The 1,137,386-nt window shown below is 41.7% G+C and overlaps 5 protein-coding genes, 1 long non-coding RNA gene, 1 other non-coding gene and 4 pseudogenes across 23 annotated transcripts; 7 read left to right on the forward strand and 4 right to left on the reverse strand.

Moving 5' to 3' along the window:
- The first annotated feature begins 5,415 nt into the window (after positions 1-5,415).
- On the forward strand, positions 5,416-264,329 carry MYO9A (myosin IXA). Its single transcript, XM_028507508.2, is given in 46 exon segments — positions 5,416-5,516; positions 38,349-39,259; positions 45,309-45,403; positions 53,351-53,413; positions 63,207-63,306; positions 64,786-64,842; positions 70,100-70,197; positions 73,592-73,653; positions 73,656-73,717; positions 81,830-81,919; positions 87,831-87,947; positions 93,192-93,326; positions 106,299-106,420; positions 112,340-112,481; positions 121,825-122,020; positions 132,114-132,233; positions 150,239-150,314; positions 161,542-161,666; positions 161,669-161,684; positions 162,977-163,016; positions 170,919-171,041; positions 171,300-171,380; positions 173,113-173,223; positions 174,097-174,219; positions 175,954-176,103; positions 176,908-177,230; positions 177,803-178,518; positions 178,521-179,400; positions 182,544-182,643; positions 188,786-188,898; positions 194,436-194,578; positions 197,362-197,585; positions 198,089-198,205; positions 198,985-199,173; positions 200,718-200,769; positions 206,034-206,144; positions 210,274-210,335; positions 229,014-229,206; positions 231,209-231,336; positions 232,057-232,190; positions 232,968-233,099; positions 233,848-233,971; positions 257,536-257,628; positions 257,630-257,739; positions 259,877-260,019; positions 260,566-264,329. Coding segments are annotated over 45 exon segments (7,806 nt in total). The 5' UTR covers positions 5,416-5,516; positions 38,349-38,419; the 3' UTR covers positions 261,141-264,329.
- LOC114492034 lies at positions 21,959-23,446 on the forward strand (annotated as a pseudogene).
- On the forward strand, positions 90,880-91,009 carry LOC114493655 (annotated as a pseudogene).
- Positions 264,330-265,377: 1,048 nt separating the features above from the next.
- NR2E3 (nuclear receptor subfamily 2 group E member 3) lies at positions 265,378-275,295 on the reverse strand. 6 transcript variants are annotated; one of them, XM_036028494.1, is made up of 8 exons: positions 274,293-275,293; positions 273,621-273,747; positions 273,377-273,480; positions 273,040-273,288; positions 272,745-272,920; positions 271,627-271,873; positions 271,290-271,395; positions 265,378-266,004 (listed from the first exon to the last, which is right to left on the reverse strand). In XM_036028494.1, the coding sequence occupies exons 1-8, from the start codon at positions 274,354-274,356 to the stop codon at positions 265,923-265,925; spliced, it is 1,155 nt and encodes a 384-aa protein (XP_035884387.1). In that variant the 5' UTR covers positions 274,357-275,293; the 3' UTR covers positions 265,378-265,922. The 6 variants fall into 6 exon arrangements, with proteins under 6 accessions (XP_035884387.1, XP_035884374.1, XP_035884402.1 ...); XM_036028481.1 differs by lacking the exon at positions 265,378-266,004 and adding an exon at positions 268,057-269,213 and having other exon boundaries at positions 274,293-275,289; XM_036028476.1 differs by lacking the exon at positions 265,378-266,004 and adding an exon at positions 269,294-269,938 and having other exon boundaries at positions 274,293-275,295.
- Positions 275,296-301,297: 26,002 nt separating this feature from the next.
- On the reverse strand, positions 301,298-880,822 carry THSD4 (thrombospondin type 1 domain containing 4). Its single transcript, XM_036028532.1, is given in 19 exon segments — positions 301,298-302,915; positions 303,341-303,485; positions 307,715-307,894; positions 314,192-314,365; positions 323,077-323,250; positions 323,837-324,041; positions 325,779-325,908; positions 330,875-331,153; positions 333,821-333,917; positions 336,312-336,487; positions 405,741-405,945; positions 616,171-616,307; positions 743,310-743,412; positions 758,849-758,925; positions 758,928-759,295; positions 783,575-783,936; positions 841,199-841,268; positions 853,216-853,324; positions 880,569-880,822. Coding segments are annotated over 18 exon segments (3,054 nt in total). The 5' UTR covers positions 853,245-853,324; positions 880,569-880,822; the 3' UTR covers positions 301,298-302,772.
- On the reverse strand, positions 329,345-329,470 carry LOC114493692. Its single transcript, XR_003684301.1, has one exon.
- Positions 758,422-766,068, forward strand: LOC114492407 (annotated as a pseudogene).
- A 43,694-nt stretch (positions 880,823-924,516) lies between the features above and the next one.
- LRRC49 (leucine rich repeat containing 49) lies at positions 924,517-1,089,834 on the reverse strand. 12 transcript variants are annotated; one of them, XR_004903811.1, is made up of 18 exons: positions 1,089,569-1,089,834; positions 1,088,882-1,088,938; positions 1,086,702-1,086,798; positions 1,082,125-1,082,322; positions 1,081,725-1,081,827; positions 1,077,641-1,077,844; positions 1,069,987-1,070,053; positions 1,057,708-1,057,851; positions 1,033,014-1,033,075; positions 992,153-992,300; positions 980,366-980,449; positions 976,118-976,284; positions 956,772-957,009; positions 955,395-955,580; positions 952,489-952,598; positions 937,461-937,614; positions 928,505-928,894; positions 924,517-924,527 (listed from the first exon to the last, which is right to left on the reverse strand). XR_004903811.1 is itself a non-coding variant. In XM_028507879.2 (17 exons), exons 1-17 carry the CDS (start codon positions 1,089,614-1,089,616, stop codon positions 928,691-928,693), a joined length of 2,262 nt encoding a protein of 753 aa, XP_028363680.1. In that variant the 5' UTR covers positions 1,089,617-1,089,834; the 3' UTR covers positions 928,277-928,690. The 12 variants fall into 12 exon arrangements, 11 of the variants coding, with proteins under 11 accessions (XP_028363680.1, XP_035884434.1, XP_035884471.1 ...); XM_028507879.2 differs by lacking the exon at positions 924,517-924,527 and having other exon boundaries at positions 928,277-928,894; positions 1,086,711-1,086,798; XM_036028541.1 differs by lacking the exon at positions 924,517-924,527 and having other exon boundaries at positions 928,277-928,894.
- LOC118501209 lies at positions 942,318-967,411 on the forward strand. Its single transcript, XR_004903828.1, has 4 exons — positions 942,318-942,598; positions 963,825-963,828; positions 965,487-965,495; positions 967,401-967,411. It is a non-coding gene; the product is annotated as an uncharacterized LOC118501209 (long non-coding RNA).
- On the forward strand, positions 957,425-959,903 carry LOC118501202 (annotated as a pseudogene).
- On the forward strand, positions 1,089,615-1,101,709 carry THAP10 (THAP domain containing 10). Its single transcript, XM_036013639.1, is given in 6 exon segments — positions 1,089,615-1,089,734; positions 1,089,834-1,090,276; positions 1,090,278-1,090,476; positions 1,101,008-1,101,155; positions 1,101,266-1,101,406; positions 1,101,648-1,101,709. Coding segments are annotated over 6 exon segments (1,113 nt in total).
- Positions 1,101,710-1,137,386: the final 35,677 nt, after the last annotated feature.

Genomic DNA, 1,137,386 nt, shown 5'->3' on the forward strand with positions numbered 1-1,137,386 from the left:
CTGAGGTCCAGTTTCATTCTATCCCACTTCAGATGGATACCTGAGAGTCTTAGCATCGATTTTGAAAAGTTCATCTTTTGTCTACTGATCTGCAATGCCACATATGTTAAGTATTCATATTTGTGTAATTCTTTTTCTGAACTTGATCCTCTGTCCTATTGGTCTTTTTGTTTATTCCTGTACTGGTAACACCATCTACTTAATGTTTTATAAGTTATGATACCTGATAAGGCAGGTCTTTTCACCTTGTGTTGTTCTTCAGGAGAGTTTGCTGTTTTTTCTGCATTGCACTTTCATGTATATATTTTAGAATTACTGTGTCAGAGTCTACAGAAAGAACCCAAATAGTCCAAAATAAAAAAAAAACAATATTTGGGATTTTTATAGGGATTGAATTGATTCTAGATTAATATGGGGAGAATTGACATTTTTCCAACATTGAATCTTTCCATCTGTGAACATGGGTATCTTTCCATTTCTGTAATGATTGATTATGTCTTTTTCAATAGAGGTTTTGTACATAATTTGTTAGATATATTCTTGAGTACTTCATATTTTATGATGCAATTTTAAGTAGTGATATCTTTAAAAGATATTTTCTAGTTGTTGCTGGTATATACAGATATAAAATTTATCAACTTATATTGTTAAATTATAGAATTATTAAAAGACCTCTATATTTTTCCTTTTCTGTATTCATAATTATGTAATATGCAAATGACACTTGTTTCTTGTTTCTAATTCTTACACTTTTTATTGTTCTTTCTTGTTTTTCTATACTGCCTGGTATCTGCAGTATAATGTTGATAGAAGTAGGTGAGGGCCATGCTTGTCTTGTTCTTTATCTCAGGAGAAAATGTTCAGTCCTTCTCCATTAAGCAATCTTTAGGTTTTTGTAAATACCTTTTTTTAAATATATTTTATTGATTATGCTATTACAGTTGTCCCATTTCCCCCCTTCTCTCCCTTCCACCCTGTACCCCCTCTCCCACCCACGTTTCCCCCTTTAGTTCATGTCCGTGTGTCATACTTATGAGTTCTTTAGTTTCTACATTTCCCGTACTATTCTTGCCCTCCCCCTATCTATTTTCAACCTACATTCTATGCTACTTATTCTCTATACCTTTTTCCCCTCTCTCCTCCTCCCACCCCCCTGCTGCTAACCCTCCATGTGCCCTCCATTTCTGTGGTTCTGTTCCTGTTCTAGTTGTTTACTTAGTTTCTTTTGGTTTTGCTTTAGGTGTGGTTGTTAATAATTGTGAGTTTGCTGTCCTTTTACTATACATGTCTTTTCTTTATCTTCTTTTCTTAGATAAGTCCCTTTAGCATTTCATAAAATAAGGGCTTGGTGATGATGAACTCCTTTAACTTGGCCTTATCTGAAAAGCACTTTATCTGCCCTTCTATTCTAAATGAGAGCTTTGCTGGATAGAGCAATCTGGGATGTAGGTCCTTGTCTTTCATGACTTGGAATATTTCTTTCCAGCCCCTTCTTGCCTGTAAGGTCTCTTTGGAGAAATCAGCTGACAGTCTGATGGGAACTCCTTTGTAGGTTATTGTCCCCTTATCTCTTGCTGCTTCTAGGATTCTCTCCTTCGTTTTTACCTTGGCTAATGTAATTATGATGTGCCTTGGTGTGTTTCTTCTTGGGTCCAACTTCTTTGGGGCTCTCTGAGCTTCTTGGATTTCTTGGAAGACTGTTCCCTTTGCCAGAATGGGGAAGTTCTCCTTTATTATTTGTTCAAATACATGCTCAATTTGTTGCTTTTCCCCTTCCCATTCTGGGACCCCTATAATTCGGATGTTGGAACGTTTAAAGGTGTCCTGGATGCTGTTAAGCTTTTCCTCGATTTTTTGAATTCTTATTTCATCATGCTTTCCTGCTTGGTTGATGCTATCTTCTTTCTGGTCCACTGTATTGTTTTGAGACTCAGATTCCTTCCTTTCACTATTGGCTCTCCTCTGTGTATCTTCCTGCATCTCTTTTATGGTAACCTGCATCCTTTCATTTAAATTGCGTCCAAAGTCAACCAATTCTGTGAGCTTTCTGATCACCAGTGTTTTGAACTGCGCATCTGATAGATTGGCTATTTCTTGGTTGCTCAAAAGGATGAGTCCTGGGGGACTGATCTGTTCTATTGGAAACATGTCTTTCCCTGTCTCTCCTTTTTTTTTTCCAGTCTGGTTGCTCTTGTTATGGTGGGGGGGGCGGAGCCTTAGGTGTTCACCGGGGCTGGGCACCCCAGTCACTAGATTGTGACGTTATATGTGGGGGCGGGGGCGGGAGCGGGGTTGGGAGGGAACAATGGCAGTAGTTCCGTTCTCCTGGGCTCATACCCTTCTCTGGGATCCTGGGCTGCAAGCTCTGCCCTGGTCCACAGTCGCTGCCTCACTGGGTCCGGGAGCCGCATCTTGCTTACTCAGGGATCACCGCTGTGTTCTCGCACCCGGGATGGCTGTCGTGCCGATTTAGCGCCAAATTTTCCCCGACCTCCGCCCGCGGCCGACCTGCACCAGCCCTGCACCCGCCTGGCTCGTTTTCTCCTACTAGTCTGGATGTACGGGTCTACTTCAACTTCTTGGCTGTCCGACTTCCATTCAGATAAATCCTCTGTCAGTTCTGAGTGATATTCTGTCTGTAAATTATTGTTGTTCTAATCGTGGTTGTGTGAGGAGGTATGGTTCGTCCACCTATTCCTCCATCTTGCCGGAAGTCCTGATCTGTTCAAAATACCTTTTCCTGATTAAAGAAATTCCCTTCCGTTTCTAGTTTGCTAAGATTCCTTTAGAGACATTAACAAATGTTGAATTTTTATGGCTTTCTTAAATACATTTGATTATATTAATTGACTTTCTGATTATTATCAGATTTATCTTTGTTTTCATGAGCTATTCCTAACTTGATGATAGTATATTATACTTATATTGCTGGATTTTATTTGCTAATACTGGTTTGGAATTTTTGCATTCAATTTCAGGAGTAAGATTAGTTTGTGATTTTTCTTTGTCATATGGTCCCTGCCAATTTTTTTTTTGTTTTCAGAGTTATGCCAGCCTCATAAAAAGAATTGGAAAGAATTTACTTAAGATTGGATTATTTATTTCTTATTTGGGAGAACTTGCCAATGGTAAAGCAGTATGGCTCTGTAGTTTTCTTTGTGAGGAAGATATTTTTCTAAGTCATTGTTTTTTAAACAGGGCCATTCAGGTTTTCTGTGTGTTCTTGAGTAAGTTTTGCTAAGTTGTATAGTAATTTTCAGTATTCTTTTCAACTTCATCTAAATTAAACAATCCTTTTAATCATTGTAATATTTGCATCATTGGTAGTTTTTATTCCCTTTTTAATTTCTAATACTTTTTTTGCCCCCTCATCATCTTGACAGAGGTTTGCCAACTTACAGTTTTTTCAAAGACCCAACTTCTGGCTTTTTTGGCCCTTTCTATTATGTATTTTCTTTTTATGTCTCATTTCTGTCATTTCCTTTTACCACGGTATATATTGCTATTCTTTTTCTATCTTCTTTAACAGACAGTTTTCTAATTTTTGTTTTTTTTCTATTACACCCATTTAGAGTTATAAATTTTCCTATAAAGCATTGCTTTAGCTGCATTTTTCAAGTTTTGAAATGTAGTATTTTTGTTATAGTTTAGTTCAAAAATATATATTTTAAAAGATTTTATTTATTTATTTTTAGAGAGGGGAAGGGAGGGAGAAAGAGAGGGAGAGAAACATCAGTGTGTGGTTACCTCTTGTGCAGCCCCAACTGGGGACCTGGCCTGGAATCCAGGCAGGTGCTCTAGACAGGGAATGGAACCAGCAACCCTTTGGTTTGCAGGCAAGTAAGTGCTCAATCCACTGAGCCACACCAGCCAGAGCATAGTTCAAAATATTTTTAATTTACTTTTTTGTTACTTGGATTATTTGGAACTGTAGTTTTACATTTACATCTATGTGAGCATTTTTTGGTATGTTAATTATTTATAACGTTGCGGCATTTCAAGTTAAACCCAAAACTTGGTGGGTCGTTACTGTTTACAGTTTTTGTGGGTCTGGAGTTCAGGAGTTGTTCAGCTTGGCAGTTCTTCGGTTCCTTTCCATGTGGATTTTTCCATGGAGCTCTTTAAGTGCTGTTACGGGATGACCACTAGAATTCCTGAGGGAAAAAGTGCCAAGTAGAAGCCATGCTGCTGTTTGCTCTTTATGACCTACTCTCAGAAGTCACTCAGCCTCACTTTGCTGCATTCTCCTGGTATAGACCAGCAAATTTTAACAGGTGTGCTGCAAGAATTTTTAAAGCATGCAGTACCTGACTATTAGTAGGGGCACTGACCTCTTTTCTCTTAGATTGTCAATAAAAAATGACAACAACCAATACAATAATAGCTATCTAGTGTGAATGAATCAAAATTATACCCATTTTTTTGTCAGATTGGCCAAAATGTATTTTTTGGTATGCTGCAGAATTTTAGTAATTAGTTTATGTGTGCCATGAGATGAAAAAGTTTGAAAGAAATCACTGGCCTAGCCCTGGCTGGTGCCAGCCTGCAAAACCAAAATGTTGCCGGTTTGATTCCCAGTCAGGGCACATACCTGGGTTGCAGGCCAGGTCCCCAGTAGTGGGCAGGTGAGAGGCAACCACACAAGTTTCTTTCCCTTTCTTTCTCCCCTCCCCCACCCCGTTCCCTTCTAAAAATAAATCTTAAAAAAAAATCACTGGTCTAGACAGTTACCAAGGTCCATCCAAGTTCAAGGGGGAGAGAACTTAGAGAAAAGTGTCATTGCCACATTGTAGAAGGGTATGTGGGATGGTATATATATTGGTGTGAAAGATACCATTTGTTATTTTTAGTTATCTTTTTGTTACTGGTTTCTGTTTGTTTTCACAGAAAATGATATTATGACTTCAGTGCCCTGTTTTTTTTTTTTCTGGTTTTCTGATTTACATACATATTACAAGTAATATAATATTTCTTACCCTTGTTCTCTATTTTCTTCATAATGGGTATTTTTTTTAGATGTTTCTTAATTCACTAATTTCTCTTCAACTGTTCTACTTAATTTCAGTTGTGTTTTACAATTTTATAAATTCTTTCTAGTTCTTTTTCAAATCTTCCAAGTAAATTTTTGTGGTTCTTGTCCCTTTCAGATATTTTAAGACTTGTTTATTCCTGTAACATTGATAAGCAAATATTTTATGTATGATCATTTCCTTTATCTGAAGTTTTTGCATGTTTATTTCTATCTTTTCATGGTGCTTTGTTTCCTTCATGTTGTAAAGAATGCCTTTTCTTGGGACTTTTTTGGGTGACATTTGTGCATGTATCTTCTAGATGTAATAACCTGTTTGTTTTTTTTTAATCCTCACCCAAGGACACTTTTTCAATGCTTTGAGAGAGAGAGAAAGAAAGGGTGGGGGGAGAGAGAGAGAAACAGAAAGAAACATCCATGTGACAGAGAAGCATTGGTTGGTTGCCTCCCTTATGTGCCCTGATCGTGGACTGAACCTGCAGTCTAGGTGTGTGCTCTGATATGGGGGATTGAACTGGCAGCCCTTCAGTCCATGGGGCTATAACCTGGGCTTTTTGTGTTACTCAGGCAATGTGAATTAAGGTCACATATTTGTATGTGTGTGTAGAGTAGTGGTAGCTGAGGTGGTGGTGTGTGTCATGTGACCTGTACTGCCTGTTTTTGTAAGGTCACAAGTTAATCATGGTTTTTACATTTTTAAATAATTGGAGAATAGGGATAATATTTTGTGACAAGAAACTCAAATTTTAGTAGCCTTAAATAGTTTTATTGGAACGTTTATTTGTTTCTTTTGTGATGTCTGTGACTCTCTTCATGCTACAGTGACAGAGTTGAGTGGTTGCAACAGAGATCATATAGCCTCCAAACCCTAAAGTATTTATATCTGGCCCTTTACAGAAAAAGTAGTAACTTGTCAGGAACTCTTCTTTCCGTTTTCTCTACAGCTCAGTGGCAAAGCAACTTCCCTCACAGTTCTTAGGAGATAGGTTAAAATGGATCACATTTGCTTTGGTTCATTTTGTGGGTTCCAGTTGTATGGTATAGGGTCTCCTATGAGAGTTACTACCTAGAGTGGGCCCTTGGCTTGGCTTTTATCTTTATGAGACTGTGAAAATCAAAGCCCAATTTGGGCTTTGGTCAGGGGCAAACTAAGTTTCAGCACTCTGCTTACCTGTTAGAATTCCTGCCTGCTCTTGTGTCTTACAATTCCTTACTGTCATTCAGCCCTTTGATACTTTTAAGAATATGTATTTTCTATTTTATTTAGTGTAAAAAATTTCAGTGGGTATTTTGTTCTAGTTAATTGGCCATATTATTGGAAATTGGTACTCTTTTTTGAATACGAAGAAATTAAGACTCAGAGAGAGAGTAGCTTGCTTCAAAGTTATTGGTAAGTAGCACACAGAGACTTTGACTTTAGGGATCTTATTTATGATCTAAGAATGTGAGCAATTAGTATTGCACACTTTTTTCCATGATCACAGTACAGTCTTAAGGATTTCTGGCGCTTGGGTCATGCAGGAGAAGTATTTCAGTTACAGAGGACAAAAAAAGCATGAAATACTCAAAAACTATTTGGCAGGGGAAAACATACAGATATTAAGAAGTAAAAAGTGTTGAAAAAGCAATGGAAAATTATGTTGACTGTTTAAAAGACAGTAAAATTTAGTAAATTTGCCATCTTAACTATGTAAATCAAATATAAAAGTACACCTTTATTGTGGGCCTATTTGGTAGCAATCATTGTTTTTTATATATAATATCACTTTGAATTTCATAGCATCTGAGTTAGGAAATGATGGTAATTTCTTATAGTAAATATGCAAACATTTAGGGAAGATGGATTATTTCCAGGATTACACAGCTAAGTGTTAAAAGGAGGATCTGAACCCCTCTGTATGACTATAAAGCACATGTTTTTCCCATAAGATTGTGTTGCCAAAAAAAAGTTCCCTAAATAGTTAACAGAAATTTTATGAAAATGTGTGGTTAACATTTCTGTACTCATATAAGAATCCCTCAGGCTTTTCATTTAGAAGTTAGTCTTATTTTAGACAATTCAAATAAGTATTTGGTTTTTAAGATCTCATGGAATAGAGGCAGCAGTGAAACAGAGGAGCATTTGTAGGTTGTTAACTGATAGCAGGAAAAGCTTTTCTGTGAACTAAAAGAAAACCAATCTTGTGATATTAAGGATGGGGGCAGACTGACTACCTTGCTCATATATATCGGTAGTTTCTATGAATGTCACTGTCATACAAAAATTGACATTTGTTGAAATTTTCCAAATTCTTAAGAAAAGCATAAATTATATTCAGTATACCCTGCTTAACAAGATACAAACTTTGAAATATGTTGTAGAAATAATTTCATCCAGAGTATTTGAAAACAACTTCTAATGCTTAAAGAGCTGAAATTCCAGTTCATTGGAAACTTGGATTTGTAGAATGACTTCTAAAAGTTTGAATAGTTGAAATTTTATTAGTAAGTAAATGCTAATAAGTAATTTGTGACTTGCTATCTGATTCTATGCAGTAAAATAATGATTACTAAGCTGTAAAATAATGATTAATTTGTACTTTTACATAAAACTGGTAACTTTTCATGAATACTCAGTCTTTATTAGTTATTAATTTGGCATTGTTATCTCACCGTTTAACAAAACAGAAGTAAGATTATAATCCCACTTGAAGCTATTGGCATAATTAGTTTTAGACATATAGTGAATAATGACACCTTCTAAGAAGGATCAAAACCCAAGAAAACTTTCAGGATTGAATTTTTCTGAACGTTGTCTGGCAACATTTCTGTTGATAAGATCAAGATTTTGAAGGAATAAAAATGATTCATTTGCCATATTTTGACTCTTCAGGCAGTAAGGCATTATTTGATGAACAATTTTGAAGTGTAACTTAGCTATTCTCATTCTAATGAGAACAGAATTTTAGGCTTTATTCTTGAGTAAATTGGTAAGGGATAATACTCTGGAAGGCTGTTGCTTTGCAAAATGAACATTATTGGTCAGAGAAAGGAGGCTGGATGACTGGATAAATGAACACAGATTTATCAATGTAAGTAGAGAAGTCAACTCTTAGCTCATGTTTTGTTGATGGTAGTCATTGAAGCTGTACTCTCTTGATATATGTGAAGAGAAGCGTTTTTCACTGTAAATAATCTATGTAGAGTTAACGTTTGAATTTTCCCAACTCATGGGACAGCTGCAGTAACAAACAAACAAACAAACAAACAAAAAACAGCCTTCTGGTGTGGGTAATAATCAACAGAAACCAGCATGTTAATGGTTTGTTCACTAACCAGAAGTGCTTTCATTGGTTGGTGATGTTTCTGAATGCCTAATTGTCAACACTGCCAAGGCTGAGAAGTATACATGAGGCAGCTGATAAAGGAGTGGAGAGGGGGAAGGAGGTATCAGTGGCAAGTTGACAAATATGTCAGATTACAAATTGGATAGTGTGCTGGAAAATAGACCTCTGACAATGGTGGTAAATATTAAGAGAACAGAGATGATTATAGTTGAAGGGATGGAAGAGGAAGGAACTTGAGTATATTTGAGTCTGTTGGAAAAATAAAACAAAGCCATGTATATATGACACTAGGCACAGAGGACATTGTATTTCTTAGACAATGGCTGGAAACTAGACTTTGTATCCTGTAGACTCCATTATAATACAGTGTCAATTAAGATGTATTAAGAATTGTGTACTGAAGACTGGTATATAGCTGTATTAGTTTGCTAGGGCTATCATACCAAAATAACAGACTGGGTGGCTTAAACAACAGAAATTTACTTTTTCACTGTTCTGGAGGCTGAAAGTTCAAGATCAAGGTAATGGCAGGTTTGGATTCTCCTGGGGCTTCCCCTTGGCTATGTTCTCACATGGAGTTTTCTCTGTGTGCTTGCATCCCTGGTATTTCTTCCTCTTTTTGTAAGGACACCAGGCTTGTTGAATTAGGATCTTTACCCTTGTCACCTCATTTAAGCATAGCTACCATATTAATGGTTCTGTCTCCAAATACTTTGAGGGCTAGGGCTTCAACATGTGTTTTTTGGGGGAACACAATTTGGTCCATAACAGCAGTAATACCATCAACTGGACACAATAGAAGCTAAATTTTGTCTAGAGAAAGGCATAATGAAAAGAATATAAGAAAGAAAAGGCAAGCATGAGAAAGTTTTGGTAGTTTATCCATGTCAAAATAGTAATCTCAGCTCAATTCTTTGCATATTCTGAAATAATGGATGCTGTTGAATGTTGTATTCATCAGGGTGTCAGACACTACACTAGATTTTTTTTGTGGGTTTCTTTTTTTCTGGGGGAGGAAGGGAGTCTAGGAGTCAGCTAAATAATGAAAGTAAAGGGTCCAATAGAAATACCATAATCATTGTAAGGGTGGAGTTATTGATAAACTAGGAATCAGCAAATAGTACTTGTTCCTTTCCTGGTCATTCACAATTGAATGATTTAAAATTCCTATAGGTGTGGAAATATTTACAGATAAAGATGTATGTCCAATGTTAGTTTATGCCAAGGATGTTTATTCTTAAATTTCGTGAAATTCTTCAAAATCTGAAGCTTGCATAGAAATAGCCAACTTAAAAATTAATGTAAACTCTCCTAAGAAAGGTGAAGGCACTCAGATTAAGCTTATTCCCCCGCCGCCCCCCCCCCCCACTTCCATCCTGTTCTCTTCACTGTGGTGGTGTTTTCTATACTATTACTTTCCTAGTGCTGCCCTTTTCAGGGAAGGGAAGGAGAAAGAGGGAGAGAAACATCAATGTGTGGTTGCCCCTCGCGCACCCCCTACTGGGGACTTGGGCCTGCAACCCAGGCAGGTGCCCTGACTGGGAATTGAACTGACGATTCTTTGGTTTGCAGGCCCGGCACTCAGTCCACTGAATCACACCAGCCAGGGCATCCTCTTTTAAAATAACATAAACTTCTATCTTTTTTTGTGTATTCGTTTTCAAATACAAGATTTAAAGAATCATTTAGTATTTTATTTTTGAAAGTTAAGGTTTTTTTTTACATATTGTTAACCTAAATCTTCGAGTGTACAGTTTGATAACTTTATAAAAATGTAAAAAAATATTTTTAATTAATGGATTTTTAAAAAAGCAGTTTTAAGTTTACAGAAAAATTAAGTAGAAAGTGCAGAGAGATATACTTTCTTTACCTCACCCCTCCAGTTTTCTCTGTTATTAACATCTTGCATTAGTATTGTCTGATTGTTATAAATGATGAGCCAATATTAATACATTATTAATTAGGGTTCACTATTTGTGTTATTCATCTTGTAGCACTTGACAAATGTATAAAGACACATCTCCACTATTATAACATCTTACTGATGGGTTTCATTTTCTTAAAATCTTCTGTGCTTCACCTATTCATCCTTCTGTCCCTCCTCTGAACCCCTGCCAAACTGATCTTTTTACTGTCTTCATATTTTTGTCTTTTGAAAATATGTAATTGGGGAAAAACAGTATGAAGCCTTTTCAGATTGGATTCTTTCGTGTAGTAATATACATTTAAGATTCCTCCATATGTTTTCATGGCTTGATAGCTCATCTTCCTTTGTCACTGACTAATGATTTATACTGTATATAATCATTATATAATGCAGTATATAATATACTGTATATACATATTATATATAATATCCATATAGTATATAATACAATATACTGTAGCTTGTTTATCCATTCACATTTTGAAGAACACCTTGGTTGCTTCCAAGTTTTGGCAGTTATGAATAAAGCTGCTGTGAACATTGGTGTACAGATTTTTGTATAATTATAAGTTTTCAACTCATTTTGGTAAATATCAAGGAGTAAGATTGCTGGATTGTGTTTAGTTTTATAAAAAAACTGCCAAATTGTCTTCCAAAGTGGTTTATTTTGCATTTCCACCAGCAGTGAATGAGAATTCCTGTTGCTTTAGATCTCACCAGCATTTGATGTTGATATTGTTTTGGATTTTTGCCATTTTAATAGCTGTGTAGTAACATCTCACTTTTAATTTTCAGCTCTCTAATGACATAATATTGAGCAACTTTTCATATGCTTATTTGCCATCTGTAGATCCTCTTTGGTGAGGCGTTCAGACCTTTTTTCTCATTTTGCCCATTTTAATTGGGTTGTTTTTTTCTTTATTGTTAGGTTTTTTAAGAGTACTTTTTATATTTTTAATCCTTATTCAGATAAGTTTTGTAAGGATTTTCTTCCGGTCTGGCTTGTCTTTCATTTTAGTAGGTGTCTTTATCAGAGCAGAATTAGATTTTAATGAAGTCCAAGTAAATTTTTTTTTCACGGTTTTTACTTTTTTTTTTAAGATTTTATTTATATATTTTTAGAGAGGGAAGGGAGGGAGAAAGAGAGAGAGAGAGAAACATCAGTGTGTAGTTGCTGGGGGCTGTGCCCTGCAACCCAGGCATGTGCCCTGACTGGGAATCGAACCTGCGATACTTTGGTTTGCAGCCCGAGCTCAATCCACTGAGCTACGCCAGCCAGGGCTACGGTTTTTACTTTTGGTGTGATATTTAAAAATTTATTACCAAACTCCAAGTTGTCTAGATTTTCCCTTGTGCTGTCTTCTAGAAGTTTTATAGTTTTCGTTTTCCATTTAGGTCTATGATTCATTTTGAATTAATTTTTGTGAAAGACGTAAGGTATATGTGTGCATGTTTGTGTATTATTTTTTTCCGTGTATATGTTCAATCATTCCAGCACCATTTGTTGAAAAGACTGTCCCTTCTCCATTGCAATTTCCTTTTGTTCCTTTGTCAAAGATTGGTTGACTATATTTGTGTGGGTCTTCTTTTTGGGCTTTCTTTTCTGTTCTGTTGATCTGTTTGGCTGTTCTTTTGGCAATACCAGCTATCTTGACTGTGGCTTTATAATAAGTCTTAAAGTCCTGTAGTTTGGTTCTCCAACCTTGTTTTTCTTCTTCAATTTATGTTTCCTATTCTGGATCTTTTGCCTTTCCAAATAAACTTTATAATCTGTATGTTATTATCTACAAAATAACTTGCTGTAATTTTATTTATTTTTTATTATTTTTTCTTCCATCCTTCACTCCCCTCCACCCTTCACGCCCTCTCCCACCCACTTCTCCCCCTTTAGTTCATGCCCATGTGTCATAAGTTCTTTAGCTTCTACATTCCCCATATTATTCTTACCCTCCCCGTCTATTTTCTACCTACCATCTACACTATTTATTTTCTGTACCTTTTCCCCCTCTCTCCTTCTCCCACTCCTCTGTTGATAACCCTCCATGTGATTTCCATTTCTGTGGTTCTGTTTCTGTTCTCGTTGTTTGCTTAGTTTGTTTTTGTTTTTGTTCTAGGTGTGGTTGTTAATAATTGTGAGTTTGCTATCATTTTACTGTACATGTTTTTTATCTTCTTTTTCTTAGATAAGTCCCTTTAACATTTCATATAATAAGAGCTTGGTGATGATGAACTCCTTTAACTTGACCTTATCTGAGAAGCACTTTATCTGCCCTTCCATTCTAAATGAAAGCTTTGCTGGATAGAGCAATCTTGGATGTAGGTCCTTGCTTTTCATGACTTGGAATACTTCTTTCCAGCCCCTTCTTGCCTGTAAAGTCTCTTTTGAGAAATCAGCTGACAGTCTGATGGGAACTCCTTTGTAGGTAACTCTCTCCTTTTGTCTTGCTGCTTTTAAGATTCTCTCCTTATCTTCAATCTTGGGTAATGCAATTGTGATGTGCCTTGGTGCGTTCCTCCTCAGGTCCAACTTCTTTGGGACTCTCTGAGCTTCCTGGACTTCTGAGAAGTCTATTTCCTTTGCCAGATTGGGAAAGTTCTCCTTTATTATTTGTTCAAATAACTTTTCCACTTGTTGTTCTTCCTCTTCTCTTTTTGGTACCCCTATAATTTGGATGTCGGAATGTTTAAAGATGTCCTGGAGGTTCCTAAGCCTCTCTTGATTTTTCTTGAATTCCTCTTTCTTCATTCTGTTCTGGTTGAAAGTTTATTTCTTTCTTCTGGTCCAAACTGTTGATTTGAGTCCCAGTTTCCTTCCCATCACTATTGGTTCCCTGTACATTTTCCTTTATTTCACTTTTTATAACCTTCATTTTACTTTTCATATCTGTCATTTTTTCCTCTAATTTGTAACCGTATTCAACCATTTCTTTGAGCATCCTCATTACCAGTGTTTTGAACTGTGCATCTGATAGGTTGGCTATCTCTTTGTGCCTTAGTTGTATTTTTTCTGGAGCTTTGATCTGTTCTTTCATTTGGGCCTTTTTTTTTTTTTTTTTTTTTTTTTTTTTTACTTGTCGCTCCTGTTACGTATTAAGGGGCAGAGCCTTAGGTGTTCACCAGGGTGGGGCAACCCACGTCGCGGGGTTGTGACACTATGTGGGGAAGGGGTTTGAGAGGGAACAATGCTCTGCTCTCTGCCTGTTTTCAGTCACTTTCCCCACTACCTACAAACAAATTGGGCCCTTCTGGTGCCGTTTCCCAGGTGATCGGGTTTGTGTAGGTTCTAGGACGCTGTGGGTCTCTCCAGCGAACTCCCCAGTGAGGCTGGGAGTTTCTCCTGCTGCCACCTCAACCCCCCACAGGTGTTTTCAGTCAGAGGTTTTGAGGCCTTATTTCCCTGTACTTTTTGAGGAACCCTGGGTTGTGCAGACTATCTTGCTCCCTAGTTGTTCCTTCTGGTTTATCTGCACACAAATGTGGGACTGCCCTGTCCGCCAGCCTCCGCCTTGCCCGCCCCCATCCTCCAGCCACTGCCTTGCTGTGAGTCCTTTCCACTGTGCTGCCCATCTCCATCCCTCCTACCAGCCTGGGTGAATGTTTCTTTTTGACCTCTTTGATTGTCAGATTTCTGTACAGTTCGATTTTCTGTCAGTTCTGGTTGTTTTGTTTTAAAATTGTTGTCGTCCTTTTGGTTGTGGGAGGAGGCACAGTGTGTCTACTTACGCCTCCATCTTGGCTGGCAGTCTTTTTACAAAATCTTTTTTTTGTTGTTTTAAAAGATTTTATTTATTTTTTTTTAGAGAGGGAAGGGAGGGAGGGAGAGAGAGAGAGAGAAACATCAATGGTGCAGTTGCTGGGGGTTATGGCCTGCAACCCAGGCATGTACCCTGGCTGGAAATACATCTTTTATTACAAAATCATAAGCATGTAATTTGTAACATAAGAATATCATACTCAAGCATACCACATGACATTTTAGGTGAAATGTTCAAGTTAAAACTATAAATTACTACACTCATATTATTACCTTACCGACCATACTCAAGCAGGCATTACTTCTATGGGACCCTGTATATTAAATCCATATTTTTTCTCAAAAATTTTTAATAAGATTTTTAATAAAGTTCTCACTAATTCCGACATCTGGATCATGTGTTGGCTTTATTTTGACTTTTTTCTCTTGCCTGCTGGTCACATTTTTATGGTTCTTTGAATATCTTATAATTTTTATTTCATATATACACATATAAATAACACTGAGAATGAAGTTTATTACTGCTTCCTCCTGTAAAAAGACATGCTGACTCCTTGGACAAAAGGGTTAGGGGCTAATGTCTTCATTATGATGCGGAATTAAATCCTAACTGGGCTGGGTTACAGCTGTAGTTAATTTTGGTTTTCTATGTTTTGAGTATTGATTTAGTCTCCACCCTACAATAGAGCTTGAGATTTAAGTACAGCTAGATCATGGAGAGTTCTTGGTTTTTCACTCTCTAGAAGATCCCACTTTGCTTCCCTAGTCTGCCCCTAGATTTATGTACACTGATGCAAACTCTATGAAAATTGATTAGGGAGGAAATTTTAGATTGTATTGATTACCTTTACTTCTGGTACTCCTTTGGATTTTAGTCCATCATATTGGTTGATAGAGTTGTTTTAACCCTTTGTTCACAGTGGCCTTAGAATTGAAAGTGGTCACTCTACCTAGACAGAGTATGTCCTTCTGTGGATTTGAGTTTATTTAGACTTGTATTTTCAGCTGTCTAGTGGGTTAAAAATTGATTTTATAGTTTGTCCAAGTTTTTCTTGTTTTTATAGTGGAGTGACTCTTGTGACCTTCTATATTCTATCTGGAAGGAAAATTATCAACATGACATTATTTTATTAGTTGAGTTAAAAATTAGTGAAAAATTGTTGCCCTGGCGGGTGTGGCTCAATGGACTAAGTGCCTACCTGTGAACCAAAGGGTCATTCTTTCTGTTCCCAGTCAGGAACATGCCTGGGTTTTGGGCCAGGTCCACAGTGGGGGATGTGGGAGAGGCAACTTCACGCTTGACGCTTTTTTCCCTCTTTTTCTCCCTCACTTCCCCTCTGTCTAAAAATAAATAAATAAAATCTTAAAAAATTAGTTTAAGAATTGTATTAGTTTCTTTATTTGTATAGATTGAAAATGTGGTGTTCTCGGAATTCTTTAATAACCTTAACAAATTTGCCGGCATGCTCAAGTAATTTAAATTTTGCTTTTAAATTTCCTTCTCATTTCCAGTGAAGGTGGTCCCCTTCCTAAAAGAAACAACTGAATTATCTTCTGGATGGTAGGCTCCTTGTAGTATAGGTTTCCCCCACTAGGTGAATGTTCTAGGAACCCATGTATATCAGTGTACCTGCAGGCGTTGTTGTGGGAGACTGCATTTGGCTTCAGTGAATTTTTTTTGAAGACTTTTAAAATAAGATTTCATTTATTTATTTTTAGATAGAGGTGAAGGGTGGGAGAAAGAGAGGGAGAGAAACATCAGTGTGTGGTTGCCTCTCGTGTGCCTGCTACTGGGGGCCTGGCTCACAATCCAGGCATGTGCCTTAGACTGAGAGTCAAACTGGCAACCGTTTGGTTCACAGGCTGGCACTCAATCCACTGAGCCAAACCAGCCATGGGTATACTCTTTCAGCGCATTTTCCCATTTCATTTTGGCTGATTTATGAGCGCACCTGCCCACACTGCGCTGAATGTTCAGCAGTTTTTGACCAAAAATGGCATGGACCTTATGCCCCATGCCTCCTTATTCACCTGATCTCACCCTGAACAATTTTTTTTGTTCCCCCCGGATGAAAAAAGTCCTCAAAGGGAAACATTTTGATGATATGGAAGAGGTGAAAAAAACAAAAAAACAACAAACTGACAGAAGCACTAAGAGGCATCAAAGTTGATGAGTTCAAAAACTGTTTTGAGCTGTGGAAAAAAAATCTCGATAGGTATATCACATCAAATGGAGAACACTGAACATGACTAAAGTTTAAATATGTAAGAATAAATACACAATTTTTTATGAATAAATTCTGTGTTTTTTTGGACTCCTTGTAAATTATAGTATGATTCCTTATTTATTACTATAGCACAGGAATGCCTAGTCAAATTTAATTATCCATTGATTATTTTTTTCCTGGATTTTAGCTTTTATGAGTAAAAGGCAGGTGCCGTGAGGATAGGTTTTTGTTAATTGCTCTTTTTCTATTACAAGGACTGAGTCGAGCAGTTGGAAAAGAGTCCATATGATCTGCAGAATCTAACATATTTACTATCTGTCCCATTACAGAAAAACTTGATTTGACCCCCTGCACTAGACCGCGGTTATGTGCCAGTATTGAAAGTTAAATAACCTGTCCTATGTCATACAGCCACTTCTGATTTACCTATATTTTTTTTTTTTTAAAGTGAGGGTCTTTTTTTTTTTTAAAGATTTTATTTACTTATTTTTAGAGAGGGAAGGGAGAGAGAGAGAGAGAGAGAAACATCAATGTGCGGTTGCTGGGGGTTATGGCCTGCAACCCAGGCATGTACCCTGGCTGGGAATCGAACCTGGGACACTTTGGTTCCCAGCCTGCGCTCCATCCACTGAGCTACGCCAGCCAGGGCTTGATTTACCTATATTTTTTAAAAAAAACTTTGTAGATAGTCTTTTAGTTTTAGCAGACTGTGATACCAAATTTACATATTATTTGTTGTTGGCATTTCCTGTTGGTAGCTTTTTGTTAGCAGTCACCTTAATCCCATCTGTCAAAGTTGTCCAAATACTTCATTACTGTTTTTTTTTTTCAAATACTTCATTACTGTTTTTTTTTTTTTTTTTTTTTTTTAAACTCTGAAGGGGGCTTTTGCTATAAAATCATTGTCAGGGTGAACCATTGCTAAACAGCTAATCTCAGCTGTAGTTTATGTAGTTTTTTTGTTATAACAGTGTGGCCTTTCTAATCTCAATTTCTTCTCTTAGTTCTTATGAGACTGTTATTGATATTTTAATCTAGATTCCCTTGAGATGTGAACAAATGTGATAGGTTGGCTCTATGAATAATTGACTAGGACAGGGGGTATGCCTAGATCTAGTGCCTGTTGCCAAGTGAATTCCTTGGCTATGGTATTATGATGTTTCATTGGCTTTGATAATTGCATTGGTAGTTGCTTGAGATAGGTACACCTTTTGATTCATCTTAGTTATAGGAGCTGCTTAAATGATCTTTAAGTATTTGAAGCAAGTGTTGCAAGTTGTTGGTCTTTGTATTGGTATTATGATATTTAGAGGTAAATACTTGGATTTAAAAAAAGATTTTATTTATTTATTTTAGAGCAATGGGAAGGGAGGGAGGAGAGGGAGAGAAACATCGATGTGAGAGATACATCAATTTGTTGCATCTTGCACACCCTGAATAGGGAACCCGGCTGCAACACAGGGCATAGGCATGTGCCCTGATGGGGAATTGAACCAGTGACCTTTTGGTTCACAGGCCAGCACTCAATCCACTGAGCCACACCAGAGCAAGGTGGATTATTTTAAATTCAATAAATAATGTTAGGTCACACTTGATGGGTAGTGGTTACCAGTGTCTTAGTTTTAACTTCTGGGAACAAATGGTTTGCTGTATTTCTGCAATGTCCTAAATATTCATATTATTAGAGGATAATACTATGAAAATAGATTACTAACCATGACTGATTTATAATAGGAAAAGTAAGATACCTGGTTATAGGTAGGTAATGGAATACTCTATTATTATTGTTATTATATTAATAAAACTTGCTAATATGTAGTGGGCTGCTTACTATGTGCCAGATACCGTTTTATGTTCTTTTAATGCATTGACTTATTTATCTCTCATACTAACCCCATGAGGAAATTGAGATACATGCCTGTAGTCAGCCAGTTACAATCATAAGTCAAGCACAAAATGGTCACATATGATTTCCGTACTTAAAAATCTGTAGGTCATTTCTGTATCCTTATCTGACTACATTTGCCACTTCTTGAAATACTTCTCTTTCATGATCCTTTAGGCTGTTTATCTTCTTCTTCAGTTTCATTTGAAAATGGTGATAATAGTGCTTACCTTCCAAAGTTGTTCTGCGATTTAATGACTTAAATGGTTTGGCATATAATAAGTATTCTAAGGGTTAACTATTATTACTATTACTGTTACTACCACTCTTACTACTATATGCTTTTAAGTCATTAGCTGCTCTATTTTTGACTCTCCTCTCTTTCTCTCCTGGGTCACTAAATATTGGCAACGCATAGGGCTTGGTCATAGTTCTATCTACAGTCTCTGTGAGTTCATCTAGTCTGATTGCTTAAAATGCCAACCGCATGTGGATGATTACCAGATGTGCATTATCTCTAGCCTTTTCCTCATTTGGTTTTCAGACTGTATATCTAATTGTTTACATGATATTTCTATTTGCATATTCTGTAGGAATTTTAGACTTAACTATTATTAAACCCATACTAAGTCATATTTCCTTCTCCCTCCCAAAAAATAGCAAAACCAACACCTACAAATTAACATAAACAAACCTGCTCTTCCTCTTCCCTGTATTCCCTCTATTTAATCAGTTGCTTTTAGTGAAATAAACCTAGGTGTTGTGTTTGTTTCTACCTCTGATCTAAGTTGGCTGTATGGAATAAATTTACTAGAGTGTTTCAATGAGTTTGGGATGCACACCCTATCAGTCTACTTCTTTCTGTCTCCATTGCTACTGCTCTATCTAACAACCATTGTCTTTGTCTGGACTACTGCAACAATCTCCTAATTGGTCTTCCTGCTTCTACTTCTCCCTCCCTTTAATCCATTCTCTTTCAAGCAATTGGAGTAATATCTTAAAAATATAAATCAAGTCATATTACTCCTTGTATCCCAAAGCAAAACAAAATACCCAGAGCCTTTCTGTTACCTTTAGAATAAAATCCCAGATTATAAGGTAGCGCACAGTCTAACCCCTTCCTATGTCCGACCTCATTTTACCATATTCCTCTTTGAATACTTTGCTTCAGACACACTAACCTCCTTTTTGTTTCTTATTTTGTCATTTTGTACTACTTTCTCCTCTTAGCTTGAAATATTTCAGCCATATGTTAGCAGTTTGTTTCTTCATGTTGTATAGACTTCTTGCTGCCTCGAAGAGGCTTTCCTGAGTGTTACTGATAACTAAAATAAGCATACCTAAGCCCTCTAGTGTAATGATAGACGAGCTGCTCCCCACAGGCCAATTCTGGCAGGTGGCCTGTTTTTGTACTGTCTGGGAGCTAAAAATGGTTTTTAGAGTTTTTAAACATTTAAAAGAGTAAAAGAAAACACGCACACACAAAAACTCTGAATATGTGACTGAGGCCTTATGTGACCCAAAGCCTAAAATACTTACGTCTGGCTCTTTGCAGAAAGAGGACTTACAGATATCCAAAATTACTTTGTTCATTTGTTTCCTTGGTATTTTTTTATTCTTAGAATGCTTAATTGTTGAAAAGTTTTGGAATGTTGGTTAAGATCTCTGTATTGAAGGAATTGAGCAACTACAGTTAATAAGAGGAACATTAGAATCATTGTTCAAAGCGTAGAAAGGCAGCACAGATAAAAAAATGTAGTAGGGACAAAGACTAAAGAGTCTGTGGGACTTCTCCTAGAGTAGACAAGAACAGATGGTCTGTTAAAAGGATCTACTGCTCTCATGACTCTGAAGCCCCTCAGAATCATTCATGTGGAGGCTTCAAATCTGAGTTTCAGGTATGCCTGTGAAACTATTCAGGTGATTAAGAGTGTGCATATCTGAAAAGCTACTAAGTACCTGAAATGTGTCACATTGTGGAAGCGTGTGTTCACCAGGTAAAGTAGTAGAGTGAAACATACTCCTAGGGTTTAAGAATATGGTAAGTGATGTTGAATCTCACAACATTTTGATGGACACTTTATAGTCATTGAATGAATATCTTGTCAACAAGACCTCCAAGCTATGCATTTATGGAGCTCATAAATAGATCAACCCATAGATGTACTTTCCTAATCTTTTATTCCTATTGGAATCAAAGGAAGAGATGCTCAAATGAAAGGTAGCTTGAAAAAACTGAAGGAGTAAAAATTTATGAATATTAAGGAAATTAAGGAAAAGATGTCTTTTTCTATATTTACTGCTGAGTATGATGTATGTCTCTATTGTCTGTCACTTTTCATACTCTCCTATCTACTTCGCCAGCTTGGTAAGTGGTTCATCACAAGTTACATGATTGCTTATGAATCTCTTTTATATTATTGATTCTATTGATAGTAAGGATTGTGAGGTACATCTCTTTGAGATAAGGGTTTCACATATTTATTCAGCCAACATTTTTTTCTTTTTTATCCTCACCTAAGGACATTGCTTTGTGGGGGGCGAGACAGACAGACACTGATGTGAGAACATTGATTAGTTGCCTTCTGGTATGTGCCCTGACTGGGGATCGAACTCACAACCTGGGTATGTGCCCTGACCAGGAATTGAATCTGTAGCCATTTGGTCTACAGGACGATACTCCAACCGATTGACCCATACTGGCCAGGGTGTTCAGCAAATATTTTTTGAGTTTTTTCTAGGTACAGATATTGTGTAGCAGATAGAAAGACAAAGAAATTATCCTCAAAAAGCTGTAGACTAGTAGGGGAGAGCAGCAAATATCACTAAGCAATTAGATATGCAATTTTGGAGTTTAGTGGCAAGGCAAAATGCTACCGCATAGAAGCCTTTCTTAGGGCCACAGTGTACTTCCTGGTCTCCTTTATTACTTACCAGTCCTTATGCTAGAGAAAAACCTAATGTGAGGTATAGTGGGGTCAGACTTGATCTTTACTCTCTAAAAGCTTTTGATTTCATAAGGTAAATATGACATTTACCTTATAAAATGTAATATAAGGCAGTTTATAAAAGGCAAGGTAAATGGTGGTTAAGAACCCAAAATCTAGGGCTAGACCTAGAAGTGTCCTAACTGTGACATTTACTGGCCGTGACCTTAGCCAAGTGCCAACCTCCATGTGCTTCAATTTCTTGACTTGTAAAATGGGGACGATAAAAGTACACATTTAATTAGGGTTGTTATGACAATTGAATGATGTAAGCACATAGTAAATGCTATATGAGTGTTTGTTGCTATTCTTTTTAACTGCTGTCACATTTCTCATTTATGTGATAGGTGTAGTATATTGGTTAAGAATTTGGGATCTGGTTCCTAACCCCAGATCATGCACATACAAGTTATATTATCTTGGGATCATCATATAACCTCTCTGGAATTGGTTTCTTCATCTGTAAATGGGGATAATAGCACACATTTCTTATTAAATGAGGTAATATAAAGCACACAGCACATTGTCTAATTATCTGCTCAATAAAGATGAGATATTTTTCTTTAAGCTATAAATGAACTAAAATGTTACAGAATTTCAGAAAGGTGAAGTACCATTCACTTAATACATTTATTTAGAGTATGAAAGCTAAGGGAGAGAGGTCTTTGAAGTACAGTTTCCTTTTCATGAGTACTGGAAGGGTGTTTGATAGTACTGTAGGCATATATCGTTGAGATAGCAAAAGGAACCTCAGAGTAAATGACCTAGGAAAAATCACTTATAATTTTGAATTAAAATAGAATTTTTGTATTTTCATTAAGAATTGTAAGGAATTGTAGAATTCTTAGCTTTTGTGTCAAATAATCTATTGTATTATAATTATGAGTAAATGCAGCTTCAGCCTGAGTCTCAGCTTCTCACCTTCTTCCCTGAGCAACATGAGCTTCAGCACACCCTCCAGCTTCTCCACAAGCTACTAGACCCTGGGTTCTGTACAGTTGCCCAGCTACCAGGTCCAGCTGGCCAGCAGCATGGCCAACGTCTATACAGGTGCTGGAGTCTTAGGCTCCCAGACCTCCATGTCCTGCTTCACCAATGTGTGGGGCAGCTGGGGATCTGGGCCCCTGGCTACTGGAATGGCTGGGGGTCTGGCAGGCATAGAGGGCATCCAGAGCAAGAAGGAGACTATGCAACGCCTGAGTGACCGCCTGGCCTCCTACCTGGAGAGGGTGAGAAGCCTGGAGATTGATAATCGGAGACTGGAGAGCAAAATCTGGGAACACTTAGAAAAGAAGGGACCCCAGGACACTTAGAAAAGAAGGGACCCCAGGTCAGAAACTGGGGGCATTATTTTTAGACCATTGAGGACCTGAGGGCTCAGATCTTTGCAAATTCTGTGGACAATGATCATGTTGTTCTGCAGATTGACAATGCCCACCTTGCTGCTGATGACTTCAGAATCAAGTATGAGATGGAGCTGGCCATGGGCCAGTCTGTGGAGAATGACATCAGTAGGCTCCAAAATTGATGACACCACACCCGGCTGCAGCTGGAGACAGAGATCAAGGCTGTCAAGGAGGAGCTGTTCTTCATGAGGAAGAACCATGAGGAGGAAGTAAATGGCCTCTAAAACCAGATTGCCAATTCTGGGTTGACCGTGGAGTTGGATACCCCCAAATCTCAGGACCTCAGCGAAATCATGGCAGACAGCTTGGCCCAGTGTGACGAGCTGGCTCGGAAGAACCAAGAGGAGCTAGACAAGTACTGGTCCCATCAGATTGAAGAGAGCGCCACAGCGGTCATCTCGCAGACTGCTGAGACAGGCATTGCTGAGATGACACTCACGGAATTGAGATGTATGGTCTAGTCCTTGGAGACTGACCTGGACTCCGTGAGGAATCTGAAGGTCAGTTTGGAGAAGAGCCTGAGGGAGGTGGAGATGCACTATGCCATGCAGATGGAACAACTCAATGGGATCCTGCTGCACCTGGAGTCAGAGCTGGCCCAGACCCGGGCAGAGGGGCAGCGCCAGGCCCAGGAGTATGAGGCCCTGCTGAACATCAAGGTCAAGCTGGAGGCTGAGATTGCCACCTACCGCACCCTACTGGAAGAAGGGAAGGACTTCAGTTTCATTCACACCCTGGACAAGAGCCCCTCCTTACAAACCATCCAGAAGACCATGACTCGCAGGATTGTGGATGGCAGAGTGGTGTTTGAGGTCAACACATCAAAGTTTTGAGGCATTAAAGGCAGCAGAAGTGGGGCATCCCTTGGCAGGGCAGAAGGCCAACAAAAAGTTCATTGAAAGATAAAAAAAATAATAATAATTATGAGTAAATGTTAGTGGGTTATTACAGAGTAGAAAATTTGTTGAGTAAAACAATATAAACATTTTTTATAGTCTATTAGAATGAGTAAACAAGTTGAAGCTTCTGGAATTTTTATTTAATGTATAAAAGCACAGGAGCTTCATAAGTATTCCATCCATATTATATTGGTAAATTAAGAAAAAATCTCATTTTAAAAACAATGGAAATATAGCTTGAAGAGGGGGAGTTTTTAACTTATTTTAAGCATCCTGTTTTGGTTATAGTATATATGGTAGACTATGTCCTAGTAGAATGGCAAAAGATCAGTTTATTTTGAAATTAGGAAAATAATGTAATATTTAAACATAAAAGCATATAGATATTAATTTCTGTACTTAGTGATTAAAGTGTAATTTTGAGACATTAAAATAATTTTTCAATTACAGTTTACATTGAATGTTATTCTGTATTAGTTTCAAATGTGCAGCATAGTAGTTAGAAAATTGTCTACTTTATAGAGTGGTCCTCCTAATATTTCAAGCATCCACCTGGCCCCATACATAGTTATTATGATATTATTGACTATATTTCCTTTGCTATAATCTACATCTTTATGACTATTCTGTAACTACCAATTTGTGCCTCTTAACCCTTTCAGCCCTCCACTCAGTCCCCTAAACTACCTCCCCTTTGATACATTCTTAAGTTACACAGGAATAATTGCAATCAACATATAAATTGATAATCAACATTTATTGCATAAATACCATTTTAACATTAAATAACAAATCTCATTAGTTATGCCAAAGTTTTTCCTCTTTGTTTGAGATACACAGTAAAGTGTGCAAGTCTTCAGTGTTCATAATTTAAAAATTGTGTGTATATATCAGCTTATCCACCTCCCAGATCAAGATATAAAATGTTTATGAAACTCCATATGACTCTTTTTGTGCTCTGCCTCCATGTCTCATCTTCTCAAAAGGGAACCATGCTTCTGAACTTGATAAATCATAGATTTATTTATTGTTTGTGAACTTCATATAATGGGATAATACCATATGTATCTTTTTGTACCTGGCTTTTATCACTTAACATCATGTTTGTGAAATTTATATTGTTGTATCATTAGGTTTTTAAAAAGATTTTATCTATCTATTTTAGAGAGAGGGGGAGGGAGAGAGAAAGAGAGGGAGAGAAACATCGATTGGTTGCCTTTTACATGCACCCAACCAGGGACCTGACCTGCAACCCAGGCATGTGCCCTGACTGGGAATCAAACTGGCGACCCTTGGTTTGTGAACAATGCCCAACCCACTGAGCCACACCAATCAGAACAGTTTGTTTTTTTTTTGAATGCTTTATTACTGTATATATTCCATTTATTAACTTTACTGTTGATGGACATTTTCATTGTTTTTTATTTTAGGCTGTTATTTTTTGAATGACATGGCAGTGAATATTTTTGTACATATATTTTAATGGACATAAGCCATTTTGGTGGGGGGTTGGTAGTAGCTCATTGTCATTTTGATTTGCATTTCTTTGATGACTCATATTGTATTAGTTTACTATTACTGCTTAATGAACAACTTGAAAATTGCCAGTGATGTACAGTAGTATTTATTTGTTGGTCATGATTTTGTGGGTCAGCTGGGACAGCCCTGCTCTATATAGCTGATACACTGGGGACTAATACGCTAGCTTGAAGCATGTTCTCATGGTGGCAACACAGTGCAAGAAGGCATACCTAGCTGGCTAAGCATATTTCAAGACCTTGTTTACATCATGTATGCTGACCTCCCACTTTTCAAACTAAGTCATGTGGCTTAGCCCAAATTCAAGGGGTTGAAGGCATACTTCTCCAACAGACATTAGGAGGTACTGAATATTTTTGAATAATCTAATCTATAACAGATGTTATGTTCTTTTTTCATATCCTTATTGATCATTTAGATATCCTCTTTTCTTTAGAGCCACTCTTCCGTATATATATCTCTTGGCATGCTTACTGTATCAGTGACATTAATTACTTCCATAGAAAGAACTTTGATTACTTGCTCATTTTCAAATTATTGTTGAAAATAGCTCTTACAGGAAGTCAAATAATGAAAATTGATGAGAAAGTCAGTAGGGAAAGAAAAAAAGCTGTGGATACCTCTGATGAAAAAGATTGCCACTCTTTAGTGGGGAAGTCAGACAATAAAAAAACAAATCTATGTAGTGCATCAGACTCTTGAGACAGACTCATAGATAGCAGGGTGACAGCTAAGGGGGTAGAGGGGTTGAGTAAAAAGGAAAAAGGACTCATGGACAACAGTGTGATGATTGTGGGAGGCAGGAGGGTATAAGGGGACCAAACTAATAAAAAAATACAATAAGGAACTATCAAGTAAAAATAAGTTAATAAAATGTACGGCAAAAAACAGTAGGATTAGGAGGGTAGAGTCATGAAAGAGGGTTATTTTAGATAGGGTAGTAAAAAAAAGCCTCTCTAAACAGTTGGCATTTGAATAGAGACCTCAGTGTTATGAAAGAAGGTCCAGGCAGAGGGAGCAGGAAGTGTGAAGGTCCTGAAGCAGGAATAAGCTTAAACACAGATAAAAAAAGACCAGTGAGGCTGGAGTATAGTGAGGGAAAGATGAAGTTAGGTCCCAGTAAGAGGTTTCACTTTTACTGTATTTTTCGGACTATAAGACGTACTTCCCCCCAAATTTGGGAGGAGGAGGGGGTGCGTCTTATAGTCCAAATGTAGCTCATCTGGCTTGCTGTGGGGGGGCCACGGTGGAGTGGGGTCACAGGAGGCAGGAGCAGGGTCACCGCTGCAGGAAACCAGTGGCAGCAGGATTGGGGTGATGCTGTGGGCCCTGGGCTGGGAGGAGGAGGGTGTCCCGTGGTGCAAAGCAAGGGAGGCAGGATTGGAGTCCCCTCTGCGACATATTATAGTGCTAGGGAGGAGGGTACAGGCAGTGTAGGCATGTTAGGAGAAGAAAACCTGCGGTGCCCATACATGCCTCCATCATGTGAGTGGTGTGTCCCCATTAACATTAACATAGGCAAATTCCACTGCAGGGTCACCTGTCAGTGTGGCCCTGTAGCTGTTGCAAAACTACAACTCCCATCATGCTTGGGCAGGTTGGGAGGATTGGAGCTGTAATTTGGCAGCAGCTGCAGAGCCACACAGGTTGTGTAAAACTGCTGTCCCCATACAAGAGTGTTGCACAACCTGTGGCCCTCCAGCAGCAGATCTCCCCCATAACAGTGTCAGCAGCAGATCTCCCCACAACAGTGTGTTATCCACTGATGTTCTCAGCTATAGTGCCCCCATAACTATGAAGGACACAGTGCTGATAGTTCTGTCATTACTGTATTTGGTTGTAGAAAGATATGATAGCATACCGTAGTCTCCTGCTGAATCTACCATAATTGTGGAAAGATGTCAAAGCAGAAAAGGATTTCATATAAAATCACTTTTAAACTGGAGGTAGTTAAGTATGCCCAAGAACACGGGAACAGAGCAGCAGCAGAGATACTTTGGGCCACTTTCAATTGAAAAAATGATATGGAATGGAGGAAACAACGGCAAAAAATGGACAAACAAAACAACGTTTTTGTGGGTATGCTGCAAAATGGCCACAGTTAGAAGTGGATATGAAAGAGTGGATCACACGTCACAGGAACAATGGCTTTTCAGTATCTACAAAAATGATCATATGTGAAGACAAACATCTTGCTGCAGAGAGAGGCATTGAGGACTTTACTGGATCACCATCATGGTGCCACAGATTTATGAAGAGATGTGGCCTTGCTATGCGCACCAAAACTAGGATTGCACACACAAAAAATGCCTATAGAATATGAATCCAAGATTGTGTCTTTTCACAAATTTGTACTGGATGTAAGAAAGAAAACTGGATTTGAAATAAGCCAGATTGGGAACATGGATGACGTCCCGTTAACCTTTGATGTTCCATCAAACAAGACTGTTGATATGAAAGGTACCAAAACCTTAATCATGAAAACCTGAGGGCATGATAAAACCCAGTACACGGTTGTGTTGTCCTGCTGTGCAAATGGCACCAAACTGCCACCAATGCTGATTTTTAAGAGAAAAAACATGCTAAAAGAGGCAATCCCAAGAGGAGTTATTGTTCATATTCATGACAAAGGATGGATGGACGAAAATGGCATGAAGATATGGATAGAAAAAGTGTGGTCCAAATGTCCTGGAGGGCTTCTGAAAAAACTTGCTCTATTAGTGCTTGATCAATTTAGGGCACATATCACCGAAGCCACAAAAAAGAGATTTAAAGAAGAGAAAACCCATTTAGCCGTAATTCCTGGGGGGCTTACCAGCCAGTTGCAACCTTTGGGTGTTTCCATCAACAAACCATTTAAAGTTCTCATGAGAGAAGAGTGGAACAAATGGATGGCTGCTGGAAACCATGATCTGACACCAACTGGACGAATGAAGAGGCTCACTATTACCCAGGTTCATGAGTGGGTGAGAACCTCATGGCAGTCAGTTAAGGATGAAACCATTGTGGGGTCCTTCAAAAAATGTGGCATCAGCAATGCCTTCGACAGCTCTGAAGATGACATCCTCGATGAACAGAGTGAAGATAGTGATACTAGTGATTCTGAGGAACTGAGCTTCATAAATGGACAGTAATGATGAGGAGTTCTTGGGTTCCCTGATAATTAGAGGAGTTTCTGTACTTAAAGCTTAAAGTCAGTAATAATGGTTGTTAATACTGCTGTTGAGTTCTGTTTACATTTACATTAGTGATATATTGTTTTTTATGTTATTAAATATTTTACATATTTTGCTTCAAAATTTTTTTTCCTATTTTCCTCCTCTAAAACCTAGGTGCCGCTTGTGGTCTGAAAAATATAGTATTTGTGTTATGGAGAGCAGCTGAAGGTTGTGACGTGTTTTGATTTACTGTTAAAAGGCTGACTCTGCCTGTAGTGGAGCCATGATAGAAGCAAGGAATATCACATTCTTTCACTAATTCAGATGAGAGAACAGTGGTAGAGATGGGAATGGTTAAAAAAAGGGTTAGATTCAGGATATATTTTAAGGGCAGACCAATTATTATTTACTGATGGATTGAATATAAGGAGAATGTCCTTATAGAATTTCTTAAGGGGAGGGGATGGGAAAATTTTATAGTAAAGCATTAGTCAGGGTGGACTAACTTCTGTAATTAAATAACTCCCAAATATCAATAGTGCTGCACAATAAAATTTTATTTCTTATTTACATGACAGTCCAAAGTAAGTGACTGGAAGTAGATGATGGGTAGGTGTTCTTCTTTATGTGGTCATTTTGGGCCCAGGGTCCTTCCATCTAGTGGCTCTGTATTCCTTAGGACCTTAGAGCTTTCCCCTGGATCCTATCCATTGTTTTCAACAGAGAAGGAATAGCAGTTCCCTTTTTAGGGGCTTTTACTGGCTCAGCCTGAAAGGGTTGTTCATCACCCCTGTGCATATATTATTAGCTTAGGACTTGGTTAGATGATCACATGTAACTTAAGTGCAAGGAAGCTTGGAAAATATAGTCTAGCTGTGTACCTAGAAGAGGAGGAAATGGTTTGTAAGACTATTTGGGGACTTTTGAAAAACAGTCATTGCAAAACACACAATTTGTAGTTTTTAAAAATATAAATATTTACATATGTAAGTTGCACATACTTAAAAATTTTTTTTAAATTCTCACCTGAGGATAATTTTTTCATTGCTTTTCAGAGAGAGAGAGAAAGGGAGAAAGAGAAGCATTGATTCAAGAGAGAAGTACCGATTGGTTGCCTCCTGTACATGCCTGAACTGGGGACTGAACCTGCAATCTAGGTATGTGCCCTGACTGGGAATTGAACCCACAACCTTTTGGTTATAGGATGGCACTCCAACCAACTGAACCACACTGGCTAGGGCAGTAAGTTGCATATTTATTTGTATATGTGATTATATGTTATTATGGTAATAACTATATTTATTTGTAGAACATTTAAATTGTAAGTATTAAAATAGTGAAGAAATGTGAATATTAGCTCTTGAACACCACTTTCCCAGAGTTGTTTTGTAAAATAAGTTCAAAATGTTTAATAGCTCTCTCCCCATGAAATTTATAGCTATAATGAAATCACTGTTGTTTTCCATAGATGGACAGTGTTTCATCCTTTTAACTGAATTTCTAATTTAAAGGAAACTGTAATTTCCAACTTTGTTTTTTTTTCTTCACCATAGTTTTCCTCTATAATTAGTCTCTTCTAACTTAGTCCAGTGAATAACATCATAAGCTGACCTATTCTGAACCACACCCTACTGACCATAGCAACTGTCCACCACATTGTTTCCTTCTGTTAACATATACTTTGAAATAACTACTTTGGGATAGAGAATAAAAAGAATAATTTTCTTTATAAAAGCTTCAGGAATGTCTGATTATTATGTGCCAGTAATGTGCTAATTCTTTGTATGCATAGTTTTGTTTTCACATTTATTGCCATATTATTATTGGATAATCTTCTCCCTGTTGATTTGAAATGCCACCTTTTATCACAAATTTCATAGATTTTTTTTGTTCTTTAAGCCTTAATATTCTGACTGGAAAGGTAATGTTCCCTCTCTTAGAGAGTTGCTGTTCAACTCAAATGAGGTAATGCACTTCAAACTTATTTTTGGTGAAAACTATAAAAGGAAATTTTGAAGATTTCTCAAAAGCCTAATATTTTTGTCTATATACACACATGCGCACACACACACACACACCATTTTGTATTTTGTGGTTTTTCATTGGCATTATATTGCACATCCCTTGCCACATTTCTTCCTAGTTGGCATTATAAGTATTCTTCACTATTCAACTCTGTTTAATTTTTTAGTTTAAATAGTGAATTTGGATGTCTTGGAGGTACTGCCTTATTTGAATCTGTTTGAATTTTCATGTTTGGATAGCAAATAGCATGATAATGAAGAAAGTATGTACAAGTTTATTCAAATATATTTGGTTCCTGAGTTTAGAGTGAGATTTTTAATACCAGAAATTTGGATAACAAAGGATATCTATATTCTCAAAGGGTATGGTGCTGAAATGCTACCTATTGTAATGGGGTCTTTTTTTTTTTTTTTAAGATTTTATTTATTTCTAGACAGAGGGGAGGGGAGGGAGAAAGAGAGGGAGAGAAGCATCAGTGAGTGGTTGCCTCTCACTTGCCCTCTGCTGGGAACCAGACCCACAACCCAGGCATGTGCCCTGACTGGGTATTGAACTAGAGAGCCTTTGGTTCTCAGGCAGGCGGCACTCACTCCACTGAGCCACATTAGCCAGGGCTGTAGTGGGTTCTTTGATTGCAGAGGACAGAAACCAAACTCACAGTGGCTCAGGGCATAAAAGGGAATTGTTTGGTACATTTAATAAGGAAGTTCAGTGGTTGAGTGTATTTGAGGCTGCTCTCAGAGGTGGCTCAAACAGTTTTGAAAGGTTTTGCCATGTGTTCATTCTCTTTTACAGCAGAGAAGCTTTTTAAATGCATTCAGGGAAGATAGCTGCCAACAACTCTAAGTTCACAGTAGTTCCCCCTTACCCATGGGGCATATGTTTTAGGACCCCCCCAGTGGATGCCTGTAACCACTTGACTCACCCTTCGTATGATGATGTGAGATGATACTTTGCCTATATGATGAGATGAATTGAGGTGAATGATGTAGGCATTGTGACATAATGTTAGGCTTTTTTGACTTTATATCAGAAAAAGGATTATCTGCTTTGGGTGATCCTGGGTAATTGAGTCATGAGCTACTAAGTGACTAATGATTGGAGTAGCTTATAGAGCGGGAATACACTGGACAAAAGGATGATTCATGACCTGGGCCAGACAGACTGGGATGGTATAAACTTTCATCACATTACTCAGAATGACACACAATTTAAAACTTTAGAATTATTTAGTTTTGAATTTTCCATTTAATAGTTTTGGGCAGTGGTTGACTGTGGTAACTAAAATCTCAGAAAATGAAACTGTGCATGGAGTGGGGTGACAAATGTGTTTTAGATTAGAGCTCTACTAGAAAAAAGATTTTAGATTAGCAGCTCTACTAGAAAAAAGATTTCTTTCTTAATAGTTGCAGCAAAGTTCCAGTATAGTGAGCACCACCATTGCTAGGGGGAATGGAATAAACTGACTAGGCCTGGGTCACAACTAATACGACCCTTCTACCCTAACTGAGGCATGAGTTTAATACAAATAACAAGGGAGGAGAAATAGTCCTTCAAAGGAAAACACAGAAGGTATAGATACCTACTGGGCAGACTAAATTGATAGTTGTTCGTGTACCTGTGCTACAGTGTGTCATATGGTAACGTATTTCTTCCATCACCTTTTCTTTAGTTGAAATACTACAAAATGTTTTTTTCTCTCTGCTCCTTTGGCTTTGACATACCACATGTAAAAGGGAGCTCTTATATCATATCTAGTGCTTATCAGCTGATGTGTACTCTTGTCACATCTGACCTGCAAAACTGTTTTTCAACCCATTATTTTTTTTCCACAGGAAGAGATAGTGAAAGGTACCTGTCTACTTTTTTTTAATCTTTATTTGAGGACTTTTTTGTTTTTTTTTCATCACTTTTTAGAGAGAGAGGAAGCAGGGGGTGGGGGGAAGAGAGAAAGAAACATCAATGTGAGAGAGAAACTCGATTGGTAGCCTTCTTATATTTGCCCTGACTGGGGATTGAACCTGCAATCTGGGTATGTGCCCTGACTGGGAATTGAACTTGCAGCCCTTGGTCTACGGAGTGACACTCCAATCAACTGAGCAATACTGGTCAGGGCTTGTCTACTTTTGACCTCAATCTCATTTAGTCTTGCTTACCAAACAACCTTGGGTTATAAGTTAGACCTTTCCTTCTTAAGTTTTTCAGTATCTGCTTCTATGCTTGATTCTGTTTATAGCCCTAAAGATGTGTTCCCAAACCCCTAACATTTTATTCATGTGTCTCTTTCATTTATAGAATATTTACTCAATACTTGGTAGTCTACTTACTTGCCAGTTATCACTTTCCTTAACTTATAGTATTTTTCTGTTTCCTACTTTTCAGGGTGTCACCAGTGATATACAGAGACCTTTGTCTCAGATCTAAACCTAGAATTATAGTACATAAGAGCTAAAGGGATCTAACAGATATTTAATTCAATTTTCTTTTTCTATTTTGCTTGATGTTATTTTGGATTATACTGACTTTTCTTTTGGCTAGAATTTACAGGGTGTATCTTCTCTTTTTTTCTTTCTGACTCTTTCCTCGTATTAACAGATGTGTGTCTATTGAAAACAGCATATAGATGTTAAAAACCTAGTCTGACAATCTTTGTCTTTTAACAGGAACATTTACACTTAATATAGTAACATAAAATTTTGTTTGCTTTCCACTTGTTCTGTTCTAACCCTCCCCCTTCTTGCTTTGTTTTTTGAATTGATTATTTTTTACCATACTACTTGTTCACTCTATTGGGAAATTATACTTTTTTTTTTTCTATTTTTTAGTAGTTTCTCTGGGATAGGGGTTGGCAAACTTTTAAAGCTACATGGTAAACATTTTTGACTCTGTGAAACATACGGTCTGTCACAGCTACTCAGTTCTGCCATTGTAATGCAGAATATCTGTAGATAATGGGTAACTATAATTATAGATAAAGGACTAGGTAAAATAATTCAGATAGAAGAGCACTGGGTTGAGCCCAGAAACTGGAAGAATATTTTTATTTTTAAAGTGAGGTATTGGAAAAGGAGTTGTAAGAGTGAATCAGAAAGAATAAGTCTACCAGGAATATTAACAAGAAAAATAACTGTGATATGAGGGCAATTTCAAGAATGAGGAGATGCCCACTTTAATTAAATACTATAGTGTGGTGTGTTAGGATGAGGATTAAGAAGAGGCTTATGGATTTGGCAACTCTATGGTAATTGATGGTATTTTCAAAGGACATTGGCAATAGCTTGCTATGTGGGAAGAGTGGTAATGGAGTGGAGAAATGGACCAATGATTCCCAAATACTGTGCTCTGGATGAGCAACAGCAGAATTGTCTAGATTTCCCAACCTCAGAAACATTGGACCTAGAGATGTATATTTTAAAAATGTTTCCCAAATGATTCTGATAAACACTTGTGGCTTGCTATCAGGATGTATTTCTGAGTGATATTTTGAGGTAACCCTTTTTTCCAAACACAAAGCAAAAATTGATAAAGTAACAAAAAGAGAAAACCAAATGGATATAAATGGAGCTCGTAAAAAATAAACATTTTTATGTTTCAGAAAGGGAATAGAATGCAAAGAAGTGAGTGGGACTATGGCTGGGAGCCTGCAGGTGAAAGCAGCTGAGGTTTTGTCTTCTTTGTGGCAAATGGAGATGTGCTATTATTGCATTTGGTCTTTGTTGAAAACCATGGGCTAGGATCGGTAGACTCCTCTGTTGAAAAAGATATTCCCTGGATTTAGTGCTAGGGCTGTCATATCGTACACCGTTAGAGCTCAGATGGTAGTTTTGCAGTGCATCTTCGGAGTATTGCAGGGCACAGCTTCCTTGACTAGAAGGAGTAGCTTTGCTGCTGACTGGCACCAGAGGCCACTGTTTATATGAAGCTGTATACCTAGGGACTTAGGAGAACACGAACATAGCTTTACAACTAGGGACCTGCCAGCTCAGACCATATCCTTACTGTTACTTCAGGACAGATCTGATTTGAATGGACTAACTGTAAGAAAAATATTTATGAAATAACTGGGGAAATTGAACACTGACTAGGAATATTAAAAATTGTTAATTTTTAAAGATGCAATTCATGATATTGTAATTGTGTCTTTGAAAAGTAGTAAATAGTGGGTTCTTGGTAAATGTATGAAAGACAAAAATTCTTCTATGAAAAGTGTTCCTGTAAAGCTGAATTCTCAAACAAATTAAGCTATCCAATGCTGAGAGAGATACAAAATAAAATCAACAGTCAGGAGAATAGTTTACTCTAGATGACATTAAAATATTAGCTTGGAAAATATCAAATTGTATATTTAGGATTTTCAAGGAGATGAGTGAATAAGTAATATTTCTTAAATTAAAACAAGTATGGAATTTAAATAGGGAGAAAAAAAGATCAGGTAGATATGAAAATGGCAGAAACCTCAGAAGTGAAAAATAGTATAATTCAAAAAAAATAACATTGTGTTCATGAATGGGAAGTCAGTAGGATGTCTGTTTTTTTCTAATATTAACCTAAAAAAAATCAATGCAGTATCAAACTACCAAATGGTTATTTCATGGTAATTGACATGTTGGTTTTTTTTTAAAAAAAGATTTTATTTATTTATTTATTTATTTTTTAGAGAGGGGAGGGAGAAAGAGAGAAACATCAATGTGCAGTTGCTGGGGGTCATGGCCTGCAACCCAGGCATGTACCCTGACTGGGAATCGAACCTGCGACACTACATATTGCTTTTAAAATTGTTATGGCAGAGTAAATGGTGAAAGTAACAGTAAAGAAGAACAAATAGAGGCAACTTGCCCTCTGGATTTCAAAACTTATTATATAGCTATAATATTTAAGCTATATAGTGGACACATAGACTCTGCAAAACAGAATGCAAAACCAGAGTAGACTGATATTTTTTGGACTTTGCCTCATGACAAAAATGGCACATTAATATAAATTGGTGGGGAAATGTTAGATCCTTCATTGTGGTACTGGTCTAGTTACTAATCTGAATTGATGTGAAAATAATTAAGTGCCCTGTCTCATGGCATACATGAAAATAAATTCTGTCTGGATGAGAGACCTAAATGAGAAAAATAAAACAGGCTTTTTATAAGAAAATACAGGATAATAACTATGTTTTTAGGATAAGGAAAGATTTTTAAAAACTATACAAGGAGATCATATTAGGTAGGCTTTTGAGTCAGACTGGATGATTCAAATCTCAACTTTATCACATTCTATTTATGATGTTGAGCAAATTATGTCATCTTTCTGTGTTTTCTCATTTGTAAAATGATGATGACGACGATGATAAAAACAACCCTGGAGGAAATGTAAGGATTAAATAATCCATATGAATCACTTAGAAAAAATGAAAAGAATGGTACAATTAACAAATGACTGTAATTGTTAATGTTGTTTATTAAAAAAGAAACAAGTCATACCTGTAAAGAAAAGATAGAGCTGACTATTAAAAATAGAAACTTCTCTAAAAGAAAAGGAAACAAAACAGATAGGAGATATTTGTCACATATGCAACTGAAAAGTGTCTGATATTCAGGATATATGGAGAACTCATTCAAACTAGTGGAAAACCAACAGAGCCCAAATGGCAAGTGATAGGCTAAGTATTATCCATCTACACTAGTAATGAGGGAAATGTAAACTAAAGTAACGAGATAGCGTTTTACACTTATTATCTTGGCAGAAACTTAAGTCCGATAATACTTTTACTAGTAAGGGGGCAGAGAATCCTGAGTTCTATCTATGCTGGCTGTGAAATAGTTGATACATTTTGGAGAATGTTTTTTTTAATATCTAGTAAAGTTGAAGATGCTTAAAACCCAGTAGTTCTGCTTTTAGGTATGAAGCCCAGAGAAAGTTTGCCAAAGGCACATAAAGAGACATGTATGAGAATGACAACATAGTTTTAATAGTGTAATATTGGAAATCTTCTAAGTGTTCACTAGAGTGATAAATTGTGGCATAATCATATAATGGGATTTTAAAAACTTTATTTTTAGAGCAGTTTTAGGTTGACAATGTAATTGATCAGAAGGCACAGAGATTTCCCATATATCCCATCTGCCTGTACACATGCATAGCCTCCCGCATTATCAACAACCCCCACCAGAGTCGAACTTTGCTACAGTTAATGAACCTATATACAGTGGCTCATTGTTTGACAGTTAGTGGACTTTACATGTATCAACATTTATAAATAAAAAAATGCATTATTTAAAGTGAGATACAGACTATTTGGTATGACACCATTTTTTTAAACCTCTAAATCTGAAACAGTACTATCTATAATTTATGTTTTCAAAGTATAAAAAAAGTATGTGAATAATACCAACCTCAGGATAGTTGTTGCTTCTGCAGAGCAAAGGAAGGAACTATAATTGTATCTTTTTTTTTTTTTTTGAGAGGGAAGGGAGGGAGATAGAAACATCAATGTGCAGTTGCTTAGGGGCCGTGGCCTGCAACCCAGGCATGTACCCTGGCTGGGAATCGAACCTGCGATACTTTGGTTTGCAGCCCGCGCTCAATCCACTGAGCTACGCCAGCCAGGGCTTGTAACTGTATCTTTAATAGTGTATGTATTAATAATCTGGAGCAATTACAGCAATTTCCAAACGTGGAAATTGAGTAGATATATAGATATGTGGCTACTTTTAATATGTTCTATAATATTCTCTGCATTTGAAAGATCATCTAAATTAGAGGACTTTTAATTAATTAGAGGACTTTTACAAGTATGTAGGAGTATGAGAGAGAAGTAACTGAAGGTACTTAAAAAAAATAACAGCATCTTTATGTGTTAAAAGACGAAATATCCCGGCTGGCATAGCTCAGTGGATTGAGCGTGGGCTGCGAACCAAAGTGTCGCAGGTTCAATTCCCAGCCAGGGTACATGCCTGGGTTGCAGGCCATAACCTCCAGCAACCGCACATTGATGCTTCTCTCTCTCTCTCTATCTCCCTTCCTTCCCTCTCTAAAAATAAATAAATAAAATCTTGAAAAAAAGATGAAATATGTTAAAAAAAGTTATTGGTAACACATGAAAGTGGTTTTTGATGGGACTAGTTACTGATGGAAATATTAAGAAATGGATTTTATGAGTTCTGGAAAGGATGTGGCACATATTCTCTGTGTAGACACAAATGGAATAACAGATGAAATGAAAAGAGGAATGCATTTTGAGTTGGAGAGTCATTTAAAGGAAATCACTATTTCCTTAGGTATAAAAGTTGAATTCATTTTTCTAGAGGTGTGATATATGAGAAGGTTGGAAGGATATGCAGAGTACTTGTAAGGAATGAAATAGGGTTAGATAAAAAAAAATGTAGTATTAAAGGAAAAGGTAAGATTGAATAAAATTTGTAATGGTATCTAATTGTATACTTTCATCAGTTTTGTTTGGCACGCCAGGGGCAGGATGTTTTTGTTGCCCCCTTCACCTCTCTGCCTTTGGGAAGGTGGAGAGTCAAGAGTATAGAAGTCCTTCAAAATACATCTCTGCTACAGCAAGCAGATTTTTGTCATGTCTCGGTTAGTTAAAATAGTTTGATTTCTCGCTGATGTCATCTTGCTGTTTTAATTTCTCTTAAGTTTTGCTCCATCAGTGGCAGTTTTTGTTGTTTTTGTGTTATTCATAAGGACTTTTCAGTGCAAGATGATTAGATTAGTGTGATTATTCTGTCCATTTTAGTCTTCAGAGAGGCTCTTCAGATGTAAAGAAAGAACCCGATTCTAATCTCAGGTATCTTAGAAACATTTGCGATAGTAGAAGCTAAAATAATTTTATTTGTACTCCTTGGATTTAGAATTATTAATATAGTAAAACATTAAAACAATTTTTGACAAGTTACTGTTTTAGAAAGTGCTTACCTTTGGGTAATAAAATAACATGTGGTCTCAGTGAGACCATTTCAAGATCGTTCCTCCTGAGCACCCTTCTTGCTAGATGGGATGCTGCCCAATTCATGAATGACTTAATAAAACCAAGTAGATCTTAAAAAAAAACTTTCCATACTGAGATTTAGGATTTTATGTTCTGCAAGATGTAATCAACACAATTGTTATGACTTTGTTGAGCATCAGAAAGCAGTGATTATGTAATATGACTTCTAAGTGTTTCACATATTTTACGTTACAGTTCTTTTGCCATGAAAATGGTGTGGACAGTCTTGAACATGCACTATTCATGCTGATGGGACAAGATCCAATATGAATATAAATGATGGAGGAAGACGACGCTTTGAGGATAATGAACATACATTACATATATATCCTGGGACAATCTCAGAAGGGACAATCTACTGTCCAATTCCTGCGAGAAAAAATTCCACAGCTGCTGAGGTGATTGACTCTCTTATAAACAGACTTCATCTTGACAAAACAAAATGTTATGTTCTAGCAGAGGTAAAAGAATTTGGTGGAGAAGAATGGATACTCAATCCAACAGACTGTCCAGTTCAACGAATGATGTTGTGGCCCCGAATGGCTCTGGAAAATCGCCTAAGTGGAGAGGACTACCGCTTTCTTCTGAGAGAAAAAAACCTTGATGGATCAATCCATTATGGTAGTCTTCAGTCATGGCTACGGGTAACAGAAGAACGTCGCAGGATGATGGAAAGGGGTTTTCTTCCACAGCCTCAACAGAAAGACTTTGATGATTTATGTAGCTTACCTGATTTGAATGAGAAAACTCTCTTAGAAAACCTACGAAATCGCTTTAAGCATGAAAAAATTTATACCTATGTTGGCAGTATTCTAATAGTTATTAACCCATTCAAGTTTCTTCCTATTTATAACCCCAAATATGTCAAAATGTATGATAACCACCAGTTAGGAAAGCTTGAGCCTCACATTTATGCTGTGGCTGATGTAGCTTATCATACCATGCTTCAGCGAAAAAAGAATCAGTGCATTGTGATTTCAGGAGAGAGTGGTTCCGGCAAGACTCAAAGCACAAACTTTCTTATTCACCACCTTACTGCTCTCAGTCAGAAAGGATTTGCCAGTGGAGTGGAACAAATTATTCTTGGAGCTGGACCAGTACTTGAGGTATGTAGAAATACTTTTCTTCTAAACATGTCTTTAAAACATTTTTTAAAGAGTGGTAAATGTGAGGAAATGAAATGAAACTAAATAGAAGTATAATTAGCAAGGAAAACTGGAAGATGGAACAGCAAAAAAAGGCAGTGTGGAAGATTGAAGAGTGTGATAGCGGCAATATTTTTTTCTAAGCCATGCGAAGTCTTCATCTTCTTCTTTCTCAAGGTTGTGTTTTTTTAAGTATATTGTATTCATTATGCTATTACAGTTGTCCTATTTCCCCCCTTCATTCCCCTCCACCCTGCAAACCCTCTCCCACCCACATTCCCCCACTTTAGTTCATGTCCATATGTCATACTTATAAAAGTTCTTTAGCTTCTACATTTCCCATACTGTTCTTGCCCTCCCCCGTCTCTTTTCTACATCTATGCTACTTATTCTCTGTACCTTTTCCCCTTCTCTCCCCCTCCCAATCTCCTGTTGCTAACCCTCCATGTGATCTCCATTTCTGTGGTTCTGTTCCTGTTCTCGTTGTTTGCTTAGTTTGTTTTTGTTTTTGTTTAGGTGTGGTTAATAATTGTGAGTTTGCTGTCATTTTACTATACATTTTTTTAAATCTTCTTTTCTTAGGTAAGTCCCTTTAACATTTCATATATAAGGGCTTGGTGATGATGAGCTCCTTTAACTTGACCTTATTTGAGAAGCACTTTATCTGCCCTTCCATTCTAAATGAAAGCTTTGCTGGATAGAGCAATCTGGGATGTAGGTCCTTGTCTTTCATGACTTGGAATACTTCTTTCCAGCCCATTCTTGCCTGCAAGGTCTCTTTTGAGAAATCAGCTGACAGTCTGATGGGAACTCCTTTGTAGGTGACTGTCCCCTTATCTCTTGCTGCTTCTAGGATTCTCTCCTTCATTTTTACCTTGGGTAATGTAATTATGATGTGCCTTGGTGTGTTCCTCCTTGGGTCCAACTTCTTTGGGACTCTCTGAGCTTCCTGGACTTCCTGGAAGTCTATTTCCTTTGCCAGAATGGGGAAGTTCTCCTTTATTATTTGTTCAAATAAGTTTTCCACTGGTTGCTCTTCCTCTTCTCCTTCTGGTACCCCTATAATTTGGATGTTGGATTGTTTAAAGATGTCCTGGAGGTTCCTAAGCCTCTCCTCATTTTTTGAATTCTTATTTCTTCATTCTTTTCTGATTGTATGTTTTTTTCTTCCTTCTGGTTCACTCCATTGATGTAAGACCCACCTTTCATTCCATCACTATTGGTTCCCTGTGCGTTTTCCTTCATTTCACTTAGTGTAGCTTTCATTTTTTCATCTAATTTGGGACCAAAATCAACTAATTCTGTGAGCATCCTGATCACCAGTTTTTTGAACTGTGCATCTGATAGGTTGGCTGTGTCTTCGTTGCTTAAAAGTATTTGCTCTGGAGCTTTGATCTGTTCTTCCTTTTGGGCCATTTTTTTTTTTTGTCTTGTTGCGCCTGTTAAGTATGAGGTGCAGAGCCTTAGGTGCTCACCAGGGCAGGGCAACCCAGTTGCTGGGTTGTGATGCTGTATGTGATGGAGAGGTTTAAGAGGGGACAATGGTGCTTGCTCTGCTCTCTCTTGGATTTCAGTCCCTTCCAATGCTCCCCACAAGCAAAGTGGGCCCCTTTGGTGCTGATTCTCCGGTGGGTGGGCTTGTGTATATTCTAGGACCCTGTGGGTCTCTACAATGAAGTCTCCTGTGAGGCTGAGAGTCTCTCCTGCTGCTTTTATCCCCACAGGTGTTTTCAGTTGGTGTTTTGAGGCTTTATTTCCCAGGGCTGGGTCCCTGGGCTGCGGGGTCTCTGTAGCTCCCCAGCTTCGCCTGGTTTGTCTGCATATGAATGTGGGTCCGCTCAGTCAGCCAGCCACCCGGCATGCCTCACTGGGTCTGCCTGCTGCCACCGTGTGTACGGTGTCTACTAGCTAACTGCCTGCTCTCCCGGGTCCGTCAGCCACTGCATTATGCTCTGGGCCGCAAGCCACCGCTTTTTTTTTTTTCCTTTTTTTTTTTTTGCTTGCTGTGACCCCTCTCCGCCCTTGCCCTATTCCAATGGCTGCCCAACTTCGCCTCTCCTACCGGACTGGATGAATGTGTCTCACTCCTTGGTTGTCGGACTTCCATACAGTTCAATTTTTGTCAGTTCTGTTTTTTTTTTTGTTTCTAAATTTTTGTTGTCTTTAATTTGGTTGTGCGAGGAGGCACAGTGTGTCTACCTATGCCTCCATCTTGGCTGGAAATGGAGAACATCTATATGGTGTGCATAGCACCATTCTCCAATGGTGTGCTGGGCGGATGGGGATGAAGGGGGGAAATGGTGCAACTGTAATGGCATAATCAATAAAATATATTTTAAAAAATTGGATTATTTTTTTTCTTTTGTTTTCAAATTGCTTAATCCGCAGTGCTTGTTAATATACAATTCCCCTGTCTTTTATCCTTAATCTTTCTGTTGAAAAATTAGGTGTATTCTTTTTGAGGATCCTTTGTATGGCATGTATTTCTTCTTGTTCCTTATAAGATTTATTTTTGTCTTTCAGCAGTTTGATCATGATTTGTCTAGGTATTGATCTTTTTTAGTTTGAGTGTGTTGAGTTTCTTGGATGTATAGATTAATGTTCATGAAATTTGTGAAGTTTTTGACTATTTGTTCAAATAGTTATTCTGTCCTTTTGGCTCTATTCTCTCCTTTTGTTTCTATTATATACATATGTTGATATGGTTGATGGTGGTTCCACAGACAAGTCTCTGAAGCTCTGTTTAATTTTTTTTCCTGTTTCTTAGATTGCATCATCTCAATTGATCATTCTTCAAGTTTGCTGATTCTTCTACTTATGCCTTTACTTTAATCCCTCTAAGGAATTTTTCATTTAAATTAATGTACACTAGCATTTTCATAATTTTTAAATTTCTACCTCTTTACTGATATTTCTGTTGTTAAGGGCTGTTTATCATACTGCCCTTTAGTTGTCTGGAAATATTTAAAATAGCTGATAAAAAGTCTTTACCAACAATAACACTTTGTCAGGGACAGTTTCTGTTTATCGCTTTTTTATTTTTTCTGTGTCCATATTTTCTTCTTTGCATATCTTTTATATATATATATATATATTTTTAGTGAAAGACTGGGTATTTATACAGTGTGGCAGTTCTGGAAATATGATTTTTCCCTCTTTCGGGGTTTGTTGGAATTGTTTTGTTATTGCTGCTTGGTTATACTTTAAAATCATTCTGCAAAGTCTGTAATCCTTTTTTGTGTGTGTGTGTGTGGCTTTCAAATTCTCTATTCAGCTTAGTGGTCAGATAATGATTGCATAGGGATTTCTGTGAATGTTCTAAAACAATAAGGTTCCCGTCTTTTCTATACCGTCCTGTGTACTTGTTGGGATAACCCTCAACACTCAACCAGGCAGTTGTCAACTCTTTGTTACCTTTTGTTCATGTTTACATAGATTGTGAATGACAACCAAAGGTCCCAGTTCTTTGTGAGCATGCACACATTCACGGGCATGTGCACTGTCCTAAATATGTGAAACACCTGCATTTTCTGTAATATTTTAAATCTTTTCAAAACCCCTTTTATACATGTTATTCATGAGGTTTTCTTTTGAAATCATTACTGATTCCTCTACTTATGCCTTTAACCCCTCTAAGGAATTTTTCATTTAAACTAATGTACACCAGTATTTTCATAATTTTTAAATTTCTACCTGTTTACTGATATTTCTGTTGTTAAGGTCTCTTTATCATACTGTCCTTTAGTTGTCTGGAAATATTTAAAATAGCTGATAAAAAATCTCTGCCAATATCAACATTTTGCCTCGTCTTTAGACAGTTGCAGTGTTTAAACAATTATCTCTGATTGTTTTTCACAAACACATATGAGGGAAAACGTTTTCCTCAGTGAATGGTCTCCAAATCAGATCAAATAAATATAGCACTTTGAGGTTTTTCAGGGACATGCCATATAGATCAAATTATGACAATGATCTGTGGGACAGAGGGCATTGGCTTAACTCTGGTCTGATCCTTTCAATGATTTTAAGGCTGCTTTTTAAAATAACTGTAATTGTAGGGTTTTTTTTTTCCCCTCTGCTGCAAGGAGCTAGGAAGAGGGAGATGGTAATTGGGTTAACTTAAAATGCCACAATGCCTGTTTTTCTTATCAAGATTCAGTTATTTTCCATGATGAAATGTTACCTTACAAAGGATTATTCTAAGCCTTTGGTTAATTTCCAGAGTCATAAAACAGTTGATTTTGACAGTTTTTGTTAGTCTTATTTCTTTTATGTATGGGAAAGGATTTTCAGAGATCTTTATCATTTTCTCTGACCTCACTCTCAATGATCTCTTTAAGAGATTTAAGTAATGAAAAACATTTTATAGATTTACTCATGTGGCTGTCATTTCTGCTGTTCTCCATTCCCTACACTGATAAATATTTGAATATATCATTTTTCCTCTATATGAAGGACTTTCTTTAATGTTTCCTTTAGTATGAGTTGATTTATGATGAACATTTTCAGGTTTGTGTATCTGAAATTGTAATTTTTTGGCCTTCATTTACTAATGATGTACTTTTAAAATAGTTACTAAAAGAATAACCTTACAGAAAAATTCTGTGAATTTTAAAACATATTAATTTGAATAAACATTTATACACAGTCTGGATACAGAATAGGTTCACTACCCCATGACACTCCCTCACCATATTCCTTGTCTTTATACCTTCTGCCCTCCTGTATATTTACATTATTTATGGGAAGTACTTGTCTTTTCTCCCTTGCTCTTGCTTTTTGGTTTTCAAAATGTCATATAAATGGAATCATACAATATGTAAAGTTTTGAGACTGGCTTCTGTGATACAGCAGTGTGACTTAGAGAATGAAGTAGTTAAATATATGAGTTCCAACAGTGGATTTTTCTTCTAAATTTCAATTTTAATTAATTTTTCTGAGATATAACTTAAAATATAGCTATTTAAAATGTACAGTTCATTATATTTTTTTCATTTTCACCTCAGGACATGCTCATTGAGGTTTAGCCAGAAGGGAAGGGAGGGGCAGAGAGAGGGAGAGAAACATCCATGCGAGACAGAAACATCAGTTGGTTGCCTCTTGTACATGCCCCATCCAGGGACTGAACTGCAGCGTAGGTATGTGCCCTGACTGGGAATCACACATGTGACCTTTCGGTTTATGGGATGACACTTCAACCAACTGAGCCACACAGGCCAGCTTAAAATGTACAGTTCATTAAATTTTTGATAAATGCGTGTACCCATTTAACCACATTCATAGTCAAGCTATTCTATTTTTATTACCCCTTTTGTGCCCGTTTGTAGACATTTTTCAACTTCACCTGTATTCCTCATCAACCTCTGATCTGTTTCCTGTTATTCTTTTTTTGCCATTTCTAGAATTTTATATCACAATATGTGCTCTTGTGCCTGGTTTCTTCCTGTGGCATAATGTTTCATACTTAGCAATGTTGATATCTGTACCAGTAGTTCATGTTTATTGCTGGAAAATATTTCATTGCATAATATATACTTTAGGTAATAATTTAGGAAGTCTGTGTGTCTGTTAAAAATAGTACTATATTTTAGTTTTAAGTAAGTGTAATCAAGTCTAGTACCTTATATAATGAAACTTCCTTTCATTGGTACTATCCTAAAATTGTAATTATTTTGATGTAATAATTTTTACCTAGCTCTTTTTTCTTCCAGTTTAGCAAGATTTAAAAAATACATATATACATATATTAAGAAAATTTGCCAACACTAGAATGTGAAATTTAAATCTAAATTTTAAAATATTAAATTTTTAAAATTAAGTTTTATTTTACTGAATAGCATAAAATGCTGTTTACTTGGTTTTATTTCAATTATTAGTTGCTTTCTTTTACTTAAACTATGGTGAGTCTGAAAGTATTAAGTGAATTGTTTTTATGCTATCTCTGAGCTGATCTAAGCAGGACTTTCCATTTTTTGAATATGAAATTTATGATAACTATTTATTTTGACAGGCTTTTGGAAATGCAAAGACAGCTCATAATAACAATTCAAGTCGTTTTGGCAAGTTTATTCAAGTAAATTATCAAGAAACAGGCACTGTACTTGGGTAAGTAGCAATGTTAGGCTTTGGAGCATGTTTTATATTTTTGTTATTGCCCCTTTATAAACCATAGATTGTTCATTTGCTCTTTAATGAGAATAGTGACATTGGTGTCTGCATTACATTTATTCTTTCCAACTGTTTTTTTGGAGGGGGGGAGTTTAAATGTGATAAAAATTCTGAGAATAATACAACATTTACCTTAACTTAGATTATTGTTAACAATTTGCTGCATTTGCTTTCTTTCTGTATTATGCATACATTTATTCTTAAAAATTGTTTTTGAGTAAGTTGGGCATATAATTTCACCCTGTTATTACCATATTTTCTAAAGCAGCCACAACCACATTTACCTATATAGTACTGTTATTATACTGAAGAAATTTAATTTTGTTATACTATATGATCTGCGATCAGAGTCTTCTGGTTGTGCCAGCATATATTTTAACTTTTATTTTTAATTAATAGATTCTATTTTTAGAGCAATTTTAGGTTCATGACAAAAATGAGTAGAAAGTAGAGTTTCCATATAACTCTTCACCCTATCCCTCAGTTTCCCCTGTTAATGTCTTGCATTAATATGCTCTATTTATATTGTGTATTTTATAGGCTTTGAAAACCATATAAAGACATACATTTCTTATTTACAGTATCATACGGAATAGTGTCACTTCTCAAAAAATCCTCTATGTTTCACCTATTTATCCCCTTCTCACCCACTAACTTTTGGTAACCGCTAATTCTTTGCATTGTTTCCATAGTTTTGCTTTTTCTAGAATGCATTGTAGTTGGGATCATATAGTATATAACCTCCACAGATTGGATCATTTTTCTTAGAAGCATGTATCTTCCATGTCTTTCATGGCTAGATTTTATTGGATTAATGTTAAATTTATGTATTAATTTGGGGATAATTGACATCTTTGTGGTTTTAAAAATGTTAAGTTTTTTTGTGGTTTTTTTTTTTTGTGGCAGATTGATTTTATTGATTTTTTTTCAATTATATGTTATCAATTACAGTATTACATTTGTCCCAGTTTTTCTCTCTTTGCCCCTCTCTACCTAGCACCCCTCACTCTCTCAGGCAATCCTCACACCATTGTTCATGTCCATAGGTCATGTGCATAAGTTCTTAGACTACTCTGTTTCCTATACCTTACTTTACATCCTTGTGGTTATTCTGTAACTACCTTTTTGTTCTCTTTAATCCCTTCACATCATCACCCATTCTCCCACACCCCCGTTCATTCTGGTAACAACCAAATGCCCTCTGTAGCCATAATTCTGTCTCTGTTCCTCTTGTTTCCTTAGTTTGTTTTTCAAATTCACTTGTTGATAGATATGTTTTTATTCTTCCTACTTTTGATTTTCTTTTTCTTTTTTTAACTGATTTTAAAAAAAAATTATTTATTTATTAAATATATTTTATTGATTATGCTATTACAGTTGTCCCAATTCCCCCCTTCACGCCCCTCCACCCTGTGCCCTCCTCCCACCCACTTCTCCCCCTTTAGTTCATGTCCATGTGTCATACTTATAAGTTCTTTAGCTTCTACATTTCTCATACTATTCTTACCCTCCCCCTGTCTATTTTCTACCTACCATCTATGCTACTTATTCTCTGTACCTTTTCCCCCTCTTTCCTCCTCCCACTCCCCTGTTGCTAACACTCCATGTGATCTCCATTTCTGTGGTTCTGTTCCTGTTCTAGTTGTTTGCTTAGTTTCTTTTGGTTTTGCTTTAGGTGTGGTTGTTAATATTTGTGAGTTTGCTGTCCTTTTACTATACGTTTTTTTAAATCTTCTTTTCTTAGATAAGTCCCTTTAATATTTCATAAAATAAGGGCTTGGTGATGATGAACTCCTTGAACTTGACCTTATTTGAGAAGCACTTTATCTGCCCTTCCATTCTAAATGAAAGCTTTGCTGGATAGATTAATCTGGGATATAGGTCCTTGTCTTTCATGACTTGGAATACTTCTTTCCAGCCCATTCTTGCATGCAAGGTCTCTTTTGAGAAATCAGCTGACAGTCTGATGGGAACTCCTTTGTAGGTGACTGTTCCCTTGTCTCTTGCTGCTTCTAGGATTCTCTCCTTCATTTTTACCTTGGGTAATGTAATTATGATGTGCCTTGGTGTGTTCCTTTTTGGGTCCAACTTCTTTGGGACTCTCTGAGCTTCCTGGACTTCCTGGAAGTCTATTTCCTTTGCCAGAATGGGGAAGTTCTCCTTTATTATTTGTTCAAATACATTTTCAATCTGTTGCTTTTCCCCTTCCCCTCTGGTACTCCTATAATTTGGGTGTTGGAACATTTAAAGATGTCCTGGAGGTTCCTAAGCTTCTTCTCGTTTTTTTGAATTCTTATTTCTCCATTCTTTCCTGTTTGGTTGTTTCTTTTTTCCTTCTGATCCACTCTATTGTTTTGAGTCCCAGTTTCCTTCCCATCACTATTGGTTCCCTGTGCATTTTCCTTCATTTCTTTATGGTAACCTGCATTTGTTCATCTAATTTGCAACCCAAATCAGCTAATTCTGTGAGCTTCCTGATCACCAGTGTTTTGAACTGTGTGTCTGATAGGTTAGCTATTTCTTGGTAGCTCAAAAGAATGAGTTCTGGGGCACTGATTTGTTCTGTTGGAGCCATCTCTCTTTTTTGGGGGGGGGTCTGGTCGCTGCTGTTACAGTGAGGGGTGGAGCCTTAGGTGTTCACAAGGGCTGGGCACCCCCGTTGCTAGATTGTGATGTTGTATGTGGGGGTGGGGGCAGGGATGGGAGGGAACAATGGCAGTAGCTCAGTTCTCCATGGGACCTCAGTCCCTTCCCTGGGATCCTGGGTCATGCACTCTGCCCTGGTCCACAATCGCCGCCTCACTGGGTCCGCCAGCTGCCGCTTGCGTAGTCAGGATCCACCTGCTGTGATCTTGTGCGCTCCCGGTTGCCTTATGCGCCTAATTCTCCCTGTTCTCTGCACCATGACCGACCCAAACCTGGCTGCTCGTCTCCGCCCCTCCTGCCGGTCTGGATGAATGGGTCTATTTCAATTTCTTCACTGTCCGACTTTCATTCAGATAAATTTTCTGTCAGTTCTGGGTGTTATTCTGCCTCTAAATTGTTGTTGTTCCAATCTTAGTTGTGCGTGGAGGTACAGTGCGTCCACCTATGCCTCCATCTTGCCGGAAGTCCTCTGATCTTTTTCTTAAATAAGTTCTTTTAACACCTCGTATAATAATGGTTTGGTGATGATGAACTCCTTTAGTGTTTTCTTATCTGGGAGGATCTTTGTCTGCCCTTCAAATCTAAATGACATCTTTGCTGGATAGAGCAATCTTGCCTATAGGTCCCTGCTCTTCACGACTTTGAATATTTCTTACGAGTCCCTTCTATCCTGCAAAGTTTCTTTTGAGGAATCAGCTGACAGTCTTATGGGAAATTCTCTGTCGTAACTAACTGCTTTTCTCTTGATGCTTTTAAGATTCTTACTTTGTCTTTAACCTTTAGCATTTTAATTATGATGTGTCTTTGAGTGGGCCAATTTCCGTCCATCTTGTTTGGGACTCTCTGTGCTTCCTGGATCTGGATGTCTATTTACTTCATCAAGTTAGGGAAGTTTTCTTTCATTATTTTTCCAAAAACATTCCCAATTTCTTGTTCGTTCTCTCTTCTTCTGGCATCCCTGTGATGCTAATGTTGGAACACTTGAAGTTATCACAGAGGCTCTTTACACTTCCTTTGTTTTTTTGGATTCTTTTTTCTTCTTGTTATGATTGGCTATTTTTTGCTTTTTTACATTTCAAGTCACTGATTTAATTCTAGCTTCATTCACTTCATTGTCATTTCTCTGTAAATTGTTCTTTATTTCATTGGTGTATTCCTCATTTCTGCCTGAATCATTTTTATGTTGTTGAGCTTCTCACTAAGTTCCTTGAACATCCTTATAACTAGTGTTTTGAACTCTTCATCTGATAGATTGCTTATCACCATTTTGTTTAGCTCTTTTTTAAGAGTTATGTTCTGTTCTTTCATTTGGGCTGTTTCCTTGTCTCCTCCATTGGCAGCCTCCCTGCTTGTTTTTATGTCTCTGCCCCTCCTGCCTGTCTGGATGGATGTGGTTTCTTTAATTTTGTAGTTGTTGGACTCCCATTCAACTCAATATCTGATAATCCTGAGTGGTGATGGTTCTATAGTTCAGTTGTAATTTTGGAGAAATTGTGTGAGGCGGCACATCATGTTTACCTTTGTTGCTATCTGACTGGAAGTCCAGCTTTTTGTATTTCTTGTTGCATTTATTTCTGAGTGTTTTTAAAAATGTTTTATTATTAAAAGCATGATTTTTCTTTTATAGTATATCTTTAAATTACATGTTTTTATCTATGAAGGCTATTGATTTTTATATTTTATACTTAGTTATTTTGTTGTATGAGTTTTAAATACTCTGTTTCTCTTACCTTTCCTAGGTATATAATCATATCTACAAAAATAAAGATATTTACTTTTTTTTCTGTTCTTATATCTCTGGTTATTTTCTACCTTGTCTGATTCTAAACTTCTTGTACTGTGATAATATTGTTTCAAACTTTTATGTGAATGCCTTTCTTGTTTTTCCACTAAGTGAAATTCTGGGTTTAGGAGATTTTATCATGTTAATGAGTTATGGATCAATTTTAAATTTTTTGTCAGTAATGTTTATGTTATTTTACTAAAGGCCTTTATTAGTATGATCTTCATTCTGAGATGTATTAATATTATTATTCTAATATTGAATAATTTTTGTATCCTAGGGAATAGCATCCCATTTGGTCATTACAAAGACATACACACATGCTTACATACTCAGACATATTTATATACATATGTATTTACAATGTTGTGGTCTGTTTGCTAGTTGTTATTTATGATTTTTAAAAAATTACTTATTTATTTATTTTTAGACAGAGGGGAAGGGAGGGAGAAAGAGAGGGAAACATCAATGTGTGGTTGCCTTTCATACACCCCGCACCAGGTAACCTGGCTTGCAACCCAGGCATGTGCCCTGATTAGGAATTGAACCAGCAGTCCTTTGGTTCTGAGGCTGGTGCTCAATCCATTGAGCCACACTAGCCAGGACTATTTATGATTTTTGCATGTATATTATTAATAAGTGAGATTAATATGTATTTTTATGCTATTTTACTCATGTTTAACTGTTACCACTTTACTTTTGCATGTATGTATGTATGTAGATTTAAAAATTTTGACCTAAACTATGTGTTTTTTCTCCTTCCAATCCCCAAAGAAACAAAAACAAGTATACATCCTTCTTTTCTGATTTGCAGAATGTTAGTTTCCAAGGTACAGTTGGTACTTTTACTTGTAAAAGCAGAATGCAGTCAAATCAGGCTGCTCTTTCCCAGTATTTATGATTCTGCTTTATGAGAGTTTGTTAGTAGGTAAAGTGTGTATATTGCTGTTTAAATTACAAAATACCACTATATATATGTACATACATATATAAATTCTTTTATATATATTCTTAAGGCAGTTTCATGACTTAGAAATGGCAGATGTGTATTTTTCCATTTTATGAATGAAATTCAGGCTTGTCTATGTTAAGTGATTACCTAAAAATTAGTCAATAAACAAACATTTGTGGAGTTCATTGTAAGTACCAGGCACTATGCTAAGTTTGAGGATATGAAAACATGTAGACATGTTCTCTGCCATTAAAGTTCTTGTAGCCTCTTTGGGAAGGTAGATATTTATATAAGATAATTACAGAAAATGAGGTAAATACAATGATTTTATGTGTCTGGAGGACTTCACAAGAAAAGGTGATTTTTATCTTGGGTCTTAAATATTTGCCAAGCAGGAAAAGTGGGAAATCACATTATTGATTGAGGAAGTTGCATTAGGAAATGAATGGAATTAGGATAAAGACCCTGGTGTACTTGAGGAGGTTAGTTCATTGACTAATGTTTGTGGGCACTGTGGTCATTTGGTTTCATATTATTACAAAAACTCTAATGCTTATATTTTATCATCTGTCACTGGGAAATAGATTTTTAAAATTTTATTAAAAATTACAAACATAGCAAAAATAAAGAAAAGAGTACAAGGAAGTCCCACTCAGATTCAACAATGATCAAATTTTGCCGTATTTTCTTCATCCTTTTTTTTCCTCTATGCTGATGTATTTAAAAAACAATCCCAGATGGGCATAACATTAATTTACCCCTGCATACTATAGTATAAGGGGCAAATGAAAGTAGAGGAATAACATGATTAGATCTCATTTAATAGATAGAGAGCTCTCGTAGATAACTCATGGATTGAAGGGGTGGGTGGAAAGATGTCCAGGGGTATGTTAGTGTAGTTGTAAGAGGGAGCCTTTATAGTTAAAATCGACTTGGGTTCAAATCACAGTTCTGTTTACTAGCTGTATGATCTTAATGTCTTTGAGTATCAGTTTCTCCACTTACAAAATAGAGGCAGTAGTATTTGTCATGCAGGGTGGGTGTTAAGAATTTAACATGCTAGTTTATGTTAGTTCTTTCTCCCATTTTAGAATAATAAGAGCCCATTTCAGTAGTTTAGAATAGCAGTGATAATGTTAATTCAGAAGTGACAAATTTTAATTACTGGTGGTACTAGTGGTAATGAATTTGCAAAGAAGGCACATTTGAGCTTCATTTTAATGAATGAATGGAATCTACTGGACAGAGTTGAGAGTAGTCTATAGAATTAGAATTGGAAGGAAGACCATGAACAATATATTCAGGAGTGAATATCATGCTTGAGGGAATAGTCTGTCTTTGGGAGGTACTGAAATACAGAACATGCAGTGGGAGGGAACTGAGGAAAATAAGAGATCAAGTCAGATTTTGATCCCAAAGAGGATCGTGCTAAGTAATTTGGATTCAGTAGTCTAAAGCTTTTAAATTTAAGCACCCTCTTTTCTTGTTAGAGCTTAGCCAATTGCTCCAATTTGGGTAAGAGGATTGAAGACTTGAAGCATACAGGCTGTATAAGGAGAGTAACATCAATAATACAATTCACATTTAAGTTCCTTGTACATTCAGGGTAAATTCCATTCTTCTGGCACATGGTATATTGGTCCTTCTTGATCTAGTCCACTTGCCTATTTCCTTCTTTAGCTGTGTTAACTATCTTTGCTGAAGGTGATAGGTACCTTACTTATTTTATTCCTTTACATGAGGGCAGTTGTCCTTGCCTTATTCGGGGCAGTCTGTTAGATTGCAGAGGCATATACTCATTTACTAGATATGTTTAATGAATGTTTACTATGCACTGTGTATTCCGTGGGAATTCTTCCTTACATCTTTTTTCTTTCCTGGAGTCTCTCTCCAGGTTCACATAATAATTATATTTTAATCACTCCATAATAAACCGAGTCAACTCATTATAATAGCTACTAGTTTACTTATTTCCTCCACTAGCTTGTAATCCTCTTGAGAACAGCTAATGTATCACTTATTTCCCTATTTGAATAATGCTTAGCACAGTGCACAATTAATGAATACTAACTGAATAAATCAGTAAATAATAAATATATCGATTCCAGAATGTAGCAATAGCTTGAATATATAAAGAAAGTATATCTTTGAGCCCTGTTTAGTAATGTGGCCAAAGTGTATTATTTGAAAGAATGTATGGTGTATATATGAGCCTGGAAAGACAGTAAAGTCTATGTCATAGGAAGTTCTCGTGTGCTCTGTTTTGAACTTCTGATTTTATTTTTGTTTTATTGAAAGCCAGAAGAAAAACCATAACACACACACAAAAGATTTATGAGTTTAGGAATCTAACATGGATAACACTATAACAGTGTCCATAACAAAATAATGGTAAATGTACTGAAATAATCTGGATAGCCTTCTTTGTATTTTTTCATCTTCTCTGAAAAAATGTTTGTTTACCTTATGTTAATTACATTAACCAATTTTATTTTTCTTCTAGTGCCTATGTTGAAAAATATCTACTGGAGAAGTCGAGACTTGTTTATCAAGAGCATAATGAACGGTACATACTTTGCTTATGTAATTAGATCAAGTTAAGATTTGTATAATGCAGATTGAGTTTTAGGATCTTTGAATATCATGACCTTTAATTCAGTTTATACCATGCGTAGCTTTACATATGATTACTCTTTCTTTCATGGGCTGAACACTGCAGTTTTTCTGAGTTTGCTAGATTTTTTGATGGGTATATAGAACTGTTGCCCTTTCTAAATTCGTGCAAACTATCAGAACAAGAAAACAATGTTATCTTTGTTCTCTTGGTAGGATTGTGCCTTTTTACCATTTTCCATGTCTTAATGTTCTTTCTCTAACTTGAAAAAAGTTTTTTATAAAGCTGTTAATTTCATTATAATATTTGAGGTATATGGGACTTCACTGATGAAGGAACCAGATATTGGATATATAAATGATTTGCTTTGTGTAACAAGGAGACAAAATTAAGAGCCAGAGTTTGAAGTTAAACAGACCTACACATTCAAATACTAAATATGCCTTTGGCATCTAATTAAACTCCTCTGCTCCTCTCCTTATTTTCATTTTACAAATAGAAAACTATCCTAAAGTCATTTAGAGGATTGAATGAAATAACATTTATAAGATGTTATATATAACAAAAGTTCAGTAATTAATAGCCAATATTATCATAATGAATTACCTGCAAGTTTAGGACTAGAACTCAGAATCTTCTGTTATTTTTTTTGTGGCTAACACATGAAAGAATCTGAATTAGAGGTGTTTCAAAATAAAAGGAAGAGAGTTTCAGGAAGAGAATAGCTTCATAAACACTTGCAGAGCTAACAGGTACTGCTACTAGAAGCCTATTAGTAACTTTTTCTAACACATTTTAGTGGGAGTGGTAGGGATATAAGCCTGGTTTCTGTAGTTTTGAAGAATCAGTGGTAGGTGGAGATCCAGAGCTTATAAACTGATTCTCTGTTATTTTAATGGATTTGATTTGCTGGATTTGGCTTCGTAGTGTTTCGTTGAACATTTTTTGTGTCTATATTCATAAAGGATACTGCTGTAAGCTTAAAAAAAACTTTTGATGTCTTTTTCTGTTTTTGATATAAGAATACTACTGACTTATAAAATAAGATGGAAAGAGGTTGTGAAGGATTGGATTAATTTTTCTTGTTTGGTAGAATTTACCAGTAAAGCTATCTGGTTCTGAGTTTTTGTTTGTGGGAAGTTTTGATTACTGGTCTCTTTAGATTTTCAGTTTTCTACTTTAGTCAGATTTTGGTAGTTTATATTTTTCTAGAAATTTCATCTAGATTATCTAATTTTTGTCAAAAATATTGTTTATAATATTCTATTATAACATTTTTAAAATTTCCATAAAGTTGTTAGTAATGTCCCCACTTTCATTCCTGTCTTAGCTCATTCAGGCTGATATAACAAAGTAGTACAGACTGTGTAGCTTATAAACAACAGAAATTTATTTCCCAGAGTTCTGGAGACTGGGAAGTTTACGATCAAGGTGCCAGCATGGTAGCATTCTGGTGAGAACCCTCTTCCTGGATCCTCATGCAATAGAAAGGTATAGGGAACTCTTTTATAAGAGCTCTAATCCCATTCATGTGGGCTCCACACTTATGACCTAATCACCTCCCAAAGGCCCCGCCCACTTCCATCTCCTGATCCATTACTTTTTGGACTTATGATTTCACCATAGGAATTTGAGGAGTTCAGACCATAGCAACCTACTCCCTCTTTTAAGGGACTGAGCTTGGTTCCATTGATTTTTATTTCTCTTACTCTCTCTTTTTTCCCCCGTTTTCAATTTTCTGCTGTCATGCTTATCACTTCCTTCTACTTGCTTTGGCTTTAGTTTGCTCCTTTTTTTTTTTTTCTTTCTGGTTTCTTCAAGTAGATGGTCAGGTTATAGATTTGAGATTTTTTTAAATATTTTATTTATTTATTTTTAGAGAGGGAAGGGAGGGAGAGAGAGAGAGAGAAACATCAATGTGCGGTTGCTGGGGGTTATGGCCTGCAACCCAGGCATGTACCCTGGCTGGGAATCGAACCTGGGACACTTTGGTTCCCAGCCCGCGCTCAATCCACTGAGCTACGCTAGCCAGGGATGATTTGAGATTTTTTTAAATATGAAATTATGGCTATAAAGTCCCACTGAACACTGTTTCTCATGTTTTAGTATGTTGTATTTTTGTTTTCATGCATCTCAATGTATTTTCTATTCCTGTGATTTCTTCTTTGACCCATTGGTTATTTAGGATTGTGTTGTTGAATTTCCACATATTTCTGAATTTTGGAAATTTTTGTTACTGATTTTTAAGATGGTCAGAGAATATACTTTGTCTGATTTCAGTCTCCTTAAATTTATTGAGACTTACTGTTTTATAGTCTAATATTTTGTATTCTGGAGATTTTTCGATGGATGCTTAAGAAAATGTGCACTGCTGTTCTTGGATAGAGTATTCCGTAAATGTTTGTTAGGTCTAGGTGGAATGTAGTATTTTCAAAGTCTTTTTCTTCCTAGTTGATCTTCTGTTTAGTTGTTTGTTCATTATTGGAAGGGGTGTGTGTGAGAGATATTTCAGTACTATTACTGAATTGTTTATTCAGTAATAAAGGGGACCTACAGCCAAGACTACTCCACCTAGTAAGGCTATCATTTAAAATTGAAGGTGAAAAAAAATTGAAGAGATAAAGAGCTTCCCAGATAAGAAAAAGGTAAGGAGTTTACCGCCATTAAACCAGTATTAAAAGAAAAGTTAAATGGACTTCATTAAGAAGAAGAAGGTAGTGAAAGAATATAAGCATGAATAATAAAAAGATAATGACTATAACTATCAATAATCATTTTTAAAAATAAATGGATTAAATCCTCTAATCAAAGTCATAGAGTAGCTGGATAAGAAAGCAAGACCATACATAGGCTGTCTACAAGAGTCCCAGTTTAGATTAAAAGACACAAACAGACTGTATGAAAAAGGATGGGAAGGGATATTTCATGCAAATGGAAATAAATAGAAAGCTGGAGTAGCAATATTTGTATCTGATAAAATGGACTTTAAAACAATGGCTATGATGAGACACGGACACTATATAATAAAAAGATCAATCCAATGAAAGGATTTAACCCTTGTAAACATTTATGCACCCAACACAAGGGGACCTAAATATATAAAGCAAATTTTGACAGACATAATGGGAGAGAGACACAGTAGTACAGTTATAGTATGGGACGTTAACACCCCACTGACATCAGTGGATAGATCTTTCATACAAAATCAATACAGAAACCATGGCCTTAAAAGACACATTAGACTAAAAAAGGTTTAGTTGATATTTTAGATTTGGAACATATCAAGTATATTCTCCAATCACAATGGTATGAAACTAAAATCAATTACATGAATAAAACTGAAAAGCACAGAAACACATGGAGGCTAAATAACATGCTGCTAAAGAAAGAATGGGTTCATTGAGATTGAGGAAGAAATCAAAGGATACCTTGAGACAAATGAAAATACAACAAGCCAAAATCTATGGGATACAGCAAAAGCAGTCCTAAGAGGAAATGCATGCATAGCAGTAAGGCCTGCCTCAAGAAAAAGAAATCTCAAATAAACGCTTTAACTTTACACCTAATGGAATTGGAATAAGAACACATGTTAAAAGGAAGGAAATAATACAGGCCAGAGCTGAAATAAATGAGAGTCTTAAAAATCAATACAAAAGATCAATGAAATCAAGAGCTGGTTCTTTGCAAGATAAACAAGACTGATATAGCTTTAACGAGACTCATCAAGAGAAAAAGAGAGGATTCAAATAAATAAAATCAGAAATGAAAGGGGAAAAATTGACAATGAGCACAGAAATGCAAAGGATTAGAAAAAAATACTGTGAACAAACTATATGCTAATTGGACAATTTTGAAGGTAGGGATATATTTCTAGAGATACACAATTTTCTAAGACAAAATCAAGAAGAAACAGAAAATCTAAACAAAGTAGTTACTACTAATCAAATAATTCCAAACAAACAAAAGTTTTAGACTATATGGCTTCACAAGTGAATTTTACCAAACATTCAAAGGAGAATGAACTTCAATTCTCTGCAAGTGATTCCAAAAAATTCAAGAGGAGGGAAGGCTCCCTAACTCAGTTTGAGTCCGGCATTGCCCTGATTTCAATGATGTTACAAAAATAAGAAAATTATAGGCTAATATCTCTGATGAACACAGATGCAAAAATTCTCAACAAAATATTAGTGAACAATCCAGCAATACTTTAAAAAGATTATACACCATAGACAAGTGGAATTTATTCCTGATATGCAAGGTTGGTTTAATATCTAAATCAGTTAATGTCAAAAATCATATAAATGAAATGAAGGATAAAAATCATATGATCAAATTAATAGATGGAAAAAAATTGGTAAAATCCAGCATCCATTTATGAATAAATCTCAGCAAAGTAGGAACAGAGGGAACATACCTCACCATTATAAATGCCATATATAACAGGCCCATAGCTTATATCATACTCACTTTTGAAAACCTAGAGGTTCTTAAGATCAGGAACAAAACAAGGGTGTTCATTTTCACCACTTTTATTCAACATAATACTGCCACAGCAATCAGACCAGTAAAAAAAAAAAAAAAAGAAAAGTAAAATGCATTCAAACTGGAAAGGAAGAAGTAAAACTGCAATTATTTCCAGATGACATGATATTATATAGAGAGAATTCTAAAGACTCTACTAATAAATAACTAGAAGTGATAAATTGAATTTAGTAATGTAGCAGGATATAAAATTAATATTCAGAAATTGGTTGTATCTGTACATAACTGTAATGTAGTATCAGAGAAATTAAGAAAACAACATTTACAATTGCATCAAAAATTAGGAAAAAATTTTAAATGAGGAGGTAAAAGATGTGCACTTGGACAATTACAAGACTTGAAAGGAAAAAAATGGCGATATTACAAATAAATAGAAGCATATACTATTCAAATGGTTAGGAAGAATGAACATTGTTAAAATGTCTATACTACCCACAGAATTCTATAGATTGAATGCAATTCCTATCAAAATACCCATGGCATTTTTTCATGGAACTAGAGCAAATAATTCTAAAATTTATGTAGAACCACAAAAGTCCCCTGATAGTTACACTGCTCTTGAGAAAGAAGAACAAAGTTGAAGTATCATGTTACCTGATATCAAACTATACTACAATGGTATTGTAATTAAAACAGCATGGTACTGGCATGAAAACCAACACATAGATTAATGGATGAGAATAAAGAGACCAAAATAAACCCATGCTTATGTGGCCAATTACCACTGACAGAGGAGTCCAGAACATGCAGTGGTGTAAAGACAGTCTATTTAATAAATGATGTTGGGAAAACTGAACAGGTAAGATCAAAAGAATGAAACTGGATCACCTTCTTATATGTTGGAATAAACTCAAAATGAATTAAAAACTTAAATGTAAGGTTGAAAACCATACAAGTACTAGAAGAAAACATAGGCAGTAAACTCTGACATTTCTCTTACTGATATTTTTTGGATATGTATCCTTGGGCAAAGGAAACAAAAGAAAAAAATAAATATATGGGGCTACATAAAACTAAAGAATTTTTGCACAGTGAAGGAAGCCATGAACAAAATGAAAATACAGTCTACTGAGTGGGAGATGATATTCACCAGTGATACATCTGAAAAGAGGTTAATGTACAAAAATATATAAGGAACTCATACAACTGAACACAAAAAAACAATCTGATTAAAAATGGGTAGAGGACTGGAATAGACATTTTTTCTAAATAAGACTTACAGGTGGTTAATAGACATTTGGAAAGATGCTCAATGTCACTAATCATCAGAGAAATGCAAATTATAACCCCAATGATGTATCACCTCACACTTGTCAGAATAGCTATATCAATAAAGCAGCAAAAGAACAAGAGTTGGCCAAGATATGGAGAAAAGCGTACCCTGAAGCATTGTTGGTAGGATTACAAATTGGTGCAGCTACTATGTAAAACAATATGGAGATTCTTGAAATAACAAAATATATCCACTGTATGACTCAGCAGTTCCACTTCTGGGTATTTATTTGATGAAATCTAAAACACTAATTTGAAAAGATATATGCACCCTTATGTTCATTGCAGCACTATTTACAATGACCAAAATGTGGAGGTAACCTAAATGCTCATCAATAGATTATTTGATACGTAAGAGGTGGTATGTATATACAGTGGAATATTACTCAGCCATAAAAAAGAATGAAATGTTATCTTTTGTAATTGAACACATGGATGGACCCAGAGGGTATTGTGTTTAGTGAAATAAGTCAGAGAAAGACAAATACCATATGATTTTACTTATATGTGGAATCTAAAGAACCAAATATTTCAGAGTTTTTTTGTTTTTTTAATTTTTATTTTAATTGTTGTTCAGGTACAGTTTTCTGTCCTTTACCCCCATCGCAGCTCACCTACCAGCCCTCCCCACCTCCCTCCGTTTCCATCCCCCCCTTGTTATTGTCCATGTGTCCTTTATACCTGTTCCTGCAAACACTTCCCCTTTCCCCCTGAAATTTCCTCCCCTCTTTCCTCTCAGCTTGTTCTCAATTTCAGTGTCTTTAGTTATATTTTGCTCATTTGTTTTGTTGATTAGATTCCTGTTAAAGGTGAGATGATACAGTATTTGTTTCTCTCCACCTGGCTTGTTTTGCTTAGCATAATGCTTTCCAGTTCCATCCATGCTGTTGCAAAGGGTAGGAGCTCCTTCTTTATTTCTGCTGCATAGAATTCCATTGTGTAAATGGACAATAACAAGGGGGTGGGGTGGGGAAGGCTGGGGGGTAGACTGGGATGGGGGTAAAAGGCAGAAAACTGTACTTGAACAACAATTAAAATAAAAATTAAAAAAAAACCCAACCCCCCTGAAATAACAAACTTTTAACAAGATAAAAATACCAGTATACTTAACCAAAAGAATGTTAATAGTTCCGAAAAGATGAATATAATTCAATTCAGGGAATATTCAAATGAAATTTGCATCACTGGCCATATAAAGCAATATTTTGGAGATCCTTTTGAAAAATAAAAACTGGTATGATGAAAAAAATAAAATGATCACATAATTCTTAAATTACCAGAAAAAAAAAAAAACCAAATAAATGAACAGAAAATAGAAACAGACTCCTAGATACAGAGAACAAACTCATTGTTTCCGGATGACGGTGGGGTTGGGAGTTGAGTGAAAAAGGTGAAGGAATAAGAAGTATAAATAGGTAGTTATAATATAATCTTGGGAATGTAAAATATGGCATAGGGAATATGGTTAATAATATTGTAATAGCTATGTATGGTGCTAGGTGGGTACTAGACTTACTAGGTGAATTACTTCATAAGTATGTAAATATTTAATCATTATGCTATATACATGAAACTAATATGAAACAATATTGAATGCCAATTATAATTGAAATATTACAAAAAAAGTTTTAAAGATTTTACTTCTTTTTAGTGAGACAGGAAGAGAGGGAAAAAAGGAGAGAAACACTGATGTTCGAGAGAAAACACCATTTGGTTGGCTTTTGTACACCCCCACTCCCTAGGGACCTTGTCTGTACCCCACGCATATATTATGACCAGGAATTGAACCAGTGAACTTTTGTTTTGCAGGACAATGCTCAATCCACTGAGCCATACCAGTCAGGGCCAAAAAAAGAAAATTTTATTTTTGACTTTCAGCAGTCTTGATTGGTCCAAGTTTGGCTCTCTTTGATCCCTTGACCCCCACCTCCCAGAATTTGTTGAGTTTGTTCTTTTTGATTTGCACATTATGATTATTTACCAATTTAGGAACTTTTGGTCACCTTTTCAAATATTCTTTCACATCTTTCCTTTTCTTTTTTAGACTCCCATTTTCCATATCTTGGTGCCCTGCTTTATGCAAGTGTTATCTACTTAATGGTGTCCCACATATCTCTGAGACTGTATTTCGTTTTCTTTATTCATTTATCTTTATGCTTCTTAGACTAGTCTCAATTGACTCTAAGTTCACTGATTGCTTCTTTATGTTTAGATGTGATGTTGATCTTTTTTTTTAGAAAATTTATAATTAAAGTATATTTTCAACTTTAAAGTTTGATAAGTTCTATATATTTATTGATAGTTTATTTAATGAGACATCATTCTCATATTCCTGTAGTTGTTTAAAATCTAGTTTCTTTTAGGTCTTTGGACATATTAGAACAGTTGATTAGAAGTGTTATAAGTAATGCCTGGGCTTCCTCAGGGACAGTTACTAGAGATTATTTTTTCTTTTTTGTTGTATGTGTTATACTTTGTTTCTTTGCATGCCTCATAATTTTTTTTTTTTTGAAAATGGGAAATTTTAAATAATCATGTGACAGCTCTAGAGATGAGATTCTCCCTCTCCCTGGATTTGTGGTGGTGATTTTTGTTCTTGCTGTTTGTTTCTTGACTTTTCTGAGGTAACTTTGTGAGGTATGTATTCTTTTTCAAGTATGGGCATTGAGGTACTCGTATATCTGCTTTGTTAGGTAATGGATTAAACAGAGATTTCCTTAAATGCTTGAAAATAGTAAGTTTGACTAAGGACTCTGTGTGTGTATGGGATCATGCCTTTTATACTCAGGTAGGCATTTATGATTCTTCCTTCAAATTTACTTACTGCTTATACAGATCTTCCAGGTTAACCGGAAGTGAGACCTTACTACCTTCTTTGGTGTATGCAGAGCTGGCATGTGGATTTGAACATGTGCATATAGCTATCTAAATACTCAGGAATATATTGGAGCTTTCCAAAGACTGCGTGGAGATTCTCAGAATTTTCCTTTAAGTTTTTCCTTTAAGCGTTGTTTGCCCCAACATTTATGTACTGTTTCAGACAGTGACAAGTTAAACAATCGCCTGTAATTGTTTTCTACAAGTGCCTCTGGGGAAAAGATTTTCACAATGGGTTTACTTTGGATCAGGTCAAATAAAGACACTTTTAAACATGGCTTCTGCCAGACAGTTCAAATAATGATGTTTCTCATGGAATGAGGCTCTAACAAGCTCCAACCCAGTTATGCCCCCTTTGGAGGCTGAGAGGGTTCTGCTGTTGACCAGGATGGTAAAGTCTTTGTTTTGAAGGCTACCAGCAGATGGAATAGGACGAGTTAAAAAGGCAGAAGTTTACAGATTTTACTGAGATTCAACTGTGTTTAGTATGTAAACATGCCCTGCATTGCTGTGAACTTTTAATTTCCAGAGTTCTAAAAAGTTGTTTTGACAAATGTACTAGTGTTTTTTTTTAAAATTTTTATTGGTTGATTTTTGAGAAAGAATGAGTGAGAAGAAACATCAATTTATTCTTCCATTTAGTTATGCATTCATTGTTTGATTCTTTATGTGCCCTGACTGAAAATAGAATCTGTAAATCTTGGCATATAGGGAAGATATTCCAGCCAACTGAGCTACCTGGCCAGGACCACAAATTTGCTACTGTTTTCCAACCAACTGAGCTACCTGGCCAGGACCACAAATTTGCTACTGTTTTCATTGGTTTTATGGAAGAAAGAATTTTCAGAGGTTCTGACTTTGTCATATTGCTGCCTTAATTCTTCTGTTTTGAATTCAGCATTCAAAATATTTATAGTACTTAAACATTGAGTTTATCACCTTTGTATTAAAAAATGAAGCAAGGCTGAAACATTTTAGTAATTTATATTTTATTTTTTTCCAGTTAATCATAGATCATGCTAATTACAAAACCATATTTCTTTGCTTCCAACAGGAACTATCATGTATTCTATTACCTTCTGGCAGGAGCAAGTGAAGAAGAGAGATTAGCATTCCATCTTAAACAGCCAGAAGAATATCATTACCTTAATCAGGTAAGTGTTAATGAAAAACATTTTCAAATGTAGGGCATTATTAAATTGTAGCTCCTGGTAACAGTCTATTTATTTATTTTTTGGTACTTGGTTTTCCATATCTGGTCATGGATATTAACTAGCATTTCCCAGCATGCAATTTAAACATTTGCGTGATGCACTTCTCAAATTTAAAAATTATTAATTATTACTCTCATGTGTTTTAAGGGATTATATATTTGTCTTTTGCTTTTTGTGAGACTCATAAAGAGAATAACAAACTGTTTATAGTTATCTCCATGTTAGAAAAACAATTTACACTCACCAAAGTGATTTACCTTTTATAGACCATGCATGTCAAATGTTACTAATGCCTAATGCTTTCCCCTTGCAAGGGATTACTTGAATCCTTATTTGCATGTTTGAAAGTCTAATACATATACTTCTTTGCATGATACTGTGATACTGAGAGTATTGTTATTTTTATAATTTAGGAACAATCCTATTAAAACTCAATATGAAATGCATCAAATGAAATGACTTAGAAAATTTCATCTTCCTGTGAAACTCATGTTATACTTCTAAACTTCTATAATAAGTAGTAGTTATCACAACTTTTCATTATGTTGGTTTCCCTGAGTTTATTATTCTTCATATTAGCAAAAATTCTAGGACCAATATAATGGAATTGGTATCACAGTACCTCACTTAAATAACAAATTTTCTTAATTGAAGGCAAGATGTAATATGTATGGAAAGACAGCCTTTCTGGTAATTAAAACAAATCCTTAAAAGTTTTTATAAGCAAATTGACACTTTGATAATGGCTCAAAGATTATAGTGTTTTAAGGTTATGAAAATCACATCTTAGACATTTCCCAAGGTATATAGCATTGCTGTATAACTGACATATGAAGTGACATATTCATATGAACAAAATAACTGTATTAATATATGATAATTTCAAAATTACTCAAAATATCACTTTTTGATGTAATACTAGGCATTTGTACTATGTAGACTTAAGTAGATTTTTTAACAAAAAGGTTGATGTGGTTTTTGAGTTTTTTCTCTCCCCTATTTAAACTATTTGCATTATATTTGGGTGATTAAATATTTTCTTTTTAAAAAGTAGGCATTGCCCATAAGTGAGCTGATAGTTATTAGTAATAGAGAATTTCAGAGTTTACTGTTCTTCCAGATCTTTTTGTAATCAGTGGCCATGCCTTACATATTTTGTTATAAAGGTTATTATTTATAACATACGTGACTCAGCAGTTAATAAGAATCTTAGAGTCACTGGATAATAGAAAGCATGGATTGGTTTAAAATAATATATGATCTCCCAGATTTGGAATGTTTACCTAGTTGTTTTTGTTTTATGCTGCTATACAAAATGACTTCCTTTGAACAGCAGCAATGACACCTGAACACTTGAAGACATGATTAGGGAAGTGTGATAACCATTATTTCTACCTAACTAATCTGCCTTACTTTCAGATAACAAAGAAACCTCTCAGACAGAGCTGGGATGATTATTGCTATGACTCTGAGCCGGTCAGTACAAGTACCTAAAAACCATGTGTTCCTGTTAAGGGACACTTACCTTGCACATTTGCCTCTATTTTGACTTAGAAAGAAAATCAGCTGACATACAAACAATCTAGGAATGAAGATAGATCAGTGTTTAATTTCTGTCGATTGATTTGTGTGTGTGTGTATAGTTGTTTAAAAAACAGATAATTTAATTTGGGGGATTTTTTTACTTGCTAACATTTAGTCTATATTCATTATTATTTTGAATAATGGCTTTTATTTTATTTATTTATTATTCAAATAATAAACTGACTGAGTTCCTGATACCAGCATTGATGTAGATCCTCATGAGCTACAGAGGTTTTTTTCCTTGACTTTATTTTTTTAAATTATTTTTTAGTGCTTTAATTGCTCACATGAGTATTGTTTATTTTTAAAAGTTACATCCTTCTTGGTTTATGTATCAGTTAACAGTCTTTTTACATAATAAATGTGTATATAATTTTTCTGACTTTTTTAATAGCAAGAGACTGTATTCACACTTTATGTTTTATATTATGTTTTAAATTGAGTGATTACAGGCATATATGATATAAAATGATGAGGTAAATGTAGCTTTTTTTGTTATATTTTTAGAAGGACAAGCATATAATCATAAAAAGCACAAAAAATCTTTTTTCTTTTAGTTTGCAGTCAGGTCAGATCTAATGGTCTGAAAATACACACTATATCTATTAACTAATGAACTACTAATTTATTAACCATTCCTTCTGAAAACATAAAATGTCTTAGCTCTTGTGTTAAATAACCATGCCTTTAATTCTTACTGCATGTGATAAAAATTCCACTAATTAAAAAACTAGCCTCTTTCAGAGTTGATCATTAATTATGGACATTAATTTTTTCCCTCAAAGCTTAATTGCATTACCATTTTATAACAAAACAAGTGATTTATGGTTTTTGATTTAACATTTTGGAAAATAAATTTCAGACATTTAAGTTTGTAGATTCTGATAAATTTTGGTACAAAGATTTTATGCTGTTTTGTCACTCTTGAGAGGCTTTCATCTTTCATTTATTATACCAAGTGAGTGTGCCTTGTTGGGAAGTAGTTGGGACACCTGGAAACACATGGCAAGTATAAGACTTTATTGCTTGTACAGAGCTTACAGTGAAATTGTGAACCAATCTGCTATTCCTTAGAGAGTTTAATGCTTAAAAATTTGGGCTCCGAAGTAGATAGACTTGGCTTGTATACTGGCTCATCCAATTACTAGTTTTGACAACATGAGCAGGTCACCTAATTCTTTTGTCTTTATCATCTATTTAAGGGGTTAATAATGGTCTTTATTGTGAAAATTTGTGAGTATTAGTGCATCTAAGTAGCTTGGTAGAGTGCATACTTAGTAAGTGCTCAATAAATGTTTTTACCATTGCTGCCTCCATAGAATCATTGTTATCCATTTTTTTCTTTTGGAAGGACTTTGTAGCCATATTCTTTTGCTCCTTTAATATTGCTTTCATCACCATCTTCCTGCTTATTGTCTTTTCAAGTCTATTATAGTTTGAATTTTAGTTGTAATTTCTGTTACTTCCCCCCACTCCCCTTACAAGTTAATTAATGGAAGCAAGCAGTCAGTCTAAGGATCTTTTAGTTTGTTCTTTCCTTATCGTTCCTCCTTTGAGTATATTTTGGGGCAAACTGAACTTTGTTTCCTTCTGAGTTATTAGAACTTATGTGACTAGCATTATAGAAGGAGAGGATTGTTAAGGACTGTTCACACACTTGTGCTATATTACTTACCATACACTATGCAGTTGTACAAATGATCCCAAGGGAAACCAGTGAGAAAATTGCTTTTAACAGGGCTCCTGGTGTTACCCATTGGATGGTGATTTCCTTTAAGGATTATCCTATTATACATACCCATAATTTTCTTTTTTGTGTTTTGAGGATTTAGTGAGATTATATATGTCAGGTGACTCTTACAGTGACTCCCATATGTGGAAGACATTTGGTAATGTTAAATTCTCTTCTTTAAATAGTAATCATCTATTCAAATAATTTAACCTTAGAGCTGGTTTTGAATAACTTCAATGCAAAGGGTTAGTGTCACCTAACTTTTAAAAAACTTTTTTTTGAAACAATCTTTGAATGATTTAGGGTTCAACTATCAGTCAGAGTTTTAATGAGAATTGTCGTAATAAAATCTCAGGATACTTTCATGGTCACCATGCTGCAGAGGAATTAGAATTTACTATCCACTGAGAATAAACTCACATCTGGTGATTATTACCTTTATAGGAATTCAAACATTTTTATAATACCTGGCAGCCTATTTTTTCCATGAGGAAGACCTACTGCAGTGTAGGTAGATCCTTATGCAACTTGGATGGAATCTTTTGAATCTGTAATCTTTGCATTGTAAGTGTTTCTACAGCATAAAGACTCCTGCTATTCCTGTTGGCATTTTATAAGTTTGTGGTCATTCCCTCAGGTTTCCTTTCTGGCTTTACTCCTCATCCTGTGCCAGTCTCTTTCAGGTAGCTCAGTTGGTTAGAGTGTTGTCCCAATATGCCAAGGTAGTGGGTTTGATAGCCAGGCAGAACACATACAAAAATTAACCAATGAATGCATAAATAAGTAGAGCAACAAATTGCTGTCTTTCTTTCCTTGTATCTTTCTCTCCCTTTCCCTCTCCTTCCTCTCTCTCTCTAAACTCAATAAATAAAAATTTTAAAAGTAAAATAAATGAAAACCACATTAACATCCATATTATGTTTGATCATTATAAAACCTTTGGTTGTAGTTAGTAAGATTGCCTTTCACCGAACTAGCAATGGTAACTGAAAATTTAAGTGACTTTCCCGTGGTGGTGAAGGAAGTTAATATTGTAATTGGGATTTGAGTCAGGCTATGTTCCAGTATCTTTACTAACTCTCAAAGTCAGATATTCTGATTTATGTTCTGCATTATCAACTGGTAGGTATAAAGTCTGATTTTCCAAATCCATTCTAAAAAATAATAACAGCATTAAAAATGTCTTAATGACTATACACTTCACTTTCTCTCCTGATACCCATATTAAATGCCTAAATTGCCATGCTTATTGTGGGCACTTCTAAATGAGAAAGGGTTGTTATCATCCCATACAAAGGGAAAAAAAGGCTGATAGCATGAAAGAACAATTTGCTGTGTTTATGGGGGGTGTGCTGTGGCATGTTATCAAGTAAGACTAAGCTTGAGCTGAGCTCAAGAGGAATCATCTATCTTTTTCAGTTGAAAAGGTTTTAACAGTTGTGGTTTAGTTCCCTGCCTTATTGTTTGAACCCTACCAGATCACTGGTCTCTCCATGACCTGCAGCAGTCAGTATTTACATCTTGGCACCTGAAGGCTTTTCCCAGAACTCTGACCTTTGTGCTCCCCCACCCCCAAGAAGTCCTGAACTAGTGACTGATGGGAGATGGGCATATAAATGCTTCAGTTCCCTCACTTCTGATGCCAGACACTTTAGTTCCTCCCCTTATGCCTCTGGTGCCTTTCAAGCTGCTGCCCCAGTGCTGGAGCCAGTGTGTCTTGAGTAAGTCTGTTGACAGACTCTTTTAAGAGAGAACTGCCTGGGACTCCAGGAGCCCTCCTTTTCCTCAGCCTCAATCCCTGCTGGTTTTTACAGCCAGAAGTAATAAGGACTTCTCTTCCTGGCACTGGAACCCTGGGATAGGAGGCCAGGTATGGGCCTGGGACCTCTCACTCCTTAGAGAGGATCTCCACAGTTGAGATAGTTCTGATTTTTAACCCCCACTCATGGATGTGGGACCAGCCAGTTCCGTGTCTCTGCCACTCCTACCAATCTTGATGTGGCTTCTTTAATTCCCTGGTTATAGGACTTTCATTCAGCAGATTCCAGGTAGTTCTGAATGCTGGTGGTTCTATAGTTTAGTTGTAATTTTGATGTGCTTGTGGGAGGAGGCGATTGTAATTTTGATGTAGTTGTGCAAGGAGGCGAGTACTGTGTTTACCTATGCTGCTGCCATCTTGCCCAGCAGTGCGATACATTTGGAGTTATAGAGGGAACTCAATGCTCGATACTTTAAAAAAAGTAAATGAACACTTTATTTCTCAAAAAGGAATATTTTATTCAATTTAGTGCTTATTCAGTAGTTATATATTTATTTCAATAATGACCTACTTTTTCTTGGCTCTAACTTGATACTAGAGATACGCAGTGAACATAGCAGATAACAATTTATTTTTTCTGAATGTTTGATATAGCATTTAGTAGGATGATAGGCATTACAAAAGTAAATATGAGTGAGGAGGCTTTTAACAATGTAAGTGTAATGGACTCTGAGAACATACAGTAAAGGGATTTAAATTTAAAGACTTAAGTGTACAGTATTAATGATTCACTTTTTTTTGGAAACTGAAACAAGGGTTACTCCAAAATAGTAATACTTCCCCTGGGCTGTATGACTTAGTTTATTGGAGCATCATCCCTTAAACCTAAAGTCTGTGGGTTTGATTCTAGGTCAGGGCATATGCCTAGGTTGTGGGTTCAGACCCTGGTTGGGGCATATGTGAGAGGCAAGCAATTGATGATTCTCTATCTTTCCCTCCCTTTTCTCTGTAAAATCAATAGATGTATTCTCATGTAAAGATAACAAAATAAATAAAAACAAATTCTAGCTAATAAAAAAGTAATATTTTTTAATCTGGTAGTGCATCCTCTTTTGTGCCGATTGATTATCATGTTATTTTATTTGGAGCTATTTATATTATATCTAATATTGATACTACAGTAGTTTGGCATCATATAAATCTTTGCTCCACTTTTCAACTAATTACTGTCTATTCTAAAATTTATTTTTGTTTGTCCCAGAATCTAGTTTAGTGCCTTGCACGTGTATAAGCATTTATTAAGTATTTGTTGAATAAATAGCACTTGTTCGTTCAGTTGGGCTCTCTTGAATGCTTTGGGTCTCTAAAACTCTTCAGAACCTCCCAAAATCAAAATTGGTATCATAAGTTACTTTTGAAGTTTTTGCCTTGGAGATTGTAAAAGGGAAAAGCAAGGTAACTTGAATGGTTATTTGGTAAGTATGTGTTTAGTTTGCATAAGATAAGTCTAATGAATTTGACTATGTCTAAATATTTTACTAACTCTAATTTTTATGCATAGTGTACTTACCTAAAAATTACTTGATTTCTAAGTGGCTTCTGTTAGTTTTCAATAGGTAATCTTGATTTCCCCCTTTTATTTCCCCTTAAATAAATAGGATTGCTTTACCACAGAGGGCGAAGATTTGAGACATGACTTTGAACGTTTACAACTGGCCATGGAAATGGTAGGATTTCTTCCCAAGACACGAAGACAGTGAGTTTATTTATTGTATTTTTATACCCTCATTAGGGAACAAATTATGATGTGTGTTTCAAAATTCCTCTCTTGGTTCTTTGAAACAGTTTTATTATATTCCTGATTTAGTGCCTCTTCCATTGTAGGCATGGCTTAGATAACTTATTTTTCTAACAGACTTGTTTTGAATTGCTTTTTTTGTCATAATTTCTTGAGATACTTTGAAATTCAGTTGAAAGCAGGAGCTCTTCTTTCTGTAAAATTCACTTTCATAAACCTTTATATATAATTATAAGAGTTTCTGGTGCCCATGAAGCCTCTTCATGGATCTTAAACACTGTTGCTTCATAAAACTGTTTTTCACCTTCTTATTTTCTATATCATTGATATATAATCTTATAAAAGCATGCATACCTATCAGTAAAACATAATTTTCTGTGTATTTCCTCTGTAACTTTGTCTTTACTATTGTATTAAACATGTTGTGTTAACTGTACTAGATATAAACAAGATAGTAATGTAAAAAGGTTGAAATAAAGATAAAGTAAATTATATTTAAATGAAAAATCTATTTAAGATTAAAGATACAAATAACCTTGATTCTCCTCAGGAAAAAAATTGTAAAACTTAAAACTATTTTTTGAGGAGGGAGTTAGTGTAGATAATATGTTAGCTCTGTTTATATTGTTAACTTTTAATCTCACAGTAGGAGTAGAAAAATACCAGCTTTACCATTTTTTGTGTTTGCCATTACATTATTGGAATGGATCTTCAGTTAGCAGATAATTTGCCAGAATTTTTTTATGAAAGATAAAACTAAATAATATGTAAATATGTAAACCCACTAATGGGGCATAAAGTTATTAAATGAGAGTACCCGGTCAATTACTCCATGCTATATTACTTAATACTCTTCTCTCAGGATACCGCATTTACCTCATCTAATACCTGGCTGACATTTGAACTGAAGTGTCAATCTATATACTAAGTAATAGTGAAGCTTAATTTCATATTTTTAAGATAACATAAGATAGAAATATAGTATTTACTTCTCAGACACTAAGGGATGTCTTCTATACTGTGATGTGACAGTGTGAAATATTGGAAACCACTGAACATTCTGTTCTTAGTAGCCTGACATTCAGTGTGACTTTTCTCTATGGCTCAGATATTATCTTTAGATATTTCCTAACACAAATTTTGCATTTTAACTAGACTGGTAGTGTTCTCTAAAGTATTATGTTGTGTTCTAAGCATTGATATTTTATACATTCCATGAAGGAATGATCTTCATCTCTTTTTCAGTCATTCAAATACTTTTTATTTTTTGGGTAGAGGGCATATCATGGGTACTGCTATTCCCCTCTGTTGTGACAGTGATTGTACCTGCTAATAAACCACAACATCCTTTTCTATTGTATTCAGGTCCATCCAAAAATTCCTCTTAATACCACTTTGCAGGCAGCCTAAAATTTGGCATTGAATTGAAATCTGTTTGCTTTAGAATATGTTCATGTACTACGTTTTTAATGAAATTTTCTTTAAGTCTATGTTATTTCTGCCTTCTGTATTTTAAAATATCCTGTCCCATAGTATGATTATTTATTGTTATTTCCTAATTCAAGATTATAAGCTTTTTGAGAACAGGGATTATTACTTATATTTACTAATCTTTTATATTGAATCATAGTATATTGATTTTCTTATATATTTTTTATTGCTGGAGTCTGTTCATTATGTATTTCTGTGTGAGAAAACATTAACGTGCTGATTTTTGAACCCAAAATTCTGAAACAGTGTAATTAGCAACCATAGAAACTACCGCTAAAAATACTTTTTTAAAAAATCCTAACCCAAGGATATGTTAGCTGATTTTTAGAGAGAGAGGAAGGGAAGGTGGGGAGGGAGAGAAAGGGAGAGAGACACATGCACACATCAATATGAGAAACAATGATTGGTCACCTTCCCTGTGCACCCTGACTGGGGATCAAATTCCCAACCTTCTGGTGTGTGGGGCGACACTCCAACCAACTGAACCACCCGCCGGGGGCTAAAAATAGTTTTTTTTTTAAATGGCTCAGGAATTAGTGTTCTTATGTTATTTGGCTTCCATTAGTTTTTATAATGTTTAAGTTGACACTGTTTCCTCTTTAATTTAACCCAGACTAATTTTATGATTTATTCCTTTATAATTGACTTGTATTTTGTTTGAATCACCATAAAATTTTTAATTATTTGAGAAATTAGACCTAAAAATTAAGGTGTTGATTCAGGACCTCTGAAAATTTTGCTATTAGGTCCCTAAATCAGTATTTTTGTTTTATTTAGAATACCTCCTAATTTGAGGAAACATGGAGTTACAATTTTACAAATAGAATAAATTTATCCTGAGGAAATAAACTGGTCAAGGCACAAAGATGTGTGTATATATGAATTTTTAGGAATGGCTTTTAGATAGAGTTTTAATATGCTTTTCTTAGTTACATGGAAGTCCATGGTAACCTCTATGAGACATTTTAGGTGTCAGAATATGCTAGCAAATAAGGAATGACAAAGTGAAGACAAGGAGTATAAGTTAATGCTGTATGAGAAGGAAAGGAGAAGATAAGGGGTCTGGGATGGGTGTTTTTAAAGTAAGAGAAGTGAATGTGAGATTATTTTGATAGAAAGTTCTTGTGGGTTCAGATGAGAGATAGGAAAAAGGAATAATAATGTTTCTGAGTAAACTGGAGTTCATGGAATGGGGAGCATGAGAGGGGGAATTGGTTGTTGATTGGAAGGAGGGGCATGAATTCTTTAGACTCAGGAGGGTATGATTGGTTGTCCAGGAGGGAAGGACAGAAAGGAGGGTCCAGATGTAGATGTTTCACAGTGGTGGCCTGATACTAGGTAATATACCCCAATGGCCTCAGGCTTTTAAAAAAACACATTTATCAAGGATACCATAATATGATCTAAGAAAGCTTTTCTTAAATAATACTACTAATAAAAAATCATCTAGGCTACTTGGTTAACAGATTCCAAGGCCTGAAAAATTCTGATTTAGAAGATCTGAAATAGACAGTGTAGGGAAAAGACATTCCAGTCAGGATGAAAAGCATTTAGAAAGGTGTGGGCTGTTGTAACACTACAGCAGATACAGATAAATTATTATCTGAAGTCCCCTTTAAACAACTTTTCTGACAATTGGTAGGTACAGTCCTGAAAATAAGGTTTGTAAAGCACTTTGCACAGTGCCTGACATTCTACATACTCAATAAATTTTAGTTAAAATTATTATTCCCATATGTCGTATTTTCTGAAGACTACTACACATTTATACTAGTTAATTTGCTTGAGTAGAACTTTGGGGATGAAATAAGCTTAGAGAATGCGCACAAGCAAGCTGTAATTTTTTATTTTATTTTTGCAGGATTTTCTCTCTTCTCTCAGCAATACTACATTTGGGTAATATTCGTTATAAAAAGAAGACATACCGGATGACTCCATAGATATCTGTAATCCTGAAGTTCTGCCTGTTGTCTCAGAATTGTTAGAAGTGAGTGATTACATTCTCAATTGTCATTTTAAATCCTGAGTAACTTTTCAGTTTTTATTTTGTGTGACTATTTTGTAGGGATAAATAGATTGATTAATGTTTTTTATTAATAGTGTTTCTCCAAAAGGTGGAAATTTTGCTATTGCATGTGCCACAATCTTCAAAAGATTTGAGTTATCTCCCCTGCCTCCTCTTGCCCCAGATATCCATAACCTGTCAATTTGCTGGTTAGGATGAATATTTCACTCTAGTCTGTATAATGTTCTAGGCCTTTGCTAGTTTTTCTTCTATATTTAAGATTTCCATTCATGCTAAGGTTTTGGTTAGATTATTTTATTTGAAGATGGGGTATCTGGATGGGTGGGGAGAAAAGGAGTTTTTCTTTCTTTATAATTTTACAGGAACCAAAGGTCATGATCTCTTACTATCCTTTTTTCCATATCAAATTCTTTATTACCTTATTTTTTTTTCCTGGAGTGATTTCTCATGTTTTCCCTGCTAACTTCTCATCTTGCCAGATTCATTTTTAAAGGGGTATCATTTTTTTTTATAGGCCCTCTTCTCTGATAGAGCAAGGAAATACATATGTGTGTATGCTAATCTGGGTATACCAACAAATATTTTTGAGTAACTGTCTGTATATAATGACAAAGTCATGCTGGTGTTTCTTACTAATCCATTATTACATGTATCATTCCAGCCTTCTCCCCTTACTCATATGTAAACTCCCATTCTAACAATGAGGAAACTTTCTCCCATCATCTTTCATTCATTTAGTTAATTATTTAGTTGTAGTATACACGTATAACAGTATTAGAATTGCTAACCCATACCCCAGTGGGAAATGACTTTATTAACTAGAGTGCTTATGTGTAGTTCCTTCTGTCTTTGATAGACTTCCTTCATTTTCAGAATTAGTTAGGTCAATACCTTTTCTTCCCACCCACTTCCTTGAGCATTGACATTGTTTCATATATTTGTCATACAGTTAGATTCTGTTATCATGGTCTGAATTCTTTCCTAGGATCCCTCAATATCTTAAATAATTTTCAAAAACTTTGTATACATTAAGATTCACTCTTTGTGGTCTATGGATTCTGACAAAGATGTAATGTCATGTATCCTGTGTTATAAGGTATCATACAAAATAGTTTCCGTGCCCTAAAAATCCCTTTTACCTATTCAACCCCTCTCCCCTAATGTCTGGCAACCACTCATCTTAGTTTTACTAACTGTAGATTTGCCTTTTCTATAATGTAACATATTTGGAATCATATAGTATGTAGCCTTTTCAGTCTGACTTGTTTCACTCAGCAATATGCATTTAAGAATAGCTCGTTTCTCTTTATTGCTGTGAATATTCCGTTGCATGGATATACAATAGTTTGTTTATCCATTCACCTATTAAAGGACATCTTAGTGTCCAATTTTTTTTGCAGTTATGAATAGCTTGCTTTTTTCTATTAAAATATTACTCATCTTTCAAATATTGGTTCATGTGCCAGTTCCTGAGGCTTAACCTTATCAAATGGTCTAAACTGACTCCATCAGTTTCTACTTAACATAGTTCGTTTTTGGTTTTGTAGCAGAAAGTTAATTGCTCACTAGTTTGTGTCCATTATAAGGTGGTGGTGCTCTTTGAGAGAAATGAATGCCTCTTTCTTGCTTATCTAACCATCTAACCTTAGAGTGATAATGATTTTGTACGTGCTTGGGTGTCCCTTATTAACTTTAATGGAATGATTTAGCCTGGCAATAGGAACAGGAGAAGGGAGGAATACCTTAAATTGGAACTAAACTCACTCATTGGGAAGAAGTTGTAGTAGGATGTTGAGTGTGGCATCTAAAGGTTGTAACTTTGAAGGTCATGAAGGTCAGAGAACAGATGGTGTTTCAGTCAGGCATTTCAGGTGATATTTTAGTCAAACATTTGGAATTGTGGTAATATATAGATTATGGCTGGAGGTCTTAAAAGTTTAGGCATTCAATAAGTTATATTGAATGCCTAAGTACCACACTAGTACCAAGGCTTCTGGTTCTAGTGTAGTATTCCTTCTTTGGTGAGAGACTGGTAAGGGCAATTCAACCAACTCTAAGAGGAACTCAGGTATTGGTAAAAAAGGGAAATCCAATCCTAAGAATGCTTACCAGTGTCAAAGATAGGTTAACAGCAAATGTGATTTGATACATAGTTTGGAGTGGTTCTGGGAATATACAGCGCCTGGCAGAAGTAATGCTTGCATCATTGTGGTTGGTAGATTAATAATATTGTTGTAATAATTTATAGTTTTAATTTGAACATTTCACCTAAAATGTCATATGGTGTTCTTGAGTGTGATATTGTGTTACAGAATTATGTGCTTATGATTTAGTAATAAAAGATTTTATAATAAAAAAAGGTGTTACTTGTGCTGGACCCTGTAGGTTTGATAATAAGTAGAAAGAAGTTATCTTCAAAGTTGAGGAGCTAGGGAAGATATGACAGGACTTACCATGGTATCCAACCTATAGTTAGTTCTTAGCAATTATTTTTTAAAATGATCTCTTATTGGTTACAGTTGATAATAATTTCAGTCTTAAGGATTTTGTTGAGATAAAATTGAAAGGTAGGTATAGTAACTGGTTAATCAAAATGTAAACTCTTTAGTTAAGATTTAACTTAATTTCCCTCATTTCCAAGTGATTCACTTCAGTGATAAATATATTTAGTTTATAAGAACAAATATTTTTAAAAGATTTTATTTATTTATTTATTTATTTCTAGAGAGGGAAGGGAGGGAGGGAGATAGATAGATAGATAGATGGATAGATAGAGAGAAACATCAATGTGCGGTTGCTGGGGGTTATGGCCTGCAACCCAGGAATGTATCCTGGCTGGGAATCGAACCTGGGACACTTTGGTTCCCAGCCCACGCTCAATCCACTGAGCTATGCCAGCCAGGGCTAGAACAAATATTTTTTTAAATAATGGTTTAATTTAAGTTATCTTTCAAATTACTTTTTGTAGTTACCTCCAGCAACAGTGAATGTTTTGAATCTTTTGTTTACTAAATTCTTTTTGGGATGGATAATTGTGAAAAAAATTTTTTAAAGATTTTATTTATTTTTTAAAGGGGGAGGGAGAGAGAAAGAGAGAGAGAGAAACATCATTGTGTGGTTGCCTCTTACACATTCTCTATTGGGGACCTGGTCCATAACCCAGGCATGTGCCCTGATGGGAGTTGATCCAGCGACCCCTTGCTTCGCAGGCCAGCACTCAGTTCACTGAGCCACACCAACCAGGGCTAATTGTGAAATTATTGAAAGGCAAATAAGATCTAGTAGATTAGCTGTGGGTAACTGTAGACCATATTTTTATTGTGAGATATTAGACCTATTACCATTACCAAAAACTGTTCAGTTTTTAGCACATTTATGTTTTTTTCAAAAAGATTTTATTTATTTACTTTTTTTTTAGAGAGAGGGGAAGGGAGGGAGAAAGAGGGGGAGAGAAACATCAATGTGTGAGAGATACATCAATTGGTTGCTTCTTACATGCCCTCAACTAGGCACCTGCCCTGCAGCTCAGGCATATACCCTAACTGGGAATTGAACCAGCAACCTTTCGGTTCGCAGGCCTGCACTCGGTCCACTGAGCCACACCAGCCAGGGCTGTTTTTTGAATATATTTTTATACCTGTTGAAACAGTATAAATAATTTTTTTTTTTTAAAAATTCTCACCCAAGGACAAGCTTACTGATTTTTTAGAGGGAATTAGAAGGGAGGGAGAGAAACATCGATTGGCTGTCTCATACATTAGTTGGTTGATTCATCAGTGCTCTGACCAGGGATCAAACCTGTAACCTAGGTGTGTGCCCTTAGAAGGAATCAAACCCTCAACCTTTCAGTTTATAGGACAACATTCCAACCAAGTGTGCCACTCTGGCTAGGGCTAAATAATGGTTATTTAACATATGTATCAGCTTCTCAATTAGGTGATTGTGAGAAGTGCAGATTGGATATTGAGCCCATTGCTAATTATTTTGTATTAAAGTTTTCTTATATTAAAAGTTATATATACACACACATACAACTAAGAATATTTGGAAAGTTATCTATCATGAATTCAGTAGTATTTTCCTTAGGATGTTCATCAAATAGAAGCAAAATTAGTTGTGTTTTGTGTGATTGTGCATAGCGTGTAAATCTGTGTGTGATCATTATCAGGTTTTAGTGCCAACATTAAGCCAACACCTTAAATTGAGTTAGATAGTTCCTCATCTTTTAATAATTTTTTTCTGCAGTTAAGAAAAGAATCTGGACCTAGAGGGTATTATGCTAAGTAAAATAAGTCAGAGAAAGACAAGTACCAGATGATTTTACTTATATGTGGAATCGGAACAACAATATAGGTGAACAACCAAAGCAGAAGCAGACTCCTAGATATAGAGAACAGACTTATGGTTGTCCATGGGGGTGGGGGTGGGGGACTGGGTGAAAAGGGGAAGGGATTGAGAAGTACAATTTGGTCGTTACAAAATAGTCACGGGGAGGTAAAATACAGCATAGGGAATATGTAGTCAATAATAATATTTCTAGTAGGGTACTGGAAATATCAGGGAAACACTTTGTAAAGTATATGATTGTCTAACCAGTATGCTGTATGCCTGAAACTGATAAACAGTGATACTGGATGTAAACTGTAATTGAAAACAGTTTTAAAAAGTTAAAAACAAATAAAAAAAGATTTATTAGTCCTTGCCTGTGTAGGTCAGTTGGTTAGAGTGTCATCCCATACACCAAAAGGTTGGGGGTTTAATTCCCTGGTCAGGGCACATACCTGAGTTATGGGTTCAATCCCCTATGGGAAGTGAGAAATCCATGCTTCTCTTTCACATTGATGTTTCTTTCCTCCCTCCACCCCACTTATTCTCTGTCTAGAATCAATAAACATATATATACATATATGTGTGTGTGTGTGTGTGTGTGTGTGTGTATAAAAGAATAATTAGCAGTGAATATTATGTTCCACAAAGACTGGAGAAATATCAGCCCTGTGACCATATTTGGTGCTTTTTCAGTTCATTTTCTGTTAACTAATTTTTTAGGATTTTCAAGTCTGACTTGAATTAATATTGATAATTCATGTTTTTATAGGAAGTCATGTGCTGATTAAATGTTTAAAATGTATTATTTTGTGTTCTTCGTAAATACTTTGTTAATATTAAAAATTTTTTTTCTATAGTGTTAGCTTTCTGTGTTATTTTCAAATAATGGACTTTTAGATTTAACTGTTCTACCATTTTATGTATTAATTTCTCTTTTAACATATTTTCTTCTCATTTTTCTCTGTTAGATTATGAAATGTTTTCAGCACATAATACATAGAAAATAATATGTTTAACACCTGTATACTTGTAGTCCCACACAAGTAATAAAATATTGCATATAATTGAAGCCCGCTCTGTGTTCCACCCCTGCCAGAAGTAAACACTATTATGAATTTGGTGTTCATCATTCCCATTTGTTTGTTTTTATATTTTCAGAATAGATAGATGTTTCTATAAAGAATATATGGTTTTGTTCTGCATATTTTCAGACTTTATATAAATACCATACTATATGCATCATTCTGAAACTTGACTTTTTCATTCCATATTATGTTCTTGAAATTTTTCTGTGCTGATTCTAGATAACTTCTTTTTAGCTGCTGTTTAAAATTATATTATATGAAGAACATATAACAATTTATGTGTTTTTGTGGTGATTGAGGTTGTTTATAATTTTGTATTTATAGATAGTACTATGATAGGCATTCTTGCACATGTCTTCCCGTTAACACGTGTGAGAATTATTTTAGGGCAGCGATTTTCAACCATTTTCATCTCATGACACACATAAACTCATTGCCAAAATTCTGTGGCACACAGAAAAATATATTCTTTGCTGATCTGACCGAAAAAAAAATAGGTGTAATTTTGATTCATTCAAACCAGATGGCTATCGTTGGGTCAGCTGTTGTCATTTTTTTATTTGACAATCTAAGGGAAGAGAGCTAAGTATCCCTGACATTATAATAAATAGTCAGGTATTGCATGTTTTGAAAATTCTTGTGGCACACTGGTTGAAAATTGCTGTTCTAGGGTGTAGTTTAAGAAGTAGACTTTCGGGTTAGAGTATATATACATGTTGAGGTTTACTGATATTGGCAAATAACCCTACAGTGCTTGTACCAATATATTCAAGTGTATGGAAGTAACCTCTGCTCCACATTGTTGCCATTTGTTTGTTCTTATAGAAAAATTTCTTGACACTACTGTATGGAGCGTTCATTTTTTAAATGTTCATTTTTAATAATAACTGCTTAAGTGTGGAAATACACCTCACAATATAATGGTATTTAATCATATATGTGTTTTCTTAGTTTTATTATTTTTGTGTAATCTGCTATTAATCTATTTTATCAAAATATTTTAAATATATATAAAATGTTCAAGTTTTATTTTTATTTTTATTTATTTATTTTTTCAACCCAGGCATGTGCCCTGACTGGGAATTGAACCTGCGACACTCAAGTTTTATTTTTAATTGTACATTTTTAGTTTTACTACATTTTGTGAAAGTAATGTACCTCAAATTGTTTTTATTTTTTAGAATTTGAGGATTGGTCAAACAAAGGTATATTTTCTTTATGGTGCAATCATTTTTTGTTGTTTTGTTTTTTTAAGATTTTATTTATTTATTTTTAGAGAGGGAAGGGAGGAAGAAAGAAAGAGAGAAACATCAATGTGTGGTTGCTGGGGACCTGGCCTGCAACCCAGACATGTGCCCTGACTGAGAATCGAACCTGCAGTGCTTTGGTTCACAGCCCGCGTTCAATCCACTGAGCTACGCCAGTCAGGGCCGAAATCATGTTTTAAAAAAGGATAGATCTGTCATGAATTGCTGATATCAGGGACTCTACTGACTAGTACCTCACTTTCTTGTTTTGTAACCCATTTTTTCCTTGTAGTCTTGATGTTTTTTGAAATATTTTATATTATCTACATAAAATTTTACGAAAAAATTTATTATGTACAGATACTTTTATAAAATACCCTTGTTTTACTATTTCATGCTCACCAGTGTGGCAAAATCAAAAGTCTGAGAATACCAGGAATAGTCAAGGTTTGAAGAAATAGGGAACTCTCGGTGCTGCTGCTGAGAGAGCTGATTGGCAAAAACTGTGTATAGGAGTTTGACAATATTCCTATAAAGCTGAAAACGTGTACACTACAACCTGGTAATTCCACTTTTATGTATGATACTTCGGAGAAACTCTTGAAATCATGTGCAGGAATATTCACTGCAGTTATTTTCAAAAAGTGTAAAATTGTAAATTAAAGTAGTGCCTAAAAGTAGAATGGATTACACACTGTGGTAATTAAATATACTGGGATGCTATATAACAGTTAAAATGAATATGCTTGATCTAAGTTATCAATCTAGATTTCAAAAACATAGGAATATGATACCATACAGATAAGAGTTAAATACACTTGACAGTATAATACAATATTTATTAATACATCTAACATGTGTGTATATATGTATAAATATATGAACTGAAATGATACATATTGAATTTATGATAATTTTGGCCTCTAGAGAGAACAAAGGAAGCATCACCTTTATCTTGAAGTTTAACATCTGTAAATAAAAATGAATATCTGAAACCTAAAATAGTACTCATTGTAATTTTCTTGGAATTCCAGAAGTATTGTCACTCTTCATTCCTTTTCTCCAGGTTGTGGCATTATGGTTGATCATCTTAAAATGTTTTCTGTACTATTCTGTATTTCCCATGTTCTGCACAATGAAACATGTTTTTTTCTTTTAAATTATAACCAGAGAGAGAACTTTGATTTAAAAAGACGCATCTGTCTTATTTACCCCTTGTTTTCTTTTTTGGGGGTGGGGGAAGTGGAGTGTGTGGGACACTTAACATTCCCCTGAGGCCAGTATTTTATAATTCCCAGTGTATTGTCTTTGTTTTTCTCTGTTGTATATTTGCTGATCTCATTTTTCTCTATGTGGCTTAATTCAAACCATTGTCATGTATCATATATTGAATTTACTTTTCTGCTGTATAGGTTAAAGAAGAGATGCTATTTGAAGCATTAGTTACAAGGAAGACTGTGACAGTGGGAGAGAAGCTTATTTTACCATACAAGCTGGCAGAGGTATGAAGAGATTTTCTTTGGATTGAAATACTCTGAACATTTTTAGAAGTTTGGGTTTGTTTCTCTTAACAGAGTGAAAATAACAACCAGAAAGAAGTGTTGACTGAAATATTTCTGGGGTTTTGGAATTTGTGAACTTAGATTCAACTTGGAAACTTAAAGTCAAATGTTATAGTAGCAATAGGCTTTCATTTTTTTTAAAGATCCTAATTTGTTCACCATTCTTAGGTTTCATATTAATATGGGGTGAATTGATGGTAGGTGGAATTATAAATGAGTAATATTTGACCTAGTTGATTATAGTTTCTTGAGGCAGTTTTTTTCTCTTGGCAGTTCACTGCCAAGTAAACTCGCCTGGTTTACTTTTTCAGTTTTTCTGTTCACTCTTTCCTTCTGACCTTTGAAAGATAGGGTGCCCTACAGCAGTCTTTGTCTTTCCTTCTTATATTCTTTATTTAGATTACTTTACCTAGTCCCATGATGTTAAATATTATCTGTATAAGAAAGCTTCCAGGTGAGGTTTTTTTGCTATAGTAAGCCATTATTCTTACTGTACTAATCAGGTGTATAAAAGCAGGAATCTATTTTATAGTGCAATTTTATTAAAGTGATAAGAAATCAAACTAGTGATAATTATAAAAATAGGATAGCAATATGAGATTAGAATGTACAGGGGTGGGAAAATAGTGACTGAACTGTAGGGAATGCTTTGTGGGCCGACAATGATTTATTTATCCCACTTTGGGTCTCCCCTAACTGTGCCTAAAAGTCTACATTTCTTCATTATTTCAGGTATCTTATGTCATATTTAATAGTCTCCAACTTTGAGAGCCCCTTTCTAAATAACAGAAAAATAAATCTTTTTTACATAAATGGTCACTGTTTATCTATTTTCTTTAACAACATTTTTCACTATAAAACATTTATATTTACTTACATTTTTGACTTTAAACTTTCTAAGATTGTTTTTATAGTTTCTGGTTTATTTTTATTTACATTTGTTTAGTGTACTTATTTAGAAATATTTGAAAACTTTGTGCTCAGAAATGTGTTACGCATTAGGTATAAAATGAATTCAGTATTTCACCTGAAGAGCAATGGAAAGCTCTTAAAATATTTTAAACAAAAAAGGTGTGTGAAGAGTCATTTGGAAGAGAGTATATTTATTTTCTGTGAGTATATAATAGGCTTAGCCACTTGATAGAATACATACTATTATCTGACAGTTTCCATGGATTATTAAATCTGGGCACAGGTTAGCTAGGCATTAGGTTCAGGGTTCCCAGGCGAAGTCAAGTTGTCTGTCAAGGCTATGATCTCATCTGAAATTTAACATCCTCTTCCAAGTTCACAGATTGTCCACAGGATTCAGTTCCTTGCAGTTGTAACACTGAGAATCTACTTTTTTTTTTTTTTCCCTGTATTGAGTGGTTAAATTTACTTAGGATATTTTGCCTGGAGATTATTAATTTCTTACCATCTAAGTACTGTATTTACTATTTTGTTAAGATTAAAGGATAAATTACTTGTTTGTTCTGTCTGTATGTGTCCATATTATTTAATTTCTTTTTTAATATATTTTATTGATTATGCTATTACAGTTGTCCCATTTCCCCCCTTCTCTCCCCTCCACCCTGTACCCCCTCTCCCACCCACGTTCCCCCCCTTTAGTTCATGTCCATGTGTCATACTTATGAGTTCTTTAGCTTCTACATTTCCCATACTATTCTTGCCCTCCCCCTATCTATTTTCAACCTACATTCTATGCTACTTATTCTCTATACCTTTTCCCCCTCTCTCCTCCTCTCACCCCCCTGCTGCTAGCCCTCCATGTGCCCTCCATTTCTGTGGTTCTGTTCCTGTTCTAGTTGTTTACTTAGTTTCTTTTGGTTTTGCTTTAGGTGTGGTTGTTAATAATTGTGAGTTTGCTGTCCTTTTACTATACATGTCTTTTCTTTATCTTCTTTTCTTAGGTAAGTCCCTTTAGCATTTCATAAAATAAGGGCTTGGTGATGATGAACTCCTTTAATTTGACCTTATCTGAAAAGCACTTTATCTGCCCTTCCATTCTAAATGAGAGCTTTGCTGGATAGAGCAATCTGGGATGTAGGTCCTTGTCTTTCATGACTTGGAATACTTCTTTCCAGCCCCTTCTTGCCTGTAAGGTCTCTTTTGAGAAATCAGCTGACAGTCTGATGGGAACTCCTTTGTAGGTGACTGTCCCCTTATCTCTTGCTGCTTCTAGGATTCTCTCCTTCATTTTTACCTTGGCTAATGTAATTATGATGTGCCTTGGTGTGTTTCTTCTTGGGTCCAACTTCTTTGGGGCTCTCTGAGCTTCCTGGATTTCTTGGAAGACTGTTCCCTTTGCCAGATTGGGGAAGTTCTCCTTTATTATTTGTTCAAATAACTTTTCCACTTGTTGCTCCTCCCCTTCTGGTACCCCTATAATTCGGATGTTGGAACGTTTAAAGGTGTCCTGGATGCTGTTAAGCTTTTCCTCGATTTTTTGAATTCTTATTTCATCATGCTTTCCTGCTTGGTTGATTCTATCTTCCTTCTGGTCCACTGTATTGTTTTGAGACTCAGATTCCTTCCTTTCACTATTGGCTCTCCTCCGCGTATCTTCCTGCATCTCTTTTATGGTAACCTGCATCCTTTCATTTAAATTGCGCCCAAAGTCAATCAATTCTGTGAGCTTTCTGATCACCAGTGTTTTGAACTGTGCATCTGATAGATTGGCTATATCTTGGTTGCTCAAAAGGATGAGTCCTGGGGGACTGATCTGTTCTGCTGGAAATATGTCTTATGTCTTTCCCTGTCTCGCCTTTTTTTTTTTTTTTTTTTTTTTTCGGTCTGGTTGCTCTTGTTATGGTGGGGGGTGGAGCCTTAAGTGTTCACCGGGGCTGGGCACCCCAGTCGCTAGATTGTGACGTTATATGTGGGGGTGGGGGCGGGAACGGGGATGGGAGGGAACAATGGCAGTAGTTCCGTTCTCCTGGGCTCAGACCCTTCTTTGGGATCCTGGGCTGGGAGCTCTGCCCTGGTCCACGATTGCTGCCTCACTGGGTCCTCCAGCCGCAGTTTGCGTACTCAGGGATCACCGCTGCGTTCTTGCGTCCCAGATGGCGGTCGCGCCAATTTTGCGCCAAATTTTCCCCTACCTCCTCGAGCTGCCGACCCGCGCCAGCCCCGCTCCCACCCGGCTCGTTGTCCCCTACCAGTCTGGATGAACGGGTCTACTTCAACTTCTTGGCTGTCTGACTTCCATTCAGATAAATCCTCTGTCAGTTCTGAGTGATATTATGTCTGTAAATTATTGTTGTTCTATTCTTGGTTGTGCGAGGAGGTACGGTGGATCCACCTATTCCTCCATCTTGCCTGAAGTCTTCGAGAATCTACTTTCTAATGAATGTCTGGGACCATTCTCAGCAGCTAGAGTCTACTTGCCATTTCCTGACATGTGGTCCTGCTGACAACATGGCAGTTTGCTTCTTCTAGGCCAGCAGGAGAATCTCTGATGAAGAAATTGATTTAAAAAAACCTTTTTCTTTTTATGAGAGAGAAAAGAAGGTGGCAGGGGAGAGGAAGAGAGAGAGAGAGAAACACTGATTTGTTGTTCCATTTATTTATGCATTCATTGGTTGATTCTTGTATGTGCCCTGACCAGAGATTGAACCCACAACCTTGGTGTATTGAGATGATGCTCTAACCAACTGAGCTACCCAGTTGGGGCAAAATCAGTTTTTTTTTAAAGAGCTTTCTCTAAGTCAGCTGTACCCAGGATAATCTTCCTATGATTAACTAAAAATATCAGCTGGTATTGGGCCATAATTAAATCCTTAAAATGTAATGTTCACTTTTTGTCATATAACATAAGACAATTAGGAGAGTGAAATCCATCATATTTACAGTCCTGCCTGCACTTAAGTTCTGTACATGTGATACAGAATATGTACCACAGCAGATGGGAATCTTGAGGATCATCTTAGGATTCAAAAACAGAGGATAAAAGTGAATGTGGAGGCTGTAGTAGTACTGAGAAGAAAGATGTTTGCTGCTTTGTCTAGAATGGTGGGATATTGATAGAAATGAATATATTTAAAACAAGAAAAATTTAGATGCTACAATCAATAGAATCTGGAAGTGGTTTGCTTACTGGAAAGCAAGGAGGAAGAAGTAATATCAAGGATCCATCCTAATTTTCTGGATCATACAACTGTAATTATATTGGTACTATTTTCAGTGAGATAGGAGACACTAATTGAGGTCTTATTTGGGTGGGAAAATATTAATTAGTATTTGGGCTTATTGAGATTAAGGTTTGATAGGACTGCATTTCAGAGAACAGAGGCTGAAAGCACATATATTGGGAGTTATGGGGTAAATAGATATTGTCATACTTTGGTAAATGTGGATTCTATCTGACTATGTTTTAAGAAAATAGTACTTAACTATAAGCCATGAAGAGGTTGGATTTAGCTTTTAATATAATATAAAGTTCTGTCTTTTAACTAAAAATATTCAACCCATTTATATTGTGATAACCAATGTGTTTTCTTTTTTCTTTTTTATATCTTATGCTTATTTATTTAAAGTGTTTTACTTTTTTGAGTATGAGCAGATTATCTTTTTCTCTTTTTCCCCTCTGGGAAAAATAGAATGGAAGTTCTTTCTATATCTTCTACTATAATTTTATTGATATTTTAAAGACAGCTTTGTTGTAACTTGCCTAAGTATAGAATTCTAGGGCCACATTTCTTTTTCTTTCAGAACTTGTAAACATTTTAAAATTATTTTTGAGTTGATAATGTTAAAGATGAAAATTGATACCTGTCTTCTCTTTGCTAGTTGTTTAGCTAGTATTTGTGTGTGTGTGTGTGCATAAATTTGAAGCTTTCATATATTTTTTTTTACTGTAATTTAGAAATTCATTCAACACCTGCATGGTATAGGTAATGGTATTGTCTTCATTTTGCAAACGTATAAGCTAAGCTGTAGCCTGAGTTTAAACAATTTGATTAAGGTCACACAGAGTAAGTAGAGAAACTGGGATTGTAAGATAGACAAATTATTAATCATTACTCTCCACTTCCTATAAACTTCAGAACTGAATATAAATATGTACCTGAATATACAAGCTTCCGAATAGTCCCTAGGTGATAAATACATAAATTATTGTATCCTCAGTGCTAAGACAAGACTCTCTAAGATAACATGCCCCACTTTTAGGTTGTAGTACTTTTTAAATGTTGAATTTTCTTTAGTAGAATTTATGTTTTAAAACAATTTCAGGTTAACAGAAAAATTTAGCAGATGGTACAGAATTTATATAAACTGGGAAAAATTTGAAGTGCGGGGAAAATAAATTGCATAACTCCATAATGAAAGAATTGTTATTTTGTGTAGGGATGGAGAAATTGTAGAGATTATTATCAATGACAAGAACAACAAGCTGAAGACAACCAGGAATGTAATTGTGGTGCTGTTATGATAATATTTTAAGAGTCTGACTAGGATTCTGCAGGTAGCTGATATCTTTTTGCTAACAGATTTATTGCTTTGTCTGTAAATAGTCTTCCCCACTTCAGCTGGCAAGATTCATTTGTTTGTAAACTTTCTAGTATACCTTCTTTACCAGCTTTTCAGTAAAACTATTTTGAACTGAGTGACCTGCATTTCCACTTATCTTTCAATTAGTTTTAGCCTGGATTCTTTGAGTTGGACTAAGTTAATGAGTGTATATAGAAAACTTCAATTATAGGCTATTTATATTGGGAGAAAAATTAATTTATAATTTGTGATAGTAAGCTTTCTTTTCTTGAATGAAAGTAAAACATACTTTGTTATAATATCTTAGTCGAATTATTGCCATTTTCACTTGTACTCCTAACCCTTTCTTTTTTTTCAGGCTGTGACAGTGAGGAACTCCATGGCTAAGTCTTTATATAGCGCCCTATTTGACTGGATAGTTTTTCGGATTAATCACGCACTTCTGAATAGTAAAGATTTGGAGCAAAATACCAAGGTATTTAATCCATAGATTATATATTTTTCCCGGAAAACTGTGTCAATAAAATGGTTAATACATTAAATTTAAAAAGACAGAATTATATAAAAGTCGTAAGAATCATTTTTTATCTGTATTCCCTACTGTTTCCTTCCTTATTTCTGTTTTTATTACCCTATTCAGAGGAACTGTTCTTTGCAGTCTGTGTCTTTGCAGACATTTTTTCTTACGTACTTATATTTCTATAGATGCACATGTAGTGTTGCTTTTAAACATAAAAATACAATTACACTGTTTTCAAGGTAAGAAATGTCCAAACCTGTTGAGAAATTTTTACGGGATCCTTTGAGCCAAACTGGCACCATATGCCAGGGAATAGCAGGATCTCAAATGCTGTGGAGTATAGCGGTTTTGTGGGTTCTTCTATGCATTTAAAATTAGAAGAGAAAAAAGAAAGATTACATGAAGGTGGGAGGAAGCAACAGGATAGTTGAGATTATGTGCTTTCTTAGGGGTTAACACCCCCTTGGGAGGGGTATTACTTATGGCATTTTAAAGGTATGTTAGCCTAAATGCACAAGAACAGTGGACAGGCTGGCTGAAAGCTTTTCACTAAAGAAGTAATAGGCCTGGGGCATGACTACTCAACCATGGTCTGCCCAATTAGGAATTTTTGAGCAAATCGCCTTGTTAGGTTACTTTCCACAGAACCCCTTTAATGCACACTATTTGTATTGTTTCTACAATTTGTAATTTTTTTTACCTAATATGTATTGAAAAATATTTCTACCTTACTATTTTTTATTATTACACTTTTAGAGTATAATGTTTTATATTCAACTTTTTTTAAGGAAAAGAATTATTATTTATTTAAAAGCTATACATACTAAAGTCCTATAGAATACCCACAAACACACACAGTCCTTCCTTCTCCCTCTGCCCAGTCTGGGTACCGCATCTCAGGAAAGAAGTAGCAGTCCTTGATTTGGGCTCCCACACCATACACGTGGCAAAAGGGGGCACTCCCAAAGCCGCGTGGCCCCTGAAAGATCTATATTCAATTTTTTAAAAATTGAATTTATTGGAGTGATTGTTAAGAAAATTATATAGGTTTAAAGTATGCAGTTCTATAATACATCATCTGTTTATTGTATTGTGTGTTCACCACCTTCTAATGAAGTCTCCTTCCATCACCATTGTCTTCCCTTTACCTTCTTCTACCTCTCCTCACCCCCATTTCCCTCTGGTGATCACCATATTGTTGTCTGTGTCTATGAGGTGGTGTTTTTTTTTTTTTCTTTTTTCTTAATCCCTTTACTTTTTTACCCAGTCCCCCAAACCCCCTCCCTTCAGACAGCTGTCTGTCTGTTCCCTGTATCTATGTGTGCCTCATTATTTTTAACAACTGTAATATATAGTTTGGACGTGCACCATAAATTCACCCATTAAAAATATATTTCATTTGTTTTATTGTTAAAATGATAATGTAACAAATATTCTTTATGTACATTTCTCTAGGACAAAAATCCTTAAAATGAATTGATGGATTTAAGGGTATATAGATTTTAAAATTTTGGTAGCTGCTGCTAATTTGCCTTTTCAAAAAATACTCTGGCTTTTCAAAAAAACATTATACACTTTTACTAATAGTGTATGAAAGTCCCTATTTCCTTTCCTCACATGGATGTTACCAGTGTTTTCACCTGCTAATCTGATAAGGAAGACTAGCCCATTTTGTTGCCAGTGTTTTTTGTTTTTTTTTATCCTCACCTGAGGACACACTTAATGATTTTAGAGAGGGGGGAAGGGAGGAAGAGAGAGAGGAAGAGAAACATCAATTGGTTGCCTCTTGCACATACTCCCACAGGAGACTGAGCCACAATTCAGGGTTGAACCTGTGACTTTTTGACTTACTAGATGATGCTCCAACCAGCTGAGCTACACCAGCCAAGGTGCCAATGTTTTTAATGATAGATGAAAATTGAGCATTTTCTCATGTTTTCTCTATTTTCTTTTTTTATATGTTTTTCCTATTTTTATATTTATTTTTTGTTATCCTCTCTAGGTATCATTGTGGATATTGTAGAGACCTAAGTTTGGCATACATTACATATATTTCCTCTTGATTGTAAAGATTTGTTCATGTGTTTTTTAACCCGCATGTTTTAAACTTTTGTGCAGTGAATTCTGATATTCTCTTTGTTTATTGTCCTGGGCTTGCTTTATTTATTTTTCTTATATAGGAAGGCCTTTTCAGCCCGAGATTATATAATATTCTCATACTTTTAGAATATAATTTTTTTGTTTTGTTTCTTTTTAAGATTTTATTTATTTATTTTTAGACAGAGGGGGAAAGAGGGAGAAAGAGATGGAAAAAAACATCAATGTGTGGTTGTCTCTTCTTGCACTCCCCGCACTACGGACCTGGTCTGCAACTCAGGCATGTGATCTGACTAGGAACCGAACCAGCGACTCTTTGGTTCGCAGGCCGGTGTTCAATCCACTAAACCATACCAGCCAGGCGAATGTAATGTTTTATATTCAGTGCTTTTTTCCAATTGGAATTTGTTTTTAATATAGTAGATTTTAGAATTTAATTTTAATTGTTTAAAATTTATTTTCATTTTTATTTCCTGCGAACTTTCACGAACTTCCTGAAAAGGAATAGTCTACTTTTTCAGGCTGTTTAGAAATGTCATCCTTTAAAAAAAAATTTTAGACATTTAAAAATTTTTTAACATTGAAAAAACCTGATTTTAGAGGGGTTAGGGAAAGAGAGAAACAGACAGGGACAGAGAGAAATCAGCCTGTTGCTCCACTTATTTATGCATTCATTTGTTGATTCTTGTATGTTCCCTGCCTGGGGATCCAATTCACAACCCTGGCTTATCCAGATGACGCTCTCACCATCTGAACTACCTGGCCCAGGCCTAGAAATGTCATCTTTAATCCTCCTCTTCTCGGTGGGGATCATGTGTACTGTCCTGGTTTCTGTAATGTACTGAGGCCAAGGGAAAGGGCTCCAGCCCTTTTGGTGTTAGTGGCTTCCAACGGTTCTGTCATCAAGTGCTGGGACATGGAGAAAAGGAAAAAATAAAAAGAAATGTCATCTTTATTACTTAATTTAAATGTAAAATTACATTTACTGAACTTTTCATGCTTTGTGTGAGCCCATAGTTACAGTATTAATTTTAATTGTAATCTAATTTACCAAATTGACTTATTTTTGAAGGCTATTATTTTCATAAGGACTTAGAATTTAGTCAGCAGAATTAAACAAAATACTTTTTTTTGGGTGGGGGATAGTAGGAAATAGAGCTGAATTTTATAGATTTAGATAATTATGGGAAACAAATCACTTTTACTGGAGACTTTTAAAAATGTCTTACTATGTATAGCTCATTACATCAGTTTGCTTGGTATCTGTCTTAGCACCAGTGGAGAAAAATTGTTTTCATTTAACCAAAATTGTCATTCAACTGCATTTCAAGAATGAGGTGGAGTGGTGAGAAGAATGTTGGTTTTGGTATATTAGAGTTAAATCTTTGTCACCCACAGTAAGAAGTTAGAAGATAATTTCTACAAGTGAGATATCAAGAAAGAGAAGAATAAATATTTGGCCCTGGCCAAGGGCCAATTAGTTAGGTCAGTTGGTTAGAGCTTCATCCCTGTATGCCAGGAGTGTCAAACTCATTTTTTGCTGGAGGCCACATTATCCTTGTGGTTGCCTTCAAAGGGCCTAATGTAATTTTAGGACTGTATATATGTAACTGCTCCTTAACTAGGGGCAAGGAGCTCAGCACTGCCACCAGGTAGAAACAAGGTACCAGGCTGTATAAAACAAGGTAGAGGGCCGGATTCAGCCTGCAGGCCTTGTGTTTGCCACCTGTGCTATATGCCAAGGTTGTGCATTAGATCTGTCAGGGCACATACAAGAATCAACTAATGAATGCATGAATAAGTAGAACAACAAATCAGTGTCTCTGTCTCTCTCTGTCTCTTTCCTTCTCTTTCTCCCTCTCCCTTTCCCTTTTTCCCTTTCCTCTAAAATCAATAAATAAAACAAAAATTATTTAAAAAATAAGCATTTGTATACTATACTATACTATTCCATACCAAACAGCTAAAATATTTGAGTGTAGTTGACTCTAGGGTGCAGAAATTGAGGATGAAGAAGAGATTCCTGTTTTTAAAAAATAATTCCTTTAGAACTATTTAACATTACAAACCTTGTGCAGTTTTTTAAAAGACATTTAAAAATTTATTTATTTTAGTGAGAGGGGAAGGTGGGGAGAAAGAGAGGGAGAGAGAGATTGATGTGAGAGAGATACATAGATTGGTTGCCCCTGGCACGTGGACCAACCAGGGACTGAATCTGCAACCTAGGCATGTGCCCTGACCAGGAATCAATCCAGTGACCCTTCGTTTTGTGGCATGATGCCCAGCTAACTGAGCCACCCTGGCTAGGGCCTATTTTTTTTTAAATAAAAATTAAAATTTTAACTTCAAGAAACCATATATTCTGATATTTAGTGTTGTTTCTGGCTTGCACGAAGCCGGTTATGCATTCTTGTCAGCTTGGTTTTTAAAACAGAAATCTATTGGGATATGGAAGTCAAAGTAGGAGAAATTGAATGGTCCTTTTGGTTAATAACAAGGCATAGATAGGAGTGACCTAGTTTTATTGAAGCAACTTTTGTCTTCTCATAGCCTGTTGTTTCCATTCCTTTTACTCTTGGAGTTCAGGGATTTCTGAGATTGAGATAACAGGCTGCTAACCCTGCTTTGTCCATTTATGTAGAATAATCAGTGGATCTTATGTGTTAAATTTTTGGATTTCTAAAATAGGATAAAAAGAAAAGATGAAGATGATGAAAACTAAAATGCTTTTTTAAAAATTAATTTATTTTTAGAGCGAGGGGAAGGGTGGGAGAAAGAGGGAAAGAAAGAAACATCAATGTGTGATTGTCTCTTGCATGACTCCTGCTGGGGACCTGGCCTGCAACCCCGGCGTGTGCTCTGACTGGGAATCGAACTGGAGACCCTTTGCTTCACAGGCTGGCAATCAGTCCACTGAGCTACACCAGCCAAGGCTAAAATGCTTTTTATTTGTGCTCATTTGGTTCAACATTAGCCATCCTCCCACCCCAAACTATTCTCCACTGCTGTAGAACTTTGAGCATTTTGTTCCTTACATTGTAAATGATATTCATGAACTAAAATTGAGCATTTTTTTAACTTTAATCTTTTCCTGTTTTACAGACTTTGTCTATTGGTGTTCTTGATATTTTTGGGTTTGAAGATTATGAAAATAACAGCTTTGAACAGTTCTGTATTAATTTTGCTAATGAACGTTTACAGCACTACTTTAATCAACACATCTTTAAATTGGAGCAAGTAAGTACCTAAATGTATATATACTTGCCCCCTGACATTCCTTCAGCCCCCACCTTCATACATACATACACATAAATTTTTAAGTCATAGTCACGATAAGCGTTTTAAATCTTGGATTTCATTATAGATATTGTAGTTTTCGTATTAGTGTAAGCAAATGACAGGTTTTGAGTTGTATCATACTGGGTTGTTGTTTTTTAGTAGGCCCCAAGTAGATTTAATAATATGTGCTTGTTTGATTGTACCTTTGAATAAAAAATGGGTGGGTTTGTTTTGGGTTTCTGTTGTTGATTTTTAATTGATGACATGAGCTTGGTCACTGTGTAATGCAAAATATGCTTGTTTGATTGCTTTGGCCTCAGTTCCAGAGTGGGATAGAGGAGCTTATTAATGCAATCCCTAATCAACTCAGAGTGTGGCTAATAGTAAACAGGACAGTATAGAGAGACCAAAATTGGTAACTAGATATTTCTTGTGAGAAGCTCAAATTGATTTAGTATAGGAAGAGTGAGCCATTGGTTTCCATGAGAATTCTTAGATAAGATGTGGAGGCTTTCTCTAAGCCAAGTTGAAGTAAGTAACAAGTTAAAGTTGTGGCACAGTATTTCAGTTTGTATGAGGACATAAGCAGAAGCAGGGTTTACATTCAACTCAAATGAAATGGACAGAAAGACCATAACAGGCCTACAAAACAGAAAAGAAAATATCTTCCCTATCATTGCCTTCTGTCCTACCTCAATTTTGCTTAAAGGGTAATAAGAACTGAGTATACTAGCAGAGGCAGCATTGGTCTGGTCATTTTAATGAATGCTTAAAGATTTTAACACATGACTTTTTAATTAGACTCTTCCATAGAGCTGTTAAAAGATAGTATTATTTGCTATAATATTAGCTAGCGTTATGTACTGCCTACTGTTTCATAGGCAGGTACTATTATTTTTATTCTAGTTTTAGAGATGATGCCTAAAGCAAATATTCAAACCTTAACACTCTGGTTCTATAATTTTTGTTTTTCATCAGAAGCGGAGTTGGGATTGGTCTCTTGACAGTCCAGTGTTCTTTTAACTAGTTAGTGCCATATTAGAATTTTTGTCTCTTGAAAATGAGTATGTGTTGGAGGATAAAGGAATGCATTTTGTTGACTGTGTTCTGTATTTTACAAAGGAAAGCATCACCTGTTCTGTAGATCATTAAACAGAAGACTGCTTAAATTGCTTTTGCAGAAGAAATGTATTCTGTTAATTGTGAACTGAAATTATTCTTACCTTTTCTAGAAGTCTAACTTAGACATGGAGGATCCACAAGAAATGCCTTATTTACCTGAAAACATATGCAAAAATAAAACCATTTATAAAAATGTGTTCATAACTACTTGGGTGTAGTTGATTCTCATTGATTTTCTACTGTGAATGTTATAATTTTAGGCAGTGTTGTGGAATTACAGGATCTGAAAACAGAAACTAAGGCATATATGTTTTTTCTTTTACATCTTAGTTTTCTCTTTTGTAATTTGTGATGTAATTCATATGGTTTTGAGGTACTTCCTGGAAAGTTTAGAAATCTTATACCTGTTTATTATCTATTTTATTCTTTCTCTGCTCATCTTTTTTTCTTTTAAAGTGGATTTGCTGGGAATAAGAGATTTAAAGCATTTTAAATATTAAGTGTTATTTATCAGTGGTACCTGGTATGAGATGGGTATCCAGTGATTATATGTTAAATTAATTTGAATACAATATCAATTTAGAGGATAAAAATTTTTGAAAATGGAGACAGAAATAGAAAATTAGCAAAGATTCTTTGGTAGAAAACATCTTGAAGATATTATTGAAGTACACCTTTACAATTTGTTCAAAAGTAGTACTTAAGTGCATAAGATGTAATAATTGCAATGTAGGATAGTAAGTGCTATAATTAGACATAGGGTAAAGTAGTGATATAAAGGGTGAAGTTGATTAGGAGTTCCTGAAGGTCTGCAAAAATTTCCCAAGGATGAATCTGGAGTATAATTTTGAATAGAAGGTTGAGTTTACCAGATTGTCAGTGGTGAAAAGATATTTTAAACAAAGATAACAATATCCTTAAAACTGAGACGTAAAATGGCACAGCACTTTTGATGAAATGAAAATAGTTCTGTGTAGCTAAAATATGGGATACAAAATGTAGAATGCAGGCAGGAAGAAAGGTAAGTTTCATGAGATAGCCTAAGGTCAGATAGTTTTGTGCCTTGTATACCATAAAGAGAAGATTAGAATTTTTTGTTTAGAGAATGAGGAGGCATTTGAAGTATCTTTAGCAGAGGATCTGAATTGGAACTGTGGAAGATGGACTGAAGAGAAGTGAACTGAGGAAAGGGCATAATCTATGAGCCAAATAAAGTAGTGTGGGTGAGTGACTGAATCCTGAATCAGGGTTTTGTTAGAGAGAATGTGGAATAAGAGACAGACCAAAAGAGGATTCTGTGATTTGAAAATATATTTCTTGTTCTTATTTTTAATAGTACTCTCTTTTTAGTTCCTTTACTTGCTTAGAATTATCCTTCAGGTGATTGTTTCATCACTAAGTAAAGTAATGATAGTGTCAGGCACTGTCTTGGTATTGAAGATAGAAACTTTGAGTGCAGGGATCTTATTTGAGGAGTTTATAGTCTAGTGAATTTTTCTTTTGTCTATTTCACTTCTGGGGATGTCAGACTAGGACATTTTGATCAAACTTGCCAATATATTTGAGTACCTTCAAACAAGTACCGTTTTACAGCTCTTAGATCTGTAAGAAGGAAACTCAGGGAGATGAGCCCAACATTTGTGGACTTCTCTACTCTGGTAGAGAGCTACTGATTCTGAAGGAGTCAAGGCTTGAGAATCTGAGAAGCTGAACAGGATTTTCTCCAGATTCAACAGCAAAGAGGAGCCCCCTGGCAACCTCCACAAGCTTAGGTTGAGACCCCATTAGTTGAAACAACTTTATGTTTATAAGTAGACTTATGAAATAGTATGAAAAAATACTTTCCAAAACTGACATATAGGCAATACAAATTTAAAATCTGTAACTATTAAAAAATCAAATATGTAATTAAAAATTTTTCCATAAAGAACATTGTAAGCTAAGATAGCTTCACCAGTGAAACATGGAAGACGAAATAATACCAGTTTGACATAAATTGTAATCTGAAATAGCGAAAAAGCGACAATTTTCAACTCATTTTAGGGAGCCAAGAGAACATTGATATTCAAATCTGTCAAGGATATTAGAAGTGGGAATTAAAGTCAATTTCACTCCTAAACAAAGATTAAAAAAATTTAAACAAATATTAGCAAACTACTTTCAGCAAGATTTAATATAAAAGGGTAATATGTCAGAACCAAGTGGAGGATTTTTTTGATGTGAGTTAACATTTAACCTTCAATCAATTTAATTCATCTGTTACCCAAATGAAAAAAAACCCCAAAAAACCTCATGGTGATTTCAATAGAAGTATAAAATATACTTGATAAACTTACATAAATATTCATGTTAAAAGAAAGAAATCCCTTAGTAAACTAGGAATAGAAGGGAATGTCTTGATAAAAGACATTCACAAAAAATTTACAGGTAATGTCATAGTTAATTGAGACAGGCTGAATATTTTCCCCCTAAGATTGAAAACAAGGCAAGGATGTTTCCTAAAGAGTTTTTATCATGAATATAGGCATGTGAGGTGGTGAAAATGGAGAAGATTTCTTATTTATTAGTCACCAGGGAAGTAAAAATTAAAAGCACAATGAGATACCCCTAGGTATTCACCAGAATGGCTAAAATGAAAAAGAAGCAGAATTAGGGAGATACTGTGCATGAGGAAGTCCCATACACTGGTGATGAGTGCATAGTTTGGTATAACCATTTTAGAAAGTTGTTAGGAAGTATCTTCTGACCACGAGTGTAGATTATAAGCTGGTGTTTTCACTCTCAGAATGCATATAAACATACACCAGAAGTTTTGTGCAGAAGTTATCAAAATGGCATTATTTTTAATGGCCCAAAATTAGAAATGAGTGTAATGTCTGTCGACAGTACAGTGGGGAATAAATTGCATTTAAAAACTTTTTACAACATTGGTTCTCAAAGTTTTTTCTTCCCTTACCCCTAGTGGTAACATCAGCATCAACAAGGAGCTGGTTAGAAATGCAAATATTGGACCCCACCCTGTATCTATTCAGAAATTCTGGGCTTAGGGCCCAGCAGTCTGTGTTTTAACAAGCCCTGTATGTGACGCTGTTGAACAATAAAGTTTGAGAACTAATGCTGTGTAGCAGATTTTGGCATGCTTTTTCTGTAAAGGAACAGCTAAATAAATCTTTGGATTTTAGCCGGGTATATGGTCTCAACTTTGCTGTTATATTGAGACAGCAGCCATACGTAATGTATAAATGAGCAAATGTGGTGTTCAACAACCTCTGCTCTATAGCAATTAAAATGAATGAATCCAGTAACATGGATGTGTCTCTGAAACATAATGTTGAGTAAAAAAAGCCAGATGAAAAAATATGTATGTCTGATTTTATTTACATACTATTTTCAAAAAGGTGAATCTTGTCACTGCTATTAGAAGTTAGGATAATAGTTAACACTGGGCAAGATTCATCATCATCGGGGAGGGGTTGGGTTGGAATTTTGGACTGCTAGTAATGTCTATAAAAGTCCACATGTTTGTACTACCTAGTACACTTGTTAGCCATGCTATGTAAAGAAGGAGGAGGAAAAAACTTTCTTAGTGCCACTTGGAGGTGACCATTATATAGCAATACTTGTGAAAAAAAGTTTTTAAATAAGTTTTTAATTTTTCAATTACAGTTGACATACAGTACTATATTAATTGCAGGTGTACAACATAGTAATTAGACATTTCTTTTTACATGTGATTCATCTTTTATTTTTCTGGTGGATAGATAATATGAACAAAACTATATTGGTCACTATAGTTTTACACACTCTTTTTTGCTTCAACAAGTTGTAAATATATGTAAGTGGGTAAAATTTTTGACTTAACACATATTTCAGGACTCCAACATAATTTATTTTTACCTTTATTTTATTTTTAAAATTGTATTGGTTATGCCATTACAGTTGACCCAGTATTTCCCCCTTTCTCCTCCTCCACCTAGCCCCCCACCCTAGGCAATCCCCACACCATTGTCCATGTCCATGTGTCATGTATGTATGTTATTTGGCTACCCTGTTCCCTGTGCTGTTCTAAGCATCCCTATGACTGTTCCTGGAACTACCAATTTGTACTAATCTTTTCACCTTTTTCATCCATCCCCTCAATCCCCCTCCATCTGGCAACCATCAAGACATTCTCTGTATCTGATTCTGTTTCTTTTCTGCTTGTTTCTTTATTTTGTTTTTTTAGATTCAATTGTTGATATGTATGTGTTTTTTACCATTTTATTCATATTCTTTATCTTCTTCTTAAAGAAGACTTTTTAATATTTTATATAGTACTGTTTTAGTTGTGGTGAACTCCTGAAGCTTTTTCTTGTCTGGGAAGCTCTTTATCCTCACATTTATTGATGAGAGACAGAGACAGACAGACAGACAGACAGACAGACATATTGATGTGAGAGTAAAACATCAGTCAGTTGTCTGCCATACATGCCCTGATTGGGGACTGAACCTGCAACCTAGGCATGTATGTGTCTGACTGGGAACCTAGGCATGTGACCTTTGGGTTATGGGATGATGTTCCAACCAACTGAGCCACACTGGCCAGGGCCTGGCATACTTTTTGAGTTAGGACAAAAGAAAGGTTGTGAAGCTTTTGTTAGGCTATCATCATACAGCAAACTAAATTAGTATATCTGCTTTTTAGTTAACATCTGCCATTGCTTAAAGACTTTAATTTTAGGTTACAGCTGAAGTTATTTTTATATGAAGTATTATGAAAGAACAGAAGCTAACTATACAAATATTGTTCATAACCACTATTTAGAAATTCAAAATATTTAAAAAATCATATAATCAAGAAAATGCCACTTGTTAGGGGAAAAAAACACCAAGAAGGTATTTCCCAGTACAGATGGAGTTTGTAATAACTGGGTTTCATGGTAACTTGTTTTATTACTTTTTTAAAAAGTATATTTTAGCCCTGGCTTGTATGGCTCAGTGGATTGAGAGCTGGCCTATGAACCAAAGGGTTGTGGTTCCATTTCCACTCAGGCCACATGCCTGGGTTGTGGGCCAGGTCAGGTTCCAGTAGGGGGTGGGTGGAAGGCAACTATACATTGTTGTTTCTCTCCCTTTCTTTCTCCCTTCCCCTCTGTCTAAAATAAATAAAATCTTTATGAAAAAGTATATTTTATTGATTATGCTATTACAGTTGTCCCCATTTTCCTCCCTTGGCCCCTCTCTGCTTGGTATCCTGCTTCCCTTTAACAGTCCACCGTTCCTAGTTCCTGTCCATGGGTTGTGCATGTAAGTTCTTTGGCTTCTCCATTTCCTATACTATTCTTAACATCCCCCTGTCCATTTAGTGCCTACCAATTATACTTTTCCCCCATTCTCCCCCTTATCCCTCCCTGCTGATAACCCTCTATGTGATCTTGGTACCTATGATCCTGTTTCTGTTCTAGTTGTTTGCATAGCTCATTTTTGTTTTTTAGATTTAGTTTTTGATAGTTGTGAGCATTGTCACTTTAATATTCATAGTTTTGCTGTTCTTTTTCTTAAATAAGTCCCTTTAACATTTCATGTAATAAGGGCTGGGTGATGATGAACTCCTTTAGCTTTAACCTTGTCTGAGAAGCATTTTATCTGCTCCTCCATTCTTAATGATAGCTTTGCTGGATTGAGTAATCTTGGATGTAGGTCCTTGCTTTTCATCACTTTGAATACTTTTTGCCTGTCAAGCCTTTCATGACTTGGAATACTTCTTTCCAGCCCATTCTTGCCTGCAAAGTTTCTTTTGAGAAATCAGCTGATAGTCTTGTGGGAAATCCTTTGTAGGTAACTCTCTTCTTTTCTCTTGCTGCTTCTAAGATTCTCTCTTTATCTTTAACCTTTGGTATTTTAATTATGATGTGTCTTGGTGTGGTCCTCTTTGGGTCCAACTTGTTTGGGACTCTGTGCTTCCTGGACATGTATGTCTATTTCCTTTACCAAATTGGGGAGGTTTTCTTTTGTTTTCAGTAAGTTCTCATTTTTTCAAATAAGTTTTCAGTTTTTTGCTCTTCCTTTCTTGTTCTGGACCCCTGTGATTCAGATGTTGTTCATTTAAAGTTGCCTTTAGAGGTTCGTAAGCCTCTCCTCATTTTTTCGAATGCTTGTTTCTTGTTTCTGTTCTGGGTGAATGTTTACTTCTTCCTTTTGTACCAAGTCATTTATTTGAGTTCCAGTTTCCTTCCCTTCACTGTTGGTTCCCTGTACATTTTTCTTTATTTCACTATGTATAGCCTTCGTTTCTTCCTTTATTTTGCATCCGTACTCAATAATTTCTGTGACCATCCTGATTACCAGTGTTTTGAACTCTGTATCTGATAGGTTGGCTATCTCCTTGTCGCTTAGTTCTTTTCCTGGTGTTTTGATCTGTTCTTTCATTTGGACCATATTTCTTTTTTTTTTTTTAATTTTATTTATTTATTTGTAGAGAGGGGAGGGAGGGGGAGAGAGAGAGAGAGAGAGAGAGAGAGAGAGAGAAGAGAAACAGAAACATCAATGTGCGGTTGCTGGGGGTTCTAGCCTGCAACCCAGGAATGTACCCTGACTGGGAATCGAACCTGGGACACTTTGGTTCCCAGCCTGCGCTCAATCCACTGAGCTACGCCAGCCAGGGATGGACCATATTTCTTTGTCTCCTCAATTTATCAGCATGCCTGTTGTAAGGGGTGGAGCCTTAGATATTCACCAGGGTGGGGCAACCTGCTTTGCCACTTTGTGTTGTCATCTAGATGAGTGTTTCTTCGTTAACTGCTTGGTTGTCGAACTTCCATACAGTTAGATTTTATGGCATTTCTGGTTGTTCTTTTTGTTTGTTTTTAGATTGGTTGTTATCCTTATAGTTGTGCGAGGAAGTGAAGCATACCTACCTATGCCTCCATTTTGACAGGAAGTCCAATATTTTATTCTTTTTTAAAGCTGAGTCATATTCCATCTTCTTTATTTATTTGACTATCAATGGATACTTAGGTACTCCCATATCTTGACTATTGTAAATAATGCTACAATGAATATAGGGGATTATATCTTTTTGAGTTAGTGTTTTGGGTTTCTTTGGATTAATACCCAGGAGTGGAATTGCCAGGCCCTTCTTTGTTTCTTGTTATAGCCATTGTTTAAAAGTTTGTTTTATCTGATATAAATATTGCTATCCCAGCTTTTGTTTGTTTTTTCTATTTGCATGAAATATCTTTTCCATCCCTATACTTTCAGTCTTCATGTGTCTTACTGACCTGAATTGGGTCTCTTGTAGGCAGCATATATATGGGTCTCGTATTTTTATCCATTTGTCCCCCTATACTTTTGATTAGGCCATTTAATTTACTAACATTTAAAGTGATTATTGGTAAGTGTTCAGTTATTGCCATTTTATTATTCATATTATTTATTTTTTGTAACACTGGTTTGGCAGTGATGAACTCCTGTAGCTTTTTCTTGTCTAGGAAGCTCGCTCTTTGTCCTTCGATTGTAAATGATAGCCTTACTGAGTAGGTTAATCTTGGTTCTAGGTCCTTGGCACAAAGCATTCATTACTTTAAATGTTTCATGCTAGTCCTTTCTGGCTTGCAAAAGTCTGTTGAGAAATTAGTCAGCAGTGTTCTGGGAGCTCCCTTGTTGGTTACTAACAGCTTTTCTCATGTTAAGATTTTCTTTTTGTTTTTAACCTTTGGTATTTTTTTTTAATCATGATGTGTCCTGATGTGAGCCTCTTTTGCTTCATCTTGTTTGGGACTCTGTGCTTTCTGGACTTGTGTGTCTGTTTTATTTGCCAAATTAGGGAAGTTTTCCATTATTATATATTCAAATAGATTTTCTTAAAAATTTTTTTTTTTATTGATTCTCATGAAAGCAGAAGGGAGTGAAAAAGAGAGGTAGAGAAATAGCAATATGTGAAAAGAGCATTAATTGGTTACTTCTTGGACACCCCAGCCAGGCAACTGGTCTGCAACCCAGGCACGCCCTGACTGGGAGTCGAAGCAGTGACCTTTCAGTTCATAGGCTGGTACTCAATCTACTGAGGCACACCATCCAGGGCTTGGGCTTTGGGAACTTATGAAAGATTTTATGACAGTTCCCAGTGCTAGCTGAGACAGGCTGTCTGATTGGAAAGACACTGGAAGAGGCTTGGGTGGGCTCATAAGTTGTATAGGGAGGGGTCTCAGGGATCAGCAGGCAGGACATTAGCCAAATTGATAGATATTCAGAACTGGCGCTGACCTGAATGTGTAGGTTGGGTGGAGGGAGTGCTCAACAAATGAACAGTGGAGTTTTACCAGCACCTTTGTCTGGGAGAAAGCTACTTCTCCAACCCTTGCCTTGGCCAGAAAACTCAGTTTCTCCCTGTATGTCCCTAGCACTTACAGAGTTGCTGCCCCAGTGCTGGAGCTCAGAGTGATTGAGTCTGTCAGGAAGTAAATGTTTGCAGGCCCTTTAACAGGAATGCCTGGGAATTGAGAAGCCCTTTGTCTCACTTAGCCACTACCCTGGTGGTATTTTTGAGCCAGAGGTTATTGGAACTTCTTTTCCCTGTACTGGAACTCTGGGCTGGGAAGCCTTGTGTGGGGCTCAGACCCCTCACTCCTTGGGGGACCTCTGTAGCCAAGAGATTTCTCCTGACTTTTACCTGTGGGTGTGGGTCCAGCTGTGTTTGTGTTTCTGCCCCTCCTATTATTGGTCTTGACATGGCTTCTTCTGTATATCTTTAGTTATAGAACTTCTGTTCTGCTAGTTTAAAGATGGTTCTCAATGATGGCCATTTCATAATTTAGTTGTACTTTTTATGTGGGAGTGGGAGAAGGTGAAAGTACTGCATATCCCTATTCTGCCATCTTGACTAGAAGTCTCACTTGTGGAACTTTTTATTTTCATTTTTCAAAATTACTTTATTGTTGTTCAACTGTGGGGTGAAAATAGTTGTCTGCATTTTCGCCCCACGACTGCCCTTTACCCCAGCCAAACCCACCTCCCTCCCTTGCTTACACCCTCCCCCTTGGTTTTGTCCATGTGTCCTTTATAGTAGTTCCTGAAAACCCTTCCCCCTACCGTCCCCTCACTCTTCCCCTCTGGCTATTGTTAGATTGTTCTTAATTTCAATGTCTTTGGTTATATTTTGTTTGCTTTTTTCTTTTGTTGATTACATTCCAGTTAAAGGTGAGATCGTATGGTATTTGTCCCTCACCACCTGGCTTATTTCACTTAGCATGATGCTTTCCAGTTCCATCCATGCTGTCACAAAGGGTAGGAGCTCCTTCTTTCTTTCTGCTGTGCAGAATTCCATTGTGTAAATGTACCATGTTGTCTGATGCACTCATTTACTGATGGGTACTTAGGCTGCTTCCAGCACTTGGCTATTGTAAATTGTACTGCTATGAACATTGAGGTGCATAGGTTCTTTTGGATTGGCGTTTCAGGGCTCTTAGGATATAATCCCCAGTGGAATTTCTGGGTCTAAAGGCAGATCCATTTTTAGTTTTCTGAGGAAATTCCATACTGTTTTCCACAGTGGCTGCACCAGTCTGCATTCCCAACAGCAGTGCACTAGGGTTCCCTTTTCTCCACATCCTCTTCAACACTTATGTGTTGATTTGTTTATGATGGTCATTCTGACCAGTGTGAAGTGGTATCTCATTGTGGTTTTAATTTGTATCTCTCTGATGGCTAGTGGTGCTGAGCATCTTTTCATATGTCTCTGGGTCCTCTGTATGTCCTCTTGGAGAAATGTCTGTTCAGGTCTTTTGCCATTGTAATTGGGTTGTTTGTCTTCCTGGAATGGAGTTGTGTGAAATCTTTATACATTTTGGAGATCAAACCTTTGTCTGAGGTATCATTGACAAATATGGTTTCCCATACATTTCCCATATAGTTGGTTCTCTTTTAATTTTAATGCTGTTTTCTTTAGCCATGCAGAAGCTTTTTAACTTGATGAGGTCCCATTTGTTTATTCTTTCCTTTACATCCTTTGCTTTAGGGGACCTAACAGTGAAAATGTTGCTGTGTGGAATGTCTGAGATTATCCTGCCAATGTTTTCCTTTAGGACTGTTACGGTGTCACAACTTATATTTAAGTCTTTTATCCACCTCAAATTTATTTTTGTGTACAGTGTAAGTTGATGATCAAGTTTCATTTTTTTGCATGTATCTGTCCAGATCTCCCAACATCATTCTTTGAAGAGGCTATTTTTACTCCATTTTATGCTTCTTCTCCCTTTGTCAAATATTAATTGATTATAGAGACTTGGGCTGATTTCTGGGCTCTCTGTTCTGTTCTATTGGTCTGTGTGTCTCTTCTTAGGCCAGTACCAGGCTGTTCTGATTACAGTGGCCTTGTAATACAGTTTCATATCAGGTATTGTGATCCCTCCTGCTTCGTTCTTTTTTCTCAGAATTGCTGCAGCTATTCAGGGTTGTTTATGGTTCCATATAAATTTGTGAAATGTTTGTTCTATATCTGTGAAATATGTTATGGGTACTTTAATAGGGATTGCATTGAATCTATAAATTGCGTTGCGTAGTATAGTCATTGTGATGATGTTAATTCTTCCAATCCATGAACATGATACATGCTTCTGTTTGTGTCTTCCTTAATTTCTTTCTTCATTGTTGTGTAGTTTTCTGAGTATAGGTCTTTTACCTCCTTTGTTAGGTTTATTCCTGGGTACTTTATTATTTTTCTTGTTGCTATATCAAATGGGATTTTTTCCCTGATTTCTATATCTGATATTTCATCGTTGGTGTACAAAAAAATGCCTTGGATTTCTGAATATTGACTTTGTATCCTGCTGTTTTGCTAAATTCATTTATTTGGTCAAGTAGCTTTTTTTACTTATGAAATTTTTAATTAAAAGAAAAAATTAAGCATTTGCTTTATCCAGTGAGAATAATTATAATTTATATTAGGGTCATTTTTCTTCACAGGATGATAATAATATAGAAAGAATGATGAAATGCCCAAATTATGCCCATTTCACATAATTGCCAGGTTTGCAGAGAAGTGTGCAACTGTTTTCAGTGAATACTAAAACCATCATGTGAACATAATATTTTCATGATGCCCAGATATTCCTGCAATATAGAAACTTGTCTCCTTAGATTCTCAGGGACATCTTTCTGGGAAAAGTTGAAAAGTAAAAGCATCACAGTGATGAATAAAAATTATTTTTCAGTACAGAGAGGTAATAAAGAATAATAGGGGCATTGTAAGAGGGTTTTGAGTAGTTGTTCAAGGCCTGAGCTTTTAGTTTTTAAATTGTGGAATTTGAAACCTTGTTTTTTGGAAAATATTCTAGGGGTTTTATATGGCTTGAAGTTAAGTTTAAATGAAGTCTATATGATTTATATCAGTAATCACTGGAGGTCTTGGTTTTCTGCTTTCCCCAGACTTTGTTTTATTAAATTCATTGTTGATGATGCAACAAATGCTTGTTTCATGTTGATGATTTAGAATTACATGGGAGAAATTAAGCTTCTTCATTTTATGTTTTTCTTCAGTGCAGTCATGAGATAGATTGGCCAAATGAACAAATTCAACCCTAAATTTTGATCTGAGTGGTATCACAAGTAGGATTCTAACCAAAAATATTTGGTTGTATGTACTTTTTAAAGGAAACAGACATATACTGTATCAAGATTTTATACAAGAGAAATTACAGTCTTTGTTTATTTTAGTGATTTAAAAGACAAAACCTCAGATTGTTTTCAAGCCTGTTAAAAGTTTTTTCAGTTCCTATTATATACCTATTATTTTCTGCAAGATGAATAAATTGTTAATTTGTTATTTCCTAGGAAGAATATAGAGCTGAAGGTATCAGCTGGCACAATATAGATTATATTGATAATACCTGTTGTATAAATCTTATTAGCAAGAAACCGACGGGACTCCTCCATCTTTTAGATGAAGAAAGCAAGTGAGTATGCTATTTTTCAATTTTGTCATAGGCCATTTGGGCTTTTTATGTCTCTGCTTTTGGCTTTCTTCTAACATTATGGAATAAAGAGGCAGAGTTTTCCCTGTATGCATTTTATGTGTGTGTGTATTTGTGTGTTTCTAGGAAAATTGGGTGGACCTCTGTAACTTATTAAAAATTTTTTTGTCTAGCTTTCTTCTACAGAGTTACTTTGATGTTAAATTTGTTGGCATTAATGCATTTTGTGTTTGTCTGTTCTTGTTTTCTTGAATTGAGATTATATGTGAGATGTGTTTGCTATTTTCATGTTTAGCAAAAACATAGCATGATAGATTAGTGATGCTGCCACAACTGACATATGCCAATATTTACCATCCTTTATTAATACAGCTTAATATACCAAACTTATCTTTAAGCCTCAGAAATAAAGCTTCACTTAACATCCTCCAGAGTGTTGTCAGTGCTCTGTGAAGTATTATTTATAGTTAAATTAGCTTAATAAATGGAACATTTAGAATTGAAGAAACCAAAGTCTTGGGCAGTGTGTGTGTTTTCTGTGATTTTTTAGTAAAATATTTAGACATTCAATTAGATCACCTGATATCCAGGTTAGTATTATACCCATTAAACTAGGATATAAAATATTGGGGACTTGCTGTCATAGGTAGAATTTTCATACATCATGCTCGTATGGGGCAATTTAAAGTTAATGACTAGATTCTAGACTTCTGTTCAAGATGGAGGTGTTGGCGAATACTTCTTGTCTCTTTGCACAACCACATCAAAATTACAAGTAAAATATGGAACAACCATCACACAAAACTATCAGATATTGAGTTGAATGGAAATCTGACAGCTACATCCAGAATTAAAGAAACCACATCCTTCCAGACTTGTAGGAGGGGTAAAGATGTGGAACAGGCTGGTCACATATCCATGTGTGGTGAATAAAAGTTCGGGAGGGCTATCTTGGGAGCAAGGAGTCCCAATCCCACACCAAGCCCTGTAGCCCAGGGTTCCAAGGCCAAGAAGACAGTCCCCATGATTTCTGGCTATAAAAACCAGCAGGGATTAAGTTGGTGGAAGAAACTTCTTGAGTCTTGAGCAGTTCCTCTTAAAGAACCCACACATGGATTTAGTCAGACTCTCTCCCTGTGAACTCCAGCACCAGGGTGGCAGCTTGAAAAGTACCAGGGGTATACAGGGAGGAACTGAAATACCTGGCTTAATGATTAGAGTTGGGGGACAGCATTTTAGAGGTTCCAGAATGAGAGAAGAAGAGAAAAAGCAAGAAATTGGAAATGCTTTTGAAAAAATAATGCAAGAAAACTTCCCTGATTTGGTGAAGGAAATAGACATGCAAGTCCAGGAAGCATGGAGAGTTCCCAACAAGATGGATGCAAAGAAGCCCACTCCAAGACATACCATAATTAAAATGCCAAGGGTAAAAATAAAGAGAGAATCTTAAAAGCATCAAGAGAAAAACAATTATTTGCCTACAGGGGAACTCTCATAAGACTGTCAGCTGATTTCTTAAAAGAAACTTTGCAGTCTAGAAGAGATTGGTAAGAAATTTTCCACGTCATGAAAAGCAGGGACCTACAGCCAAAACTGTTCTACCCAGCAAAGCTATCACTTAGAATTGAAGGGCAGATAAAGAATGTCTCAGAGAAGAAAAAGCTAAAGGAGTTCATTATCACTAAATCATTATTATATGCCTGGGTTGTGGGTCTGTCTTCAATTGTTCTGCGTGTGAGAGACAACAGATCTATGTTTCACACATCAATGTTTGTCTCCTTCTGTCTTTCTTTTCCTCTTCCTCTGTCTAAAATCAGTAAAATGTCCTCAGGGGAAGATTAAAAGAAAAAGAGAGAACAAAAAACTTGAAACAATTCAAGAAATGTTATTTAGGTCATAAATGGTGGACTTAAGATTTATACCCTTCAGATATTTTTGACTAGTAATCTTGTGCTTTAATGTATGTCCTATGTTGCTTCCCAGTAATACTTAGACTGTACACTTAGAATTTCAGATTTGTGTCCTATCTCTATTAACTGGAAAATCTCTTTAATGTCCTTGTTTCTCAGTGTTATCGCATAGAAAAAGGAAATGATGATGACAAATGGCAATGTTGTCTGCTATATATCTTAAGTTGGTTATGAACAGCAATTGAGATTGTCGATACATAATTGTAGAGCAAAGGGGTCTTGTCTGTCCTGTCATTCTTCAAGTGAAATTTTATTAAGTGAACGTCTTTTACGTGAAGACTGTGTTCCCCTGGACAGATGGTACCTCACATAGATATAAGTATTGCCCAGTGAAGAGAGTGTCACCTCTTTGTTATTACCTAAAAGCTTGTGGGGTTAAAGCCAGGGCTAGAAATTACAGGGATACATTTTAACTCAGTTTAAGGAATAGGTTTCTAATCATTAAGGCTGATTAGTAGCTGCTTCATAAAGCAATAAAATTACCCATTATAGTAATTAGTTTGCATCATCTATCAGGGTATTATTGTAGGTGGGAGACTAGACTAAATAACCTCTTGATAGTTGTCCCTTCAATTATATTTCTGTATTTAGTCCTCCATAAAATTTTTTTAACAAACCTCAATTTATGAATCATTTCTGTGCTTTAATATCCCAGAATATGCAAAGGCATGTGCCTTTAAGGAGGGATTGACAATAAATTAGTCACATGCAGGAAGAGCCATTTTGGGAATCATTAAACTGAGTATTTTACCTCAAAATATTTTGTTATATAGGGAATATGTTGCGTGAAATATATCTTCAGTGGTGTTCCTTTTTCATTTGGTGTGTTTATAGTGCTTTAGGTGCATGGGTTTGAAATCAGACATCTTGTTTAATCATGTCTAGTTTTCTACTGGCCATTTGACCTTGGACAAGTTTTTAAAGCTATGTGATAAAGGGTGCATGCAGTGTGGAGTTCAGAGAGGAGTAATAGTGTAAGCAAAGTCAGATAGGAATAGCGTGTTAAGAGTGTTTTCAATCCTATAGTACTGAAAATGTGATCTGCTGACAACAACAGTGGTAGCATCTTGAAGCTTGTTAGAAATGCAGAATCTCTCACTTACACCCCAGACTTTGTGAATCAGAGTCTGAATTTTAAGAAACTGAAGGTAAAGAGCAGAGCATTCATTTAGGATGGTGTGTTGTCAGTCCGGCCTGCTCATCAAATTTACCTGGAGCACCTGTAAGTAATACTGATAGGGCACTGCTTAGCTTCAATTCTGTAGAGCCACAGGAGGTGGGGCCCAGGCATTGAATTGGTATTTTTAAAAGCTCCAGAGCTACTTTCTACAATATATGCATAGAAACACTAAGGCTGCCCTTGCAGATAGCCTTTGGGGGAATTCTAGATGAAGAGCTTTGGAATGAGCAGTAATGTCTGATTTGTTTCTGTTTCAAGTTCTTTTGCTTGATGATGTAGTATGCACCCACAAATGTTTGTTGAGTGTGGGACATGTGGACAACTTTCCTTTGGAATAAATACTTCTCATGTCTGTCTTCCTTTCTTTGAATATTTCTTTCCTCCATTTAACAGTAGCAGAGAAATAAATCACAAGCATTTTGATTATCAGAGGATTAGAAGATAAATAAATCCTTTCCTAGAGAAAATGAGGTGAGCATCTTTCCTGAAGAGAAGAGTTGTTACTGGTACTGAGTTCTTGTCACTGATGCAGTAAAGAATTACAGATCAGTGAGGGAAAAGTGGATGAGTAAGAGATTTATTAGTACATCCTCAAGGCCTCAAGGGAGAGAACGGGCCTGCTGAAAGTGGCAAGAAAGGCTTAGCACGGAAGAAGCAACAAGAGAGCCAAGGCTAGGCTGCCTTAGCTCACTGGAGAGTCAGAGAAAATGGGCCGTAGGGACTGGTTTAGGGGATAAGCCTGGGATGAACTGCTAGCTGCCCATTGCTTTAGAGTTTAGTAGACCTTACCTGTGAAGAAAGAAGAGTGTGGAGAACAAAGGAAAGGAAATGCCTGGGGCTTCTCCCCAGTCCTTTGTCTTGAGTCTTTTATCTCTTTCTTGAAGTTGGGAATCTTAGAGCAGGTCTTGGGAGGGTTTCAGAAGAATATTCACAGTTCTCCAGTGTTGCCCTTTTAGGGTTGTGGACTCCACTGGTTGTTCAGTGACAGGGGGTCTTTAGTTATTGCAATTGGTTCTGGTGTCCCCACCTTGTTTTGCCGTTTTTTCTGAATCTGCATCTGAAACACAACTGAGGTCTTGATGTTATCTCCAGGGAGTAATGTTTACCCTAGGGGTGGTATCCCTGTTTTCCCAGTTTTGCCCCCTGCCAGACACTGGGGGCCTTCTGCCCTGGTGACCCTCTGCACCTGGCTGTAAATTGTTGGGCCGCTGTGTTCAGCTATCTGTCTCAGCTTCTCTAATTCCACTTGCCAAGGAATTTTCCCAACTTCTTATCTCTTGTCTCAGTAGTGAGGCGTAGGTTTGCAGAGGCTGGGGTGGTCTAGGCTTAGGAGCTTGGATTCCATCTGTGTGCCTTGGTGATCCATAAATTTTCCTGAGTAGGGGAGGCACATGATTAAAGTACTATTGTAAGGAAGTTTGTTTTGAATCTTGATGTGGTAACTTGAAATAAGATTAGAACCCACTGGAACTATTATTGAGGCTGTTGCTGTAGCGTTTGAAATTCTGAATGTAATTCCTTCTAGAAGGGCTTTAGAGTTCTAAAATGGAAAGGAAGAGCCAGATGGTGATGTTTTGAAGAATTGCTTGCATTTGAATATAAAAGCAGGCCTAGGTGACTAAGAAAATGGCAATGTTGGCAAAATAAGTAGATGACATTTACATCATCCTTATATGATACCAACTAGGGTTAGATATTTGATTAGTGTTATTTAATTCTAATAGCACTGTGATACTTCATTTTACTCACTTTATGGATTCGAAACAATTCTTAAAATTTACCTCCCAGCTTGTCCAAGGTTACAGACAGCTGGTAACCTATATTAGAACTATGACTGACACCAAAGGCCATTTTCCTTTCTGATTCCAATGTGTACTACATAATTAACCATTTTTGTTATAATTTTGGAATCATTTTTACACATTAGATTTCATATTCAGCGTCTTTACTCATGTCACATTACTTCTCATTTTTTCATTCAGCTGCTATTAAATGAAACTATTTTATGAAAGATACTTGTTCTCTCCTTTCTCAGTACTGTTTTTCTGTTTTCAGCTCCTACCCAGCCTTTGACATGTAGCTCATACTTGACTCCTATTACCTTGATGAACCTTTCTATTATTCTCAATGATTAGTGATGTTTTTGTCTTCTGACCTTTTATATTCCTGTATTTACTATTATGTAATTACTTTGTAATAAATATTATTTGATTCCTGGATGAGAAATGCTCATTAGTGAGTACAACCCCATTGATATTTGAAATACTAGTTATAATAAATATAGTAACTTGTATGAGTAAGAAAATTTCTACTTTATATATGAAGCAATAAGAAAACAAAAGTGGCTGTGGATATAAAGGACTTATTCAAATTGAGACATCATTTCCTTTTTGGGTGTTCTTGGGCCCAAACAACATGTGATGTGGTTTTTACTGTCCTGTAGGTTTTATAGGAGTGCAACTGAATGCAGCTTAAGCTAAATACCTAAAGACCTGAGTTAATTTTTTAGTTCTTTTTTCAAAGTGTGAGTTTGGGCAAATGACAACTTTTTGATCCCTCATCTATAAAATAGGGACACTAATTCTTGTTGTACTTACTTTTGTTGCGAATTAATTTAGACAGTATAAGTGAAAACTCTTTGTAATTTGGTAAGTTTTTAAGATGGCAACGTAAATAATGTATTTTTTTTTTAAAAAGATGGTATTAACTGCAGCATCTTACTTAAGTGTCTTTGCTTGTATTTTAATTCAGCTTTCCACAGGCTACAAATCAAACATTGCTAGACAAATTTAAGCATCAACATGAAGAGAATTCTTACATTGAATTTCCAGCTGTGATGGAACCTGCTTTCACCATAAAGCATTATGCCGGGAAAGTAAAATATGGAGTAAAGGTCAGTGAATTTCACTGCTGTTAGGGGAGAGTTTTGTTCTTAACTATGTCACACTGTCTGTCCTCTTTGTAGATGTGGAGGTTCTTCATCAGTAACAATTAGCGATATCATTATAAGGATACTATTAAAATTCAGGTTCCACCATGTAATATATTACTATCTTTGGTGGTGTTTTTGTTGATTTTTTCATACAGATAAACCTGATGTCAGCCCATTCTAGTTGCCTTTGGAGATGTGAAAGAATAGATAGCATCAGTATGTCTTAAACTCACTAGCTGATTTGTGTAGTTTTTTTGAGTTTTTCTCTTCTCTACATCCACGAGGCCTCATAGAGGCTTCATGTCTTCATGCACCATTAGGTATCTGTGCACTTGGACTTGTAATAAATATATATTGAACTCCTGTGAAAGGAAATCTTCATAATTTTGTCCATTCTTGTTTGTTATTAGTGAGCTGTTAACTTTCAACCACTTGATGTTTAAGCCTGTCATTTAAGACGCTTACCCAGGCAAGGCAATGGCAATATGGAGCCTAGTGGAGCAATATGTTTTCCCCTGGGTCTTGAGGTGAGAGTCAGAATTTAGTCACTTGTTCAGGAACTATTTATTAAACACAGAACCTGTGTCAGAACCTGTGCTTGGTGTTTGAATGAACAGTGATAAAATAGGCACAAGGTTCATGGCTCTCTAAATGCATATACATATACATACATATACCATATGTACATACAGGTGCATGTGTATGTGTATTTGTGTATAATATAGATAAATGGGGCTATGTGCTATAAATAAACGAATGGGTTCTTTGAAAGAAGCTAATGAAATACTGGATTTTGAGTTTGTAGATCCATGACTACTTCTCTGAGAAACTCAAATTTTGAGAGATGACCTGAAATAAATGAAGTAAATGATGAATATTCTAGGCCATGAAATGGAAAAGAACTTAATATGTTAAAATAATTGAAAACAGGTCAATGTTTCTAGATTATAGTGCGAATGGATCTAGTGGCATAAAATGAATTCAGAGATTGGAACACAAGTTAATTCTTCAGGGTTTCAAGATGAAGTTAAGTGAGTTTGGCTTTTGTTGAAATTATTATGGGGAGCAATGAAAAGATTTTAAAGCTGAGGATGTAATTGTTTTTTTTTGAAAGATTGCTTTGATTCCTTTGAGGAGAAAGAACAACAGGATGAGGATGGGAATGGAAACTGGGAAATCAAATTAGATAACTTTTTAAAACTGCTGAGGTGAAATGTTAAGGTAAATTGAACTACAGGGATGGCAGTAGAGTTGGAGGAGATCTAGATGGTTATGAGATATATTTCAGAGGTATAATCAATAGACCTTATTGATAGATTCTAGGTAAGTAAGTGACTTTTGGCTATAGTTGATGGGTGAATTTGAGTTGCATTTTTTTTTTTTAGAACAAACATTAAGAATAACAGAATAGAATGGTGGTTACCAGGGGCAAGAGGATAGGGGAATTGTGATACTGGGCAAAGAATTCAAACTTGTAGTTAGCAGATGAATAAGTTACGGAGAGGTAATACACAGCATTATGATTATAGTTAACATTATAACACAGTGTTCAAAGTTCTTTAGAGTTTAGATCTTAAATGTTCTCATCACAAAAAAGAACTAGTAATTATCTGACTTGATGGAGATGTTAGTTAATACTACTACAGTGGTAATCATATTGCAACATATAAATGTATCAAGTCAACATGTTGTATACCTTATATAATGTTATATGCCAGTAATACCTCAATTTTAAAAATATTTTAAAACATGGTTTAAAACAAAAAAAAAACTTGAGTTCTAAAATCATATAGTGAGGTGCATAGTGTACAAATCTAAAGTATATGGATTTCCTGCATGCCTCTCCCTACTCATTTTCTCCGGCTGAGAGGTAACCACTATCCTAACTTTTTGTCCTTAGTTTTACTTGTTATTAAATTTTAGATAAATGGAAGCATATAGTGTATGCATTTGTATCTGTGATTATTCGTTCCTCCATATTATCACATAGGTTGAAACTAAAAGGATGTGAAAAAGATATACTATGCAAACCCTAACTAAAAGAGATGGTGTATTTACATTATTAGACGAAGCAGACTATAAGACAAGAAGTATTAATAAAGTGGCACATTTCATAACAATAGAAGTGGCTGGTTCAATAGGAATGCATAATCATCAAAGTTGTACTACCTAATGATTTCATTTAAGTATGTATAAAACAAAGTAGAGCAGAAGTAGAACAAGTCCTTCATCACAGTTGCAGATTTTAAGAAATATCTCTTGGAATCTAATAAAATAAGCAGGCATGAAATCAAAAACAAAAAAATTGAATAGCATTCTCAAATAACTGACGTAATTAGCATGTCATGAGGATAAGTAGATAGTCTTTGGGTGTTTAGAAATTAAGCACAGTTCTTCTATATAACTATGAGTCAAATAAGAAATCGCAATAAAGTCATAATTTAAATTGAACACTAATGAAAATACAAATTATGAAAATTATAGGATGCATTTGAAACAATGATTTCTGATTTTAAATGCATATATTAGAAAGGGAGAATGATTGAAGAGTAATTATTTAAGTTTCCGTCTCAAGAAACTAGGTAAAGAACAGCAAAGGGCTCAGCAATTCCATCTGGATTTTTATCCAAAGAAACCCAGAACACTAGTTCAAAAAGACATATGTACCCCTGTGTTTATTGTGGCATTGTTTACAATAGCCAAGATATGGAAGCAACCTAAATGTCCATTGATAGACAAATGGATAAAAAAAAAATGTTATATATATATGAGGACTGTCCAGAAGTATCCAGCCATGTAATATGAAAAATAGAGACATTTATTGACGAAGATACAAGAAACATTGTACATAGGATGATGACGCCGTAGTCCCCTTCAAAGTAGGCTCCTTGGGACCTCACACAGTTCTTCTAATCGCCATCAGGTGCCCTGTTGTATTTTCCTGAATTTCATGAACAGTCTGAAATCTCTTCCCTTTCAAGGGTGATTTTAGTTTGGGGAAAAGTCTCAGAGTGCCAAATCTGGGCTGTAGTGGATCTGAGTCACCTGGATAATTTGATGTTTCACCAAAAAATTCTGCATGAGATGTGATGCATTAGTGGGCACATTTTTGTGATGAAGCTGCCAATCACTAGTTGCCCATAGCTGCAGCCTTCTGAGTCATCTGAATAGTTTCCAAGCTAATGTTCAAGCTTAATGCAAATTTTTTTTGCAAATTTTCATATTCATTTTGTTTGTTTTTTTTAATTGTTGTTCAGTTTCAGTTGTCATGCCTTTTCCCCCACTGCTCACCCCCACCCTATCCATCCCCATTCCCACAGTTAATTGCCCCCAATTGTCCATGCCCATGGGTCCTCTATTCGTTTTCTTTGGCTTGCTTGCCCTTTCCTCTTCTTTTCCCCATTACCCCCATCCCCACTCCCTTCTGGTAGCTGTTAGTTTGTTCTTTATTTCTAAGTCTCTGGTTCTATTTTGCTCATTTGTTTCTTTTGTTGATTAGGTTTCACTTATAGATGAGATCATATGTTGTTTGTCTTTCACCACCTGGCTTATTTCACTTAGCATAAGACTTTCCAGTTTCATCCACGCTATTGTGAAGGATAGGAGCTCCTTTTTTTCTGATGCGTAGTAAATGTACATTGTGTAAATGTACCACGGTTTTTTTATCCACTCATTTATTGATGGGCAATTAGGTTGTTTCCAGCACTTGGTTATTATAAATAATACTGCTATGAACATAGGGGTGCATAGGTTCTTTTGAATTGATGATTCAGGATTCTTAACATATAATCCCAGCAGTGGGATCACTGAATTGAAAGGCAGTTCCATCTCTAGTTTCTTGAGGAAATTCCATATTGTTTTCTACAGTGGCTGGACCAGTCTGCATTCCTACCAACAGTGAACTACGGTTCCCCATTTTTCACAGCCTCATCAGAATTTTGTGTTTGTTGATTTATTCATGATGGCCATTCTGACCAGTGTGAAGTGGTATCTCATTGTGGTTTTAATTTGCATCTTTGTCTAGTGGTGTTGAGTTTTTTTCATGTGACTCCAGGCCCTCTGTTTGTCCTCTTTGGAGAAGTGCCTGTTCAGGTCCTTTGCCCATTTTTAAATTGGATTGTTGTCTTTCTGGTGTGGAGTCATGTGAGTTCTTTGTATATTTTGAAGATCAAACCCTTGTCTGAAGTGTCATTGGCAAATACATTTTCCCATATGGTTGGCTCCCTTTCCATTCTGTTGATGTTTTCTTTAGCTGTACAGAAGCTTATTAGTTGGATGTATAGTCCCATTTGTTTATTCTTTCCCTTATATCCCTTGCCCTAGGGGATTTATTGGTGAAAGTATTGCTGCGTGGTATAGCTGAAATTTTCCTGCCTATGTTTTTCTCTAGGACTTTTATGGCGTCACTACTTCTATTTAAGTTTTTTATTCATTTAGAGTTTATTTCATATATGGTGTAATTTGGTGGTCCAGCTTAATCTTTTTGCATGTACTTGCCCAGATTTCCCAGTGCCATTATTGAAGAGGCTATTTTTACTCCATTTAATATTCCTGCCCTTTTGTCAAATAATAACTGACCATATTGACATGGGTTTACTTCTGGGCTCTCTGTTCTGTTCCATTGTTCTCTGTGTTTGTTCTTAGGCCAGTACCAGACTGTTTTGATTACCGTGGTCTTGGAATATACTTTGATATCAGGCATTGTGATCCCTCCTACTTTGTTCTTCTTTCTCAAAATTGCTGAGGCTATTCATGGTCATTTATGGTTCCATATAAATTTTTGAAATGTTTGTTCTATATTTTGAAATATGTCATTGGTATTTTGATAGGGATTGCATTGAACCTTTAGATTACTTTGGGTAGTATGGACATTTCGATGATGTTAATTCTTCTAATCCATAAACATGGTATATGCTTCCATTTATTTTTGTCTTCCTTAATTTCTTTCTTCATTGTTGTATAGTTTTCTCAGTACAGCTCTTTTATGTCCTTGGTTAAGTTTATTCCTAGGTATTTTATTTTTCTTATTGCTGTAGTAAATGGAATTTATTTTCCTAATTTCTGTTTCTGATATTTCATTGTTGGTATACAAAAATGCCTTCGATTTCTGAATGGTAATCCTGCTGTCTTGCCAAATTCATTTATTAGGTCAAGCAAATTTTTGTTGGAATCTGTAGGGTTTCCTATGTGCATTATCATGTCATCCACAAACAGTGACAGCTTTACTTCTTCCTTTCCATTTTGGATGCCTTTTATTTCTTTTTCTTGTCATCTCTGTGGCTAGAACTTCTAATACTATGTTGAATAGACGTGGTGAAAGTGGACACCCTTGTCTAGTGCCTGTTCTTAGTGGGAAAGCTTTTAGTTTTTGCCCATTGAGTATGATGTTGGCTGTAAGTTTCTTGTATATTGCCTTTATTATGTTGAGGTATGCTCTGTCTTTCTCACTTTGCTGAGTGTTTTTATCATAAATGGGTGCTGTACTTTATTAAATACTTTTTCAGCATCTATTGATATGATCATGTGGTTTTTTGTTTTTTGTATTGTTTATGGGATGTATTACATCTATTGATTTGTTAACACAAAATTTGATTCAGATCCATTCATTGCTCTACTCGCTCAGTCATTTTTAATGTGACATCCACATTGTACACATGCTTACTCAGTGGCATCTACCGCCCCAGTGATCAGTACAGTGAAGTCATCATTGTTCACGCATGTGCATTTCAGTCCACTCTCCTTGGGTGCTAGGTTACATCAGTGTTGCGCAAACCATTCTCACTATGTTAATAATGGCTGGAGTTTTTCCGCACAGACCTCATGTATAATAGAATCTATGACTCATCCATAAAAAGAACGAAATCTTGCCATCTGCAACAAAGAATGGACCTAGAGGGTATAATGCTAAGTGAAATGGGTTAGCTAGAGAAAGACAAATGCCATGTGGTTCCACTTTTGTGTAGAATCTAAAAAACAAAATTAATGAACAAACCAAACAAAGTCATAGGTACAGAGAACATTTTGATGGTTTCCATAGGGAGAGGCATTGGGCTGTATGGGTGAAAAATACGAATGTATTGAGATGTGGAAATCATTAGTTATAAGAGTATACAGAAGTTATAAAGTACAGTATTGAGAATATAGTTAATAATATTGTAATAACTATATGTGGTGTCATGTGGGTACTAGACTTACTGGTGTGATTATTTGTAAGTTATATTGATATTTAATCACTATTTTGTACCCCTGAACCTAATTGTATGTTAACTCTAATTGAAAAGTAAAAAGTTATTTAAAAAAATCAACAAATTAAATCCCCCCAAATTTAGAAGAAGAAAATAATAAAGGGAAGAACAGAGCTCAGTGCATTAGGGTGCAGACATGCAGTAGAGAAATTGACAAAGGCAAATGTCAGTTCCTTGAGAAGACAAGAGAAAATGATGTAAGTAAAGGAAATAGAAAATAATAATTGAAAGAAAGGGACTCACAAATTACAGATATAAGAAATGAAAAAGGAAACTGAATTATACATACCCTATAGATATTAACAGGATATGAACATATTTTGCTAACAAATTTGACAACATAGATAAAATGGGAAATTCCATGAAAAATACACATTACTATAAATGATACCAGAAAATATAGGAAAACCTGAATATCTCATGTCTGTTAAAATAATTTGAATCAGTAGTTGTAAACTTTCTGTCAAATTCACGAGGCCCACCTCATCTCACTGGTGAATGCATTCTTTCAAGTTTGCAATTCCTTTAAGATGTGTAAATGTATCTCAGACTTAATAAGAAAGATCTGAGCTGGGTCTTAGCATATAGATAGTGCTTACACTATCATTATAGTTGAGATCAATGAGATCACCTGATGTAAGCTAACTGAGTGAAAATATAAGACAACATAGGCTCAGTCTCTAAGAGATTCTAATATGGGACCAGCAGTGGGGACTGAGAGGGGTAGTACAAGATGTAAGTAGTAAATCACAAAACGTATTATTATAGAAAACCAAGAGAAAAGAGTTTCAAGAAAAATGATGTGACTAGTATAGGAAATGTAGTTAGAAATCTAGAACTATGTAGACAAAGAGACAAGACCCTTACGTTTGGAAAATGCAGGTCTCTGTCAACATTTGACAGTCATCATAGAAAAGAATTCTAGAATTCTTTTCTAGTATAGTTACAGGATGGATGGTCTTGGGGTAGGGCAGATTGATGTTTTAATTCTTGCAGTGGTACTTACTGTGTTTGGCCTTTGGCAAGTTTCTATGCTTCTCTGTTTACTTATCAGTGAGGTATGGCTTTTAATTGATTCTACTTTATTGAGTAATTGATAGAATTGAATAGATTATGTATAGTACTTAAAATAGTGCCTGGCATCTTGTCTGTTATTGGTTAAGTATTAGTTTATGACAGTAATGGTAGTGGCAGTGGTGGTGATCTGGATTAGAAAATTCTTACTTAGTTTCATTGACTTTTATAATTTATACCAGGTGGGGCAAAAGTAGGATTTACAGTTGTGAGTTTGCAAAACACAGAGTTTATTCTTGTTTTGTTATTATTTTCTATGTGAGCAACTGTAAACCAATTTTGCCCCCCTGCCCCGACCCTGTACTTTTATTCAAAGGGTATTTAGGGACAAGCCCAAAACCTAGACATCGGGCTTATTTCCCCCTTTTCCCTGTTCTCTGAGTGAAGAAAGAGGAATTAGGAAAGGAAAGCCCTGAAGGTAACTGGATGAGTCCAACTGACTTCTGGATGTGAGGGTGGATAACATTATACTAGGCATGCTCCTCATAGTATAATTCTGAGTTAGAGCTATTTTGTAAAGCTACATGAACTTGAAGTGATTTACTTACCAAGTTTTGGTTCTTCCATCTGGGTGTGGTTATAGCGAAATACCTGGACTGTAGATATCAGTCTGGGACCTTCTTCCTGTAAGCTTTTGTCCTCCCTATGTTTCTGTGGAGTAGTTTAATCTATTTTCTTGTGTTCTGTCCCCTCCAGCCTCAATCCATGCTTTGGCAGGGGTTTTTCCTCCATATTCCTGGTCCTTTAGTAATCTTAGTCATCTATTAAAATGCAGATGATACTCTCATGTATTTTCTGGGATCTCTGTAGGACTCCAGGCACATATATCCATCTGCCTACTTGATGTCTATAGTAGTTACAAGTGGTTGTGTTTGAACCTCTTTTTTTCCAGTTACTGAATGACAGGGGCCGAGATAACCTACCTGTCTGTGACTCAGTTTCCTCATCTATGACATAAGAATAATATCTACTTGAAGGAATTGTTAGAAGAATGAAATGAGCTTAAATGAGATAATTCATATAAAATGCATAGAAGAGTGCCAACACACAGAGTAACATCTTCATAAATGTTACTTGTTATTATGATATTCTTACCATCTCAAACCAGAACTGATCTCTTAATCCTCATTTCCTATCTCCAAACTTTCTCTTTTCTCTTCTTCTCCATATTAGTATGTGGCACCTCCATTCACCTAGTTACTCAAACCCCAAATACAGATGTTAACTTAATTCTGTCATTCTCTCACCATACCCTGCTCCACCTAGTTAGTCCTTTGCTTTACCTCCATAACATACACATGTGATCACTATTCTCCCTTTCTATACTTACTACCAGCGTAGTCCCAGTCACTGTCAGCTCCTATTTGGAATATTGCAATAGCTGGTCTCCCTTTCTCTATTCCCTTCACAACAACCAGTGGTGTTTAGAAAACACCATTTAGCCCATGTCATTATCCTTCCTGTGACTTTCCTTTACAGTTGAATAAAATCCAGGCTCCTAACTCAGGTTTATGTAGCCTACCTATCCTTTTTATTTGTCTAATCTTCCACTACACTTACTCTTTCCCAGAATGTTCCAGTCCTTGCTCTTAGTGCTTTTCTCTTAACTTGATCAATTCATCACCTAGTGAAGATCTTCCATTTGCTTGGAATGCTGTTCCTGACCTTAATGTCTGGTTCCTTTTAGTTACTCAGCTTTCTTGTTACTTTGTATGCTATCCCTTTAGAGAGGCCCTCTCTGACTAGTGTTTAACAGGTTGCAATACAATTGTGGAACATTATCTAATTCAAATATAGTATAGAATCTAATAGTTTTAGGCTTGGGTGGGACGTTATAGAAAATACTTTGTCCAGTTAGCTAGCTACCTAGAACAGAAATCACTTTGATAGTCCTCATTCAACCACTGTTCAAACATACCACCTATTATTTTCTTGGCTTAATAATTTTTTTGTGTGTGAATAACACTGATACTTTTTTCATCTAGGATTTTCGGGAAAAAAATACAGATCATATGCGCCCTGACATTGTAGCTCTCCTGAGAAGTAGCAAGAATGCATTTATCTCTGGGATGATTGGAATTGATCCTGTAGCTGTATTCCGATGGGCGGTTCTCCGAGCTTTTTTCAGAGCCATGGTTGCTTTCAGAGAAGCTGGGAAAAGACATATTCAGAGCAAAACTGGTAAGCAGTAGTATTAGTATTCTACCATGCTTCATCTTTAAATTTTTTTACCTCTCTAGGGAGTAGAGACATAATAATTTACTCTGTTCTGTTTCTTACCATACCCTAACATTATGTTTCAGATGTAATTTGTTCTACTGAACTTTATGTTCAGTAGATACAGATACTCAATTCTATTCTCAGAATTGAATAGATATATGGTAGATGCGTGTATATATATATATAGGTTGGTACTTTTTGTTAATAAATACTGAGAGAAATAACGAGTATAAAGCCCCTGGTATTTAGTAGGTACTCAGTAAGACATTGATGTTTTAGGGAGATGTTTTGAAACCTTTGTTTCTAATATATAAGCATTTAAAGGCATATATTTCTCTCTTATTGCCTTAATTATATTTCACACAACTTAATATACTATTTTTATTTTAATTCAGTTGAAATATTTAAAGTATACCTTGTGATTTCTTCTTTGATCCATTGGTTATTTTAAAGTATGCCATTTAAATTTCAATTTTTTTCTTGGTATCACATTGTTACTACTTTCTAATTGGTTACTAGTTTCTAGTTTGTTTCTGCTATAGTCAGAGAACATTCCTATAAGATTTAAATCTTCTGAAATTGTGGAGACTTATTTTATGACCTAGTTTACAGTGAACATTGATAAATGTTTCATGTAAATTTGAAAAGAATGTGTATTCTGCACTTGTTGGTCATAGTGTTCTATAAATATCAATAAGGTTAAATTGATAGTTTTGTTAATGTCATCTATATCCTTATAAGTTTTAAAATCTTTTTGTTCTTTCAACTACTGAGAAAGGAGTATTAAAATATGTTAGTTCCGTCAGTTTTTGCTTCATGTCTTTTGAAGCTCAGTTATTAGGTACATACTTATTTAGAATTATTACATTCCTGATGAGTTGACACTTTAGTATTATAAAATGCCTTTTTAGTCCTTTGTAATATTTTTGTCTTTCAGTTCATTTTCTCTGATATTAACATAGCTCCATAAAGTTTCTTATGTTTACTGTTTACCAGATGTTTTCTTCTATTACTTAAAACCTATTCAAGTCTTTTATATAAAAAACTTTTCTTATAAACTAGAAAAAATAATAAAAAGTAAATGTAATTGTTATTTAATTATATAGAATTTAATATTGATTGCCTTTTCTGCTTTTTTTGATATTTTTTACTAAAAATAAATTAATCGAACATGGAAGCATCTCAGGACACAGAAAAGTTAGGGTGGAGGTAGTGTAGTATAGTGGAGATAACCTGACTTCAGTAATCAACCAAGTGTCATTTTTTCTCTTAACTGATTTTGCAACTATTAGTAGTTTTTCTTGGAGTGTTAAGACTCCCTTCAAAATTATGATGGTAAAAATGCCTGTGAACTATCAGTTTATGAAGTATTAATTTTTTTCTTTCTTACCCTTAACCGAGCTTGTTCAATTTTACTTTGAAATTGAGAAATAGTTAAAGCAGGTTGCTTTTTCTGTATGCCTTTTCCTTAAATCATAAAATATCTTATTTCACATTCTGTGGCAGGACATCTTTATAAGCAGTTGTCACTTTTTGCAGTCATACTGTTGCTTGCTGTGGTTCTAGCCTCAGACCATTGCTGCATAGCGAGCATTTTATAATGTGTATGCATTTGTTTAAAATCCATTTTCTGCCCAGAGAAGCTGCAGTGGAAGCGTGCTAGGGTACACCTGTGTTTTTAGGATTCTGACATTTACTTATATGGATTTTTGGCTTATGTACTTTTTATTAGTAAATACTGAGAGGAGTAGCAAGTATAAGTAAACTTTAACTTCAGCTTTGATATATTGCAAATGAATAACTTTATTTGGGAGGTTTTATTTTTAAATGAGAGACAAAAACTAATTGAATCTAATTTCTGTTTTTCAGATTGTAATGTGGGCAAACTGGCCTTTGTAGATAAGGGAGAATTGTAGTTTAAAAGGAGTATGTTCAACTTGCTTGCCTTTTGCAAAGCTATTTCTAAGAAACTATCCTTGCTAAAAGCTTTAAGGAAAAGTTTTTATCTTTTTTATTAATAATTGTTTATATTTACTGCAGTCGACTTAATCAACTTTGAAAATTTTGGAATGATAAGTATCCTGCTAAGATGTAACTAAGCAAAACAATTTTTCTTGTATTTACTATGAAATATATTCTATTCTATAAATATTATTTGCATTGTATGTGCCTTTGGCATTTAAAATGTGGAAGCTGGTTGTATGTGTATAATAATCAATTTATACAAAAACATTCAGTGTTAATAATGATCAACAAATTGAACCTATATTATCTCTGCTATAATAATTTCTGGATTCTTCTTGTTTTGCAATCTAGTTCTTCTTCCCATCCCACATAGAGGTTTTATACGATAAGCTATTTTTGGATACTCTTTTACTCTGGGATATAGCATGCGTAGAGAACCATGCACAAAACAAAAATGTGTAGCTCCGTGGATGATCACAATGTGAAAACACTCTTGTTACCACCACCTAGGTTAAGAAAAAGAATATTACTAACACCCTAGAAGTCCCCTTTGGGTAAAGTTTATAAAGTTTACTTTTTATGAAGGAAAAGGAAAACTATAGTTTATTTGCATTTTGAGGCAATGAGTGAGCAGATATGTTACCAAGAATAATTGTTACTGTATATCATTGTCAGTGCTAGCATTTAGTATTTTTGCTCCCTCCACATCAGTCACCACCTATTATTTTCTGATGGTTTGGGGATAAAAAGATATGATAAAGTTAGAAATTATAGCATTGTAAAATAAAAACTAATGGAATAACTGAAAATGGATTAAGCAGTAGATTCAGAATTTTTATAATGATTGTAAATAGTGTGCAAATGTTGAGGTAAAACAGCAGTTAGAGATTATTTAAGCAGAAGCAGAATATATGGAAGGCAGAAGAAAATTAAGTTCAGATCTTGAATGAGAATAAGAGGTCAAAGATCATATTTCTAATGAAGATAGAAGATGTAGACTGCAGAAGTACAATATCACTTCTTTTGTGACTACCTTTACAAAAATTTCAGTGGACTCTTAACTTATTGTGAACAAATATCCTTACAGTGGTCAAAAAAATCCTGGATTTTGTTAAGAAATTCCCTGATATTTTTTTTTCATGAAGCCAACTGAGTGCAAATGAGAATATCAACTTAAAATCTATGTTTAACTGTCACTTTTTTACAGACTTTCAAATTAAAGGACACAGTGGCATTTTAAGTCCCTTAAACCAAAATTAAGTCAATTTATTTTTTAAAGAATAAATTTATTACAGCTGTGGAATTTGTATTGTGATCAGGAAACCACAAAGTGTTCCTAGTGGTGGCATATGTTGGCAATCTGAGTGAAGTCTACATGTTGGCTTTGTTGGGTGGCAGAATGAGAAATGGTAGTGATTTGCCTGGTCAGCAGTGAGGTATTGGAGAACAGATATTCCACTGGTATCATCTACCTTGCCTCTGATTTAATCCCCCTGAATAAGAAAAATCTGGATTAGAGCATACAGGGGAGATCATAATTTGCCCCTGAATTACACAGAATGTAGAAGTGAATTATACAGAGTGTAGAAGGTGCTGTGACTGATCGAATGTATCCAAAGTGGTTTGTGAAGTTTCCTGCTGGAGATTTCTTGCTGAACCCTGATGCTCCATGGCCCTGTACACCAGTTGAAGTTGATAGCAATCAAATTGAAACATCAATTGAGAACAGTCAATGTTATGCCATGTGGGAGATAGCTGACATACTCAAAAGACCCAAATCAGTAAAGTTGTTGAAAAGGAAAAATATGTCTTTTATTTTATGGAAAAAACTAATCGGACTTTTTGGCCAACCCAATATAAATCATAATTTGCCTCTGGGAGGGAGCATGGGTGGTACTGGAAGGGCATAAAGTAACCTGATGAAATGATAAAAACATTTTATATCTTGATTGAGGATTACATGGGTACAAATATTTGTTTAAGCTCATCAAACAGTATATTTGAGATTGTTGGATTTTATTGTATGTGAAATATACCTTTAAGTGCACGCTTCAGCAGCACATACACTGAAATATAACTTTAAGAAATGGCCCAAGTCCTGGGAGATGGCATTGTAGAACCTATTACAGGACTGAAGACAAAGTTTCAGGTTTGAATGATATAGTGGTGGTTGGATTAAACCTCTTTTATGTGGTTAGGAGCTTCAAAAGGTTTAAGTCACTGAAAAGATAATTGAAAAATTATTCCTGATGTTTTTGCCTAGAGAATGAACATTAACAATATGTATTATGCCTCAGATAAGTTTTTTTTAAAGCTACCTTTAAAAAAATCAGTGCCTCATATTTTCACCATGCATGCATATGGGGTCTGAATATATGCTGTGTGTTTGGTGAATATTCTCAAATTAAGAAATTATTGGGCCTCCAATAATTTCTTGGCTCCCAAGGCAGCTCAGGAGCTGCATTGAGGCAGCTCAACAGCCACTCTGTTTTGGGGTCCACACTGCCCTTCTACATTTTCCACAAGAGTAGTAGGGCTGTGGCAGGTATGAGAGGAAACTTCTCAGCCTGGGTCTTCTCCCATCCAGCTGCTCAGTGAGGCAGCCCAAGGGTGTCACTTCTGTGGTATAGTTTCTCCAGAATCCTGTGGTTTGCATATAGGATTTTTCTGCTGCCATCTAGTCTTGGTTTGCTGATCTTGCTGGAAAGGGAGATGATATTTTAAACCAAGTAGATTAAGGGGCTGCTACAGCTTTCAAAAGAAAAGAGACCACCAGCAGCATCATGTGTAGCAAAAATACTGACTATCCTGAACTTCACCACCAAAATACAAATTTGACTTTACTAGAATGGGTTTAAAGCTAATTACATTTCCTGAGCAGCTGATAACATTAGAAATAAAAAATCTACCATCTTAGCTGTCACCACAAATGTGAAAGCAGGACCTGGCACATCAGTGGAAGCCTCTCATCTTGTTGCAACACATCTGTCCCTAGGCCTTCATCCCAGTTTGGTTGGAAATTAAAAAAAAAAAAGAAAAAGAGAGGGCAGCAAAGGGGGGAAAATTGGGACAACTGTAATAGTATAAACAATAAAATATAAAAAAAAAACACAAAAAAGAACCTGGTGATGATCTGCTGTTTAATTTTCTTAATAGTTCACATAAGGAGCCTACAAGAGGGTGGGAAAAAATGGGGTGGGGGTGGGGCAAGACACCTGTCCTTCTTTTTCCTGGACAACAAATGTCAGTGTTATAAACACCGGCAAACCACCATTAAAACCAGCAAAGAAAAGCCATGAAGCCTCTAATAATTCAGATTCTGGTTATGAAGTCCAAGAGGAAGTCCAGGAGGGTTCTTTAAAGAAAACTGTATCATCAGATGCTTCCTGCACTAAACATAACCCAATACCTAGTGGATATTCCTGAATGCAGGTCCAGCTGTGTGCTGCTTCAAAAGCCAATACTCAAGAGACAGGTGCTGATGTAAAGGAAAGTGGTTTATTCAGATGCCAGCCATCTGGAAGATGGGGTACTCATGTCTCAAAGCTCATCTTAACATCTCAATGTAGGCAGAAGTTTTTATAAGGAGGAATAGGGGAAGCAGAGCAAAGAGATCAAGGGAGGGAGTTGAAAAGTTCTCTAAGTGCCGGCTAGCTCAGTCCATTCCGATAAGGTAAGTGATGGTGAGATGTGCGTCATCCTGGTTTAGACATCCTGGCTTCATGTCATCACAGACGAAGGTCAGCAAACCTTATAGAGCTTGGATGCCTGAATGTTGGCGTTGGTATCTTTTGAAATTAGTTCCTAGGATTCTTACAAACATGCTGTTTATGTACACATCACATGTTAGTCAGAATCAGCATTTACAGAAACAATGTCAAATGAATGTTGAGGTGGGTTAGAAATCCCCACTATTATAATTTCCCATTGTTGTGCTGATGATGGCAAGTTATATGAACTCTCCAATCTTCTACTGGCGAGTTAGCTGCTGAGGAATGAAGTTCAGTCTTTAACAAGAAATGGCCTCATTATGTCAGAGAGCCAAGGAAACTCAAGAAGAATTAAACTTAAGAGCATGAGTTGAGAAGTGGAATGTTGGTCATTTAAAGAGTGAATAACTCAGGTACTTTAAGCCCAAAAGATGACCTGACTGATGTGGTGGGTACAATGGATTCCCAGCTAGCTATCCTGAAAGTGAGACTCTTAAGAAGCTGACCAGCTACTGAATTCTCACACAAAAGCATTAGAAGCCTAACACAGTGAAAAATCGCAAGAGACTGCATGAAGTGGATGCCACTCAGAGGGAGCCAGAAGAGCTATAAACAAATGCAGAATCATTGTGCTGCATGCCTGAATAAAATGGAAGTGAAAGATCAGAATTTGGCAGAAGCAGTTACTTTGGCAGAAAATACTCAGATGAGAAGAAGAAAGTTGATGTGCTACAGCAGCAAGTCAAAGTGTGTAAGTTCAGCTTGGAGTCCTTTAAACAGTAATTAATTGACTACAAGTATAAAGCTACTAGAACACTCCAATCTAAAGAGAAATTGATTAACAGCTTAGAAGAAGGATCTGATTTTGAAGGCCTAGATAGCAATATTGCTAAATAGCATGGAGCTAAAAGAACTGCATGAAAGAGAGGTGCAAAGGGAAGAAATACAGAAGCTGATGGTTCAGATACATCAGCTTAGATCTGAATTACAGGATACGGTGGCTCAGCACATTAGTGAAGCAGAATAACAAGAAAACTCTTACAAGATCTGCAAGACCAAATACCTGGACATAAAACATCTAAAGAGCTAAAGGCAGAATAGAAGATCTATGTCAAACAAAGAACACATTGCAAAACAGAATTAAAGATAGAGAAGAAGAAATTTAAAAAATCGGGCATCAGCTTACCAATAAAACCTTAAGCCAGTGGTTTTCAACTGGTGTCCCACAAGAATTTTTAAAACATGCAATACCTGACTACTTAGTCAGGGGCACTGACCTCTTTTCCTTTAGATTGTTAAAAAAAAAAAATGACCCAACAGTAAACAATAATTGTCTGGTGTAAATGAATGACAATTATACCTTTTTTCCAGATTGGCAAAATATATATATTTTGGTGTGCCACAGAATTTTAGTAATTAGTTTATGTGTGCCATGAGATGAAAAAGGTTAGAAAATCACTGTCTTAAGCAGTAGCAGTCAAAGTTAGAAAGTTGACTCCATCAGCTGACTGAGACTCTCATCCAGAAGCATATCATGCTGGAAAGTCTCAACACACTAATGAACTCTGGTTTTCCAGCTGGAGCATATTGAACAGCAGATGAAATCTACCACTGGGAATGGTAGTAGTGGGTCTTCTGTTTAATATGTCTGGAGATGACAGTGGCAAAGGCACGCATCTGTGAAATGTTCCTGTTTCTTTTAATGATACAGAAACTAATCTGGCAAGAATGTATAGAAAAGTTCGCGAAATTCTAGTTCAATTGACCAATTTAGTGTCTGTCTGGGAATTTTTCTCTCAAGATCCTCTATAGAGTTTTTGTAATTATTTATATGGCTTTGCTTCACCTCTGGGTCATGATTGCTCTATTGACTTACACACTAGAAATGCATGACCAACCACATGTCAAATGAACTGAACCCAGTAGTTTTAGTGATTGGTTGTCTTTTTCCAGACTTGGGATCAGCAAAAGGGTCAGTTGCCTAACATTGCTGAAGAGGGTACATGAGATTATTTCATCAGTAAAAAAAAAAGAAAAGAAAAATGATCAAAATTAGACCAGGAACTAGCATAAGCAAACACTGAATAATCCTCTTTTATGAGTTTCTGAGATTTCTTTAGAAAATAACCCCTACCAAAAATGTACTTACAGACTATCCAAGAAAACCAAAAAACTTAGATGGGGAGTTGGTACACACAGCAAATAAAAGGAATATCACTTTAAGGTTTGGAAGAAGTTGTAGTCTATAAAAGAAGATTTAAAATAGTTAAAGAGAAGCAGGCATTGAAAGCAGAATGAAAGAACAGAATGGAAGTTAAACAAGGCATGATAGTGAGACACAAAACAGTCACAGATAAGAAAACTACCCATATCCAAATTGCATTGCCACAATTTATTAGATAAAATAGAAAATAGAATACAGTGGCTATGGTAATGTTGAGTGATTTCTTAAAACTAGATTATAGTTTATCTAGTATCCTGAACTTTTATATAAAATACTTTAATACCATAACCATACTTCTGACTATCAGATTATCAAGTAACTTTTGAAGGGCCTGAAAGTCTGGTGATAACTTTTTAAAATTACAATTTGGATGAAGTATGAGTACAACTCACCAAGTATTTTTGTTCTCAACTTGTCCCCTCACCGAGTATCTCCCCTCTCCCCTAATTAACCAAGTGCAGACAAGTCTGATTCTAAGCATTCTTAATGCAAGCAGCCTACCAAGGGAGGGATTATTGATAATAATGAGAACAGAATACTTTTACTGGAGTGTAAGTTGGTAATAGTTCTCTTTTAGAAACATTGAACATTTGCAGCTGTGGCCTCTCTAAATTGGGTAAATGAGATTGTGCCTTCCTTAATGGCTTATATTTTTTTATTAGTGGATGTGAAAATGTTTTCAAAATCATTTTTAAAAGTTTGGTATTTATATGTGTATTATTATCTGATACTATGGTGTCATAAAACTCCATCTCCTTAGCTGAGGGGGTGTTTTCTGGATATAGAAATACAGTTTAAGGAATTACAGTTAGACTAAACTATGCTTTGCAGACCTCTTTGAATACTCTACCTCTGTTTAACTTCTTGTTTTTTTTTTAATTTTAATCATTGTTCAAGTACAGTTTTTCTCCCCCCTACTCCCATTCCAGCCCACCCACCTGTTTAACTTCTTAAAAGATTCTTCCTTGAGCCCTGGCTGGTGTAGCTCAGTGGATTGAACACAGGCCTGTGAATCAAAAGTCGCCAGTTCAATTCGCAGTCAGGGCACATGCCTGGGTTGTGGGCCAGGTCCCCAGTGTGGGGCACATGAGAGGCAACCACACATTGATGTTTCTCTCTCTCTCCTTTCCTTTACCTCTCTCTAAAAATAAATAAATAAAATATTTTAAAAAAGATTCTTCCTTGAGAACTGTTCATGGATAGTATTTCATTCTTAATTATGTAGTAAATATGCACCAGTGGAACTTAAGTTCATTAATTTGCCTCTCTCTGTTGTTAACTATTCACTTTTGTATTTTAAAGGCAAATGTACATGAATTTGAACTTAATGTCCTAACTCTAGAGATGTTCTTTGAGTAAATGATACTTAAGTCCCCCCAAATCTGGAAAACCTATATTCTCTTTTAAATCCATTTATTGCTAATATTTGTGGTACTAAATTCCCCCCTCCCCCCCGCCCCCTACCTTACTCCTTGAGTGATTCACTCTTTCAGTAGCACTAATACAGAGTTTTGGTACTTGCAAGTACTCTCTCCTCTTTCCCACCAATAGTTGATTCTGTCTCTGGTGAGGTACAGATTTTTCCGTTTGTTTTTTGATTTATAAATACAAAAGTGCTGCTGGGTTTTCCTGCTCTATGGTGCTTTCTTCTCTTTCAACATTAACACACTTGTTGGAATTCCTACAAGTGTTGTTAATTGCAAGATTTGTGACAGAATTGTTCAGCTTTTGGTAAATTGTTTTGGGTAAATTCCTCTTTGGGAGTCATCAGTGTTTCTTTCATTGTTGCCAACTATATGCTAATTATATTTCAGACCTGATAAAAATGAATCCATTAAAAAAAACTGAACCATATTAGTTGTTTTTGAAATTTCCCTAGTATTTTAATAAAATTAGAAATTTTTAGTATAGTGTTAACTTACAACACTTTGAGTACTGAAAAGCATATTTTGAATACCTAAAAAGGACCTTTAGCTTTTCCTGTTATTGTTGTGTAATTTCCTCAAATTGGAAAAATCATTCACCTTTAACCCTTATCATTTGATATATTTTTATATACTCTTTAAGATAGTTGGCAGCATTGTCCTTGATTCTCTGTTGGTTTGGGCTCATAATGTCTTTTTCTTTTCTCTGTTTTTTTGTTTTGCTTCCTAAGGACATGATGATACAGCGCCATGTGCAATTTTGAAAAGTATGGATAGTTTTAGCTTTCTCCAACATCCAGTCCACCAGAGGAGCTTAGAGATTCTGCAGAGGTGCAAGGAAGAGAAGTACAGTAAGGCTGCAAATCCTGATAAACTCTGTGTCATCACATATCCATTTGGAAATGGAAACCAGGAGCTTTCTACACCAGGGTGGGGCATAAATTATGGAGGCAATGTGACCTCCAGAATCCTTTGGCCCATTGGTCTCAGGATATTTTCATTGAAACTTTATTCTTTTTTTCACTTAAAAAATTTGATATGCCTGTTCTTTCAACTTGAATGACTATTTGCCTTTTATCCTGGAGTTGTTAATCACACTTTGTTACAGACTCTAAATTGGTTTTCATTTTCAGTGTTAAAGTAGCTGAGTAATGGATAAAAATGAATAGTGATTTTCTTTCCTGCTGACTGTTTTTTAAAGCTTTATCAAAATTTTATTGAGGTAAAATCAACTCCACACAGAACCATAGTCTGATAAGTTTTTACATATATATGCACCTGTAAAATCATCATCATAATCAAGATGATCAATGTCTGCAACAACACTGCCTAAGGTTTCCTCTGCAACTTTCTGATTCCAGCTGATATTTATGCTTGCTTATGCTTCAATTTCAGCATTAACAGTGTTGCTTTTATGTATCATAGGTAAATCAGTTTGATTGCAGTCCTCCTATCAGACTTACCTATGTTTGATTTAGAGCAAAGCTATCACAATGGTTTGGCTTAAGGAAGAAACACAGAATCATAGTGGTGTTTTTTTTTTTAAATAGGTGTAAAAAGATGCTCTTGGTCTCCATTTCCTCTTTTTTTATTTGTTATACTCATTCTGCATGAAAATGTGTGTGTTCTTTTTTTTTTTTTGCTTGTGGGATTATAGTTATTTGGCTATTGATAAAGTAAAAATAATGGGATACTACAAAATACTTAAAGCTTAACTCAGAAATTTGCATATAATGGACCTAAATTATTTACATATTCTGTTCTGAGCTTTTTACAATTCACTACACATATGCTTTGCTAATTTTAAAATTCTGTGATTGAAATTCCATGAAATTTTAGTATTCAGTTACCAATGAGTGGAATTCCTAAATGCAAATCTTATGGGTTTATTGTTTGTTTTTTATTTTTTCTTAGTTTTGCAGTTTTGGTATAAGAAAATATGTAATGCATTTTGAAAAATATTATTTAATATATTTTCTTACTTTAGAAAGAATAAAGGTAAGTATTGCATTTTTAAGAAGCCATCCTTAAATGTTACTCTTTTTAGTGCTTTTATTTCTAAAAGGCATACAAATCCTTATTCCATTTATTTATATTCCTTTTTAAAATATTGTAGTCCATGGAACATTGTTTAAAACAGTCTATGGATCTTTTGGGGGAGCTTAAATCAATTGTTTTTAACTCTTAAATATGTGATTGCAAGCAGTTTGTTTGCTTTGTTGATTGTCACGTCTCTTAGCCTTAAAACCTAGGCTTGACTGTATTCCATCTTAATGTATATGGGTCCAGAATAGGAAGGTGCTAATTTCAGAATACGCTGCATGAGGAAATTGTACATTTATCTGTGTTCCTGTGCAAATTTATTTCTATATTTCTGGAAGTTGCAGCTTTTTCATTATTCTTGATAGTTTATTGCATTTTCCATTATATTACTACCAATAACTAAAATTTTGTAATATATATATAAAATTATAAATTTAAGTTTGGGAGATTGTTTTTAAAAAAAATCAGGACTACTAGTTTCCAGCTTTAGCTAATGGTAAATCATTGAGGTGAATCCTCAGGCAAAAATGATAACACCTGGAAAAAAATGTAAAAATAACTGTTTGAAAGCACTGAAAGACCCAAAAGACTAGAAAACCAAAGAATACCAAAAAAGAAGCAGAAACCAGAGGAGAGTCATTCTTTAAGCATAGTGGTGGGTGAGAAATCTGAATGTATGTCGTTTTGCACAAAGTGCTTCCCACTTCCCATAGCTTCAGGGTCAGAAGCCATAATCATGCTGTCTTGAAGTGTCAGAGGACAAACTTGAGGACTAGCAAGCAGCTTGGAATTTAGGAGGAAATTCCTGGTACTGAGAGAGCTGCCAAAAAGTTTGAGGAGAAATTATAAACATTTATGCCAATAAGTTCAACTAGATGAAATGGACAAATTCATGCAATATCAGCTAAGTCATCTAAATAGACCCAAGGAAAAATAGAAAATTTGATTAGTCTGAATAGAAAATCTGTTAATGATATTGGATTCATAAGTAAAATCTTCACATTAAAACACAAAAGAGTTCAGACCCAGACAGCTTCAGTAATGAACTTTATTGAAGAAACGTTTAAGAAAGGAATACCATTTCTCAAGTCTTTCAGAAAATACAGAAGTAAGGAACATTATACAAATCATACCAATAGGCTAGTGTTATTACTCAAATACCGAAATCAGACAAAAACAGTATGGGAACTAAACTACAGCCCAACATACCTTAAAATGATAGATGTAAAAATCCTGAATAATAGCACACTGAATTCAGAAATATATTAAAGGAAAATGCAATGAACACTAAGTGGAATTTGTTCCAGGAATGAAAGGTTGGTTTGATAATAGAAAATCTATCAATATAACTTGCCATATTAATCAGTTTTTAAAAATGCATGATTATCTCAGTAGATGGATAAAAAGTTTATCATAATTCTCTACCCATTCCAATTTTAAAACTTTAGCAGCCTAGGAATAGAAAGCAAATTTTTCAACTTTATGAAGACTACACATGAAAATCCTACAGCAGACATCTTACGTAATGATGAAAGATTGAGTAGTTCTTCCCTGACACTGAGAACAAAGCAGAGATATGCTTTTGCCACTCAATTGAACATTGTACTAATGGTCATATAGATAGTGCAATAAAGCAACAAAAAGAAATAAAAGGTACATAGAATGAAAAAGAAGATGTAGACAGTATGATCATTTGTATAGAAGTGCTAGTGAGTTGAAAAAATGCTTTTTGATCTGAAAAGAGAATTTAACAGTCTTGTAGAATACCAGGTAAATATATGAAATTAAATGATAATATACTAGCCATGAATATTTGGAAAGTGAAATTTGTAAATTCTGTTTGTACATCTATGGCAGCCAGCTTCCTAGATATATCCCAGTTATCTCCATTTTCTGGTATTCACAACCTCGTGTAATCTTCTCCCCTATTTTATTAGTGTTGGTCTGTGTGAGCTATAGGACATGGCAGAAAAGATAGTATGTCACTTGTAAAATTAAGTTACAGAAAGAAGACTGCAGTTTCCATCTTAGGTAATTTCTTTCTTCCTAGCTCCCTCTTTGTTCACTGTCTCTAAGAAAAGCAAACTGCCATTTATGAGTAGTGTTATTAAAAATCCCACTGAAGCCTCCAGTCGGCAAGTACTGAGGCCTGCTACCAACGACAGGAGTGACCTTAGAAGTGGACCCTTCAGTTCTATTCCAGTGTTGAGATGACCGCAGCCTTGATCAACAGCTCGAATACAAACACATGAGAGACCTTGTCAGAACCACCTGGCAAAGCAGATCTTGAAACCTGTTCCTCTGGAAACTCTGATATAACTGTTTATGGTTTTAAAGCAATTTAATATGCAATGGACAATAATATAACATACCAAAATATGAAATACTTAGAGATAAATTTAACAAAATATGTGTTAGACCAGTGTACAACTGACAGAAAATTTATAAAACCTAAATAGATGAAGATAGATACATTTTTGTTTTCCTGAGACGCCAGTTCTCCTTTGAATGGATCTGTGTGTAATCCCAATGAATATCAGAGCAGAATTTTGAGTAGAAATTCATAAGCTGATAACAAAAATTTATATAGAAATATAGACTAGCTAGAACAGGCAAAATAATTTTGAAAAAGAAAAAATCTGGAGAACTTATTCTATGATTTCAAGATTAAAATGATGATGATGTTGTCAGTGTATGGATCAGAATATCAATGGTACCAAGTAAAGAGTCCATAAGTAGATATACACATACACGGTCAATTGATTTTCCCAAAGTTGCTGACATAATTCAGTGGGGTAAAGTATATAGTTTTTTAAACAAATGTCACTGGAACAACTGGATATCCACATATGACAAGAGAACTTCAGCCCTTATATTATACTTAGAAATTAACTAAAAATTGGTCATACACCTCTTTGTAAAGAGTAAAACTATTAAATTGTAGAAGAAAACGTGAGAGAAAATCTTTGCAATCTTAGGACAGGCAAAGGTTTCTTAGATGGGACATAAGAGCATGAACTATAAAAGGAAAAGAATTGATTAATTGCAGTTCACTGAAATAGAAAAATTCTGCTTTTAAAAGGTATTAAGAAAACGAAAAGTATAGCACAACTGGGAAAGAACATTTGTAATAATTTATGATACTGAAAACTGATAATGGACTTGAAAAAAATATGTTAAAAATCCTGCAGTGGAAGACAAAATTAACAATGACCAAAGGTTTGAATATGCATTTTCTAAAAGAAGATATGTGATTATCCATAGACTCATGAAAGATTATCAGTTTTATTAGTCATTAGGGAAATGAAAATTATAATAATGAGGTCACATTAACACCTTGTATTGTGGCCAAAATTTAAGAAAATGACTAAACTAACTGACAATGAGGATGGGGAACAAATGGAATGCTTATTTATACTCTGCTGGCAATGTAAAATACTACAATTACTTTGAAAAACAGTTTATCAGTTTTTTATAAAGATAAGTATATATTTTCAGTATGCTCCACTAGTTTAAATTTTATTTTTATTTATTTTTCTTTTTAATTCTTCTATTCAATTATAGTTGTTCCCATTCCCCCCCTTACTCTCCCCTGCCCTCCCCCTTCACCTCCCTCATTCAGTCCTCCCCCTCAACACCCCACCCTGTGGTTTTTGTCCATGGGTCCTTTATACATGTTCCTCAACTTTGCCCTTCCCTTCTTTCTGCCATTAACCCCCACCCCAGTTACTGTCAGTTTGTCCTTGATTTCCATGTCTCTGGTTCTGTTTGCTCATTTGTTTCTTTTGTTGATTAGGTTCCATTTATATGTGACATCATACGGTATTTGTCTTTCACCACCTGGCTTATTTCACTTTGTGTAATATTCTAAGCAAAGGGTAGGATTTCATTCTTTCTGCTGTGTAGAATTCCATTGTGTATATGTACCACAGTTTTTTGATCCACTTATTTACCAGTGGGCACTTAGGCTGTTTCCAGCACATGGCTATTGTAAATACTGCTGCTATGAACATTGGGGTGCATAGATTCTCTTGAATTGGTGTTTCAGTATACTTAGGGTGTAATCCCAGCAGTGAAATTGCTGGGTCAAAAGGCAGTTCCATTTTTAGTTTTTTGATGAAATTCCGTACTGTTTTCCACAGTGGCTGCACCAGTCTGCATTCCCCACAGCAGTGCACTAGGGTTCCCTTTTCTCCACATCCTCTCCAACACTTGTGTATTGATTTGTTTATGATGGTCATTCTGACCAGTGTGAAGTGGTATCTCATTGTGGTTTCAGTTTGCATCTCTCTGATGGCTAGTGATACTGAGCATCCTTTCATATGTCTCTGGGCCCTCTGTATGTCCTACTTGGAGATTTGTCTGTTCAGGTCTTTTGCCATTTTAATTGGGTTGTTTGTCTTCCTGCAGTGGAGTCATGTGAGTTCTTTATATATTTTGGAGATCAAACCCTTGTCTGAGGTGTCATTGGTAAATGTGTTTTCCCACATAGTTGGTTCTCTTTTCATTTTAATACAGTTTTCCTTAGTAATGCAGAAGCTTTTTAATTTGATGAGGTCCCATTTGTTTATTCTTTCCTTTATATTCCTTGCCCTAGGGGATTTATTGGTGAAAGTATTGCTGTGTGGTATATCTCAAATTTTCCTGCCCATGTTTTCTCTAGTACTTTTATGGTGTTGTGACTTATATTTAAATCTTTTATCCATCTTAAGTTTATTTTTGTGTATGGTGTAAATTGATGGTCAAGTTTCATTTTTTTGCATGTAGCTGTCCAGATTTCCAATCACCATTTGTTGAAGAAGCTATTTTTACTCCATTTTATGCTCCTGCTCCCTTTGTTGAATATTAATTGACCTTACAGGCATGGGTTTATTTTTGAGCTTTCTATTCTGTTCCATTGGTCTGTGTGTCTATTCTTACACCAGTACCAGGCTGTTTTGATTACATTGGTCTTGGAATATACTTTGATATCAGGCATTGTGATCCCTCCTACTTTGTTGTTCTTTCTCAAAATTGCTGAGGCTTTTCAGTGTCATTTATGGTTTGATATACATTTTTGAAATGTTTGTTCTATATCTGTGAAATATGTCATTGGCATTCTGATAGAGATTGTGTTGAACCTATAGATTGCTTTGGGTAGTATGGACATTTTGATGATGTTAATTCTTCCAGTCTATAAACACAGTGTATGCTTCCATTTATTTGTGTCTTTCTTAATTTCTTTCTTTAGTATTCTGTAGTTTTCTTAGTACAGCTCTTTTATTTTCTTGGTTAGGTTTATTCCTAGGTACTTTATTTATTTATTTATTTATTTTGTTGCTGTAGTAAATGGGACTTTATTTTTCTTAATTTCTGTTTCTGATATTTCATTGTTGGTATACAAATATGACTTTGTTGTCTGAATATTGACTCTGTATCCCACTGTTTTGCCAAATTCACTTATTAGGTTGAATAGTTTTTTGTTGGAGTCCATAGGGTTTTCTATGTACACTATCATGTAATTTGCAAACAATGACAGTTTAATCCTGGGTTTCACAGTCTGTCTCCCTCCGCAGTTATTTCTCCCAGTTATCTACACACAAATGTGGGACTGCCTGCTCTGCCAGCCACTGCCTCACCCACCCCCATCTTCTAGCCTCTGCCTTGCTGAGAGTCCTCTCCACTCTGGCTGCCTGTCTTTGCCCCTCCTACTGGTTTGGATGAATGTTTCTTCCTAAAGTCCTTGATTGTTGGACTTCCATACAGTTCAGTTTTCTGGCATTTCTGGTTATTTTTTATTTTTAAATTTGTTGTGGTCCTTCTTTTGGTTGTGTGAGGAGGCAGAGTGTATCTACCTATGCCTCAATCTTGGCCAGAAGTCCTGGTTTTATTTATTTGGGTACTCTCTCTTTTTTTTTTTGATGAATCTAGTTAAAGACTTGTCAGTTTTGTTATCTTTTCAAAGAATCAGCTCCTGGATTTGTTGATCCTTGAATTGTTCTTTTAGTCTCTATGTCATTTAATTCTGCTCTGATCTTGGTTATTTCCTTACTTTTACTTGCTCAGGGTTTTGTTTGTTATTGTTCTTCCACTTCTTCTAGATGTTGGGTTTGGTTGTTTATTTGAAATTTTTTAATGATTTTTAGGTACCACCTGTATTGTTATGAACTTCCCTCTCAGGACTTCCTTCACTGTGTCCCATAGGTTTTGGACTGTTGTGTGTTCATTTTCATTTGTTTCCATAAACTTTTTGATATCTCCCTTGATCTCATTTATTGACCCATTCATTGTTTAATAGCATTCATTCTCCATGAGTTTGACTATTTTTGATTTTTTTCCTTGAGGTTGATTTCTAGTTTCAAGCCCTTGTGGTCTGAGAAAAAGCTTGATATGATTTCAATTTTCTTGAATTTGTTGAGGCTGGATATATGTCCTATCATGTTGTCTGTCTTTGAAAATGCTCCATGTGCATTTGAAAAGAATGTGTATTTTGCTTGTTTGGGATGACAGGTTTTACATATATATCAATTAAGTCCGTTTGATCTAGTGCGTTGCTCAGTGCCCCAATATCCTTGTTGATATTTTGTTTGGCAGATCTATCCATTGTTGACAGTAGGGTGTTAAAATCCCCTAGTATACAACTATGTTGCTGTTTATCTCTTTCTTGATGTCCTCCAGGGTTTTCACTATGTATTTCGGTGCTCCTATGTTGGGTGCATTTATTTTTATACTGTTTCTATCTTCTTGATGGGTTCTTGCCTTGAGTATTATGAAGTGTCTTTCCTTGTCTCTTTTTATGATCTTTGTTTTGAAGTTTATTTTGTCTGATATAATTATTGCTACCCCAGCTTTTTTCCCTGTCCATTTATTTGCTTGGAATATTTTTTTACAGTCCTTGTTCTGAGGTGGGTCTCCTGTAGGCAGCATATGTGCGGGTCATGTTTTCTTATCCATTCAGCTACCCTGTGTCTTTTATTGGGGCATTTAATCCATTTACGTTCAAGTTTATTATTGATAGGTCCATTCATTGCCATTTCCCACCTTTATACCTGTGTTCCTCTCCCTCACTCTTTTTCTTCCTCTTCTTAAAGCAGTCCCTTTAGCATCTCTTGCAGTGCTGGTTTGGTGGAGGCATATTCTTTTAGCCTTTTTTTTGTCTGGGAAACTCCTTATTTCACCTTCCATCTTAAATGAGATCCTTGCTGAGTAGAGTAGTCTTGGATGCAAGTCTTTACTTTTCATTACTTGGACTATTTCTACCTATCCCTTCTGGCTTGTAATGTTTCTGTAGAGAAGTCAGCTGCTAGCCTTATTGGGGCTCCCTTGTATGTTACTCTTTCTCCCTTGCTGCTTTTAAGATTCTCTCTTTGTTTTTAAAATTTGAAATTTAATTATGATGTGTCTTGGAGTAGGCCTTTTTGGTTTTATCTTGATTGGGACCCTCTGTGCTTCCTGAACTTGCATGACTTTTCCCCTCTCCAGGTTATGGAAGTATTCTGTCATTGTTTTTTGAAATAGGTTTTCTATCCCTTGCTGCTTTTCTTTCCCTTCTGGTATTCCTATGATTCAAATATTGTTGCATTTCATGTTGTCCTGAAGTTCCTTTAAGCTATCCTCATACTTTTTGAGTCTTTTTTTATGCTACTGCTCTACCTGGGTATTTATTTCTACCTTGTCTTCCAGCTGACTAATTCAACCCTTGGCTTCATCCAGTCTGCTTGTGATTCCTTCTAGTGTATTTTTTATTTCAGATATTGTATTCTGTATTTCTTTCTGGTTCTCATTCATAGTTCCTATATTTTTCCATGCTGTTCTAGTTCCCACAGAGTGCCTTGTAGTTGTCACTGAATTCCTTGAGCATCCTTTTAACCATTTTTTTTTTAATTCTGTGTTTGATAGTTCACTTGCCTCAATTTCATTTAGCCCCTTCACTGGAGATTCTTATATCCATTTCAATTGGGGGTTCTTTCTTTGTCTCTTCATTTAAGTAACTCTTTTTTGTTTGTTTGTTTCTGCATTTCAGGATGTTCTGCTTTGCCAGCTGTCTTTGTGGGGTGGACTCCTGTGGTAGGAGTTTTGTGGGACTCAGTGGTGTGGTCTCTTTGATCTACTTGTCTGGATGCTCTAGGGTTGCCCTTTTTTCAGTTTGTGTGGGTTCTCTTTTTGTATTTGGGCTTCACTTGTTGGTGGCTTCTTTATTGGTGGGTTCTTCCCTCCAGTGGGCTTACTGGTAATCATAGCTTCCACCCTGTCTTGTTTGCTGTTGTCCAGGTGTTGGTTAACAAAGCAGTATTACCAGACAATCAAACCTACAACGGCAAAAAGAACCGCCATACCATATCAGCAATCTCAAATACTATTTAAGAAAATTAATAAAGGTGAAGAGAGATTACAGATATTAAAAGATATGACAAAGGGAATATGAGATGACTAAGAGAGGGGAAAATGCTATTGAATGGTGAGAGGGAAGAGACTTGGTGAGAGTGGGGATAGAACCAAGGTGAAGAAAGGGAGCAAAGTTTAAAATGTAATTAAAACATGAAAGGGCAATAGGAACAATGGGGTAACAAAAGGGACAGTATACTATGAGGTTCAGAGTAAGATTGAAAAGGTATTGGACCAACTAAGCAAAATTGCAGAGAAACCATATCAGGGTCAATAGCAAAAACAGCTGAATGAACTTTAATTAAAAAAAAACTGGTGGAATGGGAATAAGAATATTATACAAAAACGAAAAGTGAATATGAGATGTTTACTGTAAAGAAAAGTGGTTTTGAGAGGATGGGGGAAGCAAACCATTAAGAGTAAGGAGGAAAGCCCATGTTGATAGAGGGGAAGAAAAGAAAAGAAAATGAAGTAAAATTCCTCACTCAACAACTGATCAGGGGCAGGAGGAAGGTGAAATGGAGTGAGACAGGGGGAGAGTATTCTATGGGATTTAAAGTACAAACAAATAGGAGTTCTGTTTGAGAAGTACAGCAGTGGCCGTGGTATTTCACCCAACTGGCCACTATTTATAAAAGGTGGAGAAGAAATAAGACTCTTATACAAAGGGAAAAAGAATGTGAGCTGACTTAAGAAAGAAGAGTGCTTGCGCGAGGTTAGATGGAGGAGAAATAGTGAGAGTAAAGGATAGGAACGTGGTGTACTGTGAGAGAAAATAAAGTTTACCACAATAGTAATAAAGCTCAGGAAGACGACGAAATGGATTAAGACCAGGGAACAGTTCTGTGTGGGATTTGGAATAACAATAATATGATAAAAAATATATAATCTGAATAAAAGGAATACATAGTAAAAGAAGAAGAGTAATGAGTTATTTGTAATACGAGTGAAGTGAAGAGGGAAGTTAAAATGCAATATGAAAAGGAAAAATAAAAAAACCCTAAAAAATGGAAAGAAGAGAAATTTTTAAAAACACGCGAGTTCTGATAAAGAGTAAGGTGAAATTTGTGTCAGCTGTTGGTGTTCACCTTCTCAGTTCTTTCTGGGTCTGTCCCTGGTTTTCTCATAGTTCCAGGTCTTACTGTGTTACTCTTGGGAGGAAAAAAAAAAAGCCCCCTCCTGGTGGTTGTTAGGTATATCCAGTTGGCATTGCAGATATTCCTGGCTCCTGCATGTGGTGGAGGAGTGGTCTCTGTTTTTCCTTTCTGGTGATTAGGCAAGGGAGGGGTCTCAGTCTGGGCTACAGTAATCAGAGACGCCCAGTTTCCAGCCCTTGCCCTCAGTGCAGTGTGCATCCCTCACTCTCCACTCTGTGGATTAGCCATCTCGCTTTGCACCCCTTTGACCAGTCCATCAGGTGCACTAAATGGGAGCAAGTTGCGGCCACAATCCTCCCTCTTTGTTGTCCAGGCCACTGGGCTCTCGAGATCCCTGCCCAGTGCCACTCAGCTCCTTTTTGAAAAAAATCTGTTTGGGTGCTCTGAGCCACTGCCCAACTTTCTACCCACTCCACCTCTCTGGCAAGTCCAGAGGCTATCTCAGACACAGCCAGTTGCGGCCCACCTCTTCTCCCAGTTCCAAGTGCCACCCACTGGAATCACCACCACTCTCTGGCACTGTCCCATCCGACAAGCACTGCCCTGGCTGGGGTACCCCGCCACCCCAGGCTGTGTGTGTGCCTTCGTGCCCCCACATCCTCCCCTGCAAGACTTTGTTCAAGTCTCTGCTGGCTTGATGGTTTCCCTGTGGCTGCTGCAATTTATGTCGCTTATCAGGGACTTTCCCTGTTTACCTATAAAACCTCCTTACTGCCTGTGTTGAAGCATCCTCTGTTCACTTTGGTTTCCAAACTTGTATCAGTCAAGATTCTGTTGACTGTTCACTTTGTCCTTCAGAAAATCAGCTATGTGTCGCAGTTGGGTGCACAAACAAGTGGGTTCAGCTCCCGCCTACTTTGCCGCCATATTCTCTCTCCTCAATTTTAGATATGGGTAAATACACATGAATTTTACAATATAGATCATCAGAATGATACAAAAATAGCATCTTTATCATCTCATAAGAAGCCTTTATCAAATGAGAACTAGGAAAAGAAAAAATGAGTTTAAGTAATAAAATAAATGGGAAACATGGAATAAAATACAAATACTATTTAAAATTAATAAAAATAGATTAACTTCACCAACTAAAATCTCAAAATAGATATTTCAAAATATTTAATTAAATATCTATAAGATTCTTTAAATGATGAGAATAAAAGAATAGACAAAGTTGTACCAGACAAAGATGAACAATAGCCATAAATAAATGTAGTAATCTCTACAGATCTTTCCCAATACAATTTATGAAAAGGTTTAGAAGAGAAAAGCTGAACTAACTCACTGGAAAGTTTTGATATCTGATAAAAATTAGTAATAATTTCTGATTTGAAAACAAGGTTAAAATAAATACTGGGTGACATCATCTGTTACAGAAATGAAATGACTACAATCAAGGCATTAGAAAGTTCTTGTACTCTTCAGAAAAAGTAAATTAGAAAATTTTAGATTAGAATTCTAGAAATAGATTAGAATTCATAAATATGTTAAAAATTTAAGGGTAATCAAAGAGGAGGGTGTATATAACTTACAAAAGAAAGAAATTGTAATATAAAGAGAATACTTCTGTGGATATCTGGACAGAACTACAATAATTAGGGTACATACAAAGCATAAAACAGAAAGGCAGAAAAAGTTCCAAATAGCAATACCAGTAAATTAAAGTACACCAAACCAACAGTTAAAAAATAGATTATGAGTTATAAAAATAAAATAAAATTTAAGTATAAATAAGAAACAAACCTAAAACAGGAACACAGTATTAAAAATAAAATATTAGAACAAAATTGTATTAAAAATTTATTTTTGCTCTTGTACATTTTCCCAGCTTTTTCAGGCAACTCTTATTCAGATTTCCTGTCCAGAAAAAATTTTTCCATTGCTATAAATTAGTTTTGCCTTCTCTAAAAGTTTTATGGATATGTATTCTTTGGTATTTTGATGATGCAACATACTCACCTATGTTTCATATATCAGGAATTTTTTACCTATGCTTCACATATTAGGAATTTTTCCCATTATGTACACACACACAGGCACACACACACACACAGAGTTGTAACTACAACTTTGTGTTTATCATTCACTTATTGGTGTATATAAGGGTTGTGTACTGTTTTAAACTATTGTGAGGAATCTAGCTATCCGAGCATTCTTGTTTGTGTCATTTTTTATACATATATTTTTATTCCTTGGGTAAAACTTATCAGTGGAGTTACTGTGTCATAAAGTAGATATGCCTAACATCATTAGGAACTATCAAACTTTTCGCACTTTAAAGATGTTTCATTTTTTTCTTGCATTATTTGTGATGATAAACTCAGATGTCATCGTATTGTTATTCTTTCATATTTAATGCACTTTTTTCCCACCGGCTGCTTCAAGTTTTTTTTTTTTTTTTTTTTTTTTTTTTGGTTTTAGCAGTTTGACTATGATGTTCTTAAATATTTATATTTATCCCATTTGGGATTTCCTTCACCTTTGGGGCCTGTGTTTCATTGTTCTTTATCAAATTTAGGAAATTTTTGGCCAATACTTTTTCAAAAAAAACTTTGTGCTGCAATTTCTCTTTTTCTTCTGAGATACCAATTATATGTTCTTAGAATATTTGATATCATCTCATGGATTTCTCATACTGTATTCAGGTTTTTTTTCTATTTTCTTTCTGTTCTTCAGTTTGGATAATTTTTATTTATCTGATTTTATATTTATTATGCCATTTCAAGTCTTCTCTTAAACCCATATAAATGTTTTATTTAATAAAATTTCAGTTTTTAGTTCCATAATATCCATTTGATTACTTTTTAGTTTCCATTTCTTTCCTGAGATTTCCTGTTGGTTAACTCAGTAAGATCATTTCCTACTTTAAGTCATTAACCATTATGATAGCTTTTTAAAATTCCCTTTTTTAAAAAATTTTATTTTATTTTAGTTTTTACATTAGCATTTAGTCCACTTATATTCCCTACCCCCAGGAATCACCGCGCCATTATCCATGTCCATAAGCCTTTTTCTTTCCTGCTCAATCCCTCTACCCCTTATCCTCCCTCCACCAGCTAGCTGTCATCCTGCTTTCCATCTGTGAGTCTGTCCCCACTTTCCTTGTTAGTTCAGTTTGTTCATTAGATTCCACATATGAGTGAAATCATATAGTATTTGTCTTTCTGTGATTGGCTTATTTCACTTACTATAATTTTCTCCAGGTCCATCTACACTGTCACAAAGGGTAAACTTTTTTTTTTTTTTACAGCCAAGTAGTAGTCCATTGTATAAATGTCCCACAGTTGTTTTATCCGTTCATTTACTGATGGACGCTTGAGCTGCTTCCATATCTTGGTGATTGCAGTGAACGTAGGGATGCTTATGTTCTTTTGAATTAGTGTTTTATGTTCCTTTGGATATATTCCCAGAAGTGGGATTGCTTTTATGATAATTTCCACAAGTAGACAGTATTGGGATCCAATGCTGTTTGAGTGGGATCAGAGTCGAACACAGGGCTTCATTTTCTAATCTGACTGATCAGTTGCAAATGTTCATTATACTATTCTTACACCTTTTTTTGTAATATATTTTACTGATTATGCTATTACAGTTGTCCCATTTCCCCCTTCACTCCCCTCCACCCTGTACACCCTCTCTCACCTATATCCCCCCCTTTAGTCATGTCCATGTGTCATACTTATAAGTTCTTTAGCTTCTACATTTCCCATACTATTCTTACCCTCCCCCTATCTATTTTCAACCTACAATCTATGCTACTTATTCTCTGTACCTTTCCCCCCTCTCTCCTCCTCCCACTCCCCTGTTGCTAACCCTCCATGTGATCTCCATTTCTGTGGTTCTGTTCCTGTTCTAGTTTGCTTAGTTTCTTTTGGTTTTGCTTTAGGTGTGGTTGTTAATATTTGTGAGTTTGCTGTCATTTTACTATACATGGTTTTTTTTTTAATCTTTTCTTAGATAAGTTCCTTTAACATTTCATAAAATAAGGGCTTGGTGATGATGAACTCCTTTAACTTGACCTTATCTGAGAAGCACTTTATCTGCCCTTCCATTCTAAATGAAGGCTTTGCTGGATAGACTAATCTGGGATATAGGCCCTTGTCTTTCATGACTTGGAATACTTCTTTCCAGTTCCTTCTTGCCTGTAAAGTCTCTTTTGAGAAATCAGCTGACAGTCTGATGGGACCTGCTTTGTAGGTAACTGTGCCCTTATCTCTTGCTGCTTCTAGGATTCTCTCCTTCATTTTTACCTTGGCTAATGTAATTATGATGTGCCTTGGTGTGTTTCTTCTTGGGTCCAGCTTCTTTGGGACTCTCTGAGATTCCTGGATTTCCTGGAAGTCTATTTCCTTGGCCAGATTGGGGAAGTTCTCCTTTATTATTTGTTCAAATACATGTTCAATCTGTTGCTTTTCCTCTTCCTCTTCTGGTACCGCTATAATTCAGATGTTAGAACATTTTAAAGATGTTGGAGGTTCCTAAGCTTCTCCTCGTTTTTTTGAATTCTCATTTCTCTATTCTTTCCTGTTTGGTTGTTTTTTTCTTCCTTCTGGTCCACTCTATTGTTTTGAGTCCCAGTTTCCTTGGCATCACTATTGGTTCTCTATGCATTTTCCTTCATTTCTTTTATGGTAACTTGCATTTTTTCATCTAATTTGTGCCCAAAATCAACCAATTCTGTGAGCTTCCTGATCACCAGTGTTTTGAACTGTGCATCTGATAGATTGGCTATCTCTCAGTCGCTTAAAATGATGAGTCCTAGGACATTGATCTGTTCTTCTGTTTGAGACATCTCTCTCTCTCTCTCTCTCTCTTTTTTTTTTTTTGGTCTGGTCTTTCCTGTTATGGTGAGGGCTGGAGCCTTAGGCATTCACCAGGGCTGGGCACCCCAGTCGCTAGATTGTGACGTTGTATGTGGGGACAGGGGCGGGGGTGGGGGGTGGGGATGGGGGTGGGGGTGGGAAGGAACAATGGTGGTAGCTCAGTTCTCCTGGGACCTCAGTCCCTTCTCTGGGATCCTGGGTTGCGTGCTCTGTCCTGCTCCACAATCGCCGCCTCACTGGGTCTGCCAGTTGCCACTTGCGTACTCAGGGTCTACCCTCTGCAATCTTGCGTGCTCCAGATGTCTTACAGGCCCCCGGTTGCCTTATGCGCCCAATTCTCTCTGCTCTCCTTGCCCTGACCCGTGCCAGCTGCTTGTCTCTGCCCCTTCTACTGGTCTGGATGAATGGGTCTACTTCAACTTCTTGGCGGTCCTACTTCCATTCAGATAAATTCTCTGTCAGTTCTGGGTGTTATTCTGCCTCTAAATTGTTGTTGTTCCAATCTTGGTTGTGTGTGGAGGTGTGTTGCGTCCACCTATGCCTCCATCTTGGCCGGAAGTCCTGCCTTTTTAATGTTTAAAATATTTAATAATTGATATTAAAATCATTTCACAGAGGGAAATAAAGAAGTTATAACATGCATAAAAGAACCATTTTGTTTGTAGGGGAGATGATCCCCAAAAAGAGAAGAAAGTTCCCTGTGAGCATTTTACAGTATAGAAGAATTTAAGAACACAAATCCCATAAAGCAATAGGATACATTTGAGGATATAAAATATCAGTATGATATTAGAAATAGGTATTGAGCTATGAAAACAGCAGAGATATAAAACAACACCTGTATGAGCTCAGGAAGTAGAGGAAAGAGCTGAAAATTGAGTTACTAATGTTAAGGAAAGGCTTGTGATGATTGTTTCAATATGCAGAAGAATGGATATAGAGGATAGAAAATGATAATTTGTCATAGAGAAATTGGGGTCCATGACTTAGGAACTTAATAAATGAAATTCTATTTCATTGAATTGTCTTAGCACCTATGTCAAAATTCAGTTGCCCATAAATGTAGAGGTTTATTTCTGTACTCTTAGTTTCTTTCCATTGCTCCATTTATCTATCATTATGCTCATACCATATTGTCTCAGTTACTGTTTCTTTGTAGTAAGTTTTGAATTCAGGAAGTGTGAGTCCTCCCACCATGTACCCCCTTTTTTAGTGTTGTTTTGGCTATTCTGGGTCTCTTGCATATACATATTAATTATAGGATGAGTCTATTCCTTTCTGCAAATATAAGGCCACTAGAATATTAAAAGAGGTTACATAGATCTCTAGGTCAGTTTGGGAATCATTGCTATATTAACATTAATAAGTTTTCTAATCCATTAGAATGGACGGCATTCCATTTATTTAGATTAAATTTCTTTTAGTGATGTTTGTAGTTTTCAGTATAGACATTTTATACTTTTTTTGTTAAGTTTATTTCTTTTGTATTGATGTTAATGGAATTGTTTTCTTAGTTTCATTTTTGATTGTGTATTATTGCTACTGTATAGAAACACAATTGAATATTGATATTATATCTTGTATTTTTTAATTTTTATTTATTTTTATTTTATTTTAATCATTATTCAAGTACATTTTTCTGTCCTTTACTCCCATTCCAACCCACCCACCCATTTCTCCCCACCTCCCTCCCATTTCCACCCCCCTAGCTTTTGTCCATGTGTCTTTTATACTTGTTCCTGTAAACCCTTCCCATTCTCCCCTGAAATTCCCTCCCCTCTCCACTCTGAACTCATTTATTACTCCTAATAGTTTTTTTGTAGGTTACTTAGGATTTTCTACATATAAGGTTGTTATATTGAATATGTATGCTTTCACTTTTTCCTTTCCTTTCGTGTGTGTTACCTATATAAGTGTTTTTTTGTGTGTGTGTATGTTATGAAAATTGATAGCCATATGCTTATACTGCCTCAATATTTGTTGAATGATTTGAAGAAAATTATAACTTAAAAATATTGGTCATTCTTAAGGATGCAATTTTTCATCTTGGATTTTCAGTGTTTTTATATGTAAGATTAATCAATCTCTAAAATCTGTAGTTCATGTCAATTATTGCTGAAACATGATACAAAGAATCATTAGGGCTTTTTGAATGTTAAGCTAAGTTACAAGCTTCTATACTTCTAGAACTTCAGTCCAGTAACCCTTGTATTACCTTATAATGTTTAAATGAGAGAAGAAAGAAAATAATTTATTATTAAATTCCCAGTTGGGTTCATTATTGGTTAAGTCAGATTTATAAGTAACAGACATGGGACTTGGTTCATATTATTATTTAGATGTTTCTGACACATTTAGCAAATATTTACTATCAAAATACATTAATTTCACGTGTCTTTAGAAATTAATTGTTTTATATTTAGTTTTTCTTAGCATTGATAATGAAAATTTTGCTTTTTATAATGCTAGGTATAACCCGGAAAACCCCCAGAACACCTCTTTCTGACCTCCAGGGCATGAATACCTTAAATGACAAAAACCAGCAGTAAGTATGTTTGGATTATGTTTTCAAGTGGGTATGAAAGAAATAACGAATTCTTATAAATACTTCTGTGGCCTAAAAAATATAAAGAAAAACAGGTCTAGTTTGCTTTATAGTTCTTAAAGGTTTTATAAATGATACTATAAATTAATAAGGTTAGAGTTAACAAAACTATTAGGACTAAATTATTTAAGATTGCCTCTGGTAAAATGGTTTTACAATTAAAAGCAAGTTTTTCCAGAATACTTTAAAATGACTACATATGTTTTAATTTCTGAGACCCTTCTTGTATTCTATGTCTGGTTATTCTGCTGCTCTCTGTGGAGAATCTTATTGGTAAGTAAGTATCGAGTAGTTTGACTTACACCAAACCACTGAATACCTTTTCTTGGTGAGTGTGATAACCAAGGTTTATCTTTTTATCAATTTTAATGAATTCCTGAGTAAAATTTGAAAATAAAATAATTTTCTCAGCTTATAAATAATGTTCTTTGTTCTTGCCACATATTCTTTTATAAAGATTATTGTTTATGTGAGTAAAAGATCCGTTTTTAGTGTCTAGAATCTGCTTTCTATGTTTAATCATCAAGTGCATTGAGCTTTTTGGTACGTTGGTGATAAGGATGGTCTCTCATTAAAATTAAAGGATAATTTTATTGATTGTTTTTCTAATTTGTGTTACTATATTTTCCCTTTAAAAATTTTTTAAAATTATATTTTATTGATTATGCTATTGCAATTGTCCCAGTTTTTTCCTTTTGCCCCCCCACCTGACCCAGCACCCCGTACTCCCTCAGGCAATCCTCCCACCATTACTCATGTCCATGGGTCATGCATATAAGTTCTTTTGTTACTCCATTCCTATATTATACTTTATGTCCCCATGGCTATGCTGTAACTACCTATTTGTACTGTTTAATGCCCTCACCTCTTCACCCATTCCCCCACACCCTCCTCCCATATGGCAGCCAACAAAATGCTCTTTGCATCCATGATTCAGTTTCTGTTCTTGTTTGCTTAGTCAATTGTTGATAGATTTGCATTTTTGCTATTTTCTTTTTCATAGTTTTGACCTCCTTTCTTTTAAATAAGTCCCGTTAACATTTCATATAATAATGATTTGGTGATGATGAACTCCTTTAGTTTTTTCTTATCTGGGAAGCTCTTTATCTGCCCTTCGATTATAATGATAGCTTTGCCGAATAGAGCAATTTTGGCTGTTCCCTGCTTTTGGTGACTTTGAATAATTATTGCCAAACCCTTCTAGCCTGGAAAGTTTCTTTTGAGAAATCAGCTGACAGTCTAATGGGACCTCCCCTGTAGGTAATTAACATGTTTTCTTTCTCTGTTTTAAGACTTTCTCTCTATATATAACCTTTGGCTTTTTAATTATATGTCTTGGAGTGGGCCTCTTCAGATTCATCTTGTTTGGGACTCTCTGTGCTTCTTGTACCTGTATGTCTGTTTTCTTTATCAAATTGCAATAGTTTTCTTTCATTATTTTTTCAAATAGATTTCCAGTTTCTTGCTCTTTCTCTTCTTCTTCTGGCACCTCTATGATGTGAATGTTTTTACACTTGAAGTTGTCCCAGAGGCTATTTACACTATCCTCAGTATTTTTGGATTTCTTTTTCTTGTTGTTGTTCTAATTAGTTGTTTTTTTGCTTCCTTATGTTCCAAATCATCTATTTGAGTCTCAGCTTCGTCCATTCTATTGTTTCCCTGTAAATTGTTCTTTATTTCAATTAGTGTACCCTTCGTTTCTGACTGGATCTTTTTTTTATGCTGCTGAGCTCCTCACTAAGTTTTCTGAGCATCCTTATAACCAGTTTTTGAACTCTGCATCTGATGGATTGTTCATCTCCATTTTATATAGGTCTTTTTCTGGAGTTTTGTTCTGTTCTTTTATTTGGGCCATGTTTCTTCGTTTCCTCATTTTGGCAGCCCCCCTGTGTTTATTTCTATGTGTTAGGTAGATCTGCTGTGACTCTGTGTCTTGGTAGTATGGCCTAATGTAGTAAGTGTCCTGTAGGATCCAGTGGCACAGCTTCCCCTATCACCCAACCTGGGTACTTGAGGTGCATCCTTTTGTGCATTGAATACATCCTCCTCTTGTAGTTGATCCTTGGTTGCTGTTGACAGATCAATGGGAGGGATTTACTAGGGCCAGTTTTTTCTTGCCTGGGAAACTCTTTATCTGCCTTCAGCTCTAAATGACATCTTTGCTGGGTAGAGCCTTCTTGGCTGTAGATCCCTGCTTTTCATGAATTTGAATATTTCTTGACAATCACTTCTTCAAGGATTGGCTATGACCACTTACCACCAACCTCTACCCTTCATGGAGGATCAGCTGTTCAGGGGCAGGGTGGTGGTGTTCCAGTATGGTCTATAGCTGTCCACTGGGTGCTCTGGCACTGGGTTTTCCTCGTGATGCAGGCCAAGGTCAGCCCCAACCTGTGTTTGGCTAGGGGCCACCCTTCCTGAGCTGTAAAGCAATCTGAAGTGGTTGCTCCTTGTGCTGGGTTTGGAGATTCTCAGGCAAAGCCAAGCTGTGAGTCTAAGCTGGCTGCTGCTAGTGCCAGTTCTGGGGCTCATAGAAACCACCTGGGGCTTGCTTGATAGGATTTAGGAAGTTGTGAAGCTTGAGCTGAGATCCACCATTCATATGGAAAAGCAGCTTGGGTGGGCCCATCAGTTGGGTGGGGAGTCCTGTCTGAGGATATACAAGGCCCGTCAAACAGTGTTAGCCAGGTTGGTGGAGTCTCAGATATGGTACCAGCTTGTTGGCTCTTTGATTCTCTGGGGAGAAATTTTAGAAAAGGGACAATGGCCTCTGCTGGCCTTGATGCCAGACACTTCAGTTTCTCCCTATATGTCACTGGTACCTTTCAAATTGTTACTCTGCTGCTAGAGCTCAAAGGGAGAGAATCAGAGTAGGTGAGTCTGTGTTTGTGTTAAACTTTAAGAGGAACTCCTTAGGGCTCCAGCAGTTTCTTCCACTGACTCAATCCCTGGTGGTTTTTGCAGTCAGAAGTTGTGGGAGCTTACCTTCCTGGCCCTAAAACCTTGGGCTATGGGACCTGGTGTGAAGCTGGGGCTCTTCACTCCTGAAATATCCCTCCTGAATTTGTATCCAACACATGTGGTTGTGGGACCAGCCTGTTCTGCGCCTCTATCCCTCCTACTAGTATGGCTAGATGTGGTTGTTTTAGTTCTGTTATTGTCAGACTGTCACTCAATTCGATTTCTGATGGTTCTGAGTGAGGGTTGTTCTGTATTTCAGTTGTCATTTTGATGTGGTTGGGCAAACTGTTTAGCCATGTCTGTCTTCACTGCCACCTTGACCGGAAGTCCTGTATGTTACTATATTTTTCTAATGTATATTGTCACTTCCTTGCTCAATAACTTTTTTATAACTCTTTGTTGCTTGTTTAAAGACATCTAGGTTCACCCATCTTACATGCAAGACCAGTTACAGCCCAAGTATCCAATCTCAACTCTTTTATCATAAGTGCCACCAAATTGAACTACTTGCTCTCTTTATAGTATATGCATTTTCTTAACAGTGATACTTGACTAACGATGAAATTCATCCTATATTTTTGTGTTATATTTTACCCAAGAACAAATTAGATCATTAATCTGGTGACCTGTGTACTTTCAGTGCAGTCTGTTGGCAGTCTATTGATAGGCAAACTGTGCAGTGTTGGTTCTAGACTACTGCAATAAAGCAAACATCATAATAAAGTGAGTGACATACATTTTTTGATCTTCCAGTGCATATAAAAGTTATGTTTAGCCCTGGCTGGTGTGGCTCAGTGGATTGAGTGCTGGCCTGCAAACCAAAGTGTTGCTGGTTTGATTCCCAGTCAGGGCACATGCCTGGGTTGTAGGCCAGGTCCCCAGGTCTTGCCGGCTGGGCTCATGAGAGGTAACCACACAGTGATGTTTCTCTCCCTTTCTTTCTCTCTCCCTTTCCTAAAAATACATAAATAAAAATCTTTTTAAAAAGTTGTGTTTACACTATGCTTAGTCTATTCAGTGTTCAGTAGCATTACTTCTAAAAAAACAATGCACATACCTTAATTTAAAATTTGCTTTATTGCTAAAACATGCTAACCATAATCTGAGCTGTTAGTGAGTCATAATCTTTCTGCTGGTGGAGGCACTTACCTTCAGTTTGTTAAAAATGTAATATTTGTGAAGTGCAGTAAAATGAAGCACAATGAAATGAGGTATGCTTGTATTTTCACCATGGTCATTAGAGATCCTTAAGTTAAGGAACCTATTTTTTTGATTTGGTTTAAAAAACAAAAGGATAGTATGACATAATCCATTTCCCAAAGCAATTTAATGGTTATAATTCTCTTAAGTCCTAGCTTGTGTCTTTTTTATGCTTTATATTTGGATACCTGAAGTGATCTATATAGGCTTTCTGTGTTTTATACAAAGTTGGAATAGTCTAATATGAGTATTTTGGTTTAAGATTGATTGTGTTCGTCTGGACTTATATGAGACCCTTCTTTATAGAGAACTTGATCAAATCAGCCTGATTATTTTCCTTTGTGTACAATAAGGAAAGATCTATGTGGCATTGAAGTAATGTTATCTGGAAAAGGATAGCTAGCAGCCTTAATGAGATACATCTCATTACATCTTCCAGATGTATTTATTGTATTCATGAATTTATTTTATACATATTTTAGAGAAAATTGGTGAGAAGGGGAAGAGAATAGGATATTAGATACTTATAAGATCAGATCATCCATGAAGTCATTAGCTTATGTCTATCAAGTGAAGTCTTTTGGATCTTCCCTATATAATTCTCCTCATAAGTGACTCTTAAATAATAAAAGAATGGCGTCTAGTTTGGTGGAGATCTAGAACTAATAATTGATGTAGTCCATACAAAAACAATGACATGAAAACAGTAAAACTGTTTTTAGTTAGTGCAAATATTCCTCAGGTGAGAGAGAAAACTTTCATTAATGTTGAGAGGGCAGGGTTTTTCTTTTTTTGGCAGAGTATAAACTGAAAGCAAACGTATATATATCAAAGTAGGATTTGATAAAAAGTACAGAGCTTTTTATTACGTATCATAAAGCAGAGATAGTAAATGTACTATAGAGGCTGCTGGACTGACCCTTAATGTGCACAAAAAGACTGCCTCAGTAGCCAAAGACACATACAGTCTTGGGTGGAAAAAAACTCTTGTAAGCGAGTAGTTCTAGAGGAGAATGTGTGAAGACTAAAATACATCAGCTTATATTGGAAAGAAATGACTTTGGAAACTTGTTATCTAGTAGGAAACAAGGGTGTGTGTCATCAGAATTTATTATCGACAAATATATAGTGAATTTTGTACATAGTAGAAATATATGGTAGGTTTTATAATTAAATGTTATCTGTTGTACTGTTCTGGTAATTCCAGGACATTAAGGAACAAGAATAAGTCTCATTAAAACTCTTGGGTTATGGCACCAATCTTTAGGACTTTGTACTATATCAATATCTATGTATTGATAGTTATCTATATATTATAGTTATTTTAGGTGCTCAGTCATGTGGTGGGAACTAGGGATTCAGTACTTTGTAAGATAGGTGTGGTAAACGATAATGTCAAAGAAATATAGGATACTATGGAAACATAAAAAAACTGCTTAATTTAATTTTTATGTTGATGGTGTTTTTAAAGAATTGGATATGGGAGTAGGTATATCAGAAAGGTTTTTCAGAAAAAGAATCTTTCTAAAGAGGATGGCGATGTATTCCAGGCAGAGGAGCAACCTGTATGAAGGAACAAAAGAGAGGAAGGAGGAGGAGAGAATTGCAGAAATAAAGAATTAATACAATATGAATATGAAGAGAGAAGTGTTGAGAGTTAACTCCACAAAGAACAACAGTCACAGGCTAGTTCATGTAGGGCAGTTATTATGAGAAACTATTTAATGCTTTTAAACAAAGGACTAATATTTTAGAAGAACCTCTCTAGTTGATTTATCATGAATGATTTGGAGAGGCACTAGACTGGATACAGGGAAACTAGTAGTTCTGGCAAGAGACCGAATGTGTGGTGGTGGTGGGTATATATTGATATGAACTTATATTAAGAAGGAAAATTAAGAAAGAATCTATGTCTCTCACCTTATTTCATGAAGACTCAGAGTGTATGAGAAGTGTATATTGGACCTTCTCTACTTTATGGAAATAATTTTTATATGTATGCAATAAATATATAGCTGTGATCTGATATGTATGAGGATTAAGTACACATAGAAAACAAAGACATTGTGTATGCCATCAGACTTAGGAGTAGTGTGCTAAAGGAGACTCTGAAATACCTAGCTCTGGAAAATCTGGAACAATATTTATATCAAACCATTTTGTTAAAACAACCAACTGGCACAAAGACTTTTAAGTGTACATGGAGGTCTGTGTTCTCCATAGCATTCCATTTATTGTTCTTTCTTTTTATGACATAGCCAGGATTTTTTTCTTTTACTTCCAGTCTTCTACTTTGCTACTGAGCCTGCCCTTATAATGCCGGGACCCTTCCTGCTCCTTAATGTGTAAAATACCAGTTAAAACTTTTCTGTTTCACCTTAGATCTTTTCATAACATGTAGGAAGAAGAGAACTGGTTTGGGAGTCACCAAAAATTTGTTCTTGACCAGACTTGTCTTCTTAATCTGTGATTGCAGCTGTGGCGTACCTGTTTCTTATGTGTGCCCTGACTGGGGATCGAACCCACAAGCTCGGCATATTGGGATGACGATGTAACCAATTGAATTACCTGGTCAGGGCTACCTCTCTTTCTAAGAGAGAGAGGGAGAGGGAGGGAGAAGGAGGGAGAGAGAGAATGAATGAGAGTATGTATCTGTGTGTCAATATAAAATTTTTCTAATATATTGGTGTAGGAGAGGGAGTAATTAAGGATAGTTTCTAGATTTCTGGCTATAGAGCATGTAAGAGGGGTAATAGTTTTGAGGAGGGAATGAAAGTTTCAGCATGGACATGTTACCTTGAGGTTCTTGAGAGTCATTCATTAGGACAGAGAGAATAAATCTTTGGATACACAGATACATGCACTCAAGTGAGATTTGGGCTAGAGATGTATTTTGTAACTGATGGGGAGCCTGCCATTTAGTTGGTGATTTCCAAGTTTCTGTATCTCAAGATTGTTTCTTCTGGGTTAGTCTGTTTTCTCTGGCATCAAATTATAAATCTGGTATCAACTACATTAGTAGTTGAGCTTCTAATGCTTCCATATGCATACTTCCACTTAATTCCTTCTATTTTGTTTAGTTGAAGTATAATTGACATACAATATTATATTGGTTTCAGGTATACAACATCATAATTCAACATTAGCATTCATTGTGCAGTGATTACCACAATTAACCTAGTTATCTTCTGTCACCATACAAAGTTAATACAATATTATTGACCATAGTCCCCATGCTATACATTACACCCTCATGATTTATTTTAAAACTATAAGAACTTTGTACTTCTTTCACCTGTTTCTCCCATCCCTCTCCTTTGGCAGTCACCAGTCTGTTCTGGGTATCTGTAAGTCTGGTTTTGTTTTTTTGTTTTCTTTTTTAGATTCTAAATATAAGTGAAAGCATGAAGTGTTTGTCTTTATTTGGCTCTTTCACTTAGTTACGCTCAAGGTCCATCCATGTTGTTGCAAATGGCAAGATTCCATTCCTTGTTATGACTGAGTAGTATGTATAACACATCTTTTTATCCACCTGTCCGTCTTTGGACACATAGGTTGTTTTCATATCTTGGCTGTTATAAATAATGTTGCAGTGAACATAGTGGTGCACATACCTTTTCAAATTAGTGTTTTCTTTTCTTTTTAAAGATTTACTTTTAGAGAGAGGGTAAGGGAAAAGAAAGAGAGGGAGAGAAACATGATGTGTGAGAGGAACAATGATTGATTGTCCCTCTCACACCCCCAAATGGGGACCTGGCCTGCAACCCAGGCATGTGCCCTGACTGGGAACTGAACCGGCAACCTTTTGGTCTACAGGCCAGCATTCAGTCTACTGAGCCACACCAGCCAAGGCTCAGATTAGTGTTTACATTTTCTTTGGATAAATACTTAGGAGTGGAATTCCTGGGTTATATGGTAGTTCTTTTTTTTTTTTTTATCCTTACCTGAGGACATTTTTTAATTTTTTTTTTTTAGAGAGAGAGGAAGGGAGAGAGGGAAAAAACATCAATGTGAGAGAGAAGTATCGATTGGGTGCCTCTTGTATGTTCTCAGGCCAGGAATTGTGTGCTCCCAGACTGCAGATTGAACTCACAACCTAGGTATGTGCCCTGAGCAGGAATCGAACTCACAACCCTTTGGTTAAGGGACAACACTCCAACCAACTGAGCTATACTGGCCAGGGTGGTAGTTCTAGCTTTAATTTTTTGAACAACCTTTACTGGTTTTTTTTTTTTTTAGTAATTGCACTAATTTACATTCCCATCGACAGTGTACAAGGGTTCCTTTTTCTTCCCATCCTTGCCTATGGTTCTCCTAGGCATAAGCCCTGTTGGTTTTTAAAGGTCGGCATGTTGGGGGCTTGTCTCCCCAGTGCAGTTTCCAAGGGTAGGGGTTCCTGATGTGGGGCACAGTACTATTGCTCTTCAGGAAGGAGTTCCATGTTTATGAGATTCCCTCCCACTGTGGTTTGCCATGCTGGGTGTGGGGTTTGGAGTGAGACCGTGTCTCTGCCACTCCTGCAAGTTTCAGTGTGGTCCTTTTACCCTTTATTGTGGAGGATCTTATCAACTAGTTGTAAGGTCTTTTTCAGAGGGACTCATTCCACATGTAGCTGTAGATTTATTTTATCTGTGGGATGAGGGGAGTTCAGGATCTTCCTGCCATGTTAAGCTGCCTCTTAATTCCTCCTCTTTTCAATGTGATCTCGCCTTTACCTTTTGCTCTACTTAATGTCTTTGGGTGTTTCGTTTTGGGCCAATCAGATTTCACACAAAAGTTTATTCTAATTTTCTGCCTGGAGAATATACAGTTGACTCTTGAACAGCACAGCAGTTAGGGGTGCTGATCCCCTGTCTAGTCAGAATTCTGCATGTAACTTTTAACTTTTTAAAAACTTAACTACTGCCCTGGCTAGCATAGCTCAGTGGATTGAGTGTGGGCTGCGAACCAAAGTGTCACAGGTTCAATTCCCAGTCAGGGTATGTGCCTGGGTTGCAGGCCATGACCCCCAGCAACCGCACATTGATGTGTTTCTCTCTCTCTCTCTCTCTCTCTCTCTATCCCCCTCCCTTCCCTCTCTAAAAATAAATAAATAAAATCTTTATTTTTAAAAAAACTACTATTGACTGGAATCCTTACTGTTACAGATTGGGGGAGAGAGACCCCAGTCAAGAGTCTCTCTACCCTGCCTTAGTTCTTGTTTTATCTGCAAGACAATAATTCAAGTGAAAGACAAGTATGTTTAGTGGAAATGAGATAGGAAGTTTAATAATACTCTTGAGCAAAAAGCTACAAGTGGGCACTTGACTAATCCGAGTGCTCCAAGTCTTTGGTTTCAGGGGGTATATACCTCAGCTGTCTTCTAGATTCCCTGTCCTTCTCCCCACTTGACAATAAACTGCAGCTACAAAGGCTTTCTTTCTCAGTTAGCAAAGACTGTTTCTCTTAGTGAAGTTGTTACAGAAACTTCCTTTCTCAGTCATAGAATCTCAAGGACCTATCCCCCCTTCCTGTACGATTCCTGCTTGTGGCTTGTGATGTTCAGGACACCGAACACTCTTATCAAACCAAGCTCCAGACTACTGAGGTTATTGGTGAGATGTGACTTCCTTTTGCTTCCAGCGTCTGGTATTAAGCTCTTGGTTAGATTATAATGGTGAAGTCCCTACCTTTATTTCTCCTCTGGCTGCTCATTCCTAGCTGCCACCTAATGTTACCACTAACATAAACAGTCTTTTAACACACATTTTATATGTTACGTATATTATTACTGTATTCTTGCCATAAAGTAAGCTAGAGAAAAGCAAATGTTATTAAGAAAATCATAAGGAAGAAAAAATATATTTGCAGTATTTATTGAAAAAATGTGTTTATAAGTGGGACTGTGAAGTTCAAATTTGTGTTGTTGGAGAGTTAATTGAATCCCAGCTGCCAGCATTCTGGAGGCAGCTGGGTGAGAGAACTGAGAATCTCTATTTTCACTGTTTCCTTTGACTTCTGTGTACCATACCCATCCTCAGTTGTGCATGGTGCTGCACAGTACGCAGATTTTTCTCTTTTTATCCTCTTGCGTCAGTAAAGGAGGGATGGTTATGAGGCCGCATGGAGTTCGAAGTGCTTTTTAAACCAACTTTGAACTAGTACTCCTGTTTTTAACTAATGTCCTCCACCGCTTCCAGAGGTACTGGTACTTGGTACCTCTAGTTCTGGAGCCTTTGAAGAGTACTGCAGAGTAAATAGGGATGCTTCTTAACTTTCTCCACAGCCAGCTTAAGGTTTATTACCAAGAAAACAATTTCTATATCTGCTTTCCATATTTCATAAATGTGTTACTGTTGTGTATTAGTATAGTCTGAGTGTTTATTCCTTTAAAAGTTATTAATGTTTTTATGGGTTTCTGGAGGAATCCAAATATGGTTGTAATCTTTATCTGGAAAGTCTTCTGTTACCTCTTTATTATAATCACTGATAATTTTATCTGTTTTGTGAATTCCTCTATCTTCAGTGCCTAGAATAGTGCTCAGACCATAGAAGGAGCTTGGTAACTTTGATGGGCATGTACATAATAGTGAGACCTCCCAGGAGGATTAAATATTCCACAGAATGGGATGGCCTAATAGGATTTGAAATGCCTTCAGTAGTATTTGGAAGTTCTAAAATCTAGTAAAGACAGAAGCCTTTACATTATCGTATAATACATTATATCATTTACTGATTGTTAAATGGTTATCAGTATATTCAAAGACATTAGCAGTATGATATGTTAATCTACATGCATGCTTGTATGTAAATGTGCCAGAATCCATAGAAATTTTTTGTTTTGAATGAGTAAAAGGTTTGTCCAAACTGATCGATAATCTTTCTAATGAAACCCTTTGCTGCTGGTTCAACATTTTTTCTAAAGTTTTAGTGTTTAAAGTTTTATTTTACTTTTTAAAGCAGTTTAGAGAATGTTGGAGATGTCTCAATTAACTAAAGCAAATTGTACTATACTTAATTTTTACAGTGATATATTTGATAATGCCTGGAATGGCAGAACTGGGATTCGCCAGACCAGACTATCAAGTAGCACCTCCTTGCTTGACAAAGATGGGATATTCGCTAATTCAGCTAGCAGCAAACTCTTGGAAAGAGCCATGGAATTCTCACGTTAGTATTAATCAGTGATGTGAATTGTTTTTTATGAGGGGTTAAAATCTTGGGTGAAAAAAGAGGGAGTGATAGTGACATTATTTCATTAGTAAAATTTTGAGTGAAACAAGATTCAAAAATACTTAGCATTTAGAGCTCTGAATCTTAGGCATTATTAAGCTGGTGGATGTTTGTTTGTTTTCATCTCACCAAGAGAATCATGGTTGAATATACTCATTATAGTAATGATTCTTTATTGCTCTTTAATGGACCCTATATCCAGAGAGAGAAAAAAGCATTAGCTCTTTTTAGGATTCCTCTCAGTTCTGGCAGTCCTAATGAACTGGGCAGGAAAATTTCATATGAACTGGTGAATGGCACCATATATAGTGATATTTAACACTTACACAAGCCTGCTGTTCCTCATTGCATGACGGACCAACAAACAGTTCTTAGTTACCTATATCAACATATTTCAGATAATTCCAAAGCATGTTTTTGGACCACTAGCTAGAGGTGTGGCTGAATTGTATCCCTTAGTGCCTAAGTTATTGCTTCACAGTGTCCTAGACTCAGTTTATGTAAATCTTGTTGTACTTCAGAGTTGTAAATTAACTTATTTAATTCTCACAACTCTAAGAGAGAGGTTGGTGGTATTATCATCCTCATTTTACATTATCATGTAAGGAAACCAAGGCCTAGAGAGGTTAAAGTCATACCTTAGTAGGTGAGAAAAGCTTACAGTCAAGCGTAGTTCTTCTGACTTTCCAACCCATGTTCATAGTATCAGCTTTTATTCCCTTTCTGTTGACATATTTTAAAAAAGACCTCAGTGTAAGTATGATTTTGAGTTATGAATAAGAAAAAATAGAACAGAAGAGAATTTTTAATTTCCAAAAGTAGAAAATCATAAGTTTTAGTGAAAAGTACATTTTAACATTCATGAAATTAAGCGTTTATTTAAAGTCTTGAAGTGACAGAAACAAAACTTCTGTAGTCATAAGAAATTAGAGCCCTATTAATATCCTGAAGAAAATGAAACCTTAGTTTTGAATGTACAACATTATGTTATTGATCATTAGGTAAAAGCCTTTTTATACCTATATTTCAGAGCAAGCATCTCTTTGTTTGGTTCTCTTTTCCTTGCTTAACTTTCTTCCTAAAGGTGCCTGCTTAGTTGAATCAGACCGTGTTTTCATATAGATGATCTGTATCTTACAAATGGATATATAATCTGCTGTTTCAGTAGAGACCTTGAAATCATCCATCTTTACAATAGTTTTTTGCTAATGTATAATTTGTCTCTTTAGGAGAAACAAAAACTTCAAATTCAAGCCTGGCCTTCCAAAGGTAGGTATTAAGGAAAATCTTTTTTCCATTGGTGTTCTACTTCATAATTATTTTTTTATGACTCATGCAAAAATCTTTAGAAATAAAAGACAGGAAATGCCTTATTTATAACCAAAATAGGGACTGTGTGCATTACTTAATTCCATTTTAGAAGTAAGACTGGATGTTATAAAAGGGCCAAAGTTAATGGTTCAGGTAGATACTTATTTGTGAGATATCCTATTTCCTAGTGTTTGAAAAGCTTCTGAATAAAATGTAATTTTTTGAGTAATTGCCTCTTTACATGAAATGTTTTTATTTGTCCTCAAGCCAGATTAAGATCAAGTTCTAAATTTTACTTGATTTTTAAATAATTTCTAATTAGTGCTTTTCTAATTCTTATCATTAGCAGTGGTTAGTTAGGTTTTTCTGTTCAGGTTCATTTAAGCTTAGAGGCCTATGGTCTTTGTTGGAACTACTTCCTTCGCTCTGCTATTGTAGCACAAATGCAGCTATACACAATACATGATCTAATGAGTGTGCCAGTATTCAAATAAAAATGTATGGACACTGAAGTTTGAAATTTGTATAATTTTTTACTTGCCACTAAATATTGTTTTAATTTTTTCTTTTTTTCTTTTTATTTTATTTAATTTTTTTAAATTTTATTTTAATCATTGTTTTGTTTTAATTTTTTCAACCATGCAAACCCTATAAAAAATAGTGGCCAGGATTTGGACCTCAATCTATAATTTGCCTACTCTGATCTACATTGTTAAGGCAGAGATGGCATTCCCAAAATATTTACTGAATTTATTAAAGAAAGAAAAGTCCTCTGTACCCTCCCAGAGAAGAAATGCTGCTTCTCTTAACCTTGTTAATGAATGTAATTTCAAAATTTTAAAAGAACTGGAAAGAGAGCTATTTATTCTTATGATTCCCTAGTTTAAGAAAAACAAAAAGGAGTCTGCCTTTATTATTCCTTCTACCTGAGTTACCTTAGGTTTCCAAGAAAACTGAATGCACTGCTGATGTGGTTTCAGGTAGTGGTAAATATAGTTTTAAATTACAAAACACAGAAAGTTTATGTAACTGGGTTGTAATAATATTCTTACCGTGAAAATATTTTGTGTAGAGAAAAAGAGAGGAGATCGTATTTGTTCTTAAACATCTTTATCTGTTCATTTGTCCTTATTTTTCCTTCACTTTCTTTAGTGTTTTAGTATTTTGAATGCCACCTCTGGGCCTACTTGTTTGTATGGTTCTGCTCACTCTCCTCAAATGCAGAACTTCTTCTTAAACTTTATGTGATGGTCAACATGAGTATGTTGGATGCCTCTGAAATAAATAATTCCATTCAATCATCAATTGGAGGAATCACATCTGTTTCTCTCTCTTTTTAAATTAAATGCAGCTGATTTTTTATTTATTTTAGTATTTTATTGATGCAAGTGCATATATTTAATATTTGAGAGGCAACATAGCCTATGAGAGTATAGACTTTGGAGTCAAGCTGATCTATATTCAAATTATGGATCTGTTACTTGCTCTGATTTTTGGAGTATTCTAACTTGTCTTAATCTCTGTAATGCAAGGGATAATATACATTAGGATTAGAGATATGTGTTTGGTACATGCATGGTTAGCAGTCAAATAATAAGTATTTCTTTGTATTTTCCATCAGAACATTTAGAACTGAATTTATGGCTTATCTGTATACATGCATATATGCACGATGTATGGTTTCTTTAGGAGCCATGTTCTTCATCTTACTTTCATACACTTATTTAAATATGCCTCATTTTTTCTAATTAATATATGGTTTGCTTGTTTCAGTTATTTCAGATCAAGGTAGACAGGTATATATTACTACAGATTAAAGTGGCAGATCTTATATCTTCATTGACTGTGGTCATTTGCTAAACAAGATATTTCTGTAACATAGTTTTATATATGCTCTGGAAAGAAGCAACAGAAGTAAAGATAACCTGAATTTTTTTTCTTTTGCTCTTTGGTGAAACCTGTAGCCTCTTTCATATCTTGCTATATGAAGCATTATTGCATGCATCAGTGCAACTTTTATAGCTACTGGAAATAAGATTCAGTCACCTGTATTCAGGATACCTCTAGCACTTCCTTTTATTGACATAGGGGGGATTTAGAGTGCTTTGCTTCTACTGCAATTCCAAACAATTAAATATAAGCAAATATTTAACAAATACAACCTTCAACAGCCCTTAACCCTCAGTTAATATAGCTCTCTTTTGATAGTACTTTACTTTTTCTCTCTTAGAATTTATTCCACTCATACCTTGAAGCTGTTACTTCTATTGAATCTACTTTTCTAACGACTTGTCTTTTAATTTCCAATCTTTTACTGACAGTTGCCCTGTTGTATATTTTTACTTTGATACCCTGCTCATCTCTCATACTTGATCCCCAAGTGATTTTAGTGTGTCCCTTCCCTACTAAATCTTTAGTCACTCAGGCTCAAAACAAGTTAATTTTAGTCCTCTTTAACATGAGCAGTATCTTCTTTTTAAAAATAATTTTAAAAATATTTTCAATCATAGTTAATATTCAAAATTATTTTAATTTCAACAGTATACAACATAACTGTATAACTTAGTGATTTGATATTTATATATTTTACAAAATGGTCCCCCTGATAAGTCTAGGACCCATCTGACACCATACCTAGCTATTACAGTATTACTGACTATATTTCTTATGCTGCACTTTATGTCCTTGTGACTGCTTTTATAACTGGCAATTTGTGTATCTTATTCCCTTCTTTTTAACCCATTCCCCCAGCCACCTTTGGCAGCCATTAAAATGTTTTCTGTATGTAGAGCTTGTTTCTATTTTGTTTATTCACTTATTTTAGTTTTTATGATTTTACATATAAGTGAAATCCTATAGTATTCATCTTTCTCTGTCTAGACTTATTTCACCTAGCATAATACTCTCCAGGTCCATCCAAATTTTTGCATACAGCAAGATTTCATTCTTCTTTATGGCTGAATATTCTATTGTATTTATGTATCATGTCTTCTTTATCCACTTATCTATTGATGGGCACTTGGGTTGCTTCCATATGTTGGCTCGTGTAAGTAATGTTTAATCTTTGTTTCTCTAACATCTTGCATAGCAAGCAGTAATATTAGTTTGTTAAAAATGAGCTGATTAATTTAGTGGAACAAACTAAACAGTGAAGATGGAATTAAGAAAGGAATAAAGTAGATAATGAACAGAAGACCTAAGAAAGCAATTAACTGTTTTCGTTTTCTGCTAGACCTCTGTTCCACAGTCCAGTTCATGGTTTTGTCACATCATGCAGGGCTATTGTAGCTGCCATGCAACTGGATTCATCTTTCTCTTGTCCTTTTAGCCTCCTGTCCTCCACCTTGTTCTGTTTTGCCTTGTCTACCTCTTTTCTCTTTCCCTGTTTTGTCTTCTTCATAAGTCTTAATAACCTTCAAGTTATCATTCATTTTTAATGTTTTTGTAGCCTGTTTCTCTGTACTTGAATGCACTGTGTTGCTGGTATATACTAAGAACAGAACCTGATCTGTAGTAATTACTCTTGAATATTTGTGATTGATCTGATCATGGTGGTTTTATGGGCAGAAAACTGGTCTCCAGCTGCTGAGGAAACATTCCTCAAAATAATTAGTTGCTAGCCATTCATTCATTCAACAAAACAATATTTATTGAAGACCTATTCTGTATCAAACACTGTTCTGGGCATTAGGGGTACAGGGATGAACAGTCTGATCAGAGTCCTTGCTTTCCTTTAGTTATTTTCTAGAGGAAAAAAATGCAAATAAGCAAATACGTGAAAAGATAATTAGACGATATTATGTGCAAAGAGGAAAATTAAATGACCTGTTGATCTAGAGGTGGGCTATTATAGCCCAGGCTAGTGTGGCTCAGCTGGTTTTGTGTCATCCTGCAAACCAAAAGGTCTATGGGTTGATTGCTGGTCAGGGCACATACCTAGGTTGCAGATTTGGTCCCCAGTTGGAGCATGTACAGAAGGCAGCCAGTCGATGTTTTTCTCTCACAACAATGTTTCTCTCGTCTCTTTCTCATCTTTCCTCCTCTCAAAAATGAAATTGAAGGTGGGCTACTTTTTGGATGGTTAAGCAAGAACTTCATGAGAAAGTTCTGGACATTCAAGCTGTAAGTTAAATGCCAAGAAAAATCAAGACATATAAAAAGATCTAGCTATAGAGTATTTTAAGCAAATGAAAAAGTTAGAAAGAATTTTATGTAATAATACAAGTGGTGTTTTTAAAAATACTTTTCCACTTAAACTTCTTGAAGGAAAGGACTTTTTAAAAAATAGTTATTTGTATTTTCCACTGTCAATGTGATGCTTTTCACATAGTGACAAATGTTAATTAATTTTACTATCACTTTAAATATGGTTTACCAAAATGAAACCATTATTTCCAAGTTAAATGTGGTTTACAAAATAAAACCATTATTTCCAAGTTAAATGTGGTTTACAAAATGAAACCATTAGTTCCAAGTTAACTCAATCTTGTGCTTCTCATATAGTAAAACTTTTACTACTTTTCAATAACTATGTAAGTTGTACCTCTGTGTAGATATATATTTTTTTATTGACATACTCAGTGCCAGTGATTGGCTAAAAACACTCCCGTAAGAATTTCCATTAAAGATGGTGGACAGGTAAACAGGGCTTGCCTCCTTGCACAGCCACATCAAATTACAACTAAACTGTAGAACAACCATCATTCAGAACTGTCAAAAGTCAGCTGCATGGAAGTCCTACAACTATGGAATTAAGAAGAAATCACATTGAGACTGGCAGGAGGGGTGTAGATGAAGAGTGGGCTGTCCCACACTCATGTGTGGTGAATAAAAATCGGTAGGGATATCTCAGAAGCAAGGGGTCCCTGCCCCACAACAGGCCACCCAGCCCAGGGTTCTAGTGAAGGGAGATAAGTTTCCACAACTTCTGGCTATAAAAACCAGTCAAAATTGTGGAAGACAGAAACTGCTGGACTCTCTGCCAGTTTCTCTTATAGGGCCTGCTCACAGATGTACTCGGTTTCACTTCTTCTGAGCTCCAGTGCTGGAGCAACAGATTGAAAGGCATCAGAAACATATGGGGAGAAACTGAATTGTCCTCCATCATTATGAGAGCTGGAGGGACAGCTTTCTCTCAGACGGAAGTGCTGGCAGAGGCCATTGTGCCTTTTCTGAGCCCTCCCCCCCCACAGAGCCACAGAGCTGGCACCATATCTGAGATCCCATCAACCTGGCTCACACTCTTTGCCCCACCCAACATTCAGGCCTACCCAAGCTGTTTCCAGTGGCTTTTCCATATGAATGGTTTGTCTCTGTCCATAATTCAGGTTTTTCTAAATTCTCTTAACAAGCAACCTCTAGCATCAACATGGCCTGTAACTCCCTTTTAGATGCCCCAGGCTCGTACTTGTAGCACCCAGCCTTGGTTCACAGCTTGGCCTCTCTGGGGTACCTCTAAGCCCAGTACAAGTAGCAGCCATCTGTAGATTGCCTTGTAGCTAATTCTGCCTAATCCTGGACAGAACACAGGTGGTGGCTGACTTTGTATGTGCCAACAGCAATCAAGGGCCAACTGCAAGAGGAGGGTATATGCAGCCCTCACAGTGGGTCCCAGTTGAGGATCCATCTTGGGTAATAGGGGAGGCTGTGCCACTGGACCCAACAGAACACCTATTACATTAAGCAACTCTGTCAAGCCTGGGAGATTTAACAGTGCTACCTAATACATCAAACCACACACATGGAGGCTGCCAAAATGAGGAGACAGACATGGCTGCCCCAAATGAAAGAATAGAAAAAAACTCCAGAAACGAACTAAACAAAATGGATACAAGCAGTCTGTCAGATGCAGAGTTCAAAACACTGGTTATAAGGATATTCAAGGAACTTAGCGAGGACCTCAGCATCATAAAAATGATCCAGTTAGAAACAAAAGATGCACTAATTAAAATAAAGAAAAATTTACAAGGAAGCAACAGTAGAGTGAATGAAGCCCAGAATCAAATCACAAATTTTGAACATAAGGGGGGCCAAAAACAACCAATCAGAACAACAAGAAAAAAGAATATTAAAAATTGAGGATAGTGAAGGGAAAATGTTGGACGACTTCAAGTGTTTCAACATTCATATCATAGGGGTGCCAGAGGAGAAGAGAAAGAGCAAAATTAGAAACATATTTGAATAAAATGATAGAAAACTTCCCTAATTTGGTGAAGGAAATAGACATGCAAATCCAGGACACAGAGAGTCCCAAACAAGATGGATCTGAAGAGGCCCACACCAAGACATCATAATTAACATGCCAAAGGTTGAAGACAAAGTAAGACTCTTAAAAGTAGCAAGAGAAAAGCAGTTAGTTATCTGCAAGGGAGCTCCCATAAGGCTGTCAGCTGATTTCTCTTGATTCACAATCTGGCACTGAATCCACTGAGCCATTGATTTCTCAAAAGAAACTTTGCAAGCTAGAAGGGATTGCCAAGAAATATTGAAAGTGATGAAAAGCAAGGACCTACAACCAAGATTAACCTACTCAGCAAAGCTATCATGTAGAATCTAAGGAAAGATAAAGAGATTCCCAGACCATAAAAAGCTAAAGGAGTTCATCATCAATAAACCATTATTATATGAAATATTAAAGGGTCTTCTTTAAGAAGTTCAAATTTCGAACAATGAAATGGCAAAAATACATATCTAACAGCAACTGAATCTTAAAAAAACAAAAACAAGCAGAACAGAAACAAATCATAGATTATTTTGATGGTTGTCAGATGGGAGGGGGTCAGGGTGATGGGCAAAAGTGGTGAAGGGATTAAAGAAGTGCAAATTGTTAGTTACAGAATAGTAATGGGGTTGTAAAGTACAGCATAGGGAATAGAGTAGCCAAAGTACATATATGTAGGACCCATGGATGTGGGGATTGTCTGAGGGAATGGGGGGCGGTGCTGGGTGGAGGTGGATGAAGGGGGAAAATTTGGGTAAGTATAATAGCATAAACAATACAATAGAATTTTTAAAAAGCTGCCACATACTTTATTAATATTTTATATTCTTTAGTTGCTTTATGTGTAACTTTTGTCTTATTATTAAGATTATTAGCACATCAGGATGAGGGTTGATAGGGACTGTATTTTCTTTTTCTGTGTTTATGGCATATCTGATATAGCCCTGGGATTGAATTTAATTTGTCTCTATGAGTTAGGATTCAGTTACAGATAACAGTAGTTACTGTAGATATTTTTATGTAGAAAGGGACTTAATTCAGAGAGATGCTTACAAATCATTACAAGTGTTAGAGTTTCAGAGTATTAAAATAACAATGCAGAACTGACCAGAGTTGTAATCAGAAAGTTGTAGGTGCTGATTCCAGGTTACTTCAGGGTTCAGGTTGCAGCTGCTGCAACTGTTGGCCCCAGGGCTGAACTGCTTTTAGTAGAGTAGCAGTGACAGCACAAATGCCCTGCACTCTGCCTCTGAGCACTCAAAAAGGTAGTATTTGGGTAGAAAACTAGCCCACAAGTGAAGTACTTTTGTTTACATGCTTGTCAGCAGAAACAGAAGCTACTGGCCAAAACCTCTGCCTCATTATACCTTCCCAGGTTTGTGTGTGGGAATTTAATTGATAAACTTAAATCACTTCCAGAGCCTGAGGTTCTAGAGAGTTTGGGGAAAGTAGTTTTCTTTTTAGATGGAGAGCTTCTGCAGGAAAGCAGAAGGAGGGTAGAATGGATGTTGAATATCAATCTCCCATATTTACTGCAGTCATCACACATAGGAAATAATGAAAACTGGCTTACAGTTTTGTTTTTCCTATTCCTAGTTTAATTTATGTGAAGAATTTGGTTTTCCCACTCTTTTTTTCAGCACTTGCTAGAGGTAAATTCTTTAAAGCACCTGACAAGACTGACCCTGCAGGATCGAATTACCAAGTCCCTTCTTCATTTGCACAAGAAGAAGAAACCTCCCAGCATCAGTGCTCAGTTTCAGGTTATTTCCTATTTTACTTTTAACAAAGAGGAATCTCTTTCGTTCAGATTGACATTGAAAAGTCAAAATGATTGGCAAGATACCTGAATGGGACAGGATTCATCTGACTAAAAGCCGTAGTCATTTTGCTTTTCAGAAATAAACCTATTTTTGTGTATACCACTCATTTTTGCGTATTTTGACAACATTGTTTACATTTATAAATTGTTACCAGTTTGGAATGGAAGAAAATGCTCATTATATTGCTTTGTATCACAGGCCTCATTAAACAAGCTGATGGAGACACTTGGTCAAGCAGAACCATATTTTGTAAAATGCATTCGCTCTAACGCAGAAAAGGTAAAAATGTCCTGTAAATTAGAGCTTCTCAGCTTACTTCAAACAAAGCTTTAGATTCTTCCTAAGGAGAGTAAGTGGACAGGAAGAGTTAATCTATAATCTTTTTTAGGGAAACAGTATTTTATATTTTCTATGGATATTTTATTGTTGATTTAGCATCTACTAGAATTTGAGAAGCAAATACCTCTCGAAATTCCATCATAAAAAAGAGTTTTATAGAACTTTTGTTACCCTGAGATTAATTCCTCTTGTTTATATATACACTGTCACTCCTAAAGAAGTTGCTTGTCACTTTTCATGTGGATAGATTCTTAGCTTTATAAAATAGGGAAGATGCTATGGATATTCTTGATTCCTTCCTGTTTTCTATGACAGTTCCCCTAGAGATTTGCAGAATATAGCTAATAAGTGTAAATATTTGTCATCTTTCTTTATGTTCATGATAGGAAAATAGTTCCTAGCCTGAGCAGCTAAAATGTGTAGAAATTATGTTCAGCTTTCTTAATTCTTAAGAAGCAGTCTCCAACTCTGCTGTCTATAAGCTTTGTGACTTTAGACAAGTTAACCTTTCTGGAGCTTAAATATTTTCATTCATTTAAGATCATACATGTTTATGGGACCTTATAGTGTTTTGTGAGTATATATGAGCTAATACCTGTAGCATACATAGCATGTTTCTAGCCCATGCTAAGTGATTAGTAAATGTAGCTATTCTTTTAAATGACTAAAAGGAAACCATTTTATTTATAGTTAAAAAGAAGTTTGAGTCCCTATTATTAATTGAGACCTATACAAAGAGTTCAATTAATGAAGTATTTCAGAGTACAGAATAAATAATAAATAAATATCAACTATTATTATTATTTAACATAAGGGGTTAAAGTTGCCCATTAACATTTTTTCCTTGACAGCTAGCTGGTATGCCCATCTGTTTGCAGAAAAATGTTTGGCATTGCCTTAGGGAATCATTGAAAATAGTATTTAGAGTAAATAGGAAGAAATATCTGAAGCTCCAGATACATCTTGTTTTGGATGTCTGTAAACATGCCTACTGAGATACCTAGGAGTGACTGGGTATTGTGACTGGTGAGGAGTGACTATCTCCCATTAGCTTTTCCCTCTCAGTGCCTATACAATGAAACCATCAGTTGTCAGGGACCATAGGAATTTTTTGTTTTTCAAAAAATGGCCCCTGTTTTTCTTGTGTCTTACCAGTATCATCAGCAGACAGTATTTAGGTAAATAACCTACTCTTAACCTTGTATTAGTCATTAAAGAAGAATCTGGCAGCTCTCAGTTTACTACGGCATCTGGTAAAATGGAGCAGGTGGTTTCTGAGTGAGATTAGAGATAAAATTGTAACTAAAAACAAAAATATGGACACTCTTGACCACATATAAGTAGGCTAGTCTTACTTATTTTATAGTGACTATTATGTGGCCTTCTTGTTGGGCAGCTACATTCCATTTGAGCTTTGAAGGTTCTTTCCCTCTATAATTAGAGAAGCCTGAAAACCTGGTTTCTCTTTTTTCCCCCAGGGTCAGGCAGTCAGATCTTTTCTGAAGCTACCCACTGGGGAAGTAAGATTGTCCTGTCATCTCTGCTATATCTTAGCCAGACAGCCTTCAGTCAATTCCTACATAGTCAAAAGTTAATTATACTTACAAGACAAACATTAATTTGGAGATCTGTTCTTCTTGGTTAATTTTGTTTTCTGTATGCTTTATTTTAGCTGCCATTAAGGTTCAATGATGCCTTGGTACTTAGACAGCTTCGATATACTGGGATGCTGGAGACAGTTCGAATTCGCCAGTCAGGATATAGCTGTAAATACTCCTTCCAGGTATACTTTTATATTGATCTTTAAATATATATATGCACATCAGGTAAATTATTCCTGTCTTATATTCTGTTTGGGGCTCACTTTTTATTTGTCTTAATTCTTCCTTTCATCCCATCTTTTGGATATAGAGTTAGAGAGGTAGAGAGTACTCATTTCCATTGAATGGCACCAGTCTCATTAAGTTTGTGTTGTAATAGTATCTCGTACTTGGCTATTCTCATTTGATCTGAATGTTTCCTAATAATAAATTTACTCATCACATAGCAATTCTTCACACTAATTATTTCAATAATTGAAATAGTTCAATCAGAACTGTCTAATTCAAAAGAAATCATTCCATTTGGCTTTTCACTCAAGTTTTCTCAGCAGGATTTTCTTTTATAGGAAGCTGCCAGCAAGGCTCATAGTTCTTCTCATGAGTACTGCTGCTATGGGTATAGAAATTATATTGAAGCTTTTCAGCAGCTGAGCAAGTCTTTGAAATTGTTACTAAGAGGGGAAGTCTCATTCCCAGTTATATCCTGTAATGACTGCCTCCTTTGCTTACTTTTTCTGCTAAAAATTTCTGATTCTTGTTAAATAACTTTTTCTTTGGTTTTTAATACAGCTTTCTCAAGAGCGATGATTAGTTTCTACCTCTCTTTTCTTCTCCTATTCCCTTTTGATAACAAGATACTATGTAGAACTCACTATCCCCCTCCCCATTTTATAAATTAACCTTTTGTAATATTTTGAGTTAACAAGTACTTCCTTGGTTTCACCCTATGTCAAAGAATGAGGAAAGGATTAATAAAAGGATCATTAGCTAACATTTAGGATCTTGTTTATATATAATGCTCTTTGACTTTATAACATTTTCTTTTCATTTTTCAGGATTTTGTGAGCCACTTCCATGTTCTTCTTCCTCGAAATATTATTCCATCCAAATTTAACATTCAGGATTTCTTCAGGAAAACAAATATTAATCCAGACAATTATCAAGTTGGAAAATCCATGGTGAATATATATACAGCCCTTGTGTAAATTGAATGTATTTTTGTATTTAAATAATAATGACAATCTGCCTATCAGAACATTTTATAAAAAATATAGTGTACCAGATGTCATAAGAAAAAATAATATAATCAGTATTAAAGAGCTTCTGGTGAATTCTCTAGTTCTACCTAAATTTTTAACTGCTTAAAAACCATCTCTCCCTAGTGTTCTATAATCTCAAAATTCTATTTGCCCAGAGTTACCTTTTCCTGATTTACCTGCTTTCCTTAATTTGTCACTTACTCTTTCTATCATCCTTTTCTAGTTTCTTAGGCTAGAAACCATATTTGGCTTAACCTTCACTTTAATTCTTTTACAAAGTTCTGGGGTTTTGGGTTTTTTTTCCCCCTTACAAATGATTATCACATCTCTCCTTTTCTTCACTGACACTTCTTCCATATTAGTTCTGTTTGTTTACCTCTCACTAATATTTCTCTTACAGTACACAGATTTCTCATCTGGTTCCAGTCTATTTGTTATTCTATTGAACTCACTCTACCCATTGTATCAAAATCATCATTTTAATATACTTCTTTCTTTATGTTGGTTTCCTGCTCAATAATAATCCCTAGATAACCTCATTAAGTTCAAATATCTTTTTCCTTTTCAAGAATCTCCATATTGTAATTTTAAACTATTTAATATCTTCATTGTGAAGATTAAGTGTTTTATTGTCTCCTGTATGTGCTTTTATCATTATTTTTAACTCCTTGTTTTGCTCAGGTGGGGTCCTCTGTCTCTTATCCTTATTAGTTTGCTGTTTTCCTCTTTGGGTATCTAATCTGTGTGCTCTTTCTAAAAATATTTTATTTTATTTATTTTTATTTTTATTTTTTTTTTAAAGATTTTATTTATTTATTTTTAGGGAAGGAAGGGAGGGGGGAGAGAGAGGGAGAGAGAGAGAGAGACATCAATGTGCGGTTGCTGGGGTTATGGCCTGCAACCCAGGAATGTACCCTAGCTGGGAATCGAACCTGGGACACTTTGGTTCCCAGCCCGCGCTCAATCCACCGAGCTACACCAGCCAGGGCTAAAAATATTTTATTTTTGACAAAAATGATAGGTAATAGGTTAATTAGTTTGATTGTGGTAATTATTTCACAATGTATACATACATAAAAATATCATACTGTATACCTTCACCCTACTCCAACATCCTTGAAAAATATGACATACTACCAGTAGTACATTGGCTTATGATGGTGGTGAATTTCCCACAGGAATAATGTATCCTAATCTCTGACACAGGGATTTTTGTATACATGTGTACCTTAGCATATCGCCTTCTATATTCTAATGTCTTCTTTCATTTGAGAATGACTGCTTTGGATAAATTGATAGAAATATTTATCAGTACTGCTTTTACACATCTGACACTGTATTTGTTCTTTTCTAAAAATGCTTATCACAGAAGGGATGATTCATGAAATAAATTTCTCATTTTTAAAAAATGTTTGTTTTTATTAATTGATTTTAGAGAGGGGGAACGAAGGGACAGAGGGAGAGACAGAGAGAGAAACATCAATTTGTTATTCCACTTACATAAGGCATTCATTGGTTGCTTCTTGTATGTGCCCTGACTGGGGATCAAACCTGCAACCTTGACACATCTAAATGGTACTCTAACCAACTGAGTTACTTGGCCAGGGCTTATTTCTTCTTAAATTGTATTTTTCATCTTCTTCCTCCTGGTAGGTGTTCCTGAAGGAGCAGGAACGACAGCACCTACAAGATCTGCTTCACCAAGAGGTGCTGCACAGAATCATACTGTTGCAACGATGGTTTAGGGTCTTGCTCTGCAGGCAGCATTTCCTCCAGCTGAAACAAGCATCAGTTATCATCCAGGTGAGAGGCAAAGGGTTCCTTGCATAAGATTGGCTAGTTTATTTGGCCTTTTTTTTTCCCCCCCGGTAATCAGAACTATTTTACTATGAAATAAGAATGTAAACTTCTTCAGAGATATGAGTGTCCTATTCATTTTTGAAATGTTGATAGCACTGAAAGATTATCTGGCTTATGATAATAAACTATAATAAATATCAATGCAGTTGAATTTAAATTAAATCAAATTTATAGTTATAATGGCTTTTGAGGTATGATTAGGTAGGGGCAAAGGAATATTTACCTTAATTTTTGTTGACATAGTTATATTTAATAGTTTTCTGAATGCTATTTGAGAGTTATACTTACATTGCTGTTATATACTCATCTTGGTCTACAGGTACCTTATTTTATATTTATCTGTTTTCTCCATCATCAATTTATATGATAGCTATTTCTATAGGACTTGCTGTGTTTGTACAAGAAAATCTTTAATATCTTAATTTCTGTAATGTATATATGTTGACCATAAACCTGATTAGTATCAGCAAGCTGCAGTATGAGAATAATTTGTAATTTGTTAAAATTAATTTGTAGGGCATGAAAGCATCAAAAATTTTTAAGTTATTCTATAATTAACTTTATTGAGATTATATTATCTAAAACATTTGTTTTAACCAAGCATATCAAGAAAAAGTTTTTAATCACCCACTATTTAGCCACTTACCTTTTAATTGAGACTTAAGAACTTGATCTTTTTTTCCTTGTTCTGTGAAAATATGGTGTAAGATATGACAAGTTTTTGTTACTACTTTGTCTTTACCGTAGCGATTCTGGAGAAATTACCTAAATCAGAAGCAAGTCATCAGAGATGCAGCTGTGCAAAAAGATGCTTTAGTTATAGCTAATGCAGCTACTCTCCTCCAAGCTTCTTGGCGTGCTCACTTAGAGAGGCAGCGATATTTGGAGCTCCGGACAGCAGTCATCATCATCCAGCAGAGATGGAGGGAGCACTACAGGCGGAAGCAAAGAGCTGCTATTTGTATACAGGCACAATGGAAAGGCTATAGGGAAAGTAAGAGGTATCACGAGCAAAGGAACAAAATTATCCATTTGCAGTCAATATGTAGAGGATTCAGAGCAAGACAGAGGTAATCTTGGTTGTTATAATAATTCTCTCTGCTGAAATACACGTTGCTTATACCCCTGCTCTAATACTTGCCTAACTTGTATTAGAACTGGTTACATGCAATGTGTCTTTTCTACTAAACTGTGATACTCCTCATAATTTTAACCTGCATTGTGTGGGATATAATGGAAGCTAAATAAGTGTTTATTGAGTTAAATTGGATTGAAAACCTGTGGTCTACAGTTATAACTGCTAAGAGTTAACTTTTACATTAGGCTGAGTCTTTAAAAATTGGCAGTATTCAACTGTTTTTACTTTTAGAAACTTTAATTTTATTTTTAAGGCTTACCTTAAAATAAGGATATTATTAAATGAGAGCTTTACTTATGATTTTATTTTATTTTTTTAGTAGAATGCCCAAGTAGGAATAATTCACTTAATGAAATATAATCTCACTTATGGGAACAGAATTATGAAATGTGCAACCAAGTTAATTTGAGAAATACTTAGATGTAGTAAAAAAATTTTGAGACTATTCTCTCCAGTGGTAACCAAGTCATAGATCTAACATACTTCTTTTTAATTTTTATATAGATTTAAAGCTTTAAAAGAACAAAGACTAAAAGAAACAAAAATAGATCTTGGATTGATAAATATTGAGCCATATGGTTCTGTGAAAATTCATGGTTCAGACCCTTCAGAATGGGAGGATTGTTCCTTTGACAACAGAGTAAAAGCCATAGAAGAATGTAAATCTGTGACAGAGAGCAATGAAAATAATTCAGTGGATTGTTGGAAGGAGTCCCCAAACAAGCGACAGGAGAGAGCCAGAAGCCAAAGTGGTGTGGACTTGCAGGAAGATGTAATTGTAAGAGAGAGACCCAAGTCTTTGGAGGATCTCCACCAGAAAAAAGTAGGACGTGCCAAAAGAGAAAGTCGGAGAATGAGAGAACTAGAACAAGCTATATTTAGCTTAGAATTGCTGAAAGTCCGTTCTCTTGGTGGTGTGTCTCCTTCAGAAGAACGCAGATGGTCTACAGAATTGATGCCCGAGGGTCTTCAGTCCCTTCAGGGTACACCTGATAGTGAAAGCTCTCAAGGAAGCTTGGAACTTCTGAGCTGTGAGGAAAGCCAAAAGTGCAAACTAGAGTCCGTAATTTTAGATGAAGGAGACTTGCAGTTTCTATCACCTGAGATATCTGCTAGTAAAAAATTTGATTCACAGGACAATGCCCTCAGTGCATCAAGTGAGACTAATTGTACATTGATTCAAAAGGGCGCACCCTCTGAATCAGTGCATTTGAAGAATGGACTATGAAGGAAAAACTGGTTTGCAGTTCTGAATCTATTACCTATAAGCCACCCCTGAGAGACCCCTTTATTTCCAGTAGTCTGCCTACATTTTTTTATATTCCTCAACAAGACCCACTGAAAACAAGTTCCCAACTAGACACAAGTATCCAGAGAAACAAACTAATAGAAAGTGAAGAAACACTTCCAGTTCTTACTTCAGATATCAACAGGGAAGCCAGAAAGTATCACTTCTCAGGAGAAAATCAAGTTGTTGCTTCTTGGAATATAGATTCTTCTAATACTGTGCTTAAAAAGTTGGAAAAGCTCAACACTGAGAAGGAAAAAAGGCAAAAGCAATTGCAGCAACAGAATGAAAAAGAGATGATGGAACAGATTCGCCAGCAAACAGATATTTTAGAGAGGGAGCGGAAAGCTTTCAAGACAATTGAAAAACCAAGAATTGGGGAGTCTTTCCCGGTATCATATTCCCATCAATCAAAGCAAAGAGTAGAAAGGCCATCCTCTCTCCTCATCCTGAATACCCCAAATAAGGAAGAACTCGATGTACAAGGGCCTCCATCAATAACTGTAAAAGATGCAGCTCTTGCCCCAAAAGACAGTTCCTCTTCTCACTTACCCATGCACGATCAAACCGCCTTCCTGTGCTTTGAAAGAAAAGGAGGCCCGTGTCAATCTGGTACTGTCGATGAATTGTCCAAGACAGACAGAAGGTGCACCCAACTGAATGTAGCCTGTAACCTCTCTAATAATCGCGTTTCAAAAAAAGGACAGTTTAGGCCAACTCAGGCATATTATGGCCACAAATCTAATGACCCTCCCAGAGATGGAACTACTAGGGCCATTTTCTACACACCAAAGGAAAATATGAGTATTCCTCTGTAAGTGAAATGTTAATTGTTTTTTATGTATAAATGGGAAACCTTTTGGAGAATTTTATAGGCGTATCTCTAAGATGTTGAGGGTTCAGTTCCAGACCACTGCAGCAAAGTTAGTATCACAATAAAGTGAGTCATAATCTCTTTTCTGATGGAAAGTCATACTTTAATTTTAAAAATTGTCTGTATTAAGGTGCCTTGATCAGCCTCAACTCTTTGTATGGGTGCTACTAAAATTAGCCATATTTTCTGCGTGAAAAATTTTCATAATTGTTGACTCTCCCAGCCACTTGAAATTGGGTATAATTATACCCTAAGAATTGACTAAGCACAGATAGCAATTTTTGGTTCCTTCCCATTAAGTGAGAAGGGTAATACAGTGCCAGTAAACATAGGAGGTTTTCAGGAAATGCTGGTTGCCCTACAGCTGTTACATGAAGCAGTCCAAGCTCATTAGTTTCAGGCTTTAAAGTTAATGTACCTCGTTACAGTTGATGGCCTATTTTTTGTTCTTTATTAAGTTAGTTATACTTTTTGTTGTAAAAAACATAATTTAACATTTTAAATGTATGGTATAGTAGTGTTAATTATATGCACATTGTTGTGTAACAGATCTCTAGAACTTTTTCATTTTGCAAAAACAAATTCAATTACCCATTGTACAACTCCCCTTTTTTCCTTTACCCCAAACCCCTACAAACCACAGCTCTCCTTTCTGTTTCTAAGAGTTTGACTATATTAGATACCTCATATATGTGGAAAATCTTTATATTCTTAAATTTTATTAACTAGGTATAGCCACAAGAAAAACTTTTGTTGTTTTTCTACTTTTTTTTATTATTGTTCAAGTACAGTTGTCTCCATTTTAAGAAAAGAATTTCTTAAGTAGTACATAAAATATTTGATAAAGTTTAAGATATTTGTATTAAGTCTTTGTATACAGTGGATTTTTTCAGTTCTTGTGGGAGAATATCACTGTTTAAATGAAAGGTGAGGGCTATATTTTAGGGCTAAAACTTAAACTTCATATTAACTATGAAAGAACTTTTTTCTCTTATCTCTTAAGTTTTTAATCTTTCTGTCTTTAAAACTGTATACAGATATTATAGAAACCCTTTGTAAATGTGGGCAAGATATCATTCATATTTTTTCCACTAACGATTTCTATACAGTATTATGAAACATAATTGGACTAAATTCTAGACTGAGGTCCTATTTCTGCCCAATAGCCTAGAGATTACCCAGAAGTTCAAAGACTGTATCGCAGTATAAGCCCGTCAGAGTATTAAAAACATATTATTTCCTGTCACTTTGATTAAGTTTAGTGATGTACAATGTATGTGTGTTTGTGTAGAGTTGTTGGATCCACGAGTCTGCTTTATAGAAGTCTTAGTTGTACATTTCAAAGTACATTAATCATCCTTGTGAATTGCTTTTTTAAATCAATTTTTCAGGATAATCAAGTTTACTTGATTTAGTGTGCGTTACCTCATTAGGATCTGTTTATCTTCAAAATGATTATATATTAGATTGTTTATGTGAAAGCTTAAGTAAAATTCGTGCTTCAAGTCTTCTCTCATTCTGTAAGTACTACTAGAAACTTTAGCATTTTATAGAATTATAAATGTTGGTGTTCCTAATTTTATCTAGTCCCATTCTTACATATTAGAAATAATCTCATAGGCTCCCCTAGAGGTGAAATGATTTGTTTAAGGTCACATTAAATAGCTGGGTCTAGAACCTGAGTTCATCATTAGGAATCAGCATTGGGTTTCATGATTAGGAAGTATCACCAGGTTAGCATTCTTTCTGTGCCATAGTGGTGATAAGTCTGTAGTTATCTTCATCTGGTTCATGAGGGAGAACAAAAAGAAATGCAGAGATCTAAAGAAATACTGTGAGTTTAAAAGTTAGGGTGGTCAGGTGCTATCAAAGGTCCTACTAGTTGTTTCTCTTTTTGGAGAGCAAATCAAAGGCCAATAGGCTCAACTGTGGCAGGAGAGATTTTAATGGCCTACAGGGAATCTTTTAGGAAAAACTAGGATTTCTGGGCTTGATCATACACCAGTCAAAAAGGTAGATCTCTGAAATGCCATCAGCAAGGAAAGATTGCCATTTCTTTAGGTTTGTTTAGGCATTATTACATAGGGCAGAAGACAAGGTTAACCTCTTAGAGCCCTTAGTTCTTTGTTTATAAAATTAAATGGAAGATTTTGAGTGGTAGAGCAATTAGTCTGCCAACTCATATTCTAAGTTAGTGTCTACTTTAAACTTAGCACTATGCTACAAGGTAAGATACGATTCTCAGTGAGCTTATAGTCCTGCTAAGAAGAGATTAGCAATATGTTGTTGGTAAATTTTAAGACTTGTGGCACCGAGTTAACATAGGTAATTGGGGCCGTGAGAATGTAGGTTCTATTCAGATTTTCCTCAGACACTGACATCCATTTCTACACTGAATGTAATGATAAAACAGTCACATCATGTGGTCATTCAAGCAAAATTAAATTTTCACAGACTAACACTATACCATCTTTATGGCTTGGGGCACACTTCTTTTAGCTTGATAACAACTTCTATACTGCTAGTGTTAATTTTATTCTGTACAATCTCAAGTTTTAAAACAAAGATAGCAGATGAAAGCTACAGAGAGATTTCAGAAAGAAAATTTGCTAACCAATAGGAATCATCTCTATAAAATAATGAGGTCCTTATCACTAGGTGGCTACTTACCAGGTACTTTATAATGATTAGAGTAAAAGGCCCATTCTAGGTCTAATTCTAAGGATTTGGGGATTTGGTACTTTCCCTTTCTCATCATTAAATCCATATCATTTCATGAACTAATTTTGCTGCTACTATTATTCAACGTATGTCATCATAGTGGAATATGCCCAGTGGTTACCAGGGCAGGGTCTCTAGTAATTCATTCATACATGTAAATTCTTGGTAATATATCAATTAGGTAAGCAGAAAGTTTGGGGGGGGTATTATTTTAGGAATTGAATAAGTTCTGGATATATGTGTGGAATTGGCTGGAATTCTTTGACCTAGCTTGTTAAACTGTATTTCATGCTATACTTTGAGACTGCTGCCATCAGATATCTGCTAGGAATTGAAATGTAATCCTGATTTTTTATTCTAAGCATCAGCAAGGAATCCTTAAACAGTGGAAATCTTCAACTCCATAAACAAGATGAACCAGCTTCGAAACCTGTAAAGTTAACTGGGCCGGGCCAAGGAGAGGTAAGTATGAAATTTTGTTTATCTATATTCTATGAAAAATAGATGCACACTGTTTTGGAAATCCTTATTCTTGTAGATATAGCATCTCGTCTACCCATTACTCCCAAGAGTTTATAGAGAAAGAAGCCGTGAGTTAAGTCTGTTATACTTAAGGGAGATATACTTCAGGCAGGAAATGATGCTTAAAAACCAGACTGGATTTACTAAAAAGAAGTTGCTAAGAAAAAAAGGCAATTTATGCAAGTGACTTTGGTTATTATGGCAGTGAAAGATGACTTTCGTGGCTATGTAGATTTAGCTTCCATTCTCATCCTTTGTCCAGAGTAATGTATGGATTGCTTTTGGTTATCTCTGTCACTTCTAGTGGAAAGGGTATGGTGGGGTGGCGGGATGTTACAGGAAATTCATGAGCTCTCTGATGTCTTTCATTGGCATCATCTCCCCCCTCCCAAAACCAAAAAACAAAACATTGTTGTGTTATTTGTTTTATCATTTGGTCAAGCAGGTTGCCAGACCGGCCCATAAAAAGAAAGCTCGAATGGCGCGGACGCGCTCCGATTTCTTGACTAGAGGTACTTTTGCTGATGGGGAGGGGGATACAGAGGAAGATGATTACGATGACATTGAGCCCCTTCTCTCCCTTGACCAACCTTCTCACTCTGAGCTAGGGCCAGCACCCAGCCTGGGTCAGGCCTCTCACAGTGACTCCGAAATGGTAATTTTACAGCAATATAAGAAAAATAGGCAACAAGCAAATCTGATGGGAATAGTCTTTGCTAATCTAAAGCTAACCTTCACAGCTTCTTCCCCATATAATGGTTTGTACATGGGAAACCTCAGTGAACACAGCAAATAAGCTAAACTTTAATAGGACTAAGATAAAGGACACTTTAACAGTGCATGTCAAATCATAAATTAGGCAACATTGAGGTTAACTTGGCACTAATGTAGACATTTTCTGTGTTATATCTTGAAAGGTGTAGAGCAGGAAGCTTCAAATATGTTTTTCAGTAAAGGGCCATATGATGAACATCTTAGACTTTGTGGGACATACAGTTTCCTTTGCAACCACTTAAGTCTGCTACCATAGAGTAAAAACAACCATAGACAATAAGTTACAAGTGGGCGTGGCTATGTTCCAGTAAAATTACTTACAGAAATAGGCAGTGGATTCTGTTTGACTTGTTGGCTGTAGTTTTCTGACCCCCTGCCTGACCTAGTGACTAGAGTATGTGTTAATCCAATAGCTTTTCATTGAAATGGTGTTTTCTTCTTTGCCTTTAAACTTGCTTTCTCCTCCCTAATTTTTTAGTAATAGAAAATAAACATTAATTTTTTAAGATTTAATTTAATGAGCAATACCAAAAATGTCTCCCTAGACCAGCCTGGCAAAGTAGAAGGTATTGTATGAATATAAGTTTGTATTAATCACAGATGATAGCAATGGAGTTAGGTTTGAATAAAACTATACTATTTTGACTAAGTACATAACCTTATCTTTATATCTCAACAAAAATTAGATTTTTAACAAGCATGAATGCATTTGTGGATATAAAGTGTTTGATTTTGGAATTGTCTCAGAAAATACACAGTATCAGGACCACCCTGTATGTATGATATGTACTAAAACATTACTGCTGATAAAGTAGAGTGATATGCAGGTTATTTCTATCCATATTCTTAATTAATTGGATCGCATTCTTTTTTATGGGAGAAAAGTTTTAGGATGGCCTGATGGTCTTCTTTTGACTCATTAAATATTTTATCTTTGAACTGTTTTAAGCTGTTGATTGTGCCAAAGATCTAGTTAATTAAGATTTTTGCTAATTTCTAGAATACTCCCATTTTCTTTATCTTTTGTTGGAGATAAACCCAGTTTTTAAATGACAATATTGACATTCTAAGAAGTAAAAAACTGTATCACAGAAGAATGCACTACCAGTTCTCCAATTAGACAAGTGGGTCATTGCCCTGAGCCAAACTGTAGGATTATAAAAGGTGGGAGCAGTCTGTATATCCATTAATAGAGTGAAAGACCTCTCTTCAGGTAGGATAAAACAACTTCATTTTGGAGATTTCCTGTTTTTGAGTAAAAAATAACAACACATTCTTATATGATTATTAAGATGAAATTATGTAACGAATCAAACTAATATTAATGACAAGTACTACTTAGATATATTTTTTTAATGTGAATAGAGAGCACACTGAATTTGTTCTCTAAAGCATAAGCAAATATTTCACTTGTGGAAGAACTTAGCATTTATAATTGCTGCTTTGTTCCTGAGAGTTTCCTTTGTTACAAACCTCAGTCCTTTTTGTGGTAGATTTCTTTCTCACTGAGAACTCTACTGAGATGAATCAGGAAGTTGGGCTTTGTGCTTGGAGCATTCAGCCCCTTTAAGGGTTCTAGCTGGTAGCCTCTGCCTATGATCCTGTTCACCTGCTTGATAGTCACTGCATGCCAGTAGTTATAGAACACCCGCCCTGCAGTGTGTTAGTCACCTCTCCAGCTTTCTCACTGCCCTTCTGTTTCATCACTAGCTATATTAGGAACAGGTGGTGGTGGTGGTTTCTGATGGATACTTGCATGGAAAAGCTTTGCTTTCTAGAATATGCTGATACTTAGTGGGATTGAGGGTGGGAACGGTAGGGACAATTTTAAAGTGTGTTTATGTTTATATTGAAAATATTCCATGTTCTAATGTTATCTGATATTGTGAAAATGAAGACCAATTGTTTGTAAATGGAATCTACTGAATTCTCATGATTGAGATATCTTCAGAATTTTAAATGGGCTTGATTTTCTGAGTACATGGATTTTAAAAACAGAACAATTGGGGGGATTTTTTTTTTCCTGGACAAAGTGATCCTGTCACTGACTTCTGCTAAGAAGTGTGTCATTCACTGTTGGATGAAGCCCTCTGACCCTTCCAGTTGTGAAATATCTAATGAGATAAAGACAGTTACAAATGAATTACATGAAGGGAGTTTGATAAACATTACCTCCTGAGTTGATGAAATGTTCATCGTTTTTAACTGGCTTTGTAGGAGTGGAGACAATAGTATTTTCCCTCCTTAAGATTTTGGTATTTTTTTTTTAATTTCCTACTTATAACTCTGCCGTTTGAATAACTGTTCAGTCTCTATTTGCTGTTCTCACTCAGTTCCTATACCCACTATGTTGGCTTTTACCCAAGAAGAATGACCCATTCTGCTAAGCAGTATTTTTAAGGTGGCTTTTATATAGTAATTTAGTCTGTCAGTCTTCTGAATGATGAATTAATAGAATGATTTGTATCCCTAATTTGTAGGATTGGTGTAGGTAACATTACAGTTTTCTTTGTATAGTTTCTTCTACCTTTTACCAGAGTTAAACCAATCATTTGGGAGAGCAATTCCCAAATAGCTCTCCAGAATTTCTCTTCTTTATTTCCAGTATGATAAAACTAAATTTCTCATCCCCTCAGAAAAACTGCTGTCATTTTTTTGTATTCCTATTTCTGTTTGTTATTCTCTGAGATACTCTCAAGTACTTAAGCTGTGTTGAGTTTTCTTTTATCCCGCTGTCCACTCTACAAAAAAACTGCCAGAAAAATCTGTTAATTAAGCCTAAATTTATTAGCTTATTTCATAGTAAGTAAAAATCCACCTTGACTAGGTCTTAGTAATTTCTCAGAAAGGGGAAGTCAAGGCAGGATGTTTAGAGGATTTTAGAACATAGACTAGTGATTTTGGAGTGTTGCAAGTTGGAAAACTTGTTGGTAGTGAACAAAGCCTATGACAGAAGAGGTTTAGATGGGTGGCCCCCAGATAACAGCCACACTGTTAAGTACACTTAGTACTTATATGTGTATTTTATTTCCCCAAAAGTTAGTTTATAGCATTGTGACTGTGCTTTTTTGAAGATTTTATAGAATTTCTCCATGAAACTATCTGGGATTGGTACTTTTTCTGACATAATTTCTTTATAAGTTCCTCTATTCTAGTAAAATTAGTCTTTTAAGCTTTCTACCTAATGGGTTCAATTTTGGTAAATAGTTTTTTCTGATGAAATTATCCATTTCATCTAACTTTCAGATTTATTTGCATAGCAGTTTGGAATATAAGTAGTCTCTTAAGATTTTTAAAAATTCTTTGTTTCAAAGGTTATTCCCCCTTTGTCACTTCTTATTTTGTAGATTTGTGTTTTTTCCTTTTTTTTTTAAGCTAGAAAGTCATTTGTTAATGTTTCACAATAACAAGATTTTAATTTATTATACCTGCTTCCCCCCCCTTCTGATTTTGCTTTTACCTTTGTTATTATCTCTGTTTGCTTTCTTCTGGTTATGTTTTTTAATTTTATAGCTTTTGATTTGGGGATTTGGAATCATTTATTTATTTTTATTGATACAAATTTTTAAGGCTACAAATTCTTTGAGCAGTACTTCAGATGTATCTTATTTATTCTAATGTGTAAAGTTTTTTTAGAAAAATGTAATTTTAGTTCATATTACAATTTTTTGCTGAGAACTTGTATAATAAATTTTTTTTAGTTTTCAAAGGAGAACCATTTTGTTTTTTATGTGTTTCTAGTTTTATGATATTGTGATCAAAGAATATTTGTAATGTTTCTGTTTGATCAGATTTATCAGTATTATTTTTTACTTCATACATATATGATCAATTTTTGTGACTGTACTATGTGCCATTTGATAAGATGTATTTTCTATTTAGAGTGTACAGTTTCAATACATATTCATAATTGCTACCTTATTATGTTGTTTGTCTTATCACATTATTTTTTGTACACTTGATCTGTCTTATACAGAGGGAATGCTGTGTTAAAGTCTCCTATTATTTATTATTAGTTGTGGCTTTTAGTATTTAAAAATGTCTTTCATGCCTAGCCACTGTGGCTCAGTTGGTTGGAGCAGTGTCCCATAAACCAAAAGGTCATAGGTTAAATTCCCAGTCTGGACACATGCCTACATTGTGGATTCAGTTTGGTCAGGGCATGTGTAAGAGGCAACCAATCCATGTTTCTCTCTCACATTGATGTTTCTCTCCATCTCTCCCTTCCTCTCTCTCTAAAATCAATAAGCATGTCCTTGGGTGAGGATTTTAAAAAAACGTCTTTTGTCACATTCAGGACCTTTTGCTTGAATCCTACTCAATAGTAATATCATAGCCTCTATTTTGTTAGTATTTCTATTTGCTCAGAATATTTTTGGTCATCCTCTTATTTTTAGCCAAAAAGATTCTTCATCTTTTTGTTTTAGAAGTGTGTTTTCTACACAGTATAGTTTGGTTGTCCTGCTTTGTGAACCAAATTAAAAATTTCTTTCCTTGATAGGTGAGTTAAATCTATTCATATTTATTAATATAACTGATAGATTCAGCCTCAACTCTTAAAATTTTCCATTTCAACAGCTCAAGATGGTTTCTGTCGATAAGGCTATAGTCAAGCAGGCTAAGGACTTAGAAATATTATAACTTAGGAAAAGGAAATACTGAGAAATGACTTGAATAAGTAATAAGAAATTCTCTCCTTCAAACTGCATTGTCTTTAAAAGGCATATTGTAAACAAAATGGCACAGGAATTGGCAATTGAAAATCAGGTCCCAGTAGGATAGCCATGTGAGTTGTTGCCATAATTTAGACTGTTATTGGGGATAATGGTTTTTTATTCTTTGGGCCTTTGATTTTTCATCTCTTTCTGTGTGCTTGCTCTTTTAAATCTTTTAATGTATATGACAAGAATCTATAATAGCAACTTAAGCCATAAAAATAAGGAGGTATGAAAGACTGTATTTAGCATTACATATTCATCAGATTCTTGATCTTTTGTCTTTTAAGTTTTGACTTATTTCTTTCATTTTCACTTGATATTCTTTGTTAAACTGTCAGAAAACATGAGCTCAAAGGGCCTACTTAGCATTTTCATTGACTTAACTTTTCTTTATTTCAGATTGTTCTAGTCATTTAATAGAATTTTTAATAGGTTCTTTATGTCAATAAATCTCTGAAATAATATTAATGTATTTTTGTTCGTTTTTAATAGGTGTAATTCTCAAAAAAATTCTATAACCTGAGTTTTAATTACACTGCTATGATATCGTTACTTTATTTTAAAGTCTTTCATGTATATAATTATTACAGACATCACAGCGATTTTCTTCAGTTGATGAAGAAACAAAGCTTCATAAGACTATGTCTCAAGGAGAGATTACGAAATTGTCAGTAAGACAGAAGACTTCAGATTTGGATATAAGGTATAAAGTATACACTGAGAGTTAATAGGTATAATATTCTATTTTCTAATTGACTATAGTTAAATACTGAGCCTCTTTTCAAAAGCATAATTAATAGAGCAGTTAGTTTCTATTTTCAACAAGTATTAAGTGCTTACTATGTGATAGACACATAATAATTCAGATGTATGAAATGAGCTTTATCTTTGTAAGTGTGATTTGAGCCAAGTCTTTAAATCATTATATTACTTGTGATTTTTTGTTGTTGTTGTAAAAGGGATTACACCAGAATGACATTGAAAATCTAGCTTTGGACTTAGAGTCTATTCTAAGTGTTTTACAACTGGAACTGGAAAAATCTTTCAGGAAATAATGCTATTCTCTTTAAAAGAGTATGTAGAATTTTCATTTGTCAAATATATTTGGAATGTGGAGGAAAGGAGACCTTAACCTTAGTGCACTCTTTGTAGGAATACAGATTGGTACAACCACTATGGAAGATAGTGTGTGGAGGCCCTTCAAAAAATTAAAAATGGGCCCTGGCTGGTGTGACTCAGTGGATTAAGTACAGGTCTGTGAACCAAAGGGTTGCTGGTTCTGTTCCCAGTTAGGGCACATGCCTAGGTTGCTGGCCAAGTCCCCAGTAGGGGGCACTCAAGAGACAACCACACATTAATGTTTCTCTCCCTTTCTCCTCCCTTCCTCTCTCTAAAAATAAATACATAAAATTTTAAAAAAATTAAAAATGGACTTGTCTTATGACCCAGCAATTTCGCTTCTGGGAATATATCTGAAGAAACCTGAAACACTAAAGCAGAAGAGTATATACATCCCTATGGTCACTGCATCATTATTTACAATAGCCAAGATGGGGAAGCAATCCAAGTGCATGCCCATCAGTAGATGAGTGGATAAAAAAAGCTGTGGTACATTTCCACAATGGAATACTACCATTTCATGATAGCATGATTGGACCTAAAGGGTATTATGCTAAATTAAATAAGTCAGTGAGAGAAAGACAAATACCATATGATTTCACTTATGTGCGGAATCTAATGTACAAAATAAACAAAAGAAAGAAAGACTAATAGGTACAGAGAACAGACTGACAGATGTCAGAGGGGAGGGGTGCTGGGGGACGGAGTGAAAAATGTGAAGGTCTTAAACAGTACAAATTGGTATTTATGGAATTGCCTCAGAAATGTAGATTACAGCATAGGGAATATAGTCAATAATATTGAGATAAATATGTATGGGGCAAGGTGAGTGCTTGGGGCCACAGGTGGATCACTCTGTAGGGCATGTGATTTTTCTGGCCACTTAACTGTACATCTATCTGGGTCTAGTGCAGAATGGTGATGGGTATGGACTGTGGTTGAAAAATAAAAAAAATTTAAAGAGAAAAATAAAAACAGCAAAGTCACAATTTAAAACCCCCCACAATTTTTTATTAACTAATGATGAAGAAATTATTGCAGATACAGAAGAAATTTTAGAGTAATTTTATATTTATTTTTAAAAATGAACTTAAAGTACAATTTATCTGTTTCAAGAAAAGTATTTATTACCAAAACTGACTCTGGAAAATATTTAAAGAAAAATTAAGCAGACTAAATAAATAAATATTTTTTTCCTTATTATGTTATATAAGGTAATTGGGCCCTCACTGAATACTTGAAACCTATCTGGTTCATAACCCTATTAAAGACTACCTCCTTATTAATTGCCATGGCATAATCCAAGGTACTGTATTTTTTCATGTATAATGGGCCCTTTTTGCCCAAATTTTTGAGGGAAAATAAGTATGTACATTATACATACTTATCTCCATAAGTAGTACTAATTCCATATCTATATAAATGTTTTTAATTCTTTTATTTATGCTTATGTGTTGAAAGTGTAACTCGAGAAAGCAATAAAAGTGTCTGTATGCAAAATAATACCCTGGAATATGATGATCAGTTTTGTTTCTACATATAAATAAATTAAAATTGAATTAAAAATTAAAAGGAAAGATTTTTTCCCTGAAAGTTTGGGCCAAAAATGTGGGTACGCATTATACACGGCAAAATGCAGTAACCCAAATCCAGAGAAGATCGTTGTGGAGATCAAATTTTGGCAAACTAGAAAGAACATATAGCTGGAGACAGCAGATCAAGTATATAAATTTAATTTCTACTTCCTCCTTCAAAATTGTCAAAATGACAAAACATATGCAGAACCAAAACCAAAAACAACAAAATAACAGGCGACAACAATAATAAAAGTAGCATCCAAAAGTAAATAGCCAAATTTTAAATGTATTGATAGGGGAAATTTGAACCCTAAACCAACTGGATAAACCTGAGAAAGAAGCATCGGGGTGATTGATCTTCCCCTGTCCTAGTGGAAATCAGGAGATTTATTCCCTGGAAAGGATGAAAACAGAAGATCTCTGCTTGGGAGTACCAGACGCATTTGAAGACTGGGGTTACATATTTGGCACAGGGGATTTAATAACTGTTTACATACTGAATGTTAAGATTGCCCAGCTTTTCCCCCCATTTAGCTTCCATATTTAATGTACCAGCCCAGCAGATGGTTCAAAGAGTCTTTGGGACGTTTTGTCCAACCCTTTAGGAAAGACCTAGAGATATTGGTATCAGGGGCTCTCCCTCCCTACAAAACAGACCAACCAGCTAACCCTACAAGGAAGACCACAGTTTGGAGGCCCCACAGAACAGCTTTTTTTTTTTTTTTTACCCTATTTTTGATTGTCATGCATCTGAGGAAACATGTGAAAGAAACTAAAACTAATGGATAAAATACAACTTGAGAGAAATAAACTGTATGGGGCGGGGAGCATGTGGAATTCAAGACATAAGTACAGCTGTCAACAGGCCTGCATAAATAAATATAACTATTCAATACATCCATGAAATAAAACAGAATGCATGAAAAAGAAACATTGAGGTTTAAAAAAATAGCATAAAGAAACAACTCAGAAGTGTTACAAAGTTGAGGCCATATCTCAGAAAGTTGAGCAAGTAGACAAAGAGATGAAGATGCAAGAAAAAATAAGAAAATTAGAGGAGCTAGTTTTTCCAGTAGATCCAATGACCCAGTGATAGGAGCTCTGAAAAGATAGAACGAAGAAAATGGAAGGGATGAAATCATTAATAAAGTAATTCAAATAATTTTATAGAACTGAAGGACATGAGTTTCTAGATAGAAAGGGCCTACTGAGGGCCCAACGTGAAAATAGACCCATGCCAAAAGACGTGTCATCATAAAACAATAGTGGCAAAAGGAATCTCTATTATGATGGTGAAAGTAGCTTTTAAATGATAGTTGTACAGCAAGCGCTGAAGGAAGCCATGCTGGATTAGAGCAGGATAGAAGACTCTGGGAGAGATTTCAAGAACGTGAAACTTGATGGAGTACCTCCTATGTTTGAACATGTTGAGAAGAGATACACACAAATGGGGAAACCCTTGGAGGTGAATTGTACAAAGAAAAGTAAGCAAGTGTGAAACAAAATATTTATTAACTGTAGGAAAATGTAGATTTTGCTGTGAACTACATGTCTCAGTTGTGAATATTACTAAAAGAAAATACTCTGTATTGATCTAACTAAAATTTCAGTATGATTCTATTGGGAGCACATCTGTGTTTGTGGAAGGTGTAGAACAGAAGTGGTGGAACATGCTTAATTATAATCAGTGGTCATGGGTATGATAGCAATGTAAGTACAGTAAATATTAAAAGAATCAAATTAATTCAAAAGGGTTGTCTCTAGGGAGCAGAAAAGAATGAGAATGGTAGAAGGGTGCTGTCATTTGTAATAACCCTTGTAGAAAATTTCTCTTTACATTATATGGACATATAATTTTAAAAAAATGGAGCAGAGGAAAAAAGATCACAGGCTTCAAAACCAGATAGATCGCATTTTAACTTCCATTTCCATCAGCCCTCTGAGCCTTACTTGCTCATGTGTGAAGGAAGGAGAATACCTATTTATCACATGGTTGACCCTTAAATAACGTGGGTTTGAACTACTTGGGTCCACTTACACTCATTTTTTTTTGCAACAAATACAATACTGTAGATATATTTTCTTTCTTAACGATTTTCTTTTTTTTTTTTTTAGGTTCTATTTATTTTAGAGAGGGAAGAAGGGAGGGAGATAGAGAGAGAGAAACATCAATGTGCGGTTGCTGGGGGTTATGGCCTGCAACCCAGGCATGTACCCTGTCTGGGAATCGAACCTGCGACACTTTGGTTCACAGCCCGTGCTCAATCCACTGAGCTAAGCCAGCCAGGGCTACGATTTTCTTAATAACATTTTCTTTCCTCTAGCTTACTTTCTTGTAAGAATACAGTGTATAATCCATAAAGCATACAAAATGTGTTATTTGTTTATGTGATTAGTAAAACTTCAAGTCAGCAGTGGGCTATTGGTAGTTGAATTTTTGGGGAGTCAAAAATTATATATGGATTTTCAACTGTGCATAGGGTCAATGCCCCTAACTCCCATGTTGTTCAGAGTCAGCTGTACTTGTGAAAATTAGGTATGCCATATATAAAGCATGTTAACTGGCTTCTAGTAGATGCTCAAAAAATTTTTTATTGACTAAGTGAACATATGAAGAAACAAACTGATGTATAAGTAAATCTCCTAGTATGGGATTAGGATATCTAATATGTGGTTAGTAAATGTGAGCTATTGTTACTATCTCAAGGCGTTGCCTTGATTGATGTGATAAAAGTGTATTAAGCACCTAAGAATGAGGCAATATAGCATAGTAAGTGCGATTCTCAACTTTGTCACTCACAGGCTGTGGATCCTTGGAAAAAGTACCTAATAATTAAGCCTCCAGTTTTTCACCTGTAAAAGTGTTATAATAGTTTGGAAATAAACATGTTATAATTATATCAAGTAATCCTAAGCAAGTACTTAGTGCTGTGCCTGGAGCAAAATAGCAAGTTAAGCGGTGGCTTTTGTTAATTAGTAATATTGATGGCTTATGAATATAGAGTAACATTAAAACTTTGGTTACATAATGGTAAGTGGAAATATTTAAAATTCTGTCTCCATCATGATTACGAGGTATGAAAACAGGATGCTTATGGATAAAGACTGGAAGAAAATTACTCCCAAAATATAAATTAATATATTTCAGAGTGATGGGATATCAGTGATTTTTTAAAGTATTTTTTCTTGTTAAATTGTCTGTATACTGAGTCCAAGCTAGAAGGAGGACCAGAACGAAAAGGTACCAGTTTAAGGCTTAGAAGACCTGAGTTGGAATCCTAGTTCCACTGCTTTGTATCTGTTTATTTTAGGGAATTATTTAATGTCTCTGGGTCTTATTATTTCTCTATGCAAGTTGAGGAAATTCAGATGAAATTTAAATGTGAAATTGAAAATGAAATATGATTAAACTTATATGAAAATGTTAAATGAACTAATATGTACATGAAAGGTTTTTATAATATAGCTTAAAGTGGCATACAAATATTATCACTGGGATGTGCTGATTTCCATTTTTACCTTTATTATTTTTTTTTCTAAATAGACCTCAGAGAGCTAGGATGAAATTCTGGGCCAAAGGGAAACAAGGGGAGAAGAAGATTACCAGAGTGAAACCTGCCACCCAGTCAGAGGTTTCGGCACTCTCTGCTGGCTCAGATACGTTTCCAGCTCATCAGTTTTCAGATGGTAAAAAATGGACAAAGGGCGGAGATTGTCTTCGTGATTCCTGTTCACTCTTGCTGAAAGTGTGCTGTTGTCCTAGTGTTTGTAATGGCAATCCTGTTGGCTAGATATTCTAATGAGCTAGGACCAGGATTATTAAATCCTTCCTTAACTAAAAATAATTATAAAAAATATTGTACCTATAATAGCAGTTCCAAGGAAGTGTGGCACAAAACAGTGAAGTAACAGCTACTTCAAGAATGGTTGTGTATCTTTAGCCAGACTCATTTTTCTAAAGTGTTAAATTTAGCTATCGCGTACTCATAGACAAATATGTATTAGTAGTGAAAATAAGCAGATAGCCACTAATAATTGAGTGCTTACTATGTACAAGGCACCGTACTAAACATGTGTGCATTAACTCAGTTGATACAACTTTTTGAGGTATATTATTATTCCCAGTTTATAGATGAGAAAACTGAGATACAGAGAAGTTATTTCCTTATAAACATACAGTAATTGGCAGAGCTGAAATTTGAATCCAAGCAGTCTAGCTCCAGAGTCCAAGTTCTTAACCACTGATGCTACATATTAAGTACCTACCATATGTTAGTGCCTGGAACTTTATAATGGTAGCTGTTATTTTAACTTTTTGAGCATCAATCATAACACATTTGAAAATACTCAGTGGTTAGTTAATCTGTTGAGAAAACTGGTTTTTCTAAATGCTAGAATCACTAACTCTCCAAGGATTTCAGTAACCCCTCTATTAGAATAGTAACCCCATTCTTCCCAAGCCTTTTGCTTAGGCATGTTTTTAATTACTGTGTAAAGATGTCAGCTATCTCCCATAGGAATATATATGAAAGGTGGATATGTGGTAATGAGTGTGTGAAATATCAGTGGATGGGCGATAAAATGGAAAGAGGTTCTAGGAAGAAAGTTTTCTTTTAAAGAAAGATATAACAGACCCAGTTGCAATAAGTAAATGAAACTTCTCATATCTATGATAAGATAAAGGGCCAAGGAGGAAAGATCATCCTTTCACATAGGAAAGGATGGGTCAGAGGTACCTGTGTGTCACAAGAAAAAAATGGTAGAAATACAGTTTGAACCTTGTTTTTATGTCTTGTGGCTTGATCCTATCAGTTGGCAAACTGATAAGGATAAAACTAATAATGAATTAAGTGAATACTATAAGTTTAGTTTGGAGGACTTGGAGTTCCTTAGCATTATATTACTAATAAGATCAGTTTCTTATATCTTATCTGGTTTACAGTAATCATTCTGATTTTCTCACTTTTCACAGTTATATTCTTCATTGTTATTCCCAAGAAGAAAGGTTAAAGCTCTTTAGTTGGAGCATGTGTTATTAGCAGTCTTCATTGTGTATTTGCTCCATAAGGATACATATATAAAAGTTAAGGTTGTAGCCTTTTAATTACATTTGGCTAGAAATTTATTAAGGTTGCCCTTGTTTTAATGATGAAATAAGATTATAAATGGTTTCTCTAGTAACTCTTTATTATAAGAAAGATATTGACTTTGCTAAAATAAAAAACTTATATATATATATATCTATCTAGGTTTATAATAGAATTAAAATCAGTTGACAGCAATTTGAATGTATTTGTATCCTGTGTCTTTATAATTTTTATTCTGATGCCATATTTGAGATTGGGTTAGCCTCGCGTCTGCCTGAGGTGGAATTAAGCATTTAGGGGAGGCTGCTTTTTTTCCCCCAGTTATCAGAATTAGCTTTTTGATGGGATGAGGATATACCATTGGAAAGAGGGTAAGGTGAATACATGTGGGGGAAACAAACAGATATGTGAAATGAGACGGGGCCAGTATTCTCATGAAGTCCCCGGTAGGGTTTCAGCAAATCCAGTGTAGTTCTAGATTGTAATGGACTACATGTAGTCCAATTTCTTGGGTGTAAACAATTGTAGAGAAAATGTATTGTGCTTTCTAATAGTGTATACAAAATCAGTTTACTCCAGGAATTCTCTGGGAAATGCAGTTATTTGGAAGGTACATAAAAAAAAATCGTAAATACAGAAGAGACTGAAGCAGAAGTGAGCCATTTGTTACCTGGCTCCCTAAATAGGTTGCCAAACTAAGTCCAGATATTATTACTGAAGTATTTATGGCTGTAGTCACTAGTAAGGAAGTAATAATAATTACCAAACCTCACTGGTTTGATAATTATGTATTTTTATAATTAAGGCCATAGAACTTGTTGAACAATATCAGTCAGCTTGGAGTTTCCAGTTACACAGAACACTGAGAATTACTCATTGCTCTTCTAGAATCTTCCTAACTTTTACTCCGGTATAAGATCGGAGCAAGAGGCTAGGTTGCCTTTTAAAACTTGTAAGTGATAATTATATAATTTTATACAGCTGGATGTTCTTTCAAACAGGTGTAGTTAGACTGTGACTGCGTTAGCATGCTAGTGTGGTTTTGTACTCTCTTTTCTTTGGGTCAGAAGTCTCTGACATCCAGGCTTCTGATCTATAACACACTTCTATCCAGGTTTTTAGTATCAGACCTTAAGAAGACATGACGGTATTTTCCATTGAAAAGTGGTAATTCTTAACTACATTTTCTGTACAAAGGTGCAATCTGGATTTATTGTTTAACTACCTGGCCTCAAACATTAATGTTACTTTGCTTTTTAGATATTTACATGTGTTTCTTACAGTGACTTACTAAAGGAACTTATACTTAAAAAGAGGGATTTGGAGATTTCAGTAATTTTACTGAATAGCTTTTCTTTTTGCCTACTCTGTCTTGAATCATAGAATTAGCTCCCTATCATCCAACACCTCCTTTGAGCCCAGAATTGCCTGGTAGTTCCCAGAAGGAATTCAAAGAGAACAAAGAGCCCTCTCCAAAGGCAAAGCGCAAGCGAAGTGTGAAGATCAGCAGTGTGGCTTTGGAATCTATGCACTGGCAAAATGACTCTGTCCAGATCATAGCAAGTGCCAGTGATTTAAAAAGCATGGATGAATTTCTTCTGAAAAAGGTACACTTTGAATGCTGAGTTAGGCCCATGAGCAGCTTTGACTCTGGAATACTTTTATATATCAGGATATGGCTACTAGAGATCGAGGTGACATATACTTCATTAAGTTAGATGGTCTGTTCTTTGCCAGGAAGATGCGAGTAATGATACTCATTAGTCAGTCTGGGTAAACAGAACTGAATGTTTTAGGTTTTACTCTAGACTTCCATTTTACTATAACTGCCATGTTATAGTAAATATATGTGTGAAGGTGAGGCTTGTCATTGTACACTTGAAGTTTTTCCGGTAGCACTATACAATCATAAATGTTAGAAGGGACATTAGAAAGGGACATCTAGTAGTAATAAAACTGTGCCTATTTAGTTGTGTTTTTACCTGGGTCCCTTAATAGCAGTGGCTTGCACTTTTCAGGCAATCATTATTGAAGCACCAATATGTGTCCACAGTTGCATTCACTTTTCATTTACTTGATTCTCTACAAAAACTCTGCCTATGGCCTGCAGGTGAATGACTTAGATAATGAAGACAGCAAGAAAGACACACTCGTGGATGTTGTATTTAAAAAAGCCCTGAAAGAATTCCGGCAGAATATCTTCAGCTTTTATTCATCTGCATTGGCGGTGAGTTGGGCATTGTTAGGATATATTTGGTAGTTCAACATACAAAAAAGTTGCCAGTACTGTAGAAGATAATAGAAAGGCTGTGTTAAACTAGAAATTTCTCCAGTTCCTTGGTTTTGTTTTATGTACAGGTAGGGGAAAAGCATACTGATTGACTTTATATCAATAGCTTCCTTGAATTTCCTTGAGTAGTTTTCTTTTTCCCCTTTCTGGGTATATTTTCGTCTCCTTAAGATACTGAATTTAGATATTCTGGGCATGATTCTCTTTCACCCAGTGGCTCCCTACTCTCTTGACGTCTCATAATCCTTTAAGTCAAGCTTCAAATTCTTATATGTGTGGAATTACCATACAGTTTTTTTTCCAGTGGAATTAGAACAGTTTTATTCACTGATTTCTCTCGGTTTATATCACTTTCAGATTTTTACTTTCATGTGATATTAGTTCTGTTTTAGAAAATGTGTTTTTAATACTAAAGTATATAATAACTAATGCCTGACTTATGGGAGAAATTCCCAGGGCTTTTTAAAATTATTACATTTTTTAAGCTGTTAGGTATTTTACCAAAATTTAGCAGATTTCACTCAGCAGATATTTCATAGTAGAGTGGGAGTTTACATCTACAAATACCACATGACATTATGGGCATGCCCATTAGAAAGTATATCAGGTTCCTAATCTTTATTCTGAATACTACTACCCAGTGCAAGTTGAATCAATCTTCTATATTTAAAGAATTTCTTCAAAAACTTTAAAATTGTTCTTTTATTGCTTATTAGGTGGATGATGGCAAAAGCATACGATATAAAGACCTCTACGCACTGTTTGAGCAGATTCTGGAAAAGACCATGAGGCTTGAGCAACGTGATTGGAGAGAATCTCCAGTCAGAGTTTGGGTGAACACTTTTAAAGTGTTTTTAGATGAATATATGAATGAATTCAAGACTTTGGATTGTATACCCCCAAAGGTAAATATGATATATTTTGGTTTCTAAAAGGATTCGATTATGAACTCTGCTTAAGCATCTGTTTGGGACAGCTGGTATTTGAGAAAAATGTTATAGCTGGTATTTGAGAAAAATGTTATAGTGAAATGTTAAAATTTTTCAGCATTATAATGTTATAATGCTGAAAAATGTCAATTCAGCATTACTTGAAATTTAACAAACTCCATTCTATCTTAGAAGTTCATCAGACCATATTTTATAAACCTTTTACAATTAATACATTCTTCATTGAGATAAAATATAATGTGCATTCAAGATTATACCCTCAGCTTTGACCAAGGTCAATACATGAATTTCTTTTGTTAAAACAATTGAAGATGTGATTTACTGTATCATCTAGTGACCTTTATGTGAGGACCCACAAATTATATTTATTTAAATTAGGTTTTAGGAAAATGTATGTTTCTGCAAATCTGTGTAACATAATAATAACCTTTATTTTATTAAGTGCTAGGAATTGGACTTGGTGTTTGGTATTTTATGTGATTCTTGCTTCAGCCCTATTAAATAATAATTATGAAATCTATGTTACAGAAGAGTAGCATTATACAAAGTTATCAATGTGGTTCTTTTTTTAGTACTCCAGCTGAAATAGTTATCTAATTATTAGGTATTAAGAATACCATTAATCCTTTTTGTTGATTATGTTCCATTTAAATTCAACTTATTCTAGTTTCTATGTGCTGAGATTTACAAACCATCTTAAATCATTTTTTAAGTAGTCAGGTAGAAATAAATCCTTAAAAGTTCTTCTCTTCTAGATCTTGGTTAAGGTCTTTATGTTATGCAGAAGAAGATTCTTACTAAGTTTATATTGCCTCAGTTTATAATTTTAAAAGGCTAGCATTGGAGTGTTCTATACTGTGGTTAGCAGGGAATACATGTAGAAAAGCTTTTTATATCCAAATGATAGCTTCTAATTTTTATTCTATTTATTGTTTAATCTTCACCTGAGAACATGTTTATTGATTTTTTTAGAAAGAAAGGAGGGAAGGAAGAAAAGAAGGGAGGGAAGGGAGTGTAGGGGGAGAGAGAAAGGGAGAGAAAAACACCAATGTGAGAGAAACATTGATCAATTGCCTCTCGTATGTGCCTTGACCAGGGATTGAACCCGCAACCTTTTGATGTATGGGACAGTACTCAGTCAACTGAGCCACTTGGACAGGGCAATAGTTTTTTATATTTAGCTCTGAGATAGAGAGTTTTCTAGAGCCAAAATAGGGAAAGTGCAGTCTTTAAAATTAGTAATCATTTAATTAATGGGTAAAACAAAATTACCATTTAAGTTAATGTGTGGTTTCTGGACAGCACTGAGGTTTAAAAAGACAGTAATCTTTAAAATGTCCTTTCATTCTCTTGCCTTTATGAGCACTGTTGCACCAAATTTCAGAATTTCTCACATTTACTTATTTTGTTGCCTTTTGAGCAAAAATCTTAGCATTTGCAAAGAAGTATTTTGTTGTTTTTTTTTTTACATCACAATTTTTGTATTTATTTCCCACCAGGTGCCAAAAACAGAAAGAAAGAAAAGAAGGAAAAAAGAAACTGATTTAGTAAGTCATAATCTTTTATGTTACAAAAAAAGTAATTTTTAGGCCAGTAGTCTGAAGAATATTATACAGTATTCATCTGGAGATACTTAAGGAATGTTTATCAGCTGCCTAGAGTAGTTATTTATGGCTTTAAAAATTACTTGGAATAATAAATGTGACTTTGTCTTTTGTGATTTGACTTGTTATCAATGGTGGCTTCCTAAAATGGCTGACTTCTGATCTACAAAACTGTGTGATAATAAGTAGTTGTTTTAAGATGCTAAATTTTTGGTTATTTGTTACAGTAGCAATGGAAAACATAGCTGTGCACAGAAATCTGTTTTACAGCTGTCTTAATACTCATTGCTGGGCCATTGGGTTGTTTCTACTCTCCTGCTGTTACAAACAATAATGGCACTGTCAGTAAGAGTGTGTATTAAACGTGTGTGTAAGTGGGTGGAGGGAAATTACTAAAATTGGAATTACTGGGTCATAAGTAAAAGGTATCTGTCATTTTGATAAATAGTGCTTCATTTCCTCATATGGGTAATCTCATTCTTCCATTTCAACAATAATGTATCAGTGTGGGCTATTAAATTTTTCCCAGTTTGATAAATAAGGAAAACCTGAGTAGTTTCTCCCTGTAGTTTTAATATTCTTTTATTATCAATGAATATCTCTTTTTATGCTCAAGTATTATTTACATTTTTCCCCAAGGCCTATATGTTTATATTTGTTGCCCATTTTTCTATCTTTTATGTCCTTTTCCATTAGTTGATCTGAATATTCATGAGTTAATTCCACACTTTTTAAATTATTGAACTGTTATGTGTAATAATTGATAGGGCTAAATCCTTCCTATTTACTTTTCTTTTTAGAACTTTTCTGGCTATTACTTGTTTTTCCTCACAAACTTTGAATTCAGCTGTCTAATTTGATTAGGCAGAAATCTGTTAATACCTTTTCTCAACTTCACATTTAAGTTAACATAGAATGGACATCTTTATAATTTTGAATCTTTTCATCTTTTTTAAGTCTATTTTTGTGTCCTTTTTAGGAAGGTTTTAAAGTTTTTCACATACAGATTTTTGTTATTTCATGTTACATCTATTTCTGGGTATTTTATTTCAGGAGAGAGAATCACTATAGTTAATAGTATGGTGTACATTCTTCTATACTTTTTGTCAACTTATATAAACTACTTAATCTGGTTGTTCTCAAAGTGTTATCTTCAGGGGTTTCTGGGACACCTCCAAGGATTTGCAAGATTAAAACTATTTTCACAATAATAATTGTAATAGCATTATTTTTCTTCTTCACTGAGCCGCCACAAAACAGTGATGGGTAAAACTGCTAACAACTTAGCATAAATTAAATCAGTTGCAATAGCTGCAAATGATGCTTATCTTAAAAAAACATTTGTACAATTGAATTGTAAATTGATCTAGCTTTTTAAAAAATTTGACAAAATCCATATGACAAAATTTACTATTTTAACCATTTAAAGTATATAGTTTATTGTGGTTTAGTATATAGCTATGTGCTGAATAAGGACATTTCATTTGATCACGAACCGCATAAACGATGGTGGTCCCATAAGATTAAAATGAAGGTGAGAAATTCCTATTGCCTAGTGAGGTCAGAGCTTTCATAATGTCAGAGCAAAATTCTACTCTTGTGTTTGTGGTGATGCTGGTATAAACAAACCTACTGTGCTGCCAGTTGTATGAAAGTATAGAACATACAATTGTATACAGTACCTAATATTGATAATGATAATAAGTGACTAAAATAACAATAGAATACAGTATAGTAAATATTCTTTATTGTTTTAGAGTATATACTCTCTACTCATGCAAAAAAATGTTTGCTGTAAAACAGTATGCTGTGATTCTTACATTCGTGTTTACCATGTCTCTCTTTATTTTTTTTGCTACCATGTCTCTTGATTACATCATTTCCCTTGTGCTTGACTTAATCTCATGATGTTTTATAAATTTGGTGTAGCCTAAGTGTACAGGATTTATAAAGTCTATGGTAGTGTACAGTAATGTCCTAGGTCTTCACATTACTCAATACTCACTCACTGATTTACCTAGAGCAACTTCCTATCCAGCAAGCTCTGTTCATGGTAAGTGCTTTATACAGGTGTACTATTTCTTTTTCTTCTTCTTCTTCTTTTTTAATTCTCACTGAAGGATATGTTTATTGATTTTTTTTTTGAGAGAGAGGGAGTGGAAGGTGGGGAGAGAGACAGAGAGAGAAACACTGATGAGAGAGACAAACATTGATTGGTTGCCTCCCATACATACCCCAAATGGGGATCGAACCTGCAACTTTTGTTGTATGGGATGATGCTCCAACGAACTGAGCAACCCGGCCAAGGTGTTATACCATTTCTTATCTTTTATACTATATTATTACAATGCCTTTTCTGTATTTATGTATGTTTATGTATGTAAATATTTAACATAGCAATAGCATACAGTATAACAACAGCATACAGTATTCAGTACAGTAACATGCTGTATAGGTTTGTAGCCTAGGAACAGTAAGCTATACCATGTAGCCTGGGCATGTAGTAGTCTGTTCCATTTAGGTTTGCATAAGCGCATTCTATGATGTTCATACAATGACGAAATCACCTAACAATGCATTTGCATCAGAATGCATCCCCATCTTAAGCAGCACATGATATGTTCACTATGTTGTTGTGTAACTGAGAAGTAACACCACCAAGAAGTAACTCCCCATTCTGTTCTTCCCCCAGCCCTGACAACCACTAATCTACTTTTCTATTGTGGACATTTCATATTGATAAAAAAACATCATACAATATTGCCCTTATGTGTCTACCTTCTTTCACTTAGTGTAATGCTTTCAATATTCATGCATATTGTAGCATGTGTAGTACTTTATTGCTTCTTATAACCAAATTATATTCCATTGTGTAGATTATACTACATTTTATTTATCCATTCATCAGTTTATGGACTTTTGGATTTTTCCACTTTTTAGTTAGTATGAGTAATGCTACTAGGAACATCTGTGCACAACTTTTAATGTCAACATGTGTCTCTAGCTACTACTTTTTTTATAGAAATCACTTTTACTTTATTAACAAATTGTGCCTTTTAGACTTATTTGGCAGACATTTTCTGAAAATGAACAAAGTGACACCTGATAATATCAGGTGTCAAAGGAAACACCTGATAATATTATCAGTGGTAAAGTTTGAGCTTTCAAGCAAAAGTTAGAATTGTGGAAAGATTTATTTGCCACTGTGATTATGACAATTTTCCAGTAAAGAATTTTCTAATGAAATTGTTGATAGTATGAAGAAATAAGACTTTTGATAGTGTATAATAAAATGTGTCAACATTCGGGAGGGCTGCACAACTCTGTGAACCAGCATTCTTCACATCACTGGGGCATAGTACTAGAAAATCACATATAGGTAAAATGTCCATGTAAAGTGCAGGATGGACCAAAATCCTTTTTAAAAGAGCTTTTTGAGGTAAATTTAATTACAGTGTAATTTATTCCTTCTGCGTTCAGTGATTTTCAGTAAATTGACATAGCTGTAACCATTACCTCAATCCAATTTTAGAACATTTACATTCCCCCAAGAGGATTATTATGCCAATTTGCAGTCATTGTCCTTTGCCATTCCCAGTTCTAGGCAATCACTAATCTACTTTTAGTTTTTCTGTAATATTTTCTGGACATTACACATAAATGGAATCATACAATGTACGGCTTAGCATAATGTTTTTTAGGTTCGTTCAAGTTATGCATATCAATAGTTTGGTGGTTTTTAGTGCTGAAATACTATTCTACTGTATGGATATACCACATTGTGTTTATCCTTTTATCATTTGTTGGTTATTTGGGTTGTTTCTGCTTTGGGGGTATTATGAATAATGCTGCTGTGAATATTTGTATACAGGTTTTTGTATGAATGTATGTTTTCACTTGGGTATAAACATAACAGTAGAATTTCTAGGTCATATGAATACTCTGTGTTGAATATTTTTAAAATTGCCAAACTATTTCCAAGTGACTGTACCATTTTACAGTCCCAAATGCAATATCCAAGGGTTTCAGTTGCTCCATATCCTTACTAACAGTTGTTATTGTCTTCTTAACTTGTAGCCTTCCTAGTGAGTGTGAAGCAGTATCTCATTGTGGCTTTAATTTGCATTTCCCTGATGACTAATGATTTTAATCATCTTTTTGTGTGCCTATTGGCCATTCGTATTCTTTAATGAACTGTTTATTCAGTATTTTGCCCATTTTTAAATTGAACCATTTTCTTACTGAGTTATAACAGTTCTACATCTATTCTAGATAGACGTCCTTTATCAGATACACAATTTGCAGATATTTTCTCCAAGTCTGTGACTGATCTTTTTTATTTTCTTAATGGTACTTTGAAGTAAAAGTTGAAAATTTAATGAAGCCCAGGAAAATGCACTTTAATATCACAGAGCATAAAGAGTTCATTAGTGTGGTTTTAGATTCTTATTTCAATTAACCCCTGAGTTGTCAATTGTAGAGATTTGATATAGTATCATCTGAAAAGGCAAATTATTTTTCCATGTTTTTCAATTTCATATCTGTGTGAAGCTGAATTTTCTTCATATCTTTCAAACTAAACTACACCTGTTAACAGGTTAAATAAAGAAGGGGCTATGAGAATGCAAGTGTCTTTCAGTAAGCCCACATTAAAGAAATCTACAAAAAGTTGAAACAATACCCCTTGTCATTATTTGTTTAAAGATATCGTTGCTTTTCATAAAAAAAGTTAACCACATCATATGTTTAGTGTTAATTTTAAATCAATTGGATAAATACTTAAAATTTTTTCAGTTTTAAATTTCTAATACAGCAAATATCAGTAAGTACAACTCATATAAACAGAAGTTCTTTGAGGTCATTAATAATTCTCAAAAGTGTAAAAGGTTTTGGGGTTGAAAATAAAGATTTAGGAACTGTTTTTATTAACATGCAAATTAGACTCACATAAGACAGCTCTTAATGTGTTTGTAGCATTCCCTTCTGGTTTTCATATAACTGGTCTTGTTTCTCCACTAAATTGTTAGCTCTTTGAAAGCAGGGAATGCATATTTTACTTTTACTTTATTCCTTAGAAGATTATAATTTTCCTTCTGGAATAGGCACTCAAAAGGACTTAACAAGAGATTGAAGTATTTCCCATTGGCTGACCATGTTAGGGCAACATTTCCTGTTGGCTTTAACATAAATAGCTATATTGTTTTCATTCAGGTGAAGAGCACAATGGTCACATCTTTAAGGCCACTCAGTATAGCATTCCTACATACTGCGAGTATTGTTCTTCTTTGATATGGATAATGGACCGAGCCTCTGTTTGCAAGTGTAAGTATAGGAGATCTTATGTCTTCTTGAACATAAAGGATAAAGTAATACTTCCTAATTCTTTACCTCACCACTGACTACTTTCTTTTGTCTACTCCTGGTAGCCAAACCAGATATTTTGATGTTCTTTAGTCACTGTATTTGCATCTCACTCTAATCTGAAATGCTTTTCTTCCAGATGTTGGTAGGACTTACTATTTCAGTTTATTCATGTCACTACTCAAATGCTACTCTCAAATGTTACTTCTTAGAGAACTCTTTTTAATATAGTTTATTGAATTACGTTATTACAGTTGTCCCATTTACCCCCTTTATTTCCCTCCACCCAGCACACCCTCTCCCACCCACATTCCCCCCTTAGTTCATATTCATGTGTTATACTTATAAATTCTTGTCTTCTACATTCCCATACTATTCTTACCCTCCCCCCCTGTCTATTTTCTACCTACCATCTATGCTACTTATTCTCTGTACCTTTTCCCCCTCTCCTCCTCCCAATCCCCTGTTGCTACCCCTTCATGTGATCTCCATTTCTGTGGTTCTGTTCCTGTTCTAGTTGTTTTCTTAGTTTGTTTTTAAAAACAAAAACAAAAATGTTTTATCTGTGGTTGGTAATAATTGTGAGTTTGCTGTCATTTTACTGTACACTTTTTTATCTTCTTTTTCTTAGATAGTTCCTTTAACATTTCATAAAATAAGGGCTGTGTGATGATGAACCTCTTTAACTTGACCTTATCTGGGAAGCACTTTATCTGCCCTTCCATTCTAATGAAAGCTTTGCTGGATAGAGCAATCTTGGATGTAGGTCCTTGCCTTTCATGCCTTGGAATACTTCTTTCCGGCTCCTTCTTGCCTGTAAGGACTCTTGAGAAATCAGCTGACAGTCTTAAGGGAACTCCTTTGTAGGTGACTGTCTCCTTATCTCTTGCTTCTAGGATTCTCTCCTTCATTTTAATTGTGGATAATGTAATTATGATGTGCCTTGGTGTGTTCCTCCTTGGGTCCAACTCCTTTGGGACTCACTGAGCTCCCTGGACTTCTTGGAAGTCTGTTTCCTTTGCCAGATTGGGAAGTTCTCCTTTATCATTTGTTCATATAACTTTTCCACTTGTTGTTCTTCCTCTTCTTTTTCTGGTACCCCTATAATTCAGATGTTGAATGTTTAAAGATGTCCTGGAAGTTCCTAAGCCTCTCCTCATTTTTTGGAATTCTTGTTTCTTCATTCTTTTTTGTTTGCTTGTTTTCTTTCTTCCTTCTGGTCTACTCCATTAATTTGAGTCCCAGTTTCCTTCCCATCACTATTGGTTCCCTGTACATTTTCCTTTATTTCTCTTAGTGTAGCCTTCATTTGTTCATCTAATTTGTGACCAAATTCAACCAGTTCTGTGAGCATCCTGATCACCAGTGCTTTGAACTGTGCATCTGATAGGTTGGTTATCTTTTCATCACTTAGTTGAATTATTTCTAGAGCTTTGATTTGTTCTTTCCTTTGGGCCATTTTTTTTTTTTGTCTTGATATGCCTGTTATGTAGTGAGGGGCGGAGCCTTAGGTGCTCACCAGGGCAGGGCAAACCCTCATCAGTGGATTGTGATGCAGTAGGTGGGGATGGGTCCAAGAGAGAACAGTGGTACTCACTCTACTTTCTGCTGGATTTCAGTCCCTTCCGCCACATCCCCCAAGCAAACTGGGCCCCTCTTGTGCTGATTCCCAGGTGGGTGGGTTTGTGTACATTCTAGGACCCTGTGGGTCTCTCCAACCAACTCTCCTTTGAGGCTAGGAGTCTCTCCCAGAACTTCAGCCCCTACAGGTGTTTTCGATTGGTGTTTTGAGGCTTTATTTCCCTGCGCTGGAACTGTAGGTTGTGAGATCTGTTTCGCTCCCCAGTTTTACCTGGTATATCAGCATGCAAATGTGGACCCCCGTCCACCAGCTTCCTTGTGAGCTGCGCCCCCCCCACAATCAGCCGCCTTGCTGGGTTTGCCCGCTGCTGCCTTATACACCTGGGGTCCACCAGTTGCCACTTTGCCAGGAGTCCTCTCCACTCGGCTCCCCAGCTCCTGCTCTCCTGCCAGTGTAGATGAATGTCTATTTTAACTCCTTGGTTGTTGGACTTCCATACAGTTCAGTTTTCTGTCAGTACTGATTGTTTTTTTGTTTCTAAATTTTTATTTGTTTGTTTGTTTGTTTTGGTTGTGTGAGGAGGCACAGTGTGTCTACCTATGCCTCCATCTTGGCTGGAAGTCCCCTAGAGAACTCTCTTTCTTATGTTCCTACCCAGAATGCCATCCTTTTCCCCCTATTCTCTGTCATCCCTATTCAGCTTTAAAAGTCTTCACAGCACTTATTAACCACTCAAGTATTCATTTGTTTTCTTCTTAGTTTGTCCCAGTAGAATATATATGCTCTATAAGGTTGGGAAATTTACCTGTCTTTCTGTATTACCAGTGCCTAGAACTGTTCTGGAATATCATAAGTTTTAATAACTATTTATTGGGTAGATGGATGGATGAATTTTCTTAAATTGTATTTATTTATTTTTCAAGAGGGGAAGGGAGGGAGAAAGAGAGGGAAAGAAATATCAGTGTGTGGTTGCCTCTTGTACGCCCCCCTACTGGAGACTTGGCCCACAACCCAAGGCATGTGCCCTCAACTGGGAATCAAACCAGCAACCATTTGATTCTCAGGCTGGCACTCAAGCCACTGAGCAACACCAGCCTAGGGCTTAATGGGTTAATAACTAATGAATTCTTAGATTTAACCAAAAAGGTTATAATAACTTTTTTGTCCCTGTTGTAATCCCTTCATCAGAACCACATAAATCCTAGAATGAGATTAGAGACTTTTTGCAGGTCAACTTGGTTCTGGCTTACAGAGGAACTTTTTCCATTCTGTCATTCTGTGGATCTCCTCTGGTGCTGTCAGCAATTCTGTGAGGGCCTAGTTACTAGTGGCTAGAACTGAATGATGAAACATTAGGGAGGGCTGGGACCTAGTGTGGCAACAGGAAAAGTCCTGTTCACCATAGCCAAATCACCACTATTGGTAGATATGTTCACTTGTGCAGTTGTTTTTCTTTGTTATCAGTAGTTTGAAAGTTATGGTGACTGTTTAATGTTAGTTTGATTCATGTTGGTTTGGTATAATTTTCTCTGTGATTCGAAACTGAAAATGTGAAGAATCTGCTTTTTTATTACTTCGGTGGGCTTGGTTTGATTTTATTTTTTTTTGTCCTAGAATCCTCTAATGAATAATCTGTTTTTCTCTTTTTTTAGGTTTGATTTCTTAGTAGAATTACTACTTTCTTTGTACCTGTACTGGTGATTTCATCAATACAGTGATAGCCTCCTCTACTTGATCTTGGCCTTGAAACCCCCACAAGTTTACTATAGAAGGGCACGGTTACACAGTTGTGATATGCAGGCACCAGAGCTTATATAGCAAATGACATAGTCCAAGTGTGTTCTCAATACCCTCCTCTTGGAGCACCTCTTCCCAACTGCCTAGGCACCCTGCTATCATCTGCTCTAAGACTTATTTCTGCTGTGAACCTTTTCTTGTCTTATCTTCCCAAACACATGTTATGTTTTAGTTCTTCAGAGCTCTGTTCTGGACCTTCTAATAAATAAATAAGACCTTTCTTATACCTTAATGTGCTGTTCAACTTTTTATTTCATTAAGGTCTTCAGCAGTTATGCCTTTCTTGCCCATTGGAATGATTCCTAATAGGTTATTTCTGGCATTTTAGCAAATGTAGAGCAAGTGTATGAGGGGAACATGAACACTAATTTGTGAATCAAACCACAGATATAAATAAATATTCTACTGAAATATGACAGAGTGGGAGAAAGGTTGGGCTCTTGAAAGAATAAAAAATATTTATAAACATTGGTTAGAAATTTTAGGCATGTTTTTCAACTTTATATTTCCAAGTAGAGTGGGTTAAATAAGTAAATTAAATCTATAAAGAATGGGGTTAAGTTTTTTCTTTCTAGTATTGTACAAAATATATATATGCAATTTATAGCAGTCTCAGATTGAAAGAAAAAAATTATATACAAAATAAACTTTTTAATTTCTTATCATTGATGTACAGACTTTTAAAATTCTGCATTTTAATCTGTTTTTCAGTATGTAAGTATGCTTGCCATAAGAAATGCTGTCTGAAAACCACAGCCAAGTGTTCTAAAAAGGTAAGAAATTAATTTCCTATGAGTAATAATTAACAGATACATTGTGGGGGTTTTTTTGTGCCTCATGGAAAGAAATCAAGGACTCTTCAATAATTTATAGAGCAGTAGTTTTTCCAACATTGGACCACAAATCTCAGTAAGAAATACATTTTATGTCATGATCCAGTATATACATATATGTATGTACATATACATCTCTCTGTGCAACTGAATGATTTTCCTGGAACCATATTTACCTTTACTACATGGAAGCTACTAAACTGTTTCCCCAACAATTTATTGCAATATTACTTTGAAAGGTTTCCTACTTCATTAAATACTCATAAATCTTCCTAGGAATATCTTGAAAGTGAAATCTTTACAATTAAAGATTTTAACCTAAGCATCAAGATTCACCACATAGTTGGTATTTTACATATTTTTGCTTGTGAAGCACAGAGAACTAAAAGAGACTACATGTACTTTGGTATTTCATGTTCAAGGATGCAACCATTTTTGAAGGCTTTCAGGTTTATTGATGTATAATCACGTTTTAGTCACAGATGACTAACAATACTGTGAAAATCTGAACTATAAATGTGTGTGCATGTTGTTTGTAGCGTATGCATAGAATTTTGCAGCAGTTCCAAGTTCACAGGCAAATCATGGCAAAGGACAAAGGAAAATTTCATTCAAGGATTAAAATACAATGTAGGTGGGACATTTGCTTCCAGCTGAGATGGAGTAGCTTGTGATAGACTAATGTCCATGCTGAGAACAATTGAAAAGGTCTGTTGCGAAACATCAGAAAACTGCTCAGGCAAACTGGACTTTAGGGGCCTAGATCCTAGAGAAAAGAGATTTGTGGAGTGGTAAATCTGTATCTATGAGGTGTTTTTCTCCTCATAGGCATAGGGCCACATTTAAGAAATGGAGAAGTCAGGAAAGTTTTTAGGAATCTCATAGGGCTATAAAACAAAATTTGGAGTCTAGGATTGTCAGAACTTGAAGGACCATGATCCAGACATAGAGAAGTGAGCCTGAAAATCAGAACTTTTCCTCTTGAGGCATTTTCTAAATTAAGTTGCACAGGGCAAAGGGCTCAGGAACTAAATAAAAAAGCAGATGAGAGGGATTTTTTTCAGTCTCACAGTGCTAAGGAAAGAAAAATTGAGGTTGCGTGATCCACCTTCAAAGTGGAAACATAGTCAGTACTATAAAACTTTCACTAACACCTCTGAAGAGCTATACTCTAGGAAAGGGGGGTAAATCATTGATAGACTGAACTTTATAAAAACTGAAAACAAGCTTTTAAAAATATATCAACTTAAGGACATTTTTTTTTTCATTGCTTTTAGAGAGAGGGGAAGGGAAAGAGGAAATATTGATGTGAGAGAGAAACATCAATTGGTTGCTTTTTTTGTATACACTCTGACTTGGTATCAAACCTACTGGGAATTGAACCACAACCTTGTGGTCTGCGAGAAGACGCTCCAGCCAACTGGGCCACACCAGCCAGGACCACGCTGTTCTTGATTGGATTGAGATGATCTGTTTCTTATTCTAACTACCTACCACAGTGAATTTTCTCGAGAGAGAACACCATCCAAGCCTTTGCAATTTGTTCATATGTAATATGAGACTAAGAAGAAAACAAGTAGACAATTTCAGTAGACTCAAAGATGATCCAGTTACTGAAGTGTCAGACATGTACCTAAAACTTTTTCTGATTAGTATGTTCAGATAATACGTAAAAGATTAAAAAAATTGTCTATTAGAAAATAGACAATTAGACAATAGACAATCTAAATGAAAAATAATTCATGTAAATATATATTTATTGAAATGTAAATTCTAAAAATAAAAAATGCAACCCAATTTATAAAACTTAAAAGATAGGTTTTAAAAGCATATTAGCTAATTTAAGGAAATCAATTCCAAGATGGTAGCATAGGCAGACATGGCTCACCTATGCGAACAACCACATCAAAATTACAACTAAATATAGAAAAATCATAACTCAGAAGTGTCAGAAATCAAGTTGAATGGAAGTGTGACAACTACAAAATCGAGTTGAATGGCCAGTCTGATAAATATGGAATGAAAGAAACCATCCATACAGACTGGTATAGGAGGGACGTAGATGCAGAATGGGATGGTCCCACACCTACGTTGTGGATAGAAATTTGGGAGGGATATCTTGGGAATAAGGAGTCCCAGCCTAGGGCTTCAGTGCCAGGAAGATAAGTCCCCATAAATTTTGGCTGCAAAAACCAGCAGGGATTGAGTTGGTGGAAGAAGAAACTTCTGGAGCCCCAAGCAGTTCCTCCTAAAGAACTCACACATGGACTCACCAACTCAGACTTACTCCCTCTGAGCTCCAGCACCAAGATAGCAGCTTAAAAGCACCAGTGATATACAGGGAGCAACTGAAGTGTCTGGCATCAAAGGGAGCAGGAGCCATTGTCCTTTTTCTAAACCAACACCACCCCGAACAGAGCCAACAAGCTGGAGATCTATTTCACCCACCTTAGAGATACCCAGGGACTCTGCACCCACAACTTACTGGCCCACCCAAGCTGCTTTGCCATATGAATGACTGGTCTTGGCTCAGGCTCCACAACTTCCTATATTCTATCAAACAAGCAACGGCTGGCTTCAGTGAGTCCCAGCCCCAGCACTAGCAACAGTCAGTTTAGATTCACAGCTTGGCTTTACCTGGGAATCCCGAAGCCCAGCACAAGTAGCAGCTATTTCAGATTGTGTTATAGCTCAGATTTTGTTATAGTCCTGGGCAAAACAGAGGTGAGATCTGACATTGGCCTGTACAGCTGATCCTCCACAGAGGCCAGAGGTTGGTGGTCAGTGGTCAATGCCAGTCCTTGCAGCTAACTGACCTGCAGTTTAGTAAACCCCTTCCACTGATGTGCCAACAGCAACCAAGGCTCCACTTCAAGAGTAGGGTATACTGAGGCCACACAAAGGGCACACCTCAAGTACCAGCTTGGGTAATAGGGGAGTCTGTGCCACTGGGCCCTACAGGACACCTACCACTTTAGGCCACACTACCAAGACATGGAGTCAGAGCTGCTCTACCTAATACATAGAAACAAACACAGGGAGGCTGCTAAATGAGGAGACAAACATGGCCCAAATGAAAGGACAGATCAAAACTCCAGAAAAACACCTAAGCAAAATGGAGATAAGCAATCTATCTGATGCCAAGATCAAAACACTGGTTATGAGGATGCTCAAGGAACTAAGTGAGGACTTCAGCAGCATAAAAAAAGATCCAATCAGAAATGAGGATACACTGATTGATATAAAGAACAATTTACAGGGAAACAGTAGAATGGATGAAGCTGAGAATCAAATCAATTGATTTGGAACATAAGGAAGTAGAAACCAACCAATCAGAACAACAAGAAGAAAAAAGAATCCAAAAAAAAATGAGGATAGTATAAGAGCCTCTGGAACAACTTCAAGCATAACAACATTTGCATCATAGGGGTGCCAGAAGAAAAAGAGAAAGAACACGAAATTGGAAATCTATTTGAAAAAATAATGAAAGAAAACTTCCATATTTTGCTGAAGGAATTAGACATGCAAGTCCAGGAAGCACAGAGAGTCCCAAACAAGATGGAGTAAAGAGGCCCACTCCACCACACATCATTAAAATGTCAAAGGTTAAAGATAAAGAGAGAATCTTAAAAGTAGCAAGAGAAAAGACCTTAGTTATCTGCAGGGGAGTTCCTGTAAGACTGTCAGCTGATTTCTTGAAAAAAAATTTTGAAGGCTAGAAGGGATTGGTAAAAAATATTCAAAGTCATGAAAAGCATGGACCTACTGCCAAGATTGCTCTGCCCAGCAAAGATATCATTTAGAATCAAAGGGCAGATAAAAAGCCTTCCAGACAAGGGAAAAACTAAAGGAGTTTATCATCATGAAACCATTATTATATGAAATGTTAAAGGGACTTGTTTAAGAAAAAGATCAAAACTATGAACAATAAAATGGCAAAAAATACATATTTATTAACAATTGAATCTACAAAAATGAACTAAGTGAACAAGGAGAACAGAGACAGAACCATGAATATGGAGAACTTTTTGATGATTGCCCTATGTGAGTGGGGTAGGGGATTAAGAAGTACAAATAGTGACCTCCTGGCACAGAAGTAGCACGTCTGACTCCAAGAAGTACAAATAGGTAGTTACAGAATAGCCATGGGGGGATGAAGTACAGTATAGGAAATGGAGTAGCCAAAGAACTTACACATGTAACCCATGGACCTGAACAGTGGTAGGGGGATTGCCTGAGGGAGTGGGGGTATGCTGGGTGGAGGGAGGCTAAGGGGGGAAATTTGGGAAGACTGTAATAGCATAATCAATAAAATATCATTTTAAAAAAGTAGAAAAATAAAAGCATGTTAGCCATGGGAGAAGAAAAGATGACTAAACTGATAGGTAGGTCAGAACTATCTAAGCATGGAGAGCAAGAAGGATGGGTAAATATGGAAATCAAAATCAAAGATGTGCGAAAAGATAAAAGGTTCTTAAATGTGTGATTGCAGTCCAGAAAGAAAGGGATAATGTGCAACACATCAAATCAGAGGCTTGTGAACCATTTTTAACCTAAATTGGAATAAATATAAAGAAAACCATACCAGTATTGTAAAGATGCCCAGTATTGTAAGTGAAAGAAAGAGAACATTTTTAAAAGCAGTCAGAGGGGGAAAAAAATAAACATTACCCAATTGAGCAATGAAAGACTGACAACTGACTTCTCAGCTAACAATGGAAGCCAAAGACAGTGACTTGGCATATTTTATGTGTTACAAGAAAATAAAGCTAACCCAAAATTCTGTACTCAGTGACAGTGGTCTTCAAAAGTGAAAATGATGTGAAGGCATTTCCAGATGAACAAAAACTGAGAATTTGTCACCAGCAGACCTGCACTAAAAGATATACTAAAGGAGGTTCTCCAGGCAGAAGAAAATTATCTCAGCTGGAAACAGAAATACAGGAAGGAATGAAGAGCAATGGAAGTAGTAAATAATATGTGTAATATAAATGAATATTACTAAAAACACAATAATATTATGTTACGGGGCTTAAAATATAGAGAGAATTAAAGTGTCTGAAAATAACAGAAATGTTGGGTGAATGGATTTAAACTATTCTAGGGTCCCTGAGTTATCTGAAAAGTGGTAAAAGTCCTAGAAATATAGTAGGCTTAAATGTTATTGATATTTTTGTAGTCTTTTAAGTAGCCATCTAAAGAATAAATAGACAGCTTAAAAACTAATAAAGATGATAAAATAGGAAAACAAAAGATACTTGATCAATTTTGAAACTACCAGAATTGAGAGAAACAGAAATATAGATCAGGTCAGACAAAGAAAAAAATTGTGGATTGGCAGAGATGGGTCCAAATATGTTGGCAATTACATTAAATATTAATAGACCAAGGAGACTTCTGGTTAAGATGGTAGAGTAGGTGAATGGTGTGCTCACCTCGTCCCATGACCACATCACAATTACAACTGAATTACAGAGTAATCATTACTAAGAACTGCCTGAAATATAACTGAACAGAATTCCCCTAAGGTATAAAGAAGAAGCTATGTCAAGACTGGTAGGCATGGGCAGGTCTTATACCCATGGTGCTGCAGTTAGAAAATGAGAGGGATATCTTGGCTGTAGAGGTCCCATGAAAGAGTGAGGGGTTCTAGCTCCACATCCAGCTCCCCAGCGCAGGGCTCCAGTGCCAGGAAGAGGAGTCATCATAACTTCTGGCTGTGAAAACCAATGGGCATTGCAGCTCTGAGTTAGATGGAGACCTCAGCATTGCAGGACTTAAAGGGGCCACTCACAGGCTGTCACTCACAAACTCACTCATTCTGAGCTCCAGCACCAGAGCATCAGCTTAAAAAGTACCAGGGAAACTCAAGAGAGGAACCAAATTGACTAACTTCAGAGTGAGGGTTGATGAGGCAGCTGTCTCTAAGATTAAGTGTTGACAGTCACCACTGTCCCTTTGTTGAGCCCTCCCCTCTACCCAGCCTGAAGGTGCTGGCAGGTGCCATCTGAATGCTTCATTAACTTGGCTAACACCATTCATTCCACCCTTGCAATCTGATACTCCAACCACTAACTAAAGGAACTATTAGAACCTTTTTTAGCTGTCTGACTAACACTGTGGACTTTCATAAAATCTCTGAAAGGTTTACAGACCCCAAAGAAGCAGCATCTGGTGGTCTCAGTGTGCCCATAGCTCTTGCTAAACAGCTCCAAGTCTGGCACTAGTGGCAGCCTGTCTCAGTTTGCAGCTTAGCTGCTCAGAGGCACCTCCAAGCTAAGCACAAGTGGCAACCAAACACAGATCACTTTATAGCTCCTACCAGAAGACCCTGGGCTGGGCATAGGCAGTGGCTGATCTTGGCCTGCACCAGGGCCCTCCCAAGAGGCCCCAGAACCAACATACTCAGTGGCTAGATTTAGACCACACAACAGCACTGTCCAACCACCTCTACAAACAACACACTCAAAGGGTTGACTAGTCACCCCCCTCAAGTTAATCCCATTCTGTGGGGTTAGCTCTGCACAACAGCTCCTCCACTGTAGTCACGGCCGTTCCTCACAGCCACTCAGACTGAGGGTTAATTCCTCACACTGGTGTCAGAACAGTAATCAACGCTCAACTACGAAAGGAGGGCACATGGAACACCCCTGGAGCATCCAGCTAAGGTGACCAGGGAGACTGCACCACTGGGATCCACAGGACACTCTACCAAGACTAAGAGACATAGAAGATCTATCTAATACATAGAAAGAAACATGGTAAGGCAGCCAAAGTCAGTACACAAGAAAACATATCTCAGGTGAAAAAACAGGACAGGAAAAACAGAAAGAACTAAATGAAATGGAGCAAGCATTCTACCAGATACAGAGTTCAAAATACTGGTTATAATGATGCTCAGTGACCATAGGGGAAGATTACATGAAGTCAGAACAACAGAGAGATAAGAAACATAAAATGAATAGAAAACATAAAGTACCAGAAATGAAGAATATGATAACTAAAATGAAGAATATATTAGAGGGAATCAACACTGGATTACATGAAACAGAGGATTGAATTAGTGATTAGAAGACAGGATAATAGAAAACACCAAAACAGAACAACAAAAAGAAAAAAGAATAAAAAAAAATGAGGATAGATAAGGGACTCAGACAATTAGTCCAACATTTAACAAAAGAAGAGAGCAAGGAAGAGAGAACCTATTTGAAGTAATAATGTTGAAAAACTTCATTGTCCTGGTGAAAGAAATAGACATAGATGTCCAGGAAGTATAGAAAGCCCCAAACAAGATGAACCCAAAGAGCCATACACCAAGACACATCATAGTTAAAATGCCAAAGGTAATGACAAAGAGAATCTTAAAAGCAGCAAGGAAAAGTAGTTATCTACAAGAGAGCTCACATAAGACTATCAGCTGATTTCTCAACAAAATTGATGTAGGATAGAAAGGATTAGCATGAAATATTCAAAATGATGAAAAGCAAGACCTTACAACTAAGATTACTCTAGCAAGCAAAGCTATCATTTAGTATCAAAGGAGACAGAGAGAAGATCTTCCCAGACATGAAGAAGCTAAGGGAATTTGTTACCACCAAACCATTATTACTAGACATGTTAAAGGGACTTCTTTAAGAACTTAAAAAAATGTGAGTAATAAAATGATGATAATAACTCTGTACCTATCAGTAATTACCTTTAAATATAAATGGATTAAATGCTCTAATCAGAAGGCAGGTGAATGGATAAGAAAACAGGATCAATACATACACTGTCTATAAGAGACCCATTAAATATCAGAAGACACACACACAAAGTATAGGGATGGAGGGAGAGATTTCATGCAAATGGAAATGAAAAAATAGCTGGGGTAGCTGTTGGTATGGTAGGCAGCTTTGGCTTCCCACCCTTCTGTTCCAAGATGGTGGGCAGTATCTCATGTTTGGATTCCACAATACTCATATGGTCAGCCAGGGGCATCTTGGGGCAGACTTACCACTTGGGCCCCAGGGAAACATTTCTAAGAAGGAAATTCATAGCCATACAGGCCTACCTCAAGAAACAAAAGAAGTCTCAAATAAACAGTCTAACCTTGCACTAAAAGAAACTAGGAAAAGAGAAGAAACAAACCCCAAAGTGAGTAGAAAAGAATGAAAGAATAAAGATCAGAATGGAAATAAACAAAAAAGAATCTGATAAGACAATAGATAAGAACACTGAAACCAAGAGCTGCTTCTTTGAAAAGAGAAACAAAATTGATAATCCCTTAATCAGACTTACAAAAAAGATGACTCAAAGAAATAAAATAGAAATAAAGGAGTAGACAACACAGAAATACAAAGGATTATATGAACATACTACAAACAGTTACATGCCAACAAATTGGACAACCAGGAAGGAATGGATAAACTGCTAGAAATGAACAATCTTTCAAGAACAGAAGTGCTGAGCAGACCTATTACAAATAATGAAATAAAATCAGTAATCAAAAAAAAAATCCCAACAAACAAAAGTCCTTGTCCAAGTAACTTCACAGGTGAATTTTGCCAAACATTCTAGAAGAATTTATGCCTATCCTTCCCAAACTATTCCAAAATCGTGGAAAAGGAGGAACGGTCCCAAGTTCATTTTATGAGGTCTGTATTACCCTGGTTCCAAAACCAAAGACATTATAAAAAAAGAAAATGACAGGTCAATATCCCTGATTAACACAGATGCTGAAATCCTCAAGAAAATATTAGCATACTGAATTCACCAGTACATTGAAAAGATCATACACCATGATCAAATGGGATTTATTCCTAGGATGCAAGCTTGGTTCAGTATCTGCAAATCAATTAATGCAAAAATAGCACATAAATGAAGTGAAGGATAAAAATCATGCTGTATCAATAGATGCAAGAAAAACATTTGGAAAAATGCAAGAAAGAACTTTAACCGAGGAGGTATAAGACATTGAAGAAAGAAATTAAAGAAAATACAAATAAATGGATGGATATACTATGCTCATGGATAGGAAGAATTAACATCATTAAAATGTACATACTAACCAAAGCAATCTATAGATGCACTGTAACTGCTATCAAAAACACTAGTGACATTTTTCACAGAGCTAAAATAAACCTAAAATTTTTATGGAACCACAAAAGACCCTGGATAGCCAAAGCAATCTTGAAAAACAAGAAGAAAGTTGGAGGTATTATGCTACCTGATAACAAACTATGCATAAGACTGTAGTAATTGTAAAAGCATGGTACTGGCATAGAAACAGACACATAGATCAATGGAACAAAATAGAGGACCCAGAAATAAACCCACACTTGAATGGTCAGTTAATATTTGACAAAGGAGGCAAGAATATACGATGGGATAAAGACAGCCTATTCAGAGTTGTGGCCAAGATGGAGGCATAGTCAGAAACACTTTGTTCCCTCACACAACCAAAAAAAAAAATGATAACAACCCATTTAAAAACAAAGAACATGAATCAGAACTGACAGAAAAACATTTGCATGGAAGTCCAACGGCCAAGGAGTTAAACATTCATGCAGACAGTAGGAGGGGCAGAGACAGACAGCCAGGTGGAGAGGACAAGTGGCAAGGCAGCAACTGGAGGACTGTGTGGACGATCCCACAGTCTTGTGAAGAAAAGCCAGGGGAAGCAACAGGGGAGGGACACGGACCACAAAACCGAAGATGTCAACCAAACTAAAGACTCAAAACCGAGGCTATAAAAAAATCTTCAGAGGTTGTGGCTGCAGGAGAAACCCCCAGCCTCACGGGAGAGTGTTGGAGAGACCCACGGGGTCCTAAAATGTACACAAACCCTCCTACCTGTGAATCAGTACCTGAAAGGGCACAACCCATTTGTGGGAAGTGTGGGAAGTAACAGAACGTGAGACAAGAGTGGAGCAAGTGGCATTGCTCCCTCTCTAATCCCTCCTCCACAAACAGCACCACGACACAGCAAAGAGGGTTGCCCTGACCTGGTGAATACTTAAGGCTCCACCCCTTACCACGTAACAGGTGCATCCAGACAAAGAAATATGGCCCACATGAAAGAACAGACTAAAACTCCAGACAAAGAACTAAGCAACGAGGACACGGACAACCTGTTTGATGCAGAGTTCAAAACACTGGTTATCAGGATGCTCACAGAATGGATTGAGCTCAGTTGCAAAATGAAGGAAGAAGTGAAGGCTGTACAAAGTGAAATAAAGCAAAATATACAGGGAACCAACAGTGAAGGGAAGGAAACCAGGACTCAAATCAACAATTTGGAGCAGGAGGAAGAAATAAACATTCAACCAGAACAGAATGAAGAAACAAGAATTCAAAAAAAAGGAGTAGAGGCTTAGGAACCTCTGGGACAACTTTAAATGTTCCAACATCTGAATCATGGGAGTGCCGGAAGGAGAAGAGGAAAAACAAGAACTTGAAAACTTACTTGAACAAATAATGAAGGAAAACTTCCCCAGTCCATCAAAGGAAATAGACTTCTAGGAAGTCCAGGAAGTTCAGATTCTCCTGAAGAAATTGGATCCAAGGAGGAATACACCAAGACATATCGTAATTAAGTTACCGAAGATTAAAGATAAGGAGAGAATCTTAAAAGCAGCAAGAGAAAAGGAGAGTTACCTATAAAGGAATTCCCATAAGACTATCAGCTAATTTCTCAAAAGCAGTTTTACAGGCAAGAAGAGGCTGGAAAGAAGTATTCCAAATCATGAAAGGCAAAGATTTGCATCCAAGATTACTCTATCCAGCAAAGCTATCACTTAGAATGGAAGGGCAAATAAAGTGCTTCCCAGATAAGGTAAAGTTAAAGGACTTCATCATCACCGAGTCCTTATTATATGAAATGTTAAAGGGACTTATCTAAGTAAAAGAAGATGAAAAACCATGAACAGTAAAATGGTAACAAACTCAAAACTATCAACAACTGAACCTAAAAAACAAAAACTAAGCAAACAACTAGAACCGGAGCAGAATCACATTTATAGAGATAAAATGGAGGGTTATCAGTGGGGAGGGGGAGGAGGGAGAATCGGGGGGAAAGGTACAGGGAATAAGAAGCAGAATGGGTAGGTACAAAATAGACAGGGGGAGGTTAAGAACAGTATAGGAAATGGAGAAGCCAAAGAACTTACATGTGCAGCCCATGGACATGAACTGTTGGGGGTGGAGGGGGGAGCAAATGCTGGAGGGTAGGGGGGGTGCAGGGAGGAGGGGGATAAAGGGCAGAAAAGAATGGGACAGTTATAATAGCATAATCAATAAAATATATTTTTAAAATGACACTCTATTAATAAATGGTGCAGGGAAAATTGGACATATATACAAAATAAAACTAGACCACCTTTTATACCATATGCAAGAATAAACTCAAAGACTGATTAAAGACTTAAATGTAAGACAAAATCTTAAAACTCCTAGAAGAAAACACAGGCAGTAAAATCTCTGACATTTCTCTTAGCATTTTTTTCCCTGATACGTCTTTTTGGCCAAAAAAAGACATATCAGGGAAAAAATAAACAAATGGGATCACAGCTATCTTAAACTTTTTTGCACAGCAAAGGAAGTCATCAGCAAAATGAAAAGATAACCTACTGAGTGGGAGAAAATATTTGCCAATGATCTGTCTGATTAGGGGTCATCCAAACTATATAAGGAACTCATAAAACTTAACACCAAAGTAAAAATAATCTAATTAAAAAATGGGCAGGGGACTTGAATAGACATTTCTCAAAAGAAGACATACAGATAGCCAGTAGATGTACAAAAGGATAGTAATCACTAACCATTAGGAATTGATAAAACAAGTGAACAAACAAAACAAGAAGTCGTGATACAAAGAACATTCTGATGTCTGCCAGATGGGAGGGAGGTTGGTTGATGGGTGAAAAGGGGAAGGGAATACATTGTACAAATTGCCAATTATAAAAACATTCATAGGTATGTAACTGCAACCATAGGGAGTATAGTTAATATTGTAGTAACTATGTATGGTGTCAGGTGGGTACTAGACTTAAGGAGATGATCACTTCATAGGTTGTATAAATGTCTAAATACTATGTTATATACCTAAAGCTAATATAATATTATATATCACCTATAATTGATAAAATTTTAAAAAGAAAGGAAAACTTTTCCAAAGCTATAATAAACAAACAGCATGTTGAAAAGAAAAATTGTTAGTGGACCACATACTTTGTTGTTTTTGTTTTGTTTTTTTGACCACATACTTTTAATTGAAACACTAGGTTAAAACCAACTGAAAGATTTCAGTGATACCTTGTTTGTGAGAGAAAGTATACTTTAGGACAAGAAACATTATGTCAGATAAAAATATTTTGTAAGGAGAAAATGATCATCCCTTCAGGGAGATAGATAAAAATGTCATCTTTAAAATTATTGTAGCTTTAAGACCTGACAGGTCTTAAAATTCACTAAAGATGCAAGTGATATGAAAAGCAAGATTAAATACTTGACCTAATTCTAATGTATGAACCTCACATTCTACAACTGCTTGACTATTCAGTCTTATCAAGAGCACATGGAATAAAATGGTGAACAAGAGAGGGATGTACGCTTTCACCAATCTTATTCAACATACTAGAAGTCCTAGCCATGACAATCCTACAAGAAGAATAAATAAAAAGACATCTAGATTGGAAAGGAAGAAATACAATTGTTATTATTTGCAGATGACAAGAGACTGTGTTGAGAGAGGCCCCAAAATGCCATAAAAAAAAATGGTAGAACTGATCAGTGAATTCAGTAAAGTAGCAGGATACAAAATAAACATCCAGAGATCTGTTGCATTCTTATACAACAATAATGAAGTATTAGAAAGGGAAACTAAGAAAAAAAGCCTATATTCACAATTGCTTCCAAAGGAATAAAATACCTAGGAATAAATTTAACCAAGGCTGTAAAAGACCTGTACTTGGAAAATTACAAGATATTGGAGAAAGAAATTGAAGAAGATACAAGTAAGCGGAAGCATATACCATGTTCACGAATAGGAAGAATTAACATCATTAAAATGTCCCCATACTACCCAAAATAATCTATAGATTTAATGCAGTTCCTATCAAGATACCAATGCATATTTCACAGAACTATCACAAATATTCAAAAACTTTATATGGAACTACAAAAGACCCTGAATAGCCACAGCTATCTTGAAAAAGAAAAAGTTGGAGGAATTATGCTACCTAATATCAAACTATACTACAAAGCCATAGTAATCAAAGCAGCATGGTACTAGCATAAAAACAGGCGTACATATCAATAAAACAGAATAAAAAGCCCCAAGATAAACTTATGTCATTACAGTAAATTAATATTTGACAAAGGAGACAAAAACATACATGGAATAAAAATAGTCTAATAATATATAGTATTGGGAAAACTAGACAAATACATGCAAAAATGAAACTAGACAATCTTCTTATACCATATACAAAAATAAATTCAAAATCAATTAAAGACTTAAATGTTAGACTCAAACAATAAAAATCCTAGAAGAAAACATAGGCAGTAAAACCTTAGACATTTGTTACAGCAATATTTTTTTCTGATATACCTCCTCAGGCAAGAGAAAACAAAACAAAAAAAAATTAACAAATAGGACTGTATCAAATTATTGTAAAATATTTTTCTCAGCAAAGGAAAACATCAACAAAAAGAAAGACAACTTTCTGATTGGGAGAATATATTTGCCAATGATAACATCCATTAAGGGTTTAATAACCAAAATTTATAAAGAGCTTAAAATGTTCAACACCAAAAAAACAAACAATCTAATTTTAAAATTGGCAAAGGGCCTGAGTAGACACCAAAGAAGACATACTGATGGCCAATAGACATGTGAAAAGATGTTCAGTGGAATCATCAGAGAAATGCAAGTTAAAACCATAGTGAGATATCACTTCACACCTGTCAGAATGGCTTTCATCAGTAAATAAATGAGTGCTGGCAAGAATGTGGAGATAGGGGAACCCTCCTCCTCCACTGCGGTTGGGAATGTACTTTATTGCAGCCACTGTGGAGAGCAGTATGGAGTTGTCTCAGAAAATTAAAAATGGAACTGCCTTGTGACCCAGAAATTCCACTTCTGGGAATTTATCCAAAGAAACCTGAAGCACTAATTCAGAAGAATATATGCATCCCTGTGTTCATTGCAGTGCTATTTATGGTAGCAAGATTTGGAAGCAGCCCATGTGTCCATTAGTAGATGAGTGGTTAAAAATGTGGTACATTTATACAATGGAATACTACTCGGCTATAAAAAAGAAGGAAATCTTCCCTTTTGCAACACCATGCATGGACCTGGAGAGCATTACGCTACGTGAAATAAACCAATCTAAGAAATACATATGATTTCACTCGTATGTGGAATCTAATGAACAAAATGCATTAACAAGCAAAATAGAGACAGACTCAGAGAGAATAGGATGACAGCTGTTGGGAGTGGGGTTAGGAGCATAGATTGGGGGAGGGGAGGGTAGAGAGATTGAACGAAAAAAGAAAGTAAAAGAGATAAAATTCTTGGACACAAGCAACAGTGTGATGATTGCCGGGAGGAAGGGAAGCTGGCATGTGATTGGAGAGAGAGGTCGAGGAGGGTATGGGGGGGATAAATGGTGATGGAAGTGGAAGGAGACTTGACTTAGGATGGTGAACATGTAGTACAGTGTTCAAATAATGTGTTACGGAATTGTGCACTTGAAGCCTGTATAATTTTTGTTAACCAGTGTCACCCCACTAAATTAAAAAAAAAGGAATAAACCAGAAATAAATCAACTTTTTCAAAGACTAGAAAAAAAAAGAAATGAAATATTGAGTATATTTTTAGCAGAGTTGAATTTATGTAAAAATCAATATAAGTATAACTAGACAGTCTTCATATGTTTGGAAATTAAACAGTATACTTCTAAATTACTGATACAATATAAATGGAAAAATATTTTGAGTTCAATAATAACAAACATGACATAGCAGAAGTATGGCTGTAGCTAAATTTGTGATTAGAGGAATATTTATAGCTTTAAATCGTACATTAGAAAAGATTAAAGCATAGAAATGATCTCAACTCCCATCGTTAGAAACTAGAAAAAATATTAAACCCAGAGACAGCAAAGGGTAGATAATAAAGAGAAATAAATGGAATCAAAAGCTTTTGTGCAAGAGATAAAATGTATAAAGACACATTGGAGGTCTTTGAAAAGCCTAAAACACTAAACTCTTAGCAAGTGATAAGTTTTTTAACATGAAGTGTTATTTTTCAAGAATAAAAATGCCATGTCACTGCAGATACTACATATGTTATAAGGTAAATAAAAGGCTGTTATAAATACCTTGTTAGCAATAAATTTGACAGTTTAGACTAATTGAGCAGATTTCCACAAAAGCACAACTTAGCTAAACTAAGCCAAGAAAAAATAGAAAATCTGAAGAGTCCTATTTATTAAAGTAGAATATATAATTGAAAATCTTCTGACAAAGAACTCTCTAGGCCCAGATGGTTTTGAAAATTATATTAAAATAAAGAAACATTACAAACCAGTATATGAGGTCTGTCCAGACGGTATTTAGCCATATCATATGAAAAATAGAGACATTTATTGAAGAAGATACAAGAAACATTGTACATAGGACAATGACACCTCAGTCCTCTTCAAAGCAGACACCTTGGGACCTCACATAGTTCTCCCAATAATCATAAGCTGCCCTGTTGTATTTTCCTTAATTTCAAGGACAGTCTGAAATCTCTTCCCTTTCAAAGATGATTTTAGTTTGGGAAAAGCCAGAAGTCTCAGGGTACCAAGTCTGGGTTGTAGGGGTGCAGAGTCACCTGGTTGACTTGATGTTTTGCCAAAAAATTCAGTAGGAGACGTGATATATGAGCAGGCACATTGTCATGATGAAGCTGCCAGTCACCAGTTGTCCATAGCTGTGGCCTTCTGAATCATCCAAATAGTTAGCCAGCCCAGTCCTTCCTGATCTAGCCGTTTCACTTCTATAGTTCCCTAATACCAAATGAATCTGTTGTTTCTGTTTTATGTATCTCCACTCACTGAAACTACTAGTCTTAGCATTAGTCTTAGACTTAGTGACTATTTCTTACTTGATTTTGTCTCTTGTTACCTAGCATGTAAGTGACAAATGTATTAACATAAGACTAAAAGGAGAAATTAAGATACATTTACGTAATATCTTAAATGTTAGATTCAGCAGTGTTGGCACCTTTTATTTAATATATAGTTGTTAGCCACTGTAGGTTTTAGAGGATAATAAAGTAGATTATATACACTTTTCAGTGTATTAAGTGAAGAGAAAATGGATGTGGGGAGATTGATCAAGAAGCTGTTGGAATAGCCCAAGTGGTCAGTGATACAGGTTTGAACTAGGGTGATGGCACTGAGAACAGGAAAGAAAGCATAGAGTGTATCGCAGGAGTGTAAACTCATTTTCAGTGGGGGCCGCATCAGCTTCGCGGTTGCCTTCAAAGGGCCGAAATAATTTTAGGACAGTATAAATGTAACTACTCCTTAACTGTTAACGAGTTGAAATTATATTCAGCCCTTTGAAGGCAACCACAAGGTTGATGTGGCCCCCAGTGAGAATGAGTTTGACACATTACCCTGGTGTACTGCTTGACTAAAAGAACTTGGCACTGATTGGGTGCAGATAGGAAGAGAGAGTGGGGTGCACAGTGTTGGATTAGGTAAGGAGAATGAATGGTACAGGAGAAGAAGGAAAGGGCAAAACAATTTATAAAAAGGGTTTTTGTGTCAGAAATAATACCTGGCATTTTTCTTTTCTAAGAATTCAAATAATCTTAAGGATAAGCTATTCTTTTACGGTCACATAAACTATAGTTAGTAAAGTATGATAGATACAGTATCAAAGTAAATTTGTTTTTTAAGCATTATGCTAAGTGAAATAAGCCAGGCAGTGAAAGACAAATACCATATGATCTCACCTTTAACAGGAACCTAAACAACAAAACAAAGAAACAAGCAAAATATAGTCAAAGACACTGAAATAGAGGACAGGCTGACAGTGACCAGAGGGGAGAGAAAGGGAATTTCAGGGGAGAATGGGAAGGGTTTACAGGAACAAATATAAAGGACACATGGACAAAAATTAGGGGGGGGTGGAAACTCAAGGGAGGTGGGGGGATGGGTGAGTGGGCTGGAATGGGAATAAAAGGCAGAAAACTACTTGAACAATGATTAAAATAAAAAATAAATTTAAAGTTTTAAAATTATTTTTTATTTTTAAATTTTATTTGTTTATTTTTAGAGAGAGGGGAAGGAAAAGAGAAACAGAAAGAGAGGGAGAGAAATACTGATGTCCCCAACCAGGGACCTGGTCTGCAGCCGAGGCATGTGCCCTGACTGGGCATCGAAATGGCAGCCTCTCAGTTCGCAGGCTGGCACTCAGTCCACTGAACCACACCAGTGCAGGCTTACAGTAAATTTTAAAAAGATCTAGACTACTAACCTTGGGACAATCTGTGTGTGCCTCTGTTTTAGCTGTGCCATCAATGTGTAGTTGAACTTCCCAGAGGTTTACATAAACATTGAAACATTGTGTGTGTGTGTGTGTGTGTGTGTGTAAAGCCTTTCATTTAAGCCAAGTTCAATGGAAAAGTATGGGAATGAGAATGGATTGGAAGTTAAAATTCTGGTTGGTTCTCTTTTTTTGTATTGTTTTCCTTTTTTTTTAGTGTTGTACAATTATAATTTGTTCCCCTTTTCCCACATCAAAACATTCCTATGCTTTGTAAGTTACTGAATATTCTAACTCATATCAAATTAGACTTTCTAATGGTACCTGTTAAATGTTTAGGATACATTTAGATCCCTTCTCTATTGCCCACATCCCACCTTTACATGAAGAGATTTTTTTTAAATATGGTAAGGTTTTTTTTAAAGATTTTATTTATTTATTTTTAGAGAGGAAAGGGAGGGAGAAAGAGAAAGAGAAACATCAATGTGCAGTTGCTGGGGGCCGTGGCCTGCAACCCAGGCATGTACCCTGACTGGGAATCGAATCTGCGACATTTTGGTTCTCAGCCCGCGCTCAATCCACTGAGCTACACCAGCCAGGGCTTACATGAAGAGATTTTTAACAGAAAGGGAAACAGCAGCCTGCTGCCACTACCTTCATTCTTCACCCCAGCATTTTTTGGGGTATATTCTTAGTGGGAGAAGATGGAAGCAAACATCTCACTTATTTATACTGTCAGCTTTAACCATGATTCCCTTTCCTCCTAACTTTCATAATTATGCTCATAAAACTTCAGGGAAACAAAAAGTAGCTCCTCTTAAAGAATTGGTTAAACATCCCTGGCTGGCATAGCTCAGTGGATTGAGCGCAGGCTGCGAACCAGTGTCGCAGGTTCAATTCCCAGTCAGAGTACATCCCTGGGTTGCAGGCCATGGCCCCCAGCAACCGCACATTGATGTTTCTCTCTCTCTCTCTCTTTCTCCCTCCCTTCCCTCTCTAAAAATAAATAAATAAATATTTTTAAAAAGAATTGGTTAAACATGTTTAAAGGTATTTGAACATATTTGAAAACAAAAATCCTCTTTTGTTTAGTATGATCCAGAGCTATCATCTCGACAGTTTGGGGTTGAACTGTCCCGTTTGACAAGTGAAGACCGAACTGTTCCTTTAGTGGTGGAAAAGCTCATAAACTACATTGAAATGCATGGACTGTATACAGAAGGTATTTATCGAAAGTCTGGTTCAACTAATAAAATCAAGGAGCTTCGACAAGGTCTAGATACAGGTAAGATGGTGCACTCCAAATCAAGACCAAATACTTTTATTTAAATAGGTCATTTTGTGTTCTTAGAGTTTTCACTACATGTTGATCATTTTCTTATAGCCAGAAGAATGTAATTTTTTCTGTGGTGCTTGATTATCATTTTGTGGCTTCCTAAAGAGACTTGTTTTTACATGGTCAATTCAGCAAACATATATTGAGTGTGTCATTGATACAAGGTATTATTAGGTACCTCAGACCTATCTCATTTAACTTTCTTAACAGTCTAGTAAGATCATGATAGCTATAATTTGCAAAGAAAAAAATTTAGGCTCAGGGAATTTAAATAATGAGCTGTCAGTGATGATGCAGGGCACTGAGTTAATGTTTTTGTAATAATCTTCACGACAGTCCTTTGAATTAGGGATTATTATCCCTATTTACAAATAAAGAAACAGAGGTTTACAGAGGATCTTGTCCAAAGATTCATCACCGATAAGTGATCAAGCTGGAATTTAACTCCACATCTTCTGAATTCAGAATCTAAACGATAGCCTATTAATCTCTGTTATTTTGACTACCAGTGCTGGTTCTGATGCATCTTCCCACCTTCCTACATTGATGACATATTTATTTAAAGTTAAAGTGATATTAGTGGTTGAACATGTATCTGTATACAGCTCTGGCCACAGCCCTGGAATATATCCAGGGGTTGACTTGGATTTTATTATCAACCTGTACTCTTTACCACTATTGAGAAGGAATACGTCTTTTTTCTTTAAGATTTTATTTATTATTATTATCTTTTAAGATTTTATTTATTTATTTTTAGAGAGGGGAAGGGAGGGAGAAAGAGAGAGAAACATCAGTGTGTGGTTGCCTCTCACGTGGCCCCCAGTGGGGATGTGGCCTGCAACCCAGGCATTGCCCTGACTGGGAATAGAACCTGTGATGCTTTGGTTCGTTGCCTGCGTTCAATCCACTGAGCTATGCCAGCTAGGACGATTATTTATTATTTTTAGAGAGAGGGTAACAGAGGGAGAAAGAGAGGGAGAGAAACATTGACGTGAAAGAGAAACATTGATTGGTTGCTTCTAGTATGAACCCTGATTGGGGACCAAAACTGCAACCTAGGCGTGTGCCCTGACCTGGAGTCAAATTGGCAACCTTTCATTTTGTGGAGCAGCATCCAGCCAACTGAGCCACACTGGTCAGGGTGGAATAGATCTTTTTGAATCACAGTTCTGTTCAAAGCCAGTCTGTGCATAGCCAAGAAACCTAACCACATACCTTACCCTTCTGGTTTTTTTTTTTTTAATGAACAAATCAGTGAGAAACGAATCGGTATGGGAATAATAATAGAAGACACCTAATAAAACTCAAACACAAGGTTCTGTCTACAGAAACTTGGTCTACACCAGTTTAAAGGAAATTGCCATCTTGTTTCTTGTACCTTAGTCAGCACAAGTGAAAAAAATCAGTCATTCTATATCCTCCCAACCTTGCCAGTAAACCTCTGTGGAAACTCCATAGGGAGTTTATAAGTGAAACAAAATAAAGGTGTTTCCTTTATATTTCCTAAGCTCAATTATTACCGTCCTTTTTTCTCTAAGAATGACTTAAAATCACCTTTACTTTTTGAAAATGTCCTCTGGGCCTTTTGGCCATTTGTCATCTAAAGCACTGTCACCCAGTGTGTGGTTCAGGGACTAATGCACAGCAAGGTTAAGTACAGAAGTTGAGAGCAAGCACTTAGACACTGGTAGAGCGGTTTAATAGTGCTTTGATATGAAAACATAATCTTTTACACATGGATCAGTCTATGACAGGTTTGGAAAATAAACTGTTCCTTTACTAGGGTTAGAAGCACTGTTCCAAAGGATGGGATTAGATTGTAGAAGATATTAAGTTAGTCAGTCTAATTAAGAACATGAACCTTCCTTCAGTGATGACAGTTTCTAAAGTAGATCATTTGAATCTCTTTGGCATGTTTTGTCTTTGTTATCTAACTCTTATTTATAAATAGATGCTGAGAGTGTAAACCTAGATGACTATAACATACATGTCATTGCAAGTGTATTCAAACAATGGCTTCGTGATTTGCCCAATCCACTCATGACCTTTGAGCTCTATGAGGAATTCTTCGAGCTATGGGTAAGCATGGCTTCCTGGATTTGAGGGAAGGCCTAGACTTGGAAAGGAGGGAATACCATGTTCATTATCAATTACTTAGCCATCTTCTAGTGATTCAGTCCATATAAATCAAAAAGTAAACTTCTTATAATTAATACAAAACTATCAGTAAATGTTAACTTCTTAAGAGACTCATTCAAATTTTAGTGTCCCAAAAAGTTTTCTCAGTAAGTCACTTACTTAGTTGCTTCTAAATAGGATATTTAAGGGTTGGCTTAAGATCATTTAAATTGTGAATCTGGGCAAGAATTCTGTGTAAAGCTGGCTATTTTATGCCAGGCCTAGCAGGTAGTGGAGTTTAGTTTTTTAGTACTATGTGTAGACTATGAATGAAGGCCTAGGAGTATATAGGCCTTGAAGCATGCTTCTCAAAGTCCCATCAGACTGATTTATTAAATTATATGGCAGTTGATTACTTTTAGTGGGGGATCAGTTAGTCACCAAATGCTTGAAAAACTAGGGTATCTCTTTCTCCTTGCTGTAATCAAGGATTACTGGAATATAGATTAAACTCCGCAGACTCCTTAGTGAACATAAAACTCAAGAAATGAGAGATTAGTAGTAACTATGAGTTACCTGCCACACAGGTACAGTTGCAATCTCCCAAACTGTAGAGCCAGTCTCCCCTGCTACCTGGTGTCTGTCAGGAGGAATATGTAGAATATAAGAAGGGATAGTCAGTCTTATTTGCTGCTCTTACTGTGTTTAGGTCTTCAGGAGAGGAAAGAGACAATCCGTGGTGTATACTCTGTGATTGACCAGCTCTCTCGAACTCATCTCAATACACTGGAACGCCTCATCTTTCATTTAGTCAGGTAACTTCAAGAAGCAAGGGAATGTTTAACAGTTTCCCTTGGGTTTTTTTTTAAGTAAATGAAGAGCTCCTCTATTTGGAAAACTAGACAGATATTTTCTTTCCTTGGGCATAAAGTCAGTGCCTCAAATGGGTCGTTAATGGTTCCTTGGAGCAGAAATCCTCAGACTAGTTGTACTGTATGGCAGTTACTTCTCTTCCCTATTTGAGCCAAGTAAGAACTTCAGCCTCAGGGTGGCACTGTGTAGCCTAACCTATTATTTAAATCCTGAAGTTTGTATATCTGTATACATAACCTTCATAGGAGGTAAGTTCAGGTGGTGCTTAGAAACTGACTGACTGACTGACCAAAGAGACTTCAGTAGTCTCTCTTCCCGAGTGTAAATATAAGCAGCAGTGGGAAGAACACCATGTTTCTTTTTGGATAAATATGCCTCTGAAAATGCTTTAATGTCTCCACCCCACATGCTTCAGACATATCCTTCTGGTGATGGTGACCTTGAGCCATGGGTCATAGATTTCCCTCGATAAGCTATCTAGTGGCCTGAATTTCTTCAAGGAAATAACAGAGTGAAAGTGTATTTTCCAAAGTCAAAGAAACAACTTTGGGAAAAGCCTGCAGCATCTCCCTTCAGCTGTTATGAATATCCTTCAGTACTATGCATTTGATGTCATTCATCTTCTTTCTCTTCATCTCTTGTACATACCTCCTTACTATTTTCCATTTTTATTCTTATTTCACTTGGGTGTTCCATTTTGTTTTGTTTTTGTTTCTTAGGATCGCTCTGCAGGAAAACACTAATCGAATGTCTGCTAATGCTTTGGCCATTGTGTTTGCACCCTGCATTCTCCGCTGCCCTGACACCATAGACCCACTACAAAGCGTGCAGGACATCAGTAAGACTACCACGTAAGGCCAGTCACGATCCCCTCTATAAGACCCCAGGGACTTGAGTTAGTGTAGTTACTATCCAGATAGTAAACACAGTGAATGATTTTATAAGCTCAGATTATTTTTAAAAGATTGCTGCATACCTTGAGGCTTTTTATGCTGGAGATGAAAAAAAATTCTTTACTGTCTATTCAACTGAATATCATTTGTTTTAAAGAAATTTATTTTTTAAATTTGGCTTTTCTTTAGGAATGCTATAGTTTCTAAATATATTTTAAAATTCTGATTTACCAAATTATGTACATTTGTATCTTTCTTTAATATAGTCTAACTGTAGTCTTATGGCTCTGAATCTCTTTGTTCTTAGTACTTCATATTCCTGTATTTCACCTTGGCCTTTTTTTGGGGGGGTGGTGAACCTCTGCTTTCCTCTGGAGTCATGGTTCTTAACTTTGATTGCAAAAGGAGCTTTAAAAAAATACTGGTCTTGGTGTCCTATTTCCAGAGAATTTAATCTGATTTAATTGTTCTGGAGTGTGGCCTGGGCATTGGGACTTAGAACTATTCCTCAGACAGGTACTAAAGTGCAGCCAGAGTTCTAAACCATCATTCTAAAACATCTCTGAGCTCATAAAATAAGGGATGTTGATTTTTCTTTCATCCTCCTACCATCTACCACACTTAGCTGGAAAACAGCCTGTGGGTACTATAATTTATTTGATTTACTTCATCTCTTAACAGTTTTCTCTCTTTCCTTCTATTTCAGCTGTGTGGAGCTGATTGTTGTGGAACAAATGAATAAATATAAGGCTCGTCTCAAAGACATCAGTAGCCTGGAATTTGCTGAGAATAAGGCAAAGACCAGGTTGTCTCTGATTCGTAGATCAATGGTAAGATGTACAACATGAAATCATGGGAAAATAGGAGCCTTCCTAGGATTTAAGTGTGCATTTATGGTGGAGAGAAAGATTATTTTCTGAATCTTTTTCACATGGAACAAGTAAAAAATGATCATCAAATCTCAGGGCACTGTGGATGCCTCATGTTTGATTGTTTAGCTCTCTTTATTTGTGTATACAGAATATATGTGCAGTTAAATGTGTAGAATTTTAAAAATCAAGTATAGGGATTTGAATAAAATGGTGGTGGTTTAATAATCTTCCATGTTTTCTTTTCCTGTCCTTTCTATGAACACTTAACCTATCTTAACTTTTTTCCCTACTTCCTTCCACCATCTAGCCCTACCCTCAAACATGTCCCTTTAGGTGGTCCTGCCAGTACTCCTGGGATGTAGAGAACTTAATCAATTGCAAAATATTATTCATAAGGAAATGGAATTCCATCTATGAGCCTACTGTTATCAAATAAAGATTATTTAAGAGTTTATTGTTAGGTTTTTAAAAAAACTTATTTCCTCCACTTTCTGTTTAATATTTTCATTTGCAACCAGTGTCCTATATATAGATAATTCCAGTTCTCACTGACCAATAATCAGTAGGATCTGGGTAACTGGAAAACTACTGTGAATTAAAGTTTAATTATGGCCCATTTGCTACCCTTTCCCTTAATTATAAAACAAAATTGCAGTGATGAACTTCCACTCAGATCCCCAGTAAATCTCTAAAGAGAAGCAGGGGCCCAGCAATACTAATTCATATCTTCATAGTTAATATTTAGATTAGTAACAAAGTAACTTTGTTCTTCATTCACTATTGAAACTTTTCTGGCACAGAACAAGTGCTCACCAAATGTTTGTTGATTAAATTAGCAAAAGGTCTTTTCTAAAAACAAATCTTAACATAGACTTTTACCAGGCAGTAAAGGTTTTAAATAAAACCCATTACAGGACACTATGTAAATCTTTTCCCCAGAAAATGAAAAAAAAAAAAAACCAAAACGAAAAAAACATTTAAAGTGAAACTCTTTCTGTAGTATCAATCTTTAAGAACTCAGTTCTGAGAGGCCCAATTTAGCAGTGCTCATCCAGGGAGGGAGGGAAGAGACCTTTTTTTAAAAAGCTACTTTTCTTTTTTTTTAATTCTACTTTTTTCACTACCATTTATCCCCCTTAAACCCTACCCCCTGCAGTCACCACACTGTTGTCCATGTCCATGAGTCCTTTTTCCTTTTTGCCTGATCCCTCCACCCCCAACCAACCTCCCCCCACAAATTTTCAAAGCAGGTGGACCAGCTGTGCTTTTTTTGCTGGTGCTGCAGAATAAGTCCATTTAAAGATTAACCTTCTCTTTTAATGGGGCAATGACATGTACATTCTAACCTTCTGCTTTCCTTTTATGTCCTTCCTAATCCAGAAACCTGTACTAATTGCAGTTAGATTTATGAGCATTACCCGCAATTCAGTTCTCGGTATGTATTAATATTGCAATGTGTCACAGCCACTTTACATATTGTCTCTCACCCATCCAGGAGTTGTTCTCCTCTGTCTCTCATCCATGCTTATCCATACTCCGTGTGCAGCCCCAGTTCTGGTCCTCCTTCCTGACCAGCCTTTACTTGCTTTCTCTTCCTCTCTTTCTTTAGAACCTTCATTTTCCTTCCTCTGAATCATGTGGTTTGAACAATCTCCATTTACAATATACTCATTTTTCCTTTGTCAGATAAGCCTCTTAATGGTGGTTTCTTCTTTGGTTGGATTATTAAAAGGTGATTATTGAAAGCATTGACTTGTCAAAGTAATTTCTGCTTTTCTGAGCTTTGTTTTCATGTCTCCTTCACTTTATTCCTTGAAGTACCTATTGCTACTTCCAACATCCTCCATTATTAGTAATGCTTATATGTCCATTCATTCCTGTGGCTTTGCTGGTATCTTTCCAGATATCGAAGGATGGTTGTTACCATTTAGTATTTTCAGACAGAACAGTAAATAGTAGTGAACAAATGGATGGACAGGTTCTAGACTTCAGTATCACAGTATCGTAGAGCTCATACCAGGATTTGATTAATTATACAAAAAAGAAATGGAGAGTTGGAACGCCAATATATAGGGAAACTAATTTCAGAGACTATTTATGTGTAACCAGTTCTTTGAAGATCTCAACTTGCTGGCATATGAATACATATCAGTTTTACTTTTTATCTAGTAACTGCTTTCTACCTCTACCATGCCAAACTCTCCTTTTCTACCATAACAACATCTTGTCACTATAATATTTAAATTCTGTAGTCTCATCCCAGTATTTAAGACTTAGTTTTTTCATATTATAACCCCAGTCGAGGGCTTGATGTGGTACTCTTTTATTCCAGGACAAACTGACCTGAATCTGGGGCTGAAAACTTAGGGGTAGGCGAGTAGGGTTTTTTTTGGTCACACACTCTGCCCTCTCTTTTTCTTGTGCTTTTTCTTCCTCTGGTGTTAAAACTGGGAAGGGTGGTAGGGGAGGCAGAATTCTGCATGGTGTCCCAGTGTTGAGGTGGCAGTCCTCCTTCTTAGTTGTTGAACAGTAATCTCCAGCTTATTGTCAACAGGCTAAATGAAGATGAGTGGTAGCTCCAATGTACTCTGCTGACAGTGAGCTCCATCCTTATCCCATTTCCATAGGCATTGGCCATCCCTTGCAAGACGTGGTAACATCTTCTGGCTAAACCTGACTGATGGCATTCATACCATGTGACTCTGCTATTTTTCTTTTTGGGGGAGTTGGAGGGGCAAGACTTTATCTAATCAGATCTATCTCCTGTGGCCAATTCTAGTGTCTGCAGGCACATTGAGGGGAAGCTTACATTTTTTTTATACCTGTTGGGAACCAATGACTCAAGGTGGGCAATAGTCTTGCCTATCTCTCTACCTGTTGCTTCCTTACCACATTCTCCCTTTCTCTTCTCCCCTGTGCATATAATCGGGACAATCAGTAAATCTTTTGCCTATACAGATAACCAAACGGGGATGGAAATACCAGTGTGCCTTTCTTTTAAATGACCTCTAACTTTGATTCTTATCCTCTGGAATCACATATGACAACTGCTTTTTTTCCACCAAAGAGGGGTAGAATATCCTCTTTTCATAAAGTCTCTGTTCCCCTCAAAGTCCAATAAACCCCTCTTTCTTTTCAGCCTTTTTAGATTCTCATTAAGGGAAGGTATTACAAATATTGACAATAGGGCAGGTCAGTAAACCAGTGTCTCAGTAAGCCTTAAGAGAAGAGGCTGCTACCAACTGCTGTTGGCTCCTTGAAGCTAAAAGAAGAGGTACTTAATTATTCTCAGCTTTGGATTTAGACACAATTTTGAAGCAAGAGGAAAAGTTCCACTTAACTTCCTATTGCATATGCATTTAGCTGTAGAAAAGACTTCAGGCCAAGTCTTAAGAATAAAACTGTGTGTTTAGGACATAGTATGATATTCAGTAAGCATCTATGGAATTGAATCTAAGAATTGAATGTAAGCGAGATAACAGTAAGTTAAGGATATCCACTGAAAATAGCCTGACTACTAATCAAAGTCAATAATTTTTATGTATTCATACATTTTGAAACATACTATTTCAGATACAGTAATGGCTTTTCTGAAGTACAGAGTGAACTGCATTTATAAAAATATGTTTTTTTATTGCTACTGTGAAAAGTCATATGAGTTGGGGGTTGAAAGATGTGTAGTAATTTAACAAATGAAAGAAAGAGGGGACGACAATTCCAAAGTCAAGGAAACATGAAAGAGCAAACTATGAATAATAACAACCTTGTATAGCTAGAACAGGTGTGGAAGTGGCAGAAGAATTTGGAAAGTAGATTAGAACCAGGTGGGCAAAATTAAGGCTTGAATTTTCTACTTCAAAGCATTTGGGAGCTATAGAAAGATTTTTTAAGTAAGGGAATATCACTATCAATGTGTCTTTTGGAAGATAGCTGGTAGCATTCTGAAGAGTAATGATTATAGATGGGCAGGACTGACAGCATCATTTAGAAGGCTTTTGACTTGTAAAACATATTTGCCATCACTAAAATAGGTTGAATCCTGATTATTTCATTTTGAAATGATTTTGAAAATATAGATGAAACTTGAACAACATGAATTTGAACTGCACGAGGTAGGGTCACTTATATGTTGGGGTTTTTTTCAATAACTAGTCAGCCTTCCATCTCGCCAGGCTGGGAGTCATGCATATGGAGGGCTGTTTGCATGCATTGTATATGCCATTTTACACATGGCACTTGAGTATCCATTGATGTGGGGCAGGAGGTCCCTTGTGGGTACTAGGGGGCAACTAAAGTTTTAGGGAGTCATAAGTTATCTGTGGATTTTGGACTGAGTGGCTGGTTGGTACTCCCTAACCTCCGTGCTGTTCAAGGGTTAAATGTATGTGTTTCTCCTACCATGTGGAAAGAATAATTAGATTTATGGTACATAATCTTAGCTAGGCTATTCTCAGTCTAAGATTGCAGTATATGATATATGTATAGTCCATCTAGTTAAACCTTTTCTATAACAACTCTTGTTACTTATGCTATAATTCCAAGTATAATTATTGATTTAGCACTATTTAGGCTAATATAATATGAAGAATATAATTAATATAATGTTTACTAATATGCAAGGCCCTCACAAATTATTCTCTTAAAGATGTCTTACACAAAGGTTTTCATTGCCAAATAAATTGGGATATAATGTGTTATACTTCTAACCCTTTGATGGAGTGTTTTGTTTTGTTTTTTTCATAATATATCTAGTTGAACAGGGGCTCTAAGAAAGGATTTAGCAACAACAGTCTTATTTCTTAAAATAGTATTAGTTGCTATATTTACTTAGTTTGGAATTTTTAAAATGCTTTGAGCCTTTTCAGGATTTTCCTGCTGTACTTGTCAGCATTTCTTGCTGTACTGTCAGTGGTTGGCAGTATTGGTTAATTTTGTATATTCTTAACTTACTAAAGTTCTTTAGTTCTTACTAAAGAACTTCCTGCATGTCTGTTAGAAATTTGCATACCTACATTTCTCTGTTAATGTGGATAAGTAGATCTGTGGGGTTAAGCTTGAAATTACACTAAAAGAAACAAGAATGCCCCCTCCAAAAGTTAAGTATTAATAATTTGAAAGCCAGCAATTGATTGAAAAGTAGCAGCTTTAAGGAGCTCCAAAGGAAAGAGATATTTTAAGTGTGGGCTTAGACTGAATTAACTCTAGCAAAGGATCCTGCCATTTCTTTTCCTTTTTTTTTAGCAGATTTTTTAAAAATCCTCACAGAGGATTATTTTTATTGATTTTAGAGAGAGGAGCGAAAGAAATATTGATCAGTTGCCTCTCATACACACCCCAACCCAGGACCAATCCTGCAGCCTTCTTCCATTTTTAAAAAAAGGTACAAGGCAATGCTTCTGCCAACTGAGCTATGTGACCAGAGCCGCCATTTTCTTATGTATAGTAGTGCGTGATATGTAAGTCTGCTGGTCACATTCAGGTAACTTGACATAGTAAGAAACAGATTCAGAGAATGAAGATTTTCTCAGAGTATAGAGGCATTCTTACCATTTCTAGTACTGACCAGCAGGTATTTTTTATGGTGTTATCTTTTTAAAATATAGATATAATTGACATATAACTAGTTTAAGGTATACAAACATAATTTGATATGTGTATGTGTGTGAAATGATTACCACATTCAGTTTAGTTAACATCCATCACTCATATAATTGCAATTTTTTTCCTTTGTTGAGAACTGGTAGTGTTATCTTTGATAACACTGCAACCAGAAGACTCCTACTGTTTTTCCCTAATCCCCTTCCAGAGATCATTATGGTGTTCGAAAGGCATTACTGAAGATGCGCATGCAGAAATCATGCAAGGGACAGTGCTGAGGAATATTAGGCACAGGATCTTTTGGGAGAATAGGCAAAAGGAGACCAATATTAGGGTTCTTTTTTTGAAAAAGAAGCACCTCTTACAAAGCCTTGGAATCTTTTTCTGTCAGATGAGGGCAAACAGAGAAATTATATAGGGAATTCTTTTTGTGGATGAGAGGAAGAACTACAGTAATATCTGGCTAAGGAGCTGGACTCTCTCCAGGAGGCCTGCTAATTAGGCTTGGGGGAATAAAGGCAATTCCTTTTACGACGAGACAATAATATAAGGATTACTGTAGTCTTGAGATGATAGGATTCTATTTAAGAGAAGAGGAGGTAAAGAGTTCACAAACAGTAGAATGATCTAGAGGGCTTGTGTGTTTAGAGAATAAAAGTACAGAGTAGTAGACAAGAATGAATTCTGTTGGCCCCTTATGTAATTTTGCTGCTAGAAGTTACCTACAGGTCTATCATTTATATTTGTAAAAAGTCTCAGTTCACCCATATCTTCTTTTTTAAGGAATTCTAATTTTAAGTTTCATACTAGCTTTTTTTTAACATATCATCATACTTAGTATTTTAAGGAAAGCTTTCTAATTTCTCACCAAGACTTGAAAGATAAACTATTGTACATTTATCAGTTACTGAATTTACTTCTTTCTCATATATATTGTCTTTTTAAAATTAGCTATTTTGATAAATCTAAGATCTTATATTTGTACATAAAAGATACATTCACATACTAGTTTCATTGTCCATTGTAGAAAATTTTGAACAATAAGGTAACGTGTAAAAGGGAAGAGGAAAATCACCATTGTCTATTAATATCTTTGAATATTATATTTTCCTTGAAATTTTTCCTTACACATGTTATTATTTATTTATTTATTAAAATTCTCACCTGAGGATATGCATTGAAAGAGAAGGAAGTGGAGAGACAGAGGGAGAAAGAGGAAAAGAGAGAGAGAGAGAGAGAAATACCAATGTGAGAGAAAAATATCCATCAGCAGCTGCTTCCCATACACACCCTGATGGGGATTGAACCCTCAACATTTTGGTGTATGGGACGATATTCCAACCAACTGACCCACCAGACCAGGGCCTTATATATGTTTAATGAAGTTATGATAGTACTATGTTTATTCATAGTTTATATTTTATTATTTGAGGAAGATTTTTAGAGATAAAAACATGAACTCAATTAGTATCATAAATCCATTTAATATTTTTAAACTTTTACAGTGCAAAAGTGAGATTACTTTCATTGTTTCTTAAAGGTACTTCTTTTTGTAGATTGCACCTGCACATTAGACACATCTTTTTTTTCTGTTCATATTCTCAGTTTCATTTATTCTCATTCCTTTCTGTTTTTTTTTTTTTTCAGCAAAAAGCCATGTTTCAGATACTGTGCTAGGTGCTGGAGGTATAGAAAGGACAAGATCTCTGCCCTAGATAAGTTAACAGTCTAGTAACAAAGATGCAAATTATTGTAGTTCATTTTACTAATCTCACTGTGAAGAAGCTATGGTATGTACAATCTTTTGGCGTCTCTGGGCCACACTGGAAGAAGAGTGTCTTGGGCCACACATTAAATACACAAACACTAATGAAATTGAGGAGCAAAAAAAGATTTTGAGTAAATTTACAGTTTTGTGTTGGGCAGAATTCATAGCCATCCTGGGCCACATGTGGCCTGTAGGCTGCGGGTTGGGCATCCGGGGGGAGAGCTGGGTGACTGAGCACTACCTGAGATAATTGAGTAAACTGCAGGTGGCTAGAATAAGATTTTTTGGTAAGAATGAAGGAAGAAAAGATTGATAGTAATGTTTTGGGTTCTTAAATTCCAGGACCAGTAGTTCAGATTTCATCCTTTTAGGCCTTGAGAAGCATCAAAGATTTTTAAACCAGGGAATAATACTACCAAACCTTTCCCTATCTCCAAAGTCTTCCAGACCTTTAGGAAAAACAGTGGGTTTACTCAAGTGGTAGCTTCCAGAATGTGCACAGGATAGCTATTTTCATGATAATCCTACCTAAGAAAAACACCCCAAACTCATTGGCTTAATGCAATAATCATGTGTTTATCGCTTGTACATGTGTGAATTGGCCAGGATTCAGCTAATTTAGGGTGAGCTGCAGGTTGGATCCAGCTCTGTTCTGCAACATTTCTTATTATTCTTGAACCAGTGACCTATCTGGGATGGGTATAATTTTCTCATGGCAATGTCTGCACCACATACATTGTTAACTTCAACTGTGCATGCTTCTGTGCTCATAGAGTCTGCTAATATCCAACTAGCCACAAGCAAATCACATGATCAAAGCCCAAATCAAGGAATGGAGAATATACTTAACCTACCTCAAGGCCATGGCAAGGATGTAGATTTATAATTCTATTACAGAAGATGGAGAAGGGAACCAATAATTTAGTTATCATGATCTTTGCTTTATCTGACAATGCCAGGAAGATAGCTCAGGACAATTTTTATTTACAGAGAAAGCAGAGTTTTTCCTCATACATCCTCTAAAACAACTTAGTTCTTTCTCCCACCTTATGTGCCTGTTCAGCCTCTACTAATGTTCCAGAGCTGAGTTTCTTCTCCCTAGTAGAATCTTGGCCTTTTAGATGAAAAGACCCTCAGTTCTTTTATTAAAAGGGATCAGCTCGTAGCACCTTTAAAGATGCCATTAAGAGATTCAGACTCATTCCTGTTAAAATGGACTTAGGAAGCTGTGTGGTATCTCGAGTGAGAGAAGTGGTCCATGTAGTTTTGATCTGGTCAGTCACATAATTTGGATGCTCTTTGGGGCTACACCCAAAATTAACAGTTCTTAGTTTCTGAAAAGTTAGTTGCAATAATACTATGAAGCTATAATATATCAATTAACATTTCATATTCTGTGACATTAAAATCTGTTGATTATTTCAGACTTTGAATAGGTTTTGTTTCACTTATATATGGCCTTGTAATGTCATGGGGGATCATTTGGAAAATACTGGTTCACTGAGTCATGCAGATCTTTCAAATGTTTCATTATACAATATCAAAAATCACATTTGTTTAATATCAGCACCGATCTCTTCAGAAAAATCTTTAAGTACTGGGAAGTTGTCAAACTCATGGGGCAATTAGAAGTTTTACAAAATTCTCATATTTGTTTGAAAACTTGAAATTTTGTCATTGGTCATATATTTACTTCATTTGAAATGATGAGCTCCCTTCATACACTTTTAAAGACAATGTCTGCTGCATACCTGAGTAATCATACTTTGTTGATTATTTTAAGTAGCATTTCATGAATAAAGCAGTTAATTCAATGTACATTTCAAACACTTGCACACATGCTTTTTCCTAAAATAACCAATCAGTGTGTGATAAAGTTCTGTTATGTATGAAACTTCTAATTTTGTCATATAGAAAATCAAAAATAGTGAACACAGGAGTTAAGAGTAAAATTAATTTATACTTCTTGACAGAAGACAGGAAATGAAATAGACTTTTTTTTAAACTATGCATGATAGCAAAGAATACATTGATTACCAGTGTAGTTTGTTACCACTGCCTTGATTTATGCAAAGATGCCAGCAGTTCGTTAGTACAATGTCAAGTGGAAGGGCATCTAGCATCTCAGTATCTTTATAAAAATAATTTTGACACCTCCATGGGCTTGGAGGCACCGCCTAACCTCTTCCAGGGACCCATGGACTATGCTCTTAGAACCACTGCTCCATAGTGCATGCGGTGCTGCTGGCTTGCTGCATTGCACAGGAATACTTGGTGAGGATAGTTCCTTTCCACGTATAAGAAATAAATGCAAATGACAGAAATACCTAAAGTGTTCACTAATCCTCACTATCTGGTGAATCATAACTACAAGTATTGGGATTTTGAACAAGTGTGGCTACCTAATTAAAACATGCAAAACAGCCAGTTTTCTAGACCTCTCCTTACCAGAAAAGCAGACTCCTCAGGTGTGGTCTGATAATTCAATCCCTTACTTCCTATTTTGTGTTAACAGAAGACACTCATGATGATAGTCCATCTTGGTCCAAAATGCTGTTTTGGGGTATGGTTCCTTCATTTAGGAGTCTGAGATTTGTGCTTTAGCTAGCTATATACAGTCCTGTCCAGATGGTGCATAGTTTCTCCTTATATATTCAACCCATGGACAAACCCCAGTTACATATACTTTTCTTGGGTCTTCATAAAGTATGATGACTCCCTGGTGTGGGTAATAGATATCTTTCCCTATATAGTCCTCAAGCTTTTTAAGGGCTGTGCAATCTACTCTCTAATCAATGCCACAAGTATCTCTCCAAGTTCATCTGTCTGTAACTCTTTGAGCTTGATTTGACTCATAGTTTCAAATTTCTTTGTGTCCCATCCACCATGCCTTGCTGTTCCTTGCTACATCTTTTCTCCATCATGGGCCTTATAGCATTTTCTGAGAAATCAGCACTCTCCTCATAGGTTTTATTCATTTTAACACTTTGGTGTACTTTCTGCATGTTTCTATTATTACCTCTTTAAGCCTTAGAAGAAAATGGAAATGTTGGGCTCAACTGAGGATTACCTCAAAGAGGGTATTTTTACTTAGATCCTCCAAATTAAACATTTGGTTCCCAGTATTTTTGTTACAGTAGGTAAGCTTAATATAGACTGGTCTCACAGAATAATAAAGAAGCCTATTCTGGACTGGTCTCACAGAAATCTGACCCAACCAAATAATTAGCAGTCTCTTTCAGAATATATTCTTAGAAAAAGTAGATAGTAGAATAATATATAGACCTCCTCAAACAAAAGATGGCAAATCTACATGATTAGATGGCTGAATTTGTGGGTTTGAGAAAGAACCTTCTGAAAGGAGGAACAGAGGTATCAGACAGGACAGTGTCTGGTGTGGTGCGAGGACTGAGGAGGAAGTCCCTGACTGCGGCGGGGGGGTGGGGGGGGGGTCCTGGGAGAGGCTTTAGGAAAGGTGACGTGTGCCAGATCTGAAGGGATACGTCTGAACTGACCAGATAGAGAAAGGCATGTTGTTACAAAGCAAAAGCACACAAGGTTTAATTCTGGGAAAAACTATATAATTAAGAATTTCTAGAAACTTGAATATGTAATTGTGCAGAAGGGAGACCTTAAGTTAAAACAAAAATAGGCTTTGTTCTGAAGCATACTGAGACATAAGCACTGTGGGGCCACGAGAGTGAGCCAGGACTCACAAGATCTGATAGTTTAAGGTGAAATAGGAATATCATTTTTTAACAGGATTTTCTCATTTTTAGGGAGTAATTGGTACCTGAAAAAGATTATTTAAAGTTCGTGTACTTAAATACCATAAGTAATGATTAGTATAATATATACACATAATTCTGTACGCTCGAAGAAAAATACATATAATTTTTTAGCTGCCCATGGAATATTCTCAAAGTCGGGCCACAACACCTTAATGATATTGGTGGTGTGGTACAACCAGTTCTGGGTGGTGTTGGTTTTATTATTACAGATGTTTCTTTATTATTTTATGAAACTGTACTTACAAGTATATTGTCTTTAAGTATAAAGTATTTCATAGTAGCCCTGGCTGGTGTGGCTCAAGTGGTTGGAGCATCATCTTGTAGCAGAAAGATTGCGGGTTTGATTCCTGGTCAGAGCACGTACCTAGGTTGCAGGTTCCATCCCTGGTCCCAGCACCTCAAAGACAGAATTAGGCCAAAACCTCAAAGGCAGAGAGAAAATCAAAACTGAAATATTGAGTAATTTAAAAATTACAGTAAGACACTATTATTTGAGCCTATGGGATATATAGCTAAAGCAGTTTTTAGAAAAGAAAAATGAAAGTAAACATCCAAAGAAGTTAAAAATAGAAAAAATAAATTTGAGAGCAGTAGGAAAGAAGGTTAAGAGCAGAAAATAAATTAGAAAACAAAAAATGGTAAAAATAATTTTTAAAAGTTAATTTAAAAGCAAAAACCAAATCATTAACTAATTAAAATGGGAGGATAGGCACAAATTCACAAGAAATAAGGAAGGAGTTATGTTAACAGTGAAAATTAAGAACCATAAGAGACTACTGTTGTTTTAGTTCTCTATTGCTATGTAACAAATTATCCAAAAACCTAATGATTTAAACAACAATACACATTTCTTTTCTCATATGTACACTGTTGTGGGTCGGGAATTCAGGAGCAGCTTATCGGTGTGGCTTGGGCTGTGTCTCTCATAAGTTTGTGGTCAGAATCCCGGGGCTGCAGTTATCTGAAAGCCTGATGGGGGATGTAGCATTTGCATTCCTTTTCTAAAAACAATTTTTTAATTGTATTTTATTGATTATGCTATTACAGTTGTCCCAATTTTTCCCCCTTTTTCCCCTCCGTGCAGTACCCACACACACACACACACACACACACACACACACACTGCCTCAGGCAGTCCCCACACCTTTGTTCATGCCTGTGGGTTATGCATATAAGTTCTGTGGCTACTCCATTTCCTATCCTGTGTTTTATATCCCCATGGCTATTCTGTAACTATTTGTACTTCTTAATCCCCTCACCTCTTCACCCATTCCCCCACTGCCCTTCCCATTTGGCAACCATCAAAACGCTCTCCATAGCCATGATTCTGTCTCTGTTCTTCTTGTTTGCTTAGCTTTTAAAAAACAAAACTAAACTAAAAAACAAACTCAGCATTTGCTTTCAAGATGTCTTACACATATTGCTAGCTTGTTGATGCTTGCTGCTGGTAGAATGCCTTAGTTCTTTGTCACATGGACTTCTCCATAGGGCTACTTGAGTGTACGAATGACTTTTTCCAGAGCAAATGATCCAAGGAAGAGCTAGGTGGATGCCCACAATGTGTTTTATATCCTAGCCTCAAGTTACACTCTGTGATCTCTACAATAATCACACAGATCAGCCCTATTCAGTGTGGAAGGGATTAAAGAAGGACATGAATATCAAAAGATAACAGTGATCGGGAACCATCTTGAAGGAGAGTGACTGCAACTTTATTCAATTGTGAAACAAGTTTGAAAATGGAAAGTTTTCTAGGAAAGCATAATTTACCAAAACTGCCCCTAAAAGAAAGGCCATCAACAGGCCAATTACTAAAGAAGAGATAAAATTATCTAAGAGTTTCCTTCTATTAAAAACACCAGACATGAACAGTTTCATAGAGAATTTTATTAACCCTCCAGAAAGAGAGGAGGAAGGTCTTTTTTTATGAAAAGGGTTTAATATTGATACTCTTTCCCATCCCCTCCTTCCAAATTATTAAAATTGCCACAAAAGTGTTAGAACCAGCAGAATATAGGATGGGTTCAGGACTAGACTTTTGTGTCTAAATCCCAGCTCCAGTTGACTAGCTACTGTGACATCGACGAGTTGTTTAATTTCTATGCCTCAGTTTCTCCTCTATAAATTGGGGTTAGTACTACCACACTCAAAAGATTGAGTTAACAATTTTATTTATTTGTTTGTTTTTACAGTTAAACATTATAAAGAACTGGTGATTTCATCCTTCAGAACCATTGAGAAAATACCCAGTAATTCCTTTCAAAATTTCCATAGAAGTTTCCTCCCACCTCCTATGAGTTAATATTTTTAAAGCCATAGGAACAGCATTTAGTACATAGATATATATGTGTGTGTGCGTATATCAAAAAAACATTTGATATATATAGAGCTGAATCATCTATGAATATTACTCCAAAATCACTATTTTATAAATGCGACTCTTTCAGAGCTCTAAAAATATGTTTTTCTACCCTGCCCCCAGCTTTATTGAGATATAGTTGACATATAACATTATGTAAGTTTTAGGTGTGTAATGTGATGATTTGATATGTATATATTGTGAAATAATCACCACAATAAGGTTAGTTAGCATCCATCCCCTCACACAGTTACCTCGTATTTAGTGGTGAGAGCATATAAGATCTATTCTTTTAGCAACTTTCCTGTATTCAATATTGTCAACTATGTAATCAGTATGCTGTAAATTACCTCCCCAGAATGTATTCCTCTTATAACTGAAAATGTGTACTTTTTTGACCACTGTCACCCATTCTCCTGCCCCCCACCCTGGCAACCACCAGTCTTCTTTTATGTGTCTCTGAGTTTGATTAAAAACACTTTTTTTTAAAGAAGGGAATCTCACCTCCCATTTTGAAAGGGTAAAATCGAGTGCTAATTTCTTTTTCTGTACAAACTGAAAATAGTTAACTCTCTGTAGGCATGATAAAGTCTCATACTGCTCTGGGACCTTGGCTCTGTATTAGAATTGTGTTGTGTTTGTCGTTTTGGTAGTGTAATCCACCTTTTCCTAGTAACTTTGTTAGTGATGCGAGGGATTGGGAATTTGAATATTGTGTGTGCTATTAAATCATGGATTAGTGGGATTTTAGACCTAACACTATCAGCATTTAAAAATAATTGTAGTTGGTAATCCTGATTTTAGGAATAATTCATCTCTAAAGACTAATCTGGAAAATCACTGGAGTAACTATGCAGAAAAGAATTACAAGTATGGCTCTGTCAGTTTTTCGGTACTTAAATTAAGAATTGGGTACAAATTATTCCTAAAGTGTGCAATTAATTCAAATCAGTAAAATCCCTAATCCGATAGAAAATATATTGTAATATTAGAGTAGAGGAGGTTTTATCTATTACATAATGTTAGTTTTTAAAAAATTGATGGGCTCATTAGCATAGATGTCAAGTATTATTACATGATAAAAATGACCATAAGCAAAGCAAAAGTGAAGGGACACACGGTAAGAAATATTTACAACTCATATCACAAAGCCTATTGTTTTTCCTAATGAATAAGGAGATGCTCCTATGTAAAGAGGAGAAAGATCAGCCACCTAGTGAAAAATAAACAAAAGATACTACAGGCTACTTCTTGAAGTGTTAGCTGTTGGCTCTTTACAGGTAGTTCAAGAGGTCAAATTTATTTGTATTATATTTTCATGAAAATATTTGCCATTTTCACTTTGTTGGCTTTGTGTACTGATGGTAGAAAAACAGCTATGGGTAAAACCATTGAAAGAATATGCAGTGGTCTAAAAAACTCAGTTTTAGGGGAAAAACTAATTCATACTTATTAATTAGAAAGTATAGAAAAGTATAGAAAATAAGGGATATTATTCCTCTCAGGAAACCAGTGTTAATAATTGGATGTATTTTCATATTCTTTTTAAAATCTGTGGTAAACAAGTTTATGTCCAGTTGTTAACACAATGTTAGCATGTTTTCATATTTCTAAAAGCTCTAAGGAATCAACCTCAAAAATTATTTTCTTTAAACTTGTAAGAGAACTCTAGGCTGTAGGGGTTTCAGGTTTTCCTTCATCTTTGTCTAACGCTGCCTCAAAAGTGCTCAGACCTGTAGAGCTTGTTCGATTTTCTTTAGCCCTGTTAAGTAATTCTTAGCTAATCTGTGGTAAAAACTCAGGTAGCTAGGGAGGTGATGGTGTGAACACTGAACAAAGGCACCTTTTTAATTGCATATTGGGAAGTGTATACTACAAGTAAGCTAAGATTTTTCCAGCTCTCTCAGGCTTTTATGTCACATTAAATATATTATTCTTTTGGCTTCATTACAATAGTCAAAATCAAATGGAATGAGAAGATGTCCTGTAATTTATAGTGTGATTCTGACCCATCACAGTGGATTTCAATGCTGTGTTGATCCTGACCTCACACCCTGTTGTCTGCCTCCGATCCACAGTGCTTTCTTCTTCTGTGTCATCCTTTGTTAAATTTGTAGACTGATCATGTGTTTTGAGGGCCTTTTTCTTAACATTTTCTTTACTTCTTGCTCTCAAAACTAAAAGTGGAATAGCAACCTGTAATTCTCTTGGTTTTCATCCAATTGCCTGTTTTAGAACACATGCATTTGGAAGGGTTAGCCTGAATGTGCTTGGAACTTCCCCTCCACTTCACCTCACCACATAGGCTATAGGCGAGATCAGCAGTTTCTGTTTCTGAGACAGCTTGTGTTCCTTCTTTCTTCCCAGTATCAACTGAGAAATCTGTCAGTTTATTGTCTCATGCTATTCAAAAGATAATAGTATATTTGCATAAATAGCTAACTTTGAAAAGCTTTAAAATACCTTTTTTATTGTAAAATACAACACATACAGAAAAGCACATAAATATACATAAATCATAATGGGTTATAAAGTGAACATCCACATACCTCTCACAGTCAAGAAGCAGAACATTGCCAGTGCTCCCAGAGGCACTCTTTTTCTTTCCAACTACAATTCCTTCCTCTCTCCTAGAAAGGAGCAGTAACTTGAGTTTTATGCTGATCACTCTATTTTCTTTGCTGTTTTCCCACTAACATATATCCCTGAGTACTATTATATGTTTTTGAGCTCTGTATAAATGGAATGATATACATGATATACATGTATCTGACTTCAATCTTATTGTGCATAACACTTCACCCATATTGTGTTTAGTCGTAGTTCATTTTTGTTAATGTATAGTATTCCACTGTATGCGTATACCACAATTTAACCATTTTCATGTTGGTGGACACCAGCTTGTGTTTCAGGGAATTATGAATATTGCTACTATGAACATTCTAATTCTTGTATTTTTGATGGACATGTGTATGTATTTTTGTTGGGGTATATAGGAGTGGAATTACTGGGTCACAGGATATGTATCAACTTGAGTACCTAAAGTTGTGCTATACTAGTTTATGAGAGTTACCAACTCACAGAAGAGTGCCACCTCCTCCTCAGCTCTTAGATTGCCAGATTTCTTAATTTTAGCCATGCTAGTGGTGTATGATTATGGTTTTAATTTGCATTTCTGGGCTTTGACTCCATGTACCTTTCATAAGAATATTGGCCATTGAGATGCCCTTTTTTGAAGGACCTGTTCAAAGCTCTTGCCCATTTTTCTAATTGGCTTGTCTATCACTTTCTGATCCGTAGGAGTTCTTTATGAATTCTGGATGCACGCCTTTTGTTGGTTACTTCTGCTGCACGCTTCTTCTTCTACTCAAAGGTGTCATTTGATGAACTAGGAGTTCTTAATTTTAATGTAGTCTAAATTTCATCAGCCTTTTCCTTTAGGCTAGTACATTTTGAGTCATGTTTAAGTCTTTTTTACTCTTTGATGTTATGAAGATAATGTTTCTAAAAAACTTAATTGTTTTGCCTTTCATATTAAGTATGTAGACCACCTGGAGACAGTTTTATGTGGTTTAATGTAGGGAGTAGTCTTTATATTTGCACACAGATGCCCGGTTTTTCCAGCACCATTTATTTAAAAGGTTTTTTTCCATATTCCCCTGAAGTCCTTTGTTGTAAATCAAGAGTCTATGTACATATGGATCTATTTCTAGGCTCTTTATTTTGACTGTTCTTTGCACCAACACTGCTATTTTAATTACTATAGCTCTCCAAAAATATCTGTTAGAACAAATCATTATACCTTCTTCAATAGTGTTTGCACTCTTCTCGGCTCTTTATAATGCCGTATAACTTACAGAATTAAGCCCAAGCCAATGTGGCTCAGTTGGTTGGAGCATTGTCCCATACACTGAAAGGCTGAGGTTTCAATTCCTGGTTGGGCACATACCTAGGTTGCAGGTTCAACCCCTGGTCAGAGCATATCTGTCTGTCTCTCTGTCCCTCTCTTTTTCCCACCTCCCTCCCTCCCTCCACCCTCCTTCCTCTCTCTAAAATGAATAAATAGCCCTGACTGGTGTGGCTCGGTCAGATGTCATTTTGCAGAGGGAAAGGTCTTTGGCTTGATTCCTGGTCAGGGCACATGCCTGGGTTGTGGGATTGGTCCCCAGACAGGAGCGTACCAGATGCAATCGATCGATGTTTCTCTCTCACATTGATGTTTCCCTCTCCTCCCTCCTTTCTCCCCTCTCTAAAATAATAAATAGTTAAAATCTAAAGTCAGTAAACATTTTTTTAAAAATACAGAATCACAAAATTACGAGAATTTACAAAAAATTTTCTTGGGATTTCTTATTGAGATTACGTAACCTTTATAATCACTTTAGGGAATGGTGATATTTTTACAATATTGATTGTTCCATCCGGTGAAACATGATACCTCTCCTCCATTCGTGTAGATCATTAATTCCTATCAAAGTGTTTATGTGTGTAGAGATCTTACACATCTTTAGTTTGAATTATTACCAGGATTTTTTATGCAATTATAAATGTATTGAATTGTTATATTCTCTTATTGCTCATTAAATAAAATGCATTTGATTTTGGTGTTTTTCACCTTGAATCCAGCAACCTTGCTGAACTCACTTATTCTACTAATTTTTCTGTGATTCCTTTGTACTTCCTATTTCTAGCCATACTGTTCATGGGTAATAATATTTCACTTGTTCTTTTGTCAGCCTTATGCCGTTTATTTCTTTTTCTTACTTTAGCCAGAACCTCCAGTACAGTGTTGAAGGAAGTGAGTGATGGTGGTAGGGGTCATTCTTTGCATTGTGCAATCTCAAAGGGAAAGCTTTTAACCTTTTACCATTAAGTAAGATGTTACTATAGAATTTTTGTAGATGCTTTATGAATTTAAGTACATTTGCTTCTATTCCTGGTTTTCTATGAGTCGTTATGATTTATTGTTGAATGTTATGAAATGCCTGTACTGTATGCATTGAGGTATTCATGAGACTTATTTTATTGTTATGACATACCACACCAAGTGGATTTTCTGATGTTTAACTATCACTATACTACTGCAGTAAATCCAACTTAGTCATGGGGGTGATATCCTTCTTACATGTTGCTTACAAGTTAGGATTTTTTTCACCTGTGTTTATGCATGTTACTCCTTGATATCAAGGTTATGCTGATTCCTAGAAATGAAGTGGGGAATAGTCCTTTTATTAATTCTGTGGAAGAATTTCTATTCTTCCATTTCTATTGTTTTCTATTTATTTCTTATTTGCAAGTGAAATCATACCTAGAGTTTTCTCCCTGGAAGGTTTGCAGTTATGGATCAGTTTATAAGATTATTCACTTTTTGTATTTCTTTTTTGACAGTATTACTTACTTGGATTTTGTAGAAATTTCTGCACTTTGTATAAAATTTCAGATTTATTGACATAGTAGCCCTCATCCTTTGTATGTCTGCAAGATTTCTAGTGATGTTCCCTTTTTCATATCTGGCCATTGGTTACTTGTGAATTCTCTCTTTTAATCTTCATCAGTCTTGCCAGGGTTTAACTTGTTTATGAATCTTTTCAAAGAACCATATTTTGAGTTTAATCTTCTCTTTTCTAATGTTTATTTACTCTGTGTGTATTTCTTTTTCTTTCCTTGGCTTTATTGTGTTGTTGTTTATTTATTAGTTTCCTGAAAAAAAAACTTACTTTAATTTTTAACTTTTTCTACTATATACACATAAAACTATAACTTTATAATAGGCCGAGTTAAACTGTATCACACAGCTTGATATTGTTGTTAGTTTCAAAATGTTTTCTAATTTCCATTGTGATTTCTTCTTTAGCCATGAGTGTGTAGAAGTCTATTTCTTAATTTCTTATGTTAAGTTGTTTTTTTGTGTTTTGTTTTCTCTTTGAAATTGCACTGTCAGTAAACTTACTTAAATTATTTCAAAGGTCAGATAAATTACTTCAACCTAAGAAATGTTTGTCTTGCTGTATGTGCTTTAAAATAATGAGTGTTCTGTAATTGTTAGAACTGACTTCTGTATATGTCTGTTATTGTCAGTTATGTTTAAGTTGTTCAGTTTCATAGCTTTACTGATATGTGTGTACACAATTGTTTTCTCGTGCTGAGTATAGTTTTTATCTATTTCTTTGAGTGTTTTTGTCAGTATTTTACTTAAATTTCTGAAGCCATTTCTTGGTACTTACAATTTGAAAATGTTATTATATCTTCTAATTTGAACTTTTTATCTTTATGAAATACCCCTCTTCATCCAGATTAACACTTCTTACCTAAAGTTTACTTTGTCTAGAATTAATATAGCCGTACCAACTCTCTTTTGACTAGACATGGTATGCCTTTATTCCCATCCTTTACTCTCTGCCTTTCTGAGTTTTTATTTTTATATGCATATCTTTATAGACTTTAGTATAGTTTTTTAAATCTTTTTTTTAGAAAAACTTTATTGATGTTAGAGAGAAGGGGGAGAGAAAAAACATGGATTTGTTGTCCATTTATATTCATTGGTTGATTTCTTTTTATTTTTTTTTTTAAAGATTTATTTATTTTTAGAGTGAGGAGAAGAGAGGGAGAACGAAGGAAAGAAATATGCGACAGATGCTTCAATCTGTTGCCCTCTCGCACACCCCCAAGTCGGGACCTGGCCCACCACCCAGACATGTGACCTGACTGGGAATCGAACTGGTGACCTTTCAGTTTGTAGGCCGGCACTCAGTCCACTGAGCCACACTAGTGAGGGCTTCATTGAATGATTCTTTATGTGCTTAACGAGGAATTGAACCTGCAACCTTGGCGGTATTGGGATGATACTTAACCAAATGAGCTACCTGGCAGGGGCATAGCTTTTTTTTTTTTAATACATTCTGACAATAAGCATATTTTTTAACTAGAGCATTTAATCTGTTAACATTTAATGTAATCACTGTAGTATTTGGAGTTAAATCTACTGTTATAGTCATTTATGATGCATTTTCCTTTTCTGAACTTTTGTCTTTTTTTCTTTTTTGCCTTTTTCTTTTGACTATTTTTTATCATTCCATTTTTCTTTAGTTAGTTTAGAAGTTTTTACACTTTTACTATTCTTTTAGTAATTAACCCCAAAGGTGAACAATAAAATCTGTACCAATCAAAGTCGTTAATTGGTACTTTTATCTTTTTCCAAGGTAATGTGAAGAACTTTAAATGCTTTAGCTTTTATATGATGTAGTTGCTCTTCTGTTGTATTTTTTAATTATATATTTTTAATCCATCATATTATTCTCATGTTTTATTATGTCAGTAGAATTCATTTAGACTTACATATTTACTGTTTTTATTGTTCATTTCTTCCTCCCTAATTTTTCTTTTTTGGGTCATTTTGTACCTGCCCTTTAGTAGTTCCTTTAGTACAGGTCTAGTGGGGTCAGATTCTCTTAGACTGTCCTCAAAATGGTCTTTTATTGCTCCTTCACTCCTGACGGTGGTGTTTGCTGTGTATAGAATTCTAGTGTTGGCAGACACTTTTTTTTTTTACATCGCTTGAAAGTACCATTCATTGTTTTCTGCCTCTCATTGTTCCTAATGGAAAGATGCTTCTTTGTTGCAGGTACATTTTTTTCTTACTGCTTTTAAGATTTTCTCTTGCCTTTGATTTTTTGCAGTTGTGTACAGGTATAACTTTTAAAAATTTTATCTCTTTTAGAGATTGGAGGCTTTCTTTTTTTAAAAAAATATTACCTGAGGATAGTTTATTGACTTCAGAGAGAAAGGAAGGGAGAGAGAGAGAGAACATTGATGTAGAAACATCATTGGTTGCCTCCTGTACATGCCATGACCAGGGATCAAACCTGCAACTTAGGTATGTGCCCTGACTGGGAATCAAAACCTGCGACCTTTTGGTGTATGGGATGACGATGCTCAACCAACTGAGCCACTTGACCAGTTCTTGATGGCTTTCTTTAATCAGAAGGTTAATATTTTTTTATTGGTTTTGGAAAATGCTGTGCCATTATCTCTAATGTTTCATCTACAGGATAACTCTTCTCCTCCGGGGTTGTTTTCTATTTTGTTTTTTTCAATTTTACATATGGTAGATCTTTTTATTGTATCCTGTTGTTTACCTTCTTTTCTGAAATTTTGTTTAAGGATTTTAATTTATTTTGAGAGAGGGGGAAGGGAAGGAGAAAGCAAGGGAAAACATCAATGTGTGGGTTGCCTTTCATGTGCCCCCAACTGGGGACCTGCCTTGCAACCCAGGCATGTGCCCTGACTGGGAATCGAACCAACCCTGTTGGTTCACAGGGTCCACTGAGCCACACCAGCCAGGGCCTTTTCTGAAATTATTTCAGAAAATTTTTTGTTTTGATTTGTTTTCCCTGCTTGATTCTTTATATTTTCTTCTGACCTAACTTCTGGTCCACTAATTCAAAGTATCTTCCGTCTTCCTCCAGAATGGTTATATTAAGCCTGTTTTATAGCCACAATGTCTGGAGTCATGAGGGCTTCTGGTTTCTGTGTTTTTACTGATTTCATGCATATTGTCTTAACCTCCTTTGTGCTTGGTTACCTTTGATTGTATTCAGACACAGTATTTGAAAAGTTATTTAAAAATATTTGACGCCGTGAGACAATGTTACTCCTCCAAAGAATATTTTCATTTTTTCAGGTAGTCCTAGGGCACTAGCAATCTTGGGATTACTTTAATCCAGTTCTAGGAATTACAGTTTTCTGGACCATTCAGAAGACTTGAAGCTAGGCTGCAGTGTCTGCAAGGACTATTATAATTTCAGTTTAGCCTTAAGTCTAGGATACGAACCTTAGAGATCCCAGCGCCAGGCATGCAAGTTTTGCCGGGCAGCAGCCCACACCCTTGTATAGGTCTGGACTTCCCACTTTTATTCTCTGCCCAGAGATTAGCAGACTCTTTCTGCAAAGGACAAGAGAGGATATATTTTAGGCTTTGTAGACCATACAGTCTTGGTTGCAACAATTAACACTACCATTGTTCTGCAGAAGACCCATAGACAATGTGTGAATTAATGAGCATGAATGTATTCCAGTAAAACTTTATTTACAAAATCAGGTACAAGGCCAGATTTGGTTTATGAGCCATAGTTTGCTGACTGCTGATATAGTCTGTCAGAAGCTCTGCTCATACTCTCAGCAACCTCTTAAATTTCTATTAGCCCTCAGTACTGGGCTAGCCTCTCCTTGACCTCTATTTTGTTAGCTTTCTAGTGCCTTTAAGTATATGTTGGTTTTTTGTGTTTCTTCAGTTGTTCTCAGCAGGAGATTTAATCTGAAATACTTAGTCTGCATTATCAGAAACTAAAGTTATATATAAACTAATCAATTTAAAAGCAATGAGATTTTTCTCTCTGATCTCAAGAAAGTTTCTTGAGTTGTTCTCAGAGAATATCTTTCACTAGCACCCTGTGATATATACATGACTTTTTTTTTTTAACGAAACCGAATGTATCCATACTCTTCCTAGAGAGATTGTGCTCTTTAAAGTTAAAAACCAGTGTTGTCCATCAGAACTTTGTGTGATGATGGAAATGTTTTCTGTTTACATTGTTCAATACGGTAGCTGCTGGCCACCTGTGACTATTGTGAATTTGAAATATGGCTAGTGTGAATGCAGAACTAATTTTTTACTTATTTAATTTTAGTTGGTTTAAGTTTAAATAGCCATGTGTGCATATTTAGTTTAGAGTGGATGCAGTTTAGAGGAAAGGAGAATCTCATCCTAGTACACAATGTGTCCTTATACTCCCACCCACTGAAGTGCCTATTTCCCAGTGCTCTTGTAAGAAATAATTAACCTAAATGTATTTGCTGAATGATATCACACTAAATGTCTTAGGCCTCGCAGAATGTTTCCATTTACTTCTGCCATTCATCTGGTGTGATGGAAGGACACTTGTTATCCTAAATGGGCCATGTAAAAACAGATGCAGCCACACAATATAACATGTGGTTTTCCTTGCAGGGAAAGGGGCGTCTTCATCGAGGAAACTATCCAAGCCCATCCTCTCCTGTTGCCGTTGGGTTGCCCTCTGTGTCTGATGTCCCAGAAGAGGCCCTTGACTGGCGATGCAGCCATGGAGACCGACATGACGGAGCAGCAGCGTGCGGCCATGCAGCAGGAGGAGAGAGTGCTAGCTGAGCAGATTGAGAGCCTACAGAAGGAGAAGTGAGTGTATCAAACCTCTCCTGTGTGTCAGGCAGTACAGGGGATGTAGAGATGACACGTTGTCACCTCAGGGAAAGAAGCTCTGTTAGCAGGGAGACCTGAAGCTGCTACAGTGATGATTCTAAACAGGTTGACTGGAACAGGGTGTGTCAAGGAAATCTTGGCCAGGATTCCTAACAGATCAGAGACCAGCTACATTGAACAGATTTGTCTTAAAAAGGAGTAATATGGATTCCCAGGCTAAGACAAAGTCCCTTCCAAGAATGGGCATTATTCAGAACTCCATGAAGGAAGGATATTATCTGAAGACCTAGCCTTAGGGCCAGCAACTAGATGGGTCAGAGTAGGGTAGCAACTCTAATGGGTGCTGGGATGATGGGTGTGGAAATTGGCTGTAATTTAGGAGATGGACAGATAAGCAGCTCTGTGACCTTTACCATAACTGGAGCAAAGGTGGGTAGCAGACATCTTGGGGGAAACATGAGCATCACATTGTTCTCCCTGCAGGTACCATGTACTGATTCTAATTGACGATGATGACTCTAAGTTTCATGGGGTTTTTTGTTCCTGAGTTCCAGGATCCCAGATCTGAGAGCTTGATTCATGTGGGGATATGAGCCTGTGAAAGTACTTTTTGCCTGTCAGGATTGATTCTAGAATTTAGGCAAGCTGAAAAAAAAATTTAAAAAGCAGCTGGAACTTAGTTGTGCAGAACACAATAAGGCAGAAGTGGTGTACATTGACTGCATTATTTGATAGAAGAATTACCTAAAAAGAGGACCTAACTCTGCTCTGATGAAAATGGTATTGGAGGTATTAAAGGATGAATTTGAAGGGGGAAATCTTTCTAAAGAAAGGAAAAGGCACGAACAGCCTCAGAGTTGTGAATACACATGGCTTATGACAGTGGTAATTGCAGCAATGAGCTTCTCATGAGATTATCTTTGAAAAGATTGTCCAAGCTATGTTGCAGAAGTGAAGCTTAAAGGAGTTTGAAAGGGAGGAGACAACAAAGGGAGGAAGAATTGGACAAGGAAGTTGTGGGCAAGTACAGTATTGGATTCAGAGCAGGTATATTTCCAGGTAATGACGTACGTACCCTAGGATCTGCTCATTAGAGAAAGTTGCCTATATAAAGTGAAGGAAAGGTTATTAGAAGTTGCAAACATAAAGGAACTTTGGTGTTAGAGCATTGAGGTGAGCTATTAAAAAGATACTGATTGAAATAGATTAGGGTGATGTCAGGCACTAGTGAGAAAAGCAAAATAGGAATCAAGTACCAAAGACTGAAGAGAGTGAGGGGCATGACCGAAGTAGCTGGGTGATGGAGGCAGAGGAGTAGAACATACAGTAAGTGGAGATGGCATGAGTTTCAAGGGCAGAAGAGATCAATCTTTGTTACTTCATCCAGAGGTCTCTTCTGTGGTCAAGGCAGAGAGTATAGTCTGTAGCCAGTTAGTCAAGTTTCATGGAGAATAGTTGAAGAGTGGAAGGAATCTTAGAGATTAGGTTAATCTCTTTGTTTTGTGGATGAGGAAGCTGAGGTCCGTAGAGAGGAAAGTTCCTTTAGAGATGTTATGAATGAGGTGAGAGTGGGTTTAGAACACCAACCTGATTATTAGCCCAGAGTTCATTTTACCAAAATATCTTACAGCTGTGGCATCTTTCCCTCCCTCACCCTTGGCCCTTTTGTAGGCCTGGCCTTTGTTGTCATTTTGTCTTTAGTACACAGGTGGCAAACACAAGGCCCACGGGCCGAATCCGGCCCTTCACCTTGGTTTTTATCAAGCCTGGCACCTTGTTTATCTATCTACCTGGCGGCAGCACTGAGCTCTGGCTTAACTGTTAAGGAGCAGTTACATTTATACAGTCCTAACATTACATTTGGCTGTTTGAGGGCAGCCACGAGGCTGATATGGCCCCCAGTGGAAATGAGTTTCACACCCTGCTTTAGTACATGCAGTTTCAGCCTTCACCATCACTATAGTGTGCAGACCCTTATCGCCACCCCGCATGGGACTACTAAGAAATGTGACTTTTTGCTATTTCAGTTCCTGACTTTTATGGAAGGTCTTTTCTCCTTTCGTCTTCCTTCCACTTATCGAATACTAATGGATTTCTTGATTGTATCTTACAGGGAGGAGCTAACATTTGAAATGCTTGTACTGGAACCCCGTGCTTCCGATGATGAAACCCTTGAGTCTGAGGCCTCCATTGGGACTGCCGATAGCTCAGAAAACTTGAACATTGAGTCTGAAGGTACAGTCTCTGAGAAATCAGGTAAATGACATGTTAGTACGAAGGAGGATTAAGGATTCCCAAACTAATACAAAGTCCCCTCCCAGAATGCCTTGACCTTACATGAAAAGGTGACAGAGTCCTAAGGAGTTCAAATATACTGATCTTGTGAAGCTTTCACATATATTGTTTATTAGATGAAAACTTCAATGTAATGCGGCTTTTTAGTAACTTAATGTTTTCTCATGCATTCACTTTACCACAGAGAAAAGCCAATAATCACAGTAATACTGTCTTATTGGCCCATGACCCATTGTCTCTAAGAGTGGGTAGTTTTTCACATGACAGGGACAGCTGCAGGCCTCTCCTAGTGGCACAGCCAAACTCCAGGCCCCGTGGGGCTGGCTCTGAAATGGTGTACGTGGAAATGAATGGTAAGCTCTTTTCAAGCTGTGAGTGTGCACCTCCAAATCCTGTTCCACCTAATGTTTACACATTTCACATGTAAATAGTGACACTTATTCATTACATGGCGATTTGCTTCAGAGGGAACTGTCATTTACAGCTTTGGTCTCTTTTCTGTGTTAGAGAGAAGCTTAACCCTTAGCACCCTGAAGACAGCTGGCAAGTCTGAACCTTCTGGCAAGTTGAGAAAGCAGCTAAAAAAGCAGCACGACTCTTTGGATTCAGTGGACTCTTCGGTATCGTCTTTTTGTTCATCTAACACTGCATCTTCTCATGGGACCAGAAAACGATTCCAGATTTATTCCAAATCTCCATTCTACCGAGCTGCCTCTGCTGGGGAGGCCATGGGAGTGGAGGGGCCATTGGGCCAGACCAAAACCCTGGAAGACAAGCCTCAGTTCATCAGCAGAGGAACCTTCAACCCTGAAAAGGGCAAACAAAAATTAAAGAATGTGAAAAGCTCACCTCAGAAAACCAAAGAGACCCCAGAGGGGACGGCGGTGTCTGGCCGCAGGAAAACTGTGGACCTGGACTGCAGCTCCACCCAACAGCCAGCTCTCTTTGGAAGTAATGAGAGTTTATGGTCTGAACTGGCAGACGTGTGTCCCTTCCTTCATGGCCGCAGAGTGGTAAACACATCTCATCTTTGGGGTCCCTTCTTTCTCGTCACCCTCGTCCACGATACCCACCCTAAATGAGGTCCTGCCTCTTGCCCAAGCATACCAGTGAGACCTTGCGTGCTGAGTCCCTGGGCCTCATGGGGAAGTGGAAAGGCCTCTCTGAAGCCTGCCGGGGATGGAGCCGGCTGTGCCTTGGCTGCTGTGTTAGACTAGAGATTCCAGTAACGAAGCCCCTGGGCTCAGGCCCCAGGATTTGGGTCAGTTGTGGAGGCCTGTGTAGTCACCTCTCTTCTGTCCTCTTTTCCCTTTCCAGAGGTGGGTGTGGAACTGGGGCACACATTGTGGGCCTGAAGGACCCACTGATTTCTGACATGAAGAAAACATATAAATCTTTCTTAACCATGAAAGCAAAAGCGGTTGGGTTTATTTTGGGATAGTGAGGAGCTGGGGTAGAATATACTTCTTTTCCAAGAATTTATAAACAAAGAGCCTGAGCCTTCTATTTTAAGATGTTTGAAAAATACTTCATGTTCTATTCTGGGGAAAGTGAAAAAGCAGTTGTTTCCATCAGAGCTCGTTCTCAGACCTCTGGTTACACAATGAAGAAGAGAGTACATGTTTTGTTCTTTGGTGATGTTTGATGTAATAATAATCGATGCTGGTTTAACTCCTCATTAGTTTCTGCCAAATATATCGCATGGGCTGAAGTTTCAGTAGCCACACTGTTCTTGTACTCCCTGGTCCCAGGGTCAGGTTTCTCCTTTTTTTCCAAATGTCCCAGAGATAGGGTGATCTCTAAACATGAGGGTTTCACCCTAATCCAACCAGGCTTTTCTCTTTGTATAGATTAAACTGAAGATCACATATCCAGCTGCTGGTAGATTTCAACCACAAACTCAAGACAAATGAATTGACCATTTAATCACTTCTCCCAAAGCACTCACACACAATACTGCATGAACACGTGTTACAGAAAGCTGCCAAAAAATAAGAGAAAAGGTTTTCAGATGATCCATCTACTTTTGTCGTCTTTTCCTCAGACCATCAGTATTAGATTTTTTTAAATATCAAGGACTACTTGAAGCTACTTTTGTTAATATTCTGGTTACTGAAATTTAATGTAAATATTTATGTATAGTATGCATATTTCTTTTTAACCTTATGCTTCCCCCCTCCCACAGAATTTCTTCCCCCAGATTAGGGATCATTGGACAGGGAGGTGAGAGCCACGCATCCCTGGGTTGAGGGATAAGTCAGACTATCTTTCACCACTAGGCGTCTCCATACGCCTGAGCTATAATAGCATTTTAAGCTTCTTAGCGTCCCGGGGGATTAGAAATCTGTTTTTGCTATTTATAATATATGGAAAATGAAACATGATACCCTTCTTGACATATGTATGTGAAAATGTTTATTTTTAAAGTTACTAAATGCATCTTGTCTAACTACCACATGCACTGTTCTAAAAAAGAGCCTTTACCATCTGTGACCTGAATTTTGGTTATTCATGCTTCTTTGATTGGAAATTATGGAAGTACTAAGATTTATGTCAAGGCAGAGTCTCTCCTGTTACACAACACTGAACCTCATGCCACTGCTTAAGTGGTTGTTGTCGAGCCCCAGAGCTAAGACTTGGAACATCGTTCTGAGTGGCAGCTGAAGGTAGCAGGAAGGAGTCTTACCTGTCCTGGGTTTGGGTTCTGAAATGTGCTGGGGAAAGGAATCTTTACAAGTCTCCAGAATGATGATAGTGAGTAAATATTTCATTTAAAATCCTGCAAACATCTGCCACCTTGCATGCCGTCCTAAGGAGTATAAATGTAAAGCCTTTAAAAATCTGAATTTTGGAAAATCTGGAGGAAAACCCAGTCCCTCAGCATGGTTGTGTCAAAGTGGGATTGCTGCTGCCGCAGGCCCTGCCGTCCGCACGTCTGTCTCAGAGTCGCTGGGGGAGCAGGGCTCTGCTGTGCGAGGGCTGCCCTTCCCCTGCTGGGCACCGGTCAGTGCCGCACAGAACGGGGGTCACTCTTGTTGGCTAATTTCCTTTGGCCCAGAGGAATGGCCTAGAGAATACGTCTTGGCATATGTTCTCCTTCTAAATCTTTGTGGGTTCTTCTGTTGTTACTGTTTGCAAAATAAGTTTTTGGCAGTTGAAAAAACTACTCGTATAGGACACTTTATAGAACTCGGCAATGGATGTTAAGAGACTTTATAATTTTTCTCAGGGACCTGAAACCTGATTTTGGATAAAATTAAATAAAAAATACTTGTTTTTCAGTTACTAGATTTGTGGATTTCTAGTCATTTAACAAACTGCCAGAATGGAGGGTGATGGGGAGGAGAGATACACTCAGTGGCAGGGATGGAGACAAGTGTGGGACTCTCCCTCTGAAGGAAGGAAAGCCATTTTTCGTGGGATAATAGGTACTATTGACCTGAGAAAGAGATGACACCATAACTCTTAAAAACTGTCAGAGTCAAGTGCTGTATCTCCTGCCATTTGATCTTCATTGATTCTCTTCCTGGCACAGGCTATGTCGCCACAAAGTGAGGAGGCTGCATGCATTGCAGTCACTCACGACTGAGCTCTTTAACCTCAGTGTGTGTTGCATCTGTATTTCCACTGCTTCTCCTTTGCCTGTTTTCTTTGATCTCAGAAAAAACGCCTGTACAGCAGCAGCTGGGCAGCCCCACACTTGGAGCTCATCTTCCAAAATCAAGTACATTCTGTTCCTAGCACACCTTCCCAGTCCCAGACAAAGCCTGGATTTCAGTCCTCCTGCTTTAAAGCCAACACGTCCCTTATCATGAAAAATGTGATCAGCAGAGAAGTCTAATTCGGGATCACAATGGGTATCACAAAGTGAAGCAAATTACTTTAACGGCAGATACAGGGAGGGTTCAGGAAGGTGACATGCTTAGTTTGTAATGTACTTTGTACTTCCTGCCAGTTTAAATGTTTTTGTCACTCTGGGCTTCTGAAAGTGCAAAGGGAGATACCACCTTTCCTGCAGGAGCCTCGCAGAGGCCGTGGGACCTGAGGTCAGGAAATGGGATGCCAGAGCCCCGCCGCCTTCTCACTCTTCAGAAACCAGCCACAGTTCTTCACTAACCTCTGCTGGGAGGCTAGCGGAGACTTCTCTGTTCTATCATGATGGGGTGGTTTTCACTGTCAAAGACGGAGGATCCCAGAGACTTACTGAAAAGAGGAGGTCCAGCAAGGTGCCACAGGCCCACTTCAGTGCCTGTGGGTCTTGTTTTTTTAAACTCAAACTAATGGATGTATACGTTTCTAGTTCACTTTAGTGAACTAGAGAGAAGAAAGTGTTCTCAGTACGTGTTCAAAGCTACAAGAGTTTTAATTTTAAAAAGAAACACTGTCCAGACTGCTTTACTCACCCTTGTCTCCCCTCTCCTTTTTTTCCCTTGACGGGGAGCTGGATGTGGGGCATGCATCCTTCTGTGTTGACAAATGTGTTATGTCACCCATAATGTTGTGACAGCTCTCCCACACTGTCCCCCAACACCATGCTAGCCTTGATGGTAAAATTTCTTGGTATTTATGGGAGTCCTCTTTCTATGCCCCTAAAATACTTTTAACCACTTTTCTCTGGAACAACTCCCACATTTGATTTGGTATGAAATGGTAACAACGGAATGATGAGTGTGGACATGAGCTGCTCGGTTTTGTTGGTCTCTTGGTTGAAACTGTTTTAGAAAAAATCCCCACTGAGGGACTGGTCACCTTGCTATCCATCCACACTTCATACCTGTTTATCAGCCCTCTTAGGCCATGTTAAAGTTGCACCTTTTGAACACGTATTTACTAGGGCAAAGGTGTATACTACAGATTAGTGTTATATTATTTTAATGGATTTAAATAATTTATAAGTATGCTAAGTGTAAATTTTTAAATGACTATGTATTGTAAAAGGACATATCCTGTGAAATATAATATTTTACTGTTAAACAGAATAATTCTCAAAGAAGAATGATTTATCTCACCCGTGGAACTGACTACATCCTGATAACAATCAACAGGCACTTTGTAATTTCTTTTTGGGTTTTTTTGGGGGGCTGTCGGGAAGCAAGACATCATCTGTATAAAGTTCTGTTTGTATCACTCACAATATGCACTGTATGGCTACACGAGCAGCTTGAACAAGTCACTCCCATGGCTCATTAAAGAACAAAAGCTTCCAGAAGCCGCAGTGCGTGTGGTTTATTTTCTGACTAGCCTGGCTCCCACCCTGGTGCGCTCCAGCCTGATCCCAAGGAACAACAATGATTTGTATTAGTTAAACTGATTTTTTTAAAGGAAAGGACTGAGCCCACAATTGGCAAAGTGCAGAAGTAGTAGTTATTGGAACTCAGTTGAATTCAAGTAAAGGTGAGATTTAGCTGTCAGTTTTCTGTAATAGATGCTAGCTGTTAGCTGTCAGGGCTTCATTGAATGCATTTAGAGCTAGCTGGGCAGGGAAGGCAATAAATCTACATTAGGATCCTAGCCAAAAAGGCCATGAGGAAGTAGCAATATCTGCTAATAGAGGGCCCAGGAATTCAAGCCTCATTTGCCGTTTTTGTTCTGCCGCTACGTCCCTTGACTTCGGGAAAGTCATTTGCCCTTTCTGGAGGTTGGTGTTCCTAGGTGGAAATGAGTTCTCCTCTCCAGGTTTACTCCTCCGGATAACTCCTACTGACGCAGGTCTATACCGGAAATTTATTCCTCCCCCTTGAATCTGGTTAGATGTCTTGTGTTCTCAACAACTCCCAGTATTCATGGCGTCAAAAAACCTTACGTAAGCTTCTCAGGGTGAGAACCATGACTCACGGCCTCGCAGACCCTTAGATCGCCAGCACTCAACGAAAGGTGCCAGCGCTTGGGTGTCGGCCGTGAGTCGGCCCTTTGTGAGGCCAGGGGCTCCCAAGTGCCAAACCAAGTCTAAGGTGGAATGAAAAAGAAATTGTGCATTTTGCCCTAACAGTATATTCATTCAGTTTTTAGACTCTTAAGATTATCCTTCTTAAAGTTGTAATTTACATTGTTGCATTAAATTACATCAAAATGATAAGCATATAGTGAATTGTTTCTTTAAATTGCCTTAATTTGTCAAGACCTAGAAATGCCATTTTTAAAGCTTGTTTCTGTGATTCCTGAATTTACAACCAACCCTTCTATGACGACAAATGCATGAAGGTGTAAGGAGATACAAGTTACAAAGAGACCAGGAAAAAAAAAAAACAGAGACCAGAGCTTTGGTGTTTTAAAAGTTGTTCTTATATATTGGGCAGCAGTACCTGGTCAGTGCCTTAGACCAGGGCCATGACTACCAGAGGAGGTAAGGCACCTGTGGCATCTGTTCAGTCTTGTAGGCGTCTCACATGCTTAGTCGAGAAGTGTGTCACTTCCCAATTCTGTGTTGCCATTTATACATTTATTTTAGAAATACTACTGAGCACCCACAGGTACTGCTTGGGGTACGTTGGTGACAAGACAAAACTCCCTGCCCCTGTTGTGTTTGAGTTCTAGTGGGGGGATGATGCCTACCCCCTGGAGACCAGTCATCCCTAAGATCTGGGTTCTGCTCTCAGGCTATGTTTATTAGTTTGAAGGGTGTTTCCTTTGAGTCTTTCTCCACCCCTTTGACCTTTAAATACTCCTTTAAGGGTGGAGGAGAAGCATGTCATGAGTCCGAAACCTGCAGCTGAAAGGCAAGGCCCAGAGAGGCCACCAAAGACTCCGTCTTGTGTACTTCATAACCAAAGGCATTTCTGGCATTGAGGGGGAAAAAAAAAAAGCTTTCATAGTACCCTCTCTCCTAGCAAGGGCCCGCTGCTACCCATCCGAATGTCAGCGGGGCCAGTCTACGGTGAAATGTTGAATAAATCCTGGGATCCACTGAGAGCTGCATTGTATTAGGAAAACAGAAGCCTCTCCATATAGTCCAAGTGAGAAGGACTTAACACAGGAATTGGGGACTTAAACACTGGAAGAACTGAGAAAGCACAAGTCGAGAATGACAACACATCTCAGCCCAAAGTTCCAATGTCCTCAGAAGCTTGCCTGGAGGCCACTGCAGTTCTTGAGAAGGGCCCCCGGTAGTCTGTCTTCCCCCACACACCCAGCTGCAACTGCCTGGGAAGAATAAAGGCATCTACTGACCTTCCAGGCCTCCAGTGCTGCCCTCCTTCCCTCAGCAGTTATGGGGGAAGGGATCCTGGGAAATGTAGTTCTTGGAATCTCTGCAGCAAACACGGGACTGTAGAAGAGGGTGGTATTGACACCAGGCTGACCGCAGACAATCCAGCCTATACACCTCCTCTAACTCTCCCAGACTTCCCTGGAGATCCGAGACAATCTCACTGCTGCTCCGCACACCCCAGACACCCTTTGTGAATTTCAGCAGGTGGCTTTTGCAGTCTTCTGTTCTCAGAAGCAAGGCTGTAGGATCCATGTGCCTATCTGTTCACATTTCAGCCATGCTTCTTGCTGAAGTTCCTTTGCTCAGGCTTTCTATAAATAGGTCTTTAGTGTAATGGTATAGACATCAAATGGCCCAAGTAACTGAGGCAAGTCTCATGCTTTTAGAAGAGTCTCAAGTAGTTTGAGTGCTTAGTTGGGAAGGGCTTACGCTAGACAGGATTTGCCATACTCTTTCCTCTCTGGGCAACAGCCTAGCTATTGTCATTTCCAAAGCAGAGTGTTCTGTCTTCCTCTGTCAGGGCAGGATATCTCTGTCAGCTAGGAGACTCTGTACGCAGGCTACAGGGCAGGGGGACCCCAAGGATTTCACAGACTTCTCACATGACCTTTTCCTTCTTGCTTTCAAGCATTTCTTTGAAGACAGAAAATGCAACAGACCGTTCGGTGGATTCCGGTGGATTCCGGGGATAGAGGGGGCGTGGGGAGGGGGCCGTGCCAGCGTTGCACTAGTTAAGGAGTGTGGCGGCCCAGTTGGAGTCCTCGCTAAGCTCCCAGTTTTTTCATTTACAAATGGGGATGATTGGTTCCTCCCCCAGAGTTGATGTGAGGATTAGATAACAATGTACAATCAGCGCTCCCTTCATTGCCTGATATATAAAGTGCCTGATATATGTTAACTTTTTATTACTATTATTTCCAAATCTTCTGGGTCTGTCCTTGAAAAGGGTATGAGATTCGTCTGAGCTTCATCCTTCATAAGGAATTACGAAATGATGGCGATTCCCTTTCACGAAAAGTGCCTATACCTGCCTTGTGTTGAGATGGATGGTTCTCACCTTTGTTCATGAGCAGTGAGGAAGGCTAAGGAGGAGAAAGGGAAGCCATGGGAGGGTGGGAGGCCATCTGGAGGGAAGCTGGGCTGTTCCGCCCAGCTCCTGCGGGAGGTTTTTCTCTGGCCTTGACCTGGTCACACCCGGACCAGACGCTGACTCGGAGTGGGAACCTTCCTGTGGGAAAGCCTCAAAGGGAGAGCTCTGGCCACATTCCTCTTCTGTCTTTGTGTTTTCACTTTTTCGCTGAGGTCCAACATAAAACAGTGATGTGCACAGATCTCAAAGTCACAGCTTAAATAATTTTTACAAATGAATCAATCTGTGAAACCACCTCCCAGATCAAAATAAAGACCACCTCTAACTCAGCAGAAGGCCCCGCCGCCACCGTTGCAGGGCACCGCTGTGCCAGCCGCGCGTGCTGCTCGTCAGCCCCACCCGTCCTGGAACCGAAGCCGGACTTCTTCCTGGCTTCTTCCGTTCGACTTTTATGTCTGTGAAATTCATCCATGTTTTCACATGTATTGGTGGCTTATTCTTTTTTATTTCTGTTTTACATTACATGACTATACTACAATTTATTAATCCATTCTACTGGCAATGTACAGTTTGGGCTATTATGGATAAAGCTGCCATAAATATTCTTATATTTCGGTGGACAGTCTGCTAGGCGCAGGTGGGACTACCGAGTCACAGGGCAGGCGAATGTTTCGCTTCAGTAGATTGTTTTCCACAGTGGCTGTACCCATCTGGTTCCACCTGCATCAGTTTTTGAACATGTCACAGAGGAGCTTCTCCATCGGAGTGTTCCCTATGGTCTTGCGGAAAAAGAGGAGCTCCACGCGCTCGGAAGTGACAAACCTCAGAGACGGGAGGAGCAGGAGCAGTTTCCCAAACCTGAACGGGAGAGAGGGTGCCGTCAGTTCTGTCATGGGCCAATGAGCACAAGTGCCTCCTAGGGATTGAGGGGGAGGAGCGAAGGGGGTGGGAGGCCCCGGTGGGTAAGGGGAATTCTGGGGAACGGCCCCCTTCACTGGAGGGGTTGCCTTGCCCTGCCCCTGGCCCATGTGGCCCCCTCCGATATATTTAGTTGAGGAGTGTGATGAAAATAGTTTGTCATATGTAAAGATTATAAAGTGATACATTCTTTATGTTAATATACATGCAATTATGATTATTAATACTATATATATTTGAAAAGAATGTAAGTTCCCCTCTGTAAGCCACCTTGGATGACAGAGAGGCCATTAGTGACAATGTTCTGAAAGAATCATTTGTGGCTGAGATGCTCATCCAGAAAACAAGTAATTGTAGTTGTAAATAAGAGCCTTTTGCCAAGCAGGGGAGAAACGTACAGAGACAGTGGGGGGCGAAAGCCCCAAGGGACAGATGGGGGGATGGGCTGGACTCTCCTGGGTAGGAGGCCTGATAGCCCGAGTCTGTGCCTGTGATGAGAAGGCCACTTCCAAGTGAGGCCACTGTGTGCTCAGCTTCTCTGTGGGGTCTGTGGGAAGGCTTCCCGCCTCCCAGTCGTCCACGTTTGCTTTCTCCTGTGAGTGCGACAGAGTGGCACTGAGTGGTCGTCACCCGCCCTGTGCCTTCCCTGCTTCTGTGTTTCTGAGCTAAGGAGGGTCAGGGAGAAGTAACTGTGAGGCCAAGTGGAGGAACTGTTTTCACACTGCAGGAATTAACCTACTGGTGGGTCACAACCAGTCTTTAAAAACACACGCAGAAATATCAGAGTAAATTACACAAAGTAAGGGCAGGTGTGGCTTGAAACTTAGCTTCACTGTCAGTGTGTAACTTGGGCGATGGTGGAAATTGTCTTTCTTCCTGGGTATTGCTTTAAAAAACTGCAGTGAGGTCACGGTGCTGCAGCTTGGAGAGCCTACAGTGTCTCAACACTCAGTTCTGCCTGCAGTTGGTACTGAACCGCCATAGAAATGACACCGGAAATCACAACCAGAACTTTGAAATTTGATAGAAAGCCAATATGCCCAGACTTTTCTGGAAGCTGATTCCAACAGAAACTTGGCCGAGGAGGGCTGCTGCTGTCTGCTGTCTGGGACGGTCATTCTCGGGCTGCTCTGCCGAGTCTGGAAACGGTGCTCCTCCCATGCGCATACACAGCAGAAAGCCTCCTGTGCAACGTGGCATGTGCCTAGTACACTTTGATTCTTCTGCAATGGAAATCACCTCTTTTTGTGACCATTTGTCAGAGCAGAGGTGATTCAAGGGTGTCCATGTTAGCTTACATCTTTGAGAGAACTGTCGGGAGTCCCAGGAGAATCAGGTAATGTGGTCTGAAATGGCCAGTGGATTCCTGGATGCCAAAGGCTCCAGCCTCGTGGAGTTCCATTGTATATCTGCTGGTGGTGCCGGGCCAGGCTGGGCAAGCCCAGCGCTCCTGCCCCCCACGCTCGCCCAGCCACACTCTCAGCCTGCAGCTAGCCCACAGTGCTGTTTTAGCCTGATCTCCCAACTCCTCCCAGGGAGCAACCTGTTGCACCTTCCAAACTGGGCTTTTGTCCTAAGAACACATCCTAGTTTGCCTCTCTCTCTCCCTCCCTCTGTAAACGATGATTTCTCTTCTCTGAGACCCTAGCCCACCTTGCAAGCCCAGCCCTGCCTCCATAAAGTCCCAGCCAGTTCTGCTGCACACCCTTGCCATGGGTCCCATGGGTCTCTGCCTCCTTCAGATCCATTCACCCCCCAACACCTGACCAAGTCGGTCCTCACCTTCAGTGTGGTCACTGTGCCCAACATCCCTGGAAGGCAGCACCTTTGTCTTATGCACATTTTGGTCTCCAGTCATGGGGCTTTGCACTGTGCCTGGCGCACAGTAGATGCTGGTTGAACTGGGACCCTTGTCCTGTCTAATTAGTGCAGCCCTGATGAGATGGAGCCCGACAGGTGGGCAGTGAGTGAAGAGGTGAAGGGACAGGTAGACAGGGAGGCAGGTGCTTGAGTCACCTCATGGGTTGGCGAGGGTGATGGGCCTCACAGTGCTGGCTCAGCATCACCTGGGACTGGTCCTGCAAGGCCTCCACGTGCTCAGGATCCTTCAGGCCCTGTGTTTCTGGAGAGGAGCAGCCGCAGTGAGCTCCAGTCCTGGCCTGCCCTGCCCCTCACAGTCAGCCGGGCCCTTGGGAGGGGTGCACTCAGGCCTGTGCCTCCCTCCTCCTGCCCCCGAGGGAAGAAGTCTGCACACCTCGGGGTCTGTGTGGGTTGTTGGAGGACAAGTGGAAGTCACTGGAATTCCCGTCCTTCATTCCCAACTACTTCTCTGGTTGGGCAAAGACTCAGCTACCTGGTTTGAAGAGGACCAGGGCCTTCATGCACGCAAACTCCGTGGGGTCCACCGCCAATGCCCGGAACCGTGAGATGGTTTCCTGCAGGAAACGCATCTCCCCACTGGCCAGTGCCAGCCGGCTCTGGGAGCTGCCGGCAGCCACAGCCTCAGGTGGGGCCAGCAGCGGGCAGCTGTCCAGAGGCAGAGAGCACTGTATGGCTCCGAGGAGGAAGAGTTCACTCCAGGCTTCCTCCAGCAGGATCACCTGTGCTCAGAGAGGGCGGGAGGGAGAGCAATGGCTGATCCACAGCATCTCAGGCTCAGCCTGCAACTTCTGCCACCTTCTCAGCTGCCCTGGGACAGGAAGGGCTGGTCCAGGGTGCCCAGAATGTTCTCCTGGGCTCCTGATGTTAGCCAGCGTCCCAGAGCTCCAGGATTTGGTACCATCTGGCCTGGTAGCCTGGGTTCCATCCAGAGCCTCCCCTGGAACATTTAGGGAAGTCTAGAGCCGGGGTGGGGGGGAAGGTGGGTGGCCTTGGGGACACTCCCGATGAGCACATCACATTGAGTGTACGTGGGACACATGGCCTGACTTCTGACCCAAACCCTGGCACGGGGCTCGGACCCTCCAAGTGCCTCTCTCCAGGTTTGTTGTGACAGGTTGGTCAGCTTGCCTGTGGGAAGCCCAGGGAGCATCCCAGAGTTGAGAATGTTGGGCTGAAACTCAGGTCCTGAAGTCAGAGGTCTTTATGCTCCATGGGAGCCCACGGCTGCCCACTTTGCTTCTCAGGGTTTGCTGACCACCCTGTCACATACAGTATCCTGTCACATACAGGACACGAGGTTTTGTCTAGGAGGAGAGGAGACCTGGGGACCATAGGCTCTGCCTTCAGATCCCTGGGCCCTGTGTGTCCCTGGCCACCAACGTCCCCTAGGTTCTTGCCCCAGCTATAGCCTCTGCCCAGAGATGTGACCGCTAACAGTCACACCGCTGAGACACACAGCCCTGACATAACTGACTCCAAGGCGTGTGCCATCCCCATTCCCCAGGCCCTGCGAACCTGCAACCATCACCTGCACAAGGACGTGGGGGTCCCCAGCCTGGCTGGCTCCAGGGGCTCGCCTGAGGGGTGTACCTGATCCCGGAAGGGCAGCTTGGAGAACACAGGCAGGCTCTTGGCCCACTTGACAGCCAGGAATAGCAGGCGAGCCGACGTCTCGTGGACGCTGTCCAGACCACGGGGGGAGGGGGATGAATATGGGGACGAGGGGCACTCAGGGTCATTGCTGGTGACGTCGATGTTCTCATCAGCTGTTGGAGGAGGAGGCTGTGATGTAAGCCACTGCTCCTCTGCTCCTCGGCAGGAGGCGGGGGGTGGGGCAGGGCGCAGGGGCCTGAGTGTGGTTGATAGAGGCCCTTCTCCCACTCACCGTCCTCTGGCTCCAGCTTAGCGCAGGCTTCAGCTTTTATCAGGCTTGCCATGAAGTGGTGGTGGCCCGGGGGTGTGAGGGTTCCAGGCCCCGGGGCTCTGGCTGCAGACACAGGGGTGCGGCCCCGTGGGCTGGGCCCTGCCGCGACCAGGGGAGCCACCGGAGTCTCCGTCTGGGACTCCCCGTTAGATTCCGTGCCGTCAGGGCGGACCTGGGCTGTGCTTCGTGGCTGACGCTCATTCTGCACAGCTGGGGAGGCAGGAGGGGTCAGGACACCCCACCAGCCATGCGCCCCCATCTCCCCGCCATCCCTGCCGGGTCGGCTACCCTGACTCACCGTCCTGGTTCATGCCCGCCTGCAAACACTTCCTCAGCCGGCAGGCCTGGCACTGGTTCCGGTGGGCCTTGTCCACTGGGCACATCCCTGCCCCCACCTGGCACCTGGAGGCAGAGGGGAGCCCCAGGCGTCAGTGTCCTGCTCAGGCGCGGGACGGTGGACTTTGCCCGTGTTCACTCTGGCCACTTCTTCCCTGAACACCCCTACCCTCCCGGGGCTCTCCTGGCGGAGCCCAGCCCCCCACCTGTAGATGAGCCTCCGCCTCACGCTCCTCTTGAAGAAGCCGCTGCAGCCGTTGCAGGCGTAGATGCCGTAGTGCTTCCCGCTGCTGCTGTCCCCGCACACGCGGCACTGCGGCTGGCGGCCGGCGCCTGGGGGCCGGGGCGGGCGGGGCCGGGCCGGCTCACACACCCCTCCCCCTCTTCAGGGACCCTCTCCACCCCTCGTTCCCTTTCCCATCTCATGGGATGATACTTTTCCATCGTTCCCATGGATGGAAAAGTATCTTCCCTCTCAGAGCACCCCTGCCCCACCGCATCCGCCCAGCTTCTGCCCTCACACCGCCCCATCCTCTGTGCCCCCCACCTCCCCCGGGGGAAATTTTCGACAAGTGTGTAGGCTCTGCCCCCACTTCCCGCCTGCCATTCCCTCTTTCTGCGGGTGGTGTCAGGCCCCACTGTCCCTCAGAAACGCTCTCGACGACACCACTGGGACCTCTGCTGACAAACCCTGAGGTTGCTTCTCTCTTCTTCCTGTCACCTCCGTTGTCCTGTCCTGGCTCTGCTGACCCCCATGTTTCTAGGATTCTGGGTTCGCCAGCAGGTTCCCATGGGGCTGGGCCTGGGTTGCTCTGGCTCTTTTCATGGTGCAACTTTGCTCCCCAAGGGCTGAGATCTTACCTCCAGGAAAGCCGTACCTGTCTGCTCCTCTCCCAGGCCCCATCTGCCGGGAGACTCCTTCTTGGAGGCAGCCACAGCCATGTGGGAGCTTGTGAGAGTCTAGCTCAAGTCCGGGCAGGGCCTCGGGCCCGAGCAGGTAGCTTCGGCCGTCCTGCCTGAGGACGGCCTGCTGGGACACTGAGCTGTAGCCTCTGCCCCCCTCTCCCTGATCTGCCCCTCCGTTTGTGCCTCTGTCACTTTTCTATCTCGGCTTCGCCCTTTGCCTGGCCCCGGAGATCTCCCTCGTCTCTGTCTCTCTCCCCCTGTCTCCACTCTCTGTCTTCCTGCCTCCCCTTCCCACCGCCTGACTCAGGAGCTGCCCCACCGTCCCCTCACAGCAGCCCTTCTGACTCGAGGAGATTTCTTTCAGGGCAGCACTGGACGCAGCGTATGATCCTCTTAATCTTTACCGTCTCTGCAGAGGATCACCGGCCACACCTGCAGCGTTACCAAGGTGCCGCTGGAGCCGGTCAGTCCTGCTGGCCCCACACCAGCCCCTGGGCTGCCCAGTGTCCCTGGGTCCTTTCTGCCCAGTGCTGTCAAGCTGTTCGCCATCCAATGCCAAGTCTTGAAGGGACGTGTGGACTCCACTTCCTCCAGGACTTTATTCTTTTGAGGTGCTCAGTCTGCTTCTGGGGACAAGGGTGGCCGAGGTGTGCGCGCCTCTGTGTGGCCCTGTGCGTGCTGGGCCTGCTGTGGGCCAGCTCTTCGCCCCGGTGGTTCTCCCCCACTCCCTTGATAAGGGACTGCTGAGGGGCCAGGATTTGAGGGTCCTGGCCCCCCTGAAAGACAAGCGCTCCCCAGAAACTCAGCACAGACACAGTGCCCATCACACATGGGAATGGGCCCGATGTAGGGCCCGATGATGGCCTGGAGGCAGGGAGGCCTGGGGCCCAGAGTGGAGGGTCGCCTTCAGGCCTGCAAGGCAGCAGATGGGGAGTTGGCAGGTGGTTTTCCTGCCCACCTGGGGGACCAGGCCTGCGGGACAGGAGCGGGTGAGGACACAGCTCCCAAGCCTGACTACAGGCTCTCAGGCGGCCTCCCCTTCTTTCCTGACTTGGCCTCACAGCCCCAGGCAGGCTGGCCCCTCAGCTGTCCCCAGGCCCAGTCTTCCCAGCCCGAGCCAGGAGCCCAGGAATGGTTATGAGAGGAGGAGGCAGAAGGAGTTTGCCTCCTTGGACAAAGCACCAGGCCCCAGAGGGAGGGTGGAGAGAGCAGAGATGGACCCAAGTTTAAACCCCTGCTCCCTCCCAGGCCAGCCCTGCGTCCCTGAGCAAGTAAAGAGGTGACAAGGTGCCCGTCTCAAGGTACAGTTGGAGACGCTCGCTCGGGAAGATCGTTCTCGAAGTGCTTCGGCGTGAGGCCCTCAGTGTGAGAGTATAAACAGTGGTGGGTGCTGTTGTTCTTATCATTACTTCCCAAGGGTATCGAGAGGATCACAGAGCAATCCTCAGAAAACAAACTTTTCTTTCCCTGCCCACCCCTCCCCCACTCCTACCCTGTGCCCAGGCTGGAGCAGAAAGCCCCATGTTGGTGTGGAGGGGACCCCCGTCCTCAGCAGACTGGAGCTCACCTCTGGGGTGAGCCAGGGGAAGGGGGTGGCCCAGCCTTGGGGCCCAGGTAGGAGGGGCAGCAGTGTGAGGCTTCTGGGAGGATGGTGGAGCTAAGGGGACAGACGGGTAGGGGCAGGGCCCTGTGTAAGTGGCATTAACCCTCATTGTGACAGAGGAGCACTGTTGGGGATTTGGAAAGTCAGCCAGCCTGAGGGACCTCACAGGGTGATATGCCCTCCGAGGCCTTAGGAGATCGAGGCCACTGGGCTGAGGCCTCTCACCTGACCTCTGCTTCTGTCATCACCCCTCCACCTACCCCTCCTGCCAGGCAGCCCCTCAGGACCCTCCGCCACAGGGTCTCCAGCTCCACCTCACCTCTCAGGCCAAGGCCAGGGGCATTTCCCTTGAACTTGCCTGGTCAACCTTTTTGTCCCAAAACTCCTCTCTCCCTCTTCTTTGGGAACTCAGATCTTCACCCTCTTCCTCCCCACTTGGAACTTGTCCCCTCCTCCGTGTGGCCCTGAGTTCAGCCCCAGCAGACCTTCTCATTCCCTCCTTGGGTGACCTCGCACACATTCCTGGCTCCCCTGCTGGCTTCACACCACACTCCTGCCTGGGGCTCTTCCCTGAGCTCCCAGCACCTGCAGCCTGCTGTGGGGACCATCCAACCCTGCACACCTTGTCTGCATAGAGATGGGCATGCAGGGCCTGGCCTGGGGCCCCCTGGAGCACGTGTGTGCAGGGAGGAAAACGCCAAAGTCTAAGTGAGGGCCTCTCATCCTGGAGCTCTGGGCCCAGGAAGAGCTGCTGGCGTAGGAGCTGAGAGGGAAAATTAGGACAGCATGGGCCAAGGCAGGACAGGAAGGGGAGGACTCAACCCGGCCAAGTGTCCCATGTGGTCTTTTGTGTCATGGGTAAGAAGAACGGGAAAGCCCTCAGGAAGCGTTCACACACAAATACTTGCAGTATCATGTTCAAAACTCACAGAAACACTCTGAAGAATTTATCCTCATCAGCCTCAACTCACAGACGAGGAAACTGAGTTCCAGAGAGGTGAAGCTTCAAGGCCACACAGCTACTGAGCCGTGGAGGGGATTGGGGATGGAGACAGCGTTCAAACGTGTGCCTGATCCCCAAGCTCCTGCTTTCCACCAAGGCGCCCTCCTCGGAGACTCTGACATCTCTGGCTGTAGCAGAGGAGCCTGGCACCCTTGGCAGTGGTTCTGAAGAGGAGGAGAGCCTGGGACGGGGGTTGGGGGGGGGTAAGGGGGTGTATGGGCAGGAGGGGGACTGAAAGCAGAGACTCACTGAGAAGGGAAGGACACAGAGCTAATGGCTTTGTAGGAAGGGTGGCATTAAGGAAAGACCTTTTTTAAAAAAAAATCAAAGGAGATATTTAAAAAATATTTAAGAAGAGGAATTCCTTTTAAAATTGGGAGACCAAAAAAAGTCAGATAAAGCAAAGATACAGCTGGTGGGGGACCAACTGCCCACCACCTGGGCAGCCCGGGGGTGGCAGAGCGCTCGGAGGGGCTGGCTTTGGCCTGGAGAGGGGTTTTTGTGTTTTGAAGACTCTTGCTAATTTGAAACAAATGTGAACAATGATAGGAAATATTTCTTAAGAAATTGTTATGTGCCAGGCACAGTTCTAAGTGTCTACACACGTGAACTCCTTTAATCTTCGCTCAGTGTGACCTTTCTGCCCCGTGAGCCTGGGCAAGACACCCTGCCTCTCTGCGTTTCAGCTCATCATCTCTGAACTGGGTCAACTAGTGTCTTCTTGGGGGTGTGCTGGGATTAAAGGAGATGACACTAAAGGCATTACCCCAGTCCCCGCTGAGAGGGAGGAGGCAAGGTGGAAGCAGGTCAGAGGGCAGAGGTTGGGGGTGACCGCTGTGGGGAAGAGCCTCAGGGAGGGGCTTCGGAGCAGGCTCTGAGGCCCTGCTGTGTGTGGGGTCGGGTATCAGGTTTTCCCTGAAGTCCTCAGCAGGGAGGCAAACACTGGGAGAAGGTAGGTACCAGGACTGCCCCCCACTTCATTCCTCCCAGCAATTGCACGGGAGGACCACAGGAAAGGAGTGGAAGGCGTAAGAGAAGGCCCTGCAGGCGGAGAAGGAAGGATCTCATTTCCCCACAGGTCTTCTCTCCACAGCTCTGCCTCTGGCGTGCCCAGCCCCCTCCCTCCCTCCGGGCCTGTTCGGGCGCACCTCTTCCCCGGCCACCTGCCCTGACTCCTCTGCTTTCCTTCTGGAAGCCCCATCAGGGCCAGGTCTTGTTCTTAGTGTTGAACCTCACTCCGGGCCAGCCCCCTCTGCACAGTCCAGACGACGGAAGATTCCAGGGGCCGGGCTCAGAGTTTCAGGTCACCTTTACACGTGGACAACAAGGCACAAAATGGACAAGAGTCTTTTTTAACTTGTCTAAATTTTCTAAATATTCAATAGTAGGTATGTATTATGACAGAATGGCAAAAAATAAAAATAAAAAATCCATTGAAGATAAAGATACCCGCATGGTTTGCCCTCCCTGGGCTTACTCTGTTTATTTTAGCTTCATTCTGCTGCCCTCTCGATCATTCTGATCCCTGTCGAGGTCCCCTCTCCCCTCTCCCCTGGGGCCCAGCCAGAGCTGAGACTGTGTGACAGGAGAAGATGACAGCCCAGCAGGACCCGGGCAGGAGTGTCTCCCGATCTGTGGCACCAGCTGCTGGGGCAGACGCCAAAGGATTACTCAGCCCAAAGCTTTGAATCTGCTGATGAAGCTGCCAGAGGCCACCTTATCACTAATACTATTATTCTCTCAGGGGACAGGTCAGCAACTCCCTTGCGACTCCCTGGCGGTCTGGGTGGCGGGGTGGGAGGGCGCTTGGGCTGGGTGAGGGCTGCAGGGCTGACTTCCCTCTGGACACTTAAGACCCTGGCAGCTAAAGCCCCATGTGCCCAGCTTGTCTTGGCCCTGTCACTCCCTGCGTCACAGGCCCCAGGTCTGAGGGGCAACCTGAGTTCTGCCTAGGGAGGAGGGACTGGCTTCCGGAAGGACCCCTTCCAGCTGGCTGGGCCTGTGGGCCACGGACCCATCCGGGCGGCTGTGGGCTTCCGGTCTGGGGCAACCTCTTCACCGCATCCCACCCTGGACACGTGTCTTCTGGGGTTTCTTAACGCTCCTCCCCCCACCAAGTTTTCACTGTCTCTGAGGAAGGGCAGCTAGTGGTGAGTGGCCTGGCTGTGGGGCTCGGGGCCCAGCAACTCCACTTCCAGGAAACTGTTTCACAGAAACGCTCACAAATCCTTAATTATGGGGCTGTTTCCTGCAGCAGTTCAGGAAAACCCCACTCGCAGACAGCTGGCTTGGGGGAGCAGTCACCGCCTAGCTGCGCCTGCACGCGGCCGACCCGCCCATGGGGTTTCTGCGCGTGTCCACGGCCTGCAGTGCTTCGACTCCAAAGCCAGCGACAGAACAGCATGGATGGTGTGACTCTAAGTGTCTTCGGGATCCCTGGCCAAAGAGATCTCCTTGGCAGGACCTAAATGAATCAATCGTTTATTTTCCTAGAGCAATGAGTGGAAGGTTCAGTATTCCAAGACAGACACTGGCAGGAAAGTTTCTCAACAAAGCCTCTTTATTTTTTTTCAAGATCATGTTTGGAAATAATCAGATATTGTCCCCACAGTTTTCCCAGCCCTCGTCTAGTGAAGTCCTTCCAGAATGGTTTCAAAAGGTCTGAGTGGACTGTAGAGGCTCCCAGCCCCACCCTGGACGAGCAGACAGAAGCCGTCCATCCCGGCACCTCTCCTGCACTCCACGCTGGGCTGGCCTCCTTGCTCCTGTGTGTTGGGATCCCTGAGTGAACAGTATCTTCTTTTAAAAATGTAAACAATAAAATATTTTTTGATCTTTTATTATTTTTTAATCACTTTGCTCTTGTTCAATTACAGTTGTCTGTATTTCCCTCCCCCACTCCCCCCCCAGCCAAACCCACCTTTCTCCCTTGCTTCCACCCTCCCCCTTGCTTTTGTCTGCTCCCCTCCCCAACCCCCCCCACCAGCCCTGGGCTCTGACAGGTGGCTTTTCCACTCCCCAGCAGAGCTATTGTATCCTTAGGACTCCACCAGCAGAAATTGTTGCCACAAACGAGTTTTTGTGTTTTGTTTGAATGTTTAATCATGAACATATGTTACAATTATAATCAGGATAAAACAAAGTTCTTTTCAACTTGAAGAAAGAGAATGGCTAATTTGAAATAAATGTTACTACTACTACTAATAATAATAGGAAATACTGATGAAGAAAGTGTTAAGCATTCATAGGTGTGAGGACAACAAGCTTCTCATGCTCTCCATGTCTCTCCCTTGTGACTCCAGGGTGGGGGGCAAGGGGCGGCCTGGTCCTGGAGGCACCCTTCCTATGCCAGGTCTGGGCCCTTCAGGGCCAGGCCCTGGGAAGTTCTGGAGGATGCGGGAGGGGAAGCGGGTGCAGGGTGGGGGCTGTGCTCCTTGAAAACCAGTACAGAGCACAGTAAAAGCTTAACAGGTGCAGCCATACCAGTGTGTTGCAGCTGACTGACCCTCCTGGTTATGTGTATCATCTAGGAATGAAACAGCCTAAAGCAGGGGCTTTCAACTCCGGCACTGTTGGCATTTCGAGCCAGATGATTCTTTGTTGTGAGAATGTCCTGTGAGTTGTAGGATGTTTAGCAGCATTCCTGACCCTCTATACACTGGTTTTCAGTAATGTCCCCTTCTGCCCAATTGTGACAACAAAAATGTCTCCAGACATTGCCAAACGCCCCTCTGGCGGCCACAAATTGCCCTTGTTTGAGAACCGCTGGCCTAAGCCATGTTATCCCCTGCTTTCCTGGAGACGGCTCCACAAGCCTGTTTTCACAGGGGCAGGGCGCTGCCCAGGGCCGCCTGGAGGAGCCCCAGGCCCCCGGCTTCCTGTGCACAGACTCAGAAACCAGCTGGAAGGATGGCAACAGGTTTCTCTGAGGAGAATTTTACTATTTTGTCTTCTTCTCTATATTTCTGTTTTTTGAATGTTTAATAAAGAACATGTATTATAATAATTATAGTCAAGATAAAGCTCTTTGTGTTTTTGAGACTTGCTAATTTGGAATAAATGTGAACAATGCTTTTATTAAGAAATTATGTGCCAAACACAGTGCTAAGTCTCCATGTGTGAACTCATTTAACCTTTACTCGGCACTGTTGTTGCTGCCTTCTTCCACGGAGGCTGACGGCTTAGCTTCCCCACCAAGGGCACACAGCGAGTAGGTGACAAAGGTGGAATTCATACCCAGACAGATAAGCAGGTTACTTTAGGAGAACGTATCTGCCCAAGAGTAGGGGGGAAACGGGAATATCCTATTTATAAAACCACCTTTATACTTCTGGTAAAGCGAATTTCGTCCAGACATTCCGTCTGCAGGTAGGTTGAATGGATAAAGCAGACATCTGGGCTGTGGAAAGCCACTTTGAATGGGCACTTCTGTCCTCAGTTTTTTTTCTGAGATGCAGATTCTGAGACTCGACTCCAATGAAACACAGAGGAAGTGAGGGACTGGCTAGTCTCTGGGCACCTTCTTTGTCTCCTGCGCCTGCAGTTGGCCGAGGGGCTCGGACCACACCCGCTGTGACTCGGGGTCGCTTTCAGGTGTGCCGTGTGCAGTGTGAGTGTGGTGTGGCGAGGACCTGGCTGTCCTGTGACAAAGGCGGGCTGGCAGATGTGCTGTGTGGCGGTTACTTCTCAGTGTCCCAGTGTCAGGACAGCTGCCCGGGCTCGGAGAAACCGCCCGAAGTGAGCTGTGCGCGTGAGCAGGGTTCAGATGTCACGCCGGCATGGTTTCCTTCCTGGCTTGATATGGAAGTGAGCTGTGTGTTCTAACATTCTTCATTAGCTACGTTTATTCACCTGGCGAAAATTCCGAATTGAAGCAGCAAATATCCAGTGCCTCCGTCCAGAGATGCAGGATATGCCCTCCATGATGCCATTGCAGAAAATGCATGTGCTCGGAGCCGTCCTCCCTGAGACGGGGTGTACCGAAGGGTCCCGGGTGGGCTGGCCGCTGCCCATGCATGTTTCAGCTGGGCTGCCCTCCTGCCGCCTCTCACGTTCTGGCCGCGGAAGTCTCCTGGCCCGGGACGCAGTGGACGCGGCCTTCGCAGGCGCTGCTCCGGCTTCCTCGTCACTCCCGGGCGGGTTCGGAAGACCTGCTCCTCGACAGAATGTCCTACGGACTGTGCACCACGGTACACCGGGATGTTGCTTTCAGTGAGCACACACTGGAAATAGCTAACTGCATTTTAAAGATCTAATAAATTATGACATAATTCTAAGATGGCTATTATTCTGCCATTGAAACAGGTTACATGGAGAAAAATCACAACGAAATAGTAAGGTACAAAATATTACAAACACTATGGCTTTTATAAATAAAAAGTTCTAAGTCAGAGGCATTCTGCTTGATATTACATTTAATATATTTAAATTTATTATCATAGTTAATATAATATAAATATAACATAGTAATATAAATTCATGTTACTATTTTACTGATCTTTATGTTTTTATACTTTTTCTTTCAGCACAAGGAAAGCTCTATCATTTATTTATTTATTTATTTATTTGACAGTCTGTTTACAAAGGTAACTTCTTACTAAGTCTGTGGTCCATCATTTTATTCCCAGATATGATCTTAAGGTGAGGCTCCTGAATGAGACATTGAAATGTAACACAACTTTCTGGAAGTCCAAAGTTATTTCAAAAATAAAATATTTATAAAAACCAATCTGAGTATTTAAAAACAAATACTCTGCCTCATTTTAAGATGGTGGGAACTTGTTTTCAGGAGTCTTTAGATCTAAAGCATAGCCATGATAACTAAATGTGGTTATTTCGCTTAATAATATATTTTATTTAACCCAATATATCCACAATGTCATTTTATCATGTAATCAAGATTTTTAAAGTGTCAACAAGATATTTACCTTTTTTGCACAGAGTCGCACAAAGCCAATGTGTTTGCACACCTGTGCCATCTGCATTCAGACGGGCGCATTTCATGTGTTCCGTCGTCACGCGTGGCCAGCGGCCACCCCCCGGTCAGCATGGCTTCAGAGTGCAGGCCTCTGTCTCTCGATGTAGCTGTGATTCAGCTTGAAGTAATAACAACCGCTTATTGAACAGGTGCTATATGCCAGATACTATGCTATTCACTTGACCACATAATCGCATTTAATCTTTATAACACCTTTCGGTGTGGTTATTTTTAATCCTCATTTTACAGATGAGGAGACTAAAGTTTAAAAGATTACAAAGTCCTATACCAATAAGGGGCTGAGGCAGAATTTGAACCAAGGTCATATGACTACATTGAATAGCATTTTTAAAGTATTTTTATTGATTACACTAATACAGTTGTCCTAATTTTTCTCCCTTTGCCCCCCCTCCACCTGGTACCCCTCTTCCCTCCCACAATCCGCCATTAGTTCATGTCCATGGGTTGTGCATATAAGTTATTTGGTTTGTACATTTCCTATACTATTCTTAACATTCCCCTATTTTGTACCTACTGTTTATGCTTTGTAATTCCTGAACCTTTTCCCCCATTCTGCCCCTTCCGCCTCCCAGCTGATAACCCTCCAAGTGATCTCCATTTCTGTGATTCTGTTCCTGTTCTGGGTTTTTGCTTAGCTTTGTTTCCTTTATTTTTTTTTTCAGGTTAGTTGTCGATAGTTGTGAGTTTGCTGTCATTTTAGCATTCATAGTTTTGATCTTCTTTTTCTTAAATAAGTCCATTTAACATTTCATGTAGTAATGGCTTGGTGATGATGAACTCTTAACTTTACCTTATCTGAGAAGCACTTTGCCCTTCCATTCTAAATGACAGCTTTGCTGAGTAGAGTAATCTTGGATGTAGATCCTTGCTTTTCATGACTCTTAATAGTTCTTTCCAGCTCCTTCTTGCCTGCAAAATTTCTTTTGAGAATTCAGCTGACAGTCTTATGGGAAATCCTTTGTAGGTAACTCTGCTTTTCTCTTGCTACTTTTAAGATTCTCTCTTTATCTTTAGCCTTTAACATTCTAATTTTGATGTGCCTTGGTGTGTTCCTCCTTGAGTCCAACTTATTTGGGACTCTCTATGCTTCTTAGATTTGTATGTCTATTTCCTTTGCCAAAACAGGGAAGTTTTCTTTCATTATTTTTTCAAATAAGTTTTCAGTTTCTTGCTTTTCCTCTCCTCCTTCTGGCATCTGATTCAGATGTTGGTATGTTTGGAGATGTCCCAGAATCTTCTTATACTCTCCTCATTTTTTTTTGAATTCTTGTTTCTTCTTTCTGTTCTGGTCAAATGTTTATTTCTTCCTTGTGTTCCAAATCATTGATTTGAATCCTGGTTTTATTCCCTTCACTGTTGGTTCCCTGTGGATTTTTCTTTATTTCACTTAGTGTAACCTTTATATCTTCCTTTATGTTGTTGCCGTACTCAGTGAGTTCTCTGAGCATCCCGATCACCGGTGTTTTGAACTCTGCATCTGATAGGTTGGCTATCTCCATTTCATTTAGTTGTTTTTCTGGAGTTTTGTTTTATTCTTTCATTTGAGCCATATTTCTTTGTCTCCTCAATTTGGCAGCCTCTCTGCATTTGTCTCTGTGTATTATGTAGAGCTGCTTTGGCTCACTGTCTTAGCGCACCTGTTAAGTTGTGTCTGTTAAGGAGACTTAGGTATTTGCCAGGGCGGAACAATCCGTTTCACTGCCTTGTGACTCTGTGTAGGGGGAGAACTCAGAGGAGGGACAGTGCTGCTGCCTGGCTTCTGGAGGTTTGCCCAGCACTCGCCCCATTGCCAGTCACTTCACCTGCTTCCTGTATGTGACTGGCACCCTTCCAGCTGTTGCTCTGGTGGTGAATCCCAGAGTGGGTGGGTTTGTGTACATTCTAAGTCTTTGTGGGCCCTTTAAAATGGATTCGCCTGAGAAACTGGCAGTTTCTTCTGCTGCCCCAACACCTGCTGGTTTTCACATCCAAAAGTTATGGGGATTTATCTTCCTGGCACTGGAACCCTGGGCTGTGTGTTCTGGTCTGGGTCTGGGAATGCTTGCTCCCAAGGTATCCCTCCCGATTTTTATCCACCGCAAGTGCATGTGGAACTGCCCATTCTGTTGTCACTGCCTCTCCGTGCCACTCAGCGTCTCCTTGCCTTTCTGCCCTGACTCTGCATCTCTGCCCCTCCTACCCTCCTGGATGAATGTGTCTTCTCAATATCCTTGGTTTTCAGATCCCATACACTTTGATTTTCTGGCAGTTCTGTGTGTTATTTGTTTTGAGGTTAGTTGTAACTCTTCTTGTGGCTGCATGAGGAGGTGGAGGAAGCATGTCCACCTACACCTCCATCTTGACTGGAAGTCTATATTGAATACATTGAAAAACAAATGAGTATTTAAGACTCAGTAGAATATACTTAAATATTAAGTGTGCAGGCATTTTATATTTTAAAATACTTTGATTTTAAAAAAGATAGTCTGTTGTATTCTTACCTTAGTGCATTATAGTTTTTCCTACTCATTTTACTGTTTAAGGTGTAAATAGACCTTTCTCTGGCCATGTTGAATACCTTCTGCTGATTTACACATGGTCTTATGTGTCCTGTAACATTGTTTGTTTATTTGTTTGTTTATTTATTTATTGAAGTTATTGGGGTTACATTGGTTAATAAAATTACATAGGTTCCAAGGGTACAATTCTGTAACACATCATCTGTATGTTGTATTGTGTGTTCACCACCCCAAGTCATTTCTCTTTCTATCACCATTTATCCCCCTTTACACTCTTCTGCCGCCCACCCACCCCTATTTCCCTTTGGTATTCATCACACTATTGTCTGTCTATGAGGTTGGTGGGTTTTTTTTTTTTGCTTAAATCCTTCACTTTTTCATCCAGCACCACTACACCCATTTCCCTCTGACAGGTATGAGTCTGTTTTTATTTTATTTGTTAGTTTATTTTGCCATCAGATTCCACATATACATAAAATCATATGGTATTTGTCTTTTTCTGACTGGCTTATTTCACTTAACATAATGTTCTCTAGGTTCACACATGTCATAAAAGGTGAGATTCTAGCCTCCCCGCCCCCCCCCCCCCGCTTTTTTTTTTTTTTTTTTTACAGCTGAGTAGTTTTCCATTGTGTAATTGTACCACTGCTTTTTTATCCACTCACTACAAATGGGCACTTGGGCTGCTTCTAGATCTTGGCTATTGTAAATAACACTGCAATGCACATAGGGGTGGATACATTCTTTCAAATTAGTGTTTCAGGCTTTTTTTCGGCTAAATTCCCAGAAGTAGAATCACTAAGTCTTAAGACAGTTTCATTTTTAATTTTTTGAGGTAACTCCATACTTCTTTCCATAGTGGCTGCACCAGTCTGCATTCCCACCAACAGTGAATGAGGGCTCCCTTTCTCCACATCCTCTGCAGCACTTGTATGTTGATTTATTAATGATGGCCATTATGACAGGTATGAGGTGACATCTCATTGTGGTTTCAATTTGCATTTCTCTGATGATTAGTGATGGTGAGCACCTTTTCATATGTCTTTTGCCATCTGCATGTCCTCTTTGGAGTACAGCCTATTCAGGTCCTTTGCCAATTTTTAAATTGAATTGTTTGGGGTTTTTTTGGTGTTGAGTTTTGTAAGTTCTTCATAAATTTTGGATATTAACCCCTTATCATATGTACTGGCAAATATGTTCTCTCATTCAATGGGTTGTCTTCCTTTTTTGATGGTTTCTCTTGCTGTGCAAAAGCTTTTCAGTTTGGTATAGTCCCATTTGTTTATTTTTTCTTTTGTTCCCCTTGCCCGAGGAGATACATCAGAAAAAATATTGCTATGAGCAATGTCAGAGATTTTACTTCCTATGTTTTCCTCTAGGGTTTTTATGGTTTTGAGTCTAATATTTAAGTCCTTAATCTACTAAATGAGCTTTCAGTTATTGACAGCTCATGGAGTATCCCAGATGAAAGGATTTGGAGATAATGCATCCCAATCTCCTAACTTCCTAGGTGACTGAACCACAGGAGGAGAAGAAAAGGCAAGGCTTACACGGGATCATCAGGTGGCCGTCCGCTGGAACAGCTCCGGCTCCCAGGTCGACATTTCTACAACAACAAAAAAATTCTCTACACTAAGTTATAACTTAGTAAAATTAATGTAAAACCAAATTAATGTCATTCAACATACTTTTTTTGGTCTTTTGCATTGCATCGAGAATAGTGCCACACGACAGGCAATAAAACGCACCCTTAGGCTAGCGTGGTCTCACGATAGTACAGCACACAGGATGTGCAACTTACACCACAGTGAGAAGAGACTAGAAATTCATATACAGGAAGTAAAGACATCTACAAAGTGTTTTTACCTTTATTACAATGCAGATGTTTTGCACTTAGATGTCCCCAACTGGAGCCCTGTGGCAGCCACGTCCGAGGATGCCAGATGACCACGGGCACGGTTGCTGACCGCCTTTGGTGCGCGGCATCCGGGGGCTGCGGTGTCCCTCCACCGTTTTGACGGTGCGAACTCGAGCTGCGGGCGTTGTTAGACGTGGTGAGTCGGACAACCTGCCTGTTACTGGAGAGGGCCTGAAGTATTACCTCTATTTTTCTTTATGATTGAAGTTTTATGTAACAAACAGTAAACTTAAGATAAATACACAAACGTGGGCAATAAAAAACGAAACAAAAACGAAACATTAAAAAATATGGTTGATGACTTGGGACATACTTTCTAATGTAAGTCTTTCCTTTATTTTTCCCTTCGCTTTAGCATACCCTCTCACCCCATCTTAAATGCCTTCACTGAAAATTTTATCTTACTATGTGGTCTCCCCTCCCTCCCCTCTTTCTTCTCTTCTCTTTTCTACCGCACTATGTAGTTTTGGGCGAGCTAAGGTGAAGGGGGTGACGCAGAAGAGAAGAAAATTCTAGGCTGTGGTTTTGAATTGAGTTAGCTATTCCATGCAGCAGCGCCCCCTCCTGGAGGGAGAAAAAGGCGGAGTGCGGAATGAGCTTTCTCTCTGAGTAAGAGTGTTCTCTCCCTCTTTTTTCTCATGGTATTATTTGAGAATTTAGTATAGTTTGTTTCCCAGCTTTATTGGGATATGATGGACTTATAACAGTGTGCAGGTTTAAGGTGTACAACCTGTTGTTTTGATACACTTATATCGCAATTAATTGGCGTCATGTTAGCTAGCACCTCCGTTATGTCACATAATTATCATTTCAATTTTTAATTTTTAAATTTAATTTTTTAAAGATTTTATTTATTTATTTTTAAAGCGGGGAAGGGAAAGAGGGAGAGAAACATGAATGTGTGGTTGCCTCTTGCATACCCCCTACTGGGGACCTGGGCCGCCACCCAGGCATGTGCCCTGACCTTGCTTCCCACCTGTCAGGCACAGTGTCTTACTCATCCATCTGTTTAGGTGCTATTGCCTGTCTCCTTTACGGGAAGGTAGGCCTCGTGAGACCACAGATCTTACCTATCTTGTATAAGAGTTTGACACATAGAAGGAGCCTGATAATTATTTCTTGGACAACTAGCTAAATGAGTAGAAAGCTCCCCCAGTTTCCCAGCAGGGTTTGCTTCTCTTTTCTCTTGCTTTGCTCTCTTCTGTTTCCTCCAATAGAACCCTTTCTCTGCTTCAGAACGCTTTGCACACTTGGCACAGGGACTGACGTGGAGCAAGCCCCTACCAATTCCTGCTGCCCTCACCACGTGGCCAATGGCATTGATTCTGGCATAGGGGGTTTACAACATTTACTTGCAAATGAAAACAAATCAACTTAGAGATCATCTGGAAAGAGAGATGTAAAAATGAAGAGTTGCTGATAATTGTTACAGAAAGAGAACATGTTTTATTTAATACAAGGCCAGAACAGAAAGATGGTCAGGTAGTTAATCACTTCAGAATGAAATGATGTTTTCCTAGGGATCTTTTCCAGGGGCCTTTCCTTGGTTCCCACAGTGGTGCTCCCACGTGGGGTAAGCAGGGAAGCAGCCCCTGGCATAAGACAATGGGTTTCCAGGAGGGGTTGAGTTACAGGGGCTGGCAAAGGTGGGCCCTTCTGTCGCTTCAACTAGAACACCTGCGCATTTGTCTGTTTTATAATTGGTAGGATCTTATTCAAAGAAAGTTTTCCTCTTCCTAAAAAGTAGTAAGAAAATTGTAGGAGCCTCAACTAAGACACTCTACTTATTAGCTGTGTGACCTTGTATGAGTATCTTAACCTCTCTTGGCTCTTACAATGAAGAAATAGTGAAGCTAATAAACCTAACCTGAGTGAAGGCAGGGAACTGCATTAGAACTCAAGTTTTTTTCAGATCTAAAACCCATAATTGTACCCTCAGGTATCAGTATAAAACTGGAGAGCTTGAGCTACTTGCAGTATACAGAGGAGCCACAAGATGGAGGTGTTACTCCATGAGGGAAGCTTTGCCTGCTCCAGGGAATGTTTTACTCCCCAAATTCTAGATTTGTTTTGTTTTTGTTTTTGTTTTTTTTAAGTAGCAGAAAAGAAAACAATATCATTAGTACTGACAACTTTGGGCAGATGATTCAAACTTTCAGTGATGAATTCTGGTCAAGTTACTCAGTGTTAAATACAGTTTTCTTTTTTTCTACCACAGAACCAAAGAGGAGCTTATGTGATGGAGTGATGAGACCCACTATCTACATTGAGGTGATGTCTTCATCCATGAGAACACCTGCTAGATTTATGACATTATAATATATTTTAATAAACATATAGTATTCTATAAAGAAGATTTCCTATATCCCCATAAGAACAGTTGAGATGATTTGTCAAAATGGCTAGAAATGAAGTTTGAATAGAATTCAGGTTTTCTGTGCTTCAAGAACCAGACTATCAGGACTTGGGGGCACTGAGCAGAAGGGACACTTTTACTGAGCTGAGACTGGGAGTGACCGCTAAGTTCTTGCTGGGAAACCCACCCTGGCTGAGGGCCTGCCATAGAAGGATGAAACTCTGCAGTTGTGCACAGCCAGGACTCGTGGCCATGTTATACTCTACTGGTAGGGGAAGAAAGTATGAAAGCATCAAGATTAGGCCAATACAGCTTGGCCCGAGAGGACATGTTCCACTCCACAGACATCTGGAGCAGGACAGGATAAAGCAGAGGAGGTGCCTTGATTCCAAGAGAGGCGGGGAGGCCGGAGCAGAGCTGGGGGAGGTTCCACAGTGGGCAAAGCCTGAGAGTGCCCAGAAGAGAGCCCGAGTCACAGTGCAGTGTGGGTGCCCTGAACCTGGGAGCCGGGGAGCTTTCTGGACACACGCCTGCCTGTTATTTCTCTCAGAGTGCGGTCACCACCAGAATAAATGACCCGCCCATTCCAGAGTCTGTGCGGGACCAACATGCCAGCGCCTGCTCCTGTGGCAGCCAGCGGTGTCCTGTCCTTCCTGGGCCGGGGTCAGGGAATCGGCCCCAGAAAAAGATGTTGTCAATCATTCGGTGCTTCCTTCACACTACCAGCTGTTCCAGTGTTGCTCTCGCTCGGCTCATGTTTGGACAGCTTTTAAAGGAAAACAATTATTTCATTCACACCCGATGCTGAATAAAATAATTTAATGTTTATTGATAATGTTACAAAAATAAAACTAAGTAGAGAAGTTATAACTGTTATGGAACAGTTATATAATCAAAATGAAATTGCTGATTAGGTAAAAACATCATTTCAAAACAACAATAACAGCAACACATCGATAAGATAGATAACATTTTGCTGAAACTCAGTTGCCATTCTCAACACGGATGTGGGGACCTGCTGAATGGTGCAAGCTCGTTTTGGGTTTGGCACATAGTGGCAGGTAACTGACCTCTCTTGCCTGCCCAGGCTACTGCAGACCGTCATCTCACACAACACGTCAGTGACGCACCGTTCGGCACTTAGTTCGACCCCATTCCCCTCACAGCGCTCGGCTCCCGTCCGTGACAGGGACGCCGCTTGGTCCCGGGGCCAGGACAGTGGGGGTGTGGGGCTGTGGGGCCGCCAGCTGGAAAATGGAGTGTAAATATTCATGTCTGTGGTAGCAAGGTTATTATTATTATTAACATTAAAATACAGAAATGAAAAATATTCTAAAAATGCTCCTGAAAGACACTGTTTTATTAAATTCTCTGCCCAGGATGAATCTCCAGGCATGGAATTATTAAGTGAAAGGATAGTTTTAGCTTTATGGCTCTTGTTACGTTGTACCAAGTGGATTTTCATAAATCAATGTTTTCACCAAGATGCTGTTTCTCAGCTGCCTCCACAGCTAACAGTTCGTCTGCGGAAAACAGGCGCTCTGGCCTCAGGTACTGCAAGTGCAGCTCATGCAGGGCTACCGGCTTCACCCGAAGGCCATCACTCCTCTGCCCAAACGCCTGACAGGCCCCTCCTGCCTCCCACGTGAAGCCAAGTCTGTCCCGGCTCCGAAGGCACCTGACTCATCCCCTCCTACACTCCCTGCTCCCTGCTCTCTCAGTACTCCACACAGCGCCTGCTCTAGTCCCGGCCGGGCTCCGGCGCCTTCCTCCGCCTGAATCACACTCACCCAGACACACGTGTGGCTGTGTTGTTCCCCCGGCACCCCTGAACCCTTTGTGTGTTTACTGTTTGTCTCCCCACTGGAATGCACGCTCCACTCGGCACTCTGGTCCACAGTCAGTGCCGGCCAAGGGTCAGGCACAGAGCAGGCGCTCAATGAATATTTGTGGAATGAGTGAGTGAGTGACTGTAAAGACTGGGGGGGCATAAAGGCTTGGGACAGAAAGTGAATCCCAAGGGAGAAAGCCCGAGTCCTGAGGGCACAGACTTAGAGGCCAGGGGCAGGCTCCGGGGCTGCTCTCCTCCCTCCCCCCTCCAGTCTGGGAGGCCTGTGTTTGGCCTTGGCCACTGGAATGAGGCGCAAATGGTGTCTGGGACTCCCAGCCAGGTTTTGAGACATCTGGCAGCTCCCCCTTTCTTTCTCTTATGTGACCTCCCTCCTACAGTCACAGTGTGAGGGGAGGCCTGAGGAGAGGACCCGTAGGGGTGGAGAGGCCCCCAGACCAGGCCTGGGAGAAGCCAGGGTTCCTGCAACAGGGAGAACTGAGGCCCTGGGCAGGGGCCCTGGGCAGGCGGTGCAGCCACCTCAGCTGAAGCATCAGGCGGTGAGTGGAGGGCCTGCCTTGCAGGGTTGGTCCCAGTGGGTGTCATGTGGAGAAGAAACAAGCTGTGCCTTGTGTGCCCTGACTGAATTTCTGATCCAGAGAATCATAAAGATTCTCAATCATAAAGATTTATCAATAATAAATCGGTTGTTTTAGTCACTAAATTTGTGGGGGGTAGTTTGTTTTACAGTAGTTGGTAAGACAAACGGGTGCATTACCTGAGAATGTAAGTTGGGTGTGAGGGGGGCATGGGTCGGAGCTCCCGAGAGCCCCAAGGCAAAGATGAAAGTAAACGCTGGGGAAGACCACCCAGGGCTCAGGTGGAGCCAAGAACTGCATGGTCAGGGGGAGAGAATAGAGGCTGATGTTGGCGTCAAGTTCAAGCAAGTCTGGACCTTTGAGTCCCTCTTGCACCCCGGCCAGTGGTCACACCAGATCGACTCTGGGCTTAGAAGGACAAATTTCTGGAATTCACGTAGAAAAGCAGGACACAGAAGTAGAGGTGGCTCCTTGAAGCATTTTTCCTGGAGACAGTGGTGTGTGTGTGTGTGTGTGTGTGTGTGAATATCACAGAAGAGCTGCCCTCTCTCCCCCGGCTTTCCATCTAGAGCCAGATAATCTCCATGGCGCCACAACAGCATCTGCTGTGATGTGTAGTGCATGCTCAGGGAGTGAATCCTGGTTAGGTTTAGTTTTGAAGGGGTTGTTGCTTTGCACGAGGATTGTTTGGCGAGTCAGTGCACTGAAGAGGAGCAGGCACAAGCTTTGAAACGAGAGAGACGTGGGTTTGACTTCCTCAGCCACGTATGCCCTGTGTGACCACAAGCTTCCTAGTCTGGCTGAGAGGAGGCTTTCCCAGCTAGAAAATGGGGAGAAGGGTGCCGGCCAAGCAGGAGGCCGAACGAGCGGCAGCAGACGTCCTGTGCTGCTGCGGGGAGGATGCGCTGTCAGAGTGCGTTCCCTGCCTGCCTGGTCGTAGATGAAGTCTCATGGCCCTGCCCACCCACCTGTCAGACAATGGAGAGAAGCCATTCATTTCAGAAGCCTGGTGGCCTCCACTCCACCTGGCCTCTTTTGGGGGGAGGCAGGGGGGCTCCTTATTTGCAAATGTTTCAGTTTGCACAGCATTTTGTAAAGTCTGCTGGATTTAGGTAACCCCAATGCTCCAGATTGTGCTTGGCACGTGGTGTGTGCTCAGTAATTGTTTGTGTAATAGAGGGAGATGCACGGCCAGAACCTGTTTCAGGGGTAGCTCCCCGACAGGCCGGTCACAGGGGAGACGCCAGTACGCTGGCTGGACTAGGCTGCTCCTGTCTAGAAGCCTGCACCTCCACAGGCGCAGCGATCAGGCAGCGTGGCTCCTCTCACCCATCGTGCCAGTGCAGCTGCATGTCTAGCACCTGGCGAGGGACCCTGAGTGCCCGAGTTGGTCACAACAAGCCTTTCTCTGGTTTGCAGCTGAGATGACCATGGAGCCCATTTTGACCACCGAGATCTGAGTGGAAGTTTGTTGGCTAGGGAAAGGGGTGCTAGGGACGTGTTTGCTTTCCTAGTGGTGGAGACCAATGAGGTACAATTGCCCTTCCTCCTTCCTGCTCTGAAGATGATGTAAGAGCTGGAGCAGAAGGAGCTGTTTTGCAACCATGAGGAAGAGACTGCCAAGGAGCTGGCCTGGCGACTGGTAAGTTGCTGAACCCATGCCAGCGACTGCTTTCCTCTAGGCTTCTCATTACAGTAGAAAAACAAATTCCTAGTCAGCACAGTCAGATTTTCTGTTAAGTGTCGCGAAATGAAGACCTGAATGATACACAGATTATCTGGATAAGAAAACAAATCGTGCATGACATGAGTACGAAGATGTCCGTTTTAGAGTCTCTGTTTCATTGATTGAAGGGATAAACTGGCAGCTTAAGTCTAAGAATCTCAACGTTGTAGAGACTATTTAATAAAGAATCTCAGCAATCATTTGCTCTACTTTCTAATACAAAAAACCCTGCAACTTTTTTAAGGGTTAATTTAAGTGTCTCATTTTCAAAACATCAGCTTTACCTGAGAGCTTGTAAGACATGCAGAATCTCAGGCTGCCTCCCAGAGTCACCCAATCAGAAAGCGGAGTTTGACAAGACCCAGGTCACTCGCACACCCTTCCCAGCGGCTCCCAGCCTGAGAACTTCCTGCCAGTGCCAGGGTACAACGCCTGGTTTCCGACCTCAGGAAACAAGGACTAGACACAGGGGTGTCCAACCTGCGGCCCGCAGGCCGCGTGTGGCTCAGGATGGCTGTGAATGTGGCCCAACACAAAATCATACATTCACTTAAAACATTATGAGATCTTTCTTGTGATTATGTGTCACAATGTATTTAATGTGTGGCCCAAGACAACTCTTCTTCTTCCAGTGTGGCCCAGAGACGCCAAAAGTTTGGACACCCCGGTAGAACATCTGAGAGGTGGGGGCTCCCAACATTACTTTAAAACATTTTCAGTTGATTTCATTACACAGTGAAGCTGAATGAAAACCCAAGGTAGGCCCTGCCACTTATCAGTTGTGTCCTCGGTCAAGTTACTTCTTCTTTTTGAACTTCAATTTATTTCTCTTTAAATGGTCACAGAACGAAGTGTTTATTTCTTAAGATTAAACTAAATCATGTAAAGGACCGAGGGGATACATGGCACATAGTAGGTGCTCCATAAATTATCCACGCTGAGAAACACCTGGGGCAGCAGCTGGCCCCACAGGTGCTGCTCTGGCCCCTGCGGCAGGTGCGAGCATGTGCTGGCGCCCGGCCCACTGCTGCACCGGGCGCGGCGAGGAGAGATGCGAAGCCGTGGGATCACTGCGCCCTGAGCACCGGGCGTTGATGCGCACTCCGGGTGGTGCTCCTCATTAGACAAATTTGAAAATCACTGCAAAACACATTAGTTCTCCTAATGCCTATCCTCTTACTTTATCCCCCCAACTTTTTACTTTAGAAAGTGTCATACCTCCGAAAAATTAAGAAGAGTGTAATGAACACACATACCCTTTACTAGTGTTCACTGTGGTGTGTTTTGTCCTATTCGCAAGTATTCTGTCTCTACACACACGTGTGCGCACACGCACAGTCTGCTGACCCGCGTGGGAGTAAATTGCGCACATGGTGACCTTCATGCCTGGCTGCGGCCGCGGGCGCGCACTCCTGCCTGGCCAGCTCCGCCCAGCCCGTCCCAGGAGCTCCACAGGGATTCCACTGTGTTATCTTCAATACACACCGTGTTCACAACTTCCCTCTGCCCGGTGTCTGATCACTTCCGTCTGACGGTCTCCAAGTCCAGCCAGGCCTCTCCATTACAGGATGCCTCGTTCTGAACCAAGTCTGACTCCCTGTCCCTTTTCTTGGCTGGTCTGCCGCCGGTCTCCAGGTGCTTGTCCGGTGCCTGGTAGCTCCTGAGATGGCTGAAGACAGTTTCCTCTCCAGCCCCCTCCCCACCCCACTCACCATCCTGGTCACCTCCTCTGGGCTCCTTCCTGGTGGGCAACCAACCTGCACGGTGTGTGGCCCCTGGAACTGGGTCCCAAGGGCTCCAGCCGGGCCTGGCCCCCACAGCGGAGAAGGCTTGTTGCCTCCCTCTGGATGGTGGTCCTATGTCTTCAAATGCAGCGGACGATGGGACCGGTCACACCGAGCCTGGGCGCACTGAACTGCACCCGACGTGTCATCGACGGCTAAGCCCCCGGGCCAGTCCTTGTGCGGCTGTCGTTACTGGTTGGTGCTGATGTGGAGGAAGAGACTGGAGCCGCCGGGTGCTGGGCCCAGAGCGTGTCACGCCTGGGGAGATGGGGGCGGGAGGCTACTCCCGGTGCCACCAGGTGGTAGCTGGAGGCCAAACCTCTCTGAGTCTCAAGGTTCTCGTTTATCAAAGGGGATCATAAATTCCTACTTCCTAGGTCTGCTGTGAAGATTCAATGCGATGAAGTCAGTGTGCCCGGCACAATGTGAGTATTGCGGAGTAAACGGGATTTGGGGTAACGGAAATGCCGTGGAGCTGGCCACACAGCACTGAATGTGTTAAACACCGCTGAATTGAATGCTTAAGATGATTAAAATAATGAACTTTATGTTGAGTGAATTTTACAATTAAAAATAGAATAAGTGGAGATTTTTCCAGGCAGAAAAGGTGGCGGGCAGGGTGAGAAGCACACCTCAGACATAAGAATGAATTTCCGAGAGTCGCCGAGGAGGCGCTGTGAGCACGGAGCCCAGGGCAGAGGTGGGGGCTGCCAGGCTCTCTCTCTGGTGCGGGGTAACTTTCAACAGGTGTCACCACCTGGGTCGTATTCCACTTCAGTGTGCACCGGGGTGACCTAAACCCAAGACCAAGGTGAAGTCAGCTCAGGGGAGTCAGAGGAAGTTTTAGTCAAGTTGAGGTGGAACCACACTGAATCGGCATGGTGGGTCCCAACCTTTTCTCCCGCCAAGGGGGTGTTTAAAGAAATCCCTGGTGGGAATGGCGGGGGGGGGGGGGGTGGGAGGAAGAGGTGGAGGTAAAGTCAGACAACTGTACTTGAACAACAATAAAATTTTTTTAAAAATGAAAAAAAAAAAGAAATCCCTGGAAAAGGGCAATCCTGGGGGTGTCCGACATTCGTGAATGTTCTCTTAGGCTCCTCTGATGACTCACACACAGCCAGGGCTGGGGCTCACGTCGCCCAGCAGGCTGGCGTCCTTGGTGTCTGAGGCGGCCCCTGTTCCCCAAGTGGCCCAGCCGCCCGCAGGGCGCCCAGAGCCCCAGTCCCACGGCCCAGCCCACCCCCTGCTAGAGAGCTCGGTTCTTCTTTTTAGAGGGGCTGGTTCTGAAGCAACTTAAGTAGAAGTGGAATAAGGCCCGAGAAAGCACAAACGTGGTAAGAAAGCTGATCTTTTAATCAGTTTATTGTATTTTTACAATAAAAATAAATTAGTCATACACAAAAATAGTTGTCACTTTTGCTGAAGAGAAAAACAGACTGTGTTTACTCATATAATTCTCCTCCCACTCTCCACCTCCTTAAACAATAAGGTGGCACCACAGGGTGACGTGAGTCACTGGAGCGTTCAGTGGATTCCCTGCTCCTGACTATACAGTTAGCCGACAGGACAACCCAGAGCCCCCACTGCAGCCGTCCCAGCAGGGACCCCTGAGACACGCCCCACCTGCCCCTGTGAGTGGAGTCTGCCTCATCCTCTGAGCTACTGCAGCCTCCAGCGACTCACTGCTGGTGACCCTGCTGAAGGAGGCAAGACAGGGAGGAGAGATGGAGCCGGCCATCATCTCTCCTTCTCCAACTGTTTGGGTCACGACGAAGAGAGGGCCGGTTATGTGACCAAATACACTATTTAAGATGGAAAGGTGGCAATCCAGACAGACCTGTTTCAGGTATAATGCCAGGGTTTGCAAAATCCCCTGAGCAAGTCGAAAGCAGAGTAATTTATATTTGATCTTAAAACCCAAGGAGTTTGACTAATCAGTATACTAAATTGTAACTATGGACTTAGGATAAGACATTGTGTAGCAACTTTCTGGGAGGCTGGGTTAGTAAGATCAAATGATTTTACACAAATGTGGTTGCGTATGTAAATAAATACCTATAAGAACCATTTAAAATTAACATATTCTAAATAATAGAACTATTTTGGTGTAGTGACTCATTCTGCCAAGAGTTCAGAATACAAATTTCCTATAAACATCTTGTATTTACAAGAACAAATAATAAGTTATAACAAAGTATATCCTTCTGTCAAGCTGAACAGTGGGGCTCTGGGAGTTGGGGCAGGTGGGAGTCAGCGACTGCAGCGGACTGGCTTTCCTGTCCCTGCGACCAGGGCTCCCCCCCTGGAAGAGGCTGAGAAAGCCAGCTGAAAGTCCCCCACCTCCTCATGACCACTTTTCCTTAGCACGTGGAGGTCTCCACTGCCACCCCCTGCACAGAGCCAGGACTGTGGGATGGCTCAGGGAGGGGAGGGTTACTTTGCTCCCGCAGAGGTGCCGGAAGGCAAGGTGAGCTGAGAAAGAGAGATGGTATTAGAGGATTCTAGGCTAGTTGAGGCTCTGCCACCATCAAGGTGTGTGGCCCTGGGCAAGGAACTGGCCATTGGGACACTTGGTTACTCAGCTACGAAGCAGGACTGGTCAGGGCAGCTCTGACCGATTTGCTAGTGGTTCTCTCACGGCCACGTGTAGCTTGGGGCAGGGTGGGACACTGGATTTGAAACGGCAGACACAGAAGCAGGAAGTACGTGTGCCCGCACTTGCCCCTGCAGACCTGGCGAATCACTTAAAGCTGTTCTACTTATAGAGCCACCCTAACTCAGACTTCAAAGGCATCCTGCCCCAGCTGGCTGCTTGAATCCCCTCTCCAGCATCCCTGACAAGTGGCCCCTCAGCCTCTGCTGGGACCTCAGTGATAGGTCGGTTGCCACCCACCAGAGAGGCCTCTACTGTCCGAACGTTCTAACTTGCAGAAAGGTGGGGTTCTTCTGCAAGCATTAAAATCTGCCTCCCCATAGCTTATCTCCCGGTTCTAGGACAGCTGTCCGAAAGTCTCTTCTTCTGCAGGCTAAACATTCTCACAGAGTCCTTTGCCCTGTTTCTAACCGCCTACACCCTCATCAGGACCGGGTTCGCCTGAACGTCACACCACCAGTGTCTTCTGCAGCTCCCCCACAATCGTAAGCAATGTGGTGTGACTTTCACTGCTGTTTTCTCCTTATGGAGCCTAAATGTTTTGTGTCTTCCAGATCTTTTTGGATGCAGAACCTGCTGCCTAAGCTGGTGGCTCTCCAATGTGCTGCTGCCTACGACTCCCATTGCTGAGACGCCGTTTCCCACACCTGCCGTGCGGCACCGGCCAAGCGTCGGCCCCTCCTGCCATGCTGACCTCGGCGCCTGCAGGTTTGATTATTAGGTCTGTTTAAGGTAAGTCCTGTTTCTTTGTACCACTTTTTATTTGTGTCTTCTTTCACAGTAGAAAACCAGTATTTAAACTCTAAAATGGTCATATTAAAAAAAAGACTTTGGTTTAGAAATGTACTAGTCATACTAGTAATATCTGGATATCTTTCTCTGCCACACCATTTGATGAAAACGAATTAAGCTTGTGTTTCCAAATTTGTATCCATCCGTAAGGTCATTTGTTTTAAAGGAGAAAGTGCTGAATGCTAAACACTTTGAGGATCAGTAAATGACATATGCAAGAGAATGAAAAAGGAAAACTCAGAAGAACTCTGGAACAAACAGGTGAGTAAAGGGACAGCCGGCACGTTCAGGGAGTCCCTGCGCAGGGCAGGCGTCTGAGCGGAGGCAGACCTTGCTCCTCTGGGCTCTCCGCTCGCTGGTCCGAGGCACCGCAGATGCCTTCAACGAGCGGAGCTGACAGCTGACTCCCCCTAGCGGTGGGCCGTACAGCGTTTCCTGTAGCGTGGTGTCTCGCTAGTCATGCAAGTCAACTTGAGAATGGGAAAAACTGACTCCATTAAATGGCCTTGGCTTAGGCTGTGAGGGGCACAGTTTCCTTTTCCAAAAGTAAAAGTGAAAAAGCAAACTATTTCTGTTTGGAGCTTTGTTGATGTTTGTGAGAAAAACATACAACAGCTTAAATTCGCCTAATTTTTCAAATCCAGGGAAGGGAATGAGGCAATCCAGTACCCGGAAGCGATACAGTGGAGGCAGATGTAAATCTCCGTTTTGCACTGTGGCCAGTTAAGGGACATGGAGGAGCCTGAGAAGGGGTGGCAGGTAGCGGAGAGGAGAGGGTGAAGTAACGGGGTGCAGGAAAGGGAAGGGGAGACTGTCTGCAGGGAGCGGTTATCACAGGTGAGCTCTCCTTAGACCCCGCCCCCAGGAAAGTCTACACTGGAAACAGCAAAGGGCTTCATCGGATGTGTTGTGATAAGGACAGAGGCATTTAGATGTGGACATGAAAAGCTAGGACGTTAGTAACAGTTGGATTTCTAAGACAAGTAAGTTGGTAAAACCAGTTCTAGTAACTTATGACCTTTCCAGAGATACATGACTCCCAAGACTGGCATGACTATTTGTTGGAGGAGAAAACCCCCTACTTTAGGCTTCTCGCCCCCCTCTACCCCCTGGCAGTCACAAGGTTGATCCACCGGCTCCTGCCCAATTCTACAACTGGCAGGATGGCCAATCTCGTGGAAGGGTCACTGTGCTTTTAAAGAACTCATAGGTGATGTCTGGGAGCCACGGGACACTGTCAGATGTCAAAGAGACAAAGCCATCATCAGGTTGCCTGCCGTGATAATCCTGAGGAGGAAGGACCTGGGACACCACCTGCTGCGTGGCAGAGAAGCCCCGTTTAGGACGGGGAGCACAGTCACGAGCGGTGGCCCTACCTGGACTGTCAGCTTGGGTGCCACAAAGTTTCTTCTTAAACTGAGCTGAAATCAGCTTTCCTGGCTCCCTGCCCAGTGACCCTGCCCTGCCCTCCCGCAGGCAAAGACCGCCTCTTCCATGGACCCCTCCAAGTGACTGGCTTGCTCAGTGGTATCTGAGAGCAGCTGCCTCCAGGAAAAACTCCCCTGTGACTAGAAGCGAAAGCCAGCAGTGAAGGGAGGAGGGCGGGCACTGGGTGGAGTCACCCATATGCTTGGTGCTTGGTGGGCGCCAGCAGCTGGGCCTCTTCCTGCCTGCTTCTCTGCACGGGTCCCGGAAGGACCGGGAGAGATGGGGGTGCCTCTGAGAAGTGGTGGCTGGGGCTCCCAGGAAGAGGACAGCCACAGAAAGGCCACGAGGGTTTCTGAAAGCTCAAGGACAGTGGAAACCTAACGGAGTGTGTCAGGCCTGGCTGGCAATACTGGCTCCAAAGGTGCAAGTGATCATCTAAACAGCAGATTTCCGGCAGGGGCGTCCTACCTTTTGGGTCTCTGGGCCACACTGGAAGAAGAAGAGTTGTTTTGGGCCACACATCAAATACATAAACACTAACAAAGACTGATGAGTAAAAAAAAAACATTTTAAGTAAATGTACAATTTTGTGCTGGGCCTCATTCCTAGCCATCCTGGGCCGCATGCAGCCTGAGGGCTGGGGCTGGACACCCCTGGAAAGGGCTCATGGGAGAAAGTCAATTGCTAAGGCTTGCTTTAAATGGGAAATAGGCTCAGGACCGTGGCACTAAATAAGGTAAATTTTCTGTAAGCTTACACTTTGTTTAGCCTGATATTTTTCTTAATGGGTAAATTAGTGGATTTTTTATATAGTTCACCACTCAGTAGCCCCTGCACCCTGCCCCAGCCTCTGGAACTACAGAGTTGGGAGCAGTGAGTGAGGAGGACCCTGCGTTGCTGCCGCCCTGGAGTCGGCAGCCCCCTCCCCGACGGTCTCAGTGCGCATTCCGGGAGGAGGGGCACGTGGCTGGGAGTCACTGAGGGAGGGAGGGAGGATTTGAAGGCAGAGAGGGAAATCCATAAATCAAACCAGAAAGACCAAAGGCAGATTCTTTCTCATATAAACATAATGTTTTTGCTGAGATGGGTTGGGTGGACTTTCCACGGGGTGGTGTATGGGGAACAGCTGGGGGGTGGGGGGGATGCTGGCTGAGGAACGCCAGCCGCCCACAGCTCTGGAAGTCTGCACCAGTGAAGGGAACCTGACCTGCAGTTCCAGGGGAAATAACTCACTGGAGAGTGAAATCAGCATTTCAGGTGATCACCTTGATACCCAATGGCTTTATGGTGTCCCGGACAGCTCCTTCAAGACAGCATTTAACAAAGCCTGCAGGAGGCCTGTGGCCAGGCTCTGTGACCTTGTGGGGGAGGGGCACCCAGAAGAAGACTTCTGCAACTCCTGCTGCTGGGGTGACATTTTGACCTTTGGCTGTGGCGGGGGTCGGGGGGGGGGTGGGACATGCAAAGGCATGGGCTTTATTTGCTGATTGGGAAACTTGTCAGCCTCTTGGTCTGAAATGAAGCCGCATCCTGGAGACCTGAGACTTCTGGACTAGCCTCAGGGCGAGGGTTTGTGGTCAGATGATGGCGTTGGGACTCAGCTCTGCCACTGAACAGTGAATGTGCTTGGCAGGTCAATGAGTCTCAGTTTCCTTGTCAGTAAAATGAGGACAATGACTCATTCCCTGCCCCCCTTCTGGGATGTGGTGAGCCGCTTATGGGGTAATATGACTGTGAATATAACTGAAACAATAAAGCACTACAGTGACGTGAGATGCCTGTGTCATCAGGCAGGAAAACAGCCTAATGTCTTTGAGACTGAAGACAGGCACAGTCAGGCTGAGGTAACAGAGGGAGGCAGGCATCTCAGAGACTCCGTGTGGGGCCCCGGGTAGGGGCCACTGACTCTGGAGAGGCCAACAGCACCGGGGAGGAGGCAGTGCCCACCCACTCGGGGCGCTCACTGACTCAGAAAGTGCCAGGAGGGAGTTGGCTGAGAGCTGCTCTAACGCCTGCCCCACTGCTTGGTTTTCGCAGAGCGTGTCAGCGGGTGCCAGGCTTCTCGAGGAGGGATCGTCAGTTTGCACGATGCTCACAGCCAAGGCGGCTCTGCTCCTGGGACGGCGTGCACACTTTATGAAGGCAGGGCCGGTGACCCATCGGCTGGCAGCACCCTGGGCCAGGGTGCCCCAGGAGGAGCAACAGCCTGCCGGTCACCCTGCTCACAGACTCGCTGCTCAGCCGGCGAGTGGGTGGGTGCAGGGTGTTATCTGCTTCCCAAGAAGCCCGGGTGCCTGTTGGCCACTCGAGTGCAGGAGGCACAGCAGGCAGTCTTGTAGTAGTTGTAGACGCAGAGGCGGGCCTGCACCACCACGTTGCAGTTGTAGTACCTGTCCTTGCAGCTTTCATCTGCAGCAGGGAGAACAAAACGCCGTGAACACAGGGACAGCAACCTCGGGGAAGACAGTGCGCAGCGAGGGCGGTGGGCCCGGCCCTGCTGCCCATCCCAGACTACAGGCTAGACTAAAGCTTGCATTTTTCTTTTTTCTTTAAACATGACACTGACATCTCACTGCTCTGACTTGAGGATGATGGAACCAAGTCTCTGAATGCATTCCCATTGTAATCAGCTTACATTTAACTTTACCTTTTGTGGGTGGCGATCCAAGCCACCCACAAAATGCATCATCCCCAAAGTACTTTGACCCCTGAACTCTATGACTATGCACAAGGTCACAGAGACACCGAGGTGGGTGTGGCATTTTCACACTAGAGAACTTGACTGAGCTTAACAGAGGTGAATCTTTATTCCAAGGCGGGGGATCCCTACTTACCGACGTCAGGGACACAGTCCTGAGGGTTGCATGATTCTTTCTCTTCTGGTTTCAGCTGAGGGTCACAGAGATTACTGAGGGTCATGTCATCTGACAGACAACGCACTTCACGGACCCGGAAGCCCCCCTGGCAGCTCTTGGAGCACTGTGTGGGGACACAGGGAGAAAGTCAGATTTCTTGGCAGCCTATTAGCCCAACATACTGCGAGGGCAGATATGGGATAATTTCCAACATCTCCAAAAGGAGACAGAATATTCAAACAAACTCTCACGCAGCTACCAGCCAGTTTCAACACCCATAACTCGTGGCAAGTCATGTCCCACCTACATCCTGCCCAAGTCCGCCCCTCGAATTCTTGCTGTTATTATTTCTGATCTTCACCCAAGGACATACTTACTGATTTTAGACAGGAGGTAGGGAGAAGGCAGGAAGAGAAACACCAGTTGATTGCCTCTCTCTCATACACACCCCGATAAGAGACAATCAAACCCATAACATAGGCATGTTCCCTGACTGGGAATAAAACCCATGACCTTTTTGTTTACAGGATGATGCTCTAACCTACTGAGCCACACCAGCCACGGCACGCCTTGGGCCATCGTGAAGCAAATCTAGACATCATCTCATGTCTTCCATAGTATTTGAGTTTGTAGTTCTAAAGCACAAGGACTCTATAAAAATTACCACTATACCATTATTACATTGAGAAATTACCAATATGTAGTTCTGTATTATTTTTAAATACAGGGGTGGGCAAAAGTAGGTTTACAGTTGTTTGTATAGAAAATAATGCAATAATTAATAAATAATAATACAAGGAAAAACTCTTCATGTGCCCACCCCTATAGATATTCAGTGTTCCTATTTTCACTTGTCTTGTGAATCTAATAGATTTTTTAATATAGTTTTTTAAAAATTAGGCTCCACATCAGGTCTGCGCACATGACTTTTCACCCATACATCCCCCTCTTCTCTGCTTCCTCCCCCTGCACTGAGTTATGTGTCCGGGAGAGCTTCCCACAGCCAGGATTTTGCTGACGGCATCCATGGTACAGCTGAACATGGTCTTGTGTCTTCGGTGTTTCCTGCAAATTGGAAATTGGAGCTAGAAGAGGCCTCAACAGGTGCAGGTTTGACTTTTTTGTGGTGAGACCACTTCATAGGTTGTGCTTGACTGTCTCTCTTCAGGGACATCGTCGATCACTGATGAGCAGGGCCCAGATGCTTTAGTTCATTCGAGGCTGAGAAGTTGGAATAATGTTCTATCAAATCTTCTTTTCCTAGCTGGAATCTTTTCTAAAGGTTCCCCACCCTCAGCCATGCCCTGCACACTCACTCTTCACTGACCTAGAGGTGAATAATGAGTTGGTTGCCGCTACATCCTCTAATGGAGACCTGTCAGTCTCTTATAGTTATAAACAGGTGGATTGAGCACGTGGGATGTGTCTCCGTCTGTGGCAGTTGTTATTTTTCCTGCTGCTCACTGGTGCCCATCAGTGGCTGGCAGGAGCCTCTAAAAGTTGGTTCTTAAGCCCTTTGGCCAGAAACTCAGGTGCCTTTGAGAACTTCTTTGTTGCCATTATAAAAAGATATCTGATTTATATGTATATGGTCCCAGACCTGGAGTCAGCCATTTATCTAAGAACTCCTGGTTCCCCTAGTGGAGAGGGTTCTGTTGGAACCACATTCTGGCTGATAGGTGTGCCCTGTGCTGCTGGGATGCTCATTGTCTCCAGGCTCTTTCAGTGGATGGAAGTAGGGAAGTAAGACAGATTAATTTATGAGCTCACAGTGATGTTTCTAATTCAAATTCAGGGCCATAGGTTTTGCTCTTAAATGTCACCTGCCTTTTTTATCTATATCTTTTCTCACCTAAGTTGAGAGCTCCGTTTCTCAAGGAAACTGGGTATAATGGAGTCATACTATTGTGTTATCACACGCATGTATTTATCATCATAGTGCGGTAAAGTATATTGCTCGTTCATCACTCCTTGGACGCCCGGCCGTCTCAGACCGCAGCACATCACTGCCACTCAGAAAGTGGTCGCTGCAGGCAGCGTCGGTGTTTTCCTGCAGCTCCTTCATTCTTCGGGATGTGTAGTCGAAGTGCTGCGTGCAGTAGTACCGAGGCCACCAACTGAGTATATACTGAGGTTAATTTGTTTTATCTCATTTCTCCACGATTAGGGTTGTTTTTCTAAATTTCATTTCATTTGATAATGATATAAAGTGTTTACTTAGTTCTAAACTCAACTTTAAACTCAAACTTATAAAACAAGGCACGTTCAGAGACATCCAGGTTCCCTCACAGTCTTTGTCATGATCACTCACGCCCAAGTCCCATCACACACGACAGGTCCCCTCCTGCTGTTATTTGCAGTGAGACGCAGCCCACCGAGTTCCCTGGCGCTCATTGATCCGGCGTCTGTCCCTACAGTTCTGCCTTTTACAGAACATTACATAAAGGAAATCATACCATTTGCAGCTTTTGGGGTCTTTCCTCATTTAGGGAAATTCATGTGAAATTCGTCCATGGTGTTCAGGCGCCAATCGCTCATTTGTTTCGCTGCTGAGCAGCGTTGTCGCCAGAGGCTCGGCCTTGACCTGTGGAGGGACCTCGGGGCTGCTTCCGTCCGGGGGTTTTCAGAGTTTGTCCCCTGTGATGGGACCTGGTGTGTCTGGCCCTTTCTAGACTCTCCAAACCAAGTGGGGGAAGAAAGTAGCAATTGGTTTGTGTGTTCTCAGGGCCTTGGCTGATATCAAAGTGATTCAGTTCCGTTTTCCGGACGTTGACAGCACAGCCCTGAACCTGGGCACCCCGTCCTTCCCGCTGCCTCTGGGGTAAGGCTCGCCACGCAGCTCTCACTGTTTCTTTTCAGTGTTTATTCATATACTTTATAAGCAAAATCCCTTTTATCGCCTTTGAGTGATTTTGAGAAAGGCTCTGGCCTCCACCCGGGACTCACCGCAGCCGCAGGTGGAGGTCGGCGATGCGGTGGAGCAGAGCGAGCGCCGCCCCGTGGGTCCGCAGTGAGTAGAGCGGCCAGTGCCTGGAGCAGCCACCGCACTGGCGCCCCGAGGGGGTTTTCTGTCTTAGGATGTTTCTTGAAAATAAACTCTCTTCTACTTGAAAAAAGGGGGGTGGTGGTTTATCACTATTTCCATCCTTTCCCACTTCATTCCTAACAACCTATTATTTCTGTATCTGCTGTGTCTCTGTCTCCCACTCTCTGCTTCTCATCGCTTCCACACCGCCCTCTGCCTTGCAGAAAGAGTCTGGGATGGCTTCAGAAATGCTTTGAGGGCTACAAGGTATAAAAAAGTGGGAAAACTGGGGTAAAAAGAGGACAGAAGTAGGAAAACTCCACTTTATAAGGTCTGGTAAACTCTGTCTTAGAGATGGCCCACATTTTAGCTCTGAGTTTCCCAGCAGCCAATTCAAAGAGAGAAACAGGGACGGTCCCAAAATGCGCCCCTAGGAGTCCTGCATCCAACTCTCCTGAGGGGCTTGTTCGAAACTCACACTCCTTGGTGCACCCAGAATTGATCTTTTCTAACAAGATCCCAGATGATTTTTCTGCACGCTGAAACGTGAGAGTCACTGCTTTATGCCTCCGCAGTTTAGAGATCAAGATGGTCCCCGCCTCAGGCTCCATGCACCGAGTAGGCTGTGTCTGGGGCGCCCCGACAGTGACCAACTAGACTGATGGCTGTAGGGAATGCACTCGAGGGCTGAGCCCAGTGCCTGGCACCTGGTAGGTGGCCCAGGTGCATGTGAGGGAGGAAAGCAGGAGACCGATATATGAATGCAATCTCCCTCAACAGCCCCCTGACTTACTGATGCAGACCCCGGCTTATGGGGTTCACCACACTGTGGATGAGACGTGAGACGTTCACACGGACTACCAAGTCCTGTGGAGGAAAAGGGTGAGCATGGCTTCACTCTCAAGGGGAGCAAAAGCCACTGCCTCCACCATGACAGGCCTTTATTTCTTTTCTGGGCACGTTACAGGATGGTCCTCATTTACTATACACAGGTTCATTTTAGGGGGTTACCTTTTACAGAAAACAAAGGAACCGATGCTGCAAATCACATCACAGAAGAGGGATATTTTCAAATGAAAAGGGAAAAGTAGTTGAACTAGTTATATTCCCTTAGAAGGTTTAGCATGGATTTTAGGAAGTTACTTTGTAGTAAACGTTTGCTGCCTCAATTCAGGGTGAGGGAGTTTTAGCAAAAGCAAGTCTCAAAGAGGCCTAGGCACATTGCAGGCCTGATTCCCCACAAGAGAACCTATCTGTGGGCGTGGGTCCTGTGCATCTCCAAGTAGGAGCTGGGCCCACGCCAGGCAGAACGGTCCCCTACAACTTACCATGCTCCATTCCGTGTTGAACCACTTGGCCCCGCAAGGCTTGAGGCGGCATGACTGCTGGCTGGGGGGTCTCTCCAGGAAAGAGCATTCATACGAGTCCAGCACTTCGAAGGCATCTGCATTCTTCCTAACACAAATCACCTCCCGCTGTTGGGTCCCGCTCCCACACTCTATGGAGCACTGAAGAAAGAAGCAGAGAAAGATGGTGTCACATCAAGAGAAGGAGATGAGAAGTACTGTCTGTCAAAGTGCATTTGTGCATGCTTTCTGTCGCCCATCCAGTGAGGCAGAGCCCCAGAGCCCCGAGCCCCTGTCCTTCAGTGGGTCACTGTCTGAAGACCAGGTGAGAGTGGAAGTGTCCGTTCCGATGCCAGTGAGAATAAATATGATCCAGACACACACGCAGATCAGAGACTGTGAAAGATCCCTCAGAGCTAAGATGGTCTAAAGGTGAATTAAACCCAGAATTGACAGGGGAGAAAGGAAATATCTGGGCACGAGTGATAGACTTGGTGGGAAACCTTATGAATAAGAGTTGGGCCATTAACATCTTGCCTCTGAAGTGGAAAAGATTCCCCAAGTTCTGCAGGTCTTCTTCTCTTGGGCCGGCTTTCTCCACAGGCTTCAACACAGCTGCTGCTGGTGCCCGGGCTCACTGCTTGCTAGGGAGTCTCTTCCTTTAAGTCCACCAAAGTCTCAGGGAAGGACTCTGCTTGATGTGGCTCCGATCACATGCCCATCCTGGACTAGTCACTGAGACCAGGCTGGGGGGTGTTCAAGACGCCAACTCTCATTCAAAGAACGTGGCAGAAAGGACATGTTTATTTTTATATTCTGAAGTCAAATGTTTAAGACTTACCCTTCAATAAATAAGTATTATCTATTTTATTTTCTTTAGGGATGATGTCAAATTTCCCAGGCAGCGGGGTGCCAGTAGGCTCCACCATTTTTACAAATCTAGAGCCAAAACTCTGTCCACATCCAATCATGTTCTGATCCTTTTGGACAACAGGGCAATGAATTCCACGTTTCTCATCTTAGCAGCCTCTTCTAATCTTTACAACACAGGCTGCTTGGACCTGGATTCACACCACTCTGTTCTCTGAGCTCAGGTCTAGACTCCAAAGGAGGCCCACAGGCAAAAGGACCCCGAACCCTGCTCTCCCTCCTCCTCTGAGACGGGTAAGAGTTGAAGTACACCCCTGTCTTCACCACGAGTGATGTTATCATTTCAGGTGGGACCGAGCTGTTGCCTCAGTTCCCATGGATATTTGGCATCCTATAGGTACATTCCACTTCTGCGTTATCTTTGGGGTTTAGGTCCTAGGTGTTTCATGAGCAGTGCAGAGATAGAAACAGCCGGCAGCAAAAGCAACAGACGCAGAAGAAAGGGAACCAGTATTTATTAAGCACCTCCTATGTCCCAAGCAATGGGCAACCCTCATATGCGTAGTATCTGGTGAAATCCCAACAACGTCCTTAGGAAGTTGGTGTCATTATATTCACGTTTGCATGAGGAAACAGGTTCAGAGAGGTTAAATTAGTTGCCCCAAGTCAGAGGACTAAGGAGAAGTAGAGCTGGGAGCAGTTATTAAGTATCAAGTATACAGGGTGGTATTGGACACATATTTGAGTTTTCTTTCTTAATTTCTGTATTTTATGGTTTGCATTATAGAACACTAAAGGAAATTTGAGAAAAAAAAAACATTTCCCAGTGTTGTTTTCTATAATTTGAAGTGGTTGAGACCATAGGATTCATAGATTTCCATGTTTTTCACTTGCAACTATACCGATGGGCTTTCCACATCTTCCTAGTGGTCATTGTTGTTAAATGATATTTTAATGAGCTATGCTATACCATAATACCCTTCACCACCCTGCTGTCATGAACATCTGTGTTGAAAAATCTTTTTTCTTCTGTTAATTTTATTTCCTTAGAATGAATCCCCAGCAGTGGGGTGATTGGGTTAAGGCAAATGAACATTTTTATGGTTCTTGACTTTTACTGCCAGAGGGGTTGTATCAATTTACAAGGACAAGGCAGTCCATTTTTTTCAGGGTCTATGTTTAAAGCTACTTAAAAGAAGTAAAATTGTATATGGAGCCAGAGGTCCTGATAATGTGTAAATCATGACCAATAGCCAAAAAGTCCTTGGAGGAGCAGCCAGCCCTGGGAGCCAAATGCTTAGTGGTCCAAGAACTCAAAATACTGATGGTAATCATAACAACAACAGCAACAAAAACCCCAAAATAAAAAAAAACCCAGAGGGAATGATCTTTTCCACATTTTCTTCATTTAAAAAATATTTATTTATTTATTTATTTATTTATTTATTTATTTATTTATTTATTTTTAGGCAGAGGGGAAGGGAGGGAGAAAGAGAAGGAGAGAAACATGAATGTGTGGTTGCTTCTCACATGCTCCCTACTGGGGACCTGGCCTGTAATCCAGGCATGTGCCCTGACTGAGAATCAAACCAGCAACCCTTTGGTTCACAGGCTGGCACCCAATCCACTGAGCCACACCAACAAGGACCTTTTCCACATTTTCTTAGTAAGTTTGTGTTCAATTTTGAAATGAGGAGGAAAAAGTTAATTGATCAATTAGGTACTTTATTAAAGTATTCAGTATTAGCTGTTCTTTATAATGAACAACCTCACTTTTTCTATTTTGCTTCTTTATTTTCCCAGCTTTATTGATGTATAATTGACAAATAAATTGTAAGATATTTAAATCGATGATTTGGTGTATGTATGTGAGGGATGACCCCCAAAACTCAGAATTTATTTATAAAAATTTGTGTATTTATTCTTATATGTTTCAACTTCAGTCACCTTCAAAGTACTCTCCATTTGATGCAATGCACCTACTGAGATGTTTCTTCCACTGATCAAAACAGTTTTTGAACTCATCAATTTTGATCCCTTTTTGTGCTTCTGTCATTTTTTGTTTTACCTCTTCCACATTGGCAAAACTTTCTCTTTGAGGACATTTTTCATGGGGAAACAAAAAAGTTGCGTGGGGCAAGATCGGGTGAATAGGCAGGGGTGGGACATGAGGGTCATGCCTTTTCGGGTCAAAAACCGCTTAACACCCAGCACAGTGTGGGCAGGTGCGCTCATAAATCACCCATCGTGAAATGGGCAAACACGTTGAGTCTTCAAAAAAAATTCACTGAAGCCAAATGCAGCTTCTCACAACAGTGCCAGCTGGCACACTGACACAGATAGGTTCCTAGAACACTCGCCCAGTGGGGGGAACATATATAAAAAGGGACCTGCCCTCCAGCACATAATTCCGTTTTTTGGGGGGGGGGGTCCTCCCTCATGCATAGTAAAAGGATTCCCACCATTGAGTTAGCGCATACTTACCTTTTTCTTTGGTGTGATCATTTAAGTTCTACTCTGATAGCAAATTTCAGTTGTTCAGTATGGTGTTACGAACTATAGTCACACCAAAGTATAATCACAATGGTATGTATTAGATCTTCAGACCTTATTCATTTTATAACTGTAATTTTTACCCACCTCTCCCCATTTTCTCTACCCCAGCCCCTGGAAATTATCATTCTCCTCTCTGAGTCTGACTTATTTAGATTCTACAAATAATTCAATCCATGCAGTATTTATCTTTCTCTGGCTTATTTCACTTAGCGTAACAGCATTCCTCCCCTGACAAGGTTCATTCAGGTTGCTATAAAAGGCAGGATTTACCTTTTTTAAAGGTTGAATAATATTCCTATACATATTTTCTTATCCACTCATCTGTCAATGGACACTGAGATTGTTTCCATACCGTGGTGAAGTATGAATAACACGATTTTGAACATAGTGGCACAGAAATGTCTTTGAGATAATGATTTCATTTCCTTTGGATATGTATCTAGAAGTAGGATTGTTGGCTCATATCTATTTCTGCTTCTGACACCCAGATACAGACAAACTGGCTTTACTAACAATAATAATAGCAGTAGCTATGATTTATTGTATAGTTATTGTATGTCAGGTACTGTGATACATACTTAATATACATTACTTCATTTCTTCTAAAATAACTACTAAGATGCTGTCACTACCAACATTTTATAGACAAGGAAACCGTGGTGGACCATGAGCTTCCTGAACACAGGGATATTTGTCTTGCTCATTGACGTATCCCAATCACTTAGAAGAGAACATAGGGACTTCTGGCCAAGATGAAGGCATAGGTAGACACATTGTGCCTCCTCGCACAACCAAAAGAAGGACAACAACAAATTTAAAAACAAAAAACAACCAGAAGTGACAGAAAATTGAACTGTATGGAAGTCCAACAACTAAGGAGTTAAAGAAGACTGACAGTGTTCAGAGGGGAGAGGGGAGGGAATTTCAGGGGAAAAGGGGAAGAGTTTACAGGAACGAGTATTAAGAACACATGGATGAAAAACTAGGAGCAGGTGGAAATGGGAGGGAGGAGGGGTGGGCTAGGTGGGTGGGCTGGGATGGGAGTAAAAGATAGAAAATTGTATTGCAACAACAATTAAAATTAAAAAAAAAAACCAAAAAACTCATCCAGACTGGTAGGAGGGGTGGAGAACTGGGTGGAGAGGACTTGCAGTGAGGCAGTGGATTGCAGACTGGGAGGTCACACATTCACGTGCAGATAAACTGGGAGGAACAACTGGGGAGTGAGGCAGACCATGTAACCCACAGTTCCAACTCGGGGAAATAAAGCCTCAATCCTCTGACTGAAAACACCTGTGGGGGTCGAGGTGGCAGGAGAAACCCCTAGCCTCACAGGAGAGTTTGTTGGAGAGACCCACAGGGTCCTAGAACATACACAAGTGCACCCACCCAGGAATCAGCACCAGAAGGGCCCAGTTTGCTTGGGGGAAGTGGCAGATGTGACTGAAATCTGGCAGAGAGCAGAAGCAGCAGCATTGTTCCCTCTTGGACCCCCCCCCCCCACATACAGTGTCACAACCCAGTGATGTGGGTTACCCCACCCTGGTGAACACCAAGGCTCTGCCCCTTAATATAGAACAGGTTTGCTGAGACAAAAAAAATGGCCCAAATGAAAGAATAGAGCAAAGCTCCAGCAAAAATATAACTGAGCGACAAAAAGATAGGCAACTTATCAGATGCACAGTTCAAAATGCTGGTAATCAGGAAGCTCACAGAATTGGTTGAGTATGGCTGCAAAATTGAGGAAAAAGTGAAAGCTGTGAAAAGTGAAATAAAGGAAAATGTACAGGGAACCAACTGTGAAGGGAAGGAAACTGGGACTCAAATCAATAGTTTGGAGCAGACGGAAGAAAGAAACATTCAAACAGGACAGAATGAAGAAACAAAAATTCAAAAAAAAAACGAGGAGAGGCTTAGGAACCTGCAGGACAACTTTAAATGTTCCAACATCTGAATCATAGGGGTGCCAGAAGGAGAAGAGGAACAGCAAGACATTGAAAACTCATTTGAAAACATAATGAAGGAGAACTTCCCCAATCTGGCAAAGGAAATAGACTTTCAGGAAGTCCAGGAAGCTCAGAGAGTCCCAAACAAGTTGGACCCAAGGAGGAACACACCAAGGCACATCATAATTACATTACCCAAGATTAAAGATAAGGAGAGAATCTGAAAAGCAGCAAGAGAAAAGGAGACAGTTACTTACAAAGGAGTGCCCATAAGACTCTCAGCTGATTTCTCAAAAGAAAACTTACAGGCAAGAAGGGGCTGGAAAGAAGTATTTGACGTCACGAAAGGCAAGGAAGGACCTACATCCAAGATGACTCTATCCAGCGAAGCTATCATTTAGAATGGAAGGGCAGATAAAGTGCTTCCCAGATAAGGTCAAGTTAGAGTTCATCATCACCTAGCCCTCATTATATGAAATGTTAAAGGGGCTTATCTAAGAAAATGAAGATAAAAATATGAATAGTAAAATGACAACAAACTCACAATTATTAACAACCAAACCTAAAAAATATACACAAACAAAAGCAAACTAAGCAAAGTAGAACAGGAATAGAATCACAGAAATGGAGATCACATGGAGTATTATCAGTGAGGGAGTGGGAGAGGGAGAGAGGGGAAAAGGTACAGAGAATAAGAAGCATAAATGGTAGGTAGAAAATAGACAAGGGGAGGTTAAGAATAGTATAGGAAATGGAGAAGCCAAAGAACTTATATGCATGACCCATGGACATGAACTAAAGGCAGGGAATGCAGGCGGGAGGGGATGTGCAGGGTGGAGGGGAATAAAGGGGGGGAAATGAGACAACTGTAATAGTATAATCAATAAAATATACTAAAAAAGAGCATAGTAGGTGCTCAGTAAATACTGTTGTCTGAATCAGGCTCTCAAAGCATAAGCAACTTCTTCAGAGTGATGGGTAACACAACTGAATTCAAATCCAGGACACACCAGGTCCTGGTTCTTCACCCCTCCGCTATGCTGCCTCTTACCAGGGGCAAGCAGATGCACCTAGTCTGGCCACTCACCTGACTCCAGCTCCCAGCAAACCACTCCACTTTGCCTGTGCAGGGCCCATTGTCGCACGGGGTGGCTTCCGCTGGCCGGTTGTTCCCACAGCCCTCCAGGGGCAGGCTGCTGACGTGGTGGGTCATGCACACCACCGAGCGTGTCCGCACTCCAGCCCCGCACTCTGCCGAGCACTGCGAGACAGAAGACGGCATGTGAGAGGGAAGTCCTCACTGCGCAGGTCCCAAAGTCATTTTCAAATGGTGCAAAGGAGGATTGAACACCTCGTTTCCCCACCAACTCTTTCCCCTAGAAATCTCTGACCGCTTCTCACGCACGGCCCACTCCATCATGAGACATTAGTCTGGCAGATTCCCCTGGCCTTAGGTTTTCTGGGACTGTCTATGTTCCTAATGCTCTGTCTCACTGGCGATTAACATGCTTCTATCTGTCAGACCACCAGTCCTGGCTTTTGCTTTTGAACATAAATCCACCAGAAGAAGAATGAGAACGGGAAAACCCGGGCACACATATGCTTGCTGCCAGTGAGTCTGGGCTGGTCTGGGAAGCAGGGAAACTGGCATCTGTCACTCCACATCGCTGCCTCATATTTAAGGACAGGGTTCCAGTCCCTGAAGGCCATAACTGTGACAGTAGGTCAGAGGGCAGCCTGGTATAAAGGGAGAGCCTGGCCTGGGAACCAGCATATTAGTGTTAACATCCCCACCAGCTGTGTGGCCTGGGGCAGGGATCCAGATCCTCTGTGGCAAGTGTACCTGACAGCTGGCATGGAAACACATTCCTGTAAAGATTATAGGGAATGAATGGCATGTGAGAGCAGGTGTTCAATGAGTGCATACAGCAGTTACTCACTAATGGCATGAGGGACTTCAAAGGGTCAGGGCCAACATCCGAACTCTAAGGTAGAGAAACCATGGCTCCCAGGATTAAGCCTTCACTTAGAGCCACGTAACTGGTAGTGATGTCATTACAACAGTCTCCCTTCATCCACACTCAGGACCCCATCGGCATTCCCCTGAGTCGCACCCGCAGCTCCATGAGCATTTCCCATCTGTCTCAAAATAAGGATGTTGCCTTATTTTCAGGACATCTTCATGTGGGTGCCCCTCAGATACCTCACGTTCCACAGGTAAAATGATGGGACACCACCTTCATCACCGTTCCCTTTCTTCCCCCGGGTTTTCCAGTTTGTGTTCAGATGTACGTCTGGGCTCAAAGTCTACTGCCCTTCTGCCTTCTGGCTCCCCACATCTGGCCAGCTAGCAGGTCCACAGACTCTAGCTTAGGCACATTTTTCTGTCTCATCCCCTCTGCCCATGTTCCCAGCACCGCTGACATTTCTTCCCCCGGACTGTGGCTGCAGCTTCTCACTTGGCATCTCCAGCTCTTCTGAGTCACTGGCTGCCAGGTGCTGGGCCAGCCAGGCTGAGATCCCTCTGGTGCTGCTCCATCCCAATGACATTCACTTTTGGACTTTCCGGACGGCATTAAAGGTTTCCTAAGTAGAGCCCCAGTCAACCCCTCCTTCCAGACGAATTCTCTATTATACATCGGGAACACACTAGCTTCTTGGTAGGGGTTTCCACATTGCCATTGAGTGAACCGAAAAAATCATCGGGGCTGAACAGTTTGATATAATATGTGAAAGCCACCAACTGTCCTGGACAGGGCCAAGGCTCACTATTCCCGGGTCACACAAAGTGCTCCAGCGCCGCCTCCCCGGTGTTCCTTCTGCCCTTCCCCAGGGCAGCCCACGGCTGCTGTGGCTCAGCGCCAGGGCCATCTCCACTGTGAAAACTGTCTTGATGCCCAGTGTAACATGCTCTTCCATCTTCAGAATTCTCATGGCATCTGTGTTCTGCTGTCGGCCTTTGCATTGTGGTTATTTGTGTCCTATTTTTTTTTTTTCATTAAAGAAGTAAGCTCAAGGTGGGTAGAGACTATGACGTCATCTTTAACTCATTCTCAGTCAGCACCTCACCTATGGGTGAGTCCCTGAATGTCAGCGCAACAAATAAGTACCAACTCCGGCCCTCCTCCCTCGTTCGCTTCTCTTCTGTGACCAGTGGCTCTCAGTCCTGGAAGTGCCCGTGTGTGACGGCCAAAGCCTTCCAGGGATTTCTGCTGGGTCTTTTCTTAAAAACAGAGTCAATGTTTGGTTTCTACCAACATTACCATTTTTAAATATAATTTTAAATAAAGTTGGGAAAAGGAAAAATACTAACCACCTTGCTTCCCTATCAAAATTTCTACTTCTGTTTTTGTAGCTTGCTGCCTCATCTTGTAAAATTGCAGCCCAGGAAGAGGGATCAGACCCTGACCTGGTGCTGCTGAGCTGGGCCTGGCTCCGCAGGGAGAGGCTCTCCGGGGCAGAGGGTGGCAGCAGTTGGAGCCTGCCCCCAGACATGCTGCTTTGGCATATTAGTCATTTTGAGCTGAAGGCAATGAAGAAACAGCAGATGCAAGAAGAGCTCTCCACCTGCCCCTTTCCTGCCTAAAAGCAGGGCATACTTTTCTGAGGAGACAGGTACCTCCCGGTTCCAGGAAGAAGAGTTTATTCCTATCGCTGATGGGGAACCAAGATGATTTTGCACAAACTTTACTCAAGTAGCCCCTGTCTTCCATTGGTTTCTCCCTCTTACCTCTCAGCCACTTCCCTACAGTTTACTGCCCCCGGCCACCCAAACCCCTGCCCCTAGTCTAGTCACTTCACAACTCACCACCCTGTGTTAAAATGGTGCACAGTCCCTCAAGTCTAACGGCTTCTTTGGGATTTTCACTTGTTTCCCGTGAAGCTCCTCCTGCCCCCATGATGCCATGTCAAAAAAATAACATCAAATAAAATTTGTACACTTTTCTCCAGTGAATCTGGTTACGGTCAGCTCAATTTGCAGGCCTCTGTTACAGAACCTAAGAGGGTAGAGGAAGAGTTTTCCTTCCTTACAGGCTCACAAATGCTTTTCATGATTCTTGTTTTATCTGCATTCTTCTTAGAAATCTGTTTTCTGAACCAAGTAAGGTACATGCACCTTGGGAGAGTTTCCCCAGATCCCCATGTGTTTAATTTAAAAGAAAAATGTTCAGGGGGACGCTAGTGTCCAGGGAGAGAACATTAGAAGGATGAGCCCCCAGCGGCTGCAGTGAAGAGCACAGCGCATTTCCATCTAAAAGGAGCTACTCACACGGGACTTGGCCCGGGAGCCTCTCAGAAGAAGGGTCCCCCCCAGGCAGCAGGGACTGAGGCTCGAAGCAAGGCATGGAAACACACCCCTCACTGTCTCTGAAGGATGTGCCTAAAAGAAGGACCAAATCCACGTCAGAAAAGAACCTGATTTCTGAAAGAACGACAGGGCAGATGAAACAGAGACACATGAAACTCCTAAGCAAGGCTCTGGCGTGGACGGTCTTCCCGCTCTTGCGACAGCGGAATGCTAATCACAGCCCAGCTGGCCCAGAGGGACTATGGGCCCTAGTGACTACTCCTGAGCTTCAGTTACATGCATCATCTTCCATCCTTTAAAACACTCAATATCTTTACTTATTTTTTTCTCTCAGAAAACACCCTTAGAAATTAGGTGCTACAGAATTGAGCTTGGTGATTCCCAAAAGTTTTTTTTTCTGTCGTGATTAAAAATTGCATGAGTGTTTAAACCTGCCATTTATTTGCAGAACTAAAAAGCAAACGATGCCTATGTCTGATAAGGCTCACCCTTGATTTAAAGTAGCTACAAGGATGTTTTTGAGATGAGTCACGCAGTCAGAAAAAACTACACATATAACCCTAGAAGTTTCAAGAGAAAATTCAGATTGAGTTTACAACCTCCATTCATTTAGGCAGAGATCAATGAACTTTAAATAGGGCAAGAGGATACTCTTAGTATCCTGGGGCCGATTTCAACGTGTGTGTGTTGGGGGGTGGCCACACCAACAAGTTATCCTCGGGTGACAGCTGGGTGTCCCACAATTCAACTTGATCTTGACACACCTGATCTGGAGACAGCATCAGGTTCCTCAGGTGAAGGCTCAGTCCTACACCACTGTCCCCACCCAAGCTTCAGCAGCCAACCTCAGGTTCAGGTGGTTCCCGTACTTCTGACCAACTGGCTAAATATCTGAGGTTCCTAAGACACCCCTCTCAGTTTGATTGCTTTGCTAGAGCAGCTCACAGAAATCAGAGAAACGTTTTACCAGTTTATGATACAAAGCTCTAATTCAGGAACAGCCAGACAGAAGATATGCATATGGAAAGGAATGTGGGAAGGAGGCGGAGCTTCCAGGGTTACCAGCCCCTCCCATCTTCACGTCTTCACTATCTCGGATGCTCTCTGAGCCTGGTCATTTTGGGTTTGACGGAGCCTTCACTACTTAGGCATGCTTGATCAAATCAATTACTAATGTTCGATTCAGCCTCCAGACCCCAGCCCTTCCCTCGAGGTCCAAGGGTGGGACTGAAAATTCCAACCGTCTAAACACATACTTGGCACATTTGGGAGCCAACCCCTACCCTTCAGTTATCTCATTAACATAACAGAAGACATGTCTGTCACTTTCAACACTGCTGGAATTCAAGGGTCTGGGGAGCTGTGAGCCAGCAACTGTGCATGAAGACCGAAAAGGTTTGATCATCCGAATGACCACATCTCTATTTCTTGTAAATCATGATATTGCAGATACACTCTGGATCCTTAAGTATAAACTTTAATCTATTTTTTCTCCTCTCTCCCACTTGAGCTCCTTAAAGGAAGCTGTGTCTCAATCATGCCTAGCTTATAATAGGTACTCAATATATGTTTATGCTAGAAACTTCATAGTTCAGACTAAAGTTTAACAAGGTTGTTTTTTTCATTAAAAATTTTTTTACATGTCAATTTTAGAAAGAAAGACAAAAGAGGGACAGAGAGGGAGAAACATTGATTTATTGTGCATTCATTGGTTGATTCTTGTTTGTGCCCTGACTAGAGATCGGACCTGCAACCTTGGTGTCTTAGGACAATGCTCTAACCAACTGAGATACCCGGCCAGGGCTAGACAAGGTTGATTTTTATAGACAGCCACTATCCACATGTGGAAGACGGCCATCAGTGGGTTATTCCCAGGGGTTGAACCTTTCCTATGGCCAGCTGGTGGCTGGAAGATTCAGTGTTCACGTGAAGCCAAAGAAGAATGAAGCAGCCCACAGAGAACCACCCCAGGGTGCCGGCCTCATCTGGGTCATGGTGTCAAATGGTATCCCTTAATGCTCACTCAGCAGTGGTACAGATGAGGAAATCGAGGGTTGAAGAGTCAAGAGCCTGCTCAAGGTCTGGTAAGAAAGAAGTCCTTGGGGAAAAGGGGCCAAAGGCAATGCCCCTCCTTAAACCCAATAGCACCCCTTCCCATTCATTTGCTCCAAAATAATCATGAACTTTCAGGGAAAATGATCTATTCTGGGGGCAGATAAAACAAAATTACTTACATTATAGCACCAAAACTACATGGATTAAAATGCCTTTTCCAAAAAAGCAAAAAAAGTTCTCTAAGTGGAAGAATAAAAGTGCTCATCTCTTCCTGTATTTGGGATTTTGAGACAAGGGTTAGACCCAGCAAGTACTTGTGTTGAAGCACAGAGCAGAGCGGTCACTGGAGGGGAAGCAGCTCCCATGGGATTCCTCGTAAATTTCTCGCAGAGTGTTACCGTCCCACACAAACGTGGGAGGCACACAGAGGAACAAAGCACTGCAGTTTTTTCCACCATGTAGCTGCTTTTTTCTTTGTGCACAGGGCATTCTGAGCCCAGTGCCTTTTTCAGAGTGTGGCAAATGTAGAGATGGAATTAAAAAATGGTAAAGAATAAAAGGCAATAAAAGGATTATAAAAGTGATCTCAGTTGCTTCTTGGGAGACTCTAAGTTGAATTAATCTTTCTGGAGAGAAATTTGCCAGAATATGACAAGAGTTCTAAAGGGGTTCACAGCATTTGGTCAAATAATTCTACTTCCTAAACATTATTTTAGGGAAATAAGTGTTATGGTGGACCGAGCGACCAGAGGGGGAGCAAAGGCAGGGCCCTCACCATTGCAATGTAACAAAGAACTGAATACAGGAGGCTGGGAGCAAAGGAAGATGCGTCTCGCCCAGGGACCCAGTCGTCCTGAGTGTGGCTGGGTAAGGCGGCCAGGCATTCCGAACAGCGAGATAGTGCAGGGGGAAGCCCTCGAATGTCTATGTGTATCGTCTCCACAAGCTGGGAAAAGAAAACCTTGAGACTGTGTATTCATCCCAACGTCTGGAAGGCGGAGAAAGGGGAGGGTCTATATTGCCCAAAGAAAAAGCCTGTGAACCAACTTCGGTTAATCATCTGCCCCCAGCCACATAGACAAAATGAACACATGGGAGTCTGGAGCAAGACAAGGACTCGAGCTAACAGACCCCCATACATACCTATATTTGGGTAGTCATGTCCCCCTGGGAAAGCTGGCACCACCTTTACCCATCAATCAATATGTAACTTCTTGACCCCCATCCCACCAGCTACATTAAGTCCTCAGAACAAAGGGCTCATTCACTTTTTGGCCACCTGGCTTCCAGCCACTTGACCTCTCGCCACCCAGCCTCTGGCCACCCCTGCTTTGCTTCCTGTGAGAACTTAGCACTAATAAACTGTGCTTGCAGGCTAGTAGGCTCGCTGGTCTGTAATTCTTTACTATGTTGGCAAGAAGAACAGAGTTTCTGGGAGTTTGTCCCATAACAAAGGAAAGGTACATATAAAGATTTATGGCTAAGAATATTTATGAAATATTATTTAAGATAGTAAAGGATTAGAAAAATGCCCCTAAACATTTAGAAATAGGGTATTGGTTCAATTATAATAGTCATACAATAACTTATTCTAATTAAAAATCATGTTTTAAAGGTTTTAATTCCATTAAAATATTTATAATACATAAGTGAAAAATCAGGTTAACAAATTGATCATATATTCTGAGTTATATTCTTAAAATATATATAAATACAAAATATTATGTATGCAAAGTATGTATGAGTAGAAAACTGCTTGGCAGTGTAGCTTAAAAATCTTAAGTTGTTATCTTCTAGTGAAGAGATTATAGGGATACTTTCACAGTCTTTTCATATACCTTATTTTCAGACCATAAGATGCACCTAGGTTTTAGAGGAGGAAAATAGAAAAAAATTTTTGAAGCAAAATGTGGTAAAATATTTAATAACATAAAAAACATAACATTTCACCAATATAAGTATAAACAGAACTCAACAGCAGCACTGACAACCATTATTCCTCCCAAATTTGGGGGGGGGAGGGTGTCTTATAGTCCAAAAATATGGTACTTTATAATAATGTACATTACTGTATAAGCAAAAAAATGAACTATTTTAAAAAACATCTTTCCAGTATAAGAGGGAAAGCCAGCATCAATGTTTTCATCCATCTGCTTATACACTAAGTTTGGCAAGTTTCATGTGAATACAAATCCTGGCTAGAAATCCAGAAAGACAAAGAATCAGTTGAAGGAACTAGGGATTTTTAACCTGGAGAGAAGGGGAAGGGGCTCCCGATACCTGAGGGTCTGCAGAGCAAGCAGCGTGCGCGCATTCCCTGCAGCACAGGCTGAGAGTCGGCAAGGCAAGCAAGACTTCAGCTGAGCGTGAAAGAAACCTCCCAGCACTGGGGGCTGTACAAGAAATAGACGCCATTGTCTCGGCACACAGGGAGCTCCTGACGAACGGATCAGACCTGCGTCAGGGCCGCTGTCGAGGACTCCTCGTGCTGCCAGGGAGGCTGCCGCAGTGACCTCGGACTCTCCTCCCTGCACGGCCTCCCACTTCCGCAAGGCCAGGAGCTCTGTCCTTGCTGGGAGGCCCGGACAGGGCGACATGCGGACAGGACTGGGTGAGCCCCACTGCACTCAGCTTCAGGGGCAGGGGTCCGAGCCGACGGACACCTTTAGACCAGCACCCACTCTCCCTTTGTGTCCCCTCGACTAGCACCTCCCTGATGGCTATTGGAGCCCAGGACAGTCCACTCCTGTGGCTGGAGGCACAGGAGCCGCTCACCCTAAGAGTTCTGTGCTTTCGCCAAAGGCGCTCTCTGGAGGGCCCAGGGCGGGGACTGTTTGCCACAAGGTGTCAGAAACCATGAGGAGATAAATCACTGGAGGAGACTCTCCAGGAGGATCTCTGAATGTGGACTGAAGGCTGCATTTGCAGGTGTGTTTCTGTCCTTTCTTTCCCAATAGCGCTCCCACCAACGTGGGTCATTACTATAGCGAGAGGGCAGCAGTGCCGGAAACCCACCTGAACACTCCAGGGTGGTGTTTGGGGTATCTAACAACTCATCTGTGGAGGGCACTGACCACTCAGAACGGAGGCTGGCCAGTTGGAACCAACCAGCAGGGTGGATGGGCCCATCCGCTGACGTGTAAAGTTTACGCCTCCAAGCCTGGGATACTACACTGTTTGTTGTCACACGACACTGGGAGGAGAGGGCTCAGGAGCTCAGCAATGTTTCCTAAGATTCCACGGACATGGCTGGTTTCCTCCATCCCTGGACCAGCAGCCGTGGCACCACGGGGAGCCCCTTAGAAATGCAGAATCTGCACCAGACCCACACCCACCAACTCAGATTTTGTGCTGTAACAAGGCTCCCAGGCGACCTGTGGGCATGCCATAGCTTGGAAGCACCATGGAGATTCATATGAGGAGAGAAAGCCTGTGATAGTTCATCTCCAGGCCTTTCCCCAAAGTTGGAAATTACCCTTGGGATTCTTAGCTAGTAATTCATCTTGGCATAGTTTGGGGGTGCCTTGTGGCACGTGGCTCCCACCCGGTAGCCCAGCAGACCTCAGTCGCTGACTCTAGCCAACGTACTCTGCTGCCATCACACTCACCCTTTCACTCCACTCAGTGAGGAACCAGCTCTTCGCACACGGTCCCATGTCACAGTTCTCAATGTCATTCGGCCGGAGCTTCATGTTGCATTCCTCGTCATCAACCACGTCCCCGAGGTTGCTCACACACTTCACGTCTCGGGTCCTCTGCCCCACCCCACAGGGCACCGAGCACTGGAAGACACAGCAAGCTTCTGTGAGTAGGACGGGAAGCGCCAGCTCTGGCGACTCTCCAGTCACGGTGCCCTCATTCCCGTGACCTGCCTCCAAACAGAGGCCTGGACAGACTCCCTGGGTGGCCATGTCCCCTGCACTGCGGTGCTGTCTTGGGAGGATCCCAGCCCTGAAGAGTTCACAACCCTTTTCCCTAAGACCTTCTTTGATGTCTTGCCTCCTTTGTTCATCTGAGCCTCAGTTCTGTCATCTACAAAACGGCAGAGAGGACTGGGAGGTGTTGGCTCTACCAGCATTTGCCAACCTTTCACTTCACAACGACAGGAGAGAGACGAGACCCTCTGCACATGGCCTCCAGGGGCTCCCCGCTAGAGTCGGCTGTGGTGACGCCTGCTAGCTTTAACTTTGTTGAGCTGCTGGTACGTGCTATGGTTTACAAAAGCAGCATCCAGAACCCCACAGGACAGGTTCCCTCCTGGAGAACTCAGGGTGCTCCCAAGTCAGGTCATGGTGGGGGGAGGCGGGAGTGTGGCAGTGGGTCTTGGAGAGGAGCTTCTGAGCAGGCCTGACTCCCCACCCCGCATACCGAAGTCCAGTCCGTGCGGATCTGCCACTCGCTGCAGATCTTGAGCTGGCAGGTACTGGTGGTCTCAGGCTTCTCCAGGTGCTGGCAGCGGTAGGGCTGCACGGTCAGGCTACGGTTGGCATACACCTGGCGGCACAGAACCTGGCGATGCTGCATGCCCAGGCCACAGGTTTTGCTGCACTCTGACCACTCCCCGATGTCCCAGCTGGCTCAGGAAGGAGAGAGCGACAGGGACAGATCACTTCAGTCAACAGGAAGAGGGCAGGAGCTCAGCTGACTTACACACAACCATCAGAATCCTTGTAGGTGACCCTTCTCTATGGGCATTGCTTACCAGTCTGCCTAAGGGCCACCGGACTCTATAAAGAAATTAACTTTGCTCGACATGCTATTTGCCAGTGAGTCTACACGATTTAAGAACATTGAGAAGGTATAAATAATTTTTATCTAGTAAAAAAATAAAAAACTCTAAAGCTGAGTTTCATGACCCTGTAGAAAATCTTAACCCACTTTGGAACTACCTGACAAATCTTAGTCCAGTGTTATTATTATTTTAGATTTTATATAATCTCAGATTTATTGATCTCCTGGTTCTGGACATTAAGGAACATTTTTCTGGTTTGAGTTGTAACCTTAGAACCGACAAGTTGAGAGACCCTGGTCTGGAGGGGACTTCCGAGTTCCTAGCAGCCTGATTGGGACAGGTCTCCGCAGCGGCCTGGGGGTGGGCGGGGCCACGGCCCTGCGCTGGGTCCTGGGTCCTGGGTCCTGGGTCCTGGGGGCCTGTGTCTGCGGACCTGGGTCTTCCACTCACTGTGACCAGCGTTCTTTGTGTCTCGCTGTTCACACATCGGTTTCATGTTGCCTCCTCTGTCCCCTTGCTCTGTTATTTCATTTAGTGAGATGTCAGCACATACTCGTCACGTGTTTGGATGAGAATTATGTTTTTATTACTCTGAGAATTAAGTTTTGACCCTGTTTAGGGCCCTTTCACCTGTTCTTTTGAAAGTGTCCTACTTATCATTCAACCAGCAGCCCGAGGCCTCTCCTGAGACGCTCTTCCTGCCTCTCGGGGCGACGTGGCGTGACTTTCATTACTCAGTCTGCACACTGCTCTCCTCCCACGCTGACCACGCTGGATGGTGCTGGGTAGGCCAAAAAGTGCATATGTATTTTCCGTAAAATAAAAAACGCATTTTTCATTTTTATCAGCAGCTTTATTGATTTGATTTATTTATTTGAGTATCAACTTGGTATAACATTGATTGTTCTCGATTAATGTCTGGATTTGATCACTATCAACTTCAGCTGGTCTTCCCAACGGTGGAGCACTGTCCAGTGAGAAGTCTCCAGCACGGAACTTCGCAAACCACTTTTGACACAGTCGATCAGTCATAGCACCTTCTCCACACACTGCCCAAGTCTTTTTTTGTATGTGTGTTTCAGTTGCATTTTTACCTTTCTTGAAATAATAAAGTATAATATGCTGAAAATGTTATGTATTTTCTTCCATTGCCATATTAAAATGGCTACACAAAAATTCACCAATTTTGATAAGTTTTTTTTTAAATGCACAGCTGTCACAATACAATCTAACAAAATTGTTAGAGCCATCTTACGAAAAAAACCCAAATGGACTTTTTGGCCAACCCAATAATTCTTTGCTTCCCTGACCAAGCTAAACCCTAATTGTTCCAATTTCCCAAAGGGTGGGCTTCCACGGAGTGTGCTGGCCTGCCAACGGCCCCGGGCTCCTGTGTCCATCCTGAAAGACACGTGCTCTTGCTACACAGACTGCGTTTTATGCACAGGCCAACACTCGTGTTTCTAAATCAGACTTAGACTGGTTTAAAAGTGAGATTTTATCCACTGCTAACGTCCTCTGCACAAGCAAGCAGAAGTGACCCCACAACAGGGGACAGAAAGGGAGAGGCCGTCTTACAAGGCTGGGCAGGGGAAGAGGTTGCAGGGCTCCTCCTCGGGGGTTGGCTTCATGCTGGAGTCGCAGTAGCTCTCAGGAACCTCTTCATGAGTGTTTCTGTGCACACAGCGAAAAATAGGGTGCTGCGATCCTGGAAGGACAAGGAGAACGTCTGAAGGACAGTCCCACACCCCCGAGGGGCGGTCTGTGGTGGAGACGCACAGACACCCAGACGCTGATGACGAGGCCACAGAAACAGAACGGTTCACACACAGCTCCCACACAAGGGCTCTGCTCTGCACTGAGGCGCAGGGGAGGGTAGAATAGTTCCTGCCCTCTAAGAGCTAATAGCTTATTTGTGGGCATGGCTTAAAAGTACTCAAAGGCAGATAAAGACAACTTTCAGAGCAGTTGAACATATCAGGACGCAGGGGAGAGATTACAAAACAAGAACAAACAGTAACTTCACGAAGGTTTTTGTGGCGACACTGAAGAGAAAGGGTCCTAGAGGGCTCCAGCTGCAGCCTGCAGAAAGGGTGGGTTGGGGACCCAAGTTTTGAAGGGAGGGGGCTGTCCAAGTCGCTGAACCTGAATGAAAGTGCCCCACAAGCTGGTCTGCAAATGCCAGGTGTGCTCACGAGGCAGTGAGGTTGGAGCAGAGAAATGAGAAGACTCAAGGAGGGCTAGAAGAGCGGCTGGCTTCCACTTTGCAAAGCATTTTACACAATTCCCTAATAAGGTACTGATCCAGTGGTATTTTAGTTATTTGAGTACACATGTACACCCCGCAAGATGGTGGTCCAGGACTGGTTCTTGTTTATCTCTGCATCCCCGGTGCCTGGCAGAGTAGTGGGTGCTCAATAACAGTTTGTCGGATAAATACATATTAGAGGTCTAATATTTATTTTTATTACTTCACTAAAAAAATAGGAACTGCCTCGGGTTTTTGTATTTTTTAACAAAATACACAGCTAGCCTTGGCCAAGTGGCTCAGTTGGTTGGAGTGTTGTCTCGTGCACCAAAAGGTTGCAGGTTTGATTCCCAGTCAGGGCACATGCCAAGGTTGTGGGTTTGATTCCTGGTTGGGGTATGTGTGGGAGGCAACTGATGTTTCTCTCTCACATCGATGTCTCTTTCTCTCTCTCTCTCTCCTTCTTCCTCTCTCTCTAAAATCAATAAACATAGCTTTGGGTGAGGATAAAAAATACACAGCCTAGTTTCATTGGATTAAAATAGATAAATCTATTTTGGAAAAAGAAATTTGTTAAGTGGAATTTCTAGCTCTTGAAACAACTCAAAACACAGCAGAGCCACAAGTCTGCCTTCTCTTTGCTACCTCCTGGTGGCAGCACTGAGGTATTACTAGGGGACATTTACAAAATGAGAAATGGAACCCGCTGAATCTGTGACCCAACCGCTGGAAGAGTGAGACGCTTCCTCTCAAAGAGCTGCCCACGCTTGGGTCTGGGCCCCTGCACACTTCCTGCTCCACAGAAGGCGGTCATTTATTCTACGGCTCTGGCTTAGCTCTGCTGCTAACCGGCCAGGCATATATAGTTTCTGAATTTCCAACTTTCTACAATTTTAATTATAACTAGAGGAGTAACTTTTAATATGCCTCAAAATCTCATCAGCCATGAGCGGTGAGTGCTGCAGTGCTTCTTTAAGAGGATCCTGTGTGACGCTGAGCCAGAGGGTAGTTCCTGTAAGAAACTGGACAGTTCGTAAGACAGTTTTGGTCTGAAACACATTTGCTTAAAGTAGTCTGGCCAGTCAGAGAAAGACAAATACCATATGATCTCACTCATACGTGGGATCTAATAAACTAACTGAACTACCAAGGAAAACAGAGACAGGCTGTAGATGGAGAGCAGGCAGACAGCTCTGGCAGGGGGTGGGCAGGTTAGGGGGTGGGGGAACTAAGCAAAAGGGAAAAGGGCCCATGGACATGGACAACAGTGTGGTGATTGTGGGGGCAGGGGGTTATAAGGGGATAAATGGTGATGGAAAAAAATACAATAAAAAATAAAATTAAAAAAATAAAGTACTCTGGTAGTAAAAATTTACAATGTAGCTATAACTCGAGATCATTATTTAAAATAACGTTCCAATTAAGCATAGTTATTAGCTGAGTAAAAAGTAGTACTGACTGTAAAATTAATAGGAAGCAAAACTTTTGTGGAATTAAGTTTTGTCCAGAGACATATCTGCTTCCATTTAAGAAGAGCTCTTTAATTAAATTCAACCAACATTAAGCACATTGTTCTGAGTTAAAAGGTGAATAAGATTCAGTTTGTGGCTTGCAGGGTGCCCATTTGGGGCCCAGCTATTAAGGGATTAAGTAAAAATCTTGGTTTTTAAAGCCTATCCCTTTCTCTTCAGACCACATGGGTTTCACTTTTCTACTTACAAGTTTGTGGGTTGGAAAGCAACAGTAACTACCCTAACCACTTGGCATTCAAGTGAGAGGAAAATTTAGTATCTGCAGCCAGAAAAACACAGGTTAACATAGGAATGCTCTGTGTCTTGCAAAGATGGGCCCTGCTTGAGGCTGTTGTGCGCGGCCTCAGCTGGTCCCCTCGCCCCACCCTCTCGCTGCCCTGCAGTGCACCGTGGTGGGCGCCAGCTCCAGCGTTTGGCCAAGGAGGGGAGGTTGGAGGCTCTCTTTCTTTCTCTGATGGTGAGAAAATACCAGATCTATAATTTCTGACTCCGGTGACCACAATGGTTTCTTTCTCTGGGTCAGTTTCGATTACTGCAGAAAGGGAGACACCTGGCCGTTCCTTCATTGTTCAAGCATGCCATTTAATATTTCTGTAATTGCAAGCAAGCAGGAATAGGGTGGTGAGGGCAGGTGCTGGCTGGGCTCCAGGCAGCAGGAAGAGTCTGGGATCAGTCGGGTAGGTTACACGTTGGGTGTATGGGTCCAGACAGAGGCGCGCTGTGTTGGAGCATGGAACTGACCCACAGGTAGAAGTCAGTGAGACATCATGGAGAGATGGACAAAATAAGAAGAAAATAAATAATTTCAGTCTTGGAACTCCAGGAATCAACCAACCAAGCCGAGTTTAACCAGACAGACAGAGGTCTTAGCAACGGCTGTACAGAGAACAGGCCATGCCAGCATGCCCGTGACAGGGCCCTTCTGTGGTGATGATGTCACCATTCTGGAAGCATTGACAGAAAGGGAAGTTTCAATGTGACAGGCAGAGAAATGTGTGGCCTGGTTAGTTCCACCAGGAAAGACCAGAGAGGAGTTTGGGAGAGGGTCAGTGTGGGCACAACGACAAGGTCACAGGGGAATGGACTTGGGTCGGGCAGAAAAGAGCTGGACAGCACTGGCAGACTCAGAATTTCTTGCCCCAGCACACCTGTCACCACTGCTGATGACCGTGAGATGGGCTAAATGTTTGGTGTGTCCACACTGCCTCACCTGCCCTGCACCCCAACTGAGGCTTGCAGTGCTGGGGAGCAAAGAGATGCGTCCATGGGCTACTGCCATCGGTCACACGTGAGAAAGCCGGGGCGGGGAGTAGGAGCGAATGGAGGGTTAGGGGAATAACACATCTCTCTCTCTCTTTCTATTTTGCTGTTGGCAGTAAGCAGGTCTTGAATGAATTTTGTAAACAAGACCTGCCCTATCTACCTTTTTATTGAGGGGGCTGAAAGCTGAGTTGGCTCCACTTCCAGGACTCTACTTTCTTAGTCTCCACACGTCTCTGGTTCTGTCCTATTTCTAAGGTGCTTCTTCAGTGCCCTTTGGCCTGAAAACCGGTGCCATTTGTCAGAATGAGGCGGAGGATGGACATCTCATTTTAGGCATCAAGTGGCAGCTGTGAAGTTAGTGTGTGTGTGTGTGTCCACAATGCAAAGGAGAAACACTGTCTTAGAACATTAATAAAAATAATATGAAAATCTATAGAGAAAATGTTTCTTCAGTTTTGAATACACAAATCCATATTTTTTATGCTAGAGCTAGGACGTGGGTAAAGGCAATAACAGACTTGCACATCCCAGATGTAATGAAGATGTAAACACTGTCCTTGTGTCTCCTCTCATAGCTGATACGTACCACATGTGAAATGTAGTGATGATACAGCCATTCATTCAAGAAGCACTTGAAGAGCACCTACTGTGTGTGTGTGGCAAGATGCCAGGTGCCGAGGTCGCAAGTGTATATCATTAAGACAGCAGGCCAGGCAGAGCCACAGTTCAAAAGGAACTGTGTCCCATGCTGCTGAGGTCCCTGGGAAGAAGCACCCACCTCTGCCTTGCAGAACCAGGAAGGGCTTCATGGAGGAGGTGGTGCCTGAGCTAGACAGTGGAGTGGAGGCAGGAGTGCTCCAGCCAGGTGCCAGAGAACAATATGGGAAGCGGGTTTTTGTTGCAGCATGGACCATAAAGACTGGAGCAGTGATGTGAAGGGTGCGCTGACAAACAGCACCTGCTCCTGTCCTCATCCCATTTTGTCCACAACGCCACGCCTGGTGAGCTGCGGACAGGGCTGCATCTCACCTCGCCGGGAGGCCCGGGCCAGGCCATCTTTACAGACATGAAATGGAAGGGAGTCTTCTACACATGCCACCCTTGATATAAAACCACACGACCACCATTTTATGCTTTTATGCTTTTATGCTTTTATGCTTTTTCCCCAGTTTCCATCTGGTTCTCAGTGTATGTAGTTCCTTTAGCGGGCGTGGCACCATAGCCTCAATGGCAGAACTCCTCAGCAATGACACAGTATGACCTCGGGCTCCTATGTCAGGTAGGTTCCACACTGCGCACGGCCATCGCGTCGTGGAAAGGTGTTGCTGAAATGATTTTGGCCTCAGTGTGTAATGACCTCTAGCTGTCTGCCTTCCTTTGCTGGCTCTAATCGGTCTCTTTTCACTGCCGTAAATGACAACCACGAGCACAGCAGCTTTTATGTCTCTTAAGTGCTTCTGGTGGATCGTCAAGCCTGAGGGTGGCCTTGGGGACCCCCCAACACAACCTCCCACTCATGAGCCCTCTCGAGGCCAGGTTCATGGAGGGGAGGGTTTGCCGAGCCCCCGGGGCCACCTGCACACACCTCAAGGGGGTCTGCGGAGACCCTGCCTGCCCACGCGTGAGCTCACCTTTCCCACAGGTGGTGGAGCACTCTGTTGTGCCGAGCTGCTTCCAGTTGTGATCTCGGCTTCGTCGTGGGGGCTGCGGTGCTGGTGGCACCGCACCGTCTGGCCGGTGGGCAGAAAATCTGTCTGGGTGCCGCGCTGGGAAGGTCTGCGCTGACTCGGAGGTGAATATTTCAGGGGCCCCACCGTGCAAGTCTTCCTTCCCCTCTGTCCTCTCCTTCCCTTCTCCCCGCTGCTCCGGGCTCCGCCCCTCTGCCAGTCGCTGGCCCTGGAAGGGCTCCCCTGGGGGAGGTGGGTGCGCACACACAGGTAAGTGCATTTTGGACAGTGAGTCACACAGAGGAAACTGCTTTGACATTAAAAATCAGGTAGCAGGAGATCCTTTCTAATTCAGAGCACATATATTCAAAATATGTAGACGCTAATTTCCCCCATGTTAAAAAACTATTAAAGACAAATAAGGAAAAGATGAACATCCCAGTAGGAAAAGTAAGCAAGGGCCAGAGAGAGGCAATTCACACAGAAAGGAACACAGGCAACAGAATCTTATGAAAGTGCTCAGCTTCACTCATAACTCCAGAAGAGCAACGGCAAATCTGCTTGCCTAACGGTGGAGATTGAACACTTTGGAAACCCCTAAATCATTAAGCTCCTTGCTGAAGGTGCCAGAGAAACACATTCTCATTCACTGTGGGTGAGTCTGTACAGAAGACATAAATTTTGGAGAGAAATTTGGCAATATCTATCCAAGCACATATTAGTTTCATACAAAATAAGGAGGCAAATTTTGGAGTCACTGTTGAATCCAGTTAAAACATAGGGCTTTCTCTGTCCCTCCACCGGTACTTTCTTATTTAGTTGGCTACTTACAATAACTCGTGGTTTAAAATACTATATGAAAATTAAGCCAAGAGAGCCAAGACCAAGGCGTCTTGGCCATCTGAGAGGCCATCTGAGAGGCTGTCAGCCACAGACATTCAACAACCTGCTGAGCACCTTGTGTGTGCTGGGTGCCAGGATTGACACCTAATGATTCCCTCTCTTCCCTTCTACCCCTCTCAGACAAAACAAAACTAAATGAAATCTTTGAGTTCAGTTTTTTTTTTGTTTTGTTTTGTGGACTCTGGATGTGTTCAGAGAAGTTTCTGACTCGCCTGAGGAAGCACAGCAAGAAAGTGGCAGAGCTGGATGCAGGCTCTGTCCTCCTGACTTGGTTGACGTGGAGGGTGAAGCCTGGGCCAGAGCACCCCTCCTCACCAGCTTTCTACAGCTGACCCTTTCTGGGCCTGCCCTGTCCCAGGCAGCTGATGGCAGACCCCATGCTACCTGTTAGGTGGAACCCATTAGGTTTGTCATCAATCGTCATCATCCTGTATCATTTCAAATAGTCTGTCCAATTGCCCCCATAAATCAGCCTCAGCCTCAGCATCTCAACAGCTTGCCATCTGGACTTGGTTCTCAGACTGTGTTATTGCTCCTGGAAATGGCTTAATAATTTGGTTGGGCTGGGTTTGCTGACTTGGAGTTTGAACAATACAAGTACCCCATTGTCGGATGTGCACCAGGCTGTCATCTCCAGGTGGCCTGGTGGCTCTTCCCCGACCTGTGACAATCAGGTAATGTGGTTATCTGATCGGCAGTCCAGAGAAGGATGGATAGGCCAGGTCTGGCACCTGTCCCCTCACTTCCTAGGATAGGCATCAGGCCAGGTAGCCTCTGGGCAGTGTACCAAGCACAGGCTAGTCACGCAGGCCGGCCTGAGGTCGCTGTGGGATCAGGGCAAGAGCCTAATTCCTCTAAGCTCCCACTTCCTTACTTTAAACATGAGGCTGATAATAGCACCTCTCAGTGCTGTGGTGAAAATTCTGTGAGCTAACCTACAGGAAGGGTTTGGCGGTGTCCAACACACAGCCAGGGCTCAGCGAGTGTGAGCAATCATCACTATTGATATTTCTGTAGACCTTCTTGTTGGAAAGATAGAAAAGATGGTCTCCATTTGGGTGGATTCCATCATCGCTCGGTAAAAGAAATATCTGAAAGCCTGAGCGCTGAGCCATTCCCAGCGGCAGCCCGACGAAAGCTGCCTGCTCTGTCCATCAGCACAGCCCCCAGGGAAGAGGTGTATCTCTGGGTGTGAATTCAGCATTCCTTTCCGATAGGTCAACGTTGTGTTCACAGAAGCCTAAAGGGGACTAAGAGGACAGGCACTGGCAGACAGACTGGTGGCCCTCAAAAGAAGTCTGTGTCCTAGTCCCTGGAACCAGAAATATGTCACCGTACGTGGCAAGGACAACTTTGCAGAGGTGAGGAAGCTAAAGATTTTGAGATGGAGAGATTATCCTGGATATCTGAGTGGCCCAAATCAGGGTCCTTATGAGAAAGAGGCGGGAGGGTGAGAGTCAGAGAAAGAAGTGTGGTGATGGAAGCAGAGGTCGGAGTCAGCGAGAGATGTGGGGGCGCCACCAGCTGGCCTTGGAGACGGAGAGAGGGGCCGTGCACCAAGGAGCGCAAGTGGTCTCCGGAAAAAGGCGAGGAAACGATTCTCTCCTGCAGCCTCTGCTGGGGGTGTGGCCCAGCGAGCCCACTGTGGACTTCTGGCCTTTAGAACTGTAAAACGGTAAATCCACCTTGGGTTGAGCCACTAAGCTTGAGCAGATTTGCTATGGCAGCAACAGGAAACTAATACAGGGCATTTCCATATGAGGAACTGGAAAGAAAGACTCAGGACATTCAATTCATTTTTGAATCAAGTGAATGAAACACTTATTAGCGAAGGCTCAGGCCAGTGGTGGAGCTTCCTCTGATATCTGGGCTCCTGACTCTGAAGTTCGTGCCCCTGGGTTTTCTCTGCTTTGGTTTAGAGACAGAGGGAGACTGCACAGGAAGAAGACAGAGGAGGCTTTAAAAGGAAACGAGCCGAGGGCTTGGCAGCGAAACGAGGGACTTTACCTGGTCTCCTGTGAGGAGGCACCTGGGGGCTGATGGCGTTGGTCCCCATGATAACATACTCGTAGTGGACTCCTGGGTTAGGCTGCTGGTGTATCATCTGACAACACAAAAGTCAGCGTCACTGCATTGGCACGCATGCACGTCCCTCTCCCCCCGGCTTGGGGTTCAGTGGTGTAAGTGGCATTATCTGTAAATCCATGGGTGAGTAATATTAGCGGGCCTGCGACAGATTAAATGAAAGCTATTTCCAGATGGCTTTTTGTCATTTGGTTTTGAAGAATGAACAACTTAAAAGAAAACCAGGCTGAAAGTCAATGTTGCATACATTCCGACTAGGAAGATGGGAGCAGGGGGAGTGGGAGGTTTCTGCTGGCTCCAGACCATCCTGTACCGTGGCTTAGATTTTGTGCCATGCTCCCAAAATGCCCAAATAGATGTGTTCACACTACGGAGAACCCATTGGAACACTAGGTGGCGAGATAGAGTCGTGCAAAGGAGGGCACACCTCTGGCAGAACCAGCCTGGGAGCCTTGAGGTTCTTTCCAAGTTTTTCTACCTGGCTGGCAAGGCTGGCCCAGGAAAGCTCTGCTCCAACCCTCTAACTCACTGACCCTGGGTCCCACCCCTTCTCATCCATGGAAAGCTCCAGAACCACAATGAGATGCAGTCAGAAAACCAGGTAATCCAGGAAGAAAGTCTCCCTGGGTCCCACTCTTTTAGGAACCAATGACAAAAGCGGGAAGTTGCACAGGGCTGTGAAGTCAGCAATGAAAATTGTCTGGGGCAAATAGACCAAACCAGTCATCGTGGCCCGGCAGAACAGATCTCTCCAGACTGGTTCTGGAGCACAGAGGCCTGCGGCTTCCCTGGTGGGCAGTGCGGCGATGGGCCCCGTGCAGCAGCAGACGTCAATAGACAGAGTGGGTGTGAGCCACGCAAGGAGACACGGCTGCATTCTGATGCTCCCGTCTCTGCTGCTTCACACAGGGGCTCTCCTGCTGACCAGCTGTGTGACTTAGAACAAGTCTCTTAATCGCAGCTTTTTGTTTCCTCATCTGGAGAAGAAGGAAGTTAGAATCACAGCGGATCTCTTAAGTCCTTTTAGCTACCAACATCTCTGAGCGACTCCTGCATGGGTGGGTCCTGTTTGGTTGCTGAGTGTGTGTCTGTTCCGTCCGTTCACACCATCATCCCTGCATGTGCAATGAGGCCTGCGCTCCATAAGTCACCCGGCGCCAGGAAGGCAGACGTGAGAACCGCTGAGCTTCTTATACTCAGCAACAATGGTGCTGAGCACAGAACCCCGAAACCGACGGTGGTGTGACCTAAGTTCCCGCCGTCTACCCCTCATTCCCTCTCTTCTCCTTTCACATAATTCGACAGTCGGTCTGAGGTTGGAAACCCTCTCTCCCTCTTCCGTGCCTCTTCTGCGTGAGCATTCTGCCAGTACAAACCTTGTCCCATTTATAAAATTATTGTTGGCCACCACATCCTAGGCCACCCACAGCGGGTCTTTAACAATTTGGGTTTTTTTTTTTTTTTTTATCACTGGTGCTGTTCGAAACCTACTCAGAGTCCAGTGACCCACTGGATTATGTAAAAACAATATTTCAAATGAACTATAATAAGCCTTTCTTTATAGTTTCTAGTCCATGAGCCACTAGGCCCAAGAGGAACAAACATGTAGCTGGACAGCTGAAGAAGTAGTATTTATAGACAGCTCCGACACGGCACACATCGAATGCTGGCTTTGGAGGTGGTGAGAGCATGCGTATCTATGAGTCAGCTTATTCTTTTTTTATCATAAAAGCCCAATTTCAAGCTTTTATTTCATGTCACCTTTTATTTCCTGATGTTTTTGAGAAGACTGAATTCTAGTGGTTTCTTTTAAAAATAAGGGCAGTTTTTTAACTCTATGTAACTTAATAATTTAGTTTTGTGTTAAATACGTGGAAGTCCTGTCTTCTGCGAGGCGGGGGCCACCCAGTGACCCTCTGTGCTGTCCCTGGGAGCTCCACTGGGCCATCGGGAGTCCTCTGCGGTCCTCCTGTCTTCATTCGCTTAGAGAGAATTCGAAGAGGGCTGGGAACTGTGAGCGTCTTGTCTTGCTTTAGGCATTTGCTTTCTTTTGCCATGAAAAGAAAACATGCCAAATTAGCATTAGGAGGAAAGTGCCTGGAGGAGATCCAATGCTCATGAAATAAAGGATACGTTTTGACTCTGATTTGGTTCAACAAGTAAAATTGGTTTTACTGGGTCAATAAACTCTGAGGGCTCTAAGCATCTGGTAGAGTTTAAGGTTTCTGTGATCCCGGTGCAGTCAGGGCGAGCGGTGAGGATGAGGCTGAGCTTTAAGGGCACGTCCACCAGCTCTGCTCAGACAGTCTTACTGAGCGTGGGTGACGGTGTGTTGCTTATTTGTTTTAAGTGTAGCTCTTAAAAGTAACGAGACACAAAACCCAGAGGGCAGCCCAGAAACATCAAAACTCACATAGACATCCAAGATCTCATTAGTGGGACCTTCGGCCAGAAAGGACTCTCCCGCAGTGCTTGAAATCTCATTTGGACGCTTGTAGGTGAACATGGTCCCTCCACCCTCGTATTTTCCAGGCCGGTCAATTGCCCAGTTCCCGTTGATGATGGAGCGGCCAGAGCGACTTCGCAAGGCTGTTAAGAAAAATGAGACAATTTCTCAGGTAAGCCCGGGGAGTACACAAGAAACTGAACTATCCCACCCCGCACCCCCAGGTACTGGCTGTTGATTCATCAAATTTTTCATTAGGATCCACTGTGTGCCAGGCACTGATCCAGGCTGAGGTGTCTGGATCACATCCCTTGGTGCTTTGTCATCTCTTCAACCCCCTCTGAACCCTTCACCCTAGAAATGAAGGGTGAGAGTGGTTAGGTGAGGAAAAACTTATGTCCCATTATCCAGGTGAGAGGTTGCACATTGCCAGCTCAGCAGGAGATTTTGGCCCACAGATGGGCTTAGTTTGGACTTCATATTGTTTCTTTAAAAATATAGTTGAACTTAAATTTAAGAATTGGGAGGTTTAACATGAAAAAATTAAGCATTCTAGCTTGTCTTGTCAAACAAGAAGACATGTTAACATTGCCTCCATTCTCTTGAAGTAGCTATGAGGATTGTCCCTGCCTGCTCTGGTTTGCCCTAATCCCCACCACTCCCTAATATTCCCCAACATGGAGGCTAAGACTCAGTTTATTACTCATTTATTAATGAATACAAATTATTTATTCCATTTGTGATCATGCTGCATTGCTATATTTCTTATAGAATGCATTTTTTCTTGTAATTTTTCTACTTGTATGTTCCCTAAAAGTGGCAAAGCTAAACATAGGCCAAGAGGTTTCGGGCCCGCTTCATTGATTTCTATCACCTCCCTGAGTTCTGTGGGCCTTCGAGGCTGAGAGCCATGTTAGATACCTCCACACACAGTCTCAAAATTAATCCTTACAGCATTGCCGAGCAGATGCAGAACCCGATCTTTCAGAGACTGGCTCACGGGCCAGAGGGAACTGTTCAAGTTCAGGAAGGTGATAAGTGACAGATCCATGATTTGGAGTCCAAACTCACAAGGCAGATGAGAAAGGAGGAGGGGCAAGAAATGGGAGTTAGGGTTAATGAGAGAAAAAAGAACAGCACGTGAGAGCTGACTTTCCTCCCTCGGACATGTGACGCCTTGAAGCCCACGAGCCAAAGGCAGAGTGAAGGCGATCCTGTTGGAAGGGCCATGTAAATGGTGGGTCCTGGGTGATCACTGACTCATTGAGCTTTCACTTTATAGCATTCCTAAATTGAATTTTTTACAACATGTTATGAAAAAAATGTGTACATAAATTATTGAGAACAATATAATAAACCTCCAGGCACCCATTTCCCATTGTCAACAATAATCAGCTCAGGACTTCCGGCCAAGATGGAGGCATAAGTAGACACACAGTGCCTCCTTGTACAATCAAAAGAAAAACAACACATTTAAAAACAAAAAACAACCAGAGCTGACAGAAAATTGAACTATATGGAAGTCTGACAACCAAGGAGTTAAAGAAGAAACATTCATCCACACCAGTAGGAGGGGTGGAGATAGGCAGCCAGGGTGGAAAGGACTCGTGGTAAGGCAGGGGCTGGAGGACCAGAGTAGGTGGTCCCACATTTGCATGCAGATAAACTGGGAGGAACAACTGGGGAGCGAGACAACCCAGGGTTCCAGTGTGGGGAAATGAAGCCTCAAAACCTCTGACTGAAAAAACCTGTGAGAGTTGGAGCGGCAGCTGGAGAAACTCCCAGCCTCACAGGAGAGTTTGTTGGAGAGACCCACAGGGTTCTAGACTGTACTCAAACCCACCCACCTAGGAATCAGCACCAGAAGAAACCAATTTGATTGTGGGAAGCAGAGGAAGTGACTGGAAGCTGGCTGATGGCTGAGCAAGCAGCTTTGTTCCCTCTTAGACCCCTCCCCCACTGACAGTGTCACATGCAGTAACGTGGGTTGGCCCACCCTGGTAAACACCTAAGGCTCTGCCCCTTACTATGAAACAGGGGCACTGAGACCAAAAAAAAAAAAAAAGGCTGAAATGAAAGAACAGATCAAAGCTCCAGAAAAAATACAACTAAGCGACGAAGAGATAGCCAACCTATCAGATGCACAGTTCAAAACACTGGTAATCAGGAAGTTCACAGAATTGGTTGAGTATGGCTACAAAATTGAGGAAAAAGTGAAGGCTATGAAAAGTGAAATAAAGGAAAATGTACAGGGAACTAACTGTGAAGGGAAGGAAACTGGGACTCAAATCAACAGTTTGGAGCAGAAGAAAGAAAGAAACATTCAACCAGAACAGAATGAAGAAACAAAAATTCAAAAAAATGAGGAGAAGCTTAGGAACCTCCAGGACAACTTTAAATGTTCCAACATCTGAGTCATAGGGGTGCCAGAAGGAGAAGAGGAAGAGCAAGACATTGAAAACTTATTTGAAAACATAATGAAGGAGAACTTCCCCAATCTGGCAAAGGAAATAGACTTTCAGGAAGTCCAGGAAGCTCAGAGAGTCCCAAACAAGTTGGAACCAAGGAGGAACACACCAAGGCACATCATAATTACATTACCCAAGATTAGAGATAAGGAGAGAATCTGAAAAGCAGCAAGAGAAAAGGAGACAGTTACCTACAAAGGAGTTCCCATGAGACTATCAGCTGATTTCTCAAGAGAAATCTTATAGGCAAGAAAGGGCTGGAAAGAAGTATTCCAAGTCACGAAAGGCAAGGACCTACATCCAAGATGACTCTATCCAGCAAAGCCATCATTTAGAATGGAAGAGCAGATAAAGTGCTTCCCAGAATAAGGTCAATTTAAAGGACTTCATCATCATCCAGCCCTTATATAAAATGTTTAAGAGACTTATCTAAGAAAAAAAAGATAAAAAATATGAACAGTAAAATGACAACAAACACAATTATTAGCAACCGAACCTAAAAAGTAACAAAAACAAAAACAAACTAAGTGAATAACTGGAACAGGAACAGAATCACAGAAATGGAGATCACATGGAGGGTTATCAGTGGGGGAGTGGGAGGGGGATAAAGGGGGAAAGGTACAGGAAATAAGTAGCATAAATGGTAGGTAGAAAATACACAGGGGGAGGTTAAGAATAGTATAGGAAATGTAGAAGCCAAAGAATTCATATGTATGACCCATGGACATGAACTAAAGAGGGGGAATGTGGGTGGAATGGGGTCTGCAGGGAAGAGGGGAATAAAGGGGGAGAAATGGACAACTGTGATAGCATAATAAATAAAATATATTTAAAAAAACAATAATGAACTATCGGCTTATCTTGTTTCACTTTGCAAACTCCGGACTCCATTTACCCTTACTCTTTTCAGTAGATGTCTCTAAAACATATGGGCTTTTTGTTTCTTAACCCAATTTTCAGCAGTGATTCTACAGTGGGCCTTCCCAGGCCTGAAGAGTTGGAGGCTGCTTAACAGGATGGAAGAGCCTCCAATTTCCATGCAGCCTCCCCTGCAGACTCTGCCCCTGGCCGGCTGGTTGCCATGGCTACCAAGAGACCACAGCTATGGAACACTGAATCCAAATTATAAAATCAGTTTGGCTTATTGAGTGGCAAAGAAGGCTCAAGAGTAGAGACTGAGGAGGGGCAGGTTTGGGCTGTTTTCTATCAAAACCACACTTCTTGAGAGTGGTCCATATATTGTTTCCATTTCCTCATTTCCCATTCATTTCTCAACCACCTCTGTTTGATTTCTGGCCCCCACCCCCCGCCACTTATTCCATGGAAACAGTTCACACCACCAAGACCGCCACATTGCTAAGTCCAACAGAGACTTTCCCGGCCTCTTCTTACTGGGCATCTCAGCAGTGTTTGGCACTGCTGACCACTGCCCTGGCTCCTGGGATGCCACACTGGCTGGGTCTCCGCCTGCTCTCAGGCTTCCATTTTTCCTTTCTCTCTCATATTTCTCTACTCGGCAATTAATGTTAGCATTCTTTAGGGATTGTGAGTAAATGTCATTTAGGTGCTGTGCTCCTCTCATGGGCCATTTTGCCTATGTCCATAGCTTTAATTACTGTACTCAGTGAGCTCCAAACTTATGTTTCCAACCCAGACTTTTCCTCCAGTCCCAGGCTTTTGTACCCAATTGCCTGCTTGACCGCTTCACTCAGATGTGTTGCCTTAGATGGAATTCATCCTTGACTCTTCCAGTGTTTCCTATTTCAGTCAGTGGCGCCCCATCTAATTAGAACCCTGGATCGTCCCAGCCACTGCCTCCTCTCCTTAGCACGTACATCCAATCCATCATCAAATTTTATTTGACTTCCTCCGTATTTCTTGAACCCATATACTTTTCTTCACATCCACTGCCACAAGAGGGGACCAAGCCCCCATCGGAGCTTATCCACGCTAACTCAAGAACAGTGGGGCCTTCTGCTTGGTCTTCCTGTTTCCTCCCTTTTCAGCCAGAGCAGTCTTTTCAGAATGCAGATTTGATCACCGACTACAGCTTAGAACCCTTTGGTGGCTCTCTGTTTACCTAGAGGAAACCCTCCAACCATGAACGGGGCCGGGGCCCTAGGTGACGTGGTCCAGCCTCATGTGGAGCCACCGTCCTTCTCCCTGTGCTCTGCTCGCTGGTCTTCTCCTGGCTCATCTGTCATGTCCCATTCCCTCCACTATGCTGCGCTTCTTCAGAAATGCTTCCCCTAGCCCCCAATCCTATTTGTTCTTTTCCTTTTTTTTAAAATTGAACTTACTGGAGTGACATTGGTTAATAAAATTACATAGGTTTCGGTGATACAATTCTATAACACACCATCTGTATATTGTACTGTGTGTTCACCACCCCAAACCAAGTCTCCTTCTACTGTGTATCTCCCCTTTATCCTCTTCTGCCTCCATCAACCCCTTTTTCCCTCTGGCATTTACTGTACTGTTTTCTGTGTCTATGATTTTTTTGCTTAATCCCTTCACCTTTTTTTCGTAGTGCCCCCCTCCCCTCCCCTCTGACAGCTGTCAGTCTGTTCTCTGTATCTATGAGTCTGCTTCTATTTTGTTTGTTAATTTCTATTGTTCATTAGATTCCACACATAACTGGAATCATATGGGACTTGCCTCTCTCCTATTTGTTCTTTAGCTGTCAGCTCCTCAGTGCAGTCTTCTCCCACCCCCGGTCCAGGCCTGTCTCTTCTCTCACTGAGAAATGCAAGAGCTTTCCCTTCAAGGCACTCGACTTGGTGTGCAAACACCCCTGTTCAGAGTGCGATAGGATTGACGTCCATCTCGCAGCACACAGCTAGATCACCAGGGCAAAGGCAGAGCATTTCCTGCCGCAGAAGCCGCAGCGCTTAGCACCGTGCTCACATGCAGCAGGAATGTCCTGTTTGCTCAACGCCAAAACGTGTCACAGAAAAAGGCGGCCGCTTGGAAGACAGATGAGCAAAGAACAGTAACTAGACAATTGCAGAAAACCAAGTACAAATATTCCATAAGCAAACAAAGAGATGTTCTACTTTCCTCATATTGGGTAGGTCAAAATGTTTGGTTTCTTCCATAACAGGGTTCTAGTAGTGCTTAGTTGTCTTTAACTTCATTTGAAACAATTTTGTTAGATTGTATTGTGACAGCTGTCATATCAGCATGCATTAAAAAACTTATCAAAATTGGTGAATTTTTGTGTAGCCATTTTAATATTGAAGGTAGAAGAAAATATTTAACATTTTTTGCATACTATGTTTTATTATTTCAATAAAGGTAAAAACACAACTGAAACACAAAGAAAGATTTGTGCAGTGTGTGGAGAAGGTGCTGTGACTGATGGAATGCGTCAAAAGTGCTTTGCAAAATTTTCTCCTGGAGATTTCTCACTGGACGATGCTCCACTGTGGGGTAGACTGGTTGAAGTTGATAGCGATCAAACTGAGACATCAATTGAGAACTATCAGTGTTATACCATGTGGGAGACAGCCAACATACTCAAAACATCCAAAGCAATGAAGTTATTGGTGAAAATGAAAAAATGTGTCTCTTCTTCTATGGAAAAAAACATATGGACTTTTTGGCCAACCCGGTAATTTAAGAAATGTAAATCAAAACTACAATGAGATATGCTTAATCCACCAGATTGGCAAATGTTTTAAAAGATTTATGCTGCCAGAATTGACAGGTGTATGAATAAGCAAGCACCTTATTGGTGGGAACATAAACTGATTCAACCATATTGGAGGGCAGTTGGTTATATTGTTAAAACTTTTAAGTACCCATACACTTGACCCAGGAATTGTACTTCTAGGAAACTACTGGAGGTATATCTTTCTCTAAATATAGAAAAGTATTTGTAACAAAGATATTCTCTGCAAGTTTTTAAAAAAATTCTCACCCAAGGACATGTTTATTGATTTTAGAGAGAGGGGCAGGGAGGGAGAGAGAAGGGGAGAAAGATAGATGTGAGAGAGAAACATTGATTAGCTGCCTCTTGTACGCACACTTACCGGGTATTGAACCCACAACCTAGGCATGTGCCCTGACCAGGGATCAAAGCCATGAACTTTTGGTGTACAGGACGATGCTCCAACCAACTGAGCGACACTGGACACAGCTCTGCAGGGTTTTTTTTTAAATGTAGAAAAAACTAAAAACAACCTAAGCATCCATCAGTAGAAGATTGATCAAGGGGATTATCGTAGAGGATGCCCAGACAGTGCAGCCCTAAAAACAATGAGACCGGCTGCGTGTGGGCACGGCAAGGCTCCGTGATAATTTTTAAAGAAAACAAAAATGGAAACAGCATGTTAGGTCTCATTTGTGCATACTTTTAAATGAAAGTATATACATAAAACATGCAGGCACATACATAGACTTTTTGGGGACAAAAACTAGGGTTTAGGTTGAGATGAGAAAGGAGACATTTCCATTTTATATCTTTTTACTACAATTCAAATTTTGCTTTATCATGTGCCTATATTCCTTTTCTTTAGGCTTAAACATTTTATTTTATTATTTTATTATTTTTTAAAGATTTTATTTATTTATTTTTAGAGAGGGAAGGGAGGGAGAGGGAGAGAGAAAAACATCAATGTGCGGTTGCTGGGGGCTGTGGCCTGCAACCCAGGCATGTGCCCTGACTGGGAATTGAACCTGCGATGCTTTGGTTCGCAGCCCACACTCAATCCACTGAGCTACGCCAGCCAGGGTTTAGGCTTAAACATTTTAATTACTATAAAGGAAACAGTACAAACAGACTTACTCCTGAGCAATATATGAATTTTCCCTCTTTACAACCTCTCCTTAAAATCCCATTTAGAGCATCAAAAGCTCAGAAGTGAGGTAAGTCCTGGCTAAGATTTTATTGCCCTTAATGGCTATATTGTAGGAAAGGTTATTATCTGGAAACCAAAAGGTCCAGTAATGAACTGTTTGAAATACTGCAGAGGAGAGAGATGCCAGGGCCTCCCAGGAAATCAAACACCGGGACTCTGAATCCTTTTACTTCATACCCCCTCTAAAGGTTTACATGAATCCTTACTCATATAACAGCAAAGCATTAAAAAAGCTGTATTAGAGTTTCTGCCAACAGGGTCCTGGTTCCCCATGCCCAGGCTTAGCTTCTGACACAGCTCCCAAACTGGCCGCGACCTGGCTGGGCAGACGGGAAGCAGCTGTGCCTGCAGGGTACAGGCCCACCAGCAGTGTCAGCACGTGAGCACTGTCTGGGATGACCCCACAAACAGTGCCACAGACTGGTGCCTCTTGCCAGTGGTGTGTGCACTGCGGCCAAGCTTTGGCAAAGCCTGTTTGACAGCCAACCTCACAGGGATGTCATTGTGAGGAAACCACTTTTGTTTGACATTTGGGTTTATTCTAGTTTTAGAGGTCCGTACTTGACATGTATGTTTGGCTTAAACCATCTGCAACAGCAATGCCCTTCCCCCAAATTCCTGCAGGAATGGTTTATCTACTCAAGCTCTGGTTCTCACACTTTGTCCCATAGTCTCAATGCCCATTGCTGACGGCCCAACCACAGGCTTCCGCAGTCAAATGAAGAAGGTCATTTGCTTTGAGCAAATGGATCACTGTGATCTCGATGCCCATTTCTTCCTTTGGAAAATGAAGGTTAAATTTTCTCCTGGTAGCAAAATTCCAATCTTCTTAATCTTTCAGCAGTTCTTAGAAGTTATTTGGGAAGTAGCCCAACAAAATCAAAGGCGAAGGGGTCCAACGCCATTGCCCACCACCACAATGCCAGCTGGGGGTCTGCAGCCCTGCCATTTCCCGTCCAGCCCATGGGCTTCCACAAAAGCCCACATGAGGGCACGCACCCAAGTGAGTCTCGGAATATGCTAGCTAATCTGGAAATGGAACATAACTATTCATGTCATACCACCACCTTGGCAGGGCCTGTCAATTACATCTTTATTTTAGCATTCCTCCCATTATAAATGTAGGCAACAAACCATAATAGTGCTAGCAGTACTGTGACTCCATCACCTGCGGAAATCACATATACAAGACCTGTCCAGAAGGTATCTGGCCATGTACTATAATGAAAAATAGAGATATTTATTGAAGAATATACAAGATACAAGAACATTGTACATAAGACAACAATGCCTCACCCCGCTTCCAAGTAGACACCTTGGGACCTCACACAGTTCTCCCAGTTGCCATTAGCTGCCCGGTCAGATATTCCTGAATCTCATGAACAATCTGAAATCTCTTCCCTTTCAAAGGTGATTTTAGTTTTGGGAAAAGCCAGACATCACAGGGTGTCAAACTGGTCTGTAGGGGGGCTGAGTCACCTGGGTGATTTGATCTTTTGCCAAAAAAACTCTGCATGAGACGTGATGCACAAGTGGGAATATTGTTGTGAAGAAGCTGCCCATATGGGCAATTACCAGTTGCCCATAGCTGCAACTTTCTGAATCATATGAATAGTTTCTGTGGAGGAATGTTGAAGCTGAAAGCAGAATTTGATGCAGATCTGTTGCTCTACTTTCTCAGTCATTTGAATGCGATGGCCACATAGTACACATGCTCACTCAATGGTGTCTACCACCCCTGATGACTAGTACAGTGAAGTCATCATTGTTCACACATGTGCATTCCAGTCCACTCTCCTTGGCTGCCAGGTTACATTGATGTAGTGCAAACATTTCTCATTATATTAAAAATGGCTGGACTTTTTCTGGACAGACTTTGATAATCATATGACATTAAGATGTTACATGTATTTTGAAAAATTGTTTAAAAATTCATCACTATATATAACAATTGCTGTAATTATGAGACCCTCCAAGAGATCTCCTATTTTAATGTTAAAGAAACACATGTTACTATATTGCAAATTTCTTTTCTAAAAATTTGTGGATAACTACATTTCAATATAATTGGTTTCCTTTGTACTCTTCTGTATCTTATTTTATGGATTTAAAAACAATATTCTGAGAAGGTGCCCATTGACTATCAGGGGGTCCATGGCACAAACAGGTGAAGAAACTCTGGTCTGGTGATTGATGGTTTTCTGAAGACAAATGAATAGAGAATGTGGTCAATAATACTATAATAACTTTGTATAGTGAGAATAATAACAGTGTGGTGATAACTTTGTAATATATATATATATCAAATCACTCTGTTGTGTACCTGAAACTAATATAATATTATAAATCAATTATACTTCATAAAAAACCCACAAATGAACTCAGAATATGAATGCCAATCCTATAATATGAATGCCAGGACACGTATTACCTTTCTTATACAGATGAGGAAATAGGCTCAGAGAGATTAAGTTGCTTGCTCCAGTTCATAGACTATTATGTAGAGTTCAGGACCTGAACTTCGATAATCTGGTTCCACGTTCTTTCCCTTGCACCAGTGTGGTCTTTGGACCAGTCACATCAACATCCCTGGAAGCTGGTGAGATGTGTAGGTTCAGGTTGGCTGAATCAGAAACCCTGGGATGGGGTCCAGCATCAGGTCCCCCAGGCATCTACGGTGCATTTAAAGTCAGAGAACCACTACAGCATACCCTTCCTCTGATCAAAAGAGGAGGCTTCTCAGTCAAGGGAGAAAAGGTTTCACTTCTCATCATCTGGCTCTGCCTGAGTAACAGGGCAGACACAGAGGAGGGGGGCCAAAGGGCCTGTCTGGGGGGAGGGGGGCTCTGCTCCATCCTCCCACTGAGGCCCTCGCCACAGGCCTGTTCTCCCTGTTTGCAAGCATTTGGGGTTCTCAGAGCCAAGTTATCAGCAATCCATCTGAGAGGACACCTATAATTGTGTGACTTTATGCACAAGGCATAGCCATTAGGGTTTGGATTGTGACTAATCCTTGGCAGAGGGGTGGGGGAGGAGGTATGAAAGAGTCCAGTTCAACTGAACACACTACCTCCAGACGCTCAGCCCACCACTGTGGTGTTACACCCTAGGATGCACTGTCTCCTCATGGTCACCGACCGGCTGTATCCGACGCCAGAAAAGCAGGAGCTCGGGCAGGTTAAGTTCTGATGTAGTTGCCATTTCTCCAACACTTGTGAAATGGGTCTGATTAGGTCATTTCAGTTGAGTTAATTACATTGGCAGCCTGATTTGTAGCTGTATTAAAATTTTAAAAAATTAGGATATAACTTATATACAATGAAGTATTTAAATTATGAGTTTATAGCTCGGTTTTGTATTTATATTACACCGGTGTTACTACTACCTGAATAAAGATATAGAACATTCCAGCCCTGAAGGCTCCTTTCTGCCCCCTCAAAGCCATTACCCCTGTCCCCACAAGGCTGGAGGGTTAGTGACCCTCTGTTGTCTAGTACCATAGTTTAGCCCGATTCTGAAGTTCACATAAACAGGATAACACCATACATACTCTTCTGTATTGGACACTTTCAGTTAATTCTATGTCCATGAGGTACATTCACATTATTGCATTCATCAGTTCACTCTTTTTCATAGCAATTTAGTATTATCCCATATGACTATGCCACCATTTATTTACTTTCTCTGTTATTGATTGACTTTTGGTTTGCTTCCAGTTTTTGACACTTATGGATAAAGCTACTATAAACATTCTTGTATGTTATTGGTGGACATAAGTCCTCATTTTTGTTGGGGGTTTGCCCAGAAGTAGAATTGCTAGGTTATAAGTACATGCACATTTAGTTGTAGAAGGCATGCCAAACATTTTCCCAAAGTGGTTGTGCTCTGGAGTTGGCACTGGGGGCTAGGGACCTCACTGCGGAAAAGCAGACATGAGACTCTGCATTGGGGGGAAGCAACATAGAGCCCTGTAGGGACAGATTTGCATTTGAGGTAGTGTGAATTCATGATCTTGAAATTATGCATATATTTATGTGCGTGTGTATATGTACATGTATGTATGCATGTAAATGTGCATATCTTAGGAATGTGTATGCATATGCATCTATACAATACATGCATACATTTCCTAGCTCTGTCTACTAAGAGAGCTAAGAAGCAAAAACACTCCACTAGCAAAAGCATACCTAGCACCTTAATCATGGTCTCTAATACCATTTCCCATTAAAGGGCACCATTTCCTGGAAAAATGACTAGTTCCAGAGATGGGATGACATAGGTGCATGAACAGCATGGAAGTGTTCACAGAAAGTCTAGGAACATGTCACAGGGGCAGAGGAGTCACCTTGAAGGAGCTCCTACTAGCCACTTCTGAAATACTTTGAGCACCCAAATAAATATGGTAATAAATTGTACATTTTTTTAAAAAAGAAAATGTATGAGTGTGTATCAATGAGCAGATTATGATTATACACACAACAAATACACGAGGGAGAAGGGAGAGCTCTTTCTAATGAGGAGTCTTGAGGTCTGGCTGGTAACCACGGAGGGAGTGCTGGAGTCGGAAAATCGTTTTGCAGTTGTGACAGTAAAGATTGGATCAGGCAAGAATCATCAACAGATGTTAAATGTTGGCGCATTTTGGTGTGGAGTAAGATTTTCTGTTGGTCTTAAAGGTCACTCAAACACTTTATTAGTTATAAGGGAGAAAAAGGAAGAATAATTATCCAGTGGAGAAATTGGGCAACACTTTACCAGGCGCTGAAAATCAACATGGCGGGCGAACACCGACATTGTGATGAGGCACACGGCAAGGACGTGCCCTGCTGTGCAGTGCCCTGGCTGGAAGCGCATATTTCATCAGACAGTGGGGAACATTCTAGTGTTTGAAACTGGGGGAACTGTATCTTTCAAAAATGTCAACATCATGCAAGATAAAGCAAGTCTGCAGAGCAGATTAAATGAGGAGACAGAGAAATGTCAACTAAATGCAATTCCTGACCTAGATAGAACCAGATTGGATCCTGACCTGAACCAATCAGAGTTAGAGAAATGCCATAAAGGACATTATTTTATCAACTGGAATATGTGGTAAATGAAATGCTTGTAAGTATGGTATGAACGTAAATGTGTGAGGTTGTTAGCTGTACTGTGGTCACTTAAGAGGACATGCCTATTCTAGGAAATACTCACTGAAAATGAAGTAGTTCCAGGCAAAGGGCCCTGATGTAGGTGACACCCTCTAATGGTTCAGAGGAAAACATCTAGGTGATTCTGGATAAAGGGGATACAGGAGTTCTTTGTACTATTTTTATGTTTGTGACATTTTATAAATTTCAAATTATAGATGCTCCTTGACTTACAATGGGGTTATGTCCTAATAAACTGTAAGTTGAACATGTTGTAAGTCAAAAATGCACTTAACTTACCTAGCCTGCTGAACCTACATTAAACGGCTCAGAACACTTACATTAACCAACAGTTGGGCAGAATCATCTAACACCTATTCTATTTTATAATAAAGTGTTGACTGTCTCATGCAATTTATGGACAACAACACTGAAAGTGAAAGCAGAGTGGCTGTGTGGGTCCTCACTGTTCGTGCACACAGCTGAAAGCACTCTGGGCCTGGAGAATGTTTGAGGCATTGAACTAAAACAGAAATGCTGGCAACACAGTGCACTGCAGGGTACCGGCTGCTTCCCCTGGTGACCGCCTGGCTGACTGGGAGCTGTGGCTCCTGCCGCTAACCAGTGTCACGAGAGAGTAATCAGACCTCGTGTTGCTAGGTTGCAAAAAGATCAAAATTCAAAATTCCAAGAATGGCTTCCACATATCACTTTTGTACCATCAAAAGGTCGAAAAATCATTGTCAAGCCATCCTAAGTCAGGAACTATCTGTACCTCTAAATAAAAAGTTGTTAGAACACTCAAGTTGACTCCCTTTCCCTCAGATCCTCATGCCTGGGTTCCAGCTCCCTGAGGTTGGAATTTAATTGGTTGGGGTACAGCCAATTATTAATTGGTTTGGGCACTGAGTGATTTAAAAGCTCCCCGTGTAACAGGGTGCAGCCAAGGGGAGACCCCAAACAGGGATTTGAAATGGGGTCCAGAACTCGGAATCCAGGAAATATTAGAAAAAAAATATATAGGACGTCCTCATCCCCACAGGTCTGAGGTGGGGGATGGGACATACGGAGTAGGGCCATTGAGAATTGTTTTTGAATAGCAACAGTTTTGCAGCTAACCTCTAGAATGGTCATTTAACATATCTTTAACCTTTAACTAGTTTCATGGATGTGTTAAATAGTTGTGGCCATGCTTTGAGCCAGGGGGATGGGAGTGACTTCAACCTATGATATAACTGGGAGGCAACACCTCCAGGTTATAGCGCCTGTGTGAAAGCTTAGAGATGACTGGCTCCACACCACAGGGCCACACCTGCCCGGACTTACTATGGCTGCTCAGTAAAGCTGGAAAAATATGGGAATGCTGGTAGCTGTGGCCAATTGTGGGAATAGTCAGAAAGGAGGCAGCAGAGGAAGATCGGCATTGGGATTTAAACCCAGGTGCGGCAACCATGTGGGGTCTTTTTGAGACCATACATCTTTTTGGGACCACGTGGCTTTGGTATATTTTTGGGACCATGCGGCTTGGGCAGAGAAGAACCACAGATTTCTATTTCTTTTTCTGAGATATGGTACCCCAGACTGGGCAGAGGGGAAGGAAGAACTGTGAGTTTGTGGGTATTCTAAAGGACTTTGGGATTTCAATGAAGACATTAAGTCATTACTCTTAAGTTTGAATAACTCTTTAAATAAATAACCCCTTTTCTTTTCACCAATCTCTGGCATTGAGAGACGTCTTTCCCTGGCTGTGGGCAAGGTGAACCTAGTATGGGGTGGGGGACCCCTGGAGCACAAGGGTGGGTCCATTTGGTAATAGTATATCATTCACCCCACCCCCAGGTCTGTTCTGTAACACCCATATGACATTAATTACAGCCAAGAGGGCCCAGATAAAATGTCCTGCACTGGCTGCTGACTGCTGCGTCCTGAATCACCACTCTGTTGTTGTCCCACATCTATTTTTCAAAAGCTTCGAGTTAACTCTTTGGAGATAACTGCTAGAAATACGTACCTTAACGAAGGGAAGACAATGTGGGCAATCAAACAAGAAAGGCAGACAAAGCCCCAGTATTCCTTAAATGCTCCGAACTCCCACTGCCAGGCACACACGTGCTAAAGGAAGGCCATGTGCGCAGATCATGCAAAACACACTTCATGTTTTGCTCCACAAAACTGCCAAAGGCCAAAAGTGGTTCAGAATCAGTTTGAGAATCTGAATATGAAGAAGGTGTAGAGTCCAGCTTTGATGGCAACAGAATGAAGTTGTATCTGTATAAATATCTGTTATGCCTGGTTTCCATGATTAAGTTTATGTCCCTGTTTTATCTCATATATTTATATAACAACCTCCCTTGCTAGAAGGCAAGGGCTTTAAAGGTGGATACTGTGACTTTTGCATTTTTGCCCACTGCTTGGCTCTTGCTTGGCACTCAATAAATGCTTGTTGAATAGAAGAAAATTATGAGCTGTATTGTTCTGTTGTATCTTATTTTAACCTTGGAGTTCAGATAAGAGAGTCTTGGAAACTCTACTTAAAGTCCTGTTTATCTGGATATTGCAATCACAAAAATGTCCTCCCTTTCTCCTGACCCAGTGGTAAACATGCACAGTGATGCAGAAAAATTCTATTTGATAAAACAAAACAAAACAAAACAAGCATTTCTTTCTAGATAGATGCAGGCCAAGTTTGATAAAGTGTCCAAATTATGATTTCTGTTAAACAAATATACACACATATCACACAGTAATTTTCAGTTCAGATTTGCTTTGGCATTTGGGGTTTGGAAAAAAATTGAACCCATGTGATTTTCTAAAATATGATGTAACACATTTGGACTGAAAATCGGAGTATCAGAGAAAGAAGGCTGGCTTTTCTTTGGCACGCTGGGATCCCAGGTTGTGAGGGGTTTGAATAAAGAGAAATGCCAAGCCTTTGTTCTTATTTCATTGCTAAATTATAGCTAAGTATGGCTAATTCTCATTCAAGATATTAACATTTGATTTATTTCGACTCCCGACTTCCTTTGAATACTTACTAACTTAAAGAAAGTTTTTGTTTTTAAGCCTCTAATAACGTTGTATGTAATAGATTCCATCCATGGTTGAAGTAAGAAAATAGCCTGGGCAAAGCGGTATTGGGGCCGCAAAGGGAAGACGCCCTAGCTCTGGGGGCTCAGGCGCGCTCATACAGCGGGGACGGGAGCCTGGCAAATTCCCATGGGAGGGCAGAGCGTCTGGGGGAGAGGTGGCATCTGAGCAAGAGTGTGCAGGTGAGGAGCACTCGCCAGGCAGAGGACAGGGACAGAGAAGGGCATGGCCCAAGGCAGAGGCAGGCAGATCCCTGAGCTTGGAGGGCTGGGGACAGTCGGGTGTGCTGGAGAAGGGGCGACGGGCAGTGCTGGGGCTGGAGTTGAGTGGGGGTGTGGCGTGAGAGCCCCTGTTGGAGAGGTTAGGAGGGGAGACCAAGGGTAGACTGTGGGCTGGACTGTGGGCCCTGGGAGCAGTGAAAAGGTTTCTTTCTGATTGAGGTGGAGATCCGGTTTGTAGAGACCCCCCTGCAGCCACAGAGTCTGGAGGGACCCTCCCGTCGCAGTCCCTGAGCTCCTACGACGCCTCGCAGGCAGGCGGGGAAGGCCCACGTCTGCCTGGAGGAGTTGTTTAAGGGCTCCAGCGGAGCGCGTTATAGCTCCGTTCACCCGGAGATAAGCCCAGTATCTATCTCACCCTAAGCCAACCTGCTTCCCAACCCCTTCTTTTAAAAAATATTATTCCCCCTTTACTCAGATTCAAATTTTGGAGGTCATCTTTGGCTCTTTCCTATCTTCCCTTTCTGCTAGTCACTCACTCATCAGAAATACCATGTTCTTGACCGGCTGCTGCATCGGTCTCCCTCCTCTCCTCCCCTGGCCAGCCGCTCCTGCGTCCAGGCCCTCTGCGCCTTGCATGGGGACCACGGCAGAGCGGCTCAGGGGTCCCCGCACGCTACTCTAGACGCGGGCTCTGAAACACACCTTTCCTCCCGTCTTTCCTCGGCCCCCACACCTCCTGATTCACAGTCAAGGTCTTGTTGATTTGACTCTACCTTCGACCGCCTCACACAGCCCCTTGTCCACATTCAGTCAAGCACAGAACATGTCAGTGTTTTTTGTCTCTGCTATTTAAAACAATTCTACTGCGATTTTTCATCCAGCAGGAGCCCTGTCTCACATAGCGCCGGACAAAAAGACCTCGGCAGAGGATGTGAGGGCGACCTGGCTGCGACATCGGCAGGCACCCCACACTGATCGCCAGGGTTGATTCGGCGGATCTGGCTGGCTGGGCGGGTGTCCCCTTCCTCCCTCGCAGATCCATGCGTGCCCCTCCCGAAGCTGTGTGCTCGGTGGAAGAGGACGGCCTTCTCCACTAGAGGAGAGGACCGGCCTTCCATCAAGGGTATATGAGTAGCTGCGCTCCCCTGCCGGGACCTCCACACAAGCTCTCAAAAAGACCTCGGTAGACAGACGCTGCTGGATGCTGCTGGCGTCCCCTCGCATCCCTAGGGTCGGATTTCCGTGCTGCTGCCTCCTGCTTCTAACCTCTTAGCCCTCATCTCAGTGACTATGCTCGGCTTTTTGAGGCTTAGTCAACTGCTGCCTTGATGGTTTTACTGTCCTAAATGCTGATTCTAAGCTCCCAAGATTTTTTTTTAACCTCCAGTTTAAACCAGAAAGTTGAATTAATCAGACTCCTCAGCTCATGGTACTCTAGGGCACACCTCTCCCGTCTTACTCGATTTTCTCTTCACACTGGATGCCCACTGCCACCGCCTCCGGCCTGTCCCAGCAAGCACCTACCCGAATATCATATATATGTATATGTATAGTTCACACAAATGGAACTGTTTCTCCAACAGCTCTCTGTCTTGAAGACCCACCTTTGTTACTGTAATATCTGTTTAGACAATTGTTTTCTAACTGCTCCTCATATTCCATGGCCTCCACCCACCTACCACAGACATTTCTTTCTGTGGTACACAGTGTCAGCACAGGCTGGTATTTAGAAGAGACTCAGTGGGTGTTTGTTGATAAAACACCAAAGCCAAGAAGGTCCATTTTTAAAAACAGCAACCCTACCAACAGCAGGAGAGGTGCTTGATCAGGGTTCACCTGTGCAGGTGAAATGTAGTGACATGTTTACAAGGGTGCATCCTCCTCCTGGCACGGGCAGGGAACACTGGGGATGTCTAAAACCATGTCAGAGGTGAGATTAGAGTTCAGCTTTCCCTGCCTCCTGGTCCCCTGGCCAGTGCTGCCTCAAAACTTTTCACTAAAGAGTATCTGTGGTGATTTCATGGAGTTGTGTGAGAAGGGACCCCAAAACACCTGGAATTATCTTCCAGAGGGTGGGCCCCTTATAGTATAGGCTTCCATTGCTAGGTGAGTGTTCTAGGAATCCATCTGTATCAGTGTACCGGCTGGTATTGTTGTGAGAGGCTGAGTTTGGCTTCAGTGAATTTTTTTGAAGACTCAGTGCATTTGCCCATTTAATGATGGGTGATTTATAAGTGCACTTGCCCACACTGCATTGAGTGTTCAAAGGCTTTTGACCAAAAACAGCATGACTCCCGTGCCCCACCCTTCCTATTCATCTGATCTCTCCTCAAGTGATTTTTTTTTGTTTCTCTGGATGAAAAAAGTCCTCAAATGAAAACATTTTACTGACGTGGAAGAGGTGAAACAAAAAATGACAGAAGCACTAAAAGGCATCAAAATCTATGAGTTTAAAAACTGTTTTGAACAGTGGAAAAATGCCTTGATAGGTGTATTGCAGCAAATGGAGAGTACTTTGAAGGTGACTGACGTTTAAACGTGTAAGAATAAATACACAATTTTCTGTAAATAAATTCTGAGTTTTGCCCCCCCCCCCCCTTGTGTATTAGCACCCTGCATTAGACGATTCCACGTGGGAGACAGAACACATCAAAAAAGAAGCATCCCACGTAGTCAGCAGGCAGTGAATCCCCCGCCCCTGCTCCCCATGAAACAGGCAAGTCCTCTGTGAACCAGAAGAGGAATGTCACACAGGCCACTGCGCAGTGGGCGTGCTTGGCCTTTGCAGCCACACAAACTGTACCAGGCTGAACAGTGTGTCCCAAATTCATGTCTGCCTAGAACTTGTGAATGTGACCTTATTGAGAAATATGACCTTTGCGGCTGTGATCAAGATGAGATCATACTGGATTAGGGTGAGCCTTAAGTCCAACATTTGGTGTCCTAAAAAAAACAACAACAAAGCAATTTGGACACTCAGACACAGAGACACACTGGGAGAAGGCCAGGTGATGAGGCAGAGATTGGAGTAGTCAGCCACCGGGCAAGGACGCCAACTGCCAGCAAGCACTAGAAGGCAGGAGAGAGACACAAAACACATCTTCCCTCTGAGTCCCCGAGAAGAAACCAGCCCTGTTGAAACCTCGACTTCAGAATTCAGATCCCTGGAACTGTAAACAAATGAAATTCTGCTGTTTTTATCCACCCAGGTTGTGGTGTTTTGTCGCGGCAGCCCTAGGAAAGCAATGCAGACGCCTGTCATCTAATTCATGTTGTGTGTTTAAAGTAGTAAATGTTTGGTGGTTGTAGAGTGGTGGGTATATACAGATTAGCTTGCAACAAAGTAAAATTCCAGTATTTGAACCCAGAGTTTTAGTAGTAAATAGACCTATCATAAATAGAGAAGAAAGCCCAGAGCCTTATTCCAATTCCAGAGTACAAAATGTGTGGCTAAACTGGAATGACACTAGAGAGGAAGAATTCTCAGCATGGCGGAGCTGCTAGTGCTTTAAATTTTATTACATATATAAACATGTAATTGTGTTCAGTTCCACTCCTGTTCTAGGCACTGTGTAAACCGAAGGCCCCTCAAATGTAGGGATTGGGGTAATTTTTTTTTAAATTACAAAAATTGGTGACTAGCCCTATCCAGGTGGCTCAGTTGGGTGGAGCGTTGTCCCATACACATGTGGGTCCAATCCCCAGTCGGGGCACATATGGGGGAGGCAAGTTCTCTTACATGGATGCTTCTTTCCCTCTCTTTCTCTCTCCCTCCCTTCCTTTCTCTCTAAAATCAATAAGCTTTTCCTTGGGTGAGGATTAAAAAACACTTGTGACTAAAGATAGGAACCTTGAAGCATAAACTTGAATTCAATGAAAAAATGCAAGATTGTGAAGGAAACTCCAAACAGCCGATCCACAGCATTGTTGCCAGAGGCTCCAAAATGAGGACGGCAACTCAGCCCTAACCAGTGGACTGGCGACGGCAGAGACGCTTTCATGTAACAAGCATCGAAGGCATCCAGGTGCTGATTTAATGTAAGGGTTTCGTTGTAGAGACACAAATGAACCCAAACCTGGCTGTTTTTTGAGTGTGAGGATTCTGAACAATAATTGCATATCAGTTTTAATGTCCTTTGAGAACAAACTGACAGAAATTCCTGTTTAATTATTTTGATCGTTGAGCTGTGATTTGTGATACTCCTCTAAGATTGAAATATTGGGTTGGCCAAAAAGTCCATTACATTGTTTCCATAAAATAAAAGACATTTTTCATTTTCACCAATAACTTTATTGATTTGGATATTTTGCATATGTTGGCTACCTCCTGCTATTGGCTACTAGTGGGTAGAGGCCAGGGGTGTTGCTAAATATCTTCCAATGCATCAGGCAGCCCCAGAGCAAAGAACTATTGACCAAAATGTCAGTGGGACCAAGAAACTTTGCAAACCGTTTTTGACACATTGGATCAGACACATCACCTTCTCTACATGCTGCATAAATCTTTTGTGTTTTTATCTTTCTTAAAATAATAAATCATAATATGTCAAAAATATTGCATATTTTCTTCAATCTTCAATATTAAAATGGATGCACAAAAATTCACTAATTTGGTAAGTTTTTAAAATGCACAATGATATGACAGCTGTCACCATACGATCTAACAAAATTTTTTTGAGTGGTGTTAAAGCACAACTAAGCGCTACTAGAGCCATCGTATGGGAAAAATGCAGTGAACTTTTTGGCCAACCCAGTATCTCTGTCTCTGGAGTTATGAATTATGTATGTAATGATGGAAACTTGTTCATCTACTAGTTGAACAGGTAGAAAATATTTTCCCCAAATGGTAACAATTTAAAACATTCTTTGTAGATTAAAACAAATGGACACTAATTAGAGTATGAAATGCCATTTGGAAGACAAAATAAAAAAGTTCAAAGAAATCTGGATTTGCAGTGTAGAACAAATCTGGATTTGCCTTGGGCAAACTCCTTTGTAACATGTAGTATTAACTTCCCCAGGTTACTCAGGGCTATGGAGTCCTGGTGGGGTAATTCATGTCTAGCCATTTTAAGAATTTAGAAACAGCATTTTAATTTTTGTCTAACACTCGTCCATCTTCTGCTAGGCTCCTCTACTTTCTAATCTGTTTGATTTTTAAGGCAAAACATTTTTAAAAATGAAAAATGTCAAACATATTAAAAATAAACAAAATGTATATTTAATTCTCATGTACTCATCACCAAGGTACAAGAATCATCAACGTTTAGCCATTCTTCAACAATACCTCTCTAATTACTTCTTTACCCTTATATTTTTTAACTTTTTGACATTTTTCTTTGGGAAGATAGACTTTTTTAAAAAAGATTTTATTTATTTTTAGATTTTTTTTAAAAAATATTTTTATCAAAAGACTTTCTAGAGAGAAGAGAGGGGAGGAGAAAGGGAGAGAGAGAGAGAAACATCAATGTGAGAGATACATGGATCAATTGCCTCTTGAGCACCCCCAACCAAGACCTGGCCTGCAACCCAGGCATGTGCCCTGACTGGGAATTGAACCAGCAACTTTTCCATTCACAGGCCAGTGCTCAACCCATTGAGCTATACCAGCCAGGAGTGGTAAGATAGTCTTCTTCTTTTCCCTGGAAGTATTTCTCAATTGAGACTCCAAGAATATAGATTTTTTACTCTTCTGATTTAATTCCATTTCCAAATTTGGTTGAGGAATGCAAGGTGGAGCTCAGAATGGAATTAATCCATTGGGGTACTGTTGCTACACTTGGGGTGTTGAGCACCAAGCAAAGAGATAGTCTAGTAAGTGTGGCGTAGATCAGAGCCAAGTCCTCAAAGTGTGGTCCCTGGACCAGCAGCAGCAGTGTCAGCAGTGTATGGGAACTTGTTGGAAATGAAACTTGCTACACACAAATGCACACACTTGCATGTAAGCATATTCTTGTTTAAAATAGCCTGAAAACTTGATATTTCTACATGAAAAATGGAACACATGCCTGAGGAAGATATAAACAAATGAAACACCCTAGGCAAAATTTAAGCATCCTCATTGCTATATTTAATCTTAACTAATTCTGCTTTCAAATTTTATTATCAGTTATGTGCAATAGGCCTCTCTGAAACTTTACTTCAGAGAGTAGCTCACCCTGAAACTCATTCTATACCTGTTACAGAAATCAAGAGAGTGTGTCCCTGGCTGGTGTGGCTCAGTGGATTGAGCACCAGCCTGCAAACCAAAGGGCAGTCGGTTCTATTCCCAGTCAGGGCACATGTCTGGGTTGTGGGTCAGGTCCCTAGTGTGAGAGGCAACCAGGCATCAATGTTTCTCTCCTTCTTTTCCTCCCTCCCTTCCCCTCTCTTTAAAAATAAATAAATAAATAACATCTAAAAACAACAACAACTGTGTGGTATTGGCAAAAGAATGAATACATAGATCAATGGAACAGAACACAGTCTAGACATAGACCAGCACAAATATGGCCAGTTGATTTTTGACAAAGTTGTAAAGGCAATTCAATGAAGAAAGGGTAGTCTTTTAAACCAAGGGTGCTCTAACAATCGGACATTAATTTATAAAATTGAACTTCAACCTATACCTCCCACTTTATACAAGAACCAAATACAAATGGGTCAAAGAACCACATGTCAATGTAAAACTTTTAGAAGAAACACAGGATAAAATTTTTGTGACCTTGGGTTAGGTGAAGATTTCTTAGATATACCCAAAGCTAGAACCACGAAAAGAAAACACTGATAAACTGGGTGTCATCAAAATGAAAAATTTTTCTTTATGAAAGACTCTTTATCTATACCCATCATATAAAGAACTTTCAAAATTCAACAGTAAGAAAACAAAAATCCATTTAGAAATTGGCAGAAAGATTTGAACAGTCACTTCACCAAAGAAAGACACAGGTTGCATATAAGTACATTGATTTTCTTTAGTGCTTTCTTATTTTCAATTTCACTGACTTCTGCTCTTATTTTTATTATTTTCTTCCTTCTGCTTACTTTGGGCTTAAGATTCTCTTCTTTTCTAGTTTATCAATGATAAAGATAAAATTACTGATTTGAGGTCTTCTTTTCCAGTAAGCACTTAATGCTATAAATTTCCTTTAAGCACTGCTTTAGCTGCATCCCACAAATTTTGATGTGCTGTATTTTCACTTTTATTCAGTTCAAAGTATTTTCTATGTTCACATGAGACTTATGGTTTTCATTTCCACGTGTTAATGTCAAATAGTTGGGACATTCTGAGATCTGTTTCTGTGACTGATATCTAGTTAAATTCCATCATCGTTGAAATCCTATATTTTATACGATTATAAAGATACTAAATTTGTTAAGGTCTGTATAATGGCCCAGAATATGACTTATGTGGGTGACTATTCCACATGCACTTAGAAAGAATGTATATTTCTGCTGCTGTGGGTGGAATGTCGTATAAATGTTAGTTTGGTCAAGCTGTGTGCTTGCTCTATTAATTTCTTGAGAGGAATATGAAGAGTAATTGTGTATTTGTTTATTTCTTCTTCCAGTGCTATCAGTTTTTGCTTCGACTGTTTTGGGGCTTTTGTTTAGGTATATATGCATTTATGACAGCCATGCTTTCTTGGTTAATTTCTCCTTTAGTATTGTGTAATTTTCTCCTTTACCCCTGATAATTTTTTCTTAAATTACCCTGAAGTCTACTTTTTGTAATATTAATATAACCATTCCTACTTTCTTTGATTAGTATATCCATGGAATAGCTTTTCTTTTTAACCTCTTACTTTTAATCTATTTATATCATTACATTTAGAGTGGGTTTCTTGTAGATAGCATATTGGGTCTTTCCTCAAAAACCCAATTGTACAATATCTACCTTTATTTGGTATTGTAGACCATTTACATAATTTAACATAATGTTGACTGGGTTTATGTCAACCATTTTATCAGTCATTTGTTTGTCTCTTCTGTTTTATAATCCTCTATTCTCTGTTTTCCTTCCTTTTTTTGGATTTGAATCATTTTTAGTATTCCACATCATTTGTCTATTGACTCTTAGTTATAGGGAACTGTCCCATGTGGCATGGGAATATAGCCCGGCCCTATCAGAAAACCTACAGGCACAAGTCGGCACACAGGGAGCCAAACCTACGGATCGGCTTTCCCATGGGAATCAGGCCTGCATTGTACCTAGGCTGCTTTGAGGCTTGCTTTTGGCTAAAACTCCCTCACCCTGAATTGAGGCAGCAAATGTTTACTGCATATCTTTAGAGTAACTTCCTAAATCTATGCTAAACCTCCCAAGGACAAGTGTGACCAGTTCAACCACTTTTTCCTTTGCATTTGCAAATGTCCTTTTTCTTTGTAGTAATTAGCAACTTCCTCTCCTTTGTTATCTGTAAAAGGTAACCACCTAAAGCGAACCTGTGCATAGTAAATGAGGACCATCCTCTATGTAATGTACCCAGAAAAGCAATAAAAGCCTGTCTAGGCAGGGGTTGGGGCCCTCTCTCACTCAGAGAGTGGCTATGCAGTCCCTTTTTCTTCATGGAACTTCTGCAGGCCATATGAATTTGTTTGTTGCAGCCACAACACATAGACCCAGTGGGCTGGGGTCCACATCACTTGGTTGTATTTACTGTATTATTTTTAGTTGCTTTTCAAAAATTATAATATACAAGCCTCATCTATCACAGTTTACTTAGAGTTAATGTTTACCACTTCAAGTAAAATGTAGAAGTCTTAAAAACATATAGGTCTTCTTACCCTCCCCTATTTATATTTGCCATATGTATGAGATCTACATACGAGGTCTGTCCAGAAGGTATCCAGCCACATACTATGAAAAATAGAGACATTTATTGAAGAAGGTACAAGATACAAGAAATACTGTACATAGGACAATGATGTCTCAGTCCCCTTCAAAGTAGGCACCTTGGGACCTCATACAGTTCTCCCATTCATCATCAGCTTCGCTGTCAGATATTCCTGAATGTCATTGCTGGTCTGAAATCTCCTCCCTTTCAAAAGTGATTTTATTTTTGGGAAAAGCCAGAAATCACAGGGTGCTGAATCTGGGCTGTAGAGGGGCTGAGTTACCTGGGTGATTTGATGTTCACTCAAAAACTGCATGAGACATGATACATGAGCAGGCACATTGTTGTGATGAAGCTGCCAATCACCAGTTTCCCATAGCTGCAGGCTTCTGAATCATATGAATAGTTTCTGTAGAGGAATGTTCAAGCTTAATAAAAAATTTGGTACAGACTCCATTGTTCTAATCATGCGCTCCTTTGGATGTGATGGCCACACAGCACACATGCTCATTCAAAGACATCTATCGCCCCCTCTGACTATTACAGTGAAGTCCTCATTGTTCACACATGCGCATTCCAGTCCACTCTAGAGTGCCAGGTTACATCAGTGTCGCCCAAACCATTCTCATTATATTAATAGTGGCTGGAGTTTTTCTGGATGGGCCTCATACACTGAAATTCCCCAATGTTATATTTTTGCATTTGGTGATCATGAATATTGTATATAATGTGAGAGGATATGACCTTGGCCTATTTTTTAAACCTCACAATAATCCCATGAGATACATAGGAAGTATAATAAATTCCATTTTAGAGAGGAGGAAACTAGTAAGTTAGGTGACTTGTCTGTATTCACACAACTGGCTAACAGCAGAACCAGGACTCCACTTCTTTGTCTTCACTCCCTGTCCCTCTCCCTGCTCCCGCGCTGCCACATGTATGTTCCAGCTTTGGTACACAGGCCAGAGCCTGCACGGCACAGAAGGTGCCATGAAATCGTAAAAAGATACTGGAAAGAGACACCTGGCTTTAAGACCTGCTCTGCACCACGTAGGACATGAACGAAGAGCTAATCCAGGCTGAACCTCAACATGTGAATGCAAAGCCCAGGAACTTTCAGCAAATAATATTTTGGCATTCTTCTCTTAGAAAATACTGTGGTGAGCCAAAGGAGGTGGCTCTTACGTCTCATGTGTGACACCAAGTAATAAGCAGAAATAGACCTGGGTCCAGTTCCTGAGGCACTGGGTCCACCACAGACTGGCTGATACTCTTCATTTTCCCAAATAAGAAATGGCATAGGTCCGTCCATGGTCATTTATGTTGGCTCTCCTCCACTTGGGATTTGCTATTTCTATTAATCAAGATAATCGAGATTTTAACTACAGTTGGTTGAATACAAAATTCATTTCTGTGTAAATCCCTTCCCTTAAATTGGTGGTTTTTAAAACGGTCTTCCCTGGGGTCCTAGAGATTTTCATTAAGTTCCCAGGTTTCCACGAAGTGTCCTCAGGGTTCATCATGAGAAGAGGGTAGAATGGGTGGGGATGGGGTAGGAGAGGGATCCACCTCCCTCTTCCTCTGTTTGCTTTAAGTACTTCATTTTATTCAAACAAGTAGTTCCTTGGAACTATTAAAGAAAACCTCCACTTCAGAGCATTGACTCGGCCTCTCCGGGTGGGGGCACCTGAGGCTCGTCTCCTTTAGTCTAACCAGCCATGGAAGGCTTGAGTTCCTCACCCCCAAGTGACGCCCAGTGTGGGTCTGAGCAGCCTCAGCAGCAGGGACCGTCCACACTCTGGTAGCTCACCCTCCTTTGCTTAGTTTGGATCTATCATTCCTTTCAAAGATCACTGCTTTGCGGACTTGGCTGCCCATTGCAATCACCTTGAGGGTTTTAAAAATACTGTGCCTCCTGGACAGTGGGAAATTTGAAAGCTCTCTGGTGATTCTAATTTGCAGCCAGGTTGGGACCACTGCCTTAGATGCACTGAGACCCATACCTTTGAAGTGACCACCATCCTCTGGAAGACTCATATAACGAGACCAATCCGTCTTCCATGTAAGAACATTCACAAAATCTGAAAAGCTTTCAGTTTCCAGAGTTTTCCCTTCCAGTTAAAATCCTGGAGCCCCCTCGATGTCTCTTCCTGCAACATGTCACGTAATCTGGCTGGTCTGTATTCCTCTTAAAGTGGAGCCTCCCCTGGCGTGCAGTGCCAGGATGGGCCGGTCACTGCACAGGAGAGCAGAACCAAGATGCCCCTCCCCCTCCACGCCCGCTCCATCCTGCAGTGTCTGTGTGGCCCCAGCACACAGCTGGTTTTCAAACAGGTGCTGCGGCCAAGCTCCTTTCCCCCATCTGCATTTGGGTACTAATTACTGATTACTGGGTAAGGTCTGTGGCAACCAGAAAGTCAAATCAGCATAGCCTTACATTTCTTAGGCTTTTACAGTTCCCAAAATAAATTCACAGCCTTATTTCAATTACTCCCTCCAAACCCTGCCCTCCCCCAGCTGTCCTTATTCCAATCCTATTATTCAGGTGAGAAAGCTAGTTTTAAAACAAAAAAGAGATGTTCTCAAAATCCTAAGGTCAGTAAGCAGCCAAGGTGGGGGTATAGTGTGATGCTCCCCCATGCACAGTCAGGGATCTTTACGTCAGGGCACACTGCCTCCCACGTGACCGTACAGCACACGGCAGGCCAGGGCCAGGACCTCACGGAGCACAAACCTCGGGCTCCTGCTGCTGCTCTCACTGGCCGTGGTCCAGGGCCACCCACACACTCTGTGCAGTGTGAGTGCAGCACCACAACCACAGGCCGGGGGCCCCGCCACAGTGCTGGGAAAAGAAGGCTTTGGGCAGCGTTGCATGCCCCTCACTCCCAATGTGGACAGAAATTATGAGGTGTCTTAAAAACCTCCTTGGAGGAAGGCCTCATGGGCGTGACTGAGCTGAAACCAAAACCAAAAAACACGTCAGAGAGTGGCAACTGCTTTGGCAAATATTCATAATCCGTCTGACGATGGGTCCCTCCTTGCATGTACATGTGATGCCTTTTCCTCTGGGTTCCTGACTTGCCTTTGCCTTAGGACTAAAACAAATCTCTTCTAGCAACGGACACCTTAACTCTATACGCTTTTAGTTGCCAGCTCAGCCATGACTCTGAACTTGGGTTTTATGGCTGCATATTTGGGATTCTCTTAGGATTTTCTTATTTCAAGCTCCCATGGCTGACCCTGCTCCGTATGGGTCTTAACTTGGCCTGTCTCAGGCACTGGACTGAAAGATAGTGTGAGGTCTGAGGTTGGGCAGCGGGCGTGGTCTGGCAGTGAGGTGCAGGCAACAGGGGGAGCACTCTCTGTACAGGGTTTGAAAAGGATAATGGAACTGTCTATCATTTATTATCCCCATGAGAAAATACTCCCGCCACTGCTGCTCTCCCCAGCCTCGCTGTGCCGAGGCCTCAGGCAACCACTGCCCCCTCCTATAGCCTTTGGCTCCAAGTCTGCCCCGGCTGCTGGGCAGGACAGACGTCACAAAGGGCCAGGGTCAGCAGAACTCCCACAAAATTCCCTGCACAGTTCGGATAGAAGGGAACTCAGTTAACTCTCTTAGAAACAACACAGTCCCAGAAGACAGTGCAGTTTCTATGGCAGAGCTTGAAAACCAGAGAAAACTGGATTTTAAAAATCTCCAAGAAGGTACTTTTATGTGACACACTGCTTATTCCCAAGCACTGGAAAGTATCACTGGAAAAAGAGGCATGGAATTGTTTTTATTTGAAAGGCATTTGTTTGAGAAAATGAGGCTTTCTCCGAGCAAAATGGTTAGAAGTTAATTACAGTATTTATTGCTCAAAGCGAGCCTGGAATTTTGGCTTGAATTCTTGGGAGCCCATTGTTTAGGGGGGAAATTACCTACTCAACGCAAGGCCAGTGAGCTAAAGGTCGATGTGATAACTGCCTACTTCAAAAGAGCCTGAGATAAGCTTCGTTCCAGAGTGTGTACAAAACAAAACTCTGGTTTTAGATCCAGGAACCTCAAGGGAGCTACGGGAATGTTTGTTGCTGAGATCGGGCTGAATGAGGGAATGACTTAAAAGGATCAAGTGGCTGGTGGCCTTGATTCCCAAATTAATAATGTCCTTGTTCTTTTGATATCTTTAATATTCACATTCTGGTTTAATTAAAATATTTGGAAGTTGAAGTCCAGTGCAAGCAGAGAAATCGTGTGTTTGATATGTGGCTCAGTGGACGTTAGCTTTACCTCAAATTCTAACCTGTCCCCCGAGCAAACACCCTTGTGGGTCCTGCTCCTTCAGCCCCATCTTTGGGGCCGGCACCACTGTTTGGGCCTCTGGACATCATGACTATGTTTCCCTGCTGTCCCATCCTTGGTACCTATTTGACATTGAACTTTGGGTTTCTCCAAAGGTTGGTTTTATCCCTCCACCATAGACTTGATCCGTGGAGCTTCTGCACTTGCTCCATCTACGACTGTCCAGCCCAGCCCTCCCACTTCAGCTCAGAGATTCCAATCCGACTGGCAGCAGGCCACGTCCTTGATCTTAATCCCTTATGCTTCCTACCGGACCACCCTCCATCAACCATTCCTTCTCTCCATCCTTCTCTCCCTGTCTCTCTGCCATCTTCTAATAAACATGACTAAATCCATCCTAGGTTTAAAACAAAACCCAAAGCCAGACCCACATCTTGTCTCAGCCCTGGTGCCCATTAATCTCTTTCCTCCTCTTCACTGCCAAGCTTTCTAAATGGCATTTGCTCTGGCTGCCTCGTACCTCTGAAAGTCAGGAGCAATGCTCTAGTTGCTAGATCCAGCTTCCTCTTCTCAGGTATCATGTTTATGGCATGTTAACCCTTTTTGCCGGGGCACAGACCGATCCCTAAGAAATCTCTCTCATCCCTCACCTCCGGGGCATTGTATCCCCGACCCCTGCCTTCCTCTGGCCTGCCTTGGGTCCCCTCTGCCTCCTCCCCTCCAAAGGGAGCTGTGGCTACAGTCTTTAATCAGCTTCTGTTTCCCTCCATCCATCCCTTCGACAACCCCAATTCTCTACTCTGAAGAGGTGACTCCCAATTCATATCTTTAGTTCTGATACCTTCCTGGACTCCAGCACCGGTTCCCACGGCCTTCTCGGCCTTTCCCCCGTACAAATGTGCCTCCAGCACAAATCAAACATCCCAAGCCAAATCCACTGTCTTCTCTCCGAGCCCTGCTTCCTCCTGTTCCCGACCCAGGCGTCCTCCCGCCGTCACTGTCGTCATCCGGCTGGAAACCTCTGGGTTTCCCTGGCTCTTCCTTTGCCCCAGCATCTGATCAAATTATAAAGCCCTATTTTCAAAGCAAAATGCAATTCTTGTCCCACCTGAACAAGGTCAGAACTTACACCCCTCCAGGTGGCCCCCACACTGCCCACGCAGGAGGCCCTTGAGCCAGGACACTGGGGGCACAGAATCTGCATTTGGAGAAAGGCTCAGTCTCCAGACTGGCCCCTAACCAGCCAGGGTCTCAATTTCCTCACATTCAAAACGAAGGGTAGACAGACAATCGCTAAGGCTTTGTGATTCTCTGGACGCAATTTCTCACCACGCCGGCCTGTCGGTAACCCGCTCATCCTTCAGGATTCACGGTTTGCCTGCTGCTTCTTCTGAAACTTTCCCTGACGCCCTCCCCGCTCCACCCCAAACAGAAGGAATGTCCCCCCCTCTGGATTCCTGTAACACTGTGCATTTTTCTTTTAGGGCATTTTCACCGATTACTTCTTATCTTCCTTGTTAGATTAACTGACCACACACTCTAGGGGAGAAGAACACAGGTCCAATTTTCTCTTCTTTACGTCTCCTTGTGAACAGTAGGCAACCCTGAGATAGCCACTGAATGAATGAATGCAAAATCCTTTTCCTTAATAAAAAACCAACAATAGCTTGTCATTTCCTCCTGGCTGCTGTCCTGAAATTAGGACGGGATGAGCATGGCTGCCCTGAGAGCTGGAATGGGGGCAGGGCCAGCCTGGTGGCTGCTTGGGATGCTAATCTGAGAGGAGCTCTCACACATCTTTAGGGTGGCAGCACCTTACCAGAAATGCAAAGATGGAGAAGTTTCCTTTACTTCAGCTCCTCCTGGGGGCTGTGTGAATGGTGGGAAGACCTCCCTGGATGAGCTGCTTGGGGTTCAAGAGGAACTCCCTTTGCTACGGGGTGAGAATGCTTCATCAACAAAGGAGGCGAACCAAATGCCTGCTAAGGAAACTGGGTCTGGTTATCTTTGGGGTTTACTTCTGCTAATTAGGATGGGAAATTGAAGTGCTGCCACCCCTGATCTCCTTTCCTCACACAGGGCCCAGCTTCACCTCGGAATGAATGCCTATCAAGTATCTGAAACACGGTGTGTGGGGCCTGGCTGTGGCTCCCGTGGGGGCCGCCCTGCTCCCTGGCGCTGCTCCTTCCCCGCAGGGCCCTCCCCCCACTCCTGCGAGCCCCCTGACTGCCTTCCGAGGTTTAGGGTTAGCTTCACCACTCGGCTTCTGCTGTTGCCTTTCCAAATTCCGCCCATTCTTCAAGACCTGGCCCATGTCCCATCTCTTCCACGTCTCCCCTGCCTGTGGTTACTCTAGATATCACTGCTTTCTTCCTGTTTCAGAGACCCAAAGCGAACTTCTTCTATCTTCTCCAGGCCAAACTCGTCACATCAGAGCCCACAGATACGGTGTTGCTCTCCTCTTCTCAGGCGTGGACCTAAGGCTGCCACGTGTGCAGAGCTGACAGGCCGCAGGGTCCGAGGCAGTGCCGGGGTGGGCCCCAGTGCTCCCACACCTCCCACCCCCAGCCCTGTTCCATCACATGTGTCCAGTGCCTGGTTCATGGTGGGTGCTGGATGAATGTGTAATAATGAAAAATAAATACTTAGCTCTGAATTATATAATTTAGTGCAACCTTATGCACTATCTTTGTCTTGTCACTTAGCAATTTTCACTCTGAGAAAACTGTGGTTTCTTAGGGGGAAATCACTTTAAGTTATGTTAAAAACTTTGTACAGTTTTTTCATTAAATACTAGCTAAAATTTGCCAAGATCCTTGCACCTCACCACAGAGGAGGGCAGAAGTCAGCCCCGACAAGGAAGCAATGAAGACTCCTAGCATAGGGCTTTCCCATCACCCTCACGTGGCAGGAGCCTTAGGCCTGCTGCAGAGCCCACACCCGGGCCAGCCCGTGCTGCAGAACTACCCGTGGCCGAGGGCCCACTTCTCTGTGCCTTCTGCCCGCACGGCAGGCCCAGATGAGCTGTCTTTGGTGGAAAAACCAGCACGGGTGAAAGGGTGGGGCTTGCTTTGGGTCTGTCAGAGCACGGAGCCCCTGGGGCCCTGTCTCTGGTACTAAAGACCTAGGTGAGATCTATCTTCTTTCATTGTCACTCGCCTCAGGTTACAACCACTCACAGGTATCCAGGCCGATACCCAGGATGACAATGGACAGATGAACAAACAATGTAAATTAATAGAAATACATTCTATCTTGCTTGCAGTCCACACGGATTACAGTAATAGAGCTGTATCACTTTCTACTTTAAAAAACTGCCCTAAATGATAATACACATTTCATAGACTACGTGAGGAGATAATCACATAAGAGCAGGGGTGAGAAACCTTTCCAAAGTGGGTATCAGATTTGCCCCTCACCCACCTAACATACTCCTACTCTGGGCCCTGAGCTCTGCCAGGCTCTTAGGACACAGCAAGAGACACAAGGAGCCTGCCTTCTTTGAAGGAAAGAAACTGGTCACTGCCGTGATGGGGAGACCTCTCTGAGTGTGGGGGAGGAGCCGGCCTTGTGAAACGCAGGGAAGCACAGCCCAGAAAGAGGGAGTAGCTTGTGTGTGAAAGTCCCAAGGTCAGAAGAACTTAATCTGAAGAAGTGACAGAAGGTCTGGCTGATGACTTTTGTTCTCACAGAGAAGTGACGTGGTTACCTCCCGGGGAGGGCAGGCAGGTGATGCAATAACATTCTCAAACAGTAGCCAAGGGGCAGGAGTTGGCTCTCATATGAATCAAGAAATGAAATGAGCCCCAAAATGCTGGGTCTTGAACGCAACACAATGTATTAGCACTCCTTCTGGGCATCTGGTCTGAAGACACTTTCACATTTTATTTAGAGGCTGGACAGCAGTGTTACCTCTGTTTTTTGTCAGAATAATTAGATTAAAAAAAATCATGCCCTGGCTGGTGTGGCTCAGTGGATTGGCCTGTGAACCAAAGGGTTGCTGGTTTGATTCCCAGTCAGGACATAGGCCTGGGTTGCAGGCCAGGTCCCCAGTAGGGGGTGCATGAGAGGCAACCACACACTGATGTTTCTCTCCCTCTCTTTCTCCCTTCCCCTCTCTCTAAAAATAAATGCATAAAATCTTTTAAAAAATCACATAGATAACTTACTAAAACACTGCATGTCCTACAGGTAAGCAGTTCAAGTGCTTACTCCTTCCTTTGCTTAGTCCCAATGTCACCTTACTCCACCGGGATAAGCACTTTGCACAATTTGGTGTCGATTCTTCCAGACCTATTAGTGCATGTTCACACATAGACATGTATAAAATTATATATAATTTCATATCGTGAGTTTTCAATACAAAAATGAGGCCCTTCTATAACTTATTTTTAAAGCCTAGAATCCTTTCTAGGATCTTATTTTCATTCCATTACACGGAGAGCAGCTCCATTATTTTTAATGGCTGGAGGGTGCTTCATAGGATGGAGCTATCATAACCTTTCTTATTATAGGGTGTTAGATTGCATTTAATGTTTTTCAGCTTATAAAACTCGTTGTAATAACCATTCTTGCACAGGCCTTTCTGTTCCCAAAGGAGTATTTTCACAGGATAAACAATCAGAAGTGGATTGCTAAATCAAGGGTTTGAGTAGTGAGGAATATTATATACCTAACACTTGATGAGAGTTGCCAACGATTTTTGCCTCCAGTCCCACACTGCATACTATTTTTCACCAACATTTAAATTTCTGCAATTTGCTAGGTAAAAACTGTACTGCAACAGTTTGCATTTTCCAGATTACTAATGGGGCTAAATATAATTTTATATATTTTTATATCATTGGTGTGCCCCTCCCACCTCCAAGGGAATTACTTGCTTATATCATCTGACTGTCTTATATTGGGTTGTTTTATCTTTTACTAGCAAATTGTAGGACCTTTTGCAAATATTAAGGGTATTATTCATTAGTCTTCTGTCTTTATATGTTCAAAATTATTATCTTTTAGTTATCACTTGTCTTAAATAGAATCTTTAGACATAGAGGAGGTTCTAATTATTATTAAATCAAATTTGTATACCTTATTAATGCTTACATTAATAAAGGAGCAAAAAGGTTAAGAGTCTTGTTAAATAGTCTTTTCTCACCATGGAATTTAAAAGTATTTTCCTCAGGTACTTTTATAGAATTTATTTTTCTATATTTTTTTCTGGTATATTTATAGTTTTTATATGAATTTATACTATGACACAAATCTCGTCTTACTTTTTTTCCCATGAGGATAACTTATACTCTCCTGGCTGATTATTGACTTGTCCAACTTTCTTCAGTTATTTAAAATGTGCCCTTTATCATATACTTTGTTATATGCACTCCTATTTCCAGAATATTTCATCTCATTGCAATCCCTTTGGTACATGTTCTCACTTTATCTTTACTCAAAAACTGTGATTACTCCAGCTCTTGCTCTTCCAGACGAGCTTGTGAATCAGGTGATTTTCATTAAAATTCCACTAGAATGTTGATTAGTTTTTTAAAAATTAAATTTATGAATTAATTTGGGGGGACTTAATGAATCTTTAATATGGAGCTGTCTTAGACATAAACATCATATATATTTTCAATTTTCTTAACTTTCCTTATATATCCTTCATTAGACTTTCACATCACTCTCTGAAGCATTTATTGCTTCATTTATTCCTAAATAGTATAAGCTTTTGTTGCTATAGTAAATGGCGTCTTTTATTTTTTAAAAGATTTTGTTTATTTTTTTAGACAGAGGGGAAGGGAGAGAGAAAAAGAGGGAGAGAAACATCAGTGTAAGAGAGAAACATCGATCAGTTGCCTTTCATATGTGCCCCAACTGGGGACTGAATCCACAGCCCAGGTATGTGCTGTGACCTTGAATCGAACCAGTGAACTTTCACTTTGCAGGATGATGACCAACCAACTGAGCCACATTGGTCAGGAGGTAAATGGCATCTTTTAAAAATTACATGTTTTATATGATTAGTGCTTACATATAATTCAAAAAAATGAGGAGAGGCTTAGGAACTTCCAGGACATCTTTAAATGTTCCAACATCCGAATCATAGGGGTACCAGAAGGGGAAGAGGAAGAACAACAAGTGGAAAAGTTATTTGAAAAAATAATAAAGGAGAACTCCCCCAATTTGGCAAAGGAAATAGACTTCCAGGAAGTCTAGGAAGCTCAGAGAGTCCAAAGAAGTTGGACCCCAGGAGGAACACACCAAGGACATTATCATTACATTACCCAAGATTAAAATGAAGGAGAGAATCCTAGAAGCAGCAAGAGAAAAGGAGACAGTTACCTACAAAGGAGTTCCCTTAAGACTGTCAGCTGATTTCTCAAAAGAGTCCTTACAGGCAAGAAGGGGCTGGAAAGAAGTATTCCAAGTCATGAAAGGCAAGGACCTACATCCAAGATGACTCTATCCAGCAAAGCTTTCATTTAGAATGGAAGGGCAAATAAAATGCTTCTCAGATAAGGTCAAGTTAAAGGAGTTCATTATCACCAAACCCTTATTATATGAAATGTTAAAGGGACTTATCTAAGAAAAAGAAGATAAAAAACATGTACAGTAAAATGATAGCAACTCATAATTATTAACAACCACACCTAAAACAAAAACAAAAATGAACTAAGCAAACAACTAGAACAGGAACAGAACCACAGAAATGGAGATCACGTGGAGGTTTAGCAACAGGGGAGTGGGAAGGGGAGAGAGGGGGAAAAGGTACAGAAAATAAGTAGCATAGATGGTAGGGAGAAAATAGACAGGGGGAGTTAAGAATAGTATGGGAAATGTAGAAGCTAAAGAACTTATAAGTATGACACATGGACATGAACTAAAAGGGGGAAATGTGGGTGGGAGAGGGTATGCAGGGTGGAGGGGAGTGAAAGGGGAAAATGGGACAACTATAATAGCATAATCAATAAAATATATATTTTAAAAATTATATATTTTATATGCTTATTGCTTACATATAGGAAAACTAGTTATTTTCACATACTTATATTTATCTGGATACTGGGATGAATATATGATTAGGCCTAATAATTAAGTGTAATGGTGTTGATAAATTGTTTTTGGTAGAAAAGTCATGTCCTATGTAAATAAGTTTTATCCCTCCCCTCCATTATTTGTACCTTGCTTATTTTTCTTATGATTCCATTGGCTAGAAACTTCACAGTGATAGTGGGTATCTCTATCTTTTCCCTGAAATAGGACAGCTTCTTGCATTTCATCTTAATTACGTATGATGAATATCATTGAATTTCAGGAGACATTTCATATCAAATTAAGGAATTTTACTTCTAGTCCTAGCTTATTAAAAGTTTTAATATAAATTGTGTGGCAAATGTTATCAAGTGACTTTTCAGCTCCTATTAAGATAATTTTTTTCTTATATCTTATAGTAACAGATTTTCTAATATTAACTATTTTTTATTTCCAAAATTATTTGGCCATTAAAAATTAAACTACAGTTTTCATTTCCTACAAAGCCTTTCTGGTAGGATTGACTATAAAACAACGAAGATTGTCATATTAACATGGAAAATTCATGCCTTCCAGGATGCTGGACCTGCCACCTCTCAACTAGTCTCTGCTCTGCATGGCGCCTGCAGGCATGAAGGTCTCGATGGAGCTGTGGTATGTCAAGCTGGCTCAGCCTGAAGGAGACTCTAGCAAACTCTGGGCTGTGCATGTCAACCAAAATGTGAAATGTCCAGAACAGAGAAACAAAGGGAATGGCAATGTTATTTTTAAGAGAGCCGATAATAGACACTAAGGGTTAATAACATCACTAAATAGCCGAGTAAAATACTTTAGACACCTTGCTTTGGAAAAGGAAGAAAAATAACAGATCAGAAGATACACGAGATATAGGGTATACACATGCTTAGCTCTAAAAAATACATTAATGCCTAGCTTCGCTGTTCCCAAAGGAAACACTTCATAACTCTGGGTGTTTGGGAAAGTCTTGTAAGAGACGACAGTTCCAGACACCATCTTGAATCCTGCGAGGACGCCAGGCTGTAATCCGGTCAAGTTGACTTGGCACATCTGCCAACGAGTTCCCCTTCCTGTCTTATTGCCCCCGGACTTCTTAATGCACCTCACCCCTTTCCATTCTCATTTCCCTTTACCCCTCACAGTCATGCTGTGTTCTAGGAGTTCCAGACACTGAACTCCTTAACATTTTCAGAACATTCTAGTCTAGTTACAGTTTAACACATTTACAGTTTCTTCTCTTTGCCTTCAAATGTCTTTCTCCATTCTCACCTGGTGAATTTTATTCTTCATGATCCCACTCTGAGGCAACTCCTCAGAAGGGCTTCTAAAACCCTCAGCTCTCCTCTCCACATCCTTCAGGCAGAGCTTATTGCTGTCCCTTTGGTTCCGCCTTGCACCCACCTCACTGTGTTCCAGAGGGTTGTTTAATCCCCTGTCTCCTCTCTGCACCCTGAGTTCTCTGAGGGCAGAAAGTGATGTGATAGAAAGATGTGATGTTTTATAAATATCCAATAATATTCCCTCCCAATACTTAACTCAAATGCAGGTTTTGAAAACTTCATAATTTGCAGACACCTGTGTCGAACAGTGTTATCTAGGTCTCTCTACCTTCCTTCTCTCATTTTATATGGTGCATTTTGGACTCCAGTGGCCTGAATTCTACATCATTCCTAGTCTGGGGTGTCTGCAATTGTCACATTGTTCTCTGTCTCCTTTCATCAAACTCCCAAGTGCATACTCTTTCTCTAGGGCAGAGCTCCTCAGATATTTCTCCCTCCCTCTTTCTCCCTCCGGTCGGCCATGGACGCTGTGGCTGAGGCCTGCTGGAGAACAGGTGTGTTTATGTCTATGTGTCTAGGTGTCCACTTCTCCTGAGCAGGTGTTTCCTCTCATTTCCTGGAAAAAAACACCCAGTCTGACTGAGGAAGCTTGCATTTCAGCACATCCCACCCCCAGTGGCCGCTTCCTGGCTCTGACTCCATCCTCATGTGGTGGCTGTCCTCCACCCTCCCCTCCTGCCTGCCTTCCACATTTCCCAGGCAGCTCCTCCACCTAATTTTCCCATGTGTCTCCTTGGAAGGTCTCAAATTTCATATTCCTTCTGGTATTCTCCTAGGCACATCTCTCCTCAGGCTTCCCCCTTCCACATTGCTTGTACCTATGCCCTTGGCAGTGGCCACCCTATTCCCCACCTTGCATCCTTCCCTCTTTACTACCAAGCACCCAAGGGCATTCCTCCCTCCTTTCCCTGGTTCTCTCCCCTAGAAGCTATGCATTAGGAAGACTGTTCCCACAAGCCACACACACTTATGAGTCACCAGAGTCTACTTTCTGATCTACCTGGATACTTTGTTTAGTATTTTTGGACTTAGAGCAGACTCAGTTCTGCCTGGAAGCTGTTTCAGATCAACCCGAGGCCTCCACACTACCTGCTTCTTCTCTCTTCCCTGGAGGTTCCCTGTGTCTCTGCTCCCACGCAGTCTGGGGCAGGTGGGGGAGCGTGGTTCTTTCTGTGCTGGGATTTGGTGTTCCTTCCCCTTCTAGCTATTCATTTTAACCTTGGGGCATTCTCTGTCCTCAAGTCATGCCAAGGCTGTGATTTCTGTGCAGTTTCATTTCCCCCTTTCTTATATTCTAGATTGTTTGGGGAGGAAGTACTGGGACATGACACCTAGCTGCTGCCACTGTCTTCAGCTACTTGGAAGTCTCTATGGTCTTCTTTTAAATGACAATAGCTGCCATAAGAGAACTTTTCAATAGACAAGGTACTTATATAATAATAGTAAAACCAGCTAACATTTATTGAGGACTTACTATGCACCAGGCATGTCTTAAATGCTTTACTGGTGGGCACCTCTATTATTTAGATGTTAGAGAGAAGTTAAGTAACTTGCACACATTATCATATATAATTTTTACAAAGTCTCTGCATAGGCATCATTAACTTCTCTGTACAGAAGAGGAAGCAGAAGCTCAGACTGGTAAAGTAGCTCTGGGTGCATCCCACAAGTACCACGGTGCAAAGCAGGGCCTTGCACCTGAGCGTGCAGTGCTGAAGCTGGTCCTAGATATGTGGTGTGATCAGGCCACCTCCCCGCCTCTGTTGTGGTCGCTACTACCCCTCCCTTCACCAGGCGGCCCAGGGACAGCAGAGGAAGGGCCTGTCTGGAGCCCTTCTCTGCTCTGTGGGATTGTTCCAGCCTTCACAGCTGTATGGGTCAGCCTTCTTCTGGGGCAAGGACATTCCATGTCTCAGGGCACCCCTCTCCTGGAATGGCGGGGGTAGGCAGCAGACAAAGGAGCAGGGCTGGAGAGGGTCTCTGAGGGGGAGAAGCCTCATCAACTACAGAGATATCAACACATGTGGACAGACATCTTACTCAAGGGACTGTACCTGACTCTGATCAAGCCTGATTTAACTGCCAATTGGCAGAAAATAAAGAGGAACTTACTAAACTGCTCTGTGACTATGCAATCAGCAAAACTCACCACCATGGATAACCTTGCAATCAAATACCCTGGGCCCTCCAACAAGTAGATCCTTAAAAAAAGAATAGAAGAGAGATGTGTAGATAAAGGGAGGCTTAAAGGACCTAGTTAAAAATGGGCAAGGCTAGATGATAAGGTCCAAGAATGCACACTCAGGCAATACAATTATAAATAAATGCAAGGAAATGATTTCTACACAAGTCAGGGGGGAGGCCGGGAGCAGAGCTTGGAACAGGGCATGTGGAAGGGCTTCTGGTGACTGGCAGAGTTCTAGTTCTTTTAGAGTAATTCACTAAGGTACATACTTATTTTGTAGGTTTTTTTGGGGGAAAGAAACAAGAGGATACAGGGTGGTATATGAACTCAAGAGGCATACAAAGAAAAGCTGGAATAAGAGACAAGGATGCCTGGGTAGTTCCACGCACATGCTAGTTCTTTCCTGCACCTCTGCCTGCCCTGACCTGCTCCACTTCTGGGCTCTCAGGACTGCGTGCTTGCACGCTGGCCCCAGACAGATGCACACTGGCCCCAGATGAATGCACACTGGCCCCAGGCGGATGCACACGGGCCCCAGGTAGATGCATGGGGCATTCTGTGTGGTTTGTGGTGGTCCTTTGGGGTCTAGTGGGTGACCTCTGGCACTATGACAGAACTATGAACTGCCTCAGGGTTCTGCTTGGGCTTCTCCTGATGAACTTATGCACAGTTATGGCAGTGTGTCCTGAAAATGTAAGTTCAGTTCCTGATATCTCCACTTTTTCTTTGGACACAATAATATGGACAGCGATCATTAGACATTTTTAAAATTTAGTTTTTAATGGCTCTTTTGTTTGGGAACAGAAGTTAAAAACTGAAATAATATTTGCATTATTTCTTAAAACTATATGTTGAACCTATAGTTATTATAATAATAATTTCAAATAAATTATATAGAGGAGGGGAAAATAAGTTGCTAGAAACTTGTTGAACAAGTTGAAGGACGTAGCCTTCTTGAAAAGCCTAGCCATGTTACAAGAAAAGAGGCTGGCCCGAAGTCACACCTGCAGGATGCCAGCGCTTTGTCAGAAGTTACCAGGAACTGCCATCCGGAGGCAATCGGGGAAAGGCTGAAACAGGTTCAATAAAGTCTGTATTTTAGTGTAAAGTACAGGGTGGAGTAAAAGTAGGTTAACAGTTGTTCATAAGGAAAATAATACAATAATTAATAAATAATTATACAAGAACGAACTGTGTTTTGTGTACTCACAGCTGTAAGCTTACTTTTGCCCCACCCTCTATAATATAAAGGAAAAAGCTGAAAGGAGAAATCTAAAAATTCAGAACTTCATGAACTGCCTGTGATAGTACAAGAAAAGGTCACTAGCACATAAGTAAAACCCATTCCATGGCCGATGCTATTCCAAAAAGAGCATCCAACAGACAGCCTTTCCCACGTGGTCTTCACCAAAGCGTCAGCCTCACCTGAAAGGAGGCTGCCTCTGCTCAGGGTCACCCTCGGCACAGGCTTTGTTCTCCGCCTTCCCTTGCGCTTCAAGATCTCTCGTGGCTGCAGGAGGCAGACCATGGGACACGGGCCTCCTTGCCCTGCTGCCCCACCAGAAAGCATGAAGGGACCACCCCATGGGTACTTTCTGCTAAGGGATTTTTCTGACCTTCTCTACCCTGTGGCAGCAATGAGAAATGTCTGTCCACTGAGGGTTTTCAGATTTTCCTTTCCCGTCGGCTGGGGCTCCCTCCACCATCTCACATCCTGAAATTGATAGTTAACATCAGGGTTGATTAAGTCTTCAAATAAACCAATGGCTAAATATTTAGAAACACAATAAGAAATTTGAGAGATTTTTGTATCTTTTCTAAAGCAATTTTGAATTCACTCATTGTTTTAGGAAACTGCTCTCTCTTCCTTAACTGTTTGTTTCTGCCCAATTGGAAGTTTTATGACATTGTAATTCCTACTTAAAATGTAGTTTTAAATAGCAAGTGTCACCTAGGTGAGTGTTTCCCAAACTATCTATACTGGAATGTGAGTCTCCCCAGATACCAGGACATGTGGCCGGATGTCTTACTGCACCTCCTCTCTTCCCCACTTTCACCTGCTGTTTCTCCCAGATACCTTCAGAGGTTGGAGCCACACATGAAATAGAATGCCCTGGTCCCCTCCCAAGCATGGAGGAGGAGACCAAGCTGGAGACTGTGGCTCTGACCACTGAGCTGAGCTCAGCACAGTCGGCTCCTGACCTCCAGCTCACTGTAGCTGCCTGCACGCTGCAGGGCTCACTCTTACAACCCAGTGAACGAAAAGTCTCCAGTAGTAGAATATGTGTGCACTGTAAAGGACAGCTTTTGTCCAGCTAAATCCCCTTGGCATCCAGCAAAGTAAGAAGGAGAAGAAAGTCCTGAGGTGTTTTGAAGGATGGGCGGGGAGCATAATTCCAGTAAGGTGACCTCATAATCGCTGCAACTACTGAAACCCATGGCAGCAATTCAGTTTAGGACAAGGAAAAACAGTCAAAATTAGACTCAAATGTTCTCTTACATGTACGCACATACCCACGCCACCTTTATCAGTTTGTGCCTGGGTTTTCTGGAACACTCACTTGTATATATTAATGTCCTGGTATTTTATTACTCTTACACTAATTATGTGGGAAACTGGCCCCACTGAGGCTCTGGTCACTTGAAGAAAGAACACACCCGCGCCATTACTTGTTACTTTTGGCGGATGTCCCAGCTGGAATTTTTTTACCTTTAGTGGAGAGGTTACACATTCCAGCACGACCACACTGCTGTTTTTGGTTGCTTGAGGCTTTCACCTGGATGGCGTGGTCTTGGGGAATCTCGATCCTTGTTCACTTTTGACTTCTCTGGGGATGTGCCGGGCCAAGTCTTCATGTAATAGAGAGTGTTTAGCTGCCCAGAACCCATGGTGGTCCAGCTACCCACAGTGGTGTTTCTAGGAATCCCTGGAGCAAGGCCACCCAATGCTACACAGGGGAGAGTGTCAATCTCCCACATCCTGAGAAAAGAGAACCTCTTCCCAGAGTCATGTGTTGAGAGTCTGCTAGATGCCAGGGAGAAGTACCTCTTGCAGCTTAATCCTTTCATGATGCCCGAGGTCAGGACAGTAAAGTTTGGAGAGATGAGCAATTTAAACCAGCTGTGCATCTGGTAAGCGATGATGCTGGAAATCAATCAGCTCTGCCTCCTTCCGAGCCTGTGCTCTTGCCTCTCCAGACCAGCTGCCTGTAATGATGAGTTGGGAGCCTTGGTCTCCAGCCAGGCGACAGTAAAGCATGATGCACCTGACTTCAGAGCTTCTAGCCAAGATGGAGGTATAGGTAGATACGCTTTGCTCCTTCACACAACCAAAAGAAGGATAACAACCAATTTAACAACAAAAAACAACCAGAATTGCCAGAAAATTGAACTGTATGGAAGCCCAACAACCAAGGATTTAAAGAAGAAACATTCATTTAGACTGGTAGGAGGGGCAGAGATGAGCAGCTGGGGCAGAGAGGACAAGTGGCAAGGCTGGATGGAGGGCTGGTGGACCAGATGGTTCCACATTCGCATGCAGATAAACTGGGAGGAACAACTGGGCAATGAGACAGACTGTGTAACCTAGGGTTCCACTGCCAGGAAAATAAAGTTGCAAAACCTCTGGCTGTAAAATTCTGTGGGGGTTATGGCAACAGGAGAAACTGCCAGTCACAGAGAAGAGTCCATTGGAGGGGTTCATGGGGCCCACCTACCCAGGAGTCAGCACCAGAAAGGGCACAATCCACTTGTAGGTAGCAGAGGAAGTGACTGAAAGCCAGGTGAGAGCTGACCCAACAGCATTGTTCCCTCTCTGACTCCTCCCCCACAGACATCGCCACAACACAGTGAAGTAGGGTGTCCCACCCTGGCAAATACCTAAGGCTCCACCCCTTACAATGTAACAGATGCACCAAGACAAAGAAATATGGCCCAAATGAAAGAACAGATCAAAACACCAGAAAAAGAACTAAGTGACAAGGAGATAGCCATCCTATCAGTTACATAGTTGAAAACACTGGTAATTAGGATGCTCACAGAAATGATTGAGTATGGACACAAAATAAAGAAATGAAGGCTATATGTAGTGAAATAAATAAAAATATACAGGGAACCAACAGTGAAGGGAAGGAAACTGGGACTTAAATGACTTGGAACAAAAGGAAGAAATAAATATTCAACTGGAACAGAATGAAGAAACAAGAATTCAAAAAAGTGAGGAGAGACTTAGGGACCTCCAGGACAACTTTAAATGTTCCAACATCCGAATCATAGGGGTGCCAGAAAGAGAAGAGGAAGAGCAAGAAATTGAAAATTTATTTGAAAACATAATAAAGGAAAACTTCCCCAATCTGGTGATGGAAAAAGACTTCCAGGAAGTCCAGGAAGCTCAGAGAGTCCCAAACAAGTTGGACCCAAGGAGGAACACACCAAGGCACATGATAATTCCATTAGCCAGGATTAAGGATAAGGATAGAATCTTAAAAACAGCAAGAGAAAAGGAGACAGTTACCTAAAAAGCAGTTCCCATGGAACTATCAACTGATTTCTCAAGAGGAACCTAGCAGGCAAGAGGGGCCTGGAAAGTAGTATTTGAAGTCATGAAAGGCAAGGACCTACATCCAAGATGACTCTATCCAGCAAAGCTATCATTTAGAATGGGAGGGCAGATAAAGTGTTTCCCAGATAAGGTCAAGTTAAAGGAGTTCATCATCACCAAACCCTTATTATATGAAATATTAAAGAGACTTATCTAAGAAAAAGAGGATGATCAAAACTGTGAACAGTAAAATAACAACAAACTCACAACGATCAACAACTGAATGCAAAACCAAAAACAAACTAAGCAAACAACTGGGATAGGAACAGAATCAAAGAAATGGAGATCACATGGAGGGTTATCAGTGGGGAGTGGAAGGAGGGAGAATGGGGTAAAAGGTACAGAGAATAATTAGCATAAATGGTAGGTAGAAAATAGATAGGGAGAGGTTAAGAATAGTATAGGAAATGGAGAAGCCAAAGAACTTATATGTACAACCCATGAACAAGGTGAGGAATGCTGGAGGGAGGAGGGTAATAGGCAGAGGAGGATAAAGGGGAGAAAAAATAGGATAACTGTGATAGTGTAATCAATAAAATATCCTTTTAAAAAAGAGAATGACACACCCACAGTGGGGAGCAGGGTCAGTTGGTGATGAAGGAATGGGACTGTATTGGTATCCTGGTGCTGCTGTAATAAATTATTATAAGCTTAGTGGCTTAAAGTATCACCCATTTATTATCTTGCAGACCTGGAGGTCAGAAGTCTGAAATGGGTCTCATTGAACTAAAATCAAGGCACTGGCAGGTGTTCCTTTAAGGCAATTCTAGGGAGAATCCATTTCGTTGCCTCTTCTACATTCTAGAGCTGCATCCCTTGCACTCCTTGGCTCGTGGCCCCTTCCTCCATCATCAAAACCACCAGTGGAGCATCTTCAACTCCCTTGGACTTAGACTGTTCTGCCTCCCTCTTATACCTACAGGAATCCTTGTGATTATATCAAATATACCTGGATAATCTCCCCATTGCAAGGTTTTGATTAGAAACTTGAGTTTCATCTGCAACCTTAATTCCCCTTTGCCACCTAATCTAACATGTCCACAGAGATTAGGATGTGGATATCTTTTGGGGGGCATTAGTCTGCCTTCCACAGATTCTGCCTCCTCGCAATTTTATTCGAGTCTGGCTGATAATGGCACTCAGGTCTCCATTTCCCCTTCCAGCATGTGTACTGACCCCCAGCTCTCAACCTGCTACGTAACCTTGTGAAAGTCTAGAAATATAGACTTTGGACCATCCCAGGAGCCAAGGACAGAAGCTATTACTTCTCAGGGACCCCAGTTTCTCAGCAGGGATTCTGAGCCAATGCCAATGGTCCAGAGAGAGAGAGCCAGCAACACCTAACAGGACAGGTTCTACCAAGTGGTCCTAAAAATGGGAGGCTTGGGGACACACACGGATGCAATCATCTACCCATCACAAAACCTCATTCATATCCGTGGTGAAGACAAAGGACAAAGATGGCTCTCCTGCAAAGATACCATTGGCTGACCTTTTGATTGATTGTTTTTTCCCTTTAAGACTGATTTTGATGCTTAATTGAACCTGACTCCATTGGGATTAAAAATCTTAACTTGGAGAAAGGCTTGTGGCATTTATTATTGCGTTTTATTATGGATTATCAGTGGGAAGTTGGAAGAGGCAGGTTTTGGCTTTTGAACAGTAAGAGCTGTTTAGGGTTGAAGAGGTTGCCTGGTGAGGAAGTCAGCTCCGTGCCTCTGCTTGTGCTCAGGGAAGGAAGGGGGAGCATGTCCAGAGTCTCAGGCAGGATTCTGGACTCTGGACACAAACTGAAAGGAGGTAATACCTGGAGGACCCCTTCCTTGGTCCAGATGAAGTGCTGATCCTTTAATCAACATCCTTCTCCTAGACTCCAGGATCTCAGCGAAGGTAATAGTATTAGCTCTGCTTTATGGATCAGAAAAGGGAGGCGGGGCACGGAAACTCGCTCCTGGAGCACAGCTTGTCTGAGGCCAGGCTGGGAGGACAGCCGGGTCTCTGGCACTCAGGCCCCTCCCACCCCTCTGGTAGGGAGTGAAGCCTGGATGCGCTGGGCTCACCTATTTCCTGGCAGCACTGAGAGTGGAGGCAAGAAAACAAAGTTTACTTTGTGTGTGGAGGCAGTTTCATATAACATTATCTCATTTAGTCCTCTCAACATTTCTATTCTCCCTACTTTATATGTGAGAGGGAGATTCAGAGTTTAAATAAAAGGAGATTCACAGAATTTAAGCAACATGCCAAGGATTTCAGAGCTGTCTGTCTCGTGGTGGATGCAGAACTCAAAGGCTCGCTGAGGCTGCATGTGTGGGGCTCCTGCCACCCTTCATGGACGCTGCTTCAGAAGCCCAGAGCTCCAGAGTACCCTGAGGAGCCAGGGGAGCAGGAAGGACATGCCACCTCCAAAATCCATCCTTGGTCTGACTGTATCCATTCACCTGAGTGAGCTAGGAGGATAACACACTTTTGCGGAGGATAAAAACTCTCTGCGGACATTTCCAGCAGGCACGCTATTATTTTGAGGGTCACATTTTACACACACTGTTCATCTGTCAGACTCTCACTGAGTCGGAAGGGAACTGCAGAGCTCCGCAGGCCCCACGGCAGCACTTCAGGGTGTGGGGGGGCCCCGGCCCCGGCCCCCCCACCCCCCGCCCCCAGGTGCCTGGCCACAGCCCGAAGACTTTCACGTGCCTTGTCTCGTGGGCCCAGGGGGCTGAGGCAGGGATGGGCTTCCCTCTAAAGAGTCAGATGCATGTGGTTTCTGGGACATCTGTCATAACTGGGGATGGAAATGTCAAAGTGAATAACTAAAAGTAAATAAATAGCGAACATGGAGTGATTACTCCAAGATGTTAACATTTTGTTCTCAAAAGTAGGTTTTTAAAAATTACAAGCAGCTCACAAAAAGGAAAAAAAAAAACAACTATGGGCATTAAACAGGTAACTTAATAGAACGGTGTTATTCTTTTTAATTATAAAGGTTTTAATTTCCCCTTTACCCCTATTATTTCTGCTAATAACCTTGTCGACTGGGCTGGAACTGATTATGAAAGGCTGGGAACAGGTTTTATTGCCCAGAATAACATTTTTACACATTAGCATTTTACTTTTCAATTTTATGAATCAAATGCAATATGGAGTCTCTTTAAAAGTCAGGACACAGTTCTGAATATTAACTCAGGATTACTTCCTTTAAGCATATAAATACACTCATCTTTAGGGTGAAGTCTGGGTCTCAGTGACGACTAATTCTATACAAACCCTTTCAGGTAGAAAGGAAAAGGTTCTCTGTAATCTTTGGGAACTATAGGAGAATTAAGGGAAGAATGCTGGATGGGATTTAAGATAGAAACTGGATTACCGAGGCTTCCCACCAGTCAGTAAATCGAAATGATGTGCTAAGTGCTTTATGGACGCAGAGCATCCAGTCGGGAGGTGTGGAGCATCCTGAAAAGCAGAAAAATACAGATTTGCACTCAAGGGTCTTCCACTGTGAAAAGGGAAGGTAGAGGAAGTTATTATACAGAACATACAGGAACACGCGGACAAGCATCTAAAAGAAGCTATAAGTGAAGTCACGACTGCAGCCCAAAGCAGACTCGTCTCACAACGAACTCTCAGTGAAAATCTGGCGAGCGAATGAGTAAGTGAATGAATGAATAGGCACAATCTGCATGTGAGGGTTCAAATATTTTGGCTGATTGACGGTTGATATAGACGAACAACTGAGAGGTTAGTTTGTGAGCTCAGCCCTGCAAGTGGTGGCTCATTTTCCTCTGCTGGCCTTTCCTGAAAATGGAAGTGCCACCCTGAGGGAGCAAAGATGACCTGGTTACGCTCTCCTGGTTACGCTCTCTTTTTAAAGAGCCAACATCCCACAACTTTGAAAAATTAAAGCAGATTAGCATAATTATTTATATAAAATAAAATTCTTATTTAAAACAGCAGAACATAAATACATCATGGGTCAACTAAATAGTTCTAAAGAATAAGTAATTAAAGAAAGTGGATACCTCGTAAGAAGCTGGTAGCTTGATTTTTATTCCCTAGTGGTTACTAGCTACCAACTAGCTCTATGCTCAGAGTTGACTGTGCAACTTCTCTCAGTTGCACGTGTGGGGCTCCTGAGCTCCTGTGGGGCTCCTGTGTGGGTGAGAAATGAGTCCAGCTCTGGCGCCTGTTGATAGAGAGGGGGCGTGACGGTCCATTCCCTGCTTACTGTTCCTCTGTGTGCTGGTAGAATTCTCCTTCAAGATAGCTGGTAAAGAGTGAGATATTTAGAAACCTTAGCCAATTTTCAGACCTACCAGGCATACATTTAGCATAGGCTGGCAAATTATAGCCTGTGGGCCAAATTTGGCCTGCCATAAGTTTTTGTAAATAATGTTTTATTGGAAACCGGTCTCTACTTTCACACTACAACAGCAGAGTTGAGCAGCTGTGGCAGAGACCATATGGCCTACAAAGTTTAAAATATTTACTTTCTGGCTCTTACAGGAGAAGTCTAGTAAAATAGTGCTGGAAATCTTCCCCTGACCCTGCTCCCACTTTCCCTCCAGAGACTGAATCAATGGAACACATCATTACCGCTGCCGCCACCGCCTCCTTCACTCTCCTGCAGGCACGGCTTCAGGGTGCTTCCTTGCATTGTCCTGACAGCCTGAGTTTAACAACATGGTGTCTGTGAGTGACAGGCCAAGTCATCACTCAGTTCCCAGTGTGCATTGGTTTTCTGGTTGGCACAGAAAAGCAAGGACTAGTGAAGTGATGAAGGAAGATTGCTCCGGCCATCTCAAGACAGAGGCACTCTCATATGGCAGGAGGGACAGCTGTCACTTTCCATGTTTGGTATAAATCCTATGGCTCTGACTCAGTTCCTAAAAGTTTACAGATCACACTCTCCAAAGCAATAAAATCATAAATTAATAGCACAAATATAACTGCTTAAACATGTAAATACTATTGACAAATAACCTAAATAATTTGGGTTAAAGAATAAAATCAAAATCATACATAATGGGAAGAGAGTTTCAGTTTTGGGAGATGAGAAAGTTCTGGAGATGGATGGCTGTTATACAACATTGTGAATGTACTTGGTGCCACTGAACTGTACACTTAAAATGGTAAATTTTATGCTATACATATTTTGCCAAGCTTAAAAAAAGTTAGCATTAGGGGAGGCCAAGAGAAGGATATGTGGGAACTCTATTATCTTTGTAATTCTTCTGTAAATCTAATGTTATTTAAAAATGAAAAGTTAAAAAAATTATATACACTCCATTTACTTAGAATAGCGTTTCTCAAAGTATAATCCCTGAGATTCTTTTATGAGGTCTGTGATAGCAAATCCATTTTCACATAACACTAAGATGCTATTTGCTTTTTCCCTCTCTCTCATGAACATTTAAAACATGACAAGTTCATTCATATGGTTTCAGATTCCACATTGCAACTCATTTTTAAGAAGCTACTACTTTTCTAGTTTGATGTACTATCAAAGAAAAAGATTCACAATTATCTGAAAACTGCTAAATCATTTTTTCATTTTCTACCTACCCAACTACGTGAAGCCAGATTTTCCTCATATACAACAGCCAAAACAACGTATCTCAATGGACTGAATGTACAAGAAGATATGAGAATCCAGAATCTTCTATTAAGCCAGGCATCAAAAAATATGTGCAAAATTGTAGAACAATGCTACACTTCAATTTTTTTTTGCTTTGGGAAATAGTTACTTTTCAAAAACTTATTATACAATGAGTTTATTTTGTTATTTAAAGAAATTAGTAAGTAATTTTCAAGTTTCAGTATACATTTTGAGTATTGTAAATATCAATAAATACTGCCTTGGACTGGGCAGTTCAGTTGGTAGAGCGTCATCCCGATACACCAAGGTTGCAGGTTGGATCCCTAGTCAGGGCTCATACATGCAAGAATCAATCAGTCGATATTTTTCTCTCCCCACCCTCTCTAAAAATCAACAAGGAAAAATAAATACAATTCATATAAACAAGAGTTTTTTGGAGTCTTTTGTAACTTTTAAGCATGTAAAGAGTTCCTAAGACCAAAACATTTGAGAATCACTGACTGAGAAAATAACAACAACAACAACAACAACAATAAAAACCCACATTAAATTTGAGAGGTAGTCAAAGCCATAAATACTCTTATTTCTTAAAAAAAATGGAAATCAAGGTGGAAATTTTAAAAGTATAAATTCAAAAAAGAAAAAAAAACACTTGCATTAGGAACTGAGAGCTGGTTCTCCAGAATAATTTTTTAATAAGCAACTTTAATATAGAAAAATGAATAATATCCATATAAACAATATTAAAACTAAAAAGATAATACATCAGAGTACTTTTAAATTGTAAATAAATTCTCTGTATAATTCTATTTAAGAACATTTGAAACTCTCCATGAAAAAGATACACTAAAATAGTTACCAGATTGACTTAAGATGAACAAGGGAACATAACAGAGTGGTAGCCTTAGAAGAATGTTTAAAAGTTACAAAAAATACTTCTTTCCTAAAAGAGTCCAGAGCCATATTTTTTTTTATTGGTGAATTGCCATCAAAATCTAAAGGAATAGGCAATGGTATAAGCTTCTCTGGAACATGTAAAAATCGGAATGCTAACCTAACCTAAGCTCCAGAGAGGCAGCACCATTGACCTGTCTCACTTATGAATTATAGATTTTTAAAAATTTAAGCAAGTTACCAGCAAACTGAATTCAACAGAACATTAAAAGAATCACTGAGCAAGATGAAGCAGGTTGTATTCCAGGAATGCAAGGATGATTTCATGTAGGAAATTTTTAGGAAAAAATAATTTAAATAGATGCCAAAATGGCATTTAAAAATCATCCTAGTAAGAACATTTACAGAATTAGAAAGAGACTTTCTGAATCCTATAATAAGCATATAATCAGAGAGTAACTTAAAATATGTATTGAGTATATACCTATCTTTCTTGAGAGTGAAAATTAAAGTCAGAGTTAGGGTGTATAATAAGTGCTATCACATATTAAAAATATTCTGCAAGTTTTGGTAAACTTTTGGTAATATATTATGAAGAAGAAATCAGGTATAACTACTGGAAAGGAGTCAATACTATCATTATTTCTACATGATAGGATTATATTATTAGAGAATCTTGAGAATGCTCAGAATTAACAAAATTTCAACATAGTGGTCAGATAGTGATAAATGTAAGAAATCTAAAACTGTTTTTCCATCTACTAACAACAATTTTGAAGATTAAATAGGAGATTTCATTCTCCATCATTATCATCATCATACCCCAACAAATACAATTAAATATGTAAGGCAGTTCTTCATAAGAAATGCAGAGAATCTATGTGGGAAATATCAGAATGTTACTGGCACATATAAACTATATGAATACATGGAAATAAATGCTATGTTCCCAGGCTGGATGTTTTAACCATGTCTATTCCTCCCAAGTTGATTTACAGATGCAATATAGTCTTGGTGTGATGCAAGTTCCAGTTCAAGCATCACCTTCTTTGAGGGACCTCTGATCACGTCACTTGAACAGCACCCTGCTCTCCCAGCCACCACTTGTCACCTTTTCTCCCTGCTTTCTTGACAGCATGCATTGGGTTCCGAAACTCTCTCTCTGCTCTTCTGCCTCCAGTCTTCCCCACCAGGATGTGTGTCAGGCGGGAATGCGCCTCACTCTCTCTGGTATTCCCAGCCCCAAGAACAGAGTCTGGCACTCAGCAAATGCTCAACACCTGTTTATTGACTAAATTTAACACCATTTATCACATGGAAACAGCGCTAGGATTTTTTTTCTTGAATGTGACAAAATGGTTCCAAAATTCACCAGGAATATATACATTCCAGATTATCTAAAATGTTATTAAAAAGACTCAAAACAGGGAGACTTGCCATGACAAATATTGAAGCAATAGTAGGCCTGTCCAGGTAACTCAGTTGGTTAGAGCAGCGTTCAGATAACGCTAGGGTTGCAGGTTTGATCCCTGGTCAGGGCACATATAAGAATCAGCCAGTGAATACATAAATCAGTGGAGCAATAAGTTGAGGGTTTTTTTTCTCTCTCTATAAATAAAAATCAACAATAAAAAATTTAAAAAACATTTTAAAGCTGCAATAGTCAAAATGTTGTAAAGAAACAGTGTGACAGAGAAATGGCACAGAATAGCCAGAAAGCAGACCCCAGGTTGCAGTAAGGACCAAGCACACTGTAAGCTTTCCAATGTCAAATAAATGCCATTCATTCAATAAATTGGGTTGGGAAATTGGCTATTAAGGAAAATCTATATTCTCATTTTTCCCATATACTTTAAATTAAATGTAAAAATGTTTACTATAAATAAAATGTAAAGATGTTTAGGCCCCCTCCTCCCCAAATAAGCCCGGTACAAAAGAGTATATGCTGTATAATTCCATTTGTGTACCATTTTTTCCTTTACTTTCTTTCTTTTCTTTAAAAAAAAACCCAGGCAAAACAAATCTATGGTTACAGCGGTCAAAGTCATAAACACTCTTATTTATTTATGTATTCATTTATTTATGTAATCCTCACCCAAAGATGTGTTTTTATTGTTTTTTAGAGAGAGGAGGAGAGAGAGAAGCCTCGACTGGTCGTCCCCCACACACACCGGGCTGGAGGAGGCACAGGCCTAGACTGGGACCGAATGCACCATCTGGAACGCACCATCCGATGTGAGCCCTGACCTGGAGTCGAACCCACGATTCTTTGCGTACCAGACAATACTCCAACCAACTGAACCACACTGGCCAGAGCAAGACTCTTTTTTCTTTAAAAGTGGAAATCGATGTGGAAATTAAAAAACAAGAATTTATAAATTCTGTTGGGGGGTGTAGGGGGTTCGTGACCGCGGGGACTGTTGGGAGGGGCTCCTGGAGTCAGAGCACTCATTACACGAGTGTGTTTGATTTGTGAAAATTCATTAAAGCTGTGGAACGTTTAAAAGAGTTTATTTATTTATATTTAGAGAGAGGGGAAGGGAGGGAGGGAGGGAGAGAAAATGGATCGGTCGCCTCTCACGCGCCCCCAGGCCTGAGGCCTGACTGGGAATCCACCGGGCGTCCTTTCGCTCTGTAGCATGACACTCAGCCCGCTGAGCTACGCCACTCAGGGCAAGCTGTGTAATTTTGAACGGGGGATTCATCCTATGTATTTATACTTAATACTTCACAAAAAAGCCTATTTGCCCATTTAACAAATAAATGAATGCTGGGCCAGCTAACCGCTCTGACCAGAGTTTGGGCTTTCTGCACTTACACGCCCGTTTCTTTTTCACCTGTGCTTTGAGGAGTGGCGGTACAGCTCTGTGATAAAAAGTTACACTTATTTACTCAAAGTCAATTAAGCAGGTCTGTAAAGACCTTGGGTTGGAACATGTCTTCACTCCTTCCAGGAGGGGTCTGCATCACAGGGGCTCGGGGGTCCCCCATGTGGAGCAGTATTGAGGGGCTGTGCCCTTGATCCTCATGTGCCACAGCAGGCATTTTGTTGTTCTGTAGGTCTCGGATGCGGATGAATATTTTTGAAAAATGACTCATCACAGAATAGAAGGTCTGTATTCATATCACAAGTAGGACATCTGAAAGCCCAATCCTTGTGGCTTGTCCAGGCCTTAAACACGAGTGTTGATCCACTTCTGGCTGCATCCAGGAACACTCTGATGGCACGCCAGGCCAATGAGCTCCGTTAGGGTGCAGCACTCCAACTGGATACACTCCTAACAGCTTCTGCGATCTACTCTACTCTGAGTTGTAAGGGCATGTGCCATAAAACTTAGACATCACCATTTGCTTGGTGTGGTTAGAACAAGGGTCTTTGCTTGCAGAAAGGTATTTATTGTCCAGACAAAATCTCTAAGCACAAATATGTGCAGCTAGAACCATATAATTCTAGACTAGTGTATATAATATGACAATAATAAAAACAGTAATGACACCTGACCCTGATGATTAAGTATTTTGTGCTGGAATGCTTCACAACTAGTATCATATTTAATCTTCCCAATGACCCTATGAGATAAGTGTTAATGTCAGTTGATTTTACAGATAAGAAAATGATATGTGGTGAGATCGACCGACTGAGGCTGTAGTGCCAGAAAGCTGCACAGCACAACCTGCACCATCTGCTTGTATTGAAATGTCCGAGACTTTGAATGCTGGACGCCTTTGCCAGGGAAACTGGTGCTGGTAACTCCCCTTAAAATTCCAAGTTAGTCTTGGCCACATGTAAAGCACACATCAGAAGAAATCTCAAGTCAGTCAATAAGATCCTTTTTCTTTGATGAACCAATTTCCACCACAGTAATAAAAATTATCTTAAGGGCTAATATCAGTCTTCTTGAAGCAATTCTGGGATCTCATACTTCATGAATATATAACTTATTGGGATAACTGAAAATGGAGACCTCGATTCAGACAGAGTGTTGATGACGGTCAGGGACGGGCTCTTGCTGCCCAGTGGGAGTCCACTGTGAGGATCAGGTCACTGCCATGGTGGACATCTAGACAGCCACCCAGCTTGGGCAGCCACAGAATGCACCGACAAGGGGGGAGAGACCAGGCTGGGTCTCAAGGGTGCAGCTTCAGAGACAAGGAGAGAAACATAGTTTCTTTCAAATGCAACTCATATTTCCCTTCATATGGTATTCCCCTCTCTCTTTTTCTTATTGAGTAGGATTGATGACTTAAATTTCCAACTCCTGAAATTACTCATCTGTTTCTTCTACTCTCATTTGCTCCGGATCATCTGAAAATGCTAAATGCAAATGCACTTTATCCTGCCAGGATCTAGCAACACTTTGGTGTGTATTGTGTTTTTGTATAATAAGGCAGTTGCCCTGCAGTCTGATGAAAGACACACATGCGCAAACACTGGGTTTCAATTAAGATTAAGATCCCTGTTTGGAATCACCGAGCCCACTGATACACCAATATCTTCATTAGTCCTTCCTCACCCTCAGACTCTCAGCACAGACCTGGCCTTTCTGAAACAGTTGGCTGCCCCGTTCCCCTCCTCCCCTGCAACTGCCAAAAACATTTTTGTTGCAACCCTCCTCCAGCCCAGTGTCTCCAGGGGCTGGCCACTGCCCAGAGGTTTAATCTAAAGGATGCAGGGTGGGATGAGGGGTCTCCCGCCATCTGGTCTTATCCTACAGCTGCAGTCTCACATGCCAAGGCTGCTCACTTGTTTTGTAAGACACCAAGCCCACGTCCAGGCCTGCCTCCCCTTTCTTATTTCTCGGTACTTTAGCTTCCGCTGCTCCTTTGGATGGAAATGCTCTTCCCTCATTTCTTCTGATAAAAGCCTGTGTGTCCTCTACGATAGGAGTCAACACACTACACGTGGAGGCAAAGCTTCGTGACTGCCTTTTTTTGTAAACCGAGTTTTACTGGTGCAGAGCCTCGCCCGTTTACTCACATATCACTTGTGGCTGATTCCTCACTGTGGCTGAGAGTGGCTGCAGCTGTGACCAAATGGCCTGCAAACCTAGAATGTTTACTGTATGGTCATCCCCTGCTCCAAAAACACAGTCTAAACGCCACCCCCTGGCTCCTCCTCAGATTAGCCTGTTAGAAGTACTTTCTCCATTCTTTGCACTCCCATAGCGCTGGGTCTCTTATCAAAGCCTTCAGAGGTTTCTCAGTGGGTTGATTGTGAATGCATCCTGAAGCAGGGGACATGCATTGTTCCACTTTGGGTCTCTGCAGTGCACTGCACACAGTAGGTGTTTATGGAGAGTTACTGGAATGTTTAATTATTTTGCATGGATATCAAGTCAGATGAAGAGCAATGTTTTACTTAATCAGATTACATAACTACTATCTAAAGGAAGAAATAAATACTGATCAAGGAGACAATTTTTTGCCCCCAAAGAATAATACATGAGTGTGAGTGCCAGGCCACAAAGGAATTTGGAGGAGTAGGACTATGTGAAAGTATATTTTCTATGGAAGGACATACGTATCAACTCAGAATTCAGACAAGGAGTGGGCCTTCCCTAGACTGATTTTTATGTGACCCTAAATTCAAGGAATAGTGTCTGGCTTGGGAAAGGGCAGAGGAGGATCAGGAGATGCCCAAAGTGCTAAGAGCGGGCGATGCTTGGCTAAGCAGCCGGAGAAGAGCTGAGAGAGGCAGGCCACGCTTAGAAGGAGAAAAGGGGCTTATCTTCAAAGCTGACTCCTTCAGGGATTTATCAGCAAGAACTGAAGTTTCAGAAGATGAGCAGAATCTGACTGGAGTTCTGCTTAATGAGAGAAGAGAAGAGGGTGCTCAGCTTCTCCACGAAAGGGAGGACCAGGGGAGAGGAGGGGGACAGCCCTGGAGGGCAGATTTCCCATTCCTGAAGCTCTGACCCTTGAGGGAAACTATGGGATGCCTCAAAAGACAGCAGTGACCACAGAGGGGCAAAGGGTAGGTGGCCCAGACGCTGCTCAAGAAAGCCCTGAAGTTACTGTTTTTCTCAGCTGTCACTTCTCTTTTATGATGTCAACTCTGTTTACTAAGTGATGTTTAAACCTTAGATATTCTTCTTGAGGCTTAATTTGTATTAAGTCCCTAATGCAGAAGCTGAGCTAACACGTTGCAAAGCTGACCCTGGTTCAAAGAGGAAAGGCTCTGAGGCACTTGCAAGCGGGTCAGGGAATGGACAGATCTGGGACAGCATTACGCATGCCCAATGCACGGGCAGTGGCTACTGAGTTATCATCCCAGTCCAGGTAGGAGACCTGGGAGCGACGAGCAGGTGCACTGAAGATGCTGTGCGGGGTGCCCTGCCCGGATCGGGCTGGGAGGGAATGTCCTTCTCCCTGTAGGGACAGGGCTGTCATCCCACTTCCATAAAAATCCACGACCCAGCCCACTCAGCAGCTGTCTCCTGAATTTGAGGCATGCATCCCATTAGGTGTAGAAGGTAGGAGTGGACGCTTTGCACATTTCTAAGACAGATGATACAATTAAAAGCAAAAACAAATGGCAGCTTCACTATTGCCCACAAAAAGGCAAATCCAAGGACAAGCAGGCACGCCCAGTGTTACATTTCCGGGTGATGAGGTGCTAACTAAAAAGCAGGGCTGTGTTTGGTCCAGAAGACCTGAAAGCCTTTCAAGTCAGAGCGACTGATGTTGGAAACGAAAAGCAAGCCCATGTAAATAGATTAAGGGCATCAGCGCTTTCCTGGATCAGACAGCAGGTGGAAGTGTGTGATGCAAAGTGAAGTCCCCAGGCTGTGAAGACTAACGACAGCATCTTTCCAAGTCGCAGCAGGAGGGCACTGTCTCCTTGGCGGGGGCCCTTTGTCTGAAGATTTGGTTTTGGACAGGAAACACGAAAGCTCACTGCTGAACAAAAGGTGAGAACTGAGTCCAAGTGAAACACCAGCTGCTTGGTGTCACCTTCTCCCCTGTGACCAGGGAACCCAGCCAGTCCTAGTGGGGACAGCACTCGGAGGTGCTGGCAGTTCGACGAGCTCCTGGGGATGCTGCTACCTGCAGTAGGTAGCAAGGAGGGCACAAAGCATCTCAGAATCCTGTCCTGACACCTGAAAGCAGACCACTGGCACGTGTCATATCACTTGCTAAAATACGGTTTTAAAAACAGACTTGACATGTTGGTGAGGATGTGGAGAAATTGGAATCCTCATGGGAGGAAATAGAAAATGGTGCAGCCACTGTGGAAAACAGTTTGCAGTTCCTCAAAAAGTCAAACATAGAATGGCTACATGACCCAGCAGTTCTGCTCCCAGGTCCCCAAAAGGATTGAGAGGAGGGACTCAAACAGACACCCGCATGGCAGCATTATTCACAGCAGCCACAGGTGGGAACAGCACAACGGGCCAGCGACAGATGAACGGTAAGCCAAAAAGAATGTGTTTCTGACACAGGCTACAACATGGGTGAACCTTGAAAGCATTATGATGAGTGAAATAATCCAAACACAAAAGGACAAATACTGTATGATTCTACCTGAATGAGGTACCTAGAAGAGTCAAATTCATAAGACAAAAAGTAGAATAGAGGTTACTAGGGGTTTGGGGTAGGGGGAACTGGAAATTATTGTTTATTAGCTATAGCTTCTGGGATGATGAGAAATTTCTGGGGAAAGAGAGTGGTGATAGTTATACAACATCATGAATATACTTAATGCTACTGAATTATATACTTAAAATCATTAAACTGATAAATTTTATGTATTATATATTTACCACAATTAAAAATTAAAGAGAAAAATCCCACATGGTGGTGTTTTATTTCTCCAAAATGTTCTACTCTTTTTAAGAGCTGGATATTCTTGTAGATGCTAGTTTCAAAAGAACTCTGCTGGTGCAGACGGTGAAAGTCTAGCAACTAAGATGTCAGTCACTAGACATAACTATGGCAACCTAGTCCAAGGATTCGCAACAGCAGGGCAGGCCACGTGATTTTAACCAAACCTGAGGTCACATAGGGGGTAGGGTTGGAACAGTGTGATGGGGACAAAAAGGCTGTAAGGAATTAGGATGTATCTTCCTTCTAATGGTGGGGGGAGGGGGGAGGCTCAGGTTCCCTCCCCCCAACCCCCGACCCCGCCACATTTGATTTGCCAGTGACTGTGGGCATGTCTGTAGAATATGGGTCATGAGGAAGGACTGTGCCTGGATTTCCTGGCTCAACCACTCGTATACCAGTCGCTTCAGCAGGCCCATCACCTGTGCTGGGCTCAGGGTCTGCAGCTGCAAACGCAGATGCCGACCCCAGCAACACTGTCCCTGTCCCACTGTGTGAGTGAGTGCTGTATCACAGCAAGGAGGCATGCCCAGGTTTCTCACAGCCTGTGAGTGACACATGTCTCCAGTGCCATGAACACCGGAGGTCTACAGACCCCCCAAATGGGCTGCACAGTGCTGTGTGGCTGCAGGAGAGCCAGGGCTGCCTTGGTTTCTGCACCCCCAACTGCCAGCACAGCTGCTAGCACATGGAGGGGACTCGAGAGAAGGAATGTCTGCGGCTGGCCTACCTGTCTTCAAGGAGAGCACAGCCAAACTGCAGAGAGCAGATGTCTAAACAGGGGAGCTGCCATACAATACGGCAGGTGTCAAACTAGAGATTCAGTCAAAGTCCTACGGGAATCTAAAGGAAACTCTTACTCTCTTTGCTTTTTTCTCTTCTGTGTCTTCTATTTTTCTGCCATGTACCGAGAAAGCAAGTAAGGATTCTAAATGCCAGAGAGGCAGGCTATATGAAGGCGTTTTAAGCTAGGACTTCTGTTGCTGGGGCTGCAACCAGGGGCCCGGGGCCAACAGGTTGAGGGAAGTATTGAAGGTAAACTGAAGGAATGGACTTCGATTAGAAACTGAGAATTCAGAGTCAGTTGATAAATTCAAACTTAATGGTAGATAAAATAGTCATTCCGATAACACTATAGACATTTATTACCTTTTTTTTGGACGCCATTCTGAAATAGGTGGCCTGCGAAAGTTTAGTGTGGAAAGGATCTTAGTGCTCACAGAGGCTGGGGTTTCTCATCTGAGCACTGCTGATACTGGGACTGGGCAATGCTTTGTTGTGGGCTGTGGTGCGCACTGTATCCTTGGACTTTCTTCACCAGATGTTAGTAGCAACCCCACCCCTGTCCCAGTTGCAGCCCCCCAGTTCATCTTTTACCCCGAAAGGACATTGGAATCACCTAGGGACCGTTAAAAAATCCTGATACCCAACTGTGCCCTGGGCTAATTACAACTGTGGGTGGGAGCCAGGCATTGGCATATTTCAAAGAGGCTTCGGACAGCGTGCCTCCTGTGATTCCAATGTGCAGCCTGGGAGAGAACACGGACCCAGGGAGGTAAGGACACTAACAGCTACTGAGGACCTCTAAGATGCTAGATATTTATATTCGTATCTCACTTAAAGCCAACAGTTTGGGGAAATTACAATTGTTTTCCTATTTTACTGATGAGAAGAGTGAATCTCAGAAAGAGTTAAGGCACCTGTCCAAGGGCATCCCAGACAGAAATGGTGGCTGGGCAGAGGGCAGCTTCAGCGGGCAGTGCTGGGCGGTCAGTGGAAGACAAGGCCAAGCACTGGAGGCTCCACGGGAGCGAAAGCAGAGAAACACCACTCAGAGCACTGGATGCAGTCTGGGTCTAGACACGTGATTGTAAATTTATACCCTAAGAAACCATTTTCTGATTAGAATGAGTCAGCGCAGGGGAGATGCTGAACCCACACGCCCACTTTGCTTCTCCTTTTGTTCTGCTGGGAAGAAGGAACAACTCCAAGACACAGTGGGGAGCAGAAGCCATAAGGACATACAAGTAGGGCAACTGGGTCAGGCAGGCAGGTGTTTGACCCCTGAGAAGAAAGGCGTAAAATTTCACACTTAAGCCAGCAAGATCCTGGAGGCTTCTGAAGCGGGGTGGTCGGGGTGGTCGAGAAGGCTGCCCTCCATTTCACCAGCACAAGGAAAACTAATTTTGTTAAGCTGTCATTCATGAATATTGGAGTCTTGAGATAGGGTAGGGAAAATAGGTATTAAATGCTTTTCATGTTAGATGCTTCATGATTATTATCCTGTTGACTTCTTGCACACATCTAAAAGGGAGTGGATTTGATTCCCCTCTGTCTGCCCATTGCTGGCTTAGAGCAGAAGGCCCAGCATACTGAGTCTGTCCCATTCAAGGGAAAGGTCTGTTGCATAAATCACCACCAAACCAGTATCACATGATGTGTTAAAGGGGGAAGAGAAAGAAGAAAGAAGAAGGGAGAAGAAGAAGGACGAGGAGGAGGAGGAGGGGAGGAGGGGAAGGAGGAGGAGGAGATAACATAAACAATAAAATAGTAATAAATACATATCTATCCACAACTGAATCTAAAAAACAAACTAAATGAACAAGCAGAACAGAAACAGATTCATAGATACAGAGAACATTTTGAGGGTTACCAGATTGGGGGAGGGCTTTGGAGGGACGGGAAGAAAAGGTGAAGGAATTAAGAAGTACATATTGGTAGTTACACAATAGTCATGGGGCTGTAAAGTACAGAAAGGGAATATGGTCAATAAAATTCTAATAACTATGTATGGTATCAGCTGTGTACAAGATTTATTGGGATAATTGTTAAGTTATATAATAACTAATCACTGCAGTGTACCCTGAGACTAATATATGTCAACTGCAATAGAAAAATAAAAAATGATAAAAAAAGAATCAGATGAAGGTATTGTCCTGGTCTATTCAGGCTGCTTTATCAAAATATTGCAGACTGGGCGGCTTATAAACAACAGAAATTTAATTCTTACAGTTCTGGGGGCTGCAAAGTGTAGTAAGTCCTCGCTTAATGTCATTGATAGGTTCTGAGACTTCAAGTGAAACAACATATAATGAAATCAACTTTACCATAGATAGGTTAATTGATATAAGCCAGTCTTTAGTTCCTGTGGCATCTCATCAATGTTACAATGAAACGACACTGAAGAAAACGACCATATCTGAGGACCTACTGTACCAGATAAAGGTGCCAGCAGATTCCGCACCTGGTCAGAGCCCACGACCCAGAAGGCTGTCTTGTCCCTGTAACCTCACATGGCAGAAGGAGTCAGGGATCTCCCTGAAGCCTCTTTAATGAGGACTCTAATCACATTCCTGAGGGCTCTGCCCTCCCTAACAACCTAATCACCTCCCAAATGCCCCACCCCCTAATACCACCACCTTGGGCGGCAGGATTTGAACACATGAATTTGGGGGACTACAAACATTCAGCCCATTGTAGTAACTGAAGGAAACCCACTTATGCACTATAATAAGCAAATACCCATTAATTCTAAAAATACAAATCTACAGGTAAGGATAGTCGGACAGTATTATCAAAACGAAGGCAAGTTCCAATAAACATTCTAGTTACAGAAAGGAAGTTCCTTATTTTGATAAAAGATACCTACCAGAAACTTCAGCAAACATCTGTTAGAAGCATTCCCACTGTCAGGAACAAGAGAAGGAAGTCCACTATCACTAATGGTTATTCTAAAGCTCTTTAGAGGTTTGCCTCTAAGTGTAACAAGACAAGAAAGAAGCAAGAGGTAGAATACTACAAAGGAGGAATACAGTATTGTTATCCTTAGATAATTTAGATTTTTCACCTACAGAATCCATTCAATTATATCAAATAATTGAAATAATAGTGGAACTGTTAAAAGAATCTAGCAAAATATCCCCTACCCCCACCCCAGCCACATTTTATTTGCCAATGAGTGTGGGCATATACACAGAATGTAGGTCATGAGGGAGGACTGTGCCTGGATTTGGTTCCTGACTCATCACACATACATACATACATACATACATACAGTTACTTAATGTACAAAGTAAATATATAAAATAAGCTGACTTAACATACACCACTGTGACTTATTGGAAATACAATGGAAAAAAAGATCTTATACCATATTATCAAAAACTATAAAATATCTAGGAATAAACCCAATAAAACATGTGCAAAGTCTAGATAAAGAAATATTATTACAGACCATAAAGTGGGGAGGTATACTATGCTCTGAAATCAAGAGTCAATTAATTGTGAAGACATTTTTGTCTTCAAATTAATCCATAAGTTTATTGTAATCTCAGTTAAAATCTCTACAGAAGTTTTATGGATTTTAAAGAGTATGTAGAGCAAAGGTAAGACAATTTAGGAAAATAAGTGTCTGTGTAAAGAGTTGGGTAGGGGGGAGAGAGTTGACCTACCACAAAATAAAATATATGAAACTACAGTAATGAGAACAACATGGTCCTGAAGCCGAAAGAGACACATCAATCAGAGAACCTGGGTGGAGCATCTGCAAGTGTATCTACATATACTTGAATTTAATACACAGTGGATGTGGCATTTTGAACTTGTGCGAGAAATTTAACTAACTGTGCATTTGTTAAATTTCCTACCTCACACCACACAAAAAATTTAAGATGGTTTAAATATTTAAGTATAAAAAGGTGATTATAAAAGTAATAGCAGAAAATATTAGAGAATAATTTTATAATATTGGAGGTGGGAAGGTCATTATAAACAAGACAAAAATAAAAAAAGGTTGACAGATTTGACTAAAAAAATTTAAATTTTTCTGTACAGAATAATAGATATCATAAGGAGAGGAGAAACACAAGATAAAGGCTGATATACATATAAGTTGACAATGGTTATTATTCACAACACATGAGTTCTTAAGATCAGTGAGAAAACTATAAACACAATTTAAAAATAGAAAATTCATAGGAGTATATAAAGTGTAAATTCACATAAAGTGTAAATAAAAAGATATACTAAAATGTGGTACATTAGTAATATTTAGTGTTGGTAAGAAGAAAGGGTTCTTTCATGTATTTTTGGTGGGGGCATAAATTATTACAACTACTTTGGAGAAGAATTTCACTTTATCATTCGATTTTTAAGTGTTCATTCCATTTGATCTGCAAGTTCTATTTCTAGGAGTCTATCCTACAGAAATATTTATACAAGCTTGAAAGGATATATGCATTTGGATATTCATGGAATCATTACTTGTTAAAGAACATTTAGGTTTTCTTTTCTAGAAATAATTTTTCCAGTTATTTATCTTGGGTTTTCTTTTTCATGCAATAGACTTTAAAATAATGTCTATTGATTCTTGGCTGTCCATTGCTATTATTTTCAGTTAGCCATTGGTATTTCGGACAGAGCAACGAGAAGGCTGCCCGAGAGCTCTGTACTCATCGGCAGAGCCGGTTAGCAGGCCACACTCTGCAGTGTGAGGCAACGGGGAGCCAGTCCCGGGGCTCCTCCCCCTCCAGTTCTAGAGTGAAGACTGGGGTCTTGGACACCAGTGCTCCCACCTGTGCCGTAGTGCCCTTCAGCTTTGGACAAGGAAGTAGATGCCAGTATTCTGAATGTGTGTGTGGGGGTGCCTGTTGATGTACATGTTTTTTTTTCACCATTCCCGTTTTTCTCCTTATCCTACTCTCCATTTTACTTGCTGCCCCCCAGACTCAGAGGTCCCTTAGGCTCTGCATGCAGGCCAGCCCCTCCTCACCACAGTGCCCTCTGCTACCCAGTCTCAAATTTCCTCTGCTCGAGTAGTGAACACTCTTCCAGAAATTTGTTAAGTCACTTAACAGATGCCCCTCCCCTCCTGTTTTCTTGATTGTTGTGGGTTATATCTTTTCTCATTCCTATTTTGATGGCATCTTGGGAGGAAGGGAAAAAAACTCATGTACTTTCTCTGCCATCTTGAACCAAAAGTCTAAAGTATTATTTGTAATATTAGAAAACTGGAGACAATCTAAACATCCCTCGATAGGGAAATACTTCAATGGTATCACATCCATTGTATGGTGTATTCTACACTCAAAATGAATGAGCTTTTTGTGTATTCATATAAAAATATCATGATGTAATGTTAAAGAAGCAAACTGCAAAAAGTGTGTGCAGAAATATCAATTTTAGAAGATATGTATTTACTTGTGCTTTTCCAAAGGACTGGAAGACACTCACTGAACTGTTAAGAGTGGTTATTTATCTCTGTCTTTCCACTTGATAGCAGTGGACCCAGCATGGGGTGGGTGTGAAGGAGGGATTTCATCTTTTTGCTCTATATTGCCTGTACTGCCCAAAATTTTACAATGCATATGGAAAAATCTTTGGAGTTAATTGTCATACAAATATAAGACATTATTTTAAAATTCTTCAATCTTTCCTATATAGAAAGCTTCTCAACTAATAAGTTAAATAAAAGATGACCCATGATACTTGATATTTAAAAGTGGAGCATTATTCTTACTGTTTAAACTGTTTAAGAAAGTGTACTTAAAAGGAAAGATATTGCCAGTTTATTTTTAAAAGCTTACAGACCTTTAAAAAAATCCTTTCCGAGTCTAAGGCTCTATGACAATGCAATGTGTTGGCGCGCAGAACACGTCCTATAGAACCACTTTGTGCTTGGCGTGCTTCTGTGCCCAATATCTTTTTTTATATATATTTTTTAAAGATTTTATTTATTTATTTTTAGAGAGGGAAGGGAGGGAGAAAGAGAGAGAGAGAGAGACATCAATGTGTGGTTGCTGGGGGCCGTGGCCTGCAACCCAGGCATGTGCCCTGACTGGGAATTGAACATGCGATGCTTTGGTTCGCAGCCCGCGCTCAATCCACTGAGCTACGCCATCCAGGGCTTCGATTTCTTAACTGGGCATAAGAACATTAGTAAACTGAGCTGGCTAAACTATGCCAAACTTGGATATTTCAGCTAAAATAATTTTATATCTTATTATTAAGGAAGGGACAAGTAATATATAAAATGTGAATCATTTTAATACAATTAGATTAAACTTTTTATTTCCAAAGAGAAGTGTTCTGAGTAACTTATGGGCAAAAGGAAAATACATAGCTTGCCACAGATACAGGGGTTCCAAAGTCTCTTTCATTAAAAAAAATCTAGGAATCTATAAATCACCAACTATACTATATTTTAGAACATGTGAACAAATTCAAATTAACCATGCCATTGAAAAGTGGTGCTCAATTCTGTAGAATTTCATTGGTTTCTAACCTAAAATCAGGCAAACATCCTATCTCCTGAAATCTGTGCACCATTCAACATCATGGCTTCTCCAACTTTGCTCAGAGAAACACAAAGTAATGAGCTGGCTTGTCCCTCCATCTCCGTGTGGCCCAGTCCCTTTGAGGGATATGACAGGGCCAGAGCTCAACCCTTCAGAACCTCAGTCCAGCAGGTCCAGTTATTGATGGCCAAGCCAAATTAAACCATAAATTACTACTTACCTATTAGCCAAAGTTTTTGGTGTACATGCTTCCTTCTGCTATGTACATTTTGATGTTTAAATTTCAATTTTCATAGCCTAACTCTGTAACTGCATCTTTAGTAACTAACCCACCAAATTTTTTTTGTTTGTTTTTGAAGCAAACAAAGCAAAGACCATCTGGTTTTAAAATTCAGAAGACCATGTATGTAAAAAGGCTTCATATCACATGACTACTGTTATTAACAGGGTGAGTGGCTTAGGGTCATTTAAATATTGAGGGTTTAAAAAAACCTTTTCAAATGAGGTGATTAGGACCATCTTCTCCAGCACAAGACAAGTCCTTCTGTTTTTATAGAAATCTACTTTTTATCTCTATCAAGCTTGGAGAGCCAGTCATTAAAAAATACCAATTGGCCCTGGCTGGCATAGCTCAGTGGATTGAGCGCAGGCTGTGAACCAAAGTGTCGCAGGTTCGATTCCCAGTCAGGGTACATGCCTGGGTTGCAGGCCATGACCCCCCGCAACCGCACATTGATGTTTCTCTCTCTCTCTCTTTCTCCGTCCCTTCCTGCTCTAAAAATAAATAAATAAAATCTTTAAAAAAATACCAACTGTTTCACTGGGGAAATTTGGTTTGCATCACAAATAACTAAAGGCGATTCAGGAAAACAATAGGGTAACTGAGAAACAAGTTAAAGTTGTACATTTTTAAAAAGCAATGATATGAATTTGAGCTATCCATTTCCCTTGTATTGCCTATTCTGCAGAATGAATGTACGCAAACAGCCCAATCAATTACACAAACCAAGTTAAATTTTATACAAAAACAGTTTACATAGCCAGAAATAGCAAAGTAAGAAAACCCAACTTTCATCATTAACCTGAAATATTGCGGGGAAACCCACCACTTATATCTGGAAAATGTTTCAATGTTTGGAATTGTGTAATGTAAAAAATAGTTACTGGACAGTTCAAAAACAGCCAGACAGACCTTTGCTCTAACAGCTTACATACATAATCTTAAGCAATCTTATGCAATTTTAACTTTTACGATACACAGATTTCACAGAACAGAAGATGTAGGAGGATGAGTTGGATAGGTACAGAGAACACCTGTGATGAGAAAATGACCATCCCAACCACTGTGCACTTTAAAAGGGTGAATTTTATCAGTTGTGAATTATATCTCAATAAAAACCAAAATTAAAAAAAGAGTATCCCAGGTGCTGCTACATCCCAAGTGAGGTCTATGTCTACAGCCTGAATCTCCTGTTCGCCACCTCTGGAGCCTCCCTTCACTATAGCCTGCTCTTCCGTGTCCACTCTTTTTCCTTTGCCCATGTGACCATGTAATATTGCCACGGACTCTAAATTTCTCATGTCTCTCCTGCCCCCACATTGTGGGGCATAGGAAGTTTAACTCAACTTTCTTTTTTTTTAATTAATTGTTGTTCAAGTACAGTTTTCTGACTTTTATTCCCATCCCAGCCCAACCCCCCAGCCCTCCCCACCTCCCTCCCATTTCTAGCCTCCCTGTTATTGTCCATGTGTCCTTTATACTTGTTCCTGCAAACCCTTCACCCTTTTCCTATGAAATTCCCTCCCTTCTCCCCTCTGGTCACTGTCAGCCTGTTCGCTATTTCAGTGTCTTTGGTTATATTGTCCTCAAACTTTCTAAATCATCCTGTCATTCACTCTGAGGACTTTCATTCTCCCGTCTCATTGCCTTTTTTGCAAGGAGATGGGATTTGTTGATGTCATAAAGCTTTGACTACTGTTCTCCTGAGACAAAAAGAAAGTGAATGAATATTTGTCAAATGCTAATAAACGCCAGGGGCTCTGCTGGGTCCTGAGTATCTGATGTCCTGTTGCTTCTCAAGGACACGTAAATGGCTGGGATTCTCATTCCATACACTAGATGGAAACACTGAGCAGTTTCCATTCAGACATCCAGCGGATATTCACCCAGGGTATGGTTCAGAGGGCACGACTTTAAAAATCACTTATTGAATAGGACTAATTCAAGACAAGGAAAACTTACTAAAATAACACAAAGCTTATAAAAAGTGGCACTGTTTGCTGGAGCATTTGAACACAATGACACTTCAAATAATCCCCTGAAGAACGCTTCCCATTCTAGGAGGTTGGATGTTTATGGAGATGTGAGCTAATAGTACAAAAGAAAGGAGGAAACTCACAAAGACTACTTTTTTGCAACTAAAAACAGCACACAAACCATTCGCTGGGAACCAGGCTTATTGCCACGTTGATGGCTCCGGGGTTTGCCAGGGCCAGTGACAAGCTTTCTAGATTAATTGGGCTTGTCTCAGAGTTCCATCTGCCATCCCTTCCTCTTCCTACCAATAAAACTAAGTGAGGCTAATTCTGGTTGCATTTGACTGGGCGGAGAAGGAACTGTTGCAGAACCTGGAGTTCTTGGGTGATCCCGATACTGGAAACTCGCAAAATGAAGGATCTCTCAACTGTGGCAGCCATGGACTGCGGCAAGGCTGATGCTCTTCCAGAAGAACTTGGCTTCAAAAACTGCTCCTGGGCATTATCTCTTGGTACACCATCGTGCTTGAAAAGAGACTGCCTGGGTTCAAATCGCAGCTCTCCCTCTACCTTGCTGTGTATCTCCCTGTGCCTGTTTCCTCATCTATAAAATGCAGATGGGAACAGCTCCTATCCCTTAAAGCTGTTGAGTGTTCAGTGCCTGGCACGAGTCTGTGCTATTTATTTATTTATATTTATTTTTGTTAATTTATTTTTCTTTTGCTATTGTTTTCAAGTATAATTGTCTCCATTTTTAATTCCTGTTAAATAAGTTATTAAAAAATAAAAACAAATATTGTGTATTAAAAGACTTTAAGGAATTGCTTTCCTTATAGTATTTTGTTAACTGATTTGTACATGCTTACTTGAATTAAAAATTGGTAAAAATTAATTTGTAAGACCTCAATTGTTTTGCATAAAATGCAATCAGCCAGAAACTTAGAAATCAACAAAGATTTCCTTTTGCAGGAAAATAGGTTAAAATGGCCTCTTGTTATTGATGATATTGGCCAAAAAGATTTCTGAGTGTCTCTGCAGGTATTCAGCAGATACATGCATACGCCTACCCCAGGCCAATGAAGTAGAAAGAAGAGAAGCATGGCTTTTGCTTTAGACCCTCAGGAAGTGAGGGTCCCGATAGGATAATCAACTGTCCTGGCCACCTCACAGTCCCCAGAACAAAGACGGACAGATTTCAGCTTTTCAAAGACCCTCCCCTGTCTCACAGAGGCAATTTAGCCTGCTATTGAGTTCATAACCATGTTTCTCTTGGAGAGAAAAAAGCATGGTTTACTTGTGTAAATATTAAACATTACTTGCAATTAGGACTTTTTAAACTCTCACCACCCAAGCAGCTCATTTCAAGTGGAAGGCAGTGCTGTCATTCCCAGTGACCTCCTGCATCTGAGGACCTCTGCACACTGCTGTGCCCACCTCACCTTCCTGAAGGAAATAAGGCACTGGAGTGACAGACGGTCTCCTCTGGAAAAAGACCAAGCTTACCCAAATAGTTGTTGCTCTTGTGCATCTCGGTGATGTTGATTTTTGTGGCTCCTTGGGGAATCTCAACCACGCGGTGGTAGCCCAGGCTGGTGAGGGCGTGCTTGAACACGCCCGACACAACCTGACAGCCTGTGTTATCGCCTCCACACACCCCGCACTTGTCCACTACTTTGTCCGAGCCTAGGTAGTCGTCACAGCCGATGCTCTGCAAAGAGGTGGAAAACAGAAGACTCTTGTAGCATCTATCAGGGGCATCCGGGGAAGGAGGGAGAGGGCTGATGATCTAGTGGTGGGACTCCGACTGACCCTCCTCTTGCCCCATTCAGTTCCTGCAGATGAGCAAGTTCATGTCTCCCTTCACTCAACAGATATTCACAGAGCACCTACTCTGGGCAAGGACATTGTGTGAAATGGACATTCTAGGGGGTGGGTGGGGACACAGACAGTAAACAAGACAAGTAAAAAAAATAGTGTGTTTGGTGGTGGTAAATGACTAGAAGAATAATATAGGAAAATGGGATAGGGAGAGTGTGGGGATATGAATAGTTATCATACAGGTTGGACAGAGATATTGTCCTGAAAATCCATCCCCCTGTTGGACTCTGACAGAGAGAGGCTGGGCCGTGCTGGGATTTTTATCCAAGGAAGTTCTTTGGGACCACGATAAGGGCTATACCTAAAACTAAGGTTTGTCCCCAAGTCTTCTGTTCTAGATGACTTGATTCTACAAGCACTTAGTGAAGGACCCCCAGAGGGCATGTTCTCAGGCCCAGCTTCCTAGGAAATTAAGTCAAATTGGTTGAGATCTGGGTCCCCACTTGTCGCTGCGGCCCTGAGGAGCTGAGCACCAGAACTTGTGCTTGGCTCCCCCAAAGCACTTTCCCAGGGCAGCAAGAAGGGCCAGAAGCATCAGCAAACTGGCTGACACACGTCTAAACAAGGGGCACACAAAGGGAGTACAGGCAGTCTTGTCGGCGTTTAAAGGAACTCTGACTTCCCTGCATTTCCCCCAAAAGACTCCCATTTCTCACTCCAAGATCTTTTTGCTTTATCTGCCCCCTCTCTATTCATGGTTCTGTTGGGGCAATTTTATTTTGCATAAAAAGTTAAACTTTGGATCAGAACAGAATGGTCTTCATGGAATCCCTTCCCACTCCTGGAATTGGTGCTCCTGGACCCAAAGTAGGGACACGTGATCTGAGCAAAGATCCTGTCGTGCTTCCTCAGGAGATGGAGTCGGTGGACTGCAGTCTGGACAACGCAATACTTGATGACAGAATTGTTTCATGGAGGAATGGGACTAGGGAATGGTACTTGAAATCAGAATGAAATTCTAAAACTTGAGACACATGTTTGCTGAATACAGGCTTGTATTGGTTTTTGAGTTCTAATAATCAGACCTCATGTCAGGGGGCAAAGTGGTCAGCAAACCATTCCAAGTCCACTTCTGACTTTGTTAAACAACCCTGGGTCTGTGCACGTGGGTGCTACGGGTCAAATCGAGCAGGCAGAGTCGAGGCAGGTGTTCATTCTTTCCCCTCCGACCTCACGTTTGATTGACACCTTTCTGCAGGCACTACGGGTCTGCGTTATTACTTCCATATTCTTGAGTGCACATTAGTCCGTCAGTAATAACTGATCTCTCTTCACAAATACCTTCTCTGCAAAACATTATTTCTGACAATAACAGAACATTACCTCAATATGTTCATCTACATCCAATTAGCTTTTCAAAATGCCATGTTTGCTCAAATAGTTCTTGCCTCTGCCCCATGCATATTTTAGCAGAAGTTTTTTTTTTTTTTAAGTTTTGTGTGCATGATTTCCACCCCCTCAACTCTTCAGTTCTCTTTTGGGTTGAAACAAAAAAATGCTACCACCAACAGAGATTTTGGAAAGTAGATCCTAACAGAATTAAGGAGATGCCTCTGACTGTCACTGATGCGGAACAGGGACAGAAAAGCTGGTCAGCACCCCCCTCTCCCTGTGTAGTAACATCGCACCTCCCACTTTTCCCACCCAGGGTCTATTCCTGATACCCCGACTTCCTTCCTGACTCGCCTGTCCCAGGCTGAGCTCATTCTCACGGGGCACTCCAAGTGAAGGGAACAAAGTACACGGAGGCACAGAGGTAAGAATGAACACCTAGAAAGTAAGAAGTAGGGAAGACTGACATGCTGTTGCTGGGAGGGACGAAATGAGGCTGCCGAATTTGGCTGAATTTGTCAAGCATCTTGTCTGCCAGGGTGAAGTGTAGGAAATTTGCCTGATGGGATCTGTAGTCCCTGGATGTCTGAAGAAGGTGAGGGTGATGCTCAGATTAGTTTTTCAGTTAATAACTTGGGCTGTAATGTGGGCGTGTCCTTGAGGACTGGTAGTCTAGTAAGCTTCTCTCTTGTAAACAGGGCTTAGGGATATTTCAGGAGTGAATGGGGCCACCAAGGATGGGGCAGACACTGCACAAAACCATCAGCCCTCAGCCCAGTTCGGTTGGGATGAGCACAAGGAAATCAAACCACCAAGGGTTGCTTCAGACACCCACAGATGCAGACATAGCAGCATTTTATCTTGTGAGTCAGACATTCTGTTAAAATGTTCCGCACAGTGTGATGCATGCCCCCCTCCCACCAGACTTCCTGCGCAGCATGGCCACTCTGGGTGAATCTCGACGCGGAGAGGGAGGGCCACAGTGCTTCCTGGAAGACCGAGGTTGGCTTCAGTGAAACGTATGGCCACACGCGATGCCAAGTACTAAGGGGGTGACCTCCTGTCTCCTTGGGGCCCAGCTCTGGACTCTGAATGTGCAATGTTCACTACTCAAGAGAGAAATTAGAGCAAGGAGTGTGGGAACCTTCCTTGGGGGAGACAAGGGCTGACAGAGCATCCTTTCAGTGTTGTAGTGGTTAGCCGGGGTCTCCGAGAGACTGGGTTGCCATGGAGTTGCCAAACACCCCCTGTGCACTTTGCATAATAGGAGGGACAACTTGGGCTCCTCAGTGAGAACTGGGCAGACAACATATATTTGTTTTTAGACAATCACATACCTGACAACTGTCCCTTCTCCAGCACAGGGCTCTTGTGAGGATCAGATGATGCAAAGAGGGAAAGTTTGGATTGGGTGTCCCAGTATGGCATGGCTAAAGTGACCTATGGGCCAGGACCTGAATGACAAGGAGGACCAGCCAAGGAGGATCTAAACATGCAAACATGCATTTTCATCACTGATGTGGTTGAATGACTACACCAGGCAGGTGGCCTAGGAAATCCCGGGCTGAATCAGATTCTGGTTCTGCCTTTGGGAATGTGGGTCTAACCGGGGTCATGAGACAGATATATGGACTTATTAGGTAAGAGATGTCCTATATTCTCCATGTCGTGCTGGGCCAGGGTCAACTCTTTTTTAGGAAGCTGTTAATTAACAATTGGGTACATAAAGTCTTGAGGGTATTGCAACATCCTACCCTAAACTAGAGGAATGGTGATGGAGTGAAGAGGATTTGAGGGATGCTTAATAAGCAAAATGGACAGGTCTCTGTGACTGACTGGTTGGAGAAGGAGTTTGAATCCTCCTCAGGATTCAAACCATCATACTCACATTTACAGTCCTTTGAACATATAGTTTTCTCATTTTACCTTAAAAGCAATCTGTGATATTTCTAAAACTTGTAGGAAAGAAATTAGGTAATTGGCCCAAGGCTATGCTTGCTAACAAGAGCTGCAGCTGAGATTTTAACCATAATTCCATGCTTTAACCATTATGCAAAAATCCCTCCTCCTCCCAAGGGTCAGAGGCCAGGCTGCGGGTTCTAGTCGTGTTGAAGGAGAAGACAGTGGCAGTGACCTGGGCGCAGAGGAAGAAGTTTAAGCACTGTTACCATAGTCTCTGAGGGCCGGCCCACAGGTGACTGGCACTCTCCTCTTTCAATATTACGAAGCACCAACCACATAGGTATCTCTCTCCCATCACCTGCTTTAGCCCTATATTCTACACACAGTAGGTGATTAAATATTTTTAGCTTATCTTCCTATTATACTAATATATAGAGTCATAAATTTTTAAATTTTGAGATAGTTTAAGACTCACAAGAAGTTGCAAAAATAGTAGAGTTTCAATAACCCTTTACCCAGCCTTCTGCAATTATAATACCTCACAGAAGCTCACCATGTCATTAAAACCATATATATATATATATATATATATACACATGTATACACACACACACACACACACACACACATATATATATATATTCCATTGCCATCGGTACACTATGTTAACTCAAGAGTAAACCTTCCTTTGATTTTACCACTTTTTCTTGGTGTGCAGTTCTATAAAATTTTATCACATGTCTAGATTCCTGTACTACGTTACTTTAAAGCAGCTGGTATTCTCCAGAACACAGCCATGCAATTGGTAAGTGGAGCTGACGTCAGTTAGCGGGAGAAGCAGTTGGCAGGATAGAAATGATGTTGGACTGGGACTCAGAAAACCTGCGTGTAGCCCTGGCTCGGCCCCTCACTGGCCGCGTGAGGCTGGTGGGTCACTTCTGTGTAGGGCTGGAGCTGGAAACATTTTCACCACACCCACATCTTTGAGGGGATAGTGCCCAGAAGTGAATCCGGCCCAAATTCTGGTTTGTATCTCAGGACACTGCTCAGCTGGTTTCTGATGGGTATGACTTAACAGTGCCGGCCTATGTCCCCATACTCTCTGAGAGGCACCACCAAAGTGCCATCAGTGGGTCCTTAATGTGGCACTAGCCTCTGCTGGACCTGGGCCACGTGCTGGCTCTGCCACTTGGGGGCGTTGCACATTTGATCATGTTCACTGGGCATTCTAAGCCTCGTTTCTTCATCTGTGGCTGGGGATGGTAGAGCATCTACCTCAGAGAGCTGTTGGGAGAATCAGATGAGATAAACGTGGGAGGCACTCAGCAGAATGCAGTTAATAGGGGGGCTTCATGGAAAACGCTGTTGTTATTTTTATCATTGTCTCCATATATTGGTTTCATCTGGAATCTATCTACTTTTAAGAAAATCCCATCATCATGTAACCACTTGGACCATATTTCTATAACACTTTCTATTACTTTTTAGTCACAGATAATCTCTTCTCCATTCTGAGAAATGTAGGAAAGTCTGAAGAGCTAAGAAAATGCCGAGGCTCAGCACAAAGGTCAGAACCTCCTGCTCCAACAGTGCCTAGTGAAAAGTCAGCGCCCACTCATTCCCCGATCTCCCCTTAGTTACTTATCTGTTTTGCTCACCACGGACCGCAGTTCCAAAGAGATATTTCTTGCTGTTACAAAAGCAATTGGACAACTGTCAGATATCCTTGGTATTCTTCCAGTGATTCTTGCAACATGTTGTAGGAAAATTTTACACGTCGCAAGCCATCACAGGAGAAAATGTTCAAGGATTGCCCCCAATTGTGTGCCAAAATTAACCTAGAGGAAATTTTCTGAGGGAAACGAACAATCTGGATGACACGCTGGGTGGTGAGTTTCACAGGGAGGAGGCCTCTGCGGCTCACGGCGGGCAGGCCCGGGCCTGGCATGCAGGGAGTGGAGCTCCGGCCTCTGACGGGAAGCAGAGGCTCCTGTGTGCGCTCGGTGGCAGCCTCTGCCGGCTGGCTAGGTGACACCAACAGGTAAAACCTCGTGCCCTAATGATCATGCTGTCACAGCGTGTGGGGGAGCAGGTTATTATTAAAATGATTTGTAGCTAACATCAAATTTACAGCGAGCTAATTCGTGGACATACATATGAATGCCAAACTTTTATTCATGACATTCTGTTGAAAGAAATCCTTTGTATGTGATAAATATCTCCCTCTTATTAATGTTCAGAATGTAGATCAATCCACCTTCCTGGAAAGCAATTTAGCAATATATACTGTTTGACCCAGTAATTCTTCTTCCAAGAATTTATCTAAGGAAATTATAAGAAATGTGGCCAACAATTTCTGTATGCAAGAGCTCCTCACAGTATTATTGTTAATAAAGAAATTGGAAACATCTTAAATTTTCTACATAGGGAAACACTTAAACAATATATAGAAATTCTCTGGGAAAAACTAGATGGGTTTTTTCCAGTTCTTATTCTCATTAAAATCTTCTCATGCTTGTGCTGGCAAGACTGACCCTCAGGGTCCCCGAGGCAGCCCTACTATGTGCCAGGGCAGTATGGGTTGGAGAGACTGAAGGTGAAACAGACCAGGTTCTGACTTAGGGTCTGAATCAGGGGTCAGCAACTACAACCCACAGGCCAAATCTGGCCCACTGTCTGTTTTTGTAAATAAAGGCATATTGGAACACAAACATGCCCATGTGTATATTCATTGTCTAGGGCTGCTTTCGTGTTACAACACAGGATTCAGTAGATGCAACAGATAGTATGGCCCACAAAGAGTAAAATATGTATGATCTAGCCTTTTGCAGTAACAAAATACCCATCCTGGTCTAAACTGACAGGCAGACACGATCTCATCACTCACCACGGCATGGGGATGTCAAGGGGCAGTGTGCGGAGCCCTGGGCAGCCGAGGCTGAGGCTCAGGTCGATGCTTCCGAATGTGCTCCTGCTTGCCCGCATCCTGAATCACGGGCACCCCCTTGAGTTCTCCCAAAGTGTCTCAACATAAACCAGAAGGCAAGGAACTGCCAACTGCTACCACAGTGGGCTTCAATGGTTATTTATTTATTCCTCGCTAGAGGGATTTATTGATTTTTAGAGGGCAAGGAAGGGAGAGAGAGAAACGTTGATTGGCTGCTTCTCATTCTCACCCTGAACAGGGATCAAACCCGCAACCTTTTGGTGTATGGGGTGATGCTCAAACCAAGTGAGCTGCTGGTCCAGGACTTCAATTGTTTTTTAAAGCAGAAAGAATACCCCATACCTTTCAAACAAAACCTCATGCAGAAACACAGAACTCCAATACACCAAACGAGAAAAATAGAACTGCTCTGGCTGAAGAGAGGCCGGCAGAGTTGAAACCCAGTGTCTCTCTTCCTCACGGCCTGGGTTTCTCAGTCCTGGCCCCAGCAACATTTGGCCCACACAGTTCGGTTGTAGGGGCTGACCTGCACATGGCAGGCTCACCCTCATAAGACAGATTTCTCTAGGCATTGCCAAGCATTGCCAGTGAGCATTAAACCATCCTGGGTTGAGAATCACTGCTCTAGTTTGTTCTGAAGCTCGTGGGACACCTTGTGGCACAGGGCAGAACCCCCTGAAACAATGGCATTTCCACAGAAGTGCATAAACGGTTCTTTGTCAATGTTGGAGGAGCTAATGAGCCAAGAATACTTAATTATGCAGCCTTAAAATTACTTCCTCACTGCCACCAAACTAACTAGCAGGCTTCTAGAGTTCTTGCACCTTGCCTTTTGGTCTGGCCAGCATGAACAGGATTATGCACTAAAAAGAGCAGAGTGCCTGGATCACAGCAAGTGCTTAAAAAGTGTTTTTTTTTTTGAATGAAAGAACAGCTGGCTGAGGAGTCATGAAATCTAAGTTATAGGACCAATTCGCTCCTTCAACTGGATCATCTCTAAGGTGTCTTCTGGTGCTAAATTGTTTCTGAAAAAACAAAAATGAAGCCCTGATGTGAAGGCTCCCGCCATATCTCAAGTCAGAGGAATCTGCTTTCTGTAGCAAAGTTAAATTGGAAACAGGAATCCATGGGAAACAAACTGACAATGTCATTCATTAGAAAAGAAGAAATGGTCCATGGGAGAAAAGGTATTTTGGCTTCCTTAATGACGGCAGTTGTGTAACCAGTGATCTGGTTTTAATCAAGCTGTGGTTGTCACTTTTCAGAACCTCATCCTGTTTCATCAGAGAAGAGCACCTTACCAAGTGACTCAACAGGAAGAAAATGCTGGCGCTGCTAGAGGATGAAATTGAGAGGAATCAACGACAGCAGTGTTTACAAATCTGGAGAAAGGAGCCCCAAGAGGGAAACATTTCATGTGCTGTTGAGGGAACTACCCCCACCCGGACCACAGTCGTCTTTCCCTAGAGAGTGGGGTATTCCAAACTCCAAATCCCGTTACTGTACTTTCACGGTCTTCCTCTCTAGTGGACTGGAGTTCGGGGGGTGGGGCATGAAGTGAATCCCAACTATGACAATTGCTCTATTATGAAGGTAAGGTATCCATGTAGAACAGTAGGAACCTGTGGATTTTCTCTTTACTTTTAAAGTGCAAGGCTGTATGGTGAATTTTATATTGTTTAAAATATCTGGTCAGATAATATTGTAACTCTATGGGGCCCCGGGAAGGATGAGCACCACATGAAACAGGTCTGTTAGAGGCTGTGGGTTTGGGCAGCTAAGACCCAAGGAGTAGGCAGTTTCCTGCAGAAAGGACCACAGAGGTGCTGTCTAGACTGGCAAGTTCTGGAAGCCATCATATCCAGAAAAAAGGCACTGGGCTGATGAACTCTGCTCCAGGGTGGCGGCTGATTGCACACTGGCCCCATTTACATGGCCTCCTGGGCACAGACAGCCCACATTCACCGGTGTGGGTCACAACCAGAGGACTGTGGGTGAATCCAGCCCTGGGGAGCAGTGATGAAGACTCATGCACACGTCCTTGTCACTTCCTTGACACGTAGCCTATCACCCAATGTGCTTGCTTGCATTTTCTCCACAAGATGGCACCTACAAGCCTTCCCAAAGGAGTAGTTAACTAGCAATTAGTTTCGGGACAATAAACAGTGGTCAAACATTGAAAGGAATGATAGTTGAGAAACACAGGAAGGGTGAACTTGGCAATTCAGGCTGAGTGCACGTTTATTGTGTTCTTACGTGCGGGTTTCTGCCGTGTTGTTGAGGTATGATTTTCATTTCTCACAATGTTTTTGTGGGACATTTAGAAGTGTGGGAGGGATATTCAGAACTTTATTTTCAGCATGTTCAAGAGAATGCTTTAAAATGTGTGTAGATGAATTCAACCTTTGGGGGTTGCGTGGCTTTTTAGATGTCACTGAGGGGTCTTCAGGGATTGCTGAGAAGACTGCCTGGTATGTGGGGGGAGATGATGAGAGCACAGCCTGGTTACCAAAGCATGTGGGCTTGGGTCCCGAGACACTGGAGTGGGGCCACGGCCTACTGAGATGCTGCTTTGGAAGACGCTTGGCAGACACAGGCAGTGGACTGCAGATGGAAGAGACCAGAGGTTTAGATACACAGATACCTGCAGTAAGATGAGCACAGAGGGGTGGGGGCCTGGGCCAGAGAGATGGCATTCGAGTGGAGGGCAGGGGAATGGCGACGTTGTGCTGAAGGAAGGGCCAGTGGACTGAAGGACTGTCTATTGAAGGTGAAGCAAGGAAGACTCTGGGGTCTCAGGACCTAGGTGAACAATAAGTGACTTTGCCTGTTTCGGGCAGAAACGTCACTGGAAGGAAGGCCTCTGATGGAGTCATCTTAGAGCGAGGGTCTGAGCGTGGGTCTGGATAATCAGCCACTCATTCACTGCATTTAGCCATATTAATTCTCTCTCCCTTTCTCACTGGAACTTTCTTCTAGAACCCTAAACATTTTTAGTCTAGCATTTTGGCAGGAAATCTTTCCAAAGTGTATTTTATACTTCTTTGCTATTTTTTTCTTTGTGGATCAAAAATAATGAGCATTATTTGATCTTCTCTAGCCCCTTGTTACTCAGAGTGTGGTCTGTGGTCCAGCTGCACAGGCGTTAGCTGAAAGAAAGCCTATTTGCAACCTTGGGCCCCAGGACCGGCTTAGTGAATTCGAATCTGCATTTAGGCAGCATCCTCAGGTAATTCCTGTGTAATCTGGAATTATTTGCATTTTCAGGTCACTTTTTGCTTACTGTGTGGACTTCTTCTTTTCTCAAGTTGCACACCAACTCTTAAATGACAACCAATTCTCCCATCCAGTCAAAACATGAAAATAGGACACTATGGCCCTTTAGCTTACAAACCAACAAGCAATAATGCCTTTGGGCAGTTTTTCTCTGTGTGAGTTTTAATGGGGGTGGGGGTTGGGGTGGGGGTGAGGCAGCTGTAAGACGCATGTTTGCAGTCCCTGAAGATCTCAGTACTGGACCGCAGGAAGAACCCTGAGAACATCAGACTCTTGCTTCATGGGTGACAAACCAAGTCCTGGGAGGAGAAGTGACTTCTCCAAGGTGGCAGGGAGAGGACTTCCTGCTAGACACCTTTTCATGACACTCTGGTGCCCTCCTTCTGCCTCTGAGGAGGGTTTTACTATTTTCTCACAAGTTTCTGCCAGGTTTTTGTTTCTCAAAATGGTCTATCTTCTTTTCTTATTATGTCCCTGTCACCATGTGAAAAAGGTTTTATCTATAAGCTAGAGTAGCAACTCCTTTAGAGAGCAAACTGTTTTTGTGAAAATACTTGGATACACTGCCTGGGGTGGGAGGCGGGGCCCTGAGGCTGCAGGGTCGACAGAAACCAAGGCAATAAGAGACAATGACGAACCTGGGATGTGGCTGAATAGAAGAGTTAGGCTTTGCTTCTAGAGGTAGAGAGAGAAGAAATGGACAGAGAAAGGGGGGTGGGGAGGAGAGAAGCTAGGAGATGGTGGAGGGCCAGTGAAGTACCTGACTGTTAATGACTGACCCGAAATCTGAAATTTACTTGCTGGAGTTAAACCTCTCTCAGCTCCCAGCCCTCCCAAGTCTCCACCAAAGCTCCTACCCTTAGAATTCCTGGTTTAGATTCCTTGAACCCCCTTTCCATTTTCATAACCTGAACCCAAAACTTCTATGTTGCCACATCTCTAAAAGCCTTTTCTTCTAGGCACATGAGGTTCACCTAAGAGCACCCTGATATACTCTACACCTGCAGGTGATACCATTTTTCTGAGCCTTATGTTTCCTTGCTTGTAAAATGATGGCATTAAAATCTAAATCTCGGATGACTGGTCAAGATGGTGGCATAGGCAGACATGGTTCATCACTTTGCACAACCACATCAAAATTACAACTAAATATAGAATAACTATAACTCAAAACTGTCGGAAATTGAGTTGAATGGAAGTCTGACAACTATGGAATTACAGAAACCACATCCATCCAGACTGGTAGGAGAGGCACAGATGCAGAACGGGCTGGTCCCTCACTCACGCGTGGTGGATAAAAATTCAGGAGGGATATCTTGGGAGTAAGGAGTCTCAGCCCCACACCAGGCCCCCTGGCCCAGGGTTCCAGTGTCAGGAATATAAGACCCCACAACTTCTGGCTGCAAAAACCAGCAGGGCCCGAGTCAGTGGAAGAAACTGCTGGAGTACCAAGCAGTTCCCCTTAAAGAACCCACAAATGGACTCACCAACTGAGACTCACTCCCTCTGAGCTCCAGGACTAGGGACGCAGCTTGAAAGGCACCAGTGGCATAATAGGAGGAACTGAAGTATCTGGTATCAAGGTCAGCAGAGGCCACTGTCCCTTTTATAAACCTTCCCCCCACAGAGCCAGTAAGCTGGTGTCATATCTAAAACCTGGCCTCCATCAACCTGGCTAACAATGTTTGACTTGCCTTGGAGATCCCCAGAGACTCCAGCCCACCCAAGCTCCTTATGAATCCAAGCATTCCATATGAATGGCTGGCCTTGGCTCATGATTCACAACTTCCTAAATCCTCTCAAGCAACAGATAGCCTCAGTGAGCCCCAGGTCCAGCACTAGTAGCTGCCAGCCTAGGTTCACAGGTTGGCTTCATCTGAGAATTTCCAAGTCCAGCACAAGTAGCAGCTATCTCGGATTGCTTTATAGTTCAGGCAGGGTGGCCCCAGGCAAAACAAAGGTGGGAGCTCACTTTGGCTTGCACCATCCAGGAAACACCAGGATCAGCATACCCAGTCGATAGCTACAGATCACATCAGAGCACTACCACCCTGCCCCCACACAGCTGACCCTCCACAGAAGGCAGAGGTTGATGGTAAGTGGTCACAGCCAGTCCTTGCAGTGGACTGGCCTGGGTAAATCCTTCCCACTGATCTGCCACAGCAACCAAGGCCCAACTGCAAGAGGCGGGTGTACTCAGCCCACATGAAGGATACACCTTGAGTACCCAACTTGAGTGATAGGGAAGGCTGTGCCATTGGACCGTATAGGACACCTACTACATTAGGCCACACTATCAAGACATGGAGTCAACACAGCTGTACCTAATACATAGAAACAAACATAGGGAGGCTGCCAAAAGGAGGAGACAAAGAAATATGGACCAAATAAAAGAACAGATGAAAACCCCAGAAAAAGAGCTACACGGTATGGAGATAAGCAATCTATCAGATGCAGAGTTTAAAACAGAGTTAAGATGCTGGAGGAACTTAGTGAGGACCTCAGCTGCATAAAAAAGATTCAGTCAGAAACAAAGGATTCACTAACTGAAATGAAGAACAAATTACAGGGAATCGACAGTGGAGTGGATGAAGCCAAGAATCAAATCAATGTTTTGGAACACAAGGAAGCAAAAAACTATGCAGAACAACAAGAAGACAAAAGAATCCGAAATAATGAGAATTGTATAAGCAGCCTCTGGGACAACTTCAAGAGGTCCAACATTCGCATCATAGGGGTGACAGAAGGAGAAGAGAATGAACAAGAAATTAGAAGTTTGTTTTTTAAAAATGAAAGAAAACTGGTGAAGGAAATAGAGATACAATTCCAGGAAGCACAGAGAGTCCCAAACAAGATGGATGCAGAGGCTGATCATCATTAAAATGTCAAAGGTTAAAAGATAAAGAAAAAATCTTAAAAGCAGCAAGAACAAGAAGTTAGTTACCTACAGAGGAGTTCCCATAAGACTGTCAGCTGATACCTCAAAAGAAATTTTTCAGGCTAGAAGGGACTCATAAGAAATATTCAAAGTCATGAAGATCAGGGACCTACAGCCAAGATTGCTCTATCCAGCAAAGATGTCCTTTAGAATCAAAGGGCAGATAAAGAGCTTCCCAGATAAGAAAAAACTAAAGGAGTTCACCATCAAAAATGTTAAAAGACTTATTTAAGAAAAAGAAAGAGCAAAACTATGAACAATAAACTGCAAAAAATACATATCTATCAACAATTGAATCTAAAAACAAACTAAGCAAATGAGAAGAGCAGAGACAGAATCATGGATACAGAGAGCATTCTGTTGGTTGCCAGATGGGAGGTGGATGGGGGAGAATGGGTGAAGTCGAAGTACAAATAGGTAGTTACAGAATAGCCATGGGGGTGTAAAATACAGTATAGGAAATGGAGTAGCCAAAGAACTTATATACATGACCCACGGACATGAACAATGGTGAGGGGATTGCCTGAGGGAATGGGGGGTGCTGGGTGGAGGGGGGCCAATGGGAAAAATCAAGACAACTATAATAGCATAATTAAAAAAATAAAATCTAATTCTCAAGACTCTTACGAGGATTAAAGGCGAACAAGCAGATGGAGGCACCTGGTCCAGCACTGGCGGGGAGGAGGGGATGGAAAACACTGGCTTGCTTCTCTTTCTCCTTGGGACTGCATCTGCCTCCTTTCAATGACCTGCCCCTTGAATGGCCCTGGGAATCCCTCCTCTCACACAAGCACATACATTTCTCCACTAACAGAGGAGGCTGTTCTGTTTGCACAGTCCACTGAAAGCCCACTTCTGTTTACACAGGATTTTCAAGTGGTGTTTGAAGCCAGGGCTGTAACAGGCAAACTGCTGTGATCTATTTGCATTTCAATAACAGTCTGGGACAATGGCGATCAAGATTTCTGGAGATTTTCTTATAACTTTGTTACCTCTCTATTTTTTTTTAAAAATTAAACTCCTCTTTTGTTAATCTTCCCTAGTTTATCTTGGAGACTAGCTATGGAAAGTCTCAAAAGTTGTAAAGGGTGATGTTACTTTGGAAACAGAGCAAGGGAGGCTGCCAGATAGCGCTTATAGCAGTCGTACAGGAACTACAGGGGAAAAGCAGCACCCAGGAATTCAGGCAGTGAGAAGTCCCATGCATACACGTGACAGCCATTATGGGTAGCATATATATCATGGGCTAGGCACCTTACATGTGTCATCCTGGTTGAGTATCTTGGCTACACCTGTTTTGCTGGAGCTCAGAAAAAGCAAGTAAGATGTCAAACGTCACAGAGAAGTGGTGATAGTGGGTTTAATGATGAGCCCTTGGCTCCGAAGTCCAGGCAGGCTCTTTCTCCCTTGCTAGTTGCATAATCCCTTCATCCAACAGAAATTCTTCCTTACTTGTAAGAACACAGCTTTGTAAATGGCTGACCAAGGGCCACGTATACCAAGGGGTAGAATGACCAAGAAAGCAAATACGGATAATTTCCTCTTAATGTTTCTATGTCTAGGCTGTTCTCTGGCTCTCCAGAGACCCTTCTGTAGGGGCTGTACTTGCAGTCAGAGGCGTTCTCTCCCACGAGGACTAACGGAGTTGGTTAGCACCTCCTACAGCTTGTCTTTCTTCTCCTGCTCCCTCCAAAGTCCTGTGTTGTCTCTCTCCCATCATGCAGTGCTCACTTACCTGAGTGAAAGAACATTGATCACACTACCCTTCCTTTCATAACCAATTCCAGGTCCCAAGTTATTCACTGAAAGAGTAGCTATTTTTCTCATTTGTCTTCCTGGGAATGGAAACTGTTTACCAAGCTTGAAATTTTTATGGCTCAAGGAAAAACATGAGGTTCCATGGAGGACATCATTACCCACCCAATCCAAGAGCTTGGCATGAGAATGACAAATAAATCAAATGAAGGTAAGTCATCTTATTCTCTCTTCTAACCATAGATGTGTCCAATATGAGTATTTATTTCATGAAGAAATAAAGACATTGTGTTCCACGGATGCTCCAAAGGAAGAAATTTGGCTGAAATATTTAAACACGAAAGCTTCTTCATGTTTCTTTTGAAGGATGGCTAAGAACAGGGCTATCTGTCAGGCGCAATGTGTTCCATAACAGCGGTTCAGGTGGCAGCCAGATGAATCTTCCTCACGTTTGCGGGAATTTCCCTTCTCCTGCAACTTTTAGCCAAAAGGTAGGGCAAAGGGGAAGTGACACCCACACGTGGCTTCTGAGTGACTGCATGCACAACATGCACTTGTGTATGTAAGTATCTAGGACATGCGAACCAGTTGAATAAACACTGATCCTTCACCTTCTTTGGTGGAACCTCGAAATTCTTAATTTTCACCATTTCCTTCTTTAAACAGATCCTGTTTATGAGCTTTTAAATCACGCCCCCCACCCCAGATGTGTGAGCATAAGAAAGGCTGATGTTGTGGTTTCAGGTAATCTGTCCTGCATGTGGCTGTGAAATTCATCTTCCCAAGATACTGCTGTCATCATGTCATTCCTCGGGCTCAAAGAGCTTCCTGATGTCAGCTGTCACTTAAACAAGCTGATTATTTCCTCCTCGGCATTATGCCTGTATTTGGGTCCCTCATTCCAGGTGGGGAGGTGTGCCTAGGGCCATAGCAGCTAAAGAATAAGCTTTATCCCAGGTGTGGGTAACTGAATAAAATAGGAATTTTAAAAATGACCCAGGCTCCTTATATTTTGACAGCAAAAAATACTCTGTATAAAGTGACAGTATATATTAATTAACAACCCTAATTAATTATTAACTCTGTATTCTAATTTATTGGGTTGGTTTTGTGATGATGAAGGGAGATCAAGTTTGTAAGAAGCATCTGATACATGGAAAGGACTAATACATGTTATGTTTTATTTAAAGTCAAGTTAAAGATAACATACAGGGCAAATTCAAAGAAATACAAACAAATGATCCTCATTCCTAGCTTAAACAATAGCTGCCTTGGAATGTTTAGCCAGAGAACAGCCTGCCTATACTTTAAAGAATGTGGAATGACAGCAAATATGGAAGTAAAAAGAAAAGCATTTCTCTGGCAGAGTAAAATAAACCCCAGCTAAAAGAGAGCCAGAGCTGAAGTCAAATAGAGTCAGACATTCGATTTGGACAGCTGATGGACTCTCTGGGCCCTCCAAGCCAGGCTTGCTCTCATTATTCAGAGAGGTCTACAAAGATGCTCATGAGCACTGAGAAAAGCAATAGAAAGGACAGAAACTGGTATCTACTGAGAACCTACTACCGTTTTAATGAGGAGGAAGGCGGAAGGTGAAGTACCTTGCCAAGGTCACATACCTAAGCATCGGGATGTGAATCTGTATCTTTCTAGTTCCAAAACCCAAACAGGCAAGGTGAGCACAGTGACTGAGGCAGGACCCCTTTGTCCCATGTGAGCACAGGAGTTGCAGGAGCATGAGTGAAGACAGCTCTGGAAGTGGGTGGACCCGGTGCCCTGAGGAGGCCTCCTCCACCCCCCTGAGCACATATAGCCTGGGTGACAGGTGGTGCTGGGAGAGAAAGAGCTCCAGGTGGCTTCTGAATGTCTGCTCTTCTCTGATATTTCATTGAAAGGAGACATACTATCATCTCAGATTGGCCTTTTATTCTCACTGGGAAGTTCCAGTTACTCAGAAGTGTTGTGCTCTTTCCTGTCGTCTCCCTTGTGCTATGGAGTGCTGGCACCAAAGACTCTCCCCACCCACTTTTCCTGCTGTAACAAAGGACTCAATGGACGCTTTCTCGCCAGTGCAGGCCCGAGGGTCCGGAACTTGAAATCCTCTGGACAGTCTCTACTCCCTAGGGCTCACTCTGCCTCTGGCCTCCAGGATGTTCTCTGACTACCAGAAAGGAAGCCGATAATCAGAGCATCATGAACTTATAGGCCAGGATTTCCCAAGACCATCTTTCCTCTGGGATTATTGAGTCATCCTAGCAATCCTGAGGTACCCTCTGTCGAAGCCGAAGGTTACCCGCTTTGAGGCTATATTCTATGTATGTTTGAGGGCTGCAAAGAAATCACTGTATAATTTTAATTTCTTCAACTTCTGTTTGTAAATAATGATAGGAAAACCACTTGCTCCCTTTAAGATAAAGAAACTTCTAGAGATCTTGAGCAGAGGAAAGCTATAAACCTGCAACCTCTGGGCATTATTGTAGAACACTGATTTTGAGTTTTTCATGGCCCCTGTGGGTCCCATGAGTTAACCAAGGCAGTCCCCTGACATGAGGAGTGAGCTGGAGAATCCTCGCCTCAAATAAGTTGGTAATAGTGACATGGTTGACACAAAGCCATGGTAACTAGCAAAATGATTTATCTGCTGCTTAGCATGGCTCGATCGTTCTATGCTGTGGCTCAAAGTCATGAACAGATTGAACCAGGCTCTTTGATATAAGCTAGATGTCAGGGAACAGACTTTTAGCTGTTTGTACAAGGGTGGCACACATCATTGACCTTGCTGGTTATGAAAATTAAGTTTGGATTTCCTTGTAGATTCAGACTTTACAGTTACCACTGAGTGTTAACAAGAACCACTCTCTCTCCTTGCTGTAGATCATAGTTCTCTGTTTTATAGAAGCATCATTAAAATGGGTAGGAACAAAAACAAAATGGATTTGAAACAAAAGACATCTATGCTTTTCAGGAAATATGACTGAAATTTCATTTCATAACAGATTTCTGTAACATAGAGGAGAACAAAATGGCCCAACCAAGAGGATGAAGCGGAAGCTTATCACAGTAAGATCAGGCTTGTTAGCAAGGATTCCCACTAAGACTCACAGCATCTCAGAGCAGAACAGACCACAGAGGCCATCTGGTCTAACCGCGGTCGGAGGGGCTGCTGCAAGGGGCCGTGCTGAGCACCGTGTCAGCCCGTGTCCTGCTGTGCCCTCCTGAGACCCTGGACAGGTCACTGGGGCGAATTTAACTGACAAAGCGTGTCTGCTACACAAGAGAAGTTAGTGGCTTTCAAGCTGTTCCAAGGTTCTACTTTGATGTTTTTATAATCTTTAAAACATTTTTAAAATATGAGGAACTTGATAGACATCACACATTATACTAAACCATAGTACATGCTTAATTATAACATACTGGACACACTGCTACATCAATTCATTTTTATGCAGACAAGTGGCTCCCATTCTTATTTCATCAAAGTGATTGTTAACAATTTGCAATTTCTTGTCTGTATTAATCAAGTACTCCTTAAGGGTTGCAAACAAAAACAAAATTCAGAAATATATTGGTGCATGAAAAATGATTGGTACATGCAAAAAGGTGAAACTAGACCACTTACACTATATACAAGAATTAACTCAAAATGAATTAAAGACTTAAATATAAGACTTGGAATCACAAAACTTCTAGAAGAAAACATAGGCATTTCTCTTAGGAATACTTTTTCTAATATATCTCCCTAGTCAGGGAAAACAAAAGAAAAAAAATAAGCAAATGGGACTACATTGAACTAAAAAGTTTTTCACAGCAAAGGAAACCATCAACAAAACCTACTGAATGGGAGAAGATATGCTCCAATCATACATAAGATAAGGGTTAATATCCAAAATTTATAAAGAACTCATACAACTCAACAACAAAATAAAAACTTCCCCAAACAACCCAATTTAAAAATGCACAGAGGACCTGAACAGACACTTTCCCAAAGAGGACATACAGAGGGCCATAGACATATGAAAAAATGTTCAGTGTCACTAATCATCAAAGAAGTGCAAATTAAAAAACCACAATGAGATACCACCTCACACCCATCAGAATGGCTACCATCAATAAATCCACAAACAACAAGTGTGCGTGAGGACATGGAGAAAAGTTGGTGGGAGTGCAGACTGGTGCAGCCACGGTGGAAGGTGTTATGGAGTCATCTCAAAAAATTAAAAATGGACCTGCCTTATGAGTCAGTGATTTCCCTTTAGGAAATACATCTGAAGAACCCGAAACACTAATTCGAAAGAATATATGCACCTCTACGTTCACTGCAGTGTTATTTACAGTAGCCAAGATATGGAAGCAAGTCATCTGCCCATCAGCAGATGGGTGGATGAAAAGGTGGTGTGCACGCATACAATGGAACATTACTTGGCCATAGAAAAGAATTGAAACCTTACCATTTACGACAGCATGCATGGACCTAGAGGGTATTATATTAAGTGAAATACGTCAGTCAAAGAAAGACAAATGCTGTATGATTTCACTTATATGTGAAATCTAAAGAACAAAATAAACAAACAAAACAGAAACAGACTAACAGATACGGAGAACAGACTAATGGTTGCCAGAGGGCAGTGGGCTGTGGAGACTGGGGGAAAAGGTGGAGAAATTAAGAAGTACAAACTGGCAGTTACAAAACAGTCGTGGGGATGTAAAGCAGAGCACAGGGAACATAGTCAGTAACAGTGTGATGACTAGAGGAGGCCTGGGTGGGCCCTGGAAAGGTCAGGGGAACACTGTGTAAATGGCATGAGTGCCTAACCACGGTGCAGTGCCCCTGAAAGTTGTGTGAGATGATGTCGAATGTGAACTGTAATTGGGGAAAAAATGAAACTGGATGCTGAGGCATCCAAACCACTTCTACTTTCCGTGTGCTAAGTTTTTTTTCAATGAAATAGCCACATGCTCTCTAATTGTTTTTATAATAATTATATATTAATGTTTTAGTTAAAAGCTAATTTATACTAAGAAAAAGCATCTGGTCTTGGAAAACGTGTTGTATGTGCCAGTATCACTCACGCCACTTTCCCTGGAAAACAGAGCACCACTGCTCAGAAGTGAACCCTTGAGACAGCTCGGCATCGTGCTCACTTTTTAAAGTGTCTCATACAAATTACCTTGTGGAATCCTTCCAACACCACAAAAGGTAAATGCTATTATTATTTCCATTTTAGAGATGAGAAAACTGAGGCACAGCAATGTCAAGATAACTGTCCAAGATCAGCCAGCTGGTGAGCTGGAGGGTAACCTGGGCCCCCGGGCCCCAGAACCTGGGCTGTCACCTTCACTTGTCACTACAACTCCCAGAGAGCTCAGGGTGCCAAGAAATCCTCGCTTTGTAAGATATTTCCCTTCTTGGCGAGAGCCCTGTCTGCCTGGTTTTGTCTGATGCTGTCTCAGCGTCTGGGAGATGCCCTGCTTCTGAGGAAGCCCATCCATCCCTGAGAGTCTCTGACGTGTAATAACAATACTCCCTCCCAGCCACTGGAAGCCTCGCCCTGTGCCCCGTCCGCCACTGGCCCACGTTCCGGGGTCTGCAGGCCCCTGGACACTGGTCTGTGCCCCTTTCTTCCTAATATTTCCCATTTGGTTGGATGTGTCTGCTTAAAACAGGTCTGTTTCTCAACATGATGCTCTCTTTGTCGAGACTATAAGGTGAGACCCTGGCATAAGTCAAGTCCTAGGTTTCCAGATCCAAAGCTAAATTATCTGGAATAACTTTACTGTTGTACATTTATCCAAAATATTTCTAAAGTTTCTACATTTAGCATTCTACATTTTCTAACATTTGGTTTTCCTGAGAAAATAGCGACTTAAAAATATCCACTTCATGAATCTCCTTTCTATGACCAAGTACTCACTCTTTCATTCTTTTATTTAAAAAGTGACATAAGAAATTTTATACTGTCAAAAAAGATAGAGTTGCTGTTAAGCAGCAACAATACTGCGTACTAACTAGAAAGTCTGTCTTTGCAATCACACTCTCCTGGAACTGCAACCCTGCTGGCCTCTCACTGGCTGTGTGATGTTAGGCAAGGTGCTTACCCTCTCTGTACCTGCTCCATCAACTGTAAATAGAGAAAAATTACAATAATTTAAGGCACAAAAGGAAAGCATTTGTCGCAGTGCCTGGAATACAGTACGCATTCAAGAAGAGTTGGTGATTGTCTAACAGGAAGAAGACAGACATGCTAGACGGCTCCAAATGTTGGAGCCTTTGTCACATGGAAGAAAGACTGATGTGTGATCTAAGAGATGGGACTGGAATGAACAGGGGACCCTGCAGATGACCCATCCCATTTACTGATCCTGGCACAGAGTCTCTGCTGACGCCTGCCTGCTAAGGTCGCTGTGAGGGCCAGATGTCATGGCCCCATGAGCAGGCTCAGCGCTGTGCTGGGAATGTGGTAGGCACGCACCGCACCTTCACTATGCTCAACATTAACAGTCAGAGTTGGCTGAGGATGGAAGGGGCTGTTGGGGGAGAAAGTGAGTCCCTTGTCACTAGAGTCACTCAGGTGAAGACTCAATAATACGTGTGTGCGTGTGTGGGTAAAGAAAGGTTTTACATTCAGGTATCTTGAAAGTAACATTGACTCATCCCACCACCTAATGGTGGGTGTCCTCCTAACAAAAGTGTTCACCCTGAGAGTTTTCTATTTTTTCTGTCGCTGTCAGTAAATTCATCCAGTTGCTATCTCTTCTCACCTGACCTCCTAATCCCAAAAATCGCTATCTTAAGGAGTCCTTTAGGTGCCTTATGTTTTTCAGCAAAAGTCCATGGATTATACAGGAAAAATATTCTACTGATTATCTTTCCTTTTTCATACTCACCCTCCAGGAAATTCAGAAACGATACTAAGCCCAAAATGCTCAAGTTTATCAAAAAATAAAATCTAATTCCAGACAGCAGTTTTGAAGGAGAAAAAAGCTGTTTTCAGAATTCTCCTCTTAGGAACCTGCCTCCAGGTGAGAAATTCCCGAGTGGAAGGAAGTGCTGGGCCAGCAATCAGGCTGTGGGCTTCTCACCTCACAGGCCTTCTGGACCAGCGTAGAAGAGAGAGTTGGGAGGCCATGACTGTGATTCTTGGGGGACCCGCTGGGGTCAGGGAAGTTGAAGGCACTGCCATGGGACTGAGCAAAGCAAAGAAAGAGCTAAGCAAAGAAAGATCTCTCTATGCTGGTCCTTGCAACAAAAAGCCAAGAAGAAGCCAAGAACAAGATGGTGGGAGCTTCAGTCCAGTGATCGAAAAAAGAAATCATTGGAATGAAATGAAATGGAAGAGGAGTAGGACTGACATTTGTTGAATACCACTGGATTTCATTTATCCTTATTTCATTTCATCTTTATGCTGGCAATGAGGCAGCTGCTATTTTCTCATTTTACTTCAGTTGAAGAACTGAGGTTCAGAAAAGTGAGGCAATTTGTTGAAGGTCACGTGACAGACCTTGATGAAATCCTGGTCTGTCCCCAAAACTCATGTGCTTTTTCATTGTCCCAGGATAACAGGAGGTGCTGAGCAGGAACACCAGGGTAGATGGGGCTCGCTGAGGTCTGAGTTCCGACCCTGCCGTTTCCCCACTGGGCGACCTCAGGCAACTTCCTTAACGTGTACAGCCACAGTTTCGCTGCTACAAAATGGATATGGAATAGTACCTACCTCATAGGCTTTCAAGAGCCAAGAGAGATAACTCACGAAAATGCACGCATTGAAGGTGCCACAGAGCGAGCACCTAATAAACATCGACCCCATTAATATTATGATTGTTATTATTGTCAGTATCGCCTGCACCATCGCATGTCTGCTCCGAACCATGAGGCTGGGAAAGAATCAGAATTTTATTTCTTTGATAGCTGGCAATTTTTGTGCATTATGTTTTTGATTCTCTATTAATTAAAGCATTTGATAACCAAAAGATTGTGTGTTCCAACCAACCCCTGTGATACTCACTATGTGTTTCGTTTAGAGAAAAATAGAAGAGAAAGAAGACAACTCTTTTTAGCCTCCTAACAGAGCCTCAGCTATAATTGGCCCATTTTTGCCTATACAGAAATCCAAGCTGTTATCTTCAAGACCATCTTCTCACATGATTACTTTTCCCAGATAGCTTTTCATTTTTCAGGGTGCCTCAAATAAAGCCTGTGTGTGTGTGTGTGTGTGTGTGTGTGTGTGTGTGTGTGTGTTCCCACCCAATAAATCTCCTGCTTGGCAGCGTGTTGATGGTTTCTATGAAAGGGTCTTTGTGTCCCTTTTTGTTTAAGAAGCTTTTTCATTAGACGCCTGGAAGTCAAGGTAAGTGCCGCAGGGATTCGAGGATCTCTTGGCTTTTCTCTGATGTCCAAAGTATCTGCTGGAAAAATAAAGTCCTACATTCTCTGCGATCAGTTAATAGAAGTGACAGCTGTGAGAGCTTCAAATCTGGCCTTAATTAACAGGCACTGCACAAATGTGACCAAAGCATATTTGCAAAGAAGAGGCTTTAAATAGCATCCAGTGTTTGTGAGCATGAGGCCATGCCATGGCAGGAAATATCTGCCCATCTTAATGGGATCAGGCTTTTGTGTGCAAACAATGGTGAGCAAACCTCAGCCCAGCTGAGAGCCATTAGAATAGAGTTCTCATTTGTGGTGCTGCGAAAGAGCTCTTAAGCAGCCGATAATCAGAATAGAGAAAAATGAGCTGATGGCCTAATGCAACCTTAATAAAACTGGGTGCCCAAGGGAGTGGCCCCACAGAGACATTTGTACAGTTTACGTGGAGTGGTCTTCCCCTTGAACTTGCTGCCACCCTGATCACAGAGGAGCATCGTTGCCTTTAAGAACCTCTTCCCTTGACCTCTGAGGCTAAATTCTTCCCACTCATTTCTTTCTTCAGCTGTTTCTTCCATTCCCTCAGTGAGTCAGTTTCTAAGCCACTGTTCTTCTCTGTTCACATTTGCTATGTGAGTGGTTCCTCAGGGAGATTCTTTCTCCCAAATCACATAGGGATTTAAGAATGACATTTACCCAGCTGTAGCCAAAGTGCTGGACACGTCACTGGGTTGTGGAAGTGCTCAGGCTTACCTAAATACTTATCCTGAAGACAGCAACATCCTGAGCATGTGAGCATGCCACGCATTCATTCATTTCAGACACTTTCATTTCCAGACATAGATCTAGCAGCTGCTGGTGCAGAGAGATGCCCTTGTATTCTCAAGGACTTACCAACCCTCTTCCCTCATCACTGCAGCAGCTGCCCTGAGTCGGGTATGCCGAACACTCTGTTGGGTGCTTTACTTATATGATTCCACATAAGCCTCAGAACAACCCAGTGAGGTGGCTATTCTTTCATTTGACAGAAGACAAAACTGAATTTTGAGTGGGAGGGCAATCAGACACCTTCCCCCAGGCTGAGGGACTGCTAAGCTGCAGAGCCAGGACCAGCGTCCCGCTTGTCTGCTGTCCACAGCCCATGCCCTCATCTGTTACGCTGTGCTGACATTCCTTTCTGGTCATTTGCCTCCCAGGCTAGTGGAGAGAAGCGGGCAAATAGGTTCACAATTAATGATGATTCTAACCCCATAGGAAAATGAATAAATAGGAAGACAGATATTAATAACCTATACCAATACCCAGGTGAGCTGTATGTTCAAGGGATCAATATTTGTCCCTTCAAAAGAAATACTGCTCTGGGTTTCGAGTCACCACGTTTCCTTAGTTACACCTGTCTTCAACTTCAGTGGAATCATCCTTGCAGGGAGGACTGGCTATTTGTACCCCCAATAGGTGGGGGGGGGTGACTTAGAACAAGAATCCGAAGATTCCAAATTTGGGGGCAGTGCAACAAAATGTTCCTGAAAGCATCTTCTTGTTGAGGGCCAACCAACACCTACAGGCTGCAAAGAGTTTGATTCTGAGGCAGTGGATCTTTTTTCCTTCATGTCCTCTTCTCTCATCTCATCTTGACCCTCCCCTCAAAAGGGGCAAGCTGCTAGGTGAGCTGCCGAGCTGGGGAGACCTGGAATAAATAACTGCCATGGGAATTAGACTTGCTGCAGCAATAGGCCCAGACAAGGGCTGAAAGAGCCAGGATGCAATTTCTCCTCACTCGTGAATTAGCCTTTACCATTAGCCTCCCCGTCCTCAGGAGAAATTGCACATGTAAGCTGTTTGTATAGTCTTCTTATTAATGTAAACAAACAAGACCCTACATGCGCTACAGAAAAGAAATTAATCAGGATCAGGCAATGTTTCCAGATCACTCACAGCACTTGCTGGAAAAACAAAGCTTTATATTTAAAATATGACAGGGAAAAAATGTGTAACACTTCAGCCCAAGACACATAAACTGTGAGCAGGGGTATTCATTGGAGCAACACTCAGAGTGAGTGGAAAACACGCAGATGTTGAAAACACAGCGAGGAAGCTAGTCCAGGGTGTCTGGTCCTGGGAACACAAACCGACAATTCCACTGTGCTGGGAGACTACGGCGGGGCCAGAGAAGTCGTTTCTGATGGCGTGGATCTCACTCTGTTGATTGCAAAGAACCCTGGAAATTTTAAACAAGAGTCACATGACCCCAATAACACCTGGAGAGAGGTCACTGGGTGGCAGGGCTGGGCAGACTTGCCAGGAAGGGTGAGCAGTGCAGAACTCAGGCGATGCCAACACAGATGGGAGGAAAAAGCCAGATTTTCAAAAGACACTTCCAAAGAACATGTAACAGGACTTCTTGATCCACTGGACTTCGGGGCCAAAGAATAAACAGTGGCAGTAGCCAATATTCAGCAAGCTGTCTGTCTACTCAGTGCTTTTCATGTTAATACTTCTTCCAGGTCTATGAGACCAGGCGTGACTATCATCCCCATTTTACAGATGGGAAAACTGAAGCCCAAAGAGTCAAAACAGCTCCTTCTCTGAGATCTCTCAACTAGTAAGACATGGTGTCAAGAACTGAACACAAACCTAGAGACTCCCAGGCCCGTGCTCTTATTCTTGCTGCCGTGGAAGTCAGAGTGCACAGCAACAGGTTTTCTAGCAGCCCCGACTGAAACCCAGGAGTCTGACACTGAAATGCCCTATTGCTTTTCCTTTCCCTTTGCCACAGGACTTAGCTTCATAGAGGAAAATGGAGGGATCACAAGATCCCCAAGCCCCTACTGCTGAAGCCACTGCCCTACCCTCTGTTGGCTGGAACCAAGCGGCCCCCAAGGACTGACGTTTCACGCTCAGGACCACTCCCCACCCGGGTCTGTCTTTCCTTCTTCCCTGAGGCCTCCAAGACGCAACCTCCTTTTCCCTTTTAGAATCTCTAAGACACTTTCTACTTGGAAGTGTCTTCCTGCTTTCAGCCAGCGGGCTGTGAGGCATGACCTAGGCTGCCCAGCTTTAGCACAGGTCTTCTTCATTTTGAGTTCCACCAACCTCTAGGGAAGACAAAAAGAACACACACAGACTTAGGATGTCTTTGTCCTTCTTGGCCTTTCCCGTCTGAGTCCCTTGTTAATCAAAATTGTGATATCCCAAGTTTCCTGCTCCTCTCCTAGTCCTCTGATGGAGGCCATGAAAATCCTCTCTTTCTCAGCCCTGAGCATTTACTAGAATCACCTGGGGACCCTGGAAAGTTATGTATGTCCGGGCCTTCCCCTAAGACTTGACTTACTTGGAGTGGCACGAGCCTGGCCATTGTAATTTGTTGAACGTTTCTCAGGTAACCCTACTCTGTGCCCACTACTCTGGGTCCCCCAGGCCCTGCCTCAGAGAAGGACCCCTTTGCAAGTCCATTCAATGAAGTGAGTGATTCTCAACGCTGGAGATTTTGCTCTCCTGGGGGAAACATTTTTGATTGTACAATTGGCGAAAGCAGTACTGACACCTGGGTGGCAGAGGCAGGATGCCGCCAAACATCCTCCAATGCGCAGGACAGCCCCGCAGCGAAACGGCTGGTCCTAAATGTGAATGGTGCCGCTGGTGAGAAACCCCACTCCAACACACGTGGGGACGCACACTAGCGCACTCCAACACCCTCGAGCAGCTGAGGGGGTCCTCAGGGCCGTGACAGGCCCTGTTTGGAAGGCCTCGGTCTTTAGGAGGCTCCTTCTTTCCCGGGCAGCCTGACTGTTGTCGCCAGTCTGGAAACGTTGTGGGGAAGGTTGTTTTGCCATGGCCCATGGACTTCGTGCCTGAAAAGGTGGGGCGAGACCTTCCTCTGTCTTCAGGGGAGGGGACCTCGCTTTGTATTCCATTGCAGAGACCTGCTCAGAGCGCTCACACCTCTTTAATTATATAAAGAAAGTTCTTGAGGAAAGCATGACAAGAAACAAAACCCCTAGAATTGGGGGTAAAATATAAACAAATGTTTTGGCTGATGTAGCACACAGTTTTTAATCACAAAGTGTGTTTTCAGAGTGTACTCAGCTCTGCCAGAATGGCTCGAATTAAAGATCAAAGGCAGTGCCGTGACGAGGCAGAGCTGCGCTCTGTGCCAATTTCCCATCCCCCTGCCCCTCCCTGGAAATATCCATGTGGTCATCCGTTTGCCTAGGACGTGCTTGTCTGAAGCACTAGCTAAGCAAGCACTGATTAAAGGAGGGTGTGTGTGTGTGTGTGTGTGTTTTCCTTTTTATCAGGGGGACTTTATAATGTGATTAGATATTAACACTTTTTAAGAAAAGAAAGAAAGTGATTGGGAGCCAGTTTGCAAAGACCTAAGTTTGATGCTTGGAAAGCGTTTCTCCTCTTGTTGAGGGATTCCAACTGGAGGCAGGACGGAAGCTGGCCAAGGGCCTGGAGGCCTCTCTCTGAGTACACAGGGGGCTTGTGGGTGCAAAAGAGCTACTAAGGGTCCCAGATCTGAGCCATCACCATCACAGAAGGTGGCTCTCCTGATTTCCAGGTAGGGTAACTACAGGAATGAAGCTCCTGTGTATGGAGGGTGCAATCAACACATCCTGGTGGAGGAGCAGACAGAAAGACTGCTCTAGCAGCTGCAAATGGGATGGGCATTGTTGGGGACGGGGACAAGGGAGGTAACAAACAAAGAGAAACTTCCAGGGAGGCTGATAGCACAGTCTAGGTGTGGGGTAGGGTGGGGGCTGGATGAGGAAGAGGTGAGTCTTTGAATATCACAAAGGAGTAACTAGGACATTATGTATCATAGCCTCTGGTGCTGAGCTTCTCAAACTGTCCTCCCAAACATGTAAGAAATGAACGTATGACCAGAGAGAGGGTAAGAGCTAAGAAATAAACTACACACAGGCATGGGATGAGGAGTGCTTGGGGAGGCTGTTTACCTTGGAGAGACAGGGAGGGCGATACCTGGAAAGACAGGCATCTGCCCTGGCAGGACTATGGAGGGGCGTGGTGATGGAGCGACAGCTGGGCACAGCACTCAGGGTCCCTCTGCCTGCCCATTTTGAAGTAGGGCCAACACTGCCAGTTCTTTCAATGGTGCTTGACGTGACAGGTTCAGGTCTCCTCCCTATCTGGCCACTCGCCCTGGACAAAGCCCAGTTTGTCCCAGTTCCTGCTGAGATAGGGCCCAGAGATCTGAAGTCAGCCAGCCAGCTGCAGGCTGGCTGGGCAGAGAAAGGCAGTCCAGGCTACTTCTATTCATGCAGGTGGGGCCTCCATCCATTTTCTGGCGGGTCCACTACATTGCTTATTCATATTGAGCCAATCTGGTGACAGACTGGACATAGAGGCTGACAGAGTGAGAAAAGTCAGGGTATTTCAAGGGTTTGGGCCAGGAAAACTATAAGGTAGACGTGTAACCAAAACCTGTGATGGCTGTTTTGGTTTAGGTTCACTCCACTAGATTATAAAAGAGCCTTGTTTATCTTTGCATCTTGAGTGCCAAGAACGGTCTCCAGCTCACCATGGGCACTCAATAAATATTAGCTGAATGACTAGATGACCAAGCCAATTTCTGTCACTGCCAGCCCCCTTCTTCCGATTCCCAGGGAAGCCTGTCTGATACGCCTCAGCAGGACACGAAGCGGCTCTGAGTCAAGGTGGAGGCTTCCCAGACAGGCATGGACCCCAGGGGCCAGCTCTTGCTGCTTCTCAGTTTCTCATCTGGGAAATAGAGTCATCAGACCCATCAGCAGTCAAAGACTCCCTAACAACTTGATCAAGATCACCCAAACCCTCAACGTCAAGGTGTGACCTGTGGACCAGCAGCATCGGCACCACCCGAGGGCTTGTTACAAATGCAGAGCCACGGGCTCACCCAGCCCTCCTAAAACTGAATCTGCATTTTAACAAGTTGCCCGGGAGACGCCTGCATGTGCGCCAAAGTGGGAGCAGCCCTGGTTCTGCCGAATGGGCTCAGACTAGGTGCACCTTGGTTTAAATCCTGTGTCTGCTCCTTAGCTCCTATGAACCTTTAGGAAAGTTACTTAATTTTTTTGATCCCTGGTATCTTCCTATTTAATATGGGCATAAAAATGCACAAGTTGGTATGAAACAGTAAAGAGGTCGAGGATATAAAACTATCTGCTGCAGAGTCTGACTTATGGGAGGGCCCCGGGAAGGTCTGTTTGGTCGTCCACGTGTGGCTTTTTCTAAAACATTTCTTCCTGAGTACACAGTCTTCTTGCAACCCTCACTTAGGTTTCTTCTTTAATGTCAAAATTGAATTCCTGCCTTGATCCAGGATATGCTCTTCTTGAAACCTCTGCATAAATAAACTCCTTCAGCAATGGAGGACTCGCAGCTCAACTGGAAACATCTCTTCTTACTCTGAACCCAAACCTGCTTCCCTCCTGCCTCCTGTGCAACACAGAGCCCCGAAAGCAATCTACAAGCCCCATTCCATGGGGAGACTTTAAGTACAGGGAGACATCTGCCATGTCCCTACTGTCATTCCTAGTCCAGCTTCATCAAGTGACCCTCACATGCGATTTCCGGACGCCTCACAACCCAGGTCAAGCTCCTCTGAAGGCCAGTGGTTGGCTACTAGATATCCATGTGTCCTTCTAAGTAAACCTACTTTTTTAGATAAAAAATGAAGACTTTGCATGCATCTCAGACTCTCCCCAAGAAGTAATTTCAGAGCTAGCTGGCCCTTTGCTGTCTGGACCCCAAGTCAGTGACCCCCAAAAGCCGATGCTAGGGTAAAGAACTACTGGCCCTATCACAGAGGAAGAAGTCAGAGAGTTTTAATCCTACATGAACGCACAGGATCTAAGCATCTTGCCTGTTGATGCTCCCTTCTTAGGATGAACAGGACACAGTGAGAAGAGACATTGGTGCACCCTTCACACAGACATGTATTCTGACAGTCCTCTGGCTTAGGGATGGGGAGTGTCTTGGTCTTTGAACAGCTCTTGGGGCACTATTTCTCTTCCTGTAACACCCAGGTGGATGTTCCTTTTCTTCCACAAGCATCTAGATACAGTATGTGCCAAAATCAACACAAAGGATTCAGAAGGCTTACAGACCAATGGACACTAACTAAACTAATACAGTAACTGAACACCTCCTTATGTCTCCTCTTCTCCTCCAAAGCACTAGGCCCAGATAATTTTATGGGTAAATTCTACCAAATGTTCAAGGAAGAGATAATCCCCATTTTACAAGTTGTTCTTGAGCATGGAAAAAGAAGAGATGCTGATCATACTAATGTCTACCCGGGATTCCAAGGCTGGATAAGAACAGTGCAAGAGCCGAAAATAATAAGCCAATGTTCCCTAATTTAATATGCCACATTCTGGAATAAAATATTAGCCAAAGAAATCTAGTAGTAATAATTATAATCAAGTGCTTTCTATCTCAGAATGTTAAGGATGATATGAAATCTGATAAGTCTACCAGCGTTATTCATCCCATCACTGGTTCTAAAGTAGGGGTGCCCAATCCCTGGGCCCAGACTGGTACTAGTCCATGACCTGTTTGGAATAGGACTGCACAGCAGGAGGTGAGTGGAGGTTGGGCAGGTGAAGCTTCATCTGTATTTACAGCCCTCCCCATACTCGCATTGCCACCTGAGCTCTGCCTCCCGTGGGATCAGCAGGGGCATTAGATTCTCATAGGAGTGCAAACCCTACTGTGAACTGCACATGTGAGGGAGCTAGGTTACATGCTTCTTATAAGAATCTACTGCCGGATGGTCTGAGGTAGAGCTGAGGCGGTGATGCTAGCACTGGGGAGCGGCTGCAAATACAGATTATTGTTAGCAGAGAGGTTTGACTGCACAGAGACCATAATAAATCAGATGCTTGCAGACTCACATCAAAACTCTAGAGGGCTTCCAGCCAAGATGGAGATGTAAGCAGATATCCTTCACTTCCTCACATGACCAAAAGAAGGATAACAACCAATTTAAAAACATAACAACAACCAAAACTGCCAGAAAATCTGACAACCTAGGAGTTAAAGAAACATTCATACAGACTGCTAGGAGGGGTGGAGATGGGAAGCTGGAGCAGTGAGAATGAATGACAAGGCAGCAGCTGGCAGACCAGGGTGGGGGGAGCGTTGCTGGTGGAGTGGGCGATCCCACTTTTGTGTGAGGATAAGCTGGGATGAGCAATTGGGGAGTGAGACAGACAACACAACCCAAGATTTCAGTGCTGGGAAATAAAGCCTCACAACCTCTGACTGCAAAAACCTGTGGGGGTTGCAGCAATGGGAGGAACTCCTAGTCTCATAGGAGAGTCTGTTGGAGGGACTCACAGGGTCCTAGAACATGCACAAACCCACCCACCTAAGAATCAGCACCAGAAAGGGTACAGTCCACTTGTGTCAAGCAGGGGAAGTGACCGAAAGCCAGGCAAGAGCTGAGCAAGAGTGTTTCCTCTCTGACCCCTCCCCGACATACAGCACCACAACGCAGCAACCTGGGTTGCCCTGCCCTGGTAAATACCAAAGGCTCCCCTCTGACAACATAACAGGTGTGCTGAGACAAAGAAATATGGCCCAAATGAAAGAATAGATCAAAAGTCCAGAAAGGCTAAGTGAGAAGGAGTAGCCAACCTATCATATGTAAAGTTCAAAACACTGGTTATCAGGATGTTCACAGAAATGATTGAGATGTAAAATAAAGGAAGAAGTGAAGGGTATGCAAAGTGAAATAAAACAAAATATACAGGGAACCAACAGTGAAGGGAAGGAAACTGGGACTCACATCAATGATTTGGAACAGAAGGAAGAAATAAACATTCAACCACAACAGAATGAAGAAACAAAAATTCAAAAAAATGAAGAGAAGCTTAGGAACCTCTGGGACAACCTTAAACTTTCCAACATCTAAATCATAGGATGACAGAGAAGAGGAAGAGCAAGAAATGGAAAACTTATTTGAAAAAATAATGGAGAACTTCCACAATCTGGCAAAGGAAGCAGACTTCCAGGAAGTCCAGGAAGCTCAGAGAGTCCCAGAGAAGTCAGACTCAAGGAAGCACAGCAAAGCACATCATAATTACACTACTCAAGATTAAAGATAAGGAAAGAATCTTAAAAGCAGCAAGAGAAAAGCAGACAGTAACCTACAAAGGAGTTCCCATGAGACTATCAGCTGATTTCTCAAAAGAAATCTTGCAGGCAAGAAGGGGCTGGAAAGAAGTATTCCAAGTCATGAAAGGCAAGGATATACATCCAAGATTACTCTATCCAGAAAAGCTTTCATTTAGAATGGAAGGGCAGAAAAAGTGCTTTCTGGAGAAGGTCAAGTTAAAGGAGTTCATCATCACCCAGCCCTTATTATATGAAATGTTAAAGGGACTTATCTGAGAAAAAGAGGATGATCAAAACTATGAACAGTAAAATAATAATAGACTCACAACTATCAACAATTGAACCTAAAAAACAAAAACAAAAACTAAGCAAACATCTAGAACAGGAATAGAATCACAGAAATGGAGATTACATGGAAGGTTATCAGTAGAGAGGGGCAGGGGAGGAGAGGGGAGAATGGGGAAAAGTTACAGGGAATAAGAAGCATAAATGGTAGGTACAAAATAGACAGGGGGAGATTAAGAATAATGTAGGAAATGAAGAGGACAAAGAACTTATATGTATGACCTATGGACATGAACTAAGGGGGAGGGGGCATGTTGGAGGGAGGAAGGGTGCAGGGCAGAGGGGATAAAGGTGAGAAAAATATGGAACAACTGTAATAGCATGATCAATAAGATACACATAAAGATGAAAAAAAAAATAAAGGACACATGCTTGCCCTGAAAAAAAAAATCAGTCAGTGGCAAGTGACAATTAAACTGCATCTGGTGGCAGGCTATATAAAGCCATCCCCCCACCCCCATCTGTGGAAAAACTGTCTTCCAAGAAACCAGTCCCTGGTGCCAAAAAACTTGGGGACCACTGTTCTACATAACCAATATGGGCATCTCAGAAGATGTAATTTAGATAAAGCATTTGTTAAAGTGTGATTCATATTTAAGATAAAGCATTCTTAGAAAAACTTAGAAGGGCACTTCCTGAAACTGCAGGTGGTTATCATCACCTACCCACAGAAAACATCACTCTCAGAAGAGAAAATTGAGCCACATTCCCTTCATGTTCTGGAGGAAGGTGAGGGTGCTCACAATTACCGCTGCTCTCCAGTAACATATGGAGGTCTTGGCCAGTGCAATAACACATGACAGGAAATAAGAAATATAAGGACTGGTAAAGATGAGACAAGATTGCCATTGTTTGTAGATATTATGTTTACCTACACTTAGACATTTGCCAAGTTGTAAGATACAAGATACTATATCAAGGTCAACTGTAGTTCTCTATATCCGACATACCAACTGGAAAAAGAGCAGAAGATAACATACTCCTCACAAGAGCATCAGACATTATGAATTATTTAGGAATTAATTTCAACAATCTGTATGGAAAAATGTATACAAATCCTCTTAAAGGATATAAAGGAAGACTAAGTAAGTAAAAAAGATGTGCCACAATTTTGGATGGAAAGACCACATTTGACTTACCCATTTCCAGTCCTGCAGAGTCCCCTAGACCTCCTCCAGGAAGCCCTCCTTGACTCTCAGGACAGGACTTAGGGACTGCAGGTCTGTGCTTTCACAGCACCTGTGTTCATCTCTGCATTAGCACTGTGTCATCTCGCAGTCTCTGCCCCTTCCCCAGACAGTGAGCTCTCTGCCCCAGGCAGAGGTTGAATCTTCCTGTCTCTGTACTCCCAGCATTTTGTGGACTGCTTGGACTATAGCAACTGCTCAAATAAGGCTCATTGCACAAATGAATAAAAGAGAAACAGGCCCCTGTTTGCATTTTCCCACTTATTTGCTATCTATCAAGATAAACACAAGGACCATATTCATTAATGAGCAATGGGTAAGGTAATGAAAATAAAGAAGAGGAACTTAAAGAAGCTCTATAAATCTCATTTCCAAAGATCCCACAGAATAGACTGGTTTATCAAAGGTTTTCACTAGCCCACTAGAAAGGGGTTTCAAACTCTGGTGAACCTTAAAGACTGTTAAAAAAAATGTATGACTGGATCCCACCCGAGGCACGAGGAATCAGATTCTTTGGGAGATAAAATTCAGGTATGCCTGTATTTTGCGTGTGTCCAGATCGGCAGTGGTACAATGGACTGTTCCCTAGGTGATTCTGGCACACGCCACTGTTCACACAGCTGCTCTCTGTGGGCAAGCCTGGTGAAGGGTTTTTGAGAGACTTGAAGGATGATCTAGCAATACTGTATGAGTTGGATTCCTGGCCAGTGGTGATAGTTTGTGCTCCGTCTTTAGTCTGAAACAAGAAATCCAGACTAGACTTTCACGGAAACAAGGCATCATAAAAAGGAGAGCAGGTGTGAAAACAGTATTGGATTTACACATTAACACCAATGGGTCCAAAACACAGTGTTTCAATTAAGTCACACACCAAATGCCTTCCATGTTATTTTCATCAAGAACGAACGAAGGCCACCATTACATGGCAAAGAAATGTACTGACAGATTTATTGGGCATCTCCTCCCCACCCAACAGTAGTTTAAAAGGAAAGTATTCCTCTAAAATGCAACTTAAGGTGTTTACATATCGCAGAGGAGATCTTTCAGAACTATGTACATTCGGATGTTTTGTGTAGTGGCTGCCGCAGTGTGTTGTCTGGGCTCCCTGCAGGACAGAGGCTGGAGACTCCCAGTGGCCCCTCCCCGGGGCCTGTCATCAGCACAAGGAGGCTGCTGTGTTCCTGGGGGCACCCGCCCTCCCTGGGGACAGCCAACATCTGCTGACTGCTTGATGGAGGGGTATGAAGTTGTCCCTTGCCTTTACTGGGATAGCTCTGAAGGGTCACTCCAGCCCCAGAACTCCCTGTAAGATCAGCTGAGGTCTCCATTTCCTCCGCACATTCCCGCATCCTTCCCCTGCCCTGGGTGTTTTCCCGGGCCCCCTCCCCACCAAGCCCCCAGTACACAGTCTCCGACTATGTTTCCTGGGGAACCCAACTGATGACATCTGTCTGCTTTGTGTTGTAGAACTTGATTCTCTGGTTAGGGCTCAAACTCTTGTGATAAAATATCTTAAGATGTCATAATACCAAGTACAGTGCTAAGCAAAATATTGGCTGATTCTCATTTCTGTCTTTCAAATATTTCTTCTTTAGCACAGGCCCAGGTATCAGATGGTTTAGGTTGAGATTCTAGCTCTACCAATCACCTAGGGGAAATCACTTAACTTTTCTTTCACCTACAAAATAGGATTAATAACAGTACTTACTCATCAGGCTGTTGTGATGAATAAATGATATAATGTATGTAAAGCACTTAGCACAATGCATTAGTAAATGGTAGCTGTTGTTCTTATTAAAGGTGTGATGCTGACACCATTCTGGTGGCCTTAGGTATTACCTTCCTCAGTCATCACCTTACTCCTTGATTTTTTCTTTTTTAAAATTAATATATATTTAAAATATTTTATTTATTTATTTTTAGAAAGGGGAAGGGAGGGAGAAGGAAAGGGAAAGAAACATCAATGTGCAGTTGCCTCTCATGCGCCCCCTACTGGGGACCTGGCCCGCAACCCAGGAAGGTGCCCTGACTGGGAATTGAACCAGCGATCCTTTGGCTCATAGGCCAGCACTCAATCCACAGAGCCACACCAGCCACAGATGATTTTTTTTTCTTTTAATAGAAACTTGTTTTCCTGCCTCTTGGTGTTCCTCATCCCTACCCTTTTCCTCCAATACCACAATGTTACTGAATTAATTTTCTTAAAATATTGCTTTCATTACATCACTCCTCAGCTCAAAGTTCTTTATGGAATGCTGTCACTTATTTTCTTTATCAGAGCAAACCCTGCCCAGCTCAGAGTGGACCCCAGGAATCAAATTTCCCCTCAGTCTAAGCCTGCAGCTACTCCTGTCCTGAGCCTTCACTTAGCCTCACGTTCCCCCACATTTCCAGCACTGCGTAGCCCAAGGCACCCCTAAAGTTCTAGATTTTCCTCTGATTTCATAATTGGGACAAAAGTCTCCCCTGATAAGTAAGTTCTTTATCAGGGCTTCCTACAAAGGTTGCTGTTATGAGCCTCTCCACTGGTCCTTAGGTACTTTTCACATCATTAAAATTTATGGAAGAATGGTAGTAAAAAGTAGAGCATACATTTGAAAAAAGATTTAGAACACGCTAGGAAAAAAAGTGAATCCCACTCATAAATAATACACAAGACCAAATGCTGAGCTGTGATGAGGTAATGAGACATATGGAATCTGTCTAAAAGGAGTCAACTGGCTTCCAGATTTGGAGGTCTGATGCCTCTGTTATTTTTACGGGTAGAGATTCCATTTTATGAGTAATATTTGGGACATGGTATCAACAGGCAACAGTTTACAAATTCTTTAAGAAGTTTCCCTGCAGAAAATGTTTAATTAAGCTTGACAGAAACTATCTAGCAGCTTTTATAAGTAATTGCTGTTACCCAGAATAGGACCGACTCATAAACTGCATGATTTCAGAAATGATGAATCAATGAGAATGTTTATAGAAACAGCGTTTTGATTAGTTCCTTCAGACTAACAAATTCATGGCATATGTGATAAACTAGGATTCCTACTGTCAATTAGGAAATCAAAGCCAGCCCTCAAATGTGGCCCTTTGGATAACTGGTCCCAGATTTTGGCATTGGGAATGGCTAAGAGCAACCACACCACACCTCTGGGCCTCATTCCTGGCATAGTCAGGTTCAAAATTGCTTCAGTTGTCAGCCATGCTAATTGCCACAGTGAGGCAGACTACAGACCACGTGTATGGTGATCATTATGAAGGCCTGAGAAACCGAGCAACAGGTAAGTCATTATGAAGCCACAAGTAACTACTGACTTCATTTTATGCATGCAAGGTCAAGAGCAACAAAAAGTCATTATCAGTTCAATACAGTAATATATCCTCTTTTACTAGGGTATGAATCAACACGAAACCTCCATTTATCCAAAGCACAAAAAATAAATATCTTTTCTTAGGTGGCACTATGCTCACAGCATGTAGCTCTTGCTTGAGCTTCTAAAAATTCTTTTAAGACATCAACCAATATGAAATTATTTTGAATATAGTTTTAGTGTCCAAACACATTTATTAGAAAGTAAATAATGTGTGACAGTTATGGTAACACTCAGCTAATCAATATCAATAACTTAACACCTCAATGAAATTTTACATGTAATTATTTAATAGGTACAATATCACTAAGTCTTCCCACAAACCACCCTCTATTTCTTCCAGAATGCTCTACAGCTACTTAGCGAGCGCACGGAATAGCAAACCAAAAGCCTGGGGGCAGTGCGCTGCAGCCTCAGGGCTGAGAGGCCCTCAGGGCTGCCCACCCAGGCCCTCCTCCCGGACGCCCGTCCGTCTGAGTGGCTCCGCTCAGTTTCCTCTGTGAACAATCTCCACAGAGTCACTCGGATTGTAAACTCTTGTTTCCAGTCTGTATTGCGATAGAAATTTTCATTTTTTTCCTGTAGAAACTCTTGATAAAATAGTATGGTTATTAGCACTTGTCATGAATTTCATGCTGTATTTAACAGAACTCTAAATTGCTATCAACTTTAAGTTACATCCTGACTTCCTAGATGTTAAAATGTGGGGGGAAAAGTGTATTTTAATATCAATAACATACATGCAAAGAACAAGAAGTCTTGTAATCATCTATATCCTCATTTTATTTTTTTAATCTTTACCCGAGGACATTTTTTTTCATTGTTTTTGGAGAAACAAGAAGGGAAAGAGGAAGGGAGAGAAAGAGATACATGGATGTGAGAGAAGCATCAGTTAGTTGCCTCTTATACGTGTTCAGACTGGGGAGCGAACCTTCAACCCAGGCATGTGCCCTGGCCAGGAATTGAACCCTCAACCTTTCAGTCAAAGGACAATGCTCCAGCCAAATGGAGGAGCATTCCAGCCACACCATCCAGGGTCATCCTCATTTTTAAAGATGAAGACATTTCAAGCCAAATAAGTCATTTGCTCAAGATGATGCAATAGGGAGTGGCCAATAGTAAGACTGGAAAACAGGCTAGACTCCTGGCCACAAGCTGGCCCCACTGGTTGTTAACCTTTTCAACCCTCCACCCCACCTGAGGGCTAGGACATGCCTGTAGCAGCAACACTGGTCACTAGGCAGTGAGTCTAGGCTACAGGGATGTTGGCGGGGGTGGGGGGGTGGGGGGGCAGTAGGAGGGGGCTGAATCTATCCACTCTGAGGCTTCACTTTTGAAGGCTTGTACAAGGTTTTACACAGAATCTGTAGATCTAATTGTGTCATTTGATACCACAACTATGGCTAGGGTTGCTTCAGCTGAGCTATTTGGCTGGAACAATGAGCTAACCTTGATGCCCTCCTGATGACAAATCACCATGCAAAGGAGATGACCTTTGTTGGGTAAAGGGCATAGAGATGGTTACAATCCCCAGGCAAAACCTTGGTGTGCCTATGGAAACAAAGCTGGACAGTGTTTTTCTATGTCAATCATCACACACAGATCACCTTACACTTACGTGTAGCATCCTCATGTCTCTGTCTTCTGCCAGGGACAAGGAAGAACACCCACAACTGTGCTTTCCAATGCCAACAATGTCAGGCACCAAAGTAAGCATTTTACATTGCTTAGGTCAAGTAATTTTTAACAACATCATGAGATCAGCATTACTGACCTTGTTGTTTGGATGAGAAAACAGAAGATCAGAGATGTGGGTAACTTTTCCAAGGCCTCACAGGTGGTAAAGTGGGACCTAAAGCCCCACCTGTCTGACCTCAAACACTGGGCTGTTTCCTGTTCACTGTCCTCCCAGGTTGCCCCAAGGCCTCCAATCACAGCCTCAACGCAACGGGCAGTGCCCTGGATGCTTTTCTTCAGCTGACTTTTGGGACTGCACACGTGTTTCTAAAGAGCTGTGTGTGATACTAGCTGAACAAAAGCAATGCCAAGAAACATTCAAATAACCTCAAAACTCGGTGGGTATTTCCAACCAGGCGTTAACCGAATTAGCTGGGAAAATAAACTGCTACTGTCAAACAGATTTCCCTCCATGTGTAGTATTCGCACTCCCTAAAGTTCCACCTGGAACAGAGGTGGGCCGGGCCATTCACCTTTGTGTCCTGTTGGGTCTGTACATGTGAATGTGATGTACAGAAAGGAGAGAAAACTTGAGCCTCAAGGTGACACAATCAATAGGGAAAAAATGGAAATTCTAATTTATATTATCATGAAGCGGGATTAAAAATTTGTGCCGGGTAAGTAGCATGTGATCAGGAAGTTAAGTCATGAAATAGCAAGCATTTACAGAATTTTAGGAGCAGGCTGCTGGGAGGGGACCACACGAGCTGGTCCGAGCACAGCTCTCCCGCTACCTGGGCTGGCTCCCCAGACGCTGACAGCCGCGCTCTGCTGGGTTTGGGAGAGACCACTGGGGTGCTCGACAGTGCTCCCATTCTTTTTGCTTAAATCCTTGTTCGGGCTTAATTTTTAATTTGTAAAATATGCTAAGATGCAGGAAAGTATAGAAAATTATACCCAACTACTTGTTAAATTAAATTTTTGTTAAGTGCGCTTTAGATGTTTTCTTTTTCAGGGAAACACAACATTATCGAGGACGTTGAAGAGCCTTTGGTCTCCCTCCAGTCCCCTCCCCAGAGACAATTGCTGAGGCTGGGGTCTACTCATGCTCCTATATTGTATATTTTTCATTTTATTAAAAAATTTGCACCATTGTAATGTATCTTCAGTAGCTTGCATTCTTCACTGTGTTGTTCTTGAGGTCTCCCCATGTGGGCCCATGTGCATCTGGTTTACTCGTTTTAACTGCTGGGCGCATGTGGGAGAGCTGCCCTGAAGTATACACCTACAAGAGGCATCGCTTGCTTTTACGGTGTGCACATTTTCCGTTTTACTAGAAAGTGCCTCTGTCATTAAATTCACGCGGTTTCTACACCCACATAAGACTACTTCCAACAGCGCTAGGGTAAGAGAGAAGTTTTATGAAAACCAGTTTCAGTGAGCATCACGGTTTTCTTCAAAAGACCATTTTGAGTACTTGGATTTGGATCTGTCCACAACTGAATGTGTTCTGAGCTTTGGGCTGGGACCAGAGGCGGGAAAGGACAGCCCTGGCTGCTCAGAGGTGCGCGCCAACCGTCTGGGGTCTGCGGACACCCGCTCACGCCAGCCGAGGAACTGGTAAATGGCTCCTTTCAGGAAAAAGATAAACAGAAATAAAGAAATGCCAGAGCTAACTGGAAAATTGTTTTCATAATTCAATTTTGTTTTACATAACCTTGCTCCCCAAATGTTAGCAATTTAGCTCAAAGAGCTGTTAGTGTTATTAAATAGTCACTAAATGTTGCAAAGAGACAGCTCAGCAAAAAACTCACAAATCGAGAAACCATTTTATGACCATTGTTTCACCTCTGGGGGTGGCTCGCTGCGTTCTGTTCCAGGTCCCTGGGGCCCAGAGGTAATAACATCTGTATTTTTAAGACCAGCTTTGCACCACACCTGCATGTCAATTCCCTTTTTCGACTTCTGCCTCTAAACCAAAGCCAAATGTTTGGCTACAGATTTGGTTTCCAGGATTCGGTTGAGTATTAAATGCAACAGCTCCACGACTTCACTGGGCCGACAAACATTTTTTTAAGTGATGTTAATTAAGTCCCGAGAAAGTTTAAAAAATTGAAATTCTTAGAGGAAAAGGAGAAGAAAGAAAGCGAGAGAGGGGAAGAAGAAGAAAAGGGACAGGTGATGGGAATTTACTGACAAAAACACAAACTAAACCTAAATGATGATGGAAAATTTTTAAACTAAAAAATTTAAGCAAAATTATAGTCTAATTTCATGTACTTCCACTAATTTATTCCTGACTTGTATCTGATTTTATTTAAAAGGTAGAGATTGCTACTAAATGTTCTAAAAACAACTGAGGAGAGCAATTTGAGACAGGGTTTTGAAGAATTCAAGAAATCTCAGATTGCCGTTCCTGTTAGTTGACATTTGCCATGACATCGTATGAGGCGGTGTGAATCAGTTCTCGAACTTACAAATTATCTTCTAATAATGAGCAGTAGTTATAGATGGGCCACTCCCTGGTGACAAGTTGGAACTCACTTTAAGCTGATGGCTAAGCCTTCAGAATCCCTGCTGCAGGTGCAGGCTCCTGTGAGTGGCTGGCTGGAAAATGACATGAGTGGAGCCTCCACGTGCTCTTCCCCACAGAGGCCCTGGTCTGGGCAGATTTCTCGTTGAGAGTCAATCCTATTCATGATGAATGAAGTGGGGCTGTCATGGGTGCTTGGAGTTGAAGACCACCCAGTTGCAGCCTCTTGCTCTATGGCTTCCCTGAGCAGGTTATCTAGCCACTGCTGGAGTGGAGGGTGCTCTTCGCGCCTGGAGGCAGCAAAATTTGATTTTCTAGGAAATTCTTCTTCATGGTGGATTGAATTTGGGCCCTGTCACGTCTGTCCACGAGCCCCGGTTCTGTGACTGTGAGTAGTACAGAAGAGCGCAGCACCTGTGTTCCAGAGCTTTGCAGATGGTGCTGTTGCCGCCTGCCTACCTTTACCGATTACTCTCCGGGTCAAACCATACCATGACGGCTCTATCACATGTGCTCATCTGACAGGAACCCCAGTGCCTGGTCCCAGTCATGTACTTTGGGTGTGTTCTAGTTTACCAGAGTTCTTTGTAAAATAAGCGGCTCTGAACAGAACATGATGTGGTCTGACCAGCAAAACTCAGGAGGACTATGATTGCTCAGGGCCCTATATTTCTATTAATGCAATATACAATTGGATTCACTGTTTAAATCTTTTCATCACACTAGTGGTTTCTAATGGTCAGCTCAAATTTCCTGATTATTTCTAGATGAATTGCAGATTTTTCTAACCAGCTATTTAAGTTTCTTCCAGAGTTGTTTATTTTTTTTAAATCCTCACCAGAGGACATGCTTATTGATTTTAGAGAGGGGGAAGGGAGGAAGAGAGTGAGGGAGAGAAACATCAGTTGTTCCTCCTAAGTGCCCAGACCAGGGACTGAACCCACAATCTAGGCGTGTGCCCTGGCCGGGGATGAAACCATGGCCTTTTGGTTTAGGGGAAAATGGTCCAACCAACTTGAGCCACATTGGCCAGGGCAAGATTTTTTTTTTTTTTGAAATAACATCAAGCTTAGGTATCTGTAGCTCCCAAATAATGTTACCCTGCTTCCATTTTGAAAATGTAGACACTTGTCTGCTGCGAATCTTCTGGTCTCTCGTTCGGTCGGCACACTTGTGTTTGGGTGTCCATTTCTCCATTTCCATGTAAAAGGGGAGCGTGAAGGAGCCAGGGAAGAGGTGGAGAGCTACAAAACACTGGCCCACTGTTCTCACTGATTTTGGGCCAGAACAAGGCCCAGCACAGGCCAGACCCTGTGCTGGGACTTGGGGAGGAACAGTAAGTGAGGTACAGTCTCTGCCTTGAGGTGCCTGTGTCCAGTGGGGAGAGTCATAAGAGTGCCCAGAAGGCTGTGGCAGCTCGGGAAGAGGTTGCCAGGGGAGCGCACTCTCACCCGCACTAGGGGGCGTCTCTCTCTCCCTGGGGTCCTGGGGCCAGCCGGCTCACAGTAGTGTTGGCAGGAGCCCAGGCTCATCTCAATGCCTGGGTTCTCCACCTCCTCACTTTCCCGGGCTGCTGGTGCTGCTCTACCCTGGTATTTTGAACTTTTCTCACGTAAAGAGCAATTGCCACCCGGGGAAAGGCAGAATCCTGTTTCTCATTGATAGTATTGGCATTATTCTTGGGGTCCTAAGGAGTAGGCCTGACCTTTTCCTCTCTTCCTTCTTGTTCTAAAGGATGATAAAGATGGTATGAAGAGGAGGGGGAGGAAGAGCAGCTTCCATTTTTTGAACATTCACTGTCTATAAAACACATGTTATATGTACATATACCTCATATGTGCTCCTTTAATACCTTTAATACTCATAGCACCCTTCCGAGGGAGGTGCTTTCATCCTCATGTACAGCTGGGAACACAGGCTTAGTCGCTTGTCTGGTGTCACATGATGAGGGCCTCAAGCCCAGGATTCCTGCTCCTCAAATGCACATGTTGCCCTGACCACTTGGCCTGCTGCCCTGCCTACCTGTGGGCCAACAAGACACCCTGGTTATCTAGTTACCCTTCTCTCAAGAGTCCTGACTGGTTCCAGCCTTGGCCTCCCTGACCCTGTTGTCTTAAGTCCCACCGCTGTGCGTTCATCCTTGGCCCCGCTGCCCCTGTGGCCTACCTTCCGGACCCCTGAGCTCAGATCTCCCAGCATCTTATGGGCTTCTCCGGAAGTTTCCCTGTTTCCTTGGCTTTCATTTTTTTTCAGTGATGCTCCACATCATTGTTAAGTGAATTGAGTTTAGGGGTTTGATACTGGTTGTCTTATTTTGTTACTTCCCAACTTAGCAACGTTTCTATTTATTTTCAGTCTTCCATCCCTTAGGAGCCATATTTCTCTCAGGAGCCTCCCATCAGGGGACCTGACCTTGTTTGTCTTTTCTGAAAACAGAGATCCCACGCATCACACAGACCTCATTTCCATCTTTCCATTTCCATTTAAAAGGGGAGCCTGAAGGAGCCAGGGAAGGGTGGAGAGCTATAAAACACTGGCCCACTGTTCTCATTTGCAAAACTAAACGCCTGCCAGTTGATTTACATGGAAGGTAGTGTAATCTAAGAACTACTCCCAACGCCAGCTCTTTCTGAGGTCCTATTTTTAGGGCAGCCTTTGGCAGGGAGGGCGGCACCTTCCTTTCCCACAAGCGGCCACACCTCACACCCAGGCCTCATCTGCTGGTTGTAGGAGCACCCAACACAACACCCAGCTGGCGTTGGTGTCGGTAACTTCTGGGGGTTTCACCTCCATGCACGAGATGCCTCTTGCCCTGCCAGGTCCAGCTCACTGTCTCTGTCCGCTCTGGGAGGAGGAAGCAACAGTCCCGAGTTTCCCTGCCTCCTGTTACCGCTCTCTTCAATGTTACACATCTTTCATCTCCACTCAGAGTCGCATCTTTGGGGGACCTTCCCCACTGACTCCAACCAGCACTGACCCCTCCCTCTCTTCCCATACTTGAAGTATGTGTCCCAACCATATGTTTCTGGATTTAATTAAGTAATTTCAGAAACAGTTATTTAAACATTTCAGATTTATGGCTCTTCTTTCCAATGAGGTGATTATAAAATCAGAACAAAATCTCACTCTTCTCAAAAATCCAGTGCAGGGTTGAGCCAGGCAGTGAGTAAAACCTCTGGTCTAGGCTTATGAAGTCATTGACAGACACGACTATTCCCATAGGATGGCCACTAGAATCGCAGAAAACAGAGAGCTCCAACAAAGCACATACATCTTTTAAGTGATAACAACATACATAACAACAAAGCCACGGAGCACTTTGAAATAATATAAGACAGAGCGGGACAGCTCCACAGCTGAAACCAAGAGATGTGCAGTAAACATCTTTGACGGATCTGCCCTTACGCTTCCTGACACACCACTCAGTCGCAGCTGCCACGGGAGGTCAGGGAGACGGGAGAGCCCAAGACAATCCTAATATTTCAATTGACCTGGGAAATTTACAATTCCATTTAGAGAAATAGAAATATCTGGGAAAGGCCACAGCTTTGGTTTGCTCCCTGCAGCATTACATTTGGTAGTTGGAAAGAAGCGAGATAAGTGAGTGGAAACATTCCATGTGGAGAATGGAGACTGGACGAGCTGTCTTAAGGAGTACGTGTGAGAACCAGGAGAATTTAGCATCCTGTAAGCCACCAGAATAGAATCCTCCAGAAGTCTCTGAGGAGGTGGAAAAATAAAACTGTGAGAAGGCAATGAGATGTGGTGACTAGGCAGTGCCCGGGAGTGAGGGGTCTGAGTCCAGATGGGGCCCGGCGAGAGCGTGCAGCAAATGGTGGCGAGGAAATGCACGAAGTAGGAGGAGTTCTTTGCAAACAATTTGGGAAGAAGGGCTTTATTTGGAGCAGACGGAGAAACATTTAGCCAAAACACAGTAGCTGGATTTTGGAGAAAGACAGGGTGCTGTAGGAAGCAAACATTTCTATTCTACCATTTGATGTCCAGCCCTAACCATGGAAGCTAAATATCTGCAGCCGGCTTCCATGGCTCATAGGCGCATAATAAACATCCTCTGTAGCATGGAGAGGACGAGGGGGACTATTCAGTGAGTTTATGGCCTGATACACAGGCAGCAAAGCCTCATTCAGACCATAGATGGAGATCAGTAATGCTACACCTGAGCCAGGTGAGCTGTGCTTACACCCCACATAGAAGGAAGCCTACCAGCCAGCTGGGAATTTGGCCTACATTCCACCTGACCAGGGCTGGTGTGTGGAGCACACAGGTTCTGCATGGGTTCACTGGTTTACATGGGATGTAACCCACGTGTGGACAGAAGCACGCTTCAGAGTGCAGCCGTTGGTGTGGATATAGGTACATAGACAGGTGGTAGGAAAAAAATCGACATGGTCAGATCAGTTTTGCTTGGGTGGATGTGGGGAATTATGAAGGTGACAGGGTCTAGATAAGAGAAGTTTGAAGACAGAGATCGTGACTCATTTTGTATACGCGATGCCACATACTCGTACATATTCTGACTAAGGGTTAGCTGGCTCAACACTGTCAAAAAAAATAATAGACAAATCAATAAATCCTACTATTTATGTATGAGTTTTCCAAATCAACATTTCCTAAAGTTGTTCTGAATATGCAGGATTTTAAAAGATGTTAAAAATTGACACCCTCCCCCCCTCCAACAATGGCTCCATGGATAAGAAGGCTGGGAAATGCTAAATTATACAAAGTCAACCAGGCTTCTTGAGTGCAAGATACCTCAGAGTCTTTACTATGCCAGTGGGCCTTGCGAATCTCCACCACGGGCATATAATACACAGCGTTTCTTGAATTGATTCTCACATAAAACCCTCCCAGTGCAGGACTGCCACAGGCCTTGAGGCTCTGGAAGACTTCAGGAAAGGCTGCTCTGCGTGTGCAAACTCTGTGCCTGCAACCACGGCCCTTAGCACATGAGAATGCACTCGCTTTTCTGTGAAGTCAAGGTGACTCTCACAATGCTTTTTAATCAAGGAAGCCGGCTCCACAAATGCTTTATCTTGGTTATTTGTATCACCAGGTGGTTAAGGCCTTTATTAAACAAACAACACCCTTCAAAATTGAATTATTACGAAAAGCACAATTTATAAACTTGCTAAGTCCTTCTAACTGATGGCAATAGTGCTCTGTCTTCAGCCACATTTAGCATCTGTGACAATCACCCACCTTGCGCCAAGCTCATTGGAGAGACTTGGACTGAGCCTAATGGATACTGGAGCATATCAATGCCCTGACTCTGTGCTGGGAAACACTTTCACAGCTGGGGCCTCTTTCTCAGTGTGACCTTTTCAATTGCACAATTCAGAAGGCAAGGCGGCAGACTCGAGAGGAAGTTGAATGGCCTCCCATTCCCATCCCGCAGCAATGTGTCAAAAGTTGAAGCAGCTGCATATCCCTCTTCTCTCTGTCAACAGCTGCAGCCATGGAACCGCCCCTTCCATGGGTGTGGGCCCCGAGAGCAGCACGGTAGGCCTCGCACAGATTCACACTTTAACAATCCAGCAACCTCTCGGAGCCTGGGACCATTCTGGCTGCCTGTGGCTTGCTCTTGAAATTCCAGATCTGCCACCTCTGTGCATTTTCTCTAGGAAACATCTGTTTTCAGAAATTCTACAATCCAGGCACCATTTCACAAAGAAGTCTGCAGAAGTCTTGCTTCAAACCCCTGGAGTGGGCGTGATTAGTTGAAACTGTGAGCTCATCCAAGCTTAAAAAGCCTCATTGCCTTTTTTACAAAAGGCTTCAATCCCCCTTCAGTGAGTACACTGACAAAAACACAGAGATGCTGTTCATTCATGACCCTTTTCCAAAGGCCTCCGGGCCCTGGCCCCTCTCTGACCACACACCTCGTGTTTCCCGTCTATCTCCCGAGAACTGGCTAGCAAGGTGTCTTTCAGGTGGCCCAGTACTCCTGGGGCCCCAAACGTCCTAGCTACAAATGGGACATGACACTCCCTGACCTAAGGGCCTCTATACAGCAGCAGTTCATGGCAAAGAGCCTTCCTCAACTTCTGTCGGCTGCAAGCCTTCAACACCTGACCCCTGCCTAGTTTTCCAACTTACATGCTCATCGGGGCCCTCATGGGTCCAGGCGTTCCAGCCCACGCTCCCTGCCTCTTTACCCTGTCGTGTTGTAGGCTCTGCCTTAGTGGCCCTCATCGGCCAGGCAACGGCAATCACCCTTTAAGTTCTGACTGAAACGTCATTTCCTCTGAAGCTCCCCCTGACCCACCAGGCAGGGTTAACCCTTCTCTCTCCTCCACACAGAGCACTAATTGCTCACTGGTCGTGTCACACAGTGGTGGGTTGTTGTGGAACTGTCTCTTCTATGTCTAGACTGCGAGATCCTGAGGGCCCCCAGCGCTCAGCACAGAGCAGGGGTCCACAGGGTCACTGAAAAAAGACAGTTGCTGAGTTTCCACGGGGAATGGGCACAGGTGTTACTGAGGGAGAGAGAACTAGCTTCTGTAGGAAACGTAGGCAGTGGGAAGCAGGTCGCAGCAAGATGGCACAGGCTGGCCTGGTACCGACCGCCCTCAATCTAGTTCTAGAAGGAAAATGTCAACACTTTCATTTTCAGGGGAAAATCTAGGCCCCTCCAAATGCCTGATGCAGGAAATAGGGGATGAGTATAACGATACCAGACAACTAGAAGGATCAGGGACACAGGAGGGAAATGTAATCTGTCTATGGGAACTGCCACGGACACTTACCGGACTGACAGATTCCCGGCTGGCAGGGCAGCAGTGCCGAGGGGCCAGTGCACGCATATTGGCCGTAACTCCATTGCTTTCTCTTCTAAGGTACCTAAGTGCACTTTTAAAATTGCTAGGACCTCTGCAAATAGTTGTCTATTAAGAATAGAGGACACCATACTGTTTATCCATGCAGTCTTCTCCACAGTCCAGCCTTTCTCTCTTCTTTTCTTCCTCCACACTCCCCACATGCACACATATAAGTGCACACGTACATAAGTATACATACGGGTATATGTATGTATTCACACACACACCAAGTTGCTCTGAGGGCATCCTGCCAATCTGTATTTGGGGAGTGACTGTCAAAGTGTCACTTTCCCTTCTGTGAGTAAAGAGGGATGAAGACAGGCATTCGATACAACACAGGGAAGGAGAGTCTGTTACTGCATGAGTATATTCCAGTAAATGCAGGTGGACCTGGTTTTACTGCATGCTTTACTGCATTTCACAGGTGTTGCTTTTTAAAATAAATTTTGCGCCACCTGCGAAAAGATGACGCCTCACTTTGTTGCAGCACTCGCTTTGTTGCGATGATCTGGAAGGGTAGCCACAGTATCATTGAGATGTGCCTGTATGTGAGTGAATGTGCATAAGTCGCCTGCATCTACTCACAGGCACAGAGTGGCAGAGAACTCCTGGAACTTGGAATGTCCTGCACACCTGTCCCTCCTGGTGCGGGACAGACCCTTTCTCAAAGGATAGTCCATTTGCCAGTTTGAGAAGTTCTGTCATGAAAAAATTACCATGACCTTGAGTGTAACCCCAGGCCTCCCTAAGGACGGTCACTGCAGTCACTGTTTGGTCACGGAGCATCTCTAGAATTCATTCTCTCTTACTGACCTGAGCAAAGGATAAAATCCGGGGGGATGGAGGAGGACAGAAGCTGGAAGGCAGGGCCCAGCAGTGGGGAGACCTGCCGTACTGGGCAAAGCACCACCAGCCCGTGTGGTGCTGCCTCTGAGACACGCAAGTGGTGGTCACCAATTACTCTGAGTCGGATGGGGTCCCCTGGTTAGTACCAGTGGGCTCTTCAAGTTAGGGAAGCAGTGCACATGACTCAAAGTGCTGTGAAACAGACTACTTAAATTACTGAGATCCCTCTGCAAACAGTGTTCACCTCTTCACTGCTGACAACAGTCTTGGACTCCACCCCAGGGAGCCTGTCTTTAATTTGGACTGCTTATGGGGCCCCAAATGTGCCTGACAGAGTTCATTTTCTCTAAGTTTCTGGCATACAGTAAGCACTCAATAAATAGTAGTTCTGATTGTTATTTTTCTTACACTTCCCATGTGTGACCAGTGAGATTATTGGCCAATTTGGGTCTTTCAAGACAGCAAATGAAATCCATGTGGCTAATCTGGCCCAAAGCCTGCGTCAAATCCTGAGGTGACCCTGGGCCTGGGTGTCATTACCTGTGACCGTGGGGTCTGGAGAGCAGACGTGGTGTGGGAGGAATCAGAGATGGAGCTGAACTGAGAACGACTCAACCTTATTCCTGGTGACGTGACCTTCTACAGTTTGAACTACGTAACATTGTTCAGGAACTACTGCAGCCAGTCCTCTTTGTGAGCTGATTTGTATGAACTCATATATGTTACTTATTAACATTAATAACCTACGTTACATTTTCAGTTCTTCTTTCCCCTCCCTCCACATAATCAGTCTTCAGCTCGTAAGTGCCCAAAGAGCGAGAAGCAGCATATGAAGAAAGGGTTCTCTCGTGTCAGCTGGCTAATCTTCAGAGGGCAGGCCACGAGGTCCTTGTCTTTCACATCACTCTCCAGATTTCAGATTCTCTAGAGGAGTCCCCTACCTGCCCGGGGAGAGGGGGCGAGTGGCTCTCGAATTAGCCGAGTCTGGTGGCGGTTGTCTCGGGCCTTACTTACTAGCTGTGTATTCTCACTTGAAGCCAGTGAGAAAAACCTGCTGGTCTCAGTTTCCTTATCTTTCATGAGAATATTATAAAGATTAAGTGATTTCAAATTTTAATTGGCAGCATTCACTTTTGCAGAGTATGGAGTAAACGCTGCCCGCTGAGGCGCAGATGGGAAGCATTCGCTGGAAAGCCTTTTGGCAGTAAGGATCAGGAGACTTAATATGCTCATGCCCCTTGACCCAGTCAGTCTAATTATGGGAATCGATCTTGAAGGCATGATCTAAAACACAGATTTATACACATGATGTTCACCACAACTTTATTTATATTTACGTAAAACTGAAGGCACCCCCAAAAGCGCAGTACTGGGAGAATGATTAAATAAATTACTGTACTTTCACATAGCAGAATGTTAGATATTGCTTAAAATAATATTTATGCAGAATTTTTAATAATGTGGGAAATCCCCTTTAAATGTTAAGTGATAGAAAGATGGAAGGGAAATTATATATTATCAGGAAGAGATACTTCTGAATGCTAACAACAAAGGATTATTTTCTTTCTACTTTTTGTGTTTTACAATTTTCCTACAGTGAGCACATTTTTAAAACTGAAGGATCCCCACTGAACTCGGAACCACGAACGCCTTCCAGAGGGCGTGCAGCACGCCTGGCACACCACGGCACCCGTGGACACTCCTCCCTCTCGGCGCCTCACACGCCGCTGCCCACCCAGCCCCTGCCCATGTCCCCGACTTATTCCCCTCAGACTGGGGGCACGCCCGCACTCCTTGGCTCCCTGCACCTCCCAGGGCCTCTCCCCTTCTTCCATATGCCCCAGAGTCTGTGTCGGAAAATTTCTCAGGGCCTCCCACCCACACCCCACTAAGCCCATCAGTCTGACTCCAGCTGTGTGCCTCCAGTGGGACTTGGGGTTCAGTAAGCTTCCACCTCCTTGCTCCCCAATTGTGGCCCTCATGCTTTGTGCAGTGGGGGCCACATACTTGTTCATCGAATGACAGTGAGGGGGACTACCTCACCTGTAGACACTGTACCTTTCGCACCTTGGGATTCTCAGTGCTGGGCATGATGCCTGCATCTCAGCAGTTAGTCAAATGAGTACAGAAGTGAGAGACTCATTTCAACACCTTAACTACCTGCAGTCACCTCTCAAGGTCCTTGTCATTTACAAATGCCATCCATCCTCACCTGTGAGTCCTCTTGCAAGCTGGACCGCCTGCCTATGCCCTTCCCCATTACCTCTTATTTCCAGGACGGTATAGCTGCCTTGCTCCAACCTCTGCAGTGGCTCTCAGAGCCCACCTCTCCCAATAAACAGGATTTCCCCCGCCACTTCCCAGTCAGGGCCTCCTGGGGCCGCTGGCCTCAGTGCCTAGCCAGTGATGGACTGTCTCCATCTGTACAATGCCTCCTGCAAAGGCCCCAAACTGCATGGACCACTTTGCTCCCAGCTGGCCTCTCTTCTCCTACCAACACTTTTCTGCTGGAGCACTGCTGAGCTCCTGGCCCTGCAAAGTTTGATGAATTCTTTCTTTTCCCCTAATTCATCCCCCAAACCTAGGCTGTCATCCTGATCTGCTTCTTTCTCGCTCCAAGATGTTTTCAAACATCATCTCGCAATTTTAAGGACAACCACATGACCACTGGCACTCAAAAGGGTTTATTTCCAGGAGGTCTAGTCCTTTGAGAAGTGTGTCCTGTATCCTTGTGGAGTTTGTGGCTCCCAAATTGCATTTGCCTTGCCGCGGGAGCTTACGTGACAAGAAACGTAAAGTGAGTTATCATGTTGCCGTAAGATGCCCTCATCCTCAAAGGGAGCTCAGTGCCAACGACAGAACAGCACATCGCTTCTGGGGCCCCTCTGCCAGCCATGGTGCCAAGTAGGCTACAGAGGTCTCTGGGAAAAGGTGCCTTTGTCTTTTGCTTTTCCCAAGGACCAAGGAGGGTATTTGAAAGTAGGGAAAAGAAAAAAACAAAAAAACAAATTAAAACACCCCCCTGCCCCATACAAACAGAGGCAACATTTTTTTTTTTTTAATTTGCTGCAGTCAGACTTCCGCCCTCACTGCGGACAGATGCATCCTCTGTCAGGGCTGCCGAGGACCAAACCCATTGACACCAGACCCAACGGTGAGTCACGCCCACCCTCTCTCAGGACCCAGCAGGAGCACTGGGCCCAGCTGATTGCTCCCCCTCCTCCAAAGACCGTCTACGGTGACTTCTGGCCTGGCTCACTCTCTGGGATTAGCCCTCTCTCCCCGGTTGATTCGTCCTAGTCTGCACTGCTGTCCTGCCAGGTCACTGGCGTCAAGCACAGCAGCATCCCAGGGCTCCGTCCCTGACCATTGTGTCTCCTCTACCTACCCTTGGATCGCTCATCCAGTCTCTTGGAGTTAAATACCACACTTATTCTCTAGCCTGAAGCTCCCTCTGAACCTGTGACCTTTCCACCTGCTGGCTCTCTGACATCTCCACTTAGCCATCCAGAGGGCACCACTGACTTCACAATCCAAAATCTAGTTCCTGATCTCCCCTCCCCATCCGTTCCTCCCACAGTCTTCCTCCTCCCAGCTGGGTGCTAGTCCGTCCTTTCCATCATTTAGGCCCCAAACTCAAACGTCGCCCTCTGCTCCCGTTTTCCTCGCACAGCCCACACCCAGTATGCCACGCTCCCTCCAAACCCTTCCCAAGCCCAGACGCCTCTCACCGGCCCCACTGCTGCTCTGTGACCCGAGACACCTGCTGGGAACCGCCCTGCCTGGTATCAGAAGCTGTTACCCCCACATAGGCTAAGGCTAAGGGAACGCCCTTAGAACTGTAAGCCAGCAAGGAGACAAGCTTATCTCCCTGACAGGAGCGCTGCTTCTGCTCCTTCATACCTCACCCTGCCTGGACCCCAATACTTGGTTGGTTAGCCAATGACGGGTAAGATTCCTCAAGGGGGGAACGATCTAAGACAGGCATGATCACATGAGAGGCCCCCAAAAGAAGGACTTTGGGGGCTACGGCAAAAGGGGGTGATGGACTCTCGCCCTTTGGCTTTGACAAAGCCCGAGTCCTCCTGCTCTGCAAGAAAATCTCTTAATCTCTTGGCTGCCTTACTTCCCTTGCTCCACCTAAGCCTGAAACAATGACAGGGTGGTGCCGCCCTGTGCTGGAAAGGCCGGATTCCCTGGGTGATCAGGCCTAAGAAAGAACATGTAAATTCCTTTGAAAACTTCTTTGTTTAGAATGCTCTCAGTTGAATGAGAAGGGTCCAAGGAGGAAGTTAGTTTGTTCCTTAAAGTCTTGCAGCTCTTTGACCCTGACTCAAAATAGGCCCAAAAGAGTTCCTTGTTACCTATCATTTGATCCTTACTTCCTCACAATGAGTAATGTGCTTTACCTGAATTCTTATGCAAAACGAACCCAATAAAAGCAGGTATGGATGGTAAATCGGAGCGCTCCCCACTAGAGGGGGTGGCCTTTCTGTCCCTACTTCTCCACAGAAACTGGTCTGTCTCTGTGCATGTTTTTTCTCGAGTTTCGACGAGCCATCCACAGCATTCCGTGATCACTGCTGGCCAGTGACCCACACATGAGACACCCTCACTCTCGCTCGGGTTCGTTCAACAGGCAATGGACTGGTGCTCCCTCTCCTGTCCTGCCCATGCGTTGCTGCCCTCCGCACGAGAGTCAGTCCCGTCAGAACCAGGGCTCTGGCAGAAACTCTCCAGGGGCCCCCATTTCAACAGTGAATAGGTGAAAGCCTTTAAGTGATCTGTAATTAGGGTTCCCACAAAGTTTCTCATCCAAACCAGAACATTATTTAGAATAAAATAATATCAGGACAACAGGTATAAATTTGGATTGTCCTAGAAAACAAGATTTATGTTTATCCTTCTTGTAAAACCTAACAGTCTGGTCTACCGTCAACTTCATGAGGTCGCCCCTTCCCCTCTGCTCCTGGACCCTCTGCTCCTGCCACACTGGCCTCCCTGCCGTTTCCTGCACGTGTCGGGCACACCCTTCTCAGGGTCTTCTGCCCAGCATGCTGCACTCCTGTTTGTTTCACGGCTCATGCCCTCACCAACTTGCAGTCTCTGCATAATTGTCGCCTTCCCAGAAACATCTCCATTGACCATTCTACTTAAAAATGAGGTCCCTACTCCATGCTTTTCTTAATGACATTTCTTGCTTTATTTTCCTCCTTAGCATGTGTCCTGCCATTATTTCTAAAAAATATTTTCACTGGATATAAAACTCTAGGTTGACAGTTCTTTTTTTCTTTCGGTACTTAAGGATGCATTTTACCGTCTTCTGGCTTGCATATACAGGCAATGTTTTATATGCCTAAAACAGTCAATAATTGACGTTGAACGTACACATACATTTCCCAGCCCAGCTTGTGTCAATGTTTCTGGAGCTCCCCTAAGTCTGAACAGGGTGTCAGTCTATTTGATGGAGATGACACACACACCCCACCATGCACTGGTGGAGTGTCCCATCTTGTATCCCGATATTTCAGGCCTTTCTTCTGATTCTTCCTCTTGAATGCCCTATGCCACTCACCTGAGGCCATCTCTTGGATGTAAGTGCACTGGGTCTGAAGTCCCCAAAGTGCGGAATGGAATGCCATAGAGATCCAGGTATACAGTGTCATGCAGTGTCACCCACCATTCCAGAGGATTACCATAAAACGGTGTCAGTAAGTAGAAGAAAAGATGTCAAGGTGATTTGTAAATTGTTATAAAAATGTCTTGGATTGCCAGTGTTATGACTCTAACATCTTTGTTACTGGCACAGCAGCCAGGCCCTGCCCCCTACAGGGAGGGTGGGGAATAGCTGCCCCGTCTGGGAGGGAGGCCTGGGGAGGAGGCTGGCACAGCTCCTGATACACACCCCAGCGTCACTATCCCAGACGCACTGTGTCCCCAGCCTCTTTCATTATCTTCTCACACTGGGCCTCTTTTCTGTTTCACATTCTATTTCACGTCCGTCCTTTGCACCTTTAGGTTTCCAGCCTTCCAGCCTATAAAACCCAGAGGTAACAAGGAGAGAAATTTAGGAGAGTTCTGTAACTGTTTCCTCTCCTTCATCTGTGGCCAAGGCTACCATTTTTTCCCCTTCTAATCCTCTCCGAGATTCGCACCTCCTCTCCACTTGCACTATCAAAACTTTGAATTGAACCCTCTCCTACTCGTGTCCAGGTGGCCACTGCTGGCCCTCCTGGCCCACGACACCTTCCCGCTACCCCACCCCTTGTGCACTGCTGGGAAGCCGTCCGGCACCAGTGGTGCACCACTGCCCCCAGCACTGAATTACAATCCCCCGCCAGAGGGGAGGGCGGTTGAAGCTCTTCACAATGTGGTCCCCTCCACAGACCCTACCTGTCACAGCCCACTGGCTGAAGGCACCAAAACTATTCTATAGCAAGGCTCTGTCAGTCCCTGTGCCCAGGGAGCCAGCCAGCCCTCCAGGGTCTCCATCATGGCCTGGGGGAGATCCAGAATTGTTCTCATTGTCTTCGAAGCCACCGTCGAGTGTGTTACTTCCTACCAGAAACCCACCAGCCACTGGGTTCCACACTGTATCTCTCTGACAACGTCAGCGCATTTCTATGGCAAACCTCATGGCTAAGGAAAGGGCATATGGCAGCATGACCTAGGGGCAAGGTCGCAAACTTTGGAGCCAGGAAGCCCCAGCTTCATGACTTTGAGAATGTCACTTAATCTCTTTGAACCTCAGTTTACCTGATTACTTTTCATAAATTCACATACCATACAATTTTCCCCTTTAAAGCATACAGTTCAGTAGCATATTCACAGGTTGTACAGCCGTCTCAGTTGTCCAGTTCCAGAACACTTCCTCAACCCGAAGGAGCCTCACCCCCGTCAGCAGTCACGCCCGTCCCCCTGCCAGGCCCCGGGGGCCACCAATCTGCGTTCTGTCTCTGGATTTGCATGAGCCTAAGATTTTATTATCACTAAACTGAGCACAATAACACCTACTTTATAGGATTGTCATGAGGCTAGAAGCAATCTTGCAAAGCTGCTAGCTCAGAATGTGGCATCTAAGAGGACTTTAACAACTTATTAGAAGTGTGCTGATTATCTCTCTGGCTCCGTCCCGTTCCCCATACGAAACCCTTAGCTCCAGTCAGCTCATGTTCTTTCTCACCACCTCCCTCCACCCCTCTGTTCCTACCCTGCAGCTCGTTTCTGTCTCCGAAGACCTCTGGGCTCCAAACCCAGCATTTAAGGTCCAGCTGAAACCCCTTCTCCCATGTGTGAAACCTTCCTCGGTGCACCTTCTGTTTTTCCCATGGTTTTCCTAAGCTACCCTCAAGAGAAAAAAGCCCTTCCAGCCTGATGCTAAAAATTTCCAACGTAATGAGATGCTGGCCACGACTCCAGGCTAATCAAATGTGTGTTTATTCTAGATTTGGCTTTGTGACCCGTACAGGAATGCTCCTACACACAGCTGCTTTGTCACATAGAGAAAAAAAAAAGTGCTACAATATTTTCAGAAGAGATTCCTGATCTTGCAACCAAACTTCCAGGGCAAGATGATGCTAAAGCAATAAATGGTGACATTTCAGTAGCACCGTAAACGGCAGCCATGTCTGTCCACGTTCCTGTGATTCGCAACATTAAAGCCGTCAAAGATCACAGCCTCTTCATGGTTTATTTAGTTTGGGGAACTCCTTAATGAGTTTGACATTTTTATTAGGCTCAAAGTCTTCCACCAAAGGCTGGTGCAATTATAGTCATTTATAAAGTAGCCAGTCTGGAAACAGGCTTGGCAGGCCTATGGCAATTCCTTGCTAAGTCCAGCTGCCTGGGGAGGCTCACCCACTTTCCCACTCCATATCCTGGAAGCCCCAGGCAGGCCGCAGGCAGTGGCTGGAGCTGGGGTAAGGGTAGATGATGACCTGGGACGCTCTTTCTAGCTGCGAAATGCTTTCGTCCTAGGCTGATCTCACAAGGGCGTTAATTTTCCCCACTCCCCCTGCCCAACCCTTAAAGGTATTCCCATAAAGGGAAAGGCCTGCTCTTACATAGCAAGAATTGCTCAATGACACAATGGTTTTTAGTGTAATGGAATACTTAATGGTTGGCTCTCTGTAGTTAATGGACCTGGGTTCAAATCTTGCTTCTGTCGTGTACCCATTTTGGGTTGCTGGGCAAGTTGTTTACTCTCTCTAAAACAGAGTTTCGTCGTCATTAAGATGAACATATGTGTAAAGTGCTTATCACCATGTCTAGAATGTAGCAAGTGTTCCATGATGGCATTGCCACGGCTTAGCTGCCGTCACCGCCGTCAGCAGACAGCACAGTCGTGCACCAGTTGTGGAGGTCGCGGAAGGTGGCGGACATGGCTGTGAACTCCCAGCCACAAGAGAAGTAAGTTCTAGGGATGTAATGGACAACATGACTAAAGTTAGCAATGCTGCATGTGTGTGGGGAAGTTGCTAAGAGTGCAGATGTTAAAAGTTCTCATCATAAGAAAAAAATTATAACTATGCAAGGTGATGGATATTAACTACAGTTATTGTGGTAATCATATATGTATTATTAATATATATGTTTTATATACCTAAAACTAATACAATGTTATATATCAATTATATCTCAATAAAACTAAAACTGAAAACTATAAAAACAAAACAAAATGATTGAATATGATTCATTCAAATAACTCCCAATCAATGTGGCGTTGGTGGCATAGTGGTGAACATAGCTGCCTTCCAAATAATTGCCAATCATTCCTTTTCTACCCCACATCCCAAATATTTAAAAACTGTCTGGTATGTGTAAAGCACTATGCTAGGCATTATGGGAATTTTAATGATTAGGGAGACAGATTCTTATAGGATCTTATAGAAGACTAAAAGTCATGGAGGCAGATATTAAGATAGGACAAAGAAGAAAATAAGGGTTCTAAGAGAAGAGCAAACAAAACCCTCTGGGATTTCAGAAAGGGAATATGTAATAGACCAGAGAGGGCTTCCTGGAGGAGGTGGTATCTGAGCTAGCAAAATGATGATAAGATTTGACCATTGAAAGACTAGGGGACAGGCACTTCAGGGAGAGGGTAAGGCTTTGAAATCCAGAGTGCTGCCTGGGGGCAGTCTTGCACAGGACACTGTCTAATCCACGGTATTGACTGTAGCTAATTAGTGGTATTTTCCCAAGTCCACACTGCTATAAAATCTTAATTGCTGTTTTAGTCTTTAGGAAAAATAAAGGGTTTTTTGCTGCTCAAATCAGTTACTTTGGAAGGGAAACTAAATAGGCTTTTACCAGATGGAGTCATAACAGAAAGATGACACTAACCAAGCCTGGATGTTTCAGAATCTGAGACATGAAAGCTCACAGGAAAACAGAGCCAAAGTACATCTCAGTGAGACTTGCAGCGCCGCTGCTGAAAAGGAACTTCTCATACTGGGTCATTGTGGGGAAGACACTGGGGCTTTATGCAGCTCCCGGTCAGTGGGCACAAAGGGAGCCTCCCCACATAATGCAGGGAGGCCACGCTGGCCCTCGAATGCACACACATTCCCCTGGGCCCCTGCCAGCGTCCACCCGACAGCTGAGTGGCAGAGTGAAACCGTTCTTACTTTTTAAAAATGCTCCTCATCAGATTTTACAAAGAAAATGGAGCAAGACCTTGCCAGGGGGATGCATGCCACCCCGCTGATGAAGTGCAGCCACCACGTGTTCCGATTCACGTGGGGCTGCTGGTCTCAGATCCTTTCCATGCTGAGGGGCTCACAGAATTTCTGTGTCCTCACAGGTGGCCAAGGTCTGGGCAGAACAGCGGACAGTTTGCAGGAGTCTGAGCCTCCCATTTAGGAGCGAGTGCTGGAAGGGCCCGCGTAGCAGGGCTCAGTCTGTGTGTGTGATGGCGTGAACGAGTACACGGCAGCACATGGTGACCAGCCCAGGGACGCGGACACTCCTCGGGGATGAACCTCCGTATTTCCACTTGGATAGAAAAAGCCACAGCAAATCAGTCAATCCTTATCCTGTATATACCGTGCAACCACTGGGTTAGAGACAGGCTGAATTCACAGACACATAAAACATGGCCCCTAATCACAGAGATATACAATTTAGCTTGGAGACAAAACTAAGCTACATGAAATACTTGTGCCTGATGTCATGCAGGGTCTTAGGCTTTCATGTGGTCCTAACTATAGATTCTGACAGTAAGTGCAAGTGGGGTTCAGAGAAAGTAAAAGGTCAGAGAGAGCCTGGGTAGCTGAAAAGGTGTCACCAAGAGGGCGAAACTTCTGTTGTGTTGCTCCTAACACAGGTGGTTCACACCCTTGTGGATCTTTAAGAAGTAAGTTCTAAGAGAAACAATAAGCACTCAGCAGTCTTGTGAGACAGTTGCCATCCCAGGTTGTCTGGCTGTCAGAGGTGGGAGGGATCTGAACCTGGGGTTGTCTTGGAACCTCACACAGCTGAATGACTGTGGTGGAGCCCGCCTGAGCCCCCTGTGTTCACTCTAGGTAGTGTATGAATAGTACGGTTCTTACAGAAGAATATTCACAATAATATGGTTTTCTTTCTCTGGATCCTCATAAATTATATGGCTGGAGGGACTGGGAGGAAAAATCAGCACTCAGTGGAGTGCGTCTGTTGTGCAGGGGCTCTACAGGAAGAATGGAAGAAGAAGACTCCTTTTCCCTCTTGGGAGCTTGGTTACGGAAACACTGCTCTTGGCATTGGCCTGAGGCACCTGCCATCCAGAAGAACACAAGCAACTCCACTGACAGCAGCATGGAGTACGGAGAAGCGTTCGTGGGACGTGGTGGAGGAGCAAGTGTGCCTGGTGGCATTCTCTCAGATGCTGCCCCCTGAGGTCTTTTGGTCCTTGCCTCAAAAGAGCATTTTAGTTACTGTTACCAGCCCGAGTCCCTGGCTGAGTGGAAGACTCCAGCACAACGCAAAGTGGAGGGGAGGAGGGGGAATGCCACAGGGCTGGAGGGACGTGGGCCCAGTGGAATAATGACCTCTGTGTGACCTTCAGTTCAATCCTGGTCTTCACAAGGACCCCTCTAGAGTGCTTATACTTGATGTCATGTATGCATCCAGCCGTCCTCTTCTCAACACCTACCAAAGCTTACAGACTGAAAGTCAGCCCCTGGCCGTGGTATGTGTCCTGGCTGACCTCTAGAGACTCCCAAGGTAGACCACCAGCCAAACTGTCATTTTTCCCAACACACATCATGGGCTGGACTCCTTCTGCCCCTGAGTCTTGCTCCTGCTCCCCTGGCTTAGAAGGCCTTTCTCACCTGTCTAACCAGACCAGGTCTTACCAGTCCCTCTAGGTCTAACCAGCCTCATGTGACTGGCTCTGGGGCGCACGGCCACTCTACCACCTGCCCATGTAGCCCTCCCCACCTCTCTCAACGGCCATCCTCCCCACTCGGCTCAGCCTTTTCTCAGGAGCTCATCTCTCTCCCCCTACAGGCTGGGAGCACCACGAAGGCCCGAATCGTGGCTTGTTCTTCAGGGCCACTTTAGGGGCCCGCACAGCGTCAGACTCCCAGCAGGCACTCAGTAAATGCTGAGGGCAGAAGGAAGAGCAATTCGAGGTGGGGCCTGAGCTCACTCCCTGTGGGGCTGACACAGGCTGGTTCCCTGATGAGAGCACCTAGAGGGTCGGAGTCGAGCTTGGGAGTGGGGATGGGGTCTGATTTCCTAACCAGGGAGGCTATGGATGAAGAGGTTCTACTCACTTGGGGTGTTGGGTTTGTTAAAAACAAGTGTCGTGGATGGCCTGGGGGGAGTGTGCAAGAGACGCTAATCAGCGAAGCTCAGTATTTGACCAGGGAGCTTCTCGTTTTGTTCATCCAAGTGAAATATAAAGGTTGTATTCTCTGAAAACATGGTTTATGGTGAAAACTTTCTCTCTATAAACCTTATTATCCTTATAAACACTTCTGTACTATGCTCTTTCCAGCATGTACTGTCTATAGGAAGAACTGGCATACACTATACTAAGACTCAGGAGAATCTGAACATGTTATAAATATATGCAATCAATTTAGCAATTCTTGGAAAATTTGCAAAACACACACCACACACTAAAGATCCAAATGTCAGTTTGAGGCAGGCTGTTTTCACACACACTCGCCTGTTTGAGCAAGGAGATTCTGGGCAGCACCGAAGGCCTATGACGGAAAGCATACCCAGGAATCTGAGAAATTCGAGGCTATAATTTAGAAATAATCTAAATAGTCTATGTTCCACCCAAAAACAAGATTAAAAGAACAATATTGTTGGAACATTAAGAAAAGAAATATCTTCAAAGCTAAACTTTCAAGCAAAAAATTTGGACAGAAAGAAAAAAGTGAAATCTAGTTAAATATTTTGGTTTAGCAATAGTTCTTTTTGCCTCACCCAGCTTTGTTCCCTAAAGCTTGTGGCTCCGATGTTTCTTGGCTGCCATCCCTTGTCCCAGTTGCTGGCTGTAGCTCTTGGACAGCCGCATTCCAGGCCAGGAGGGCCAGGGTCACCCAGGGCCCAGCAACCCCTGCCACTCTCCCAGCTCCCCCTGCGCTGCGCTCCCCACAAGGGGCAGGGTCCTTCCCCAGCTTGCAGGGCCTCCACCCCACCTCGCACAGCAGAAACAAACAGAAAAATGGTCCCATCGTGAACACCACAGCCAAACAGAGTCGGAAGGGAACTGTCGAAGCAACGAGCAATCCAGGCCTCTTCCATACACAGGAGTGCCTGGACCCAGAGCCCCAGCGAGGGTCTCCATCTGGAGCGAGGAGGTAAAACTAAGTATCTCGGTGTGTTCCCATGGGCCCAGTCTTAGGTTTCTAAGAACAATCTGGATGGCAACTTACAGTTTATCAAATACAACACTCTTAGCAATATGCTTTTACAGAACCTTCTAGAAGGTGGATATTTGATGCATTTTTATTGGGTTAGAGAAACTGATGGCTACCTCGGGTATGTGGTGGAAGATTTTCTTTTTTCATGATAAAGAGCCTTTGGAAATTGCCTTGTATTTGCACTTGGAGAAAAGAGGGAGAGAGTGAAAACCTCAATGCCGTCATGACTCTGACTCTGTGTCTGCCCACGGACGAGTGGCACACGCTGTGTCGCTCGTGGAAGGCCGGTGTCCCCGCAAACCGGAATGTCTCCCCAACCTCAACGTTTCACTCATTGCTCAGTGATTTCTCTAAAGACATGTTTTTAATAAAAGATGGAATGAATACTTATAAGAAACAAAAACACAAACAAAGAATACCTCAAGGCCATTCTGGTTGTGATTTAAAAAACAAAAAATAAAACAGAACCTTTGCTGGGAAAGAAAAGCAGCAATGAGGTTGGACGGAAGGCCTCCTGTCCCAACCTTGAGGGTCATGAGAGGCGGAAACCGTCCCCTGGAGCCCGGCCGCCTCTCCAGCGAAACCAGCGTGTGCGGTTACACAGACAGACTCGAACCCTGCCCTGCCACTCACACTGGCCTTGGGCGGGTTTCTTGGCCCCTTTGGGTTGCTGTGTGTAGGATGGGTGTAACAGTACCTGACATCTTCAAATAGTGGGCGTTGAGCTGGCAGATCTCAGGGGGATGGGTGAGGGGATTCTTCTACGCTAATAAGTAAGGGGAGAATGGTCTCCCCTGCAGTCCAGGTGCAGTTAGTTCTTTTTACTTTTACTTTTTTATCCGTGTCCAAGGACATTTTTCTTTCATTGCTTTTAGAGAGAGAGGAAGGAAGAGTGGAAAACGTCGATGTGAGAGCAAAGCATTGATTGGTTGCCTCCCCTACGTGCCTGGGCCAGGGTTTGAACCTGCAACCTAGGTATGTGCCCTGACAGGGAATTGAACCCACAAACTTTTGGTTACAGACACTGCTCCAACCAACTGAGCCACACCAGCCAGGGTCAGGTGCAGCTAATTATTAACAGAACTTCAGAAATACAAGAACCAGTAAGGGACGCTTATTTGGACCGGCATGTACACACATGCAATTTCAGGCTCTTTGAATTTTCAAAGTTCTAACCATACTGCTTATTAAAACGAACTATTAGGGTTCACTGTGTCTGGCTTTCAGGACTTTCTGTCCATAGTGCTTTTCCAGCATCACTGGCATCTACGTGGAAGCACCATCTCACAGCTGCCCATCCCAATCTGATTAAAGAGAGAAGCCCACACACTTAGTGCAGTAACAATATCACCTGACTTCCCAAACTCGGCTCATCCCGGACCTCTGTGCTCCAGCAACACTGGTCTTTCTTTGTTCACACCGCACCCCCGTGATTCACTTGTAGCACCAGCACTGCCCACCCCCTGCACAGCCAGTAAAATCTTCCTCCTCTTCGATGCCCAGCTCAGATGTCATCTCTTCAGACAAGGCTTCTCAATTCTCTAACCCCAACATGACTCAGATACTCACTTATCTTTGCTCTCAAACTCTTTGGGCCTTCCTCATGCATCAAAATTCTTCATTTACTTTTCTCCCTCTCTCTGTCTCTCTCCTGTGAACTCCTCCAGACCAGGACGGCATCTTAATTTCCTTTCTGCCCCAGCTCATCACATGAGACTGGCGCATTGTAGGTAGTGGGTTCACGGTTGCTGGATAGATGCAGGAGGATGAGGGACAGGGAGCATCACCCTCACGTGTCTGCGGCCAATGCCCAGGAGACCACTGGGACTCCAGAAAGGCCCAGATCGGCACCTACAGCAGTGTGCGGAACAGCCTGATTTGGGAGGATGGGCTCGCCTGGCCACACCTGGGTCAGGATGGATCCTCCTGGGCTAGCGCAGGGGCTGGCTCACGGAGGGCAGAAATCCCAGCTTGAGAGAGAGAGCTATGAAGGCTCGGAAGCAGACTGGAGCCAATGATACCAGCAATCCAGGGGGTCCCTGGGCTGCGGGGCAGGAGGTGCCGAGGGGGGCCTGGCAGGAAGAGGCAACCCCACACTGTGTGCCCTCAGCACCCCATGGAGCCCACTCCCACCCGCCCCATTTTACTACTTTCTCATGTTCTTCCTGTCCTTGGGCCCCTCTCTTGGTGACTTTGAACGGTTACTGATTTTACAGTAAGAATTTCCAGCTAGACACCGAGAAGAGAAAGGGCGGTTAGACAGTGAGTGGGGGGAGGGGCAGGAGCCGGTATGAGAGGCATCACCATCCTGCTGGTGCCACAGTTGCTTCAGGGACTTGGTATGTTTTTAAAAAGCCCATGGATTTCTTGTTCCCCGCCCCCCCCCCCCCCCCCCCCCCCCCCCCCCGCATCGCAATGATGCTGAGGGACAAGGCTGAAGATAGGAAGACGACCTCTACTGGCTTCTGCATTCGATCTAGGTTTGAGCTGACTCCTTCTGGAAAGAACCTGAGCTTCAGCTCTCGATTCTCCCCAGCTGTATACCCTTGGAAATGTCAACTGACCTCGGTGCAAGTCCAATTCCCCCCACAAAATGTAGAGTCCCCAGCACGGTCCCTGTTCAGCCCCCGATACCAAGGAGTGCCCCCCCTCACCTTAGTCAGCACTGGAACTCAGAGCACTAATACCTCAAAGCCCAATGTTCTTCCCAGGTTGGCTGTTCTCAACTCACAGGCAGGCTTTGTTCCAAAGGTCCACCTGAAAGCTAAACAATGAACACAAGTCCTGTAGAATGTGTGTTACACATGGTGACTGGGCTCCCGGACATGCCCATACAGAACCAGTCCAGTGGCTTTAGTTACTGCAGACCAGAACCCAATACCAAGGAGGACCTGGTTTCCATGGAAAAATTAGTTTTGTGTTTCAACTCGTGATGCCACAAGAATGGCTTCCCCTTTCCCCCTACAGAGAAGTCGCTGCTCAGCTCCTAGGACTGCAGGGCCCTGTGGCTGGGCCCTGGGCAGCGGGGGACCCTGGGGGCTGCCGGACCTCCTGCTCTCTGCTGCTCACTGTAGCTCCTGCCCACCGAGCAGGTCACTCTGGGCAAAACACGCCAGAGCAGGGCCTTCAACTAGACCAAGAACCCCAGCAGTCTGCAGGCCCAGGGCGCCAGGCTGTCCAAAATCCGTTTCTTTCCGCGGTAACCACATGTTGGCTTCTACATGTCTGTTCTTTTCTCTTTCAATCTCATTGCTTTCTAACACAGAGGAAATGATGTGGGTAGTAGAGCAAAACTTTTGTTTAAATCCTGGCTATAGGGCTTGCCCCAATGATGTGGGGCAAACAAACCCATGTCTTAGCTCTTGCTTCCTTGTCTTTGAGTTGAGGGATATTAACACTTACCTCATAGGGTTGCTGGGAACATTATGTGAGATAATGTTCATAAAACCTGACATAGTATCACATAGCAGAACTACATAGCTATCACACAGCAGAACTACAAACATTTGTTTTTGTCATTTTTTTGACCCTTACCTGGGGATATGTTTACTGATTTTAGAGAGAGAGATGGGGGAAGAGAGAGAGAAACATTACTTGGTTGTCTCTCATGCACCCCAACTGGGGGTCCAACCTGCCACCCAGGCATGTGCCCTGACCAGGGAGTGAACCCACAACATTTTGGTGCACAGGATGATACTCCAACCAATTGAGCCACACTGGCCAGGGCTGTTTTTGTCTTTTCTTCCATTATTTATGTAGTGAAACCACTTCTGAACAATACCATTCATATTACTCGCCTCTTCTTGTTACACACCCACTTCTTTTGTTTGTTCATTCTTACTATATGGAAGATGTCTGGGTTCGTTGAATTTTTTTTCCCAAGGAAAACATCTGGCCCCAGTCTAAACACCTCTTTCCACAAACAGGCTGGTTGCAGACATTCTTGCAGAGGTCACATCGGGCCTCATTCCCCCAACAGCTTACCTCTGACACCTCCTGAAGCTCTGCCAGCACAAAGCTACCAGGGGTTCACCTCCACATCCCCTCTGCAGTGTGGTAGGAGGGTGCAGCCAAAGGGCCCCCAAATAGGGATTTGGAATGGGGTTCAGAACTCAAGGTGTCCAGGAAATATTAGAAAAATATATAGAATGTCCTCACCCCCCACCCCAGGGGAAGGGACAAATGGAGCAGGGCCATTGACAGCTGTTTTGCATAGCAACAGCCTTGCAGCTACCCTCTGGCATGGTCATTTGGCATATCTATCACCTTTAACTGGTTGCATGGATATGTTAAATAGCTGTGATCATCTCTGAGCCAGGGGAATGGAAGTAACTTCCCCACCCAGATGTAACTGGGGGGGGGCAGGTCCCCTGAGTTACAGCGCCTGCGTGGGAGCTCAGAGAAGACTGGCTCCAGGACATAGGGCCATGCCTGCCCAGACTCATGATGGCAGCCCAGTGAAACTGGAAGGATATGAGTTCTGGCATGTGAAGCCGAGTGTGGGAGGAGTCGGAAATGGGGCTGCAGAGGAAGATTTGGCACAGGGATTTAAACTGAGGTGCAGCGGCCATTAAGAGAGAACCATGCAGCTGTGGCAGTGCATGGAGGACAGCAGCCACTGAGTAGAGAACCATGCGGCTTTAGCAGAGTGGGGACTCCCGCAGCCACGTAGACACCGTCCGAGATGCAGCCACCTGAGGCTCCTCTACCGCCTGGCTCCGAGCCCCAGCCAGCTCTACAGCCGAGGCCGCGAGAAGGGGCCACCAATGAGTGACTCGGGAGCACCAGGTCACTGCCCGGTCACCGCAGCCACCGCCAGGCCTCCGCATGCTGTGCCCGCGTTCTCACCGCTCGGGCTCAGCCAACCTTGCAGCCAACTGCTCTGGCCAGGACACGATGAGCTCCATGCTAGCCCTTTCGGCGCTGCTGCTGCTGCTCTCTCAGAAAGGGGGATTCCCCCTCCCCCCCCCCCCCCCCCCCCGGCAGCCATGAGAAGAATCCCCACGTGGCTTTAGCTGGAGATCCTGGCAACACAACCAGTGGTGCTGGGAACTAAGGAAGGCCTGCCAGCTGAGCACAAATTACTAGGAAAAAGCGAGAGCTGCCTAAGCCATGGACTTCTATTTCTTCTCCTGAGATACGGTACCCCAGACTGGGCAAAGGGGGGAAGGAAGGACTGTGTGTGTTTGTGGGTGTTTCAAGGGACTTTGGGATTTTAATAAAGACATTAAGTCATTACTTTTAGTTTGTATAACTTGAATAAATAACTCTTTTCTTTTTCACCAATCTCTAGCATGGAGAGCTATAATTCTCTAGCTTAGGGAAAGGTGAACCTAGTACAGGGGGACCCCAGGAGAAACGGGGATTAATTCCCTAGCATTGTGGGACTCTCTTCCCTGGTGGCCAGTCGGGGAGGATCATGGGAAACCACATGCTCAGTAGCTTTAAAGTAATGCAACTACTTGTATATACTCAGTAAAAGCCCACTAATACTAGCCAGGAAGGATCTGCTCTATAAGCATAAAGTCCCTCCAGCCCATGAGGTCAATCTCTGCTTGGAGTTGGCCTGCTCCCGTGTTCTCTTCTATGAACTCTGGGTGTTCAGTTCAATTCTTTGTCCCGATCACTAAGAACCTGGTTACCTGTGCCCACCTGTGACAGTGTCATCCATCACACGGGGAGTGTGCCACGTGACCCACAGGGAAGCCCAGCCAATGGCCTGCTCCTGCACTTTCAAGATGGAAGTGAGCCAAAGAGGACCACTGTAGCGACGTTCTTGCTTCATGAGGATGGGAGATGTCTTCACAATCAACATCTTTTTATCACATGATTATGTGCTTGTGATGCACATAAATGAAAAACAGAGATGTGAAGAATGATACTTGGGCTTTGGCCAAAGGTGGGCCCAATATGCCAGTCTTGAAAGACTGGAAAAATCACAGGCAAGCTGGATTCAATTCCCCTCTTCACTACACATTCCTGTCTTGTCTTAGCCAAGTCATTTAATTTCTCTAAATTTCACCTTCCTGAAGTTTATAATAATAAACAATTGCCCTGCCTATTTTGTGACCATAAAATGAGAAGCTGCCTATAGAAGTGATTTCCTATTTTGAAAATCCCTTTCAAAATACAAGGTGTCATAGCTGCTTTCATCTGCTGTGTGAGAGGGCCCAGTCTTACTGCCGCCTGGTCCAGGCCCACGTGGCCTCAAAGCCACACCCTTGAAAGTGTCCAGGTCGGTCTCTGCCCAGCCTGGCTCGTGAATTATCCTACAGTTCTGCTCTAAACACACATATGATGGCATACTGCAAGCCTACAGACAGCTACAGGGAATGACGTCACAGCACCCGAGTTCCCATCGCCCAGCTTCAACCCAGCAGCTGTTGGAGACAGGCCCTCTCCCTGGTCCCCTTCCCCTCCTCTGCCAGCCACACGACTCCTCTTGGTTTGGTGCTGTCATTCTCACGCATGCACATAACCCCTACTAAAATGGGCAGATCCATAAGTAATTCATTGTTTTCTGTGTTTCAAAGTTTTATGTAATACACTTATAATTCAGAAACCATTTTTTCTTTCATCTTTGTTTTTTTGTCTGTGATGATACATGTGACTTTAGTTTCTTTTTTTTTTTAACTGTTAGTCTGAACTTCATTACATGCATAGCCCACAATTTCCTTATCTATTCTGCTTTGGATGGACACCAAGGGTGCTCCCAGTCACTGGCCACTATGCACAGTGCTGCCAGCAATGCCACCGTACTCATTTCTGTGCCCTTGTGTCCAAGAGTTTCTCTGGGAGGGATTTTTCAAATCTTCTGACAGCAACCCAGAGTAAGGAACATATTTTATGTCACAGTATATTATATAAAACACAACATGTGTACACACACACAAGGTGAACTGTTTCAAGAAATAATACTAATTACCCTATTGCATTCTCTGCAATAAGAATATATTCCATAATTCTATAGTTTAAGTACTGTTCACACCCACTAAACTGACTTCATGATCTATTAATGGGCCTAGTGCCTATACTCAGGGGTGGAAATGCGGAGTGGGTGAAGGTTATGTGAACCACCAACTCTCCATTAAAACACTGCTAGTTTACATTACTCTTCAGCTAAAGAAAAACCACCACCACCACCAACAACAACAAAAACCCACAACAGTTTCCTAATGTCTAACACCCGCAGCAGACCTGGGTCTCTGACAAGTCATCAACCCATCACAGGCCTCCCTCCTGCTCTTGCAACGTGCTTCGCTCGTTCTTGCCTTTTCTTGAATTGTCCCCCAGCCCCCTTCTCCCCTCTGCATACCTGTGTCCATCTTTCATCGAGCATCCTCAGCTACCGCAGACCCCCAAATGCCACTATGCCATCTACTCCTTGGTCTTCAACTGCTCTCTGTGTCTCACTGTGTCTCCCATGACAGGACTCTTGGAGAGTGACGACGTGCCCCAGGGAAGTTCTGGTCTGGGATTTGGAGGGTCTCATTCTTGAGTCATAAGTTCCAGCTCCAAGTCACTGGGTTTGTTACCTGGGGTTAATCTTTCAACCTCTTTGGGCTCTAGTTTCCTCACATATAAAATGAAAAGGTGGTAGAGCTCCTTCTTTTTTGGGGGGTGGGGTGAGACCCCAGCAGTGGAAGTGCTTTGTGGACTGTGAAGGGCAGAGAGGGTTTACGCACATTTGCACCCTCCATGGGCCTCCCTGGGAGGCCTGGTGCTCGCTTGATGTTGGGCAGGTTCCCTCTGGTTGCAAAAGAAGAGTGTGGGAGGCAGCCTTCCCAGCTGATGCCCCAGGCTGGGTCAGCCACCAACACTGAGGATGTGAGGGATCTTACTCCCATGATCGGCTTATGTCAAATGGCCTGGCTGACCTTAAGACAAGGAGATTACCTGGGTGGCCTAACCTAATCACTGAGCCCTTTAAAAGCCTGGAGTTTTCTCTGGCTGGCCACAGGCTTAAAGCACAGGAAGGATTTGTCACGCTGTTTCTGGCCTGAAGATGGAGAGGTCACATGGCAAGGAATGTGGGTGGCCTCTGAGAGCTCAGAGCCAACAAGAAAACGGGCCTCAGAGATGAATTCTGCCAGCAACCAGGGAGGTTGGAAGATCACCCTGAGCTCCGGGTGAGGAGGGCGGCCTTGTGGGACACCTCGATTTCAGCCCGGGGAGACCCTGGGCAGAACACCAGGTGGTATTAGGTGTGCCCAGATTTCAGACCTACAGAAACGATGATGTCATACATAATATGTATCAGTATAACATATTCTGTATATAACACAGAAACTACGACCTAACACATCTGTGTTGTTTTAAGCCATCGAGTCTGTGGTAATTTGTTGTACAGAAACAGAAAGCTACTGCACCCAGAATCGGGCAGTTTTAGTCTCTCGCGAGGTTTTCCATCTCTCTGTAAAATGAGTGTCTCTCACTGCTATTGCTTTACCTTCCAAATCATGACGACTCAGATACTTGAAAAGCTATGAATAGAAAATAAAACCCCGGCGGAGGTTGAGGAGAGCTGGGGCCGAGGGGAGAGGGGCCTGACGGGAGAGTCGGCTGGGCGGCGTGTGACCCTCGGCAGGTTTCACAGCGGGCGGGCGTTCCTCGGGTGAGCACAGGCACCGGATTCAGTAACAGCTTCTGACCAGGTTAAGACTAAGAAAGTGGATCCAGACCATGGAATTATTACTATTTCTCACATATATTCTCTCTCCTTTCGGGGATTCATTTACCCAAAGGTATTTCCAATTTCTGCTCTCAGCAGAAGCTCACAGACTTGCCTAGGCGACCGCCGCGAGACCAGGCCTGGGCGCTCCGGAGGACGGAGGACGGCCAGCCCTAGGACGCGCTCCCTCAGATGCCAGCTGGCTTCCCTCGCATTAACTTTAGGTGCTGCACACTGATGAAGAGCCAGATTGCATGGAGAATACAAAAGAAATAACATAATAATATTCTCTTACCTAAATTCAGTTCATTCCCAAGTGATAATTTATAGCTTATTTCGAGTTCTCTAAGCTGAAAACATAATTAACTGTAATTTCATAAGAAAAAAGTTAATGCAATGCAAAGCCCCAAATTAAATCAATGTGTGTAAAGATAACACCAAACACCACTAAAGTGATCTTAGTTGTTTTATGACGATAGAAAACGCTGGTGTCACCATATAACTTCATCAAGTGTTTTCTTTATATTACTCAGTCTCCTTAAGGCTATTTCCCCGTGCATACTTAAGACTATACTAGAAAAACAAAACGTATATATGCTACTCCAAGTTTAATAATTCAACCTTTCATTTAATTACTGAACAAAAGCGTGCTCAGCCAGATGTTGGTGCCAACTGCACCGCTGCCCCAACGACCAGCTGCAGCCGCGCAGCCGCGCACCAGGTGTGCCCATGCAGACCGCTTTCATAAACACCAGGACAGCCCCTTGGAACTGAATCAGGGGCACGAAGTGAGAGTTCAGTGAAGCCAAATAGTTGTAAACCAAAGAGACAGAATTTCACAATGCTCTACAGTTTACAAAGCATTTCTTCATCTTGAAAGCTCTTCCACAACACCACACTTCTATCCACCTTCGTGACTCTGGAAGTTGTCGTTCACCACCTTTCCTCAGCTGCAGGTCCTACTTAACAACTGTGAAGTCCCAGAAGGTCGGTGACACACTGGGTTGGTCCAGCACTTTAACGCTGGAGAAGCTGGGATTCGGCAGGTGAAGACCCCTTGCACCTTGTCTGGGAAAGCTCTCCCAACCCCCAGAGCACACAGAACAGTGGCTTAGTCTATCGTGAGCACTCACAGACTCCCCTCGTGGCCTGGCACTGATCTGGGACCTGGGAGGGACTGAAAACTACATGTAAAACAAAGGGATCACATTTTAGTCCAGGAAACAAGGCTTAAATATGTGAAATAACTTCGAATGAGAAAATACTGAAGAGTTTTTGTTAGGATAGTCCAGGAGGCATTTGTACTTTATGTTGACTGATTCAGCACTTTCCAAAAAATGCCATTTTTATATAAACAATTCTATTTGTTTTTTAAAATATATATCACTCCAACGTAGGCTTTGGAAGGCTTATTATAAAAGACATTATACGGTTGATGAAAACAGAAGAGTCCAAGAGACTGAAAATGTGTTCATCTTAAGTGTAAAAGCTGTTCGAGTTGAGTGTAAAATCTGAACTTGAGGCCGCTGGCTTCCAAGGCGAAAGAATAGAATAGAACAGAATAGAATAGAATAAAATAGAATAGAATACAACGTGTCACATTATTTTGTTATTTGAAAGGAGAAAAACAGGCCCATAGTCCATTAGAAAGTATCCCAAAACTTTCTTATGTGGAAGTTTAAGGTCTACTACATGCTGTAAGAGAAAGTGTCCTGAACAACAGCTTTAAAACAAAACAAGCAGATTTTTAATTGGTTGTATCATCTTTCGATGTCCACAAAGCTAAGAACATCACAGTGGAACATAACTGCTGAGGTCTGAGCATCCTAACTTCTCAAAGGCTGGGTGTGGGATTCCCCGCCAGAGGGCAGAAAGGGGAATATCCCTTAGATTATTTTTCTGAATATCGCCTTTTTAAAAACCACGTTTAAACTCAGATCCTGTTAAGGATCTGATGATACAAACGTACTGAGGAGGAGTGCACTAAGTATTTCTGTATTTTTTCCCTCTCTTACTCAACCATGGATTTTCAGAATTTTGAACTTTATAGGTGAAAAATTTTAAATTCCCCAAAAGAACTTCAAAGGCTCTATGGATTTGTTACCTTTTTATTGTGAAGTAAGACTTGTTTTTAAACGAAAAAAGAGTTTCTACCATATACTCTATCATTTCATAAGACATTTTAATACCAAAAAACTAGAAAGGACATAATCTCAGAGTAAAAGAGAATTTGAACAAACAAGTATGTTTAGGCTCATGTCAGCTTCTCTACGACAGTCTTCATTCTCACATCTTGCCCAGGGCCCTGAAGTGGCTTTTAGGAGGGCCGGGGAACCGCGACCTGGACTGCGAGCGTCGCGCAGGCAGGCGCAGGCCCGCCCACACACAGCGACAGCACCCCCAACCTGTTCGTCCCACCGCCAAATGTGCGCACATCCACTCATAAAAGTGACACACGTTTTATACCTTAGTTAGAGGGGCCCTTCACAAATGTCCCACAGTCCACCTTAGAGACGGCAACGAGGGAGTGTCATCTAGTGGTAGGAAGGGTAGCTGCAGGCTTCCCACAAGAAAAATCGCTCTAGGGGATGTAGCTTCCAGGTATGAAGTTTGGCTCCATGTAGGACTTCCAGTACAACTTATTAAAAATAAACAAATAAACAAAAATACCTTAGCTCTGAATACATTTCTGGGTATATAAAGCCATTCTGCTTGCTCATTCATGCTTTTAGTCATTTTACTTATCATCTACTATATTCAAAACTTACAACTTACAAAAATATACAGTGCAATCAAACAAAACGTAAGCACGTAAGCAGGAAGGAGATCTGGTACAAGGAAGAATAACATGAAGTCTAGAGTGAAGTCAGCACAAAAATACATGTCAGGCGGTCTTCCTACTTGTTAGCTGTGGATCGCGTATTCAGCTCTAAGCTTTCTAGTAGACAACTTGAAGAGAGACATCCAGAGGCTTCACAAATCACAAATCTGTCGGATGAAAACCCAGCCCAGCTCTAGAGACGCCCAGGTGTGCCCAAGCACAGAGACAAGACCGGAGTCTCTCCCAGCGTGTGCTGAAAGGAGCAAAGTCTTCAACACCAAAGCGGGAGTGGGTATGGCATGGAGCCGCAGAGCCGCTTCCCACATCATCCCTTGCACGCGCTGACACATCAGTAGAGCCCCATTAGTGGAGGGGATTCTAACGAGGGCTTTAGTTCTATGGCTCAGGTACACAACTCCTGCCACTCTGCCTTGGTCTGCAGCTATTCTAGGGTCTCTAGAGAAATGGGTCATGTCAGCTCCAGGCAATCACTGTGACTGTACTTGTACCCATGCCTGTGGCAATGCGACCTTGCAGCCCTTCCGGCGAAGAGATGGAGTTTGTTCCCCTACCCTGGACGGTCTTGCATGTGTCTGCTCACAATCTTAGAATCCCAACACTGGCACGTGAACAAGTCTGGGCTGGCCTGGTGGAGGGTGTGTGGTCCATTTACCCTTGTCACCCTGGTGGACAGCCAGCACCTGCCAGACATGTGTGTGAGGCTCCCTTGAGATCAGCCGGCTCCCGGCAAACCACAGATGCATGAGCGAGCCAGCACGGTCAGCCATGCCTGGCCCCAAATGGGCAGAACCACCCCAGCTGACCTGTGGACTCGAGAACAATAATAAATGGCTGTAATTTTAAGCCCCTCTTTCCTGCCTTACTTTGCATCATGTCCAGGTGATTTTCTCCTTAATAATCTCGTGTCCAGCTGCTCCCCTCCATCTGCTCTGCGCCCCTCAGTTCTTTGCCTCTCGCCTGCACACTACCAACTGAGGCTCAGAGAGAGGAAGAGCCTGCTCTGGGTCACACAACAGAGAAGCATGGAGCCAGGGATTTAAGCCCTTTGACATCTGGCACCCGCTTCAGAGTCACCACTGCTCACTCAGTGGGTGGAAGGACACCCAGAAGCCAGCTTCTGAAACCAGGTGGACGCAGGTGTGAGTGCCAGCTTCCCCTTTCACTGCACCCTGCTAGATGGGTAGCTTAGTGTTTCCAAACCAATTCTGCTCATCTGGAAAAGGGATGAGGGTATCTCCCAGGGTGGTTTGCGAGGTTCAAAGTGAGAAAGCTCTTTAGAACCTGAGGAGCACCACAAGTGCTCGAGGTTGTGCTGCCCTACCGCAGGTGCTCCGTGAAGGCTGAGTGCGTGCGGGAAAGGCTGCCTTCCTGTCCAAAGCGCAGGCTTGGACCAAGGGTGGCGGCTCACCAGGAGCCATTGCTACAGCAGGGCTGGTCTGTCAGCAAATATTTGTCAAGTGCCCACTATGTGCCCAGGTACTGGGGTAGAATGGTGCACTGGAATGGGTCTGTGCCCCTTTCTCGAGGCCTGAGTTCTGCTTTCACCTCTTAACCTAATGCCCCCTGAACTGCAGGAGTTCTCTCTGACCTCCCTAAAATTTCTCTGCAGAGTATTTTTATTTTATTATTTTATTTTTTTATCCTCACCTGAGGACATTTTTTTTTCATTGCTTTTAAAGAGAGAGAGAGAGAAACATTGATTGGTTGCCTCCCGTATGTTTCTGCACCAGGAATTGAACCCACAATCCAGGTATGTGCCCTGACTGGGGATAGAATGTACAACCTTTTGGTTTGTGGGATGACTCGCCAAACAACTGAGGCCCCTGGCCAGGGCTGAGGAGCGTTTATAAAGAATTGAAAGTCCTCCTTCATTCAGTAGACATTTATTAGACACCTCACTTGTTCTAGGCACTCTAGTAAGTGCCGGGAACAGGGTGAAAATGAAAGGTAATCAAAGCGACACAATTAGTATTAAGTTACTAAATGAAGTCACGACTAGTGAGGCTGTAGGAAATCAATCAGATCTCATATTGACATTTATTATGGTTCATAAGCCTTCAGAAGCAGTCGATTCGTATGCTGGCCTTAAGCAATGCAGGGCATGTGAATGGAGGACATTGTGCAGGGGAAATTAGATTACCTGAGTCCCCAGAGAGTAATTCATTTATATAGTGGATTTGAGGAAATATTTTTACGTGAAAACAGGACGGTGTTTAACTTATTTCACAGGTGGTATTTTTTGGGAAGAAGGGGTCCATTGAACAGAACCTAACTATATAGCTCACAAAGCAGAGATTAGGGTTTTGAAGGGTCTAGGAACATTCCATTGGTCGATTGGTTCCTAGAGTCAAATACCTTTTCAAAAGTCACATTCTAGTTTTGCTCAAGGCTAGAAAACTGGGGTTCTTGGCTCTAAAGTCGGTAAATCTCATCCATGTTCCTTCCCAAATGTCTTTCTAACAGCCCCTCCCTTCTGTTCTCACTACCACCGTCCTCAGCACCCTTCCCTGAATCTTGTCACAGCCTCTCTCAGATGCAACAAAATCCTGAGCGCCTGGTGTGTGCCGGGCAGCGGCAAACAAGTCAGGATTCCCGTACCCGGGAGGCTGGGAGTCCTCACCCATTAGCTGTTCCCAGAAACCCCCGGGTCTGTCATCCCTGCCAGTGGACACCACAGTGAGTATTCTTGCGGACATGTCTGCTGAGCTCAGGCTTCCAGCCGTAAGTCTTAGTGGCTTGACCAAGTCTTTGTGATAAAGTTACCTCCTTGGAGGGGCATCAGAGGCCTCTCAGGAAGTGTCCCCTGCAGACTGCTCCAGCTGCAGCTCCTGTGACGCCCTCACAGGGGCCTAAACTCAGGCCAGAGTAAAGCCCTGGCAGGAACCCAGCCTCCCCGTTCCTGCTCTTGGCCTCCTCTGCCTTACCCCTTCCTCCGTGTCATTTGGTCCTTCAAGATACAGCTCAAGAGCCAGCTACTCTTAAGGAGCTTTCTCTCCACCCCAACCCTAAGACCACTTTTCAGGCTTAGTGAACAATAAAATATACATAAGTCTTAGATTACACTGAACGGACTTTGTATTAGATGATTCAGCAAGCTCTTTCACAGGGGATGGCCCCTGATACCAAGTATCACAGCAGCCAGGGTCTGCACTCCCGTCCCTCCTGAGGCAGGCGGTGCCTTTTCTTTCTGCATTCCCAGACCGGCCCGGCACCAGGAATGAGCTGTGTGCTCTGGATGGGCGGCCATGCCACAGCTACCTTCCTTAAAGACAGGCTTGAAGAAATGGGGTGGATCCATCCTCAAGTCCAGCACGAAGGAAACGGGGAGAGAACCACCGCCTCATCTGTACTGCAGGTCACGCAGCCATGACAACCAGGGTTGTGAAGACTATTTAATGACACAGGACAACTGCTCCCAACAATAGTTATTACCCACCAATTGGAAAGTGACAAAATTGGCTAGGGGTGAGAATAAATAACTATAGGCAAATATACTTTTGTAAATCCAAAATGTTAACAGCGGGAACAGAGAGACAGATTTGCAGTGCTGGGTTTTTATTTTATTATATTGTTCTAAATTTCTCTCTGCAATCTGTCTCTCTGTTTCTGCCTTTCTCTCCATCAACAATGAACATTAATTGCTTTCATAATAACAGGCAAACATTTTAGGAGAGCAGTTTAGGCTTGGCAAATAGAAAAACCCAATCTTTGAAGGTGCTGGAAGAAGGAAACACAGTTCCCAGAGGAGTCGCCAAGGATGGTCCTAGACCTCAGGTGGGCCTTCTGAGGGTGGGTCTTGCACGGTGTCAAAGGTCAAATGCAGGGAGGAAAGCTCGTCCTTGGGCTAGAGCTGAAACTTCTTACTGATTCTGCAGCAACCTTTCCAGCTGTATCAGAGGGGCTTTGAGTCTCCCTGGGCTACTCTATCTCCTGCAGGGCTCAGAGGAGAGACCCGTCCACAGTAAATGCGTTCTGGGGGCTAAACGCAGGCAGTTTTAGAAAAGCATACCAGACATCTGGGGATTTGGCGGGGAGAACTTGCCTTAATGCAATGGGAACATGGAAATCACATTTTGAAATATAAGCTCAGGGATCTCTTTTTTCCATTAAATAAGGAATTTCTTGGGATTTGCTAAACATTTTGGTTTTATTCGATACAGAAACTTTTAGGCGAAGGAATGCCAGAAACAAACCTGAAAACTAAAGCTCAGGACAGGGTTTATTTATCTGGGCACGGGAAACTAACAACGTTCTGCCCCCCCGGGAAGCCCTCCACAGAGACATGGCTCACGCGTAGGAATCCAAGACGTGGACAGGGGATCTCTGGGCTCAGAAGAGACTTAAACAGGAAAGAAGAAATAAAACTGAGTTCTTCGCCAGGTCTGGATCCAGCCCCAGGCACTTTCCACTGTGAATCTTCCTCAGAAAAATCCATGCAGGATGAAGTATCGATCAGTAACAATGAAAACCATGTCTGCTAACGCCGCGTTAAGGCGCAGTGGGACACCTCAGGTTCGGAGGGAGTTCTGGCTTCTCTCAGCCTGGAAGACGCACCATGCAACATCCACCCCCTGGTAGGCTGGGACAAGGGTGGAGGGTGAATGGCCCACAGAGCGGAGCTGGCTGAACCACAGAGCCAGTGCTAATGCGAAAATGACTGGGAACACTTGGAGAGTAGTCTGGGGAAGTGCCTGGAGCCACAGAAACCCGGAGATGAACAGGCTGGCCCAGCTGGGATGCATCTTCCCAGGCGAGTTGTCATCCTCCCTGCCCCTCGGCAAAGACACCACAGCCCCCAGGAGAAGAGGGGCCTGACCAACCTCTCACAGTTTCTGGTGGGCCTGGGAGTGGACTCTGGCCACAGACTCAGCATAGGATTCTAGAACTAAAAATCCCAAGACTCTAAGATTCTAAATATCCACACTGCCATCACCATGGTTTCCCCTCCCTAGATCACGAAGTAATGGAAAAGGTGTATCTGAAAATCCTGCATTTACATATTTCGGGCCCACCAATTACTAACTATATAACCTTGCTTCCCTCATGGATAAACAATGTCTTTCTGGCCAATATCTCACAGGGTTATTGTGATAATTAAGTAAGAACCCAAATGGGAAAGCCTTTTGCAGACCCTAAATCCTATGGAATAGTTTCACAAACACAGTAGCTGCATCTGACACACGGTGTTCCTGCCCCTGACTGCACGGGCTGGGTGGTGCTCGTCACCCGAGAAGCACTCACCTGGTGTCAGGTGGGCAGTGCATTATTTGTCCTCATGAATAGGACACCGACGTCCTGAGTCAAAGGACTGTCTTATCCTCTTTGCACACATGCTTCTCCAGAACGCTTAGCTCTGTACTGCATCCCAAATGAACTAGCTTTTTTTCTTTTTAACCTAGGAGTCATGTATTTGATTGTGTTCTCTGCTTTGATTTGGCTGCTACAAAGCCCAGAGCAAAATTTGTGACCCACACCCAGCAGAGCTTTCCTGTCTCTCTTTTCCCATCCCAAAGTCGCCCTCTGCTCCGTTTCCCTCCCTCGTTATCTTCTACATTACAGTCACTAGTTTTTAAAGGTTGTTTTAAATCCTTGTCAGAATGAAGGCATCATAAATACATAACTTTTAAGAGAAGCACAGGTAAAACTGTTGATTATTGGACATAAAAAAGAGAAACAAGAGTGGGGTCTACGTTTACTTGTCCTCCACTCCCTCTGTCCACCTGAAAATATTCCCGGAAACACGAACCCGAAGGGCAAAGACAGCCGTGGTGAGACCCTGCAGTCCACGGGTCCACGGGGATCGGGGGAGAATCCACCTTTCCTTAGTGCTGTGACCAGCAAAGAAAAGAACCCCAACCTTAGATTTCAGAGTGGCAGGCCGAATTCTACCTTGGACGGTTCTAGGGAAACATCTATTTTTAGAACAGAAGACATCTGGGGGGATGTCATGATTAACAAACATTCAAAAGAGAGGAAATGCCTTTCACTGTCCCTCCATTTCAAAGTAAAACATACTCATTAAAGAAAATTTGTCACATACTCTTCAGATGAGAAGTAGAAATATTAATCAATAAATATCACACACAGAAGCAAGTGTTTTCAACATTAGCCTTTAGAGAAAGAGCAGTGAGGTCCCAGCTATTAGCAGTTCTGGAAGCTGCTTCCGCGGCACTTGCCTGCATTTATTTGCCTACTTTCCGTGGTATAAAAAGGGCCCAGAATCCTGACACAGCAAAGTGACAACTCAGTGGGCTCCAATCTGCCTTCAGGGGCCTCCTGGCCACAGCACCCATGTGATGGGTTGTCTCCCACTTCACACGCCACGGGGTGAGGCCCTCCCGTTTCTGTGGCTGCTCTGAAGAACGCAGGCACTTTCCTCTATATCTGCAGATCTCCGACGACCCACCACACCCTACGTGTGGGCAGGAGTTCTACGGTCTCAGGGCAGTCGGGATCTCCGGGAGGAGCCCTGCTGTAGAACACCTTCTTCACGGAAAGCTGCACACCAGCCGGCAGCCCAGCAGGTGCTTGCGGCTAATGCCAGGTTTGTTTCTCAGCTGGGCAACCTGTTTCTGTCTTTATTTATATCCAACCTATTCCCATGAAAGGACTGCAGGAGGCTTTGAAAGGCATACACAAATAGGATAAGACAAATACACAAAGAAACTGGGCCAGATGGAAAATAGGTAAGAGAAGCGAAATGAAAGGGTAAGTTTTGGACAGAGATTGTCTTGTCCAATAGCTACAGGTGAGCCATACATGTTTCTGAGCTTCAGAATTGCCAAGACTGAGAAGCAAACATGATGATTAATCAAAATTAGTGTTTGTGCATCACACACACACACACACACACACACACGGAATTTCCTGTTTCTGACTGCTGATGAGGCTTCCTCTGTGATCTTTGCAAACGGGGACAGTCCGGAGTCCATCTGTGCCCTGCCATGTCCTTTCCACACTCAACTCATCATTTCGAAGGCAGGGTGCTGGGAACACCTGTGGTGCTGCCTGGGTGTGCTGTTCTTGCTGGGAGCAAGCTTTAAGTGCGGAGAGGTAATGCTCCTAAAGCAGCCCTCAAATGATGAAAAGGAGTTGGTCGGCCCCCTTGTTCCTCTGTTGAGTAATTCTGAGTTCTGTGCTGCATTGTCTTCCAGAGGTCCCCAGCAGGATGGAGCCCCAGGTGCCTGCAGCATTACTGGCTGGATTGCACACCTGTACTGGGTGCCTCCCCTCCCACTCTCATTGCCCCTCCCCTCTCCCCTACTGGGGTTTCCTGAGACCATTTGCCAAATGAACCACTTGCACTTGGGACCCTGGCTCAGGGTCTGTGTCTGGGGAACCAGAGCAAAATAGGGATGTCGTGTGATCTAGTGGAACATAGTAAACACAGTGAAGATTGCGATTGTCCCACCCTGGCTCTTGCAAGGACCTCCAGTACAGCCAAGGGCACTACCACCCACTCACTGCTCCTGGGGAGAGGCCCACTTGATAGAACTAAAGGTAGTATTGTCGTGTGAACTTGAATCAGTAACTTTACCTGGGCTGCACATTCCTAATCTCTAACAACAGAGGGTTGGTCCGTTGGTTCCCTTTGGTTTTAAGATTCCTTGATATAAAATATGCCAGAGCATATGAGTTTAAGCTTTTAGAGGGAGGGGGGGAAATCACAGTTCTTTCTGCTGAAGTGTTTTTCAAAGAAGCCAGTCTATTTTGAGCAAGCCCACAGGCTAGGAAGACAGGGAGCCTACTGTCCCTGAAGATGAGAAAAGCCAATGTCTGGAGAAGCTATCAACTCTCTTGGTGATGGCCAAGCAGGGTGGGGGAGCCCTGGGGAGGTGGGTGCAGGGATGCAGGGGGCCCAAGAGGTAAGAGGACAATTTAAAAACCAAGAGAGGAAAATGGCAGGGCCTTTCGGAGGCACAGTGAGTCAATTATAATTACATTGACAATAATTAAATTAAATGTAATAATATCTGGTTGCAGGGTAGGAAGGGATGAGGATTATGGGGCAAAATGATCCAAGAGATGAGGGTTTATAGTACCAAAACTTGGGGCGAGATGGCATCACCCGGTGTGGCTGAGGAGTAAGGAGAAATCCCAACCCCACCTTTAAGAGGCTAAACTCACCATCTTACTTATTTGCCTACCCCAGTTATCTCATCTAAAAATGGGATAATAATCTGAATCACAGAGGGCTTGCTGGGGATTAAATGAGTTGGCTAGCCCATGAGTACAAAGCAGATGTTTGGTGAATTCTGGTGTTGGGATCTGCTGGGTGAGCAACTGCATGGACACCTCTGACCACAAACTTCTCAACACTCACGGAGCGGGCATTCCCACTCATTAGTTACTTCAAAACTACAGTGCATTTTTATTTGATTAAATCCCTTTAAAAGGAAAACACATACAACATTCAAACCATGCACTGCTACAGAATAACAATGCCTGAATTCACTATTGAATTTCAGAAAAAAAATCTAAAACAAAACCAAATGAAATAAAACCATAAACCACTAGCTCCTTACTTTTCTTCATGCGCTAGCTGTGACATTATCAAGGACTTACACTCGCTAGACTTCAGATTCCTCATCACTAAAATCCAGGGGCACCGGGCCAGATACACTTGAAGGGGTCAACTTCTGGAACCTCCTGGGAAAGCAGAAAACACTCCTTTGCGTGGCCAGAAGGAATTGCTTATATCTGCCGTCACCGCACTTGTGTGTTGAGCACCTCCGAAGCCAGCATGGAGCATCTGAACCGTAATGATCCCTTCCCTTCACTGGTCAGTAAATGAGAGTGAAGTTGTTCCTCTTGTTACCATTCCCTGTAATTTATGTCCTTTGGTCTCAGAGGTTCATTCAGAGCCCAGGAAAATCTGCCCGTTACTCCTTCCTCAAATTCAATGTTTGTTTGCAACCAAACTTACAAGACAGCCCCTGCAGCAGAAACCAGAGGTAAAGTCTCTCCTATCTCTTCCAACACATCCTTCAAGGCTGAGCTCCAGCTCTGCCTGTGGATGTCTCTTATTTCTCTACATTATGTCAACTAACGGCTCTCTGCACTCCATGTAATTAGCACCTTGTTATATACTTTGCTAGGTTCTAACTGTCTGCATCATATAATTGAGCAGTGGGTTACGTGGGGGAGGTCCACATTTAACTGGCATGTTCGAGCGCCATAGTCTAACATGGGCTCTGGAATGAAACAGAAGGGGGTTTAAACCCTGGTTCTGCTTTAGGACTACGTGATCTAGGCCTATAATGTGGGCACATCTGTGGTGCTCATAAAAGGGACATCTGTGATGTTTACCTGCCGATATCATCCTGATACTACTCTGTCATCCAGGCCGACTGAACCCATCACCCAACTCCAGGTGTGAGCTTGGGCCCAGGACTTGGATGGCCAATCAGCATGTTTATTTATTCCCTTGGCTACTGTGATTGGTTTAGGGATGAGCACATGACCTAGGTCAGCCTGATGAGAGCACTAGGAATTTGCTGTTATTGCAGCCACAATCTTCTTAATCAAGATTCCAAAAGGCTTAAAACTCCGTGGACTTTTTTTAGAGGGGGTCTAAGTTTGATATTCAGACTCATTTGGTAGTAGCAAAACATGACTTAACTGATATGACACTATTAATAATAGTCTTTAATTAATACGACTTAGTATGAATGGTCAAACGTTTTGCTCTGGATACATTCATGTGTGTGACTAGAACCTTGCTTGCGGTGTAATATATGTTCTGTACTACCCTTCTAATAGCCTCCTCCCCCTGCTGTACCCCAAAATTACAAATTCTGAAATGCATCTGGGTGCCAAGGGTTCTGGATAATAGGATATGAACTCATACAGATTTCCTGCTTTTGCACACACGGCTCCCTCCACCTGGAATGTTCCGCACCCTCCCCCAGCTTCTTCAGTTGACCAGTTCCTACTTATCTACACCTGCCCCAACCTAAATACCCTCTGCGAAGTATTCCCTGACTCTCCTCAGCATAAGCAGCCACGTCCTCATCTCAGCTCCCACGGCACTCAATCCACGTACAGGACCGAGCCTCTGCACTGCATGGAGGCCTCCCTGTGCACATCTGTCCTCCCCAGAGGGCTTCTGTGAGTGAGGACTTACGTGTGCATCTTTAGTGTCTGGAACAGTGCCCAACATAAGCACAGTGGGGCCCTACTGCAACTTCCCAAAGAGGAGAAAAAAGGCATAAACGTAATGAAGTGCTGGAAGTACATAAATCCAGTTCTCTAAACTCTGAAACAACTCTCAGTTCTAACTGCTTCTGTGATGCTGCAAACACTCTATGTCCCATCAATATAGAAAAGTAAAGCAGGGAAAAATAACCCTCAGTCACAGAAGTGGCCAATTAACATCCCAACCAAGACAACCGATGGAGAAGCCCGTCCCCCTCAACTGACAGGTCAGGGCTGCCTCTGATGAGCACATCAAACTCCACCTCTGAGGGGCTGGTGCACGGTAGGGCCTCAATACACGTGCACTGCATGGGCTGAATGGTTTATTCACCAGTCAAATACATTTACGGGAGACAGGAGCAGTAACTGGGGGGAAGGGAGCTCTGGCTGGATAGCAACCTTTTCTGAGTCTGGACAAAGCCATCTCTATTGAGGTTACTGACAGACATACTATGAAACAGGGAAATCGGAGGCCATGTAAGTACTTAGAATCAGGTTATTTGACCCCAATAAAAATATGCAAACTTTTAAAGAAAATTTACTGTCTTTCTACTTCACTGTGCCTTTATTCTCAGGAAAAAGAGCCAAAATGATTAATTATTATGGTGTGCATCCGGTTTTAAGTCTTGGCATAAAATTCTGTTAATCATCAAAATGCTTCATGATTAGAGGGTCTCTTTCATCTGACAACCCCGTAGTGCTTACTCAGGGCACTTAGGGTTTCAGTTCTCTTTGAACGACGTTTCCAGAGCTCTTAGAATAGTCCGTTTTAAGGGAGCTGCCTCCAGGGCACTGACATAGTTTTCACTACCTGATCCTCTCAGTGGAGATTCCTGGGGTGGTTTTTGCTAGTGGACCCCCCAGCAAAACCCTGCCACACCTCTCATCTCTGAAGGGTATCTCATCAGTCAACACACAGCTTTTTTGCTTCAGCCTGACATGAAGGCTCAATAATTGTGTGCTGCACGCATGCATCTAGGGCCCAGTGCTGTAGACCACAGGACGATGAGGGGTTGTAGGGATGGTTTCTCAGCCTTGGGCTGCTAACAGTCTTACCAGATGAGCAGATATTCATGGGGGAAAACTACCAAGAGGGCAAACGAGGTCAAACCAGATCCGAAACTTGATGTTATGGAAGGTGCCAGGGCAGAGGGCGCTCTAGGATCTGAGATCTGTGTGCTGAAAGAGCTAGGGCTTGCAGTGGGCAGGGAGGGAGCCATGTGATGAAACAGACAGAGCATCACATCCAGACTGGCTTTTCTGCTACACTTTAGGGGCAAGAAAGCTAGAATGTGAGGTCAGGCTCTTTCTCAGATTGGCTCACTAATATGTGGCAACACTTAAAATGCACTGGGCATACAGTAGGCTCTCCATAAGTTATGTTGATGAGTGCAGTAGAGGCCTGGGTCCTACCCTTTCCTCCTACCTCCCCACCACTTTCTAACAAACTCAGGTGGTTGGCGTACAAATCTAACCATCACTACAGGGTCAGCATTTGGGGAACAAACTGCACGCAGCTGAGCTTTCTTACAAATTAGCTTTGAACACATTTAACATATCTGGCTTAACTATTGCTGCCATGAGGAGTTAAAGCCACAACCACTGTCTTTCAAGTTACTCCATGTCTTCACTCTCCCAAAGGTCACAGATGCTACAGCTAGGCCCATGACAGTTCTAGACCTTTCACCCTCAGCTCTGGGCTGAGCAACTGTGTGGCCTTGGGCAAGCCATGTAACCTCCAAAAGATTCAGTTTCCTCCTGTGTTAAAGTAGTGGGCTGGACTAGATTATCTCAGGTTCTTTCTCAAATAATGTTTCAAGAGAGTGGAATTTGGTATATAACACCACTTCCTGACTCTAGGGAAGACAGGGTGTTTTCTTATTTATTCTTCACCAACTGAGAAGGTATGGTCAACTTGTCCCAGCATTAGGAATCCTACTTTTGCTCTTTTCCCCTTTTCAACTGCCCAGCCCTATCTTCCCTTTTGAAAGCACCCTCGATATTTCCTTCTCCTTCCTCTTCTACTCAGGGCCTTTGACTCCATAAGATGTAGCTAAGGGATCTGGAGCCACATTTTGGATTCCTGACTGTAAACCACTTTCTCCAGATCTGTTTTCCCTCCTGCTCACACATGCTTTCCAACTCCATGCTTATCTCTCTCTCATTCCTCTCTCTTTACATTCTGCTTTAATTGGACAATACCTCCTTGTAGCTTAACACAATTTCTCTGGTCTAACTGAAGCATCCTTCTCCATTAGGCTTGAGAACTCACATTTTTATGATGAGGATAGCTGCCATCCATTGAACATCTGCTGTGCACTGAACACTTTAGGGAAATGACCTCCTTAATCTTCCCTAAAACTCCTGATGTTGACACATTCCTCCCCATTTTAAAGATGAAGAAAATGATGCTTAGGGAAGTCACCTGGCCCGCCCAAATAAGGACTTGCAGAATGGAGATTCAAGGTCAGGCCTGTGTAGCTCAGAGCCCATGGGTAATCTCCCCTCTGCTGAAGACATTAACACTGGCCAGGGGTTTGTGATGTCCATTTGTAGTTTAGTGGCCATTCTGAGAGTCAGAGAATCTTAACACTGGAACGTATTTAAGAAACCATTTAGTTTTAGTGACTTCTAGTAGACCTAAGATATTTAAGAATATACCCACTGGCAAAACAATGACATAATGATATAGAAGAATTCGTGCATATTATATACATCTATATTTATTATAAAATGTTAAGTATATCTTTACAAGCTACCACGGAACATTTACAGAAATTGGCATACTTGGCCACAAAGAAAGCCCCCATCCTTTTTCTAGGCTGAAATGGTATTAAGTACAATATGTCCCCAAGCTAGCTTGCTTGCATTATCTCCTGCTAGGTATACTTGATGTTCTAGCCAAAAGAAAAAAAAGAAATCATTTGCCATTGTCTAAATATGCCCTACCTTCCCAACTGAATACCTTTTTTCTTCATACTGTTCCAGAGACTTGGAATGGCTTCTTTCACTATCCGTCTACAGAACTCCTAAGTATTCTTTAATCCCACGTTAAATGTTCTTTTCTCTGTATGGTGTTCCTGATCCCCACCACAGGGTGTGATGTACATACTAGGGTAATTCATATCTTAGCTTCATCTAACCCACTTGTTGGTGCCTGCCCTTAGAGGACAATGGAGGGTCTTGCCTCCTTGTGAATCCCACAACCCTTAGGACAAACCTGATACACAAAACAGCACTCCACATGCTGTTGTTGAATTCCATTGACAGTTGCTTATTTTGGTGCAATGTAAGAATACGAAAAAATTGTAGGTAGGCAGATTTCAGTATATTGTAACACAAACCACTTGGTCTTTTACATCAATTACTCATTCTGTCCCTTAAATATGTCTGCATTGAAATTTTAGCATTCTTTCTATCAGTTCATATTAACTTTCCAAGCTAAAGTAAATAAATTTATATAATATGATGAGCCACCAAATAAGGTTTTTAAGTAAAATTACTTTCAAAGGAGAAGTGCCTAATTGAGTGTGCACACCAATAATATAGCACAAAAAAGCAGGCAAGAAAAAGACACCTACAATAGCATTTGTTTTTGAAGCTAAATATTTCCATTTACAAAATATGTGAATTTTTATCAGAGTATGTAATAGTTTCTTGGCAAGTGATTTTCTCAAAAAGTGGCAAATAAAATTTTGTTTGAGCCTCTCACAATGAGCCAACCACAATTTCTAATGCAACTGAGCTGCTTTATAACACTAGTTACAGAAAGGACAAGCCCAGTCAAAGGAACGTGCTAAGGTCATCCTTTCCATGTGTGTAGATCTTTACAGTCTGCAAAGCACTTACATTGATGTCATCTTACTAATAATGTTCCTTATAAGCCATTGGGATAAATATTTTCATCATCCCCATTTGATCGATGAGGAAACAAAGGTCTAGAAAATCATTTGCCAAAAAAATATATTTTAAGAGAAAAGGAGAAAGGAAGAAAAGAAGAAAGGACAAAAATGTGTCTTACAAACGATCAAGACAGCAGACTTAGCTATTTGTTTTTCTCTTTTCTTTTGTAAAAATTCATAAACAGAAGTCTCATTTATTTTTTTTAAAGATTTTTATTTATTTTATTTTTAGAGAGGGGAAGGGAGGGAGAAAGAAAGGGAGAAAAACATCAATGTGTGGTTGCCTCTCACATGACCTGAAAAGGAATCTGGCCTGCAACCCAGGCATGTGCCCTGACTGGGGATTGAACCTGTGGCCCTTTGGTTCTTTGATTTGCAGGTTGGTGCTCAATCCACTGAGCCACAGCAGCCAGGGCAGAAACCTCACTTAAAATTGGATCAAGACGCTAGAAGAGAGAACTGTCATGCACATGTCATTTAACACACACTACTGACTCCAACATGACCAGAAGTACCTTGCATCTCCCACCATATTACTGCCTCAGCAAGAGGAAGAAAAAAATTCCTCTTCAGCCAGTGACAACTCAACCAATGGAAAGTCATTATAACTTAAACTTTCTGTGTCCTCCAAGGTACTTCTCCTTTACAACAGCCTCACCCATGTCCATAAAAGAGTTGTCCTCTCTTTGTTTCTCTGGGCTTGCAAATGGTTCCCTATTACACTGCATGTCCCAAACTGCAGTTCTTGTTGATCCCCAATAAGCACATTTTGTTGGAAAAATATCTGACTTTGTTTAAGGTCAGCACTTACCAAAATTCCACTCTAATGGCAGAAAGACATACTGGTTGTAACAACTATACAAAAAGAAAGAATACAATCAGCAGACAAAAACTGTAGAGGATTTTTTTTTGATATTAGAAAGTTTATGTTGACCAGAGACCATAGCAGAAGGAATTATCAAAACAGACAATTGCAGAAATGGGAAATTTCTAATTCAGAAACTACAGGGACTTTGGCAGGAGGGACCGTGGGGCAAGAGCGTTGCTAACAGGACTGCTGAAGGACAGTGGGGTCGGTCACACCCACCTCCCCCACAAGCCAACAGAGCTGCTGCTGGGAGATTTTGATCTATAGGAATGGGGAAAGAAAAAAACCGAAAAGGTCACCACTATTCACTGGTGACCTGATCACATACTTAGAAATTGTAACAGTTTCTATAGACAATTGATTTAAATTAATGAGAGAGTTTTGCACATTGCTTGGATATAAGATCATTTGCATTTCTAACATTAGCATCAAACAAAATTAATTAAAATGTACATATAATTTATAATAATAAAAATATAATGAGGTACCTAGGACTAAATCTAAATGAAATATGTGGGACACCTTTGTGTAGAAAATTATAACAATTTATTGAAAAGCTTCAAAGAAGACCTAAATAATGTAAAGCTTACACTATGTTAATGGATAGAATGGCTCAATATTGGAATGATGTTAGTACCCTCATATCTATAGATTCAATACAATTCTGATAAAAACTCCTAAAGGATTTTCTAAGGGAAATTGATGTTAACTTCAAATTTTAGAAAGAGCAAATGTCTAAGAATAGCAAAGACACACCCAAAGAATAAAAATAAGGTGGATAGGCTCCAGTAAGCAGTCCCACGACACTTTATTACCAACACAGGAACATGGGAACTAGATCTCTCACTCACATCATACAGAAAAGACAGTTCTCAGTGTATTAAAGTCAGTGTGAAGTGCGAGACTTCAATAACTGTGGAGAAGAGCACAGGGGACTATGTAACTGTGAAATCAATACTTTCTTAAACAAGGCATAGCATAAAGAAATAAAACTGATAAATTCAAATCCACTAAAATGAAGGACTTCTGTTTATGAAAAGACACCATAAATTTTCAAACACAAGCCACAAACTGGAGAAAATATGACATGGGGTAACAAACAAAGATTCATACTCAAAGTATATTTTTAAAAAAACCTTCCTAAATCAAGTGTGCGAAAGTAAAAATCAAATTTAAGATCCGGAAATAAACATGGAAAGACACTTCACAGAAGAAGGAAACATGCATATCGTGTACACATATACAAATTATAGTGTAGCAACAGTTGGTGATCAGGGAAATGCCAAATAACACGTCCCAATAAAGAGTTCACACCTACTATAGTGCAAAACTCAGCCTGTCTGACAACCCCAAGTACTGATAAGGAGTTAGGTCACTGAGAGAATGCTTATACACTGCTAGTGGAAGTGAAAACAGGCACAATTACTTGAGAACTAAATTTGACATTTTCTTGTAGATTTAAACACACACTCTATGACCCAGGAGCTCAACTCCTGAGCATGTACCCTAAAGAAACCCTTGCACACATATGTGTGAAGAAACACGTTCTGAAATGTTCACAGAAGCATTATTTATAACAGGAAGACACTAAACACATGCGGAAAGAACCCAACTGCCAGCAGGAGAAAAGGTGGCGTGCTCCACCGGAGAACGCTGCGCAGCAGTGCCGACGAGGGACCCACAGCTGTGCACACCGTCGTGCAGAACACAAAGGCAAGCTGCATGTTTATGCAGCTCAAAACCAACAGAACAAACACTGCATTCTTTAGAGATACACATGTATGTGAGAAATTATTAAAATAAAAAGCAAGAAAATGAGGACCATCAAATTCAGGACGATGGCCCTCTGGGGCAGAGAGGTGAGGACGATGCACCTGGGAACGGGGTACAGCATCGGGGGTGCTCTAGTTCTTTATCTGGGTGCTGGATTCACAGGTGTTTGTTTTATTATTTTGCTTCATAATTTACTTATATGTTATATTTATTGTCATATATATATATATATAACATTACACATTTTTTTAGAAATGAAAGAAAATGTAGCCAAAGACCACCCCTCCACAGAAGGGCTGGTTTTCTGAGTTCAACAAACCTTCAAGAAAAGGTTAATTCTTTGAATATTTACACTGTTTCAAAACACCATACAAGATGAGAAACTTCTGAATTTATTTTACAAAGTTAGTGAAACTCTAGTTTTGCTATAAAACACAATAAAACAGGGCCACGAGCCAACAGTACCTATAAAAAAGGCAAAATTCAAAATAAATATTCAAAAATCAAACCCAATTGCAAATTTAATAAGTCACCATGATTATGAGTTAGTTCTAAGAATGCAAAGACAGCCCAACATTAAGAAATCTATTAATATACTAATTAACTACATAACTAGGGTGAAGGAGAAAACCATGAGCATTTTGATGAAGTCAAACAATGTTTGATAAAATTCAACAGTCATTCCTGAAAAAAAAACTTAGAAGGGAACCTATAACTAGATAAAATTTATCTGCCTTAAACATCTGGCAGGCATTACACATAGTGATGAAATATTAGAAGTTTTCCCATTCAAGTCCTGAGAAAGACAAGCGTGCTCACTGTCACTGCTACAATTCAACACTGAGCACCAGAAGTCCTAGCAATTGCAATGGGACAAGAGGTAGAAACAAGAGGCACCAGCTGTCAGAAAAGAAGCAGCAAAACCACACCTGGCCATGTGACTTTTGACATTTAAAATTTTTTTAAATTATGAAAGCTGCAAGTCGTAGGCCATTATTTGCAAGTTATAGGAATAATACACACATACACGCCTAGCCACACGCACATGCACATGCCCTTATGATCATGCATGTGTAGAAATGGTTCTAGACAAATGCTAAATTGCTACTATGGTTTCATCCGAGGTGGGAAGAAGGATGGGGAGAAAGTGAAGGCAAAGAGAAACCTTTAATTTCTTATTCCTCGTGTTTCTTTATTGCTTGAATTTGTTTTTACAATAGCAGCTTTCATAATTAAAAAACACTAAAAATGTCAAAAGTCGTATGGCTAGATGTGTGTGGTTGACCCAAGGCTCGAACTCATGTCTTGCTTTACCAAGTTAGTTCCACATGGTTGGGTTTCACTTTAGACACCAGAAAGGGAAAGAAAGGGGGAGCCCTGAGAAGAGTCCACGAGGAATCAGCCGTTAAAGGCATTACCTTCACCCTGCTCTCCCATTTGCTGCAAACAACACTCCAGGCACTACTAACAATGGCCAGCTTTATACACAGGCTGTCACTGTTTACCACACAACTCGATGTTCATTATTTAGTTTGATTTAATCCTTCACAGTAATTTCAAAAATCTATGACTAAGAAAATGTCCCTCAGCAGTAACCTAACTGACATGCCATCAAAAGATAATCTTCAGAATGTAGACATGGAATTTCTGGAAGTTTCAAAGTCATGGAGTAAAAGCTCCGACCCTCACGATCCAGGTGCCTGAAGACCCCGTCACTCCGCCTCACAGTGCATGCTTCTGGAATCTGAACTAAGCACTGTTTCCAGAATGTGCTGTGTTCTTATTCACGGGGTTTCACAGATCTTCTCCCTCTTCCTGGAATGTCCTCCCTCCCTCTTTTCCACTTAAAATACCTTCTCAATCGTGCAGAACAGAGTTAACAAATGTAGCAGACCTGATTGCTTCCTATTTAAAAAGGCCTGCTTGAGGAGTTGGCCATTGGCTGGCCTCTGAGACCCTGGATTTGGGGAGGGTGCCCACCATTCCCAAAACTGGTAAGAGTGGCCCACTGTGACCACACTGTGCAGACAATACGATTTATGCTGGACACCTGCTTCCCGAAGGAGCCTGTAATGCTGGCACATGGCAGGCAGAGGGTGCCCACAGGGCCAGGGCCTGATAAAAGCCCTAGGTGCTGAGTCTCTAACAAGCTTCCCTGGTTGGCAACATTTCACAAGTGTCATCACACCATTGCTAGAAAACTGTGTGTCCTGTGTGCCTCCACTGGGAGAAGAACCTCAGAAGCTGGTGTCTGGATCTCCCTGACTGCGCCCCACACACCATTCTTTTGTTGACTTTGCTCTGCTGTCACTGAAGCAGCTCAGAGCTGTGGGTGCAGCTACGTGCTGGGTTATCAAATCACTGCCTGGGGCTCATCCTGAAGACCCCAACACACAATCCTTCCAGTCTCCATTTAATAGGACATGGCCTGTGGAGTCTTTCTCATGGTGTTGGACAGATTTCATCGCCTCTTTGAATCTGCTCTTTGCAATTAAAGAGAGTTTCTTACTGCATGATCATTGACTGTTTGCATTGTGCTGCTTTTAAGGTATAAGCTCATCAAAGACAAAGATTTTACCTTTCCACATTCCTTTTTTCAGCACTGAGATGGCACACCCTGGTAGCATTTGCAACAGTAATTGTAGTAATAGCCAATAAATGCTGTTTACCATGTGCCTGACACACCAAGCTCAGAGCTCCACACATATCATGTTTAGTCCTTCTAACCATTCCTTAAAGTAGCTACTATTATCCTCATTGTGAAAATGGAAAAAAAACCCCCACAAAAAGCAGAGGGGTTATAAGTAGGTGTTAGATGAGTGAATGAGTTACCTAAAGAGCATCATTTTGGCCCCTCAGGAACGACTCCCCCGAGCTGCAGTGCTGTAGCCGTTAACTCACCCACACTTCAGCTCAGCATCTGCTGCAAACTATCGCTGAGGATGTTACCGCCCGTAGCATGCATTTCACTTATTATGAAGTGACTTATTATGACATCACATACTTTATTTGTTATCTTCTACTAGATAAGGCATGCTCACCGCACACAATTCAAAGGCACCAAAGGCACTGAGCAGCATGCGCGGTCCTCTCTGGCCCTCCTCCCCAACCACTCGACCCCCCCCCCCCCCCCGCCCAGTTCCTTATATGTCCTTCCAGAGGAGAGGACAAACAAGTATGTTAACTCATTTTATACACATTGTTCTGCAATTTGACTTTCTCACCTAACAACATATCCTGGTGGTCATTCCATATTAGCACATATAGATCAACCTCATGCTTTTGAACATCTGCATACTGTTTCTTGTCGAGGGACATTCAGGTCGTTGCAACAGCCTAATTATGAAAATGGCTCAGAAAGCATTTTGCACATTCAAAGTAATCTATATGATACAGCGTTAGACGTGGGAAAAGCAGGGTCAAGGAGATGTCTATTATTTATTTACTTTTAATGTAAATAATTGAGATATTAATAAGCCATTATATTTGCTCTTTGAAAGTGTACAATCCAGTAGTCTTTAGCGTAGTCACAAAACTGTGCAACCATCACCATCATCTAAGTCCAATACACTTTCATCACCTCAAGAAGAAATACTGTACTCATTAGCAGCCAAGTTTTTTTTTTTAAAATTGGTAGGTTTTACCAGATTGCTTCAGCAAAACCAAAATAAACATTTTTTGACTTACTTCTCAAATTAATCTGACCACAATATATGGAATTGTACAGGTTTCTAGTTGCCTGTTCCTCCTGCTCCCCACCTATAACAGTATCTCATTGGTTTTACCTGAGAAGGCAAGTTCAAGTGTAGGAAGGAAATTCCGCCCTGGCCCTGCCCAATTCTGCTGCAAAGAAACTGGATCCTGACATGTTTCCCACACTGATGAATGCACCAAAAATCTGGGCTTACCTTTCAGCCCTTTACATTCTTTCAGGGGATGCATGCAACCTGTACAAGTGAACATTGCTGCTATCCTCATTTTGATAAGGGCAAGGGCAAAGACATTGTAGTCCTCCATGGTTTTTATTTTTTTAAGAGAGAGAGAAACATTAATTTGTTGTTCCACTTATTTATGCATTCATTGGGTGCTTCTTGTATGTGCCCTGACTAGGGAGAGAACCACACTCTAATCCAGTAAGCTGCCTGGGCAGGGCCCTCTGTGTTCTTAGTTTAATGTTTCTACAACCAGAAAATAAAAGAAGGAAGAGTCCTTTGTGTTTATCCTCAAACCCGTGCACTGGCACCATATCAGGTTGTTCTGTCCTTGTGCCAGTCACTGGTGCCAACTGTGCCAGCAACAGGATGCCAAATGAGGCTTGCTCTGGATTACACCCTCTCCTCCCACCACCTGCCAGCCCCCACTCATCAGGAAGGACCTCACACCCTAGAAAACTGACTGAGTTGCTGAGTGGCTTCCAGCCCCACGCTGAGAACACAGCCAGCTAAAAGCCACTAGGTGTAGGCTTCCTTCCCCTCTCTTCCTATTCCTCATGTGTTTTTATGAACATCCAAAGGGAAGATAATTAAAGCCTTTGAGAAAACCAGCTAGCAGAGAAAAAGGAAATCTTGGTGACTTGGGGACGACACCACATGTTTATGGGTGAGTTTTGTAAGTAATATGGCTATAAAAAACAGCCTCTTATAAATAAATGCCACATTCTTCAAAGCTCCATATAAACTACATTCTTTTTTAAGGAGGGAGGGGGAGCTACTCACGTTCCTTCCTCATCATTTCATTTCCAACGAGGGGAAAGGAATCCCACTAATTGTACAATTTCCTAGGAGCACAGTGGTTATAGAGCCACAGCTTTGCAGTGTGTGGACACACCACATGCGCACGCACACCCACAGAAGGGAGGAGAGAGGAAAAGGCACACGAGGGTCTTTATTTAGCACAGCAGAGCAGAACAAAGGGACAGAAGAGCAGGCACTCCATCACTTGTGACTGGGTTTTCTGGCTACTAAGCATGCATACTTTAACTCGGAATACAAAGGTCTTCTGCCTTCCGCTCCCGAGTGCTGAGCGCTGTCTGAGCGGCATCAAGATTTGGATGAGCCTGCGCAATCCCCTTTCATTTTTCATCTGCTTTGCTGATTGTCAAGTGAAACAGAGCCGTTCTTGCCTTTCTGCATGCGACACAAGGCTGGAGGCACACACATTCCAGAGTGGCCTTCCCCAGGAGCCAGCTGTGTGCAGGTAACTGAAGCCTGCCCTTGGCCCTGCTGTTAATAAGAGTAATTGGCACACCACTGAGGGCTGCTGGAGCGCTGTGATTCGCTCTGCACGGGGGTCTCCCCAGACCATATGCGCATGCAGCGGTGATAGAAATATTTTCCATATGAGCTCTCTTCTCACATGCCCAAGTGCTCCAGGCTGAGTTAGGCCGGCACATTTGTCATTTACTCTGCACAGTGAAAAATCAACAGGGAATTTGTGAACTTCAACTATAACTAGAGGGCAATGGTTTGCTTTCAGCTTCCAGCATCACTAACCCATTCAGTTCCTCCAGTTCCCATTTGAGACCTTAATATCCTCACAGGCCCAGAAAATATCTGAAGAGCAGAGGACAAGGGTAACTAATGGGCTAAAAGCCTAAAACAAGTGACCCACTTCTGCACGCCTGGAGCCACATGTCTGTTTGAACAGAGGAACAAGCGTGCTGAAACCACAGCCAGCCTTGCAGCCTGGGTTTGGGAGCACTGTCCTTTCCTCCTTTTAGAACAGAGAAAGTAATTAATTACACTAGGCTTGCAGAGCCTGCCCTGTCCTGACAATGCCAACAAAAGACAAAGCTGTGAGGTGGCCCCATGGATCTTTCAGGAGATGCACTTTCACTTGGCTTTTCAGAGAGGAAGATGGATTCAGGGAAATGCTGACCTTCATTATTCAGGCATCTGTGACCTTTCATCAGTGCAAGGAGTACAAGGAGTGGACGAGGTCAATTCACTGTAGGCAAGGATGGACACATACACCTAAGTGCTTCCTTCTCCGGCCATACGATCATCCCTTCCAATCTCTGCCTGCGTCAAAATTTGGTGCCTATGGGCTTCTATGATGTCCAGAACTGTATGCAGCAAACATATAAGCTAAACCAATAAGAGCAAATCATCCTCACGTGCCTTCACCATGCCTCCTTCTATGGTAGATCTGGACACGTGCCTAGCCCTGAGATGCATCACTGTCCTTCCTCAAACCCGTGAGAGAAAGTTGAGCACAGCCTTTTCCAAGCACATCAAAGGAAAAAGGGAGAAAAGATAATGCAAAAGCAATAAAGAAAAGCAATTCCTCTAGCATGCATATTTTCTCTGCAACACTGGAGAAAAGTTCTCAAAAGGTAACAGTGCCTATCAGGATCTGACACGCACGTTTTCTCCATTCGGCAGTGGCAGGAGAAACGTGCACCTCCAGGCATCTGTCATCAGGGCCATGCCAGCTCCCCAGGGCAGCAACTGCACAGCCTCCCAATGAGATTTTACAAATTACAGGTCTCTTCAAGAAGAAGAGAAGTCTGCCGAAAAGAAACGGCCAGGCAAGCCTAAAACAGCAGTATACAGCATTACCCTTTGCAAACCGTAAAAGCCCATTCCCTGATCCCCCTTGAAAGACAGAAAAAGAAATATAATGCTGACAAAAATACAACTTCTGACAAGATATTTTATTTGGCTTACCTCTCCCCCAGGTCTTGCTAACACTGCTGTTTGAACGTGGAGCAATGTTAATATCAGGTAGCTGACAAACATTATTACCCAAAGTTAGAACTGCCCTAGAGGAGAGCTCCGTCTGCCAAGTGCTAACAGCAGATGCACTTGTGTCCCGGAATCCAGCCCTGGAGTTTCGCTAGGCACCACGCCGCTCCCGCTGCTCTCCCTCACTGTACTACCCGGAGCTCCGTGCTCAGCCTCTGCTCGGGACAAAACTGGTAAGCTGATCTCTTCATGTAATAACTTCTCCCGGTTGGGGGAGGGGACAGGAGCCAGCTGGGAGCTGGGGGGCTGCCTTTAACAGAAAGCAGAAAGGGGAGGGACAGAAATGATCAATGTGGAGCTCTGCATCTGGTCTCATTCATGAAAAGGCTCCAAGGTAAGCACTCCACATGCAGGAGGACGACCCTGCTTCATCAACTGAGGCAGGCAGGAGGCGGTGAGCTGCCGCAGGACGAGCTCCTGGCTGAGAGTGGGGAGAAGGGGGGAGGGCTTCCTAGTCCAGCAGCTGCTGCCAACAAGCTGTGTGTGCCTGGATAAGTCGCCACCCCTCTCTGGGCATCAGCTGGTTTTCTCGCTGGGCTCTGGTTTGATGGCTACAGAAATCTAGGCAGTCGAAGTCTACATTATCAAGGGCAGCCTCAAAGAAAAAAGTCATAAGGATGCTGTGTGTTTATCCCCCGATCATATGGAACTGGAAAAGCCACTATATCCCCCTCTTGCTGACTGTCTGGGTCACCTAACTGATGATGTAAAAATACACGGTAAGGTGGGAACAAGAGAAGCCCAGGTGTCACATGGTACTGGCAGGGTGTGCTGAAAAGCAGGGTGGGCTTCAAGACAATCCTCTGGGTGAAGTCAGGGGGACCAGGTTAGGACCTGGGGGCCCAGGCAGCACGGGAGCAGGTGGGGAAGCAGGTGTTGCTAAAGCCTGCGCACAGTGCGCTCAAGACACACCTTAACGGCCAGCTCTTACTGTGAGATTGCCAGGCTCACGGTGCAAAATGGGTTGAAAAGCCAGCAAATATTAGATTCTACTTAAAATGGGCCATGGAACCATCACGAGGCTGTTGGTGGCCACAGAAGACAGGAGGACCGCATGGCGCAGTGGGCAGCCTGGGCCTGGAATCCAGCTGACCCTTTCAAGGCCCCGTTCTGCTACTGACTCCCTGTGAGTCTGGGGTGGGACTGGTTAACCCCAGGGAGCCCAGTGAAGTGTGACGGCCATCTAACAGTTATGATGACTGTCATTTGGGTCACCAAGGCACAAACCTGGCACAGCTCCTGACACACAGTGAGTGCTAGAGACACTGGCTTTCTTTTTGATCTGAATAAATATTGGCACCCAGTCCCAGAGGATAAATTAATAAAAACTTGAAAAGCTTCAGGTCATGGGCGTTTTCCTGCCTAATGAGAAAACCGTGGGCCAAACCGTAGTTAGCTGTCATCTCAGGATGTTCACTTTCACCAGTCACATGACCAGCTGGTAGGGGGCCTCACATGGGAGGGCTGGGTGGAGGGACTTACACCCCCTTCCTCTAGAAGGTACGATGAAAGAATGCATTTCCTCTCTTCCCCTGCCCCTTTTCTTCCTCCTTCTTCATCATCATCATTATTGTCGTCTGGCTGGGTCTGTTCTGCTCGGTGACTGAAGGGGCATGATCTTCTCAGTAACTTCACCACAAATGCAGAAATTGTCTAAGAAAGCCAAAGTTCCTGAAAGTCCAGGAGTCTTTTCTAGTGCAAGGGCTGGAGGACTTTCTGCAAAGGGCCAGAGGGTAAACATGTTCTGTTTGCAGGCGACATGGTTTCTGTGGCAACCACTCCACTCTGCTGCCACTGCATGAGTGGCCGCTGACAGACACGCAGGGAGGGCCCAGCTGGCTTCCAATAAAGCTTCATTTACAGAAGCAGGCAGTGGACCAGACCTGGACACCGTTTGTCAGTCCCTAGACTAGACACTTCCCAGTCACGCTTCCTCCCACTGCAAGCTGACTTCTGACCTCTGCTCTACTATGAGGACTCTGGAAATGTCACCAGTGGCCCCTGTGTCATGAAATGCATACAAAGGACAATTTTTTCAGGGCTTATCTTATTTGAGTTCTTTGTAGCATTAACTGGTACTTTCTTCATATTGTGGTGAAGTATACAGGACATAAAACTTACCATTCTAACCATTTTTAAGTGTACAATTCAGTGGCATTAAGTATATTCACAAGTTGTGCAACCATTGCCACTATACAGTTCCAAACCTTTTCCATCATCCCGAACAGAAACCCCTCCCCCCAGCTCCTGGTAACCTCTATGCAACTTTCTGTCTCTACGACTTTGCCTATTCTTGGTTCCTTATACAAGTGGAATCATAGAATATTTGTCCCTCTATGCTGGGCTTACTACAACTTAGCATAATGTTTTCAAGGTTCATCCACATTGAAGCATGTATCAGAACCTCATTCCTTTTGAAGGCCGAATAATACTCCACTCTATTATGTGCCACATTGTGTTTATCCATTCACTCATCTGTTGATGGACACTTAAACTGTTTCTCCCTTTTGGCTATTGTAATACTGTAGCTATTGTAACACAAGTGTACAAGTATCTGTTTGAATCTGCCTTCAGTTCTTTTGGTGTATTCTGAGGAGTGGAATTGCTGAACCATGTAGTAACTGTGTTTAACTTTTTGAGGAGCCACCAAACTGTTTACCATAGTGGAAGCCTCATGTTACATCCCATCAGCAATGCCTGAAGCTTCCAATCTCTCCACATCCTTGCCAACACTTTCCACTTTTTTGGTAATAGTCATCTTAAGGGATGTGACGTGTATACACTTCTTTATGAACCATCTGTAGCTTCCAGAGCACTCTCTGGTTTTCCTTGGCCTCCAATTAGCCAACATTCTTTGAGCATCACAAGCCCAGCAGCAACCTAAGAAATTTAGAGATGGCGTCTCATGTAATGCTGACAACAGTCTTACAAGATTAAACAACTTGCCCCATGTCACACGCTGAGACAGTGGCAGAGCCAGTGAGCTGCCCCCCTGCAGCATGCCCCTGGAAGTCATCTCTTAAAGACCAGCTTGCATGGCCACCACCTCCCCAGACGTGCTCCAGTCTCTGTGCCACCTCCTGGTTCCAGCCCCCGAACACCTGGGCTCTGCTCCGCCCCATCCCCGTGAGCCACCTAGTCACTCCGCCACCCCAGCCACCCTCCGAACGCCAGACTCTCCACACAGTCTGCTCCAGCTCTTCCTGCTGACCTGTGGGCTCCTGGATGGGTTGCCTAATGGATACTTGGATCTTTCAAATATACTCGAAACTGAACAGGGCTAAAAAGGAATTGGTGTTTCCCTGAAACCTCTTCTTCCTCCTGTTTTCTCCATCTCAGGGAACGATATCATTACCCATCTTATTCCCAGAGGATGGAAACTGGGTGTTGTTTTGAGTCTTCCTACTCCCTCGCTTCCTCATCCAAACCACGGCCAGGTCTGACTGAGTTTCCTTCTGGAGACCTCTCCAGTCTGTCCATGGCCTCAGATTCCTGCTGCCCCACTCCCGTCCTTGGCTAAGGTGATGTCTGCCAGGTCTGTCCACTGTAAAGTTATTATTTTTCCTTTTCCATACCCTATTCATTAGAAATGAGTCATTAAGTCCAGTGGAATTAAGCTCCACTTCCTGGAGGGGGAATATCAAAAAATATTTGGACATATGTTAAAACCATCACAAAAATTAATACACATTTGGGGGGAGATACTTTGAGGCTATGCAAATATCCTGTTTCTCAAAGTTTCACCAGTGAATAATCTGAATATTCACCAGGAGATTTTGCCTGCAGCAATTACTACTGCCGTGCTCTAAGTGGTGACCTTCTGCTTCCATCACCCTCCTCCATCTACGAATCAGAATTCACCAGTAGGGAAGATCTGTCCCTCCTCCCCCAGTGATTTATTAATTCAATCACTCATTTATTCTTCCATGCTTCCTCAAATCTTTTCATGACTCCCCATTAGGGAGGAAGTCCAAAGTCCTTCATAGGACACTTTGCAGCCTGGCCTCCTCCTGCCCCTCCAGCCTCCCTCCTCTGCTGTCCACACGCATGTGGCTCCTCAGACAACTCAGCCACGAGAGTGACCCACACGCCATGTGTTCTTGTGCACCACGCCTTCCTTCTTGCTCACCCCTCTGGAATGTCATTTCCCCATCCTCCTGGGTTAGCTCCTGTTACTCTTTGGATCTTTGGAAACTCAGCTCCAATTGTTTATAAGCACCAGACAGTGAAAACCACCTCAAAGCCCATCAATAAAGACTGAGTAATTTGTGACATCCACAAAACAGGATACTCTGCAGAAACATACATAAGTAAATAAGTGAAGAGGGAAAACTGAGCTTGCTTCCTAAGTAATGATGAAACGTCTCCAAAATCTGCTATTAGTGAAAAAAAGTAGAATGCCCAACAATGTGATGATTGTCCCATTATTTGTCTGTAAATGTGTCTAACTGCTTGTGGGTAAGTGAGTACGAGTGTAACTGCTTGTGTGCTCAGCAACCGACTGTGGAAGAACACACCAGAGGCCAGCAGCAGTGGCTGCTGCTTCCAGGCAGGGGACTCTAGCTTCGGGGCAGAAACGGCAGGCAGACGTTACTATCTCAGCACTTAGTCACACGTGGCTACTTGAAATGTGTCTATTCCAAACTGCTGTGAGTGAGTTATAATGTTAAATACACTTTGTACTAATTCAAAGACTGGGTACAGAAAAGGAATGTAAAGTATCTCACTAATATGTTTTGATACTGATTCGATGCGGAAATTATAATTTTATATATGTGGATTAAAAATATAGTGTTTATAGGAATTTTACTTCTTTTGTTTCACTTTTGGAAATGTGGCTAAAAATGTGAAATCACATCACATTTGAACTCACATCATATTTCTACTGCACAGCACTGCTATGACCCTTTTCTTACTGCATGACCTGTCAAACACATGAAAATACTACCGCTGAAAAAGTAAAAATGAAGTAGCAGTAGCAATAACAGTTAATAATAGAAATAAATACATGCACCACAAATCCCCTCCCCCAGTGATTTATGGAAATGCGCCTTGTCTGGGAGTTGAGCCTTGCCAGGCTCCCCGCCTCGCTGAGGGCAGAGCCCTTGGCCTTTGTACCCCTGCGTCCTCTGATTGCCTCCAGTGCAATAGCTACCAAGCTGTATTGTAATTGTTAACTAATGTATCCACGTTGGCTTAGTAGCGAGGGAGGCCTCAAAGACAGCAGATGCATCTTTCTGTGTTCCCAGGGCGCCGCCCGGAGACCACCTTGCTCAGCGTGTGCTGATTATGCAAGTGGACGCTGGAGGGCGCTATAGAAACTTGTCTGCATGTGACTGGAGAAGGTCTTCTGATGGCACGTCTTAGAAACTATGAAAGAAAAAGGAAAAGCAGTCATTCCAGAGGGTATATTGCTCAAGGAGACGCGAATAGTTTTCAACCAAACTTTTGGGTGACCTACATAGGGAAAATGTAAATGAGTGGGGGAAATGTATCAAAAAGTAGGGAAAACAAATGTTTTCCTAAGACCACATATTTCATGTAAAATATAATCATGTATTTCTGTCTTAATGACAAAATAGAGAAGAATGTCATCCCTTTGTGAAGGAAGAAGACACAGGCTTCTTTGCAGAGGTAGAGACTGTAGGACGAAACTGCTCAAACTATGTTTCTTTAAATATGCTAATTATGTGGAATAGGTGGAAAAGTCTCTGTCAACTACTTGGCTGTGGGTCCCCAAGCAGAAGCAGGTGTTAGTGATTAACTCTCCCTTTGTGTGGACCAAGATGCTATTAAATAGCCAAGGAAGTGGGAATGAGGAAAGCAAAGGGGAGTTCTGCGCTCCAGCCCCCTTAAACATAAGGAAAATCCTGAGAACCTACAGCATGGGGAGTCACCCCACCCTTGAAAGGGGGTCACAGCCTGGCTGCCTGGGAGCTGTCAGCAGCAGGACAGCTGTGAAAGGAGGGCTGGGCTTTGAAGTAGAGCCAGAAGCAGGGCCGCAGAAACCGGCAGCGAGGTGCTCACGACCACTCACAGGGCAGGCCCACCGGGAAACCAACTCAGAGAAGGCGCCAGGACTGTCCTTGGACTGACCATACTCTCTATTTCAGGCATTTAAGGCAGAGGCTCTCAAACTGTGTCCCTGGAGTAATAGGGTCAGCATCATCTGGGAACCTATTAGGGATGCAGAGTCCAGGCCCACCGCAGACCCAGCGAATCAGGAGCTCTGGGGCGGAGCCTGCGGCAGTCCGAGAACCCTGGCTCCAAGGAGCAGGTCTCTGTGTAGGAACCCTTAATTCACATCGTATAGCTCAAAAGCATCATTTACAAAATTTATTTTCTTAGAAGGTGTGACTGTCAGGTATTAAAACACAGAAGAAAGCTATCATTAAAGCAGTGCCCAATACTACCAGTGATGGGTACACACTATTTACAAAACTAAACGTGGAAAAGGGTTTAGTGCGCAATCAGTGAGATGCTACTTCAGACCTGCAAGGAAAGCAGGAAAAAGGATCGGAAATCTGGCTAATCACTTCGGAAGTAATTTTCCTGATTTACACCACGTGCCAGACATAAACTACAGATAGACTAAATATGTTAATGCAAACAATAGAAGTATAAAAGGAGTAATAGAAAATAAGTCAATATTTCTATATTCTTGGAGAGGAGGACTTTTAACATAGCTCTAACAAATCGAGAAATCATAAAAGACTTATATACATTATATACATTTTGATTCTGTAAATAAAAAATACCATAAAATTAAAAGTCAAATACACAGTCGGAAATTGATTTCCCTTGTTTATTTACTCAGAACATCAGGGTTTATTGTGTGTGGGAACTTGAAGGCACGAGGATGAGCCAAAGCAGCCTCCACTCCTGTCTGTGTGGAGCTTGCTGTCGGTGCCGGAGGCCACACTCAGGAACCTCAAGGAGAACGTTTTACATTGTGATGTGAAAGGGCTGCAAGGGAGAGATACGTGGCGATACAAGAGGCTTTCCCTCACTAGGGAGCCTGGCTTGTGGTGGAAGCAATAAGGGCTTTCCCGAGGGCCTGAGAGGAAGCAGTGTGGACGGAGGGAGACTGAGCACAGGACTGGGCTGAGACGAAGGGAGGGAAGGGCCCAGAATAGAGAGTTTCGCCCTTTTCCTAACGAGAATCTCTGTTAAGGGCACAGGCAGTAGTCACATGATTGATATGCTTTTTGCAAAGGCCACTCTGTTTATGGAAAGAGGATTGTAGAGGGGCAATCATGGAAGCTGGGAGGCCAGTGGGCACATTATGGCCATAGTGCAGTCGCAGGGGGTAAGAGCTTAAGCCAGGATGGTGAAAGAAGTGAATAATCTCAAAGGTAATTTACAACATACGTAATGGAAAAAGGTTTGAGTCCATAATATACATATTAAAGAAACTTTCACAAATCAGATAGTGACAATGTCAACGGCAAAAGGCTGGAGGCAGTGTCTAGCCGCAGAGGAGTAAAATCCTATTCAGTCATTTAAAGTGACATGTCATAGTTATTGGTATGGGCACGCTTTGATGTTATATTGTTTTAAGATAAAAAGCAGGTCATATAAATGCAAGAAGAGTCTTTTTAACAGGTAGCACTGGTATAACTGGATGTCCACATACGAGAAAGTGAAGTTGGGCCTCTGCCTCACACAGCACACAAAAATTAACTGGAAATGGGCCACAGGCTGGCGGGCAAGATAACAGTCCCTCCAAGTCCCCCCGAGACGTCCGAGCTCTCACCCTCAGGAGTGTCAGTGGGTTACACTGCAGGCCAAGGGGCGTCAGGACAGCGACGGGGCTAAGGCGGCTCATCAGAAAGCTTTAAAGCAAGGAGTTCGTCTTGGAGTATACGGGTGGCCTCCGTGCACTCACAAAGATTCCGGAACGTGGAAGAGCAGCCAGGCAGGAAAAAAAGCGAGAGTATGTGATGTGAGAAGAGCTCAGCCTGCTGCTGGCCACTCTGAAGACGAAGGAGAGCGGTGAGCTGAGGACTGCGGGCTGCCTGCAGACGTGGCAAAGGCAAGGAGGTGGGACCCGCCCAGAGCCTCCTCCAGGACTCCTCCACTTCACCTAGGGAAAACCGTTTCGGACTGCTGGCTGACCTACAAAACTGTTGGAAAATTCACTTGTGGTTATTTTAAGCTATTAAGTGTGTGGTAATTTTTTATAGCAGCCATAGGACACTAATACATAAAACTATAAAATTCCCATGAGAAAGCACAGAAGAAGTAATTTTATGACCTTGGGTTCAGTGATGGTTTCTTATATGTGACACCAAAGGCACGAGTGACAAAGGAAAAAGATGAATAAGTGGGACTCCGTCAAAATTAAAGACTTTGTTGCTAATGACACCATCAAGAAAATGAAAAGTAACCTACAGAATGTGAGAAATATTTACAAATCATGTGTCTGATGAGGGACATGTATCGCAAATATATAAAAAGTTCTCACAACTTCATAATAAAAAGACAAACAACCCCATTGCAAAACAGGAACAGCACTTGGATGGACATTTCTCTGTAAGAGAGGTACAGAAGTCCGATAAGCTCATGAAAAGATGTCAACTCCATTAGTCATGATGGGAATGCGAATCCAAACCACAGTGAGACACCACTTCATACCCACCTATCACAAATACAGGTGGTAACAGGTGCTGGCAAGGACGTGGAGAGACTGGGACCACCACGCACTGCTGGGGGGCCTGGAAGTTGGTGCAGCTGTGGTGCAGCAGGCTGGCGGCTACGCCATGAAGCTAAACGTGGAGTCACCACATGACCCAACAATTCCAATCCTAGGTATACGTGCTCAAGAGAAATGAAAACAGACGTCCGCATAAAAACTTGTACACAGATGCTCTAGCACATGGTTCATAATAAGAGCCAACAAGTGGAAACAGCTCAAATGCCCCTCACCTGGGGAATGGATAAACGTGCTGCGGTGGCCGTCCACGCAGTAGGGTGTCATCTGACGATAAGAGAAGTGCAGTGCGGACGCGTGCACCAGCAGGATGGCTGTAGGAGGCATTGTGCTACAGTCGTTGGACGCATTGCAGAAGTGGTGTGGTGCATGCAGTCAGTGAGTTTATCTGTAGTTGAGCTGTTAAGCTCCCTTTCATTCTGTCATGCCATGCGATTTATTTTTTTCATCTCTCTACCCCAAGCATTCCCAAAGCAACTGGTGCTGGCCTGAATTCTTGGTTGCCTCCTTTGGTCTATTATAAAAATCAGTGAACTTTTTCTCTGAAAAGTCGGACAGTAATAGTTTAGGCTCTGCGGTCCACACGGTTGCAGCTACTCAGCTCTGCTGTTGCAGCTGAGAGGAGCACAGACTGCATGTACGTGAGGTCCGCACTGTGCTCACACCAACTGTGTTTACAAAGAACGAACGTTTTGTGCTAAGTAAAGAAGCCAGTCACGAAGAGCACTTGTGAAATGACTCCATTACAGGAGACGTGCAGGACAGGCAAATTTATAGAGAGAGAGCAGGCCGGTGGCTCCCGAGGCCCAAGGAGCATGAATGGGGAGTGACTGCGAATGGGCAGGGTTTCCTTCTGAGGTGATGAAAATGTCTACAAATTAGATTGCAGTGATGGCTGCACAATTTCCCAATTTTGAATTTACTAAAAAATATGGCATTATACTCTGTAAGTGGGAAAATAGTATTTGTCAATTATTTCTTAATAAAACTTTAAAAAAAGTAGGCCATAAATGGCATCCTTAATATAATTCTATCTTGAGTAAACATAAAAGGTGATTACCACAATCTTTTTAAAAAAAATTTTAGTTATTCTCTTTTCTATGATGAGTGGTAGAAAAATGCAGTAAGAAAATCAACATTATTTTTATTTGAAAAAAATGGTGACTATAACAAAAATGGGAAAGATCAGCATAATCAATTCACAAATGAAGATATACAAGCATGATATTAAAACAGAATATGAACAAAAGTAACATCAGTGGTGACCAAACAATTACAAAACCAAACAACAGGATGCTGTATCCACCCAGGACTGGGCAACGGCGTGCAGCGGGCGGTCTGGCCCGGGCCTGCAGGGAGCACGAATCACAGCAGGTGCCGTGACAGCTGGCTTCTCCCGCTCTGGCGTGCACACGCATCACCTGGCCTCTTCAGTGAAGAGCCACCAAAGTTACTTCTTCCTCTTTTGATCCCTGGTCTTTCTTTACCTTTCCCCTCGCCCTCCCCAGCACAGGAGCTGAGCTGGCAGAGCGTACTGAGGCAGGGAGCCTGACTTCTGTTAACCTCAGCTGCTCTGCTGGAACCAGCAAGCATTTTGGCCCCGACTGTTCCAGGCCCCCGGCTGCCGAAACAGTGTCTGAAGACTGGGCATCTGCTCTGCTGGGGTGTTCCCCCGCTCACACAAAGAACTTGTTCATCTTTCCATAATGCAGCTGACCCTTGAACAACACGGGATTGAACTGCGCAGTTTCACTTATACATGGATTTTTTTTATTAAACAGTGCAAATGTATTTTCTAGTCCTTATATCTTTCTTTATAACATTTGCTTTTCTCTAGCTTACTTTACTGCAAGACTATAGAATACATGTAGCATACAAAGTGGGAGTTAATTGGCTGTGTATGTAATGGGTAAGACTTCCGGTCAACAGTAGGCTACAGGAGTTAAGTTTGGGGGCGTGCAAAGTTATGCGTGAATTTTTAACTGTTTGGGGGGTCATCACCCCTAACCCCATGCCATATTCAAAGGCCAACTAATTTCTACTAGTGGTGTTTTATTTCCTTCTCCCCATAAAAGAGATTTGAAGACGATAACTTGAAGGCTGCAGCTACCAGTAAAAGCGGCAGGAAGAAGCCGACACAGACTGTCAGCCTGGACGGCAGCATGGAAAGCGCTGCCACCCCGCCGTCAGAGACGCCTGACCAGCCTCTGCGGGCGGTGATTCACATTCCAGGCGTACGTGCAACACAAGACCTGGTAAACCAAGCCATCAAGGAGCAGGTCAAGCTTCAGCAGTCATTGTGTGTGTTGCTTCATATTTATCGTGCTGGGCATTAGGCTGGGAGGTGGACGTGATCTCACGTAAACTTCAAAACCCTCTGGATTAAGTGCCCTTTGGTTTACAGCTGATGAAGCTGAAGACTGGGAAAGGTACAGTTATTTTTAGCATTGTACTTTGTTTAAGAAAACACAAGAGCATAGAAAATACTTTAGAAATTTTTTGATGTTCTGATTTATGAATTTCTAATAATTTAGAAAAATAATTACGTTTCTTTTCCCCATCTTTATAGAGCTCCCTTGGCATCAGGAGTATTTAATTAATAATGCATGTAGTTAATCATTAATCCTGGATTTTGGCTGAAACTGTTAGGCAAAAAATCAAATAGACTTCTTGTTGACAGAGAACCTTGTTCTATATTTCCTATGATTGACTTACGCAGCCTATTTTGCATAGACAGAGCATGTAGGTAGTTTTAAGCAATTATGAAATTTGTTTTCCCACAGTCACAAAACATAAAATGGTGCTGTCATGTTCAAAACAATGTCAAATGCATCACAAGGGGAGAGTTTTAAAAACACACCTCTAGTTTCCTCAAGTTTGTTAGTTAAGGTCATGCTAGCTGCTGAGGCAGATACACCTGGAGATTTCACTGGCTTCACACCGAGAGCTGCTTTCCTGCCTGGGTGAAGTCCCGGAGGTGGGGCGGGTGGTGCTCTGTTCCACACGGCCTGCCAGGGGCTCTGGGCACTTCGACACATGGTGTCCACGGACTTCAACACAGGGTCGCCCCAGACACTGACATCCGCCTGGCAGGAGGGGAGGGGACAGTGTGGGGGGCCTCAGGACTGCCCACCTGCCACTAGCCACACCCAACTGCAGGAAGCCTGGAAATAGGAGCTCTCTATGGGCCCAGGAAGAGCCACGGGTTGGCAAACAAAGGCGTCCATCATCGTAGTCAAGATGTTCTGAAGGGGAGGGCTGATCTGTTACCTGTGATGTATGTTTGCAGTAAGCAACCAGGGATAGCCCAGATTCACTCCTTACTACCTAACGTACACAGGGTATGTGCCTGCTGCTCAGACCGCCCCTCTGATCTGCTTCCTCGAAGTCCAACCAAGAAGCCTGAAGAATTCACTACAGAAGCATGTCTCATGATCCTCATCAGCTGATGGACAGATATTTCCATTTCAGAAAGAGAGGCTGCAGCCCAGCGAGGAAGTTATTGCTTATGTTATTGGCATGGACAGGCAAGGAAGTGAACATTCACTGAGTGCCTATTCTATGCTGCACTCGATAGGCACGATCTTATTTAATTCTAATAACCACGGAGGAAGAAATTCTATTTCCATCTCCATTTTCCAGATGAGAAGATGAGGCTCACGGAAGCAGCGAACTCTGCCAAGGCTGCAATAGGATAAGAAGTGGCCGCCAGTGCAGGGGTTGTCCAAGCCCACGTACTCCCCACCGCGGCACGGCCTCACACAGTCCAGGGCTCGTAGGCGACACGGTGGGGAAGCCTGGAAAGGGAAGGCCCTGACGTTCTCAAGAACCACAACTCTCAGAGAGTCAAGGAACCCTGTCTATCACAAAAATGTCAAGGAACCCTGTCTATCACAAAAATGTCACAACACCTGGGCAAGAGAACTTGCCTCTAATCCTTGTCGCCAACCCGGACAGTGGCGGAGGGGAGGGATGGGGGGAGTTTCCAAGTGAGCTGTCCCCCATTCTCAGTTTTTGCAGTTTCCAGTAATGATCACTTTGAAAAAGCTGGTTATTTGCCTAAGAGCAAGAGATGTTGAGGCACTCTTCAGTCTTACCCAGGGCAATTTTCCTGGGCTCAAACCTAGGATACATCACAGAGCATACTGCAGCATAAATGGAAACATGGTGGGGGGTGGTGGGGGCAGAAATCAACAAAATCTGAATGCCAGTGAAGAAAAGCAGCACAACTTAAACAACACTCAGAAATCCAAAATGAGAACCGTGAACATGAACTGAGGCATGCGCGGGTGTGTGTGTGTGTCAGAGCCCAGGTGGTATCGCTGCGAGCAGACCAGCGGGTTGCAGCCTTTTCTTGTGGTCTGCAAAGCTCGCTCTCAAACACTCACATTTTTGGCTATTCTTCTGGAGGACTTTAAAGGTGAACACAGATTATGGAAAAGAAAGCTTTAGGAAGTTCCAAGAACTGCCCACAGTTGTCATATTATTCAGTTCTGTTGCTCTCTGTTTCAGGAGAATTGTTTACTTTCCTATCATATGTTTTTTTTTGTATTTAGGAGAAGTGTTTGCATATTTCAATAAATGGTCATTCCTCATATGTGCTAATTGGAGGGGATGTTGTATCTCTTACCTTATGGCACAGAAAATTTTGCCTTATTCTGTGCTGCATCCCATAACCTGCTCAGTTCAACCACCATCTGACAGACACTAATAAGAGAATCAATTCTAGGTTGAAGCAAGAATAAATTTTACATCCAGATCAAAGTTTGGCAGGATACCAGGTGCCACTGCTACATAATAACCCACCACTGGCTCTAAAGATTTGTATCACCTAATTGGAATGGTGTGAAATAAAAGTCACATTTCACGGGTGAGACACTAAGCTCCCTTTCACATGCAGAGTACTTCATCTCACTCATAAACATGCCAGAGGACATTCAACCTCATGTTTCAAATGCAGCATTGAAGACATAGTTTCTTTCCGGAATTAAAAAACAAACAAACAAATGAAACACAAGTTTAAAAAAGAAAGCTAAAGCTAAGAACAGCACCATAAAACTGCCAAGAATGACAGCACTTCTGTGTACTCAGTAGACCTTGAAGTCACTGTCTCCTAACAAGAAAGAAGTAACTTGAAAATATTCTGCCTGTGCCAGTGACGTGTGATTTAAGGGAGGAAATACTTAGGGGCTTAGGAGACCTTTGCAGGGAGCCTGGAAGCTGGCTGCAAGTTTGAAGACATTTGCATTCCCTGGAAACTAGGCTCATTCCTCTCTGGGAACCACACGGATGCAAAGTCCATAAACTGTGATTTTAGAAGGTCCCTGAAGCAGGCAATGAATCAGAACAAAGTGAAACTCCTTGCAAGTCAGTAGCAATTTATCGTGGCTTTGTCCCCAGCATGTAGAGAAAAATTCAGACATTTCCAATGAAATAGTGGAAGGTCAGTGAAAACACTATAAAATTTGATAATGTATCCAGCAGTGAATGTAGCTGAATAGGGTTAACCCTTCTCATTTCCTTAGCTGAATAGATTCAGCCACTATTTTCTGGTTGTCTGCCGTGTGCAGGAAGCTCCCGGATGAATGGACTGCAGGTCTCGAGGGGACAGGGAGGGCCCTGCGTCTGTAGACACAGACGCTGAGGCAGAGACCCCCGTATATCAGCCCTTCCCACTAGCACTCACGGAAGACCACGGTTTTCTACTGCACTGACAGAACCAGTGAGAGGTCTCTGCTCCTCAGAGTTCCCGACCGATTCCGCCTCCCAGCAGGATTTAGGAGGCAGAGGTGTGTGCGGCTGGGCCTGTCTCCGCACAGTTGGAACGTGCTGTCGGAGGACTGTGACAACAGCAGTCAGTGCTCTAACTCGCTGCTCGGGGAGACATCCCACAACACATAAAATCTTCGCACAAGGCTCCTTCTGTGTTGTAAATCTGCATAACCAGCTACTGACCTCATAATCTGAGTGAATTTACCCACGGGTACTTTTTGACCACCATCTCCCCCGATGGCTCTGAGCCCAGGCCTGACTCTGTCCGGGTCTGTATACTCCGCTGCCTTCTGCATACTTCCATTTGCAAGTCTGACCAGCATATGAAATCTAAAACACCCATGATTAACTTTGTATCTGGTGGATATGAATGTCAGTTTTAACTTTGAATGCCTGAAGTCACATTCTGGATGCACCACACCCTGCCTGCGTGTCTTTGGGCAGGTAACTTAATCTCTATGTGCCTCGTGTTCCTCGTCTGTAAAATCTGACAACGGATGGCACCTGTCCCGTAGGGCTGTCAGGAGAATTAAATGAGGTATCACACGCAAAACAATGTGGTGTGTCATGCATACGAAGGGCTCAGTGAAAATGTGCTCTTTGTCAGTCACTTTGAACGAAATTAGGAAATTAGCGTCTGTATTGGTCACTGGCACCACCCACTGTTCTTTAGTGAGGCAGGCAGGGCTGAAGACTGGAGGGCAGGAGATTCCTGCGGCCTGTGGGAGGGGGGCGTGGGGAGGGGCAGCTGTGCTCTTGGGAGGCCCCTCTCCACACATGGGGAGGGAGGGTGGGAGCGGCGGTGCTTTGAGGTGTAAAGTAAGAGGGGCTCCTAGCTCATCTGCACCCTCCTCCTGTGCTAGCCATTCGCAGCACCCTTCCCGGCACCCTTCCCCAGGCAGTATGGGAGTCATGCCCATGCAATCACAGTTGGCACAATGGTGGGCATTTATGGGCCACACCTGCTCTGAAGCAAAAGCCTCTGCTGTGGATAAGATGGCACCAGAGAAAGAAGAGCCCAAACCACAGGGTGGTCCCACAGACAACTCAAGTCCCAGGCAGCTGTGCAAGCCTTCAAGTAGCTCCTGCCAACTTCCCCCATCCCTGTGGCCATCCTTGATGCCAGCAGGGGCGTTGAGAAACAAACTCGGCCCTCAGCGGACCACCCGACTCAGTGTTCTCCACTCCACCCTTCTGGGCCTCACTCGTGGTTTCTTTTCTCCCCCACCCTACCTCAGAGGGCGGCAGGGGGATAAGAGCTGTACGTTCCAGAGATGTGTGGGTCCTCTGTCCTTTGAGATAATCTAGGCAGGGCAGGTCCACAGTCAAACACATCTGGGAAAGGGTGGCTCCTATAAGCCCCCGTTGCAGAGTCACAGTATACACGGCGTGCCACAGGTTGAGAAGGGCCACAGAAGAGAAGCCTGTTCGGCCCTGCCTGACCCAGGGTTTCCCAGATGTGTCTGTCCATGGAGCCATTTCTGTCACATTACCTGCTGCCATTCTGCGGCCGAGGTTTCCACTGCACGCTTTTGAGAAACATGCTTTAGTGCCAAATTTAAAATTTCTCGTTCTCTTATTCATCACACACACAGTGATCAAGTCTTGGCAAATTCTTTCAACACATGTCTCCGGGTTCCACCTCCCCCTTTATGCCCAAGGCCTCCGCCCTGAGCAGGCACCTCATGTCCTCCGTCTGCACCAAGGCCGAGCATGCAGCACACCCAGTGCCTCCTTCCACCCTGCAGCCCCCCTGTCAGACTCCCCTCCCGATGCCCCCATGTCCCTGTAATGGATTGCCTGGTGGTTCCCCTGAAAGTTACATTCAGTCCCTACTCTTCCTGTTGAATGCAAATGAAGGGGTTCAGGACACACTCCCCCCAAATTGGCACCTTGCTCTATTGAATATTTCAAGCGAGAGGAATTTGAAAAATGGCAGTTGTGGAAGGACTCTCTGATCTTCCCTGGAGCAGGTCACAGGACCCTGATGTGTGAGGTCTCCCTGTCCCTGGAGGAGAGGCGCACCCTCACCTCCAACACAGCGGGGCCCCAGAGGACCTGAACACTCAGGCCTCGGTAAGGTTTCCGGTTTCCTGTGCGCATCCCATACACCTTTCTGTCCTATAACGTTTTCCCATGACCCTCTCCACTTCATCAAACCTAGTAAAAAGACACTAAAGTTTAACTGTTTCTTCAGGTCTTCATACCCCTGAAAGGCTCCATGTCATCAAAAGCTTATATTAAACAAATTTATGTGATTTCCTCTTGTTAATCCTCGTGTTACAGGGGCCCTAGCCAAGCACTTAGGATAGAAAGAATATTTTTCCTCTCCTACAAGACCTTATTTGGATAAAGTGTCTTTGCAGATATAATTCAGTTAAAGATCCCAAGATGAGATCATCCTGAATTATCCAGTTGGGTCCTAAATCCAATGACAAGGAAGACAGAGGCAGCAGTGATGCAGCCAAGGACGCCTGGAGCCACCAGGAGGCGGGGAAGGGGTCTCCCACAGAGCCTCCGAGGGGAGCAGCTCTGCCTGCACCTTGGTTTCGGATGCCTGGCCTCCAGAACTGAGAGACAGGAGATTCGGTTGTTGCAAGCCACCGAACTGTGGTTATTTGTTACAGCAGCCCCAGGAAGCCAATACCGTCAGCATGACCTATTTTTGCTCGTCTCCAAAAATGGAGCAACATGAGCCGATGTCGTTCCCATCACATGCCAGACAACAAAGCGTGGCCACCGGGTGGGGGCACATCCAAGTATGATACTGCAGCCCAAGGAAAGCTTCCAGAAAGCTTGGCCACCCCCAGACCAGGTTGCAGACTGGAGCCTTTGACTTTAGAACTCGTTAGGTCCTCCTTTCATCTCCCAGATTTCCTGCCACGATGCCAGATCGCTCAGTGACCAGCATCTGAAGACACACACTCATGAACTCTGCCACCAAAACACTTCGGTTCCACTTAGAGACAGAGTTGTGAAGTCATGTATTCCAGGAAGCACGTGGAAAGGAAATGAAGACTCTGTGTCTGCTTGTTGTCCTCGCTTGTATTTACCCTCCCCACTTTTACCCAGTCGGTAAATGTCTGAGCACATGCTGAGTGACAATCAATATCCTCACAACTGGTTACATTTAAGCATGAAATGCTGAATATGTTTCTTTCAATCAATGGGCCATATTTCCTGCTTTTCCAACATCCATCCTGAACTGCATCTTCCTTTAATTGTCACATGCCCCAGCACTCCCTCACCCCCAAGCCTGACCCAACACCTTCCACGAGAACTGTTTTTCGTGGGTGGCCAGCGCATGCTTTGGATTGGGGAGGCAGCCCAGAGGACCATTTTGGGTTTGCTTTTACCAAGACCCTCCAGGACAACGTGCTGGCTGCTCTAAATAAATGTATGGCTTCCAGTGATAAATAGTGACACATACATAATCATGCTAAAAATTTGGGGGAGGTTTAAAGACATAAACAAAATGTACATCTAAAACATAGGATTTTATTTTAGATGCAAAAAAGTCCTCTGGAGTAGGAGTTTGAGGTCCAAGGCCTGGCTCTGCCACTCTCCAGTCAGGTCATCTCCCTGGATTCCATCTCTCCATCTTGAGGAGTAGGTAGGCTTTGATGATTTGCAAAGCCCAAGCCCAAGCCCAAGTCCAAGTCAGGTGCAGAAGAGCTTCACTGGAATCGTGTGCCTGTGATGAGGGTCTGGAAGTTGTATGAGTGTGTTCACGTCTGCAGGCCCCTAACTCTCAAGGAATTTGTTACGCAGAGAGACGCAGACTGGCTCGCCACACAGGCGGCTGTCGATTTCTGCAGTGACCCCTTCAAACAACGAACCCTTCAGAACAACGCTCTCACCTTACTCAGCTTTGATGTTTGGAGCCTGGAACATAGTAGGCTCTCAGTACACTTTTGTAAAACAAATGAACAAATGCCCGTCACGCACGACATTTTCTCTAGAGGAGCTCAAAAGAACATTAAGTGACGGCAAAATCTGATCCGCTGGGTGAATCGAAAAAAAAAAAAAAACTGATTCGCAGGTGGACGAGTTCTTCCAGAATACAAGTGAAGGGCTGACAGCGACCTCAGAGGCTGTCTCCTTGCTCGTGACCTTTGGCAGTGAAGGTCATGGCCCTTCCTTGCAGGTTCGGTTGTTCTGGAAGCCCAGGTATTTTCAAGTTGGAGAAAAACAGACATGGGAGTAAAAAGTGACTTTGCCAAGATCATGGAGCCTAAGAAACTGAGGTCAGATTATCCACCCACGTTTTTGGATAGGAATAGGTCATTGTCAAATAAAAAATATTTCTTAACATGATGACATGGATTTAATTAAATATGATACCTAAAGAATCTTGTTTAAACAATTTCTTTTTAAAAATACCCTACATGTTTGTTTTCTTTTAAAATCATGGAAAACTAAAATACCTTAGAAAACTCATCCGTAACCCTACCACTTTTTCTGTTGAGAGGCAGGGCAGGGAGAGTAGGGAAGCAGACAGCTTTTTCGGTGCCTATTAAGTGGAATTAAAAAGCGGGAGTATTATCGGAGTAGTGTCATTTTTAGACTCAGTAGGAGAAAACAAATAAATAAAGCAGTGATTTCTTTCTCTCTATTCACTCTATTCACTCAATTCCTCAGTTCCCACCCTTGTTTCCCACCAAGTCCATCCATCACCGTCAGGTCGCTCTGATCCTGAGAGTTGGCCTATCGACATTTCAAAATCAGTGTGGTCAGGGGAGACCATGGCTGTTCACTCCTAAGGTCACTCTTCCAGCTTTGCACATTCACTGGTTCTTTTGGGTTCACAGAGACTGCTGAGGGAGCACACCCCCAACCCAGCACACGTGGGTCCCCCCCTTGCTGCAGAGCGGTTAAGGACTAACCTCTGATACGAGGCCGCAGTGTTCAAATCTCAGGTCCAGCCCTCACTTGAGCTCTGGACCAGTCATGTGACCCCTCTAGAACTCAGCCCGTCAGAGAAAGGGCAGCAAGAGTAGTAGCCATATCATGAGATTGTTGTGTTTACTGAAGGAAAAACGCCTGCCAAGTGCTCGGCATAGCACGTGATATGTAATAAGTGCTTAATTAATCACAGAAAGTGATCAGTGTTTCCAAATGAGAGTCCTAGTAAAATATCCCAGAAATGTATAAATACGAGCATTTTCCCCACCCAAGAGCAGTGGGACAAAAGAGGTCAGGACGGTGACCTGTTTAGATGAAACCATTCTTCCCCTTGGGCTTCCTGAGGAAGTCACCCCGGGGAGGGGGCGGGCTCAGCCCCGGGCCCTCCCACCCACGGACGCTGCAGGGAAGGGCAGGGGCTCAGGGGGGCGGCCCTCCCTTTGCACAGACGGAAGCCCTTCTTTTTGTGCTGGTCAGGGTGAACGGCGGCAGAGAACAGACTTGTTTGCCTCCGTCATCATCTCGCAGAGCACACTGGTCACCTGGGTCTCATCTCCAGACCAGCCTCCCCCTCCCTTCGTGAGGTCACTTTCCAACCCTCTGTGACAGTCCTCAAGCCTTGCTTCTCCAACTTCCGAAATTAAGAACGTCATCCCGGCCATATTGCTTAGCAGCTACAAGTTTCTTAGCCCTTCTGTGTCTCAGTGTCCTGTGTAAAGTGGGGCTAATAAAAGTATGTACAGTTTAGGATTATGGAGAGGACTAAAGAAGCTAGTCCAAGAAAAGCACTTGGAATAGTGCCAGGCATATAGTAGACACTCCATAAAACTAGCTGTTGTTACTCCAGTTTGCCACCGTGGCTGCTGAAGCAAATGCCCTATGGCTTCATCTTCTCTGAATGCCCTCCAGCCCACTGTCCGGGCCTGGCTGGCCCCCGAGGCTCCCTCCTCGCATCATGAGTATCTCAGGGCCCGGATGGAGGTAAATACTCTCCCGTCTCCCACCCCCTTGCTGTTTCCAAAGCACTATCCTCCTTATTGAAAAAGCCACAGCCCCTCCGAAGTTCAGGTTCTTCATTCACATCATATAACTCTTCTGCTTAGAACCCTTCTGTGATGTCCCCTTATACTTGGAACAAAGCCCAAAGCTTGTCTGCATGTCTGACCTGACATTACATCCCTCACCCCACAGGCTGAGTGGCAAAATTTGCCTTCTTGCTATTCTCGAAATACACGCACTCACTCTCACCCCAGGTCCTATGCACCTGCCCTTTCTGCTGCCCTCACACCTGCACTCTGGATCCTTCGTACATTCATGTCTGAGTTCAAAAGTCATTTTCTTGGAAAATCCTTCAAAGAAGCTCCCAAAACAAGCAGCCCCAAGTTCACTATAACTTTACACTATCAAGTGTTCTTATGGGACTACTGATATCTTAAATAATCTAGGTATTCTTTAACTTACTCCGTTTTGGCTTTTATTCTTTAGACCACGATCTTTCCTTTCATACTTGTTGTGGCACCCCCTGAGTCTAGAGCAGCACCTGGCCCATAGTAACCATTAGTTAACATTTGATAAAAAATCAAACACAGAACTACAGGATCTAAAGACCAGAGAGCTCTGGTATTGGACAGACCGGGGTTTGAATCCTTGAGCTAAGTTCTACCACCAAAGGGTTGCGTGACCATTGACAAGTTATTTACCTCTCTCAGACTTAAATTCCTGAAACTGAAGTATGTGTCTGTGTGTTGGTGGGGGTGAGTGAGTAGCGTCCACACCATTGGGGTGTGATGGGGATTAATGAGATTGTGTCTACAGCACCTAACACACTGCTGGGCACATTCCAAGCATTCAACAAATAGTTGTTACAGTTATTATTATCTGGAGGACAACACAGACTTTAAACTTTAATAAAACAAAGGTCAGTTAAACTTGGATCTGTTTCTCCTTTCAAATTGTGGAACAGCACAGAAGACGAAGAAGAAGGAGAAGAAGAGGAGGAAGAGGAAGAGAAAGAAGAAGAGGAGGAGGAGGAAATAATTTTCCCACAAGGAATCAATAAGGGAAACTTTATTTTTTGTCCTCCTAAGGAAGGGTCTATTTCGTGCAGTCCAGCAATGCAGGTGTGCACCCCAGTGTGTCCTGCCTTTCTGAGAGCTCTTGGAGTCAACCTCTATTAGCCTTTCCTGTCTGGGGTCTCTGGATGATTAAACTAAGGAGGAAGGAGTCTGGTCTGTTCTACTCCTCGATATTCATGGACAACAGACAAAGCATACGTATGTCTACGCAGCACTTCCCTCCTTCTGTGAATCTTCTAGAAGCTTTCCAATTATTTTAAAAGAACTTTTGCATCAAGTCTTCTAGGCAATTCTCAGCTTTTCAATAAAGGTAACGAATGCCTCAGAGGGGACTTGGGGCCTCTCTTCCATAGGCCTGAAGAGAAGCATGACCAAAAGTTCTCTTGTTCTTTTAATGGTGGCTTTGGAGGACAGTAGGGTAAAGCAGGTAGTTTGGTATGGTCACAACACTAAGGGGCAGGCAGGGGTTGGAGGGAAGAGTTCGATGTTAGGGGTGCTGCTGACTCTGGGGTGCCAGCAGGCCTTCCAAGGTGAGATGTCCAGGGTGCAGCTGGCCTCACCTCTATGGAATGCTGCTCGGAGGCATCCCTCATGCATGTTGCAACTGAGAATATCCTTTGGCCTGACATTATTGTAGTTGAAGAGTAATTTACAATATGGAATGCAGGTATACTAAGATTTTTGAATGAGGGAGATTTCTGGTTGAAAAGGTAAACTACAAGGAACTACAAGAGAGAGAGGACTAAGGCAAGAATGAAAGTGAGGCTAGGACACAGAAAGGTGGAGCAAGGGGAAGGAGCATGAAAGCAGAAACCACACACGGACACAGAAAGGAAAGATGGACTGGGAGAGAGGGGAGGAGCGGGAGGTGGCAGGGATGGGGTCACAAGAGCCGCAGGGAAGAGGCAGATGAGAGCATACGGAAGTGAATCTGTCACTCAAGTTCAAGTGCTTCTACTGGCCTTGCTGCTTACACCGATAATGGTCATTGGAATAAACTATCACCTGACATTTTTGCTAGCACTTCCTAAATTAATCACTATTCATGGTTCTTGGATAATCTGACCATATATTAGCTCGCCCTGTGCCAATGAAAGCAGTCAAGGGGCCCTGGGCAGCAGACAGCTGGTTCCCGCCTGCACTGCCTGCTGTGGCTCCACCGGCCCTGGGGGCTGCTGAGCAGTGGAAGTTGGCTAATTCAACCAAGGAACTGAATTTTAAATTTTATTTAATTTTAATTTATTTCTCAGATAGTGATATGTATATCAAAGGGGGTAAAAAGTAAGCTATGTTACACAGCATATAAATGAACAGTTAAAAATTTAATAGCTATGTAACTGTTTTAAGTTATGTTAGAAAACTAACTAGTACATCAAAGATGAGTTCACAGATATTATATTGCTTAGAATAAGAAAAACTGAAGCGATGCATTTCTTAGAAGACAGATACTGAGTAATTAATAGCACATGTGGTACGTGAAGGTGACATAAATCGTGAAGGCTAAGTGACTACAGTCTGGAAGACACCGGAGTGGACATTACCTTCCAGGTGCATCACACCAAGGATTGGCGTGGACTATGCTTTGTTACTACGGACTCATAGAGTAAGGAGTTGTTTTTGAATTGTCGTCGCAGAAGAGTGACATAGAAAAGGAAGGTGTGAGACTGCAGAGATTTAGGGGAATTCCAGCCAGCTCTGCACTGCTGTAGAAGCTGCCGGGCGCTCAGCACCTACACCCCAGCTCCCGCTTGCTGGGTGACTGGGGCAACATGGGACAAGGGTGTTCCTGAGGCACTCTGTGGAGCAGACAAGATAGGCGTCGAACTGCGGAGAACCAAACGTCAGCATTACTCCATTTTATGCCCTCTTCTCTTTCCTTAGCTTCATCTCCTCTTCTGGGGTACCACCGGGATCCCATCTCAGTGGATCGAAGATACAGTATTTTAAGGAATACTAACCAATTTCTGTGCTTTGGCTATCCCGTTTCCTGTGGTGTGCTGACCAGTGTTTCCCTTTGGTCCCCAAATCTTTCTGAGGCCCAGGATAAGTGGTCCATCATAAAACCTAGGTCTCTGACTATACGTCTGATTTCAGTTATAAATGTAGGGGGTGTGTCATCTTGCAAGGTCACTGGATCTGCTGATCCCCTGAGTGAGCTGCCAGGATTTTGCCAGAGTGTGCCCTGAAAAATGGCCAAGGCACAGGTTAAAATCCACTTTCTGGTAATGGGGACAATTCCTGGAAAAGCCACTTCCACAAAACCCAAGGCAATCCGGAATAATCCGAGAGCAAGACACAATTTACTACCTCACTAAGAACACAGAATTCTGACCTGGCAGCAAACTGGCTGCTGGGCTTTTTCCTCTCCTGCATAAGCTGTACTTCAAAGGCCCGGCATTCTCACTTCACTAGCGCAGGCTTGGAAAGGCACGCTTGAAACAGCCAACGCTTTACAGAATGTCCCCACTGAAGGTAACGCAGTGATTAGGTCCTCCTCATCCCTCGTCTGAGAGGTGAGGCCATGGAGGCCCAGGCTGGGCAAGCAAGGAACTTGCAGAGTCACAGGCTGTGACAGGCAATGGTCCAGCCAGCCCAGAACCAAGGTATCGGGGCCCAGGATCACTCCTCTTTCCAGCACCCCCAAGTTCTGTACTTCATCAAACATCAATCATGTTCCCAAATCAACACTTAAATGGAATATTTTTCATTTCAAACCAGCAGAATCTAAAAGGAGATTCAGGCATTGCTTGGCAGGTGAAGGTAACATTAAAGGTTAAGTTCTAACCCTGACAGGTGATAAGGACCAACACACAGTCTGTGTATCAGGGGACACAGGACTGCACATCCATTCACTGCTGGTGAGAACGGAAACTGGTAAAACCATTCTGAAGAAAAATCATCACAGTATGAACTGAATGCCTTAAAGATGTCCAAACCTCAGCTCTGACCCAGAATTTCCACTTGTAGGAACTTTCTGTAAGGAAATAACTAAAAAAGACAGCAAATGTGTACGTAAAGGCATTCTCTTGCAGGAGGGTATTAGGTAATAGCAAAACCGGAAACAACTAAAATATGTTAAAAGCAAGGTTTAAACAAATGTACTGATCCATGAGATGTTATTACCAAATAGAAAAATTAGCCATTAATATCCTTTAACAGACATTTCCTATGTTGCTTAAAAAGCACATTAAGTATAATATTATTTTTGTTAAAGTATTTTTGTATTTATCAGCGAATAAAAAATATCTGAGATTATCATTGGATACTAGGACCTAAGAGGGTTTAAATTTTTCTTCTTTGGTTTGTATTTTCTATTTCTTTACAGTGGGAAATGTACTGATGAATTCATAAAGAGTTTTGAGAGGTCTTAAAAGTAAAGCAAATTCAGTACGTACTACCCAAGGTGAATACCAGCAAAAGAATAACCTTAATATCTTCTCTACTGGCAGGCTCCGCGAGTCACAGGGTGAAGCTTATCTCTGCTCCAATGTCTGTCAGGCCCTCCTAATTACTCCTGCAGGTGGGCACGGTGGAACTGGCTCTTTCCATCAAAGGTGCCATGACAAGCCTCAAGCCTGGGACAGAAATGTGACCCCGGTGGCTACTGCCCACGTGGCCACAAGGGACTACTGCCTCCCTTCTGCTCCCTTGCTGCAGCGTCCAACTCTTCTGCAGCTTCCTTGTGCACCACCGATAGTAGCCCACAGGGGCCGCATCCCATCAGTTGGCCTGAGTTCAAGCACTGGTCTGCCATTTATTTGCTGCGTGTCCTCAAGTATCTTCATTTCTCTGAGCCTGTGTTTCTTCTTTTGTAAAGGCATAATTTACACACAACAGAATGCACAACCCTTCAGTGTACAGTTCACTGAGTTTTGACATTTACAAATATTATAGATATTTACACTCGTGTAACCATCATGTTAAAATATAGAACATTTCTGATACCCCAGAAAGTTCCCTCGTGCTCCTTTTGAGTAAATTTCCCTCAACAGAGGCAGGTCTTCCTGATTTCTATCACCACAGCTTAGTCCCCGTGTCCTAGAACTGCACGTGAATGAATCCTGCAGATCAGCTCTTTGTGTCTGGCTTCTTTTGTTCAACACAATGTGTCTGAGGTTCACCCACGTGGATGTGTCAGTGGTTTGTTCTTGTGTGTGTGTGTGTGTGTGAAAATATCCATGGTGTGAATATACCCCAATTTGTTTATCCACTCACCTGCCAGTGGATGAATGGGTTGTTCCAGGTCTGAGCTATTATAAACAGATCTATTAACATTCTCGCTCCAGTCCTGTGTGTATGTGTGTGTTTTAATTTCTCTTTAGGAAATACCTAGGAAGGGAATTTCTGGATCAGTTCTGCAAAGTGGTTGTACCATTCTACAAGCCCAACAGCAATGGAGGAGGGTTCCAGTCTCTCATCAGGCCCTTAGTTCTGTCCTGGATCCAGCCCGTTCTTCATTCCCTGCATGTATGGGCTTGCCCAGGACCTACAAGACTTGGTTCTTCATTCCTTACCCTAGAAATAATACTGCCAGGATGCTCTGTGGAGTAATAGGTGAATTCTGTTTCCCAGGATAATGTATTAGCACGGGCATTAGCACTGAAGGTCTGTAACAACTGATTTCCCGTCATCTTTCCACATCTAGCTTTTGTTGTTTTTAAAATAAACGTTCCCTCAAGAAAATGTGTTTATATTTTCCATATTAAATTGAAAGATCTATAGAAAATAATAAGGATTGCAAGAGTTGACAATTCATTACTATTTCAATGATGAGCTATTCCTAGCCAGCAGAGAACCTGGGCTCCCGTGACTGACTCCTCTGTGTGTGTGTTCATTCATTCATTCATTCATTCAGTCATTTACTGATTACCTGCTAAATAGGAGTTGCCATTTTCAGCTTGGAGCTGAAAATATAAATAAATGACACAAAACCTTTTTCTTCTTTTTGTAAAATTGAATTTACTGGGATGACCTCAGTTAATAAAATTGTATGTTTCAGGTATACAATTCTATCACACATCATCTGTACATTGTATTGTGTGTTCACCACCCCAACTCAAGTCTCGTTTCATCACCACTTAATCCCCTTTACCCTCTTCTGCCTCCTCCCATCCAACTCCCTTTCCCTCTGGCAATAGCCGTACTGTGGTCCGTGTCTAGGAGGTATTTTTTTTCCTAATCCCTTCACCATTTTCACATAACCCCCAAGCCCCCTCCCCCCTGATAGCTGTCAGTCTGTTCTTTGTATTTATGAATCTGTTTCTGTTTTGTTTGTTAGTTCATTTTGTTCATTAGATTCCACATATAAGTGAAATCATATGGCATTTGTCTTTCTCTGGCTGGCATATTTCACTTTGCATAATGCTCTCCAGGCTATCCAGGACATTGCAAAAGGTAAGAGTTTCTTCTTTTTTACTACCAAGTAGTTTTCCATTGTGTAAATGTACTACAGCTTTTTAAAATTCTCACCTGAGGATATGTTTATTGACTTGAGAGAGAGAGAAAGGGAGAGAGGAAGAGAGAGAGAGAGGGAGAGAGGCATGAATGTCAGAGAAAAAACTTCAATTGGTTGTTTCCTGGCTGGGGATTGAGTCCTTAACCTTTTGGTGAATGGGATGATGCTCCAACTAACTGAGCCACCTGGCCAGGGCACACCACAGCACTTTTTATATCCATTCATCTACTGATGGACAGTTGGGCTGCTCCTATATCTTGGTGATTATAAATAATGCTCTAAAGAACATAGGGGTGCTTATGTTCTTTCAAGTTAGGGTTTTGAGTTCCTTCAGATATATTCGCAGAAGTGGGATCACTGGGTCAAAAGGCAGGTCCATTTTTAATTTTTTGAGGTATTGCCATACTACTTTCCACAGGGGCTGTACCAATCTGCATTCTCACCAACAGTGCAATATGGTACCTTTCTCCACATCCTTGTCAGCACTTGTTTGTGGATTTACTGATGATAGCCATTCTGTTAGGTGTGAAGTGATATCTCGTTGTGGGTTTAATTTGCATTTCTTTGATGATTAGTGATGGTGAACATCTTTTCATATGTCTTTTGGCCATTTGTATGTCCTCTTTGAAGAAGTGTCTATTTAGGTCCTTTGTCCATTTTAAATTGGATTGTTTGTTTTTTTGGTGTTGAGTTTTATAAGTTCTTTATAATTTTTTATATTAACCTCTTATCAGATGTATCATTAGCAAATATGTTCTCTCCCACTCAGTGGGTTGTCTTTCATTTTGTTGATGGTTTTCTTTGCTGTGCAAAAACTTTTGAGTTTGATGTAGTCCCATTTTTTTCTTTTGTTTCCCTTGCCTGAGGGGGCATACCAGAAAAAAACAGTGTTATGAGCAATTTCTAAGATTTTACTGATTGTGCTTTTATCTAAAATTTTTACGGTTTCAAGTTTAACATTTAAGTCTTTGATCTGTTTTGAGTTTATTCTGGTGTATGGTGTAAGAAGGTGGTCTAGTTTCATTTTTTGGCATGTATCTGTCCAGTTTTTCCAACACCATCTATTGAACAGACTGTCTTTACCCCATTGTATGTTCTTGGCTCCTTTGTCAAATATTAATTGACCATAAAGGCATGGGTTTATTTCTGGGCCTCTTATTGTGTTCCATTGATTTATATATCTGTTTTTATGCCAGTACAATGCTGTTTTGGTTATTATGTAGTATGGTTTGATATTACATAGTATGATTCCTCTAACTTCCTTCTCAAGATTTCTGTGGTTATTCTGGGTCTTTTGTGTTTTCATGTAAATTTTTGGAATATTTGTTCTAGTTTTGTGAAATATGCCACTGGTATCTTGATAGGAATTGTATTGAATCTCTAGATTGTTTTGAATAGTATGGACATTTTAATGATATTAATTCCTCCTATCCATGAGTACAGCATATGTTTCCATTTACTTGTATCTTCTTCAATGTCATTCTTCAGTGTCGTACAATTTTCCTAGTATATCCTTGGTGAAATTTATTCCTAGGTATTTTATTTTTTTGGATGAAATTGTAAATGGAATTGTGTTTTTAGTTTCCCTTTCTGATAGATCATTACAGGTATATAGAAATGCAATTGATTTCTGGATATTTGTTTTGTATCCTGCTACTTTACTGAATTCCTTGATCAATTCCCATAGTTTTTGGTGGAATCTTTAGGGTTCTCTATGTATAGTATCATGTCATCTACAAACAATGACAGTTTTACTTCTTTCTTTCCAATTTTGATGCCTTTTATTTCTTCTTGTCTGATAGCTGTGGCTAGGACTTCTAGTACTATGTTGAATAAGGGTGGTGCAAGTCGACATCCCTGTCTCATTCCCGACCTTGAGAAAACACTTTTAGTTTTTCCCTTTTGAGTGTGACATTGACTGAGTTTGTTGTATATGACATTTATTATGCTGAGGTATGTTCCCTCTATTCCCATTTTGCTAAGAGTTTTTATCATAAATTTGTGGTATATTTTAGCAAATGATTTTCCTTCATCTATTGATATGATCACGTGATTTTTATCCTTCATTTTGTTTATGTGGTACACAGACATAAAACCTTACTCTGAGATGTTCACTCTCTGGTAAAGGAAGTCAACAAGTAAAGAACCTTCCTTCTACAACATGGGAAGTGTTATAATGCAGGTACGAGATGCTACAGGAGTTCAGGGGGAAATGCAGTATTTCTTCTGGAGGCCCCAGAACACTGACAGTGGCGGTGGCATTTCATAGAGTGGGCAGGATATGAGCTGTGCATTAAAGCATAAGTAGCAATATGACAGAAAGACAAAGAAGGCCGGGAACAGTAACAAGAGAAACTTGCTTCTCTAAACTCTGAACCTCCTAAGATGCTAGAAACAACTTGGTTATAGAACCTACACCTAGTTAGTTAAACAGAATGGAGAACTGAAGAGAGAACAAAGAAAGGAAGTAATGGCTGTTTGACATTAAAAATAAGAAATCCTATCAGGGTGAGTCATGCTGAGATGGAGTATGTCCCACTGCCGTGCTATCTGAGGTGAGGACACGGAAAGAGACTGAACAAGAAATAGGTGCTGTCAATCCCGAGCACTCTGTGAACTCCTCCTTAAGTGTTTGACCCCTGTCTGCCTCACCTCTGTGGAAACAAAGACCAGGCCCATTTGTCTCACTGTCTTATCCCCAGTGCCGTGGCCAGCACACCCAGGCACTCTGTATTTCCTAAAGAAGCAATACAGTGATGTGGCCAGGGGTGGCACTGTTCTTGCAGCCAAGTAGCTCATCTGTACGTCAGGGCCTTCTACACCTGGGGGTCTCTCTTTCCTGTCCTGAGCTAGCATTTTCAGCCTTGCTTTGCATGTTGAGCATCATTTAAACAATTATAATTCCAAGGTGACCTTAGAATATTTTGTTTGAGGGAGAATTTGGGGGAAAATTCTTGTGTAATAGAAAAATTTTCAAAGCAGTCCCATAGGACTGGCTCAAACCACTTTTACTTAACAGAGAATTTTTGGGGAAGGAGCCCTGACTAGGAATCTGACTCAGAAAAGTACAAATGTATCTGACATCTAACTGGGCACAAAAATGGTTACCATTATCATCCCTTATTTCAGGTGGTAACTGTCTTATAGAAGTAACTTCTGTTATTTCTGAAGAAACACCGAGGTGGAACTTGTTCTTTTCTTGCAAAACTGCATTCCCGGGACAAACCCACCTATGGAATGGGCCTGCACAGAATGGGGATGGATAGGACCAGAGCAGCCTGCCACCAGGGAAACGCAAATGAAAACCCCAAAGAGATGCCACCTCCCACCCACCAGGGGGGCTGTAATCAAAAAGGCAGATAATAAGGAACATTGGCCAGATGCGGAGAAACTGGAGACCTCACACACTGCTGAGTGTTAAATGGCTCAGCTGCCTTTAAAAACAGTCTGGCAGACCCACAAAGGGTCAAGCAGAGAGTAGACATATGACCCAGCAACCTCATTCCTAGGTACGTGCCTAAGAGAAATGAAAACTTACATTCACGTATAAGCTCACACATGGATGTTCATAGCAGCATTATTCGTAATAGGCAAAAAATGAAAACACCCCAACAGCCATCAGTAGGTGAATGGCCTAACAAACTAGCAGGTCACGCAGTGTAACGTCATTCAGTTGTGAAAAGGAGTGGCGTACTGATACATGCTACATGCATGCAACATGATAAACCCAGAGAGTACTGTGAGTGAAAGAAGCCAGTTACAAAAGACCAGATATTGTGCAGTTCCATTCAGATGAAATGTCTAAAGGAGCAAAACCATAGAGACAGAAAGCAGATTGGTGGTTGCCAGGGTGTAAGGGTGAAGGTTTGAGAAGAAATGGTGACTGCTAGTGGGTACAGGCTTTTAGTTTGGGGTGATGGAAATGTTACAGAATTAATAGTGGTGGTAGTAGGTGCCTTTGTGAAGATAATACAAAATACTGAACTGCACACTTTTAAGATGTGAATTGTATGATGTTAATTATATTTCAATAAAGTTGTGTGTGTGTGTGTGTGTGCGCGCGCGCGTGCTTACAGAAGAGCAGGACAAAGTTTCCATCTCAAAGGCAGGCCAGGCTGTCCCGGAACCTGCCGTTCCTCAGGTGGAAAGGGGTTCAAGGTGACAGCAAAACCACACTTGCATTTTAGCCCTCCACTTGTGAGAAGGGCCTACATATTATTAAACTAATTTTTGGGAAACTACTTCTGTGCCATCTGATATAGTAGCTACTGGTCACATGTGGCTATTTAAATTAAAATTATTAAAATTGCAATAACATGGAAAATTCAGTTCCTCAGTGGTACAAGCCACATTTCAAGTGCTCAAAAGCCACCTGCGGTTGGTGGTGACCACAGGGAACAGACACAGAGTGGTTCCACCATCTCAGAACTTTCTCACCGGACCGTGCTGCTTGAGAGGGCTCAGGTGGCTCCTGGGACGGCCGGTCACTTACCACCAGTCCTTCTAGCTCTCTTAAAAGCCCGGAGCTAAAGAACTCTGTCAAGTATTGCTGTTGGGAAAACCCCGTGTTCAGACCAGACACAGAGCAGCCCCTGTGGAGAGGAGCCCCAGCCAGGCCTGTTTCTGTGCGGGTGGGTGTGCCACTGCACACACGCACACTCACTTGGTCCTGCTGGGATGCTGGCTGCTTTTGGTTTCTTTAAGAAAAAAAAAGAAGGAAAAGAATTCCAGTATTGTTTTTATAATACTGGTGGAATAATAAACAATTGTTTAATGTTCTGAGCTGTGAGATTAAGCCCATAGGGGAATAGGAGGGAAGGTAAATCAATATTTACCAGTAGTCCTTATCCCACATTAAATATTAGCTTAAACTTAAAAACCCCTGGCTTTTGTTGCTGCTTTTCCTTAGGCTGACATTTCACTGGTCTCTGGCTCTTGGGGAGAAATAATCATTCAGGAAGCAGTGGGAAGCATTTGAACCATGTCCATTATATACGTTTTACTGTGGTCTTTAATAGTTACTGTAAACACAGGGGTCACAGAGAAACACCGCCAGACTGACATGGTTCAGACTGGAACACAGTGACACACAGATGTCAGTGGGAGTCAACCCGTGTAACCAATAATGCTGCGGGGGGACCCAAACGAAGGGGCGTTTGCTGGACGTCTTGACAAAACCTTGTGAGCTGAACTGGGGCTCGCATTCCCCAGGGTTGCGGTGCCCCTCAGAGGCGGGGACGCCGCTGTCCTGCTCCCCGCACAGACACAGCCGCAGACACACAGTCTGGGCACGGAAGCTGCCTCCGCCGTCTGCGCAGCCACACCCCTGACCAGTCCGCTGCTGGGAAAACAGTGAGAAGTCTGCGGAGAAGCCAGAGGAAAGTCTCAGCGGGGGCTGTGAAGCCCCAGACAGGTCATTCTACAACACCAGTTAGAGGGTCCGCCCAGCAGAGTTCCTGTTGCATATTAAAATATTCATGGGTTCTGCCTTCCCTGGGGTCTCTAATAAAGATCCTTTATAAACACTAACTGAATAGAATTCCCGACACCGTCTCCACAGGGGGCGTGTATTAAATACCAAGCTTTTCTCATCAATGTTCAGGCTAAGCCCCGAGAGGTGAAACGACTTGCCTTAAATCCCAGCGCCAGGGAGAGTCCAGGTGCACTGGCATCTGAACCTGCTTTGTAAAACCTCATTATAATTGTATAGCATATGACAAGAAATACAATCATTATACAAAGAATTTTGGAAGTTAAGTGGTTATTTAATCAAAGTCACTTAAATGATTTATGGGGAGAAGGATCAAAGAATTCATGTTACAAAATTAAGCCAAAGCCAAAAAGCAGTGGGGTGGGGTAGGTTGGGAGGGGGCAGATCTCGTTTTCCCACGTTTTAGCTTTTTTGTGAAATTGAACCCAACTAATGATTAAACATTTACAATGCAAGTAAATTACCACCCCCGCCCCCACCAGGTAGAAGAGAAATGACAAAATTTGTGTTGGTCGACTCAGTGAGAAGACCCCAGCCTTGAAGTAGTCTCCTAGTCCTCCCGCCCTCATTCCCAACATTAGGTGCAGAAATGGGGGGGATCTATTCTTCCTTTTGCAGTCCTTTAAGCCAGGAGCTGAGAGAGAGCTCAGCTCTCTCTCTGAGTTGACAACCGCTGCCCCCCCATGAGAACGCCCACTGAGACCAACCACACTGGTCGCCAGCCCCAGGAAAAAGCTCACAAGGAGCGCACCGCTCTCTCCCTCCTCCTCGCTCTCTGTTGCCCATAACTCGGCCCCTCACCCATTCCGGGCTCCTCTGGGAGCAGGGGCCACGTTCTGTTTCTCCCCTCCCCTGCTTGCCGCACCCCACCCTTCACTCCACGCTCCTTATAACAAACATGACGCAGCTGCACCACCAACACATCACACGTGTATCAGAGAAAGTACCAGAGCCAGCATGTGAGAAAAATCAATGTTTTTCTATTTAAATAAAAATGAAAGTGTCTAACTCTTTCCTGGCCACCTGAGGCAAACGATAAACAGAAGACTGCTTGCTGCCTCTATGTGTGAGGATCACCCAAGGGGACCTGAGGTCCACAGAGAGACCACGGTCCAAACACAGAAAATGAGGCTGGCCTGCGAAGAAACCTTGTCCCATTTTACATGACTCTCGTGTCTACTCTTAATCCAGGTGCCAGTGCCCACATCTTCCCTCTGCTTGCCCCCATCCCTTATTCAGCTACCGTCTCCGCAAAGGCCTTGCCAACCATGTAATCTAACAGACCACCATCCACACCATATCTCTTTAGCTTCTTTTTCCCATTTAACTCTTCTTCAGAGCAGTTATCACTGACATTCTCTGTCTGTGCATGTGTTCATTATCTGTCTCCCCTCGAGAACATAAGCTCCATGAGGGCAGGGGCTTCCGCCTGTTCACTCTCGTCTGTCTCCCCAGTGCCTGGTAGTGTATGTGCTTTTAGCAGCCACTCAGTAAGTACTTAAGGAAGAAATGAATGGATGAATGAATAACTGCCATTCACTGAGAAAACATTTACCAAGTACATAATCATATCTACCAATTACTAGATACCAGACCCTGTGCCAAGACTTCTAGTAGCAAGTTCATTGGGTGTCCCATCACAACACTTTCTGGTCGATAGGCAATGGCCTGCTTTTAATCAATAAAAAGCAAACCCTAATGTAAACTGTGAATTTGGGTGATGGTGGAGTGTCGATGTGTACACTTTGGCGGGAGATGTTATTAACAGGGGAGCTCTGGATGGGTGGAGGCAGGGGCTCTGTGAGAAAACTCTTATTGGTATCTTCATCTCATCTTCTTCCTCTTATTGTTGTTGTGAACCTAAATCCACTGTAAAAAAATTAAGTCTTAAAAAAACATCTCTTGCCCCAGTATAGAAGTGACACATGTCTCTAGGTTTATTCATTGCCTCGTCTTCCCTCCAGCATAGAAAGCTTATAACTTCTGCCAATATGGGTATTAGAATGAATCCTACTGTGTTCATTTCATTTTTAAGAAAACTTCATTATATTTATGCACTGGAGCTTACTGGAGGAAAAATTCTTTTTAAAGCCCATAAAACACCACAACAACCAGATTTAAATGTTTTCATTTAATCTAAATAAACCAATTTGTAGCTTGTAGATGAATTCTCCAAATAGGTAACAGATGGTAAGCTCTTTCAAGTAAAGAATCTTCAGACTCAGCCCTGGCTAGTGTGGCTCATTGGATTGAGTGCTGGCCTGTGAACTGAAAAGTTGCTGGTTCAAGTCCCAGTTAGGGCATATGCCCCTGGGTTGGGGCCAGGTCCCCAGTTAGGGGTGTGCAACCGATAGATGTTTCTCTCCCTCTCTTTCTCTCTCCCTTCCCCTCTCTAAAAATAAATAAATAAAAACGTAAAAAAAGAATCTTCAAACTCAACATCTAACTATGATTAACTACTTTTCTTAATGAAGAATCCATTAGAAATTCCCAGTTAATTTCATATCAAGTAGTTTCTACTGACTACAGGATACAGCATGGTGTCTAATACGGTGAAATCAGCCAATATAATATGTGGGGTTTGAAGTTCAACACACCCAGGTTTGATTTCTAGCTCTACCACTAATCAGCTGTGTGAAGTTAAGCAAGATGCTTTACTTCTTGAAGTCTAAATGTCCTTGCTGCTCTACTGTCATTGTTTAACTAACAAGTCATAACTATTTGGTCTGGGTGTTGATTTTACCCCACTTGTAAGTTTGTAAGCTAATGAGTTTACTGCTGGCAGAAGATGTGAGACTTTTGGCTCAGGGACACAAGACTTTATTACTCACAGTGCAGCAAGCAGCGTGGATATCAGTATTTGCATCTGTGGGGACAATGCAGAGGGTGCCCGAGAGATGTTGCACGTGCAGTGGGTTTGCCCTGCAGCTGAGGAACACTGAGCTTGGGGAATGCAATGCTTTTAGAACAAGCCTGCTCTTCCTTCTGGGGTAGCTCTTACCTCATTTCTCAGGGTTTCTTACTGAGACCACACCCTGGCTCAGGTAAAAATCAGTCATGCACTTATATTCTTGTCATACCCAGCAAGACACACAAGAGTATGCGAGAACCACGGAGGACTATCTTCCAATAACAATGTGATTAAATTATGCCCCACAGTGGTACACAAAGATGTTACCTATTTCCCTCCTCTCTTTTTATCAGAAAGACATCTTTTTAAAAAAATCCATCTTTTTTGTATCATCACTCCAAGAATTCTAAAATGTTCACACTGAGAGGCATTTTGGAAACCAAATAGCTGTGAAATTTTAGGAAGCTATCATAAATCACACAGAATTTTTTTTAATAAATGGAGGAGTCCTTTATATATTGCTAGGAGAAAAGGAAGGATTCAACATTATACAATTGATTAAAATTATACAACAGTACTTAAAAATACTTGGCATACTAACTTTTTTTGTTTTACAAATTCTATAATGAAAAGGCCACATCATTTCCCTGCTCTGAAGAAAGTGCAGTGCTCTAGTCTGGCCCCTGCACTTCACAGAGGAGGAACTGGGAAGCAGACAGGTGAAGTGACCGCCCCCAGCCCCCCAGCAGGTCCTTTGCAGAGCTGGTACTGGGATGTACACCCTCTGACTTCCAGTACTGTGTCTTATGCCTTTTCCTCTTGGGATATACAAGGAACAGCAGGGCAAGGCCAGGTGTAGGGGGTCTGGCCAAGGTAACTATGAGTCTTTGAACTTGGGGGGAGCAGTTCTTTGCCTGTTGGGTGACTGCTGGAAGCTAGACTCAGGTTCATCTGCCCACTACATCAATGAACACATGGGAATTCCCTTAGGCCTTCTTATGGTAAGCCACTCATCGCTAACAGCTGGCTGCCAACTGCGATGTGGTTAAACCCAGGGCAAGTGAAAGCCCTGAGATTCCAGTAGGCAGGACTGAGGCTGGGCTTTGGCGTAAACTCCTGAAGGGCTGGCTTCAGCCTGAGCTCTCTGAATGACTTGTCTAGACAGCTCCCATTTCACCGGGTATCAAGGGTCCTCCTGCCCCCTTAGCAATGTTCACAACCCATGGGACACATCTTTCTCAGCCCTGCACTCATCTGTCTTCTTCCCCTACTATTTTCAAATGACATTATTGTACCACTGTACTTTTAATTTTATTTTTGGTAGCAATGACTTTGCTAGTCCCTATTCAGGAGAGGAGCCCAACAAAGTTATTAGGAGATCTAGCTGGGTCAGTTAGCTCAGTTGAGTTAGAGTGGAGTTAACTCTGTACAGTTAGAGACAGACGCCCTTGGAGTGCCACAGAGTTTGTCGCTGAAGGTCCTGCTTCCATGGGGAGTTCACCTGGGGACGGCATCTGGCTTTCTGACCCCTGTTACAGACAACTTGAGTTAACATTTCCACATTGAGTCCAGGCTCTTCTCCAGGTATGAGTGATATGAGATTTTTGGTCTTTGCTTTTATGGAGTTTGGGGTCCAGAGGGAGGCAGATGAAGTTTGCATTGAGGTAACTTCTAGAAACTGAGTGACTTCTCCCCACTTCTCCTCAGTGCCTACCTTTCAAATGTTGGGACATTGGAGGAAACAGTGTCCCCAGCTAAGAACATGGCAGAGGGAGAGATCTGAGTGTGGTTGAAAGGACAACACATACTGTATTTTTCAGACTATAAGATGTACCCCTCCCCCCAGTTTGGGAGGAAAATGCAGTGGCACCCCTGCTCCTGCCTCCTGTGACCCCACTCCACTGCCACCCGCCCCCACCAGCGAGCCAGGTAAGCTACATTTGGACTATAAGATGCACCCCCACTTTCCTCCCAAATTTGGGGTGGGGAGGGAAGTGCGTCTTATAGTCTGAAAAATACGGTAGCTGACTACAGGGCTTTCAGAACAGACTTCTGAAAAACTTTGTGTTCTACAAAATAGTGCCCTTAAAGATAGTTTAGTTTATGAGAAAATTAAGGGCCAACCATGTAAAACCTATACAACTTTGTAACCAGAAGCCAGCAAACAACAATAATTTGTTCTTGAGATATAATTTGATAGCCCAAGTAGGAAGCTTAGCGTTCTGGAGTCTGTCTCAGGATGTCAGAGGTGTACAAAGATGAGAGAGTGGCAGTGTGGCTTGCAGGTGCCGGGAGAGCGATGCGAGGCAGCGTGCCGAGCCGCAGGGCAGCCCTGACGGGCAGGGGAGGAGGCACCACCGCCTACGGTCCCAGGGACCCGCAGGAGGCATGCTGCTCTGGGGGAAGCCCTGTATGCACTTCTTCCTAATTCATTTAAAATAGGCCTGTAAAGATGCCTGCATATGCAGCACCCAACTGAATTTTTTTGGTCTTGTTGAAATTTATAATTCTATTCCCATTGTTCTATCTCCCCCATGACTTGGAAAAATCACAGATGAATCAACTTAACTTCCATTCCATGGCATACTGACATTACTCCTCCTTTCACCAGTCATCTGTGGACTAACCAATGTCATAAGGACATGAGTTGTAACAGACAGAACAGAGCACATATCTTAGGACAAATGAGCCAAGAATGCAAACCCCATGAACCTGGCAGAAAGGTCCAGCCATGGCAGAGGCCTGAGGCCAGTGTAGGCCAGGAAAGACAACTGGCTCTCCAAGCCTGCGTAAGTGATAGAAATGGGATATAGTAGGATCTGTGCTTCTTCCATGCAACCTGAAGTTTTAATACATTATATAGTTTTGTGTGGAATACATGCCTTTTCCTAAGCGTGTGTTGACATTCTTATATGGGATGGAATGCCCAATGTGCGGCACTTGTGGTGGGTGGGACCAAAGTCTGGACCAGGCAGGCCAGGCGTCTGGTTAGGGGCGTGTGAGAGGCAACTGATTGATGTTTGACTCGCACATCGATGTTTCTCTCCCCCTCTTTCTTTTTCCCTTCCCCTCTCTCTAAAAATCAATAAAATATTTAAAACCACAACCTGGATGTGGTTGGTATGAGAGTTCCAAAGTAGAGCAAAACTGTGGTGACAAATTTACTGTCCTACCTGTTAATTGGCTGCTCCTTTTGAAAGCATATGGGAAAGTGAGAGTGGGGAGAACTCTGTGACACTTGCCCAGGTCACCCAAAGAAGAAGCAAACCCCGATCCTATCATCAAAAGATATTTCACTCCAAGATCTAGACCACCAGCACTTCTGGCCAAGATGGAGGCATAAGTACATATACTTTGCTTCCTCGAACAACCAAAAGAAGGACAACAACAAATTTAAAAACAAAAAACAACCAGAGATGCCAGAAAATCAAACTGTATGGAAGTCTGACAACCAAGGAGTTAAAGAAGAAATATTCATCCAGACTGAGGAGGGGTGGAGATGGGTAGCTGGGGCTGAGAAGGGATAGCAAGGCAGAGGACCCGGTGGGTGAAGCAGTAGCTGGCAGACTGAGCAGTCTCACATTCACACGCAGATAAGCCAGGAGGAACAACTGCAGAATGTGAAAGACCATACAGCCCAGGGTTCCACTGCGGGGAAATAAAGCCTAAAATACCTCTGGCTATAAAGCCCTGTGGGGGCTGTGGTGGAAGGAGCAACTCTCAGTCCCACAGGAGAGTCTACTGAAGAAATCCATGGGGTGTTAGAATGTACACAAACCCACCCACTCAGGAATCAGCACCAGAAGGGCCCAATTTACTTGAGGATAGTAGGGGAAGTGACTGAAGCCTGCCAAGAGCCAGCAAATGGCATTGTTCCCTCCCAGACCCCTCCCCCACCTACAGTGCCACAATGCAGCTACATGGGTTGCCCCACTCTGGCAATACCTGAGGCTCTGTCCCTTACTATATAACAGGAGTGCTGAGACAAAAAATATGGCCCATATGAAAGAACAGACCAAAGCTCCAGAAAAAAACACAACTAGGTGATGAAGAGATAGCCAACCTACCAGATGCACAGTTCAAAACACTGGTAATCAGGATGCTCACAGAAATGGTTGAGTGTGGTCCCAAAATCGAGGAAAAAGTGAAAGCTATGAAAAGTGAAATAAAGGAAAATATACATGGAACCAACAGTGAAGAGAAGGAAACTGGGACTCAATCAATGGTTTGGAGCAGAAGGAAAAAATAAACATTCAACCAAAACAGAATGAAGAAACAAGAATTCAAAAAAGAGAGGAGAGGCGTGGGAGCCTCCAGGACATCTTTAAATATTCCAACATCTGAATCATAGGGGTGCCAGAAGGAAAAGAAGAACAAGAAATTGAAAACTTATTTGAAAACATAATGAAGGAGAACTTTCTCAATCTGTCAAAGAAATAGACTTCCAGGAAGTCCACATAGCTCAGAGAGTCCCAAAAAAGTTGGTCTCAAGGAAGCACACACCAAGGCACATCATAATTATCTTACCCAAGATGAAAAATAAGGAGAGAATCTTAAGCAGCAAGAGAAAAGGAGACAGTTACCTGCAAAGGAGTTCCCATAAGACTGTCAGCTGATTTATCAAAAGAAATCTTGCAGGCAAGAAGGGGCTGGAAAGAAGTATTCCAAGTCATGAAAGGCAAGGACCAAATCCAAGATTATTCTATCCAGCAAAGCTATCATTTAGAATGGAAGGGCTGATAAAGTGCTTCCCAGATAAGGTCAAGTTAAAGGAGTTCATCATCACCAAGCCCTTATTATATGAAACGTTAAAGGGACTTATCTAAGAAAAAGAAGATCAAAACTATGAAAAGTAAAATGACAACAAACTCACAACTATCAACAACTGAACCAAAAAACAAAAACAAAAGCAAACTAAGCAAATAACTAGAACAGGAACAGAATCACAGAAATGGAGATTACATGGAGGGTTATCAGTGGGAAGTAGGAGGGGAGAGAATGGGGGAAAAGGTACAGGGAATAAGAAGCATAAATGGTAGGCACAAAATAGACAGGTTGAGGTTACGAATAGTATGGGAAATGCAGAAGCTGAAGAACTTGTATGTACAACCCATGGACATGAACTAAGGGGGGGATGCTAGTGGGGGAGGGGGTGCAGGGAGCATAATCAATAAAATATACTTAAAAAATATCTAAACCAGCAAAAATGCAAATGAGAGGTAAGGAATAAAGTGAGGATGTACTAAAGAAACCTAAGTCCTCATGGAAAGGAGCCAACTCCAGACGCAATGTCTGGACAGAGAAGGGACACCATGAATTCTTTCGCATGAACAAACACATTCATTGACATTGGGCACAAGCCACATTTAGAAAACATATTCATGCACCTTTTCCCTCAAAAATAAATAAACAAAAACCATTTTATCAACCTGAATATTTTTTAAAGGATTTCAAATTTCCTTGTTTGCCTCTCAAAACAAATGAATCTGTTTATACAATTAAGTGACAGGCCCAAATTCGAGCCTTCAGGACTGTGCTCCTCAGACTTCTTCATTAAGTCACGCTGATAGCTATTAAGCACTTAGGGGCTGCCAAAGGCTTCTTGAACTTTCCAAATTGCCATAGTTTTACAAGACCAGGTCACTGCAATATTTGGCTTTTCAATAATATTTGCCTTACCTATTTGAAATGTATTTTTCCATCTGTGTTTCTGTTCCTATGCAAACTCAAACCACTTAAATTTTCTCTACTTTTGCAAAATTTTATTTTAAAGTTGGAAAGTTTTGATTTTTAAGCTTTTGCTTTTGACCACTATTTTTCCATTTTGCATTTACTATTTGAATCACAAATTTTGCCTGTGTTTGATTTGACTGGCATTTTTCTCTCACATTGTTTTTCCTATATCTACTTCTGTACTCCATTGCTTATATTCTTTCCCAAGCCCTAAAAGCATCATTTTAAAATGCCCATTTCATGCACTCTCTTTGACAATGTTTAAGCAGATACTCAACAAACCTCTATAAAAGGAGAGATTGTTGCTACTGAAGCAAGAGAATAATTGTGGGAACAGGGTCTCAGTTAAGATACGAAGGTGGTAGGAGGTGCCCAGTGTTTTGAAGGGCACCTCCTACCACCTAATGTGAGCTGAAAGGATGGAAAGTTGTCTGTAAATATGGGATGTGTTGGGGTAAAGGCCAAGATCTGTGGCCAAAAAAATTAGTCAATGGTAATATCCCAGGTGAAATCATGTGGATGTCCTGTGCCCCCTGATATGATGTGATGAGAAGGGCACTCCACTTTTGTGGGAATCTTCCCCAAAACCCATAACCCCAGTCTAACCATGAGAAATCCTCAGAGAAACCCATTTTGAGGGACATTCTACAACAGACTTGATCATACCTTTCAAAACTGCCAAGGGCATGAAAAACAAAAAAGACTAAGAAACTGTCATCGGCCAAAGGAGACTAAGCAGGCGTGATGAACTAACATGATGTGGGACCTTGGATTGGATCCTGGAACAGAGGAAGGACAATAATGGGAAAACTGATGATCCAAATGGCCTAAAGCTTAGTTAATATTAACATACCAGTGTTGGCTTCTTAGTCCAACACAGGAACCTTGGTGATGTAAGATGTTAACATCAGGAAACACTGACAGTGGCTAAGTATACAGAAACCCTCTGTATTTTCTGTAAATCTGAAATTACTGCAAAATAAAAACTTTATTTAAAAATTAATCAAATAATAAGTTGTTCTCAAGCTCCTTGTACTTGTGGCTTTACCCTGTGGTTCCATTTTTCCTTTACTTTTCCCTACCTCCTATATTTATTTATATACTTTGTGAGATGAATGTGTGGCTTTAGTTTTTATGCTTCTATCATTGTTTCTTATGAGGTCACTTGACTTAATTAAGAAGTTCTTTAGTTTTTCCATCAATTAATTCTTCTCCATACATCAACAACAGTGACCATCCTCACCTTTAGTTGTCTCAGCATCCATGACCCTGCATTCATTCATTCATTCATTCATTCATCGCCTTATGCATTCATTCAACACATATATATGGAGAGCCCTTTAATAGGCTGGGCCCTGAGCTACTGCTCAAGATTTGCTGGTGACTTAGAGTCCCAGCTCTCAAGTCATCAAGATGAAGAAAGGTGAAATTCTTCTTGGTGTGCTATCATAAAACAAGGGCATGTAGCAAGGGTCTTACTGGATCTTTAAGGTATGCTATTCCGTGCTACTCAAAAAGCTTTCATTTTCTTACCTTCTTTTCTACTTCTCCCTTCCCTCCTCCAGCCAAGACCAGGATATACACTTCCCTAGAATAATAATTTACTGAGTAACTGGATTCCAGAGGCTGGCTGCATCTTGAGTGAACTTGGTCTTTATGGTCACATGAGTTAAAAGACTACAGCACAGACAAAATGTTCCATTTTCCTGTTTTGTGTGTATGATTTTTGTCTGTTGGAAAAAATGGGAAGGTTGGCTCTAAGAGTTGATTCAGTACTCCTTTTCACTTTGCTATGCAGACTGTCCCTCAAAAGTCTCAATTCAGGGCCCAAAAGCAAATAAATAAGGCCATGACCCTGGAGGGTGATATTCCAGGGAGGGGTCAAGAGGTCAGTAGAGAGGGGTGGCCCCCAATCTCGTTGTCTGCATGAGCTCAGGGTTCCACACTTTACTGACTTCCAGACCCTACCTGCCTTGTCTCCCAGAGATCACCCTGAGGGCTGACACAGGATGCAAACATCAAAGGTTGCTGTGGTACAATCTGTGGGCTGATGGGGAAGTTAAATTTGGATTACAGGCTGGATTCTTGTTAAGAATGGCAGTAGTGCCTTGTCCTCTTAGTTGGGGTTTGAAGTGAACCAGTGAACTCTGTGACACTTGCCCACTCAGAGACATCCTACATCTCCATCTTTCTAAGGTGGGAAGGTTATTTCTAAAGCAGCAAACCTCAGAACAGGGGCATCTGCCACTTCTGGAGAGACATCCCAGGTGGGTATAGATTTTACATAGAAGCTGGCCTTCCCTGCCTCTGAAGGTTTTACTTAGGGCACTTCTGGGCCCAAAGAGGTCTCTAGTGGATAAAGCCACATGACCCCTTAGGACCTCAGAGTGTCATCTCCAGGACTGTTGCTACTGAAATCAAATGGAGGGATGTTAGAGGTAGCCAGGAATCAGGGGTCAGCTGTTGGAGGCTCACAGAGTGCCTGGATTTGGGCCTAAGGTTGGACTTCAATATAGCGCCATGAGCTGGGGCTAAGCAGAGAGGAGGGCATGCTACACTTGTGGGACCAGAAAGATAAATGTGAGGCAGAGTTTACGTAAAAGGTGATGGTGGCTGAGACAAGCTAGGGGTCTTGAATAGACACTGCTACTTGCCTACAGAGTAACCTCACTAGTCTTCTTCCTTGCTATTAGTACATGACACTGAACTTGCTGGTGCAGCAGTGCATACAGCCCAGCCCCAAACCTACATTTTTCAGCCTCCCTTGCAGCTAGCAGTGACCATGTACAGTTCTGGCCAATGAAATATAAATGAACATTGCTAAGTGGGGCTCCTGGAGAAGCTTATCACATGGGGACACATTGCTGGAAGCCACATTTTGCCCTTTCTCCTCTCCCTGCGGGGAACACAGACGCAGTGCTAAAGAGTGCAGCAGCTGCTGTGTGAGCACCTGGCACCAAGCACGAGGACAAAGCTCACTTTCTAGGGAAAAATGGGCAGAAAGACAGAATCACCACACCGGCCCTGGACAGTCTATCTCAGGGTTTCTTGTGTGAGTTAGACAAAATCCCAGTCTGATCCAGTCCTATTTAGTGGTTTACTCATTAGTTTTCATCACTTGCAGCCAATCAAATCTTAACTGAGGGAGGACCTGAGGTCAGATAGATAAGAACTAGGTGGGCATCAATCCTGCAAAGTAGAGATATAAATTTATGGTAAAAGGGTAAAAAAATTAGGATTGTGTAAAAATATAAGTAGTGGCAAAGAAAGAAGAGGCATGAGGAATGCCTACTCATTTCCTTGGTGGCAAAAACCAGTCCTTAGGTGTTGGGGGCTTGCCTGTAATGACAAAAGCTACCTGAGATCACCTGTCTGGAGTAGAAAATGATGTCACCTGGCTCCTGTAAATGCTGACCACAGGCAAGGAGCATCCAAACTTTTTTCAGTCAGTGTCTTCATGTCACAACCCTAAGATGCTTTCTCTCCAAGGAAAGTGTTGCATGTGAAAAGGGAGAAGCCAGAGTCCTCCACATGCCTGGCACTATTACTGGTGGACGGTCAGTCAGAGCTGGGAGTCTCTCCCTGGCCAAGCTGGCAGCACGGAGAGGTTCTCACACTGAGCATGTGAAAAGCCCTTCCCCATGCCCCTCTAGTACCAGGTTGGGGGTGGGACCAGGAGAAGGCAGGTACATGTGCCATAGAAATTACAATGGCAGCAGGGGGAGGTAGAGGTGCAGGACCGAAGAGACCTGACAGTCTAGCTGGGGAAAGAAGGGATAGGTTGGGAGGTGGACCCACCTGAAGCACATGAAAGTTTGGGCAGTCGAGAAAGCTTCGTCATTTTGAAAAAGCATCTAGCTCTTCCCACTCCCAAAACTAATCCAGTCCCAGGGGACCAAAGAAACTCCCCCTTTCCTGCTGTGGCTCACTAGCTCATGACCTGCACTTGCACAGTGAGTGCACCAGTTCTCTCCATGGGCCAGGGGGCCTGGCGGCCATGTGGTCCGAGGCCTCTAGGAGGGAGTCTCTCTTGTTCTTGCCTACCTGGTGAAGGTGCGTTCGCACACTCTCTCATCTGGGAGTACACGACCTTGCTGTTCTAGCAGCTGCATTACTCATGGACTTGAGGAGGGGGCCTGAAATGGGCAGTAGCCAGGAACAAGCTAAGCTACCCGGATGACTCCTCAACCACTGCCTGTGGGCTCCGAAGGGCGGTACTTTAAAATGGAGCAGGAACTCTGGGCACGGGCTTTTGTTTCGGCCTTGCTGAGGATGGCGGGACTTCATCGTGGTCTTGCAGAGGAGATGTCTTTGAGGCAGGAGCCCACCATCCTCCCAGGTCATGTGGCACTTGAATAAACCTCTTTCCTTTTGCACCAGCACCTGCCTCATGAGCTCCGCTTTTGTGGGGACAGGTGGCTGAACCCATGTTTTGTTCTGTTGGTTTGGTAGCAGTATGCTCACACCAATGCTATAATGACAGTACAGCTCACCAAAATATGACTTCTTGGCTGTGGTTTGTTTGCTCGATTTTTAGTAAACCTCGAAAAACACCCTTATTGAAGGCTCTCCCCAGCATGTTGGGGTTTGTTCACACCTCCTACAGAATTTGGTAACTAGCGCTGTTCTGAACTGTATACACATGTGTTCGCACGGCCTATACGATATCAGTTCATACACACACACGTATACACATATAAAACATAAGTCCATATATATACATATACATATATACATGTACATTATGTTTATATATATAAAAATGTAAGTTCGACTGTATGCAGGTTTGCTCAGCTGCAAACTCCAAGTCCGATGGCAGCTCCTGATGCAGCACCTGGCCCCAGGACTGTGGTAACAGCACAGGCAGCGCCTGTAGTGAGGACTCCGATATTTGGCCATTTGTCAGGAAGATCTCATCTATAAAATGATTTGTTTTCTCTCCCCAACTCTCGTCTAAACATTTTCTACCTTTTTTCTATCTAATGTGGACAAGAGCCTGAGATTATCACCTGTAGAACATCTTGCCTGTATTCAACATGTATTATGATCCACTCTATTGTTTTTCAAGTCAATGGTTTCAACTCTTCTTATGCTTTCCAATGCTTTCATCATATTTGTCCTCTCATCTCAAAGTTCCTTCATTTACCTAACTTGTGAAGAATAAAACCTGACACTTTATTATTGTACACAGTTATTTTTAAGTAGGGAGCTTTTTAGTAATAGATTTTATGATTGATCAAACATCCTCCGTACCTGCTTTTGGGTAAGATATTGCGTCTCTGTTCACCTGTGACCCACGATGACCTCGAACTGTTTTCTACTGCAGAAACCCCCCGGGAAGCACGTCTCGTTACTCTCACTCATTTCCCCACCCTGACTCTGATGAACGTTCAGACTCCTGCTTAATTTCAACAACATGTAGAAAGTGTTGAGATGTATTTTTAAGTGCTTTCTGGACTGGCCCTATATTAAATACAAACAACTCTAACTAGCTCCAAAACCTAAATGCATGAATTTGCCCTCAATAGGCACCATTGCTTTCAGTAACTACACCAGCTCTAATGAGCATGTTGCTTATCCCTGTACAACGGGGCTGTAATTAAGGTCCGCTTCCCACAAATCTTCTGGAATCTTATGAAAATACTTCTCTGCGATGGGTATCGTGGATTAGTTCTACTTTATTCCTAAAATCAATCAATGTCAAAGACCTCATTCTCAGTTTTATATTTAAACATGTTCCACATTCCTGAGCAGATCTTAAACATAGTTAAATAGGTATGTTCTCTGTGGGATTTTCCTCTCTCTTTGGTGATGGAAATTAGGTAACACACACTAAATAGAGGCGGCAGAGATGGGAAGGGGAAGTCACAACGATGACTCAGTGACACCAAAACAAAAAAGGCCCGGAAGCGCAGAGTGGAGAGGGTTATCTCTGTCCCTAAGCTCACGTCTGCCTCCTACGGCTGTCTGTCAGCCGTTTAGAGGAGGCTGACCGGTCAGAGGGTGCCGGGCAGTTTCACCCACTCAGTCACGAAGCGTCCTTGCCGTGTTGAAATGCCCTCCCCAAAGAAAGGCCCATAATGACTTTGGCAGCACCTGGCCCTGGTATGAAGGCAGTCAACAGCTCAAGTGGGCAGAATTGGCAGATACCGGCATGAAGGAGAGAAGAGGAGAGGAGGAGAAAGGAGGGCAGAGGAGGGGGATCAGGGATGGAGGATGAGAATGGGCCCAAATGGAACACAGAGTTGGAAGCCAGACACGTCCACAGTGGGCGAACACAGGCTCTGCCGTGTACGAGCTGTATGACCCTTAACAACTGAGTTATTAGGTGTGACTCTAAGGTTCATTGTCTGCAAAATAAGGAAACCAACACTTACCTCATAAGTTTATACTGAGAATAATCATATAGAGAAAGTGTTTGGTACACTGACAGTGCCAATATGTGTTACTTGCTTTCTTTCTCTCTTCCCACCTCCTCCAAAAGAAAAAACGGAAACGGAAAATCTATAGCTTTGGCAATTTTTTTCATATCTTTTTCTCATCAACAACAATCTTATTATATACATATAAAGAATTTTACTAAGCACCCATGACATATAAACCTGGCCCTCCATTTGTTTATAAGATAAAGATATGGAAAATATAGTATAGTTGCCTCCCTTATCTGTGGGGGATACATTCCAAGACCCCCAGTGGATGCTTAAAACCACAGAGTGTATGGAACCTGATGTCTACTATGTTTTTTCCCATTTATACATACCTATGATAAAGTTTAATTCATAAATTAGGTACAGTAAAAGAGTAACAATAATAACTCATAATAAAATAGAACAATTACAATAACATGCTGTAATAAAAGCTATGTGAATGTGTATAACGAGAGTTACTTGGACATAAGCAAAGTGATACTGTGACAGTTGCTCTGATAACCAAGATGGCTACTAAGTGACTCAAGGGTGCGCACTGCACACAGCGTGGAGATGCTGAACGCAGGTGTGATTCGTGTCCCAAGCGGGGCAGTGTGAGAGCTCATCATACCACTCAGAATGGTGCAAACTGAAAACTCACAAATTGAGTTTTATTTCTGGAGTTTTACATTTAGTATTTTGGGACAGCTGAAACTGCACAAAGCAAAACCAAGGATAAGGTGGGGGCTCCTGTCCATGGTGACATAGCAAAAACAATGTCAGGGACACTACGTGCTGCCAAAGTCAGTGCTGGAGAGGCCACTCTTCTGTGGATAGAGCAGGAGGACGAGGCTCCCTCCTGTGATCTGAGGGAAGGATCCAAGTTAGTACAGAGACACAGGAGGGCCTTCTTGGCACAGAGGACAGTCTGAGGCACAACTACAAAGAGGGGCAGCAACTCCCCTCTTTGTGTCAGGGGACAGGCACCAGGAACTGGTTAGACCAGAGTGAAGGGTTTGTGTTTGGAAGAAATGAGAGACCATTTGATCAGCACCAAGCTACAGTGCTTCACCTGTCATCGATTTAAGACCAATGAATGCTATGTCCTGAGAACATGAACCTGCGGGCTGCCCCGCAGGGGCTCACTGGAAAAGGTGGGACCTGGAGGCAGAGGCAGCACCCGCGGTAGCTGCTGCAACGGCCAGGAACCAGAGATGAAACCTGGACTGCGGTGGCCCTGCAAGCGAGAGGAAGGAATGAGTCTAGAGAGACCCTGAAGGGGAGAAGCAGTAGGAGAGGCAGCCACGGGATTAGAGAAAAGAGAGTGAGAAACAGTTAAATGTTGATCCCCAACAGCTATCAGTAAGGTAGCACAACTGGGGTGAAAAAATTTAAAATATCCCAAAATACACTTAAGGTACTTACACACAGCAGGAAGGGTTGTTGGTCTCAACCTGCAATGGGCCTACAATGTTGGCATTTAATTAGGTGAGAAATAATCAGCTTTCTCAAGAGGAATGAGCTGCCCCCCCCAGTAAAGCATGATAAATGACAATACTACAGGGATTATTCCCATGGAATCCTTCTGATTAGACAGCATTATGAAACTTACATTGTTTTGGGTAATATAATCCAACAGCAGGGTTGCTATTGGTTAAAAAATTACTTAATCATTAAATTTGAGTGACTATTAAGGTTTCTATCACCAACTCATGATGGCTTCATGCCATCCCCAGTGAGGACAAAAACCTAAATATTTATAAGAATCAACCTACACCCCACCTTTCCCTCATAAAGCACTGACTTTCTTTTATGTATAAGTTAACCCCAAATCTCTAATTCTTCACTTTGAAAATTTCACTGGTGTGCACCAGACATTCTACATGCCAAGCACACTGAGTTGATAATCCTGAAGCAACAGTCTGCTCTTCGGGGCATCAAAACCATTTCTTTTTTTCAGACCATGGCATAAAAACCCATAATGCCTATTCAACAAATGAGAAAGCTTCATGGTCCCATGGTTCGATTCAAAGGCTGACGAGCATGAGCTGATAAGCAGAAAGCTAACGGCTGCCACCAGCTGCAGTGGCGTGGGGACCTTGTCACCCAGTGAGGCCCGCTTGGCAAGTAAAGCTTCTCCCCGGGAACTTCAGTCTTAAGAGATTAAACTTTACCTCCATAGACAGGACTCCTTGAATAAGAAAGTAATATAGGAAGCACTTCAAAATAAATTTATATATATGTGCATGAAATATATAAGTATGCACACATAAGAATGCAGCATGCAAATTTAAATGTTTTCAAATGCTCTTAATAAGGAGAAGCGAAGGGGAGTATGGCCGTGTGTATGAAGTTTATATGTGCATGAAATATAGATACATGTGTGCATGAAATATATATATACTTGTATATATATTTCAGCATTTATATATATTTATATATATATTTCATGCACACAGTATATATTTTCATGCACAAGTATATATATACTTGTATATATATTTCAGCATTTATATATATTTATATATATATTTCATGCACACATGTATCTATATTTCATGCACATATAAACTTCATACACACGGCCATACTCCCCTTCGCTTCTCCTTATTAAGAGCATTTGAAAACATTTAAATTTGCATGTTGCATTCTTACTGCAGAAAGATATCATTTTGGAAGCAACAACTTCAGAATCTGTAAAACATCCTTCCTTTTGAAGAACACCCTTGGGGTTAGAGTGCCATGGCAGTACTGCGTTCTCACTTCTTGGGTGGAAAAGTCTGCCATACGCCCAGTGTTCATGTTTTTCCTTGTCTTTGGTTATTAATTCACTACCCTGCTCGGGCACAAAGCTTCCAGCAAATGCTCCCAGAGTGGTTTCTCTCAGTTTCACCTCTCCCACCACAAGTAGAAGGGGGGTGGAGGCTGTGCCATAGTCTTTCCCTGTCTCTCAGATTGTTTATGGCAGAGACTCTGAGTTACTTGCCTCTACTCAGTCCCTCATTTTTCCTCAGGACAGAACCCTAGTCTTAATGCCATGCCTCCATATGCCCAATTAAACGACTATAGTTGCTGCCCTCTGTTGTTGTTAGGGCAGCCAGTGGAAGTTGCAGTTTCTGGGAAAGCTCCTTAGGCTGTAGCTTTTTGCTTTTCTCCCCTTCCTTCATCCTGCTGCTTGGGAATGCGTTTTCTGCTGACAGGAGTTCCAGCAGCCATCATGGACCCTGAGGCAACCTGGATGGAAGTGGCGGGCTCAGGGTGACAGAACAGTCAGGCAGGGAACACGTGACCCTCGCTGCCTGCACACAGACTGCTCCGGAGTGTCAGAAAATGAAAACCACCTTTGGGATAACGCCATGGTCATTTTGAGTCTTCTGTTCATGCAGCGGATTCTAATCCTAAAATATACTTCATCCCACTAGCTTTCTACTGTAAGCAAAGTCAACTTTTGATATGGAAAGTTAATTTTTTTTATACTACGAGGTAACACTAGGAAGCAAAAGCCATAGTTCAGACAAGTCACAGACAGGGACCATTACACATCCGTAAATTATGTCAGTTCAGCTTAGCCAAGGGACATGTCAGTTCCACACAGGACAAATGACAGTCCAGACTGACCTGAACTTAAGAAACCAAAGGATGGTATTTAGCTACAGCCCATCCCCCTCCAAAGGGAAAGCCTCTGCTCCCAGGCGGGCCAGTCCTGAGCTGGGAGTTTACTGTGTGGGGAGGTGGCGAGAGTGAACTCCAGTTACCCCCCTGAGTACGAACAGAGGCAGCTCTGTCCTGCAAAGCCCCTAAGACTGAAGTTCTATCAGCCTCTTCAGTGACTCTACCACTAGCTTCAACAAGACGCATGTTCTTCTCTTAAATGAAGCCTCATGAAGAAACTAAAATGAAGATGGACGGGGTACCTGGGGGAGCCCTGGGGGCCGTGGCTGTGTTTGGAAATAGAACTTGAACCTTCTCCTAAGCAGCACATGTGGGAAGTTGCTCAACCCCAGCCCTTTTCTGTTACAGTGCTAATAATATTGAATGCTAATAATATTACAGTGCTAATAATATTATCTGTAATTCTTTCTGGCCTCCAGTCTGCAGCTTCCCGGACCCAGCAGCTCAGGGACATCTTTCCAGACCTGTCGGGTATGGGATCACCTGAGCGAGAAAAAACTGCTTTGTCTTCTCCTACATCATATTTCTAACTAACAGATGGAAAGTATGCCTTTTAGTATTTTATTTTAGAGTGTTATTTTTAGGGGACACTGGGGACCGTCAGTTAATGACAATAGATGTTCAAAGTCCGTTTCTCTGCTGGGGCCGACATCTGCCCTGGGAGGGGCTGGCTCCTGAGCCTTCTTTGTCCCTGGACCTTGGCACTGGGGACAGGCCTGGAATTGCCCCAGGCAGTAGGAGGGGGGTGCTCCATTTTAGCATTCTCAAAAATAACCAATTCAAGTTCATAGTGAGTAAGAAAAGCTGGGTTGCTATTGGCAGTTGTCAACGTGAATTGTTAAGTTTCTGCCTTTCGAGGAAACTGACTCAGGTCACTGGTACCCTTTCTTCTCCCTGCTTTCTGAAAAGCAATAAATTGCCCACATTTCCTAGGGCCTCCCTCCTCTCGCCCCTCACGGGCCTCCGCCGGGTCAGCTGTATCAATACTGTGGAAGGTGCGCGAACCATTAAGCAGGGACCAGGAGGGGCCTTTCTACCGGCACTTCATCACGGCACACAAACCGCTTCCCCGGCCCCGACAGAGAAACACGTGCCAAAAATATGTCGATTTACAAAATGTTTTCATATCCTTAGGGTATTTTATTTCTTTTGCTTCTTGTGACATAAATAGCACATAACCCTGACCCCTGGATTTTTTAAAAAAAATAACCAGCTGTGAAATTTCACTAGCACTGGCATGAAATCAAGAACCCAAAGTAATTCGCCCCAGTGTATGGGGCTTCTGTCTGCCTCTGAGGGAGCTTTGATTTGGTAATGGTTTATAAAGCCACTTGTCTTCCTGAACTGAAACAGAGCTTAAAAGAAAAATACTGAATTCGCTAATGGGCAAGGATCCAAAGAGTATTTTGGGGGGTCCATGGTGTGGTGGTGGAGGAGGAAGGGGCCAGAATATGGCAGAGTAAAAAGGAAAATTTTATAATCCATACTTAGGTTGCTTGAAAGCTTTTAAAAATATTTAATTAAAAGTCAGTGTCCTGTTGGATCGGGGAGCTACTTATGCTTCGTGTTGCCTCTGGACTGAGACTTTGGGGCTCACAGACTTGGGACCTCTGACACAGGACGAGGACACAGGGTCCCCCAGCTTGGAAGGGGAGGTTAGACGGGACGAGACGGGGACCGGGATGTGCCGGGTCTGTTTTTTATGTTGGTGTTCATCTACGGTACTAGAATTTAAAAAGTAACACCCTCCTCCCAAAAAGTTCAGTTTGTAAATGAAAACAGTAAGTGAAAATTGAAAAATACTTTTCCCTAAATTTTTCGCTTACAAAGCTTCAGGGGTAATTTTAAAAGCCTCCCCATATCACTAAGCATAGTTTCCTAAAAAACTGACCCTCAGTCTTCAGTCAAATTAAAGTTGGATTACATCTGGGTGCTCCATCAGTCAGATGTCACCGGAAAGCTGTGCTGTGACCAGGCCCTCGCCAGCGCTCACAGCCTGGGCCGCACACTGTCAGCACAAGGCCAGAGCCAGGCCACCTCCAATGAGCTGTGCTCTGCTCCTGGGCAAGGGGGGCTCAGAGCGCAACAATGGCAGTAACCGTCTTCCTTCACAAGGCAGCTGTGATCAAACCGAGACCCCGTGTGTAGAACACCTAACAGAGCAGATGGTACAATAGCGTAAGCTCAATAAAAATGTGCTGTCTGGATGAAAGAAGCTGTCCTTAAGACAGACAGAGTTCATTCCAGCAACTTCAGGGCAACCCAAGTGTGTTCTTTTTCACTGAAGTGTATGGAGTTCTTGGAATACAAATAAAGCCCAGGTTCATACACTAATGTTGATGTATCCTAGCCATATGACTCACACACAACAATGCATTAAGCTTCTCACAGCCTTACTTTACTCAGCTCTGAAATGGGGATAATAGCTACATTTTCCTTGCAGATGATAAAGATCACATGAAGGAAGCTCTTGGTTCCTGTGGGTGCCATACAAATATTGGTTATTATTAAGTTTGAGATAGCTCCAGTCCTAACTCAGGGAAATCATACAAAATTATTAAAAAATCAAAGAAATGTAAGAGCGAGAGGGACAGGGACAAAGCACTGATGTGTCAGCCAAGCTTGGGAAGAGTCCAGGTGGTCACATAGTGAAGTGTCAAACCCTCCAACCACCTGAGAAAACCCGCCATCATCTCATTACCCCAGAGCGCATGCAGTGCAAGGAGGGGAAGCTGGCTCGGTAGCCATGCTTTTGTGCCAACCTATTGAGGTCTTGCCCACCCATTTTTCCTCTGAGAAACCCAAGCAGGTTTGTTTATTTTAAGACATGAGGAACAGTCATGTGGTTCAGAAATATCTTTTTGCTGTCTCCTCCCTGCTGAGACGCCCACCTGAATTCAAACACTGCTATTTGGAAAGTTTGATGGCTGAGGTGGTTTTCCAAGGGCTACTTTACACATTACAGTGATTAACCCTTTTTCAACAGTTTATTACACAGTTTCTGAAAAACATAAAAAAAACATTACAGGAGGGCAAAGGGTTTAAACGTGGCATGCTTCCAGAATAACACTTGCCACATGCAAATCCATTCCTGCCACCAGGTTCCACGAATGTGTAATCGATTTAGGGGCCAATTTAGGAACGAGGAGCAGTTCCGCTTTGAAGCGGAAGACCCTGCATGAACTCTGGGCCCGGGCAACGCAAGGAAAGAAGGGTTTGCTTCCTAAACTGCCATGGTTCTTTTCAGGAAGGTTTCGTTTTCTCAGGCTTGGGGAGGTGAAGCCAGGCCCGTCACTTTACCACAGGAACATGTGACCCTCTGAAACAAAACCTAAGGCCCCAGGACCGCCACACGGCCGCAGACTCACGGCGCACCAGCCACTTAGCTGTGGGTGCTGAGGCCCATTATACAATATCTGTAACATTTGAATATACCTCACAGACCCTGAAAAAAACCCCAAAACTCCAACAGGAAAATTCGCAAAGAACATGAACAAGTAATTAAGAAATGAAAGTGACAATTGTGAAGAAATGTTTCACCTCACTGGTAATCAGAAGAAAAATAAGATACTATCCTCCAGCTTATAAAATTACTAAAGATTAAAACATATGATTATACCTCATGTTGTCAAGGATGTGGAGAAAGGGGTAAACTTTCATTCTGTAGCAATGAAAGAGTGAATCAATCATTCCGGCAGGCAATTTGCAAATGCCATAAAGATGTTGATATCCCTATGATCAAATAGCTCCTTTTCTAGGGGCTCATGTGGAGAAATTAAATGTATGTGTATATAAAAATGAACATGGAAAGATGTTCACTGAGTATAAGGTTGGAAACTTTCTGTAAAGGGCCAGATACCGTGTATATACTAGCTCTTTACTCTGTAGGGAGAAACTAGCCACAGACAACACAGTCAAATAGATAAGGCTGTGTTCCAATAAAACTTTATTTACCAAAACATGCCTGCAACCCAGGCATGTGCCCTGGCTGGGAATCAAACCTGAGCTGTGGTCTCTTTTAAAGATGCGTGCCTACTCTGAAATCCCTGCTCTATGAGAGCCCTGTTCCATGACACCACTCCTCTATGATCCCCTTTCTCTGTGACATATTTCCTGTATGACACCCCTTCTGTACGACACCCCACTCAATGAAATGCCAGCTCTGTCATACCCCTGCACTGTGCCACCCTTCCTCTGTGACACTGCTGCTGTACAACACCCTGATCTTTGACAGCCTTCCTGCACGACATCACTACTCAGTGACATCCATCCTCTATGAAACCCTTTTCTATGACACCGCTGTTCTATGCCACTCTTTCTCATGACACCCCTCCTCTATGACACCGCTACTCTATGACACACCTCCTTCTTGACACTCTTCCTCTGTGACACCCCACCTCTATGACAGTCCTGCTCTATGACACCCCATTTCTATGACACCCATTTACTATGACACCCCTCCCTAAGACACCCCTCCTAATGACACTCCTAATCTATGCCACCCTTCCTCAATGACACCCCTTCTTTACACCCTTACCCTATGAAACACCTGCTCTATGACAACCTACCTCTATGACACCACAACTCTATGAAAACCCTGCTCTATGACTTGCCTTTTCTATGACACCCCTCCTCTGTGACACCATTACTTTATGACAGCCCACCAATATGACACTCCAGGTCTATGACACTCCTCCACTATGACACACCTCTATGATACCCCTCTATGACACCCTACCTCTATGACATATGACCTGTATAAAACCCCTCCTCTATGACACCCCTCATCTATGCCTTCCTTCCTGTATGACACTAATCCCTTAAGAAGCTCTACCTCTATGACACGACCTTTATGAAGCTTCTGCTCTATGACACACATCCTCTATGACGATTTTTCTCTATGACACCATTACTTTAGACACTCCTTATCAATGACACCCCTCCTCTATGATACCCCACTCTATGACACTCCTCCTCTATGACACCCCTCCTACATGACACATCCTCTATGCCACATTTCTTCAATGACACCCCTCCTCTATGACAGCTCTTTTCTATAACACCCTTCCTCTATCACACGCCTCCTCTATGACACTCTTGCTCTATGACATCCCTTCTATGTGTCACACCTGCTCCATGACACACCTCCTATAAGTCACCCCTCCTCTATGGCACCCCTCCTGTATCACACCCAACCTCTATGACACACGACTCCTATGAAGCTCCTACTCTTTGACACTCATCCTCTAGAACACTCCTCCTCTATGACATCCCTGCTGTGACACTCCTCCTATACGTCACCCCTGCTCTACGACACACATCCTGTATGTCACCTTTCCTCTATGGCAGCCTTCACCTATGACACACCTCCTCTATGACATCTTTTTTTAATGACACCCCTCTTCTATGACACCCCTCCCCTATGACACCGCTCCACTATAGCACTCCTCCATGATGATTCTTTTTCTGTATGAAAGTCCTCCTCTCTGCCACCCTTACTCTGTGACACCCCTCCTTTGTGACACACTGCCTCTATGTCATCTTTTCTCTATGACAAGCCTCCTGTATGAAACCATTCCTTTATGACACTCTGGCTCTATGACACCCTTCCTCTTGACAGATCACCTCTGTGACAACTTACCTCTATGACACACTTCTACAAATCTCTTGTTCTATGACACCCCTCCTCAATGACATCCCTCCTCTATGACACACCCCCTCTATGAGACCCCTTCTCTATGACAACCCACTTCTGGGACACCCCTCCGCAATGACTTCCCTCCTCTATGACACTCCTCCTATATGACATCGCTCCTCTGTGAAACCTTTTCTCTATGATGCTCCACCTGTATGACACTCCTGTTCAATAACACACCTGTCTAGGACACACCTCTTCTATGACACCTCTCCTCTACAACATGTCCACTATGACAACTCCTCTAGACACCCCTTCTCTGTGACACTCCTGCTCTGTGCCACACTTCCTTTATGACACCCCAGCTCAATGACACCCCTGCTATATGACAACCTCTTCTATGACATCTCTCCTCTTTGACAATCCTCCTCTATGACACCCCTCCTCTATGATACACCTTCTGTATGACACCCTACCTCTATTACACATGATCTCTATGAAACTCCTGCTCTATGATACCCCCCTGTATGACACCATTCATCTATGACAGCCCACCTCTATGACACTCCTTTTCTATGACAACCCTCCTCTATGACATCCCTCCTGACACCCCTACTCTATGAGACATCTCCTCTATGACAACTTTATTACACTCTACATCTGTAACACTCTGCTCTATGACACCCCTCCTGTATGACATCCCTCCTCTATGACACCCTTCCTCTATGATGCCCCTCCTCTCTGATATGCCTCCTCTATGATACCCCTGCTGTGACACTCCTCCTCTATGTCACCCCTGCTCTATGACACACACCCTGTATGTCACTTTCCTCCGTGACAGCCCTCCTGTGTGATGCACCTCCTCTATGACACCCCTCCCCTATGACACCACTCTACTATAACACTCCTCCACTATGGTTCTTTTTCTGTATGACAGCCCTCCTCTCTGCCACCCTCCCTCTATGACAACTCTCCTCTATGACACCCTTACTCTATGACATGCGGCCTCTATGACACCTTTTCTCTATTACAAGCCTCCTGTATGAAGTCATTCCTTTATGATACCTACCACTATGACACTCTGGCTCTATGACACCCCTTCTATATGGCACCATTCCTCTATGACACCCCACCTCTATGACACTCCATATGTATTACAACCTTGCTCTGCAACACCCCTCCTGTATGACATGCCTCCTCTGTGACACACTTCCTCTATGCCACTCTTCCTCTAGGACACCCATCCTGCCTGACATCCCTTTTCTATGGTACCTCTCCTCTGTGAAACCTCCTCTATGACACTCCTTTTGTGTGACACCCTTTCTCTATGACAGTTTTTCTCTCTGACACACTTCCTCTATGACACTTCTGCTCTACGACATCCTTCCTCTATGACACCCTTCTGATAAGACACTCCTCCACTATGACACCCCTCCTAACACCCCTACTGTATTATGTCCCTTTTGTATGACACCCTTCCTCCATGACACCCATGCCCTCTGACACCCCTGCTCTATGACACACTTCCTCTATGATACCCCTGCATGACATCCCTGCTCTACGACACCTTTCCTCTATGATATACCTGCTCTCTGCCATCTTCCTCTAGGACACCCCTCCATGACACCCCTGCCCTATGACACCATTCCTCTATTACACCCCACCTCTATGAAACTATAGCTATACAACACACTCCCCCTATGACACCCCTGTCTATGAAAACTCACCTTATGACACTCCTCATCCATGGCACCATTCCTTTATGATACCCCACCTCTATGAATCTCCAGCAAGATGATATTCCTCCTCTATGAGACCTCTCCCCTATGACACAACTCCTCTATGACAACTTTACCTATGACATTTCACCTCTATGTTACCTTTGCTCTATGATACCCCTCCTATATGATGCCATTCCTCTATGACACCCCACCTCTATGAAGCCCCTCTGCTATGACTTTCCTCCTCTAGGATATTCCTCCTCTAAGACACTCCTCTATGACCCCTTTTCTCTATGACATCATACCTCTATGACAATCCTGGTCAATCAAATCCCTGCTCTATGACACCCCTGTTCTTTGACTCCCCACATTTAGGACATACCTCTTCTATGACATCCATCCTCTGACACTCCTCCTCTATGATACCCCTCCTGTATGACACACTGGGTCTGTGATACCCCTCCTGTATGACACCTGTCTTCTATGACTCCTCTTCTCTATGACACCCCACCTCTACAACACCCCTCCTCTATGACACACCTCCTCTATGATGTCCCACCTATATTATACCATTCCTTATGACACCTCACTGTTGGGAACTGCCCTGCCTAGTTTCAGAAGCTGTAACCCCTTGTGGCTAAGGCTGAGCAAAAAGGCCTTGGGACTGTAAGCCACTAAGGAGACAAAGCTTATCTTCCTTGTAGAGTCACAGCCTTTGCCCCCTTTCACCTCACCCTGATTGGCCCTGGGCAGATGACTGGTTAGCCAATGACAGGTAAGATTCCTCAAAGGAGGGATGACCTAAAATAGGCATGGTTGTAAAAGGGTCCTCAGGGAAGGACTTGGGGGCTATAGAAAAAGGGGGTGATGGACTCTCGTCCCTCAGCTTTGACATAGCCTGAGTCTTCATTCTGTCTGCCTGAAGTCTCCTAATCTCTTAGATGCCTTACTTTCCCTGCCTGACTTAATCTTGAAACAATGCCCGAGGTGGGCGAGGCCCTGTGCTGGAAAAGGCGGGTTCCCTGGGGTGATCAGGCCTAAGAAAGAATGCATAAAACCCTATGAAACCTACTTTGCTAATATCCTCAATTTAAATGATAAGGGTCCAAGCATGAAATGAGTTTGTTCCCCAAAGTTTTATGGCCCTATAGCTATCTGACCCTGACTCAAAAAAAGCCCTCAGAGTTCTTTGAATGTTATGTATTTGACCATTACTGTCTGACAATGATTGATGAGCTTTCCATATATGCCCTGTATTCCTATGCAAATTAAACCCAATAAAAGCCTCCAGGTAAGGGTTGGGGCTGGCCCTCTCTTTCACTGAGAGAGTGGCCGTGTCATCCCTTTTTCTCCACAGGATTTATGTAGTCCATGTGAATTTGTCTGATCTCATCCATAACACCATGGACACTGTGGGCCAGTATCCACATCACCCCACCTCTATCACACTACTGCTATGACACCCCTCCTTTATGACATCTTTTCTTTATGACAACCCTCCTTTATGACACCCCATCACTATGACACCCCTGCTTTATGACACCCTTCCTCTATGACAGTTTTTCTCTATGACACTCTACCTCTATGACATGCTTCTTCTATGACACCCCTCCTGTATGACACCCTTGATCTATGCCATCCTTTTATAACACTCCTCCTATATGGCACCCTTTTCCCAAGATGCTTGTCATCTATGACACACTTCCTATGAAACCCCTATTCTTTGACACCCCTGTTGTATGACACCCTTTTTCTATGACACAATGCTCTCTGACACCCCTGCTCTATGCCACCCTTCCTTTATGACAACCCTGCTCTCTAACACACCTGTCTTGAATTATTGTCTATCTCTATATTTATGGTTGTATAGCCTTTGATCACTTCTTCAAAGAACAATAATTTTTAATATGCAACACCTAGGGAATATGGTTCCCATGAGCTTCCTGCAGGTATTTCTAGCAGGTGCACAATAGCCAACCAATGACAGGGAAAGGCAAGGGTGGGCACTCCGAATGCACTTCACTGTGAATCTAAAACCACGACCAATGTGAGGACTACATGTTAGTAGAGAAAAAAAATAGATGTTAGTGAATTAAAAAAAAAAAGAATAAAAAGGACTAAAAGTTTTTTGGGGGGCAGACACAGTTAACTTGTTAACTAACAGGAAAAAGATGAAATAGCAAGTATATGAGTAAGAAATATTATGAGACAATAACTACTAAATATAAGCAAACTAAAAGAACAATAAAAGACTACTTTGCTAAAGTAAAAAAAATGTTTGAAAACTTAGATGAATGAACAATTTTTGAAGAAAATATACCTATATATAAACTGTAATATACCTAAAATAAATATACCCAGACTCCAGGAAAGGAGAAAATGTAAACAGACCAGTTTCCATGGGAGAAAAATGAGGAAAGTTGACAAAGCGCTTCATCTCCTAAACAGTACCAGCTCCAGCTGGTTTTCCATATAGCATTTCCACCGAGTTTCAAAGAACAGAAAATTCCAATGTAATTTGACCTATTCGAGAATGTAGAAATAGAATGAATACTCCCAAATTTTCTGATATGTGCAACAAAGTGCAACAAAGATTTCAAAACAAATGTCATCAACCATCACTTATAATACTGAAGCAAATGAATACTTAGTAAATGTTAACAAACTGCTAAGAGTTTAGTTACCACCCCACCACCTTTAAACTACACCTTCAGCTAAACAAAGGTGTGGTTCTCTTGCAGTCCCTTCATTTGGGCAAGTGGCTTTCTGAGATTTTACAGGGATACTAGCCATCACCGGGAAGCATGGGCCCTAGATAGCAACATAGCCTCAGGGTCACACGCAAAAGTGTGAAGCTTCTGATATAATGACCCCGACAGCCCTTGTGATCAACAGTCTGCCTCCCAGCACCTGTATGCTTTAGAGGAGACCCCCATGGAGCTTACCAAAGCCCAACTGCTTGGTTAGAATGGATCAATGAGGCCATAGCTTGGGGACCCCAGAGCATTCCACCTGGGGACCCTAAAGAAGGCACGTGCCCTAGTTCTGCCCCTCACTGTCTGTACTCTGCCTCGACCTGCCCATGTGATCCTTTGAGGTGTTTCCTCCAGGACCTTTGAGTAATCAACTTTTGTATTTCAATTTCTTTTGTGGTCTCTTGTTGAACTGTGGCTCATCTTTGGCACCCTGTGCACCACTTAACAAATGTTAATTTTGAGAAGTCATGACATAAACAGGATCTAAAACGGTAAAAGAGCCATGCATTCTAACCGGGTTGGAGGTCGTGCTAGAAATAGAGACAGTTTCACAACGGAGACACATTAATAGAATTTATTTTACCAATAAGTTTAAGAAGAAAAATCATAATGTAACATCTATTCTTGATAAAAACATTCAGTGATATAAGAATACTTGCTTCTGGTGATAACCACCACTCTCTCCTGGCCCCAGCGTGTGCATCATGCTGAAGGCAAAATACAAGCAGCACCTTCGGTTGTCAAGAACAAAGACACAGATACAAAGATTTAACTCTTATTTCTCTTTGCACTACCAGGAGTAGCCTACATAATTAGATCAGAGAAAGAAACTAGGCTAAAAATATTGATTAGAAGAAGGCAAAATGATCACTATTTTTAGATGATATGGTTACATACTCAAAAGGAAAAAATGCTAAAAAAAACCCCTACTGAAACAGTAAATGAATTTAGAATAAGAAAAATTATACAGAATTCAGAAACTTTCCTATTTACAAACAATAACCAGAATGAAGATATAATTGAAGAACAGATCTCATTTATAGCAGCAACAAAAGAGATAAAATAAACAGAAATAAATTTAAGAAATGTGAAAGTCACATATAAAACTCTTTAAAATGTTACTCAGGTCCCCCCAAGAAAACCTGACTAAATGGTAAGGCATACCGTGTTCTTGAATTGTATACACTTAACAGGGTCTTAACATGGGTACCAGCAGTTTCCTGCCCTGGGAACTGGACTGATGCCAACATCCGAGACCTGTGCTGTGTGTGCCCTAGGAGGACTGAGAACCCAAGTCAAACAAGAACTGCCCTGGACCACGTTGCTTAAGACCTCATATTCTGGTTGATAATGTCTCATGTTTACAACAATTAAAATACTAAAAAAAAAATCTATGTATACTGACACTCAGAAAAAGCAACTAGATTTAGCAACAAAGAGGCTATTGCTGATCCTTGAGAAAGCAGTTTCCACAGAGTAGCAGGGCTGGAAGCGAGTCTGTGTATCTTAGCCAACACCACTCATTTCAGTGCAAAGGCAAGCCAGGGGGCTTCTCACCTGATTACAAGATGCTGAACTGATACAAAAACTCACCTCCTGCTCCAAGCACATAGATAAATGGGATAAACTGTATATACATTAAAAAATTCCCACATAGCCAAATTCAGAATAGGAAAAGAAGTCCTGAGACTTCATAAAAAGGAAATGCAGTCAGAATGATGTACCGGTGTGAAGCTGAGTGTCTTACAGAGGTACCAGACCCTAATAAGCCTGCAGGATGAGGTCTGAATGCACCTGTAATGCCATCTACAACTGAGACCGTAGCCAGCCCCTCCTAGCTGAAAGGGAGCTGGGCCTGAGGGGTTTTCTCAGCATAAAGCTGGGAGCTTTATGAACTGGTGGGGAACCAATCAGTGGTGTCTTTACAAACTGAGACAAAAACAAAATATGGCCAGTCACTGGGGAAATCTGCAGCATCCCCAAAAGGCAAATTCCCAGTCTTCCTCTAGGCACTTCTGCTGAATCCAGGGCAAGTGGGTCTGTCCAGCAGACGGACTCCCACTAAACCAGCTTGCATTCCAAAACCTCAAAGCCTGGGAGACATGCTTCATTGTGAGCCAGCGCCAGCTCTCCCAACACAGGGGTCACACCCGGACTTCAGGTAAGAGGCCCACCTGAAAGAGACTTTGAAAAACTATTTCTAAAATGTTTACAAAGATAGAGGAAAGAGTGGGAAAAATAACAACAAAACCCCAAAAGTACATGGGTATCAAGGAGGTAGGCAGCTGGTTCCAATGAAGATTTCAGTGAGATATGAGTTTCACCTGAAAAAACAGTGATAAATAGTTGGGAAAATGAACACATCAAGAGCTAATTAAGTACCAGGCACTATTCTAAAATGTAAGTGTTGCATATAATGCCCACAACAACTGCCCTGTGGGGTAAAATGATTAGTGCCTGTTTTTTTAACCTGGGCCTCAGAGAGTTTAATTTTTCTGAGGTCACGTGACTAGAATTGGATTTGGAACCCAAAACTAGGAAAGAGGGAGATGCCATAGCTGTGAAAGAAAAGTATGTAAAACTGAGGGCTTAGTATCGCCAAAGAAGGGAGAATTAGAGAAAGTTAATTTTAAAGGAAGATGGATGCCTCTTGAGCTCTCACTTGGAGAAAAAGGAATGTAAGGGTACCCGGGACTGAATGTGCAATACACAATGCTAACATCCCCAAACTGGAATCACCTCTTACTCACGCAATTATTTTAGCAGGAGAGGAAAAAATGATCTGACTTCAATTTGTTCAGCATTTATTTTCTAAAAAAGGATATTTGCCACAAGTAATTACTGTGAAAGGGGAGCTATTTCTGGTTTCAAAGGTTTTCAATCATGAAGTGGTATTTGACGACGTAATTATTTCCACAGGCTGAAAAATACGCTTGTCACCAAACTGTACTAGTAACTGAATTCGACCACAAAGAAAATGGCATGCATTGCTGATATACTTGGTCAATAATTTTATAGGAATAATACCAAAATGTATATTAACAATCATTTGCCATTCTATGAGAGGCACTGTAAAATAATGTAGAAAACTGTTTTATGCTCAGTTTTGTTCTCGGAGAGGGGAGAACTTGGATCTCCCCTTTGCAGATGGTGGGAGCAGGAGTCCAGGATCTCCCTGCACGCCGAGTCCAGCTCCCACTCACCAACGCTGCCTTCTGCCCGGGAAGGTTGGTAACATCGAATGCTCTGGAGGCAACAATGAGCACGATTTTCTCTTCATGATCTCAAAACATTTCAAAGATGAACTTGCAATAAGTTCCTCTTTTACCACTAAGCCACAATAACTTTGAGCCAAAAATAGTCAATGATGGTGAACTGTAACTCTATCTAGGGAGGAAAATGAATCACAGAAAAATTCCTTAGAGGGTTTCTAGTTCAACCATGTCAGCTTAGGGATAAGGATCTGAGGTCCAGAGATTGCCGCTGAGATGGACCTTGGCCTAGAACCTGTGTCTTCCAGTTCCTTATCCAGGGCTCCAGACCATGCTGATGGGAATCAGGTCAGCTGAATCATGGCAGAAATATATATTCGTATGTGAGCTAAGGGCACCTAGACAAAGCCATTAGCATTAACGAGAACAACAGGAGCGCAGTGTGGTTACCCGCCAAACACCCCCTCCTCAGCCTTGCCCTCTTTCTTCCAAATCTGGAAACACTAGCTTCTAGAGGAGCTGGGGAAACAGTGTATTTGAAGACACAGACTGGTTTGAACGTTTGCTGGAGATCACCAAGCTGGTCAGCGACAGTCTAGGAGGAGAGCGCAGGACTCTGGCCAGAGGTCTGTTTCCCAGAAGGTGGGAAATCTTAAGTGAAAATTCAACCATGATGCATATGTTATCATTAGACCAACCCCATTGTCAGAAACCACCACCTGTTTTAAATTGGAATGCTGCGGACCGTCTTAGATGGAGAATCTTGACTCCTGGTCTTACTCCATCACAGGTCTTCCTCAATCATCAATTCCCCGTAGCTTCATGGCTAAGTCACTTCGCCTCTCTAAGCCTCAGTGTCCTCACCTGTAGAACCGGGGCCAAAAATGTCACAGTTCAACCAACCTCAGAGTCGAGAAGGGAGTTACATAAGACAAAAGGTGTGCTTAAAGGATGATGATGAGAAAAAGGCAGACAAGAATTTTGAGGCTGATGGTGTTACCTCTGACCCCGGACTGGAGTTGACGCTAAGAGGTCTGTCTGCCTTTAGATAAAGCAGATCTGGTTTAAAAGCCAGGGTCTGTGCAATCATGGTTGAAACACACATGCTTTCTGAGCCTCAGTTTCCTCAAATTTAAGTTTGGAATGATAATAATAATACCTATCTCATAGGAAAAACAACTTAGGAAGAGACCCACAGCCAGTTTATCCTTCTGACGTTACTCACGGGAACAACAGCACGTGGGTCTTTCTGAAAGCTAATTTAGAAAAGTGAAACCATGCTCAGTGGCCATCCCTCATGACTAAACCATGCCGGCGGAGTCAGTAAGATCAGTAGACAGAATTTACCCGCTGGTTGGAGCATTAGGAATTTTGTGGAAAAATATTCCAAAAGCTTCCTTTTGGGAACACAGTCTTGCTTCCATCTCAGTTTCAAATCTCCAGTCCTGAGGAAGCCCGGGTTCAGAGAAAAGCTGTTTGGTGGGCCAGTGTGAAAGGGACGGCACACTCAGGTGAACGGGAAAGCCCGTGTGTTTGCTGTGCCCTTGCTCATCTGTTGCTCGCTGCCCTCTGAGGGAGGCAGACTGGGTGCCGTCCGTTCCCTGGAAGAATACACTGACGCCCGTGAAAGTTCAAGTTACTTTCCAGAGTGAGTCGCCAACCAGTCGAATGCTCCGTCTGTGGCACAGCACTGCCGCTCACCCCACATTTAAGAAATTCAACCCTCACCTAAATAAAATGTCTGCCAAAAGCCAATATGCTTCAATATTAGTAATCAGAAATATTTGATCCATTATGACACTAACACATCAAATAAGATACAAGACACACATTTGCACATATCCACACACATACAGTGTGGGGGAGGCACTGGAGAGGAGCCGAGGCCCTGGATCCTGCGGAAGCAGCCGGGGGGCCTCAGGGCTGAGGTCGGCCTGACTTGGCCTGTGTGTCTCCCTCCTGGGGTCCCTCTGTGTCCATGGATGATGCTTTAATGTTTTGTATTCCTTGTTAAGATAGTTTTACTGGCAATCCAACACCTATTCTCACCCCCACCTTTTTAAAATGTCTTCCTCAAAAATACTCACTTTCCCAGTCCTGCCCATAGCGAGGGATGGGCAAGCCGAGGGTTCTAGCCAATGAGATAGAAGTTGAGCTAGGCTAGGGAGGGGACGGGTGGCAGTTTGGGGAAAGTTCTGATTTCCTGATAAGAGTTATAGTACTGCCCTTTCTGTCTTTCTTTCTGCCTTGAATTCAGATGTGGTGATTGGAGCTCCAGCAGCTGTCTAGTGACCACCCATAGACTTTTTGTTATGAGATGAAAATAAATCCCTCTCTGTTTTAGCCACTCTAAGTTGCTTACGATTACTTGGAGCCAAACACCTTACTAAATAATATGGCCCTTTTGTGATCAAAGTATGTTGAGAAGAGAAGGGATCATTTTTCAACCCATGTTGATGTTGGACTTTGGAAAGGCACTTTTGGTTCTGGGCCGTTTTGGCGGTTTTAAAAGCTAAAGGAATGTGTTTTCGAGGAACGGCTGGAAACACACCGACAATCCCTACCTTCTTACCATTCACTTATGGGAGTACACCCAAAACATTCATTTATTAGAAATCATAGCATTCTCATAAATGCCTACAGACTGAAAGACTGAATCAATGAGGTGAGAAAATAATGCTCTGGTCAACAGACACAGTGAAATAAATGACTGCTCCATCATTTGGGCACATACAATACATGGGCATTTTCTCTTTTCCCTTCCTCCTTCTCACCTTCCTTCTTTCCTTGGAAATTAAAAGACTCAAAGAACCAATGAACAAAAGAAAGATGGAGGCTAAAGTAAGGTAGGGAGAGGAACAAAAAGCTAGGGAAGGGGAGAAGAGAGAGAAAAAAATGAAAGCAAGGAAAAGAAATTTTTGTCTCTTTTATCTGGGCTGCACATATCAGAGAAAACCATTCTCTGTTGTCATTGCTCTTTGGAGTTCAGTGAAGGTCCTTAGCTACTTAGAAAAATCCTTGCTATGTTGTGAAAGAATTGTTCTGCTTATATTTTCAAACCTTAATGCTTATTTAAAAATTTTTTACTTTCTCAGGAATTCTCAAGTTTTTATATGCAGGTTTTATACGAAGGAATAATTCAGATTTTATAAATATACTTGGAAGCTAAGAGGTATCTGTCAGTACCTTCCATAGGAGCCAAATACTATGGTATTTCAAAGTCATCAGATTACCTTATCCTGGATCTTTGAGAACTAATTGGGACTTCTTATTTCACAGAGTCTAAAGGTTACATTTAAAACCAAAATTTGTCATTAGAAATTTTTTCCCCTTAATTCAATACAGGTTTATTATTTTTTTGCTTTTTTTTGACTTAGTAAATATCCTCCTTTTTCTGCCTGAAAACAATTTTATTTTTTAATTTTTTGGGGGGGGATAAAAATAATTTTTATTTTTTTATTAAAATTATTTTATTGTTGTTTAAGTATAGTTGTTTGCATTTCCCCCCACTACTTCCCCCACTCCAGGCATCCCCACCTCCCTCCCCTGCTTCTACCCCCCCCCTTGGTTTTATCCATGTGTCCTTTATAGTTGTTCCTGAAAACTCTCTCCCCTTCCCCACCATTATCCCCTCCCACCTCCCCTCTGGTTACTGTCAGATTGTTCTTAATTTCAATGTCTCTGGTTATAATTTGCTTGCTTTTTTCTTTTGTTGATTACATTCCAGTTAAAGGCGAATACCATATGGTATTTGTCCCTCACCACCTGGCTTGTTTCACTTAGCATAATGCTCTCCAGTTTCATCCATGCTGTCACAAAGGGCAGGGGCTCCTTTTTTCTTTCTGCTGCATAGTATTCTATTGTATAAATGTACCATAGTTTTTTGATCCACTCATTTCCTGATGGGCACTTAAGTTGTTTCCAGCACTTGGCTATTGTAAATTGTGCTGCTATGAACATTGGGGTGCATAGGTTCTTTTGGATTGGTGTTTTAGGGTTCTTAGGATATAATCCTAGCAGTGGAATTGCCAGGTCAAAAGGCAGATCCATTTTGAGTTTTCTGAGGAAATTCCATACTGTTTTCCACAGTGGCTGCTCCAGTCTGCAGAAAACAATTTTAGATATCAATAAAAAATCATTCCTAGACAACTGTTTTGTTTTAAAACAAGTCGAACAAGGGCCATCTGGTCACATGTATAAAATTCCAAACTTATGCACACTTAGACCTTTGACCAAATTTCACTTCTATAAGTTTATCCTAAAACAAAAATCAACCAGGTGTGCAGACTGTATAGGAGTATTCATGGCAAAGCTTACAATAGTGAGAAAAATAATGGGAAATGGAGACAACCTACAGTAGAGTAGATCCATGGTTGGAAGTATGTCCTCTTTATTATGCCCCACTCTGCAGACCCAAAGAACGTCCTGCTCCCTAACTGTAGGCTGGGTCATACGACTTATTGTGACCAACGGAACATTCGAGACCAAGATGCCACCCAATGCTTAAAAACCATTTGTCGATTTTGTTGTTGTTACCATGAGAAGAACATGCAATACTAGGTGCTTCGGGATGAGGAGATCCTAGGAGGGGATGAGAGACTTGGGGAGCAAAGCCTCCCCACCCACCTGTTGTGCTTCATGGCCACCCTGCCATTCTGCAAACTCCTGAGCAAGAGGTGAAAAGCTTATGTTTGTATTGCATTGAGATTTTGTTGTCTCTTATGCAGCTTTATTATGACCACAATTGACTGATACAAAATTAGAATGTCAAAAAGTAAGGAATTTTATATATCATGATACTTGCAATAGAGTATTAAATAGTCATAATTAATGATAGCGATCTACACACTTATTGACATGGAAAATATCTAAGATATATTAAGAAAAAAGCAAGTTATAAACATGTATGTATAGTATAATCATATCTTGAATTATAGATACATTTGTGTTTACATGTAGAAGAAAGAGCCTGGGAAGAAATGTACCAAATGTTGGCAGTGTTTCTCAATGAGTGATAAGAATATAAATATTTTCACTTTCTTCCTTATAAGTAGCTATATTTTTATATTAAAATAAGCTTATAGTAATTTTAAGTCAATGAAAATAACAAAGTTATATCATTTAGAAAAATAATTAAAATGTATAGACTCTGCCTTAATTTGCCAGGTATCATTGACCTTCAGTAAGAAAAAAGTTATGTACAAAGGACACACAGACAAAGCCAAAGGGGGGTAGGATCTCGTGAGGGTGGAAGGTGGGGATAGGGGGGAAGGGGAGAGTGGTGGGGGGAAAATGGAGATAACCGTACTTGAACAACAATAAAAAAATAAAACAAGTTATTTTCTTCTTCTGAAGAGTTATAGGTTTTTTTTTTTTTAAATCTGGGAGCTGACAGCTGCGGTATGTTGCAAAAATTAAATCAAATTACCTTCAACATACCCAAAACAGCCTAGCCTTTTGTTCTCCAATTTTGTCTGTTTCTTACATCAACTAATGAAGTCTTTGTTTCAGATTCTGAGTAGCATATCTGTGAATTAGTCCTCATAAAATTTCCCAAAGGTCAAGTCAACCTTCTTTCTCACCTCTCACTCTGGATGATTTCCCCTTGATCTACCCATAAATCCTCAATCCAGAGGCAAGGATTAGGAAAGTGCAGACTCTAATAAAAAAAAAATAATTTGATTAGCATCAGGGAAAGAGAAAGCTTACCCAATTAAAAGGACTGTTTGGTATGAGAAACAGACGCTGTGAGCACGATAAACAACACAGACAAGAGGACGTGGGGAATGGTATCCTAGTCTACTGGGGATCTGTGAGTGAAACACGTCCACCTAATCCTCATGGAAGGCAGGGGAGTCATTAAAAACATGTAACCAAAAAGAAAAAAAATCTGGCAGTGATCAGCTTAGCATTTACAGGTCCCAGACATGGCTTGCAAAAAAACGTTCTGTCTAATTTCCCCACAGGTGTTCCTGTGCCCCGGGACCGCCACCGCACCATCAGGGGCCCACTGCTCTCTGGTGTTAAGGATTATAGTTGTTTCAGTTACAAGACACGAAGCAGACCCGTGGTTTCAGGAAATATTAAAGACCTGATCGCCTGCAGAAAAATGACAGAAACTTTCATCTTGGGTAACCTTTCTCTAACGGCCCATTAGGGGCCACTGGGAGGGACAGGCTCTCTGAGCACTCTGCCACCTCCCAGGGTCTGGAGGGAGGCCCAGGTGGCACATGTCCCTTGCAACCTCTTGTTTGGTTGCCAGGGACCTCCCATAATCAGAAAATATTTGTTGTTACATGTTACATAATTATAGTGAGGGCGTATGTTTTAAATCACATAAAAATGACTTGAATTTTGGTTGCTACCTACTACTGAAATTCTTTCCAGTTGAAATTCAAGATCTAAATCTCTCTTCACAATGCTGCACTACTTTAAGACAGGTTACTAAAACTGCTGTTACTTTGATTTTGTTAATATTTAATACATTCTTTGGGTAGAATTCACCAAATCATGTTCTCTACTAAAAGTTGCATCTTTCTACTTAATAAATATATCTTTACAGATACTGTACATGAGTGTTCATTTATAAAAATATGAGGATGGAGGGTATAATTCTTTATATTTTATAACCTGTCTTATGGGGAGAGCTTAAATAAACATATGCCACAATACAAGCTCATGTAAATCAAACTAATTAGGTAGAAACACAGTGAAGCCAGGGGTGGTGTGGGCAGACAACACGTGCCTTCTCATGTCCTTGCTGGAGGTCGGTGCTGAGCTTTCTGCAGTAATGTGACACAGGATTCCCAGGACCACAGTAGCCTGCTTGCTCAGGAGGAAGACAGCTAATTCTGCTCAGCTAAACCTGAGGGAAGTTTCTCCCTTGGGTCCTCATTAAGAGGCTGCTGTGGAATGTAATGAGCAACATCTTGAAGGATTACGCTGCACAGAGATGGCCAGCTGTTTCACAGGGCTTACACAGCCCAGGCAGGCTGAGGGCATAGGCCCTTCCCCGCTCCCCCCAGCACAATTTGACCTGGGCACACACTGCACCTGATCCAGAGATAGACTTAGGAGCATGGAGAATGACTGTCTGTAATAATTTTCTAAGCTGCAGAATGCTGTCTTCAAACAAAGACTTTCTTGGGAGTGGGAAATACAGAAACAGAAGCAGGTTTGGGGAAGTGGGTGCAGAGGGCAGCTTTCAGGGTGCCGACCGCAGGCTATGGAGGGACGTCCAGCTAAAGACGTCCCTCCATAGATGGGGTAGGAAATCGGCAGGGAGACCTGGGCAGCTGCTGAAAACGGCTGTCACCAGTGCCAAGGTGGAAGCTGAAACGACGGGGAGATTTGACCCAGCTGTGGGTGGAAATGGAGGGGCTGAGGACCTACAGGTGGGAGAGTTGTTCAAAAAGAGGAGGAAGCAGCGCTTTTATTTCTTTTTCTGTAACATGCAGTGTGAGGCTCCCAATGTGGCCTCCAGGTCACTAATCTCACTCCTGTAACTGATTGCCCTCCAGGAGAGCGGCCTTCAGTGTGGGGTCACGAAGTCAAGGCCAGGATCCGCAGGGCAGCACACCCTGCCCCCACCTCTGGACCCCTCAGGACAGCTTCTCAACACTGTTCTCCTCACATGCGCACATATGCACACGGCTCTACAAGCTGCCTGTGCTCGCTCCAATCAGGTCCACAGTGAAAAGAAGAATGAGGCATATCCTGTGGGAGCCAGCTGGCTCAACACAGGTCTGAAGCCTCTTTGCAGTGCTGTGACATCATGGTGCTGCTGTTTGAAATGTACTACATTACACATGATTTGCATGCTCACCTTAGTGAACAGTGCTATTTTAGGGAATGATTTGCACGTACCTCCCCAATGGGCCATGAGTGATACATGCAGACAAGAGTGGGCATGGCCAAATTGCTCAGAAACCTGAGTTTAGATACTGCTGGGAGGAAGTGGGAGTCTCTACCCTCTACTCTAAATGGGAGGGTGCCACTGGGAGTTCACTGGAGTTCACCCTAGAAAAAAGAAGGGTTACAGGCCTTCCTGAAAGTTTCATCAGAATTAAGACCAACCTAAAGAAAAGGAAGGTTTGACAGCTGCCTGGGGATTGACAGGGCAGCTGGTGCTTCCTAAGACTCACTTTCCTAAAAGCAAATATCTCAGACGTTTCTGGAACTAGCGGATCCACTGCTCAGCAGACGGCTTGGCAATGAGTCTGCCGCAAGGCCCCGTCTAAGACAGGCTGAGGGAGACTGGTACGAGGTCCTGGCAATCACTTTGGACGCAGGGACTGCCTTGAAGACAAGTAGCAGCTGCCGGTCTAGGACACTGGAAGCTGTCTGAGGGAAGCTAAGGGCAGCTGAGTATCAGGAGCAGCGGAGGGATGGGGCAAATAACCATTAGACTCGTATGGGGAATGGGGCAAACCATAATCAGAGTTACCGTTGGTGGAGTGTCAGTGATGTGTCAAGCCCTTTGCTGAATATTTCATATGCATGCATTGCCTTATGTAATTATAGTCGAACAGTATGATCCAATTCCCATTTTAGAGATGAAGAGACCTGCAGAAATTCAGTTGGGAAATGGCTGAGCGGAAATCTGAACCCACAGCCCATCTGTTGGCCATTTCTTTATGCTTACCCTCTAATCTATTGTTACTCAGGACCAGCACAGACAGCATTGCCTGGGAGCTTGTTAAAAATGCAGACTCTCAGGCCCCCTACGGCCTCCCAAATACACATCTGCATTTTAACAGACCCCCATGTGATTGGTGTGCACTCAGGTCTGAGACCCAGGACCCGAACGTGCTGCCACTATTCCGTTAATTAACAGTCAACGGAAAGGTAACACAAGGTGAGACAGCCACAGACCAGTTTGGGTTACCGCAAGTTGGGACAGCCACTTTGGGGAACAATGTGACAATATCTATTCAACTTTGAAATGCATATTCTCCTTAACTTGGAACTGCTACTTCAAATAATTCATTCTACTTATCAACTCATATATATGTGCAACGATCTACAACAAAGATTGTGACTGTGTGGAATAGCAAACCTAAATGCACACCAACAGGTGCATCGGGTAGGTTTCCAGGAGAAAACGGATGGCAGGTTCAAACTGTGACAGTCTGAGCAGGACGCAATAAAGGGACCATCAGCCCGGTTGTGGTAAGACAAAAGAGGATGGCACAGTGCCATCGGCGGTCCTCATACATCGGAGTCACCTGGAGGGCCTGTCAGCACACAGGCAGCCGGGCCCTCCCCTGACTGTCTGAGTCTATGGGTCTGGGGTGGGCCAGGCTCCTGCATTTCTAAGTCCCCTGGTGAAGCTAATTTTACTGGCCCAGCACCACACTTTGAGAATCACTTGAAGAGTGAAGTAACACGGGACTAGCTAGAGTGAAGGAGAAGCCCTCAGGCCCACTGGGACAAGGGGAGGGACAGACTGCTGGAACCTGGAAAGCGATGATCATGTAGAGAAATCACCTAAGATGACCTTGTGAGGAACAAAACAAGGGAATATGTAAATGCTCCAACCTCACTCTCTTTCTTTCCTGTCTCATGTTTGGCTTGCCATTGGCCGAAGGGCCTGGAGGGGCAAGAGGAAGATAATCTGGTCCAACAGTGGATTGGTTGCATGAAGCCAATGAGAACTCTGCAGACATGAGCAAGAATAAACCAGCAAATGCCGAACAGTGCGTGCTGTGACGATGCCGTCCGTGTTCAAACAGTGCAGAATACCCCTGTGAGGACATGAGAGGCTGTGAGTAAGGGTGCTTCTGCCTCTGGGGCACTGAGACTTCGTGAGTGGTCAAAGTGTGAGTGCAGAGGGAGTCAAGAGGGGTAGGGGGTGCACCTAGCCCTCAAGAACCACTCAAAGAGGAGCAGTCAGCATCAAGACACTGCCCAGAAAAGTCTAGCACCAGCAGGGCCCATGAGCGGACCAGAGGCCACACTGAGCCAGCCACATGGCCTGCACGCAGGGACCATGTTGGGGTGGGTTTCATCCTGGCTGCATATTTGAACCACCTGGGGAAGCTTTGCAAACTACCACACAGCCCCTGGGGTAGGACTGGGCTCATAAGTGAGAACGTCCCAACTGCATGTCCCTGTGCATTGTGCTGACCCCATCCCAACTCCTCCAGGAACCCACATCCCTCCCTTTCAACAAGGGTCCACCTAAAACAGGGTCCTTGACACCGTGTCCTCTGGCCTCAGAAGCTGTAGCAATAGGAAGGAATGCTCCCTGCCTCTCCTCTCTATGTAGGATTTGGGACAGTGGTGAGACCCCCTGCCCCCCCCCCCCGCTTGTTACAAGGGGATGAGCATATCAAGATTAGTGCTGAAGCTGTTACTATTATTAGAGAAAATAGTAATGTACCAACAGGTTGCCTTGTAGATTTGAAAATCCAGACACAATGACTGAGTAATGTAGTCCACGCTCCCAGCTGGGGCAGGGCCTAGAGAAAAGGTTGTGGCTCTTAAAATGATATTGAATGATGTAAAAAGTGGTTATGATTCACGAAGCTGAATACGGTCCGTTAACACTGTGAAAAGATTAGGTGACATTAGGAAACGAACAAGCACTCAAGAACCAACGCTAAAAACGCACAATTTAAAACAGACCTCACCAGGCAGGAGCATCTGCAACCCGCTGGCCAGCATGACCAGGTGCCTTCCCCACTGGGGCTGTGGAAAACGCTCACACCACCTCCCACTGTTTCAAAGGTCCCATTTCCTCCCAATGCCGGTTTTCTAAATTTAGAATGCAAAGTTTACCACTCACACAGTTTCAATTAAGATGACATATGCTTTATGAGAATAACATCCAGTCAACCTCCTGTACAATCAACCTTTCCTAAAATCAAGATGCCTGTTTCCAAGCAGGTCAGTGAGCAAGGCTTCAAAGATGCATCCAGAGAGGATTGTTTCTGGAACATTCATCTTGGAATGAAGGAGAATTCTTCAGGGAGACAATCCTAGCTTGTCTGCTGTGGAACTCTGCCCATCAGGGTAGCCAAGCCTTTGTCCGCTAAGAAAAGCACAGAAACCTTCCACTGGGGAGGTGCTAACTCGTTTGAGTGAGAGCAGAAGTGAAGACTTGCAGGGCTGGTCTGAGCCGGTTTGAAAAGATCCCTGCTCAGATGAGCCTTCCACAGACACTTGGGATAATTAGTCCAGAATGGATTACCTCCAGCTGGTGGGGATGATGATAATGAATGACAAACAACAGTAATACTTGTTGAACACCTAATATGCGCCAGACAGCATGCTGAGCACTAAGTTTGTAAGTTTGCATTACGTTTGTAAGTATAAAACAACAGTCATGTAATGTGGCTACAACCACCCTGCATTTCCTTGTTACAGAGGTTACACTGGGAAGATGGTGACCAGGCTGGGATTCTGCCCCACCCAAGATCCTGGAGCCCAGACTCTGAAGCCCTGAACAGCGGGCTCTCACAGCCACTGTTACTGAGCACTGTGAAGTGTCTTACTTGAATCTTCCTGATGACTGTGCAAGGAAGGTTTTATCAACCTATTTTCTAAATAAGGAAATTGAGGAACAAATAGTTTGGGGGATTCACCTAAGGCGTGTGGCTGAGCCAGGGTCTGAACCCAGGTGTATGCCCCGGAGCACTAGACTATGCTTCTCTGTCACATTGCAAAAGACAGATATTTGACTGAGGTCACAGAGAGGCAAGGGCAGGAGCAAAGCGGAGAACAGGGCGCAGTGGGCTAGGAGGCCTCAGAGGGGCGCTCGTGAGACCCAGCACACCACCTCAGAGCGGGCCAACGGAGAGCTGAGGGTGAGACACTCTCACGGGACGGAACAGAAAAGATGAAGCACATTTACTGTCACAGAGGGAGGCAGGGCCGCCTGTCAGAATATTCTGGAAACTGTCGCCTGCCCCTCCTCTATGTACCTGCTTGCCCTGGTCCTTCGTTCTGCATCCTACCGCGCAGAGGGCCAGTGTGCTCACGTTCTCCAGGAGCAGCTGAGATGGGGCGGGACGGGCGAGCCCCAGAGGCGGCAGCCGGGGAAGGGAGCCGCGCTGCAGAGGGGCCCGTGGCAGGAGAGGGCTGCGGAGTGCTCCTCAGACCCCAAACCAGCAAGTTCTTTCTGGTTTTGCCTCATACATATTTTCTTTGCTTACCTAAATAGCTCAAAAACAAAATAATAAAATAAACAGTCTGAGAACTGTAAATACACTGCCCAACTTTTAAACCGTGTAAGAGATTAAAGTCCTGACTCCGTCACTTATTAGCTTTGTGACCTTGAACAAGTGACTAAATTCTGTGACTCGGTTTTCTCATCTATGCAGTGGGGATAATACTAGCATCTACCCAATAACGTTGTTGTGAAAATTAAATTAATCAATACACATAAAATGTTTAGAGCCACAGCTGGCACTCCATCATATACGTAAATATGAGTAATTGTTATTTTCTAGCTGTGGCTGATGATCGGGTTTTAATAGACCTTCCTACTGAGATTACGGGAGCACAGTGTTCACATGGCTTCAAACAGTCAGCCCTGACGACAGAAACTACGTTTTCAGTCTTACTGATACCCCCTTGGGTAGGGAGTGGACCAGCTCTAACCACTGACCAGCTCCCGTTCCATTATCTTTGGATGCAAGTTACCATTCCATATTAAAGTTCTGACTTCTAAAAAGATTAAATTTATTGAGGGAACATTGGTTAATAACATTACCTATTATGAATTTCAGGTGTACAGTATCTCAGCAGTCTGTATACTCTATTGCATACTCATGACTCAGAGTCCAGCTTCCGTCCTTTACCGTGTACCTGACCCCTCTGCCCTGCCCCCTCTCCCCACCCCGTCCCACTCTGGTGGCCACGCTCTGTGGTCCATATTTGTTAATTTTGTTTTGTCAAAGCTCTTTCTTTTGATAAATTAGCAGTAATTATGAATCGCTTTTAGAAAAAAATGAAAAGTTTAGTTTTACAAAAAGTTCCTTTATATACTATGAGGTCTTTAGGTGAGGGGAACTCTCACAGCTCTTGCCTAAAGCTGAGAGGTTGTTTCGTACCCATTTTAGACCTTCACACAAGTTGGTCTCCGCCTGTAATGTCTCTGACTCCACTTTCACAGGCCTGATGAACTCCTATTCATACATTAAAATCCAGCTCAGGTGCCTCATCTGTGCTGATTGGACACTGTGCATATACTTCTACTGTATGAGTTTCTCTGTACTATAATTGTTTATGTTTGCTGTCCTCACTAGACACCGAGTTCTGTGAAGCCAAAGGCCGTGTTTCAGTTATTTTTGTGCCTTCATCATTTAGAACGTGGTGTTCATTCATCCGCCCATCAACAAACATCCATGGGAAGCCCATGTCCGCCAGCGCGTGAAACACTGAGGAAGGACACGACAGTGAGAAAGATTACTGGAGTGGAGATCACGGCGGGGGAGGTGACCACATCGTTTCCTGCCTTCCTCCTCCAAAAGAGCAGTCTTCCAAAGCTATATTTGATGCAGATGTGTTGAGCGTCAGTTGAATACATATCCAGCTAAATGTATTCATATGGGTGCTGTTTAGCAGAGAAATATCATCTGTGTCTCACTCCACCGGAAGGGGGCTATCAGAAGAAGCCGGTGGGTAGCTCCTCAGCTTTGAAACCAGCCACCAGTGAGTGTCTGTGAACCTGTGGGATATGGGGGAGCCACACCAAGGACATTCTTGCATTGTTCTTTCACTGTTCACCATGGCTGTTGACCTGTGCACCCGCTGTTGCTTTTGGAGAACTGGTAAACCTAGAATTGTAACCTAAGTTCATTGACACTATGGTATGTGTGTGCAGACCAAGCTTATGTGTGCAATCCAAGGTACCCCATGGGCACAGAAGCATGGCGCCTGGGCAATGCAGGGCAAAGGAAGTTGGCATGATTTGTAAGGTGGAGAAAATATTTGCAGCAGAATCCTCTTTTGGAAGTGAACTGTAGGTGCTTGAGAAAAATATCCTATGTCAAAGGTGAAGTGTGAAGGGAGCCTGATCATATGTCAGACTAGGCAGGGCAAGGAAAGATGGATGCTTATTGTTACAGGTATATGAGTCAGCAGAATGTCCTCCAATATTTACTCTCTCTTTCTTCCATAGTAACAGAACCTCCACATATTAGTTAGGCACATCTGCCCAGAGTCCAGACTATATTTCCCCACTTACCTTGTAACTACACACGGCCATGTAACTAAGTTCTGGCCAGTAGGATGGAGGCAGAAGTGCTATGTGCAACTTCTGGGAAATATTCTTAAAGGGGGAGCATATCCTCTTCTTGCAGGCTAGAATGTATGTGAAAGGGCTGGAGCTGCAGCAGTCATTTTGGATAGTGAGATGACCTTGGGAATAAAAGCCAAGTAGGAAGGAATAAGATAAAGGACGGTCTCATGCTGCAGACAACAAAACCGCTCCACCACTCTTTATCTTATTTGATGTGCCACATAAAGCCACCTCTCATGATCATTAATCTTCAGTAAAGTTAGCCAATTCATGAAAAACCAACTCATACCATGTGGCTTTGTGTAAAAATAGATTTGGGGCTTAGCTAACAGGACAGAAACCAAGGCATCATGAAGGTGGAGAAGTGAAGAGGCCTAGACTAGCATGAAAAAGCAAGTCTCGGACTTTCTGGACATCATGGGAAGTGCCTTTCTGTCTGAAGGGAAGATTTCTTGAAGGGAAAATTGAATTAATAGTCCAAATATGTAAACTGGATTAGAAATGTGAGGGCAATACCTCAGAGGGAACACCCAGTACAGGTTCTGGTAAGGAAGGCTCTGTAAGTTGCCAGGCATTAGGCCCCGAGGCAAGAGAGCTCCTGTCCAGAACTGAGTAGCTAGGATGAAGCTGGACAGGACTGGAGGGGAGGGCCAGGAGCTAAGCAGAGGCCAGCTCATGAAAGGTCTTAAAGACTTGTGAAGGAGGTGAAGATTTCATTGTAAGGGCAAGGAGGCTGGAGTTTTTCCATGTTTCATCAGAAGAGTCTGAGGTTGGCGTCGCCCTCTGGAAAGGCAGCTCTGGCTGCAGCACAGAACGGCTCAGGGATGAGCCAGCAGGAAGCGAGGGTCCGTCTCTAGGCCACGCAGCAATCTGAGCAAGGGGTAAAGGAGGCTCCACCAGGGGATGCCAGAGGAGCAGCACCTGAGGGACATCCAGAGCCTAGCGCAGACACTTGAGGGAGGAGACAAATCAAACTCAGAGAGTCTACCCAGAGGTTTCCGTTTCAGGGCCAAAGAAGGGGGAGGTCTGGCAGATAAAGGACATGGCCTTTTTGACCTTTGAGGGCCTGTAGGTGGAGGGCTTGGGGCACAGGCGGGCAGTGAGGATCAGTAGCACATCCAGGTCTGATACTGTCCCGTGGCCCAGCTTCTCTGCCTCAGGCCTCTACCCTCCAAGTCTAACCAGAAGAGGGGAAGAAAAGGAGGAATAAGAAATATCTTTGGGAATTCTCAAGGAAGGGTAGGTCAAGCCCCTTTTTCTGCACCAATTTCATCCTGAGCCCTGGGGGGGTGTCACAGGAGACTTTGGCATTTACCCCCCACCCCACGGAATTGCCAATAAATACCATGAATAGGCATTCTCCTCTTTGTCACTATTGAAAAGTCATGTAAAGTGCCCAAAGCATTCTTTCCCGTCCCCTCCCCACTCCAGTTGAACCATATGCTTTGCAAAAAAAGAAAGCAACAAAGCAAGTTTTGGGAAATAACCCATTAGATTAAACTTTTCCCAACAGGGGAGACAAAAACCTACAATGTAACTGATGAAGTCGGATTTATATGTAGGTAACTTGGGCTGCAGGGATAAAAAGTCTGGGCAAATACAAATCTTAAATTTAAATGCATGTCACCCAGATTTTAAATAATGAGTCCTCTTTCCTTTGGGCTCGTTAAATTTGAAGCCAAGGAGGGAGGCCAGGGAGAAAATAAAGCATAAATCTATCATTTAGCTTTATAACATAGAAAGGGCTTGAAACTCCCCAAAAGGTAGCAAGAACAGCTTTTAAATCCTGCCTTTTCTCTGCCCCTGTCTACCTCTCACAGCCACCCTAATTAACTGCAGCGCAAGTGTCAAACTGTGGAACCGCAGCCAAGATGCAGCAGGAGCCGGCTGCAGAGTTCAAAGGGGCCCGTTTGTTTATCACTATTATGTAATGACGGAGGCTGCCCGCCGCACCCAACATCCTGTGGGAGATCCTGCTCCAATTAATAAAAACCTTGTTTTCTTCAAAGTGAAACGTAAGAATAGATTAATACATTTGAAAATGAGTATAAACAGGTTCATTTAGTAAAGAATTTCAGTGGCTAAAAGCTCAGATTTCTCAGCTTTTAGGGGAGAGCCAAGAGCTTGAGTTCGGTTGCAAGTCACTCACCCACCAGGAGAAACCCAGCCCAGGGAAGGGCCACACACAAGCACAGGTTTCACTCAGCTTGGGAGGTTTTCAACGTTTGCTTTCACTTACTATTTAGGGGAGATAAGCTGAGGTTCAAAATGCAAATATTCACTTTCCTAGGTAGGGGGTGAAAGATGTAAGGGAAGAGATAGTGTTTTCATCTCTGGGTACAATTTATAGTCATAGTTTTGGAAAACCGCAGAGTAAATGAGAAAGGGGTAGCTGGCTACTTATGTGGGGCTTATGAATCAGGTTTCTACGAATTCTTGGGCAGAAAGTATGTATATCTCTCATTCCTAGAAGAAACCCAGAGTAAGCTTTTTGACATCAGTCTTGGCAATGAGTTTTTTTTTTTTAATTTGGCACCAAAAGTAAAGGAACATAAGCAAAAACAAATAACAGGGACTACACCAAATTAAAAAGCTTCTGCAGAGCAAGGAAACCATCACCGACATGAAAAAGCAAACTAGGGAACTAGAGAAATATTTGCAAATCATATATCTGATAAGTAATTAATAGTCAAAATACATAAAGAACTCACACAACTCAATAGCAAAAAACCCAGTCTGATTAAAAAATGGACAGAGGAACTTAAGAGACATTTCTTCAAAGAAGACATACACTGGCCAATGAGGACATGGAAGGATGCTCAACATCACTAATCATCAGGGAAATGCAAACCCAAACCACAATGAGATATCATCTTAATCCTGCCAAAACGGTTGTCATCTAAAAGACCAAAGATCAAAAGTGTTGGTGAATGTGGAGGAAAGGAAACCCTCGTGCACTGTGGGTGGGGCTGTAAAGTGGAGCAGCCACAATGGTGAACAGTATGGAGGCTCCTTAAACACTAAGATAGAACCACCATACAATCTAGCAATTCCACTTCCAGGTCCGCATACAAAGTAATGAAATCACCACCTCAAAGGGACACCTGCACTCTCACGTTCACTGCGGCACTGCTCTCAGCAGCCAGCACAGTGTCCATCGATGAACAAATGGCTAAAGAAAATGTGGTGTCATATATATATATATATATATTTCACTATACGCACATATATATATAGTGAAATATTATTCAGCCATAAAAAAGACATTCCCACCCTTTGTGACAACATGGAGGGACCTCGAGGGCATTATGCTAAGTGACGTAAGTCAGACAGAGAAAGACAAATACAAACACTATATGATCTCATGTATACGTGGAATTAAAAAACAAAACAAAACAAAACAAAACAAAACTCGTAGAAACAGAGAAAGAAAGTGGTAGCCAGACAGCAGGGAGTGGGAGCTGGGGGAGAGGAGCGATCAAAGGTGCAACCTCCCAGTTACAAGACTAATAAGTCTGGAGATCTGACGTGCAGTTAGGTGCCTACAGCCACCAGCACCGGGCTGTATATCTGAAAGCTGCTAAGAGAATAGATATTAAAAGTTCTCATTACGAGAAGGAAATCTGTAACTGTGTGAGGGGATGGGTGTTAACTGAACTTACTAGGGTGGTCATTTCACAACACACACACACACACACACACACATCAAATCATCGTGTTGCACACATAGAACTAACACAATGCTACATGCCAATTACATCTCAATTAAACTAGGAAAGACAAAACAAAATTCTAAAAAGAAGGATAAAAATGAAACAGTTTATATCTCTCAGACCTGGGGAAAATATGGCAGAGGCATTTCTGATCTGGAGAGTTTTAAGTTTAAGCTTTACGGGGGGAAGTGACCAATGAAACCGTGAGACTCTGCTAGAAGACGATGAGTGTGTCCCAGGAAGAGGCACGGAGCTCTACATGTTCCATGAAAACATCAGGGCGAGCTGATGGAGCATGCTGCTCACCGCTACTGAGCCTGCAAACCGAGAGGCAGACTGTTACTGTTAACCGTTACCCTTGATATTAAGCGCCTTTTTATTCTTCTCATTAAGAATGGTGCTTGGGACTCATTACTACAAATCAGCAGAAAATAAAAAGACACAAATAAAAAGAAATAAATGTTCTCTAAGCTAACGGAATAAACCGTATTGGGTTGGGAAATGGAACCCAGCCTTCTCTTCCATTTTTCCACCCACTGCCTTTCCAATTTTTCTGACAAGTAAAAAGCATGCTGAGTGACGAAGGTCCCCGAGTGGAGTGGGCCAGTGTGCATCCTACTTGTGGTAGTTGATCCAATGGAAATCTTATCCTGGTGGGAAACAAGGTCTGAGCCAGAGTAGGCCGTCTAAACCTAGTTGCCAAATCTAAGACCCAAACAAAATATGCCAGACAGGGCATAAAGCCAAAAAGATGGGAGAAACCCTAGGTCCTTACACATAAGGCTGGACCTGGGACAGTGGGCACACCGCATGTGTGAAGAAATTCCTAAGGAGGAGCAGAGCTGGCCAGGATGGCTTGTTGTGGATTCATGTCTGGGTAGTTCGTGTAGTTGTACGGCTTGCATTAGAAAGTGTGGACACGGCATGAACGTCTCTAGCACAGAAACTCACACTGTGTACTCAAATATTCAGTGATTTGAATTATGAACATCCATGAACCTGAGAACCTAAGTGTGGTAGGGAGCAGACAAGCGAGATTAAATGGGGATGGACCCAGGATAGCTGGAAAGAGCAGTTGACTCTAGTCAAGGTTATAATATTTAAAAACAACAAAGGGCCAGGGCCAGGGGCCGGGCAATAGATACGTCTTCGCGAACCTGGCAGTCCCCTGGACGGACCCTGGAGTTGGGGGGTTAGGGAGCTGAAGCAGAGGACAGAACACTTTCCAGTTTGCTCCACTCCCTTTCTTCCTCTGGAGCAAGAAGCAGGTCACTGGAACTGCCAACTGTGAATGTCAGAGACCCAGAATGTATTGATTAATCAAGGCATCTGGCAAAGTCTCTCAGGAAATTCTTGTGGACAAGATGGAGAAATGCAGACCAGATGACAGTATGGTTTGGGCGACACGGAGTTGGCTGAAAACCTGCTCTCAGAGTGCTGATGGAAGGGGGCGGGGAGGTGTGTAGTGACTTGTGAGATGGTTCTGTCACTGGTCTTGTTCCACTGTAAGAACCTGGACACAGAGATAGAAGAAACGCCAGTCAAGCCTGCAGATGACACAATGCTGCGAGAAACAGCTAATACAATGGGATCAAGATTTAAGAGTTAGCAAATATCTAAATGACTTCAGTGGAATGGAATGATGAGTTGTACCAACAAGATAGAATTGGAAAGAGATAAATGTGAAGTCTTTAATTCAGGTTCAAAAAATAAATTACATGAATACACGGTTGGGAAGACCTAAGCTGAGAATAGTTCTCCTCAACAAAAAACCGATCATTTTAGTTGATCGTGGCCAAAAATAATCCAATAGCTTGACATGGCTTCAAAAAAAGGTCATGTAATCTCTGTTTACATCAGTAGAAACATCACATCCAAGTTAATTGGAAGAAACAGTCCCACCAAACCCCGTCCTGTTCAGAAGTGTGGACTGGCACAGTGCCTTGCGATAGGCATCATGCAGCAAACACTGGTCACACAAATAAAAGGATGCCACGCTTTCCAGATGGACCTTGAATCTAAGATGGCCAGGGATTTGGAGACTGTTTGCAGAAGAGAAAGTTGAACAGATATGGAATGTTTAACTAGCAAAAGACTAAGGAGACCCACATGAGAGTGATTTTCAAATATTTGAAGGAATTTCCCATTTGGTTTTGCTCCAGATGGGGGAAAATTAAGGGCAAATGGTCAGAAGATCTGCAGAGATAAACTTGGCTCAAGCAGCAAGTGAGAACTCTTCATCGATCAGAGGTCATGGCACTAAGCCTTTTCTCACTGACGATATTAAAGCAGAGTAGGGTGATCATTTGTCACGTCTGCAGCGTTTCAGAATATACACCTCCATGCACTGGCATGTTAGGCCTGGAGGGTCTCTCAGTTTCCTTGCAACTAGCCATAAGAAGTAGGATTCTAGGATGCTTCTGGTCTTATCCCTTTAGCTCCAAATGAACATCCAGCGCATTGGAGTTGGCTTGCCAACACGCAAAGCTTCACGCCAGGCAATCTTGGCTACGGATTTCAAAGCAGCAGCTAACAAAAGAGCCTGGACCACACTCCAGGACTGCAATCCATGAAATGGTAACTTGTGAAAGGCGGTTCCCGTTTGATTTGTTTTTTAACTTTCCTCAGTGCAAACACCAGGGAAGCAGAGGAAACTGACAGCGCTCATAAGGCTTCATCACAGCGGAAGAAAACCCTGCTTGGAGACGGTGATCAAAGCAGACTCCAGCCTTGACTTCTCTGCACTGTGGGGTTTTTTTTTGTTTGTTTCTTAACAAACACCAAATCAGATGTTTGGAAAGAAAGACCTCTTTTAACCGCACTCCGTGTAATACTGACATTGTTTGGTCGTCATATTTAATACTGAAGGAACCTACAAATCCCAACAGCACCTTCACTTCTTTATTTGAAATTACACTACGGATTCTTCTACTGAAGGGGACTGAAAGTTATGATAGGCAACAGAGTGTGGTAGCTCACTTCTCAGATGGGCTCCTGTAGTTTCTGCCTATTGCTATTCACTCCTTCTGTCATTCCCTCACACACAGAAGAAGGCTAACTCCTACAACCAAGGAGATATTTAGGAAACGATGAGGTGCAATTTCTGAGGCCAGGCCATACAATACGTCGGGGCTGTTACTGCACGCTCTCCTGGGCCATCTGGGGAAGGTGACACCATGCTGTGAAGACGCCCAAGCAGCTCATGTGGTTGAGGAGCTGAGGCCCCCGCCAATAGCTGGTGCCACTGCGCACGTCTCGTGAGTGAGCATCTTGGAAGCAGGTCTTCGAGCACTGAGATGACAGTGGACCCAACTAACATCTTGACTGTCACCTCAGGAGAGACCCCAGGTCAGACCCACCCACTCACTCTTCTCTCAAATTCCTGACCCACAGACACTTTGTGAAATAATAAGTATTGTTATTATTTTTAAATGGCTAACTTTTAGAGCTGGCTACCCTGCACAGTGAATGGTTAGATAAGCATCTCTGGCAAACTGTGCTCTGGCAACTTCCAGACCTATCTAGCTGTATCAACGGCTAGACACCAGCATAGAAAAATGACCTTGACCTTAAACACTAAAGGCAGCTTAACTGTGGTCAACCAGAGAATATTCATCATTGCCACAAGCAGCCCCTGTCTATTTTCAGCAAAGAGAGAGCCACCAGCCCAGGGAGAGAAAGGCCAGAACTCAGATAGTGAAAAGCATCTGTTGACTTCAAATGGTCCACGACAAATCAGTACCCACTGAATCCTGGACATTACTTTCAGATTCTGATGTGAGCTTGGCATCTGAGGTATCATAAGCCATTGTCATAAGCTACTGTTTTGACAATGTGCAAATATGTCCACATGCCACACAGCCCTGCTGGCAGGCACAATAAATTCAATGTGGAATGTACTATGAACCATTAATTTTGGGAGAACAGGCATGATATTTAAGTGCCTTTTAATATACCACTTAATTTACTCCTGGGGTTACCTGGAGCCAACGGCATGCTTTTAAAAAATAGGCAACTTGTATTTCTTCTCCTCCTTGCTTATCTGCCTCTATTTTTTTTTGAGTGCTAGTAGGTGATTTATTTCTTCTATTAGCATGAGTTGGCTCTGAACAATTGGCCTAAACTTTCAACCTCTTAGCCATTCCCTTAGGGAACCCTTGGGGAATATGCTAGAAAGAAAATCGCCATCAGTATCATGGGCCACAGAGACCAAGGGGTAGAGAGGGTGCAGGTGCTGAGAAACATGAAAAGGGTGCCCTGGCGCTTCTCATGGCAGAGACAGCGGTGTGGCCAGAGGCGGAAACTTGGAGAGGCCTAGACGTAGGGAGTGCTGGTCACTCATTCCAGGGCCACAAAAGTTGTGGTTGACTATGGCAGGGGACGAGTGGACTAACTAGAGAACCTTTAAGAGGGAACATAATCCAAAAAAAATTAAAAAGTGTAAAATTTACTTGTCTATTAATACCCTTCAGAATTTACCAATCCACTAGCTAGTGGATCTAGTTCAGAGCTACACATGATGAGCATATCCTTCACAAACTGAAATAAATTAGTTATTATGTAACTCCTTAGTTTATACATGTTTACTTCTTATTTATATTTTGTTGCCGTTCAAGGATTATGGATGATTTTTACATTGAGGGTATGTGAGTATCTTTCTGAATTATTCAAATTAATGAGGAATCTACTCTTAGATTACTCTTGCTTGAAATGTTCTGTTTGATGTGAGATTCAACTCTCTGAAGGAAGCCTGCAGAAGAAGTGTTTCAGTCCACCTTGAGCCACATGGAGTGAACAGGGTGGAAGCACGCCTGCAGCAGCTCTGGGATTGACCGGCAGAACGCAGGCGCACCAATGAGGAGGCCGACTGCGCCTGCCTGGAGACTTACGGAGCACTGACAAAGGCGGAACTGGGAGTTCATGAGAAAGCTGTCTCCGGTAAACCTTTCAGTTCCCTTGAATATAGTTTCCAACTACTGTTGACCTTGAACAACCGGGGGGGGGGGGGGGTCAGGGCGCCCACACCCACAAAGGCTTAATCCGGACGTTAATTTCAACCACGAGTTCTCAGAACCCCTACCCCCCATCAAAATCCAGGGGGCGCAAGTCCCTTCTACACAGTGGTGTACAATATACAGCCAGCCGTCCACATGCACGGACTCCCGGCCTTGGATCGAAAACAGCATTTTGAATCCACAGATGGGAAAGCAGGGGCCATAAAGTGACGAGTGTATACTTACTGAAAAAATTCACGTAGAAGTGGGCTCAAACCTGTGTTGTTCAACCGTATTTTAAAATAAAATATAGGCCATAATTAAGGATTCATGCAGGGCAAGTCCCATCTGAGCCTCCTGCAGATCACAGAACTTGTGACCAGGCTGTTCACACTTTGTACTAATGTAAATAATAGAGTCGAGTGTATGATGCTTCTTTAAAAAATTCTGTGTGTAAGAATAAAACAAAGTTGCAGAAACCTCACAGAAAAAGAATGACTTTCTTTTAGTAAAGTAAATGCTTTGAACACTTTTCCCAATAATACCTAAGGATAATAGAAATATTCATCACTATTATTTCTATCATAGAAAGTTCTAGGATGTCTAGTGTTTGGAAACACGACAGTACACGATCAGCTAATATTTGCACTGTGTAATTTAAGAAGAACTTGTGGCACCTTACTTGATTTGGGCGGACTCTGCTGAATACTGGAACACTGCATCGCAGGTGGTCCTGATGAAGACCTGTCTGTTAAATTTATTATCCTCATTTCACAGAAAAGAACACAAACGTTTAGAAAGAGAAATATGTCATCTATGGTAATATTGCTATAAATACACTAAAATATAAACTAAGATAAAATATAAAGCTTTCCCCTCCAAATCTGAGGCTCTTTCTACCACATAATAGACATATCCATACAAATCAAATTCCCACTGATATCATGAAATCCTTGTTCAAAGCTTACATGATTATTTGGCAAGTCAGTGAATTTCTCTGAGCTTCAGTTCTCTCATTTGTGAAAGAGGAATATTGATATAAAATTAAAATAACTTACCCATGGCCACTACAGAATTAAACTGATATATAAGTAGATCTATATAACAAGATTACATTTTCAAAGATTATGTTACTTCTAATGATGTATCCCAGAACTAAAGATGCCCAGAAGCCTCCTGGTAAAGGGTTCAGGCACCTGCAGATGCCCGAGACTCAAACGCCTGTTCGGCACATGTGTGCCAGGCACTGACACGGTGCACGGGACTCCATGGTCAGCAAGACGGACAAAGACCGTGCGCTGACAGGGCTCACATTCTGGTGGGGGTCACAGGCCATAAACATATAACCCCAAAGATGCTGTAACCTCAGGCCACAGTGCTAGGAGAAAATAAGGCAGTGTGAGGGAGCGGTGTGTGCCGGTGGGGGGCCGGCGGGGAGTGCAGGACAGTGGGAGGTGGACACTTCGAGTAGAAATGTGAAAGGAGTGACCTTGCAGAGATCCCAGAGCTGAGTGCTCAGGGCAGATGTCACAGTAAGTGTCAACCCTCTGAGATGGGCAGAGCTCGGCCAGACCCAAGGGCAGGAGGCCGAGGTGGCTGACGCTGAGGGAGGGAGGCAGAGAGGAGGGAAGCGCAGTTGGGAAGGGCCAGATTACAGAGAGCCCTGCAGTCCACAGCAAGGAGTTCGGGTTTAATTTCAGAGGACGAATCTCCTCCACTTCTGAACTTCAGGCTGAAAGTACAGGTTGGAAACACCTGCATCACCCCCACAGAGAGGCCGGCTCCTTTACAGGCCGGGATGGGGCCTCATCCTTGTGGACAGGACCCCTTGAGGCTCTCTCATTTTCCTGTTCCACCTCCCCATTACACCCCAGCTCTCTTCCAATTTCTCGTAAGGGCTCGTTGAGAAGGAAGCGAGTATTGGGAAGCAGTGCTTCCAGATAGGCTCTTGCTCTCAGAAGGCCCTGGGATGAAGTTTGATTTTTGCCTCAGCCGCCAGCCAGATACAAGACCAACAGCAAGCTGTGTGTGCACCTGGCTACCCATGTGTAAAGTGGGGGTCGTGACAGAATCTACGGAGTATGCCTGGGGGCCGGCTGAGACGGCCAGCCCGTGTAGTCAGCGGAGCAGCTCCCTCACCTCTGCCACGCACAAGAGACTGCCACTCCTCTCTGTCTCAGCAAGCACAGTCACTTCAGCATTTTCACTATCTGACCGATACTCTAAGGTTGTTCCTTTTTCCTACTGGCAAAACGACTCCTTGGAAATGGAAGAAATTATGTAGGAAAGGAAATGCATAAGATTGCCTTAAGAAAGGTGAAGGGGAACACACAGGGTGGAAAATACGTGAAGAAACATGCCTTGGCACTCCTTGGATGCTTAAACAGGGACATTTCCATCCATTTATTTAAGTAATCCAAGAGTAAACCACAGGAGGAAAAGACAGGAAGAGAAAAGTTCTTTCCTCATGCCCAAACCAAACACCACAAAATAAATGCTGTCACTCATGCTAGGAAATTCTAATTGAGAGAGGAAAAGCCTGACCTTGTTTACAAAAGAGGTGGACTTGGGCTGAGCCTGACCCTTGACGCTCTGGCGGGCTCAGGAAGCTCAAGAGAAACAACAGGGCCTGAGATGTCCCGGGAAAAGCACAGAGAATTGTGTGGCCCTGAGGTGAAGTGGGCAGTTTTTCCTCTGACACCCCCATCCCCCTTCTAGCATCTACTACCGTGCTGTATTTCTGTGCTTTACATTGCTCCTCGTTCCTCTCCCCAACTCTCCACCAAACTGGGTTCATCTGGCACAGATTACACCCACCAACTCACTTCATGCTAAGCCTGGGTGTTGTGTTGCCAGGAAGAACAGAATTCTATTACAGGCCAATTCCTTAGGCCAAAAAATGAATCCCTAATGCAGGGTCAGGGGCTGACGGCAGATGGACCTGCCTGAAGGGCCAAGCTTCCTGAAGGGTTGAATGATGGTTGCTTAGTAAAAGGTGAGCCTCCCCCACCCATGACTTAGGCCAATGGGACAGCGGTGGGGGTAAAGGACATCACTCCTCTACCAGGCTCTCCTCCTAAACCTGCCCACCCCCAAACCTCCAATGCAGCAGACAGTCTAAGCAGAATCACAGGTTTGTCCGTAAGCACAGCTCCAGAATAAGTCCTGTGACATTGCCTTCCAACCTTGGGGTCTGCCACCCCAGGCCCTTCCGATCTGTCATTGCGGTGCCACGGCTGCTGCGAGTATGAAACCTTCTATCCCGGAGAGGTTGACCCAGTGTTGGGCAGAGGCAGGCAAGCAAAGGCTCGCCTTCCCCAGCCCCTCCCTCTCCTGCTCTGCACACCTCCAACTGGCACAAGAGCAGAGATGCTGTGGCCCAGAGAAACCAGACGGGAACTTCCTGCTGGTAGAAACCCAAAGCCCCAAAGGATCAGCAGGTGAGGCAGACATTTTTGCACGGCAAAGGTGGGCGTGGGCAGGCAGAGGGAGCCTGCAAGCCCCAGGTCAAAGCAGCAGAGAAGACCCGCCTCCGGAAGGAGAGTGCGCTTATCCCTCCATCTTGATCCCCCTTGGACTGAGCGCTGGAGTTTTATTTATTCAGTCAATTTAGCGTGTCTTAGTACCCAATTCTGCTTACTTTTGTTCCTCTTTGGAATGACCTTCATGTTAGCGAGAGATGTTTGGAGGAAGAGGGGCAGAGGGAGGGGACAGTGCTGCCACCACCCCACTGCACAGAGAAAGCCTTTTCAATTACCTTCCTGACCACTTAGAATGAATTTAACAGGCTGTGCTTTTCCTGGGACATTTTTTCTTTGAACTCCAAGACTTCCCTTCATTGCAAGTTGCCATAATATGAACCAGATTTTTTTCTCCCTTTTGTTTGCTTAAAAGGCGTTAACTATAAATTAGAGTATCTTAAGAGTGAGGTGTCACAGGCGGGCCTGGGCTGCTCGGCCCCAGAGCCCACAGCGGGGAGAGGGGCCAGGCCGCCTCTGGCTTTGGCAGCTGCTCGAGGCCCGAGGCCAGGGACGATCCGCCCTCCTTTTCAAAGCTATCTGGTTACTTCAGTGTACAGGAAAGGCCTTGTTTGACTTAAACATTAAAAAAATTTTTTTTTCTTTCCTGGAGGAGCAAGAAAGGAAGAGTGGTTTTAAATGTACAATTCTTCTGAGTTATTTCCCGTGTGGTCCCCTCATTGTAAAGGGCACCAAGGTTCATTTGCAGCAAACATGCAGCACTCCCCTCTCTGGAGCCCCCACCTGTGGGCGCTGCCAGAAGGTGGTTGTGACGGTCAGGACACTAGAAGGCGATGCCCATCCCAGAGGACTTTTCAGCTGTACCAGCTGTCAGATTCCCATCGGAGAATCTTCACAGCTGCACACACCTCCTCCTCCAGGTCTGACCCTCGTGCCTCCAGGGGGCAAAGCAGACCACATGGTTTTGGGACAGTTTGGCTTTGTTTTCTAGGATACCCAAGTTGACAGCTATTATTCAATATTAAAATTTAGGAAGCATTCACTGACTACCAATCATTTACCAGGCACAGTACTAAATAGCCTCACATCTGCTCATGTCACCAGAAATGACTGGTAATTACCATGCAATGCATCGTTCACTTGTGCTGGATGACACTGTGTTGCTCTTGGTTCTCCGTCCAGTGAGGCATCAAAGGACAAAGGTGACTACCGGTCAGTTCCTGAAGCCCGTCTCAGACAGGAGGGTCTGACATCAAAGCATTTTGACTTGCAGGAACTAGTTGCTTCAGATCAGAAGAGTTTACTTTTGAATTCTGAATGGGCTTGGCCGACGCTGGGGTCCGAGCGCAGGGTGTGACTTGGGGCAGTGTCTTGCACAAGGAGCAGAGGTTGTCTCCGTCTGCTTGGGCTGCTGGAGACAACAGAACACCCAAGACTGGTGCCTTGAGCAACAGACATTTATTCTCGCACAGTCCTAGAGGTCAGAAATCCAGCTCGAGGCCCCACGGAGCCGGCTTCTGGTGAGCAGTCCCCTCCTGCTGCAGACACTGCCTTTGTGCCGTGCCCTCACAGGGCCTTTCTGCCACGTGTCTCTGTGGAGACGAGCCGCATCACGGTGAGAGCTTCAACACACAGATTTTGGGGAAAGGGACACAATTCAGTCCAGAGCAAGAGTAAATGCCTTCAAGAGCTAGGAGAGGAGTAGAAACTGGGAGGGGAGGGGCTAAAATTTCAAGTGTGGGACCAGAGTCTTCGGCACATGCAGCCCCCACCCAGTTCAGGGTAGAGACACTGGAGGCAGGGACAGAAACCTGCAGAGAGAGCTGGGAACCAGAGCCAGGGAGGTGTGTGACATCCTCCCCACGTGGGGGGTGGGCACAGGGAGACCCCGCACTGAGTGTCCTCAGCAAAGCAGGAGAGCTGCAGGAGAGAAGGAAGAAACAGTGGTGTGCTGAGCTGACCTGAGCCAGAGGCCCTGAGGCCAGCATGTGGCTGTGCGAGGTAGAGGCATGAGATACTCGGACCAGGACGGGGGCCGTCAGCAGCCAAAATGGAGCTGAGCTAGGGAGAAAGGGCTGGAGGAAGGACTGGAGTCCACTGGCCCTCAACTGTGGTGTCAAACGGCCCTGAGAGCTGTGTCTGCTGCCACTGAAGCAGAAGCATCCTGGACAGAAGGGACCCCCAAGGACTGGCCAGCCCCGTGGTGCCATCTATGTACACTGCCTTCTTCCCCTTGGCTCTCCCAGGAGAGCAGACAGAGAAAGGGGAAGTGAGGAGAACCCTGACAAGAAGAGAGAAACTCTGAGGGACAGAGGAGTTTGCCAGAGACTGAATTAATCCAGAAGATACTTCTAAACCAGAAATGATAAGCTTTAACTGACCAGATGAAATACCACCCTTTCTCCCAGGCCAGGTGCCTCTGTCAACCAACAACAAACAGGGCCTCGTGAGCAAAGCACATCCCCACTGACTACAGTATGTGTATGGCTGGGTAATTTACACTGTTACCCTACTTTGTGTGCTGTGAGATTCACTATTTCCACTTTGTGAATGAAGAAACAGAAGCTCGGAGAGTTTCTGGGTGCCTATGGGCACATGACTGAAAGTGATGGAAGCTGGGTGTGAACTTGAATCTGCAGAGTCCGAGTTCAGTGTGCTGTAGCTTTGTTCCCTGTTCTTTGCTCCTCCCACCCTTTCCAAGTAGGCACAGCCCTCCTTCCTGGGTGAACATAAGAGCAAGAAAAGAGACCCTCAGCTGCCTGTATCACTTTTACCCTGGCCCGCAGTCATGGGCACCAACAGGGTGACACTTTTTTCCATGCCCAGGTTTCCTCTGGGCAGCAATGCCAACTAGTGAGTGGAACATACAAGGCCACATGGACAATTACCCAAGCCGCTAACTCTGATGACTTGACCTGACCTGGTTTAGAGAGAGAAGAAAGAGGCCTGCTGTCCGACCCGTTTTCACACATGCACCCCAGCCCTGGTGATGTCTGTTCAGCACCCAGAACCTCCTTCCTTGGTCCCTTCTTTTGATCCCAGATTTGCACCTCACATGTCCCCAGGGCTGTCCATGTCCGCCATCTGTGTCTGTCCTGGACAGTCATGCTGCGTCAGAGCCCTGATCTACCTCTTTGCATTATCACGTTGCTTAATATGGGGGGTAGTTGTTTTGTCCTATTTTTAAACCCAGGTGGTCTTTTCCCAAGTGTCTATAAATCCTATCATGCATCTGTGGTGAAAGCTACCCAAAGAACTAGACATTGACTTTGGCCAACAAATCTTCCAGATACCAGTTGGTGTTAAAATGACTACTTTTCATTTTCTAGTAGTTTGGGGTCCGAATTTTGTTGCAAATCAATTTCCCTCTAAGTCTACTTATTTCTCGGTGCTATTTTAAATTGAGTCTAGTAACAGGTTTTACCTTCAAATTTAGCTGCCTTTGCTCCCAACACTTATTACAGCTCAAGTTGAAATGATTACAAAATATTTATACAGAATAGGAATAACTGATAAACATCGCTGTCCTTTGGGACTTTAATGAATTTGGAGCAATGGCAATAATAATAGCTAATGTTTTTGAGTACTCACTGTGTGGCAGGTGCTGCGCTAGGTGGTTTTCACAGAATTATCTCACTCCGTCCTCACAATGGCTGTGGGAAGTAGGTGTTATGAATGCTTCCATTTCTCTGAGGCACAAAGAGGCTAATTAACCTGCCCAAGGCCACAGGCTAGAGCCCAGCTCTCACTAATTCACATTCTTCACGGTCTTCACATTCTACTCTATGGCCACATAGGAACAGTGTCCAATATGCCCCCAGATAACCTGGTTGATCAGTAGAACAAGAGTTTGACAGCGGTGGTGCTTAATAATAATGTATGTGTTATACCTACAAGAATAACGTAAGAAGCAATCACCCTACTTACTAACTCAACCCAACACATAAGCGTTCTCCATCTCAACAGCTAAGTCATGGCTTGGAGACTGAGTCTCCTAGGCCATATCACCTTGGAGTGTGGCCACGTGCACAGGGTGGTCACGTGGCGGGGCGCTGGAGCAGTGCTGAGGCTGCCCGCTGGTCAGGCGGCACACCGGGCTGAGACTGCCTCCTCTGTTTTGGGTTTGCCTGCTGTGGTCGGCCCGCAGGGACCTGGGATTTGAAGGAGAATGAACAGAAGGCAAAGGGGGGTTCTATGTAATCATCAAATGTGTTTACAGCCAGTCCCCAGTTTTCAGCACCTTTCCTTTAACCAATCCATTCACCCAGCCACGCCTGAAAGCCACCTATATTTAACTTTTCACCACCTTGATTCAAGAATTTGTCAGTTTCTACCAGGCGGTTAACATTACCAGCCAAGTGATGCCCGGTCAATGTGTGAGTGCCATCTAGATGTGGATGGAGGTACTGCAGGCCGCGGTGGGCGCGCGGGGCCCTGCAGGGTCTATCCGCCGGTCTTTCACCCGCCCTCACAGACAGAGCAGGAATAACAGCTCTGGATCCCCAGCACATTCGTTTATACTGGGCACACCATGTGGATATGGTCTCTGCTTCTGAAGAAATGGTTAGGTAAGGCTGGAAAAAGAACTTAATAAACTTTATTTCTATTACCCCAAGATCATATGCACTGAAATTACCACCAAATGCCCAGAATATTAATAGGGTTAGAACCTGAGATAAGGGGGGGTTGTTCCCCAAACAATCTCTGCCACCAAATTTCAGGTTAAATTTGGGCAAATGAGATCTCTCTGGGCCTCAGTCCTCTCAACGCTGCCTCCTTAATATTCTCAATGAGGATGCTGGACAGAGTGATGTAAGCCATTCTCATAAGGCTTGGTTCTAAGATTTAACACAATACTTCCATGTGATGGCTTTTATTTTTAAAGAATTGTTTTTAATGTTCACCCAAGGATATATTTATTCATTTTTTTTCAAGAGAAACACTGATGTGAGAGAAAAACATCGAATGGCTGCCTCCCATACGCAGCTGGACCAGGGATCAAACCTGCACCCAGGCATGTGCCCTGACCAGGAATTAAACCTGCAACCCTCTGGTGCATGGGAAGACATTCTAACCAACTGAGCCACCTGTCAAAGGAGTTATTCATTTTCTTATTCATCAAATATTAGAGTGTGTGCCAGTACCTGTACCAGATACCAAGGGTCCAACCTGTGGTCCGGTGGCACAAACTCCAGAGCAGTGTGACCCATGGAAGGTGCTGGAAGGGAGGGGTGGTCACAGACATTTCTGCAAGCTGACTCCTTCATTGAGTATTCAAGAATTAGCCTGGTAGATCACTAGGAATGAACTTGGTGAAGGAGGGGAAAGAGGGTACAGCAGATTCGGCCGTCTGACAACCCAGCCAGCAGTTCCCTTCCTCCACTCAGACAGTGCCCTGGTCTCATTCCAGTGTCCTTCCCTCCTGTCCCCACTCTTGTGATGTCCTGAATTCCCTTTGCGGGGGTGGTTTAGGATGGGCGTGTGGCTCGGTGCTAAGGGTGCCTAGAAAGGTTTTCTTCACTCTTAATGAGAGATACAAACAAACTCTTTTCTTAAACATTGTAACATATATCGGGTGCGTAGGTTCAAGGTTCAAGCTTGAATGTGATGGATTAACATTAGTCACATACAAATGCACAAGCACCCAATATATGTAACGATATTTAAGAAATAAGTTTGTGTCTCTCGGATCAGCTGTGACCCCCTCTGGGTTAAAGACATTCAATGTCTCTGCGGTAAGAGTGGTGGGACAAAGTGACACTGCCAAGTTAGCAGGGACCTAAAAGACCATGGGGAAACTACTGGGAGCTTTCAGCATGGAGTGACACATTTAGATTAACGATATTTTAGAAAATGACACTGGCAGTTGTGCACAAGGACAGCAATAGCAGTGAGAGACAGCAAGACCATTAAAGTGTCTGCTTCGCTCCTCTACACCAGCAGTGACAAAGGCTTGAAGAAAGGAAGCCATGATAAGAAGGACCACGAAGAGCAAAACAGGAAAACCTACTAAGGAGGTAGTTTATCTTACAACCTCATCACCGTGGGATGTGGTGGGGAGAAAGAAACAGGAATTGAAGACAACATTCATATTTTTGACTAATTGGTGACTAGTTGGGTGTTGCTCATGAAGATAAAGGAGAAGCATCTATGATAGTAAGGTTATTCTGAGGAGGGGGTTTGGGGGATGATAAAAATAAATTCAGTTTTAATTACCCTGAGACTCCAGGTCCTTGCTGGAAATGTAGGCGGAGCTGTCCAGCATGCAGCTGCCGAGGGGGCAAAGTCTGGGCTGGTCTCTGACCAGGCGTGGCCAGAGCTCCTCACACTCAGTGCTTTGGTGTGCGGGGAAGCACAGTGCTCCCAGGGCCCTGGCCCAGGCACGGCAGCATCCCAACCCGGTGATCATGAGAAGAACTTCCTGAGCCTTGAGCCATGAAGCTAAATCGTCACTTCTTTCCCGTCAGCCCAAACACTGGCCTGGACCCTTTGACCTTCAGACGTGGGTATCCAGCTGTCTACCTGATTTTGTCATTAGAAAGACTGGGGGGTTATCTGAGAAAACAGATAACCCCTGCTGATCACTCTGATGGGGAACAGAACATGGATCCTGGGGGTGCTGCTGTGTGAGGTCAGGGGTGTCCAGATAAGACCCGGTGAAGAATGAGCAGAGCATATGCCAGGAGCTCCAGATGAACAATGTTGCTTTCTGTGGCAAATCTCCTGGGTGGCTGAATAAAAGGTCCGTTTGTTCACCTGAATAAACATCTTCTGAGCAAGCGCTATGTGCTGACTCACTGTGCTGGTCAGCAGAGCATCCACGATGAGTAAGGCAAGGCTGGTCACCGGTTCAGGGTATTTCTGGGCATCCAGGGGGAGACGGACATGCACATAAAAAAGGGCAAAAAAGAACTCCAGGTGTCCTGAGGGAAGTCTTCGGGGCACAACAGCGAGAGGCATCCACCCTCTCCTGGGACCAAGAGTAACAGCGTGAGAAAGGAAATGACACTTAAGCTGAATTTTGCCAGGTGGACAGCTACCTGCCATTTGTTAGGGGAAGAAGAGACCTTCCAGGCAGGAGAGGAAGGGGCAAAGCGGAGAGGCGTAAGATGGAGACACAGCCACTCAGAGGGTTGCACCTGGGGTGGCGCAGCTGGAGATGTGCTTGGAGAGTGGAGAGGTGGGGGGGGTGGGCTCGATCATGGAGCATGCTGAATGCCATGCTAAGGAGTTTAAACTTGATCTGTGGGGCAATGGTGGGCCCAGAAGCAGAGGAATAACTTATTCTGATCTGTATCTTAGAATCTGTCTGGCAGCAAAGTGAAAGCTGAACTGCAAGAGAATGAGAAGAGGGGCAGGAAATCCAGTTCGGAGATGCCTGCAGTGGCCAAAGAACAAATGACTGCAGACCTAAAATGAAGCAGCAGCACTGAAAGGACAAGGAAGGAACAGACACACAAGGCTCAAGGACACAGAATGGACAGAGCTTGGTCTCCCACCACTGGGCGTGGGGGGTGAGAATGAGGAAGGCGTCCAGCTGGTCTGGCTTGGGACATGAGCAGCATGGAGGGGCCACTTGCCAAAATCAGAAACATGAGAGGACAAGCGAGGTGGCAGGGAAGCAGGAGCTCGGACCAGGCCACACCGAACACTTCCGGGTGGAAATACACAGGAGTGACTCGGTGCGAGCCTGGAGCTCAGCAGAGGCCTGGAGGCGAGGACACGGGGATTCTCTCAGTGAATTTCTGTCTTCTGACCAAGGACTAAATTGATAAGCAGCCGGACAGGTTAGGAATGTCACTAACGGCCCAAAAAGAGACGGCATTGGTCTGGGACCCTTCAAGTTGATTGCTGTACACACCCCACTGGCTCCTTGTGCATGACCGATTCACAGCACCTTAGGCTGCAGGGGACCCGGAGACGACCTTCTCCAAGCCTGCGCTCCGTGTGAACACCCTGTCCGGCACCGGATGTCAGTTTGCCCTCACCCTGCCTGTCCATCTCTCTATGTGCCCACCCACCCGGCACCCCCATCTGCCACACACTTACTGTGAGCTCACGCTGTTCTGAATGGGAAGGCATTACCACATGAAATGGGCCATTCTGTTGGTGGAAAGTTTATTTCTTAAGAAACTGTTTTTTAATGTTGACAAAAGATCTGTTATCTCAGAAAGTGCCACCTTGGCCTTGGATGACCATAGGAGAGACAGATTTACAACTGAGCAACAAAAGCATTTAATCTTCCAAAAACCTATATAACAGAAGGAAAATGTGGTAGTCTTCACTTCTAGAATTTGCTCAGGACCTTTCTTCTGAAAAATAAAATAGAAACACTTGAAGAGCTTTCACTATGCAGCTTTTATTTTGAAATTACATTTGTCCACAGGGTTTTAATTAAACACATAGCTTAACCATTTGAGCAATATTTGGGGTAGAAGGGAATGAGGTAGGATATAGCTTTGAACATGGCACCTTTTATGCTTTTCAAAAGCAGCTCAGCAAATGGAATTTTTTTATGATTTGGGATGCAGCAGTTCTACAAATGCCCAGCAGGGGGCCCTGGAAGTGACAATGTACAGTGACACTCCCACCCCCTCACTCCCACCCCTAACTGAACATGCATTTTCACAGAACTGTTTCAGTGCTTCTTCTCTGCAAAATTTAAGGTTATCCCTCCAAATCTTCAATTCCAAAATGTACTGTGGCTCCCAAGAAATGTCAAGACTAGCAGTGTTCACCTATAGGAGGTCAGGGATCTGTTTCTCTCTGAATGACAGCAGGAACCCCAGTTGAGCAGAGCCCCGTCAGGTACAGGATGTGCAGGCAGAGAGAACAGCCTTGCCATTTAGACACAGTATTTCTGGGCAGCCCGAGCAGCCCATGGAGGTCAGGCGAGGAAGGGGAAACATGGGACAGGTGTCTGAGCCTAGTTCAGCACCCCTCATACAAAAGAGAGGCTTTGAATGCAAAAAGGAAAACGGCAAATCTTTCACTTTCCCCTCTCCAATTCTGTAATTTGAAGGAACACGAACATAAAGGAGAAGTTGCAAGAACACTTCGATACATATCCACACACCCTCCCCCCAGATTCAAAGACCATTTGCCACACACATTGCACAGTCTCTGTCCAATCCTCTTCTCTCCCTCCTCTCAGACTGCTCACTTCCATCATCATTTCTTAAGCTCTGTCAGTCCGTCCTCAAGGGGCTCATTGTTCATCAGGGAGGTCAGCCGTGTAAACAAACACGGGCACTACAGTCTGATGAGAACAGCAAGTGTGTCAAACAAGGCACTGTGGGGACTAGGGACTAGGTACAAAGAGAGATGATGACCCCCCCCGCAGGCCAGGGAATGCTTCCCAGAGGAGACATGCGTGGGAGGTGGAGGAAGTCAGGGGTTGTAAGCAGAGGGAACAGGGCAGAAAGGTGAAGATGGATCTGTCCTGTGTCCAGGGGCTGTATAGAATTTTGTTTGTCTTGTTTTAAATCTTCTGCCTCCATCTCCTCCCTTCCTGCGGAGGAGCAACAGGAGTTAACAGGGAGAGCTCACTCGGCGGGCCAGGTGTGTGCTAAGGGCCTCACATGCATCTGCTCATTTAACCCACACACCCTGGCCTGGTCAGTACTGTTATCATCCCCATGTTATGGAAGTAAAAAATTGGAATCAGAATAGTGAAGGAACTTGACAAGTGAGACCCAGCTCGTGAGTGGTGGAGTAAGCAATCACTTTTACACTTTACCTTCTTAAAGCTCTGCAGGAAAAACACTCCTCCCAAGATGCTCAACACTCCTTGCATCCCTCTTTCCCTCACCCTGCACCCCAAGGCAGCTGGGCAGTAGCTTTCTCAACCCCAGTGCCTTTTTCAGCCTCACAAAATCCACATTTTCTGTTCACGTCAGGATATGGTTCCCATTGCTCACTGTTCCTGTGATCTAGTTACAACCTTCTGGACAATTTCTACACCTGGCCCCTGTCTGTTTTTGCAGCCCCATCAAGGGTAGATGTCAAGGTCCGCACATGGGCCCAGACACATCACCGCCACTGCCACCACCAGCACTGCCCTATGGTGTGCCCCACGCTGAGCTCAGGTCTCTGTACACCGAACATGTCTCATTCATTTCTCCCAGAATTTTGTGAGATGGTCTCAGCATCTTTCTATTCAAGGGGATGGAGTCTCAGAGAAACTACATGACTTGCCCAAGATAATTTGGTTAGTGAATTCACACCCACACCTGGTTTGGAAAGGGCCAAAGAGGGCTGAACTGAAAAAACAGATTCAGAGCTAAGTCTGAAAGCAAACAGCAAACAGAATTTTACTTTGCATGTCTGCACACAATATCCCTCAAGTGTTATTTACAGTTCTTGGTGCTGTCATCAAAAAAGATATCACCCTTCTAACTCAAATTTTCCCTATCATTACCCCAATCACTCCACTTCCACTTACTTTAATTCAGGCCTATTTAATTGCCAACCCTGAATTAAATGACACCATATTTCTGTGTATAATGTACTCCCTTGCACACTATACATGGAATTATTACACCCATGGTACATAATCATTATACCCATGTATAATGCACATCCTTATGTTTTCCCTCAAAAATTGGGGCCAAAAGTGAGCATTATACACAGCAAAAGACGGTAATTGGCTCTTTCCAATGCTTTTAAGGACATGTAATTCCAATACTGAACACTAGATGTCATTATCAACCAGTTATATTAAACAGACCTTTGTAAGGTATCAGAAAAAGAGTCATCACCAAGAAGTATTCAAGTCACATTTACTTGATATTGTGCTACATAATCTATAAAAGCTGGAACACAGCGACAAGACACATACTTTCATTTACAAAATATTGCATGTTCTCTAGTCTCACTCAGAGGGGCCCAAATATCTTTAAAAAAAAAAGCCTATTTTTTCCCCAACTGATAAATACACTAGCAAAAACACATTAAGCACCATTGGAACACCAGACATTGTACTTTATTTATATCACATATTTGAAACATCTTATTGTATGTAGGAAGTATTTAGATTAGGCTTTTAGAAACTGATTTGAAACCCCAAAGACACAAAGATATTTCACCCAGGAAAAGCTCATTCCAGCTCTCACAAAAGAAGACAAACTTCAAGGTTTTGTCAGGTGCAGTTTTGGGAAAGCAAGGCTAGTATTTGGAAACCAGATGTTTGAACCCAAGATCTTTGTACGTATATGATTATATTCAATCCCTTCAGGTTCCGATCATGGCCATTACTGATCTTCCTTCCTTAGCTCTTTTGAGTGAGTTTGGACATAGCAAAAAAGAATCTTTTCTCCTGGAACCCTCTCAAGATTTGGTTAGGAGACCAGGTTCATAATATCCCTAAATGCTACAATCACTAGCATTGTGCTGATAATTGTGAAAATAAAACATAAGAGAAATGAGTAGGAAAATGTAAATTTTAAACCATTAGGAAATGGGTCGATAAACTCTAAGAAATTAGAAGGATCCATATAGAATAAAACTTGTAAGCAATATTGTCTGTTTTCTAAAGGACAGAAAATGGTACCACCAATTTCTTTTTCTGGTTGGTTCTGAAAAACAAATAGCTGCTAGAACTTTTTTGTGTGTTTTCAACTACTTTACCAATTTTTTCATCTAGAGTACTCCTCATATTTGTAACTCCTGCCATACTAGTCCTAAAAAGCCATAAAACATTAGTTTTTCAGTCAAGCAAAAACTTACTGGAAATATGAAGAGTTGCTAAGGCCCCTAAAAACAGACGGCTTTCCCAGGTGACAAACAACCATCTCCTCCCACAGTCCACAAGTGCAGGGGCTCCGGGAGAGGAGCAAGCTCACCTTGCATAACTTTAAAGGCCGGAAAGTGTTCTTTAGCCATCAAAACATTTGTTCTGGTATTTGACATGCAGACTAATGGAATAAATAGAAAGCCCACATGTAAACATACACATGTACATACAAATAGACACACACACACACACACAGTAATAAAGAGTGAGCTCCGAGACAGTAGGGGAAAGACCGCTTCTATCGTGGTAAAGGAATAGCTGGGTCGCCATCTGAAAAAAAGTAAAACCGAGTCCATGCCTGGCATTAGGGTAAATTCCAAGTAGATTCATATGAAATGTAAAAATGTAAAAGCATAGAGACATAGATTACTGAAAGAAGACATAGCAGAATTTTTCTTTATATTTCAGAATGTAGAAAGGCTTTCTATGGCACAAAATCTAGTGATAAAAGTGAAAGTTGCTAAATTCACCACTTAAAAAATTAAAAACATCTGCATGGCAAAAAATAAACAAAACCCTGTGTGTGTGAGTAAAAGACTACCCCCAAACAAAACAAAACAAGACAAAACCCCTGCAATTTATGTCATAAAAAACTCTTACATGTATGAAAAGCTTCTACAAATTAAGAAAGACCAACAACCCAATACAAAAACAGATCACACAAGAGGAATGTACAGGGTCCCGGGTCAGAAGGGCGCATGCTGTCCCCAGGGCTGGGATGAGAGCAGGTCAGGTGAGGTGCTAAAGGCACAAAACTTAAGAAGACCCCAAGGATTTCATCCAATTTAATGTCTCCTTAAATTCTGACCCTCATTCATCTTATTCCAGTCCCTGTGGTTCTTAAACATATGACAAGATGCTCAACCTCACTCAAAATAAGATAATTGCAAATGAAAACTGCCCAAGACACCAATTTTTCACTAATGAGGTTGGCAGAAATCCAAATGCTGGACAACACACCACCCTCAGACATTGCTGGTGGGACTGTTAGTGGGTTCAGCCTCTCTGGAGAGCAAATTGCCACCCACCAGGCATTAAAATCACAAACATTACAAACTCCTGACTCGGTTCTGGAATTTTTCCTACGGGATTTATCATACTTGCAGACACGTAAAATGGCCCATGCACAACCACCTTCACGGCTGCACTGCTGCCGCGGTGAGGACCAGACGCAGCCGCACGTGCGCGCATTACCGCAGAGGAATCTCGGGTACTTCCGTCGGCGCAGTACCGCGTGACTGCAGAAGGACTGAAGACATTCTTTAGATTTCGAAATGGAGACTTCTCCAGAGCATGTTAAGTAAAAAAAGCAAAGTTCACAGTCATGGGTGTGGGATGTGCTACCATATGTGCCAAAAAAAGGGGGGGGGGGAATAATATGAATGGGGTCTTTGGTGCAGAAAAATGTCTGCCTTAGGAAAGAAACAACCAAAGGGGTGGTTGTTTCCTGGCGAGCAATGGGAAAGTGGGTGGAGAGGCCACGGGAGTGACACTTTTTGATGTCTGAGTCACAGAAATGTACTATTGTCTATTAAAATATAAAATAAAAATATGTTTTCATCTAGTACTTTGGTCCTCAAATACCTATTTCTATCTAGATGCACGGCACCTCAGGGTATTTTTCGGAGGCTTTTCTGTTGTACCAGCAATGCTCCTCACTCTTTGGTTTGACCTGACTTCTGGCAGAAATTTCAGCACAATGCCCAAACGTGATGTTAGGATAATGGGCTTTCCCTTCCCATCTTCACTCAGACTTCTGGGCTCTGCTGGAATCGTGGTCAGGCTCAGCAGCCCACATTTAAAACAAGCCGGACCCTGCACTAGTGTCACCGGTGAGGAACATGAGCTGACTGGCAAGGCCGTGCTGGGACCAAAGAGAACGGGGCTGCTGCTCCCCTTGCCCTTGTCCGTCTGGGGGGAGCCTGCCTGTGGCTTCTGCACGCGGCACAGGTGTCTGCACCCGTAGCTGTGGGGCAGCATCTGTAAGTCACGCAGACTACAGTGAGCGCTGCGTGACCCTGCAGCGTCTGAACTGTACCGTGACAGGTCCTGCTCAGACGGTGCGTCCAGTCTGCTTGTCTCAGGGGCACGGACAGGGTGGACTGGGCAGATGTAACCGTTGGGCCCAGAGGGCTTTTTCTGCTGAGGCTTCCTCTCCTCTCTGTTACCAGTCTCAGTCACCACCCCTGCCAGTTTGGACAGAACACGTCTTCAGTTCCCTCTGGGAGCATGCCGCCCATTAAAGGAAGGTGAGGTAGAGGAGCCCTACATTTCTCTCTCTTCTGACGCTCTGGCGTAGGAGGGGCCTGCCCCATTCTTCCCTGAGCAGCCCCTCTTTTCTCTGTGTGGTATTGGGGAGCCTGTCCGACCCCCCAAACTTGCTCCCATTAGGCCATCCAGTTTCCGGAATGGTCTTTCTGTGCCTCAAAGATGACTTAATGGAGCTACTGGAGGGCTTTCTTTACTTTTTATTTTTCAATTATAGTTGACATACACTTTTATATTAGTTTTAGATGTCCACATTAGTAATTAGATATTACATAACTTACTAAGTGATCATCCCGATGAATTTCAACTCCCACCTGACACCTGACATACTAGAATATTATTGACTGTATTCTCTATGCTGTGCTTCACATCCCTGTGACTGTTCTGTAACAACCAATGTGCACTTCTTAAATCCCTTCACCTTTGTCATCCATCACCCCCAATCTCCTTCTCATCTGGCACCATCAGAATGTTTTCTGTGTCTATGAGCCTGTCTCTGTCCAGCTTGTTTGCTTATTTTGTTTTTTATTGTCATTTTGTTGTTCATATTTTTTAGCCTTATTCTTAAAGAAGACCCTTTCCCATTTCATATAATACTGATTTGGTGGTGATAAACTCCTTCAGCTTTTTCTTCTCTGGGAAGCACTTTATCTGTCTTTTTATTCTAAATGATAGCTTTGCTGGGTAGCATAATCTTGGTCGTAAGTCCTTCCTTTACATTATTTTGCAAAGTTTCTGTTGAGAAACCAGCTGACAGTTTTATCAGAGCTCCCCTGTAGGTTACTAACTGGTTTTCTCTTGCTGCTTTTCAGATTCCCTCTTTGTCTGTAACCTTCAGCATTTTAATTATGATGTGTCTTGGTGTGGCCTCTTTGGGTTCATCTTGTTTGGGATTCTCTGTGCTTCCTGGACTTTATGCCTATCTTCTTCACCAAGTTAGGGAAGTTTTGTCATTATTTTTTAAATATGTTTTCAATTTCTTGCTCTCTGTCTTCTTCTTCTGGTACCCCCACGGTGTGAATACTGGTAGTCTTGACGTTGTCCCAGAGACTGCTTATACTCTCTTTATTTTTAAAAACTTTTTTCCCTTCTTGCTGATCTGATTGGGTATTTTCTGCTTCCTTATCTTCTAAACCTCTGGTTTGATCCTCTGCTTCACCTAGTCCATTGTTGATTCCCTATAATATAGTCTGTATTTCAGTTCTTCTCTAGCTCTGTTTTTATGTTTCCTATCTGTTTGTTGAAGCTCTGAGTTCATCATTCTTCCCCTAAGTTCACTGAGCCTCCTTATAACCAGTGTTTTGAACTTTGTTTCTATTTTATTGCTTGTCCCTATTTTGCTTAGTTCTTTCTTTGGAGTTTTCTTCTTTCTTTCAGCTGAGACATTTTTTTTGTCTCCTCATTTTGACAGCCTCCCTATGTTTGTTTCTATGTGTTAGGTAGAGCTGCTACATCTCTTTGACTTGAAAGAGTGGCCTAACATAGAAAATATCCTATAGGGTTCAGTGGCACAGCCTCCCTTGCCACCTAAACTGGGGCTCCAGGTGTGCCCCCATGTGGGCTGCGTACATCTTCCTGTTGTAGTGGAGACTTGACTGCTGTTGGCTTATCGATGGGGGGGATTTACCTCTAGGCCAATCAGCTGCAAGGACTGGCTGTTACCACTGATCTCTGACCACCATGGAGGATTAGCTCTGCAGGAGCCCACCCCACAGAGCAGGACTTCTTTAGCGGGGCTCTAGTGCCTGCTGAGTCTGCCCATTGAGTGTGTCACTTGTAGAGGTTGGGTGGTGCTCCGACATGATCTGAAGCTGTCCACTGGGTGTGCTGGTTCTAGGGCCTCCTGGGAGGTACAGGCCAAGGTCAGCCACTGCCTGTGTTCTGCCTGGGGGCCTCCTGGCATGAGCTACAAAGCAATCTACAGATGGCTGCTATTTATGCTGGGCTTGGAAGTGCCCAGGCAAGGCCAAGCTATGAACCAAGGCAAGCCACAGCTAGTGTCAGGCCACTTAGCGAGAGGTATGGGGCTTGCTGTGGTCAGATGCTACTTATTTGAGAGATTTTAGGCAAGTCCAAAGCATGAGCCATGACAGGCCATTTGTATGGAAAAGCCACTGGAAGCAGCTTGGGTGGGCCCACAAGTTGAGTGGAGTAGGATCTCAGGGAATCACCAGGACAGGGTGAACAGTGTGAACCAGGTTGATGGAGTCTCAGATAGGGCACCTGCCTGCCGGCTCTGTCGGGGGAGGGCTCATGAAAGGATGAATGGCCTCTGCCGGCATTTCTGTCTGGGAGAAAGCTGCCCCTCAACTCTTGCCCTGATGCCAGACACTTTAGATCCTCTCTGTATGCCACTGGTGCTTTTCAAGCTGCTACCCTGGTGCTGGAGCTCAGAGGAGTGAGTCTAAGTAAGTATGTGTGAGTCTTTTAAGAGGAACACCTGGGGCTCCAGAAGCCTCTGTCTCACTCCACCATGACCTATTCTGGTTTTTATAGCCAAACAGTATGGGGACATCTCTTCCTGGCACTGGGACCCTGGGCTGGGGGGCCTGGCTCCTCAGGCAGCACCTCCACAGCTGAGATATCCCTCCTGATTTTTACCCAGCACCAGCCTGTTCAGCCTCTCCACCCCTCCCACCAGTCTCAATGTGCTTCTTCTTCTTTAAATCCCTAGTTGTAGGACTTCCATTCAGCCAGATTTTAGGTGGTTCTGAATGAAGGTCGTTCTGCAGTTTAGGTGTAATTTTGATGTGGTCATGGCATGGAGGGTTTTCCACTGCTAAAGCCAGCATGTGCTCAGGAAGATGTGTGGGCACCCAGCAGGAACTAAGCATGGCACCGCCAGGAGGACACCAGGTTACCAGGGCAGAGGGTAGGGCGAAGGCACTGACCATCCCCATATCTGTCGGCTCCCGAGCACTGCATGTGTGCAGCATCCTGGCCTGTGGTTTCTCCAGGCCCCGGGGATCACAAGGTCAGCACTCAGGGTTGCCTCCACTGGTCATCTCCACCCCGCCCTCCTCTGAGACCTTCCCCTACACCCCAGGTGCGCCTCCCATCACTCCCACTATTTCAGTTCCTATTAACCTCAGGATGCTCGTCAAAATCTGTGATGCTTGCTTGTTAACTGGACTTTTCTCTTTATTACATTTTCCATTAGATTTTAAGCTTAGTGCGGAGAGGAACCATGTTAATCTTTTCTACATTTTTATCTCCCCCACCTAAACCAGTGTGTATGGCAGTGAGCAGTGAAGATTATTTGTTGAATTAATTAATAATTATGTGTATTGCTTGGGCTGTTAATTAATAATTAATGATAACAATAGTTAATAAGTATGTACTAATAAAGACATTTTAACAGAGTTCTTATGTTAGGTAGTGGTGCCAATGCTTGAAAATGAGAAAAAACATAGATAATGGAAAAGAAGTACATATAACCAGGAAAATTTCATCAGGTTTACTTTAGGTTTAGGAATTCGAGAGGCCTTGAGAACAGGGCCTGGGCTCTAAAATGTTAATGCTTTGTTAACCCTATTCTTGATTATTTCTAGGAAGGGAGGCTTCATATTCAGTTCCTGACTCGTTCTTGTGTTTATTCACTCTTCCATTTTAAAAACATTATTGAATAATTTTCCTATGTTAAGCACTGAGGATATCTAATGCTCCTCCTTTCGGAGCTCAGACACATGGCAAAGTAGCTGTCACCTGACATGATAAGCATTTTAACAGTCACAAGCAGAAAGGGCTTTTAGAGCAGTTTTCTTGGAGTGGGAATACCAGAGGGAGCCCACCACGCGTCACACAAGCTCGGAATTCAAGCAGGGTAAACGCTCTCCATCCTACTTCAGGCCCGGATGATGCAAATGTCTGGCAAAGGGGATAAACTTTACCCACTGCAATTATTCTCTTGATTTCATTCAAGTAATGACGGAACTCTGAGCAAAGCCCACAAAATAATGCTGGCAACCAAGAGGAGAAGCGAAAGCCACTCAGGGCACATAGGCAGAGGGAAGAGCAGGGTCCCCCTGCTGGGCTCCGATAGCACAGCAGCAGCCGCTAAAGCAGGAACAGACCCTCAGCACCTGAACACCCAGCCCCAGCACAGACGCACACACCCACTGTGTCCTCCTTCCTAGTCAGGGCCACACGCGGTCCAGGGCTTATCTCTGAACATCTGGAAAGAGTTACCTTGCTTTAATTTATTGAATAAATATGAAGCTGTCTGCTGACATGTCGGGATGGAAGCCCAGCAGTGTCCCAGCTTGGGGAGGAAGGGTGAAAGCCCCGCAGTGTGCGCGGAAGGCCACATAGGAGGTGCCCTGCGTGGAGAGTGCCGGCTGACTAGGGACAGGGGAGGAGCCTGGTGGGCATAAGGGGGCTCTGTGCCCTCAACAGAAGGCACCCTGGGGAGCACATACTTACACGCGCTTAGGTTCTTCCTGTCATTAGCTCTGAAGGGACTCGGGAAATTCAAAATGAGCAAAAGTAAAAACAGGACAAGGGAGACCGGAGCTTGTGTGCCAAGAACTCTCCCACACCCCCAAGGCCTTGGGCCTTGGGCCCTGGGGACTGGGCCAAGGGGGCTGCATGTCCTTGTTTTATCTGCAATCAACTGCCCATCCCAGACAAAAATGAGAGACTCTGCGCTGCACTCAGGGCTAATTTCATTTGCTGGAAGCCAACAGACTGAGTCACTAAGTACCTTAATTCATTTACTCATTTATTTTAAGCACCTATTCAAAGGGTAGGCATTTTGCTAAAGCCAAGTGCCTGGAACTGCTCCCAGGGTGGCTGGGCGGCAGGCGAGGGCGATGGGAACAAATAGTTACAAGAAGAGGGAACAGTCAAGTAGAACAGTACACAAGGGGGTCAGCCAGTGGCTTCTGAGCAGAGCCAGGGGTAGACCCAGAGTGGGCTGACTGGACAGCGTGCGCATTCTCGTGGAGCACAACCCTGCAGGCCTGCTGGGTCGGGAGAAACACGTCCCAGCCTGGCCAGCACCGGGGGCCCAGGGAGGCCTGGCAGCAGACAGGTGATGAAGGGCCTGGCCTCTATTCCATAGGCAATGGGGCGCCACAGATGGAATTTAAGCAAAGAAGAGGCATGTCCTGATGTGTGTTTTGGAAAAACAGTTTGTGTTGGAAGGAGGCAGTGAGGAAAATAAACTCAGAATATGGGAGACCTAAAGCCCATAGATTCCCCCCCTCATGTATAAACCACTTTTTCTGCTTTAAAAAGTCAATATTAATCGTTAGCCCCTATGCAGCACTTCGTGTGTCCAAGTCATTTAATCTCTCTGATAGTCCTGGTAAAACAGGGACTAATGATTCCTGTTGATTGAGTCATTGTGAAGGCGGATGACCCCGATGAAACCATCGCCTAGGAAGGCACCTGGCAGGCACAGGGTCTGGCACATGGCGAACTCTCAGAAGCGGTTCCTTGCTAGCTTGCACGAATCAGCTCCAACACCTTCTTCCTCTGCGGTTTTGCATCAGCCTCTGTATTGTAAAAACCTACTCAAGGACTGTATCTTTACCACCAAAACCTTTGTTGGGTGGGTCTTAGAGTATTCTGACTGTTTCAGTTTCAGTTAGGTCTGGGATCCTGAGGTTTCTGAAAGTCTGGACTCCAGGCAGCGAATGTTGTTTTTGGTAGTCTTTACCCAAGTGACCCTGTTCTTTTAAATGCCTGCTAAATCTTTGAAGGCGAAGTTTCATCTATTTTATTAAATTGTGAGCAAAAATAATGCATCTACATTGAAGTATAAACATTCAAAAATTTTCAGACATACCTTAAAACTGAGATCAAATTTAAAAAAATCACAGTATAGTTAATGGGATGCTTACTGATAGAAATTATTACTGTGATCTTTGTTAATTAGAAAATGCTAATTTCGTTCCCACGAATGATAATAATGACCAGTCAGGGCTGGGAGTGTCTCAGAGACTGCTCTCAAGACTGGCCAGACAGTCCCATTAGATGTCTAAGAGGGAAGGGGTCTGGACGAGGAAGGCGGAATCCCGCGGACACATGCTTCAGGAGAAGACAGTGCCACAGTGCTTTGCCTTCAAAGCTTAGCTACATGCAGTCCTTAGTCTGAAGCCAACATTCAGTCCCTGTCAAGAAAAGAAGTGTCACCCAGTACTGAGGGACTAGAGAGGGCCTCCATTTTCTCCAGCCTCCTGTCCAAGGACGCCTGCACCCTTCCTGCTGCTCTTCCAGCTCCTGGCTCTGAAACGGAGGAGCCAGCAGGCAGATGAACATGCTCGGAGTGCCCTGTGGGCACCGGAACAGAGCACTCCGGCTTGCACTGTGTGGGCCTGGGTATTTCTTTGGCCTGGTGTCGAGCAGACACTCTTCTCTCCTAGCTACTCCTTTGTGGGTTTGACTCATACTCCTATTTTATGCTCATTGCCTTTCATTAAGTTTGATTGCAGGCCCAGGTTTGCTGTTCAACTTTATGCAGCCAGCAGAGGCAGGCACCCGTGTCCACGAGAGACCGCTCTCTCAGCCATAAGGCAGCCAAGCAGAGATATCCAATGGAATTCTGGGCTTTCCATCAAATGTTCAGAAAAGGACACTTCACCCTCTGAAAGACGCAAAGTAAACAGAGCCTTACCCTGGGAAGCAAATGTACTTCAGATTACTGAAACTGAATTTCCAAAGAGGACAAGAGAGTCAGGGCTCTAACAACTTCAATGAGTGAATTTTAGGCAAAAGCACAGAGAACAAATGTGATGGAATAGCAAAGTCATCCTTGTGACATCAAATACCTATTAATCTGCTTACATCCTGGGGTTGTTTGTCTCAGTCTTTCAGCAATTATCATCCTCGAACTGTGCTGTCCTATAGTCTGAAAGGTTTTCACCAATTACGAAGAATCCATAGCCATGTCCTTATAAGTGTTTGTTTTTCTTTCATATCATCAGTTCAGAGACACATCGTGTAACACTAAGAAAACACGCTTGTCCAGTGGAAAGAGATCACATTTCATCTTCCAAGGCATTTCACCACTCTGTATTTACATTTCTGGTTCTTTGTTAAGTATGATCTAATCAAAGTGTCCTTTAAACTTTGCTACACAAAGTACAATCCATAGACCAACAGCATGCACATCCCACGGGAGCTTGTTAGAAAATCAGACACTCCAGCCCTTCCCCAGACACACCCAGCTAGAATCTGCTCTGCCCCATGGGTCCCATTACAGTGAGAGGACCCGCCTCAAAAGGCGGTGTCCATCTCACAAATCTATAATCTACCAAAAAAAAAAAGCAAATACTTTGCATTTAAAAACTCAAATACAACGGGATATAAGTGGACACAAACAATTGCACTAACACACACCAGTATGCTTACTAAGTGCAGACCCACTGTAGGCACCGTACGTGCACTAGCACACGGCTCTTCACTGTAAGGCAGGAGGCAGGAGCTGTACCATCCTCCTTGGGTTGTAGATGACGTGACTTGGACAAGACCACACAGTAAGTCAGTGGGAGAGGCAGGACTTGAACCCAAGCAACCTGACTTCAGAGGGCATGTTTTTAACCATTACACTGTACCCACTCCCAGCAGGTGTACATGTATCAGAAAACAAAACAGTTCATTCAGTATCGGAAAGAAAAAGCCAGATTGCTTAAGGACCATTATTTTAGGTTCACTAACAGTGGAGAGGCAGAAACCAGTTGAGCTGGACAGCACAAAACTCTAATGGAAGTCCCTCAGCTTCTATCGGAGGAAGGTGAGGCTCAGAGGGGATGTGTGAAACACAACGGTTTTTCCAAAGGAGGGGAGAATCGGAAGCCAGGAAGGCCGTGGCCCCCACTATACTTCCCACCATGCTCTCTGCCTCTTTTACACCGCCTTATAATTCTTTGGGGGTTTTGCTCTTCCACAGACACCTCACACACATCAGGTAGCAAATGACAGCTTCTCCCTTTCTTAACTTTATTCAGAATCTGAGGCTATCCTACACAATGGCTAAGGGGGGAAGGTTGTGCTTAGAAATCACACTGGGATAGCTCTAATACTAAACACTGGCAATTTACATTACAGGTATAACAGGAACCTGCAAATGTGATAGCTGAGGCCTCCTCCTTTGAGGAAAATCAGTCCTCTAGCTACTGAGGTTTAATTAAGGCAGAATTAAACCTCAGTCTGGGCTCCAAAGAGTCATTTACCTGCTTGGCTCTGCCGACCACATTTACAAATGAAAGGCGGGTGGCCTTCCAGGCCCAAATTAATGTGACTGTGGCATTTGTGACATCTCATCTAAGACACCTGTTTTTAACCAAACATGCTTTCTGTCAAAGGTTAACATCCTACAAGGATTCTCTCAAGCCCAGAATGTGTGCACAATGTTGGGCAGGGATTTACTGGAACAGACTTCAGAAGTCCAAAGAGGCGGAAAACTCTTCCTGTTTAAAGTACGGCATCTATTGTAAAGGGTGAGAGATGACTTTCATTTGGAAGCTCGCCCCATCTGGTGGGAGGCAAGATGAAATACACCCTGTCCTTAAAATGCCACCTGCACGCCGCCAGCTGTTTCCGGCCTGAGCCGGGAGTGGCCTTCCCATCACCTCCACTTCAGAGGTGAGGAAGGCGCTCTAGACACAATGAGCAAAGAGCACTGTGTTCCTTCTGAAGCATGCAGTGTAAACACAAACCATTTAATAATCACAATGCCAGAGTGAGACCAGGTGACTCCCAAAGATCAAAAACACAGGGTGGACCAAGCTGCTCTGTCTTGTCCCACTTCTCCCAGAGCTCATGCTCAGGGGCCTGTGGGCTGCAGGAGGCCACAGACCACGGTCTGGCAGTAAGAGCTCAAGCAGCCTAAGAGTCCACCCTGATACCGCCGTCCTGGGCCACTTACCTTGCACTGCCCAGACACGCAGATGGACGTGCCATTCTGGTCACAGGGGGTGCCGTCGATGACCTTCTCAGCTTGCCTCACGTAGAAGCGGTAGCCCATTGCCTGGCAGTTCAACTCACACTTCCGGTTGCCCTTTACTACAAAAAAAAAAAAAAAGAAAATCAATCAACATCTTTTTTTCCTCTATTTTTTATTGAGATAAGATTCACATAACATAAAATTAACCATTTTAACCAAAGTGTAAAATTCAGTGTTTTTTACTATACTCACAATGCTGTATAGACATTGCCAGTAATTCCAGAACACTGCCATTGCTCCAAAAAGAAATCCTGGACTTGTTTGCTGTCCCTTCAGATTCTCTCCACCCCTCCTCCCCGAGACACTGGCAACCACCAATCTACTTGCTGTCTCAGTGGATTTGCCTGTTCCGGACATTTATAACCACATACTTTTAAAAAGTGCATGGATGCTACCAGGTCTCTGCATCTTTGATAATGGAGGGAAGAGCCTGTAGCCTCATCTACAGCATGTAGCAGAGACTCAGTGCTGAATGAGTATCACAAAGGCATTCTTAAGCAATCTCACAGTGCCAATAATAGAATCTACTTGTAGACATACTCCCACACTTTGCTATAGTCATAATTATATTTTATGTATCAGCAATCATCGAGAGCACACCGTTGGCTGTTCTACTGTTGTTTAGTTTACGTAAAGCCTCTGCAGTTATAGCATAGTAATGCTCTTTTGTGTGGCTGGAGATTCCTGTATAACTCCTCCGTTATGAAATATTTCAGTGGTTTCTCAATCACCTTAGGATGAAGTCCAAACTCCTAAGCAAGAAATAAAATGTCTTGCAAATATAAATAGTCTTATTTCCTACTGTTCTTCCTTAGGCCTATGTTCTATCCCCAACGGAGCACTACCTCTGTTCAGCCATTGCTTAACTTTTCTTGCTGCCTTTGTCTTACCTGGTTAGCACCTGTTTCTACTTTGTTTTAGTTCCCAGGCCACCTCCTCCAAGAAGCCCTTCATTGGATCCTAATCTCACCTATACATCCCCCCGTCACAGGCTCTTCTGACCTTCTCTGCTTTAGGCTTAACCAAGCTCGATTGGAGCATGGTCTTGAAGGACCACAGGGATGTGTCAGTCTTAATCACTTTTGTATCCCTAGCACTCAGTACGGAGTTGGGCACATAGAAAATGCTCAACAAATCCCTGAGCAATAAAAGGAGGGATGGATAAATGAGTACTGGCTTTTTTATTGCCTTTCTCTCCCCTCCCACCACGAGATGTAGTCACCTACCCAAGTCTTTCTCTATATTTCTATCACTTTATATGAAGCTTGGCACACAGTAGGTGCTCAATAAAAGCTAAATTAATTACCACTACAACTAATACCTCCAAAGCAATTTAGTTGCCTTCAAAATAAGAATGAGAAAAATTATCAGGTAAAATCTGTTTTCATATCCAAAAGAGACAGAGAAGCTAGTACACACTGATTTTTTAAAAACCTCTTGGCAACAAGACTAATGCTATACTCAGCTGTAGACAGGACATTCCAGGGTCGTGCCTTTGTCTGAAAATCTGATTATTGGATTGGATAATACTGCCTTTTTTCTTCACAAGAAGATACATCATATTTTCCCCAGTGTGGCTGCCTGACTGTCGTAGCAATGAACTTTCTCTCCCTCTGAAGCCATTGAAAACTGCTCCCAGGAAAAAACATACATGGAGCCTCTGGGACCATGTGGTTCAGGGAAGACTGAATCTCCTGTCTATGTCTCCTATGTACCCTAAGGTCTATCTTAAAAGTCAAGAGGACTCTTGACTTGGTTTCCTACCCTGACTGCCCAAAAGATGTAAGAGGTCATCTTGCAAAAACAACAACAAAAAGTATCAAACACCTTTGAGAATTATCTAAAACTAAAGCATCATTTTATAGATTAAAAACAAAACAGTTGAAAATATAACAGACCTAAAAAATGAAGTGACAGGTTACAAGTAAAACAAATCTTCTACAACTTGCTTTCTCACGTCATCTATCCATCCAGACTGCTCCCCCTCTTCCCAGCTCCTTGCTTTCTAAAGCAGTAAAAGGAAGTACCTGGGTGCATTGCATTTTAAGTAATAAAAGTGTCTGAAAGGCAGCGTCAGCTGAGACAAGGGTTTTGGGTTTTCACTTCTCTCTTGGATTCCTTCCAACCACCTCTATCTTTTGCAGCCACAATTCTATTTCTCAATATTTTCGACCATACCACAGAAGAACATTCTGAGAACAAGAGCAACAACAACAAAATGGTTAAATGTGAGATAATTATGGCAGAATCTTCAAATGGCTACCTGAAAATAACCCAGAGGAATGGTAGTGAGTTTGGGCTCCCACCTGTGGTACAAACCAGACACTTGGTCTGATCCTCTGCCTGTGTGACTTAGTCAGTCAGTGTCCTGCCTTCTCAGACTTGCAACAAGGGGAAGGGACAGCCCCAGGAGATAACTGAACCTGCGGACAAGTGCCTCCCTAATCAACCTGCCAAGATCCTGCTGCCTTAGCAATACTGGACCAGTGCTTGTCATAACTTGACACAAGGACTGACTTCTCCACCCTGCATACACTCCCCACCCACTTTAAAATTTCATTTAAAGATACGATTGCAGGGCTTAAGTTTAAGGTTTTTTGTGGAGTGCTACTTCAGTCCTTTTTTCCTTGAATACAATTACAATTCTGATGCCACGAACTGCTTCCCCAAGCAGATTTTGCCATGGAGAAAACAGCAGAATGCCCATGAGTTGGATGCCACAGGATAAGCACAAGTAGGCAGATCCTTTCCTCCCTGTTTATCTGCCCTCTTATTTCTCTCTCTCTGTGTTCTCATCTGCTTCCAAATGTCCTCCCCACACCAAAGGAAACACTAACTTTCCCACATTCAGGTAGTGATTCCCAGTGGGGTCCCAGGACCAGAAACATAAACATCACCTGGGAGCTTGTTGAAAATGCAAATCCTTAGGCCTCACCTCCAACTTCTAAATCAGAAACTCCGGGGATGATGGTGGGTCACCTGTATTTTTAACAAGCCCTCCATGTGATTCTGGTGCATAGTCAAGCTTTGGAACCACTGGTCCAAGGAAAATCAAGTAGTGAAAAGATTTGGGAACAGCTGGCCATTCTTACTTTGAATCAGTGATGTTCAAATTCCATGTTTAAATTTAAAAGATAATATAAGCACCATCTTTAATTAAATTTAAGGTATTTCCATGTATCTGGATCCCTCACAAAGACCCCTGGTCATTTAAAAAAGTGCTGGAGAATACACAAGAAAATTCAGGTACTTCGAATACAGTAGCTAACAACTGAAGGGTTTACCCTCAGATACAGGTTAAACATGTAAACCACTCATTGAGCTCCATTCCCTTTGCAAAAAGTGCCTGAGTAAAGGCACTTTTTTTAGTAATAAAAAAAGAAGAAAATAGAAAAGAAGTTGACAGTTACAAAAATTTGGAAGGCGGAAAGCAGAAAGACCCATGGTAATGACTTTGCAGACCCAGCCAAACGAATCCTACGCAGGAACCGCCTCACCAAAGCTGCTGCATCTCAGCGTTTCTAAACAGTAACTCTGGCCATAAAGGAGACGCAGACCTGAAGACAGAGAAGCCGTCTGGGCATTTAAGAGGTTCCACATTCCAGAATGGTTGACTAAAGTCTCTGAAGACTGACTTCTTCACAAAAACAATGAGAACACTGGCAAAAATAAGTAAATAAATAAAAATAAAAACAGCTGCAGAGGCTATTAATAACGGACAAAATAAACTTTAAGACAAAATTTGTTATTAAAGACAAATAAGAACATTTTATAATGATAAAGGGTCAATTCATTAGGAAGCCAACAATAGAGGCCCAAAATACATGAAGCTAAACCTGACAAAAGGAAAAGGAAAAGTAGACAATTCAATAATAATGAATAGAGCTAGACAGAAGATCAACAAGGAAATAGAAGACTTGAATAGACAATGCAGTCCAGGGGTATTCAACCCGTGGCCCATAGGCCACATGTGGCCCAGGATTGCTATGAATGCAGTCCAACACAAAATTGTAAATTTACTTCAAACATGTTTTTTTGCTCATCAGTTTTCATCAGTGTTTGTGTATTTAATGTGTGTCCCAAGACAACTCTTCTTCTTCCAGTGTGGCCCAGACACGCTGAAAGGCTGGACATCCCTGACTGACAATTCAATCATGGATAGAGCTAGAGAGAAATCAGCAAGGAAACAGAAGACTTGAATAACACTCTAAACAACTACACCTAACAGATACAGGCAGAACATGCCACTCAACAATAGCACAGTTCACACTGTTCTCAAGTGCATATGAAACATCTTCCAAAAAGGAACGAATGTTACATGATGAAACAAGCCACAGTAAATTTGAAAAGATCGGACTTACATGAAAGATGCTCACTGACCACAGTGGAATGAAATTAGGAATCAATAACAAAGCAAAATTTAGGAATTTCAAAAATATGTGGAAATTAAACAACACACATCTAAATAACTGATCAAGAAAAAAAACACAGGGAAAATTAGAAAATACTTTGAGTTTAAGAAAAACGAAACACAACATACCAACTTATGGGATGCAGTTACAGCAGTACTTAGAGGGATATTCATAGCTGTAAATATCTATGCCAAAAAAGATCTCAAATCATAACCTAATATGCCACCTTAAGAACTGAGAAAAAAAGAGCAAACTAAACCCAAATCCAATGGAAGAAGAAAACTAGGGTGTAAATACATTAAGTAGAGAAGGTACAGACAATAGAGAAAATAAAATCAAAAGTTGGTTTCTAAAAAGATCAATAAAATTGACAAACTTTTATGTAATGGACAAAAGCAAAAAAGACTTAAAAATACTAAAATCAGGAATAAAGTGGAGACATTACTACTGATTTTATAGAAGTAAAAAGGACTTCTAGCCAGGGTGATTAGTCAAAGAAAAAGAGATGGTATCTAGGTTAAAAAGAAAGAAATAAAGCTATCTGTATTTACAGAGAACATGTATATAGAAAATCCAAAAATTGCACCCAAATTATTTGAACTAATAAACAAGTTCATTAGGGTTAAAGGATTCAAGATCAATATGTAAAGTTCATTTTATTTCTATATGCTATCTATATGCTAACAAAAAATCTGAAAATAAAATTAAGAATACAAACCCATTTCTAATAGGATCAAAAAGAATAAAATACTTAGGAATAAATTTAACAAAGAATTCTGAAACATACACTGAAAACTACAAAACTCTGTTGGAAGAAATTAAGGAAGATCTAAATAAATGGAAAGATCCCATGCTCATGAATTCAAAGGTTTAATATTGTTAACATGGCAATACTCCCCAAATTGATTTAAAGTTAAATGCAATATCAATCAAAATACCAGCTGGCTTTTAATTTTGTAGAAATAGACAAGCTGATCCTAAAATTTATATGGCAATATGAGGGACAAAAAATAGCCAGAATAACTTTGAAAAAGAATACCAAAGCTGGAGAACTCATATTTCCTGATTTTAATGAAAACAATGTGATATCACCATAAGGCTGGACATATAGATCAGTAGAATAGAAATGAGAGTCCAGAAATAAACTCTTATATTTTCTAGTGATTGATTTTTGACCATGGTGCCAAGACAAGTCAAGGGGGTAAAGAATTGTCTTTGCAACAAATGGTATTGGAACAACTTTGCATATCTACATGTGAAAGAATAAAGTTGGAGCCCCTACCTCCCACTATATAAAAATATTAACTCAAAATAGATAATCAACCTAGATGTAAGGGCTAAAGCTATGAAATTCTTAGAAAAAAGTACAAACATAAATCTTCACAATCTTGAGTTAGTCTCAGATGGTACGGTATCAAAAAGCATAAGTGACAAAAGACTAAATAAATAAATTGGACTTCATCATAGAACTCCAATGAGGAAATGAAATCACAACACATGAAATGAGACAAAATTTTTGCAAATCAGATTATGGACTTGTATAATGAACTTATACAACTCAAAAATTAAAAAGATAACCCAACTAGTAAAAATGGACAAAGAATTTAAATAGACATGTCTCCAAGGAATATATAAGTATATATAAATGGATTATAAGTACATACAAATGGATAATAAGTATATGAAAAGATGCTCAATATCATTAGTTATTAGGAAAATATCCATCAAAATCACAATAAACTATAAATCATTAGATAAATATAAATCAAAACCACTTCACATTCACTAAGATGGCTAAAATAAAAAAAGATAGAAGTGTTGGCAAGGATGTAGCGAAATCAGAACCCTTATACAAAGCCGATAGGATTGTAAAATGGAAGAGCTTCCTTGGAATGCATTTAGTAGCTCTTCAAAACGTCAAATATACAGCTACCATACAACCCACAAATTCTACTTCTATGTATATACCTATGAGAAATTAAAACATAAAACACGTTCAAATTGTACATATTCATAGTAGCATTATTCATAATAGCTAAAAAGTGGAAATAATCCAAATGTCTTTCAATTAATGAGCAGACTAACTGTGTAATATTCAATGGAATATTATTCAATAACAGAAAGTACTTGTTAAATACTAATACCTGCTATACAGATATATCTTAAAATGTCTTGCTAAGTGAAAGAAACCAGCTGCAAAAAGCCACATACTTTATAGTCACACTTACGTGAAATGTCCAGAAGAGGCAAACCTATGTGGGTGGAAAACAGATCAGTGGCTGCCAGGGGCTGGGGGAAGGAGAGACTGTGAAGCGACTGTTAACGGGTCTGAACATTCTTCTTGGGGTTAATGCAAATGTCCTGAAATTATATAGTGGTGACAGTTGCACAACTCTCTAACTATACTAAAACTGCTGCTAAATTGAACCACTTAAATGCTGGCTTTCATGGTTATGTGAATTTTATCTGAATAAATCTGTTGTTATTTTTTTTAAAGCAGCATTTAGCTTCCTGGATCCCAAGGAGACCATCAAATAACTCAAGAAAATTTCTGTTTCTAGATTGAAGGAGCCCACCAAATGTGCAGAACAATGTGTTAGGAGTGGGATTCAATGTTACCCTCTTTATAATTAATAAGTTAGCCTGTTGATGTTTCACGGATACAGAGAGAAAATACAAGACGTCTCAGTCAGAGATAAAGGACTTTATTACTTAAGGAAGAGCAAGCAGAATGGGCATCAGCACATCCGCCAGTTTCCGCTGGCCCCAGTTCCCACGGGGGCAAAGTGCAGGAGCCCAGATGAACATTGCCCGTGCAGTGGCTTTGCACTGCAGCTGAGGAGCACTGAGCTTGAGGAACCTACTGCTCTTATGGGAAGCAGTGAAGAGCCCTACTCTTTGCTCTGGATGGAGGTATATCTCTAGCTCAAGGTTGCTCACTGCAAGCACAACCTTGAGAAAGGACCTGGTTCAAGGGTGTTCAGAGTCTTGCATTCTTGGCCAGCTCTGCCAGAGCTGTAGGAGGACAAGGGACCCACGGTGAAACCTCCTGATAAATGGATAATAACAAGTCACACGGCTGTGAAACTTCAAGACATTTGGGCCAAAGAAAAGAAGACACAGCCCACCAGAGAAGAAACAAACAAATAAAATGATATTGAATTTCTCAACAATAACTTTGAAAACTAGAAGAAAATTAACAAATGACTCATAATTTTTGAGGGCAAGTAATTTCCAAATTAGACTGTAATATCCAGTCAAATTACCAACACTTAAGAAAAAGCAAAGACATTTTCAAAAATTCAACCCTCGCACAGTTTACCTCGCATGCACCCTTATTAGAGGCTGTATTCTACCACAATGAAGGAATACACCAGGAAAGTAGGTGAGGGTCCAGGACACAGAAGATCTAACCCCAGAGAGAATGCCGGGACTAGGGCGAAGAGAGACCCTGACGGGACAAAGTTGCACTAGGGAAACACTGGGGCAGGTGACAAGGTTCTAGGAGACAATTACTTAAGAAAATGAAATGAATAAAATACCCAATAAATTTTAAGATATTGCAACATCAAGTTATTGAAAGAAGATTTGCACAATTTAGAGAGCATGGGGTTGTGTAAATGTAAAATGGAAAAGACAACAAATGAAAAACAAAAAGGGACAGTAACAACAGAGAAGAAAGGATTTCAGGGAAACAGAAAGTAACCTGGTATATGGAACAGATGCTACAGTGTGATGCCCAGATTGTCCATCTACCATCCCAATTCAAGTCAGAATTCCCCCATTAGCTGAGAGTGTGGCTGTGTCTTTCTGGAACTTGTCATCAGCCTAAGGGAGCCCCTCACCCAAGGTTGAACCTCGTCCCCAGAGATGGCCCCCATCCAATGACTGGTCCACGTGGTAGTACAAAGACCCACCCAGACAGAAATTTTGGGTAACTCTGCAGGGCCATCCCAGCTCAGAGCTTTCCGTGGGACCGCCTGCAGCTGCAGTGACTGTCCCAGTCCAGCTTCTCCCTCTGTCCAATCCTACATCACAGTGTTCCAGGTTCACTCCCCGGTAAACATGGGGCACAAACCTCTGCAGGGTCGGCATCCTGCAGATCGAACCTCAGTTGGTACACTGTGTGGCTCAGCTGTGCAGACAATGCACATGGTCATAGGTAAGCAATGGTTATTGGTCTAATTGAAATTACAACAGTATTACGTTGAGAGGGTGTGGGATGGGAAGAGCCTGCATAAGGGGAAGGAGAGAGAGGATGATGAAAGAGGGCTACATCCTCATCTTCAACAAAAGATACTCGAAACTGAATAATCTGAGAGTAACAATGTGAGCATTTTTTTAGCGATAAGAACAGCTAGCATAGGGAGGAAGAAATATTGGGAGGAGAGACAAAGTTTACAGAACTATTTGACTCTATAAAATATAGGCATGCAACTTTGATTAAGTAATAAAAATCAATTTGAAAAAGAATGTAAAAAATAACTCCAATAATTAACTCAAAATGACAACAACTCCTTGTTGTCTTTTCAGGAATTTTGCAAAACTGGGAGAGCAAAATGTTGCTCAAGTGTGGAGGTTCTAGATTTTAGCTCACTTTGCTACTGTCTCCCACTCCCAAGCTTTTCGCAGCACTGCACTCTCCCCTGCCCGCCTCGTAGCCTCAGGTGAGATGGAGAAGAGGCTCTGGGAGTAAATATGTGAGCTGTTCTTGGAGAATGGATAACATCTGTGCTTAGTTTTGGATCCTAAAACTTCACAAGTTCACTCCAAGTTTAGCACCAAAGCCTTCATTTCCCAGGCTCAAGTTCTGTGTTTTTGGTAGAATATACGATATCCTTACTCAAGAAAAGCAGCCTCATAAACGCAGCTCATAAAACCCTGATGTGGCAGGGTGCTTACCCAACACATGCTGTGCTGAGTGAAGTGTAAACGAATTAGAAAAATGTGGATGTGATGTCTTAAGTGCATATGCAGGGTTTAAGTACCAGGAAAAGGGGGTTGCCCAAAGCCCAAGCCCTGGGCAGGCAGTGGGTGTCTGCAGCATTCCATGTGGTGAGTTGCCCCGGGGGCACCAGAGCCCGAGAGCGGCTGGCTCCGCTCTGCCCACTGCATTATCTGCTGGTGTTCCTCCTGTTTAAGACAAAGCTCTGCCTGCCCGTGGACTCCACATTCTGGACCAGACGCAGATGATTAATATTCAAACTGCTTTTCCCCAGACTGCATTTTCCAGGACAAAGTTATGGAAAATAAGATGAAGAGAATGCTTCTTAAGAGCCCAGACTCTTCTCTACAATATGAAAACACTTCTGAGAAAGTCAGAAGAGGGGTGAGACTGTCTAATTCCACCTTTTCCTGTTCTGAAAAGGAAATTGCTTGGGGCTCATCCCATTATTAGAACTTAAATGCAAAAACATGCAGCTTATCAGTTGCCTACTATCCCTAACCTTCTATCCAACACTTGCAACTAACTGTGTAATTAAAATTTTAGAAGTTCATATGCAGTACCCTATGGAGTCTTTCTTCCCTTGCAGTCTTAACAAGCTGGGTGATTTGGACTACAAACCCGGAACAAATATGTCTTTTTTAAACTTTGAAAAGTCACTGGCTCAGTGTTCCACAGATACTAAATTCCTCTCAGCACTGCTCATACTTAAACACAGTTGCAGTCTGTAACACTCTGATGCACTGGTTCTCAAATTTTTAGTGTGCGCAGAATCCGCTGGAGGATTTATGAAAACACAGACTGACGGACTCCACCCCTCAAGAGTCCAACTCATTGGGCTGGGGTGGAGCCCCCAGGTCTTCCAACAAGTTCCCAGGGGAAGCCAATGCTGCTGGTCCAGGAACTGCACTTTGAGAACCACCGTTTAAATGAAACAGAAACCTGGCAACCAGACCTCTAGCTGACACCCTGGAAATGCATCACCAAAGCTGACGTAAAACGTGATGTTTGGCTAACTAAATGAAACGTTACAGTTTTATACATGTAAGCTAGCCAGTCAAGACTGTAACCATCAGGAGGCCTTTAGAGGAGGAAGTTCTCTTCTGAGTTGTCAGGCATGGTCCACACTGCGCAGAAAGCAGAGGGAAAAGGAACTTCTCTTCAGCATCTGCATTTGGATTTGTCTGCCTAACCTATTGCCACCTTTCACAGTTTTTATATGCTTACTGTTTATTGAGTGCTTATTATATGCTGTGGCATGCCCACAGAGGGCATGAGAGCACCATGCCCCTTCCCATATACCTTGCCCAATGCATTTCTTCCATCTGGCTATAGCTTTACAGTACACTGGTAATAGTAAGTAAAATATTTTCCTGAGTTCCATGAGCCATTCTAGCAAATTATTGGGAACCTTGTGGGAACCACCAATTTGCAACCAAGTTGGACAGAAGTGTAATTAACTTGTGGACTTACTACTTACAAATGGTGTCTAACCTGGGGGGTGGTCTTGTGGGACTGGGCCCTTAAGTTGTAGGGTCTGCACTAATTTAGGGTAGTTAATGTCAGAATTGAATTAAATTGTAGGATAGCCAGTTGGTGTCCACCAAAATTTTGAGAATTGCTTGGTGCAGAAAACTCATAAGTTTGATGCCATAAATGTGAGTAGAAACAGATCTTAGCATTTGCTTTCTCCCCATGGCTGCCAGCCTCCAACAAGGAGGGTCTAACCCTCTGCTGGTGGATGCCAGGTCCTCTACTGTGTTGCCAACCACTGATGCACCTTCCTAGGGCACAGCCCAATTTTCTCAAGGACAAGACACATTTCTATCAGTGGCAGCAATAATTTAAGGAACCTCTTTTCCTAGGACATACAGAAGGCCCAGAGACATATGAAAGGATGCTCAGCATCACTAGCCATCAGAGAGATGCAAATTAAAACCACAATGAGATACCATTTCACACCCATCAGAATGACCATCATAAACAAATCAACAAATGAGTGTTAGAGAGGATGTGGAGAAAAGGGAACCCTAGTGCACTGTTGGTAGGAATGCAAACTGGTGCAGCCACTGTGGAAAACAGTATGGAATTTCCTCAGAAAACTCAAAATGGAACTGCCTTTAGACCCAGCACTTCCACTGCTGGGATTATACCCTAAGAAAACTAAAGCACCAGTTCAAAAGAACCTATGCACCCCAATGTTCATAGCAGCACAATTTACAATAGCCAAGTGTTGGAAGCAACCTAAGTGCCCATCAGTAAATGAGTGGATCAAATAACTGTGGTACGTTTACACAGTGGAAAATAGACAGCAGAAAGAAAGAAGGAGCTTCTATCCTTTGTGACAGCATGGATGGAACTGGAGAGCATTATGCTAAGTGAAATAAGCCAGGTGGTGAGGCACAAATACCATGTGATCTCACCTATAAGTGGAACCTAATCAACAAAACAAGCAAGCAAATTATAACCAGAGACATGGAAATAAAGAGCAAACTGAAAGTAACCAGGGGGGACGTGGGAGGGGCTAATGGGGGGAAAAAGGGAAAGGGTCATCAAGGAACATGTAAAAAGGACACATGGACAAAGCCAAAGGGGGTTAGGATTGAGGGTGGGAGGTGGGGATGGGTGGGGTGGGGGGCAATGGTGGGAGGAAAATGAAGATGGCTATACTTTAACAACAATAAGAAAAAAAGAAAACTGCTGAGAAAGTAGATCTTAATGTTGTCACCACACACAGAAAATGGAAATGGTAATTGTGTGGCAAGATGAAGGTGTTAACTAATTCTATACTGTAGCAGTAATAATTTGTAATATATAAGCATCTCAAATCAACACATTATGCACCTTATGTTACACGATGTTATATATCAATTATATCTCAATAAAGCTGGGGGAAAAAGAAAAAAGAAAAGAAACCCCCTTTCCTCCCAAATTCCACTCTGCCATCAGGCTGTGTCATCTGAACTCTTCCCTTCCCATTCACTCCTCCTGCCAAACCCTACCCGGGCCTTCTCCAGCCTGTGCCAGAAGGGCTGTACAATCTCCTAGCTGGTCTCTCCGACTCAGGCTCCCTACCTTCTCCCCATTTATCCAGCTCAAGCTATATTATCCTCAAATCTTCCTTCTTGAGGTCCCCCCTCTGAAGAGCCTGTCATAGCTCTATACTCCTTTCTCACCACTCCTAAGGAACCAGTCATCCCACTCTGCCCCTCCCCCTTCGCACTGCCGTGGCTTTGCGCATGCCGCCCCCATGGCTAGTATGCCCCACATTCTATTCTCTACCTGACCTTCCAGATGTGACTCAGCCCACTTGCTCCCAGAAGCTTCCCTGACCATACTCAGCCCTCCCGATCTTGCTACCTCTATTCTACATGCAAGGTTATACCTGCAAAAAACCTACCTATTTCCCAGTTCTGCCATTTTACACATAGAAAGCTGAAGCTTAGAAAAGTGGAGAGATTTGCCTTGACTCATGTTGTTTGTCAATGACCTCACCACCCTCAAGATGCATAGGGATTTCCTAAATTAATAAAAACGATGCCTTACATCGGCTAGAGTGCTTGCAATGTACCAAGTGCTGTGTGAGACACTGCATAAGCTTTATTCCATATTATCCTTACAACTCAGTGAAATACATGTTTTCATAACCCCATTTTACAGATGAGGAGCCTAAGACTCAGAGAGGTCAAGTAACTTGCTAAAAGCTGAATCACTAGAAAGTGGTGGAACCAATAGGATTCAAATCCAGGTTTGACTCAGAAGGCAATTCTTTTTTTTAAGATTTGATTTATTTATTTTTAGAGAGAGGGGAAGGGAGAGAGAACAAGAAGGAGAGAAACATCAATGTGTGGTTGTACCTCTCTCACCCCCTATTGGGGACCTGGCCCGAAACCCAGGCATGTGCCCTGACTGAGAATCAAACCGGCAACTCTTTGGTCTTCAGGCTCGTGCTGAATCCACTGAGGTACACCAGCCAGGGCCTCGGAAGGCGATTGTTATTCTTGCTGTCTTACTGAACTCTTTGTTGTTTTATCTGAGTACATATTACCTAAGTAGAAACTCACATCTTCAGGGTCAAGGACAGTACTTGGCATAGTGCCAAATATGAAGCCATGCTTGCTTATTCTCTCAATGAACATTTATTAGGCATCTACTATGTACCATCTACTATGCCAAGATCTAGTTTAAGCAAGCTAATAAAGCAGTCTCTCCCCTCATTTAGACAACCAGCATTCATTCGTTTTATGAATTTATTTCCTTGCCATGTATTTATTGAGCATATACTTCATTCCAGGTATTCAAAAAATTGTAAGAAAAAGAGACCAAGTCCTTGACTTCACATAACTATAATCTCATGGGGGACACAGGTATTAATTAAGTATTCATGTAAAGAAATGTGGAATTGTAACTGTAGAGGGTAAGTAGGAGTTAACGTGTGAAGGGCAGGGTTAGGAGAGAAGCGCATTCAAGGCAGAGGCACACCTAATACCACCACCAGAGGCCGGCAACCTGCCCTCAGGGAGAGGGGCAGAGGACATGAGAACTGGTTGCAGGGGTCGACCAGCAGCCCAGATCATGCATGACCATTGTTCTTGTGGAAAGAGTGAACACATCTGTCTAGAGTCCTATGAAGTCCGTGGCATGCATTCTTTGTACTTTTCTGGAGAACAGAACATGGAACAGCAGTGGTTTCCCATTTGGAGAAAGTTCCTAGATACACAGTTGCGTGGGAATCGGTGAAGCCAGCCTGCCCCCAGTCACCCACCCTTCTTCAATGTGTTCTTTTTCCCCATGTTATTCACAGTAAATCTGAAGCTAAACAAAGTGACTGAAAACAAATAGTATTATGGAAAAAACACCATGCTGTTCGAAACATTTCAAGCTGTGTGACATGTAGTGTTACATCTTAAAATGTTACATTTAATAAAAATAAAAGTTTGAAGGAGTTCTGCCAGTAGAAAGCCAGACTGGCCAGCAGTCGGGAACACAGCCTGACAGTGTCGGTAGGAGCGGGAGTTGTAACCGGTTTCATACGGCCGGGAAAACAGATCCCTCTCCGAGCAAATATGGACATGTTAAAATGTGGAATATAGACACATCCTCCAGGAAAACGATGTGGCTGGGATTTTTTTCGTCAAGGACTGAGGCTGTAGAGAGCTCTGAGAAGAGAGTAGGGGAAGGAACTCTGGTACAAATGCCATGTAAAGCACAAGTCTCAGAAGACAGAGGAACTCAGAGGCAAAGGAAATAGTTTCACTTTCACAGGTGATACCCAAAGGAGGCTGGTTTTATGTCCCATCTCCTGCTATTATCATCTAAATTATATTGATATTTATTTATATTTATGCGCACATGTGTATATGTTTATAGGTATATTGTGCATGTATGTGTGAATGGAGGGATTCATGTGTGTAAACAAGCATGTGCGTTGGTGCATTGTATATGTGTTTATTTATGTGTGTATTATGTATAAGTATGTACATGCCTCTGTGTGTATGTACAATTATGTGTGTATTCACATGTGCCTTCCAGTCTGTTGGCACCAGGTCACAGCAATCAACAATGAGAAGAACACAATGTGGGCTGGTCCACAGATGGAAAAACTTACTGCATCAATGTGTGGGCAGACACAGCAGATCCACATACGTGAAAAGCCAGCTGTTATTCTGAAAAAGGCACTCTCTCTCTTCTACACAGTTAAGAGCAGACATGATAAGACACTGGAAGAAGAAGGTGTCAGCAGGAGGAAAGTTTTGATGGCTTCAGGAAAAGAATTTTTAAGTATGACAAATTCTCAGAATTGAGGGGAAAGCTTCAAAGAATTACAGCTAATCTCATCTCATCTCAACTGTTGACTGCAGGATAATATGGAATAAAGGAGGTAGGCATTGTCTGTGTTTCGCCTGAGTGTCTGTGACCTGCCCACGCTTAGCACACACTTTGTGCCTGGGAGGCAGTGGAGCTCAGAAGGTGTTTCTTGACTTGATGTTCTCTGCTGTCCTCACAGTGTGTTCTGTAGCCCCACCCAGGGAAGGCTCCTGGACTGTCCTTCCCCTTTGGGATTTAATAAAACCCTCTGAAGAATGACTCCCACTAAGTTAGCACTCTTCTCACAGCCACTCTGGGTTCTTCACTGTCCTCGGACACCTACCCTAAGACGGGTTTCAAGGACACTGTTCTCTATAATCTGATTTCTAACCAATCAGCTGCTCTCTCGACTGTTCTGATAACACAGCGTGAGCGTTGTCACTTCTTGCTCCTTTACAAGGAAGTGACTTTTGAACTGAAATCTGAAGGATGAGTTAGTGCTATGCTGAAGGAGGTGGGGAGGAAGCTGTCCCCAGCAGTGGTTCCAGCCGGTGCCAAGGCCTACAGCCGGAGGAGTGGACTGGCCACAGGTGTGGCTGGAGAGTAGACAGCAAGACAGCCTGGAAAGGAGTAAGTCAGGCTCAGGCCCTTCTTTAAGTCCACATTTCTCATAAGTCTCTGGATTATGGCTGCCAGGTAAAAGGCAGGATGTGCCATTAAATTTTTCAGATGTAAGACACATATTGCATGGGACATACTTACACTAAAAAAATGATCAGTTTACTCCGAGTTGAAATTTAACTGGGCGTTCTTTATTTTAATTTGCTAGCAACATTACTCTGATACAACCAAAGAACATCTTTTTCTACATAACTCATTTGTGTTCTTAATCACAATGCATCTTATTTTTCAGCTGGCTTGATGTCTTTTTGTTTCCGATTATCTCAATCAGAGAATCTTAGAGAGCAGGGAGAGTCCTTCCAAGAATCAACTCGTCTGGCTTTCTAACTCCACAGACAAGAACAGGAGTCTTGGAAAGGCACCTGGAGCTGTTCATGGTCACAGAGAGAGACCACACTGGGGCTTCTCTGGTGCCTCCCTGCGGAGACAGCAGTAAACGGATTTAAAAACAGCTCCATCTAATGCCCTGTAGCATTAACAAGTTCATTTACAGGACTCTGTATGGCGGGGGATGGACAGATACAATCCCAGACAGCCAGCAGCGCTCCAAACAAAATAAACAGCAAGCCAGACAGCAAAGGGGCCCATTTGCACATGCACAGACACAGGGACAGACACAAAAGATCCTAGCAAGTGACTGGTGGGCCTGCTGGGCCCCAGCCTTTTCCTGGAGATGTTACAAGAGCCTGGAACCAAGGGTTTCCTTTTTGGGGGCCTGGTGACTTCACTCCTGCATGGTGGTGCATTGCATTTACATGGCAAGTGGAGACAGTGATCATTTTTTACCTTGAGATGGGAATTGTGACCCTAAAGAGACTCTATAGCCAGTGTTGTTTGTTGCTTGCAGGCCCCAGTTATTTGCTAAGAGACTTTCTTCAGGTCCTCTCTGCAAGCAGAACACGTTCTGTCCAAATGTGCACAACCACTAGGAGAAAAAGGCAGAGGCGGGCCCTCCGCCACTATTTACCAAATGCCGGGAGCCCTCCACATTCAACTGGGCTGAATGTAGGGGATAATCCCCCTGAGTAAGCTTGGCTTTCATTCCTCCAGGGGACTTGAAAAGACGTCAATCTATCCCAATCACAATCAAATGCAAGGGTTTCACTTCCCAAAGACAAACAAGAATTTGGACAAATGAGAAATGAGAAGCGGAGGTTTCCTTGTGGCGGCATGAAAAGGGATTTAGCAGCCCCGGCTCTGTCTGGGAGGGAGCACCGGGAGGATGTTCTTGCTGTGGCCACACAAAGTAGGCCATGAGCTCACCATGCCAAAGCCTAATTGAAACCTCAGGCCCAAACCGTGTTTTGTGATATTTGGGGGAAAGGATGGGCCAAGACAAAAAGGAAACACAAAGATGTGTACAGAAGCAGTATGAAAAGCAGCCTACTTCTTGACTGTGGGACAATTTGGATGGTGGCCATTGAGTTAAATGAGGTGTAGCCTTCCTCTCAATCTCACTGAGATGCAAGGCCATTTTGAAAAACTCGCTGCTGCTAGCCTTGTGGCTCCTTAGCCCAGGTCTTCAGGGCTCATTAAAACCTTCCAAATGCAACTGTATTCAAAGAAATGCAGCAGAAAAGATGCTTAGACCTTTAGACGAGCTAGCTGGCATTTGCCAATCTACGGAGAGGCATAAGGAGGAAGAGCATTGTTTCTGCATGTTCTTATTTGGGTTTGCATCCAAGCTCTGCCACTGAACTTGTGTGACTGGACAAATACATCTATGAACCTTGCTCTTCATATCTGTTAAAATGGATATTTCAGTGCCTATCTCTTGGACTTGTCTGAGAATCAAATATGAAAATGCTTCTAGCCCTGGCTGGCCTAGCTCAGTGGATTGAGCGCGGGCTGTGAACTGAAGTGTCGCAGGTTTGATTCCCAGCCAGGGTACATTCCTGGGTTGCAGGCCATAACCCCCAGCAACCACACATTGATGTTTTTCTCTCTCTCTCTTTCTCTCTCTCTCTCCATCTCCCTCTATAAATAAATAAATAAATAAATAAGAAAATGCTTCTAAAAGCACAGACACTCAGTAGACATTCACTTCCTTTCATCTGCCCTGAAAGGAGATGCCCAGGGAGGCAGTGGAATGTCAGCATTTGGAAGCTTTATAAGAACTGCAGACATGGCAATATCTGCCTTAATCAAAATGTGGCAACTTTGGCAGTAAAAAGATGGGATCGGTGGTAGCCCGCAATAGTCTAAAGCTTAATTAAAAGTACTCCCTTGCCCGTGGGTAGCTAATTGATCTTAGGCTGCTCCCAAAGCCATTTTGAGCTGTCTGTTCTTTTAATTTTCCCCGACAATCGTTGTAGAAGCATGGCCAAGTTAAAATATGCCTTGGAGAAGGGCAGGGAGAGCGGCTGCATGTTTTTTTGGCTGCACTTCAGGACTCCAGCTGCTCAGTAGCCAAGTCCTGGGAATGCTGTTCAGGATCTCATTATTCTGTTTTCTCTCTCTTTACGGTTCTTGCAAATGGCCACCTGCAAGGTCCGTGTAGAGAAATGGTTTTAATCTTCCTTCTGCAGAGAGCCTCCAGTATTCTGAGGGCCACAGTCTCCTGGGTTCAATCATCACCCACTGGAAAACACTAGTGTTAGTGGGGGATTCACTATTCTTTTTATTCAGCAAAAGTTCCCAGTAGCAAGCACAGCCTCAATAAAACACATGGGACGACAGACCAAGGAACAGTCCTACACACACTCCCAATAGTACGTAGCTGTGGCCAGTCAATCTTTGTGATGTGGGCTCTTCTCCTAGACTCAGTACCCTACTTCATCTTGACTATGTAGCTGTAGCCTGATGCTCTGGTTTTATTGGGATAGATTTAGCTGTCCATAATTACCTAAAAAACTGGGGAGAGGGATGGAAAAAGAGATGCTTCCCTTTAAATGCCCAATATTTTTGAAATAAAAGGATGTGACCGCTCTGAGTAATCCAGATGATTACCATTCCCCTTCCCACTTTACTGTGTACATCAGGCTCCAAGAGAAATCCCTGGATAAGCCAATATAATAAACTACTCCTCAGGGCAAAGCTCTGACAAATGGGCAGCCCAAGTATAGACCAAAGACATACAAGGTCTTTGTCTGTGAGTTCAGTGTGCTGGAGGTCAGGGGAAGATTATATCACAGGGTAGTCATAGGAAGATAACAGAGGCAAAACTGGATTTAACCTTGTAGACCTATGTAAAAGAAAGTCAAATTTTCCAAAGCTTGTCTATGCAATCCAGAAATCTTCCAATAGGCCTTGGCTGGTATAGCTTAGTAGACTGAGCTTGGGCCTGTGAACCAAAGGGTCACCGGTTAGATTCCCAGTCAGGGGACATGCCTGGGAATGTGGGTTGCAGGCCAGGTCCTCAGTAGGGGGCGCACAAGAGGCAACTACACACTGATGTTTCTCTCCCTCACTCTTTCTTTCTCATCCCCTCTCTCTAAAAATAAATAAATAAAATCTTTAAAACAAAACAAAACAAAAATCTTCCAATAGTTCTATCTATATTTGTATGTCCTCCCTAATGACCTCCTATGTTCCTTGTCCAGTTAAGGCCCTACAAAGAGTTCACCAAAACAGAAAAGCAAACTAGATAACATGAACAGAGAGGAAATGTAATATAAGTTCTCTTAAAACTTTGGCCTACATTTCATTGGGCCTATGCTGTTTGATTTTTATTACCATTTGGGTTTTGATACCAGGTATATAGCGGCAAACATTAGCATTTCGTGATTTGTATCTCTTGTCTGAAAAGGCAGGGATTACTCAGGATATGGTGTTCATTCTGTTCTATTATTTTGCCGTTAAGAAAGGAATCACCATCTCACACCCGTTAGGTTGTGGCTACTACGAAAAAAAAAACACCAAAAAAACCAGAAAATACTAAGCGTTGGTGAGAACTGAAGAAACTGAAAGCCTTGTGCACTGTTGGTAGGAATGTAAAACAGGGCAGTCACTACGAAAAACATCATGGCAGTTCCTCAACAAATTAAAAATAGAAGCATGATATGATCCAGCAATTCCACTTCTCAGTATTTACCCAAACAATGGAAAGCAGGATCTTGAAGGGATATTTGCTCACTCATGTTTATAGCAGCATTAGTCACAAGAGCCAACAAGTAGAAGCAATCCAAGTGTCCACCGACGAATGAATGGATAAACAAAATGTGGTATGTACATACAACGGGATATTATTCAGCCGTAAAAAGGAAGGACGTTCTGATATCTGCTACAACATGGATAAGACTTGAAGACATTGTGCTATGTGAAATAAACCAGTCACAAAAAGATGCTGTATGATTCTATTTATAGGAGGTACTTAGTCAAATTCAGAGGCTGAAAGTAGAGTAACCTTGCTAGAGGCTGGGGTTGGTCCTTGACCCTTTCTGGCACCAAGGACTGGTTTCATGGAAGACAATTTTTCCATAGACCAGGGGTGGGAGGGATGATTTCAGAATGAGTCAAGCACATTACATTCAAGCTCACCTCCTGCTGCACAGCCTAGATCCTAAGCAGCCCAGACTGGTACTGGTCTGCGGCCCAGAGACTGGAGACCCCTGGTTTAGGGGTACAGAGTTTTGGTTTTGCAAGAAGGAAAGAGCTCTGGAGATTGGGTGTCCAACAATGTGAGTATACTTAATGCTGCTGTACACTTAAAAATAGTTAAGATGGTGAATTTTATGTTACGTGTATTTTACCATAATTTATTAAAAAATGGAGCCAATATGCCAGAATCCATAAAATCAAAGCCCCTGCCCCCTCCCATTGTATTCCAAGGAATCAAATTGACACTCTAATAAAACCGTAACTGAAGTCGGTGGCCAAGTTCCAGTCGCCGGGATGCTCTCCTATCAAAACACCCTGCCTCACAGAGATTTGCTTTCTTGTTTCTAGTTTTCCCGTCTTCATGTGCAGCTGGGCACACAGGAAGAGCTGAACAACAGAAAATCTTTTGGGAGGGAACACATTCTGGTAGATGGAAAAATCATCTGTCCTTCGCAAACAAAAATGACATTACTGACCCCAAACAAACAAAGCATGTGTGAAGGTTGCTGCATTCCCCATTACCAGGGCTAAATTCCCACTGCTTCACCTGCATTCTCCTCCTACGCAGTGCCTGGCTTGTGGTGGGTGCTCCACATGGGTTTGGTGAGCAGATGAATGAAGCACACAAAGGCTAAGGGAGTGAACCAAGCAGCTATACAGCAGAGATGGGAGAAGCCCTCCAGAGTGTTAAAATGCAAATTGATTGCTTCTTTCTGGACAAATTCAAGGGATAATTTATGTGAAACAAGGTAAAGTCAAGTCTCTGGTTTTACTGAGAACGTGTGATATCCTGAATGCAGTTCTGATTCGTCTTCTGTGAGCGTATGTGAGCCACAAAAGCAGTTAGCTGTTGATGGCCAAATAACAAATGCCTCTGCCCCTCCCAGGAGAGATTAAATAGCTCTGGGTTGGGGGGAAAAAAGAGAAGATCAAAAGAAGATCCAGACATCCCTGGCAGGCAGGCAGCAAGAGGTCCCCTGGCCAAGGCGGGGGTGAGTAACCTTTGTGTGACCTTAGAGGAAAAAATCTCCAAGATGCTGCTCCTAAATGGTGCTGACTGGGATTCTGAGCCACATGCCTGAAATTCCCTTCTGAGTCTTTGCCGTTAACTATATACTTAAATGAACAACTACAACAAAAAGAGTTATTTTTTTTTAAAGATGGCACATAAAGCAAGTTCAGGGTGAAAGTGGTATCTTTGGATGACGAGTCCAATGCCTCTGGGATAATAAGGTAGAATTCAGGCAACATAATTCCTACCTACTGACCCATTTATTTCCCTCTTGGAGTTTATTTTAAGACTAGAACCTAAAAGTAAAGTAGAACATATTATGGTTTTCCTAAAAACACGTTTGAATGAATTTTGAGTTCTTTTAAAACTCACTAGGAGAAGGCATTGGGGGAGATAAAACAATATTCTATTTACACCTAAGGCCATCTCGTCGAGTTAGGGCTAACGCTTTTGTAAGCCCTGATTCATGAGTACCACTTCCATGGTTTGGAGACAACCACAACCACAGCATCCTGAGCAGATCTGAAAATATTTCTCCAACACCTGAGATCACCCAGACAACAGTCTGTCAAAAAGATCCCTTTCTATAGCCACTAAGGCAGGTTTTTTTTTAATGTTAATGAGTTATGCCTAGCAGCTAGCTCCAAGTACACAGCTATTCAGTTCTTCAGACGCGTGATAACAACATTCTGCCCAAGTCCTCAGAGCCTTAAACAAAACACAAGCAGGCTGTGAAAGCAACTTGACCCCCAACGCTTGCCTTGGTGGCAAGGGAACCTCAAGGGACCAGGGGGAAAAAAAAAACAAAAACAAAACAAAAAAAGAAAAACCCTGAAACTCTGACTCCTAAAGTAGCAAGTACTGTAATGCAAATGCATGTTGATTAGAAGACAAACAGAACCCTTTTCTGCCTATGATTTCCAAACACAAAGCTTAGAAAACAAAGGGTTTTTGCCCAGTTCTCACAAAGCCAGGAGGGAACAACTGGCTAAGGCTCTCACCATTTAAAAAGCTTACCCTCTGAATTAGGAGCCTTGGTAACACCTAAACTTTCTTTAAAATTGTCATTTCTGTAAGGATTGGAGTGTACATATTTTAGGGGTCCTCTCTGTGTCTCACTCCCAAGAAACAAACCATCCTGTTCTGGGAAGTAGGGAGGCTGGGGCGGGGTACCCCGTCAAACTTCTCTTTCATGTGGTAACATCTCCATCTGCTGGAAAGTTAGAAACCTGCATTAAAGGCAGATAATGTTAGTTTTACTTTCCTATAAATCTAGATCAAAGTTACATTTCCATGTTCCCATTTATATGTGTTGCTATTTTATTTAAAACATCTGCCTTTCCTCCTTATTTCCAAGGCCCCCAGTGGTCTTATCTCTAAGGTGTTGGCAGTACCAACCCCCCAGCAGCCCTGCTAGGTCCTCCCCAGTTTGCACAGGGCCCCATCAGCCCTTGTCTGTAACTTTCTAGCTGTTACCTGCCGGGGACCTGGCCCTGAGCCTGTCTGCCTTGGGCGAGCCTGTAGGATGTGGGTTCTTGACACTGTGTAGGAAAGATTTCACAGCAGGAGTCCAGGTGACTATAAGAGTCTGTTTATTAAAGCTGGGGACAGTAAAACAAGGAAGGGCTTAGTGTAGAATAAGCAGCAGGAGAGATCTAGGCAGGGCTGTTTTGGCTCTCTACAAATGTTACAGGAAAGAAATGGGATGAGGTGGGGCTACTTTAGTTCACTGGGAAGTCAGAGAAAAGGGGACTTTGGGGACAGGTTCAGGCGATTAGGCTGGGACAAGCTGTCGCTGCCCATTGCCTTAGAGTTTAGACGGGTAGGTGCCTGCTGGGGAAGAAGCAGGGAATGAAGAGGGAAAGGGAAAAGCTCTGGCTGCTTCAGGAAGGCAGACCAGGAGCACGCTGGGTCCTTTGTCTCGAGGCTCTTATCTCCCTCTTGCGGGGGTGGGGGGGTGGGATCTTAAGGGAGGTCTCAAGGGAGGGTTTCAGTAGAATATGTATCAGTTTTCCAGGTGTGCCCTTTCAGAGTTACAGTCTCCATTGATTGGTCAGCACCAGGGCAGGGGGTCATTAGTCTTTGCACTTGGTCTGGGTTTCACCCACCTGGTTTTGCTGCTTTTGTGGGCCTGGAGCTGAAACAGAGGGCTAGATGTTATCTCTAGGGAGGTGGACTTCTGTATCGGGCTGTAAATTCCTTGGCTGTTGTGTTCAGCTGTTTGTCTCAGTTTCCCTATTCCACTGGCCAAGGGATCTTCCTAGCTTCTCACTATCCTGCCTCCCATCTTTTGGCTAGTCCTGAAACTCACCTCTGTATCCGAGTCTTGCGTGACAGGAGTGAGGGGCTGCTGTGCCCCTCGGCCCACTGTTCCTTTGAACTATGATCCTGGCTGTTCACAGCACAAGCTCCTTTCTTTGGCTGGGCAAACTATTATGCCTGCTTTGCCTTTGGTTTTAAAAATAAATAAAGCCACACATGTTTGTGCAGTGAGGACAGTGCTGTGCTTCCCACCCTCCTGTTTCTGACATCTCCAACTTTCTTGTGTTCTGTCCTTGGCCTTTATTCCCCTGGGCCAGACACCCCGCAGTGAACGGCCCCAGGAAATACAACTGTGTTCTACACATGCACACCCTTCTTCTTGTTTCTTTTTTTATTTTTGTGTTGTTATTCTATTACAGCTGTCCCATTTTCCCCGATTTATGTAGACATATGAAAAGATGCTCGACATCATCCTTTCTCTTTGTTCATTCGCTCCTTGAGCATCACTTTCCTCTTCTTTCTTTGGAGCTCCTTCTCCATTCTGCCATTCCTTTCCTTGCAGTAAACCAGCATGCAGTTCCACTTGTAAAGTACTGCTCCCTGGTGTTGCACTCGCAGCCTCAGGAGCTTCTGCCTCTTTATCTGTATAGTAAGGAGGTCGGGATGATCTCCTAGGTCCATTCTGCCCATGAAGGTTAGAGGAAAAGAAGGCCAGACAAGCAAAGAAGCCATCCTCGTCAGTAGCCTCTTGAAGACTACAAACTCAACTGAGTCGGGTTGGCAAGGAAATAAAGCTAGGCTAACGCAGTTCTCCTCTCAGGACTGCATCTGCTGAGGGATGTGCCAGGTATGACAGCACTTGACCAGAAGACACTAGTAGTCAGATAAGCCAAAGAGAGCAAATCCTGCTCCATCTTTCCCAAACAGCACTCAGAACTGCAGAGAAGAACAGGCATGCCTTGCCTTGTCCTGCAGAACTCTCAACGAAACTATACCCTGAGAATGGGAAAATGAGAAAAGCTAAAGAAAAACTCCACTTTCTTTCTCTGTCAGTCTCCACAGCTGCCTAATCCAGGGGCAGAAGCCTTAAGAAGCTTTTGATCTCAACAACTGGTTTAAAACAAGTTGCCTTCTTCTGCCTAGAAGAATTAGGTTTATTAAATAGTGACTCACAACAAGAAAAGGCCCGTTAAAACGACACGTGACTTACAGCCAATATTCAGCGCCCTGCATGGAAGGCAGAGGCACCGTGGGCGGGAACAGTGGCTGTGGCAGGAATGGGCGGGCCCCCAGCCCTTCATCCACCAGGTCACCGCACGCTGTTTTTTCCTGCTGGCGCCCCCTCTTAGATCCTGAGTTCCTTGAGGTAGAAGGAACCTTTTATTCCTCCTGTAACCTAGACAGAGATCCTCTCGCACAGAAGCATCCATATTCAATAAATGATTGTCAGATTGAAATGGACTGGCCTGACCACAGCCCGTGCTAGTGGCCCACACATGGGAAGAAGACAGCCGGCGACCCACTCACCACAGCACCGGCCCCCCCTCCTGGTGGGGACTCGCCACCTCTCCCCATGCTCTGCGAGGAGTGGAAACGGTGTCCCTTTCTTCTCTACCTGACCTCCTCCTGATATATAATTGTCACAATGTATTGATATTGTTTTAAAAAAGCCACTTTAATGTTATATGTAGGAAAGTCTTCACAGTAAATATGCAAATCTCTCTTTAGAATCAACACGGTCATAATAAAAATATGACAAATATCAAAATATGAAAGATGCCTACAGTGTGAATGCTGCCCGAGATGACGTACACTGCACAGTGAACGCCGTGAACACCTGTGCCCGGCAGATGGTTTCTGTGGCGCATTTCTGTGGTTAGCCCTGAAAAACTGAGCCTGTGAATTGGTGGCAAATGGTAGACAATTTATGTTCTGTGACTTCCATGTGGGCTTTCAGAAGAGTCACTGATAGGAAGATGTGGGAGAGTGTGTGTGTATGTTCACGCATGGGTGTGTGTTGAGAAGGGGGGCAGGGAGCTGATCACAAGTTAGATCACAAGGATTCTAAAGAGTAAGTTCTCTCCATCAAAAAATTCTCAGGTCCAGTAGGCTGGACCTGTAAACGTGTCCAAAACAGGATTTCCCCGGAGACACACTGTTAACTTAGGTACCAAAGAGCTGTCCTGGGATTTCTGGTCAAGAAGGCAGCATAGGGAGGCACGGCTTGCCTCTTCGCACAACCACATCAAAATTATAATTAAACTACAGAACAACCATCACTCAGAACCATCAGAAATCGAGTTGAATGGAAGTCTGACAACTATGGAAGTAAAGAAACCACATCTATTCAGACTGGTAGGAGGGGCAGAGACACAGAACAGGCTGGTCCCTCACCCATGTGTGTGGGTAACAATTCAGGAGGGGTGTATGGAGGAAGGAGTCCCAGCCCCACACCAGGCTCCTCATCCCATGGTTCCAGCGCCAGGAATTAAGTCCTCACAACTTCTGGCTGCAAAATTCAGTGGGGATTTAGTCAGTGGAAGAAACTTCTGGAGCCCCAAGCAGTTCCTCTTAAGAACCTACAAACAGTCTCAGCTTCTTTGAGCTCTAGCACAGGGGTAGCAGCTTGAAAGGCACCAGTGGTATACAGGGAGAAACTGAAGTGTCTGGCATCAGGGGGAGCAGAGGCCATTGTCCCTTCTCTAAACCCTACTCCCACAGAGCTGGCAAGTTGGTGCCATATCTGAGACTCCATCAACGTGGCTAACACTGTTTGTCTCACCTTGGAGATCCCCAGAGACTCCGTCCCACCCATCTCACCAGCCCACCCAAAGCTGCTTTCCCATATGAATGGCTGGCTTGCTTTATAACTCCTTAATTCCTATCAAATAAGCAACAGCTGGCCTCAGTGAGCTCTAGGCCTGACACTAGCAGCAGCCAGCCAAGCCTTCACAGCTTGGCTTCTCCTGGGAATTTTCAAGCCCAGCATAAGTAGCAGCCATCTCAAATTGCTTTATAGCTCAGGCAGGGTAGCCCTAGGCAGAACACAGGTGGGGGCTGGTCTTGGCCTGCACCACCCAGGAAACCCCAGGGCCAGGCCACCCAGTGGACAGCTGCAGACCACATCAGAGCACCACCATCTTGCCCCTCCACAGCTGATCCTCCACAGAGGGTGGAGGTTGGTGGTAAGTGGTCACAGCCAGACCTTACAGCTCACTGACCTGGGTAAACCCTTCCCATTGATCTGCACCAGCAACCAAAGCTCAACTACAAGAGGAGGGTGTACTCAGCCCACATGAAGGGTGAATCTCAAGTACCCAGCTTGGGTGATAGGGGAGGCTATGCCACTGGACCCTACAGGACACCGACCAAGACATGGAGTCATACCAGCTCTACCTAATACATAAAAACAAACATAGAGAGACTGCCAAAATGAGGAGACAAAGGAACATGGCCCCAATAAAAGAACAGATCAAAACTCCATAAAAAGAACTAAATGAAATGTAGATAAGCAATTCACTGAATTCAGAGTTCACACAGGTTATAAGGATGCTCAAGGAACTAAGTGAGGACCTCAGCAGCATAAAAAAGATCCAGTCAGAAACGACGGATTCACTAATTGAAACAAAAAACAATTTATAGGGAAACAACAGTAGAGTGGATGAAGTCAAGATTCAAATCAATGATATGAAACATAAAGAAGCAAAAAACAACCAATCAGAACAAGAAGAAGAAAAAAGAATTTAAAAAATGAGGATAGTATAAGCAGCCTCTGGGACAACTTCAAGAGGTACAACATTCACATTATAGGGGTGCCAGAAGAAGAGAAAGAGGAGGAAATTGGAAATCTATTTGAAAAAAAACAATGAAAAAAAAACTTCCCTCATTTGGTGAAGGAAATAGACATGCAAGTTCAAGAAGCACAGAGAGTCCCAAACAAGACTGATTTGAAGAGGCCCCCTCAAAGACACATCATTATTAAAATGCCAAAGCTTAAAGATGAAGAGAGAGTCTTAAAAGCGGCAAGAGAAAAGCAGTTAGTTACCTATAGGAGAGTTCCCATAAGACTGTCAGCTGATTTCTCAAAAGAAACTTTGCAGGCTAGAAGGGACTAGCAAGAAATATTCAAAGTCATGAAAAGCAGGAAGGAACCTATAACCAAGACTGCTCTATTCAGCAAAGATATCATTTAGAATTGAAGCAGATAAAGAGCTTCCCAGACAAGAAAAGCTAAAGGAGTTCATCATCATCAAACCATTATTAAATGAAATATTAAATGGACTTATTTAGCCCTGGGTGGTGTAGCTCAGTGGATTGAGCATGGGCTGTGAACCAAAGGGTCACCAGTTTGATTCCCCATCAGGGCACATGCCTAGGTTGCGGGCCTGGTCTCCAGTGGGGTCCACGTGAGAGGCAACCACACATTGATATTTCTCTCCCTCTCTTTCTTCCTCCCTTCCTCTCTCTCTAAATAAATAAATAAAATCTTAAAAAAAATAAAGAGACTTATTTAAAAAAAGAAGATCCAAACTATGAACAATAAAATGGCCAAAAATATAAATCTATCAATAATTGAATCTAAAAAACAAAGTAAGCAAACAAGAAGAACAGAAACAGAAACATAGATACAGAGAGCATTTTCATGGTTGCCAGATGGGAGGGCATGTGGGGGAGAATGGGTGAAGAGGTGAGGGGATTAAGAAGCACAAATAGCCCCGGCTGGCATAGCTCAGTGGATTGAGCGCGGGCTGGGAACCAAAGTGTCCCAGGTTCGATTCCCAGCCAGGGTACATTCCTGGGTTGCAGGCCATAACCCCCAGCAACCGCACATTGATGTTTCTCTCCCTCTCTCTCTCTCTCTCTCTCTCTCTCTCTCTCTCCCTCCCTCCCTTCCCTCTCTGAAATAAATAAATAAATAAATAAATAAATAAAATATTTTAAAAAAAGAAGCACAAATAGGTCATTACAGAATAGCCATGCTGATGTAAAGTTCAATACAGGAAACGGAGTAGCCAAAGAACTTATACACATGACACATACACATGAATAATGGTGAGGAGATTGCCTGAGGGAGTAGGGGGTGCTGTGTGGAGGTTGGAAAAGGGGGGAAAATTGGGACAACTGTAATAGCATAATCAATAAAACCTAACTGAAAAAAAAAAGAGCCATCCTGATACATAATGGCCCACTGCACTCTGCGTGCTGTCCATAAACCCACGGGTATATTCATCAGGCTGTTCTCTCCGCCTGTCCTCTCTGCAGCGGTCACACTGCAGACAGACACCTCTCCCTTGGTGCTCTCTTGTCCCTTCACGTCCCTGCCCCTGCAGCTTGCTGGTTGCTCTATTAGTGGGCTGTCCCTTTCCTGGTTCTTCCTCTACCCCTGATATAGGCATTCCCCAAGGGTCATGCCTCAGAATCTAAAGCTCCTTCTTCATTCTCCCTTTTCTACTGTCTCCTGGGAGAGGGAACACCCACATTCCTGTTCACCCCAGCCTTGTATCTGTCCTGTGGTCCTGGGTGTCCAAATATCTGCTCAGCAGTCCTACTGGGAAAGTCAAGTGCTCAAGTTCCTCCCACATCCCTTCTTCCTCCTTCTTTTTTTAATTCCTCATGTGAGATTATGTTTATTGATTTTTAGAGAGACAGGAAGGGGTGTGTAGGGGTAGGAAAGAGAGAAGGAAACACTGATGTGAGAAAGAAACATTGATCCATTGCCTCCTGTATATGCACTGACTGGGGATCGAACCTGCAATCTTTTGGTGTACAGGACAATGTTCCAACCCACTGTGCCACCTTGCCAGGGCTGGCCTTCCCTCTTTAAATTAGGACCATCATTATTCCAGTCACATAGCTTCAAACAGTGTCACCTTTGACTCTTCCTTGCCCCTCACCCCCTGCTTAAAGTCAGCCACCAGCTGACTGATTCCTCTCGGCAGTGTCTCCAGTGGTTTTTTCATGTTAGTTTCTCTGCTCCCAAGACCAGGGCCACATCAGGCCTGGGTAACACTGGCAGTTCCCTCTCGGTCCTTCCCCTGCTCATCACCCTGCACACATCTGCTAGGTCAGAACTCCTACAGCACCTCTTTCAAGTGTCACCATCTTCCCCAACTTAGAGCCTTTGCTGTCCTCTCTGTTGCAGCTTGAAGTCCCACCTCCACATCTGGGGGATTAAGACCACAGTCTGACCTTACTAACTGTTTGCCAGTGTTTCAGTCCAATGTACCTTGACATGGATTCTTAATCCAGACAGAAGAGTCTCCCTATGGAACTCTACCCCAGTTTGCACATTCTGACCTCCATGCCTTTGTTTGTACTAGTGTTACCACCTGCAAATAAAATTAAGGGGGAAAATTTGTTTTCTCAGGGTACACCAGAATTATGTATGTCCAAGGGCAGATCCAAAATGATATAATCCAGCCACAGAAGGAGGGCATGAGGATGGCCAGAAAAAGGTCCCAATTCAGAACAAGGGTGGGGGTCTGGTCAAACAGTGACAGGGCAGGCCATCAACTAAAACCTGGAGGTGTGGTGGTCAGTATGGGGGAGATCCAGTGTCTGGTACTGAAGACCCAGTCAAGGCAAGATTAGTGTCAAAGGGCAGGACACCCAAACTGGGGTATAAGAAAAGAGGCTGGGTCCTGGAACTGGCTCCAGACCAGAGGTGGCAGATGTGAAGGACAGGAAGACACCTTAGTCTCCAACCCACGGCAGACAGCACTAATCAATCATGGCATTTCTTCACCCTGAGAATAGTGACGGCCTCAGAATCCCTCACACAAGATCTCCAAACAACGCTTGCCAGTTGATTAAAAAGCAGCACATGAGATAAATTCTACTTGTCATGCCTGGTCCCAAAGTCATAGGTAGGGACAAATCTGCATGAGAGTTCATTACATCATAATCACCTAGAGAGCTTACTAAAATTGATTGCCAGGTTCCACCTCCACAGCCTCTGATCAGAGTTCAGAATTTGTACTTCCAATAAGTCCCCAGGTGAGACTGATGCTGGTGGTCCAGGGACCACAGTTTGAGGGCCACCACACTACACAAGGCCATATCATCTCGCCTCTTGTTCTCAACTCATCCCTCGGGCCTTTCGCCTCAGCTTAAAATGCTTTTTTACCTCCACTCTCAGAGAATATCATCAAACTGTCTATAATGTAACAACAAGTATGTAATATGCCACGAGTGACACAGACAGGCAAAGTGCCTGCTCCTGCAAAAGTCACAGTATGGGAAAGGGGGCACAACCAGTATCACAGGCAATTACAACTCAGTGTGAAAAGTGCTGTATGGGGGACATACAGGCTCGTGATAACACACAGCCAGAATGCCTCATCCAGTCTTGGAAAGCCAGAGAAGGCTGCTCAGAGGAGGATGCAACTGAGCTGGGATTAGAAGGGTGAGAAAAAGGTAGTCAGGGAGAGAGAGGAGAAACTTACTGCCTTGAGTTGTTCCCCTTTTGCACACGAGTGTGTAGCACACATACATGCTCTGCCTTACCTCCACGTCTAGACGGTAACCTACCTGAACAAAGAGAGAATCTTTAATCTACATTTCTCAGAGGGTGCGGGCTCTAACAGACGAGAATGTTTTTGGACACTGATTGAATGCACACACTGCAACAGGCTGGGACTGTTCTGCATTTGGGAAGGCACGGGAAAGGAGGAGAGGGGAATGTGAGGACATGTGGGTTTGGCTGAAATCCGCCTTGTGGGCTTTTGGTGATTTCTGTGGCTGTGAGGATTTCTCTAATTACCTGTAGGACAGGGGATTCGACATCGAGCCCCTACAGTAAGTGCTGCCTCAGCCCAGTGTGTGCGCTCACACCAGCAGCCTATCCATGGACCGTGATTAATGGCCCATAGTCTCAGCCTTTGCATCCAATCCCAGCCTAAGCCACCATCTGTGAACAGTCTCTTGCTTGAATAATAGCTGTGCCTAGCAAATTGTTTTGCACATTCATAAACAGAGATTGGGCGTTTTCCTCTGCAGCCTTAATTTTAGTGATTAGGCTGAGCTCATTCCTACAAGCAATTTCTTTTCTAGGACTCAATGTTTGAGGGTCAGGGTCATTGCTCACCCTCAAGATTCATTCCCCAAAGTAGCCTCCGAGAATGCTGGAGGGAGGCCCAGAGCTCTGATGAGTTCAAGGCTGCCTTTTTGACTGCCCTTGGTAGACCACGACTCCTTCCCCTTATTCCTCCACTTTCTAATATGGAAATTTATATGGACATTTTCCTACCACATCCCCTTTCTTACCACACCCACTTATTTGTATTTAGAATGTGGCTGGCTCATGTCCCTCTTTAGGTGGGATAAAAACTACCAAAAATCCACTAGCACTTCTTGTCTCTTATCCGTTCTTGTCTCTGCAAAAGATAGCACGTACTGAATGCTCAACAGATAGAAAATGAATAAAATAATTAAGATGTTGATTCAATACACATTTGAAATAAAGAAATGAACCAGGTATTTGCAGAGAAGGTTATATTTTCCTCTGCTTCCCCCGTCTGAGAGTCCCAACCACCCCACAGTCAAGGGCGTCAGGGAGAACGTGCACAGGAAGCACCTGAACAGGTTTGCGTCTCCTTTGAGGAGCACGCACCTCACCCAGCCCATGCGCAACTTCCTAGACACAGAAGATACAAGCCAGCATTGTGCGTATCATTTCAGGTCTCCTCTCTGACCTAGTTTGTCGCTGAATTTGGTCCAGTGTTCACATAACATACCAAGGAAAGGGTTACCCCAGGGATTTTACAACTGATTACAGACCAGCAGTTTCAGATTTTTTAAAATGATGATTTTGTAATTCCCAGGGACCAGCGTGCAGCATTTGCCTGTGTGTCGTGCTTTCTCCGAGAAACACTCACTTTCAATTGGAACACCCTCTTTCTTGAACTGCCCGTGACCCTCAGGACGGAAAAAGCCAGAGGCCCACAGTGCAGAGTCTCAGACTTGGAGAAGCAGAACTGACCATGAGAACATCTGTCTGACACCCGTATTTCATGGGGAGGCAACTTTCCCAGGGGCAAGTTAGGGGCAGAGACGTGGGCCAAGAATTCACATGGCTTGCCTCGCCACCCAGAACTGGTTTAGAAATAGAAAAAAACCTCACCACCAAATCTTACGGATCTAGGTAAGACTTCCTGCTTTACAAAAATATAGTACAGTTTCAGATTCACTGATGTTTTCAACGATAATTTGGTATTTCAAGGTCATAAGCACCTCCAAAATGTCTTTGATTTTTAGTGTCAGGGTCTGCTGTGTGTAAGATGCTGACCTAGGAGCTAAGACCGTCCACGTTAAGAGCAAGCCACAGAACTCTACCCAACAACAACAAGTAAGCAAATACATAGTCTTCAAACATCCATGAAACTAAAACTGCCCGTATATCAGGCCACCATACGAACCTCACTACATTCTGAAGTTAGAACACATTTAGAACTACATTTCTGACCAAAAAACCCAAACAACAAAATCAGAAATTAATACAAAAAGAATTATTTTTAATCTATCCATTTGCAAGTTACAGACATTCCTTTAAGTATTCTTTGTTTACAGAGACAATCAAAACAAAAATTATAAACTATTTTAAGAAGTTGCTTCCAACCCCAGCCCTAACACTATCCAAACACTTTAAAATGATCCCGGAACCTTTCAGTTTCTTTCTTTCTAAAAGGAGATCATCGCAAGCACCAAGCGGGACAAGGAGATGGAGGCTGCAGCATGGTGCAGGGCTGCTCAGCAGATGCGTGGGCAGCCCTGAGGACACTGAGTCAGCGGCCACTGTCTGTCTCGTGTTCAGCGAGGCAGGAGACCAGTGCGTGCTGCAGGTTGAAGAGACTAGCAACAAAATTTCTAAGTTGAAGGATAAACTCATCACATGACTCTGAATCCGTTACTCATGGTGAGGAAAGACCTGTTTTGGGAAAATGAAGCTTGAAAGAAGATTTGGGGGACAGCTGTGTGGGCATATCCGGCCCCCCAGGACACGGGGGCGGGGGCTTTTCTCCTTCGGGTTAAGAGAAAGGAGCTTCACTGAGATCACTGAAGGGTTTGACTTGGTTTCCTTACAATTATTGGGATGCAGAGCCCTGGGTCTGATTCCCGCCTGGAAAATTTACAAGATTAGATGCTGTAATGTACATTACATTACATTAGATGCTGTAATGCCCTGGGGACCGCCAGGGCAGGCGATCTGTGAGTGCCGCTGTGGGCCAGACAGGGGGCATGTTGGGGAGAGAACCAGTCTGGATCTATCTGAAATCCTGCCTAACAAAATCCCACGGGAAGGTGCGAGTGTCTGTGTAAAGGGATCACTGGAAAAAAACAGCTGAGGAAAGGGTGGCCAGCTAGAGAACTGTGTTAGGGGAAATAGAGTTCAAAATGTTCCCAGAAAGGGTCTCAGAAGAACCCACAAAAGAATCCATGAGAGAAGAAGTCAGCTTTACAGACCCTCCAGATGATATTTTCCAACAGGACTGACTGATCAAGTGAGAGCTTTATGCCTTTCCTTTCCCTCTCTGCGCACCCCACAGGTCAGAAACCCGGTCCCCAGTGAGGGAGGGCGTGTGGAAGGGGAGCGTGAGGACCCCCGTCCTTTCTCACCTGCAGCAGGCTCTGGTTTGCAGAGAGGAGCAGAGGTACCATCAAAGCATATAGGAAATTTTGATTATTACATAGACTGGACTATTTTAATAACTGAATTGAAACTGTGTTGTCAACTTCCAGTGGTCCTAAGAATTGTTATTACTTGAGAGTGATCAGGAAAGTCACAGACTACATGCGTTTTCAACCAAGGCCAACGAAAGAAACCTACTGAATTACTGTTGAAAGAACTGCGAGAGAAAAAAAGTTCCTTGTGATTGCACCCATGAGTTTCTTGGTCAGTGTGCTGGTTTCACAAACAAGCTCCATCTCCATTCTTTCCAGAGCTGGCTTTCAGGTGCTCTGACACAAGGGCTCACGGAAGAACAAAAGAGACAGTCTTTCATTTTATAAACTCTTCTCGTGCCCTCTGCCCTCCCCTAATTTCTATCAAGTATCAGCAGATTATGCTGTTATATAAAGGCTGTCATTGGGAGACAGGGAAATGCATGATAGAAGAGATTTCCGGAGACAGTAAAAGCACAAAAGGAAAGGAGGCTTGTCACTAGAAGGGGAGAGTTAGGGTAACCAAGGCTAAAAGAAAGTAGGGCAGGAATCCCAGGCAGGCAGAAAGACAGCATGCTGGGGGGTCGCCCTGGGGGCAAGGCTCCTGCTCTGGAGTCCTACCTGGACCAGTGCTTGACAGTGCTATTACCGGACATCTGCAACAGTGACATGAGACCAGGAAGACTGACAACCACAAGGCAAGCCAAGAAAGTCAGGAGCCAGGCTTTCTCTGCTTCACCTGGAAATCCTCATGCAAATTCCTTAAATTGCTATAAACCAGTAAAGTTAGTCTTGGCTGGCTCATATTCCCTGAGTATCGTTTCCAGGGAATAATGAGAGAGAAAGGGTGACGGGGTGTGGGGTGGCGGGTGGAGGGATGGATTTCATGAACAACAAGTGACATGAGCATCATTTCCAGTGGTCTGGAAAATAATTTTGTATTGTTCCTGGGAGAAAGAATATCTGGGAGATGTAGTTGAGGTGCCAAAATAATAGAATTCCTAAGGTATTTTATTGATATTTGTGATTAGGGCTGTCCCCCAAACCTGCAGTTTAACAGAGCTTTAGATAAACATAAATTCACATGCATAGTATACAGGGTCTGTCCACAAAAAGTCCAGCCATTGTTAATAAGACGAGAACAGTTTGCACGACATCAGTGTAACCTGGCAGCCAAGGAGAGTGGAATGGATGCACATGTGTGAACAATGATGGCTTCACTGCACTAGTGAGGGGGGCTGGTAGATGCTGTTGAGTGAGCATGTGTACTGTGTGTTCATCACAATCAAAATGTGTGAGTAGAACAATGAATCTGCATCAAATTTTATGTTAAGCTCGAATACTCCCCTGCAGAAACTATTCAGATGATTAAGAAGCCTGCAGCTATGGGCAACTGGTGATTGGCAGCTTCATCATGACAATGCGCCCACTCATGCATCATGTCTTGTGCAGAGTTTTTTGGCAAAACCTCAAATCACCCAGGTGACTCAGTCCCTCTACAGCCCAGATTTGGTGCCCTGTGACTTTTGGCTTTTCCCAAAACTAAAATTTTTGAAAGGGAAGATATTTCAGATCATCAATGAGATTCAAGAAAACACAACAGGGCAGCTGATGGTAATTTGGAGAACTGTGTGAGGTCCTAAAGTGTCTACTTTGAAGGGGACTGAGGCATCATTGTCCTAGGCACAATGCTTCTTGTATCTTCTTCAATAAATGTCTTGATTTTTCATAGTACATGGCTGGATACTTTCTGGACATACCTCATACATTCCATTTATAATCCACCCCCATTAAGCTTCAACAATTTCATACTATTTCCCACTTACTATGACCAGAATACATGCCCCATACCATGACATGCCTGAAAACTCAGTGACTTAAAAGAAAACAAAATGGCCCAAAATGAAGTGATGAAAATAAATAAAATAAAACTGAATTATATGCGTGCTAATTATCGTGCTGGGAAATCTTATGAAATCTGGAAATGCTGATGTACAAAACAGCTACTCATCCATCAGGACTTGACTTAGTGGCCAGCCCCTCTGTGGGACCTTCCCGAACCCCAAAGGGAAACCAGTGTTTCCTGGAACCACTACTTGCCAATTTTTAAAGCAATGCAGTGAGGTGGATATCATGTTCTGCATTCGAACAGATAAAGGAACCTAAATTCAGATTGCTGAAATATTTTGCCCAAGGGCACACCCCAGATGGAAGGTGGGAAACTAACCCTTATAACAAACTGCTATGGCCCCGAAAGTCCACAGCACTAAGGTATGTGCTTTCTCATTTAATATAATAGCCTCTGAGGCAATTAATATTACTCCCTAACCACAGATGAGCAAACGGCCCATCTCGCCCAGTGTTGCAGGGGTAGGAACGGCAGGTTCTCAACCCCACTCCCATACAATCGCATGTCACCACACTGCCTCTTCCGAAACAGTTCTGGCATTGTCCCCTTCGCCACCCCCATCCCTACCCCCCCACTGGGCAAACGTCAGCCCTCACCTAGAACACAGCTGGCAAACTCGTTCCCTCCTGCACTGTCACAGGTTCAAGGCCCTGCCAGGGCTCACTGTCACTGGTCAGTCACACTGACTCTGACAACCTCATGCCTAGGTTTCAAGATCCTCTACAATAAACTAGAATAACATTAATGTACTGAATATTATTTCTATCACACAAACATGTGAAAAACTTCGAAAAAAGCAAAAAAAGGTATCTTTTCCAGGAAATAACTAGTCATTGTTTAATAACCTTTTCTGGATCATCTGATTTTATAGGTCTGCATCTTTCACTCTCTTTAGCTCAGCTCTTCACAAGTCTATGCATTGTAGAAAATCGACAGTGATGGGAATGAGTTTTGTCAGTGGAGATGCAGATACTAAGCCATCCCCGCTCCCTAAGAGGCCAGTTCTCATGTACAGCACATTCCTGTTCGCACCCCCAATGGCCTTCAAGTGTGCTTGCGCTCTGCTTTGAACCAGTCATCACATCATACTGGTTCCATCATAAATTGGTGACCTAAAGAAAATCCTTTATACGTGTTCACTTCATATTTGAAAGAGAATAGTAATTTTTACTTTTTCTTTAAAAATTATTTCTTAACATTTCCACTGCTGCCTGAGTTACTCAATAGTAAGTGTGGATTCCTCACTGATCTAGAGACACACACTGTCTCTCCTTCTTCCTGTTTCAGTTCCCCGTTCACGGGCCACAGACGCACCCATATGCACACCACAGGCACACATCCCAGAAACATCCTCCATTTCCCAGAAGAAGCCAAAGAAAAGGGAGAAAGTGAAAAGGAATACAACAATAAATTCGATACCAGGAAACTATGGATTAGATGATAGCAAACTGCAGTCCTTTGGCCAAATCTGGGTTGTCACCTGTTCTGTAAATAGTTTCATGGGGACGCAGCCACATCCGTTACTTGCACACCATCCAGGGCTACAGCGGCAGAGCTGAGCAGCTACCACAGAGAGTGTCCAGCTGGTACCGCCTACTATCTGGCCCTTTACAAAAGAAGTTTCTTGACTTCTTGGGCACAGTCTTTATTCTTTTCAGAGATTATAGTCTTGTGAAGGGAAGTAATGAATATACGTTGATGAGAATTAAAAATGACAATTTAAAAAAGTTGGTCCCATGTTTGGGAGGCAGTAGTGGGCAGTGATGAAACGTAGGGTGGGACTGTGGAGGACGGATGGAAACGTAACTAACAGGCTTCAACAACCCCAGAGCGGAACATCAAAGCCACGCCATGGGAACTATTACTTGTTATTGGAAAATATCTCAAGCATACCGAAATACAGTGTGAAACACTTACATGCTCAGCCTAACTCACTTCAGTGTTGTCATGTTTGCTTCGGACTTTATTTTTACGCTCTTCCTTTAATTTGGGAGGTGGGGCCAGATTCCCTTCCTTAATTGACTGTGAAATGAAGAGGATCCATGGAGTATGTACTCTAGTCCCAGATCTAAAGAATCCCCGTGGTCATGGTTCATTTGTTTGAACTTCTTACTTTTGTTTCATTTCTATTTTTAAAAAATAACATCAATATGGTTCAAAATTCAAAAGGTGCAAAAGAATAAACAATAAAATATTTTCCTCCTATTTCCCTACCCCAGCTACTCATTATAGTGAACAATATACAAATTTTTTTATTTTTCCTTCTACAGGTATTTTATGCATATCTGATCATATATGCATGTATATTTGTTTTTTCCACTTTCTTTTTCTTTTCTTTTTTAACACTAAAAAGGAAGGCTTTTGCCCTGGCTGGCGTAGCTCAGTGGATTGAGCACGGGCTGGGAACCAAAGTGTCCCAGGTTCGATTCCCAGCCAGGGTACATTCCTGGGTTGCAGGCCATAACCCCCAGCAACCGCACATTGATGTTTCTCTCTCTCCCTCCCTCTCCCTCCCTCTCTTCCCTCTCTAAAAAAAAATAAAATAAATAAAAAAATTTAAAAAAAAAAGGAAGGCTTTTTATTCTATTACTAAATGTTTGGACTTAAAAAAGTGATGAAGTACATTAATAATGCAAATCATTCATTTTTTTCTTCTTCTTTTTTTGCAGGTTATTCCTTAAAGTGTATGGCATGTATATTGTGTATACCAAGAAACTTTTGAACACTGGCAATATCGTCCCTGTATTGAAAACCACTTCCCGGATAAATGGGCCACGTGCATGGACCTCGTGCACGAAGCAAGAGCCACTCCTGTTATTCAAGGGGTAGAACTGAGAGTGACGTTGCTTCATAACTCATCTCTGCTGCTCCCGGCCCTGTGTGTTAGAGGAGTGCAAATACACAACAAAACAGGTAAGTCATGTCTGCACACATTTTACTAAAAACTTAGAACTACTAAATACACATCTGCAAAAATGCTTGTCATGAATCCTTACAAAAATGCAACTAAAATAGCAGTAAGAGACAAACTTACTTAAAAAGCTAAAATTAATAAAATTTAAACAAGTCAACAGTTTGTTAGGGTGGCAGAAATGGAATTTTCCTACACTGTTGGTAAGAATCCAAAAAGTTTCAAACAGTTTACATCATATTTTGCTAGAGTCTTTAAAACTTAAACATTAAACTAATGAGAAATGTCCACTCTGTGAATATTTGTATAAAGTTTAACTCAGATAGATGGATACTCAAGAGTTTTCTTCAGGGTCTTTACAATGAACAAGAAAATAACACTCCCTAAGACCTAAGCATTTCCAGAGTGTGAACTATCCGACATCAAGAGGGCATAACCTTATGGCTAAACATTTTCTTTTTACAGTTTTTTTTTCTTTTCATTCAATACTTTATTTTGGTAATCCATCTATATCCACACATACAGAAGTTCTCATTCTGTTTGTTCAAGATTTCATAGCATTTGTTTGTACAAATAAAATAGAATTTACTTGACCAGTTTTCTTTCTACGGCATTTAGACTGTTTCCAATCTTTTGCAATTACAAACAGGCTACAATAAATAACTGTGTGCATCTGTTGCTTCCTCTAAATATAAGGATATCAATAGGCTGAGAAGTGGAATTACTAGGTTAAAGAATGTGTGCTTTTATAATTTTGATAAATATTGCCAAGATGTTTTCCAAGGAGAAGGTGCCAAAATTACACTTTTACCAGTGATGTGCCAGGAAGCCTACATCTCGCCATCTCAGAAGAAATTATCCTTCCTGGTCTTTGATGCTCTAAGAAGTGACAAATGGTATCTTTGTGTAACACGGAATTGTGTTTTCCTTATTACGAATGAAGCTGAGCATCATTTCGGATAATTAAGTCATTTGCATTTGAATCTCCAAGAACTGTATGTTCGAGTACCTTTGACCCATTTTCTTTCGGACTATTGGCCATTTCCTATGGGGAGAAATGTGGCCCCATAAAGCCCAGGCAGAAGCACGTGACTGTGACGGTCTGGGGACAGAGAAGTCAGTCAGTCAGTCAGTCAGTCAGCAGGCTTTTAAACTCCTTCCGGATAAACGGGCCACGTGCACGGACCACACACAGACCTTCCCTCTGCAGCACCCCATGACCTGTGAAATCAAGTCTGGGCCCCTCCGTCTGCCACCCAGGGTCCTCCGTGCTCCAGTGACACTGAAGAGCGTGTGCTGCCACACCCCTCCCCCGGCTACCGCCTCTGTACCTTTGTTCCCCAGGCCACACCCTCTGCCCCAGTACTGTCCCGCCTTTCTCTGCCCAGAAATTCCTTCCATAGTCTTGAAGATTCAGCATGAGGGTGATATTCTCCAAGAAAATCATTCCTGAACCCAAAACTGTATCACGTGCCTCTCCTCTAGGACCATGTGAACGCTTCTGTTACAAGTAGCTCTAAAGTGTCCATCACCCCTATTAAACTGCAGCTTCTTCAAGGGCAGGAATTGGGTCTTCTCCTTCGATCTTCTAACTTAAGAAAGACCTGAAACTTTATGAAAAGTTAACCGTATGACTTTGAATATGCCCTTCACATTGTGAAGAGCAGTGAGATGACATAACGGAAGTCACCTGACACGGGGACTACAGGCCTTTACTGAACGAAGATATTAATTCGACCAACAGAGGTCGAGTTGAACATAACTCAGGAGTGATGAGAGAATGGTGGTATGGACGAGGCAATGGGTCAGGAGAGCGTTTTAGGCATGTCAAGTCTGATGTCCAGCAGGAAGTCTTATAGGTCTTCGGTACCCTGGACATGTACAGGCCGTCAGGGGCGAACGGCCCTCCTGATTCACAGCAGAAGAGAAGAGGCAAAGAGAGAAGTGGAGGGTGGGAAAGGAGCTGATCATTTAGACTGAAGATTGTGCTAACTTGTGCCCGGTTAAAATAGGACTATACTTGCTAAGGACTATACTTACTAAGGACTATACTTGCCACTACACAGCCAGCCACACTAGAGTGAAAAGGGAGCCTTGCGTCCAAGCAGCTGGCAGGCTACCCAGGGCAGGCTGTGTGGGAGGGGCCAGGGAACTCACTTCTACCAGGTTTCCAAGGGGGCAAGCCCTGGGCTAAGAGTCTGCACGTACATTATCTTGACATCTCCTCGACAATGCAATCGGGATGGTACTCATTTTCATGTAAGAAAGCCAAGGCTCAGAGAGTCAAGGTAACTTGTACAAGGCCGCTGAATGATAAGTAAAGATGTTGATGACCATGGCGATGCTGTTAAGTAACATTAGTTGAGCAGTGGCAGGCACTGTTATGAGCACTTTATGTCCATTATTTCATTTAAATACAATTTTTATTTCATAGAAGCACTGTTTTGCACCCATTTCAAAGATGGGAAAACTGAGGCACGGTACTTTGTGTCTTTGCACAAGGCCATCCATTGGTAGGGGCTAAGTCAGGATACGAACTTATGATATCTGGTTCTGGAGTCGAAGCTCTTGCAAGCCCCAAGCTTGTTCCTGCCTGTCCCTCAGCAAGGCTGTGTTGAAATGCACACCCATCTAATGGGATTTCTGTTGAACACCTGCCCAAAGTCTCATCTTATCACATTCCACGATTAAAGTACAGTCACTAGCAGCTACTAAATATTCTCTGGGCTGATAGTAAAAAGACCTCACTGCAAGAGCAACCATGACATGGGGCCTCCTGCTGAACCACCGCAGTGACTGAGGCCAGGAGCAGAATGCAGGGGTAGCTGAGAAGGAGGGACAGGAAACTCAGACAGGACAGCAGGAGGTGAGACGGACACCTTTGAAGGTCTCTAGACAAATGTGCCTAAGCCCTTCAAGTCCAGAGGAAGGGAAGGCTCTGTCTGGGGAAGGGGTTTTCAGGGACTGGAAGATGGGGAGGAGCCAGCCAGGGCCCGACACAGGAGACCTGGCCACGCCTTCCCTGGGAGACCCTGGTTCTCATTTCCACAGTCTCAACAGATGGCAGAGCCACCTCTCATCTCAGAACCTGGCCGAAGTGGGAGGCGTTGGGTGGGAGTCACAGCCCAGGGCCCACAGGAATGCTTTATTTCTCTCTTCAAACCAGTAAAATACTTGATAGTATAATGGGGAAGGAAAAAATCTCAAAACACATTATTTTACAAAAGAACATAACTCAATTATTTTCAGACGGCAGAAAGGGAAAATCCATTTCTCACCACATTTAATTTTCTCACTCTCTTTCTTTTATCCTTCCCAGATCTCTGTCCCTGCATCTGGAATGTGATCCTGATGTGCACTCCCCACCTTCTGCCAGAAAGGACTCCGGTTGCTGGCTTCTGCCAAGACACTTAATCCAGCCCCCGCCCATATTAAAACTGCAGGCCGAGCGAGCAAGGGTGTGGGGCCCTGCACGGCCTCAATGCCTCAAATACTTTCTCAAAAACTGGCAGCCTCCCCGCTGCTCTTGGCTGTGTGGCCCACGCCCTCTTGGAGAAGCCGGTCTGCAGGGCGTCACACCGGCTGGACTTGCTGAAATACATACTGAAGAGTGTGTCAGCTCCCACTGGCCATGAGCGGTAGCCAAGGAAACACGTGCCTCCAGCCAAGCCATCTCCACGAGGCGATGCCAGAGTGGGAACGGCAACACCGTGGTCACTGTAGCACAGGTGGGCCGCAGCACACTGCCTGTCCCATCTGCAGCAGCCTCCAGACCCAGGGGCTTCCGCCGTCAGCCAGCGAGGATGGGAGGCAGGAAGGCAGAGGGAGGGGGACATTCCTTTGCTTTCCCTCCACCTGCTGTGCCTACACAGATGAGCAGGAGCATGTAGGGAGGGGAAATAATGATCCTTGGTCTGGGTGTCTCAAGCCACAAATAGAGCAGCTGCCATGGATATGCTCTTCTTACTCCAAATCCACAAGGAAGATGTCACCTTGCACACTCACGAGGTGGAGAGGCAGAGGCTGAGCAGGGGACGCCCTACTGCCCGCTCTGGGCCTCTGGGCTAGACCTCACCGCCTCCCCACTAACGTGGGGATAATGTCCTGGGGCCAAGCCTCCCCCTAGAGAAGGAGCTATGAGGGCCCAAGGGAGTAGCGTGGGGAGAGCGGTTCCAGGCCCCTCAGTGCTAGAATAGCTTAGGCATACCCCAATCTGGCCTAAGGGTTCTGCTCTGGGCTCCAGGGGTATGGGCACCACTGAGGGAGCAGGGCACCCCGCATGAGCTTTGATGACTGTGATCTGTCAGTCTTAATACAGAAAGAGATCGTGTCACTGTTAAAGTTCCCCTCCTTCTGTCTTTCCCTTCCTCCCTCCCTCTCCTTTGCTCAGTTTCTTCCTTTTCTTTCCTTCTCTCAGCTTTCTGTTCATTCATTCAACACATTTCATTAAGCACCAACTATGTACAAGTATTTTTTCTGGGCTCTGGAGACACAGCAGGGGATGAGGCACTAGGTTTCCATTCTCGCCAAGTAGTGTTCCATTGCAGCGGGGGAGGGGTGGGCAGCCAATCAGTAAGTAAGAAAACAAATGCCCTTTCTCATGCCGGACTACATAAACATGTGAGAGAGAACACTAGAATGGAGGACCAGACTGGAGAGACTGCTGTGTGGCCAGCTCAGTCCGGGGCGCTCACAGAAGGGCTTCGGGCCCCAGAAGAAACTATTTGCAAAGACTGCTTGTCAGCCTCATTGGAAGAAGAAACTAACAGAACGTTCTTGGAAAGAAAGTTAATTAGGGACTAACCAGAAGAACCTAAATAGAACACCTGAGAAAGGTTACCCTAAGACATCCTGTTCGACACATGAAGAACTGACCCTGGGTCCAGCTAGAGGAAACTGAGTCAAGAAGCAAGCATCCTCCCTGGGCCTTTCATCCATGAACTCAACTCCAAGGCCCAGGCCTGGCGTCCCAGCAACGCGGTCCCAGCTGAGCGGGGCCAGGGAGCCCTCTCTTCTCCAGGGCCCCGTTGAACAACATGTGCTCCAGTGACACTTGGGGCTACAGGTCCAACAAGAAAACAACCTCTGAGCAGAGAGGGCAATAAACGGAGAGACAGTCATCTGCAGACACACACACGCATGGACAATTTCCAACTAGCTACAGTGAAGCATGTCTGCTTAGAAAGTCATGTGGTTTGGAAGTCAATTTCAAATAAAGAACAGAGACTTGGAAAACTGGGTAATCCTGGGAGGCCCGATGCACACTCACCTTACACATCAGGCATGTTACACAGCTTTTCACACGGTTTGTGGTTTTGCGCCAGGAAAACCTTTCTCTGAAGCATTATTTGATCTGCAGGGCATTGAAATCTCCATGAAGGGACTCTCACCCCAAACAAGGTCAAGTATGTGTATGCAAAGGTATCTCGCACAGGGCGTAGCTCACTGTGCCCACTGGGCATTCGGCAAACGTTATTTTTGTTTTACAGAACATTTGTAATGTCTCCGTATTAAACAACAGGATTCCTCAGGAGAATAAACGTTCTCAGAGGCAATACCTTTATCCACCTGCCTCACCGGGCGCAGGCACCATAGGGCACCAGAGACGCCAGAAGACTGAGGCCGTGCCCGGCTCACAGGGGGGCGTCCCACAAGATGCAGTGCTCTAAGCAGAACCAGAGTTCCACATTAAGAACTGAGAGACACTGACTGCCACCACCCCACCCCCCTTCTTGACCTGTGCAGTGACAATGCCGGGCTCCGTTTAGACAGGAGAAGCTTCACGGGTAACCGAAGGCCCCATCCCTTAGGCCTGTGACACAGGCAGCCTCCTCAAGGCTGCCCCACCGCACCCACTCATCGTCTGTCAGCCCATCCTCTGTTGTTATTTAGCAATTGCACAGGTAGAAAATAATAACGGTTAGCGACCGAACACTTTTAAGGATGAGACTCATGAACTGAGTAGATTTGTGTTACATAAGTAAAGGAACCTTCAGCTAGTTCATCAATACTTCCCTGAGCACAGTCTGGAGAAGTGCGATCGGGATCACAATAAAAACCAAAGGTGTCTTTGCCGACCTCTCTAACCAGGATGAGTCTGAGGCCCACTCTAGTGGCACCCTGCTCGACACTGTCCCCTCCCTCAGCTCTTGGACACTCTCTCTCCTTGTTTGTCTCCTTGCCTTCCTGGGACTCTCCTTCTCATTCTCCTCCGTCAGCCCCCTTTTCTTGACAGCCCCTTGGATACCAATGCTTCGCCAGGGTCCATCCTCAGCGCCTTCCAATCTCAGTCACCTGACGATCCATCTGCTCTCTCTGGATTACACATGTGTGAATCTCATTATCAGTCCCCACCTTACTTTCCACATTCAGAAGGGAGGGAATGGAGCTGAAGTCACTATGCAGCAAAAGGCAGAACCAGGATCTGAACCCATGTCTGTCTGATTCTCAGGTCCCTGCCCCCTTACAGAGAGGCTGGGGTCTCATCATCTGGGCACTGAAGAAGTAGTGGAGACATCACATTACGATATGATCCGTTGAATAAGTGGCTCCTGTTATTTTGGGTTCCAACAACCCCCTTTTTAGAATTGTATCAAGAATGGACTTTCTCATAGAAGCAGACGTATACATGTAGTGTAGAGAAAATGTTTTGTATACAATTAAAGACTGTCCTGGATTCCCTTGCAGCTCATCACTGATTCCGTCTGGGCCACGGAACCTCAGATTTAAGGAACCATCCGTAAGACACAGCCAAACATCTTCAAAGTACTTAAATAAAACCATAGTTTAGGTGTTCGCCCCCACTGCTCTGACCTTGCTTCTAGTAAGTGAATGGAAACGGCATCACATCATGGATTCTTTTGCCAATCAGGTTCAAGCGGTTTCTAATTAAAAAACAACCACCTGGACCCGTGATTATTACCATGGTTATTTTGTTATCAAAAATGTACTAGGCCCGCGCCAATCCAAAGGTGTGCCACATGAGTATTTTATTTTCCTCAGCCCCACTGTCTGTCAAGGTGGGACGCCCTGGATGAAAGCAGAGAAACGTGGCTTCTGCGTCCCACGTCGCGCATCTGTTGACACCGAGAAGGGTCTGACAGAGCCGCTGTGCTCCCTAAGTGCTCAGCAAGGCGTCTGGCGCACGAGATGGAGTTGAACGCACGGAGGTTCCTGCCTGCAAGGGCCCTGGAAGGCTGGGCCAGGGCGCGCCCTCACAGCTCACCTCCTGACCCTCCATGCCGGCTCAGCCTCTCTACAAGCCACTTCCCAGAGCTTTCCGGCTGCTGGGCCTTCACTCGTGCCGTCCCCTCCTTCTCAAATGTCTTTTGCCAATGTGTCTATATGGAAAATTCCATCAAGATCCTGCTTAAAGTTAAGCTTTCCATTACCTCTCTCCCCACCCAAACTGTGGTTGGAACTCATTTTCCTTTCAATTGGACCTCATAAAGCAACTGTGGGTAAACCTCTTCATAGCACATGTGATACTGTGTTACAAACTATTCATTTCTTTCCCCAGGTACCTGGGGCTCCGAGGACAGGACGCTGTCTCTAACATTTGTATCCCTAGCAGACCGCAGAGGATCTCAGTAAATACTCTTTGAAATGAACTCATCGACATAGCAAATCCTTTCAAACTCTTTCTAAATCCCAAGGTCTCTAGAAGCTTTAGTACAGTTCAAGTATGTTTCCAATGTACCTGTTTTTTCAAGACCCATTACCGTTCACCCTGTTCATAACTGACCCAGCAGACACAGCAGTGCCTGCTCCTCAGCTGTAGGGCCAGACTATGTGAAACATCCTGTAATTTATGTCCGTACGAAGTTGTTGCCAAGGAAAGAAACATGCCTGCTTCTCAGAAACAATGGCTGGCAACCATCAGGGCTTTGGATAAACTCAGGCCGTGTGTCTTCAGCCAGAAGTTTACCTTATGGACCGATCATCAAGCCTTAAACTGGCTGAGGACTGCACGTAATAGAAACAGTAAACACCAAGAGTGACGACCCTGGAAGTTTCCATCTTTCCAAATGAACATTCAACATGTTCTTGGTTGGGAAAGGATGCTGAAAACAAAGAGGACAGGAGAGTATCAACTCTGCTGGAGTTGCCAACCTGCCAAAAACGAATGGACATTATAATCTTTTCTTTTGTTTAATTAATAGACCCACTTTGGAAGCCAAGGAGGAAAGATGTAAGAAGTACAAATTGTCAGGATTCTTCAAAAAGAGCTTTTCATTGGTTAGCTGCACAAATGTCACGAGAAGCTTTTAAAATTACCAGGGTTAAAAAACTATGGATGGAAAACCAAATGACAGAGAATGGCTTTCCTAAATGCAGAGACCAGGGCTGGCAATACCGGCATTTGGCAACTGACTCCTGATCAATGTGGCCCCGTGTCAGGGAGCAGGGGGTAGGGCTGGGCACGGACCCAGGTGGGAGACCCCCTGCAGAGAGCAGGTGGCTTCCATGCTCTCTCCAGTTGAATCTGTCCTGGGAAAAGGACAGGTCCAGCCCAGGAGAGGGACCGGGGGATGTCATCTCCAGGCCCTGGTGAGAATCCAGATAAGACCAGACGTAGCTCTGACCAAGTGCTTGCAGCCTCGGCCCAGGAACGAGGGTTCGGATGTAATTTTGAGGTTACAAAAGGACTGTGTAGTTTTTGTCCAGGGAGGAATTAAGAGCAGAGATAGTTGGAAGAAGTAGCAAGGTCTGACGTGCCACGAAATCCACATGCTGGGAGAAAGAACAGTATCGAGAGGGGTAAAAGCAACAACAGAAGCAATAGAGTTTAAGGGCCTGTTGTACGTGTCTGTTTTACTTATGTATACTTTCCCTAAAGACAGGGCTTTCCCCCCTTTTCCATCGGTAATAATGACGTCTGCAGCATAGCGTTACAGTGGGGGAACGCAGAAATGCAGCTCGGCACCAGGGAGCAGATTGGCCTGCCCCTCACCAGCTGCATTTGGGCCCCGATTCCATTTCCGAAGTCGGGCTGGGCCGAGGACCTCTACAGCCCCGTGCAGTGCTCGTGTCTGTGGCTGATTCACCACGCGGCACTGACTTGTGAGGCGGGCGGTTTTCTGCAGAACACGTGGACTTCTAGCACTGCCCCACGTCCCTCAGCGGCTCGCCAGGGCCTGGTGCTGGCCTTGGAAGCACTTCCTGAGCAGAGACCGTGGGCACCCCCGCTGGTGCTCAGCGCAGAGCAGGGTGTCGATCGTGGCCCTTGAACACAGGAACCCCGGCAGCCTCACAGACCAGGTCAACTTAAAGGTAATGAAACCACGAATCCTCCCAGTGGTTGTTTCTTGGAAGACTTGTTAACAGGCTCCATGCAATGAAAGGGGAGAAGTGTGGCCACACGCTTTGCCCACAACCTGTGTCCTTATAAAGAGGAGACTCTCCAGATCTGGAGGTGGCACACTCTTGTCACTGACCCTGTTCTTTTTTTCTCTTTGCCCTTCCCAAGGCCTCAGTTTACCTCGCTTGCCCTCCTCCCTCCCTCCTCATCTTTCATGGACATCTCAAGCTTGTTGGTCATTCTTTCTAGATGAATGTTTGTGGAACAAAGAAATTCAACGTCAGAGTCGTGTGTGTAATGGCTGGGTCAGTGGCAGCCCCAAAGCAGAGCTCCAGATGCCCAAAGGGCTCGCTCCTGTTCCCCTACCTGCACAGCACAGATTGTCTGAATTCTGGGGCACTTGGCTGCCCACAGAAACGCACGCTTCGAAGCAAAGGTGCCAAAAAGACAACTAAACAGACAACAATATCCCCTTGTGCTGTACACTGGAAAGCATAACTAGGGGACATTTTTAGTGAGTGAGAGGGTCAAACTCAGAGACAAAACAGAGTCAGCTTAAATAATGCAGCTTAAGCTAATGTGCTCCACCTTCTTTTTGGCATCACAACACCATTTTTTTTCTTTTCTGGTACTTTACAATTTATATAATTAAAATACTGGAAATCTATCACACCAGCTGGGTGAGAATACATTATAAACTGTGCTAAAATAAAATATAGACAGAGATTTAATTATCATGCTTCTCATGCTTTTTAAATAACAGTGTGTCAGCACTTCCACAAACCGATTTACATTACATTAAAATTAATAGACTGTAACCCTCTGCTCCTGGTGAAATGGACCATACACCGTCCTTCCCTCCCACTCTGACATCCTTCCTGAGACAGCTGCGGACCGCTCCCCTGGCTGGGACCACACCGAATCTCCCTCTCGGTCACAAGCCCCTGCGGCCTCCAGGAGTTAAGGACTCCTATCCTGTCCAAACACACACGCACGCACACACGGCCTCAAGCCCACTTCTCCAAAACACATGAAGGCAAAACAAAACAGAAAAAACCTGTTTCATCTCTCAGCAGTCCTTCCCTCTCTTTAGTGACCCTGGACCAGTGCTGGGGGCGGCCGACTTCCACTGCAAGCATGCCATTAGTGAAGAAAAGATGGGAGGCTCCCTCCCAGGGGTGAGTGAACCAGAGATAATACAGGGTTGTCAAGGCCAAGGCCATGAGCTCTGGGTTGGCGTTACTGACAGATGCGAGGCAGACATGGAAGCAATGGGTCCAGCTAGTGGCCACATACTCAAGAAACTTGTCTTTGGAAGGAAGGGGGAGCCAGAACAGCATCTGGATGAGTGAGCAGACTCACGTCATCGTAGTTTTCCAGATAGTAGAAACTTGCGTGGATGAAAGAAGAAGGAAAGAACTAAGAAGGGGAGGGGTCAATACTGAAGAGAGAAACACCTAACAAAGGGAAATCACATTTTGGGGTGCTTTTCTGGGTTGGGCACTTATGCATCAATTTATTCTTAGAACACATTACATCTAATTTAATCCCCACACATCAGAGTAGCCTCATTTTACATTAAATCTCAGAAGTTCAGGGAAGTTAAAGACTTTGTCTTGATCTTACTGCCACAAGGAACTGATGAGGGCTTTGAACCCGGGCCAGCCTGACCTCCACATTCTGGTTTCTCCACCTCTGCACGCTGCGAAGACCTGGGGATGAGATGGACTTGACGTAGGTTGCAGGGTGAGTCAGAAAAAGAGAATGCACATCTGACGTCCTGCCTGAATAGTTGTAGAGACTGAAAGACAAGAGGTGACTGTAAAAGAAAATGAATTTCAGAACAAAAAGGCAAGAACCTGCCTATTTCAATAAGAGCACTGCTCCCCTATGCTGGGGTTTACCCTGGAGATTTGGCACTTACTCCAAAGATGCCACCGTCACTCAGAATGTTTAAACGGGTACAGAACAAAGGGCACGTTTCTTTAAGTGGCACAGTGCTAACAAGCATTTATCCTTTGGAACCAAATCTGGAGCAAAGGTTGTTCTGGGAAGTGTAAGTTGTAATTAAAGGCTAAAACAGCCACTATGATTATGTGTGACTATACAACAGAGAGACGGCACGTTCAATAGTGCTACCTGGTCCTGCACACGAGCAAGGGCTAAGCTCCACGCTGCTTCCTGGAGCGGCGGTATCACCAGAGCACACCCTCTCGGGTGGATGACAGCACTCGTCTAGATACCGAATCCCTGCGAGCAGTCGTTTGTTCGGAGAGAAAGCAGGAAAATGGAGGGCAGAGTTGACACTTCTGAGCTTCAGACTTCCAGGCCAGCAACATCAGCACCTATCAGGGCTCATTAAAGTGCAGAATCTCCAGACCTACTGAATCAGAATGTCTGCATTTTTACAACATTTCCACGTGTTTCTGCTGCATGTTGAAGTCTGAGAAGCTGATGAGGGAAGAGGCCTCATGCCAAGGGCTGAGTCCTGAGGAACTGAAAACAATTTGGAATTGAGGTTTCCGGGAGCGACCCCAAAAGCAAGCTTTTCAAAAGCTCACACAAGCAGCAGTTTGATGACTCTCATTCTGTAACTGCTGCAACCCTAAGTCCCAGAGATCCCAACAGTCTGGGTTTCAGATATTCTGTTCCATTTGCAGACCATGATTCCTGATGGTCTCGGGCAATGGGGGTGGACCATAGGCATGTGAATGAGCACTCAGGGGTGGATCGGTGAAGCTGCCCTGCATGGGCATGGAGGCAGGCTAGTTAGCCTGCAGGGCTGCCAGCTGGGCAGTTAAGGTGAAGTCGGAATCAAGGGCAGTCGGGGAAGGATCAAGGTTTAATTAGGAGGACAAAGAGAGGGTTTGTGCACCAAATATCAGAGCTGTTCAACAGAACTTACTGCAAAAATGGACTGTTCTATATCTACACTGTTCAATAAAGTAGCTGCTAGCCACTTGTGGCTATTGAGCACTTGAAATAAAGCGAGCATGACTGAGAAACTAAACTTCATTTTTTAATATATTTTATTGATTATGCTGTTACAGTTGTTCCATTCCTTTTTCTCTCCTTCATTCCCCTCTGACTTGCACCACTCTCCCACCATCATTCCCCACCTTAGTTCGTGTCCACAGATCGTACATATAAATTCTTCAGCTCCTCCATTTCCCATACTATTCCTAACCTCCCCCTGTCTATTTTGTACCTACCATTTATGCTCCTTATTGCCTGTAACTTTTCCCCCCATTCTCCCCAACTCCCTGCTGATAACCCTCCATGTGATCTCCATTTCTGTGATTCTGTTCCTGTTCTAATTGTTTGTTTAGTTTGTTTTTGTTTTTGTTTTTTTAGGCTCGGTTGTTGATAGTTGTGAGTTTGTTGTCATTTTACTATTCATAGTTTTGATCATCTTCTTTTTCTTAGATTAGTCCCTTTAACATTTCATATAATAAGGGCTTGGTGAACTCCTTTAACTTGACCTTATCTGGGAAGCACTTTATCTGCCCTTCCATTCTAAATGAAAGCTTTGCTGGATAGAGTAATCTTGGATGTAGGTCCTTGCCTGTCATAACTTGGAATACTTCTTTCCAGCCCCTTCATGTCTGCAAGGTTTCTTTTGAGAAATCAGCTGACAGTCTTATGGGCACTCCTTTGTAGGGATCTGTCTCCTTTTCTCTTGCTGCTTTTAGGATTCTCTCCTTATCTTTAATCTTGGGTAATGTAATTATGATGTGCCTTGGTGTGTGCTTCCAACAAAAAATAAACTTTAAATTGCATTTAATTTTAACTAATTTGGACTGGATGTACTACCTGTGACAAGTGGCCACCATACTGGACAGCACACAGGCGTATATAACACACAGGTAAGAAACCAGGCCCTGTGCCTGCCAAGGAGGACCAGCAAGGCCCCCATTTAGGGAGAGGGCATGGATGGGACACTAGAGAGAGGGTTGAGTAAGGAGAAAGTAAGATGAGTAGATTTGAATGAGTAGATTTAGACATAAATAAAAAAGTGTACCTCACAGAAGAGAAGTCAGATATGTAATTATGGCTGATGTCACAGACCCTGGATAGGCTAAGAAAGGATCAAGGACAAAGATCACGTACACACTCAGAACTCTTTGCTCCCTTTCCTGACTTCACACCTGAAGAACACTTCCCACGGCGGCTGAACCTGACAGATTCTGATCCCACACCGTTTTCACAGCCTCCGCCCCTCCCCGAGGATGCTGGCGAGCCACGGCCACATTTGTTGAGCAGATCCTATGCCGTTGAACACAGAACCCACAGAGGTGAGCATAGAAATGTGAGCAAGGAAATCTTTCTGAAACTTCATTATATGACCTGGTATTTCCATGGCTTTTTCTGAGCAGGAAAATAATGCCCCTACAATTTACTGTTCTTCCAAAATTACCATGTCTGGCAAGAAACGACTAAAGATAAGCTTAAAGCACAGGGCCAGGCGCCGGGCAGCACACAAATGATGAAGGAGACAGGGTGCTGGAGCGGATGGCAGCTAGGGCCTGGCGCGAGCACCTGTGGGGTTGCGTGCCCATGTTGGGAGGGGCCGCAAATACTTGGCATGCTGCCCCTCCCCCCAAATATGTCCAAGTTCTGACCCTGGAAACTGAGTGTGACCTTATTTGGGAAAAGGACCGCTGCAGATGAAACTAAGTTAGGGATCCTGAGATGAGATCCTCCTGGATTTAGGGTGGCCCTCAACCCCACATCAGGTGTCCTTGGAGAGTCAGAAAAGGATCTGAGTCACAGAGACACACAGAGAAGAGGCCCATACGAAGGCTGTGCAGAGACCAAGGTGATGCTTCTAGAAGCCAAAGGCAGCTGAGGGCTATGCTGAGGAGAGAAGCTGGAATGATTCTCCCTCAGACCCCCAGAACCAACCCTGCTGACACCCTGATTTCAGGCTTCTGCCTTCTTAACAGTGAGAGAATACATTTCTTTTAAGCCACCAGGTGTATGGCCATGTTTTACAGCAGCACTGGGGAACTAATACAGTGAGCAAGGCAGGTCGTTCCAGGCAGGTTCTGTCCAGGAAAGCAGCAGGTTTCCCTCTCAGTGATGCTAACCTGGGACCCATGTGCACAAAGTCTTTGCAAAGGCTACTTTTCTTCAGACCCTTTTGTATGCTGAACTGCACAGTGAAGGGAAGAGAGCAGAGAGCTCTGGAATAAACTGGGACCTCAAACACCTTCTGAGACTCAATACTTGACTCTCTCTCAGGGTCTGGGTGGGCCTGACACCAAAGGCCTCAGAGGGAATTCACAGGAGGAAGGGAGCATCTGGTTAGTGTCCTGGCCCTCCCCTCTCTCCCCGCGACGCTGTGTGGGCAGGGCCGCGTCAGGCTCGGCTTCAGGCCGAGGCCTGGCTCCCCTCCAACACAGTACGTGAGAGTCAGCCAAAGCGACTACAGCCACGGAGTGCACCCAAGGGCCACTCTGCGGCCCTGCAGGATCTGTCCTTGCCAGAGCACCCCAGGCCAAGGGCAGAAGGAAGCCTGTGGAAGCAGGAAAGGAACTCCAGAGAGTGGGAGATACTATGCAGTGTGGAGACCAGTTCAGTGGGAGGTCAGAGGAGGGGGAGACATGTGTGCTGAGATGGCAGCTCTGGTGCCCTTCTCTCCTGTCAGGCTGTCCTCTGCCTCTCGGCTCGCTGTCTAGAGGGTCTTTGGGGACAGAACCAGAGGCCTGGGCTCGGGACAACGCCCCACTTCTTTATTAGAGCCCATGCACACCATGAATATTTCGCGCTCCCCCACAACAGCCTCTGACACAAAGGGTCTCTCCGTTCCAGATTCCAAAGCATACTTTAAAACCTCATCAGCTACGTGGTTTTTAAACTCTGGGAACAAACTGGAATTTAGTAGATGTTGTAAAGAACATCTGCTGTCCCATGTTTATAAAAAAGCACTTCATTCCATCAACTGATATATTAGTTCGTCCATCAGGATGCCCATCAATCACCCCACTGACCTGCCCTCCGTGCGTGTGTCACACACACACGAGTCAGAGATGTCTGGAATTGTGCTCATCTACTGCGAGCAGAGTGCGTTCTCAGTGGTGGGATTTGGAGTAATTTTTCACTTTCTTCTTGGCTCTCATCTGGATTGTCTGAATTCTTTACGTTGGACACATGTTACTTTTAGAAAAAACATTAAGGTCATTATTCTAAAAATAATATTAAAATGTCCTGTAGTGGAAATAAACAGAAAGAAATAAAGAAGAGAGGAGAAGAAAAGATAAAGAAGGGAAGGGAAGAAAAGAAAAGAAATAAGAAAACAAAGAAAACTGAAATGGGAGAAAGAGGGAGCGAGTGACACCGCTCCGAAGAAGCGCTGAGGCCACTATCCGCACGCCCGTCTCCGGCCCCTGGGGCCCCCTGCGGGCCCTCCCACCCCACTTCCACAGGCGAACTCCCAGGAAAGTTCATGGAAGGGGCTCATTAGAGCCCAAACACCAACCATCTCTCCCCCAGAAGAACGCGTGGGAAGTGGGGGGCCTCCACGGCCAGGGCCCATCCAGCTTCCAGTGCAGCGTGGACCAGGCCGCCCTTCGCGGTTCCTCGACTTCGCCACCTTGAGGATCTGGTCTGAGAGGCCAGAACCTTTAAACGACGGAGTGGGTGACGTTTTAGACTCTGGTCTAATCTCCCACTCAGAGGCCCAGGACTTCTGCCACGCTTTGGACTTTGAAGTGATCCTCACAAGGTCCCTCATCTCTAAAGTGGGGAATCCAGACCCGCCCTGGGAGGGTGCCGAACCCAACGTGTACAGCGCAGGAAGGCACGCTGTCCTTCCTCAGCAAGCACACACCCAGGACGCAGAGCACACACAAGGCCACGCCGCATGCCCCTGCCAATGACGCGCTGAGCTCCAAGGCGGCAGTGGAGCCTGCGGGTTTGGATCAACACCAGTGATAACTCAGACTCACCGAGCAGTGACGTGCTCTACACAGAGTTCCCATTTAATCCTCACAACGTCCATAGGAGGTGAATTCTTTAATCATTCCCATTTTATACATTGGGAAATTGAGGTACAGGGAGGTTAAATGCTCCCCTTGAGTTAAAAACTTGTTGCCGCCAGTCACAAAGCTTGCAAATAGTAGCACTGTGGGTTTAATTTAGGGACTCCATCTCTTAAACATTGCACCCTATGCCTACTCTACAGTAAATAAGATGTGACTCTCATTTCTAATGATGCTGCATTTTTAGACAGGGCCGAGGCATGCAAACAAATATAAAACAGTGCTGTGCAGTAAAGGGTCATGCGTGCGAAGTGTAGAAGTGACATGGGGGAAATATCTCAGAGGGTCAGAGAAGATTTCCTGAGGGTGATGAAACTCAATCTGGCTTTTAAAGAATAAATGGGAGTTTTCCTGGCTTAAAAAAATAAATAAAAGGGAGACTCAGGCAGAAACAATAGTTTGGGTAGACAGAGGCAAAAGAAAAAAACAAAAAGCAAGTAACAACTCAGTATGTTGAAAAAGTTTAATGGAGACAAAACACAGTGAGAACACTAAAAATGCTGGAAAGAGAAGAGCACAATGTGCAGAGGGGGGTGACAGCTTGAGGCCCGGAACCAAGGCTGACAAATGGCCTGGGGAGAGGTCAGAACAAGACGGCCTGAGAAGGGGTGGCCCACAGAGACGGCCAGCAGCTAGAGCAAGACACGGTGTGACTGCTCTGCAAGGAGCTTCGGCTTCATCCTATACACATCAGCCACACAGGCTCCCGTGGTTCCTCTCCCACAGGGACACAGGTGACCCCTGGAACAGACAGCCTGTCACTGAGTGCCCCAGGACTCTGACCCTAGTTTCCAGACAGTGGCCGGACTCTGGCCTTGGTTCTGGCCACACCAAACTGGACACTTGAGTCTTTGCCAGGCCCACTCTGGTGGTTTGAGTGGGACGATCTCACCTATTTTGTCTCATTTCCCTTTGCTTACCTGCCACCAAGTGTCTGTTACCGCAAGAGGCTGGCTATGGGTGCCTCTTCCTTTTAATGGTCTCAGTTTTCAGTCACAGATTAACTAAACCCAAACAAAAGAATCTGCTCAAAAACATCAGGCTACATCCACTCCAACCCTGATGTGCTGAATGCGTGCGTTTCTAACTCCTCAGTCTACAACCTCCTAACCTCCCGGCCTCTCTCTGAAGACACCATAAAAGGAGAAATCAGAGCCGAAAGAACCTCAGTGCAGAGCAGATCAGCATGTTAATTTATAACAATCCACATACTCTTGGCATTACCTCACGGCCTGATTCTAGGTTCCACGCGTGAGTATAAACTGGGACAACATGAAACTCCCTGATATAAAAGGCTGGTTTAGGCACAGGACCAAAGAAATGGATCAAGCAACAAGTAAGCAGACTCTTTGCTTTGGGATTCTCCTGCGCTACTGCAGACAGCTTGGAAGGGAGGGGCCTGCACCATCACCTCAGGATGCCTGACATTTCGAGGCATGCCAAGATCGCAGGATTGGCTCAAAGTCACCCGGCTAATGCCGAAAACTAGGATTCAAAGTGCAAACTTCTGACTCTTCAATGTTAAAAACCATACTTTGAATCCAGTTCTTAGGAAAATAAGGTGATAGAGTTTTTTATTGGGGTGGGGGCAGCTTAACAATAGCACAGGGAAGGAAAATAATGGACCCCAGCCTTTACCAGGTGCTGCTGCGTGCTTCACACACACAGTTCTGTTGATCCTTATCATTCTTCTGGGATGTCACCAGCACCATCAGTGTATTCCACAGGGAGGGAGCTGAGGTTGAGAAAAGGCTTAGAAACTTGACTACAGTCAATTAGTAAGTGAGAGTCCAGGTTAGAACTGTCTGACCTTCAAACAGGTCATTCTGCCTACATCACACTGCATTGAGGAGTCACTTTACTAACCCTCAAGCCTTCTAGGAATGTCTCCCGGGTGTCTCATCCCTCCACCAGGTCCATTGGGGCAACCAAAGGCCTCCGCAGGTGTGCCTGCAAAGCCTTATCTTCCAGCCTGGACAGGCCTCTCTCAACCAGCGCCCAGCACCCAGGTTCCTGAGGACCTTCGGGCAGAAGAAAGACTTGCTGAGTGGATGGCTTGTGGGGCACGATGTCGAGGGTTCTCTCACCCTATCTAGAGCTGGGGAACCTTTTAGCTATCTATCAGGCCAGACCAGTTTATCCAGTTCCAATTTAGGACAACTTTTACATGTTAACTAGTTGGTTCTTGTAGGGTTTACCTTGCAAGGCAAGTATTTGTGGTTTTTCTCTTGGGGCGGCATGCCATGAACAAACAGAGCCAAGCCCTGTTGGGCCACGTTTCCTCCCAGCTACCTTGCTGCCCCGGCTCCTCACTCTTAGTCCCCCAAGGGCCACAGGGCCTGGCTGTGCGCAGGCCTGCCTGGTACCTAACGCAGCCACCAGGTTCTCCGGCCTCCATGCTGGCTCACCATCCATTCTTCCTCTGGCTGGGCTGCTGCAGCCACTACTGCCTTCCACAGTTCCCTCTTGGGGTGGAAAATGGCTAATAGTTTTTTAAGCAGTTCCTAGGGGTGGAATGAGAGCAGCAATTGTACCCAGTCAGGCCACATCCACATGAACATCCACAGATGTCCTCTGCCAAGCCCTGGACCAGGGTGGGATTACTTTGCACATACTAAATCCGTCTCTCTCCTCCCCTCGTCCCCCCACCCCACCAAAAAGACCCGTGCACACTGATTTGTCCTAAGGTCTGGAAGGGCCATGCAGGTGACAAAAGATCCTTAAACAAGTGGCATCTATGCAAATAAGGGAAAGGGCCTCTGCTTCCCAAGGCACAAGCCCAAATGTCACCAGTCAGCACCAGCTGAACTTGATAAACAGCGTTTTCCCCGAGAAAAGCGTGCAAGCCGTGTTCGCTTCAGCAGGTTTGTATGTCATTCTGAGAATTTCACCTGCTTCCTACAGAGCAATTAGATTGGGGTTGCATCTGTGTGTTGCCTCAGAAACTGTATCTGAATTACCAAATAAGACGAAACAGAGAATAAGTCATGAATAAAAAAAGTATTTTGAGGAACAGAAATGATAAATCGTTAGATTGAGCTTCTGAAAGCACGTCTTACAGAAATTTAATATTTTATGCCTCTTAAAAAAAGTCTGATGCGGTGAGGGCTGTTGTTCCTTTGTACATGCGGTTCTTCCCAACCAACAGACATGGCTAAATGTGGAACATAATTAATAACCAGTGCTAACACCTCTGTTCCAAATACTGACCTTCAACTTTAGGAAAAATAATCACACCCAAGTGGCCACTTTACTTTTCCCCTTAAGTGTTAACATGACAAAATATTAACATTTTTAACATTTCAGTAACTTGAATTTGAATTTCTTTTATGTTTAAATGGAAAATGAATTTTAGATTTAACAAAATACTACAAATTTATATTGAAGGACATTAATACACAGGGGTTGGCAAAAGGGAGTTTACAGTTGTTCGTGTGGAAAAAGACATGCAGGTCATGTTATTACAACAGCTTCACTAACTTGCTGTTTCGTGTACTCACAACTGTGAGTCTGCTTTGGCTCGCCCCCATATTTATTAAATACCACTTCTTTCCATGTATCACCACTCAGGCCAAGGCTGTAAAATTTATTTTTATATTAAAAGTTGAAAACCAATTGCCCTAAGTCACTTAATTGATTAAGTAAGTCCTAGAAGCATAAGCGCTCATGGGCGAGGGAGAGAGAGTGTATACGCGTGTCTCACACGTGCTGGCGGGGTGGCGGCCCTCACAGCATTTCCCTAATGGGTTACAATTGAAAGGCCATCCACTGAGGTGATTTCTCCCCAATTTGAAATACGAGCATTTTTTATTCTTTTTTTTATTACTGCCTGTGCTTTGTTGCAATCCTGTCCCCTAAAGCTTGGCCTTCCACATCGTCCCCCTGCACCTCACCCCATGCCCTTCTAGAAGAAGGATGACCTCAAGTGGGAAACAATCGCCAGCATCTGCTCGGGGCTTCGACTTCTCGGGTTTGTTTTACAACAGCCTAATTCTGCAGGAAATTCCCTGCAGATGTGGAGGAGCCCTCAGCCACTGACCTCTTATTAAAAGACAAACAGGCAGAAACCAGAAACAGGACCAGGAGGACAAGCAGCTGTTGAGGTCTCAGCTGCTTCCCAGAATGGCAACACCCTCAGAAATGAGCCACACGCTCATCTTCACCGAGGGTCAAGCGTGAAGTTCCTTTCTTTAGTTAGAGATGGTAAAAAGCACAGCATCTGTGCCCTCCCACCCCTCGCCCACACCCATGACAGACATCACTAATCGACCACCATATCCTTGTCCTCTGAGCCTGAAAACAAGTTCCAGAATTCTTCTTGAAAAGGATTCCAGCCAGATTCCATAACTCCAGATTAAATCTACTTGCCATCTTGGGAATCTAAGTTCTAAGGGATGAGGATCATATAAAAATCCTCATGGGGCTGAGGGAGAGGGGTACTTCATTCAAGTCCTGAACAGAGTAGGAAGTCGTGTTTCACTGAAGCACCATCTCTGAACCCAACAATGTTGAAGTAAGCAAAGAGCCATCGACTAAAAGAAGACACTGGTGCTGATGAGTGTCTGCATGTGCTGAACGTGAGCCGTGTGCCAGGCACTGCTCTAAGCACCTCACATGTATTGTCTCGTTTAATTAATAAAAGATGACTCTGATGCTAACACGACCCAGGATCCAAGACTCATTTCTCAGATCCAACATGTTTCACAGATGAGTGCAGCAAGTCACACAGGACAGCTGCATGCCAAGAGTGCTCTCACCCTCCCAGGACCCGAGCGGCATTAATTCTGCTCAAGAAGGAGGGCTTTCTAGCATCCAGCGCAGCCCCGGCCCATCTGTTCCAGTCTGTCACTTAGCCACATTCTAGCTCTGAATGTGCAGCTTCAAAAAGAAGCGGACTTTGTAACATATTCCGCCTTGGCCCTGATGAACACCACAGCTTTCATGAAGACATACATCTTCCTTCCACCATCTACCATATCTGCCAATTATTTCCGAGAGTTGTGAGGGCCACAAATCTATTCAGCAGCAAATCCAGATGATGCCAAGGGCTTCATTTCAGAGAACTGGAGACAGGGAAGCTATTGAGTTTCTTCTCCAGGGCTTGGGTCAGACCCTGGCCTGCTGCATCATTTGCCCCGATGGGCCAGCATTTGGCCATGGACTTGGCCAATGCCCATCCTGGTATTATTCTGACCTCGGGGATTCCCCATGGATCCTGAGAGACAGCCTTGAACTGGCTGCCCCTAGAGATAGGGATTGAAAAATAACAAGAATGATGGTGAAAATAACAATAAAAATGAGAGCTACCAATTCTACTGGATGTTTAGTAAACACCCAGAAACGTGCCAGATGCTTCACATACATAATCCCCGAGCTGTTTATGACAACTTCGAAAGGCCACGCACCTACCAGAGCAAGGGTTCCACAAAAATCACGTTCAAAGCTAGGACATTTGAGAAAGTCTTTTAACTCTGCCTCCCTGTTTGCAAGCAAGAGAATTCGCCTGTTTTTCACTTGTATGTCATGAAGAAAAATGACACATATGAACACACTTGGGACTATTTTGCAGAAAAGAGCTAAGTTCTCAGGTTATGACTGTGTTGTGATATACTGCTCTGGCTTCCTGTTTGCCGGATGAATGTTATCACATACTGTCCTCCATAATGTGAATTCTAAATCTTAAAAACGGTTTGTCTTTAAATATTTTCATCAACTAAAATAGCAGGCGGGGGGGTTGCGAGTTTCTTGAGGGCAGAGGTTGCATGTTGCTCATCTCTGAGTTCCACTTATTTGTCATTTGACAGGCAAGAAATGTTAGCTGAGGAAGAAGGACCAGATGGCGGGAGAGGGGAGGCAGGAAGAAGCCACAGCCTTAGTCCACAATTTTTCAACAAGCATCTTCTAAGCCCTGCTAGAGAGAAAGGCTTGGTGCCCCCTTAAAAATTGGGTGTTTGATGCAAAATCTTACCTCTATGGACAGGGAAATAGCACTGAGTAAAATGTGAACCAGACTTAATATGCGTCCTCAGTGACAGCCGCAGCCCCTGGTCCCCTTGTTCCGGCCGATTCTTGGGAAAATAAAATGCCCACACTGATGCCATGGGAATGCCTTCTAACAGCACTGCCCTTGTGCACTGTACCAGTTGCCAGCCACCCAGATCCACATTTTTCCTGCCCAACATTGTAGATGCCAGAATGGCAAGGCTCCTGGCCAAGGAAAAACAAAGGCTCACCCTAATTAGAGCATGTGGAGGGTGAGAAAGCTCAAGTCTGAGAGGCCCACACACCAGAAATGGGAAACCAGACCAGACAGCTGTTTGGAGTCTTGACGGCCAGTTCTCCACTTCTGTGACACAGTAACAGTCCTTTCACAAGGACAGTTACCAGGGGCTTCTGGGTGGGCTGGGGCGTACCCCACAGACCTGGCTTGAGCCGAAGCAGTCCCTCCCCAATGCCCTCTCAGCCTGGAGACTCCAGAGGAAAGACACCCATGCTCCTCTTGGGTTGAGCTGCAAAAGCTTGCATTACACCCTGCTTCTCCAGGCAGAAAGTGCAGTGCACTGTGGCTCTCTCCACAACTGTGGCCAGCAAGAAAGGAAGATGTCCTTCCACCCAAGCATCCCGGCTTCCATAGGAGCACCACTGTTAGAGAGGCCTTACTGGGAGGAGGTGAGGCTGAGTACTCACATGTAATCTGGGTGAGCTGGACTGGAGAAGCTGGCAGTATACAGTGCTTAGACTCACCACTCCAACACTTACTGAGAGCCTTCTGTGTGCCACAAATCATTCCAGGTGCTGACCACACAGTGTGGACGAAACAAGGCAGGTGCCATCAGGGACCATAATCCCTACCTTAACCTTGTGGCAACCACTGAAGCACCATAGGGTACCATCACAAAACTTGAACTGGGGTTCAAATCTCAGGCTGCATCTGACTTTGAGACCTTAGACACCCACCCAACTTCCCTGGGTTTGTGGCGAGGATTAGAGTAAGGCAATAATTTGAAGGCCCCTAAGCAGGGGCTTTACTTTCCCCAAGTCCTCCTGATTCCAAGCCTGGTGTTCTTCCCACTATATTCTAAAGCCAAAAATTTCCATACACACACACACCCATGCACACGTATACATCACCCTTAAAACTAGACGTATCGTTCTCTACATCGATCTCTCACCCGCACGGACATCTCGCAGGGCAGGTATTTGCGGCACCAGGGAGAATGTTGTCCCTGGCAGACCTCCAGCTACGGGGAGGCTGCCTGGTGCAGGGCCCTAGCTGCTGGGCTCTGAACTCCATCACCGCTGCAGCACGGGCACCGCGCTGAGCCCCCAGGGCATGGCTGAACCAGCAGGGCTACGGACGCAGGTCTGCCCCCTCCTGGATACTCCTTCCAGAGCCTACTCTGACTCCAGGCCTCCCCCACAGGGCTTGCTGCGCCCTCCCTGAAAATCTGGGACCCATCCCCCGACCTTCCCTCCCTCCGTCCCTCTTTCAGTGGAGGACAGACCTGCATCATGTCTGACCATTCTCCTAGCCTACCCATTTCCCCGAATGGTGTCCTTGTATGTGGAATCCTATCTTGGTGTCTTCTTATAAGACCCTGGCCAACAGAATCTTATTATCTCTGCATTACAGATGGAGAGACCAAGGTTCAAGGGGGAAAGTAACTCATGGCATAGGGTTTGGAAAAAAGAGGAGGTTTGATAGCCACTATTCATGACTCTAGGCCTACAGACGCCACCCACCCTCCACTGAGAGCCCCAGAGATGGGGCTGCGGTGTTTCCTGTGAAGCTATATGCCTTTCCCAGGTCCCGCAGCTGGTGAGTGGAGGGCCAGACCAAAGCCTAGCCTTTCAGCATCTAATCTGGGATCCTTCCCACCCGCCAGGCTGCCCCGCTGCTCAGAGCCAGACCGCAGCAGAGCGATCCCACTAGAGCGAGCGTCTGCCGTCCACCCTGCCCGCAGCACCTGTGGAGCCACAGCAGGATTTTGCATTTAGTAAGTGTGTTTGGAGACGATAATTTCATAAAAGTGAATCCACTCTGAGTCAGAGCCAGCTAAGGCTGATAACTCGACGGCTCCCCAAATGTGGAGTTCAGAGGCAAAGCCACATTTCTTCCCAGTGAGCTGGCCTCCTGAGACCTGACTCTCTTCAGATGAAACTAGTGTGCACGGATTTCCTTGGCCTGTCATGGTTGGAGACTTCAGAGCCGCTTCCCCAATGCCAGGAGGAGCCTGAGGACCAGCAGCCACCCCTCCGGCACCCTCACAGGCCAAACACCTAGGTGGCTGGGGGACATGCCCAAACACAGCCTCAGGAAAACCAATCAACACTGTCTAAACGACTGTAGCAGAAAACTGGAAGGGGAGGCAAACAGCTTTGCTGGCCAACGGCCTCGGAGTGGAGAAACAAGCTCAGTCCTCTGTCTACACTCCAGGAGACCCACAGGTGGGAGAGCCATGAGCACGACCCGCCTCCCCGCTGGCCAAGGCGAGTGCAGTGCCGCCAGGTAAACAGGCTAGTTAGTGTCTGTGCCATTCAGACCTCTCATGTGTTAACTGATGTCTGTTTTATTTTAAGTTACTCATGAATTCGCCTCTCTCTCACTCTTGGCAGCCAAAAGAGCAGTGGACCCGTGACAGCACAGCAGAGACGGGGAGGGAAAGTGAGAAAAGTGAGCACTTTCGGTCAGAAGGAACACAGCGCGGGGTGCTCTCCACGGGGTCCCAGAGGAGCTGAGCGGGCAGGAAGGGAAAGGCCGGCAGTTCTGAGTGCCTCACTGGGTTCCGGGCACGGGGCTGAGCTGAGTGCATTGTCACGTCATCCTCACAGCAACTCCAGACAGCTGAGATTATTCCCATTTCCATTTTACAGAAGAGGAAACTGAAGTTCAGAAGGATGAAGCCACTTGCCCAAGGCCTGTCATCTAATAACTGGACAAGCCTGGGTTTTAACAAGTCAGTCTGACTTTAGAGCTTATTCTGTCGACCCCAGCGTGCACGGTGCCCTGTGTTTACTGAACACCCACTGTGTGTCTGGTGTTTTAACTGCAGCGCCTCATGTAACTCCTACAATAACCTTCCACAGTGGTGCCATCCCCATTTCTGAGAAGAGAGAGCTAAGACTCAGAGAGACAAATTTTGTAAAGGTCATATAGCTAGAAAGGGCGGGGGTGGGGCGCAGACTGAAACCGAGTCCTGGTGACCGCATACACCACGAGTCCTCCCGGGGCACTGCGGCAGCCGCTCCTCGTGGGGCCCAGGAGGGCAGGGGAGTGCCAGGATGACACTGACTGAGCAGTTACAACGTGCTCAGCACTGGCCTTCACACATGTCATCTCATGTAATCATGACGATGGCGGGTCGGGGACACGGCGCTACCTCGAGCTCTCACAAGACGAGGCTCGGAAAGGCAGGGCCACACGCTGCCTGCCAATGTGGGTCTCACAGGAGATGACATGGATTCAACCTTCCCCTTTCCACTCAATTAATGTATGCCTTTTTGTTGAAGAATCCTTTTAAGGCAAGTTGTTAAGGAGGCAGCAAAGGGAGTTACCAGGTCTCATTCTGAACAGGATTTCCTGAAAGAACCCTGTAGAAGTTATGGGCAGCATGGGTCACCCAGGGGCCTGGCCACCTTTCTCTCCAACATGAGCTGTCTTTGAGCCAACGCCTTCCACGGTCAGCCTCAGCCTTCCCAGGGAAGGGCTCTGGCCGCTCGAGTCCGCGAGTTTCCAGCTGCGGCCTGAGCTCACACTCAGCCCGGCCCACTCCCTGTCGCCAGGCAGCCGGTTCCTTGTTTTTCCTCCCATGATGATGGATATAACCTGTCAGGAAAGCTGGTAATATTTTTAGCTCCTAACTGATTTTTATCTAAATTTAACTTCGGGCCACAGCACCAGCAGAGTTACGCCCGGAGGGCAGCCAGCGTTTTCATGGCGACACATCATAACTGAGACTTCATTTTTCTCAGATGCCCTGGCGCTGCCTTTCTGCTGAAATAAGGCAAACAGCTCCCCAGGAAAAGAATCTTGGTCTTGGAGGACTGGGGTCACTGGGCTGCAGAACTGGAGGGAACCACGGGGATTATCTGCCCACCTTGTTTCATAGATGAAGAAACCGAGGCCCAGGGAGAGAAAGTGACTGGAACCTCGAAGCTCGCCCTTGCTCTCTTCCCTCCACACCGCACTGCCTCTGGGAGCACAGTGACCACGTCAGAAGCGACCCCTGCAGAGGGCCATCATTTTCTGTTTTATGTATTATAATGCCAAACATGCTGGGATGTAGGGCTGAAGTTTCTTAAACCCCAATTTCCAGAAAGCAGTGGCAACTGTCTGGTTCAGCACATTTCATAAAGCCATGGAAAGTGGACTTTTTCCAAGGTTCAGAGCTGAGAAAGGTTCCAACTGAAAAATGCCGGTGCGGTACGTAGGTCATTCTCACTCCCTGGCTGGAAGGTTGGCTCCTGGGGAGCAGGGCTCATCAGCGTCACTCACAGTTCCATCTCTCGGCCCAGAGTAGCACCTGGCACACAGTGGACAGGTCATAAATACATAATCGGTGGCAGAGTGACCGAAGAAATGGGCAAATGAGTGAACAGGAGGAAGAGAATAATAGGCCTGAGCTGGCCGCTGGTGGGAAGGGGAGAGCAAAGCCACAAGCAACAGGGCGTGTGGTTCCCTTTGCCCTACTTACGCACCAAGGTCATGTGGCCACTGTCTCCTAGGGGAATTAGATGAAAGATTTTTGATGGTCATGCAATAAAAGGCAGACTGAAACTCCCAAGTGGCCACCACCATTCACTTGAAAGCTAGTCTGTACAATTGAAGACAGAATTAAAGAGAAAAAAAACTAGAAAGAAGAGAAATAAAAATACAGTGACACAGCCTGCTCATAACGGCCATCACAACATGCCACAGCAGAATGCGACACAGGGTTTTTAATATTTTAGAGTTAGGCCACCTCACAGTTCAGGAAAGGAAGACACACTGCCAATCAGCAAGGCCGGCATGAGTGGCTTTCCTTTTGTCCCATCCCCTTTAGTGACTCTGTGGGGAAACACAGTGTGGTTGCTCTAGTCCGTTTAAAGTTGAGGAATCCCCATTCTCTCCCAGACACGACTGAACTGATTAATACATTCTTAAATGGGATCAGGTGTCCTAGGCCCCACATCGTAACACATTTATTTTCACAAGTGAGTCACTGATACCCAAATACAAAAGGCTGTATTTGTATATTTGAACACCATAATATGGGGAGTGAGGTGAAGGAAAAGAAGCAAGAGAAAAAGCATGATATATTAAATATGGCTTTATTTAGTTGAATGCCCATTATATACTATCAAGAATTTGTTTTTGTGTGTGGAGTGCAGGGAACTGGGGTAAAAGAAAGCAAATGCCATTAAAATAATAAATATAACAGAAATTCTTGACTTCGAAGAGCTTCCATTTGCTAAGGAGACAAAAGTAAATACAAACATTCATATACAAATTAAATATACATATTTAGCATAGTAAAGCATTAGTGAACTGTTTTATAAGTTGCACTGCATGACTCACAAAGCCCCAAGAGAGGGAGCGGAGGGCAGGGCGGGTCGGCCCAGTCGAGGAGCACATCCCGCGGGACAGCCAGAGCCCAAGGGAAGAAGGCCCAGGGTCAGCGGGCAGTGGCTGTCTGAGGGCATGGTGGGTGCCAGCACAGCTCGAGCCCCTTCACAAGCACGGGGTCTAGGCAGTTCACAGGAGGAGAAAAGGCCACCAGCAACAACAACAAGGAGGAGACAGAAGGTAGAGGGTGGGCTGTTGGAGTGCTCAAGCTGTTTATCAAATTGTTCTTCAAGAACACAGGTAGCGTGGACTGGGCCTGTGCACGAGCGCTTTCACACCGTTTCCTTCGATCACCACTACAGCTGAAGAGGAAGGTCCCGACCCACTGCACGGCGGACAATCGAGGGCTACCAAGACTCAGCATCACAGAGCTGAGGACCAGCGGCAAAATGCTGTGCTAGGTCTGTTGGCCTCCCACACTTCTCTTTCTGCTCTGCCTCGTTGCCAAATCAGTTTCACGCTGTCCAGTAAGAAATGACTATTCATTCTCTTTCCCTGCTGCTGAATCTCGGCCACAGCTGCAATACAACCAGAAAATCGCTCCTGATTCATAACAGCAATACTTTTTTCACTTTTCCATCATTACCACCACCTCCATCATCACTATCACCAACATCACCAGAACATCACCGATACCATCATTATCATCACCACCATCCTAATACCACCACCACGACCATCATCATCATCACCACCATCAATGCTATCACCATCACCTACCATACATTGAGTGTTTGCTCAGGACCAGGCATTGGCTCTGGACCAAGTATAGATATTAAGTCCTTTGACACACATTCACTTTCTGACTCCTCACAGCCACCCTGTACCATATCATTACTTTCTCCACTTCGTGAATGAGAAGTTAAATCACTTGCCCCGTGTTAGTGGCTGAATCTGGGATCAAACTCTTTCTTTCTCCCACGCCATCCGCTTCATGCTATACCCAACAGACTAAATTCTACCCCTGGCAGCTTTGCAGAGCAGTTACATGAAATTATTAAGCAGATGTTCTTGCTCTACTAGAATGCAACCTTTATTACCGAGGCGGAAATTGTTAGGAAATTTGCTATAATGTATTTTACATGCATATCATTAGAATTACTCAGGGGTGAGAGGGAACAAAGTCCCCAGTAAAAATCTGCATTACTTTCTGGCTTTGATGCCATTATAAACCCACAGTGTGCCCCTGGACAAATTGTCCAGAGTTCCTGGAGGTTTTTATAAAATTTAATTAATGTCATACTCAGAAGTCAAATGGGTCCTACTTCAGCATTGTTTTTGATGCTCTGTGATCTGAGTTGAGCCGTAACAACAGAAAGTCTGAAAAAAAAAAATCCTCCAGTATTGCCAGCGCATTGTACAGATGAGGAAATCGAGTCTGCAACAATCACAAACCAGGGGATCCTGTGCCCTGACTTCAGTTCCAAGGGGGACTGAGCTGTGACCTATCCCACCTTTGAACCCCCTGAGCCCATTCTCAGGACCTCATTGGGTGTTCAAGTTCCCTGCCCCCTTTTCACCCTCATTTGCCTCCTTTCTTTTATTGGGCTATGATTCTGCACAGGTAAATCTGTTTCTAGTCACCTCTGTACCACCAGTGCCAGACCCCAGGACTGGCTGGCACCAGTTGGTACTCAGGAATGAACTGAGGAATGAAGAGAAAGGCCATGTGTTGAAATTAAAGGGAAAGGAGATCATAGTGGAGGTTGTAGGCCAGAGTCTGCTTCCGGGGGATGAGAGAAACATGCCTGGACATCTTGTGAGGAGTCTGCTGCAACACTGCACATAACAAGTAAAACCTCAAAATAATCCACATTTTCAGGAATGGGGGTAGTTATACAAGTTGTTATGCACTCATATAGTGAAACCACATAAAGCTATATAAAATGTTGCTATGGAGCATGCAGTGTCAAAGAAGGCAAACATTTGTTTTGTGGAGATAAAAAAAAGAAACAGATATTACAATTATTTTCAGACCTCCAAAATACCACAATATATATAAACACCTGTACAGCACGCCTGTGGGATTAAAATGGCATGGCGGGAAGGGGAGCAGCAGCGGAAGGAAGGCGCGGAAGACTGCAGTGGCAGCGTCACTCCCGGCAGGGACGGACGGCACTCAGGAGCGCTGCCTGAGAAAAGCGGGTTACGTGGCAGGACACCCTTCCACCAAATGCACACACACACAAGTCCAACACATGTGCGTGCGCACGCGCACACACACACACACACACACACACACACAGGGGTTATTATCACTAGAAATAACTGACACTATAATTTTAGTAGTATTCTTTGGGTAGTGGGGTTGCAGATTATTTTTATTTTTTTCTTGATTATCTGCATTTTCTAAAGTTAGTACAATAAATATATTCCTTATGTGAAGAGCTCTGTGTGTGTTTCTAACATCAGTACTATTATTACCATGTTTATTATTATGTCATCATGATCACTGCTGTATTAATCTTGTGCTAAACCAAAGGGAGCAGCAAAGCCACATGGGCAGCCCTTGCTTTTTGCTGCTTCATCCTTTGTCTTTCTTCCTATCAACCGGATCTTGGCTTGCCAATCTGAGGATGCTAATTCAACTCCCCTGTGAGGACCTCCTAGGGTACCAAAGCTGGCAGCCCCGGGTGACCTTCCTGGAATGCAAACCAGACTGAAGCTCTGCAGCGTCCTCAGGGAGCCTGAGAAAACTGACCGGGCTCTTCCAGCGGCCCCACTTCTACCCTTCTCCTGCCACGCACCTCTCAGCTCCTCAATGGATGTCTGAACTGTCCATCCTGTCCTTTTCTAAGCTGCCACCATCTGCCTATTTCTTAGACCCCCTCCACCTTCAAGACTGGCCAGGCAAATACGGTGCTTCTCTGCTTGCCTCACCCCCTTCAATTCTTTGCTTGGTGCTCAGTCTCCAGAAGGGCCCCCAGTGATCAGCACCTTCGAGTATTCACACCTCTGTGTAATGTCCCCACACTTGGAGTCAGGACCAGTCTGTGTCCCCAGTAGAGAGTGATGAAGGTAACAGTGTATGACTCCTGAGACTCGGTCATCTAGGATGTTGCACCTTCTCCCTCACCCCTTCGATTGGCTGCTTAGAGGAAGGCACCTCCCCAGCATCCCTGCACCCCACCCCCCACCATGTGGGCAGGATGCTCAGCAGCCCAGATAGAGAGGCCCATGTGGAGAGGAACTGAGGCCTACCGCCAACTGCCAGCCCAGAGAGTCAGCCACTTGCGAAGTGTATCCTCCAGCCGGGTTAGGGCCTCTGATGCCTGCAGCACTGGCCAGCACGTGCCACCTCACGGAGGTGCAAATCTGCCCCACAGCACCACCCGCCAGCCACTTCTCAACTCCAGAGCCATGGACGTTTTGTAAGATGCTAAATATCTACTGTTGTTGTTTTTCAAATTACAAGAGAAAGTTTATTTAAAAAGTCACAGAGGCAGTGGAAGTGAGCCAGCCGGGCTGCCTGGGCTCAGGAAACAAGTTACAGAAGCAAAAGAAAGGTCCTTGGAGTTCAGGAGGAAACAGGCAAAGGTGAGACAGCCGGGGAAGGAGCGGGGAGGAGAGGGTGGGCCTGCTCCCAGAGGGAGAGTGCACTTGTTGTTGTTCTTGAGCCACTAAGTTTTGGGATAATTTGTTACATACAGGAGATAACTAATACATTTGTGTTTTTAGAATTCCACTACCTAGTAACATGCAAAACAGAGAGAGCTGCAAAACTGAAAACAGGAAGAAATCACGAAGATTCAACAAAGCTAATACACTATTCCGGTCTGGTCCTCAAATCAGGCGTACTAGGGGGACATTTCCTACAAGTTCCTAAAAAGCCACCAATCCCTTTAAGACTTGCAGTGGATTTTTAAAAACCATTCTTAGGTGCATTTTGATGTACTTCAAGCTTGACTTCAACTCAATTTGACCCATATTAAACACCCCCAAATAAACCTATGTTATCATTTTACTGAATTCTAAATTTTCCATTCAGTTCTAATGGACTTTGATTGTTATTAACATTTGCACTTGTTGATTCTGGCTTTTATTTGTTTCGAGCTGCATTTCAGAGTTTTAAGAAAGTAATTTTTTGGCCCATATTAAATTAACTGTAATATTTTAAGATTCTTTTCAACTGTGCTCACATTAGCCCACTTATTGTTTTAACAGGTCTTAAGTTGTTTCAGCTGTTTTTTGGTTAAAAATTTTTAATTTAAAACTACCTTCTGATGTTATAGCCTTTTAAGAATGAAATTACATTTATTCAAGTGCTTTTACATTCATAACTGCTTTTAATATTTAATACCTTATTAGTTCTAATCTATTATTGGAAAATGACTTCATGATGTTGTGGGGGAGGAAAAACTATTTTAAGAGATGGTTTTAACCTTGTGGGTTTTTTTTAAGATATTTATTTTTAAGAGAGAGGGGAAGGGAGGAGAAAGAGAAGGAGAGAAACATCAATGTGTGGTTGCCTCTCACACCCCCTACTGGGGACCTGACCCGCAACCCAGGCATGTGCCCTGACTGGGAATCGAGCCGGCGACCTCTTGGTTTGCAGGCCTGCACTCAATCCTCTGAGCTACACCAGCCAGGGCTAATGTTGTGGTTTAATTCTAAGGTTGATTTAAAAAAAGTTTGAATGAGGATAATGAAAAATCAGAAGAATGTGGTCCCAACTCTGGCTGTCTCATTCAAATAATTGTTATTTCACCTCTTTAAGCCTCAGTTTTCTCATCAGAAAATGAGTCATCATATATTTTGGGTCAATTTCAGAAGGTGACAAGGCAACTGTTACGACAGCAGTTCCAATCTTCATGGTTTTGCAATCACATGGACTTCTAGGTGTCTATGTTTTTAAAAAACTTATTTTCAGAGGAAATTTTATCTTACCATGATAAGTGGAAAACCTACATTAGTTTCCATCAGTAAAGAGTCACAGTAAAATAAATACAAATGAAAACAAAATGAAGTTATTAAATTCTAGCTAGGTGCTATTTAAGAGGAGCTCAGTTTGAAAACAGTTTAAGACATAACTAGCACCCAACCGAGATGTGTCCCTTATGGTCATGAAAAGGATGGAGCATGGGCTGAAAAAGAACTGACAAAGGCAGACTCTCTCGTCGTCTGATTCAGTGCTATGTAACGGCGTTTCCCGGCTCCACTGCAGCCAAGGGGCCAGCTGGGCTCCCCAGCCGCTGTGAGCCTCCCAGGCTCTGAAAAGCCGATGGGAGGTCTGTGGTGGAACCAAGTCAGCAACATTCGGGTAACGTGTTTCCTGGCGCTGTTCAGATCTTCTCTTTTTTTTATATGTTGTCTACCTCTTTTACAATCCAAGGTGGATTGCACTGTATTAAAGGGACAGAGACCTGAGCTGACTTGTGTTAAACATCAGTAATATAAGGCACCTTTGGGTGGGAGAATAATTTGTGATCCTAAAGAGAGTCCACTTTGCTGGGAAGAGGAAAGAAAGGGCCTAGGAGAAGGAAAGTCGCTGTAATACGAAATGCTTAGCAAGGAGCGCTGAGGCTGCTTCAGGCTGGGTTGCCTAACTGGTGGCCTTCGGTGCATCCAAATACAGTGGCCCTGCACTGTGCAAAATTCACGTGTAACTTCTGAGTCCCCCCAAACTTAACTAATAGCCCACTGTTGCTGGGAAGCCTAGCCAATAACATAAACAGTCAATTGATACATTCTCTGTGTTGTATGTATTATATCCTATATTATATACTATACAATAAAGTAAGCTGGAGAAAAGGTTACTAAAACCATAAGGAAGAGAATATATATTTACAGTATTTATTGCAAAAACCCTCATAGAGGCAGACTACATATTCCAAACCACATTTTCAAGGGTCAACTGTACACATGGTTTTTTTTGCACTCAAGGATAATGGAATTATCCCACTAGACTGTGCTGTGGTTATTATGAGTGACAGCAGAACGACCCTGATGCAGCTCACTCACCCTGGCGTGGGAGGATGACTGAAGGCCAACTTGGGGGGAACTGGCAGTTCCCAGCAGGCTGTGAGACATCATTTCCCAAAGCACTTTATCGAGAATGTTCGTGCCAAGAAATCTCTACAAATACCGCCAAATTATAAAAGGCTTCAGTGACCTTTTTGGTAAAGCCTGGTTACTATACCTTCCTCTTGAAAGTTTATACATTACTAGAGTAAAAGCTCTTAGAAATCCTGTAATAAAGAATTTGTAACTTCTTGGCCAAATAAGTTTTGTTAATAGCCTAGCAAAACTCACCATCAGGGCCACCTTAACCGATTTCTCTCAGGACACCACCACCAACAGGGCACTCTGGAACAAGGACTAAGAAAATATTGAGTAAGAAATAGTGTTCTGTTCTCTTGAATGCTTTAAGGAAGAGTGGTATTACTCTGGCATGCTGAAAACAGATTTGGACTGAATACCATTAAATGTAATCAGCTAGGAAAAAGTATTTTGCAAGTATCAGTATCCAGCTCAAGTGATACTTGTTCCCCCCAGGACATCTGGCTCTAAAATAGGTTCCACCACTAACCCCTCCATGGCCCAGGGCATGGCTGTCCTCATTTTGCAGAGGACACTGAGACTCAGAAAACAGCAGCACATCCCACGCCACACAACAAGCTTAGACAACCCCACTGGCGCATGGGGCTCCAGCTCCCAGCTCAGCGCTCTCTCCACTTGTTGTGCTCTCGCTCTTCCGCCTGCCTGCTTCTCAGGTTCACAACTGACATCATCTGACACTTGTCCAGTGAACCTGGGGATCTGTCTTCCTTCCACCCTAACTCTTAGAGTCATTGCCCCAATAGCCTATCTTGACCCCAGTGGCCTCCGCCCCAGAATGAAACAATCCAGCATAGTTCTGCCCTCTCCAGGGTCCTGACAGCTGGGATCTGAGCTCCAGACTCAGTTACTGGCCCTCAACTCCATGTTGGCCCAAATGACCTTGACTGCTCTTGCCCCATCAGTGACCCTGTGGCCAAACCCTAAGTGCCTTTCCCAGGAGCCTTTGTGATCCAAGGACAGGTAATAACTCCTTCCCACTAAGATTCCATTTCTCAATGTGGCTGAAGAACAAAGGCTCAGAAGCAGAGAGCACTGAACCGGCCCCGCCCCGATCCCTACCAGCACTCCCTGACTCCCACCTGCTCCTGCCACTGGCCTCCACCTTCATCCTGGCGCCCATCCAACTGATTCTGTCCTGTTCTGTGTTGACTGGGAGGCTCGCTTCCTGAGTCTTTGTCTCCCTAAACTACTGCTTTATCCCTGGCTTATGGTGTGCCTCTTGGGAAAGACCTGAAACCTAAAATACTTCCAAGGTTGGCCCAGGAAAATTAGGGACACATGATTCCATTCTCCCTGAATCCTTCCTCCCTCCAAATCCCCTTAAACCCCACTGGCAGGTGTTGGGCAAGATGAACCCTGCTCGTGGGCATATATGTTACAAGCTCCACCACCTTCTCTATTGTCAATAATAGCAACAGTGAGGGTCATAAGAACTACTAACATCTACTGAGCACTGACCAAAGAAGGTAAGTACTAGCACCTCCCCGTGTTTGCCAAAAAGGAAAATAAAGCAGTAATTTGTTAAATGTCTATACTAAGTGGTAGATCCAGAATTTGAAACCAGACCATCCCGTCTTCAACTATGCAGCTGCCCCCTTCACAGGCAACCTCTCCTTTAGAATCTTAAGGAAACACCACCTTCCAGGAGTCCATCCTACGGACACAGAAATGGTTCACAGCAAACAAAAGCCTGTTTTCCTCTCCGTGGCTACTCCTCACTTCTGATTCTCCCAATTGCAAATTTGTTCCAGGGGCAAAGGGAAGGCAAAATCTGCCACCATCACATCAACTATTTTAGACACCAACAGTCGACTCTGAAAACTATTCCTCAGTAGTTTATTCAGACTATTCTTATACAAAGCAAACACTTAGGCAATCTAATCTGTCTAAACATTTACATCCCACCTAATCTTTTTAAAACTTTGCGTTCTGCCAATACTTTCTGAGGGACTTGGGAGGCAGTTCCCATGGCTCATTTTGTGTTGCATAAAAACACAAGTGTCAGGATTGGCAATGCTTTATTAGGTCCCACCAATAACTACAAAGTATAATACTCTGGGTATTTTCCCAAAGTGGGCTCTCCCAGAATAGGCAGAGAAAAAGGCTGTATCTCAGAGTTCCGAGATTTTGGCCCTAACACACATTACACTGCCTTCTAGGAACTCCACAGAGACGCTTGGAACATAAACCTTCAGGTGGTTCCTGCTGCTCACTGTGGGCCCAGCATGCCCCAGGCCCAGGGCGCCCCACTCTGCTCAGCTCCCAGAACTAAAGAGGCTCAGGTCTATCCAGTCCTTCAGCTAGTAGGAGCCAAGTCTGTAAAGGATGATGAGCCCCCACACCTACCAGCAATGGGCTTGGATTGGGGTGTACTGCATTTAAAAGCCAAAATGATATCCAGGCCCCTACAACGTACAGTTCTGTGTCACTCACCTCAGTAAAGGTGGACTGTGTTTGACCCACAGAATGCACAAAAGTCAGGGACAATTGCCTCAGTAACGCCTTGGCCTTGGCCATTCATTCTTTGCTCTCTTATCAATCTTTCCTCTTCCTTCTCCCCCTTCATCCTTGTCTCCCTCCCTCTCTTCCTCTCCTCCTTCTCCTTTTTACACCCACTTTCTTTCAATTTTTAGTGAACCCTCACCATGGCTAGGCACTGTGCTAGGTGCTGCAGAGACAGCAGGAGTGCAGTAAACACCATCCTGCTCTCATCATGAATCACTCCTGGATCTGACGGAAGGAGCCCCTATATTTACCTGTTGTTCACCTTATCCATTTCTCCTTCCAGAACACAGAGCTAGACTACATTTCCCAGGATCTCCTGTAGTCAGGTGCAGTTCTGTGACTTCACTGGTTCTGGCCAGTGGAATGTGGGTAGAAGTGATATATGCTATCTCCAGACCCAGCAGATGAAGCCTTCCACAAAATCCCATGCACTTCGAGTCTCCCCTCATACACAGCTCCATGGCAGAGAGCCCACTGGAGGTCCACAAGGCCCTAAGGGACAGAGGATCCCTAGGGGGAAAGAGCAAAAGACCCTGAATGACTCTGTGGATGAGAGCACTCCCACTTACCCACCACCTCCTCATACTGCTCTGTGACGTGAGAAATCCACTCTGATTGCGTGAAGCCACGAGATTTGGGGGCTGCTGGCTATAGCAGTGAGCCCGTCCTGACCAATACCCAGTCACAGATGAAGTGCCTAATTATATTTTGTTTCTCTGGCAGGGATCCTGAAGGGGCCTTTCTCCCAGGAATATTTAAATTTTTGTCCAAATGGAAGTTCCCAAATTTGGCTTAATTCTTCACATGGATAGCAACCAATAAATATCAGCTTAGTGTTGTTCCTGCAGAGTTTAATAAAGGTTATTTTTAAACAACTGTGTGTGTGACAGAGGCAATTCAACAAGTCAGTAGAAGAAAGATGAACTATTCAGTAAATGTCTAGGACAACTGAGTCTTAAAAGAAAAACTAAAATTACATTCACAGCTCACACTGCACAAATTGTGGTGAGGCTTCACTCACAGCCTTGTGGGACAGACAATATGACCCTGCTTATTATTTGTAAGTATATTCTTATCTGAAGCTGCGGTGAGCACAACCACTTGGGTTTTTTAGAAAAAAATAAAAATAGAATATTTTATTGTAGTAACTAATCAAAATCAGCATTACCAAGTCTAAGTTTTGAGATAATATAGCAGTTCCAGCCTAAATCAAACAAAAAAAAAATCAAGGTATAATACAATCTTTTTCTCAATCAATTGTGATTATTATTATCAACCCCTTCAAAAGAGCTACTACCACAGGACTAAAATTATCCTTTCTGATTCACCCAGAAGCACTGTTAGGGTCCATGTTCTCTAAAGACTGCAAACAAGCACAGGACTTTCAAAGCATTTGCATTCAAAGCCCCTGCAGACAGGAGAATCCCCCCAATAAAACCTTCCATATGCCTAGTCATTGGTATTAGCACATTAACACTAAGTTCAATGTTGGCTTTAATGTGCTTTTGTTAGAAGACTGTGCTGCGTTGTTTTCCAGCTATATGTTCTAGTAGAGATAATTCAGTTACAGAGATAGTCACTTAGAAATATGATGCTAGTGATGGCATGAAAGCCACAAAGCTGGAGTTGGTGCCACTTTGCTGAGATGGGGAGACTGTAGACCACCAGCCACAGCCAGGAGGCCAGTTGCTCAGGGGCAGAGGTAAGCATGGTAAATGGGAGAGTATGAAATGGCATGATTCTCCTAAAACATTCTTCTCCAAAAGGCAAATTCTCTCCTCTCTGCAAGAGTGTTTTTAAAAGTTTGAAGTTATCCATATATTAAAAATAACTTTATCATACATCTACTCGTGAATCAATGAATATTCATTGAGCCCCATTTTGCGGCAGGCTCTGTCCTAGCAAGCGGAGACATGGCAGTGAGTAAGACAGGCGGGGATCTGCTGCCACGGAGCGCTCTCATTCTAGGAAATAAGTAAATCAGCGTCACAAATCTGAGATAGTACTGGGTTGGACAAAAACTTAGTTTAGTTTTTTTTTCTTTGTGATGGCTCTTGTGCTTAGTTGTCTTTAACTTTGTTTGAAACAACTTTGTTAGATTGTAACAACTGTCATAACAGCAGGCATTAAAAAACCCCACCAATATTGGTGAATTTTTGTACAGCCATTTTAATATTGAAGACAGAAGAAAATACACATTTTGATGTATTATGCTTTATTATTTCAAGAAACATAAAACAACTGAAATCCAAAAAAGGTTTGTACAATGTATGGAGAAGGTGTTGTGACTGACTAAATGCATCAAAAGTGGTTTGTGAAGTTCGGTGCTGGAGATTTCCCACTGGACGATGCTCCACAGTGGGGTAGGCCAGTTGAAATTGGTAGTGACCAAATCAAGACATTAATTGAGAACAATCAACATTATACCACACAGGAGATAGCTGACATACCCAAAACATCCAAATCAATAAAGTTATTGGTAAAAATGAAAAATGTGTCTTTTATTTTACGGAAAAAACCAAATAGACTTTTTGGCCAACTCAGTAACACGCACTATGAAGAAAATAAGGAGGGTAATGTGAAAGCGAGTACTGGAGTATCACAGCTCTGAAAGCCTCTCAGAAGAAGTGGCATTTAAAGTGAGACCTGAATGACAAGGACAGGAACACAGGAAGATCTGGGGGTCAGACTGTGCAAGAAGCAGAACAGCAAGTGCAAAAGTCCCACCAGGAGAATGCAGAGAGAAAGTCTGTGAGGCTGGGGTTGGAAGAAAAACCCAAGAAGAAGACCATGGAGGGCTGAAGCAGGGTGATGGACTTCGGAGACAGATGACAGAGGTGAAAGGAAGGGGCTACTTGGGGAAGTACTTGCCGCGGCCCCAACATGAGCTAATAGTGGTGTGCATGAGGGTGGTGGCATGGAGTTGGAGAGAAGAGGCTGGTTACCAGATACACACAAGAGGTGAAAAAGACAAGGCTTGCCGATGGGTTGAACAGGAGCTGCAAGAGAAAGACCTGACCTAAAGACGACTCTGAAGTGTTTGGCTTGAGCAACTGGGTGAACAGTGGTGCCATTTACTGAGCTGGAAACAGATTTTATTATATTGCATACATACATAAAAGAGAAACATGACATCAACGTATGATTTGAGGTTCATCATTTATAAGTCTAGAAAAAGGGTGTGTGGAGGCAAAAAGCAATGCTAAGTGGCCAGATAGAAAGCAAATCAGAAAATCCTGGATCGGACTAAGAAGAGTCAGAAGCACGGCACTTCAACAATTAGTTCAAACAATTTCTTGGAAGAGGCTGGATTCTAGGAACTATTCAAACAATGGGTGTGCCAGAGAATGTCTGATATCTTCCAAAACCCATGATCTTCCATAATAATAGCATTTTTAGCTGAGTGTAGGGCTGCCCCCTCCCAAAAGTACATTTCTGGGCCTTCCTTGAAGCTGGGTGTGGCCAAAGATACATTTCTGGCCAATGGTGTGTAAGTGGAAACCTACAATTTCTTGGAAACCCACTTTGGCAAAAAGCAGGTCTGTACCCTTTGCTCATCACCCTTTCTTCTTCAATATCCTGTCACCTGGAACTGAAATATGATGGCTGGAGCTCTGACTGCCTCATGGGACCTGAAAATTAGGACATGCAATAACAAGAAAGATATCTGTTGGTTTCTAACCCCAGGCTTCTGACACAGGGCTCCTGAAACCCTTGTGAATAGAGATACTAGGAGAATCTTTTGTTTTATTATTTAGTCTTTGACCCCAGTTTCCAGCAGAGAGCTCCTAAAACCTTTGTAATTTCCTAAGTGATAAAAGCACTAGAAACTGCAGCTTGTGTGGCCCAGTTGGTTGGGCATCATCCTGCAAACCAAAAGGTCACCAATTTGATTCACCCACCATCAGGGCATATGCCTGGGTTGCAGGTTCAGTTCCCAGTTGGGGTACATACAGAAGACAGCCAATTGATGTTTCTCTCTCACATCGATGTTTCTCTCCTTCTCCTCCCTCCCTTCCCCTCTCACTAAAATGAAAAAAAAAAGTTTTTAATTAAAAACTCTAGACACATCTTTTGTTCTAATATCTAGTCTTTAACTCTGGTTCCTGATACAAGGTTCCTATATCCCTTGGAAGTTTCTGGGTGACAGGAGTGCCTTTTGTCCTAATGGGGCAACTCTGTGCGGGATTCAATGGCTCCTGGATGGGACTGGTCACTGGAGAGACTAAGCCATCATTAGAGGCTTGGAGCTTTCAGCTCCAACCTCCATTTTCTAGAGAAGGGAGAAGGGCTGGAAATGGAGTTAATAATCCATGTGTGTGTGAGGAAGTCTCCATAAAATCCCAAAAGTAGGGCATTTGGGGAGCCTCTAGGTTGGTGAACAGAACCACCTACCTAGAGGGTGATGCACCCCAATTCCACAGAGACAGAAGCTCCCGTGCTTGGGAACCGTCCCAGACCTCATCCTATGTATCTCTTCATCTGTATCATCATATCCCTTAGTACGGGGGTCCCCAACTCCTGGGCCACAGACCAGTAGCAGTCTGTGGTCTGTCAGGAACTGGGCCACACAGCAGGAAGTGAGCAGTGGACCAGCAAGCAAAGAGTCATCTGTCCTTACAGCCCTCTCCCCACACTGCTCGCATTACCACCTGAGCTCCGATTCCTGTCAGACAAGGCGGCATTAGATTCTCATAGGAGTGCAAACCCTACTATGAACTGTGGTAAATGATGGTGGCCTTACAAGTATGTTTGAGACAACTTCAAATCTCCGTACCTTCTGGATTGAAGTCAAGGCAAAATACCCTGAGACTGCCACAAAAGCACTGAAATACCTGATTCCTTTTCCAGCATCCTATCTTTGTGAAGCGGGGTTTTCTTAATAACTGCAACCAAAGTGAGATCATGGAGTAGACTGGACCTAAGTAACACACTTTGGGTGTCACTGCCTCCCATCACCCCACAGACGGGACCATCTAGTTGCAGGAAAACAAGCTCAGAGCTCCCACGGATTCTGCATTATGGAGAGTTGTATAATTATTTCATTATACATTACAATGTAATAATATTGAATGCACTTGAATAATCCCAAAACCATCCCCGCTTGGCCCGTGGAAAAATTGTCTTCCACAAAGCTGGTCCCTGATGCCAAAAAGGTGGGGGACTGCTGGCTTAATAAACTGGTGAACAGTAAGTAAACTATTCCTCTGAGTTCTGTGAGTCACTGTAGCAAGTTAATTGAACCCAAAGAGCAGACCATGGGGACTGCTGATTGAGGGAAGACCCTCAAAAAACAGAATTTACTTATAAAAATTGTGTATTTTATTCTTACACGTTTAAACTTCAGTCACCTTCAAAGTACTCTCCATTTGATATAATACACCTATCAAGATTTTTTCCCCTGCTCAAAACAGTTTTTGAACTTGTCTATTTTGATGCTGTTTAGTGCTTCTGCCATTTTTTGTTTCACTTCTCCCACATTGGCAAAACATTTCCCTTCGAGGACTTTCTCCATGTGGAGAAACAAAAAAGTCACTCGGGATGAGACAAGGAGGGTTGGGCAGAGGAAGTGTGCTGTTCTTGGTCAAAAACTGAACATTCAGCACAGTGTGGGCAGGTGTGCTCGTAAACCACCCGTCATGAAGTGGGCAAACAAGATGAAAGAGTCTTCAAAAAAATTCACTGAAGCCAAACAGCCTTTCACAACACCAGCTGGCACACTGACACAGATGGGTTCCTAGAACACTCACCTAGCAGAGGAAGCCTATACTACACGGGGCCTGCTTTCCAGAAGATAATTGCAGATTTTTGGGGGGGTCTCCCCTTATACAGCTTATCAGTCAGAAGCCCATGTGACCCAGACTTGTCATTAGTGTCTGAAGTGGTGGGGATGTCTTGTGAGACTGAGTCTTTAATCTATGGTATCTGACACTGTCTCTAAGTAGACAGTGTCAGAATTGAGAGTGTCAGCCGGTGTTGCAGAGAATTGCTCAGTGGGGGAAAAATCCCTCATATCTGATGTCAGTAGTGCTGTGAGTGTGGTAGTAGTGTGAGAGTATAAAAGATACGCAGGAGCAAGGGTGAGTGTTTTTCTATACAGGACAAAGCCTAAAACTGGAAGAGCGATGAGTTGGAAAGTGCTGGGTGCTGAGGTCTTTGCAGGGCAGAGCCATCGTTCCAGCTTTGGATGATCTTCCACTGAACTTTTAAAGTAAGGGAGAAATCAACTTCTATCTTGTTTAAGTCACTTTATTTTGGGTGTCTGCCACTTAACACTGGACTGAATAAATCTAAGCTGATAGAACAGGCAAGGTAGAGTTGGCACACTGTGGTGGAGAGAATTACATAATGTTCTAGGTATCCTTTCAACTCAGCGATAACTCGTTTCTAAAGAATGTCTCCCAATCTCAAGGTAAAAGAGAGCCATAAAGTCTGTGTTGGGTTTCTAAAATTAAATCCTGCCAGATAGATAGATAGATAGACAGACAGACAGACAGACAGAACTCTAAGAGCAGAACTACTAGGATGAAAGGTCGGGGCTCCAATGCCTGCTGTGTGAAAACTGTCGCCTGCAGGGCAGGGATGCCAGTGTGACCCAGCTGCTATCTTTCTCTGGTCAACCAGCTCCAGCTCCCCCCAGAGCTGTCAGCAATGGCACTTTAGGAGTGGGATGGACAGCAGGTATTTTCAGGAGGAAGACCCGCTGCAGAGGCAGGGAGCCGCCACGGCTGGGGGTCCGTTTGAGCACACGCACAGCACAGCCGAGAGCGAAGCAGCGGGCAGCAGCACCAGCGCTGCTCTTGGCCACCTGCACATCACCATTGATCCTCAAACCTTGTCCGTTTGTTAAGAGATAAGTGGGAAACACACACAGACATCTATGGTTGACTGGTTTCCAACAAAGGGGCCAAGATCATTCAATGGGGAAAAAGAGTTTCTGTAACAAACAGTGATGGGCGTGCTGGATGCCCACATGCCAAAGAATGAAGTTCAGCCCCTCCCTGCTACCACTTAGCAATGTCAACTCAAAATGGATCAAAGACCTATATGCGAAAACTAAAATTATAAACGTCTTAGAAGGAATCCTGGGTGTACATCTTCATGCCCTTGTATTAGACAATGATTTCTTAAATGTGACACCAAATACACATGAAGCAAAAGAAGAACATGGGTAAATTGGACTTATCAAAATAAAAACTTCTGTGCTTCAAAAGATACCATATGGAAAGTGAAAACACAACCCACAAAATAAGAGAAATTATTTGTAAAGCATATAACTGATATTTCTAGAATATATAAATAACTCTTAAACCTAACAATAAGAAGACAAACTACAAAACTTTTTCATGGGCAAAAATTTGAATAGACATTTTTCCAAAGAAGACACATAAATTGTCAGTAAGTACATGAAAAGATGCTCAACACCATTACTTGTTAAAGAAAAGCAAAAAAAAAATAACAATGAGATACCACTTTACCCCTCCTCCCACTATGATGGCTAAAATAAAAAGATGAACAGTAACAAGTGTTGACAAGGATGTGGAGAAATCAGAACCCTCATACATTGCTGGTGGGGATGTAAAGTGTTTCAGTTGCTGCAGAATACAGTTTGGAAGCTCCTCGAAAAGGTAACCATAGAGTTGTCATATGACCCAGCAATTCCACTTCTAGGTATATTCCCAAAAGAATCGAAAACCTAATTTCACATAAAAACTTAAACATGAATGTTCACAGCAGTATTGTTCATAATAGTTAAAAAGTGGAACCAACCCAAACGTTCACCAACAGAGAATGGACAAAATGTGGCACACCATACAATGGAATGTTATTTGGTAAAAAGAGAAACGAAGTGCTGACCCATGCTCCAACATGAATGAAACTTGAAAGTATTGTGCTGAGTGAAGGCAGCCAGTCATAAAGACCACATGACTCTATTTACATGAAATGTCCAGAATAGGTTAGTCTACAGAGAAAGAAGGTAGATTTATGATTGCAAGGGATAGAAAGAGTGGGCAAGTGAAAGACAAGGGGTTTGGGGGGTACATAGAAATGTTCTGGAATTAGGTAGAGGTAGTAGTTACACAACACTGTGAAATACTAAAAACTGTAATATTGTACACTATATACCAGGTAAAATGGTGAACTTTATCTCAGTAAAAAATAAATAAAATAAAATAAAATAAAATAAAATAAAATAAAATAAAAAGAAAGGAAAGAGATAGGGCCACTCCAACCTTCCAAATTGTCTTGTCATATTTCAAAAATCATTTATTAGGGGAAAAGATATCAAGTGAAGTACCTGTCATTTGACTAGAATTCAGTGATTCTAAGAAAGTAGCAACTTACAAGAGCAATTAAAATTTTAGGAAGTGGGTGAAAAAGGGGGCTAATTCAGCAGGCCTGTGATGCCCAAACCCTGCGCATCACAAAGAAAGGCTGGTCTTAAGGTCAAGCTACTGGGAGATAAACTTCTAAGCCCCAAGAATATTGCCCTGATAAGCATGTGAAAATATGTCTGAGGCCTTGGCATGCTATGCCAATGTGGCCACCCGAGCTTATCCCTGTAGTGCGATTTGGGGTGAACACCTGTTTTTGCCTAGAAGTTGGGGAGTAGGCAGGTGCTAGAGTCCGAGTAGCTGAGGTCAGTCGTGCAGGTGCTGAATGCCTACATGACCAGCCCCAATAAAAACCCCGGACACCGAGGTGCAGGAGAGCTTCCCTGATCAGCAACACTTCACATGAGCTGTGACATTACTGCTGAGATAATTAAGCACATGCCTGCACCACTCTACTGAAAGGCCTACCTGGATTCTTGTTCCTGATTTCCCCTGGACTTCACCCCATGCACCTTTGCCCTTTGCTAATTTTACCTATAACCTTTCCCTGTAATAAATCATAACTGTGAGTATAACAGCTTTCCGGAGTCCTGAAATTCCAAATCCTCAAGCCTAAGGGTGGTCTTGGGGACCTCTGACACACTTAGCCTTAAAGGTTCAGCATGCTGGCATATCCAAGGCACTTAATATGCAAATAAGTATGCAGATGTGGAAACCTAGTATAACACTAAGTCATATGTGGGAAAGGTGGAAACTGACACAGAGGCTGCATGGCCACGGCTATAACTAAGGCGAGATGGCTACCTAACATACGGAGTTGGAGACCCGAGCACATTTACTCAGCCAGCCTTAACAACACTCTAGTGCCCTGGCTGGTGTGGCTCAGTGGACTGAGTGCCAGCCTGCAAATTGAAAGGTCACTGGTTCAATTCCCAGTTGGGGCACATGCCTGGGCTGTGGGCCATGTCTCCGGTTGGGGGTGTGCAAGAGGCAGCATCAGTGTTTTCTCTCCTTCTTTTTCTCCCTCCCTTCCCCTCTCTCTAAATAAATCTTTAAACACACACACACACAGGTGAAAAGGGGTCCCAGTCAAGAAGATCAACCCTTATAGATCAGAATCTCAGAAAATCCCCAAAAACAAAGGGGGCAAGTTGTCCCAAAGCCTGAAGGGAAAATGGTTCTGAGGGGAGGCTGAGGAGCAGGACCTGGAGAAAGCATAAAGGAAGAAATTCTGGGATGGTGTTTGAATATCCTTCCAGACCTGAAAATGATGCCAAATTAGAAATCTGAGAAATGTATACTTGTACTTCAGACTGATATTTCCAAAGAATGATCTGTGAAGAAATGCAGTGGAATATTAACACATGTTCCACACACCATGCAGAAATCCACGGTATGTTTAGAAGACACTGGGTTAAGCAACCTTAAACCGTTTCCATTTTTAACAACAGGACTTTCTCGGAGCCTTTAACACACTAACGTGCACCATGAGTTGTCAAGACAGGAGTATTACGTGCGGCACTTCCAGCTTCAGTGGACCACAGAATTCCTGTTCTAGCAGGATTTCAGAGATCTGCTTCTCTCAGACACCAGACTGAGGAATACTGTGCATCTAGTGAAATTTAAACCCACACTGAGCAAAACACAAGCATGTGTGTCTCAAACCTCTTTCTCCTGCAAAGCTTTTTTGCATGTCCGCTGCTTTTTTTATCTTAATTTCCTAAGAGACAGACCAGAGAAGCACGAAGGTGCATTGGAATGAGCTCGGCCTTTTCAGAAAGATGAACTGGTATCTCCCTGGCTTCCTTGGATGATTATGCTTCTCAGGGTCATTGTAAGGACAAAAATGAGATAAAATCTTTGACTCAGATAGCAGGGGTCTGGCCATGGAGAAGGCACCATTAAATACATAATTGCCTCCCTCTCCCTCCTTATCTCTAAGCCTTCCAGCTCTCACGCATTTGGGGCAAAGTCAGCATCTTCTCTCCTCCTCAGTGGTAATGGGAAGTCATGTGTGTTGGTCACGGTGCCAGTGGGGGTGCTGAGGGCTGACCTGTCCAACTCCAGGACCCAGAGAGCCTGGGACGTTTGGGAGGACAGTGAGTGGGAACTCCAGGAGAGATCTGAAACTGGCTGCTAAAGAGGCCTTTCCCAGCAAGACGAGCCCCACTCTGCTACTGGTGTAAACAGCTTTTTCTTTACTCACCCCTTTCTCTTGGACAACCTCATTCTCCATCTGTGATATTCTTGTTAATGAGGGTTATAAAAATTACCACATCTTAGGTGCATTTGAGGTACCTAAGGGATGTTTATAGTAACTTCAATGAATCCTCCCAGCAACTCGGAGAAGAAGAGTAACTTTGAAGGTTACAAGGTCAGAACCTATAGTTATCTGGCTCCAAACCCACATTAATCATTGCCCTCAACTCACTATGAGTTCAGTCCTCTCTCCCAGTGGCCCACCTCCAGCCCCCGGCTTCCATCCCCGCAAGCTAACTCCTGGGGGTGGTTTTGGAAAGATGGCTCACCCACATCGAGAATCTTGTGTTGATGGTAATTCAATGTCTCCGTCTTTCTATCATTCCATCTTTACATGGCTACATGGCAGATTGCAGGGGATCCTCTAAAACTCAAGTATGTCCTTGGGACTGGTAATGTCTCCCGTTGCAATTTGTACTTGGATGCACTAGGCAAGAAGATTAATAGAGAAGAATGTTTTGTCCCAAGTTGGTAGATGATTTGCCATGTGATTTTCATTGCTCTGTCATCCATTGGCTCTGGGTCATGGGGCAAAGTTTCCTCCCTCCTTAGGATTCTCCCCAGAATTCTTATCAGAAAACACTTGCCCACCTTTCACCACAACAGAGTAGTTGGGGAAAGAGATGAAAAGAATACGTGTCAGGCCACCGGCCACTGATGGAAGGGAGGTGTTACAAACAAGCCGCACATGCTTATTGCCTGGGCCAAGGAGAGAAAATAAGCTTTATTGGACGCGTATTTGGTAGCATCTGGATCCACTTAGTAAGTATATTTACTTCATAACAACATGAGATCATGATGCCAGGATGATTAATGACCTTTTATGTTCTACCACTCTTCTTGCATAAATCCACAAGTCTGTGAGGGAGATTAATTGTATGAGATGGGCAAATAAGCACTTTGGTTCCTTCTTTTAGCATGGCTCTCTTACTGGAATACATTTTACCACAGACAAGGTTGGAGAACGCTAGACACCACTTTAAGCATCTTCCAAATTAGCAGCACCTGAGTTCCTGGAAAATAATATCAAGGTTCTTAGGTAATGCTCTTACATTTCCCAAAGGAGAATACTAATATAGTCCTCACAACTGGGTGAGAAATAAAAAGGAGGAAAGGGAATTAGGGCTGCAATTTTAGTGACAAGACTGAAAAACTTGCTGCCAAACGCATTTTTAAATATGCAGGATAATACCATATATTATAACTACACTGGACATAGAATATGTTGGAATACAATGGAACAGCAATGCTGTTCTCTATACAGCAAACTACAGAGTAAGTGATGTCTCCCCTGATCTCCATCCAGGAGGATTAGGTCAGAAGTAACACTTGTCAAGGCACCATCCAACCTCTGGAAGGAGCACAAGGCTCCCTCTTTCCCCTTCACTGCCCACCTGGTGAGGGTAGCAGACGTCCCAAGCAAAGGCCCCGCTGGACACGGCCAGATGAGGTGGCTTCCATAAGGTCTCACAAAGACCAAAAGGTCTTGGCTGTGGTGTAACACAGTCCTTTCCATTTGGTTTTCAAACCACTTCCCCTCCTGGGTGGTTTCTGGGATGAGCTGCCACCCAGACAGGAGTCGCCCCAACACAGATGGAATTAATGCGACAGGCAGCTTGCACCAGCTCTGCTCTTCAGCCCCTAGTACGCCCACTTGGGAAATGTCTTTCTCAGTTTTTACTATCTAACCTTGAAGGTCACAACTAGAGTCACCTAGGGAAAGGGAACCAAGGAGACCTGCTCTGGGTCCAGGCAAAGGGGTCCTTGGCAACAAAATGAAACAGCCCGAGGTTTCCTGTGTGAGGAGCAGCTCCAAGGGGTCTGCAGGCAAATCGCCAAGTCAGTGTTCAAGCACCTACATCTGCCTGTGGTGCTTGCTCTTCAGTTCAACACTTCTGCAGCCACGCCAGAGTCTCACGTCAGGCTCGAGCTCACACAGAACAGCAGTGAAGTTTCCTCCTTGAGGACCCCAGGCACCAGTACCCAGTTAGAGCCAGTATCACCCAGGTGAATGCACTCCATGCAAGACGCAGGGAAGAAGTGTCGATAGTAACACGAAAAGCCTAGAAGGGAAGATTCTGGAAAGGGGGACCCACTTAAGACCCAATACCAGTTTCTATTAGGTCCACAGACCTGGTTCTGCCCACAAAAACAAGCAGAAACCTCATGTTGCTTTATCCACAGGACTAACTGGCTTGTATGAGTTCCACATTTATAAGCCAGCACAGACTACATTGTTCTTTACAGCTTTAGAGGCCATTTATCATTTGCCTCCCCACTCCCTCTTTAGCCAAAGCAGACAACAGTGTCTGCCAGAGATCTGCAAAGCCTTAGTCTACGCTCACCACTCACTTCCTGCCCCTCCGCATCCTAATCTGAGTCTGGTGGGCCTTGCCTGGAGGATCAGCAACTGGCCCGGCTAACACAGGGGAAGTACAGGTGCCGGAGCCAGTGAGACCCAGATGTGCTGATGGCAGAATCACTCGGGGAGCTTTCTTAAATGCAGATTCAAGTGCTTGCCTAAGGACTGGTCAATCAGGATCTCCTCCTGGGCAAGGAGGTTTTGGAATCAGAACAGCAAAGAGTTGTGAGAGGTACACAACTCAGGGATGCAGGCCTTACATCAGGGGTCACCAGACTTAGCTCTGCATGTGGCATTCTCCAAATGCAGGCTGCCATTTCTAAGGACCAAACCAACGCCTCCAAGGGAAGGGTGGCCTCCTGGGTCCCTTGCACAATGCAGAGGGGTAGGGGGAGGGCTTAATGAGGAGCCAGAAGGCTTGAAGCTTGGCAGGGGATGGGGGGAAATTGGGAGGCACAGTGTTGGGAGAAGGGGAAAGTGAGTATGATCTCAATCAGCTGAGGCAAGTGACTGACAAATTCTTATGGGCCACTTTCCACCAGCCAAGCAGACTTCCGGCAGGCCCAAAGAAGGGGAGCACTGGACTGAGCACGGTAGAAGCACGTTTGCAGAGAGTGACCCCAAGTCTTCATTACCTGCTTCCTTGGCTCACTCCCCCAGGACACCTCCAAACCATCCCACTTGGATCTTGGACATGAGTAGGGCCCTTTGCAGGTGTGTGACTATAGCAGTGGTGCCACCCCATGCCAATTAAGTCGGTCTCTGGGATCAGGGGCCAGGCTCCAGTAGTTTTTTCAAAATATATTTTATTGATTATGCCATTATAGTTAGTCCAATTTTTCCTCCTTTGCCCCCCTACATCCACTAACCCCCATTCCCACAGCAACGCCCCCCCCTTAGTTCATGTCCATGGGTCATATACATAAGTTCTTTGGCTGCTCCATTTCCTATAGTTTTCTTAACATTACCCTGTTTTGTACCTACAATTTATGCTTTTCATTCCCTGTACCTTTTCCCCGATTCTGCCACTTCTTTCTCCCAACTGATAACCCTTCAAATGATCTCCACATCTGTGTTTCTGTTTCTGTTCTGCTTGTTTGCTTAGTTTGTTATTTTTTAGATTCAGTTGTTGATAGTTGTGAATTTATTAGCATTTTAATGTTCATAGTTTTTATCTTCTTTTTCTTAAATAAGTCCCTTTAACATTTCATAGAGTAATGGCTTAGTGATGACAAACTCCTTTAGCTTTACCTTATCCAGGAAGCACTTTATCTGCACTTTGATTCTAATGATAGCTTTGCTGGGTAGAGTGATCTAGGTTGTAGGTCCTTGCTTTTCATCACTTTGAATACTTCTTGCCAGTTTCTTCTTGCCTGCAAGGTTTCTTTTGAGAAATCAACTGACAATTTTATGGGCACTCCTTTGTAGGTAACTCTGCTTTTCTCTTGCTGCTTTTAAGATTCTCTCTTTATCTTTAACATTTGGCATTCTAATTATGATGTGTCTTGGTGTGGTCCTCTTAGGACTTGTATGTCTATCTCCTTCACCAAATTAGGGAGGTTTTCTTCATTATTTTAAAATAAGTTTTCAATTTCTTGCTCTTTCTCTTCCCCTTCTGGTACCCCTATGATTTGCATGTTGGTATGTTTGGAGATAGTCCCTTGGACTATCCTCCTTTTGGGGGGATTCTTTTCTCTTCTTGCTGTTCTTATTCAATGTTTTTTTCTTCCTTACATTCCAAATCATTGATTTGATTCTCACCTTCATCCCCTCCACTGTGTTCTTTATTTCAAATTTTTCTTTATTTCACTTGGTGTAATCTTCGTTTCTGCCTGGGTCTTTTTTATGCTGTTGAAGTACCCAACAGTTCTTTGAGCATCCTAATAAGCAATGTGTTCAACTCTGCATCTGATAGTCTGGGAGATTGCTTATCTCCACTTTGTTTAGTTCTTTTTCTGGAGTTTTGTTCTGTTCTTTCATTTGGACCATGTTTCTTTGTCTCCTCATTTTGGCAGTCTCCCTGTGTTTGTTTCTGGGTAGTAGGTTGAGCTGCTTTGACTCCCTGCCTTAGTAGTATGGCTTATTGTAGAAAAGTGCACCAGTAAGTTGGATAGGACAGAGCCTTAGGTAATAGCCAGGGCAGGGCAACCGGAGCCACCACTTTGTGGCTCTGTGTGGTGGAGGGCTCTGACAGGGGACAGTGCATCTACCTGGCTTCTGGAGTTTTGTCTGGGGGAAAGCTGCCTCTTGGAATTTGCCCTGATGCCAGTCACTTCACTTTCTCCCCATGTGCCACTGGTGCCCTTCTAGCTGTTGTCCTGGTGCTGAAGCCCAGAGGGAGTGAGTCTGCCTAAGTCCTCAGTCCATTGTGGGCCCTGTAAGAGGAGACTCTTGAGAATCCTGTGGTTTCTTCCACTGCCCCAACTGCCCCTCACCCTGGTTTTTAGAACCAGAAGTTCCTGGGACTTATCTTCCTGGAGCTGGACCCCTGGGCTGGGTGATGTGGTGAGAGGCTGGCATCCCTGGCTCCCAAGGTATCCCTCCCAATTTCTGTCCACCATGTGAGGGTGTGGATCACCCATTCCACATCTCTGTGCCTCTCTGCACCTCTCCACGTCTCTGCCTTTCCTACCCGTCTGGATGAATGTGACCTCTTTAAATCCTTGGTTGTTGGACTTCCATACATCTTAATTTTCTGATGATTCTGGGTGATATTTGTTTTGTAGTCTAGTTGTAATTTTTGCTGTGGTTGTGTGAGGAGGTGAGCCATGTTTACCTATGCCTCCATCTTGACCGGAATATCTCCAGTAGTTTTTAAAGATCCCTAGAAAACAGATTCCAACATTCTGTCATGATGAGGAACCTCCAGTGTAGAGTTCAGAGGCAAGTGAACCAGGCTTCCCCCACCCTGCCACTAAATCAGGATAAGTAAAAGGTTTATAGAAATCTGAAGAGGAAGTTATTAATTAGCAGAAAACATTAATATACAGTTTATGAAAGTAGAACTATAAAGGGCCAGAAGTCCTGGAAAGGTGCTCAAAAAGTAATGAAGAGATGCCACTTTTTAGAACAGCAAGGAGGAGATGAATGCTTATCCTCCAATACTTAAAGGTATATGTTTAAAGATGTTACCAAAACATGTTGCATAGCAATATCCCACAACAACCAAGATAGCCCTCAGAACACAATTAATAAAATATATTATGATCCATTCATTAAATGGGATACTTAGAGCACTAAGAATCATGAAATGAGTCTCTCTTTACTAACTTAAAAGCTGTTTGCAATATATTTTTAAGTTTAGAACAAGACTAAGCAACATTATATATAGTATGGTCTTAGCTTTTGTTAAAAAATGAATATCACATAAAACCAAATAATAATGGCAATCATTTCTGAGGGATAGAATCAAAGCTGATTTTTTCTCTTGCCTTTAGTCCCCACTTTTGTTTAAAAACATACAAATAACCATAACAAACCCCCCACCCTTTAATAACAAATTATTGGTTAATTAGGATAAAATGACCTTAGGGCAGAGAAGTTTCCTTAGTCCTGCAGCAAAGGCACAGATTATACTAAATAAAACAATCTCTGTCCAGAGCTTGCTTACCATCTCGTCTAGCAAATTCTTATGTCCTAAAAGGGATTTACTCAAACAAATATTGTTTTGGACAATGGTAAAATCTCAGAGCAAAAAGATTCCCCTGGCTGTGATTACAGAAGCTATTTCATTGGGAGAAAGGTATTCATCAAGGCGCTTTGATGCTCTCTTAGAATTTGCCAGCACAATCCACTTATTTTATTATCTGGCTTGTAAATTCTTAATTTGGAACTTAATCGAGTTCGTATACACTGTTCTACTGCCAGACGTTACATGAAGCATTTAAAGCAGGCAAAGCAATCGAAAAGAACACATTATACCGTGCAGACTTTCACTGATACTCCTTACTGCTACAGTAGTGTCTTCATGGACAATTTGGGGCAGACTGGTAAATGCTTGGGCTTCAAAGTGCTGCCTTCTGCTCTGAACAGGCGCTGAGAGCTTTAGGGGGAAAAGTGATGACAAACTTCTATGAACACAGCACCTGGTCCAGAAAGAACAAGCAAGCCAAACCCTAATACTCAGCACTAATCAAAGCACCCCAAGTTCCCAGCTAATGAGAGGCCCTCCTAAACAAAGGTCCCCCTCTTGGAGAGCTTCTCCTTCCAATAAATGAACTGTGTATTTTCTTTGGTTAACTTGGGTAGTAGTTGCAAAACAATGAAAACACATAGGAGTGGTGTATCCTTGAGGATAAAAATAATATTTAAGAAAAAGCTTACATTCTGCTAGGTATTTGGAGAAAACACATTTATATGTAGAAAATATTTCTTTATATGAAAACTTGGCCATCGTAATACAATCAGGATGATAACTTATCAGTCTATTCCAGACTGCTCCAGTGTAGGAATATATTCCAAACAGACTTTTAAAAAAATATCAAAAGGCACGTACATGAAAATTCCATTTCTTGTCTTTAGAGGTATGAGAGTTACCATCCATTAGTTTAGGGCTTTCTGAACCTGCTTTCTAAAAGGTCAGGGTCTCTTCCAGTGCCAGATGAAGGGCCAGGCCAGCCAGGAAGATGTGAAGATGCCAAAATAAAAGAAACACTTAACTAAAGAGAAAAATAGTATTTGCCAGAACTCCTCTAAAAGAGGGCTCTGCGATGGCTGGAGGTCCTGGAGGGGGCCTGTGGTGACCCTGACAACCAGAAGAGGTAGGTTTGAGTGACAGTAGCTGTCAGTTGCATGCTCAGTGTGGCATGCAGGTGTAGGGTCAGAGCTGAAGGGCTCAGAGTGACAAAGGAGCTGCTGCCCTCCGTGGTCCTCCTCTAAAAAGTATGGGACAAATACATGAAGAGTATCAAAGTGCCCACAATCCTTAGTTTGCCCCTATCAAAAAGTCTAGCATGTGAAAATCAAGCTGCAAGATGACCTAAGTTTTAAACACCTCAAATTATGGTAAAACAGTTTAAAACAGTCCCATAAAAGTCACCGTACCCTATTCCTTATCTTCTAATAGTCATTCTGCTTCTGTGTTTCTTGTCCCCAATATCCAACTGGGCAGGATGAAGCAGGACTCAGAGCAGAGACTCTGAAAAGGCCCGGGCAGAACCTGAGAGGTCCGAACAGGTACAAAGGGAGGGGGCCGCCAATTGTCTGGCACCAAATAAGGTGGTGTCCGGGATGAAGGCCATCTGAGAAAGAATTTGCAAATTCCACACAATGGGAGGCATCACTGTAAAGAAGATTAGAGGCTTTTAAAGATATCCAGTACCTGTGACAGGTACTGGGCCAGGTGGTTTTCATTCCTTACTTTCTTTGATCGGAGTATGAATCCCGCAAACTCAGCACTGCTATTCCCATTTCACAGATGAAGAATCGAAGGCTCACAGGGCTGAAGAAATGTGTTCAAGGTCCCACAACTAGCAAGGGCCTGAGCTAGAATCAAATTTACATTTGTCTGAATTGAATGTCTATGCTCTTCTCAAGAGACAGAAAAAGCCATCTAGAAAGAAGGCCATGTCATCTGACTTGACCATAGGAGACAAGCTTCTATTCCAGGTTTCAAGTCTGCCTGAATGGGGCAGTCACCTAATCTCTCCGGGGGAAATAACATGCATATTAATAAGATGGGAGGATGCAAGAGCAATAGTAGTAAAAACAATAATCCGGATTATAATAAAACCTAAAAGGCTTATTGAGATGAGTCAGAGAACCAACAGCAGGGTTGGTGGGAAAGGTGGCCACTGCTGAGCTGGATCTTAGACATCCCGAGGTGGCTCCTGAGCGGAGGGTCCCTAGCCAGGCCAGGTGACCATCAGGGAAGAGCTGAAGCCTGAAGCCAAGGGCGTGCCAGGGACCCAACAAAGATTCTGCTTCTTCAGCCATGGAGTGAATTAAAGTAAAATGTCATCATTGAATCAGGAGATTAAAAAGAAATTAATTAGCCACAAAACTGCAGACTGAAGACAGAGGTGGAGTAAGTCACAGTGAAGAAGGGAACATCTGGAAGAACCAGAGGAGAAGAAATTAAACCTCAGGTGGAAAAAAAAGGTGAGATCATACATGTGTAGCTGATTTTACAGTATATATAGCTGAAATCCTGTCCAGTAGCAAGGTAAATGTTTGTAAGTTGGTACTGCAGAAGAATGGAATGGCCAGTTAATAATGGAAGAGGGTCTTGGGAAAGAACAACAAATTTGGAAGATTCAAACTTCCAAATTTTTAAAAACTTGCTGCAAAGCTACCATAACAAAGACAATAAGCTATTATCCCAAGGACAGATATATAGATAAATAGAATAGAACTGAGAGTCTAGCAATAAACCCTTCTACTGATGGTCAATTGTAAGAAGGTGAAAGATTTGTACAATAAAAACTACAAAACACTGATGAAAGAAAGAAGTTAAAGAAGACACAAACAAGTGGATAGACACCCCAAGCTCATGGATTAAAAAGTCTTAAGACTGTTAAAATGGCGATACACCCAAAAAAATCTATAGATTCAATGCAATATCTATTAAAATCCCCTTTTTTACTGAAATAAAAAACCAGCACTAATTGTACACCTGAAACCTATATAATTTTATTAACCAATGTCACCCCAATAAATTTTTAAAAACTAAAAGAAATAAAATAGTTTTACAGCTTAAGAAAGAAAGAAAGAACAGTACTAAGACTCATATGGGACCACAGCAGGCTCCAAACAACCAAAACAATCTTGAGGAAGAACGAACCTAGAGGCATCACACTTCCTGATTTCAAAATGTAAAACAAAGCTACACTAATTAAAATAGTAGGTTACTGACACAAAGAAAGACACATAGACCAATAGAATAAAATGAAGAGCCGAAAAGTCAAACCATACACAGTCAACCTCACTTCAGCAAGGATGCCAATACCACAAGGGGAAAGAACAGTCTCTTCGACAAGTGGGGTTGGGAAACTAAATATCCACATGTGAAAAAATGGAACTGGACCATACACAGAAGTTAACTCAGAATGAATTAGCACCTAAAATTGTAAAACCCCTAGAAGAAAACACAGAGGGAAAGCTTTATGACATCGGCTTTGGCCATGGTTTCTTGGATATGACACCAAAAGCACAGGCAAACAAAAGCAGAAGCAGACAAGTGGGACTACCTCAAACCAAAACTCCTGCGCACACCAGAGGAAACAGTCATCAGGGTGAAGAGATAACCTGCCACCTACTGTGGGAGAAAATATTTGCAAACCACGTATCAGATAAGGGATTAATTTCCTAAATATATAAGGAACTTTTACAACTCAATACCAAAAGCAAGCAAACAAAACACCTAAGTACCCAGATTTTTAAATGGGCTAAATACTTGAACAGACATTTCTCCAAAGAGGACATACAAACAGCCAACAGGCATATGAAAAGATGCTCAATATCACTAATTATCAGAAAAATGCAAATAAAAGCCACAGTAAGATGTTATCATCGCACCCCTGTTAGGATAGTTATTTAAAACAAAAATAGACAAGTGTTGGTGAGAATATGGAGAAATTGAAACTCTGACACACTGTTAGTGGGAATGCAAAATGGTACACTGCTATGAAAAATAATAGATTCCTCAAAAAACTAAAAATAAAACTACGATATGACCTAGCAATCCTCCTTCTGAGTATTTATCCAAAGGAATTGAAATCAGGATCTTGAAGAGATATTAGCACTCCTGGGATCTTGCAGCACTAGTCACAACAGTCAAAATGTAAAATCAACCTAAATGTTCATCAATGCATGAATGAATGTATAAAGAAAACATGGTGGAGGAGTTTCTGCCAAGATGGAGGCATAGGTAGAAACCCTTCACTTCCTCTCACAACCAAAAGGAGGATAACAACCAATCTTAAATCAATAAACAACCAGAAGTGCCAAAAATATCAAACTGCATCGAACTTCGACAACCAAGAAATTAAAGAAAAAGTCAACCAGAACAACCAGACTGGTAAGGAGGCAGACCACAGGCAGACTCAGAAAAACCGAGCAAACACAGCAGACCGTGGGGGCAGGGCTGGTGAAAGCAAAACTGAGGACTCAGAGCTGCCTGTGGACTACGGTGGGGTTGCCACGCTAGGAGAAACCCCCAGTGTCACATGAGAGCTCATTGGAAAGTGGAACTAGAGCTGAGCAGGCCAGCTGCATTGTTCCCTCTCTGTCCCCTCGCCCACAGGCAGCACCACAGCGCGGCAAGGACGCTGGTCCTGCGGGGTGAATACCTACAACTTATCAGCTGCGCCAAGACAAAGAAATAGGGCCCAAATGAAAGAACAGAGCAAAACCTCAGAAGGAGAGCTAAGTGATGAGGAGATAGCCAACCTATGTGATGGAGAATTTAAAGCCCTGGTAATCAAAATGCTCACAGATCTGATTGAGCTTGGTTGAAAAATGAAAAAAATAAAAGAAAGATACCCAAAATGAAATAAAGCAAAATATTCAGAGAACCAACAGTGACAGGAAGGAAACCAGTACTCAAACCAACGATTTGGAACAAAAGGAAGAAATAAACATCCAACCAGAACAGAATGAAGAAACAAGAATTCAAAAAAGTGAAGAGACTCTTACAAACCTCTGGGGCAGCCTGAAATGTTCCAATATCCGAATTATAGGGGTGCCAGAAAGAGAAGAACAACAGCAAGAAATTGAAAATTTATTTGAACAAATAATGAAAGAAAACTTCCCCAATCTGGTGTAGGAAATAGACTTCCAGAAAACCCAGAGAGTCCCAAAGAAGTTGGACCCAAAGAGGAACACACCAAGACACATCATCATTAAGTTACCCAAGATTAAAGATAAAGAGAGAATCCTAAAAGCAGCAAGAGGAAAGGAGACAGTTATCTACAAAGGAGTTCCCATTAGACTTTCAGCTGATTTCTCAAAAGTAACCTTGCAGGCAAGAAGGGGCTGGAAATAAGTATTCACAGTCATGAAAGGCAAGGACCTACATCCAAGGTTACTCTATCCAGCAAAACTTTCATTTAGAATGGAAGGGCAGATAAAGTGCTTCTCAGGTAAAGCCAAGTTAAAGTAATTCATCATCACCAAGCCATTATTATGTGAAATGTCAAAGGGACTTATCTAAGAAAAATAAGATAAAAAATATGAAAAATAAAATAACAACAAATTCACAACTATCAATGAATGAACCTAAAAGAGAAGAAAAACAACAAAAACAAAAACTAAGCAAACAACTAGAACAGGAACAGAATCAGAGAAATGGACATCACATGAAGGGATTTAAGTAGGGGAGAGGAATGGGGAGGAAGGTACAGGTAAGAAGCAGCATAATTAGTAGGCATAAAATAGACGGGGAGAGATAAAAGTGGTATAGGAAACAGAGAACTCAAAGAAATTTTATGTATGACCCATGGACATGAACTAAGGGTGGGGGAATGCTGGAGGGTTGGGGGTGCAGGGCAGAAGGGGGGAAAATTGGGAAAACTGTAATAGCATAATCAATAAAAATACTTAAAAAAGAAAACATGGTGTATACACATACAATGAAACATAACTCAGCCTTAATAAAAGGAAATCCTCTGATACACAGAAACATGGACGAACTCTGAGAACACTGTGCTGAATGAAAGAAGTCAGTCACAGAAGGACAAACCCTGCATGTCTGTGCATACATGAGATGTCGAAAGTGGTCAGACGCACACAGTCAGAGAGCAGAGTGGTGATTTCCAGAGGCTGCGGGGAGGGGGGGATGGGGAGCTGCTGGTCAATGAGCAGAAAGCCCCAGTTATGCCAGATGAGTAAATTTTAGAGATCTGCTTAACATTGTCTCTGTAATTAACTACGTTGTTCGGTACACTTAAAAATTCATTAAGAGGGTAGACTTCATGTTAAGTATTCTTACTATGATAAAATACAGTTAAAGACATGAAAGAAGGTACACAAGTGGTAAAGAAGTACATGCAAATATGGGCAACAAGGGAGGAGGGCACCAGAGAAGGGAAAAGCACTGAACCCCACGCTAGCGACTTCTCATATGTTATCTCATTTAATCCTTACAGAGACTCGTGATGTCCGTACAAGTAATGCCATTTTGCAGATAAGGAAACAGAGGCTCAGAGCCATTTCAGTAAATAGTCATAGTTAATAAATGGCAAGGTTGGAATAAAGCTTCTCAATAAGTTACCAAAATGACAGCAACCAAGATTATGATTTAACAGAATAGGACACTTTCAAATGCACTGAAAAATGGGCCCTTGAGTTTATGGCACTTTTACAGCATGATAACACAAAAGTCTGTGATATAATTTATGTCTCTGAAGCCAGGGACACGAAGCATGACCTCCGTGGAGGGAGGGTAGTGAGGACAGCTGCTGCACAGATTGGTGCGTGCTGCTTGGCCAGTCCCCGCAGTCCCTCCGCATAGCTGCTTCTCTGACCCAGACAGAAACACCAGGACGGACTTGGCAGGATTACACAACTTGCCCTAGAGGTGCAAAGTAATAGAGACAACTAGCCTCAGAGGCTCCCGCAGTCACCCAGTCCTCAGTGAGTCGGAACACACATCCACGGACCAGACGTATCTAAATCACCTGGGCAGCTTGTTAAATGCAAAATCCTGGGCCTCACTCCAGCCCTCTGGAGAGGAAAGCCCAGAAATGTGAATTTTTAAAAAGCTCCCCAGGGTGCCCCTATATGTTGTTGGTGGGGATGTAAAGTGGAACAATCACTTTGGAAAAGAGTTCGGCAGTTTCTTAGAAGTTAAACACAGAAATACCGTATGACCCAGCAATCCCACGTCAAGGTACCTACCCAAAAACAATGAAAATGTACATCGCCACAAAGACATGTGCATGAGTGTTCTTACATTATTCATTGTCTGCTAAGTCCGTCAACTGGACCAAATGTCTATGAACTGATGAATGGAGAGACTAAAATGGAATACTACCCAGCACTAAAAAGGAACAAACCGCTGATACATTGTACAACATTAATGAACCACTAAAACACTGCACTAAGTTAAAGAAGCCAGATACAAGAGACCACATATTGTTTGATTCTATTTATAGGAAATGTCCAGAAAAGAAATCTAGAGAGAAAGAAAATACACAGGCTCCTTTCGGCTGGGGCAGCGGGTGAGAAGGGGGACTAACATGGGCATGAGGAATATTACTGCAGTGATGAAAATGTTCTAAAAGTGATGTATGGTGATGGGTGTACAAGTTGGTAAATTCACTAAAAATCATTGAATTGTACACTTGAAATGGGTAAATTTTATATGAGGGCCCTTGGGTGATTTTGATGCACCAGAAGATTTGAGAATGACAGGATTTCAACACACTTATCTTACAATGAGAAAACTGAAACCCAGAGGAGGAAATGACTCACCCCAGGTCACACGGTGAGTTTGCACAGAGCGGGAATGCCTCTGCTCTGTGTCTCTGCACAAGCAAACAGAGGGCCAGGGCACGGCCTGGTGAAACGAACCAAAAGGGACGGCCAACCTCAATGACTCAGTCCACACTAAACCCTTTCTCCCTCGAACAGCAGGAAGCTGGCTTGTTTTTCTTGAACAATCCAGGAAAGGGGCTCAGGAAGCAGCTGGAGGACAATGGAAGGACCGCAAACTTGGAGTCAAAAGCCCTGAGATCAAATCCTGACCCTGAGGGTTAATGGTGACTCTGAGCAGGTCATTTCACACCCTCGCCTCATCTTGTCGACCTGTCTGTAGGTGGAGCTGGCAACATCCCACTCCCGGGACCACCACGGGACGAGCAGGGAAGACGCTGAGTGATCAAGGCAGGAGAGGGTCCCAGATGATGTCTTTCCTGCCTAACTGCCAGCACAGATGTCCGGCCTAATCTGCTTATCTAAACGCCACAACCAGAGCATCCCTTCCAGCCTTTAAGGCACAAATAGGCCCTTTGGAGGGTCCCCAACACAGGCACCACCAACCCGCCCCAGTTAGGTCCCAGTCCAGCTTGGTCCACGTGCCCAAGTGTCATAAAACTCCAGAAAGTGGGACATAGGACTGTATTTGTTTACAGATATGACAGCCTCCGACTGAGAACAATACATATATTAAAAACAACAACCTTCCGAGTGGCCACTGATACATCAAATACTGGATTGGGCGTGGTGTTATTACAAGACCAAGAGAATGTAAAACATCCTGTAATATATCTCAGCAGAAACATCTTTGCCAAGAAAAAGAAATCTGTCTTCTATCTAAGAGGAATGTTTGGTGATTGTTTGGGCCTTGGATAGACTCAGGCCACGCGTTCTGGGCCAGGAGTTTGCACTGCATGCTAATCAGAGAGCCCCGACGTGAAGATAGGCGTGGCAGACTGAGAAGCGTGGGTGCCCGAGGTGGTCGAGGCAGCGTCGACACTTACAGAGGGACGTGCAGCCTGTGTCAGGACAGGGACATCTAGGCCAAACTGCTTTCTTAGAAGGATAAGTGTGAACACTGGGATCTCCTGAACTGAACCCACCCACGTGGGCCCTGAGCTCTCGACCTGTGTGATCAGACCATGTCAGCACAGCAGAAGGCAGGGGTGTGCAGGTGCCTGTCCAGTTTGCTTGCTTCAGCCACATGTTGTTTGCTTTATTAGCTCCTAGAGAAATTGGACTTCTTGGAGGAACCTTTTTGTGCCACTGACTACTAGCTCCTGGCAACTGTACTAGACAGTAACTAACGGGCACTCTCTGCAAAAGGCCACTTGAGACAGACAAGGTGCCACAAGAAACAGAAGCCTGCAGCTGTGACAGCAGGACAGGCATAGGCTGCGAGAAAGAAAGCTGAACTTGAGAGCATTTGTTTCAGAGAGGTGTTAAAGACTTGTTGAAAATGAAACTTTAAGCAGCAGTAGCAGAGAATAAAAGAGCACAGAGCACCTAGAAGAAGGGATGGACTAGGGCAGGAAAAATAGAGAAAAGCAGAGGCTAGGAGGACTACCACCTGCAATGGGAATGGTCAACACCTGGCACAGGAGCTGCAGAGGCCCCGCCCCGGGTTCACAGTGGCCTCAGCAGCCCCCACGCAGCCCCCATGGAGCCCCTGGGAGGGAGTGTGCTGCACACGCACCTCTCAGGCCTAAAGGAAAACCTAGACTTTCACTGCCAGTTAAAAATGGAGGACTATCAGCCTTTACTACCTCTTCCTCTCCAAACCCTATTAAAATGTTGGTAAAACAGTGGAAGCTAGTTTGACCCACAAGGATAAAGGCAACGGAGATGAGACATCAGCAAATAGAAGGTTTCAGCGAACTTGGAGAAACGAGGATGAAAGAGTTGTAGCAGAGGAGAGGCTGCAAACTCAGTCCTGTCCACAGAGCATGCTGCTTAGACCGAAGCCACTGGCTGGACGCACCTGCAGCTTAGCCCTCGGCAGCACAGGTTCCACGGAGGATCGGGAATGGGGCCGTGATGGAAAACAGAGTCGCCGAACCCACTGCACACAGCCAGACCACTGCACCCCACACCCCCCTGTCCAAGCAGACAAGAGTTTATTCTCAGGAGAAATTGAGGAGGACTGGCAGCCAGGGAGGAGAACAGAGGTCGGGGGAGCAGGACGCCAGCCACCATCCACCTCTCCAGGCAGGATATTGAAGGATCCTCTCTAGAAAAAGGGAACAGCCTTAGAATCTGTTCTCCCCAAGGAAATCTCACGGGCCAACCACCCCACCCATGCACACAGAAATTTCCACCTGATTTTTAGTGCCTTACTCACAAAATACTCTCACTGAATGTCAACAAACATGCAGGAAAAGCCTCTAACATGACAGGCAGAGTCCAAACAAACAGAAAAATAACTTAGAGGTGTGGGTACATGCAGGGAATATAAAAATAACTAAAAATCCAATTATATTCTTAGAGAATGAATGACTAAGATGTTGCATTTGTGAAACAAGAACAGGATGCTGTGTTAAAGAAATAATCAGAAAATAAGAAAGAGCTCTTGGAAAATACATGATCATAAAAATTTAGAGTTCAGCAGAGAATCTAGCAGATAGCCAAGCAAACTCTCTAGAAAGTAGAACCCAAGAACAAAACAATGGAGAATAGGGAAAAAAGATAAGAAGAAAATTGTAGACTATTTAAATATAAGTTCCAGAAAGAAGGAATGGGAAAAATATAAAGAAGGAACTTACCAAAAAATATTAAATGACCCACAAACGAGTTTCTAGCTTGAAAGGGTGCATTGTCAGGCATGCACAGGACACAAAGGACACACAAAAGCCTAAGGCACGTTGCATCTTCTTCTCTGGCATGGGAATCTGAGAGAATATGAGAAGAAAGGCTTTCCCCTTATTCCCATCATGCCCAAAGCAAGGGGCATCAGAATGGTACTGGTCTTCTCTCAAGGAGAGTGCTGCAAGACCACAGTGAGAAAGAATTTGCAGAGACAGATGATTTCCAACACTGATTTCTAAAACTAGTTTAATTTGAAGCCAGTTGTGGTGTGGAATAAGCACATTTTTTGATATGCAAAAGCCAATGATACAATATTGGAAACACTTTCCTTGACCCTTCCTTAGGCAGCTGCCGGAGGGTGTGCTTCAGCCTCGCGAGAGAAGAAACCAGAGCGCAGAGGACCCAGGATGTGGCGGACAGGGCCATTGTAACAGAGGCTGCCAACGATGCCCCAGCCTAGGCACGGCCAGCCCAGACAGGGGCCGGAGGCTGGAGGACTGACAAGGGAAGGTTCCTGAGAGGAAGCGAAATGTAAATAAATGGTAGGCTATTTCATGCATTTGAGCACTTGGAAAAATTGACAGATGTCAGAAAGGTACTGTGACAATTTTCTGTGTCAACTTGACTGGGTGCCCAGGTATTTGGCCAAACATTATTCTGCATGTGTCTGTGAGAGTGTTCCTGGAGGAGATTAACCTCTGAATCGGCAGACTGAGTAAAGCAGATGGCCCTTCCTGACCTGGGTGGGTCCCATCCAAGCAGTTGAAAGCCTGAACAGAACAAAAAGGCTGACCCTTCCCCTCAACAAGGAACTCCTCCTGTCTGAGTGCCTCCAGCCAGGACATCACTTTTCTCCTGACTCTGGAGTCAAACAGAGACCTCAGCTCTCCTTGGGTCCTGAGCCCTCTGGCTTTTGGCCGGAGCGACACTGCCTGCTCCCTCGAGTCTCCAGCTTGCCAACTGCAGAGCGTGGGACCTCTCAGCCTCCAAAACTGCGTGAGCCGATTCCTTGTAATAAATTATATATCTCCACCCTATGGGTTCTGTTGCTCTGGAAAATCCTGACCAATACGGATATATCAAATTATTTAGAAAGAAATGCGATGACATATGAAGAGCTCTGGCGAACAGCATGTCCACAGCCATAATCGTGTAAAAAACGGCCATTTAAAAGTTCAGCTATAACTGCACGGGGAAAGTGGGGCTGGGGCGACTGGTGTGGACTGCTAAGTCCAGCTACAAGAAGTCAAGAAGGACTATCCAACATGCATTCACATCGTCTAGAAATACGGTGGTGAACGCCAAAAGAAACAGCTCAAGGAGTTGAAGATAGTTGCCTCTGGGAAGCGGATAGTATTTGGGGGGAATACTGTTTTTCATTATAAACCTTTTAAGACTTTGATTTTTAAATTATATGCATGTGTTCATAAATAAAAGTTAATTTAAAAAAGGAAAAGGGAAGAAAACCAGATTTTCAAGAGAGATCAATTAGGGTGTTAAATACATGTTAAAAATAACTTGATTGCAGTTGGCAGTAGAGACAACCTCCCTGCCACCTTTAACACTCGATGACAAGGTTACTTATCTGTAACCAACAGCTTTTCATGTACGTAAGTGTTTTATGGGTTATAAAGGAAACACCGAGGCAACTAATTTATATGTCGTGACCAAAACAGATATTCATATTGTCTAAATACAGGATCTGGCACAAATAGTGCCCCTTTCTTATTACAAAAGCTCTCATTACAAAATCATAAGCATGTGATTTTATAACACAACAATATCACACTGAAGCACACCTTAAGACATTTTTTAGGTGAAATGTTCAATGTGCTGTCCATCTCATGCGAGGCCTTCACAGACCCTCCCAACCACGCGCAAGCAAGCCTTCCTTCTGCAGGACCCTGCGTTTTTTAAACGAAGCCTGAGTGAAGGATGCAGCTCTGCTCTTCTTAGTAATCAATGCCCAGAACAAATCTAATTACCATGCACTCAGTTTTCTTGGAATTCAGTTCTTGGAAGCAAAAAACTATTGCAAGTGTTGGATGTCATTGTAAACAAGATCATTTTAAAAAGCCACCCAGTTAGTTTATAGTTATGGAAATCCCAAAGAGACACCAACAAGACAAAAGGGAAAACCGTCTAAATGACACACAATTTCTAGTGGCAGCATCATTCACAGATTTTAAAAGCACTCTACTGCACTACTGCAAACACAGCTCCCACCCCGGCTAGTTGAAACAGAAAGAGTGTTAGGCAGCTCACAGAATGCCCAGGAGCGCCAGCTGGGAAACTACTTCCCAGGAACAGAGCACATGCTGTCTCAGCACCTGCTCCTAGCAAGTCCTCAGGCTGCAGACCCAGGTGCCTCACCCACAGCTCATACCCACAGCTCACACCACCTGTGTTAACAACAGGATTATTTAGCAGGGAGGGGTCATCCAGCTAGAAAAGTAGGGAAGTGCATCCCGGTCATTCCTCCCTTCAGGAGGAAGCTAGAAACTTGGCCTGTGATAAAGGATGAGCCCCAAACAAAGGCTGGAAAGTGTCAGACTAGAGCTATGCCAGGCAGTTCAGAACCTGGCACTGCACTCTGTGATCCTTTGTTCTGAAAACGGGTCATCATTTATCTGTTTTCCTAGTCAAGTGGGTATCCTGTTACTAGTAATAATCAGATTACTGACTGGTCCACATAGTGTCTTCCACACTCATTTAACAGCTGTCTAATTAGTTCCTTTGAAAATTGGACCTCAGAAGGGAACCCACAAAGCCATGGCCTTAGCATCTATTGTAGCCTGGGTTACCTAAAGCAGAGCTACTGCTTTATTCAAGAGAGAGGGGAATGGGGAGGGTGGCGGGGTGGGGGGGGGAGGAAGGAAATGGGACGGGATGTGCCCCCAAGCTGACCTCCACTTGGTGTCCAGTGCAGCCAGCCCTGGGGTCATGCAGGAGGACTGTACTCCTAGAGAAGGAGAGTCCATCCAGAGGAGGGAGGGAGAAGAATTAAACTAGTTCCCAGCTCCCACTGGTGAGAAGTTTGTCTCAAGCATGCAGCCTCCTGTGTTCCTGGGGGGCACATCAGAAGTGGGGCTCAGGGAGGCCTCCCTCCTCAGCTTTAATGAGAGCCCAGGATGGCAAAGGAGTGCTGGGCCATGCCCACAGGAGAACAGGTGTGGTGATGTCGGAGCCACGACCCTCGAGTTCTATGTAGCCAAGAGGTCCTGAGGTGGCAAGGAGAGAAGTCTCATTGAGTACTAACTCATTGTTAAAATTCTAAGCCAAAATTCTGGTAATATTTACTTAACACAGAGAATTGATTTTATTTTCAAAAAGCAGCACTAATAAATAGAGATCTCTGGCAGCTGAGGGTTTGCCAACTCATACTGTTTTCTTTGTTTCTGTATGCAGAAAACCCCTTGGAGAAGACGGATGACCCCAGGAAGTGCTGGTGTCATTGTGAGGAGAGCCTGCAGGTACAAATGGACTGTTCAAATGATAAGTATTGCAGGTGCGCAGGCGAGATTTCATATCTGTGCAGATGCTCTAGCGATTAGTAAGATACTCAAGTTTTCTGATGAGGGAACCACTGCACTCACAGGGGCTCTTTTCCTTGAGGGTGAAATCAATGAGCTGGTCATTCTCTGCCCACTCTACATCTCAAGAGAGAGCTCTTGCCCTTGGGCTTCCAGCCAGACTTGACCCGCAGGAGACGGGATAGTGAGAGAAGTCAGCGTCTTTATTCCAGCTTCCACCCTGGCCCTCACCTGCCCATCCACCCCAGCAGGTCCTCTGACATCTCCAGACCTCAGTTTCCTTTTCTGTGCAATGGTAGGGGGTGGGGTGTCAATCAGATAATCTTTGAGGTGGTTTTCAGTTGCTGTCCCATGTTTTTACTTCTTGGATCCTCAGAAAACAATAGTTCTGCCAAGTTAAATAGATGGGAATTCCAAGCTGAGATTTCCTCAAGGCAGTCAGGATACTTTCAGAAAGGGATCAAAATGCAGGATAAGGAAGTTACCAATTTACTTTATCTCTTTGTATATGTTTACTGTGGACTAATTTCTTTCTTCCATCTAAATGCAAAATTGAATTTAGTTAATACCAAGCAAGCAGCTTCGTATGACGGTGAAGTGCATTTTTTTCCTAAACATTTTGTATGTCTCCTGGAGCACCAATGAGGGGTTCTGTGGTGGGAAATACCGCAGGGCACATTTTGGAGCGGCCTCACAGTATTATTTCTGGGGCCGCTGCACTCACTGGGAAGAAGTGCCACACGTGGCAAGGAGTTTCCCCAAGATCATGGCAGGGAGTGTTCCACACTCAGCCATGTGTCATTTATTTTTAAGCATGGAAGGGTTAAAGGTTCCTTCTTGAACCCAATCTCCAACACAGCCTACCAATCCAAGAAGAACTGCACCCCACCCCAGCAGCTTGAAACATCACAATCAAACTATGAAGTGTCTGAAATACACAAGTTCATTCGACCCACAGTGGTCCTCGACTCCTGTGTGGCACGAGGCGCGTCCTCTCGAAAGCACACAAGACCGTTTCCCACACGTCACGGCTGCCTCTCTCACGGCTGTTTTGTCCCCACAACTATCTTCTGCTTCCCAGAAGCTTATGCCTAGTTCTCCGTACCCTGTGAAGTTTGAGTGCTTTTCTAGGTAGTGTCTGGAGCTGCTCTGAATATGACACATCTCAATTTAAAAATATCTTCATGTATAATAAAGAAGAATGTAAGGACATTAATATTATCCCATAATGCTTATTACAGATAGCGCAATGGGTAAAAAGCTAGATCTGTAGATTTATATAAAAGTACTGTGGGATAATAAGCCTATTGTTTTCAGTTTTTCTTGGATGGTATTATGATTTTCTAAATATTAAATATTAACACAGTATTCTGTAAGATGATGAACTTTCTTCCATTTCCTTCTATAAATACAAGCATCTGACACTGCTGTGCTCAACCACCCAAAAGACCACTCCTGGACTTTCCTTGGCTTCCTAAATATTTCATTTTCTCTGGTATACTTTCCAGGCAGTCATAGTTTTTAACATTAATTTATTTATGACTGTGACTCTAACTCAAACATCATGCTTCTCAAATAAGAGTCTGCACATTCCTAGGAATGGTGACCATTTGTTAAAAATTGGAAGTTTGAGGTATAAACTTTTAACAATCCAAAATGTGGAAGATAAAAGGCAAAATTCAAAATAATCTGAAACCATTAAAAGTTTTGAAATTTCACCACTATAAATTTAACAATACATAATAATAGGAAACAACAACAATGATGATATGATGATCTCAAACCCAACTTAGAGTAAACTGGTCACAATCAACCTAAAACACCTAGAATGCATGTATATGTCAGATTTAAGAAATGCATCCTACCTACACATCAAGTAACGAGTTTACCACTGCAGCGGCGCACGTGGGCCCAAGCCTGATTATTTTTATTACGGTAGAAAAACATTTGAGTATTAATGGCATGAAAAAATTCTTTCAATCATATTTATTAAGAAGCTATGCATTTTAAAAGAAAAATCACTAGAATTTTTTTCAATTTAAGATGAAAGTTGAAATTTAGAACAAGCCTTTGGAAAACTGTTCACGAAGCATGGGGTTGGTCAGCTTTAGAAACAACGGAGGAGGTGACGTTCAGTCAGGGGAATAGTGAGTGAAGAAGGATACATATAAGAAGGAGTTTTCTGATTTGGAAAAAAAGAGATAGCCAGGCTACAAATCAATCATACTACTAAAAACACATTTTAATCTGTTTGACAGACATAAGTGAAGGCACAGGTGAGGAACTTCACAGCCAGTGCAGAAATTTATATTAATATTCACCCATTTAATGGTCTTTGCTTGTTCTGTTTACAATAGTTTTGTAAAGGCTTGTTCATGTGCAAAATGCTTAGCTGTAAAGTACTTTTTGAAGTAATTTTTAATAAGTATGACGATTCCATTCCATTTGTGGTGAGAATGGTGCTCACATCTCTGCAGATGTAGATGCCATGGCTAAAACTGAAATGGCAGCCTGACCGAGGCTGGTGCGTGCATCCGAAAGTGGCAAGGAGATGCACACAGCAGCTGACTCCCAGGCTTTTAGACACGATGTAATAGGAAGTGCATCTAAAAGCTTGTTCTATTACCTAGTTAAATATTGGCTATCAGAGGAGGGGAGGATAGATCTTGGCTAGTGTTCTTAAACCTATGAATTGCCAGGAATTGCTGTTTTTCTTAGTGGAGGAACAAACGTTCTCAAAACAACAGGCAGACCTGGGCACACGAACTGTTTTGAGAGTCACAAGGTTTTTTTCTCATGGCTAAAACCTCTCGGAGCTGACTGTTGCAATAAAAAGGATTGAGTGACATAGAGACAATTTATTTACATTAATGGTCTGAACAAAGAACACCAGTTTTTTGTTTTGTTACTGAAATCAGAAACACTTTGGATCCCCTGTATTGTAGGAGTAACTTGGTCTCTTGGCAAGAAATGCTCATTGAAATTTCTATCACTAGAAACTGGAAAATGCACCACTTATTTGACAACATTCTGGGGATTTCCCACATTCAGTACCCCAATACTTATTGGTATGAATTTCTGTTCTCAAAATATAATAACACCAAAAAGAGAAAGAAGTTGTCTGGACCCAGAGCCTGTTTATGCAGCATTAGCACTTGTACCAACCCAAATTTTAAAATATTCAAACAACAGTATATTACCTTTTCTTTCAGTGGTAATACAGAAGTATATTCTTATTAAGATAAAAATGTATAGCTACTTCTAGCCTTTCCTTGTGTTATGTGGGGCACACACCCAGGGCTCTCACTCATCTGCTCCAGGATTAAGTGCCCTTGAGAGAAAAGGCATCAGAAGCATTGTGCCTCCAGTTTAAAATTGTCTTACACCTTACCCAAGGACATGCTTATTGATCCTAGAGACAGGGGAAGGAAGGAAAGGAGAGAAGGAGAGAAACATCGATGGGTTGCCTCTCATATGCACCCTGACAGGGGACCAAACCTGCAACCCAGGCACGTGCCCTGACTGGGAATCAAACCTATGACCTTTCAGTTTATACTAGCCAGGGCTGAACCTCTAGTTTAAGTAGAATAGTATGGTACTAATGTAATTCAATCCAACTAAAATCTGGTAAAATATCAATGGGCCGCTCTTCCCTAAGATAAAAGATCCCAACAAGAAAGGAAGCAAGGTCTTTTCCACCCAGATCCTATATTCACCACTCTTGGGCACTGTGCTTTCGACACAGCAGGTCCCCCCACCCCAACCCCAGGCGGCGTTTTAGGCCATTGTTGATGCTGCCTCTGAATTTTAAGTTCTGGAGAAGCCTGCATTTATTTATTTATTTTATTTTGATGTACTTACAATTTTTATTGAATTTTATTTGGGTTACATTGGTTAATAAAATTATACAGGTTTCAAGTGCACAATGCTATCATACACTACATTATCTGCACATTGCACTGGGCACTCACCATCCAAAGCCTAGTCTCCTCCTCCCTATTCATCTCCAGTTTACCCCTTCCACCTGCGCCCACCTCACCTCCGCTCTGGTAATCACCATGCTATTGTCTGTGCCCGTGAGTTTTCTTTTCCTTAATCCCTTCACCTAGTTCACCCAGACCCCCTAAGAATACTTTATTCCAAGCACAAGATAAGGCGGGGCCTCCTGGTATCACTAAAACACCAGTTTAAATTAGATGCCAACAATTACTTCGTTTTGGGAAATGTACAACAATTTAGATTCTGAACAATGAGCAAGTAATATTACATTGTATATATGTACCACATCATTATCCAATCTTCTATCAAAGGACACTTAGGTTGTTTAAGTATCTTGGCTATTGTAAATAATGCTGCAATGAACAATAAGGGTGCATGTATCTTTCTGAATTAATGTTTTGGAAATCTTTGGATAAATACCCAGAAGTGGTATTGCAGGGTTATATGATAGTTTTATTTTTGATTTTTTGAGGATGCTTCCATAGTGGCTGCATGGAACATTTACTCGACAATGAAAAAGAGTGAAATCTTTATCCTTTGCCATAACATGGATAGATGGACCTAGAAGGTATTAGGCTAAGTGAAACAAGTCAGACAGAAAAAGACAAACACCACACGATTTCGTTTATATGTGGAATCTATACAACAAGATAAACAAACAAAACAGAAGCAAACTTACAGATACAGGGAACAGACTGATGGTTGCCAGACTGGCTGGGTGAAAAAGGTGAAGGGATTAAGAAATACAAATTGGAATTTACAAAATAGTCATGGGGATGTGAAGTACAGCATAGGGAATATAGTCAATAACATTTTATTTTATTTTTAAATAGTTCATTATTTATTTTTTAGAGAGAGGGGAAGGCAGGGAGAAAGAGAGAAACGTCAATGTCCAAGAGAAATATTGATTGGTTGCCTCTCACACGCTCCCAACCAGAGACCTGGTCCACAACCCAGGGATGTGCCCTGACTGGGACTCAAATCATTTGGCATAATGCCTAACCCACTGAGCCACACCAGTCAGGGCAGTTTATAACTATATCTGGTGTCAGGTGGATACTAGATTTTTTGAGGGAATCACTTTGTAAGTTATATAAATGTCTATGTCCTGGTCAATTCGGCTCAGTTGGAGTGTCATCCCATAGACTGAAAAAAGGTCACGGGTTCAATTCCTGGTCAGGGCATATACCCAGGTTGTGGGTTCAATCCCTGCTGGGGGCGCACACAAGATGACAGCCAATTGATGTCTCTCCTTCTCTCCATCTGCTTCCTCTCTCTCTAAAAGCAATGAATAAAAAAGTCCTTGGATGAGGATAAAAAAATAAAATAATATAAATATCTAACCACTAAGCTGTACTGTACACCTGAAACTAAGGATATTGAATTCCAACTGTAATTGAAACAATTTTTAAAGTGAATAAAAACACTCACTTGGAAATAAAATACTACTTAGCCTGAGTTAACTGATCTCATCTTGGGGACTGCAAAATAATAATAATAATAATAATAATAATAAAATAACTAACACTTATTGAGCACCTACTAGGTGCAAGGTGCATGAATTATTTCATTTACTCTTTTCTAAAGAGCTTTGAGGGAGAAGTTATTGTTATACCCATTTCAGTGATGAAGAATTTGAGGCCACAGGTCCTGGAGCAGGTGGACCTCGGTCAGGGCATTAGAGGCTGCTCTCGACTGGCCTGAGGCAGAGGGCAGAGAGTATGGTGATGACGGGGTACAGCAAGTGAAAACTGTTGTTACCAAACAGCCTTGAAAATCAGAGTCATCTAAAACACAAAATCCCTCCTGGTAAGAATCAAATCTATAATTACTGAGCAAGAATCTTTCACACATGCAAACTAACTCTTCAAATGGTTATCTTAAAATCCCCAAATGCCACAAAAAGGTGATTCCACTTAACATAATACAAGAATCCAGAAACAGCTGTATACACTTAATTTCTGTAAATCAAATACTGACTATATTTACTAAAGGGCTTCTCGAGGGTAAACACACAGTAAATATTTAATAAAACGGAAAATTATTTTGCAATCTGAATAGTCATTCAATAATTGGATTTACAGCAGACCCTTGACATTCCTGAAGCATACATCTGGGACCTTCTTAAATTCCTAGATTCACAAACACAACAATGTTTATAGAGGCTCCCAGCTTTCTCTCAAATCACATTTCCATGGAGAGTCGCCCGAGTTTCCTGTTCACAGCCTTACAGTATGCGCTACCACCTAATGACACTTTCACATTTCACTATAGGCTTATCTCTCACTTGATCATTTTTAAAAGAAACAAAACTTCAAATTAATTAATGAGCATTGTTGCGAATGTACAGACAAGTAGAGAGTAATAACCCTAAATGACCATTTTCCATACACACATCTAACAAAGCACACTTTTCAGATCCGCATCTCAGTCCGACTTGTGCTGCAGACCCTCAGGGGAAGTCCAGAAGAGTGACATGCCTGCAAGCTAAATTCTAGGGCCTAAACACCTTCACTAAGTTTGCTTGAGCAGCATGTGGGCCATATCTCTAGAATCCATAGGAATTCCATTGTTCTTACTAACCCGAGAGTTCTAGAAGTCCGCTGAGCATTTTAGTAATGAGTCCAGAAAATCTGATTATAGAAACATTAACCACATGAATTATAGGAATTTGCCTACTCATTCAAAATACCTATATTTGGTATGATTGGGGTTGGTGAAAATCAAAGGTGGACAATTTCACTGTCTTCAGTACTGGAGCCCAGTCACAGCTGGCACGACGGGCACAGAGCCCTGGCAGCTGGAGCTTCTTAAAGCCCCATGCTGGAATGCTGAACCTCTCTCTGGCTGGTCTGGACCCCTCAGCTGCACCAACCAGACAGCCAGGAGAGAGAGAATGACTGAGGGTGGGAGGGAGGGGAGGAGGGAGAGGGGGACAGAAAGACAGAAAGAGACAGAGACAGAGAGAGGAGGGGAGGGAATGCAGAAAAGAGAGAATGAAAAAGGAATTTGGCTGCTCTGAGGAAAAAAAAAGAACAAAAAAGATATTGTCATCTCCAAATATATGGCTTATACATTTCAGGACATATTCTAAAATACTAGTGCCAAACTTTCAAATTATTTATTTATTTATACCCCTTTTTGTTCCAAAGAGGTTTTGCAGCATTTTTCTGCCAGATTAATTTCCCTGAAGCTCAGCTCTGATCATGTTACTCCCCCACTTACGAACCCCAATAGCTCCTCACTGCCTATAAAACGAAGTCCAATTTCCTTAGGCTCCTGTTTGAGGCCCGCCATTATCTGGGCCTGCACTTCTCACCCAGCCGCCTCCTGCACTTCTTCCCTTCACACACCTTTGTTCCAGCCAAAGCACGCTCTCTGTTGCTCCCCTAACACATTCTGTATTTTCCACCCTTGCACCTTTGCCTGTGCTCTTCCCTGTGCTTGGAATGCCTTTCCTGGCATCTGCATTTTCCCTATACTACTCACTCTTCCAGCCTCCACCTAGAGCATGCCACTCATGCAGAGGCACCAACAGTGAGCTTACAACCTTTACACACATGCTTTAGACACATCGTCTCACTGGACCCTCATAAAGGGAGAAAGTAATTTCTTACTGCAGTCCAAGGAAGCTAGGGCTGGTACCCCTGGGGTTGTGTTCTCTGCCCATGGTCCTTCATGCTACCCCAAGGCTACCTATCACTCAGAACAAAAGGTGTTGCATGAATCAATGTCAGCATAATGTAGCAATCTTTTTCTTTTTAAGGTGAAAAAGTGCACCTTACAATTTGCTTGTCCAGTCCCGAGGCACAGTTTCAGTTGGCAGCCCTTACACAGCCCTCACCTGACTCCATGAGGCAGGAAGGTACTGATTCTAAAGACAGCCGCCCAAAAGTCGAGGGAGCCAGGGTGGGAGCAGAGACCCCAGATGCCCCTCCACACTCCCCACCTGCAGGTGCCGTGAGACTGATGACCACCACAAACCTCAGTGAGTGAACTTCTGCTCCTTTGCACCCTAAGAACATGCCAAAGAATTTTTTTGAAGGTGTCACTTTTCGCCAAGGGTGGTAGGGCAGATTGCTAAAGCAGTTTATACAACCTCCAAAGCCAGCTCAAACAGACATGGCAACCGGGTACAGGACAAGGCCCCTGACTGACTAATGAGGGTCTGTTACCCACGCAAACCCACCAAAATCTATGTGCTCACTGGACACGGGCCAAAGTGTGACATGACGAGCAGTCACACGACCTTGCGAACACATGGAATTTGGGCTGTACGCCTCTGGTAGTCTTCCTTTTCTGATTTTGGCATCAAGAGGTTACATGAATTGACTGGAGAGTAAGAGTCCTCCCCTCCACTTTCTCCCTTTCCTACGTGACAGGCAGGCCCACCGATCACCGTGGAGACATCTCCTCGTGGGTCCTGCGCAGTTCCGGAAGCTGCGCTGTCCAGTTTCGGCCTGTTTTTAACGGGCTTTGCAATTTAAATCAGTATCAGTGGCCAGAGCATGACTTTGGATGAAAGCTCCTTCCAGGGATTAATCCTAACCTCCAACTACTCTCCCGAACAAAACTCAATGCGGCGCAGTACGTTATGGCTCACTTGGTGAAATTTTAAAGCAAAAATTACTGTATTTTTTTGGACCATAAGATGCACCTAGGTTTTTGAGGAGGAAAATAGGGAAAAAAAATTTGAGGCAAAAAATGTGGTAAAATATTTAATAACATAAATAACATAATATGTCATTTACATTTATACATAACCAGTATAAATGTAAAGCTACATTCAGACTATAAGAGGCACCCCCATTTTCCCCAAATTCGGGGGGTGCCTCTTATAGTCTGGAAAAATGCAGCAATTTAATAACCACGTGAGATCTATGGTTGCCCTGCCAGTCTCCTGCCCTACTCTGCTGCTAACTTCTAGCCTCTCTAAACTCACGACGAGGCGTGTCTGTCTCGCCTCGTCTGTCTATTGCAGTGTTCCTGACCCCTGCAATACCTGGCCCTCTCTGCCCTATAACCTGCCACGTTCCTGTCCCTGCCAGGGGCTGGCTGCCTCCATAGAGAAATACCATTTGCAGTAAGGTTTAAGAGAAAACTACTAACTGAATACAATGTAGAACTTGGTTTTCCAAACTTTTCTTGTCGGCAATTACTAAATAGCAATCTTGAGTAGTAAATTCTGTTGACCAGTTCCAAAGCTTTAATCACTTAATAACCTGTATCTGTTTTTAGCCGTCTTCAGTTCAAAACTAGAAATTCATATGGAGCCTTCCCCTGTTTCACTTCTGAATCATTTAAACATATGCAAACAGATACTTGCCAACAGAGTTATATGGTGGTTTCCTCACGGAGAGTGTTGGGGGCTGCCGGTGCTGGCTGTGATGGTGATGGAGGTGTGTGTGCCAACACACACATCTTGGAAACCCCAAGAGAGAATGCTAAATTACAGATAAAAAACTAAGTAGCACAACAGTACCCACAGAAGGGTGAGCTGAACAGGACCTCATACCATGGAGTAGTGATGACCTGCTTTGCTCCAGGAGACCCAGAGCCTGCACCAGCTTAGTCCCAGCACAGAACGGGTGGAAAGGTGCGCCTCCTCCAGTGGGCGGTCCAAAGACCCCTGGACATCACGGGACATCACGGGAGAGTGAGAGCAGGGCAGCGGCAGCACAGACCAGGAAAGAGAGGGAAGAGTAACAATCCTGAAATTTCTCCCATGTGCACAGGAATGCTTGTGAATGAAAGCCTTTTACTTCAGTAATCTTAAAGAAAAATATATCCCAATATAAACTCAGTTACTCAGCATTCTGGTGATGACGTTATGTGAAGTCAGGATACGAAGACAAGTAAGTGCTCTTCATTTTTTAGGCTGAAGCCAGCTGGGTTTGGAAGCAGAATGACTGGATACAATTATTGCTACTAACTCAGTTTTGTTTTGCTGCTGTAGATACAGCCTCAGATGCAGAAGGAAATACAATTTCAAAGTGGAATGAAACCTATTTAACACATAGATATCATACAATCCAATTTTCAGAAACCACCTGCGAGTTCGTCCCCACAACTCTAGACACAGTGCGACCCTGAGAAGCATCCTCTCCGGGAAGACCCGGGGCAGGCAGCACCTCAGCCCCCCTCAGGGGTCCTCTGGGGAAACTATGATCGGTCACATCTTATTTGGTTTTAGTTTTCCTTTTAAATGGGGACGCATTTTAGACATAATGTACAATGACATGTGCTCCTCATATTTATTTGCCTAATTTCCCCCATTACTGTATTTTAAATCAGAAGCTTTATACAAACATTTGTAGCAAGGCCTAATGCAATGTTGGCAAGCTTTGTGAATCATTTAAGAGTTGCATCTCTTCAATAAAGAATGGGGACTCATCCCAAATTTTCGAGCCACCTATTGAGTTAATTGGCACCTCTGTCATCAAATTCGAAAGATTGGAAAACTATAAAGACAGAAAAGAGGCAGTGTGTGCACTGATGCTTCCCTTCCCATGCCTGTGCCAGACATCACCAATCAATCCCAGCGACACTCACTGTTGCTGAGCCCAGGACCTCAGAACCACACTTAGCCGGAGTGACCACAGGCCAGGAGACTTGCCCGTTATGACCCATGAACTATATTCTGAAGAGAACAACCAGGATGACAGACAAACAGCATGCTCCAGTATATATGGAATCAATTGAGGGAACCAAATATTCAAACGCCAGTGAAATCAGATCCCTGGTGACAAGATAGCTGCTTTCAAAATGTGAAGGAGGAACCTGGCCATTTGTTCGATGTGACTTCGAAGGGTAGCCAGGCAATAAATAATCACTGCAGAACAGGCTGAAGTGGTATTATAAGAATGTGCAGGGCAGAAGTGAGGCAGCATGAGGAAGCAGGGAGAGCAACCCGCCGGGTAAGAGCCAACTGCTAATGCATGCTCTTCTTCTTCCTGCCTACCACAGAAACACAAGGGAGTTTTCCTCTAATTTTCTGCACGCAAGTCTGCCTGATAAACAGAATGTTCTCACCGGAATGTGTAAGAAATGGAGACTGCTGGGTACAGTTGCTATTTAATATTGTAGTTTTGGGGGAGGGACTATGCAGTTCGGGAGAATTTCTTTGATATACCTGTACGGGACAGGCTGAATTCACAATTTAAATATAAATTGCACATTTGTTGATTACCTTCTAGCTCTAAACCTTCTGACTCTAAAAACCTCTTGGTGTTGGCCCAATAATGATTCCTGGATGTCCACGCAAGGTGCCACAGAATGTCCTGACACCCCCAGGACACATCCCTACAATGAGAGACCTCTCTGCTCAGAGTGTAAGAGAACTGTGCTACAGGGATTAAGACAGAGTCCCTTGATTGCCTGGAAAAGTCTTGATGTAAAAACACATTTGTTTGTTTCTAATGGAAGCAAGTAGGTCTCGGTTTGGTTACACAGATGGAGAAATTACCCTGTAGCTTCCAAAGCAAAAGACCAGTCTCGGCTCATCAGGCTGTGGTTCTGTAAGTTCTCATTTAACCGATTCTTCTATTTTATTCTGTGACCTGGGTCAGACCGCCCAACCCTGAGTTCTGGAATCTGTGGAATAGGAACACCATGGTGACATCTGACCTTGCCCACCCCAACCAGGCTCACCAGGAGGATGAGGCAGTCTTGGTAGAAAGCTGAGCTTCTAGGAAGAAAGGAAGGACAGAATTAGGTCTCATTATTTTGTCTTTTGCAATGGGTTTGAGCTCTATGCTTGGTTTGTTTAAATCCTTAAAATTATTCACCTTTAGTGTAATCTGCTTCTTAGATGTTGAAATATAGCCTGAGGCTTTACTTTACTAATGACCTAGTATGACACTGTCTCAAGGGCCAGGAAAGAAATTGCTTTTACACAAATCATTTCCACCTCCCAGAGTACCCTAGAGCAGGGGCAATTTTTTCCTTCAAAAAATCTTTTCTTTTCCAAATCCTAACTTTCCCAGTGAAGACAGTGATGTGTGGTAACACTGGCTCCTTCTTCCACTCTGCTTACTCTTTAGAAAGAAACACAATGTGTATTAGGACACACACTTCGCATATAAAATCCCAGCGGGGAGCCAGAGAGCCAAACTAGGGACCAGGATTATGGAGATCAGGCGGGTACCACAGAATCACTGCCAACTCCCTTCACTTCTCCCGAGGTCACCTCCTGACACAGGAGGCAGTGGGGTGGGAGAGGGTGCCACAGAACCCCAGCCTCTCTCCTGTGTCCATGATGTGCACACTGACCACCCTGCCTGAGGCCAGCATGTTGCTCAGGAACAAAGGGGACCGCACAGTCACGTGCCACACATCCATCTGCCAGGAGGCCTACCTGTAGAAATCTTCAGAAATGTAAACACAATGAGAAATGAGTGAGCGATACTCGTGTTACATTCCAATTTCAGTATTCCCTCAAAAGTGTTAAGAAGCCTTGTTGGGTCTACTGATGAAATGACAGTTGACAAGCCAGGAGGGTGGTCCTCATTCATGAGTTCCTGTGATGGGCACTGGTCACTTTGGGCTGCCCAGGATCCACTCTACCTTCTTTTGGTTCAGAATGTGGACTTCCTTTTTTGAAATTAATTCTCCCCTCTCTTGTGTAGTCTTTGGGGAATGTCAATCAGGACCCCTAATCTGCTGAGAGGAGGGCATGCGGCCCATCCCAAGCCAATCACACTCTTTTCCCAGGGCTCTGAATCTTGGATTCAGAAATCCATTGGAAATCACCCACTGCAAGAGCAGCACACAAGCAAGACCATCAGCTCCATCCACCTGGACCCCCAGGCCTCTCAGTTTCTGTCCTGCACACTTCCTGTTGTTTCTCTGAGCTATTGGATCCTTCCAATAAAATCCTTTTATGTTTGATTTAGCCAAAATTGATGTCTATTGATTGCAAAAAAATGCTATTACAAATAGCATTTTTTGCTTCCCCAGCTTGCTTCCTCAGATTCTGGACCTATCTGATGATTTCTAGGCCCAACAAAGCCCTATAATCCTTAATCATTCTAAAAATGATACTGTACGTATGAGGCCATTTTCCCTGAAATTCTCATGCTCCTCCATGGTTAGTGAGAAAAAGTAATAAAAATGAAATAAGATAAGTGAGAGAAAGAGGGGAAGGACTAGCAAGCCTTAGTTTGGTATCTCTGAAGCTACTGTAGCATAGAAGAAAAGATGGAAGATAGGCATATTTTTTCTCTTGGGAATAAATGTATTGTTGGTTCTACAACTGTGAATTTATACATGGTTCTAAATGTTACTTTCAGGAACTGGAGAGACAGAGAAGAAGATAGAGATTAATGGCCTTTTAAAAGTATAATTTACACACAATAAAATACATAGATCACAAATGTAAAAGTTTGATAACAACTATGTCAATTACAATACAGAACATCACCATCAGTCCAGAAAGTTCCATCATCCCTATTTCTAGCTAATCCTTTCCCATTCCCACAGACACTCCTGATTTCCATCAGCATAGCCTAATTTGTCCTGTTTAGAACATATATAAATGGAATCAGACAGTATGTACTTTTGTATCTGGCTTATTTTGTGCGACAAAATGCTTCTGAGACTCATCCCGGTTGTCATTCAGTAGAATGGGTTTGGCATTGCTGAGGACTGCTCCACTGTACACATGCACCACAGCTGTTTATTCAGCCGCCTCTTCGTGGGTGTTTGGGATGTTTCCAGATTGGGGCTATTATTTTTTTTAAAAGCTGCTGCATTCTTCCACAAATTCTTTTTATGGACATATAATTGCTTTCATTTCTCTTAAATAAATGAATTGTTAGTAAATGGTGAAGAGGCTTTTTAAAATTTTTATTTTAAGTATATTTTATTGATTATGCTATTATGGTTGTCCCATTCTTTTTTCTCCCCTTTACCCCCCTCCACCTGGTACCCCCATTTCCTCCAGCAATCCCCCCACCTTAGTTCATGTCCATGGGTCGTACATGTAAGTTCTTTGGCTTCTCCATTTCCTATACTCTTCTTAACCTCCCTCTGTCTATTTTGTACCTACCATTTATGCTTCTTATTCCCTGTACTTTTTTCCCCATTCTCCCCCTTCCCTCCCAACTAATAACCCTCCATGTGATCCCCATTTCTCTAATTCTGTTCCTTTTCTAGTTGCTTGCTTAGTTTGTTCTTGTTTTTATAGATTCAGTTGTTGATAGTTGTGAGTTTGTTGTCATTTTAATGTTCATAATTCTGATATTCTTCCTTTTCTCAGGTAAGTACCTTTAACATTTCATATAGTAAGGGCTTGGTGATGAACTCCTTTAACTTGACTTTATCTGGGAAGCACTTTATCTTCCCTTCTATTATAAATGATAGCTTCACTGGATAGAGCAATGTTGGATGAAGGTTCTTGTCTTTCATGACTTTGAATACTTCTTCCAGCTCCTACTTACTTGCCTGCAAGGTTTCTTTTGAGAAATCAGCTGGCAGTCTTATGGGAACTCCTTTGTAGGTAACTGTCTCCTTTTCTCTTGCTGCTTTGAACATTCTCTCATCTTTAACCTTTGGCATTTCAATTATGATGTGTCTTGGTGTGGTCCTCTTTGAGTCCAACTTATTTGGGACTATCTGAGCTTCCTGGATTTGCATGTCTATTTCCTTCACCAGATTGGGGGAGTTTTCCTTCATTATTTTTTCAAATAAGTTTTCAATTTCTTGCTCTTCCTCTTCTCCTTCTGGCACCCCTATGATTCAGATGTTGGAATATTTGAAGTTGTCCCAGAGGTTCCTAAACATCTCTTCATTTTTTTGTAAGTTTTGTTTCTTCATTCTGTTCTAGTTGCATATTTATTTCTTCCTTTTGTTCCAGATTGTTGAGTCCCAGTTTCCTTCCCTTCACTGTTGGTTCCCTATATATCTTTCTTTATTTCACTTTATATAGTCTTCACTTTTTTCATTTTGCAGCCATACTCAATCATTTCTGTGAGCATCCTGATACTGGTGTTTTGAACTCTGCACCTGATAGGTTGGCTATCTCCTAGTTGCTTATTTCTTTTCCTGAAGTTTTGATCTGTTCTTTCATTAGGGCCACATTTCTTTGTCTCAGTGCCCCCATTAGGTTTAAGGGGCAGAGCCTTAGGTTTTTTACCAGAGTAGGGCAACCCATCTCTCCACGTTGTGGTGCTGTATGTGGGGGAGGGGTCAGAGAGGGAAAAATGCCACTTGCTTGGCTCTTGCCCTGCTTTAAGTCACTTCCCCTGCTTCTCACAACAAATCGTGCCCTTTCAGGTGGCTCTGGTGTTGATTCCCAGGCGGGTAGGCTTGTGTACATTCTAGAACCCCATAGGCCCCCTCCAATGTACTCTTCTGTGAGACTGGCCATTTCTCCCTCTACCACAACCCCCACAGATTTTTATAGCCAAAGGTTTTGAGGCTTTGTTTTCCTGCGCTGGAATCCTGGGTTGCATGGTCTGCCTCATTCCCCAGTTGTTCACCCTGGTTTATCTGCATGTGAATATGGGACCTCCCAGTCCAGCAGCCACCATCTCACCCACCTGGTCCACCAGCTGCTGCCTTGCCATGCATCCTCTCCACCACAGCTGCCTGTCCGCCCCTCCTACCAGTTGGATGAATGTTTTTTCTTTAACTCCTTAGTTGTCAGACTTCCATACAGTTCAATTTTCTGGTAGTTCTCATTGTTTTTTATTTTTAAATTTGTTATTATCTTTCTTTTGGTGTATGATGAAGCAAAGAGTATCTACCTATACTTTCATCTTGACTGGAAGCCTAGCCAGTATCCTGAAGAGGCTTTTATAATAGCTTGCAGAGAAGCAATAATATATTTTCTCCTGGAGGAAACAAATGCCTGTTTTCCATCTCTTCTTCTAGGATACAGTAGGTTCAGAGATACCATTCAATTAACCCCTTCTTCCTCTCCACAAGCTTCATTCTCTCAGTCTACAGACATCCTCATTTCTCTACCATTCTACACAAATCTTTCTCTTTCCCCTTAAACTAGCAACATCTCTCAATATGCCTTCTTTATGGCAATTTTTTTAAAGAGCTAGCTATACTCACTGACTTCCCTCTTTAACTTCTCATCAGTAGTATTCCCAACAGCCCACTCCAGTCTTATTTTCTCATTCTCATTCTACCCTTGACCTCTTACTTTGTTTAGCTGTACTGACTGTGCCTCTCCTCCCTCTATTGACAAAAGATGAATGTTACTCAGGTAGTTTTTACAATGAAAGCAGGTACCTAAAGACTGGCCTTAACTGGTCACACTGTACAAATCCTTCTCCTGGCTTCCATATATTTTGAGAATAGAGATTCGGTAGACTCTGAGATATGAACCTGGCTCTTTCACTTACTACCTAGGCATCCTTGGAAAAGTTATTTAACCATTCTGTGGCTCTGTTTATTCTGTAAAATGAGGCTGATAATAGCACCTGCCTCACCAGGTTGTTGTGAGGATTAAATGAATTAGCATTTGGAACTGTGCCTGGTATGCCATCAGCATTCAACAAACACAAGCATTTTCTATGATCTCACTTGGTCCTCATTGTGGTATATATAATAAGAGAACTTTGCAACCACACAATATTTTATTAACACCAGAGATGATATAAGGCAGTATAATGTCTTGGTTCCGTCTCTTCTCAGGCTCCCTTAATGGTTGAGCATCTTTCCTCTGCTTCTTTAATGCAGACCTACTCCAAAGTTCCTTTCTTGATCCTCTGTCCTCATGATTTTTAAGGACTTATCCTTCATGGTGACTTCAATTATGACACCAACACCAATGACTTCGAGTATGGGTCTACAACTCTAAGGTATATCCCTTAAACTTCAGTTTCTATCCCCAACTTTCTGCTGGATATCTTGCTACCATTCATTTGATTTCAATATGCATGACACCAAAATCACCATTTTGTTTTCACAAAGAGGATGCCCTCAGGATTTCACTTTGTCCCCAGCGATACACTCATGCTAATTAAACATGTCTAGTCTTGCCAGTTAACTCTAGTTATGTATAAGATAACTTGAGAACAGATCTTGTGAGGGTGTTACTGAAACATTCCTCTTGTTTTTCTATGGCTTGCCGTGTCTACTCTGAAAGGTTCATAGTAACTACACACTGTCCGTGCAGCAGGGATAGGCTGAGGGGGAGAGAGTCCCAGGTACCTAGGATGGAGCTGCTTCACTGAAACAGGAACATCCATGCTTATCCCAGATCTCCCAGCACTCGGACGTAAGCCGGCCTTCCTCATACCCTACACTTTCAGTAATACTGACCCTGTTTTTATCAGACAGTCCTTGCCCCACACCCCAGTGTGGTGTCCTTCCAGGGAAGACTGCTGGGCTGGTGGGGGAATCAGCAGCTTACCTGGGCACCTGGTGCCACATTTCATCTCTGCACCTCAGAGCTTTAATCAAGGAAAGAACTTGATCTAAGTGGCTCAGGGTCTTCTGGGACCTTCAATATCCCCTGCAGCAAAATCTGCTATTCTTGCAAGCAGCCTAACAAAAAAATACCTGGTCTTGAAAGGAATGCATTGAGGAAGTTCTTTCAGAGCATCCTGCCTGTGCTGGTCATTAGGGCTGCTCACAGATATTGCACTTCTCCTCCTTGGAGCATGCATGGAATGGTACCCCCTGCTGCCCTTGAAGCTAAGTGTGACATGCAACCTGCTTTGGCCAATGAGACCTGATGCACTTGCCCTTTCTCTGCTTAGTGGCAGCTTCTACCAGCCTGGGTCCTACATACTACGTTACACATGGAGCAGGACAAAAGACACAATTTTGCTTGTGAAATCATTAGGATTTGGGGGGCAGAGCTTGTTATCGCAGCATAAGCTTGTCATTTCTGACAGACACAATGGCCCTCTTCATGCAATTTCTGACCTAGCCCCACTTCTGACTTTTAGAAATCCACTCAGTTCTGCTCAGCCTTAGGGCCACATGGTGCACGTAAGCTACTCAAACTGCCCCCTGCTTTATGGGTTAAGACCTACTGTTGTTCAGCCCATAGAGACTCAGCAAAACTCACGACTCTAGTGTTGCCCAACCCCAATATCCTAGGCATGAAAACAGGCAGAATTTTCCCCCATGTCAGCATTTAAACAAGAGTCTTTCTATTGTCCAAAATGACTTTGAAAGTGAAAGGGTACTGGGGGAGGATAGGCATAAGTCGTCACTGTTCTGGTAAACAGGGATGTTTAGGCGCCTGAATCCTACTTCTGTCATCTTTACAATAGAAGTCTCAGGCTATGAGAAAAATTCCTAGCCGTCTTATCTGAGGACAGATCACCATACCCAGGAAATGTGATTAAAGCCCTATGAAGAAGCATGTGGTGAAGCTAACGTGTTTATCAGAGTGGATTCTGCATTTACTAATCCATGTGGCCTGCACCGAATGAACGCAGCTGCTTCCATAGCAGGCACATGTGAATAGCAGTAGACATCCAAACAAAACCGAGAGCCCAGTGCAAAATCCAGCCATAAAGTATGAACACCCTGCAGAAACATTAGCAGCATCTTCCTCCCACAAGTCAGCCTGGGAGTCATTTCAGAGGAAGAAGGACAAAACCAAGAAAACAATCTTAGCAGCAAAAAGAATTATTTAAACAAAGCCACAGTCAATGCAACCTCAGTGACCAAGAGCGCCTCCTCTCCTAGGCATGTGAAACATATTAAATGTCAGTAAATATTTTTGAAGAATGTGAATTCTCTAGGTAAAGTAACATATGGTAGGCGATAGCTAATTTCTCTAACATGCTGCCATTCTGCATTTTTCTTCACTTTGTGAAACACCAGGATTCTAATTGGCTCATTAAAATTTTCAGTGGTCAAGAAGTATAAAACAATTTTTGTGGAAGATTCTGTTTTTCTGTCTGTCTCAATCCCTACTCCTCCACAGCTTCAGATGAAGTAGGTCCCCCACCACAGGGCTGTCACATGACCTGAGGTAGTTCAAGTACCCCATGTCCACACTCAGGTCCAGGGATAGCAACATGACTCAAACAAGATCGCAGTGTAGTTTTTCTGGGGTTGCAGCCATCACTGGGTGTGTTAGATTTCTAAGCTACCATAATATATTACCACAAATTAGGTGGTTTAAACAACAGGAATTTATTCTTTCTTAGTTCTGGAATTAGAAATCCTAAATCAAGGTGTTGGCAAGGCTGTGTTGCCTTTGAAGCCTCTGGGAAAGAATCTCTCCATGACTCCCGGTTTCTGATGGGTCCCAGCCCTCTGAGGTGTTTCTGTGCTCATGGCCGCGTCGCTCTAATCTCTGCCTTGGTCGTCACATGGCCACATCTCCCCTCTGTCTCTGTGACTGTGCCTTCACAGGTGTTCTCCTTTCTGCACCTGTCTCTGTTCTCTTCTCTTTTTATAAGGAGGCCTGTCACATTGGACCAAGGGCCCACCCTACTCCAGCACGACCTCTTCTTAACTTACATCTCAATAACATCTCGAAGACCCTGATTCCAAATAAGATCACAGTCACAGGTACCAGGGACAGGACTTCGACATATCCATAGTGGGGACACTAGATGAGAAGGAACTTCTCCCACTGAGTGCCATGGAAGCCCCCCCACCCACCTGAGAAGTAAGCAAACAGAACCAAGAGCTGGAGAAAGGCCGGAAAGGCAGGGTCCTAATGTGATTCAATTCCCGGAATGCGTCTATATCAGAAGCCCAGTCCACCTTTTGGGTTTCCCAATGGCATGACCAACAAAATACCTTTCTTATTGAAGTATTTAAGTTGAGTTTCTGACACAGCAAAAAGTTCTAATTAATATAACTACCAATAAATAATGCTATTTAATGTGACATCAAATAGTTTCCCATAATCTGGGTGGTGAGGAGAGGGCAGGGTATGTAAGAAGAAGATTGGCCATGCGATGATAACTGTTGCAATTAAGTGATGGGTATATAGGGGCTTATTATTATACTGTTACATCATTCTTTGTACCTTCACATACGTGTGAAATTTTCCAAGATGAAAAGCTAAATTAAGTGTTAAAAAACAAGTTTCCTCAGGACTCATGCTGAAAGTCCTGCACAATTTGGGGGCTGCTTTCTCTGTGATTAGAAGAAACAGCTCAGAATTTAACACTTAGCAGTCCAAAAGCCATGTTATCATATGAGTTTTAACAAAGAAAAGTGCCTCTGGGGTCCAGAGCAGCACTGACCAGCCCTACCAAAATCAAATCTTCTGTCACTTTGAAATAGCAGGAACCTTGGGCTACGGACAGTGCTGGCCTACCACATTTCATCTTTGGAAACAGCGTGAGAGGCTCCTCCTCCACCCCCTCCCCCAGCCATGACAGCCAAACCAGTGTGAACCCTACAATCCTGCATGTTTTCTTAGGCCACACCAGCCCCTGTAGCAAATTCCAAGGGAATGTGGAACTCCATCCTGCTCCAGCCCACTCCCATCCCACCCCAGTCCTGTCCCGCTCACCCTGCTGTCCTCAGACTCTGCTTGTTCCATCCATGCCTCACCCCTCTCACTGATGTTCCAGGTGGCACCTGAGCTAGACCACCTTCGGTAAGGACCCCTGCAGGCTCCCCTCTGCCCTGGGGTCATACTTCCTCCTCCACTGCCACTCTGGCCAGGGTCTCCAATTCCTCCAGCATCAACTGGAAGGCAACAGAGTTAAAGAACAGACAAAAATAATTCCTACAGACAGGACTGGGTCTATTCTTACCTTCTGCAAATGGTTCCCATTCATAAAAGCGGCCCATGAATGGCTTATTGTTGTAAGATGCGCACTGTACCTCCCGAATACTTCTACTGCTTTCTGGACACACCTAATAAAGCAAAAAGTGAAAATGCAATTAGCATCTCTCTCTATATATATCTCTTCAGAGCCCCAGTCAAATCCCAGGAGACCGCTCCAACTTTAAATACCAGTCCCCCTCTACCGAAACCAGGATTTCTGAAGCAAATTTGCTGATTACCTACATAAAAAATTTAAAATACAGATTCCAAGACTTCACTTCAAGTTTACTAAATCAGAATCTTTGTATAGACACTAAATTGTTAACAAGCTCCCCAGGTTAAGTTTTTGCACATCATAGTCTGAAAACCACTAACCTAGACCTTCTACTGCTGACAAATTGGCCTGCTCGCTCCCCTCAGAGAGGTCGCCCACTTCTATCTTTGACTTGGTTCATGCCCTATGTGAGCACGGGATAATATCCCAAAAAACTCGCACAGAGCCCTCACCGCATGCAGACACTGCTGTGTGCACATTACATATGTTAGCTCATCTACAGCTCATGACCACCAGGGAGGTAGATGTGAGAGTTCGCAGACCTTCCACACGTGAGCAAACTGAAGCACGGAAGAGCCACATGGGCTGTGAGGAAGGAGGCTGGATTTAACTCCAAACAGTCGGGTCCCTGCCGGTCTGGGTCTCAGGGTCCTCCCCATCTTGTCTAAATTCTCTCTACCACCTAATGCAGGACCTCCCAGCCTTCATCATGCAAAAGAATCACCCTGAGATCTTCTGGGAAATGCAAATTCCGGCATCCTTCCCCCACAGATTATTTTTCAGGAAGTCTGGGATGAGGTCCAGAAATCTGTATTTTATCAAATTATCCAGGTGATTCTGATACTCTAGACTAGTCAAAGAAAATATCCAGCTCCCTATGCCTTATTTCTGTTTTATTTGTAAATGCTAAAAACGATCAAAGAGTGACATAAAATAAATGTGAAATCAGAAGCATAATCTCTCATTCAAATCATGGATAAAGTATGATCGAGCATTTTCAAACCTAGCTGCACTCTGTTTAAGTGTGGGGTGTGCGTATGAGTATTTTAATAATCAGAAAGGGAAGGAATCTCACCCCTTAAATATTAAAAGCCCTGTCTGTAAGAATTCTTTGGAATAAACCACTAATAAGATAGATCCAAGTCCTGAAGGATTTACAAAGAAATCTGTGGTACATGTCAGAAACACCAGGTTTCCTGGAAGACAAGAGAACCGGGGGAGGGGGGTGGGGGGGAGGGGGGTTCGAGGCAGTGGTGGGGGAATGAAACCAAGGGGCTGGAGAGCATCTCCTGCTCAGTGAAGGACAGTCAGGGAGGCTGCTGGTACAGCATACAGGGTGTTCAGAACCCTGCTTTAACCCAAGCCAAACCACAGGGAACAAGAAGCCATATGAAGCATGAAGTGATGGCAACTGGCGGGGAAAGGGTCTGGGCGGGCTGCACTCCGACATCAGTGAGAAGCTGACAGGCCACGGAACCATGTATGCTCCCAGCAATAGCAGCTGTCTCCGTAAAGGATCTGGGGTTGAGATGCTTTTCACAACCCTCTGGCCAGAACCAGAATTCACCTAGGATGTAATTGGATGAGTGACTTGGGGGGAGTCACCATCCTTCCAACCAGAAACAATTGCTAAGACGTCTGTTAAAAGTATAGATTCTGGGGCCTCACCCATGGGAGGGTGGGGAAGAGGCTCAGGAATAAGATGCTAGAATTGCTCCCTCAGGTGATTCTGGTGCAGCCAGCCTGGCACCAGACTACATAGCCACACCCAAACCTCAGTCTCACTCTAGATTCCTTAACATGCAATCACAGAGTGATCCAACCCCTTGGATGTACTGATGAGGAAGCAAAGACCTGGAGAAGTGGTGTATTTTGCCAAAGATCCCACAGTGAGAAGAGACAGGGCCCAGAGAGCTGTCGCCCACCCTGGCTCTAATCAAAGACCAGAGATTAGAGCAGGACAAGTGACCTGACTGGCCCGGGCCTCAAATAACCACACCCACATAAAGCCACACTGCTCTGTCTCCAGGCTCCAGCCAGGAGCCACCCTTAATTAACCTGGTGGCAGCTACCAGAATTGGAAGCTGTGGGTCAAAGTAACTTAGCCCGTCTGCTTAATACCCTTCTTTTCCTCAGCAAAATGGTGCCAATAGGCCAAACAGAGAGCCCATGAAACTTCAGAGTCAGTGCAAAGTGCTCAGTATTTTATTATATAAATGTTTATTTACCCACAATTAAGTGAAAAGTGTTAAAATGATTATAGTGTATGTGTGTATATAAACAAAGAGAAGTTAAAAATGTTATCTCTGGAAGGTGGATCATAGACATTTTCTCTTCACAATTAACTTTTGGTTTATTTGTATTGTCTAATTTTTCCACAATAAATATGTAATAGTTACATAATAAAATTCATCAGAGTTGAGCTCTTTTAAGCACATTTGGTACTGAGCCCTTTTGCATGTGCTTGTAATTTATAATCTCATGGTTGTTCTAATGTCCACAAATACCTGGTGGACTTATTATATCCACATGCACCTGCCAAGCCAGCCAGTCATCTGTGGCAGACAGTTCACCCAGGGTAGCCAGTCACTGGTATTGGCAAGAGCAGCAAGTTCTTTATGTCTGAGCATGGTCCAGTTACCTCCTGAGGCAGGAGATCCCCACCTGATTTAGGCGGCATCAGGTCCACAGTAGGGAGTCACCTACAGTTCCCAGGGGGCAGCCAAGCCCAGAGGTTGACCATCCTACTATCAGTTAGCATGGGAAGGTATAGCAAGAAGTGTAAGGTGCCCTGGCAGATGGGCATGGCCCTGTGTGTGGGCATGACCCTGAGCTGGGACCCCTATGATGCCAGGCAAGTTGCCAATTAGAAGCAGGGCACTACTTCCTGGGAAGGAGAGGGATCTGGGCAGAGAAATGTAAGGCTCTAAGGGCCCAAATGTGGAAGTGAGTTATTGAGACAGAATTATGGCACAGGTGAGGAAGCAGCTGAGGTGATGAGAGTGACAGTGATGGTGATACTAAGAACAGATAACTTTTATTGAGCACTTACTATGAGGGGGGACTCCCCCAGAACCCCAGAATTATCTTCTGGAAGTGGGCCTCTTGTAGTACAGACTTCCCCTGCTAGGTGAGTGTTCTAGGAACCCGTCTGTATCAGTGTCCAGCTGGTGTTGTTAAGAGAGGCTGCATTCAGCTTCAGTGAATTTTCTTTTTAAGACTCTCAACTCATTTGCCCATTTCATGATTTGTGAGCACACCTGCCCACACCAGGCTGAGTGTTCAGTTTTTGGCCAAAAATGGTATGGGCCCTCCTACCCCACCCTTCGTATTCATCTGACCTCATCCCAAGTGACTTTTTTTTGCTTATTTCTCCAAATGAAAAAAGCCATCAAAAGGAAACATTTTGTTGATGTACAAGACATGAAACAAAAAATGGCAGAAGAACTAAAAGGCATCAAAATCTATGAATTCAAAAACTGTTTTGAGCAGTGGAAAAAATGTCTTGATAGATGTATTGCATCAAATGGATGACTGAAGGTGACTGAAGTTTAAACATGTCAGAATAAATACACAATTTTTTATAAATAAATTTTTTGCTTCCCCCTCATAAATGCCAGATACTCCACCCTGTGATTTATGTATATTAACTCATTTAATCCTTAGGACATCTATTATACCCATTTCATAGAGAAGAAAGCCAAAACAACAAAAAGTTAAATGAGCTACCAAGATTATGGGACTAATAAGTGGTGGAGTCAGGATCTGAACCCAGGCACTTGGGGTCTAGAACACATGCCAGTAACCACTATACCATGATGGCCCTTGAGAGGACATGGCCAGCAAAGTTACTGAACTGGGAGCGGGGGGCCAAGGGTGAAAACCAAGCTGGCCATGGAAATTCTGTTTCACGTCTCTTGTAGATTAGATCTGTTTGTACTTGTTAGACTCTTATCAGTATATGATGATCTCCTTTCAGTTTACAGGCTCTCTGAAGTTAAAAATTCCAGGTTACGGGTCATTTTACATTTGTTATGTTTTAAGTGGGTTGTTTCCTGATGCTGTAGACTGAGTCACTCTCAGCTTATCAGTAATTGTTTCTGCAGTACACTGGGAGTTAGCTTTGGGCAGATTTTCTGCAGACAGCTGATCCCTTCCATGGACACAGATTTTTGGAGTTTACAGGCCAGAAAACTGAGACAGGGAGGAAGCTGTGTTGCTAGAGAGCAGGCTGACTTGGGACGGGGCCAGGGAAGAGCGGAGCTTCACAGCCGAGTGACAGCCCAGGAGACAGCCTCCCTTCAAAGGACTCCCTTCTGCGAAAAAGAGGGAGGGATGTTTCCACTGGTCACTTATGGAAAGAGACATAAAGATGCACTTTAATACAATACGTTGAGTCCTTATAAAGCACTTCAGGCCCTATCCCAAGCTCCACCTACACAACTGCTTGGGGTTTCTATGAGTCACGAAGAGTGTTATGGAAACTGGGGCTATGTTTCCAGTGACCCTGGTTAGTCAGAGACGACAATGGCTATATCTATCTTCATTGCTCAAGAGGCCACTGTTGGTGAGTACACACTTACCTTTGGTTAATGAATGACTTTCAGTTCCCCAGGAGACTAAAGAGCAGCATCCACAATGAAAGTGGCACCAGGGAACATGACCTTGAAGTGTGCCTGGGTCAAATAGGCATTTTTTTATCTTTTGCATTGCTTTGGATTCGGTCAAAAGACTGGCTATGATAGCAACATATGATGTATTTATCATCACCCCAGTGAGGAAATCTAAAAAAAAATAACTAGAAAATATCCCTGCACTGCCATGAGAAAGTGGCCATGTGACCCTGGGCAAAGCGCTTTGCTGCTCTAAACCTAGATTACTACTCCCACCTCCCAGGTATTTTTGTGAAAATTAAGTTAGTAATACATTAAAGTTTCTAGCTCATAGCAATGTTCAATAAATGTTAGCTGAATCAGAATCTAAGTAGACATCTAAGATGAATCGGGCAGTTCCGGAAGCGTTAAGAGCCCGGAAGGTAGGTGTGCAGAGCGAGCACGCCCCTCTTTCTCTTCTACAGCTGGACACAGGCTTTGTCTCCAAGCTGTAGGACAATATAACTATAAGCCAAACTTTCTTACAAGTAATCCAGCACATTTCTCAAATATGTTTAAGATCTGCTTTCTCAAGTTACTTGGAACAAACTCAGCCTTGCAAAAACGGCTCTGCCACCCCTGCCACTCCAGCTCGCCTCTCAAGGCAGAGAATTGGTTTGTCTGGAAGAGTTGAGTCAAGGCTTTGGGTTTAAAAAAAAACAAACAGAAAACACTTTTTTTCCCATCCAAGCCCATAGTATTTTCCTAGAGCAGTGATTTTCAACCAGTGTGTCGCAAAAATCTTTAAAATATGTAATATTTGACTATTTTAGTCAGGGACACTGACCTCTTTTCCCTTACATTGCCAAAAGAAAAATGACAACAACCAACACAACAAAGCCATTCTGGTGTGAATTAAAATTATACTCATTTTTTGTCAGATTGGCAAAAAATATATTTTTTGGTGTGCCTCAAAATTTTAGTAATTAGTTTGTGAGTGCCATGAGATGAAAAAGGTTGAAAATCACTGTCCTAGAGAAAAGTGTTTCCTCCGCATTTAACACACACATAAAGACCCAAAGGATGTTGATGTGGCAAAGAACCCTCTGTGCCCGAAGAACCCCACATTTTAAGTACTCTGAACACAGGCCCACAAAAATATCAGTGTTTCCCAGGAGTGCTTACTTATTTCTCCCTCTTTAGAATATTAATATATCTCTGTGCCTGTAAGAAGGTCTCAAAGAGAACATGTTTCTTTCTAACTAATCAGGAACTATATGGCAAGATGTGAACTTTTTAAAATATTCAAAACTCCCACTTTGCCAAGGACCATAAGTTTCCCAGTGGCTACTTCAGGGTCCCATGAGTGAGGCTGGTTTCCGTCCCTCTGCTCTCTGCCAGGGCAGGATGTGAAACTCCTGCAAAGGCAAACAGTCGGCGAGCTCCTGCCCTGTGCCAGGTGTTGCGTGTCGAGGATGCAGAGCAGAATCTCTCGTCATAGTCTCTTGCAAGGATTTCACAGGTCAAGGTGAGAAAAACACGGAATCCAAAATATGCAGTGGGCAAAAGTAGGTTCACAGTTGTTTGTGTGGAAAAAGGCATGCAGGCTGTGATTTTTACAATAGGTTTATTAACCCAAAAGTACGTCACTCACAACTGTAAACCTACTTTTGCCCACCCCTGTAAGTATTCAATGAGAAGCATTTAACAATTATTTGGGCACTAAATTTCTGATCTTGCAAAACAAGAAGTGATCCTTCCTAATGTTGATAAATTAAGGAAATAAAAACTACTAATACACTATATATAATTAAAAATATAACTGAAAATTGAAATGTGGCTAGCAGAGATTAGCAAAGTGGGGAGGAAAGGGGGTGATTTCTTCACCTTGCAGAGTTAGGACTTGACACAGAAAATCTGCAGTTGACGTATCAAGGAGCAGAGGTATCAGCATGCTATCCAGGGTTATGGGGAGACTGTGATTGCATCCTGGGAGGTGGACTAGAACATACCTCTCTCTATCACTGCTACATTTTTTACTATTTGTACTACTTTTTATAATCACAGACAGTGACACTGTGAACGATTCATATATAGGTGTGTGTGATTCATACACATATAACTCATATGAACTTATGAACTACATATGAATATTTCCACTTAATATTTACATATTCATATATATTTCACATAGGTATATGAAAGGCCACCGATAGAACATGAGGAAGTCAATCAGAAAACTCTCTGTGGAAATTCCAAGTGGTCTAAGAAGATGAAAAGCTGGACAACATAGAAAAGCACTGACAGTAGCATGTATTTGCCAGATAAGGAGGGTGCTGACGAGCTCATGATAACAGAAAGTTACACTGAACGCCCAGTTAGAGGTCCCGTCCATCCAGCAACGACCCCACAGCTCCTGGCAAGTTTTACACCTTACAGAACTGCACTGAACTTTCACTTGTCCACCTGCTATTTTCCTCTTCAAAACTGCAGTCAGGAAGTTGTCAGCGCCTGTTTCACTCAGTGTCAGGGTAGACACGGGGCAGAACCAGAGTCTGCTGGAACAGAGCATGCTTTACCACCCTGGAGAGTTGCTCAGAATCTTCCCTTGATTCTCACATACTGTGAGGCAAAACAACTCCACATGGATAATCCATTGTCCGAAGCCAGTCTCACCCCAGGGAACTCTACTAGGGAGCCACTGGCCCCAGAGCTCAGCACATCTCCGTTTGCTAAAAGCCGCCTTCAGCCCTGGGTGTTTTTCCTCTCCTAACTGAAGTGCACTCTGCCTATACTCGGGATCAAGCCTCCTTTGGGAACAAAGAGCCTTAAAAACTTACAGCCTTGTCCCCACCTTGCTCTTAATGGCCTCCCTTCTCCAGAAGGAGCCAGATGTCAGTCTCCTCTCCAGGAGAAAGCCCTGAATCCAGAGTGCTTCTTCCGAGAAGGTGGGGACAGAGACACTGCCTCCAGCACAAAGGGCACAAATGTCTCTGTCTGTTAATGTATTTAGCAAATAATAATATAGAACCCTAGAAACAAGCTAGTAGAAAAGAATTTCATTCTAATTGTGTCCCCTCAGGCACCAGAGCAATTGCAGTTTTTTTTTCTCCTTCCCCAGCTGTACCCCTGTCAAGACTCTAGTTCTTTTGTTCCCAAGTCTTGGCCTTCCAAGATCTTCCACGAAGAAAAAACAACTATTTACTCAATTCCTTCAATACTTGTTATTTTTTGGCCCAGCTGAGAAAGCGCAAGACTGCGGAGAAGGCACAGACGCCTCTGTGTTACTCCCTCACTGCTGTCTTCAGCACATGCAGGTAGAGCCATCGCTCACTGGAAAAATACCTGATTCCAGAGGGAGGTTCCCAGAGAGCCTCTTCTTGCTCCTCAGCCATGACAGGAGTGGAAGGGGTCTCTAGGTCTCTGCCACTCCCCCTTCCTAGAACATTCATCTGCTCCTGGTAAATACCATTGTCTGCAGACTCCCAAGGGCCTGCGTGCAGGTGCAGCGGTGTCTCTGCTCTGCGCTTGCTCTCACCTAGTTAGGGCACTCTCTCCCACTGGACTCTGAGCCCCTTAAGGACAGAGCTTACGCTAATCTCAGTGTCCCTGACCCAGGGCCTGACCCCTGACCCCACTCAATGTCAGTGCTGTGCATGTGCACTCCAAGCCAGAGCCCGCCCAGTGAGTGACCAGGAGAGTGGTACTGGTGGTGGCTGGACTGACATCCGCTCTAAAAGGCCCGAGATGTTCTATCTGTGCTGGAGCGTGCCACCTCAACTTCCTCACATACTTGCAGGCAAGAGAGTAAAAACTTTTCTTATCTTTAAAGATGACATTCAGATATCACCACTGCTGCATTTATTATCAATTTGGCAGTATTTCAGGAAGAATCTTATATGAATCTAACAATCCTAAGGACACCCGGAATGCTTAACATTACACATGACATTATAAGATAGGGCTTAATATAAAATGTGCACATTTCACTGTCATGAAGCTATCTACAGTTTCACTTGCCTCACTTATATATGACCACGCTGATTACATTGAAACTACATCACAGCCAAAATGTTAGGGCTCTATTGGGCAAAGGGAAAGGACTCTCAATCACATCTAATGCACAGGGCAAAGGGGGACCAAGCAAGTCTGACCATTTCATCCACAATTCTGTGACTTAGCACTTAGGAATTGAAAGCTACTCAGATATGGGAAGAGCTTACTCCACCCCTATCTACAGAGAGGCATGTAAGCCACGTCCATTTATCCGAGTCCAAACGGTGTACTTACTAGCAATGTATCTGCATCATGCCAAGCTCCATGGACACGTGGCCTGCTCTGAACCGCACATCACCCTCTGGAGTAGGAACTATCCCCCCACTTTACAGATGGTCCTCAGAGGGTAAAGTTACTTGCCGGAGGAAACTCAGAGCTCTGATGTTGCAGCTCAGGTTCTCATCCAGCTCAGCTTTGCCTCCGAAACCCACCATCCCTTGCAGGGCCTAACCTTAAATTTACTCAGTTGCTTAAAATTGTGTTCTGGCTTTTCACTGTGTTTTAAAGAGTTTCTCACTTATCTGTCTCATGCATGGAAGTCAAACAAGGCCATGTGATATTTCTATATTTTGAGATGTTAAAGAATAAATTCCCATTCAGACTGTGACTATTAAAATAGGAGGTGAGGGGGAAAAAAGAAGGAGAGTCCTACCCTGGCAAGCAGGGTAGCACCTGAGTTTCTGTCACAATTCTGCCTTCTGGTCTTTGACTAAGATGCCTCTTTTGCCCCCAAATGTTCTTTTCTTTCTCTTTTCCTTTTGTTTTTTAGCCGTCTTTAGAAGCCCAGCTCAACCGTTCCAGCCTCTGTAGAGTCTCTGCAACCCTGTGGCCTCCTGGTCTGTGCTCCGAGTTCATTCCCCTCATGAAGGCTCCAGCTCCAAGCGCAATGACTTACGATAGCTGCAGGTGGCACCTGGCACCTTCCCACCATTGGACCGTGAAGTGTTGTCAGAGGCGATGTGACCAGTGATGAGATACTGCTCTGAGATATGGAAGTCATCCAAGCCATTTCCCCTACCTCAGGCCACCCCTCCTGTGCACTGCCACACATCTCAGAGCTGAGCCCTCTGCTGTGAGACTGGAGTAACCTTAGAAAGGGGACATTCATCAGAACCAGGGTGGGATATATGGGAACTTAGTTTCAGGGATGGAGTTCTGAAATCTGTAGGTATTTCCAACCTTCCCTGGCCTACTTTCCCTTCTTTGTCTTCTCCCAGATAATAACTGAAGAGATCTGCAAATACATGCATTATTTTTAATCTTTTGAGAGGACATAAGTAATAACCTACATTCCCTGTTAGATTAGTATGATTTTTCACAATATTGCCCTTCATTTTTCCCTCTTTGAACAGGCAGATTTGCAGGATTTGGAGATTCACGTCATCTCTTCCCGTTGGACATGGGAGAGGATATGTAAATGTCTACATAAGGTCATTGGTGCTGGAGGCTGGGCACATGGGTCCCCATGGAGAATGAGCAAGTAGGACTTGACACAGCAGGACCGAGACCACTCTCCTGAGGAAGGGCTGCTTGCAACATGGGTCCCTGCTGGTGTCTGGTAACTTAGACTGTAAAAGGGTCTCCCCACTCCTAAGTGATACGAGTGACTCACTCTGCCCAAACCATATGTACAAACAATATAGCTTATGCTAAACATCTGCTTTCCTTTGGGACTCTGGAATTTTAGTATGTGGCAGGCAGAAGGTGCCTTTGTGTCCAGCCCCCATTAAAAACTTTGGGCAGAGTCTGTGACCAGCTTCCCTGGTAGACGACACTCCACACATTGTCACAACTCGCTGCTGGGGAATGAAGGGTGTCCTGTGAGACTCCCCTGGGAGAGGACTCTCGAATGGAAGCTGGTGGCTGCTTTCCTCTGGACTTGGCCCCACGTGCTTTTCTTTATCTCTGCGGGTTTCCTCTGTATTCTTTCATTGTAATAAATCATAGCTGTGCATATGACTACATGCTGAGTCCTGTGAGTCCTCCTGGCAAATCATCAAACCTAGAAGTGGTTTTGGGGGCCCCAGCACAGAGCATTTGAAAGTTTCCATAGGATATAGAATGTCCTCAAGATGGCAGCAGAGGTAAACGCAGTACTCAAGTCCTCTCACAACCACATCAAATTATAACTAAACTACAGAACAACCATCCTTCAGAAATGCCTGAAATATGGCTGAATGAAAGTTACATCTAGAATTTAAAGAAGAGGCCACACTGAGACTTGTAGGAGGGGTGAGGACACAGAACAGCCTGGTCCCACACCCACGTGTGGCGGTTTATAGTCGGAGGGACATCTCAGCTACATATCTCCCCCGAGGTGCGAAGGGCCCCAGCCCCCGCCCTGGCCCCCAGCTCATGGCTCCAGTGCCAGGAAGAGCTGTAAAACCCACTGGGGATTAAAGCTGAGGGAGTCAGAGGGCTTCTGGAGGCCCAGGAAGCTCCTCTTAAAGGGCCCTGTGTGAACTCACTCGGACTCACTTGCTCTGATCTCCAGCACTGCAGCGTAACTCGAAAGGCACCAGGGGCATATGGAGAAACAGAACCGTCTGGCATCAGGGTGAGAGCTGAGGAGGGGGACAGCTTTCTCCCAGAGAGAAGTGCTGGCAGAGGCCATTGTTCCTTTTCTGAGCCCTCCCCGCATTAAGACATCAGGGGTAGGACACCATATCTGAGCCTCCACCAAACTGGCTGACACTGTTTACCCTGCTCTGGTGATCCCCTAAGAACCCACCCGACCCAACTTCAGGCCCACCCAAGCCATTTCCAGTGGCTTTTCCGTACAAATGGCCTCTCTTGCCTCATGCCTCAGACCTTCCAAAAATCTCCCAAACAAGCAGCAACTGGCCTCTGCACACCCTGTACCTCTTGCTAAGTGGCCCCAGGCTGGCATGAGGAGCAGCCAGACTTGGTTCACAGCTTGACCTCTTCTGGACACATCCAAGCCCAGCACAAGTAGCAGCCATCTACAGATCACTCTGTACCTCAGGCTGGGTGATCCTAGGCAGGGCACAAGACATGGATGACCTTGAACTTCCCAGGAGGCCCCAGAGGCAAAGCACCTAGTGGACAGCTTTAGCCCACACCAGATTATAACCCTCCCACCTTCAGGAGTGACAGACTCAAGGGGCAGACGTGGTGAGCACCAAAGTCCCATTGAAGCAAGTCCTGCTCCTTAGGGTCGACTCCCACAGCAGGTCCTTGAAGCCAATCAGCCTGGGGTCAATCCATGAATGCCAAAGCAATCAAGGCTCAACTATGATCAAAGAACACAGCCCAGCTCTGGTGACTGTGGAGTCTGAGCCACTGGACCCCACAGGACACCTACTACATAAGGCCACTCTACCAAGTCTGGGAGATGTAGCAGCTCTACGTAATACATAGAAACAAACACAGGGAAGCAGCCAAAATGTGGAAACAAACAGGTCCCAAATGAAGAACAGAAGTCTCCAGGAAAAACAAAAGCTAAATAAAATAGAATCAAACAAACTACCAGACACAGAGCTCAAAACAATGGTTATACGATGCTCAAGGAACTGAGTGAGAACGTCAGCAGCATGAAAATGGGCATGGAAACCGTAAAAAGAACCAGCTAGAAATGAAGGATACTGTAACTGAAATGAAGAATAATTTACAGGGAATCAACACTGGAGTAAATGAAGCCAAGATCAGAACAGCAATTTGGAATGTAAGGAAGCAGAAAGCAACCAGCAGAACAGAAAAAAAAAAAAAGAAACCAAAACTGAGGATAATGTAAAAAGCCTCTGGGACAACTTCAAGCATGCCAACATTCATATCATGGAGGTGCCGAAAGGAGAAAAGAGAGAGCAAGAAATTGAAAACTTATTTTAAAAAATGACAGAGAACGTCCCTAAGCTTGGAAGGAAATAGACATACAAGTCCAGGAAGCAAAGAGTACCAAACATGATGAGACCAAAGAGACCCTCACCAAGACACATCATAACTAAAATGCAAATGTTAAAGACAAGGAGAGACTCTTAAAAGCAGCAAGAGAAAAGCAGTTAGTTAACTACAGGGGATTAACTGCCAGCGGATTTCTCAATAGAAACTTTGTGGGCCAGAGAGGAGTGGCAAGAAATATTCAAAATGATGGAAAGCAAGAACTACAACCAAGATTACTTACCCAGCAAAGCTATCATTTAGAATCAAAGGACATATAATGAGCTTCCCAGACAAAGAAACCTAAAGGCATTCATCACCACCAAACCAGTATTATTGAAATGTTAATGGGTCTCCTTTAAGAAGAAGGAAAAAAAGATAAATAATATGAACAATAAAATGGCAATAAATACATACCTATCAACTAAATCTAAAAAAATAATAAAAAAATATGAAGAAGCAGGACAGAAACACTCATAGATACAGAGAACATTTTGACAGTTGCCAGATGGGAGGGGGGTTGGGGGGCTGGGTGACTGAGCTGAGGGAATTAAGAAGTACAAATCAGTAGCTGCAGAACAGTCCTGGGGGTGTCAAGTACAGCACAGGGAATACAGTCAGCAATATTCTAATAACTATGTATAGTGGGAGATGAGTATGAGATTTATCAGGATGATCTCTTAGTAATTTACATAAGTGTCTAATCATGGGGTTGTACACCTGAGACTAATATAATATGTCAAGTATAACTGAAAATAAAAAGTAATTTAAAAAAACAAGTGCCATAGGGTATGGCCCAGATCACAAGAAGCTGTGGGCTTATAAAAGATGTGCAGTAACAGGACCTTGAAGGAATGCTTACCAAAAGGAGTAAGCAGGGTGTGGCTGGGGGGTGATAGGGTGTGCTGGGGGGGGGGGGGTGGGGGGGGGGGGGGGGGGGTGGGGTGGTGTGTGGGGGGGGGGCGGGGGCACAGCAAAATGTTACAGCAGAGAAGGCAATTACACCTGCACGATCCTTTGTCGACATTTTTTAGTATTATTTCTTTGTCTTGGGTTTGAGAAACTGTTTTGCCTATTTCCAAAATGACAGCAGATATCATAAATTCACAAGGATATTTAAAGATTCATTGCAATTCAGTCTCCTCAGTAGTGGAGTTACTGCAGGACCCAGAGGAGCCACGGCTGACACATGGGGAGAGACAACCCTGCTTCTGGCAGCATGGGTCTGGCGAAAGGAGCATGGCTTAAAAAATGTAGGTTAAGTGGAAGGAATGCTCAGTAGATACCAGGTCCACATACATGCCAAATGCCCTCTGCCTTTCCTTTCTCCTTATGATTGAGTTCGTCTTTAAAATTAAGAAACAGACCAGTCGATGGGAGAATGTGCTCTTCACTGGAAACGAATTCATTTCGTTTTAAAAGGATTGTAGTGGGTATTCAAGAACAGGGACCATGTCTAATCACAGACACTAGTATTTCTTTTTGTTGATGATCCTCACAACTCCATGAGGCAGATGATATGGCTGTCCTTTGATCTGCCAGGGCGCCTGGTCTGGTACAGGACAAGCAGTGACACTCACTTAAGACTCACCAGCTGACTGATTAGTAATGGCTTTAGAAAAATTACTGCTTTACAGAAATTAATAATTGCTGAAGTCTGTCAGTGTAAGAACAGGCTAAAAAGCACTCCAGGCATTCAGAGGAATTATTAAAATCACAAATTAAGTCATTTCTATGGACTCTATGGCAGGAAATATATTTTTAATGAGGAAATTGAAGCTAATATATAACAGCTGTCCTGTTACTGAGTAACAGAGTATTAAGGCTGATTAAATTATTAATAAAAAATATGGCAACTTGGAAATTTAACCTTTACACACACTCTGTTCCTTTTTCTTTTATATGTAGTCTCTATACTGATATTTTTTTAAAAAATCACATTTGGTCATATTTAGAAGTTGCCACTTATAATTTCCTTCGCTACTCATTAGCAGTGGAATCTTCAGCAGGCAACTCCCTAACAGTCTTCCTCGAGATCCAGTAACAAAAGTGTGTGTGCCTGGAGGAGCACGGAGCCCCTGGGAAACTTACTGGAAGATACCTATGCTAGTCAGATGCCCCAAACTCCCACTTATTTGGCGCCACCACCAGCTCCCCTAAATTAGCCAAACTGTACTTGACCCACAACCCCTGATCGGAGAATATTGTTCACATAAAGACACTGAGAATTTGGAAGTTGTTTCATATGCAGCAATAAGTTGTCAATAAGTGATTCAAGAAGTTATTCACAAGTTACTGAAGGCATAACCTTATAAAAAAAGAAAAGTAGATGGGGAGCATAAATGGAGAGAAATGGGAAGGAAGGAAGGTTGAAAAACTGCATAGCATAGCCCAGCATGCAAGGGAACGAGGTTGTGAAAAAAGGAGGACTTGGTGTGGTACCGCCACCTCCTCCGCCCTTTGGTCTCTGCCCCTTCTGCAGAGCTTCCAGCAGCGCTATGCTGGGACAGAGCCTGGGGGTTCCCAGTCTCTGTGGTCCCTAGGAGTTACTGTCAGGAAGACCCGGGGCAGAATTTGCCATCTTCAGTGGAAAACAAGTGGTGGTTACTAGTTATTCTGACCATGTACTTTGGAATGGGATTTGCCACACCTATCTTCCTAGTAAGACACCAACTGCGTAAGAAATAAGGATGTTTTAGTTAATCCATAAAACAGGTAACTAATGAATGGACTTCTCATCTTTCCATAGCAATATTTTCCCTTTTATTTCTTTTTTCCTCCTTTCTGCACCCTCAAACCCCCAAAATTACAAAATACAAAAACACGGCCTAGAAAAGCCATGCTTTGTGTCTTCCACAAGTTCACCGCCATCCAACGGGAAGGAAGAGCAGCCACCGTACAGGCCCAGATTGGCGGGGTACTCACGTTGGTGTTGCACAGCTTGTACTGGCGATAGGCCCCAATGCAAGAGATGGCTGCAGACCGGGCTGGCTGGGAAAAGCTTGGGCTGCCCTGGGGGCCCCCATGGTGTGGCTGCTGCTAAGCTCTGGGCTGTGGAAGAGACTCGAAGCTGCAGGGAAGCCTTGGTCATAGGTCAAAGGGAGCTGGTAGATGGAGGTCTCTGAGGCCTGTAGTCCAGAACGAGGGCCACTGTCACTCTGGTACAGAGGTCCATGGTGGGGGGCCCGGCGGGCTGGTGGGCTATAGCCATGGCTAGGACTAGATGCTCCCTGCGACCTGGATTGCCGGGACGAGGGCTTCTGCCTCCGAAGCCTCTGTGGTGAGTGTGCGGAGTCCGTCTGCAGTGGTAGGATGTACGGGGCCTTCCCATAGCCATACTTGCCAGGGCCGATGGGACCTCGGGTCCTGCTGCTACAGAGAGACACATAAGAGGAGAGATGAACAGTCAAGGGAATTGTCACGCTCACCCAGAAGCTCTGGTACACAGTAGAGGGACTGGGTAGAAATGGAAGCTTGGGAGAGAGCCTACAGTGCGTCAGGGAGGTAGGGGGGGCATTCCCAGAGCAGGGAGTGGTGTGGGGCTGGAACAAGGCTCTGCAGAGGCTGGAAGGTGGGATGAAGGAGGGAAATCAGCCGTGCGTGATGTCAGGGGTTGAAAATGGGGTTAGGATGGTAAGCTGTGGTCAGTATGTAACTTATATCAGGGGGTTTGGGTATTTGCATGGGTTATAGGGAGCCACGGAAGGTTTTTTGAGAAGTATAAGATATAATTGTAATTTAGCCATAGTAACTTCCTGTTCTTTTTTTTTTCTGATATAGTTTGTGGGGATTTTTCTCACTCAACTATGCCTGATATTTCAGACCCTGTTTCCATACCATTCATGCCCAAATAGCTTTTCCAGGTAAGCAGAACTTAGCTAAGCAACCAAATTCTAGTGCAGTCCTGGGCCTGACTTGTGCTGGGTCAAACTTAATCTCTAAGAAATGAGAGGAGGTTCAGGACCTGGAGATTCCATCACTCTCCAGGCAACCCGTGTCAAACAGCAGGTCAGCGGCCATCTTCCTATCCGTGTGGATTTTGTCGAGACCTGTTGCCTTGTGAAACCTTATGAAAATCATATAAACAATGGTGTGTTTGGAAGTGCTTGGCAACTGGCATTCCACAGGGGGTAAAGTTGTAGCATTTTCTCATTTCCATAGTATAAATACCCCCACCATGGCCAATTCCAGGCTGCCATCATGGAGACACAATCCGCTGGAGCGAGGAGGGGCAAATCAGCTCCAGCACACACTGCGTGTAAACGTGCCACACAACAACTGTCTGCATTACAAGGGAGTGGGAAAGAAGCACAAAAATGAATCAAGGGGTTCCCGAGACTTCAGCCTTACAAATGAAAGCAACTAGAACATCACGCAGGGCAGGATAAAGGCCTTGGAGGCATTGCCGAAACGGTGCTTTGGGAACGCTGAGGCAAGAGGAAGCACTGTGGTCTGGAGGGATCTGAGAAGGTTTCGCCACCACTAGTCTGCGACTTGGGGAGCACAGGTTCCAATATTCTGTGGAAGGACTTAAGTAAGTCATATAACTCTTATTTGTAAAATGACTAAACTGGATTAAATGACTGCGAAGGTCGTTCCAGCTCTAAAATTATATGCTTCCATAATAATTAATTCTACTTTTATGTAAAACTGGAAAGGTGCCCAAGGGTTTCTACAAGATGGCCCCATTAAAATAAGCACATTAAAATAGCAATCAAGGTGAAACATTAATTTTTGCCCTCATGAGGAAATTCTTTCTTCACTATACATAACCACTGAATATAAAATTTAACAGACAACTAATTATTAACATCTTTATCACTAATTGTACCTTCATTCTTAGCTGATATGGCTTTGAATTAAACTATGCTATAGTGCTTATTTTGCCTTTAGGCACTTCTCAATTAATCTTGGCAACACTTGGGACTCTGTTAATGATGAGGGATCCAGCATGCGGCTTTAAGAGATGCATTTAAGAAGTCAGTCTTAAAAATATGTATAACTTGAATGTAATTTGCGTTTTTCTTTCTCATGCAGGCCAGGTAAAATGAATGACATCATGCAAACGCAAAGGAAAGAATTTCTCTGTGTGCGTATATGGGTGTCTTTTTTTTTTGAAAGATCTGAAAGCCTACCAAAATTTCTAGCCTCAAAGTAAATACTGGGTGGAGACCCCCAGCTGAAGGTAACAGAAATAGGGATGTGAGCAGGGCTTCTCAACTTGAATGTGCCCAGGAACCACCGGCAGATCTTGCTGAGAGACAGGTCCTGACTCGAGGTCTGGGGTGGGGCCTGAGGTTCTGCATTTGCTACAGGCTCCCAAGTGGTGCTGGGGCTGCTGGTCCACAGACCCCCAGCTCTGAGAAACAGTCATGGGAGAGAATTGAAATTCCAAACAAGATGGTGAAAATTCAACAGCCAAATGTATCGTGTTATTGAAGAAATATAGGAATAAAGTAAAAACAAACAAAAATCTCTGAGTTTGTGACATCTATAAAAACTTTGCTGTCCCAGGCCATACTGCATGCTGCAGCTCAGCCCGTGAGGGCTGACTGGCCCTCAGCCCTTGGGGGCAGAGGAGGTGGAGCACCTGCTGGTGGCTGAGGACTTGTATAAGCATCTTTTCAAAGGCTGCCCATCACTCCTGAGGGGGTAATGCATACATGTGCAAATGTGCAAATGTATATTTTTGTATTTGCACGGCCTTCTGGGAGGCTCTGTCCAAGTGGGAGAACCATTCAAAACGCACGAATAGCAACACTATTTGAAAGATGACCATTTGTAAACAAATGACAAGCTGATTCTGAGAATCAGACTAAAAAGAATGAGCAGTCAGTTAGGGTATGACCATGAGAGATGTGATTTCTGCATACTTGACTCGGAACACTTGGACACACAGCAGGGTCGTCCCCACTTGGCCACAAGGACGTGTGTTTCCCTCACAGCTGGTCAGAGCTAATCATCCTGATGGTTCACAATGGCCTCCTCCCCACCAGGCCACTTGCAGAGCAGCTTACATGAACCAGGCAGATTTATGCATAGTTGGGATAATAAGCACAGATGTGGCCGAGGGCAACCCTGTGGCCAGTTACCCTCCCAGGGGTCCATGCGGTAGATGCCTGGGGGGCTGTTAAGCTGATTAGTTCTGCTTGGTCTTCCCATAACCCATTGCCAGAATTTTACTATGGCCTCCCCTATTGTCAAAGTTCTAATTCCAGAAAGTGAAGCCTGAAGAAAGAAACAGGAAAAGCCTGGTTTGAAGATCAAAGATATACATGCCAGTGTGACACAGTAGTTAATGAACAACTTGGACTCTGAAGCCAGGGTTCCTGGGTTTATATCCCACCCCTGCTACTTACTAATGTACTTATGTATGTACTGAACCTTTGAAAACATTACTCAGTCTTCTGATGCCTCAGTTTCTTCAAACAGGTCCAAGGCTAGGATGAGGCCAGTGAAGCATGTAGTGTCCAGTACATTCTGGTTGAACCTGAGAGCAATGTCTTCTGAAATTTTTTACCTAAAGGCCTCGCCCTAGCCCAGTCCTCAGTTTATAAATAAATATGATGATAGCATCTTTCTCATAGGTTGTTGCAAACAGTAAACAACTAAGAGCAACAGACTTAAATAATGACTAGCATAGAGCATGCATGATGCAAGTATTTGCTTTTAAAAAATGCTCTGGCTTGGCCATTTAACAGCTCTACAGACTTTGGAAAAAACTGTGCCCTCAGTTTTCTTACCTACAAATAGGAGTATAGCCACTAGGATGGCTATGAGAAAAAGGACAGATAGTAAAAGTGTTGAAGAGGATGTAGAGAAACTGGAACCCTCACACATTCCTGGTGGGGATGAAAAATGGTACAGTCACTTTGGAAAATTATCTGAACGTTCCTCAGAAAATGAAATGTAGAGTTACCATGTGCCCCAGCTATTCCAATCCTGGGTACATACCCACGGAAATGAAAACATATGTCCACACAAAATCTTAACCCAAATGCCTTTCAAGTGAGAACAGACAAACAAAACAGTAGTATACTACTCAGCCACAAAAGGGATGAAGCATTCATGTACACTATGATACAGGTGAACCTTGAACACATTCTAAGCGAAAGGAGCCAGACACAAAAGGGATGTTTTGTATACTTCCATTTACATGAACTGTCCAGAAGAGGCAACTCCACAGGGACAGGAAGTAGACTGGTGGTTGCCCATTAGATAGTGACGATGGTTGTACAACCTTGTGGATATACTAAAAACCACTGAATTATACACTTCAAATGGTGAATTTTTATGGTATGTTAATTTATCTCAATAAAGATGTATTTTTACATGAGAACATGAATAATATCGATTTTATCTACTGACAATGATGTTGTAAAGATCACATGGAGGTTACTAACAGGAACACATTTTTTAAATCTAAAAGCAGTTTCTGTCATGTTTTCCATCATTTATCTCCACAACCTTTAACACGCAAACCTTTACCGAGCAACTTCTATGAACATCTACTGTGCACTGTGTGTGACGTTTTCCTGCCTGTCCACACTCCCCGCCCTGATGACATATGTAGATGCAGAGCCCCTTCCCGACGGCACGGCTCACGGGCGAAACGCCACAGCAAGCGTTCTGGCACCAGGCCCAGGCCCAGCTCCCCCAGTGACCTACCATGGGTTTGACGGAAATTGTTGTTTCTTGAGATAATGGCTGCAAATAGCATTTTGGAGAGGGTAATAAACACATAAAATATTTTCCTCACAGCATGCTGGCTGCCATCCAGGGGTTCATTATGTGTGATGTTGTGCAGCTTTGTGATGTTAATGCTAATCAGTGTGATGATTCCACATCCAGGCTCCTAACTAGGCAGGAACACTAGAAATGTGTCATCCAAAACCATCACCCGTAACTGACAACACCCATATTTCTATTCCCTGTCCAAACCCCTCTCCTGAAAGTCAACCGCACAGACCCAACTAACCTCTAGGCCAGGAGTCCCCAAGCTCCAGGCGCAGACCGGTACCGGTCCGGGCCTGTTAGAAACCGGCCACAGCAGGAGGTGAGCTTGAATGTAGTGCGCTTGAATCATCTCAAAACTATCCCCCTATTCCCTGGTCCATGAAAAAATTGTCTTCTACCAAACTGGTCCCCGGTGCCAGAAAGGCTGGGGACCACTTCTCCAGACTAGAGTCGCTTATCACCTGTGATGTGCGTGAAAGTCCCCTGGGAATCTTGTCAAAGTACAGCCTCTGATTATGCATTTCTAACAAGCTCCCAGGTGATGCTGATGCTGTGGGTCCTGGGTGCACACCTTGGCAGCCTCACAGAAATCTAAAACTCAACACATTCAGGCCAAAATTCATCCTCTTTGCTCACCTCTAATTCTTCTTATATTTTCCATCTCAGTAGTTCTCAAACTTAAGCAAGCAACAGATTACCTGGAAATCTCATTTAAATTGCTCAAATGGTCATTGAACACCACATGCAAAGTTTGATTCAGATCTGGGGTGGGACTGAAATGTGCATTTCTAACGAGTTCTCAGGGAGGAATTAAGGGGAAGAATTAAGAGGTCCGTGGTGCTCCATGCATGCCTGTCAGAGCTGGAAAGCCACCAGGTGAGGCTGTCTGTCTGCTTGCAGCTAGGAGGTGGCATCAAACCTCTTTCCTTAGTTTCCAGTACAGAGTAAACCAAACAGAGTAAGACCCTGCTCTCCGGAAGCCAAGTGTTTGTATTTCTTACACTCTCCATTTTTATCCCTTTGTTTTCCCTTAGAGCTCAGTCAAGTCTCTGTGAGAGGGCCAGCCTTTCTCAGCTGTGCTAACATGAACTGCACATGGGCCAGGGTATCCCTCAGAGCAGCAGCCCAGGGAGCCGCCCGCAAGGAAGCCCAGCCACCTGAGCCAGCAGCCCGTTGGAACCCTGACTCAGCTGCCCCTGCTCACACTGCTTCAGCTTGGGATTTGGGGTTTTACAGCATTACAAAGGTGGCATTCCCTGCAGCCAGGTCCCTGCGTTGAGTTGTTAGGTAAACAGACATCAATTCCCCACAGGAAGACGGGAAGGAAGCTAGTAGGGTGAAAGATGATTTATTCCTGAGACAGCTCAGAGAACCAAAGTGGATGGTGCCCCTGCACTAGAGGCTGTTGAGAAAATCAAAGAACCTACGGAATCTCACTATATCTAATGAATAGTCTACACTGATTTGAAGGGAGCCTTCGTGTCACATTTGCACTTTGCACTGACATTATATGCCAAAACTAAACTCTTACTCAGCCAGTGTTTTGAGGCAAATTTACCTGGCCAGTCTTAGCACTGAAGATAGGCCTGAGGGAATAAGAAGGCAAACATCACAGGCCCCTACTCACAAATGCAGATACTGCCTCCAAAATGCCACATTGTCCCTCCCTCTCCTCTCATGAGGAAACAAGGCATTTCCAAGTGGCATTTTAAGTTTGGAGAAGGGGAGGGAGATGTAACTTGCAATTATCAAGTAAAATGCTTTTTCCAAAATCCATTAGTATGACCAAATGCATTTTTAAAGAGGTTTTCATAGACATGTTAAAAAGACACTAAGCCATAGGAGTCCTAAGTAGGAATTATCGTCTCAAGTGCTTACAGATGTACACAGAAACGAGGGCTCAAGGTCCTCAGTGCGGCCCTGTTGAGCAGGTGGGACTCCTGAAACAACCCTAGTAGAACTACGTGTTTCAGCAACCTCTCCTCCCCCACCAACGCCCACCCAACGGTGCCTCCCAAATAACCTTGATTACAGCCAGAGAAGAGAAAACCAAATATCAGCACCAAAAAAGGAAACAGGTCTCTTTAGAATTTGCAAAACTAGAGCTTTGTCTGTCACAAGCCAAAGTCTGAGGCACGGACAGCACTGTACGGTTTGTACCAGAGAAAATGAAGAAGGTGCTATGCCTCGGAAGTATTTCCTCAAACTAAAGGAATTAAACATTCGCCAAGCAGGCAGACGAGGAAGGACTGAGAGGCAGTCACCAGAGATCTGGCCTGAGGTGGGAAGCCATAGACACTCCAGATCTGTTTAGGAGCCTGAGACAGGAGGGACCCACCAAGCTTTGTGGGGAAGCCCACATCCCGCCTGGCCCCTGACCAGGGCATGGGAGGGAAGTGAAAAGGAGGGCCCCCATGTATGCTCTGGGTGATGTAAAAGGGTCTTTGTGGAGATGGTGGCAGCAGAGGAAGAAGGCAGCAGTGAGGCAGAGCAGACAGCCTGTCCCTCACCAACTCGGCACAGAAGCCCCTCACGCGGATTCAAGTCACCCAGGGAGGGGGGCAAGAATCCTGACTGAACCAACTATAAACCCTGAGTTGATCATGTTTAATATGATATGTTGAGCACCAGAGTTTCCTGGAATTGGTAGTTTTCCTGTAGCAACAGAAATAGGGCTCAGGAACCATGCCAGCTATACCAAAATCAATCGCATCTTGCACATATATGAGTATGATTATAAATTGTAAATCTGGGACTTCCGCCAAGATGGAGGCGTAGGTGGATACACTAGGCCTCCTCGCACAACCAAAAGAGGAACAACAACAAATTTAAAAACAAAAACTACAGAACTGGCAGAAAATCGAACTGTAGGAAGTCCGACAACCAAGGAGTTAAAGAAAGAAACATTCATACCAGACTGGTAGGAGGGGGCAGAGAAGGGCAGCCCAGGGTGGAGAGGACTCATGGTAAGAGGCGGCGGCTGCAGACAAGGCGGTCCCACATTCACACACAGATAAACCAGGAGAAAAACTGGGGAGCAAGACAGACCTCGAAACCCAGGGTCCAGCGGGGGGAAATAAAACCTCAAACCTCTGACTGAAAACATCTGTGGGGGTTGAGGGCGGCAGAGCAAGAGAAACTCCCAGCCTCACAGGAGAGTTCGCTGGAGAGACCCACAGGGTCCTAGAATGTACAACAAGCCTACCCACACGGGAATCAGCACCAGAAGGGCCCAATTTTGCTTGTGGGTAGTGGGGGAAGTAACTGAAAACCAGCAAATAGCAGAGCAAGCGGCACTGTTCCACTCCTGGGACCCATCCCCCATGGACAAAGCATCAGCAACGTGGTTTCCCTCCCTGGTGAACAACTAAGGCTCTGCCCTTACTATGAAACAGGTGCGCTGAGACAACAAAAAAAATGCCCAAGTGAAAGAACAGATCAAAGATCCAGAAAAAATACAACTAAGCAAACAAAGAGATAGCCACCCTATCAGATGCAGAGTTCAAAACACTGGGGTGATCAGGAAGCTCAGAGAATTGGTTGAGTATGGTTGCAAATAGAGGAAAAAATGAAGGCTATGAAAAGTGAAATAGACAGGGGGAGGGTAAGAATAGTATAGAAAATGTAGAAGCCAAAGAACTTATATGTATGACCCATGGACATGAACTAAAGTGGGGGAATGCAGGGGGGAGGGGTGTACAGGGCAGAGAGGAATAAAGGAGGGAAAATGGGACAACTGTAATAGCATAATCAATAAAATATATGTTTAAAAAAAGTGAAATAAAGGAAAATGTACAGGGAACTAACAGCGACAGGAAAGGCACCCGGACTCAAATCAATGGTTTGGAAGAAGGAAGAAACATTCAACCAGACCCAAATGAAGAAATAAGAATTCAGAAATATGAGGAGAGGCTGCAGAGCCTCCAGAACAACTTTAAACATTCCAATATCTAAATAATAGGGGTGCTCAAGGAGAGAGGGAAGAGCAGAATTGAAACAAATAATGAAGGAGAACTTGCCCAATATGGCAAAGGAAATAGAAGTTGGACCCAAGGAGACACACCAAGGCACATCATAATTACATGACCCAAGATTAAAAATAAGGAGAGAATCTTAGAAGCAGCAGAGAAAAAGGGGACCATTACCTACAAAAGAGTTCCCATAGGACTATCAGCTGATTTCTCAAAAGAGACCATACAGCAAGAAAGGGCTGGAAAGAAGGTATTCCAAGTCATGAAAGGCAAGGACCTAGATCCAAGATTACTCTATCCAGCAAAGCTATCATTTAGAATGGAAAGGGGCAGATAAAGTGCTTCCCAATAAGGTCAAGTTAAAGGAGTTCATCATCACCAAGCCCTTATTATATGAAAGGTTAAAGGAACTTATCTAAGAAAAGAAGCTCAAATTCAGAGGACACATGGACAAAACTAGGGTGGGGGTAATGGGGGGGAAGGGCGGAGGGTTGGGGTGGGTGGGCTGGAATGGGAGTAGGGGGGAGAAAACTGTAACTTGACAATGATTAAAATAAAAAGAATTTTTTTTTAAATTTAAAAAAAAGAAAAAAAAAGAAAAAGAAGCTCAGAAATATGAGCAGTAAATGGCAACCAACTCACAACTATGAACAACCAAAAAAAATGAACTAAGTAACAACTAGAACAGGAACAGAATCACAAAAATGGAGAACACATAGAGGGTTATTAGCAGGGGAGGGGGAGAGAGGGGGAAAGGTACAGAGAAGACGTAGCATAAGTGGTAGGTAGAAAAATAGACAGAGGAAGGTTAAGAATATATAGACATATAGAAGCCAAGAACTTATACGTACGCCCGTGGACATGAACCAAAAGTGGCAGTGCTGGTGGAAGGGGGTGTGAAGGGCAGAGGAGAATAAAGGACGTAAATGAGACAATGTAATAGCATAATCAATAAAATATATTTTTAGAGAAATTATAAATCTGAAGCGGAGCCGAAGCATCATTAATAGAATAACGAGTGAGCTAAATTATGGAAACTACCCAGAGTACACGTGGAGAGTGATGCATCTGTTTAAGGAGAAGTGAGGCATGATGTATATACCGATAGAGAACAGTCTCCAAAATATGGTTAAGTGAAAAAGAACACGACACCGAAGACCACACAGGAAAAAAGATATGCATATGTATGTTGGATGCAGGAACACAACTTCTGAACTGACACAAAATGAAATGGGCCATGAGTTCCCTCTGGGAAGCAGACTTCCACTGGTGGAAGGCAGCAGATTCATTTGTCAGTTCTTATCCTATTGTGCCACCATAAAAAATTTTTTGCCTTCTGCACAGGATTTCAATATAATGAAAGAATATGAAAAACACTAACCTGTTTTCCACTGAATTTTTAAAAATGTAACTGTGGATGTGGGAGGGCCATAAGAAGCAAATGCAGGAGTCTGCCATCAGAACTGTCTGAAGCCATGTCTACTGTACAGGCAATGCCACTAAGAGAAACCAAGTCAGTACACTTAAACTTAAATACACAGGCATTGTGACTGGACACAAAATACTCACTCAGAAACAGGCTGTAAGTCCCAAAGACTGAGGGGACAGAAATAGTTTGGGGACAAAATATTCTTCTGAAATATCACCATCAATAACTGAAAAGTCATAAACTCCCAGAAAGATTTTAGATCAACAAAGGCCATCAGTAGCCTCATGTCCAGACAGGACCGTTGTTGAGTGAAAGGCTTGGCTCCTTCACAAGTCCTCCCGTTCTTTGGGGCAAGGCTTGCCAGTTTCTTACTCCTGTGTGCACGATCCCCCGATTCTAGCAGTGGGTCTGACCCAGAACCAGAGGCACTCTGTGAAGGTTTGTTGAAGTAACAAATATGAGACCATAGTTATTGCTCAGCAATATCTAACCGATGGGTTCAGTAAGTCTACCTCTCTGGCTCTGCCAGTAGAGATAAAAAGGCTCTGATTCCAATAAGCAAGAAGTCAGACAGCCCAGTTATATGGGTGGGCAGCAAAGGGAGCTGGTGAAATTAAAAGTCAGGAGCCATTGGCCACCTAGAGTGACCAAAGAGCCTGAATTCCAGGGGAGGAAAATAGGGGTCACAGGAGGGTGGGCATGCAACAGTAGCTGAAGGGAAGAAACCTGCATTTATGGAGGAGCCACAGGATCCCAGGTAAATGGAATCAAAAGTAATCTGCAGCCTGAAACTGGAAAGAGAGCCCCATGTTCCTAAAACCCTCCCTGTTCCATTATGTTCACCTGCCAAGGGAGAAAAGAGAGCATGTGCTAAGTTCAAAGAGGCCGTGAGCAAATGGTTTAGGTTGAGTGCATCTGTCTCCTGGGAAGTTCAGGAACACTGAAACTGCTGCCAAGGCTGTTCCAGGCAATCAATCATCTGGTGTCTACAGAAGATAAGAGGAAAACTAACCACTTAGGGAAACAAAAATTAAGATGATGGAAACAAAAGCTCTCTTGGTTGCCTACTGTGTGGCACACTGTCATATACATTCGCCATTTTGCCCAGTTCTAACTGCTGATCCCAAGAAGGATTTAAGACCTATGTCTAAAGACCAGTGTGAGAATCAGCTGACAGTTTGCTCTGAGCCTTCAGAGGAGGAGGATCCCAAAGGCTTATAAGTTGGGGAGGGAGAGGAAAGAGTGGGATACAGACAGAAGTGATGAATTTGTACTAATAAGAGAAGGAAAGAGATCTTTTCATCAACAGATTCAGGAATACCACCTGGAATCAAGAGGCAGGCAACCTAGCAAGGGAAGCAGAAAGGTGGTTTTGGAGCGACTATGAGTTTCAAAGGCCCTTTTTGCAACTGGAAGCCAAGCTTCAAAAATACCTATGCACAGTGACCCACCCACTAGTCTCCCAGGAGGTGAGGTCCACGGGGGTGGCCCCCACACAATCCTAAAATAAGACTGAGGAGCAGCCTTCAGAACTGACCCGTCTGTCTGGGATGAGGAACCTGCGGAGACGACTTGGACTCTGACTCCAGTTGTTGCCATCAGGCTCCTTCTCCTTGTCTGGGGGATGGTGTTTGAAAATGAGACAAGTCATCACAAGTGCTCACTGTGCATCTGAGGTGGTCCTGTGTTTCCAGGTGGGCCTGAGAGGTGGAATGAGACAAGTAGTGGGCTACCAGGGAACAGATTGTCAGACCAACAGAAAGCAGTGGTGTCTGGAGGCTGCAGGGAATGCCACTCACAGCAGAGCAGGTATTCACTGTGCAGGGACATCTGGGTGCTGAAATCCAGTGTGTCCTCGCCAGCAGGGAAATGAATCTGGTCAGAGGAAGAGGCATCTTGTTTGGGAGTCACACAAAGGTGAATAGTGGGCTGGTGGAGGTCCAACAGAGAGACATTTCCAGTTCAGGCTGAGCCAATATTAGAGAACTCAGAACAAAGAGGTGAGAGCCCTACCTTCCTTTGCGGCTGGGCAAGGCATCCCAGAAGGTGAGGAGGGTAAGAGGTCAACTGGGCAGGGGCAGTAACGTGGAATGGCAGAAAGAAACTAGGCGCTCCAGCAAGCAGGTGGGGTCAGCCACAGGTTACCAGTGTCATCACAGCTAAGTCACTCCCCATCCCTCACTCATCCCCAGCAGTGAAAAGAGAGAACCATGCCTACCTCAGCTGGCTTTCACATGGGTGAAATGAAACAGTACAGGTAAAGTGCCTAGCACAGAGCTTGGCCCTCAGGGACACTCCATAAATGGTGGTTACCATGAGGGTGGTACTGTTGCAAAGTTGAGAGACACAAAAGCCTGTAACCTTGACACATGAAGGTCACTGCAGAGGCATCCAGCTGAACGTGGGCTGAGTGCTACCAAGCAGGCTTTTCATGAAAGAACAGTAAATGCTTTCATTTCCCCAGTGTCACTGAGAGCAGCCCTCATGGGAGTCCAACCTGTTGCTGGCATGGGTTGTAATCTGAACCTGAGCAGCCCTCCAGGGCCACAGGGGCTCAGGGAAACCAAATGAGACTGCCCGTGGGGCACGGTGCCTGGCTGGGGCAGGTGCTGAGCAAATGTGAGCTCCTAACCCCTCTCCTCTGGGGACTCTCCAACTGTGCCCCCCACCCAGGGGCTGACCCCAACAAGCTGAAGGAAGCTGAAGGACTATTTTCTGTTAAGTTCTGCTGAATTCATTAATGCAACAGTAATAACAATTAAAATGCAACTTGCATTTATTTCTTTATGTGAAAGGCCCATGGGGGAAGCAATAGTATTTCTCTCATATTCTGGATGTCTCCCAACTCTGAATTTTATACCACCTTCTATATTCCACTTACCATATATCACTTCATTTTATCTCTGTCATAAACATGAAACATTTAAGTATAATAATCATGTGTGAAAATGATGCATACCTTTCTCCCTTGCACCAGAGGCAGTGATTTAGGTGTAAGTCTGTCACCCTTAGTTAATTGAAGGAAAGAGGACTTTGTTCTAGAATTTTAGCCCATCCCTCAAAGTATTTAGCATCATATACTTAAATAAATTCAGTGTTCGGACAGCAACAACTTACTGAACACCTGCCAAATATTTCCTCTATGTTATCCCATTTAACCGTCACTGCACAAAGCAAAGGGGGTCCTTACTCCTATTTTATGGATAAGGAAACTGAGAGTAAAGGACATTAAACAACCTGTCTAAGCTAGTAAGCCTGTGTGAATGAATATTATTGTGATATTAACAAATGTTACTGAATGAATGAATGGTAAGCTCTTAAGGAGCTTAACAGCTGCAATACAGCACAGCTTATAAATACTAAATGCCATTCACAGAGCATTATAGGGATGGGCTGTTGAGAATGAGAATTTACTGGAAAACAGGGGGTGAAATTATTGTTTCCCTCCAACTCCAGAAAGAAATGTTTTTAGCACTAGTCTACAAAAAACTGTGTTCCAATCTCCGAGGAAAAGAGAATCTAGGTTAACTGCTGCTGGGCCCACATGGCCACAAGGGACCACAAATGTTTCCATATGAAGAAGATTCATGAGAGAATAAAGAAAATAATGCGTTTCTGGAGGTCAGACTATGAAGAGGAAAAAGAAGGCTCTAGGGACAAGACCTAATCTTGATCTTGGCCTGACCTATGGGGCATAGAGGTAAGATTAAAGTTGGGAGCAGGAAGAGATAATAACAGGGGTTAAGAACAGGAACTTGGGGCAGACTCTAGTTCAGATCCTACAATCTACCACCGCTGGGGCCTGAGGCTCATCACTTCTCTCTCTAACAGCAAAGTTCCTCTCATAGAAAAGAAGGGGGCGGAGTGGGGATGATACAGATACTTTATGTCTGAGAGTCTTTTGAGATTTAGCTCCAAGTCTTACACACAGAGCATCAGTTTCCTAGGCCTGCCACAGAAAACTACCACAAATTTGGTGGCTTAAAACAACAGAAATTCATTCTCTCACAATTCTGAACACCAGAAGTTCCAGTCAGTTTCAATGGGCTGAAATCAAGTTGTTGGCAGGGCTATGCTCCCTCAGGGGGCTCTAGGGAAGAATCTGTCTTCTTGCCTCTCCCAGTTCTGGCCCTGCCAGTATTCCTTGGCTTCTGGCTGTATCACCCCATTCTTCAAGAGCAGCATCTTCCAAGCTCTAACCTATCTTCACATCACCTTCTCCTCTGTGTTTGTCAACTCTCTGTCTGCTTGTCTCTTACAAGGATAATCATGGTTGCATTTAGGGTGCACCTCGATAACCTAGAATAATCTCTATATCAAGATCCTTGATGATATCTGCATAGTCCTTTTTCCAATAAATTTGTACTTTCAGGCTCCAGGAATTAGACTCTGATATCTTGGGCGTGGGGGACGGTGGGCATTATTCAACTTCCTACACAGTAAACCCTCAGTGAACATCAGCTGTGAATGAACTTGTTAATGTTAATAGAGATTAGCCAAAAGAACTACATATGGCCGAGAAAGGGTCTAAGGATGGGTGAGAAAGGGAGGCTGTTAGCACTTACCATGAGACCTAACAGGGAGGCCACAGCAGTTGTCCCCAAACCCTCTCACACACAAGTAAATTACCTGGACCCACATTATAAGCTCAGAGTGGCAGCAGGCAGAGAGGGGATGCTGGGGTCAGGCAAGCCTGCATCCAGGCTCCACTCTGCTCCTTCCAGGAGCAGGATGCTACGGCTCAGTGCCAACTATAAGATGAGGCTGCTTGAGGCTCAAACAGTGCACATGTGAGTGATGTGGCACATGGTAGGTGCTATAAAATGATCGTTATTAACACAAATGAGTCCGCAATGTGTGCAAGGAAGATAAGGAAATGACAGTAACCTGCACATACAGGAAACGTCCCGGCTCCCACCCTTACTACAAGGCATGTCAGGCTGCCACCAGGCATGCATCCAAGGGGAAGTCCTAGGGGTCTCAGATGCAAAGCCGAGATCCCCCTTCTGGGACACACATATTGCAGTCAGGCTTTTTCCATAGCCCATCATATCTTTCTTCTGGAACCCAGAGTTATGAATGACTTGGAGGAGGTTCAACATAGCATTCTTATGGCAAATGTGATCTTTGTTCTGATAACTAATGAAATACTTCTGACACTTAATGAAATGCCACAAGAAATGAACAAGGGCTCTTTGGAGCCTTGTCTGAGATCAGAGTAACTCAAGCTTAAAATCTGGCTCCAATCCTTCCTAACCTACAGGCAGAAATGTACATACCAGTGGGCCCAGCTCCGCTGCAAACTCCCACTGAACAGGGCTAGGATTTCCGATTTAGAAACCAAAGCATATTAAAACCCCGTTTATCTGGTTAGCATCAACAGGTAACTTCTTGTCAAACAATTCAGGGACTAAGTGGAAATCCTGCTTCAAAAGGTAAAGAAATGAAACTTCCCTTGCAGGAAGAAACAAAAAAAACACCAAAAATGTGAAGTATACATTTCAAACAGATGTACCTGCTTTCTCTGCTAACTGCCCAGGATTGCCAGGGAGATTTTCCAAGGAGAAACACAAACAAAGCCAAAGATTTCCCTTCTCTTTGCCATGTGGTTTCTGCCCCCCTGCGTGTAACAAGACTCCCCAGGTATCTGATGCAGGTCAGGAAACCAGCATGTGGCTTTGTGAAGTTTAATTAACAACAAGTTTTTTATCCTGCATCATGGAGCCCATGGGGCTCCAGGGGCCCCCAGGACAGAAATAACATATTGCTCCAGAGTTATTAATGATGAAATGCAAATAGCCTCCAAGAAAGTGGGCAGGAAAGGAGGAGCTAAAAAAACAAATGATTCCTACTAGCAGCCAGGGACAGTTCCCTGGGGAGGCAGGAAAGGGCGACTAAGCCTGTGATCTAAGCTTGATCTGTCTGTCCTGTTACAAAACTAACAGCCCTTTCAAGCAAAAACACACACATGCTTGTGCAAACATATGCATATGTGCACACACACACTGCACATGTGCACGCTGACACTCATAGGCATGCACGTGCACACTCATACAAGAAGTTACAGAAAAAGACACAAGGCTCTAAAACTCAAAAATAATATATATGTATGGTCAATGATAAAATAATCAGCTATGTTGGTTTTGAACAGTGTCTTATATATTTTTAAAATACTTTTACAGCTATTACCTCACTTGACCCTCTCAATAGACTCTGTGGTAGACAGAGCACATATAATTATGTACATTTTATGGTCTAGATTAAGTGATTCCCGAAGGCTATCCAGCAGGCAAATGGTAGTACTGAGACAGGAAGTGGGGTCTAATGACTCCAAGTCCAGGGCTTTTTTTGAGGTAAGAAACATGAATGCTTCCAACAGAAAAGGGCCAAGGCTCAGGGGGAGACAAAAGAGAAGGTCAGACATGTCGATGATACTTTTAGGAAAACTCACGTTATGAGACAGAAGTCTGAACAGAGGGATCTGAAGGGCAGTGATGTCGATGCATCTGGAGAGAAGGATATCCATCATCTTGTAGAGCGTGATTGAAAGTGCATCTGAGGGCTGCATCTCCCAGCCACCTTCTTCCCTTTCCAGTATTTGGGATGACAGATGGTGGTGGGAACATTTAAAACAGCAATTGGGCCACAATAATGCATCAATAACTAGCAAGAGACATAAACTAATGGAATAGATTTCCATTTTTACAAACATGTAATCTATGGCCCAGAGAAATGAGGTGACCTGCCCAAGATGAAAACACTGGTGAGAGTTGGGAACTGGACCCTGGACTCTGAACTTGGGATGCAAGGCTCTTTATCCCATGCAGCTGCCTCAGGCATCTATTATCTGTAAGCTCATTAGTGGCACTGGTCTTGGTTAACATCAATGCCCAAAGAACACTGAAAGGCAGGGCAGGATGCACAGCTTTCTTCTTCTTTAAGGGGGAAGTACTGCTACATTTCCCCTGGACAACAAGTAGATGTGATGTGGCAAAGTGGCCAGTGGTCCTGCTAGCATAAACATTGTGCTATTGCTTTAGCATTTTTTTAATGGATTTGAGAGAGAAAGAGAAACAAGATTTGTTGTTCCACTTATTCATGCATTCTTTGGTTGCCTCTTGTTTGTGTGCTGACTGGAGATCAAACCTGTAACCTTGGCATATCAGGATGATGCTCTAACCAACTGAGCTACCCGGCCAGAGCACCTTGGGTATTCTGAAGACTTCAAAATGCAAGCATTATTATGGTCATCTGGATAATGCTCCTGCCAGCCAAGATGTCCACATCCTAATCCCTAGAACATATGAATGTTACCTCATGTAGTGAAGGTACTTTGCAAGTGTGGTTAAGTTGAGAATCTTGAGCTGGAGATAGGGCCCTGGGTTACCTAAGTGGGTGCAGTGTGATCACAAGGGTCCTCATAAGAATGAGATCACCAGGTGAAAGTTATAGAAAAAGCAAATGGCAGAAGAGAGTGAGGTGACAGAGAAAAGGCCCAGGAGCCAAGGAACACAAGCAACCTCTTAGAGCTGGAAAAGGGAAGGACATGAATTTCCCCCTGGAGCCCCCAGGAGGAAGTAGCCCGGATGACATCTTGATTTTAGACTTCTGACTTCTATACTGCAAGAGAATAAACTTGGGTTGTTTTAAGCCACTAAATTTGTTGTAAGAGTTACACCATCAATGGCAAGCTAACACACCTGTTGCAAAATTAGAGGGCACGTCTTCGCTGCCCATACAGTAAATGCTCACTTCATGAGATGTGGCACAGCCAAATGTCCTGAAAATCACAAGGGCACTAGGAGAGATTTAGACTGACTATACACCGAAAGCATTATCTAGCTTTAAAACAGCAAAGAGCTGGCTTTCCATGCTCATGGGAACATCTGTCTCAGAGAATTTCTAGTTTGCCCCCCTAGGGCTGCTCCACAGTCCCACTTTAGAAAGGAGGCCGGTGACTGCCCAGTCCTGCCTGGACACACCCTCAAAGGCAGCCTATGCCCCAGACCCACTAGACCGCTTCTGCCTTATAGAACGTGAGGCTCACTCATGCATCCAGGGCGCCACCCCTGCAGTTTGCTTTTTGGGGAATGCCCTCCTCACTCTTGGGCTCTGCTAAAATCCTTCCTTCTTCCTCAAAGCTCAGCGCAGTCATCACTTCCTCTGTGAAGCCTTCCTTGGCCTCCTCCACCCCCACTCTCTCCCCCTTCCCACTCCCAGAGCACCCCTCGTAAGACAGATGGCTGCAAGCACTTGGTCTTAGAAATGCACATTTGCTCGTCTTCGACCCCCAGCGTGAGTCCCTTGAGGAAAGAAGACTTTGCTTCTTGTGTTACCAAAGCATTGCCATCCCCTGCCCATTACAAGTACTTTCTAGCTGTTTTCAACCTGAGAAATGCAAACTCCTGTTTAAAGGAAGTGTCTCTACCACAGAGTTATCTTGATTGCCTGAGAATTTGCTCCAGCTCTGGGCTCCCAGTGTCCCGGCACATGGAAAGCAGTCTGCCACGTTCACCGAGTGCATATGAGTCACGGTGCTGAGCACTGTGTGGGAAGTATTTAATTCATGGCAACCCAGTGAAGCAGGTGAAGCGGGGTTACCATCCCCGTTAGGGAAAGGACACAAGACTAGTAAGTGGCAGAGCTGGGCAGAGAACCCAGATCTATCAGCTCCAGGGCCGAACTCTTCGCTATCATGCAACACACAGCCTTTCAAGATGTGTTAGCTTCTGCACCCACACCCTACCTCAACATCTGAGGGTATGGCTAATAGACTAGACAAAAATAAAACCAATATTTCAAAGAAAAACAGTAAGTGGAAACTGAGCACTAAGTGCTCTTGGGGTGCTGGTCGGCACAGCCTCTGTAAGAACATCCCTGATGCAGGCAAATTCCCTCCTAACCTGAAACCAGCTCCCCATCTCCACAAGGTTCTAGGAAGCCCTCCCTCGGCAACCTTTCTGACACCTGAGATTTATGCCACACTCCACCTCGTGGAAACAGTGGCCATGACTTACACAGTTGTGACTTTCATTTCCCAGCTCCCACAACTGTCTCCAGGAGACAGAAGTTGTGGACATGGCACTGCTCACTGGTGGAGAGGAGGAATGCTCTGCCTCTTGAAGAGCTCTGAATGAAAGCCAGCGAGTCTCCCACCCTCCAGGCTCCAGCCAGTTCACAGGTGTGATGATCAGGAAAACTGGCCACCGTAGGCAAGAGTAAGGAAGGAGGCCCCCTGGCAGGAATGCCTGCCTGGTAGTGGCTCCCTGGCGACCAGAGTGGTGAGGACGGTACGGGCAGCACTCCGCAGGAGGAGTGGGCAGTGCCCTCACACCCTGACTTTGTGGAAGCTGGGTTACACTGGCCAGTAGACATTTACAACATGTTTCTGTGAGGTTATGTGCTTCGACTCTGGGCAGCAGGGACTCTCTCTGGATGGTGTTTTCACCAGACATTTTAGGAACAGAAAGAAACCCATTTGGTTGTGGTGTTACAAATGGGAAGGTTCTACAGTAACAGGACTCCTTCCAGCTTCCTCCAGTGTTCAGGTCTCCATTCCAGAGACTGAGGGAAAGGCTCTTCTACTTGGGACAGTCTTCAGTGTCACAGGAGTGTGTTGCTGCCCGGCTGTACATGCTGCCAGACTCACCCAACACCTCCTCCTCACCCGCCCCTCCCCCTTCAGCCATCACAGGGACACAGCCTTGGGCATGGACAGAGGGAGGACTTAACTGGGTGCCCTAGGGTCTGTTGGCCAAGACCTGCAGGTTGAACACCCCCAGTGTAGGGCCTCCCCACGTGGCCAGTACTCGGACTACATCCGGGGAAAAGGCCACCCTTTTCTGAGCACGCCACACCTAGAAAGGGCATAGGACAGGGTGCCCTTCTGGACTGGACCTCAGTTCCTGGCTCACTGTGTGGCCCCACTTCTCCACCTGATCCTTCCTGCAGAACCAGAGTTCTAACTGTGACTCTCTAACACACTAACACCCAGCCTTTAAACCCATAATGGGAGTTAGAGCTACAGTTTATTGAGCACCTACTATGAACCAGACAATATAAATATATTATTTCATTTAATTGTGCAACAATCCCATGTGATAGGTGTTATTATTACTCTCATTTGAAAGATAAAGCCCCTGAGGCTCAGAGAAGTTTAGTGACTTTCCTAAGTTCAGGATCCTTGAGAGAGCTCTAATAAATACTACATGATTTCAACAGCTTTTCAGAGTGAAATTTGAAGTACATTTTAATGAGACAAAAGTCTAATATGGAAGTAAGTGAACCCCCCAAATTTGCAGATATATTCCAGGTAAGTAAATTCTACTTATTCATCAAGGTTGGGTTCGATTCTACCTGCCCTACACAGCCGTCCCAGATGGCTCCCTCCCACGAGGCATTCCCACCTCCTGAGCTCCGCTCACACCTTGACTGTCTCCCACCACGGGCGGTGTTTCACGGGCTTCCCACTCATCCACCGCCAGAGTATTGGGGCCCCAAGAATTGGGTCTCTGCCTTGTAATTTTTTGAACCCCTTTGGTGCCTGAGACTAGATGCCAAGATTTCCCTGATTAAGAAATGTGAACACTGAGAGGAAGAGATGCAGTTATTTTTAAGCCTTCACCACCAAATCCCATCCATTTTCAAATGTGCCCCAAACTGTCCAATCTCTAAGCAGCTTTTCTCACCATACCTGTTTGAGTGAGCAACCTGACTGCCAAATAACCATTTCCAACACCCATTACAGTGAAGAAAAAATTTAGTGGCTGATTTGGACAGATCTACGTGGAATTCTGCTTCAGTTGACCCAGAACAGTGATCTTGAGCATTTAACTTTATTCTTCTGAGCCTCAGGTTCCCTGTTTATAAAATGTGAATCTATGTATCTACCTCTTGGGGCTGAGGGACTTTGTTACAGTGTGAATCTGTGTATCTACCTCACAGGACTGAGGGACCCGTGTCACAGTGTGAATCTGTGTATCTACTTCACAGGACTGAGGCAGCTGTGTCACAGTGTGGTCCTATGTATCTGCCTCATGGGCCTGAGGGACCTGCGTTATAATGCATTTGATGTAATGCCTGCAGAGAAGACATGCTCCAAAATGGTAGTCATATTCATTGCAGTCAATAATTCATCAAAGTGCCAAAGTGCCCCACAAGGAAGGCATTTACATACATGCGTTCTGATCTGCTAGAGCAGTGGTTTCAAACTCTGGAGTATGTCAAAATAACTTAAAATTAAATTACCTAGGTCACACCACAGATCCCCACAGCAGAATCCCCATTAGGCTGGGCAGATTGTGGGGACTGAACAGCTCTACTTTCAGTAAGACTCCCCACCACTGCAAGTGGTGCTGATATGTGCTCACTAAACCTGGTAAATTCTGCTGCTCAATAGAATTTAAATCAAAGAATTTGATTCCCAAATTCTTTTCCATGGAAATTTGAGGTTCCAAAGATACTTCCAGACCCATGGTTTCCAAATTTGTTTGGAATATATCCATGTCTGAGCACAATCTTTAGAGATTCAGATGTTGGTTTGGGATGTGACCAGAGTGTCAAGATTTCTAAAAAATGGACAAAGAATTCTAATAATCAGCCAAGGTTAAAAACCACTGCTCCCTAGGGATCTAGATCCCAGGCTTTCATAGTATGTCTCTGAGGTTTCAACCAGAGCAGCTCAGCTTTTGCCTTTGTAACAAAGTGAGCTTCCATCTAAGGCTGATTTTGCACAAAGGATTCTTATGCTTTAAAAAAAATAGTTTGCAAACAGCTGTTCTTGACTGTCAGTAAGAACCTTCAGCTCCCCACCCCCAACGTGGTTTTTATACCTTTGTGTCTGTCCCAGAGCCTGACAACATAGTAGATGCTTAATAAATATTTGTTGGAAGGCTGAATAGTTTTGTTTTATTTGTTATCTGGCTCCCATTAAGTTTTCAGTTGCCTAGCATAACAGTCTAACGGTTTCTTAAACATCTAAGCCCTAACAGCCTTCGCCTCAAACCTCAAACCTGAAACAGAGAGTGAGGCAGACAGCCATCCAGAGAACACACTGACATTTATTCTGGGGTCACATATACTATGCAAGCTCCTAATCACTAATAAACATAAGCAAATGCGATTTTCATCAGCCAGGAAGAGCGTGACATTCATCGGCAGCACAGGCCTCCCAGGCTAATATTTGGATTATTTCATCTGAAACTGTCAAATTACAAGAGCATGATAAAAACTTGTAGGAACTTCATAGTAAACAGTAACTGGCCCCTTGTCAATAAGTTAGAAGAGAAAATTTTCCTGCTGCCAAAACGCATGGGCCAGAAAGCCTGCAGCCCAGGCCGGCAGCCAACGAGAGCCTGTTCCCCGGGCAGCTTTTCTCGGTTCCCAACCACAGAGGCTGGAAGAGAGTTCCCTGCGGACGCTAGGGATCTGGGAGTCAGTAGCACCTTCCAGGTGCAGCTTTTTCTGTGGCTTTATTTAGGACTCGGAGTGGCTATTTAACACCTAAAGTTGTCAGATTCCTCAAGTGTAACATCTACTTCATCGGGTCCTGAGAGTCATGACTGCCTGGGTTCGAATCCTAACTCTTAACACACTGGCTGCGTAGCCTCGGGCAAGTCACCCCACTTCCCTGCGCTGCCATCCCCTCACCTCTACAACAAGGGTGTTAGCACCCATCCAATAGGGGTGTCAGCGTGAAGCTCAAGGAGCAGCACCTGCCATGGAGTGGGCATGCAACAAGCCTTAGCTATTACACACCTGCAATTACGAAACCAAGAGTTCTGAAAGCCAAGTTTTTGTCTTTCATTTTCTTTTATCATTTTTGTCAGTTTGATATCAAAATTCATTGGGCAGCCAACCTAACCCTAACAAACATAAGGCTATTTAAGATCTCTTTTATCCCACGTGATGTGAAAATTCATGTTTCACTGCAGAAATAGTAATGTGTTTGCTTATGAGACGCTGCCTCACACCAGAGAAGGAATGATAGTAATGTGTGAAATATGCCCTAAACTGCCTTTCTAAAATCTGAACAGCTCTGAATTCTAAAATGCACTAGCAGTCCCTGAGAGGGACTGGTGAGCTATGTTCCTACAGAGCAGGGTCAGAATGAAAGGAGGTAACATAGATAGCCCTCAGCTTCAGTAGCAGCAGACCCTCTGTCCAGACTGACACTGCGGGGAACTTGGATTTCTAGGCAGGAAGAGAGAGAAGGAAACACCCTCTCCCAGCTGATCCCTCTCTTTCTCTCCCACTGACAGGTCCTGCCAAGCCATGAAACTCTCAGCTCTTTTCTATCAGTTCAAATATGGTTTATCCATCAGAATTCAGCTAAAGTATCTTCTCCGTGAAATGATTCCTAACCCCAACTCCTGCTGACCGGGTTAAGAGCATGTGGCAGGGAGGCTCGATGGGTTGCATCTCCTCTCCACCTCCAGGCCCTGGCAGGGACAGCCCGCAGTGCTGGGCTGAGAAGGACTCTCACATAGCATCTAGCCACAGTGCCAAAGGGTGGCCATGCGTGCTGACGTCTGAACTGCAACTGACAAGAGAGGCGTGGTCACCCACCTGACAGGCTCATACCTGCCTGAGATGGGCATTAACTCGGCTTGACCACTAAATTAGATATGTCTTAAGCACAGAGACCATATCTTACACTATTTGTTCTCTGTTATTGTTAATGCTTTTTTATAAATATTCTCTCAGATTCTACCATGGGCCTAGGGCATGTAATCTGTAAATACTGCTTGATTAATTCACTGACAAGCTTTTCTCAGCATCTGTATTCCTGCCTTACCCGTGGGCTCTGCCTACTTTGGCATATTTATGCTGGCATAGCCAGGGAAGCTTCTCAGGGCTATACATCTATTTTAATGCCACTATGCCATTTTTATACTTTATGTTTTGTTGAGACTCTAAACAATGTGTAGGTCCTTAATTAGACATAGCCTCAAAGCTGTGTGTTTACTCAAAATATTTTGTAGAAACTTTCTAGAAAACTTCACAGAATCCTGAAACATACCACCTGAGAGCAGGTAACACTTGAGACATTCAACTTGTCCAAGGATTTGGAACTCGTGAGGTTAAAAGGCACCTTGGATTATAAGGTACCTTGTCCTCAGCTCAAATCCACACAGCCTGGAGCCAGGGTTCTCCTTTCCCCCTGCACCAGGCAAGCAGCACTGGGAGGGAGGTCTCCGCACTTGGTCCCCTCTTTTCATCCTCCACTGGGCCTCCCTAAGGTTGATGCCTAAGGGCTTCTTAGAATTAGCTTCACTTTGAAGACTATTCAGAACCACAGAGTGGGGTGGGAGTGGCCTCAACGCTTTAAAAGGCTGCAAATAAATCAAAAGATGAAAGGAGATACATGGAGCCAAGAATTCCTCCCCACCCAGCAGGAGCAATGCATTACCCAAGCAATCTGTGGAGCAGAGCGGCGTGCGGCACGCGGGGCACGGAGACTGGGCAAGGGCCTTAGCGGGTGGCGGGTGGGCAGGGGTCGGGGAGGGCGTGTACCTTCTGTCCGCTGTGGGTTCTCGGACCCGCGCCTGGGGGTGCCGGCTGCCCCTCAGTACCGGGCCCTGGCGGCTGGCGTTGATGCCCACGGGGACGCGAGACTCCTCGCGGCTCCGGTGAAGCGGCACCGAAGTGCGCACAGCGGACACAACGTGGCCAGAGAAGGCGTGCGCTGGGGCTCCCGGCCGCGGGCCGCCTCGCGAGCGGTAAGATCCGGGCAAGCACGGCCGCGTCTGCTCCATCACGCCGCCGCTGCAACTGCGGGAGCAGGCGGACCAGGGTCCCCAGGCGCCCCAGACGCCTGGGACGCCGCTGCCGCTGTCCTCGGAGCCGCCCTCGGCCGCTGCCATCCGCTGAGGGACCTGCGGAGACAGAGGTCTGTTAGGGGACCAGGACACCCGCTCCTGCTTCGGTCTCAAAGACTATGGATAACCTGACAGGCTTGTCCATTAGGCACAAGTAGGCACAGGGCCTGTTTTAAAATTTGAAGAATAAAATGAATATAATCCCATCTGGATTGTATTTGTTTTTATACCTAAGCACTCATAAAGTATAATTTTAAATATTTTTTTATGGAGGAAAGGACGCACCAAGGCACAAGTGCTTAGGGCTTAGGAAAGTCATGATGCAGTCCTTGCTTTGGGTGCCAAGGCTTTGGACAGCTCAGTGTGCTGCCCTCACCTCTTAGTGAGGCTCTCCCCTCGCTGGGGAGTCCCCTTAGCCTCAGTCAGGCTAGAAAGGGATTTAGGGCAGAATCGAACCTGTGCATAGCAGAGAGCCTGGCACTACATATTCATAGTCACCGTTTTGACATTCTTCCTGCTTCCACAGTGAATCAAGGGAGGTGGAAACATCAGAAAGTTTTAAAGTTCTGTCCAGAGGGTGAGTGTACACTCCTGTTTATTTAACTTGCCGTTTCCCAGAGACCTACCCGCCAGGCCTGGCATGGTGCTAATGGTGAGTGCATAGTGTGCATTCATTATGCAGACATGGCTGAGCACCAGCTGTATACCAGTACTGAGCTACTAACCGAAGACAAAGAGAAAAGCACCTCAGGTCCATACATATGCAGCAACAGAAGAGCTCTAAAGAGCCAGTGCAAGGTTGGGGGAGGCTCCTGGGGGTAGACAGGGGGAGGCGGGGCTGGGGCATTGAGAAGGCATCAGAGGTGGGATCAGAGTAATAGGTGTAATCACACAGATGCCCACTGAGTGCCAGGGAGACGTGTAATCTCCAGTCCTCACAGCAGCCCTGGTTACTGCCACCCTCACCTTTCAGAGGTGAGGTTCCCCAGCTGAGGTTGCGGTGTGTGACCTGCCCTAGTCACGTCATTTCAGCAAGGCTGGGACTTACGTCTACCCAGCTCCCTGCTCTCTCCCCAGCAGAGGGCTGCTTTTGTGCTTCGGGACCCCTCGTCTGGAATGTCCTTCCTTTCCATGGGACAAGCAACACTGTGACTTTCCTTAGAAGGCAGGTTTTTCAGTGGTCCTCAGGCTTCCATTGAAAATGCAAAAATGTCTCCAGATTATTTTAGCTCCCCCTTTTTAGATGTTGGCTTTAGGCAGCATTGTTTGGCCCAAGAGCTCAAATACCTTTCACACTTGCACTCCTTCTTTCTCCCCACACTACCCCTGGGCAGTGAGAAAGTCCAGGGACTGTCTGCCCCTCTGAACGGAGCACACCGAGAAAGCTGGGTTCCTTCACACCACGGATGGGAATGAGAGATGAAGCTGACATTACCTCAGAGTGGGCTGTGAGGAGCCAGAGGAAACCCAAGTGCTCAGCAAGTGCCACCACTCACCACTGCTGTAGCCAAACTATGTCACTATTCAGCTCATGGGTAGAGGTCTTGCCCCCAGGCACGCACTCAGCCAGCCTGAGGCCATGGGACTGGTTCAACTGGGGCCACTTCCTGTCACCTGCATTCCAGTACACAGAGTAATTTCAGGTTCCAAAAGGTTCAGGGTGTAACCAAGGGAGGATGAATAAGAAAGGGAAGCCAGGGAGCAGACTAGAGTCTACGCAGAGGCTGAAGTCCAGTGCGGGGTGTCAGACAGCCGCGGGGGCCGAGGGAGATGGGGTTGGAGCACAGGCACTGCTGGAGTTTCCCTGACGGGACGGCTGCAGCTCCTCACCACCCACATGTGAGCAATGTGAGCGGCAGATGGGGTGAGCACCGAAACAATGAATGCCCTCCACTCATGGCTGCTACCCTGGGGGCCCTAGAGAGAAGGCTTTTTGCCTGCTTATAAATACAAAACAAATAAAATAAACAAGCTTTTGTTCTTCTCTTACCCTACATGTTCTGATTTATTAATATCAAATTGATGGTGGGTTCACTGAGGTGGTTATAAAAATGCCTAATCAGGCCACAGTCTTGATACAGAAAGGAATCCCTAAACTGTGGGTAGTGAGTTGAATGGTGACCCTCCCTGAAAGATATGTCCGCACCCAGACCCAGAACTTGTTAAAGTGACCTGATTTGGAGAAGGGTCATTGCAGATGTAATTAAGGATCCTGGGATGAGATCAGTCTGGATTTCCCCGGTCGGCCCTACGGCCAATGACAAGTGTCCTAGTAAGGATGAGGCCATGTGACCATCCATGCAGAGAGTGGAGTGAGGAAGCCACATGCAGGAAGGCCTGAGTCCCCAGGAGCTGGAAGGAACAAGGAGGGAGCCACCCCCAGTAGGGAGCACTTGCAGGCCTGGCAGCACCTGGAGTTTGAACTCTGGCCTCCAGAAGTGTGAGGGGATAAGTTTCTGGTGTTTTGAGCCATCTAGTTTGTGGTAATTTGTTATGATGGCCCTAGGGGACCAATACAGCGTGTTAGTACTTCTAAGACAAGGGAGGAAAGTGGACAGACATTTGCAGAGCACCTTTTCTGTGTCCAGCACTGTGCAGACAGCTCTTGTGCGCAGCAGTGGGTTCTATGGCATAGGCGCCTCAGCCTTCCTGGGAGGTTGGTGTGACTTTGTCACTTTTACAAGGAAAAACTGAGGCCCCGAGAGCTGTATGACTTGCCCATGGTCTCAGACTAATGAGGGGCACAGACGAGACTATAACTGAGGTCTCCTGATTCCACTCTAGTGTTCTTGTTTTTCCCCTGCCACATGTTGCCTCCCTGCCAGTGCTGGCGGAGAACAGAAGGGTGAAAAGAGAAATAAATCCACTTGGATGGTTCAGTACTGTAGAAGGAGAGTCGGGATAAACAAGCGAAGACAGACTATGTTTCTGACACGTTTGGGGATTTCAGTTACCACCATGGTAACACACATAACTAAGAAACTGTCTATACTGTTTGTGTTAGATGTGCAGCGATACTAAAAATCCACTTCCTACAACTAATCCTCCTCTTAATTTACTTTCCTGTAGCCAAATTGAGCAGGGTCCCTGGGAGAGAGGGGACATGAAACCACATTCCATCCTACCCTATTCATAAGAATTCTCTAATATATGGTTGAATTGTGGTGAGTGATTTGAAATTCTGCCTCAGTCCCCATGGTGTAGATCTAACCACATTCCCAGAGTTGTGTTTTTATAGTACACAGCCAGAAACAAAGGGAAAGGGGGCAGAAAAACAGAAAGGAAGGAAGGAAGGTAGGAGGAAATGCAGAGAAAGAGAAAAAAAGGAAGAAAATCCAAGAAAAAAAAATAAAAAAATAAAAAAATAAAGGGAGGACGCCTCGTGTGTCAGCCTCCTAGTCCCACCCAGCGCTCACCCGCCCTCCATGCCTTCCCACCCTTCGAAGGACACTCCTCGCTCCTTCTTCCTGATAGTGATGGAGTTCTCTGTCAGTCAAGATGGGAAAACTTCCAAGTCTTCTGTGACATAATATTCCTAAAATTAGGACTAACAGGACCTCTTTTAGTCAGTGACAAACAACAAAACCAAAGAATAAATCATGGTGAGAGACAAAAACAAACCATCGACGGTAACCTGCCAGCACGGTGCCCCTCCCCCACGTCCCCCACGCCCCCCACGCCCCCCACCTGCATGCGCGTGCGCATGTGCGCGCACACGTGTGAAGATTGGAGCGGAAAACCCGAGGCACTTCTAAAATACACCCCAAATGCTGATGTCCTCATTTACAAAGAAGTCAACCAGTCAGTGAGAAAAAGACAACCCAATGCAAACAGGGACAGAGGGCATGAACGGGTAGTTTACAGTCATTATGGGTTGAATGTTTGTGTCCCCCTCAAATTCATATATTTGAAGCCCTAACCCCCAATAAGACAGTTTTTGGAGATGGGACCTTTGGGAGATAATTAGGTTTAGAGAATGTCATGTGGGTAGGACCCTTGAGATGGGATTAGCTTTCTTAGAAGAAGAAAGGATAGAGTTCTCTGTCTCTCTGCCACGTGAAGACCTAGCAGGAAACCAGCCCTCTGCAAGCCAGGAACAGTCCTCACCAGGGAAACAAACCTCCCAGCGCCTTGATCTTGGACTTCCTAACTGCCAGAACCATGAGGATAAACCACCCAGTCTATGATATTTAGCTACAGCAGTCCAAGCTGACTAATGTAACAGGAAAATATACGAAAGCAATTTAACATCATTATCACCAAATAAATGCAAAATAAAGCAACAGAATTCCATTTTATACCCAATAGATTAGCAAAGATTATAAAATGTACAACACTGCAGTGGCAAGAACATTCACTGCTAATGGGAGTCTACAGTAGGGTGGCTTCTTTGGAGGGAGATTTGCAATATCTATCCAAATTTTAAATGCACACAGCTCTATCTCCATTAGTTCACTCTAGAGAAATTCTCAAAACTACTGCATAAAACTGTGTAAGTTGTGTTTATAGACTTTCACTGCAACCTGTTTTGTAAGAACAAAACCCAAAAAGTCTGGAAACAAAATAAGCCTGCTTCAGTGAAATCTGATCTGTCCAAACAATGGGATACAATCTTTGTGCACAGTAAGGTGGGCGTACCTGTCAAAGTGGACAGCTGTTTATAGTATACTAATTAGTGACAGGACAACAAGAAGTATATTGAGAATAAACCTATCTGCAGATATTAAGCATTAGGTTGAAACACAATTACTAAAATTTGACCACTCCTGATATACAAAAATTCAATTTCATGATTCACTGCTTCAAATAATTCAACGTGATTCAACCTAACATGAGTAGCTTCCAGCAATGAAAATAGCCCAATTAGAAAATCTTTCACCACTAAACTGGGCAGCATGAATGAAAAACGAAAATGTAGTATGACCTACGAAGAATGAAAAACCAAAATGTAGTGTGACCTACGAGCCTACCTACCACCACCTTCATGTAACTGGCTGATTGCCCCTGGGAGACAGAGTCAGTAAAATTCATCATCATTCATGAGTGCACAGGACTTCTCCTTTGGGGATGTCCAGCGACATTCACACTGACCTTTGGGCTGGCTAAGATTCCATACTTTTCACGCGTGAACAGACCGTCACTAAAATCTGAGTGATTATTTTTAAGGCACATCATACGCAGACTGCTGGACCCTAAAAATTTTAGGGTAAAATTACTTTAGGGTAAAATGATTAAAAGAATAAAATAAACAAAAGAGAGCTTGCGTTATGGAAGGCGACTTGCTGCTCTCAGGAGCGGAGTGGGTGACGGCGTGCATGTGGACGGCTTCCGCCTCCCCTGGCAGCGGTGAGAACTGCCAGGGACAGAAGGGGAGGGAGGCACGGGAGTGTTATGGAAGGAAGAGCTGATTAGAACTAGCAAAAATGTCCTTTATCTGCCTGGACTGCTTTAACACAAGCCTGACATCTGGTACAAGATTCACTTCAAAGCTTCTTCTTTCCATTTTGCAGATGTGCTCACTGAGGTGTAGAGTGCCCTAGAGGATAAGGCACGTAACGTGCTTTGAAAACACACATAAGAGACAAAATCATGCAAATCTGACGTGCTGTTGGGTAAATGAAGTGAATTAATGAGGTAAAGCATCACACACACTACCAGGCACACAGCAGGAACCTGGTAGACCTCCATTTCACCCCTTCCTCAGGAGAACTTATACCACCAGTCAAAAGTTTTAAGTCTGCAAGCAGCAGGTCCAGCCCTCAAACCAAAATGGTGCCCTCTCCGTTCCACTGGAGGTTTTAAATAACAGGGGCAGCGTGGGTATAGGGGTAAAGGAGCAGAATAAAAAAAGAAGCTTTTTAATGGGATTAAAGTACACATATCATACCCCTTTCCCCAGAGATTGTGATAGGGCCTGCCTGGAGTGAGGTTAGGGTAGGGCTAAGGGACACAAGTATATTTTGGATATAATCCCCCAAACCTTCTATTACCCCCTTCCTCATATTAAAACAACTGCTTAATATTATAGTGCCTCTCTAAACGGTACTATGGGGCATAAGCCAGGGAGCAGGAGAAAGGAAGGCAAGCAGAGATGTAGGAGAGTCAGGGTAGTCATGTCCCCATTTAACTCAGCTTGGGCCATGCAAAAGAAGAGGCTGTGCCAGAACTAGAGGGAGAAGTGAAATCCCCCAAAGGTCTGGAGGTGGATGCTGTAACTAACGACACTTTGGGACTGGTTGTATGGAAGTTAGTTTTAGGCAGGGATGTTTGTGTAAATGTATATCGTCAGGGAGGTGAGTGTGTAGGGTGGCCTGGCAACAATTCTCCTTTCCCTGGGCCTTCAGGAATCACCCCTCCTCACTGGACAAAGTGTGGTGGGAATGTATTCAGGGGCCCCACCAGCTAAAGCCAAGCAGGAATATGGGCCAATTGGACACTCCTGCCCTGGAATGTGAATCTCCAGCAAAATGACCAGGAGACTAGGAATGGAGGTGGGTCCTTCGCCCTAGCAGTAGCTCCCTGACCCAGCTGTTTGTGCTTTGAAACCATCCCTCTTGCTCTGGTGTTGCCTCAGTGCCCACCTGTCTCCTCAGCTTCTTCCACTGAATTCGCCATTGCTCATGTTAGTTTCTGTCACTTGCAGTAAAGAACCCGAAGTCATATCTAATTGATTGCAAATATCATAATACATAAAGTGCGGTAACCAAGACAACGTGAAACAAGCCAGGTCCATTTTGGCACAGGACTTGGAGGAGATAAGACAGTGCCGTCTCGACTTGCCAGAAGCCTCGGGATTCAAGGAGTCCAGGGCTGGAGGACTCGTCTGCAGACAGTAACTGACCAAAGCTGGCAGAACCAGAGGACCAAGGTCTCCATGAGACACGATGGCCTGAGTGAATGAGAGGCTCACAGGGACAGACAGCAAATGATCTTAGAAAAGAATAGAAGCAGCCAGCAGAGTGGTTGTGGCTGTGTTTTACTTCATCATAATTTTTAAGGGGGATAAATACATTTGACCATAATAGAAGGATGGTCAAATAAATTAGGGCTTAATAACTCAATGAAATATCCTAATCACAAACAATACAGAGCAATATCAAAATAGTCTTGTAATGCAATGTTAAGTGGAAATGCCAAATACAAACTTGTAACTGTATCATGACTCTAATAACATAAAGATTCTGTGGGCGCATGAGCAAAGCCTGGAAGGAGACGTGGAAAAGTGAAAACACACGGTCTGTTCCCTAAGCTAGACACAGGGTAGGTTTTCTTGTAATTTAAAAAAGTTCAGTCATCGTTACAGTATTGCTCGCTCGATAAATAAAAATAAATAGACTAAATGGAGAAAGATTTGGAACAGACTGCAGAGGGTGCAAGGCAGGGAGTAAGCCGAGTCGGTGGTAGTACTTGTCACAAAAAGCCCGGGAATTTCTCATTGTCACCGGTAAAGCCATAACTAGGAACAGCTCTAAATGTTTTCAATGTATTTGGTTTCGGCCTTAATGTAAAATCATGTAAGATTTCACTGCTTTCTAATTTTCTTTCTACCCACCATCTGTTCTTCATAGAAAATGAGTCACATGCAAAATCTGAAATTCAAGTCTCATTCTAGGAGAGACTGGAAAAAGTAGGATTGGTTTTACCCACATAATAACCAAGTCAACACCCTAAAGCAAACATTATGAAAATACACCTTGGAGTTTGAGTCCAGAGAGCAAAGTGTTGGACAGCTGAGAGCAAATAAAAGCAAGAGTGTACTGCCGGCAGCTCAGCTAGGACATCTGTTACCTGGGACCCTGTGCAAAAGTGTGGGGGAGGTGGTACACCTTCATAAAGAAACTTCAACCTCAAACCAAATCTGAATTAACCACCATTGTGATGGTTTTCTCCAAGACACAAATACTACCTTACATCTCAAGCAACTCTCTTGATTTTGACCCATCACACTGCAAAGGCCCCAAATCTTATATCTCAGCAATGCCAGCAGATGTGAAATGAATGTAAGAACCTCACAGATAAGGGAGACTGGAGCAAAACAATTTCAGCCTCAACCATTGTAACAGAGTCCCCCATGTAGTAATTTATGCATAAATGAGATCTACAAATGCATTTCAGGAACAGCTGAGAGGCTGCATTTGCACAAAACCATAAAAAAGGAGGAGAGAGTGGAGGCCAAGGGGAAGATAGATAAATGTGAAAATCAAGTTGTAGCTAAAGCAGGAGCCATGTAAAGGAAAAATACCATGGACTTGCAGCCATCCAAAAGCTCAGCAGGTGGGAATTTGGTTGCCCTGAAAATTCCAGTTCTTAGTGTAGGGCCTTAAAGCTGTTTCTCAATTCCTGTGTCCTCCCAGTTGGTGAATCCTTATAGCAAATGACTTCAGATATGTCAAACTGTACCGTATTCATCCATCTGCATGGTACTGAGTATAAACTCTGACCCAAACACTGGAGAAAAACACAGTGTACCGCCTGTCCTTCTGTTCCTAGTCCTGTTGTTTCTCCATGTGTGACCCTGGAGTACCTGCAACACCATCAACCCCACATCTACCTCAGACATGCAGATTCCTGGCTCCTACATCACACCTAGTGAATAAGAACCTCTGGGGTAGGCCCGTGGAGTAAGCATTTTAAACAAGCTTCCCCAGTGATTTAAATGCATCCTGTGGTTTGAGAATCACCAGCCACTGGATACCTCTAGGTGAGGCTCAAAGAGGAAAGCACTCAGCTGATCTTACCCTCCAGGCTTTGGAGCTCCACCATACACTGCCACTTACTTAGCCCCAAAATGCTCAAGCCACAGTATTTCTTACCCTCAGATTCCCTGCTTTTTGACCCACCCCTTTTTCTTCTGCCATTCAAGTTGAGGTCAAATCGGAGTTTATCATACGAGAAAGGAAAACAGTCATGGAGTGATACCTGCCTCACATGGGATCCAAGCTAAGCAGACTCCATTTGCAATATACTTTTATAGCAGCAACAGGAACTGTGGAAAGATGAAAGAAGGAGGAAGGGAAGACTCATGGGAAACCCTGGACTGGGCTCTGCTTTCTGGTCCCAAGACTGCTGTAACTCACTCCATGATCTGGGGCAAGTCGGTCTGTGGCTCTGGGCTTCAGTTTCCATATCAGTAACATGAGCCGATTGAGCTTGATGAGGGCCAGGGTCCCTTCCACTGCTAACAGGCTCTGATTTTTCCTGGAAGAGAGCTTACATTCCTTGCCCCATACTGATTCTCTTCTAGAACCACAACAGAGAGAGTCAATCCCACAGGTTGTGCCCAGGGTTGCCCACTGCCAGCCAAGCAGGCTTAAGCACAGAAGATCTTCCCTAAATGCCGAAATGTGTGGCCATGATATTTAGAGGCAGGACTGAGCCAAAATGATGGAATGAGGTAAATATTTGGATGGGATCTGCATAATCGGAAACACTCCCACTTCTGAAATTGACCTGACTCTTTCATCACCAGCCACATGGAAACTGTTCTCGGTTATAACTAGAAAATAACACAGAGCATGTGCCTGGGTACCAAGCCTGCCTGTGTTGCTGCACAGTTACTCAGGAAACAGAAGCAGATGTCTCTGTGTGCAAGGCCTGGGTGTGTCCTTTAGTGCAGTGGCTAGCCCATTTGGCCTTGTGCTCTGAACAGCAATTGCCTACCTGCAACCCAAGCCAACGAGGACAGTCAAAATAAAATGAGTAATTCACATAATAAAGAGTGCTGGCTTCTGGACCCAGAAGTTAACTTGAGGAACAGCAACCTTCCAACAGAGGATCCTGCCTGGTGACTTGCCCATCTGCATCTAGCAGTCCTCAGGAAGTAGCTGGAACCAGCAGGCCCCTGAGAAACAGGCAATGCAAAAGCCTGTCCCTGGAACATGTTCACATCCAGCGCATAACAAAGCACACAGTAGGTATTCTACAAATGGTTTGCTGAATGAATGAGGCTGCACATGGCTTGAGATGAGACACTGCCCAGATTTCCTGCCTCAGTCTTTTCCTTGCCCAATCAGACCTCCCCATGCTATTTTCTTGAAATCTAGCCCCACTGTGTTACTCTCTTGCTTACCAATGCCTCTTGAGTTCTTACTCTCCAACAGATAAGATGCAAGTGTTCTTTGCCATGGCTATCCAAGCCTTTCATAATATAGTCTCACCCTCCCTTTCCAGCTCAAACTCTACTTCTCACCCACCACCCCCAAGGTTCACAGCCCATTCTCCTCTCCTGCCTTCACCACGCTGCTCTCTCAGCTCCAGTGCTCTCTCCCTTCTCCCCTTCTTCTCTGCCTGTGAACTTCTACTCAGCACTGAAGACCTTTCCCATCCAGGTCAAGCGGTCTCTCTCCCCAGCTCCAGAGCCACTGCACACATCCCTCTCCACAGCACCCTACCACCGGGCACCCCAGTTTCCTGTGTCTAAGCCAGCTCCCCAACAACATGGGAGACCCCCAGGCAGGGATTATGTCTGATTTCTCTTTCTGCTCCATCTAATCTCACTAACAGTGCCTCACACAGAGCCTGTCACCTGGCGGGCCCTCAGAAAATGTTTGAAAGATGGATGAATGGCCACAGGGATGAGTGAATGACAAATGCGCCAACTGCTCGTTTCCCTGCCCATTTGGTTCCTGAAACGTCAAGCACCTCCTCTCTCTGTGGAAGCACATGTCATAGCTCTTCAGCTACTGGACTGCTGCTCTCTGCTGCCTCGGCTGTTTTCCTTGCCCATCTGCCTAAAGGACAAGAGACTGACAATCCAGATGACAGTGTTCCCGTCTCTTCAAAGCTAAGTACTTGGTATTTCATGTCTTGTCTCCTGCTTGCTAAAACTTTCTCTCTCCTTGATTTCAGGATGCCATGCTGTCCTGGTTTCCTCCTAAACTTCTAGCTGTCTTCTCCTCTTCTATCTGTTTAGTTCTTCTATCTGATGCCTGCTCTTTCTTTTGTATGCTCCTCAAATGTTAGGACTCCATTCTGGGCCTTCCAATCTTACCTAAACCTTTTTATAGGGCAATACTGTAACGTCAGCAATGATCTTCGTGTTGGTGTCTCCCTGATTCACAGATAGCCCCAACCCTCTCCCAAGCACCAGATTTACATTCCTAACAGCCAAGCAGACATATCCACTAGAAGGGTGTGTGGGCTTTTCATACTCGATGTATCACCTAAGCAGGACCTGAATACCCACTCCATCTTCTGAACTCTCCTTTTTCTGACTCATCCAGAAGTAGTTCCAAACCCCATCCTCCAACTGGACACAAAATTAAGCCAGTTTTACCTAAGAAATAGCTTTGTACTTTGTCCCTTTTTCTCCATCCTCATGGCCCACAGTTGGGCCAAGGCCTCACTCCCATTTGCTTTTACCTGGTCTCTAGCCACCCAGCTCCCCATTTCTGCACTCCCAGAATTACATTCTTAAGAATCCGAGCCTGTGTTTATCGATTTCCCTGAGCTCCCCTGTGCCTCTGGGGCTAAATCCAGTCCCTCAGCCTCAATCACTAGGCCCTTCACTTCGTGGCCTCTATCTGGCCCTGCAGCTTCCCCTGTCAGCACTTCCCTGAGCTTGACTTGCCACTCACCCACACCAAGCCTTACACCGCTCTGTGCCTTGGACAACTGGTGTCACTGGCCTCAAAAGTCTGCCCTCACCCCCAACTTACCTTGTTTGGTAAATTCAAGATCCACCATGTAGCCACCCCCCACCCCACAGTGAGGGCGGCTGCCCTGTCCTTCAGGCAGCCACGGCATTTGGAGCACACTTCACTATATTCTGCTCTAATTTCTGTTCTTACTTGTCCCATACTCCAAGTTGTGAAACAACCAGGTATAAATCTCTTATGCTAATTTAAAAATGGGGTCAGTACAAAACTGAAAACAAAAAAATTCAAATGAACAATATTAATTTCATGTGATGGACGGTTAATGGGTCGAAACAGACATGTCGGGTGTGACTGTAAGAGGGGCGTAAGCCTTTAAAGTTTCACTTCCTGACTACAGTCTTCTGAATTTGAACACAATGGACCATCATTTGAGTTGTTATTTTTCTTTTTTAAAAAATGAACATGTTTTAAACCACCAATTCATTATATTGGAGGACCAGTCTATAATGCTGAAAAGTTTTAAATGCTGCTTAATGAAAAAAATCACTACTATTTACCACTGTACTTACTGCGAATGAGCTAGAGTGAGAGGCCCACAGAAGACAGAGCCCGCGGTGCAGCCGAGGTGGGCGTGGTCTGACCTTTGCAGGACCCAGACCGACTCCCTGCCCAGCAGCTCCCTGCCTCCACCCTTTCACAGATTCAAAAATTTAAAAATCTTTTCTTTCTAGAACAGAGGAATTCAGTTAATAAACTATTTCAGATTATCTAGAATAGACTTACGTTAATATTTTTAAGTTATCAAAATGAAAATTCTAAACTAAAAAAATCTAATTTAAGTTGCAGACCACTGAGAATATACCCAAGATTCCAAAGACCTATAGATCCTCAGCTTACAAAGCACATTTTAAAAAAAATACAGATGATGCTCAGAGCCAGAATATGTCCCCAAGCTGGGCTGATTCCAACGCTCAGACTCTTCTTTCTAACCCCATGGTGCTTAATTCTCAAGAATACTGGATGCCAAAGGCCTTCACAGACCGAAAAGTCCTATACAATCATCAATTTAGTTTTGGTTATTATTACTGATGTGTGTAAAATAAAATACTTTAGAAGAGGAACTGGAATTTTTTTAGGAAATACTCTGTCTTGCATAATACAATGCCTCTTTAAGGATATAATAATTATATCAGTTCTTCCCATACAGGTAAAAAGTTACCACCCAAGCTTGACATGATTTGACTGAGGAGGTGAAGATATTACAGGGTAGGGCAAAAGCAGGTTTACAGTTGTGAGTACATGAAACACAGAGTTTATTCTTGTTTTCTTTCTTTCTTTCTTTCTTTCTTTCTTTCTTTCTTTCTTTCTTTCTTTCTTTCTTTCTTTCTTTATTATTGTAGTATCTGTTATTATTAACATACATTTGCCTGTCCCTGTATTTACATGCCCTGGGGGAACAGGTCATGGAAATAGGTAAGTAGAAAACCTAAGCCCTGGCCAGGTAGCTCAGTTGGTTAGAGCACTGTCCATATACGCCAAGGGTGTGGGCTGGATCTCTGGGCAGGGCACGTACAAGAAGCAACCAAAGAAGGCATCAATAAGTGCAACAAAAGATCGATGTCTCTCTCTGTCTCCTTCTCCCTTTGCCTCTCTCCCTCTCTTACTCTCGTTCTTTCTAAAAATCAATTAATAAACAAAAAAGTAAATGAAAAAAGAACAGCTAGGTGCCTCCAACAAAGGGAAAAGTGCCGAGGAGCCCCGGCACCGACAGGCTCAGGAAAGGCCTCTGCTCACTCAGGGCCACCCTTGGGCAGCCGCTCCTGGCTGAGGCGCCTATTAACCCGGGCTGTGAGCACATTTTCCATTTCCAAAGTCCACTTACACTCCCTGGTTACCATTCTGAGACCCTTCCAATCATGTCTGACAACTTACGAAATCTCCCTCCCCATGTTTAAATAGTATTTCTTTGATTCTTGAAGGAAGAGAGGAAATTAATGTGTACAAGCCCCTACCATGTGTCAGGCACTTTCTAATGTACTTGATTTAATCTTCAAAGTTGGCTCTTTCTTACCAATCAGATCCTCAGTTAAATGTCACCTCCTCAAAGAGTCCTCCCTGACCACACCATCTAAAGGAGAAGATGCACATTTGTGCACACGCACACATGCAGGCACACAGCCACTACCACTTTGCCCTGCCTGTTCATTTTCCTCATAGCAGCTATTACCACCTGAAATGTGTATAGTCTGTTCCTCCCATTTGGAATAGAAATGCCTCATTATGTGAGAGGACCCTGTGCTTCTTATTCACCTCTAGTCCCCAGCACATAGTAGGTGCTTTATGGCTGTCAAATGAATAAACCCTACCAGGTAGGAAATATCTTGCTGCTATAACTAAGAAGCTGATATAATCGCCAAAAGTTAGGCTGCTAGGAAGTGGTATAGTCACAATTCAAACTCATCTCTCCCTGCTCCAAGAGCCAAGATGCCCGCCACCCGGGCTTCTCTTACTTACTGAGGCTACTGGAAGCACATCAAGGCACACTAGACATCCAAGAAAAAATAGGTGGCACATTTCCAAACGACCAACTTCCTCAAGGGTTAAAAAAACTTGTGCGTATATGAATTTTGTCCTAACATTAAATATGTTAAAATACTGTTTAAAAAATAAACCAAGTGGTTATGTTTTGGGACAGAATGTCACACTTCCATGAAAGTTTAAAAAGAGTAGACCTCAATGAAACACTGAGCCTTCAGCAGGCCATTCTGAGCCACCCCAGAGGCCAGATGTGTGCTTGAGTGTGAGCTTGTGTGTGCCTGTGTGTGTAGTTCACACTCTTCTGCTGGTAGGACATTTGGGGGGAGACATTTGGGAAGTCCCCAACTGTGCTAACCACCACCCAGAAGTGCTGGGGTTGAAGCGATTTAGCAGAGAACAAATTATCTGAGGACGACCACCCTAAACAGCGATCTTTAAAGTCACAAAGGATGTCTTCACAGAGGGAAAAGTCGACAGACCTCAGCTAAAGGGGTCTGGGAGAGGCACACGTATATGAAAAATCAAAGTCTGTTTCTAAGGGTTGCAAAGCCTCCTTCCCAGAGCTGTTCAGAACAGAACCGACATGTCATTCCGGGGTGGCACAGGTATGATCTTGCCTGAAAGAGGAAATCCCTGGAAATTATTTCCATCTCAAGGTCTCTAGGGTCTAGACCACCAGCAGCAGCCAAACTGGGAGCTCCCCACACTGTTTCTGGAATGATAAAAAAAGGGGGGGCCCCTCTTAACAGTCTCTGGCTTGATCTGAAACTTCTGCCCCAGACATTCACAGGAAAGATTGCCTGGCCCAGAGTCTTGCTCAGTCAGGGAACCAAGCCCTCCGAAAGTGCCCATCTCATGCAGGTGAGCTCTTCCTGCCTGTCAGGTGAACAGGAACACCTACCCGTCCATGTGAACATGGGTCACATGTATGGTAGAGAAGGAGCCCCTTTCTGCAGCACTCCTAGGCTTCCCCAAACATTTAAAGTCTCCCTGGCTCTGAACCAAGAATCCCTCTCAGAGCCAACAGCTTACAGCCCATTAAAAACCCTGTGCAAATGCAAACACTCTTTCCATTAGACAAGGAAGAAACAAGAACCACGTCTTGGGACCAAGCTAGCAGTTGTTGAAACTAGACTAGGGGCTGAAGTCCCTGAAGAGGAAATATCACTGTATTAAAAACCACAACTATTTCCAGTGCTCACAGTCAATTACATGGGAGACCAGAGGTGCCGCTGGAAGCGCAGGGAGGGAAAGCAGACTCCGCCACATTCGGGCTGGACTGCTGTGGGGAAACTAGAGGCACCTTCGGATTTTCAGCTGCTTGAGGTCTGAGACCTGGTGTGTTTAATAGTGGGAAGACTGCGTTAGGACATGCATAAAGTCAGTTAACCCACACCCCAAGCCTGTGAGATCAGCATCATCCTCATGTTCCATAGGAGAGTCACTAATCGGTTAGAATCCAGATGCTGACTGGACTACATTTATTGGCGAGCAGAGGTACCATTTTGAAAGCCTCCATCCTTCTTGCTCTTGCTTCTTCTCCATGGAGCCCTCCATCTCTTTCTTTACAACCACTTGAGAGTGTTGGCCACTGCTCTGGGATTAAAGAAGACAGAGCCTCCATTTAGACCTCTAGTCCAAGCTATATAATACACTTGAGCTTCGTCAGAACTCTGCATTGGGAGTCATTAGGCACTGAGCCAGATAAAGTGTTTTCTGGCACTTTATTCACAACACAAATCTTTATACCGTGAATTGGATATAACGGAAATGATTTAAAATGAGCACAACCTCCATCACCTGGATATTAGCCATGTGAGATTCCCCTGGGAAGGCAGCCTGGGGCGTGGGAGAAGCCCCCGCACCCACAGCACGGCACACGCACAGGCATGGCCTGCCAGTCTTCTGCTGCTGGTGGCTGAGGACGGTGCTGCCAGGAGTTTTGATTTTGTGTTTCCACCCTGACAGCTTATTTCAATTTTCTGCTTTATTGATTATAACAATGGATTATGATGACGATGGCCTATAAATGTTACCAAAACATACTTTGTGTGCATTAAAACACTTCATTGATTAAATTCTTAAAGGAAAAATTGTTTTGTTATTGCGGGTATAAAACTCTTGATCACGACCTTTTCCTTTCTGCAAACAATGGCTCTCATCACTTGGTGTTTAGCACAGAGCTCTCGGGACTGTAACTAGGCGTTATACCTAGGCTCACCACACTTTGTTTCCCATCTGTTACCGTCTCGGGGTCTCTCTCTCTTGGGGCTCCCATTGGCAGGATTCAAGCATTCAGGGTCTCTGGCCATGCTATTCAACAACATGACAAGCTCGCAGGACACAGTGCTGACATCATACATGACGTACTCTAAGTCACACAGCCCGTGAGAGGCAGAGCTGGACATCCGTCTAGGATTTCTCATGCTCTCCCCACCACCCCTGCTGCCCCTCATCCCCCTCACCCCGACCTCTCCAGTCAACTCGGAGTTCAAGGTCAGAGAGGCTGCAGGCCAGCCTGTCTGGGACAACAGGGACTCAGCAAGCAACAGACTGATGTGAGGAGTGATGGGATTTCTGGTTTAATGAACAGCTCAGGAAAGAAAGAGAAGCATGCTGGGCCCAGGAATGGGGAGAGAGCTCTGGGAAATGCCCTCAGGCACCCCTAGCAGGAGTTGTCTCTGAAACTCCCTATTGAAGAGGAAGGTTCCAGAGGCCTCTGAAATACCTCCTGCTGCTACTTCTGCTGCTTCTAGAATGGTTCTCAACCAGGGGCAGTTTTGCCCATCAGGGGACATTTGATAATGCCAACAGACATTTTTGCTTGTCACAGCTGAGGGGGTGGGGGATGCTACTGGTATCTAGCGGGTAGAGAGCCAGGGATACTGCTAACAGGCTGCAGTGCACGAGACAGCCATCCCTGCCCCCTTTCCCCACACACACAGTTATCTGGCCCCAAATGTCAACAGTGCTGAGGGTGAAAACCCTGCTCTAGAGTGAGCAAGGGATATTCTTGACACCTCTCGGCCTTTTTGTCTGCAGAGCCCCATTCCTGACGAGTGCAGAGTAAAGGAATCCAGTCTCCCGTCCCTGGTGGAAGAAATGGGGAATAAAATTAGAGGGAGCAAAGGTCCAAAGGACTGCGGATATGGGAGTGCACATGTGGGGATCCCAAATTGTACCCCTGGCCCTGCTTCTAAATTGTCACAATGCCCACGCAAAGAGCCCCAGTAGGCCAGTTTGGTTCTTGGTGTACGGCTGGTGGATGTGATATGGGTTATTTTTAAATAAGGTTTAAAAAAAAATCAAATGACACATCAGGGGATCTCCAGCTGATACTACTGAGGCTGAATTGGGAAGATACTCAGACTGGAATTGGTCATTTGGGATGAAAAGGAATGTTGCTCGGATTCATTAAGTGGTTGAGGTAGGGCCCTTGCAATCCTTGGCAGGTATGTAAAATTTTATCAAAGGCACCTGAGTCATGACCAGCGCATGGCGGCGTGCCCCGCACATGTGTAGCTGGAAGAATCAACACTAGCTGACACATCTCTGTTGCTGTCCTTGGGCGTCAGGGACAGCTGTCCGGGAGAGAGAGTATACCATACAAGGTTAACAAGCTTCTTGTCCTGAGTTAGAGCATCCTTCTTAGCTGCACTGCCCTTCCAGGCCCAAGGCTGCACTTGTGACCCAGAGACACCAGTGATTTATACTTTTCCAACCATCTGAGCAAAGTGAGACAACTGTCCAGCTGCGGGGAGGAGACAGTGAAAGGAGCAACAGGTGAGCCCAAATGTCCTCCCAGACCAACATGCAAGAATCTGGGTGTCCAGCTCTGGCCACATTGCCAAGTGGGCTGTTGCATCATCCCGTGCGCCATAAGGTTGTAGGTTCAAACCCCAGCCAGGGCCCATACCTAGGTTACAGGTTTGATCCCTGGTTGGGGTGCACACAGGAAGCAATCAATCAATGTTTCTTTCTCACACCGTTGTTTCTTTCACTCTCCCTGTCTCTGTAAAAATCAGTAAACATATCCTCAGGTGAGGATGTTTTAAAAAAAAGATTATCAGGGTCCTAGATAGAAGCTCAGGGAAGACTGATCTCAAAGAAGTGGGCAGAGCTGCCCACTGGGAGGAGCCAGGTGAAGGAGGAGCTTTGGGCAACACAGCCTTCCTGTGCCAGCCTTGGCCACATGATATTGGCCTTTCCTGTCCCTGCTTTGATCTATTTTCCCCATCACATCCTCCAGCTTCTAAGTCACACATGGTTTCCTACAGAAGCCCTTATCTTTGTGGCATCAACCCCCATCTCTGTACCAGTCTCCCAAGAGTGCCAAGCACAGGTAGGGCCATATCCCCAACCACCTCCCCGCCCCAACACCGCCCAGTGAAGCTACATAGGGAGCAGACAGGCAGCAGGTGTGCAGCAAGAGCTCCCCCCCAACCCCGCAATTAAAAATACACAGAGTCCTGCAGCCCTTAGCTCCCCAGAGGACAAGGGGCCAATCCACACAGCCCATGGTGCATCTCTGTGCTGCCTTAACCTTCAGAGCTGTCTGGGGACCCTTCCATCTGCCACGGAGCACACTGCATGCTTTCCTGTGGTGTGGCCAGTGAGAACACCACCAACTAGCAGAAGGGGGCTCTGGTCTCTGTCTGAATTGGGGAAGAAAAATGAAAGAGAGCTCTGTTGGAACATCTGGGCCAAAAATCACATTAAAGGATGGGAATTCTAGGAATAGGAGCTTCTTTTCAGTACTGAAAAGCCACATGGGCAGCAGAAGTCAGGCGTGATAGCCTGAACCCCTGAGAAAGGATGCCATTCCCAAGGAAAGGCAGGCTTCCCAGGGCCTGGCAGGAAGACACGCCCTCCGAAACTTCCCTTCAATCTCTTGCTTGTCTTTGTGAGTTCTAAGCATAACTGAGTGAGCACCACTAAGCTCCAAGTCTATGTGCATGTTGTTCATGCATCTTCTGATTCCTGAAACAACACAGAGAATACAGCCTGCCCAGAGTAGGCATGAGTATGCCCATTCTAGAGATGAGGAAACAGAAGCTCAGAGAATAATGATCTTGGGCTAAGTGGACGAAACACATTCCAGCTCAGGTCTGGATCTGCAAGGTTTCCTGAGCCTTTCAAGAGCAGAGACTGTCTTTCTCTATCCCCTGTGCCAAGTGCAAGGCCAAGCAAATGGGAGCTACCTAGTGAATGTGTGGTAAGCTGAACTGAGCCCTCCTGAGTTCAGGCTGGGGCACTAATCTCGACTTCTCCGACATGCGTGAAGTCAGAGAACTCCCTCGGAACCGAGTCCCCAGTGGGTTTCTGCCATGAGCACACACCGCCATTCTTCTTCCTCCTCCGGCTTCTGCGGACATCCCTCATGCTGCTCCTCCAGGATCTCCCCCAACACACATGCTTTCTCTTTGCTGTGCTCCTGCTCTTCCGAACTCACAGCTGGTCTGCGTCAGGGTCTCCCCTGGACAGAGTGTGCATCACAAGGTATAGCTGATGCTGGCTGCTGGCATTTCTGAAACTCATCTCAATGCCTTCTCAGCTCACCCTCTGGAGGTCACCTCCTCTTCGTGACACTTCGGGTCTGGTGGCTATACTGCCTCTCTCCCTATATGCAAGGCTATAAAATAGTCAACATTTTCCCTCCAAGTCTCCTTAGCTCTTCAAACCTGGTTAGTTATCAAGTGTTCTTGATTCTTCCGATCATCACTCGAATCTGACCCTTCCTTTCAATTTGATTATAACTCCCCTAATTTGAATCCCAAACTCAAGTCCCCACCTGCTTCAGCCTGGGCTCTGAAAAAAGGCAGTACTGAGTCCAAATGCTGGTTCTGCCACATACAAGCTCTGCCACGCTGGGTGGGCTGCTCAACACGGAGAAGCCTCAGTCTCCACATGGGTTAGTGTATTCACTCTGTAGGGTTGTTGAGTAGGATAGAAATCATATGTGTGTAATAGCTAGCACCTATGTATTAATTACTCAATAATTAATAGCTAGTTACTGCATTATTATTATTGTTGTTGTTGTTGTTGTTGTTATTGCCACCAGCTGCTCTCCTTGCCACCAGACTCTCCCCACCCCATCCACCCTACACACACTCCAGTTGGCAAGATACGTGTCCTCCCCACATGCCTCCATCTATTGGACAGGCCTGCCTTCCCAAACCACTCTGGACCCCAGCAGAGAAACTGTCCTTCACCAAACTCAACGTAAAACCTAAAGACTTTAACATTTCTTAGCCACGGACAGAGTACTGTTAGGTAGGCACATTCACAAATGTTACATTTCCACCTTTTACAATGATAGGTGGACACAACACCTTGCACATAAAAACAGTTGATAAACATTTGCTGATGGAAGAAAACAGGCCTCAGTGAGGCATGGAGGGCACAGCATACATCTCGGAGGACACAGCCCCAGCCCAGCCCCAACCCTGTCCTGGGTCCCTGTGTGCCGGGCTCTCTTTCAGTCGGCCCCCTGCTCCCCCGGCAGTTCCCACCTCTCCCCACAGGATTCCAGGTGTGGCAGCCACGGGAGACAACTGTCTGTGGTCCTTGTGACTCTGCAGGGAAGCTGCTGATGTGGGTCCTGTGATCACAGAGTGCACGTGTGAGCCGCTGAAGTGGAAGCCACTGAAGACCAGGAACTGCTGGTGTCCAGAAGGCAGAGGTGTGCACGTATGTTGAGGCACTTAAAGGATACCAAAAGCAGGTGCAGCCTTGGCTATTAGAATCTAAATGGGCTTGTGGGGACCCAAACAGGACCTACATTCAGGGTCAAGCCTTGGTTTCAGGGAGAAAATGAGTGATAATCAGGGACCAGGCACAGCGGGGCAACAGGCCAGCAGGATGGGCTTATAGGGAAATGACCCTTATACACCCACAAGTGCCGGAGGGGCTGAATTCCTCCCCGGGCTCCGGGGGTGGAAGCAGAAGACTAACTCCAGGCCCGTTCACACTGCCCTTGGCACCGAGGCCTGGGTGGGCTGTGTTCTCAGGGGCAAGTTATTGCTACTGCTGGTAGCTGGCCAGGCCTAGGCCAGACGAGGTGACTTCTACTCAGTGGGGAGAAAGGCAAGCTAAGCTTGTGGGACAGCTATGTGGGTATCACTTGTTTTTAATCCTTACCCAAGGATATGTCCACTGATTTTAGAGACGGGGTGCGGGGAGGAGAGAAAGAGAGAGAGAAACATCAATTGACTGCCTCCCGTATACGCCCCAATCCGGGAATGAACCTGCAGCTTAGGTATGTGTCCTGACTAGGTATTGAACCTGCAGTCTTTTGGTGTAGAGGTTGACGCTCCAACAAACCGAGCCACCTGGCCAGAGCTAGATACCACTAGCAACTTTTTATCACCTATTAAAGGGAGGAAAAAAACAGGACATAGACTTCACGTGTCCTTCCTATGTCCTTCATGTGTACCTTCAGAGTATGGCAGCATTGTTAACAAGCCCGACATTCCTTCCTGTAGGCAACTGTAATCTGGGACACTGGCCTAGAACCAGAGTTTAGGGGGTGGAAGATCTAGAGATCCTAACAGTTGTGGAGCACAGAATCGCAAAGATGTCTGTTTCGCTACATTGTATCTCCATGTTATGTGTGTTAATATGGTTCATTTCTGTTCAAGTTCTAGTTACTATTACTCACATAGTTCTGTATGAAGCATGCCACAAGCTGCTAACCCAGTCACCAACTTGTGCCAGTCGGTGACAGCTTAGTGTGAAGACGAGGCGGCCCTTTCTGACGGAGGACACCCCGTCCACCTCTGAAGATACAGAGCAGGGAGCCCATGCGAGGGCTGTGTGAATACTCACCCCTCCAACCCTGGCCCGCCTCCTGATCAAAAGCAGGAGTGGCAGCGTGTCCCCAAGGAGTCCTGCCCATCCCACTAGAAGTCATTTGTATTCCTGTGCCGTCAGCAGTCTGCAGTCAGCAGTTTGTAGCCAGGTTTGGCGGGGAGGTCCCACTGCTCATTTCTCTACTAAACCTCCCTGGTGTACAGCCAAGTCTCCATTTTATTCAACCTTTAGAAACAGAAATGTATGAAGAAAAATGATTCCCATGAAGGATGGAAAACCAATCAAACAAGCGGCTCTGGCTGTGCAGAGCACTGGTGGGGGATGGGACACCCGGGCAGAACAGCTCCCGAACGGTGAGACGGCATCTCCCGGCCTTACTCACAACTCCTGCTCACAGACCGCTGTGACGGACAGGAGTACGAGATCAAAACAACCGATAAGGTCCTGAGGGGCCACTGCACAGGAGGAAGCAGGCTGGGAACTGTAGGAGGCCGAACTAAGCCTCTGCCTTAGTTCTTATCCTCCAGGGTTCACATGGCATCCAGGAGAGCAAAACTGACGACCTGAAAAGTGGGTTCAAAGACGTTATCCAAAAAAATGTTTTTGGGACCCAGAAGGTGTGCAGAGGTTAAGAAATGAAGCTCGAGGAGCCACACTGCCCTCAGGTACTTGATGTCACCAAGGGTTTGAGCGAAACTGTAGAGGTGGGAAAGAGGGATGTGACCTGGGGACCCAGGAGTAAACCAGTCCATTCTAACTGTTACACAGAAGGAGAAAAGAAGAAACGACTAAAAAGGTGGGCTAGGGAGATCCAGAAAAGGCTTGCATGCCAATCCAAGGAATTGGATTTCATTCTAGGTGCCCTGGGCCAGCGCTGAGGGCTGGGACAAAGGGGTAGCAAGTGAGTGTAGTGATTACAGGCGACAGACAGCTCAGAAGCCCAATGTGAGCCTGAATTTGTCCCACCACTTGTCGGAGGTTAGGAGCCTTGATCTCCAAGTGTCTCTTTATGGGTGAAAGAGGCACAATAATAGTGTTTGCAGTTCATAAGGTTGTATCAGGTTGAAACAGGGTAACAGATATACCATGCTCTTGGCACATAGCAAGCACTCGACAGATGGCTGCAGCCAGCGACAGGAGTGTGAGCCATCGGGACTCCGAGAGCGAGGATGCTTGGGAGGAGAGTGAGCCTGGGAAGTGGGTGGCTCCTGGAAGACTATCAGAGTAACCGCACCACAAAGCAGCAGCAGCAAAGGCGGAATGGCCACAGCGAGAGGCATCAAGAAGGAGACGTGAACCAGATGCGGGTACTGGCTGGATAAGGGAGCTCAACGCCACTGAGATCTCGCCCCTGGGAAATCAGAAGAGGCAATGGGGCTCGGAATAAAGGCAGGGGAGTCTGGAGACAGGGCCAATTGGGTGGACGCACGAGGAAGCTCCATTTACAGATGCCTTTGGGAGAAATGGACTCGGAGCCTCTGTCAAACTAGCTCCATGGATCTGGGGAAGGAACCCAAAGGGAAGAGGGTATGCAGAGAAGTGCTAGGGGACCAGGATGGTGGCACTGGGGAATGCTCCCATTTCAGGAGTGGGTGAAGGCGAAGGAGGTAGTAAAGCAAAAACAGAAGGAAATGAGAGGAGGCAGAAATATTAGGGGACCAGGAAAGGAGAGGGTGGCTGACAGGCGGATGATTCAGGGAGGGCAGAAAACATGAGAAGTGCTGCTTAGGAGGGTGCTGGTGATGTCAAGAAGGGCACCTTGAGCGAAGCAGGAGGGCAGCAGCAGGGAGGAAATGAGGCAGCCACGGTGATGACTGACGACTGGAGAACCTGGATTTGGGGAGCCGATGGCTCTGAGAGCAGGCGAGTCTCTCAAAAAATGTTTCTTCTCTACAGGACCCTACATAGCTTCCCTGACTGTCCCAGGACAGTGGCTGTCACCCACTTCCGCCTCTTTTCAGGGAGCCTTGGGACAACCGTGGTTGTCAGTGGGCTTTCACTGCTTTCCCTATTTTGTTAGGCAGAAAGCGAAAGTATTGCCTGGGACCGGGTACAGGCAGAGGAGGGCGCTCTGCAAAGGGGAGCCTGCAGGCAACATCAGGGGTCCACGAGGCATCTGGGTGACTGGGCACCTGCACAGTGTTGATGCCTCTGGCCAGAGGCTCCCAGCCTGATGGCACTGGGAACCACTGGGATGCTCGCAAAGCTACAGGGACCCATGCAGACACACCGACGCAGCTGCTCTGGGTGGGGCCCCACACAATAGGTTTTCTGTTTGCTTGTTTTTAGGAACTTCCTAGGTGATTCTAACATGCAGCAAAAGTCAAGACACACTCCCAAGGGATTCCCTCTAATGAACACATAGGCTCAAGTTCCATGAACAGACTTTTTAAATTATTGATTTGGGAAGTACCAGTCAGACTGTCTAGCTTAGCAAACAAAAATAGATTCAGCTTGTGAGCCAACTCCCTCAGACTGGGACTGACGGCTGCAGAGACGAGAGGGATGCTGAGCCATCGTCCAGACGCAGTTCAAAGACCACAGTGATCCTCCCGGGGGGAGGAGCAGGAATGGCTGGTTATGTGGGCTTCCTGGGTCTGGCTTCTCTAATCCTATCGCAGCCTCCACAAAATAGACTCACACAATTTGTCAGTCAGAGACCACGAGCCCCGAGTACAGCAGCATCTGGCCTGGATGACCATCTGCAACAGCTAAGACAGCAGTTCCCAGGTGTGCTGCCCAGACCAGCATGGTCAGCACCACCTGAAATGCAAATTCCCAGGCCTTACCCAAGATCTGAATCAGAAACTTTGGAGGCTGGGCCTGGCATCTGTGTTTTAACATGCCCTCTAGTAAATTCTGATGCACCCTACAGTTTCTTACACACACACACACACACACACACACACACTCTTAGGCTTACCACGATCCACTAAAATAGAATCTCTGGGGATGAGCCCAGGAACCTGTATTTTTTAAGCTCCTCAAATGGTGCTGACACACTTTGGGGTACAGCTAACTGCATACTGCTTTCTGTCTGAGGTTTAATTTCCTCACCAGCATCCCTGGAAAATCATCAGACTAGTCACAGAGACTGTGTCTCCTGGCAACACGTCCAACAGCACACAGCTGGTCACCCTGAGCAGCTCTTGCCCGTCCCGGAGCTCAAGTTCTTCATCTGTAAAACAGACATGCTCTGATCTCATAGGACTGATTATTCCTGTGACAGTGAAATGAGCATCTAGCTCAGGGTTGGCAGCCATATCTTGGGCACTCAAAAAATGATACTGGTTGGGGAAAAAAGGACTGAAGAAAAGAGAAAGCAGACATAAGACAAAATGAATAGCTTGGCAGCTCATGTGGAGCCTTACTTCTGACTACAGGCAAGTCAAGCAAAGTTACTAACGAGATGATCACCCACCCGGAGCACGGACGAACACTGCATGCCGAGTCACCCTCGGACGCCCCCAACCTCATGCACAGCCTGCTGCTACAAATGCATGCTTTTGGTTATTTTCTGTCAAAAATCATGCTAAAATAATTTTAACTGATGTTAAAACAGCAAGCTCATGTTAGCTGTTGGCTGGAGGCTTCTGCTTAGAGGAAACCAGAGACACCAGAACATCCATTAGCCTCCCCCTGTCACATGTGGAAGTTTTAATTTCCCTAGTTCACTGTACGGGCTGTGGGAGGCAGGCAGGAAGGATGGCATGACAGTGCAGAGCACAGTCCAGAGGCAGCCACGGTGGTTCAAATCCCATATCTGCAACTTGTCGTTGGGTGACTGACCAGTCCTAAACCAAGACCAGTTCCATCTTCCTGCTCACCTTGGGTTTGCATGCCAGGACCTAGGACATCCTCCAGCCTCCAGGGTAAAGCATGAATCCTCTACCTGCTCTTCCAGCCCTCTGGACCTGCCCCTCCCATCTCTCCAGTTGTTTTCCCCCCTCCTCAGAAGAAACCTCCACCTTTGTGGTGTCTTGAGACCCAGAACACATGTTTCCTCATGCTGCCCCCACCAACATCTGTCCAGGCCTCCTTCCCCCTTCATGAGTAGTTCTTGCCCTTTGAGGCCCAGGCCCCATAGTCTTCCTGTTAACCTCAGCCCAAGGCTCCCCGCTTCCTCCTCTGACCATCTACACCCCTCGCCCCCAGGCTCCACTTTGTTCTAAAGTTACTTCCATTCACATTTCCCACCCTGGCTAACTTATGAGCATTTGACAGGCACAAGCAGGATGGCCATATAACTCATCATTAACAATTCCGAGAGTGAAAGGAGGTGCTATTAATAATTACATCAGGATAACAGGCATAATAAACAAGGATGTCCCAAGTGAAGCCAGATGTCTGGTGATCTTAAAATTAGCCTCATCTTATGTCTGCTTATGTCCTTCTCAGCACCTGGGCCTTATAAACATGAGTTGATAAAGTGAAATGTCGGGAACTAAACTAGCTCTTGATGGAGGTTTGCAAGATTAATCTGGCCATGTTGTGTCCGAGAGACGCAAGCTAGAATAATAATAGCTCACAGTTATGAATAGAAATGAGTAAGTGACATTCAGCTTTTATTTCATTCTCTATAGAAATGCAAATGCAGCCCAAGGGCTGATGTAAGGTTGAAACCAGCCTTGCATGAGAAATGCAGTTTGCATAGTTTAATACAATTTAATATCTGCTCACGGCCAGCTAAGCATCTGTCTCTAATTCCACAGCCATGGTCCTTTTAAAGTCACTGCCTCTGGATATAAGTTTCTCAGAGAGAATGAGCCTGTGTCCGATGCCTGGAAAGCAACAGCATTTGGCCACTAAGTTTCTCTTTATCCCCACCAAGCAGCCTTTCCTGTTTTGTTTTTAGCTCCAGGGGAAGGACAATGGACAAGTCAATCAGTGCAGATTACCCTGCACAGGAGGGGAGAAACCTGACAGCCAAGCCCTTCACCAAGTCAACAGGAATGAGAGTGCAGGGTGATCGGGTGTATAGAGAAGGTTGCCTCATTGCTTTTGCTGTTTTCTAGAAAGTCTTTAGAGAAGAAGAGAGGGTGCGCAGGAAGGGCCTTGCCTATTAGCAGATATTTTAATGAGATCATCACCCTCCCCCAACTCCATGTCAGGGATCAGACAAGGCACAATGAGGTGCTCCAGGCTTCTCTGTCCTGCTGTACACTTGACCTGCCTTCAACTGATGAAAAGCATGCTTCCCACCAAGCATGGCCCATGTATGGAAAAAAATCCCACCTCTGGTTTGCTCTCATCTGTACCCACCTGCCACAAACTAAAATTGAATGGAGAAGAGGCCAAGATGGTTTTCCTAGTAATCTGCCAACTCTGCATATAAGGGCTTAGATCAATGGTGACTAGTTAAGGCTTAAGATGTGGGATTATTTCTTCATTCCTTATCTTTCACTGAGCAAGTATAAAGGCTTTCATTTGAATTGTAATTAACCACGTAAAAAGCCTTGCACTAAGTTGTATCCTCATTGTACAGAGTATAATGCACAAGTCTCTGTGGCAGGTTCTGGGGATACAGACTTGAGCATCCTAGGACAAAATGTCGCTGAGCTTAAGTGATTTGCCCAAGGTGAGTTGAAGTCCAGCTTGGAAGACTAACAGCCCACCAGCCCTGGGACTTTCCCAGGGAGGCACTGCTATGATTTTCCTGGAGCCTAATCTCAATGTCTTTCTTAGCAAACAACACTTCAAGGTTGAGTAGTTCACCCAATCACCTAAGGACATTACATAATTAAGGGCCCATCACTTGTAAATGGAAGAGAGCTAGAGTGGGGTGTCAAGAATCTAGCCTGCAGGTCACATGGTTGAAATTATTCAATCCTGGGCAGAACTGATAGTGTAGCCCCAGCTCCCAATGCCCCCATGATACACAGAGGGCATCTCATTCACTTGCATGTATCTTTGTTCCTGCTGTTCCCTTATTCTAGAATCTGCCCTTGGATAATTCTTTCTTGACTTTTAGATTAGGGAACTGCTCTTCAAGCCTCAACTTCCTCATCTGTAAAGTGGGGATGATCAAAACTTCTGCCTTTCACAGTTGTTGTGAGGATTAAAAAATAGATAATGTGTAGAAAGAACAGTACCAAGCATGTAGAAAGTGCTCAATAAATGTTAGTTGTCACTATCAGCACCATCACTCTCCACTGTGATCTCAAACACAATGTCCAGAGTGATCGTACAGTCTCTCTGACTGCAGTGCAATTTTTCATCCCCCATCAGGCTCTGAGCACCTCCAAGGAGGGGCTGGTATGTCCCCATCACATCCCCAGTACCCATGTGGTGCCTGCACACCTCCTGCATAGTTTGAATGGGTGATTAATTCCAGAGTGACCCCCTGTGGGTCTGTGCATCTATGTGCTGCCTCTTCCCTGTGAAAAGTGCAGGAGAAAAATAAAGGAAAAGTATAGGATGTTCTCAATTCTACTCAAAAACTTCCTCAAAAATTCTATATAATTCATTTGCACTTTGACATTTTATGACCTTAAGTTTCTCCCAGTGCATTCTACAGAGGCTGATGTTTTTCTAAAAACTGTAAAGAGGAGACTTCTAGTCAAGATGAAGGTGTAGGTAAACACAGTTCACCTCCTCACACAACAACAGAAAAAATTACAACTCAAAACAAATTAGACCTCAAAACAAATATCACCCAAAACTGTCAGAAAATCAAGCTGTATGGAAGTCCAACAACCAAGGTTTAAAGAAGTCATGCAGACAGGCAGGAGGGGCAGAGATGTGGAGATGGGCGGAGAGGCGTGGAGACACGGTATGGCACAGAGAGGCGTGTGTGGTCCCACATTCACATATGGTAGATAAAAATCGGGAGGGATACCTCAGGATTGAGGGATCCCAGGCCCAGGCCAGACTACACCCCAGGGTTCCAGCTCCAAGGTAAATCCCCATAACTTCTGGCTATAAAAACCACTGGGGGTTGGGGTGGCAGAAGAAGCTGCCAGATTTTCAGGAGACTCCTCTTAAAGGGCCTACCTGGCCTTAACACTTACACAGACCCCTCTCCTCTGGAATTCAGCAATAGGGTAACAGCTGGAAGGGGTACCACATATGGGGAGAAAGTGAAGTGACTGGAAACAGGGCAAATGACAGGCAAACCTCCAGAAGCCAGTCAGTGGCATCGTCCCCTCTCTGAACCCTTTCCCCACATAGAGCCACAAAGAGGTGAGGCAGGCTGCCCCACCCTGGTGATTACCTAAGGCTCCACCCCACACAATCTACAGGTGTGTTTTCTACAATGGGCCAGACTACTAAGACAAAGAGTCAAAGCAGCTCTACCTAATACACAGAAACTAACACAGGGAGGCTGCCAAATTGAGGAGCCAAAGAAACATGGCCCAAATAAAAGAATAGAACAAAACACCAGAAAAATAACTAAATGAAATGGAGATAACCAACCTATTAGATGCAGAGTTCAAAGCACAGGTTATCAGAATGCTCAAAGAACTCATTGAGTATGGCAACAGCATAAAAAAGACTCAGACGGAAATGAAAGTTACATTAAGTGAAATAAAAGAAAATCTACAGGGAAGCAACAGTGGAGGGAATGAAGCCAAGATTCAAATCAACTGTTTGGAACATAAGGAAGAAATAAGCATTCAACCAGAATAGCAAAAAGAAAAAAGAATTTAAAAAAGCAAGAAAGGCTAAGGAGCCTCTGGGACATCTCCAAATATACCAATATTCGAATCATAGGGATGCCAGAAGAAGAAGATAAAGAACAAGAAATTGAAAACTTATTTGAAAAAATAATGAAAGAAAACTTCCCTAATTTGGTGAAGGAAATAGACATACAAGTCCAGGAAGCTCAGAGAATCCCAAAGAGGACCACACCAAGACACATCATAATTAAAATGCTAAAGGTTAAAGATGAAGAGAGAATCTTAAAAGCAGCAAGAAAAAAGCAGAGCATTAAACTACAAAGGAGTTCCCATAAGACTGTCAGCTGATTTCTCAAAAGAAACTTTGCAGACTAGAAGAGCAAGAAGTATTCAAAGTGATGAAAAGCAAAGACCTACAACCTCAATTACTCTATCCAGAAAAGCTATCATTAGTGTGGAAAGGCAGTTAAAGTGCTTCCCAGACAAGGAAAAACTAAGGGAGTTTATTATCACCAAGCCATTATTCTATGAAATGTTAAAGGGACTTATTTAAGAAAAAGAAGATCAACTCTGGCTGGTGTGGCTCAGTGGACTGAGCACCAGCCTGCGAACCAAAGGGTTACTGGTTTGATTCCTGGCCAGGGCACATGTGTGGGCTGTGGGCCAGGTCCCCAGTTGGGGGTGCACGGGAGGAAACTGCACATTGATGTTTCCACCTCTCCCTCCCTTCTCCTCTGTCTAAAAATAATAAATAAAATCTTTTTAAAAAATAAGATAAAAACTATAAACAGTAAATGACAACAAACTCACAACTATCAACAACTGAATCTGAAAAAAGAAAGAAAAGCTAAGCTAACAACCATAACAGGAACAGAATATAAATATGAAAGTCATTTGGAGGGTTATCAGCCTAGAGGTGCAGGGGGGAAATGGGAGAAAGATGTAGGGATTAAGAAGCATAAATGGTAGGTACCAAATAGACAGGGGTATATTAAGAATAGCATAGGAAATGGAGAAGCCAAAGAATTTATATGCATGACCCATGGACATGAACTAAGGGGGTGATTGCTACAGGGAATGGGAGTACTGGGCAGAGGGGAGCAAAGGGGGAATAACTGGGACAACTGTAATAGTATAATCAATAAAATATATTTAAAAATAAATAACTAAATAAAAACTGTTAGAAAATGACCTGACAGCTAAGGGTTTTAATATAAAGTGAAAAACCAAAGCAGATCCATGTAGATGCAGCAAAAGGAAAATGAGGCAGGCTAAGGAGAAATCAGGTCACATGGATTTAGGGTCTAAGTCATAACCTGTTGGCATAAAGTATGAATGAAACAAAGGGGAACAGACACCATAGCTTCCAATGGCCAACATATTTTGAAAAATATTCAATACAATACAATTGCAGTGAAGGCCCTTTAAACGAGATATAACTTTTGTTCCACACTTAGTTCTTTATATTTGGCTTTTATGGAGTGCTGTGTCTGGGACAGAACTAAAGGTATAAGAGTGATCCCTTTTTGATTGTAGGATTAACAGTTTTATAGAGGTTAGTCTTAGGAAAATTAGGACCCCTGGTGCCAGCAATGTAAATTCTGTGGCCTAAGGGCTAAAATTTTAATCCAACTGACAGGGCTAGTTTACACCACAGTGAGCCTTGTCAGCAGCAGAAGCCTTCAGTCAGAGAAAAGAGTGTGGTTTTTAGCACCCAAAGAGCAAAGAAATAGGGATGGAGAGCAGGAGGGGTCTCAGCTGTGACATTATTACCACGAAAACAAAACCAAACCAAATCACTCCCATCACGTTTCAGGTCAGCCTGAGGCTCCTGAGTATGTGACCAGGTTGAGAACTAGGAGCCTGAATGTAGTTAGGGCTCAGACAGGCGACATTGCAAGGAGCGCACTGCTGCTTTCTAGCCACCAGAGGAAGATGGTGGTTCCTGGCTGACGAGGACAACGCCACTGAGTTTAAGAATCTTGGGATCAGTTGTCCAGGTCTGAATCCACGCTTCTGCCACTTGATAGCTACGGTCTTCATGTCTCTAAACTGAAGGTTCCTCATCTATGAAATTGGAATAACAATGTCTGCCTTTAAGGGTAAATGTAAACAATTACAGGCTGGTCCTTAGCAAGTGCTTGGAGCCAGGCACAGGGTAAGCATTCTCTCCCTGTTAACCATCAGGGCTCACCCGGCAAGGGAAGAGGAGAAAATGTGGATCAATGGCCAGCCACATGATCTCCTCCTGTGTGATCCTGTGACCCCTGCTTGTTCTCTACTGATAAGCAGTAAATGCCTTAAACTCTAAAGGGCTGGGGGCTTGTGTTAAAAGGTAGCCCTGAACAGTAGTTCTAAAAAGACTATCTTCCTGTCTAAAGGGAGCCCTCCCTATTAAGAAGGCCTCAGTAGTAACAGCAGAAATGTCCCTATGTTTCCAAACGTGTGGAAAAGAGGCATGTCTAACAAATAACCTGGATCTTCAAAAACAAGCTCAGAGAGATGACAACTGTGACCAGGGCCCTCCCTAGTAGGAAGGGAATCACAGTGCTGCCTCTGCAGGAGGGCTTACCAGCTTGACTAGACGGGTCTCGGCTGAGGCACTTTTGCCCCCCAGGAGACATTTGGCAATGTCTGGTGATATTTTTGGTTGTCACATCTAGAGGAGCATCTTACTGGCATCTAGTGGGTGAAGGCCAGGAATGCTGCCAGAAGTCCATGACACAATTCCACAACAAATAATTTTCTGGCCCAAAATACTAATGATGCCAAGGCTGAGAAACTCTGCTCTAGATAAATCTGGCCTGGGAAGAGATTGTGCCCAAGAGGTTAGGAGAGAAGCACTTCGAGAAAAAGCATGTCTGAGCACGCAGCATGTCAGCACAAGGCTGGCATTTGTCATAACAATAACAGCAAACAATGACAACAACACTCACATAGTATTTGCTGTGGGGCAGACAATGTCCTAAACTCTTCATCTATAACTCATGTCATCCTTCAAATAACTTATGCGGTAAGTACTATTATTTTTTAAATATATTTTCTTGATTATGCTATTACAGCTGTCCCATTTATCACACTTTTACTCCCCTCTGCCCTGCACATCCCCTCCCACCTATATTCCCCTCCTTAATATACGTCCATGTACATACAAGTCCTTTGGCTGCTCCATTTCCTATACTATTCTCAACCACTGCCTGTCGATTTTGTACCTACCTATTCTGCTTATTATTCCCTGTACCTTTTCCTCCATTCTCCCCCACCCCGCTGATAACCCTCCAAGTGGTCTCTATTCCTGTGGTTCTGTTCCTATTGTAGTTGTTTGCTTAGTTTGTTCTTGTTTTTTGTTGTTTTGTTTTTTTAGGCTCAATAAACTCACATTCACAAATGTGAGTTTATTGTCATTTTACTGCTTGTATTTTTGACCATCTTCTTTTTCTTAGATAAGTCCCTTTAACATTTCATGTAATACAGGCTTGGTGATGATGAACTCCTTTAACTTGACCTTATATGAAAAGTACTTTATCTGCCCTTCCATTCTAAATGAAAGCTTTGCTGGATAGAGCAATCTTGGATGTAGATCCTTGCCTTTCATGACTTGGAATAGTTCTTTCCAGCCCCTTCTTGCCTGGAAGGTTTCTTTTGAGAAATCAGCTGATAGTCTTATGGGAACTTCTTTGTAGGTAACTGTCTCCTTTTTTCTTGCTGCTTTTAAGATTCTCTCCTTGTCTTTAATCTTGGGTACTGTAGTTATGATGTGCTTTGGTATGTGTTTCCTTGGGTCCAACTTCTTTAGGACTCTCTGAGCTTCTTGGACTTCCTAGAAGTGTGTTTCCTTTGCCAGGTTAGGGAAGTTTTCTTTCATTATTTTTTCAAATAAGTTTTCAATTTCTTGCTCTTCCTCTTCTCCTTCTGGTACCCCTAGATTCAGACGTTGGAATATTTAAAGTTGTCCTGGAGGTTCCTAAGACTCTCTTCATTTTTCTGAAATCTTGTTTCTTCATTCTGTTCTGGTTGAATGTTTATTTCTTCCTTCTGGTCCAAACCACTGATTTGAGTCCCGGTTCCCTTCCCATCATTGTTGGTTCCCTGTGCATTTTCCTTTATTTCATTTTTCATAGCCTTCACTTTTTTCACTATTTGGTAACCATACGCAACCATTTCTGTGAGCATCCTGATTATCAGTGTTTTGAACTCTGCATCTGATGAGTTGGCTATCTCCTAGTTGCTAAATTCTATTTTTCCTGGAGCTTTGATCTGTTCTTTCATTTAGGTCATATTTTTTTTTTTGTTTCAGCATGCTTGTTATGTTCTATGGGGAGAAGCCTTAGGTATTCCCCAGGATGGAGCAACCCATGTGGCTGCATTATGGTACTATGTGTGGAAGGGGTCCAAGAGGAAACAATGCTGCTTGCTCAGCTCTCGGCTGTCTTTCAGTCACTTCCCCCTCTACCCACAAGCTAATTGGGTCCTTCTGGTGCTGATTCCCAGGTGGGTGGGTTTGTGTACATTCTAGGACCCTATGGGTCTCTCCAGTGAACTCTCCTGTGAGGCTAGGAGTTTCTCCTGCCACAGCAACACCCACAGATTTTTTCAGTCAGAGGTTTTGAGGCTTTATTTCCCCACACTGGAACCCTGGGTTGTGCAGTCTGTCTTGTCCCCCAAGCTGTTCCTCCCAGTTTATCAGCATACAAATGTGAGACCATCTACTCCACCAGACGCTGGTGCCCTGGTCTTCTAGCCACCACCTTGCCGCAAGTCCTCTCCACCCGGCTGCCTGTCTTTACCCCTCCTATTGTCTGGAAGAATGTTTCTTTAACTCCTTAGTTGTTGGACTTCCATACAGTTCGATTTTCTGGCAGTTCTGGTTGGTTTTTGTTTTTAAATTTGTTGTTGTCCTTCTTTTGGTTGTACAAGGAGGCACAGTGTATCTACCTACACCTCCATTTTGGCTGGAAGGGGTAAGTATATTATTATTCCATTTTACAGATGACAAAACTGAGGCATAGGACCTTGCCCAAAGTCCAGAATTAGTAAGCTGCAGAACCAGGGTATCAACTAGGTAATCTAACTTCAGAGTCCAAATTCATATAGTAGGCACTTGATGCGTATTTAATAAATTAATGAGAAAAATGAACTTGGCCATAAGTAAAAACATGCATCAAATATACAAGAAGCAATAGAAAGAGAATAAAATGAGGAACAAAAGGACATTGACCTCCCCTCTGTTCCTCCAAACTAACCAAGGAGTGAACACCCTGTGGCAGAGGCAGAAGCGGGCTAGTATGTGAAGACTCCACTTGCCAAATCCCCCCGTCGCTGAGAACCAGGTACCATCAGCATGTGCAGGACAAGGTGGGACCACTGACACACACATAAGCACAGTGGCCTCGAGACTGTGTCCTGTGATTCATTTTCTTTTCCAAAGACCAAGATTTGTGGTGTGAGCGATAAGTTATTCTGTCTGTCAAAACTTTGTTTTAACTGTAATCTGGCCTGGAAACATAACATAGTGGGGAATTTAGAAGTTATTTAAGAAGCACCTTTTTATGGTTTGGGTTTTGTGTGTATAAGTGTGGGAGGGAATGGAAAGTTCAAGGAAAAATTAAAGTACAAAAATACTCATTTTTCTTATAACCTGTTATAGTCCCAAAGTCAGTTTATTAGGGTCAAAACACAGACACAAAAAAATCTATTTTGCAGAACTTGGCTTGTTTGTAGTCAGATCACATTTGAGATATGGGGTTGAGTAGGGTTTGTTTAGACAATAATAACAAATTTATAATGTATTTATTTTAAAATACTGTTACAAATGGAACTACAAACTTCCAAAGGAAGGTATTTATAAACTCGGATTGTGTGTTTCTGTGAAACAGGAAACACACTTAAAACAAAAGAAATATTCACAATATAAAAAATATTTTTTGCCCCTGAACTTAGTAGCAATTAAATACCAAAAAGAGTTCTTTTAAGAGATCAGGGCAGACGGTGTCATAGGGAGGAACAATCAAAACTCAAGGGCTATCATTTTTGCCATTAAAAATGCCGGGTGGCTGCCTCGGTCTCCCAGCTGACACTCTCCCCAGTCTGCTTCCTCTGATGGTCCCTCAACATCTTCACAAACTTCTAAAAACAGGAATAGGTGACCCAAGTTTTTTAAGGATTTTCATGTTTCTCCTCTTGATCTGGAGCTTTTCTACAAGATGACAACTCCTTTCACAGGCTAAAGATGGAGGGATCTGGCACAGGCAAGGGTTAACAAAAAGTGGATGGCAGAGCCACCATGCTGGGGAGGGGAATTATGACGTCCTTCCACTCTCCCTGGCATTAGGCATGGCTGTTGACACCAGAGCGGATGGGACCAAGGTTCTTTCTCCACATGAGAGACATGGTAGATAGCCAAAGACTGGGGAGACAGAAACCAATTCAAATTAAGTGAGCCAAAGCTAGAGAGGGCAGAGGTCCCCAAGGGCTGGGTGGCCAGACCCTGTCTGTGGCTGAAGTCTGTAAGCAGTGGCCAATGTGAAAACTGCATTCCAAGTACGGTTGTTGATTCTACATTCCATTCTGTGCCACCTGCCCACAAGTAACAAGCATACGCAGAAAAAAGTCAGGGTTCTAAGGGAAACACTGGCCCTCCTCCCTCAGGAGGCCAAGAGGCCAGGGCTGCCCCATTAAACCCAAACGAAAAGCCTGAAGATGTCATCTTTCTGCTACACTGTAACAGGCTCTCCCTACACAAAACCCTAATCTTGCTGCTCCATTTGTAACAGAAGCAGACTTGATTCTTCTGCCATTGAATTTGAGTCCAAGAGATTTGGCACACCATGAATTAATGAACATTGACATTCTTCCCAGACCTTAATAAAGTCTTTTTACTTTAATTTCTTCATTTCTCATAAGTAAAAAATACTCTTAATTTTTCAGAAGCATGCCATTAGAAACAGAAGGCCTGACAAATACCAGTTGGAAAAGACACAGTGCCTGCTTCAAGGTCAGCTTCCAATTCTGGGAGGGTTCTGGGGCTGGACACCGACGACTGAGAGTGCACTGTATGCTGTTCTCTGGACAGCATCTTTGTTTCCTGGCAACCCTCAACGGACAACCCCACATCTCAGTGCCAGGATCTGTGTGCTGCACTCACTCCTCCTCCTGCCTTTACTGAGGTACAACGCACACAACATGAGTCAAGGACACTTGCTGTAAATGTGTGACTTCGTAAACTTTAAAGGCCTAATCAATAACCACCACCTAGGGCACAGGTGGCAAACACAAGTCCACAAGCCGAATCCGGACCTCCACATTGTTTTATCTGGCCTGGCACCTTGTTTCTACCTGGTGGCAGTGCCAAGCTCTCGCTTAACTGTTAAGGAGTGGTTACGTTTATACAGTCCTGAAATGACATTCGGCCCTTTGAAGGCAACCACGAGGCTGACGTGGCCCCCAGCGAAAATGAGTTGGACACCCCTGACCAAGGTCAAGATGAACAATGTGCCCCACATCCTGGAATGTCTCTTCATGCCCCTTGCTAGCCAATACCTAACCCCCAACACACAGAAATACGTTTTTCTGATTTTGTTGTCAGTACAAGTCAGTATTGCCTGTTCTTGAACTAAATATAAGTGGAATCATACTTCATACTGTAGGTACTTTTGAGTCCGGCTTCTTATGGTCAATAAGGAAAACTTCATCTAGTGAATGAATTCACATGAAATTCATTCAGTTGTTGCTTATATCAGTAGTGTATTTTTAATAGCTGTATTGAGATATAACTGGCATTCAATAAATTGTACACACTTGAAGGGTAAGATTTGGTAAGTTTTCTCATATGTATTCACCTATGAAACCATCATCACCATCATCATCAAGATAAAATACATGTCCATCGCCTCATAAGTTTCTTTGTCCCCCTTGGTAATTCCCCTTTCTCCCTTCCCCCTTATTGTCCACAAACACTGATACTCATTCTGTCATTATATATTAATTTCCTTCCCTTTCCTAGAAGTTTATATAAATGGAATATCACAATATGTCCACTCTTTATACATATTCTTTTACTCAGCATAATTATTTTGAGATTCACCCATGTTATAGCATGTATCAACAGTTCCTTTCTTTTTATTACTGAGTAGTATTTCTTTGTACAGATAAATCACGGTTTATCTCTTCTCCTGTTGATGAACATATGGGTTGTTTCCAGTTTATGGCAAAAGCTAGTATGAACATTCATATACAAATCTATGTATGGATATATATTTCCTTTTCTCTTGTGTAAATACTGGATCATATATGATAGGTATATATGTAACTTTTAAATAAACTTCCAAACTGTTTTCAGCATTCCCACCAACAATGTACTAGGGTTACCTTTTCTCCACAATGTTTACCAGTGTATATTCCCACCAGCAGGGAAAGAGGGAGCCAATTTCTCCATGAGCCCATCAGCCCTCACTCAGTATGGCCAGTATCAGGCCAGTAGTAGGCCAGTCTAGTGGGTATGTAGTCATATCTTATTGTGCTTTTACTTTGTATTTCCCTAATGACTACCGATGTTAACCATCTTTTCATGAGCTTATTTGCCAACCAAGTATCTTCCTTGGTGAAGTGTCATTTCAAATATTTTGCTTATTTTGCATCAGACTGTTTTTTCCTTATTATTAAATTTTGAGAATAGCTTATAGTATATTCTGGATAAACATCCATTATCAAATATATGCTTTGTGAATGTTTTCTCTCAGTCTGGCTTGCCTTTTCATTCTCTTTAGAGTGTTCTAGAAGAGTAGGTGTTAGTAGTTTCTTTTTTGTTTTTTTCTCAATAGCCATGTGTTAATTTATTAAGGGACAATTTCTTGTTACATTAGAATTTTTATCTTGTCAAATACTCCTTAAAATTCATTTGTAGGCTATAAGATGACTCTTTTTAAAATTTTTTTTACTATTGTTCTACTACATTTGCATCCTCTTCCTGCCACCTCTCTCCCCACTCCCACCCACCCCCACCTCCACCCTCAATGCTACCCTCCTGTAGCTGTGTTCATGGGTCCTTTACATACGTTCCTTGACTACCCTTCCCCTTCTTTCCCCCATTATCTCCCTCACCACTGGTTACTGGCAGTTTGTTCTTTATTTCAATGTCTGGTTATATTTTCCTTGCTCGTTTTGTTGATTAGGTTCCAGTTAAAGGTGAGATCATATGGCATTTGTCCCTCACTGCCTGGCTTATTTCACTTAGAATTATGCTTTCCAGTTCCCTCCATGCTGTTGCAAAGGGTAGGAGCGCCTTCTTTCTCTCTGCTGTGTAGAATTCCATTGTGTAAAAGTACCCTAGTTTTTTGATCCATTCATTTACTGATGGGCACTTAGGTTGCTTCCATCACTTGGCTATTGTAAATGAGGCTGCTATGAACATTGGGGTGCATAGGCTCTTTTGGATTGGTGTTTCAGGGCCCTTAGGATATAATCCTAGCAGTGGAATTGCTGAGTCAAAAGGCAGTTCTATTTTCAGTTTTTTGAGGAAATTCCATATTGTTTTCCATAGTGGTCGCACCAGTCTGCAATCCCACCAACAGTGCACTAGGGTTCCCTTTTCTCCACAACCTCTCCAACATTTGTTGTTTGTTGCTTTGTTTATGATGGCCATTCTGACCAGCGTGAAGTAGTATCTCATTGTGGTTTTAATTTACATCTCTCTGATGGCTAAGTGATGCTGAACATCTTTTCATATGTCTCTGGACCCTCTGTATGTCCTCCTTGGAGAAGTGTATATTCAAGTCCTTTGCCCATTTTTTAATTGGGTTGCTTGTCTTCTTAGAGTGGAGTCATGTGAGTTCTTTATATATTTTGGAGCTGAAACCCTTGTCTGAGGTATCATTGGCAAATATATTTTCCCCTATATTTGGTTCTCTTTTTATTTTAATGCTGTTTTATTTAGCCATACAGAAGCTTTTTAATTTGGTGCAGTCCCATTTGTTTATTCTTTCCTTTATGTCCTTTGCTTTAGGGGAGATGTCAGTGAAGATGTTGCTGTGTGGAATGTCTGAGATTTTCCTGCCTATGTTCTCCTCTCAAACTTTTATGGTGTCACATCTTATATCCACCTTGAATTTATTTTTGTGTATGGTGTAAGTTGGTGATTGAATTTCCTTTTCTTGCATGTAGCTGTCCAGCTCTCCCAACACCATTTATTGAAGAGGCTATTTTTACTCCATTTTTTGCTGCTGCCCACTGTGTCAAATATTAATTGACCAAAGAGACTTGGGCTCATTTCTGGGCTCTCTGTTCTGTTCCATTGGCCTATGTGTCTGTTCCTATGTCAGTACGAGGCTGTTTGATTACAGTGGCTTTGTGATACAGTTTGATATCAGGTATTGTGATCACTCCTACTTTGTTCTTCTTTCTCAAAATTGCTGCAGCTATTCACGGTCGTTTATGGTTCCATATAAATTTTTGAAATGTTTGTTCTGTTTCTGTGAAATATGTCATTGGTATTTTAATAGGGATTGCATTGAATCTATAAGTCACTTTGGGTAGTATGGACATTTTGATGATGTTAATTCTTCCAATCCATGAGCATGGTACATGCTTCCATTTGTTTGTGTCTTTTTAAATTTCTTTCTTCAGTGCTGTGTAGTATTCTGAGTACAGGCCTTTTACCCCTTGGTTAGGTTTATTCCTAGGTACTTTGTTTTTCTTGTTGCTAAATCAAATGGGATTTTTTTCCTGATTTCTGTTTCTGATATTTCATTGTTGGTATACAAAAATGCCTTTAATTTCTGAATATTGACTTTGTATCCCGAGGTTTTGCCAAACTGACTTATTAGGTTGAGTAGTTTTTTGGTGCAGTCTACAGGGTTTTCTGTGTACACTATCATGTCATCTGAAAACAGTGACAGTTTTACTTCCTCCTTTCTGATTTGGATGCCTTTTATTTCTTTTTCTTGTCTGATTGCTGTGGTTAAGACTTCCAGTACTGTGTTGAATAGAAGTGGTGAGAGCAGGCATCCTTGTCTTGTTCCTCAACTTAGTGGAAAAGCTTTCAGTTTTTGCCCATTGAATATGAAGTTTGCTGTAGGTCTCTCATATATGGCCTTTATTACGTTGAGGAATGCTCCCTGTACTCCCACTTTGCTGAATGTTTTTATCATAAATGGGTGCTGCACCTTATCAAATGCTTTTTCCATGTCTATTGATATGATCATGTGATTTTTGTCTTTCCTTTTGTGTATGTGATGTACTATGTTTATTGATTTGCAAATATTGTACCATCCTTGCATCCCTGGGATCAATTCTACTTGGTCATGGTGTATCACCTTTTTAATGTAATGCTGGATGTGGTTTGCCAATATTTTGTTGAGGATTTTAGCATCTATGTTCATCAGCGATATTGGCCTGTAGTTTCCTTTCTTTGCTGTGCCTCCATCTGGTTTTGGGATTAGAATGATGCTGGCCTCATAAAACCAGTTTGGGAGTCTTGCATCTTCTTGGATTTTTTGGAATGTTAGTAGTTTTGATAAAGTTTAATCAGTCAACTTTTTCTTCTATAGATTTGGTGCTTTGGTGCTATATCTCAAAAAAATCTTTGGCTAGAGCAAAGTCACAAATATTTTCTTTTTTGATTTCTTCTAGAAGGTTTAAAGATATGTTTTACATATGATCAATTTTAGTTAATTTTTGTATATTGTACAAAATACGGATTGAAGTTCATGCTTTTAAATGTGGATATCCAATTTTTCCAGCATTATTTGTTGGAAAGACTATCCTTTCTCCATTGAGTCACCCTTGCACGTTTGTCAAAAATTAGTTGTCCAAACCTAGGTGAAATGGACAAATTTCTAGAAAAATATAATCTTCCAAACTGAATGAAGAAGAAGCAGAAAGCCTGAAAAGACCAATAACACCTGATGAAATTGAAGCAGCAATCAAAAAGCTTCCGACACACAAAAGCCCTGGACCCGACAGCTTCACAGGAGAATTTTACAAAGCATTTAAGAAAGAGCTAACCCCCATACTTCATAGATATTCCAAAAAATCCAAGAAGATGCAAGACTCCCAAACTGGTTTTATGAGGCCAGCATCATTCTAATCCCAAAACCAGATGGAGGCACAGCAAAGAAAGGAAACTACAGGCCAATATCGCTGATGAACATAGATGCTAAAATCCTCAACAAAATATTGGCAAACCACATCCAGCATTACATTAAAAAGGTGATACACCATGACCAAGTAGAATTGATCCAGGGATGCAAGGATGGTACAATATTTGCAAATCAATAAACATAGTACATCACATACACAAAAGGAAAAGACAAAAATCACATGATCATATCAATAGACATGGAAAAAGCATTTGATAAGGTGCAGCACCCATTTATGATAAAAACATTCAGCAAAGTGGGAGTACAGGGAGCATTCCTCAACGTAATAAAGGCCATATATGAGAGACCTACAGCAAACTTCATATTCAATGGGCAGAAACTGAAAGCTTTTCCACTAAGTTGAGGAACAAGACAAGGATGCCTGCTCTCACCACTTCTATTCAACACAGTACTGGAAGTCTTAACCACAGCAATCAGACAAGAAAAAGAAATAAAAGGCATCCAAATCAGAAAGGAGGAAGTAAAACTGTCACTGTTTTCAGATGACATGATAGTGTACACAGAAAACCCTGTAGACTGCACCAAAAAACTACTCAACCTAATAAGTCAGTTTGGCAAAACCTCGGGATACAAAGTCAATATTCAGAAATTAAAGGCATTTTTGTATACCAACAATGAAATATCAGAAACAGAAATCAGGAAAAAAATCCCATTTGATTTAGCAACAAGAAAAACAAAGTACCTAGGAATAAACCTAACCAAGGGGTAAAAGGCCTGTACTCAGAATACTACACAGCACTGAAGAAAGAAATTTAAAAAGACACAAACAAATGGAAGCATGTACCATGCTCATGGATTGGAAGAATTAACATCATCAAAATGTCCATACTACCCAAAGTGACTTATAGATTCAATGCAATCCCTATTAAAATACCAATGACATATTTCACAGAAACAGAACAAACATTTCAAAAATTTATATGGAACCATAAACGACCGTGAATAGCTGCAGCAATTTTGAGAAAGAAGAACAAAGTAGGAGTGATCACAATACCTGATATCAAACTGTATCACAAAGCCACTGTAATCAAAACAGCCTCGTACTGACATAGGAACAGACACATAGGCCAATGGAACAGAACAGAGAGCCCAGAAATGAGCCCAAGTCTCTTTGGTCAATTAATATTTGACACAGTGGGCAGCAGCAAAAAATGGAGTAAAAATAGCCTCTTCAATAAATGGTGTTGGGAGAGCTGGACAGCTACATGCAAGAAAAGGAAATTCAATCACCAACTTACACCATACACAAAAATAAATTCAAGGTGGATATAAGATGTGACACCATAAAAGTTTGAGAGGAGAACATAGGCAGGAAAATCTCAGACATTCCACACAGCAACATCTTCACTGACATCTCCCCTAAAGCAAAGGACATAAAGGAAAGAATAAACAAATGGGACTGCACCAAATTAAAAAGCTTCTGTATGGCTAAATAAAACAGCATTAAAATAAAAAGAGAACCAAATATAGGGGAAAATATATTTGCCAATGATACCTCAGACAAGGGTTTCAGCTCCAAAATATATAAAGAACTCACATGACTCCACTCTAAGAAGACAAGCAACCCAATTAAAAAATGGGCAAAGGACTTGAATATACACTTCTCCAAGGAGGACATACAGAGGGTCCAGAGACATATGAAAAGATGTTCAGCATCACTTAGCCATCAGAGAGATGTAAATTAAAACCACAATGAGATACTACTTCACGCTGGTCAGAATGGCCATCATAAACAAAGCAACAAACAACAAATGTTGGAGAGGTTGTGGAGAAAAGGGAACCCTAGTGCACTGTTGGTGGGATTGCAGACTGGTGCGACCACTATGGAAAACAATATGGAATTTCCTCAAAAAACTGAAAATAGAACTGCCTTTTGACTCAGCAATTCCACTGCTAGGATTATATCCTAAGGGCCCTGAAACACCAATCCAAAAGAGCCTATGCACCCCAATGTTCATAGCAGCCTCATTTACAATAGCCAAGTGATGGAAGCAACCTAAGTGCCCATCAGTAAATGAATGGATCAAAAAACTAGGGTACTTTTACACAATGGAATTCTACACAGCAGAGAGAAAGAAGGCGCTCCTACCCTTTGCAACAGCATGGAGGGAACTGGAAAGCATAATTCTAAGTGAAATAAGCCAGGCAGTGAGGGACAAATGCCATATGATCTCACCTTTAACTGGAACATAATCAACAAAAGAAAAAAGCAAGCAAAATGTAACCAGAGACATTGACATTAAGAACAATCTAACAATAGCCAGAGGGGAGTCGGGAGGGGACAGTCAGAGGAAGGGTTTTTATGAACTACTTTCATAAAGGTCATGTGGTCAAAACCAATGGGGGGGGGGGTGGAAGCAAGGGAGGGAGCTGGGTTTGGCTGGGGTGAGGGGGAGTGGTGGGGGGAATGCAGACAACTGTAACTGAATAACAATAAAATAGTTTTTTAAAAAATCAGTTGTCCATATATTTGCAGGTCTAGTTCTGTACTCTGTTCTGTTCCACTACCTATTTGTCTGCCTTTATACCAATAGCATGCTATCTTGATTGTTGTAGGTTTGTGGTAATATAAATATTAAATAGTCTGACTCTTGCAATTTTGTTCTTCTTTTTAAATGTTGTTTTGGCTCTTCTAGGTCCTCTGCATTTTCATAAGGATTTTTTAATCACTTCGTCAATTTTTGCAAAGAAGTCTGCTAAAACCTTATTGTAATTGGGTTAATGTACAGATCAATTTGGGGAGAAGGGTATCTTAACAATATTGAGTTTCTTGACTAATAAACATGGTATATTTCTCTATTTATTTATTTTAAGACTTTGATTAACAATATTTTATAGTTATAAGTATATAGGTCTTTCACCTCTTTTGTTTGATTCATTCCCTAGGTATTTCATATTTTTCATACTATTGTAAATTATATTCTTAATTTAAGGTTTTCATTTTTCATTGGCAGTATATAGAAATACAATTGGTTATTTGCATATTGATCTTATATCTAATAAATTTGCTAAACTCACTTCTTCAAGTAGCCCTTTTTAGATTTCATCAGATTTTCTACAGACAATTTTACTGTCTTCAAGTAAAGACAATTTTACTTCTTCCTTTCCAATCTGAAGGCATTTTATTTGTTTTCATTGCCTGATTACACTGCTTGGAACTTCCAGCCCAATGAAGCACAGTAAGTGATGAGAGAAGACAGCCTAGTCTTTTTGTTGGTCTTAGAAGGTAAACATTCAGTCTTCCACCATAAAGTATGATGAACTACATAGGTTTTGGGTATATGTTCTTTAAAAAATTAAAGCAAGTTTATTTTTATTCCTACTTTGTTGATATGTTTTATCAGGAATGAATGTTTGATTTTTTTCAAAATTTATCTGTATTTAATGAGATAATCATGTTTTTTTATTCTGTTAATATTTATAATGAAATACACTGATTCATGCTTAAATGTTCAACCAACCTTGTACTCCTGGAATAAAGCCCTCTTACTTGTGATGTACTGTCACTTCCTATAATATTGAACTTAGTTTGCTAAAATTTTATGTAGAACTTTGGTATTTATGTTTATGATGCGTGATTGCCTATAGTTTCTTATCTTGCGATTTCATTATTCGGCTTTGTTGTGTAATGCTGGTCTTACAGAATGAGTTGGGAAGTTTGCTGCCTCTTTAATTGTCTGCAGGAGTTTGTGTTCCATTAGTACTATTACTTCCTCAAATGTTTGTAAGAATTCACCAGGGAAGCCATCAGAATCTAAAGTTTTCTTTGAAGGAAGACTTTTGACTACAAAGAAATTCCATTTCTTTAATAAATATAAAACTATTCAGATTATATATTTCTTCTTGAGTGAGCTTTGCATCTTTTTATAGTTCACATCTTTCAAATAATGTCTTTTCATATAAGTTGTTGAATTTATAGGAATAAAGTTATTCGTATCTCCTTATTACCCCATTAATATCTACAGAATTTGTAGTGCTGTCACCCCTCTGTTTCATGCTAATGGCAATTTGTGTCTTCACTTTTTTTTTAATCCTGATGTCTTTGCTTCAAAATTTATCCATTTTTTAATCTTCTCAAAGAACAGCTTTTTGTTTAAATGGTTTTCCCTACAGTTTTGTTTCCCTTTTATAGATTTTTGCTTTGATCTTTCTTACTTCTTTTTTTCTTTTTTTAATAAAGATTTCTACTTATTTATTTTTAGATAGAGGAGAAGAGAGGAAGAAAGAGAGGGAGAGAAACTTCAATGTGAAAGAGAAATACCTACCAATCAGTTGCCTCTCAAACATACCCTGACTGGGGATCAAACCCACAACCCAGGCATTTGTCCTGGCCAGGAATTGAATGAGCAACTTACTTAGTGGGATGATGCCCAATCAACTGAGCTACACTGATTAAGGCCTCATTTCTGTTCTACTTATTTTGAGTCTAATCGTTTTTCTTTTTCTAGTTGCTTATGGTGGAAACTGACATCATTGATTTGATGATATATTTTTGTCTTTATAGGTATTTAGTTATATAAATTTCCTAGTAAGTGGAGTTGTAGCAACATCTCACAATTTCTGATATTTTGTGTTTTCAGTTTCAGTCAAGTCAAAATACTTCCTAATTTCCCTTTCATTTCTTCTTTGACCCACAGATTATTTAGAAGTGTTATTTCATTTCCAAATATTTGGAAATTTTCTAGTTATCTCCTGTTGTTGATTTCTAATTCAATCCCATGCAATCAGAGAACAAACTGTATCTTGAATCCTGTTATACTGAGACTATTCTACAGCTTGTTTTACAGCTCAAAATACAATCTATTTGGTAAGTGTTCTTCATGCACCTGAAAAAATGCATATCTGATTTTGTTTGAGGGAATGTTCTACATACCATGTCAATTAGGTCAAGTTGGTTGATAGTCACAGTTGAGTCTTCTACATTCTTGCTGATTTTTGTGTCTATATTCACTGCCAATATTAAAAAAGGGTATTGAAATCTGACTATAATTGTGCATTTGTCTGTTATAAGATTTTGCTTTGGTCATTTGAAATAAATGATCAGGATTATGTCTTGATGAATTGACTCCTTTATCATTATGAAATGACCCTCTTTATCCTTGATAATATTCTCTGCTCTGAAATCTACTTTATCTGATAGTAGTAAAGTTCCTGTAGCTTTCCTCTTTAGTAGTGTTAATATGCTAGTGCTAATATGACATCCTTTAACTTTTAATCTATTTGTCTTTATGTCTAAGTATATTTCATATAGATGGCAGACATTTGTATGTTGTTTGTTTTTGTTTTTTGTTTGTTTTTTTAAATCCTCACCCAAGGATATGTTTACTGATGAGAGAGAGAGATATCAGTGTGAGAGAGAAACATGTATACATGTCGGTTGCCTCATGTACACACCCCAACAGGGGATCAAACCCACACCTAGGTATATGCCCCGACCAGGGATCAAACCCACAACCTTTTGGTGCATGGGATGACATGCCAACCAACTAAACCACCCGCTATATGTCTTGTGTTTTATCCACTCTGTCAATATCTGCCTTTTAATTGAAGTATTTTTCTATTAGTGTAATTATATTTAAGTCTACCATCTTTCCATTTGTTTTCTAGTTGTACCATCTGTTATTTGATCTCTTTTCCTAAGTTTCTGTCTTCTCTTGAGTTACTTGAATATTGTTATGATTTTATTTTTTCCTGTTTTAGCTTGTGAACTAAAATTGTCGGAAGTGGGGGGTTAGGGGGTGGAAGAATCAAGAAAAAAGAAGAAAGGACTCATGGACAACAGTGTGGTGATTGCTGGGGGCAGGGGGTGTAACGGGACTAAATGGTAATGGAAAAATATACAGTAAAGATTTTAACTATTTGTTTTGTTACTTTAATGGTTGTTTTAGGGTTTAGAGTATACATCTGATCATAGTCTTCTTTTAACTAATATGATACCATTTTACATAGATTATAAGAACCTCACAATATTATCATCTTCTTCTGGCATTTATACTATTGTTGTCATATAGTTTATGTTATAAACCCCACAGCATATTAGTATTATGTTCATTTAAAGAGTCAATCTTTAAAAGAGATTCAAATAATTTTTTGAACCTTACATATTTACTCATGTAGCTATTATTTCTTGTGCACTCCATTCCTTTGTATAGATCCATATCGCCCTCTGATATCATTTCCTTCTCCCTAAAGAGATTTTTTTAACAGTTCTTATGGTATACATATAGAGTAGCATTTGAAAATTTAAAAATTTATTACTTTTCTGGGCACAGAATTCTAGTTTGAAAGTTTCAATCTTTCATACTTTAAGATATTACTTCACTTGCATGAGAAATAGGAGGCAAGAAATATGCTGTCATCCTTATCTTTGTTTCTGTGTATACAATATATGTTTTTTCTAGGGGGTTTTAAATTTTTTCTCTTTATCATTATTTTTGAGCAATTTGATTATGATATGATTTGGTACCATTTGCTTCATATTTCTAGTGCTTGGAGTTCATTGATATTCTTGGGCTCATAGTTCTCAACAAATTTGTAACATTTTCTAGCAATATTTTTTAAAGATTTTATTTATTCATTTTTAGAGAGAGAAGGTAATGAATGGAAAAAGAGGGAGAGAAATATCAGTGTGCAAGATACATTAATTGATTACCTTTCACACACCCTCTACTGGGATCCCAACCTACAACCGAGGCATGTACCCTGACCAGTAATCAAACCAGCAACCCTTTGGTTCACAGGTGGGTGCTCAATCCACTGAGCCACACCAGCCAGGGCAATTAACAATATATTTTTGATATTTTTATGGTGCCCCTTCCCCACTTCTTTGCTTTTGGAATGGCAGTTACACGTATATAACCCACCTGAAGCTGTCCCAGAGCTCACTGATGCTATTTTTCATCCTTTCAAATTATTTTTTTTCATTCTGTGTTTCATTTTGTAAAGTCCCTAATGTTAAATCTTTAAGTTCACTTATCTTTTCTTCTGGACTGTCTAATTTGCAATTAATCAGACCCAGTGTATTTTTCATTTCAAACCTTGTCATTTTCATCTTGAGAAGCTTGATAAAGGTGTTTTTAATATATATTTTCCATGCCTCTACTAAATTTTTAAACATATGGGATACAGTTTTTAATAACTTTTAAATACTTATTTTCAAATTCTAAATCTGTGTCAGTTCTGAGTTGGTTTTGACTGGTTGATTATTCTCCTCATTATGAGGAATAACACTAATATTTTTCTGCCTCTGTGCATGCCTGAAATTTTTAACTAAAATACCAGACATCTTGAATTTTACCTTTTTGTGTGTGCAATAATTTTATATTCCTATATTCATGAGCTTTGTGCTAGGATAGTTATTTAGTAACAGTTTGATACTTTCCAGTGGGTCTTTTATGATTTGTTAGGTAAGTCCAAAACAATTCGCAGTTTAGGGTCAATTATTCCCCTAGTAGTAAAGCAAGAGTTTCCTGAGTATTCCCTCCAATGGCCATGGATTATGAATTTTTAAAGTCTGGCTGCTGCAGAGTCACTGTTCCCAGTGCCGCATGAGTACTAGACACTTTCCGCTTGAATCCTTTTGGAGAATTCTTTTCTGGCCTCGTGTTGTTTCCTCACATGTGTGCACTGATCAGTAATGCACTATATCCCTGGAGATCCCGATAGTCGCCTCCCTGAGTAGCTCTCTCCTTTTTCATACTCTGTTCTGCAGGCTCACCACCTTGGTCTTAATGGACTTTCCAGTCCATTTCCTTAACTCAAAAATTCCAACAGGTTCTGACTGGATTCCCATTTTCTCCTCCCATTCCAAGGGTAGAAAATTCTCTGAAAGCAGTTAGCTGAGAAAATTTTGGGGTTCAATTCATTGTTTCCCATCTCTGAGGGATCATTTTATTGACTGAGATCAAGGTTTTGGAAAGCATTTTTTCATACAGGTTGTCTGGTTTGGGTTCAGCTTGACTCTTTCAGGTGAAACAGTAAGGGGAAGCCTGGTCTCTGCTGCTCCATCTTGCCCATTTTGCTCTTTTTTTAGTTCAGAAGGTAAACCCAATCCCTGTCATTCCATCTTGGTTAGAAACAGAAGCCTATGCTTTTCAGTTGTTGTTTAGTGTTATCTTGCTTGTCTAAACTAAACTTATCCATTCTCTTGTTCATAGACTTTGGATAATTTCCAATTTTGAGTTACTGGAAATGAAACTGCTATGAACATCCTTATGCATGTGTTTTGGTGAATACATGCACTAATTTCTCTTGGGTAAAATACCTAGGAGAAGAGACAGGTCATCAAACAGGCAGATAATTAGCTTTAAGACATCCTGCCACATGAGTTCATTATTTTAAACCTCCACGATCAATATATGAAAGTTCTGGTTGCTCCACACCCTCATCAGCACTTGATACTGTCAGTGGTTTTCAGTTCAAGCCATCCTGGTGGTGTCTCATTTTTATCTGCGTCTCCCTAAGGTGTAACAGTTTTGATTGGGCCCCTTCCCACATGCTTATTGGCCATGAAAGCATCGCCTTACATGAAGTGTCTATTCCAGTCTTTTGCGCATTTTAAAACTGGATTATTTAACTTGTTCTTAATGATTAGCGGGGGCATTTTTATATATTCTGAACATAAATCTTTTATCAAACATTTTCCTGTGAATACCTTCACCCTGTCCATGAAGTATCTTTTCACTCATATGGTATACTTTGATAAACAAAAACCCTCCATTTTAATATAGTCCAATTATTTTATGGTTAGCTCTCTTAATGTCCTGTTTAAGAAATCCTTGCCTACCCTAAATCATAAAGACCTTTTCATGTTTTCTTCTAAAAGCATTACTGTTTTTTTTCTTCTTCTTGAATTCAGCAGCAATAATATGAGAAATTTTATGTAGCCTAGAACTTCTTTTCGCCCTTCCCCAGGCTTTCTGCTCAATACCCACTGTATGACATTGTCAAGAGGTGATGTGGAGTTGCTGGCTGCACAACCTACTGCAATAATAGCAGATTTTAACCCCATTACAAGGTCTCCTGATGTTCACACTGTGACTTGTAATCAGTTAGCAAAACAAATATTTTGCTTCACCCTTCATTTTGAAGTATCTGTTCTTTATGTTTGAAAGTTTCTATAAATAACAGGTTGAAGAGCACTTCTCTTTGGCTGGTGGCCCTGGGAGCAAGTTTTTATTTCCTTCTTCTAACTTTCCATTGTTTTCTAGATTCTCTATAATAATCCTGCATACTTTTAATAACAAATAAACTTTAAAAAACACATTGGGCAGTTGTGATGAAAATAAAACACAGTATTTCATGGTTCTTTCCCATATGGGTGATGCTGACCATATATGCATTATGAATTGTAAAGCAACTTGCTTAGTGAATATCTGTTGGGCAGACACTGTAACAGTCTCATTACTTAAAAGCTTTCTACAATCAACATGTTTTCGCTTGTTAATAACTTACGGTTTTTATGAAAATCTTGTTCAGGTTTTTTTACTGCTCTTGGTCTACCTTATGTGCAAATGAAGCCACATGAGTTTTAAAAATATAATCATTTGCCAAGTGTTGTTAAGTAACTACTGAGGGCAGAAGGTAGCAATCCTTGGTGATATTGTGCATGCTGCAGGTGCAGAAGGACCTCCACACTCTCCAACACAGTCATCTTTTCCTGCATTATTATGGGACAGTTTTTACAAATGTGTATCCAGTCACCAGCGTGGCATTTAGAAATGCAAAATTTACTTGACAGAATTTACAAATTGCCTTTTCCTCAGAATAATTTACACTGTAGGAATGCTTTCATATCCTAAAGTTGGACATGCTATTGTAATAAGGAAGGAAAAAAGATGTCTTTTAGTGGCTAGTTTTCATATACATACTAAACAACAATATGCACAAATTAGTAATGCTGTCCCTTAAGAATTTAGCATAAATATTTTTCTAATTCTTTTTGCTTTCTATTTTGCCACAAAACAATGGCTCAGCAGGAATTCAATTATGATTTATCTAAGTAATAAAAACAATTTGATATGATTTATCTAAGTAATAAAAACAACAAAAGCAATCAAAAGTCTTATGTTTTAACAAAAAATAGACTTTTTTACCTCAAGTCCTTTGTGTTCCTTAAAGTCCCAGGAGAAGACAAGTTTTGAGTTCAAATTCTGGAGCATGTACACTTGCAGTTAACTCCTCTCTAACCTGACTTCAGAACAGTGGTTGGCAAACTGTGGGCCATGGGCAAAATCTGGCTTACCACCTACTTTTCCAAATAAAGTTTTATTGGAACACATTCGTGAACATTCATTTATGTATTATCTATGGCTGCCCTAGTGCTGTGAAAGCAGAGATGAGTATTTGTGACCAAGAATCTGTAGCCCAGAAATCCTACAATATTTAAAAATGACCCCAGATTTTTAAAGAAAGAAATGTCTGACCCTACAAAAAGTGTCTAACCTGATACTTATTAAAAATGATGCTGTTTTAGCATGGTACTGGCATAAAAACAGGCACATAGACCAATGGAACAAAACAGAGAGCCCAGAAATAAACCCAAGTCTCTTTGGTCAATTAATATTTGACAAAGGGGGCAGCAGCAAAAAATGGAGTAAAAATAGCCCCTTCAATAAATGGTGTTGGGAGAGCTGGACAGGAACATGCAAAAACTGAAACTTGAGCACCAACTTACCCCATACACAAAAATAAATTCAAGGTGGATAAAATATTTAAATATATGTCATGATGCCATTAAAGTCCTAGAGGAGAACATAGGGCAGGAAAATCTCAGATATTCCACGCAGCAATATTTTCACTGAGATGTCCCCTAAAGCAAGGGACATAAAGGAAAGAATAGACAAATGTTACTTCATCAAAATAAAAAGCTTCTGTAAACTAAAGAAAACAGCATTAAAAGGAAAAGAGAACCAACTATATGGAAAACATATTTGACAATGATACTTCGGACAAGGGTTTCAGCTCCAAAATATATAAAGAACTCACATGACTCTACTCTAAAAAGACAAGCAACCCAATTGAAAAGTAGACAAAGGACTTGAACAGACACTTCTCCAAGGAGGACACACACAGGGTCCAGAGACATATGAAAAGATGTTCAGCATCACTAGCTATCAGAGAGATGCAAATTAAAACCACAATGAGATACCACTTCACACTGGTCAGAATGGCCATCATAAACAAAGCAACAAACAACAAGTGTTGGAGAGGTTGTAGAGAAAAGGGAACCCTAGTGCACTGTTGGTGGGATTGCAGACCGGTGCAATCACTATGGAAAACAATATGGAATTTCCTCAAAAAACTGAAAATAGAACTGCCTTTTGACCCAGCAATTCCACTGTTAGGATTATATCCTAAGGGCCCTGAAACACCAATCCAAAAGAGCCTGTGCACCCCAATGTTCATAGCAGCCTCATTTACAATAGCCAAGTGATGGAAGCAACCTAAGTGCCCATCAGTAAATGAATGGATCAAAAAACTATGGTACATTTACACAATGGAATTCTACACAGCAGAAAGAAGGAAGGAGCTCCTACCCTTTGTGACAGCATGGATGGAACTGGAAAGCACAATGCTAAGTGAAATAAGCCAGGCAGTGAGGGACAAATACCATATGATCTCACCTTTAATACGAACCTAATCAACCAAACAAGCAAGCAAAATATAACCAAAGACACTGAAACTAAGAACAGGCTGACAGTGACCAGGGGAGAAAAGAGGGGATTATAAGGGAAAAGGGTGAAGGGTTTGCAGGAACAACTATAAAAGACACATGGACAATAACAAGGGGGGATGGAAACAGGGGAGGGAGCTCGGAAGGGCTGGGGTGGTAGGGACGTGTGGGGGGAAAAGGCAGAAAACTGTACATGAACAACAATAAAAAATGTTTAAAAATGATGCTGTTTTAATATGTATCTCCTTATTTCTTACGTTGCAGAAATAAATAGATGATACTACTTCTTCTCCTGCCCTACAAGGACATTTTTTTCTAATTCTAGTTTTTTATTATCTTCTAAGTTCCCTGTAATAAACATGCATAAGTTTTGCAAGAATTTGGAGGATCTAACCAAGCAAGATGACCGCCATGGCTTCAGAAAGCTCCAATAAAACATCAAGAAGAAAGTACTTAAGTACCACCCGAGAAAGTCCTGAATCCTTTATTCTCTGAGGTGCAGGACAATAATGATCCTGGCAGCCAAAATGCACACAAATAATTATGTTTGAGAATTGTCCTAAAATGTATATTCTCTAAGAAAAAGAATCTATAAATAATTTTGAAAAAAATTTAATCTCAAATTTCTTATTAAGATTTCGATAAGGAAGAATCATATACCAAGATATAATACTTTTTGCTCAATTTTAAATTCAACATTCCAAGGTAACTCATAAGCTATTTTTCTTCTTTTCTCAGAAGAAATACTTTAAGCAAGATGGGAGCAATACATACACACACACACGTATATAATTAAGGCTAACCTGAAAAACTAAGAGAGATAGCAAAGTAAATTGATCATTCATAAAATATTTTCAGTTATGACAGTCTACATGAGCAACAACAGCAAAAGAACACTGGTAGATTGATTCAACTATTAAGATGAATAATGGTGATAATTCCAAACAGTCATAAATAATGCAACTTAATGAAAACAGAAGAGAGTCCAGCTGCTATAACAAAAATACCATAGACTGGGTGACTTATGAACCACATAAATTTATTCTCACAGTCCTGAAGGCTGGGATGTTCGAGATTAAGGGGCCTGTGGAGCTGGGGTCTAGTAAATCAGATATGGGTAAAACTCAAGGTCTGGTTCACCCCGAGGCAAACTGCTCTCCAGCCGTGAACCGATGAGATCAAATATGTTATGTGCTTCCAAACTACAATGGTGGTCAGGCACAGGACTAACATTCCCCATTCAGTGAAAGAAAGATGAAAGAAGAAAGGAAAGATAGGTTCTGAGAAAGTCTAAAACCCAATGGAGCAAATTCCATTAGGTTCTAATGGAATTAGAACCTTGACTCGATGTTCTGCCATTCAGGCCCACAGGGGCAGTGGTCCTATCCCAGCTTTGCTGGACAGGGGTTGGGGCCCCAAGGCTCCAGGCTGTCCTGCCTCATATCTTTTGGCAGCCCTTGGAGCTTGAAATGAAGCTGGTGGCTCTCTAGGATTGAGGTGCTGGGACCGCAGCTGTGCTGGGAGGCCTTGGCTTTTGAAATCTAGGTGGAGGCGGCCATGTTCTCAAGTCTCTGCTAGGCACAGCCCACGACTCCTCCAGCTGCTGAGCAGCACCTGGGGTAGCTGAGCTGTTCAGTGCCAGACTGCATGGAGGGGAGACACCCAAGTGGGGTGGTGCAGAAGTGAGCCAGATCCGGAAGACACCAGAAGCCTCTCCTTTGCACTCTTCCATTGTCCTGAACAATAGCTCCTGGCTTCTGTCAAGATGGCTGACTAATCTCCTTATCCAACGGTCTCCTGGCAACACCCTCATCTAACCTGAACACGCTTTCTTATTCTTTTCAATATTAAGAAGCTGAGAATTTTCCAAATCATTAACTTCTGTGTTCTGTTTACCTTCCAATTAACAATTCCATCTTGAAGTCATTTCTCTCTTCTTGCATTTCACTACAAGCAGTCAAGAGAAACCAGGCCACCACTTTAACATTTTGCTCAGACGTGGCTTCAGCTAAATCTCTAATTTCATCACTTGCAAGTTCTAGCTTCCACACAACACTAGAACACGAACACAGTTCAGGCAAACTCTTTGTCGCTTCATGACAAGCATGGCCAGTACACATAGCAATGTTTTCCAGTTTCCAATAACATGTTGCTCCTTTCCACCTAAGACCTCATCAGAATGACACCTACCACTTACATCTCTACCGCATTCTGTGTGGGTCACTCCGATCTTCTCTAAGAAGACTGAGGCTTTCTCTACAGTGCTTTTCTGTTCTTTCTCAGCTCACATCAGAATTACCTTTAAAAGAACATTCACAGCCATGTAAGCTTTTTTTCAACATGCAACCTCAAAATTTTCCAGCCTTTCTCATTACCCAGGTTTTTTCAAAAGTGTCAAAGACTGGGTGCTTTATAAACAACACAATGTATTCCTCACAGTTCTTGAAGCTGAAAGTCGGAGACCAGGGTGCCAGTGTGGTGCCTTCTGGGCTGCAGACTTCTCATGGTGTCCTCTCAGGGCAGAGGAGCAACTCCTGAGAGAGGAGTCTGCTCAGGATTCCTATAAGGGCACCAATTCCACGCACTCTGTGACATAATCTCTGCCCAAAGTCCCACAGGATGGGGGTGAGGAGTGTGAATTTCCAACATGGTATTTAGACCTTGGCCAGGTTTTCCACTCATTCAGTCATTCAACAAGCATCTTGTTGAGCCTGCAATATCCCAGGAGCTGGAAATAGGACAGTAAACAAGACAGGCCAGACCCCACTTTCAAGGAGCTGACATCTGAGTGGGGCACACAATACAATACAACACAGGTTTACATCTGGCCTCGAAAAACAAATCCAGAACATAATCCACAGGCCCAAAAGAAATTAGATGAATCAGACAGGAATATCAAGAACTTGTCTCAGGAAGGGTCACATCGAGGCAAACCTGTGCACACATTTTCTTTTCCTCGGCTCCCTTCTCTCCTAGACTTCCCCTTGAAAACCTTTTCTCAGGGAAGGTTCCAACCAGCGCAGTCACTCTGAGATACACACAGCTGACCCATTCTTCCTCTGAGAAGAGTCTGCAGTTTGTTCCATGTAGACATGAGGCATTCCTAGATGTCACAAAGGGACTTTAGGAACCTTCTCAGGGTCATGTCATGCATCCACTTCTAAGGAAGCATTCATCACACACCTGCTCTGTTGCAGGTCAGCACTAGGCTTGTCTAGGCAACAGTGAATAGTTTTACTATGAAACACACAGAGCCTGAAGGGAAGTAGACTTGAAACTGTGCGTTTGTCCCTCTAGCTGTTCTGTCCACTGTTTTTCACCCAGCTCTGCTGCCCAGGAGGCTGGCCTTCAAAGACTGCATCAGTGGCCTTTTGTCTACTGTCTTTGGTTGGGTTCAGCTAAAGGGAGTCCATGCCAAAGACAGAGAGAGCAGGAAAGAGAGGGCCAGGTCCTTACTTCCCTGCTCCCTCCCTGACTGGCCATGGGTTGGCAGAGGCTGTGTCCTCTATCAAAGATCATGGGTCCCCTTGAAGGAGACTCTTCTACAGTCACAGCCACAGCCACAGCCACAGCCACAGCCACAGCCTTCTCTCTAATCACCCCTTGCCCCTGAAGGTGGCCCCAGAGCGTAAAAGCTCCATGCCAGTGCTCCACCACTCTCAGTGTGTAGTCTTCTCTCTGACCCCTCTTGACCTGCCCCATTCTAAGGGAAGCCTCTGATCAGAGACTGACTCTGGGCACCAGCTTCATTTCAAGCTCCAAGGACTTAGGAGGGTTCGAGGACAGGTGAACATTCTATAAATGGTGCTTCTTCTCAGAATCAGCAGCTACTCACCTCCAAATAGAACAAAACTCAGGACAGCAACTGGAGTGAGCCCAGTGCCCTGTGCAGAGGAGGGAAGCCTGAGAATGTCCATGGCTTACCTTTCTGTGCTCAGTGGATGGATGTGGGCAGCCAAGCCGGAATCCAAGCAGCAGCAGGGAACCCAGGACACTGAGAAGGAAAAACAGCAATAGACAGGACTGTGAGCGTGTTCCAGGCACAGCAGCTGCAGAAGGCAGCACGTCCGTCTCATCATTGGAAGGGGGATGCCAGTCCAGCCTTGGGATGTGACTCAGTGAAGAGGCAAAGGTGGCCCATGGAGGGGAGGCAGCCGAGCCATGGGCAGGGCCATAGCAGGGGAAAGGCCTAGAATCAAACCCAGCGATGCCATTTCCCAAAGGGGGTTCCAGGTCAGAACAGTTAAGCTCTTTGAGACTTGTCTCCCTCCTTGTAAAATGGGAAAGCAACAGAAGCTGGCTCGGAGGTTTGGGGAAGACTGAATGAGATAACCTGCCACGTCTGGCATGGAGTCAGTGCCAGCGCCTGCTTGGCCCCCGAGGAGCTGGTAAGGTCAGGGCTTGGAGCCTGGCCGAGGAAGCTCCTCTCCCACCCCCAGGCTTTCCTTGGTACTTCCTCTGCCAGGGCTGGGCCCTTGGTGTCACATATGTTCTCCACGGGCGGGATTAGCTGTGTTAAGCCTCACTGTCACCAGCCCTGATGAGGGCTTGTCATCAAATAAAGGGAAGGTGTAGTAATCAGAGCCAGCTGGCCCTGAGACAGCAGGGTGTGCTGGGAGAGCGCGAAGCTTTGGATTTAAACACATCTAGGCTAGAATCCCAACTCCACCCTTCCCATCTGGAGGATCCTGGGAAGGCTGATGCCTCCACACCTCCATGTACTCATCTTCTGTGAGGATCATTGGCGATGACACATGTGAAAACATCAGCACAGTCAGTCACAGGAGACAAGTATTGTCAAGTAAGTTGCCCAAAGTCCCTTGATTTCAAATGATCAACAGCACTGTTCTAAGCACTCCTGCAAAAGGCCTCTGGCCCTACTTAGCAGTCCTGAATCCTTTCTAGGGTTTAACCCTGAGGGCAGAAGCAAAGCAACCAATGGTTCTCAACTTTGTTGAAACCTCCAACATAACAGAGAGAGTAAAAAAATGCTACCTGACCAAGGGAAACTCTTCGTGTGGAGGTGGAAATGAGGAGGAAAACCTGTCTGAACCTGGCGTTAGAGCTTATGGAGGTAGAAAAGACTCCAGGGATCTCCAACAATCCTAAATTCCACAGTAACCCTCATTTGTATGTAAATGAGCCCTGCCCAAACAGACCACATGGAGTGGGCAGGGACAGACTGCTCAGAGACTACTGGGACAAAGAGCAGGGTGAAGGCACATGCAACCAGGTGTTCAACGCATCTTTTCTGCTTTTGTCTTCAAACTGCAGCTGAGGCCCCAGTGCAGAGGACCAAGGGTGTCCACACGCACATGTTCCAAAGAGAAGAGCTGCATGCCTATGTGGGCTGATAATGGAGGTGCCCCCAGCGACGGGGCAGCAGCACCGGAAAGAGCGGGTGTGACCATGGCGCTGGAAAGCACAGCTTTTTCTGGTTGTGTCCTTACTGAGACCAATAACATGTGCATCCGGGCTCGCAAGTCTATGTTCCTTGGTTATGTGACCTTGTGTAAATCACCTCTGTGCGGCAGTTTCCTCATCTGTAAAATGGAAATAATATCATCTGCCCCACTGACCTCAAATGAGTAATGTGGGAGAAAGCACATTGTGAACAAGGCCTACAAATCTGAATCATTTGTAACACATCCTGGCACTGTTTACTCATTAAAAAAAAACAGCTTGGTGTGGTTTTGTTAAAAAAACAAGTAGCAGCTCCATAAATGTGTTACACCTCAGCCCTCCAAGTCCTTGGCAGACACCTAAGCCACACATCTATAATGTAACCAGGAGCGACTCAGAATAATTTCTCATCCCAAGCTGCACTTGCAAACTTTCAGGGGCGCTTGGGGCAGGGGAGAGAGTGCATCGGAGAGGGGGAGAGTCTAAGTTCTTCTCTGTCTCAGAGGAACTGCTTTCCAGGTTGCCCCGTCACCTCTACTCCCAGAAACTCCTGCAGCTTGTTGCCTCCCCCCCTTCAGGTGTCTACCCTGCACCACCCCTTCCCCCTGAGACTTCCCCAAGCCTACAAAAAGCAGCACTCCCTCTCCCAGCCCAGATCAGATTTTTCTCCAAAGCACTTACTATCTCACAGACTATGTCTTTATTCATTTAAAGTGTGCCCTCCACCCACTAGAATATAAGCTCCCTGAGAGTAGAGAGTTTGTTTCATCTCTACTTCATCCCCCAGCATCTAACAGAGTGTCTGCTATATTAAGAACTCAATGCACTGAATTAATAATGAATGATGCAACATCATCTTGACAATCTTTGAAATGTCAAGATAAATGGAAATAGTGTGAATTACCACATTCAAAACTGTCCAACGTAACTTGGGAAGCTTTTAAACATTCTTCCGTAAAAGATTTATAAAAATCAGTAGTGCTTTTGCATTTCTATGTGATGCCCCCAAAATTGTTCTCATAGGACTGACATGAGGTATGGCAGCAAAATGCTTGTCGGCGCCTGTGCTGCGAAAATGCAACACGAGTTGTACTTAGATGTTCAGATGCTTCTTGTCTTTATCTAGCTGGGTCCTAGAGAGGCCACAATGCATAGGGGTACCCCCCATAACATTCATTCTGGAGTAAAATCTTAGTTATTAAATGGGCTCTGCTCTGAATGGGATAGAATAAATTCCCCCAGAGGGGAAATTATTCTTTGGCTGCAATAACAGCAGCTAGAGCAATATGTAACCCCAGGGGCCAGAGGAAACTCTGCCAAGGGCTAGAAGTTTCCCACCCCTGCTCAGCAGACCCGTTTTGGGATACCCCACCCTGCTCACACATACCTATCTAATTGGGAGGCTGTAGCTGTGCCCACACCTCTTCAAAACACCGACAATCTAGCCCAAATCCTTGTTCCTTCTGACCCAATTCGAAATTAATGTTCAGGGACTGCGAGAGCATGTGTGTGTCTGTGTGCACAGCTCGTGTGCTATTTCACTTTGATAGTTTGCTTTGGCAAAGTGCTCCCAGCTCGCAACGTTTTGACAGATTGAAGGCTACCAGGGCCTTTGGCAAACAAATCACAGTCCTCTCCAAGCGCTGGGGGAAGCCACATTCCTACCAAGACTTTCCGATTCACCTTGCAGAAGAAACAACCCACCATTTCACACCAATCAGAAAAAGAAAAAAAAGTTATGCCATTTCCCCAGCGCTGTTCTAGAATTTAAACACGCCATCATCTCATTTCCTCATGTAGGAAGTAACGCTCACTGAAATTCAGTACCAGATCTCCATCATGGAACTGGGGCTCTGGGCTTCTGTGTCTGTCCTGCCCACCCCACGCCCACCCACCCCAGCTCCAGGAGGTGCTGTGCACCTCAGTGGACTGAACACCACTTGAGCATATCAAGTAACAAAACAAGGAAACAGAAAAAGATCTTCTTTTCTTCTTTAGTTAATACAACCCAAGAGATATTCTGGAAGAAACCTGATCACTAATCAAATTATTCCGACCTTAGCAAAAGAAAGCCAAAATCTTAGCACTGAAGTGAAATCTGTACCTACTGCACTCTGGAGATCAAAAATGTTGCTAGGCATGCATTTCACATGTTCAGCTCAATCCTCTGCCTTCCTCAGACGGCAGTTAAGAGTAAAGAAAGCAAGAGACGGAGGTGGGTTACAAATGACATTAGTCAATGAAGACATGATGGTTACCATCGATGTCAACTCTTAAAACTATTATTTCATTTAATCCACAACTATTCTATCAGACACTTTTATTACACCCATTTTGCAGGTGAGTGAATTGAGGCACAGAGAGGCTGTCACTTACTGAAGGGCACATACTCCCACTGCGCAGAAAAGCCTAGTCCCCGCGCCAGCAGGCAGACCCTTGGCCTGGGCCCGCAACCACGGTGCTCTGGGGCCTCGTTAGGAAACAACACACCTTTAAACCAGCATTTGCATTTGATCACATCCATTTTCTCCCCCAGTCTTATGAGCTGCGGCTTCACACATTTTGTTTTACTCTCTGTCGCTGCTTGCAAAAATAATCAGAAAATAAGTGGATGCAATAAAACCTCGTTTATCCAACCTCACTAGAGAACATTAGAAGTCTTAAAATAATTGAAGCTAACCATTTAAACCTCAACCTTAAAAAAACTATTCTATGTATTCCCTCTACTTTCTTATATAAAATGTGCTGAGCTTAAGCAACCCTCTCAGATGGCTCAGGGTCACCGTTGTGGATATCTGTGCAGCATAAGGGGGCTGGCAGCCTCGGAGCACAGCAGGTTGAGAGCCCGGAGCCTGGGGCTTTCTGAATCCTGTGGGCCCTTTACTGTCACTCCCCTGCTCTCAGGCATTGCCTCCTGTATTGTGGATGAGCCCAGGTCCTCTTAATTAGCTCCCTTCAAGTTGGCTGTGGCCTTGGAAACCTGTAGACAACCAAGCTGCTGCCAAACCAAGACCATACAGGCTTTGGGGAAAGGGCTGCCTGGCTTTTGTGGGGTAAATGTTTCCATTTTAGAGCATGGACTTCAGGACACATAATTGCACACTGGCTTTTATTGCTTATTTCCGGGTTCTCCACTCTTGTAGCCCTCTGTGTTTTCTGGACTGGGGCCTCTGGAAAAGTGAGGTGTTCTGTCACCACACTGCTTTTTAAGACACAACATCTTTGGTAAATCCCTCTGGTCTTGAGAAAACAGTTTCTGGTAGATCTTTGCAGCTAGCAGAACAGTCAACTCAATCCACACTTAGGGCTAACAAATAGCAAGTGAATCAACGAGTAGAAGGATGGAATGAAGAGAAAGAGAAAGAAGGAAATGGAGGAAGAAAGTATCCGCCACTAAAGAAATCCAAAGTGCTGCTGTGACTGACTCTTCATCAATGAGTGTTTTCTAAGTGCATCCCAGAGTTCTGTTGTACGAAGAGAAGAGAGAAAAGGAAAACAATCAATCCTAAAAAGAGGATTTCCATAAATCGGAGTCATTGGCTCTGCCCTCAGGAGGTCAGTGTTACCTGGAAGCCTGTAAACCTACTTGGGTATGTAAGGAATGGGTAGCTCACAGCACAGTGATCACACCTTGACTCCACTGAACACTTCGGTACAGAATGTGCTAGCAAATCCCAGAGTCAAGTACTGAGTGATGAGGACATGGTCCAGGTGCAGGGCTGTGCCAGGCATAAAGAAAAATCAGTGCTGTCTGAACGCCTGCCATCATTTTATAGGAAGGGCTTTGCCAGGGCAGTCCTCCAAAAAGCAGTTTTATTTCCTCCTAGCCTCTATGCCTACCATTCAGATGGCTCCTACCGGGCTTCCCACAAAACGCCCCAGCTGGTTCTCCCTGGTACACTGGTGTTCTGCTCCCACCAGATGACTTGCGTTCATGCAGAGCAAACCATGGTCCCGAACCTGCTTCTGCCAGTTGCACTGTAATTATGTAATGTATTCAAATAATACACAGACCCATGAAACAGGGCACAAAAATAAAGAGTAGTTGTTAGTTGTTTCTACAAAAAGAAGCTGAATGCTTGGGAAAGATGCAATAAATGAAAGTAACCAAGAAAAAAACCTGCTGGCAAATTAGGTGTGGATGAGACAACTGTAAATGATCAGGGGCAAAAACAATAAAATTCCACAATCACTCTGTACTCAGATTGCTTTGCAAATGTCCTTCAATTCTCACTCCACTTTAAAGAAACCCAAATGGAAACCTTAGATAATGCCATGGGTGCGGTTTTTGCAAGAAAGACAATCAGGAGTTCATGCTAAAAAAAGGACTTGGCCTCCCATCAAAACATTTGTGAGTGAATGTGCATATGTTTTATGTTAAGAACAAACCGTTAAAGGTGTGTGTGTGTGTGTGTCATTTGTATGATTTTCTGCTTTAACCTATTTGGTAATTTACTAATGATCCTGATCAGGAAAGAAAAATTTTCTACTTTTCTTCTTGTACATGAAAGATAATTATTAACTTATTCATTCAATATTCAACAAGAATTTGTTAGGTATCGACTGGGTAGTGGTTTAGACGCAGCTATACCAACTGTTCCTGCCTATTAACACCATGAGTCTCAATACATCTTACCCTCCTCCTCCTCCCTCTGCCCTGCTCCTCCTCTTCTTCCTCATATTCTTCCCCCTCCCACCTCATCCTCCACCCCATTTCTTGATGACTGGCACAGGGGCACTGATCAACGCCCCCCCCCAACCCCCGGTCCTTCCCAGTTATCACATGTTTCTTTACCTCTATGGGAATCTCAGTTTTCACTGTTTGGTCGTACCTGAAATATGACTGCTTTGGCCATTCTCTCTTTCACACTCACACACACACACACACACTCTCTCTCTCTCTCTCTCTCTCTCTCACACACACACACACACACACACACATACATTTTCTTCACCCACTTCTTTCTGCTTTCTGTATTCAGGACCTCTCTCAGTTGCCCGAAGAACAACCAGCCCCCTTTCTCTCTCTCATTTCCTCAGTCCCTTTCCGTCGTATTTCTAAGCGAAGTAGCTGACAGGCATTACAGTAATATTACTCACTGAAATGTATATCAAGGAAAAGAAAAGCCTTTAAGTTTCAGAAGACTAAAACCAGACACTTGACCTAGGGCCATCAATCTGTAAAATGCTTAAAATGATCCAGAACTCTCTATAAAATCTATAAAAATCACCATCTATCCTTGTAATCTCTCTAATTACATCTGCATTTCTTCAAAAACTACCACTCAAATGAAGAATCACTGAAACAACTTTATTTCTTGCCAACTTCACCAACCAACTGTTTGGTATTCCCAATAGTTTTGCTTTCTCCTCTATTTGCATTTCAAACATGAAATGCAGTCATGACACTGAAGCACTGCAGGAGGTGAAGGCAGAGACCTGAGAGAGAGAGAGAGAGAGAGAGAGAGAGAGAGAGAGAGAGAGCGCTGGCCCCAAGGAGGGTCTGCGGGCTGCCCCGGGGAGACAGCTGTCACCGCTCATTGCAGCGCTTCTGGGGGGGACAGTGTTTCCTTCCACTTGGTCACTGAACAAACACATAAAGACGTAGCTGTGCATACAAAACAAGGTGCAAAATTTGGAGCAAGGCTTTAGAAATATAAACACTCGATCGCTTAGTACCTCTTCCTCTCTAAAGACTTGGAACAGGTGACCAGGTGACAAACTTCCTTAATGTAGCCTTGACTGACCCTTTGGTTCAAAAGAACTTTACTTACCATGCATTTTGCCCAGTATGCAGAGCTCACCCAGGACTCTGCCACAGCCTCTAACCATTTCCATCAAGAGTTAAAATCTTATGTGTCTTCTGCTACTAGGTTTACTGTGATTCTTTTTATTACACACTCAGAGTGGGGCAAGAGATACTCTTGCTACATTACTAGTAGGGGCTGCTCTGTCTCTTTCAATGAGGAAGCTGGCTTTCTGTTTTTCTGTGGCTTGGCAAAAACTGAGCAGGGATTTTTAAACTAAATCTCTGCACATCAGAATTGTGAATCCCCTTAAATGTTTTTTCCTCTCAGGGATTTTCTTGGCAGCTGACTTCTAATTTTGACCTGTTTTCTCTATAGGTGGAGAAATCCTTCAGTTTCCCCAATAGATCTGAATGCATTTTGGTTGCCCTGATAAATATTAAAAAGCTCTTAATAGGTGTGTTTCCCATCTACCAATTTTGTCAGAGACCTCTGACTCTCCAAGTAACCAAAGCCCCTTTCCCCAGAAAATTTTGAAAAGCATTTAAACAAAACACTCTAGGTTTGTTTTGTTTTTGCTTTTTCAGTTTACAGGGCTCTAGAAACAGAATGCAAAATAGTTTGAGTCCCTGGCTTAGGAAGGAAAGCTGATGGAAATCTCAGCTGAGCTCCCCCAAAGAACCCCAGGCCTGGCAGCAGGGCTCCAGGGGGAGGGACCTGCTGAGCAGCCCTTCCCAAACTCTCCCTTAGCGGGACCCTAGTGGTAGAGGCCGTTCCAGACTTCCAGAGCTCTGTCATAAGGGTAGCAAGGTGACGTCTAGCTTTCAACTACTCCCATCCTCATTTAGAGTCTGTGAACAATTTCTCTGAAATAATGCACAGCTTGGAGGTGAGCCCACCAAGACCCCCTGAAGACACCTAAAGGCATCTGCCTGACAAATGCTCAAGTCCTGGTTGTGCAATTGTAACTGGCACCATCATAATATCACATCACAGACTGTTTTCCTTTTAATTGTAAGGTCTAGGCATTTGGGCTAACATATAGTTATTGCGGGGGAGACTGCAAAACATCAGTCTCCCCCGCAATAACTATAGTGATTCAACTTTGAAACAGAAGGTTTTCCTTCCCTTCTTTTTAGATTATGAATCAATTAATTTCAAGAATATCCTGATATTGCAAGATGAGTTTCATCAAAAAACTGTTACTTATTGCAATTACTTACTTGTACAGCTCAAGATTTTCTTAATACTACGCAGCTAAAACAAGTGTAAAATCAACCAGATGCTGAGGCTGATCTACCAGCTACCAGTTATACATCCTGATTTCAAATTTTGGTGTTTATCCAAACAGACTCATTGATCTCATAATGTGTAAATACTACAAAGTTGAACATGTAAAATAAATTTATCTTAATAAAATACTGCCATTGGCTATTTTAAATATTGAGATTACATAGTATTTTGATTGAAGACCTTTTTAAAAATATATTTTATTGATTATGCTATTACAGTTGTCTCATTTCCCCCCTTATTCCCCTCCACCCTGCACACCCACTCACAATCCCCCCCTTTTAGTTCATGTCCATGAGTCATACATATAAGTTCTTTGGCTTATACATTTCCTATACTGTTCTTAACCTCCCCCTGCCTATTTTCTACCTACCATTTATGCTACTTTTTCTCTGTACTTTTTCCCTCCCTCTCCTCCTCCCACTCCCCTGTTGATAACCCTCCATGTGATCTCCATTTCTGTGGTTCTGTTCCTGTTCTAGTTGTTTGCTTGGTTTTGGTTTTTGTTTTAGGTGTAGTTATTACTAACTGTGAGTTTGCTGTCATTTTTTAAAGGATTCTGTAGTTTTTTTTTTAACATTTTATTTATTTATTTTTAGAGAAGGGAGGGAGAAAGAGAGAGAGAGAGAAACGTCAATGTGTGGTTGCTGGGGGCTGTGACCTGCAACCCAGGCATGTGCCCTTACTGGGAATCAAACCTGTGACACTTTGGTTCGCAGCCCGAGCTGAATCCACTGAGCTATGCCAGCCAGGGCTGAGTTTGCTGTCATTTTACTGTTCATATTTTTATCTTCTTTTTCTTAGATAAGTCCCTTTAACATTTCATGTAATATGGGCTTGGTGATGATGAACTCCTTTAACTTGACCTTATCTGAAAAGTCCTTTATCTGCCCTTCCATTCTAAATGAAAGCTTTGCTGGATAGAATAATCTTGGATGTAGGTCCTTGCCTTTCATGACTTGGAATATTTCTTTCCAGCCCCTTCTTACCCTCAAGATTTCTTTTGAGAAATAAGCTGACAGTCTTATGGGAACTTCTTTGTAGGTAACTATCTCCTTTTCTCTTGCTGCTTCTAGGATTCTCTCCTTATCTTTAATCTTGGGTAATGTAATTATGAAATGTCTTGGTGTGTTCCTCCTTGGGTCCAACTTCTTTGGGACTCTCTGAGCTTCCTGGACTTCCTGGAAGTCTATTTCCTTTGCCAGGTTGGGGAAGTTCTCCTTCATTATTTGTTCAAATAAACTTTCGATTACTTACTCTTCCTCTTCCCCTTCTGGCACCCCTATGATTCAGATGTTGGAACATTTAAAGATGTCCTGGAGGTTCCTAAGCCTTTCCTCATTTTTTTGAATTCTTGTTTCTTCATTCTTTTCTGGATGAATGTTTCTTTCTTCCTTCTGATCCACATCATTTATTAGAGTTCCAGTTTCCTACCCATCACTGTTGGTTCCCTGTACATTTTCCTTTATTTCACTTAGTATTGACATCATTTTTTCATCTAATTTGCACCCAAATTCAACCAATCCTGTGAGCATCCTGATCACCAGTGTTTTGAACTGTGCATCTGATAGGCTGGCTATCTTTTCATCACTTAATTGTATTTGTTCTGGAGCTTTCATCTGTTTTTTCATTTGGGCCTCTTTTTTTGGGCTCAGCACTCCTGCTATATATAAGGGGGGTAGCCTTAGGTGTTCACCAGGGTGGGTAACCCTCATCAGTGGGTTGTGATGCTGTATGTGGGGCAGGGGTCTGGGAGGGAACAATAGCACTTGCTTCGCTCTCTGCCAGATTTCAGTCCCTTCCAACACTTCCCCCAAGCAAATTGTGCCCTTCTGGTGCTGACTCCTGGGTGGGTGGGTTTGTGTACATTCTAGGACCCTGTGGGTCTCTCCAACGAACTCTCCTGTGAGGCTGGGAGTCTCTCCCGCTGCCTCCTCAACCCCCATAGATTTTTTCAATCCGTGGTTTGAGGGTTTATTTGTCCTCACTGGGACCCCGGTTTCGAGGTCTGTCTCGCTCCCCAAGTGTTCTTCCCGGTTTATCTGTACTTGAATGTGGGACCACCCAGTCCACAACCTACCACCTCACCCCATCCGCCAGGTGCAGCCTTGCAAGCTCCTGTACCCTCTGCCTAGCTGCCTGTTTCCGCCCCTCCTGCCAGTCTGGATGGATGTTTCTTCTTTAACACTTTGGTTGTCGGACTTCCATACAGTTTGATTTTCTGTCAGTTCTAGTTGTTTTTTTGTTTTTAAATTGTCCTTTTATTAGTTATGCAAGGAGGCACAGTGTGTCTACCTATGCCTCCATCTTGGCCGGAAGTCCTGATTAAAGACTTTTTAAAATTTTAATTCTTGTTCAAGTACAGTTTTCTGCCTTTTATTCCCATCCCAGCCCACCCCCAAAGCCATCTCCACCTCCCTCCTCTTTCCATCCCCCCTAGTTTTTGTCCATGTGTCCTTTATACTTGTTCCTGTAGACCCTTCCTCTTTTCCCCTGAAATTCCCTCCCCTCTCCCCTCTGGTCACTGTCAGCCTGTTCTCTATTTCAGTGCCTTTGGTTATATTTTGCTTGCTTGTTCATTTTGTTGATTAGATTCCTGTTAAAGGTGAGATCATATGGTATTTGCCTTTCACCACCTGGCTTATTTCACTGAACATAATGCTCTCCAGTTCCATCCATGCTGTCCCAAAGGGTAGGAGCTCCTTCTTTCTTTCTGCTGCATAGAATTCCATTGTGTAAATGTACCATAGTTTTTGATCCATTCATTTACTGATGGGCACATAGGTTGCTTCCAACACTTGGCTATTGTAAATTACGCTGATTGAAGACTTTTTAAAAAGGGTTTATTAGCTTAAAGTTTGGAAATAGCCTCGATGGCAGGGACAGCAGTTCCCAGCACAGGGCCCTCCTTCTGACTGCTCGGAGTGATTATGGCACATGGAGTGAAGGGCTCCCAGCCCTGGTTTCTGTTCTACCAATGAGAGATACTAGTGATTGTTCTGCTTACCTGTCATGGTGGATGTCAGGATCAAAGAAAAAATGTAGGGGAAAGTCACAGATGTTGTGAGCAGAAGGGACTAGAGATGCCACCTTTTAAATAATCCAGGTCAATTAAGTCAAAATCTGAGGAGATGCAGGCAGAAGATAATATTTTTCAAGCTCTTCAGGTAATTTTATTATGCACCCATGATATATATCCACTGATCTAATAATACCTCTATTAAAAATATCTGAGGCTTAAAATTTTTTTAGTTAAAAAATGGCAGGATACAGCTTAGAACTCAAGATACTTGGATCTCAATGCAAGCACCTCTCACCCCAGCACACAGCTCCCTCAGCCTCAGCCGCCCTTCTAAACAACACATTTATCACAAATGTGTACATGGTATATCAGAAATACCAGTGAGGTGCAGGCTCTCAAAGCTAGTTGCTATAAGAAACTGTCAAGTAAAACTCAAATATCAAAACTCTTACTGTCTTTTTAAGAGGTTCTCCACTTACCTGAGAGACCGCATGAAATGGAGAAACATGATGCTGTGGTCCAAGGGAAAAGCAAATGCTCCTGGGAGATAAGGCCAATTTTCTGCAGGTGGGAGTGGTGTTCAAACTCCTACAGAAGGAACAACAATGCTATTTTTAGTGTGGTGCTCAGGAAGATTGTACAGGCTATGATTCTACAGCCTAAGTAGGCCAATGAAACCAGAAGTGAGCAAATGGGAGACATGAGAACAAAAATTCCACTGACCAGTTATAGTTACCAGATTTTCCAATTGAAGTTTGATTACGTATGAACATTTGGTACCAAATTTATAGAACACTCGGCACAGTGACTGATCTACAGATGTTCAATAAATACCTATCAATGATTATCTCTGTGGACCCTGAAAAAGAAAATGTCTACTAAGAAAGGCTCCTGGTGGCTAACTGTATTTAAATTAAAAAAAAAAAGAACACCAAAGCCTATCAGCCATTTCTACACAGGGGCCTTTCACACAAACCGCACTCTAGAGAGAAAAAAGCCTGCACTGAACTGCCTGCTTCTGCACTGAAGTGCCTGTCCACACTATGTTCTGCCATCTGAACTAGCCCTTGTAAAGGAGTTCTTTGAGTCCCATTTCAACAATACTACTTCACGCTTTCCCCATCCAGTCAGAGCTGTGGAGCTCCAACCAACAGAGCAGTACCAATCATGATGAGAGGATGTGCAGTCCTCATTTGCATGAGGATAGACCAATCAGAAACCAGGGGCAGGGACTTCTGTCTATATAAGCCAACTACCCCCTGGCTCTGGGGGTGCACTTTGTCTTTCCACCAAAGACTGAATGCTGTGTTTCCCTGGCTGAGCTGAAACACCAAAGAGGTCTCCCTGGGACAGAGCAGAGCAGACCAGTGCAGGCCAGAGTTGACTGGTACGGAACATAGCAGAGCAAGGCATACTGGCCTGGAGCAGAGCAGACCAGGGAGGAGCAGAACAGAGCTGTCCAGCCAGAGAGGGTCTGGCCCTAGGGTTGCCTCCCAGCCATGATGTTTTGCACTGAATAAAGTTTCCTTTTTCACTGCACCCTAAATTGGGGATTACTGTTGGTGTTGAATTGGTGCCAATAACCATTAGTTGACACTTCGGACTCTGAGTTCATGGCCAAGCTGGCCTTAGGCAAACCTGCATTGGAGATTTACCCCCATTTATTGCAGGTTACTTAGCCATAGGAAAGTTATTTTGCCTGTCTTGGTTTCCTCAGTGTACAGCTGGTCTTCTTGTGTTTGGCTCCTCAACATAGCCATTTCCTTTGAGTGAGAGGTGGATAGCAAGGGCAGAACTGCGGGACCAGCATTAATCTCAGAAGTGGGTAAAAATACTAACAATACAAAGAAATGATGTACTGACCCATGCTAGAACATAGATGAACCTTAAAAATATTATCCTAAGTGAAAGATGCCAGCCACAAAGGCCATATTGTATGATCCCACATATAAGAACTATCCAGCATAAACAAATCTACAGAGACATCAATAGTTGCCGCGGTCTGGCAGGGGAGAAGGTGGGCTCATGCAAGGGTACAAGGTTTCCTCCTGGAGTGACAAAAACATTCTGATATTAGATTGTGGTGAGGGTTGCACAGTCCTGTGAATACACTAAAAGCCATCAAATTGTAAACTTTTAAATTGGTGAAGTATGTTATGTGAATTATATTTCAATAAAGCTTTTAAAACACTGCCTAGTGAACTACTGCAAGAACTGCAACAGTTCAGGGAGTGGACATATGCCCTGTGCCTGGTACAGAGTGACACTCAGGAAAAAGTAGCTCTGATAACGCTCATGCAAGAAGGTGAAGCAACACTTAAAATGTTATTACGATAACAACAGGAGGGTAACACCCCCTCACCCACAAATACTACTTTATTCAGAAGCCTTCACTGAACACAGTTTCTAAGCATCGTCAACAGTTTCAAAGTCTATGAACAGCCTCAGGTTTGGCTGCAATGTGATGGAACTTAGGAAGCAAAACCATGGCCCAGCCTCCTCTCCTCCTGCACCTCCTTTCTGAGAAAGACACACAAATGAAGCATGGTTTCTAGGTGTGCCCACAGGTCCTCTGTAATAGAGCCAGAACTTTCCAAAATCATTGGTTTCCAAATTCTTCCCAAGACATCACATTTCCTTCTCACCAGGGAGAATGGGAAGACAAGTTACAAGAATGTAAGAAAAGACAGTCATGGGAACCAGAAAATCCCATTTGCAAGAGAAAATAATCAAGATTTTAAAAGTTATCACCAGCCCTTTCTGAAGGTTATTAAGAAAGTAAAGCCTCTTAACTATAAGCACCCCTAATTAGCCATCAGCAACTCATGAAATTACTCATAGAACTGAAGACCCTTTAATTCTTGGGTCTCAGCCAGAAGTTGAGATCCACCAGGAAGAAAGCCAACAAGTGCAAATTAGAACAGCTAAAACTCCTCTGGATCTGAGGCACCGTCTTGCTCTTGGCAGGTATGTGGGAAGATGGGCTATAACTTGAGAGTCAGATAAAAACTTTGCTATGCTCCTGATGACCGGCAACTAATCAATAATTATTTACTCAGTCTGTGGTGTCTCCAGGTCCTCCGCAAGGGATTCAAGAGGAGGATAAAATCCCTGGCTGGCGTAGCTCAGTGGATTGAGCACTGGCTGGGAACCAAAGTGTCGCAGGTTCGATTCCCAGTCAGGGTACATGCCTGGGTTGCAGGCCATAACCCCCAGCAACCACACACTGATGTTTCTCTCTCTCTCTCTCTATCTCCCTCCCTTCCCTCTCTAAAAATAAATAAATATTTTTTAAAAAAGAGGAGGATGAGTCAACATGGGATCTCATTTTATAATCCAGCTTAGGTGGGTAAGATTTAGGGACATGGAATTGTCTGGGAAAAGGATGGTGTTATCCAGAACAGCACAGGGTAAGTGTTGGTACACGGAGACCCAATGTACTAATGAAGCCAGTTCAAGACAAGGAGAATTGCTGTAGAGGGCTGGTGGGGCACCAGCAAGGACGATGGGACTCAGAATCAGCCCTTAGCCTGTGCAGGTTACAAGCGAACAACCAACAGCAGTGATGAACGCACTGCAGTCTGAAAGACCTGGGTCTGAGACCAGCACCCCCATTTATGACCAGGTCACCTTTGGCAATTAACGCTTTGTCTTTCCATTTCCTCGTCTGTAAAACGGGGATAACATTTGCTACTACGCCACAGGGTTGTTGTATTAATAATTATTTATTGAGACTGTATTACCTGGGTGCTAGACACACACACACACACATGCACACATGGTACCTGCCTTGAAGGAGCTCACAGTCTAGATGCCAGAGGGCCATATACTTTAAACAAACTGAAACATAAATAAGAATAAAAATTAAATTGTGATAAGAACCTTGGATACAAAGTCCCAGGTACCTCAGAAAGTGTGCTGGGCAGTGGTCAGAGAAGGTGCCACTGAGGAAGTGACCTTCATGCTGGGGCTTGAGGGTTGAGCGTCAGCCTGGTGAAAGGAATGGAGGCCACTCAGCGAGGTGACGGGAACCTGGCCATCCAAGGAGAATGTGGGAAGAGCTGACCCCTATTTACCAGACTATGGTAAATGAAGGTTGAGGGGGACAAGGGAAAGGGAGGTCTCAGAACGACTCTCCAGATTTCTGGTGGATGGAGGCAGCGAAGAGAGGTGCTCACAGAGCTTGTTAGTTTTGACAGGAAAGGAAGGGCACCATTGAGGGGAGAGGGTGTGATGTAAAGCAGTGTTTTCCAAATCAGACAAGAAGTCAACCAGAAAAACATCTTACGTTACTAAAAGAATTTGAAAATAGATTTACAACCGCTGCTGATAACCATGAACTTTGTCTTCTGTGTGTATTTTGCCTTCAGATCTTTGCTGAAAATAGAATGAGGCCATCGTGATTAGCATGTCATTTGAAATATGGTCTCTTTCATCTTTAGCTCATCCTTTTAAAATTTATATTTTCAATATATGTTTTATATGCTCACATAATACATTGATATGTTAAAAATAACCGAACATACATCAGAGCTGCACACTCAAAACATTTTTCACTGATGGGGTGTGCAATCAAAAAAATTGGGAGGCCACTGCTCTAGAATGCTTTTGACCAATTTTTTGTCAGATTTGATGAGTCGGTTTTTCCCATCGCATGGCTGTCCCAGAGGCGTTTGCACCAGCTCAGCAGGCTCCTCAGTGGTCACTGGGCCTCCGTTGATGAGTACTGTGTTAAATCGGCTCTGTGTTTCAAACTGCGGGCCATGACCCATTAGTCCTTCATGAAATCAATTTCATGGGTCGTGACCTGCACTTTTAAAATAAAATAAAAAAGATTTAAAAAGGAGAGAACTCCAGTGTTTACCACAGAGTAAAGGGAGGTATTTCCCACCCTGGCTCAGTCAGGAAGGTTGAGAGCCCCTGCTCCGGAACCGGGAGGCAGCGGGGGATTCTATGGCTGAGGCAAAAAAAAAAATCGTGAAGATAGGCAAAGCCATGTTGTCCAAGCCCCAGAAAAGTGGCACCAGGAGAATTTTTGATGAGATGGGCAAGAAAGAGCCATTGTAGGTTCTGGAGCAGGGAGGGACCTGATGAAAGTGAGGTTTCCTGAAGATCCGCTGGGCCCCAGAGCGCAGTGTGCGGCTGAGTAAACGCGCAATCTGTGGCGCCGAGTTGCCTTCTGGGCTTTGCTCCTGCTGATTTACAACCTTTCTTGACAGTGAACAAAACATCTAACAATCCAGTTTCTGTTCCAACACACACTCCCTGGGGATGGAGGCCCCACCTTCTCTCCTTTCCACAAAGATCTACAGGAAGGCTGACAAGTCACCTAATTTAGTTCAGGCCAAAGTCACGGTCCCCACATGTCAGGTGCAAATGTCAGGAAGCTTCAAGGCTCACAATGGCGGGGACAGGGAGAAGGGCCACAGCAGATCTCACCCAGAGCAAAGAATGGCTCCCCAACCTCAGAAGGTGCCACTGTGCTCCAGACAATGCATTGCTCTGCTCCTCCCACCCACACCCCACCTCTGAGTGTCCTTCCTGCCCGTTTTCCGTAGGCCTCACCCGAACTCCTGGAAGACCCCCCTGATTTTAGGCCATACCCTAGAAGAGAAAGATCTGCTCAGCCCCTCACATCTGGGTTCCTCCCCACTTGCAGCCACATCCCAACTGCAGGATGAACTCCACCTCCCTCCCTCCCACACTCAGGATTCTCCCCCTGGAAATCCCACAATGTACAGCAACTGCCCAGACTAACAAAAGCCTAGTCCCTTGGAGAGACAGTGACTCACCAGCACAAGAATAAGGACCTAAGATTTCAGGAAGAGGCAGTTCCAGAGCCCAAATCAGCACCCAGTATCACATGGTGAGCCTGAGACTCAGAGCCTGCCATTGCTCTGTGAAAGCCAGCCGTGAGGGTTCCGACTGACTGGGAGCCTCCACACGGGGCCTACATCACGCCCCGTCCTGTGTTCACCAGTGTCATCAACGCGTCTTCTCTGGCCCTTCTACCATGGTCACAAACGTTCATCTCAAAGAACTGAGGCCCACTGTTGGCAGCGTCCCCTACTTGACTTCCAGCTGTCTACCTATGGAGGACCAGACGGCAGCTCCCTGCATCAGTGTGTCTCACCCACTCTTGTGTTCCATCATCAGAGAAGTGGAAGAAGAGTCAGTTAGCAACTTTTACTAAGCACCACATACAGGACATAAGTCATGTTATTTAATCCTCACAGCAAAACTGAGGCCACGCAGCGGGCCGAGGGCAGGGCGGGGATGAACACGGACCACCAACACTGGAGCTGGTCTTCTTTTCACTCTACTAGACTCACTGCCTCCCACCTGGTGGACGATCTTGCACAGCTGGACACTCAGTAAATAAATGAATGGCTGGATGAACGAATGAGTAAGCAGGTGCTATCCCGGAGGGCTGGATCTACCTCACAGATTTGCTAGGAGACAAAACATTTCGGAAATGACTGTTTATTGTGTCATGAACATCACCTACAGCAAAGTACAGCCAAGGTGAGCAATTTAGTGACCTATTATTTTGATAATAACAAGGAAACTGAGGACATTAGCAAACATCTATTGAGTGATTACTGGGTGTCAGATGGGGTCAAAGTGTAACAGGGTGCAGCCAAGAGGGGGACCCCAAATAGGGATCTGGAATGGGGTCCAGAACTCAAGGTATTCAGGAAATATCAGGATGTCCTCACCCTCGCCCCCAGGTGTGGGTTGGGGGAAGGGACAAATGGAGCAGGGCCATTGAGAGCTGTTTCACATAGCAAGAGCTTTGCAGCTAACCTCTGGCATGGTCATTTAACATATCTATAGCCTTTGGCTGGTTGCTTAGATATGTTAAATAGCTGTGGCCATGCTCTGAGCCAGGGGAATGGAAGTAACTTCCCCACCTAGACATAACTGGGGGGCAGGTCCCCCGAGTTACAGCCCCTGCATGGGAGCTTGGAGATGACTGGCTCCATGACATGGAGCCACACCTGCCCAGGCTCATGATGGCAGCCCAGTAAAGCTGGAAGGATATGAGTTCTGGCATGTGAGGCTGATTGTAGGAGGAGTCGGAAATGAGGCTGCAGAGGAAGACTGGCGCGGGGATTTAAACCCAGACACGGCAGCCATTGGAGAGAGAACTATGCGGCTTTGGCAGTGCAGAAAGGATCGCAGCTATTGAGAGAGGGAGAACCAGTTGGCTTTGGCAGAGTGGCGACCCACCTCCCCGCAGCTTTGTGGGGAGAAGCATGCGGTTTTGGCTGAGTGGGGACTCCCGTGGCTCTGGGAGAGAGGACTATGCAGCTGGAACTGTGGAGAGAGGACCACATGCCTTTGCCAGAGTGGGGATCCCTGAAGCATTAGTAGGGGGAACCACCACCGGGCTTTAGCAGAGATCCCAGCAACACAGCTGATGGTGCTGGGAACCAAGGGAGGTCTACCAGTCTAGCACGGATTACTGGGAAGAACTGGGAGCTGCCTGAGCCATGGACTTCTATTTCTTCTCCTGAGATACGGTACCCCAGACTGGGCAAAGGGGGAAGGGAGGACTGTGTCTGTTTGTGGGTGTTTTAAGGGGCTTTGGAATTTTGATGAAGACATTAAGTCACTACTTTAAGTTTGTATAGCATTAAATAGACATTTCCTTTCCTTTTCACGAATCTCTGGCATTGAGAGACATATTTCCTACAGGTGGCGGACAAAACGGACCTGGGGGTTTCTTACAATAATAGTATATCGTCCCAGGCCCCCTCCTTGTTGTGCTCTGTAACAAAAGTGCTTCATACATATTAACTCATTTTGTTCTCACACCCCTGACAGAGGCACCACTGGGAAATGGAGACACAGAGGAGTCAACTAACTTTTCCAAAGTCACCCAGCTGGTAGGTGGCAGAGTCAGGACTCAAACCCAGGCAGCCAGAGCACAGAGTGTATGCACTTAACCCTCATTCGACCATGTCTTCTGCCCCACACAAACAGGGCTGGCCTAAAAGATCAAAACACGGGTTGCTGGTGTGGGTCTTTTCCCAGGTGTCATCTTCAAGACCAGCTTGGAGATAAGGGGCACTGTGGGCCTGAATGCATGAAGTCCTGCAGCTGCAACACAGCAGAGTGGCCTATGGCCCCTGCAGGCTAGCTCCACCCTCCCTCCTGAGGTCCCTGAGTGTTTGTTTGTGGGGCAGTCTGGTCACCAGCTAATGAGCTCATAATGCCTACTGGCTTAGGGTTTGTGCAAGATACTTGATAGGACGAGGGGGGTGCAGCGGGGTCCCTGCCCTTGAGGAGTCTACACACGTATTGAGGCAGAATAACAATTTTTTTTAAATATACAAATGAATATTTCTTTGACAATGATAAATTACCTCAGACCATGTGCCCAGTGGCTGGCACAGGCGAAAAGGAGCCCCCATATCCAGAGCAGCAAATAGCACAGCAGACTTTATGGTGAGCATGCCCTTATTCTTGCTATATGCTGGGCACTGCACCACAGACTTTATGTACCATCTCATCTAATCTCATAGAAATTCTACAAAGTGGATAACTCGTGCTGCCCCAGGTTACAGAGGAGAAACTGAGGCATAGAAAGGTTAGTGGATTTCCCATGGCCCACAGCTAGTAATTGGGCATGCTGGTAGGCTTCAAAGCCAGGCAGTGTGACTGCAGAGCCCACCCTCTGAACCCTGCGCTGGATGCCTCTGGGTTGGGGGTCCTTTATGGACCAGGCAGGCTTGAGGGATCAGAAGAATGTGAGCTAGCATCTCAGGCACAGGGAAGCAATAGCTGGCTGAGGGACGAGGTTTGGGGAAAAATGAAGGCTTCTGGAATCTTCAAAAGAAAACGAGGGACTTGTGTGTTTTGTGAATAAACAAACACCCTGGTGGAAAAAGAGCACATTGTGAATGAATGACAGAGGGTAGAGGACCAAAGAGCCACCAAAGCCCAGTGAGCCAAAGGGGAGGTGGAGAGGAGCAAGCTGGGAAGTGGGGATCGGGGGAGGCTGTCCCGCACCATCCTGAGGTGGTGGGCAGTGGAGGAGGTGCATTCACAGTGTCTTCCATGCCACTCAACTGCAAAGACGCAGTGGGTCTTGGAGAAAGAACTTTGACTAGAGAAGGGAGAAGGCTTTCAAGAAGGGCAGGCAGAAAACAAGAGGCAGAAAAAGAGGTGTTCTTATTTCTTGAAGGTACACCCCACTTAAAATGAAAGCATTATCCGGAGCAGGAAGAACAGAGGCAGGGACACCCTTTAAATAGCTTTCCTGAACAATGTGGTGGGCAATGTGCCAATCCACAGTGGAGACATAGAAGCTCAGAAGCTTAAAACAGGGTCTAGAAGCTTAAAAGGGACATCTTCTCTTTTAACAGATACCAAGCATGCTGGATGGAGAGCTTCTCAAGGCCAGGGCTATGTTTTTCTCACCTTTACATCTTTACCCACCTGGGCCTGGTCCAGATGGCCATTCAATGAAAGTCTGATGAATTAACAGGTGAACAGATGAATGGAGGAATGAATAAAGGATGAATAGCATGTCTAACAGACTTTTACTTCTTTGAAAGCAGGGTCCACGTCTGGTTACACTCTGTCTGCTATTGCTAATGCCCATGGAATGTCTACAGCCTGCCCTAGGACCAGGGAAGGTGGGCTAACCCACCTCTGATGTGTGTTGCCTCCAGGGAGGGCCCAACCCTCCCGAGCCCTCTGGTGGCCATTGTCACTCTCCACAGCTGTTTCAGGGAATCCCACCCCCGGCAGCAGGGCACTGGGAAAGCTGACCTTGTAGCCTCAGGCTGGTCACATGTCCAGCCTCTTCCTACTGGGCCAGAGCCAGCCAGAGGAATGTTCTCCTGATGCTCCTTCTGCCCTGGGTCTTTGCTGAGCCCACGCAGAGCCCACCCCTGTTTCCTGGTCACATTCAAACCCAGGCACAGAATTCCTTCCTTCCCATGGAAGCTCCACACCACAGACTGGCTTGTTTGCCCACAGCAACATGACAACCTACAGAATCTGAATTGGGAGGAAGTGTTGGGAAGACTGTTAAAACTCCCAGGATACTTTCAAGTCCACCCCTTTCAGTGTGGGTTTTGTTACTTATTAAAGAAAGCACCTGACTTCTCCTTTCTTACCTGGAGAAATTAGGTAATCACCCTAGTTAGTTAAGGACTTCAACACAATTGCACCATTTTCATGGTCATCAACATTGATGGAATTTGTATTTGTTTTCAGCCCTAAAAAACATTTCCCAGGTAACTAAGCAAACCTTCAAGGGCAGAAGTATCAGGCAGGAGAGACATTTAAAATAAACAAGCCAGTTGTTCCCGCTTCTGCACAGTTGCTTTTTCCATTTCAAGTGACAGGGTCCTGCAGATCAACAGGAGAAACACACTGAGTAAGAGCACTTCCTCTGCCCCAAATATTCCTCAGTCATTGATTTACAGCATTTGATAAATCTGGTTGAATTTCTTTACTTCTGTGGAAGTCTGATATGGAGAACTCCAATTGAGCAATTGTGTATTGTTATGATTTATGCTCATCCTTCCTTCCCGTAATGTGGGATTACAAAAGAGGAAAGAGTCCCTGAAGATTTATTTTGTATACTCCTGCCACCTAGAGTAGCAGCTGGGGCGTGGTAGGTGTTTGGCGATGACAGACAGCTGACTGACGTTCAGTCTCACTTGAGGGCCTTCTCCCCAAGGCGTGAGCGTACTGTGTTTCCAAGGTGCTGCTGCCCAGCCCAGGATCTGAACAGACACTCTCCTTTTCTGTGGTAACTGCTCACTGTTTCTGAAATTAACACCAGCGAGGTCATCCTCTGCACCACTTTTAACACACACAAATGAGCAGCTATGGTGCTCGAGGCAGGCCACTACAGAGTCAAAGCCTCGGGGACATACTCTGGCCTTCCTCCCTGCTCAGTCACAACCTCTCCCCAGCATCCTCTGCCAAAAGCAGTATGTAGTTCCTGGGTTACAATTATCAAAGGAAACAAAAGCAAACAGCCACAGCAAGGGAACCACAGATTTTGTGACGTGCCACCAAGGCCTCTCCAAGAGATGATCCATCTCATTCCAAAAATCTGTATACTCTACAACCACCTGGTGAAAGGCAGGTGGATACAGCACTAAAGGCAGCTTCGGCTCAGGCTAAGCTACCCTCCCTCCTGGTCTTCCTTCTCTTCCCTCTGATACAAGGTCCAGGTGCTGCCACCTACAGATGGCTTCTTGCCAGTCTGACAAGCACCTGGGTGCATCTGTGTATACCTACACAAGCACACGCACACAAAAACACACATGTATGTTGGGAAAGGAGGGTGCTCCAAGTGCACTTACACTGAAAGAACAAACTCACAGAAAATACCACGTTCATCCACAAAATAGGCCAAAGGGAGACTTCAGGGCTGGGTGGAACACTGCAAGGTGATATTGTTTTAGGGAAAAAAAATCTGTCTATAGAATTATACATGTTTACTGAGGAAAATTTAAAAACTGGGAAAATCATAAAGGAAAGACATAATTACTCACAATTCACAATCTAAATTAACCACTGTGAAACTCTTTGGTGTTCTTCCTTCTGGTCTTTATTCTATGTAGAATGCTTATACATATTATCTGCATGTTTTACACATATTTCTACATAAACAAAATCACATACAGTTTTGCATTCTGTTATGTTAAAACATAAACTTCTCACTAGTAATCTTCAGAAATATTTTTAATTACTGCATAACAATGGTTCATCCTATGAAAGCCAGATGTCTAGTTAAGTTCCCTAATTGTTGGAATCTGTGATGAACATCTTTGTATAAAATTCCTTTTCTGCTTTGCTGCTTAGTTCCTTGCAAGAGATTTCTAAAAATAGAATCATTAAGCCAAAATGTATGACTATTTAAGATCCTTCATACACATGGCCTATTTTCAAAGAGTAACTCCACCTAAAATCCCACAGGTAGTAGATGATATAGACATATTTGCCAAGTGATAGCATTATCTAATCTTTCCTAAATTGATAATTAGTTAGGTCACTGCAACAAACCATCCCAGCATTTCAGTGACTTAATACAACAAAAAGTTTTTTGTTTGGTTCACTGTCTAATGTGGGTAGGCAGGGCCGGCCATTCCGCGCCACACAATCATGCAGAAATCCAGGAGCCCAGGCTCTTTCATCTAGCAGCTCCCGCACTGTCTTAGGCCTCAGGAACCCTGACTACTTTTTTCCCATCCAGGAACAAACAGGGGAAAAGAGAAGCTGCGGCAGGTTGAACTAGCAGCTCCGTAAAGGCAGCTTCCATCACTACCACTCGTGCTCCATTACGCAGCTTAGTCAGAGCGCCACAGTCACCACAAGAGAGCAGAAAATGTGCCTGTACTCCTAGGAGGGAGCCTTCTGGTGGGCACCCCTGGTACCGGATGGGCACTCCATGTGTTTGTAGCAATAGGCAAAAACAAAAAAAGGAACTCATTTTAATACGTACTCTTTTGATGTTAGCAAAGTGGAACAGATTTTCATTTTCATTAGCCACGTGTACTGTCTCTTTCTACAGCCTCTTTACCAATGTTCCTGTGACGCTAATAATGTTCTGAATTGATTTTAAGAGCTCTTTCTAATATTAAGGATGGTAACCCTTATTTTATCAGTGACCCTTTTTAAGTTCAATTTTTGTCTTTTAATTTTGTTTATAATTTTTATGTAAACAAGTTTTTATTTTATGTCTTTGAATCGATCCATTACATCCTTTGTGACTTTTCAGATTAATATCTCATCAGAGAATCACAAAGCACGAAAACACTGGGAGATTCTAGCCCAACTCCCAAATTCCACCATTTTGAATTCGTGATTTACAGATGAATAAATTGATACTCAATGAAATAAAATGACTGGTGCAAAGTTTTCAGTTAATTATAGACAAAGCTAGGATTGGGGATTTAAAAAATTTATTAAGTACACCATACATGACAGGCTAGGCTAAACACTTTTCAGATATTTTGATTGGTTCTCAAGACAACTCTCTGAGGAAGGTGTTGCCGACCTCCCTATTTTACAGAAAAGGGGACTGAGGCTGCGAGCAGTGAAGCAATATGTCTGAGGTCACAGAGCTAGTACGTGGCAGCCACGCGATCTGAGCCCCAGACGCGCAATCCTTGGAGCACGGCTTGTCTGGCACGACAACAGAGAACGCCTGTCGGGTCTCCTGACACCGCATCAAACCTGCAAGCCCAGGGGCTGTGGCCTGGGCCCTGGCCAGGGCAGATGCTGCGTGTGAGGTTGTGCCCGGCCTGCTCACTCCTGGGCGGTTGTGGCCTTGAGTCCAGGGTATTTCCTCAGTGCTCCCATGCATTTGCCTGTCCAGAACGCATCCCGGCTCAGTGTGCCGCAGCCACCATAAATCAGCCAGCCACACACTCTGCCCCTGGTGCTTCTGAACATCAGGGGAAAGGATTTGCCTTTTCCTGCTCAGCTCTGCATTGACAGTTGAGTTATGTCATTACTTTTTTAAGTGATAGAAATCTAGTCAATGATTTGTAGCAGTTACTACTGTGTAATGTATCCAAAAGGCTCTGGGTGCCCTCACAGAAAAAAGCAGAAACCTAGCAAATTAGTCTTACTTCCCTGACACAATTCTGTGACAGGCTGGTATTAGGTAAAGCTTAAATCAGCTGCCATAATTAAGATTATAATAAATGAAACAGAGAGCTATCTCATAAAATAAGAAACATTTTCAAGGAAACCAAGAGGAGCAAGTCATAGGGGTCAAAGGTCACCCAGAGGTCAAGGGGAACAATAAAAGGCAATTGGGTATAGCAAGAATAAAACTTTTTCTTGTACTCCATTGTCAATGGCCAAGCAAATCCATTCCCTTCTGGTGTCTTCTGTCTGTCTTGTTGGTCTCCCTATGACCTAAACCAGGCCTAGAAAAACACTAGCAATAACCCAGCCCTCACTAATAAGCTGTGTAGGCTGGGTGAGGTCTCTTACACTGTGACCTCTTTGGCCATTCTTTCACACTGAAGTCTCAGAAACCAACATCTCAAGACCTATCCTCTTATTCATGCTGCTTTCTTGTATTTCTAATTTCCTCCTGCTGATGGCTCACCTAAGATGAGTAATAGAGGGACCAGGTTACCAGCTCCATACCACGCTCTCCATTTGCCCAGATGTCCTCCTTTGGTGGTGACATCACCATTCTACCAGTAATAAAGCTCAAAGCTTCCCTGGCCTTCTGTGACTTGCCCTCCTGTGTGCCCTAGGTCCAGTTTCTTGCCAACACACTCAACTCTTCGCTTGTATTATCTCTCAGATTTACAAATGATCTCTCCCTCCATGTACACCAGCCTCATCCAAATCGTCCTCCAGATAATTACAGTCAGGGTTTCCTTAATTTGCCTATGCACCTCGTCAGAAATCAGAGGGGCATATTTCTGGGTTCTCTGTTCCGTTCCACTGAACCATGTGCCGATCACTCTGCCAACATCACGTAGTCTCGAGGATTGTAGTTATGTAAGTCTTGAAACCTGGTAGACTGATTCTTCCTACTTTATTCTTCTTTTTCAAAACTATTTGCAGAAGTTTGACGACACTGTATCTTAGTATAGATTTCTCTTTGGAATTCAGTAAGCTCCTTGAATATGTATGTTTGTGTCTTATCCTCACCTTGAGAAGTTTTCGGCAATTAGTTCATTGAGTACTTCGTCCAATCCCACCCTCTATCTTCTCTCCTAGGATTTCAAACACACATCATATCTTCTGTCAAGGCCTACAGGTCCCTGAGGATCCGTTTCTTTTTCCTCCCCACAATCTGTTTTCTCTCTGTTGTTCAGATTGGGTAATGTTACTGTTACATGTTCGAAGTCATTGACTCTTTCCTCTGCCATTCCCATTCTCCTGTTTAGACTGCCCAGTGAGATTTTGTTTCAGTTACTGTTTTATTCAGTCCTAAAATTTTCTTTTTGGTTCTCCTTTATAGCTTCAGTTTCTTTACTGAGACTCTTTCTGTATTCTTCTCATGTTTTTTCAAGCATGACTATCTCACTGACATGCTGTGATGCCAGCTGCTTCAAAACCTCTGTGGGACGGTTTCCACACGTCTGTCTCCTCGGTGCCCGCAGTGACTCAGAGTCTCATTTCCTCAGTTTGAGATCTTCCTGCTTCTTGGTGTGATAAGTGATTTTCAGTTAAAGCCTGGACATTTTAGGTGTCATGTAACGAGGCCCTGGGTTTTCCTTAAACATGGCGCTGTTCCAGCAGGGGCAGGGGGCACCACCTCATTATGGTCAGGCAGGGGTAGAAGTCCAGGTGCCCCACGTGGCTTCCACTGATACCCAAGGGGCAAAGGGAACTCATCGTTACTGTTGAGCACGTGTGGGAGTTCCAGCTACGCGACAGGTCTGCACCGATACCCCCCTTGCTGGGAGGGTAGGAGTCTGCGTGTGGGCAGCAGGGGCAGGTGTGGGGAGAAGGTGACGCGTGGCTTTGTTGGGTTGGGTGTTGATAAGGGCTCTGACTAGCCATTGGGCTTCCTCTGACCACCTCAGTGGGGAGAGGAGAGATGTCTCAGTCCTGCTGAGTGGAGTGGAAGTCCAGGCTCCCCACACATCTCAACTGAGAACAGGTGCTCAGAAATGGCCGAGGCTACATCACCATTCGTTCAGGAATGAAGAGTTAATGGCTCTAGAGATGAAGCATGGATTGCTGGAGGCCAACTAGTAAGTTAGTGGTGAAGTCAGAGCTGAATGCCCATGCCCGTGGCTCCAAGACCACTTGTCTATAATCCGAAGAGTTCCTACAGCACAGGACAAGCCAGCCCCCAGCCCAATATAAAAATCTAACCAGCCAAAGGGTAGTGGCTGCCTCCCTCTACATCCTGCCAGACCCCGAGGCCAGAAAGCACACGTGGTAATGTGCCATCACCCCCTAAACAACACAAACACACATCTACTGAAGACAGACCTTCTAATCCAACACACACAGAAAAGCCATACTCGTGAGCCAAGAACTACAGCATCACAGTCACCTTCAGGGCTGGTGGTCTTCCATCTGGAGAGGATCTTGGCTTTCCTACTGTCAGAATCCCGGACACAAAGATACATCCAGGAGCTGCAGAACACAGGGCAGTCCGCAGGCCAAGCTCCTGGCTGGAGAGCAGGGTCTGCGCCCGGCTGGAGGCGCCTTCCGTAGTCTTGGGGCCTCTTGTCTGGCCCTGGCCGGAGGCCTCAGCACAGCATTGCTTATTCTCCAGCAGGGGAAAACTAGTGACCCAGGAGAGGAAACTGCTTTCTAACAGCCTTTGTTTTTATTTCCATTTAAAAAGGTTACTGACTCTACTGCATGTGGACAGAACCAAAAGTAACAATTTCAAAGAAGCTCAGCATGTTTTGGAGCTGACCAAATATACAGAACTTTGGGGAGGGGAGTAAAAGAGAGAAAGGGAACAAACATTCATCCCACATTTACCACACGCCTAACACAAGCCTCAGGGTCCCTTCCACGTGTGCCCCTGGCTATTAGAATTAAAGTTCCAGCCAGAACCAAGTCCCATCCCCCACCATGGCCATCAGCCTGCTGAGAGTGCGGCCGAGTGGCTAGAGTCTAGGACAGTATGAAATAATAACCAGTTTCATGGTATACAATTTGAATTGTGAAATTTATTTATAAAGTTATTTGATGTCTAAATTTCTGAATAACATGATTTAAATTGTTAAATTTGTTAAAATAACTTCTTAAAGAACTACAAACTGTGGTGAAGTAACGGCCTAGGGTGGTAACATGCAGGCTGATATTAGAACTTGTGAATTAAGCTATACTTTAATGAACCCTGGAACTTCTATGAGTGATTTGGTTGACTATTGGGAAATTTTAACATTCACTCTTTTTACAACTTAAAACAACTTTCAAATATTGTAGTCATCTAGACCCGGCGTCAGCAACCTCTGGCCAGAGGGCCAAACATGCCCCAATTGCCTGTCTTTGTCAAATGGCTGAACAAAAATCAAAAGAAGAAAACTGTTTTATTATGTGAAAATTATATGACATTCAAATTGCAGTGTCCATAAATAAAATTTTACTGGAATACAGCCCAGTTCATTCATTTATGTATCATCTACAGCCACTTTTGTGCTCAAGAGGCAGAGTTGATTAGTCACAGCAAAGACCATCCAGCACGCAGAGCTGAAATACTAACTCTTGGGCCCTTTACAAAAAATGTCTGCTGACCCCTGATCTAGACAGTCTGTCTAACGATGATGCCAGACTACAGCACACTGAGCCGTGATGACAGCACCAACAACAGCCAGCGTGGCTACCAAGGAAGCCAAGTAACTGTCCTGAGATACCAAGCGGGCCATTTATGAGCAAACCCACTGTGCAACGTTAGAGATAACACCTACAATGTGAAAAGCAACATTAAGGCAAAACCCAGATATATTCTAAGAATGCATCAAGCACACATGCATACTCTTTACATTTATTTATTCTATGGGAAAAATAGTCTGAATTAGGAGAGGTCTGAATCCCATGAGGTCCTGAAGAATGTCGCCCTACCATAAAACATAACAGGCTTCTACTTCCTCCTCCCTGCGCCCCCCCCCCCAGATTGTTCCCTCTGTTAAGGTTGCAGGGAGGGCTCAAGTCTCTCTAAATTCCTACCCATCTCAGTGCGAGGCCCTTCCTCTGGGTCCCCAGCCTCCCTGCTGCATAATGCTGATCACACTGATCCCCCTCTCCGCCTGTCCCTCCAAGGCTGCAGGTCCCCCCCTCACCCCACAGAAACACCATCTTCACCTTTAAGCTGGGTGGACCTTGTAGTGCTCTTTAAGGCACATAGTAGGCACTTTGTTTCATTGTAGGAATGCACACTGTACATATGCTGTCTTCTCTAACTCCTACAGCATGGACAGTGATTATTAGTCCACCACACAAATGAGAAAACTGAAGCTCCAGGAGTTTGCTGTTCACTCCACACACACTATAATAAGTGGCAAAGGCAGGACAGGGATTCACACCACTCACAAAGCAGGGTACCTGATGCCTAGTAGAGCGCAGAAGTATTGAGTGCCAAAGGGAAGGAATGCATAGTGACGCCCACACAGAACCACTGGAGCATATTAGCATGAGCTCAGGAGTTGCCAAGACCTTAATGAAAGGAGCCAGTCACAAAAGAGCACGTACTGTGTGATTCTGCGTACATGTGAAGACTGTATGAAACTGCCGTAGTTTCCTCGTGTGTAACTAAGAGAGTCCCCGCCTCATAGTGCTCTTACATCTCTTCCTCGGAGAGGTGCTGAGTTCCCCAACTGTAAGCCTGAAAGAAGAGCAGTACCTACTAAGGAATGGAAAGGGGAGGCAGAAAACAAGCACCCATTCTTTCTTGGTACTCTCACGGGCTCCAGGGTGCATCTTCTCTGACAAGCTTCTGAGCAGCATCAATGTTAATAGAAAGGCTCCTGCTTTTGGCCTGGTTAATAACATGGCTGGGAACTGAGTTTTCAAAACAGAATGTGAGAGTAAGGAGAGGAGAGGGGAGGTGGGGAGGAGAGGAGAGGAAGAAAGAGAAATTGCAGCAAACTGAACATTCATTTTGGTAGTAAGAATTTTTGATTAGGGAAAAACTAGAAACCTAGATTGCTAACAGGGAATGGGGAATGATGATGGAGAAAATGATGGAGATGGTCATTACACTTACAAATGTAAACCTTGCCCTGGCCGGGTGGCTCAGTTGTTTGGAACATCATTCCATACACCAAAAAGGTTGAGGGTTCAATCCCAGTTAGGGCACATAATCTAGTCTGCAGGTTCGATCCCCAGTCAAGGTGCATGTGGGAGGCAGCCAATCGATGTTTCTCTCTGACATCTGTATTTCTCTTTCTTTCTCTTTTTCCTTCCTCTCTCCTTAAATCAATAAAAATGAGTGATGATTAAAAAATATAGAAATCCTGACTAGGTCAAGAGTGGAAAATGTTTCCATAGAATCACATGTGAAAAAGACAAATGTGCACATGCTTAAATTAAAATATAGGCAAATATCAATGAGAAAACAATAATCTAAGCTGTTAGTGTACTATGCAGATATGTGAAGTGGGGGAGCAAGGAGCGGAGGAAGAAGAGGAGGAGGAAGGGGAGGGGGAAGAGGAGAAAGAGGGGGGGATGGTTTGCTAAAGTTACATGCACAGTAAAACTCAAAAAATAAGAGTTGTAGAGTTATAAATCATACAGTCTTTCTGTACAGCTACTTGACTGTATGTATCAAGTACTTTAAGAATATTTTTATCTTTTGTCCAGAAACAATGCAATGCATTAACAGAAATATAAAAAATGCACAAAAGATAGTTATATTTATAAATCGTATTGAAAAAACGAAAATAAACATGTCCAAAAATAGGGGACTGTTTAAGCAACATTAGTATTTTAAAAATATTCTGCAGCTATTAATAAAATCATGCTTTGGAAGAATAGTGACTAGTTCACAGAAAATTAACCTTATGTAACAATGCATCTAACAATAAATATAACAATGCAGGGTGTATTGTTAAGTGAAAAAAATTAGTGAACTAAACAGTATGTTCAACATGATACCAGTTTTATAAAACAGTGTGTATGTGGCCCTGGCCAGGTAGTCAGCTGGTTAGAGCACCATCCCAATATTCCAGAGCTGTGGGTTCGATCCCCCTTCAGTACACATGCAAGAGTAACTAATGAATGCCTAAATAAAGTGGAACAACAAGACAATGCTTCTTTCTCTCTCTGTCAAATCAATAAATAAAAAAAATTTAAGAAAAATCTGTGTGTATACATATGTATATAGGGTAGATAGTAGAAAGATGCATATTAAAAGTAATGGTCATCATTGGTTGGAGAACTATGATTTTTTATTTCTTCATTGTTTTTCTATATTGTAAGTTTCCTACAATAAATATATCTTAGAAACAGACGTCATTTTTTGTAAGCAGAAAACAATGAGGTGTCCTATGTAGAAACTGTAAAGGCTGATCCGCAGTGCTGTCTCAGCACGCGGCACCGGACAGCGGGCTGCAGCCCTAGGAGAGGCGGTGCGTGCCAGGTCTGCACCGCACCCCCAGGCAGGGTCCACGGCACCCACACCGCCTCTCCAGGATGGATCCCCACAGACTTTGCCGATGACACAAACCAACAGCAGCCCAACAAAGTGTCCAGAGGAAAGAAGCTGGGCCTGCCTGCTACTGCAGACCTAGGAGCCCAGCCAGTTGCCATCAGCCCGCACCCGCCCCAACCCGCACCGGCCAGAGCTCTCACTGCGCCTGCCCCGGTTTTTACAGTCCTTTCAGCTCGCCCTCGGTAAAGACTGGGTGTCTTTTTGAGCTGCATGTTTGACACTGTAACTTCACACCTTCTCTGAGCAAAATAGTCGGCTTACTTTTTATTTTAAAAGTGGGTGACACCACAATCAAAAGGAACGGAGTGCTAACACATACTGCAACATGGACGAACCATGAGAACATTACTGTTAGTGGAAGGAGCCAATCACCAAAGACCACATATTGTATAATTCCGTTTACATGAAATGTCCAGGATCCGTGGAGACAGAAAGTAGATGAGTGATTTCCAGGGACTGGGGGAGGGAGGAGGGGAGAGTGGCTTCTGATGGGTTTGGAGTTTCTTTTTTGAGATGATGAACATATTCTGGAATTAGGTAATGTTGATGGTTGCACAACTTTGTGAATAAACTAAAACCCACTAAATTATACACTTTAAAATGGTGGATTACAATTAGGCTTTTTGGTGGATTACAATTAGACTGAGGGACTGACTGGCTCGTTATTTTCCCCAGCTCACAGGTTTTAGCGTCAGATGAATTAGAATTCAGGCAAAACTCTGACATCTACTTTCTGTGTGAGCTCATGTAAGTTCCTTAACCTCTCTGAGCCTCAGGTTTCTAGGCTGTAGAACAGGAGTAATAATGTCCAGCTCACATGGATTGTTGAGAAGATAAAATATGTTAATGCAGTCCCTAACATTACAGGAACTCTCTAATATAGTGGTTCCTTCTCTCTTAGCTGGCCAAAAGATTGAACCTCAAGCAGAATGAAATCCTGGGCCTTGACTAAAACCTCACTAAAGGCAAGTGGGGCCTGGGCACCTGTCTGTTCTGGAAAAGACACTCAGTGGAGCTAGAAGCTAGAACATCAGTGCATATCCTATAATGAGACTTCAAAACTTGAAGACAGGGCTCCACCTCCAAGCCTCACCTATAACCAGCAACAAAAACCCTCATCCAGTCTCACAGGGCCTCCCTGTGGCCTGACCTTCCTCTCAACCATTGATGTGTTACTATTAATAGCTTCAAACAAGGATGAGGCAAAGGGGTTCAGAGAAAACAGAAAAGAAAGTGGATTTAATTTGTATCCATTTTTTAAAACTTTAAAAATTCACTTTATTAAATAATACATTTTGTTTAAAAAGTTTACACAGTTAAAAAAATGAAGCACAGTTCAGCAGTATCTTTATGATACTAAAAAACTAAATCAAAGACTTTGTTTTTAAACATTCCCCCTCTCTGCCTAAAAACATTACTGTAGAGAGGATGGTCTCTACAGCTCAAGTTTTGCTCTACAAGCAGCTCTGCTCTAGACCCTCAGCCTCTGTCCTTGGCTGTCACGTCACAGCAAGGCTGGCTGCAGGGAGAGCTGGTGTGGAAGTGACTGTGCCACACGAGAATCAGGCAAGCGTCACTGCCCAGCCCACCAGGTCTGGCCTCCAGGCCAAGCATGGAGGCAGGGCAGGGGCAGGCAGTGTAATAAAAGGGCAGCTGGAGGCAGGGAGCCAGCAGCAAAGGGAGGGGCGAGAGGACCAGAATTCGAGGCATGTGAAGGTCAGGGGTCAAACAAGCAGATCAATCAAAGACTAGTTTTCAATTCACCCTAAGCAAGTCTTAGAAGGGGGAGGAGAAGCTGCTTAGATCCTTCGGAGAAGATCTGCTCTCAGATCTTAGGGAGGATAAGTGAGGGGAAAATGCTAGCAAACATTCACACAGCACTTCCACGTGCCCGAGACTGCTTTACACATTTTACATGGTCCTGAATCTCACCCTCTACCCTCTTTTACAGGTTGGAAAGCTACCACACATGAAGTGAAGGAAGCTGTTCAGGGACACACAGCACAGTGGAGCCATGGCCTAAGGCCTGGCTCCCCACAGCTATTGCCACGCTGCAGCCCACCAGGGAAAAGGGGGTGTCTGGCAGTGCCAGACTCACCCCTCTACCTTCCCTAGAATGACAAGCAGCCTGAGGCTCTGCGCTTCAGGAGGGAAAGGCTGTCCAGCAACAACAAATTTCTAACTTGCTGATGTGATCCAAGCGGGTAGAGCAGCTTCCCAGCTGTCTGTGTGCCCTTTTCATAAGAAACTCACCTCTCCCGTGACTGAGCTTGCAAGAAAAATGGCTAGCTCCAAGACATGGTTTGTGGCCGTCATAGGGCTGCATCCCCTTCACTGGATGTCTGCAGCTAATCCCCTTGCCATTTCCCTGCTTGGGCTCTGAGGTCCATGGTCTAAAGGGTTAACATCTCATTTCCTCCTGTCTTTCAAGCCTTAATCCTCATCCTGAGTTGGGTGCATTCCAAGCCCACCTGGAGCAGGTCAAGACGAGCCTGGCCCATGGCTGGCCCTTCATTTCCCCTGGCAGGAGATTAGATGGGCCGCCCATTAATCACTCATTACTTGGGTCCTCACTACTGGCCAGCCCTTAGGCAGACAGCCAGCTGGCTGGGAGGGTGGGGCAGGCCCCGCCCCTGCCCAGCCCAGCCCAGCCCAGGTCCAGGGCCGCCAAGTGCCACCCTTCTGGGGCAAGACACCACAGTGCATGGTTGTCCCTGTGTCCTCTGAACCACGCCCAGGAGGAGAGGGATTAAGGGGCAATTCTGCCAGGCACCTACCACTGAGTGATTGGCTTCAGCAAAGCCCCTCAAAGAAGACAATGTGCAGTGTGTTTGGGTGAGAGATTAGGTAAAAAGAAGACATCGGTAGAAACAGACCACGTACCAGGATGACTAACTATTAATAAAGAAAACTGCTGCCTACTGGCTTCTTAGGTTCTTCTTGGAGGAACCTAAAGAAAAACTGGTGTGGAGAGAGGATGCTGAATGGAGAATTCATTGCTGTTATTACTGCACAGCTTCATGTACTGGGTTTCAACATGAGGTTGTAAGAGTCAGCCCTTTAGACCCAAGCCCCCTGAACTGAGAGAGTGTACGATTATATATTTTTCTACAGCACATATACTGGGCACCAAGAGCCTGCCGAGCACTGATGAGATACAGTAGATAAAAATAATGGGACAAAAACTGACACTGAACACCTACTACGTGCCAGGCCTTCACCAAACACTCTACATGCCTGCACACTGGCCCCTGCAGCCCCCTCCAGGCTTTGCCCATCCCCTTATCACAGATGGGGAAACTAAGGCTAGGGGTTGGAGAGGGGCAAAATACAGGCTTCTAGAATGAAGGAACTCTGTCAATGACCAGACCCCGTCCTGGTGCACCTCACTGTGCCTAGTGGGGGTCGCTGGCAAGGGATGGTCGGTCCTGCTGAGGGAATCCCAGCCCATTCCTTACCCCAGGAAACTTGGGGTTCCCAAACAACCCACCCCGATCCTTCTCCCTCAGCACTGGCTCAGGCCGGGAAAGCAGTTCACAGCAAGCCCAATGGAGGCAGGACTTCCATGCCCGCTCCCATCAGCGGGTGGGGTGTGTGCTTTCAGGACTGAGCTGAAGACCCCTTTCACCAAAAGAGGGTTCTCCACCTGGCCTGGGCCACCATGCTCCATGGCTCACTCCTTAGAGCAGGGGTGCAAACTCATTTTCACAGGGGGCCACATCAGCCTCAGGATTGCCTTCAAAGGGCCGAATGTAATTTCAGAACTGTATCAATGAAACTACTCCTTAACAGTTAACCAAGAACTCGTTGCTGCCACCCAGTAGAAACAAGGTGCTGGGCTGGATAATTCGGCCCACGGGCCTTGTGTTTGCCACCTGTGCCTTAGAGTCAAAGGCCTCTGTTAGAAAGGAGCCTGTACCTGGAATAAAGTGGCTTAGGGTCTGACCACCTGTCACCTCACACATGAGCCTGCAGAAGAATAGCCTGAGACAATCTTAAAAATGTCAACTGCTAGGCCCACGTCCACCCTGGAATCTTTTTTAAAATTTTTTTCCCACCAGATCCTAACTCTGATTCAGATGTTCTGAAGACAACCCTTTCAGGAAAGGGTTTCCAGTGCACAATGCACTGGAAAAAGCACCAGACTTAGAGAGCTGGGTTCTACAATTTAGGTTCAAAACCTGAGTTGTTGACTTTAGGCAAGTAACACGGAGTCTTCTTCCTTATAAAATACATATGATGACGTCTCCATCACAGGTTACTGGAGGATGAAAGCACAAGCACAGCACACACCAGTGCTCACTAAACATAACCCAAGTAAGCTCATCAGGCCAGCGAGGCCCCAGAAACCAGGGAAGTCAATGTTGGTATATTGTGGAAAGAAAAGAGGGCGAAACAGGCCCAGGAGATGTGGGGTGGCCCAGCCTCAGGGCACGGATCCTGCCGAGGAAGAGTGAAGAGGAGGGGTCCTGAAAAGGAGCAGAGTCAGAAGAGCCAGGACCTCCCACTGAACACCCTCCCTCCTCCAAACGCCACCCCCCCCATTCCCAGCATCGGTCTGTGCCATGTGTTACTGGCATAACATTTCTGACCCATTATTTTCACAGAGAAGACAGTCAATAAGTGGACAAGAAACCTTTATATCCACACATACATACTGTATGCGCATGAGCACACACACCCCAGATAACAGGGAGGACATTCAGAGAAAAAAAAGAGAAAGATGGGGAAAGTGGGACCCTGTCAAGTCACGTTTTGGGCTTTGCTGGTGCCGGTAATGAGCTAGCACTGTGCTACCCACCTGGGAGAGGCCCACGGAAAAGAGGCCAAAGGGCTGCCTGGAGAAACTTCAGGTTGCCTGGGAAGATATGGCTCGCCCATCTGGACTTGTCCAGGCTGAATGGAGAGTCAGGCCAGAGAATGAAGGAGGACACAGAAGGTAGTCCAGGGGGGAGAGAGAGTGGAGTGTGCACAGAGGCTGGGACATACTTCCTGGTGAGGCCTGGATTAGTAGAGAGGATATCTGAACTTCTGAGCCACAATAAAGAGGCTGGGTAAGTGGAGGGAGGGTTTCAGGAAGGAAAGAATTGGGGTGCTCTTGCATCAATAAAGCATACTGGAATTAAGATGGTTTTATATGCCCAGATGAAGAATGACCTTGGTTCAACCCTGTCCATAGCAGCACTTTCATATCTCCAGAGCCTTGCTCAAGCTCTTTCCCCTAGCCAGTACCCCTCCTTCTTCCAGCCTTTCCTCCCTCTTTGGACTCCACCTCATGCTTCAAAGCCTAGCTGTACTTCCCTAGCTCCTCCCATGCAGAAAAATGTGTCCCTCATCTGTGCCTCCTTGATGTTTTGCACACCCCCAATATTCTGCATTGTTTTTTTGCATGTGGTTATTTCTTTATGTCTCTTTCTCTCCCAGGTGGCCATTAATCATCTGCTAGCCTGTCAACAAATTGAGGGCAAGGACATGGTCTTGTTCTTCCTTGAAGCTCCAGCATACAGCTAACAGTCCCTGGCACACAGCAGATACTTGAAAATATCTGCTGGAGGCAAATTAAATAGAAATGAATCTGGTGTGTGTGTGGGGGGGGGGGTTATTGTGATTTCTTGAGAGGAATGATGTGCTGAAATCAGAATTTTAGGAATATTAATCTGTCAGCATGAAAGAAGATGGATTAAAATGAAAAAAAGAGACCGTGGCCAGGAGTCAAGAGAGGAGATTATCACTGTAATTTGGACGTAAGGTGGAGGCAGAAGGAATGGAGACAGAAAAATAATTTTCAGAGATATCAGAAAAGAATGCAGAAGGGACTTGGTAATGAATGAGCAATGAATGTGGGGAGTGGGACGAGGAGAGTCAGGAGCACTCTGACATTGAGACTCTAGGGCAACTGGGGAAAAGGTGGTGCCATGGAGAGAAATGTGAGGGACTGAGGAGAGGGCTGACATCTGGCCTCTCCCTAGTATAATTGGTTGCAATCACAACAAGTATTCCTAGGCAAAACAAAAAACCGTAACAACTCCAAATCAGAATTTCCAACCCTGATCTTACTCCCCAACTCTGGGTTGTATTTTATTTTGTTTTATTTTATTTTATTTTATTTTATTTTATATTTTCCTAACAGCCAGTTAGAAACTTTTTTTTCATGACAGGGGAGACAGAGATAAAGATAAGGCGCACCTGTGCCCTGCTCAGTGGCGGGCAAGGACAAGCCCACATGAGCTGAACCCACCAGGCCTCCCCATAAAAGTCAGGCAGACATACTGCTTATTCAGTGAATACTCCACTCTCACTTTCCAGGCCAGCACCCCTGGGGAAGCCCCTGCTCCAGTCCTGCAAAGGTTCATAGGAAAGTCCCAGGACTCCCATCTACTTCCTCACATCAATTCCTGGGCAAGGATTTTGTTTTCTAAAGGAATTCAACTATGGTGCCAACAAAATTTTATAGGAATTGTGAAGTTCTGTGTTTAAATCACGTTCTTAAAATGTTTGCCTCTTTATATATTGAGACCCAGTAATAACTTACTAAGCCCAACCACTTCATCACCTTTATCAATGGAGGAGAAGACAGACATGTGCAGGTTGTGCAGGTTTCAAGCACTGTGCAATCTTTGAAATATCTTTAGACTATTCTGTGTTTGGGTGCCTCCAGTTGTGAAATGACAGTTGGACAAGATAGTTCCTTAGACCTCTCTTGGGTCTCTGTTTCTCTTAATCAAAATTCCAACAGGCATCCCACAAGATTGCTCAGCTACCAGGTCCAAGACTTCAGATTCGCTTACTGCCTGCAGAAGGGAGAAGTGCTGCGTGGTGGGGTCACAAAGGAGACAGGAAGAGACCCAAGTACGCACAATTAACAGGCATTACTAGTGCAGGCTGGGGGGTGCAGAGCTGGGTATGAACCACGCAGGAAACACCAGACCCACACATTACAGATGCTACGTGGGCCTAAGAACGTCCTGAAGCCCCTTCCCAAGTTTGGGCTGACGTTATTTCAAAGAAAAAAAAAAACAAACGAAACTCCCAAGCCCCTGAAGCCCCAAGGTGAACTAGCTGGAAAAGCTAATTCTAAGAGCGTGCCAAGGGACTGCAGGTACTTGGGCTGCACTCGGGGAAGTGTCGGAGTTGGTGGAAACAACCCATCCTCTCCGACCTCGCAGGCGCTGGGCTGCCAAGGCTTAGCTGAGACGCTCGAGGATCTGAGGCTTTTTAGGAAACGGCGTGGCCGAGGCCCGCAGCTCGACGCACTTCAACCGAGACCGGACCAGCCAGCTCTCCGGCCGCGGTGGGGTGGGGGCAAGCATCCTGGGTGTGCATTCGCCGGCCCCCTGCCGAGACCCAGAGCACGCGGGCGCTGACTCCGAGACTGCCTAAGTCGACAGACCCTAGGGTTTCAGAGTTGGAGGGCTGAGGGTGAGTGCTGGCGCCGGAGGGACGGAGCAAATCCACCAGGAAGGGAAGAGAGGAAAGGAAGAGCAGCCGTTAACAAGGACCTGGCGCCGCTGGCTTCCAGAGCCCGTGCGGGCGCCGTCCTGAGCGCCCCGGACACACCCACTGCGCCCCGGCGCCCCGCGCCCGTCCGCGCTGCGGCTCTGAGGGGGCCCAAGAGGCGGCAGCGGCGGGGCCGGGGCCAGGGCGGGGCAGCGCGGACCCAGCGCGCAGGGGAGCGGGACACGCGGCACCGGCAGCTCTGCTCACCTGGCGGTCCACGTCCCGGAGCGGCCGGCGGCCGCCTCGCCTCGCCTCGCCCCGCGTGGTTCCCGGTGCCGGGCAGCCCGAGCCCGCCTCATGGACGGCTGCCTCAGCCACCGCCCCCCGCGTCCACCCTAGACGGACCCCCGCTGCGCCCCGGTTCCGCGTCGGGCCGCGCGGGCAGCCGGCGGCTCGGGCGCGCGCGGAAAGCTCTGGCTTGGAGTTTGCGATCCGAGAGCCGGACCCGCGCTCCTGAGTCCCTCCTCCCTCCCGCGCTCGCGGCCTCCTGCTGTCATCCGGGGCTGCTCCTGCCGCCGCCTGGCGGCCGCCTCGAAAAGAACCAGCCCCCTGGTCCTTCCCTGTGACTCCTGAGAGGCCTCTTCCAAGGATGAAAAGAGGCAGATCCCCGGGTCCCATCCCACACTTGGACTGGCAGTCTAGCCAGAGGTGAGAGGGTGGCAAGAGTGGAAGGGAGAGTGGTCCGGGCTAGCCATGTCTGGTGAAGCCAGGAGGTAAGCGAGGGCCAGATGGTGGAAGGTCTTGAATTCCTCGTGAGCCTTACCCTGAGGTTTACAGGATTTATCGAAGGACTGGAGTACAGGAGGAACGTGGGCATCCTTGGGTTGTGGCGTAGGATGGGGCTGGGGCAGTAAGCCAGCAAGAAAAATTGTTCTGTAACCCGAAGCAGAGAAGGCAGTGACGGAAAGAGCCCTTGTCTAAAGGGCACACACAGTCACAATTACTCACATATTCACACACAAGAGAAGACTCACTGGGCTCCTGAAGGCAGGAGTAAAGGACAAAAGCCCTCCAAATTCTACCTGGGGCTAGGCAGCATGGGAGAGAAAAAAAACACTCCCTGGCAGGAGTGGTCCAGCATTGCTTCTTGATTATTAAAGGTAATATTGTGTGGTAAGAAAAAACGCGCCACAAAATCATCATCATTGTAATCATCCTATCATCAAACTTTGATCTGTATATCCAAGCCCATCTTTTTACTAATTGGGAAATACTGTCCCAAAAAGGGCATGACCACAATTACACAACTAGTTAATGGCAGGAACACTGCTGGAGCCCAGATTCTGGACTCCTAATGCAGTGCTACACTCTGTACATCCACAGACAGGTGTCTAGAGCTAGTGAGGTAGGAAACAGAGCAAGGAGAGAAAATGTCTTTCCTCCCCATGAAGGGGGTGGAAGAGGCGATCCAAATACAGGCAGTCTCCCTAAATATGAGGCACCCTATTTTTTACTATTGTCTCCCAAGTCCAAAGCAGGAGTTGTTTTAAAAGTGCAGGTGCAGGGTGTGACAGTGAAGGTAGTGGTAGAAGGCAAGTTTCCTGTCCCAGAGCCAGGCAGAACCAGGGATGGGTGCTGTGGGGGCTGGGGGTGGAGGGAGAGCAACAGGGCAGAAGACTCCAGGGAGGAAAGCATGAAAAAAGAGAAAGTAGCAAAGCAAGGAGTCAGACCAAAGAAAGAGAGCCAGCTTTAAGTGCTGACTTCGGGCCCAGAGCCTGGGCAGAGCCAGTTTTTACTGATTCACTGGTTCAAATGGGGTGAAAAAAACTCCACACTTGATGTTAAACAGATTCTGATGGCAGGCACCTGGTATGAGTGAGATTACACTAATTCTGAGTGTCACAAGTCCCATGGGTCCAGATTAAGTGGATCGAACAATTCTAATCATTCTGGCCGATTTAAACCATTTAATATGATAGAAAAATAACGCAACATTGGAATGTATTTAATGTTACTGAATTTTGCACTCACCAAAAATGGTAAAAATGAGAAATGTTATGTAATGCATATTTTACCAAAAATTTTAAAAAGAAAGCAAAACTTATAAAACCTGTTCAAGTTGGATTGATTTATAAATTCATTTAAGAGCTATGTACTGAATACTGAAAGGGGCTTGGTGTTAGGAAGTAAAGACAAAATGAAAACAATTTTTTTTTCAGTCCAAAAGAAGCTCAGAATAAGATGAGGAAGTTGTCAGCTGTCGCATGGTCAGGAAATCGTACTAGTAGGTGGCAGGTACAATTGCAAGATGTGTGGGGTGGCTGAGGACTCCCAGCCGGGCAGCGGGACTCTGAGATGCTCCTCCGAAGCTGAGCTTAGAGTGAGCGGGGTCCATCAGTCAGGGCTCAGGAGCAAAGGACTCAAGCTTTTTCAAAATCTAATTTTAGATTTACAGACAAGTAGCAAAAGTGGTACAAGGAATCCCCTTATATTTCCCACCCTTACATTTTTCCTCAATGTTAACATCTTAAGTAACCAAAGTACAATTATTTATTGACCAAACTTGATCCATCTAACCTAGGCTGGCTCATCAGAACTACTTCTGATCCACTTCAAATTGTTTTGATCATATCTTTGCTTACATATCACAGAATGGTCTTTATTTGAAGACAAGACTAGACTGTAAAATCTAACATTTTAAACAAAAAGATATTTACATTACCTATCAGCACCAGTGAGTATTATTAAAAATAAGTCTTTAACCTTTCAGTCCTGGTGTGTTTTTCCTTAAACCCCAGTGTGTGTGTGTGTGTGCACGTGTGTGTGCACGAATAAGATTGGCGGGGTCTGGTCCCATGTATCAAGCAAGCTACTAACCCACACCTGCAAAGAGGACAAAGAAGAATGGGAGCCTCAGATCACAGACACCAGCCAAGATGATTCTCTGCCATGTCAGTGTCTTCTATGCACAGCATCTTGGTGGGTGGGTTGTCAGGTACCTTCTTGCATATCTGCATGACAGGGTGCTCACCGCCACATACTGTTGTTGGAGGGTCTCTGTTCGAAATCCCTTTTCCATATGAACTGAAACTTTTTCCCTGTGACTTCTACCCAAATGACAGACAAAAAGCATAACCCTCTGTCATGTGTCAGCTCTGTATATGTAGGACAGTTTAGTTGACACCTGTTTTGCCGGTCTAATTACTAATTTATGATTAATAGTGCTCCCTTCATGCTGTTGTCCCAGAAGCAATAATAAATGATCTGGTCATCCTGCTGAAGAGTTCCTCCTCCCACCTCAGTATGGCTGTCCCCTGCGGAGAGCCACAGCCTCAGCATTCAGCCGATCCTCCGATCCTCCAGGGAGGGGGTGCGCCCTGGAGCACAATGTCAGCACCCAGGAGGGCTCGCACATGTCAGAGGACGACTGATGGCAAGCTGCTGAGAGAAACTCCTGGGATTCCAGAGCAGAGTGTGAACAGACCACAGGACAACCGGACCTCTGTGGGGGCCTCCAGAGTCACACAGCTTCTGCACCCCACTGATAAGCTCTGACCGTGAAGCTTTTCACCAGCAGAACGTTTCTGGGGACTGGGGTCCCAAAAATTACACTTCGGGAAACACTGCTCTGCATTCTTGACAAACACTGGTGTTTTCATCCTAATGGCATTTCAGGGGGCTGTGTCCTGGCAGGGAAGGAAACCCCTATATTATCCCCACTTTGTTAATGTTTTGGAGGCGGAAGGGAAACAGACATGTGTTCAAACCCCTAATTTCAGGCTCCAGCAAGGTACCAGGATCCATCACAATGCTTACAAAATTGTGCCTTTTGTTTTCTTGGTCATAAACCTTTGCAGACTGTAAAGTCAAGGCAAGCTGGTGCCCAGTGAATAATAAGGAAACAAGGGAAGCATAACAAACAAACAAGCCACAACTCAACCATTCTGAGCGGGTAAATTAGTCATTGTTTTAAGCAGTTTCTAAGCACCTGGGGTGAGTGCTAAGAAGCCAGTTACCTCCTTACCTCTCAGTTCCTTCTCTTGCTCCCCCACAGCATGTGGAATGTTGACCTAAAGACTGTCCTGTGAACATAGTCTCCCGTTCAGTGGATTGTCTTTTTATTCTGTTGATGATTTCTTTTGTGGTGCAAAAACTTTTTTGGTTGGAGGTAGTCACGCTGTTTATTTTGTCTTTTCATTCCCTTGCCTGAGGGGATATGTCAGATGAAATACTGCTATAAACAATGACTGAGAGTTCACTGCCTACGTTTTCCTCTAGGGTTTTTACAGTACATTTGCTAAGGGGTTAATATCCAAAATTCATAAAGAACATATAAAACTCAACATCAAGAAAAAAAATCCAATTTAAAAAATGGGCAAAGGACCTGAATAGACACTTCTCCAAAGAGGACATATAGATGGCCAATAGACATATAAAAAATGGTCAACATCTCTAATTGTCAGAGAAATGCAAATTAAAGTCACAATGAGATGTCACCTCACACCAGTTAGAATGGCTGTCATCAATAAATTAACAATCAACAAGTGCTGGAGAGGTTGTGGAGAAAAGGGAACCCTAGTGCACTGTTGATGGGAATGCAGACTGGTGCAGCCACTGTGGAAAGCAGTATGGAGGTTACTCAAAAAATTCAAAATGGACCTGCCTTTTGATTCAGTGATTCTACTTCTGGGAATTTATCTGAAGAAACCTAAAACACTAATCAAAAGAACAGAAGCACACTATGTTCATTGCAGCGTTATTTACAATCGCCAAGATATGGACACATCCCAAGTGTCCATCAGTAGAGAGCAGATAAAACAACTATGGGACATTTACACAAAAGAATACTACTTGACCATAAAAAAGAGGAAAATTTTACCCTTTGCGGCAGCATGGATGGACCTGGATAACATTATGCTAGGTGAAATAAGCTGGTTAGAGAAAGACAGTTACCTTGTCACTTCACTCATATGTGGAATCTAATGAACAAACTTAACTAACAAGCAAAACAGAGACAGACTTATAGGTGGAGAGCAGGCAGACAGCTCTGAGGGGGTGGAGGTTAGGGAGTGGGATGGAGGGATCGAACAAAAAGGTAAAAGGACTCATGGACACGGACAACATTGTGGTGACTGCAGAAAGGAGGGGAATATATGGGGGGTAAGTGGTGATGGGAAAAATACAATAAACTGTTTTTACATAAATAAATAAATAAAAAGACTCTTCTGTGAGCCTGCCTGGGGCTGGCTCCCTATTGGACCTGAAGTCCAGGGCGAGGCAGAGAACGGATGTCTGCAGCCACCACTCTAGAAGCAAAACTGTTTCTAGATGGAAAGCCAAGGTTTCCCAGGAAGTGTCAGAGACTACAGGCTACCTCTCAGGTTACCCATTCTCCTTAGTGCTCCACTCTCCTTCTCTTTCTTGCCCTATGTCTGGTCAGCGGAGATAGAAAATTTCGTATTACTGGTACAAGACAATTTTTGGAGTCCCAAATATTCAGATTATTTCTCCTTTCCCTCTTTGCAAGTGATAATGATACTCACAGCTAAGAGGCATCACCTGGATTGCAGCTGCTTCTCTCCAGGAATAGTGATGCCGAGCAAGACAGAACGTGGATATTGTGGCCTCCACGTCCACAGGCTCCCTTTCTCCTGGCAGTGATTAAGTAGGTGAAGACAATGGACATCTCTGGAATAAGTCCATTTCCAAGTACCTGTTCCTCTCAGGCATGATTGATCTTTTATTCATCTTAATTGAAGCTGACTATGAATGATTGAAGGGAGGATGAGAAATATTAACCAGTGTCAAAGGGGACAGGGTCAGGGAGACCATTTTAGGCAGAAGGACACACACTTGCAAAGGCCCTAAGGGAGGCCTGACCCACCCCAGGAGCATAAAGAAGGGCTGTGTGGCCAGTGCTCAGAATCTCAGACAGAGAAAGGAGGGAGGTGCTGGGGGAACAGGGCGGGGGTGGGCTGCAGTCTGACTGTGTGGAGCCTTCCAGCCATGGTTGACAACACTGGGACAACCACAAAGGCATAAGCATGTCCCATCAGAACAGACACAAGCCACAGGCTGAAGCAGGGTCCTGAAGCCCCCCACTGTCCTAGCTGCTGGATTTGGGGGAGTTCTGGGGCTCCCCGAGAAGAAGATGTAGTGGGGGCAGATTGGGTTAGTGGCTTTTAATCAACCAGTACAGGAAAATATCATTTTGTAAATGATTAGAAAAACTGTCCTGTGCAAATCTGTTAAAAGCCAATCATGCTTATGGCCATTTCTATGAGTTGGGTTATTTTCAAATGAGCAAGAGGAACCTCTGAGGGGGTCTAAGTGGGAGCTGACATGATCAAATCTGTGTTTATCCAGAGGGAGAGTAGAAAATCCCCTTTGTCACTAAGGGGGAAAAAAGGTAATGCAAAAACATCATTCCACAATTCTTTTGTAATGAAAAAAAATGCAAAATAAAACAAATCCATCATTCTAAAAGAATGCCCTGTGTTTGCCTTCCCCTGCTTCCTAGGAGGCTCTCCTAATAAGGTCCTGTCCTTCACCGGTCCCCACACCCCCCTCGCCCTCGTGAGGGGGGAGCTGCAAGTCTCTGACACAGCTGGGGTGAGAGGTCTCGGGGCGGGAAGCAAGGTCTCTCTTTGAGGCTAATCAGCTTACATTGTGTCTGAAATTGCTGTAACCTTGGCCTCGTTGGCAATTTTCCCTCTTTAGTAAACTGGCTTTCATGTTCAGTGAGTTAATTTTATGAAGTCTTAGAGATACCGCATACGCTATAAACGCTGCCCAGATATGGTTTGTATATACAGTAAACCCAAGGCATGACAGGCCACGAAGTCAAACAGTCTCCAAGTTCATTGCTTTTTTTCTTGCCTGCTCTCCTTCATCTTACCTCTGTCTTCAGTATATAGAGGACCCACTGTGTGCCAATTGTGACATCTTGCCAGACTTCGCTGCCAAGATTTTGTGGGCCTTACATTCCTTTGTTTTCCCTTTGCTGTTGCTTGTCTTCCACTCTCTGCATGATGGTGGGGAGGCAGCTTAGTGTAGAAAAGGCGGCAGCAAGTGCCCCAACCACCTTGCACGCCAGCACCCCCAACTGTGTCTCCTGGTCCATAAAAAGAAGAACATATTTACACCTGTTGCAAGGAAAGGGGACTGGATTGCACCAAGTTTTGAAGCCCCTTCCCACTCTCAGATCTATGATTCTCTCAGAAACTCCACAACAGGAAAATTATGTGGCTCATTCTGGATCCATCTGGGAAAAGATGACATACATGGAGAAATATGTGAGTTCTTTTTTAAAAGAGTTTCAAGCTGCACTTGAAATGGCTGCTTTCACACCCTGTAACACGGAGGATTACCACGCAACTACAGTGCCACATCACGGCTCCGAGAGACAACGCCCACGGCCCTTGTCTGGAGCCATCAAGACTCACGGAAATGGCTGCTGGGTGGTTTATTGGGTGTGGGACGAGAGAAGGCCTGCCTGCGTGGGTGAGCCCTGGAATGGCTCCTGGAGTCCTCTAGAATCAGGTGTCAGTCCAAAAGCGACAGAATCAATGTTCATGGCCAGCTTCTTCTTAACTTTGTTTTTCCTTCTTTCAAATCATGCAGTTCTAGAAGCAGAAGAGAGCATTTCCTCTTCCACAGATAAGGAAACAGGAGTGGGTGGCACACCACACTGTGAGTATGTGTATGGTTTGTCAGGAACAAGAGCGCCCAGAGTAAGTGCCAGGCAGTGCCGTCCCCATGACCCCATGGAGCCAAGCCATGGGTACCTCCATGGACTCCTCCCCATTGCCCACTCCTCCTAAGTCCTTGGAGAGAGAAAACTGGGGGGCTCATGCTGTCAGAAACAGCCATGAATACCACTACACACATCTCGAATTTCAAATCCTTACCCGTTAAAGCTGAGGGCTTTAGGCCCTACTCAAAACATACTTAACCTGGTCATGTTACACTTACCCTTCTCTGGAGTTAAAACAAGAACATGCCTGGGTCTCCCTCATGGGCTTGTCCAGAGGCTCAGCCCTGCAGGATGGACACAAGCTTCTACCATTTCCCCTGCCTCTTTCAGGAAACTCATCTTTGTATCCCATGTTTGTTCAGGAAGAGGTTTGAGGCCTAAGAAGCATTTCTTCTAAAGCACTGGGGGAACACCACCTCCAGGGCCCACAGCCTGAGCTGTGCAGCGATGGCCTTGCCTTTTCGTCTCTGTGGTAAAAGGCCGCACCTGCTCTTGTACCCATCAGAGAGCAAGCAGTGTGACGCTGGATGTCTTTAGACAAGGTACAGCTACCCCTGCGTCCGCTGGTGTGATATCCCTTAGGGCAGGATCCCAGGAGGAGGAGAGCAGATAGATGGAAGGGTGCAGAGTGGAGCGAACAGGAAACTGGCTATGATTCAGAACAACAGTAACCGCTGGTGTTAATCTGGCTTTAGCTGTGTGGATTTGGCAATCACTTAATGTCTCTGAGCCTCAGGTTCCTAATCTGCAGAGTAGAACTAAACACTCACTGCTGGCTTTTCTTAAGTGGGAGTGCTCTCATTCCCTCTGTCCTCCCTCTCAGGACTCGAAGGCTCAGAGAAGCTGGGCTGTGTACTTGGTCGGTCTCTTTTGTCTGATTAGCTATCGTGCCGTTCCTCCATTGTCACAGGGACATTCCAAAGGATGACTGAAGGGTATGGGATCAAGCAGAGAACAAACACAAGCAAGAACAAGCATGTAGATTAAGATACACACTTCTCCTGACCCAGTCCTATGAGTGGAAAATACCACGAAGTGGGAAAGAGATCAAATCACCCCGATGTGCAATTAGATATTGTGGTTCAGGTGAGGGAGGAGGCAATGGCCTGGTTTGTTTTTATGTTGTCTTTTTCTCTTTTCATTCTTCCCCTCTTTTCTTTTCTTTTCTTTTCATTTCTCTCCCTCTCTCCTTCTCTCCTTTCTTTTTTATGCAACAGATTGTTGTGAGGAGATAAAAGAAATTCGTTTTCACAAGATTAACTTTAATTGGGGGTCAAACTCTTGTCAGCATCTGAAGTTTCTTTGAAGCTATTAAGAACCTCCTTCTGTGTACTGGTTTCATGAGAGGAGCCATCTGAGCCACGGAAGATGCATGGGTTTTACAGTTAAACAAATGTGCACCTGGATCCTTGCTCTGCTGACTTATTAACTGTATGACTTTGGGAAAGTGACTTGTTAGAGTCTGAGTTTCTCAACTGTAGAGTGGAGACAACAACTGGAGGGTACAGTTTGGGCGGTCATTACTGAGGGTCACCATTTTCTCCTTAGGGGCAAGAGAGGGTCTAATTTCCCTGTCCTTGCAAAGTTAAATGTGGCCACTTGACTTGCTTTGGCCAATGGAAGGTGACTTCTCCTTTTAAAAATTTAAAAAATAGGGAACATTAACTGATTGGTATGGCTCAGTTGATTGGGTGTCATCCCACAAAGTGTAATGTTGCCAGTTAAATGCCTGGATTGCATGTTTGGTCCCCAGCTGGGACACATACGAGAGATGACTGATCTATGTTTCTCTTTCAAATCAATGTTGCTCTCCCCCTCTTCCCCCCTCCCTTCCCCTTTCTCTAAAAATAAATAAATAAAATCTTTAAAAAAAGAATGAAAAGCTGGCAGAGGCTTTAAGAGTCTACAAATCATTGTGCTACATTCCCATTGGTGCTGTGATTGTGGAAGCTACCGCCAAGACATAGCCTCAGTTAGCCAAGTCTGTGATGAGCAAAGCACCCACCACTCCTTGCTGGGGGTATAGCATCATTTATTATGTTAAGACACTGAGATTTGGGTTTGTTTGTTACTGCAGCAAAACCTATGAATGCCATGACTGGTGCAGTGGTGGTTACAATAAAATGTGATGGTGTTTGTAAATACAGTTTGGCAATGGCAAATGCTTGAAGAGCGGTGTTATGTCACTACACAAAGGTATCTGTGCTGATTAATAGCCCAAGTTAAGGGGTAAGTTCTTGCATAAGTCAGGCAGACCACAGAAGGCTGCAACGTCACTCCATGCTGTTCATCTCCACCAGGGGCCAGAATCAATTAACTCTTGAAAAATTTCCCCCAATAGATCTTCCCTGTTGACCTAAATGCCACCTCTGCCTTTGAAAAAGCTCCACCTAAAGGGCAGTCTGTGTCCTGCAGTGGGGAATGCAGTGGGGAAATTCACCAGGCTCTGAGGGGGAGCGATGCTCAGGAGTTGGGAGGCACAGTTGTGAGAGGGGTCTGGACGAGCAGCACCTGGAGCTAAGGTCTGTGTCACGCTGGGAAGTCCTTGACAATGGAAAGTTCAGGCAACCTTCAGTGCATGGTCCCTGTCTCTCCTCTCTAGCCATGCTATGCACCCTACCCTTCCAGAATAATTTTTTTCCTCACACCTCCACAATGACTTCTTTGGGAGTTGTCATTCTTTATGCCACCCAAATCTAACCTCCCACCCTCAACTCCAGGCTCCGTTCCCTGGAAATTTTGGCAGGAAATCTTCAAGTCAATGTGTCATGGATAGAACACATCACCTCCCATCCCACCACCAAAACCCCTGGGTCCTATTCCATATTCCATATGTGGATGTGTGGTAAACATCTTCCTAATTGCTGAAGCTCAAAATGGCAGTTTTTATGGCCTTCTTGAAACACTCTTTTTTCCATTAATGTGAAAGGGGAAGATGCAAACAAGAAAAACAACATATGGTATTATTCAGGCCAGGTGAGGTTGTGGCTCCGTCTTAGTGTGAATGTGTTGCTTTGAATACTTGTCTTCGGAGAAATGTCTCTAATTGTGAATTCTGCAGATAGGATGTGGACTGCCTAATTCTTTAGGCCATAATAAAGGGTTATTGACGGTCAATGAAATTTAATAATGCAACTTTTTTGCAATAAATGCCATAAACATTCACTAAGATACTGTTGTCCACATAGCAAATGACTAATGATTTAAAAAGCAAAATGAGATGAAGACTTCAGAAAAGATCGCATAAGGAAGGACACACTTAATGCAACTATAAATCCTGCACAGATGGATGGAGCAGCTCTCTGATGGCTCTGAAAATAAACGGTAGCAGGCAGATTAGGGAAGGTGACCAGAATGCCAAGTTCCAGTAACCCAGCAGTGGGCTGGCCACGTGCTTTCCTTTAGGGCTACCCAGCGTAGACTCGAAGGCAGTCAGAAACTCAGATTTGCGCCCCAGGGGCAGACAAAGCTCCAGAAGAAGTCCTCCTTTTCTGCTCCGAGAAACAAGAAAGGAAACTCCTAAGAGTCAGAGAGAGTGGGGAAAATCCTCTGGCTTTGGTTGTTGTTTTCCTTCTTTCCAGCCTCTCGCATGGGGACTGCTGTGGCAGCCAGGGGGGCGGCGGGGGAAGGGGGCAGGTGGGAGCAGGGTGGGAGCAGGGTGGCAGCAGTGGCAATGGCAGGCACCCACCACTCTGAGGGAGGGGACTCTTCTGCTGGACGAGGGGATCTGGTTTAAACTGTGCCACGATCGCTTTCATCAGCAAGAGCAAAACTGTTGAAATTAGAGCTGATTTGATCCAGTTTGAACCAAGCTGCTTTGACAGATGTCACTTTAAACTGGCTTAATTTAGTTATAATCTGTTTGCTCTGCCAGGAGCCATTTCCACCAGTTTTTCCTCATGTGAAGCAGCCTTACCTGATGGCACCCAGTTTCCTTCTTCTTCCTTGTGATTCCATTTCTGCTGGTCCGACCCAGTACGGACAAGTTAGAACCAGGCTTATCTGGTCTCAGTCAGCGTGAACTGCTCTGAACCTGATTTGTCCCACATTGGAATGTTTTCTACTCCCTGAACTGCATATATACAATGTGATCCAGGAAGGATGAATTTGACATGGCTAGAACCAGGAAAGAACTGATTTTAACCAACTTGGAATCAGTTTGCTTTGAGAACCAGTTGGTTTCTGTTAGAAACCTGACATTAGAAATGGCTTAGCTAGTCTACACCTATTGTGACCACACTAACCCGGATGAAGTCAAAACTCTTCATTCTGGCCAGAAACACTCAAAAAAAGGAGGGAGGGAGATAGAAGCCTGATAGGTGCACAGGTTAGGGAGCAAAAGGGGCAAAGGAGGGAGCAGAAGGTATTACATCTATGCTCTTCTAGATATAGGTCAATATGGAGACTCGGGGACAAGAGATGGTTTTTAAAAATATGGACCAAGAGGTAGGAGGGACCAATATGGTCCCAGAGAGGTAGGAGGGCACAGAATAAAGGGACTGGGTCAGAAACCAAGGAGGCACAAAGGTAGACTGTAACTAAGTTGGGGGGAGAGGACAATTTTATGGATGTGGTAATGGTTAGTTTTAATATCATATGAAGAAAATTTAAATTTTTATAATACAATTCTGACTTTGGTTAAAAAAAATTTATGTATTCTTTTGATGATTCTATCAATTTTCCAGTGGGTATAGTTTCCACTCTGAGACGTTTGGAGAGCACACACGCATCTGTGTCCCACCCTCACCGTACCTTCCCTGCTCCCAAGGCAGGTCAGGAGCACAGGAGAAGGGCTGGAGGCCTTTGTCAGCCACAGGAAGGCATGTCACAGGAGTTGACATGGCCTCCGTGGAGACCCTACCAAAGGGACTCATGTGCTGGGCTGTGGCAAGTGACCACCTCTTCAGTGCTTCCTGTTGTCATGTAACAAGTGTCAGGGCTGTGGCAAAGGCAGGCAGTCATCAGCAACCTGTTCAATAGAGGTCTCCCTAGTGTTAGGATGACCAATGGCCTTGTGTGCCCAAGACAGTCCTGGATTACATCTGAGGTCCCAACGTCTTAGTTAATAGTGGCCCCATTTCTCCAAAAGTTGTTAAACTTTGGGCAACAAATTATGTGATCAAGCTATCTAAGGCCCTGTCTCTTCCCATCTGTCTTTCTGCCCCTCTCTCTTGTCTTCCACAGAGATTGCATTCATTCTCATAGCTTCAAATTCCTTCTCTTTGAAGATAACTCCAGAATTTTTATCGTCATCGTTTCCCCCTGAGTTTTAGTCCATAATTTCCACTGGGATATTAAAATAATCACCCACTTAGTGCTGGTAGAAATGACACAGACCGACAAGTATTGCTTCAGCCTCATATCCACTATCCACCCTTGCCACCTAGAAACGTGTCACCTGAGGATTTATTGAGCCCAGCCCCCAAACTGAAGAAGGGTGGGAAAGTGTTCCCTTGCTGGAAAATAAAAGAGCATCTGCACATATTGCTGAGGTGCCTCTGGAAAGCACCCAGGAATCATTCCAGAAACTCTATTTCCAGGTGTGCATTTCTCTAAGGAAATGCTGTGCTGCTGAGAAGGAACACCCTGCCAAGTGCCACTGGCTGTAGGTGTTGCTGTGGCAGATGGGCCTTATCAGGAAATAGCAAAGGGAGGAGTCATGGGGAAAGCACCACATGGTGGGGGGAGTGCATACCGCACCCCCGAGGAAGCCACCCTCAGGGAGCTGACGTGTTTCCATGGGGTGCTGCAGACCCGCAGCAAGGACGTGCTCGACAGGAGATGGGCTCCATTCTAGGGTCGGGGAGGCAGCTCATCCTTTCACTTGACCCTGAGCTCCCAGCACAGGCTGTTTTGCACCAGTCTTAGTCTGTGAAAGAAGCATGGTGCCTGCCTTCTTCGGGAGCTGGAGAAGCTTGCAAACAGGAGGGGAGGTCAACAGGCTGACATGCCAGCTCCAGAGATGGGCGGCTTGTCCAGAGTCAGGATTGGGGCTGATTCATGAAGCTTGTCTATGAATAGAAGGAGACAAACTACAGTGGGGAATTTCTGAATCGTGTGCCCGTATTCACCCAGGAGAAGGACCTGCTTGATGTGCATTTATTTCTTCAATTATGAATATGGCCCACTTTTCATTGACAAAATAATTTTAAGGCTATTTATTAGAATAATCAAAGAAAAGAGAACTTAGTTATATACCCAGTATGCAATGGGCTCTCTGCTGGGTGTGTTATAGGAAAGAGTTTATTTGGTCCTTACACAGACTTTCAAGGGGGAGCAGCACCCAACTTGGGGTGCTTATAGTCAGCCACCTGATTCACCAGCTTGAGCCTCAGTTTCCACACGTGTAAACTGGGCTGACTCTCCCAGCCAGTGTCTACTGCAGAGCGATTGATAGCACTCAGTGAAATCACAGCAGACAGAAGCTGCAAACGCATGTACAGCTCATTGAAATGCAATTTAACCTATGCTTGAAGGGAGCAGGGTTGGTGCTTCTGACATGACTTCCGGATATTGTTCCGTTCAGCAAGTGGTGTAATTTTGGGAGAAGGGGTCTGTCTTGGGTAAGGTTCCCCCAAAGGCAGGCCCATGAGGATTCCAGCAACTGTAAGTTACTTGGGAGGTGGTCTCAGGAAGCATGTGAGGGAGTGAGGAGGTGACTGCAAAGGAGAGAGGAAAGTTGGTAAAGTGTGCTAGTCAGAGGGTTAGCACAGTTGGGCGCTTGGGTTCACTCCTGCTGGGGACCCTCTGGGACTATGGAATACACCTGAGAATTACACACCAATTGTTCCCTCTCACAGGTGAAGGACCACTCTAACAGAGTCAGCCCCCCCTAGCAACACTGGCATGTCCTCTGTGGAGGACAAATTGAAAGCCTGGGCTGGAAACTGCCTCGGGCAAAGAGATCCAGGGAAACATTCCTTGTGGGATGTTTCTGCAGGCACTCCAGGGGACACTCTTGGGGGACCAAGAGTGTCTCCTAAAGATAGCCCCGGCCTCCTGCCTAGGAAGGGGAGAAGGGAGGACACTGAGAGAGGAGGGACAGCAGGAAAGCTTGTGGAGTGTGCCCTACATCAAAGCTAGCCTGGGAAGTTTAGGAATTCGGTGCTCCCGGAGTGGAGTGCTCCTGTCACTTTCCACGTGTACTCCTCTCCTCTCCACTCCCTCCTGTACCCCCACATTTGAAATATGAATCCATTCATTCCGGGACCTAGGCAGGAGAACTGGAGGCTAAAAGTGTCCCCACAGGGACACACAGGGAAGTGTCTTCCCTATGCAATGCTTGCTGTCTTCAGCCCTGCTGGATGATGAAAGGCACATTTATGGGGCGATGTGGCAGAGTTCTAAAGCAGGGGATCTTCAGTGATTCCCCTGGGACTTGAGCTGGTAGGGGAGTAGAGTCTGGCGGTTAGGGGCAGGAGCTATGGAGTGAGACCAAGCTGGGTGCACGGCCCAGTTCCATCCCTTGCTAGTTTGTAATCGCAGACCAGTTTCTTCATCTTTTTATGCTGAAGTTTCTTCATCTGTAAACCTGGGGAAAATAACAGCAAACTTCTCATTGGGTTGCTGTGAGAGTTAAATGAGACATTGCATGTCAAGCCCTCATCACCGGATCTGGCACATAGTAAATACCATTACATTCTACTTATTATTATTTCTCACTCATTCAACAATAATTTATTGGGTCTCTTGCATGGGGCAGGCCCTATTTCAGGCATCAGTAATACATCAACAAATAAGACAAACTCAGTCTTGCCGTGAAATTTAAATTCTATTGTTTTAGAGACAGACAATAAACAGGTAAACACATTAATCATCCTTCAAATTTCAGGTAATAATGAGTGCTCGAGATCTAAACTGTGTGAAGAAGTAAGGACAAAAAGACACTGGGGCAGCAATCTAGGCAGAGGACTTAAGAAACATGAAAGCCACGAAGTGAGAATAAAGTTAGTGGGTTGAGAAAAATACAAGAAGGTTAGTATAGTGAGAGTAAGGAGGGAGAGAGAGAGAATGTGAGAGAGGCAGCCAGCAGTAAGGAATTTGGATTTCATTTTATGTGTTTAGCAGGGGTTGACACGAATTGATTTACACTCGGAAAGTACCCACTTGCGTGGCCATAGAGACAGAGTGGGGGTGGGACGCCAGGAGAGGAAGCAGAGAGATGAGTCCTGAGACTACTGGAGTAAGTTCAGAGAGAGATGGGGGTGGCTCAGACAGGTGGCATCAGAAAAGATGTTGAGAAGTGCTTTAATCTGGGATGTATTTTGAAGATGGGGACGACCAAACTTACTGATGTTTTACATGTAGTATAGGGAAAAGAGAAAAGAAAAAACTGAATTACAGTTCACAGGCTTGGAGCCTGAGCATTGGGATAAATGGTGGTGCCCTTGACCGAGAGAGGGCTGGACTACAGACACAGGTATGAGGAGGGGGTCTGGCAGGAAAGTCATAGTTCTACTTGGACATGCAGCCTTTGAACTGTCCAGCAGGTGTCCAAATGGACATGGTAAGAGAGCGGTTGGCTTAGGGTCAAGCTCTAGGCTGGAGATATATTTGGGAATCACTGTAGTATGGACAGTGTTTAAAACCACCAGACCGGGCAAGATCACCGAAGGAGAGAAGGGTGGTGGTAGAGAACAGGTCTGACACCCAAGAGCACCTGACATTTAGAGGGAAGAAACAGGAAGGGAGCCAGAAGAGGGCACGAAGGGGCGCCCAGGGAGTCGGAGGATAGCCAGGAGAATGGGCTTCCCCAAAATTCAAGCAAAGAAAGTATTTCCAGAAGAAGAAAGTGACCTACTGTGTTAAATGCTGTGAGAGATTGAGTGCTATAAAGTTAAGAATTGACCAGGAAATTTAACAAGATGAAGTTGTTGGGGATGCTGAGAATCCCATTTTCAGTATCATTGTGGAGACTAACGCCTGGCTGATGTGTGTCCGGAAAAGAATAAGAAGAGGAGAATTAGGGATAGTAGCAACAGCTGTTTTGAAGGGGTTGCTATAAAGAGAGCAAAATATATAATAGATGAAGAAAGAATTGAAGATTGAGAGATTTATTTATTTTTTTAAATATAGTAAGGGATGTTACAACACATTGGTATGCCCATAGGAGGAACCACTAGAAATGAAAAAATTAATAATAGAAGGGTAAAATGTGAAGTCGTTGAGTGAGAAGAGGGGCAGGCAACAGGCCGCTCTGGGCAGAGGCAACAGGAGAATGCAGAGAACAAATTCAGCTGCATGAATATTCCTGGATGCTTAGGGAAATTACTTCTTTTCTCTAGAAAATTTCCAAAAATTCAACTTCAGTACCTATGAAATGGCTCAGCTGTGGCTGAAGGTTCTGCACTGTCAGCCAAGTTACTGGGGTTCACAGCTGCCCCCGAGAGGGTGGAGAACATGATGCCAGAGACCATCCTTGTAGGCCTTCGATAAGTGCTAACTGACTTCAATTATGAAAAACTGACATTCACTTACAGATGGCGCAGGAAGCCTTTTTATTCTGGGGAGTGAATGTGGCCTCCACAGTCTTCTGGGCAAAACCGTCTGCAGATAGAAGCATGATGGAACCCTCCCCCACTGAGAGCTGGGATTAATCCATTGACTTGGCCTCTGTTCCATCATACAGCATCTCCTTAGTCCCACTGACCCATTTTATTGCGCTAGGTGGCAAGCCCCCTGAAGGAAGAGGTGGTGTCTTAGTCAACATTCTGTGGCTTCCCCAGCTACCCCAGGTGCTTAGCCAATGTGCGTCAGTGCAAAAGACAGGCCTCCGCTTTGAGGGTGGAGAGCAGATCCTACAGCTATAAAAGGAGACTTTCTTCACATTGTGTTCTGTTAAAGGCTTCTGACTGAAACACAGAGCCTAGACTCCAAGTACCTCTGATAAAGAGACTCGAAGTTAACAATGGGGAACAGCTTTCATGTAGGAAGGTCTGGAGTTCTAGTATGTTCCCCTGGGCACCTAGCAGTCCCTACAATGGTAATTGTTAGACTTTCCTATTTTCCTTGGGATTTCCTGGCTCCTCAGGAGCTGCCTTATCCACCCACTCTTCTTTTTCATCCTCCCACCTCTCCTTTGGGACCTAAACACTCTGTCCCCTCTTGCCCTCATCTCCACACCTAGAGGCCCCACTTCTCTTTGGCCCTCTGTGGAGGCTGCCAGACCCACAGACTCTGTTCGTCTAGTTATATGCTGATAAGGACTAGGAAATTTACAAAACCAGCCCTCAGAGTCAGAGGTCTTTATAGATGTGAGAGAACAAGCCTTACAGACTTCCAAAAGCAGCCTTCTCTTCACATGACCCCTGAGCACTTCCCTGCCCCGGCTCATATGCCCCCATGGTGTGTGCCAGGCTCCTGCAGAAGGGGCTGAGGCTGAAGAAATGGACCTGTGCTTCCAGGAAAGCCCCCACCCCAGTGGCTGTGTGGGAATTGAGCACTTGGTAATGTGATTTTTAAGACCCTGACCAGCATATACAAGCTGAAAACTTATTTTTCTTTATTGAAAGGTCCAGGAAGACTACTAGGCTTCAAAACAATTCTGCACACAAGGCAGTAATTGCATCTGGGGGAAGGGACCATAAGTGAGGAGTGCCCCCAAACTTGGGTCAAGTTGTTCTTTGAGAGCCAGACCTGCACATCAGATTGTGGACAGACACTCCACCTCACAGAAGGTGAGGCCCACAGGCCAGGACAAGACTCTGCATGAGTTCATGGAGCCCATTAGCATATCTAAAGCAAGAATGTGTGGAAGCCAAGCAGAACTAGGTCAGCCTGGAATCCAGAAAAACCTCAGTTAGAAAGGCCCCTCTGCCTTTCTAACTGGGGAAGAGCCCCTCTCCACCTTGAGTTGCACTTACGGCCAGCTCATTCTAGTCACCCGCCTGCTGGCTTCTGGAGGGAACTGCAAATGACTTCGGGGTTCCCAGCACCAACTTTTGGCAGACCCAAACACTCTTCCTTGTCTCTGGTCTCTCTCTGCTCCTCAGGGGTGAGTAGTGTGGTGTGCACGCAGCGAGGGACACTGTGGCACAGGGAATGGTTACTCAGTGAGACGGGGCATGGGACAGGAAGAGTAGGGGTCATCAGGAAGAGGGTCAGCAAAACTATTCATACCAGAGTCAACACCTTCCTTTAAACTTATCTGGTTAAAGAATTTTTCAAATTCTTCGGTGCAAAGGAAGCTGGTCATTAACTTTAGAACACTGCCCTATAGTGTGCACAATTTAATGTTGTGTCAGGAGTCCCCACGCGCACCTCCGGGGTCAGTGATTTGTGAGAAGGACTCACAGGAGTCAGGACGGCTGTACTCATGACTATGATTTATTACAGTGAAGGGCGCACAGCCAAGTCAACAAAGAGAAAAGGGGCAGAGGGAGATGTCTGGAGGAAATGAACCGCAAGCCTCTCAGAGCCCTCTCCCAGAGGAGTCACACAGGACAAGCTGAATCCCTCCAACAAGGAGTCCTAACGATACACATGGAGTGCTGTCTATCAGGGAAGCCAGTTAGAAACTTGGGGTCTATGGTTTTTATTGGGGGCTGGTCAGACAGGCATCCTATTGTACCAAAATCCCAGACTCCCAGGAGAAAATCAGGTGCTCAGCATCAATAATATCATACAAGCAATATAGGCACAGTGAGCTACTCTTATCATTTAGGAAGAGTTCTGTATCCGGGTGGGGAACTGTTTACGGGCCCAGCTCCCACACGTCAGCTGAGAGCCAACCTTGCAAGCAGGCTTTTCTAAGGGGAGCAGTCTCAGCCCTGTTAACCCCTGCACGGGTGTAGATAATTAGACATATGTTCTCCATACAGTAACAATATAAAGTTCTCATTCAAACGTAGAGGTTCAAATGTTATCAACAAATCCTTTGCTGTCTTTGTCGTCTTCGAGTCTTGAGGTGTAGCAGCCCTCCAGACATTGACGCGGTCTACTTTCTACCAGGACAACCCCACGTGCCACCACCGTCAGGATCCTGGTGCTTGGAGTAGGCAAAGCAGCACAGAGGCCGTGCTCCACCCACCTTCTGCCACCACCGGCTGCCCCCGCCCCCCCCCCCCAACCCCATGCACTGTGGCCCATTACTGAACTGGGCTTCAAGCAGCCACCTCACATCGAGCACTAAATATTGTTCACAAACTGTCCTTTTCTCGCCCTTCCCCAAGCCCAGACTGATCCGCATGGAGGTCCAGGTTGCACCCTCACGCTGGAGGCTGCAGCACAGTGAAGCTCACAGAGGGGCCAGTCCTCCCGAGCCATAGGAAAGGCACCTTCACCCGGCTTCCTCCTCCTCCATGCTCAGTCTCCACCCCCACCTTCCACAGCTGGGACATTATTTACTTATTTTGGCCTTTCTAAAGTAAGCCATTACCCTGGCTCAGGCTAGGCCACAGTGACATTTTCACTGGACAGTTTCTCAAATATCCTGTGATATGTGAACTCACCCACCCTGAAATAAGCCTTGGACCTATGTACTGGTAACAACTCGGTTTCTCATAGACGCATGGAAACCCTATCCCCAGCCCCATTCACACAGTAGTGACTTTGCCCAATTTACATGTATCTCCTTTTTCGGAGGGCAGAGTTTAGGGAAGCCATGAGGGGAGATTAAGCCTCTTCAGCCTACCTGGTTCACTCAGTGTGCTCACGGAAGTCACATCTGGGTGCCCTCCACATCCAGAACATTACCCCGTGGGAATTCCCTTTCTGGCTTTTCCCTCTCCAAATTTAGAAGCTGGGCTGTACGTGTGTGTTTGGGGTGGGGGGCTGTTTTAGGACAAATGACATCATGCAGATCCATAGAAACAGATGTCCGGCGTTTCTGTGCTCCATGAACTCAGTTCTGTGCCACCTACTGAAATGGAAGCCCGCCAGGCCAAACGGAGGGATTTCTGAGGTGAGTGGGCGGGACTGCCCTGCTTTCCTTTCATTAAAACAGGAAGGGCCTGGGCTGGAACGTGTGAGCGAGGATGCCCAGACATGGGTACTGAGAGCCAGGGCTGGAGCCCAAAGTAGGTAGGGACTCCAGTCCACCGAGCACATTTGCAAGCGAGATGCTGAAATGATTTTTCCGCTCCCCCTCCGCCCTCCCCAACCTCCAGAAAGGCATAGGATATTTTTAGAAGGGAAAATAAATGCCCCATTAAAATGAACATAAAAATACCATACAGGGGACAGGGCACCCTCCCACCAGTTTCCATCCCTGGAGTGACCATTAAATTAAACAGGCTTCAAAACCAGTGTTGGAGGACTGGGCAGGCATAGGCCAGCACTGGTCTGAAAAGAGCTGGGAAAAGAGAACAGAAAAAAGAAAACTGGCCCAGAGAACCCCATATGTGATCTAAGGGAGTATGGGCGAAGGTCCACAAAGCACACTCTGTGCCTCTTCTGTATCCCAGAACCAGTTTAGTTGGCAAACCCAAGCCCTTCCCTCCATGCTCATCTTCCCTGGCCTTTCTGTGGTACTTACTCCTCACCTTCCTTCTGGGCTTGGCCCCTGTGAAGCCTGTCTCCACGTCCCTCCATATCCCTGCCTCAAGCTTAACAGGTCAAACACTGAAACCTTGACTTTCCTCCCCAAACCTGCTCATCTCTCCATTCCCCGCTCTGTGAAAGGCACATCCAGGTCCCCAGGCCGGGACCTTGGGTTGTCCTTGACTTCTCCTCACACTCCTCATTCAATCTGTCAATAAATCCCGTTGGATCTGACCACTTTTCCCCACCTCCACTGCTGCCACAGCACCCCACCCAGTCCACGCCCCATCCGTCTCACCTGGATCACACAACCTTCCTGACTAGACTCCCCGCTTTGCCCTTGCCCCCTTCAGACCATGGACTTCTGATATAGAGATCAGATGGATATTATTATAGTGAATGTCAGATGATATCTCTCTCTGCTCAAAGCCTTCCAAAGACCCTATCCTGCTTTGAGGGGAAACCAAAGCCTTTACGATGGCCCTTAAGGCCTCTCGTGGTCTAGCACCTCCTAAACGCTCCTGTCTTTTCTCTTCCCAGTGAACCCCTTTGTCACTGCTCCAGCCACGTGGGCTCTGGGCTGCTGCTCACGCCCAGCAGGCATGTTCTCGTCTCCAGCTGCTGCACTTGCCGTTCCCCCTGCCAGGGGTGCTTACCACCAGCTATGCTCACGGTCACTCCTTTAGTTTCTTCCATTCTTTACTCATTCTTTGGTCACTCCATCTAAAATTGCAACCATCTGACATTTTGGTAGTCCTTTCCTTTCTTTATTTCCCTCCTTATGATCATTGCCCTACTATAGACTGAACTGATCTATCTTGTTTGCTATCTGCCTCCCACTGGAATGTAAGAAACATGAGATCTCTGGCTCTATTTTGTTTTGCTGCCGCATATCTAGTAGAATCTTTAACTGAATAAATAGAATGAATGAATGAGTCAGTGAAGTTATGTGCTAAAATCCACAACTCTCCTGATCTTTCTGCTCTAAATATGAACACCACTCACACCTTCGAGCTCATGGGAGCTCTTCAGAGCTGCTCACACCTGCTGGCCAGACACTGAACTATGCTGTGTCCACCCCCAACATGGCTCTTTTTTCTGATGGTTTAGCTCAGTCTCTGCTCAGTGGCGAAAAGCATGACAATCCTCTTAAAGCGACGCAGGGCAAGTGGCTTTGGCATCCTCCACGCCTCCACCTGCTCCCATGTACAGTGGGTAGAGTAACAAGGACTTTCATCAGGTGGTGCGAGGAGGTGATAATGTGTCTGCAGCATTTCTCCTTGGCACGAAGCAAGTGCTCAGTTAACACTGCTTCCCTCCCCTCCCTCATGCACAGGTGCCGGACAGAATGGCTCGAAGGCTGCCAGACTCCTGAAGGGCTCTCCCTTCAGTTCCTTCAGGAAAATAGCTGCCTTGTTTACTATTGTGCAGTTTCTTCAGATTTTTCTCTGGTTCAAAAATCCACACATACCTTCTAAAGAGAGAACATTTCATTGAACCCAACCACACAGAATTAAAAGAGTCAAACTAAATGAAATTATTTCATGTGGTCAGCCCAAGCAAGCCTGTTTCTTTGCAGGAGCTGCTCAGAAGACACTAGAGTGAAGATGAGGGCCCCGCTGACTGGGAAGCATGTGGCCAGTTCATCAGCTGAGCACTCTGAACCCCTGGTAGATAAATGCCAACCCTCACATCCTCTTTCTTGTCTCTGGGCCGATGTCAAAGCTGCCCCCTGAGCCTAGAACTCCCTTTGCCTCTTTCCCCTCCCGCTCTTCACCCATCAAACAACACCACACCCTGCAGGACACTTAAGGCAAGCTCTCCTGTGACAAGCCCACTTTGCCTCCTCCCCAAGGAGGCTGAGCTGCCGCTGTACCATGCTCCCACCATGTCATCTGCTCACCCCACCATAGCACGGACCATGGGGAGCAACACCTGCCTGTCTAGCTGTCTACTCCCCAGCCCAGGCGGTGCGCCCTGGTGGGCCGGGACTGTGTCATTTTCCCCTACAAGAAGAGTACCTGACACAATACTCAGCACATGATAAGGTGCTGCGTAAATGCTTTCTGAGTGAATGAGCAAATGAGACAGTGAAAAAGTGGATGACTCAATAACTGCATGAAGAAATGCAACACTCCACTTGCCCATGTAGAGTGTGTGAGGACATGAAGAGACTGGAAAAGCGCACATCTTAGGCACAGAACCAAGATGGCACCCACCCCCTGGCCTTCCATCCCAGGCCCTCTCCCTGCACACACTTGTTCTCCCTGAGCCGCCTCGCCCTTCCCGGAGGCTCCCCTTCCTATTTGCCTGTCACTGACTCCCAAAGCTGTGGTCCTGAATTCGGTGCCAAACTTAAGGCAAGCTTTTCCTGCCTGTGACATTCCCGTTTGAATCTTAACTGCCACCACCTTCTCCAGGAGCGATCTCTTGTATCTCTGGCCTGGGGAGGGTTTGCTCTCCAGGAACAGGCAACTCTCACACAGCTGCTCTCTGCACCTCCACTACCAGGAAACCAACTCCCACTATCACCCGCTGTTATTATGCTCAGGTTCTGAAAGGGTTTTAGCACGCTCACTCAGTTAATGCAAATGTGTTCCTAGTCCCATGGAGATGTGGTATTTCACAGTGACAGAGCAAAATTAAAGTTACTTGCCTTGAAATGGAGTAGAAAAAAGGTAAAAGCCCCGGGCCTGGATGTGTAGGGCAGGAGTGGGGAACCTCTGGCCTCCAGCTCTTGGTTCAGCTTTCTTCCAGCCTTTGGCAAATACAACAAACTGTTAGTTGCATTAATGAAGAAAGATACTGATCAGCCAGATAGCACTGTCTGGAAACCATCCTGAGCCAACTGGAAGGCACATAGGTGGTGGTGCATTTTACAAACATGTTCTAGGTAGCCTACTCCCTTTCAGAATTCATTTTGGCTTTCAACTTTGCAAATCAACTCTCCAGAACCTGTGAAGTTTTAGAGGAAGTCGTTTGCTTCCCACTATTGTTTTATATTGTTGACTGAAGTCATAAAGTCACTCGACCTGAGAATTGGAAAGACCCTTAGAGATTATCTGGTCTAATCCACTCTTTTAATGGGTGAGAAACTGTCAGAGGTAATTCTAACTTTGAATTTTATGAGGTCTATTTGTGTTGACAATAAGATTGATCGCTCTGCTTCACAGACTGCAGAGTTGCAAGGGGAGATACAAAAACAAAACAAAACAAAACAGTATTCTTTCTGATGGGAGAAAGTGAACCGAAACACCTTCACTGCAGAACTCACCAGGCCACAACCTCCACCCAGTGTAACACAGCACCTCCATCTGGTGCAAACTTGTCTGAAGGGTGTCGGAAGTTGCCGCTCCTTTCAGAGAGAAAAGCACAGAAAGGTCAGAGGTCACTGCCCATCCCTGAAGGTGATGCAGACTGGCAGGACTAATGATGTGTTCAGTCAGTGGCACCTACTGTTCCCAAAGGGGGTTTCTCTCAGGGGTTCTGGCTGTTTGGGCCTCTGTGAATGAGTATGCTCCCACACACTCCAGCTGTCCAATGCCCTGCATTGAGCAGGTACTGAACGTGGCCAAGCAAGGACTGAGACCAAGGGAGTCTCCCTGGTGGTGAGGCATGGCTTGGTTAGGGGCAGCAGTTATGATGCCTGGGTCTGACGCTCGGAATCATTCTGGAAAAGGTACAAAGTTCAGAACTAGAAAACCCTGGTCAAAGCCTGTTCACAGACCCAGTGGGAAAGCTCAGGAATGGAAAACTGGCTTCATGTGAACTCTGGGAGCCGTGTGGGGAAGAGCCAAAGGCAGGGTCAGGGAGCAGAGTGCCACTGCGGGGGTGATGCCTGCCGCAGGCCCAAGGCGGGGTGGGGCAGCACGCAGACTGTGTCTTTGTCTTTTGATATTTAATTTTATTTTACACAAAATGTACACGTATACAGTTTAAAAGTCAAATAGTGCTTCCCCGGTTCCTGATGTAAAACAGCAGTCCCCTCCCCGTCGTCTCGACAGCAGCCTCCCTCTCCTCACTGAAGAAGCTTTGTTAACACAGACGTGGGTTGCGGAGCGCCGTGGAAATATCAAGGTATGCAGATTTTGTGAGAAGTTACTGGTAATTTGAGAGTGAAAGCAAGAGGCTGTTGGCCTAAACAGAGTACACAGAAAGTAAAATATAATCCTACTTTTGAGCCATCCAGGATGACAAAAAGAAAGGGTGGGTGGCTTGAGTGGACAACATTGTTCATCCTAAAACGACCACTTAACCACTGTCAGGAGAACAGTAGCTGAAGCACCTGCCACCAGTAACTCTAAATCCTATTGTCTCAGGTCAGGTGACGAGGCGGGTAGCCCAAAATGAGGGCTTGAACTCCGATGGACCGGGCAGCAGGTGGGGCCATCACATGGCAGCACCAGGAAACGCTGGGCGCTTGCAGAGAGGGGTCCCTCTGCCCACTCCCTGGAGCCCACCCAGAGCAGCAGCCCAGGAACAGCCTGAGGTGTGTGCAAAGGTTAGGACTCGCATCCGTGCTCCCGCGCTGTTGCAGGTGATCTCCCCTGACGGCGCCTCGCCCCTGGGTGTGGGCGGTGACCCGGGCACAGACCCTCTTCTACGCGAGCCCCGATGCTGCTCTCTTGACTGCTCAGATGAGTCTCTGACTCATCTCCGATGCTGTTCTCTGACTCATCTGACTGCTTTCTTCGGGTCCTCAGCATGGCAAATCACACTGGTTAACTTTTCAAATGTTAAACCAAACCCACACCCCTGGGCTGAAATCCTTTCAGTCACAATGTACCAGCTTTTTACATTTTGTTGGATTGATTTGCTAACATATTGTTAAGAATTTTTATATCTATGCTCATGAGGGATTTTTGGATTGTTGTTTTCTTTCTTATAATGTCTGTCTGGTTGTGGTATCAGAGTAACATAACTTCAAGAATGAGTTGGGAAGTTTTTTCTTCTCTTCAATTTTCTGAAAGAGTTTGTTTGAAGTTAAGTTTTTTGCTTTCTTAAATATTTGATGGAAATCACTAGTGATGCCATCTGAGCCTAGAGTTTTCTTTCTGAATGTGAAGTAAAAATTCAGTTTCTTTAATGGTAATAGGGCCATATGGGTTGCCTATTGGGTTGGCCAAAAAGTCTGTTTGGTTTTTTTCAGTAAAATAAAGGACATATTTTTCCTTTTCGCCAGTAACTTTATTGATTTGGATATTTTAAGTATGTCGGCTTTCCCCTGCTATTGGCTTTAGTGGGTAGAGTCCAGGGGTGCTGCTAAACATCTTCCAATGCATAAGACAGCCCCACAGCAAAGAATTATTTGGCCAAACTGCCAGTAGCACCAAGACACTTCACAAACTACTTATTACACATTCGATCAGTCACTGCACCTTCTCCATACACTGCACAAATCTTTTTTTATTTCAGTTATGTTTTTACCTTTCTTGAAATAATAAAGAATAATATGCTTAAAATGTTGCATATTTCCTTCCATCTTCAATATTAAAATAGCTGCACAACAATTCACCAATTTTAATAAGGTTTTTTAAAAACTCAGGCTGATATGAACACTGTCACAATACAATCTAACAAAATTGTTTCAAATGAGTTTAAAGACAACAAAGCACTACCACAGCCATTGTATGGAAAAAAACTAAACGAACTTTTTGGCCAACCCAATATTAATATTTCTTCTTTAATGAGCTTTTTTTGTGTCATTCAAAGAATTTGTCCATTTAAGTTGCTGAATTTATGTGTGTAGAGTTCTTCATAGTATTCTCTTACTAGTCTTTTAGTGCCTGTTGAAACTGCAGTTATGTTACTTCTTTTTTCTTGATGTAAGGAAATTGTCTTTTCTTTTTTTGTCTTAATCAATCTGCCGAGATTCATCAGTTTTACTGATTTTTTTTCCAATGGTTTTCTCTTTGATTTTGAGGTTTAATTTGTTCTACTTTCCCTACCCTTTTAAGGTGGAAATTCAGGTCATTAATTTGAGATCTTTCCAACAAATTCCCTCCAAACACTACTTTACTAGCATCTACAATATTTGACATGCTGTGTTTTCATTTTCATTCAATTCAAAATACTTTCTAATTTCACTTACTTCTTTGATCGATGAGTTATTTAGAAGTATGTTGGTTCCTAAGCCCTGGCTGGCATAGCTCAGTGGATTGAGTGCGGGCTGCGAACCAAAGTGCCGCAGGTTTGATTCCCAGTCAGGGTACATGCCTGGGTTGCAGGCCATGACCCCCAACAACTGCACATTGATGTTTCTCTCTTTCTCCCTCCCTTCCCTCTCTAAAAATAAATAAATAAAATCTTAAAAAAAAAAGAAGTATGTTGGTTCCAGACATTTGGAGGTTTTCCAGGTGTTTTCTCTTCTGTCTTCTAATTTAACCCCATTCTTGTCAGAGAACATACTTTGAATGAGTTGAATTTTTTCCAACTTATTGAGGCTTGTTTTACATCCCACAATGTTGTCTTAGTAAATATTCCCTGTGCACTTGAAGAGAATGTTTGTTATGCTGCTGTTTGGTGGAGTGTGCTCTCTGTAAATATACAATGGTTTGGAATACAGCAGGGGTTTCCTACCTTTTTCGTCTCATGGTGCACATAAACTAATTACTAAAATTCTGCAATATGCCAAAAAATATTTTATGCAGGGTCCAGCACAAATAATGCCCCTTTTATTACAGTAGATTTTATTACAAAATCATAAGCATGTCATTCTGTAACATAACAGTATCACACTCAAGCATGCCATATGACATTTTAGGTGAAATGTTCAAATTGCCGTGCATATCATGTGAGACCTTCACGTACCCTACCAACCACACTCAAGTAGGTGTTACTTATGCCAGAACTGTATTTTTTGGGGTCAATCTGACTGAAAAAATGGGTACAATTTTGATTCATTCACACTGGATGGCTATTGTTGTGTTGGCTCTTATCATTTTTTCACTTAACAGTCTGAGGGAAAAGAGGTCCATGCCCCTGACTAAATAGTTGGGTGTTATTGCATGTTTTAAAAATTCTTATTACACACTCATTGAAAGTCACTGACTTATGTGTAAATTATGTTGTTTTAATGATTTCTAGGTCCTAACTGATTTCTCCTTGTCAATTATTAATAGAAAATGTTGAAAATCTCTGACTGTAATTTTTTAAAAGATTGTATTTATTTATTTTTAGAGAGGAGAAGGGAAGGAAAAAGAGATGGAGAGAAACATCAATGTGTGGTTGCCTCTCATATGCCCCCAACTGGGGACCTGGCTGGCAACCCAGTCATGTGCCCAGACTGGGAGTTGAACCGGTGACCCTTTGGTTTGCAGGCCAGTGCTCAATCCACTGAGCTACCCCAGCCAGGGCTCTGACTGTAATTTTGAATTTGCTAATTTCTCCTTTCAGGTCTATCAGTTATTATTTGTTTGTTTGTGTGTGTTGCTTTTTTATTTCATCCTCTATTATCTTGTATTTTGATCCTCTATTACTTGGTGCAAAAATATTGAGAATTGTTACATCCTTTGATGAAATGGCCCTTTTATCTTTATGAAATGACCCTCTTTATCCCTGCTAAAATGGTTTGTTCCGAAATCTACTTTGTCTGATGTTAGCATGGCCACTCCAGCTTTCTTTTGTTCAGGGTTATCCTGATTTATCTTTTCCATTCTTTCATTTTTAACCTATTTTGTCTTTATATTTAACATGGGCTGCTTTTAGGCAGCATACAATTAGGTAGTGCTTTATTATCCAATCTGACAATCTCTGCCTTTTAATTTGGTTTTTATACCATTTACACCTTACACAATTAATTACATGCTGCCACCTCATTGTTTAATTTCTGTTTATTCCATCTGATATTTGCAAACTTTTTTCTATTTTATTGACTTCTTTTGGATTGATTGAATATTTTTATAAATCCATTTCTCTCTCTTTGGGAACTTATTAGTTATACTTCTTTGTTTTGTATTTAGTAGTTGTTTTAGTGTAATGATAAATAATTTGAATTACCACCGTCTTCCTTCAAATAATATTATAGTTTTTTATCTATGTGTGTAAAAGGTTTCACTTCATGTCTAAGTATTAACCAAAGACTGAGCTTTTTCTATGTGGTTGTCTCCTCCCTCGAGCTTTACCCCACAAGGTCCTGCTCCCGCAGGTTCCCAGAACTCCACTCTCTGCTCCCCACCCCACAGGGCCGCCTGTGCTCTGCTGGAGAGCCCCCTGCCCACTCTGCTGCCCAGATGTGCCTCCTGGCAGAGAGCTACAGCTGTTGGAGAACTCATCTCATTTGTTCCCTTTTCTGTGGACTCACAGTCCTGATATTCTCACTATTCAATATCTTTAAACAGTTACTCCACACATTCTGTTCAGTTTTTCTCATTGTTTAAGGCAAGAGCTTTAATCTGGTTCCATGATATATTTTTAGTACTCTGTTGGATGCATTTAGCGAACATACACACGGGGGATTTTTGCACTCATTTCTATAACTGAACATGAGTCTGTGTATATAAAGAGGCACGTTTTACTGATGAATACAAACACACACACATGAACACAGAGCTGTGACTGAGCAGGGTACAGCAGGGCCTCCTGGTGGTGCCTTTCCGGCTCAGGGTGGGCGTCCCTGACCCTCCAGGGCTGGAGCTCTGCGGCTGTGGGGTTATTTAATACCACCTGTAGAACAAACTCCAGTTCATCTAAAATTTCAAATATATTAGACTATAGCTGTTCACAATATTTTATTATTTTTTAAATATTTCTTATGTGTCTACAGTTGTTTCTTTTTTATCATGTTGCATTTTGCTTTTTTATTTGATCTCTCCTTTTTCTGAGCAGTCTTTCCAGAAGGCTGTGCTGCTCACCTTGTCAAACAACTAGCTTTTAATCTTGCTGGTCATTGTTATTGTTTGTTTTACTATCACTATAGATTCTACAGCAATAGCAGTATTGTTTTTCTTGTTCTTTATTTTGATTTCTGCCATTCATATTTCTTTTTTCCTGATTCTTTCAGTTTTGTTCTGATTTTCTTTTCATCCTTCCTGAATTAAACACTTAGCTCATTAGTTTTCAATCTTATTGATTTACCTGATAAATTGAGTTAAATTAATCAATTTCCCTCCAAATGCTGCTTTGTTTATAAATTTTGGCTTGAAGCACTTTCAGTTTATTCAGTTTTCTGTAATAAACTTAGTGAATTCTTTTTAAAGCTAAAGATTATATCATTTTTTGTCACTTCGTGTCCAGACTTAAGGGTTTTTAAAAAATTGTTGTCAAGATCTGGGAAGAGCCCTAGATTTTACCCTCCTTGTAAGCTAAGAAGGTAGCCAGTAACAGTTTCAAAAGTGCTGGCAGAAGACATGATACTCCTAGTCAAAGACAAAGGACTTCATTACTTCATTTCCTCATTGGGTCCCCTCACTTCCCATGTCTGCCAAGAGTGACGCATATGTGTGTCCAGGAAGATGGGTTTGATCACAGTTAGAAGCACCTGAGATTAGAATTCCAATCTTTTATAGGGGGTGTAAGCCAACCCAACCAGTCTTTGCCTGGGAGAGACATTATTTCATTTCATGGACAAAAAATAAACCTGCCCTCCACCAAGGAAGGAGATACTATATATTTCCAAGACTGTTTGCTATATAAACATCTTTGAAAAGATAGTCCAGATCAATGCTGACAGTGTCTCTGCTCAGAAGACTTAGAGAAACACAAGAGACCCACAGAGAATTACCACCTGACCATTATTCCTTGGTTATTTGTTCCTAACCACTTGTACTGCAGCCAGAGAACAGAGGCTGTGTGAGCCAGACTTCAGGACATTTACAGAGAGGGCTGGGGAAGGGCTCCAGGCACGAGAGCACCGCACATCCCAGAACCTGCAGACCAGCTCCACTCCCAGTTCCTTCACCAGGCACTGCCACCATTCAGAGAATCTCCCTTGAACTCTTGGAAAGAAGCAGGTTATCTCCAAAAGGACATAACCTTCTTAGGTTGCAATCCACTGTCTCTGAAGGTGTGGAGAGAAAGGGGATGGGGAAGCCAAGGCCTTAGGGCAGTACTCATCATGAGTTCTTACCAGGTTCTCATCCTCAGTGGGTCTTGAAGCAGCCCTGGTGTTCTCCCCACCTCCCCAACCCTTCTATAGCCCCATAGGCACCCCTGGCATCTGGGCTCCTCTTCCTAATTTCCATTCTACAGAAGTGATGGAGCTGGAAATGATGTTGCCAAATAAATGTGGAGGACAGGTAAGAGCAAAATTTTCCTGCCATAACTATACCCATGCCCCACTTTGTCCCCACCCCAGGCTGCCACAAGCTTCTCCACCAGTCTGTGAATGTCTTTGACCTTCTGGCCTTCTCAAAGTTTTGATGCTAGTTCTGCAGACGCTGCTTTCTCTCCTCCCCCATCAGTTTCTCAGCCCTGGCTGCATGTCAGTTGGACCTGAGTAGTAGTTTAAAAACAACAGTTTCCAGTTTCTGCTTCTGGAGATTCTGATGTAATTGGTCCAAGGAAAATTCCTGATTGTCAATCGTTTCACAGCTCCCTTGTGCAAAAAAGGATGAGACAGTGATTTCCAATCACTGTCTCTAATTTCCTTTGAGATAATTTTGGAAAAAGGATCTCACAGCCCAGGTTTCTTAATCTTCCCACCAGGAATTGGAATGTTATATTTTGTTTAATGCTTAAATTGAACTCATATAAGTAATAAACAAATATTTTTAAAAGCAAATTGTCTTGAAAATTTAAGTTGACTACAATTTAATTATATTCTTTTCAATCGTTTAAAATGCAATTATGCATTTACTATGGCTAATTATTTTTGAACACTTCAAATATCATAAACCTTCCACAAATGCAGAGTAAAATCTTGTTATTATACTTATACTTGAATGTATTCTAAGCCTCAGAACAATGAACTTATTCATTTCTTTGATAATTTATGTTCTCGTTTTATACCTTCCTAGGGGATATTAGTATACTTAGTTTAATATCTTCCTAAGGTTTCAGTAATATATTTTTATTTCTTCCCATGGGTGGAGTAATATTACTAGACCCCAAAGAAAAAGTCTACGTGCTCGGCCGCGCCCAGGCTGAGGGCTGTGGATTACTGGCTGTTCCCTTCTCTGTCTGGGGGCAGGACTCAGCTTCAAGCTGCGTTAGCTTCTGACGTTCCTGAAACATAATTTGTAAGGTCACACCTTCACTTGGGTTTAGTTTTTTCACAACCTGGTGTCTTTCAGGAAATGATGTAGAACTTTTAAAGTCTTATTTCACCAGAATTACAAAACCCACTGTCCTATCACTATGATATATTGACTTGATCTGCTACCTTTTTAAAGAATTATGTATTCCTTGCTGATATTTTATTAAAATGCGTAGGGACATCTAGTAGTTTCATTTCCTATGAGATGAGGCTTGAGGTATCAGTAACATATGCTTCCTTTTTGGAAGATTTGACTAATTCATCTTTGTGGGAGACTGCAGAAATTTTCTTCTCCGTGGTAATTTTGTGTGATTGCTGATCCTGATTAAGTGTCAGACCGTCTTTCCACCTGAATTATTACATGTCAATCCCAGTACCAACTGAATCAGTCCTCCCTCTTCTTGCTGGGTCCTGTTTTTCCTACATTATTGGTTTACTCAGTTCCATAATTTTATTTTTGCTCAGAAACAAATATGCATGTACATGTATGCATTTTTATAAAAAACTGTAATTTAGTGGGAGAGAAAAAATATCCACATGTAAACAAAAGTCAGTTGTTAAAATCCATTAACAACTAACAAATCCATAACTGGTTATCTATTTTTCTAGTATAATTATGTTTTGTACTTATTATGTTAACTTTGTTGAGAATAATTATGACTTCATGATCTTTCATATCCTCAACTTACTTCAAGTAACCATAATAAAGATAATATTTTGTGCTTAAATTATCACAACTTGGTCAATGAAAACCCTTAGATTGGATCCTTTGGCCTTTTGACATTGCCCCTAATATTTTTTTTTAATATAAAATTCTTGCTTTCTGCCGACAACAGGATACTCCAGGCTCACCCTGCTCTCCCCCCACCCTTTCCCGGGTTAAGGAGCCACCTTCCCTCTGGGTTTCCTCAGTTTCTTTTCCTCGACAGTCATGTTGGGATGGTGGGCATGGAAGTATGCCTGTGAAATATGCGCAAAAGTTCCACCCCTGCTTTTGAGACATGCAAATGCCAGAAATTGTGACCTTAAAAAACGCCCCATGGTTTCCAATGATTTTTCAAATTTAAGGATGTGATATTGCTGTACCCTACTTTCATTATAGTAAGTGGTGTCAACCACTACTAAGACATTCTAATAAACATGTGTATTCTTTAAGGTCCAAGAACTGTCCCTCTTTTGAGGAATTCAGAGTCTAGTAGGAGATAAGCTGGATGTGACATGTCTCTATTCCCCTTGCCATGGGGCTTAGATGATGCTTGTCAGAACATCTCACTTCCCTTGGCATGTGGTATTCCTGTGAATAACTTCATGGAGATTGAGATCAACACAGAAATTATTTTAATTACTTTATTGTTGTTCAATTACAATTGTCTGCATTTCCCACCACCCCAGCCAAACCCACCTCCCTCCCTTGCTTCTACCCTCCCCCTTGGTTTTGCCCATGTGTCTTATATAGTAGTTCCTGAAAACTCTTCCTCCCCACTGTCCCTTCCCCACTCCCCTCTGGCTATTGTTAGATTGTTCTTAATTTCAATGTCTCTGGTTATATTTTGCTTGCTCTTTTCTTTTGTTGATTATGTTCCAGTTAAAGGTGAGATCATATGGTATTTGTCCCTCACTGCCTGGCTTATTTCACTTAGCATAATGCTTTCCAGTTCCACCCATGCTGTCACAAAGGGTAGGAGCTCCTTCTTTCTCTCTACTGCATAGAATTCCATTGTGTAAATGTACCATAGTTTTTTGATCCATTCATTTACTGATGGGCACTTAGGTTGCTTCCATCACTTGGCTATTGTAAACTGCGCTGTTACGAACATTGGGGTGCATAGGTTCTTTTGGATTGGTGTTTCAGGGCTCTTAGGGTATAATCCCAGCAGTGGAATTGCTGTGTCAAGAGGCAGTTCCATTTTTAGTTTGCTGAGGAAATTCCATGCTGTTTTCCATGGTGGCTGCACCAGTCTGCAATCCCACCAACAGTGCACTAGGGTTCCCTTTTCTCCACACCCTCTCCAACACTTGTGTGTTGATTTGTTTATGATGGCCATTATGACTGGTGTGAAGTGGTATCTCATTGTGTCAACACAGAAATTTTAAAAAATAGTCACAAGTCTTGAAAACCCAGGGTACAAAGGTAGTGACTAGAGATGCTGAGAAACAAAGATACTAAGAAATTAATAGAATGAAAGGGAGGGAAATGTGGGGGCTTTGTTTAATTTTTGTGATTAGAAGTGTGAGAGAGAAACAGCACTAGAGGATGGAGCGGGAAAGCCAGGAGGAGGATTACAGAAATATTTGGTACAAGAAAGAAAAAGAGAAAAGTAGAGGGAGAGAAGACAGATGCGGAGAAAACAGCCGGTGTTGAGAGCGGCATTAGAAGTAGGGAGAGCTGCACAGACAGTGCGCGTTAGAGAACAGGGCCTGACGAGAGAGAAGAGGAGAGAGAGGAGCCCATGCAGTTTCTTTCCTAGACCATAAATACAAGCCCTGGATCAAATGGCTGAAAAGCCCAGCAGAATCTGAATGATTTTAGGTGAACTCAAATTAAGAACTGGCCCTGACCAGTGTGACTCAGTTGGTTGGGCATCGTCCTGCAAAGCAAAGGGTTGCTGGTTCAATTCCCAGTCAGGGCACATGCCTGGGTTGGGGGTTCAGTACCAGTTGGGGAGCATATGGGAGGCAACAAATCAGTGGCACATTGATGTTTCCCTCTTTCTGATCCTCCCTAAAAACAAACAAGTAAAATAAAAATCTTTTAAAAAAAGAACTAAAGTCTGTGCAGAGTTTAGGGACATATTTCCACTCTCAGTTCTGACTGACTCTGTTGGGCACTGGTCATCAGGCTCCTCGATTTTGGCCACAGCACCTTCCATCTTGTTGGTCATCTGAGCATGATAGGCTTTGTAAGTTCAGCTACTGGGTTTGACTTCCCGTACTTCATGGTGGTGAAGGTGTCTGCATTTCCACAGTCACTGCTGGGATTAGCTGAAAGTCAGAGGTCTTACTTGCACCACGCATGGTCAGCCAGCCCTGTCCACCACTATCCGCATCACTGTCAGCAATGCGTTCCACAGGGCGGAAGCCACGGGTGTTGTTATTCTTACCAACACTCAAGGCCTTTAGTCTCCGAACCACAGTCTTACAAAATGCTCTGCCACTGGCTACATGTCTCTTTCCACAGTCTAATTTTATATTCGGCTAAAGCACATGACCAGTGCTCCACAGAATCTTGTTGGAAGAATGGCAACCCTGTTCTGCCACTCTGGTGTCAGCTTGGGAAGAGATGAGAGGCCTTACACATTTGAAAACCCACAATGTTAGCACTTCAAAGCTGATGGCAAAAGCTTTCTTTGGAGTCTTCTTTTTTTGTTAGAAAAACCTTTCTTCTTGTCAGTATAGGCTTATATCCCTTGGGGTCTGACAAGGTTGACTTCCTTATGGCGCAAAAGCTGAAGGGGACTCCCTTCCAGACCACAGGAGGAGGCCAAGGGCTCATGGCTGCAGTGTCAGCGTCTGGTCCCCACCCTGCAGGCTCAAGAGTCATGTGGGAACCTGTTAGAAGTGCCGGGACCCACCTCAGAGATTGAGTCCAAGGAAAGGGGGCGGGGATAGGCATCTGAAGGGCAAGACTCCTGTGTGTGATTCTGATGTGGGCAGCCCCCGGGGGAATGGCAGTCAGTCTTTGCTTGTGTTTTGGGGGGGTGTTGTCCCAATCCTGCATCCTGACTGAGTCCCTGCTGACATCAGGGGCAGGGACATCGCAGACTTCCAGCCCTCTCCCCAGACCACACGTCTCACTGTCACCATCTTCAACATCGGTTCTCAGCCTGGACGTGCTGACAAACTTGACCTCAGAGTTCTCACAAACTGATTATTGACCTGACATCTTATTTAGGATAACCAGTCCACAGTATGTCTCTGCTAGAAAATGAAAAGTTCAACAGGGAAACTTACATATTATGTGGGGCTTTCATTCCCAGAAAGCTAAAACAATGATAAAATCCACAGTCACTCTGCCTTTTGGATTCCACTTCTGTTGACACTTTCCCAGCATTTTATATACAGGCTTTACTTTGTGTTCTTTTTCTTTATGGAACGTTCATCATGTTTAATGATTTCCACCTTTGACTCTATTGTAGTACCTGTGACGTTTCACTTCTTATCAGTAGTATCACAATCGCAGGCTTTTCCTCTTGGCACTTGCTCTGCTGTGCACCCATGATGATGTTTGTGAGAGTGCACAGTCGGCTGCCAGGCATGGCCACTGCACAGTGACTCAGAACGCTTGTGCTGCCTAGCTTACCAAAGTCTGAATGTTGCATCTAGAAGGTGCATAGAGATGTCAGTGCAAAGTGCTCAAAACTGCATGATGTAAGGATATTAAAATCGGAAGTCAAGAGCGGTTTCTAAAATGAGAATCCAAATTAAGTAAAACTGATTTACCACACAAACACCAAGACAAAGCTTTATTACTCATCCAGCTATTTTTCTAAATATAGGCAGAAAGACATGACTTCAGATGTAGTCAGAGAATCTACAGACTGATGGAAGAGATGGGCAGGTAAACTATAAGTAAATTCTAGGAAAGAAAGACAGGGTCCTGTGTGCACATTGATAGGGTTACCTCACCCAAACAAGGCTTAGTATGGTTTAAACACATGAAAAAGTGGAAAGAAATGTTGCAAAATGTCCAAGGCCTTAGTGAATAAAAGATAGCATGGCATGTGTGGCAAATAGTAGTTTTCAAAATGGCTGCAACATTATTTCCCTTTCCGCATGCTCTTCTGACATTGTAACTTTGATACCCCATCTGTCCAGAGCTGGATCGATGTGATCCAGGATCTGGAAGTGATGCTATGTGACTTTTGAGGTGGGGTCATACAATATAATAGAGCTTAGGATGCTTGCTCTTGGATCCCAGCCACCATGCTATGAGGAAGCCATGTCAGCCACCTGAAGAGGCCTTGGGTAAGTAAGTGTTTGGGGTAATACCCCCAGCTGAGGTCCTAGTCAGTAGCTAGTATCAACCACCAGACATGTGAGTAAATAAATCTTCAGATTATTCCCGACCCTAGCCTTTGCATCTTCCTTGCTGAAGCCCCAGACATCCTTTTGCAGAGAAAAAGTTCAGGGAGAGGGAGAGGGAGAGGAGGAGGGAGAGGGAGAGGGAGGGAGAGAGAGAGAGACTTTTATTCCTATACATTTAAAACAAACAAACAAACAAAACTGCACTGTTCTCTGATTGGCCCTACCTGAGCCAATTATTGATGCTGAAGTCTGCATGTTGATTGGCTTAGGTCTGACTCACTGCCCAATAACTGTAGCAAAAATAATGAAACTATGTTAACCTGCTCATGTCAGTCAAGGCCCAACCCTGGACTAGGATGTGAAGGCAATCCTACCCAACTAAATTTCTGCTACCCTGCTGCAGGGGATATCAGAAAAAAACCCAAACACCTACTGTATGTTTCTCAAGCCACTTTCTCTAGAACACTGGTGAACCCCATCAGTGTAAATGAGGGGGCTACAGATAGTTTGGTGCACCAGTTTCAGAAAGGTAAAAAATACTTCTAAATTTGTTTTTATACATATCCCACAAATTTGGAGCATAAAATTATTTACACAGAAGTGTGAATATGTTCTTATTTTTATATTTTTAAAGACTACCCATGTTGCCAGCAGTTGTTTTCTGCTGAGAATCAGTAAAGTTCCCTCAGGCTAATGTGGCCCCTCACCATTCGCATTCTGTTGTGCCCTTGACCGTGGCCTCTGTGAGGCTGCACCTGCTGTCGCTCACTTTTTTGCCCCTGGCCACAGCCTAAATACTCAACAAATATTTGTTAAATAAATGAGCTTCCTTAGTTTGCATTTGTCATTTCTATTATCATGTTTTCATCCCCAATTCAAAAAATGGTTTATTGAAGATTAACAATAATGATGAATTTATTAAAGCGATGCAAATAATAGAAATTTAAACAGTGAGCTGATTCCAGTGCAAATATAGGATGAGAAAATGAATGTGCTGGGCAAATGAAATTGTGTAAAATAATAATTTGACATAAACATGAAAAAACTGAATATTAAGTACAACTGTACCTTATTAAGTCTAAAAAAATTTGAGTTTTCATTCAGAAATAAGCCAGGTGGTAAAAGACAAATACCATATGATCTCACCTATAAGTGGAATCTAATCAACACAACAAACAAGTAAGCAAAATACAACCAGAGACACTAAAATTAAGAACAAATTGACAGTGACCAGAGGGGAGAGGGGAGGGGATAATGGGGGGAAAGGGGGAAGGGTTTTCAGGAACATGTATAAAGGACACGTGGACAAAACCAGGGCTGGGGGGTGGAATTAGGGGAGGGAGGTGGGGATGGCTGGGGTGGGGAGAAGTGGTGGGGGAAAAATGCAGACAACTGTACTTAAACAAGAATAAAATAAAAAAGAATTTTTGAGTTTTATTGAACTGTTGATACTTTCATCCTTAGCTGTCACCTCATTGTCCGTTATGGATCTATGCATCTATCTTCCTGTCATCTATCAAAAACTCCACTGTTATATATGTATATAAAATGTCCTGTTATAAGTTCTAGGAAAAGTGCTCAAAAATAGAAATGGTATATAATTCCTAAATTCATTTAGGGAAAGTATACGTGAAAGCTTCCTTCAAAAGGAAGCAAATTAAGGAGGAAAAAAATAAAATGAAACAAAACATGGAATAGGTGAGACACGTAAACTCACAAATTGAGATGGCTAACTCGAACCAGTTAGTTTAAGGTACCTAGGAATAAATTTAACCAACAGGGTGAAAACCTGTGCTCGGAAAACTATAGGACACTGAAGAAAGAAATTAAGGAAGAGACAAATAAGTGGAAGCATACGCTGTGCTCATGGATTGGAAGAATTAACATCATTCAGATGTCCATCCTACCCAAAGCAGTTTATAGATTCAATGCAATTTTTATTAAAATACCAATGGCATATTTCATGGATCTAGAACAAATATTGCAAAAATTTATATGGAACCAAAAAAGACCCCAATTAGCCTCAGCAATCTTGAGAAAGAAGAACAAAGTTGGAGGGATCACAATACCTGATATCAAATTATACTATAAGGCCACTGTAATCAAAACAGCCTGCTACTGGCATAAGAACAGGCATATAGGTCAATGGAACAGAACCCCAAAATAAACCCATGACTCTTTGGTCAATTAATATTTGACAAAGGAGGCAAAAGCATACAATGGAGTAAAGACAGTCTCTTCAATAAATGATTTTGGAAAACTGAACAGGTTCATGCAAAAACATGAAACTAGACAACCAGCTTATACCATACATAAGAATAAACTAAAAATAAATAAAAGATTTAAATGTAAGTCACAAAACCATAAAAATCCTAAAAGAAAACATTTGTAGTAAAATTTCAGATATCTCAATATTTGCAATATTTTTGCCAATATATCTCCTAGGTTCAGGGAAACAAAAGTAAAAAATGAGACTACATCAAATTAAAAGCTTCTGCACAGCTAAAGAAACCATCAACAAAATGAAAAAAGAACCCATTGTATGGGAGAACATATTTGCCAGTGATACACCTGACAAGGGTTTAATTTCCAAAATACAGGGTCCGGCAGAAGTAAGGCCTGCTTGAGTGTGGTTGGTAGGGTAATGATGTGGGTGTAGTAATTGATAGTTTCAATTTGAATATTTCACCTAAAATGTCATATGGTGTGCTTGAGTGTGATATTGTTATGTTACAGAATTACATGCTTATGATTTTGAATAAAAGGGACATTATTTGTGCCGGACCCTGTACATAAAGAATTTACACAACTCAACACTAGAAAGACAAACAGTGCAATTAAAAAAGTGGCCAAAGGACCTGAATAGACACTTCTCCAAAGAGGACATACAGATGGCCAATAGACATAGGAAAAGATGCTCAACATCACTAGTCATCAGAGAAATGCAAATTAAAACCACAATGAGATGTTATCTCACACCTGTCAGAATGGCCATCATCAATAAATCCACAAACAACAAGTGCTAGTGAGGATGCAGAGAACAGGGAACCCTAGTGCACTGTTGGTGGGAATGCAGACTGGTGCAGCCACTATGGAAAGCAGTATGGAGTTTACTCAAAAAATTAAAAATGGATCTGTCTTTTGACCCAGTGATTCCACTTCTGGGAATTAATCTGAAGAAACCCAAAACACTAATTCAAAAGAGCATAAGCTTTTTAATGAAAGCTGGTATAGCTGTATTGAACTAAATCACTTTAAGACAAAAATAATTTCTAGAAATAAAAGAGAGTCATCCCCTAATATCAAAACATCATCTCACTAGTATGTCAGTTTTTAATTTGTATGCACCTAAAAACATGCTCTTAAATGCATAAAGCAGAAAACAATGGAATAGTAAAAAATTTAAAGTAGAAACTGGCATCCTGATTCTAAAATTTATATGGGAACACAAAGACCTAGACTAGCTAAAACAATTTTGTAAAAGAGGACAAAGTTTAAGGAGTTATATCACCTGATTTCAAGAGTTATACAGAATGAGTAATCATGACAGTATGGTATTTGTGTAAAATAGAAAAATGAAACAGAATGCTAAGTCTAGAAAGAGACCCACACATATCTGAGTCAACTGATTTGCAGGGAAGTTGCCCAGGCAGTTCAGTGGGGGAAGGGAACTCTTCACATGAGGCTGTGCGGGAACAACCGGGTTCTGGAGAAGGAAAGGAAAGTTTGCCCCCTGCCTCACAGCATTCACAAAAATTGACTTAAGAAGGATCAGAGTCCTGAATCAAACTGCTAAAACTATGAAGCCTTTAGAAGACAGAGGAGAATAGTTTTGCAAACTCGGGGCAGTAAACCATTGTAAAGAGAACATTATAAAGCACTTGCCATAAAAGAAAAATTGATGAATTAAACTTTATTTTTATTCAAAATAAAAGCATTGTTCCTAAAATGTATAAAGACTCATATAAATCAATAATAAAAAGAAAAACAATTCAAGTTAAATGAAATAGGCAACAGATCTGAGTGTTTAATTCACAGAAGATACAAAAATGACCAAAAAAAACACATAAAACATGATCAACATCATTAGACACCAGAAATGAAATGAAAGCAACAATGAGATAGTTGGACAAGCCCCACTGGAACAGCTAAACATGAAAAGGTCTCAAGTAGCCGACGCTGACCAACGTGTGGAGCAGCTGAAAGTACGCATCACCGAAGGGAGCACACAATGAAGCAGCTACTTTGACAAAATGTACAGCGGCAGTTTCTTCTACAGTTAAGTTTACAGGGTGAACGTAAAACTGGTCTCAGACGGAGCTGTTCCACTGCACAAAAAGACTTGTACAAAAATGTCTTTCCCCTAGACGCAGATGACAATGTGGTGATGGCCACAGGGAAGGGGGTGGAGGTGGTGTGGAGCAGGCAGCGGGGAAATGGGGACATTTGTAACAGTGTCAACAACTTTAAAAAATGTCTCTCTTTATAGTAGCCCCAAGTGAGAAACAACCCATTAGAATGGTTAAACAAATTGTGATATCTTCATACTACTTAATAAAAAAACAATGAATTACATGTGAAACAATATAGTGATTCTCAAAAACATTATGTAGGGTAAAAGAAGCCCTATACAAAGAAATGCATCCTTATTGTTCAATTTACAGGAAGTTCCAGAATAGACAAAATTAATTAATGGTTAAAGAAATTAGGGAAATAGTTGCTCCCCCCACTGGCTGCTCTGAAAAGCCACCTTTGCGTTGTTCCTGGGTCTGGCTCTGGGCTGTCTGCAGCCACCTCCAGCCCACAGGCTCCCACAGCTCTTTCCCCACAGATCTCAAACTCTCACTTAAAAAAAAAGCTACTGCGTTGGATCACCAGATCACTGGATGATGGGACCACCAGATCACTGGATCACCAGATCACTGGATCATGGGGCCACCAGATCACTGGGTCGCTGGATCATGGGATCACCAGATCATGAGAAAACCGGATTATGAGATCACCAGATCACCGGATCAGCTGAACTGGGTCGCCCAGTCACTGATGTGCCCCAGCCTGCCAGGCGCAGCCGTGGACCCCAGCTCAAGATCACAAACTAGGACTCAAAGGAGGAGGAGAAAGTTGTGGAGGAGGCAGGGAATAGAAGAGACACACCCACTAAAGGGAATGCTAATGAGGAAAATGGGTGGCAGGAGACTGTCCATGAGGTAGATGAAGAAGAAGTAGGAGAGGAGGAAGAGGAGGAGGAAAAACCTGATGGTGAGGGAGAGGATGGAGATGAAGATGAGGAGGCTGAGGCAGCTAGGAACAAACGGGCAGTTGAAAATAATAAGGATGACTAGACAGCCCAAAAGGAAAAGTTAATTTTTTTTGAAAAGGGCCACTGGGACCTAGTCACCTTCCACTTCCTTCCTCAGAATCTGAATGCGGTCACCTTCCAGACGGGAGTCCGGCCCGGCCGCCAGCGCCACGGGCGGCGCCACCTGCAGGGCACACGAGCTCTCCACCACTCAATCAGGACGGTGAGTGTGCAACCGGGGAGGCAAAACCCCAAAACTTCCAAGACTCTGCTTGTTTTTCCTTAACAGTACTTTAAAAAGAAAAAATTTGTTTGCATCTTTTATTTACATTTTATATTTTTGTACGTATTGTTAGGGGTCAGCCATTTTTAAAAATCATGGGATGACCAAACCACCCTTTGGAGTGTCCCTTGTCTTTTGACTACTCGTGTTGTGACCATGTGCATTGTAATCTGAAAGGAGAAAAAAAGTCTTGTAAAGAAAAAGCAAAATCAACAACAACAAAATCTTATTCTGAGCATTCCAGTAACTATTTCTGTGTATGTATTTCGGTATATTACAGTTTGTGAGATAGTTGAAAAGGCCAAAGATAAAAAGTTTCTTTTTTTTTGTCTAGGAAGTTGTTGTTTATTTTTATTTTTTAGCCTGTTTATGTGTGAAACAATGTTGTCCAACAATAAACTGGGATTCTAATTTGCTGAGTTGTTCTAACAAAAAAAAGTAAGTTGCTCATAAGGGAGGCGCAAGGGTTGACTAGAAGACATTTTCTGAAGTGATTAAAATGTTTTACATCTTAAATGGGAGGCTAATGATATTTTCAAAATCAATCAATTAGCCACTTAAGTGCATTTCACTGTATATAAATTTAATCTTTAAAAAACCTTGGTCAATCTGCAGAAAAGCCGTACTCAAATATACATGCAGCATAACCAAACATATGTTGTGCTATAAAAATGAAATCTAATTGTCAGTGAGTGTGTGGAGCAGCTGGAACTGTGCGCTCTGCTTGTGGGAGCGCAAACAAGCTGATGAAACCGGTGAATGTGGGCATGTGACCCAGTGATGCCACCACTAACGGTGTGCCTCCCCGAAATCGTACGCAAACAAGTGCTCTGTATTCAAGGCAGTATTGTCTGTAACAGTTATGTACCAGAAGTCACCAACAAGAAAATGGGCACAGAAATTGTTCACCACCCATACAACTGAGTATCAAACAGTAAAAATGAAAGGACCAGAGTCACTTCCATCAGCTGTTTCTGAGTAGAGCTACTCAGAAACAGAATATTGGATAAAAAAGTACAGAAATATACATATTGCATGACACTATTTTGATAAAATTTAAAAATATAAAAATTCAATGAACACCCTATGAGTGTATGCATAAATAGAAATAGTGTGAAAACATGAAGGAATAGTAAGTATTGAATTCAAGATAGTGCTTACTTGCAGGGAAGGAAAGAGGTGCAGAGGAGCTCCGTCTCTGTTTGTTTTATTTTAAATATCTGAAGCAAATGGGGAAAAATATTTATGTCTGTTGTGCTCAGTGGTGGATGCAGGCTATTTATTTGAGATATTGTTCTACATGCATTCTGCATGTTGAAATATTTCAACATAAACAAAGAAAAGTCAACTCTCTGACAACACAAGCTTAGAGAGACTGGTTTAAGAAATTAATAGTTTCGTTGTCTCCTGAAGAGAGACTAAAACTGTCCCACTCCCCAAGAAATATAGGAGTTATTTATTCTTTGGAGCTTTGTGTATAGTTTTAGCTCATTTATTTAGCCTTATTCTCTTTCCACAAAGGATTCATGGTGGCTTGCAACAGAAGACACATAGAATGATCCAGGAAAACATAAACGTAAGTAGAAAATCAGGATCAAAGACAACAAATATTTCATCAATACTGGTTAACCACAGTTGCTGTGATCAAGTTTCAAACTTGACTCTGAACTTCTTGGCAACAGGACCTGTTCCAGCTTCCAGCTGACCCATAAAATCAGGTTACAAAAACTAACCTTTGTTCTTCAGAATTTAAACTTACTATTTTCCTGAGCAGTCTCTCTGTATTCTATTTTTCAATTTGCCTTGCTAACTAGCCAGGTTCTTCTTCCCCTTGTTCTTTTGCTCCTCCCTAAATCCCTCCCTGTCTTCCCTCTTCCTAACTTCTCATTCTTTCATTATTTTACTAAACACCAGGTCCTTAAGACTGGTGGTGGTTATGAATGCAGGCTCTCTTTACGATTTATTGGCTCAAATACTCCTGGGTGAAGTTTTTAACTTCTCTATGCCTCGTTTTCTAATGTTCAAATGGCAATATCGTAATACGTACACCACAGTGTTAGAAGATTGAGAAAATGCATGTGAAAAGCTTTGCATGGTGCTAGTCACTGCTCCATAACTCCTAGTTGTTGTTATGGTTACTATTACTCAGTGGAAGAGAGTGGGAACCACAATGTCGTTCCTGCCCTGGCCAGGAACAGATCAGGAGCAGGGTAAGGCTTCACTGTCTCACCTGCACGAGCACTAGCTCCGTGAAGCTCAGGAAGTGGGAGCTGGTACCAGCACCTCCCTCAGATTCAGTTGCACAGGTAACTAGCCTCAACTCCTACTGCACACTTGGCAGCCACCCCCAGATCTAGCAGCACATTTAACCATCTAGCTACTGCACCAAAACATGGGGGACACTGGACATTTCTGCTTTTGAGGCAACTCCAGTATTTTGTTTCTGCTTAAGATTCCTTTTGGAAAAAAGCAAACCTTCAGCACACACTTGCCTGGGCAGTCTCAGACCATGAGATGTGTCTCTCCCCTTTCCTGAAGACCCGGGGAAAGCCCAAATAGAGAAGACAACCTATTCCAGGGGTAACCACTAACAGCCTGGGACCCTCACTCGCTGCCCCGCCCAGTGGACTTCTGAGCCCTGTGTCCTTTCATCTGGAGATTATTCTCACCTAGCAACTACAGCAAAATGGGGTGGGAGGAAGCTGAGTAAAAGGGCAGAGGATCTAGGATAGGGGGACACAGACTTTGGGAGTTTGGAACCAGACAAAATAGGATTCAAGAAGTAGAAACCAATCAGCACGGGGCAGACAAGAAGGAGCTAGGTACAAAGGCATGAGAGACCAAGTGACTGAAGCTGGGGCATAAGGAGGTTTGGTTTCAGGGACACGGCAGCATCCCATTGCCAGGCCTGAAGCAGAGGGTGTAGGTAGAGCCAGCAGTGCCTGTGAGTCTGCTGCCAAATCACTGAATACTGACTCGGGTTCCTTAAACTCCCGGAACAACAGAGGATGGCCAAGAAGACAAGTTCATGTGAGGATCAAATCCCTTTGGCATCAGGGATGAGACGGTTGAGGGAGGAAAGGGAACATTCAGGAAGCCATACAGATTATCCATTAACCAGCCAGGCCACTCACATGCAAAGCCTAGAGTGAGCAACAGCTCCCCACATGCCTGAGGAGCCACAAGTTCTTGCTTTTCCTTTTTACTAGAAGACCACAAACACGGTATTTCTCTTCTCAACATCACCCTCAAGAGAGGATCTCATTTCTGTACCAAACAAGATATAAGTGCCAGGAGAGATTGTTGGTGGTGGAAATCAAGCTCTTTCATGGGATCACAAGGAAGGCTTTCCAGGGACCCGTCTGGGAGGAGTGATCTTGTAAGCTTTATTCAGGTGGAAGGATGCCCGTGTCCCATCTCCGACCGTCCTGCCATGGAAAAAGTCCAACCATGACTTCAGCAAGGCCAAAATGAAGGCCAGTGTCCAGAGTTTGTTTCATATTAAAGCTTAGTCCTTTGGAGCCCACTCGGTCTGCTTCTTTGTTCCCCTGGGGTCATAAACAGCTTTTTCTAAATAACTCATCAATCTCCCGAGTTTTCATAGGCTTTTGATAGGTTTACTCCCTAGTTAGACTGACAGGCCTCTATGGGCAAGCCCCTCCCTGTGGGCCCCCCAACAATCCCGTGTGCGAGGGCAGGTAGTTCTCCCGGGATTTCCTGTGCCCCGAGGATTAAGTCTCCTCAGTGGCAGTCCCCTGGGGCGTGTGAGTCTGCAAAGGCCACAGCTGCCTGGCTGAGCAAGCAGGTTTATACTCCCAGGTTTATTAAGCTCAATGCCTAATTCCCTTTGCTCTCTTTATTAATAACTAGTTAAGTACTTACGATAACGTTACCTTTAATCAGATGAAAATGGTCCATAGGTTTCAATTTAGAAAGACTGAAGGATATTCAAGAAACACTAATCCCTCTTCCTGTCCTGGGGCACTAATTCTGTGGTTCAGCTTGTATCTAGAAGAATAGCAGCTCCATTTATTGGGTGTTCACTGTGTGCCAGGCATTATACTAAATATTTTAAATGCATTAATCTCGTTTGATCCTTACAACAATCTTACAAGGTAGGCACTACTAAGAGGCAACTGAAGTTCAGACTGGTCGCAGGCTGTCAAGGTGGTAGTCAATGCCGAGATGCAAACGCAGGACGGCATGACCTAACAGGGCATGCTCCACAACGTTAGCCTTCTTCGTAAACCTGAGCAATGCTTTTGGGGCAGGATGGTCGAGAGCTCTAGCAGTCCTGGGGCCTTGCTTAGAACTGCAGAAGCAGCTTCCCTAGCTTCCTTCCAAGCATTTCTGTACGGCTTTTTTTTTGTCCTATTTCATTCTCATTTTCTCACATCTTGGTGGTCCTGCTGCCAGTTAACAGTGACTAAGAAAAAATCTGAGCAAACTGAAGTCATATTTACTGACCTATGAGACTTTTGTATCATCTCCAGCTATAGTAATGTGTTCCAACCAGCCTCCTAAACAGCATGAGCTAGGACAAACCCCTGCTATTTATCTGTTTGATCTTTAAATCAAATTAGAAAAATCAGAAACTTTCATCCATAAATCCCTACTACTTTTGAGGTACAGGTACACACATCTACCTAAACAAAGAGCCCCAGAACAGCTAACAACAGAAGGAAACACCTTTCAGAGAAGCTGATACTGATTTGTAACTGCATTTTACATTCACTAAGGGACCCTTAAGACAAGGCATTTTCTTCCTGCCCCAGTTTGGACTCATTTCATATTTTCCGCCCACAGTGACCCGTAGGCTCTCCTGTGGTGTGTTGAGAGTATGCACCTCTTCCTAGGCAAAGAAAGAGAAGGGCTCCTACCCAGCTGAAGAGGAACATACAATAAAATGACAATTCATTTTATTGTCACGAGGCAAACACACTTTTTGTTTACTTATTTATTAATACATTTAATAATAAACTTATACAAAATAACAGGTTTTGGCTTTGAAATCATGACATAAATTAAAAAAGCAAATAACTAGAAATTACTGGTTGAAAGAAGGCAGGAGCAACCCATGCTGAGCCATGAGCGAACACTGAGCGCTTGGGGCTGTGGCAGCGGCACCGCTCGATTCCCTCGGGCTATTTGGTCACCACAAGAAAACTAGCCCCCTTCTCTCACTTTCCTTCTTTCCTTCCTAACCTTTAACTGTGAGAACAGAAGGCAATAATGATTTGCAGTGTCCTGGTTTGCAGGACAGTGTTGTCATTGTCCTAGCGTGTTTAACCTACATATTTTCAACCTTCAAGAACATAAAACTGCTAAAATCAACTGTGACTATAAACCATTTCTATTTCTGGTCAGTTATCTGCTGTAGGCAAAGCTTCATGTAGGAGTTTTTATTGCGAGTTTCTATGACTGCATCCCTAACAAGCTCGATGAACATCTGTGGCCAAAGCTTCTGCAAAGCCTCGTTTTTCGTGTTGATTTCTGTGGCTTCCTTCACAAGGTCCTCTATATACATGTTGCAGAATTTCTTTTTTCCCTTTGTTTCCTGTTAAAAAAAGAAAGATTTGCACTGAATCACAATTGATCCAAAAGCCAAAGCAACAACTAGCTGAACCAGAGAACCTTGAAATAATCTGTTCTGACCCCATCATCAGAGTGGGAACACTTTCCTAAACAGCCTGGGCACAGAGGTGTGCCTGAGAAGAGACGGCCACAGGGCGCTCTGACGCCCCAGCCGACGCCCACTGCTGCTCGACAAGGCTGCAAGGAACTGTGTTTCTCTCTTGGAGTCACTGGATTGTAATTGTTGTTTCTCCGGGTAGCTCAGTCCAGGTCGTTCGCTCACTCAGTGAACTGAACGCACAGACACTCAGCTTCTAGTGGTGAGTGACTCAGAGTACTGACACTGACAGTAATGCGCAGGAGGTCGGTTAATATCCACATACATATTTCAAATAACTGTACCCTAAATTCACTCTGAGCTTTAGGAAAGCAGGTAGTGTGCATTACCTGCTTATACCATTTGGACAAAGTTGGGAAAAGTGTGCAAGGAAGAAGAGGAAATATATATGAGCCTGGGATCTGGAAGCTGGCCTTTAAAAGAAAGTATTCCCTCTCCATTTACAATTAAAAATCTCAGTTCAAAACACAACAGTGGAAGTTTTGAACCCAAGGATATTCAGGCTCTGGGCTCCACTTTCATCCCAGAGGCTGAAACAGTCATTTTCTTTTTAATGCAAGAATTTGACATTAATTTAGGAAATCGATACTTTTGGGGAGTATAAAGGCATGATGATGGAAAGTCAATATATATGGAAAATTCAATGATACAGATCAGATAAGTCAGAATTACCCAGGAACCAATTCACACCAATGGAGAAGGAAGAATGAAGTGTCGACGAGACAACAGGGTAGGACTTGGGAAGGATCTACTGAAACCTCCAACTCAAAATGCCAAAATAATTTCAAGACGCATTAAAGAGTTAGATTTAAAATATCAACACATATTGCCATTAACACTACACTTATAAATATTTGTGATAACAGGAAAAATACATTATAATGCTAAATGGAAAAATACTAAATAAAATTTTGACAGAGGCTGGGTGGTATTAGTATACGTATTTCTCAAAACTTAGCAATTATACACCCAAGGTTTGTATTTCATTGTGTATAAATTTTACCTCAAAAGAAGAAACTGTGTAAGATACTGAACTGTAATTAATGATATACATACTGAATTATTTAGGGAGAAGCATTTAAAAAATAAGGTGGATTTTTGGTAGAGGATGGGTAGATGGAGAGAGATGTGGCCAAGCAAGTACAAGTTTAACAGTGGGATCTGGGTTTGGGTATACGGGTGTTCAGTGTAAAATTCTTTTAACTTTGCTGTATGTTTGAAATTCTCATCAAAAAGTTAGAAAATATATACATAGAAAACATATACTAAAATGTCATTAAGATAGTCTTTGTCTCGTGAGACCATGAAGTTTTCCTCGTTTTTCTATTTCTTTTCCAAATTTTAATATTTTTAGAATAAAATATATTTTACATTCTAGAGTAATTACTGTAAATTAATGATGTGTGTTTCAATTGTCACTAACTTTCCTCAACAGAGGCATATTTTGGAAACTTTCTTATGACACGTAAGATTTTTCTTAATAACCACTCATCATTCAAGGCCCACTGCGCCAATTCGACTCAGTTCACGTGCTACAGATGACAGGCCATTGGGTGACCTGTCATGAAAGTTTGCACAGATTTTGATGTGCGGCAAATAGCAAATGGTTCCAGCTGGCTGCTTCTCCGACGAACCCAACCTCTCTAACTTGGAGACAGAGTCTGGGACTTAGCCACCTGCACTAAGTTAGCTCGTTGATGAGGGCAGCATTTAGCTGCTGCCTTTCAATGCTTGGGAAATCTGGGCTACACAGGAACTACCAGGAGGGGAGACCAGTAACTAAAATGCAACATTTGAAAGTGAGCAATGCATTTATACAAGCATAAGGCACAGAGCACATTTAGTGAATGCAGATTTATATGTTTCTTAAAACATGATTTTGAATTAAGAAAGATAAAGTTCTAGCACTAAGATGAAAATGTTATTATAATATAGGTATAACAAATATATAAAGAAGTTTTAAATGACATATCTTATTAAGTAATTTATACATAGTACAAGTAGAAACAAACTCTTCATAATTGGCATAGTGCAATTTTCGTTGCTTTAAAATTTCCAGCTATAGTTTCTTCCATTACTTCTTCATAAACATGTTGATACAGAAATGTATCTGCTATAATAACAGTTAATTTAGTAACTGCATTTGAAAGCACTGTTACTTCTTCGTTTCTCCTGTCCTCGAGCCAGGGACCCCGCGTCTCTGCAGCGCACTCCCACACTGGTCAGGAGGCTGCAGCGCAGCCTGCCCTGCCGATCCAGAACGGTCCTGGAAAGGAGCGCCACAGACACGCCTCTCTTGCCCTGGCCACTAAGCAATTGTTGCTCTTTGAATAAAGCTTTTCTCATTCTGAAATGCTTTCAGATACTTATTTTTTTTCTGTCCCACAATATACCTATGTGGTTCATGAAGCAAGTATTTTACAAGTCCAACCCTGGTGAGATGAACTGTATACAATACTGTTTGTCATTTTATTGAACTAATTTTTGTTGTCATGAAGATGGTTAGGGGAGAAAAGTAGGCCAGTGGTGGGACTTGCTGTAAAGTGATTTTAACTATAATGATTTTGGGATTTAATCCGTATCTCCACTTTATAAATAGGAAACTAAGGACAATAGAAGTTGAGAGACTTGCCTGGGATTAGATATCATCTACTAACGTGTGCCCAGAGAAAACTCTGAACTAGTCCTTTAAGAACTTGCAGTCTATTTGGAGAGATGGCCTAAGCCTATGAAAAGTTAACTTAAAAAAATTAAGCAGTAAAGAAGAGACATTTAGACAGCAAATACAATCAGTGTTCAGAGAAGAGAGCCCCTGTGCGCAGGGATGACCAAGCAGACTCCCAGAAGCAGCAGCACATACTGTGAGCGAGTCCACAGTCTGGACTTGGCAGGTCTGCATTCTGCAGGCCACTCGGGCAGTGACTTACCACGGGGGCCTGAGGAGTTCACCTGCGTTTCCAGTTTTCTCATCTAAGAACAGGATTGGGTTCTAAAGTCCCTTTCAGCTCTCCAATTCCATAGCCATCGAAAATCTTTTTTATAATGAATCAGGAGAATGGATGGACAACTACTGAGCAGCAGAATTGTACATGTCATGTGTATAATTGTACATGTCATATATATACTGAAAGGGCCTGCCTATGCTGGTTTGTGAGAAACACACTTCAATTCATTCCCCAACAACACAGGATGTACAGGCCAGAGACTGAGCACTTTGTGCTGCAGAGATTTAAATATTTTCCAAGTGGTGGGGACAGGGATATGGTGTAAGTGAAGGAATGCTGGCTCGTGGGACAAGAGAATGATTCAAGGACTAGGGTGAGGTCTGTCAGGTAGTACGTGGCCGAATCAGGGGCGCCAGTCCAAACCAAGCCTGCTAGTAGCCTAAGGTTTTTTGCAAAGTGTTATGTGACTTCAAGTTCACTCTTTTTTCTATGGTATTTCTCAGAACAGCAGTCAACATTCCCTGTTGTTACTTCTTCTTGCTTATTCCTCTCAAACCACTTTAGAGACTGTGTGTGACTCCACCGAAACCACTTCTATTTAAAAAAACCCAAAGACTTTGATTGCCAAATTCATCAATTTTTTCCCTTTCTAGTCTGTACCCCTGGCGTGTTGGAAAATCACAGCCTACCCAACCAAGGTCGTAATTTTTTTTAAAAATGAGAACTTTAAAATTTTGCTTTTCATATATGGATTTTTAGTAATCTGGAGTTAATTTTTGCTGTATGGTGTAAGGTAGGGTTTCGTCAGTACCATTTATTATGCTTGCAGTCTGTCCGCACTAGCCTGCAATGCCTGCTATCCATACAGTCTCCCCGCCCACAGAGGGTGGAGTTCTGGCTCTCTAGTTTGCACAGGGGTCTATTTGTCCATTCCTCCCTGCCTTCGTAGCTGAGTTTTACAATAATACTTACTATCTGGTAAGGCAAGTTCTCCCACTTTTACTCTTGTGTATTTTGGGTCTGTCAGATAACTTTAAAAAAAACCTTTGCTCTGTCAGATAACGTCTATGATCAAATGGTGAAGTTCCACGAATAACCCTCACATTTGACTAAGTATGAGGTTATTTAAACCCTCATACTTAATTTGATTAAAACTGCCTCACATTAACAGATGGGTTTAGGAAGAACTGACATCTGTATCATGTAGGAAGTTTCTGTCCATGAACATTAACTATCTATTTAGTGCTTCTTCAATGTGAAATAAAATTTCACAATTTTATTGAAAACTCTATAAAGGGCTTATACATATTTTATTATTCATGCCTACAATGTTTGTTAGTATAGTAAATAACATATCATTTAAAATAAGTTTTTGAATAATTAATACAACTGAGACTGAATTACTGACTTCTAAAAGTTCTTTATAATTTAGGGAGGTTACTGCAAATTCTTTTTTGTTTATTTGTCTTTGCTTATTTTATTCCCCTGAAGGTCTTTATCTTCCTAATGCTACACATTAATTCTCCACAGTTTCTTATAGAAAATTTATGCTTTCATTATAAGCTTTCAAGTCCCTGATCCATCTGGAATTTATGCTGGTGTAAGATAAAATGACTGAATACTGCTTTTTCTCCCTTCCCTAGTCGTTCTCAAATCACTTATTGGATTGTCCACCTGACTGGTTTGAGGTTATTTTTTATCATATAGTAAATTCTCTTTTGTATCCAGAGGTATAATTGACTTTCCATTCTATTCCATTAGACCATCTCTTCATAACCATCTTGTCTGAGCTGACAAGACTGTATCATATGCCTTAACATCCAGCAGCGTTAGTTTTCTTTCTCCGAGTTTTTATGGCTGCTTGTCTCCCACATGTACTGCAGGATCAACTTGTTTAACAAATACATTCAGTGAAATTTTTTTGTATTTTTATTAGGATCATATTAAATTTTCAGATTAAGAAAAACATTTCACTTCCAATTCTTCTTATCCAAAACATGGTAGGTTTTTCCATTTGCATAAATCTTTTGTGTGCTTCATTAATTTTTTTATACTTTTTAATTGATGTTCGAATACAGTTGTCTCCATTCATATAGCTCTTGCATACTTACTATTTTCTCACTAGGTATTTTATCTTTTTGTGTTGCTTCTGTGAGCTGGGTCTTTCCTCCATTATATTTATTTTGGTTATTAATTATATATATGGAAGCCGTTGATTTCTGCTCTATTACTGAATTTTCTTGTAGCTTTTTATAGTTTCTCAATTAATTCTCTTGGGATTCCCAGTTATTCAACAACTTCAGCTGCAAATACTAAGTTCACTCCCTTCTTTTCAAGTGCCATGAACAGTTCTATGAGTTCTTTCTCTTGTCCAATGGTCTTGCTTTGATAAATAATAATTGTGGTACCGGATGTCCTTGTCTTGCACTGACTGCAACGATGCATCAGTGTTCTATTGCTCTGCACAAACTTGGTGCTTAAAACCACACACATCTGTTATCTCACAGTTTCCATGTGCAGCCCAGGCTCGGCTGAGCTCAATGCTCTGCTCAGGGCTCCACGAGGTGTTAGCCAGGCTGTGTTTTTCCCTGAAGCCTGGAGTCCTCTTTTCAGCTTAAGTGGCTGTTGGCAGAATTCACTTCCTTGCAGTCGTCGAACTGAGGTCCCACTTTCTTGCTGGCTGTCAGTAGGGAGCTGCTCTCTAGAAGCTTTTCACAGTTCTTTCTCCTGTGACCTTCTCCAAAGATGGTGGCTTCCTACTTTAAAACCAGTAGGAGATTCTCTCAGGGAAACCTTGAATCCTTTTTTAAAAAACTTGCCTGATTAAGTCAGGCTCACCCAGGATAATCTCCATTTTTATTAACTCAAAGTCAACTAATTAGGGATCTTAATTCTATCAGCAAAATTCCCTTACCCCTGTCATATTCCGCTGGTTGGCAGCAAGTCACAGGTTTTACCCGCACTTAGGGGAGGACATTATTCAAGAATGTGGATCCCGGGGCCTGAGAACCATGGGGGCCATCCATCTAAGTCACAATTCTGTCACCACTAATGCTAATGTTCCCAAAGCCTCCCTGCCATGCATGACGTCTACTTCCCAGTTTCTAGTTGTCCTTTTTATGTAGTTAAAGGAAATTGAGAATGGGTGTTCTGTTATGTGAAATGCCCTTTCAGCATCTATAGAAATAACCACAACTTTTCACTTCAGATAGATCTATTAATTTTCTAATACTGAATCTTCCTTACATTCTTAGAATAAACTGCATTTGGCTGTAATGTTTATCACTCATTTAATGTTCTGCTCTATGCCAATGGATAACATTTTAAAAGGGTTTTTGCATCACTAATATTCTTAGGTATCTGGTCTGGCTTTTCTTTTTATGTGCAATCCTGACATGACATTTTAAATCAATGTTATGCTGTCAACCTTGAAAAGATGTATAAGTTTTCTTTCTTAGTCAGTGCTTTTGAACAATTTAAAAATCATTGGAACTGTTTGTTCCTTAAAGAGTTGGTAGATTTCTCTATGAACTGTTTTTGTTTTGAATGCAGCTTTTTGACATTTTTCTAAATGCTTTGTTTTGAAATTTTATTTTTTGTCTCATAGAACCACCTGCCTTCAGAAAGAGGAGGACTCACAATCCTGCCAGCTGGGCTTTCATTTTCCTCTTGTGACAAAGTTGGGAAGCCCCTAGTGGCCAAAGGATTATGTTCAGTCTCCTTCACACAGTCCTCTCACTACCTTCCTGTCTCATCTTTTACTACTGTCTGCACCTCAGTCCCTGTGCTTCAACAACACTGACCTGTGCAGAGCTCCCTGCCTTCTCCTTATCTTTTTTATACTTCTCTGCCTTTTATTTACACTGTGCTATATGCCAGAACGGCCTTCTCCCTTTGTTACAGTTGTTTGATCCTTTAAGACTATATCAGAAAGTTTCTTCTCTAGAAAGCCTTCCTTGACCTGTGTTAGCTATCCCTCCTCTACTCTCCTGATACACTGATTTGTAATTATCCCCTGCGTGCCTGTCTCCTCCACTAGAATGTAAGATCCATGAGGGTAAGGGCAGGAACTTCTTAGAGTCCAAATATTATGTGTGATAGATGCTTACTATATATGATTTTTGAATGAGTGAAAGGATATAAATGTACAGAGAATTAAGACGAGACAGCAGATTACCTGACTTCAGCTATGTGAAGAGATTTCATAAGAAAGAAACCTGTTCTATTTTTGACACAGAGCAGTACTAGAATCATTAAGTGAAAGTTATTAATTTAATTTGGGTAACAAGTTCTTCATAATTGGAGTTGTTCAATGAAATAGAGTTACATCATGAAGCAGTGACCTTTCTTGCACTAGAATTGAAAGCAGAATTTGTAAGCTACCTTTGCTACACTATAAAAATATTGCTACATGCATTGAGTTTTCAAGTGGTTTTCAAGCTATAATCCACAAAGGTTCCAAAGGTTCCCTATAGGTTCCAAAGAGACAGTTCAGGATTGGGGCGAGGTGTGGGGAAAGGAAAAGAACAGAAGATACAGTGAAGCTCCAAACCCCCTACTTTTCTCTACAACAAGAGCAGCTCTGCTGTTTTGCTTGGTTTTGACATACTGAGTTTTCAGCTACAATATGGTTTGAATACATAATCCCACAGCTGCTTAAAAAATTGAAAACTACTAGCCTATTGCGCTTCAAATTTTATATCCATGATGTACATATACTCGTGTATCTATACACATCTACATATCCATATCTATGTAGAGTGCCTTGCCCATAAGCCACAGGTGCTCAATCAATGCTGTCTGGTCTGTCTTATTCTTTTGTCCTTTAGTTCCCTCTAAATGTCTTGTAGAATCTAACATTCTTTTGTTAGATGAGTTGTTTCTTCAGCTTTTTATGAGCTCCATCAAGGCAGAAACTGCGTACTTTTCTTCTTTGTGGCTCGTGCAGTGCCCTAACGTTATCTTTCCCCCAACAAACCTCTGAACACCTTGGCTAGGAAGCCACAGTGGAAACATTAACAGGTCAAAATTATATTACATGACTAAGATTACAGAAGTTAATGGTGCAGAATATTGAGGAAGTGAATTAAAACATCAAGGACTCAAGCGAAGAGAACGGCAATGTGTCCCTGGCCAGTCTGGCATGGGCTAGTTCAGTACTCCCTGCAAACCCACGTCCCTTTTCTTATATTAAAGACATTAGGACCTTTGGTCCTACCTTGGTCTGGATTTTTGGCACATATATTTCTTCTGAAGATATTTTTTCTACTGAAGTGAAGATATTGGAGTTATGGGCTCTACTTCTTCCTAATGCCTTGGTGCCTACTGTCCTCACTTTTGCATATTTAAGAACACTCCAGAACAACAAAAAAAGGTTAATTAGTTAAAAGTTTAACCGATTAAGGAAAAAAATGCACAACTGCCAAGTCCTAAGCTGTGTGCGATATATCCAGGCACTAGGTTCCAAAAACCAATGGTAGTTTTACCTCTAGCTTTTCATTATAAAAGTCTCTTGTGGTGTAATTTAACATAGCACGGTTCGTGTTTTCTCCTACAAGTCTTTTGCTATCGTTGTTTTCTTCATTGACAACACCAGGTTTTTTCCCCTTGGTTTCTTGCAGATATCGGAACTGCTTCTTCCTGCACAAAGATAAGAAAGAGATTTAGTTACTTAACACATTTATTAACATGTATGCACTTTTTGTTGGTTTTAGAGGGAAACATATATTCTTCTGAATATTTGTTTCATGGGTTTGATTTTAATGTTTACTTGAGCTCAGTTCAGTACCCTGCTCTTTCTACTTAATTAGACTATTCAACTCAGATTCTCATTTCATAGCTACCAAACATCAATATGTCTCAAGCATTACTAAAGTGAAAAAAATTCTACCATTAAAAAACAATACAAAAATTAAGTAATCACAGAGCACAAAACAACCCAGTTAAAGATGTAAGATGCAGTAGACTGCCCTGGCTGGGTAGCTCAGTTGGTTGGAGCATCATCCCCATACACCAGGTTTTGGGTTTGATCCCTAGTCAGGGCACATACAAGAATCAACCAATGAATGCATATAAGTGGAACAACAAATCAACGTGTCTCTTTCTTTCTCTCTTCTCCTCTCCCTTCTTCTCTCTAAAAATCAATAAAAACACTTTCAACTATTAGCATATCAGGGTTAGATTCTAGTGAGAGGTAAATAATAAAACAAGAAGCCTTGTTTGATTATTAAGAAGAACATAAACAATGTTCTTTATATTACTTATACCCCATAAGCCTAAAATTACAGAGGACTGCAACTCATCTTCCATAAAATAGCTTTCTCGTTTCCATCACTCTGAGTGCCTAAGAATGAATAATATTACTAGTTTACCGTGAACTTCAGATCAGGAGAAGAGGAATATATCTTTTAAAATTTCTTCTTTTTTCCAACTTAAAAGTATAACTCAATCATTTTAGAAATTGTAAGTAATACAAATTTTAACAAGCATAAGGAAATAGATGTCACTCAAATCTATAGCTCATAAATATAAATCTATAACATTGTTCAAATTTGACATACTTCTACGCTTTTTCTATAAATTTTTGTAAAAAGTTAAGATCATACTAAGCATCCAATTTTGTATACTGCTTTCACTTAATATTATACAGTAACTTTTTCCATGTCACTAAAAATTAGTAACTTTAATAAACATATAAAAATTGTTATGTACACCACAATTTACCTAATCAATCCTTTTTATTGGATATTTAGGTGGCATACTACTCTCACTTTTATGATGAAAAAAGTAACATAGGTCTTTATCTGCATTTATTTTATTGATTGATTTTTTAACTACAAGAGCAATGTAAACATATACTTATATCACTTTTTTACATAACTCATTTTATTTTGCATTTATTAGGGTGACATTAGTTAATAAGATTATATAGGTTTCAGGTGTACAGTTCTATAATACATCTGTATACTGTATTGCGTGTGTACTGCCCCAAGTCATTTCCATCACCATTTATTCTCCCTTTACTCTCTCCTACCTTCCCCTACCCGCCTTTCCCTCTGCTCATCACCATACTGCTGTCAATGAGGTTTTAAAAAATTACTTTTTGGTTAGTCCCTTCCCCCTTTTCACCCTGCTGCCTACCCCCTCCTCTCTGACAGCTGTCAGTCTCTTCTCTGTATCTATGGGTCTGCTCCTATTTTATTTGTTAGTTGATTTTGTTCATCAGGTTTCCACTTATAAGTGAAATCATGTGATATTTGTCTTTCTCTGACTGGCTTACTTCACTTAGCATAAAACTATCTAGGCTCATCCATGCTGTCACAAAAGTCCACTGTGTAAATCTATCACTGCTTTTTTATCCACTAATCTACTGATGGGCACTCGGGCTGCTTCAAATCTTGGCTATTGTACGTAGTGCTGCAATGAACATTGGGGTACATATATTCTTTCAAATTAGTGTTCCGAGTTTCTTTGGCTATATTACCAGAAGTGAAATTGCTGGGTCATAAGGCAGTTCCATTTTTAATTTTTTGAGGAGATGCCATACTGTTTTCCATGGTAGCTGCACCAGTCCGCATTCCCACCAACAGTGAATGAGGGTTCTCCTTTCTCCACATCCTTGACAACACTTTCTGTTGGTTGATATATTGATAATAGCCATTCAGACAGGTGTGAAGTGATATCTCATTGTGGTTTTAATTTCCATTTCTCTGATGATTTGTGCAACTCAGCATATTTTCATAGGTCTATTGGCCATCTGTATGTTCTCTTTGGAGAAGTGTCTATTCAGGTCCCTTATTTTAAATTGGATTGCTTGCTCTTTGGGTGTTAAGATTGATAGGTTCTTTATAAATTTAGGATATTAACTCCTTATCAGATGTATCATTGGCGAATATGTTCTCCCATATTCGCCAATGGGAGATTCGCCAGTGGGTTGTTTTTTCATTCTGTTGATATTTTCCTTTGCTGTGCAAAAGCTTTTTAGTTTGATGTAGTCCCATTAGTTTTTCTTGTTTCCCTTGGATGAGGAGATAAATGAGAAAAAATTTTGCTGTGAGAAATGTCTGAGATTTTACTGCCTATGTTTTCTTCTAGGATTTTTATGGTTTCAAGTCTAACATTTAAATCTTTAACCCATTTTTTTAAATCCTTACCTGAGAACACGCTTATTGATTTTTGAAAGAGGGGAAGTGAGAGAGAGGGAAACATTAATGTGAGAGAGAAACATCAATTGGTTGCCTATGTATGCACCCCGATCGGGGACTGAACCTGCAACCCACGAATGTGTCCTGACCAGGAATTGAAGTCATGACCTTTAGTTTTATGGGATGATGCCCCACCAACTGAGCCACAGCAGCCAGGGCAAGCCTTTAATCCATTTTGGGTTTATTCTTGTGTATGATGTAAGAAGGTGATCTAGTTTCATTTTTTTTGCACATATCTGTCCAATTTTCACACTACTTATTGAATAGACTATCTTTACCCTATTGTATGTTCCTGCCTCCTTTATCAAGTATTGACTGACCACAGTGACGTGGGTTTGTTTCTAAGCTCTCTATTCTGTTCCATTGATCTACATGTCTGTTTTTCATGCCAGTACCAGGCTGTTTTGATAACTTTGCCTTGTAGTATAGTTTGATAACAGGGAGAGTGATTCTTCTAACTTTGATCTTCTCGAGATTGCTGTGGCAATTTGGGATCTTTTGTGGCTCCAAATAAATATTTGGAATATTTTTTCTAGTTCTGTGAAATACTCCATTGATATTTAGGCAAGAATTGGGTTGAATCTATAGATTGCTTTGGGTACAGTATAGACATTTTAATTATTTTAATTCTTCCTATTCATGAATATGGTATATGCTTCCATTTATTCGAATCTTCTTCTATTTTTTTCTTCAGAATCCTATAATTTTCCAAGTACAGTTCTTTTACATCCTTGGTATGTACATTTTCCTAGGTATTTCATTAATTTTTGATTCAATTGTAAATGACGTTGTTTTCTTAGTTTCCTTGATAGTTCATTATTGGTGATTTTAATGTAAATGATTTCTGGATATTTATTTTGTATCCTGATACTTTACTAAATTCATTTATCAGTTCTAGTAGTATTTTGGTGGAATCTTTAGGTTCTCTATATAACATATTTTGCTGTGTATAATATACACCCACATTGTTGGCCCAAACTTTCAGGAAAAAAATCTTTTGTTTTAATTTTTAATTCAATTATTTATTTAGCTATATTTAGATACTTGTGTTTTTGTATTTATAGGAATTTTAGTATTTATTTTTTAACATATTATGGAACAAGAAATTTTATGTAACAAATAATTACAAAACACAAGAATAGTAGAAGGTACAAGGAATTTTATGTACCCATAATAAATGTATGATATTTATGCATCATAGATGTATAAATAAGATGCAAGAACTCTTCATCACTGCCAACATCAGAAGTATCATCTTCTTCAATTTCTACATTACCAGTGTCTTCTGAAGAGTCACTGTCCTCATCCCGGTAAATTTCATCGGCCTCAGTTCCACCCATAGCGTTGCTGAAGATGTATTTTTTTAAATGATTTCACAACCACGTCTTTCTTTACACCATTCCATGATCTTAGGATCCAATCACAAACCCGGGCGATGGATGCTTCCTTGATCCTGCCTGCAGGTGTTAAATCACCACCAGCTGACAGCATCCATGACATCCACTCTTTTTTCATTAGGGCCTTAAAGGGCTTGTTTACTGATACGTCGTGAGATGGCAGTTGGCTGGTTAGCCCACCAGGTATCACAGCAGGTTGGGTTTTCAAGTCCGCTGTGGTTGCTTTTGCACTTTGTGTAACATGGGCTTTGAAGTGATCAAAAATAAGCAAAGCTGGTTTTTAAGTAATCCTCTAGGCCTCCGTGACCAGACTCTGTTAAACCCGATTTTCATGCCGTCTTCATTCATCCATCCTTCTTCATGCACGTGGACAACGATCCCAGTTGGAATCTTTTCTTTTGGAAATGTTTTTCTTTTAAAGATGATCACAGGTGGTAGCTTTGTCCCATCCGCACAACTGGCTAGAACAACAGTGAAATGCATTTTTTCAGGACCACTGGTTCTGACAGCCATGGTCCTTGCTCCTTTGACACCCACAGTCCTGTCGGATGGCCCGTTAATATGAGTGGGGCCTCATCCATATCGGCGATTTGGGACAGCTCAGAGTTGTCAGTCTTTCGAAGACTGATAACATACGAATGAAATTCCAAAACTTGATTCTCATAGGCTGCTGGAAGTTTGGGGGCAAGTTTTGTGCCTGTCCTCATGCTCAAACCTTCTCTTCACAAAGTTGAAGCACCATTCAAGTGTCCCTGAGAAATCATCAAAGTGTTTTCTTGTGCTATTCTTTTCCTTCTTCTCGTGTTATATTGGTCAAAACAGAGATCCCAGGAGATGCTGCTCCAGAATCCAGGTCTTCACCTGCTACTCCACCTCCAGCCACTTTGGAGGCCTCCCTCACATTGCCTTCTTCTGTCTTGGCGTCTGAGGAAGCTTTTCTTCCTGTCGCCTCCACAATCTGCTGACACTCTCTGTGGGAGGAGGTCCAAAGTGTCTCTTGGCAGCTGTGTTGCCATGCTTTTTGTTTTGCTTAAAGCATGTAGTGTACAAAAACCATTTTGACATTTTCCAATAATTTCTCCTGCCTAAAGTGTCGGAAAAGAAATGTCACACTGTTCACTTTATGGTAGGTAATAAAGTCAGCCTCACCTATCTTATCAAGTAGGTAACAGCTGGTCATCTATCTGATTCTTCAGATAACAATACGTCATTCTTCATTTCATTTAGTTGAATTGTGGACTGAAACTGCTTTTGTTGCAAATTTGTCCTAAGTTCAACAAAACCAATTATCGTGTTCCAGGGGATTATTTTGCATATGGGTATCGTTATTGCTTTCTAAAGTTACACTTTTTAACACTTAAGCATAAATAAAAAAAATTAAAACATTTACACAGATATGGAATTAGTACTACCCATGTATAATGTGCACCCTTATTTTTTCCTAAAAAACACGGGCAAAAAAGTGTGCATTATACATAGCAAAATACAGTACATGTCATCTGTAAACAATGACTGTTTTACTTCCTCCTTTCTAATTTGGATGTCTTTCATTTTTTCTTCTTTTCTGATCGCTGTGACAGGATCTCCAGTACTATGTTGGATAAGAATGGTGAAAGCAGACAACCCTGTCTTGTTTTCAATCTTAAGAGAAATGCTTTTAGTTTTGCCCCATTGAGTATGATGTTGGATGTGGGTTTGTCATGAAAGCCCTTTATTGTGTTGAGATATGGTCCCTCTATTCCCACTTCTCTGAGTTTTTATCATAAATGGGTGCTGGATTTTAGCAAATGCTTTTCCTGTATCTATTGGTATGATTATGTGATTTTTATTCTTCATTTTGTTTATGCAGTGTATTACATTTATTGATTTGTGAATATTATACCATCCTTGCATCCCAGCAATAAATTCCAATTCATCATGGTGTAAGATATTTTTAATGCATTGCTGGATCCAGTTTGCTAATATTTTGTTGATAATTGTAGCATCTATTTTCATCAGAGAAACTGGCATATAATTTACATTTCTGTGAAGTCTATCTGATTTAGGAATTTAGGATAATGCTGACCTTGTAAAATGAGCTTGGGAGTCTTCCTCTTAAATTTTGTGGGATAGTTTGAGGATAGGTGTTAGTTCTTCTTTGAATGTTTGGTAAAAGTTTCCTGTGAAGGCATCTGGTCCAGGGCTTATATTTATTGAGAGTTTGATTACTGCTTCAATTTCACTAGTTGTAATCTGTGTAATCAGATTCTTTGATTCTTCCTGATGAAGTTTTGGAAGACTGCATGTTTCTTGAATTTATCCATTTCATCTAGATTACCCAATTTGTTGGCATATACATGTTAATAATATTTTCTTACAATCCTCTGTATTTCTATGGAATCAGTTGCTACTTCTCTTTCATTTCTGATTTTATTTGGGTCCTCTTTCTTTTTTTCTTGCTAAGCCTGGTTAAAGGTTGTCAATCTTGTTTGTGTTTTCAAAGTACCGGCTCTTGGTGTCATTGATCTTTTCTTTTGTATTTTTTAAGAGTATTTTGTTTATTTCTACACTAATCTTTGCTATTTCCTTTGTTCTACTCTGAGCTTCATTTATTGTTTTTCTAGTTCATTTAAGTGAAAAAGTTATATTGTTTATTTGAGATTTTTCTTGTTTCTTGATGTAGACCTATAATGCTATGTTCTTCCATCTCAGGGCTGCTTTCACTGTGATTCTCTCCTTAATTTTAATCTTAGCTAATGTAATTATGATGTGCCTTGGTGTGTTCCTCCTTGGGTCCAACTTCTTTGGGACTCTCTCAGCTTCTTGGACTTCCTGGAAGTCTACTTCCTTTGTCAGATTGAGGAAGTTCTCCTTTATTATTTGTTCAAATAACTTTTCCACTTGTTGCTTTTCCTCTTTCCCTTCTGGTACCCTTATAATTCAGATGTTAGAACGTTTAAAGATGTCCTTGAGGTTCCTAAGACTCTCATTTTTTTCGAATTCTTGTTTCTCCATTCTTTTCTGTTTGGTTGTTTCTTTCTTTCTTCTGCTCCACTCCATTGATTTGAGCCAGTTTTCTTCCCATCACTATTGGTTCCCTGTGCATTTTCCTTCATTTCACGTAGCATAGCCTTCATTTTTTCATCTATTTGCGACCACATTCAACCGATTCTCTGAGTATTCTGATCACCAGTGCTTTGAACTGTGCATCTGATAGGCTGGCTATCTCTTGGTCGCCTAGTTGTACTTGCTGTGGAGCTTTGATCTGTTCTTTTGTTTGGGCCATTTTTTTTTTGTCTTGTTGTACCGGTTACATATGAGGGGTGGAGCCTTAGGTGTTCACCAGGGCAGGGCAATCAGTTGCTGGGTTGTGATGTAGTATGTGGGGGTGAGGTCTAAGATGGAACAACGGTGCTTGCTCCACTCTTTCAGATTTCAGTCCCTTCCGCTGCTTCCTCCAAGCAAACTGGACCTTTCTGGTACTAATTCCCATGTGGGTGGGCTTGTGCACATTCTAGGACCCCGTGTGTCTCTCCGTCAAACTCTCCTATGAGGCTGGGAGTCTCTCCTGGCACCTCAACTCTGACAGGTGTTTTCAAGCAGTGTCCCGAGGCTTTATTTCCCTGCACTGAGACCCTGGGTTGCACGGTCTGTCTCACTCCCCAATTTCACCTGGTTTATCTGTGTGTGAATGTGGGACCCCTCAGTCAGCCAGCCACCTTGCACACAGTGCCTTGCTTCACAATCGCCGCCTTGCTGGGTCTGCCCATTGCCACCTTGCGTCCAGGGTCTGCCAGCTGCCGCCTGTGCACCCAGGGTCCATCCGCTGTGGTTTTGTGTGCCCGGGATGCCTTGCACACCTGGTGGCACCACTTTTTGTGCTGCAACCCCTCTTGGCCAGCTGCCCGACTCTACCCTTCCTACTGGTCTAGATGAATGTGTCTATTTAACTACTTGGTTGTCCGCCTTCCATACAGTTGAATTTTGTCAGTTCTGGTTGTTATTTTGTTTCTAAATTTTTGTTGTCCTTATTTTGTTCATGCAAGGAGGCACAGTGTGTCTACCTACGCCTCCATCTTGGCTGGAAGCCTATAGTCAGAGAAGATTCTTGATATGATTTCAATCTTAAATTTACTGAAACTTGTTTTGTGTCTGCTCTTCATTGTATGCTCTGAAGATATCGATTAAATCCATCTGGTCCAGTTTGTCATTTAAGGCTATTGTTCCCTTGTTGATTTTCTGTCTTGGAAGGTCTATTCATTGATGTCAATGGGATGTTAAAGTCCCCTTCTATGACCATATTACTGTCAATCTCTACCTTTATATCCATCAAGATTTGCTTTATATACTCTCATATACTAGGCATAGTCATTATATAATCTATGAGTGATAACGCCAAAATCTAAAGTATTCATTGGTTTGTTTCTATGGTCTATTTTTTTTTCTGCCAGTTCTTATACATGGTGCTTTATTTCCTTTCTGTGCTTGGTTATTTGTGTGTGTGTGTTGGTAACTGTCCTTAAAAATTACCCATGGGGATTCTTTGAAATAAGTTGAAAGTAACTTCCTCCAGAGCAGAAGGTGCAATTGCTTTTCCTAGGTATCTAGAGAGAGTAACATTTAAACTTTGATATTACTTTAACTGCTCATGTAGTATGAATTCAGGGTTCAAATCGATATCTGTAAGAGGACTGACTTTTGGATTTAACTTCTTACAGATGATTTTGCCTCTTTTCTGTGCAAACCAAGGCAACTTTTCTGGAAAATTCTGAGAGTGGGAAGAAAGAAGGTTTATTTCTGGTACACCCTTACCTTAATGGTGAAGCCAGCAGGGTTCTAGCTTAATCTTGGGAATATCTCAGTTTATGTCCACCATTTGAGATGGAGTCCTGGGCCATGGTTTCCAGCCCTCCTTCTTTGTGGCTAGAGAACCAGAGTCTCCCTGAAATGCCTCCAGGTCAAACCCCATATGCGTGTTCCCCTTCTCAGTGTTCTTCCCCCTGTAGACCCTGGTCTAGTAATTATGTTACATATTGTCAGCTCTTCAATACTTTCACAGTGTTTTAAAATTTTTTATCCAGCATTTTTAGTTGTTTTGAGTGGTCAAAATAACCTAACTCAGAATTTTCAGAAAACAAGTCCAATATATTCTCAATGAAAAGTTTCAAATTGTACAGAGAGACACAGAGTAAAATTTGAAAACCACTTTCCAACTACACCACCATTCCAACATCCACACTCTTCCTGGTGCTTTTTTCTTCTAGCTCCATTTTTATGCCCCTATATTTACATGTATTCACATTTATTTTCTTTTTATAACAATATTGGGTCACGGTATAAATAGTTTTATGCCTTAGTTAATTAACTGTCTGTCTCTGGATATATTCCTAGTATTGGAACTTCTGGATTCAGAAATATGATAGATATTGCCAAACTACCTCCTCCAAGTTACACTGTCCTCAGTAATGTAGAGTGTATGTCTCTCTGAATACTAATAGATCCTTGATATTATTGGTTTATAATTTTTAAGTCAGTCTCATTAGCAAGAAATGACATCTCATTAATTTACATTTTATTTCTCTAATTACAATGAGTTTGATCTTTTTTATGTTATTTGGCCATTTGTATTATTGTGAGTTCTCTATTTATACACATTGATTTTATTTCCTATCATGTTGACTGTATTTTTCTAACTGAATTCATAGAACCCCTTAAAATTGGTTAAATAGGTTGTAAATATATTCTTTCTGTCCGCTTATGTCTTTTGGCCTTACTATAGCTTTTATCACATAAACCTTTTATATTTGTGTGAGTTAAATGTCTCAAACTTTATGGAAGTATTAGAAGACATAATAGAATCATTTTTTAATTGGGAATGATGAACCTTCTTAAGATACAAATTCATCTTGTGATAGTTTTCTGAGAAATCTCATTAGGGTTTTTCATTGGGAATTTAGTAAATTTGTAATTTAATTAGAATAAATTTGCGTATTTTAACTCTTAAATCTCAGAAGTCATTAATAGTGCATGTCTTTCCATTCATTAGACTTCTTTTTTCTTCCTAATTTCACCGTTTACTTCATGGTTAATGTGTCAGGTAGATTTCCTGGTGTTTTACAGTTTTTGTTGCTCCTATAAATAGGATAGTTTTTCTAATACTATTTTCAATAGTTTATTATTATAATGAGGAAATGTTAATTATTTTTGTATATTTAAGTGGTGTTTGGCCTCTTAACACTTAATTGTATATTTTGGCTAGTTCTAAAAAGTTTAATAGTTGAGCTCTTAGATTTTTCTTAGAAAACAGAGCTTTTATAAAAAGTCAGTTTTTGCTTTTACTGGACAGCTGTTCTTTTTATTAATTTCTTCTTTCTTTAAAAGTTCATGTTATCTTTATGAACTGCTTTCCTCCATTTTCTTTTACTTTTTTGGTATATTCTATATTCTTGAATTAAAAGCCTCATTCACTAATTTCTAATCTCTGTTTTCTAATAAGTATATTAAAGATATATAGTTCCATCTCAGTATGGTTTTAGCCATATCCCATAGGTTTTGACATACAGTATTTTTGTTAACTTCATTTACATATGACTTACAACTTTAGTTTTATTTTATTCTTTAACACCAAAATGTTATTTTCTGAAATCCTTCTTTTAAAGGCGTACAATATTTATAATAAAAAGAACAAGAACAAAAAATAATAAAGCAAAATAAAGCCAAAAAGATAATTTGAACAGTACAGACAGACATACAAAAAAAAATAAGCTTCTACACACTTTGAAACTGTAGGGTTCACAGTTCAACTCCTAGAAACATTCATTTAAAATCAATTTTTAAAATTATTTTTATTAATTTATTATTAAATATTTTTATTACTTATGTTGTTACACTTGTCCCATTTCCCCCCTTTATTCCCCTGTGCCTGCACCCCTCTCCCACCTGCATTTCCCCCCTTCCCTTAGTTCATGTCCATGGGTCACACATATAAGTTCTTTGGCTTCTACATTTCCTATACTATTATTAACTTCCCCCTGTCTATTTTCTACCTACTATTTATGCTTCTTATTTCCTTACAGGGAATCTCCCCTCTTCCCTTCTCCCCCTCCCCTATGATAAAACTCCATGTGATCTTCATTTCTGTGATTCTGTTCCTGTTCTAGTTTTTTTGGATTTTTTTTAAAGTTTTAATTTTTTACAAGTTATTTATTTTATTTTTTTTTAGATTTTATTTATTTATTTTTAGAGAGGGAAGGGAAGGAGAGAGAGAGAAAGAGAAACATCAATGTGCTGTTGCTGGGGGCCGTTACCTGAAACCCAGGTACGTGCCCTGACTGGGAATCGAACCTGCAATGCCTGGGTCGCAGCCCGCGCTCAATCCACTGAGCTACGCCAGCCAGGGCTGTTCTAGTTTTTTGCTTAGTTTGTTTTTGTTTTTTAGGTTTGGTTGTTGATAGTTGTGAGTTTGTCATTTTACTGTTTATAGTTTTTTATCTTATTTTCCTTAGGTAAATCCCTTTAACATTTCATATAATAAGGGCCTGGTGATGATGAAATCCTTTAACTTTATCTGGGAAGCAGATACAATCAATTCAAATTATACCTGTTCCTGGATAAAGGACCCATGGACAAAGCCAAAGGGGGGCAGGATTGAGGGTGGGAGGTGCGGGTGAGTTGGGTGGGAAAAAATGGTGGTGAGAAAATGGAGACAACTGTACTTGAACAACAATAAAATAAATAAAAAATAAAAAGATAAAAAAATCAATTTAAATTACCCAGGGTTATCTCTAAAATGCATGCCCCATTTCTCACAAATTGCAACATTTTATACTAAGCCATATGAAAGGCTTTCATATCAGAATATCTTTAGAGCTACAAGTAACAGGTCCTCTATTAATGGATATTTAATGAGTTTTCATATTTTTATTATAAACACCTGGCTTCATTGAAAATCCTTGGACACATACATTTGTGCCCACGTAAAAACTATTATCTGTGCCCTGGCTGGTGTGGCTCAGTGGACTGAGTGCTGGCTGGAGAACTGAAAGGTCACTGGGTCTATTCACAGTCACGGCACATGCGTGGGTTGCCAGCTGGGTCCCCAGAAGGGGGCACAGGGATGTTTCTCTCCCTCTCTTTATCCTTTCCTTCCCCTCTCTCTATAAATAAATAAATAAAATCTTCAAAAAAAAAAAAAAAAGAATAAAGGGCAGTTTAACTAAAAAAAATTATCTGTATGATATTCCTTTAAGTGAAATCACTAGCTTAAAGGGCATATACTTAACAAAATGGTTAGGTACTGCTAAACTGTTGTGAACAAGTTACCTCATTTTCATTAACACCAACAGTGTATAATGAATCCTGTTTCATCATGCTGCACATTGCCAAACGTTTAGTCTTTCCCCACAGTTGCCATATTATTTTAAAATTTTCATGCCTCTAAATCTGATTGAGGCCAATAGCTTTTTTAAAGTTTAAAGGCATTTATATTTTGTTTTCTGGGAACTAGCTTACCCTGTTTCTTTGTTTTTCTAACTCAAACTGGGTAAGTTTTTGGCTCATTATTTTATGATATTATAATTAGAGAAAGTGATTAGAGAAAGTGATCTATATGAGTATGCTTTTTTAGCTATACAAGTACATAGATTTTCTTTGAGCTTAATACATGTTCAATTTTTCCAAACATTTCTTAGGTGTTTGAATAGGGGTTTTTTTGTTTGTTTGTTTGTTTGATTTTTTTATGAATTGGGAATAAAATTCTAAATACAGGGTGGGGCAAAAAGGAGGTTTACAGAAATTTATATGGAAAATAATACAATAATAAATAATAATAGAAGAATAAACTCTGTCTTTTGTGTACTAACAACTGTAAAACAATTTTCACACCACCTTTTATATTTATTTTGATAAAATGTGTTAACTGAGTTATTCAAATCCTCAATTCCTTTTTTATTTTGATTTATTTGATCTACTGAATAAATAGGTTAATATTTATCACAGTAACTGTGAATTTCACAGTGTATACTTATATTTATTAATACATTTAGAAGCTTTGATGTCGGTTAAATTAAATTTAACATTATTATCTTTTTTGGTGGATTACAGTTTTTGTTGTCATGAATTCTATCATCACTGATATTAACATTCCTGTATTTGTTTGTTGTAGTCAGAATTTGCCTGTTATGTATTTTTTATTCCTTTATTTTCAACCTTTATACATTGCTTTCTTTAGGCCACTCTCAAAAATACCATGTAACTCAATTTTAAGCCACTGTGAGAGCTACTATCTATTAATAGAATTTTATTCATTAATATTTATTGTGATAATTGGCATATTTTTCTTTTTACTTTCCTTCCTGCTTTTTGTTGATGAGTGTTTTTTCCTTTTAGTGATTTAGAGATTATATGTTTTTTTTTCCTTAAGGATTGCTCTTAAAATTTTGAAACACACAGTTAAACACATATTTTCTCATCAATTTCTGATGTTAATTAATGCCTATTATTTCTCCTAAACAGGGAAAGAAACTTGACAAGTTTAACTTCCTTCTCCTAGAATTTTCTTGGATTTTTATCTTCAGGTTATTAAAAATGTTTTACATCATACATTAATATTTTGAGACAACTATAATTTTTACTGATTTCTTTCCTTAACATCATTTCTTAAATTTACTGTTTCCTATTTCTTGCATTCACAGTTAATTTTGTGGCCTTACCTCCCTCAGTATTCATTTCTCAGAGTGGTTCTGTAGGTTTTCAATGGGATTCTGATTCCACCAATTAGATACATTTGGATTAAGATCTGAAATCAGAACTGAGCCAAGTAGGGAAGTATGAGCAGCACACGAGATACCTGTTTTGTTGGATTAAGTTAGAGTGGGGCTACGTGGGTCTAGAACCAGGTTCTGGGGCAGGGAGTGGGAAACAGTGATCCCTGGTGTAGTTAAAGTGGTATGACCCCGGAGCTTGCAGGTGGGACCACAGTCTCCTGACTGTAGCAAAGGTGGTCATTTCCTTGGTGGGCTGGCCCCATCTAGAGACTGTTTCTCCAGCCCTTCTAATGATTTTGTAGATAACTCATTCTTTGTATATCAATAATTTTCTACTTTAGCCAGTGAATTCTCTTATAATGGAATCATGACAGCAGACCATCCTTGACTTCTCTCCCTCCATCTACACCACATCCTGTTGGTAAGTGTTCTTCATATTCTTGTGTTCTAAATATTCTTCAAATTATCCTCTTCTCCAGCCTCACTGCCTTAGTTCAGGCCCTCGTAAACTCTCTCTTGGACTAGAGATTGGCCTCTTGACTGGTATCCATTCCTTCCATCCGTGTCGGCTCAAACAGCAGCCTTTCTAGAACATAAATCTACCCACATGATTGTTGTGCTTAATTGCGAGGCACAAGTGTTCATTTTTGTTTTGTATGGATTGCAAAGCTCCTCAAAATCAGACCACCATCAATCTTTCTAGCTTCGTTTCCTATCATTATTCACAATCATCCCATGATCCAATTACATTGAATTATTTCCAATTCTTTGTGCCTTTGCACATCTCTTTCCCCCATACCTGCTACCTGAAATACTACCGATTCCTGCAGAACTAGATGAATGTGACCTCTTTGTGACACCTTTCCCAGAGTTCTTCCAAAATGCTCTTAGTCTCTTCTGTGCTCTCATAGCCCTCTTATAGCATCTGAAAGATTTTCTTATAATTGTTTATCTATAACTTTAATCTATTAGCTTATAAACCATGCAAGAGTGAAGATTTTGTCTTATTCATTTTTATAGCTAGTCCCACTTTGAATAGGGCCAACTACAAAGCCAGTTTAGGACCAATGTTTATAAGATGTATAAATAGCATAGTTAAGAGGTGTATGGAGTTTATTCCCTTTTCTAGTGCAACAGTGATTCTATAAAACTATAGAAATTAAGGGTTACCTGGCATCACCCAGAATTGAAATCATACGGTACTGGGGTAACTCAGAAGAGGTTACATGTGCTAGGATTCCAAAGAGCCTTTCAGCCATTATCATATCATTCTGTGTCACCTGAAGAGATACAACAGAGATGAGTCAAAAATGACACTGTCTCTTAGCTTGATACAACTACCATAATTCCAAATAAATGTCCAGACTAAGTATTTTCTTTGTCATCCAGAGAAGTACATTCTCCTGGGCTATAAGAAGAGAGTTCTCATTGATAATTCCCATTCTTCCCTGAGCTTCACGAGAATGTGGCTCATGGTAATGGAGGATGACTAGAAGTTGAGTTCACACTGACTGAGAAGCTATATTTACTGAGAATTATACAGAGGCACCTTAAATTCTTAATGAAATTTTCAGAAATCCTTTAGCTTTTTAGAGCAGAATGATGTAGGAAGGAAAATTCTCAAGTGTCAATGAAATAGGTTCATTTTAATAATGTTTCAAAGGAAAGACAAGGTGGTGCTCAGACCTTGCTCCTCTAAGGATAATTCCATCTCTGCCAAAGAGAAGGAGCGCTGGGTTAGCAAGGGACTCCCGTTCATTCTGAAGCTGTGGCTGCCTTTCAACACTACAGAGAATGACTTGTCATAGGTATTCCGCATGAGGATTCATTCCTGTTAACTGAGAAAATACTAAAAGCAGGACTTGGATTAATATCTGGGCATGTTTTCTTTAATGTGAAATAGTGTTGCTTGCTTTTTAAATACTATTAGTTTGTTTATATAACTCAGTGGTTCACAACCAGGGGCCATTTTATCCCCTACAGAACACAACATCTGGAGACATTCTGGTTGCCACACCTGGTGAAGGAAGGGGTGCTACCAGCATCCAATGGGTAGAAGCCAGAACTGTTGCTACATATCCCACAATGCACTGGAGAGACCCCACAACAATAGAGCTGAAGCTGAGAAACCCTGGCATAATTAAATTTTGAACCTTTTGAAAGTTCCTTCTTCACACTAGCTATAATACACTGCACAGACATTTTCTGAAAAAGTAAACCCATAATTCACAAGCATCTCATGAATCAGTGCAGACTGACTCTTTCCATTCCTTTCACCAGGCTCCCCTAGTTAATGAAGCTGCTGCTCCCACAGAGCCTTCCTTTAGCTGACAATGAACTTGTGCGGTCTAATATAGTCACCTAGTGGCCAGTGCAGGCCACTACTCCATCTCTTCTTTAGGTTCATAACTCTATTTAACTCTACCTCAAGCACCACCATTCTCTCTCACACAAAGAGAAATAGAAATATCATCATACATTACTATATACTGTCAAGGATGAGATAAGCAGCTTTGTTTCAAGTCGTTTATTAAAGGGTCAAATATCTTTGGCATTGACATTTTTGGAACTTTAAATCAGATTAAATTATATTGTTCTTTCTCATTCTTTTCTACTTTCTACAATTACAGTATACTACTTCCTGCATCTATAATATATTATTGCACCAGTAGTAGTGGTCCATGTCTGGGTAAATACACTACCTTAGGGTTAATCAGGATAATGGTTTGGCTATTAATGATGGAAAATTATCCATGGCCAAAACAACCATTGTACCTCCAGTCCAGGGTGAAACTGGAAGTAGCTCTGGAAACCTTTGGGACTAATATTAGGTCTGACCGAGGATTCACAGACTGTCTGGGGAGGTACCAAGAGGGGGGACAAAGAGTACAAAAGACTGAACCAAACCTCCTAAGAACGAGCTAGAGAAATTAATAGTTATCTAAAGGTTCCGGATTTGGCCTTATCTTTAACAGATGGCTCACACTGTAGTTATGGGCCTACTCTGGTGGGTACAAATTTCACATGGCTCTTACACCGTGACCCACAGACCTCTGGTCTCCTCTCAGTATGCTGGATTTTGGAGGTTCTAGGCCAGAGGGACTTGGAGTGTATCAGCTGCAGGGAAACAGTTGCTCTTACCACCATGCCACCCAAGTTGAAAACAGCTCATCTTACAATAAGGAGGTCTTCCAAATATTAAGAGATAATCACAATAATACTAACAGCATATTAAAGATTTTTTCTTTTGGAGGACTACTTAAATTCATTTCAGGAATTCTACAGTAGAGAAAGAAGCATAATTTCTCTCTTATCTTCCTAAATAACATTTGAAGAGAACACGGTCTTTGAGTAGCTGGGGGATTAACCTTGTAACCAGCTAGCAGAAGCAACCTGAAAAACAACTTTCCATTACTAATTTTCCAGTTGCTCAGGCCCCAGGTCCGAGCTACACAGTGCGGATGTGCCGCAGGCAGCTCTCACAAACTACTCACAAAGCAGTCCAGATGCTTGTTTTATTTCCTTTATTTCTCTCATGTTTTTCTTTCTCTTCTTTCACCTTTACTCCTTGCTCACTTCTCTGCATCTCTTCTTTTCTATAATCACTTTTCTTTCCCTGTGGATATTCTCTTCCCTGTGGATTTTGCTCTTCCCTTCCTCTACCGTGACCCTTACCAGTTGATATCTGGGTATTATTTCCTCATCCCCTCTTGCGTGCCAGGCAGTCCACACAGCACTTTTAAACATACAAAGATCAGATTACCTATAGAAGTATTCTTTTTTTAAAAAAACTGTCATTCTACCAACCTTTTTACTTCTCTGAATGCTCACAAGCAAGAGTAAAAATACTTAACTATTTATCATGACCTGATTACTATTTTATTTTCAAAATTTGTCTAGTGCTTTAGAAGTTTTTGACTAAATAGATGTTTAGCTTTTTGACATTTTAACTGTCAAGATTAAAAAAAAATTTCTCAAAAGTTCCAACATAGTTACTTAAATCCCTGACCACTTTTATGACTATTCCCCTTAAAAAGGAACACTGTTACTCCACAGTGACTTGGTGCTTGGCTTACCTCTGTCCCATTTATTTTCTGTATGCTAAAATGACTCAGTCTGAACAGTACATAGTATTTCCAGAGTGTAAAATTGACAACAGGATTTCCTTGAGGATCAATAGTCAACTGGTCAATGCGACGGAGTTGTGCTAATGCATTAAATTGCTGCAGCATTACAAGATTTGTTTCCTTGAATTTAAGGTGCTACAATAATAAAACACACAAAAAGAGCTTAACATTAAGTTTAGCCAGCTTGAAATACTAACATTAAAATTTCACTGATAATTTCCTCAGTAAATCTGTAAACTTTAGGCTTAGCTAGTATGTTTTTAATAATATTAAATCAAGTGAATGTACTAAATGTTTAATTTGTATGAATACATTTAATGCACCTAATACTCACTGAGGAAATCCATTAATCCATCCAGTATTGAATTCAAAATAATTTTTATTTTGCAAAGGATATCCCCTCATTTATTAACAAACTCAATTTCTTAAAAATTATATAAATATGCAACACAATAAAAATTTTATAAATACACAATAACTCATTACAATGGTTTTATATACTTTTGCTGAAATTAAAAGTGCAAAGGGAAGAGTAAAAGTAAAGTTTTCAGAACTTTATAAATACAGGGTTTACAATGCTTCTGAGAGAACTAGTTAGCTATTATACGCATACCTTTCCAATTACTATGTCAGCTACTTAACTGGCTACAGGAAAATCAGGTTATGAAAACGGAAATGCTAATGTAAGGGTTCTGTCTGTGAAATTGGGTGTTCTTTCATACAGATACTGGCTTTGCTTCTCTCTATCTTGTTTAGGGAGAATGATATGAAAAAAGAACAGGGCAGGTGAGACATATCACTTGGCTAACAGAGAAAAACACAACAATAACTCAAAAAAGAACTCATGGAAATCAGTTTTTGCATATGCATATCAATAAATAATATAAAAATACCATAACTGAAAAATGCTAACTGTCAAAGTAATTTTAATGACCTACTAAAATTATTTTAAATGTTGTTAGGGGACTGTGATGATTATGTAAAAATGTACATGTCCCATTGATACCAAGTAACATAAATGAGTATATAATATATGGTTAGGTGAGGTCCTGCTGAGTGCTTTACAAGTAGAAGAACAACTTGAATAAAATTATACTAGTCCTTTATACTCCATAAAGAATCATTTCTTTATAATTTCTAATATTAACAGAAAGCTGCAAGGGCATTTGTGAATACCAATTTAAGGCCCAGATCCAGAAAACCAACACAAAAACTTAGTCTCCCTGTCAGACAGAAATTGCATAAGAGTGTTAAAAACATGTGTTTAGCCTAAACATACAAGTCACGATTGAGAATAATTCAAGCCCACTAAAAGGAAATGTTTACCAGAGAATTAGGGAACTTCATCTTCAACTTGGGAAGCACTTGTACGATTTCATCAAATTCTATGAAAGTGAAGGACACTGTTGTCACCATGCCTGCTGTTTGAACGCTCCAGTTCCGGTCCAGGCACTCCAGTGCGCCTGAGCCGTACAGGGAAAGCGTGTCCCCGTCCACATCCACAAGGTGCGTGTCTGTGGCAGACAAACCTTGTAAAGCGCTGGTGAGCACTGAGTCCAGAGACCTGGAAAACCCAACACACAACTTTAACTGACAGTCTCACCATGCAAGTAAATAACGGAATACTAAGACCTGCTGGAAAATGTATTTAAAATTCTATATTCACTTTTTCATTTCAATAATTAAACTCAGAGCACCAAAGACTAACTTTCAATAGAATATCAGGAAGTTTTGTATTCTTCTAGTCACACATTTTAATTCAAAAAGAGGCTCATGTAAATAAAAAATGCCACCTTTAAATCCAAATTAATATTCTGTTTAGCTTTAAAGCAACCCATTTAACGTATCATGGATATGTTTTCATGTCAATACAAATAGGTTTTCCTAATCTATAAAGTATTCCACTGCCCAGCTGGAAAAAAACATATTTTATAAAAACATTTTTCTATAGCAAGAACCATGATACAAAAATATGTTTATAAAACACTTGAGAAGACATAAAATAACTCTTAACAATAGTTAATCTCTCAGATGTTGGGTTAAGGGATTACTTGGCTTTCTACTTTTGAATACTTCGGTTTTGTCTGAAACTTTGCATGTGTATACTATAGTTATAAGCAGTGAAATTAGTGAAGATTTCCTCCCCATTTTAAAATAAGAAATGATGAAAAATAATCCAGTGTACTCTATACAATATATATATATATATATACACACAAATGCTAGTCAATGTGATAGTTGTTACCTTTTGTAAAGGTTATCTAAATGACAGAGATGAAAAGGAATAGCTCCCTGCAGCTCAGATTTTCTGATTTTACCCGATCTCAAAACTCACACAAAGCTTGGCTTTTGTTTCATGAGTTTTCATTCTGGCACTTTTGCTCTCATAAGTGCCCTTACTCATTTTAGTGCCTTGTTCTCCTTTGTGCTTCTGTGGGCGTTCACACGCCCCTCCAGCCCATCAATTCTCAAGCTTCATCATAATTACATGTTTACAATCTCGCCTCCTCTGTCAGATAGTGAGTTCCTTGAGACTAAACATTATATTTGTTCATCTTTGGCTGTCCTAGGGTCCAGTAATGGGCTTTTTACAATATATAGTGAATAACTGCATTATTAAAGATCTTCAAAATTTTTGCAATGCTGGTATTGAGGGATAAAGCTGATAACCATCACCCTCTGTTGGTTTATCATGCTTTACTAGACTTACATAAACTTATTTCAGGACCACCAGTTAATATGCAACACACTGTCTACATGATGACAAGCTGAGTAATAATATGAGTCAACTCTAAGTAAACATGCAACTGAAAGGCTTCATTTCTGACAGACTACTGCTTACGACAATGATTATCATACGACAATAATCAAACATTCAATGAGCAGTAGTATATGAATAATCTTAGATGATAATCCTGTAAAGGATGATAATGAAACAAAAATAAGGTGAGAATTAAAAGTTCTTTATATCATGCTTTGTATGATAGAGCTGCGTTGACCTATGTAGAGCATATGATCATTTCTGAAATAATAAAGGAAAAGAGTTACATTTCACTGCTGCTAAAGTAAAGAAGGCTCGATGGAAGGAGCACACAGCCCTCTGACAGCACTTCCGGCCTTGCACAGCAATTACCACCCCTTGTCTGTCTCCATCACTAAACATGGTGATCCTCAAGGGCCTGGACTTGTTCACAGTCATGGGGAATGAGCACCTAGCACAGCTCCTAGCACATGCTGTGCTCCATAATATTTGAGTTAATGAAGTCAATTATGAAGTTTTTTATAAATATCTATTGATTCTTATGAAGGATTCCCAACCACAAGCTGTGGTTTGAGCAAAGGGGCAGAATCAGTGATACAGACACAAATAGGGTTAGCGAGAAGTACCCTCAGGTGAGGCCAAGACAAATACAAGAAGTAGGGTCAAGGCAGGAAGAAAGGGTTGGAGTGATGTCTGAAGGCCATGATACCTAGCAAAAGAAGTTTATTTTAGTGTAAAAATAATGGGGAGTCAGAGCTATACACTAAAAACATGAATGAATCCTTTGAGAAGTGGTGTATTTCATATCACATATTTGGAAGTATCTTGCTTTCCTTTGTGCATATGATTAAAAGTTAAAGACTGTAACTACAGATCAATCTAAGATGGCAACTGTGGAACTGGAAACCACTCCTGCTCTTAATATCCCACCTACAGAAGAAGAGAAAACAGAAGTTAACCAGAAGTGTGCTAATACAGAACAGATGGGCACTCTGATTTTTAAAAAATGATAAAAGCAAAACTTGGCAAGCAAATCTTTGGTTTATCTCTAAGTTCGATACTGTTGAAGACTTTTGAGCTCTATATTACTATATCCAGTTGTCTAGTAATTTAGTGCCTGGTTGAGACTACTCATTTTTTTAAGGACAGTATTGAGCCTATATGGAAAGATGAGAAAAGCAAAGGAGGAGGGCCATGGCTAAGTACACTGAACAAACAGCTGAGAACAAAGTGATCTAGAGTGCTCTCAGCTAGAGACATTGCTGCGTCTTATTGGAGAATCTTTTGAAGACTACAGTGGTGATGTATGTGGAGCAGTTGTTAATTTTAGAGCTAAAGGCAGTAAAACAGCGAAATGGATTACCAGCTGTGAAAATGGAAGCTGTTACACATGTGGGGGGTGCCCAAGGAAAGGCTAGGACTTCCTCCAGAGATCACGATTGGTTATCAGTCCCATGCAGACAGAGCTACTAAGAGGGCTCCACCACTAAAAATAAGTTTGTTCTTTAAGAAGGCACCTTCTGCGTATTCTCATAGGAGACTGCCTCAATCGAGATTTGGGAGCTGAACCAAAGCTTCTTCAAAAGGAGAGTGGACTGCATTTAAATTGGATTTCCATCTAAAAGTTGCTAAGATACAAAAGTCTCATTTGCCTTTGTATTGTACTTCTGTGTTAATTCTTTATTTAATTTTAACTAGAGTGTCTACTTATCCTAATCAACAATTATAGTACACATTGTCCCCAAGATCTATAAATGTGTTCCTGGGCCACTCTGTAATAGCTTAGTAGAATTATTATTACAAACACATTTTACCCATGTACAATACTAAAAAAAGAACCTGGATTTCATCCTGGCCAGGCAGTTCAGCTGGCTGGAGTGTTGTCCCAACACACCAGGGTTGCTAGTTCAATCTCCAGGCAGGGCACACACGAGAATCAACCAAGGATGCATAAATAAGTGGAACCACAAATTGATGTTCCTCCCTCTCCTTTCCTCTCTCTCAAATCAACTGAAAAAACACTTGAGACATAAAAAATATGCTTTTATAAAAAAGAAGAACTTATATTTCTATACAAGAAAGAATTCTATGTTCCATTGCATGCGGGAGCACATGTTGCTGGTTTGGAAGAGTATGATGCACACGGTTTTCTGGTGGTTTGGTTTGTTGCACAGCAGTTTTTCCTGGATGTTCTTGCTTAGGGCTGCTAGATTTTAATTTACTTGTTTCACTACTTGATAACACTAGTGATTCTAATTTTAGTTTTCATTTGTTTGTTTTTGTTTTTTTTTCCTCATGGACACTGGTGAAAGATCAGGAATAAGACACAAAGGTGGAATGAACAATTTTGTACACTGTTTTGGTAATTTTGGGTTTTTTACAACTGCAAAGTTTTGCTACAAATTTATATATTTCATTCAAATTAGTAATCTATGTTTGTGTGATTTCCTAAATATAATTGTGGATTATTAAAAATGTAACATCATACTTATATTTCTAATTAGAATTAGTAAGTCTGTTTTTGTTTCTCTATGCTGTATTTTAATATTTTTATTACTTAGGTTATTTTGCTTTGGTTAAGAAATAGCTCAAATAGAAAAGCAGTCCCATTTATATTAAGACCATGTACCAAAGTGTATATAAAACGTGTACAGTAAAATTGTATTTTGGACAACTAGATCTGTACGTTCACTTCTCCACCTCTATAGAAGGTCTGTACTTCTTACTGCAGCGCAGTCTCTATTGTGCATTCTGTTGTGTCCTCCACATGAACAGCATAAGTCTGGAGCACTATTTGATTACTGTGTTTATTTCAATGTAAAATAAACTGAATAGGTAGCATCTTATATATGGAATTTAAAAAAGAATATAAACTACAAAATAAAAGTATATTATCAGAAAGAGATTATGTATTTTGTTTAATGTTTTGTCAAGCAAACTTCTGGGAAAATAAGGGAAATAATAAGCAAGCCTAGATTCAGCAAACCAGTTATATAATTACAAAACAAAGCACACATAATCTCCAATTTATATAGATCTGATATGGATATTCAGTAAGAACAAATGCCAAGTGACCTAGGCTGTAGGCAGGTTTGCCTTTCTCAAGAGGAAATAGAGCACCTGTTAAATAAGTCATACACTACTTACCCCACATCAATCACTCTCTGAATAAGACTTGAGTTTAGTCTCTCACCAATACAGAGCAGAGGAACCTGTTCCTTGGGGAAGATGTGATCTGACTTCCATAACAAGTAACTCAGAAATATATGCTAACCAATGTTTATATGTTGGGGACTGTCCTTTCAGTTTTTCTTGTATGCTTGATAATATGTTCACATCTTTTAATTCAAACATATACATATTATTTCATTTATTCATCATTTATTCACCAAATACTTAGTGAAAGCCCATTATATAGAGTGGTTCACAGCAAAAAAAAATCATCTGTGTTGATATGGACATTATGTACAAGTTTTTGGATATATTAAAACTTTTCTTCACTTTTATTGGGGTATGGTCCCAGAACTATAAATACTCTAATCCTACTCTGCAATTAATTTAATAAATACCTGGGATATAATTTCTCAACAGAATTGACCTCAACCTCATCAAACTAATAGGTTAACCTGGAGAGCTTGTTCCGTGTTAGATACTGTGTAAGCACTGGGGATAGAAAACAAATTAAGACATACTTGCCCTTAGGATTGCCCAGTCTGGATAGGGGGTAGAGAGCAAGATAAAGATATATATTAATTTTAATATAATATACTTAGTGTCAATCATGAATTTTTAAATGGTATGCTTTGGGAATATTGAGGAAGGAATGACTAATTCTTCTAGAGGGAAGAAGTCAGGTTTCAAAAGGAGGTAGCATTTGAGTTGGTCCTTGAAAGATAAATAGTAGAATTACATGAGAAGCAGAAGGAGGAAGCACACTTCAGGTAAGAAAAACAGAATAAAGACAGGCACAAAGACTACATATGGCATGTTCAGTTAAGACCAATTTCAATATGGCTGGAACACTGCAACATATGGGAGGCATAGCTGAAGAAGCAGCTGCAAAGTCAGGTTTTTTCCTGTAAGTTTGAAGAGCAGAAAAATATTAAAATAAAAAAGTAATAGGACCATATTCAATGTAAGTTTTTAAGCACCTCCAATGTGCTGTGTATGGAGTTAGGTGCTAGTGCTGGGGATACAACGATGAGTAAGGTATTTCTCTGGCTTCCAGGACCTACCTGAGACAGATACGTTGGTCAGTTTTGTGGAGGATGTAGAAGGGAGAGGCTGGATGAAGAGATTAGTAGGAAGATCAGTGCAAGAGTGTGAACTAGACCATATGAGAACACACCAAAAGATGGCATGGCATGGCAGAAAAGGCACTGGCGAGAAAATCGGACCTTAGTTCAAATTCCAAGTAGCCATTGATAAACATAATTTTGGGGTCATGTTATTCAATTTCTTTGTAGTTTCAGTTTCCTGATAAGTAAAATAGAGATCATTATTTTTTTCAAAGTTGTATGGAGATTAGAAATGATATTTTAACCATACCCCATGCTTAGCTCAATACATTTTAGTGATTATTATTAATGAAAGAGAACATAAATATACTAGACATTTAAGAGAACATAAAGCAGGACTTAGTGGTTGACTGTGGGGAATGAAGAACCGGGAGGAATCCAGTGTGATTCAAATGTTTTAGGGCAGATGACTGGGCTGCCTGGTCCAGTTCTCCACTGCTGTCTAGTCTAAATTCAGGCTCTCAGAAATGCGGTATTCCCCTATGAAGGGTCTATGAAGGATCTACGCTTTATAATTTGTTTTCCCACAAAGCCCAATACATTCCCATGGATATGTCCCAACTCAAATATTATTTATACAACAATAAGCAGGGTGCCATCAAATCAGAATTTTCTTCAAGATCATTAGTGACTAATTCCAAGTCCAATCATTTATTCAATTCAATCTTTATATGGGAACACTTCAGAAAAATATTCTATGCCTTCTTGATTAGTAAAGGACTCTAAGGCCAGATGATTAATTTATATATCTCTATATTAATTTATTTTTAAATTATAGTTGACACCCAATATTATCAATATATTAATTTCAAGTGTACAACATAGTGATTAGACATTTGTATACCTTATGAAGTGCAGGATGATTAACTTAATGCAATAAAGTAATGAGTCCCTGAAAACTAGGTTAAATGGAGAATATACTCTTAAATGGCTAAATGGGGAAAAAGACAGATTTTCAGAGAATTATGTGTTTTTCTGGTGTATTTTGAAAACATCTTTAGGCTTTCTATAACAGGTTAGAATAGAAAGACTTAAAATATTTCAGAAGATTCTTTTCCCAATGAATAAGTGGTGCCAATTCTTATAATAATGTATTTTATGGATTTTTATTACAACATTTGTAGGTGTGGAAATTCATTTTATGCATTATATTTTATTATAGTAGTCCTGGCTAAAACGCCATGGTGTTCACAGACAGGAAATGACCAAAAATAAACCAGCTTCACTACATGCATCCAATGTAAGCAAAGAAAACATTAACCAAGTACTTTCCCATTTTTGGCAGGGGAAAGAAACCTGCAATATGTCATTTTACTGTAGAGCAGTCCCAAGTATAGTGAACAGTAAAATCATTAATGGGATATAGCAAAGTTTTATGGAATTTCTTCTATATATGTGCCTATAATTTTTTCATGGATACGTGTTTCCAGGCATTTAGTTACACACTCATGAGCCAAAGGTCACAGACATTATAACACAAGAATTAGCCACCTTTTTGGCATTATGAAATACTAAGGACTATAAATGGGATTGTTAAAAATGGAAAAACTATGTAATATTAAAAAATATATCAGAACCCCAAGGAAGAAGCTTGTGGCCTTCTGACTAGCTCCCTACCTTCATAAAGAGACAGGCTGGTGTCATTCCAGAAAGATGAAATGTAATTACATACTTAAAGACTTACAGATAATGTAATAATACGACTTGTAATATTTAAAACCCTTCACTTTGTAATTTCAGATAAAATAGCAGACTGAGCACATGTGTTTGAAACCTCTCCAAGACCCTCTTAAAGTAATTAAAATAATATAAACCCACAATAACAACACGCACGAAGGGGGGGGCACCTGCAGAAAGGAGTTTCATCACATTTCTGGAAGCTAAAAAGTGAAAAATGTTGAGTGATGAAGAAGGACAAAGAAAACTAGAGCTTTGAATATGCAGTGGGGACAAGAACAAAGATGGCGGCCAACTTGCCCACTAGAGACTGGAAAGGAAAAAACTAGGTACGGTGGAAGATGGAAGTAAGAAGTGACACTGAACACAGGGACAGTAACTGAAGATCTATAAAAGAACCCTACTATCTACTTCTCCCACTGCCAATCAAACAGCCAAGCAGAGTACCACTGAAGATCAGTAGGAAAAAGAAAGAATACTCAATAAATAATGCTAGGGCAACTGGCTATTCCTATAGGGGGCAAACCACCAAATCAGATTTCAACCTCAAACTTAAAAATCAATTTCAGGTATAATAAATACTACAGTATGAAAGGCTGAATTTTAAACCTTTAGGTAGACGAAATGAAACCATATTTTTATAATCTCAATGTAGTAAAGACTTTTTTCCTAAACACAATCTAAACGAGTAAACCATAAAAGAAAAGGTATTAATATTGGTATCTTCAAAATATATATTGTATTTAAAGTCAAAGAGATATGTCAAATTGTTTAGGTGGAAAACAGAGAATGATAAGAGGGCCCAGGACCAAAATCTGAGCAACTCCACTATCTAGAAGTTGAGAAGCTAGAAGTAGTAGAGGATATGAGAAAGAAACATAATGAAAGGAAAAAAGTCTACTAGTTACATGATATATAACAATAAAGGAAATAATGAGACTAAATTAGGTCAGGGAAAGAGTAGGCTTCAGAAAGATAAACATGAAGTTCAAAGAAATTGGAATGTAGAAAAGGCAGCACAAATTTTGTTGTTCAATTAAAAAAAAGATAAGCAATAAGAAACCCCAGAACAAAACAAAATATGTATGGAAGACATGGCTCAAAAATGAAGCAAATGAAAGTGTGATACGGTTTTGAACAACTTTTGAAGTATAATTCAGAGGGAGTTAATTGAATTATTATGCTAGGATTAGTCTCCTTGTGTGGTTTAGGAAGAAGAAGATGAGATATAATCATAGTACACTACCTAACTCGCATGTGAAATATAGTTACATAATAGTTACATAACCAAAGAAATTTAAATAGTATTTACTAGTTTTCAGCCTTTAGAACATATCAACTGACAAATGTTATGATTATAGAACAAATGTACATTATCTTAATATTGAAATGTAAAAGTATAGCTAATAGAATATAGCAAAATTATTCAAGTTACAAAGCACAGAACATGGTACAGTAGGGAACTCCAAAACTCCATCCCTTCTTAAAAGCAAGAAATAGGCTAGCAAGAACTGTCAGAACCAACTTTTTCAGAACTCTGAAATCTAGCAAAAAATTACAAACACCAGAAGAAAGCTTTCAAAAATGCTGAATTTTACTAAGAGAGTTCTTAGAGAACTCTAAATAACATTTAGAGAGCATTTAAAGATCTGAGAAGACCCTAGGCAAATAACCTCCAACTGATGAAAAACAAAGAAAAAAATCCTGAAATCAGCAAGAGGGAAATAACTGGTTATTTATAAGGCATACTCAATAAGGTTAACAGTCAATTTCTCATCAGCAACCACAGAGGCAGAATGGCTGTCAATCGAATGCTGAAAGGAAAAATCTGTCAATCAAGAATTCTATATCTAGCAAAACTATATTTGAAAAATAAAGGAGAAATCAATATATCTGTAGGTAAACAAAAGCTGTGAGAATTGTAAGTACACCTGCCATACAGGAAATGCATTTTAGACTGAGATGAGAGGACATGAGACAGTAACTCAATGCCACGTGAAGAAATAAATACTGGAAAGGATCATTACACAGGCAAACCTAAAAGTCAGTATTACTGTTTTTTGGTTAGCAACTTTTAAAATATGATTTAATAGACAAATGCATAAAATAATAATTATAAATCTAGCAACTGATTTTGCATTATAATCTCCACCAATAATTCACTATCTCTAAAGTTTTATTTTGTGGCTTTATATAAAAACATTATCTGTGTCCTTGATTTAATGGATTTTAGGACATTAAAAAGGGTCAGGCCAAGATAATGTAATGCTGTCTCCATGGCACTATGAATTTACATCAGGAGAAAATAAATCTCTTACCAGAAACTGTGGCTTCCTCTCCTAATGATTCATTACTGCTCCCCATATCCTCTTCATTAAGCCCATACATCACTTCCTGCCCCCAGTTCCCAAACTCTTCTGTTATGCTCCTTGCTTAAAAAGCCTCTGACTTTGTGAAACCTCTAATAAAAATTCTGAAACTCTTGGCAGTAACTATAGGGCACAATTTTCACAACAGGTACTTCCTCTTGAAATTGACTGCTCCTTTTTGAGGCCATAAAAGTGAAGACTGTAATTTTACATTTTTTTAGAGGGTCACATAACTTTTTGGCCATAAGCTGCTTAAAAAGTTCAGTGTCAGGAAAGTCACATTAATAGTCTGGAATTCACCTATCAGAGATAATTTTGCCAGGTAAAAGAGGCAATTAATGAACAAAGACACTCTTGCACCCCTGCAGCTGCCCACACATGTAAAATCTGAATCGTTAGCAGCCCTGTAGCAAGGGCACAGAATGCATGCTGAGACTGTGGTGACTTGTCACTGTTGAACACTGTGAACCCAGTTCCACACCTAGCTGTACCATCAGTAACTTCAGTGTCTATAATAATAGCTTCAATGATATTTTCCCCTCTGATGATCTTCACCTCTACTCTTCAACTGATATACCTTCTATCCCTGAAATCTTCAAATTCAAAAACCTACTGACCATAAATTCCTCCCGCTCCAGCTCACTGTGAACCTTGTTGCTTCATGTACTTCTCATTATTGACTTCCAGTCCCAGCAATTCTAAATTTTCTTCCAGTCTGTTGGCAACCTTCTATATTCAGTTCCTTAAAAATCCAGCTTAAGACATATGGTATATAATTTTTTTCTTTTGTCATTGTACTTAAGTTTTTTACTCCTTACCTTTGATCTTTGATTTCCCTATTCTTTATCAGACATTTAGCTTCACTATGGTGACACCTAGCTGCAATGTGTTCCTGGAATACTCACTTAATAATTCAAGCTGCAATTGCTACACTCTGCTAGTTAGCTCCCTCCGAATACCAAACAAAACATAACAAAATGAAGAGATACACCATGATTTTTAAAGTGATGATTTATTATCTGAAGAATGTCAATCCTTCTGAAATGAATAACTTAAATGCCATTTGAATAAGATTCTAACATTTCTATTTCAATTAACTAATTTTAAAGTTCATATGCAAGAAAATGTGTGTGAAAATCAAAACACTGAAATGAATAGTGAAAGTAGATTTCCCAGATATTAAAACTTCCTACAAAGTTACTGTAATCAAAATAGCCTGGTATTCACATTAAAACAAATTAAGTAGAATAGTGAAGTGGAACAGAAAGTCCAGATATATACCCACATACATAGGGGAACTTAATATAAGATGGAAGTAGCATTCCCCTTTTTAAAAAGAATAGGAATTAGAATTAATGACTGCTATTACTAGCAAACTGACTAGTCAACTGAAATAAAATCAAGTTAGACTTACTTAATGCCATATTAAAATACATTTGATGTATTATAGGACTAATTTTTAAAACCTTATTAAAATGTTAGAAAACAAATTTGTGAGATTATTTGAATAAACTTGGAACTAAGACCTCTTAAGGAAGATTAAAACATATTTTTAAAAACAGATACCATGTAGTAATTCATAAATCTAAAGACCAATATATAAAGCTTTAACTTTATAAAGTATTATAGTTCTTACCAAGTAAAATTATATTTTGACATTTAAATGATAGTAAATAAAACTCTAGGGCAATATAAAAATAATATATTTGTTATATAAATTATTGCTTAATTAGAATTTATATTCTTGTTGACTGATTTTTTTTTTGAGCTGAAAGAGCTAAGAAGCTCTACATGTGAATACCCAAGAAACCTAAAGAATATACACTGATGCTGTAACTAAAAATTTTAAACTTTGTCTAAATATATGTCACTCTTTAACTCTAGAAGACTTCCAAAATATTATTCTAATGCTTCTTACTTTCTTTATTAACATACTTTGTATTTAAAAAGCTTAAAATATAGTAGCTAAAAATTTGGTGTAAAAAACCATATCATATTTGGTATGAAATGTGATTCATAATTTGGTTAAGATAACTAGATAACTGTGCTTCATCATCTGAAACAAAAATGAAATTCTATCTGATTTTTAGGTTTATTTTAAAATTATTTATATATTTAAGATTCTCTCTTTATTTTTAACCTTTGGCATTTTAATTATGATATGTCTTGGTGTGGGCCTCTTCACATCCATCTTGTTTGGCGTACTCTGTGCTTCCTGGACTTGCATGTCTGTTTCCTTCATCAAATCAGGGTAATTTTCTTTCATTATTTTTTCAAATATATTTCCAATTTCTTGTTCTTTCTCTTCTTCTGGCACCTGTATGATGCAAATGTTGGAATGCTTCCAGTTATCCCAGAGGCTGCTTATACAATCCATGCTCTGCCTTTTTTAAATTTGTTCTTCTTTTTGTTTTTTTAAAATATATTTTATTGATTATGTTATTACAGTTGTCCCACTTTTTTCTTCTTTATTCCCCTCCACCTTGTATCCTCTCCCACCATCATTACCCCACCTTAGTTCATGTCCATGGGTCATACATATTAGTTCTTTGGCTTCTTCATTTCCCATACTATTCTTTAAAAAAAAAAAAAGATTTTATTTATTTTTAGACAGAGGGAGGGAGAAAGACAAAGAGAGCAACATCAATGCGTGGTTGCCTCTCGAGCAAACCCTACTGGGGGCCTGACCCACAACCCAGGCATGTGCCCTAACTGGGAATTAAACTGGCGACCTTTTGGTCCGAAGGCCAGCGCTCAATCCATTGAGCCACACCAGCCAGGGCTTCCCATACTATCCTTAACCTCCCCCTGTCTATTTTGTACCTACCAATTATGCTTCTTATTCCCTGTACCTTCCCCTCATTCTCTCCACTCCCTGTCCCCGCTGATAACCCTCCACGTGATCTCTTTCTGTGAATCTGTTCCTGTTTAGTTGTTAGCTTAGTTTATTTCTTGGGTTTTCTATGCAGATAAACATAGTATCTATAAACAATGGCAATCTTGTCTCATCTTTACCAGTCCATATATTTCTTATTTTCTTTGCATGTGTTATTGCACTGGCCAAGACCTCCATATCTTACTGGAGAGCAGCAATAATTGTGAGCATCTTCATCTTTTTCCAGACCATAGAGGGAATGTGTCTCGATTTTCTCTTCTGAGAGTGATGTTTTCTGCAGGTAGGTAATAATAACCATTTGCAGTTTCAGGAAGTGCCCTTCTACGTTTTTCTAAGAATGCTTTATCTCTAATATGAATTGGACTTTAACAAATGCTTGATCTAAACTGCATCTTCTGAGATGCCCATATTGATTATTTAGAACAGCGATCCCCAAGTTTTCTGGCACCAGGGACTGGGTTCATGGAAGACAATTTTTCCACAGATGGGGGTGGGGAAATGGCTTTATATCCTGCCACCAGATGCAGCTTGTCACTTGCCACTGACTGACTTATTTTTTAGGGCAAGCACTTATCCTTTATTTTTTCCAAATTTAAGTATATTTTATTGATTATGCTCTTACAGCTGTCCCATTCTTTTTTCTCCCCTTTCTCCCCCTCCACCTTGCAATCCCTCCCTCCAGCATTTTCCCCTGCCCTTAGTTCATGTCTATGGATTGTACTTGTAAGTTCTTTGGCTTCTCCATTTCCCATAGTATTCATACCCTCCCCCTGTCTATTTTATACCTACCATTTATGGTTCTTATTCCCTGTACCTTTTCCTCCATTCTCCCCTTCCTCCTCTCTGCTAATAACCCTCCATGTGACCTCTATTTCCGTGATTCTGTTCCTGTTCCAGCTGTTTGCTTAGTTTTTAGGTTCAATGTTGATAGTTGTGACTTTACTGTCATTTTACTGTTCATAGATTTTGATTTTCTTGTATTTCTTTGATAAGTCCCTTTAACATTTCACATAATAAGGGCTTAGTGATGATGAACTCCTTTAACTTGACCTTAGCTGGGAAGCACTTTATTTGCCCTTCCATTCTAAATGAAAGCTTTGCTGGATAAAGTAATCTGGGGTGTAGGTCCTTGCCTTTCATGACTTGGAATACTTCTTTCCAGCCCCTTCTGGCCTGCAAGGTTTCTTTGAGAAATCAGCTGATAGTCTTATGGGAACTCCTTTGTAAGTAACTGTCTCCTTTTCTCTTGCTGCTTTGAAGATTCTCTCCTTATCTTTAATCTTGGGTAACTTAATTATGATATGCCTTGGTGTGTGCTTCCTTGGGCCACTCTGAGCTTCCTAGAGTTCCTGGAAGTCTATTTTCTTTACCAGACTGGGCAAGTTCTCCTTCATTATGTTTTCAAATAAGTTTTCAATTCCTTGCTCTTCCTCTTCTCCTTCTGGCACCTCTATGATCCAGATGTTGGAACACTTAAAGTTGTCCCGAAGATTCCTAAGCCTCTCCTCATTTTTTTGAATTCTTATTTCTTTATTCTGTTCTGGCTATTTCTTCCTTCTGCACCAAACCATTGATTTGAATCCCAGTTTCCTTCCCTAAACCTTTCCTGTACATTTTCCTTTTTTTCATTTTTCATAGCCTTCACTTTTTCCTCTATTTTGTGACTATACTCAGTCTCTTCTGTGAGCATCCTGAATACCAGTGTTTTGAACGGTCTATCTCTTCATTGCTTAGTTGTATTTTTTCTGGAGTTTTGATCTGTTCTTTCATTTGGGCCATATTTTTTGTCTGGGCATGTCTGTTATGTTCTATGGGGTGGAGCCTTAGGTATTTGCCAGGGTGGGACCATCCACATCGTTGCTTTGTGGCGCTGTTTGTGGGAAAGGGGTAGGAGAGGGAAAAATGCCACTTGCTTAGCTCTCAGACAGCTTTCAGTCACTTCCTCTGCTACTCACAAGCAACTTGGGCCCTTCTGGTGCTGATTCCAAGTGAGTGGGTTTGTGTATGTTCTAGGACCCTGTGGGTCTTCCAACAAACTCTCCTGTGAGACTGAAAGTTCCTCCTGCTGCCTCAATCCCCACAGGTTTTTTCAGTCAGTGGCTTTGAGGCTTTATTTCCCTGCACTGGAACCCAGGGTTGTGCAGTGTTTCTCTCTCCCCAATTGTTCCTCCTGGTTTATTTGCATGCAAATGTGGGACAGTCCACTCAACCAGCTGCCCAGCCTTTCCCAGGCCACCAGCCAACATCTTGCCTGCCCCGGTCCTCCAGCCACTGTGAGTCCTCTCTACCTCAGCTGCCCATCTCTGCCCCTCCTATCAGTCTGGATGAATGTTTCATCTTCAACTCCTTGGTTGTCAGACTTCCATACAGTTTGATTTTCTGGCAGTTCTGGTTATTTTTTGTTTTAAAATTTGTTGTTGTTGTTCTTTTGGCTGTACAAGAAGGCAAAGTACAACTACGCCTCCATTTGGTCCAGAAGTCTTCTTATTGTTCTGATCGATTGTTTTTTTGCTTCCTTATGTTCCCAATCATTGATTCTTGGCTTTATCCACTCTACTGTTGTTTCCCTGTAAATTGTTCATTATTTCAATTAGTGTGTCCTTAGTTTCTGACTGGACCTTTTTTATGCTGCTGAGGTCCTCATTAAGTTCCTTGAGCATCCTTATAAACAGTGTTTTGAACTCTGTGTCTGATAGATTGCTCACCTCCATTTTGTTTAGTTCTTTTTCTGGAGTTTTGTTCTGTCTTTCATTTGGGCCATGTGTCTTTATCTTCTCATTCTGGCAGCTCTCTGTGTTTGTTTCTATGTATTAGGTAGAGCTGCTATGACTCCCTGATTTGGTTAGCATGGCCTAATGTAATAGGTGTACTGTAGGGTCCAATGTAACAACCTCCTCTATCACCCAGAAGGGTACTTGAGGTGCACTCTTCATGTGGGCTGAGTACACTCTCCTCTTGTAGTTGAGCCTTGATTGCTGTTGGCAAGTCAATAGGAGGGATTTATCCAGGCCAGTTATCTGCAAGGACTGGCTATGACCACTGACCACCAACCTCTGCCCTCTGTGGAAGATCAGCCTGTACAGGGGCAGGATAGTGGTACTCCAACATGGTTTGTAGCTGTGCACTGGGTGCACAGGCTCTGGGGTTTCCGGGTGGTACAGGCCAAGGTCAGGTTCTGCCCAGGGCCACCCTGCATGAGTTATAAAGCAGTTTGAGATGGTTGCTACTTGTGTTTGGCTTGGAGCTGAAAGTGAAGCCAAGCTGTGATTCTAGGCTGGATGCTGCTAGTGCTCAGCCCGGGGCCACTTACCAAGAGGCATGTGGACTGAGGGTTTTCTGAGGCCAGCTGTTGCTTGTCTGATAGGATTTAGGAAGTTGTGAAGCATAAGCCAAGACCAGCCATGCATATGGAAAAGTCTCATTTACAGTTTGGGTGGGCCCATAAATTGGGTGGGATGGAGTGTCAGAGAATCTCTGGGATAGTCAAACAATGTTAGCCAGGTTGATGGAGTCTCAGATATGGCACCCACTGGTGGTTCTGTGGCTGTGTTGAGGGAGAGCTCAGAAAGGAGACAGTGGCTTCTGCTCATCTTTCTGAGTGAAAACTGTCTTCCAGTTCCTGCCTTGATGCCAAACACTTCAATTCCTCCCTGTATGCCACTGGTGCCTTTTAAGCTGCTACCTCGTGCCAGAGCTCAGAGAGTGTGAATCTGAGTAAGTCTGCATGTGGGATCTTTAAGGGGAATGGCTTGGGACTCTAACAGTTTCTTCCACTGACTCAACCCCTACTGGTTTTTGCAGCAAAAAGTAGTGGTACTTACTTTCTTGGCACTGGAACCCTGGCTGGGGAGCCTGGGTTGGGGCTGGGGCTCCTCAGTCATGAGCTATTGCTCCCAAATTTTTACCCACCATATGTGGATGTGAGACCAGCCCAGTCCACGTTTCCACCCCATTCTACCAGTCTGGATGGATATGGTTTTTTCAAATCCATAGTTGTCAGACTTCCATTCAATTCAATTTCTGACAGTTCTGAGTGATGGTTGTTGTATATTGTAGCTGTAATTTAGATGTGGTTGTGTGGGAAGGTGAGCTGTGTTTATCTATGCTGCTATCTTGACCATAAGTTAAAAGCAGTTAGTTACCTACAGGGGAGTTCCCCTAAGACTGTCAGCTGATTTCTCAAAAGAAACTTTGCAAACTAGAAGGGATTGACAAGAAATATTCAAAGTCATAAAAAAACAGGGACCTACAGCCAAGATACCCAGGAAAGTATTATTTACAATCGAAGGACCAATAAAGAGCTTCCCAGACAAGAAAAAAACTAAAGGAGTTCATCATCACCAAACCATTAGCATATGATATGTTAAAAGGACTTATTTAACAAAAAGAAGATCAAAACTATGAACAATAAAATGGAAATAAATGCATATCTACCAACAACTGAATCTAAAAAACAAACTAAGGAAACAAGAAGAATACAGACAGAATCATAGATACGGAGAGCATTTTGATGGTTGCCAGATGGGAGGGGGATATGGGGGAATGGGTGAAGAGGTGAGGGGATTAAGAAGTACAAACAGGTAGTGACAGAATAGCCATGGGGATGAAAAGTACAATATAGGAAATGGAGTAGCCAAAGAACTTATATGCATTGCCCATGGACATGAACAGTGGTATGGGGATAGCCTGAGGGAGTGGCAGTGTTCTGTTGGCAAGGGGCAAAGGAGGAAAAATCCAGACAATCACATAGCATAATCACAATCACAGCATAAACATAGCATAAAATATAATTAAAAATAGCATAATAGCATAATCAGAGCATAAAATATAATTTAAAAATAAAATTATATACATATAATTTAAATTATAAATATACTATATATATTTAGTCTGTTCAGAAAAAGTCCAACCATTATCAATATAATGAGAAATGTTTGCATGATATCAATGTAATCTACCAGTCAAGGAGAGTGGACTGGAATACACATGAGTGAACAATGACAACTTCACTGTACTAGCCAGTGGGGCAGGTAGATGTTGTTGAGTGAGCATGTGTACTGTGTGGCCATTGCATTCAAAATGACTGAATGAGTAGAGCAATGAATCTGCATCAAATTTTGCATTAAGCTTGAACACTCCTCTGCAAAAACTATTCAAATGATTCAGAAGGCCATAGCTATGGGCAATTGGTGCCTGACAGCTTCAACATGACAATGCACGCACTCACGCATCACATCTCGTACAGAGTTTTTTAGTGAAACATCAAATCACCCAGGTGACTCAGCAGCCTCTCTAACAGTCCAGATTTGGCACCCTGCAACTTCTGGCTTTCCCTCTATGTAAATATCACCTTTGAAAGGGGAGAGATTTCATTCCATCAATGAGATTCAAGAAAATATGACGGTACAGCTGAAGGTAACTGGGAGAAACTGAGTGAGGTCCCAAAATGTGTACTTTGAAGCGGACTGGGGCATCATTGTCTTATGTGCAATGTTTCTTGCATCTTGTATCTTCTTCAGTAAATGTCTCTATTTTGCATATGACATGGCTGGATACCTTCTAGATAGACTATATATATATTCCTCTTATTTATTTGACTCCCATGTGCTTTTTTGAGAGGAAAATATTCGAAGTCTAGATAGTACATTAGAATTTCCTCATAAACCAGGAAATATGAGTTATGTGACACATGTGTCATAGAAGAAATGAGGTTTTGAGCCATGGTAGTGGACAGATCCTCAGTAGGGGTGTCCAACCTTTCGGCCTCTCTGGGACACATTGGAAGAAGAGGAGTTGTTTTGGGTCACACATTAGCTACATTGCGACACGTAATAAAAACAAAATCTCATAATGTTTTAAGTAAATTTATGATTTTGTGTTGGGCCACATGTACTCCATGGGCCGCAGCTTTGACACCCCTGCTAGAACAGAACTAAAATAACTATTCATATTTTATGCTGAATTGCTTAACAATACTAGTTAAGGAGTAAGGTTTTGTGCTGGCTGCTGGGGATACGATATAGGTCAAGAGAATCAGGATTCTTTTCTTCTTGAAACTTAATTCTATTGGGGAAAACAGATCTGAAACAGTTACCCACTACTTATTTAATTATGGTAATGGTAAGTGCTAAGAAGGCAAAGTGCAGAGTACTGAGAGATAAAAGGGGTATCACATCTACTGTGGTCTCTGAGAAATAGTTAGAGAAGGGGCCTTAGAGAAGTAGTTTTCAGGGATATGAAGTCTAAATTTAAGGCCTCCAGGCTGAGATGGAGGTAAAGCCAGGGGAGGTACAGGAACTAGAGTGGGAAGTGGTGCCAGGGGAGAGTGCAACTGTTTGCAGGAGCAAGCCTGGAAGTAACTGAACTGCAGATCACTGAGGCTGCAGCAGGAGAACAGGTGAAATAGTTGGGACGGGTAGGGGGTGGGTCTCATAGGTTATATTAATTAGTCTACATTCTTCCTATGACAAATAGAAAACCACTGAAGGGTTTTAAAACTAGGCATCAGATTATTTTGTCAACAATTTCATCTCAACTTTTAAATTTAAACTTCTCATTTCAGTCGGTTTTCCTAAAAACACTATTGTTAATTATATGTGAGATGGCTTCCCATTTCTGCTTCAAATTCAGTTCTGCAAAGACTAGGATCTGGGAAGAATACCATTGCATACCCTGTTTCCTCTGGAAATGCAGAGATGGTGCTTCTGTCCATCTGACAGGGGTCCTGAGAAGGAGAGTCAGAATCTTTTCTGTCTTGACTTGTAGCAATATTGGGTACTCGATGTTGTTGCAAGTCCCACTGCCGGGCTATGTTGTTAATTGTTAACCTTTTCTTCTCCTGTGAAAAAGTTTATTATAATAAGATCATAAGGCAATTTTTGTAGCAGGAGAGTATCTGAACAGCATATGGTTTGTACTACTATATTCACACTTTAAAAAGGAGTCTATTCCTTAGAAGTAGCTACAAAGTTGTATTCCAAAAAAAAAATACAACTGGCCTTTATTTCCCTTCTGCATTCAAACATCTTAATAATGGTCTATTAACCTTAAAGAAAAAAATATATATACAAACAATGATTACTCCCCACTGGAGATATGAAAATTCACTACCTGGAAGTTCAACAGAAATTTGTATACTTAAGTGTTATCTGAAAATTTAATCTGAAAGAAATGTACATGTCTTTGTGTTTAAACATAGAAAGAAAAAATGAGTAATATTTTAATTTTTCCTACCCAATTAGGACTAATATGATGAAATAATCTTGGCAAGGAGGAGAGAAGGAAAGGGATTGATTAATGTTCCAAGCTTCACAGTATAAATTACAATGTCTTAAAATTAATAATTACATATAGACTACTAAAAAGAACTGTAATAGGTTGAAGTGTTTCTAGGCAACTGGTACCATCTTAGATAAATATAAAATAATTTAGTTCCTTATATGCAATGGATGCCTTAGGGGAGTGGTTCTCAAACTTCAGAGTACCTCAAATCACAGGGAGAGCTTAGAACACTTAATTGCTTGTTCTTATCCCATTCTGATTTAGTGTGTTTCAGGCAGGGCTCCAAAATCTGCATTTCTAACAAACTCCCAGGTGTTGCTAACCACCCTCACTTTCAGAGCACTACCTAGGGCATTCCCTCACAGAAACCTGATAAAAAAGCAGATCTAGAAAGAAACTACTGAAAGAAACTGTGCTAGGTTGGAATGTTTCTAGTTGACTTACATATGAATGGATTGGGGGAAATAATCATTATTCTATTCTAATCTATTCCACATTATCAAAAGTAGGTATTATTGTATGTTCTGTCAATAAGAGCAAAGGCTGAAAATAGACATTTTTCCTTTCCTATTTAACTAAGACCACAATCATCCAGTGAAAAACCAGTGTGTGATATGGACCCCTCCTCACCTGCTCCCTCTGGAGCCAGTGAGGGCGGTTAGGAAGACGCTCGGCCCACTTGCTCAGTGTACATACACATGTAAATAGTTACTTTTAGTTCCTCCTCTTTGCCTGTATCTGGTTGTCAGAAGTTTTAGCATGTAGAAATGGCAATGGATAGGAATAAAAAGTGATGACAAAACTAATTAAAACTAAAACTTTTAAGAAGTTCTATTTCAGTTTTTAGAAATGTTTTTAGCATTTTTTTCTATTACTTGGTATTTCAAATTTGTCTACATAGTTAAGTGGGTTATACTTGATATGTATATACTTCTGAGACTTTTTGACATTTTATGTATGTCCTCCTTAGCTAAATCAAGTAGAGATCTGCTATTTTACTGTAATTTTCCCTAAATCTATAATAAAAAGGCACCTTACCCTAAAAAATTCTATTTCAGTTATTTGCAGAAGACTGTGACAATCCAATTTTTAACCTAAGCAATATCATTGTTTTTATTTATTAGCAAGGCCACTTTGAAAGAGGCAGGGACAGTGAGTTAATGAAGGATGGCTATCATGCTGGCTCCATGCACTTGGCCTTCTGGCTGACTGGAGGTTGGCAGATAGAAATATCTTTAATGAGGTAGATACAGCAGTGCTTAGAAAAAAGACGCAAAATACCTTTACACCACTGAGTATGTTAAACTTATAACAAGGTGCTCTGAAGCTGTAAACACTTTCCAATACCCACCCCACAGTTAAGCACCCTTTACTTGGGTTATTAAAGTCAGACACAGCAGGCTAACAGAATGACTTTTTTAAAGTTGGGCCCAGGAACAGGGAAGACATATTTTAAAACAGGAGTGCAGCCTGGGATCAGGGGGGAATCACTGGCTGCCAGGGGCCACACAGGGCTCTAGATATCTGTGGAGCAGGAAACAAGCAAAAGAAAAGATAGGGATTATGCAAAGCAAAAGGGGTAAAGGTACCCAAAAGAAAATTTTATGCTCAGTTATCATAGATGCACCTGGCTTATCAGTTTCAATCACGTTTCCAAAGCTAGATGGCAACACACTGCCGACTCTGTGTCAGAGTGACAATTATTTCAGAGGATGCCAAACTTCAGTTCTGCCACTTGAGTTAAGTCTTCACAGTTCAAGCAATGCCACACCAGTGTACGCCATGACTCTCACTTCCATTCATTCCCAAGCTTGGAAGGGAGGCAGATAAAAGGCAACAAGGCAGGAGATGTGTCTACGTGCTCTCCCTGTCCCTCCACAACCAGCCACCCATTTTCTCAGTGATCCATACGTGCTGCCATGTGAGACAGTCCCAAACAAACACTGAGGGTCTCTGGTGTCAGGACTCCCAATCTGAGCCTGGGCTAGAACCCAGGTCTTCTGACTTCCCACGCTTTCTCTCTTATTAAAAATTTAAAAAACTAAGTTATCCTCATAATTAAAAAGACCTACTTAGTGACTGCAAGAGAAGCATTCACTATTTTTGAAGTTTTCATAAAAATTTTCCAATACTTAAAAAACAGGTGTGCCGAAAATTTAATGGCACATTTTCAAAAATGCCGACGATAATAAGCACTGAATTGGGTATACAACAAGGAAGTTCCGGTTCGAAGTGGAGTCACATGCAATCTGTTGCCCATAGTGGGCTCTACTCACAGTAGCTCGGAGCTCAACTGTGCATGGAGTTTCTTTGCTTATTCTTCCTTTCCATGCTCCAGGGCTCACACGAGTGTTCTTTAGGTCTAAGAGTTTTAGTCTACTTATTTATTTATATATTTTTGTTCATATAGTTATTCATTCACTTATGCATCTAACAGCAGCATCAGCATGGTGAGAAATACTGCTTTGTCTAAGTGAACCACTCAGGAAGTTTACCATGCAATTGTCTGGCAATGGTAAATCTTGTTCCTACAAATTTTAAAAAATCTGCCTACAACTAGATTTCCTATAAGCCAATATGTTTTTGGCCAACCCTTAGGGATATGCCACTACTAGGAAAACTAAAATCTTATTGGCTAAATCATTAAAAGGTAGAGATGCCAAGAGGGGGCTCAGACACACCTAATTAATGGAAGGAGGGGAAACAAAGGGTGGGGGGGAGTCAGCAGGCGAGAAAACTGTAGCACCCTGAGTAATGGTTCTAATTACTTTTGAAGTAGTAGCCTGAACTGAGAGGGCATGGGGCCGAGGTGCTTTTCTTCTTTGTTAATTTAAGAGTAGTCTTCAGAGTGAAACCCACAGATTAATGAGTACTCTCTGGTCAAGTGCACATCCCTGTGTAGCCGGTCATCCCATCAAGACGGCAACAGCGGGGCAACATCCCGTCACCCCGCTGAGCTTTCTGGTTCCTCACGTCCATTACACACAACCTTGTATCCCTACTAGTCATTTTTGAATTCCAAACACCATTTTAATTTTAATTTTAAAAAGAAAAGCACCTACATAAGACAAGAAATGAGTATGATCATCAGGGTGATATACTTAGTTTCAGAACACAGCGTGAAGCACAAGACATAAGCTTTGAGTTATCTTTACTATACTTTGAGATATTAGTGTAAAATATTTTAAAATAAAACATCTAAAGAAAGAAATATCTGATATGCTAAATCACTTAAAACCAGTTTAAAACAAATTTCAACCCATAAACTTCTCAAAATCTTTACCACCTCTGTATCAGAAAAGCCAACTGAAAGGTTTCAAATTCAGAACTTGAAATGCCATGAGGAAATACAGTTGATGCACTTGTGTGAAAACAAATTATAACTTGTTATACTTATTTTATCTTTCTTTTAAAATAGCTTTTGCATGTATTTTATGATGTACATTATATTGTATTTCAGAAGTATAAGTTTCTTTATAGGTTGTAAACTTATAAAAGTTTTAGGGGTGTTCATAAAAACTGTTCTATTGACAAGAATGAAAGCTGCAGAGACAGAAACCACTGCTCCAGCTGACTGGCCAGCTTTGGTGAACGTGAGAGTGGACTCTCGCACATGCATGCGGACCTCAGGGGAATACCTTAAGCAAGGATTGCTTATGACTTTCCCGCTTCTTCTCTTCCTCCTTTTTTGCTACAACAGATGCCATACGCCTTTCTTCTTCCTAAAGAAATTTTTAAAAAGAATTAAGTATTTAACCTTTTCTTATGCTAAGTATCTTCGGTTCTACACGTGATTTTCTTTGTGAGAGACATACTACTTAGCCAATAGAAACTATGCCCTCAAAAAAAAATTAGCATGTTCTTCTTTATTTTCTTCTTTCCACCTAATTCTAAACAATCTGCATTCTTAACTCTACTCCTAACTCTGGATGTGAGATAAATCTAGCTAATACAAGAGAGAGAAAAAATGAGAAAAGAAATGAGAGAAGCAGGCTTGTGTGATTTTTCTTTGTGTGCTGAGCACAACAGGGCCACACAGAAAGATTTAAACTTTCTATGATGATGATCGAAAGGATCAAAATAACACTCTAACAATTTTGATTTGATTTATGATTGCAAATTAGAGTGTTTAAATGATAAAACAAGAATGAAAGCCTTTTAAACACTCTCCATTGATATTGATAATGTTAATAGCATTACTTTGTTTTTAAACTGATTTGGCCAGTCTAATTTCTTAAATTCTAAACACCGTAAAATAACATTATAGGTAGTTTAGAAAAAAAATTTTTAAAACTTTATTTATTTTGAGACAGAGGGGAAGGGAGGGAGAAAGAGAGAGAGAGAAACATCAATGTGTGTGGTTGCCTGTCAAGTGCTCCCTCCTGGGGGCCTGGCCGGAAACCCAGGCATGTGCCCTGACTGGGAACCAAACTGGTGACCCTTTGGTTAGCAGGCCAGTGCTCAGTCCACCGAGTCACAGCAGCCAGTGCCAACAGTTCAGAAAATTTTAAAAAATCAGTCCTAATCTGAACAAATCAAATCTTATCATTTCTGTATGGAACATAGTTATTCTTATGTAAGGCCAAATAAAGGTAATGAGGAGAAAGAAACTAAATAATATTAAAATATTCACTATAAACAAATTTTTAAAAGTTGCAATCTGTATACACAATTTTGATCACGCTTTCCCCCTGAAGACTATTAAATTTTAGCAGAGTAAATTATAACCATGTAACTTTTAGTTATTATCAAAAAATTTGTAGGCACTCAAAATTATGTCACAATCTGAGAAAACAATTTCATCATAAAAGACAAACTTGTAAATATCTTCAGAGATAGTAAACTATAAAAAATAATTTAACACATTTGAAGGAGAACTCTTAAGAATAAAAATTTACAAAAACTGAAATGAAAAATTCAATGCAGGGGGTGTTGCAGAGTAGATTTTATGCTGCTGAAGAGAAAATCAAATGACTGAAAAGTAGGTCGGAAGAAATTTTCCTGCATGCTTTCAAAGCACCCTGTATTTCCCTTTCACAACGCTTAACCGGTTTCACTTGAATTATCTCTGGCACTACTACTCCCCTCTCCTACCCCAAAATGTTCCATAAAGGTACGGACCATGTCAACTCCAAGCACACAGTAGATATTTAATAATTATATATTTAAGGAATTAATTATTGTATATACTTCCTTATATATTTGTTCATTAATTACCTAAAACTGGAACTGCTAAATAAAATGATAGACGTATTTCTAGGGCTTTTGATATGTTTGCAAATTTCCCTCCATAAAGGTAGTATTAATACTCCTACCAGAAGTCATCATTTTATTTAAAACATGATAAATAGTCATAAGAGCTATCTCTCCACATCCAGGCCACATTGTAAGATAGCACTTTGTGCCCTCTTGAAGCCAGGTGTGGTCACTGACTTGCTTCGGCCAATGCCATATGAACAAAAGTGACGTGTTAATTTCTAGGTGGAAGCTTTCAAAGACAATGTGTGATACAGCTGTTCTCTCTCTGGCCTCTGCCACAGACTCTGTGAAGCTCCTGACGGTGGGCACTTGGAAGGGCTTGGTCCTAGAATAAGGACAACACACAGCGAGGTTCCCAGGCTGCATTCTATGGGCAGACAGTTAGTATGAACATGAACTAAACTTTGGTACTTTACTCCACTGAGGTTAGAGAAGTCGTTACTGCAGCATAATCTGTCCTATCTTGACCAGTGCATCTGTGATTATCTGTTACATTAGAATTAAAGCAGGTCAAATGTATTCTAGAGGATAAGCCATTATAAATGCTTCTGAAGACAAAGAAAGACCTAGACTAAAGAAATATATGGAACATGCACAAAGAGAAACTATTACAAGAGTTAAAAAGGGAGCCAGAAATGCATCCACTGGCAGTCTCCCATTTTAGGGATAGGGAAATGGATGCTCTGAGAAGTTTAGCAATTTATACAAGGTCACATGGCTAGTCACAAAACTAGAATCAGGACCAGCAACAACGTCTTATAAGAAATGGAATTTGTTGTCTCTTTTATAATAAGGGTATGTCTGAATGTGTTTTACTGATTTTAGAGAGATGAAAAGGTTGAGGTTAAAATTCAGTAGTAATATGCCATATGATTTAGTTGTTTAAAAGGGAACAAAAATTTAATGTGACTTTTGGTGAATTTAAAGGTCTTTTACAATACAGAATTCGTTTTTCTTTTTTTTTTCACCTTTACGGTTTTTTTTGTTGTTTTTTTTTAAAGATTTTATTTATTTATTTTTTTAGAGAGGGAAGGGAGGGAGATACAGAGGGAGAGAGAAACATCAATGTGTGGTTGCTGGGGGTTATGCCTGCAACCCAGGAATGTACCCTGGCTGGGAATCGAACCTGGGACACTTTGGTTCCCAGCCCGCGCTCAATCCACTGAGCTACGCCAGCCAGGGCAGAATTAGTTTTTCTTAATGTGAGGCTGAATAGAAGTAATGAGGAAAAATAAACTAAATAAAAAATTCAGAACCTTTATTCCCAGCTTCACAAAGTAGCTGGATTAATAATTAAATTCTTCTGTTTAGTAAATACTGATTTGGTACCTATTAAGTATAATCTATTTCAGAACAAACTTTTTAAAAAGCAAATTATACTGATGTTCAATTGTTGACTCATCTATAAAATGTGAACTAGAAACAGACTGGTTATTTAAAGAGCCAATTTCAAACAGTACTGGAAACTGTATGGATCACGTACTACACATACTTAGGAGGTGATTCCATCAGATTTTCTAAAAGAATTTGAGCTTCTATTGAAGGCAATAGGACTTTAAAAGGAAAGCTCAACCTAGGAAAACTGGATATATGCCACATCAATTCAAATACTGAGTGTTTTAAGGAATTTATGTATCTGATGACTGTATTTCAGCCCAAATAATTATATAGAGTAACTAAACTTAGAAACAATAATATACCTCTAATTTTAAAGATAAGCTATAAATCTGTTGGTAAGAGTAAGAAACAGAAATTCTGGCATCTTCATGTTAATAGTTCAATTTCTGGGATAAGAGCCATATCCTTTATATAGCAAATGAAAGATGTAGCTGGGACCAAAAAAAGTCAATTTTTTTCCATATTTTGGTTGTTATGAAGACATAGTACAGGAATGATTTCAAATTAATTAAGAAGTGTAGTGATTTAATAGTGTTTTGATAACCTGGATGATCTGTTAGCAGATTATTAAGGCCTTAAAACAATGCATATATTATATGAGAAATCTTATTCCAAACTAAACAAAATGATCCTAATATACGCAGCAATTTCTGTGGAATTAAGAAAGTAAATGGTATTGTAGGCTTTCAACCACAGAGTTAAAAATAATAGAACAGTTAGAAAATACATTGTTTTCTTTGACTATGTCAAGTATTAAAACAAACTTTAAAGTCAATTTTTGTCTAGAGAAGATGGCCCATATTTTTCATTCAAACAATCCTGTTTTACAGAGAAAGCTGATTCTCCTGGGGTCATAGTTCATGGCAGAGTGCATGAGCACTGGCAGCCCTGTCACCTGACTGCTACTGGCCCAGGGAAACCAGCTGTTAACTCCCAAGGGGGCAAAGCCAGGATGGGCCAGGTTCTGCTGTGACAACAAGTTCACAACTCACACTGGCTTACAGTAAGGAAAGTTCACTTCTTGGTCACGCAGAGGGCACTACACCTGTCCTGCATACCGTGGCTCAGTGCTCCCACGTGTCGTGATCTGATGGCATTTCCAAACCATCACATGTTCCACAACGACCATGGGAGAAAGGCATGGGAATCACACACTGGCTTTTAAATGCTTCCCCCTGGAAATCATATACATTACCTCTGCTCACATTTCATTGGCAAAAGCAAGTTGCACGAACACACCTAACTGCAAGAGGAAAGGAAATATCATCTTTCCACATGTCCAAAAGAGGACAAGAATCAGAATGCATTGGTAAGCATTAGTGATAGTGACCACATCATCACTTCTGTCTCAGGCTATTCCACTTTTTAGAGAGCAAATTATAAGTAAGTTCATATTAAGCCAACTAAATGTGGGTCCCACATGAAAACTTTAGACATTGTATCTGTTTCAGAATTGTGGACATACTGCCTATATTCACAAAATACTGCCTTAGAAATAAATAGGAGAAAATTCTGCCTCCCAGAGTTTTCTATATAACAGTCTTTGTGTTAGCCTTTCAAAATGTGTCTTTTCTCTTACTGGACAGTCATGAAAATATCTGAAGATCTGCAATATCTTCCTTATGTTTCTTCCTTTGTCAATAAGTCATGCCAGCTTTTCTGGAAAACTCCAGTTTGTCTGATCATTAAAGACTATTGTCTCCATTTTTTTTTTGGATCCTCCATTTCTATAAATGAATTTTTTTCAAACCATGTGAACTTCTAACAATTACATCTCACAACTCAATCTGAACATCTCAATTCCAAGGCTAGTTTTTCTTTCTTTCTTATCTCTCTGCATTTGGGGTGAGAATTGTTTTATTTGATGTTGTGGAGTCAAGTTCAGAATGTTTAATTTATCTGTTTTTTATTTTGCTAAATTCTTCTTATTTTACTAGACTAGAGGCTAGCGAACTTTTTCTGTAAGGGCTAGATAACGAATATTTGAGGCTTTGTGAACCACATAAGATGTCTATTGCATATTCTGTTTTTCTTTTCTTTTAAAAACAATGCTTTAAAATATAAAAACCATTCTTCACTTGAAAGCCACACACACGCAGGCTGCAGAATGGATGTGGCCCACAGGCTCTAGTTTGCTAAACCCGTTCTAGATCACTGAGCTACTTTTAGATTCTGATTTGATCAACCAATATATCAGGATCTCCATCTTCTCCGGGTTCTGTCATTCACATACTTTATCAGAATAAAATAAATATTGTCATCTAGTCATTGAACAAAAATGCAGAACAGAAGGGGCCCGAGGAAAAGCCTCTCGGCACGCCAGCACAGGCTCCTCTGCAGCCGCCATCAATCAGTTCCCGCATCAACCGGTTGATCTAATCCATTTGATCTAAACCACAAATCCACTTAGCCGTGTTGTCACCCAATTTACTTGAAGCAATCTCACAAAAGACTTTGTCAAATGCATTGCTTAAGTACCAAAACACTATGCATAGCACTCTTCTGAGAGGGCTATTTGTAACATCTAAAACGGAAAAATAACTGGTGTGAATTGTTTTTAGTGAACTCATGCTGCCTCCTAGTGATCAATTCCTTAAATACTCACAACCCATCTTTTGATCATCTAATTCAGTTTTCTTTCATAATTGTTATTAAATTTATCGTCACAATTTGTGGAATATATATTCTTTCTTCCTGTGACAGGTTAGATTGCTTACCTTTCAGCTACTCTATTACTAAACACGGCTTCTCAGAAACAGCTTCAGTGGTGTAGCAATTCATTCGCTGTTTGTTCAGTGCTCTAGATCAGCCCACAGGCCAAATCCAGTCTGCCACCTGCTCTTGTAAATAAAGTTTTATCGGAACACAGCCATGCTCATTCATTTATGAATTGTACATACCTGCTTTCACGCTACAGTGACAGAGCCAAGTAGTTTTCAGTGGAGCCCGTATAGTTCCCAAAGCCTAAAATAGTTACAATCAGGCCCTTTTACAGAAAAGGTATGCTAGGCCCTGATCTAGACGGGTCTGAATTCAAACTTACTGATTCACCTATTCTAGGCTTCACTTTTACCTTATTAATATTTACTTCTACACTTTACAGACTAAAATCCATTCTTCTTAACAGAGATAATAAAAGCTAAACAGGTATTGAAGCCAGCAACTCATATTCTCTCTGAGTACCCCATTTTCTCTTGCCATCCCTCTGGCTTGGACCGCAGAGGCTCTCACCCTGATCTGACTAATGTCCCTGCCTTTCCCCTCATCCCCATTCCTTCCTCTCCAATTCATCCCCTGGGCTGCTACACAGAGAAACAATCCTTCTCATAGGCAATTCCAATTAAACTACGTTAAATTCTTCAAGGGCTTCTTACTATGTTCATAACAAAAATCCAATCTCTTTATTGTGACATACAGTGCCTTTCATGGCCTTGCCTGCCAAACACCCTTTCTCCTACTAGTCCCCCCATGCATGCTCATTGCTCAGCCATGCTGAACTGCTATCAATTGCTATATTCTCCCGGCACCCCTCTGCATTTTGCACACTCTCTTTCTCCCTAGACCATTCTTTAGAGGTACAGCCTCCTCCTTCTTTGCCATTTGTCAAGACTCAAGTCAAGTATTTTCTCCTTTGGAACTCTGCCTGTTTCTCCAGTAGGCATAGGAGTGCTTTGCTCTTTGATATGACTGGGCTATGTGTGTGAGTATGTGTACACACACATATCTATCAATTGATCTATCTACCTATTCATTTTGGGTTATAATCTGGCTGCATGACTGCCTCTGCACTACACTGTAATTAAAATCCTGATCTTATCATCTCTAGTATCTAATACAGACCCTAGTATAGAAACTTTTCAGTTCAACGTGACTAAGAATGAATGTCTCAGGAATTTTTCCCAAGTACCTCTAGGTCAAAAGAAATGTGCTACAGCTCTGTTTACTGTAGTTAAGAAATGACTTAATAAATATTCATGCTCTAGCAACTCTGTAGCCATTTGAAAATATAATACATATAAATTGAAAGAAAAAATATACCACTCCTAAATAACCACAATTACTTACCAATGGAACATGTGTACCTGTAGGGCATTAAACTACTTCTCACACATTGTGATTAGATTGTGCTGTTGGATGTGAACCGGGACCAAGGTGGGTCTGCTGGACTAGTCTGGAAATGGGTTTCCAAAGTTTCGAGGAAAGAATTTCGGGGGCTCACGCATAGGAGAACTTGAGCAACAGTGGCAACATTTAATGGAGGGGCAGGTAGGGCAGCAATGCCCCTGTAGAGGCTGCCGCACTGCCTCATCCATTACTACGTGGCTCAGCTCTGTCTCACTGCACAAGTCCAGCCTCTGGGGCCTTCCCATACCTAGGAGGAGGACCAGGACCCAAAGCTGCTGTGGCATTAGCCTATCATCCAAGACTCTAGTAGTCCAGCACAGTCTCTGTTCCCATCTAGCCCTCTCCGCCCAGAGCTGCATCACCCAGGCCCATGTGGTTGCTGCTGAAAAAGAACGCACCTGGGCCTTTGTTGGTCTCTGATTATGTTACCTTGGGCTTGGGAGAGAGGGAGCTTTCATTCAAACTAACCAATCTTCCTAATCTTTTGTGAGCTTGTGCTGGACCCTTCTCCTATCCAATCCCTTTCCTGGATTTTCTGGGTTCCATGACCTTATCCTGTCCAGTCTTTTCCCCAGATTTTCCCAGGCTAGACTCCTCCCCTTTATGGTCACCACCTGGCTTCTACTGCACATGCCCCAGCAGAGGAATTTTTCCCTTGCTGATTCTCCCTGCCCCAACCCCCCATTAGTCTATGGGAACAGATGGGTGTTTCCTTGGGGAGAACTGGAAAGCTGATCTTTCCTGCCTGCTCCAGGATTAAGTCCCTTTGATAGTGGACATGGCTGTCCCCTAGGGTGTCTGTGAAGCTGTAACTTCTTAGTTAATCCAGCTTAATTAGATGCCTGGCTCCCTTATCTTTTGTTAATATCTGACTAGCTGCTGATTTTAACAACCAGACACTGCCACCATTGTTTCCTGTTCCATACTGATTGGCATGGTATTTGTTTTTATCACAATAACCACTGAAAACTCAGCTTTGCAAAGATATGATGCCAGACAGAGAAATACAGTGTGATCTAATGTTGAATGGTAAAATACCTGGAACTAGAAGTTTTTCAGTATCTCACAGATACCAAATATCACTGCATTTCCCTTTAAAAATAGAAAGTGTTCCACAGTGCCCCTGTGAGTTAAGTACAGCATCTTTGGCACACATTTTGGGAATCACAGCCCTAGTTCATAGAAGATCACTAAATATTTGTGTAATCTACTCTAGCTAGAAGGTTTACAGGGTAAATTACATATTTAATTGAGATAGTCTTTTAAACAGAAAAAATCTTATAGAACAGGTGTCAGTCAACAAACTTTTCTAGCAAGATGGAAAGTATTTTATGCTTGTAGGCCATATAGTTTCTTGAGCAACTACTCAGTTCTACTAATCAGAAGAGACATAGATAATATATAAGTGGATGAACATGACTGTGTTCCAATATAACTTTTTTGCCAATCCAGTTAGTCTATAAAAAGGTATACTATTTCACACAAAAATTGCTAAAAATTTATAAACAAAAACTGAAACTAAATATGATGGTCCATACTGTTACTGTAAGTAGTTAACTACATATTAAGAAGACAGGGCACAAAGGGAATTAGAGATTGACTTTAATAAACTGGGGAGCATAAGCCCACTTGCTTAGCCAGAAAGGTATAGCCTTTACAGGCTCATTCATACACCCCTGGGGACTGCCACCTAGGACACCGAATCCCTGGAGCACAGGAAATCTCTCCAGGAGCACTGTCTGCCCTACAGTACCAGGTTGTTGGGGGCGTGCAGAGGGAGGTAGCACAGAGGCCTGTCAGTCTAAAGGGGGTGTGGACACATCAAAAGCCTGTAAAAGCTTGGGAAGTTGATTGATTACTTTGAAAAGGCTCCTGGTTATAATAACCCCAGAGGGACAAAGAAGCTCTCTCTCTCTCTCTCTCAGTGACCAGCATGCATCCATTTGTTCGTATGTTCCTCCCTTGCCCAGGAATGTATAACCATGTGGGTCTAGCAGCCATGCAGACTGCGTGGGCTCCAAAGGACTAAGCTTTAATATGAAACAGAAACTCTGGACACTGGCCTTTGTTTTAGCCTTGCTGAGGACACAGCTGGACTTTTTCCATGGCAGAACAGACAGATATGGGACACTGGAAACCAAGTGGCAGATTTTCACCTGAATAATCATTGCCACACAACGATCTCCTATGGGTGGGTCCTTGGAATGCTTTCCTTGTGATCCCGTGGAAGAGCCTCATTTCCACAGGCAACAACTCTAACATGAATAAATGAATGAATTGAAATTTTTATGAGGAATGGGATTACAAAGAGAAAGCAGGAACTTCACATGGAGAGCCCTGGCAGACACCATCTTCATTGAACAACATCAATAAAGGGATAAATATCAATTACGCCTCACTTGACCATCAGATGCAATAAGAAGAATACACAATCACTTCTGTGACATTTATACCAAAGATCTATAGCTAAAAATTAACCTTGCGGAAACATAAGAAAACCTGGATTGCGGTCATTCCACAAAATAACTGATGTGTAATCTTCCTAAACACCAAAGTCATGCAGGTTAGGGAAAACTGAGGGACTGTGCCAGGAAACGGCGGCAACAGAGACGTGGCAACAAAATGCATCTGTACACAATGCGGAGGACCCAGACTTCTGCCACCAAGAAGCTGCTTTTTTGAATATTGACTTCAAGCTGTTTATTAAGAAACAAAAGACTCAGAAAGAACCTTTGACCCTCACCCATTTCCCACCCAAGAGATTCAGACAGAGAAACCTGCTGCAGGAAGGAGACCTGAGGACGTCGCCTTTGCTTAGCCTGAGTTCAGTGCTGGAAACAAAAGGCCTCAGCCAGGCAGACGCTCCATGCCCTGTCGTCTGAGTCACCTCACAAGGACTTGTCTGCCGAGTGTGTTCTGCTTCTGCTCTTTTTCAAATTACACACAAGTGTAAACTGCCCATTCCCATCTCTGAAATCTAATACCCCATCTCCTCACCTTCTCCTTTATCCAAAAATAGCTTACGTCCCCAATGCTGCCTCACCATCTTTGGGATTTTCATGGAATTATCCATCATGCCTATGTGAATTCCCCATGCACATATATTAAACTTTGGTTTTCTCCTGTTAATCTGTATCTTTTCAATTTGGCTTTTTAGCCCAGCCAGAAGAACTTAAAAGGTGGAAAGAAAAGTATTAACATTTTATTAGGCCCCACAAATGTGTAATTTCAAATGGTATCATTTTGCTATATAAAATATTGTTGATGTGATAGGTAAAATTGAATGTGGTGTGAGAAATTCAACACCAGTGAGTATTACTCAATATTCACTTCCTGATTTCACTGGTTATATTGTGTTTGCACAGGAGAATGTCTTTGCTTATAAGAAATATACACTAAAGTGTTCAGCATTGTTATGAAATTGAGTCAGCAGCTCACTCTCAAATGGTTCAAGAAAAAAGCTTTTTATACTGAATGCACAACTTTTCTGTAACATTGAGATTGCTTCCATTGAGTTTTTTTAAGTGTCGAAAACAGTGCATTCTCCTTTATGTAAGGCATAGAAGTAGGTAAATCTCACTCAACCAACAAGCCTCTATTAAACATCACTGCACTGTCAACAATGATGAGACAGAAGAAAAGTGCACAGAACATCTGCAAGTGTTAGGAGAGGAACAAGAAGAATGGCTTCTGCCTGTTAGGACATTAGTTGGGTAGACAAGTATGACATATAAATTCACTGTAAGAAACAATATATAATTAAGTACTAATTTATATAAATGGATTAGCTTCACCTCTTACCCTACTCACCTCAACCTTATCAGCAAGAGCAATGAGAAGTACCCGAGGTGCTCACCTAAGAAAGGCATGGAGACCAGGGGAGAAGTACGAACAGTGCTGATGGTGCAGGCTGAGCAAATGGAGAGGACAAAGAGCCGAGCCTCCGAGCAGGAGCAAAGACAGAGGCAGAACCCTACAGGCCCTCGTATTCATGAATGAATCAACATTTAACTACCTGCTAGCCCCCTTAGCTGCCTACAATGTCACCGAGGGAGAGATGGAAACTGCACACGTTGTGAAGTGGTGTACCAGCTGTGAGTTAACTGGCAACTGAATAAACCCAGCTGATCACTCAGCATTCATATCGAAATTGGCTGAGTCGTGTTCTAAGGTTTAGTACTTCATTTCACCTTGACAACAACCCTATGACGTAATACAATTATGAGCCCCATTTCACTTTGAGAAAATGAGGTATAGAACGGTTAAGTAAACTGCTGAAGGACATGTGACTTTGAAAATAGTCAAGCCAGGATTCAGACATACACATTCTGGCTCCAGGACCCATGTTCTTAGCCATTATCAATGCAATTCCTACCTATTCCAAAGTAAATTATTAGTTAGGTATTAAGCAAGAATAAAAATACAAGCACAGTGATTAATTTAAATAAAAGGCTAGGAATTTAAAGAGCCCTATTCAATGACATTCAAGGGTGGTAAAAATAATCTATAATTATAATTATGAAATATACCATAATGACATTTATGATAATCCCTAGCTCACAATCAAGCAGAGCAGATGCACCCCAGTTTCCCAGTCCACAGTGAGGACGGGAGCCTAGCGAGCACCTCGGCAGCGTTCTCACCGTGACTCTCTTCATATCCAGCTGGCGCAGCTGCTGCATGTTCTGAAGGACGGTGTGCTTGTACCATGACTCTTGAGCTATAGGATTGCCATCAAAAGTGATGTCTGAGAGAGAAGTAGAGTCAGCAAGGCAGCAAACACTCTCAAAACTGCAGAGACAGAAAACACTGGGTTATTGCGAGACCTTCAAATAGTACTTTGATTTGTTTAACAGAACAGTTTCGATTTATAGAAAAATAGATGATAGTGCAGTTCCCACATACTCTCCACCCAGTTCCCCCTATTTCTAACATCTTACATTAATACAGCACATTTTTACAAGTAATGAATATCACTACATTCTCACTAACTCAGATCCATGTTTTATCCAGATTTCCTTAGTTTTTATCTACTCTCCTCATTCTGCTCCTGGACCCCATCCAGCGCACCACATTATATTTACTTGTTACATCTCCTTGGGCTCCTTTTAGCTGTGACAGCTTCTCTGACTTCCCTTGTTATTGATGACCTGGACAGTTTGAGGCTTACTCATCAGTTATTTTTAGGACGCCCTTCTACTGGGACTGGTCTGATGTTTTCCCAGTGACTAGACTAGGGTTAAGATACGTACTAGTAACTAATATAACATCACTGTTGATGTTGAACCCGATCCCTGGCTGAGGCTGTGTTTTTCAGGCTTCTCCAATGTAAAGTTGCTCTTCCTTCCCCTGAATTCTTTGGAAGGAAGTCGTTATGGGCAGCCCATACTTAGGGGGTGGAAAGTTCAGTTTCCCCTCCTTGAAGGCAGTGTCTACATAAATTACTTGAAATTCTCCATCCTAGGAGGGGTTTTTTTTCCTGCCACTTATTTACTTATTATCAGTTTGGATGCATGAATATTTATTTTATACTCTGGGTTATAATCCAATACCACTTTACTTAAATTGTTCCACCTTCAGTACTGGAAGCTTTTTCAATGTGTCCCTTGAACATACTTCCACCACTGAGGTGGGTGTGGAGGTTTGTTTTTGGTGCATCCTTACTTTCTGGCACACAAGTTCTCTAGACTCGTATTTCCTACCCCAGGCCTAGAATCAGCCATCTCCCCACGGAGCCGGGTTCCTTTTACCGCAGATGGTGTTAGAGACGAAGATCTGCATACTCCCATGTGTGCCTCTTCTTTCTGTATTTCAGGTCTTGTGCCCATTTTTAATGGGTTTCTTTGTTTTTTATTGTTGAATTTTAAGAGTTTTGTAATATATAATGGATGTGACTCCTATCACATATGATGTGTAAATATTTCTCCCAGTCTGTGATTTGTCTTTTCATTCTTTTAAAAAAGATTTTATTTATTTATTTTTAGAGAGAGGGGAAGGGAGGGAAAAAGAGAGGGAGAGAAACACTGATCAATTGCCTCTCATGTATCCCAAGCAGGGACCGACCCACAACCCAGGCATGTGCCCTGACAGGGTAGGAATTGAAGTGGCCATCTTTGGCTTTGTGGGACAATGCACAACCAACTAAGCTATGCCATCCAGGGCCTTTTTCATTTTTTAAATAGTGTCTTTCAAAGGGCAGATTTTAATTTTCCTGAGTCGAACTAACCAACTCTCTCTTTCTTGGATCACAAGGTGTTGTACTATAAATACTTTCTCAAATCCAAGGTTTTCTAGACTTTCTTTTAGAAGTTGTCTATTTTGTGTTTTACATTTAGGTCTATGATAGAATTTGAATTAATTATGTGAAAGGTATAAGATGTGTCTAGGTTCATTTTTTATAAGAATATTCAATTGTTCTGGTACCATTTATTGAAAAGACTACTCTTTCTCTATTGAATTGACTTTGCTCTTCTGTCAAAGATCACTTGACTATATTTGTCTGATTCTATTTCTGGGCCCTCTATTCTGTTCCATTGATGTATGTGTCTATTCTTTCAATAATACCACACTGTCCTGATTACCATGCCTTTATGCCAAGTCTTGAAATAGGTTAGTGTGAGTCCTCCAACTTTGTTCTTTGTGTTGCTAATTTGGGTCTTAGCTTTTCCATATAAACTTTAGCATCCAATTGCTGAAATCGACAAAGTAACTTGGTGAAATTCTGATTGAGACATTCACTGTTTTTTAGAGAAGGGAATAATTCCTTTTCTAACTAATACCCCAGAGCAGGTTGGTAAAACTCACTTCTATTAGAGTAATCCATTCAGTGACTATTCAAACAACTAATGTAACACTTAGGCCTAAAAGTACTTTACCAGGCACTGTATTTAATAATTCCTCTTCCTGTGTTAAGATTTCCTACCTATCTTATACAGGATTTCCTACGTATGTGTAAAAAATGTCCTACCACCTGGCTGGCGTAGCTCAGTGGATTGAGCGCGGGCTGCGAACCAAAGTGTCGCAGGTTTGATTCCCAGTCAGGGTACATGCCTGGGTTGCAGGCCATGACCCCCAGCAACCGCACATTGATGTTTCTCTCTCTCTCTCTTTCTCCCTTCCCTCTCTAAAAATAAATAAATAAAATCTTAAAAAAAAAATGTCCTACCTACCAGTGAAAACACCCTATGTGTTGACAATTAAGGTTGAGGCAAGGTCTTTAACAAGAAGTTTTTTATTGTCATTTTTAAATATTTCTAGTGTGTCGTGCTCCCATTCAGGGTAAAGGAATATTCTGCAATCAAGTATTTTACCTCAGACTTTACCTTTACCAATCTAAAAGATAAATCTCATGATTTATATGTGTATTGTGGTTCTGAGACATGCTTAAATAATTATAGGAATATATTTTTGAAAGGCTGGTGCATGTGGACAAAAATTAGAATTCATGCATTACACTTAATCTCTTCAAATGTAAATACAATGAACATTGTAGTGTTTTTCCCACCTAGCATTAACAAAATTATTTTTTTCATCAATATCAAACATCTCAGAACAGTTCCTGGTGTTTGAGATAGATATTTAGAAGATGCTTCTTTCCTGCCCTGTAGTTGTTAACATAAAGCTTAAATCAAATAAAAATGATTCTGATCATTTCCAAACTAAAACACAAGACAAATGTTAAGTGAACTAACTCATCATCTTCCCTCCACAAATCTGCTACTCCATGCATATTTTCTATCTGCAAGGTGATACATGATTATTATCATCAAGTCGGTTGCCACTGTGAACCAATCAATCTCTTACTCAGAAACTGACGATTTGTAATGGGAACTGCAAAGACTCTCCAAAGGTTTTTAAGTGAGTTGGGGATACTGTGATTAGAATAATCAGAACCTAGTAGCATTATGGAGATATGAAAGACATGAGTCAAAAACCAGTTATAAAGTATCGACAGACTGCAGTAATAGAGGTGAAAAACAGTAAGAGCATGTCAAAAACTAAGGCAGCAGCTATGAGAGTCAAGAGAAAGGGGTATGTTCTGTGGGATTTCAGAGTGTAGCACAGACAGAAATTAGTAGTCATCTGAACATTAGCAAGTGAGGAATCTAAAATAACAACCAGGTTTCTGTCTCAGGAGAATGAGATGGTGGTTACAGTGTATACTTTGTCAAAATTCATTTAACTTCACACTTAAAATAGGTGCATTTTATTACATGTAAATTATATCTAAATAAATGGATTTATAAAGAAATTTAAAATATAAAAAATGCATATTGGACAGATCACCTTTTCACCTATTTTATTCTGGTGACCTCCAACAACCACAGGATGGGATAACTAATTTCAACCTTAAGATATTAACTAACGTGAGTAGCACAGGCAACAGAGAAAATCAATGGTCTATGAGAAAGAACGTTTTTCTTCAGTGGCTTGGCATATCTGAACAGAATTAAACAGAAGGTTCTTGAGGGCTACCAATGTGCTGAGACCAGTGCCTCAACTTAGTAGCTAGCACTGAATAGCTTGTTCAGTAAAGCCTGGTGAGTGAATAGAAGAATATGATTTACTGAAATGATTCCAAAGGGCTTATCCTTGATTTAAAAAATAATAAATGAATTTTCTTACACTATTCTTAGAACTGTTACTGAAAAGATATCATGCTATTTAAGAATCATTATGACCTGATAACTGTCCCAAATCAGGTAGATGCATTTTAAAAGTGTAAATAACATGTCCATAAAGAAAGAAAGCGAAGCTGGAAAATTTCATTGTATTGTAAGTAGATTCCAATTTTATTGTTATTTACTATTTATTTACAAGATAGACTACAACCTATGATTTGTTTCTTATTCCTAAGTATAACTTTGAATTGGTTATAACTGTTCCTAACCCTACATCTCAAGTATTCCTTTGGGGAGTGGAATTAGTCTAATAATTACCAATTGGGTGGGGATAAAAACAAATCTAAAAAGTATCTTCACTGAATTCTAATAAAGGCGCATTTGTGGATATAGAGTAAAACAGCATGCCCAGTGAACTACGAAGCACTTCAGAGATCTAAAACACCTGTGGATGCCCAGCTGGTGCATATCTACTGCATCATTCAAGCTCAACCACAGGAGGCACCGGGAATGGGAAAGTCATGGCAGTCCTCAGCAGGCGCTATCCCGGCAACTCTTCCCGGACCAGCTGCTAATACTGACACCCCAACTGAAGTCTTTATACTTTGAATAGTTTCATTAAAGTAAAAATAGATCTGTATTTGATCCATGAGATTCCTCACAAAATTTTATTTCCACCTGCAAGACATTTGACCAATGAACATGCCAGACATTCCTAGAAACGCACTGACAAATGCATATGATTTTAAAAACATTCTCTAATCAAACAAAACAATGCTTTTAAAGTACAAATACAGACAAATGAAGGGTTATAGCCTAACCAAACAAAATCAAAATCAAATCATTTAAAAATAAAAAAAACCCAACCCCCTGGAAGTAGAGCAGTAGTCATAGAGAAGTAGTACTACTTTTAAGAACAGCCTCTCTCTCTTTTTAAGAACACTCAGTTGCTTGCCTCTTCAGGGTACCAAGAATGGAAAAGTTTTGGGCCAAAGGCTGACATTTAACTCATAATTTGACTTTAATCTTTTTCCAGATTACTCATACATTTGTTCTCCCCCTAGCAGTCTCCTCCCAAGGCCACATCTGCTTCCGATCTGCTGCAGAACCTACAGAGGGACAATCTGTCCCTCCTGACCAAACTCACATCTCAAAAGGAAAAGGAAGTGTTTTTAGACTATTTTATGCTTACTTGATAAAGCACAGAAAAAAGATAAAATTCCCATATATGTATGTATATGACACAGATATTTAACTAACGATTCCCAATATTAGCCAAATTTCTCTATTTGGGAAGTCCTCCCCCAAAAGTAAGTTAGGTACTTCAGAAAATGGGGTTTCAAAAAAAAAGAAAAAAGAAAAAAAAAGAAAATGGGGTTTCACTCCTTCATATCAATAAACTACCATGTACTCTGAAATAATCTTAATAAAAAGTTCACATTTTTATACAGATCAGTGAGAATTTTACTGAATAGTTACTAAGTGAAATGAAATGAAACAGAATTCTGTGTGCTCAATAGGACTGGAATATACACAACTGACAAGCACAAAATAATTAGAAAGATCTACAAAATATGTACTTCAGTATTAAAGAATGAAGCACAGTTAAAGAAAGAGCACGTAATGGTGTTTGTATTTTTGATAAAATAAGCTGAGTTTGTGAACTGAGGTCCTTGCTAAAAACAAGTAAAAATGGTAGACAAAATATATTTTAAAAATTAAATGCATTAATAACCTGTTAAAAGATGAGAAATACATAGGTCATAAAAAAGTAAATGCAGGAGGTCAGAGAGGTAAGCAAAACGTGGAAACTGACCTTTTTGCTTTGAAGGCGTTTAATGAACCTAAGGAATGGAGCTTCCTTCAGCTTAAGTGACCTTCAAGGCCAAGGGACCAAAGGCAACTTCCGGGGCCACCCAAGTTGGAGAGTTGTCCATAACTGAGATACCAATGGCTAGACTCTCAACATCGGATGAATTAGTTTAAAACTTTCTTACTACCCCCAAAACATTGCCTATCTCAAAATCTGGGGCTAAATACAAGAGGAAGAAAATTCTTCCTTGATTATTTATAATCACAAAACACAATTTGAAGCCTAAATCCACACTAAATGGATGATCTAAAATATTTCAATAGGAAAATTGACTTTTTTTTTGAAGAGCTCTCAGGCCCGTTATTCCTACAGACACATGATAGAAACCCGTGAAACTCCTCTATAGAGGAATTTACCTTTATAAAAGCTACAAAGAATTTCCAAAGGTAAGGCACCAAGAAAAAAAAAATATCTCACAGTTCAAAAGGAAATAAAGTACTCTAATCGACAGCAGAAACAACAGATGACATGGTCAGATTAGCTCAAATTTCTTTATATAATGGGATTATCAAACACAGAATATAAAAAGTACTACAGCATATTTCAATAAATAAAAGGAGTTTGAAAATATGAGTAAAAATCAATATTCTAAAAGACAACTTCTAGAGACAAAAAAATCTATTAAAATTAAAAAGTTAAAGGCAATAATACATGGAGAGAAAGGAAATCAAGCCCATCTTTCCTGTACAAACTGTTCCTCGGAGTAACTAAAAAAGATAATAAAGGTTTTCTTTATAGAAGAATCACAATTTAAAAAAAAACTTGAAAAATCATAGAACATCACCATTTTGTAATCCCTAATGAAATAACGGATCCAGATAATGATCATCAATGATTGCTAAAATATGTTGGAGAAAAGATGGGGAGCTTTATTAAAAAATGGAACAGCCCTGGCCAGGTTGCTCAGGTGGTTGGAGCACCGTCTGGTAGACCAAAGGCTGTGGGTTTGATTCCTGGTCAGGACACATACTTAGGCTGCGGGTTCCATCCCTGGCCTGGGAGCAACTAATCAATGTTTCTCTCATACCAATGTTTCTCTCTCCCTTCCTCTCTCCCTAAAATCAATAAACATATCCTTGGGTGAGGATTTAAAAAAAGAAAAAAGGAACTAGTTAACAATAGCTGAACCTAACAACCAGTTTTAACATTATAGCAAGCAAAACATATTTTCTCTGTCTGTCTATCTGTCTCTCTCTCTATATATACATATATTTCCCTCCCTTTTACATTTTCTTTCACTTTCCTGTTTCTTTCCTTTCAGTGCTCCACAACAAGTAATCATCTATATTGATACATTTTTTTAATCCTCACCCAAGGATATGTTCACTGATTTTAGAGAGAGATAAAGGGGGAGAGAGGTGCGGGGGGGGGGGGGAGAGAAACATCGATGTGAGAGACACATCTATTGGTTGCCTCCCATACATTCCCTGAACGGGGATCAAACTGCAACCCAGGTATGTGCCCTGAGCAGGAAATTGAACCCCTGACCTTTTGGTGTATGGGATGATGTTCCACCAATGGAGCCACCTGACCAGGGCTATACTGATACATTTTTAATAACTGTTAATCACTATAATTCTTTTTAGTGCATGATGGTCGTGGGAGTTCTTAGAAAATAAAAAAAAATAAAAAATTTTAATGACACCTAATAATAAGTCATTTTTTGTCACAAAGGAAAAATATGGTTGAGAAAATAAATTTTTTTCACATGAATAAGAATGATCTCCAAACTTCCTCTGGGGAATGTTAAAAGACAAACAGCCATATTAAAAATTTAAGTTTATTTGAGCAAAAAATCAATTTGAGTCAGGCAGCATCCAATTTAGCAGATAAGGGCTCCATGGAGCTCTACAAAATGAAAGACTTTCATAGCGAGAAGGGAACAAGAAAATGTTAAGTTATACTTGGCAAACAAGCGAGTTGGTTACTGCAAAGTTACTTTCCTTTAGGGAATGGCAGGGGTTTATCAGGCAGATTACCTAACTAGTGCTTCTGCTCAGGTGATTCCTGATTTAAGATTTAAGATTCCATCTCTGGGAGAGCTGTAAAACTGTACATTAAGTTTATAAACTGTAGTTAAGTCCAAAGACTGTAATTAAGTCTCGGTTTGATGATGTGGAGTTTAGCATTAGTAACTCCACTTTGGGCCTGTTGTTCTTTTTTTTTTTTTTTAATATCTATTCTCACCCAAGGGCATTTTTTCATTGCTTTCAGAGAGAGAGCAAAAGGAAAACATCATTAATGTGAGAAACAGGATTGGCTGCCTTCTCATATGCACCCCGACCAGGGAACTAACCCACAACCTGGGTATGTGCCCTGACTGGAGATCAAACCCACACCTTTTCAGTCTACAAGATGATGCTACAACCAACTGAGCCACCCCCGCCAGGGCTGGGCCTGTTGTGTTATACTTAAAAAGAAACTAGTAAAATAGCTTAATCCATCCATCACAATGTTTAAAAGATCTTAATATCTGAAAAGCTAAAGTGATACAGAGAGAAATAAATAGAAGACTGCAGACACCAAAGAAACAAAAAGTGAAAAGGAGGAGATAGAGATATAAGAACTAAACAGATATAATAAAGAAAAATGTTACACCATCCATTTAGGCACCTTTTGTTACAACAATGTCCCTCACAACAATTAAACGTCTATGATGTCTGTATGAATCTGGCTGACAGAAGACACCAGCAGAGTTGGGTGTCTCAGAAATGTAGGTGATAATTCTACTAGCTTATTGCAATTTACAATGAACTTTTTCTAGCAGTAAAAGAGAAAAAAGCAAGATAGCTTCAGTCTCTGGTGATTTGCAATGACTCTAATTACTAAAGGTAGATTTTAAGATGTGGTATAATGTTCTTGTAATGCTAATTTGTGACATTAAAACCAAATATGAAGTGATACAGAAAGTTCATAATGACATATTTTCTCTTCCTGAATTGATATGTGAATGCAAATAAGCCTCCTTAAATTTACAGAAACAAAAAAGGATTCTTTGCAGTCTCAAACTGTGATAAGGATAACTCTAAAAAGCATGCTCACTGTAGCCACTTTCAACTTTATATTATTTAATAAATACACTGGCTATGAAGCAAGTCAAATATCCTGTGAGCAAAGAGATCTAAATTCAGTATGATCCAGGGTAAGCTGCTCTCTGGGAAAACAACCATTTCCATAGCATAAATATTCCTAACTTGGCCGTCTCAAACCACCAGAGGCCCCTGCACTGAACTGGTCTAGTCAGTACAAGCAGGCTCCACACATAACTACAGGCCAAATTCCTCTTTTACAGTTAATGGAAGGACAGTCTGTCTTGAAACAATTTTGTTATTTGGAGGAACTTCCTCCTATTGATGGTTTTACAGTTTTATCTGAACTTTTAATCAACATAGCCTATACAGAAAAGTGCACAAATCATTAAGTGCACAGCTAAACTTTACACAAACTGAACACACCCAGGTAACCAATAGCAGATTAAGAAAACCAAACATTACTGTACCCCAATACTACCACCTGGTGTCCCCTTACAGCCATTACTCCTCTCCAAAGTAACCACTCTCCTGATTCTAACATGACAGGTAACTTTTGCCTGTTTTTGAACTTTATGTAAATGAAATCATAATGCTATTATTTGAATCTGGCTTCTTTTGCTCCATATTTTGTTTCTTTTTATTTTTATAGATAAACCATAATTTATTTAACCTCTTTTAAAAAGTATATTTGATTGATTATGCTATTACAGTTGCCCCTATCTTTATTCCTCCCCTTTATCAGCCTCCTCCATGCACCCCCTCACCCTCCAGCATCCCCTCGCTCCGTTTATGTCCATGGGTCGTATGTGTAAGTTCTTCGGCTTCTCCATTTCCTATACTATTTTTAACTCCCCCAGTCTATTATGTACCTACCATTTATGCTTCTTATACCCTGGACCTTTCCCTTCATTCTCCCCCTCTCCCTCTCCACTGATAAACCTCCATGTGATCTCTGTTTCTGTGATTCTGTTTCTATTCTAGTTGTTTGCTTAATTTTTGTTTTTTAGGTTCAGTTGTTGATAGCTGTGAGTTTGTTGTCATTTTACTGTTCATAGTTTTTTATTTTCTTCTATTTCTTAGATAAGTCCCTTTAACATTTCATATAATAAGGGTTTGGTAACGATGAACTCCTTTAACTGGACCTTATCTGGGAAGCATCTTATTTACCCTTCCATTCTAAATGATAGATTGCTGGATAGAGTAATCTTGGATGTAGGTCCTTGCCTTTCATGACTTGGAATACTTCTTTCCAGCCTCTTCTTGCCTGTAAGGTTGCTTTTGAGAAATCAGATGATAAGTCTTATGGGAACCCCTTTGTAGGTAACTGCCTCCTTTTCTCTTGCTGCTTTGAAGATTCTCTCCTTATCTTTAATCTTGGGTAACTTAATTATGATGTGCCTTGGTGTGTGCTTCCTTGGGTCCACCTTCTTTGGGACTCTCTGAGCTTCCTGGACTTCCTGGAAGTCTATTTCCTTCACCACATTGGGGAAGTTCTCTTTCATTATTTGTTCAAATAAGTATTTGATTTCTTTTTCTTCCTCTTCCCCTTCTGGCACCCCTATGTTGGAATGTTTAAAGTTGTCCCAGAGGTTCCTAAGCCTCTCAATTTTTTTGAATTCTTGTTTCTTCATTCTGTTCCGATTGGACATTTCTTCCTTCTCTTCCAAATTGTTGATTTGAGTCCTGCTTTCTTCCCTCCACTGTTGGTTCCCTGTGTATTTTCCTTTATTGCACTTTGTGTTGCCTTCATTTCTTCATTTTGCAACCGAGCTCAACCAATTCTGTGAGCATCCTGATTACCAGTGTTTTGAACTCTGCATCAGATAGGTTACCTATCTCTTTGTTGCTTAGTTTTTTTTCTGGAGTTTTAATCTGTTCTTTCATTTGTATCATATTTCTTTGTCTCGGTGTATGTATTATGTTGTAAGGGGTGGAGCCTTAGTTATTTGCCAGAGCAGGGCAACCCTCTTTGCTGTGTTGTGGTGCTGTCTGTGGGGAAGGCATCAGAGAGGGAACAAGGCTGCTTACTAGGTTCTTGCCCCTCTTTCCATCACTTCCCTTGCTTCCTACAAGCAGATTGTGCCCTTTCAGGTGCTGATTCTCAAGTGGTTGGGTTTGCATACATTCTGGGACCCTGTGGGCCTCTCCAATGGACTCTCCTGTGAGACTGACAGTTTCTCCCTCTGCCACAACCCTCACAGATTTTTACAGCCAGAGGTTTTGAGTCTTCAGTGGCCTGTGCTGAAAGTTTCAATGGTCTGTCTCACTCCCCCATTGTTCCTCCTGGTGCTCGAGTGTGGTAAACACCTGAGTCCCCTGATCTGCCGCTTTGACTTGCCACAGGTCCTCTCTGCCCCTCCTACCAGTCTGGATGAATATTTCTTTAACTCCTTGATTACTGGACTGCCAAGGAGTTTGGAAGTTCTGGTTGTATTTTGCTTTTAAATTGGTTGCTATCCTTCTTTTGGTTGTGCATGGAAGCAAAGTGTTTCTGTCTATGCATCCATCTGGCCAGAACCCGTGTTTTGTTTCTTGAGATTCATTCATATTGCAATAGTTGCAGTTTCATGATTCTTGTTGCTTGGTAGTATTCTGTTATATAAAAATTACACTAAATTTGTTTTACTCTACTATTGGAGCACATTTAGCTGTTTGATTTTAATAGTGCAGTTGAGAGCATTCAGATGAACACATTAAGCATTTCTATGGAGCACTTCTGTGGAGTACACACACACACACACACACACACACACACCCCTAAGAGTGGAATTGCTGAATCATAAAATATGCTATTAAGTTCAACTGAATAGATACTGCCCAAGTTTCACAAAATGATTCTGCCGATCTACATTACCACTAGCAGGTGTGGGAGCTCCATTAGCCCTATGTCTTCATCAATACTTACCATATATGTCTGATTTTGACAAATCATACAATCTTATTCTTTTAAAATATTAATTTTTCTATATTTCAGTGGATTCTAATACTGGCTAGGCAACAGAAGCATTTGTGAGGCTTATTAAAAAATATAAAACTCTCGACACAATTCTACTTTTACGACCGAGACTGGGGGCCGTGGAGTAGCGCATTCACTTTTCATCTTACCTTCACAATAAGCATGGAATTAAAATAATAGTATTTTGTGCAACCTCTTCTTACTCTAAAATTATGCAACAAAACTCTTAAATGTGGAGTGAAATTATATTAGCGGCCTTCCCCATAGCTGGTACTTTGTGTCTTCTTCTCCCACCCCCTGATTATAAAAGTTAATACATAATCATTAAGAAAATTTGGAAAGGGAAAATGGAAATGTGGAAAATTTTTGAAAAAAATAAAGCCATGTGAAATCTCTTCTCCTAAAGATATACCTGTTTATATATATTTTAACAAAATATAGATCATGTTATATGAAATAGCTTTGTTTACTGCTTCCTTCACATTCCACCAACACAATTCCATGTCATTATTTGTAAATTATTTTAATGAATGCATCTTATTTCAATGTTTTGTGAATATTCTAATTTATTTAATCTATTGAATTCTAGTCATTTATGGAAAAAATTTACAACATTAAAATGTGGAAAAGGTATAATAAATAATATATATGACAACTAAACCTTGAAGAAATTTTGTTTGTAGTAATGGAGTTTGGGGACTACACGGTAAGATTTGGTTGGCAAAACCACAAATACTTAATAAGATGTAAACAAGCATATCTTGGTACTGGCATAGTAATTAGAGATAATACAGAAGAATGAACTGAGCTGTTTCAATACTATTTCAAATGAGGCTCTGGAGGGAATCTGTATAGAAAAAAAAGAATGAAATCATTTTGAAGAAAGATATAACTGAGCCTGTGCACTTCAAATATCCAGACACAGTGCTTGTCTTCTTTTTCTCTCTGGATGTTCTTGATTGGTGTAATACCTTAATCCATGGTACCTTGCTATTTCACCTACTGCAGAGAGGAAACCATAGACTGAAAGACAATGGAACTCATTCAACTGGTAAGTTTCACGAGTTGGTTCATGTTAGTTACAATGGTGGCAGCCTATATCCTTAACTACTCTTGTTCTTTGCTGCCATCAAAGAGACTGCCAGAGCAGGTAGGATAGGTAGATGTGAATAAAAGTATGCCCCCATTACTGGACACTTATGCTGCTTCTACTTTGAATTGCTATTTAAAAATTCTGTGATGAATACCCCTGTAGTATTAGTTTGCTAGGGTTGTTAACAAAGTACCACAAACTGAGTAATTTAAACAAAAATCTGATTTTTTTTCATAGTTTTGGAGGCCAAATTCCAAGATGAAGGTCTCAGCAGGGTTGATTTCTTCTGAGGCCTCAGTCCTTGGCTTGCAGATGGCTATTTTCTCTATCTTCACATGGCTGTTCTTCTCAGTCAGTTGTGTGGCATCACATTTTGATGCTCATATATACATCATGTTCCTGCACTCATGAGCAACATGGCAATTTCTATACATTCAAGTTCTCAAGTAATAGCTCCAAGTACTAGGTATCTAGCCTATATGGGCATAGCTGCATAGTTAGGAGAGTTTAACTTGATGTTACAATCCTTTAGTTACCTGCAGCTTTTTGAAAAGAAATACATTACTAACAGAGTAACATGTTGCATTGCAACTTTGTTTTAATCATTAATGGAAAAAAGGAATGTTTAAAGGGCACTGCATATGATAGGCACTAAATTATTACTAAAGACAGAAAGATGAGTAAAATTTAATTATTACTCTTAAGGAAATCACATTCTGATAGAAGAGAGGTTATGTGTATATGTGTGTATATATATATATATATATATATATATATAGACATGTGCATGTATAATACACACTAATGGCATGCCTACACATATCTCTGAGGTAAATGCAAAGGCATAAACTGAATTTCCCAACCACTCTTCCAAAAAAACAATACAGAACTATACGAACAAACAACTTACATAAAATCAGTGCCAACAACATAACTAAAAGACAGAGAATGCCCAAGTATTAAATTATCTATAAGCAGGTGGTATAGATGGGCAATATGAAAAAAAAAAAAAAGACTGTGTGGAAGAGAGAAAAGGAGAACTATTGGTAGGTCTAAAACCAAACTAAAATCACCACCCAAAAGAGAAAGTCCACACTACATATAAAAATACTGGGAGAGCACCAACAGATCAGAGCATGTCCCACAAGGAAGGTGCTTTTAAGAGCACATGGTGCAGGAGGCAGTCTTCAAAAAGTTATGGCTTTTGAGAAGTTAAAAGGAAGGTACAGGACTTTTCAGGAGTTTGGATGGTGAGGATGAAAATGTGCAAAGAGGCAAAAGAGGGAAAAGAGAGTCTTGTAAAATAGAAGAGAACTAAAAAAATAAAGACTAAAAAGATAGAGACAACCCTTTCTTCCCAACACACACACACACACACACACACACACACACAGTGTACTTGGCTACACTGACAAGAGAATGCACCCTTGACCTAAGATTCTTGTAAACCACCCAAACCCACAAAATAAATTGGCAAAAACAGACTAAATTTATACAAACTATTTCAAGGATAGAAAATCAAACCCAATCAAGCTGATGAAAATTCCTCCCTCAGAAAGAAACGTGAACAAGAAAACTGTAACAGAACATTCCACACTGAATTGAATATCCTCAAGTCAGCACCTGGAGGTATAAAAACCGCCTTGAATAAGAAATCCATAAATGAATGGCAGAAAATGACAACAAATAGGGAGAAATAAAAAGAGTAGATTGAGCATAGGAAAGATGTGCAAGAAAAAGGCAAAACCATTGCAGATTCAAAGATTAAATTACAAAACTTCAGGGGAAATAGATCCAATAAAATTTCACTAAGAAACACTGAAGAAAGCCAGAGAAGCACCAAGAGGATGAAAATGAGGCAAAGAAATAAAATGGATCAAAAGTAAAGTGGCCAAAAATAAAAGAAGGCCAAACAAGAAAGCTAGTATGCATAATAAGAGGTCCTGAAGACAAAAACAATCAAACAGAATACTTTAAAATTATACCCCAAGAAAATTTTCTGTAAATAAGATTAAAGTGTACATATTGAAAAGGTCTAAGAGGTAACTGCAAATTTTAACCAGAGTAATTCATTTGAAAACATATCCTAATAAAACTATTAGACTGAAGAGAAAAGAAAAAAAAGAAAAGAATAGAAAAGAAAAGAAAAGAAAAGAAAAGAGAAGAAATGAAAAACCCCTCAAGACCTGTATCACAAAGATCAAAACTGAAATTGAGACTGGCATCAGGTGCCCTACACACAGCTGATAATGCAGTAACAATGGAGCTGTATCACCAAAAAACCAACAACAATGACAACAACTCAAGGAGAGAATGAGTAAACTTGGAATTTTCTATTTAGACAAGCTGTTCTTCAAGTATCAAGGTATAGAAAAACTTTTAAACATGCAAGGGATCAGAATATTCTGTACCCATGATCCCAACTGAAGAACATACTGGATGAGCTCCATCCACTAACAGACGACTGAGGAAACTGGAGCAAAACGACCACTGATGAGCATTCAATGATTCATTGTAGATGTAAGACTAAACGGCAGGAACCTAAGTGGAGGAACAACATGTTATGTGTTATATATAATGTGTTTTATGTGCAGGAAAATAGAAAGCATACAGTGAAAAAGTGGAAGGTGAGAGAAGGGAAGAGGAGAGTATATTAGCTCATGGTTGTTGTGTAGGCAATACATAGAGTTAAAACATCCCATTACAACTGACATGATAGTAGAGGAGAAAACAAGAAAATAGGACTGGAGATCCAATGTAAAACATAGTGATTATAGTCAACATATAAACTTCAAAATGCTAAAGTGACTAGGTTTTAATTGTTCTCAACCACAAAAAAGTGATAATTATGTGATGTGATGGCTAATGTTATTATGGTCATTGTTTTACAATACTTAAGTGTGTCTAATAAAAACATTGTGTACCTTAAATTTGATACAGTATTATATGCCAACTGACTCAACTGAAAAAAGAAAATAGAGGATTAAGGGCACTGAGGTGATGTTAAGTAAAAAGTAACCAATAGAACAAAAATACAAAACTTCCCAAATACCCAAAGAAACCTCAAAAAAGCAAAGCAAACATGTCAAATAAAAAATGTAGCAAGTATAAATAAAATACACATTAGAATTATAAGATTATATGACAGAGTTGAAGTCATATGAATAAATATAAGTTTGCTTAACTTGGCTATTCAAAAGATTTTTTTAAATACATTTTATTGATTGTGCTATTATAGTTGTTCCATTTTTTCCTCCCTTTACCCCCCTCTGCTCTGCACCATCCCTCCCTCCAGCATTGCTCCCCCTTAGTTCATGTCCATGGGTTGTACACATAAGTTCTTTGCCTTCTCCATTCCCCATACTATTCTTAACCTCCCCCGTCTATTTGTACCTACCATTTATGCTTCTTATTTCCTGTACCTTTTCCCCATTCTCCCTCCTCCCCCTCCCCACTGATAACCCTCCATGTGATCTCAATTTCTGTGATTCTGTTCCTATTCTAGTTGTTTGCTTAGTTTGTTTTGTTTTGTTCTGGTTTAGTTGCTGATAGTTGTGAGTTTGTTGTCATTTTACTGTTCATACTGTTTACTGTTTACTGTTTTGAACATCTTCTTTTTCTTAGATAAGTCCCTTTAACATTTCATATAATGAGAGTTTGGTGATGATGAAGTTCTTTAACTTGACCTTCTCTGAGAAGACTTCATTTGCCCTTCCGTTCTAAATGATACCTTTGCTGGACAGAGCAATCTTGGATGTAGGTCTTTGTCTTTCATGACTTGGAATACTTCTTGCCAGCCTCTTCTTGCCTGTAAGGTTGCTTTTGAGAAATCAGATGATAAGTCTTATGGGAACTCTTTGTAGGGAACTGCCTCCTTTTCTCTTGCTGCTTTGAAGATTCTCTTCTTATCTTTAATCTTGGGTAACTTAATTATGATGCATCTTAGTGTGCTCCTCCTTGGGTCCAGCTTCTTTGGGGCTCTGTGAGCTACCTGGACTTCTTCGAAGTCTATTTCCTTTGTCAGATTGGGGAAGTTCTCCTTCATTATTTGTTCAAATAAGTATTCAATTTCTTTTTCTTCCTCTTCTCCTTCTGGCACCCCTATAATTCGGATGTTGGAACATTTAAAGTTATCCTAGAGGTTCCTAAGCCTCTCCTCAATTTCTTTGAATTCTTGTTTCTTCATTCTGTTCTGGTTGAAAATTTACTTCTTCCTTCTGTTCCAAATTGTTGATTTGAATCCTGGTTTCCTTCCCTCCACTGTTGGTTCCCTGTACATTTTTCCTTATTTCACTTTGCATAGCCTCCCCTTTTTCCTGTATGGTGTGCTACCATACTCGACCATTTCTGTGAGCATCCTGATTACCAGTGATTTGAGCTCTGCTTTGATAGGTTAGCTAGCTCTTCATTGCTTAGTCCTATTTTTCCTGGAGCTTTAATCAGTTCTTTCCTTTGGGCCATTTTTTTTGTTGTCTCCAGTGGCCTGCTTTGGAGCTTCAGGTATTTGCCAGGGTAAGGCAACCCAGGTCCCTGCTTGGGTGCTGTATATGGTAGAGGGGCCAAGAGGGAACAATGCTTCTCAGCTGACTTTCAGTCACTTCCCCAACTATCCAAAAGCAAATTGGTCTATTCTGGTGCTGATTTCTGGGTGGGTGAGTCTGTGTATGTTCTAGGACCTTCTGGGTCTCTCCAGCGAACTCTCTTGTGAGGCTGGAAGTTTCTCCCACTGCAGCAACCCCCAAAGATTTTTACAGTCAGAGATTTTGAGACTTTATTTCCATTGGAACCCTGGGTTGTGCAGTGTGTCTTGCTCCCTAGTTGTTCCTCCCAGTTTATCTGCACACAAACGTGGGACCTCCCGGTTCCCAGCCACTGCCTCGCCCACCTCAGTCCTCCAGCCACCTCCTTGCCACACCACCACCTTGCCATGAGTCCTCTCCATAGCGCCTGCTTATCTCCACCCCTCCTACTGGTCTGGATGAATGTTTCTTCTTTAACTCCTTGGTTGACAGACTTCCATACAATTTGATTTTCTGTCAGTTCTGGGTTTTTTGTTTTTAAATTTTTTGTTGCCCTTCTTTTGGTTGTGTGAGGAGGCAGAGTGTTATCTACCTATACCTCCATCTTGGCTGGAAGTCTAAAAGATTTTCAGTTTGGCTGACAAAGCAAGACCCAATGGTATGCTGTATTGAAGAGAGGTGCCTAAAATAAAGTGTTCAGAAAGACCAGTTGTTGGCAAACTCTAGCCCATCAGCCATATATGATCTATTACACGTTTTGTATGGCCCATAAGCTAAAAACAGGCTCTATGTTTTTAAATGGTTGTAAAAACTCTAAAGAATAACACCATGACATGTAAAAATTATATAAAATCCGTATTTCAGCGTCCATTAATGAAATTTTGTGGAATACAACCCACCTCATTCATTTATGTATTGATTTTGTCTGCTAAAAGCTACAAAAGCAGAGTTAAGTAGTTGAAACAGAGCCCACTTGGTCTGCAAAGAATCAGGGATATAATACCAATCTGAACATACACAGGGGCTCACAGGGAAATTGTACCAAACCTGCAAAGACCAGAATAGTGGCAATGCTTCGCAAATTGTTCCATAGCTCTGAAAATTAAGGAAAACTTGCTGATCTTTTTATGCAGCAAGTACAATACCGACACTTAAACTTGATAAAAATGATACTTTAAAAAAAGAGAAAATGACAGATGAAAGTCACTTGTAGATATTATTTCCAAAGTTTTAAGTAAAATGTTAGGAAACAAAATTCAATACCACATTAAGAAAATTATAGACTTTGACCAAATGCTATCTATACTAAGCAAAAAAAAGAAAATTCTTCCAAGTAGGATCCTAATGTAAAAACTGAAGCCATGCAAAAACATGTGAATTTTTCTCTAGTATATGTTATCTTCTGATATGTGCAACAAAACAAAACAAAAACACACAAGGAGGATAAACCAGAAACTTACAAAGCTGGCTATGTGGAGGGACAGGTGAAAACAGAATGGAAAGGAGTGGGGTTGGGAATGGGGTTGGGTAGAAGGAATGGGAAAGTGATCAATCTCTGAGAAATATCTTTTTGTGTGGTTCTGAGTTTTAGACCCATGTTATTGCTATACAGACTGAGAAGTAAATATATCAAATAGCAGCAAGGGGCAAAATAAAAAATGAAATACAAATATAAACAAATATATCTTACTGTTCAAATGAATAATGTAATCACACTGAAAATAGTGGAGAAACTGACCCAAGCAACTTTTGAATACACTTCTTTGATAATATACCTTAGGCTAAGGATGAAACAGAGTGTAAATAAATATTTAACCTGGGTTAGTAGTTTTTGTCTTTTCCACACAAGTATAAGTCAGCAATTCTAAAACTATTTTCTTTATATTTAAGAACTGAGTAAATATATTTCATGTAAGGGTGAGTCAATGTCAGTAAAAATAATTATAAATATAAAAATGGATTGTGGTGAATGCCTAAAATAAAGCCATGTAGTGCTGGGTTGTAATTGGTAGTTTCATGATTTAATTCATGAAGGTTTTTAGTATATACAGACAGACATATACATAAAGGGGTGTAATACACACAAATTTCCTAATTTTATCCATTGAGAAGGCCAAGAATCAATGATACCCCAGCCTACTCAGCACTAGAATCTTGGCTTCTAAACATCATTTTTCACTAAAAAGATCAGAACTGCAAAAGATGATTCTGGGATTATGAGTTATCACTCCACACCAGTCAGAATGGCCATATCATACATAAAATATACAGTGCTGGTGAGGATGTGGAGAAAAGGGAATCCTAGTGCACTGTTGGTGAGAATGCAGACTGGTGCTGCCACTGTGGAAAACAGTATGGAATTTCCTCAGAAAACTAAAAATGGAACTGCCTTTTGACCCAGCAATTCCACTGTTGGGATTTACCCTAAGAATCCTGAAACACCAATTCAAAAGAACCTATGCACCCCAATGTTCATAGCAGCCTATTTATAATAGCCAAGGGTTGGAAGCAACCTAAGTGCCCATCAGTAAATGAGTGGATCAAGACACTATGGTACATTTACACAATGGAATACTACACAGCAAAAAGAAAGAAGGAGCTCCTAACCTTCGTGACAGCATGGATGGAACTAGAGAGCATTACACTAGGTGAAATAAGCCAGGCGGTGAAAGGCAAATACCATATGATCTCACCTATAAGTGGAACATAATCGACAAAACAAACAAGCAAGCAAAATATAACCAGAGACACTGAAATAAAGAACAAACTGACAGTAACCACAGAGGAGGAGGAATGGGATAACATGGGAAAAAGAGGAAGACTTGTCAAGAAACATGTATAAAGGACACATGGACGGAGCCAAAAGGGATAACAACAAGAGTGGCGTGGCAGAGATTGGTGGAGGGATAATGGAGACAACTGTATTTGAACAACAATAAAAAAAATCATCCTGGAACATCTTGTGCCAGAAAATGAGGAAGTGCTCAAGGAATGACAAGGAAGGCCATGTGAGCCAGTTTGACAAATCCAGGAAAATTTGAGCATCAAAATAAATAATAGTAAAGGATTACAACCTCTTTCCCTGTACATAAAAGTGTGTAATGTAGTCACTAGGAGTTATAATTACTGAGGGCTAAAATATGACTCCCTCTAGTATACGCAGATGCATTTTTAGCAGTTCACAGCTTGAAGAGGCATGACTCCAAGGATTAATGCCTTTGTGGCAGAATAAAAGCAGTCGGTGAGGCACAGCTGCTCTACCGAGAGTGCAAGGAAGTGAAGTCAGACTTAGACACAGGCACACGCGTGCTTATCCTTTTATCATTCAAGAAAGATAACTCTTGGAAAAGCAACAGAAGAACTGTGCTGTGGAAGAAGCAAGAACTTCTGATATCCAGGTCAAACAGACAGATGGCATTGTGAGGTGAGGGAGACTGGGAGGAGGACACACAAACACACACACCAGGAGACAGGATGAAATAACCCAAAGTGAAAGGGCTGGTGAACAACAGGCAGCCCTAACATGAATGTGAGCTAAGACATGAAAGAGGAAGTCAGTTTATTGGATATCCATCATTATCTTTCTGCTCAGCCACCTTCCCCTGGTAACAGAACACTTCTTTTCTGCAGCAAACCCAATCAGCAAACAGATCCCACCCCCCCTGTCCTAGGCGGTAGGGAACATATGTCCCAGACTTGCACATTCAGTGTGCCCTATATGCCCCTGCCCTGATGACTGGCTCCAGCTGGGTGGGTACCTGACCTAAATACATGTGGTCAGCATCCTCAACAGCAGTGCCTGCCAGCCTGCGATGTACATTTGCCTTGCCCAGGGATCTTCTAAAAATGGAAACTCTGACCTAATAGGGAGTGGGCAGGCTCGAGATTCTGAATTTCTAATAAGGTCTCCAGTGATGCTGACGTTGCTGGTACAGTGTCACAATTTCAAATATCAACGCTCTTCAGGAACTTTCTGCCGGCAGCATCAGCAGAGAGGAAGTGCTCTTCTTTCAGGGTAGCTAAACTGACAGACTGTGATTCTAGGGGCTGGTGGCTTTTCTACAAGCTACAGTTTGGCTTGTTCTATGTTTCTGTCACTCATGTCTTTGTGTGTCATTAGATTACACACTCAAAGAAAACAGAGGCTGTTTATTTATCACTCCCACATGGTGTCATTGGTGTTTTACATACAAAGATGCATAATCAATGTTCTCCTACAACCAATTGGAAAGAAATATTTAATCCTTCCCATGAAGGGGGTGGAGAAGGAATTTTAATGAAGTGGTCAGGGATGTGAAGGAGGAGGATCAGTGACTCGCTACCACCCTCCGAATATCCCAGCGACAGCCCTTCATGTTGACCTCACGCAGCTAGGACACACTGGCATCACTCTCACAATCCCTCATGCTGGTCATTATGGAGAATCACAAGCCAATGCCCCTTAAGTGCAAAAAACAAATCCCAAATATAAGATTAAAGGAACTACAGAAAAATATTATTAATCTGGTTTACAGATTTATTCAGTGCTTCCCAGGATAGTCCTAACCTACACATTATGGTCTCTAACACAGCAACTACAAACGACATCGTCAATTTCTTTTAAAGACAAAAGAAGGAAATTTTATTTAAAAAAAAACCCAAAAAACAAAAAACACAATTTCCAGAGATGAGGCAACAGTTTGAACTACACTGGAAAATATTTTGGAAGTGTATCATTAAGTCGCTGTAATATCTTTCCACGTGCCCACGACAAGAAAGCCTCCCTGATTCACTTCCCTTTTAGACAATAATCCAGAGGTATCCTCCTGACTGACAGAAAATCCCAACTCCTAACTTCCTCACCTGGATTTAAGCAAGATTTTTTAAAGGGGTAAAAGCCTCTTCTTTCAACCGAATCCTGAATAAAAGTCTAGTGACTTTTAAGATCGGGCAGTAGTTTTCCTTCTTCACCGAGCTAAGCTTTATCCCTTTAAAAATGTCATCTTTAATAGTAAAAATTAATACGGAGAAAGTAACTAATTCAACCCATCTAATGACCTATTTACACACATGCACACAGTTCCTGGACAGGAAACTCCCAAAAGGAGGAACGCATGCATAATGATCCTAGATGCTGTTTCTCTTTCAGGCCACCCAGTGCCCAGGATGGGAGTGTTCTCATCGACTCCACTCCTCCCAGAGAGGTGGCTCTGTCTTCCAGTTCCTCTGCCAGTAAGCTTCTTGAAGTCCAGTTCAGGAGAGATGTATTAGAAAGCCTGATTGTAGGTGCATTTCTAAACTGTGTTCTACTCTGTATTCCATTTGTCTATTTCTGTATCTTTCAATTGAATAAAAAATTGGAGCGGAGGAGAGAAAGGGTATGATTATCAATCACCACCTCAAACATCAAAAATCAGCGGTTTCTATAGACATATAATCCTTATACAATTATTCCTAAATTATTTAACACAGCTTTTAGATTACAGGTATTTTTCCACCACAAACAGAAAAAAGTATTTTCCTTTTGAGAATAATACAATCCTTCAATCTTGGCCATGGACTTAAAAATGAATCTATGCAGACATATTTATTGTGTGAATATGAAAAAGGATACTGATAATTTAATCCTTTTTACTCTGACAAATATATGCTCAACTATAGTATCTTTTAGTAGCTAGAGTTTTCCAATTTAATTAATTCTTTGTTCAACCTCTTCAATAAAGATTAGAAAATATTAAATCATAGTTCTGAAGGTATTTCTATAAGAGATAAAGACAAAGCATGAAGTTTTCTGGATAAAAAATAAAATACTGGAGTAAAGTTTAAAGAATCTAAATAACAGGTGTCGGTACATTTCTAAACTGTTTATTTTAAATATCAGGATGGATTTGGACAGAAACTGTACATTTACCAATTCAGGGTTAGTTTAAATTGCTGGCTCTCAGATACGGGAATACAGTATTGTTGATTTAAAGGAAATTCATAATCTTTAGTACCAGACAAGTAGATGGCAGAGGTGATGTATAATAATAATTTGGAAAGGTAGTAGAAGGAATTTGCACCTTCGGTTATGAAAGTGTATCAGATTCACTCTCCCAAACAGAACAGTTCTGAACCGGCACTCTCCAGATCACAGCATGGGTTGGAGTCTGAAAGAGAGCAGGGCTCTCACTGTGTGGAGGAAACAAAAGTCCAAGCTGAGGTCTGCCGAGGGAGCTGTGCAGAGGAGAAACTCTAGAAATCTGTACTTGGGACTTGGGTCTCATACGTATTTGGCTGAATGTTAGGATGCACCAACACAGGGTGAGACCCCAGGAAGCCTAGCGAAATATAACTACTTAGGGGCTGTAGGATGAAAGAGACCCTGTAGTCCACTGGAGATGGAAGACATTGGAGTTCCAACTAGGTACAGTGAAGAGACCTCACTGAACTCTCAGGCTACATAGCTGAGGCCCCAAGAAAGGTTATGCCTTAGGGGTAGGGCTACTCTGTGTCTGCAAACAATGTGCAGATATTCATGTTTCTGCATGATCCAGGCTTTCTAAGCAAGGAAAAATGGTATCTGATTAAATGGTCCAGAGTCTTCTGGAATGATACAGACATTTATCTCCCAGAGCTATGTGTCTGCATGTCAAAAGGTAACAAAACCTGGAGCCATTTGTTTACATTCCAAAGTATAGTTTCATCTCTCTCCCCAACTCCCCGTCTCTCCCCTTTCTTCTTCTCTAGAGGGGCAGATGTTCAACTGTGCAAGTAGCTCCCTTTTAAGCTCCAAGATTAGTAATTTTGAATTCCTCTCATGTACTACAAACGCCCCACCCTGTCCATGCAGGGGGACATCTGCCCTCATCATATAACCCCCTGGGGAAAATGAAGCAAGAAAAGCCAATGCCAGATCTGCAAACAGTCAGTCAGCCTCTGACCCAGGAACCTCATGTTTACTGTCAGGAAAAAATAGATATAGATATAAAAACTTATTATTCTAGTTATAGAACAAGCATTCACTTAGACCTGCCCTTAAAAAGTCTAAAAATAAGCCTCAACATAATTAAGCTGCTTCTCTAGTAGATTAACTATCTTACAGAACAAAACTCAATAGTCTTGAAAATGTAAAACAGAAACTCACAGACACAGACAACAATAGGGTGGTTACCCAGGGAGGTGGGGGTAATAAAGGGTAAAGGAGGCCAAGCACAGGGTGACCAAGGATGATTCTTGACTTCAGGTGGTGGGCACACAATGCAATGTATAGATCATGTACCACAGAAATGGACACTTGAAACTGACATAATCTTATTAACCAATGTTATCCTGATGAACTTAATTTAAAAAAAAAACAAGAATTAAAAAAAAACCTCTTATTATTATCTGAATAAAAGGCAAGAAAACCCATATTCTCAACAATATAATGTTCATAATGCTCAGAATACAATAAAAATTGCATTACAAGGGAAACAAACAAAAAAAGTACTATCAAAGAGAAAAAAAGTGAATAGAAGCAGTCCCAGAGATGACATGGATGTTGAAATTAGCAGACAATCAGTCAGATATTGCTACTCAAGTAGAGGGCTATCTTATCCATGCCCCATGATTTAGGAGCTACCTAGAGCAAAGTCTCAAGTTTTTCTCCAAGAGGCAACTTTAAATCCACTCAAATGTTTAAAAAGTACCCACTGAAATTTTCAATCACGGAAGACAGCCTTTGCTCTGGAAGGTCTTGTGACAGGTGTCACTAATAATCCAACTCTACCATAAAAGAACCTGAATTTGGCTTTGCCTTATTTACTTTTTAGCAGTTTATACCAGGAACAGCTATGATGAATTACCTGCAAACTGAATCCTCAGGCAATTAAACACGATAACATGTTGAATAAGACTGTTAAGAATTAACCAAGCAGAATATAACCAGAGACACTGAAATTAAGAACAATCTGACTGTAAACCAGAGGGGAGGGGGGAGGAGATAATGGGAGAGAAGGGTTTTAGGGGACAACTATAAAGGACACATGGACAAAATAAAGGGTGGGGGTGTGGAAGCAGGGGAGGGAGGTGGGGATGGCTGGGGTGGGAGGGAGTGGTGGGGAGTAAATGTAGACAACTGTACTTGAACAACAGTACAGTAATTTTTTTAAAAGATTTTATTTATTTTTAGAGAGGGAATGGAGGGGGAAGGAGAAAGAGAGAGAGAAACATCAATGTGCAGTTGCTGGGGGTCATGGCCTGCAACCCAGGCATGTAACCTGACTGGGAATCGAACCTGCAACACTTTGGTTCACAGCCCACCCTCAAACCACTGAGCTATGCCAGCCAGGGCTAGTAAAGTAATTTTTTTAAAAAAGACTTATCTATGACTACTGAAAAATATCAGCTTTAAAGGTTGGCTTTATCTATTCATGAACTGAAACAGTAATAATTGTGTGTTCACTATGTGCCAAATGTGACAGATTCTATAAGTTAAACACAACTTAACTAGACATATATAAAAACAGGTATTAGAGTATTCTAAGAAATACTGTAGAGGTCTTGGAAAAAGGAAATAATTCTACTTTCCTTGGGTTTGGATTACATCCTAAAGGATGAACAAAACTTCCTCCAACTGATCAAGCCTGAAAGTTCCGCAGGTGGAAGCACACATTTGGGTTCCAGGTATGATTGTTTTTGAGCTTGTTTACTTTTCTCCTTGAAATTAACTGAACAGTTTCTGCAGTCTTTTCAATATCTGTTCATTTACCTTTGTTTTTAATGTTCATGCTTAAATGTTTATGCATTGGGGATTTTTATTGTAAACTACCTCAAACCCCTTTTGGAAGTATTTTCTATAATGTAAGTATAAGGAATAGCACTAGAGAAGCTACTTACATACCTTAAGTTTATTTTTATATGTATTTTGGGTTTAATCTACTTATACCTTAAGTTTGTTTATGAATACATTTTGGATTTCCTTGTACATGTAGGAAAAAGAAACTCATAGAACACGTATTGGTCTCGATTACCACACTTGTTTGTTTCTGAACCTAGAAACGACTACACCCAATATGATATGTAGTCAAGAGTAATTTTAAGACTCAAAATTTCCCTTAGTAATATGCACCAAAAATTTTCCTGCACCTTCTAAAACATTCACATCAGCAAAACCCAAAAGGGCTTTTGATATAGCAATGCTTTTAGAAATGTTAATTCACTTCCACAAATAGCTATCGGCCTGTCAACTACGTGTGTGTGAACCCAGTCTGAGACAAGGTGTGTGAACAGCCTGCTCACAGGGCCTTTGTTTAATTTTAGTTCAACAATCCTTCCTATAAAAACTCACACATACATGTAAGAATAAATTACCCTTACACTAACAAAAGTGAACCAGTAAAAGTATCTGGGAAAACTCCTGGGAAGTTCCTTCACAATGTTATAAATCAAAGCCATGACAGCATTTGTATGTATTTTTGTATCTACAGAATTGATGTTTTAAATGACTACACATGCTCTTAGAAAGGAGGATAATAAAATAAGTCATATAATAATAAAAAGTAACTGCTACCTGACAAATTTTCTTCTGACTTGCTCTCCTCCAAAGGCAATGCAAAAAAAAATAAAACAAACACAACAGAGGTTCCCCAATTTCCCCCACTGCCTTGTACCTTTGCCCTCTTCCCTTGTTCTTTACTATCTACCACCCCTGCCCTATGAACTCTGACTCTTCTGTAAGCCACAAGGCTTGCAAAAACAGTTCTTAGAAAATACCATTCTGACTGGTTTTTGAGTCCTCAAGCAAGAGGAATGAAAAAGAAATAACACCTAGCTGTGACTGGAGGTTAAATTTGAAAATTTCATATGGCCAAACCGCAAGGTCACATACTCAACTTTCTAATCTCCTCTAAAAGACCTGGCCCTGCTTCAACTGGAGAGTCACCACCTGCTTTTCAGGTGCTCCCTGAGAACACATTTAAATTATGTTTTCAACTTCTATTTGTGTCACTTAAATAACTTTCTCTTAGCAATAAATTCTATACACAACTTAGTAAATTAGAAGATAGAAAGCAAATGTACTCGTTCACCTTAACATTAAAGATGTTTAATGTTAACAGTATAAAGAAGCTGGTTTCTAATGCTCCTTATCTACAGAAATTAATAGGAGAGAGTTATAATTTCAAAGTTCTACTATGTGAATGGCAGCAATGCTAGTTCCCTTGCACAGAAGCAGATCTCCAAGGTCTCCACTAACACTGCCACTTGACAGTACGTGTCATCATGGTAGTCATATTCTATCTGTCTCTGTAGTCAGTAATCTGTCTAGCATGAGCTCAACAAATAATTAAAACTAACACACATAAACATAATGAAGGATAAAAACCACATGATCATATCTTATAGATGCAGAAAAAGCATTTGATAAAATCCAGTACCCATTTATGATACAAAAATTCTCAGCAAAGTGCAAATAGAGGGAACACATCCAATCATAAGACAGGCCATATATGACAAACCCATTGCCAGCATCATACTCAATGGGCCAAAACTACAAGTATTCCCCTTAATATTGGGAACAAAATGTCTGCTTTCACCTCTCTTATTCACATAGCACTGGAAGTCCTAGCCACAGCAATCAGACAAGAAGAAATAAAAGGCATCCAAATTGGAAAAGAAGAAGTAAAACTGTCATTATTTGCAGGTGACATGGTATTATATATAGAGAACCCCAATATTCCACCAAGAAATTACGAGAATGGATAAATGAATTCAGAGAAGTAGAATACAAAATTAATATCTAGAAATCAGTTGCATTTTTATACGCCATAATGAATTAACAGAAAGAGAAATTAAGAAAACAATCCCATTTACAATTGTGTCAAAAAGAATAAAATACCTAGGAATAAACCTAATCAAGGATGTAAAAGACCTGTACTCAGAAAATTTTAAGACACTGAAGAAAGAACTGAAGAAGGTACAAATAAGTGGTACACATACCATGTTCATGGACAGAAAGAATTAACATCATTACAATGTCCATGCTACCCAAAGCATTACAGGGTGCAGCCAAGAGGGGGGACCCCAAATAGGCATTTGAAATGGGGTCCAGAACTCAAGGTGTCCAGGAGATTTTAAGGTGTCTTCACCCCTTCCCCCACAGGTGTGAGTTGGGGGAACGGGCACACAGAGCAAGAATATGCAGGGCAGCTTTGCAGCTAATCTATGGCATGGTCATTTAGCATACCTATAGCCTTTGGCTGGTCACTTAGATATGCTAAATAGCTATGGCCATGCTCAAGGCCAGGGGGATGGAAAGGGACCTTCCCTCCCAAGATGGGACCTGGGAGGCAGGTCCCCTGAGTTACAGCGCCTGCATGGGAGCTGAGAGAAGATTGGCTCCATGACATGGGGTGACACCTGCCCAGACCCACAATGGCGACCAGAAAAGCTGGAGAAGACAGCAGATTGAGGGAAAGTGTGCCGAAGTGTAGGAGGAGTCAGAAATGGGGCTGCAGAAGATTGGCACGGGGGATTTAAACCCAGACACGGCAGCCATTGAGGGAGAACCACGAAGCCTGGACAGAGTGGGGACTCTCCCTTCCCGCAGCCCTGAGAGAGGGAGAACCATGCAGCTGTAGAAGTGCAGAGAGGACCGCAGCCCTGAGAGAGGGGGAACCACGTGGCCTTGACAGAGTGGAGACTCCCGCAGCCCTGAGAGGAAGAACCAGAGGACTGCCTGAGCCATGGACTTCTATTTCCTTTCCTGAGATATGGTACTCTGGACTGGGCAAAGGGGGAAGGAAGGAAGGACTGTGTGTTTGTGGGTGTTTTTAGGGACTTTAGGGTTTTTGATAAAGACATTAGGTCACTACTTGAAGTTTGTATAGCATTAAATAAACATTTCCTCTCCTTTTCACAAATCTCTGGCATTGAGAGACATCTTTCCTAGGGCGGCAGACATAACGGACCCGGGGCCTTCTTTCAATAATAGTATATCGTCCCAGGCGCCCCCTTGTTTGTTCTGTAACAAAAGCAATCTATAGATTCAATTCAATTCCTATCAAGATTCCAATGTTGTATTTCACAAAACTAGAACAAACATTTCAAAAATGTATTTGGAACTACAAAAGGCCCACATAGCAACAGTAATCCTGAAAAAGAACAAAGTTAGAGGAATCATGCTACCTTATATTAAACTATATAATAAAGGCATAGCAATCAAATTGGCATGGTACTGGCATAAAAATAGACACACAGATGGAACAGAATAGAAATCCCAGAAATAAACCCACACCTGTATAGTCAATTAATTAATATTCGACAGAGGAAGCAAGTACATACAATGGGCTAAAAATCCTTTAGTCAATAAACAGTGTTGGGAAAACTGGACAGATACGTGCAGAAAAATGAAACTAGACCACCTTCTTATACCACACATAAGAGTGAATTTTAAATGGATTAAAGACTTAAATGTTAGACCTTAAACCATAAAAATTCTAGAAGAAAACATAAGCAGCAGAATCTTGGACACTGCTCATAGAAATATTTTATGTGATATAACTGCCCAGGCAATGGAAACAAAAGAAAAAATAGCAAATAGATCTACATCAAAGTAAAAAGTTTTTGCACAGGAAAACATCAACAAAATAAAAAGACAATCCACAGAATGGGAGAACATATTTGCCAATACATCTAATTAGGGGTTAATATCCAAAATTTATAAAGTACTTAAACTCGACACCAAAAAAACCCCAAACAATCCAATTAAAACATGGGCAAGGGATCTGAATAGACACTTCTCCAAAGAGGATATACAGATGGCAATAGACATATGAAAAGATGCTCAACATCACTAATCCTCAGAGAAATGCAAATAAAACCACAGTGAGATGTCATCTCACAGCTGTCAGAATGGCTATCATCAATAAATCAATAAACAAGTGCTGGCGAGACTGTGGAGAAGGGGGAACCCTTTGCACTGTTGGTTGGAATGCAGATTGGTGCAGCCACCATGGAAAGCAGTATGGCAATACCTCAAAAAAATTAAAAATGGGCCTGCCTTTGGACCCAGTGACTCTACTTCTGAAAAGACATTCAAAGAATATATTTGAAACTAATTTGAAAGAACATAAGCACCCTTATTTCATTGCAGCATTATTTACAATCGCCAGGATATGGACACAGCCCAAGTGTCCATCAGTAGATGAGTGGATAAAAACAATTATGGGACATTTACACAAAAGAATACTACTCTACTGTAAAAAAAGAGGAAAATTTTACCCTTTGCGACAGCATGGATGGACCTGGATAAATTATGCTAGGTGAAATAAGCCCGTTAGAGAAGGACAGATACCATACAATTGTATTTATATATAGAATCTAACGAACAAACTGAACTAACAAGCAAAATAGAGACAGATTCACATGTAGAGAACAGGATGACAGCTACTGGGGGGAGGTGAAGGGGTACATGAATGGAGCAAAAGGGAAAAAGGGCTGACCAGCATGGACAACAGTGTGGTGACTGAAGAGGGAGTGGGGTATAGGGTGTTAAATGATAATGGAAAAAATACTACTTTGTGAAAAAAAGACTAACAGAAAATGTGAAAAAAAAAAGACTAACAGAAAATTTTAAAAACTCATTTTTACTACAACACAAAATAAAACACAGAAAATTAACTAAGCTGTATAGTCCTTAGTTTAGTGTAGAAAAATTCAAACAAACCTATATATTAGAATGCCATGTATTATAAGCAGCACAGTCATCTACAAAACTGAATATCCTAAAAACAATAAAGAAAATGAGTTTGGTCCATTTTAACCATTTTTATATTTTATAACATTTTAAAATAATTTCTACCTTTGGTTTCTAAAAGGATAAGTCACCTATAATAGAGTAATATTGAAATAAGGTATACAGTAGAAAATTATATAATTTTTTACATTTTTATTTTATATTAGAAATCTGTGTCTTCAATAAATGTAGATCTCATAAAAGTCAACTTTGAGCATGATAAAACAAATTTCTCTTACCTCAAAGTCTACTTGTCTGAAGTGGTATAACAAATCTATCATTGGTTGTAGGCATATCTTTCTGCCTATTTTCCTCCTGAAACAACTGAAAAGCTGCAGCTAGGATTAACTGTCAGGCCTGAGGGACTACGCCTGAGCATACACAGGCTTTTGCCCACTGCAAAGGAGTAAAACAACAATGGATGGAGAGGGGAGCCCTATTTTTAGAACTTGTTTTTGTTGGCCTTTTTAAAAAGGCAATTAAATGTTTGTCTGAAGGCGAATCACACATCAGCTACTAGACAAAGACCTCAAAAGGAATTAAGTACTAAATGGGTACTAATGATGAAATTTCCTCCACAAGTGCAGTAATCATTTCTTAAATTTTAAAACTTTTCTTAGTAGGCCTGGCTGGTGTCATCCTGGAGAACGAAATGTTGCAAGTTTGATTCCAGGTCAGGGCACACGTCCAGATTGTGGTTTCCACGGGTCAGGGAAAGAGTAAGCAGCAACTGATGGGGAGAGGCAATAGATCAATGTCACTCTCTCTCCCCCCTCTTCCTCCTCTCTAAGAGCAATGAAAAAAATGTCCTCAGGTGAGAATTAAATAAATTAAATAAAACTTTTCTTAGTAGGTGATCAGAAAAGATCTGGCAATAGTTGAGTTCCTTTGTTTTATTCAGTTAGTAAGAAGATTAGCATATTGTTGGTTATCTGTTAACTTGAGCCACAAAGGGGGGCTGGGGGGAAGTAACGCCATTTGAACAGTTTGTGGATACTAGAACTAAGGAAAATTAATTTCCTTCCAGCCAGGAGGACGGCAGCGACACTCCCAGTCCCAGGAATGATGACAGTAAAGCCCTGCAGCTCAACCGCAGGAACACTTCATGAAACCACCTGCGTTCAAGACAAATATCAAGACATCCAGAAGGTCAGGAAAATAATTGCCCCCTTAAAATAGCAACTAGTACTAGAAAGTACAAGAGACAACTGCAGGGCAGCCACAGTTTCTCCAATGTTCTGAAATAGAAATGGGTTCTTCTCTGCATACATAATTCATATAGCGGGCTTTTATTTCTCCAGCTGGAATATGGCTTGCGAAAAATGCAAAGAGAAATACTTCCTGATAAAGGCACTTTCAGTAAATTTTTTCACTTTCAGTGAGACATTTTCAGTGAATTTTGAAAAGGGCCTGGAGGATAGTATTTCCTATAATGAAAGAAAAGTCAAACCCCACAGCTTGGAGTCTAGTGACCTTTAGGCATACCATAATTAATAAAAAAGGTCACTGGAGAGCTTGTAACAGCATTCTTTCCTCAAAAAAGAAAATGGAAACCTCATTTAAAACTTTCATGATATCAAAAAGAGAAAGCAGAGTCCAAAAAGCATTGTCTCACTAAGTGAAGGAAGGAGGTACAAGGGGTCCACATTGTCAGGGAGGAATACTTGATCCCTGACATTGTTTAGAATTTCCAGTGCATGGAGATCATAAAAAAGAAACTTCTATTTGGCAGTTCTGTTATTGTTTTTAAAGGCCCTACAGATAGAGTAACTCCTTACTGCCTGGACCCTGGGGCACACCGCAATCATAGGAAGGTTCCTATGGTAAGTCAGCTTCCATAGGTTTTTCTTATCTTTGGAAGTTCTAAGCGAGATGGTTATTGACAAATCAGGAGATTTACCTGGAAGCTGATAGGGGTCTCAAGACTTGGAAAATTTTAGCTTAAGGTAAATAGCCATAAATCTAGCAGGTAATGTGTATGTTAAGCTTTTTGTTTCAGAAACTACAGATAAGGCCCATCCTGGTGCCTGGGAAAAGCAGCTGACCTCCTGGGGCACTGGCTAGAGATTACAGCCTGGAGACATCCGTATTGGGAAGAAGCAGGTGACTACCCCTTCCACTTGGAGACAGCTAATTGCCCAGGATAGAAGTGCCCCAGCTGCAAACTTCAAAGCCGACCCTTGTTTTTCCTCCCCCAACCCTCTTATAAAAGATCTGGCCAAGAAAGAAAGGGGAAGATGGTTTGTTAGGGTATGAACCCGCCATCTTCTCCGATTGCCTCGCCGGCCATCTGAATAAAGTGCCTATAAAAGAGTCAATCACTGTCATTGCTTATTGGATTTGATAGTAACAGGCAGCCTGAATGCCAATGTCTTTTCCGGTTACAAAGCCAGGAGCCATTGTCAGGGGAACTGATAGTTTATCCTTAAACTTCACATGTGTAGGTATTAAACATTGTCCACATGACTTAGTATTGACATAGAGACCCACTAAAGCAGCTTCTTAGACCACACAGAATAACCTTTCCATCTGAGGGATTCAATTCTTTTTGAAAATTTTGTTCATATGATAGTAATTTTTACTGAGAGCTCATACATGCTAGATGCTGGAAGAGACCGTAGTGCATAAAGCAGACATACTCCCCTGCCTTTGTCACATTCATGGTCTAGCAGGGAGAACAATTTAAAATACAACAAACTATGAACACTACAATAATAGTGGAGATACAGGAAGTTATGAAAGCATATACCAAGACCCCACAGTATTTTCAAACTTTTAAAACCCAATCTATAGTGAGAAATACATTTACATTATCACCTAGTTCCCACATATCTATAGTAAAATAATACACACACAAGCGCATGCATAATACACCCACACATAATTAAAATGGAAAATCTTTCACAAAACAATATTTGCCCTTAAATATGTAACTAACTCTGATACTTTCTATTTGGTGTTAGTTTTCTGGTTTTGATCCACTAAATTGACCTTAGGATCCTCATACAGGTTTTCACTTGAAGTCTGAAAAACAGAGGCCAGTGGTATTTTAAGTCAGCTGTATCACTTGCTAAAGATACAAATTCTTGAACCCCACTTAAATTTACTGAATCAAAATCCCTGAAAGATGGGTCCCAGAAAGCAGGCTGTCTGGACGAGTCTTGGGTGTGTTAAAGTTTGAGATCCCTTGGTGTTATTTATTCTGAAATCTACAGGAAGCTCAGGAGCTGCTCAGAGAGAGAGGGGTTACCAAAATGTTACTGCCAGAAGCCACAGGAGGTGCACTGAGTGGGCAATGGGGAGCATGACAGATATGTTTAAGAAGTTCAGTGCCAGAGGAGTGCACGGCATAATGGGAAGGCAGTGAGGATGGAGAGGTAGACATGGCTCCTTCTGCAAGCTCCCTCTTCTAGTCTCTTTCATACTACCTCAAGAAGAATATGTGAGTCTTCAGCCTTATAAGGAAGGGAATTTTTACATGTTACAGCATGGAGAAATTTGAGGACATTATGCTAATAAGCAAAATGAGCCTGTCACAAGAAGACAAATACTGTATGCTTACACTAGATGAGGTACCTTGTGTACTCCAGCTCATCAAAAGAAAAAGTGGAATGGTGGCTGCCAGGGGCTTGGGGGAGGGAGGAATGGAGAATTGTAATATTTCAGTTTTGCAAGATGAAAATTCTAGAGATTCGCTGCAGAACAATGTGAATGTACTTAGTACTACTGCACTATATATTTTAAAATGGTTAAGATGGTGCATTTGTGTGTATTTTACCACAACTTAAAAAAAGACTACATGAGACCAGGAGTCCTGAGCTTGACTAGTACTTGACTCCTCTCCAATGATACTGAATGCCCGTTAGTTCTACAGACAATAACCACTCCCTTTCAGGCAATCAAGGCACTAGAATTATAAACCCTACTTCCTTCTGTTTTTCTGTTTTAAAAAAAGCTTATAAACACTGTCTACATTTGGAGAATGAAAGAAGAGAGAGGCTGGAGAGAAGAATCAACTACCACTCAACCCTATAACTCTGCAACTGTCTCAGGGGAAAGAGAGATGAAACAGACGAAGTACCCCAGTTTTTGGCTGTAGAGCATAAACTGCCTCCAGAGGGTAGCATATAATATGTCCCTGACAAATATTTTTGTTCAAAAAGCTATTCCTTTTTAAACAAAAAGATGAAAGGAACTCTTACATAAAACAGTAATCTGTAAGTTAGCAAGTATTCTCATTTTGGGGCATCATAACTCAATGGTTCCCAAATCCAGCATTCAATTGCCCATTAGAATCCTCTGAAAAGCCTTAGAAAAGTCCACATCCCTGGCCCACTACAAATCTCCTGGGGGAGATTATCCAGCAGTGAAGCAGTGTCTACCACTTATCCTCAAACCTTCCAAAGATATCTCCATATGTATCCTATTTGGGGAAATCACTCAAAGGAAGGGCAGTTGCAAGAAAGGCTGCCTGAATACCTACCCTACAGGGGTGTCCAACCTGTGGCCCACAGGCCACATGCAGGCCAGGATGGCTATGAATGTGGCCCAACACAACATCGTAAATTTACTTAAAACATTATGAGATTTGTGTGTGTGTGTGTGATTAGGTGTTGCAATGTATTCAATGTGTGGCCCAAGACAACTCTTCTTCCAGTGTGGCCTAGAGAGGCCAAAAGGCTGGACACTCCTGATTCTCTCACCCTCTCCAATATCTTTGAAATGACTGAATATAAAAGTATGAAATATCCATAGCAGTACAAAAAATCAGGAAGAGTTCCACCAGCAGACCAGAACACTAAGGAATTTCTGGAAGATATAAAGCAGGTGGAATTAGTAAAACCCAAAATTGCTAAAGATCCTCAACTGAACAGGGTCATTACATTGTAAGTTGGTAAGTGTTGCCGGCAGAGCCTCATACTAGTCCCCAAATCAGAGGCAGTAAGTGTTGGCAGCAGAGACGGCTCAGCTACCCAGTAATTACTGAAGGGTTTGGAAACAATCAGCTAGCCTCTCACTCTCAGAATGGCCTGAAAATGAAGAGAGAACAAGGGCTGTGTTCTGGGCAAGTTCTGGCGGCAGCGATGAAAAGGGAGCCCCCATTCCCAGAAGGCAAGTTTCTGTGAGCATCCTAAAGGGAAATCCAATGGGGTAGATAACCCCTCCTCCCCACCCTACATCCTCTGCAGACACAGATCCTGTACTGACAACTTGCATTCACAGTGATTTTTTAAAAATTAAGCTGAGGAAGCAACTCCATCTAGACTCTCATTTATAAATAAAACTACCATCCAAAAATCATGGACGTAAAAAAACAAAAAAAGGAGCATTTTGTTTTGTTTAGAAAACAACTACAGGTATTAACTCCAAGGGAAAGAAGTAAATTCTAAAAATCAAAGAAAACTTTCATTCATAAAATAAAGACAACCCACTAGAAAAAAATACAATCACTACTTGGAAAGTAAAAGCATGAGAGCCAAGAAAAACAAGATGAATCAACTGGACAACCAATACCCAAGAAGAAGAGGTGAATAATGGAATTTAACAGATTATCTTGATTAACCACAAAATATCTCTCTAGGGGTGAGCATTATAAAATGTACTTAGGCAGGCCCCTGAGGCATTCTTTGGGCTGCAGGAAGGTCCAGGGTTAGAATGAGGGGGGGTGGGGGAAAGTTAACAGGGGACGGCAAGGATCTCACTGCAGTTCCCCCTAGAAAGCAGACCTAGCGAGTCCACCCTGAGCCTCACCATCAACTCTGCCCAGGTGTGCCCTGTACCTTTAACATCCCAGTACCCTTTACTTTACTAAGGCCAGCTCTGTACTTAGAGCTCAGCTCAGGTACCATCTACCTCTAGGAAGGCCTCCTACACTTCCAGGCTGATTTACATTTTCTAATATCCCTGCATGTCACCACAACTAAGTTTAACTCACTGAATTATAATTACCTATTTGTGTCTCTATATTCCTCATGATATGAGGGATAAGTTAACCAGAAGCACTAAGTCTATTCAGATACATAGACATGAACATTCGTCATTCATTCTCTAAGTATATCTTGCATGTCTCATGGTAGAACTAAGTGCACTATTCTAATATCTTCAGGAAAACACACAAAAAGTGTTCTGTCCACAAAGCTCACCATTCAACCCATGTTGTAATTCCCTGAATTCAACAGGGTACCATCACATTTTGGGACTTCCTGAATTGCCACCTGAAAGATAATTATTAGGTAATTATTATTACCTAATAATTTATGCAAGTGATCATTTAAGAATCCAGTAACTTGATTAAAACCAAGAAGCACTAGTATATGACATTCAAAGCATTTTCGTCTCCCCAAAATGTAGATATGTTTGGATATTTTCAATTTGTAAAACACTACCTGAGAATTTTCCAAGAGACCCAAAAGGTGCTGACTTGCAGCTGTACCCTGCTGTTTCTACTCTTCTGGACCCCTGATACCTCTGGGCCGCTGCACTATATGAGGGGGGACCCCCCAAACGAAATTTATAAAATGGAATGTATTAATTCTCATATGTTTAAATTTCAGTCACCTTCAAAGTACTCTCCATTTGATGCAATACACCTATCCAGATGTTTTTTCCACTGCTCAAAACAGTTGTTGAACTCATCAATTTTGATGCCTTTTAGTACTTCTGCTGTTTTTTGTTTCACCTCTTCCACATGGGCAAAACATTTCCCTATTTCAACGGGGGAAATTTCCCTATTTCAACGGGGGATATCACTCAGGGTGATATCAGGTGGATAGGGAGGGTGGGGCATGGGAATCCTGCTGTTCTTGGTCAAAAACTGCTGAACACTCAGCTTGTGTGGCCGGGTGCGCTCATAAATCACCCATCATGAAGTGGGCAAACACGTTGAAAGAGTCTTCCAAAAAAATTCACTGAAGCCAAATAGCCTCTCACAACACCACCAGCTGGCACACTGATACAGATGGGCTCCTAGAACACTCACCTAGCACGGGAAGCCTGTACTACAAGGGGCCTGCCCTCTAGAAGATAATTCCAGGGGGTTTTTTGGGGGGGTCCCCCTTTGTAAAAGCAGGCAAGTCTATTGTGCCAGGACTACAGCTGGGCACCTGGGCCCTGAAAAAATACTAGAGGTGTCACTACAGATCATCTAATGGCCCAGCTATCTGAAATATCTGTGTCCTTAAGTAAACTTTACAGAAATGTTTTCAACGCTTCAACTCTGAATTTTTTTCCCCTCACACCCACTATATTCACTACATTCTATCTCCTGGGCCATGTGTATTAACAGGAACAAAGCAGAAAATGTGCTGAGCCTCAAAGTACATCAGCTGAAAGCAGTAGAGGAGAGCAAAGGGCTAGGCCCATGCTCAAACACAGGGAAAGCAATTAGGAAGAAAACGAAAGCCCTGAGATTGTTGACTCACTTCTATTGCAATTTCTTGCAAAATCATGCAAGAAATTTTTAAAGAAAGTTATAAATATCCATCCCATTAATCATATCTTTATTTCAATATAGATATGGGTGGGTGAAACTCATTTATAGGTTGGTAAGAAAATTACCCTAAATACAAGCAATTAAAACCAACTCCCCAAGCCCTGGCTGGCACAGCTCAGTGGATTGAGCATGGGCTGCGAACCAGGAATCGCAGGTTCAATTCTCAGTCAGGGCACATACCTGGGTTGCTGGCCACGGCCCCCAGCAACCACACATTGATGTTTCTTTCTCTCTCCTCTCTCCTCTCTTCTCTCTCTCTCTCTCTCTCTCTCTCTCTCTCTCTCCCCCTCCCTCCATCCCTCCCTTCCCTCTCTAAAAATAATAAATAAATAAATAAAATCTTAAAAACAACAACAACAACAACAAAACCCAACTCCCCAGAGACCCAGTGTTACAAGCAGGGGACTGTTACCAACACACACAGAAGCCAACACTAAGGCACCTTCACTGGCTTTTGAGAAAAGAATAGGCTTTTATTTGCAAGTCAACTGACTCCTCCTAGGAGACAGGAGGCAGGATCCAATCTGCCTGCCCAATCCAGGGTTTGGGGCCAGATTCGGTGGTGTCAGCACCAGACGTTCCTGGACAACGGACCCTTCACTTCTGAAAGGGTTCTAAGTGTTCAGGTTCTGAGCCTGTCCCAGTCCTTTGGTTCCATGGGGGGAGCAGTTGAAGGTACACAAGTGTTACTTGTGAGTGGTCTTCACAAGTGTTACTTGTAAATTTTGGTTCCAGGTCTTTCTAAAAACAGGATAGCACTATTTTGAGCTGCTTTTGCAGTGACACCAGGAGTTCAGGGACCCTGGGGACCTGAAACGTCATAACCTCTACTCCCGAATTTATATCTCTCTTTAAATTACTCCCCATAAACCAGACAAAAAACAAAGTAATGAGTTCCACCACAGGTTGGAGGAATCTAAGGGTTTATAGCACCTTAAACACTTATTATTGTGAGACATGAGAAACAGCATATTGTGAGAATGAGAAATTATCCTCTCAAAACAGTTGTTAATGGTCTTTAGGTAGAAATTCTCTAAAGAAAACTGAGTATCCCTTACACTGCCATTGAAAAATAAATCCCACCTCCTCAGCAAGAAGGCAGCTAGAAGAGGATTCAACATAAAATGAAAAAATAAAAAGAGAGAGAGAAAAGACTCCAGAAAATTTTAATGCTTTTTCCACAGAAGAAAAAGAGAGAGATTCAGGGTATTTTCTTTGAAATAATACCTATTTGCAAAGTTTGCCATCTGGATCTCATATCTAACCTTTAGATATACAGTACAAGGATATGGGTGACCCAAGTCTGAGGGGGGGGAAAGGGTGCCAACAGAAAGTGCATAAAAATCAAACTGATTATTCAGTTTTGAATAATCAGAAGCACAGACCTAGAGGCCAGGGACAGACGTGCTCTAAACTCTTTTATACTTCATTCTTACCATGTTACAAAAGCAGGTTTAAAGCACAGCCTGGAAGGAAAACTAAAAAACTTAGGGATAGTTTGTTATAAAGCTGAGTTCAAACTAAGTGGCTACGGGGAAAGAGAAGGAAGAAATTAGGGAAGGAATAGAGGTCCCTCCACACTGAAAAGTCCAACAGCATGTCTCAGCTCCAGTTCTGAAATCTGCCACATTGACACTGAGTAAGACTTTATCATGACACAAAGGACAATATGCTTCAAATCTTTATAACAACATTTATACATTGATATATTTAATATTCTATCTCTTAGTAGCATTAGTTATAAGTAGGGATACCAAGTTGGAAGTTATAGCCTAATTAGCAAGTATCTCTGAGCCTGCTACATCAAAACTGTTTAGTAGCTACACAGATTGCAGATAATTTATGAAAGAAATTCTAATTTGACTGACTAGTGCAGTAAATGTCAAACAAAGGACAGGAAAATGTATACTGAAATTTCCATGTTTTTCAACACGGCATCTCTAAAGTATAATGAAATAAAAAGCATGTTATACTAATTACATCATTTTAGTATTAGAAGCACTAATACACATCAGAGCTTTGCTTTTTCCACCAAGAACTCTGTCACAGACAGCCCTATCATCTTCCACTTTAAACTCTCACATGTCAATAAATTCTCCAAGGCATTTACAATCTTATTTTAAAGCACTAAACCCACACAATCAAGCTGTTAGTAAATGACAAGTTGGGAGTTTCCACTTACTTAGCTATGTTGTTGAAGCTGAGAAAGAGACGCTGGAGGCAGGGCAAATTATCCACATCCCTCTAGAAGGAAACAGAAAGCAAAAATTTATCAGCTGACAGCAAAAGAAATATTATACATGTCTTCTTGCTCAGCTGTTGAAATACATAGTCATTTCTATTTACTGCAACCTTGCTAGACCATTGATTTCTACTGGAAGCTGAGCTCCATTCTTCTCCACTGCAGATTAAATGGGAGGGATTCAGTACATCCGCAGAACAAGCTGCACCACTCACAAGGTAAAAAGCTCGGAAGAGAACAGGGAGATGCTGCTGCTAGCCTCTTTTGGGAAAGAAGCCAAAATGCTTCTTCAGCATTTGAACTGTAACACAAATGTAGTATGAGCAAACGTTTGTTAAAAATCATTTTTAAAAGGGAGCTGTTCAAATGCTTTAAATTTTAAATTTTTGCAATTAGCTTTCCAAACAGTACTGAGAATTTCAAAGCCAATTTACCTCACTATTCTCAAACCCATGGAAATATGCCACTCGGTTACAAATGAACCAAAACACAAACAATCCCCCCGTAAAACTAAAAGCAGATCATAGTAAATGTCACTGAAGGGCGCCTTAAGGACAATTTCCAACCTAAGCAAGAACTGGAAGGTTCTTGTCATGGAAAGCTCCCCTGTTCTGTTTAGGTATAGCACGCCAAAGCAAACCTCTACCATTTATTTAAAAGTAGTTACACTCAGCAAATTTTGAAGTCTTTGGCCATATGATTTTTTTAATCACAAAATACAAATAAAACTACCTAGTTTCATGAAGTGAAAAGACACGAACCTCTGAGAAGTATGACATACTGGAGTAAGAGAATCTTAAGAGGAAGCATCGTCTACAACCTCACCACTCACATGAGAAAAGCAGACAGCTGAGGTTGTTGCAGGGGCAGGGTGGAGTGGGGAGGAAGGTGGCCCAGGGTTATAAACTCTCCTAGAGAGTCCGAGGCAGGACAAGGTTCCATTTATCGTGGCTTCTATCACTCTGCTCTTTAAAACACTGCACACTGGCATTTCTCCCATAAAATGGTTGTTATTTTTAAGGGCAATATAATCATAATAATTTCTAGTTACATAAGTTTGAAGAATGCTAATATAAATGTATATATGTTACATATTATTGTGACCAATATTTAGGCCAAATCAAATCCAACCCTCTCTCAACTCCTTAGACCTAAACAGTATGAAATGAACATAACTGCAGTGACCAATTCACTGGCTATGTATACCATTCATGTGGCATTACCATTGAGGCCCAGCCCTGAAAAGTCTGTTCCGTAGCTGTGAGTGATTTTTTAGGGTTTATCAACCATGGGCAAGGAATAACTCTGCATAAAACAAGAAGGCAGCCAAAGTCCCCTCAGTGGGTGATAGGCTCCACATTTAATAAAGTTCTTGAATCAACTCTACCAGCTATGTCTCTGATATTCCCAGAAACAAGAGGTGAGTGGGGTGGGGAAAGACCAATAGGTTAGTGGGAGGACTCATTTTATTCCAGGGCCCCGTTTTCCAACGGAAATGGCAGCTTGCGTCCTATCTGCTTTCTAGAAGTATGGAGTCACACCCTGTTGAAAGGCCTCTCAATCTTGGGGAATCTCTTCTCCCAGATTCTTCCTGGAATCTACCTGAGATATTTCTGGGCAAAAGCACTGTTTGCTGGCATCAACTGGGAGAAACTGATTCTCCTCTGAATCGAGGAACCTTAAAAAAATATATGTGTCTCTTTGAGGTCCATCCTACCACCTTCAGAGACTACAGACACCATTCAAGACATGTATTTTTGCTAGTTATAAGTATAAAGTCAAATTACATCAGGAGATAATTTGTGAGAAAGGTCTTTTTAACATTCATTTGATTAAATTATAATGTTTTATATTTATCTTCATTTTAAAACAAAATTTTAACAGAGGTCTGTATCGAATTTTCAAAATCATTAACTGTCACGACCTCATAGAGCTATGAAAAATATTTACAACAAAAAAACTAAAAATCAGAATTTAATTGCATATATTCTTATAACCACTTTAATAGACAGTCTTTCCAGAAATTTAAAAAGCAAAATAATTATACAATTATTTTTGTTATTCCAAATTTCATTTTTCAAAGAAAATTATAATTTTTCTTTAATTTTTCTAGCAATTCTGAGGTATACTGTGTAACGAATCCCTAGCATTCTAATAGACATGCTATCCTGGTGGTATTTTGGGGGGATCAGCATTCAGCAATTGGCTTACCCAACAAGTACTACTATTTTGGAGTGACAGGGAAAGGAGAAATGGGGTTAAGGATAATGTAGGAAAGCTAAATCCTCACAGCTTTGAGAAAAAGTCAGTATATTTATTTCATTGTCAAGCATTAAGCCCTCCCAACCATTCTTTTCTGGAGGTAATATCACAGGCAGAAAACTACTGCCAAGAAGCAATAACTGATGAGTGCATAGTTTCAAATTTATTATATTTAACAAAACACAAATCTGAGAATCACATTTGAGGCTTTTTTGAAGATTTAAAATCATTTTACATATTTAAAAAATATAATACTTTTAAGATATATTTAAATAAAATTACTACAAGATTATTAAGAGAATTGTATTCTTTATTTTTCAAAAGTATAGTAACTTGCCATTTGATAAATATGTTACCCTACTCTGCTCACTGTTTCCCACATCCCTAAACTCCAGAAAAGGACTAAGTGATTCAGCAATCTCACCATGTACATGACATCTATTACTGGAACTATTTTTAGAATGGCCTCCTGCAGAGGAATAAGGAAGAAGAAAGGCAAGGAGACAAGGCTTTGGCATGCATCACATAGGACAAAGATGACTATAATAAAATCGCAGCTACTCTCACCTTGTTACTTATTCTCTCATATAAAAGAAGTCAGAGTAAAATCATATAAGGGTACTTATTTTAATTTTGAAAACTGGAAACATATATATTAGCAAAGCATTGAATAAGTGTGAAAAACAAAAAAGTAGTATTTTCATAAAAATTTATTAAATTAATTCCAAAATGACTACATGCTTCAGCCATCACTTTGTGATACAGACACATATATGAGGAATAATATGTGTAAGTGATCACATCAATAACTTGAATCATATGTTTAAATGCCAATGAAAAAAGTCCGTTATCTCGCTCTATTACCCAAAGGCATTAATATGCACATCTGCTTTTAATATTGGTTTACTACCCATTACATGGCAATAAATCTCAGGCCATCTAACTGCAAGTTACTCTTCCAGTCTGGTTTTCTTCTATGCACTGTTGGAATTTCCCCACACAAAGAAAGAATAAAAGGGAATTAGAAATGAGACCAGTAAGCAGGCACTGAGACTCCGATTACAGAGATTTGTAGCATTAATAATCTAGAAGAGATAGATACACTAGATATGAAAAAAAAAGAAGCTTCACCTTCATAACCGCAGGCCTTTCCTCACTTAAATTTGTAGTTCATAGTTACATCTCATGCATGACCTAACAAGACTCCTCATAAAAAGTGGTCCCTAGCATTAGTGCCCCTAGCACCCTTGGAAAAACTCTCTGAAAAGACACAAACTCAACTCAAACTTTGCAACATCCTGACTATCCCGAACTACTTAACCTGTGAAAAAAAATTATCATGAGCAAGAGTCAGCAGAAACTTCAGGAAGCAAATGTAGAACCGGAATATCTATGTTTAAAGTAATTACAGAGCCCAGACCATTGTGACTCAGTTGGACATTGTTCTGCAAAGTGAAAAGCCACCAGTTCGATTCCTGGAATGTCGGCTGCAAGAGGCAACCATACGTGTTTCTCCCTCTCTGTCTCCTTCCCTTCCCCATCTCTAAAAATAAATAAATAAAATCTTACAAATATATAAAAAGAAAAACTACTATAGAAATAAAAGAAATCAAAACATGACAAAATGATTACTATAAATAAAGCAATCTGAATGTTCATTAAAAAAAACCCAAGCTGAACTTCTAGAAACAAAAAATAATGGTTATGACTAAAAATTCAATAGATGGACTGAAAATCGGATTACACAAAACTGAGGAGACAGTTAATGACCTAAAAAATAGCACTAAAGAAGTAGTGAAGCCCTGGCTGGGGTAGCTCAGTGGATTGAGCACTGGTCTGTGAGCCAAGACTGGTCAGAGCACATGCCTGGGTTGTAGGCCAGCTCCCCAGTTAGGGGCATGTGAGAGGCAGCAGACTGATATTTCTCTTACAAAATGATGTTTCTCCCCCTCTCCTTCTCTTTCCCTTCCCCTAAAAATAAATAAATAGAAGTTTTAAAAGTAGTAGTAAAAAATGCAAAAAAGTAGCACAGAGAAATGGGAATGATGAAAATTTTAAGAAACAAAGAATAGAACAAGATGATCCACACTATGCTTATAGATGTTTAAAACGTAGAAAGAGAAAACAGAAGGAAGTAATATTTGAAAATACAAAAGGCTCAAATTTTCCCATAATTAATAGAAGATATGAATCTGCAGATTCAGGAAACACAAATATTAGGTATGCCAATAAAATTACCATACTTAATCATATCAATGGGCGACTTTGGTCAAGATAGAGGTACAGGTGGATAAGCTTTGCTTCCTCAAAACCAAGAGAAGGACACAACAAATGTAAAAACAAAAACCAAAAAAACAGAATTGCCAGAAAATCAAACTGCATGGGAGTCCCACAAGGAGTTAAGGAAGAAACATTTGCCAGACTGGTACTCTAAGACAAAAAAATATGGCCCAAATTAAAGATCAAAACTCCAGAAAAACAACTAAGCAATGAGGAGATAGACAACCTATCAGATGCAAAGTTCAAAATACTGGTAATCAGGATGCTCACAGAAATTGCTGAGTATGGACACAAAATAGAAGAAGTGAAGGTTATACAAAGTGAAATAAAAAAAAATATGCAGGGAACCAATAGGGAAGGGAAGGAAACTGGAACTCAAATCAACAATTTGGAATAGAAGGAAGAAGTAAACATTCAACCAGAAAAGAATGAAGGTAAGAATTCAAAAACATGAAGAGAAGCTTAGAAACCTATAGGACAACCTTAAACATTCCAACATCTGAATCATAGGGGTGCCAGAAGAAGAAGAGGAAGACCAACAAATTGAAAACTTATTTGAAAAAAAATGCAGGAAAACTTCCCCAATCTGGCAAAGGAAATAGACTTCCAGGAAGTCCAGGAAACTCAGGGAGTCCAAAAGAAGCTGGACCCAAGGAAGCACACATCAGAATTACATTACCCAAGATTAAAGATAAGGAGAGAATGTTAGAAGCAGCAAGAGGAAAGGAGACAGTTACCTATAAAGGAGTTCCCATAAGACTGGCAGCTGATTTCTCAAAAGAAACTTTGAGGGCAAGAAGGGGCTGCAAAGAAGTATCCCAAGTCATGAAAGGCAAGGACCTACATCCAAGATTGCTCTGTCCAGCAAAACATCATTTAGAATGGAAGGGCCGATAAAGTGCTTCCCAGATAGGTAAAGTTAAAGGAGTTCATCATCACTCAGCCCTTATTACATGAAATGTTAAAGTGGCTTATCTAAGAAAAAGAAGATGACCAAAACTATGAACAGTAAAATGACAACAAACTCATAACTATCAACTGAAACTAAAAAACAAAAACAAAAACAAACTAAGCAAACAACTGGAACAGGAACAGAATCACAAAACTGGAATCACATGGAGGATATCAGCGGAGAAGGAGGAGGGGGTAGAATGGGGGAAAGGGTACAGGGAACAAGAAGCATAAATGGTAGGTACAAAAGAGACAGGGGGAGATTAAGAATAGTATAGGAAGTGGAGAAGCCAAAGAACTTATGTGTATGACCCATGGACATGAACTAAGGGGGAGGAATCCTGGTGGAAGGTAGGGTACAGGGCAGAATAAATAAAGATGAGAAAAAAATGAGGCAACTGTAATAGCACAGTTAATAAAATATACTTTAGAAAATCATATCTAAGATACCATCTTATAATTATTTTACATATGATGAAAATTAACTCATAATTAACCAGTAATAAAATAATCTATGACTCAGAATTTATATATCATTATTGCTGAAAGAGTTCTTATAGATTTACTGAACCATGTTTTTAACCAAATATCATTCTTATGCATATTATAAAAATTAAGCAAAATAAATTCATTAAATAAATGAACTCCCAAAGTATCTCAACTTACTGTAAGGCAGTATAGTTTGACAAAAGGGTAGACAAATAGATGGAATAGAAAAGAAGGTCCATAAAAAGACTCGTTTGATTATAACTCAATTTCAACAAAAATATCCATTTAATTCAATGGGGAAAGCAATACGTTTGCAATAAAAGTTGATGGCAGAAATAGATATCCCTACGTGGGAAAAATGAACCATTACTTCTCCCTCACGCTGTACCTAAAATTTAATTAAAGATGAATCACAGACCTAACGTGAAAGGTAAAACTATTAAACATTTGGAAGAAAACAACATACTGTGATACGGGGATAAGGCAAAGACTTTTTGGACAAGACAAAAGGCACTGAGGATGAAAGGAAACAAATTGACAGATTATACTTCACAAAAATTTAAAGCTTTGACCTAGCAAAAACACTGTTAAGAAAGCAAAAAGATAAGCCATGCAGAAAATACACTCAATACAATTATCAAATAAAGAACCTGAATCTAGAATAAAGATCTACTACAACTCAATGACAAAATGATAAGTAATCCAACTTTTTTAATGGAAAAAGACTTGCACTGATACTTCACAAAAGGGTATGTCAGAATAGCCAATAAATACATGAAAGATACTCACTATCATTAGTCATCAAGAAACCACAAAATAAAACCATAATGAGAATCACAGAATCACTGAAATTATAAAGACTGTCAATGTGAAACACTGGCAAGGATGCAGAGCAATTAGAACTCTCATTTACTATTAGTGGGAGTATAATAATCACTTCATGTGACTGGCATTTTCTAATAAATTTAGACATCCATCCCTTATGGCTCAGTAATGACACTCCTATGTATTTACCTAAGAGAAATGAGGGTATATGTTCAACAAAACAAATATATAAATAAAATACTATAAAAATAGTTACAGCAGTTTTATTTGTAAGAATCAAAAATTGGAAATAACCAAGATGCCTGTAAACAGAATTAAAAAGCAAATTGTATTATATTTAGACAGTAAGTATAATTCAGCAATTAAAAAAACTACTGATAAATACAATAAAATGGATGAATATCAAAACACTTGTTTAGTACACAATCGAGTACACACTTATATACACACACATATAAAGAGTTCAAAAACAGGCACCACTAATCCATGAAAATACAAGTCAGGAAGGTTCTGGGGCAGGGGAAGACAGTGTGAGTGGAAAGAGGCACGGGAGAACTTTCTGGAGTGATACAAAGTTTTCTCTCTTGATCTGGGTGATAGTCACATGAAAATATTTACATATTTAAAAATAAACTATACAGTTAAAATCTGTTCATTTTTACTGTATCTCAATTATATCTCAATAAATTGTGGAGAAAAATCTGCACATTTAGAGTCCACCTTCTGAAACACTATGTAACCAATAATGTCCATGATGTTCAGACAGTATTGTCTTCTGTGCCATCAAACGCATTGGTGATGCAGCATATACTAAAAGTGTGCTCTATTACTGTCTATAGGATTTCTTCCAAGCTGATCCCATTCTGTATGTTTTGATATTGATCAAGAAACACCAGTACTGTGGTCTAAATGTTTGTGTCTCCCCAAGTTCATATGTTGAAATCCAAACCCCCAAAGATGGTGGTATTAGTAGGTGGGGACTTTAAGACATGCTTAAGTCATGAAATGGAGCCTCACGAATAGGATTAGTGCCTTATAAAAAAGACCCTGCAGAGACCTCTAGCCTCTTCCACTATGTGAAGACAGTTAAAAGGTACCAGTTATGGGCCAGGAAGAGGGCTTTTACCAGAATGCCATCATGCTACCACCTTAATCTTGGACTTCTTAGACTCCAGAACTGTGAGAAATAAATTTCTGTTGTTTATAAGCTGCCCAGTCAGTAGTATTTTGTTATAACAACATGAATGTGCTAACACGCCACCATGAGTTATTCAGACAGCCTCCTGTTACTTTGAAATTTCTTAATCTATTCCAAGGAGTTTGCTCAATTTCTCCTGCCTTCAGCTGCATTATTTGGCATGTGATAAACAAATTATCTGAGCCTATCTCAGCAACAGAATGTGACAGTCTCACCAAACTTGGTTATCTTCCTTTGAAAGTATTTCATTACTAATTAGCAAGAAAATGTGAAATTGCAGTCATTCCTCCAATAAAAAATCTCTAATAATATCAAATTTATAACTTTGCTACTCTAGTTTCATGTCATTTTTAATGGATTAAAGTTTCATTTTAATGCTAAATCATGATGTAATCCTTTAAATACATTTTGAACAGTGGTTAAATTCAAAACATGTACTAACAATTGAAATGACAATAGTATAAACAGTTATAACCAAATTCACACATACTCAAGCAATGAAATTACTGTAGCCTATCAATAGTGGTTTTAATATGCCACAGATTGGCCTTGGCCCGGAAACATCATACTGTGCACCAAAAGGTTGCAGGTTCCATCCCCAGTCAGGGCACATACCTCAGTTTTCTATTCGATCCCAGGTCGGGGCATGTGCAAGACGCAGCCAATCAATGTTTCTCTCTCACATCAAGTTTTCTACCTCTCTCCCTCCCTTCCTTTCTCCCTAAAAATCAATAAACATATCCTCAGGGGAGGATTAAAAAAAAGATGCCATAGATGGTAAGACATACCCAGATTTCAGAGTTGTTGAAATATGGGCAAAATGTGTCTTAAATTGGTGAAATAATATAGTTCCACATCTATACACAACATAGTGAGTCTGAAGGAATTAAAAAAGAAATCCTATACTCTTAAAAGCAACTAAAGGAAGACAAAGAAGACTGTCTACAATAATGATAATAGACAGTTTAATTACAATAATAGAAGACCAAAGACAATGGAATAAGAGCTTTACACATCTGGAAGAAAAATAACTGTCAGCCACGTCAAACAACAAATCATGATTAAAAGCAAAATAAATACATTATTAGACAAAAACTGAGGGAGTTCATTACCACCAAAGTCATCTTAAAGGACCTTTATCTAAAGTATATATTTTGGGAGAAGTGGTAAGCTCAAACCAACATATGGGTAAGTCCAAGTAAGTATTGACTGAAAATACCAGCAATTGAAACATCTAATTTTGAGAGTAAAAACATAAAAGGAAAATACTAGGCAACAAAAACATGTAAAGTGGGATGGGTTTACTGGATTAAATGATCCTGGGGTCCTTATTTGAGAGAATGGTATGGATGTGTATTAACTAACTTGTATAATTTAAGTCAAGGGTATATTTTAAAATGTTAAGAATAACCACTAAAGTGAATAAGAAAAAATAATGAAAATGTCATTAACCTGAAATAAGGCATAAGAGCAAATAAGCAGAGGAAAAGCAGGACAAACAGCATGAGCAATACTGAAGTGATAAATCTAAACATATCAGTAATCACAATTAGTATAATAGACCAAATTCTCTGCTTAGAAATTATATTCTCAGATTCTAAGTTAGACAAGGAGTCACATCTTCAATTTTTTTAACAATGTCTTGTTATATCATTTAGGAAATCTGACTAACAGGTAGTGGGAATTCTTTATACCAGGGCAACATTTCTGAAATTATGTAAAAATTTAAAAATTGTAAAAGGTTAAGGAATAAAAGATATATACCAGGGAAAAGAAACCAAAAGAAAGCTGGTATTAACAATATACTAAGTAAATGTTAAGGCAAGAACTATTATTAGCTTCCTGATACATACCTACATATCTAGAACAGTGCCCGGTATACAGCCCCGGCTCACAAAACACTTGCTCAATGGAGGAGTGAGCAATAGAGATATATAATACACAATGATGAAAGGAGCAATTTCCCAAGAAGATGCATCAATTTTATGTTTATGTACACCTAAAAAATAGCTTCCAATGCTGGCCACATACTAGGCAAATAGTAAGTATTGCCTATAAATATTAACAAGGCAATAAAGCAAAGTTCAACAAATGTCAAAGAACCAATTACATATAATACACATCGACTGGCCACAATGCAATAAATAAGAAAAGAATGACAAAAAAAAAAGAAATCTGTATCAAACACTTTAAATATACTTAACAGCACATGGGTCAGAGAAGAAATCATAATGTAACCCAGAAAGTATTAGAACTAACTGATAATAAAAACACTAAATTTTAAAACCTGTGGGAAGAAACTATAGTGGTTCTTAGAGGGAAATTTATAGCCTCAACAGCTTGTATTAGAAAATAAAAAAGACTGAAAACTAATGTATAAAGTATCCAGCACAAAAGTAGAAAGAAATAGAGGAAATGAGATAAGAACAAAAATCCACAGAATAATAAGCTACGAGAGAGGTTCAATAAAGCCAAAAGCTGGTTCTTTAAAACTACTAGTAAAATAAACAACCTTCAGGTAACACTGATCCAGAAAAAAGAGTGTATAAATACATTATTAGAAGTGATGGAGGATATGACTACAAATAGAGCAGCTAGAAAAAGAAAATGAAATTTGATGAGAGAAAACATATCAAAACCAATGTCCACTATTACTACTGAGTTCAATAATTTAAAACTACACAGATTATTTAACAGATAAGTTCTATACATATTCAAGGAACAGATCTTCTTTACTTCATATAAATTGAGGTCTATAATAAATAAGAAATCAAAATAAGGAATCATAAAATATCAAAGTAAGAAGCACCCACAATGTATTTCATGAAGCTAGTATGAACTTCATACCAGAAAAGAGCAGTAAAAAGAAATTACAGGCCAATCTCTTTTATTAACATGGATATAAATATAGGGGGAGGGTGGAAGCAAGGGAGGGAGGTGGATTTGGCTGGGGTTGGGGGTGATTGGTGGGGAGAAAATATAGACAACTATAATTGAACAATAAAGTAATTTTTAAAATAAATAAATAAAGGAAAAATAAGCATTGTAAATATATAAAATGGCATACAATTTCCTTTAAAGCCAAATGTATGGAACAAAAATAGTCAACAAATATTTACTGAAATGTATTAGGTGCTATGTTATGGATACAAAAATAAAGTGACCAGTATCCAAAATAAATAAATAAATAAATAAATAAATAAATAAATATTGTAAATAAAATATTAACAAGCAAAATCAGGAATGTATATAAACCATACCCTATAATATACATAATGGCCAAAAATGCTAGAATAACTTATCATTATAAAATCTTATAATTTACAAACTTAATTGTCAAATAAGAATCCATATGATCCATCCAAGAAGTACAGAACAATCATTTAACAAAACCAACAAACATTCATAATATAAACTCTAAGCAAACTAAAGATAGAAAATAATTTTTTCCAGACTAATAAATGGCATTTACCAAATATAGGTAGTGATGTGCTCTCTTCAAAATAAAAAACAGAACCTGGCTGGTGTGGCTCAGTGGATTGAGCACCACCACCCTGTGAACCCAAGGGGTGCCAGTTCAATTCCCAGTCTAGGGCACATGTCTAGGTTGTGGACCAGGTTCCCCAGTAGGGGGTGCTCAAGAGGCAGCTGTACATTGATGCTTCTTTCCCTCTCTTTTTCCCTCCCTTCCCTCTGTTTAAAAGTAAACAAATAAAATCTTTAAAAGATTTTTTAAAAAATAAATAAATAAAAACGACATTTTTACTTCTTTACCCAACTTTGTATTAGGGGTTCAGTCAAACTAAAAATTCAGTCAAACAAGAAACAAAATCTACAATGATTAGGGAAAAATTATAATTGTTTGCAAAAAATTATAATTGTCTAAATAAAAAACCCAAGATAATCTGCAGATACAGTATTAGAATTACTAAGTGTTAGAGCAAGGTTGCTAGATATTAGATCAATGAACCAAAATCAACTGTGGTTCCAGATACTAGTAATAGTAGGAAATCTATTTCTGACCAAAAGAAAATTATAATAACAACAAAAACAAAAACTATAAGATATCTGGGAAGAAATCTAAACAAAATGGTCCCAACTTCCAGACAAGATGGAGGTGCAGACAGACATATTGTTCTTCCTCACACAACCAAAAGAAGGACAACAACAAATTTAAAAACAAAAATCAACCAGAACTGACAGGAAATCAAACTGTATGGAAGTCCAACAACCAGAGAGGAAAAGAAGAAACATTCATCCAGGCTGGCAGGAGGGGCAGAGATGAGCAGACAGGCGGAGAGGACTGGTGACAAAGTGGCGGCTGGTGGATGGGGAAGGCAAGGCTGCAGCTGGTGGATCCGGAGAGGTGGTGGATTGTGGACTGGATGCAGATAAACTGGGAGGGACAACTAGGGAATGAGACAGACCTCGGGACCCAGAGTTTCACTGCAGGGAAACAAAGCCTCAAATGTCTGATTGAAACACCTGTGGGGGTTGAGGCGGCAGTGGGAGGAACTCCCAGCCTCACAGGAGAGTTCATTGGAGAGACTCATAGGGTCTTAGAATGTACACAAGCCCACCCACCCAGGAATCAGCACCAGAAGGGCCCAATTTGATTGTGGGTAGCGGGGGAAGTGACTGAAAACAGACAGGTAGTGGAGCAAACACCACTGTTCCCTCTCGGACTCCTACCCCATATACAGCGTCACAATGCAACATAGTTTGTCCTGCCCTGGTGACACCTAAGGCTCCGCCCCTTACTACATAACAGGCATGCTGAGAGAAAAATATATGGCCCAAATGAAAGAACAGATCAAAGCACCAGAAAAAATACAACTAAGCAACGAAGGATTGCCAACCTATCAGTTGCACAGTTCAAAACACTAGTTATCTGGGTGCGCACAGAATTGATTGAATATGGTCGCAAACTAGATGAAAAAATGAAGGCTATACTAAGTGAAATAAAAGAAAATGTACAGGGAACCAACAGTGATGGGAAGGAAACTGGAACTCAAATCAACAGCATGGACCAGAAGCAACAGAGAAACATTCAACCAGAAAAGAATGAGGAAACAATTCAAAAAAATGAGAGGCTTAGGAACCTCCAGGACATCTTTAAATGTTCCAGCATCTGAATCACAGGGGTGCCAGAAGGAGAAGAGGAAGACCAACAAATTGAAAACTTATTTGAACAAATAATGAAGGAAAACTTCCCCAATCTGGCAAAGGAAAGACTTCCAGGAAGTCCACGTAGCTCAGAGAGTCCCAAAGAAGTTGGACCCAAGGAAGCACACAACAAGGCACATCAGAATTACATTACCCAAGAATAAAGATTAGGAGAGAATGTTAGAAACAGCAAGAGGAAAGGAGACAGTCACCTACAAAGCAGTTCCCATAAGACTGTCACCTGATTTCTCAAAAGAAATCTTGAGGGCAAGAAGGGGCTGCAAAGAAGTATTCCAAGTCATGAAAGGCAAGGACCTACATCCAAGATTATTCTATCCATCAAAGCTATCATTTAGAATGAAGGGCAGATAAAGGCTTCCCAGATAAGGTCAAGTTACAGGAATTCATCATCACCAAGCCCTTATTATATGAAATGTTAAAGGGACTTATCTAAGAAAAAGAAGATCAAAACTATTAACAGTAAAATGGCAACAAACTCACAGTTACTAACAACCACACCTAAAACAAAAACAAACTAAGCAAACAACTAGAACAGAAACAAACTAAGCAAACAACTAGAACAGGAACAGAACCACAGAAATGGAAATCACACAGAGGGTTATCAGAGGGGAGTCAGAGTGGGAGAGAGAGGGGAAAAGGTACAGAGAATAAGTAGCATAAATGGTAGGTAGAAAATAGACAGGGGTAGGTTAAGAATAGTATAGAAAGTGTAGAAGCCAAAGAACTTATATATATGGCCCATGGACATAAACTAAAGGGGGGAAATGTGGGTGGGAGGGGGTGTGGAGGAGAATAAAGGGGGGAAATGGGACAAGTGTAACAACATCATCAATAAAATATATAAATAAAAAAGAAATCTAAACAAAATGAAACAAAAAAACAAGTTTTCTATGGAGAAAAGCATAAAACCATAATTAGACATAAATGAACTGAGAGATGTGCTCTTAACATTGTCATTCATATTAATGACATGTTCATATTATGATATTGAAGGCTCAACATCATAAAAAAGTAACTGTTTTCAAATTCAAAGATATTCTAAACAGACCAGTAGGATTATGCACGAAGCTTAACCTGCTATTTCTAGAATGTATGCATAAGAAGAAAGGACCAAGATGTTTTTTAAAAATAAGGAAGGAAGGAAGTTAGCTTGAGAAAGGAAGGAAAGGGGATGAAAAGGAAGATTGGGGGCCTTGTTTTACTAGCTCCTAGAACATAGTAGAAAGTTACAATTATTAAGAGAGTGTCGTTACACTGAAACATGGATATATATCAGTTAAACAGGCCAGGGAGGTCAGGCACCAACCATTCATATGTGGATATTTATTTTGTTAAAGGGAAACACTACCAAGGAAAGAGGGAAAGACAGAAAAAATTCACTTTTAAATAAATGAGAAAAAAATGAAATTGGATTTCAACTTCACATTACAGCTAAAAATCAATTCCAAATAGATGAAACACCTGCATGTGAAAAACAACTTTCAAACTTTTGTTAGACAATATAGAAAAATGTCTTTATGTCTGCAGCTTATAAAGAATTTTTCAAACAAACAAACAAAACCCAAAACAATAAAGAAAACTTTTGGTGATTTTTACTACTGTTCCTCAAAAGACAAAACCAAAAGAAATGTTTCTTTACCAACTGGGAAAGGAAAAAAAGTATTTTTACAATGGTCAAAGAATAGAGCTATTCAGAATAAAGGCAATCTCAATATCAAAAAAGAAAACAAAATGGAAGGCATTCAACCTCACTGGAAATTCAAAATAGAACCTCAATGAAATACAATGTCATAGTTAAAAGACTGGCAAAAATAAAAAGGTCTGACAGCATCACGTGTCACCAAAGATGTGAAGTTAAAGGAATTCTCAGGTTATGCTGATGGGAATGTAATTTGGTATCACCACCTTGGGAAAAACTTAGAGATATCTAATAAAGAGAAATAATGTGCATAATCCTGCCACACAGTGAGTTTCTCCCAAGTATCCACCATTGACCATTGTTGTTCAAATGCAGGTTGCAACCAGTTTTTTACTGTTCAAGAAATCAATTCAGTAGGTTGACACCAACATCTTTTTTTGAGACCAATATTTTTTAATCAGATACAATAGAATCAAATAGGCTATACCAGAACAAATTACAACAAGGGTAGGTATAGTTTCAAAAGAATGCCTGTTTATATTATTTATAATGTACTCATATAAATATGTATTTAATAATTGGGTTTCTGTATAAATCTTATTTATTACCATAGATTATGACTAAAAAAATGTCTGAAAGTCACTGACTAGAGAAATTATTATATATATGCTTAAAAGACATGCAAGAAAGTTATTCATGCCACTCTTAATAATAAAAAATAAGAAATATTACTGTCCATAAATAGAAGAATGAATATTTAGTTATAATTATATGATTTAATACTATATTACAATGAAAATTAGTGAACCAGATCTACAGGTATCAACATACATAAATCTCAAAGTGTAATGTTAATAAAAGCAACTTACAGAAGATATGTGCAGGACACAAAATGGCAGAAGAGTAAGGGGAAGCTACACTAACCTTCTCCTAGGACCAATCTGGAATTAGAACTAAAGTGTAAAGAAATTATCCTGAATAACCAACTGGACACTAGCTGAAAAGAAGCCTTATAACCACTGACAAATAGAACAAACCACTTTACCACAACATGACTGTCAGGGAGAGTAGAGTCATGACAGGGCTGGCTGGGCTCCCACAGTGGGCAGCTAGAATTCCAGAGGAATATTGCACAAGCTGGGTGGGGTTCCCCTTGAGAAGTGCGGGGTCTAAACCGTAAGTTGGGCTCCCCAGCCGAAAGCATCAGAGCTGGGAAAGGAACCCAGATAACATCCACCTGTGAAAAGCCCTCAAGTTTCTGTCTGCTGAGGAGAAATGGCTGGAGACACAGAGAACCTCAAAAAGGGCCAATGCACAAAATTCTGTTTGCAGCCACTTACCCTGGGCTCTGGTAAAAGAAGGGCAGAGTGGACTAGAGACATGAGAAGAGTCTGGGGCCAGTGGCTCTAGAGACAGAACTGCCAGGATCTCTGTGCTGAGTCACTCCCCATACTGTAGGAGCCAACTTTCTGAGGCAGAGCACTCCCCTCCAAGAGGCATCAGCCTGAGGGAAAGCAACACCCCTGCCCACAGGAATTACTCTGCCCCAAGCTGTGGAGCTTAAGCTGAGTACAGCTTGAGGCTATATCAATAACTAACAACTAAGGCAGATCTCTGGAAGCTTCAAGGCTATAGCTCACCCTCCCTTAAGCCCAGTGCTGGTAAAATCTGGCCTCGGTATGCAGCCTGATTCTTTCTTAACACAAGCCCATCAGAGGCAGCCACAAGCTGTGCATTGCTGATAGCTCCAAACAGGCTGTCCAGGACTAGTCACAATCAGCATCTGACAAAGGTCTACACCAGAGTCTTTACAGATCTACCTAATACACAGAAACAAACACAAAGAGGCAGCCAAAATCGGAAGACAAAGAAACAGACCCAAATTAAATAAAGAACAAGAGAATTCTGCAGAAGAACTAGATGAAATGGAGGCAAGCAACTTATTGGATAATTTAAAGTAATAATTATAAGGATATTCAATAGCATGAAAGAAGACATAGAATCTGCAAAAAAAAAAAAAAAAAAAAAAGACAAGTAGAGCCCTGGCTGGCGTAGCTCAGTGGATTGAGCGCGGGCTGCGAACTAAAGTGTCACGGGTTCAATTCCCAGCCAGGGAACATGCCTGGGTTATAGGCCGTGACCCCCAGCAACCGCACATTGATGTTTCTCTCTCTCTCTCTCTCTCTCCCTCCCTTCCCTCTCTAAAAATAAATAAGTAAAATCTTTTAAAAAAAGACAAATAAGAAATAAAGAATGCAATATCTGAAATAAATTATACACTGCAAGGAATAAACAGTAGGTTAGATGAAGCAAAGGATCAAATCAGTGATTTAGAAGACAAGGTAGAAAAAAAAACACCCAGGCAGAACATGAAAAATAAAAAAGAATTTTAATAAATGAGGAGAGCTTAACAAACATTTTGGACAACATGAATCATAACAACATCTGCATCATGGGAATACCAGAAGAAGGAGTAAGCAAGGTATTGAGAATCTATTTGAAGATATAATGACCAAAACTTCCCTAATCTAATGAAAGAAAAAGACACACAAGTCCAGGAAGCACAGAGACTCCCAAACAAGTTGGCCCAAAGAGGCCTACACCAAGACACATCATAATTAAAATGACAAGGCTTACAGACAAGGAGAGAATCCTAAAAGACACAAGAAAAAAGAACATAGTTACATACAAGGAAGCACCAATCAGACTGTCATCTGATTTCTCAACAGAAACATTTCAGGCCAGAAGGAGGTGGTGTGAAATAGTCAAGATGATGAAAAGCAAGGAACTACAACCAAGGCTACTTTACCTAGGAGGGCTACTATTTAAAATCCAAGGAGAAATAAGGAGCTTCCTAGATAGGAAAAAGTGAAAAGTGTTTGTTAACACCAAACCAGTACTGTAACACATGTTAAAGGGTTTAATTTAAGAAGAAAAAGAGAAAGAAAAAAAACAGGAAAACATTTTACCTAACAATAAAACGGCATTAAGAATGCATCCATCAAAATCCCCGTAAATGTAAATCGTTTATGAGACAAAGGAGGACATAACATAATAAAAAAGGGAATAATCCAACAAGAGGATATAAGTCTAATAAACGTTTACACACCCAACACAGGAACTCCTAAATACGTGAAGCAAATCCTGAAGAACATAAAGGGAGAAATTTACAGAAATACAGTCATACTCAGGGATTTTAACAAACCACTGACATCAATGGATAGATCTTCTCAACAGAAAATCAACAAGGAGACAATGGCCTTAAATGACACACAAGAGTAATGGATCTAATTGATATCTTCAGAGCATTTCACCCCAGAGCAGCAGAATATACAAACTTTTCAAGTACACATGGAATATTTTCTAGGATAGACATGTTAGAACACAAAACAAGTCTCAAAAAATTTAAGAAGTTTGAAACCAAATTAAGCATCTTCTCTGTCCACAATACTATGAAACTAGAAATCAATCACAAAAACACTGAAAAGCAACAAAGACATGGAAGCTAAAAAAAAGTTATTAAATAATGAATGGATCAACAATGATATCAAGGAAATAATCAAAAGATACCTTGAAACAAATGAAAATGAGGATACAACAATCAAAATCTCTGGGGCACTGAGAAATCAATCGTAAGAGGGAAATTCATAGCATTACAGGCCTATCTCTAAAAACAAGAAAAAGTTCAAATAAACAATCTAATCTCACACTTAAAGGAACCTGAAAAAGAACAAAAAACAAAGCCCAAAGTGAGTAGAAGGAAGGAAATAATAAAAGAGCAGAAATGAAACAGAGTCTAAAAAAAAAACCACACAAAAGATCAATGAGTATTAACAGCTGGTTCTTTGAAAGATAAACAATATTGACAAACCTCTAGCCAGATCATTAAGAAATAAAAGAGAGGACCCAAATAAATAAAATCAGAAATGAAAGAGGAGAAATAACTGACACCAAAGAAATACAAAGGATTGTAAGAAAATATTGTGAAAAACTATATGCCAAAGAACTGGACAACATGGATGAAATAGATAAATTCCTAGAAACATACAATCTTCCAAAACTAAATCAGGAAGAATCAGAGATTCTGAATAGGCAGATTATACCTAGTGAAATTGAGGCAGTAATCAAAAAACTCCCAACAAACAAATTTTACCAAATATTCCAAGAAGAACTAACACCTCTCCTTCTCAATCTATTTCAAAAAAGTTACAGAGGAGGGAAGGCTCTCAAGCTCATTTTACAAAGTCAGAATTACCCTAATTCCAAAACCAGAAAAAGACACTACAAAGAAAGAATATTATAGGCCAACATCCCTGATGAACATAGATGCTAAAATCCTCAACAAAATTTTAGCAAACTTAATACACAAGTGCATTTAAAAGATCATATGCCATGATTACGTGGGATTTATCCTGGTAATACAAGTTTGGAACAACATTCATAAATCAATAAATGTGATTCAACATTAACAAAATGAAGGATAAAAACCATATGACAATATCAATAGATGTAGAAAAAGCATTTGATAAAATCTAGCACCCATTTATGACAAAAAAAAAAAAAAGTCTCTCAGCAAAGTGGGAATAGGAAGAAGATACCCAAACATAAGAAAGACCATATATGACAAACCCACTGCTAGCATCATACTCAACAGATAAAAACTACAAGTGTTCCCCTTAAAGTTGGGAACAAGACAGGGATGTTTGCTTTCACCTCTCTTATTCAACATAGTAGTAGTGAAAGTCCTATCCATAGCAATCAGACAAGAAGAAGAAATAAAAGGCATCTAATTTGGAAAGCAAGAGGTAAAACCGTCTTTATTTGCAGATGACACGATACTGTACATTTAAAAAACCCAAAGATTCTACCAAGAAACCACTAGAACTGATAAATGAATTCAGGGAAATAGCAGGATACAAAATTAGTATCCAGAAATCAGTTGCATTTTTATATGCCAATAATAAACTAACAGAAAAGGAAATTAAGGAGACAATTCCATTCACAGTTGCTTCAAAAAGAATAAAATACCTAGGAATAAACCTAACCAGGGATTAAAAGACCTGTACTCAAAAAACTGTAAGACACTGAAAAAGATGCAAATAAGTGGAAGCACATACCATGTTCATGAATAGAAAGAATTAACATCATTAAAATGTCCATGCTACCCAAAGCAATCTATAGATTCAATGCAATGCTTATCAAGATTCTAATGTCATGCTTCACGGAACTAAAACAAATATTTCAGAAATTTATTTGGAACCACAAAAGTCCCTGCATATCAATAGCAATCCTGAGAAAGAAGAAGAAAGTTGGAGGAATCACACTACCTAATATCAAACTATAGTATAAGGCCATGGTAATCAAAACAGCATGGTATTGGCATCAAAACAGACACAAAGGTCAAAGGAGCAGAATACAGAGCCCAGAAATAAACCCACACCTGTACAGTCAATTAATATTCAACAGAGTAAGCAAGTACATACAATAGCCTAAAGACTCTTTATTCAATGAACAGTGTTGGGAAAACTAGTGCAGAAAATTGGAATTAGACCATGTTCTTATACCGCACAAAAGAATAAATTTTAAATGGATTAAAGACTTAAATGTTAGACACTAAACCATTAAAATCCTATAAGAAAACATAGGCAGCAAAACCTCAGACAATGCTTATATAAGTATTTTATCAGATATATCTTCCCAGGCAAGGGAAACAAAAGAAACAATAAATAAATGGGGCTATATCAAACTACAAAGTTTTTACACAGCAAAGGAAATCATCAAAAAATAAAAAGATAACCCATAGAATGGGAAAACATATTTGCCAATACATCTCTTAAGGGGTTAATATTCAAAATTCACAAAGAACTTACAAAACTCAACACAAAAAAAACAAACAACCCAGTTAAAAAACGGGCAAAGGACCTGAACAGACATTTCTTCAAAGAGGACATACAAATAGATGGCCAATAGACATATAAAAAGATGCTCAACATCACTAATCATCAGAAAAATGCAAATTAAAACCATAGTGACGTATCACCTCACACCTGCCAGAATGGCCATTGTCAATAAATCAACAAACAACAAGTGCTGGCAAGGCTGTGGAGAAAGGGGAACCTTTTGCACTGCAGGCTGGTGCAGCCACTGTAGAAAGCAGTATGGAGATACCTGATAAAATTAAAAATGGACAGTCTTTTGATCCAGTGATTCCACTTCTAGGAACACATATGAAGGAACCCAAAACACTAATTTGAAAGAAAATAAGCACCCCTATGTTCATTAGTGTTACTTAAAATTGCCAAGATATGGACACAGCCCAAGCAGATGGGTGGGTAAAACAATTATGGGACATTACACAAAAAAACACTACTTGACTGTACAAAACAGGAAAATTTTACCCTTTGTGACAGCATGGATGGACCTGGATAACATTATGCTAGGTGAAATAAGCCGGTCAGAGAAAGACAGATACCATACAACTGCACCTACACATAGAATCTAATGAACAAACTGAACTAACAAGCAAAATAGGGACAGACTCCTATATAGAGAACAGGATGACAGCTATTTGAGGGGAAGTGAAGGGGTGGAGGGATTGGGCAAAAAGGAAAAAGACTCATGGACTTGGGCAACAGTGTAGTGATTAAGGGGCTGAAGAGGATATAAGGAGATTAAATGTTAAAAAGAAGATATATACAGTATGATGATACCATTAAGAGAACATTTAAAAGCATGCAAAACAATTACTTCATATTGTTTAGGGATGCAAACATATATGGGGAAAAAACAGACATGCCTGGGAATACATACCAAATTCAGAACTGTGGTACTTCTGCAAAGGAGGGAGGGAATGTGTTAGGGGAGGGTTACAGAGAAGGCCTCAATTATAGTGAAACACTTTTATTTATTAAGTCGATTGGTGGATTTGTGGATTCTTTTGGGAATGTGTGAAATGTTTTATGATCTTTTTATAAGGGAAAGACACCAAATAAACTAAAAAGACATGTGTTTTAAATTTCATAAAATTTCCAAGAAGATCAATGAATTTAACTACAATAAACAAACAAAGAATAACTTTTCTACATCAAAAAATGAGAATGTTTCTTATCAGATGGTGAAAAAGGTAGTATATTTGTTTCATGTCCTTCCCAAGATTCAATGGGTGAAGCAAACACAAAACAAAACAAAATAACCACAAAATGAGTAAATCCATGGAACTGATCAAAACAAGAGTTATAATAAAAGAGCAACATTTGATAAATTTCAGGGAGCCAAAAAGCGGACAGGATGAATTCAGAGATAACCCTGAACAGAGAAAACTGCAGCTCAGAACTCGAAAGAGAGATAATGCATTGCAAAGATAGCAATCCTTTGGGGCACAATGCCATTCTACTCCATGCTTGGAGGCAGTAAAGTGCAGGCGTGACCTGTGGTTGATTGTGACTAGTCAAGTGGATGTGTAATTAAAGGTCTGTCTACTCAACAGCTATTCCTGGAATATCAAGACACCCATTCCACCCCCAGGCCACCCCTACCCCTGCGATACACACACAGCCACATACAGAGCAACTGGCTGAGGAAACCCTCAGCTGGAGACTCAGGAGCTGTGTCTAAATGAAACAGAGAATCTGTCCGGGAAGGATGGAGTGTGTGGGTGTTTTGTCTGCGGAGATGGTTAATAACTGTTACAGTGGGAGCAGAGGGAAAAAGGAATGGCAGTTCTCCTGGCACAAAAGATACCAAAGTCCTTCTACCAACAGCAAGAGTCTTTCTAATTTTGGCAATTCCAGAGTAAGATTGCCTTTTCTCTTCTACTCACTCAAAAGAAAAGTCTGCCAGTGTGTGAGATTCAACAACTCACAAATCTAGTGATCATTCTAGGGAGAGATGTTATGTTAAAAAGACCTATTCAGCTGCAAAAAAGACCAAGCCACTACTTAACATGATCTTCATTTAAGAATTACCAGCCACTGAGAAAAATAAAAACCGTGAAAGAAAATTAAAAAGCAAAAATAATTAGGTGTGATAACCAACCCTGGAGAAAAGAAGAGATAATGAAAAAGAAAGAAAGAAATCCTAAGATTTAAAGGTCTCTTGGTTTTTTTAGGTTAGAAAAATAATGCTTTGAAAAAGAAAAAATAAAAGTTGGATAAGGTTCATTTATCCTTACATGTATACTCACAATTTCCTATAAATTAATATGTATAATACTCATTATGATGACAATGATGCCATACACATAGTGTTTTCAACTTTTAGAAATTACCATAATTTCACTTTCACTAAGATATTCACTGCTGCCTAAGCTGTAACAGTAATGATTAGACATGACATTCAGTAAGAAACTTAGTAAGCAATTTCCTGGATATGCATAATGCACTTTCCAAGAGAAAGACAAAATACAGGCTGGAAAATGCTAGGGCCAATAGGTTTCTGTAACCTACCATACCAAAACTTTTTGGACTCTTCCCATACATAGCCAATATCTTGAGGACAGATTAAGTCCAGCCTGAGCAGTTCCTAGAGACTCAGCAATGTAACAGACAAACTCAATCTGCCTGTCTTGGAAGATCAGCCATTCCCGGTATTTAAATACAATCTGGGGAGGACAGAATCCATGTTCTGGAGAATGCCCCCTGAAATTATTTCAAGGGATATGAGCATTATGTGGCTCAGATCTTCTGTAAAAACTTTAAAATGAAATCAGTCTGTACAATGAAGCCTAGATATAAGACATCATCTGTCCCCAGCTTTTTCAAGTGTACCATTTATGGTATGCTTAATTATTTATGAAGAAACTCAATGTCTTGAAAAAGTTAAGTTAGATTGTACCTTTGAAAGAGCTTAAATGGTATCCACAGAGAACCTAACATAGTTTTTCTATTGCATGTAAACAAAGGAAACTTGTTAAAAGGACAAATAATATTTTTATTAATCATTAGAGCTCTGCTTGGCCTGCACCACATCATACAGCTGAAAGCCATATTTCTAGGGCTGTTCCCATATATGCCCAATACAAAATACCTGAGTGTGAGCTGTTATTTAGTTGCTGAACCTGAATAAAACTATAAATCTGACAAAGTTTATCTTCAGAGTTCCAAGCTCACCTTTCTGTAGTTTTTGTCCCAACAGTGCTAACCTTTTCCTCCTGCTCACAAGCCAGTTCTCTTCCATCTTTAGGTCTTTTTTCAGAGTCAGCGAGCCAAAAAGGACCCCAGAAATAATCTAGCCCAACATTTGTATTTTAGAGAAAAGTACTCTGAGGCTTACAGAGTTAAAGTGATTTACCCAAGGTCATACAGGTAATGAGAGATGAAGCTGAGACTAGAACTAGGCCTCTGATATCCTAGGCAACATTCTTTCTACTACACCAAGCTGCCTCTTTAAAAATTGCAAAGGATATGATATTTATGAATATCTGCATAGTCCTAAATCTCCTAAGTTTTTCCTCCTTGGCACAATAATTCAACAACTTTTGATCATTAATAACCTTCTTCTTATTAATTCTATACTCAGGACAAAACAGGAAATGATTTAGTATACATTTACACAAGCTAATTCATTTACTGATAATATGTCTATTCTGTTTTTAATTTTATATTTACCTTTTTAAATGGAAAACACTCTAATACTTCACATATCAAAAATTATAAAACTTAATGATTATATCCACAATTTAAATTCAGGAAAAAAATCAGAATTACCCTAGCTGCTTACTTTGCATAAAGCAATGCTATAACATTTATTTCATTTCCTTAAAAGAAAAGCCAGGAAACACACATCGATTCCATTTCAATACTCACCACAGAAGTGATTTGATTGTGTCGCAGGTTAAGTTCAGTTAGTGAATTCAGCCCATTGAGGTTATCAACGTGACTTAAAAGGTTCCTGGCAAGGTTTAAAACTCTCAAATCACACAAATGATTGACATTTTCGATTTTGGTAATCTGTTAAAAATGAGGAAGGGATGATTAGCAGGCACAAATCTCAGACATGTATGTTACAATAACCCAAAAATAAAATATGTAGACATTGGACTAAGGGACAAGTTTATATGAAGACATTTAAAAACCTATTTCTCAACTCAGTAATGTCAAAGGAATGGTGGTGTTAGAGATCCCCTTGGTCTCTCCCCTTTAAGTACCAACAGTCCAAACAGCTATAATTCAACAAAGGATTCCCTGCTCAAAGTACAAACAAGTCTAAGAGATCCATGCATTGAAACATCTAAAGGTGGGCAAGTGGGAGTGAACCGAACTGGGGAGATAAGAAAGAAAACAGCTCGAAGGAGCCATAGACACAACCCTGCATCCCAGAGCTCACTGGGGGGCTCAGCCTGGAGAGAAGAGGAATAGGGTTGTGGGTGGCATTTACTTCAGCTGGAAGGAAAACAGAGATTTAGAGAGCATTCCTGAAGAAATGGGCAGTATGAAATGGGCAGTATGTTACTCCAGTGACCTGCAGTAACAAAGCACAGAGATGCAGCCATGGTTGGCCACAAAATCCAGCCAACTTCCTTTAACCTCACAGAGCTCACCTTCCTCATGTCCAGTTGCAGAGTACAATACATTATCTGCAAACCTGAGAACAGTGCTACAGAAACACTTTCCCTGAGCCACAGGAAAACTTGGCGACTAATCCCAGGATCTAGTGGAGGCACCTGGGTGTGCCACAGAGGTCTAGGTCATCCTTGATGGAAGGACAAAGCAACAAAGGAGGCATCCAGGTTCCCCCAGCTCACCCTACCACCACACATCAAAGCTGCATTGCTGACAGTGTATGGCTGCAGGGGACAGCACTGGGATGTCACGGATTTGAAGCCCTATCACCTACCAGGTTCCCCTCCTGGGTTGGTCCCCTGGGACTAGATGACCACTTCACAGGGGAGGCTTCCATCTTCCCAAGGAAGACAAGCCACTTTCTACCAAACTGCAGAGATCTGAAATGCCAGAGAAGTGCAAGAGAGCTAAAAAAACAAACAAGCAAAACCTTCTGATTCAGTGCTACCTACTGGAAAAGAAGTTCCACTCCCACATAGATGCCTAGACAGAAAAAGAATCCATCAAATACCATGACTTAACCCAAGGTAATAAGGCAGCTCAGAAAGAAAAGGAAAATTTTCCAGAAAATAAACTTAAAGACATAGAAATATGTGATTTAAATGACAAAGGATTCAAGACTGCAGTTCTGAAAACCTCAACCTGAGATGCAAGAAAACACAGAGGCAGTTTAATGAACTCTGGAACCAAATCAATGAGTAAAAAGAATACTTTACAAAAAAACTGAAACTTTAATAAAGAACCAAATAGAAATTCTAGAGGTGAAGAACTCAATAAAAGAGATCAAGAATGAACTAGTGAGCACAGGAAATACAGCTGACCAGGTAGAAGAAAGAAATCTAGAAATGACACAGAGGGAAAAAGAGAAACACTTGAGCACCAAAAAATTAAAGAACTCTACAAGAACTATCTGACTCCATCACAAAGCGCAATGTAAGGATAACAGGCATACCAGAAGAAGAAGAAAGGGAGAAGGAAACAGCTTGTTTAAACAAATAGTTGATGAGAACTTCCCAAACATATGGAAATAGCTAGATCCTTGAATCCAAGAAGCAAAAAGAACACCTAATTACCTCAATCCAAAGCAACCTTCTCCAAGGCACACTATATTAGAATGGCCAAAAATTAATGACAAAGAAAGAATTCTCAAGGCAGCCAGGGAAAAGAAGAAAGTAACCTATAAAGGAAAGGGAGTATACTAGATTATTATTGGACCTCTCAGCAGAGAATTCTGTAAGTTGGGAGAGAGAAATTACCAGCCAAGAATAACATATCCGGCAAAGTTATCCTTTAAATATGAAGGAGAAATAAAGACTTTCCTGGACATACAGAAACTGAGGGCATTCATCACCAGAAAATTTCCATTGCAGAAAATACTCAAGGGGGTTATTCTACTTGAAACAAAGAACAAAAGGTCACAAAACTATAAGTAAGATCACCAACAAACTTACAGCATAACGGGGATAATTTGTGACAATAAAATATAAAAGAAGAGGAGAGAAAAGGTCTGAATTTGCAGAGGAGGATGGGGATCAGATGCATTCAAAAGAAAAAGGAATACTGTATATACCCATATAAAACTTTCTTTTTTATAAACGTAATAGTAACCACATACAAAAAACTAAAAACTGAGACATGTAACTTCAAAAAAATGAAACAGAGGAAGTTCCAACAAATAAAAGCAACAGACAGAAACACAGAGATAAAGAACCAATGGAGGCACAGACTACCAGAAAACAAAGGATAAAATGGCTACAGGAAATCCTCATACATCAATAATTGCCTTAAATGTAAATGGACCAAACTCACCTCTAAAGAAGCACAGAGTAGCAGACTGGGTTTAAAAAAAAAAACACAAACCATATTCTGCTTTCAGGAGACACATTTAAACCACAAAGACAAAGATAGACTAAAAGTGAAAGGGTGAGAAATGATTCTCCAAGTAAATAGTATCTGCAGAAAAGCAGGTAAAGCCATGCTTATATTTGACAGAATAAATTTCAAGATAACACAGGTAACAAGAGAAAAAGATGGACATTTTATAAGGATAAAGGAGACACTACATCAAGAAGACCTGACACTTCTCAATATATATGCACCCAATCAGGGAGCACCAAAATATATAAAGCAACTACTAACAGAACTAAAAGGAGAAACTGACAAAAACACAGAGTAGGGGAAATAAATACTCCATTGACAGCTCTAGACAGACCATCCAAACAGAAAATCAATAAAGAAGTATTGGCCTCAGATGACACATTAGACCACATGGACACAGCTGACATTTACAGAGCCCTTCTTCCCAGAACATTAGATTATAATTTCTTCTCCAGTGCACATGGAATATTTGCAAGGATAGACCATATGTGTAGTCACAAAACTAGCCTCAACAAATTCAAGACTGAAATCATACCAAGAATATTCTCTGACAACAATGCTTTAAAATTAGAAGTCAAATACAAAAAGGAAATTAAAAAAACACCAATATGTGGTGATTAAACAACATACTACTAAAAAATGACTGGATCAAAGGAGAAATAAAAGTTGAGATCAAAGATATACAGAGACAAATGAGAACGACAATATGACGTATCAAAACTTCTGGGATTCAGTGAAAGCAGTAATAAGAGAGAAGTTTATACCATCACAGACCTAGCTCAGGAAACAAGAGAAATTTCAACTAAACAATCTAACATTACATCTTAAAGAACTAGAATATGAAGAACAAAAGCAACCCAAAGTCAGCAGAGTAAAGGAAAAATAAAACTTAGAGAACTGAATGAAAAGAGAACAAAAAGACTATACAAAAATTTAATACAACAAAGAGCTGGCTCTTTGAAAAGATTAATAAAATTGACAAGCCCCTGACTAGACTGACTAAGGAAAAATGAGAAAAGCCTAACATAAAATCAGAAATGAAAGAGGTTAAGTTGCCACAGACATCACAGATGTACAAAGGATACTACTGGAGTACTATGAAGGATTATATGCCATGAAATTCAATAACCTAGAAGAAATGGAAGAGTCTCTAGAAATATATAACCTTCCTAAACTGAATTATGAAGAAATGGAAAATCTAAATAGACTGATAAACAGTAAGGAAATTGAAACAACCATCAAAAACCTTCCTCAAAAATAAAAGTCCAGGAACAGATGGCTTCACTAGTAAATTCCACCAAACACTGAATGAATGTTTGATACCTATCCTTCTCAAACTCTTCCAAAAAACTGAAGAAGAGGTAACGTGTCCTAATGCTTTTTATGTGACAAACATAACCCTGATACCAAACCTGGCAATGATGAAGGTAAAAAAGAAAACTACAAACCAGTATCTCTGATGAATACTGATGCAAAAATCCTAGCTAAATGCTAGCAAATGAAATACAACAATACATTAAAAAATAATACATCACAATCAAGTGGGGTTCATTCCAGGGGCATAAGGATGGTTCAACATATGCAAATCAATAAACGTAATCACACATTAACAAAAGATAAAAATCATATGATCTTATCAACAGATGCAGAAAAAGCATCTGATAAGATACAACATCCACTTATGATTAAAACACTCAATAAAAATAGTTACAGAAAGAAAAGTATCTTAACATAATAAAGATCATATATTACTAAACCTCAGCCAATATGGTCAAAAACCGGAAGCTTTTCCTCTAAAATCAGGAATAAGACAAATCTGTCCACTCTTTCCACTCTTACTCCACATAGTTCTGGAAATCCTAGCCAGAGCAGTCAGGCAAGAGAAAGAAATAAAAGGCATCCAAATTGAGAATGAAGAAGTAAAAGTGTCACTTTTTACAGTTGACTTGATACTTTATATAGCACACCCTAAAGACTGCACCAAAAAACTAAAAAAAGTAAACAAATATGGTAAAGTTGCAGGATTTGTACAAAATCAGTGTACAAAAATCCACTGCATTCCTGTATACTAACAATGAGACTTCAGAAAAAGAAATTAAAAAAATTCCTTCTGCAATTGCAACAAAAATAAAATACCTAGGAATAAACTTAACAAAGGATGTGAAGGATCTGTATACAGGAAACTACAAAGCATTACTAAAAGAGATTGAAAAAGGCACAGTGAAATGGGAACATATTCCACATTCATGGCTTGGAAGGATCAACACAGTTAAAATGTCCATATAGCCCAAAGCAATATACAGATTTAATGCAAATTCCATCAAAATCCCAATGGCATTTTAAAAAGAAATAGAAAAAAAATCACAAGACTTATATGGAACCACAAAAGACCCCAAATAGCCAAAGCGATCCTCAGAAAAAAGAACAAAGCTGATGGTATCACACTACCTGACTTCAAATATGCTACAGAACAATGATAATCAAAACAGCATGTTACTGGCAGAAAAACAGGCCACAGACAAAAGAAACAAAATTGAGAGCCTAGAAATAAACCCACATATATATGGGCAAATAATTTTTAACAATGGAGCCAAAAACATACAATGAAGAAAAGAAAGCCTCTTCAATAAATAGTGCTAGGAAAATTAGAAGGCTACATGCAAAAGAATAAAACTAGACTACAATTTGTCCCCATGTACAAAAATTAATTTAAAATAAATCAAAGAACTAAATATAAGATCTGAAATAATAAAATGTATAGAAGAAAACATACATACTAAACTTATGGACCACGGTCGTAGAAAACATTTTATGAATTTGACCCTAAAGACAAGGGAAGTAAAGGCAAGAATAAATGAATGGGACTATATCAAAGTAAAAGCTTCTGCACAACAAAAGAAACTGCCAAGACAAAAAGGCAACCAAACCAATGAGAGAAGATACTTGCAAACAATGGCTCTGACAAGGGGTTAATATCCAAAATACATTTTTAAAAATCTTAACACCAAACAAACAACCCAATTAAAAAATGGATAGAGAACATGGACACCTCCCCAAGAAGATACACAACCAACCAACAGATGTAGGCAAAGATGCTCAACTTTGCTAGCTAGGAGGGAAATGAAAGTCAAAAATACAATGAAATACCACCTCATACCTGTTAGAATGGCCATTATCAACAAGACAAGTAATAACAACTGTTGAAGGTGTTGTGGAGGAAAGGGAACCCTCCTTCACTGCTAGTGGGAATGTGTAAACTGGTACAGCCACTATGGAAAACAGTATGGAGTTTCCTCAAAAATTAAGAATAGAGTTACCATACGACCCAACAATCTTTCTTCTGGGTATCTACCCCCAAAACTGAAAACATTTACTTGCAAAGATATATGTACTCCCACGTCCGCTGCAGCATTATACAAGGCAGCCGAGACATGGAGACAACCAAAGGCTCCTGTGATAGATGATCGGATAAAGAAGATGGGATACATACATACTATGGAGTACTACTCAGCCATAAGAAAAGATGAAGTACTGCCATTTGCAACAATATAAATGGACCTTGAGAATATTATGTTAAGGAAAATTAGTCAGGAAAAGCTAAGAACCACATGATTTCACTCATATGTGGCATATAAAACAGAAACTCACAGACACAGACAACAGTAGGGTGGTTACCAGAGAGAAGAGAGGTGGGGGTTTGCTACTAAAGGGTAAAGGGAGCCAAATATAGGGTGACAGAAGATGATGTGACTTTAGGTGGTGGGCACACAGTGAAATATACAGATCATGTTTCATAGAAATGTAGACCTGAAGCCTACATAATCTTATTATCCAATCTCATCCCAATAAATTTAATTAAAAAAATAAAGCTGGCTTCAGTTAAAAAAATAAAAATCTATTTCTAATTTCTTCTGTTGTAGATAATATAAAGTCATTTAACTTGAGAAAACTAAAGGAACACAGAAAATATTTGAAGTCAATTTTATCAAATAATAAGTCCATCATTTGGGGCATCTCTAAGTGCCTAACACTGTTCCTGGTCCCACAAAGGTGACAAGAAGTATACGTACTACCCGCCAAATAGAAACTTACTGTGAGCCCAAGGCATTAGCTCACAATGTTTTGACCCAGAAAGACCATCCTCTGAAAGAAAAAGCAGAAAAAAAATGATACCAAGTTCCCTTGCTAATTTCATTGATACTGAAGCATCCTGAGAGCAGTCAAGAGTCTGGAAAGGATTCAACTAAGTAGGATCCCCAGTGGAGGGTGAAGGCAGATATTCTTTATTAGTGGATGTGCTTAGGAGGGGAAACAATGTTGAGCCAGGATGAAATCAGCGGACACTAACTGTTTAGATTAGAACAAGAGGGTCAGAATCACAGAGTATGCACGTGCACATAAGCACAGAACTGCCACAGAGGCATTCGAGCTACCCAGTAAGGTGCAGGTAAATAAAAACTACACCCATGAGGTGGTGAGAGCACAACATGATTTGAAGCCACTCTATAGTAGAATCCATCGCAAGCACAGTACAATGGGTTGAGGCTGGGCATGACACAGAAATAAGCAGGGGTTCTTGTGGGGCCTTTATCAATTTTTCAATGTAACATAGTTCAAAAAGAATGAGTCCTATACATAACACTTTCCTTCAGAACATTAAAAAACAAATTTCACAATCACTAGAGATTAATTTTCTCATCTGTACTGCCATCACAGTATTATTAAAATATTTATTTATTACTTCAAAGCAGATGTTAGCTAAAAAACTTTTTCAATTTATAATGCAATTTCTATGTTGTTATTTCTTACATTCAAGAATATAATCTAGATTCCATATAGGTTTGAGGAGAAAGCCATATATGCTTATGTTAAATTCAATAATTAAAGGTAACATTCAATCATGCTTTAAAATTTGTCTAAGATTGTTGGTATAGCTAACGTAAAATGAAAATAGACAAAATTATAAAAGAAGAAACAAAGTTATTACAGTATTTGCAGATGACAGAACCAAAACCAAATAATAAAACTTAGATAAAAATATTTCAAAAATAAATACGTTAACAGAATTAGGAATGAATAAAATCAGCAAAAAGCAAAATAGACACTGTAGAAAACCAGTTAATGTCAGCATAAGCTTGAGATATTATCCTAAGATGCTAAGAAAAAAAATACAGATAGGAAGAATAAAAGATAAGATGAAGATATGGAAGACAGACAACATAGATGTAACAAACATAATTGAGAAAGCAATATTTAAATATATAAACTAAAACTATTCTGAGTTCAAGAGAGATATACATACAGAGAATGAAGGGGTGTAGCTGTTGTGTGACCTGCATAGGGTGCCTTCCCCCTTCTGCTAATAATCCTAGGGTGCTCCTTTCAGTCTGTTACTCATTACAGTCGTGCACAAAGTCATAAGCATAGAGTCAATAACTGAAACTTCAGGCAAAGAGTGTTTATACGGTGAGAGCATAGTTCTTCATTAGTTAATAAACTCCACAGCAGGAAGAGAAGATAGGAATGCAAAAATGCCCAATTATGGGTCACACTGATCAGAGAGAGAGTCCCAAGACAGACTATAGAGCTTCTTTTTTTTAACCATATTTTATTGACTATGCTATTACAGTAGTCCCATTCCTTTTTTCCCCGAGTATTCCTCTCTGCCTGGTACCCCCACTCCCTCCAGCATTCCCCCTCCCTAGTTCATGTCCATATAAGTTCTTTGGCTTCTCCATTTCCCATAGTATTCTTAACTACCCCCTGTCTATTTTGTACCTACCAATTATATTTCTTATTCCCTGTACCTTTCCCCCTATTCTCTCCCTTTCTCCTCCCCACTGATAACCCTCCCTGTGATCTCCATTTATGTGATTCTGTTCTGTTCTACTTGTTTGCTTAGTTTGTTTTTGTTTTTTAGGTTCAGTCATCAATAGTTATGAGTTTGTCATTTTATTGTTCATAGTTTTGATCTTCTTTTTCTTAGGTAAGTCCCTTTAACATTTTAAATAAGGCCTTGGTAATGATAAACTCCTTTAACTTGACCTTAGCTGGGAAGCATTTTATCTGCCCTTCCAAGAGCTCAACACTCCAGTCTTTGTTTTGAATAAGAGTAACCCAGACTGCTCTGTCTGTATAAAAACCACCTTCCTAACTCAGCAATACCAAAAGGGTAAAATGCTTCCAGGCAAGCAAGCACGGAAAGGGCAAGCTCTCCCTGAAGGAAAAGATGTCACTGAAAGAAGGGATTCTTCCTGAAGCACATCTGCGTCCCTGTTGAAGAAGACATCTACCAAGAGAACAAATTCTAGTAGAACAGACAAAATCTAGGTCAGAAATTGAGAGTCAAACTCTCAATCCCTTTGCATTCTTCACTTCTCACATATAATCACTGCTAACTCTTGATGTTTCTACCTTTTAAATATTTATCAGTCTGCCCCCTTATCTTGTCCCTATTGCTACTACTTTAGATCAAGCCATTATCACTTCTCACCAGATTACTAGATAAGACTGTCAACTGTTCTGTCTCCAGTTTCAGCTCCTTCCATCTTGTTCCGTTCCCCAGTCTAGTTCTCCTCAGATCATTTTCACATCCATAAATCAAATACATTTCCACAAGTACACTGGGTATCATTTTTATTTCCAACAGAATTATTTTCAAAAGACAAAAATTATACATGTCATTTTCTTTTAGTTTAACTACCTGATGCTATTTTTTATAGAGCTGGACATTGTTTCATCTTGAATAGTTTATCTTCCGACTTTTTAAAAACCTAAGGTCACCAAGACTGTTTTGTGCTTCAAAATACTCCAAATTTTTATTTACTGGATTTAGATATTTTGAAACAAAACACAGATTTTCATTTAAAACTTCCTTCTTCTTATTATAGATCCTTGAGAAATAATTTGTGTGTTTTGGATGTTTAATATTAATACACAGACTATCCTAAACATATGCTGAAATTGTAAGAAACATAACACAAGTCATCTAACAAGGAACAGAGAACTTTTCACCCACATAATGGCTGGTAAGTAACTCCTAGACATAATGTACAGGTGAAATGACACATTACTCATTTATCAGGTGCTCTTACAGGTCTTGGGCAATGCCCATGAATTGTTAAAACCACATATTTATTTCTCATATATACATTTTTTAAATAAACTTAACAAAACATTGCTACAATAAAATGTTTCCCTTATAGCCATGGATAGTTTTTAAAATAGTGGGCTACAACAGTGGTCCCCAACTTTTCTGGCACCAAAGACTGGTTTCATGGAAGACAATTTTTCCACACATGGGGGTGGTGGGGAGGACAGCTTTATAGTCTGTCACCAGATGTAGCCTAATTGTCACTTGCCACTCACCGATAGGGCTTTGATGTGAGTCTGCAAGCATCTGATTTATTATGGTCTCTGTGAAGTCAAACGTCTCTGCTAATGATAGTCTGTATTTGCAGCCGCTCCCCAGTGCTAGCATCACCGCCTCAGCTCCACCTCAGACAATCAGGCATTCGATTCTCTTAAGGAGCATGTAGCCTAGCTCCCTCGCATGCGCAGTTCACAGCTGAGTTTATGCTCCTATGAGAATCTAATGCCGCCTGATCTGACAGGAGGTGGGCATGGGGAGTGGCTGCAAATATGAATGAAGCTTCTTTTGCTGGCACACCGTTCACCTCCTGCTGCGCAGCCCAGACTGAACTGGTAAGGGTCCATAACCCAGGCGATGGGGACCCCTGGGCACAAGATGAAAGAGCTCTGGCCTCTACCTACCTCTCTTACCTTACCTTGTTCCTCAACACCTGCTATAATCTCAAACAGTAAAAAAAAATACCATTTTGCTTTTAGTCTCAGTTCTTTTACATATTATTTTCTTCTACTCACAAAACTCTTTAATTCCTCTGCCCCTTCCCCACCATCTAACTGGGTAACTTCCCCTCTACCAGAGGAACACTAACCAGCCTGCAGAGCAGGGTACCAGCACCGTGCTGTACGGTGCACACTCAGACAGACACCCCGATGTGGCTGTACAAGATCAGAACCTGGTAGATGGGAAGAGTCTACATCTATGAAGGATTTTTAAAAATTACATTAGCTTTTTACCAGAATGATTGGGACTAACAGCTGTCAGAAAGCCTAGAGAGATCATACTGAGGGTTGCGCTTGCTTGACTACAAATGGCAGTGGCAGATCTTGTTCATGAACAGGCAGGTTCTCCTGGATCATCCCAGAACGTATGCTTACCAGCTCAAGAAAGGCTTTACCTTCTGCTCAGGTACCTATTCCTAAGTAAATACTCACATTTCAAAGATTAAAATTTAAATGGAAGAGCAAATGCTTCACACAAAGCCCAGATGCTCTGGGAGATACTAGGAGGGGAACAAAGCAACCAGATAGAGAAATTACACAGACATGGGGGTAGAAATTACACAGACTGACTGACTGAATAGAAGAATAATGAGCCCATATCACACAGTTTCCAGGAAAATGTACATTGAAACCACAAGGAGACACTATAAAAATTTAATGGGCAAAAATTAAGAAGCCTGACAATTCCAAATGTTGAAAAGGATGTGAAGTAACAGGATCTTTATGTAGTACTACTGGGAGTATAACCTGGCACAACCACTTTGGAAATCAGTTTGGCATTATCTTTTAAAGTTAGATATTTAAATAATCTAACCCATCAATTTCACTTCTAGAGCTATACTGTAGAGCACATATGGTATATGGAAGAAGCATGTACTTGAACATTCTTAAAAGTACTATTCCCAATAGGAAACAAAGCAGAAAAAAAAAATGACCCAAAGGTCTATTAATAATAAACTGGATAAACAAGTTTTGTTTAACCACATCATAGAACATACAACAGTGAAAACGAATGAATTATAGCTACTCAATCAAAGAGATGAATTCCAGCCCTGGCTGGTGTGGCTCAGTAGATTGAGTGCTGACCTGTAAAACAAAGGGTCGCTGGTTTGATTCCCAGTCAGGGCACATGCCTGGATTGCAGGCCAGGACCCCAGTGTGGGGTGCACAAGAGGCAACCACACATTGATGTTTCTCTCCCTCTTTTTCTCCCTCCCATCCCTTCCTTCTAAAATAAATAAATAAATTACATCTTCAAAAAATAAGGTGAATTCCAGTAATATAACATTGTATCTGAAAAGCAAAAACTAGATGACAACATGGATACCTTTTTTTAAATTAAAGACAATGCTACTAAATGATATATTATTCAGGCATACATATATGTAATAAAACCAACTGAAAATAACTCATAAAGGAATGATAAATGTGAAATCCAAACTAGAGGTTATTTCAAAATAAAGGAGGAACACCTAAGTAGAAGAAAATCAGTAGTCATGTTCTAGTTCTTGAGTGGGGATTGGATAATGTGTATTTTAAAAATAAGTTAATAAAAAACAAAATAAGGAACAAAATTATCATAATTATAAGAACTTTGAATGCTTTATGTATCATTTACTGTGAGAAGTCACCAAATCTTATATAAATAGGCTTAATATTTCAGTTAAAGGGTAAAGTAACTTTTAAAAAATTCAACATAAGTCTTAAAACTTTTGCAATGTCAAAATTTCTGGACTTTTGTTCAAAGAAGAAAGAAATAAAAGATCTTTATAATACCTGATTTCCATGAAGGTCCAAGACATCTAAATTTTTTAGATTCTCCAGATTTGAGATTTTCTTGATTCTGAAAATCAGAATAAGAACAGATATGTGGTTGTATCGTAAGTACTATAAAACAAAATATGTTAACGCAAAATTAATTTTAATTTATTGTCTATAAATTAAATATAGACACAGAAATAGCTATATCTGTCTATATAAATATATGTTATATATAACTATCTATATTAAATAAAAACATATTTCCTTTAATTTAATTATATTGTTAAATAATTAGTCCTACTAAGGACATATCCTTTCACTTAAAAGTCATATCTTTAGAAGACAGCAATTCTTCTTCTAAGAATCTTAGGCAAGGCACTTATTCAAAGCACTTCCCTTCACCTCAGAATATGACCCAAACTTCTTACCTCAGTCCTCAAAGTCCTAACCCATCTGGCTGTTGACTTCTTCCAGCCTTATCTCCTCCCTAGCTCAGGCTCATCTGTTCATTCTGCTCCAGCCTCAGGGAACTTTCTTGCCATCTCTAGCCTCACAAATTCATTTCTGCTTGGGGTATTCACCCTTGCTACTGCTTCTTCCTTAATGTTTTCTCCCCAGGATTTGACATGGTTCACACCTTTACATAATCCAGGTCTCGCCTCAAATATCTTCTCAGAATGGCCTTTCCAGATGACCCTGTAAAAACAGCTCCCCCTTCCCATCCCCACTACTCTTTCCTTTGCCTGCTTTAATTGACTACAATGTGCTTATCCTTGCCTAAATTTATATTATTCATGTATTTCCTTTTTTACACTCTCCTTCTAACCAAAATATGTGTTTCAAGAGGTCATAAACTTTGATATGTTCTCTACTCTATCTCCAGGACTCATGACAGTACCTGGCACCAAGTAGGCACACAGAAAGTATTTGTTGAATGAATGAATGAATGAAGACAGAACTAAAAGGATGAGTGTTATGTACAGGGGTATTTGTAACAGGATTCTTTACCACAGAGACAAAATGAACACCACCTAAATGCTTTCTACTGGACTCACTCAGTTTCTGAATATTTATTTGGAAGTTTGATTTGCTATCTTTTGAAAAACTGAAATGTTGCTATAAATTAAAAAGCACAACCTGGCTGGTATGGCTCAGTGGATTGAGTGTGGGCCTGTGAACCAAAGGGTCACTGGTTTGATTCCCAGTCAGGGCACATGCCTGGGTTGTGGGCCAGGTCCCCATTAGAGGGGCATGCAAGAAGCAACCACACAGTGATGTTTCCCTCCCTTTCTTTTTCCCTCCTTTCCCCTCTGTCTAATAGTAAATAAATAAAATCTTTAAAAAATAAAATAAAATAAAAAGCACAGAATTTTATCTCTAAAATACCCCAGCCTCTGTGTGTATCAGAATCATCTGGGACATCTTGATAAAATATAGCTTGCTGAGCCCCACCTACAGAGTTTCCAGGTTAGGACCCAAAAATTTGCATTTCTAATAAGTTCTTAGGCCATGCTGATGCTGCTGGTCCAGGGATCACATTTTGAGAAGTAATGTCCTAAAATACAGGCCTTCTTCTTATCAAATCTCAACTCCCCCTCATATGAGCTTTGTGAGAGTGAACTCACCTACCTAATTAAAAATATTAAAGCCTATTCTAGAGGAAATAATCTGAGATGCAGACAGAGATGAATGGATGAGAATATGCATCACAGCATTATCACAGAAAAAAGAATACAATGTAAATGTCTAACAAAAAGGAAAATATTAAATTATTACATATATACATATAGATTATGAAGCTCTTAAAATTATATTTTCAAAGAATATTTAACGACATGGGAAAATATAAGTAATAAAATATAAATATGCAAGTGAAAAACACAGTATACTATAAAAGCAATTTTGTGAAACTATGATATGTGAATGTAGAAAAAGGGCACCACTCGGTGCTGCTAACCATATCTTGAAAAGAAGGCAAAGGGATGACTGCATGTCTTTTGAATGTCACTTCAGAGCACTGTCAACAAACCCACCTAAAGCTCTTACCCTCTGCGACAGCATGGATGGAACTAGAGAGCATTACGCTAAGTGAAATAAGCCAGGCGGTGAAAGACAAATACCATATGACCTTACCTTTAAGTGGAACCTAATCAACAAAACAAATAAGCAAGCAAAATATAGCCAGAGACATGGAAATAAAGAACAAACTGACAGTAATCAGAGGGGAGGTGGGATAATGAGGGAAAGGGTTTTCAGGAACAACGATAAAGGACACATGGACAAAACCAAGGGGGGATGGAATCAGGGGAGAGAGGGCGGATGGGTGGGGTGGGGGGAGGGATGGGGGTAAATGCAGACAACTGTACTTGAACAACAATAAAATAATTTTTTTAAAAATCCTACCTAAAAATCATCTGACTGTTTACTCCGGATCAGAGCCCAAATTCTGTAAAGTTATATACTAACTTGTAGAAAACTGATGATACAATGTTTCTATTGCTTTGTAGAACATTAACCTGTTTTATGACTTAACAATCTTATTCCAGCATTCTCCATTTTCATTAGTTTCTCTTATCCTTCTTTGAACCACCTTTGTCATCCTACTGGTTTCCTCCTTAATGATTTAATTAAAAATTGGCCTGGAGTTAATATCTCTTTGTCTGAGAATTATACTTTTTAACATTTTGGAAATTATACACAAGGGATGGAGATTGTCCCAGCCCAAATTTCTCTGATATGGAGGATTAATGTAATCTGCTTCTGTGTTAACAAGAAACTCTGGGCACATTTAAAGCATTTCTGTCACAGAAACCTAAATGTACAACACGTCTTCCATCTTCCCACAGAACTCTACCAAGGCCTCACATACTGTTAAGCTATCCAATAAAACACTCCCTATCTGTTGTGATTTCAAGCATTCTCTCAGCTTTGACACCTACTGACATTGTGACTCTGACTTCAGATTCCGACTGCCCAGGTGAATAGGAAGAAAAATAGGCAAGTCAGTCAATTAAACTCAAAAACAACTAAATATCTTGTTGTCTTGTTCTCACGAATTATCTTTGCCATAGACTCTCTCCCCACCCCCAGGACCTGAAATGACATTAAAACCGAATTCTGAAGAATTCAAGTGGATGAAGGTATCAGTTAGCTTCGAAAGCCACGGTTAGATTAGGTACTGATGAAGAATTTACAGAATCGTAGTCAGTTCCCAAATAGCTGAAGATTTTTACATTAACACAATGTGAACTAAAGGTTATTTTTTTAACTTCTCCCATTAAATAAAACTGAAAGTAGAAAAGGACAAGGTTTACCTACCACTTCAGTTGCTACAGACTTCTAGGGATATATGACAGCCTGTCTCTCCAGGCTACATTACGTTATTGATGGCAGGATCTGTACAAAGGCTAGGCTTTTCGGGTGTCAGAGACAAATCTGTATGTGGGAACCTTCAAATAATCAAAGGGAAAGGCATATGGAACCCCAGGATCTGGCAGAAAGTTTTATATATAGTCCTTGCTGATGAGAAGAAAATACAGGGAAGTTCTATTCATTAGCCTGTGATCATGACAGCATCAGAAAATCTCATAAGGATAAACAGGGGATTCAGAAAGCAGAAGAGTAAGCCAGCAAGAATTTCAATAGTAAAGTCACACAGAGCGGTGGCGAGTTCGTTACTAGCAATGTAAACTTCACATACAGCATCTGAGCAGGGTCTTTCTGGCTTACCAGCAGAAATATTTGTTGGAGCTGCTTGAACTTTGAGGCATCTGGTTGTCCTAGATTTTCATATATGGTTCCACTGCCTTGGACTAAACGACTGTGCAGTGCTTCACAATGTGGAGTGAGAAAACTTTATGGACTTTTGAGCAACAAGGGGCAACAAGTCACCCAAGACGAACATAAGGACACAGAGCGGCAGAGGTGCATCTCTCTTCTCCAGCAGTCCTGGGCCAGGTCTGCCTAAAGATCCCTAAAGAACTGCCTCAGGATAGATTTGTATTTTTTTTAATGTTTTTATTGTTGTTCTTAGATTTGCATCCTCAAGACTCAGAGGTCCCTTGCTGTGACAAAGTCATTTGGCTAAAGAGGATTAGGCATAAGTTTTTAGGGATCAGATTTTCATTGTACTGATACTTCTGAAATAATGCAATTTGGAAGAATGTGGAAGATTGTCTTATGACTCATTTTGTTTTTTACTCAAGAACACTCACAGTTCTAGAACTTGAATAACCGCTATTTTCTTTATGGGGAAAAATTTAAGTAAAACATGACCCAAAGCATCCAAACGAAAGGCTGGAGGAGCAGAAAGAGGAAGAAGAGACTGCATTAGACTGCTCTGACTTGACAACAACAAGGTTACAGAAAAGGGCAGCAGGCCCCACACAGCAGAAAGACCTTTAAAAAGGTAAAAATGTCCAACACACTAGGTGCCTTTGAGGCATGGGAAAAGAGTAGATTGAGAAATGACTTAAAACATTAGGAGCTACGAGTACTCTAGATACTATGTTTAAAACTAAAAAAGGAGATTTAAAATGTCACTGGAAAACACCTTACTGAAGGACTACAAGGAGCACCTAAAGGCAATGGTACTAAAGAATAAATGGAAGCCAGAGAAAGAAATCAAGTAAATCCAAGGTTGAGAACTAGTAAAGAAATCTCTGGGAGAGATAATAGAGCACCTTTAGAAGGGAATGGCTTAAACATATGAAAAATTTACTCCTCACTTTCCTCAGTGAACTGCTCTCGTGGCATACTCCTACTGTATATAGACTGTACATCTCCAACCTTGCAAAAACTACCTTTCATCTCCATTTCTCCAACTGTGAAATAACACAGCTAATCTCTGAGGTCCCTTCAAGCTCTAATAGTCTATAATCCTATAATTCTCCCAAATTCCCTAATGGTACTATAATGCTTAGATCGACACTTGACCCAATAGTAAGTGACAGACTACACCAATGGGAACTTTCAAGAAACCACAGAGAACAGATTAGACTGGAACTCTGGAACATGATCTTGGAAAAATTATCTTATATTACAGTTGGGTAGTAAAAATAAAGAGGTAATTCAAGATCCATGTTGTGGGGTAAAAAAGATGGGGGGAACAGAACCAAGCTTGGGTATAATGCTGTATCTAAACTTTATCATTTGATAATATAAAAACCATTTTGAATTTTGCCAAACAGCTCTTCTTTCTAGGCATTGCAAAAGCTATCCAGTGAAGCAGAATATAAAGAAAAGTCATGAATGAATCTCAAGGAAATCAGTCATGAATTGTGTATCTGCACCACATAATACACCCTCATAAGAACTGGGGACATTCACACAGCATGTGAACTTAAATGGATACTGAAAATACAACCTGAACAAGAATCAATCAGTAATTTGACAATCATAGAATATCAAGTGTCTACCCTCAGTTAAGCACTAAGAAGAATCACTAGTGAAATACATATGCCTAAAGTGAATACACATGCTTAAAATATGGCCTAAGAAAACATAAAGGCCAAATCTACTATCTACTTCCACATAAACTATGGCACTGGAAAGCAATGCACACTCAATAAATGTTACTTGCTTTAACTAACTGTCAGACTGAATCTCACAAAACAAATTATAACTGAATCTTAATCCATTCAAAAATTCTTTCAAGAGGACTCCTGGCCAAGATAGAGGCATAGGTAGACACACTGTGCCTCCTCGCACAACCAAAGAAGGATAACAACCAATTTAAAAACAAAAACAACTACAACTGAAAGAAAATAAAAACTATATGGAAGTCCTACAACCAAGGAGTTAAAAAAGAAACATTCATCCAAATGGGTAGGACGGATGGAGATGGACAGACCAGCAAAGAAAACTTGTGGCAGGGTGGCAGCTGATGGAGTGGCCAGTCCCACATTTGTGTGTAGATAAACTAGGAGGAACAACTGGGGAGCAAGACAGACCACGGGACCCAGAGTTTCAGTGCAGGGGAGATAAAGCCTCAAAACCTCTTGACTGAAAAAATCTATGAAAGTTGAGGTGGCAGGAGAAAACACCAGCCTCACAGAAGAGTTCATTGGAGAGACCCACAGGGTACTAGAATGTCACAAACCCACCCACCTGAGAATCAGCACCAGAAGGGCCCAATTTGCTTGTGGGTAGCAGGGGAAGTGACTGAAAACCAGCAGAGAGCTGAGCAAGAGGCACTGTTCCCTCTCAGACCCCTCCCCCACATACAGCACAACATGGTGAAGTAGGTTGCCTCACCCCAGCAAATACCTAGGGCTCTACCCTTACTACATAATAGGCATGCTGAGAAAAAAGAATATGGCCCAAGTGAAAGAACAGATCAAATCCCCAGAAAAAATACAACTAAGTTACAAAGAGCTAGCCAGCCTATCAGTTGTATAGTTCAAAACACTGGTAATTAGGATGCTCACAGAATTGGTTGACTATGGTTGCAAAATAGAGGAGAAAGTGAAGGCTATGAAAAGTGAAATAAAGAAAAATGTACAAAAAACCAACAGTGACAGGAAGGAAACCGGGACTCAAACAACAGTTTGAACCAGAAAGAAGAAACATTCAACCAGGGCATAATGAAGAAACAAGAATTCAAAAAAAATTAGGAGAGGCTTAGGAACCTATAGGACAACCCTAAACATTCCAATATCCAAATCATAGGGGTGCCAGAAAAAGAAGAGGAAGAACAAGAAATTGAAAACTTTTTTGAAAACATACTGAAGATGAATTTCCCCAATCTGGCAAAGGAAATAGACTTTCAGGAAGTCCAGGAAGCCTAGAGAGTCCCAAAGAAGTTGGATCCAAGGAAGCACACACCAAGGCACATCATAATTACATCACCCAAGATTAAAGATAAGTAGAGAATTTTAAAAGCAGCAAGAGAAAAGGAGACAGTTACCTACAAAGGAGTGCCCATAAGACTATCAGCTGATTTCACAAAAGAAACCTTTTAGGCAAGAAGGGGCTGGAAGGAAGTATTCCAAGTCATGAAAGGCAAGGACCTACATCCAACATTACTATATCCAGCAAAGCTATCATTTATAATACAAGGGCAGAAAAAGTGCTTCCCAGATAAGGTCAAGTTAAAGGTGTCCATCATCACCAAGTCCTTATTAGATGAAATGTTAAAGGGACTTAACTAAGAAAAAAATATGAACAGTAAAATGACAACAAACTCACAACTATCAACAACTGAACCTAAAAAGAAAACAAACTACGCAAACAACTAGAACAGGAACAGAATCACAAAAATGGGGATCACGTGGAAGATTATCAGCAGGGAATGGGAGGAGGGAATGGGGGAAAAGGTACAGGGAATAAGTAGCATAGATGGTAGATAGAAAATAGACATGGGGGAGTTAAGACTAGTACAGGAAATGTAGAAGCCAAAGAACTTAAATGTATGACCCATGGACATGAACTAAGCAGGGTAGGGAGGGAATAAGGGTGGGAGGGGCTGTGCAGGGGGAGGGGTGGGGGAGGAGACTAAAGGGAAAATGGGACAACTGTGATAGCATAATCAATAAAATATATTTTTAAAATCTTTCAAAACATTTAGTCTACTATGTTTTTAACTATTTTTTAATTCTGAATTGCCATCTAAACACCACAGGACTCAACATTAGCCCAAAATAAACAAAAACTGCTCTGCAAAGATTACCTGTTTTTCCCCAACAAGAGGACACGGAGGGATCTTAGAGTAGAAAGGCCACTAATTTCTTCAATCTGGTTATCATATAAGTCCAAGAATATTAGCCTCCGTAGATTAGAAATGTTTTGGATTCGAGTTATTAAATTGTGTTGAAAGTTCAACAAACGAAGGTGTTCTTCTCCATCAATAATAGGACATACAGTCAGCTTTTGCCTAAGAAACATTTAAAAGGTTAATAAGATTCTGAATTGGCAACCTGCCTTCTCTTATAAATATTATTAGTATCTTTGTGCTCCCATGTTATATGGAGAAAAAAACAACTAGAACCACTTCTTGCCTCCATGAACTAAGCATCTTAGATCAAATTGTAAATCATTCCTATCCTATAAAAGCCAATATACTTTGACAATGGTAATTATTAAAATGAAGTCTAAGCTTTCATTATATTTTAAAATTTCCAACATAAATTGTTTCACATAAAATTGACTTAATATCAGAACACACTCAATGTAAATGCCTTATGCAATAGAGGTTTATGATGGTTTAAAGAACCAAGTCACATAACCAGAGAAATGCCCATGCCATCCATCAATCAACTGATAGAAAGGCTGCCCAGGTAACTAAGTCATCAGGAAAAAAAGAAAAACATAAAAAAGGGTGTCTCATAGAATTGTAGACTCTTGAGCTGGATGATACCAGGAAGAGCAAGAAATTCAGTCATCTACAGTTCACTTTGATAAAGCAATTTCATCCTTTATTGCACATTTGTGCAGACACGTAAGATTTTAAGTATATGTTTACATGTTCAACGCTAACTCTGAACTTTGCAGAATATTTAAAATACTATTGGGTAGGGTGAAACCGTACCAATATATGTCTTAAGCTATATTTAAGACAGTAAACCTCCATTATACAAAGAGTTATAATGTACTACATGTGAAGTTATTATGCGCAGGGCCCTTTAAGAATTCGACAGCATGGATGTAACTGGAGAGCATTATGTTTAGTGAAATAAGCCAGGCAGTGAAAGACAAATACCTTATGATTTCACCTTTAAGTGGAACCTAATGAACAAAACAAATAAGCAGGCAAAATACAACCAGAGACATGGAAATAAAGAACAAAATGACAGGAACTAGAGGGGAGGGGGAGGGAGATAATGGGGGAAAGAAGGGGAAGAGTTGTCAAGGAACATGTATACAGGACCCATGGACAAAGCCAAAGGTGGGTAGGACTGAGGGTGGGAGGTGGGGTGGGTGAGGCAGGGGAAAGTCATGGTGGGAAAATGGAGACAACTGTACTTGAACAATAAAAAACCATTAAATAAAAATAAAATAAATAAATAAATAATAAAGAATTCTACTAAGGTAATTAAACGACCAGAGAGAAATGATTATACTCTGAGATTTTCAACAGTCTTCAAGGAAAATGTAGTTCTATTGATCAAAGTGTGAACAATTCTAATAGGAAAATCAATTAGAAATATTTCCTTTCGGTAAAAACCAAGTTAATGGAAACTTTAAAGCAAATAAATCAGAGTTCTATAAGTGAAACTCTACGAGTGATTGGAATCCTCCACATAAAAAGAAAAAATTGGTTAACACCAGGTAATAACTGAATGGTAATGGTTGACAAAGACATGGTGTTCAAAAATACAGACCCTGAGGGGGAGATTGAGAACAGTATAGGAAATGGAGAAGCCAGAGAACTTATATGTATGACCCACGGACATGAATTAAGGTGGAAGAATGCTGGTGGGAGGGGTGGTGCAGGGTAGAGGGGAATACAGGGGAGAAAAAACTGGGACCGCTATAATAGTATAATCACTAAAATATATTACAAATAAATAAATAAAAATATAGACCCTGAAGAAAATGGTTTAAAATTGAAGAAAAGAAAAAAAATTTGGTAGTAGTTTAATTCTTTTAATGTGTTTAGTATTTAGAATTCATTTCATGCACTCAATTATACTACCTCATTTGGTACTTCTGTTTTATAAATTATAAGTATTCTAGTTTAAAATTTATAACTTTGTGCACCAGTTTAGCAAAAAGCATATATTGTCTCATTTTTCCTGCTTCAGTCTCCCTTTGTTTCTCATAGTTAAATTTACTGATAACCCAGCTTCTAGTTCATCCTAATTCTTGAGTCAGTATCACTAAAATAGAAACACACACACAAACTTTCATCCACCTCTTACATAAGCCTCTGCAACTTGAAATAATCACTTTCTCAGATATCAAATTCAGTGACTAAGTCCCAACTCCAAGACTCACCTGCATGCCCCCTAACCCTCTAAGTCCCTGTCATCCAGCAACAAGCAAACACACTTACACTGGGTTATTACCCAGTGGTCTCCAGGAGAGCCTGTTATGCCTATAAAATCGCTGAGTTGCTATACCTCCTACCCCATCACTGAGGTGTCTATTGGATTATGCTTTTGCCTCTGATTTTCAACTTGGTGCCGCTAAGCTGCATGTCTGGTACTCCAGGCCTACCCTAACTTCCAAAACAGTCAGAGCCTAGCTCTTCCATGCATTTCTTCTCAGGGCTGGATTCTACTCTTAATCCCTTAGTCTCTGGACCAAGAAACAGCACAGTAGTGCAGATCTCCCTTTAAAAATCACTGCTGTTAGCCATGGCTCTCAAATAATGATCCCCAAGTACCTTGCTGCTAGCCCAGCTTTTGTGACTGCACATCCTGGTACTGATCAGGCCTAGTACTAATTAGGCCTATGACATCTTTGTTATCCTGCCATTTCATAACCAGCCTTTGAAGCTAAGTCAATTCCCTTGGGCCTGACTTTCTTAGGTAAACAAGTCTTCACCTGATCAAAGTTTGCTTCTTTACCCCAGAGGCCCACGTGCGGAAGACCAGCTTCGCAACTGCTGAGTCACCCCAAGCTACAACACAAATGCCTAACTTATGTCACTACCTTAAAAATACTGGCTCCTGTCAGTCTCAAGTAACATGAAACTAAAGGGCTGGGGCACTATTTTTGTCTGGATTTTTAGAGACTGACATTAAAAATTACCACAAAATCCATCAAAACATTAAATGATATTATGAAAGTTATGTTAGATAGCATTAGAATTTCAAAAAGCAACAATACCACAAAGATGTCATAAGAGTAACTGCCCTCAAATGTTACTTTGCTACAGAACAACTTTCTCCCAAATACAAATGCTCTGTGACTTCTGCTGTCAGGTGTGCACTGAGAAGCTAAGAAGTCTGCTTAACAATCTGCGGTCAGACACACACTGCTAAGGCAGGGTTGGGATCCTTCACCCACCCTCCTCCTGCAGATAACTTCCTGGACTTAAAGGTAGGGATCAAGTCCTCAATATATTTACTCATTCAAAAAAGTCTTATTGAGAGGGCCTTTTGTCCCAAGCTCTGTTCTAGATGCTGAGGATACAGAATTGAAAAAAACTCCAGGTGTTTGTGGAACTTATATTTTAGTAGGAGAAGACAAATAATAAACTTGGTAAGAAAAATATTTAATATGCTAGAAGGTGATAAGTGCTAAGAAGAAAAATTAAGCAGAGAAGGGAGCTGCCAGGGTAAAAAGGGTTGCAACTTCGGAGAGGGTGGCCAGGGAAGGTCATCCCTGAGATAAAGACATGTGAGTAAAAACCTAAAGGAGGAAAGGAAATGAGCCCACAGACATGTGGGGACAGTAAGTGCGAAAGCCCTGAAATGTAAGCTTGGTGTATTCAAGGAGGCAGAGTGAGTGAAGGAGAGGCCAGGAGGTGGTAAACCTAGTGAGGTGACAGGGAATTCCACTGAACAGGGCCCAGAAGCCTGTGTGAGGACTATATTGCAAAGTTTTTTCTATCCTAAAATCCATTTTCACTGGTCGTCTTCTAGAGTTACTCAGTACTCTTTTAGAGTATAGTCATGCTTTTCACATTATGTACATATAAAATTCCTCCCCATATTCCTCAAAGGATAAATATAAAATTGGTAACAGTGGTAGGAGAGCTAGATAGCCAGAGAACAAGATGAGGGAGACTTTTGTACCTTTCAAATATTATACCAAGCCTATATATTATCTAGTCAATGAATTAAAATAAAATAAATTGTCCTCACCTTTCTAGGGTCAACCTGTCTGAGTAAAGAATTTTCTCTTCAGAAGAGCGCTGGAGAATGGGAAATGATGGCATTGATGAGCTCACCAAATTAATATGATCACCTATTGAAAATGACAAATTACCTGATTAAGAAAAACCTTTAAAATCTTAAAACTAAAGTCACTTTATATTTGGAGAACTTTGGTACCTACAAATATCTTTTCTAGAAAGTATAGTTTCCATAGCTCCCCATATTTGAAATTAACTAGTAAATTTGAGTTTGTTTCTTTCCTCCTCAAACCTAAACTATGTGTACTGTGTATGCCAAATAATCTAGTGCTATCTTTATCCCTTTATAATGCTGACACCTAGTACTAAATTTGAACTTTCTTATAACTGAGACGATAGTCCCTCATTACCAGGTACATTGGGGCCAGCACTATGACAGCCCTGCCGGATTCTGGACTTGGAAGGTATCTGAATGGAAGAATCTCCAAATGCTGAAAAGGAGCTCATGGCAGTTTTCATGTCCAGCCCATATAGTTCTGTCACGTTTGTTGTGGATGAGATGCATGATGATTTATTACGAGGCGAAGGGCTTATTACTCTTCCATCTCCTTCAAAATATCAAAAAGTTTATCACAAAGCTACACAATACATGACTTTGCGACAGAAAATACAGAAAAAGTAGTTTCAATAGCAAATGTAAACCTCACATCATCACTTTTTTTGGTATGCGCAGCTACTATCATACAGAATACTGCAGGACCAAAGTGGATGTCAACAAATCCTACACACTTACAGTGATGAGAGTGAGGGTAGATGACACCCCATGACATTTATAGGTTCTTGGTTAGATGTTGTCTCTCCCATTAGGTAGATTTCAACCTCATGGACAAACCCATATGAAATTAACAAACTATATAAAACATGCACGAAACGCAGAATAAAAAATAATACCTAATGATATACTCACACATAAATGTGTCTTGTTATTTTTCACTTAAACAAGGTAGTTACAGATGGGGTTGGGGGGAGGTGGATAGTAAAGACCTAGAAGAATGTAGGATAGTCGAGAAGAGATGCTGGGAAGTAACAGAAATGAGGTAAGATTTGAGTAATGGATCAAAGGTGACAGTATGACACCAGAAGAATTCTACTGTATATTCTTCTATGAAAAGAAAATTTCCTGAAAGCGGCAATTGATCTTGAGGGGAGTGATAAGCAGTAAAATAGAGGCTAGGATTACCACAAAATTCTGCTGCTTAAACTGACCAATAAGGAGAAAAGATAAAGCCACGTGTAGGAAGTTAATATACTCTTTGAGAGGCCATCAGACAACATGATGGCAGCTTAAAATTAAGTTCCATATAGACTGTATTAAAGAGCTAGAAAGCAATGGTATTTGCTAGCTTCTTCAGGTATGAAAGGTATAAACCAAAGAATCATGCACCTAGCTTCTTGAACAAAATAATCAGTGCTCACACCCCACTTTTCTGAATATCATGAAATATCACAGGCATTCAGAATTGACATCATGTTCATCAATGAAATGGTCTAGTGACATGACCAGCTACTAGCAGGGTACCCAAGCAACCATCATTTAGTAAAGTGATTTGGAAATAAAAACAAACTAAAACTAGTCTAAGAATTAACTGATTAAGGATTAACTGGTCAGACAAAGGAAAAACTCCAGACAATAGGCAACCTTGATTTCTCTTATTAGCATCAGAATTAGATTTTTAAAGTTCTTTTGTAAAGGCTTCAAGCCAATCCTCAATTTAAGATACAGATTTAAACTTTGTAAGAATTGTGACATCTTCATATTGTTCCACTCCTATGATAATCACTATTCACACAGACTGACTATCACCATCAGTGTGATATGTTTCTTACAATAAATAGCAAGAGATGAGAATGATGGAATAGGAAAGCCTTAAAATCCACAAACAAGACCCTCTAAATGATTGGGAATCAGAGTGATCTGTAATTGAAGCATCCACTTAAATATATGGATATATAAATACCAATATATGTATATATGTGTATCAAAAATCCACATATATATGTGGGATGTTTCATCCTACAAATAAACTGCATTACTAAGTGATAAAATTTTAATTGAAATACTTCCTGTTATTGTTTATTTCATATATCACTACTTAATTTACCAGATATGTAGCCTTTCTATTCCCAATTAAATGTACAAGGTACTTCAGAGACAGACCTCATTTTATATTCTTTATACTCATTTAAGAATCTAAATTCAGTAGGAAATCAGAAGAATGTCTGATCTAATTTAACTCTTAGTAAATTTTCCAATTTACTAAGAGTTAATAGGAAATCTATTTTGTATATAGTATTACTGTTAAAATAAGAAGTTCTTACATTTTAATGTAAAATTGTCGAATGAATTCTTTCATAATTAGGATCTCACAGTTGTTTAGAGGCATAAGGTCAACATTGGTAAGACTCTTCACTTCATTTCACCCTAAATACATGGATGGATGGATGGATGGATATATGGGTGGGTTGCTGGCTGACTGGCTGAATGATAAAGTACATGGTCATATATGTGTGTCCACTGAGCCTTATCTTTGTGAGTGTTTACTAGCTAGAATCCTGATTCTAGATTTTCCAGTGATTTACCATGATCTTAAAAGTTAAGCACTGCCTCTTCCTCTCTATATACACACTTTAGAATTCTTAATTAAGGGATTTGATCAATTAAGGTTTATTTAATTGAGGTTTTACTGTATAGTCGTCCCTGAAATATCTCTTACAAAATTTCAAGGATACAGGGGTTAACTCTTAATAGCATTCTAAAAAGCCTAAAAGAAATCATATACCAAGTATTTGAAAAACCAGCCTAACTAAAACATAGTTTCCTTACTTAGGACTGAGAGTACATTTGGTTAATTTATGCTGAACAACATGAAGGTAACGGGCACCATCAACCCCATGCAGTTGAAAATAGAACTTTTGACTCCCCCAAACCTTCAGTCATCCCTTGGTGTCCATGGGGGATCGGTTCAGGAGCCCACCCCTGCAGATAGCAGAATGCATGGATGCTCCAGTCCCCTATATAACATGGCACAGAACAATGTACACAGCTGATCCTCAGCATCAGCAGACTCCTCACCACAGATGGAAAATACTGGTTTTCATCCAGGGTTGGATGAATCCATGAATGCACAACCCAGCGATACATGTGCCCACTGCATATTTATTGAAAAAAATCTATGTATAAGTGGATCCACACAGTTCAAACCAGTATTGTTCAAGGGCCAACTATACATAAGTTCAATTAATTTTGAAAAATAGAGAAAAAATGGGGTGAAATCAGTTAATACAATTAGGTATCAGGATATAGTTTATTAAATAGAAATCCCCAAACTTTTCCTGATACAGTGCTACTAATAATTTTTCCAAAGTTTTATGCTTTTGGAGGTAGAAATGTGAGCAGAAGTTAAGAAGACAGCTACATACTATGTGGATTTCTTTGCATGAAACTGCCTGACACTATGGAGAAGGCACATTTGGAAAAAAAACAGGTACAAATGACTGGTTTGTCACAGAAAATGATTTTGAATGAAACCTTTTAGTAAAAAATAAATACGTTTATTTATCCTAAAGAATTAATTTGTGTTTTATGGGTCATTATTTACACGTAAAACTTTATTCATCTCTCGGGTTCACAAAATTCAGTGCCTTCATACTGTTTCCTTATTAGCAAACATCTAGGAATACTTAATGATTTAGATAAATTTACGTGGCCAGGCATTCACAAATCTGTATACCAACTTCCTCCTCTAACTCGAGAATAGCTTGGGAAAAGTATTTAATTTTGACTCATAATTTGAAAAATAATTTAAGATAGTGTTATGAAAAATGTGAAGGAAATTCACAATGCTGACATAAAAAACCCTACTTCAGATCTTCCAGGTTCTTTATAGCTATAACTTTGTGCCTAATTCATTGTCTGGCACATAACACACTCAGTAAACATGTATTCAGCTGAACCAAAGAAAGCAAGACAGATGCTTCCTGCACCGCGGAACTGTGGTTAGTTGATGCATGCCCAGCAGTCAGCCAAGGCAGGAGTGTAGGAAAAGGATAGAGAAAAATCATGTCAGATTAGAAAGACCCATGAGTAAGCCCCAAAAGTAATGAAACAAAAAAGGAAACTAATCAAATATTCATGCAGCAATGAGATGAACAAAAAGAGGCCTATACCAATCAGCCCTCTCATACAGCATCCTAGGAGGTGGGGATGGTGCTGTACAGAAGGGTCCGGTAGTGCACATTACCAATGGCTAACAGTTGTCAGTGACCAACTAAAAACCCAACTGTATTGTACTAAAGGAAATTTCTCCTAAATTGAAAAGTGCATTTCAGAAATACAACCAGATCATATAAGACAGTATTTTTCAAAGTGTGATCCATAAGCCACATCCTTAAGAATCCCTTGAATCATTTATTCAAATTTCGTTTAAATAAATCAGGATGGAGAAGGGGAAAAGGGTGAGGGGAGCACTAAAAATCTGCATTTCTAACAAGATCTCGGGTAATGCACCCTAAAGTTTAAGGCCCTTGATATAAAATATCTATAATTATATGCATTGTAAGGGAGGTTATTTCTTTTCCACTCCTAACTTTCTATTCTTTCTATTGTTTTATTTCCTAAAGATCTGTGTGCCCATACTCTTACCTTCACTAATTAGCCATTTTTCCTAGTTCTAATACAGTATTTGGAGGATTCTTTCCGATTCTCTTATACATAGCCCACCCCCAAACTAAAATACAGTATCTTTGCTGTGTTGGAAAGAATCTACTATGCTGTGGACATAAAATAAATTCTGACTTAAACAAATACCAAACCAATTTGGTAACCAATTTACCATTTCATTTTTAATTCAAGTCTCTTTGGATCTATAAAGTCAATATTATTAAACAATATTCAAAGAAGATTAAACCATATCTGATCTCTACTCACTGATAATACCTTGCCTACTTGAGTAGTTTCTTTCAAGATCATGTTGTAAGAGCCGGCCAGAGAAGGATGCTGTTTCTTTATTTAGCCTTAATTCAACCTAAAAAAATGATTAAAAAAAAATTAGATAAGAACATATCAATAAGTAATAAAGATAATCATAAAATAACATACAATACCTGGCACATGCTACAACATACAGATGAACCTTCAAAACATCATACTAAGTGAAAGAATACAGACACAAAATGCCACACATTGCATAATTCCATTTATTAAACATCAAGAGTAAAAAACCTATAGAGACAGAAAGCAGATTTGTGGCTTCTAGTTGGTTGGGGTAGGAGACCTGGGGAGTGCCTGCTTAATGGGTATACTGAATTCTGCAAGTAGATAGTAGTGATGGCTGCACAACATTGTCAATGTATTTAACACTGCTGATCTGTACAATTTCAAGTGATTAAAATGATAAATTTTATGTTATGTGAATTTTAACACACACGCAGAATCAGAGTCAATTTCATGAGATAAGATGAAACCAGGCTCCAGTCTGAGGCACTTCCAATTCCTCCATACCTTCACCACAAATACAAGGATTAAAAGAATCATTTTCTCAAAAACAAAAGCAAAAACATACAAAAACTAAATTGTTGGAAAAATCAGTTTTATCATTGGAATTCCTTTAAGAGTCCAATTATAACATAAAAAGATTGTATACCTAAACCTTCTATGAAAGGATTTCTCTTTTAAATTATTTGACAGAACAGAAAAAAATAAAATCAACTTCTCATGATTAGCCATAAAAACCTAAATGAGTGTTTTTGAAAATTATGATGCTTTTGATTCATCCATACTACAACCATAATAATGGCATTTGCATTGTCTTATGAATTATATGAACTAAAGGTATTTTCTCAAAACCTACGTCCACACAAGGGAAAATGAATTGTTTAGAAAGAATATGGATAAGGTGTATCATTCCTAGAAACACAGTGTAATGCTAGAATAGGATTTGTCCAGTGAAATCAATTAACAAAGCTTTGGGGGGGATCTACTATGACCAATTATAATAAAGAATATTTTTGTTTAATTTAGCTAGCTGCTATTTATTCAAGATGATCAAATGGTCTAGTTCACGAGTGTTCGTTTTCATATTCTGAGCGGGGTGAAATGCTGCCTCCTTGACTTGTGTCCTTCTCCCCATCCTCCTCATGCCCCTACTCACCCTTCTCTTGCTGTTTTCTGTAAAGTCTGCCCTTCACTTTAGAGTTCCTCCAGTGACATCTACTAAACATTTTATTCATTCTTTAAAAAGTGAATTGGAATGGTTTGAGATATACAACTTTGTTAAAAGAGAAAAATTATATTGTGTCTTGAGACAATTGTGTGGGAAGTGAGTATGTTTGAGTGCTGAGGTGTGACAAGAAGGAAAGAAAAACATATGTACCTCAAAAATCAAATGAGAAGCCAGAGATTATGGAAATACCAAAGATATGGGGAAATTATTTGGGAAAAACAAGAATCTCCTCTTCATACCTTAACTTCTAAATAGCATTAAGCCTAATTTATTTCCACTACTAATCTATTTTTCCCCTTATTTTAACTGAAATGTACAGATATGTTACCCTAAATTATTACACTTTATCCAGGACAAGAGTCCATTAGTAGCAGGACACACCCCCATTCTACCCATTACTTAGAAAGAAAATACTTTCCCAAATGAATGACAATGACAATGTGCCATCAATTTTAGGAAGGATTCTGATTTAAGAAATGTCTAAATATGCCCTAGCTGGATTGGCTCAGTGGATTGAGGGCGGGCTGTGAACCAAAGGGTCGCAGGTTCGATTCCCAGTCAGGGCCATGCCTGGGTTGCAGACCAGGTCACCAATGGGGGCCACATGAGAGGCAACCACACATTAATGTTTCTCTCTTTCGCCCTCTCTTCCCCTCTCTAAAAAATAAATAAATAAATAAATATCCTTAAAAAATGTCTAAATGTTTAAAAATAATCTTACCCCTTGCAACTGGTGAAATAAGATTCAGTTTTTAAAAGAGGTTTGTTTTGTTTTGTTTTACTTTATGTAGGAAGAAAATAAAAATTATGTTTTATTGGGGACTAAAATAAATATACTTAAAATTTCCAGTTCAGAGTCTACACTTTAAATCATTCTATTTCTTACTTTGTTTTTTTCAGGAAGAGACGATGTTTGAATAACCAGATGAAGCCCACAGTTCACCTGCAATGTAAAAATTAAACCATAAAATATATTCTCAACTTAAACATACACACATACTCCTCCCCAAAACGGTACAAATAAAGATATAACAAACAGAATGCTTGCTTTTTGTTTGTTTCTGGCATTTGATCATGTTCTGAGAATTTGCTGAAAACAATATAATCACAATTAAAAATTAAAGCTTTCACTGTGATTTATTTTCTAAAATGTCTGCAGCAATTTAACCCTCTACTTAGCACCGCAGGATTTTGAACCTAACATTTCAGGCTTAAGTAAATATCTTAATGGAACAGGTGAAGAAGATGGGGGTGCCTGTTAATAATAAATTATTTTCTTAATTTAAAAAAAACTGACTAGTTAAAGGAATGTAAATTAACCTTAGCCTTTCACAGGAGCCCAGCTCCACCTTCTGGGAAACCCAGATCTGGGACAAGACTTCGAATACCCATCATACAAAATTAATGCCCTCAAAGTGCCTTGGTCCATTCCACGAATCTCAAGCCTCCGTCACACAATAGCTTAAGCAGACTCAGCAGTCGTGGGCCCAACAATACATCACCTAGGACAAAGACGCCAGCCGGAAAGGACGAAACGAATGGAAAGAAAGGGCAAGTAAAAGACCCAACCTACGTTGTTCGCAGCCCGGCCAGAAACTGAGCGGTATTTCCCAGGAATCATGACCGCAGACAATCCAGAATCTGTTAGAAATGACGCTACAGCAGAGATTCAAACAGACCAAAATGGGTCAAGTACCAGGCAACCCGCTAAGGGGTCACCATGGAAACAGCGATTTCCGGTCTGGTCCTCTCCCAAATCTACTGGCTAAAACAACCTTTAGAGAGTCTAGTTTTGTTTGTACGAGCTGGGACCAAGCTGGCCACGTCTGTAACTATGACAACCACCACTTCCGGTCCGTGCGTTTTTACCGCCCACCTTAGCTCTGTCCCCGGGAAATTTGTATCCCTCTGCGGGTGGCTGTCTGCTTTCGGTGGAGGACTGCCGGGAGGTGGAGGAAGATACCCTAGAGCCAGGTACGGCCCTGACTTGGGGCTCCAATTCAGCCCTTCCGGTGGCTGGAGATACGAGGAGGAAACGGGCGGGCAGGACGCTGCATCTACCGGCTCGCGGAGAGCAGCGGGCCCCGCCTCCCCCTCAACAAAGGCCGGGTTCGAAGCTAGCCTGCGGCTTGGCGGTCCACCGCAGCCTTACCAAGTTGGGCAAGTCGCTGTTGCTCTTCCCCAAGGACCATGCTCTGTGGCTGCTGTGGGACAGCTTCGTGTGGGGCCGCCGCGCCAACTGGTACGGGCGCAGTGACCACTTGGTGGTCGGCTCTGGGCAATTTTGATGTCTCTTCGGTGATCCAGTAGAACTTGCGCTTTTTGAGGCTCGTGGTGGGCACCATGCCCACTTTGCACCCTTTGTCCTCCCCAGCACATGCGGGGGAACGAGAGGGAGACCAAACGGGCGACCTCAAAAAAGGAAGAGAGCTCCAGGCAGTAAGGCATTCAGAGGCCGCCCAGCATCCAGCCTCTGGTATGCTCCCCTAGACCGGGAAGAGGGCTGCGGCTCTTTTTACTGATACTTTGTAAAAGCCACCCCAAAGGTTTCCGCTGTTAAATTGGGAATGTGCTTCATAGGTGATCACCAAGGTCCTATTTAGCATTAACACTTTTGGAATTCCAGTTCCTTATACTTACTCCTCCCACAAAACCCACACAATTGTCCTTCAGATTATAAAGTTGCCCTCACCTCCGCTTGAGTGTTTTTAAATCGGAGTTTTATCTGAGCAAATCTCAAGGAATGGGGTGCTTGAAACTCTTTTTGCAAAACAGCACGCAAGACACAAGCTTGAGGAAATGTCAATTATACACGCCAAAATGGTGGGAAAAGGGAATTGCTGATAAATAATCCCTTCCCACTGTTAAACTTTCCTTTGCCACTATCCGTCTTTAAGTTAAATGATCCTAGTAAGCTGAATTTTCCCCATCTTGCTTTCATCTGTTTGCTGTCTGTCCTCACAAGCATTGATTACATTCACTTTGCATCTGGTCCCTACCATCTTCCCCATTTCCCACCTTAAAGAAGATTTCCCAGCCTTTCAGAATAAACTTCAGCCCTGTCACCATTACCTAGGTAAAATTATGACTCAATTGCATCTAAACGTCATTCATTTCTACAAATGGGAAAAATTCACCCAAATCTGTCTTTTGTGTCTGATGGGTACTAGACTTAAGGGGTGACCACTTCGTAAATTATATAGATGTAGAATTACTATATTGTACAACTGAAAGCAATATAACATTGTATGTCAACTATAATTTTAATTTTTTTAACAAGGTCACCTATAAGTGACATTTGGCTTTGAATATACAGAAGTATTCACAGAATTTAGAGCTGAAGGAAACCTTAGTGCTCATCTAGTCCAAATTCACAATTTGCATGAGGAAGCCATTCCAGGAGGCTAATGATTTCCTCAAAGGCCTATAATCCTTGCTCTAGGTTTGATTACCAGACCAAAACTCTATGCAATACCAATCTGCTCCTACCTTGGAGTGGTTGCTTAAGACCCTTTAATGACATCCTGTAATTGTTGGGTTGGCCAAAATTTGTTTGTTTTTTTTTTCCATAAAATGGCTGTAATAGCTCTTAGTTGTCTTTAACTTCATTTGAAATAATTTTGTTAGATTGTATTGTGACAGCTGTCATATCAATGTGCATTAAAAAATCAAAAATGGTGAATTTTTGTGTAGCCATTTTAATACTAAAGATGGAAAAAATACACATTTTTGGCATATTATGCTTTATTCATTTCAAGGTAAAAATGCAACTGAAACACAAAAAAATTGTTCAACGTATGGAGAAAGTGTTATGACTGATCAAACATATCAAAGTGGTTTGTGAAGTTTCATACTGGAGATTTCTCACTGGATGATGCTCCCCAGTTTGGTAGACCAGTTGAAGTTGATAGTGATCAAATGGAGACATTAATTGAGAACAATCAATGTGGGAGATAGCTGACATACTCAAAATGTCCAAATCAATAAAGTTATTGGTGAAAATGAAAAATGTGTCTTATGAAAAAAAAACATGGACTTCTTGAGCAACACAATATTAGGATAAAGAACAAAATTATTAACCCAGTCTGTAAGTCCTTGCATGCTTTTTTGTCCCTGCTCACCACACCAGTTCCATCCAAGGCCACTGCCCTTGTTGCTCACCACACCACTCTTGCTGATCTCAATTGTTTCATGTAATACCTTGGAATTATGCCCCTCCCATTCCCCCATCAGGGTTGAAGGATGACTCGTTTAGAATGCCCCTCTGTCTCTGACCTCAGGTGTCCTCTGTCTCTCACAGTGCACAGTCTGCCACCTCATGAAGGAAGCCCTTTCAGGTGAGGGGGTGCCAGGATGTCCCCAGGTTGACATGGGGGTCCAGGCACTGGGAAGGAGACAGCACAGGGGCTGGACTCCAGCAACTTGGGGATAGGGGCAAGATGCCGGATAGCACTGAGCACAGTAGTGGTAAGATGGGAAACTAACCGGCACAAGCACCTGGACTTAAAGTCGGGGACATCTGGCTACCTGATTCTGTGTGCTCATCCTACAGGATAGGACTCCATCACAGGGAAGGGCTAAGGGGGACAGGAAGGAATGGGACACATCCTAAGCTGTGTCAAAAGTGACTGTCTATCAAAAAGGTCGTTAATGGAATCCAAGTGCTGCCTGGGTGCTGTAAAGACAGAGGGGAGTCCTCTTATGAAGGTCTTTTATTTTTAAAAAAATTATTTATCAATTAAGTCCTTTTATTTAAAAACCAGCTCAAGCATCCTTCCCCTTTGATTCCCTAATTACAGGCTTCCATTCTTTATATGTTATATGCTTCCATAGCACTCATCACAATTGTCATGAAATAATTGTGTAGCTTGCTTAATGTTTGTCTCTTGCATTAACTGTAAATCCATGAGAACAGGGATCTTATCTGATTTGTTCATTATGGTATTGCAAGTACCTAGAACAATATTTTGCAAATTTAAGAAATTCAATAAATATTTATAGAATGATTATGTGACTATAAGAACAATTTGTGTACTATAATAGAATTTTCAATTCTCTGCCAGCTTCCCTTCTCACCGCACTATATGCCATGCAAGACATCTGTCCTTACCTGGCACTTTACCCAAGCACATTTATGTACATATGTGTGTAGATAAATATAAATATATACTAAAAGAGATAAATATGAAGCCTGTGTCACACACTCTTACACCATTTTTCTTTCTCATAATAATACCACCTAGTCAAAAGTCGGGAGAGAAAGCCAAGCTAGTGAAACAACCAAATATTTTATAATATAACAAAGGCTAACTATTGAGAAATCCAAAGGAGATACCAAAATTATGTTTCAGTTAATAAGTATGCCCAGCCAACATTTCTAACCATCCATATTACATTAATATACTTACAGAGTTATTCAGAAAACTATGTATAGATTTTAATAATAATTACTTTAAAAGTATATAAGGTTTTTTAAAGGGTTTATTTAGAGTTGATAGTAATAAATTTTTAGGTTGATCTGGGTTGAGAACCTCAGAAACACTGCTAAGGAAGTTTGCTTGTGCCACCTCTGACTTCACCCCCACTCACTGTTTGACTTGCCGATTCCAGAACCAGCTGACCACCATCCCACAGCAGTGACTGATGAGCTATTGTAGACACTGTTCTGGGTTCTTGGTCCTAAAGGTAGGGAAATATAGGTACCAATGTTGTCTCTTTAGGAAGCTTGAGAAAAGGGAGAAAAGAGGCTCTGAGGAGCACTTACACAATGTGTGATGTTTTGCTGCACAAAGCTGTGATTATTGTTTCTCCTTAACTGTGAATTTTGCATCTTGGTTTTTTTATCCAACAATATTTTTTCATTGTTTAATTGAAGTGTAGCAAATATACAGGTAAGTGCACAAATCTTAAGTCATTAAATTATTATATACTTAACATGTGTAACCACTACCTAGGTCAAAGAAATAGAACATTAGTAGCAATCCCAGTCCCTCCTCATTACTCAGAGGAACCAAGTTTGCTATTGTTGTTGTAGTTGTTGTTGAACTTCACATAAATAGAACCATACTGTAGGCATTTCTTGTGTCTGGCTTCTTTGTTCAACATTATATTTGCAGGATTTATCCATACTGTTGCATATAGCAGTAATTTGTTTTTCATCATTATATAGCAGTCCAATGAAAGAATATACCAAAAATTTTTTATCTGTTCTACTGTTGTTGGACATTTGGGTTGTTACCATTTTGAGGCTACTGGGAATAATATTACTATAAACATTCTTAGGCATGTTTCATATGCATACACATTTCTGATGTTACATAACTAGAATTGCTGGGACATGGTAATATATTAAATTGTAGTATGTAATACCAAACAGTTTTCTAAAATACTTGTGCTAGTTTATGCTCTACCAGCAGCATATGAAAGTTTACATTGTTCCACATGTCTACACTTGGGTTGTCAGTCTTTCACATTTGAGTCCTTTTGCTGGGTTTGGTAGTGGTTTACATTGCATTTCCTATTTTGTAAATGAAATTAGGAAGGAATCACCTTTTGGAATGTTAGGTGAACACTTGGATACCCTCTTAATGATATGACCATTTTTCTTTTGGATTATCTTTTTCTTGTTGATTTAAAGTTCTTAATAAATTTTGGCTTCAAGGCCTTCATCAATTAAATATGTTTTAAATATCTTCTCCCACTGTGGCTTGCCTTTTTACTCTTAATAGTGTCTTTTGATGTACTATGGTTTTAATTTTAATATATATCAACTTACCAATCTTCTTCTGTATGCTTAATGTTTAAAACATTTTACTATGATTTTTGTATACATGTATTGTTTTTACTTTTTACATGCAGATTTGTAACACATTCAGAATTGATTTTTGTGTATAATGTAAGGTAGGATTTAAGATTCATTTTTTCCCCATGTAGCATCATTTATTGAAAAGACCAGCATTTCCTCATTGCCCTGCACCATCAACTTTGTCATAAATCAAGTTTATACACATAAGTCTGTTCCACATTTTAAAATTCTGTCCCATTTATCAGTTTGCTTGTCCTTGTACCATTATCACAGTGCCATAAATACTATAGCTTATAGTAAGAATTAATATTCAATTGATTAATTCTTACTTTGTTCGTCTTCATGAACATCTTGGCTATTTGGAGCCCTTTAAGTTTCCATATATATTTAAGAATTGGTTCATCAATTTCCACAAAGGTATGTACTGGAAGTTGGATAGGGACTGCATTGAATTTATAAATGAATGTGGAGAGGAAGGGCATATTGACAATAATGATTCTTCCAATCCATGAACATGGTGTATCCCTCCGTCTATTTAGGTTTTTGCATTTCCTTTAAAAATATTTAATGGCATTTTACAGAGGTCTGATATACTTTTCATTAGATTTATTCTAGTTGATTTTGTTATTTTAAATATATTTAAAAATTTTTTTCCAAATGTGTGTAGATAAGTTGATTTTTGTTGACCTTGTATCAATAAAAAAGAAACCTTGTTAAACTCATTTATTATTATTAAATTATTATTCAATAATTTGCAGATTCTTTTGTATCTTCTACATGTATAAAAATATCTGCAAATAGTTTATGATGTTTGTGCTTTTATTTATTATTATTCCTGTTGCACTAGAACCTCCATTACTACAGTGTGTGGGAAAGACAAGGTGATGTGGATTCCTTGTTCCTATTTTCAGAGCATAAGCCTTTAATATTTTACTATTTAATAAGATTTTTCTGTAGTTTCCTTTTTAGCTTTCTTTATCATAAACAAATATGTTCTATTCCTAGTTCTTATACAGATTTAAGTCATAAATGATGTTGAATTTTATCAAATGCTTTTTCTAAATCTATTAATAATCATATATTTTATTATTCTTGTGAACCCTGAAAAAAAAACACCTACTATGAAGGTCTGCTGGTGACTAATTGGGCTCAAATAAAAATTAAAGTAAAATAAAACAGAGCCAAGGAAAGGGGTCATTTCTGCACAGGGCCCTCTCACAGCAAACTGCACTTTCCATTGAAGCCTCTGCTCTAGACTGCCTGCCCGCGCTTTGTTTCAGCCGTGTAAGCCAGCGCTTACGAAGGAGTTCCTGGAGTCCTATTTCAACCAATAGGAGTGAGGCTTTCCCCATCAGACAGGAGCTGCGCAGCTCTGACCGCTCAGAGTAGCGCTATTCTGAGCAAGGTACCATGGGCGGGATGTCAGTCTTTATAAACCAGCCCCCAAGATGACACTTTCTACCTAAGACTGAAGATTGCCTTTGCTAGGGGACTGCTCCCTGGAGCAGACAGGGGTAGAAGAGAACAGTTCTGGTGGAGCCTGGAAGCTAGGCAGAGCTGAGGGCGCCATCAAGGGGCTGCCTAGCTGAAGAGGGACCTGGCCCCCGTGGCAGCCTCAGGGCTATGTTGTCGTCACAGCCATGCTGTAGCCTTATGAAGCTGTTCCACAGCAGTGCTGTATTGCCGTTGAGTTCTTAGCACTAAATAGTGTCCTTCTTCACCACACCGCAAACTGGGGATTCCTGCTGGCATTTGAATTGGTGCCAATGACCATGGGCTGATATTCTGTTAATGTGGTGAAATTATATCATCTAGTTTGGAAATACACAATCAAACTTGCATGGCTGAGGTAACTCCAATTTGGCCAAGGTTGATTATTCTTTTTATATATTGTTAAATTTGATTTGCTAATATTTTATTTAGGGTTTCTGCACCTGTATTTATGAGCAAAATAGGTTACAGTATCAAAATTATGTTAATTTGGAATTGTTCCCCCTTTTATCATTGTCTGGAAAAGTTTCTATAAATTGGCATCATGCATTCACTAAGAAATTTAGTACTAATTGGTAGAATTCACTGATAATGATATGTAGTCCTAGAGTTTCCTTGTGGGAAGATTTTTAATGATGGATTCAATTTCCAGAGTTTTCTGTTTGTTTTTATATTTCAAGAAATTATATTTGTCTAGAAATTTATCAGTTTAAATTTTCAAATATGTTGACAAAATTGTTCATGATAATCTCTTATCTTTAAAATTATGATCTATAGTAAATTTTGCTTTGTCATTCTGTTTTTTTCCCTTGATCTGCTTCACCAGGTGTTTACCCATTTTTATTAGTCTTTTCAAAGAATGAACTTTGCTTTGTTAGTTTTGCCTATGTTTTTTTCTTTTTCATTTATTTCTATTATTTCCTTCCCACTAATTTATTTTACCTTTGAATTTTTAATTGATTGGTTACATTTATGTATTACTGAGCTAAATGATTAACAGACCTTTTCATATCTGTTTTTTCATTTATCAAGCTTGTTAAAAAGAGAAAACACTAGTATATCTTTACATATTAGGATGCGGTATTTCACACAAAGAATGACTTAAGGATAACTAATCTGTTTATGTGAAGACAAGACATTAAATTACCGAATATTTCCAATTTTGCCCAACCGCTTACATTTTTAAAAAAGTAACTTCCAGTATTTTAAAGTTACTTGTAAAACTAATTTCTAAAAATAATTTAGGGTCACAGCAAAACTGAGGGGAAGTAAGGAGACTTCCCACATAGCTCCTGCTCTCACACATGCACAGCCTCACACATGCACAGCCTCCCCCATCGCCAACGTCCCGCCCACAGCGGCATTTGTAACAGTTGGTGAGCCCACATAAACACATCATCATGCAAAGCCCATACTTTGTATCATAGTTCACCCTTGGTCCCTCTACTTTTTAAATGTTTATTTACTGTTCTGCCTTAACTTATTGAGAAATTAAAGTAGATCATTTTCCTAATTTTCATAGTGAATTGCAGATGGTGCAGTTGTCTCACATGCTTACTTCCCAGATGCAGAATTCAGAAGAGGGGGATTGATAGAGAAAAACTGACCCTGAAATAAGGACATGTTAGAAAAATTTGGGGTAACACATTTTTGCATGGTGTCAATGATTCTAATCTAAATTAGTCAAGCTAGACAATTTTCTATACCATTATGTGCAGCTAAGACTTTAAATTTCCTTTTAATCAGGCAGTTGATCTTACAAGTTTATTCTTACATAGAATATTCTTACTGTTATTTAATGTAAAGTATCTTCTCTAATTTCCACCATAATTTTATCTTTTGCTCATGGGTTATTTAGAAGTATATTTAAAAATTTCCAAACATACAGGCATTTTGTGGTTATATTTTGTTATAGATTTCTAGACCAATTACATTGTGACAAGAGAATATACCACATATGAATTTAATCTTTGAAATTCATGAAACTTGTGTTAGGCTAACATAGGTCAGCTTTCATGAATGTTCCACATGCACTTGACAGGTATGTATGTTGGGTACAGTGTTCCATATGTCTATCAATCATGTTTGAATACCCTATATGCTCATGGAATTTTTGTCTACTTATTGTATTAGTTACTGAGAGATGTATATTAAAAATATTCCACTTTGAATTTACACTATTTTGTCTTATAATTCTAACAATTTTTGTGTTATGTATTTTGAAGCTGTGTTATTAGTTATAAAGCACGAATGTAGTGACTCCAGCTGTCTTTGGGTTGGTGTTGGCATAGTACATATTTTCGCATCTTTTTACTTTCAGTTTTTCTGTATCCTTAAGGGTTTAGGCATTACTCTGTCTTATGGTTGCCCCTTTGAAGGAAATGTATCTTTTTTTTATCTGGCTGGCCCTAAGTTTTTCTTTTTGGTTTTTAGTTTTACAAAACATGCATAGTTATGATTTTTTGTTATTATTTTGGTAAATAAATTTCATTTTAATAAATATCATCTGAGAATTTTGGTAAATTTTGTTATGCAGTTTAAATATTGCTTCTGTGCCATTTTCTCTGGGACTACAATTAGTATTATATATTATACATTTTCACCTTATTTGTTATTTCTTTTATGATCTTTCTTATATTTTCCATCCTTTTGTCTCTCTCTGCCTCACTCTAAATATTTTCTTTTGACTCATGTCCTAGTTAGGTAATACATTCCTAGAAATTCTGCTTCTTAACCTTTTAATATGAAGAAGTAATGAAATATATACACAAAGATTTATGTTTAAAAATTTCCAATAACATGGTTTTAATAAATTACAGTATATTTGTACAATAAAATGTTTGCAGCCATAAAATTATGAGGTAGAATATTTAACAACATAGCAACATGATGAATTAAAGGGGAAAGTATAACAGATCATAAAACATATGATCCCACATTTTCTAAATGCATAAAAAAGAAAAAGTATACCAAAATTTAAAGTTGTTAACTATGCATGATGAGATTATGGCCAATTTTTAAGGTTTTTTTGCTTTTCAGTATGGTGTGAATTTTCTCAGTGATAAAATGTGTTGTTACATATTGAACAAAAGTTATTTTCAAAATCTTATTAAATTACTAAAATTCCATTTTATCAGGTATATATCTGTTTTGTAAAGATATGAGGTCTGTCCAGAAAGTATCCAGCCATGTGCTATGAAAAATAAAGACATTTATTGAAGAAGATATAAGATACAAGAACTATTGTACACAGGACAATGATACCCCAGTTCCCTTCCAAGTAGGCACCTAGGGACCTCACACAGTTTTCCCAATCACCATCTGCTGCCCTATAATATTTTCCTGAGACTCAACAGTCTGAAATCTCTTACCTTTCAAAGGTGATTTTAGTTTGGGGGAAAGCCAGAAGTAGCAGGGCACCAATTTGGGGGAATAAGGGGGGCTGACTCACCTGGATGATTCAACATTTTGCCAAAAAACTCCGCATGAGATGCAGTGCATGAGCAGGCGCGTTGTCGTCATGAAGCTGCCAATCACTAGTTGCCCAAAGCTGTGGCCTTCTGAATCATCTGAATAGTTCCCATGGAGCAAGGTTGTCCAACCTTTCGGTGACTCTGGGCCACACTAGAGGAAGAAGAGTTGTCTTGGGCCACACATTTAATACAAAAACATCAGTGAAAACTGATGGGCAAAAAAACTGTTTTAAGTAAATTTATGATTTTGTCTTGGGCTGCATTCATAGCCATCCTGGACTGCATGCAGCCCATGGGCCACAGATTGGACACACCTGCAATGGAGGAATGTTCAAGCTTAACACAAAAATTGAAACATATTCATTGCTCTACTGGCCCAGTCATTTTGAATGCGATGGCCTCACAGTACACATGCTCACTAAATGGTGTCTACTGCCCCCGATTTCTAGAACAGTGAAGTGGTCATTGTTCACACATGTGCATTCCAGTCCACTCTCCTTGGCTGCCAGGTTGCATCAATGCAGCACAAACCATTCTCGTTATATTAACAATGGCTGGACTTTTTCTGGACATACCTTGTATGTACATATTCTAGACTTTAAAATGCTTGGCTTAAACATAGATGCAGCCAGTGGAAATTAGTCATGATTTTATAAACAAAAAAAGATGAGACAAATTTTTAAGTCTTCAATAATATCAGATGTAATTATTCATGTTACAAAGAATTCTTCACAAAAGTCTCTTCACAAAGTTTCTTTAACTTGGGTATTAATAGCCTGTGTTACAACAGCAAAAGATGTTTGCTGAAATATTTTTTCTGTTGTCTGGAGGCAGTTCCTATTACCAGGACTGTAAGTAAAATTACAAAAGCACTGTAATTTTGTTTTTATTTTCCTGTAACATCTTATTTTTTCTTCTTTCAGGCCCTCTTACATTTTTAAGATATTATTTTTTTAGCCACTTCCACATAATTTCTAGATGCTCATTCTTATGTTATTTTCTAAGTATCTAAAACCTCCTTCTTTCCATGTGTTCCCCCACAAATCAAAATTTCCATTTCACATCATAATTTTCCTCAGGGAATTATAAAAACACTAAAGCTAGTCTTATTATCTTATTGAGTATTTCTCTGTAGTATTTCTCTGTTATCTATAGTCTTTTACTATTTGTAACTTTTGGAGAGATAGAATTGTATAAGATAGGTTTCCTTTTGATTCAGTTCTCACATGATTTACATTTTTAGATTACATTTGAAAATGACATTACGCAAATACAAGTCTATGCTGATAATCTATCTAATGATGTCACTTCAGTACCTACTCACTGCAAAGAAGCCCAAGTGCATAAAAGTACACAAATTTCTCTGTAAAGGCACCTTTATGGTCATGTGGGTTTGTTTTAACTCTTCGATTGATTGATCAAGTGAATTGATCTTTTGTATATGAAAGATTCATGAAAAGCAAAGTCTAACTCATAGGTAATAGTGATTATTCTCTTCTAGGTATTCAAGCTACAGTAAAAGTATTTGTGAGACTACAAGGTATTGCAGTTACTCAGGCTGATGAGTTATGGTCTAGAACTTCCTCCGTCTTTGACATTTACTTCATTGACTCAGAAACAGATTCAGACTGGTACATCAAGAGTAAACAGAGTGTGTGTGTGCCCTGACCGGTGTGGCTTGGTTGGGTGTCTTCCTGCAAAGTGAAAGATCATGGGTTGGATTCTGGGTCAGGACACACTCCTGGGTTGCAGGTTCGGACCCCACTAGGGTGCGCAGGAGAAGCAACCAATTGATATGTCTCTCACACATCCATGTTTCTCTCCCTTTCTTTCTCCCACCCTTCTCCTCTCTCTGAACATAAATAAATAAAATCTTTAAGAAGAAAAGAGTGAACAGAGTGAGTTGTCTTATATAGCTGTGCAACTGAAAGAAGAGACCTGTTAAAAACACAACAACTGGTTTTCAAATCTTTGCTCCCATAAGCATCTTAGCTCTTGTAAATCTTCCACTTCCAGATAATTTGACAGTTGAATTATCAGAAAAATTTGCTTAGCTCTCAGCAAAATTTTACCTGCTTGCCAAGGTAATGAAGATAATCCTCCCCACAATCTCCATCCCTCTTTCACCTTCTTTTTCTTTATTTTTTTTTTGATGGAAATTGGGTTATAAAATAAAACCACAATAGCAACATTTCCAGATCAAACTTAAGCATTGGATATTTAAGTTTAGTGCAGAAGCAAAACCCATACAGGGCTTCTTTGACATTCATGAGTTACAATGCCACTATTCTAAATGAAGAACAATGATAATGAACACAATCAAGTCTGATACTGTTAAATGATTTGGGCTAAAGCCAAGGCATTTACCCTTGATTATTATTGTCTATGTTATTTATTTCTTTGCCCATTTGTAACACCATTAGATCTATGGATAGTCCCTGTGAGCATTTCTGTTGAATGGCTCCAACAAAAAATTTTCTAAGGGAATCAATTTAAATAGAGATAGAGTTTCATATACTTAGATTACCTTGTGAATGAAATCTATTTGCATTAGCTCCTGTTACAACAAATTAGCTTGATTAACTTAGGATGAAATTACTAACATCATGCAAAAAAAGTATTACATTTATAACATATTCACATTTTAGGAACTAGGTTTTTTTCTATCAGTCCCACTCTATTGAATTCTGCATTTGGGAAATACAGATGTGAAACTAGGCTGCCCCATCTGCTATTCAGTGGGAAAGGTTCTGTGGCAATTTTGTATCATGAAATAATTTGTTAAAATGGTTTCTGAGAAACTTATTGTAACTCTGATTTTTTTTTAAGTAAATGTCCATTTTACACCTCACATGTCTTCTTAGATCTGCGATGATTGGAAGAACCTGCGTGTATTTTATTCTCTAAAGTATAAATAATACACCAAAGTGATTTTCTTCCAAAGCTAATTTCATATCTGACTAATTTTAATTTCAATAAAAGTAACAAGATAAAAAATAATAGAAACTGTGAGCCTGAACAACTATTATGTAAAAACATAGCATTATAATTATTGTTTTGGCTTGAACTTAAGACAACTATTTTATATTTTAAGAGAGCCTTATGTTTTAAAAATTAAGCATGTAAACCTTCTGAAGCTAAATACTATCAGCAAGTACCCATGTGCCTTAAGCTTTGAAATAACCTTTTTCCTTAATTCAAACCACAAGGAATGTTGTAGGCCCATTCGCTGTCAAAGTTCACTATCATGAGTTTGCTTCATTCCTACATGTTAAACAACTTTGACAGTCATGACAGGACTTTATTTCTTTCTTTTACTATTCAAATAGGTTTTTTTTTCTTCATACAAATAGAGAATATATATTTAGTGTGTTGATTCACATGATTTCATAATAAGTGTGTAATGTTTCACTGCAGTAAAGTAAAACAAAATAGTGGCTATATTTAAAGTAACACCAGGAACTTATTTCTTACGTAAAACTGTTTACTTTTTGCATATTTTTAATTTTTTAAAATATATTTTTGATTATGCTATTATAATTGTCCCATTTTTTCTCCCCTTTTCCCCCTCAACCCTGCACAGTCCCTCCCACCAGCATTCCCTCCCTCCCACACTACCCCCCACCCCCGCCCCCAGCCCTTAGTTCACGTCTGTGGGTCGTACATGTAAGTTCTTTGGCTTCTCCATTTCCCATACTATTCTTAACCTCCCCCTCTCTATCTTATGCTTCTTATTCCCTGTAGCTTCTCCCTTGTTCTCCCCCCATTCCCTCCCCACTGATAACCCTCCATGTGATCTCCATTTCTGTGAATCTGTTCCTGTTCTAGTTGTTTCCTTAGTTTGTCTTTGTTTTAGCTTCAGTTGATAGTTGTGAGTTTGTTGTCATTTTACTGTTCATGTTTTTGATCATCTTCTTTTTCTTAGGTAAGTCCCATAACATTTCATGTAACAAGGGCTTGGTGATGATGAACTCCTTTAACTTGACCATTTTGGGGAGGCACTTTATCTGCCCTTCCATTCTAAATGATAGCTTTACTAGATCAAGTAGTCTTGGATGTAGGTCCTTGCCTTTCATGACTTTGAATACCTCTTGCCAGCCCCTTCTTGCCTGTAAGGTTTCTTTTGAGAAATCAGCTGATGGTCTTATGGGCACTCCTCTATAGGTAACTGTCCCCTTTTCTCTTGCTGCTTTGAAGATTCTCTCCTTATCTTTAATCTTGGGTGCAGGGTGAATGGAGGCAGTCTGGCTTCCTCACCCAGGTATCTGGGTAACTAAGGGAAGCTGTGTTCCCATAGCCTTGGAGGGGCTTGATAAGTAGTGTTCTCCTAGCCTTGAGACTGGGTCCAATAAACTGTTCTTATAACATCAAGTGGGCTTGCATGCACAGAACTATGTTATGCTATGTAATATTCTGGCATCTTGCCGGCTTTGTTCTCCTCTGGTACTGAAACAGGTAGGGACGTCCTGCTGGGTGCAGTGGAGACACTTGCAAGGGGACAGGTGCCATGCTGGGGAGCAAGGGCCACAATGTGTGACACGCAGGGAGACATGCAGCTTGCAGCATGCATGGCTCCCCCACCCATGAATGAAGGCATGCCAGACGTTCCAATAGCTCTGTGAATATTATTCTGTCTGTGTGAATACCATGGACCTGCCTGGCTTTGAATGGTCACAACACATTGCGTAATGTAACTATGATGTGCCTTGGTGTGTTCCTCCTTGGGTCCAAATTCTTTGGGACACTCTGAGCTTCTTGGACTTCCTGGAAGTCTATTTCCTTTGACAGATTTGGGAAGTTCTACATTATTTATTCAAATGAGTTTTCAATGTCTTGCTCTTCCTCTTCCCTTCTGGCACTCCTTTGATTCAGATGTTGGTACGTTTAAAGTTGCACCATTGGTTCCTAAGACTCTCCTCATTTTTTTGAATTCTTGCTTCTTCATTCTGTTCTGGTTGAACATTTATTTCTTCATTCTGGTCCAAATCGTTGATTTGAGTCCCAGTTTCCTTCCCATCACTGTTGGTTCCCTGTACATTTTCCTTCATTTCACTTTTCATAGTGTAGGTTAAATGGAAGCAGTCTGGCTACTTCACCCAGGTGTCTTGGTAACTAAGGGAAACAGTTGTTCCATAACCTTGAATGGGCTTGATAAGTAGTGTTCTCATAGCCTTGAGACTGGATCTAATAAACTGTCCCCATATCCTTGAGTGGGCTCCCATGGGTAGTATGAAGTTCTGTTGCATAAGATCTGTTGACACTCTTCTGGCTTCGTTTGTCTTTAGTACTTAAGAAGGTAGGGACTCCCTGCTGGGTGCCATGACATGTGCTACTCAAGGGGACAGATGGCATGCCATGTGCCATGCAGAGACATACAGGGGGGCATGCAGCTGGCTGCATGGGTGGCTCACCCACCCTTGAATAAAGGCATGTCAGATATTTCAATGGCTCCGTGCATATTCTTCCATCTGCCTTAATTATGTGAACCTGCCTGGCCTTAAGCGGTCACAACACACACAGCCTTCACTTCTTCCTCTATTTTCAGACCATACTTAACCATTTCTGTGAGCATCCTGATTACCAGTGTTTTGAACTCTGCATTTGATAGGTTGGCTATCTCTTCATCACTTAGTTCTATTTTTGGAGCTGTGATCTGTTCTTTCATTTGGACCACATTTTTTTGTCTTAGCAGGCCTGATACATTCTGAGCCTTAGGTATTTGCCAGGGTGGAGCCACTCACTTCACTGCATTGTGGAGCCGTATGTTGGGGAGGGATCTTGAGAGGGAACAATGCCACTTACTCAGCTTTCAATCACTTCTCCCACTACCCACAAGCAAATTGGGCCCTTCTGATGCTGATTCCTGGGTGGGTGGGCTTGTGTATGTTCTAGGACCATGTGGGTCTCTCCAATGAGCTCTCCTCTGAGCCTGGGAGTTTCTCCTGCTGCCTCAACCCCCACTGGCTTTTTCAGTTAGAGATTTTGAGGCTTTATTTCCCCAAGCTGGAACCCTCGGTTGCATGGTCTGTCTCGCTCCCCAATTGTTCCTCCCAGTTTATGTGCTTTCAAATGTGGGACCACCTGCTCTACCATCTGCCACCTTGTTGCACGTCCTCTCCACCCTGGCTACCTGTTTCCACCCCTCCTACCAGTCTGGATAAATGTTTCTTCTTTAACTCCTTGGTTGTCGGACTTCCCTACAGTTTGATTTTCTGGCAGTTCTGGTTATTTTTTGTTTTTTAATTTGTCATTGTCCTTCTTCTGGTTGTGTGGGGAGGCAAAGTATATCTACCTACTGCATAAATACTTTAAATTAATTTCTTTTATTGCCACACATGTTTAATGGGGGAAGTTGGATTTACCTCAATACCTCTCATGTCGTTCTTCATTTATTTATTATTATTAAACTTACTCTGTGCCAGACAACTATGCAAGACACTTGGCTACTTTGGCAAATAAGGCAGAGAAAGATTCTGTCCTTTTGACACTTACCTTTTAGTGGGTATCCAGACATTGAATGAGTAATTTGAGATAGTGGTTAGTGGTCTAAAGAAAGTAAAGCAGAGTAATGATGTTAGAGCATAGAGATGTTGGGGTGGGTAAGAGGGTTTGCTCTTTCACATAGGTTAATCAGAAAAGGCCTCTCTGAGGAGGTGATATGTGATCAGAGACCTGAATGGTCAGAAGGACCAACCATGTAATTATCAGAGGGAAGGGCTCCAGATGTTAGGAACAGCAGGTGCTCCGGTATTTAGGAAGCTCATAAAGTTAGGGTAGCTGAAGATAATGAACTAGGCAGAGAATGATAAGAGATGACATTGGAGTGGCTTACAGAACTAAACCATGTAAGGCATTTGAGGTCCAATCAAGAATATTTATTTTACTCTAGGTTTAAATTGTATTTAAATGTATCATATGGATGGCTTATCTGCGGGTATTTATTTTTGATACTTAAACTTAATTGGATACCATTGGGCTTTAGGTGAAAGAAAACAGACATCTTAAGAGTATGTGAATATACATTTACATGATGGAATACTATGAGCAGAAAGAAAGAAGGAGCTCCTATCTTTTGCAACAGCATGGATAGACCTGGACAGCATTATGGTGAGTGAAATAAGCCAGGTAGTGAAAGACAAATACCATATGATCACACCTATAATTGGAACATAACCAACAAAACAAATAAGCAAGCAAAATATAACCAGAGACTTGGAAATTAAGAACAAACTAACAGTAACCAGAGGGGAGGTGGGAGGGGATAATGGCAGTAAAGGGGGGAGGGTTTTTAGGAACATGTATAAAGGACACATGGACAAAACCAAAAAGAGGTAGGATCAGGGGTTGGGGGTGGGGTGGCTGGAGTGGGGGGGAGTGGGGGGGAATGGAGACAACTGCTTGAACAACAATTAAAAAAAGAGTATGTGAATGTAAAGCTTGTTCCATTAAAAATATTCTCTGGAAATTCTGGAGAGATGATGTGGTAATAGTGTCATTTTCTTCTTTTTCTTCTTCAATTACAGCTAACATTCAATATTACTTTACATTGGTTTCAGGTGCACAGCATAGTGTTTAAACATCTGTATAATTTATGGAGCAATCCCTCATATGTGTACTAAGGAGGTTATATGTGATCAGAGAGTAGGGGGTAGTACACATCAGGGGGTAGTACACATCCCCCATATGTGTACTACCCACCTGGCACCATATATAATTATTACAATATTATTGTAATATACTGTACTTTACATCCTTGTGACTATTTTGTAACTGCCAATTTGTACTTCTTAATGCCTTCACTTTTTTAGCCCAGCACCCTAATCTCCCTCCCCTCTGGCAACCATCATTCCGATTTTTGTATCTATGAGTCTGTTTCAATTTTATGTGTTTATTTTGTTCTTTAGATTCCACATATAAGTGAAATAACATGTTACTTCTCTTTCTCTGACTTATTTCACTTAGCATAATACTCTTTATTTCCAGCCATGTTTTTGCAAATGATAAGATTTCATTCTTTTTTTAAATGACTGAGTCATATTCCATTGTATATGTAGCACATCTTCTTTACCCACTCATCTATTGATGGAGACATAAGTTCCTTCCATTTCTTAGCTATTGTAAATAATGCTGCAGTAAACATAGTGGTGTATATATCTTTTTGAATTAGTATTTTGAAATTCTCTGGATAAATACCCAAAAGTGGAATTGCTGTGTCATGTGATAGTTCTGTTTTCTAAATCTTCACCCGAGAGTATATTTATTGATTTTAGAGAGGAAAAGGGGGGGGGGGCGGAGAAAGAAACATCAAATGTTTGCCTCCCATATGCACCCTGACCAGAGACTGAAGCCACAACCTAGGTATGTGCCCTGACTGGAAATCGAATCTGCAACTTTTTAGTGTTTGGAATGATGCCCCAACCAACTGAGTCACCCAGACAGGGTGAGGTAGCTCTATTTTTAATTTTTTGAGGAACCTTCATACTGTTTTCCATAGTTGCTGCACCAATCTGCATTCCCACCAATAGTGCATGAGGGGTCTCTTTTCTCCACATTCTCACTAACACTTGTTTTTTGATTTATTAATGATAGCCATTCTGACAGGTATGAAGTGATATCTTCTTTGTCTCTTATAGCTTTTGTAGTTTTTATTTGATGATTAGTGACATTGAACATCTTTTTATATGTCTCTTGTCCATCCATATGTCCTTTTTGAAGAATTTTCTATTCAGGTCCTTTGCTCATTTTTATTTTGATTATTACTTGTTTTGGTGTTGAGTTGTATGAATTTATAAATTTTGGTTATTAATCCCTTATTGGATGTATCATTGGCAAATATCTTTTTCCAGTCAGTAAGTTGTCTTTTTGTTTTGTTGATTTTTTTCCTTTGCTGTGCAAAAACTTTTTAGTTAGATGTAGTTCGATTTGTTCTTTCTTTCATTTTCCTTGCTTTAGGATATATATCAGAAAAGTGCACTCGAAAAGAATGTATATTCTGCTGCTTTTGAGTAAAATGCTAATGTCAAAAATGTTAATTAAAGACATCTGGTGTGAGTGTCACTTAAGGCTGCTGTTTCTTTGTTGATTTTTTGTCTGGAAGATCTATCCATTGATGTCAATAGGGTGTTAAAATCCTCTTCTATGACTGTATTACTGTTGATCTCTCCTTTTATGTCCATCAAGACTTGCTTTGTATGTTTAGGTGCTCCTATGTTGGGTGTTTAAATGTTTACAAAGATTATATTCTCTTGTTGGATGGATCCCTTAATCATTATGTAATGCCCCTCTTTGTCTCATATTATAGCCTTTGTTTTAAAGTCTGTTTTGTCTGAAATAAGCATTGCTACCCCACCTTTTTTTGCTTTCTATTTGCATGAAATACTTTTTCCATCCCTTTACTTTCAGTGTGTGTGTCTTTTGTTTTGAAGTGAGTCTCTTGTAGACGGTGTATGGATCTTTTTCTTATTCATTGAGCTATGCTGTGTCTTTTGATTGAATACTTAATCCATTTACATTTAAAGTGATTATTGATAGTTATGTACTTATTGCCATCTTATTATTCATATTTATATTTCATTTTTTTCCTTTTAAAAAAGTATCTTTAACTTTTCTTGTAATACTGGTTTAGTGGTGTTGAACTCAGCTAGCTTTTTCTTGTTTGAGAGATATCTTTTTTCTTTTTTAATGTCCCCAAGAAAACAGAAGTTCCTATTTTGTTAGTGGTAAGAAAACTTATATAATGTTATCACTCCCATGGTTAACACATACAAATTGGGGAAAAAATATGCTGAACAACTGCGAGGGAGCATCAAAAACAGAAGGTCAACCTTGAAAGCCATGACTGCGGTAGATGACTGGGCCTTTCTGCACCTTTCTACCTGGATGCACCCCCATTCCACGCCATGAAGACAGCTAGAGCTCAAGCAAAGAGCTGAATTTTTACTGGCCTGTGAAGCCAGAGGTGAAAATAAGGCTGCAAGAATGAAAAGTGATGGGGCAAATCATGGAAAAGTGGAAAACACTTCAGAGGAACTCCAAAATCTGTTTATAAACTCCACCCAAAACTTTGACTAATCACCAAACTACACATGTGTTGTGTGGAGAGATGGAAGGGGCCCAGCAGAAGCGGCAGTTGGAAGCCTTAGCTTAGCTGCTACCCATCATAGTGGAAATAGAATTAGAGTTTGAGTCCAGCCAAGCTAACTGGCTGTTAAGACAAAATCCATCACTCTTTGGAAGAAGATAGCAGAATTCATCTTCCAAAATGTCCAGTATAAATTAAAAATTACTAGTTATGTAGGGAAATTGAAAAATATGACCCATAAACAAGATAAAAAGGAATCAAGACAAGCCAACCCCAAGGTGATCAGAAGTTGGAGTTAGCAGGAAGAAACTTCAAAGGAGCTATTATAAGTATGTTCAAAATGGAAAATGCAATAATAAGGAATGAAGAGGTGAAGAATCTCAGCAAAAAATATTAAAAAAATAAAAGGAAACTAAAAATTAGCCAAATGGAAATTATAGAACTGAAAAAAAAGACAAGCTATCAAAACTGACCCAAAAAAGCACAGAAAATCTGAATACATAGTTCTATATTCATTAGAAATTGAATTTGTAATTATTCTTTCACAAAGAAAATTCTAGGCCCAAATAACTTCACTTACAAATTGTATCAAACACATTTAAAAATGGCAATGATACACAGCTGTTTTAAGACAAAAGGACTAGGGAACATTTTCCATATCATGTTATGAGTTGAGCATTATTCTATTACTAAAACTATGCAAAGACATTATGAGAAAAGAAATTACAAACCAATATCTTTGTGAAAGTAGATGCAAATATCCTTAACAAACTATTAGCAACATATTTTTTTAAAAAGCTTTTCTTTTCTTTTTTTTTAAGATTTTATTTATTTATTTATTTATTTTAGAGAGGGAAGGGAGGGAGAGAGAGAGAGAGAGAGAGAGAGAGAAACATCAATGTGCAGTTGCTGGGGGTCATGGCCTGCAACCCAGGAATGTACCCTGGCTGGGAATCGAACCTGGGACACTTTGGTTCCCAGCCCGCGCTCAATCCACTGAGCTACGCCAGCCAGGGCTATTAGCAACATATTCTGCAATATATTAGAAGAATAATACGTCATGTCGAAGTATAGTTTCACTCAGTAATGCAAGGTTGATTTTAAATCCAAAAATCAATGAATGCATTTCACCACATTAAAAGCAGAAAGGAGACAAATCTTATGATCATTTCATTAGATTTAGATGGAACAATTGACAAAAATCAATGTCCATTCATGATAAGAATTCTCAGCAAAGTAGATATAGAAGGGGGCTTACTTTCTCAACCTGATAAATTGCAACCATAAAGTATATTCCAATTATATCATAGTTAATATTCAAGGGCTGAAAGCTTTCTATCTAAGATTAAGAACAAAGTAAGGGTGTCCATTCTTCCATACTTCTGTTCAACATTACACTGGAAATCCTAATAAGTGTAATAAAGACAAAAAGTGCATAGAAGTTTAAAAGGAAGATATAAAACTGTCATTTTTTATAGATAACATGATCATGTACACAGAATGCCTATGGAATCTACAAAATCTCCTAGAACCAATAAGCAAGCTTAGTAAAGTCAATGTAGAAAAATCAACTGTATTTTTATTACTAGAAGGGAATAATTGGAAAGTGAAATAAAAAGCAATACCATTTACAATAAAGAAATGCAAAGGATTTAGAATAACCAAGTGTTAGAGAAAGAAAGAACAACTGGAACTTACACATGGTTGATGGGAATGTGATATGGGATAACCACTTTGGAAAACAGTTTGGAAAATTGTGTGAAAATAGGAGACTCACATCATTCAACCAAGCAATTCTACTCTTAGGTATTTATCCAAAAGAAATTAAAATATAAAAGATCTGTCTGGAAAAAGTCCACCATTGTTAATATAACAAGAATGGTTTGTACCACATTGATGTAACCTGGCAGCCAAGGAGAGTGAACTAAGATGTACATGTGTGAACAGTGACGACTTCACTGTGCTAGTCAGTGGGGGTGGTAGATGCCATTGAGTGAACATATGTACTGTGTGGCTATTGCATTCACAATGACTGAGTAGAACAACGAATCTTCACCAAATTTTGCATTAAGCTCGATCGTTTCTCTGTGGATACTATTCGGATGATTCAGAAGGCCACAGCTATGGGTAACAGCTTCATCACGACAACATCCTGCTCATGTATCATGTCTCGTGCAGAGTTTTTTGGCAAAACATTAAATCACCCAGGTGACTCAGTCCCTCTACAGCCCTTTGGTACCCTGCGACTTCTGGCTTTCCCCAAAACTAAAATCATCTTTAAAAAAAAAAAGATTTCAGACAATGGATGAGATTCAGGAAAATACAATGGGGCAGCAGATGGCGATTGGAACTGTGTGAGGTCCCAAGGTACCTACTTGGAAGGGGATTGAGGTGTCATTGTCCTATGTACAATGTTTCTTATATCTTGTATCTTTTTCAATAAATGTCTCAATTTTTCATAGTACATGGCTCCATACCTTCTGGACAGATCTCAATGTCTACACAAAGACTTTTCCACAAATGTTCATAAGAGCCAAAACCTGAAAACAACCCAAATGTTCATCAACAGGTGAATGAATAAGCAAGTAATATTGTAGACATGCAGTTGAAAATAATACCAAATTTAGAAAAACAATTAAAAAACAATGCAACCCTCTCAGCAATAAAACAGAACAAATATTTATGAAACAACATGAATGAGTCTTTAATCCATTATGCTGAGTGAAAAAATCCAGACTCAAATAGGAATACCTACTCCATATTTTTCCCCATATTTTCATTTGCATAAAATTCTAGAAAAGAGAAAACTAATCTATAGTAACAAAGAAAATCAGTGGCTGCCTTGGGCTGGGGCAGGGAACACGGTGTGTAGAGGGGCAGGAGAAAATGTTGCAGGTGATGGGAATGCTTTGTGTCCAGATGTAGTGGTGGTTACATTTGTGCATACAGTTGTAGTTGCATGTAAATTACACGTTTATACAGCTGAGTAAAGCAAAAGGCAATGCATACTGATTGTCAAATGACCAGTACAAATGATAAATTCTACAGTTTTTTAAGGTAAGCTTCACAGAAGAGGCAAAGTTGTAATGGCTCTTTAAGGAGAGACAGGATATAGATATGCTAAATTTTTTTTTAAAAGGAACTGAAGGCAAAGAAAGTGTCAACACAGGCATGAATGCATAAAGAGCAGAGAGTGAGTGTGAGTGGGTTAGAGGATGGTGGTATCATTAGATCAAAGGCGGAGATTCTTACAAGGGAATTGTGGGTGTTTTAGTTGGAGGAAGAGGAGAAACCTAGAGGCAGAATGCTGCCAGAGCCAGGAGATTGGTCTTTTGTTTTGGGGCACTAAATGAGCTTTTGAGATTTGGGGGCAGGAACATATGCTAGACAAATGAATCTGGTATATGGTGCAGGGAGAACTGGAAAAGAGAGGATTGTTAGGGTTCAGATCATAGACTTTTGCGATAGTCCTGACTTGGCAAGATAGAACATTGAACTAGAGTAGGGAAACATAAAGAATACAAGAGATATTGAGAAGGAAGAATTGACTGAACATGATGATTAATTTCAAAAGAGTACACAGTGACTGAGTTTTTAAGCCTGGGTAACCAAAAATAACAATACAATTAGTAGAATTAAGAAGAAGCCAATTTGGGGAGGAAGAAAGGAGTCACTTGTCTACAGAGCGTACCCTGATCTTATTCTTACCTCTCTTTTAGGATTGGATTAAATGTCACTGCATATACCAAAGCTGTCACACTTAGCCCATCATAGCATTTATCACTGTGTGTTATAAGGGGCTGTTTACCAATCTCCCCCACTAGACTCTTGTAAAACTGGAAAGTAAGAACTGTCTTTTAATCATGCTCATGTATGCCAAGCACAGTTCTAAGGGCCTAAGGGTTTTGCATATGTGCTTGGCACACAGTAAGTGCTTATAAGTATTTGCTAAATGAATGCTGAATGTGGGTTTGACAAGGTAATGGAACAGCAAAGCAGACGCCTCTCTCAGGCAGTTAGAGTGGTGAGACATGGCAATGTAGTCTGGGAGGCATTCCATAAAAGTGATAGTTGAAACCACAATGTAAGTTCCCTGAGGGAGAGCTTGTAAACCTCCTGTAGCACTTCAGGTCTTCATTACTTACCTGGCAACATTGCTCCAAAATGAGAAGCAAAAGAGACCAAGAAAAATGCATACAAGGGTGCATTATCCATTAGTTGAATTAACAAATTCAGATAATTGGCAAAAAACACACAAGAAACCCTCAACCAACCAAAAACTCTGTCTGGCATTTTATGCTGCATCGTCCCTTTCTGTACCAAGAATAATGAAGCGATGACATTTGAGAAAGTGGGAGACAAAAATAGAGAGAGTTGAAAGTATCTTGGATACATCTTTTGGTTTTCTCCCTTCACCCTGGCTGAATGCTGAAGTTTGAATCCAGTCTCCACCGTTTATCAACTACATGAGCTTTTAGGCAAATTACTTCATCTCTCTGGGCCTAAGTCTTCTCATCTGAAAAATTGTGATTTTAGTAACCAGGTCATATGATCATATCATTGCTGTGAGGATTAAGTGAAGTACCATATGTAGAAATCTCTGAACAGGGCGGTGGTTTAAGAGGATGGATTTTGTGGGCCACTAGGTGGGTTTGATTTCTGTCTCTGCCACTTAGTAGGCAAGCTACTTTCTGTGCCATTTCCTCATCTGCAAAGTAAGGGTATTATTAGTACCTTTTATCATAAGTTCGTTGCAGAAATTAAATGAGTATTAGTCACTTAGGATAGTGCCTGACACATAGGCATCATTATGTCAGTGTGAGTTGTAATCCCCACCAACCCCCTGCTCTGCTCTTTCAAATCTCAGGCCTGCCTTCAGTTACACCCAGTCTCCAGGGGCTCTCATCATTCAGAGACTACTGGAGGTTTCCTAACTTCACAGAGACACTAGAGGGGGTTGCTGAGCTAAAGCACTAAGAACTTCAGGGCAGCCAAACCACAATTTTGGAGCCAAATGAGACTTTAGGGATGATCTAATTTTGCCCGTTTATTTTGCATGTAAAGAAACTGAAGATCAGAGAAGTTATTTGAGGTAATCTCGGCCTGCAATTGTCTCAGCAATCCAGTCTCTCTTTTTATGGCAAACAATAATAAAGCTGCGTGAGCTTACAAATTCTACTTTTCTCTAAAATTATTTGAACAAACCCAAATGATTTTGTAACTGCCATTGGTGCTGGAGCAAGCTGCCGCCATTCACTGACTCCTCTGTCAGCATCTAGTAGCTACTCAGTTAATATTTGTTGAATGTATGGTAGTGATCTATCATGTTTGTAAAACTCTAGAGCAAGGGTGTCAAACTCATTTTCACTGGGGGCCACATCAGCCTAGTGGTTGCCTTCAAAGGACTGAATGTAATTTTAGGACTGTATAAACGTAACTACTCCTTAACAGTTAAGGAGTTGGAATTACATTCGGCCTTTCAAAGGCAACCACGAGGCTGATGTGGCCCCACTTGAAATGAGTTTGACACCCCTGCTCTAGAGATTTCACGTCTTCCTCAGTGCTGGTTCTAATGCTCTCTGAAGAGGATTCCTCCTAACATAGCCTCATTCCTTTCACACATATGGCAATCCTTTACTTCTTTTACCAGCTTCCACGAAGATGTTAGAGCTGGAAAGAACTTTGGGAAAATTACCCAGTCAAAATCTCTCATTTTGTCAGAGAAAACTGAAAGAGGCAATTTGTCCACAATGATTGGTTTTGATTTGTGTATAAATACATTCTGTCATCTCCAACTGTATATAAATTTTTAATGTTATAGGAAACATAATTGATAAACACATAATTTTTAAAAACTATATTTGTAAAATTTCTCTATCGTGAATAAAGACTGGTTAGAGGCAGAGCTGGCTCATCATCTTTACAAAACATTCAAACTGCTTCAGGAGACCATCCCATGTCTTTCACCTGCCCTTTAGATGTACCCTAACCTTCTCTCCAGGTCATATTCTCCTGTTTATTCTTAATGTTGATGCCTTATTTCTGGGAGCAAACTTACCATCCACCTCCACATTTTGTATATATTTTATTGATTATGCTATTACAGTTGTCCCATTTTCCCGTCTTCATTCCCCTCCACCCTGCACACCCTCTCCCACCCACATTCCCCCCCTTTAGTTCATGCCCATGTGTCATAAGTTCTTTAGCTTCTACATTTCCCATACTATTCTTGCCCTCCCCCTGTCTATTTTCTACCTACCATCTATACTACTTATTCTCTGTACCTTTTCCCCTCTCTCCTCCTCCCACTCCCAGGTGCTAACTCTCCATGTGATCTCCATTTCTGTGGTTCTGTTCCTGTCCTAGTTGTTTGCTTAGTTTGTTTTTCTTTTTGCTTTCCGTGTGGTTGTTAATTGTGAGTTTGCTGTCATTTTACTATACATGATTTTTTATCTTTTTCTTAGATAAGTCCCTTTAAAATTTCATGTAATAAAGGCTTGGTGATGATGAACTCCTTTAACTTGACCTTATCTGAGAAGCACTTTATCTGTTCTTCCATTCTAAATGAAAGCTTTGCTGTATAGAACAATCTTGGATGTAGGTCCTTGCCTTTCATGACTTGGAATACTTCTTTCCAGCCCCTTCTTGACTGTAAGGTCTCTTTTGAGAAATCAGTCTGATGGGAACTCCTTTGTAGGTAACTATCTCTTTATCTCTTGCTACTTCTAGGATTCTCTCCTTAATTTTCATCTTGGCTAATGAAATTATGATGTGCCTTGGTGTGTTCCTTCATGGGTCCAACTTCTTTGGGACTCTGAGCTTCGTGGACTTCTTGGAAGTCTACTTCCTTTGCCAGATTGGGGAAGTTCTCCTTCATTATTTGTTCAAATAAGCTTTCAATTACTTGCTCTTCCTCTTCCCCTTCTGGTACCCCTATAATTCAGATGTTGGAACATTTAAAGATGTCCTGGAGGTTCTTAAGCCTCTCCTCATTTTTTTGAATTCTTACTTCTTCATTGTTTTCTGATTGGATGTTTCTTTCTTCCTTCTGGTCCATCCCATTGACTTGAGTCCCAATTTACTTCCCATCACTATTGGTTCCCTGTACATTTTCCTTTATTTCAATTAGCGTAGCCTTTATTTTTTCATCTAATTTGTGACCAAACTCAACCAATTCCATGAGCATTCTGATCACCAGTGCTTTGAACTGTGCATCTGATAGGTTGGCTATCTCCTCGTTGCTTAGTTGTATTTGTTTTGGAGCTTTGATCTGTTCTGTCATTTGGGCCATTTTTTTTGTCTTGTCCCTCCTGTTATGTATTAGGGTTGGAGCGTTAGGTGTTCACCAGGGTGGGGCAACCCAGTCACTGGGTTGTGACATTGTATGCGGGGCAGGGGTCAGAGAGGGAACAATGGCACTTGCTCCACTCTCTGCTGGACTTCAGTACCTTCTGACGCTTCCCCCAAGCAAACTGGGCCCTTTTGGTGCTGATTTCCGTGTAAGTGGGCTTGTGTACATTCTAGGACCCTGTGGGTCTCTCCAACAAACTCTCCTCTGAGGCTGGGAGTTTCTACTGCCGCCGCCTCAGCCTGCACAGGTGTTTTCAATCAGTGGTTTAAGGCTTTATTTCTCCACGCTGGAGGCCTGGGTTGAACGGTCTGTCTTGCTATCCAGTTTTGCCTGGTTTATCTGTGTGCGAATGTGGGACTGCCCGGTCAGTCCAGTCAGCCACCTTGTGCACCTCGCTGGGTGTGCCTGCTGCCACCCCATGCCCAGGGTCTGCCAGCCGCCACTTGTGAGCCCAGGGTCTGCCTGCTGCCGTCTTGCATGCCCAGGGTCCACAAGCCACCACATTTTTTGCCGAGACCCCTATCTGCCTGGTCGCCTGACTCTGCCCCTCCTACCATTCTGGATGAATGTGTCTATTTTAACTCCTTGGTTTTTGGACTTCCGTATAGTTCAATTTTCTGTCAGTTCTGTTTTTTTTGTTTGTTTGTTTCTGAATTATTGTTGTCCTTATTTTGGTTGTGCAAGGAGGCACAGTGTGTCTCCCTATGCCTCCATCTTGGCCAGAAGTCCATCTCCATATTTTTTTCCTGATTCCAGCTCAAACAACTAACCTACCCTTTGCTACTCATTCATCTTACCCTTTGCACCTCCTAGCTCTTAGTCCCTTCCCTCTAAAAGAAGAGGTAGGTTCTCTTTCCCTTGCACAGCAGAGGTAGGTTTTCAGATGTTCACATATTGTCCCTGTCTGCTTAGTTTCAGAACAGACAGGTCCCTATGTCTAGGACACCAAGATTATTCTAAGATGGTGCTTGCTGTTCTACTCAGATTCTCAAAAGTGACTTTGAGATAAGATAACCCTAAATAGAGCATTCCCTAAATAGAGCATTCCCTGGCTGCACTAAATGACATCAGGAACTGTTTTGCTAACACCACCTAGGAAATGAATAATTTTTAGAGCCAAGGACTGTCTCCTTGATATCCCATCCATTTCTCTCTAGTTCTGATGACTTATTGGTTTATTTATTTACCAACCTTACTATCTAGTTCTAGTGGTTTTTAAAATGCCCATAAATTCCACTCCCATCAAGAGGTGAAATCTATTTGTTCACTGTTTGAATCTGCTTTGGCCATATGTCTCACTTTCATCAATGGGACATTAGCAAAGATGATGCTGGCTGAGGCTTTGAAAATGCTGGAGCACTGGGCTTGTCCTCTTGCTATTCTTGGAAAACTCTCAGCAAAGTGGGAATAGAGGGAACACACCTAAACATTAAAAAGCCCATATATGACAAACCCACTGCCAACATCATACTCAATGGGCAAAAACTAAAAGCATTCCCCTTAAGATCGGGAATAAGAGAAGGATGTCTGCATTCATTATTCTTATTCAACATAATACTGAAAGTCCTAGCCACAGCAATCAGAGAAGAAGAAATAAAAACCATCCAAATTGGAAAGGAGGAAGTAAAACTGTCATTATTTGCAGATGACATGATACTGTACGTAGAAAACCCCAAAGATTTCACCAAAAAAACTACAAGAACTGGTAAATGCGTTCAATAAAGCAGCAGGATACAAAATTAATATCCAGAAATCAGTTACATTTTTATATGCCAATAATGAAATAACAGAAAGGGAAATTGATAAAATAATCCCATTCACATTGCTACAAAAAGAATATAATACCTAGGAATAAACCTAACCAAAGATGTGAAAGACCTGTACTAGGAAAATTATGAGACACTAAAGAAAGAAATGGAAGAACATACAAATAAGTGGAAGCATATAACATGTTCATGGATAAGAAGAATTAACATCATTAAAATGTCCATGTTACCCAAAGCAATCTAAAGATTCAATGCAATTCTTATCAAGATTCCAATGATGTATTTAACAGAAATAGAACAAATATTTCAAAAATTTATATGGAACCACAAAAGGCCCCATATAGCAACAGTGATCCTGAGAAAGAAAAATAAAGTAGGAGGAGTCACACTACCCAATATGAAGCTATATTATAAGGCCATAGTATTCAAAACAGCATGGTACTGGCATAAAAACAGATCAATGGAACAGAATGGAAAGCAATTAGTATTTTCGTGTTTCCTTCCCTATTTCACCCTCATCCTTTTACTTTATCATAGTAGGTTTAGTCAGCCATTTTAACTGCACATGATATTTTACCTCAGTGATCGCATAGCAGAACACAGTTAATAAAATTGAGTCAGCTGCAGGTTTAGACTTAAGTTACCTCTGCTTGACTTCATCATTGGGAGAAGTCACTTTGAGTCATTTCTCTCACAGGTTTTGGAATCTCTTGGGAAATAAGGTCCTCTTTTGCTCTATACACAGATCCACTGCATGCTTTCAGACCCAAATCACTCTCCTCATGGATGTGACAGATGTCCTAGATTCTGCTTAGGGAATGTCTCTGGTCCAAATTCCTCTTTTATTGAAGTGGCAATGATTTTCTCCCTCTTGGAATTTTTTTAATCCTTTTAGAAAACACATTTTTGGAGAAATTGTATCTATTAAATTGTATCACCATTTTATTCCCAACATCATCCCAGGCTTCTACACCACAAATCTGGTCCCTCAAATTGAACTTCTCAGAAAGTTACTTCCAAGTACTCATCCCCCAGTTTCATTTCTTTGCACAATATGAATGTATTTTTACTCATTCAAGAAACTGAGTAGAAAATCAAACATGACAGAACCAGCATTTCCCATAAAGATCTTATGGCATATTTTAAAATTCTCAAAACCAATACCAATCTTTCTTTAGTTAGAATTTGGTTCCCAAAAGGGAAGAGGATGAGATGACGACCTTGAGCAGGATAAGATTACATAATAGGCTTTTCCAAATAATCCTGTCCTGATTTGTATTACTCTTTGGAGTTGACGCAACTTTACTTGAATTTGACATATCATAAAAAGTGGTAATCAACTATATGGCATTCACTCATATTTCTAAAAATAAAAAGCCACAGTTGAGCTAGTGTGATACTAAAACAGAATTTTTATGCAAAGTGGCCTGCTCTGCAGCAGCCTTTCTGAATTTATGTTGCTGATGACTCACTATTCCAATTTTCCAGTCTATAAATCAATGGCAAAAATTCTGCATTTTATTTGCTATCAGTCTTTGCTGCTGGAGCCCATAAAGAGTTGCTGTGGGAAATGATAAGGCTTGGCTTATTACATGACAAGACTTTTGCATGGACACTTTCCAAACTCAAACTCTCCTCCAGATTCTCAACCAAACTGCTTCATTTTCTGAAACTCAGAATGTAAAACATAGAACACATGTAAGACTTCTGGTCAAGATGGAGATTTAGGTAAACATGGTTTGCCTTGTCTCACTGCCACAGCAAAAATTACAACTAAACTACAAAATAACCGTCACCCAGAATTGTCAGAAAATCGAGCTGTGTGAAAGCCCAACAACCAAGGAATTACAGAGGTCACATTCACCCAAATGGGTTGGAGGGGTGAAGACCCGGAGACATGGACTCAGAAGTCCCACATCCACATGTGATGGGTAAAAATCAAGAAGGATACTTTGGGAGTGAGGGAACCCAGCCCCACACCAGATCATCCAGTCCAGGGTGCCAGTGCTAGGAAGGTAAGTCCCCATGACTTCTGGCTGTAAAAAACAGTGGAAGTTTGGGAAGCAGAAGAAACATGGGATTCTCAGGTATCTCATGGGCTAGCAATGGACTTGGGACATACACAGACTCATTCCCTCTGGGCTCCAGCACCAGGGAATCAACTGGAAGGGCCCCAGTCACATACGGGGAGAAACTGAAGGTTCTGGCATTGGGATGAGTGCTGGTGGATATCTTCCAGATGAAACTCCAGAGGCCATGCAACAGCACTGTCCCCTTTCTGAGCCCTCTACCACACAGCCACAGAGCAGTAACACCATATCAGAGACTCCATCAATCTGGGTCACACAGGTGGCCCAGCCCTGGTGATTACTTAAGGCTCTGTCACATCTAACTTACCTGTTTTCTACAATAAGTCATGCTACCAATATAGGGAGTCAAAGCAACTCTACCTGGTACATAGAAACAAATGCAGGGAAGCTGTTCAATTAAGGAGACAAAGAAATATGGCCCAAATGAGAAAAAAACAACAAAACTTCAGAAAAAGAAATAAATAAAATGGAGATAAACAATCTATCAGACTATCAGATGCAAAGTTCAAAATACTGGTTATCAGGATGCTCAAGGAACTCATTGGGTACTTCAATTTTCCAGGCAGCAATGAAAGTTACACTAAGTGATATAAATAAAAATTTGCAGGGAACTAATAGTGGAGTGGATGAAGCCAAGAATCAAATCAATAATTTGGAACATAAAGGAAAAAAATTCAATCAGAACAACAAGAAGAAAAAAAGAATCCAAAAAACAAGGATGGGACAACTTCAAACATACCAACATTCAATCATAGGGGTGCAGGAAGGAGAAGAAAAAGAGCAAGAAATCAAAAACTTATTTGAAACAATAATGAAAGAAAACTTCCCTAATTTGATGAAGGAAATAAACATACAAGTCCAGGAAGGACAGAGAATCCTAAACAAGATGGACAAAAGGAGGAACACTCCAAGACACATCATAATTAAAATGCCATAGAGAGAAATCTTAAAAGCAGCAATAGAAAAGCAGAGAGCTACCCACAGGGTAGTTCCCATAAGTCTAACAGCTGATTTCTCAAAAGAAACTTTGAGGAACAAGTATAAAGGATACAAGGACAAAAACTAGGGCAGGGGGTAGAAATGGGAGGGAGGTGGGGAGGACTGGGGCAGGGTGGGCTGGGATGGGAGTAAAAGACAAAAACTGTACTTGAACAACAATTAAAATAAATTTTTTTAAAAAAAGAAACCTTGAAGGCTAGGTGGGGCTGGCAAGAAAGAAGTATTTCAAAGTGTTGAAAAGCAAGAAACTACAGCCTAGATTACTCTGTTCATCAAAGGTATCACTGAGAATCAAAGGGCAGATAAAGTGCTTCTCAGACAAGGTAAAGCTAAAGGAGTTTATCATCACCAAGCCATTATTACATGAAATGTTAAAGGGACTTATTTAAGAAAAAATATCAAAATTATGAACATTAAAATGGCAATAAATTCACAACTATCAACAATTGAATCTAAAAAACAAACTAAGCAAACAAGCAGAACAGAAATAGAATCATAGATATGGGGACCTTTTGGAGAGTTATCAGTTGGGAGAGGGAAGTGGAAGAGTGGTGGGAAAAGTGCACTGATTAAGGGTACAAATTGGTAGGTACAAAATAGACAAGGGGAAATATATACTGTTTAATATACTGTTAAGAACAGTATAGGAAATGGAGTAGTGAAAGAACTTATATTCATGACCCATGGACATGAGCTAAGGGAGAGGGATCGACGGACAGAATGGGGGGTGTCAGGTGGAGGGGAGCAAAGGGGGAAAAACTGGAACAACTGTAATAGCATAATCAATAACACATATTTTTAAAAGAATGTAAAAAATAGGAAGTTTTGGGGGTGAGAGCCAGTAATCAACCAAGAAACTTTCCAGTAAATAATTATTTTTTTCAGCTGTAGCTCAGTGTTTTAATTTTAGTGTTATTTTCCTGTTAATGAAAGCAACAATGCCTTTACTGTTGGAGATTAAGAAAAAACAAGCATGGGAATAAACAAATAAAAGTCACCTGCTAATTTAAGACACAATTGCAAGGAAGAGAAAGCCTCTCCAACTATAATATCTCGAGGCAAAAGAGGTGGTTGTTGGAAACATAGCAGAGACAAAAGGATTGCGGTTTGATATTTACAGCATTTCCTCACCATGCTTTCTAGGCAATGTTTGTGTGTGCCTGTGCACCTGCAGGTGCTGCTTAGCTACTGAAGCTGTGATAACCAACAGAGCCTCAGATTTACACCAGGTTCCCCTGCGTGCATACAACCCAACGTGGTCACCAGCCCTAAGTCTACACATATTCCACAGCTATCCAACCACAGTTTCTGGCTTTAGTAGTCCAATTTTGTGCTGGAGTCTCTCATAGGTTACATTGGCTCAGGTGATCCAATCACCCATCACTGGGAGGGTACATCATTTGTTGTAAATGTGTCAGCCTAAAACTCCCCTTTGAATTTGGAAGGATGGGACTATGTGTGTGATACGTTATTTTAGAATATCAAGTAAAGGGAAATGACGTCTATAATACAAATGTAATGCCACTAAGAATCCATCACTGCTATTATTTCGGTGTTTCCTTGGATAATATGCTCTTTATAGAAGTATGTATGAGGTCTGTCCAGAATGTATCCAGCCATGTACTATGAAAAAATAGAGACATTTATTGAAGTAGATTCAAGAAACGTTGGACATAGGACAATGATGCCTCAGTCTTCTTCAAAATAGGCACCTTGGGATGTCACACAGTTCTCCCAATTGCCATCCCCATCATATTTCCCTGAATCTCATCAATGTTCTGAAATCTATCCCTTTTCAAAGGTAATTTTCATTTTGGGAAAAGCCAGAAGTTGCAGGAGACCAAATCTGGGCTACAAGGGGGCTGAGTTACCTGGTGACTTGATGTTTCACCAAAAAACTCTCCATGAGAGTTTTTGCGTGAGTGGACGTGTTGTCATGATGAAGCTGGCAATCACCAGTTGCCCATAGCTACAGCCCTCTGAATCATCCGAATGAATAGTTTCTACAGAGGAATGCACAAGCTTAATGAAAAAAAAATTAAGTATAATTTTTTGATGATGCTACTGCAGTTTTTCCAATTTTCCCCCATTTACCTCCCTCTGCCCTGCACCCCAACCCCCCAGCATTCCCCCCTTAGTTCATGTCCATGGGTTGTACATGTAAGTTCTTTGACTTCTCTGTTTCCTATGCCATTCTTTACCTCTCCCCATCTATTTTATGACTACCAATTATGCTGCTTCTTCCCCGTACCTACCTCCCTGCCTTTCTTCCCCCACCTCACTGAAAACCCTCCATGTGGATGTCCATTTCTCTGATTCTGTTCCTGTTCTAGTTGTTTGCTTAGTTTCTGTTTTTTTAGGCTCAATTTTGATAGCTGTGAGTTTGTTGTCAGTTTACTATTCATATTTTTGATATTCTATCTCTGAGATAAGTCCCTTTAACATTTCATATAATAAGGGCTTGGTAATGATGAGCTCCTTTAACTTTACCTTATCTGAGAAACACTTTATCTGTCCTTCCATTCTAAATGATAGATTTGCTGGGTAGAGTAATCTTGGATGTACGTCCTTGCCTTTCATGACTTCAAATACTCCTTTCCAGCCCCTTCTTGCCTGTAAGGTTTATTTTGAGAAATCAGCTGATAGCCTTATGGGCACTCCTTTGAACATAAGTGTCTCCTTTCCTCTTGCTGCTTTTAAGATTCTCTCTTTATCCTTAATCTTGGGTAGCTTAACAATGATGTGCCTTGGTATGTTCCTCTTTGGGTCCAACTTCTTTGGGATTCTCTGGGCTTCCTGGACTTCCTGGAAGTCTATTTCCTTTGCCAGATTGGGGGAGTTTTCCTTTATTATTTGTTCAAATAAGTATTCAACTTCTTGCTCTTGTTCTCCTTCTGGCACCCCTTTGATTCTGATGTTAAAGCACTTAAAGTTGTCCCAGAATTTCCTAAGCTTCTCCTCATTTCTTTGAATTCTTATTGCTTTATTCTGTTCCAGTTGCATGTTTATTTCTTCCTTTTGTTCCAAATCATTGATTTCAGTCCTGGTTTCCTTCCCTTCACTGTTGGTTCCCTGTATATTTTCCTTTATTTCACTTTGTATAGCCTGCCTTTGTTCCTTCATTTTGCAACCAAGCTCAATCAGTTCTGTGAGCCTCCTGATTACCAGTGTTTTGAACTCTGCACCAGATAGGTTGGCTATCACCTCAGCACTTAGCCATCTTTCTGGAGTTTTGATCTATTCTTTCATTTGGGCCATATTTCTCTGTCTCAGTGCTCCTGCTATGTTGCAAGGGGGAAGAGCCTTAGGTATTCACTGAGGCGAGGCAACCCTCTTTGCTGCATTGTGTCACTGTCTGTGGGAGAGGGGTCAGAGAGGGAACAAAGCTTTCTCTGCTCTAGTTCCACTTTCCAATGAACTCTGTAGTGCGAGACTGGGAGTGTCTCCCACCATGGCAACCCCCACAGTAGTTTACAACTAGCTTTGTGTCTTTAGTTTCCTGTTTAGCCAGGCCTGTCTCACCCTCACGGTCCATCACCTTGTCTCGTGTCCTCTCTATCCCAGCTGCCCATCTCTGCCCCACCTACTGGTCTGGGTGAATGTTTCCTTAACTCCTTGGTTGTCAGAGTTCCATGCAGTTTGATTTTCTGGCACTTCTGGTTGTTTATTATTTTTAAATTGGTGTTATCCTTCTTTTGCTTATGCGGGGAAGTAAAGTGTTTCTACATACACCTTCATCTTGGCCGGAATTCAGCTTAATAAAAAATCTGATACAGATTCATTGCTGTACTTGCTCAGTCATTTTGAATGCATGAGCTACACAGTACACATGCTCACAAAATGGCATCTACCACCCCCACTGACTAGTACAATGAAGTCATCTTTGTTCATACATGCACATTCCAGTCCACTCTCCTTGGCTGCCAGGTTATGTCAATGTGGTGCAAATCGTTCTCATTTGATTAACAATTGCTGGACTATTTCTGGACAGACCTCGTATATATAATTTGTTTGATGTACTATATAAGTAGTGTCAACCAATGGTCATGGCACCAATTCAACACCAAAAGGAATAGCCAATTTGGGTGCGATGAAGAAGAAAACTGTATTCAGTGCAAATAGCTCAACAGTACTACAGTCCAGCTGTGAAAAGAGTATAGCTGTGAAAGAGTTGTGGGGCCAGGTGTCCTTAGGACTCAGCCCCTGTCCAGGTAGCTCTGCTCCTCATGGGTCTGCTTCACTTTGCTCGGGCAAGACATGCAGATATCACTGTTTCAGCTCAGCCAGGGAGATGCAGTCTTCTTCCTTCAGTGGAAAAGGAAAGTGCCATCTTTGAACCAGAGGAGAGCTGGTTTATATGAACAGAAGTTTCTGCCCCCAATCCCTGATTGTTCCATCCTCATGCAAATTAAGACTCCAAATCCTCACAATTTGATTGGTCCAAAGGCACTCTCCTGATTGGTCAGAATAAAGCTACTCTGATTGATCACAGCTGTGCAGCTCTAATTGGATGAGGAAAGCCTAAATTCTATTGGTTAAAATAGGATTCCAGGAAACCTTTATAAGGGCTGGCTCATATGGCAGAAACACAGTGCAGGCAGGCAGTTTAGCACAGAGGGCACTCCCTGAAGTGCAGTTTGTGTGAGAGGCCCCTGTGCAGAAATGGCTGCTAGGCTTCTGCTTTTTAAATTTGAGCCCTGTTAGCCACTAGGAGCACCTTCTTCATAGGTGTCTTCCCCCCCACCCCAAGGGTCACAGTAGCTCTGTGCCTTGGGCTTTTCATATACTAGTGTATCATGTGCATTTCCTATCATCACTAAAATTTTCTCTAAGTTCTTTGATGGTGACATAATATCCCATTGTATGGGTATTATTACAATTTATGAACTATTGGATATTTATTGATTTCCAAGTGCCTACCATTTTAAATAAAGCATCAATAAATATTTGTGTATCTTAATCTTTGTGCATATTTCTAATTATTCCCTTAGAGATACATAGATGGTGGGATTACTGGGTTAATGTCTATAAATATTTATTGCCTGCCAATAAGTTTTCTAGAAAGTTTGTACCAAAGTATCCTCCTACCAGCTGTGATTAAATATGGTTAACTAATTTTAGCACCAATTCTTTCCTGTTTGGTAACAAAACAAGGTGTAAGACTGAACACTGTCGCTATACTCAGCTGTGTAGTTTCTGCCAATCCCATACATCATGTTCATTTTCTCACTTTGGTTGTCCAAAGTTTAAAGCTGAGATTTTCTAAATATGCCCCACCCTCAACCAGTAGCATCAGCATTACTTGGGAACTTACTAGAAATGCAAAATCTTATACTTTGTCCTGGACCTAGTGAATCAGAAACTGTAGGGATAGGAGCAAGTCTGAGTTTAAAAAGTCTCCCAGGTGCTTCTAAGCCCTCTAAAATTGGAGAGCTCCCAAATGAAAGCATTGAAGAGTCCTTTTAAAGCCCCCCCCCCCAAGTATTTCCCTACTTGGATGGTCCAAATACCATTTTCTGGGCTCTGACCATTCACAAGGAACAATGTGATGTAGGATAATGGCATTGGGTCCCAGTTGTAACTCCTAGATGACTCCCTGCAGGGTGTGTATCCAAACACGCGACAGTCAAGGTGAACATTTTTCTTTGTCACTTAGCCCAAATGTGACACTAGAGGGAAGTTTTAAGCTAATTTACCCCAGATGTCTCATGGTTACGCAAGAGTGCAAAGCAAAACATGTTTTCTCCACTGAATAAAACACATTATAAGCAGCTGTGGCTGGAAATTGCAAAATGAAAAATCTGGCCACCCTCCAGGCTATTTGCACTCCTCCTCCTCCCCCAGGAATGAAAAATAAGCCAAAGAGACACACAGTACTCTCAAGTTCATGGCTAATACTGAGAAGTAAAGCTGCTGGAGCATCTGGAATGCATCAGAATGGAGGTAACAGAGAGGAAGAGTACAGAGGACCTTGCCCCAATTAGAAAGGCTCTGAGAGGCATGACCCCAATATTCATCTGAAAGCAATGCTTGCCAGGACTTCGGACAGTGAGGTAGGTGCTGCAGTGAAGATGGGGTAGCCAACATGTATTTCCAGGGTCCTTCAATAGCGTGGCAGCAATGACTGTGTTCTTCACCTGGAGTAATAATGCCCCCACTTCTGAGGCTATTTAGGTCTCGTTCCATTGCATCTCTAGAAGAATGGTGTGCTATCGTGGGGAGGCTGTAGATGTGGAGTCAGACAGCACAGGTATAATAAATGTTCATGCTGCGCCACATCCCAGCCATATAGCCTTTAGCAAGTCATTTAATTTTGCTAAACCTCAGTTTCCCCAAACAATACTTCACTGGGACTGCTGCTAGGGTGACATGAAGTCACATGGGTAGCAAACAGTGATTGCATCATGAGTGGTCATCCCTTTTATCCCCTTTACAATACTTTGTTGTCTTCCTAGTACCTCTGTCCCCACCCCCAGTGTGAGGGACACATAAAAAGTACTTTCTTGATGCTCAGGATTAAAAAAAACAAAATCTCATTGTGTATTTCAAAATTTCTTCACAGTTAAAAAATTCTGGTCTTCCCTAAATGGTCTTGTAAATCAAGTCTTTCTTTGGTACTTCATAGTGACCTGAACACTTGTCTTTGGTGAGCACCTGAACAAGGTATATCTGCCATAAAACCAACCCTTTTTGACTTAGCCTGGGTCCCAACCAGGTCTTCCTCTAGGGAGGGAGGAAAGAATGGGAGAGCAAACACTGAGCTGTGGTGTCTGCCTCTCAGACCTTACCAGTGCTGGGTGCTGGGCCCTTTGAGACTCCAGATGGGATCAGCTTCCAAATGAATTATCTACAATGAGGCACCCAATGCTAGTTCAAGTCTGTCACCAAATCCCCAGTCCAGAAGACTTCCCAAAAGCCAGACTTGACCTTGAGCCAACCTGAAGTTCAGGCCAGGTCCAGAATTACACCACATATCAACTGCCTCCCCAACCCCAGTCCAGCCCCTCCTTTTTGGCCTTTCAGAAACCAGTTATTTAATAGCCCTGAGGGGTTGAAGTCTGGAGAATGGGACAAGATAGAATTATTTTAAGCTTAAAATAATGTAGAATTACTATTTTGATTTCTACCTGATTTAATTGAATTTTCTTACAGTGTAACTGATTTCCTTAGAAGTCTGGTACATGGGCCAGTGCTGCTTAGCCAATGGGCTAACTGTCTCCAGATTCCCAGTTACGCCTTACCCTGATCTATCCCCTCATTGCATGAAGCCTCTGAGGACTTAAAAGCTAAGCTCTACATTTGATCTTGAAGATCATTTAAACTTCCAGGTCTCACCTGCGTGGCCAGGACAATTGCGCAGGATACTTATTAAGATTGGTATGCCGGCGGTATAACCTATTAATATTCATTGAGTAGAGGTATGAAGATTTCCAACCAGGTCTGCAGTGTCACTGTTTAAATTTTTTTAGCTCGGCATTCAGAAAATAAGTGCTAAATTCTACTTTATGCATTAAATTCTGAAATACTTTGCCATCATTCAATTATTTCTTTAATCAATAAAGATTTAATAAACATTTGATATGTGGGAGAACTATGGAGATACAGTGGGATTAGAGAATTCAAAAAGACACACACATCCCTGTCTTCATGGAGTTTACTATCTACTAGGAAACATAGACAATAAGCAGAGTCAAAAATATGATGAGTGTTGCAAAAGCATAACCACAGGACGCTATGACAGTATCTCTCAGTCAAGTACAGCTGGGTGATGTTGGGTAACTATCATTTTTAGGGTTTCACCCTATGTCAAGGGTGTCAAACTCATTTTCACAGAGGGCCACATCAGCCTTGCAGTTGCCTTCAAAGGGCAGGATGTAATGTTAGGACTATATAAATGTAACTACTCCTTCACTGTTAAGGAGCTGAAATTATGTTCGATCCTTTGAAGGCAACCGTGAGGCTGATGTGGCCCCCGGTGAGAATGAATTTGCCACCCCTGCCCTATGCCTTGCAACCACTCAAGCAAATATCCCATTCTGTGCCTCCATTTCTGAGGGTAACCAGTGTGTCATGGTTTATCCAGGACTTTCTTGATTCGGGCACTAAATTTTCCCTGGTCAGAGAAAACCTTCAATCCTGAGGAGACCAGAATGGATTGGTTAAACTTTTTGCCTGAGGGAAAGTCGGAAACAGAGTTCTTTGACTTTTGTTCCCAAAACCTGAGTTTTGGAATAACTGACACAAATCCTTAAAAAAATGCCATCATCACGAAGCAGCAATGACAATGACATAAAAAGGCGGAGATGCTGTACATGAACATAGGTTCAAAGGATATAAAGAGACAATGCAATGTGTGATGCTTGATTGAATCCTGGTTTTTATTTCTAAGCAAAAAAAAAATGACTGGAATGGAACATTTGGGGAATTTAAATGTAAACTAGATATTAGATGATTTTGTGGAACTATAGATAATTTTGTTAGATGTGGCTATGGTGTTGTGGTTAAGTAGGTGAAAACCCTTATTTGAAAAGACTTAGAGGTGAGAAAACAGTGATGGCAAAATTTTAACAATTTTTAATCCAGTAGAGTTCACAAGGATGCTCATTTTATTATTTCTGTACCCGTGAAAATAATAAAAATTTAAGAAAGAAATCAACAACCACTGAGCAGAATAGGATTTGAGATGATGGCAATTTCTCCCTGAACCAGAAACTGATTCCTCCAGAATGTAAGCAAGAGTAAAAAGGAGGAAAATGATTGAATGTCAGTGGTGATGGTTCCAGGCACGTGGGATAACAGCGAGCCTAGCAAAGATCCCCTTGCCCCATACTTGGCATTGGACCGGCCAAGAGAGCCCCTGACATCTCAGCAGAGAGATTCCTGGGTGAACAGATGACTGGTCATCAGACACCTGGAATTTCGCTCCAAGTCCAAGTTACCGGTTGAGGCCAAACTAAAGTGGGATTCAATTTCCATCACCTCAAAGAGTTACATTTTCTCCTCATCTGAGTTTATGGACTGCATTTAATGTTCTACACACTAAACTGGTCCATCAGAAAGGTTCACTCAAGTGAGTGACACTTTGGCTGCAAACTGAAAGATGAGTGAGAGTTGGCCAGGTGAAAGTGGACAATTTCAAGCATTCCAAACAGCGTATTCAAAGGGAAGGAAGCTAAAGAGAAGAGTGCCTTAGAGTAAACTGAGAGAAGGTCCACATGGCTGGTGCAGAGAGAGTGAAGGTGACGTGAGCTGAGGGAAAAAGGTAGGCAGGGACCAGAACGTGCTAGACCTTCTAAACCAAGCAGAGGAAATGACCCTCACTTCTGCCCCTCAAAAACTCCAGGGTCCTTTCCTCACAACACCCTGCCCCATCCCAGTGCCCATGCCTCACGGCCTCTCCCAGTGCTTGGTCTGGGCTGGTCTGGGCTACAAATCAGAAGTTATTCTGCTTAGGCACCAAGTTCTTTCTGCAACAAGGATGATGAATGAAGAGAAGCCGAGTCTTCTAGGTCTATTACCCATGTTGTTAGGGCTCCTGCCACAGGCCCCCTCTCACCCACTAATGCCATTCATATCTGATCCTAGCCACTTCCAAACACTGTTCAAGTATCTGTGGGCATATCCTAAGGTGTCTCACATGTGTTCCCAGACAAGCCTAGCTAGTCCCCACATGGTGCCTGCAGGTTGTCCTTGGCTTGCTGCCCCAGCAACTCTCCGTTAGACAGTATCCTCTCCCCTGGGCTCAGTTGTGTCCATTGGGCACCACAGGCCCCTGGTGCAACTGAGGAAGAGTGCAGGATGTGCCAAAATTGCAAGCTGTTGTTTTGTGCCTCCCCTTTGCATGTACACTCAATTAATGGTGTCCCAAAGTCACGTTCTTTCTGCCCAGATGGTTTATATGGGTTCCAGGGAAACACCATTCAGTGTACACCCTCCAGCTTTCCCAGGGACTCAGATATATAACCATAGGATGAAAACAGGGGTTGGGTCTTGGGACTTTGGCCCACAAACAAACACGTGTCAGACACGGAGCTGTCGCCCAAATCATTCCTCCTTTCTAACAGTGGAGGCTTTGTTAGTGGGTCAGGCTTGTGGTGCCTGGCTCCTACTTCCCTGAGAGGACTCCTCTCCTGGGAGGGGCTTCAGTCTGTTCGCTGGCTCTCTGCATGTGCCAGACACATCTGAACCTAGGAGGGGTCAGAGCTTGGGCTCCTGGGGTTGCACTTTTTATCTGTATCTCCCACTAGCTCAGGATGCTTGAGGAAGGGATGGGGTCTTATTCACTCTTATTCCCTGAAAGATAGCATGGGCCTTCATGTAGGAGGTGCTCAATTTATTTTCATTTGAAAGACCATCCCATACCCTAGGCCAATGGTCACCAAACTTCAGCTTGATGGAAACCACTTGAGATATTGTTAAAGCACAGATTTTTAGGTCCTGTCCCCAGAGATCAGATTCATTAGGTCTGAGGTGAGGGCCCAGGAACCTATATTTTAATAAGATCCCAGGTAATTTTGATGCAGATGGTTCTGTATTCTCCCTTTGCCTCTATCTCAGGCAGTCTTGAACTAGGGGTGCCATTGGCCCTCCAGCTCCTTTCTGAGAGTTAGAAATAGGCATCTCCTCCCCTTTTAGTTGCACCAAGTCCAAGGCCAGGATGACAACTTGGTGAGCAGAGTTTAGGCTGTAGTTTCAGATCCCCTTCCCCTTTGCCAAGCATCCTTGTGCTGTGCAGATCTTGCATACAATTTGCAGCAGCCTGTTTTGCAGCCTGTTCATGCTAAGAAATGGTGCAACTGAGAAATTCATCTTTAAGTCACCCAATCTCTCAGTAAATTCCAGGAAGATATTAGGGTTGAACCATTCTGGTTACTTGCTCCTGGATACCAAGTGAGCCAGTAACCACCCTCTGGACCCATTGGGAAGGGTCTGGAGAATATGAGCTTGAATGATCTGACACAGAGATTTTCAACCTTTACCACATGTTGGAATAACTTTGGGAACTTTGAAAGATGCTAACGCCTGGGTCTCACACGGAGAACTTAACTGAGTCAGGGTGCAGCCTGGGCATCAGAATTTATAAGAGCTCCCCAGGTGATTCTACTATGCAAAATCTATGACCCAATAGTGCCCTCACCCTGGTGTTTCTGCCTAGGGATGGAGGACCAGGGATGGGCTCACCTTTCAGACAGGAGAGTAGAGCGGGCTCTCTTGCTCTGTGTGGTCCAGCTTAGTTCTTCAGGATTTTCTTCAATAAATGAATGAGAATCTTTGTGTTTCTTGGCATTTCGGCTGGTCACCTATATCCCTGCAATTTCTGAACACTCTCCTAGACCTAGCCCTCTTCTAACTTCCCTCGTCCCAAATAACACCCACTTGTTTGCAATGTGTGAACACTCCCCATAAACCACTTTTCCACAAGGCATAAGGGGCAGACCAAGCTTAAGTACTCTCTCTGAAGTATATGCCAACACAATTTATTAATATGCCACAAAGAATGTATATTATAACAGTGAAGGATGATTTTTAAATGGTAGGAGCCCACGTTGGTATATTGTTACTTTTTTGGCAGAGGAAACTTCAAAATTAGGGGTGTGGGAGTTAGCAGCCTTTTTGGAAGCCCCCACTGTTTCTGCCATTTGCAGCAATGGCGGGCCTTCCACTGATAATGTCAGTAACGTTATTCTTGCAAAGGATTAGAAGGAGGAATACAGAGTCCAAGTGGCCCATTAGAACCTGAATTCCTGGAAAGAGAGCATATTCTACTCCTTTTTGAATTCTGCATCATTCTCAGCACATAATTGTATACTTTTGTCATGCAATAGAGGCTATTGAGTTGTCAAATTTTAAAAATTAAAATCCAACACCGAGTGGCTACGTTGTCCTGGGCCCTGAACTAAGTGTTTCCATAGGTTATTTCATTCAAATTTACTAAACCCTCAGGTTTTAGTTAAGATGGAGGCTAAGCTGCTCTAAGAATGATATCTCAAAACACAGGATGAAACAGGTGTGAGTTTCTTTTTTCTCCAATGACATTCCAGACGATGGTCCACCAAATAAGTCCAAAGCCTGTTTGTTGTCTGTGCCATCTTTAACACGTGACTCCCATCCTCGGGTTCAGTTTGGCTGCCCTGGCCAAGAGGTAGAGGAAAAAGGCCAGGAAGAACATCCAAGTTTCCAGAATCATAGTCCAGAGGTGGGTTGTTCACATTTTGCTCCCATGTTATTGGTCAGAATGTAGTCACATGGTTATAGCAATGTAATTCGAAATTAGACAGCTATATATTCATTTAAAACTGGTGACTGATATTATTAAACAAGGAGAAATGCACATTGGTGGAGAGTATCATAAAATATCTCATGGTTATGGACTAGTACCTTATACTCATTGAAGCCAAAAGTGAACTATAGAAAGATATGGATTCCTGCCTGGAGAGGTCCTCTGTTTTGTCAATGTGTTCAGAATTAAATTGGCTCTGAAAGCTACCTTAACTTACAGGAGTTTGGCATATAGACAAAAAAAAACACCCCAATTTCTTAATTTCCAATGGAAGAAAATACTTATCAGTAACAAGTATGTTTGTGTTCCCCATTCAGGAGTTTCCTGGCATGCAGCCCTTGGAAGACCACATCACAGTATATACTTGCATTTACTGAGCATCTAATCTGGGCCAGAGATGTGCTAGACATTCTCCGCAAATGATCTGGTTTGATCTACATCCCCAGCTTGATGCGATAAAGACCATTTGGACAATCTTAGGTAGGAAAAACAGCAGAGAGCTTACGTAGCTAAGATGTGGCGAGGCTGGTGTCCGAATCCAGTCCATTTGATTCTAGATCGAGTGCTTTTCTCACTATACTCTGCTGCTGATGTGGGAGCTTTTCTCGTAAGCTTCGAGATGTCCTTGGTCATCTGTTCACTGGCTGCGCCTCTTAGTGCAGATTTCTGCTGCAGCGTTTGTTGCAGGTGTTACTGTGGAAGGCTGTCTCTCCTGGCATCCCTCCACCTCCCAGTATTTATGGACCATGTGTGTCTTCGTCGCTTTACAAAACTGAGGCCAGCACCAGGCCCAGTATTTGCTACATGCTTAAACAAGTGATTAAATGAGTAAATAAAATTTTCCCTTCACCTACAGTTAAAACCAGACCCTTTCCTGAGCCCCTACCCCATGTTATCCTATTGTCAATTCTTGCCTTCAACACTTAGCCCACCCTCATTTTCACTACGATAGCATTTTATTTTAAGTTCTTTGTTTCCAGCTCTAGTACCAGGGACACTCAAACATATTTTCAGTTGAGTCCAAAACAACCTGATTTCAGTCTATCCTGATGCCTTGCCAACGTGTTTCCTTTTATTTCATTCTCAGAAACAATGAAAAAGGCTATTTCTTATGTTGAGTTTAGTATAAAAATGAGCTCTCAGGCTTCCCGGGAAAGGACTGGTGCCAGATCCAGACTGAGGTCATAATTTTGTTGAAAGAAGCTTTGCTAGTCATCTCAATGCTGATGCAAACTCCCTGCAATGATGCTTGACACAGGCCCCGGGTGGGACTGGCCTCATTCTCCGCCCACAGCTCTGTGAAGAAAGGAGCTGGAAACCAGGAGGGGTCCTTTAAAAGGACTGGTTCCTTTGCCAGTGACACCAATGATGGGGTGTGTGGGTAGGACTACTCAAATCAAATGTGAAGTTGCCTTAAAAATTCCATCAAATTTTGCATTTGATTCCACAGTATACTCCAAATTGTGTGTGTATATCTATATATCTCTATGTATCTCTATCTCTATATCCAACTCCCTACTTCTCTATCTACTATATCTCTATTTCTATTTATCTCTATCTCTATCTATATAATCTTTCCTCTCAGTGGAGCCCTGCAATAAAGGGGCTTTGCGCTCTTGGGGTTACTCATTGCCTCATAGGAGGACCTTAGGGTTCAATGATATCTGATATCCTTTCTAATCCAAAATTCTTACATGAAGAGTCAGGAGTAAATAACATTGGAATTGGTATAGGCAAATATATTTAAACTTAAAGGCATATAAATTCAATTTATTTTTCAAAACTCCAACCAAATAAAATACTTATACAATCAGATTCATTCACCAACAGCAAGTTCTCAAACTACAGGGGCCTAGGAGTCTGCATTTTCAGAAAAGTGCTCAGAGGACTCGTTACCAGGCAATTGGAAACCCTGAGATAAGGTACACGTTAACTCTTCATAAACTGTGAAACCGGTGCATGTGTGAGTCATTGTTGTGGGCAAAGGCAGTGAGCCTTGCTGTGTTTGCCACACAGGATGGTTTCCACGAAAGAATATGCACTGCTTTGTGAAATTCACAAACTAAAGTTACCGGATCTGGAGGCACCGATGGGGCTGCGAGTCTCTCTCTTCTTGATCCTCACAGCAGGGAGGGGACCGGGTGGGCAGCGGTTCTATAAGCTCTACAGCCCTGGAGAAAGGCCCAGCTGACGTAGAAAAGTGTCCCATCCTCTCCACTTTTTGCCTCTCAGTAGCTCAGAACCTGGGCCCTGAGCTGTACTGGTGTGGAGCTCCCAAGGTTTCTCTCTTCCCTCACTTACTGATTCCAAGGCCTCTTTTATCAAGAGAGACAGCTGTCAAAGAAAGGGACACAGGGTGCAGTCAAACCTTAAAAATAAGGGCTGTTCTTCCTGCACCTCTCCTGGCCCCAGGCCAGACACCCAGGGCCCATGCATGGTGTTCTTTTACAAGCTCACACTGCTTTCCAAGGGACCCCATTTCTCGAACCTCTCCTGACTTGATTCCCTATATCAAAATGTACTGGTCACGGGGGCTGTTCTTTTGGAGTCCTAGTTTGGCAAATTGATGTGATAAATTATATTTAAGGCACTATATTAAGAGCTTCCTGAAAGCAGATTTGGGTTTTATTCATTTCTATGCCTTTGTCCCTAGTTTCTGGGTCACATTTGAGGGGTTGAGATGGAACACATTTAAAGTTAAACGTGGAAAGGTGGCAGGGTTTTTGAACGCGCTGCCATTTCAATAGCTCCCTTTATTCATTCAACAAATATTTGAATGCTGACTATATGCAGGACATATTCTAAGAAACAGTGGCTTTCAAACTTGAGTGAACTTCAGCATGACTTAGAAGTCTTGTTAAGAGACAGAATTCTGAATCATAGATTCTGATTCAGGTCTGGATGGGCCCTGAGAATTTGCATTTCTAACCAGTTCCCACGTAAAGCTGGCGCTACTGGTCTGGGGGCCACACTCTGAGAACCACTGGCATAGGTCATGGTGGGCACCAAGCCGCTGACCTCGCAGGACGCGCAGTTTAGGGCGGTCGTGCCAATG

Source organism: Phyllostomus discolor, chromosome 1 (genome assembly GCF_004126475.2).
Source record: "Phyllostomus discolor isolate MPI-MPIP mPhyDis1 chromosome 1, mPhyDis1.pri.v3, whole genome shotgun sequence".
Taxonomy (NCBI): Eukaryota; Metazoa; Chordata; class Mammalia; order Chiroptera; family Phyllostomidae; genus Phyllostomus; species Phyllostomus discolor.

What these genes read in the sequence shown, in the direction of transcription:
- NR2E3 (XM_036028476.1), bottom strand. Translation starts at nt 274,356, where the DNA reads ATGGCTGTGGCTGCCTCCAAGAAGGAGTCTCCCGGCAGATGGGGCCTG. An exon ending in TAAGCTGGAGCCAGAGGACG is followed by an intron (nt 272,921 to 273,039) that starts GTGAGTGGGAGA and finishes CTCCTCCAACAG; the next exon opens with CTGATGAGAACATCGACGTC. An exon ending in CACCCTCGCCAACCCATGAG is followed by an intron (nt 269,939 to 271,289) that starts GTGACTCAAGCA and finishes GACCCTCCTTAG; the next exon opens with CTCAGAAACACAGAAGCAGG.
- LRRC49 (XM_036028541.1), bottom strand. Translation starts at nt 1,089,616, where the DNA reads ATGATTCCTGGGAAATACCGCTCAGTTTCTGGCCGGGCTGCGAACAAC. An exon ending in AGCTTCAACAACATAGCTAA is followed by an intron (nt 992,301 to 1,033,013) that starts GTAAGTGGAAAC and finishes CTGTCTCTGCAG; the next exon opens with TTTTGAGAGTGTTTGCTGCC. An exon ending in AGAAAATAAATGGGACAGAG is followed by an intron (nt 952,599 to 955,394) that starts GTAAGCCAAGCA and finishes GTATCTCTTCAG; the next exon opens with GTGACACAGAATGATATGAT.